The 1,153,433-nt window shown below is 38.9% G+C and overlaps 5 protein-coding genes across 6 annotated transcripts; 4 read left to right on the top strand and 1 right to left on the bottom strand.

Moving 5' to 3' along the window:
- The first annotated feature begins 85,112 nt into the window (after positions 1-85,112).
- Positions 85,113-140,636, top strand: VIPR2 (vasoactive intestinal peptide receptor 2). The gene is made up of 13 exons (XM_086741538.1): positions 85,113-85,163; positions 88,188-88,290; positions 100,493-100,600; positions 103,887-103,984; positions 119,430-119,527; positions 125,644-125,785; positions 128,727-128,877; positions 129,779-129,839; positions 131,170-131,239; positions 135,056-135,147; positions 138,381-138,510; positions 138,597-138,638; positions 140,323-140,636. Exons 1-13 carry the CDS (start codon positions 85,113-85,115, stop codon positions 140,494-140,496), a joined length of 1,320 nt encoding a protein of 439 aa, XP_086597664.1. The 3' UTR covers positions 140,497-140,636.
- A 55,196-nt stretch (positions 140,637-195,832) lies between these two features.
- On the bottom strand, positions 195,833-230,273 carry DYNC2I1 (dynein 2 intermediate chain 1). The gene is made up of 24 exons (XM_086741521.1): positions 230,171-230,273; positions 226,185-226,238; positions 224,560-224,992; positions 223,975-224,027; positions 223,027-223,353; positions 221,275-221,333; positions 219,989-220,046; positions 218,402-218,479; positions 217,049-217,244; positions 215,292-215,394; positions 212,384-212,513; positions 211,739-211,850; positions 211,287-211,381; positions 210,833-210,962; positions 209,771-209,943; positions 209,072-209,234; positions 206,182-206,295; positions 205,382-205,443; positions 201,889-201,940; positions 201,030-201,090; positions 200,738-200,834; positions 200,346-200,477; positions 198,556-198,779; positions 195,833-197,431 (listed from the first exon to the last, which is right to left on the bottom strand). The coding sequence occupies exons 1-24, from the start codon at positions 230,183-230,185 to the stop codon at positions 197,260-197,262; spliced, it is 3,093 nt and encodes a 1,030-aa protein (XP_086597647.1). The 5' UTR covers positions 230,186-230,273; the 3' UTR covers positions 195,833-197,259.
- A 7,237-nt stretch (positions 230,274-237,510) lies between these two features.
- ESYT2 (extended synaptotagmin 2) lies at positions 237,511-319,679 on the top strand. Of its 2 annotated transcripts, XM_086741883.1 has the most exons (23): positions 237,511-238,046; positions 268,401-268,442; positions 269,386-269,520; positions 270,748-270,824; positions 275,854-275,926; positions 276,734-276,823; positions 290,316-290,371; positions 293,707-293,827; positions 294,449-294,625; positions 295,040-295,122; positions 296,459-296,507; positions 297,187-297,276; positions 297,806-297,901; positions 303,773-303,835; positions 305,867-305,941; positions 308,680-308,766; positions 309,533-309,682; positions 310,721-311,109; positions 313,338-313,436; positions 314,046-314,177; positions 315,236-315,341; positions 316,301-316,350; positions 316,466-319,679. In XM_086741883.1, exons 1-23 carry the CDS (start codon positions 237,678-237,680, stop codon positions 316,509-316,511), a joined length of 2,655 nt encoding a protein of 884 aa, XP_086598009.1. In that variant the 5' UTR covers positions 237,511-237,677; the 3' UTR covers positions 316,512-319,679. The 2 variants fall into 2 exon arrangements, with proteins under 2 accessions (XP_086598009.1, XP_086598010.1); XM_086741884.1 differs by lacking the exon at positions 303,773-303,835 and having other exon boundaries at positions 237,512-238,046.
- Positions 319,680-331,276: 11,597 nt separating this feature from the next.
- On the top strand, positions 331,277-384,289 carry NCAPG2 (non-SMC condensin II complex subunit G2). Its single transcript, XM_086741539.1, has 27 exons — positions 331,277-331,370; positions 335,155-335,346; positions 335,850-335,964; positions 336,471-336,628; positions 337,381-337,515; positions 349,576-349,670; positions 350,507-350,576; positions 351,277-351,363; positions 354,113-354,208; positions 358,704-358,829; positions 359,715-359,894; positions 360,922-361,074; positions 365,017-365,239; positions 366,483-366,604; positions 367,087-367,260; positions 368,259-368,329; positions 368,629-368,782; positions 368,956-369,129; positions 369,664-369,780; positions 369,893-370,036; positions 372,781-372,880; positions 373,588-373,772; positions 374,507-374,650; positions 376,438-376,541; positions 376,966-377,063; positions 377,477-377,579; positions 382,763-384,289. Exons 1-27 carry the CDS (start codon positions 331,290-331,292, stop codon positions 382,812-382,814), a joined length of 3,453 nt encoding a protein of 1,150 aa, XP_086597665.1. The 5' UTR covers positions 331,277-331,289; the 3' UTR covers positions 382,815-384,289.
- Positions 384,290-399,588: 15,299 nt separating this feature from the next.
- Positions 399,589-1,067,771, top strand: PTPRN2 (protein tyrosine phosphatase receptor type N2). The gene is made up of 23 exons (XM_086741882.1): positions 399,589-399,721; positions 468,842-468,892; positions 568,703-568,816; positions 633,990-634,107; positions 638,799-638,961; positions 654,645-655,119; positions 659,702-659,956; positions 661,301-661,341; positions 663,158-663,531; positions 683,706-683,792; positions 700,660-700,739; positions 824,871-824,935; positions 959,224-959,436; positions 980,005-980,199; positions 1,002,703-1,002,850; positions 1,010,544-1,010,617; positions 1,019,726-1,019,803; positions 1,033,325-1,033,444; positions 1,034,558-1,034,724; positions 1,040,321-1,040,374; positions 1,042,430-1,042,494; positions 1,057,625-1,057,698; positions 1,063,060-1,067,771. The coding sequence occupies exons 1-23, from the start codon at positions 399,604-399,606 to the stop codon at positions 1,063,129-1,063,131; spliced, it is 3,201 nt and encodes a 1,066-aa protein (XP_086598008.1). The 5' UTR covers positions 399,589-399,603; the 3' UTR covers positions 1,063,132-1,067,771.
- Positions 1,067,772-1,153,433: the final 85,662 nt, after the last annotated feature.

Genomic DNA, 1,153,433 nt, shown 5'->3' with positions numbered 1-1,153,433 from the left:
CTTTTAGCCAAACACAAACCACCCAGCTGACAGCTGCACTGGCAATTTGCTGTTAGCCGTGTAGAGGTCATGGAGCTATATAAAATGTAGTAACCACCCCTTTTCTTGATCTGGCATGCAGCCAAGGGAAGTTATAGAGTCCAATAGGCAGTCGTCATAGAAAGAACAGTAGGATCACAGAATGAAAACGGATTATAAGGGCTCAGACAGACAGCTTGGTTAGGTCACATTTTTGTATTAGAGAAGCTGATGACTGCAGGAGGACTAATTATGGGACTCCTGGTCACAGCATCCTGTAGCAAAACTATGATTTATCTTGGAAAAAGAATCAAAAATCCAATGAAATATTCAGTACTGCAACTCCTAAATGTTAGCTGCCTGGCACCAAGAATTCACAATGTTTTGATGGACACCAAAATTGCTATGCCCTAAGGAAGTATTAAGTGGAGCAAAGAAAGGGATTTAGAGCAGCCATAAGCTAAATCATCTATTAGAAAAAAAGCTAAGCTGAGGGCTGCAGATGAAATTATTTCTCCCTTGCACACAGGTTCCCAATTCGGGACCTTTCTCAGTTGCCTCTGAGTACTTTTACACAGTGCATGTTTACCTTCTGCTCGCTGAAGTCTGGGCTTCCCATACCCTGGGTCCTGAATCAGTTCTGCAAGGCAGAGTTTGTTGGTTTTTTTTTTTCCTTCTGAATAATGGACCTGTAATGACTCAGACTCTGCTAAATGCTATATGCAGATGTTCTCATCAGGAGAACTGGGGTTCAGAGTGCACTGCAAGGAGACACATTTTCCAAACAATGCACAAATTCTTTGCTTGAGACTGATAGACCTTAATATGCTTTATATATTCACCTTTGCTGTAAATGCAGTTATGTAGACAAAGGTAAAATGCTTTTCCTTTTTTTCAAAGATGACCTGAATTTTAACCCTTTGTTAATGGGAGGCATATAACAACAAACCAGTGCCGGATAACCATTTTTTTTTTTTTTGTGCTTATGACCTAGAAATATTCAAAAGTTATCTCTATTTATAACACTACCACACTATATGATTTGACAATTTCCCTTCTTCAGGAAATAAGTTTATGGGCTCAGCTTGGTGAGACTCATGATACTGTTTTCAGTCATCTACATAACTGCCCAGAGAATCATTGTATCATGCATCCAAATGGAGTGGTTACTTGGCAAAAGTGGCAACATTTGCTAATGGAGTAAGTAACTAGTTTGAAAGAATAAGGGCAATGCACTAGAAATTCAGGAATTCTGAACAGTTTTGGAAAGGTCAATGAGAGGTAAATAGTTCTGATTGAGAATTGTCAGTGAGTAATAAATAGTGAAAACTAGCATGGGCAGGAACTACAGACCTCTTGAGTTGTCTCGGCCTCAGAAGTTGCTACTTGGGAGAACTGCAGAGGTGAGGCTGTGAAGGTTTCACACCTGCTCTATAACATAGATGTAGCAAATAAGCAAACAAGTTGTATTTTTATCATTAAAAAGAAAAACAGGCTAAGTCATCCCTTTGGCTCTCAAGTACTGGGTTATTGCAGGGACGGTTGAAAGAAAAATGTCTGCAGTCAATGGAATGGGTCAAACCCACAGGTTTAAAAACAACATGTGGGTAGAGATTTCTTGACATTTCTACTCCCTTATCTCTATCCTGGGAAATATATCTACAGATATATTGGGAGAACTAGTTTCTGGTGTTTATATTAGCAGATAGGTACATTTCATTCCAATTGTGTGTTTCAAGATATGGTATTATGGTGGTATATATTAATCTAATGTTTAGAGACTGAATTTTCTTCATCCTGCCTAAAGCACTTTCGTACTGAGGCTCAGAAGATAATAATTAAAAAAACACAACTGTGAGGTCAAAATAGACATAACGGAAAAAAAGCAACCGTGCACAGCCTTAGAGACAGACGCTTCTGGGTGCTTAACAGAGTAACTCTGGTTAATAGCTTGTGTCATGATTTGTGAAATGCCTCAAGATCCTTTAGAATTTGAATAATGGCAACCTGCCATTAAACAGAGTTATGACAAAGCTAACAATGCAAAACTTAAGATACTATAAAATGGATAGCCTTGTTCCTTTGGCTAGAAAGGGTTTAAAAAACAGAGGCAGAGGGCATGTAGTTCAGAGGAGGGGGTTTTATTAGCTTTCTTCTGCACCAGAGTTGAAGATTTGACCATTTCAAACATTCAGAGTATTAGCAGGCTCATAGTAAGGCAACCTTGTGTTGCTCTGCACAACCTGAATAATGCTGGGCATTGCTCTTGCATACCTCACTCTACTTCCATGCACAAACACTTCGCTGTCCTAAAGATTTTTCCCCCAGAATTTAAATATAACCTAATATGACACTTGCGTAACAGAAACTGTAATACCTGTGGTCCTCAGTGTGAACATAGCACTATAAGTTTAATGACCGAGCTAAGGAAGAATGGCATTATTGAAAAACTCAGTCTTTTGGCTGCTCTTGCCAGTCATGTTGGCAAAGGAAAAAGGCAGGAGAAACTTGCCTTTGAGAAAGAAAGGAAACAGTCACTGTTGGATCTTCTTGCACATGTTGTTAGCAGAAACTTTTAGCAGTGTAAAGCACTTACCAGGAAAAAAAAATGTTTTCCCTAGGGATTAATATTTTTCTATAGGAAATCCTTTCAACTCCATAAAGTAACACTTAACAAATTAAAATAAATATATTCAAGTTCCATAATTTGTTCTTGTCCAATGTATATCTTTGTTTTGTGATGAGAAAATAGTCCAATTCTCCCTGAGAGTTGCAAATGTGGTCACTTTATGCAGCTGACAGCATTTATTATACAATATGAAGAATCATTGCGCTACTACATGATTGTGATTAATTTCTCCAGTGCTGAAATGTGTTCAGGGGTGGAGATTACCAGAAACTATTATGTGAGCCTGGCTAAATCAGTTTTTTTTTGTTTTGCTGTCCTTCCTTTGCCACCTCCATATCCCATTCTTTTCTGCTTGACGTGGGCCCTCAAAGGCTTTTCTGCTCCCCAGATCTCCTCGAGTTTTTTGGTGGACATAAATGAAATGTGTAAATTCTCTGTATTGTCAATGGAGAGAAGACGATGCCTCTGAGCCCTCTGGAAGGAAGACCCCATATGCCTAATGTGCTTATCTGCATATTGTCTATGGAGGGCAGCAAGAAGAGGGCCCTGGCGAGGCCTGGCCTTGAGAAAACACATCCACTCTATGTGCCCTTAGGCTGAGTCTCTTCTAGGCCTCACCTCACACAGTGTTCTGCTGGGATAGGTTTGGCTTTTTTGTGATTTTTCAGTTCAGAGAACTAAAAATAGTGAGAGTGCCATTTAAATAGGAGTCTCACATATTTTATCTTCCAATCATCATGATACACTGAACATTTTATACTGATTTATAATCTCAATAATATACCAAACATACTGCCACACGCTTGTGAGAAGAAACTAATTTCTCACTATAACCAAAAGGCTTTTTTGTACATTTATATGTAAGTGTAAGTAGGCATATATGTATTTATCTGTATGAAATTAGGCCTAAATATAAGCATTTGAACTAGGCAAGTAGGATGTTGATCTGGAAGTTTCAAAGGCATCTTTCTTTCTCCCTGTATGGAAGGCAATGAGAACACTCACTGTGTCTGATGTACAGATCCAAATGACTATGTTTATTCCAGATCGTGAACTACTTATTGCACATTATTTACCATGGAACCATTGTAAGCCTAAAATATCTGGGGTAAAGAGAGAGAAAGATCCCTTGATTCTTAAGTACCAGCTGCAATAACCATGCAGACACCTGCACTCTTTCTCCTTCTTAAGCTCAAATCTGCAAAATTTGATTGATGTACAGATGTGAAGCAAACACCTCTGAGTTTTAAAAAATATCGTAGTGAGGAGGCTGAAATCCTGTAGACAGCTGTGTGTGAAGAGTCCAGCTCTGCTAATGCAGGAAGGTGTAAAGCTAAAGAAGGCTGCAGAGATGAGGAACAGTGACATGTAAGATTTAAAAATTGCATTATTATTATTTCAGCGGGGACATACTAGCACTATTACCAGCTTGATCCAGCAAATAATTGCTAGCAAACAGTATTTGTAGAGTAGAAGTGTTAGCAGCCTTGACTTCATGTTGCATAGTGCTTTCAGTTTTCCTCTTAAAGAAAAAAAAAGTTCTGTGTGAAAGAAAGACAATCTGTCTTATGTTATTTAATAAGTTCCCGCAAATGTATGAGCTCAATTCTTGTTCAGCTTTCAAACAGATGTTATCTTTTTTAAAAATGATCACAGCCCAAATGCAGTAATTTTAAGTGTGCATTCACTGTGTAGTCCAACACTTCTTGGGTTTAAAAACACATTTTATTACAAGCCAGAACATCGATATCTTGAAACAGAATGTGTGCATATTCTTTGGAGCAGGGATTGAATAGCAGATACCCTTGGTCCAGGATGAGCCATCAGGGTGAAACAGCTTCTTCTCTTTCCCCTTTTCTTTATCATATGCACAATGCATATTTAATTTTCCCATACAACAAAGCACTCCTTCCACAGGCCATGTCACAAACCCAGTCTGTCTTCCAACCAGGTGAATTAGAAGAGGTGAGTTGAGCTGTCCTGACAGAAAAGTTCTCCTTCACCTCTCATCCCACAGCATGGCCATCCCTTCCCTACAGCTGAGCGCAGCATGAGTCCAGCCAAGTCAGGGTTTTCAGGGCACGGCTTCCAAATCAGACCTCAGAAGGGTTTCTGGATATTTTCAGAACTTTGGGATCAGCTAAATGCCTAATTGCTCAGGACTATAGAGACATAATGTTCTGGACAGCGCCAAAGCACATGTGGGCTTTGAGACTATCGAGCTTTTGTAAACTAGGAAATTTCATTCCAAAAGTTTCCTCATTTGGAACTAGGAAACTTAAGGAACATGTTGCCTCTTTGAGGATGTGGCATCTGAACAGATATCTAAATGCTTTCCATTTCAGCAAGTGGACTGATCCTTTTTATAGACCTTCCTAAGAGGCTTACTTATGACATTGGAATTAATCTGGCGTAGGGCTTGAAAGTAACAGCAGCTCCTTCCTTGAAGTGTTCTGTGCCAAGGTAGGGCTGCATTGCTAGGAACAAGTCCCTCTTGCACAGGTGGGGTGAGCCTCACCATGAAATAATCTGGCTCGGTTGTAAACATGGAGGGAAGTGGGTTCTCTTTCTATTTCTCTTTCTGTCTTTTTCCTTTTAATTTTTTCCCCTTCACTTTGTCATTCATGACTGATAAATCTGGCAGACAGGGAAGAAACTCTTATTATCAGCCTGGAAGAATATAAACTTTCGCAATTCACTTGCGTTAATGCTGTGCAGCTGTTTGATGGTCTGACTGTAAAGGACCAAGAAGATATTTTAAAGCTTGGACTTTTTCAGACAATATGCTTCTGATTGCTTTTCAGTCAGCTCAGAAGCAGCCTGGTTGCAGAGACAGGCTGACTCTGCCATTCAGACTGCTTTAAACTGAGACACAATAATCAATGCAGAATAGGAGTCAGCATTTGAAGAACCCAAGTGTAAGGAGAGGACTCAGAAGCACCAGAAGGTTTATCTTCATGATATGGGTTGCTAGAAATTGCGTAGGATTATGGGGTAACATCTCAGAGTCCATAGCAGTAAGACAAATGAAAAAAAAATCAAAACTCAAACACAAACAAGATCAACACTAGAAATATTGCAAGGAACTGATTGCCAAATATGAAGCCACCTCAACAAGTTTAAAGTCATTATACGGTGTGGGAAACTTTTAAATTTATAACTACAACATAAAAGTTGGTGAAGAAATAATTTATAAATAAAAGATGGTGAGGCTGTGAAAAGAGTTGAATAGTGAAAGAGCCAGTCTGGACTAGCAAATGATAGAAAATTCACACCTCACTGGGATAAAAAATGCATTTTAAATAGGGTTATCAGGCTTTAATCAAAAGTTAGATGAGATTTAGACGATTAGCCTGGATGAAATTACCTAGATCTTTTTTCATTCTTCATTAATACACTGGTAGGTTCTGCTACCCTCGTGTTTCGTATTGATGGGTTTCTGTCCTAAGACTGGGGCCAGGTAGACAGCCCTCACCTGTTTCTCACCCAAATAATCTGAAAAGTCCAACTGTATTTCTCAACCTTCCTTTCAGAGCATACATCTATCTCCCACATCCCCACCAAGGAGTTGTGTTACAGTTGCAGCCAGTATTAATTTAAGAGCATTTTGGATTGTTAGAGGAAATGCTGATAAGCGAATGGAGGATGTTGCTGTGAGTGGGAAGAATTACATTTATTTAAAAAGAATATGATTTGTTTAAGTGGACTTACCTCTTGAGGTCATCTGCCAGATTTTAAAAATACTATTTGCAAATTCTTCAAATGATACTTTTGAATCATAAATACTGTTGCTTTAGCTTATTACCACTTTTAGGTGGTGTTTAGGGAATTAAACAAACCCTTTGATTTTCATTAGTTTGCCTGGCCTGATCTTTCTCTAAAACCTTTCCCTGACAAATGCTGCAAAGGAAAATGTCGAAGTTCTGACATTAAAAATTAAACAAAAATCCTATTATACTTTATTTATTTTGAATTGGAGGTGAGAGGATGGGGACTGCTACACATTGTGCCCCATGATAGCAGTGCCAGAAGAATTATGTCACTTCGGCAAAGCAGAATTACTTGGTTTCAAAGTGCCAGTTGTAATTAGACCTTTCCTTTCACAAGAAATTCCCAGTATGCGCAGGCAAGATCAGCTGCTTGCTTTGTGTGAATTCTCAGATTGCAGAGCTACTTTCCCTTGGTCTGATTTCCTTTGAAAAGGCCTATTTCTTTAGACTTAATTAATCCATTTCTATTGTAAATGTAGTACAAAGCATAATTGCTTTGTAAGAGCTGGAAACTCAGAATTGCCTTATTTAGAAGGCAGAAGCCTTGGGATCATTGTCAATTTGTAAAAAGTTATTACTATGATGCTATGATCTGTCAGACTAGCAAATAGGAATGTTGTTACACATGCTTTAAAAAATAACTATGAGAATTGAATCCTGGGTTACCATAGTGCTCATGGGTCCCAAATTAAATCAATAAAAGTAGCTTAATCTCTCCTCCTCATTTTCAGACATTACAAAGATATTTAAAAGTTTTCTATCTATTAGTTTTCAGTGGTGGAGGATAATGTGATGCAGACAAGGTGAAAGGGGTTTTTTGTTTGTTGTTTTGAATTAGCAAGTGTGGGAAGTAAAGGATAGATTTTAAAGATGATAGAAATAGCTGCAGGTGTTCTTGGAAGAGGAAAAAGAAGAGAAGAAGTCAGAGGGTGGTCTGAAACACTAGAGGCAGAGGGAAAAACATAGACTGAGCAGTAAGAAGGAATTGTGTAGGCAGCCTGAGAGGTGGAATACAATTACAGGCAAAGAATGAGAGCCTTTGCATGAGTTTTCTCAGCAGACAGAAAAACACTTAAATATTTGGGAAAAAAGGGGGCAAAAAACAAATGCAAATCGAAGTGTGAAGATGGCAAATCAAGGGAGTGATAGCTGCATCCCACAGACAGCAAAAACTTTTGTCAGTGGAAGGGATCTCAGTGCACTGGCAGAAAACCCGGAGGAGGGAAAAACTGCATAGGAGCCAGAGCAAAAGGAACAATGGGAGCTGGAGATAGAGCTGAGTGACAGCCAGCATGAACATGGCAAGAACAAATAACAGCAGACCTTTCAGATTTCCTTCTGCAGCTCTGTGAATGAGCTATCATGGGAGAAAAAGCCTAAAAACTAGGACACATTTCAATGAGAATAAATCCCATTGCACATTTTTTAGGTACATAAAATGAGCAACCATGTAGGGAATATCTGATGTTCAGAGAGAATCTCCATCTTCAGAATGGTTCTTGCTAGTAAAAATCTTAAATAAGTGTCTACAAGGAGAAAATCTAGAGATCAAGCATGCTTTCTTCTCTCCTTTCTTTTCCCAAAACAGACTCCCTTCTACTTTCACTCCTTAATTTTCACCAGCATTTAAAAAATACAGTGGTTTTATCATCTGTTGATGCGACCTGATATTACTTGTCTTTTCCTTGCCACACTAGAGCTAAAAGATCTGAAAGCAAATTTTAACAATTTGCTCTTGCAAAATTCATTTCCTCTAGAAAACAAGAAAATGAATCATCAGCAATCCAACAAGCATCGAGGCAAAACTGTATCCTTAACAAAATGCATTTAATAGTTTAAGGGATTTTGTAAATCAGACTGACAGCTGGACTCAACAATGTCGTTATTCTTAAAAGGACAGTCATGTTTTATGTGTTAATTTCTATGTAAAAGATCAATTACTGTAATGGTCAGAATGTACCTCATCCTCTTTTTCCTAACAGAAATTTGTAATATCTTTCTAACACCTCTTTAAGTCTTGCTGATGTGTGTTGGAAAAATAAGTTGAACTGGTGCCAGTTTAACTAGTGTTCATATATAATGGTGGGCTATACTCTCCAAGGACAAGTTTCTTCATTGGATCGTATCTTTCCACAGAAAATCTGTGTGGCCAGAAGCCCTGGGAAGCATTGCAGACTCCTCCCAAGCCAAGTCATTCCCCAGGTTCTCACATTTGCTGCTGAGCTAAGGCTTGACTGGGATTAAGCTGCGGCCACTTCCCTCTCACAGCCTTGACAAGGTTGTAGATGCCAGTCTGAATGGGGATCCGAGTGCCCCAGCCAGAGACCATCCTGGATCCTTGAGAGTCAGAAGCAGCTGATAATCACATTTAGTTTGAATATTAGTTGCTGCTAGGTATTTGCATTAAAGAGCAACAAACTCAGTTTTAAACTACCAAAAATTATCAGGTTCTGCACATATCAAGCCCACCTAAAGCATGCATTTTTAGTACTATTGCCATAATGTGGAAGTCATTGTTCCTAAATTTAACATCCCATCCTTTAAACATGGACCTAAGTTAGTGAGTGTAATATATGTCCAGAGGGCAACTGATCTGAGGGTCTCCAAGGCTCTTCCACTTCCTGCAGCTTATGTTTAACTTTGGCAAACTCTCTACAGTTTCCATATTGCCTTGGGCTCCTGGAAAGTCTCTGAACATCTTCATAGATGCCCTCGGAGTATGAAAGGAAGTTGGCATTTCCCCGGCAGTTGGTTATTCAAAAAAAAAAAAAAAAAAATCCCATCATTATCTGTCACAGAGCTTCATGCCAGCATTTGGCGTTTGTCACAGGAAGAGAGGGGAAAGTGTATTAAATGAATCGCTGGTCTTACTTGATAGATAAGCTCTTATGTATCTTTATTTTCTGCATGGATGGAAACAGGGAGCAAAGGTTTTAGGAAAAAGAAACAAGGAACAAAACACTGAGTTATTTCCTTCCTACTGATAATTCTGTAAATTTTCTGATTTAAATTATGTTCATGGACCTCTAGGTTGAGGTTTTTTCCCTTACATGTTGGTAGATAATTCTATTTCAGCTTCTAAATAAAACTTTAAAAAATAAATGCATAAAGATTAATGTATGCACTTAGAAACATGAAGTTTGTTACGAAAAGTGCAAGTAAGAAAATTTCATATAATCTGCTTGTTTGTTTTTTTTAAAAAACCTTTTTACATTGTATTCCCATAATGACTGCTGAAGAGAAGTTGCTCTAAAAGCACGAGCAGTAGGGGAGGGTAGATGAGCTCCCACACGTAGATTGCACATTCCTCATATGGGGGATTTAGAGTTTACAAAACCACTGGGTACAGATGCATGTGTATTAAATCCAAGTTCTATGTCAACAAAATTACTGTTTAAAGCCCTTTCTTTCCACTGGGCTTTTACTGAACAAAAAACAGTTGACAACTGTGGACAAAAAGCCCTGAGGACTTTATGTTTGTCAAATTGCCTCTTTAGTGGCTGCATTAGGAAATCAGAAGCACAAGAAAAATTCAAATTGCTTCAGCCTTTTGTGCTGAATCTTCTTTCACCAGAGGCCTTATCTGACCTTCACAATATGTACATCTTTCATTAACCTGATGATCTGAAGACATACTTTCCGGTTTGTTTTAGGACAAAGAAACAACAAGAGGAAGGAATTAAGGACACCCACATAACCCATTAAGACTCATCTCTTACTAGACCTCTTACCTCTCTAGGTAACATTTAACTGTTTCTGCAGTGACTCATTCCCAATAATTTCACAACTGTGCAAACTGATATTCTCTATGCAACTCTATTTTAGCATCTGTGTAGATGGCTTTCTTCTTCTGGTTGTTTGTTTTCTCATAATCCACTATCTTTATTGATTAAAATAATTACTTTATGGTTTTACTAAGGGCACATAGTGCCTGACAAATCTGGTGACCTTCTATGACAAGGTTACACTGTTGGTGGATAAGGGAAGAGCAACTGACATCATTTATCCGGACTTGTGCAAAGCATTTGACACTGTCCTGCAGGACATTGCTTGTCTCTAAATTGGACATACATGGATTTGACAGACAGACCACTCGCTGGATAAGGAATTGGCTGGATGGTCACACTCAAAGACTTGTGGTCAATGGCTCGATGTCCAAGTGGAAACCAGTGACAAGTGGTGTTCCTCAGGGGTCGGTATTAGGACCAGCACTGTTTAACAGTTTTGTTGGCAACATGGACAGTGGGGTAGAGTGCACCCTCAGCAAGTTCACTGATGACACCAAGCTGTGTGGTGCAGTCAACACACCTGAGGGATGGGATGCCATCCAGAGGGACCTTGGCAGGCTTGAGGGGTGCGCTTGTGCTAACATCATGAAGTTCAACAAGGACAAGTGCAAGGACCTGCATGTGGGTCAGGGGAAGGAAGCTGGAGGATGAAGGGATTAAGAGCAGCCCTGCCAAGAAGAACTTGGGAGTACTGGTGGACAAAAAGCTGGACATGAGCCAGCAATGTATGTTCACAGCCCAGAAGGCCAGTTGTACCCTGGGCTGCATCAAAATAATGGTGCAGGTTCTCCTATGAAGAAAGGCTGAGAGAGTTGGGGCTGTTCAGCCTGGAGAAGAGAAGGTTCCAGAGAGACCTTATTGTGACCTTTAAATACTTAAAGAGGGGTTAGAAGAAAGCTGGAGAGGGACTTTTGACAATGGCAGGTAGTGATAGGATAAGAAGCAATGGCATTAAACTGGAAGAGGAGATATATAAACCAGATATAAGGAAGAAATCCTTCACTACGAAGCTGGTAAAACACTGGAATGGGATGTCCACAGCAGTTGTGGATGCCTCATCCCTGGAAGTGTTCAAGGCCTGTTTGGACAGGGCTTTGAGCAATCTGATCTAGTGGGAGGTGTCTGCCCATGGAAGGGGGATTGGAACAGATAATCTTTAAGATCCCTTCCAATCCAAACTGTGCTGATTCTATGACACAACATGAAGGGGTAAGTTAATAGAAACATTGGTCAAATTCTAGGTCACAGTTTAAATCTGTAAGTGAAATGGATGTGATGATTGAAAATTCTGTAGTGAATAAGCCATTTTCTATTTATTCTTTGGGTATTCACTTGTCATTCATGAGAGCCGCAGATGGCTTCTGAACTGGAGGCACTGGTCTAATAAAATGCATCGGAAAGAAATTAATGGGTAAGAGAAAAGCACTTCACTAAATCATTTAATCATGCATTGGGGATGAAACCCAGGGTTTTCAGCTCCTGCAGAAAAATATAGAAGCCTCTTAATTTGGGCACAGTTCTCCAGGTTATGGTAGGCCAAGAATCCAGAAATGTCTGTTCATTTTTCTTTTGTATGAATGAAAGCCGGAACAGTGAAGAGACGTTGACCCTTATTCCTCCCTCCATCATCAGGATTTTTTTAGAACCAAGTTTCTTTAATGTTACAGGCAATCATCAGCCCTGAGAAAGACAAACATATAGTACTATACACAGTATTACTATATTATAATGTCGCATAGCACATATATTATGCTTGTTGTGTCTATGGAAATGCCAGTATATGTAGCATAGTACTATAGATAAAATGAAAGATTGTGTCTTGTTTGATCTAAAGAACTTACATCAATTTTCATTTAACAAATTAATAAATGTGTGGAAAACAAGAGCAAAGGGACAGTAAACACACACAAGACACAACAGTACGATGCCGATCATTTTCATGATCTCTTGAGGACAAAAGAAGTAAGGCTAATCTTAAAAAATTTAGGATAAATATCTAGGTTACTGTCATGGTTTTGCTAGTGAGGTGGGGCCTAAGGTGGTAGCTTCTGTAGGAAGCTGCTAGAAGTTGCTCCCCTTTGTTCAGTGGACTCGGCCGGGCCTAGGGCGGACCTGCTGCTGGCCAAGGCCGAGCCGATTGGTAGCAGAATGTTCCGTGATAACGCCTCTGCGATAACATATTTAAGAAGGGGAAAACAGAAAAAAAAAGGAGAAGGAGAGAAGATGTGAAGAAGCTGAGTCGGGGCAGAGGCACAGAGGGGGAGGCGCAGGCCTCATGGGCCTTGCAGGACTCACCCTCTGGCCTCTCGCCAGGCAGCCGACTGGGCCCGACTCGGTCCAGCCCGGCTGCAAGAAGTGGAAAGGAGATGAGAAGTGAATAAGATGAAAAAAAAGATCCTGAGAGACATCTACCAGCCTGTTGTGAGGAACGGCTGCAGATGCCAAGGTCAGTTCAGAAGGAGGGGGAGGAGTAATGCGGCTCCTGGCCAAGATTACCCTGCAGCCCGTGGTGACGACCATGGTGGAGCAGGTTGTCCCCCTGCAGCCCATGGAGGTCCACGGAGGGGCAGAGATCCACCTGCAGCCCGTGGAGGACCCCACGCCGGAGTAGGCGGATGCCTGAAGGAGGCTGTGGCCTGTGGAGGTCCCACTGGGGCAGCTGTTCTGGAGGGACTGCATCCCATGGAAGAGATGACCCACACCGGAGCAGTTTCATGAAGGATTGTGGCCCGTGGGAGGGACCCCACGCTGGAGCAGAGGAGGAATGCGAGGAGTTCTTCCCCCAAGGACGAAGTAGTGGCGCAAAACAACGCGTGATGAACTGACCACAACCCCCATTCCCTCTTCTCCCCTGTGCCGCTCGGGAGGGAAAGGTAGTAGAGATAATATTAAGCCCAGGAAGAGGGAGGGGTGGAGGGAGGTTATCTTGTTCCCTGTCTCATTCTCCTTCTAGTTTTAGACATAAATGAATAGTTTTCCCCAAGTCGAGTCTGTTTTGCCCGTGACGGTAACTTTAAGGATTTCTCCCCATCCTTATCTCAAACCTCAAGCCGCTTTCTTCTTATATCATCTCCCCCTATTCTCTCAGAGGGTGGGGGGAGTGAGAGAGAGACTGCGTAGTCTGGTCCTGATCGGGGCTGAACTATGACAGTTACTCATTTAGACTCACTAGATAGTCAGTGGAGAGAAGTAGGCACATTTTAAATTTTCACAGTGAAGAAATCTTACTTCGATTGGATGAAATGTTTCCCGATAGTGCCTGTTTCTTTCCATTGCGTATATAGAGTAGGCAGGTGACCGAATGTACTGTAACCTTCTGCAATGGTTTAAACAAGAGCATTTTTGTTCATATTATGGAAAAAAAAAGAAGCAAGTGCAATCACCCCACCTCAGCTGAGAGAGGCTAACATCACCACATGTCCCCCTTGGTTTCTTGCAGTTGTGTCATCTTAGAGGTCCCAGTTTTACTCAGTTCTGGGTCAATACTGAGCTTTTAACTCCTTGGAAAAGAGAGAACAAGAGAAAAATTACAAGGAAGAAAGTTATCTGGTAGTTACCTGTACTAGGGTTTCTCTGAGCCTTCTGGCAAGTACCAGCTACTGGGGCAAGTAACACTGTGTCCTGGGAGTTTATAGACCTGTATTCTTCCTGAAAAACTTTATTTACAGTAATTTAAAGTTCAATTGAAAGTACAATGAAATCATTTTTGTAGAAAGCAGATAATTAAGCAATCTTCTTTCTCAAGGTTGTGTCTTAAACATTTTGTCTGTTTTCTCTTTAGACAGCTGTGAGCAGGCTGAAGGAAACCTTGTTAGTTCTGGCCGGCTGTTTGAGCCACGGTGAGTGCAAGGTGACGCAGGGGAATGCAGATTGGGTTGGGGTCTGTGGTCCTGAAACCCAGAGATTGCCTGTTTGGTTTGTGTGATTAGGGGAGTGAGCAGATGGAGGTTTGTGGTCTGTAAGCAGAGAAACAGCAGAAATAGACAGGTCTTCATGGCCTACTCTGTATTTTTGGTCTCTGCAAAACCTTGAGCCTCTTTTCCTGATGTGTTAATTGTGAAAGTGCGTAAGCTGGCTCAAAGTCTGGGTTGCAATATGCATGGCAGCATAGCAGCCACGCTGCAAGAGAATTTTCTGGTGCTGACCCACAGCCAGACTCTGTTCTGGCTGGGCAGGCTCAGGGAGGCTACGCTTGCACCACTTTCACTTCCCAGAAATATCTGCTGTCTGAGTCCTTTCCAATACCTGGCCTGGGATGGCTATGGACACAGCTGGGCACAAGCCGGGAGGTAATACTGCAAGCAGGGCTGTGCTCTTTTGCGTATTCTTTATGGCCTTATCTCCTTGCAGCGAGTTGGATCCACGATAGGGACTGAACTGCCAGCACTAAAACCTGTGGCAGAAGGGAGGCTTGCTTCAAGGCCAACTACAGAAAGTATCTAAATTCAAGATAGCAGCAAACCCATGTCACTGAGCAGGGAAGAAAGCTGTGACTGGGACCTGGTATCCTGAGCTTCCCTGCAGCTGGGAGAACTGGAGTCCCCACAGTCCTCAGCCTGCCCCAGCCTCAGGCAGCGGTGTGATAAACCTCTCCCAGTGGGTCTGCTGTGGGCAGAGACTGTCAGCGGGATATACCCACCTAAGAGGGCTGAGCAATTATCTCCTGGCTAACGCAAACAGAAAAAGGCCAGGTCTTACACCCTGCTAGGCATTACTACATCTCACTGCCCTTAGTGAGAAACCCTGCAAGCCTTTACTGGCCATGCAGGCCTCAACCCTGAGGGCAGAGCTGGCCTCTGCTGATCCTCATGCTGCTGAGCTGCCATCATCCTATACCTGCTTTCCCCCGCAGGTTTTGTACTTTGTCATATCAGTATTTCTTCTCTTGGCTTACCGAATGCCTACTACTGTCTTGGCAATGGCAGCTCCCTGTTTTTTGCGTTTCTTACCTTGCGTGCATTCAGCTCACAGCCCTGCTCACACCTCAATAACCATTTTCTTGGTTAAACTGAGACGAGGTCTGAGAGCTGTGTTGCACCAAGCCAGACTGCTAGTCCCAGGCAGCCTATGCCAGCGCTGAGGGTCACGGGGGTTTAACTTGCAGAAGGAGAGGATGGTGGCAAACGAAGAGGAGCGTGTCAGGTTCCAGCCATGCAGCCAAAGCAAGCTCCATTGCCACCGGCTGGTCCTTAGTGACAGGTCTGGGTGAGATGCTTTGGGGAGAAGCACCCTGGTGATGCTGTGATGCTGTGAATGAACGAGAACCTGTACTCTCAGCTTTAAGAGCTGCATAATACTCCAGGCTGTGTTCCTGCAAGGGCTTAGCAGTGTAAAATATGGTACGTGAACACGAGTTATCCTGAGTGCATGTGCAGGTGCCCTGCCACGTACCTCGGGGCTCTCTTCAGCTACCTTTACTCCTCCTTCTTGGTCTAGCAGCCCTGATCCGCTCTTTTTTTCTCCCAGAGGGCCATCCAGTGGTCCATAGTGTGGGGACTGGGGGATCAGGGCTCATAAGCGCTCTTGGGAGAGGAAGGAGGGGACTAATACAGCTTTGTAGATGCCTCTTTGCTTTTTAGGATTAGACAGTCAAAAAATAGAATTGAACAGATCATGAAAACCATTACAAAAATATTAATCCTTCTCCTTTCCATCGGAACTGTAATCATGTAAAGTGCCATCCATCTAGATTAAAATCAGAAACTCTGTGCTTTTAAAATGTTGTGATATCACCAGTTGTTATATCCTGAAAACACTTTTTTTTCTAAATTTAGGAACAGCAGAGTCCCCTGCGCTTGGCGATGCTGCTGAGAGCTGTGTTACTTCACAAAAAAATGCCTCTGAATTTTATTTTCTTCTAGGAGGACTTCCCAGCATCACAGCTGACTTCTTAATTTGCTTCACGGAGGTTTGATTTCTGGTAAATACTGCAAAATAGTCAAATTCCATTTATCAGGTGTTTTATAATATATGTTTTTTTGCTAGTCTGTGGGATTGCTTTTGGCTTTTTTTGTGCACATAAGGAAAGAAATGGAGAAGAAAAAAAAGAGGGCTTTGTGGGTGTTTTGGAGGCTCTTGTCAAAGTATTTTTATTAAAAAAAAAAATGCTAAAATTGTTATCATTATGTGGCATTTGACAAGTGTATGTACAAAACTAGTTTCAGAAAGTTAAATGACTGAGCAATTTATAGCTTCCGTACCATGGATCTGAGAGGCTGAATTCCTCATGCAAGGTGCTTCATGTACAGCTCATGGCTGCAGAGATCTCTTGGCAGCATGTCTCAGAAAGAGCCCCTCTCATTCTTCCACCTCCTCGTTTCATGCTAAGTGAACGCTGTCTAGCAGTAACTCTGGCGTCTTGTTTCGTTTGTGGTTCAGCAGTGTGTGTGGATCTCTGGCCAAGTATGAATCACAAGGTACATAGGTACTACGAGCAGTGAATTTAAAACATTTTTCCCAATGATTAGTTGGTAAGCAACATAAAATCCTTTGCATGTATGTAAGCCATACATACATACACAGATAGATATTCAGCAAAATACTCATTAGAGAATTCTGGCTACAAGAAGATAGGTAAAAGTCTAACTCTGTCTGGAAATAATTTACCAAAAGAGTGCAGTGCCTCTCAGGATGGAGCAAGAGTGCAGCTAATCATCGGTACTGGCGTTGGCTGTCCCACCTTTCATAGCTAACACAGGTTTTAAGTCCGAAATAGAGATGCTTAGTAGTGTTTCAAGATCAGTTTAACACGAAAGTGGGGGTTTTTTAACCTCTTCTTTCTTCTAACATTAGATAATCTTCAGTGCAATCCAGAGCAGGTGCCAGAGGACAAGGTCACTTCCCACGGCAGGTGCCAGCAGGTGGCACGGTGTGGCAGGACAGTGACACTCATAAATGCGAAGCGATGGCCAGCGGTGAGAGCACGGTAACAGGGAAACAGAGAAAATCATGGGTTTGCTAATGGACATGGCTGTATTTTGACAGAATAAAAGATCTCATTTAACAGAAACCAGACACACCAGTATCAGTCCCCAGATGTAACAAAAATATGTTTATCTGAGGATTCCCACAGCACTCAGAAGTAATGACTTCCCGTGCTACACGAGAAAAGACTTTCTCACTTTCTGTGCTGACAAAATCCTGGAGCCTGAAGCCTGCTTTGCTGAAATGAACAATTAAATGAAATTGCTCTCATAATTAAGTTCATACAGCAACTGCTAAGCATGATACTGTGCCCAGCAAAGAATTTGTGGTTTAGTTACATTTATTATAAATTCAAATATCCCATCTAGAATATAAGCTAATTTATACTGCTATCTATTAGAGGCACCTTCACCCTTTCTGACAACAAATGTTTAAGAGCAGCTCTTTGATTTAGTCTTGGAGAAAGGTTTTAATGGATCAAAGAGTAATATTCTGCCTCTCTGCAAAGACCTTTCCAGGCCTATGAATTTAGGCTATTTTACTTTAAAAGTATCTATTTTCCAAGCCATTCTAAACAAAAGGCCAGCCTGTGCAAACTGAGGAAGCATTTCTGACTTCAATGGGGTTATGACCATTTACCAGGGACTGGTCCTCTGTCCCTAGGCTGGAGTTACAAAACTTGCAAATACTACATCAGAGACAGTTTTGTGGTCGGGTTTTTAGAATAACGCTGGACATAACTCCCATGGTTATGCCTTTTTTCCTGATCTTGTAAGAGGCATCCAAATTGCTCTTTTTCAGGACAAATCTCTTTGTGTTATCATCAGAACAGCAGATGAGACTCACCTCTTATCTTTGAAAACAACCCGCAAGAAATAAGCATCACCTCTATGCAAACTTGCATTGGGTTGGGTTTTTTAAATTTAAATTCCTAAGATACGTATTTATTTCCAGAGATATTCCTGCAAAGCCAACAAACAAAACTAAAATGCAAGAAAATCACAATCTGTGTGATATCTGCTTTTCATTATCCTCTCTTCCCTTTAGCTCCTTTTCTGAATGGAAACCAGCAGAATGGAAATCAAATGTAAAAGAATATATATAAATGCAGCATGGGAAAGAAAAATCTTTCACAAATATTTAGAATCATGTTTATTTTATGGCTTTAATTCTTGGTAAAAATAGCCCCCAAAACTGAGTACATGTGGAAAAAATGCAAACTGTGCTCTGCGTCTTCAAAATGCAATTGTGTTAATGCCACATAAAAAGCCAGAGCAGCATACTGCAAAAACAGATTTCCATATGTAATTAGACTGGGTAGCATGAGCTTATTCCTCTAACCTTTACCATAGAGTAAATGTTGTCATGTCAGGTCCTGTTTTCATCTTCTCCTGACACCACATGTTCAACAGTTGTCTGTTGTGTTTGCCCACTGATACTATGTTCTCAATTACAGACTATTTATGACTTCTGCAAGCTGCCTCAGATTCTGTTTATCAAGGCTTCCACATAAACACAAGCATCCACTTACCTTTTTTCACTCAGCCATACCTCTAAAAGTAATGGCAAGATAAACATCTTCTTGGAAGAGCTCTCAGTTTTGAGAGGCTTCAGAGCTGCAAGGAGGGATATGCTGCAAATGCAGACTCTGAGTGTAATTACAGTAGTGATTGTCTGTCACTCATGTAAGTAGGCAATAACCATCTTTTTCTCTTTGGTTAATGTAATTCTGGACACATAGAGGAGGTCTTAGGACATGAAAAAAAGTAATCTTCAAAATAACTTGCAAAATAAATACATGGGTGTCTAACGAGGAGAGAGGAGATGCCCTCAGCAGACTGAGCTCTCCACAGCTTGCCTATGGTAAGACCTATAGCTATCAACACATGAGAAACATTTTCAAAGGGAAGAGAAACATGCCACCGTTTACTGAAATATTGGTTATGTTCTGTTTAATCCTTTCATAGTTCTTTTTTTGGCCTTTCTTTTTTCCTTTGCTGTCTTTCCATGGAAACATAACACAGTCTATTGTTTTGTTTAATTTTTGTCATTTGCTTTTCTTCTATTGACCTCCTCTAACACGTGTCTGATTCTATTTTTTTCAGACAACTTAATGATTCAGGAAGAGGAAAGACATTTTCAGGGCAACTCGAATATAAATGATAAACTGTAAGTCACATTTGTTTGCACATGGATAGTATTTGTGGTTTCACACTGTTCCAAAGCAGGGGCTCTGCTTCCAAGAATCGGCTGGGTAGTTTGCCTGTTATTTATCACACTGTCCGAAGCAGATGATTTCTGGATGATGAACAACGCTGTCATTCCACTCTTACATGCAGGCTGAACTGATCTTGCTGCTTTTGAAATACTCAGTCATTGTTAGGAAGAAAAAAAAAAAATAAAAGCCTACAAATATTAATCTACTAACCTTGCTGTTAAATGTCTTCTAAATGCTAGCAATATTTTATCTGTAATTAAAGCCCAGATTAACTTTCCCAGCCTTGTCATTCTCCATTGTTTGCAAGCAGTTGCAATCTCAGTCTCTTTAAATCACAGTGAGGAGATTACACTAATGATTATTGACTTCTCAAAGTGGGAAGGGATCTACAGGGACTATACCGTCTTCCAAAGAGCATAGGGCAGTTTACCTTCAGCATCCCATTGGGATTAATTAAAAGAGTAGCCTAAACTCCAAAATATTCCAGGTCCTCTTTCAGTTTAGAAACTAGATTAGCAGAGCCCCAAGGTAGAAATGGCACTATCAAGGAAATACTTTCTACGTGCCTGGAAAGCATCTACCAATCGTTCTCTTTGATTATGGAAGTGAAAGGCATAATCTGAAGCTGCCTGTGGAAATGCAAATTCATCCTAAAACCCACTAAGCTCTGTGCCCTCTTACTGTATTGGTTCAATAAATCCAAACTGCAGCCATTGCACTGTAGTATGGTGGGGGAGTTATCTGTGATCTATTTAGGAACATTTTATGATTAAAGGATACGAAATTATTATTTTTACTTCAATTGGTTAAACTGCTCACATTGCGCTGTGGTATCAAAGTCTGTGACCTGAGAAAGTTTGCCAAGTTCCATGACACATCTTTCAGTACAAGCAAATCATATATAAATCCATTTTCGGTTACTTTATTTTCCTTTTCTGGGCTGTGGGAAGCGAAAAGAGAATCCATGAGTGTTATTATTATAATTACATTCACTTGTTTCATATCACTGAGCCTGAGCATCAGCACTATGGAAATAGAAAAGAGCAAAAAATATTATTTAAGTCTCTTGCCATGGATTCTAAGCTGCATTTATATCTGTATTTCTTGTTTAGTTATGTGATTAATCTATACAGATATTTTAGAGAGGATTCAGTCCCACAGTATGCAGAGAAATATGTTCAAATATAGTTAAGTTCCTGAAGATGAGCTGGAAACACAGTGGATTATTCAAAAGCAACTAAGCTGCTTTTCTATCAATTTCTTCATGGCTTTTTATTGTCTATAAGTAATGTGGCTGCTAGCTCAAGTGAAAATAGTAAAGAAAAAAGGCTTAATTTTACTACGAGGTGAACTGGCCAACATCAGCCCTCTGCCTCAGCACTAAAAGACTTTAGTCAAGATGAAAGTGCCTTGTTTTAACTGTGCTTTTTTATCTTTGAATACCTGCTATGCCTCATCAATCCAAAATAGAGGGAAAAAAAATTGTTTTGCTCAATGAAGACAATCCTTTTGACTTTTGATTAAATTTGAAATCTAGTTATTTTAGTAAAGTGTTTCATCTAGTTTCGCTACACAGAAAAATAAACCCAGTAATTTCCCCCTTCTTTAGCTTTAAAAATGTAGGGAATGATACTTCGTTGTACTTCTTTTGTGATGGAGAGATATTTTGATTCCATTTTCGTAAGAACGAGATTCCTAACCTGATCTGCAGCATTTTTCCCCCTTTTTTTCTCTGTTTTCTGGATGCTATATTCTATCCTGGCAGTATGGCCATTTCCTGTCATAGAAGTACAGCAAAAGGAGGAAAACAAATGCAAGATTTCCTATTGAATGATTCAATTCACTTGGAATAACATTTGCAATAACGAGAGCAGTCTTCCAACAGCAAGGTCCTGCACGGACTATTTAAACTAAAATGTGTGCTGTGGAATTGCAGCTCTGTCTGCTTGGAAAGCTAAACGAAAACTTTCCAGAAAAAAAAATGGATTCCCTGCCTATTGGGCACTGAATGCAAAAAAAAAAATCCCACTCAGAATACCACAGGGACTTAAAATACTCATGTCCAGTACAAAAAAAAAGGACTAGTTTACAGGTTATTAATCAGAAGTATTTTGCAAGTGTTTCAGTGCCCGTTGCTACTGCATTATAGAGTGTCCTGTTTCCCAGAGCCCTATCATCCATCTCTAGATGGTGAGAAATCTTGAATTATTTTTTAAAGTTATATTAAATCCAGCTATTTCCATTTGATTTGAGGTAGGTGGTGAATGTGCATTCATTCCCATTATTTTTTCATACAAATGGTCTCAATGAGTCCCTCTCATAGGTTTGTTTAGTTCAGCCAGTAGTTGCATTGCAGCTAGTGGATTGGCTAGTTTAAAGCCATGTGCATCTTGTGCATGACAAGAATCTAATCACCAAAAGATACTGAATCTTACATCCTGGATAAACAATGGTTTCCATTTTACTCTGTTAATGCAAAGTGATGCAAATATCCATCGTAAGGCCTCAAGAGAGGACTCAGGACAGCAAGAGGGACATCAAGCAAAGATGTGTCTGTTTAAAAGCTAATGAAAACTGAGTGATGCCTTTATGGCTCTGAAGGCTCATTGCAATAGAGGACATGAGTTTCTGGAGTCCTGGAGATTTTAAAACTATTCTGGAGTAAGCCTGATCTTCTAGATTATCAGGAAATGGCCATAAGTTGTGCCAGAGGAGGTTTAAATTGGACGTGAGGAAAAACTTTTTCTCCCAAAGAGTGGTCAGGCACTGGAATGGCCTGCCCAGGGAGGTGGTGGAGTCGACGTCCCTGGCAGTGTTCAAGAGGCGGCTTGATGAGGAGCTACAAGATATGGTTTAGTACCTGTGGCAGCAATGGTAGTGGGAAGACGGTTGGACTAGATGATCTTATAGGTCCCATCCAACCATGTGATTCTATGATTCTATGATTCTATGATATGGACCAGCTCTTCAGTGTCGTAGCCAGAATGTGTGAAAACGAGCATTGCAAATTGATCAGAGGGAGCATCAGTTTGTTCAGCATAGAGCCAGCATTTCTGCAGGATTGCTGTAGCCCCCGCTCTAAGCTGCTGAAAGTATGGGCTTGTGGTGCAGGGCTCCAGCCCACCCCAACTGTACTTTCTGGGCCAATGGGCCCAAGACATATCTTCATTATTCTAATGCTGTATTTCTTTTAGGGCAGAAAAGGTATTGCTGTTATTGCTTATTAGTTTTTCCTCTTTATGACACTGAGAATTAGAGTACATCTGGCTTCCCAGAGACAGGCTTAATAGATGCTTTATTTGGTTTATTTTTGTAACTTTTTTTAAAGTATCAGTGATAACAGATAAACCCCTGGATTCTTCCAGAGGAAACTTAGTGGCATAGAAAGACCACTGGTTCTCTTTCTAGTGTTTAATTGAATGCGCTATTTTTAAGTGTTGCTATACTAAAAAAACATTTTATATGTATAATGAAAGAACCTTTTGTGTCTGTGTCACTGTATAAATACTTGGCATGTGTCAGGATCATTTTACAATAGACAGTGGGAAGCAGTATCAGATCTGTATAATTAGGATGAACCTTGAGAAAACTCTACCACATATCAAGAGTAAGCTCAGTCCTTAGCTAGCCCCACAATCCCAATGGAGACCTTGGGGAATATAAAGTTTACCTGACACTCCTTTCCTCAAGAAAATGCTTTACAGCTCTGTCTAACAGCTCATGTATAGTTTTTGCTTAGTCTGGCAGCACCTAAAGTGTTAGAAGATCAGCTCAGAAAGCGTCATGAAGGTGTAACTTGTCAATCTTTAAAAGTTGAAAGAGATGTGTCTCCATGACAGTGTGGGAGAGTTGTATTGGGTAATAAACCAGGAAAACAGGTGGCTTTACAGAGAACACTGTAAATCCTGGCTGTTGTACACCAGTGCAGGAGACCATAGCTGAGAAAAGTCTGTAAGCTGGTGCTCCAGAGATTGCCTTGGAAAGGATTTTGTTTCACTCCAACTTTTTGCTGTTCAGAACAGATTGAATTCAAACGAGATTCAGGATGGGACTCAGCCATAATGAAAGAGAATTTTTGTCGTCTGGTGACTGCACAGCTTGCAGTTAGCTGTAATTATCTCTATTGTCCCCCGATTAGTGATTGCTGGCCTCCTGCCACTCTGCTTCATAATGATAATATTAAAGAACTGAAGTCACATGCAGCCTGCTACAATCCCAGCGATGCCAGTGTGGGCTCTGCTCAGAGGCTACTCATATATATGTTTGTAAAAAAGAGACATCTACATTAACTACTAGAGGACTGCAGGTAAGAACAGTTGAAAGAACGGGGCAAAACAAACTGAGACTTGCTGCCTGCTACACCTTACCATTATGTTTTGGTATACTGCTGTAGTTTCAGGCTCTGCTTTTGCATGCTGGGAAGGTTTCCAGCACTTGGATCTGTGGCTGGCAACTTGACAGTTAGTATTTCATCTAGGCATCCTTTCATCTTTTGGTTCCTTGCTTCAGTAATGATGTATCTCCAAAAGGAGCGTAGGTGCAATTCATGTGTCTATATGTTACTGAGTGGTCCACCAAGGGACCACTTAACTGCTCAGTCCTTTCAGTTCCTGAAGGCATCCTCAGTCCTCACATGTAAAAGTGTCTTTGCCACAAGGGAGACAACTAGGTGTGCAGGTCTTTCCCTGCTGGGTGCCTGTCTAATCCTTAGGCACTTGGCACACAACATCTAGGCATCATGGGGGCTTTTGTAGGTAGCCCCCTCCTGCCTAAACATTCCCTCAAACTAATGTGAACTTGATCCTGATCTGCAGGAACAAACTCTTACTTATTCAAAACAGAGTTAGGGCTCAAGCTCACGATTCAAGTCCCAGCAATCTCCTCAGCTTTTATTTTTCCAAAGGGCTGCAGTGTCATACACAAGGCAAGAAACAGCAATAGCTGAGTGGCATTTGTGCAGAAGGTCAGAAGAGTGTAAGTTATGTTTTGTCTTCATGATTGAGACGCCCTCAACTGCTGCACTGAGTGGTTCTTACCGGTACCTCTGCGTAGTCACTACTTAACCTCTCCCCAGCTGCTTTTGCAGCTCAGCTCAGAGCTGGGCTGATGTCTCTGGATTCAAACCGGTTCTCAGCATTTAGTTAGATTTCAGTACTTGTACATGAACAACAAGAACAACAAGAAGGATAACAAGAAAACAGTGTGGGATAGTAATTAAACTACTTTACAAAAATGAAATAAAATTATATTAGTTGTAACCGATTTCCTTCTTTGGAAATTATTGTCCCTCTATTTGTGTAAGAACCAAATTCACCTTCCCATTCAGTTCTCTTCAAACTTGCACTTTATGGACTTTTTAATGTCTCTTGTAGGACTCTTATAGCACTGATGCTCACATTATTACTCATGACCAAACTACACTTAAACTGATGCTGAATTTGAGAACATGGAACTTGTACGTGTGACAAAAACATTTATCACTATTTAGCTAGGCTTTAAGAGCTCAGAAAGTTAAGAATTGCTGTAAGGAAAAATCCAAACAAGTTAAATCTGAAAACAGCATCTGGTGTACTAGGGCAATTGTAAACCTATGCCACTATGTCAACATGCAATGACCCTATTCCCATGACTGGAGCATTTTATTATTCTTACTTCTAAACTAGCTTAAACGTTGTAAAAAGAGTAGGTATTTCCTCTTCGTGATTTCCCTCCCAAGCAGACATAGGGTTATTCTCGTTCTAAATTTTGCTGCCTCACATTTGCTGCCTTAATATGTTTTGATTTATTTTAAGAGGAACTTTATTTAATTTCTTCTATATAGCAGTCTTCATCTTATAATCTCTGCAATTTGTCATCTGTGTTTCATTTGTGGAGTAGAACAGGATGCCTCTTCTTTTAAATTCATCTTATTTTGAATAAGTCTTGGGGTAAAGACATCATTGTAGCTGTATAGACATGTTGTAGAACCAAAGGGAAGAGAAATCAGTAACAAACACAGTCTACTTGGTCATCAGGCCTTTCCAAGTAGCACAGGAAGATAAATATGCCAGAGTTATCAAGGCATAATGCTTTTGAAGTGGATAGAGGAGGGGATGAAGCACAGCATCTCTCTGGTGCCAATACAACAGGTACTTCCTTTTAGTCTCCTACTAATTTCTTTTGATTGTTTGAAACAGTGCTTTGAATAGTTGGAGCCAGCTAAGCAGTGGATAGTTGCTTAGTTGATAGATATTTTACATTATTCGGTTCACCTTTAATTAGCACATTTTACTAGCCTTTTCAGCTATTATTGTTAACCACTTCTGTAGCACATTAATGATCTTGTGTGAGGAATTTATATTTTTCGCGATGCCTTACAACAGAAGAGGAAAGTGAGACTCCAGCTCCCCAAGGTAAGGTTGAATGACAGCTTTTGCACAGCTTCTGATAAATAACACTCCGAGTCTCTTTTGTGTTACAAAGGCCATTTGTCCACTTAAGAAACACTTTAAAAACATCTCTCACTGTCTTTGTTTTGCTTCAGTGCACTATGCACTAAAAGCATTATTTCCATAAGGGAAATCAGAAAATCCACCTGTAAAATTGTCCCTATACCTCCAAGCTAGCTGGAGAATATTCACAGTGGCTTCTTGTTGTTATTAGATTTGGTTAATCAAGAACATAAAATAAATCAAAGTAAAAATAATTAAATAAACTTGTGGGGTTTCCTTTCATTCTTCTGTGCCTGACACTTGCATTAACACTCAAACCTCCTTTCTCTTAATGTCTATCGCCTTAGAACAAATAATTTATACTTTTATAACTATCCTTTAAATTTACAGTCTCTTATGATCTGTAGGTGCAATTTATTTTCTACTGGGAAAAGAAAGAAAGATAAATAAACCAATTCTGGCACAGTGTAGGTACTTCATGAACATGTTGGTCAAAATCCTCATGCCTGTTGGATCTTTCCAGCATGAAAATTTTCTGAAATCTGGCACATTTGCTGAGCTAGAGGAGATAACGTGGTCTACTTGAACACTCGTGCTGGGACCTTGATGTTTTAGGAGCTATAGAGAAAACAGAACAAGAACACGGTCAAAGCCCTGACAACTTGGAATCTAATGTGCAAGAAGAGGCAGCAGATCAATAAAAGTCACATAAGTGCTTGTCAGCAGGAGAGAGGACAGTTGTCCCGGGAAATTACAAAATTAGCCTAGAGGCTGTTGAAGCATTATGGAAAAGAAAAGTTTAGGAAAGAGTTTAAAGACAGACTGGGAAGTTTTGCATATATTTGTAAGAGGTTGCTCTCAAATATTTGCAGTGGCTGGAAAGAAAGGATAAAGCTGCTTTTTGAAAATCTAGCCAGGTACAAGCTAGCCACATGCTCTGAACAAAGCCTGAAGATGGCTGCAGAGCCAAATCAGAAGGAAAAAAGCTGTTATTGGTGGGAAGGTCCTCAAATGCCTTTCTTTGATATGAAAGAGAGGAGGAACCTCAGAGAGAGAAGGAGACTAATGGCATGGGTAACATAATAAACTTGGAAAATTACATAGCAAAGGTCTTCTAGGTATATAGGAGAAACATGAGACTTACTCAGGCGCACATGCATAACTAATAAATTGAAATGACTTTTTACAGCAGTGACAGATTAAATCCTTCTGTTTCAGTTTGATCCAAGCACTTAGGAAAATCAGTCTTTTTGTACTATAGGAAGAATGAAAAATCCAGGGTAGAACTACAGGTACACCTCAGCTCGGGGAAAACTTGGGCTTACATTGGTTCTTACATGTTAAAAATACTGTGTAGTTGGCTGGGAGACCTGTGAGGGCTTTCAGGTGTTGATTGTCACCTGCTACCCTTTTGGCAAAAAATACACCTGGAACTTGAATTTTAGGTTAAAAGGGCTTGATGTTATTGCAACAGTAAATTGCAATTACATCAATGTACATGCAGCTCCATTGAAACTTCAGAAAACCATTTAAAAGTCTCCTACCACTTCAGGGGTTACATTTCCAGAGTATTTTAATTCCAACGAGGTTTGTATCTTGCTTAAAATAGAAAGACTTGTTTTCTCTCTGTAATTCAGCAGTGAATGCTCTAGTTGGATCACTGCTAGTAACATAGGCACTCATAAGAGAGTTTTCAGGCAATGTCAAGGCCCAGAGTTTTAGATTTTGACCTAAAATGGACTAATAAGAATACAAAAACTTTCAAGGTTTTTTTAAAATGTCAATGAAGACAATATTTTTTGAAATTAAACCTGTTTCTACCACAGTAGATACACATACCTGAGAGTATCATACAAGTGCGTGAGAACTACCGGCTGACTTACATCACTTTGTGTTCTAAGACGAGGGCATAATTTACTTAGAAAGCCAAAATGCATTTATTTTTATACTCATGATTACTCATGACATAAAGGAAGCTAATTTCAAAATGTTTTCCTAAGTATAAAGGAATGGATTATTTTGCTGCATTACAATAGCACTTTCCTCCCAAATTTTCATGCACTCTACTGTATAATACTGAATTACTTGTATTTCTAAGAAAAATGCTTGAACAACTTTGAATACAAGTCTGTGGATTTGGAATGCTAATATTTAGCACAGTAACATTTTTCCCCTCATATCTTGTAATTTATTTACATTACTGTGCTCTTGTGGGATTATAAATACATTATGTTATTACATGTCCAATAATGTGTGACATATGAGGATACAACACCATAGGAAATCGCATGTTGTGACTTTTGCTATAAATACCATTCCTTGTTTTACTTTCTCGTACACAGTCATAGAATCATAGAATCATAGGAAAGTTTGGGTTGGAAGGGACCTTTAAAGATCATCTAGCCCAAGCCCCTGCAAGGAGCAGGGACATCCCCAACCAGATCAGGTTGCTCAGAGCCCCGTCCATCCTGGCCTTGAATGTTTTCATGGATGGGGCATCCACCACCTCTCTGGGCAACCTGTTCCAGTGTTTTACCGTCCTCATATCCTGTTTAAATCTACCTCCCTCTATTTTAAAACTATTATCCCTTGTCCTATCGTAAGAGGCCCTGCTAAAATGTTTCTCCTCGTCTTTCTAATAAGCTCCCTTTAAGTACTGGAAAGCTGCTATAAGGTCTCCCTGGAGCCTTCTCTTCTCCAGGCTGAACAACCTCAACTCTCTCAGCCTGTCCTCATAGGAGAGGTGCTCCAACCGTCAGGAGTGTTCAGGAGAAAATGAAATCTCACCACAAGCTAAATTACTTAAGAACAGCAAGTGTGTATCAGAATGCAGAAGTTTTGGTACAACCAAAGGATTCATAAACATTTTGTGTTAATTTGTTCAGCTATTGAGGCAGTTACTCCATTTATAATATTTATAATTTCATTTATAATCTGAAAGCCTTTGCCAAACAAATGACTTCTGAAATAATCTGTGTTACTAGAAGTCTCTAAGATTTATTTTTCATTTTCGTGGAATAGTATCTTCTAAGTATAATCCATAAATCCTTTCTTCTAAGATGTCTTTTTATTCTCAGTATCCAAATGTGTATCACCATTGATATGTTTTTTTAAATTTTACTTTTATGCCAAGATGTATCTGCCATGAACATATATGGAATGTACAAAAAGAGCTGAAATCAGGGTCTTTGAATAAACAGTATGCTTGATGCCTTGGTCCACTGAAACCACGTGGAGACATCAGCAATTCAACTTACCAATGGTACAAGATGGATTTTTTGGGGATTGGAAGGACCTCCAAATAATGTCCCATACATGATTTCAAGTGAAAGAATGAAGGCCCTCTATTAGGGAATACATCCATTCCATGAAAAACAGTATTGCAAATACTGTACAAAAATCCTTATTATTTGAATTATATTATTCTGAGCAATAAGCACTCTGGTATTCTAGTCTCAGCTTCCAAAATACTCATGCACGTATATTGTGATGGTCTGAAACAGCAAACAGTATTTGAATCACACGTGTAATTGGAGAACAGTGTAATGGAGAACAGTGCAGTCAAAACTGCAGTTATCAATAGATCTGCAAAAGCAGAAAGTTCTGCTGCAAAACAAGTGATGGAAAACTGCTGTGGTGAGAAGGAGAAATTAGTGAGTTGCTTTATGCTCACTTCAATGTATTCAGCCTCTCTTCTACTCCTGCTTTTCCTGAGAACTAAAGATGCTGGCCCAGCTCAGTCAGCAAAGACACCGGCCAAAACACTTCGTTATTTACTTGAAATACATTAGAAAACAGGTTTCTAGAGCTTTCTCAGTTTTACGGCTGGCATGGAGCTGGGTTGCTGAGGAAGTAACTCAGAGATCTGTGGGAAGCAGCTGAGCCCAGCCAGCAAAACGGCTTCGATTCGCAGAGCTGTGTCAGGGAAATGAGCTGCCCGAAGGAAGGGACTGCTTGGGTTCACCATGGTCCCCGTTCTCTCTTAGGTCTGCAGGTCATTGAGTATCAGAGTATATATAAGGTATAAAACCAGGAGGAGGCAAGCTGAAAGGAACATTTTTTTCTTGGTTTATACCCTGCTGAGGTTGTGATATTTTTTAGCATAAATTACTTCGCACTTTACCCTTAATAGAGATTTAATGCCTGAAGAAGCATGCATCACTGTACAGGTTTCTCATGGTTCAGGCACTCCACAGTTTGGGTGTTTTAGGACATATTTATTTATTTTGATTCTTCTCAATACACTGTCAAATTGTCCAAGCAGATCAGAGCTCTGTAAGGGGAAAATCCTAGGATAAAATTCAGGACTTATTCAACTTAAAACCACAAATTTACATCATGTTGCTTCATATGTATTTCCTGTTCATGGGTGTGTAAGTGTAGATTTTGTTGCAGGAAGAATTCCTAAAGAAACCAAACAACTAGTGAGTATTTCTTTGAGTAAGTTATTGTGCAGTTTTTCCTTAAGCACTTAATTTTTCTTTAAAAACTGTAAAAATTTGTCATCTTAGTAAAGAGGAGAAACTACAGTATGCGCCTTAAGTGATCAATCTGCAGATAGCTAGAATTATTTACTGTAGAGTGTAATGTATTTGTGTGCACTGTTGGGTAACCTGAATTACAAATTACCTCATTAAGCCTTTGCCACCTAACTGTACGAGATTGATTCAGCGCAATGGCATGTAAAGCTTCAGAGCGCACTACGAAAATTAAGTCCCATTAGATGCAGACAGTTTGTGCAAGGTGGGGTTGGAGGAGGATGGGCTGCTCCTTTCCCGCGGGACATATGGGGCAGATGGATGGGCTCATGTCAGGGGCTTAGTGGAGGGGCTGCGCATGGTGTACCTCTGTTCCCTGGTGTCCGACTCCTCTCTCAACGGCACAAGCAGACATGGAGGCTCTCCAGTCTTCTAAAGACATTCACAGTGGTCTTTCACCTGACTTTCGGAGCACAAAGTTTCTGGAATGGGCATTCTGCATTATCATTTCAAACACAATCACCTGGACTCTACCCAGGTGCCTCTTTCTCTCTCCCCTAGAGACTTTCCCATAACACCCTGTGTAGCTGTAGTTCCAAACCACTCTCATATATTTTGCAGTTCAGATGCTGTCTCTTCAACATAGCAAAACTGAGTTTCTCAAGTATGCTTTGCAGTCAGTTAAGCCTTTGACACGCTGCTGTCAATGCTTTCTGGACTGACTATTTTAAACAGGTGACTTTAACTTCTTAATGAGTTTTTCTAAACTAATTTTCCCTGCATTACAATTGCATAATAGTCTCAGATCGAACTCTCTTTAAACCTGCTGCTGCTTTAATTTGAAATAAATAGATTCTATTTACAGCTTTCAGTACCTTAATTTATTTGATTTCAAAGGAATCAGTTATTTTTGGGCATTGATTCATATTTAAATTATCTACAAGAAATGCATTACTGAGTATTAGGATAATAACACCATAATACTCTGATTAAGGTGGTAATTTTAAATCACAAATACAAATTTTGTCTTAAGCCTGAGGCTCCATAGGTTAATTTTGGGGAGAATATGTACTTAGCACAGCCAGACTGGCTCCTTAACAAAAAAAAAAATGTTATTAGCATAGAAAATGTACAGTGAAAGCTCTAAGTATTTTATAAATAGTATTGATAGGGTTTTACATCCAATAAAGATCATAATGTTAGATATATTAAGTCTTTACTTTCACTAATGCATGTGATTAGACACACATATCTGCTTATAACAGAATCTTACTGGAGAGCCAGGAAAGTGTGTTTGTCTGGATGCACAACAGTTTAAATAATTCAAGGACAGAGGAAAATGTAGTTACTTGAATAATAGATAAATCAGCAGACTGTGAGGAAGAGATCTAAAATAAAACTAGTTATCTGAAAAACCCTCTTCAGTGATAGGGGAGATATACAAGCTCTGAGTCATCAAAACTGTCTTCAGAACTTAAGTGAAATAGCTGCCTCAGAAAATAGTGGCCATTTGAGGATTTACAATGGAACAGTTATTCCAGCTATTTCACCACATTTTCAAATGTAAACAAGTCTTGACTGCTGATGTATTTATGAGTTTAGCTGCTGGTGTTTATTTTAAGTTGATGTTTGCAAAAGTTGGATAACTTAAATGATTAACAGCAGTCAGAGGTTGGGTAACTACAGCCATCCCAAATGTTGCTATATAGTCCATTTACCTTTTGAGCATTGTGCTTTCCACAGTTGAGTGTCAGCATGGGAGATTACATAGTAAAAATCTTCTTGTTATAAAGAGAATAATTACAATTACCTTTTTCTATCATAGACATTACTAGCAGGAGTCTAATTTAGTAATGCATGTTAGCACAGCTGAATAAAGTTGACACCATATATTGAGCTACCTGATAATGGACAAGGATTTTGTGTGTTCTCCAATGCATGGCTGGATACCAGCTCAGGGACTTAGAGTGCTGGGCTATCTGTTACGCTCCTACTTGGTGTGGTTGACAGTAAAGGGAATACTGGCAAATGTATGTCTGAAAGTGAGAAAATTAGAAGTGAACCATTTTTGGATTCTTTATCCAATAAAACTAAGGCCCAGTTCTTAGAGCTATTATCCTAACTGCTGGAGAGAGACATGTAAAATGGGGCTTATCAGCAGAAAGCTTCCACTGACAGGTAAAAGCTCAAAGTGTCTGGGTTGTGAAGGCTGGAAAATTTGGTCATACATTTTCATAAGCACCCACACACCTCACAGCAATTAGTGCAGGGATACATATTAGTTATTTTTTACTTTAGTGAAGCTGTCCAAATTGTTCTTTCTTGTACGTTGAACAACTCTTTATTCTTGATAGAATTCTGTAGGTATCTTTATCCAAACTTTAAACAGGTAACCCAATACTGATTCTTGTGGAACATCATCAGCCGATTTCTCTCTCCTCAGTTAATTATTTATAATTTTTCATTGTCAGTAGCTTACAAGCCAGCTTTTGATTGGACTAATTGTGTTGTTGTCTAAGCCAAACTGATGTAATTTTCTCCCTAGACTATCATATGCCTCCTTATCAAATGCCTGTCTAAAATTCAAGTATACCCATGGCACTCCCTCACTTCGGTTTTCTGCCTAAAAACTATCTGTCCCTGCTCCTTGCAGAGGTGGTGGACTAGATGACCTTTGAAGGTCCCTTCCAACTCAAACTATTCTATGATTCTATGATTCTATCAAGCTTATCCGACTTGCTTTATTTTTAGTATTTCCATGTAGTTTTTTTTCTATGATGACAGTCCCGTCTACGGACTAGATAGTGACAGTCCTTCATCTGTCACACAGGGACCATGAGGGCTCTGGGACACTTCACGACATTTCTGAGCCTCACCTGGATGTTCACTCAGGCCATGAGAGTGGGCTTAAGGACTACTCTCCCTCAAGCCCTCTAAAAGAGAAAGGCCAAGAATAAACAAAAAGCAGCGTTGGCTATGGCCCACGCTCCAGCTATCAAGCCTCAATTGACATTAAATTGTTCCACTGAAACAGGCACAAAAAGACATTGTCACCAAACTTGGGGAAAGTAGTGAGAGTATTAGCATTGGGGATATCAGACGCAAAATGTACCCACCTAGCACCTACCATTCGGCACGTTGCTGTCCTCAGGAGTTAAGGGATCCCCTGGGGACAGGACACAATGCATAGCAAGGAAAGTGTGTTAGTTCTGCTGCAGTCCCAGGTGATCTCACCATGTGGTGTGTGCTTCAAGATGATCTGAAACCTTACCTGAAACCCACGATGCATGATGAGGCTGGATGATTTTAACTTGGTTTTTCAAGGAATTCAGATTTGGCTTGAGGTAAAGCAAAGATTCCTCCATGAGGTGTTATGCATTTGGGAAAAATAATGAATATGTTTGTGGTACATCTGCTATCATGATTGCTGAAATACAATAAGTTGTTACTCTATAGTAAGAGAGGACTGGTTTATCAGATTAGTACAAAGTGATTTAAAATTGTATTCTAGTATATTGTTCTAGTTTCAAATCTGGCTCAGTCTTTCTGACAAAGTCTTTCAAAAAGGAACCACATATTGCATGAATGACATACAAAAAGTGTGTTATGTGTACTGAAGCATGTTAAAACTTTCTATGTTAACTGATTAGATATAATGAACTATCTGTCCTGTAACAGTTGCTTGTTTTCTTCACTGAAACAACTTCAAATTTTCCCTTTACCTGCCTGTCCTGGTTTTGGCTAGGATGGAGTTAATTTTCTTCCCAGTAGCTGCTGTGTGTTGGATTTAGTAAGGGATTTGGTATGTGAAGAAGGTTGATAATACACTGATGTTATTAGTTGTTGCTAAGAGATCAAGGATCTTTCTCAGCTTCCCAGGTTTTGCTAATGTGCAGTTGCAAGAAGCTGGGAAGGGTATAGCCAGAACAGTTGACCCAAACTGGCCAAAGGAAGTATTCCATACCATAGACGTCTTGCTCAGTATATACATGGGGTTGGCTGGAGGGTAAATCTTTCTCTGGGTCATTCTAAGATTGCTCTCAATTCTGTTCTGTGATTGCTGCTCAGGATGAACTGTAGCACACACCATTACATTTTAGTGGAGTTTTTTCAAGTTGTTGAAGCCTTGAAATAATTTTAGATGCAATGTTGACTTAATTAGAGTATTTCGTAATCATATGCCACCTGGTATGCAATAAGGCCAACTCTACCAGTGTAGTAGACAAGGTAGCTTACCTGTTCAGTAAAGGGACAAATTATAAGAGGAAAAAGTTTAGGCCCAGTATAGTCTCTTAACTGTTTAGTAGCAACAGCATTGTAAAGTGGAGGAGGAAAAAGTCCCAGAAGGGCAAAAGTAGTGAGATCACTGTTTTTTAACCTAAAGTGAAGCAGAAACGAAGTAAGTCCTATGTCTTCTGGCCCATATGTATGTCTCCATCCTCCATGCTTTTCAAGTGCTTTCTGACCAGCCCATTCTCAAGTCCTCTCTGACCAGCAGTCATTTAGGTGTTTTGCACAAGAATAGCTGTAATACTTGAACAGTACAGGCAAAGGTGAATCACATAAAAATTCTTATCTTCCACAGAGACGCCTGAGAGAAATCAGACTTTTATGCAAATGAAATACTGCATATGCAGAATAATCTAGCAAAAGTTGGCTTGTACAACAAGTTTACAAGAATTATTTCCACTGAAGAGTAATCAGGTATGCTCTCATAATCCTCCTCTAACTCAGCTTCTATTTAACAAATTTGTCATGTCCAAGTTGTGTCTTTTTATCTGTACTTGCTGCTATTAGCTCTGCTATGACTTCTACCTTTTTGTTATGTTTGAAAGCTACTTTTTTTTCAGACTACTAGTTAGAAGCCATGGGTCAGACACATTTATATACAAAACCACCACGTGTGGGATGGATAATGGCAATGAAATTACCATGAAAATCATTTAGTCTGAAAGAGGAAAATTACATCCATTGTGCTCCCAAGGAGACAATACATGAAGTGCTAAGGGAAGGGTTATAATCAGATACTTTGATTAAGCTTATCAAGAGAAAAATGAAAAGCTGGTATTATGAATACCCATTCCCACAGTCATTGCCAATTTTCATACTAAATTTTTCAAACAAACAAACAAAACAAAATAGCAAACCCCTACAATTCCTCCCCTAAATTATGAGAACAAATAGTACTAGTTTAGGTAAAAGATAATGTTTGTTTCCAATAGTTGTTAAGTATCAAAATTTTGGCTCTTAATTTTGGCTTAGGCCAAGCATCCAAAAGTCAGGTTGCTTTACTGAACTTCTCCCATCTTTAAAGTAGATTGTGAAAGACAGAAAGAAAATGAAGGTATTCATGTTTTTGTTTTTTTCAAACCTCTGATTCTGTGTCCTTCTAAGTCAAACTGAGAATGTAGCTATGTCAAATAGATTTATCTAACTCTTTAGCTATCCATACCTTTTTCTTTTTTGTTTCAATGTGAAAGACCTTCTTATTCCCAATGTGCCCCAAAATGCCACTGAGTTATTTCAAAAACAAACCCTCTTTTTTCCTGAAAACTATTTTCTCCCAAAAAGTAGGAAGCTGTGTTGTCTCTTGGGTCCGTTAAATCTCTTTCTGGATGAAAGCTCAGGAACTAAGTCAAGACAGACTTTCATGTCCTCTACATTTTTTCAACACGTCCAGAGAATGAGTACAGCTTGATGGTCCCAGTGAAAGTGGCAGCACTCATTTCTGGAGCACACCAGGCTCTCTTCTGAATATTGTGGAACATAGGAAACCTCAGTTTTGAACATAAAAGTCAAACTTACCTTGATTGAAAAGTTGGAGCTGAGCAGCCAGGACCAAAGGGGGAGTCGCATGCTGCATTCAGTAGTTTTATGACTTATTGGAGTAGTATATTACAAATTGATGGCATTTTCCTTCTAAATTCTACTTTGGTGTCTGGCCACTAAGTAAACATTTATGTAATTTGTCCGACAATACAGCCTTAAAATACCCCCTGATTTCGGAAAGTCACGTCCCCCAGGTAAGCTGTCTTGAAGATAAAATGAGAAAGTACAAACTTTCTAATAACTTCTAATACTGTATTTTTATGCTATTTGTGTATAACATAGAAAAAGTTAACTTTTCTGCTTTTGTGCTGCATAGAATAAAACCACTTGCCAGTTTATTACAAGTCTGACTCTAACTTATTCTGTAATTAGAATTTTTAAATAATTTTATTTCTTCTATGTATATTTCTTTATATTTCTATATTTCTTCTATGATTTTATTTCTTCTATGTATAATACCCAGCTGATCTCATCAAAGCTGTTTTCCAGGTAATTCAAATAAAAGGTAGTCCCCTTTGTTCTGCATTTCAGAAGAAAGAACCTATCCAAGCAACAGTAAGGTATAATTACATTGACCAGGTTGATTGCAAAGAGACTGTCAGTTCACTGCTGTCTGTTTTGTGAGACTTTTTACTGCTGGGAGCCCACAATCAAATTTACATGTTTAAAATGTTGCATAAGTACCAGATGACATTTCAGTAACTATGGGCTAGTTCTTCCTTTGCAGGTCCTTCCACTCTATAACTGGGAAGTCACATTAGCAATATATAGATAACATTCTGACACACATTGTGCTAAAACTAAGGCCTGCTTAGCTCAAATGTTTGATGCAATAAAGTAATTTGGCTTAGTATAGAACTAATCAAGGCTCCATCTTGACATGACCCGCGAAAATAACTATTTTCTAACAATCAGCATCATTGGCACTAGACAATTATGCTTTCTTTCTTGCAAAAAAAATGTATTTATAGTGTAGCAGATAACGGCACAAGATATGGCCTTGGAAGCCAAGATAAAGCCCTTATATTTCTGCACAAATAATCCAGTTTTGGAAAGCATTCCAATGTAAAAATGATGTTAATAAGCATGCTCCAGTGGCAATACCACTGCAATTTATCAAGTAGGAGTTTAAAATGCCTACAGCTACATTTTTGTGATTTTCAAATGGCTCGTTTTGACTTCAAAGTCTTACTCTTGACTAAAATAACAACCTATCCTTGAGTTTTGCTGAGTCTTCAGAAACTGACAAAAATTTTCATCTGAACTGAGACAGTCTTCTCAAGTCATGTATCTGTTTTTCCTGTCTATTCCCTACAAATAGATGATCTCCTGCAAATGCAGTTCATCATCTAGACTGGAAACCAAGGTGTCTGCAGGCTCTGCAGTTGTTGATTCCAGCTGCCAGAAGATCAAAAGAACTGAAAGGTTTGCTGCTTTGAGAGTCTTATTCCTTTTCAGATTTCTTTAAAGAGTAAACTATTACAAAATCTCCTTGCTGGATGAAAAAAAAAATTAACCCATTAATTTTTTTTTCATACTACATTATAGTGCTGCAACATTCAGGAGCTAACTATGGTTATATATGCCACTAAGTCCTCATTCATATGAACAATATAGTATTCAAAACTTAAAAATACGTGAAAATAACATGGTTATGGCAATGGTTTTGTTTTTCTTCCTAACAGTGGAACTATTCTTTGCTTAAAAGCTTTAATTTCTTATGCAGGAGGGAATTTCTCCAGGGAAAATCACACACATTAGTTAGAGGGAAGGAAAAATTTGTACTCATAAATTTTAATGTGTAATTTATTTGCTTGTTTCTGTGGATTAGTCTGAAGAGAAATGTGAAGGGCAAAAGCCAGCATGGCTTGATTTATGGCCCAAAAGGCCTTTCAGGGATTAGGAATCTGGATGAATTGTTTAAAAGCATCTAGAATTTTAAGAAGGCCCTTCTAAATGTTTTAACTTAAAACAATACCTTTGTAAATTGCATAATAATAATTCTTACCATATGGTGAACATAACTGTGTTCCAAAGGCCTTATTCCAATTTCACTTGCTCTGGTTTAACTCTCTGTTCACTACACGGCAGTATATTCTTGTCATGTGCAGCAGTAGATGAAATACGCATTGCTCACTAGAGATAAGATAAATAAAAACATATGCTACTAATGCCCAGTTCATATCAACAATGCAGCACTTAAAAAAACCTTAGAAAATATTTGAAATTAACCCGGTTATGGTAAAGGCACCTCTGCTGTCTGCCTCTGTTTATAACAACCAGCTCCGTCGTTAAGAGGTCACTAGCTAGAAGCAAAGTAAGATCTACCTCTAAGTTCAAATCGAGGATTACATTTTAGATAAAGAATTGGCAGTATTGGTTAGTCCTACCAAGTAGAGATTAAAGTTTATTTTACAGGCTTAAACTCGAGAGTGAGAATATGCAGCGAGGCTCTGTTGGAAACAAACCCCAGACAGCTGGTATACCTACCTAGGCAAGTCACCTCTTTCTAGCACATAGTATTGTGATGTGAGGACCTCTTGATTACAAAAAATATATTTTTTCCTGTTCTATTTTTAAAAATACTATATATAAATAAACACCTATTGTCAAAGATCTTGGGAGAGAATAATTAATTTAAAGAAATATTTACTGACTGACTGTGTCTCATTCCATTCCTGTAATACTATCTAAATCTAACTGTGGGGAGCTTTTTTTAGGTTAGGAAAAAAATAAACAAATGAAAAGAAAGAAGAAACAAATCTGAACTAAACAAAAAATCTAGGCAAAAACTTTTCCTGCTTTCACATAAACTTCAACCCCACCTTATTTAGATAAGCCTACAGCAAATAGGTTAATGAGGAACTTCAGACCCAGTGGCTGGGAAAACTCAGGATAAACGTACAAATATAGCATGAGTTTCCAAACTAGAATGATGCATAGATGCCTGAATTGTTTCTGGCACAGGAGTTCATGAATTATGTTTCCTCATGAAGAAATTAATGAAGTAATTTGGAATTCTCCCAACAGAGCTATCAGGTACCATATATGTATTGGAAAAAACTTACATGAATAGGATATGCCACAATCCTAATCCTCAGAACCAAAGATAATAAACTATATGTGATAAGAAAGCAGATGAAACATAAGAAAACAAACCTCTAAAACATAAAAGAGAGCTGACCACTTTGGAATAAGAGTAGTGTTATTTACTGCAGCATTGACAAACTGGAGTAAAGATTTCACATGCAGCCAGGTTTGACTCATCACAGGACATCAACACTGACATCTTCAAGCGCTTTCACTATGACAGTATCATAAATTCTGGAAAAAAATACCATTTCCAGAGAAGCAATCCGTCAGCATGGGTAAATGAGAGAAAATGCAGAGCTCTATCAACAAAAGGAAATAAACCAAAATAAACTTTTTCAAAAAACATTTTCAAAACTCCAACAAGCCCACGACTCTTTAATGTGAAGCAAAATTAAAAAAAAAGTACATAAATAAATGTAGCATAGCAAAATGCAAGAGGATTTACATGAATAGTAAGGAAACTGGTAAAAATGTTGAAAGAAGTGGTAGTAAATCACAAGGCCTACTATATTAATCCATAATATTCTTAGGTTATAAGGGCTAAATAAATTGCGAAGCTCAACCTGAGAAAAATTCAACAACAGAATTAGTAAGTCAACTATGCTAAAAATGTATCTTAAAGAGAATAAAAATAAAGCTTAGCAAGAGCAGGGCAGATCTTCATCAGTCTTCAACCACATTTTCAGCCGTAGAAGACTATATCAAACATGCACCAAACAACAAATACTCAAAATATGCACTATAGATTTTAAGAAAGTATTTGATAGCCTCCTTCTTGGAATTCTATATAAGAAAAAAGAAAATAAATATGATATGATGGTTTTATATCAGGGTATAGCTTGCACAGAAGAAGTAGACACAGACGGAGACAGATAACATTAGCATTGATGTCAGAGAGGTTCTCTTAACATGGTGTTTGGCCCTAAATTTATAAGATTTTAAGATGGAGTCAGACAAATAAAGTGAGAACAGAGTAATCCAACAGCAGAACATTGCTTGGGTTTTGCTAATGGTACAGCTGTTACATAAGACAATCAGCCAACAGGCAAGCAAAAAAGAACACTGTAAAAAAAGATGGGTTAATAAGCAGTCATAAAAACAATATGGAGCACCAAATATTTTCTAATTTTGGCATTGTATTAGAGGGCAATGAGTACTAAGACAATTTGCTTTCATGTAGATCTGAGAAATAATTAGATGGAAACTCTATTACGAGTTGGGAAGTCAGTTGCATCATTCATAAAATCAAATGAAATTTGGTCACTACAAATTTAGGAACTCAAGACCAAACTAATCTTTCTTGCAAATATAACTTCCAAATTTACATCTGGACGTCTCCATAATTTTAAAAGCAAGTGCTTTGGGAAAATACTAAATATTGAGCAGGGTTTAATTTACAACAAATTAATAGATTTATCCTAAAATTCAATAATTCCAGTATGTGCTAAGAATGAAACTACAGGGTGTATCACTCCTTGACAGGAAAATGTGGAAAAGGGCCAATGAAAATAACTTAGAGAACATAAATGGGATGAAGAAATGGGAATAGAAAAGCTTTTTTCTTTTTTTTTTTTTTTCCCTTAGCTCTTGTCTGACTGTATGGGAGAATCCATATTCAGACAAAAAAAAAAGCCATTGATTATTTTGACACTCAAATCTCTGTGGTTATTGTTACCTTTCATGCCTTCGGGAAAACTCATTTTTGAAAGAAGCTGTTACCTCTCGCAAGGTCTCTTATTATAGCTCCAAAGCTATTGCTGATTTTCATGAATGCAGTTTCCTATCACTTTTACAACTGAGAAATATTGACCTTGGGTATTTTGAACCTGTATTTATAAAGCTGATGATGATGATGGAATGAATCACACATGCTTGCATTTCCATTTCATTCATATGTCTTTTGAATTTGATGTTTTTTACACATCATATCCTGAATTTAGACCTTGGAAAATTGAATTGCTAGTTGAATTATAGTGCTAAGTGGCATTTTGGAATGCCTCTTGAAAGTTCTTAGTTTCTTCTATTCGCCGTATACAGTATTAATTTTTGAAAGTCATTAGGGTTAGCTTATCCTTCTGAGTAACTATTTTTGGAAGTGAAGAAATCATTCTCCCTCCCCTCTCCCTGCAGCCCAGAAGAGCTGTTTTCACTGGGGAAGTGACAGATGCTGAACACGTGAGTGCCTCAGCCCCGCAGCGGCGCTCTGCTGCTGGACAGGATCAGTCAGGGAGTGCAGACCAGTTCATCGCAGAATTGGCCTTGCAGGTAACCTGCTGGGCACGGTAACTTCTAGGCAGAGGTGAACCAAACAGTTCTCTAAAGCCGTGGTGGGCCCACAACTTATTTCTTTTGCCTTTGAGCTCTGACAAACTACAGTCATTGCTGCACTGGCAGGACACCACTGGATACACGTCAGGAGGAAGGGGTGCAGGTAACCCCTTCTCCTCCCACCGGAATCAGAGTCAATGCTCCCACCTTCTCTTGGTGGCAGGCAGCTCTTTGTGGCTGTTCTTTAGCTTGCCCCAATTTCTGACTTGGATTTTATCATTCTTCCTTCCCCTTTTTTTTTTTTTTTTTTTCAGCAGGAATGGACAGGTCTGAGTCCTGGTTAGTCTTGGAGCAGGAAAATGAAAATGAAATGGTGTCTACACGGTTGAGAGGCACTGAGCTGGCACTGGGGGCTGAAAGTATGTCTGTGCATGTAACACAGATGAGCCCAGGCCTGGCTTAGGTCAGTACAGGCCAGCCACATTAAAGGTCTACAGGAGTATGCCCTCCTAAAGCAATTTCCAGCCTGGAGGAAGCTTATGTCCAGTCACGTCAGAGCAGCAATAGAGCAACTTCAGAAAGTCCCATCCATCTATGCCAGCATGCCCCTATAGGACAAAATAATTACATAGTATTTCACACAGAGCAAAGTGGACAAGCACAAGCCTGCTTTTAATTATGTTGGAGTAAGTCCAAGGTGGTACCACAGCCTCTTCTGAAACCACTCGAGCATTATACCTGTATAAGCCCAGTGCCCAGAGCTGGGACTGAATCATTGGAGTATCCTGACTAGAAAGCTAGAGATCTTGTTTCCACTTTCTTTGGGGCTTTGTGTCTCTATATTACTGCTGTCAGGCCAAAGTGCATCAGTTCTTGCTTTTCTAATAAAAAAAAAAAGAGTACTGGAAGAGTCTATGGAACATCTACAAATATATATAAGCTGCTCCAGGGCTAAGTCCCTTCTGAATGTGATTAGTCTTGGAAAATGTGGAAATTCCCAGTGCTTTTAGACCATAAATCTGTCACAATGCATCCTTTTTCTCGCTTTGTACTATATGGCCTGAATATGAAAGGATTATTTTTTAATTCTGGCTTTTTCCAATCTGGAAAGACATGATATGTATTTATTTATTTGTATTTTATGAGTGAGTGAAAATTCATTTTCCCATTCTTGATATTACTGTTTAGTTCATGATTGAAGTTATCATAAAAAGCATCTTTGAAATGTTTTTCTTTCTTCCTGATAGCTTTTTTGATTTTTTCCTTGGGAAAATATTACTTTTTAGTTGAGTGAATTCTGTTATTTCTATTGTCTTTTCCATTAAGCTTTTTTAAAGTGAAGTGAGGGAGAAAGAATTGGAAGGAGAAATGGCAGTTCAGCCAGCAAAAGAAATTTCAGAAGCATTGTTGACTACCATGGCTGTATCTACCATATTGCTATAATAATCTGTTTATAATTTCCTGATCAGCCTGTGCGGTCCTCTGAAGATTGTGGCCCTAATAAGTATGGCTTGGGTCAGGTATGGTCCTTAGAGATAAACAAGTCAATCTTTTTCCCTCAGCTGCAACCTGTTCATTCTGTCTGTTCATGTATTAATTTAGATATTATAGATTGGAAAAAGGAGAAAGGAGATAGCTTGCTTCAGATAAATTACTTTTAAGGGCAGATCTAAGTTACAATTCCAGGAAGAAAACACTCCTTTTTTTTTTTTTTTTTTTTTTTTTTTTTACATCAGAGTAGGTATTCTAAATCTGTATGAGGAAATTAAAATAAGGTCTTATATTTTGAATTTTTTAAAATGAGATTAATCAATACTAGAATATCTCATCCAAAACTTTGCTACATGCTTCAAAACTGAAGGTTCACAGATGATAGGAAACAAATTTTTTTTCATGTTGCTTTGCAATATCAAATAATATAGCTTTGGGCCATTTCTGATGTACATCATATGGAGCTTCCCTTTTAGCAAAAAAATCTGCAAAAGGATTTTGTCATACAAATTAACATCCTAGGCTTTCTGAAAGCAAAAACCTTTTTCCCTTAAGAAAAATTGAATAAAAAGCCTCTAAATCAAATCTAAATAAAAGAAAGTATGTGTATGTAATAGATTATTTGTACAATATTTTTATGTGTAGACTTCAATGCATAGGACAAAAAAAAATCTTGAAGACATTCTGAGCCACTTAGCTTGGGAAATTGGTGAGGGCCCAGTCAACAAAAGAAACCATGCTGGTGGGATCTCTTGAGTTGGTATAGGATCTCCCTGTGAAGCTCTCTGGAGGAACTTAACCGTCTTAATAAGTATATGACGAAGCTCAAGATAGTTCTCACATTCAAGCAAATAACAAACATTTGGGACCAAAGAAAAATCAGTGTAACAAGTATCTGCTTCCTAAACTGCTGACTAGATACTCTTCAAGCGTATTCTCAGATCAACCTTGTATTTTGGTGAGGTGACTAGCCCATCTCCTGTGTAGTATGATTTTGAAAATAATAGATGAGACTAAACAATAACAATAGAAATGGGGAAGTAAATATTTTCAGTTGTGCCAGCTCTGGAGCATTTGTCATGATGAACTGGTTAAACGGACACAAAAAGGCAACCAAACAAGCTAAAGTTAGTAAGTAATAGGCAGCTGCAGGCTGAAAGCTTGACCAGTTTCTGAAGAGTGGAAAGATGAAAGACAGTAGAAACTTTATTAATATTCCGCATGTCTGTGTTTCCCTCAGAGAGGGTTATGAAGAGCGTTAAGAAGAAGAAATACATTCATACATCCTATATTGTTCACACTTCTGTTGACAGTCTGGACAGCTGGCAGAAGTCAAGAGCTTTATCATAAAATCATAGAAACTTGAGGTTGGAAGAGACCTCCAAGATCATCAAGTCCAACCATCAACCTAATACCACCATGTCCACTAAACCATGTCCTGGAGTGCCAAATCTACATGTTCTTTGAACGCTTCCAGGGATGGTGACTCCACCACTTCCTTTGGCAGCCTGTTCCAGTGCTGATCACTCTTTCAGTAAAGAAGTATTTTTTCATATTGTCGTAGTTCAGCCCTGATCAGGACCAGACTACGCAGTCTGTCTCTCGCTCCCCCCACCCTCCGAGAGAATAGGAGGAGATGATATAGGAAAAACGGCTCAAGGTTTGAGATAAGGATGGGGAGAAATCCTTAAAGTTACCGTCACGGGCAAAACAGACTCGACTTGGGGAAAACTATTCATTTATTTCTAAAATTAGCAGGAGAATGAGACAGGGAACAAGACAACCTCCCCCCACCCCTCCCTCTTCCCGGGCTTAACATTATCTCTACTACCTTCCCCTCCCGAGCGGCACGGGGAGGAAAAGGGAATGGGGGTCGCGGTCAGTTCATCACGCGTTGTTTTACGCCGCTGTATCATTGTCAGGGGAAGAACTCCTCGCATTCCTCCTCTGCTCCAGCGTGGGGTCCCTCCCACAGGCCACAGTCCTTCGTGAAACTGCTCCGGCGTGGGTCATCTCTTCCACGGGGTGCAGTCCCTCTAGAACAGCTGTCCCAGCGGGCCCTCCACGGGCCACAGCCTCCTTCAGGCCTCCACCTGCTCTGGCGTGGGGTCCTCCACAGGCTGCAGGTGGATCTCTGCCCCTCCGTGGACCTCCATGGGCTGCAGGGGGACAACCCGTTCCACCATGGTCTTCACCACGAGTTGCAGAGGAATCTTGGCCAGGAGCCGCATTACTCCTCCCCCTCCTTCTGAACTGACCTTGGTGTCTGCAGCCGTTCCTCACAACAGGCTGGCAGACGTCTCTCAGGATCCTTTTTACATCTTATTCACTTCTCATCTCCTCTCCACTTCTTGCAGCCGGGCCGGGCCGAGTTGGGCCCAGTCGGCTGCCCGGCGGGAGGCCAGAGGGTGAGGCCTGCAAGGCCCATGAGGCTCGCGCCTCCCCCTCTCTGCCCCCGCTCAGCTGCTTCACATCTTCTCCTCCTCTTTTTCCTGTTTTCCCCTACTTAAATACGTTATCGCAGAGGCATTATCACGGGACATTCTGCTACCAATTGGCTCGGCCTTGGCCAGCAGCGGGTCCGCCCTAGGCCCGCCCGAGTCCACTGAACAAAGGGGAGCGACTTCTAGCAGTTTCCTACAGAAGCTATCACCTTAGGCCCCCCCTCACTAACAAAACCAGAACACATATCCAACCTAAACCTCCTCTGTAGCAACTTGAGGCCACTTCTTCTTGTCCTATCACTAGTTATTTGGGAGAAGAGACCAATGCCCGCCTCCCTATAACCTCCTTTCAGGTAGTTGTAGAGAACAATGAGGTCTCCCCTCAGCCTCCTCTTCTCCAGACTAAATAATCCCACTTCCTTCAGCTGGTCCTCATAAGACTTGTGCTCCAGACCTTTCACCAGCTTCCTTGTCCTTCTCTGGATATGCTCCAGCAACTCAACACCCTTCTTATACTGAGGGGCCCAAAACTGCACACAGTATTTGAGGTGCAGCCTCACTAGTGCCGAGTACAGGGGCACAATCACTTCCCTACTCTTGCTTGCCACACTGTTCCTGATGCAAGCCAGAATGCTGTTGGTGTTCTTGGCCACCTGGGCACACTGCAGAGCTCTGACTTTCTGCATTTGCATCAATATGACGAAATCTGTGATCTTCTTATAAACCTTCTTCAAAAAAAAAAATTGGTTATGCATCTCAAAACATAGCACCCAAAAGATATTCAACCACTGTAACTGCAAGAAAACTCTGTACATCTATCTTCTCTTTGGTTTACATCAAGGTAATTCAGAGCAAAAATCAGCCAATGTTTTGAGTACTTATTTTGCTTATTTTTCTTGCTTTTTGGCAAGATACACCACAGTCAATGTTGGTAACAGAAGATCTTGCTTCATCCATTTGCTGTTGAAGATTGGTGGTGTTCAGGGATTTGAACATTGCTGGATTTACTATGAGGTATTAATGGATGTGTAACATAGCAAAATGAGAACTGGCTACCCTGCTTCTCCAGTAAGGACTGCCAAGAGTTTTAACAAACTCTTGAAAAGTAATGAAAATCCACTGTAGTGGTCCTTCCCTAACAGCAAAGATCTGAATTATATCATTGCTTGCCCGGTCAGAGATTTTGTGAGTCCCAGGGCACGCAGCCTCGTATATTGGAAAATGTAGCCCAAGGGGAACACAGCAGCACAAGATGTCCACAATCTTCATGCTCATAAAATAAAGTAAAAAATTTAAATTAAAAAAAAAAAAGAAATGTTGAGGGTTTTGCTTCAGTCACTGAATTTCCCATGTAATCAAAATGTCCAGAAACTTTTCCCAGGAGTATTCAGGCTGCTTCTTCCTTCCTCACACTTGGCAAGAGGGACATAGGGCGTAGTTAGCAGTATAGCATATAGCATAAGGGCATATAGCATAAGGACATAGGTAGTAGCATAGCTGTGGTTTGGTGTACGGGCAACAGAGTGATTTGTATTAATGCTACATTGTGGCAATGTGTAGATTGTGATTGGAATCCATTTGCTTCTTTGTCTTTTGCAGATAGGATGTTTGCTTCCCTAAATGCAACGGAATGGGAACATCGTCTTTCCTGCGACACAGAGTGAGGTCCTGGAATGCCAGCGCTGAGGTCTGCATGTGGATAGAGTTTAGTCCTCTTCCCATTGCAGAGCTGCTCAGATTTACATTAGCATTGTCACTGGAGACGATTTTGGCGTGGTTAGCAAATCTCTTTCTTACTTTTTTACTCTCAAATAGAGAGCCAGATACAGGATTTTTTTTTTTTCATTTTCCATTGTCTGGAATGGAATTCTGGTTTATTTATTTGCATATCTGCTCCTTGCTGTGTGCCACATTTTTGGGTAATATTCCTATGAAGACAAAAATTCCATTGTTATCCAAAATACATAGATTTCTGCATAGGCATTTTTATATTTACAAAACAGAGGAACAGAGCACTCTTCCCTGCCAACACCATGCATGGGAATTGAGCACAATTAATGCCAGAACCAAAACCTAGATAACAACTGCATAGACTGTTGGTATTCTTACTATGTGTTTGTGCAACTAAATTATAGTCACTGCGCGAACCCATTATTTTCATTAGCCTTGGAAGCAACTGGGTTTTTCATTTTATTAAAATATTTCTGTTACAAAAATTGACTTCTCAGATATAAAATTATCTATTTAAAAAGTAGGTTAAATCTTTGTAATCAGAAGATAAATGTGATCAGTAGTTAGAATACTACCTAGAATGTGTGAAGTATTTTTGTAAATTAACAGTCTAGAATGCATCTCACTTAATAATCACCATCTAAAAGGTAGGCATGACATCTAAGCACCCTTCACCTCAGTAATGGGACAAAGGCACCTTCTGAAGAGAAACAGACATCCCAGACTGTTGGGATGGATCGCTTCTTCCCAAGTGCTTGTTTCTACAGATTACTGGTAGAAGGTGATTGGTAGTTTCCCTCAAATACTTTCCCCTTAGGTGAAGTGAATCCTGTCTGAGATTAATAAATTCAGAGAAATATTGGAGGGGAAAAAAACCAAAACCAGATCTTCTGCAATGCAGGGCATTTGTGTGCCTTCCCACAAGTAAAATTATGCTTTGGATAATAAATGTTCCTATAAATATCAGGTAGCTGTGGGAATTTTTGAAGATTGTATGTTGCTGGAAGGGTAAATAGAGACTGGCTGCCAACACTAGCAGGATGGTAATCTTTCTCTCCACAAAAAAACTTGTAAGTTGCTATTCACACGTGAAACATTGTCAAGAACAACATTTAAGAATCAAATATAATGGAAACTGAATTGAAGCGATAAGCTTAATATACTGGGTAGATTTCAGTAGTGAACAAAACTAGATCCCACAAGACCCTGGGAATTCCTTAATGTTCTGTAGTGAAGTTCAATTTCACCACATAGCAAATTAATACAACCTTAAAAGGAAATTTAATTTTTACTTCAGTCTCAAATGACCCTTCCCCCCGGCCGTTAGCTAGCCTTATTTCTTCATGCCTTCTAGGATAAGTAAATATTCAGAAACTGATGCTTTAGGAACACACCTAAAGATTTAGGAACTTAAGAGTTAGATGGTTTAATATTGAACTGCTAAAGCCTGGTTCCTGAACTGCACCCATCCTCACACTGCACCTGAGGACGAATACCCGGCCCTTGAACTCATACTCACCACGCAGACTCCTCGAGCAAACCAAGAGTAATTTCTGAGGTTTCATGCGAAACACAGCCCACCTTGAAGTGCTTTTTGCAGGGCTGTACAGAGGCACTGCTATATACTCAACTTCTACGGTCTGTAACCATTCTTTGAAGAGGTACGTACAGTTCTCTCTTCCTTTTGTTTTGCCTGAGTAAAACTTTTTTCCTCTCAAAACATAGGTAATTTCCTTACTTTTACACCTTTGTTCTATAGAGAGAACAAAAGTTCTCTCACTGTTAAGTGAGAGAAAGAAATTCAAGTATGTCTTCAGCTTAACAACTCTGCACCCATCTTTTAGGAAAATGCTCTCACCACAAAGCTCAGAAGAAGAGGAGTGCTGCAAACTGCTCCAGCTGAATCCAATGTGCAGAAAGCAGGTAATAAGGAAATATTACATACTTTTATTTGCTCAGATTATGCACCTGGAAAAAAATTACAAATCTTGAGGCTCAAGATGGCTTCATCAAGGCTACCAAGACAGAAACAAAAAAAAAATCAAGCACATTTATGTTTCACTTGTTTTGATACGGTTTAATCATCTTAGAACATCTTGCCTTTTTTACTAACAAGAAACCTTTTCCCCAAATTCGTCTATTTTCCCACCTATGTTAACGTGTCTCATGGAAGACACCTACTTCTGCTTCCAAACCTTGTCTTTGATACCTTCAATAAACTCAGGAAAAAAGGAAGGCAAAGTTATTTGAGCTACAAATTGTACAGAAGGAGCTCAGTAACCACAGGGGTGATGTGTGTGGTCTGGCCCTGTCTCCCATGAGTGTGTATGCATTAAAAGACACAGGTTGATAAGATACAGATATATAAGGTATTTTACATCAAAAGATACAGGTGAAAGATACTTGTATCAATACCTAAACTTGTATGTTATGTTTAATTCTGGAGCCCTGCCAAAATTTGCATCCCATTAAATCAATCTTTAATAAATATTTTGTTACTAGAAGACTGAGAAAATATCATCAGATGTTAAGGGATTTCCTCAACCACTACTTGTTGATATTGCTATCACTGTCCTAACTTTGCTCAGTGTGCCTTAGAAGTCCTTATGCCAAGTGATCTTACCTCTTTCCTTATGAGAAAACTTCTATATTTTTACAGAGAAAAGCAAAGATAAATATCATTTTCCCTCCATTTTCTTTGTGAGCATGAAGCTTATCAAGGGATTAGAGGAAATACTTAAAGACAACCGCTGCCCCAGCGTTTGCTGTGTGTCATTGGTAGCTAAATAAGTGGAACAGGAATAACTTATAAACTCAGGAAAAATCACTGTTTGACACTCTACTCTCTCAATGCATATATTCAAGAGAATTGCTTCTCTCCAGGAAGGATTACAATTTTTCCATTTGCATTCTCTGATTCCTAAGAGGTGCTCATTCTGGAGCTGTAGTGAGACATCGCAGCCCCTGAGGGCAAGCTCTGTGTTCAGGGAGATTATTTACTTTTCCTTTTACTCTGAAGTGAAAGTGCAATGCCAAGTATATGGCTCTAAATTTTCAGCTACAGAAAATCAATCTGCATACCTGCATCCAAGAATCATCATGGCAGCGGCATGAATGCACCGGCAATTTCTTGCAGAGTAAGAGTGTAGTCTTCACTGACACTTTACTAAAAGAAAAAAATAAATATATATATATATATACCAAATGTAAAACTCAAGTTATTTTGGAGGAAAGTATAATTTTTTACAGAGTAAATTGCTGTATCAAATTCATAAGCAACTTCAAAGTCTACCAGAGTAAATCCTCTTCAGGCACAAATGAAGAACAGACAGCAGCAGCCAAGAAAGAAAACCCTCCCCTAAAAAGCCTTGTTATGACGTTACCTTAACTGTAATGTTATCTTAAATATGTTACCTTAATGTTGCACGATGTTACCTTAAATATAACCAGTACTGAAAGGTACCTGTTAAAACAAGCTTCCAATATAATCTTGCCAATCACAATAATGCTTTGCGCAAATGGCAAATGGCATTTGTTTAATGGACAATTTATGCTCCATTTTCTTGAGCAAGTCCAGCAGGAGCTGATCCTCAGTTGACATTCACTTGGTTTCTGCCACTCTCCTACCAATGTATTATTACACAGAATCATGAATGTCAGTGTACTGATAAATATAAAGACTTTACAGGAAAGAAGACTAGTTATATTTCTAGATAGTTACCATCTACACTTTGAACAGATGTTACCGATGATCTTTGTTTTAGCTTACAGACCAGGGCTTTGGAGAGGTCTACTCTCAAATGTCTGCACAAAGGAATTGGTGTACTAGCATTGGAGTCTGCAACAAACACGGCTAGTTTGTGGGTTATGAGATTGTGAGATCAGTTATATGAATGGAGAAATTTTGTTTCGCTCTTGTCCCATTTAAGCAATTCCTTATCCTAGAAACAAATCCACTGTTTTCACCATGGACTTCTGTGCCACAGACGGCTTCCAAGCCTGCCATTCCCATCTGCAGCAACTCCCTTAATGCACAGCTGGGCTCTGTTCATGTAGTGTCACAAAAAAAAAAGAATATCTGTTACATCCAGAAAGGACCAGGATAAATGCAGCCTAAAATCAAAAGCTAGGGTGTTCTTTATTTGATCGCAAATTATTAAAATAAGCTCTTGTGCACAACAAGTAAGAGGATGTCAGACTTCACTTGTTTTTTAAAATCCTGGAGTTGGTGATGACTTTTCTTCCCAGTCAGTCGCTAGTTGTACCCTCGTAGTGACTATCCGTGTGACTACTATCCTGAGCTCTTCAGACTGTGCCTGTGTCAGGCTTCACTGCAGTTTAAAGCAAGTTCTAATCAGAGTACAACTGATGCATTTAAATATGAATCACTACATTTGGGTAGAATGAGCATGAAAATCAGTTCATTTACATTTTCCAGGCTACTCAAGTCACTAGACAAGAACATTACTTGTATAGAGATTCTTGAGTCAAATGAATGTGTTAGTCAGCATGTTCCTCAACATGGCATTCAAAAAGTTATTTCTTAGACTATCTTCCAGCTGTTGTATAATATTTCAATTTCATTTATAATATGTGCAGTCACACAAATTCTGTTGACGTCAGTTGTAGCTCACTCCTTATAATTAGTGCATAATACTCTTCTCGTGTTTAACCAGGGAAGTGGAGGAACTATTAATTTTTCTAAAATAATTAAGTTGTCATCAAAATATAATGAAGATAAGAAAATTAAACAAACTTTCTTATGAGTCTGAATGAAACTTAAACTGAAAAAAAATAGATTACTATCTACATCTGGGATTTTTTTCCAAAAGTAAATAACCTTATTTATAAAAAAGACAGTTCAGCTGGTGCCTTGACAAGTGTGTACATCTGTCACATTAGGAGCAACACCCAAACACTTAAATAAATGAATAATTAAGGATATCATAAATCTTATGCCACCCACATAATTATGTTACTGTAGTAATTTATCACTGCATAAAACAACAGACTTGGAACTGATTCCTCTGGTGCAGAAGTACCAGAGTGCTGACATCCAGCTTAAAACTACCTTTGTCCCCCATCAGCCCTGTCCTGAGTCTGAAATCAATAAAATTCACTTTGAAATCAATGGAAAAACTCTCATTGGCTCTAAAAAGCCTCAAAATAATGCATATCTCTTCACAGATGAAAGATAGGATCTAGCCTATTACTCTTTCTCATGCCTATTCTAAGCTTGAAGTAGTAATTTTAATGTCTCTATCAAAACCAAAGCAAAAATCTAGTGTGCTGGTTCTAAATGTTATTACAGTAAAAGATAAAATTATGCCGGGGGGGGGGGAATGTATGAAGGTGTTTGATTAATTAATTCTCAAGAAGGGGCTCAGAAGCAGCACAATCAATGCACAACTCACCGTGCAAAAGCTTCCATTGGTCATTTGTTTAAACCTTTTGTGAAACTGCTTTGATAAAACTGTGCTTTAGGAAGAAATTTAAGTGCTAGTGCCAAGACTAAACCATAGACACTTCTTTTTACTTAAGCCTTTTGGAGGATTGAAGAGCATCTATTTTGCAGAAGAGCATCTGAAAGAGTTTTCTTCAAAATACATTTCTTCTTCTTCCAATTACCAAAAAAAAAGACTACTTTTCATTGTTGCAGAAGACCAAATTGGTATCTTTTGGCATGACCACAGGCGTGGTTACATCTTGCAGATAACATCTGTGAGAGCTGCCAGATCTTGTAAGGACAGAAAATCCAATGACTAGAAGCATTATTTGTTTGACTGACTTTGAAGAACCCAATGATCCGTGAGCAGACAGAAACAAAAGGCTCATTTGCAAGGTACAGCCTTGGGTATGTGGGGCTTTTCTGTGCACTTAGTTTCAGGCCCAGTTAGCCCAGCATATACAGCTGACAAATTGCAGCCTATTTTCCAACTTCTAAATAGGGAAAAACTCAGGACCTGATCCAAATCTCAGTGAAGTCAATGGGCATCTTTCCACAGACTCCAATGGACTTTGAACCGAGCTCTTTGTTCCAAACACTGCTAGTAAGCAAAGCTGTGAGAAAGTATTATGAGTTCTTGCTGTACTGAGCCTATTCAGGAAAAAAAAAACCCTAATCTATCCACATGTGAGTGTGTGGGTGTGTATACAAATTACATACAAACAAGAAAAAAAAACATTTTCATAAGCAAATTGCTTTCCTTATGTGACTCTCTCCTGTCCCAGCTATTTTTGACTGAAAGTACTATAAACAGAGCAGGAAAGATATTTGTATCATTCAGACAAGGATTTCTCTTGGGTCAGCATAAGAGCAGACAGAATTAAGTCTCCTCTTGAGTGAGGCATGGGGTATGTCTTGGTCTCCTCATAAGTGCATGCAACCTAAGCTTTCCATGACCCCCTTGGTTTTGTTGTCACCTATTCACAACTACTTGACACCACTTGCACTGGCCTTACATTCCCTCCCCACCTCCAAATGGCTGGTGGCTCCTTGCTGTTCCTCCCTTGTACATCACTGCACCCAAATTCCACCTAGCCTTTGGAAAATCCTGCCTGTATGCTGAACAAACTGTCTCTGTATCTCCAGGGCAATTCTTAATGACTGAGAAGATGAAAGAAAAAAAAAAAAGAAAAAAAAAAGCCATTGGAATTTTTCCATTAATTCTCAATGAATTTCCATTGAATCTGTCCATCTCTCCCTTCCAGGGTCCAGCTCACTCTCTTTTAGCTGTATCTGCAATGGAAGATCTTTGCAAATGAAGACTTAACCTTGTCCGGTCTATTACTCCTTCATTCACTGCCAGACTCCCTTGATTCTCATACAGTGTAATTAATTTTTTTTTTGCTCAACATATTCATACTATGCAAAAGGACAATTTGAGGACTCTGCATTAACTTATCTTGGAAAATCATTTTACTATGCCATAAACGAAAAAGAAACGCTATCTACACAAGCAATGTGTGAAAAGAGCAGGTCCTCAAATCTGCTGCAATGGCAACCTCTTTGTGTTTGTCTTGCAGAGCTAGTTGGTAGGTACAGTGTTAGCTGCAAATATGTAAGTTCTGAGTTGTAACCTAAAAGGAGATTCTGTTTCAGCCTGAGTTTTGGCTGTAAGAAATAATGCACTACACCAGGGATCTTGTAATTCATCCTGAAACCTCCAAAATTCATCAGCTTCACTGCTGTTTCTCATTCTGTTCTTTTGTTGTAGAGCTACAGACTGCTCCCATACTCTCAATAGATATGTGATTGAAGGTGCTGAGTACAACTGTAATGCAGGCTGCTTCTCAGTGTGATAAATCAGGCTTTGTTAATGTCTTCCATACAAGAGTTAATTCAGTCAAGAGTTCCACAATGTTATTGAGCAGGCAGCAATCTTCCTGATCAAAACTTAGTGAGCGAAAGCTCATTGTTGTATAGGATTCAGGGATTTGAGGTTGATTATGTGGGGGGCGGGGAGGGTGTTGGACTTTCCTTATTATCGTGTCACTGCTCCAGATCTCTGTAATCTATATTTGGTTTGTTCTTTAAGGGCACCTAAGCGAAAAAGATCTTTCTGGACAAAATTATCTGAGAGAAACCTGGATACAGCTAAAGACAACGGGAATTTTGCCACTGAACTTACTGAGACCAATGTTGCGCCTCAAGGACTGTAGTTATCTTGCAATACTGTTGGACCTGTTCTTGTTACATCTGATCAGAAATTTCTTGTTAGGGAAAACATAGGAGCTAAAGCACTTATCTATACTGGGTCCCCTCCAGTACCAATTTCCTTTTAGCTTCCAAGCAAGGCACGAAATATAAAAATGAGCACTCTTCTCACCTTCTGGACAGCCTCCCAACCATCTGTCTAAAAACCCACCATGTAGAAGCTTGAAATCTGTCTTTTCTTATTGCACAGGTAGCTTTCCTTACGGCCTGAAAAGCAAGTTTCACATGTTGAGTGGAACCACAGTATTGAGACTTCCCACAGTGACTTCTCCTGTTCTGGGGCAAGACTTTTCTCACATTGAGGCCGAAGGGAATATTCGACACCCTAAACCTTAGGCATGTGGAAGGTGCCTAAACGAGGATCCAAAGAACAATGTGTCATCTCTGATAGTTCCAGAGGAGGGTACAATGCACGTAAGTTAGGCACCTACCTCTCTTCATTGACTGTAAAATTGACTGTGTTCAAAGACAAGGGTAACATTTACTTCCACACAAGCAACCAAATGCAGATTGTGATCAGTAAACCATAAACTGTTGAAAAAGGTCAGAATTGAGAACAACCCAAAAGTCTGAACAGTTCTCGAAGCTATTCAAATCCCTTTTATCTACTAAATTGGGTTGGACAGTCTTGTGAGAACTGTTTTTTTATGAGTTTTTTTAGTTCTTTCTGCTTCTGGATAAGCTGTAAATAGCCTGAGAAAAGGCTTTCTCATAGTATTTCGACTATTCCCATTCCAGTCCCAAGAGACCTGGGGCAGTGTGAAAACAAAGATGTAAAACAATTTTTAAGGTTGCCTAAAAGCTTGAAGATGAAAGAGAGGTGCATGATAAGAATGTTGAGGAGAGGGGAGTAAGGTTGATGATGAGGCCATTTTTTTTTTATGTGAGATAACTCCCCTAGTATAAGAAGTTGGGATGACAGTTGACAAGGCCATAAAAATGCAAGAACCACTCTACTCAGACCAAAGATTTGGCTAGCCTGGTATCTGACCAGCGGCACTCGCCAAGTTAAAGTACAAGAACAGGACAAATACATATTCATACCTCCCTGGGGCTGCTCCCAGTGGCCTGTGTTTTATGGCTTTCTTGAGTGGGTAATGGTGTCCCAGTGCCAAGCACTGCTTATTCAGGAGATGGGCTAAGCAGCCCATTCCCATGGGGTGCAGGAAGATTGTAGCTCCTGCACATCTTCTTTCTACCTGCGAATTCACCACCCACCTACCAGCAGCTTTCCTCATAAGGCACAATCAACCCTCGCTGCTCTGAGCTCATCTTTCCCTGTACAGCAGACAGTTCACAGAATGTGAGCATCTTACCTGCAAAGAATATTAGGATGAGATTTGTCTTATTTACACTAGCCTATAAAACAATTCAAAATCTCTAGGGGAAATGAGGGAGGGGTAGAGGGAAAGATCGGAGACGAATCTCCCTCCCATTGACTGCTACTGTCAATAACAGCTAATTTCTCCCTGTATTCAGGCCCTGGCTTGTGCAAACAAACACAGGAGGAGAGCTCTGTCTCCCAGGTGACAGGCATCAACACAGAGAGAGGAAGTGATGGCAATGAGGAGGCAGAATTACCTGTCAGGACACTATTTCATCAGGCACATGTGTGTGTGTGTTTCCTGCGAAGACGCTGGCCCCATAACATCCATCAGCACAGCTCACCCCAGCCCCACGGCCACCGCTCGCTGCTCCCTGGGAGTGGAAGCGTAAGCCTGAGGACAGCAGAGCGTGCCTAGGGCTGAGGGCCGCTTTGGAAGTGGATAATTGCATGGAGCATTGTGCTAACAGCAAATCCCAACGATCTAAGAAGCTATTACAGTCTTTTAAATCAGGATTAAGCTTCATGAGGCAGAAGAGAAGGGACGAGACTGGTTGATCTTAATCCAAAACTTTTATTACCGTGTAATATATCTGCATATTATAGGAGATTATGTTACTACTAAAGCAGAAATCACAAAAAGTCCTGTCAGTAAAAAGGAGGCAACATTTAACTTATTCCTGTTACAAGTGCGCTTGCTATCCTGGTACATCAAGTGGTTCCCTTGTGGAGAATGGGGCGGGAAAGGACTCCCTGAGTTGCTGTAAATATTAAAGTAGACAAAAGAGAATATGTAGCCATAAGAGGTACAACTTCTATCCTTGCATAGCTGACTCAAGAAGGTAATGTCAGCAGAATTAAGAAACTGAATAAACCCCATGGCATTTATAAAATCCCACTCAGCAACACAGCGGGGTGCAGGAATATACTCCTTACAGACAAATTGTCCTTCCTTTAACAGCTAGGCAGCTGGCCAGCGGGAATTACTAACCTCATTAATATCTCGTGTTTAGTCCTAGCTTATAAATAGAGCCGCAATTATGTATATACATGGTCTATGAACCAAGTGTTCTTATCGCTGTTTCCCTCCTGTCCTCTTCTCCAGTCTCTCAGTTTATTTCATTTGTTTATTGTGTCTGAATTTAGACTGTTAGCTCTACAGATCAGAAACATTTGTTTGTAGTTAGCATGAGAAGATGATCTTGTTCTGACAGCAGCTGTTGTAATATATAATACAAATGTCACTAATTTGTTAATGTTGTTAATCTGTTTGACAAAATCCTTTTGCAGCTATTTTACTGACAGAGGAATAAGCACTCTGGTGAGCAATATCTGGATTAGAGCACTGGAGAGTCAGGCCAGAAGCTACAGCATACTCTCCCCTTTTCCTCCTACCTTCCTTAGATGATTTACGCTGCAATCTCAGCTGTCCTTGTGGCTCTCAGTTCCGTGTGATCTTGGACTAAAGGCAATTACTCGTTCCTGAAACCAGCTCTCTTTATGATCACTTCCTCTTCTAGGTTGGGGAAGATACCAGCGATATAAGTGCTTACTGTGAACAAAATTCTTTCTTTTTTTTGGTAGATCTACTAAAATTGAACAATCAGCAGAAAAAAAAAAAGTCAAAAAGCTAAGTTTTTTCTTTCTTTCATATAAAAAATTTAAACTAAATCTTTTCATTGTCCGTCAACAAGATGTTTCATTTCAATATCACGCACCACCCGGAACTGTGACGTAATGAAAAGATGAGTGTGACATTAGCCTTTGTAAAATGGGAGGTAGGGCATCGCACTTGGTCAGAGCCCTAAGGTTGACTTCTCTGCTCTTTTTAAAAGGTTCCCACTTCCCCACCATGTTCCTGCCCTGCTCTGTATGTCGTGCTTCAGTGACTTCATTACTGTGATTAGTATTTTATAGTTATTGGTGGAATATCAACAGGGGAATGAGATGCTTGGAAAATGGAAGCAGTGGATGCAAATCTCTTAAGGAGAAAGGGGAATTTGATGTGTACTCTCCATTCCTTGGGTAAAAGCCTAGCTGCTGTATCAAAGGATACAACCACTTCCAGCATTTTGTGAATCTAACTGATGATTTCTGTTTCACTGTTTTGATCAGATTAGCTGTAAAATAAATAGAAAATAAGTTATTAATAGCTTTTTATAATATGCAATAAGTGTATAATGAGTAATAATTTTCATTAACATTTTTCTCTGAATTCAGTCTGCAATTACAAGTGATTTGGGGTTATTTAAAAGCATATTTTCTGGTTAATAAATGGAAAAAATCATCCAGTGCTAACATTACCTAGAGACGAACATAATCCTCCCTTAGCTAAGATGATGTTTTCAGACTGTTGTTGGATTCTTCATGATTTCATGTTGCAGATGAAACACGATAATGACTGTGCTGCAGAAAAGCAGTTAAAAAACATCTTGTAGCTGTGAATTTACACAGGACAGTAAAGCTCAGCTGCACCGACTTCTTGTGTAGCATCTCAGTGCAATCCTGAGATTTTGCAGAAGTTTCTTGATATGTTCCACATTAATATTTCAGAGCATCTGAAAATGTTTTTTACTCTATACAAAATGGCAGTCAAGACATAGCATGCAACTAATGAAACAGCAACCAACGATCCCTAGCCATCAGCAATCCAGCAAATCAGTACATTTTTTTTTTCTTTGAGAAGGATTACTATAGCCTGAAGTTGTGAAAATGAGTCTTGCAACAAAACCATCTCATATTACTTCAAGATATCTACTTAATTCCCCTTTTGCTAGCTTGTCTTCTTCCTACACCCCTTCCTTTGATTTCAGACAGGCTGTGTGAGCAAAATTTTAGGGCCAGCTAACAGATGTCTTCATATAAACCTTCACTTAGGGAAAAAACAAAACACATTGACTGTGTCCATACAAACAGCTTGGCCCATTCTTGAACTCCAGAAAGTGCTTTAAAATGATTTGTAGTCTTTCATAAAAGTAATCAGTTCACTAAAAACTTGAGTCCACCACTTGAGCTCTGCTTTTTGGTATTACTGGACTAATGATGAAGGCTGAAGTCTTGGCTTGCTATGTGGACATAAAAAACAGTTGGGATGCTGGCTGTCACGGGAAGCATCCACTTCACACTGACACTGTGTACACACGGTCCTGCTCTTCTGCGTTCTCCTCCTCTTCCATCCCCGGTTGCAGTCTCACTCCAGGGCTCAGGATGGACACAGGTAGCGAAAGAAAGGTTGCTGGTTTGCACCTGGAGCTGGAGAAAGTGCTGCTGCATTGCGCTTACAAATAGCACCATCTCTTATTTGTTGCACCTGTGTTCTGCCACAACACTGCAGACACATTTTTTTTCTTCTGTATATATGTACAAATATTCAATCAGTTTAAAACAAATAAGCAAAACCATCCATCAGGCATATGTATGTATTTGGGATTACTGTAGAGGTGGAAAGGGTGAAGGAAGTGGATTACTGGAATAGCACTGGTCAGACTGACAGTCTTACAGTGATAAATTAGAATTGTATAAGCCCTCTATAAGAATGTGTTTGAAATCAGTCATTTAAGGCCATGGTTTTGTAGACTTAACTCTAGGTCAAAAAGCATTTTTACTTCTGAAAGCAAATTAACAAGGAATTTTCAGGAATTAGCACAGCAACCTTTATGGAGAATTTAATTACAACTAAAAAATGGGAGTGGAAGTTATGTGAATTAAATAGGTTTATAAAACAATTTTTAAATTATAGAATTTGAAAAGAATGAAATAATTGTGCACAATTTCAAGCTTTTACAAAATTAATTAGCTAAGCATATCTCTATTGTAGATTCCTCTGGAAAGTTTTAAATAAATTTTAAAAATATTATTATTCCCCATTCATAGAAATATTCAGTACAAATTTTTTTACTGACTGAAAATGTTGTGTGCTTGGCAACCTCATTGAGTTAATTGGCACCGCACAGATTTAATGACAATGATTTGAAACCCAGAAAGTATCAGCTCAAGAACAAACCAGAACAGAGTGAAAACAAAGGAGAGCACTCTGTGCAATACCCTTGAAGTGAGAAAATGCCTGCTTTCTTGAAGGTCTTAGGGATGTTCATTTTCCAGATTCAAGACAGAAAACCTTATTTTCCTCCTATTTTGAGCTGCTGTCTAAACTAGGTTCACCACTGCAGTCACCAAACTGTGCTGAGCATGTTTAATAATTTACGGAATAAATTTATGCATACCCGTAAAGCTCTTAACATCTAGACTGCAGGGGTTTTTTTGTTTCATTTAATTCTTCCTCAAAAAGGTACTTACTGTTTTCAGTTCTCTGTAACTCACCAATTACAAATGAAACAGGAGTACACGGACAGCAGATAAAACCCACTCGATATTGTTTTGTGACACTCTAAGAAACAGTTCCAGCACTTTCTGTGTCATACACATCCACAATTATTAACTGTTTAATAATAAGTGTCAATAGACGCAAATGAATGGGCTTGCTTGCTGAAAGTCCATCAGTGTATGATGATAAGGCTAAAGTAGCATTACTAAACACTTCTTCTATACAGCTATGCTGTCAGAAATTAACACAGTTGGAGCTGGTTAACGTTGACCAGCATTTCCCATTTAAGGGTCTCTTTGAGGTTGCCTGCAAAATTTTGTAGAAGAGAATAGAACAGAACAGAATGGAATATTTCAGTTGGAAGTGACCTACAATGATCATCTAGTTCAACTGCCTGACCAGTCCAGGGCTGACCAAAAGTTAAAGCATGTAGTTAAGGGCATTGTCCAAACGTCTCTTAAACACTGACAGGCACTGCAGGGAGGGATGAGGGTGTTGCTTACACTAGTTGCACGTTAAATCTATCATTCCACTGAGAAATTAGAGGGCCTCTGTGGTTTGGAGGATTGTCCTGGCTTCATTCCTAAGTACATCTTCCAAAATTTGAGTACGTTGCAAAGTTCTGAAAAATCGTTTGGCATCGTTTGGCTAGCATTTCATACCTAGGTAACCCTCCCGAGACTGTATTTGTACTCGGTGTGCTGCAATCCACACCCGCACAGCTTGAGCTGTTCTTTCCTTGCAATCGTTCTTTTCTCTTGATGGTGCTGAAAACATTAAGAAGGTCTCGCTGTTCTCTCAATATGCCTATTGTATGGAAGGACAAGTGATGGCACAGGAGAGACAAGGAGAGAGAATGTGCATGAAGCACAGGAGGAGGAAACAGATGAAACAGAGGAAAAAATATTCAGGGTATAATAAAAAAATAATGCATAGTTAGCAAAACTTGGAATCCTGAATATATGCCAAAAAAGCATCTTGAAATCCACTTCCATTGAAGTGACAAACACTTCACTGATATTAAGAGCATATTTATCCATAGGATATCTACTGATGTTGTTTTACCATTTTTGCAAATTGAAATGACATCCAAATCTAACTCATGTAACGATTGAAAAATGAAGCTTTCAAAAGATAAGAAATACAAGACATGCATAGATGTTGTGTGCAGGTGCTAGGGTGAGGTCCAAGTGACCTAAATCTCACTGAAGAACCTAATACTGAACTCTTATTATCGCTGGACTAATGAATCACCCCTTCAAGCCGGCAGAATCAACCCTGTAGTCAAGCACCTGCACACTCAGGATGCAACTGTATGATGACCATGATGGCTATTCCCTCACTATTTTGTTCCTTATACTTACACATTTCACCCCATTTATTGTTCACTTGAATTTCCTTCCTCTCTCCCCCATCCCTCTGTTCATTCCTCTTTCCTCTTTCCTTTGTCTCCCCCTGTCCTCTCTCCCTGCCTCCTTCCCTCCTGTTTCCATGAGTTCCTCACCAGGTGACTGTGACATGCTTTAACACAGAGCAGCAGGAAAAGCATAATGGGAGTGATCTTTGCTTGAATACAAATACCCACATGCTTCTTCCATTCCTCGACTCTTTTTTTAAGATCCCATTTCCCAGACGTTATGTTACGAGTATGCTGCAAAGCAGCACATCAATGCGTGGCCTTCACCATCCACCCAGAGCCATCTGTCTCCCATGCTGGTCTGGGAGGGCACACTCAGGCGTCAGTGGTGGCCGCAGAGCGCTACGGGCACTGCAGGGCAAGGGTCCCTGCCTTTTCTTTGGGTCTGGTCTCATCATCCCTTTTTTAACTCTCCACCCACAAACTTCTCTTCCCTTGATCCTCTTAAAAATATTATCACAGATAATAGCTCTGTCTTGGGACTTCTCAAGCTCACCATGCTAAAGAGGGAAAGACCCTCTCTTTGTATGAAATGTGTGTTGGTTTATTTTCCATTTGACTGTTTACATTCTGATGAGAAAACAAGGCCTATGAATCACTTAGGGACTCTGTTATATTTATCATAGGAACATTTTGGCCAAAAGATCTTCCCAGTACGTCGTTATGACACCTCTGAAACCAGAGCCATCAACCAAGTGATGAGGACAATCAAGAGTTTGCATGTTTGCAACAACCTGGTGGGCAAGGATGCCAGCAGTGAAAAGGCTGCTGCATGATGGAGGTGTGTGTGTGCTGTATTTCATTTTCTGTTTTCGTATTTAAGAATGGGTTGCCTTGTCTTCTTCTATGCAGTTCAGTTTTGTGGGAGGAAATAAGCCACTGTTTTGAGCTGAGGCCTAAACTATAAGGAAAGGGAGGCTTGAGCTATGTCTTGCTTGTCTGTTTTGTTGACTTAGGTAATGGAGGAAAGTGGCTTCCTGGTAGCAGCAAAGCATTAATAAATATTTAAAGATGGTTATGAGGGCTTATGTTTCTGCAGTCACCTGTGACTGAGAAGATCACAAATGTTCTGTCCTGGATAGTGTAATAACAGCTCATCTCTCAGATGTACTCTGCATACATAAAAACCCATAGAAGGTTGCCTGACTGCTGTCACCAAGGGACCATGAGAGGTACTGATGTGTTTTTTGTTGGCTTTAGCCAGGCATAGAGGCTTACTGCAGGAGGTGACATACAGTTCCTAGAGGATCCGGTACACGGGTCATGTTGATAGGCCTGGGCTGAAGGCCTAGGATGTCAGAGAAGTTCTCCCCATGCCGTCCTTCAAAAGAGCTCCGACCATGAAGGAAAAGACTTGTCCCCCTCTTGCTAGCAATCTGTAGGAGCAGACAGGCCCTTGGAGGGAAAGTGACAATAAGCAGCATCACAGAGCATGAAGTTCAGTCTGGCTTCCCCCTCTCTCTGCTACAAAAGTCTGGTTGATCACGTCAAAGGGAGGAGGCTGCACCTGCTATGCCAGGCTTCATGGCAGGTCACAGGGTGGGCAGTATGGAGATGACAGGGTAAGCACTGGAAAGCCCTTGCAGGATGGTAGAAAGGTAGCGGGATAGAAGCCTTTCTGGGAGCACCAGTCTGGCATTCGATGTTGATTCAATTGGGAATGTCTGAAGCACTCTCACCAAAGTTTCTTAAAATTGCAGTTTGTAGGTTGCTAGAAAGTACTGTAGGAAGTTATAAGCAATTAGGCCCCAGGCATTTCAGCATGGAACACAAAATTAGGTCATTAGCTTTTGACCTTCATATCTAGGTCCCTACAAAGAGCTCATAATAATGTAGCACCTCAGCTGGGTGCTGTGAAAATTAATCCATTACATTTGTGAAGTATCCAAATACTCTGAAACCGAGCACATCAGAACAGCTGTTGAGAAAATTGACAAATCTCTGTTCTGAGGAGTGTTTAGATAGCATGAATTAAGCAAGATCTCTAAGGTCACATACTGAATAAAAGTAAAAGGAAATATTACATATCCATGCACTGAATGAGGCAGAGATACTGCAGGAAAAATATGATCATGTAATGAAGGTCTGAATTGTAACGCACACGCCAGAAGGCTAAAAGAAAGTTACAGGCAACCTTAAGTCTTCCATTTGGAAACTTTTGAATGCTTGGCTTTGTGGCTTTGGTGCATCATTTCTTTTGACCTTCCTTCCTGCCTGCCTGCCTGCCTGCCTGCCTTCCTCCCTCCCTCCCTCCCTTCTCCCCTCTCCTCTCCTTGCCTCGCCTCCATTCTCTTTTCCTTACTTCCTGTTGTGGTGGGGGGAGTGAGAGAGTGAGAGAGAGACTGCGTAGTCTGGTCCGATCGGGGCTGAACTACGACACCCCAGCAGGCAGATCAGCACCACACAGCCGCTCACTCATTCCCTCCCCAGTGTGATGGGTGAAAGAATCGAAAGGGTAAAAGTGAGAAAACTCATGGACTGAGATAAAGGCAGTTGAATACATAGAGCAAAGCTACACATGCAAGCAAAGCAGAATAAGGAATTCATTCACTACTTCCATCCGGAGCCAGGTGTTCAGCCATCTCCAGGAAAGCAGGGCTCTGTCATGCATAACAGTGACTTGGGAAGACAAACACCATCACTCTGAATGTCCCCCCTCCCTTCTCCTTCCCCCAGCTTTATGTGCTGAGTGTGATGTCGTATGGTATGGGCTGTCCCTTTGGTCAGCTGGGGTCAGCTGTCCCGGCCGTGTCCCCTTCCAGCTTCTTGTGCACCTCCAGCCTCCTTGCGGGTGGGGCAGTTCTGTAAGCACTGCTCAGCAATAGCTAAAGGACTGATGTGTTATCAACATTGTTTTGGTCACAAATCTAAACCACCATATGAGTTGCTATGAAGAAAATTAACTCTATCCCAAACCCAATACACGTTTTTTTTTCTTTTCCTTTCTTTCTTTTCCTTTATTTTTTTTTTATTTCCATCCTTCCTTTCTCCCCTTTACTTTTACCTCTTTCTCTTTCTGCTATAGCATTTTTAATGTAACACCTTTTCTGTCACCATGAGAGCAACCTCCACACATAAAACTAACAAATTTCTAGAAGGCAAATACTTCCAAGCATCTCAAATTGACTGGATTTTCCCGAGATGTTATCAAGCTTCCCCAGAGCTTGATAACATCCAGAAAAAAAATCAGAATACTCAGATGGTTTTGCTCCTGTGCTGCGCATGTGACTCATCTTTACTGTGTGCTGACATCCAGCATAACTTGGATCCAGGACTTAGAGAACAACAGACCAGAGTGACAGTTCAAGATTGTTGGTTTATGATTCTAAAAGGAATAAAATTCCTAAAACAACAAGAGAGATTTGGGGTCGCTGATCCATACAGCTACACTAAGTGGCTTAGGATATATTTCCAAATTGTAATTGCAACCAGTTGCACAGCGCTAACGGGCAGAGTAATGAAAAAATTAGATAATAGTGCAATACTGAGGTATAGGGTGGGATGAAGAATGAGCTTGTAGCTTGTTTCTGCTCTTTATAATAAGCTTGCTTGTGCGGTGTGATCTGTGTGGTTAGCTCTGCGTTGCCAGGCTGGACAGGGAGGCACAGCAGCAGCACCTCGTGCCCACTCCTGGGGTACGTCACCAGCATGGCCACAGGCTGGCTCCGGGCTCTCTGCCATGCGGGCAGGAGACAAAACACCCTGCGTGCACAGCCATTTCAGGGACTACTGCTTCTGAGCAGCAAAATCACAGCCTCAACCCTACCCTCAGTAACAACAGACATATGTAGAGAGTGTCTGCTGTGTGATGTCAGAGAAGTCACTTCATTTCTTTTGGCCAACTGTTCTTGAAAGTAGGTATCTGAACATCGCCCAACAGCCCCAGGGCTAGGGCTATCACGGGAGGGCTCTCCAATTTCCTCCTTCAGCACAGACTTCCGATGTAACTCTGAACACATCATTTGGGTTTGGTTGCAAGAAAGGCTCAGATAGCCTCATGCTGTGTCTTGCAATGCCCAGCTCATAAGTTCCTGGTTGCCAAAGCACGAATCAATAACACAAAGATAAGTTCTAGGTCTCTCCAATGCACAAAGAAAGCACAAACAGGATCATAACTGGCAACGCATGAAGCACAGGCTTCCTGGAATAGCCAACAGGCTCTAGGGAGCATATTTTGGATTCTACCTCATGTTAGGTCCTTGCTCTGAGCTGCAGAGAGGTACCTCTGTTAAGACAGAAATAGTCCAGCTAGCTCTATCACCTGGTGTGTCAAAACTCTTTAAAAATTGTCTGGGCAATATGAATGATTTTTTACAGCTGTTACCATGCTCACTGCTATCGTTATCTCTGAGATCCAGATTTAGTTCCTTCCTCTGCTGTATCTTTCACATCTCTGGAAGGGCCTTAATTAGCAACTTAGGGAATTCTTTCTTTCCCTGGTGAAGCTCTACTGCTTTGTATGAAGCAGGGGTTCATGGGGTAAGAGACAAAGTACCCAGTTTTTAAATCTGGAATGTCATTTGGAACAATCTCTCCACCAAGCTGCTTTGCTCTATTGAGACCCAAGATGCTGCAGGATATTTGCAGAAGCAAAACACGGTGAGGCAGGGAAGCTGACAATCAAGAACGCAGAACCTGTGAGGTTTTGACGCCTTCAACAGTGAGCAATGGCTGAATTGGAGTTTTGGGAATCACAGTTTTGTGTTTGCCCTCTATATTCTACACAATGGCTTTTTAATTTTATTTTTATTTTACTAGTTTATTCTTTTTTCATTTATCTGTTTGAGTCTCAGTTTCTCATCTATGTAACCAGAGGGATGGGCCTACCCTAACTACCAGCTGAGCTCTGAAAGCAAAGGCTGCACAGGTTTTGAGTTGTCGTATTTAGGATCACACAGCTAAGGTGGATGCTTAAAGTAAAGCTAAAGCTGAAGATGCACATTCTTAGAGCAGTATAAGTCAATTCTCTCACTTAAAAAAGGTGATATCCAGAAAAATATTTTTGGCTAATTCCATTTGTTGGTTCTTGACAGTGGAGTTTTATATGCGGTATGGTATACTGAGGAAAGAGTTTTTTTGCGTTCCAGTACAAACCCACCAGACCCACACCACCTTTATTACTGTGGAAACAGAGACACTAAGTTGCTAAAAATTTTATTGAAATAGCTGAATCAAAAAAGGAAGAATTCCATCAGACTATCACTCCCCACACAGGAGAAGAATGGAGTAATAGTTCAGGCCTTGATATGAGTAAGATAATTCACGGAAGATAGAAATGTTACAAATGTTCTAACCATGGGAAAAATGTCAGTGGGTACTTCACCTTATTAGGCAATGATGAATGCGCTCCTCCCTCAAGATTCTTCTTCCATGTGAGTTCCCTGCACTAATGTTCTCACTTAAAGCTGAACACAAATCCTTAAGAAACCTCTTCTCTTCCATTGGTCCTGCAATTACTTTTTTTTTTATTTTGTGGTTGATCCTATTTAGATTTTTAAATTCTAGGAGTCTATACTTTTCTCTAGAATAAAAGTTTTGTACTTTGGTGGTTTCAGTAGCAAGTTTTTAGGCAATTGAATCAATTACATTAGATGCTTAAGGAAAACCTCAGCTTTTCCTGTAGGATTTGCTCTGCTAGATAACACAGGCTGAAATACAATTTCCTCTGTCTATACTATATAGGATTTGATGAGGTTGGAACTGAAAAAAAAAGCTATATCCCCTTTTATTCTAATATGGGCAGACTCTAAGGTCTGTCTGGAAAGATTAGTAGAACAGTGACATATCCTAGATCAGAAGTGACATCTCAAGACCAAAGGCAGTGAAAGTAGAGCTATTGATAACAGAAGGGATTTTCTTGCAAGCTAACGAAAACATTCTGCGTTTTCATGGCTCTTTGTTATTCATTACTTAACTTCAGGAACTGAACTAACCCTTTAAAATATATTTGGCATTCATCACATTTGAAAAAAGGTATTAACAGATTACAACGCACACCTTTATTTTCTCAAAATAATGATCCAACAAAACAAGAGAAGAGTTTATATTTATGGATTTTTTTTAAAGTTACAGGGGAAAAAAGAAAAGACAAAACTCTGAAATGATCCTCTACTCCAATTCCCATTTTTGCAAATAGCAGATAGGGGATACATATCAGCAGTGTGATCATAAAGGGCTCACAGTATTAGGAAACCAGACACAATTTTTTGCAGACTACCTTTAAGAAAGGGCTTCAAATTTGTAGCCAAGTACTTCCAGTAAACCCCTTCATCCTAAACATTAGTATGGGAGTTCATGAGGGATAGGAAGTTTTCTTGCCTAAAAGGCTGAGACTCCTGTCAACATATGCTTTACAGGCTATAACTCAACAAATGTTTCTCTCCATGTTCAGCAAAATAAAAGTATTATAAAGAAATGTGTATACAAATATGAGTGTAACATGGCAATTTCAGGGTAATACTCTAGAAATTGGAACTATGAAAACAATTTTTATTACTATTTTGAGGTCAGTTGATGTGAAACTGAAATAACCTAATCAAAATTATGTTGACACAGTTATTTTAATACAGCTTGTTTTCATATCTTTATGCATTTGAGGACAGGAAATGGTGGAAGATATTTTACTAGTGGGGTGGGAAGTGGAGGATATCTTACATACCAAGTTCATTTACATGTGTTCCTATGCATATACAATGAAGTAAAGAAATAAAAACCAGTAAATTAGAAATACTACAATCTCATTTTGGAAACTACTAAAAGAAAATTTACTTTTTGTTTAGTTAGCAATTGGAATATACACAAAAGAGAGGAATTGCATGTTTCCTGGCCTACTGGTTTGTTTGGGAACGCAGTAACTACATTTGTTCAGGCTTTCCTCAGTATTTTGAGCAGATGCCACAACTTAATCTCAAGGAAATTTTACGAAGAGCATCTCATCATTTTCTGTAGCCTAGGAGACCAAATGCTGCCTTCAGGCTCAGGAGAGTGGAATCCAGCCCCTGGCCCATGGACTGACCTCTGGAAAGCCACGTCACATCTCTGAGAAACTTCAGCTTTGTGACTTGTTTGAGCTGGCTGGGGTCTGATGAATGTCATGCACAGAAGTACAACTTCAACATGAAAAACAAGTGCTCCCCTGTAGAATAAACTTTTTTTCTGAGAGATGGGCTTCAACCCCATCAGGTGAAGAAGAATTATGCTCCCCTGCACATTGATTGGATACTCTTAATTGCGAGGTTCTGAAGCAGAATGATAATTTTTCCTCTCAGTGGACTCTACCTAAGGGAAGTCCAAGCGATGAAGTGCCTGTCTGAGACACTGAGAACCAGTGCTCGTGCTAGAGCGACAGAGAAGTCCTAAGTCAAAGATCTCTCTTCAGTGTTTTCTAGAGGCTGGTTTCAGCTGTCCCCACTCATAGTGCTGGCTGTTGCAGTTCTGAGACGTGCCAATTTCCCACATTCACTTCATAGGCTCTGTTATTACTTCGCAATACAACTGATTAATGGATAGGGACAGGAAAAAGCAATGGAGAAGTGTCTGAGAAACCATCAGAGATGTTTGTAACTGGGGACAAAGAGAACTGGTGTGGCATGATTTGACTCAGGATGAACAGGAACAACTAGAGGAAAGAGCTTTACAGAGCTCTGTAAGTTGTATGAAAGCTTTTATTTGATGGAATAGGAAAAGAAGTTGCATTGGAGGTATTTAGAAATAAGAATGACATGGTCAAAATTTTTGGCATCGCAGAAGTCTATGCACAGTTGTATAAATTGAGGAGAGGTCAAGAAGAAAACCAAACAGCTAAAGAGGAGGATCAGAGGTCAAAGTAAAAAACAAATTCTCCTAGAACTGCTGTCTTCTGCTCTGGTAGGCCCTCCCTACAGAGTACTCAGTGTATTCAGTACCCTTTTTGAGGCACTTCTTAAACTTTCTTATGAGAAGTATTGCACATGGAAGCACAAAAGAGAACATGAACTTTATCACCTTATAATCAGACTTATTTTTAAACAAATAAAATGTTTTAAAGGAGAGTATTTTTATATGAATTAAATACTTGGAGTACTATAGAGCAAATTGCTAAAATGAAAATTTTGTAATACTCATTCTGTCGTAACTTTATGTGAAATAGGTTAGTGCAGATCAGGTAGAGAGGCATGAAAGCCATCCAGTGGCTAACATTTGGTCCCATAATCAAGGATCGGTGACAAAGTCTTTGAACAGAATATCTGCGCTATTTCATTTCATCTGAAATGAGGAATTGGAAACAAAGATCTACATATGAAATACATTCAGTAATGTATTTAATTTTATTTGACCTGGTACCCAATTATATGTTTTAAAATCTAGGCGTTAAATTCTGCATTTTCAGTTCGTGGATGGAACTGGTTTATAGCTGTTTATCTGATTTGTTTATAATTCAGTAGGAAGGATTTGGAAATTAGATTTATCTTTCAGAGAAAGTTATTATAGAGGAATGAAGCAGTTTGGAATAGAAATAATAAACAAGGATATGTATTCATCTTAGCAATCCTGACATTGCAGGAAATTAATTTGTATTTCTGTTTCTGGGTAATTCCAGAGAAAACTTTACTAAATAATACATAGCTTGTTACTGAAATACATTTTATAAGTATAAATATTTGGAGTTAACTAAACAGTTTGATCATTTCTATTGGGACTTAATCCAGCCTTGTGATGTTTAAGGTTGCTTAGTTTTCACCTTGCAGCACGTTTTTAGGACGGGTTTCTAAAATCAGAGCCAAAGTCTAGAAACACGTTGGCACAAGCTTTTGGAAATCAGTGTCTTCCAGGAACATGAACAGGAACTGGCAAATCTTCTCATCAGGGCAGTCTACAAGTGCCAGGATAGAGCCCAGAATTTTCTAAAATACATTTTTCTTTTGTCCAGCAGCAATTGGTGTCGGGTCTTATAGGACTGTTTCCTTTTAAAACTTTCCTTTTAGCCATTCTTTGGTCAATATTTTTTAAACTTAGCCTCTGCTAGATTTTTCTTGATTTAAAAAAAGAAAATTAAGGGTGAGAGAGATCTGGATAGTCTTTAGAAATAATACAATCAAAGCCAGCCATACTGTCGTAATGAAAACTAAAAAAATGCCATTAAACAACATCCTATCATGTATCTTAAGATGGCCCTGACATACGGTGTTTCTACGGGAATTAGCACCTTATCAATACATGTCTAGTAAGATTCAAGGAAATAAATAGTCCTTTCTGTGTGCACAGAGTTTTTTCCAAAACACCCCATAACTACTTCACTGCAGTAGCCATACCAGCTCAAACTTGTAAGCTATGTTAAAGTCTCTGAAGAAGTATCCCACATTCCCATACCAATACGGAAGCAATTAGTTCTTTCTATCAACTTACTTACCAATCACTGCAGAAAACTATGTGTTCCCAAACAACTAATTGGTGTTGCTTAAATCAGTTACTTCTCATTTATTGGTAACAGCAAGAAGAAGAAGTTTCCCGAGGATGACATTCACAGACTATCCCAAATCACTGATGACACTCATATGAGGATAGCTCCCCTTCAGGAAACAATCTTTGTGGATATGCCTGTACGCAGCCCTGCTCTTGAGCCAAAGGCTTTTCAGTCCTGACAGTATCTGCAAAAGACATTCCTCCTTTGTGTGCTCTGTACTTTAGCTGGGAGGAAATCTGTTTCTTCTAAGTGTGTTTTTACCTGTAGCGTTACACCTCAGAGTATCATTCTTTTCTTCCTCGTGCCCCTTTGCAGGACAGTATATTGGTTTTCCTTTAGTGAGGTGTATCATCTTTTCTCTTTACATTCTGCCTGCTTTTTGTTCCATCACTTTGTAATGTTGAGCCTGTGTAAGCGGTTGTGTTAAATGGATATTCCTTGCGTTTGTTTGGCTCAGGAGAACATGATATACCACAGGAATATCATATTTATGCTGACAAGAGCTAATAAGGAGCATCTTGGAAGATCTTTCCATTTGACCTCTGACACAGGCGAGCCATGCTGCAGACAGTAACTGTTTGCTAATGCAAATTTTATTTTGGGACTAGTGAAATACTGTGGGTCATTCCTGATATGGTACAAGTCTTTAGAGCTCCTGTTGTGAATATTATTTTCAACTTGAAGGATGAAGGGACTCCTTCATCCATGAGGTATGTTGTACCTGATTAATTTATGGAGTACGTGGTATAAAAATAAATTTATTTGCCAAACAAAATATCAATCTAAATGTATCTTTCTGTGTCTGCTACTTTGGGAACACAATGTACCATGGACTTGGCTAATACATACTGCTAGTTGCTGTTTCTGCCCTTTAATAAATCTTTTGAGGTTGATATAATTTCAACTTTCCATTTCTTTACAATTAAATGGACACCAAAACGTGCTTAAGCAAACTTAAAATGGTAAATATATTCTCATAAAAGTTATTGATAATCTTGCCTCTCAACAGGAAACAAATGTGCACTTTAAACTAGTAAACAAGCTTTTTACTAATGTCTATGCACTTACACAAAGTGTATGAAAATCCAAAAAGCAAATTAAAACTAAAACTAATGTGAAAAAAATGAACTAAAAGGCAGAGTTTTGATGTTGCCTGTTCTTTTTCTGTTCTTTGTTTCTTTATCTTTCTGCTTCTTCTAATACATTTTGGGTAGACCTGTAGAGAAATTAAATAAAGGGGGATTATTCATTTGTTCATCTCTCAGGGAATTGCTTCTAATCCCCGATGCTGTGCAACTGCAGGTTACTGAGGATGATTCTGGAGAAGGAATTTGCCCTCTTCCTGCTAACTACTTGCAGAAGAACCGGCAAAGATACACTTGTTTATTGAAACGGCTGGTACATAAAATCTAACACCATCAAGACTTCCACACTAATCCAATACTCTGTCTCTGACAGCAGCAAATATTTAGAGAAGAGTGTAAAAACAGGACAAAGACATTCGGTCTTTCATAAGTATTCTCCCAGAATCCAGTGATTTGCATGCAAAGTATTTCCTAAGCCAGTGGTAATATCTTTGTATTTAAACCTCTGTGGGTTTTTCTTCCATTAATTTGTTCAATGACTAACCTGTATAAACTTTTAGGAACCCCAGCATACTCTGGAAAGGTCTATGCATTGCGTGTGCATTGTGTGGAAAAAAAAAAAAAAAAGTAGCTTGGTAGTTTAATTTCATGTCCTAACTAGTCTTTGTATTGAGAAACACTACCAGCAATCTTTCATTATTCATCTTCATGCCACCCACACATGTCCTCTGGAATACCATTTAAAAATTTGTACCATATAACTCACTGTCAATCTTCTGCACCAAGTATTTAAGTGAGAAATTGCACACTATTGTTAGCAGCTCAGTTCTTTCACCTGGGAATTCCTTTAGGATTCTTTGGGAATATCGTCAGATCTGGCAGTTACTGTTCTTTTTGTCTGTTTGTTCCATAACTTCTACCAAAACCTTGACTAGAGACAGATTTTCCTGAAACATCACTTATAAACAAGGCTCTGCCAAAGCAAGCTCTCCAGACTCCTTCACTGTGATCACAGGTGCAAATAATCCATTTTGTTTTTTTTTTTTCCTATGGCTTATCTTTTTAAAAATGTTGATGTACCTTGATCCTGTATTGGCTATACTGATGCTCTAGCAGACTTGCTAATTCTGATGTGTTTGAGAAACTTTACTATTAGTACTGATGCCAGTTGGAAGGTCATCTCCTGTCCTACTCTGCTTTTTCACACATAATATGTGGAGTTTTATGATTTTTCTGATTTTCCTCATTTAAGCACATTTTGAAAGGTTCTTTCTGTCTTCTAATAACCTCCTCTGTCCTTCTGTTCAGCTAGGCTGGATTTCTTTTTGTCTTTCTAAAACAGAATGCACTTGCCCTGAACTCCTCTATGAACAGCCTCTTTGCTGCTTGCCTGACCTTTACCCTTTGACTATCCCTTTATTGAGCTTCATCGTTTGTATGTAATTCTTTTTTAAAACAAGAATAAGAGGAGTGGCATTCTTGTTTATGTATCTCCTACTACAATTGAAAACTAAATCAATATCTAGGCCTTACCCAGAGACATCACTTACCCTTTAACCCAAGAGGCTCAGGGGCATCATACTCCGTAGAAAGTGACAGACTGTTGAGCATCGTCCTATAAACTTTTACATACTTCATCATTCCACGAACATTTATTGTATTTCATCATTTCATGAACAAACATCTATTTCTTAAAATCTGTGCTACCTTCTTGAACTTGATTCTTCCCTTATGGATCCTTTCTGCAGCGTCATGTCTGCATCTTTCTTCCCATCGGCATTAACATAATCAGTGCACTCAGCCCTTGGCAGAACGGTAAGCTCTTCTTATTTTAGAGTAGCTACAAGAAAACAGAAAAACACAACATTCATCTTCAGAAACACATAATTCTTTTCAGAAACAACAGAAAGGCTCTTAGTTTCAAATTCCATTAGGTAAGTGACCTCTATGAGCAATATATTCAAAATGAAGTAGTAATGAAGTTGCTGTGGCTACTGCGGTCAAGATCATAGCCACTGGGTATCTTGAAATCCAGATATTGACCAAACGTTGCACTCCCCAGGTAAACTAGCATCATGGCTTGACAAGTGGGAGCTGGCAAATGACCTTAAGAAGCTGTTGAGAAAAAAAAAAGAGTGAAATTACTACTATATGCTATCTAGTGTCCAGCCAGTACAAGGTGGATAAACAGCAGCACAGGAAGGCCGGATGACAAAACAATAAACAGTGAGAACAGGAGTAGAGGACACTTTGAATCTGAGCTCTGTAGTTCATCATCATACTACAATCGAAATGCAAATCAGCAGCACAGGGTGATGACTAGCAGCTAAGGGACAGAACTGCAGCAAATACAGGATGTGCAAGTTGGGGGCTGTTTCAGTATCAGGGAAGAAGTAAATGAGTAACATCAACATGTAAGCTTAGTGTTGCATGAAAGCTGGTGTTAGCATTTGATCTTATGATCTTTCATGTCTTCCTGTGCCACTATGGACTGAGATACCTCTAGCGAGTAGATACAGTTAGATCAAGCATAACATAATTTGGAGCTCATTTACTTCTGAGCAGTGCATGCAATCAAAGCTCTGTGATGAAAGCTGTTTTTCAAATAAAAAGCATCAACATTAAAGGTTTGTTACTAACTGGCATATGCAAATGCTTTAAGAAAAAGGGGGGAAAAGTGGAATGGGAAAGTGTGCACTGTGTGTGCTCTTGCTGTGCTCTATTTGGACAGAACTTCAACATTTCAATCCAGTCTAAAAAAAAAAAGTAAACCTTAAAATCTCTATAGACAATTGCTCATAATCATCTTCTAGGACATTCTGAGCTTGTTCCTTTGTTTTGGGTTCTTGCCTTGTTTTAACTGCTTTGTGCCCTGTGTCATCCCTAACAACTGTGGAAGGAATATGTAAAATACTATCAAATTTGGAATAATAGGACATTACATCCACTCCAGTCATTTTGCTCCAACATAAATCACTACATAAGGTGCAAGGCAGTTAAGACTGAGCACCATTGTATTTCCATAGCCTGACCTTAATATTAAATCCTATGACTGGTGAGTCAGTTTCTGTCTGGTATTTTGACATTTGCCTCTCACTAATCATTCTGCACAATTCCATTAAAAACAGTATATATTAAAGTGGGGAAATTACATCTCTCAGGATTAATTTCTAAGTTTCCGACTGAAAACAGCATTGCGACTGGGGAAAAGTTGAAGCGACATTTCAGTTCAGGAGATTTGGTTAGCTGATTTCTGGCATATTTAGTTAGTGCATATCATTCCTCAATATATGAGATGCCCCACACTATAGCTGCTATAAGATATTTGAAAAAGGAAGAGGCTGTGCCACCATTTCTCTGACAACCAGAAGCCCAGCCAGCTATGTGCTTACCTCAAAAAGAGCAGTGTGATTTATAGAAACTTTAGGTTTGATCAGTATTTACATGGTTTCACAGCCAAGTCCTTGATTGTATTCCCAACTGACGCCAATGGGACTATTCTCATTGGCATCAAGGTGAACAAGGTTGGGCCAGAAATGCAGGATTAAGGCTAACAAGACAATACTCAGTTTCTCTTGAGGGTTCAATGATTCCAGCCTGAGCTTCCTCAATATCCACTGCAGCTACACAAACCCAAGAACGCTCAACACCCCTCTAGAATCAGAGTAAGAGATTTTGGAGTTAGATTCTCAGGCCTTAGTTAGCACTTGTTAAAGAATGATTCAGGAAATATGGGGCAAGATCTGACGCACAGCCATACATTTTTTTCCAGCAAAATGTAAGCATCTATGGCCTATAAGCACTTTATAGCATCATTTTGAAGCCATATTGGCAAAACCTATCTTTTGTGTAATACCACAGCAATAAACGCACTTGCCCAGGAAACAGGGTTTTCCAGGGCCAAGTAAGCCTGAGAGGGTTTGAACATACAACTCCTAGTTGTCCAGTCTACCAGGCTCTCTGCTCAAAGATATCCTTCATGTGCTCTCCTGAAGCCAGGCTATTATGCAGCCAGGAATCTGGCTGTCATTTTCTATCCATCTATTTCTAACAACTTTCAAACCAGTTAGCTCATCTCAACCAAAGAGAAAGTATCAAGGAAGTAATTTTCCTCCATATTTCACGAAAATGGATGACCAAACAGAAAAGAGGCTTGCCTGTCACCACCACCAAGTGACAAACAACAGCACAATTTCCACCCTCCTCTGGTCCCAGCGTGCCCCTGGCTTAGTAATCCAGGCACACTCCTGTCCATTCACAACGATGGCCTTGAGTCAGGTAGAACTAGGGAAGATGTGGAAATTAAGTCCTCAGCAACCCTGAGGCTACTGTACCACAAGGATTCATAGCTACTTTCTCCTACTTTAGTATTGCTTTTGGGTGGTTTGTGGTGTTTTTTTAAGGAATTCATTCCACTCAATGGGGCCTTTGTTTTTCACAAAGCTTTCTGGATTCTGAAAGGACAAAGGCATCTAATCTCTAGAGAAGGACAGAGCACACATCTGCTCCTAATATTTCATTTTGCAGACAGATGCCTGCTCACCCAAATGCCTATCTTTCTTCACCCACTAACACTGGCAGCCTGTGTCACGATTGCCCTGCCTTTTTCTGCTTTTCAGATGTTTTCTGTTTAACTTGGGCACCTGAAGTGGGTGGTATTGGTTTTGCCTGTAGAACATTCCTGTGGATTACAGGGGTTTGTTTTGTCAACATGTATTTCTTTTACCCTCATGTTACGTGGGAAAATTCTTCATACAACCTTCAGTAATCTATTCTTGATTGGAGTGTCATTCAGGTCATATCACACTGGACAACTAGGCTTCACTTACTACCTTACGCTGTTTAACTTTTCCCTCAATGGAGACAGCCATTTTGGAGTGTTTAGAAGTCTGAGTACACTAAAGATGAAGTTTCTCCTTTCGTATCTCCTGGGTAGACTTGAGCTCAGCAATAGAAATCAAGCCCCATATTGATAACTATACTGAAATCTCATCCCTTCTTTCCAAAATTCTTGCTTTATATACATATACCATTAGGCTGATGGTTATTCAAGGTTTTTGACAGAATGATGTTCCGAATTCCTATAGTATGCTGAGCTTCAGTCTTCTTCTTGAAGTGTTGAAAAAAAAACCCCGTGGTGTAAACAATAGTCTATTCTAAAGATACAAAAACTTAACAATCCAAGCAATCTCAAGCTGTAACTTACTCTGACTAAAAATTCACTATATATTTACTCAGCTTTATTCCCAGACTTAAAATCATGCAAAATTAGCACTCAATCTTTTGACTATATTAAAATATTAATGCAATTTCTCCCTCTCTCCCTTTACCAAGACTAGGGATGGCCTGGATTTTTCATCTCTTTTTTAATCATCCTTTAGTACAAGCCTTAAAGTTTCATTTTAATCTGTTTCTGCAGAAGAGCCTCGTACAGGGTTCCTAATATAAATACTCCTGGATTACCAAAAAAATGAAATCCAGATCCAGCTTTTGTAAACTGGCCTAAAATCTACTTTGTTCCAAGAAGAGGTTACACTGAACAAAAAGACTTCAGAAAGTAGAGCCCAGTAGAGACTTTTTTTTTTCCCTTCTAGCAAAATTTATGGTTGTTTTGAAAAGCTCCAAATGGAAAAAAATATCTAAAAGCTAAATATTTGTATTTCTGCCAAAAATAGTAATATTTTTGATGGAAAGTAGAAATTTTCCACAAAGGTGGGCACTTTGTTTAGAAAATTACATTTTCTGTGTAAAAAGACAAAAAATCCAACAATCAATTTTATGTAAAATAGTGATTTTGATGGAAAAGTTTGGAGAGGGACTACTACCACAAAGTAGGATAGGGACTTGGAAAAGACCTCTAGAAAAGCCTGGTCTAATATTGGTGCTCTGACTACGTTAGAGAATCATAGAATGGTTTGGGTTGGAAGGGACCTTAAAGATCATCTTGTTCCAACCTCCCTGTCATGGGCAGGGACACCGTCCACTAGACCAGGTCGCTCAAAGCCCCGTCCAACCTGGCCTTGAACACTTTCAGGGATGAAGCATCCATAGTTTCTCTGGGCAACCTGTTCCAGTGTCTCACCAATCTCACAATAATCTTTTTTTTTCCTAACACCTTATTTAAATCTATCTTCTTTCAGTTTAAAATCATTACCCTTCATCCTATCACTACACTCCCTGATGAAGAGTTTCTCCGTGTCTTTCCTCTAGGCCTCCTTTATGTACTAGAAGACTTCAATAAGGTCTCACCAGAGTATTTTCTTCTCCAGGCTGAACAACCTCAACTCTCTCAGCCTGTCCTCGTAGGAGAGGTGCTCCAGCCCTCTGATCATCTTCGTGCCTTCCTCTGGACTCACTCCAACAGATCCATGTCCTTTTTATGTTGAGGGCTCCAGAGCTGGACGCAGTACTCCAGGTGGGGTCTCACGAGAGCAGAGTAGAATCACCTCCCTTGACCTGCTGGCCACACTCCTTTTGATGCAACCCAGGATACAAGCTGGCTTTGTGGGCTGCATATTGCTGGGTCATATTCAGTTTTTCATCCACCAATACCTCCAAGTTTTTCTCCTCAAGCTTGCTCTCAATTACTCATCACCCAGCCTGTATCCCTGTTCGAGACTGCCTCGACCCAGGTGCAGGATTACAAAATGCTTTTCACTGGCTGATCAAGTTCTGTCTTGAAAAGCATTTCTTTCTTTGCCCTCACTGTTAAAATATTTGTCCAGAACAGCTACCTGGTTATCAATCTATGCATTTACTTTCACCTAGATTAATTCACCTGTTAGTCTCCCAAATTTCCTTTAGTCTACATGGTTCCTTTCCTGGTGTCATATTTAATCTCAGTTTATATTTTATCAGGCTACTGAACCAAGTATTCTCTAAAATCCTTAGGTCTTCATTTATTTGCTCTGCACCTACCGAATTAATCTTTCTTGACTGTGGATTGCTAATTTTACATGCAACCCTCCAGATAAGATCTAACCAGTACTTTGTGTGTTACCTAGCCTCACTACTTTTCTAACACTACAGTAAGTCTCTCTCCCATATGTCCTAAGATCACATTTATTTTTCACAGCCACGTCACATTAATACTCATATTTGCCACACACTGACTTGTACACACTGAACTTCCTGCTATTGCCCTTTAGCTTATGGTGGAAACACCTGCTCATTGTTCATTAACACACGACCTTCCATTTTGCTCTATTAAATTTTCAAGTTTTTTTAGTGCTTAATTTTCAGTTGATCCAGTTCTGTAAGATATCCAGATACTGCTTACTGTTGACAACACCTTGAATCATTAGCAAATTTTGTTTCGTCAAAAAAGAAAAAAAATACTAAAAACAATAAAATAGGACCTCAGCCTGATCTCTGAGAAACTTCACTATTATTTTCTTTTATCCTCCTATTTACACATCAACATTATTTGTCAGGTTCATTTAACTACATTTTGGCCAAATATATTTTTCATTAAGCTTCATCATTTCAATTTTAACTAGCAATTTCTATGACGCTGTATTAAATGCTTTACTGACAGCTATCTAGAATAAATCTAATGTCTTTTCTTTGTGTAGAATAGATGTCTTAGTAAAGAAAAGTATCGGATTAAGCTGATACTGACTCCTTTTGATAAATACTACTTTTATTTTATTCTAGTTTTCATTTTTCTTTCCTTCTGCACTTGCTCTTCTCTACTTTTCTAAAGCTTTGCCTGCCACTGTATCAGTTCATTTTTTCTACAGTTTTTGAGATTTGCCTCTAGAGTTTTGTGGCAAAGTCGACCCTTTACTTTACATTGCACAAAAAAAAATCATCATAATAACTAACCATTACAAAACCTCTAAAACTAATGGGGACAATGTTGCTCTCGTTGTATCAGGATAAAAAATACTTCAACTTTTCAGAATAAATAGGTTTGATTTCTTCATGTCCAGTAAAAGATTCAAAAATCACTGATCAAATCTGGAGCTTTGTAGTAAATCATAGCTAAAATTGCATTAGCCAAATATTTTCCATTATGCCAGATACCCAAATTATTTATTTTATATGCAATTTATAAATTGAAAACATCAGATTCGATTTCATCTATACAAATGAATGTAACAGAATACTTATTAATTTAATGTATCCAATAAGTATTAACAAAAGGACCTGCCTATAATAGAAACAAGAAAAATAGAACACCCTAGCCAAGAAATTGGAAAGGTTAATTATACTGAAGGGACTTCTCTTACTCTTTTGAAATTACAAAAAGACCTGGGAGTCTTATAAATTTGAGAGAGAGAGGACAAAATTGCATACTTTACACCGAGTATTACAGAATACACTCTTTGGTGAACGATTTCCCTCATGGAAGACTTCACAGTTACAGACATCTCTTTAATCAAGCCTTTTAGAAGTCTGTGAGTCCTGATGTTAACATACCAGAAAGAAACGTCCCTTTGTTTTCATAGAATTTCTTTGTGTTTCTAACCTGCAGAAACATATTTTTGAGTAGCCAAGCTACCTGCACATTATAGAAAGACCACTCTGAAGAGTTCCTCTTTATCACTGTGTTGTTGGTTAGAAATATGTGTTCTTTGGATGCATTTGGTATGCCGATGTTTGTAAACAGCCCTAGATGTGCTCTCAGCTACAGCATGAAGCTACTCTTCATGCACAGAGACATTAGGGCACTGTTTAGGATGCTGAAATGGAAGAGAATGAAAAAGCTGAGGTGACATTTAAGGACAGCCTCTCCTTAAAAAACTCTCTCTCTGCATGGTGTTGCTTCTTTGTCTAAGAAACACGCGTAATGTTCAAGAGATTATGTAGACATAAGACAACCAATAAAGACAGCAGAAGTTTGAAATAGCCAGGAGGACTTTTTGAACAGCTTCTGGAGCTGCAGATAAATACATTGATGAAGTTTTTCTGTTTATTCAGAGAATCTGTATTTCACCTCCTCCTCTTACTGCAGCTACTACAACTTTTGGTGCAGGAAGGTCAAGGTCAACTGTTGGAAAGTAGCAACACCATACTGCCTCTTGAAGGATGATGTTATAGACATCTGTTCCCTGCAGCCTGTCCAAGGTCTGAATTCCCATTGTCATTAGCAGGACACATATCGTTTGCCTCACTCAGGTCTGGCACCTTCTTTGTTGTGCTTCCATCCGAACATCAAAGAGGCTCAATAAGATAATCTAAGTTAATAGTTATTGATGCTAAAATTTTGGGGAACTTTAATCTTCTCCAATATAAAAGATCCAACCAGCACGTACATAAAAGTCACAATTCAGTTTTCTTGGAAACCTTCTCTAATATCTATTTCTATGGCTGATGAAATCTTCTCTTAAGTATTTGGAATGCAGAAAAAAAAAAAAGTCTAACAAAATGCAGGATGACAGTAGAAAGTATCTTTGGGGGATTTAGGAATATCTGGTGAAGACCTAGTGTCTTTGCTAAGTGTGAAGACAGGAAGAGCATCCCTTTTGCAACTTTCACTTTGTACAGTGTTGTGCAGAAAGTGAAAGCAAAAAATCTCTCAGTGGTCTATAAAGTAAGATTCAAAACATGTGAAATAGCTTGAGCAGCTCAAGAGATAGGGACCCTTGAAAGAGGCACGTTGTCCAAGATGGTTTGTGCACATGCTTTGAGGGAAATCCTTCTAAGTTTTTCACGTGGCTCAGGTATTTCTGGCAACTGTATGTTATGAGTTGGGTAAACAATAATTGTTAGATGATTGAACAAAAGAAAATCTCCTTTTAAACAATAAAAGCAATAGTTTTTCAGTCTTTATAGACGACAAGAACATTATTTGTGGCTAGAATATGAATTGCCAAAACATCTTAAACTCCACAAACAATTTAAATATAGATTCTGTTGATTCAAAATAATATATATTTCAATAAAACTGCATTTAATTTTCTACCATCTCTATTGTGAAGAGGGGATTAATTTCTCCCGTTCTTTGGACTCCATCCTTTTCCTCCATGTCTGTGCAGTCCTTCCATGCCCCATGGATATCTCCAGAAAAATCTCTTTGTTCTTTCCACTCAATTTGACAGGCCATTCTTGGAAATGGCATCAAGTCTACACCGACTGTCTAAACTTATATGATTTCCTGGTTCCTTCACAAACCTATCTGTTCTTTGCTGTGTAAGAGTATCAGTATCATTCATATATCTCTCTATCAACAGCTGTTTTAGTTCCATTCTTCTCTTTTCCCCCTCTACAGCTGCTATAACAGGGCACTGAACTGTGCTATGTTTAAGCAAAAAGAACTTGAACCACGTTTTCTGGGCTTCATCCATCAATAATTTGTACTCTTTTCAGGCGACCCCACCACACACCACACACCCCCTGCCCCTTAGCTACATCTAAACAAAAATATTAGTATTTGATGGATCTCTTTCATCTGTGTTTCTTTCACGTCAAAAGAGTCATCAGGAATAGTGACAGAAGAAATGGTTGGGAAATAACTGAAGATTTTTCTTTTTGTCTTAAAATGCTGAATCACTGAAAATAAAACATCACAAAAATCTGACTCTGGACAATCTTCTGATAGAACAGACGCAAGTTCCAAAACTTCTTTCACAGTTCTGGGACGTGTGGACTCCCTGCTATCTGGGATAGTAGTTTCTGTCATTCCACAGAAGGAATAATGATGACAGTTCCCAAGACTGTTTCTACACAGAGCATTAACACTAATTTGTTAATTGGTTTCCCAGGCTACTCAGCTTCAACAGTTTAATGAATCATTTGCTCAAAGAATCAAACATTGGGTTTTGGTGTCTGGCAGCTCTTGTGTCCTCAGCTGCTGGGGCCATCCAGCTGGTGGGCAGTCGGCCTGCCAGCTTCCCTGTGAAGGGACTGCTGTTGGGTTTACTGCTGAAGTACCTGAAGAGCCTTGACGTGTATAAATTTCACTCATGAGAGTTACTGGATTTAAAGACTGCTTTCTTAGCAGGATGCCAGTCATCACAAAGTACAAGAAGTAACTTCTAAAGAGAGAGAAGACAGAAATGATTTTTCCAAAGCCTTGTAATAATGATAAGACATCAGATTCCTGTAAAATATAAGATTAGAGAAATTATTTTGAGACTGTTATTTCGGAAAGACCTATAGCTCTTAAGAAATTGTAAGAGCACCTCGAGACTCCATGTGTTAATAACCAGGAGCCCAAAGAGGAACCTTGGGCACTGGTGTCAGAAACCAGGGGAGTTGCACTATGCAATTCTCCATTTCCAAGAGGTTTGACCTGCGAGTCTGCCCAGCGATCTCAGAGCTAGCAGCATAACCAGGTTCTTCTCCAACCCAGCTGTTTTAGAAGTAGGTGCAACTTGACATCTCGGTCCACCTGTCACATACAGATCAAAGTCAATCCAAAGGGGTACTATTCTCTATTACAACAAAAATATTTTCATTACTTGATCATATGCCATCCTACAAGAAATTTTCCATTCTACAGTAATGTTTCCCCCTGCTCTCAGCACGCAGGTTATAATGCTGCTCATTATGGTTTGTAGTATTTCTTTTTAATGATATCATAGAGGTTATAATCAGGTCTTTCTTGTCAATAAATGAGTTTGGGTTTTTTTGGCAAATGCATTAAAAAATATGAAAAACCTCTTCAGCTTTTCCCTAGAAGTGTGCTTTGTTTGCTCATAGCTGGTTATTTTGAGTGGCACAAGGCTATTTCGGAGAATCTTATGTTGCCCACTCAGTCTCTTTTAATACACTACTTAAATTACAGCACATGTAAGACAGTAGAAAGACAACTCTAATTTATTCTCATTCTCAGCTAAAAGTCAGCATATAAACTCTGCTTTTTCTGTAACAAAAGGCACGGGCTAACATAAATATCACTTTATTATATATTTTATATGCCTTGTGAGGCAAAACCAAGATCTATGCCTGCTGTGAACCGCCAAGCAATAACACGGAGTTGCCTTAAGCTGTTGGTCCTCTATTGAGACCCCGAAAAAAACAGCATAGGGAGAAGATTTTGTAATGCAGTTGCTGATCTGCCCAGTGATAAGACTAACCCTGCCAGGGATCACTTCACCGACCCCACATCTATGTGTGTGTTTTCGTATCTTTCTGGCTTGGGGGGACAGCGCTCGATTATCTCACTGGTTTCACGGGCAAACGGCATCCCACTGCCGGCACCGGGATGCTGTCGGGACGGGCGCCTAGGCCCCTCTGGACGTGTGGGCTTGAGAAGAGGGGACTTCTCCGGCGGCTCGAGGCAGGCAGAGAGGGGTAGATGCCGTCCGCGGCCCGGTAGTAGCCCGGGATGGCAGGCGAGCACCTGCGGGTGGCCGCGGAGCGTCCCGGCTGAGGGGAATGGCTTGCACCTCTAATGGGGCGGGGGGGTGGGGGGGGGGAACCGCGGCGGGGAGACGGAGGAGGAGAAAAGGAAGCCGAGGAGAGGGGCTGAGGAGAAGCGGGAGGGAAGGGAGCCGGGGTCTAGAGGAGGAGCTGAGCGCGGAGAGGCGGCAGCGGGCAGGGACTCAGCGGGGCCGGCAGCTGACGGCGGCCGGGGGCAGGTGCGGGAGCTGCCTACAGCCGCAGCGGGGCTCGGCTCGGCGCGGCGGCCCCCGGGCCCTATGGTGCCGCGGCGGGACCCGGTTCCTGCTCGCCGCTTTCCGAGGGGGCCCGCGGAGCGGCGCGGGACAGCGGAGCCCGCCGGCCCCGGCGCTTGGCTGGCATGAGGAACCTGCCGATCCTCCTCCTCTCCCTGTGCTGGAGCCTGGGGCGGGTAAGTCACCCCGCGCTCACCCCTGGACCCGAGGGGGCGGTTTGCTCCGCCGGACCGCGGACGGGGTGACCCTTACAGATCTTCCCGCCCGCCCTGAGGTGCCTGTGCGGAACCCCCGGGCTGGCGGTTCCACAGCAGCTTCCCCCCGCTCCCCGGAGCTGCGGGCTCAGCCGTAGCAGGTGCCGAAACGTCTGCGCCGCCGCGCTCACTTCGGGAGACAAGTGACTCCCGCGCTTACCGGGCGGGGATCTCGCAGGGGAGGGCACTCCTGGCCCCTACCGGGACACCCAGCCCATCTCCCCTCCGGCGGTCCGGGGTACAGGCTCCCACTCCGCACCCCCGGGCGCTCCTCAGGGGCCGGGACGGCTCCGCCCCAGCGGGGCAGCGCGGGCCGGGGCCGGGGCCGGCGGAGCGGCGCGGAGGGAGGCGGCCGCCGCCGGGCCGCTTCTTCCCTGCTATTTTCTCCGGCAGCCACCACCATTTGTGAGGAGTTTTCACAGAGCGCAGTCCCGGTACGGTCCACAAGGTCCTTAGCAATCATACGGGGGTAAAAACCTGCGTGATTAATTTCTCGTTAATACATGCTCCCGGGTAACAACGTGCAAAGCACTCAGAATACTGAAGTCTTGGAATTTAGGAGTCTGCTTTTAACATCTTTATATTTTTAAACATTTCTAAACTTGTTTGTGAAAGTCTATAACGTTGCTGGAAACGTGACTTACGAAAATATTAATATCTGCCCTCTAAATCTTCCCAGTTTTTGTTACTGTAAATTTAAAGTAGCAGATCATTTCCACCAAAAGTCGGGAAACCATGGTGAAGGTAGATGTAGGTTGCTTGTGAGAAGAAATGTTTTTCCAGTCAAACTGCTGTTCTGGATGCCTTAAAACTTGTTAAGGCACTAAAACTGCAGAGAGAATCCTCAGCTAGATTTCCAGTTAACTGGGTACCTTTACAGCGCGCAATGCGGCGCGCACGGTTCTGGGTTCAGTGGTTACAAAGGAAAACCTGCCCTTGGGAAAGCAGAGGGAAAGACGGACGAGCACCAGCCCTGAAAGGTGGCGAGTGCCCTCAAAATCCATTTTGGGGGTTCTTGATTTGTTTTGGGATGTGCTCAGTGCTCCATAGTCTTGAAGCCTAACTCTCTTTAACTTGGTGAAGGACATCTGAGTGAAACTGGTATATGTATTAGAACAAAGTATATTACAGTTTGGCATGCGTCCCAGGTTTGAGAAGTAATGTTGTGGTACCTTTGGGCACTAACAAATTTATGTTTGCTGTAGGATCACTGATACAGGCAAACTTGTGGTTCTTTCATAAGTACGAGAGAGAGAAGTCACTTCTTCGGCAGGTTTCTTAATTGCAGTAGGTGCTTTGATTTACCCCTCATTGTGTTAATACTTCAATTTACTGGAACCAACGTTTCTAAGACCCAGTAATTATAATGCTTTTTGATGAGTAGGAGATCTACTGTCAATTATTAAATGTTTGCAGTTAGGGAAAAGAAAAATATCAAAATCTATTATGTGAAAGGAAAATGTGATGAAAAACATTAAGTTTGCATGGGACTTTACATGGGAGCTATCTGGTAGGCAGATAATACATAACAAAACATAGGTATTTTCAACATTGTGTTGAACTTTCTATTGTAAGTGTTGGAAATCTTAATTTATCTTATGGATCTGTACAAATTCACTTTAAAAAGAAAAAAAAAGAAAAAGAATCTGCCCTGAAAACATATAATTTCAGTAGTCAGAGAAAAAAAATGGGGAAAACAAAGTAAGGTCCCAATTTTGTAGATGGTGAAATGAGACATTTGGTGAAGAAGTGACAGATTTTCACGAGTTTTCATAGCAGCTCCTGCTGTTATTCTTATGGCTATTACGTTGTATTTTTAAAAGCTGCACAAGTGGCTTGCCTACAAGGAGACTGCAGAATAACCAGATTCCCAGTCCTAAATCTAGGTCCTAGGTTCTGTGTCCACGATCACAGCTTAATTAATTATTGCCATTTAAAAAAGAAATTGTGCCATGAATCAGAGATTATTACCAGATTCTGTTATTAAATGTCTCTTAAGAAAAGTAAGAGAGAGAAAGAGAGAAAGTTGGAGAGAGACCACCCTTTTCTTGGTACCTACAAATGTGAGGATGACTGAAGTACTGTATATTCATGTTTTATTTCATTACGATGTTATTTCTAACTTCACTGTCCCTTCAGCTCCAGTGATGTTTCCTATTTTCCCATTTGTCACCTACTGCAGGCATTTCTCCCACGCAAGTTTCTCTGTTAGGCTCTGCCTCTGTGAATCCAACTGACTTCAATACAACTTCCCAGTGTCTTGTTTTTCTCCCCAATGCTGCTACGTCCCAATCTCTTCCCATGGACATAAATAACCCTTTCTGAAAACCAGGGCACGAGGGGCAGGGCTATATAAGTAAGGGCAATGGTGCTTTCATTTTTAAAGGAGTAGGGATTTCTTCCTGTGTAGCACTTGCTTGAATCAAATAATCATGCTCTGGGGCCTTCAGAAGATAAAATATACATGGTGGAAACAGGGAGAAAAGCAACATTTACCATGTCAAAGAGAATGCAGTTTAATCGGGTTTCATGTTCTGTGATTCATAGTAAACTTCCAGCTTCCTAACTTACTTCAAAAGCGCAAAAAAAAAAAAAAAAAAAGCAAATGTGTGTACTTTCCCGCTTCAGTTTAACACACAGGTTTTCTGGAGGAAACAACATTGAATGCACTACAAAGTTAAATATTTTCTTGTAAATTACAATTGATCTTGAACTGCTACAAGAAGGAGCCAGAATGTTCTAGTACATTATTTTAACATTTTGTTTTGAAAAGTCAGTGTGTGAGAAGCTAAATGGGCAGTGCCTGTGTCTGTAAAATGCCTATTACGTACTTGGGTAAAACCAGTGCCAGTTAAAGTTGTGGATTTCATTATTGGTAGTTGCATCCTTCGTAAAGCATTTTAATTCGTGTTTCAAGACCCTGGCCTGTTTGTTAATTTGACACAGGTGAATGGTGTCCATCCAGAATGCAGATTTCAGCTGGAGATTCACAAGGAGGAAACAAGGTGCATGGAACTTCTAAAGAATGCAAAGCCAGTGGACTACAAAGGTAAGAAAAGATCAGCTGTAATGTAGTATTCAACATCTGGAGTATTCAACATTTTTTCCCTTTACCTTCTTTGTTGTTGCAGTTGCTTGATTTTTCAGTACTGTGCTTATAATTTTATGTATTTTAGAATTTATGCAGATTTTGCATTAAAGGTACAGCTGCAGCAGGCATGTTGTAAGAGGTGTACCAGGTGCTAGGCACACACTGGGTGTGACTCTAGATGGGAGCAAATGCCTTCTTGTGTTTTAAGCTGTTGCTGGTAGTGTTTTCTGACTGGCCGAGAAGCTGCAGGCAGGCTGGTGATGACAAGACTAGCAGAAAGAACAAGTCCTTGGATCCAAGCATCTCTCTCTAGCTATGGTTGAAAGTAAAGTACTAGTGGCAGGAATGATCTCTGGTTTTCCCAGACAGAGGATTTTTCACACAGAAGATTAGATTCATCCTCAGAGTACCACAGAGTCATGCAAAGGAAAAGCTAGACAGTAGTGTTGCATTAAAAAAACAGATACAATCTGTTACTTTATTGTTTTTAATTTCTTTCTACATAGAAAGATAAATATAGAGATGTGACCAATTGTAATTTAATAGAAGAAAGAAGGGAGAGGAGATGTAGCTTATTATTGTTTTATTTTAGATTTTACCAAATTTCCATGCTACACTTCCATGTGAGTGAAAATTATGAATAAGATTATGAAAAAATGACATTTCTTGTGTAAATTGTAGCTGCTGATAAAGCCATTTGTTCAGCAAGCAAAATATGAAGGCAACAGATAAATCCAGACAGCCAAATGAAAAGCAAATCTGTAACATTGAAGTAGCTAGGACAGAATTTGTTAAAAATGTATGGCTTTTTAGGAAAGTTGGAAGTGTATATTTATGTATTTTATTGTTTAATGACAAAAGTATTAATCTTTTATGATCGGTTGTCTTTTTTGTAAACCATATGTCAAAACTTGTGAGCAGAAAGCAGTCTCTACACACCTACTGATGAAAAGGTGAAAGTGCTTCTTGGAGTGTTTCATTTGCGGATGTTACTTGCCCAGCATTGCTCCGGTAGCATGTAAAATATTGAAGGGAAGAGTGGACTTTCAAAGAGACTTAGATCTCAAATTTCTTTCCCCTTTTTCTAAAGGCATCTTAACATTTTTCACTTCAAAATACAATTTTGAGTTTTACAAAGTAATGTCACATCTAAAACTAATAATTAAATTTCTGTTGTCAAAAGATCTTTAAGTGGCTGGAAGTATTTAATTTCAAATTAGTTCTACAAAGCCCTGAACCTTATCGGTATCCTGCCTTTTGATATGGTAGTCCAGTATCATCTCAGAATAACTGGGCTACAACTCTTGCAGTGCCGTGGTTTTCCTTTGGCTGAACTAGGTGATACATAGTGTATTTTTTTTTTTCGTATTCAGTCTGTTTTGAATGTGCTCTGAAGATGATTATGGTACCTCAGGGACCTGGCGTCTGTAGTGCCCTTTGAGCATAACCATGAGTCCCAACTCATGATGCTTTCTCCACTTCTCTTCTTGATTTAAATGTGTAACTCCCTCAGTGCATACTCTGATTTTCATTTGTATACAATAAAATAATTAAAAGGATCATCAGCAGTTTGTATTTTACTATAATTTCTCTTTTGATTAATCCAGATCAGTAATTAGAAAAATTATAATAACCGTGAGTAATTTACATGGGTATCTCTCCAAGCAAAATCTTACTGGAATAATTCATCTACATTTAGATTTTTTTTTTTATTTATATGAGTGGTGAAGAGAGATGGCTGTTAGATAAATAATACTAGTGTGAAGCCAGATGGAGAAATAATTACTAGCCCAGCTTAATTAATTAAATCCTGAATTAATAAATTCACTATTAGCTATTATACGGCTTTGAAAGTCAAGCTTTTTTCAAGATCCACTTTTGCAATCCAGATGCTGGGCTGCTCCAGGGGTATCCTTGTGATGCACACCAGTTTTATTTTGAGTTCCCTAGGGGAAGAAAAGTTTTCTGTCAATATTTTATTCACAGCCTCTTTTCACTGGAAGAGGGGTGCCTCCTGAAAGCAAATTGCTGTGTAAGGACTTCATGTCTTAGAAAGTGACAGTGTGCCTCATCGTGTTGATTCAGCCCTGCAAGCAGTGGTAAAACAGCAGTGGAAGGATTTATATATTTAATTGAATACGTGGCTGAAACTAAAGGAATATTCCATTTTGTAGGAGACTGAAATAAAGCCCTTGTGGTAACGAACCCTTAAAAACTTTATATTTAATGTTATAGGATAATTTATCTTACGCTCCACATTGTAGATACCTTTACCAAGAACCTGTTCAGAACAGCCTATGTTAAGTATATGCATTTGCATTCCAAAAATATCCATTCTCTATGTGTCCTTATTTTCCTAATAAACTCCATGTATTCAGACATTTTGTATTTGTACAAAGATGTAAGGAGTATTTTGAACAGACTTGCAAATTATCGCAGTGATACTTTGACTACTGATAAAGAAGATTTACTAATGAAAATTGGCAAGCTGGAACTTGTCCAAGTCCTAGCTCCACACCTAAAACTTGTAGTACACTTGAAACATAATTTATTGCAATAAATTCACAAAAGCTATTTAACTTTTTCCTGAATGGGAAAGATGGTTATGCAGCCCTTGTCATGTGAATATGTGCTACCTGCCTCACAAAAGCTATATGAAATCTTGTGAAGGTCCTGTCTAGAATTTGGAAACAAAGGTTCAATTGGGCCTCCATTATCAAAATCAGTGGTAATTTTTTCATTAACTTCATGGGCACCTGAGAAGTCTTCACACCTCCATGTAACATGCTTCAGAATTTGGCTGGCATGCACAGCTACTGAATTTTGGAGGATCCAGAATTTATGGGACAGGCAGTTTCTCCTTCGGCCTAGATAGCAATTATGTATGGAATACCTTCTCAGCTCCCAGTTAGAGAGACATAAAGGAAATACTTAAAGGTGATTGCGGTATTTCTTTTTTTTTACATAATAAAATGATGTTATAGTCATCTTACCTGAGCTGCCTCATAACATGGGCTGAAGAATTTCACTGAGTAATTTTTGTAGTGTGTCTAAAATCATTGACTGTGAAGCATACAAAGGACTTGCTTACTTCATGGCTTAATAAAGCAATAGTGTGTTTTGCAAGGAAACACTGTATAAATACTGTGTAAATATCCTTTGAACAGTGCTAAGGATATGTTAAAACCACAGGACCCAGTTTGTCTAAATTGTGCTCATTTGCCAACGTCAAACTATTAGACATCCAAACCTCCTGCTTTGCACCCTTTGGGGGATTTTCAGGCATTAGCACATGCTCCTCCATTAGTGGAGAGCATTACACTCCATTTAGGGAAGAAAGTCACTCTCCAAAGATCTGTGGCAGTGTCCTCCTCTCTGTAGTGCTGTCTAGCAAATCTAGCTGTTTATTTTATGAAGGCTGCATTAGTTGCCATTTGCATTTGTTTTCTTCTTTCCTCCTATAATTTGACACCGGAGGTATGGATGGACCTTAGCTGGAAGCCTAGGAGAGGATTTTTTTTTTTTTTTTTGGTACCCTAATTTTTGGAGGGCAGATGAATTGCATTCTAAATAGCTCATAATAGCTACAGATTTCGAGGTCCATATGGAAAAAACACTGATTTATTTTTTACCTAATACCCATGGCTTGTCTTCTTTCAAAAAAAACCCCAGAAAGCTCCCAATAAAAGTGATTGAAAATACATAGAAATTGGCCCACTGTAAATCTCTGTCTTTATTCAGTATTTAGAATTTTACCTTATGAAGTAATTGACTCATTTCTGTTGACCTTTGAATGAAAAGTGAAATCTTATGGTCAAAAATGTTAAAATTCAGTCAATAGACTTTATAACAGGGTTCTACAACAAAAAGTTCTAAAAAAGATTTCATGAAGAAAAAATGAATTTAAGGTTTTTTTATTAATTTTGAACTGAGTGGCTGAACAGTTAAATTAGTCTTTTCAGCTCTTGCTTTCTAAAATGTGTTTTTGTGAGACCCATACATATGCCAGACAACATTTTTAATTTTAGATATGACATCCCAAATTTGAGAAAGAGATGTAGACGGAACAAGAAATGGATTTGGAAAGAATTTCATAAACATCTCAAAGAGAGGCTTCATAATGCATCTAATAATGGGAAATGAAAACAGACAGGACTACCAAATGATACTTTCACGTATTTATAAATTTAAAGCAAGAGGGACCAGTGTTGCTATATAATCTGATCTCTCAAATTACACTTCCAGTAGAATTTCAGTCAGTGATTCTAGCAGTGAGCTCATGATTTTGCAGATGAAACAAAGCATAAAATTCTGAAAGTCCTTCAGAACAGTGGGATGAATATTCAAATGTTGGACCCATGGCAAGTTGTCCAAAAGTTTATCCAGCTAACCTCTGCTGTTAAGGTTCTGTCTCCAGTAAGAAAGGTCCTTATTTTGCTTTCCAAACCCACACATACACACACGTATATATCTCCGTATCATACAAAAGAAGGACTGACTGTGAGTGTAATGAAGCCAACTTGATGATAAGTCTCTCCTCCGCATCAATAAATAGGAGGCTTACACAAAGCCATATGAGGCCTTTCTTTTGCTATGTGAAAAGGAATCTCCTCAAGATTCTCTCTTTCTTAATCCTCCCAATTTCATCAAGGGCTTCCATCAGGTTTGGTTTTGTTTTGCAGCTATTTTCTCTGTAAAATGAGCCAGTAGTTCAGACTGCAGTGTTGCTTAGAGTTACCTGAGGTAGCTTTAAAAGTAGAATTAAATGAGCTAGTGGGATCACAGAACTTCCTTTCATGTAGGACAACTTTAGCTTTCTTGAATCTCCTTGCTACTGCTTTTCTAGCTATAGTACAGACACGCTGCTACTTTTTGTTTCACACATTTTTTTATGAGGGGAGCTGAGGGGGCTGCTTTGAATGTTTGTCTGTTTTGGCTTCCATTAATTGAAGTGTCATCATTAATGACACTACATAAAATGGATCATCCTTACAGTGTTGACCATGTCTGGGCTTTGTGGAATCTATACTTAATTATTTGAGGGTAGAAGAGAGGCAGAGCTGGCTCATCTGTTGAGGAGGCTCGGCGATAGGTGAGAAAGAACCTTGAATGAAAGGAGTTGCCTATTGAAAAATAACTAACAGGAAATAAATGGTGAAGACCAAGAAAATGTCCTCATCAGCCTCATTCAAAAATCTCACATAATAAAGCTTACTAAGAGTGACAATAACAAGCTTTTTTTTTTGGAAAGAAGAGAGGCAGTGTGCCTACAGATGCTTTCTACAATTTTGAAGGTCTACCTCCCCAAAATGTAAGTAGAAATTCAACAGTAGATATTAATAAATGGTATTCCGAGCCCTGAAAAAAGGAAAGTGCACAGCCATAAGTGAATTTATTGTGTTGTTCAGAAGATTCTGAAAGAAATACTGCTTCACATAGTTTTGCACTTGAGTCCTGATAAAGACGGCTGTGGCCATGGCAGTCTACTCTCCATGACATCCAAAGTTTAAATACCACAAGGAATCAATCTTGAATACCAAAGCACTAAAAAAGTTCCAACTAATACAGCCAATAGCATGTGGGTTAGACATAAGCCAAACTTGACAGAAATAAATGGTCCCAATACTTTACACAGACTTTTAATATTTGTGGTGGGGTTTATATGAACAGGAGATTGATATTTAATGGTATTTTATGAAGAATGTACAGCATGTCTAAATCAGTGCAACATGAAGATGAAGATACCTCTTACAGTTTAGACTATACATCTATTAATATCTTTCCAATATAATAGGAAATGGTCTTCTTCTGGTAGGATTAGAGTGCTGTCCAGTGCTGTTGTCTCCAAAGAACATTTTGATCAATTGGAAAGTAGGATTTACTTGGTAGAAAATTTGAATGGAAATGTGTTTTCTTTTTCAGAGGGTTTTTTTTCAAAGTTATTAGCTGACAACTTCCATATTTCCTCACAGTACCCTAAAAATATGTAAATTACATTATAAAATAAAATTGGCTTATAGATTTTTGATTCTCTGATGGGAAACTGTTCTTCAGAAAGGAAATAATGCATTTCTTCTGAAATGTTTCGTATAGTGAAAAGCCAGTAATCCCCCAGAGGCCTCCTTTAGCAGTGTTTTTGCCATTCTTGGTCACAGGACTCGCTGTTAAAATTCTTTAAACTGCAAACATTTTAGGTGAATATGAGATAAATTCTATTGGTTTCATCATTTTGTTTAACTAGTTAAGGCTGATGTATACTGTAGACTTCAAAATTTCTACGTGCTGTGTATGAGTAGCTTTTGTTGACTGGTAACTAAAAAAGCTTACATTTGCATTTCTGCAGTATTTCTGAATAATTAGAGCTTGTATACACTGCCCAATTTCACAACAGTGCTTTAGTTCAACGTAGGCATATCGGAGCTGCTTCTTGGCCGTTCTGCAGGTGGTGGTGGTGTCATTTTCACAGAGTCGCAGGCCGGCAGCTCCTTGTGGAGGTGGCTTGGGGGCCTGTCCCACCCCCAGCCAGGGGCAGCCCCAGCCCTGGGCATTGGTCACCTCCCTGGGGTAGGGACAGCTGAGAACGTTTTCCTGCCGGCACGGGGTCAGGATCTGGCCTGGTGCAGGGAACCGGGGTTGGACACAGCACTGGGATGGCCGGGCAGGGCCGTAGTGGTGGGTGGCAGAGGCAGGCACGGGCGCTGCTGTGAGGAAGCTGAAGTCAGGTGCACTCACGACATGGCTGAAGGCCCAGACCTGGGCTTAGATGGGAACCTGGGCAGGGGCGTGAGGCTGATCAGGGCCATTAAGGCCTCTCAGTGCACTCAGGGCCCTAACAAAAGTAGACGGCAAATAACTTTAGTGAAATGCCTTGGAGCAGCAGTATTTTTGCTGCTATCTTCCTCCTGTTACCGCTTTAGGCAGTTCTGCTGTGTGTTTACTTTGCTTCCAGTTCGCTAGCTCTCTATTTCTCTAGTGCCTCCTTTTCCTTTCTTTCTTATTATGTGAAAATGCAGAAAGAATTTTAGTCCGTATATGTTCATAAATTCTCATGTGGCCTAAATTACATGCTGAGACGTTCAGACCTACAGTCTGGAAAACATTGCCCATAAGAGGTGAGATTGCTTCTGCTTTGTCAAGTTAAGTACAAAAATCAAAACCTTTCCCCCTTTGAAAAATAAACCATGGCCTAGCTGACATCTTTCTGGCTGATTTTCAAAGCACTTTCTCTATGTTTCATGTATCATGCATGCCTAGACAGTTTAAAAAAATGCTAAACCTCTCTTTGAATTGGCAATTTTTAAAATCCAAATGCAAAGTGCCACCTAGTGGTTAATATCTGGATAAAATGTATATGTAAACAAAACTTTCCAGTACAAACTGGGAAGTGTTACACTTCTTTATAGATTAAGAAGCACGTGTAGGTCAACAAACTCGTTGCTCAGAGACTGGCTCTCAGACAGCAGGATGAGGGATGTGGTGGCAATTTTTATGTAAGCTGAAAAAAATGAGAAACAAAGTGTAGTTTATAGTCTGTTATGTTTCCTTTCATTATAAAGTATTTGCAAATGCATCACAAGCATTAAGGACCGAACATTAAAATAAAGTAAGTGATCTCATTGAAACTAGCTAAGAATAGCATCTGCAATATCATCTGGAGGAACAGGAGGGAAGAGCAGCAGAGGAGTGGCACTGTAGGAACACTTTTGAGTGAGTCATTGAGCAAAGGTTTTCTGGGAAGATTGATTGTTTCCTTGGATATGCTGCAAATGGCACACCAAGCAAATAAATTATGCAAATGAAAAGGTTGAAAAGAGATTGTTATATGTAGGGTTCAGGGGAGTTCTAGACACCACAGAAATAGAGATGAACAACCTTTTTTTTTTTTTCTTTTTTTTTCCCTGCTAGCTTTATTAATAGGTAAAGAAGGAGGTAAAGAGTATAGCAGTAGAGATGCACAGGAAAAGTTGGGGAGCTAAGACAAATCAAGAACTGGATTGGTTTTATATGTGTATATATCAGGGTGAAATGACAAAAACATTCAAGGCTTGAGAATTTATTGAAGCTGGATGCAAACAGAGACTAAATGAATGAACATAAAATGATATAAATGCACATTAAAATACTTCTGGGTACTTAGAATATTTTTAAAAATATGATAAAATTGCACACATGAAAATAAACACAAAGCAATTCAAGTTTTATTTAAAATATGAGATATTTTCTGTAGAATTATTGGTAGAATTGCAACTAGAACAAAAAATTAAACCTTATTTAAAGCTACAAATAAATATGTTTTGTATCTTAATTGATTCATATCCTTTGGAGATAGTGGGAAACAGGTTTATATATGCAGAAGATGGCTAAAACTGCCAGAGAATAAGAGCATGTATAATGATTTTATGAAATGTGACAGTAACTGAATGAATTAATGGAGGGACATAGAGTAGTAGAGAGTAGAATATGAAGCTTGATCAAGCTGGATATTCTATGTACAGAAGGAGACACATTGAGCATAGCATTTATTGCTCCTTCGTTTTCCAGCAATGTAGGTATTTATAAGCACTGTAGGCTGCTCTGTAGTCACTGGGGAGAAACAGGCAATTGTTGTGAGCAATTAATCTGGCCTATTTTCATGTGTTTTAGGATGAAGTGAATCATGCTCTGCCTCCCTCTAACAATACTGCATATGTCGTTGTCGTAAAAGGATACTATGGTGGGTAAAGAACAATATCTACTAGAAGACCTGTGAAACTCGCCAAGGTCTCCAGTTGCGCCACATCTTGAATTTCCAGGATCAGTGAGAAATTAATTGCTAGTTTCAATTGTGCACAATTAAACTCATGCTGTACAACAGAGATATGTTTTTGGGATGGAAGAGACAAATAGAAGCAAATGTAGTAAGAGTGGACTTGTTAATTGTATCCCACCTCTGCATAAAGGTGTGTTTTGCTAAGAGAAGAAAAAAATATATGACTGCAATATTGTAAAAAATCAGTGGTAACAGGAGGAGGGGAAAATGAAGAAAAGTGTGAGTTGAAAGCCCAGAAAAGTGCGTATTGTTTGACCGTTGTACTTCTGACAGCCTCTAGCAGCACACCAGTAGCACCATAATTTCAGCATTCAGCCCTAGACCAGTTTTCAGAAGCACACTGTAGACATTCAGTGACTATAAATGCCTTCAGGACATTTCAGCAGTTTTCTCAGATTTCCTGTACCATAATAAATAAGCCAGTAAATATACATAAATTGAGGTTTAATGTTCTTCTTGGAATTCTGAAGACAGCCACTCGAGTTTCACTCTCATAATTGTTGATGCATCTGAATGTAGTCTAGATGTAGGAAATGCATCTTTTGTGTTATTTCATCTATTTGATTTAAGGAGTCTGAAAAAGTATAATTCTTTCTTGTGCTGCAGATGCCTATTAAAGTCCTAAAATACTGAGGAAAAACTGAGATAAAAAATACATTCCCCAGAAAACATTAGTGACTTGTAATGTTTGAAATGTCAAAAACTTGTATACTGATTACCGTCCTGCAAGCTATCTTTGAGATCTGATACAAATTGTGTTGATTAATTTTGTTGGGAATAAGACTTAGACCTCTATTTTCTGTATAATACTTTGTGTAAGTGAAACTTGAATAAGAGTTTTGTGAGGAGCTTTTGTGGAAAAGGTAGTAATGGATCTCTGAAGTCCATGTTGTTCAGCTGCCTTTTTAGCAAAACCTTAGCGTGGTCCATATAGCAGTGCAGCAAAAATTTGTAAAGGCCTCTGAACTGTTTGCAGATTACTGTAAAAAATCCACCATTTTACAGAGAGTATACTGAACAAAAGGGAAAATTTGTGAAAGTCATCAGCTTTTATGACTGTGCATGAACACTTTCATGACTCATCTCAGCTCTCACTTGTTAGTGGAAATTGGGATGAACTAAAAAGGTCTGAAGTCGCACAAGATGCTAATTATTCTTGTGTACTCCAGGCTTGTTTATGCTGGCTCAGGCAGTACAACCATCAAAGCCAAAAGAGTTTCATTTTGTCACTACAGTTCTGAGTGCTGGCAGATGAAGAAAATTGTTTCTTTGTCTGTCTTGTATGTCATGTTGTTGATGTCGTTTCTGGCTTAAAATCAACTGGGAAGGAAGCATGACCTGAATTGGCTGAAGTAAATATTCTTTTACTTTGCATAAGCCCTGGTGTTGCATCATAGAGATGCAGGACTTGATTATAATCCAGTATTGTAACTCAGGAAGCACCAAAGCATGTTTAAGTTCTATTGACTTCAAAGGGTATGGAGATGACTTGCTCAGATGGAAACCTCTTAAATTGTATACACATGGCCAAGTCAACATCACCTCAGTGATATCATTACTGTTGCTAAAAGAAAAGCCACAAGTGCTGGAGGGAGTATAAGGTAGTCAGGTAAAACAGAGCACAGATAAAACTCATGAGTTAATTCTTTAAGAAATGTGTGAACCAGCTGTGGAGGCAGGTGCACTAGAAAGGACAAACCCTGCATGATCATCCTGAAAAAAAAGGGGTTGGTTATGGAGTTCAAAGACTATTACGTTATGAATTAGTTGCTCTCATAGCTTGGCTCCGCTCAGGAGCAAGCTACGCAGTCTATCACTCACTCCCCCCATCCTCCAAGGGAATGGGTGAGAGATAATATAACAGAAAAGCTCTAAGTTTGAGATAAAGACAGGGAGAGATCATTGAAGTTACTGTTACGGGCAAAACAGACTCTACTTGGAGAAAACTATTTATTTATTATTATTAATAAAACCAAAGGCAGGATAATGAGGAAGAGAACAAAAACAACTTCCCCTCTCCCCTCCCTCTTCTTAGGCTTAACTTCATTTCAATTATCTCTACCTCCTTCAGCCCCCCGAGCGGCGCAGGGGGAAGAGGGAATGGTGGTTATGGTCAGTTCATCACTTGTTGGTTTCCAGAACTCCTTCCTCCTCAGGAAAAGAATTCCTCACATTCCTCCTCTGCTCCAGTGTGGGGTCCCTCCCACTGGCTGCAGTCCTTTGTGAACTGCTCCGGCATGGGTCGTTTTCCACAGGGTGCAGTCCCTCCAGAACAGCTGCCCCAGCACGGGCCCTCCACAGGCCACAGCCTCCTTCAGGCATCCGCCTGCCCCAGCGTGAGATCCTCCCCGGGCTGCAGGTGGATCTCTGCTCCTCCATGGGCCTTCATGGGCTGCAGGGGGACAGCCGGCCTCACCACAGTCTTCACCACAGGCTTCAGGGGAATCTTGGCCAGTGAATAGTTCCTAATCCAAGTTTCATGTTCTCTGCTGAAGGGAATAAACTGTCCCTTATACTTTCTAATAATCTTATGGAAATAATATTGGTAGGATAAAAGTTATTTCTCTCTTTAGAATTAATCACAAATTTTAATTGTCAATTGCCTTATTTGAAGACATAAATGCCCAGAATTTTGCACATGATCTTTTTTTTTTTCCACTTTTTTTTTTCACTTGTCACTTAGCTTAGAAGGCATGCATCATAAGCAGTCGCCTTTAAACAAATACAATATGCTTGATCCAAGTGCCCATAGTGGGCTACAGGAAGATTCATGCTCATTCACAAGATACTGCTTTTGAGCCACATGTATGGAGACATCAGCATGGGCAAAACTGTTAACAAGTAGTTACTATCTACTACTAACAAGTTGTTACTAGTACTACTGTAAAGCATGCCTATAACATTTTATGACCCCTCTTCCTGAAATAAATATACAGAAGCATTCTTTCTTCAAATCACTGTTATTTAGTGTAGGAGAGATGATTTTGTTAGTCCATGCCCATGGTTCCAAAAATTTGCCGGTCATGATGCTCCCATTGTATCTGTGGTACTGAGTCAAATGAACTACTTTTACTTTTTTTTAACACGATCCCATCAACGTGACATAGTTTTAATGAGACATTTTGCAAACAATGTATTAACCAACTTAAAAATAAGCTGTTTAATCAACAAATTCTTATGATTCCCTTAATGTTTTCATACAAAATACCATCTTTGCAACTTTCTTGAAAGAGTCTAATCTTTCTTGAACTACTCATCCAAAGCTTCCACCAGGTCTTTATAAGGTCAATATAGTAGGGTCATTCCAACCAGACTGAGCTTTCAAGTCTATTACTGCTGTTTTTGTTTCAGGATGTGTTGGAGTTTGGGATAACATCACTTGTTGGCGTCCTGCGAAGATTGGAGAGACTGTCACTGTCCCTTGTCCAAAAGTATTTAGCCTTTTTTCTGGAAAACCAGGTATTTCATTTTAAGGTGTATTTTTGCTGTCTCCTTTTTGGTATTTTACAATGTTGTATGGGGAGGTTTGCAGTTTAAGGTTTAAGGTTTTTATTTTCTTTTTAAAGAGTTAAAATAATAAAGAGTTAAAATAATATATTCTTTTAAAGACTCTTTAAAGAGTTAAAATAATAGATTTTTAACAGAGCTGTTCATGATACATCACAAAAAGACCAAAACATTGTCTTTGTGATCCAGATGGTGTTCTTTGAGTCAGATACTAAATATACATTCTGATATAGTGACACTCATCAAGGCTGAAGACATTGCTTGCTCTTTTTCACCTATTTATGTTCATTATTAAGGCAGCTGAGCCTGGCTGATGTCTTTAACTGTTGTCAGCAGGTCACACGCAGGTTTTTCCTTCTGTTTTTTTCCTTCTGTTTTTCCTTCCTTCTCTCTGGAGGGGACATCTGCTTTGCCTTCATGAGAATGATAAGCTGACATTAACACATAACACCTAAATATTATCGCTATTGCAATTTAAGGTAGTTACTATGAAATCTTTAATTCTGCTTTTTAATGGAACTTGAAAAAAGCTAAGGAGTGTCTCAAGACTGCTGAAACGTTTAACTGTTCTAAGCCTACCATCTTCTGCATCATCTTGTCAATATATCATATTGTGGTTTAATTTTACTTTGGCTTGTTAGTGGGATTTTAAAAATAGATGATGCACACATAGCATTTCACATACGTATCTTAAAATAAAGCAGGAAAAATCTTATCCCCATCGCTTAGGTGAGAAAACTTTGTCATGAAGAGCTGGTGAAAGATGCAAAACTTACCACAGTGATTTAATTCTGTTTTTGAGGTTTCTGTGGAGAGCTTTTTAACAATATTACTTTTAACATAGAGGCTAACTTGAGGTGTGACTAAAATAGCTTTATTCTCAAAGCTGTTGATTAAGTTTTGTTCCAGTAAAAAATACATAACTAAAACAATCTACAGATGCGCAAAGGTTTTCATTCCTGGAGCTGGTGAATCTTGATTAGTTTATCAGGGATAGTCTAAACAGTTTATAAAGGGGAAAGTATGTGTAATCTGCACTAAATCTTGTGAAATCTATAAAAGTATTCAGATTACTCAAACAAAGGTATTAAGGTGTTGTCATAAGACGAGGCAAACTAATAAATAAAAATTCAAAATCTGAATTAAATCACTGTCTATTTGACAAAAGCTAGAGCATGCACACTCTCTCTGGAGTTTGGATGTTTGATATTTAACAAATCTTAGTATCTTATATTACAATAACATTTTAATTTTCCTGTAAAACAACTGCAATAAATATTTGAGTCTGAAACCTTCACAATGCATTACAACTCTATCTCACTTGGGCATGACATCAACAAGACTGAAAGATCACTTCCTTTTTGTAGTTTGCTATAATTTCCCCATATACGGCTTTTTTTTTATAGCTGCCTGTTTACTTCTTGCTTGTTATAGTTTTGGCATACTGAGTAATTAATTCTCTATTGAATATTAGTAACTTTATATTAAATAACTTTTTATTGTAAAAGCAATCATATTATCCTATAATATTTTTTTCTGTATTGTGCATGATGATCTAAGTGTATGAATATCAGAAAGTTATTCTGTGAATTTTTTTTTCAAATGTGTATATCAAGTTGTAGGTTTTAAATTAGGTTGCCCTCTGAAATATTTAATTGTATGGAAAGATTGTGTAGAAATAAATAACATCTTCCATAGAACATTGCCTAACTGTCTTTAAGTTAGAAGGCCTTACAGTACTTATGGTAGAAAATACTTCAGCATCCTGAGTACACAGAGCCTTTTTCTTGCAAAACTAGCTTTGACGTAATTTGTGGTTCTGTTAACACATTCCTCCACTCTGCTAGTCAGAGGATCTTGATGTACTTTTAAAGTAAGGGCTCTTCAGAGTGTGTAAATAGGTTACATTTTCTTTAAAAAATGCCATGTCTATGCCAAATGGCAGAAGTGGTCCCGTTGTTTGAGAAGACACTGTGGTTTGAGGTCAAGGTCTTGTTACGAGCTAGAAAAATTTGGTTGTTGGTTGGTCAACCATTCGTAGGATATTTACAACTTTCCACTAAAGATTATACAAAGAAGAAATTCCGGTAACTGATCATCAAGATAAAAATCACAAAAGCTTTAGTTTGGAGTATATATAAACATCTTTGGTTATTCTTGTCCAAAGCTGACCTGTGACACATTAATTTGTTTCCTTGTGTGAAAAACAGGTATCTTTAAGTCCATTAAAGACCAGTGGTAAACTCCAAACCAAAGCAGCATGTTATTACAGATTTCAAGTATCATGTCTATAAAAATTGCTGTAAGAAAGGTGAAAGGAAGTTGCTTATGATTTAACATTGTGGAAGTATGTTATGATAATCTTAATGACTGCTCTTCATTCTGACATCAGACTCTTCAGGTTTCTCCTATTGAAGCTGTTCCATATTGTATGAACATAGGTTTGTATTAATTAGATTAAGGAGTGGAATCATGGATTGCCCCCATCTCGTCTGTATGACTTCATCTGGGAAAAGAATCAGCTACTTCTCTCAGTTCAAAACAAAAAATCATTTTGAAATTAGTAGATGTTCAAAATTCCTTTCCAACCATATTTGCACATCTCCTACATTCCTTGGACTACATTTTTTCAGTGATTTGTTCAAAGAGTGAGATTCAGCATGCATATTTATTTCTTCAATCTTCAACCTATCACATAATTTGTCCTTTAAAGTGCATTACCAACTCTACCAACATTTGCCATAGCAGTAATTCATCACCATAATATCTAATAGCTTTTATAACTCTTCAGTAAATCATTTGGTATTACCTTCTCAGAAGAGCTTAAATAGGAGGTTAGAACAACTCTCATTTAAATTACTTTTCTATCAAATTACTTTACCTACAAATTATCCCCTTTATAGAGTGAGCTGAAAGACTCCCTCCAGAATACTTTCTGTAAAGCAGCAAAATACTTCTGGCTTTTGCAGATGTAGTAGAAATAGCTGTTATACAAAAGCAGAAGCCTGCCATCACAGCTTGGAGTTACTTCAGTTTTTCTATATTGCAAAGGCAACTCTGAGCAAGAGTAAAAGCCAAAGTAGTATGAATTAAGAGCACATGAAAGGAAACGGCTGTGTTTCTTTAACAGGAGTGCTAGCAAGTTAACAGAGAATGACAAAGTTAGGTTGTCTAAAGATTTATTGCTGAGGAAACTTTTGAATATTTTTTATTTAAACTCTCAAATTTCTCTTTACAGGAAATATTAGCAAAAATTGTACGAGTAATGGATGGTCAGATATTTTTCCTGACATCTTGAGTACTTGTGGATATAATGACTATGAGGATGATTATAAGGTAGGAAAAAACCTGTTTCTATTAATTTTGATGCCAATATTCAATACAGCTATGAGACATATTCTGCTTCTAAATAATTCCCATTTGAGTCTATCAGAATTAATTGAAATCTGTAGTATTTTTTGGTAGCAATGATTGCCATATGTTTGGATTGCAAATGTCACATAAGAGAAAATCAGAAATGTGGAATTCAGTAACTGTTTGAAAGTCAAGGCTATAAACAGTTGGTAATTGCAGTAATGCATCTGTATTTCTAATATTACAGTGTTACTGGGCTTATGCACAGTATGTTTTTCATTGTGTTATTTCTAGAATTTTCTATCCTAACAAATCCTAATACTGTAATAATCTGTTAATAACATATGCACCACTTGATTGCTGGTGTGTGTTTAAGTTATAAGTAAAGTATGATGAATTTAGGTCATTGGAATTATTGCAAATTTGTATTGGACTTTAAATTACATTAGCAATTAGAAGTGGTTCAAAAAGCCATCAAGATATCTTAAATACAGTATAAATGGAAAACCAAATTTGTTCACTTTGCACAGTCTATTTCTTGGGTTTTTTTTTCTGTTGAGGAAGTACTTTTTCCTTCACATGTTTTATCTATTTTCTGTCTGGTTTTCCGCTGAGGCTAACACAGCAAGATTTTGTTTAGAAGGATGAGCTCATAGTGTCAGTAAAACTCTTGTTATCGTGGACAGATGAAGTCCTCTCATGAGTAAAGATATGTGGCTGGATTTCTGGATTTTAGTATGTATGGAATAGCTCTAGCACATCTGTTCTATCTGGTTTGCAGAGATGCTGGCATTCTAGCTAAGCCATGCAGTTCTTGCCATCTCTTTCTGTATTTAAAAGCCCAGCCACTGCTGTAGTTAAAAATATATAGTAAAGAAAATTGATAGAGTATGTTCTTTTCTCAGCTTTTCTGAAGACACATTCTAAAACATTGGTATCATCTGACAGCTTGGGGATGCACATTCATCGCAACAGCCATTTTAAAATACTGTCATTCAACCCAGACATTGTCATGTGGAGTGAAAATGGGTCAAGGCTTAAAAATTCAAATTAACAAAAGATAACATTTCAAGCAGTGAGAAGTACTTAATTAGCAGATGAACTAGTATAATAGAAAAGCAGTTATTGTTTGACATATTCATTAGTCATCTGAAGAAGAATGAAATGCAAGTTGACTATATTTACAGGAATGAACCTAGAGAAACTGGAAATAGAACGTAGTAGCAACATTTACAAAAGCCTGGAAGAGAGCAAATAATAAACCAGTGAGGATATAAATCAGAAGAGAGATGTGGAAAGCAGGTACTGAAAAAATATATTAATAAAAGTACAATAGATGGATACAATATCATAGATATCTAGCGTAGATACTGTACAGAATAAATGTGTAGCATGTTGCTGGCAGGGAAAGGGGAAATGCAAGCAGTGATTGCATTTCAAGCAACATGGCCCGAGCGCCCTGTCCTTTTTTCTCAAGTGCCAGTGTCATTGCTCAGAGAATATTCTTTACCTGAAGATCACAAACTGGTTCTTTTAGTGGGACAAGACGATAATTATTTTCTAACCTTAAAGCTGACAAGTCAAAAAGTGGATACGATAGTGCTGACTTGTCAGAAGATAAGCTGTTCCTGTGCAAATATTATAATTTTTGAGGTTAAAGGAAGGAGAAAAATGATCTTAATAAAATCTGAAAAGGGAAACAGGAAAGCATATCTTTAAATCCATCTCTTAATGGGACACAATATAAAAAAAAAATGTAAGTATCATGCAGTTGTGAGATTTCAAGAGGCATTTAAGGTTCTGCATCAGCCAACTGTTACAAAGAAAGAATATATTTTCTTGAATTCGGATCTTAGCACTCAATGGTAGCATCTCAAAACAAAAAATCCTCACTCAACATAAATCAGTATAGTTTATTTTTATTTGACCTAGAATTTCAACAGAAAAGAACTAAAAATGAAATCCTAAGTATTTGGATACAAAATATTTTGGACACAAAAATATCATGCAACCATATGCTTTGCAGGTGATGTGTGAGTTTGCCCTCAAAGGTACAGTAAGTCTTAAATCTTCTTTTGTATGCATTCTCTGAAGACAATGTCAAAGGAGTAGGTAGAAACTGTCTTTGGTGTTGATTTGGTGCCTACATCTTCACTGCTGAAGGAATTTCCATTATGCATACAATTAAATATTTATTCTTTTTTTTTTTTGCTGGCTTTTAGGAAATGGACTTGTATCTTTACTTCAAAGGGAACTTATTTCTATAGATATTTTATGTTTATTTTTATCTATATACGCATACACACAGACATCTATCTCTCTCCAGATATGCATCTCTATTGGGCAATTTCAAATATTCTAGAGAAGGTTTAAATGGTAGAGGTTGGTGAGCAAATATTGAACAGGCAATGTATTAATAGGTACCAAATTTTTATGCTGAAAATGCACTGAAATGAGAAAGCTTATTTAAAAATACCATATGCATGTCATCTATTATTTCTCTGCCAAGTTCACTGATATTGTTCAGGTTATGAAAGAACTTCTCTGCTTCCACAGTTTGCATTGATTTTACTCAGAGTTAAAACGTTCAGTTTTTATACCACGTCAAATGGTATATTAGCAGGTGCTATAAAAAGAAACTATTTCCTTAACATTTTGAAATTAACTGTAAGTTCCTGATACAGCCTTCTTAAATAGAATGTTTTCTTTTGTGTTAGATCTTCTGTTAGTCCTCCTGTCTGTATTTGTAGGAGACCAATTTGACAAGTATGACAATGTCTAAACAAACTATCTGTATATTGTTATCATATCAAATAGATCTAAACCTTTATTATATACTTCTAGTCCTGTAAGTAAACTAGCTACTGCTACCTTCAAGTTTTAGATTCATCAGTGTCTTTTTTTTCCCGTTTATATTTCTTTTGAAGTCATGGCAGCACAATGGGAAAATGAATGGCTTGATTTGACCATGCTAGAAACACAGGTCAAGGTGTGTAAACCCAATCCAAGCCTCACTGTAATCTTTCCTTTCATGTAGACATATTTTGACATCCTCTGTCTAGACTGAACAAGCTAGAGGTGTGTCCTAGCTGTCCTCAAAGGGTATTAAATTCTCTGTCAGCATTAATATATGGCAAGATGCCTGGTGAATGTAAAGGACTGCAATGTGTCCACTTCACTTAAAATAATGACTGGGTCAGTTAATAAAGTGTTGTCTAATCTTAGCGTGAGTTGGTCCAAGGTTTGTTAGATCACACAAAACCCAATATATACAAGTTACAGGCTATGTGATTTGAATGCATATGGTCATACAAAGACAAATTCATGGAGAGAAAGATCCTCAGGGCTGTTAAATGTGGTGATACTGTTGCAACTTTTGCATAAGTAGAAGCATCATTTATGAAAGAATTATTCACCTATTTGGCCAGTTTCCTGACGCATTCACTCTCGGGCTGCTGTCAGAGATAGCATGCTGGGTGTGCTACCCGCTACGGATACACTGCCCAAGACAAGTGGAGTCTGTAGCTACCTTTAGAAAACAGATGCATTACTACTGTTCATGAAGTGGATCATTGCACTTGACTAATGGATTGTTTGTATTGAATCTAAACTGAGTCCTTCTGTCTCAGCAAAATGTAATGCAGGGCAGCCATCTACCAGTGCTTTTTCTGTGTGCCTATAAATCATCCTATATTTATTTACATTACATTCTGCATTGTTCATTACTGAATGATGCTACTATTATTAAGAGATCCTTAAGGCAATACTGGTCTCATCTGTTTTGTGTGATGTTTAGGTTTCAGGTGAATTGAAGGAGAAATGTGTTGGAAAAGAGATGTCATTAATTGTTTGCATAAAGATTATTAAATACCATGAGGAATATAAATTTTATTACAAATATTTTTAGTAAATTCTATTTTGCTTTGCAAGATTTAAAAAAGCGTAGAAGTGCCTGATAAGAAAAAAGTAAGTTGTTCACAACATGTAATACATCTCTTTATCTCAGTTTATATTTATTCTCTTATAAGTAAGTACTACAAGATTTTAGAAATGGCTACTGTGTTGTTGAAGTTCATTTTGCAAAAGGAGAGAACTAGCGTGCTTTATTCCACTTATATTTGCATTTGCTCATTTCAGTCTTTCTAAAGCACTGAACTCATTTCCTGGGCCCAGTTCTGATTTTACAGTGTTTGTGCAGTTTAAGTTTTTCTGATATGTTCTTCTAGTATGAATATTTGGATATTGTGGAATGTACTCTGAGAAATATATAATGAAAATGTAAGACGATGAATTTTCATGTACTTGTAAGTAATCATACCTGTGAATACAAGACTCTTACATACAGTGTTACGGGAATATACCAGCCCACAGAATAAACGAAATGAAGCATCACCTGGGATGATAATAATCGTGAATACTATAGTGGTGATTAATTATTTTTTTTGTTAAATGAATAAAGAGATGTAGGTTTTTCTTTTATGTTAAGAGTGACATCTAGTCAGTAGTAAAACTCCTTCGGGCAAAGAATCGAGCACTAAACTTTCTTCAGAGAGTTTTGTCCTGCAGCACTGAATTGCCCTCTCACCCCTAGAGGGCCTTCCGAACCAAGGCTGAGGTTGAAGGATCCACTGGGTAACTTTGCCTAGGAAGCTTCTGTGCTGTGTCTGTTCTGTAAATAAACAGAAAAGGTCTGTCTCCTCAACTTAGTAAAAATAACGTGCAAGGAACTTTAAAGGAAACGTTAGCAAAAAAAAAGGTGTCTGTTCTAAGAAAACAAACCACAAGTGTACGTAAGAATAGATTTTACAAAAAGGTGTATCGAAGATAACACTAATTACACAAACTTGTACTAATCCAATTTATTTTTATATGTGTGGGTTTTTTGTACTCTTTTAAAACCTGTTAACATTAGGTAGCCACAAGAAAAGAGGAGGCATTTTAGGATTAGGTCTTTATAGTCTAGAAACAGTTACAGATTCTTTAAACGTTTCCATGAAATTGTTCTGAAAATCATAAGCCACTGATTTTTTTTCTGTGGCTGACTACCTGTTGAGTTTAGTTTAGTAACTGTAATTTGAACATTTTACTCAAAATTTTAAAAGTACATTGTTGGATTTCAGTTTTGGAATCAGAATTGCTCAGATAACTGTGACTATTTTGCAGAGGCCAGCTGTTCTTGCTCCTGTTGCAAAAGTACTATTTTTGTTAGACATGCGGAAAATTTCATGTCGTTTCAATTTCATACGCATGACTCAAATCAGTTTATGCTTTGAATACAGTTACAAAATCTAAAAGAGTTTTGGTATTTATTCTGTGTTAAACAATTTTTAGAATATAATTTAGTTTTAAATTCTGTTTTGGTCAGTCCATACCTTCTTTGCATTCATTTTACGCCTATTAATCTTGCTAATTTTTTATTAAGTTCAGAGGTTAAAGCTAAAGTTTAATTGAGAACTGGGTAATTATGGTTCACACAGTAGTAAATAACAAATAAGATATGCTCATCTTACATAAAATACATTGATTTTTATGTGCTATCAGATTTGGTATTGCTTTGCCTGTTTCTTTTGCAGCAATATAATATAAAGACTTTGTTTCTAAATGGTGACATTTACATACAGAGTAGTGCCAAATATTTAATAGCTGTAACTAAGTCAATGTTAATCTAAAGTAATTTCCTGGTTTTCAGCTAAACAACACAATGTAGAATTTAATTCTTTGTCTTTTTGGGGGTCATATGTATATTTAATAAACATACAATTTCAGAACAGCATTTGCCATTTTTTTTTTGTTTTGTCACTAGGAGTTATAGAGGTCTTACAGGCAAATTAAGACACTTCTATTTATGCTTATACGGGAAATTTAAATAGCAGTATGATTGCATTCTCTTTGATGCTGAGTCTGATAAAGTGCCTCAAGCAAATAATCTAAACTTTTTGCTTGTTTTTGAAAATTGTAACACCTAAATTTAAATAATTATAATTCTTTTATGTAATGGATTCAAAATACAGTAGTGTTTACTTAGCTTTGCAATAGTTTGAGAACCGGAGTTAATTAATGTTTAAGATTCCTGACCCTTATAGTACTAGACCAGTAAAATGGTCTGAAAGCAGGAAGTGTACTCATTAGCCACAATTTCAAGTGTAGAATAGAGAATAATTAAACAGCTCTGTCATATGATAAAATAATTACAATTGTGTAGTTATTTCTTATTTGCTTATACTTAGGTTGAACAAAATGACCACAGTCAGTATCAAGGTAATGTTAGTTTCAATCCTGACTTATACCTCCACGTAGCTATTTCATGTTCATCCATTTGGCAGATGAATGGTCAGCAAATAGACTCAGTCCTGCTGACAATGAGAGCTGTTGTGCTGGACTAGAAGTACAGAGAATTCTTGTTTTGATGTTGGTCAGATTATTTGTTGTGAGGTTCATGCATGTGTACAGAATGCCAGAAACATTATTTTAAGTAATGTGGGTTTTTTTCTGGAGGAAGACAACATCTTCTGTTCTCCCTTGTGGGTAGAAGCAACGGGAGTCATTTTACATCCAGGCTGCCTGACAGCTGCTGTCGAGCTCAGAGTACATAGCTAGAGGCTAAATTAGAGGCACAGTTACTGGACCATTGATGTTTTGTTAGAAAGTTCATGAGGGGTTTCACCTTTTTTTCCTTCATTTAAGAATTCTGAAATCATATACAAGTAAGATGGATCCAATTTCAAAAGACTCAGTCAATGGAGTTTTTCTGAAATCAAATCTAGACAGATTTTTCAAGATGGTACAGAAGGAGGGCCACAAAGATGATCAGAGGACTTCAGCACCTCTCCTGTGAAGAAAGGCTGAGAGAGCTGGCATTGTTCAGCCTGGAGAAGAGGAGGCTGTGGCGAGACCTTATTGCAGCCTTTCGATATTAAAGGGGGGCTTATAAGAAAGATGAGGAGAAACTCTAGCAGGGCCTGTTGTGATAGGATGAGGGGTAATGTCTTTAAAATAGAAGGGGGTAGATTTAGACTACATATAACAAAAAAAAATTTTTACAATGAAGGTGGCAAAACACTGGAACAGTTTTCCCAGAGAGGTGGTAGATGCCCCATCCGTGGAAACTTTCAAGGCCAGGTTGGTGGGGCTCTGAGCAACCTGATCTGGTTGGAGATGTCCCTGTTCCTTGCAGGGGGCTTGGACCAGATGACCTTTAAAAGACCCTTCCAGCCCAGACTGTTCTATGATAAGAAAATTTTAAAAGTCCAACGTTTTGTTGGGCATGTCTCAATAGACCAAATGCTGTTTGAACCACAACTACTTTCTTTATGCCAAAGTATAAACACTCTCTTATTGTATAATCTGATGGCTGAAAAATATTTAAAGTATTCTTTTCAATTCTGTAATACCAACAACTGCCATGCAAGTTTGTTTATAGATGGCAACAGTTTTGGTGGGTTCATGAAATTGAATGCAATTTATGCATCTACATCCATAGTTGAAGTTACTAGACAATAGTCCAGCTCCCAACTTGAATAATGAGGTTTTATGATGCCTTCAAAAATTGACGAGGTGAAGGACCTATCAACTTCCAATGCTATGAACATAGGGAATGTATATATATAGCTGGTATCATTCTGTCTACTTCAAGAGGTGACACATGGCTTATATTTAGACAGCATGACTCTTAAGAGAGTGCAAATATAGTGGCTCCTGTATTTCTTGCCAGTGATGTAGAATGGGCCATTAGATGCTTTCTAAGGACTGAGATAATCTCAGTTGCAAGTTGATAACAGCTGAAGCATGAGAGCGCTGGTGTAAAGGATGCCTCTAGTGGGAGTCCTTATTACCTTCAGGAGATTTCTGGGCCGTTCACCATTCCTTTTAGCAGATACTTTTACTACTGACTTTGGAAATTTACTCCTTATACATAAAAATAAGCCTAGAAATGCTGTTAGATAAATTTGTGTTGAATTCTGGGACTTCCTTACAAATCCATTTCAGCAGCTTTCCTTCTCTTTGAATGTTTATAAACAATTTTTAAAATAATATCCTTCATTTTTTTCTTCATTTGTTATTCCCTTTGTCTGTTTATTTGATGCCTTTGCAAACTGATGGCCTCCAAATTTTGTTAACTTGGCAGCATGAGGGCATAGTCTATCCAGGCCAGTCAAGATCAGACCCGAAACGAACAATTTGTTTACTTAACCGTGAGCACCGAGGAGTTACGAATTAGATATAAACTCTCCAGGACACTGCGGAGGCATTACTAGCCATACGTCAGTCAAGAACTTCTTGCAGTATACTTTATTGGTAAAAAACAAGAAATAGTATTTTATTCGTAAGGAAAGGAGTCCATCAGGCAAAAAATATCTTTCAACAATATTATTTTCTCTCCCTCTACCTATTTGAATTTAGATTCACCTCTCAGGAAACAGAGGGTACAAGTCAAAAAGGCAAGTTATACAGTGGGGTATTAAGAGGAGACATAGCTTTAAGACATTGATTGTAAGATAAAAAATGCCAGAGAAGGACTTTTAATGTTTTTATAAAAACTTTTCCTCGACTAATTGCAACATATGGTTGCTATTAAAAACCAACAAATCTGAAATGAACATCTTGGTTTTGTTTAAGATACTATACAATCATTCTGCAGTACTCTCTTCTGCAAGGTATCTTGTAAGAGAACAGGACAGGATATTTTAAACAAAAATAACATCTGCAGTTTACAGCAGCTAGAATTGGAGCCGTGCTCACTACATGCTCTATGCTCATTTTAGATCTGGGGAGAATGGCAGCTCCTTTTGACCAGTGTCTTGCTTTGAACAAATGTCAGTTACATCAGAAGAAATTAATGGCTCAAACTCTGGCTACCCAAAAACTTTAATCAGTTTAACTATGTGGTTTTGAAGTAAGCTGAATTCACAAACATCATATTTAATTTTATTTAAGTTAGATTTACTTGAGTTATCTTAACTTCTAACTGATTTATAAAGTATACAGCATCTGCATGCATACATAGCTGTTTATACATATTAAAGCCCCTATTGTGAGAATGATGGGACACGAGATTAAAATCCACAATTTTTATATAGTTCTGTAGGAACATAGTATTTAAAGTATAGCTTGATCTGTAGCTTCTGACACCTGACCTTTTAGTACATTACCCTTCAGAAATTCCTTCTGCCATACATCCCTGTAATTTCTTTATACCAAGCACTACTGGCTTCTTTTTCATTAGTGTCTAGCAACTTTGAGATACTGCTCATTCTGTTATGCACTGGCATCACTGGGACTGTGTACAGTTACCAGCAGTAGTATGATGGCTGCTAATGTAAGGACACATCACAAAACTGAGTTGTTTTTTTTTAACAGTAAGATAAATTTCAGTGTTGTTACTCACTGTAGTGGATTCCAAGAAAAAGGGAAGTAAAAGATATATTGAGTTCAATTTGTTCTTGACATGAAGCAATGCAGAACATATAAGCAAAATCAAGGCTTTGCCATGGGAACATTGGTCTGACTGCAATTTCCCAATAATGACTTCTGGTCCGGAATCATTCCTATGAAAATCTTAATGCGTGCCATTCAAAGACTGTAGTGACCGTGAATCGTTACAGTCTGTAAATCTGTTGATTCTGTGTTCTTAATTTATGAAAGTATAATCCGTGCTGTGTGTAGGACAGGAATTAGGGGATGAAAAGAATGTGGAAGTAGTGCAATTCATTCTGAAATGAGGAGGGGAAAAAATATGGAAAAAGTGAGCAAAGGCAATTCAGACTAAACATAGATATAAATTTGATATACTTGGCACCAAACAATTTACATATTTGCTAAACAAAAACTTCCAAGGCAAGATAAAAATTAAGGTGAATATACAATCTCTGTCTAGGTCTGGTATGCTTGGGCCTTTTAAAGGGTTATTCACATAATAAAAATACAACACATAGATGAGAGAATTATATGACAACACAAGTGGTGAGTGTTTCATAAGTAGTGGACTTGTTGAATTGCAGATAATTGCATCAGAAGAATGATCACAAAACAAGTAATTTGTTTGTACCCATTCAGAGAAGAAGCCGAATGTGAAACCTTTCACGTTATGCATGAGGTTTTCTTATCTGGTGGGCACTGGCTTGGCTGTGTTCAGAACATCAGAGCAGGTGCCGGAACAAATTTATTGTGTCTTCCGGTCCTGGCTGTGCCAACACAGTCAACCACATCAAATTCTTTCCAGTAATTTACATTCACATACTTACCACATATTTTAAAACCTGGAACTCTGAAAATTAACTTGCAAATCAAAATTCCTGAAGTTAGATAATTACTTGAGGTGCAGGTGTCTAATCACTAGTGTGTGGAAACAGGACTCGATGTGATTGCTTAAACGTAAGTATCTATGCCATTCCAGCAAAGAGGTCCTTTGTCACACCTGCCGTGCAGGTGTTGTGGATACCCTAGGGCGTCTCAAGGACTACTAGATGACTACATTTAGGCAAGTAGGTACGGTTTGGTTTGTTTTGTCAGTGGATCTTGTGTTGATGAAAAAGTGATTTCTTCTTAAGTGTGAACTGAATGTCTCTCTTGACTGCATTTTTTTAGGTCTTGATTCTGTAATCAGTATTTCTGGCTATGTAAGGAGAGAAGCTAGTATGTCTGTTGCTATGAAAGTCAGAAAAGTTGGGCAAACCTTTTGGTAATGTAAAATATTGCAAGTGGGATCTTGGCAGATGAGAACAAATCTCTATCCTCTCTTATTTGGTAGTAAATGATCATCCCTAATAGCCAGCAAAAGCTGTTCTTATCTCGTGTACTGATTTGAAATCAGCTGGTAAATCTGGCACGTTCATTTCAGTGTAGCTTGATAACGGGATTTTAGTGCTTAAATATTTTATAGCTAGAATGATGTTATTCTCTGTTTGGTTTTTTTCTTTATGTGTTTGAAAGGAGAGAAGGATTATCAATGAGTTGAAGTATTCTATACTGATGAGCAGAATGCACACTTTTGACTGACTGTGATTTAAGACATTTAAGGCATTAAAAGTAAAGGTGCTGATACAGCTTAACTGAATCGTTATATGTGGCAGTAAGATGTGTAGTATGTTTGTGTTTGTGTATATTGTACAGCCTGGATGAGTCACTCGGAACAATAAAGACATATTGCCATAGTACAGTCTTTGAAATCCAATCCCTGCAGTAGATATAGAAACCTTTTGGATTATTTGATAGTAAAGGATGCTATGACTAATTTTTGAGAAATTACTGTTATATTCAGTATCAGGTAGAAGCAAAGGACTTGAGTAATGGGTTCTCAAAAATGTCAAACATGTTCAAGTATAGCTACTTTCTATTGTTGAAAGGAGACATGCAAGTTGAAATGATTTCTTATAGTTGCCAGACTCTGTGATCTCTCATGTAAATATGGGATACGTAGCCACTAGCAACAGAATTGTATAATCAAAATTGATAATATCTTTATTGTACGCTAAATGTATTTTATTAATTCAAATATTTTTAAGAATCCCTGCTTCAAAATAACAATGTTTCTGGTACTGTCAGCTTCCTAACAATTCCTGTGTTATCACATGTGTGTAGAGTTCTTTACAAGATCTGCAGAAAAAGGGGCTCAAGGGTGTTGTGGGTTAACCCCAGCCGGCAGCTCAGCCTCACACAGCCACTCACTCACTCACCTGTGGTGGGAAGGGGGAGAGAGTCGGAAGGGTAAAAGTGAGAAAACTCATGGGTTGAGATAAAGACAGTTTAATAGGTAAAGCCAAAGTTGTATGTCTAAGCAAAGTGAAATAAGGAATTCATTCACTGCTTCCCACCAGGAGGCAGGTGTTCAGCCATCGCCAGGAAAGCATGGCTCCATCACGTGTAATGGTGACTTGGAAAGACAAACGCCATAATTCTGAACGTACCCCCTTCATCCCTCTTCCTCCAGCTGTTATTGCTGAGCATGGTGCCATATGGCGTGGAATATCCCTTTGGTCAGTTGGGGTCAGCTGTCCTGGCCATGTCCCCTCCCAGCTTCTTGTGCTCCCCCAGCCTCCTTGCTGGTGGAGCCATGTGAGAAGCAGAAAAGGTCTTTACTCTGTGTAAGTGTCCCTGTGTTATCAACACTGTTTTCATCACAAATCCTACAAGCTGCTATGAAAAAAATCAACTCTGTTCCAGCCTAAATCAGTACAAAGGCCTAGTCCAAATGTCAGCAGTGAGAAAGTCGGCACAAGAGAGTTTTTGAATGAAGCAAGGAGGTGATGGGAGGAAGTTTAATGTCTAGCTAGAGGGAACTAATCTTAAAGCTGGAGTATAGAGATCATATACTTACAGAAAAGTATACAGTTGGGTTAGTTTAGTGATTAGCAAATGCATGAATTGGCAAGTGTCAAACTCACACACTTCGTGTCTCAGAGTTATTTCTGCTCCTTAGGCAAACCCAAGACTGTCTTTGCAAGCAGATCTTATAACCAACTTATAGCACGCTTTGGCTGCTCAGCAGAAGGGGACCTTAGAGCTGCTTCAAGATTTTCTAGCCCAATGAGAAACCTGAATAGAAGGGAAGAAGTCTTTTTTACTGGGCACTGTGGAGGGCTGGGACAAAATTTACATCAGAAGTCCTGGTTTAAGTGCTTTCTTTTTGAAGGCTATTAACAAATACAAATTACAGGAGGCCAGCGGTTACTTTAATGTGTTGGGATTTATTAAGCTACTTGATAGTTCCCGTGATAAGAAGATGAGTGATCGAAAGTTTTCCCTGTGTGCACTCTTACCAGGTGTTGTGTGCTGTTTCTGCTCTGCAGTAACGTGATGTTGAACATCATTGTTACTATTAAAAGGATATCTCCTAATTTTTTTTTTTCTGTGAAAATGAACAGGAAAACTTCCACTCAGTATTTAAACAACATTGTAATTGCAACTTGTTTTACAAATTAGATTTATCTCCCTCAAATTTATATGGTGGATGTTAAGAATTTTTGATTTAGAGACCATTCAGGCTTCTATTTGTACACTCAATAGAAATGTGGTTTAGTGGGACCAACAAATGCCAACAAATAGAACATAACTGATGTGCATAATTTCTAAGCTTTACACTGTATTTGCAACTCCTGATGTCTACAAGGTCAGGAAATAAAATACATTTTCTTGCAGAATACTGATGATGGGGGACATGAGGCCATCAAATTGTTAAGCCATTTATCAAAACATCCTTTTTCCATTATTTTGCAGAGCAGGTCAGGTTGAATGAATGAAGGAGGGTGCCCAAAGTATTTGCACTGTTCTTGGTACCATGGGCTGTTGTAACTGATGCTGAGAAACTGTTCATCACTCTGTTCCCAGAAAATTGCCTGGAGACTGGCTGGTGTTCCTTTTGCTATGACAGAAGCCAAAACAAAGAAGGCATAGTTTTTAGAGCCCAAAAATGAGTGAAACTGAGGGGTATAATTCTGCAATTCTAGCAGGGAATTGAAGGACAGTACTTCAGGACTGATTTTTATGTGAAATTATGTTAATTCTCAAAAAAAAAATAGAATTTTATTTGAAAACAATTTTAGAAACATTATTCAAGAAGCATTAGACTACTTAGAGTCCTATTTACCAAACACAGGACTCATGTGGAAAACCAGGATCTTCTGGGGACATCTCTCTAAGTGCAAGCACTTTGACCCTCTGAGTAGCTACACTGCAATTAGTCACTGTGGGGTGTCTGTAGAAATATATCCAATGAAGTCCATGTTGACTGCGTACACAGATAGAAGAAGTGCTTCTTAGAAGGCCCCATGAAGAGACCCTACATTGCCTTCGATCTTTATATTTGCAGTGTAGATACCTAATGCTAGGTGAAACAGAGCCTATGATTTATACCCACAGAGAGTCCCTAGGAATGCAGTGAGTCTCTGCAAATGTACAGCAGACTGTATAGACAGCAATAAGTAATACATTAGGTTTTAACATTTTAACCATCCAGGGACACCAATTTTATTTTTTTTAAAGGCAACATTTATTCAGGATTTTAACTGAGGAACTTTATGATCATTCTAATGTCACTGGAAACTTCATTAACTCTGTATTTTCCTTCTTTATCTCTGCAGTAAATTAATATTATGAAAAGCAAACAAAACATTAAAATGTCAGGGCTGTTGCCAAAAAGGCCATCACAGCTTACTTTAATTAGGAACAAGATTTCTTTTTACTGTGACACCTTGTATACGACTTCTAGCTCTTAACAAGGATGACAGTTGCTATGAATACACTTAAGATCTATGTCCGTTTCCCTTATTTTTCCCCTTTAATCGTATCTATGGTAATGCAGTTTCAAGATTCTTCATTTCATTTAACATTTCATTTAGTCTTTTCCATATCTGTATAGTAGTTGCTAAGTGAATGTCCAGCTAGTTTCATCATGAATTGGAATTGCTAGAGTTACCTCTTTACTTGGCCTTTTAAATGCTATAAAAATAAATATATGAAATGATTTGCTTTTTCTTTTACTATCTTAATTTATTTATAATACTTGCTTCCTTGCTACTTTCTACAAACATAGCTTGAGAAGGTGAGTGCTATAACCATGTGCACTAAATATCGAAATTCTGTCTGTTATACATAGCACATTCTACACTGCTATTAAAAACTTTAATTTCATAACATAGAAAAAAATTTACAATTTTAATATTTTATCTGGCTTCACTGGAAATAATGTCAGTCTAATGACTGTTGTATGCATAAATGAAGAAGCAGCTTAATTCTGAGAGTATTTAGCATTATTTTTCTTGATGTTGTCATACAGAATAGTATTTAATGTAATATGTAGCTGGTAAATTTACAGATAACTGCAGTTAATTAGCAGACTGTGCACTTCAGTCTGCTTTTCTTCTGTTGAAAAATTTCCTTTCAAGTTTTAGCAAATAACTTTACTAAAGAGAGAAAGAGTTGTTTGGGTCACAATTTAGTGAAGTATTTGAACATTTAGATTAGGAAATTAATGAGAGAGATTAAGCACATCTTTAAAATTAAGCTCATGTATAAAGGCATTACGAAGTACACTGGAGCAGAAGGACTGAGAGGATTCTCTCTTTCAGAGATAATCCATTCTTTCAAACTGTGGCTTATTCTTCCCCATTTGATTGTGTTTATGGAAGTTGATGAATCTGATATTTTCTTTGACCTCATTGACATGGAATAATCAGCTGAATTTTACTGGCTTTGTGTCTAAGTTTTGAGTTCCTGAGGCTGAATTTTCTGCTGAGGTCAATTGGCTTGAGATGTTGCATTGCAAAAGTGTATTGGAATAAAGACGTAACATTCTCGTCACGTACTGTAGAGCTAAGAGTGAAAATAATGCTATTTATTCAGCTTTCAGAGCTATTTGATGGAAAATTGTATCATTTCACAGTCAATTTTACATAGCAGTAAGTGGTTTCTGCATTTATATTTTTCTGTGCAGGTCAACTTCTATGTAAGGGTGAAGGCAATTTATACGCTTGGACACAGCGTATCTCTGATTGCTCTTACAACAGGAAGTATAATTCTTTGCCTTTTCAGGTATGTATTTTTCATGAGTAAATATGAACAATGGTAAGACGGTTATAAGTGTTGTCTGATTGCTCAGATATATAGAAAATACATCTATTTTACGCTTTTCTCAATTAAGCACCTGATAATAATGCAAGGCTAACTTGATTTTTGCTAGCACCAGTCATATATACTGTGAGGACAGGCTGAGAGAGTTTGGGTTGTTCAGACTGGAAAGAAAAAGCTCTGGGGAGACCTTATTTTGGTCTTTCAACAATTAAAGGGGGTTTATAAGAAAGATGGGGAGAAACTCTTCAGGAGGGCCTGATAGGACAAGGGGTAAACTAGAAGGAGGGAGATTTAGATTAGATATAAGGAAGACATTTTTACAATGAGGGTGGTGAAACGCTGGCACATGTTGCCCAGAGAGGTGGTGGATGCCTCATCCCTGGAAACATTCAAAGCCAGGTTGGACAGGGCTCTGAGCAACCTGATCTGGTTGGAGATGTCCCTGCTCCTTGCAGGAGACTTGGACTAGATGGCCTTTAAAGGTCCCTTCCAACCCAAACCGTTCTATGATTCTAAGATGCTAAAAAATTTCAGAGCACTTTACAGATTTACAGACATTTCAACCCATGTAAGAAAGAATAGTCATTTAGGAATGGATTATATGAAGCATTTTCTATTTGATTATTAAAATCAACACCTTGAATTGGTCTTGAAAATTAGTTGGATGCTGATCTCAACACTGGATAAGTGGGCAGCCATATTTTGCAGAAGTTTCTTAGTGTTCTCCAGGAGTGCTGTAATCAAAGGTAATCATTAACTTGTCCAGGTATGGATAATTGTGCTGAATTATAGTGCTGGGTGTGCCATTTTTTTGTTACGCAGTGTTAGGAAAGACAGTACTGTCTGTTGGTTTTGCCTAATTTCTGGGAGGTTTCTGAGAATTAAAGCAATCTCCAACTGGTAAAAGAAATTGCAAAATGGTATTATCAGTATCATAGCTTTTCTCAGTCTGTCCACCTTCATGCCTTTATGTTCCAGTTCTATCCGTCTAATAGAATAGCCTTTATATTCTCCATTAGAAACTTCACACAACTTTTACGTTCCACTCTGCACCAAGGAAAACAAGAAAATGCATCTCTCAGATTTGGTAGAAAAGAAGTACAAGTAATATGTAGAGGACAGCCTGTTGTTTGTCAGAGACTCATTCCTCTGATGAACTATTCCTGTGATGAGTTCTGTAAGCCTTTCAGTCTGCCATCAAATTTTCTCAGTATTTAAATATTCAGAGACTATTCAGAGCAGATACATAACCCATAATTATATTTTGGAATATCTTCGAAAAAAAATGAATTGAGTCACTCATGGTTATCTTCTTCCTACAGGCAAATGCTACAGACAGATCATGCATTTGCAAAACTGCTAAAACCTAATAACACATTTAAGACAGTGCGTAATAGACATCTGAATGTTGTCTATCAGCAGAAGTCAGTTGTAACAAACAGATCAAGAATTTCAGATGTGTACTCAAAACCTTCAACTTCAGTTTAAATATCCAAGTTGAGAACTCCTCAATCTCTCTGTTGAGTCAGGTTTTTTTCAGGGGAAAACATAGGGTCTTCTAAGTCTCCCCCTAAAGAAGCCGGTGTCTCTTGTCTAAAAGGAATTTAGGGCCCTCCTAAGAAAGTGCGTTGAATTAGGAACCCAAAGAAGTTGTAAAAATACCCTGTTCAGTATGTAGTTTCCCAAGCATGTAGCAAGCAGCTGGTTACTATGGAAGGCTGCAGCTGAAGCAATTGTAAAGTATCAATAATAGAAGTGAATGCAAATGGCTATGTGTGTATGTCTGGTTTTCTCAGACATGTTGTAGGGTATCCTTTACATTATGGGCATTTTTAAGGACAAGGTTTGGAATAAGAATGTTGCTGTAAGTTTTAACTTTTTGCTACTTAGCTGGTAACACCTCCTATCCAAGAAACATACTTTGCCCTGAAAGGTCCAAGGGTTTTTTACAGAGAATGTCAATATACTGTTTATAAAGATCAGTCACTCACCCCTGCAACAAACTCACCTTTGAATGTAACCAGTAGACTTTCACCTGTGCTTGAAAAGGAGAGCAAAGAAAACTCTTCTAAGTGAAAGTATCTAAAGGAGATTTGGTAGTTAAGTAGTGAGGTGAAAAATTGGAAGTTACTAATGCAATAGGGTTGTCAAAATCCTGACTGCGTCCAGCAAGATTAGGATTTGAACTCTGGATATTAGTAACACAAGAGATTATTAAAATTGCATGGTGCTGGATTTGTATATGTATGCTTCAAATTATACTACATTTAATACTGAATATATGCAGTATTTTTAATGAAAGAAAACATGGACTAGTGTGGAGTTCAATTTAATTGTAGGCAATGTTTTCATGACGAGGAAGTGGAAATTTTTTTTCAGGTATTATGACTTGACTTCTGCAGTCCATTATATGTTGTTATATACTGTCTGGCAGAACAGATACAGCCTCAGGGCTTTGCAGTTGTTCACAATATCAGCAATAAGCCCGTGAAAGGCAGAACTGTTGGGTGGGGAAAGGAGAGTTGTTTCTGAAAGTTTTCATACAGTTGCAATATGGAATCATAGAATAGTAGGGACCTTTAAAGGTCATCTAGTCCAACCCCCCTGCAAGGAGCAGGGACATCTCCAACAAGATCAGGTTGCTTACAGCTCTGTCAAACCTGGCCTTGAATGTTTCCAGGGATGGGGTGTCTACCACCTCTCTGGGCAACCTGTGCCAATGTTCTACCACCCTCATTGTAAAACTGTTTTTCTTTATATCAAGTCTGAATTTACCTCCCTGTATTTTAAAACCATTACCCCTTGTCCTATCACAACAGGCCCTGCTGAAGAGTTTCTCTTCGTCTTTCTTATAAACCCCCTTTAGGTATTGGAAGGTTGCTATAAGCTCTCCACAGAGCCTTCTCTTCTCCAGGCAGAACAGTGCTAGCTCTCTCAGCCTGTCCTCATAGGAAAGGTGCTCCAGCCCTCTGATCATCTTCGTGCCCTCCTCTGGACTTGCTCCAACAGGTCTATGTCCTTCTTATGTTGGGGGCTCCAGAACTGGATGCAGTTCTCCAGGTGGGGTCTCATGAGAGCAGAGTAGAGAGGCAGAATCACCTCCCTCAGCCTGCTGGTGAGGCTTCTTTTGGTGCAGCCCTGGATGCAGTTGGCTTTCTGGGCTGCTAACCCACATAGCTGGCTCATGTTGAACCGGCACTCCCAAGTCCTTCTCCTCAGGGCTGCTCTCAATCCATTCTCCACCCAGCCTGTATTTGTGCTTGGGATTGCCCCAACCCGCGTGCAGGACCTTGCACTTGCCCTGACTGAACTTCATGACGTTTGCAGAGGCCCACCTCTCTAGCCTCTCAAGGTCCCTCCCTTCCCTCCAGTGTGTCAACTGCACCACACAGCTTGGTGTCATCAGCAGAATTCCTGAAGGTGCACTCTATGCCACTGTCCATGTTGCTGCCAAAGATGTGAAACACGGCTGGTCCGAATACCATTCCCTGAGGAATGCCACTCATTACTGGTCTCCACTGGGACACTGAGGCATTGACCACTACTCTCTGAGTGAAGTCATCCAGCCAGTTCTTTATCCAGCAAGTGGTCTGTCCACCAAATCCGTGTCTCTGCAGTTTAGAGACAAGGATGTTGTGCAGGACAGTGTCAAATGCCTTGCACAAGTCCAGGCAGATTACATCAGTTGGTTGTCCCTTGTCCACTGATGCTGTAACCTCGTCATAGAAGGCCACCAAATTGGTCAGGCATGATTTGCCCTTAGCGAACCCGTGCTGGCTGTCACCAGTCGCCTCTTTATTTTCCATGTGCCTGAGCATGGTTTCCAGGAGAATCTGCTCCATGACCTTGCCAGGCACAGAGGTGAGGCTGACCACCCTGCAGTTCCCTGGGTCATCCTTGTTTCCCTTTTTAATATTCTGGTTTGCATTTCTTCCATAGAATTGGACTTGATTTTAATCTTTACAGTAACATGATGTGGATTGCCATTATTAACAACTGTAAAGGACATATTTAGAAGCATTGTAAAAGGAAAGGACTTTATATCTGGCTAATCTTTTAATCTCAAAACAAAGACATAGAACACGAATACCTTGCCAAACTAAGCTGACAGCATTTTCAAATTACTATGGTGCCACTCCCCACATAATACTCTATATACTTATTATAATTAAAGCTAATTGGTAACTTTCCGGTGCAATATTTTCCTATTGGAGGTTGCCAGTTTGTCAGGCACATTGTTGCTTCTGCAAACTTAATTTATAAACAGCAAAGCTAAAAATTCTGATTTAGTCAAAAGAAGTTGCTTTACCCCTCTTAGAATGCAAGTTTCTTCATTTTGAATGTCTAAGTTTTAATATATCACAAAGTTTTAGAGAAGTGGAAATCAAAATGATTGAAAATAAATAGAATTTTTCAAGTATTTTTAAAAGGTTTGTTTGTTCCAACTCAGAGTTAAAATAAATTGTAGAACAGCATATTTCTGCTTAACACTGACATTCTAGATCTTACCATAGATCTTACTATACTTCCTTCAAAGTTACTCCTGTATAATAAAACCTTCAAAAAAAAATCTCGGTTTCTCTGATATGTGTTTCTTACCAAGGAGAAAAATATGAATCTCCATAATTTCAATAAGATGTGCTTTCATGTGCATTAATTGTATATATACGTTCTTCAAGTGGTAGTTTTTTATCATGGGGTAGCCATGTCAAAGCAATAAGCATGATAGCTTTGTTTCATTATTAAAGAACAGCATTTCTTCTTTATTCTGGATCATCATACGTATCCCATACCAATGGCACTTTCTTGCCCACTACCTTCAAAATGTTGGTTTGATACTCTTGTATATATCCAACATTTTTTATTTCAGCTACTGAATGGGATGAAGAACTAGTCATCTAAATTTTCCTCCCATTTGCAGCTTGCATGTATCGCTCAATTGTGTAGGAACACACAATGCAGTCCAACATAATAGCGGTATTTCAGTTTTTCGCAGAACTTGTTTTAGCAAAGGACAGGCATAACCACAGAAATCACTGGATTTTTGACAGCCTGGTATTATGTCCTTTGCAAAGTGGGAGCTAGTAAGGTGGAACTGTTATTTATTTTGCTATATTCACTGTACCTATCCTTGCTTTAGTAGTTTCAGAATGGGTTATTTAGTGATCTTCAGTAAAAATCAAAATGTGAAGACTGAAGCTGCCCTTAGGTACCACCATAACATCCTATTGCATCTTCATTCTTTCATTGCTCATACTTGCTAAAATGCCCTGGCTTCTGGCTTATTTCCAAGTGCAGTTCAAGATGCTGTTTTGACCAAAAAAAAACCCCCTCTTAGCAGTTTTGTTTCTGGGCATTTGCTATTAAAAAATTCTGTTAAATGGGACAGTTGTGAAGGGAATGTCTTTTAAGTGAAAAGACCTCAACTTATAATTTGCTTCACCTGAGCAGTCATTCACCCACTTGGAATATTTAATTTGTAATTTTTTTGTCATGGCTTTCACATGGCTGCTGGACTAATGAAGAGAAGTTTTACAACTCACTGGAGAGAAAGGATAGGCAATCTAATGTTTTGAATACATTTTTAAATTGTTCCTGCATACAGTCGTATCATAGGATGAAAAGCTATTTTATAGCAAAATCCAGGAGTTAAATAAAGAATTAAACCAGAAAATAATAGATGAGAGAATGTCTGGAGTATATCCAGGATAATAAAAATTTTATTTGCAAGAAAAACACTGGGATGAGAGCACACAAAGAAGGCTATAATAATCTATGTTTATTGTCAGCTTATTTTAAAGTGTGGGAGAAATACCACTGGGATCTTTTGGTCTATGGCACTGATAAAGAGTCAGAGGTATTTTGTTTGTGTATTTTGGACAGCCTATAATGATGATGAGGATGATGATGATGATAAAAGAAAACAGCAAGGCAGCACTGACAATTTGACAAAGGAGGAAAGGGTAGGCTCTTACTCAAGGTTCATATTACTAAGAAACGACGGGAGAATAATAGAAATGTCTTCAAGAGCTTTCTGTCTCAAAATCTAAAATGCTTGTTTTAAAATCTCTTCTTAGAAAACTTCATTGTACTCGGAACTACATCCATCTGAACCTGTTCCTCTCTTTCATTCTAAGAGCAATCTCTGTTTTAGTGAAGGATGATATTCTCTATTCCAGCTCCAACACAGCTCACTGTCCAGAGGATCAAACCTCATGGGTAATAAACCTCATTTGCTACCTCATATAATACTGTTGTGTTGCTAAATTTTCCTTCCTTATCCTTTTGAATATTTAGGAATACCAAGCTCTCAGTGCAGACAATTCTATAGAGAATGTAATGGCTAGCAAATGGTCTATAAGAAGTAGCCAAAGAAAAAAACGTTGCAGCACAAGTAAGAGAAGTTAATATGTTTTTGTGTGTCCGTGAATGAGCAGCATGTCATCTGCCCAAACAAGTCATGACCAGCTATAGCTCAGAATAAATATGGCCACTGCATTAATCAGCTGGGAGAGTTTAAGACAAAGAGGAGTGCCATCAGCTGGGAACGATTAAAGGCAGCTTGTCTGGAAATGTTCTGGGCTCCAGGAATTGGACAGGTATCAATGGAGGGACAGAAATGAGTCAGGGAATTGAATATTTGCAGGAATTGTCTTTATTAGCTCCTGTGTATTTTCTGGCTATGACAGAAGTGGTGTCATCTGCATTCTTGGCAAGCTAATATGTCTATCACATTTTCATGCACAGGGGTTTACGTCTCACGTCTCGCTGTTAAGACTGACCACTGTATGATATTCTCCATTCTCTGCCTCCATTTTTTCAGTCAAAAGTACTGCAGAAGAACTGCAGAAATATTGCTGAATACCTTCTGAATTTAATTTACTACAGTTTAAGCTTGTGAGAAAAAAATGGAAGGAAGATATTTTTATGTTGATGAAGCCGTATTGTCCTAAAGCATAAAGTTCTTAGCAGTGACGACCAAGCTGTATGTATGAATTTGTAGTCTGAGATTAGTCTAATGAAGTCAAAGAGGCCCTGAGTTAGTGGGCCCCAAGCAGGCAAAGTCGTCAGTAGGTAGGCTGCTGGGGTAATAAATAGTTCTTAGGTCCTTGGAAGATCAATCAATGGAATCTCAAAATACTACTTGATTTCTGCAATTTCTTTTATTCTCCAGTTATTCTTGGCTGCAAAGCCTCATACTTTCCTGTTTGAGTATGTCCGGTTTTGTGGACTGTTGAGTGATTTCTGTTGCATTATATGTGAGATGATCTGACACCAGCTTGGCAAGGCTGTTTTGTGGTGCGTTGGCTGGATCCTACCTTTCTTATGTAACAGCATGCAGGGTTTGCCCCTTTTGTCACAGGTGTATGATGTTGCACAGTTCTGCTGCGTGCACAGATGTCTAGAAGCACACAGATCAAAATGCAATGTAACTAGGTCCTGAATCTGAATGGCACAGAGTCATCATTTTGGCTAACTCTTTGCTGAAAGATACCTTCACTGTTCAGCATCTGGAAATACATATGAAACAGGATTAGTTGCAGGAGGAAGGGAAAATATTTTGATGCAGGGTTCTGGTGTGTAAATCAAGAATATAATACAGGAGAGACTTGGAATTTAGAAGGGATTACAAAAATTTTAGACTTTGACTGCTAATCTGGTTGTAAGTAGTCATAAGCATAAAAGCAAATTTCAACTTGCATTTTGAAATGTTTAATTTTCTCCATGTTAAATTTTCTGGCCCATTGCTGGTCTGCAATGAATATTCCTTCAGTGGATACAAAGCCTGGAGGTAAGATTAGTCTTACCAAATGAGATGACCAAACTAAGCTGTTTCTCTGGGCTTCTGTCTTTCTCACTGGACAGTTTGTCTCATCTGCCTTAAGAGTTTCTCTAGACATGCCTGTCTCTCTTCATGAGCTGTCTAAGGAGCTAGTTGGGTGGTAGGTTGCTAGCTTTCACCAGAAACCTTGCTTGTAGGCAGGTAAGATTAGGTGAAATGAATTCAAGCCCTTGGGCTCTTAGTTTCCTGTGTAGGCATGTACACAGGCATAAATACAGACATGTATGTCGCCTGGGCTGTACTGAGATATCTGAGACACCAGAAGGGGCTGATGGATACAAGGAAGTATCTCTAGGAGGTCTGTGCCCTTCTGGCTTAGCAGCTGGTGACTGGGGTCCTTGAGGGCATCTCACTTCTTAATAGACACCTATGTTTAGACAGAGGAGTCAATCTCTAAATGAGTAAGTTACGTACTTAGGTATTTGATGTACTTGGAATCTTAACAGAAACAGTGGAGGTATGAAGGATATTTAAAATGGGGAAGTGAGTAAAGCCGGCAGAAACTAGAAGTTTTGTTTAGTCCATTTTGTTTAGTCTGTTAAATTCACCATATCATCACATTTCTCAGCTCAGTGTCAGCAGAAACATTTATATGTTCAGTTGTCACATCCCAGATTCCTACTGGGAAGTGCCAAAGTAGCAGCAGCCAGCACTGTGGAGCATCAACAGCACAGACGTCTGAAAATTAATTCTGAAGAGCTGCTTACAGACTATAAGTACATTGGGACTTTGTTTTATGATACATGCTTATGTGTTCTGTCAATTAAGAAACACTAAAGCATTTTCTAGAGGGAAAATATAACTTTTAAAAGTCCAGTCAAATTTTTCTTCTAAGTCTACTTGGAGTATTCATCACGTAAAGTTGTATTTTTCACTCAGTTTCCCGGTTAGCCCTGAAAAATACATAAAGCAGTTTCTTTGTTTGTTTTTACTATGTTAGGAAGCCAGCTGGGATTTTAATATATTTATTAGCTACCTAGCAGATGATAATTTAATCTAATAGCCGTTCATTTACTATTGCAAATGTGTGCGTTTATTGATAACCACCAACTTTTACAATATTTATGCTATAAAGTTTTCAAAATTTCTGAGCAAATTTGCTATAAGAGCCATCTAAATATATTTTTTATAATTAATTTTCTTTTTATATGTACAGTAACATTTACAATGTCTCAATTTGCTTGACTGAAGAAAAATATTTCTACTGGACCTGGTTACTAGTATTACTTGTAGAGCTAAAGTCTTATAGGATATATTATTAACAGAATAATACAGCATCTTTCCTGCAACAACCTCATCCCTATTCTCATATTTCAGGTGGGCTGCAAGGCTATTTTGGTGTTTTTTCAGTATGGTGTTATGGCAAACTTTTACTGGCTCTTAGTTGAAGGACTTTACCTCCACATCCTCCTTGTGCTAATATTCTCCCCCAACAGGCACTTCACAGTCTACCTGCTGATTGGATGGGGTAAGAACTTAAACATCTTCCAATAATATTCTTTTTTTCTGTTTGTATGTATTAGTCAGGTTCAGTATTTCATACCAAGGTAGCCATGCCGTTACTGTTGGATGCCTCCTGAGACTCACTACTTCCTCAATTCAGCAGGTTACAGCCGCTGTACCGTGGGAGAGAGCAGGCACAAAACTGCTGAAGCATAACTGCCAGCTTGCTCCTTGGCATGGCTCTGACCTGTGCCAGTCTGCACAATGCCCAGGGGTTGTTCACGACATGGGACTGTCACTGCAAAACATATGATTCAGGCTATTCTAATTTGGGAGAAAAAAACAAAGTTTAGCCACACAGCCTTAGGCAATGCTACGCTATTTGCTTTTTTAAAAAGCCCAGTCTCTCTGTTTTTAAATACATGTATTCCTTTTATTTCCAGAAAGTGCAATGATATTTATATGGAGCACTTTAAAGCTTCCAGTAATACGTGGTCATAAAACATTTAGATATTGCTGGGAAATGGGAATAAACCAGTGTGGGGGAATGATTCCGTATGAGATGATTTGCACTTTGGTTTTATATTGTAGTCCTTGGAAGTGCATTGGGAATACATAACTTATATCTGTGTTCCTGTAGGTCACTCTGACAGCTTGAGACAAACCTAAGAAAGGCATGTTTTTCATTTATTAGTCATTTTGGCTGCATTTTTATAAGAAATAAGCCCACTTACCTGCAGTCTTTGTTTGTAATACATTGCTCACATCACATAGCTCATCAGATGGGCCTCTCCCGCTATTCACTAAACTGTTTACTATATGCTGTATATTTGGGGAATAATAGGTTACTAGCAGGCTGAATTTTGAGTTTTTTGGTGGACTTATATTTTTGTGATAATCCTCTGAACCCCTTTGGGATTTTTCAGGAATTCCTACCATATTCATTATTACGTGGACAGTGACACGGATCATTTTGGAAGACACTGGGTAAGTGTGTGGGGGAGAGAAAGCTCAATGCCTCCAACTGTGCCAGTACAATCCTTGCCTTGGATAGGGTGCTGTTCACACAAAGGCAGTTTGCTATTCTGAAGGGGACGAGCACAGAACTGAAATTTCAGATATGGCAACAGATGGACAGGTGTGTAGGAGCTCTTCAGCATGCTGTTTATCCTTGCTGTTCATCTGAAAATCTCTAAGGGCAAAGATAGGTTATGACTAACGTTACCCCTTGAAACCCACATTTAGAGCTATCTGCTTTGGAAGTAAAATAATACTTAAAATATCAGTGGGGATCCTTGGGTTCAGTGCTGCCATACATGCTGGGCATTCTGATTTGCTAACTAGCAACTCAAAAGATTGAAATCTAGATAACTTCGCGTATATCTAAATTACATTCCCAGAAGTAAAGCAATGTGATGTAAACGTATGTAAGATGCACATAGTCAGGTAAAACTATGACTAACTAGAGCTGGGTCTGGCTCCTGGCATGGGAAGGGGAACTGAGATAGGAATTTTGTAGGAAGATCGGACTTGGTGCTTCTGCTGGCCCCAAGGAATGGGAGAGCATTCCTAGTTAGTGGGACAAACAATGTTTACACAAGGATCCTTTTCATCAACCTGACTAATATTTTTCAATTGATTCTGTAATTGAACTGAAAAATCCTGTCCTACATAATTGCTATGTTTTCTTTGCAAGACCTCTAACATGTAAACTGAAGGCTGACTCCTTTTTCCTTTGTCATTATAATCACAGTTAGAGGACCTCTGAAGGATATTGCCCTTGCTTCAGATTAATCTTTCGGAGCACTTATTCGCAGAGTATTTGGACCAAAAATGCTAAGGCCATGGTGAAAATTAAATTTTCAGTTTTTCAGACAAAATTTCAGGTTCATTCTTACATTTTCCTAAACCAGTTCCAGCCATCTATAGCCTAAATATCCCAAAAGGAATTAAGTAATTTCAATTCTATCTGTCAGTTGCCTTAGATCTCCCTGCTACCCAGAGGCTGGGGTTAAGTGCTTATTGGAAAAGTGTCCTTACACAAAGTGAAACTAAGCTTGGTTTCCCTAAAGGCAAATATCCTCCATGATGTCTAATGGTACAGGCTACTCTGCCTGATGTTTTAGCTGATTTCAATATGCATATTAAAACCAGGAAAATAGAATTAAAAGCAGAAGAAGATTGAATGCCAAATTCTAGGCTAGGAGAGGCGTTATTTTCCTGTGCTTTGACTTATGTATAAGAAATACTTCTCCTTATAGGTCTTGCTTGCCAGATGATATTAATGTCAACATCATTTTCCCTGCTTTTTTTATAGTTGCTGGGATACAAATGAGCATGGTGGTCCCTGGTGGGTTATACGAATACCAATTTTAATTTCTATTATAGTAAGTAAACTTTGAAGTATGAATTACAGATCAGTTCAGCATTGTGCACTGCATATAGCCATTATTCTCTACTGCTAGTTACAGATACACAAGAATTCTGTTTTAATGAAAAGAAATTTCGCTGTAGGAGAAATGTTAAACAGATGTCAAGGCCATTAAAATTTGTTGCCTGCAAAATTTATCTGCCTTCTATTAAATGAGCAGTTGCTTTTATTTGTATGTTGTTGTTTCTTTAGCATCTTCCCTGTTTAGGAGCCTGGGGGAAGCAAAAATCTAATTATACTTTCCAATGAAGTGCAGATTTGATTTTGTGTGTAAATAGATAGCCTTGCAATTGAGAATCTGATATTATCGCAGCCATAAAAAAGCTATGGCTGTGTATATTTTCCTTTAATTGATAGCCTACTGAAATATATATTGAATATGAAGTATTTGCAAAAGAATACCATCTGAGAATGTTTCATGGGGCTATTCCTGTGTGGAACTCATTAGAATTACTGGAGTAGCATAATAAAATTCCTGTTCACTGTGATGATTGTGTAAGTAACATTGGGCGTAATACACTGTGGTTGTGTGTCCATTTCTGAAAACAGTCACAGTGCAAATTAATACATTTCAGATATGCTTGTTCTATTTTTAAGATTTTAGTCAGAATAATTAGGGCATTATTAGATTACACAAGATTTCAAGAGTCCATGTTACACGTGGGCTTGCCTTTCAATCTGTGCCTGCTGAAAATAATTTTGAGAGAACTTCCTATCTTCATCAAAGTGAATTCTACAATGTCTAAAGAGAAAGCAGAGTAGGCATATGTATGAAATGACATAAGGAAAGGACTCACAGAAGAGATGTTTTATGATATGAAGAAATGGACGTGCAACAGAACTACAGCATGAAGAGAATACATGTACCTCAAAGGAGCTGGAGAAAGAGGGGTGGTCCAGAGTGAAGAAAATATGCTGAAAAATAAAAGTAAAACAAACCACCTGGTGTTTACAGAAAGATGAATGTCTATTGTCTGGATGTTCAGTTTGAACAGCTATCTGGTAGACAACTGAAACTTCATGTGCCAGAAAGCAGTGCTCCTCCAAAGAAGTCCTAGACCTGGAAAGTTATCCAAGAGCTCATTGGCAGACTTGAATTGCAGCTGGATCTTAGCAAAGGCTGGGAACTGAGTTGTGAGTTAAGAAAGTGGAGTACTAGTCAGTCAGCAAAAGTTCAATGGACCAGAATCACTGTTTGAGGCAAAGGAACAGTCATTCTCCTTTTTTTTTTTTCAGTCGTTCTATTACTGACTTGATACAAAAGGATTGTAAGACATAGGGAAACATTTTGCAAATGAGTTTTTTAGTTTGCCAAGTGCACGTGTTTAGGATCTGCTATCTCCTTCCAGATACGTTTCTTCTCTTGTTTACTCTCTATGTTTCAGCATGGATTAGGGATGAGAGCAACTATAGATGGCTGAGTGATTCTGCAGTGTATACTGTGTGAAGCCACGTACTTCTCCGATTAGATGGTTCTTCAGCTGTTTGATCAACTGCATTTCGCATTTGGGAAGTTAAGCTGTGAAAGGGAATCATAAAAGCAGTGATACTCACCCTCTCCAGCTGCATAAGTAACTTATCTCATTGGAGCTTCGAACTACAACCAGCACGCTCATTGTGGCAGCTAGGGTGCTATGCAAACTTACTGCCATGCGAAGTAGCATCTGCATTCATAGAGCAAGAGGAGCTAATGAAATGTCACATAAATTTGTCATTGATAAAATTTTGTCATTCTAAGTCAGTTACATACTTTAAAGAGTTTTAACAAATTATCAATTCAATAATAGTCTTAGAGAAATTAATTTGCTCCACTGTAGTAAGTCAGTGGTAGTTGCCACCTTTAGATCTTAATACTGAGTTTCAACTGGCTGGATTTACAAGCTCAGTAGTGCCAAGGACTTTTACAAACTCCAAACAAGAATGTATGTTTTTCATTACAGACAGAAAAGTGTGTGTTTGAAAAGAAACATAAAACTATGAATGTCAGTCAAGAATGTGAGTCACCTGAGTGTAGTTTTGCAGATGATTGGGTGCTTTAGAAATGAAATGGATGACAGTTTATTCTGTTACAGTAGAAACTAGGGATGTCTGTGAAGAACAAGAAGTTATTCTGCCAATCCCTTTGCAAATACAGAATAAAGGTTTTTCCTTCTATTTTGTGGCTGACAAATATACAATAAAATGGAAGCTCTCTCCTTGTCCACTAGTACTGGCTCCAGTGCATATGGGAAATTAAGTTTTTATCCCTCAGTCTGTACACTCTGCTGTGGTAAGCCTGTAGGTACAATCGGCAATAACAGGCTTCTGCCTGTTACTTTTATAGGAGACTCCATCAAGGAAAACACCTAAGTCATCATCTGCCTGAAAAATGCATGTGAAGTTCAGTAAAGGCCTATGTTTTCTAGTATTTCTCTTTTATTCTTCTTTTTTCAAAACTATTAGATTTAATTTTCCAGATTTTTTAATTAATCCTTGTCAGTTCCTGTCACTTCCCTTCACCTGTCATTTCAAACAAAGTATTAAATACAGAGGGCCGTGCAGTTGCTGTGATCACAGTTCATTTATTAACATTACAAATTGTACTGGGTATGTCAGAGAAGACAAAGAAATTTGTGGAACTTGAAAAGCTTACAGTCAAATTGTTAAGACTGGAAAAAGAGGAGTTCCAGCAGTACATCAAGGCAGAGACTGAAGGTTTATAGCAGTGAGACAGGCACTGTCTGGCTGGGTATGCAGCCTCCTGATTTTGGGCTCTGGGATAGGGTTAGTTAAAAACAATAAATGCTCATTTTCACAGTAATAGAAAATTTTCTCTAGGTTGTTTTCTTCTAAAATATATACATTTGATGCAGCTGTAGTTTTTGTCTCACGTTGTTGCTGTGAAGGTGTGGATTCCAAGTGTTCCCCCACTTTAGTACAGGCGTGCGATATTTAGAGTGTGGTTTTCTAGACCGCACTAAATAATCCAGCACCAGATAGCCTTGTGAACACACAAGGCCAAAAGCCAAGGATGAAGAAATGATGGGAGTGAGATTTAGGATCTCCTGAGTTTTATTCTTCAACTTTTTAGGCTGATCAGGGTTTGATCATAACTTTTTAATGCAAATGCCTCTCTGTGAAATAAAATGTGAAATAAAATATTAAATAAAATAACACTACTGTTCTATCTCAGAGGGCTGTCACAAGAATTAGACTGCAAGGATTCAGTTCCTTCAGTGATAATGTCTGTGTCAATACCCAAGACAGACAGATACTTGTGAGAGGCCCTTTCTGTGCTTGATTGGAGAGAACAGATCACCTGGGCAACAATCGTCTCTTCCCCTAATTTAAGCAGAAAATATTAAAAGTCAAGGTGAGAGGGAAGAGAGGATCGAAACTGTGTATAAGACTCATGTTTTCCTTTGGGTTGTGAATCCACATGGCAATTTAGGACAATGCTTGATTGCACCAAATCACATCCAATGTCCTGTCCTGTTAGGAAACCTGTCCTCAGGTGAGATTTTGGAAAGAGGGCATTTCTGACAACTGGGGCTTTCAAAGGCTTTTGCCAGCCAGACTAGAAGTGGTGGCCATGCAGAGGTGTGCTGGACGTAACAAAACTAGTGAGGCAGAAAACAGACAATAGGTTTGGCCATGTAGAGCTTGATGTGTTCTGGCAGGAGGTACACAACACCCGCTGCTGAGTTGATTTGCCTGGCTTGATAAGCATTTCTTTGTGCTGTGCATTGAGTGGAGAAGTCGGAAATCACCATTAACTTTGGGTTTTTTGCAGGTGAATTTTATACTTTTCATTAGTATTATAAGAATCCTGCTGCAGAAGTTACGATCTCCAGACGTCGGAGGAAATGACCAGTCACAGTACAAGTGAGTCATATTTTTAGATATTATATACAGAACCAAAATAATCTCTGTAATATTTCCTCTGCTGAAATATGCTACAATTGCTGTGATACTACAATTACATTTAATTCAGAAGTACTTTTAGACGTGGTTTAATAAAGATCTTATCACTACGCTGAAATAGAGATGAACGTACTGCTTTTGTCAAACAATAAATTTAATAAAAAATATGACATTTCATAAAGACCAACAAGCTATGCTTGAATTTGAATTTAATTCATGAATGAATATGCTGATAAAATATACAGAGAGTAATATCTTTCTTTCAATGTATAAATATTTCATTTCAACATAACAAAAGTTTCAAGATCAAAACACGTCAACCTCCTTAAAAACTTTTTTTTTAATTTTTCATTTCTAAAATTATTTTGTTGTACTATTTACATATATTTTAAGAGCTGGAAAGAAGTTATGTTGTTTCCAAAAAGTAAAAAAACAAATATAATGGTTTCTGTTGATTTAAAATAGCATCTTTATTTTTCTAGAGGAAAACAAGTGTTTCTGATTTAGACCAACTTCATTTCTGTTTAGGCTTTCTTCTTTTGTGTCTTGGTTTGAACATCTAATCCTAACATCTGTTGTTTCCACAGATTTAGAATCAAGGATTGTTGGGGGGCAATTTAAATACATTGCTAAAATTGGATTTGTTCATTATCATATTGCCATATCAGTTATCGTGGTCTGTTATAATAGCTGCTGGATACTGTAATCCAGAATCAAGAGTCTGTTGTAGTAGGTCTTATTTTAAAGCCCGGATGTAGACACTAACTTTGACACTTCAGGATGTTAATATGATATTTCAGTGACAAAACCTAACATGAACACCGAAAATGCAAAACCATGCAAGTGGCCTTTGAAAATGTGCTCCTGGATAACACCTTTTCTTCATTTAAAAAAACACTGATTTCCTGTCCTAAAAGCAGATAAAACATGGTATGCTTAAGTAAAGTATATCTTTAAAGCCAAGACAACTAGGATCTTACATGTTTTGTAAACAATGTGACACATTCAATGCAAAAAGTGAAGAAATCTGATGCACCATGGAAAAGGTGACATGACTAGGTTGATATAAGGCTTTGCTTCATGGAGGTACAAGGTTCGGGGTTTTTTTTGTATTTGCTGCTTGAATTAACTAAACATGAAGAAAACCAAATCAACCTGGATGAAATTATGCAGTTGCCACATATTTAGCACAATGACCAACCTATGGGTAGGAAATCCCCCTTCTTGTGACAGGAACTTTTTGTTGTTTCCATGTGGTATTTATGTATTTTATGAAAATGAGGCATTCTCTTCCTACCAGTCCCATCATTTTCCACAGTTTACTGTAGCACTTCATGGTATAAAATGTTCATTAATAGCAACCTTCTCCTGCATTATTCAGCCCTATGAATTCTTTGCTTTTAGCATTTGATTGCCTGATTAAGTTTGGATTGGATGGTCTTTAGCTGATACCCATGGGAACAGTAGATTAACCTCCTCAAGAGATACTGCAGCTACAGAGCAAATTAATGGTCTGGAAGGCTCGTTTTCAAAATGCAAATGCATTTTCTAAAATACAGAGAAGCATAAGACTGTTTTGTCTGTCCTTTTCCTTCACTAAAATGAAAGTGCAGTATAGAGAAAGTAACATCAGCTAGGCAAAAATTAATAAAACAAGAATGGAGTGAAAGTGAAATATGAGTCTAAAATGAATACTACTCATGCAAGTCACCATTTTTCTTCCTTCCTCTGTCCCACTTGCTTGTACCTGGTTCCATCCTTTTTGTTGCTTGTTTTACTTTTGCAGTGGGTAAGGTTGAGTTCAAATAAAATCCGTTTTCCATGTCACTTGGGAAACCAGGAAATTTGCTGCCATCATCATCTCCTCCAGTTGTAAATGAATTTCTTCTGCTAAGGAAATCCTGTTTGTCCCACTTACTGGTATCACCTTTAGATGTGAGGGTGTTACTACTCTTGAGAAACTTTGCTGTCAGAACTGATTATTTCCACATAAACAGATGCAGCCTCTGGGACATTATAAACAAAGGAATGCCATGAAGACTGACACAGAAAAAATAAAACTGCTTGAAATACCTTGACTTTGCTGTTAAAATGGGCGAATTCACAACAGCATCCTTTCGTTGTTGAATCAAGTTATATTCATCAAGACAGTGACGAATTATGGGACTCAACATTATAACTTCTTGAATTTTATCTGCTACCAGACATCCATAATCATGAATGACTTGCCCTGTATAATATATAAAACTGATGTTATTAAAGTGAAATAAATGACAGATAAGGAATAATTAGCAATTCATCATGTCAGTGGTCTCACAGGCAGTTTGTCAGAGCTGCTCTGCTTAACAATTTAAAGTTCTCCTTCCTTAACTTCAGTAGTGTCTTGTGCTAAAATGTATTATGTAATTGTCATTAAAAATTAGTTAATGGTGTATGCTTAATACCATCAGTACAGTTATGAGATTTTAGTATTTGGGGGTAAATCTGAAATTACTCAGGAAAATCTCACAGTGGAGATTATTCTGCATTACAGTTCCTAGGTACTGTTTGCATACTGTGTATGTGCAATGTACCAGACAGTTGCACATTTAAAGAAAATTACATCAATTATTTTCAAGAGAGAGATTTTACCTTCCGTACAAGAGAATCTGTCAGTATGACTTTGCAGGAAGGCATTATTCCTTTCCACTCTGAACCCTTTACGCCAGGTAAAAAATGTCTTGAGAGATCTGAGGCAGCTCGTGACACTTTGTCGAGTGTGGTCCTGTGGAATAATGGTGTAAAACCCCACCCCTAAAAACTGTGCCCTGAAACCAGGCTGGGAACTGGATGTGTGTCAAAGAGCCAAAGCAGAAAGCAGGTCCTACACCCTGCTGCTGTCCAGAGGGAAAGTGAAAAAGGCGTCTTTTGGTTTAGAGAGGCCCTGCAGCCTTCTGCTTAGCTTTTGGAAGAGTGCAAGGTCAGCAAGAGTAAGTATAACATGGGATTGCACATGTTAGTTTATGATGTTGCTATGTGGCTAATCTCATAGAAAGCCTGAAAGGAAAACAATTTGCAATAAATTACTCTTACTAAGACTGTTTATACATCTGAAGTCATACGAGGTTTGTGTAAACGACATTGCATCAGGTTCTTGTCATAGTAAAACAAGAGCTTATCGTTAAACTTCAGCTTTTTCTCTTTTATTTACCCAGGAGACTTGCAAAATCCACGTTGTTGCTTATTCCATTATTTGGAGTTCACTACACAGTGTTTGCTCTATTTCCTGACCGCAGTTCCAATAATTATAAAATAATCTTTGAATTGTGTTTGGGATCTTTTCAGGTAAACTTTAAAGTTTCTGTTCAAAAGAAGTTTTATTGACCTAGGTTGGTGCTGCATACTAACTAAGGAATATTGTGTCTTTCCAGGGGTTGATTGTTGCAGTCCTGTATTGTTTTTTGAACAGTGAAGTAAGTCTCACCTTTTCTATGGAGAATGTTAAACAAGTTTTCAATAAATGTATAAGGGTCCCTCTCTGATAGATTAAGTTGATTTAGAACATGTTTGCATTCCTGTTTATAGAATATATATGTGGCAGTTTCTATGCAACAGGAGAAATTACTGTATTTGGATGAAGAGTTAAGAGCTGTTTGAAATCCAGTTCCTTGCGAAACGAGGTGTTAGTAAGTGTGTCTTCTGTTATTTAACGTGATCTAATTCTAAATCTGTTACAAACAATGTACATTGTGCAAGCAAGGTGCAACAAGTCTATAAATTTATCCAAAACTTGAAACATCATTTAGTAAGTACTTAGGGGTAATCTTCTGACAGAATCTAACCTCCAGAACAGCAGCAGATATTCAGAAATGCTCAGCATGTAGCAGCTTTCCTAATCTTAAATGAGGAAGATGCAAGGAATTCCTTTTGATGTCAGCCACTTCTTAAGGTAGAATATACATTAAACAGCATTCAGTATCTGACAGGAGAAATCTGTCTGAAGAAGACACAGGTAATTGTTTGCACAGGGAATTGACATTCAGGTCTCCTGAGAGCTATTCTGGTCTTTTATATTCATTAGATGCCTGATTTGGGGCTAATCATTTGATTCTATGATTTAAGTACGTGACTAATAGCTAGATAACAAAAGCTAAAGTTGCAGCACAAGTGATACAAAACTGATTTTGAAAGTGGCTTTGGGGCAGCTCCTCACTGACAGTGTAGACACAGTCTTCATCTTAATTTTGTAATCTTTGTAAAAACTGATTTGATACTCTAGAGGGAAGGGATGCCATCCAAAGGGACCTTGACAGGCTTGAGCAGTGGGCCCATGTGAACCTCATGAAGATTAACAAGGCCAAGTGCAAGGTCCTGCACCTGGGTCGGAGCAGTCCCTAGTATCAATACAAACTGGAGGATGAATGGATTGAGAGCAGTCTGGCAGAGGACGTGGGGATACTGGGGGATGAAAAATTGGATGTGAGCTGGCAATGTTCACTTGCAGCTGAGAAAGCCAATCATATCCTGCATCAAAAGAAGCATGGCCAGCAGGTTGAGAGAGGTGATTGTCCTCAGTATAAGAATGACATGGACCTGTTAGAGTGATTCCAAAGCAGAGCCACAAAAATTACCAGAAGGCTGGAACACCTCTCCTGTGCAGAGAGGCTGAGAGAGTTGGGATTGTTCAGCCTGGAGAAGAGAAGGCTCTGGGGAGACCTTACTTTGACCTTTAAGTATAAAAGGAGGGAATTATAAGGAAGATGGAGAAAGACTTTTTAGCAGGGCCTGTGGTGACTGGACAAAGGGTAACAGTTTTAAATTGAAAGAGGGTAGATTTAGATTGCATATAAAGAAGAATTTTTTTCTGTGAGGGTGGTGAGACACTGGAACGTGTTGCCCGGAGGAGATGTGGATGCTCCATCACTGGATGTGTTCAAGGTCAGATTGGATGGGGCTTTGAGCAACCTGGTCTAGTGAAAGATGTCCCTGCCCATGGCAGGAGGTTTGGACTAGATGATCTTTAAAAGTCCTTATGAACCTAAACCATTCCATGATTCTATTCCTAGAGGTCCCTATTTGACAGCAAATAAACGTGGAAAAGTTCCTCAAATAAAAGAACATTTTCAGCTCATCTTGTGCATTTTCTTTTTAACACAGGTACAAGGGGAGCTGAAAAGAAAATGGCGGAGTTTGTGCTGGAAGCAGACAGCAGGCAGAGATTACAGACTCCACAGCTCTTCAATTTCTCGAAATGGATCAGAAATCGTTTCTCAACTCCACCGGAATTCAAGGGCTCAGTCATTTATGCAGACAGAGACCACCATGATATAGATCAGCTAGGTCCCCTAAAACACGAAAAACTGTGGGATATATCATTCATCATGTAGCTTGATGTGATATTTTATAAAATGTACAGTTTAGTGCTTTGCTTTTCTACATGTTGGTGTTTGGGAAATTGGTTTGTGCAGCCAACCAGCTAAATAATCCTGCCCCATGGATGCTTCCTTGGTTTTTAAAATGGTATTCATATTAATTCTGATGTTCTATTGCCATTTACTAGCTGTAACTTCAAAAACTCATTTACTATAATGGTCCCTTTACCCTCCAACATGTCTAGCAGGTAGATGAGTGGTATCCTGTTCAATGCAGACTGCTGTGGTAGAAGTTGAAAAGGTTAAGATGAGAAGCAAGAAAATTTCTTACACTTTATTTATACTTAAGGAAACATTTCTTTCCTCAAGGATTAGGAAATTCTTTCCTAATTATGGAAAGAAAAAAAAAGACATGTAAGACTATAATTAACTGCACTGGGAGTTTAGTGTGCTAATCCAGGAAATCATTAACATTATTTATACAGAGGGAAAAGAGGTAGTACTTGGTTAATTGTATACATTTAGAATCAGAGAATGGTTAGGGTTGGAGGGGACCTTTAAAGGTCATCTGGTCCAACCCCACTGCAAGGAGCAGGGACATCTCCAACCAGATCAGGTTGCTCAGAGCCTCATCCAACCTGGCCTTGAATGTTTCCAGGGATGGTACATCCACCACCTCTCTGGGAGATTTCAAAGATTACTTTCTACAGAGTTTGATTCCAATCCTGTTGTTCCTTTCAAAAGTGCCTGGTTTTATGTTTAGGTGCAGAAAGTAGGGCTACCTTTGCAGTTCATACAGAAAAGGCTACTGTAATAGCTTTGTTTAAAAAATCAGGATTTTCCAATAGTGCTATTGCAATCACCAGTTGTTCTCTTCTGTTTAAAAGCAAAGAGATTTGTGTTTATATTTTATTAAACAATTTTATGAAGAGGTACTTTATTGATAAAGCAGTCTGGCATATGATAAACAACCTTGGGTAGTGTATTACCCATTGAAAATATCAGTTTTATGTAATATTTTCATTGAAATATGTCTCTAGAACTACATACTTGGCAGCTAAAACAAGGAATATTGCAATAAAGTTACAACCTCCATTTAAGGAATAATGTAAACTCTTTTAGCTTAATTCTATTCTGTATCTGTCTGACCTGATTTAAAATTTTGTCCTGGCCATGATTCCAACAAAGAAAAATTAGACAGAATCTCTAAAAATTACCATAAAAGGCATAAACAGAAGGAATTTTCAACAACGCCAAGCCTCTTATGTAGCCACTTTGTAAAAAAAAAGATATAAAACTGACGGATTCTTATAAATATACACATAACATTTGCACTTTTTAAAAGAAAGAAACTCAATGATGTTTAATTCTCATGTCACATTTAACTATGTCCACTCTAAATAGCAAGTGGGAATAACAGATATTTGCATGGGTACCTCTGACCCGTAAAAGCAGCTGCCCTGATATTTCAGATAACATTGTATGGAGCTAGCAGAATCCAAGGTCCACGGTGCTGCCAGGGACAGGGAAGAGCAGCAGCAAGGGCATGTCTTGGCAGGCGTACATGTACGTTCTTGAAAATATTGCCAGTACTGGGAATATTGTTGTCAGCCATCAAAGTGTACATACACCTCTTGGTCTCGGTATTTATCAGTCAAACACAATTTATTTTCATGAGATTACCCTGGAGTGATACAAAGTTATGTTAGACCAAAGACAGAAAAGGCCCCATGGTTCACGAGTACCCCAGAGCACGTGACTCTGTGCATACATGACACTAAACTTTACATAGTAGGTATAACTTGAGTTAAATAATAATCACTTGATGAATTGTTACTTTGCCAAATTTGACTTTAAAGAAGCTGTTGATCACCTCCAGTCATTCAGAGTGTTTTCTGCTGTCACTTGGTGAAGTAACTATGAGATTCTGGAGTTAAGTAGACTGCTGAATGACAATCCCGTGGGGTCTAAAGATACACCCCTGCACATGTATTTGAACTAAATATATTCCCAAAGGCTTTAAACTCAAAAACCACTGCTAAATTTTAGTATTTTTCCTGGATCTCTGAACAACCTTATCAACAAACTCTTAACTGCAAATATATGAAGACACAGTGGAGCTTTGGAGGCTGCTCCTATACCTGGGTTAAATACATCTGTGCACTTCAGGTTTCTTTGTCTGAAGTGGCATTGCGACTGCTCACCTCCCTGGGATGTGACGTACTGGATGTACTTTTTTCCCCAAATTTCTAGGGTAGAAAGGCACATTTGTCAAGCATCCAAGTGTATGCATCTTTATGTTCAGAAGAAGGTCTTTGAGTGAATTGGCGCATGGGAATGCTGGTATTTAAATAGAGATTTCAGGCAACCAGTTCTGTCAGTCTGTTTGGCATGATGCGTCACCAATTATACATCTTTATAATTCATTTATCCTAGAGAAAACTATCTTTGTTCTAATTAAGTGAGCATGGAGAAAATCTGCATTTCTGGATTATAAAACAGAAAAGCTTAAATAAGAAAACACATTCTAAGTTGCAATGAAGCAGCATCGTTTCCTTTAACAGCATGCAGATGCCTTTGGACTTGATTCTACTTTTTGCATAGGCAGTAATGCCGTATGAGACAATGAAGTTGCACCAGTGGGAGAACATAGATGGTATCACTCAGTTTGTAAGGGACTATGTGAGCATGCGAAGAATGGCACACAAGGGGGAGAGGTGCTGCATGTATTTTTCTTTCAAACCAGTGAAAATTGCAATACTTTTTAGGACCTCATCCCTCTGTTAAAAATTACAGAATCTAAAACCAGAAAATGTTTTCTGTGATACAGTTTAACTTTATGATGCTTTGTGCAAGAATTTTCCTGTCAGTAAAGACACAGAGGGCACAGTGCTCACTTGTTTTTACTCCCAGAAAATTTCGATTTCCTAATAATTTTATGCAAAGTTGCAGCATCAACCCCATCCTCACCTGCTTGACTTTCAGCTGCCTTTTCATGCACAGATATACATCATATTAAAATGTATGTAAAAGCTGTAAAACAGTTTGAAAAATCTAGTACTTGGTCAGTGTTTTGCATCTTTACGACACTCAAACAAGATGGCTTCTCATGGCTTTGTCTTTCATTGTGTTTTGCAAAGGGCTGTGGAGTTAAATGCTCCTGCTCTGTGCTGTGGTGACTCTAAGAGTCAAAGGACAGTGCAAAAAAAACCCCCATAATTTGGCCTTCTGTCATCCCTAAACCTAATTCTTGCTCAGTCCTAGCAGCACCAAGGGAGGAGGTAGAGGCAGCAAGACAAGCATATGCTTTCCGCGCACAGCCTTGCCGTAAAGTGCTCCTCCCTTTCTTTATTCCTTTACTGCCTTTCTCCCTCTGGCTGCGTCAGGATCCAAACTGAGTTGTGAAGTCTTCAGAGCAGGAAACCTGGGGTTTTACCCCACTGAAAAGCCAGTAGCACATCTTATAAAGTTACTGAACAAGAATGGTAATGCAATTCACTCTTCTACTGTGGTTAATTGCTGTACTTTACTTTCCTTGGAGCTGCCAGGGTGGTACATTCATTCTGAGTGATTTTTAGCAGCATTGCCTGCTGCTGATGCCTGAGGGGCACAGTGACAGTTTATTCTCCAATTGCTAACCGTGATCAAAAGCTAAATATATAGCAAGCGTTGACTTAAATTTTCCTCTGCAGAGTCAATTTCAGCTAGGTGCTTGATAAACTCAGGTGAAATTAAACTGCCCTGGTTTCAGTATCTAAAAGCTGGATGTCTGTCTCTGAGGTAAAGACTCCTTCTAAGTGCCTTCCACAGCCATCATAGAGAAACGGGCACTAGTTGAAGATTATTCATCCCATGTTCAGCTGGACATCCAAGGTGAATCATCTTTTTCTCTACTTACTACAAAATGAGCCCAGGGTAGCTGGCTAGTACTTAGATTTCTCATTCTACATCTAAAATTAGGTAAGGTGAATCTCTCCGGAGGAGGCCATTGAGTTATCTGGTTAATATTACCCCAATACTCCGTTCTAAGCCAAGTAACTTGGGTTGGCCCAAGTTACCGTCCAAAAAACATGTGCAGGATGATTCAAAAGTTCAGGCAATAGAGGATCCCTCAGTTCATTGATGAGATGTCCCTGTAGTTGACTGCCATCTATGATAAAGCCAACAGCCTTATGCCCCATTTTGATTTGCCTGGCTTCAGCTTTCAACAATTGTTTCTTGTTTGCCTTTTTGTCTTTTGTAGAGGGGTCATATGCTAAGACAAAGTGGTTTAGACTACTTGAAATTTTCTTTATGTGAAAATCACTCTTGAAATCATGTCTTGATTTCCTTTCTGAGAAACTAAACATGTCTAATATTTCAAATTCAGACAGCGAGGCATTTTCTCAAATATTCTTCCTGATTCTCTTCTGTGCCCGATACCATTCATAATAGCTTCGCCCAAGAGAAGCAAAAAAAATATTTCAGTATCTCCTCCTTCAGGAGAGCACACACCGTTGACCATTTCTCACTCCCACTTGCAGCTGCCCTGGTCATACCTTCTAAATCTTTGACTTCACATAGTCATTTTAACTGACCAGGAGCTGGCTAGTGACATGCAACAAGATTATTGCTGGCACGGGTTTGCCATATAAACCGGTTCCTCCTTAAAATATGTTGTCCTTGGTGTCTGGGTCAGGTGCATTAATGTGTTTTTCAAAATAACATTAGGAATATGGAGAGTACCCTCTCACCCGCTGAAAGCAGCACTGGCTTTCATGAAATTTGAAGAATTTGACCTACATTTAAGTAAGTACTCCATGCACTCCGTGCTTGAGTGCACGAGAGCCTAAGAGATTGAGCCTGAACGGCATGGTGATGGATACTGCAGGTAGCCAGCTGTTGGAACTGTACTGTAGGGGCAATAACAAACTGGTGGCAAAAAGCATGACAAAAAAACCTTCTGCAGTCAAGTTGGAGGCAGCCTGCACCACCTTGTAGCATCTATTTCACATCCTGATGCACCCCAGACAGGCTTCCCTCTGCCTTTAACATGATGAGGGGAAGCAACAGGCACAGACCATCAGCAAACCAGAGGCTCTGTCTGGGACGGCTTTATGACACAAGGCATTGCCAAGTGCTCAAGTCTCACACTCATGTTGTAACGACTAAGATGAGTCTTTTGCATTATATGTCTCCTGTTTTTGTGAGTTCTTAAAAATATCTTCTGTTGACTGAATTTGTCCATATCAGCAAAGCAATTGTGAATAAAGTTAAAAATCACTTTATATAGAATTTTTTCAGACATCTCTAATGAAAAATCAAGCATTAAATATGTCTGATAAAAATGAAGAACCGGCAAGTAACCTGCAGAGAAAGCTGCTATGTACATAAGGGTTATTGTCTGAGCAGTTACTGTCTGGACAGGGACACGGGGAATACCTTCACTAACAACAGCATCTTTGCATTACCATGAGTGCCTATAGAAGCTGTAGGCTGTCAGTACTACCCTGATGTAACTAAATAGCAGAAGTTAGTAAGCAGTGCTATTCTGTTGATTAAAAAAACAATATTAAAATAATGATAATGTGTTTTAACATCTATGTTATGAGAGTACATCAGGATAACATTTAAAACGAGCATTCTGTGATATGGTTTAACCACTCCCTGTTGAACCTGGTTCTGCCCAATGGTAACAGTATGTAGTTAAATCTGAGTCAGTAACATTTCTGTTGTCAACTAAACCAGTGGCTGAAATGTCCCAACCCCCTTTATTTCCCAAAGCACTGTAGTAAGTTTGTGATAACCTGCAGCTTTTTTTTTTTTTTTCCTGGCACATTAGTGGGAGTATTGTTTTGAAATTCTCTTTTGTCGTCTTTATCAATGATGTCAAGTATGGTAAAAATTAAAGATTATGTAAATGAATGTGATTATTTTTTACAAAATGTACAGACTATGATGTTGTATAGATTAATGTGTGTAAATAGATTCCATTTTCATACTGTAAATCACTATACGTTTCTTCTGTTTTTGCTCTTTTGTTCTGTTCTGTTTTCAGTTTTTAATGTCACGTACCTAACAGCCTTCTCTGAGATATGTTATATATATATAAAGCTGTGAACAAATAAGTGTTTACATCTTTATGCTACCAGAGGTAATAGTAGTTAACAGCATCATAATGGACTGAAGAGAATAAAAATTTTTAAGGTTTTGCACAGAACTTCTTTTACTTACGTGACTTAAGTATTTATGAGATGCACTCATCATATTTTCAAAACCATTTTGAAAATGGCCCTCCTGCTCAGGGTTCCTCAGCAATGTAATTAAACTGGAATGGTATTGCATGGGAAACGAAAGGCTGAGACTGCTCCTGCCATGGGAATGGCACAGGGAAGAGACTGGCAGTGGTGCACTGCTGACGGGGCCGGTGAGGAAGATAAGCCCTTGGAGGAGAAGGTGGCACCTCATGGGACAGCGAACTTCCCCTGGCAGCAACACCCAGCAGGGACAACGGAGAGAGTGCCATTTGGCTGTCCCTCACATACCAGAGAATCTGTCCACCTCTGTGTATATCTACAGTTCTCACAGAAGCCATGTCCCCAAGAGGGGTCTTCTGACCCTTAGAGAGACCTGAGCTCTCATGCTCTCCCACCTTATATGTGTGCCTGTATGAGCTGCCTGTCACTCTGAACCCTTTGTATTCAAGTACCTGACTGCAAAACACTTCAGTGTCCTTGCCCACATGCATGTCCTCTCTCCCCCATTGCTATTTGGGTGGCTCCACAGCCAGATCACCGAGAGGTCTGCAAGTGAGCTGCTTTAGGGTTGATGAGCCTGAAGGTGTAGGAGAGCCAGGGTGCAGGTGAGCAGGGGGCTGGCAACTGGACTGGTCACCATCAGTGCTGGCAACAGCACCTGCAGGTTTCCATGGCAAGTCTGAGTCATGTCAAATGCAAAACATGGATCCCATTAAAAAATTCTGGATAATTATAACACTATCAAGGCTGGCAGACTCCTGCGGCTAGAGAAATGGATGTTCCCAGAATAAAAGCAAAAGTTAGGGTCTTGGGGAGGGGACAAAGTAAGGGAGCCTGCAGCTTAAAGAAGCAGAAACCTCTGTTACAAATTCTACGTGGTTATGCAGCAGTGTCAGCTGCAGGAGTCTCTTCTTAGCTCTGTTCCCAGAACCACTGGCCCACAGGCAGGCTTGAGTAGGGCACAAAGCTCCCAGTCTTCTCTGCTTGTACCAAGGAGCTTCTCACTGGGAGTTTTGAAAATGTAAAGGAGATCAGTGCCTGGGACAGTGAAACAGTTGAGGGACTGGCTGTGCTCCCCTCCCATCCTCTCCCTAAGAGAGCTGAACCAAGGAACTACAGCAGACAGCAAAAGAAAAGGTATTATAAACTGTGTGTGTGTGTGTGTGTGTGTGTGTGTGTTCAGGAAAGCAGCAATCTACACTGCAAGCCGCAGTCTCATGTATAAATATGTATATCATAGAATCATAGAATCATAGAATGGTTAGAGTTGGAAGGGACCTTCAAAGGTCATCTAGTCCAACCCCCCTGCAAGGAGCAGGGACATCCCCAATTAGGTCAGGTTGCTCAGAGCCTCATCCAGCCTGGCCTTGAACGTTTCCAGGGATGGAGCTTCCACCACCTCTCTGGGCAACCTGTTCCAGTGTTCTACAACTCGCATTGTAAAAAATTTTTTCCTAATATCCAATCTAAATCTATCTCCTTCTATTTTAAAACCATTACCCATTATCCTATCACAACAATATGTGTTGTATCAAACCATTAAGTAAGTATGTGTTGTATCAAGCTAGTGATAGATTTTTCGCATAGGAAAAACAAATATTTTTGTAGCCATATTCTACAGAATATAGTCAGTGCTCTGGGATATTCAAATTCAAATGAATGCTGGATTTGGAAGACAAAAGAAATAAAAATGAAGACTTGCGCTTTATGTTGAAGCCCTTCTGTATTTCTGAGCTGGTGCCTTTGTAATTGAGACTGCTTCTCAACACAATCCTGTTAAGCTGTGAAATACTCTCTTCAGAAAGGCTTTATTTAGCAATAGCCCTCAGCCACTGCTTATCCCTGGTTTCCTGCTTGCATTCTTCACCTGCTCTTAATTAGTGCCTTGGGCTTTGGCTGCCTCTCTCTGTAGGATATGAAAAAATACTCTGCAAGTAATGAGGGAAGCAGTAAGCCGGTTTATAACAATATAATTAATAATGGATCCTGACTGCTAGGGGACATTTTGTTATACAGAGCTGTATTCATGAGAAGCAATTTGAAAATTAAAATATAATCTGAGTAATACACAAAATTGTGCTGTAGAGGATGATTGTGTCTTAGCCAGGCGATGAATTGGACAATTTTATCATTCCTGCAGATTCCAGCTTCTGTTATTCAGATAAGTAACCAAACCATATGGCCTGTTTTAAAAAAAATATTTAACTTGACCTTATTACTCAACAATAAAAACACGAAGAAAAATACTGTTTCTCTCAAATACACAACATCTTTAAAGAATCATTTTAATTTTGGCTATAAAGACCATAACATCCTGTTTCTTGGATTAGGACAATGATTTATCAATTTAGACACTTGAAAGTACCATTTTGTCTTGTAACATGTGGAATTAATATTGGTAATAAGTTTTTTTTTTTTAAATCTCTTAAAAGCCCAGCCTATACCTTATTCAGGGTAGAGCTCTGGTTACCTGGGTCCTGATGCCCCAAATATGAACTCCAGTTTGGAAGACACAGGCAATATTGGGTTTTTGTAATTTGGGCCCTGTTCATTTCCATCTAACTTTAAACCTCTCAGTTAAGTGTTCTATTTATAAATCCCTTTTTTGGCTGAACGCAAAGCCGAAATCCAGCCCGAGCACTGATCCTGTCTCTGGGATATCTCACGTCCTGCCCCAAGGGAGGGCTGCGCTACGGACCTGCCTGCTGCCTGCAAGGGGCTCTGGTGGGGTGACCCATGTCCCCACAGGGGCTTCTACAAGCCCTCGCAGTGCTGCTGCCCCTCACGCATGCATTTCCCTCTCATTGGCAGTCTGACAGGGTTCTGCTATAGATCTGTGGAGTTTTTCCCATTCTTTCAGCTGCTTCTGAAATCAAAATCTTGATTTAAACTGGGTGATCACAAGTTTTATTGTCCCACTCCCATGACATTCAGTAGGAAGATATTTACTTTACAACCTTCTCTAGTTTCACTGCAGTGAAATATTGAATTTATAGCAATGTTTTGAAACAGCCTAATGACGAGGGGGAGGGTTTTAGTTAAAAGGATTAGTGTTGAGTAACAACTGTTCTTGGATGTACAAACGTTAGCAGAAAGAGGTTTTTATGATTCTGCTACCTATGCAATTTTCCATAGAAAGGTCAAATATTGACTGGCATCGCATGAACTGAGGCTGGAAGTTAGAAAGTTGTTTGTGATTACCAGAGAAGTGGGGTTTTGAAAAAGCCTCACGGCATCTAAGGAAAACTCCACTTTTAGAATTCTGTTTATAGGGTTTAGATGAAGTAATACGGTACGAGTCTAAAAGAGCAGGGGATTGAACCTCATGACCCATGCATTTATACTTCCTATGCTCCCATAAGACTGTGAGATCTTAACTGCATTAATATGTCCAAAGTTTTGGGAAGAAATAGGAAAAGTTAGAAAAAAGTCAAAAACTTTTACAAATCTGAGAGTTTAAACACATAAATGAATCACAAAAATAATTAGGTTTTGATCTGTTGCCAATTGCTATCATAAAACTCTATTAATGCTATTTCAGTCACTTGTTTCAGCTGTAGATTTGGTCTGACATGGCTCCATTGTGCCTGGATGAACAGAAACTGCTGTTGACGTAGATACTTTGGAAGAAAAAGTGAGTACTATAAAGAGATTTTTAGACTAAGTTCATCTTCTCCCTCTGTTGTGCTCTGCATTCATCCCTAGCCTAGAAAAGTTCTTCCAATTACCTATTCACATACTGATCCATGAATAGTGCAACTGTACTTCTATATATGTTCTCCAAATGTCTGGGCTGAATAGTTTATTTCCTCTGAGTTGTAATTATTCATCTCAGCATTTGGCAATGTTTGTCAGTGGTTTTATCTTTCCTCATGCAAATGTGTCATCAGGTTTAAAAAATAGTGGTTTCTTTGGACAATCTGGATGCTGAAGTATTTTGTTGGCTCACAGGGTGGAAAATGGCTTCTGGTCTTCACAAGTAACTTGCAGTTGACTGCTTCAGTACATTTTTAAAATTCAGATTAACTCAAAATGATAAATTAAAAGAAAAACATACAGAAAAACAATGTGAAGTTGGGGAATAAAATGGGGTCAAAGCTAGGGTCTCACTTTGAGGAAATAAGATTATATTCTGGGAAGATGGAAGGATGAAGGGAAGCTTGGTTTGGGAGGCCACAAGTAGTACAAGGTGGCTGGAAAAAGGGTTGTGATAGGGAGGTAAGGGCTTTGCTGAAGGTCCCATTTGAGTCAATTAAATGGGAACCATTTTCATTGGGAACTGTGAGTGGTCTTCCAAAAAAAACTTTCCATTGCATATGTAAGAAGCTAAACTAGAAGCTATTTTTTTTTTTTAAATGTGCACTGCATATGAAAACTGAGAAGTTTTGCTCCAGTTTGCAGCTAAGTTATGCAGGCTGAAAACTTCAGGTATTCAGGTATAATCTACCTATCAACTGATGGTCTACATTTCTGTCCTCCTAAATAGAAATTTTACATATTTTAGGTGAGATGAAGGCTGTTATTTGTCTCTCTACATACAACAAAATGAAAACTTTTCTGAGTAAAGAATAGAATTGGGAAACACTGATTCATCTGCTAAGACAGAAAAGGCAAAAGCCTTTCACACCACCAGACCAAGGAAGCATTTTTACACCGAGAGGCAAATAAGATAATACATTGCAGAGGCATTTAATATAAATCTTGATTTTTGGTCTCCTTACCAAACCTAAACACTGTGATATTAACTGTGTCAGCTGTTGGATTATGTTTGCAGAGACTCCCAAAGCCAAAATCAGCAATGGAAAAACAAAATTCTCTAGACTTTCATGTGGTTTGAAGTATTTCCACTGTATGAGAGGTTTTTTTCTGAAAACAACATGGCTTTATTCTTCCATTCTTCCAAACCAAAACCACAGTAATTTTGTCTTTCACTCTGTCACTAGTGTCCAGTTTGTACCTGTTTAATTGCAAATGATTCACTAATGGTACAATCCCAGTAGCCAGCAGACTGCTAACTGTCAAAGTATAGCTCAAAACCGGCTAAGCAGAATGTCAGTTTTTGCTGATGACTCATTGATTTTCTATGCAAGTAGTTAACATTTTGTTTCTTTATTAATACAGCTTAAAGTTTGCCATCTGCCTTTGTAAAGCCATGAATTTCAGACACGCAGAGCCAAATTCCTGCAAGGTAACCTATTGTCTATCCCAACCTCTACTACATCTGTGCTATTCCTGACATATTCATTCAATCTGTTCTTCAAGTCCTTCAGCAGCAGGGATTAAACAACCATCCCAAGGCAGAAATCCCATCAGGGAAGATTTTTGTCACCAGCTGTGGCTGGTGAAGAACCTTTGCTTTGTATACAGCCCTCCCTCAAGTGGGATCCACGGATGTTCTGGTATCATAGCAGTTCTTTGCAGGAAAATAACTCCTGCTCTAAAATAAGTCTTCTGCAATAGGTTTAAGTTCAGCTTTTGCAATGAACAAAACCCAAAAGCAACAAAAAGCATCTGTTTACCGTAAAGTTTTGTTGCTTCAAATAGTCAAATTTTCAACTGCTGCTCTACTGTATCTGCTGGGGGCATACAAGTGACGGTATGGTACCAGCTAGGAGTATGTGGCATCTCCTACAAAGGAACATTCTCTCAGGCCCATTCAAATGCCCAGCTGAATACATTTTGACCTTTAAACCTGTAAGTGCTAAAACATCAGCAGATCTTAAGGAGCTGTTGTGGGATTTTGCTGATCATAAACACAGTTTAGAGCAACAGTGCTTGTTCTTCCCCTGCTCATGCTTCATGGTTTCAGTTATATAAATTATATATGATCTTGAGAATCCCTTACCAATCCTTACCCACCTTGTAGCATCTCTTTGTAACTCATCTTTTGCACTTCCCCGGGGTGCAGTTTCTTCTTTTACAATACTGTGAATACTTTGTGATGATGTATTTCCCTTTAATTTATATAAACGTTACTCGTTTGCTGACATTGGTCTGCACCTTATTATTGTCTCTGGATACATTTTCAGAATTGTTATGGCAGGAGGAAAACAAGATCAGAGCTACAGCTGAGACAAGACAGTCATGAGACCCCTCAGGGCAGGAAACTGAGACCCGAACATTAAACTCGGGGGGCAAGTGCCAAGGCAGAGAGCTGGAAGGCCAGAGCATGTCAACATGCTGCAGGAAAGAGCCCTGAGCACCTGTATTGCCATGGGCAGAGCCAAGGAGATACAACCAGAGCCTCCCACAGGTCGGAAACCCTTTCCTAGTGATTTTGGTGTTGACACATATTGACACCTCACTAGACGAGCATAAAGGGAGGGCTTGGATCAGCTGCACCAGTGATAAGGGAGCTCTCTTGAAGGCAGCTGTGGGTTCCAGCGGGATCTCTGGCTCATACATCGGAAAGTCTCGCTATCATTGCTCAAGATTTCTGTTTATTATTTCTGTTATATTCTTGCAAATGTTTATTTTAACTGATGTTAAAACATGGTGTTTTACTGACATGGTGTTTCAAGTACTGAGGTGACTATTAATTATGGATCTGACGTATGGTTTGAGAATATCATGGCAGTTACTTAAATCAAGATAGGTTTTATCATAGTTAATTACTAAGAATTTGAGAGATTTGATGTAGCACTCCTTGGAGTAGATTCTAGCAGGCCTAGAACTATGTTACGTGGAATGAGAGAGTTTGGGTAAATTAAAAACAGTTTCAGATTTTGAAGACACAGGGCACACTCTCCTGTTCATGAGACATAAGAATGACCAGCCAAGATGCAGAGGGCCATTAGACTAGATTTTTTTTTCTTCTTTTCTTGGTGAATAATAACTTCAAGCTAGTTTCTAACTGAATTTCAACTGACATTAAACAAGTAAACACTTAAGCAAGTCCTCCTAGGTCCCAGTATCACTTACCATTTTCAAAAACCAGCCATTGTAATGTAGAAGAGGAACTTGAACTTAAGTGGAGAGATGAGCCCACTAGATTTTCCTTCCAACCTCTAATGCAATCCTATTTTTAAAATGGTTATATGTTCTGGATAGATAATAAGAATAGTAGTCTTGTACAGCTGAGTAGTTCTGACTGACATTTGCAATAATTCCTGCTTCTTCCTACAACCTTGTTTCTCATATACAGGTTTGTTCATGTTTTCTCCCTCCCACAGCAATATTGTTTGTGATTTATTACATGCTTTTTTAGTACCAAATTAACAAACCCTAGAAGTGATGGCTGGACACTGAAAAAAAACCTGGATGTAAAACACTGACACAGGACACTGAACCAGTGCAGAAGTTTCTGTGCAATTAATGATTACACTTGAGAATGGCACTGCATTTAAAGTATCTGAAGGTCTCTAGTAAGTCTTAACCATCCAAATGAGATAACTGTTGTTAAAGTCATGTCTTTGATGGGGAAAAGTAAGAAAGCTAGAACTTGTGACTCTTTCCAAGTCAACAGCAATATCAGTGATTTAAAACCAGACGCTTACCTACAGATGTAGTTAGTGTTCCAGGAACAGACAACTATGTGGACTTGTAAGCGGGGGCTGACTTTCTGTTTGGTTGTATAATGTCAGATTCTCATAAATTTACTTTAAATACCATTTTATACCACGAATCATTCAACTGGATTCTATGAGATGTCCCTGTAAATTGAAATAATTGGTATAAAACAATGATGAAGACTGCAAATATCTGTTATAAACTGAGTATCATGTATATGTCTGCTAGTTTTCAAGAGAGTTTTTGTGTTTCTTTGCCTATTTACAAACATTTCTGAATGCATTGCTGTATCATAGATAATACAGTGTGGCACACTAAATCAAGTCAATGATCTTACAGTCACTTATACCACACATGTCAGGAAAAAACATATCTAAACTTTGTTACTGAACAACTTCTGCTTGACTTCTGTCTAACCCAAAGTGTTCATGATCTACTCCCAGACATATGCAACACTCAGCTCCCTGTGTTGCATTTTAACTATTCCACAATACTCCCCTGGACCTATTTTTTTCCACTGCCACCCCACTCTTTCTAAAGGGTATCTTTCTTTTCAGCTGTGGTTATTGAGCTGACCAGTGCATTTTCTAAGTGCAATGTTTCCATGCTATATAATATAATACTTCTAGTTGTCCAAAGTTTCCAAACTAAGACACTGTATTTCCTTATTGCTTTCTAGCTTCTGAGTGCAAGCATTGCTCTGCGTTGCTCCATGCTGCTTTGCTGCACACCAAGAGATTTTCTTGCTGTTGCTGATCACTGGAAGATGTTCCTTCCCCAGCTCTTAAGATAGCAATTTCCAGGATGCTTACGCAGATGAAAACACTGTCATGTACCAATGCTTTTTCTCAGGATTTCCACTCCCAGAGGAATGGAAAGCTTCATCACGCACTATAGTTCTCAGACTCTATTGCTTCAGAAACCTTACAGATTTGCAAGAACAGATGTAATTGCAAAGCAGCAATAAACTGTATTTAATAATAAAAACCTTCCTTGGTTGCTTTCATCTCAATTTCAACCAAGGTGGAATTAACTCTGTAATGTTAAGATGATGTCTTAAGATTGTCCAAAGCAGCAACTTCTTCCTTCCTTCCCTTGCTTTTCTCCCTCTTTAAGGACAGGACCCAAAAGAGAGTTTTCATGTGCTCACATGAGCTGGAAAGCCTTGTTTTGTCTATTTGTCTGTTATAAAACTTTACCTCTTGGTTTCTGGCTGTTGCAAGGGAACGCCTTATGATACCTCTTTTTCCAATAAGGAAAGTTTTCTCCTTCAAATTGTGTAATATTGCCCATTTTATACTTTTAATCATGTATTTCTGCTTTCATCTGTCATGTCCTTTTGAAAATACTCTAGTAAAACCTTTTACATCATCATATGAATAATTTTCAAAGCACTTTTTTTTTTTTTTTTTTCTGGATTCAAAGCTGTTTTCTCCCTGTGAGGCTGTACAAAGCTCTAATGATATCACAGGTGGTGTAACTGGAACAAGGCTACTTAATTTGACTAATAACCCTTTCCCTAATACATAGTGTGTAGGACCCCATTCCATTCATATCCTATTCCATTTATGAATAAATCATAGGCATATTGGCTGTATTTGTGGGTTTCAGCTCACATTATTTATTTCTGAGAGTGACATCCAGGATTTAAATAATGCAGCATACCCCGGGTATTGCCAGCTCTGAGTGATTTTGTGTAAGTGCAGCTTTACTTCTGTATGGAGCTGGAAAGAACAATTGGACTGGTTTTGTTGGAAAGGCGCGGGACTGTGATCAGGCAGTTAATTAAGCAATCAAAGTGTTTTGTTTATGATACTGCAGGGGCTGTCAATTCACATTATTTGTTAGATTAGTTTCACTGGAGTGGAGCTGAGAGCTAAGGGGTTGGTTTCTGTCTCTCTCCTGGAAACCAGCAGCGATAGCTGGTGCAGAGCAATCTCCAGGTTCCTGGTCCAGCAGGCAAGGGAAGGGAATCGCAGGATTTTAGCACAGACATGAGTTGTGCTGCTAAGCAATATCTGGCCTTCTCTCTCTGATACTTTGGCAAAGGCATGACTCTGTCTCTGTGCATATCCCAAAAAGAAAATCACCCTGCAAAATACAGTTATTTTTAGCTTAGAACAGTTCCCAGCTCTGTTTCACCCTGCTGCCCGGCAAATGGTTAATTTGCCACACCAAGAGTTGGTGTAGGCAAAGGAATGGGCATGGGAAAAGCGGATCAGAGGCTGCTTAAACCAGAAAGACTTATCACACTGTGCCCTTATGTGGGGATAGTATAAGATCCTACCTGTGGCCTTCAGAGGAGCTACAAGTTGAGTTTTCTTAGACCCAGAGCAATTGGTAAATTATGGACATAGGGAAATTTTAGTAGCTTGAAGAGAAGGGACTGTAGAAGGAATGATGAAGAGAGAAATCAAAGAAAATTAATTTTATCAAGTGAAAGATAAGATTATACCAGTATTTCATATTTAAAAGCTGCAGTGCATGAAAAATTTATACTCCTGCCAAGAAACAGAATAAGTTCCAGGTGTAGACACCTTGTAATCCATAGTGATGAAATATAATTTATATTCATCTTTTGCAGCTCTATACTGTCTCAAACAAATGTGTCAAAGCACTTGAAAAATATCAGCTAATAAATTCTCCCATTTTATTAGCTTGATAGAACTAATCACATTTTTCCTAGGATGAAAACTTAGTATTTCAGATATGCTTAGTTCATACAGGAAGCGTGTGGCAGGCCAGGACATAGTCCAGATCTTCTGAATCCCAGCCCTGCTATTTAGCTATGAATTCAGCTTTCCTTGTTTTGAGTCACCTCTTGTACTCTGAAATAGCCTCCTCCCCTGCCGAAGTTTTAATTCAAAAAGGATTAAGGGTACGATTTTGGGGTGGATTTATGAACTTTTGGTGAAAATATGCCTGGAGACAAGCCTCAAATTTACCAGCAGACAGGCTGGCTTGACACTGATAATGAAGAAAGAACACAGAAACTTCAAGAATAGACATTTTTTAAAGTTTTAGATTGACATGTTGCAGGATTGCGTGTGTACTAAGCGTACTAAGATGAAGCATGCTGTCATTAGCACCAGCTACTCCTTTTCTAGATGGCAACGAGGTCAAATCAGCCATTTGTCTGTCAATTTTCTCCTTTTCAAGAAATATGTGCAAGTTTACTAAAACCATTGTAGACCACCTGGGCTATTCTTGTGAAATCATTCTGGAGGAGATAGATAGTCTGTGCAATGTGGTTTTTCTTGAGAGCTGAAAATTCTTACTCTCCGATCTCTTCTTACCTGCTATCACAGTATCAGCACGATGGAGTCTCTCTAACTGTACAACACTCAGAGTAAGATCACAACATTGCAATGTATCCTGCAGTCTAGACTACAGCCACCCCAGAATCCAATCTATATTAGATTTATTGATCATTTATCTTACTTATTTTTGAAAATGTTAATTCATCTAGGTTATCTTCTACTAAAGTTTGACTTTGTGTTTAAAACCTCCAAAAATATTTTGTATTTTATAACACACTTCTTAGTATTAGAAGGTCTAGACAGATATATCTCAAATCTTGGCTGACTCATAGTCCTATCTTGCTCTTTTAACACTTTTTAAAGTTAAAATTAATGTTTCCTGAGCACAGGTTATGACAGCTGTATAAAGCATCCCACTTGAAAACCCACATTTTCCCAAATCACTTCTTATTTCTATAGGAAATACCTTACCAAACACCTGGGACTGCAAGTTCATCCTGAGAGTAGCGATGGCAGCTCATAGTCAGTGATGTTAGTAACACATCAGTCTTTCATTCTCTCATTCCTTCTCATAGAAACACAGAAATCTGGTTGGAAAGTATCTCTGGTCCAGTCTTCCTCTCAGAGGGAAACTGTTGCCACCCTGGATGATGACAGCTTTAGCTTTGTCTAGCCAAGCCTTGGAACCTGTAAGGATGGCACTTTGCTTCATAGCCGAAGTCTATAGTAGCAGCCCTTTGCACAATGGGCTTCCGTCTGATGTTATGTTTAATCCCCTTTCTAACAGTTTGATCTTCAAGTGCTGTGTAACTGTATTTTCTTTACACAACAAATCCCTCTGTAAGGATGATTTTCCTTGACTTCATGTCATCAGCTTTGTTTCATTAGTAAATTTCTACATTTCTGGACCAAGGCCTTAATAATTTAGTTCTGTTTGAACAGTTGATTACTGTTAAATAAGATTAGTCTCAAAACTGATTCCTGAAGAATTCCTCTGGTATCTCCCTCCATCCTAAATAGGATTGCCTGCTATTTCAGCTTTTTTTTCTGTACTGCTTATGCTAATCCCCATCTTCTCTGCCTACCTCACATGCCAAATATTTTGCACTAAGTCAAGTACATCTAGCACTCTCTTTGTCTAAGAGATCAACTGTTATCAAACAAGGAAACTAGATTTTCTGCTACAGTTAGCTGTGGCAAACTCATATTTGATTTCCTCCCATTTTCTATTTATTCCATTCCTTAAGTTACTTTTTCCTTAAAAAAAAGTACTTAAATCTTTGCATCCCATTCAAGTCACACTATTCTTGTAGCTGTCTGTCTGATGTGTTTTCCTCCCCATACCTACAGTTACTATGCCTCTAGCCATGGGATACAAGTTTGGTGCTTTGGACTACAGACTTTTTGCTAGAGGACTCAGAGTTTTCTGTGCCAGTTAGTGATATGAATTTGTAGTTGGCACTTTTAATGGCAAGTGACACTCTGACCATGAGCTGAGTCCTGTGCTGATGAATGAATTAAATTGATTTAATACAGTTATTCAAATCTATTTCTTAGAAACATGTGAAGCTACATGCTGGCAACTATTTAAATGACTAAAAATGCATTTGTGTTTCTTTTCTGTCCAGAGAGGGGCCATTTTTAAAGTTTCTAGCTCCGAATTCTTGTTTATACAAACCAGTGGAGATGTCCCTAAAATGTGTACTACTGGAAATGAGGACAGACTTGGTTTGCCAGTTCCCATGCGGCTGTGGCAATGGGAGCATTTTGCTGGAATCCTTGAAGTGTAGCAATGCTTCTAACCCTGTGAGTTGCACACCAGATGTTTCATGTGGTCGAGAGCCATGAGTAACATTGCATCTATGCTAGATAACTAAAAAGGGAGTCTCAGAAATTATGTGAATGGGTGAGATCATAACAGCTTCCATGGCTTCCCCTATTTCCATCCAGTTTGGGGCTTTTCAGTGTCCTGTGACAACATCATGAGTAGTCCCACTTTGCCTTTCTGGTCTCGGCGTCTTTTCTCTGTGGGTCATAGCTGACCTTCCCAGTTGTGCTGGACTGAAAGCAAGGTGCAGAGGACTTGGCAGGCTGTCTGTGAAAGGGATGGGTTCCAGCCTCAGGAAAGCAGGAGTTCATTATTAAAAACTTGGTGAATAATGACCTGCTCGTAAAGAACAAAAATGGAAGTAAGATAGTTTGGAAAGTCATGAGCATTTTGAAATGGCAGGAACCATGTTACTCGGCATCTGCAATACATTTAAATTCCTATAAATGTTGTGGATCAATGATCACTAAACTGCGTACTGGGAGGAAACTGGTGATATAAAAAGTAATGAGAAAAGCCAGAACTGAACATTAGTAATTTTCTTCATAAAAAGCAAGTTCCCATGACTCATTCATATACTATCAATTATATGTGTTTAGAGGCTGGATTTTAAGATTAAAATAGTCAACTAAATTTAACTGTGCCATTATCTTTATGTTCTTGCAGAAATGTTTTGCTCTGGCAATTGCAGAGAACAGCAAAGTGATTGCGAGCATAGGTTATGATAACATCCGCCCATAAACTGCATTTACTGCTTATATAAATGTGTGGATAGCAGTGAGGGTTTTTTCCATTCTTCTAAATATTTGCTTACCAAGGTGACACTGTTTAATCCACGTCTCCAAAGACCTTTATTTTTACAGATGCATTTTAAGTCCTTTCATGAAAATGTTACTTATGTGTGATGTGAACTGCACTTCCTAACATCCTGGACTGTGATGTTTAGAGATGGCTGCAGCCATCCTGGCTCATCCTAGGCCTGATGATTTTCACTTCCTCAGTCTTGGTTTGTGTTCACTTGTGAATAACTTCTTGGAAAATAAGAACATAAATGCCATACTATACCAATCCACAGATAAGCCCAGGTGATTAGTCTGTCTCTGGCGGGAATTTGTGGTGGATGCAGGGGGAAAAGTGATGAGAAGAAAACTATGGATAAAATTATTATTTCCTGCATGTATTCACCCAGTTTGCAGCTTATACTAGTCTGGGGATATCTTGGGTCAAAGTTGCATCCAGCAGCTGCTTACTACTTAACATTCACTGCTAGGTTTGTCCTCTATTAATTGGACCAAACACAATTATACCCTTTTGACGGCCACAGCATTCTCAAAGTCTGACTACTACAATTTCATTATGCATTGTCTGAAAAAGTAATTATTTTAAAAACTGTGACCTAATAATTTAATTGGGTATCCTTTAAGTTTTATATTATGAGAAGTTGTGAATAATGCTTCCCTTGCTGCCCCATTCATGAGCTGGCTCTAGGGTACCTCTCTGCAGTCATCACTCTTTGAAACCAGGAATTGCTAGGATAAAGTCCTGGTTTTGGCTGGGACAGAGTTAATTTTCTTCATAGCAGCCCATAGGGTGCTGATTTGGATTTGTGACCAAAACAGTGTCGATAACTCAGGGATGTTTTCTTTATTGCTGAGCAGTGCTTACACAGAGTCAGGGCCTTCTCTCCTTCTCATGCTGCACCACCAGCAAGGAGGTTGGGGGTGCACAAGAAGCTGGGAGGGGACACACAGCTAGGACAGCTGACCCCAATTGACGAAAGAGGTGTCCCATACCATATGACACCATGCTCAACAATAAAAGCTGGAGGAAGGAGGGTGTTCAGAGTAATGGTGTTTGTCTTCCCAAATAACCATTTTATGTGATAGAGCTCTGCTTTCCTGGAGATGGCTGAACATCTCCCTTCTTTTGCTTTTCTTGTCTGGACAGGTTTGGCTTTACCTGTTAAACTGTCTTTATCCCAACCCATGAGTTTTCTCACTTTTACCTTTCTGATTCTCAGACATCTTTCTGAGTGGCTATGGCTCATGTCTATGTGGCTATAGCCAGATATACATACAGCTAGGGGTTTTATTCCCCATCTGCAGTCTTTTGTCAGGAGTAGCTTCTAGAATAGAACAGATTTAAAGAAAAACGAACATCAGAAAATAATAAATCAGAAATTTCTGAACCCTGTTCATAATACATTCAATTTCTTCTTTTCAGAATACCCTACCTTGAAAGCCTTACAGCACAGAAGTCCTACGAATTTACATGAAATATTTGAACAAAAAAGAATTGTTGAATATGATTCTGAATCATTCTATCAGCAGAATATTCTTGTCTGTAACATTTGGTCTCTCTTTTCATTACACAGCATAGTAACAGTATTTTGAGTTGATTGAAAAGTAATACATAACCAGTGGAATACAGAACACAAAAAGCTGAATTTAATATCCATTTCTTGTCACATCCATCTCCAAGTGAACCTCTCACTTTTTTTTCTCACATTGTTTTGTCCTGTCTTAGGAAATACTGCAATTACAGTCAAGTAAAATCAATGCAGTCCTTAATTAGAATAATTTGATTCCTAAGGAAATGAAAAAAAAAAACAAAACAAAAACTAAACCAAACCCAATAACTAATACTAGTTACATCAGCTACAGATTTTTGGTATGGCTGTATTTGGAGACCTTGTGATAGAATGCCTGTTCCTTCAACAGAAGTTGTTTTATCTCAATACATTTTAAAAAATATATTCTAATTCTCAAATATTAGCTTTATGTCCTTTTCACTAACCTTCATAACTGGAAATGGTTGAGAGATAATGAGAGGAATTTCAGTCAAAAGCAAGTCATTCTTAGTTTATCATGGAACAGTTTATAAAATAGGAAAATATAAACAGGTGAATAATTTCATTTAATTTATTTTAATTAAATCAGATTAAAAAATAATCTAATGAAGGACTTTTCTAGACAGATACAGGGTAAATTATTGCTAGGTGTTTTAAACCTATCATTTTTCTCTTTAAAATATGTAGTTATTAATAATAGGAATAAGATAGGGCTATGTCTTATCTTCAGGAATATCTGAGAGCCCTAAGTGAGGCTTCCCAAACTCAGTTTAACCAAATGACATGATCAGCTTGAAAAATACTATGGTACAACAGTGTCTGTGGTTGCTTCCCTCCTCTGCCAAGTCCAGATGTGTCTTGAGCAACAGTGACCTTTGGAGCCACTGACTGCAAGAGCCAGCACTGATCTGGGTGAGGAGATACCTCTTTAATCACTGTTATTTTGACTAGCCAGTATCAATCTTGCCAAGTCCTCCCAAAGTCTGGTTTAATAATGGAAATAGTGGTTTTTTCCATTCTGTTTCTGTCTTCATCCTTTCTTCCATGTTACAGATTCTTTCCTTGCTCTGTTTTTTTTCCCTGTATCTAATACTGATTTGGTGGTCATTCCAACACACATTTCCTATAGCTATTCTGACTTTGGCTTTTTCATCATTGCATTTATGATACTTCGTAATTTCAAAACTTGTGAAAAACAAACCTGCATTGATGGAAAGGCCATTTTTCTGCAGGAGCATTAAGGGGGAGGTATACAGCCTTTAATTTCACCTTTTTATATAGTTGGCTTAACAGTTCATATAATTTTATTTGGGAGCACTTCAGTCATTTGTTGCTTTTATTTAACTGTTTGTTGCTTACTTTGCCATTGCATCTACAATAATTCAACTTTTAACAAGACAAGATTTTAGTACAATACACTCAAGTGACTTTAAATTCTCTGACACAAAACATTCTATTTCTTCTTCTGTACTTTTGCAATAAATATTTATTTCAAAACCCACATTTTAATTAGATAATGGATTCTTTTTCTCTAGCATATTCCCCAGTCCAGAGATAAGAAGCATGGCACCCAGATCAGCATTTCTCAGAGGAATTGAAGGACATGGACCAGTTGGAGAGGGTCCAGAGGAGGGCCACGAAGATGATAAAAGGGCTGGAGCACCTTCCCTAAGAAGAAAGGCTGAGAGAGTTGGGGCTGTTCAGCCTGAAGAAGAGGAGGCTCCGGAGAGACCTGATAGCGGTCTTTCAGTACCTCAAGGGGGCCTATGGGAAAGACAGGGAGAAACTCTTCAGTAGGGCCTGTTGTGACAGGACAAGGGATAATGGTTTCAAAATAGAGGGAGGTAGATTTAGATTAGATATTAGGAATTTTTTTTTTACACTGAGGGTGGAACAGGTTGCCCAGAGAGGTGATGGATGCCCCATCCCTGGAAACATCCAAGGCCAGGATAGATGGGGCTCTGAGCAACCTGATCAAGCTGAAGATGTCCCTGCTCCTTGCAGGGGGGTTGGACTAGATGACCTTTGAAGGTCCCTTCCAACCCAAACCATTCTATGATTCTATGATTCTGTGAATTGTGTCTGCCCTGCAGTCCCTGAAGGACATAATTTCATACCACAATATTGCCATGGAAGTGTTTTGTCATCAGGCTCGTCTCAGACAGAAAATATTTGCTGCTATTGATGAGGCAGGGTTGTGATTTTACACACACTGGATGATTTTGTACTACCTTCGTCATTGTAGTGAAAACCCTCAAAGCAACTTTAAACCGTCAGTTTTAATTTATTGTTTAGTCACTTGACTCTCTGAGGTAATTCTTTCACTTTTGTGGCGTTTAGCAGTGGTTGAGTTATTTGCCAAACAAATCTGAATGCTATACTGATATCTTAAATAAAATGCAGTTATCTGGAATTCCTCTAGTGCTCTTAATCTTCCTCATGTTTAATCCTTAAATAAAGTCTTTACATCTTGAAAAATATCACAAAAAAACACTGTTTCTTCCTACCCGGCCCTGCACGCCTGTTTACCAGGCAGAGGATCAGGGCCCTGTAGGCCAGCAGCTCCCTGCAGAGGGATCTGGGGGCCACAGCAGCTTTTGGGCATGCAGGACCCATCCCACTCCCGGCCAGGAAGACTGGGGAGACAGCGGGAACAGCCCCAGCCCCGGGCATCAGGCACCTCCCTGGGGATGGGGACAGCCAAGAGCCTTTCCCCAGAGCCCCGGGGCAGCAGCAGCAAAACCCCTGCCATGGGGCTGCTCTCAGACCCATGGCAGCCTGTTTTTTCTGGATTTAGTCAAGATTCTTCTTGAACAATGCCAGATAATACATTTCCTTCTTAATATAAATTATTTGTAGCATTCTTTATTAAGAATCACTCACAGTGTTCAAGGCTGATTCTTACTTGCCCGTTCATCATGTATTATGCACATAGCAAGAGTTCCCAGGTGTGGGCTCACTTGATGAAGGTTTCCATCAAAATGCAACATGTTTGTGAATATATTCTCAGGAGACGTTTATCTATGAATATTAGCACATAGTTACTCCAAAAGAAATCTATGAAATACCTCATTTGCTGAGTACTTCGATGAACTTAGTCAAGGCATAAATTGCTGAAGTAAATAAACTAATTCAGATAAATCCAAATCTGCTTGCTCTGACAGTTTTTAAACAAAGTCTGTATTTGTGCAGTGTCGTGTGGTCTGCAGTTGTGCTTGTCGTGTCCCATTCGTAGAGCAGGTGATTAAATTACTTCATGGATAGTCTCAAAATTTGCTCAATTAGTTTAAAACAAAGCTTGTTTTTATGATTCTTTCGTATCTCAGCATTAATAGGATTACTGTGAGATCAAACATCAAGGGAAGAAAAAACACAATTTTTTTTTAATTATTTCATTAGCTGCGCAAAGAAAACAAGCGGAATATATAGACTGTTAATCTCATATTCAGTACCTCATATATAAACCAATGCGATCCAGCAAAAAATGTCCCAGTAAAACATGCCAGGTTGTAGGAACACCAGGGATAACCAATGATGAAGATCTCTGCAATACCAGCTGAGTTGCTGCCGAGTTGCTACAAAGCTATTTAAGGTAATTTAATGGTACAATATCCCTGGTTCAGTGTGTTCAGTGAATTAGTATTGAATTAGTTCAAGTTACAAGGAAGTGCCTCAGAAGCCAAGCAGCATAAGATAATTACCATTATGTGCTGACAGGATAATCTCATTTTTTTCTTAGACCTTGACTAAGCAAATCACTCATGTGCCTGCTTCTCTGGCAAAACATTTATATTCTATTAAGAATCCCATACACATGAAGCATGTGCCTGAGATACAGTATTACCAGTCATCACCTGTTTCTCAAGAGATTTAAATAGACTTTGGATGAAATCCCAGACTGCTGTGGTGTAGTGCCTTACAACACTTTCTTAAATGACGAGAACCTGAAAAGGGCCTGAAATGTTATGTTGTAAGAGCTATGTAGCTCAACAGAGTGAAGAGAGGGCATACAACACTCCATAAGTTTAAGTATTAGTGTGCTAGTTCCTGGTCCTGCAAAATATTGTTATGTATTGCTAAAGATATTATCATCCATTGATTATATTTTCCTGTTCCTTGTGCCCGTGGTTTGGTATCAAAAGAAACACTCAAGAACAGGCTGAAGTGTTCTTTGGGCATAAATGTTCAGTGTAGATGTCACTCAAGCTGGGATATTTTTCAAGCACAATAGAAAAGTCAGCTCATAGTCATAATACACGCTTTTGTGTGCTCGTGCACAGTTTGCATATGCAAATAGCCACTTGCATAGTTTATATGACTCAAAATTGAAGGCCTTTGAAAATGTCGCCTTCATAGAGACTAAAATGAAAGACTAAGAGAGAGTTGCAGAATTACCTCAAGAACTTTTCACTTGTAACTGTGTGGTATTGTATTCCTACTACAACCAAATTACAAATGCAAGCGTTATTTATTTCCTTTACTGAGGAACTCATACTTACGGAGTGTCTATGTGAAAGGAATCAAGTCATTTCACACCCAGCAGTCATCTGAGTGTCCATTTATTTAACCTTAATAAGAAGTACAACCCAGCTCCTTATGCTGCTGAATTCAATTGATTTCATTTGTCTGTTCATCTTGCTGCTTTTATGTTTGACATTTTTGACATTGACAGAGACAGATACCTTTAGGCAAGATGTGCCACTTAGTGTTCCATAGAGAAACAGCACTGACCTACATATATGTCAGCAATAGTGTGAGGAACACTATACAAAGAGTATCAGAAGTTCACTTCCTCCGAATTTTGTTTAAGGAGTCATTTGAAAATGTTGAATATATTGTTAGTAAAGGCCTATATGTATGTGAAATGCTTCTTTAGCTGGTTCGGTCTTTTTCATGCACCCTGTGAGGCTGTCTGGCAGCTTTTACTAACATCTATACAAAACCAGTATCCATTTCTACTTACCGTCTATTGTAAGGAAACTGCATAAAAGGTTCTGCTCATCAGGGAGGAAAGAAGCTAGTATCCCACTTGCTGCTTTGTTAATAGGGAAGTGGAGAGATTAATCATTAAAGAACAAAATGTAATATGTTTTGTGGGAACAATGATGCTATCATAGCAACACAAAGGGCACCTACACACGTAACAAATCCGTGTTAAACAATGTGGGGGATTATGGCATTTGGTATAAAAATCAAGAATGAATTCCTAACGGTTTTCAAATCAGTGAATGTTTTTCATTTTCTAACTTCTGTGTAAGTGTCTTGAAGTATAAAGAACATCTTCTACCACCTCTGAAACCAAACTCTCAGACATTTTTAGTGATACTTATTTCCTCTTTATACGAGTTATTTTGCCCTGCAAAGTAACAATCTTCAAATGATCTTATGCAGCTTGCCATTTTACTCAGAAGTATATTTCAATACGGTACTGTTAATGTGTCTTTTGTCTTTTAATTACTTCTTTCAATTAGATAGAGTGTTCTAAGATTACTTTTACAATGGCAGACCAAACACACAAAACCCACAGGTAATTAGAGAAGAAGCAGAAGATATGCCAAAACAGTAACTTTTAGTGCAAAAAGCTGGGTTGTTAATTTAGTTATTTAGGTTGGAATCATCAAGTTAGGCCAATGGTCCCGAAACTGGAGATGGGGATGTGAATCGCCTTCTGGAAAACTGCTTTCAAATAGCCATGTGGAGAGAAGGAGAGGCTTCTTTTCTTGTTCTCTGCAAGGGAATTTTCTCATTTCTTTTTGCAAGGCACAAAGGCTAATAGAGAAAATAAGATGAAGACTGATAAGTTATTAAGGCTCCAGTCCTGAGTCCCACTGCTGCTGATGTTTTTGGACAAAAGACCATTGACTAAAATACACAAGTGATCGGTTGTCTCCACACCCCAAGCCCCTTCTCCCAGAAAGACTACTCATCAACAAGCAGCACTTTGGTTCCTATTTTGTGGCTCTCCCTTTCCATTTCAGTGTAGTGGCTCAGCTTCACTAGGAGGGATGAGGGGCTGCCACATTTTATAATCTGGTGCTAGTCTTTAAGAAGGAGAATGATAGCATTTATGTGTGTGACTGAATTGCCTAAATAATTGGTCAATTAAAATCAAGTCAGTGCTGTACAAAATAGGTTCCCTGTGTTGCACAGTTACAGCTCCTTCTGTAGTTGGACAAGGACAAGAATGACAGGAAGACTGTCACTCTAGGACTGTCTCCTTTCTGTTGTCCTTGTGAAAACAGGAATCACTGGACCCATCTTTTTCTTCATGGGTCATTACAGATCTTGAAAGAAAATCTGTGTTTATTAATATGCATTGGACTAATTTCCACCCCTCAATTTTACTGAGTCCTTTTACACTCAGGACCACGATGTCCTTGAGCAATGACATCGGCAGTTGAATAGAACAAGTCACAGGGTTTAGAGCAGGTACTAGTTTGACACATTTTCTTCCTTTCCTAGAAATCTTTGGCTTTGGAGTCTCCAACGGATTGGAAGACTTCAGGGATATCTATTCACTACATTGATCTGGTGCATGCTTAAGAAGCTAGTTCAAATTCTAGCGGCCCAGGACCTTGTTGTATTGTCTATCTGAAAAGAAAGTGTAGTGACAGTAAGTTTACAATGGAATAGATATATCTTAGTTGTAAAATTCTCTGGGAAAGCACTTCAAAGAGCTAATTCCTGGAAGAAGAGCATGAAGTCACAGGCGATAAATCCAGATAATGTTTACAAAATATGTAGAATTTTTAAACTACTTAACAAAATATACTCACAGAAAATCAGATGGAAAAAAGACCTTTTGTTCTTGGCCTTATAGTTTGTTTGGCCATCCAAATGAAATGTGGGGTGAGGGACACTCCCGCTGTACCAAGGGCAAGAGGCAAACATTTCAGTAGTGTGGGACTGGGCTGTCCAGAGTCATGTCTAGAGTATAGAGCAAGGAGAAGAAGAGGCAGTGAATAACTGGGTTTTTTTTCTGAGGTCCATAGCACTTCTCACTGGTCCTGAGTAGTTCATTATGCACCAGGTCCTTTTTGAAGATGTAGATCTTCCTAAAGGTTTTCTGTTAATAAAAATTCAGAGCAAAATTTTGCCTGTTCAGTGTCCAGCTGAGGACTGAGAGGTCACTCTCTGCCCATGTGCAACTGCAGACTGAGACATGGCAGGTCCAAAAGGAATGAGAGATTACCAAAACATGCTACCTAGTGAGCCAAGGCTTACCGTAGACCAGAGGAGTGACACAACAGTTTTTTCTCCATTTTGTCTTTTTACTATTTAAATAAATAACAAACCCTTTTGAGTCATATTTGCTTCAAGATTAAAAAAAAAAACAGGTTGCAGAGTAGTGTCTATTAATCAAGGGAAATATTAATAAAACAATGCAGCATTTTTAATTGCAGAAAAAGAACTTAACCTAACAATCAACTGTAATTAAATGAAGGGCCACATAGGAGACTGTGTCTTGGAAACAGACAGAGTAACTGTCCTGGTTTCAGCAGGGATGGAGTTGATTTTCATCTCAGTAGCTGACGTGTTTTGGATTTTGGATGTGAAGAATGTTGATAAACACACTGATGTTATGGGTTGTTGCTGATGAGACCAAGGACATTGTCTAGCATTCCAGGTCTCGCTAATGTGTAGATGCAGGAAGCTGGGAGGGATATAGCCACAATAACTGACCCAAACTGGCCAAAGAGAGTATTCCATGCCATAAACATCATGCTCAGTATATAAGTGGGGTTGGCCAGGGTGGGCATGGCTCCCTCTTGCTCCTTTGCTTGCTGCTTGGGTTTTTTTTGTTTTCTATGATCGCTGCTCTGGATGGGCTGTATCAGTCATTGGGATATCAGATGGTGAGAAATCACACATTGTTCATTTTGTTTATTTTAGTATCCTTATATTCTGTTATTATTGTCATTACCCTTTGCTATTCCAGTAAACTATCTTAATCTCAACCCACGAGTTTTCCTTTCTTCCCAATTCTCTCCCCCATTCCACTGGGGATGGGGATGGAGAGTAAGAAACTGTGCGGTGACCAGGGCTAAACTACAACAGTAACTCAAGAAAACAAAAGACAGAGGAACTCAGTACGTAGTTCACAATTCAAGAATGTTTTCCACAGTAATCAGTGATAAATGTTTCTTCAGAGACATCTATCTCTGCAGGAGTGAAAAACATCTAATGAAATATATGCTGCTGTACAGAAAATTAAGGAGTGAATTCATTGAGTAGAGAATATGCTATATATAAAAATGAATCAGCATACAGATACATCAACACCAAGGTATTGGCATTAGAATAAATATAGAAGAGAATAAAAATAATTTATCCACACTGAACTTCAAAAGAAACACATCCCAGAAAGATGATTTGGAATTTTGTTCCAGTTCTAGATTTCTGCCTTGTCATTTCTTAATCTTAATTTGTCCTATCTTTATTTGATTGGTTTTGTAAATATATTCTAGAATCATGAAACTCCAAACCTTCTCTAAGAAACCTCAAGCAATCTGCTGACTTGCAACCTCTGTCCTTAAGGATCAGCTGAATCTGAACCATAACTTCAGCTCAGCTGAATCTGAACCATAACTTCAGCATTGCTGTGGCATGAAGACTAAAGGGCCTCTTCTGCTAAACGATTTCTGAAGCATGTTGCCTCATCTATATAAAAATCTTCCGTTAACAGAAATTCACAGAGTCACTGGGCAACATGCTTAGCAGACTTTTTCTTTTTATTCTGAAGTATTCAATATTTTTCAGGGTATTAGTCCCCTGATAAACTATTTTCTGCTAAAATGGAGATAGCAGTTTACACTCTGAAATGACTGCTTGACACTAAATTACATTTAGGGAACCCAGAGTACAGTTCATTTATACTTCATTCTGAACTTTTGTAGAAATATCATGTGGCAACTGCAATAGAGAAGATGGAAAGCCGTTCTTCAATTATGCCATACTGTCATCCCGTAATACTTGCCGGGGCATCATAGACCTGCTCGCTTTTTAAAATCTCCATAGAAGAGGGAAAAAGGGAACAAAGATATCAGCTTAAATTTTTCATTGCTTACTTACTTTCACTGGCTTTTACATGGCAATACTTTTCATATATTTCAGTTTCCTAAATACAGGACTGTTTGAGAAGATCACTGAAATCATCATTAGATCATTATTGCCATTCAAAGAGAGAGCATTTAAAATGTCATCACACCGGTTATCCCATAAATAAAGCACTCAAAAACTGAGTACAGTTTTATGAGGGCTGAGTAGTATTTTGCAGTCAGTACGCTTTTCTGACAATGAAATGTAAAAGGACAGCCCTATTGCAGTCAGAGATAGCCTCATGTTTTATAGGAACACGTTTTGTATCACTGCCATAGCTTGACCATTCTCTAATTTAAAGTAAACTTGTCAGTGCCTTCTTAATGACTGTTCTCTACTTGTTATACTTTACAGCTTGCTCTTGGATGTAACAAACACATCGTATATCTCCCGGAGCACTTGAAGAGACACTACACTTCCCGTGCAGGCTTGCAGAGTACACGGCTGTGTAGCCACAAGCTGAGGACACATTTCTGTCTTTTTGCTTGCTTCACTTAGTTTTGAGGCTTTCCCTTCAGAGTCAGAGCTCAGCTAATTGGTACCACCAAGTGACCCGCTGGCTTCTCCTCTGCACCGAAGATGCTCCGCACACTGGCTGTCTCATGCTTGTGTAGAGATTGCATTTACATTTCACTTTAATTACCAAGCCAGCAGATTATGCAGTGAAAAGTTGCTCCACTGGGTAGCATTTACTATTATTTCAACTAATATTAAATACTAATTTCTGCATTGTGCTGTTTTTTCTGTCATATACTTATTTAAAGAGATGATACAAGAAATAATACTCATTTGGGCACATGACAGCTTCCAGCATTTTTCATGGGTGATGGTAGAAAGCAAAGAGAAATTTACATTTGTGTGTTTTGCCTACCAGAGAGAGCACAAAGATACATCTGCATCACTGGTAAGAGCAGAGCTGATTTTGGTTAGCTCTGTCTCCAGCCACTGTCCACCCACATTGCTGGCTGCTCCCCCTGACACAGCGTCTGGGCAGGGGTTCTCAGGTTCCCTCTCTGTGGTTGGGGCAAATTCAGCTGTCAGCACTTCGTCCCAGCTCTGAGTGCAAAAGCCCAAGCACAACTTGGCAAACTCAGCTCATGGAGAAGTATCTTTGCAAATGCCCTGGGTCTCAAACTAAATCTGAACCTGAGTGCGTAATGGTGTGAATGAGACTGGGCTTTGGACCAGCTCTGGACATACATTTAACCAACGCTATAAGTATATGGGACAGGAAGAGGAGCAGGTCTGAGTAAGATTGAATGTGATATCAACAAGTTTGGTTCAGTTTGGAATGAGAAAGCACTAAATAAATACTTTCCATTGATGCAATTATCCTCATTTCCCTCACAAGTTTTAAATTTTGTTTCCCCTTCACCTACTGAAATGATAATTACTTGGGATGCCCATCGGAAGGTAAGCACTGATTTTTTTAGATTGTGCTCCTTTCTCAGGAAGCGAGCTGCAGCCATCCTAACAGCACACTCCAGTGTCATTAAGGACAGGACTATTCTGCCCAGTAGCAAATCTTCCATTTCCTTTGTTATGCAGACAGCTTCTTTCCACTGCAGCCAAGGACTGTGTGTTCAGCCATGAACACACAAGTGCAGGCCTGCAGGAAGGGGAAGATGCATAATTTATGCTGTGAGACAGCACAGTGTCTCACACACTTTAAAACAAGCGCTTCCTTTTTCATAACTTTGGCCAATTCCACAGCTGGAGAGAGCTTCTGTCCCATTGCACATAAGCCTCCTTTGCATATTTCAAAGTCTTAGTTCTACAGCAGGATTTCTTTACTTAAAGGGAAATGAAAATTTCCTTCATGCTATCAGCGATCTCAAGCTAAATGTCTTTCTTGGCAGGCAGCTGCAGAGAATAAGTGCTAGCCTAGAAAGGAAAGGATATACCTCTTGTTCCAGGTACAAATTATAATAATCAAAGAAATTCTGCCCCTGTCTCCAACCATCATTAATCTTTGGGAGGACAGAAGCATCTGATTTTCCTCATTGCTGTGTTACACCAGATGTCACTTTGGCCCCCAGCTGTGGTATGTGTAACCATTTGCTGCCCAGTGAAGCTAGTACAGATGTGAGTCTGATGAGGCAGCGGAAAACATTCAGATATTAATATACAGACAAGTTGAATTTCAGTCTGTCTTTGCAAGGCTGTGATACCTGAAGTATGCTGTCAGTAAATAAGGAGGAAATATGCCATCAGTAAATAAATCAGGATTAAATGGTAGCCAGCAAAACTGCAAGACTGGTCCTTTTTCTTCAGCAGGAGCCAAATAGCACCAGCCAAACTGATGCCACAGAAGTTTCTTGCTGGATGGGAACAGTAAGAAGACAGAGAAAAAAAGCAAGATAATTATTTTATGAATCACCTTTTAAATAATAATATATTAAGTGGTAGTGTTTTACCGGCAGTAGGTCAGTCCACGACAGGTTTGCTTTGCTCTGTACTCACTGAGAATTGTGATAGGAATAGTTAATGTCATTTTGAAATAATTTTATTTTCAGTGCAAGTCATTCTACATTTTCATTCCCTTTATATAGCTTAATTTATTTAATGGGGAGTTGTTGCTCCAATGTAGCATTTTGTTCTGGACATTTCACTTTTTGTCCTAGACAAATGAGAAACTTTTTAGAGGAGAGCAAGAAGAAAACAAAAACTTTTAAAACCCTCACCCTCATAGAAAAAGTTGGAAGAATTACCTTTATTCCTTCTAGAATAGAGAAGTGTCACAGAAACATGATAGTAGTCTGCATATACATGCAGGGATTGTTACAGATAGTCCATGTTTTCCATTTCCATCAATGTAAAACAAGATGGAAACAACTTCCTTAGCAGCCAGAGGAGTCTGGGTTAGGAAAGCACATGTGCTGTAGGAACTGACAAATCCTACAGTAGCTCACCCAGGGAGATGAAAGAATCTCCAACACATAAATATACATTAAGATTTATGTTTTGGATTATACACTATGTGTGCATATCTTTGACATATATCTGCTAAAGAGGGGGCTGCTCTTAGAGATGCAGAATAGGGTAATAAAATGGCACGCCTTTCCCAGTCCTCTTTTCCATAATTTATTTGAATTTATAACAGGGAATCTCAAAAGAGAATCCAGCCCACTCAGCAGTTGGCAAGCCACATAAATCATAATAAATCTTTTAGAGATTTCCGGCTTTCACTGTCTAACTGTATCAATGCCTAGACAGATGCCGAGTGACCAAGAAATCAGCTTGCTGTTTTTTTAAACAACAAAAAGGCATTGAAAGGTTGTCTATGCTGCACCTCCCATACCATTTACTCTAATCTCGTTACTCTAATTAGGGCTGATGGAAAGGTCAAGAAGCGCAGATTACTTTCATAAGCTGAAGGGACTGACTCATCCCTTGTTTTCCCACCTATCAAGTGGGACAGCAATGAACATGTTGTAGAGTTGAAAATGACCCCTTGAGCAACACCTTCTCTCTAAATTGTGCGAGGTTGTCTCAGAAAGTTCAAATTGAAATGTTACCATCGTTAATTTTGTTGGGAATTTTTCCACTAGATTCAGCAGAACCAAGGTTTTCCTCTCACGTCTGGGTTGGATACCTTCCAGAATGGAGGATGTTTAGCTGTGAACTGTCTGCAATAACTCCATCCCTTTCAGCTGTGGGAACACAACCTTGCTTTAAACTAAATGAATAATATGAATCTCTGGAGTTTGTAAAAGCTCATCTGAACAGACATGACAGCTGTGAAGTACTTTCACTGCTTAAGTTAGGGAATACCAGTACCGTTCACCGTACCACCAGGTTCCTGTTTTGATTGTAGCCAAACTGCCAACTTTTGTAGGCAGTAGTTGTGTTTGGAATAACTCCAGAAAGTTAATAGGAGCTAAAAAGCCCTGAAGATCCTCCTTAGCACTTTTACTGGCCCCTAACACGCTCATTAAAATTACATGGCAGTTCCATGCAGGTTTATATGCTTCTCTCATCCCCTTTCATTTCCTAGTACCTGCGGCTCCCCACTGTGATCACTCATGCAAAATGACCAAACCTTGGTCTCATCCACCTCTATACACAGCAAAGATGCATCTTCTAAAATAGTGATGCAATGTACCACCACACACCTGTTTTCCTTATATAAGTGAACTAACAGTTCATGCATGAGGCAAAGGTAGTTTCCTTCCTCAGATATAAATTTGTTTGATTGATCCTCAATGCAAAACATGCTGCCTGGCACTAAGTATGGCATTGGCCATTAATTCTTTACCAGGGAGTCTTTTCAGGATTTCAGCCAGCATTTTCCTTTCTTACCAATTCCAGATGTCCCAGAGCTTGGAAACAAGTGTGATTTCCAAAAGGTGCAAACTGCTTTTAAGACTGGAGAGACATCATGGTATTCACCTCACTGACCTTCTGACTTTCTTAAACTGTCCTAAGGATCTGGCACCAGAAGACGTGTTCCCTGCAGTTGCATTGAGCCAGTCCATAAATGCTGTCAGATCCAGTAAGTACCTACAAACTTTTCTCCTACAGTCCTACCCAGCATGGTATAAAAGTGACTATTTGAAAAGATTATTCCATACTCTAAAGACGCCCAAGATGCTGTGAGGTGCTCTGAAGCCTGACTGACATTGTATTTTACTTCCAACATTCTCAGGAATATTTTACTGACTCATTTTCACATTTGAGCTTTCTATGGTCTATCCCTGTACTGACCATAACCTCTTCTCTGCTGTTTGAGCTCTTGACTTCTGCCTAAATTGGTATGCCCATATGCAGTGATTTAAACTGTAATCAGTCTAACTTTTCTTTTCCATTGCTTACCATTGTGTATTAAGATTTTTCATAGCCATTGCATTATTCTCTTTAATATCTCTCCTTAAATTCTACCTCCGCTATGATTACTACAGGCAACTTAACAGGAGTTAAATAGATAAAGTTGCCATGTTATTTATCAATTGCTGTTCTAATAATTTCAGGTACAGACATTATTTATGAGGTGTGAGATGTTATGTTTATAATTAAATACAATAAATCTTGAAAGGTCAGCTTGGCAAAACAATGTCTTGATTATGGAAATCACTAAAAAGAAATACATGAAAGCAATCTAAGCCAGATAATATAAAACTGTAAAGAGCAGTTTGGTGGATAAAAATAACCATCCAGGGCTCTAGTAGATATGCCAATGGTAGAACAAAGTAGGAGGAGCAGAAACTGAGCCATGTTAATAGGAAAGTGTTGCTGCTGATGCTGGTTAGCAACAACAGACGTAAGAAACCTTGATAAAGCTATCTTGAAAATAGTCAGACACAATAAAATACTAGACAGTGGACCTCGCTGTGTGTAGTATGTGTGTGTTGTGTGCAAACTGTACACAGAACTGATGACCAAAGCAAACAGGGCTTAACTTCACTCCCTGACTCTCCGATGATTTCATCCTTGATATCTGGCGTCGAGCTTCTTCGATTTTTCTTTTTTTCTATAGTATCACCAGCCTCCAAAAGCAGCTGATGGGATTATGAACCTTGCTTGTGCTGGCTATTTATGTTCTGCCACAGACACACATGGCATCGCATGCCAGTTACTCACTCCCGAGAGTCCACGGGCTGGAGGATGAAGCTGGACAGGAGCTCAGACACCAGCAAGAGGCAGGGGCACTATATAGTACTCTTAATAGCTAGTGTCAAAAGACATTTAAAAGGATACGTCATTCCAGCTTGTACTGCAGGGTGGTGTGAAGCACTGAGCTGAAAAGGAGTGGGCTGACCTATGCTTTATTTTTTGCAGAGGGAAGAATTTCAGCACTCAGCAGCCTATCATGGTTCTGCACTATAGGTGGGTGCAGCACAATCATGCCCAGGAGGGATGGTGATGACACGAGCAAAATAATTTCATTTATGACTTCAGGCTATCAGCAAGTACTGTCCCCAGAGAGATGAGCAAATGGCATGCTTGGTGGCAACAAATCATGTACGTGCCAGCAGAAGTTAGAAAGTACTCACTCCACTTAACCCCACTTCCCCAAAGGAAAAAACGTTTCTGAGTTTTAACTGACCTGAATTCAGTAGCCCAGATGACCAGGATTGGATGTGAGAAGTGAGATTAGCTGAGTTTAGCCACCACATTCTGAAAGTGACCTCCTGTCCTGTGCTCAGCTCCAGGTGCTACACCATGCGCAGTCACCAAGTCAGGTCCTGCCTCTCACCATCCTCTGTCCCTCACAAAGAACTTTCAGGGAAATAAATCAAGTCACAATCTCACTGATGGAAATCTTGCACGATATTCATGGAAATCTCGGTAACTGACTTCAAATTGTACCTATGGATTTCAGAAGTCTTTCCAACACTACTTACTGTCATCCTGTTTGCTGCATTTGTAGCAAAACTGAAAAAAAAAAAAAAAGAAAAGAAAGAAAATGCTCCCTTTTTCACTATCTCTCGGAAATCTTTTGTTCAAATTGGCCTGCATTTGGGGTGACTCCTCCTTGCTGGGAGCTTTGTGAACCAGAGGGTACCTTAACCTCAGTGCAGCAACCATACATTAGTCCTAACCCGTAGTTTCTCTCCATGTTGATGTTCACTTAGTGAAAATATTATCAGCTTCATTTTCTAGCCTGTCCAAAGCTGTTCAGCAGCAATCCAGCAATTTAGGGCCATGTCCTCATTCTTCTTTGTGTTGTCTTAGCGTTTTGATTTCCATGAAGATATCCAAGAAAAATTAAATAAATGTAATTTGTTTTTAAAAGCTTGTCCATACTTATTAACAGCTTCACAAATGCAACCTGGCCTCTGGAGGGAGTACTCTGATTCTACCCATCTAAGGTAGAAGGTGATCGAGTTTTTGATAGTCTGTAACAGAGATGTGAGAGGACAGTTTGTCCTGTCTTAAAAGAAGTGTTGAAGATCTCTTCTCCTTTCCTCACTCCACTTAATAGGATCAATATTTGTCTGTTGTAAAGGTCTTTGCAGTGCTTTGTTCCACCTGACAGTGGAGTGGCGTGGTTCCACCTACGAGCAAGTGAGACAAACCAAGGATGTGATGTGACTGTAATACTACCAGAGAAGAGGCTATCTACTGGCAGATGAGGTTAGATGACAGCAGTCTTCTCTGTAGCTGTATTTTCTGAAGAGAGAGATTTATAGAACTAATAACAGCAATGCTTTAAATGTTATTGTGTATACATGAATTTGCTTCACTCTTGCAAAATCTAGAAAAGCTATGAGCTGATTTTAGCCTTGCAAGTGGCCAAGGTGAACGAACAGCAGAACAGCTTTCTCCTGCGTGCACGAAGACGAGCTGCAGCGTCAGCATGCTGCCATCCTTGGGGGCCTGGGGCTGCTCTCCTGATTGCTTACCCTAAAATAAGCCCTCCACCTCCCAAATCCAACAGAGACACCTGACCCTTTGCAAGGATCATAAGCTAAAAAGGACTGTTTTAGACAACCAAGTATAACTGCTGCTGCCTCTCACCCTCCAGACCCAACTGGAAATGTGAGCATAGCTGTAAATAATGCCCTTTGCTGTTGGAAAAAGCCAGTGCCGGAGGAGTCACCATCACTCAGGCACAACATACGGGGCCTGGCAACAGTTCAGAGCCCTCATCTGGGACTCACACCTCACACGGACGGAGAACAAGACAGTCCTCCAGATTATGCCTGGCAGCGTTTGCCTGAACACATTTATTTTTAGCAACAGCCATGAAGAGATTGGCTGGTTATTAAAAATAAAATAAATAAATGAAAAATAGCTAGGGCATTTCAATTTCAAAAACATTTGAAGTAGCACTTTTCAAAGAGCTAAAGTTCTCCTCCTAAGTCCTGACCCCTTCCTATTTTATCCTAGATGGCAGAGAAATAGTACTTAGTTTGCTCTATTTAGTTATTTGGAGGAGCAGTGCATTGCAAAGTGCATGCATTATAAAGCAAATAGTAACTTTTTACTTATCAAAATATCAGTAACGTATTTTAGAATACTACTATTTATTTAAGAATATTACCACTTATGCATGCATTTTTTCCCCTTATTTATATTAATATCTTCAGAACAGTCTATGATAAAGGCATTAATCTCTAGAACTGGGTTCACCCTGGCACACAATCTCTCCTCTCTGTTTACGATGCTCAGAGGGAAGTGCTGTACACCTCAGTCTTTGACAGATAAGTGCAAAAGGCTGGTGCAGGGATGACGTGGGTAAACAATATCTCAACGTTCAGCTCTCCTAAGTAACACCATCAAGCAAATACTACTTTTTTCATATTTTAGCACTGTTTGGCTTTGTAGGAGGGCAAGGAGTGCATGGTGTCCCCCTACCAAGCTGTCGTAGTTCAGCCCCGATCGGGACCAGACTACGCAGTCTCTCTCTCGCTCCCCCCACCCTCCGAGAGAATAGGGGGAGATGACATAAGAAAAACGGCTCAAGGTTTGAGATAAGGACAGGGAGAAATCCTTAAAGTTACCGTCACGGGCAAAACAGACTCGACTTGGGGAAAACTATTCATTTATTTCTAAAATTAGCAGGAGAATGAGACAGGGAACAAGATAACCTCCCCCCGCCCCTCCCTCTTCCCGGGCTTAACATTATCTCTACTACCTTCCCCTCCCGAGCGGCACGGGGGGGGAAAGGGAATGGGGGTTGCAGTCAGTTCATCACGCGTTGTTTTACGCCGCTGTATCATCGTCAGGGGAAGAACTCCTCGCATTCCTCCTCTGCTCCAGCGTGGGGTCCCTCCCACGGGCCACAGTCCTTCGTGAAACTGCTCCAGCGTGAGTCATCTCTTCCACGGGGTGCAGTCCCTCTAGAACAGCTGCCCCAGCGGGCCCTCCACGGGCCACAGCCTCCTTCAGGCCTCCACCTGCTCTGGCGTGGGGTCCTCCACGGGCTGCAGGTGGATCTCTGCCCCTCCGTGGACCTCCATGGGCTGCAGGGGGACAACCCGCTCCACCATGGTCTTCACCACGAGTTGCAGAGGAATCTTGGCCAGGAGCCATATTACTCCTCCCCCTCCTTCTGAACTGACCTTGGCATCTGCAGCCGTTCCTCACAACAGGCTGGCAGACGTCTCTCAGGATCCTTTTTACATCTTATTCACGTCTCATCTCCTCTCCACTTCTTGCAGCCGGGCCGGGCCGAGTTGGGCCCAGTCGGCTGCCCAGCGGGAGGCCAGAGGGTGAGGCCTGCAAGGCCCATGAGGCTCGCGCCTCCCCCTCTCTGCCCCCCGCTCAGCTGCTTCACATCTTCTCCTCCTCTTTTTCCTGTTTTCCCCTACTTAAATACGTTATCGCAGAGGTGTTATCACAGGACATTCTGCTACCAATTGGCTCGGCCTTGGCCAGCAGCAGGTCCGCCCTAGGCCCGGCCGAGTCCACTGAACAAAGGGGAGCGACTTCTAGCAGTTTCCTACAGAAGCTACCACCTTAGGCCCCCCCTCACTAACAAAACCAGAACACAAGCTTTGGGCCAAAGTGCAGCCACTGGTGCTGAGCTGATGCCAGTGGACACCACAGTCACTACCATTCCTCCTCCTAGCAAACCTACGTCTGTAAATTCCTTGTTTCAAACACCAGACAGCTTTCACTGTGACACAGGCACAGCCAAGACGTGACACAGCAGCATTTTAGGTGCAAAAGTAAGCTTAATTAAAAGCTTTGAAAGTGACACTTGAGGAGAAACCAGAAGGAGTGAGTGGATAGGTCCAGTACGAAATACTGTGAGGTGACTGCTGGTGCCTTGACAGGTCTGCACACCTCTCATGATCTTCTAAGCACCGGCGGCACTTTTAAAATGGCACAAAATTCACTGAAATGCTTTTGAAACTCCTACCTATTTTCACCTCCCCACCTCTAGTCCTTACCCACACTCAAATAAAATGCTTCCTCTGCCCCTCTCCAATTTATCACAATTTTTTTCAGTTGCAAGGTCATTAAATGAAAGCTAGTGGTCCTAAATGCTGAATTATAAACCTGTTCTGCTGGCTCTGTCATCAGCTGCTGCTCCAGAGTGGCACTCAGTGCTGTTGCTAAAACAGAAATAGATGGCAATAATCCAACCAAAGTCACTGCAGGAGGCACGGCAGGAGCTGGCAACCATCTGCTCTCAGAGAGCGGCTCCTCTGCCAGCAGCCATCATGGCAGCCCCACTGCCCTCCACCCCTTGGAAACACCTCCATTCTCAAGCATTTGAAAAACACATAATAAACATTAATGTGTAAGTGCTGGCAACCAGCTTCCTTCCTCCTCAAGATCAGCTTGCATGGTGTTGAAAATATTTTGAGATAATTTCACCGTAACAACACGTTTAATTAGTTCAGCCATTTTGGTGTGTCAGTTTCAGCACAGTTAACTGCTCTCCGTTATTGCAGTTATTCATGACAGTGACACAATTTTTGGAGATAAAAGGTTCTCAATCACAGTTTATTAGGTAGGCAAGCGCAATCAAAGAGCAGCTGTCAGCAGCAAAAATGAAGCACAAAGACTGCCTGGCTGGGAATGCAAATGAAGCCACCTATGAAATACAGGCACCGTCACATCAGACCATGAAATGGCCCCTCTGCACCTGCGCGTGCTGCTTCTCCTGCAGTGCTCAACCCACAGAGGCTGCGAGGGGGGAGACACCCCTGCAAGGGGAGTTTTCCTGCCCGCAGCTCTTTCCCTGCGCGCTCTCCGATGACGGAACCATTGCTGGCACCAGAAGCTAAGGGCAGGTTTGCTGTGAGGGCAGGTAAGGGATAAAAGCATTCTTTAGCAATCTTGAAGTTAAAAGCACGTCACAAGAGACTACCAGGATAAGCCAGACCTGATGTACTGAATATGGTTGAACTCAATGATCTTATGGGTCTTTTCCAACCTAAATGATGTGTGTAAGAGTGTCCCATTTATGGGGGGTGGTAAGTTTCTCAGGCTCAGCTACCGCAAATGTGTAAAAGACAAAGTCTATGCTCAGTGAACACCTAGAAAGGAGACAAAAGGAGACAAAATGAGGCATCTCAGAGGAAGGTGAAGAGCGGTGCTTCCCTGCTCACATGTGGGCAGTGTCAGGAGACTTCAGCAAGGAAATGTCATAGAATGTTCATAGAATCATTTAGGTTGGAAAAGACCCATAAGATCATTGAGTTCAACCAAAGTACGCACTTTCCCCACTCCAGCACTCCAGCACTGTGTGCTTACAGCTTATCTTTCCAGGAACCTTAGTAGCTGGGACATACAAGCACAAACCATTTATACGGAGGATTGTTCATTAGGCTTTCTTTACTCTTGATATCACAAGAAATGAATTGGATCCAAGCACACACCCATGATTCAGTTTTTATTCTAATTTCTAGTGCTTCTCAGGGCTCAGGTTTTCCTGTGAGGTTTCACATTCCCCTCCATTGAACTTATTCCCTATGGTTTTTACTGGAATATTTATCTTCTTCAGCTCATGTCAGCTTTCTTTGACTGCTCCTGTCATCAATAAGTGTCCATCTCCTCATAAAGATTATGCATTTGCTCTTTCATTCTGGCTTTTCCCCTCTCTCACAGATAAAAGGTGAAGTGATCACCTCAGTTTGGCCACTCTCTTTGTCCAAATAAACATACTCAGTGAAAATGAAATGAAAATGCTTGTGACTGTCTCTTGTCCCTGAAAATCTTCCAGGGATACAGAAGAAAAGATGGCAAGGGGATTGGGGTTTAGTTAATACAAAAGGTATTTCCACCCCTTCCTGGGAAAGGGCACTACCCTGGAAAGCCTCCCATCCTTTCCAGCAGCATAGACACACAGGCAAAGCCAGCATGGCCCATCATCCAAGAGTGCTCAGGAGGGTAACATAACACCAGTGGGTACTTCTATGCAGATCGAGTGGAAAAAGGTCAGTAAGAACTGCAGTACTGATAAGCCATTGGATTGTGGCACTTTGTTACATTTTTACAGCTGTCCCAGTGCTTTTGATCTTTTACGAGCACTTTAATAAATAGAAATTATGCAAAGAGAGGCAAATTCACAGGTGTTAGGCAGGATTTTTTTGTCTGCATTCTTTTATAGAACTGGCCCTAAATACTGATGGTATCTGTGTGATATCCATAATGTATGTATCTCCTAGGGCTGTAAGACTGAGCTGGCAACAGCCAGTGTTTTGCACGACGTACCTGTTGCTTACCATTGCCATTCGAGCTCCAAATATCACAGCAGGATCTTTCCTGTGGCAGAGCAGCAGCCCGTGCCAGCCTTCCCTCACTGATGCCAGGCATTATTTGGGACAAAATGAACAGGAGTATAGTGTGAACTTCAAACTAAAGTCATGTTCAAGCTTTGTTCAATGGCGCAGATGCAAAAGGCTACCACCATAGCTACCCCATAGCTGAAGCTTTAGGTATCAGGCACAGCTAGATCACAGCAGATCCAAGGCGGGACATCACTCTCACTCCAGAGCCGGGTGCTTGTGGCCTTGTGTGGTTGCCTAAAAGTTAAATACCTGTAACTTCAGGGCAAAGCAAAAAGGTAGTTAGGGCCCTAAAAGGTCAGTGAAGACTACGTGATATCAGACCCCAGGTGGGATGAAAGTAGGACTCAGATTCCAAATATTTTCTCTCCTAGCATTTTAGTGTCACAGCAAAAACTCAGAGAAATGAAACATCCAGTGTGCTTTCCACAGCAAATAAAGTTCCCGGTTTCTGCTCCAACCTGCCTGCTTTCCACGCCAGCCCATTACACGAGGACTGCACCCTGTCATTCCTCCTTCTATCGTCACTGCTTATTTCAAGACAAACAAGTGTCACTTTGGCGAACGGCATGATCCTTATCTTCATTACTTTTCTAACCACTGCCAACTGAATGTATCATGCAGACTTACAGTGCTATCACTTACAGTACTATTACTCTTCTCTTAAGCTTTTCTTCAGAGCTCTCAGCATGAACCTTTGTAGCTAATGCTTTTAAACTCAGCCCTAATAAAATGCTGGAGATCTCAAGGGTTTGCAAACACTGTCTCTGCCAGAGGTTATTTTTTTAGGAACTGATTCTCTTTAAGAATAATAATGTATTTTACCATCTATTTTCAGGCAGATGTGAGCATCTTCTTACCAGAATAAAGTATTAGAGTATGTCTTGTAGTAATTGCTCATGTCTCCATGGCTGGCATCTATTATTAGTTACATTTTATCAGTGCTAAGAAGAGTGTGAGATACTGTGCCTGGGGATGAGAAAGTGGCAGAAAACTGAAAATCTCAAAGAATTCTTGAGCATCAACACTCTAATATTTAGAAAATTCTGGGTTTCATAGTGAGACATGGATGTGTTATCTTTATAGCTGGGTATTGAAAAATATTGATTGCCTGTTACGGAATTAGCAGCAGGCTGAAAGGATCAGCTTTTCATCGAGGTGAAAAAAAGAGTAATTGCCCGTGTGCCATTTGCAAATCAGAATGGCAAGTTCAAAAAGGCACTGCTTTATATTTCCCTTTTTATATTGTCAGAAAGTACTTACCTCACAAATGTTGCATCATCCAAATGAACACTTTTCCTCTTTTTCGACAACTTAATTTGTTCATCTATTTATTTTTATTGAGGTCAAAGTAATGGGAATTGAAATAACCGAGATCCAAAATAGTGAGAGGATAGATTTTTGTCACTGTATCTGTGCAGAAGAAGAGGACAGGCCATGTCTTAGAGCATTGTTGGCCCCATTTAGACAGACTGATTGTGAGGATGTTTGGAGGATGCTGCAGAAAGATGACTGCCAGATTTGGGGCCAGCCTGATGGGAGGAAAAGTGATACACCATGTGCTGGTGCGAGGAGGTCGCCAAGGTCATCGTGGAAAATTTGATTCAATTAGCAGGGATGATTGCGCTGTTCTATATAAAGGTTTTCAAGGCAGCTGTTTCCACGGTGTTTCAGCATTAAATACAGTAAGAGAGATTCCAGCAGCTCTTTGCAAGGCTGCTGGGCAGTCACTGCAGTTAGGAGTTGAAAACGTATAAGGACTTCCATTCAGATGATGCTCAAAACTTAAGAAAAACAAATGCTAGTAACTCTGTGGTGTTTTTATGCATGATCCAGCTCTACAGTCTGCTTAGTCTATGGATATGTCATGACACATTTCACTAAACTCTGAAACTCTCTGTGGGCAGCTTCTAACATTTTGATATATCTGCCTATCCTTTAAGCAACCTGCATAAAATATTTCCCCTTTCTTTCCTTCCTTCTGTTGATGACTTTATTCAATGTTTGAGACATTTTTTAACAAAATGTTAAGTGATGTTACTGCTACAGTTGAAAACTGATATATGTGCTATAATGCAAACAGCCTGTGGGACGATCACTGTGCTTTTGACTACATTTTAAGGGTGTCACAGTGATTGTTAAGCAGGCCATTATGGATGTTCGAGTTTTTAAAATTTATTGATTTAAATTATGTATGCTAATGCACCTATCAATGTTACAAATGTAGTTTGCTGCAAACTACTTATAATATATGAATGATAAGCCATAAATAATAATTATGGCTGTAAATTAAATTACTTGATTATGCTGCAAAGATGCACTCTAATTTGTAACAGAAGATTACTTCGAAGTGATTTCAGCAGCTGATAATGCTTTTAGAGTAGCAGAGCTTTATGAGCCATAGTCTTCTTTAAGTCAAGCATCAAACTTTCTGACAGATTTTGCCCACTGACCTGGTTTGTTGAGTATTGCTATGCCCTGAAAGCAATGGATGTGACAGACAGACAAAATAATGAGTGAAGACATTTGTTGACCAAAATACGGAAGCACTTTAAATCAAATACATGAATACTTTTCCAACAGAAAGTCAACAACCATGGGTTGGGTATCAGTGAGAGATGAGCTCTTAGAAGGGCCTTAATTTTGAAAGGAAACAGATATCCATTGAATCTAAAGCATGTGCAGATACTTTGGAATTTTTGAACATGCACAAAGAAATAATATTATTATTTTTAAAATCCCATAGCAGAATTTAATATGAGGCTCTGAAAAACAAGCTGAGCAGAAATGGAATGGTTAAGTACTACTCCCATCATGTCTTACACGGCTGGTATAGTAGATTAGATTCTGGATGAATTTCAATAGATAGAATAATCAAAAATAACTTACCAAACATGGACTTCTGTACCCAAAAGCTTCTTTGATAGTTTGCATGTACCTAAATGGAAAGGGATATGTTGTGGGAAAGTACTGGAGAGCTTGCGTTCAAGGAGCAGTGAGCTTTTTCTGTGAATCCCAAGTGAAGCACTGCACTGCCTTAAAATCAGAGGGTAGAAACCCGGCACATGGAAACCGCTCAAGGCTTACCTGGAGCTCAGGGCAACGGTAACACAGGTGTATATCCATAAGGAGACTCCTTCTCAAACCTTCTTAGCCCTCAGGACTCTCCAAGGAGGAGAAAGTCCCCACGATCCTGATCCCCTTCTACAGCGACACGAGTGCCTTTCTTCTCACTACCTCTTGCAGTGCTATATTGATTTTCATCATAGGATGAAAGAGATTAAAGAGGCAGAACAAATGCCTTAGGATACAACCTGTAGGTGTATCCTTGCTACACCATTTGGGAAGCGGGGTCTTCCTCCACTTTCTCAGCAGCCATTGCAATTATATCCCAGACACCAGTGGCCCCAGCAGCCAACCCAGCATCCTGAGATTCCCCTCAAAAAAGCAGCTGTATTTCAGGTGCCGCTTTCAGAGGAGAGCTTTGCCAGAGGTCTGCACAGAGGTGCTCAGTCTCAACACTCCCACAGTGCAGTCCACAGATCACTGGTTGAAGTGTTTTCTGGTGCGATTCTGATCCAACGCCCCAAACCTGTGCTTATTTTTCATTCTGCTTCTGGGACACAGTAGCACCACTTCCCTCCCCTGTCATGCCCCACAAAATCCATTTTTTAAAATGCAGTGTCAGACTAGTGACAGGGGTGAGGAAAATAAAGATTTCAAATCCACGTTCACACAAAGGAAGACATTTATGAAATATATGTACCTACTATTTTTGCTTGGCTGTTTCATTTCATTTGAATCATGTCACATTTGCTAGAGACTTTTCACGACCATTCTTGGAGATCAGACGTTGAGATCCCCTGGGAAAGCGTGTTCTAAGTCTCACTCAGTTGCTGAACAATGCAAGTTATAGAAATATTGCAAATGACTCTAATATCAACAGCCAGAGCTGCATAAGCCTGACATTGCAGATTTTCCTCATGTCAGCTGTCAGCCTCTCAGATGCCCTGCGGCCCGTTTGCTATGGATACCCATAGTGCCTGCCCCTGGGGATGGTATCGGCTTCAGCATGAGCTGTGTAGCCCTTTCTGAGGCAGTGCCAATTGCCCACCACTGTAATATTTCGTGTTTTATCTTTAAGAAATGTATTGCAGAGAAACTACTAAAACAACATTTCAGAACCTTCAGTTTTAGTAGCTTTCTGTGATAAATTTTTTATTGTGGAACTGGTGTCTTGCCTCTGTTGTTTGAGATGTGGAGGTAAATTATATTGTTATAATGAAACCCCTGGTCTGTCAGACTGATGATGGGTTGGGGAGAGTAGATTTCAGATCCATGTTGACATAGATGAAGACATTTATGAGATTTACGGTGACTAATATTGTCCCTGTCTCTCTTCATTTCATTTGAATCATGTCAATCATACTGCGCCACAAAAGGCTCCAAGAAATGTTACAGAGGAATATTTTTTTCCCACTTTGAAATACATCACCCTAAAGTCCATTATCTTGGGACATTTCAGGAACCTAAGAGAATGCTGAATCCTAAATTTGGCTTGTTTTGCTGTTATGCGTAAGTGACACCTCTTGCCTGACAGGGACACCAGTAGTCCTGTCGCTGGCCCAGGACTGAGGTCCCTTGGATAAGGGCAAGCTTGACGGCGAGAGGAGGTAATGGCCACACAGGAGGTGGTGCCTGTGTTTACAAAACAGCTTTTTAATATAAATCTAAGCAGCTTTGCAATCTAAACTAGATCTCTAAATTACACAAATCTAGGTATCAGGTGTCTAAGATTTAGATACAGAGAAATATATATATAGAACCATAGAATGGTTAGGGTTGAAAGGGACCTTTAAAGATCATCTAGTCCAACCCCTCTGCAAGGAGCAGGGACATCTCCAACCAGATCAAGTTGCTCAGAGCCCTGTCCAACCTGGCCTTGAATGTTTCCAGGGGTGGGACAGCCACCACCTCTCTGGGCAACCTGTGCTGGTGCTTCACCACCCTCGTCATAAAAAACTTATTCCTTACATCTAATATATATATTCATATTATTTAATTAGCATTTATATTTAAAACTTCAATTGATTGATACTTCCGTATTCCTTTCTCATGTTAATATTTTTTACTAGTGTATTTGAAAGCACGTTTTAAAAACAACTATACATTGTCTTTGGTTCTTTCTTAGGAATTGAATGATGTCGCTGTTCTCCGTGAGCTTTTGACTTCAAAGATCAGTATTGATCAATACTGATCAATAGACTGTGTTTTTTTCTACAATTTCCTACAAACTAGTTAAGAGCCAGTTTAATCCAATATCTGTCAGCTGCTAACGTGTTACACCTTTACTTATGCTGATAGTCTGATTTCCACCTGAAAAGATTCAAATGGTAGTATTATGGATCAAATAAACATTATTTATATTAAAATATGCCTACTGAGGCATGATTAAGAAAAGGAGAATTACTGGCTTCTATAAAGTCAAAGATAATCTATTCCTTTCTAAATAATTACAGCTTTTCCACTGCATTATGCAGAGGACTCCTCCCCCACCACCAAGCCTCCTATAACTAGCTCAGTTATATCTGCTCAGATATCTCAGGATATCTGCTTGGTTTTGGTTTTGCACTTTGAAATGGAGCATCTCTCTGGAGTCATTGAAAACCAAAACACTAAAAGGACACACACACTTATTGTTGTCAAAATGATAAATCTTTCTGATGGCCAGTCAAGCAGTCAGCACCTAAGATCAAAGCAGCTCATCCTTTAGTAGGTGAGGCTTACTGGGTACATGCGCAGCTGTGCCAAAGGATGAGTAGCAGTCACAAGAACCTGGAGCTTGTCCATCCCTGAGGTGTATGCACATTCGGGCTCTGTAACTCAGAGTTCACAAGCCCAAAGTTTCCACTGGATCACAAAGCATTGGTTCTTTGCCAGACTCTTTGTCTAAGGACGGTAAAACCCCTCCACTCGCTTCAACGGTCTCTTGTCCTGCCCAGTCTGCAACGTTCCTTTCTTTCTGCTCTGCTTTGGGAATCTTCAATCTCTAAATGAAAGCTACCTTTCTCATTTCTCTGGAGGGATAAAAATGGTTGACCTAACACATCACTAGCCTTATTCTGTTCCAAAATATGGATTCCTTATTTTAAAAAGTGATCGCTTTAACAGTAATGACGTATTCCATTACTGACCTTTACTGGAGTCAAATAGGCTACATCTACATTGTGCAAGGGCTGAAGCTCCCAGGCTCTGCTTGAGGCTAATTTCAACACACATCTACTTTCCTTATCTAAACAAGTGTCCTTGGAGCAGGGTCTGACACAGTTTACTGGTATTTCCAGGTGTGACTATTACGAAAAACACCTTTGTAGTTGAAAGTGAGACAACATTTGAGCCTAAATCAAGCTCTAAATGCAATTCACTTCAACATAGAGATGAATGATGAATATTTGGAAGAGTTTCTCTATAAGGAGTCATTAATAGACAGAGATACTACGGGAAATAGTAATTTATTTCACAGCTAAAGTTTCCCTTTTCAGATAATCATGATCCAGGACATAATGAACTGATCAGCCAGAAGGTGTAAAGCAGAAGTATTTTACACAGTGTAATTATTCTGTGGAATATATTGCCACAAATTTTTTGAAGGCCAAAATAAAAATAGCTTTTAAAAGCTATTGGATGAATTAATGGGAAAAAATGTCACTCTTTCTCTTGAACACTGTGATCTGCTACCATCTGAGTCAGAAAATTCCTATGCCCCAGATTGCCAGAACCTTGGAAGACATACCATACTTGGAAGAAAAGGATCATTGCATGCTTCCTGTGGGAGTCTGTATTTCTTTCTCCAGCATTTGCTGTTGGTCCATGTGGATGGGACAAGATTGACCAGTTGTCTGAATATGGCTATTTTCATGTATGGATAGATATTTTAGAAAGACCTTAAACTTCAGGGATGAGTAAAGACACTGAAGAAACGAAGTTTTTTGTTTTTAAAGACATGGATGTAGGGATATGGAATGTAGCATGTTGTAAAATCCTTATCTATGTAAAATACGAAAAGAATGTAAATTGGAGCTTAAACAAATGTAAACTACTCTTAATGTCTTTGAAGGCTGTGGATAGCTAGTTTTCAGTTGTATCTGTACAGCACAGACCCCAGGCAGCCAGGACATAATTACCAATGTATTTGCTTTACAAATTGACCTTGCTGAACTGCCAAAATGCTAAGTATGGAGCAAGTAAACTTAAAGCCTAAGGAAACTTAGGCAATCTACAGTAATGCAGTGTCTTTCTGTAACCAAAGTCCTGTGTTCCAACCCCAACAAATCCAGTGAAGGAATTTCATTCTACTCAATGTGAATTTCATCATTTTGGATGAATTAATCTTTAAATAAGGCCCTTTGACAGTGTCTTACAATGTGAAAAATAGTTGGATATCTAAAGTAACCTCAGTAATCATTAATTTTCTAAATGAAGGTTAGAAGGGCACTTTCTGATCCATTTTTTTCTTTATCCTGCTTTTCTGGTATTAATCAGCCTGTCCTTTGGCTCAACCACATGGGCATTAGAAGCATCGTGTTACCATTGTAAATAAATGCAGCAATCAAAAATAATCTTTTCCACCTAGATCATATAAGCTCTGTGAGACAAAGATTGTTTTCTTGGTTACTTATTTCTACAGCGCAATAGAACTTGACTCCCAACTGCTTGCCAAAGATTACTCTAGATGAGGAAAGTTTATTAATTTTTTCTCTTAACTCTTTGTCGTTAAGATATGGCATTTCAAATCTGCAGTACTGAGTGCAGTCATGGTAATTCACATCTTTATGTAACTCACTGTAAGGGTTCCCTGTTTGATTGCTGTTTAAAAACGATAGCAAATACGTGATGACGGACTATCCATTCTCTAAGTCTCTTGCAGAGTTTCTCCATGTCTTTAAGCAACTCTTTTACCCAGCTCTGCTCTTCTGTCTCCATGAAGAATCAAGTGGATTAAAAGTGCGGCTTTCAAAATATATGTCTAACCAGTTGCTGTGTTATGTTTTTTTTTCTATAACAGAGAGAAAAAACATGCAGTTTGAGTTAGGGGCAAGTTATGAAATCCCTGATGTGCAACAACTGTGGTCTAGACGAGTTGAATGGTTTTGCCTGGTCACAAGACAACATGAAAGAGGAACAGCAATGAAATTATCAGCTGGTGAAGCAGCACTTTTGGCTAGGAGGAAAGACTCTTAAAGAACACTGTAGATACCTCAAGGCTTGACTAAAAAGACTAATAATATATTCTAACTGCTTTTTATTTATTATGTTAAACCTATTCAGCAGCAACAGATTGCCTGACCTGTGCAGGGGATTGGTTTCCAATGAAGCTGTTATATTTCAGCCTCCTAAAAGCAAAAACCACTTGACATCTGGGAGGAAAGGGCAACAAATATACTACGAAATTTAATGAATCCAACAGAAGTAAGGGTTCAACCAAAGGTGAAAAATAATAATCCTATAAATGTAGATGGGTACTACGGGCTATTACAATATCACTTTTCTCCTGCTTTTACTGGGGTATCATTGGGTTGCACCAGTGTAGAACTGGAAAACAGAGTGCTTAGGTTGCTTTAATTTATAGTAGGATATAAATTATTTGGAGTTGAAATTCCATTAGTTTAATGGCACCGTGTCAAAAAGTTTAAGCTACATCCATGAAAAATACAGATGTTTCTAACTATGTGCAAGTGTTTGTGCCTTTATTTGAGCCTGTATTTGACACGGTGTCAATAACCAATGTGAAGACAGAAGCACTGATTTCCATGCATTCAAAATCAAGCCCAAAAAGGCTGCCAAAGAATTGGACTCTAGTCTATCTCTGTAAATCTGGTCTGATGCCCTCATGCCCATCTCAAGCCAGTTTAACTCACCATTGAGACTGATAAACCATATTTTGTGAAGAAAATATGTTCCTGATTAAGAATGAAAAATGTGTACACGACACAGGTCCTGAAGTATTTGAGCTAGCATCGTCACAGAGGACAAGAAGACACACTTAAACCTGTATTTCACATGTTTCCTTCTGGTCCCAAAAGCAGATTTGATGGAAAGCAGGACCCTCTGAGCTGGCCTTGTCTTGCTGTGGATGCTCAGGCGCCCCACGGTCACACCGACCGGCAGCCAGGCTGGAGCAGCAGTGGATAACCTCTTCCCTGCCTGTCCAGGGAGAGCCAGTGCTCCTCATAATGCTGGAAATTTTGAGAGGGCAGGAAATTGAACCCAGATCTCATAGACCACTAGACTTCCTCATGCCTCATGCTGGTCTAAGTATCCTAACAGCACAAGTATGCGATAGTTTTTGGTATTCAGCATGAACCACTGCTGCATCCAGAAGACAAAAGCATCTCCGGAGGGCAGAGCTGGCAGCTCAGCAAGGAGGCAGAGGGGCCAGGTCTGGTCAGTAGCTGGAAACCGATCTCACACACACCTGAACTCTTCTCATTTTGTGTAATTCAATTCATTCTGAGCATTGTACTGGATTTACAAACAACTTTCTTCAACATTTATTTGGAGAATTTTTTTCCACTGAAACCACCTTAAACTATTGAAAACAGATTGAGTGCTTTTACCTCTCTCAAGTGGCAGTTGTTGGCATCAAACCAATATTAATGGTGACTACTGAAGAGAAAAAAACATAGTTTCTGAAAGCAAACTGAGAGAAAAGAGTGTGTGTTGGGGGGCAGTGGAGGGATGATCAGTGCCTGTAAGTACATGTCTATATTAGTACAGGAAAAATAAAGACCTGCAGTGGGAAATTTACTTTCTGTTACCTTTCACAGCCTACGTAGAAGAAGCATAAGATACACATGGAAACATTTCTGTTGGTTTCAGTTGGCTTCAATTCAGTCCATGAGGTATAAAGCAATTATTCCATCATGGACTGGTTCACTATCGCACATCGTCAGACAGAGAAATTCTGCATTGCTACTGCCAGCGCAGTATCTGCTGTGGAGGTACAAATCTCCAGCTCCCAGTGCCACCTATCAAACCACTTTAAACCATCCAAGATCTGAGGTGGTCTGACATCTTTTCATCCCCAGTATAGTAGTCTTGGTACCAGTGGCTGCAGAAGATAAAAAGGAAAGGCTGAATAAATCACAGCGTTTGTAGGGAAAGGCTGGGGAAAGTACTGCAAGGTGGGAAGGAAGCATCTCCTTCCTCCCAGCCATAGTCAACTTAATTGTATTTGCTGACTTCTTTTAAAAAAATCTAATGCTGGGCGTGGCTGATCTAAATAAAAAAAATATTACTTTTACCACTAAGAGTATATGTAAACACTCCCCCTTCATGCTAAACTTCTACAAAACGTAATCCGACGTGTAATTTTGATAATTGATATGAGTGCCTTTTGCTTGGCTTGCTTTGTTGTCACTTTATTTCCACCTTTAAAATCCTGTGGGATGTAACCATTACTGTGTCAACTTTGCTTTGGTTTTAAACTCTGTACTCATGCTAAGTGGCTCTGAGTTAAAAAAAAAAAAAAAAAAAGTCAAAATATAATCCATACTTAAATAGCTCCAGTGGTATCTTTCATGTACCACTAAAAAAAGGGAAAATAATTCCACATGCTACTCATTTTTCACAGAGCAGCACCTAAATCACCACTTCCTATGTTGTAACACCAAGATGTAGGCCCTCCTATAGCCATTGAATAATGCATGAAAAGGCCTGCACCAGGAATTAGGGGAAGAGATTTTCCACTGGTACACTTTCTGAAACCTTCAGGAACTGCTAGTAAAAGAGAAGCTAGCCAATTTTTTCAAGGGGAGCTGTAAATTGAATTGCTATTTTCCTTCTCACAGCCAAGGAGGCTCAGAAACACACAGAGAAAAAAGCACTTGTCTATAGACTCCTGACAAGCCTGATTGGAAATTAATCTAGCACTGAAAATAGCGCGCATTAGCCATTGTCCTGTGCCAGTATCTTCATAACTTTTCCTGGTTTGCATGCCACCAAGCATGCCACTGGTAGCCAAATACTGGTTAAGGAAATTCTAGAGATAGGCCATTCCAACTATCTGCGATTCAATGACACTTCAGTATTTGCTTTAGTCCAGCCAATTTCTACACCTAGAACAAACCTAGGTGGACTGTCCAACTCCATCAGGGAAAAAAAAAAAAAACTGCCTTTAAAAAAGAAGAACTATTTTTATGTTTTAACTGTGTTCTGCTAAAAATATTCCAGCTAGTAAAATATTCCCTCATTGCTATGGAAGCTACAAAGTTCCTATATCCTTCAACATGTCTTAACTAAATGACAGATATGATTAATTAAGGCAAAATTGCATTGGGTAGGATGGTCACCTTCAGTAGAATTAAAAATAAATGTTCTGGTACAAAAGAAGAATCATGCTATTCCTGTTCTCCCAAGCTCTATTGCAAATACAGGCTGACAGGTTAATAAAAGCATTTCTAAACAGTTGTAAGAAATCAGCCATCTGATTCAAGAACTCTGTTCCTCAGTTAACTTATTATTCAGCTACTGCAAACTTCATTTTCCCATCTGTGAAATGACAAAATCCAACAAAAATAACATTTATGCTATAAATAGAAAAGGCTTTCAAAGCACGTTCATAAAGTGGAAAATAAAAACAGAAGTTTATCCAAAACTTTCTGGCATTTTGCATATTTAAAATTTTTCAGTCTTGCTGCCAGGATTTGTCGGCTAAAGAGCAAGAGGTTATATTTTATAAAAGTTTTTAATATGGGTGGATAGTGATTCAACTTTTATATAATTTGAATCACAAGTCTCTATTATATGATTCAGTTAATTTCAACTACAGTTCATACCGTTAAGAATACATATTCTTCCAAAACTACAAACAGGTGGGAAAAAGTGCATTTCTTTGGGCTGTTTTAAATGATTCATGATAGAAGCATTGACATCCTGTATAAAGATCATTCAATAAAATGCGCGTGCATATGCACACATATCAGAGCTACTGGTAAAAATGATATGGATATGAAAATACTTTGGAATTAACAGTGAACTTTTTTCCTTTCACATACAGAGTCTCATTTTTAATTAACTATGTTGTTGTTTTTGTATGAAACATGTAAAATCCAATACCTTATGTTAACAATATGAACTTGGCAATCATTAGAAATAGCTGATGGAAATGTAAATATTTTGTTTGAAACTATTTTGTAAGTCCTTATGCATTAAATGCTTTCCTTGTATTGTGGCCCACCAATAGTTTGCACTTTTCTGATCAGATACATGCTCAAAAACGGTTACATCCATACGTCCAACTGCTAAGATCACATGCAGCGTCACTCTAATGGTCTGCATTTACCCAGCGACACAACACACAGAAGAGCAGCGAGTTCTACACATTTTGTCCTCACATTGTCACAACAGCAGCTGTCAGCACAGGGTACATTTATATTTTTACATTAGCTTGCAGTTCAAGAGAGAAAACTCACCTTTTCTGCAAGAAACACAGGCCCAGTGCAGAAACTGACTCACACTCAGCTCTCCAGGCATTACAAGCGTAACCGGCCCAAAATACGTGGATCTTTGAACTCAAGCATACCTGTCAACAGCAGCATAAAAGTAGCAACACTTACTTCTTGTGTGAAGGCTGACACTATTTTTTCTTTTTGCGTATTGGAAAAAACCCACCAGGACTGCACACAGTGCAAGGAAGAAAAACGGCAGCCCTTTGTTGACAATTTCCATGTGCAAAAGCGGCTACAGCAAGAAAATTCAGGACTGTGAGTCCTGAAAGTGATGAAATGATTATAAGAAAGAGATTTCTTTCAGAAGACTGCTGTAATTTCAAAGCTTAATTTTGATGTTAAATTGGGGGGAAGGAGTGGTGAAGTGTGTGCCTCTCTCTTTGAGAGCGAATGAAAGATTTGGGTTTGTTTTTTTTACTATAGGTTTCAGTAGTGACATCCTGTTACCTACTGCAGAAAGTACCTGCCATTTCTTCTTTATCTGGATTTCTAAAGCTATTCTAATTTAACTTAAAGTGTATTTTATTACCCTATAATAAAAGGATAGTGAAAATGGTCTCTGAAATACGCATCTCTGACAGTTCACTGGGCTTTCTGGATTGCAGCTGCTGCTTTTGAGGAAAGGGGAACATGCAACGGACTACAACAGACTCATCCCTGAAGTGGAGTACGGTGTTTATAGAAGGCACTCATTTTTTACTGCTTGTGACTTGGCACCATCATGTGGCCACTCTGAGTTTGCTCAATTTAAAGTAAAATTTACATAGAAAAATATTTGCAATTAATTAATTAGAATTCCCAAATTACTTCAGTCTATTTTTAGAAAGACATGGTATGGATCTTAAATATATGTTCACTAAATTCTGAACACATTGTCTTCCAATTGTCCTTTTTTCCCCAAATCCATGCTCATTTAACATGGTTTCCTTCACGATCTTTAAATCAGAAGTTGTTAGGCTACAAAAGTTAAAGACATTTTCAGTACTTGGTCTTGGCTCAAACTTTACCAACAACAATATATAAAAATTGCAATAATATTATAGACAACTATTCTCTTCCTCACTACAAGAGCTTTGGAAATTATTTGCAGGATTAAACAGGTCAATATTTTCTGTTTTACGTTAGAAATCCCAAAGGATTTAGGATTTCACTAAATCTCACAAGCATATCGTTTACATAGTTTGATCCAAACAGGTAGTGTACGTATCAGGACAACTTGCAGAAGTTGCAAATTTCAGGGTCAAAATCAGAAGTAAGATATCAGGCAATGTAAATTTGTATTCTGGAATGTTTGCATAATGTTTTAGGTACATAGAAGAAAGTTTTACCAAGTGTCAGCGTGTAAAAGGTCCAGAGATAGAAGTCTCCATGCATTCAGGTTGCACAACTATATGCTCACCAGACAAAAGATTGCTGTCATTTACTTCAGAGCGGAATAAAGAGAACCAGTAGTGTAATTCATAGGAATATTTTTTTCAGTTTTTTTTTTGAAAATACATACATCTAGAGTACTTTCAATAATGAAATACAGATAATCATCTTTTTTAGTACAATATTACTAAATTTGGTTCTGCCATTTTAATGATAAAATATATTGTTTCAGCTGAAATATCGTATTAATATTCTTTAAAATATACACAATTTATATACAAATACAAAATTACATTACAAAGCTTTTAATTATAGACAAAAATAATCTAAATATTTTGCAATAATTTGTACACCCAGACAGGTGTATAATTTCTAAAAAGACTGCAATAAAATCAAATTTAGTTTTTCAGATTCCTCAGGCTGAGGTAATGCCCACTTCTTCTTCACATACTGAATGTCTATCTGTCCAGATTCTTTGGCCAGCGCAATTCCTAACAATCCATTTGTTTTTTCTGGTTCTCCCAGTAGAGCCATAGTAACGACACTGAAATCAAAAGAACGTGGGAACATTTTTTTAATTGAGACAAAATCAATAGAAATTGGTGTTTTCAAATGTATTTTTAGCAGCTTACTTATATTTAACTGATTCCTTTTTTTTTCTGCTCATCACAGTGCAATATTCCTCACTATTTGAAGTCCCAGCATGACCTTTAGCTTTTCACCAGTTCCAATCATTTAATGTAAATATAACAAGCAATTCTTCCCCTGTTCATAGATTCCATCATCAGTTTCTAATAATGAATTTAAAATTATTTCAAGCTTGTAAAAATGAACTATGTTTTATGGTATTTTCCAGTACAGTGTAACAACTTTAAAAATTATATTTTTCTCTCTGAAAAGTAGGAGCACTTTCCTATAGTTTACAAGACCACAAGGAAAACTTTTAGTTAGAGGGACATTCACCAAGACTAACTTAAGCCTACGGAAGACAGTCTCCCAAAAGGCTCCCATCAGGAAGGAAAGAGAATCCTCAAGACTATAATTCAGAAAGGCTAAATTAAACTTCTTTTCTCCATCAATCTACAGGACACCCAGACCTCTACACTAACTACAGGAACAGTATTGTGAGTCTTGGTGAACACAGGCTAGCCAAAAATATTCTTGTTTACTTTGAGACAATTAACACAATGTATTTCTTTATATTAGTAACCCTACTATATATAGGCATTTTAAAACGTTATGTTATGACATGTCCAACATATCTTGCCTATTTTAGTAGTTGATCATGATCCAGCAAAGCTATCTTTGAACTTAAGCAGTCCAGTGATTTTAGTGGGAACAAAATCTTTCTCTTCATATAAACAGCAACTGCTCCACGTACAGATATCTGTCCCAACTGATAACACTGTACCTGCCCGTTGCTTTATACTAAGATTGTTTCTCCATTATCAGACAGTATAAAATAGTACGGAAATAAGGATCAATTAAATTTTAGCTCACTATAATCTCTTTCCACACCTCCAACAGTTTAAAAAAATACCGTTACAAAAATAAACTCTAATGAAGATTTAATTTCAAGCAAAAGAACCCATTCAAACTCTAATCAAAATATAAATTATAATAATATTTAATATTTTGTTAAAAAACAGAGTAATGTAATGTACTTACTTCTCTGATGTAATAGTCTGCTTTGCCACAGGCAACAAGTCATTTTCCAGAAGATCCCAAATGTAAATGTTAGATGATGCATCCAGGACAAAAAACACAGCGGGTCTTGTTAAAGCCCACTGCAGGGCAACAACTGGCTGGCCATTTGTGCTGTCATTCCACTGCATGAGGGGATACTCTGATGTCATTTGGTGTAATCTAATACTTCCATCTGAACAGCCAACCTATATCACAGTAAAAAAAGAAAATACTTCTGGGAACAAAACAAACTAAGCAGGACAAAAATTGCAATTAAATTATTGAGAATATCAGGCATATAAATAAAATTAGTAACCTGACTCAAGCGGAACTTCTCTCTCATATCTCACTCTATGGACTATGTAGATTTTAACTTCCAATGTAAATTTTAGTTCAAAAGCAGTAACTCTGTACTGAGCATACTAATCTAATCTATTAATCTTGGTCTCCGTTGCCTATTTAAAAAAAAAGTTCTGAAACTATCAGCTTCACTAATACCATGATCCACCAGAATTTGACACTGATCTGAACTGGGGCAAGGTTAGAGCCTGAAGACCAATTCAGACAGCTACTTAGCGACACGTCATCTGTGAAACCAGGAATAGCTTTCAGAAGGACAGGCTGTGCTTAACAGTATAATGATATTAAACTCATTCATCATGAACAGCTAAATCCAAAGACAGGCAGATGTCACTCCTTCCAGGTATTTTGTTATAACCTTTGTCTTGTCTAGTATAGCATCTACAAGTTTGCAGTACAAAAGAAACTGTTCTATGAAAACAGGAAAGAACTTACTCTTAATACCCTAGGCCATCTCTAAATCAGGAAGACTTCCTAGGATTTTCAAATAATGATTAATTTTTACAGTGACTCTGCAAATTGTGCTTACATTGCACTTACATTCAAAAAGACGCGGCAGATACAAACTTGTAGGTATCAGTATCACTCTAAATAAAGGCATTTGGGAAAAAAAGTAAGAACATCCACAATGGTAAAATAAAGTTCTGATTGTGCAATGGTGATGCAAAATACATACACTGTAGCCAAACACATGAATTTTGTACCTCAGGCAATCTCAATGAAATAATGTAAACCACAACAAATTTAGCAAGAAAGCATTTTTTAAGAGAGGATTAAGTACAAATATATGCAGGGATAAGCAGACAGTAAATCCTACTAGAGTTATATCCAACCTGCACTGAATAAACTTTCAAAAGGGAGACAAATAAAAGCAGTGGGTGTGTCAGTATGAACTGCTGAGGGCAGATTTGAACACTCAGGAGGTGTACACTGCCTGGCATACCCTGAGGGCTTCTCAGCAGGCTAGCTGCAAAGTCATGATGTATAGAGGAAAGGAAGGCAGGGGATGCCCAGAGATGCCCCGCAGACTTTTCTTTCACAGTGATACATGTATCTTGTCTCCAAAATGATTATATCACTAAGAGATGTACGATAGGAGTGAGAAATAGCTGGGGCTTCATTCACAGCAGAAGACCCACTAGCAATGCTGAATTTCAGTAAAAACAAAGAGTAAGTTACAAAAGTAATGCCTGCAGTGAGATTGCCATTTGTTTCCGTGAGCCACGTGCTCCATCTTTCACATAAGCAAAGTTCTAACAACCAGGGCACAATTTGTTGCCACCCTTCACGGCATAATCGGAATTAGTGAGGTAAATCAACTATCACACCTAGTTAAATATGTCAAACTAGAAATATTCCTTCAGTAAGAAATAAAGAAATGAAACTTGTACTGTATTAAAATGTTCTCATACCAAAAACAGTGGCTTTCCAAAAGGGAAGAAATCAATTGCACTGATGCTTATTGACCTTAGTCCACTCTCCTGGGGTCTGAATAGCTTTGGATAAACTTTTGAATCATGTCTCGTACCATGGCCTACCAGACCCTACAAACAATACAAAGAAAATTAATTAAACAAAAGAAAACAAAATTTGCATTACCAGTATTACAAGAAAAAGTTCAATTATTCACAGAGCTGTTACTTTAAAAGACCTTTAACAGCTAACAAATTTTAATAGCTAACAGATTTTAATAATAGTCTCAAATTATAAATTTCATACACAGTCTACCGTAAAATTCCAAGTAAATGGGGTAGCTTCCAAAACAAAAAAATAACAATGAAATGAATTTTACCACATTACTCACAATGTTTGTTCCAACAATGAAATGATTAGGATCAGACGACAGAAATTTAATAGTCAGCATTTGGGGCATTCTCTGGCGTACATCCTTTGGGAAAAGGCTAGGAAAAACATAATCATAAAATATACAGAAAGTCTTGATCTAAAATGTCTATTAATAGCTCTAGGAAAAATATGCATAAAAAAAAGACTAATGAAAATATTGTTAAATATATAACAGTAATTTAATAAAGTATAGGAAAAATTAGCTTTGTGAGATATAGACATGTAAAATCTGAATGCCCCTCTTTCCTTACCTGTTATTTAACTCCATAGTAGAACTATGTACCAACTTCACTTTCCCTCCAGGAATTAAACCTAAAATTTATAAAATAATTGATTAAACTGATTTAAGCACCTTGCATTAAGAAAGCACTATCATCAAATTAAAATTAACCTAATAAATAAAAGGACACTTCATGATTAATTTTTGTATTGTATATAGCTCTTGCTATGTAAGAATCTTACATAGAATCAGAGAATCACAGAATGGTTTGGGTTGGAAGGGACCTTTAAAGGCCATCTAGTCCAACCCCATTGCAAGGAGCAGGGACATCCCCGACTAGATCGGGTTGCTCAGAGCCCCCTCCAGCCTGGCCTTGAACGTTTCCAGGGATGGGGCCTCCACCACCTCTCTGGGCAACCTGTTCCAGTGTTCCAGGACACTCTTCCAGTGTTTTTCTCACAGTATATTAAGTACCTTACCCAAGAGAGAACTTTCAGGACAATTATCAAATTGGAGATACAGGTAACAACAAAAGCATTGTAACAGATTTGGTTAAAACTAAAGAAAGAACAAGAGGATGGAGAAGAACATAAAATCTCATATTGTTTGAAAAAAAAAAAGCTGTTGAGGACATAGAAATCTGCTTTGACATTATAAGAAATGTGGTTGTCTGTGGTGGCAATTACCAATACAGAATTAGCAGATACCTCCCATGATACCTAACCAATAACCCCAAATATCAGATATATGTCCTATTCAGAATGAATCCATTCCTCAGAAATTTTGCCTTCTAAACTATCTTTTTGTCATCACTGACTCTTCCTCGCTCTTCTAACTTCATAATCGCAAAACTCAAGCACTTTATTCTGCCTCTAAAGTACAGTACTCACCTAAATCAGTTTGTGAACCAGCTAAGTCCACTTTTTGTAATTCAACAACTACCTGAAAAGCAATATTTAACATTAATAAGCAATAAATATTTACCAGACTTTACATTTTTTTAACTAACTGTAAGAACGTATGACATAACTCTAAAGGAGCATATAGATAGGTAGGTCTAACACTGCAATGATTACAAGGAGATTCTCTACTCCCTGTCAAACTCTGCAATGCTAAAAAATAGCTTCACATGCCTGCTGGAAAGTGGGGAAGTTAGATGCCAACTAGCAATTAAGTATAGACTATTTTTTTTTTGTGTGGTTGGTCACAAAAAAAATTACCTGAAACCCCCAAATAAGGAATTGTAATGCACTTCCTGTGCTTGTCACTATTCACAAAATATAAAGGGTAGATCATTTGGCCTGAATCTTTTGCTACTAAAGTAACTTAGAGTTTTAAGGGACTTAACTAGTGACACAGAAGGGAAATACTTTCATCTCCTTATTATGCACTGAGCCATTCAGTTTCTCAAGCAAGATCTATTCTGATGCAAACAACAGGTTCAGCAGCTGGACCAGTGCTGCATCAGAAAAAGACTGAAAACATCCGATAGAAAGAAGAGTTGTCAGGACAGTAATCAGAATCATAGAATGGTTTGGGTTGGAAGGGACCTTTAAAGGCCATCTAGTCCAACACCCCTGCAAGGAGCAGGGACATCTCCAAACAAATCAGGTTGCTCAGAGCCCGATTCAACCCAGCTTTCAACATCTCCAGGGGTAGGGCATCCACCACCTCTTTGGGCAACCTGTTCCAGTGCTTCACCACCTTCATCATACAAAATTTCTTCCTTATGTCTAGTCTAAATCTACCCTCTTTTAGTTTAAAACCATTACTACTTGTCCTATAGCAACAGGCCCTGCTGAAGAGTTTGTCCCCATCTCTCTTATAGGCCCTCTTTCAGTACTGGAAAGTTGCAATAAGCTCTCCCCAGAGCCTTCTCTTCTCCAAACTGAACAGCCGCAACCCTCTCAGCTTGTGCTCAGAGTAGAGGCGCTCCAGCCCTCTGATCATTTTTGTGGCCCTCCTCTGGACCTGCTCCAACAGGTCCATGTCTTTCCCGTGCTGAGGGCTCCAAAGCTGGAAGCAGTACTGCAGGTGGGGTCTCACCAGAATGGAGGAGAAGCGGAGAATCACCTCCCTCAACCTGCTGGCTATATTTCTTTTGATGCAGCCCAGGATACGGTTGGCCTTCTGGGCTGTGAGCGCATATTGACGGCTCACGTCCAGCTTTTCATCCACCAGTACCCCCGAGTCCTTCTCGGCAGGGCTGCTCTCAATCCCTTCATTCCCCAGCCTGTATTGATACGGGGGATTGCCTGGACGCACTTGCACTTGGCCTTGTTGAACTTCATGAGGTTCACACGGGTGCACTTCTCAAGCTTGTCCATGTCGCTCTGGATGGCACCCCATCCCTCAGGTGTGTCAACCACACCAGTCAGCTTGATGTCGTCTGCAAACTTGCTGAGAGTGCACTTGATCCCACTGTCTATGCCATAGTTCCCAGGGTCCTTCTTTCTACTCTTTTTAAAAATAGGTGCAACATTTTCCTTTTCCCAGTCACTGAGGACCTCACCTGACTGCTATGACTTTTCAAATGTTATGGAGAGTTGTTTAGCAACTACGTCAGCCAGTTCCCTCAGGACTTTGGGATGCATCTTGTCAGGTCCCATAGACTTATAGAATCATAGAATCATAGAATGGTTAGGGTTGGAAGGGACCTTCAAAGGTCATCTAGTCCAACCCCCCTGCAAGGAGCAGGGACATCCCTGACTAGGTCAGGTTGCTCAGAGCCTCATCCAGCCTGGCCTTGAACGCTTCCAGAGATGGGGCCTCCACCACCTTTCTGGGCAACCTGTTCCAGTGTTCTATAACCCGCATCGTAAAAAAATTTTTCTTAATTTCCAATCTAAATCTACCCCCCTCTATTTTAAAACCATTACCTCTCGTCCTATCGCAACAGGCCCTACTAAACAGCCTTTCCCCATCTTTCTTGTAGGCCCCCTTGAGGTACTGGAAGACCACTATCAGGTCTCCCCGGAGCCTCCTCTTCTCCAGGCTGAACAGCCCCAACTCTCTCAGCCTGTCCTCATAAGAGAGGTGCTCCAGCCCTTTTATCATCTTCGTGGCCCTCCTATGGACCTTCTCCAACTGGTCCATGTCCTTCTTGTGCTGGGGGCTCAAGAACTGGACACAGTACTCCAGGTGGGGCCTCACCAGGGCAGAGTAGAGGGGGAGAATCACCTCCCTCGACCTGCTGGCCACGCTTCTCTTGATGCAGCCCAGGATGCAGTTGGCCTTTGCAAGGGCGCATTGCCTGCTCATGTTAAGCTTCTCATCCACCAGCACTCCCAAGTCCTTCTCCTCAGGGCTGCTCTCAATCCATTCCCTGCCCAGCCTGTATTTGTGCCTGGGATTGCCATGACCCAGGTGCAGGACCTTGCACTTGGCCTGGTTGAACTTCATGAGGTTGGCACGGGCCCACCTCTCCAGCCTGTCAAGGTCCTCAGGTGGTCACGAACCTGTTTTTCTCTTACCGTAGGAGGGATTTTACAGTCCCTCTCGTGCTGTCCGTCTACTTGAGAGGTGTGGGAAGACAGGTTGCCAGTAAAGACTGAGGCAAAAAAGTTCTTGAGTACCTTGGCCTTCTCCTCATTCGTTGCTACGAGTTTGCCAGTCTAGCTCGTAAGGGCGAGTATGCTTTCTTAGACCTTCCTTTTCTGGCTGACATACCTGCAGAAGCCCTTCTTATTATTCTTTGCATCCCTTGCCAAGTTCAGCTCCAGCCACGCCTTGGTCTTCCTGACCCCTCCTGCACAACAGATGTTGTCCCTACACTCTTCCCAGAATACCTGCTCCTGCTTCTACTGCCTGTGCATCTCCTTCTTGCCCTTTAGTTTCACCAGCAGGTCTCAATTCATCTATGCCAGTCTCTTGCCTTCCTTTCCCAATTTCTTACACGTGGGCATCAAGAGCAATAGACCTAGTGCTTACCTGCCTGTCATATTTAGGCAGGGTAATCTTATCCACAGATTTTTGTATTTTGCCTCCTGAACATTTATTTTATAAAAAAAATTAATGTCATTTCTCACATATATTCAGTACAGTCTCTGACACCACTGTGATTCAAATAAAATAAAGTAGGAGAATGAAAGAGGACAGAGGTCTATTATTCAATTAACAGAAATATGTGAATATATTCCTATGAATAGAACTACTGATTGACTGTTTTCACGAATTCATGTACCTGTTAATAGTTTTGCATAAGGATAACATTATGGCATTAGGAAGTCAGGTCAAAAGTCTTGAGAAGAATACGAACAAAATGGCTAGTGTGCTGTAGTGGGGAAATTCTCATCAGAAATCCTGGACTGTGTTGCTACATTGAAGAAGTATTTTATTATTCCATCACGTGATGCTCTCTCTTTTCATACATGTATTACTCACCCACATGTTGAGGACTCCATTTTCATCCACTGAAGCTATCTGAAATGGAGGGCCTGACATTTCTATGGAAGGAATAGTAGCAATTTATATTCATAGACTGAGCTGAACAATATCAAAGGATTCCTAGGTTAATACATTCTCCGAAACGTCTATGATCCACTCAACTGCATAAAAAAGGAAAGTGCTCTAATTTCACCAAAAAAGAAAAAAGCATGAAACTTGTATGTTCAGTTTGTCCTCCCAGAAAGGCAGATGATCTCTGTGTCTTTTAAAATGTCTGGATTCTGCATGGACTTTGGAACAGAACGTAAAATGCAATAGATGAAATCTTGTAAAACCTGCAATATGCAGCACATTTCATCAGACTACTATGGATTTCAAAGTGAAAATCTGCAATGGGAGTAATAACTGCCTGAGAATTTGAGGACATGAGGATTAAAGTTTCTTTGCAAAGGTTTAACTGATTTGGATAGGCTTTTCTGGACATTACAGAAAAACTAAGACTTCTCAAAAGGCAGTTTTTGAGTCAAAACTTGTTTTATCATGGAAGAACAAAATACCATCTTGAAAAGACATTATAACAAGCATGTACCCACATCTGATGTGAAACTGCACTGAATGAACATTACATAAAATTGAGAGCAGAGAATAAACATGAACGTTGTATGCAACTGATATTACAGACAATTTAAGAGACAGAATAAAAGTATAAACTGGATTTTGGCCACGATATATTTGTTTTACTAGATATGTAAATAAAGAGTCGGATGTATTGCTGCTTTCAAGAGCAGCTTACGTACCCTGCTGATAAGAGAGGCTTGAGAGCCCGTAGTTCTGATCAGCGTAGAGAGAGGCTGAGACAGGTTCCACTGCTAGTATAGGAGAGGTGTGGTTCACTGAGTTCAGGATGCCATCTGTAATTAAAGATAAGGAAAGGTAAACACTGTATTATTTTCAACAAAAACAACAACAAAGTGCTAATCACTTTTCAGCTTATGGAGAACGATGATTACAAAGAAAGAATGGCAAATAATGAACTTCATAAGGAATTACTTTTAAAAGTCTCAAATACAATACTGCAAACTGTTTCCTAAATTAACAAAATACTACTAGATAAATCAATGTTTCACCATTTGTATTTACTTCTCATTTTCCAAATGACTGCTGCACCATTTATGCCACTATACCAGACATTTCATTAAAATCTGCCATTTTGGGGCTACCATGAAAATAATTATGTTAATTTCAAGCTCCATAAACAACAGAAGCAGAAATAAGTCACAGCTTACTATAGAAAAGTCAAAAGTGAAGAAAAATTACTCTTACAAAATATTATTTTATAGAAAGTAACTACCCTGAAAAAAACAATTCACCACAAGAAAGTATGTATTTATCCTTTAATAAGATGTTAAAATAAATGTGTATTTAGAGCAATATCAAAAGGTGTTCTTTGTCAGAGACTCTTGATTCCTGGACTTGCCCTGCGCACTGAACTTACTTAATCTCATTTAAGACTAAAGGCATAAAGCTTCCTAAATATGCAGCATTAAAACCTGCTTGCCTATATAAGCAACTACACGAAACTGCATACATACATTTCTCTGTTTCATTGTGCAACACAAAAGCAAGAATCTTTGATCTACTAAAAAAATTTTAAATCTGTCAACAACCAAGTAATGTTTACTTTAACATGACTACTGCAATTAGATACACTTGTAAACAAAAGAAGATGTTGTGCAGGTGTGTGGTGTATATTTTTAGAAAAATAATAATACATGAGTGCAAGTTAAATGGTAGCCCACACACAAAAAAAGGAAAAATAGATAAAGGATGACTTATTTTGCAATAGTAAAATTATTTTTAGAAATATTGCTATGTGTTATTTTTCACTCTAGGGTACCACACAGTGCCAAGAAAAATGGCACTAATTCATAATTAAGATTGAGACAAATTAATGGCCAAACCACTGGTATGTACACCTCATTCCCAATCTCTCAACAAACAACTATATACATTGAAAACTTCAGTAAGATGCATGACTTGCTCCTCTATTTAAATTTGCAGTGACAAGCATTGTTAATAGGCATAAAGATCCATTCACTTCCATCCAATGCATAAAATTGTAAGGATCTCATACACTAATCCAAATGCAGAGCGAAGTACTTTGGATTGCATCTTCTAGTATGTCAGTTATGTCCTAAATAAACTTCTGCAACTTTTGAGTTTGTCACCCATGGATTACAAGAAAATTCACAAAAGCCTATGTTATTTCGATCATACACTAAGAGATCAGAAATGTAGAAAAAAAGGGAAATGCAAGCACAGGAAAATGTCAAAGGAGATCATCCAGAAGCACTTTTGAAAAATAAACTTTCTTCTCACTTCCCAGTACATGCGCAACACTAATGTAGGTCATATTGAAAGAATGCAACAAATTAATCTCACATTATATTTTGTTACTGTGCTTCTCTGCCACTAAGAATCTGGGAAGAGCATGCTATAGCTCCCAACTGGCCCCAGTGCTAGAGATCTTGCTCATGTGACAGGCTGGATGACAGAAAAATGTACGTCCAGGTTTTGTTCCAGTATGCAATCAATACATTTCTAAAGACAGCGAACCAGAGAGCTTTTGGGCCCCAAAGTTTGGTCACAGCTTCCGAATCCCTTCAACAAAAGACTGAAAATAACTGACTGCTAACTATGGAAGTTAGAATTCAACTTAGTCCATTATATAGATCACTTCTGACATTTAGCCTTCATACACTGCTTGTTTCCAATGATGTGATCCTGAAAATTATTCATATATGCTGAACCAACAGCATCATAAAAAGACAGCTGTATATGTAATGAAAACATGAAAAATTCGTAGATCTTACATTGCTACAATACTTGATAAATTGGCAATAAACAAGCACAATTCTGACTCAACTTTTAGTGCCTCTAGACAGAATCCAGAAGTGATAAAGTTACATAAGTGGAATTTTAGAAATGCATAAGGGTGAGATTCAGGCCAACGATTAAGACACTTATAATGGTATCTACAGTTAAGACACCTTAATATCTGTAAGTGAACTAAATCTAATCAACCCAATCAATCCAGCTAACCATTTACAGATATCTACATCAGGACGAGACGAATAGCTATCTAGATCCCACAGAGTTGCACTGCACTGATTCTAACAGAGGATACGCATGCATACACTTGGATACATACTTTGCATGCAACCTCATAGAAACATCAAGACTTAGGTGACAACTTGTACAGATTGTGACTTTTAAGTGACATTTGAAAAAGTGTTGTTTAAGATCTTAAATTACTTCAATTTACTTTTAAATACATGTTAATATATGTGTTTAGATGTAGATAAAAAAGAAATGTAGGCTACATTAAGGGAGATAAAACGATGAAAACTGATTAGGCTAATTATTTCAGACGAGGTAGTAGCTGAGTAGTCCGTTTTAATACTAAAATGCTCCTTAGGTTCTACATCTACATCTATTCTCACTGCTTGATGCATATTTAGTTGGCTTACATTCTTTACAGCTATTACTGATTGGCAATTTTTACTACACTAAATATAACACCTGAGCTGGCTAAAGTAGGCTATTGAGAGAGTGTTATTAGCAGGATTAGTAGTAGAATTGTTTCACTGCCCACAAAATGACTAATCCGAATGCACAGATACTGACCAGTGGAAAATGTTGGAACTCTAAATGTCCATTCAGTTTCACCGATTGTCGTATGAGGGTGCATTCTTGAGTCTTCTCGAAGATCCCACACCAACAATGAACCATCTATTGTTCCAGCAAATACTACTGTTGTTTTATTGGGACTAAAGCAGCAACATATCACCTGTAAAGCCGTAAAAATACACATGGTTGATATTATGAAAGAGACTAATGATTTCATAAGCTTGAAATACGTTTTTTCTTCCTAGGCATGCAAATCCAGAAAAGACAGCTTACAGGTGTTTATGGCAGAAGGACAACTTATTTAAAAGGGAAGCAGGATACAAGACTGTCAGTAGGTCTTCCTTTTTCAAGACAATTGTTGTGTAATCTGCATCTACTGACACAAAGCTGAAAGGGGTGATTCAACTGTATGATAGTGATGGGAAGAGAAAAGTCCTGACAACATATGAACCAGCTGTTTTCCTTCCATTCACTATTCAACCATGAAATGGAGTTAAAATTAAAAAAAAAACAAACCACCATCAGTACATTCTAGCACTGGAGGACAAAATGGAATGATAATAGCATTTGTTTTGCTCACCAGGCTCAAATGTGTTTCTCAAAATATGACATATTTTACAGCAAGACATGAAAACAGAATACACATAATAAAGCCATTTATTCAATGGGCAACTATACAATGCTACTAAAACATACCTCTGAGTCACATATTAAAACTTTCTGAGGACTGGAGGGCTGCCAGATGTTCCAAACACATATGATGCTTTTTCTGTTCAGCAAAACACTACCTGCCTTTTCAGGTAATCCATGAACAGAAAGTAGTGTCTGCCTCTGAACTTGAGAAGCATATAGGCAGGATATTTTTCGGTCTAAATCATTTAAAAAAATCAATAAAATAAAATAAATAAATAAAAAAGTAAGCTCACTGCAGATGAAAAAGCATATTTAGCTGCTATAACAACAACCAAAGAAGCTAAGATGTAATTGTGAAGAATATTTCTATTAAGAGTGGGTTGCTTTTAATGCTGTACAAGAGAAAAAGAGGCACTACAGAGGGATCCAAAAACATTAGAAGTAAAAAGCAAAAGGGAAGAGAGCCAGGAAGTCAATAGAATACTTATTCTGGGCATAAGCAAGCCAATCTGATCTGATGTCAGTATATACATCGAAAATTAAGCTAAGTCTCAAACAGGAAACAGCACAGGCCAGGCTTTTTCTGCTTCATGTCGTGTTCATGTTAGAACACATATGGTTTTGTGTCATAATAGGTCTTCCTAACATAATTACAAATGTTTTCTTTTTCATATTTCTTCTCATCTGAACTTTTAATGTTTATATAGGGAAGATACAGCTGCAGTTCAAATATATCAGGCTATATTCTCCCTGTTCAATAATCTTGTTTTATTTGCAACTTTGGCCCTACTCACAGCGTAAGAGCCTAAATTAAATGACACTCCTTGGGATGGCTCTTCAGCAACAGGGGCAAGAAATTACACCTAGGGCACCCTTGTGTCATGCTAATCACTGGTTATATTTCTGGTTTCACAGCAGCTAGGATGCTCTGATGTTCTGTATATGAAACCAAACTGCAGAGTTACAGCAAAATTAGCGCCATTAAAAGCAAAGTGGGCTTTATATCATCTATATACCCTGACATGTGCTGTTCGTACTTCAGTCAGGACAGAGAGCACGGTTATTTTGCATAAGGAAGAGGAGCACACACTGTATACTAAAAGCTGCAGAATAAAGTTCCCTTACCATGGAGGAATGGCTGGTTAGTATTTAACTCGAAACAGCTATCACTAATAGACAGACTGTTTTGTCGAGATCTTAGTTTCCACCTGGGTTGTGTTGCAACTTGATCTTCCTCTAGCAAAACAGCAATCACCTTTCAAACATAATTACATTTATAGAAATAAAAGGGTCATTTTATCTTTCAGCTTTGCTATATGTAACTTTCTAAAGTATGTGGATTAATTTAATAAACCTTTATCAACTCTCTTGTCAATTTTACATCTTTGCAAATATGGCTTTAGAGACACAAAAGTTACACAGCTCTGGTTCCATTCCTTTGCAGAGAGATTAATTCCACTGACAATGAGTATTATCTACGTAATTTATTTAAATTAGTCAGAACAAGTACTGTATGTGATCTATTACACTGTATACTTATACATGCAACTTATAAAGGATATGAAGTACATAGGCATACCTGGCAAGCAGATCGGAGGAAATTTGCTAATCTTTGTGAATCAACTTTAGTTGTTAGAGCTCCATTCATTGGCATATCCTGGCTATTTATGGGACCTAAGAAAAAAAACAAAAAACAACACCAAGTTCAAAGCTTCAAAGGGGAATTAATTAAGAAAACCGTAAGAACAATGTCATTTTTAAGCAAGAGGATAGTGGCAGGAATCAACCTCTCTTCAGCAGCAGTAACAGTACTGAAGAGCAAGGTCTGCTGCCAACAGAAAGAGCAATCCAGCAGGAAGAAACTATTTCTGCTACTGATTCTCCATTCCCTCTGCAAAGGGATTCAGAGTGCAAATAGTTGTTTGCTATCGATGCAGTCTGTCACATTACAAATTCTGACAATAAGTGGGTTCAAAGGAGAACGTTTACATGCGTACATCCATAAGGGACTAAGATTTAAATGTTCTTCACCTCCAGATACAAGGGCACTTTCTGCTGGATGCTGTGTCCATTTCTCCAATGTCTCAACTTCCTCAGTCTGAATGTCTCTCTCAAGATTGTCCTCATTACACTGAACATATGCCTAAAGCACAAAGATAAAGTGATCAATATAAGAGTAACACAGCTAAAAATGACAGCACGTTAACTGAATAAAACTTAAACACTCATTTTAAAAGTGATGTGCCCAACCTCTTCTGTTTGTAAATTCAGACCTAAGCATACTGACATAGTGTCACTATTTTGTGCATGCACATTTCACCACATTTTGCACAAGAATGCTTGTGGCATTGCACAAATATAAAATTTATTACACTATGCATAAACAGCAAACCCAGCATACCCAGGACAGTGAGCCACAAACATATAGAAAGTACTTTAGAAAATGAGGAAGGAACACAAGAGTCCTCTTCTAACACAGAAAGGAAATAACCTGTCTGGCCAAAAAGTTTAGATATCATTGCTTTACGGTAATTAAGGCTTAGACATGAAAAATCATATTGTATTACTCTACTGTCCTATTAGTTTTACTAACTTTCTTTTGTAAGGAAAATTATTTTCCAGAACAAGAATCATCACTTTCAGGACTTAAGATATTACTACATATTTGTTACCCACCTGCTTAGTGTTCATTTTACCAAAGTTCCTGATGTACATGTCGTACTCATTTACAGGAGGCAAATCCAATAAAGAAAAACTAACTGAGAAGTCCAGATCAATTAGTGGGAGAAGTTCTGAACTCCGTTTTCTTTAGAATGAATTACAAAAGAGAAACAAAAAAAATTATGGTTAAAACCAAGTATTTGGTATTCCAAAAGAAAATGAACCTGATTTTTTACAGTACCACAGATCTAACAATCCATTAATCCAAGAGAATTGAAGCTGTACCAAAATTAACTGATAGATAAAAATTTATCAATAGACATATATATATAATACAGTTATGAGTTCTCACTTAATGTTACACTGAGTTAATTATCATATTTGAAAATGCACTACTGATTGCAAACGGCAAACTTATGTGGTTTATTATAAAACAAACACAAATTTTCACAGCCTAGCACCACCATCTTGTCTAAGTATTCAAAAGTTATTCTGTGAGGTAACAAATAAATGTCACGTTCTTTCTATAGCTGGGATGGCAGCTAAATCTCCTAAACTAATTTTATTAACTTACATCATCTATATGTGTACATCCATAATGTCCTGGTTTTATTAGACTTATTCAAATGTATTTTGAATGACCTTCATTGGTAACAGACTGCCTGAATTTATACCTCTTTACATCACCAGGGAAACAAATAAAAATAGCAGCAATCCTAAAATGTATTTTAAGTATACACATTAAATTAATTTACTGCTGATTCTTAACCTGTGGACATAAATACTGACTCCCAAAAAGTAAGCCTCTAAAAAACATCAGTTACAAGACTACTGGACTTGATCTAAATTTTACAAAAATGAGTACTCAGGACTGAGGTAGACTATGTATTTTCCACTTGTATTTTTAGCATATTGTACAAAATTTGAGATACCTGAATCTCTCTGTCCTATGAAATGTCAAATATTTCCATCTTCCTAGATTCCCTTTCTGGAATGATAAAAAAAAAAATAACTGCCTTATCCAGTTTTGCTCAATCCTTTTACTTTCTGTCTATCTCAATTAATTTTTTCATCTTTGCTCACAAATAAAACTGTATTTCAATTTGTAATTGGAAAACAAGTCTATCCTCATATACTGTATATTATTCTGACAAAAAGCTAAAAACGTTGATGTGATATTACTTACTATCATTAACTACAAAGAAATTCCTACCGCTCCACTTGTATGGACTTGTGGATAATGAAAAAACAGTCAATCTTTGTCACAATTTAAGTAACTATCTATCTACTTTAATGTCACAAAACTGTTAAGACATTATTTTATTTTAAGAGTTAACTGTTTGAATTACATACAGATGTCTGTTTACAAGTTAATTCCATGCTCTTGCTACAGCGTGGATTTCTTGGCAATGAGAAAAATTTTGTCAACTTTCCCCTTTCTCTCTCTTGTACTTTCAGAATTTTTTAATATACTTAATAGAAATACAACCCAGATACAATTATTGATCTGTAGCAATTCCATATGTAACCAGTCTTCTAGGTGCATATTCTAGTTGCAATTTCTTCTCAGTAACATAATCTTTGAAAAGGGAAGACTAGAGCAACATGAGTCAGAATTGCTTCTCCAATATTTTAGGCTGGATTTTTATTTATGCACAAGGGCAATTCTCACATCTCCTTTTTGCTACTTAATGACATCTATTGCATTTTCTTACCCACATTTTTATTTTTACTTCTACTTCCTAATAGGCCACTTCTTCACAAACATTGTGGGCACAGATTGCTGAGATCTCTTCCAAATGCATGAAAGTTGCTTCCTAGTTACAAATCTTAATGACACACACAGACAAATCTTTAAAATAAACTAATATGCCTCATATTAATACTTACAACTCCAAAGTGCTACAGCTCATTTATGGGGTGTTTTCAGTTTATTTACTGGTAGTAACGTACCATCACAGGATTAAATTCCACAAACCTTTTCTCTTTCCATGAAACTGCTAGTTATCTTCACAAGCTATATATGTTGTTAGCATGTACACAATGTTATATACATAGTCATAATCAGTCACAGTACATAATCAGCAGAGGCTGGCAAACATTTCAGAAGGCAATTCAGAGAGATGCCTTCCTGAATTTCTTAATCTGTCTCCACTGTCTAGAGAGCAAGCCTAGACAATGAATTCACGTAAACTTGGGCGTACAAATTTAGGCGAGGTAAATTAGACAGCCTAGACAATAAAATCTCCCTTACACGAAGATTAGCCACTGATGTGCAGCCACAAAGCAGCAGAATCCAGTATTATCAATAAAATTTAATATTATTGCTTTACACATCCAATTGATGTAGCAGAAAATTGGAGTGCTTCAGATAAATCTGGAGCTCCTGCCAAGTTCCACAAGAAATAGGCATCAATTTGCTTTTATACAGCACTATCTTCGATGTCTTAAATCTGAATCTATTCTAGATCAGTAATAACATGTTTTAACACCAACTGGTGTTATCCCTGAAAGGGAACATGCTATTTTGGCAACAGGATGTACCATGAAGAGTCTTGATTATTTCAAGAAATTACAGTTCTGCAGAGCCCTGACGTCAGCTAAAAGGCTCTTTAGTACTGAAAGTCAATATCTAATTATGTGACTGAAGAATCATACAAAGAAATTACAATCCTGGCAACTCATTCTATATTAAAATTATACACATAAACTGATATATAGATAAATCTATGTTATAAAATGACATGTAGCAAAGCCTGTAAATTATATTTACTTAAGAGCTAATTACTGTTCATTTACAAAATCATATTCGACTCTAAAAGTCTCGAGCTTATAAACTTCACATATTTCAAATACAATGAAAAAAATCACATCTCACATCGTGAGATTGCCATTTTGCGTGGAATATTTAAAATACACTTACTTCTGCTTACTAGCCATACTTCGGCTACTTTGTCGTTGGTTTGCCATTTGAAAATCCATGAATATTCCACCAAAAGAGTTTCTGACAGAAGAGTATTGCCTTTCTGTGATATTATAAAACATTGTTAGTGTTATAATTCATACTTTATAGTGCATTGAAATGTAAAGTGCTAAGTCTAAAAAGCAACAAATTTATTACAACACAGCTAGTAAAAGTTACCAGTTTGCACATTAGACAACGTGCTCTAGCACAGTTAGCAGTACAACAAGCTTCTTAACTTCAGTAACAGGCCAGTATTTTTCTCTCATTATGGTCCTTTACAAATCAATCTAAAATGACTGACCATTGTAATTTTTATTTTAGAAAAGTATGATGCAGAAAGCGCCTCTTTCTTTCTCCTGCCATTAGCAGGTCTCTTGTTCCCCTATATACAGCAAAACACTATGACCAATTCTAAAAATCATACCAAATTAACGCATGTGCATGCTACACCTCTAAATAAAAATTTGTCACTACAGCTAGTGGAGAACCTCATCAACACAAGCTTAACTGATGCCCTTGGATGAACGAACAGAACATTGAAAACTTTTGCTTTAAAAGCCACAGTTAATGGAACAACTACAGTATCTGATGTTATGTTGATCTTACTCCCTTTCCTGGCTAGGTGGTAGCTAATTGACCTTTATACCCAACCTCCAGTCTAGACTAATAAGTGTTTCACTTCCTCAGAGGAAGACTTCCTTTTAAGATAAATGTTAAATGCTTTTAAGCTTCTAAAAATCATTACCAGAATGATCAACAACCATTTTAACCAAATGAGATCAAAACTTCATCAAAAAAGACTGTGTGTGTAATTTATAATAAAGCACTAAGTCTACAATTCAGAATTTACAGATCTGATTTTGTATCAGAACTCCATCCTTTTCATTAGATCTACAGCATTAATTGAATTCTTTTATTAATTCCATATTCATTATTAGAAAAATAATAATAATTAAACCTTCTGCAAGGAGAAACTCACATTACAGTATACTGGTTCTGACCTGCAATGATTACTTAACTGAAAATCTGTTGAAACTGTTAAAACTTACTTACAGAAACTCCATGCTATTCTTCCACAACTGTACTAACTTTGTACAAACTAAAGTAAAAAGCTGTTTAAGATTCTTTTGCACAATGATTATGTACTGCCATTCACATGAGCAGAGAGTAAAAGGGGAACCACAGCTGTCGTCAGTTAAATAAGTAGATCTGGCACTCACAGGTATCAGATAAACTGAATACAAGACAACAATTCCATAGTCATATTTCAGAAGAAGCTTGCCTTTTAGAAGTGATATAAAATTATATATTTAAATAGTATCTGTATTTCTCTCGCCTTCCCACCCAGAGCAGTGGCTTCAACTTTGCTTAAAAGAAAAAGGCAACTTAATGTCACCAGAAGCCCCAAACCGTTCCAGCACTCCTCCACTTTTCAAAATCCAGACTCTCATATCCTCCTCTTACCCAAAATAAGGCATATGAAATGTCAGTCTGTAAATTTTTATACTTCCTGTTTTAAATGATTAGTAATACCTCTGAATCATTCTTTAGCAATGTGAAAATTACAGTACTTACCCACAAACCTAACTGACTCATCCAGAGGACCAGATTTCTGCCTTTAGGCAGACTTTTAGAAAAAGTGGCCTCTTTACTCATAAATTGTATGTGTTACTCATACTTTTAATAAAAAAAAAGATTTGTATCTAGTCACATACCCATGATTGGTTCCTTTTTTTCAATTTCAATTTTCTTTGTCAGTGAAGTACAAATTCTATCATTTTCTGCACTAATTGCTCTTTGAATTTCTTCAATTTCTGATGTTCTAGAAAATGGAATCTCTCTTAGGTTTTCTTCTGCATCTCCTTCTTCACCACCTTTGTCTTCATCATCATCAAAATCATCTACATAATCCTTTAAAAGTAATAGGACTTTCAATAACTAATAAACAAGGATTATAGATGTATTTGCTGTCAAAATAAAAATAAAATTCTCATAAAGATGGCTATAAATCCTCTGACTGGAAGGCATTTTAAAATTAATTGTTTGATACAAAGAAAATGGCATGTCTTGATTATGCCACAATTTTAATCAAGAGGAGACAATCCCACAGTGTTGTTCTTCAGTGTCCAAAAAAACCAGCCTGAAGTAGGAACTATACGTTTAGGTGAATTATGTGTTCCTTAAAGAAATAAAATTACAAGTTCAGTGGCATAAATGCTTCAGAGATATATAAAGTTGTTTATTTGATAGTTTTAATTCAAGTTGCCCTTCAATGGCAGGCTTAAATTTACTAAACTACCACACTATCTGTTTGCAAGTCCATGCATAAGACTCACTTTAATAACTCTCTTAGCCAAGAAAATTAATCTCATGCTAAAAAAAACCAATCACCTAACACAACTGATATGAACAAGTCTTAAACATGCTCTTTTCTCTCCACTGAATGGTAAAGGGCTACGATAGTGAACAACTTGACAGTGGATTTCACTCCTAATGTAAGTGGAGATGAATTCTAGCTTCACTTGAACAATGACATATCTGGTTCAGCTAGCAATAAAAGCACATTCAACACACTCTTCTATCTTAATAACTTTAAAGCAAACAAGAGAGAGATAAAAGTAAGAGAGTTCAATTAAACGGGTTAGTGAAGTGACTGCTGTATGTCAATGCTTTTTTCAATTATAGTTTTGCAATGAGAAACAGTGAGGTTTTTTTCCCTCCTGAAATCAACTATTTGCTCCCATTATTTTTAAAAAAAAAAAAAAAAAAAAGAAAAAAATCAGCATTTTTCACAGAAAATCTTTTAAATAATTGAAATCCAGGAAGACAGGAAGAGCATCTTATGAAGACTTCAATTCAAAAGCAAAAGTTGGTTTCCAACTCCTGATGAAAACTAAGTAAATATATAGCAGAGAGTTTCTATATATTTTAGTTACATCAAGTTAATGTCACTGTCACCAAAAAAGAATAAGTTAAAACCATGTAACATATTGTAATTTTTATTTCTGTGAATAAAGTTTTGATACTTGAGAATTACTTCAAAAGGATAATTGTATGCTTTTACTTACTTCAAAATCATCTTCATAATCTGCTGAAAAGTTATCAAATCCAGTGTCTGAATTACAGATGTGTGTATCTTTCAGTTCCTAAATGAGAAAAAATACATGAAACTGTTAAACAATCTTAAAAAAAATTAAATCTTTATCTACTAAATCTTAGCATAAAGATGGATGAGTAGTTCTTCTCCGATATTTCCACATTTTCAAGCAAGCATACAACAAATTAAGTTTAGAAATATAAATAAAAGTGTATTAACAAGTGATAATTACTGACTTCAAATACTAATACAAGAAGACAAAACAGAACTCCACTCTATCTTGGGAAGACCAACTGTTTTTCTATCATTATTTTTACTGGGAAAGACATAAAAACTGCTGTGTTGCCCATAATTTCAATAGACTACAGAAGCTCTTATGATGGTATAACAACAAAATAAGACTGTTCTACTTTTTCAAGGCTTAGACAAAATTATCCCTATACCTAAGCTACACTGGGAGACTCAATCTGTTAACAAAATAGTGCAGATGTTGGAACCTGGAAAAGAGAGACATGGATACAACAGGAAAATAAGATATTTTTATACGTAAATAGTTTTGTTAACATTGAATCCTCTACTGTATTTACATGGAATAAGATTTATGACATCCCTGAATTAACTTCAAAGAAATTGTCCTCTGGCTTATTGAACCTGATTAAAATAATGTTATTGAATTACCCAAACATCACCCCAAACAAACATAAAGCTTGAAACAACACACACCAATCTATCCAAACTTTAGTTACCTTTTCCTTCAATAGCCTCTTCAAAGTTACAGACTAAATTATCCACGTGCAAGGGATTTCAATAGATTAAAAAATGGAAATAAATGTGAGGTTTTATGAAAATTATCTAGCATAACAGCACACCTATTACCTGCTTCTACATTTACAATCAAAGGACAGCAGCTGGTTGTCAAATGCCAAGTTAGGCACACTTTTGATCCTTTCACAACTCTTCAAGAGTCGGAGCCACCTAGTTTTCACAGAATGTAGTACTTTCAAAAGTACTGACATCATATAGCAGTAAACAGCTTCTATGGATAGAAGCTTTTAAAAGTCATCAGACTTCTAGAACTACGGCTACAGTACTTCAGTCTTTCTGGCTGCCACTTCTTGTCATTTTTCAGATCGATCTTTGAGTCAAGAATAAATTTTATTAATCAGGGTGTCAACTCGGGCAAAACTGACCAAACTTGCATTTTATTTGGCTTACATTACGTATTATTTGCCTGTCAGTTGTAGGAAGAAGTAATATACTTTAGGTACGTGCAGATGATTTGTATTACATATCTAAACTCTTCCCACTTACTGAGAATTTTTTTTTTTTCAAAACATAGAAGATACTGGAAAGAAGATAGTTGGATAGATGGCTACCTTCAATAATTAGCAAATTTATACAGAAGAAATCAATTATTTAATGCTGTATCCAGAAAGAGGGTGTAGGAGATACCTGAAGACCAATATACATACATCTTATCTTATCTTAGAATGGCATTATATTGAAATACATACTGTAATTGTTATTAATCCCAAGTTCCAAACCCAAAAAGTTTTACCTCTTGTCTTGTATCCTTTTCCTCTTTTTCAATGAGTTTTCCTTTATCTTTTAGAGTCCTGTTGAAAAAAAGAACATCAATTTTATTGGTTAACTCAGTAGAAAGCACTAGTTTTATTTTGTTTTTGTTTTCGGGGGGGGGGTGTGTTTGTTGTTTCAGAAAAAAACATGGTTTTTTTCCTGAAAAAGAAATAAATAGTTGAAAATTTCCAATTAAATATGATAGAATCATATTCCAATCAACTGAAATATTTCTACATTTCATTATAATGAAACAGCCAAGTTTCATTAATCAGCTAAAAACTGCAAAAACCTTGTCCAAATTTAATGTCTATAATTGCATCAAAACAGAAGAAAAAGTAAGGAGGAGAAAACCTACTAAACACACACATCTATTAGTTGTATTAATATCTGCAGCAAACTGTAGATCAAGATCAGTTTGGTGTAATGCGCTCTAAAGCTATAAATCATAGACTGACATTCAAACCTAGTCTTTCATTCGGGGGTTTTATTTATGAGGACAATACAATCAAGGTCAGAGAGCGGGAGCAAATCAACAACCAGCTCTGCTTCTTAACAATTTATTTGATTATTTTATAAACAGAGTATCGGACTTCAAGAAAAGAATGTCCTGACTACTTAAGTAAGAGGGTGTTCATATATACTGCTGTTGAGATTGATGAACATAAGAAAAGGTAACAGTAAAAATTTGGCTGGATCTCTCATAACAAATCAGAATGATTCAACATTGACAGTGCTTTAGGCTGAACCCGGGTTTTGGGACATCCCAGTAAACCATACTGCCTTCCTTGCCATTCAGAAAAAGTTAACTCCTTTTTCCCAGCTATGTATAAACAATGACTCCCCCACAACATTCCAACAGCAACAGCTTCAAAACATAACCTGTATATTTGGCACTGCTTGAAACAGTTGAGTGCTGCTGCTAGGAAGCATCCCAACATATGTATTCTGAAATATTTCATTTTTTTCTTTTGTACAGGAATATACTTCCACAATGACAAATTCACTGTGACTAAAGTGATCTATCCTATGCGTAAGAAACAGTAGTAATACGCAGCTGTGTATATATATGAATCCTCTTAGAGGCAAAACACAGATTTTTTTTTTTTTTTTTTAAATTTCTACAATATTGTACAAAGGGCCTGTGAAAAAAATCACACTCACCCTAGATATTTGAGATAAATAATTCATGTTTATTTTGTTTATGGTGACTGAATGTTATTAGATACCATACAGTAGATAGTTATTTCAAATCTCTGAATTTACCTTACACGCTGATGGCTCATTTCCTCTTGAATCCTCTCCTCTTTTTTGTATTCGCCGTCCTGAAAAAGAAGTCACAATATTCACATGTCAGAAACACTGGGAGGAAATATGTATATGAACCTGTATTAGCAGTAGTGATATTAAACAGTAAGAAAGGATTCTAATGAATTATTTCGATGACACATACTATTTTTTAATGACACATTGCTTGTAAGAAGTTCTGTATATAAACTAACATCAGAATAATCTCCTCCTTACAGATATAGTAAGCAAAGAAAATAAACATCCATAAGAGATATGCTACATATGTAATTTGAGCTGCTTCTGAAAATATTAAATACTTAGGAATGAAGACTGGCTATATCCCCTTCTGCAATGCATTTCAGAAAGGAAACAAGACAGGATCTTGAGCCTTCTCCTTTGCTAACAAAACCTTACAATGCTTTACCAAGTAAATTCCAGCTTTTTTATAGTATATCTTCACATTAGTATGTTAGTAACAATGGCTAAAAAACACTCTGGGCTTAACGTATACTGCTTAAATTGTAAGCCCAGAGCACTCTCCTAAATAACCCCTAGGTGTGGCTGAAAAACTGGCAGGGACTAAGGGCTGACCTTAGTAGGCTGTGGCCAGCCTATTTCAAAGAATGAGATTTTAACAGCACGGGCTGCATCTTACACCAGTTTGACCCAGGGACAGAGAACAGTTTCAGGCACTTTTAGTCACCATTATAGGGATTTGACACTTAAATTCCATATTATGAAGGTTTGCCTAAGTTTGGAAATATATTCAATAGGCTGTTTAAGACTATGGTGCTTTTCCTTATTCATGAACATCAGAAAAAGAAACATAACTTTGAGACAGAAGTATCAGCATCAGTGCGTATATTCTGTAACAGCTACCTGACTAAATTTCCAAGGAAGTCAAACCTTGAGCAAGCTCCTGATAGACTTTTGAATTCTGCTGCAGAAAGTCAGTTACAGGAATCACTTGTGGTACGTCCCTACACTGAAGATGCCTAGTATTTTCACTAGAAAATATATTTCTGAACATTTATTTGAGAAGCTTGTACATCTTCACCCTTTAGGCAGCAGAAGAGACTACCCTAGACCACCTAATAGTACTGTGATCCATGAAACTTGTTTCAGATTTTAAGAGTTACATATTACTATATATTTCTTTTCTCATTCTTGTAGAATGAATACTTGTATTATAAAAAACAGTAAAAAAGACCATGTTTTGATTAAGTGTCTAGGATATCACATCATACTCTGTACTAGAAGCATAAAAGATATTCTATGGCTTCTGAAGTACAGGTGAAAACCATAAATATAAGGCCTCTATACTCATGTGCCTACTTGTGATCCCTTTATAGGCAATATTGAAAATGGCTTCTATTAAAATAATACATTTTTCTATAAAGGCAGCCAATACATTTTAATGGACCTCTAACCTTATCTTCACTTCAAAATGTTAGTAAAAATTTCAGAAGTCATAGCAATAAAGAATGTTATGAATAAAAGACATTTCTGACACACAGACAAGTTTCTAGGTTAAATTTCATGGAAGGAATCAGCGCCAGGTTAGGATACTTAAGTGTATATGTAGTATTTTAATCTACCACTTTAGCCTCAAATTTCAGAGACCATTGACTTACGATCCTAGTATTTTTATTATTTGCCTTATCAATGATGATATATCAACAATTAAAGTAAGTTATAAAGTAAAGTTTTAGTCTTAACAAAACTAACCCTTAGATCACGCTTCTTTCTTTCATTTTCTCTACTTTTCACTCTCTCATTAGCTTCTGCTGGTTGTCCTTCTCTGTCTCCACGGGAAGATCCCTCTTTAGATTTCTTTGATTTATATTTTTCTTCTTCTTCCTTTTCATAACGTTTATGACTTCTCTCTTTTGAAAGCCCCTCTTTTTCTGGCCTAACAGAATGTTCTTTTTTTTCTCTGTGTCTTCTTTCTTCCTCTTTATCCAGCTCTTGAGGTCTCTGTAATTTGTGCACATGTTCACCTTCTTCAACTTTGTAGGCTAAAAATTTGTCAATTCTTTTTTTGGTATCATTATCCTGGAAAGAGAAAAATAACATTAAAGAAAGTTCTCCAAGACTGTTTTGTCTTCACAAATGTATCCGTTTTTGACCATTAGAATGACGGATTTGTAAGTACCTAATCTCTTCCTCCAAGTGGATCTTCTAGCCATTTTTTTTTAATCTCCTACGATGACAAGTTTCAAATTATCATATCACTTGAGATTCTGATATTTCTTCTGGGATATCACATACTTTGCTACAAGAAAATTCTTCAGTTTATGTATTCTTCACACAGAAATTCAATTCTTTGTTTACTAGGTGATCTAATATAAAATAGGGTATATACTTACCAATATCCTTGTAATAAAGGCATAAATAGCATATGAAAAATTCTGATGTAACCATACAAAAATAAAGCAATGTTTGCTATGCAAACTCAATTTTACTTTTAATTTTAAAAAAGAATTAAGTATGTCCCTAAAACAGAATGGCTCAGATATGTATACTGCTGTTGTGTGTTTCGTACACTTGTGAGGACCTTACTACGTATGCATCTCTTGGATTTCTTGGGGACTGGAATCTGATTGAGTTTCTTCATTATTCTACAATTTTATCTTATTCCATTATGAAACACTTCACTCCTTTCCCTTCCTTTACCTTCTTTTCTCTATGTCTTTTTTCTTGCTCTTCGCTTCTTGTTTTCTCCTCCCCTAGAAAATATATACATAAATTAATGAACAAATTTTATTATACTCAAACTGTATGTAATTAACTGTAGCATGTATAAAATACGATTGCAGTGACATGGATTTTCTAAAACATAAGAGCTTTCTAAAAACAACTTAATATTCTGCTGAAATTGTCTCTCCAAAGCTGGTTACTTCTTTTTCTTTCATAATGAAATCCCTCTGTTTTCAATTGTCTTGTGTTACTGTAAGGGTAATGACACATGCTACTAACTTCAGCAATCACCGTGCAACTTGAGGGTTCAGATGGATCACTCAGAAGCGAGTGTCTAGGCAGGAAGGTACTTATTCTCTTCAAGTCAACCGACCATCAAAAACAGTGACATTCACCCTCTCTTCAGGGGAAGGGAAACGAGCGTCAAAATTTTTAAAAGCAGCAAAATAAAATTAGGTTACTGCAAGATTCTGTAAACATATCCATTTTAGTCAGTACTCAGAATATTTCTCTCTAAATATCAAATATTTCAAAGTACAAGAGCAACCCAAAGCCACTTACCCAAATGATGCCTGCTTTCTCTTCTTCTGTGATGTTCTTTATCTCTTCCTTCAAATAATTTCAGATTATTTTGTGCATCTATTTGCTTTATCTCATGTCTTCTATGCTTTTTGTCTTGTTCTCTATCACTCTCCCTGTCTTTATCTTTTGGTACACTGTATCTTTCCTTCTCCAAACTTGACTCTTGACGCTTCTCTTTGTATCTCTCTCGGTCTCTTTCTCTCTGGTGCTCTTTTCCCCTTTCTCTCTCTCTCATTTTATCCCTATCTCTTTCACTAGATTTAAATCTTTCTCTCTCTTTTGTTCTTTCCTTGCTCTTTCCTCTGTCTTTGTGTTCATGTTTATGAGTGTCTGTGTCATGAATAGACTTCTCTTTCTGCAGTTTCTTTTCTCTGAGGTTTTGGTCTTCATTTTGACTATATGGTTGTGATGCCTGAAATTAAAAAAAAAAAAAAGTCTAATATTATAATTCATCAATCTATGTAGATAAAATGTATTCATGTGAAAAAAAAAACCAAAACAAAAAGCAACCTGTGGATTTAAAATTTAATTTCCCAAACTGTAATAAAATGCTGATATATTTCTAGGCTTACTTTATATAATGGATAATGTTACGTCTGTACTTATTGTAAAAAGAACTAATAAATAAAATAAATAATAAGATGCATTTTCAATGTATTTGAAAATAATTTGGTAAAATTCAACCTGTGGAGCTAGGCTGAAAAATTAACTAAGCAGATTAAAGTTGTTAGCTCATGTAGACAGAAATTGTGCCATCTTGTAAAATACGTTACAGATATAAACAACAATGGCAGGTAACTGGGCATCCTGCAGCTGCCTTTAGAATAGATGACTAGCTTTTACTTGAACAGAAAGCAGCATATGAAAACTGTGAAAGTTTTTGGCCTAGATTCCTGAGGATGCAACCATTCTTATTTTTTTCTGAAGTCATAACAGATTTTATTTTAACCTTCCTGAAGCAAGTAACACAACTCCCACTGATTTAACTGTAACCACGATTTCAGCTATTTACTCAATGCAGAACAAACAGACCTTGCTTTGGTTATAGTCAATGAGTAAAGTGAATTAAACTTTATCCATCTGTTTTGCAGAAATGAAGGTCCAACCACATCACTTCTGTTGGAACTAAAGCATTTAAGTCAAATTTGTTTGTTTTAGCCCACGTAGAAGTAGCAGAAATGTTACTGAACGTCTGAAAAATACAAAGTACTTATACTGCAGCACTGGCACAGAAGTAATGGGGAGCTAGGTAAGAGAAAGCTAGGTAACAGACGAACAAGTAGGATGCTTTAGTTTATCAAAGGACTGCACAAGACACAGAAAAGTATCCAGCCTCTGGACACACTTGGACTAGACAGATTCCAGAACACTCAGTTGTGCCAAGGAAGTTAGCAGCTACACTTTAATGATCTGTACTGTTTCTATTCAACGATGCAGATTTAAAGTGTCTGGTGTACCAAAAAGCCTTAAAGACCAATTATAGATCCCACAAGGCAGAGTGGCTAGCAGAATAAACAGTCAACTCTCTGTACTTAGATTGTCAATACATTCTACTGCTGCAAAGTAACTTAATATCAAAACTAGCAGAAGTAAAATAAAATCACCCTAAGATGTTTCCTAAGTTCTTCTGATTTCCAAGTATCTTCTTTGGTTCTTCTCTAGAACAGAAAAGACAGCAATAGACTAAGTAATCAATTTGCAAAGAGAAGTAAATCATTTAACAATGAACAATTTTTAAAAGGAAAGGATCAAGATATGGCAAGTACCACTGAATTTTGTTATATAAACATTAATTTGATTTAGCCCTAATGTGCGTATTTACAGCATATCTGATCTGACTGGACCTGGAAGAGGCCTGAGGTTCAGAATTCTACTGGGTTATCCAGCTCTGTACACACATAATAACCAATTTTGAGGTCAGTGCCTATGCGACAACAGTGCAGTGCAGCCCTTCAGGAAAGGCTTAAAATTGGTCTTCCAATAATGGCCATTCAACTATGTTACAGACTAAATGGGTACACCCACTCAGGCCACTTTCGGAAAGTAATTAACGTATCAGTGTCATTAGGTTCAACCTCCTGCTCTACTAGATCTAACTTCAAAGACCTGGTCAGTGACTTATTTAGGTGAGGTTTTAATATCTCTGAGGTTGGAGTTTTTCTGGGCAACTTGGTTCATAGGTTTGGCCACTGTCATTTTAAAATAATCTCCCTATACAGAGTTGTAATTTCCCTTGCTGATAGTTAGGATCACTACCTTCTGCCCTCTCACTGTACATCTCAGAGAAGAATTTGGCTCCATCTTTTCCACAGATCCTCTTTAGATGCTTGGAAGACTGCAGTTAGACCCCGCTCTTAATTTTCTTCTCTCTAGCCTGAACAGCTCCTTGTCCTCCTTCCCACATACACCAGGGCTCCAGCCCCAGTCACCTCAGTGCCTCACTCTAGAGCCTCTTTAGTACCGGGGGCCTTGGAACCAGACACAGCACTGCAGACAGGGCCTCACAAGTGCTAAGCAGAGGAAAATACACCTGCCAGCTACAGTCTTCACAATACACACAACCAGTATGCGGTTAGCCGTAGCCACTTGAAGAGCACCTTCACAACTTATGTTCAAGTTTCTGTCCACCAGGACACCCAGGTCCTTCTCCTGCTGAATCACTCACAGAACTCATTCACATGGCAAACAGTAAATACAGGGATACATTTGAGGGAATAAATAACATGGGCAAGCTGTGAATCTAAAAACACTATGACAAATGTAATATCTTTTTTTTTTTTTAATCAGCAGAGATATGACACAGCAACAACACATTTTTGATAGATTTTTAAATGCTGAAAGTTAAAAACAGATTACTGTGCATTTCAAGTGAACAAGGAAGCTTCTGGTTTAGTAATGCATGCATCTCAAAAAATGCTGCCACTATTTTTCTGTCAACTGCCACTTAATATTTTTAAATGGTTCAGACTACATGTGTAAGTTGACTGCCATATGAAATAAATTTATGTAGCACTGAAGAAAAAAGTAAAAAAACAATTAAAATAATCACAGCATACACGAAGATTGTTTTAGACCTCTCCCTTCTTAAGTAGGTTATATTTTTCTATCCTCATTTGTAGAGTTACTGCCCTTAACTGCTTCATTGCTGCTAAATAGATTAAACTAAAAAAAAAAAACAAACAAACAAAACATATTGCTTGAGATCACTAAAGCAAATAAGGAATTTTAATCTACTTTATATTTTTAACTAGCTCATTGAAGAATGATGACTATATTCAAAGTGACATGACCAGGCTACACATATCCTCAAATTCAGACTCGGTAAAAACGACTAAAGATTAACGAAGTAATTGCTAATAAATATTTGAATGATGAGCTGCACTGGTGGAAGAAAATAAACATATGGTGCCCATTTTTTGCTAATTCATTATATGGAAGCAATATTTTAGCAGTAGATTTTAAATTTTTAATTATTCTATATGAAAAAAAAAATCCACAGAACTTGTGTGAGTGGAAGCTGGAAGGAAGGATATGGATGGAAAGTGAACAGAGTGCTGTACTATAGTCTCCTAAATAGCAATCTACTTAAAGTCCCTAATATGTATATGATTATGTTTTGGTTTTAGACAATATTTAGGTACAATAGACAATACAAGATAAGGTAGTTTGAGATTTATTTCAAAGCTGAGGCAAAAAGCATGCAGGAAATATTTAGAGGTTATTATCTGGTGTCCAAAACGGTGTAACTGCCACTTTGCTGGGGTCTGTAGGTTTAATCTCACCACCACCGCTAGAATCCGTTGCTTTTATACATGAGGACTTTCCACTTAATTCTCTGCTTTTGGAGGAGACTAACAAATAGAAAAGTGAGATAAAGTTTAAAGAAACTTACTACCTTTGAGACCACTGTCCCTCTGTAAGTAGAGGAATCCCTGTACACACTTGCAAAAAAAAAAAAAAAATGTTTAAAACAAACTTTAAAAGAATTTATCAAAGTTTTGCACCTGTCTGCTAATTTAGAAATTCCTATATACTCACTTAAATTCAGATTGAGATTAGTTATTTAAATCACACTGGAGTTTAACTTAATTCATGCACCTGAGAGCAAAGGGAGTTTACCAACTAATAAAAAATGCCACAGATTTACAGAACTCAAGAAGTGCTACAAAAAAATTTAATATTTAAGAATTTGTCCTCTAAACTAAAGATTACGTTGCACAATTAAGATAGTGGAACAAGTGACCTCACTATTTCAGATAAACTCTTCAAGACAGATCAAGAGGGGTTTCTTCACTCAGAACATAGAAAGACTGCAGATTTTTAGAACTTAAATCTTGAGTAATTTAAGATCTCACTTAACTATGATTCTAAAGGAAAGGAAACAGAAAAACAGCAAGAGAAATTTAAACCAGAGTCTTTAAACCAGAGCACTTTATTTTTTACACATATTTATCTTTTTTATTTCCAATATTTGTTGCCTATTTAAGAGCCCTCACATAGGTACATAGCACAAGTGATAGACTTGATTTGTCACAACAGAAACAGCAAAAGGAGGCTTCTGCATAGTGTGGCTGTTAGTACGACTGCCTCTGGGTCTTTGGCAGTCTTATACCAACACAAATTGAAAATTTTAGATGAAGGTTTAACTTCCCATTACAATTCACTAACTCACTTCTTTCCAGTAAAGGTTATTGATGTACCACAGTTACTGAAATGATATTGGAATGTAAGCTTTTACGGAGGTCCGAAGGTGCTACTTCACATACCCTGCCCAGCCACTCTATTTCCTACACCATTTTCTGTTCAGCTTGGCCACAGATTAATTAGCTGTAAAATCCAGATCCACACAACAGTAATAAAAGTGATTTGAGACTTCTGCTCTTTCAATTAAATAGGTAACACAATAATTGATGCCAGCATGTCCATGTGGTTTTGTTTCCTTTATTTTGAAGCTCTACAAACTTTTCATAATTTAACACCATCATGCAAATTATGCGGTTTCCTGAACCAAATCCCAACAATTAGCAGTTACAGTAGCATCAACTATTAAATATATTTTATGTAAATCTGAAGCATTAACAGCTTTGGATATTTTCATAAGCCACCTATCCTCTCCTGCAGTAACATCTGTGGCTGATACAGCCTCATCCTTCTGCTAGAGGAATAAGGACTTTCTTGCTACCGCTACTTCGCCGAGTTTCATCGGCGTGCTGACAAAACAAGGGGTCTGGAATTGCCCAGGGAGTGCCATGGGGGTTCTCAGAGCCAGCAAAAGAAACACTAAGGCTGTTTCCTGCCTTTACTCCCTCAGATGCTCTGCCTTGTTCCACGTCAAGGGACAGGAGCGGCGGCAGCGAGGGGAGGCTTTGGCAGGCGCCGAGGCACCGCAGGCGCAGAGGGCCAGGAGCGGGGGGGGCAAGCAAAGGCACAAGGCCGTGCCCCGCCGCCTCCTCAGAGCCCTCCTGGAGAGCAGGGAAAGCGGCCAGGCGGGCCGGCCCCTCGCGCGGTGTCCACGAGAGTCGGCCCTGTGCGGAGCCGGCGGGCCTGGCCGGCTCCCCGGAGCCCCGACCGCTTCCCAGCGGCCCCTCACCTTGTCACCCTCCATGGCGGGGGCGGGCACGGCGCCCCGTCCCGCCGCCACCGGCCGCCTCCGAGCGGGCAGGAAACCGCGGCAGCTGCGTCCGGGCCTGCCTAGCAACAGGCGGCAGGGGGAAGCAGCCGATCGGCCGAGCGATGGATGAGCGCCGGGGCCCGCCGCCGCAGAGGGTTGTGGGAAGTGGAGAGGTGAGGGGGCGGTTGATGGCGCAGGTCGCAAATGTGCGGATTGGCGTCCGGCCGTCACCAGCACTGCCGCAGCGAGGAGCGGCAGGCCGAGATGCCTACGCGGCTGCAGGAAGAGTTTTTCTCCTCCAGTGGAGGCGGCTGGGGGAGGGCTGTGATCTGCCGGGTACTCGCCTGTGAGGCGGGAACCGGGCACTCGCCCGGCAGCCTTTAAAGCCGTTCACTCCTGAGCTTTTGTAGGCCTAGTATCCCCTGAAACCGTTCCTAACGGCTGATTCCCCTTTCGTAAAGTCTTGCACGATTACTGTGAGGAAAAAAAAGGGATAAGGGTGATAGTCGTAACGTAATCTGCTGTTTATCCAGATGTTAGGTAGAGGCAGATATGAAGAACGCCTGTAGAAATAAAAATGTTAATAATATTCCCACAGTAACGAATACCGGAGCTGTTCTCCTGCAACAAAGAGCAAGTGGCAGCTTACCGAGCACACGTAAAACAATCCGGACGTAAAGGATTACTGCCTGCAGCAAAGGTGTGTGTTATTTTCACAGCAAGTACTTACAACCTATTAACATGATGTGCGATTTAAAAGACCGGGTGAAAATTCCTCAAGGCAGTTTTAACTTCGTTGCCTGGTTTTTTTTCTTTTTAAGGGTAAAAAAAAAAAAAAAAGTAACTTACTGCTAATATTCTTTATTAATGTTTCTAGAAGACTGGGGGGGGGAAGCAAAAGAGGAGGCATTTTTGCATTTGAGAAAAGTTCTTGCTGTAGTTCAACAGCAGTTTGTCACATTGACTTCAAAGAGATAAAATTTAACCCTTTATACTTAGCCTTAAGTAGTCAGTTGATAAATACATGCAAAGCCTTGATACAGCTGCCTCCTATTAATGTTTCCAGAATAAATTAAAAAATATGTAAAAGTTGCCTTGCTGTCTAGACTGTGAAACATTTTTCTTCATCAAGTAGCAGAAAAGGAAAGGGAAATTAAACAAGCAATTAGGAGGGAAAAAAAACAAACAAACAAACCCTTGATATTTTATTTGAAAAACCCAAACCAAAACCCACCATTAACTGTGAGTATGACCTCTAAGGGCTGAATTACATCCACTGAATATAAGCGTCTACGGATGCTAAACTATTTAGAAACAGTCTTATGAATTATTTAGCTGTCTTTGGCAAAGCCATAATAATCTGTAAGCATTTGATATCTTCTTCCCTGAACAAATAACAATGCACTTACAAGCTGTATTGGATTTACTCAGAGAGCTCTTTAGCCAAAGTGGTGACAGTGTTACAAACACGTGGAAGTAGGCATCTGCTTAGTAAAGGGTACTCTACAGAAATGGTGTCCTATGTACCAATGCTGAAGGAGAAAAACTACCTTCAAGTAGTGTAATTGAATTTTGTTTTTAACAATATAGCAAATACATATAACTAAAACTAGCAAATGTGACAGTGATACCAAAGACTAGACAGAAGAAAAAACTTTTTTTTCCAAGTTCTGGTCCTAGCATCTACTCTTTTGAATATGCACACAGATTTGTTACCTTTTGAAAACTCTTTTGAATATGCATACATATTTGTTACAAAAAAAAAAAAAACATTTTGGCAGCCAATAGCTTTTTCCTACCCCTATTAGAGTATACTAGTCAGGCAGCTTTATGGCAAAAGAAAAAATACAGGTATGGGAAGGCACCACTAGAGGGTCTGGAAAGAACTTTTCAAACCTTAAAGACAGGGATCAAACTGAAGTTTAACTGCTGCATGAGAAAACAAGCTAGAATAACACTGTTAGAATAACAGAACTAAAATTTGTGCATGTTTAAGTATTTCCCCTGTGTATTAAAATAAACTACAGTTTCTCAACAATGCAGTGCAAAAAATGAATACATCAGTAGTCTTACTGTTTTTATAAAAATGGGTGTTAGAATCATGTGGATACAGGCAATAAAATGGCACATAGCTGTTGTGTTACTAGACAGCATAAAAGGATGCCCTAGCTTTCCTTGGAAAGAGAAGTGTGTTGTAAATAAGGCTTTTGGTGGCTCTGGGAATTTTAATATGGTTTTAGCTTCTACATGCTTTTCTCTTGTCTGGCTTGGTACACACTTGCACTGTTATCAGAAAAACAGGAATATAAAATAACTCAGCTTTTTACATTCTGTAGTAATAAGCTATTTTTTTATCTTTGGATATTACTCTAATCCTGTGAAGCAATATTGCTTTTTTTCTCTGTCTCTGTATGGAATAACACACCACAGCGTTACACCAAAAAATTACTGGAAATATCAACCCACATAGGGATAACATGGCAACCCCCCATCATGTTTAAAAATGCTGATTTTTTTTTATTATTAAAAAAAAAAAGCTTTTTTATTATATGAAGGAAAAGACTTGTTAGGATTTAGGCTTTGTAGCTGTATTATTTCCCTTTTTTAAACCAATTTCTGCTGAGGCCTTATGAAGATGAGAAGAAAACTCATGTGTTCCTATCGACATAGGTACGTAAATGACCTCTTGCAAAGTGTTCAAAATGCTTATGGTCGTCGGTCCTCTAGGTTCATAAATAGAAACAGCAAAAATGTGGATCTCTGAAGTATCTTGACTTTGTGCTGTTAGTTTTGAACTACAGTCTCATTAGGAAAAAAAAAAGATTATGATGACTGTGAAAACTTACTAAGAAACACATTTTAGTGGACAGTATTTCTGTCTTCAGGAACAATAAATATTTGAGGATCTTATCATGAAAGTGCAATTTATGCATTCAGTGAAACTGAAGCCAGATGGGGTGATACTAGGGATCAGACCTGTTTGGTTTTGTTTCAGACAGCAGAAGCTCTATGCACCAAACAGGTATGGTAGAGTCTTCTGACTCTTCTTTGTCCTATATATTAGATAATTTGAAGCAGACAGAAAAAAAAAAATTGCTATATACTAAGTAATCTCAAACATGTTGAGACATCTGGATAAAATCAAAGGCAAAAGTAGTGAGTATTCCGTCATGAGAATTTACTAGGACAAAACTTCATGTTAGTAATTCCACAATTTTTAGGAAAAACTCAGAAGTAAACATTCTCAGATTTCTATTCAATAAAGATTTCTATTCAATAGTTAAAAGTCTGTAGAGAGATTCATCAGACTGAAATAATGCTGTTGGGTAAAATAAGGTATAATGTCAAACATTGTTCTTCAGGAAGATTAACTGTTACTGAAAATGGTCAAGAAGCAGCAATTAAAATTGCTCCCAAAACACGTTTTCTTGTGTGAAATCCAAAGAAGTAAGGGAAACTTAGATTTTCACCATATAACCAGAAATTTCCCGATTTTTATTGTCCTTAAAAACTCAGATGTATAAATCAGATCTTTTAGGAAGTTATTCTGAAGAATAGTATTGGCAGTTACTGGGAAAAAAAGCTTCATGGCAAACTGATATGATACAAGGTCAAAGTAAACATAGTAAGACACTACTTTGACTTCAGTGGAAGCTATTGAGTTTGAAAAAGCAAGAAAGAATCCTATAAAAAGGGGAAAGAAACACATATGGCTGAGTAAGGAATATTGCAAGAAAAAAAAAAAGTATTAATTACAATTCTAAGAAGGCAACAGACCTAAAAAGCAGGATATTACAAGAATAAATATTTTCTAAGTGAGGTATCAGCTCTGTAGCTGATACAATTCAGCATAGGATACTTAAGGAAAAGCCAGAGTAACCTCTGTGCCATGAGTATCTTCAAGAGTTCTTGATGCATTCAAGACTGCTACCGTAAGTATTAAAAAACAGGATCAGGAAATAAGTAAATTAACAAATCCAAGATTCTGCTGATAAATTATTTAATCACAAATTATAAAACCATCTATTGGCACCAAAAAGATTAGCATAAACAACTTGTGTTTATCAGGAACATTATATCAAAGGCTTTACTAGAGTAACTGAGCCTAATTTATCTCCCAGCAGCAGAGCTGATGTCTTGATTTTAACAGGACTCTTTTGTCCCTATTATAATAGTGGTGTGCTGATTTCATACCACCCAGTTTCTGTATCAGAATACTGTGTGGGGCCAAGTCAGTTATCTACAGAAGTTCTAAGAAGTCAGTGGTAACCTTTTTATCGGAACTTTCTATTGATGTTACAGATAAATGCTATCAAATTAACGCTACAAGATCTTGATTCTGTTTTCCTGCTTGACTGGCTCAGTATCAGCCTCCTTTAGTTCTGATTAATCACACTTCCGTATCAACTGATGAATTACTTTGCCCAGGATCAATGCTAGGCTATCAGGCCTACAGCTTTGTGTTTGTCATCCTAAATGCTTCTGCAAGACTATTTTTTTTTTAATGTGCTTCTCCAGTGTACTAATAGTGTACAGGGTACTCCTCTACAAATTCTATATCCAGCTCATGTGCAGAATACACACTGAGACATAAAGGAGAGCAGAATAAGATGCAGCATATGGTAAAGTGTTAGTTGGCAAACTTCATGTTAATTAAAGCACTTTTTTTTTGGTCATTTTAATTTCATTTTTGTTTGTGGTACAGTTGTATTCTGCTTCAGATACTGTGAAACCAGATAGGGAAGTAAAATGGAGCAGTGGAGTCCAAGACTGAGAACAAAGGGCTTAAAAAAATGAGAAAATATGAATGGTGTTGCTTGTAATGGAGGGAGCCAACATACAATAGGGACGTTTGTACTAGGAATTACAGAAACTCAGGACTGAGGAGTTCATAAGAAAGTCTATATAAGCAAACTAAGTGATTAGAAGAGGAATACAATAAATGCAAAAAAATCACCCACATTTACTGTATTTTGATATTGGTATCCAAAGGGGTTACAGGCTCATACTTGATACCACCAGTTTAAGGTAACAAGTTTTCATAAGGGTCTTATGCTTCAGTCCCCTCACTGTTACAGCCTGTAGGTGTTTTGAGTTCTCTGTAAGTAAAGACCCAAAGTAAGCAGATCGTCATTTCAAGGCTTGGATTACCATATAGTTGTAAATCATTGATTTTGTTACTCCTTTTTGACCGATTTGGTTGTTGTGAATTTTCATCCTGACTACCCTGATTATACAGGTGGAGAACACACTGTCAGTGGTAAAGAGGGAGTAAAGAAGAGCAAGAGGAATCTATGGCCGGTATTGGTTTTGCTTAGAGCGGGCCATTGTGTCCGATTGCAGGCATGGAGGAAATTTGTAAAGATGATGCAACAGAACAGCACATTCAGTTGTCAAGATACGGATTCTTTTTCCAATTCTGCTGTGCAGCACTGAGCAAACAGCTTTTCCTTTTGTGCTGTTTCCTTTCTGACTTTCCATTTCTCCGGATAATTGAGATGAGGATGCTTTCTCTTCTGGAGGAAATGAAGCTATTCCTATTTCCTATTTGGCTGTTTGTATGTGTTCTCATAACTTCGCAGCCTGTTGGCTAAATTCATTCTCCTCTCTTCCCTGCCTGCAAATACTAGTCTCATAAAGTCCTACAACTTTCGTGAAAATTGGCAGCTGAAGACAGGAGAAAGGACCCTCATTGAGTGCTCCCTCAGTAAGTTTGCAGATGACAGCAAATTGGATGGGAGTGTCAATCTGGTCAAGGGTAGGAAGGCTCTGCAGAGGGACCTGGACAGGCTGGACCGATGGGCCGAGGTGAACTGTATGAGATTTAACAAGGCCAAGTGCTGGGTCCTGCACTTCGGTCACAGCAACCCCATGCAATGCTACAGACTTGGGGAAGAGTGGCTGGAAAGCTGCCCAGCAGAAAAGGACCTGGGGGAGCTGGTTGACAGACAGCTGAACATGAGCCAGCAGTGTGCCCAGGTGGCCAAGGCCAACAGCACCCTGGCTTGTGTCAGGAACAGTGTGGCCAGCAGTAGGGAAGTGATTGTGCCCCTGTACTCGGCACTGGTGAGGCTACACCTCGAATAGTTTTGGGTTCCTTGGTAGAAGAAGGACGTTGAGTTACCGGAGCACCTCCAGAGAAGGGCAATGAAGCTGGTGAAGGTTCTGAAGAACAAGTCTTAGCAGCTGAGGGAACTGGGATTGTTTAGTCTGGAGAAGAGGCGGCTGAGGGGAGATCTCATTGCTCTCTACAGCTACCTGAAAGGAGGCATTGGTCTCTTCTCCCAAGTAACTAGTGATAGGATGAGAGGAAATGGCCTCAAGTTGCATCAAGGGAGGTTTAGGTTGAATATTAGGAAAAATTTCTTTACTGAAAGAGTGATCAGGCACTGGAACAGGCTGCCCAGGGAAATGGTGGAGTCACTGTCCCTGGAGGTGTTAAAAAAGCGTGTAGATGTGGCACTTCAGGACATGGTTTAGTAGGCATGGTGGTGTTGGGTTGATGGTTGAACTCGATGATCTTACAGGTCTTTCCAACCTTAATGATACTATGAGTCTATTAGCAAGATGACAGAGGAGCCAGCTTTATCTGAGGATGTGTGAGCAAAGCTCCAAGAACACCTGTTATAACTGAGGAGTGGAGCCACCGGCCTCTGGTTCCTGGGAGCCACTGATCGGTCCCTTAATAACAGCCCTCAACAGAGAACAAAGAAAAATATGAAGCTTGTTACTGAAGGGTGTAGCAGGTAGAAGCCATTCAGCCACACACATGATTGAAGAGAGCGGGCATCTGGAGCGGTTTGCCCGGGAGGAAGCACACACGGGCAGCTCCGCGGTCCCTAACGCCTTGGCAGCTGGGTCTGCTGCCTGCCACCCGGCCAGCGCCCCTGCCCTTGTCCCGACCCATCCCGCGACATGCGGGACCCCCTCGCTCCCGTGAGGCCCAGCAGCGACGGTCAGTGTCCCTTGGGCTGTCTGCTCCCAGGCGGGGTGGGGGAGTCCCGGTGGAACTGAGGAGAGCTCGGCGAGAGGCAGCCATCTCCTCCTGGCCCGGATCCCGTCGTGCAGGGCGCACCGGCGCTTCCAGGCCTGGAGGTGAAAGACGAGGGAGGTAACGCCGGCTGCGGCCCGGCACAGCGCAGGGGGCGGCGGGCCGCCCGGGGCGGGGGGAGGTGGCAGGGCGGAGGGGGCGTTCGCGCGGGGCGGCGGGCGCCAATAGCGGTGGCTGGGGACCAGGCGCCGCCTCGCCGTAGCACAACCCCCCGCTCCCCGCCCGCACCACCCCCACCCGCGGCGGCGCCGGGGGTTTGGGCCGGGCCGCCCCGAACCCGGAAGCGGGCGGCGGTTGGTGTCGGTGCGCGGCGAGCGGGGCCGGGCGCAGGATGCGAGGCGCCGCCGCCGCCCTGCCCCCCTGCCCGCTCGCAGCCAGCGCCCGAGGAGGAGGAGGAGCGGCAGCAGCAGCAGCAGGAACTGCCGCTGTGAGAGCATGAGCGGGGCCGCGGCTAAGCAGTCCCCCGGCGCGGGGTCCGCCACCGATCCCGCCGCCGCGGAGAAGGCGGCAGCGGCGGGCGAGGACTCGGTGCTGGAGCCGCCGCCGCCGCCTTCGCTGCTGAGCGTGGACGTGACGGGTTTGGTGTCGCAGTTTGCCAGGAGCTTCGTGCTGATCTTCCCCGTGTATGTGCTGGGCTACCTGGGACTGAGCTTCAGCTGGGTCCTTATCGCCCTGTGCGGGCTCTTCTGGATCCGCAGGCACCGCGGCGGCAAGACCTCCCGCCTGGGCCGGGCACTCGCCTTCCTGGAGGACGAGGAGGAGGCGGTGCGGCTCAGCGTCTCCTCCGCCGATCTGCCTGCGTGGGTGAGTGGCCAACACCCTTCGGCGCTTCCGAGGGAGCACCCGCGCCCGCCGGGCAGCGCGGCCGCCGGGCGGGACGGGGCCTGTCACCTCCTCGGGAGCCACGGGACGCCCACCCCCGGGGCGGCAGCCTCCTCCCCGGGCCGCGGGGCAGGCTCGGTGCAGGCCGGAGCGCCAGAGCCGGCCGGGCGGGAGGGGAGGCGGCGAGGAGACGGCATCTCCCGTGGCCCTAGGCTGCTCGTCCCGGTTTGCCAGCTCGGTGTCCGGCGGCGGGAGCGGTGTTGCCGGCCGTGGGCAGGCGGAGGGACCCTCTTGCCGCCGGGGCGGCCGCCTGGCCCGTTAGCACCCGCGGCGGCGGAGGCAGCCGCGCCCGCCGTGCGGTGACGGCCCCGCGGCGCTGAACCTGTCATGGCCGGGGTTTACCTCCCAGAAATAAACTTCACCTCAGGGTCTGGGTTTTTTTTTTTTTCCCCTTCAGATGCCGCTGACGTGCACGTCTTGATGTAGCGAGAGCTCGACGGTGCACAGACCGCACAACTCGGGCAGGAACCTTTTCTTGAAAAGTTGAGATTAGAGGCAGACAAAATCGGTTTTATGGTTTTCAGTAAAGCGTTACTTAATGGGGAGTGACAGAAAAATTAGGTATTTCTGGCTGGTTTCAGGGTTGTGGATGTGAGGGCTAAGGTAAAGGGGCTTTGGTGGCCTTGTTTGTGCGTTGCTGTTGGTTTTAAAAGATTTTCTTCAAAAGTGGGGTCTTCCTGTGAAAGTTTCAGGCTTTCTGATAAGTCTTTAGAACTGCCATGATTTTCCTTGGGTTTTTTTTGGGGGGTTGTTTTTTTTTTTAGCTGAAAGTCAATTACAAAGTTGACTACTTTTTTTTTTTTTTTCTCATTTTTACTTTGGGGGATTAAGAGTTTTTTTTTTTTTTTTTTTTTAAATAGGGCTGCCAGCCAGCCACCCGACCGTGTCAGTGCTCATCCAGGCTTCCGTGTGTCCTGGTCTGCCCTGGTCATCTGCTCTGCGGAGCTTCCTGCTCTCTTAGTCCCCATACCTGAAGTCTTGCGGGTTTCTGTTGAATCTTTCTGTGCGGTTTCTTTGCTCACTACTCTCCACTCCTCGGCAGTAGCCATCCACATCTCTGCTGGGTCCTCTTTGCAGTGACTGCGCATCGAGCAGGGTTGCGATGAGAAGTCTCCAAGTAGCTGTTTCCATGTGATCAAATTGCTATACCTGATGTGACCTGCCCTAGCTCTTCTGGGGAAGTTAGTTAAGGAGTTCCACACATCTGGAGAGAATATAGTGTGTGCATGTGAGATGGGAGTCTTTTTTACTCCTGTTTCTTCATATCTTTTATCCAAGTTCTAATGGAAGATCATGGTTAAAATGGGAACAGTGTTTAAAAGAGATGAGGTGGAAGCTGAGATGTGAGTCCTAAGTGATGTGGTTAATAGCTCTTATGTTAGCTCTATGTTGGGTTTGGTTTGTTTGTGTTGGCTTTTCTGCCCCCCTCCCCCCCCCCCAATGATGCAGCCATATAATGGCAGTGCTCTGATTTGGTGCATTTAGAGCAAATTAATTAAAGCTAGATTTGTTGTGGAGGGATTGCATATAGTAACTGTCTGCTGGTAACTAAGCAGTGGATATTCAAGCTTAGTGCTGTGTGTAAATTTTATTTAAAGTCACAATTTGTTAGTTTTGATAAAATGGCAATTAATTCCCGTGTACAGTTGTCCAAGTAGCTAGAGATTTAGAAAGGGGCCTCTTGCCTAAAGTCAGAGGCAAAAATTCAGAGAGAAGTGAGTTCTGGCTGCAAACATCTGCATGTCCTATGGTATTATGAGAAAGCAACTGATCAATGTACAGGGTTTCCCCAAAAGTGTGACCTTCTGCTACACCAGTTGGCAGACATAGAAAATCAGTAGTGATTTACAGTTTGTGGGGTGTTTTGTTTGTTTGTTTGCTTGGTTTTTTTCCCCTCTTTAATCGTGTTCTTAAGTTTTAAAGGTTTTGGTTCTTTTCTTTCTGCTGACGTATGTGCTATATTCTGGACGTATCGTACTTCCATATAAATGTAGCTTCCAGATGAAATGCAATCTGGAAAACAGAAGTCTTCTGAGAACTGAAGGCCCACTTAAATCAAAAGCGCTCTTCAATGTCTGGTGCCATAGTCGTTAAGCTTTGAGTCTTTTGGCTGCTTCTGTAATGTGCCTTGGAAAACCGCTGTTCTCCTTCCTTCTGCTTTATGTGTGTTGTCTTGGAGATTCATGGATTTCAATCTTATTTCAAGTAAGAGCTACTGGATGGTATATGGAGCCTGACAGCTCTTTAATTGTCATCCAGTTTATCCATCTCAATGTGAACTCCAAATTGGAGTATGTTCCCTTGATTTCTTGTCAGGGAAGTAAACTTTGAATTACTTGAATAGGACAGTGCAGTGCTTTAAATGTAGGAATTTTTTTACTCTTCTGGGACTGAAAATGAGATGTAATAAACCATTTTTCAACTAAAATTATGTAACATCACCAGCATTTATTTGACATGTGGTATCTCTCTGGGCTCTTGGTTGGAAAAGACCTTTAGCTGAGCAGCAGTGTATGTAAGGTGTGATTTCCTTTGCCCCCACCTACCTTGGGATTGATTGCTGCTTTAGTGATTCATGTTAAGTATTCAGTAATGCTGCATTGAGTTGTTTAAATTTAAGAAAGTGGTTATTGGAGAAATAATGAATTAAGATTTTTCTGCTGGCAATATGCTGAGTTACGATTTGAAGGTAATAATGTGCTAGCACTCTAGCATTGGTAATGTTAATTATTAGTTTCCTAAATTAGATTTACTTCTTCCATAAGCAGGTGGTTATACAATAGGAATATTCTGTAATGTGCATGTAAAATGAATTAATTCAACATGAATAGAAGTTATGTTATTTAAAATGTCAACACTGAATTATTTAAAAGAAATATGTGTGTGCTAAAAACTATTCCATTTGCTGTCTTGAAAGAATAAGATCTGTACTCAGAGACTTGCTAACATGTAGTTATAGCTCTGCTGCATCTTTGGAAGGTGTCTCTGATTATGTGGGGTGGGAGGGAGCAGGGGTGGGTGCTTTTCCAAGTCATTTAAAACTAGGCAGTAGAATTTGTAATGGGAAAGGATTGGAGATCAAAATGATCTTTTAATAAAGTCAACACTTCTCCTTTCTTAGCAACATTTTTATATACTAGATATATTCTATACTGGAATAAATGTAATTAAGATGCAAACATATATAAGGAAAGTGGCAATTTAAGTATCACAACTTAGATGATAGAAGGTTGGAAACCAGGACTCTCAATTTTTAAAGGGCAGGTATCACGTTGCCTTTGATTTTTAAAACAGTAATGGAATTTCATAATCTATGTGGTATAACAAATTTACTTTGTTCTTTCTCAGAACAACCAAAAAAGTTAATCTAATTTTGCTGTAGTGAGAGTTTTTGGTTGCTTAATGTGACTTCAGCAACGTGATAACATATCATTTTTTTGCATAAGTGAAACTTCGACTCCTGTTTTCTTCAACATACAGATAAAAAGCCATGCTGAATTTTTTTTTCCCCAGATTAATCGTAAATTTGGCATGGTACCAGCAGCTGTATCTGTGTACAGTCTGTCAGCAATCATCAGGAGACCAAAATAGGAATAAATCTTAGTGTTTTTAAATAATTTATTCTGAAAAAAGATTTAGACAACTTTCTTTCTATCTCCAACATGTATTATACAGAAGCTGAAATACTGTACATCATTGCAGTGAAAGCAATGACATATTAAAACATTAATTACAAGTTTACTGTAGCATTTTGGATTCTACAGACTCGCTTCAGTTTCTGCTCTAGGTTGGAGTGATTTTTAGGGTTTTATTTTTGTTGGTTTGTTTTCTTGTTTAAGAGGAAAAACCTTCCTAAACCTAAGTAGGTGTCCAGTCACCTTTTAAACTCAACTGATTTACAGTCCTATTGTAAAGAAATGTGGTAGATCTTTCTCTTGGAAAGCTGTATGAAGTTCTTGCAGACTGCGAGTATTGTGAATTGAACTGCTGTACCACTGCTACACCTATGGGGAAGAGATAATGTCAGCATGTACCCTTTTTACTAGATGTTGATGTGTAAGTACAATAATCAATAAAATATTTATCAACCCATGTTGTTATCAACCCAAGTACAATAATCAATAAAATATTTATCAACCCATGTTCTGTTGAGTGTTTTTGCAATGGAGATGTTCAGTAAAGCACAACCTCAATGGTAGTTGCATATTTCTTAGTTGAATGCTGTGTTGAATGTTGAACAAACTACTAGTGTTTAAGGGATGAGGAACCGTTCTGAGTAAAAGCAAACTTCAGAACATGTCTGAAAAAGGAAATTGCAAATTATAACTGTGGAATTATTTGTATTTAGTCATGTGCTAGAATAAAATATGCATACATACTTCCCCCCCACCCCGCCCCAAGCCCTTCCCCGAGCTTTTTGTCAAGTATGCTAATTATGTAGTCAAGCAACGAAGACTTTGGTATTTACTGAGGTTAGAAAGGCAGACCTAGTGTTATGTGGAAGAAGAATGGTTAGGTAACTCTAACTGCAGGGTCACAGCCTGTACTGAGTGACATCTGCAGAGATTATGCTCTGACGTGTATTTGGTATGAAGATTTCTTAATGATATAGGATCAAACTTGTGAACTGGATCTTAGATTGATAATTCAGGGCAGGAACCTCCAAACAATCCCTGCTGATGGGTGTTAAGTATGTACTCGGTAAACCTGATAAACAAGTGGACTTCGGCAATGCAATGCTTGATTTTAATTGCTGTGAAAAAAAAGATCTTCCCCTTGACATATACCTTTGGTTAATGCTGGCATTACTGTAGCTGTAGGAATTGTAGGTGTTTTTGTACAACATACTAAAATATGAAAAGGAAGGCTGTGAGGCATTGTGACATGTTCTTCTGATCCTTAATCGAGCATATTAGATTTAATTTACTGAGGAGTGATTTATAAGAAAAATTACTTCCATGTGTGGCTAATTAATGCTAAGCTAGATCCAGTCAGTTTATATGGTTAGTACTGCAGACGGCCGTATACTCTAGGCTGCCAGCCTGCATCTGAAAAGTGTGAAGGGGTCTGAGTAAGAATAGAATAATAACTTGTGAGTACTTAACAACTGAAGTCCGCATCCTTCATCTGTCTGATTTTTTTTTTTTTTTTCCTTCCCTTCTTTCAAAACTGTATTCTGTTCTAGGTACCTCATAGTGTATGTATAAATACAGGTGTGTATTGTGGTTAGGTTTTTGTTTGTTTTTCTTTAAGGAAAAAGTTTAATTTGTTTCAGTATTACTTCTTGTAGTTAAGAAGGTGACCCAAGTGACTTTCTAAGAGTACCCTGTAGCTAAGAGATATGTGAATGATGGTTTTGGGAATGGAGAACCGGAGAGAGAAAAAAAGGCATTGATGTTGGACAATTGATCATCTCTTCCTGTTTCTCAAAGTTTTCAAATGTAGAGTGTTAAAACTATGCTGAGATGACGTGTGTCACATAACACATTCTGTCATGTAGTAATGTGGTAACCTTCACTATTCATATGGAAAGATCCTTTTCCAGAATATTTATGGTAGAAAGCCACATGATAAACTGATGTTTGTGAACATGACATCAAACTATAAAAGAAAAATATTAACCTGAAAGTATTAGTATGCTTCTTGAACTGTTTTTAGGTGCCACACATATATTTAGGCCTTCCAGATATTCTTTTTTCATGTAACAAATTGATATTACATAACAGTTATTACTGACTTTTGGGACTACTGCGAATGTGTTCTTCAAATGTGCTGCTTGACTGAATAACTATGGAAGATGTGTACAAGTCTTTTTTTAAATATTTTCTTTTATTATTTTAATTTTCATTTTAGTCTGCTAGTGTTGTTTCCGTGCCTAAATAATTTTGCCTATAAGGACTGGTCCAGCTTTAGCTGTACTTGAAAACGTGAGAGTCATAAAGATCTTGTCAGTACAGACTGAGGTTTTATGGAAGAAAAAACAGTCTAGAGTAGCAGTCAGTCTTTTCTGGCTCTTCTACAAGACTCTTCTCGCTTTAAATTACTACTGCTTTTTGAGGTGGTTGGCACTTCAGAGTGCAGTTGGATAGGCGTTCTAAGATTTTTTTTTTTTTTTTTTACATGAGAGCCTTCTGAAATAACAGGATGAATCAGGGTTATTGTTAAAACATTTTCATTGTAGTTTATGGTAATGAAAGCCCGTTCTAGAAATTGTAAATATTCAAAACAATTCTTTGGTGTCCTGTTCTTGGGGGGGGGGGGGGGTTTGGGTTTTTTTTTGTTGTTTTTTATAAAAGAAAAGGCAGCGTTTTGTTTCTGTAAGATAAAAATCTTTGACTTCAATTGCAATATAAATCAAATTATTTATCTCCCATTTATCAAATCATCAGTTATAGCATTGAAAAGATTCTCCAATAGCTGAAATTGCCTTTAGCATAACTTCTTTTGAGCTTTGCAACCATTTTGTGCTGACCATGTGCCTGTGCTGAATCTGAAGTGTGGGTTGTAAAAGCTGTTTTTAAAACTTATTTTAAAATACAAAGTTTTAAAATAATGCTATTTTAAAAATATCCTCTGTAGTGTCTGAAAGCAATTTGTCAGAGCCTTATAGTACTATATCAGATTCTCAAAGCAGCAGCTGATGATTTGGTCATCTATGCCGTTGGTTTGGTACGTTTCAACATGTAGAAGGGAATCAATAAAATAATATGATCCTTCTGGAAGGATTACAGAAATAAGATATTTTCTTTGGGACACTGGCGGTTTAGATACAGAGTTTTTTGACTTATGAAGTCTCATCTTTCTCTTTGTTTTTCCTTATTGTTAGATAACTTAAAATAAATCTGATCCTACCCTTTCCTAAGGAAGTTTAGAACGTACACACCCCCCACCAGCAGCTCTGGAGCTGTTCTGTGGCCTAGCGGGGGCCTGCCTCTGAGTTTTGTGTACCAAGCTTGACTGGCGAGCAGAATTTCAAATGTAGTGTATGTAGAGCTGCTTTTGCTTGTTCAGGGGTAATACTGCACCAGTTCAAAGAAGGAAATGAAATGCTGGTGTTTATGAACACTCAATGAAAATAAAGCATACACAGAAATGGAGTATTCAACATAGAATCAAATGTGAGTAAGAACAGTGGGGAAGCCTTGATAAGAAAAAAGGGGGGTATTTTTATTTTAGGCAGCTATTTGAATTAAGTAAATGATGAAACTGAACTACTTAGGGAGGTCTGTCATTTTATCGTTTGTGTAACTTTTGTATGATATGGCACTTTGATATTTCTGAGTAAGATTTGTTTCAGTTGAACGATGAGAGAGTTCTGTAAAGTTTAGAAAGAAAATGTTGAATGGGGAGCAAGAGGGAAGAATCAAACCAAGAATTTGCTAGGTGACCATGTGTGAAATGGTGGAAGGCAGTTTCTGGCTTGATGTGTTTGACAGAGTTTGTAGTTGTCCAGGATGGAATGAACTGACTCAGGACGCTTTTTCAGTCCCACCTGCCATAGACTGAATGCTTTTCTCATTTTGCGGCAAAAGAGAGAGAGGATGTGGCAGCACTTGCGTTTCTGAGACAGTCTAAGTTCCTTTTTTGAGGAAGCCTTGACTTCTCACTATATGAGACTAAAGTTCTGTTGGGGCAAGTAGGGAAAGATTATAGGTAATTAAAGTTGTGCTTGCGCTTCTTCTGAAAATAAAGAACCAACTTAAATTTGTTTTCTCTAGGGCACTTGCCACCTTCTCTGTGTTTTGATTTCACAGATGTTGTTCCTTTTGTTACGGTTTTATGTAAGTTTTCTGACCTTTCTTAGCTGACAATCAAAGCGTAAGTCACAAAATGGATCATTGTCAGGCCTGGCAAGTGTAAGGTTATACAAAGTCTCCACATTAGCTAATGGAATAACTAATAGCAACAGTAGGTTTCTTCTCCATTGACTAGAATGAGTCCAGATTAAACTTATGTTATAAGGAAGTTTCATTACAAAAGTGAGATTCAAGAATCCTGAATCTTTCCTGACTGGGGGCATGTGTTCAGCAAGTCCGCTGACCTTGATAAGTCCATTCCTTTACCTCAAGCTTCTCTGATCCCTTGTTGCCTTGACATAGTCCTGTATTACTCTTGAGTCTTATGTCACGGTTCAAGTGAGGAGCTGTGTCCCATCTTCTCTTGAATCTCATTGACACAGAGCCTGGGAGGGGGAAGAGAGGCGCTCCTCAGCCTTCTTGATCCTTCCAACCCTCATTATTCTGTTTTCCGTTTTTGTTTTAAGCTGGCATTTTAAATTAGCTTTCGGTCTTCAATTGTGACTTACAATTGGCAAGAAACCTTTTCTGCATAAAATACCAGTATTTGCTTAACTATTAAGTATACTAGCAAAAAAAACCAAAAAGCCTTTCTTTAGAGAGGTGTTTTGTGGGAGGTAGTGAGACACTAAGTTGTTCAGATGCGTATCAGCTGAATAGCTGTTATTAAAATCTCTGCAGCAAATTACTAAAACATTAAATTTTTCAAGTGGAACTTCTGTTATATAAATAACCTTTGGAAGACGAGCGTTCCCATATAATGAGTCATTGCACAAAGTTGTGTCTGCTACACCCTGATGTAACTACAAAATTCTCCTTAGGAGTTGAAAATTTGAAACAGGGCTAAGGGTTTTCAGCTGAAGCAGTCTAGAATTATGTACCATGAAGCTGTTAGTAGAAATATGAAACTAGTTTTACTTGGCTGAAAATAACTGTCATATGACTGACAAGCATTACATTGTCATTTGGCTGTCCTTATCATATAGCAGCATGGGTCAGGTTTACATTAGTTCAGTTGCAAGCACTTTCACCTGAGAGATATGTATTTGTGATGTAAATTGCATACCCTTTTGCATCTGTTTTAATGAAGACTTTAATTGGGCGAGTCTGGTACAGACTCTAGCACTGTTATTTTCATAACCTTTGTTTGCATTCCTTTGGTTAGATACTGGCTCACTTGAGCTATCCAAACCAACTGAAATAGTTTCCTTCAGGGAGATTTTGAAAAGTGTAACATCAAATGCAAAATTAAATATATTGACAATCCATTGTCTCGTATTCCACTGCTGTCTACCTTAAAAGAAAGGTGGGAAGAAAGAGGGTGAATCTCTTAAAATGCATTGTCTTCCTGTTTCATTTTTAAAAGTAACCACAAGGTATGTTGCAGCATGAAGGTAGCTGTAAAACCTTAATTGTTCCGATTTGAATTAGTTGTGCAGTATTGCCATCACGCGTCTGCTCTTAAAGTTTGTGAGTGTTCATTTTTAAAACAGTTTACTAAAAAAAGATTGATTGTGAGGGGGGACTCAAATGGAACTTACCAGCTCAGGAAGGCTCATAGTTTGCTTTATATTTTAGCATTATTACTGCTTCTTTGTAATACATGGTTCTTTGTGCCTTATTTTAGATCGGCATAGCTTAATATTAAAAAAGAAAAAAGGTATCTGTGCTTTCTCAGATGTCTTTCTTCACATAGCATACTCTGTAGACTGTTAACTTGATCAGCTTTGAACAGCAATAGTGAATAAATTTACAACTTCATGTCCAAAAACTCGACAAGAACTCTTGTGGCGTTCCGCAGGGAAGAGCGTTACAAGCCGTGCTCCGAGCTGCTCGTTGTGGTGCAGGCGTACAGAGCAACCTCTCAGGACTGGTTGGTAGTTAACAAGCGTGAGCTGTCTGCGTGTTTCAAGCAGGCCGTTAGTGTAATGAATGTATGATGCTTCAAACTGAGGAAATGTATTTTCTTAATTTGTTAGTATTTCCTAGTACACTAAGCTTACTGGTCCAGAACTTTGAAAAACTGTAATTTGTGTTGAGGCAAGTCTCTTCCCTTCTCCCCCAGTCTATTAATTCATCTTGTTAATTGTTGAACGAGAATGCTGAATTCTCTTGTATGCGTGGCCAGGAAGTTGTCTTAGTCTAGTAATGAATTTTATGATGCAGACTAAATTTATATTTTAAAATGCTGTGTTCCTCACCCAATGACTTTCTCCTAAAATACTTGAACTAGAGAAAGAACACTTTTCCACCCACCCACCCGCTGCCAGTTAAATGTCAAATAGCAGCCAGGAAATGATAAGAGTGTGTTTCATGGGGGGAACAAAAAACCAGTGTTCAGTCATTTGATTTGTATGTATTATAAGCATATAATAGTGATTGATAAATTAGTTTAAATTGTAGTAGTTTCTTGTTCTCTATTTATTTGTGATACTCTTTATTTTTGTTTTTATTTCAAGGAAAGTACTCGGGCTTTTGAAACTGCTGGGTTTTGTTGGTTTTTTTTTTTTTTTGGGCGGGGGGGGGTTAGGGTGTGTCAGGTATGAGTACTGTGTTGATGTGAATGTGCCTAAGCTGTCTGTATTCCTTCAGTAAAATAAGTTTTCTTATTTCTGTCTTGTTCGTAAAAGTCTTTATAATGAGAACTAATTTTCTATTAAATTTGGCTATGTATAAAGCTTTTTAAAAAGTGTCATATAATATGTGCTTGTGCTATTTTCAGGTCTTAAGGTAGATGTATGATAACAGAAAACATTTGCCAACAATTGTTGTGTGTGGTTTTTTTTTTTTAGTTCCTCTGTGTTTTAAAAATGTGGCAATTATAGTCTAAAGTTTCTTTCCCGTATGTGTCCTATCCTTCATGAGTTCTCTACAGTAAATAACAAAAAATTTTACCAATCTGTTCACTTTGTTACTTTGATTTACCAAAAAGCCCAATGAAATTTTGGTCTTTTTTTTCCTTTTTAGTTCATTAGAGTAATCCTTTACACACAGAGCCATAGTAACAGCCTGAAAATAGATTTCATTAAAAAAAAAAAAACAAAAAAAAAACCCTACTTTTTTTTAACAAATCAGTTTGTTGTATATGAATACAAACTTTAATTTTACTATATGAGAAATTATGAACTACAAAAAGTGTTCTTTTAAAACAGTAATTCAGGATTAAGTGGTTTGCTTCTAGCACACAGGTGTTGTTATTGGCAGACCCACTTCCTTTATACTGAATTTTTTGGTTTTCTGGAACAACTAGAAGGAAGTCTCTTGTACTCACAACACCATGACAAAGCTGTCAATGGAAGTACAAGTGTATATAGATGAAATTAGGTATTTTTCCTCTTTTAAAAGTTGTTGTTTTGTTTTTCCCCTAGTGCTTCAACCTCCATTGGGTTTGGGGAGAGAGTGTGCACAGTGTTGTTCTGGATGTTATGCAGGAGTGGGTGGCAGTTTGTCTGGGGAGTTCTTGTTTGGTGTAGACAGGACCATTAAGGCCTAACGGACAATTATTGAAGATGTTCAAACATTTACCTGGGAAATGGGTAGTAGAAAAACTCTGTGGGATACTGGGGGACAGTCTGTTCATTCAGTCTGAAGACATTCAAACTCATCCTCGGTTCGAGTGACTCTGGTATTTGGGATGTAGACTATTTGGCAGATATTTTCTACAACTTTTTTTGAGAGTGAGAAGTGGAGGCATTTGGCCTGAAATTCTGCTAAAGGGATGGGAGTGATTGTAGCTTTTACTTAAAGTTGCTTTAAAGCATTTATCCTTGACTCAGTAACATTGATTCACATCTGTGTTCTCAGAGTGCAACCTGAAAAACTGTAGAATATAATTTATGCTTCAGTTTATTGAAAAGCAATATAAATGTATCCATTTGCCAGAGGGAGATTAGTTCATCAGTGTCCTTGAAACTAATGGGTTTTAAGCTCTGACAAATCACTTCGGAATTTCCTCTACTGTAAAGTTCAGATTCTTGATTCCCATCTAACACATAAGTTTCTAGTTTAGATGTAACATGTAAGAACTTGTAAGGTCATTTGCTTTCTTGCTTTAGATTTGCAGTGCTTGAGGAAGTGTTTTCCTCTTTTTGTCAACCCCAGTCGTCTTGTGGGTTTTCGTTTGTTCTGGTTTCTTCTTCCAGCGGTCAGTGATGAACTCCAGCTCTGCTTTCTGCTGCTATGATTGTTTGCATTGCCAGGCACATGGGAATAACATTCCTGTCTGTCATACTCCAGCAAAGAATGCGGTGTATAAGTGAAGCTGTTACACTGCGATCTCCCACTGAGCAAGTGAAATGGAGGAAACCTCTGATTTGGAGCAGCTCGGATTAGTCGATGACGTGGGATTTAAGATGTCACTATTTTAACAGAAAGTAAGTCTTTGAGCTTCTGAGGATAGAAGAGAACGTTGAGAATGAGACATTGGAATACTGGTCTCAAAAGACTGTTTTAATTTTTTTCCGACATAGTTTACAAGTCACTTTTGATTGCAGACATTTTCATAGGCAAATAGATCTTCAACTATTTAGTTAAAAGAAAAGTTGTGAATTTTATTTACTTTTTAAAAAGTCTGTTGTAGATGAATGTTAAGCTTACTGACTGTTTGATATCCTACCAGTTTTTTAAGTACTTTGAGTGGTCAGGACTGTATCAGATGTAGCAAATCGTATATAGCAACAAGAGTGGTGGATTTGATTTCAACATCCCTTTGTTGAAAAGAAATAAAATATTTTTTTTTCCTCAGAGGCTAGTTGTACATGGAAAAGCCTTTTATGAAATTCTTGAAAATACTTTTTTTTTTTCAGCTGGAATGATATAGTTGCAAATTAACTGCTATTTATGGAGATCTCTGAAATTATCTGTGGCATTTTACTTGAGGGGTTTGATTTTGTTTTAACTGTCATCACTGCATTCTTCTAAACTCAAGTGATATCTTTTGCAAGAAAGCTATTACATGTGATTAAGAGCTGCGTACATATTTTGGGCTGCTGAAAATATCCAACAGCTGTACTGGGATGGGATTCAGGCCTAAACCAACACAATCAACAGTAAAAGCCATAAAAAAAAAATAAATCTATTGCCAGTTAGCACACACAATGAAGTTTGCTGTAGCAAACTGAAATGTAGGTTCATCCCACTGAACTTGGGCACCTCATTTCAGTGATGTAAGTCTCTTCCTGCCATCTGTCTTTAGTCTGTGGGAAGGGATGAGCTGAATTTTTTTTGCAGGAGCTCCCTTTCCTCTGTATAGTAAGAACCTAGAGTAATGAGGTTGTAACTTCACTGCTACTTTTTACATGCTTAAATTTAGCAAGGAATAATGTGGGCCACGGCTGTTAGATTTTAATTAATACACATAGTAAATATTCTGTTGTAGAGCTCCTAAAAAAAAATATTAGCGCTGTGCAGCAGCATCTGTTGTAAATCTGCTGAGAGTTTAGAAGCTACCAGTGACTGGGCTGCCTGTAGTACTTGCTGCATGTGCACAGACACAAACTTCTTCAAGAGAAGTGCAGGCTAAGGAAGGGTCTGCTTAGGAGCAGTCAAATAAAGTGGTGTAGTTATTCTGGCATTGCCATAGGCAAGATTTCTTGAAGCTAAATTTTAGGAAACTGATTGACTAGGTGGCTGATTATTCGCAGTTCAGGCAGTTGTCTTATCATTGACAGAAATTTATTTTCACTCTTAGAATTCATACTCTGTTTGTTATTAGGCACAAGGTGTTTGATTTCCACCTAGAGCTAGAATTTGCTGAACCTGAATTTAGACATGTAAGTCTGAATTCATTGGAAATTTTCTTTATGATCAATATGGGCATCTCCAGAGGATTCTCTGACCATAGGAGAGATGTTTCAAGATGTCAGATGTATCTCTCCAGAGGCCCTTAGTTCTCTGTATTAGTGATAAAGCAGGTGTAGAGTGATTAGATTACTCTTGGACATGTAAAAGATAGAATTTTGAAAATCAGAGAAGACATTTGCAACTCCCTACTGATCACCAGTATTTGAATCTTTAAATTGTAAACCTTTGAAATAGCTGTGAAGCCATATATAGGTATAAAAGGTTGCTGAGATGTAAACAGAATCTTCCTGTTCTTGTAAACTGCAACCAGGATCTAGTGGGAATGATCTGATTGTCTCTGTTCCAGCTAGACACTGTGCCAGTATCCAAAGAGGGGTAGTAGGTGTGGATTAAAATGCATAAATGGTGAGCGTATCAGTTACAAGCAACTCAATCTTTAGAGACTTTATTGTGTGCTTAATGTAATGATTCAGTTGTAGGCAGTATGTTTATAAAGGGACTTACTACTGCTGTCATTAACTAAAGTAGTATTGACTTATCATGGCTATTTTTACTGCTAAATTGGGAAGTGGAAGAACATAGCCTGTTTGTAATGGTAAAGAATATTTGAGAGATTCCCCAAATGCTTGGGTCTCTTCAACACTGATGACAATCAGTAATACGAGAGAAGAGGTGACAGCTCTGTGCTGCATTTATAAAAGGAAAAATGTATTCAACTTTTCTTTCTTCCCTCTTGCTACTTCTCCATCCTGTCTATCAAACACCTAACAGTTCCAGCAGTCTAATGCTGGAATGTTCCTCCTCTGTGTCTAAGAAAATACCGAATCTTAATCACTCAGCTGCTTGCTACTCATCACTTTGAAGGGTGGTAACTGCCTTCATACAAGGGCTGGTTTCAGTTCTGGTTAAACATCTTCGTGCAAGCATTTCCTGAACGTAAGCCATGGCTGTGTGTATAGAATCAAGTTTTTGTTGTTCAGGTCAGCAACTATGCACACTTGTTAAGGAAGTAAATTACCTGGAAGTAAATTGATGGTATTATTGAAAATCTTTGGTGTGTACTCAAGATAGTAGTTTTTTCCACAGTTTATGGTTCCACTGAAGGACTGGGTTTGTAACTGCGTGTGCAAAAACCAGAGTATATTCTTTCAGAAAATACAGGAACTCCTCCTAAACATATGCAAATAAAGTAAGTGAATTTACATTAAAAACAGAGAAATTAGAATGGAGTATAATTTCAGATATATATGGCCAAATGTTAAACTTCCCAAACAACAGGAGAAGGCAGATTCTTCAGTTTCCACTGTTGTTTGAAAAAAAAATAGCTTAGCTTAGAAAGAGGATTTTTATTTTTTAGAGTTTAAGATCACTTTCTTTCCCCGCTTTTTAAGATGGAAAAACTGTTTAGCAGAGGCTGGAGAATGTTTTGATGGCAAGCATTGTAAGACGCTTATTTTGAAAGTTGATACCAGTGATGGTTTGCAGTTGTAACATGACAGAAAGTGTCTGTGTGTGCAGGAAACTGGAGTCTCAGGGGATGTTTCCTGGAACTAGGGTCTGCGAGAAATTGGTAAGGTGGGGCATTGCGAGCTGTTGACTGGCTTTTTATTTCTATTTAGTCATTTGTATTTTGCTGGTTTATGAAGATTTGCATGGAAGGACAAGTACTGAACAAATGCTGCTCTGTGGACAAGTCAAACGATCAACAGGACTGTCAAATATCTAGGTGTGTTTTAACTGAAACACTACAACATGTAGTAGTGTGGTGGAGAAAATATACTGTATGCCCTTTGCTCATTTACTGATTTGCTTCAATTCCACTTGAGAAGCTTCATCTTCCTTTTTGCTAAGCGTGGACTTTTATGGCAAACTCGGAGGTGCCTGGCAGGCAGTATTCATCTGTTTGTGGATGATCATAAATCTTGTAGTGCTGTGGATGGTGTCTTTTGGTACTGAATTTTATTTTTAGTGAAAATTATTGTACAGTTCTAGAGAAACACTGCAAGCACGCTTTGTCCTCCTTTCTGTGTGTAGTCTACATGTGAAATTGTTTGTTTCAATTTTGTACTATTTTCAATTAATATTGAGTTCGTCAGTGTCAATGTTAAATCTCAGTGCCCAACTATCAGTCTGTTTTTAATGTTGTATTTATCTTAGACACTGTATCCACATTCCAGGGCAAAACTGTATGTTGTGTCTAGCTGCTGAAGGATTCTTCCTCTGAGCCTACTGAATTCACAGGAGTTTGGCAGCTAATTTTACTTGGACCAGGATTTTATCCACTTTTCTAATTCCAGAATAAAAAAAAAAACCCCAAACTTTGTATTTATATATGAAAACCTACTGCTTTTGACCTTCACACATTTTTTTTTTTTCTGTTGCTGACTGCGTGGCTGATGGAAAACATTGGTCTTGTGGGAGATTTACAACTTGCTGGATGTTATACTGCACAGATGCCATACGTGGCAATCTGGTAGCATAAACATGCATGTTTTCCTCCAAGGGTGCAGTTTCAGTAGTATCCTTTCCTTCTGCAGGTTTGATTTAAGTACACTTAGTCTGCTTTTTCTGAAATAGCTTCTTGGATAAGAGGTGCTAAGCTGAGTCATGGGACAGATATTCCAGCTGAAAGATAGGCTGTCAAAACAGATCCACAATTTGTATGAATATGGGAATGCAAACTATGGGCACAGATTGAAATCACATTTATAAAACCTTTTCAGTATGTAATGAAAATACCTTTTCTACTTCAAAACCAAGTAGATCTTACTGGATGGGGATTTGGTAGGGATTTTTATTTATGTTGAACATGATATTCTGTCATTTTTTCCTCTAAAGTATCTTTTGTTGATAACATATAGAGTCAAGATAGTAAGACTGATATTTAAGGATGAGGATAATAGTTAATTTAGTTGGGAGGCAGTTTGGGTTTTGTTTCCACCTTGTAACTCAAACATGTGATGTAGCATACCTAAGTTTAGAAACTTGGTGTAGCAGGGAGTGCTTCAGTGTCTTTCCTTAAGCAACCCAGCCTACCTAAAACACACTGGAGCTGCCCTTCCTGGTCTGTACTGAAACGTAGAGGCAAACTCCGTGGTTTTAAGGTGGAGTTTATAAGCAGAAATAGAATAATGATGCCTGCAATTGCAGGGGACTGGAATTCAGTGGTCAGAGTGTTTTCCAGTTATGTATTTAATTGGTCTCATACTTTCAGCATGGTCCTGTGTGAGGATAAGGGCTACCCTAACATTCTAGAGTGTTAGTTTTGCCTTAAGTGAACTTAACTGATACAAGGGAATTTGTAAAATGGATTTTTTTTGTTGTTTTTTTAAGAGGCTGAGCACTTTTGAGGCAGAAGGGGTGAAGGAGGATGACAACAGCTGCTAAGGGTTACAGCCAGCCTTTGCAGAAGCTGACAGGGTGTTCAGGGAAGGATAACTCCGTAGTACTACTTTGTTTTTTCTTTTTCCTTAGACATCACTTCTGGTTGCTATGTTAGGTGGACCTTTGATCTCACCTCGTACAGAAGTTCATATGTTTTGTGTTGCCAATGGAATGTGTGATGTATTTTATGTATTTCTTTCTAACAAGTAACACCATATTGTATTCCGTGCTGAAATACAGTCCGTTGAGGGGGAACAAAAAAAAAAAAAACAAAATTGTTTTAGAGAGGATGGAAAACAAAGGTCATTGATCTTAAAAATTTTATTTGAAATATTGAGCATTATATAAGAATCTGGTTAAATTGGAAGAATGGAAGAACCAGAAAGTTATGGGGCTTTCCTCCCCGCCATTTGTTGTCACTACGTTAACTGAGACCGAAATTAAACATTTCCGCTCTTTTTGGTTTCACGTTATTAGAATGTTCTGCTTTCTGTTACTTTCTCAGCAGAGTTTTATAGTTTCAGAGAGTTTATTACTGAATGTTTACAGGTTCAACAAAACTGCCAGACAGTCTGTCTATACCCTTCATACTTTCTGTTTTTTAAATAGTAAGTTTCTAGTGTTTCAGCTTGAAATGATAGAGGGGGATTTTAAAATGCCTGTTATACCTTGAATGATTTCTGATTATGTTTAAAAAACATTTTCATACTAAGAATAAGCTCTGGCTGGATAGAGCTGGATGCGGTGCTAAGTTAACTGCTAAGTTAAACACTGCTGGTGTTGGGAGTCAGATTCAGTCAAAACATGAGTGTGCATAAATTTTCTTTTAGTGTAAGAACTAAGTAATAAGGATATAAGAACCAAATAATGAGCATATTCTACAGACTTCTTTGACTTCTTAGGATGCAGGTTAGCCCAGCTTGAGTTTACATGCTCTGAAACTGTATTGTAGCTTGAATGCCACAAAAAAACCTAAGTTCTCCATTTTGCTCTTTTGTATTTCAAATACAGATGTTAAGTTTGCTCACCCTCAAGCCAATAAAAAGTAAGCAAATTATATTTGTCTTGTTGGAGTTCACATAGATTTGTTACCAATGTATTGGGAGTTACAGGTTACATAAAAAAAAAAAAAAGGAAAGAAAAAGGTTAACCTATGAAGTTTGTGGTTTAGTACGTGGAGATGTTTTGTGCTAAAATGTGCACATTAAGTCATAGGAGATAATTTTGCTCTTCAGTAATCAGCTGCTGGTAAGCCAGTTAAAGACAGGAAAGGCCATTTAATCTGCCTGAGAAAGAGGACAGGCAGTCCTTCAGAAGGTGGTCAGTACTTCTTGAACACTTACATTTCTTGAAAATTGATGTCCATTTTAGTCTGCACAGAACGTCTGTGTGGTTCCCTTGGAGAGATTAGCAGTGAAATCTAGCGAGTGTTAGAGGAGCGAGATCTCCCTGGTGAAGGAACCTCAGCCTTAGTGAATCAGAGCTCCTGACTGCAGGGGTTAGTAAAGGGGGTAGTGGGTCAGTGGAGTGAAAGGAGAAGAAAGCTCCAATGTTTTGTCTAGATAGCAACAACAGCCATGGCTGACAGTTCGGTGCAGAGCTCAGCACTTCTTTTCATAGCTGTAGGCAATTCAAAGGATAGCAAGTTGTGCTGTGACACTGGTTGTATGAGCTGTTTTGAAAGCTAGTATTTAGCGGACAGGAGAGGAAAATTTTCCTTCTGTTAACCATCAAGTGAGCAAGACACTCTGGCATGCAGTGGAGTGGGAACGTGTCTGGATTCTCAAGGGAACTGAAAAGGAATTTGTTATACAGGCTTAAAAGTACAGAAAAAGTCATGTTTTTTGAAATGTGACACATTTAAAATAAGATGTTAATGCCTTTATAAAATTGTCAAAACCCAGAAGCTCAAATTTCAAGATATTAAGACCTTATTTGGGAAAGGAGGAGGAGGAATCAAATTACTTTTGAGAAGAAGAGTGAAGTCGATAACATGTCAGAAAGTAGTACTGTGCAAGATTTTTTTCAAGTGGTAAAATTCAGTGAGTCCTTACAGCTGTGGTTCATGCTATGCCTCTCAGCAGTTTAAACATTTAAAATCTGCCTCTCTGCTTTCAGTAATGATTGCAATAATTGTGAGAATTTGGAGATGTGCTGATTTGGAGATGTGCTAATTTGGACTGTCATGAAATATTTCATTTTGTAAACATTGGTTGTGCTAGGTGTCTATAACCTGGTGTGACAGCAAGACTTCAATGAATATAAATCCAGTTGTTGATATTTTGCTTGTGTAGAGTGTTATGCTCTTCAGTTTTTGATTTTTTTTTTTTTAACTCTACTTGTCCTGGCCTTTCATTGGACATAAGCATTTAAAAAATAATTGTTATTGCTGTGAATGCCCACTGAAGGTGAGACTGGAAAAGAGCATCCTGCTGTTACAACAGTTGACAGTGAATTCTGGTCTTCTGAATAATGTAGTAGTGTAGATAAAAGCACTATTGTAAGTGTGGATAGTAAGCAATCGAGATGTTAAACCAAAGTTCTTATGTTGCCTCACTGTAAGGAGCACTGTTGTAGTTCAGCCCCGATCGGACCAGACTACGCAGTCTCTCTCTCACTCCCCCCACCCTCCGAGAGAACAGGGAGAGAAAATATAAGGAAAAACGACTCGAGGTTTGAGATAAGGACAGGGAGAAATCCTTAAAGTTACCGTCACGGGCAAAACAGACTCGACTTGGAGAAAACTATTCATTTATTACTACAAACAGCAGGATAATGAGACAGAGAACAAGATAACCTCCCCCCACCCCTCCCTCTTCCCAAGCTTAACATTATCTCTACTACCTTCCCCCCCCGAGCGGCACAGGGGGGAAGAGGGAATGGGGGTTGCAGTCAGTTCATCATATGTTGTTTTACGCCGCTGCTTCATGGTCGGGGGAAGAACTCCTCACATTCCTCCCCTGCTCCGTTGTGGGGTCCCACCCACGGGCCACAGTCCTTTGTGGAACTGCTCCGGCGTGGGTCATCTCTTCCACGGGTGCAGTCTCTCCAGAACAGCTGTCCCAGCGGGCCCTCCACGGGCCACAGCTGCCTTCAGGCATCCACCTCCCCCGGTACGGGGTCCTTCACGCGCTCCAAGTGGATCTCTGCTCCTCCGTGGACCTCCACGGGCTGCAGGGGGACAACCTGCTCCACCATGGTCGTCACCACGAGTTGCAGAGGAATCTTGGCCAGGAGCCGCATTACTCCTCCCCCTCCTTCTGAACTGACCTTGGTGTCTGCAGCCGTTCCTCACAACAGGCTGGTAGATGTCTCTCAGGATCTTTTTTACATCTCATTCACTTCTCATCTCCTTTCCACTTCTTGCAGCTGGGCTGGACCAAGTCGGGCCCAGTCGGCTGCCTGGCGAGAGGCCAGAGGGTGAGGCCTGCAAGGCCCATGAGGCCTGCGCCTCCCCCTCTGCGCCTCTGCCCCTGCTCAGCTTCTTCACATCTTCTCTCCTCTCTCTTTTTTTTTTTTCTGTTTTCCCATTCTTAAATACGTTATCGCAGAGGCGTTATCACGGGACATTCTGCTACCAATCGGCTCGGCCTTGGCCAGCAGCAGGTCCGCCCTAGGCCTGGCCAAGTCCCGTGAACAAAGGGGAGCGACTTCTAGCAGTTTCCTACAGAAGCTACCACCTTAGGCCCCCCCTTACTAACAAAACCACGACAAGCACTCAACACCACTTTTGTTCCAGCTGACAATTTAGAAGAATGGTAAATGGTTGGATGCAGAATGCCTTGAAATATTTGTGTTGGGAGTCTTCCACTCCTTGTAAACTTGAAGATTGCTGTCTTTCAGTGAGTTTTTATTCTTGCTGGTTTCTGAATGATGGATATGAACTTCAATGGTGTCATTGAAGGATTGGCTTTTGGCAGGTCTGCCAGGCAGCAGACGCTAGTCGGGCATTGGGAAAATGTATATGCAGGTGACTTGTTATGTCTTGGTGGACTTGCGTGCTGAACATAGTGATGGTTTTAGTCCTTGCGTTGTCCAGTGATTCCATGAGCGCTTTTAAATTTAAATCCCTTTGTATGGAATATATAGGGTTTTTTATTATATTAAAGAATTTATATTAAAAAGTTAAAATAAAAAACCTAACCATGAAAGTGTGAGAAGCATAACTACATTTCCTCAGCCTATGTATTTATCATGATGAATTTTTTCTTGTAGAGAAAAATTAACGCAGGATTAATCATTTTATTTAGCAAAATTATGTTCTAAAGGATCTATTTCTTGTTTGCAATAACTTGTTTTGAGTCCTAGGAACAGTTTCTGTCAAATTTGACATACTGTGCCACATTGCTGAAGTTACCTGTTGGAAGTCTACCATAAGAAGCAGAGATCTTGTTTTAGATATGGTCCAGAAACCTTAATTAAATTCTGGAGAAAAATACTAACTAGGTGTGAAAAATGTCTCTTTCTGTGTCAGGATATTAATCTTATGTCAGAGGTTCTGCATGTGAATCCTACAGAAAGTGGAAACCATTAAAAGGTTCCTGCAACCTAATACCCCCATATACCTTCTAGCACTTTATTTTTTTTATTTTTTTTTTTAATACTGCCATATCCCAGACCAAACTGATCACTAAAAACTTATAATCCTTTTCCAACTGGAAGGTAGAAAAGAAGTGTGAACACAAGGATTTAGGAAAAATTACGGTATCATCTTAAACTACAGTGAGAATGAAGCAGTTTAATAGAATTGACTTCATCTCTGTATTGACGCCTGAGTTATGATATATAGTAGTAGTATACCAGTACTTGAAGATAATTCTGAAATTAGGCTGCGCTAGAAGATGAATCTGTGGTAGAGAACTGAAGGTTTCAAGTTTTCTGTTTAGAAGGAGGTAACAGATGAGCAAAGGAAAGCTACGTGGTTCCCTCTAGCAGACATAGTATGCTGTGCTTAGGGTAGGTTCTGCGTCCAGATACAACAGAAACCTGTGCCAATGTATTTCCAGTCTGGAAGGAACTTGTGTAACCACTAGTGGTAAAGCAAGGGATTTTTGTTTTATGTGGTGTTCTTCAGGTGATTAAGCCAGGATGCTTCTGGAAGTTAATGTTGCTCAGTTTTTAATTTCTAGGCTGAACAGTTTTCCTCGAGTTGGAGTTGCAAAGGCTGAGTGTCAGGGTAGAAGTAGGATTTCCCGGTTCCCTTACTTAGTAGCAGACTACTGTTCTGTCATTCTTCCAGAGCAGCTGCTTATAATGCCTATCCCAGAGGATTTTGTTATGGCAAGCTGCTGCTAAGTAGGAGGTTTCTGAGTAACTTTGTATTGCAGCATGCTTGCTCCATCTCTGCAAAAATAGCAGCACTTAGGCAAATTTTATGTAGTTTTTGTACTGGTGAGTCAAATTGCTGAAAAGTAACGCAGTTCTTGACAAGCCTCGCTGCCATTATGAGTGAAGCATATTTAACAGATGTTGAAGTGAAAGATATGCATAGAGAAAATGAAATTGTTGTGCTTTGTAATATCTCAGCATCTTTTCAGTTCTGAATTGCATGACTTGCCTCTGGGCTGCCTTTTCAGTATCAGAGCTCTGGAGCCTTTTCTAGGAAGGACTTTTCTTTGGCAAATACAGCATTATTTTGCGTTTTCAAATACATTGTTTGCTGTGGAAGTTAGGGGGAATGTCCAGGTGAGAGTATTCTGGTGGTATTGCAGGGCTGCAGAGGGATGGATTCTGAACCCTCAGCTGCCTTTTGCTAGGCTGCTACCAAAAATTGGAGGATTGTTAATTTTTTAAGTGCTGTTCCAGTGAATTCTGTAATGAGGAGGAAAACAGAAACTGCTTTCTCAGTTATAGTCTTATATATGTATTTTATATATGATATCTTTTTTAAAAATCTAAGGAAAGTAGTATCTTTGTATTATTTGAATGAGAAAGATAAGTCCATTTATGGTCATTGGTAAAATCCAAAAACGCATTAAATATTTTGAAATTAATTTTATATTTTAATTCTAGCACAGCAGAAGGGGTGGGTGTGAGATCCCTCTGTGTAGTTTGGGCTTGAGTTAAGTTCCACACTGTGAGTGTGGGCAGCAGTGGCTCTTCTTACCATTCTGCTACCATTTGCAGCGTTTTATGAAGAACCTGCTTTATGCTGGTTTAGCCTGACTTTACAAAACACAGCCTATGTGCTGTTAGTCATTTTCCTGGTCTCCCAGATACGGTATCTACAAATATACGTTAGGAAATACGTCCTGCAGGACATACACAGGATACTTCAGCATCCTAGTATGTGAGCTACTGTTTATTCCAGGTTTGAACTGGTCAGTAAATCATTAAGAAAGGGGAGAGGAACAGAGGTAACAGAAGGCTGCAACAAAATAAAACTTTCGGTATCATATGAAGAATTTCAGTTTTATTACTTGAGGTGTGTTAGTTGTTTTATAGTAGCTTTCCTGTGTTAGTATTGAAACCCCAAGGTGTTGAAAAGCCGTTTGTTTCATGCTTTCTGCAGGTGCCAGCTTGTTTTGTGTTTAATAGCCATGCTGTTGAAAGAATTATTTTTCACTTTGGTGCTCACAGGGACTCCGAAGCAGATAGCTTGTGAGGCAGTGGAGAATATGGTAGAGATCACAGTGGAAAATGTGTGCTGAATAGCCATCTGTAATTTGTTGTGGCAGCTCCTGCTGAACTGATAGTGGTGGCTCACGTGGGGTGACAGTGTTTGTGCTGGTAGAATGTTTTAGGAACGTTTGGTGGGACATCAAGTATGTGTTTCTAATGCAACTGTCATCTCTTAGGTGCAAAGCTAACTCAAAGGGCATGTAATTACTTTTTTTTTTTAAGGTTTATTTTGCTTTCCAATGTGTTGTCCAAGCACTTAAATGGCTTACATTCCAGTTTATAAATACATACAATCCTTAGCCTTGCTTGGCATTACAACTGTTTCTTCCATTTAGATAATGTTTCCATTTCTTCCAGTATTTCCATTTTATTTTCAGATTTTATAGTGATCAGAGAGCCACGGCAACGACTCTAAGGCCCTTCCTCACCTCCTTTATTTCTGTCTCTTACTTACTCTGTAGGTTTTTCATTTTGGTGTGGTTTTTTTTTTCCCCTCCTTTTAATTTAGTGATGTTTGTTTTGTGTTTGTTTGTGTATGGGCAATTACTATCAAAACCTGCACTGCTTATTTCATATAGCTTTTAATTTTAGGTTAGTTGTACTGATTTGTTCAGGTCTGTCTAACTGCCATTTTGTGAAACCCTGTGGGCTTTGATAGCCTGTGTGTTCAACAAAACTGATTTTCTGTATTCAGCCTGCTTCCAGGTCTTCCAGATGTTTCTGTTGGAAGACATTACATGTGGCACCCACCCCTAATGATGATCAGTGAAACTATTTCAGGAGTCCTTGCTTAATCCCCAGGCTGAAAACATACAGCATCTGTAATACTGAATATGAATTTTGCTGTGCAAAGGCTGATCATTTTAATATATTTAAGACTGTAAACACAAAATCCATGCCAAAGCATGCTAAACTGAATCAGATTACAAAAAAAAAAAAAAAGAATGGAAATAGCAGTTGTTTGTAAATTTAGTAGCAAGGGCCTGCGGTTAATTGCAGCGTTTTTCAGCAACCCTCATTATTAACAGTTTAACCTTCTCTTTCAGGAGCACTGAATCCTGCAGCAGTAAATATTTTATGTGGTTTTCCTTGTAATTCAGAAGATACGGGAGCGACAGTGTTTCTGGGGTTGGTAGGAGTTAGGGAAATGTCCAGGCTAACCCCGGAGCTGGGTTACTGGGGTAAGAGGAGGCGGCCTGGCTGCTCTGCTGTCCCTTCCACCCCCCCAACCTCCTGTTGCCCCTGGTCTGTGTCTGGGGAGAGGCCTCTTCGGAGGGGGCTGGGTGGCAGCAGGCTCTGCATCCCTTCCGCTGCAGAAAGGAGCAGATACTTCACTGGTGCCCCTCCTTCCTCCAGAGAGAGGGAGTTGCTGCCTGGAATACATGGGATTAATCCCTGCTCAGCTGTGTTTTACCTGAAGTGTCCTTAGGCCAAGCCTGCTTTACCGACTGGAGAGCACTGGAGTCTACAGAGAGCTGTTACATCGAGCTGGAGTTCTGCTGTATGGCGCTGTCCTGTTCTGTTCATGCTGGGATTCTTCATTTTTTTTTACCAAATTTCTCTGACCTTTTTGAGTTACAAGTGCAGTGAGTTTAGACAAATTAATCTAGCAGTTATAATCCAAAGGATAATTTAATTTTGGCATGTTTATTTTTTGCCACACCAGCTAGCTTTAGGCTTGGTAGTTAAATAACGGCTTAAGCTGTGTGTTCAGAGGGTGATTTAAAGCACCTAAGTTGGGCTTCTCTTCTGAATTTCCTTCTGTGGGATGCTCTCCCTCTCCACTGGTGACACATTAAGAGACTCTGAAGACTAATTGTGATACCCTTTTATATTTTTACATTTAAGCTGGACAAATATGCCTTTCATAGGGATGAGGGTTTTTGTATGTAATTTCAGCTTTCCAAAGTAAGCAGAAGGGATCCATATCTAATATAAGAGAGACTTATGAAATAACTGGAAAACTGTTTTCCTACTTAGTGACATTGTAACTGTATCAAGAAACTTGGTTATATTGTGTGACCTTATAATTAAATTCCTGGTGTAGCCTCTTTGAGATTTTTGTCTGGAGCAACAAATGATTAAACAGTGCAAATAGAAGAACCTGTACGTAAGTAATGCTGACTCAGACAGGTATCTGTTAAAAATGGCTATTATAACACGTTATTTTAAATGTAGTCTAAAATTGAATTCTTTATTCTTGAGGAGGAATAGAAGGGGGAAAAAAAGCCAATACACAGTGGTGTGGAGGTTTTGTTTGCTTTGATTTTTGTTTGTTGATTTGGTGGTTTTTTGTTTGTTTTTAAATCTAAACTGCTTTTATTGTTTCCTTTTCTTACTTTGCTATAATATGCAATTAATGAGAAAGTGATTGGTTTGTAGCAAAAAAAAAAAGGTTTGATTTTATGGACTACTCTGGTCAATAGCAGTAGTTTTGTACTTTCAGTGTAGGTGCCATGTTTGTTGCTTCAGTTCATGTGAATAATACTTGGGGTCAATGTATTGCGTTAATCACAATCGTTAAATAGGAGTTAAATATAACAAAGGTTGACTGATAAATAGCTTTAAGGATGGAGAAGGCTACAAAGATGATTTGAAAAAAGATAAGTGGTTTACAGTGAGAGGATCAGTGAATAATAACAACTACTCTGCAATTTGTATTTTAAAGTAGATTATTAATACGTGTAACTGGTGCAGAGAGCAGTGCACCATTACTTCCAGAAGGGTGTTGTAACTTCGTTCTGTCTGATTTTTCTTGTCAGTGCTTTTTCTAGTGACATTTATTCAGAAATATGAAACCTCCCATATGTGAAAGAAGAATTCTATTTAAAGCAGCAATATTATTGTTTGTGCTTTGAAACTCATGTGATTTCATTTGCTGATTACTGTTTCACAGTTGAAAATTTCCTACCACTCCTTAGTCCATGAGATTTGAGTTTAACGGTTATTGTTCTTTGTCTAGCCTTGTTTCCCTAGAAAGATGCAGATGATCATCTGGGCAGAAAACTGAGTTAATTTAGCCAATATGAATACTGTATATAGAGAGTTCGAATAATAAAATAATTGTGGATAAGAAATATTTCTGCTGTTACTGCTGAAATAGGAGCTTGTTAGTGGTTTTCTTTTGTCCCTGTTTTGTTTTATTATTTTCCAGGACAGAACAAGGAACTGCATTCCTTGGGCTTTTTCTGGTATTTTATTGATCATTACAAAAAAAAATAATGTGTTCTGAATTGAGTTTTTGGGAGTGCAGGATCTGGACACATCAGAAATAGGAAGTAAACATGAGAGTTGTTTAGAGCTGAGCACAAGCAGTAGTGTGAGAAAGCTAAATCATATATTTTTAATGTGCGGAAATGCTTCTTTTGAGCACTTCCAAGTATTTCACAGTATAACTTTTAATATTAGAACATTCCTGGAACATGTAATATTATGTTTTTGGTGTTGAACATGGTTGTTAGGGTATTTCTTGCAACAGTTCTCCCTAGTTATACTTTCCTTTGAATAATGAATAACTACACCGAGTGGCTGAAATGACACAGTACTTAACCAAACCTGCATGAGTAATTTAATAACAGAAATGAAGTGGAAAATGCTTTTAGTCTTTGACTGTCTTTGCTGAAATCTTGGCTTCTGCCAAGATACGATGTTCCCATTAATATTAGTCTCATAAAGCAGGCTAAAAATGTGTGGAATTAATAGACTGAGAAAGGTTTATGCCTTGTTTTCAGCCTATCTGGTTGTGAAGCATCTAAAGACTAAATAAAGCTCAACCTTTGATTCAAGGTTGACTGGATTAAAAATTTCCGAATCTTGAAGATGGCAGATTGTATTTTCTTCTCTCTGGTTTTGATTTCAGAATAGACAGTGAATACAACTGAATTATGGTTAAAAGTGGAGCAAGTGGAAAACCAAGGATGGAAAAGGGATGAGAAGCAGGAATGGAAGATGTAATTAATTACATTATTTGTTTTCTGTTAATAAGTGCAACTGTAGAAGTAAACTAGCCTTATATAATTAAGTGTTGACCTAGTACTAACTCAAATAACGGTAGGAGCATGATAGGTGTGCCACAGTAAAGGAGAAGTAATTCTTAAATCTCTGGAAAAATTAAGAACCATGTCCTGTTAAGCAAGGTTGTAAAGTCTGTAGAGTAGATAAAATTCAAAATTAATAAGTTAGCATGTACAGCTAGATACTAGGCTTTGTGGCCTTTTAGTTGTTTCCCACCCTATCTCAGGTGATTGTGCGTAATTTGGGACTGAATGTGAAGGGTGCTTGGCAGGTGCAAGAGAGAGATGCTACCCATTGTATTCCAGTCAGATTTATTGACTGTCAGCCGCGTGCGTAGCGCAGGGAACATGACCTATGCCTTGGGGAGGGGAAGTTGGATTACTCTGTGGAGGAAGACTAATTTCATCTGGCCTGAGATTATATCTAGAATGGGAAGTCTTTCTCAGTCTAGTGTGGCTCTCCTGTTCATGTCAGCTGGATACTTGTATAAAAGATTAAAAATGAATTTTGAACGTGGTAACTCTGTTATGTCTTGTGTTATTCACAGCAGACAGGTTTACTTTTGGTGTTCTCATGGATTTTCTTTTTTTTTTTTTTTTTTTTTTCCTCATTTATGTGTTTAAGTTGTTGTTTCTTCTTAATTTATTTTGTTGCTGTTCTTTCCAATGTGTTCTCCCCTGTGTTGAACAGCTCTTGAGTTCCCACCCTGTGAACATCACTGATTGCTCTGCTAAGCAAATCAGAATGAAATATTCATGTTGATCCAACATCCTACTTAAGAGATAAGTAATTATAGAGAATTAGCACATTTTCGGTTTGCAGATTCAGAAGGCAAATATTTTAGGAAAAAGCTGAAAAAGTTACTTATTAGCATTAGGGTTAACATAGCATGCATTCTTTTTGTTCCTTTCACTTTTTGACAACTGGAAGCAACTTGAGAACCCTGCAGACAACAATTGCATGTAAACTCTGTTCAGCTATAAATTAATGTACGTGCAGTAACTGCTTGTGTTGTTACAAGTGCAAAAAAAAAAAAAAGAGTATTTTTTGGTTTTTTTAAGAAACAAATCTCCATCCACCCCTCTAAATACAGACTTCTGACATTCTACCCACCATAATTTTCTAGGAAATTGATTCTAAATAAATAAAATGTAATAATATGGTTCCAAAACTGCTCCATCTGTTATTAATAATTCTATTTTTTTAATTCACTAAGTAAAATAAATCCGACTGAATGTTTTTGTTACAGTCAAGCAGATCGTCAGTCGTTCTTGTGCTACTTGTAATGGTTTTGATAGATATGTGATATGCTTGAAGAAAGTAATTTGAAAAAGATGCCAAGAGCTTCTCTTTTGACGGTGGAAGACAGCAGTAGTTGTAATTCTTTAAGAATCTGTAAAATGTACGACTTAGTTGTGAACCTGGGAATGTTGAGAGACAAGCAGACCGGAGAAATAACTGACAATATTGATTACGTTGTAGGAGCCAGTCCTCCAGCATAGCTAAAACATGGGTGCTTAGATGGAATTAAGGACTTCTCTGAAGGTAACTTGAGTATATTCAAGAATATGATAGTGCTGATTGTTAATGGAAGAATTTAATAAAAACTAGACAAATCATTAAGGAGGTTTGCTTTCAAATCCAGCTTGGTGAAAATACAGTTTAAAAAGTTTGTATTTTACTGACTGTTCACATTTGGGATATTATGCATAATAGAAATAACCAGTAGGCACTGCTGTTAAAAGCAGTGGTACAAGCTGTTATGCTATGAAGAGATTAAAACTTCGCAATTCAGTTGAGACATTGCTTCACGAAAGTCAGTATATGTAGGTCACGGATTTTTAGTGTGTTCAAAGGCGCTTTGTGTTTCAGAAGCGTGATCTGCATCTCGTTGTAGAAGCTGTTAGTTTCTAAAGAAATGTTTCTAGGAAACTCTGCTTCTGCTGAACTGCTTCAGGTTTGGTGGTTTTTGTTTTGTGTATGTGTGTAAGATGTAAAGCTACTAACCACGCTCTCCTACGCTGTCTAGAAAACTGCATCTGTTCTTCCAGCGTTTGATTGGTGTTTTCCTGTTGTGATGGGTACTTTTCATCTCGTGTATATACTGTCATCCTTCTGTCTCTTACTGGTTTCTACAGTTGTTTAAGGAAAGAAAGCACTACAAGTACCTTTTGGAGGGCTGTTGGCGGAGCTTAAATCCATATTCCTGAGCTTCAGCTTCACTGCTTAAACATTTCTAGCTGTGATTTATTGATATTGCAAAAGATCTGGCAGGAGTGAAAGGATGTAGAAGTGCAGTCAGAGCTCTGGCAGTTGTGTGTCGTGTCAAGAGACATAGTAAAGGTAAATTTGGTTGACACTAGCTATGTCAGCTATGCTTATTATTTTCTTTTAGTTTGTTTATGGTGTTAAAGCAATAGTTTATTCCAGATGTCAATATTAAATATATGCTTGGAGTTGTATTTATATAGTTCAGAAATGAGTTTGTATTTTATCTGCTTGAGTTCTACTCCTGTCAAGAATGTTAACTATGTTGTTCACTGTATACATTACTCACAGGGAGATCCCTAAGATTTCCTGTATGATAAATGACTGGACATGATAAACTAAAAAGTATTTTGTATTTGCATTAATTTTTTTGTTTGCTTTTTTTTTTTAGGTCCATTTTCCAGACACAGAGAGGGCAGAATGGCTGAACAAGGTAAGGGTAGTCATTAGTATCGCTTCCAAATGAGGAGGGGAAGGAAGGAAATCTGTGATTAAAAAAAAAAAATTATGAGGCAAGGGTCTGAGAACAGAGTAGTTTTGATTTTCAGTGCTTTTTATACATTTTGAAGCTTCTGGTGGTTGATCCAGTTATTTGCAAGAAAGATTAAATCTATTTTCATGGTCTTGAAATTGTGAGTTTTGGAGAACGACTTTAAGTGGCATTAAAGTAATGACAGCTATAATTGTGTGGAAGTCATAGCAGCTGTAAACAGTCTTTTATGTTCTGCTTGTCTGGGACACTTTCCAGTTACTGTAGGTTCCTGACCTACAATCTAAAAATAAATCAGTTTTGCAGTTTTGATTTGCATGTGTGGTAACGTGAGATATAGATCTATGTAGCTTGGGTTTTTTTAAAATATTTTTCATTCAAAGAGCACAGAAGAATATGAGTTAATTAGAAAACAGTGAGAAAACATGAACAATATAGAATTTTCAGATATGACACTAAAATGCTGTATTTTTTATGGTTATAAACCTTACACATGTATTTAAGAAATGCACTTGACCAATTTTTTCTTATTCTTCTCTTTACATGCTAATAAACTTAACCATCTTCACCCTTCTCCGCAGCATTATCAGTGTTGAATGCATATGCATTCATGGGATAAAAGAAGAAAATTTTTTATATTATTTTTCTCCTCCTCCAGTGCTTTAGATTTGTGCAAATGTATACAACACAAAAATCGAGAATTGCAGAAAGCTTTCCTGTGTGTAAAAAGGAATCAGTTCTTAATGTCTGTAATGAACCGTATAGAAAACTTGTATGTTTAAAACTTTGTACAAAATTTCTTACATATGCCTTAAAGAATACTTTTTAGTTATGTGTGAAGTTGTGTTCCATGTAGTTGGAATTTTTTTTTTTTTCCTTCCCTTAGACTGTAAAACAGATGTGGCCTTTTATTTGCCAATTTATTGAGAAACTCTTCCGGGAGACCATAGAACCAGCAGTAAGAGGAGCAAACAACCACCTCAGTACCTTCAGTTTTACAAAGATTGATATTGGTCATCAGGTCAGTGTTTGGTGAAGGTTTTCTAAGCGGCTCTGTCTTATAGACTATTTTCATGTAACCTATTTAAACCTACATGGAACTATTTCTCGATGACACTTGGTGGTAAGCGTAACTTTGGTTTCTGTGTTAACATTAAAATGAAAATGTGTGTGGCTTTTTTAGCAGAGGTTTCTTTCTGTCTGCTTCAGAAATTTGCCTGAGGATTCAGGGAAAAATCAAAATATAGTAACTACTCATCATGTGAAGAGCTCATAGCAACATGATGTTAGAACTGTCCATGTAGTGCTTTATGTTAAGTGAGCAGGGGCTTAACACCCTCACTTTTAAGCCTTACTAATTTTAAGTAGGGTTTAAATTAGCTTCCACACCTCTGTATGCTTCTGCAGGTGAACAGAGTTACTCAAACATGGGAAACAGCTATTCTTACTTTATATTGCAGCCTTGGTTGAGTTGCAGCTTGTGAGCTGCGCAGCCCCAAAATCATTGGGAGTCTGACAGCAGTGAGATTTGTATTTTACTTATATTAATAAAAACATGTAAATAGAAATATGGCAATTTTTCCGTAAAGGAAAAACTCAAAATCTGACAGGAAGTGGTGCTAAATAAGGTCATTGATCATCCTTTACCACCTAGTATTGGATGAACATCTGAGTCTTGGGAAGGTTTGGTTGATATGTGTTGTTCCTGTGTGACTGACAAAGAGAGAGAGAGCACACTGAGTGTTTTAGAGAGAGATCGCAGAGTGGTATACATCAGCTTTTTGTGGGAATCCATTCCACATTCCATTCCATCCATTCCAAATAAATTCTACTTAAGGCAACTATATTTTTGTGAATTAAATTTAGCTTCTAGTTCTAGTTGCACAGGAAAGAATGCTTTATCTGGGAGTGTTAGACGTATACTAGTACAGAGAAAAGAGATGTTTATTAGCAGGAAAGGGAAAGCCTGATATTGAATCTTTGGCAGATTTTGAAATCTGGTGGTCTAAACCCAGGGTAATTGCAAGAAGGGTTGTGATTGAGTGGATCTTAGCAGGGTAATTTTCACCCTTGCAATAACATTTTGAGCTATATTGGTAGCTTTGTTTCAGACCTTTTAATATTGCTAGCTGTAAATTCTTAAATTTAGAAATGAATGTGCATATATTCACCTTTATTTCACAGTTAAGAGTTTAATATGGTATAGTTCACTAGAAGGATCCAACTTCTACTTGCTTCATTGTTTCAGCCTCTACGGATAAATGGTGTAAAAGTGTACACCGAAAATGTGGACAAAAGGCAGATAATCTTGGATCTTCAAATCAGGTAAACTTTATTATCATTTTACAATGATGCCCATGCTTTAGAATATATGCTTTTTTTTGTTTTATTTGGCAGTTATGTTGGCCTGAAAGGAGAAGAATTGCTTCATTACACGGACGTAGTTAGTTCTAATTGCATATAGATGCAGGAAGGAAATGCATGCTGTAAATAGCATTTATGTGAGGGAAATAGTATATCAGCTCTGTGTGACTGCATCGTTAAAGTAATGTTGGTTAATAAAAAAGTACTTTCCAAAGCTGAAGCACTATCTTTGATTGTTTGGGGTTTTGTTTTTGTTTTTCCTAATATATTGAAACTTTGCCATGAAGTCTAGTCTAGCCTAAAACTTAGGATAGAAGATGTTTGGGTTTTTTTTCCTTTTCTCAGTTAGTTAAATTTTTAAATAAACACAATATTAGAAAAAGAGAATGATAGCTACCGAAGTACTTGTATTCATGCCACTAACTAAAGTAAATCTATGTATTATTTAATGCCAGAGTGACTGTGCTTTGCTGCTTCAGGTTTCCTTGCCCTTTCATCATGACCTCTTTTATATAGGTTTATAAATAGATCTTCCCAGCATTTGCCAAAGTCTTTCTCAACACAATTTGCAGTTACAGAGTTTTTTGAAAGTTCAGTCAGTGAACCCAGGCATGTTTTTATATTTGACAATCATAGGTAAGTTTTACAGTGACTACTTTTGCCTGTTTGTAGCTTGTGGAAAGGCCAGATTTATCAGTCACTGATGATCCAGCAAAGAGCAGCGCTCTGTGTTTCTTGCTGCTTCCCTGGCAGCAACCAGAAGTGTTACTTCCCAGGCCTCTCAGCTTCTCTTTTTCAGAGTCGCTTCTAAAGTTTGAACTTGGTTTTTTCTTAATTTTGAGTTATTTATCTAAATCCCAGCTATGTTGAAACTGTACTGCTTCGTCAAAGCTGAGCCCTGGAGTGATGAGAGAAGATGCTACTGCATCCTTTCCTGGGTTTCAGAGGGGAGTGCGGGCTGTGTCTGTGAGCAGGGCCCAATCTTTATTGAATTGAATAACTTCATTTCTGTAAGAAAAAGACAGCTATCCAAATCAGGGATTGCTGCTTATTGACAGAATACAGCTTGTTTCACTGTTAGCCCTAATGGAGAAATTTTCCTTAGTTCTCTCTTTGTTGCCACTTCGATAGCAGTTGGTGAGAACAGCCCTTTAGACATAAGCCCTGGGAAACCAAATTTGCCAACTGCAATGGACACAGTGCAAATAAATTGGTTTTGAGAGTTTTGAGAATTATTTCCACAGGAGGAGAAGGTAAATCTAGTGTTTCTATTTTTCTTTTTTGTTCTCCTGCTCATCTTCATGAAGTAGGTTGGGACAGATAAATGTGAAAAGGACAAGGGATTTGTACAAAAATTTCAGGAATAATGTCCTCTTACCTAGACCCGAAGGAATCTTTACCCATATGTCTCATTGCATTACATTGCAACCTACTTAGAGAAGTGATAACAGCCAGAGTAGAATCCAGTTTAAAGGCTGAAATAAATTCCTGGAAGTGGTTTAAATAACAGTGATAGTGCTGCGTCAGTTGGGTGCCCATTTACCTTGCTGTTTCACCATTGTGGCTTCCTTTAGCCCTTTCTGCCATCGGTTGCTCATGACAGGATATATACATTTGCTTTGAACCTTCTATTCAGGACATTTAAGTAGCTTCAGTGTGTCTCCAGAGCACTATTTCAGTATTTCTTGCATCTTTCTTGAGTTTTTGTTTTGTTTTGTTTTGCTTTTAAGTTTAATTGCAAAAGGGATGTGTTTTGTTCTAGTTTTTTATTGTTTCTGCAAGGATATCGCATGTGTTATACTAATTGGTTCAGAATGTTTTCCAGAACCTTTTGAAACGGGACCTATGCATTGCTCAGGATCCAGTTAAGAACTTTACTCTTGTAAGAAGCTTGACAAGCTAATCCACAAAGCAGTCACTGGAAAATGTATTTAAAGATTGAATTTCAGGACCACGTTTGCAAAGGGAACACTTTACCTTTCTCTTACTTACTTTAGCTTTATGCTCAAAAGTTGTCAAAACTCATGTTACGATTTAAAACCCTAGTTTCTGGTGACAAATATTTTAACTACTTAAGCAAATGAAGATAAAGTCTAAATAAATTGTTAATAAATAGAAATCTTACATTTGCTGAAGTGCGTGAGTGTAGTAAACACTTGGAGAAAATCAAAAGGTTATGGATCAAGAGAAAAAAAGATAAACTCTGACAAATTACATGTGAACTGTAGCAAAGAAAGCCAAAAAATATTGAGATTGAGGAAATACTTGTTAATAGCATACAACTGTTTTTTTTCTCCTTCTTGTGACACAAAGAAATAGAGCCACTAAAAGAAAGTTGTAGGCTACAGATTTAAACACACAGAAGTATTTTTTTTCTTCCTGTAACATACTTGAATGAAGAAACTCGCTACCATTGGCAGAAGACAGATGTAAAAATGGGGTCAAAAGACCTTCTAAGGACCTTCTGAAAAATAATGAAGATAGTCCAAAGTACAGAATCACAGTTCATTGTAATCTGGGAAATATGTTTGTCCTATTCTTTGTTTGTTTGGGTTTTTTTACTCAGTATCTTCTGTAGGATACTGTGACTGTGCTTCTCCTGTGATTCAGTACAGCTGGTGTGAGACAAGACTGTCCTCATTAAATTATAATCTGTCTCAGTGATCTGTACATTACAGGGGTTATAAGTATTTCTGGGATATTATGATCTGAATGTTTAGAATTTGCTTACTAGGTGAGCTTTCAAGTTGTATGTTATGTTACAGTGGAGTTCTGTACGGCATTGACTGTTAATGGACCCAGCCAAATATCTTAGGGGATAAAACTGTGTTTAACTTTATTATAAAGTTAAAAGTTGTTGGCTTATTACCCTGAGATTCAGTTTGTTAGTATTTTTACTTCAATTTGTCATCATGTTACTATGGATTTTCACAGGAGCATACTGCTTCCCAGATCCATAACACAGATAGTTCTGATGCTACAGAGTGCCAAGGTTGAGGTTTCAGTTGCAGGTTCTAATTGACCTTGCTCCTCCGTGTCATGTTGTTATGCAATTATATATGTGTGTGTGTGTATTTTTGTATGTATCTACTATCTCTATATATAGTTTGATAGGTAAAAATAGAAATGACACTGTTTTAAATTGTGTATTTAAAATTATATACCTATTTTTAAACTGTACAGTCACACTACGTTCTTTCCAGGGAAAGCAATGATCACCTTCCTTTCACACAGACCCCTGTCATGTTCTTGTCCTTCCAGTTCCCCAAACTGGTCAATGTACCAAAATGATTCTACATAGTGTTATCTTTTGAATAATCTGAAATAAATTCCAGTGTTGGATATTTACAAGAATGTCTCGGTACTACTGTTTACTGCTGTTTAAGGGATTGATAAGATTTGCATTTGCTTGAAATGCCATAGACAGCGCTGTCACACACAGAGTGCAGGAGGTTATGGATGGTTTGAATAACGAATATCCCAAATGCAGCAATTTTCACCTTCATTTTCTTTTGATAGTACCTTGTGGCCATCAGTTGTTAGCGGGGAGGGGGCTGGGGTCCTGCTTTTACTGTGCGAGTAATTTACTTTATGTTGACTTGATCCTAAAATGGCCCCATGAGGAAAGCAACTCCATTTTGTTTATGATTTCCCAGACATTTCTGTAATGAGATTCCATCAGACTCCTAAACACAGCTGAACAGTTTTTCACTGTGCAGGCCGGGTCTGAGAAACCTAACGTGAGGAAGCCTGGGCTCTGCTGCAGAATCTGGAACAGGATGCTCTGTAGAGGAAACACTTTTTTTTTTTTTTTCCTTCCCTCTCGGTGTCTAGCTTTAAGCTGCCTCATCTCCTCCCCACTTAGTTCCTTCATCCATTTTCTTTAACTGGACAGTCTATTCAGAAAGCTCTTCAGATATCGTTTGTCCTTTCATTATAACCCAGTCTGCTTGTCCAACCAGTCTCTCCCTAGATGTAGCTTGGTATCCAGCTGTTTGGTTTTTGGTTTTAGCTCTCATTCTGTAGAATCATTGACCAATTCCCTTGCTAAATCAGTCTCAAACTTTCTTCCTAAATTCCTTGAGAGTCAGAATTAGTTTGTTTTCAGATTCAGCGTCACTCGCAGCAGCAGCAGTTCTTGGAAAAGATCTGCTCAACTCTGCTGGTGCATGCTTGACCTGCATGGAACTTCAGGAAGAGCAGCTGCTAAAATCTGAGACTGAGTTGTATGCAAATAATCTTTTAGCCTTATAGCATGGGCAGAATAGATGGGGCTTGTTTTACCATCTTCTACAAATCTCTCTCTGAGATACAGGGGAGCACCTGCAAAATTTCAAGCCCTTGACAGCGCATCCCATTTTTGGGGACATAAGAGCTGTTCAGGGAAAAACTTTTAATATCTTGTTTTCTGTTCTGCTTCCTGACATCTCGCTCCCTTCAGAAAGGATTTAACTGTTTTTGGCTTAAACCTTGCTGAGTGGAACATCCAGCTCAGCATGCCTGGCTTATTGAATTTCTAAATATGACTGGTTTTGCAAGTCTCTGAATATTTCAGACAAATTTGATTTTTAGCAAAATAACCGTCTCTGTCTAGTGCTTGTCATTATTATATCAGATGAGAGTGGATTTGGGTACATAGACCTGTGTAGAGCTTTCCTGAAATGAAGTGTGAATTCTGTGTCTGTTATTTCCCAAAAGTAAGGCCACTTGTGTGTTTTCTCTTATGTATGCTTCTGGAGATGATAACATACCTCTGTGCTAATTTGAATGATTTTTATGACAGTGATGAAGGGGAAGTTGAAGTTTTGAAGGGAATATAATTTTTTAACAATCTTGACTTTGTTTATGTTGTAATGTTTTAACATGCTTTTTTTTTTTTGTGTATAAACTGAGATACAAAATATATTGTCATGACAGTGCAAAACAGAACCAACAGTGTATTGCAGTTTAGTCCATAAAAATGAAATGTATGATTTTTTTTTTGTTTTAGTTTTGTTGGAAACTGTGAAATCGATTTGGAGATCAAGAGATACTTCTGCAGAGCTGGAGTGAAAAGTATACAGGTGAAATTCATTTTTTTTTTTCCTTTTGATTTTGATAACGAGTCATCACTGAATCATTATTTTCTGATGAAATAGCTTATGAGAACCACTAATTGTGTATTTTGTTGCTTACTATTTTTTTCTCAGTTGCATAATATTGATATTGCCTAATATTTTCAGTAATATGACTTAGCTGAAAGGGTAAATTCCTTTCAGATGTAGAATTGTTTTAAATGTGTAATGTTTCCTACTGGAAAAGGTGGAGATAAGTTTCACATGAAGGCAATGTTCCTGTGATGTGTAGGTTCGTAAAGGGAGCATGGAGCTTAGTTTTATTTATTATTTCAGTGTTAGATACAATTGTTAGTTTAGATGCATTTATTATTGGTAGCCTTACCTTCTGATATTGTTTCTCAAATTTCCTTAACTTTCTGATAAGACCTCTCTTTCTAATGAGGAAAAATAGTATGGGGTTTTTTTTGTGTGTGTGAGTGTCTTGACATACCTATAAATGTTTACGTACTTTTGTTTTAGTATCTGTGGATGCCATTATATTGGTTTGTGCCACATTTGTTTACATTGAGCTGTATAATCTACTTCATATTTTTATCAAAATTACCACTAACGCAGCACAACATCATGTAGATGAATGTAACTATTTAGTGTCCATGTTAAATTTTTTTTGGATGACACATAAAGCTATATATATAAAATTCTTCCATAATCAAGAATTTAATGAATTAGAAGTGAGCGTTGCCAGTGAATAAATTTCATTTAAAACTTGAACTAATGTCAATTCCATTGCCTGTTTTTCCTCTCCTTCGTCAGATCCATGGCACTATGAGGGTTATCCTGGAACCACTGATTGGAGACATGCCCCTAATTGGAGCACTGTCCCTTTTTTTCCTTAGGAAACCTGTAAGTACTTTTATCTCTCTTTCTAATCTTTTTAGAGTGCTGATGACTAATCAGAAAACAGTGGAGCAAGAATTACGCAGCAAAAGGAAAGAATTTGGGAAATCACTACCATTTAGTTGAACTCTCCCAGAAAAATAGCAGACAAATATTATGACTACTAGAAGAAACCAAGATGAATAATAATTACCTTGGAATTATGAAGAGTGTTTTTTCAAAGCTGTCAAATTTTTCTTACAAGTCTTCTGGATGAGGGAAGATCAATAGATAACCATGTAGGTTGGTTGTAAAAAAGTTATTATTGCATTTCTCCTGACAGTCTGCAGGTGACCGTGGTCTAAATTAAAATTCCACAAGATCTGTGCAGGGTTGTTTTGAAAACCGTGTTGGTGTTACTACAAATTACAATCAGAATGAGTGTATTGAGATTGCCCACTATGATGATTGAAATTTTTATCCTAGGTAGCAGGTGGGCAATTTCTGTTACATTTACCAATGATTCAAGTATAAGAATGGGTGAAGCACAGAGTGAGGTGGAATTGGAATTCAAAACACTCATAACAGTAGCAGAAGTTGGAGGGAGAGCAAGTGTCATGTAATTAAATTGGAATATGTGCTAGGCCAAAGTGCACATTTGGGTAGGAATGACAGCGAAACAAAGGTAAGCCAATAAAGTCTTGCTGGTATGAAAATTGTCACTAGCCTGGCATGTGTAAACAAGAGGATAGCCCACAAGATCCTTTTGGTTTTAGGTCCAACACTTCAACAAAGATACTGACGAGGTTGAGAATGTCCAAAGGAAGGAGATGAGAGTAAACTTGACACTCAAGGACAGACCGAATGGATGGGAATTGTTTAGTTTAGAGAAGACCTAGGAGAACATGTTCTTCAAAAATGTGAAAGGCTCTTCCAGAAAAGAAACACGCAATCTATTCTACATGTTCATGGTGGATAGGATAACAAATAATTGCAGCGAAGAAGATTCAGGCTAGAGAAGGGGAGAGAGGGAAGGCCTGAATGGTAGCGGTAGTGAAGCACTGCAATAGGCTGCCTGGAGACACTGTGAATCTCTGTCACTGATGTCTCTTTAGAAGAGATTGGACCTGCATCCATTAGGACTGATGTAAGTATAGCTCTTCCAGAACCATTCACACAGGCCCTTGAGGATGTATGCAACCTAGTGAGTCTTGTGGAAGGTGAGATCCTGGGCATTCCAACTGACATTGCCTCGAAGGGCTGATCATGAATTAATAAGAGTCAAAATACTTCTTAGTAATTAAAAAAGGTTTTAATTTTAAGTAACATAGTATGTACAGACTGAAATGACTTCCAAGGTATTTGTATGGGATTCTTCTACGTTTTACCACCTTTTTTTGTAGAAGTAACTGATTTCTTTATCTAAATGAAACTTGATATACTTTAGGAATCTTTCCTAGGGTTCCCTGTTCTTTACTGCCCAAAAAACAATGAAAGAAATTTTTTGGCTCAGCCAATGTCAATTTGTATCATGGAGTCTGCTACCAAAATGATATGCATCCTTGCGGGATTCAATAACGCTGTAGTCATTCCAGACATATTTAAATTCTATTGAATTAAGAGAATTAAAGATAATGATTTTTAGCTCACTGAAGAGGAAGAAAGCTTCTGCTTCTGAGTAATTGGAACAAAATGAGTTAAGGAAAGTTTTCTGAGGCCACAAACTTATCTGAATTATGGCCTGTCACAAATTACCTGATAATTACTTTTCATGAGAAGCTGTGTTTTATATGACTGTCTTGCCTTTTCATGCTGAACTTAAATATGCTCTCTGAAAATACAGTAAGTGTGAACTTTGAAACTAATCTAGTTTTTGAAAGCTGGGAACCTGGGTGGTGTAGTCATACAACTTCAGTTCAACACTTTACATTAAAATGATAGATGTGTATCATTGAAGTTTGCACTAAGATAAGACTCAATAAACAGTGGATTGTTGCACCTTGGAGTGATTGTTTCTCTACAAAAGCTGTAGTCTAACTCTTACAGGTAACATTGGCTGACAAGCACCAGTATGTCCGTGGGTAACTTGGTGCAGCATTGGTAGAAGAACAGAAGATAGATATCAAATGTAATTTTCAGTGTCTGAAAATGAGTAATAAATACTCTATAGTTTTAATTGAATTAAATGTTATAAAATATGACAGTAATTCTAGTCTGGGTTTCGCTACTTCCAGGGAATTTCTTTTTTGATATAAAAATGCATCAAGAAATGTTCACAGATGTTGCAAAGTCCATACAACAATCTTTATTTTAGAAAAATATAAAGGAGAACATAATACACATTGCACACTTGCTGGTGGGAAATTCTCTGTATATGTGTGTGTAAGGCAGTTTCAGTGATTTGAAGTTTAATACTGCCATTGATCTGTAAGAGAGCTTAATAGAAAATGTGAGCATTATGGAAGTTCTTATGCTACATGGACTTCTTTAAAGAAATTAATTATTTCCATCTCTTCTTCTATTGGAAACTTTTGTTTCTTAGATACATTCTAATTAAACAGTGAAATGTGTGGTGTCAAGATTTAACAGTTTTAGACTATGCTAGGTCATAAATAACAAGTATATGAGTTTAGGCACTTTGAAGCAGGCTCAGATTGATCATCTTGGTTTCCTCAGTAGTCTGCAACACCAAAAAGTTGATCTGGTTTTCAAGGTTTGGGGAGTGGGAGTGAATTCTTTACTTCCAACAGCTTTAGAAGGTATGTGGTTGTTTTCTTCTTCAATTAAATCACATTCTTGTAACACAATCCTTTTGAACAAATGTACTATGATAAATTTTTGCTAACTTGTTAAAAAGATAAGTTTGTATGGGTGTTTGTGTGGCCTAGGAAAAACTTACGGTGTCATTTGCCTCATTTGTGTGGCTTATTTAATCTGTCTAGAGAAACCATACGTGCTTGAATAAAGGGAATCTAGACTTAAATCTTAGTAAAACATACAAGAATTTGGAAATGTTTTGTGGATAATTTAGTGATTTAATTTTTTTTCTTTTGGTAAAAGTGAAATAGCTCATGCAAAACTGTTAAAACATCATCGCTCTTATTTGGAAAGAGTTGGGGAAGTACGTCGGGATGAACCAAATTTGGATTTCCACACATTTCTCTGAAGTGAGCCTATAAACATTAGGAGACAGCTGCTTAAGTTTTATCTCATTTTTACCCTCAGATGGAGCAGTATGAGTGCAGGGTGTCTGTTAATCTTTATGGTTATACTAACAAACTAAGCAGGACCATGACAAGGGTTGAACACTGCCTTATGGCAGTCTGCACTGTGTAATTGTTAGCGTACTCTCTGATATTATTTTGCTATTTAGTGCTCTCCCAAACAGTTTACAGACTCAGTAGAGTGCCCAGCTCATTACAGGGATCATCCAATAAACATGTTAAATGCAAACACTCGATTTTAGAGGAGCAGGGAGAAGAGTTTAGCTATGTGGAGACACAGGCTTTACATTTTTTTATCTACAGGAGTGCACTCCTTCTGCAGAAGCCATTCTCCTGGCACGCTGGGTGCTGGAGCTGTGACCTGATGCAGTATGTCTGGACCACTTTCCTGGGGTGCCTCCTGCAACTGCTGCTTCTTTGTTGCTTTCTAGGGGAGAGGTAGGAAACCTGGCAGGGGATAGGGAGAGAAGGATCAGCAGCAGGCGTGCTCTTAAGCAGTTCCTGACACTTCCTCTGTTTCCCAGCATCGTGCTCTGGTAGCATTTGTCCAAACCTTTCATTTCTGGTACTCCCAGATACCTCCCCAGCCAGCTTTTAGCTCTGGTACCTATGCCCAATCCTTTATGTCTTTGATCCACTTGAAATGCCATGCATTTGCGAAGTGCTTAACTCGGACCACTTGCACCTGAGATATTAAACTGAATAGATACCAAATGAAACACCTCTCATTTGTGGTCAGTAGTTTTTTGAACTTTGGGAAAGACCTGGTCCAGAGCAGTTTTGTCTTTACTTCCTCTCCTGTGCCACTGCTTGACTTAGTGGGACAAAAAAGGATGGGAAGTAGACTGGAGTATGAAAATGAAGTCACCCCCACCCCAAAAATATTAAAGTTTTAAAATATTTAAAGTTTAAAGTTAAAATATTTAAAGTTTTTAATCCTCCTTTCATTTAAAAACTAAGCTAGTGGTCAAGGTCTGAGCAAACTTAAGAGTAGATTGTTAAAAAACTGTATCTTTGAATAAAGTTATTCAATAATTTTGACAGTTATACATAGATATTCAGTTTTTTCCAAGCAGACTTCTCTCCCCACTGCAGTGTGTCATCTTGGTGTTTATTTTTCTAACTTCTGTAGAAAAATGTAAAATAATGCTGCTTATAGCAATAACCAAATTCTGCCCTCTTACTAGGGAGCAAGTAGCTTCAGCCAAGGAAAGCTTTTCCTCAGTATTTTTGTTAGAAGAGGAGTTAGTTGGCAGCTAGCATTAGATTTTGTTCTCATATTTTCCAGTCTAAAGTAACTGGCAACAATTCCTCTTGCTCTGTATCATCTGTTTGCTGGCCTTAATGACTATATAAGGTAACACTGCCTAAATTAATAGTTCCAAACATACTTGTTTAATGAGTTTACCAGTCTCCTATTTCTGAGTAATGCATGGAGGTTTTGATGCTGCGAGACTTCTTACTTTATATGAAACTTTTAAAATACTGTATTTTGTTCTTGTTGTTGTGAAGAAGGTACTAAAAACTTCACCAGCTTATAAAATATGTCTAAGTATGTAAGAGATTTCAAGAGAGAGAAATACATGCATTCTGATGTTTTGAAGTAGTCTTTTAGATCTCTGAGCTTCAATGCTAGAGAGAAGTTAGCACTGTGTAAATAGTCAGGATTTGTAAGGTTTTTTGCATTACTTCTCATTGTGTTAACATTATGCGTATTTACCATGTATTCTGCTTCTCTAGGTGTAGTTACCTTTTACTTTTAAAACAAAATATCCCATAGTTAATTATTTTTAATTTTGGTTCAGTTACAGAAGTGTGCTTATAGCTATGTGCTTATAGCTGTACTGCAAATTGGTAATTTTTAAAATTCAGTGGCATACTTAATACTGACAGCATGTCCTAACCCAATCCTTCTCTCTTTTTTTTAAAAAACCTCACAAAACAGACACATGAAAATACCAGTGCTACTGTTCTAAAAAAACAATGGCTGGAAAACAGAATGCCTTCCAGGAAAAGTGGACAACTCTTCCAAAGATCTCATTTTGATATTCACGGTTTTGCCCTCTGCTTTCCAACTTGAGCACTGCTCTCCCTCTGCTCACTTTACAGACTGGTTCTGTCCTGTAGTTTTGATTTATTTAATATTGGTTTAGTTTTATTTATGACTTTGGAAAATTCAGTGCTGGATGTGACTTTCAAAATTATCAGTACTGATCAAAATTAGACTCAAAAGGAGTGCTTGCATCAAGAAGGAGTCCTAGTGACATGACTGGATAAAACCATAAAGTGGTTATGTAGAATGCAGAAGAATGTTGATTTGGTTTGCTTTTAGTTGATCAAAAATGCCTTCAGAACATACGAGCTTTGCTTCAAAACTTTTAAACCTTTTTTAAACGTGTTTGTGAAACAAATGGGTAAATTCTGAAATGTAGGTACTGTTATAGTATTTAAGAATTAGTCTGGTTGCTTATAAAGTGACAGTGATTTGCACTGTTACTTTGTATACTTGTAATTTGCTTACTTTTTTTTTATTTTCAATTTGGATAGCTTATGGGATGTTTTAAGGGCCATCACTGTTTATGCTTCCGCAGTACCCTATTCTTCTCTCCCTATGTCCTCTCATTCAGTGTTAGTGACTTCCTTCTACCAGTGTTGAAACTGCTGCTCCTGAAGAAAGCCAGGTGAGGGACATAAGCTGGCAGAATATTGAATACAACAAGAAGTGACTAGTTTCCTGTCCTTCAGATGTATTTTAGCATCTTGGTCTGGCTCACTAAGCAGTCAGGAGAGTGTCAGTAGTAGTATGAGGGTGGGAACCAAAATGCAGGACTGGTAGAAGGGTAGAAAGCCGTGGAAAGTAGAGGGCGTTGGCTTGAGCTGTGGCTTGGAGTAGTTGACACTATGGAGAATAGCAAGGTGCACTGGATTTTTGTAAGACCAACTGTGATCCTTAACTGGTGACCTTAACTCAAAAACTTGCCTGCTCTGTCTGTTACCCCCACAACTATATATCTTATCTCTGTAGCAATTGTCTCACTGAAATCTTTAGACAGTTACAACTGAGAAACTTACTACTGCTAAACACAGTTTCTGTGCAGAGATGTGCTGTATTTCCTATAGCAATGGTGAAAATCAGTGTGACTTCTACTTCTTATGGTATTGTATAGTCAAGCGTTGTTTGACGGGCTGAGTTTATTATGTGCTTACTGGGGAAATACACTGGATACTGTTACTTATTAAATTATTATAATAATGTTAGCACTTTAGCATTGTAGTGGTAATAGGCTGCGCTCTGCTAACAAACTACTTGTGCTGTGGTTCTGCGTGGCCATTCACAAGTAACAGAAGAGGGCATGTTAGTCCCCTTCTTATAATACATTTCTGAGAAATGCAACTTAGATGGAACTGTGTCATTGTGCCATGTAGCAGAGCTTAAATTTGTGCTGCAGAAATCTTCCACTTCCATAACTTGATTAGCAGGAAGTTTTTCATCAGCAGTTTAAAATACTTTGTGGCTTGTCTTCTGAGAGCTAGTAACGCTTGTGGCAGCCAAATGAAGCCACAAGGTTGGCAGTGTTTAGAAGCTGCCTTTTGTGCTGCTGTGAACTTCAGTTATGGCCCTGTATGTTCTACATTTCAGTACATCAGTACATTCTTTTCCCTTTGTGAAGGCATCTAGGGTGTTGAGAACAGCAAATATGTGAAAATGCTCATCAGTTTTTAGCCTACCTTTTCTAAAAGGCTACGGGGATGTTTATATATTTTGTAAAAACTCTTTCAATGTATGTGTTGCATTAGTTCTCAGTACAGAGCCTTGATAAGACACACATTTATTTGTTTTCAGGGAGGAAACATAATTTGTTTTCACTAATCTGAGCAGAGGAAGAGTTGAAAGAGCTTTGGGTAACATGACACATGTACTACTTCATCGGAAAATGTAACTGGTGTCTGAAATCCCACTCTAGGCCAGCCAGTAAGCGGGCTGGTAAGAGTCTATGCAAGGCATATCAGCTCTCTCAGTTGCAATGTGTTGTGGAAAGACATCACATCGTTTCTGGCTCCTGGCAGAGTTTCACTTGGTGACAAATCCTGAATGCAGTCTTTCCAGTGCCCTGTTAGTTCTGCCACAGAGAACCAGCTGGCATTCCCTGAAGTTAACTAAACTAAGAGAATTATACATTGCTCAAAGTGGTGACAGAGAAGAAAATGATACTGTTAAGCTATTTTGGATATTTATAGGCCAAAACTTTTCTTTAAGTATGGAATTTCTTTTTGTATTCAGGGCCTCATAAAATGATTCATCAGCTGTCAGTCGTGTGCTTGCTCTCTTTTTCTCCATAGGGCTCTTCAGTTTGTTAGCTTGGTGATGTTGCTTGAACTTACTGCAAGAACCGCAGGTTAGGGGGTCATCTTCTCCAGCATGGTAATACCCAAAATGTAGAGTGAAAATCCTTGTTATTTGGCTGAACTATGGCTGGAAAGACTCCCTCCTGCATATCAAGCAATACTGTAGATTTGACTGCTTTCTTCTCTCTCTATGTGAGTTGATCTGCTGTCAGTGCTATTTCCATACTACTGCAGGTATAAGCTTTTTTAAGCCTGAACTTAGTGTTGCTTTTTGTAAAACTCTTATTTTCTTATGTTACAAAAGATGTATCTTATGCTGAAGTCTGATTATGTTTGGAAGCCAAAAGTGCAGACTTGAAACAACCTTATTGAGAGGAATGTGGCGGTGGAGGGAGGAAGAACACCAAAACCAAAGACAAACATGGAAAAAAAAAATAACTTGTTACTAACAGCTGTGGACTAAGATTTATTACTCCTGGGCCTTTCTGCTAGAACTGGAAAGGAAGCACTGTGGTGGGCAAACATGGCAAATCTTGTCTTCAAGGAGGACTTACCTTCAAAGCCCAAATAGTGAAAGCTTAATTTATGCCAGGAGTTGGAAGGCTCATATTCCTTCCAAAACATTTCATTGCTTAAGATTTATTTGCAAAGCTTTTCTAATAATCCTATAAAGTGCTTAGCTTTAGTAATGTTTTTTAATTTCTTAGCTCCAACTTTGAATGGAAAAGGATTTGTCTTTAACATTTCTGAAATTTACCTCTGTCTTTGTATTTATTCCTGTAAAATAAGTGCATGACTAGATGTTTCTGATATTATATGTACTAATTGCATTTCTTGTCTAAATGACCACTCTTAGTAGCCATTTTTCAGTTTCTTTGTGTAATTATTTTTTACATGCTTCGTAGGTTAAGGATTGATGACAAAATTAACTGGTAACCTTATTTTTGAGAAGAGATGTGTAATAATTAAGGTGTTGATGGTCAGGTTGTACCATAGGCACTGCATGTGTTTCATATGCTGTATTCCAACCTTTTGAATGCTTTTTGGTCACATAAATTGAAAATCTTTCAGTTGTTATCTCATAGGATGTTCTTTGGGGTTTTTTTTTTTTTGTGTTGTGGAAGTTAATACTGAAACCACTGTGATATATTTCAGTCTGTTATAGGAGGTTTCTCAATGCTGAATTTCAACATGCATTATATTGCTCAATTAATTTAATTTGGTTAAGTCTGCTTAGGAGACAGAGCAGGGTTTTGCCATCTTAACTGGTGTATGCAATGTACTAATGTTCTGGTTTTATTTAGTGAGGGAGGGCCTAAGGTGGTAGCTTCTGTAGGAAACTGCTAGAAGTTGCTCCCCTTTGTTCAGTGGACTCGGCCGGGCCTAGGGTGGACCTGCTGCTGGCCAAGGCCGAGCCAATTGGTAGCAGAATGTTCCCTGATAACGCCTCTGTGATAACGTATTTAAGAAGGGGAAAACAGAAGAAAAAAAAAAAAGAAGATGTGAAGGAGCTGAGCAGGGGCAGAGGTGCAGAGGGGGAGGCGTGAGCCTTGTGGGCCTTGCAGGCCTCACTCTCTGGCCTCCCGCCGGGCGGCCGACTGGGCCCAACTCGGCCCGGCCCGGCTGCAGGAAGTGGAGAGGAGATGAGATGGATGATGTGAAGAGAACCTGAGAGGCGTCTGCCAGCCTGTTGTGAAGAATTTTTCTTGTGAGAAGAATGGCTGCAGACACCAAGGTCAGTGATGAAGGAGGGGGAGGAGTAATGCTGCTCCTGGCCAAGATTCCCCTGCAGCCCATGGTGAAGACCATGGTGGAGCAGGCTGTGCCCCTGCAGCCCATGGAGGCCCATGGAGGAGCAGAGATCCACCTGCAGCCCGTGGAGGACCCCTGTTGGAGCAGGCGGATGCCTGAAGGAGGCTGTGGCCTGTGGAGGGCCCACCCTGGGACAGCTGTTCTGGAGGGACTGCGCCCCGTGGAAGAGATGACCCAGGCCGGAGCAGTTTCACGAAGGACTGTGGCCCGTGGGAGGGACCCCACGATGGAGCAGGGGAGGAATGCGAGGAGTTCTTCCCCCAACGATGAAGCAGCAGGGTAAAACAATGTGTAATGAACTGACCACAACCCCCATTCCCTCTTCCCCTCTGTGCTGCTGGGCAGGGGGAGGGAGGTAGTAGAGATAATGTTAAGCCTGGGAAGAGGGAGGGGTGGGGGGAGTTTATCTTGTTCTTTGTCTCATTATCCTGCTGTTTTTAGTAATAAATGAATAGTTTTCGCCAAGTTGAGTCTGTTTTGCCCGTAACGGTAACACTAATGATCCTGTCCTTATCTCAAACCTCGAGCTTTTTTCCCTTATATTGTCTCCCCCTATTCTCTCAGAGAGTGGGGGGAGCAAGAGAGAAGCTGCGTAGTCTGGCCCTAACTGAGGCTGCAGTATGACAACTAAACAAAGCATGAAAAAATAAAAAGGAAATGCAAATACTTTCTAATTTTCTATGCATTCTGAAAACATCATTATGTAAAACTGTTGGTTGTAGTTTATCCCCACTTGGGACCAAGCTACACAGTCTCTCACTCACTCCCCCCACCCTCTGAGAGAATAGGGGGAGACAATATAAGGGAAAAAAAAAAGGCTCGAGGTTTGAGATAAGACAGGGAGAGATCCTTCAAGTTACCATTACGGGCAAAACAGACTCGACTTGGGGAAAATTATTTATTTATTATTATTATTAATAAAACAAAAAGCAGGATATGAGGAAGATAACAAAAACAATTTTCCCATACCCCTCCCTCTTCCCAGGCTTAACTTAATTTCAATTATCTCTACCTCCTGCCCATATTATGCATTTCAAGTACAATACTTTTTCTTGTATAAGGTAGGTTAGCCTTGTCTCACTAACAATAATCCCGCTAGTACTCTAAAGTAAAGTGGGCAAAACTAGTTTGAAATGAGATATCTTGAAAAAGACATTGAATACAAAATGGTACTGTAGCCAATGATATCTTCATGCTTTCACCTGAAGAATGGTGGTCAGCAGTCTCTCTACCGGGCTCTGTATGGTCTCTGTACAACTACTACTGGTAGTATTTTTCACTTGAGATTCCGACAGTCTGGTTTCAGATATAACAAATGTATATGAACAAGTACATGGCTTAAGCTGAATTTAATTACCCTCACATATGCATCTAGCTTGGTTATTTGTAGAGGGGGGTCATCTGAAACAGGACCTCTGACCTTCTGGAAACAGAACTAGATGAGATTCTCCCAAGATGGGGAAAGCTGGAAGCTTTCTGGCACAAGGAAGATGACTCCTATGCCGCTTGCGGACTTGGGACTGTGGAAGAGGTTCAGGGCCAGTGTAGCAGAGTAGAGGCTGGGAGCATCCCAGCCAGCAGAGCCTAAGCCCCACTGAAGCACCAGGAGGAGATGGTAGCTGATAGAACTGAGCAGCTCCCTGCTGCAGGGGACAGAGGGGGACAGCCATCCTGACCTGTTGTCTCGGGAGGTTTGCTACTTGCCTGGGCTATAGATTCGGGATGTTGTGAATGGTTAAAACTTGTCTGGCCCTCAGACTATTAACCCACTGCTACTTTTCCATGTGGGCACCAACACCATTTCTAGGAGAGATCTGGAAAACATCAAGTGTGACTACATGGTTCTGGGTGTGATTCAAAGGCACGGGGGCCCAAGGGGGGAATCTCAATCCTGCTGGTAAGGGAGAAGGGACAAGAAAGTTATAGGGAGTAGTCAGGATGGATTTATGAACAGGAAATCATGGTTAACCAATGGCCCAATGTGATAAGAAGGCTGGCTTGGTGGTTGAGGTGAGAACAATGAATGTTACTTATCTTGACTTCAGTAAAGCTTTTGATGCTGTCTTCCACAACATCCTCATAGGTAAACTGATAAAGTACGACCAGATAAGTGGACAATGAGCTTGACTGAAAAGTGGCTGAAATCTCAAGGCTCAGTGGGCTGTGGTTAGTGATATGAAGTCCAGCTAGAGGACAGTATGTAGTGGTATACTCCAGGGGTAAATATTGGAGCCAGCACATCTTGATGGCAGGACAGAGTGTGCCGTCAGCAAGTTTGCTTGCTTAAAACTGGAAGGAGTGGTCAATGCACCAGTTGCTGTTGTTCAGAGGGACTTTGACAAGCTGGAGAAATGTGCCAACAGCAATCTCTTGAAGTTCAGTAAAGGGAAATGAAAAGTCCTGTGCCTGGGGAGGAATAACCCCATGTACCAGGGCAGGCTGGGGGCTGACTGATGGGAAAGCAGCTTTGCAGAAGAAGATCTGGGGTTGTTCTGGTGGACAAAAAGGCGAGCAGAAGTCGGCAATGTGCCCGTATGGCAAAGGTGGCCAACTGCATCCTGGGCTGCACTAGGAAAAGCATTGCCCGCAGGTCAACAGTGGTGATGCTTCCCCTCTACACATCACTGGAGTGATGAGTCCGGTGTGGGACTCTCCAGTACAACAGAGACATGGACATGCTGGAATGAGTCCAGTGAAATGCCACAAACCTGGCTAAGGAACTGGAGCATCTGTCACGTGAGGAGAGGCTGCAAGAGCTGGGCTTGTTTAGCTTTGGGAAGAGAAGCTTTGAGGGGATCTTGTCAATGTATATAAATATCTAATGGGGGAAGTAAAGACCATGGAGACACACTCTTCTCTGGTTTCCAGTGACAGGACAACAGGACAGCTCTTTTGTCTGATGCTGTAATGACAGAATGAAAAATGGTTTTGACTTTCATTCATTCTTTCATAGTCTGGGAAACGTGAATATCCTGAAGGGTTTAGAAAATTGCATTTAGAAGCAGCAAGCTGATAAACTGTAATGATCTGTATAAAATTATAATTATTTTGTTCTACGTGCATTGGTTTCTAAGTGTTGAAATACAGCAGATCTCCGCTGGACTCCTTTTGGTCGATGGAGGTAGAGAGAAAACTTTTCAGTCACCCACTGGAGTTTGAGTTAGATGTCTGTGTTAGAGGAGTCTGTTTCTGTTTCTCTTCTGCCTATACAGAGACACGGGAGTGTAATACAGTCAAAGAAGGAAGCTAAGAAAAAACTTGCCATGATTTTTCTGAGTGAATTTCAGCAGGGAAAGTGCTAAATTTTAAGCATTCTATTAAAGTTTGTAGGTTTATTCACCCTTCTGAGTGGCGTAGTTAGGAAGATACTAACGTTATTCCTTCCATGGGACCAAATATTTGTTTTCTGTTGTAATATGTTCACAGACTCATAGAATAATTGAGGTTGGCAGGGACAGCTGGAAGTCATCTAGTCTGATCCTCTTGCTCAAGCAGGGCCACCTAGCTCAGGTTGGCCAGGACCATGCCGAGGTGGCTTTTGAGTATCTCCAAAGGTGGAGACTCCACAGCCTCTTTGGGCAACGTGTGGCAGTGCTCAGTGACCTTCACAGTAAAGTGTTTCCTGATTTTAGAGAGAACCTCTTGTGTTTCAGTTTGTGCCCATTGCCTCTGGTCCTGTCACTGGGCACCACTGAGGAGGGCCTGGTTGGTGACTGTTCATCTATAATGGGTCTCTGGTGAATATGAAAATATCTCTCCAGATAATAGGGCCACGTTTCATTATCTGATATTGGTTGTATGTAGTAGATACTATGTACACGTGAATATTGGGGTGTGCATGTGTGTATTTATATGTGTGTGTATTTATAGGTATGTGTGGAAGGATGGATAAGAGGATGGTGAGTTGTTTTTATAACTGTTTAAAAAATGTAGCTTAAAATTATTTAATTATTTAGAATGGAAGAGGGTTTGGTTTTCTGTTTAAGAAAGTGCTGAAAACTAGTTATTAACCCTCCGCTGATCAGAATTTATAGTGATCAGGTTTATTTCTTCAGTGTTTTGGATTCTAAGTTGCTTTTCTTTTTTTTTTTTGTCTTTTCTTCCCCGCCTGCCCACCTTTTCTCTGGAATTCACAGCTTTTGGAAATCAACTGGACTGGACTGACTAATCTTCTTGATGTTCCGGGACTGAAGTAAGTATATGTAAAGCAGTGTTTCATGTTTTTCTACCCCAATAAACCCCAGAAAATCTGAAGATCATCAGCTAAATAATTTTAGGTTACATAAGCGTTATCTCTTAATTTAGTATTATATGAAATTGCTCAATATGCAGAAGGTAGTGATTTCACTACAGGTGAAAGTACATCAGAAGTATATCTAGTAGGTCTTTTTAAAAATGTTTTGAAAATAAGATTTTTAATGTGCTTTTTATAGTGTTCTCAGCTTTTCCAGATTTTCACAATCTTGTGAATTTCCTATCTACCATCTCCTAGGACAGCAGAGAGGCAGAGCGCCGTGTTTTTCATGCCAGTGGGTTCGCAACATCTTGGCTCATGGCTATGTATGCTGATACATTTCTAGTTGCTTGTGTAAAGGGAGTTGGAAATACCTTACGACAGTAACCAAATTAAATAAACTTTCTGATCTCTTCAAGTACTTACTTTTAAAGCTTTCAGTTTATTATGTGAAGGTCAAATGGAGTAGCAAAAACATTGACCATATATAGATAGAAAAAATGCTTGGCTTATTCAGAGCTTTTCAAAATAGTATATGATAAAACCCCGAAGAAAAAAAGCAGAAGTAGAGGTGAAAACCAAGCTGCTTGGCATCATTGCAATCCTGATAAGGTTAAATCCATGAATATATTCATCATAATGAAGCTGTAATAGTTACTCAGGGGGGTTTTAATACTGAGACAATGGCAAGGGGGATGATCACAGATCTGATACACACTTGGATTTTGTGACTCGTCCTTTCATTGGATCCCATACTCTCAAGAGCTGGCTGACTCCTGAATTATTTTTTATTATTTAAAAAAAAGAGTTTGAATTTAGGTATTAAATTAATCCTTTAGTGCTCAATTGCATGACTGAAATGGTTTTTACTTTATTTAGACATGTGAAGCCATTACATGGAATCCCAGTTGAACAGTTTGAAATCAGAACTTTCGTTAAGTAGGTTAATGGCTGCAAGAACTGCTTCTGTTTCAAGCCTGCTCAAGACTGCCTCTGATGAAGGAGGTTTTCTTGATGAGTGAGAAAATGGCTTCCAAAATACAGCTCCTGAGTAATAATTTGCTATTTTAACATAACACTAGTGAGTTTATGTTTAGTGCTTAAGCTTACTAGGCTCCTGAGATTCATATCATGCTATATATTTGCCTGACTGCAAACACAAAACCTCAGATGTAAACAAAGTCTTGCTACACATCTCAAGTTTATGGTTTCCAGAGCAACCAAGCTTGGCCACGTCTCCGTATAATGGTGCCATCTACATGTGGTGAAGTTTCTATAGTAACTGTAACAGAGGTGACTCATGCTCTGCCTTGCCAGGAAATATCTTCAGTGCTGCATTGGTTTTTCTTATCTGTGTAGATAGATTGTATATTTTGGTACAACATCTTGAATATTGTAGTTGTTAAAAACAATGATGAACAAGAGATTGCTGCCACTGCAGGTACCTTTTTCATTCAATGGATGTTGACTGTACACTGAACTACTTATACTCTGTTTGTAAATATCTTCTGCTAAATGAATTTCTGCATTTGCTGCTGGAAGCTTCCCTGTCAGCTGTTAGTAACTTCCATTGCTCTTATGACTCCACAAGGAAAAGGACACAAGCGTTTCATACTCCACCATTAGTGTAGTTTACAGAGGAGTGGAATTAACATCTCTCTGTGAGGAGGAGCCAGGCTGTGAGAGTACTCAAGGAAGCTACTTATTTTCAAATAACATAATTGTAGTAGTTATCTTAAAAATTACTGAAACTATAAATTTGTAGGGTGCAGTGTTCACGTAGAATGAAAATCTTTGTCAGTCTGACTGGGTAAGCTCTGCAAGAAAGGAAGGGGAATGAAGACTCCTCTTTAGGACAGACATGAATTAACTGACAGAAGTTGAGAGGAAACTTACCTGAGCAACAGTGCCCATTGTTCCTTCTTTCGGAGAACAAACAGAGGTCTGCGCGGACCTGTCCACTGATCTTGATGTAGTCTTGAGTTTCTTCTCTTCCTGTTGTACTGGATGCCATTAAAAAGTCGGCCGTGTTCTTTCATGTTCTTTCATAGTTCATTTGGATTTACAGTGGAGGTGGGCAGCCACAAGGATGCAGGTTGTGCAGGGTGCAGATCTCTGGCATGAAATATCAGTGTGAATTTGAAGTGGGACAGGTTGTATTTAATGGGTTAATTCTGTTAACCATCTCTATCTTAATATCTTTCTTGCTTACCATGAAATTTTCTCAGATTAAAATGTAATATATATTACATTTCACTGCAGCTTTTGTGTTTGTATGCTAGCTGCTGAGTCAGAGCTGCTCCCAACTGCAGATTCAGTCTTAGAAAAACTTCACAAGGTTTCATCTGTGTTTCAAAATGCACAAGTGTTTCATCTGAAAAATGTTCGAAGTAATCAAACATTATCTGCATCTTATAAAGACTGTAAAAGGAGAATCATCAAAGGAGTGCACTTAGGAGGAGAAATCGTTCATCCTTAAAGCAACTCCACCAGCTTTAGCAGGAGTGCACCTGCAGTTCGGAATATGTCAAGTATTTTTATTATTTTCTCTCTGAATCTTTGTACACACCCCTAAAATCTTCCTGGATACTTGTCTTCCGTGGTGAAGTCTCTTCACCAGTGTAGGCAAAGTGTGACAACGTACTGGTTTGTTGTCAGTTCAGACCCAAACTGGGTGAACTCGTAGCTTAGGAAATCTTTTTCCTCTCTATGTTTTTGAGGGGTATGGGGTTGGGGTTTTTAAATGATTCATTACCAGTGTGACTGTACTGCCACTCCCTTTTTGCCAGAACAAAACCTGTTTTGCTTCCCTAGGCTGTATTTTACCTGGCTGCGAGCGTGTTTTCTTTGTGTTTCTATTTTAAATGACACTCCTCCCAGCTCAAGAGGACAACTTGTTTCATAACAATACAGGAATGGTTGGCCAGACTTTTAGGGACAGTTAAATCATTACTGAAGTACAAAAGTAGATTAACAGTTAACATCTGCTTACTTGTATGCAATGCAAGCAAGAAAACTTCTGCAACAGCCTTTTACCCTGGGTGGCTTTAAAAGGAGGGGTGGGGAGGGAACTTGAGGTGGCAGGGAAATGAGAAATTTATATTCATCTCTTTGGTTTCTGCTATTCAGTGTAAGCTGCTTCCATCTGGTGGCCATTTTGTCAAGGATCCTTTGTTTTTTAAAAATTTATTAAAAATCAGATCTGTCTTCTACCTCCCCAAAAGGAGTATACTGGTGTGACATAACATGTGTTTAATTGTCATGAAGTAACTGAGGATTATTTTCTCTAACAGTGGCTTGTCAGATACAATAATATTGGATATAATATCCAACTACCTGGTCCTTCCAAATAGAATCACGGTTCCTCTTGTCAGTGAAGTGCAGATTGCTCAGTTGCGGTTTCCAATACCAAAGGTAAGCATGTTTCTGTTAATACTACTGATTTGGCATTTAGTTTTTTTTTCTGTAGTAGTAACTTAAAAATATGCACATCTGTGTGAATTTCTAAGTATAGTTACGTTACTGCAGTGGTACAAATTATCATGAGTCCAGTCACGCAAAATAATTGATTTAATTTATAAATCATTTGTATGGAGTTAATGTTTCATAATAACGCCAAGAAGGATTTTATTTTTGTTTTGCTGCAATCTTGAGCATATTACTTGTTAAAGTATAGTTCAACTATGTAGACTGAAAATTAAGTAGCATATATTTTATATTATCACTGCAAAATCTTGTTAGTGCTCTTCACCTGAAAGTTGTTACTACTTATTGCTACTCACTGCCAGTAGCATGGTGTTTCTTAATATAACTGGCATGTTTCTGATTCTTGGTGATAATTTTTCTTGTCAGAAATCTCAAGTGCTAGGTCTACTCTGTGTTTGGATCATTGTTGATATGCCTTAATTTACAGTGTATCCAAACTAAGTTTCATGTGAAGGAAATCACAATGGAAATTATAAAACATATATTGCATAATTGTGATGATGTGGAGGCTTTCAGATTACTACATAATCTCATCTTTTCCTTTTTCAGGGTGTTCTAAGGATACACTTTATTGAAGCTCAGGATCTGGAGGGGAAAGATACATACCTGAAAGGGATTGTCAAAGGGAAGTCAGATCCTTATGGAATCATCCGTGTGGGCAATCAGATTTTCCAAAGCAAGGTCATCAAAGAAAATCTCAATCCAAAATGGAATGAAGTTTATGAGGTATAATCAATAAAAATACCTTGTTGTGCGTTCTGTAAAGTTGTCTTCTACAGTTTCTTTTGTTCAAGAAGATACTCTGAGGACTTCCTCAAGGAGCTTCTTGATGTCTCCCTCTAAAAGCCCGAAGTTCTGTAGCAAAGCAGAAATTCTCCATTGATGTATATACTACTTTTGTCTAGACTAACATCAGTAATTCTGAGCAGCAGTCTGATCTCCTAAAGCCAACATGAGCAAATCACATCTGAAAAGCTCTTATACTTACTCATTAAATTGCATCTTTTTTTTAAGCCTTTCCTTTTTGATATGCTTTAATACACAAAGGCACTGCAGTTCACTGTTTTACTATGCCATTTAACAAAGCTAGTTAGTTTTACCATTGACTTACTTACATTGACCATCTTACTGTGCTTTCAGGCCTTAGTATATGAGCACCCAGGACAGGAACTAGAGATTGAGCTCTTTGATGAAGATCCAGATAAAGATGACTTCCTGGGAAGGTAAATGTTACGGAGAATATACTTGCGGGTATTGAAAAGAGATTAAATATTTTCATGCAGTCTTTTTTTCTTTTTGCATTTTATTGCAGTTATAGTTCTTCTATATCACTAAATTTATAAATTCATTATCTTTTTGAAATGATGGTAGTAACTAGTTCCCTAATTATTTCATATATGTAAATATATGTATATAAAAATGTGCCCATGTGTGTATATCCACGTAATTTTTAAAAAATATAAGGTAAGTATTGTGGATACTCAGAAAAAAAAAAAAGGCCTTTCGGGGTTGGATTTTTTGGGTTTGTTTGTTTGTTTTAGGAATTGTATCCTACCTGGTTTAATATTTGTAAGCTAGCACTAAGTCTTCATTATTTCTTCAGGCAAAGTTAATATAGCTTTATGACTGTATGTTTTTTCATCTTCATAGTTTTTAAATGGCTAGCTCACAGTTTATTTTTCACTAAAACCTGAGCTTTACTTTTTGGTTAAAGAAAAAAATTTTGCTGTAATGCTTTCGCAAACATTACTCACTCTTAGATTCCGTAGGCCTACCTTTAGTGTTTACCCATAAACATTTCAGGGTTTTAGTCAGCTTCTTTCTCCAGTAATTTGTCACCTTTATTTCTTGCAGAGTTTTGGAGCTTCCCATTGTTGCTTTCCATACAGAGTAGAACTCCCTTATCTTTCCAGCTCCTTCTCTCTTAACAGGAGCAACAGTACCTACTTCTCTTCTCATTAAAATAAAGAAGTAGGTAGTACAAAGGCTTCTTTTCTTTGCACTTCCCTAATCTTACACTGAAGTGGTGGGGGGGGGAAGTGGCATAACATGTACATCAGTACTGATAAAATATAAAGCCACGACAAATGTTCATGCACTGGCATGCGGTTGTCTGCTCTGTTTAATTTTTAGCAGACTCCCTGATGTACATTTTTTAGTTTGTGTGAACTAGTGCTCTCCCAGACAATGCCAAAGCATGAACTTGTTCATAGCGTATGTCCAGGGGCTATTTCCAGTGGGTGCTTTGGATGTGGTCACCGTTTTGAGAGTTTGGTCATATGTATGTGAGCCATACTGTGCCAGTTGCCCTCGTAGCTACAAAATGGGTTCTAGTATAGGCATATTTTCTGTTATGCTGCATTCATCTTCGTTCAGCCATTTCATTCCCTACTTCTTCCTCCCTTAGGGGCTAGAATAATACTATTCTGCTCTTTTGATCTCAGTGGAAGCCTGGATAATCAGCAAGCACAGGGTGGGGTTTGAGTTCTGTATTAGATTTTTTGCTTCTTGACTAAAATACTGATTTTTTTTTTTTCTTAATTTTCTTTTTTTTCCTAGTTTGATGATAGATTTAATTGAAGTTGAAAAGGAGCGTCTTCTAGATGAGGTAAGTGTTCAGTAAGTCTCATGTTAAAAAATCCGTCTGTTGTATATGTAGTTGTTCTTGTATTATAGTTCTTGTATGTAGCTTGGGGATAGTTCCTGTATGTGCATGAATAACTTTAATGCAATAGAAACAGATTCCCTGACAATCAGTATAGTGGTTTAAGGGCTATCTGAATTGGTGGAATCTGAAGAATAATGCCATTCTTCTTCTGTCTTGTCATTTTAAGATTGCTATTATGTAAATGAAAGAACCAGTAACTTTATATATTTGGTGAGAGCTTTTTCTTGCAGGAGAACAGTTAATTGGCTGATTTAACTATTATTAGACTTAGCAGACTAATTTTTGTCCTGTATGTAAGAGAGATTTTATAGTAATGTTGTGCAGGGTTTGTATTTCCAGGACATCCTTACAGAACTTAAAGGATTCTCTTGATATTTTAAAAATGCTTTTACCGCGTAACATAGAGGTTTGTGTGGCTGCTTTTGTTATTCTGTGTTGTAATATTTAGTGGGAAGTAGGATATCTTAAACAATGAATCAGATCTTTTCAGGTTATGCAGACTTCAGCCCTGTGAGATTTCTGGTAGAGCTTAGCATTTCCTAAATGTCTTGAAGACCCAATTGCAATCATTTGTTTGTTTGGTGTCAGATTATTTCACATCACTTTGCTTAACTTTTAGTGGTTCACTTTGGATGAAGTATCCAAAGGAAAATTGCATTTAAAACTGGAATGGCTCACATTGATGCCAACTGCTGAAAATCTAGACAAGGTATTAAACATATTACTTTTATCCTAATCTTAATTGTTGTGGGGTGGTTTTTGTTGTCTGGGGATTTTTTTTTTTAGTTAAATCTGTAAGTAATTTAATTCTCTAAGTGCTGGGAACTTGGATAAACCTGTAACTTTATTCCAAGCTGTTTGTCTTTAGAAATCTCAAACCAGTCATAACTGTCATTGTACTCTTGTGGCATGGGACTTTAAAATGCTTTTGTCATTGTCTTATCTTAGTATTATGGTTTGAGAATATCATCGAACATTTCATTAGCCTGGGAGATAAAGCTGGAGATGATATTATAATCTGTCCAGTCTAAAAAAAAATAATTAGGAAATGGGGTGGAAATTTCCATTAAAATGTGTTTGAAATGTCTATATGAGTCTTGAAAACTTGTTGTGCTTCATAGTGTGCATTTGTGAATGTTTGAGTTTTGGGAGATGTTTTTAAGATTTTTTTCATAAACAGAACAGAATAAGAATAATATTTGATTGTCAGAAAGGCTTATGGTACGTTTTTGGTTTAGGTGCTAACAAGCATTAGAGCTGATAAAGACCAAGCCAATGATGGGCTTTCTTCTGCATTGCTCATTCTCTATCTGGACTCGGCAAGAAACCTGCCTGTAAGTTACATTCCGATGGATGCCCTTTTGTCGTGGGTATCTCTTGCATACTTCCAGCATGTCTTGCTTGGTACTATGGCACACTGCTTTACTAACACACGTTATGCCATGTTTTCTATGGTTTCTCTCAGTTCAAAACGTGTAATGTAAGGTCCACATTTCTACTAGTATAGTATTATAGATATATATATATATATATATTTAATAAAAGATTTTTCTTTAATCAGTGTGATTTTTTTAAAGAATGCTCCTTTCCTGGAGTAGAAAGGCTGCATGTTTTTATTACAGTGTTTTCCAGAAATAGTATGGGATTAGCATAAGGAACTAACTGGGAAAAGGCCCACTTCCTTGAGTTCAATAAAAACTTTTCGTGCTTTGGTTCATGGTATCTATGGTAGATTTGAAGATACTGAAGTTCTTATAATGAAATTAATATTGTGCAGTTGATGTTACAGTGGCAGAATACTTGTATGAGATTTCTGTTAGGTTGTCATTTGGAGTATTGTTTATTTGCTTGTGCAAAACATAAAACAAATTTTAAAAAATGGTTCTGTCATTATATGGATTATACTACAAGACTATGAAATAGCTTGCTTATAACAAGCACAGACTTTTTTTTTTTTTTTTTTGTAGTTTGTTTCAGGATAGTAAAGAGCTGTTCCTAGTTGTAAATGATGGCAGTAATAAAGTAAGCCCTACCATAGATAGATATGTGAAGTATAAAATTCAGTTTTGCTGTTTTTTTGGAATTGCTATTAGATGAGAAATTCTATCTTTTTATGTCTGTTTAATTCTAATGTGGAACAACGTTTAGAAGAGTAAAGGTGAAAGTCTGCTGGCTTCTCATGTACTCATATTCCCTGATAGGGGTCATGTAGTTTGATAGCAAAACTAATGGCTCTCTTGGGTTGCTTGTATTTGTGAGGAACAAAAAGTTCAAAGAGAAGGAAGTGTTAAAGTTACACTCACACTTATTAATAGTTTTGAAGACTTTTGTCCACAACTTTGATATTACAGCTGAAATATTTTCTAGATGAGTAAGTACTTTTTATTACCTTCAAAGTGGACTTCTTAAGTTAATGCTTATCACTGGTACATTTTAGATCTTGTCATCAGCCTTATTTCGTTTGAGTTATAGTGGATAATTCCCAGCACAGGCATTGCTTTTGCACAGATGTGTCAGAGTTGTGGATTTCTGAGACACTGGGATGATTTATCTGAAATATGTTTCAAGTGAAATAGAAATGGTGTAGAAGGCTGGCCTCTGAATTTATTTAGTTGGATATGCCATATAAATCTGAACTACAAAGAGTAAACTTGGAAAGTGGGTTAATATATTTGAATGAATAATTAAAAAAACAAACAATTTTTCACCTTGCTGTACTACAGAAAGTAATTTAACAGATGAAATTATTTGTAATGACAAGTATTTAGTTACTTTTTGTTATCTGCTGTTTTCTCTGGAATCCTTTGACAGTTTTCCTTAACTTTTTTGTGTAGTAGAGCTGCTTATGCATTCATTCTGCCACAATCCCATCACTCTGCTTTCTCCTTCCATTTCCATCTTCCTAAGAGTATCTACGAGGGAAACTTTGGGTGTGGATACTTAAAAGAGAGGAGAGCATCGGGACTAGTCTTTTGTGAAAACACTACCTCACTCTATAGAGCACTATTTGTGAGTTCTCTGGTATTATTTGTATTGTACCTTTTATCTGCCAGAGTGTGGATTAGTGCTACTAAAGCCACTCACTCTAGTGGAATGAGAGCATGCAATTTGTTTTGCTGCATGATTTCAACAAGTGTGCATTGTTTTTGTGCTATTTTTATTGCATTTTAAAGGCTACTTAAATTTCATTGATCAGCATATCATTGGGTAAGTAATTAACTTTTTATAATAAAAACCCAAGATAAGTTTGTTGTAAAAGCTCTTACGTTTAACTTCAATTGCTGATTCATTGAGAAATAAAATGCATACTATACCAGCACAGCGTTTGCTGGTGAACTGTTGGCTTTTGCAAAGATATTAAACTAATAAATATTACAACCAACATCCCTGTAGTTTCTTTAAAAGGTGATACACTCAGTGTTTGTAAGGACTTGCAACCTGTTCACACTGGTTCAAGTATTGCTTTAAAAATGAGTGTGGTTCTTTGTGCTCCCAAACTGTAAATTCCCTTGTAAATTCTATTTCACTCCATGATGCTCCTTGTTTTGCAAATTCCCAAGCTCCTTTTCTGTTGGGTTTTTTTGTTGTTTTTTTTTTTTTTTAATTAGTTTGTAGTCAGGAAAATCCAGGCTAGGGAGAACCACCAATTGACATTTTTTGCTCAAATTTAATGTTACAAGATTGTCACAAACTAATGAGCCTCTGAATATCTTACACTTAAATCTCTAAACACAATCTTGGTATCTTCAAAAAGAACGATTGATTTTAAAACATCTTCCCCCTCTGCCCCGCTCCCCCCCCGCCCCCCCAAAGCCCAACAAAACCCTTTTCTGTGGTTCTTTCAGTTAGTTTCTGGGTAGAATTTAATTTTGAATTATCAAAAAAAAATTATATTCATTACCAAATCTTGTTAAATTTTAATGAATAAAAAAATCAGTTCATAACCTACAGTTCAGTTATCTTGGTGGTAAAATTGATAAGTAGTTGCTATTTCTTTTAGTTATATGAATACTAGATGCATGCTAAAAATAATAATAATTTTAAAAAATCAAAATACTTGTTAAAAAGTGTAGCCTTGATTTTTTTTTTTTTTTGTTGATCATAGAGTGTTTGCATTAGGACACGTCTCCTCCATGTAACAGCATCTATTTGGACATAGAGAGGAGAGAGAACTGTAGTATCTCAGAGATAACAGCTTCAGTAGTTTTGCACCTTGTTTTCAGGGCATCTTTAAACACGAGGTATTATGCAAACATTCACACATGCAAGTTCAGATAGCTAATTGACCTGCAACATGAGTTATTTGACCGGGGGAGGGAAGTGTTAAAAAGGAGGCTCACTTTATATAGAGAGAGGAAAATCCAATGCCCTAGGTGCTCTCTGTTCCTTTCTAGACAGTTTTGTTGACTACTAGGAAGCTAGATTCGTGACACCTAATTCAGACATTTACCCATGTAAATCTGATTTATCTAAAGTTAAGGAGTATGAATAGCGTTCTTAGTATAATTTTCAAAAGCGAGTAACACTAGTTCTATGATACCTTATCATTAGCTCGTAACTTTTTTAATTTGGTGTCTATGTAATATATAAATTATCCATATTTTAAATCAGCTCTTACAGATCAGTGACTGTCTTCGGGTCATTAGTTGAGGATGCACTCACAGATTTAGAAACTTCTAAAGCCTCATTTTAACCCCAAGCAAGACTCTGTGAGTCGACAGAAGTAATGAGCCATACTTCCAACCATACTGAATTAGGATCTGGTTTAATAACAAAACAGCTTGTTAGTTGCGGTGGAATTTATGGGTTTGTAATTAGGATTTACTGCCAGTGTCACTGGCTGTTACAGAATGCTAGCCTGAAATCTGATTTTTTTTCCACTGTGTCAGATGTCAGTATAATTCTTGGATACGCATCCCCTTTTCCTAACTGCAGAGACACTCAGAACCATAGCAAGACAATTTTGTCACTCAAGGCAAGACCTTTTCTTGGCTTCTTATATTGAATACTCCCTTTTCTTCTCCTAGTCTCCTCCCGCCCAGCCTTTCAGCCACCATCCTCATGGACCTGCAACTCCTTACCTTGAAACCTGAAGTCTGGCTTAAACATATTTGCCCCAGCTGGTGTCCCTCTTGGCATATCCTTGCTATGATTCCAGAGGAATTGAGAAATGTTCAATATCCAGGAATCATTGGTTGCCTGCCTTTATAACTGATTACATAGGTTTGGTTTTTGACTTTTAAAATTCTTTGAAATAATAATATAGGAGGAAAAAAGATATGTGATGTGTGATGCAGGTGCAAATGTGAAGGAAAGATGGTTAGTAAGTTGAGGGGCAGTGTAGAATTCAAAATGATCTTGATGAATTGCAGAGACTATCTGAAAAAATAAGGTGCTCTTCCACAGAGGACGGTCACTGCACCCATACAAATACGGGATGGAAATAGTTGTCCTACTAGGATAGGATAGACCTACAGAAATAGATCTGTAGTCGTGCTGTATCGTGTTGTTGTGAAAGACAAACATCATACTGCATGTAGAAAAGAGGAATGTAGCTTGTAAAATGTGTGGACTAATTCTTCTGTTCTACTTAGCCGTTACTAAGGCCCTGATTTTGGCCGCAGCAATTTAAGATCTGGAGAACAGCAGTGATGATAATGAGAAAGCCAGTAAACGTGACTAGCAGAGGAAGAGAGTTTAGCCTTAGGAAGTTAAGATGGGGACGGAAATATTACAAGGTTACTGCAAACAAAGTGACTTTTTCATGTTTGGCAGAAAACAAGAAACAGTGCTTAAACTCCGGTGAGGAACCATACCTGTTGGGTATGAAAAGATTTTCTAATAAAAAGGATAGTAAAATATTAGGGTTGATATGTCTGGGGATATTGTGCAGTCTTCTCCTTTGAAGGTCTTTAAGTACAATGGTAAGTCCGTAATGTATCGGATAAATAGCTGTGGAAAATTCCTTAATTTTACTTTAAGAAAAAAAATTATTAAAAACATCCCATTAAACCAGCCAAACTTTACTTCTGATTTTCTCCAGTTTCATCATATTGTATGTTCATTCTGAAGTAGAAATTTCAAAGCTGAATGCCAGGCATCTTATATATAGTGGCCAACTTCAGGATGTGACATTCCAGAAGAAAATGTAGAAAATTATTTCTGCATGAAGGTTAAATTTCTCTTCAAATTTTAGTCACTCTTGGATTTGAATTTCGGGAAGGCATTTCTTTTGGCAGAGCATTAATAATACTGGTTCTTGTTCATAAACCAGCATGTTTAAAAAGGCCATGATGCAATTTTTTTGTTGCCACACACTACAGCTTTTAAAACAGAATTCTCCCTTGAAACAAAAATTTGAGCTTAGAGAAAAAGCCAGCCATAAGTATACTAACTTGAAGTCTGTTTTACTTCAAAATCTTATTTCCTAAAGTTATTTATTATGAATTTACTGCACACTTCCTGTAACATTTTTGTACTTTACATGTGTCATTTGAAGAACAATACATTATTATTGAAGTAAAATTTTAAAATTTGCTTAATTAATGGTCAGAGGTTTTGTCCTGCTAGATCAGTTCAAATTCCTATTGTTAGTGTATCTGCGTGTCTTCATTCAACTGAGTAAAGTAGTAGACCTTCATTCTAATTAGCATGGAGTGTTTGTCATTTGTCTGCTGAAGAGGCTCAAACAACTTGGATTTTTATAATGATCTAAGTGCTATCAATACTTTTAACATTGTAATTTCTCCCATAAAAGGACTCCTTCGCATAATTACTTGACTTATCATCAGAGAAGATCCTATGTTGTGAAAATATACTTTACCAAATTTTAAAAAGGTTCATTCAGAAGGCAGTCCATAGGATGTCAGGCATTCAATAAAACCTATTTTATGAACCTATTTTTGGTAAAAAAAAAAAAAAACAACTTGGTAAGGGAAATACAAGTGAACTGAAAGTGAGTGTATTAGTTTTAAAGCAGAATACAAACATTTAGAGAGGACAAGAGGGAGAAAAAGTTTTGCCATAATTTTTGTTGTTGTGCTTCCTTCATTGTTTTGTTTGAAAGATTTTTGGGGTTTCTTAGGTTGATTTTTTTTCCTCCACTTCGTCCTCTGTTGTCATGTCATAATTAATTAACCTAGTGAAATTGCTTCATTGCATGACTTACTAACCCTTCCTATGTTCATTCTCTCCTGACTTAAAAGAATAATCCATTAGAATTTAACCCTGATGGCTTGAAGAAGGCTGCTGTTCAGAAAGCCCTAAAGGTAAAACAAATATAGTTGTCCATTTAAGGTCACAAAAGTAATTGGAAGTGCACAAATGCCTGCAACACTTCTCTTCCAATAGGGAATGGAATTTCTGTTGCCAGATATATATATTTCGTGCAATTCTGTTTTACTTAAATTTGGTTTTAAGGAGTGGTCAAGACATTGGTAGAATACTATGGTCTGTGGTGATTTGAATTTTAGATCAATTGAGTGGAGTATAGACTGCTTTAGAAGACTGGGGGGAAAAAAGTAGTCCCGAAAACTAATTTGAAGTAGTAACTAAAGAACAAGGCTGACATGAAAGCTAAGGCATCTTTTATATACTGAGTGATATATTATTGGTCAACTCTCACAAACTGATAAATCAGTTTCCGACATGTTTTGAAATAATCTTGCTTCTGATAGATATTTTAAGAAGGCTTTATGTCTTTTATGTAAATGCTAAATAAATTTAGCCCAGCTTTTTGATATGGAGGACATAGAGTTGAGAGGCAAACATGGAAGGCATAAGCCAAGTTCTCAGCTGGAGGAACTTGTACAACAGAGAGTCTCTAAGAGATGGTCAACAGGAAATCTGTCAGTGGCAGGTGTTAGAGGTACGTTATATCTGTGTGTACATATTGCCACCTATTTAGCATGAATTAAAATTATTTATATTTACATATCAGCATAAGCAACAAGGTCTTTTTGTTAACTTCTGTAATTTCATCATTTTATGAAGACAAAGGAGTTTCAGCTGCTTTTTTATGGACAAAAAACGAAAAATATGTCACCTACCATTTTTAAACGCCATCAGTTGGAGTGTAATCTGACTTTCTGTTCCTTAAGCCTTTGCATTCTGTTGTATTTGAGAGCTAAATATTTTTGATTAGAAGTAATGAAAAAAAGAAATGCGGCATTTATCCAAGAAAGGAGTGTTTTCGTAACAGCTTTTTTTCTGAAGGGAAGTATGGTTATAAGCAGTGTGTAAAACTGAAGTCAAGTAATATTCGTGGAAGTATGGTGTCCAAAATGTAAGTTCAGATCCAAAAATACCTAAAATGTGCATATGTGCAAAATATCTAAAATTCTTAATTTTAAAAATGTAAAATATTTGAATCACTTGGTTGTAATTGTGACCTTACATGCATTAAGTAGATTTTAACTAACTTCCTGTTTACGTACCTGATCTGTACATGATCATACATACCTGATTCCTACATGGTAGAATTCAAAGTATGTTATTAACCATGTGTACTGTATTTTCTAGGCCTTTTAAACTGCTTTAACGCCTGCCTGAGATGATTAACTTTCATGTCTAACTTTTCTTTCTGACTTAGATTTTTTTGTTAGGTTCATTGTAAAATTTATGAAAGAAACATATAGTTGGGAATGTCCCTTTGTGTATGTAATTTGTTTCTGAACTGATGTTTATTCTCAGTTTGATGTAATGCTGTACAGCTGATGAGCAAGGCTCAGGTATGGCAGATGGTTGATTCTCTAATAAAGAGTATTTGCTAAACTGTAGAAATACACATCAGGAACATTATGGTGCATCTTCTTTCTCAAACTGAAAAGGAGGCGATGTCAGTGTTCTGATATTGCATCCAATTTAATACTACTACTGCAATGTAAATACAGTAAGTTTCTGAGTTTGTGCTTTCTCCGTATCTCCCATCTGCATGCAATATTCATGTTGCAGTTTTTACTATGCTTCATTAGCTTTGGGTTTGTAAGGCTCATTAAAGGATAAGAATTTGCACCTTACCATTTTAATTTGAAGAAAATGGGAAGGAATCTAAACCTCCTTCTTATTTGTAGTGTTTTACTTGAGTGTATTTTGGGGTAGTTGGATGCCTTTGTGTTAATATGCTCACAAGTTACTAGCCAATCTGCCATTCAAGCCTGCTGAATAAATACTGAGAATAATAGATAAGCATATAGTAGAATGCGTATTATTTGTATATTTAAGATGCAAACATTTAAGTTTCACAGGAGAGAGGTTTTGCTTTATTCTGAAGGCAAAGTTTTTTGCTTTTTCTTTACCAGTCAGGAAAGAAATTAAACAGCAATCCCAACCCGCTTGTTTTGCTGTCAGTCGGACATAAGGCACAGGAAAGTAAGGTAAGTTCCTGCTCTTTATATTTGGCTCTCGCCACAAACATTTGGTGACTCTGCATGCTTGGCATTGGCTATCAAACCACTGAGAGCACCCACTGCACTAAGAGTTACCACCAGAACTGAAATTGCCAACAAGACGCCAAGGATTATCATAGAATCATAGAATGGTTAGGGTTGGAAGGGACCTTCAAAGGTCATCTAGTCCAACCCCCCGGCAAGGAGCAGGGACATCCCTGACTAGGTCAGGTTGCTCAGAGCCTCATCCAGCCTGGCCTTGAACGCTTCCAGAGATGGGGCCTCCACCACCTTTCTGGGCAACCTGTTCCAGTGTTCTATAACACGCATCGTAAAAAATTTTTTCCTAATTTCTAATCTAAATCTACCGCCCTCTATTTTAAAACCATTACCTCTAGTCCTATCGCAACAGGCCCTACTAAACAGCCTCTCCCCATCTTTCTTGTAGGCCCCCTTGAGGTACTGGAAGACCGCTATCAGGTCTCCCCGGAGCCTCCTCTTCTGCAGGCTGAACAGCCCCAACTCTCTCAGCCTGTCCTCATAAGAGAGGTGCTCCAGCCCTTTTATCATCTTTGTGGCCCTCCTCTGGACCTTCTCCAACTGGTCCATGTCCTTCTTGTGCTGGGGGCTCCAGAACTGGACACAGTACTCCAGGTGGGGTCTCACCAGGGCAGAGTAGAGGGGGAGAATCACCTCCCTCGACCTGCTGGCCACGTTTCTCTTGATGCAGCCCAGGATGCGGTTGGCCTTCTGGGCCGCAAGGGCGCATTGCCTGCTCATGTTAAGCTTCTCGTCCACCAGCACTCCCAAGTCCTTCTCCTCAGGGCTGCTCTCAATCCATTCCCCGCCCAGCCTGTATTTGTGCCTGGGATTGCCATGACCCAGGTGCAGGACCTTGCACTTGGCCTGGTTGAACTTCATGAGGTTGGCACAGGCCCACCTCTCCAGCCTGTCAAGGTCCCTCTGGATGGCATCCCTCCCTTCCAGCGTGTCGACGGCACCACACGGGTGCTTACTCAATTTAACCTGTCTGTGAGTAGAGACCAGATTTTTAACTGTGTGTAGATGTCCTTCCACAGTAGGTTCTGATCTGCAACTAGGATTCCTACAGTAGTCACTTTATAAATAGCAATGTGAGCAAACAGCAGGCTTCAGAGTACTAATCAAGATTAGAAAATTTACAGAATCACAGAGTTATAGAAATGCCCAGGTTGAAAGAGACTACTGAAGATCTGCTTGAACCTTCTGTTTAAAGTAGGGCCTTGGATTAGCCAGAGTGCTGTGTAGCTTTCAGGAGCTCATAGTTTAGCCAGGCTACTCTGTTGTTACATCTGCTGCTTTTTCTGATTTGACATATGGACCGCTTCTTTCCTTTGAGAAGGCTGTCCTCTAGCACTCCTGAGCTCCTTTGTCCTCCAAAGTAGACACTCATGGAACTCTCATGAACTTCTAACTGTTCCTAGAGCAAGCTGAAATCTCCTTTTCTGAAGTTCAAGGCTTTCGTTCTGCTATTTGTTTTCCTCATGCCCCCTAGGATCTTAAGCTCTTACTACTTGTAAGTAGTAGATTCAGAACACTACCCCTCCTAGTCAACACGTTCAATGATCGAGAGCAACTGTAATGCAACAGCGTGTGTTCTCCTAGGACAAACTCTTGAACAGGTTGTGCACCTCTGTGCTGCTTTCCCAGAAAATATTAGAGTAGTTGAAGCTCTCAGTGCGACCCTGGTTCTGCAGACCTGAGACAACTTTGAGTCATCTGAAAAAGGTGTCATCCATCTCTCTTGCCTCATTGGGTGATCTGAACCAGATGCCTGTCAGGAGGTCGATCTTGATGGTGATCTGTCTGATTTTGACTCAAGGCATTCAACATGCCTTTCGTTTTGTCCGTAACTAACATCTGTGCATTCAAACAGCTCTTCAAAATAAAGTAGCAGCAGTGAAGTGCTGCTAGCTATTGCACATACCTACATAGATAGGTATGTGCAATATGGGTGTGTTGGGGGGGTGGGGGGACTGTTTGTGGTTTTCTTTTTTTAATTTTTTTTTTTTTTTCTTAAAGTATCAGTGAGACAAAAGGAGAGGGCATCTAATTTGGCTTCTTCATATCCTGTCAAAAATTGTGACAAAGCCTAAACCAGATCTTATATGCAGTCTTAATTTTGACACTTAATAGAAAATAGAGATAGCAATTGAAGTCCTTTGTTCCGGGAGGTAGCTTTTTTAATGAGCCCTTTTTTCTCTCTTCTTCCCCCTCCAATTAATGAGTTGTTGAAAGTAGTGAGATTTCACAGTGAAATCTTACACATAGCTACTTGGAGATTAGAAGGAAAAATACTAGTTTCTAGAAGTTTCATTGAGTTAGTTCAGCCCTTGTAGGGAAGTATGAGAAGGGAGAGAAAGTGTCAGTCTGCAGACCTCACATTTGTTCATAGCCTGGTGTGAAATAAAGGTTCTTTAGCAGGATTTTTACTTTACATACAGCAACTTTAATGCCAAACATAATCTGTTACATCTCCTGTGTATAATTTTGTATGTGATATTATATATGCCTTGGGTAGATCCCACTTGGCCTTTGTTTAAATATCTCTGGTTTCAGACATTAATTTTGCAAAGCCAAAATGAAAAATGTACTCAACTCTTGACATCAGCTTTATTAGACAAAAATGTTTTGCAATTTACAAATTGTAAAACATTGTAAAATTGCTTCTTGTTCTCTAACTTTAGATTCGATATAAGACCAATGAACCAGTATGGGAGGAAAACTTTACTTTCTTTGTACACAATCCCAAAAGACAAGATCTTGAAGTGGAGGTATGTTGTCTCACTCTCTTTCGACACCTTTCTTTTCTAAGACATTTCAGCAGAAACATTCAGACATTACAGGGTGTTATGAAATGAGACCGAATATATTGTGAACACCATTAAAAGTATACTTAAAGTGGTTTTTAAGACCAGGCTACAAAATGTTTATTTGCGTTTGCTAGTAAAAGGAAGAAAGACTATAAGCAGTCTCTCACCAGAAGAACATAGCTGATGGTTGTCTTGCTTTAAAAAAAAAAAAAAAAAGGGGGAAAAAAGGTAAATTTTGTGACCTGTTTCAAACCTTAACAGTCTTAACTGCTAGCAGAAATTGCCATTGTGGCTGATTTGTTTCCTCTCTTATCTCAAGGAAGTCTTTGCTTTATCCAAATACGGTATCCCTTTACACTGCTGACATGTCATTTACATAGTTAAAGAGACTTGAAGTAGAAATGAGTACTGTCCTAGTTACTCTACCTCTAACAGTTGTGGGAATTCATTTTCACACAGACCAACCATTTGAAAACCATGTAGTTATTTGTTCAAGGGTCAGGTAGATGTAGATGTGATGGTTAGTTTTTTGGGTTGCTTTTGCTGTAGAAGATAGAGATGAAGAAACCAGATATTCAGTAATTTGTTCTTTCCTTCTTCAGTGTAAAGTGATGTTATGATCAGGGAAATTTGGTTTAAGAGCAAACTACATTCAATATTGTTTGGATTTTTTTTTTAATGAACAAAGCAGATGATACACAGTAACTTAGCTTCTGTGTTCCTTCAGGTGAGGGATGAACAGCACCAGTGTTCTCTGGGGAACTTCAAACTGCCTCTAAGCCAGCTGCTGGAGAGTGAAGATTTAACTATGCATCAGCGGTTCCACCTGAGCAACTCTGGTCCAAACAGCACTATAAACATGAAGATTGCACTCAGGGTACTCTAAAATGTTTCCTATTGTCAGTATATATGAAAGCATTAAGGCTATTGTGACTTCTGGTCTTTTAGCTTTTTGAAGAAGATGGTACATTCCCTTGGGTGTCACAGTGCCAAGCGGCCTTAATTGTGGTCGTGTTACCAAGTAGACAAAGGTAACCTCTAACTTAAATACGTTCTATTTCAAAACTGGAAAAATATTCAAACGAAAGAGTAATGAGCTGCATTAATTAAGACTGAGGTTCCTTGTGGTTTTAAGTTTGGAAATCATGTTTGGAATCTGAATTCCTTCAAGTCTCAGTGGGCCACAGATCAGTGAAATCACCTTTATCTTACAGAAATGGAACTGAGGTCATGATGGTTTAAAAAGAATAAAATGTATAGGGAAATGAAGTACCTTCATAGTACTAGAAAAATTCAGACCAACTTTCAAGCACATTGGAGTCTGAAGATGAAACTTGCGTACCTGAAAGTTGGTTTGTCTTTTTCCGCAGCTAAATTATTTGGTTTAATAAGACAGTGGATCTCTTTGCAAACACTGGCAAACTTGTTATTTGTTCATTTTTAAAGCACTTTCTTGCTTACTTCTTATTAACAAATGAAAATAATCTACAAAAGAGAAAGTAAAAGACAAGTGAGAAGAACTTGTGATGATGTAGGATTAAATTCAAAAACATTAGAAGAAAAGCACTAGAGAACAGCTTTCCAGGTGGCTAGAACTGCAAAGTAAATAGCACTTGCACCAGAAGTGTTTAGAGTATGGGAAGGGAGTAGTGAGGAGAATAATTCTAAATGAATGGAGAATTTCACATTGTTTTATAGTTACTGCAATTGCAACAAAGAAGATGGAGCTGTGTTTTGCTGTGCAAAAGGTTTCCTATTGTAGAGTGAATGAGTATAAGTGTGAATATTTTTGGTCCTGTGTTCGTGTCTGAACTTAACAACTTGTCACCAACCAGTACTCTCGTAGAAACAAATTTGTTCCTGATTTTTATACTGAAACATAGTAATACTATATGTAATTTTTTACTGCATCTAGGTCCTTTCTCTTGAAAAACAAGCAAGATCTCCAGATCATCAACACTCAGCCCAAGTAAAAAGGCCGACTCTTTCCAAAGATGCAAGAAAATCATCTTTTAAGCCTCAAGTTCCTGTCTCACCACCACCTGATTCAAACAAACCTGTTCCAGCTTCCCCAGTGACTGATAGTGATAAAAAGACTGATACAGCTGAAAAAAGTCAGCCTGCCAGTGCCAGCCCTCAGTGGCCAACAGATCTCAGCCGAAGTTCCTCCAGTCTTCATGCCTCTAACTTCTCTTATTCTCCTAGCCACCTCTCAGTCAAAGAACCCACTCCTAGCATAGCCTCAGACATATCTCTGCCTATTGCCACGCAGGAGCTACGGCAAAGACTACGACAGCTTGAAAAGTACGATGTTAATTACTTGGTTTTGCAGTACATCTAAGTTGATTTATACAAAATGTCATCAGTGCAGCCAAAGAAAGAGTGCTTGCTTTGCATTTTAGTAATATTTTTTCCTGTTGTAGTTTGAGCCTGGCATTTGAAAAATCAATCATTGTGATTTTTCTGCTTCCTCCTGGTACTCGGATTCTGCAATTAGAAGTTACCTTACCATTGCAATGATCTGCAAGATAAAGTCCACCCTGTTCTTATAGCTACACCATGTAGTACTAAAAAGAGTGGGATGGCAAGAGGGAAGGATATTTTTTTTGGTACAGCATTAATCACTTTCATGGCAATAGTTGCCTGTTTTACCACTGAATCCTGTTAGCATTAATATTAAGCCAACTAAGCTGAATATAGCAGGTCTTTTTAAATTACTCAGAGGGGTAGTTGACTACAAAGAATGCTAAATGAATAGTTATTCAAGTAATGAGGATTGCTGCAGCCATGCTTTCTTTAATATTTTTTTTTTCCACTTACCTCAATGGGCAGTTATACTTACCAGTAAATCTAGCTGAGCAGCCATTCTGCTCTGAATGGGAAAATGGAAACCATTAATTTCCTATTCCTGTAGTTTTTCTGTGAATCTAAGAAGAAGGATTTTAAGTTTTTATTTGTAAAGGATTGAGCAGATTCATCTTTCTCTCTCAGAGTTCATGGAATCAATAGAGTAACACAGGTTGGAAGAAAACTCTGGAGGTCAGTCAGCCCTCTGCTCAAAGCAAATCCCACTTCAAAGTTAGATCAGGTTTCTTGGGCCTTGTCCAGACAGGTTTTGAATATCTTCAAGGATGGAAGTTCTATAAACTTTCTCAGCAATTCCGGTGCTTAATCTCTTCACTGTGAAACGTTTTTTCCTTACTTTCCAGTGGAATTTATCTTGCTGCAACTTGACTGCAGCCTCTCGTTCTCTTCACAGGCATGAGGAGTCTGACTCGGTCTTCTCTAGAATGTCTGGTTTAAGTAGTGAAAGACTGCAATTGAATCTGCTGTTGGCCTTCTCTTCCATTTATACAAGCCTGTATCCATCTCCATCTGCTTGTGTGCTCCAGTCCCCCATTTATCTTTATGGTCCTCTGCTGTCTTGTCTTAAGTTTGTTAGTCTCTCTTCTGGCCCAAAACCAAGTTAGATTTTATTAATTATGATAAACGATGAAACACTACTCCTTATTTAATACACAAATTTCATACTTTCTCATTTTATAAGAGTGCTGAAGGTATGGCTAAGGAGGTCCTTTATTGCAGGCCCTGTGTTTTAAGGTGCTCTGATTTTTCTCTTTTTTTTTTTTTTATTTTATCTGTGAAAATACTGAATTGAGATGGGTTATTCTAGTTTTTAAAGTGAATGACTTGGGAATTTCAGTGGCACATTCTGCAATCACTTTGTCATCACTGTTCACAAGAGGCTCGCCTATCTCTTGAGGTGAAGATCTCCTTCAGGTGGTTGAGGAATGCTGAGCATGCCATATACTGTCCTATGTGAAACTAACACTCATCGGTTCACAGAAACTAAATTAAGCATTTTAGAGAGATCAGAGAACTCTGTAAATATTGGCCGTTCTTTAAAACAGAAATTCATAATTATGGTGCTTGCTTTTTATTTAAACATGACTTGTATTTGTAAGTGCAAATTGATTCTAATCTTACTTTCAAGATGGCATGGGCTATGGAAAGGTAAAATGGCTGTGTTCTTACTGTGATTTGAGCTTTTAAGACAGTAAATGGGTTTAAGTATCACTATTTTAAGCCAAGATATTTATATTTTTGCCTTTGAGAATTTAGAAAAGATTGAGCTGGTCTTCTAATTGGTTCCTGGCCATAGGTGAGTGGCCCATCACTGAGGTTTTCGTTGCAGTTTGCACCATTATTCTTTCCAGTTTCCTAGATACTGCCTTAACGTTTGGTTTAGGGTAAGCAAGTTCTTTACTGATCATAGTTTTCAAAGTACTGAAGAGCAGCTGACCTCTAAACTGACAAGAATACCTAGCTTATTTTGGATCTGTTGGACAATGAACTGAAGTACAAGAAACTGGTGAAGATATGCTCACATACTAACGTGTGCTCTCTTCTAGCGAAAAGTTAAATGGGTAATACATGGTTTCTGGGAAAACAACTCAGCATATATTTCAGTTAAGTCTTACTTTAAGTATGTGTTTTAAGAACTAAGCATGGTGTTCTACTTCTTCCTACAGTGGAACAACCCTGGGGCAGTCTCCATTAGGACAGATTCAGCTAACAATTCGTCATAGTTCACAAAGAAACAAACTGATTGTGGTTGTGCATTCCTGCAGGTGAGCGTAAAATACCGAATTTCATTTCTGCGCATTTCTTTGTAAACTTTGTTGTATCTTGACTTACGCTCTTAAATTGGTTGTCTGGATGTCTTTGTTATTTTTAAAATAACATACTGATTGTAATTATGTGTAAACACAAAAACATACAGAGCTGTACTCAGAATCAGTACAAACTTTGAAGATTTTGCTGTGATTTTGTATTTGTCTGTTATGCTTCTGTCAGATTTTAAATGAAAATGACATGTAGATTTTTATCAGCAGTGTCTGAGACCTGTCTCTGAGACTGAATTTTTCATGGAATGACAAAAAGGCATGCTTTTTGGAAAGTCATATCTAAACTTTGAACTGGCATTTAAGAAACATTGTATTCCCACCTCTACTATTGACTCACCATTGATCTGATCTTGTACAAGTAACTGCTTGGATTTTTTAGTTTTTCTTTACCACTGCTGTTACCTATGTGCTGTATCCTGCACATCATAATTTGTGCAGGATATCCCACAACTGATTAATGTACTAAATTAAGTTATAGTAGTGTAGACACTTATATTCAGCAATGTCTCATTTGTCTTCTAAGTGTTTTTCCTTGCTTTTCCCTGGTGACAGAAATCTAATAGCATTTTCAGAAGAAGGATCCGATCCATATGTGCGAATGTATCTATTGCCTGACAAGAGACGATCAGGAAGAAGAAAAACACATGTATCAAAGAAGACATTAAACCCAGTGTTTGATCAAATGTATGTTCTAAACTATGTGTAGTAGTTTTATATCATGTAATTACAAAGCTGTCAGATGAAGGTTTCTCAGCTTACCTGAATGGATCAGCTGATGAAACTCCCAGTTGTCACCACCAGACCTGGTCATACCTTTCTCTTCTGCTGTAATATCTCTTCCCATCCTTCTGTTCCCTGTTATCACTATAGCCCTTCTTACTCTGTTACCAGCCACTTCTCTCTTATTTTCTGCCTTGTCCTATGCCAGTTACATCCCCTTTGTGCTCATAGCTAAGAAGCAGTGTGTACTCTTCTGTCAGGTGGTCAGAACATGGGTGCCTTTTAGCTGGGCAATGCTATTGGTATACCTTCCTGCTAAGAAGCAGGTCGATTCTGACTGGCCAACTGCCCGGCTTGTAGATGTTGCTTCCTCAGTAGGACTGGCCAGCCGGTGCCTATGCATAATCAAATTGCTTAGCTCTCTCCTGTTTATTCCAGGTAGTAGATTTGTTTTACTGTGCCTTTCTGAGTAAAATGTATTGCAAAGCAATAAAGCTGTTTAAGAACTGTAGTGACAAATAGATGTAGACTGTGATATAGTCCTGCCCTCACTTCTCTAAGTTTCAGATCTAGCAAACAAAGAATGTTCTTCCTTAAAAGTTGATAGGTTTCCCTGGTGTGCCAGGAAAGAAAGAGAGCTCTGGTTCTAGAGGACTGAGGGTCAGTAAGACAGACCAGTCTTTCCTTTTTGAAGAATGGTGATACTGAGCTGTCAAAATAGTAGGATTCCTCGTTCTCTTCTATGTAGAGTCAGCGGTTGACCTTTTCCTTGTTTTGTTTTGTTTGGGAAGTCTTAAACAGTTGATACTGATATTGATGATAGTATCAAAGAAAAATTCTAGGCAAAACATTGGGATCTTTTGCTTCATTTTTTGACCTAATTTTTGACCTCATTCAGACCTTATTTTTCGTTTGGGGAGGGGGAGATGGTTTGATTATTATTTGAATTGTTGTTTAGCTGTAGGAACTGAACTTGCACTTCAGGTACAAAATTCTCTCTAAAGCATCGCTTTGCCTGTTAGATTTGATTTCAGTGTTTCCCTGCCTGAAGTACAGAGAAGAACACTAGATGTAGCAGTGAAGAACAGTGGTGGTTTCTTGTCCAAAGATAAAGGGCTACTTGGCAAAGTAAGTTGACAACAAGCAAATTCTGTTAATACAGCATGTTATCATATAAGACTCAAATCCTCTTATCATATGAGCTTGTTAGTGTTGAATGAAGCATCTGATTCAGGTACGAAGCTTTTAACAATTATAGAGGGCTTAGATGCCAAGCCTTCAGTAAGGGAAGGAACAAAATGCGGGGAAGAACATCAAAAGATGAGACAGTAATCTGTTCTAGAGAATGGTAAATTCTGAGGCTCACAGTAACAACAGAAACCTGCATGTCAGACCAATCATGGAGTCAAACAAAGAAAATAACCAGTAGAAAACAGGTGATATCTAGGGAAATGTTCAGACAGAACTGGAAAGAAAAGCCAGAATACTTAGTGAAGCATGCAGAACAAATGTGTGTTTAGTAATTAAAATTCCAGATTGTAAAGTCCGTGAGAAAGAGCTGCTACTGCAGACGTTTCCAATGCCAAAACCAGCTATTGTGTTTACAGCTTCACTCTTCTACAGGCACTCATTTCCTACACTCGTGATTTGGAGCATGCAAAAAGGAATCATCAGTTCTGACACCCTTGCAAATTGTGATGTTTGAGCTCTGTAAAGATGATGAGAGATATCAAAATCGTGGTCAGTTTATGGTGAACAGTGTTCTTAATTTTCCTCTTTACCAGGAGGGCTGTTAGCATAAATATATCAGCTGATTGCCATTGCCAAGACATGTCATGTTCAGAATTTAAACCTGTGAGGTGCTCTGGCACCGTATCACTAAGGGATACTGATTTTTAGGTGAGAACAAGCAACTTGGAGCCTTAGTACAAGGTGGGCAGATAGCCATGATGACAAGGATGTAAAATATATTCTTAAGTAATGACATTGCTTATACTGTAGTTTACAGGATTGTCAGATTTGATCTTTAAAAGACATAAAGGGAAAGGCACACTTAATGCATTGATTGCTGATTTAACTTTCCACAGTTATTAATACCTCTGGCATCTGAAGAACTTGCTAAAGGCTGGACCCAGTGGTAAGTATAATACTTCCTTTATTAATAATAATACGTACTGATAACTGGTGTGTTAATAGTTTTAATAATACATGCTAAATGAAAAAAAGAAATTCCTTTCTTTTTTCGTTTTCAGGTATGATTTAACAGAAGATGGTACAAGGCCACATGGTGCAAGTTAGGCCCGTGGATACTGGGAATTCCCCATGCATAATTTTGCCAACCTTTATATATTTTTAAAGCATTGTTCTCACAGATGTATCAATATTATTTTTATAGCTTTACTGATTTAGTTCTTAGACACATCCCAAATAATTTTATAACACTTGGTCATTTTATGTAGGCATAGCCTTTCTCATTGTTAAACTTTGTATTTTAATTTGCTTAAACAGTTTTATGTGTTACTGTAACGTGCAATAGTACAGTAAAGTAACCTCTTGTGTTTAAATTGATCTTTACGATGGCTGTACCTATTAGAAAGTGAAAAGAGTATGTTCTGCTGTTTTCCTGCCTTGTTTTATATCTCACCAAGGTATACTGTACCATGTAAATATATACTATTTTTTTATAATTCTTTCATGCTGGTTTGAATTCAGATGAAAATGAGATAAAGGATATAGATATTTTCTTCTAAATGCATGTTAATTTCTTCAGATGAATCTCTTTTGTCTTTGCAGCACAATGGTCTTAATCATTTTGTGATATTCTTCAGAAACAAACTGCAGAAAAACATTTTTACTTTATTGTGTTTCTGGCCCAGTGTGGCTAGCTTAAAATGTACAAAACATTAACATTTTAATATTTATATATAAATGTATTATTGGAAAATCATGCTATAGAATATTATAAACAAAAATGAGAATTCTATAAATATTGTATAAATAGAGGATGAGCTCCATGAGTCACAGTTTCTAAATCTGAGTTTTCATTTAATGGAGTAAACATAACAAACAGTACAGTTTTATTATACAGGTTCACTTGGATTTTGTTATTTATTCCTGTACCCTATAGTACTAGACACGTGATCTTTCGAAGGTATGAGGACATGGATTTTTCTGTATTATAAACAAAATCTCTGACCACTTAGAACGGTCCTTACTGCCATGTTTCACTGATTTATAAGGCATACATATCAGCTTGCACTGTAAGTTCATATAGTATGGCATACGTACAAGACATATGTTGTTTTTGTTATACAATACTCTGCTAAATAGTTTATTATGCTATACCTTCTGTAATACTAAAATGGAGCACTGATCCGGCAAGAAAGGGTGAAACTGAGTTGCAACCGACTGTCTTTACAGTTGCTTCATTGCTGTTCAGTGTGTTTGGTGCATTAAAAGTGCACTTCAGTGGTCCACGCAGGTTTCGTGAGTATAATGGTATTCTGCTGAAGCATTGCCATCATCTGCTGCAAGACTACAGCAGTGATACAGTTAGCACAAACTGATAAATGTAGACAGTTGAGAGTTGAAGCAAGAGTATCAGCCTAAACAGTTGAGCTCATAAATCTAATTTTATGAATTATGAGGAATTTTCTTGTATTCAGAACGGATTTTTATTTTTCTGGTAAGTTTTCTCAGACTGTTATAAAAATGTGCATTAAGAATCCAAGTGAGCAGTTCGGCTCTTTGAGAGCCAACACCCTCATTCTTGGATAAGTATGCAATTAGACAGACAAAGTATATTATTTAGCTAAGATTCTAGAATGATCTCTCAGCCAAGAAAGAATTTTAAAGCAGAATAATAAACTCCTGAAATTAGCTTTATTGTAAGATTACTGACAGAACCTTAATTCTAGGTGTAGAATACGCCTACATTACTAGATGTACCAAAGTGCCTACCATAGATGTAGCTTTTTGTCTTTTTCAAGTTTCAGAATTGACTCATTTCAGTTTGTCTAAATTAAGTTTAACATGAACATTTATCACGGATGTGTGTCATACATCTCTATACAGTGGTGGCCTTCTTATTGCCACATTTTATACAAGAAAGACAATTCTAGAAAACAGACTTGCATTGTAAATTTTGCTGCTGTTACTTTCAGATGGACTGAGCAATAGAGAGGTTCCTTGTAAGAAAACATGTCCATTGGAAGGCTTCACTCTATATTGGAATGTATGAGTATCTATATATATATACACACACACACTCATCTGTTCATATAAAATGTCATATATTATGAAATACATATTTTCTTTGCTAGTTCTTCATTAAAATGTTAAGAATGGGAAGAGAATGATTGTTAATGCAGTGAAAATGCAGAAAGTGAAAGCTGATCTAAATAAAGGAGATGTAATTACAGCAGTTCAGCGTAATTATCTTTTCGCTGGTTCAGCCTGATAGGACGTTTGCTGTACATCTTGGCCAGTGACTTCCCAGAGTTTGATCCGTAGCCAACAAATGGGCTGTTAGACTGATTCAGTGTTTCAAGTCTTAAGTGAAGTCTGGGGACAGATGTTAGAAGACTCTGCGCTTATACAAAAAAGTGCACATTTTGTCTTATGAAGTCTCGAGGGGAGAAAAAATGCTGTTTGGGTAAACGTGAGATGATAGCACAAAGTGAGTAACTGAATAAAGCATATAGGACAGGTTTTCAAAATAGCTCATAACCTAAAATTAAGATTGGTTCTCCAAGAGAGCCCAGTTCCCATTTAGGAATCTAAAATTAAGAGATTGAATTGTCATTGTAATTCAGTAACAGTGATTCCCATTGACTGAAATCAGTCCTGGATGCCAGACTCTTTAGAAAAAGTTCTCCTGAGTGGATTTGGATCAGAATATGATTGCCTAGATGAGATTGATTCTTTTGATAGTGGAAAGAAACTTCTGTATCATAGTTACCAAATTCTGATTGTTCCATTTATATGGAAGTAGGAAGGACGAACATCACTTTTCCTCTGAGCAAAAATTGCACCTCATTATCAAGTCAATGTATTCAATATCAGCTGATAGCTTTTCATGTAGTTCTTGTTTATCCTGTGCCTTAAAATATGAACATATGAAGATGTTTAAGAAATGGCTAAAAATAAGCTTTGTAACCTGTATGTACCAACACATGTTCTCTACTATTGAAATTGTTTTTAGAATTACTCTGCTTCACTGACAATAAAACCAGCTTCCTTCATTATAGCAGTGGTGTAACCCGAACTCAAATCAGCATGCATATCACTTGGATTTGGATTAAAGTAATTTTCATTTTCTGTCTTGAATCCTGTATCAGAGCTGCAGCAAATGGTGAGAGTTGAAATGAGAACAAAGGGTAATCAATTTTGTACAGATTGCCTTTTTTGCTCATGTAATTCTACATTATGATGCATGTATTTATTCAATAAATGGTTCATATGGAACTCGGTGTGTTGCTTCGCTCTTCTACACACACGCTCCCTTTTCCCCGCTTTTGCATGCCCCTGTCCTAATTCGTACTACGATGAGGTGAATTTTTAAAATAGTCATGTATGCTGACTACTCTAACCTAGGTAGCCCTGCTGTAAGGTGTGTAGGTTTTTGGGTTTTACATGAGAGAAAGTGGAGTGAGAAGTATAGATTCTTCGCTGGGGAATTCCTGGCTTGTTGGTTTGGAACAGATTCACACGTAAGAATTAGTAGGTCCTTTGTTCAACTTAAGTGTCTAAAACTTTTTCTCTTAAAATGATCAGTTGAGCATATTGTCATGATTCTGCACCTACTTATCAATTGTCATGAATTAAGTTTTCAAAAGGACCTCAAACTGCATGTAATTGCCTTAGATTTAGAAGCAGCAGGTTTTTAAGTGTAATAATCTTTCCTATCCTTCCACCTGCTTATTAAGGCAGATACTGATAGAAAATACCAGCCATAAATAAAAGCTGCAGAAATTCATCACCCAGACACTATCACATTTAGAAGGGATCTTGCTGGATAATCTTTATTGATACTAACCACAAAATTATGTAATTATGTTCAGGGAAGGGTTTTTGTTTGTTTGGGTTTGTTTGTTTGTTTGATTTGGGGTGGTTTTTTGTTGGTTGTTTTTTTTTTTTCTTTCTAGAGGCAGTATCTTCCTTTTTTAGCAGAATAAAGGGATTCTACTAATCAATGGGAAGACAGCTAAAGCCCAGTAAAAGCATGCCCATTTTCATAACTCCCTCATGGCAAGGTGTTTCTGGATGGCATGCTTCCTGGCAGTGCCAGCACTGATCAGGTGTCTGCATTTTCCAGACTTGGATCAAAATCAAACCTTCCATTCAGTCCCACAAGACAGGTGGTAACTGGATCAGCACTTGAAAAAGAATGCTGCCTATGTATTCACAAGATCTTGTTAGAGAGCAGAAATAATTGTGCGAGACACTCCTTGTGATGGATTTGGTGTTAATTTGATGGGCTTAGCCAAGCCTAGATGTTTTCTTATTATTTGCTGTGCTATTTTAACGGTTTGGGGCCATCATGTAGTTCATCCAGTCTCCATCTAAGAGCGGCGTTCACCAGTACAGTTACCAGTATGGTTATTTTAGGCACTTGCTCAGCTAAGAGCTCAATACAAAATCAGTTTCCTATGAGGTTTCTGGTTTAATCAGTTTATTTATATTCTCCCCCAAACAAACTGAATGTCAGATGGTACCTTTTGATATTTGGTAGAAAAAAGCAAAGCTTCATGTGGTCCCAAATCTATTTGTGGCCGTAGCTGGTTGCTGAAGGTATGAACACACAAGTGGTGTTTTTATATATCTTAACAAAGTGTCTACATTTATCATTGCTTTCCTACTGATTTCTAAGGCTGACCCAACAATATTCTCAGCCACCTTCTGAAATACGTTATTTGAAAAATGCAAAGCAGCTCAAGTGGAAAAAAAACACTTGTATTTCTTTTCAGTGTTATGCAGTGAATTTAGTTGCCAGATCAGAGCGCAGCTCTGGGAGAAAAGCTCTCTAATCTGTATTCATGTGGTAGAAGTGATGCACTATGTTCTCGCCATCTGCAGGGAATATTGCGTGCCAGTCACCTACAGTGGAATCCAATTTGAGCAGACTACTGCATACCTGTTTCCTCAGATGCTGCCAAACCTGGCTTCCCCTGTTGTTTCTTTGAGTCCTCAGTAGCTATAAACTTTATTGCAAAGGAATTAAGGGCTAATAGTGGCCATTCTTCCCTTTAAGATCCATCTAGAAAGAGGTTCAAGAACAGGCACAGCTGGTCAGGATTCCAGTCTCTCACACCTGGGCTGTGGTAGGGGTGGTTCTTGGCTGGGGGACAGTGAGATCCATTCCTGCCAGGACTTCATAGTCAAGCTGCCCTCAGAGCTGGGAATGTAGAACCTCCACCTGAGAGCAAGAAATGCCATACAGAAGAAAGCTGAGAAGTCCCAGCACCCTGGCTGTCCACTGTGATTTAATTCATCAGTGCATGGTAGGAATCTGTTGTCACTGACATTCAGTTTTATTTATTTATTTTCTGAGCAGTAGTTCCTTTCAGCAAGAGGTTGAACTAGATGACCTGCTGAGGTCCGTTCCAACCTGAATTCTTCTATGACTCACAAGTACTTTTTGGGTTTTACTATTGAAATAGGATCAGTAGATGTACTGGAGCTCTTGTGCAATCCTGGGCCTGTGCAGTGGGTCTGCCTGCGCATTTTGCTGCCTGACCCCAGGCTCTCGGAGATGGGCATGTAGCAACGCTGGCTAAGCAAAATCAGGGGGCACACAGCAGGAAGTTCCAAGCCTTGCTAAGTCAGGATGCAAAAATTGTGTAGTAATTAAAAATTCAACTTGAGTTGCAACATAAACAATGCTAGCAATGTGAGAATTGTCTGTAGATATTGAATGAAGGTCATCAATTTTACTGGATAACTGGAATGAGATCCCTAAAACAAAAAGATGATGTGCGCTTTTAATGGTGGTTGTTTCCAGCACAGAATTTCAAAATCAGGTTTTTCATTCTTCAGCTGGATTTGCAAACCAATGTGTTATTCTACAAGCTCTCAAAGACTGACAACTGGAGCTTACCGAGCATTTCACAAAGATGAATAATTTAATAAAGACTCTTCCGCAAGACAGTTTTGCATGAATCGTGAAATGTTCTCTGAGCTAAAGTAAATATGATAACCACTGAACGGGTGCTCTATTGTAACTTTCAGCTCAGAGCCCAGCTGGATAAATTTGACAAACTGTAACAGCATCCAAAAGAAGAACTGGGATTGTCTCTAGACTTGTCCTTCACACAGATGATGAAAATGAAATGAAAGGTAATGAAAACGAGTTAATGGAAATAGCTGGTCACGACTGGTAGAATGGTATTTGTAGCAATGCTGGTTCTTTGTGTTTTATTTGGTAAATCATTAATTAATGTGCATGTAAAATAAGTTGGAATTGAAGGTTTAAAATACTAAGATAAGCTTCCTGAAAAGAGACGTAAATTTTAGAGTTTTAGGCAACTTTGGTCTCGGTAATTTTTTTAATATATTATGCCTTTTCAAGTTCAGATTATTGGAAATGCAAAATATGTTTCATTTTAAACATTTTTTATAAAGCATTTCAGTTTTGCTTATCTTAGAATCATAGAATCATAGAATCACATGGTTGGATGGGACCTATAAGATCATCTAGTCCAACCGTCTTCCCACTACCATTGCTGCCACAGGTACTAAACCATATCCTGTAGCTTCTCATCAAGCCGCCTCTTGAACACTGCCAGGGACGGAGACTCCACCACCTCCCTGGGCAGGCCGTTCCAGTGCCTTACCACTCTTTGAGAGAAAAAGTTTTTCCTCAAGTCCAATCTAAACCTCCTCTGGTCCATCTTGTCTTTCACAAGAAGACTTTTAAAGTTTTTTAATGTATACCCATTACTGCAGAACTGTATTCTGAAGACACCGTTATATTCCACTAGATGGTGGTGCAGACCCTACTCTGAAAAGCCTTTTTTGTGACTTGTGCACTTTGTTTCTCGAACAATAATGACGTGATTTGGATGCTAGGTATCTGTGCTGGTTTTGGCTGGGATAGAGTTAATTTTCTTCTCAGTAGCTAGTATAGGACTGTTTTTATTTGTGCTGAAACAGAAATACAGGGGTATTTTAGCTATTGTTGAGCTGTGCTTACCCAGAGTCAAGGCCTTTCCTGCTTCTCCCACTGCCCCACCAGCGAGGAGGCTGGGGGTGCACAAGAGGCTGGGAGGGGACACGGTGGGGACAGCTGACCCCAAGTGACCAAAGGGACAGCCTGTACCACATGGCACCATGCTCAGCGTCTAAAGCTGGGGGAAGAAGGAGGAAGGGAGGATGTTCAGAGTTGTGGCATTTTTCTTCCCGAGTCACCATTACGTTTCATGGTGCTCTCCTTTTCTGGAGAGAGCTGAACATATGCCCGATGATGGGAAGTAGTGAACTAATTCCTTACTTTGCTTTGCTAGCATGCACAGCTTTCGCTTTACCTTTTAAACAGTCTTTATCTCAACCCATAAGTTTTCTCATTTTTACTCTCTGGTTTTCTCCCCCATCCTACCACGGAGGAGTGAGCGAGTGGCTGTGTGGGGCTGAGTTGCTGGCTGGGGTTAAACCACAACAAATCTTTGAGAGTGGAGCCTGAAGTCATCCTAGCTTAAAAGTAGTGAAAAATGGGCACAGTTCCCACTGCACTCTGCTCTCCCCCTTTGCTCTGAGGCACAGGTGATACGAAAAGAATTGAGTTTCGTAATGGGGGTTAATAATATCTGGATTCAATTTGCCAAAATATTTTTCTAAAAGCATTTAGTCATGAGGCACTGGGAAATAAAGCAACTGGTCCATGATTTGAGGAAACATTAAATTGTCCTGGAAGATTAAGGTTCGAAGTTCACCATAATTGCCTCTGCCAGCAATTTGCATAGGTGTTTCATGCCTTAGATACCTAGCCTTGAAAATTAGAGTTGATTATAGAACTCCCTCGAGGAGCTGTCAGAACTTTAATAAGATTAAGTGCAAAAACTTTAAATTAATCAGAGGCAGGCAGAAGTTAAATTACAGTTCAAGACATGGAGAAGGGCCTTGACCAGCACATTTGAAACATCATCATGCTTTAAGTATTCATTTCTACTATTGGCTCAAGCATGAGGCTAGAAATTCGGGATATCCAACAACAGTGAAAACCATCACGGAGCAGTACCATAAACACGGGGGGAAAGGGGGCAAAGATCAAATTACACTAGAAAAAATATCTTACAAAACAATTTTCCTTTGCTTAAGGACATGATCAGAAAATATGTGCCAAATCACGTCGTCTCAAGGTCACAATGATACTAAAACTCTTTGATGCACAGAACAGGAATAATTGACAGGAATGTCTGAATTAGTGAACTTGTGAGCACTTTCAAGTGCCTGACTCCAAACGTATCCCCCAGTCTGAATCGGCACTGAGCAAGTGCTACTCTTGTGTAGCTCCCTGTTTGTTAGTTTTGCATGAAGGAAGCACAATCTGGATCAGGAACGTGGGGAACACCCATGTCTCAGCCTTGACAAAGCCAGCATTGATGTGAGAGACAAGCAAACGCTGATACATTCTCCAGCCAATGTAAAGTAGTTTGTCATGTGTGTATGCATGCACCTTTCACACAAAACACATACACATGTATAAAAACTAACATGGATGAGCAAAGCATGTCCATTCTGATATTTATACAGTATTGTCATCTTTCATACTAGAGAGATGGAACAGGGATGGTGTCATATCTAGATTATGCATGTCTATCACAATGAAACCTCTAAGAGCACAAGAGCACTTGTAAAATTAATAATAACAGCATTTTTCTTCTTTAAAAAAATTATTCTTTTTATCCATACAGACTGAAGTAGTATGAGAGCTGAAAGGAGACAGACACTTTCAAGACCTGTAAATGTCTAATATTTCAGAATGCTAAATTTAATAGGGTTAAAGTAATCTAGACATGGCAGATGTAACAGGAGTCTTACATCTGAAACAAATTAACTGACAAACTAGTGTTATACATTTACTAACGGATGCATAATATTCTGAAAGATGTTAATGACTATACTAGTTCTCACAAAAAGTGATACTCCATATATTTACAGTGTGATAGATTTAGCTATGCAAAAATTGTTGTTCTAATTTCTTTTTGTAAGCATTTGATAGCATTTCAGAATTCTTTCAGTTTTCACATGTCGTGGTTTAAATCCAGCTGGCAGCTCAGCCCCACACAGCCGCTCACTCACTTCCCCCCAGTGGGATGGGAGAGAGAATTGGAAGAGTAGAAGTGAGAAAACTCATGGGTTGAGTTAAAGGCTGTTTAAAAGGTAAAGCAAAAGCTGCACCTTTTAGAAGCAAAGCAGAATAAGGAATTCATTCACTACTTCCATCCGGAGCCAGGTGTTCAGCCATTTCCAGGAAAGCAGGGCTCTGTCATGCATAGCAGTGACTTGGGAAGACAAACGCCATCACTCTGAACATCCCCCCTTCCTCCTTCTTCCCCCAGTTTTACACCGTGATCATGACATCACATGGTACAGGCTATCCCTTTGGTCAGTCTGGCCGTGTCCCCTCCCAACTTCTTGTGCACCCCAGCCTCCTCGCTGGTTGGGGTGCTGTGAGAGGCAGAAAAGCCCTTGGTGCTGTGTAAGCACTGCTCAGTGATAGCTAAAACATCCCGGTACTAACAACACTGTTTCCAGCACAAATAAAAAACACAGCCCCATCCTAGCTACTGGGAAGAAAATTAACTCTGTCCCAGCCAAAACCAGCACATCATGGTACTAATAGCTAACAGAGTAAAATTACTGTGATTTGTAACACTGCCTATAAGGAAAGAGGGATAACAGTAAGAGCATAATAATAAAGCAAATAATAATAAATAACTATTCTATAATAAAGCAAAATAAGTAAAGTAGCACTGTTTCCGTGCCATAAATTCACCGTGGTGTCAGTAACCTGCAAAACACCCAGCAGTACCAGCGACTTCCCACGCGGAGGCACTTCAGGACCTCAACTGCACCTGCAGCGGCTCAAGGGAGTGGCGTGTTGGAAAGCTTTTCATTCCTTCTGCGCATTTTATTTCCTTATTTTTGTTCGAGTTAACAAGGATCTTTTTTTTTTCTTCTGCAGTGAATGGGGTTTTTTCCTACTTAGTCTCTTAAACGCTAAAATTGTTTCCTGTTAATATTAATAACTTAAGGGAAGTAAGCAGCTTGGCGGTCTAGTCACAGCACCATTGCAGGCTGACAGTCACCTCCGAATACAGGATGGCATGATTGGCAGCATTACCTCCAGGCATGGGGAGATCTGGAGAAGTGGAATCGTGTGAAACTTCATCTCTCTCCCATGCTGTTCAGATTATTTATCAAAGTACGTGAAGATCAAAAAAATATCAAGGGAAATGAATGCATGTGAATTGTTAACGGCCTGCCTCAGAGGATGAGCAGATTTAGTGGATAATGTATTAACTGTAACAAATTTTATTATATATTCAAATGAAAAGAAATAGGAGTAACAATTCTAACATGTTAGGAGATAACATGAACAATAACCTCATCAGAAACTATTATCTAGAAAATAACATTGTAAATATGAAAAAAAAAGTCAAGCGAGCCTGACATTCAGGGAATTACATCTTTTTTTTTTATAAGTATTTATAATGTTAAATCATACCGGTTAAAACAGAATACTTGCCATAGTCCAAACTACGGTATTCTTGTGAGACACTTGTAATTGAGATCTCTTAGACAGGCCACCAACAAGAATAAAGACAAGTTTATGAAGCGGTAGCACAAAAGCAAATCTTTATTTGCTGTTGCTCAGCAACCATGTGTGGAAGACCCATTTTTCATTTTTGCCTTAACTTGACAGGAAAATGATAATAAATATGAGATTATTATCACAGGGTATAGATTATTTTGAACAGATGAGCAGATATGTCAAAAAGAGGCATGTAATTTGGTACTCTTGAAAGAGAGAACATTAGAGAAACTGAAAATAGAGTTGTAGCTTTATTACTAGCTTGCAGTTCATGCACAGTTCTTGAAAAAACCTACAAAACACTATTCTGCCTCTGGTTTCTTTATACAGTCCTTTAAAATGAATCATTTGGTGCTATTCTGTCTGTTGTTATCTGTGTCAACTTCTAGTTTCAATACTATGAAAAAATAATTCTGTGGTTGCTATGCAACACAAATTATAAGCTAAAATATGTTTTAGTTGGTTTGCTAAATGGGTATGTGCCTGACTAAATAAACAGTAACCAGGTGACTAATATAGCATCTAATTAAAAGACTAATCAAGGTATTAATGAAATATTCAGTCCACGCAAGACATGGTAAATAAATCCATCAGTTTGGATCTAAAATGGCAGAGATTTTTAATATACACAAAAAGGGGGGACATTAGCACAATGTATACATCTCAGTTTTCATACTTTTTTATTTGCTTTTACTATTCTACAGGTATGATGACTGCTCATACAACTTATTTCAAGCGAACTCTCACAGGCTTCTTGCACTTAGCTGAATACCTAACTTAGGAAATAAAGTCAGATCCATTGGATCTGAAACAACCCTAATTCTTCATCCTTCTTTACCGTAGAGTAGCAAAACGCTCCCTTCTTTTGGTCGTCTGCTTCTGGAAGTCGATGCCTGCTGGCTGTCACAGTGTGGGGATCAGGGCTGGAGGACAGATGTCATTTCAAGTGACGGTCCGGGGATCTGTCTCCCCAGGACCCTTCTCTGTGGCTGCCGGCAGGTGGGTGTTGGCAATTCGCTGGGTTGCCCTTTCCACCCCTCAAATGAGAAAGGCCTTTGTCTAGATGGAAATATGATGTGGGAAGGTATGCGTGTGTTTGGCTTCAGATGGATACAAGGAGTGGCACTGAACTGCCGGTACACAGTTCCGTTGCTCAAGAAGATGACGTTTTTTGGCTCTAACTCGTTCTGCCATATTGTCCCTGCCTTAGGTATGCAACCATCTCAATTACAACTTTTAAGCAATGTAACCCATTCTCCTACACTGCCTAAAATACTTTCTATCTGGCACATATTTGTTTTAAAATCCAGTTATTTTTGAAGTTTCACATGCACTCAGTTGATGATGCATAAATTGAAAGAGTTTTTATCTTTGTTTTCAGTAACCTTGGATATCTGTTATGTACATTTTTTAAGCAATACAGAATAACATTAATTATATGGGCTGACCATATAATAAACTATTTTTCATCCTATAGTCTTCAAACTGTATAAAAAACAGGTAAATAGTTTATTCAAAAACTTAAAAAAAAAAACTAGGAAAAGTCTTTAGGTCAAATATATATGGCAGAAAATGTGACAAGTTTTAGTTTTGCATATAAACTAATACTGTGAGAGGTAGGATGATTAAAGAAGATTCTATGTTAAAAATGAAAATATTAGCAGAAGACATAAATACTACTTGAAAAAGTAGTGAATTTTTACATATAATATTAAATAGAATCTGAATTACATAATGTTTTTAAAAATTACAATCCAGAAAAGTCCAATCAGATGTGAGAACTTTCATGGAAATTATTGTTGGTTTTCTGTTTATTTGCACAGTGGAGCAGCAGATGCTGTACTGCTATCACGGACTGAAAGTAAATTATTTCAGTCAAGCACCTACCTCTTCTGAACAGCCAATAAGACTGAGAAATCCTGAGAAATATTATGCTACTGCAAATGCAAAATTGAAAGATAAAAATTATGCCCTTAACAATACATATTGGCTCTTTTTGGTTTGCAGAAGAGCTCAAACAAATGGAACGGCGAATATACAGAATTTGAATGCTGATTATGCTTATTCAAGGAACTGAGACCAACTATTTCCGAATGCTGCAAAATAAGTTTGAGAAGAAACAGAAAGCAGCTATTTCCTGACAGATTAAAAAACTCCACTTTAGTTATCAAAATGTAAATATCCAGCTTGCATAGTCTCCTATAAATTCTGGCGAGTAGCTTGTTTAGTTCTTCATTGCTTTGGATGATGAATGCGTAATGCATGTACTGTTCACCATGACTAAGATGCAATGCGTAGCTGTCAACGCTACAGCAGAAATATTATTGGAGGAAAAAAAGTCACCAGTATAATCAACGGGATGACGCGGGCTTTGTGAGCTAGAAAAAATATTTTTTGTAAAAATACTATGTCCCTGTTACTCAAGATCCGTGGAAGAAGGCATACTGTTTCTTAAGCGAACACATGAATTTAATAAACATCTCCTACCCCTGTTTGAAGGCACTGAGACTGAAGAGGTGGCTACAGGAAGGTAACAGTAAGCTGGTACGTAGATTTACTCCCTGCCGGCCACCTTTGAGTAACTGACGGGATGCTCCTCCAGGGAAAGATGTGTAAGCAAGCCAGCCTTTATTGTAAAGTGAAAGCAATAGAGAATCATTCCAGTGCAGCCAGGTTTAAGACCGAGACCCGTACTGCGCACAGAACCCCCCGCTAACGCCTGGGCGGCAGCTGCCCAGAGGTGCCCGTTACTGGGCCTGCCCTCTCCGGGGAGATTTACAACCTAGCACGTCTCCACCGTCCCACCTCCTCCCGTCCCTCTGCCACCACAGCAGCAGCACCCTCTCCTCCATTTAAGGTGGGACGGGGGCAGCAGTGGCCTCGGCTGGAGGAACCAAAAGTCACCCGGGCACAGAGGCGGCACCTGACTGAAAACGCCTCACCCCTTCGAACAAACGCGGACGCCCCAGCCAGGCAAGGGCCAAAAGGCAGGAACGCGGACTTCGAAGTCAGCCCCCCCGGCCACCACCCGCCTCTGCCACCCTGCGCGCTCCCGCGGCGCCGGCCCCGCCGCCTCACGGCCACGCGCTGGGGAGGGGGCGGGGCCCGCGGGCCCGCCCTCAGCTGTGCTGCGCGCGGGGGAGGGTGGGGGCGGGAGCCGAGCTCTCGCGAGACGGGAGCTCCAACGCGCGCACCCGCCCGCCCGCGCTGTCAACGGCCGCCGCGGGAGAATTCGAAAGCGCCGGTGGGGCGCGCGCGCGCGCGCGCAGGCGGCAGGGCCGGGTCCTCGGCCTCGCCTCAGCGCTGCGTGAGCGGGGAGGGGGGAGGGGGGAAGGGGCTGAGGGGTCCCGGCCCCGAGCCGCACCCGGGGTCGGCGCCTCTTCCGGCAGTGGGGCGGCGGGGCATCCGCACGGACGGGTGTTCCCGCTTCGGGGAGGCGCGGGCTTTTCTCCTGCGCGTCCGTCCGGGCGGCTGCCGTTTTTGTTTCCCTCCCGTGCAGGCAGCTCCGCGTTGTTGGCAGCGTGACCTGTGGATCTGCGAGGGTTTCGCTCTGAGGGAGCGCTCGGTAAGCCGCCCGTCTGTCTTCCTGCGGCCTCTTCTCTCGGGGGTGTGCAACGGCCTGTGGGGCCGCGCCGTGGGCCCGGCGCTTGCCCGGGACAGTGCCCTGGATCGGCACCCGGCCCGCTCTGCGCTACGGCTTCTCACACGGTGAAGGCTGTGTACCGCATCTCCCAGCTGGGAGGGATGGGAAAAGGACGGCAGGAATCACTTAGGATAGAAGGAACGCTTAGATGCGTAAATTAAGCTCTTGGTGTCAAAAAGTGGCCTTGCCTGTTTCCCATAGTCTTCCCTTGACAAGGGAGAAAATGAGAGAATATTTTGTTGCCTGTCAGTACTTTTCATACAGGAAAATGCTGTCGTTGGGAATGATGGCTAGCTAAATAGGGAGTGTGTGCTCGATACGCTGTCCTTTTAAAAAATCCAAGTATCCATTAAAAAGCTCTTCTGTTTTCACACTTGTCTAGTAAAAAAAGGACTAAAAAGAATGCATGCAAATACTTCAGCCTAGTGTTGTTATGAATCTAAATGCTGATTCAGATAACTGAAGTATTTTGGAGGAGGAAACATCTTTTATTTATAACCATGTAGATGAAGAATGTAAGTTCATACATTCATCACTGAGACCAAAAATGCTCTTTATTTTGAAATGCAGTACTTTGTCTAACATTTTTTGTTTGGTTTATAAAACAAGGAAAAACAAGATGACAATGAAACGCGAAGCATTTTTACAAGTTGTGTCTAAAGACTCAATTGAAGACTTCTTGCGTTACACTCAGAATCCTGTAAGTAAGCCGTGATACATGTACATTGCTAATAAAATCTTGTCTGTTATTAGTGCAGAAATGTTGTGACATAGGGACAGAAACTGTTTTGCTGGTATCTGCAGATGTGTTAGAATAATTGCTGTAGAAAATAAGTTTAAATGGCACTTAATGGAACATAGCTGAAAAAGTTGTAGAATCTGAAGTTTTGCTGTTTATAAACCAAATATTTTTTAAACATTTGGTTGTTACATATACAGTTTACGTTTTTTTTCAAAATAAATTATTAGTACCGTAGTAATACTAAAAAAAAAGTACTCGTTCAATGTTGATGAAGTATTGTTTTTTTAAATTTCAACTGGTGAAAGAATTTATTGCCATGTAATGAATATGAGCTCGTATACAAACACAGCAGAGGCATATTTCACTAGTATTCATTCATTCGTTTGATAGTTTAGGCTGTCTGCTTATTCTTTAGTCTGTGTGGAATTGTACTTGATAGTTCTTTGTATCACTGAATGTTTTAGAGATGTGATAGATTGGTGTCTCTAAATGCAGTGTGGAGAGAAGCAGGAGGAACAACAAAACAAGTCCGTTGAAATCTACTAATTAGAAGTTCATTCTCACATTGTGTATCTGATGTTACATAGTACAGAAATCATAATTTGCATTGTGTCCTGCTTTCAACAGGAATGGAGTTAGTTTTCCTCTTAGTAGCTGACATGTTTTGGATTTTAGATGTGAAGAATGTTGATAAACACACTGATGTTATGAGTTGTTAATGAGACCAAGGACATTGTCCATCTTTCCAGGTCTCACTAATGTGCAGATGCAGGAAGCTGGGAGAAAGACAGACAGAATAATTGACCCAAACTGGCCAAAGAGAGTATTCCATGCCATAAATGTCATGCTGACAGTATATAAATGGGGGTACGTGGGGCAGGGGTGTTGCTGTCTGGCATTGTTCTCTCTACCTTGCTTTCAAATGACAATAATAACAAAATATAAGCATACTAAAATATACAAAATGAACAATGCACGATTTCTCACCACCAGTATGCTTATATTTTGTTATTATTGTCATTTTCCTTTGCTATTCTAGTAAATTGTCTTCACCTCAACCCAGGAGTTTTCCTTTCTTCCCAGTTCTCTCTCCCATCCCATTGGGGACGGGGAGCAAGAAACTGTGGTGACTAGGGCTAAACTACCACACATTAGTATTAAAACATACATGATTTCTCCTAAATGTCTTTTGCTAGCCTTAATAAATGGTATTGTCAGGTTAATTTCTTAAGCTTTCTAATCAATATTTTCATAATATTACCTATATCAAGCAAAAGTAAGTGGATCAGTTGACCTCTATGTCCACAGAGGCATAAACTAATTTACTAATGTAGCAGATGTATTAAATCTATGATTTCTGTGATAGGGATCATGTTCTATGTAATAAGCTTAGGAATGTTTGTCTCCCAAACATAATTGACTCTCTTTTTCCAAGAAATTTGCTGGGTTTTTTTTCATTTGCATTCCTGTGTGTAATTATGGATGACAACTTTATTAACAGATTGTCTTTGCTTGCAGTCTCCTTCCCATTTTTCTCTAAATCTAAACATTTTAACAAGAAACTATTCTGTTGTAACATGTGGTATTTGCAGTGCTTCCTTTTCAATTAATTTGGTCATGTTGTTTCTGCAGTCTTCAACAATATCTTCATCTGTTTGGATTAAAAATTTGGTTTTTTCATCCTTTTTGTTTTTCATTACTAATTCACCAGAGTTGTTCTGCAGCAGTTTTCAGCAACTGTGGCAACTCTATATCACCAGCTTTAATAAGTATATTGATTAAGACTGTCGTCTTGCCTTTGTAGCATGAGGGAGCAGTAATATCCAGCTTACTTCTTGCTTGTCTAAGAGACACGAGTTATTTTATTAATTTCCTTTTGAAACCTTCAGTGGTGAAGGGTATTTTGACCATGTCTTATCTTAGGTTGAGGATTCTCATTTTAGGATCTCCCATGAATAATTCTTGACTGCTTTTCTGGACAAGGCTGTAGTAGTGTATTCTGTCCTTTAGAAGTGGACATATAAATGTAGAAAGAAGAGGAAAGCGTGGTTAAAGCCTCATTGCTTTCCTTAGTTTTCATATTATATTTATGCCCTGCTTTTTCTACCTGTTTTATGTTCTAGCCTCAGAATTTGCCTTTTTAACTTTTTTAGAGTTCTGTTCTTAGCATCACTACTTCTTTCAGTGTCTCTCATTTCTATACTGCAACACCTCCCTTTAATTTTCCTTTTTCCTCCTCTCAATGTTTTGTTTCATTCACATCTTCTAAAATTCCAAGGGTTTGCTATTTTTCCTTCAAGGTTTGCCTTGGGCTTTTCTTTCTTTGTAATATTTTTAAAATATTACCCTATTGTGGTGCTATTCATTTGAGTCTTTATCAGGTGCTCTTAAATTTTTCCACTAAATTCTGTTCCAATGAGAAAATGCATTATTTCTCAGACAGGAAAATAACAACCACGGATATGACTGTCATTCAATGACATCCTTTTTCCTCATAGGTTTTGGAATAATTCTATTTCATATCATCCCAAAGAAAGATCAGAAAGCTCTGGTCTTATTATGAATTCATTCTTTTTGTTCAGAACAGTATGATCTTAATATCCTGTCTTTTGGGTTTGTCTTTTGGGTTTGTTTGAAGTAGAGGGCTGCAGAACTCCCTGTGTGGCCTTTGGTTTATTGTATTTGTTTCCAGCTGTAGAATAGGATAGAAATTCTGCTATAAATATGTAACAGAATCTTTCTTCTCATACCCTTCTGGATCCTTGTAATACTTACTGCTGCTTTTTTCATGATTTCTATTTTTCCTTTTACCTTCAACTTTTTTTTTTCTTTTTGATTCCTGTTTTTTAGTACATTTACACAGTAAAAATGTTTTTATTTCAAGATAATGGACATCCTCTTTTCCTCCAAAGTGTTTTTGATTCAGTAGACCTTCACTTCAGTATTGCAAATTACATCTCAAAGATTATCTGTACTTCCTCTTGGCTGCGTCTGATTTTTCTTCTTGTCTTTTCTCTGCATCTTCCCTTTCCCAGCAGGTTGCCTGCCCTTCTTTGGTGCTAACAGGCTCTTTATGACTCTAAAGTAAATTCTTCTAATAAGATTCTTCTGAGGAAACAATTCAGAGAAGTCTTGTCGTAGTCTTTTGTGGAGACTGTTAGTGACTTCTCATTCAGCAGAGCGTAAGAGGGAAGTACAGGGTTAATGTGCTCAGTTAGGTCTGATAGGAGGGCTTTGATAGGCTCCAAAACCTGTAGTGCTGTCCCTGTGGCTGTTCTGACTGTTACATTTCTAGTTCTTGTGTAAGGATTTTCTTCAACAGCCATCATCAATCTGTGTTTAAGATAGCAAAGATATGATCAGGGACACTAATTCTGTGCAGTTGTGAGCTTCTTAGCTAAGGGTATGGAATCATCTCCATTGGGAATAAAAGTGTTTAGAACACATGAGAGACAGAAGTTGATGTTACGGGGATGTGATTTGTGTTCGGTCGTGTTGCTATCAAGGACTAAAGAGTTGAATCTTAAAAGAACCACTGTTGTTTCATGATACAGAGTTAAGCAGCAGGAATTTCTCATGCTATTTTTCAAAGAAATACAACTTGTACAAGGTTCTATAACTGCAAATGTATGGAGATTAATCCTTAATGTAAAAAAAACCCATTAATTTTAGGAAATATGATGATGAAATATAAGCGGCTTCACTGATGTGTAATTGTGTGATATGTTCTGACTATTTACAGAAGAATACGTTTGATCGTTTTGACTTGAATGAACTACTTGAAGAATTGTCGAGAAAGCAAAAAGAAGTACTGTGGGAGAGACTGATGCAGCTATTGACAGAGACTTTGATGGAAAAGCCTGTGGAAACATGGCAGAGGGTTGAAGATGGTGAAAGGAAGGATGAGATGGAAGTTGAGATAGTTCCAGAAATGGTAAAAATCTTGTAAAATAAAAATATTATGTGTATTTCACGTTTTCTCAGAAATAAGGGAGACCTAAAGACTACTAGAAAATCCATCATACGTACAGAGGCCTATAGAAGCATGTACCTGGATCTACAGTCACCAGATCTACGTGGTTTTGAGTTGCACAAGACCCTGCTAGTTAGGATCTCTTCAGTTCTGAAATGGATGTGTATTGGAGTGGTTTTGTTGCAGGTGAAGTTTTTAATGGTGAAATGGATACACATGTACCGTCACTGAATTGTCTACTAGCTAGAGCTGAAAGGCATTTTCAAATTTTTTGAAACAGATGTACTTTAAAATCTATGCTTTTGCCTCTTATTTTATAGGTTTTGGGTGCCAGTATATTCTTCCTTCAAAATGGAAGCTAAATAACAATTCGACTTTTCTCTCTGTTTCTAAGGTTTATTTCTTGTCAGTATAAAGTATAAAATAAACTGCAGAATTGTTTCCTCATCATTGCTTTCTTTCAGAAACAAACTGTAGCTGTGATCCAAGGAGTGACAGCTGTAGTCACTGCTTCCATACCTGCAGTGGATGAAACTGTAAACTACAAAGCTCTTCTAGAATGTGTTCTTATATTAAATGGTATGTACTTATCTGTTAAAGAATACAACATTATACTGTTTTTTTTAGCAGATGAGTATATTAGGCTTTTTGTTTGATCTAACTGGCCTGTGGAACAGAATTTACAGTGCCAACAGAAAAGTTGGCACTGATGTGAGTACTTATTTAAGAGACAAAATTAAGGAAGGATTTACTTAAAAATCAGTTACACAGTCTAAAAGTTGGAACTGAAATAGTTTTCCTTCTGCCAAGTGTCCAGCCAGTGATAGATAACTTTCCCTATTCTGTGGCTGATAGTATTTTTAAAAGTGAAGATCATTTTTAACAATGATTCGTTGTTATTGATCCAAAAACTTGGTCAAAATCAAAGCTGCCTAAATACTCACAGTGAGAATAAGCCATTCAGATGTGTAAATGTGGCAAGAGCTGGTTGGCATTGTGAGGTATAGGTAGTGTACTAACAGACTAATGTTTTATAGGAATAACCTGGTTCGTTGCTATAAATAATTATTTTATTACTGTTGTAGGTGTTCTTCCTACAGTGTTTGGATCTGAAAAAGTCCTACAGGATGCCATCCAGCATGTATGTGAAATGTGGTGGGAGAAAGGCCTGGAAAGGAAAGAGCAGCTTGGGAAGACTCTATTTACCATTCTGCTAAGAAAAAGCCTGAATAAAACTGCTATGGTATGCTGAAGCTATATTCATTTTTAGATTACTACTGAATATTCCAAGAAAGATTATCCTTCCAAAATACCTTTTATTTCAGGTTAACTTGTCTTCTGTGTCCTAGTGCTTCTCCATTAATGAAATGTAGGATACATTTTGGTTACAAAGTGTCTTTTTGGTGTTGCTTGCATAGGCAACATATTAAAATGTTTTCTTCTGGAGAACAAACTTTAAAGATTTTTGCCATCAATTTCACAAGTGAACAGGTGGGATTTTTTTTGCATTCTTTGGTGGTTTTTTTTTGTGTTATGTTTTGGTTTTGGTTTTTTTTTTTTTTTTACGCTGTATCTCTCCACAAATCCTTTTTTTTTTTTTTTTTTAATATGTGAGTTACTTAGAGTGTTGTGGCATACACTAACCTAGTAAGTATCTCCTTTACTTACTTTTTCTTTTATTTTTGCCTGTTCACTGCTTTCGTTGTAAAAGTTTCAAAAGTGGAATAATACAATTTTCATCTATTTTGCAAAATATATTGTCTTTCTTTCTGTACTTGAGCATGTCTTCAGTTGTTGGAAGTCAGTATTTCCGCATTTTTTTGGTAATTTTTCCCAGTGATGTAGTGAAAGTAAATGAATGTTCATAATTTTACAATCTGAAAATCTTCTATCTGTTACAATGCCTTTCAAGTTTATTGTTTAAAATAATTTAAATGCTTCTTCACATTAAAGCTACACCTATCTCACTATAATGTGTTTTTTTTTTCCTGTCAGGGTGCAGATGTAGTTCGTCTATGGAATCTACATCAGACATTACTTTGTTTTGATTATGATTCAGAGGAAAGTAATGAAGTCAAAGACTTGTTGCTTCAGTGTTTTATGAGTGTAAAACATATTAAAAAAGAAGAGGTAAGCAAACCTTTATCTTACTGTGATTATATGTGAGTGGCCTTCAGTTATTTTTAATGGTTTTGAATTAAGCTTTTTTTTTTTTTAACAGTATAGTAGCTAGCAATAGTGAACAAATCAGCTCTGACTCCAGGCTATAAATGGTTGATATTTCTGTTTCATTTGGAAAATCCTTTATTCCTGTTTCTGAGTTAAATATAAAAGTATATGTATAAACCATCACTCAAGTTCTTGTATCCTGAGGTAGTGAAAACCGTGTGTTTTGCTTCCAGTGCATGTCTCTCAATACTTAAAACCATTCCCTGATATAATTCTGTTCTTTTATAGCAGTTTTTCTTTTATTGGAGACAGATAACTGTAGTAAGATAATTTCCCTTGTAAATTATTCCATTTAGAAGATTGCATTGCCGTAGTCTGGTTTAAAAGTCGCATAAGAAGAACCCAGATTTACAGCAAAATGAGAATTATTTTATTTGACTACCTAGTTTTTTCTCAGTGAAGAATTGCTTTATTGTAGTTTTTAGTTTGTGCCTGTGCACCAAGATAGTAGTATCCAAGCTTTTTTCTGCTTAGGTGACAAGACAACCTTACATTGGCTCTAAAGTTCTAACTCCTCCTTGCCTGTTTAAAATACATCTATTCCCTTTCATGGAATATATGAACTGTCATAAAAGAAGCACTGAGGTTGCTGCATGATTGGGGCACTATGGGGATATGGAGTTTTAAAAATAGTGATGGAGAATGAATGAGGTGAATTGTTTGACAGACCAGGTTTTGGATACCTGACACTAAGATTTTTTTTTTTGTTACTTACACATGATAATTTAAGATGTTTTAGTTTTTACTAAAATTGGATGAGAGGCAATGTGAGAGGTGGGAAGGTGTCGTAGTTCAGCCCCAATGGGGACCAGACTACGCAGTCTCTCTCTCACTCCCCCCACTCTCCGAGAGAATAGGAGGAGATTTGACAAACAAAAGAAAACCAGGAAAAAAAACCCAAACACGTGGGTTGAGATTGAACAAAAAGTAAATTTAACAGTAATGACAGAAGAAAACAAGACAGTGATGGAACACAAATACAGTACAATAGCTCACAATAGATCTCCACATCCAGTCTCTTCCAAGTAGCAGGGAGCCTCCCTTCAGCACCCTCCTCACTTATATACTGAGCATGATGTCAGATGGGATGGAATAGCCCTTTGGCTAATTTGGGTAAATTAACCCCAGCTGTTAGCTAATTAGTTAACTATCCCAGCCATAGGGGCTACCAGCTTCAGTTCTCCACCCAGCTCAGGTAAATATTAACTCTATCCTGGCCAGAACCAGGACATTATCCACCCCTTATTCCGTACCATCTACATCATGCCCAGATCCTACACTTTCCAATTAATCATCAACTTCTTCTTCCTTTTATCTACTTGTATGCAGACACACAGATGTAACTCTCTTAGTCCATGGTCCATCCTTTCAAAAGGTCTGTTGAGTTTATCCAGTCCAGAACTTTGGGCTCCATCTGTCATAACAGTCTCTCAGCATAGGACAGATGACTCAGTGTTTCCTCAGGTAGTCTGTCTGGTGCAAGTGACTTAGCAAGTTCATAGTCTGCAGACTGAAGATCTGTTGGTAGGTGCTAGTAGCAAGAGCCAGTTCTGGTTGCATCACTGCTGCAATTTTTCCTATTTTATTAAAGTTCATTCTTTGTTGGTATAAATGATTTTACTATAATACTTTTGACACAACATAAGTATCTCAGGGCATGGAGCAGGAAGAAGCAAGGAGGGACACATAATAGCTAGATAATGACATACAGTACTGTATAGTAACCGACATCAAGCACTTCAAATTATTGGCTCTTTTCACCTAAAATTAGATCTCCTTGAGGTGCACATCGAACTTTCCCATCCTCCTGCATTACCCACCAAGTACACCCAGGTCCTTGAGCAAAAGCAATCCCATGCATGGGTTTGCCTTTGCCCAAGGGAGAAATGACCCAGACTGTCTTCCCGAGTATATTCCTTACATGCACCACAGGGACTTTATCCCCTTCTACAGTATGTAGAAGTTCAGACTGGGCAGGGCCAGCTCGATTGGTGGACCCCCGAGTGTTGACTAGCCAAGTGGCTTTTGCTAAATGTTTATCCCAATTTTTGAAGGTTCCACCACCCATTGCTTTCAGAGTTGTTTTCAGCAGCCCATTATACCTTTCAATTTTTCCAGAGGCTGGTGTGTGATGGGGGATGTGGTATACCCACTCGATGCCATGCTCTTTGGCCCAGGTATCTATGAGATTGTTTCGGAAGTGGGTACCCTTGTCTGATTCAATTCTTTCTGGAGTACCATGTCACCATAAGACTTGTTTCTCAAGGCCCAGGATGGTGTATCGGGCAGTAGCATGGGGTACAGGATATGTTTCCAGCCATCCAGTGGTTGCTTCCACCATTGTAAGTACATAGCGCTTGCCTTGGCGAGTTTGTGGGAGTGTAATGTAATCAATTTGCCAGGCCTCTCCATATTTATACTTCAGCCATCGCCCTCCATACCACAGAGGCTTTAACCGCTTGGCTTGTTTGATTGCAGCACGTATTTCACATTCAAGGATAACGTGTGCAATAGTGTCCATGGTTAAATCCACCCCTCGATCACGAGCCCATTTGTATGTTGCATCTCTTCCCTGATGGCCTGAGGTATCATGGGCCCACCAAGCTAAAAACAGTTCACCCTTATGCTACCAGTCCAGATCCACCTGAGCCACTTCAATTTTAGCAGCTTGATCCACTTGCTGGTTGTTTTGATGTTCTTCAGTGGCCCGACTCTTGGGTACGTGGGCATCTACGTGATGTACTTTTACAACCAGATGCTCTAACCGGGCAGCAATATCTTGCCACAGAGTGGCAGCCCAGATAGGTTTGCCCCGACGCTGCCAGTTGCTCTGCTTCCATTGCTTTAACCATCCCCACAGAGCGTTTGCCACCATCCATGAGTCAGTGTAGAGATAGAGCTTTGGCCATTTTTCCCGTTCAGCAATGTTTAAAGCCAGCTGGATGGCCTTCACCTCCACAAACTGACTCGATTCACCTTGGCCTTCAGCAGCTTCTGCAACTCGTCGTGTAGGACTCCACACAGCAGCTTTCCACTTCCGATGTTTTCCTACAATACAACAGGACCCATCAGTAAATAGGGCATACTGCTTCTCATTTTCTGGGAGGTTGTTATATGGTGGGGCCTCTTCAGCACGCGTTACCTCTTCCTCTGGTGGCTTTCCAAAATCTTTGCCTTCTGGCCAGTCTGTAATTACTTCTAATATGCCTGGGCGACTGGGGTTTCCTATTCGGGCCCGCTGTGTAAGTAGTGCAACCCACTTGCTCCATGTAGCATCCGTTGCATGATGCGCAGAGGGGACCCTTCCTTTGAACATCCAGCCCAGCACTGGCAGTCAGGGTGCCAGGATGAGCTGTGCTTCAGTACCAATCACTTCTGAAGCAGCTCGAACTCCTTCGTATGCTGACAGGATTTCTTTTTCAGTTGGAGTATAGCAGGCCTCAGATCCTTTATATCCCCGGCTCCAAAACCCAAGGGGTTGACCACGAGTTTCCCCTGGCGCTTTCTGCCAGAGACTCCAGGTAGGGCCGTTCTCCCCAGCTGCGGTGTAGAGCACATTTCTTACCTCTTGCCCTGTCCAGACTGGCCCGAGAGCCACCGCGTGAACAATTTCTTGTTTAATTTGTTCAAAAGCCTGCTGTTGTTCAGGGCCCCATTTAAAATCATTCTTCTTTCGGGTGACTTTATACAGAGGGCTTACAATCATACTATAATTTGGAATATGCATCCTCCAGAAACCCACAACGCCCAGGAAAGCTTGCGTTTCCTTTTTGTCAGTCGGTGCAGCCATAGCTGTTATTTTGTTGACTATATCTATTGGAATCTGACGACGCCCATCTTGCCATTTTATCCCCAAAAACTGTATCTGTCTTGCAGGTCCTTTCACCTTACATCGTTTTATGGCAAGCCCGGCTTTCAGGAGGATTTTAATTATTTTCTCCCCTTTTTGAAAAGCCTCTGCTGCTGTGTTGCCCCATACGATGATGTCATCAATGTACTGCAGGTGCTCTGGAGCACCACCCTTTTCCAGTGCAGTCTGGATCAGCCCATGGCAGATGGTGGGGCTGTGTTTCCACCCCTGGGGCAGTCGATTCCAAGTGTACTGGACGCCCCTCCAAGTGAAAGCAAACTGTGGCCTGCGTTCTGGTGCCAATGGGATTGAAAAGAACGCGTTGGCAATATCAATGGTGGCATACCACTTGGCTGCCTTGGATTCCAGTTCATACTGAAGTTCTAACATGTCTGGCACAGCAGCACTCAGTGGTGGTGTTACCTCATTCAAGCCACAATAGTCCACTGTTAACCTCCACTCTCCACTTGATTTTCTCACTGGCCATATGGGACTGTTAAAAGGTGAGTGGGACTTGCTGATCACTCCCTGGCTCTCCAGCTGATGAATCAGCTTATGGATGGGGATCAGGGAGTCTCGGTTGGTGCGATATTGCCGCCGGTGCACAGTTGTGGTAGCAATTGGCACCTGTTGTTCTTCAACCTTCAGCAACCCCACAACAGAAGGATCCTCTGACAGACCAGGCAAGGTGGACAACTGTATAATTTCCTCCATCTCTAAAGCACCTACACCAAAAGCCCACCGATACCCTTTTGGGTCCTTGAAATATCCCCTTCCGAGGTAATCTATACCAAGAATGCATGGAGCATCTGGGCCAGTCACTATGGGGTGCTTTTGCCGCTCATTCCCTGTCAGGCTCACTTCAGCCTCCAATACAGATAGCTGTTGGGATCCTCCTGTCACTCCAGAAATACAAATGGGTTCTGCCCCATTATATCTTGATGGCATCAAGGTACATTGTGCACCAGTATCCACTAGAGCTTTGTGCTCTTGTGGGTCTGACGTGCCAGGCCATCGGATCCACACAGTCCAATAAACTCTGTTATCCCTCTCCTCCACCTGGCTGGAGGCAGGGCCTCTCTAATCCTGGCCACAGTATTCATCATTCATTTCTTTTAAATATGCACGAGAGGTCCCTTCAAGAGGGTCAGAACTAAAGCTATTCCTTCTACGCTCCCTATTGGAGACTGGTGCAACAATTTTCCGGGGAGAACTTCTATTTGCAATGGTTTTTCCACGCAACTCACGTACCCGCGCCTCTAGGGCAGAGGTAGGCTTCCCATCCCACTCCCTCATGTCCTCTCCTTGGTCACGCAAGGTAAACCACAGGGTACCTCGCCGCGTAAACCATCTCTCTTGGGGAAAGGGAAACGTTTACTCCTAAAAGCTGAAATATTGGCCCGTACCGGTGGGGAATGGGACATATCTGCTTTGAATTGCTGGAACTCTTGGGATAGTTTCTCCACAGCCGAGACACAGGCCCTTAGGGAGGAAGACAGGCTTTCCTCGTACTGCCGGAGTCGGCCAGCCAGTTCATCCACTGTTTCTTCCTCTCCATCTTTCCAGGTCATAACTGCCAATGAGTTGGCATATGATGATGGTGCACTTTGAACAAACTTCTGCCACATTTGTCGTGTGCACCTGACTTCATCTGGATCCTTAGGTAACTGATCATTGTCCAGGTCATCATAAATAATCTCCAGCACAGCTAATTCCCTCAGGTACTGGATACCCTTCTCCATGGTAGCCCACTTGCCTGGATGACACATTATATCCTTGAAAGGATACCTCTCCTTCACACCTGACAGGAGTTGCCTCCAGAGGCTGAGGGCTTGTGTCCCTTTTCCAACTGCTTTGTCAATGCTTGCTTCTCTAGAAATGGATCCCAGTTGCCTAGCTTCTCTGCCTTCTAATTCCAAGCTATTGGCCCCATTATCCCAGCACCGCAGCAGCCAGCTGATAACATGCTCCCCAGGATGACGGCTAAAATCTTTTCGCATGTCTCGCAGCTCGCTCAGGGATAGAAATCTGGTGCTCACTGTCTCCTTTAGGAGTTCTTCCTCTGAGGAAGAGCCTGCCTGCCGAGTTCTTCCTGGGCATGTAGCAAATAAACCTTCCTCTTCTTCCTCCTGCTCCGTCCTAAAAGGGGCTTCTTCATCCCTCACTAAATGAGCTGACTTCCGCTTCCAAGTCTTCTTGTATACAGGGGCAACTGAAACTAGCACAGGTTCACTCTCTGATTCAGCTGCAATGCCTGTTGCTGGGGTTTGAGTCCCTACATTGCAGGTCAGTTTGTTCTCCCTCATACCATGCCACGTATTAGTATCTTGCCTTAGGGTAAATCTCAGGAGGAGATTCCCAAAAAGTGGGTTTACAGCCCTAGACAAGACTTGGCACACATTCAAGATACATAACAACAACATCATAGTGGCTTGAATATCCCCCAGATCTTTAAAGTTCTCAAAAAGTGGCTTAACTACCCTGGAAGTGAAAGAATTCAGGAAGCTGTCCACATAGGAATACCAATTTATCTCAAAGGCCATTGATGTCACCATGTCATAGATGTATATGGCATAGTATAACAGAAGGATAATTCTCATCATTTTCCCTGAGGTGATAAACACCACCACTGGGAACAAATAGTACATATAAGAGCATAGACAATACAACAACATAGCCAACCACTGCAACACCATGACCAATAACTGACAACCAATACAACAAGCATGTATAAACAAATTTGTTTCAAGCAAAAAAAAAAGTCAGATCTGTTATTATCTCAACCCTTTGAGCCCCATGTTGGGCGCCAAAATAACTGTCGTAGTTCAGCCCCAATGGGGACCAGACTACACAGTCTCTCTCTCACTCCCCCCACTCTCCGAGAGAATAGGAGGAGATTTGACAAACAAAAGAAAACCAGGAAAAAAAACCCAAACACGTGGGTTGAGATTGAACAAAAAGTAAATTTAACAGTAATGACAGAAGAAAACAAGAGAGTGATGGAACACAAATACAGTACAATAGCTCACAACAGATCTCCACATCCAGTCTCCTCCAAGTAGCAGGGGGCCTCCCTTCAGCACCCTCCTCACTTATATATACTGAGCATGATGTCAGATGGGATGGAATAGCCCTTTGGCTAATTTGGGTAAATTAACCCCAGCTGTTAGCTAATTAGTTAACTATCCCAGCCATAGGGGCTACCAGCTTCAGTTCTCCACCCAGCTCAGGTAAATATTAACTATCCTGGCCAGAACCAGGACAGAAGTGCAGGAGAGAAAACATGGGTGGAAAGAAGGAAGATGGGTAAGACTCTGATTATGCATTTGATTTTATGTCCTTGGTCTTTTTTTTAGTCCTCTTGAAAAAGTGTGTACCTGTATGCATTCTTTGTTACAGTGCTTAAAATGCCTTAGCTATATTTATTCTGTATTAATTTTTTTATTTTGTTTTATTTGATTCCACTGCATCACTTTAATACTTCATATTCATATAGGCACAGTAAATAATTGGGAATTATATATGTAAAATGAAACTGCTATCTAGGCTTCAGAAGCAGCTTCTTATAGTTATTTTTTTTTCTTCCATATCTTGTGAGATTTTTAATATAACACATGTTAATGACTACACGTAGATTTTTCTAAAGAAAGCTTGTACCTTGAATGAAACACAGCCTTCAGTATTAAGGTTTTTTGTTTTAATTTTGGGGAAAAAAAAAACACTAATAATCAGATTTGGTACTGAATCTTTCTCCTGGCATATCAAAACACACTTTGCTCCACAAGAATATGCAGGTTTGCTCACACTTTGCACATTTGCTTTTCTGCCTAAGCTTTTGTTCTTCCTTCCTCCCTGTGATTTCTGGTCTCTTGACAATCTGTCATGTTTTCTTTTTCATATGCCTATCTCTATCTAGGAAGGCTTAGAGAGAGCCTTACTGCACTCTGCTCTGGCATATGGTCGTTAGTGGTATAAATCCTTAATCCTTTAGCTTTATGGCCAGAAGAATTGACTGAAAGTAGCAGGTTCCAGGTGGGATTTGAATTTGCATTCTGTTAGTCCATCCATTCCTTTCTCATGAAGGTGAAAGATCTAAACCACTTTTCACAAATAAAGACTGTTATTGATTATGTCCAATCTTCTCATCAGTTCTTTCCACTGAATTACTAGTATTGCCTGCCAGGCTCAATTCTGAGTGCTGAGAGCTTTCTTAATTTCAGAGAATACCTTGTTAATATTATTGAGGTCTGTTCATTAGCCTAAACCTCTCTAGAAAAAGCTAGAAAGGCTGTCATCACAGCTGACGGGTCCATAGTCACTGTTGCCAGATTCAGTTCTGGACCTGACCTGCTTATTAGATTATGATAGTGGGTAGAACTTGACAGAGTATATCCCTTTTCAGATCTTCTAGGTCCTGAAAGAGCTTCAGGCTCTTCATCTCCAAGCCTGATAAGCTCTGACATATAATCAAGGATGCTTTGGCCATTTTTTACGATGACAGTGGAACAGGTGATCCAGGGAGGTGGTAGATGCCCCATCCCTGGAAACATTCAATGCCAGGTTGGACGGGGCTCTGAGCAACCTGATCTGATTGGAGATGTCCCTGCACCTTGCAGGGGGGTTGGACTAAATTACCTTTAAAAGTCCCTTCCAACCCAAACCATTTTGTTAGTCCTCCACAGGCTGCAGATGGATCTCTGCTCCACTGTAGACATCCATGGGCTGCAGGGCGCTAACCTATTTCACCATGGTCTTCATTACAGGCTGCAGGGGAATCTGCTCTGGCACCTGGACCACCTCTTCCCCCTCCTTCTTTGCTGACCTTGTTGTCTGCAGAGTTGTTCTCACATTTTCTCATTCCTCTCTCCCAGCTGCTGTTGTGCAGCAGTTTTTACCCCTTCTTAAAATATTTTGTCACAGAGGTGCTAGCACCATTGCTAATTGGCTCAACCTTGGCCAGCAGTGGGACCGTCTTGGAGCTGGCTGGTACTGGCTCTGTCTGACAGAGGGGAAGCTTCTGATATTATCTCATAGAAGCCACCTCTTGAGCTGCCTCGCTACCACAACCTTGCCGTGTAAACCCAATACAAAAGTCACTTTACATCCTTAAGGAAACCGGTTCAAAATAAGAGGAGAACCACAACCCATTCTGGAAAGACTCCAAGATAGGGTTTATTTAGATGAAGTATCTGAAACCATTTTAGACATCTACATAGGAGCCTAATCTGTTCAGGTCCTGGGAAGGAATTAATTGCTTAAGTATAAGCGAATGACCTGTGCTACGTTAAGCAGACTAAGTTGCTTCAGACATCCACGTGCAGCTGGCACATAAAACACAAGATCTGTGATAGATCTCTGCCTTCTAGAAAACCATCTGAGTGTTTAAAATTGCTCTGTGCTTGAGTAGTGTCATACTGCCCCTAGTCAACAGAGAATTCAGCTTCATAAAGCAGTTACTCACCAGCTGATCATCTGAATCACTCTCCAAGTAGTTAACATTCTAGGGACTTAAACATCCAAATTTAAATGTCTCAGTTTGTGAGCTGAAACTCAACTTCAATATGTGAACTCCCAGTACAGACGCAGAAAGATAACTGTCTGGGATTTTTCTAGCTCTGCAGACAGCAGATTAATTGTCTTGAAATTCACAGTACTCAAATTATTTTTGTGTGCTATAAAACGATGGTGCTTCTGTTGCAAGTCCTTCTGTTTTGGGATTTTGCATCCTGACAGTTTAGTTTGAGTAACAGTGTGCCTCATCTGTGTCCTCTAGTTTCCCTCACCTGTCCAGTATGCCTCTGGTATCTCTACTGGACGTTTTTCTTACATTCTATGTCTAGTTTTAAAGTGCTAATAGTCATACCAAATACCAACATGATATATGAATTGCCTTGAGATGAAACTGAACTCTATGTATTAGGGCTAATATTACCTTTGCTGCAGGCTTGTTCTACAGTTCCAAAGAAGAGTACACCTGATACTTTTTAGAGTACATCCCAGAGTGTAGCCCCATAGCAGCTTAAGGTGATGTAACTACAGGTTGCAAAGATCCTGTGTTGCCATGGGCTAGCCTTCCTGATTTCCTCTCCGCAGTATGAATGCTCAAGCAGCTATGTCGTGGGTTGATTCAAAGAGGTAGCCGATTGGTTTTTTTCCTAGTAAGTTTATTTTTCGGCCAGATTAACTGCCTGGGCTGGTTCCTCTTATGCAAGGATGAAGGGAAGGAGAGGATCAGGAAAGCGGTATCCTGGTTCTAGATCAGATTAAACTGATACGGAATTACACACGTATGTTCCGTTTTTCTGCCTTCCCAGACTGTGCTGTTCAACGCAGAGTAACATTTCTGAGACATTTTCAGGTTGCATTAGTGGAGTGATCATCTGAATTTATATATCTGTGTGAGTTATGAAAACATTCTTGTTCAGGTGGGGTTCCCAACAAACAGCTGGAGGCCCCTGCAGAGCATATATTACTATCTCTTAGAGGCAGGCTTGTTCTTCTCTCTTCCTCCTTGATAACCTTCTGTGTGTGTATACAGCTGACAAAGTCATATGTACTATGTCCACAAGCACAGCATGAGATGCTCAACACTGTTAATGGATTAACCCCAAAGATGACAACTTCAAATGTTATTCACCTATCACTAGTTTACTTCTCATGATACCGAGAATGTTGACAACAGTAATTATTTCAGATCCATCAATAACAAGCAGCAGATTAAATTAGAGGCACTTGCTATCACTTTCAGGATCAAGGTCAATTACTGAAATGTAAGGCAAAAAAGAATTGTTTGAACTGCAGAAAGCTGCTTTGTGATTTTTCATCTGTCTTGCTGCTGGGATTGTAGAAGAGGAGATGAGTTTGAGTTTGGCCTCATCTTTGCCTTGTTGAGGCAGGAGCTGTAGGTCAAGACTCCATTGACCTTTTGGTTTGTCAGGGATGTGGATGGAAGAGTGCGCCACTGGACTCCAATATACAAATATGTCCACCAAAGTTGGGGAGAACTTACTTTTTTCATTCAAATTTTTCATTTCTTGGTAGAAGAAGCTTTTATTGACAACAGGAAGGATTCTATCAGACCTATAGAGAAGGATCTTGGCATTGGATTTAACCTTTAGGTTTTGATTTTTCTGATGTTCTGAATTCCTTCTTGCCCTGAAGGCATTTAAACTATCACTTCCACTAAAGGGCAGTTTCTGCCTATGTACTTCCTTCCCTCTGCCCCTACACTATGATATTCCAGCTCAAAGTGTGTCTGGCACCCTTATGTATGATGAAACTTTTCAAAGTCTCAGAAGCTGGATGCCTTTGCTTAATCTCTAAGATGAGCCAGAAGGAGGCTGTCTGTACAGATACTGTGTAAGGCTCTAAGTCCATGCGCAGATCTTGCTGATTCCAGAAGATCATGGTGCTTATTTTCTCCATCCACAGCCTTCCACTGCATTTTGTTCTATTGCTCATCAGACTTGTCATCATCACTTCTAACTTGCTAAAATGGAAGAAAACTAATTCAGGAAAAAAAAATAATAGTTTTTTTAATGTTTTAGTGAATTAAAGCAGCTCCAGGAGGCTTGCAATATTACCTTTCATGAGGTAATAGGAAAGGAATTGTTCTTTCTAATCGGGACCAGGCTGTTCTCTGTGGCTTTATTAAAAAGTGTTTCCATATCCAGTGCTGGCAGAGTTGTCATGCTATTTTCCTTTGCCATCATTGTGGTGTCATCCTGGAATGACATTGCACTTGACAGAGCTCTGATGATGTGGCCTTGATGAGGGTTCTGAATTGCACAATCCCTTAACACTATAGAATACTGCTTGAAGTTACACCAGAACAAATGGATGTTGAAAAAAGTGCAGGCAGGTATGTAATCCCCATGTTAATTTGCTTTATGTTTTCTCTACAGTATAAATAACAGTAATGCTTGAATTCTGTTTACAGAATCTTTTTTCTTTTCTACAACAATCTTATCTATGCTTTTTAAAATGAAAAATGTCATTTATTTTGATCTTTAAGCTCTGTATTTACTGATTTTTGAGATGGCTCTTAAATTGAGTATTCCTCTGGAGTTTGACTTCCCTTTTTTTTTTTTCCTCTTTTCCCCTCCCAACAGGGAAGAAGATTCTTGAGCTTTTTGTTCAGCTGGAATGTAAACTTCATTAAAATGATACACGGAACTGTTAAAAACCAATTACAATACTTTCCAAGGTATGCATCACGGTTAGAGTTGTTAATGATCGTTAAGAGCTTGACTAAAATCTTTGTTTCACACTCTAAAATACCTAGTATATTGCTAAAATATACCAAAATTCAGAGACCTTCAAATCTGCTGAATATAACTACCATATTTTTTCAGTAACTTCATTTAATAGTTGCTCTGCACATGGTTACGTGTACAATTATTTAGCATTAGCTAAACCAAATGACTTCCATATAAACTGTGCTGCATTACTTGCAGTGTTTGTGTGAGAATTGCAGGTCTGTTTCTGCTTCTGTAAGGTGTTTTTATTTTTTCCTATGAGCAACCTCTAATTTAATTTGGTAAGATACTGTATAGAGACATACTTGTAAGAAGTGACTTGCAGGATCATAGCCTGGGAAATTGACAGATGGATGAAAAAGATCAATACTTTTTTTCCTTTGATTATTCACTGAAATATTACAGAAGTAATTCTTCATATTAAAATCAGAGGCTTTCTAATGCTTTCAGTTAGAATAATGTATACCTGTACATCTTTATAAAGAATTTAAGGCATTAATTGTGAGATAAATGATAAAATACCTGTGCTAATGTTTTGACTTTCCCACCATAAGGGATATTTCTTGTGTTTTTTAATAGTGCTTGGGTTCGTTAATTAAATTTGTTTTTCCATAATTATCAGTGTTCACTTTCAAGATAATTTCTTCTTCTAAAAAGAACGTTGATGCACAGAATTAAGAATGATATTGGTACTTTTAAGAAACTTCATGTTGTTAACTTCATGAACTGTACATAGATATGGTTAGGATGCTTGCTTGAAAATGTTTCCCATATGTTAATACAGATCCTTGATGGAATACATTGCAGAAATTTACTTCAGGGCCTGGAAGAAGGTGTCAGGAGAATTCTTAGAGGTAATGCTGTGCTTGAAATTTGATTTGGATAGTTCTGAATTTCAAGGTGAAGAAGATACATGACTTTTCAACCTTGGAAAGGTTCCTAAGCAAGCCCGAAGGAATTATTTCCTTAAGGAAAGGACCTCTTCAGCATTGTCAAGGAATAACAGCATGTTATGCTTTGAATGTCTGGTGACTGTGATCAACTTGGTTGCACTTAAACACCTTTAATTCTGCTGCTGAAATATTGGTTCACAGAACTATGCATATACACAATGTTTTTTGAAAACACACTAGTTATCTGAGTTATTGAAGCTATTGTTCAGTATGTACAAGTCTATATATTTAATAGCTTAAATATTTAGGTAGTTTTTGTGGATTTCCATGGAGATGATCAAAAGCATACTTACAGCATCACAACAATGCTACAGCCAAATTTCAGATACCAAATAATTCTTATTTACCCTGCGGAGATACTTTTGAATTCCAAACTGAGAATTGGATTAATTGTATATTCTGAAATTTTAAAATCAGTTTAAGCAGACAGAGGCCCCTAGTGTGGAAAAATTTGGGCCAAGCAGAAGCCAAGTTAAAAATAATATAGAAGATTATTTTCAATTGTTTGTTTTAGAGAAAAATATAAGTTGCGGCACAGCCTACAGTACTTACTATTGTTTTATTGTGTGTTAACAATAGCATATATGTGTTTTTACTGTAGGTACTTGAACATAACTGCATTCAGGATTTCATGCATCATGGAATTCATCTTCCCAGAAGTTCTTCTGTTCATTCTAAAGTCAGAGAGGTAAGTTCCTGTACAGCATGACATGAACTAGTAGCATTGAAATCAGGTGAGTTACTATAAAGTGAAAAATTTCCATTTCATCCTAAAATAGTATACTAGGTGTAGCTGAAATGGAATGGAATTACTTTTCTTCACAGCAGTTGGTATGGTGCTGTGTTTTGGATCTGCTGACTAAAACAGCATTGATAACACACCAGTGTTTTGGCTGTTGCTGAGCTGTACTTGCATGGTGTCAAGGCTTTCTCTTCTCCAGTCTGTTTCCCTAGCGAGTAGGTTGGGGATAAGCAAGAAGTTGGGAGGGGCCACAGCTGAGACAGCTGACGCAAACTGTCCAAAGGGGTATTACATGCCATATAACATCATGCTTGGCAATAAAAACTGTGGGGAAGTGGATTTTGGATAGGTAGCCATTGCTTGGAGACTGAGTAGGCATTGGTCTATTTGTGGGAGCTGGTGAGTGATTTTATTTGCATCACGTGTTTTGACTTTTGTTTTGTCCTCTCCTCTTTGCTTATTAAACTGTCTGTCTTGGCCTGTGAGGTTTTTTTTGTTTTTCTCTTCCAATTCTCTCCCTTACCCCACCAGGAGGGGAGTGAGTGAGTGGCTGTGTGGTATTTGGGGCCAACCCACCACAAATACTTACTTAAAAAATAGCATATTCTGATAAACTGTATTAGAACAAATTATATATCTAATCTAAATCTATCCTCTTTTAGTTTAAAACCATTACCCCTAGTCCTATTGCAACAGGCCCTGCTAAAAAGTTTGTCCCTGTTGTTCTTACAGGCCCCTTTTTAGTACTGGAAGGTCACAGTAATCCCAACTCTCTCAGCCTGTCTTCACAGGAAAGGCGCTCCAGCCCTCTGATCATTTTTGTGGCCTCCTCTGGACCATGGCCAGCAAGGCCATGTCTTTCCTCTGCTGAGGGCTCCAGAGCTGGACACGGTACTGCAGGTGGGGTCTCACCAGAGCAGAGTAGTCGGGGGCAGAATCACCTCTCAACTTGCTGGCCACACTTCTTTTGATGCATCCCAGGATGTGGTTGGCCTTTTGGGCAGTGAATGCACATTGCTGGCTCATGTCCAGCTTTTTGCCCACCAGTACCCCCCGAGTCTTTCTCAGCAAAGCTACACTCAATCTCTTAATCTCCCAGCCTGTATTGATACTGGGGATTGCCCCGAGCCATGTGCAGGACCTTCCGCTTGGCCTTGTTGAACTTCATGAGGTTCACATGGACGCACTTCTCAAGCCTGTCAAGGTTCCTCTGGATAGCATCCCATCCCTCAGGCATGTCAGTCACTGAGGTACCGGTATACAATCCTATGTTGATTTTTTTGTTTGTTTGTTTTGGTTTAGTTTTTTGGGTTTTGTTTTTTTTTTTTTTTCAATCAACTATAAACAGATTCTCATATGTACAGTGGATTCCCTTGTCCTCTGATTCCTCGTTGAAGGAGTAGGCTCTTGACAGAGCATTTCATGTTTTTCAGACTCGGAAGCTTATGATCATGAAAAAGGACAGTGATGTAAATAAATCTCTTTGTGTTGCAAGAGGAGTGGGTCTCCGAATAAATTTGAATGATGCATTCTTTTTCAGTGTGCAAGAATTTGATTCGAATTCGTAAGTTCAGTTAGGAGAGTAACCAACGACAGTCATTCTCTTGAGCAAAGTTTGGGCTATTTTATTGAGAGAGTCGGGGAGAGGGTAAAGCGACGTGCAACTTTCCCTTCTGAATTCAAAGTTCTGATTATAAAACCTGTGTCAATTTTGCAAATATCTGGTACATGTTGCTAATATCTGATATTATTCTTATGAAATCTGTTAGAAACCAGTACTGATTTGCCATTAATACCCTGTTAGATCCATCATTCTCATGTATAAATAAGAGCTACATAGTCTCTTATAAGCTATATCATATATTTACTTCAGTATATTTCAAAAACAGAGAAAAGAGATTCTTCCTTCTTCTCCCTACAGCATTGTTTCTGGAGATGCTGTTCACAGGCTTCCCTGTCTAGCTGTAGCTGTGAATGCCTAAAGAATTCAAAGTTGCCACTACAGGGTCAACTTCTTTTCAAACTGTCTGGTGTTTTGGGTGGAGGTATTGCTTCATGTCAAGTTACATGATGTCCCTTCTCATATTCTGCTCTGGTATTCTACTTTCTTTTTTTTTTATCTGCATAATTCAGATACAAAAGTAAAAGGGGCTTTACCTAACCAAGCACAGTTCTGAGTCACAAGGAGTGCCGATATTTGCTTTTCATCAATGCATACAATATGTATTACACTTGTAGATTTGTATTTGGATAACTCCAGTTACCAAATAATGTTCCTTTGTTCTTAACAGAGAAATGGCTTATTTATCTGTAGTCGATAATTACACAGTTTCAAAGTATTCTGCCAGTTACTTTAAAAATAGGATTTTTTACTGTAACGAAAAAATGAGTGGTTGCTGTGAAACTGACTCTCTAGCCATGATTTTATTTCTCAGTTGTAGATCCTTATATATATTGAATCTATAAAGTGATAGAATGTGATATTTATTAGATCTATTTCTTTTTTTTTATGATTTTTGAGTCTTTTTAATAAAATAGAGAGTCAATGAATATGTCTAATTTTATAATTTTCCATAGTATGGAAAACTCTTTGGTCTTATCTAAGTGATGAAATGAGAGAACTCTTGCACGTGTCTTGAATGTAGAAAGTACTGTTAAAAATGAAGTTTGGATTTGGCTTGTTTGTTTTTCTCAGATGCTGAGTTATTTTCATAAACAAAGTAAAGTTCGTCAAGGAGTTGAAGAAATGCTCTATAGATTGTATCAACCTATCCTTTGGAGAGCACTGAAGGTAAATATCCTTTTCAGAAGACAGTACTATCTTTCTCCAACTATTGAAGTTTGGGTCCCTCCCAGATGTTGTTTTTAATTATTGCTTTTAGAATAAAATGTCTGTGGAAAAAAAATCAGTATGTTTAGCATTTCAGATATAGCAGAGTAACTTTGCAAGTTGTAATTAAGCGTAGTTTGCACAACGATATTCTATTTTTGTTAATATAATTTACTTCTATAATTCAGTTTTGTTTACAGGTACACAGAGTGCTGTCCAGGATTGCAGTAGACAGTGGGACTAACACTGAGTTTGATATTCTCATCTTCTTCTCAATTTGGGAATTTTTAATGTAATCTTATATTCTGTTTAGCAAGTTCTTTATGAAATGATCAGAGCTTTATTTATCGAAGCCAGAAATGTTCAGATTATTTAGTCTGACCTTCTGATTAATTACCAGCCCTAGAATACAGCTCAATTAATTTATTAGTGTTATTTTAGAAAACATTTTTTTCTAATTTCTCCAGACATCATGCTATCGATGTTCTTTTAATCAAACATTCAGAATGACTTCTAGTACTTTTAAGGTAAGTGTGTGCATCTTCCTGTGGATTGCACGCACGCTCTAAAGGGTACCTACTGCAGTTTACCTGCTCAGTTACACTCCACGATTAAGATAAGCCAAGCTTCCTTCTTTGTGAACAGCTTTTATTTTGTCTGAGGTTATGAAATTCCTTCAGTGAAAGCATACACATATCATTTGTTACAGACAAATGAAGTGCTGTTTAACATATACTGAAGTTTCATTTACTGACTGGTCATATAGCATCTTCTCTAGCCATGAGAGAAGTATTTAAAAACAACTTTAAAAGTTTTTTAAAATGGATTTTATGAGTTACAGGAAGGAGTTGAGACCTGTTTGGTTTCAGCCCTATGATAGAAATTGGAAGATGGACAGACTCATTGCTAGACCAGTATCTTGTTTGGTCTTACATTAAGGATTGTGTCCTGTTGCTTTAGAATTAATATAAACAGGGATTCTTCTGGATGAAACATAAATGTTCTTGCAGCAAGACTGTAGGAGAAATTCCTGATTCCACAACTGGTGCAGATTTTTGACAGCTGCTATTCATACTTTTCACATCAATAATGGTTTCATTACTAGAGCAAATGTGAATTTTAGGAATTTTGGGGGGGTCATTTTTGTTTGTTTGTTTTGTTTTGTTTGGGATTTTTTTGTTGATTTTTTTTTTTTTTTTTTTTAATTTTGTTTTTATCTTGACAGCTTCTACATATGTATTTAAGCACTTCATGCTTAAATCAAAAAGGTCATGGAGAAGTTGTTTTAATACAGCAAAATAGTCCAACTGTTGTTAACATAGGTTTCAGAATGGTAAAGGGAGGATTGTAAAAAATCAAATGCAGCAATTATATGAATCATATAATTATTCAATGCAAGGAAAGATGCTGAATTCCAAATGATTCAGTACCATATTTGTGATTGGTGAAAGGAAATATGTGACTGAACGTCTAAATTTGGCAATTTATTTTTGGATAGGCCACTGTCTTACTGTGTGACTTTTGTGTAGTTAATTTTTCTTTTTTGTATAGTACTGCTGAAACATTTGGTATTTTTAAGGTAACTGTTGCTATGACTCAGAATCTCCATTAGTTTATGATACGGAACTAAGAAGGGAAGCTCATAATTGACCTTACTGGTATGAATTCTACTTCAAACCTTGAAATGTCAGTTTAATTTTAGGTAACCAGTTTGATGCTCCTATTTTAGCCGGTGTACAAGTCCCTAATTTAATATAGTGAAGAACAAATTTTGTTCTAGAACATTGGTTACGGAACAGTAAAGGAACTCATAGAAGGAACTCTTTACTTGCAGAAAGGAAAAAGACTTCAGTTGTAAGATTACAAAGGATTCCAGAACTGTCTATGCTGAAACTACTTGATTTCATCTCTGAAATCTTTAAAATGAGAATGCATATTCATAATAAAGGCATGAAAAAAGATGGAGACGTTGCATAAGGCCTTGTATTATAAAAACTTAAAGTTCCATAAAGGCTGATAAAATATTTATAGTTAAAAGCCACAAAAGAAGCTTGTACGATCTAAGTATTTGCAAAACAAGCAATTTAAGAAGAAACAGATAACATCATTTTTTCATGCCTTTATTATGAAAACTGTCTCATGCAAACGTAGCAGAGATAGTTGTGCAGTGATTGGTTATTAGTATAAGAAGCTATATAAATACAAAAATGTAGATATTTGTTGTAAGATAAGTAGTGGTTAAGCTATTTATCATCAAGCTCAAAAAGTCAAGATTGAAGTCCAGAAAGTCCAGGAATTCAAGCTGTTGAAAGACGTGATTCCTTTAAAGTGCTGTGGGTATTTTTAATCATCCCACACTTTTAAACTAACCTTTATTGGGGAAAAAGTGTTTTAAATAATTTGAAGTTAATTTCAGGACCTGTAATACCAGATGAAACTTAAAAGAAAGCTCTGAAAATTCCCTGGACAACAAAAATTAAATTACTGTTTAAAAAGGTTCTGAAAGTTCCTCAGAATAGTACATGCATAAAGGTAAAGAAATATTAGTCACTTAAATAACTGCAGGCTCCTCTTGCATGGCAAAATCAGCATGGAATAAAATGGGATATAAATTTAAAGTCCTAGGTTCTACCTCTATGAAGACATTTACTCTATTACAAGCTTGAATATGCAAATATATTTGGGATAAATTCCAGTTAATTAAAGGCAGGAATTTAAACTGTGGATGCTCAGTTCAGAATTAAAGTGAGCTTAATAGAATTCAGTGTAATGCACGTAGAAAGTTTATGAAAATTAACTTCCCGGAATGGCCATGGTAGACAAGGTCTAGCTTATTGCACAAAAACATACTTGAATTAATTTTCACATGAAACATTCATGCAGAAGAGCTATTTCACCCTGAATTCACATATTAGCTTGTTATGCATTAATTCTTCAATATAGACAAGCTCAAAGTGAAAGGATTTTCTACAGCTTTGTAAGATTGGATTATAATTATATAATTATATAATTATTATTATAATTGGAATTATAATCTTTTCACTTTTAGACTGTTTGCATTATCCATGATAAATAAAGGAAAACACAAGGCCCTAACTAAAGAATGTATGTATGGGCTTTATTTGCCCTAGTATTAAATTTCGAATTGCTATTATTTTTATTGACTCAAAGCACTTGGAATTTTTTTTGGTTCTTCCCAGAGGTGTGATCCACCATATGAGGATTGGTCCAGAAACGAAATACAAAATAAATTGAAAATTAAGTAATTGCTGCTCATGTCTTTTGTGTTTTTTTTCTGGTTTTATTTGCCATTAATTTATTATGTTCTAAATATTACATGGTTATCTTAGTTTTTCTTTGCCCTGCTTTTGATCTGAAAGACAAGGGAAGAAGAAAACTTGATTATTAGAATAGCCAGGAGGTTCCCTGAACTGTGTCTTATCTTGCTGTTAAGATCAAGCCTACCTTGCTTGTTTCATTAGACTGAATATATATATACAGTGTAATATGTATATTTGTTTGTTTTAACTTGAACCCTTCTCTCTTCCTTCCAAGAGAAGTGAGCACAGGCTCTTATCATTGCACTGTTGTCTTTGATAAATAAAATGTATCTAATGATTAAATTTCAGGTTTCTTCCTGAGACACCTTGAATTTAATCTTTTCTTCATTTCATTGCCTGGTCTCTTCTTCTGTCCTTTGAGTCCACAGAACCAATTATTTTTCACAGACTGAGTGTCTAAATACACACATCTAAATTTTTTTCTTTATATTTGAGGCTCTACAACCAGTGAAATGTATAGCGTAACATGCTGAAAACTATTACAAATGGTAAAATGTCTGAGGATTATGAGGCTTGCATTAGATTTTTGATAAGCTACCTGAAGCTCACAACATGGTCCCATTACTTATGTGCATAGATGCGGAACTGCACGTGTTTATGTTGGATTAAGTTATTCTCCAGGCTTGCTGGTAGTTAGTTTCTAATTACTGTTTTCTTGAAGAAATAGGTTTGAGCTTTTCAATTAAATCGCCTGTCTCTTGACAGGCAATTTAATTAATTCAATCTGCTTAAATTAAAGATTCCTGTATTCTGAAGAGGACCTTTACGGTGACCAAGAGAAATCCCACTGCTTTTAATTTATTCAGCATTACAGAGAGCAGAAGGGCTCTGGCTGTGACTCTTCAGGGTCATTGAAGCTGATACACTGTGAAAGCTGATTGTAATATTAAATTAGGTTTTACTGAATGGGCAGAAATGTAGGGTAATTTTTTTTTTTTAAAACTCATATGTTACTAAAAGTTCTTCTATACATTTAAAAATTAATCTCTTCCATCTACTTCATTAAAAATTCTAACTTTCTAGAAGTGTTTGGAGAGCAGTATTTGACAAGATATGCCTTTTGATATTAACAGTCTGTACTTACTGAAAGATTTTTTTTTCCTTCATTGTAACAGGCTAGAAACTCAGAAGTTCGGTCAAATGCAGCACTTCTGTTTGTTGATGCTTTTCCTGTTCGTGATCCCAGTTTTAACACTGAAGAGATGGACAGTGAAATTCAGAAACAGTTTGAAGAACTTTTTGTAAGTTTTAGTGAAACAAAAAAACCTGTGAAACTTTAATCAAAGCTAACTTAAAAATAAGCTGTTGATGCAATTAAAATTTATGAAATTTATGGATATTTATAGGAAATACAGGCATGTGATGCAGCAAATACAAAAATAAAATACTATTTTAAATTTCTGTACTGTGTTGACAACAGATGACATGCACTATTTTCAACTCTGAAAACGAAATATTTAGAGTTATTAATCTATGAATTAAAGATGCTTTTGAAAGACTAGATGCATGATCTTGATCCTCACTTAAACTGGGATTGGTGAAGAGAGCTTTACATTTAATATGTAAGCATTCAGTGGAAGTTTAGTACTGTATTTCTAAATACTTCTGAAAGGAAATATAATGGAAATAAGAACGTAAAAAAGCTCTTTGCCAAAAAGTCTAGATGGGTGAGAATAGGCATAGTATTTTCATTAAGAAAATGTTTGGGAAATATTGAGTATGGTCTTTAAAAATGTAAACATCAGATATTTGAATGAATTTCAAAGTTTTTATATTGCTGCACAGGAACAGTGGCCAGTGTAAACTCGTATGTAAATAGAAGTCTAAATATTCCTAATTCACACATACAAGACTTAATGTGAGCTAATTTAAAAAAAAAATAATTCAAAAGTCCACTAAAAAATTGGCCAGTATTTGTCTTAATTTTGCTTCTGATTTAAATTTTCTAGTTTGCTTCATAATAAAATGGCTTGAGGGAATATTAATATTACAGTTCTTTCATAGTATGACAATTTGCATAATGATTAAAAAGTAATGGAATGCTATTTGTTTATGATAGGTTAATGTCAAACAGCAGTAGAGGCACAATAATGCATATACTCACATTATCATTCTGTTTGGTTTAGAGTCTCTTAGAAGATCCTCATCCCGTTGTCCGCTCTACAGGGGTACTCGGAGTTACTCAGATAACATCCAAATACTGGGAAATGATTCCTCCAACAATTCTTGCTGACCTTTTAAAAAAACTAACTGGAGAGCTGGCATGTGATGTAACATCTGCAGATGTCCGATGCTCCGTTTTTAAAGTAAATCTTTTTTTCTATATTTAAAATCATGATTGTCATTTTTGTATTTTACGGGTTCCTAGTGTAGGCCACTTTAAGTCAAGGAAATTACTTATTCTTTAAAATTAGGCAATAAAGTTCTCAATACATACAAGTTTTGCACACACTTATAAAAGCTACACCATTGAGATGAACATTGCCTTTTAAAATAGTGACTGTTTGGCTTTGTGACTCAAACACTTTGCAATTCCAGTCTTATATATGTTGTTTGGACCTGATTATTTTTTTATTTTAGCCATTAGAAGTTATCCTTAGACTTGAAAACGTATAAAGGTAGGTTCCAGTATGTTTCAATGTCACTGGTTTTAAACCATCCCAAGATATGCACAATTATGTTATGATGTTGTACCCCGCTTTGTGTTTCTGAGGTTTGGATGAATATAATTGCATACTGGCCTCCTGTGCATTGTTCAGTATGTTAGGATTAGTTCATCTACATGTTTGTGGCATCTGGTAAATAACTAATAGCTTGAACACAAAAATGAACTCCCTAAGCATTATTTTCACTTAAAGATTTTGTGTACGTGTCAATTCAGGTTTAAATTGAAGCTATCTTCATGTTAATCCTATCTTGCTCAACTACAGCCGCATGGAGTCTATATTGGATAAGCAGAAAGTGCTGCTTTAAAAATAACTTGGCAAAAAAAGACGTGGTTTTGATCTGAAATCAGCAGAGTTTAGGGAGCTGGTATTGCTACCACAAAAAATACTTGACACAGTGCCCTCAGGTAAGACTGTGACCTCAGTGTAGATCTGAAGCTGCTTCATCTGAAATGAGTTCGCTGAACACAGTTTGCTGGAAATTTTGAATAACCATAGCCTTTTTTACTAACGAACAGTGTCTGTCCATACTTAATTTAACTTTAGAAGTGTCATGGTCCAGTTCAAAAATTTTTAGCTGCATCTTTTTTTCAAATCTACTCTTTAAATTATTTTTTTTTTTTTTTTTTTTTTTTTTAGCATAATCTTTTTTTTTTTTTTCTTGCAGTGCCTACCAATAATTTTGGACAACAAACTAAGTCATCCATTACTGGAACAGCTCCTGCCAGCAGTCAAACACAGTCTTCATGACAATTCAGAGAAAGTGCGAGTGGCTTTTGTTGATATGCTGCTGAAAGTTAAGGCTACCAAGGCTGCTAAGGTAGGATAAGTGACACTTGATAAGTAGCAAGGAGAAAAAATCAAGGCATTTATTTAAAAAAAAAAAAGTACTTTTTGAGACTACTGCAGTCTTCCTAAAAGAAAGAAAATACATGCTTGATGTAGTAATACTCTTAATTTCAGGTTTTCCCCTCTTCATATATTTAAGCATATAACTGAGTTCATTTCTAAGATTCATGGGTTCCGTTGTTAGTCACTTCTGACCATTTTAAAGGTTTTGCTCCAAATGTAGGTAGTGCAGAAGTACTTCTTTCCAGTGATTTTGTGAAGTCTACTGAAATTATGGTGTCCATGAAAAATCTTTTTCAATAAATAAATAAATTGTGAGTAGTCCTGGTGAGCTTTCAGCCTTTCCATAGCTGTTCTTCAAAGAAAAATGAATTATATGAGAGAGTACTGTGTCTGGATATTACTATGGCAGAGATTTCATAGACATGCTGGGAAGTTTGCTCTTTAGTTGAGCCAAGTACACTCTTCTCCTTTTCGTCTTCCCCACGTTTTTGACTAGTTTGGGATGATTAGTGGTCCAGTGGCCTCTCTGTGCTTGCCGGCTTTTTTTCAGCGGCTGCTGGCATCACAAGCGCTCAGCAGACCTTTTCCTCAGCCTGTTTCTGTCTTCCCTGCCCTCTCGTGGCCATGCCCGGGCGGAGCAGTCGGTACCGCCGCTCTTCCAGCTGGCTAGCTCAAGTCAGGCCCCCCACCTTCTAAAGGCTTAACGCCTTTACCGAATTGCTTTTTAAATTTTTATTTACCTATTTTTATGATTTCTGTTTGTCTTTCGTGGGCATGTGCTTCGGGATTTTGGTATCTTTTTATAGCAATTTGGAACGAACTTTGTGTTCTGCTGTGGTGTCTTATTCTGGATTATACTTTCCGGCCTCAGGCATTGTAGTGTCTTTGAGCGCTTTCTCCACCCTCTGCTGATAATGGTTTCCTAATTTCAATTTTATTTTAATCGTGTTTTTGTCTCTTGTTAAGCCTAATTATTAGGACATGCTTAACTTGTGCTAGTCACATACACTATATGAAGTCAAAGGCATGAATTGCTGTTTATCAGGAGATAATTAAATAAATTGGTTTGTCAGATTTTTAAGGTTTCAGTACTCAAGGAACACATCTATCTCTAACACAGGAATTACCTACTTGCCGAATGTGTGCATTGCAGCTTTGATGACAGGACCTGAAGGTGATTTTGGAATTGGGAATTTTTGACTTCTTGCATACGTTCAGGATAAGGATTACAATAATGCAACAGCAAGTTTAGTACTTCCATAATACGTAGTGGTCTTCCAGTACCTAAAGGGGGCCTACAGGAAAGACAGGGAGAAACTCTTCAGCAAGGCCTGTTGTGACAGGATGAGGGGTAATGGTTTTAAAACAGAGGGAGGTAGATTCAGATTACACATAAGGAAAAAGTTTTTTACAATGAGTGGTGGAACACTGGCACAGGTTGCCCAGAGGTGGGGGATGCCCCATCCTTGGAAACATTCAAGGCCAGGTTGGTCGGGGCTCTGAGCAACCTGATCTGTTTGGAGATATCCCTGCTCCTTGCAGGGGGATTGGACTAGATGACCTTTAAAGGTCCATTCCAACCCAAACTATTCTATGATTCTGTATCTCAATGCATCGATTAGGCACAGAAAATGTGAAATTAAGACAAGCACTGCAAGTTCAAGCTGTTATCACTCAGACTGTCAGCATGAAAAGTTTCCAGCAGAATCCTAGCAGCGTTTGCGTATCTCCTGACATTAACAATGTGCAGCTGTACTGTTACTTAGACAATTGGTTTTTGTTGTTAAGATTATTGGAAATAAGTGAAGGAGACAATTTCAGAGTTATAAATAAGTGGTAGTTCTCTGAAAGAGAACTTTTCTTCACCAAAGTTTCTGCTTCAGGAGGTTCTAAAGCCAGACTTTACCAGGTAAAACTTGAGATAGAATGGCAGAGTATCAATGTGATGCTGGACTTCACACTGATGGTGCCTCTGTGTTAGGAGATCTATCACTTGTTGGCAGAATCAGCAGAAATAACAGACCATGGAACTATTCTGAAAGTATTGGACCCTGAAATCTTAATCATTATTTCTGTCATATTCTCATGTAATTTGCCGCCATTAAAGACAGAGGAAAAAGATAATTCTCAACTTCAGGGATTTTTTTTTTTTAGGTATTAATTCATTCTTTAGGCATAACCTGGGTCATGGCAATCCCAGGCACAAATACAGGCTGGGCAGGGAATGGATTGAGAGCAGCCCTGAGGAGAAGGACTTGGGAGTGATGGTGGACAAGAAGCTTAACATGAGCAGGCAATGCGCCCTTGCGGCCCAGAAGGCCAACCGCATCCTGGGCTGCATCAAGAGGAGCGTGGCCAGCAGGTCGAGGGAGGTGATTCTCCCCCTCTACTCTGCCCTGGTGAGACCCCACCTGGAGTACTGCGTCCAGTTCTGGAGCCCCCAGCACAAGAAGGACATGGACCAGTTGGAGAAGGTCCAGAGGAGGGCCACGGAGATGATCAGAGGGCTGGAGCACCTCTCCTATGAGGACAGGCTGAGAGAGTTGGGGCTGTTCAGCCTGGAGAAGAGGAGGCTCTGGGGAGACCTGATAGCGGTCTTCCAGTACCTCAAGGGGGCCTACAGGAAAGATGGGGAGAGGCTGTTTAGTAGGGCCTGTTGCAATAGGACAAGAGGTAATGGTTTTAAAATAGAGGGAGGTAGATTTAGATTAGAAATTAGGAAAAAATTTTTTACGATGCGAGTTATAGAACACTGGAACAGGTTGCCCAGAAAGGTGGTGGAGGCCCCATCTCTGGAAACGTTCAAGGCCAGGCTGGATGAGGCTCTGAGCAACCTGATCTAGTTGGGGACGTCCCTGCTCCTTGCAGGGGGGTTGGACTAGATGACCTTTGAAGGTCCCTTCCAACCCTAACCATTCTATGATTCTATGATAACGGATATCTTGCAGCCACTCTGTGCTTTACTTTTATGTAGAAAAAGATTCAGATCTTCTAAAGGAAGGATCAGGTTTACAGAAAAGAAAAAAAAATCCTAGTAAATGTTAGATGTTTTGTCAGTAGCTTCCAATTTATTTAAAAACTGTAATATAGATCTCTGGTAAATCCTGGGATTATTTTAATGCTTACTCCAAGGACCTTTTTTTTTATAATTCTAGTAAAGACACTGGTAGTTTGAAATCACAGGGGAATTAGCTGCTGCAAATATTTCTACTCAAGAATAAAACAATGTTTTTCAGTACCAAGAAACCCTACTTTTTGGTTTTTTATTTTCTTTTTTGTCTGAAAGTGCACAGCATAATTAATTCAAGATCTTCTCACAAAAATTACAAACACGAGTGGTATTACTGCTGACATAGAAAGCTGTTTATTCTTTCTGAATATTAGCCTTCGATTACTGTGTTACAAATAAGCTAGAGCTCTGCTAATGATGGGATGCACTTAGGGTTTAGGATGGGTTTGGAAAGAGTTCTATTCTATACAGATTTTTAGGGTATATACCATACTTGTAGGTTGTTTGGTCCTACTTTGTCCTATGATGAGAATATGACACATGGCATGTAATGACAAATAATTATATTTTGTGGTGATTTTTGTAGAGTAATTCTATGGAATTTTATTAGCATTGCAGGTATATCGAGCTGGAATTGCTTGAACCAGAATTTCACTAGTCTATCAGAGATAGCAGGAGATTTAGAGGTGTGTCAGAACAGTAAAGTAGCATTTTTACAGAGGTATGTGACCTCAAGTAAATGCTGGTATTTTGGTAAAAATTAAAAATGCTTGTTCTTCTCTGGTAAATGCTATTTATATTTGTTGAAACTTTTTATGTGGACAACATTTAATAAAGGTGATTGTGTTTTCCTCTTTATTTTTTTAATCTCTTTTCGTATCTTTTTCTTACTTTAAAAAGTTCTGGAAAATCTGTCCCATGGAACATCTTCTGGCTCGTCTTGAAGTTGATTCACGACCTGTGTCACGACGCATAGTGAATCTCTTATTCAACTCTTTCTTTCCCATTAACCAACCTGAGGATGTGTGGTGTGAGCGCTGTGTTACTCTAATCCAGATGAATTCAGCAGCAGCTAGAAAGTTCTACCAATATGCTTACGAATATACTGCCCCCACCAATATAGGTAAAGTACAAAATCTTATGAGTTTTTGGAAATACTAATATCACACCATGTAATTGCTTTTAAATTTTTTTCTCTGCTACAAGTATGTTGTTGCTAGATATTTTGTTTTTAGTATAATATGAGTTTGTAGTTTTCTAAATTCTTGACACCAGCAATGAGCCCTGCTGACAACAGTCATAAACTTTTTCAACTATGAAGAGACCAAAGCTTTTTGTTTCTGCTCTTATTTTCTGTGCTATACTCTCTAGCTGGTCGTGTTATCTGGCCTGTCTTTTCTCCTTTCTCCTTACATGTACGTTAAAACTATCTAAGTTGATTTTTTTTTTTTTTTTATCATGCAGAAATAAAATACCCTAGTGTCTCACGTGATTTGAGATCTTTATGTGGAATATTCTATAGAAGGTGAAAAATATTTATCTGATTATCTGGGATTTGTGGATCAGTAGTATTTTCAGGTTGCTCAGAGAAAATCCAGAAAGTCCTCCTTCCTATTAAAAGCTTCAGAAACTTTCAATGAAAAGGATATGTACTGCACAGAATATAGCTGCTTTTTAAAAAGTGCTGTTGAACAAAATAAAATCAGGAAAATTTGTTTCAGAGGAGTTCTGATACTACAAAAACAAAGTAGTCAGATGGAATGACTTGGGTAAACTGCACAAGCCATTGCCCCTTGACGGATCGTCTTACCTTGGTTAAGGTAGTTTTGAAATAAAATGTGCTAGTGTATTTCAGCTAGTCATACTTTCACTAGAGTGGACATAACCCTTCCACTTTTATCTAGAGATGAGCTCCTTATTAAGGACTGCAATGGTTAGGCTACTACATCTTTTATAAATAATTGGAATTGCCATTGGAGGGGATATATTATTGAACATAGGTCATTAAATTAATAGCTATGCCAGATGAATGTAGGAATGGTGTGAGTTTCCTCTGATCCTGATTTGATATGGTGGTAGTTGGTTTGGGGTTTTGTTTTGGTTTTTTTTGAGTAGACTTTTTAAACAATAAATGTATAGGTCCTGATGATAATATTGCCATTTCTTCTTCATACTTGAGGATATAAAACATTTTCACACTTTCTATTTCCTTTTGCCAGGAAATTTTATCTTTTTTTCCTAGTTATTTCTGGTTCTGTTGCCTGCTTTTCAGACTGGCTTTTCAACATTACACTTAGAAGCATTTACTAGCAACATTTTTAACAAATAGTAAATGTCTAATTTATTCTTATTGTATTTAAATGTAGCTAAATTGATGCTTACTATTCGGCGCTGCTTGAATGCTTGCATCCAGAAAGCAATGAAAGAGAGTCTTCATGATAGTGATGGTGGTGGTGATGATGATGAAAGTGAAAAGGAGAATACAAGTGTAAGGAAGTCCACTTTATGATAAGTTCTGGTAACTGTTTTTCTGTGGTGCTTAATTTGAGATAAAGACAGTTAATGATATGACAGAAATCTGAAGGAAAGCAGTTGGGCATCTGTGGAATTAGAAGTGGAGGACTGCCGTTATGGTGTTTTCATGCCCTGCAATAGCAGAGATATGGTGAAGTAGCTAGAATAAGATAGAAGGAATATGAAGCATATTTTAAATGAATACTTCCCTAATTCCAGTACTAATTATAAATCAGCCTGATTTTGCAATTAAATTATTAAAAAAATTAATGTCGCAAGATGACTCAAGTTATACAGTGAGAGTAAGAATGAATCATTGAGTTCATTTTGTACAACAAACACAATGCCTTTGTGAAATGAATAGATGGATTTTCAGGGTTTTTTGAAACCTTACTTTAACCTAGACTTATATTTGATAATATAATAGGTAATATCATATAGGTGTTTGTATTTCAGGTGTTGAATAATGTGTTGTCAATAAATGATGCAGCCAGCATGGCAAGCTTATTGGAGATTATTGTTATTCTCTGGAGAAGTATTCGCAAAGCACTAGATCACAATGAAGATGCCAAAGATTATGCCATCAGAAAATTTGCTTCTGTACTTCCTGAATACTTTAAAGTATTTAAGGTAAAGAAAGCCTAGATTTTCTTGCAAGTGCTTAGTATTTTCTTCAGATGCTTTCATGTGTTATGTATTTATCCGTTTACATGACCTTAAGTACAGTTTTTCATTGTTGCTATAAACCATAAACAATAACAACCACAAATTACTAGAAGCTATTCTCCAATTGCAGTATCGGACTGATGAACTATTATCTAAATAGTCAACATGGAAATACTTAGGCAATTAATTGCTCTCCTCCTAAAGCTTTTATAGGATTCCATTCTTTTGAATGTTTTTGGAACTTTTGGAAGCCAGTAACTGAAGATGTGCTATCGCAGAATAAATACTTAGTGTACATGAAAGTCCACGTTTTTCTACACGTTCCCCCCCAAACTATTCCACCACCACCACTTCTTATTATGATCCAGATGCTGAAACAGACAGCTGAAGCAGCTGAGGCTCCTTTTTCACTTTCCTGTCTTTGGTTTCTGCTAATTTGATTCTGCTCTCTAATGATCTTTTGATGCACTTACTTACTGGTTTGATATAAGCAATTAATTAAAATCAGCCATTTTGGTATTTTCAGTCTTCTTGATCCGATTAATTGTTCTAGTGTTATTCTTCAGGATGCTATCTCTTGATAGTGGCTAATGGTATCTGCTGGATACTATTGAAAGGATTATCTACTGGAAATCTTTTTTTTTTTTTGTTTATAGCTTTTATGCTGAAGTATACTGAGTTATGCTGGCTATTATACTTAACAACATTCAAGTTTGCTTTAGATAATCAGGGAGTGGAAAGCAATTAATTGCTACATAATATTCTGCAGCACAAGTATACCAAATGCTCTCTCTACCCTGAAATCACATGTTGTTATGAGCTTCTTTAATTCCGTTTCTAGTGAAAAAAGAGAAATCCTTAATTTGAGATAATTTAATCATACTTTTTCAGTACTATCTTTAGTTTTGTGTGCATGTGTGTATCTGTACATGTACATGCGTACTGTTCTTTTTTTATCCTAGGATGACCGTTGCATGACACCATTGGTTATTCTGGCATCCTTTATGCCCCCTGCTGCTATTCCTACATTCAGGTACTGTTTTAAAATCCAAAATATGAATTGCAAAAAGACTCTTGACTTTTTTTGACTTTGCATTTGTTAATTTGTTGACTGAATTTGTTAATTTTTCACAACTTGACATATTAAATGTCCATTTGGGTAAATTAATCCAGTAAACAAATTTGATACATTAGTAAAATCTGTAAGGTGCAAATATACCTTTGAGCCATTGATGAATCTTTTTTAGTTTCATACTGTTTGATTTTCTTTCAATTATTTCTGTGCTTATGGATGTAAAACTAATGTGTCTTGTTTGTTGGTTTTGTTTTAAGCTGTGGTGTGATCTCCAGACTCAGAAATATTGACAATGGAGCTGACCAAAGCAAATATTCCACCCTGATAGACTGCATGTGTCGCTGGGGTCAAGTGGGACATGTTATGGAATTAGCCTGTGATTGGTTGTCTGACACACTGACTCCAAGAAAGGTGTGCATATGCATATGTCAAAGAATTAAGGAATTGCTAGGCATCATGCTGCTTTTTTTTTTTTTTTTTCAATCCAAGAAGCCTCTTTAGTGCCATATTATTCTGCTTTGGAATTAGTCGTAAAGTAAGATACTAACATTTTTGTACTGATTTCGTGCTTTCTTCTCATTTAGAGTATTAACACATCTGAACGACGAGTACGTATCCATGTAACAGATGAATCGAAGCCGGAATTAGCACTTGATTATATTGAATATTTATTGACTCATCCTGTTAATCGTGGTTGCCTACTCTCTGTTCCTAAAAAGAAACTGGAGAAGCTTTTAAAAATTCTCAGCGCTGCAAAGGTAGTATTCTCTTTACCATAAACAGTGCTTATAAAATAGTACTTAACATCATATATTGCCTGAGTCAAATGAAAGGCCTGCAAGAATAAATAACTAAGCTTCATGATCCCTTCATCCCTTTTATGAAAAGGTTTTCCTTTTGACTTGTACTTCAGACAAAGTACTTCATATCAAAGTACTATACTAGTTCAGAATTGTTAATAGATGGCATATTTTAATCAGGTTGTCATTTTTAGATGTCTTAAAATTCTTGTGATCTAGTGTTGAGCATTTTTAAGGGACCTGACTTTTGGAATGTACATGTAAGGAATAGTCTGAAAATTAGCTATGGCATTGAAAAATGAAAGTAATTGAAAGAATGCCATTGGTTTTGGAGTTTTGTTTTGTTTTGTTTTTTGTTGTTGTGGGGTCTTTTTTGTTGTTGTTAGTTTTTTTGCTTCTTTTTAAAAATCTTTGTTTAACATTGTTGAGAAAAGAAACATTTGAAAGGATTTTCTGGAAAATATAATAGGAATGTAAACCTTGATATTTCAGAAAGTTCTTGACTCAATTCTGAAAGCAACTGATGCAGTTCCTGGTAGCTGCAATCAAGCAACTGGCCTAAAAGCCTTCAGCCTCTTTTGCAGGTTGAGTATTCATCTTCAGAACAAGGTATGGTGATACCTTTGCAGTATAAGCTGCAAGTATAAGGAAATTCCAAAAGAATTGGAAAGAAAATTGCTAAACTTCTTTTTTTTTTTTTTTTTTTTTTTTTTTTTCCCAGTTTTCTGAAGAAGGAAAAGATTACCTCTCACTTCTGAAGGAGACAGGTGCTTGGATAGAAAGTCAAGTTGTACCTTTTATACTAGCAAATGATCAAGAGGATGACATTTCAAAACATGGTCGTGTTTCTGAATTAATTATCCAGGTTAGAGGTCTCTTATAAATCAAACTGCTGCCAGTCTGAAAAGCCATATATGTAGCAATTGTATACTGACAAACATAGTGCACTGGAGTTTTTGGAGTCCAGCAAGTGAATGACCTAATGAAATACAGTCCTGATTGTTCTGAAGTTAGAGTTGTGCTTTTGCTATTCCTTTGCTTAAAATCACACACCTTTTTTTTTTTCTTTAAATTACTTTGAGCCTAGTTATAACCTTTATGCTTTATAAATATAAAAATACATAAATATAATTGCACATACCTTAGCCATTAAATGAAGTAGTCAACGATACTTTGTTTTTATCTAGACTATTTTCACCTACCAGTGGATAATATATATTCTCATCATATATGCTGAAGTGAGGATGGAACATGTTTTATGTTTCACACTCATGCAAATGCCCGTTCAAGAAATGGGCAGGCACAGCAGGCAATGTAACCCGAGTCTCCTAAATTTTAGGTTTCTAACAAGTAATTCTTGTCCTCAGTGTCTCATACGCCATATTAAATAAAGGTAATGTTGATACTATTTTATGAAAAGCACGTTAATGTAAAGATTGTCACTGAATCTCAGTTCTGAAAAGGAGAAGAAAATTAGTTACTGAAAACAAGGGTATAGTTAACGTGATATAGAATCATAGAATGGTTTGGGTTAGAAGGGACCTTCAAAGGTCATCTAGTCCAACCCCCCTGCAAGGAGCAGGGACATCTCCAACCAGATCAGGTTGCTCAGAGATATGCTAGCACTTAATAGCCTGTTCTTCTGTACTGTTTTTTTTTATTCTTCTGTCATTTCCATTCCTCCTGGAAATGACACAAAATCACTGCAGCTGCACACATAGTGTTGAAAAGCACAACAGAGGATGACTTAGAGGACCAGGAAAGTGGTGCGATTATGAGAGAGGATTTAGATCTAATTGTGTTTGCTTGCTTGCTTTCTTCCTTCCTTCCTTTCCTTCCTGCTTTCCCAAAAGAAATAGGTAAAATTATACCCTGAGGAATTCAGTATGCTTTATTCTAGTGCTGAGTCCCACAGAACGTACCTTTGGAAGTCAGCAGAGAGGTAGGGTCTGAGTTACCTGGGAATTTAATAATTAAGAGGTCAGTCTTGTACTAAATCCTGCTGCTGCAGCCAAATGGCTTTTTGGAAAGAATAGAGATAGTAAACTCAAACTAGTGTTACAGTTGTTCCTGGTAGATTCCCTGTGTGTTTTATATGCTATTGTCTCTTCTCAGTGAATGAAAAATTTGGTATGCATATCATAACTCTTTTGTGGCTATTTTTCTATGCCTTTGGAGGCATAGAACTCAACCTTACAGAAAGACAATATACAAAATAGGGAAACTACCAGCACTACCAGAATGTTTACGATCAATTTCCTAGGTTTGAATACAAAATGAAAGTGAAACTTTATTGATAGGCAATAAGATAGGCAGTTGTCACCTGTAAATGCATCTGACATATTACTTAACTAGCCAGTAGTGAAACATAATGAGCTTTACTAGCAGATCTTAAAGTCCATTTGCATAATTATTTCTAGAGAAGAAACTGAGGTGTAAAGACTGGTATGACTTGTCTGAAGTCAGGAAGAGAATACAGGCCTCTTGCATCTCTTATGATAAGCCACGTGCTTGTAAAGCTGCTCCTATTTGCTTCTCACCTTGTATACTGTTTTTTTATTGGGATGAGGTACGGATTGTGTTTTTAATTGTTTGAAGTGTATATATGGCAACAATGCTGACATTAAAAGCAGACTTAGTTTGTCTCAATATATCCATATAACATACAATAATTACAGTTGCTTCTTTAATATTGTTGCATGTGAGAGGGCACTGGGATGTCTTTTCTTTTTGCACTGACACTTTTACACTTTCCCTGTGACATATCCCATTCTTTCCCATTTCACCCTTCCTTCTCTGCTTGGTCTGTTACTCAATTTTGCACTTACTGCTATGGGCAGGGATTCACTGAGGCACCGTTCTCTTTAGGGCACTGATTTGTTGAATGGGGCCCTCTGACACAAACCCCAGTGTCATCGCTGACAGTGTCCCTTTCCCCTTATCTTAATTTGCCCCTCATAGAAAGCATTTGATTATATGTGAATTTTTTTAAGTAGTTTTAAATTGTCTTCTGTTACATTCCCCTCATATATCACTTAACCCAGGGTTAATTTCAGTATTGAGCTATGGGTCCTTTCAGATTTTGGTCAAGGGAAAGATTTGGACTAACTTCAGTTACAGTCGATGCCCTTAAACAACCCAGCTCATGTATATGTAAAGTGATTAAAATTTCTCTACTCTACTTTGTCTATACATTAGTATTATAATCTGTTTAGTAGGTAACATATGTGTCTCCATAGGGAAAAGTTCTTTTTGTATGCTGTTTTCAATTTTGCTATTCCAGATAGGTAGAGATGTCATATTCTGCCTCGGTAACTGTTAGGTATCAATGCCTTTAATAATATGAGCCTGAGTAAAAAAGACAGAGGATTTACTGCCTTTTGAGAAACTATTTACTGGAGGTAAGAGGAATGGAAGCATTTGGAGAACTGTTGGGGACTCCTGCTTTTCAGAGTTTGCGAACTGAGTTTGCAAAGTTAACTCTGAGTAGATGCAACAGCTTTCAAGGCAACTTGGCTAAAATTTCATTATTTTTTTATTTTTAGGTTTTACTGAACAGTTACTTTATATAAATTTTGTTTCTCATGTACATCTGCATGTCTTTTCTAGGTGTACCTGACAGTATGTAAAGATGTCATAATGGTTGGCCTTGGAAATCTCATGTTTCAAGCACAGCTTTTGGATATGGGTCTTTTGCTTATACAAACAGGTACAATATTTGTACTAACATCAACATCTCCATATATACTTAGCTGACTTTTCTTATATTAGCAGAACTGTTAGCAGAAACTAGGCTCATTTTGGAGCCTGTTTCTCAAAAAACAAAGTCTACAGCTTGTGCTAGCTAGTACCAAGAATACAGTCAAAAGTCACAGCAGCTTTTCAGGAAACTGAAAACAAGCAGAGAACCAACCCAGAACCATGTCACTGTTGATAACTAATGTTTCTTCCTTGCTCTTACATTCCAGTTATTCCTATATAATTCAGAGCAGGCCGGGACATGGGGGGTGTGTGTGTGTGTGTGTCTGTACATGTGTGTGTATATATATGTAAAATGATATGTGTACATTGATATATATCAGTATGCCTTAGGAGACAACGTTGTAGTGCTATTTAAATTTGGCTCACATTTGGAAAGTTATGTCTACAGTACAGACACAATTAGAGCTCAATTCCTGAAGAAATATGCAATTTTAGTCCCTATACTTCAAGGATTGGAGGGAACACTGCATTTATACTTAAAATATTGATTGAACTATAGGAAAATTGTAGCTAAGGCTGCTCAGAAACTAAATATATCGTCTACATTTGTAAACTATAGCTATTTATGGTATATAACAGAGTTTCATTCTAAGCTTGCACCTGAATAATGTCTCATTACAATTTTTATGTTGTGGTATTTTTCTCTTTCTCTAGAGAGAGGTGGCTTTTATGCTCCAGTGTTACTATATGCTCTAAAAGAAGTTATTGAGGCTTCTTTAACTCAGAATACTGAGACAGATGAAGTGGCAAATCTTTTCCATGCTGTACAGACTGTCTTCCAGAAAGTTTTAGAATGTGTGGCATGTAGACTCAAGAAACAGCAGGAAGAAGGGCTTCAGGTATCATATTACATTTGAAATTGCTACTTAATGTGTAGATTAATGCACACTTTCTACGTGAACGTGTTATATTTAAATACTTTGAGGTTATTTGAGTTTACATCTGATTAAATTTTCAGTTAAATTTTCTGTTTCCTCGTTACCAATGGATATTTTTATACAGTGTTGGTCTCATCATGACAGAAAAACTAGTAAATTGGAGAACAATGTATTCTGCTACCAATGATTCCAGTACTCAAAGGTTATTAATCTTACCTGCAAATAAATGAACTTTCCAGAGCAAAGAATTCGACTATATTTATTATGATCTTCGAAGGGAGGAGAAATTGTCATTATTTTATTTCTTTCTTTCATCCTTAGTTATATCAGCTTCAAAATACGTAAGATGCCTTAAAGTTCTTCAAAACCTCCTATCTTCACAGAAAAGTTAGCTTCTTGTATTTTTTAGCAGGGACTAGATAGTAGTGGATCACTCCTGAAAATTTGATGGTCTGCTTTTCAGGACTTCCGGAAAACGTTCAGTTATTTTTTGTTGCAACGATTGTTTTTTTCTCTCAAATTTATAAGTAGACTTCCAAAACATGTTGCTGACTCCCCCGCTAATCCCAGGTGTCTAGAATACCTCACTAACTTTCAAGGTGTGATCTGCACTTCTTCACAGAGAAGTTTGCTGAAATATTTCCATTATACTCAAGCAATCTGAAAAAAACTGATCTATTTTTCTTTGGTTTTAGTTGATTCACTCTATTCAAATGCCTCTTGGAGAATTCATACATGCAGTTCAGTGCTGTCATTCATCTTGCCCAGCAATTCACCAAGGTGTACTCTCTACTCTCCTGGCTGCAATAGTAGCAGAGATAAATTATGTGCTACAGAAGGTAGAGTTAATACTGACTTTTTTTTTTTTTACACTTACTGCTTTTTAGATGTGATGTTGGAACAATAGAACTATGTTCAGAAAGTGTGATGTTTGTACTGCAGATCAAGATTTTTTGTGTGTGTTGGCATGGAACAAACAGGAAATTTTACTTGCCATAATTTCATATTACAGTGCATCTCCCAGATTTATGAATACAGCTGTGTAAAAACAGGGTTGTCATGATACCTAGTTCACTATCTGCCTCTGACAGAAGAATTTAGGAATTAGGCAGTGTTGGAGATTAATGACATGGTTTTTGAGGTGTTCTTTCTATGTGTATTTGTACTGGGTCTGGCAGCGAGGGAGTTAACTTTCTTTACAGCAGTCCCTATGGTGCTGTGGCTTTTTGTCAGTACAACAGTGTTGAGGGGACACAGCCAAGGCAGTTGACCCAAACTGACCAAACGCATATTCCATATGCACAATGTTGTGCTCAGCCATAAAAGCTCAGGGAAATGAGGAGGAGGAAGGGAGATTGTTATAAACCTACCTCACTTGGTCTCACCCAGCATTAGGGAATTTAAGAAGTGAACCACTGATCTCTGAAATATTACAGTGCCCTATTGTTGGAACTGTCCCTTGAGATTCTGTAATCCTGTTCCAAAGCAGGCTGATGTCCTGCTTGGCACCGATCACTTGTGGATTCTCTGCTTCAATAGAGATCCATTTCTTATACCACATCTTTTCTTTTTTTTTTTTTTTTTTTCATTCCTCTATTTTTTTGTCTAGAGGGTTCCAACTATCCAATCTGAGTTTCTCTGTAAAGTAAAGAAAGAAGCTTTTAATACTGTAAAGCATAATTAGACAGAGGTTATGTGCCAAAAGTCCAAGGAACCATTACTGTCCTTGAAGAAGGGTAACATTCCTAATGCATGTTCCTAATGAATGTAGTGTTAGGAGAAAATATGGCCAGTAAGATTGGAAGCTTTAAGAACTAACAAGGAAGAGCAGAGGTTCTTTAGCACAGGCTCTACTCTTACTGTGGATGCTAGCTATGTCAGAAATAGAGCAATAAACGGTTACCAGAAAGTACCAAGTACAACAGAGCTGCTGCTAAGATTCTGTGTTACAGAAAGAAGTCAAATAATACTGGAGATTTACCTGCAAATATTACTGTATCAGCCAAGGGCCTGCGGGATGACAGCACGCTGTTTACAGATGCTGCAGAGTACAAGTTTATGGTCTGGAATGATACTGCAGATTCATACTCATAGATTATGAATGTTTGTTGCAGTAAGTCATCTGAGCTGGGGTTTTCTCTGTCCCCAGATCATACCAGTAAATCAAAATTCAGTTCTAACTAAATACTTGCCATGGTATTCAGAACTTTATATCAAAAGAGCTGACACAGGGAATCAGGAAATCACTGTCACCTAAGTTATTTATAGAAATTATGTATGTATGCACACCTAAACTTTGAGACACAAAGGATACTAATTTGTTTTTAGTAGGCTGTGCCTTTATGAGTAATGGCCAACAATGTAGTTAAATGAAACTTCTATTCAGAACAACTGTGGAGACTATTTGTTTTAGTTTTAGCATTTCTAATTTAAATTTATTTTGTTTATTTGGACACAACACAATTGGATTAAGACGATACAAATAACACACATGAATGTTTTTTGTGATTATTTAAGGATAGGCCTTGGTTAGTCTAAATATTGAAATACAGATTTGCTTCAATGTTTTCTGCACACATATATTTCTTAGTTTACAACAGTTGTTGATTTTTTTTTTCTTTTTTAGGCTTCCAGTGAAAAAGACTTAACTATACCAAAGACTATTTCAGACCTTCCTCCTCTTTCAAGCAGTTTAATGGCCATAATTATGAAGTCAGTTAATGTTGTCAGGTAAACATTTCTACATTAAATTATCCAAGGTTATTGCTAATGTAGAACAGCTTATGTGTTCTCCATTAATAAAATTTTAATTTCTAAATTCCAATACATTTTGAGGAACAAGATGCTTACTAACTCCCCCTGTACTATTTCATAATCCCTTTCACTTGATATATTCCTTGTAGGTATTGATTGCGGGAGATAGTTCCATTTTTTTTAACTGCTTCTAAGAGTGTTTCTTATTTACAAGACTGTGTATCTAAATGAGTTCTTTAATCATATATCTTGACTTGCTTGTTTCATAAGATCATAGAATTTGTCCTGCATGGTAGCTTTGAAGCTATGATGACAGGGTAGCATTATCGCAGACTTGTGTTCAGTTTTATTTTGAAAGAAATATGATTTATAACATAGTTTTGCTTTATTTTTTACTTAGGTCATTTTTAAATGAATTAATGGAATGCATTCTCTCTGAAGAAATTGAAGGGATTTTTAGCTTAACAGGGATTGTCTGCATTGTGATTATAATCAAAGGTCAGTTAAACTATTTCTATCCTTTTATTTTTTTTTTTATGTGCTACATTTTGAAAGCTGAGTTCTTCTACAATTCAACAGGTACTTTTCCTCATCCTGTTAAGTTACCATTTTTCTACAAGATTTAAGATTATATCACTTGTAAAATATGTTGTTAAGCTTTAGACTTTCAATCTTTGTGTAATGAGTTTAAAAATAAACTGGTAACTCATAGGGTTCATCTTTATATTCTGATTTGCTGAAATACACAGTATTTAATCCAGGACAGTGAAAATCTAATTTGGTACATAATCTTTCATGAAAAAATCTTTTATGTTAACAAATTATTTGATGAAAATATGCTGGATTTTTTTTTTTTTTTTTATAAATTGCTATTTTTATCCAATTTTTCAACATAATCTTATGTCAAACAGGTAAGCACAAAACTTCACTTCTAAAGGATATTGCACCTGCCATTCAGAGGAAGCTGATAACATGCAAGGATGCTGCCACAGAAGAATCTAGCAGCACTGAAAGGTAAATGTGCTGAGGGAAATGAACACTAACCTCTCCTGTACCCTCTGTGCAATAATTGGCTAAGTTTTGTACTTATAGAATACAGCTAGAGCGTTCTGAATGATTGCAAGGTTTAAAATAGTGAGTAAAAAAATGGTGAGGTATTGAGCCCAGCATAGCATTAAATTTCCTGCCCATACATTTGCTGTGACTGCAATCTTTACATACTTAGGTTGGATTTTTTTCCATTTAATTTGAATGTGTTATGACTTGATCCTGTGTATTGCAGGATTCAGTTTTGAAATTCAGTTCTGTTAGGAGCAGATGTAGAACAAAGCAAGTTTTCTATTTATTATTTCTTATTACTAGAGTATTTTTCTCCCATGTTTTGGTATTAGGCATATGAATCCATACCTATGCAAATGTTAAAAATTCAATGGAATATAACAGTGACTTTAAGACCTTTGCACAGGTGATTTCATTTTGGTCTTCTTTTGGATTTCAGTATCATATCTGGTTGACTCTTAAAATTTTTGGGATAAGTTTCTTGAAAGTGATTGGCTGTGCTGTATTTGCAATCATTTATTTCAGACCTGCCTAAGACAGACGATCACAATGAATGCTTTAGCCTTAAGTGTTTCAAATTACTTAAGTCTAAAAATGTGTTAATATTTGGTTTCTGCCTAGTTATTGAACTGCCCATGGAATTAGAAAACATTAGGAAAAAATTTTTTACAATGAGAGTGGTAGGACACTGGCACAGGTTGCCCAGAGAGGTGATGGATGCCCTGTCCCTGGAAACATTCAAGGCCAGGTTGGACGGGGCTCTGAGCAACCTGAGATGTCCCTGCTCCTTGCAGGGGGGTTGGACTAGATGACCTTTGAAGGTCTGCTTAGCCAAACTATTCTATGATTCTATGAAAGTACACATTGAAAACCGCAAACATATAATATGAAGAAAACAGACTGTGGTTATGGACATTCATTCAAAAATACTGAGAAACGTAGTAATGCACCACAGTGGCCTAAACATGCAGACGCCCTTGCAACCTTTAATTCTTCAAATTGCTGATCCTTACTATTCAGTCAAACAATGGATGTAGACCAGATACACTTCAAATTAATTGTAAAAAAAAAAACCCCAAACAAACAAACAAAAAAAACCAACAACAACAACAGAAACCAAACTAACTTCGGTTTACTCAACAGTTTCTTGCATAGCCCTTCAGACCTAAGCACTTTTCCACCGCACGCTCTTCTAGTGGATCACTAGCTTGGGGCATGTTCTCTGGCATTGCAGTGACTAGACATAGATCTTTGGGGGCTGTGCTACGACTGAATTGGTGTCATGTCACTCATTTAAAGCCAATACTAAAGTTATGAGATGCTAGTGTATGAAAAATGTATAGTTTTATTTTTAAACTATAGTTTACCAAGAAGGCCACATGGGCCTTTCCTGTTATGATACTTCAAATCCTTAGAGTTTGCACTTGAGTTATTCAAGAAGCCCAACAGCTACACTAAGTGTTCTGGCAGTGCTAGAGCTTCTAGAGGTCTGTAGAGTAAATACCCATTTTGGAATTGGTTTAGCAGTGCAGAAGGTAAATTGGATTTTTCCAGGGGAAAAAAAAAGCTTGATAGTCAGGGCAATACAATACAGTAGCTGTGTTGTTGCTAACAAAATATGCATTAATTCATTCAAATCTGCTATTATATCAGAGCCAAGAGGGTATTATGTAACTCTCTTTAAAGAGATACATAGTCTTAAGAACTAGACCAGAAAGTTTTCTGATTTATATGAGCCACTTCAGTTACGTACCATCAAAAATGAGATTTATTTAAAAAAAAAGAAGAAAAAAAAAAATCAAAACCAGTGCACCCTTCACTTCCATTTCCTGTCTAACATAAGTAAACAGAAACCAGAAATTTTGCTATCAAGAGTTTGAGTGGTTTCCACAGAGAACATTGTGCTCATGTAAAATAAAATCGATAAAGAACAAAAAAAATCTTATTAAAAAAAAAAAAAAAGCACTGCATAATTTGACTTCTAAAACTCAGAGTGACTCTGCTTCCTGGGTAGACTGTTGTAATTAGATGCTTGGTTGTGAATAAATTTAGTTTGTTTGGGATCTAGCTTAGAAATAAAATCAAACAAAAATAAACAGCAATATTTTTTTTCCATGAAATCAACTAATATTGGGTTGCTGAGTGTTCTACTAGAATATTTTTAAAAATAATAATAGTGATCTGGAAAAGAAACATGAGTGGTAGAGTATCATGATTCAGTTGCGTGCTTCTTTCATGAAGTCAGTAGAAAAAGGCTGAGAAATTAAAGCAAATCTTAACGTGATTAAATAAATAGGCACATTAAAATGAATAATTGCTACCACTTGAGTGCACTACTGCCTATAAATTTCAGTAAGAACACAAATAGTTGCGTTATGAATCTATATGATCATCTCTGCCTAGTGAACAGAGTGAAATAAACCTAGAAGATGGGGCAGATGAAGAGCATAAGATGTTACACAGTGTTTTAATTTTGTGATATATGAATGGCTGCTTTTGTATAATACAAAACCAAGAGATAGTTGCAGATAAAATTAAGATTAGGAATACGAACATGATGATAGGAAGTATTTTTAACAAGAATCAGAACTGCAATATAGTAACAGAATTCAGAAGCTACGACTCTTTGTGGAATTTGGGAGGATCCATATTTCTACAGGTATGTTGGGGACTTTTTTTTCTCTCCAGAAGGGTAAGAATTCATGCTAAGTAAAGGTTAGGGGAAAGTTCTTTAATGATTAGGTTTTGCTTGACTACTTTGCAGCGTGTTTGCGCTTTCTCAGATGTTGAACCAGGCTGGGCCTCTAGTGTGTTCAGACATGTCATCTGAGGTGCTCTGGTACTAGTGTGCTAATGTATAACTAAAACGTGATTATATAGAGTCTGAAGTCTGCTCTGTTGTTTGTAAACTATTTTATCATCCTACTCTGCTTAGCAAACCCCTAGTTTTTAGTTAAAGTATGCTGCAAGCTAGATCTCTGATCATTTCTTTGAGCACAATCTCATATAACACACAGTGCTGCACTGATGTGTGCTAAAATATATTACTGTTTTTAAACTCATACTTATTATTACTTTTTTCTTCTGAATGCATTATCTCATAATAACTCCTTGAGGGATTACTTTATTTAATACCCAGGTATACCAGGAAATAGTGACATTCTTTAATTTCCCAGGAGACTTGGCGTTCTGTGCCAGCATCTTAAATTTAGACTTAGAAGTAATCTATTACACATTAGCAAAGAAAGAAAAAACTGAAAATGCTGTCTGGTGTAGTAATTAAAGTGCTGTCTTTAAACAAGGAATTGTTGCACTAATTCAGAAGCAAAACTTTTCATTGTAATTTAGTCTTCCCTCTTCAGCTGAGTTAGCAGTTTAAGATGGCCCTGGGGTTCTATTGTTTTAAAAATGCTGTTCAGTGCACTTAAAAATTCCGGACAACATATTGTATATTGAGAAAATTTCCTCAGGAGTAATGGCACACACATTAGTTTAGTTTATAAAATGCAAATATTTATGCCTAGCAAAAAAAATGTGAATAAAGCTGTCAGTGCAGTGATTTGGAGGCTAGCAAAAAATGTTCCATGCTCTAGAAAATAATACCTTTTACTTAATATTTTGTATTTACTTTAATTAGCATTTGATAGATGGGTATTAGAATTTAAATTTAGCTAATGGAATGTCCTGAAAGATATTTCTTTAGTATTATCATTTAGCTAGCTTCCCAAGCTCTTTATTCCACTCTCATTGCATCTGTAAATAATGATTCCTGAATTGTTTTGTAATATAACATTGTGTATGATTTGTCTGCCACCTGTCTAAAAGTTCACTAGAAAGGTACCCAGTAAAACTGACTTACACGTGTCTGGCTGGGGAAGCGTACGGTTATTCTGAACGACGGCTTGTCGCCCAGTGTGCTGCTCATAGACCGTCAAGCGTTATAGATCTATTGTCTTATTAGCTTTAAACTGTAACAAAGTAAAATTTATACCAGGTAGCATTGTGTCTAAAATCACAATACTGAACTAATTGTACTAATTTTATAGTACTTTATAAACTAGCTTAATTTGCTGATTGAGTTCCATTATGGCTTAAAGGTCATTAGCATTATAAAGAGGAGCAAATGACAACCCCATGGCAGTCTCAATTCAGGGAGCCCTAACATCCAGTATACTGCCGTGAAAATGCAGAGCTGCCTCTTGTATTTCAGGTCTTGGTGTCTCATGATGAATGCCCTAACTCATCATGATTAATGGCTGGCTAACCTTGCTTATTTGGGGCATCAGTCTAGGACTACAGCAACAAAAATATGGAGAAAATAATGTTTGTGAAATACAGATGACAGAATCTTTTGCAAAAGTAACATGAAGGATAAAGTTTATAGTGGTTAACTGTGAAATAGTGTTTCAACAGAAGACCGAAGTTCCCTTTTTTGTCTTTTGAGGATATTTTAGAGCAGCGTTAGTAGCTGCATGAGAATGCAACTACAAAGGCTAAGTGAGTGACTATGTCAGAGAATGCAAGAAAATAAAGAGGGCCTGCCAAACGAAAATTTCAGAGCTGACGTTTGAGATTGTTTAGGGAGTACTGTGAGACAAAAGAGAGGCAGAAAGATGGGTGTATGTGCAGCGGAAAGAGGCAGCTGCTAATAAGGATAAGATAGAAAGGTCAGGCTGGAAACAAATTACCAGAGGTGAGGAGAAAAATTATGAAGACTGAAGAATGAGAGAGAAAGGAAGAAAGTAAAAGAATGAAAAATGGCCTTAATATGAATTAGTGGTAAAGGATCTGACTATTCATGTTTGAAAAAAAGAGTAAAAAATGCTGTGAAGAAAACAAGTGGATTCTTTAAATAGATTATGATATATTAGAAAATGTAGTGGAATTGACATAGTAATTTAAATTGGTTTGCTGTAGATTACACTATAGCTAGACATGATCAGCAGAAAAATTGAAAAGTTGAAAGAAAAAAACCCAGCTACTTCAAAAGTAATTTGTAAAGGCATATGTAATATCTAAGCTAATATGGAATAACTTGTCAAAGAAATCATGCAGTATACTCTGAGAATCAAATAGTCAAGGATTGATTTAGCATTTAGCATATCTAATCCTGTTATGCATTGTTTATGCCATTTCAGAATCCTGTATGAATCATCTCTGAAATTTTTGGATGAATTTTTGAATCCTTGACCATACAGAAGCTTTTGTCATGAAAATTAAAGACAGGAAGATGTATTGGTTTTAAAAAAAAAGATCACCTTGTAAACTTTATTAATAGTTAAGGTTTGTTTTCTGCTATTCTGTACATTTAAAGCAGGCAAAAATGTATAAAAGTGTGTATAGAAATCATGTAATAGTAAAGATTTTTTTTCAAACAGCTGTAAAAAGGTTATTCTGTATAAAAATGTCTTATTTTTATAAGGGGATGTAAAATCAGTATCTTTGTTTTTATAAAACAAATAATAGTGTCTTATATACTTTGAGATTGAGGTAGCACATAACCTCAGTCCCTGTGAAGACTGTAGAGCATATTCCTAGAGGTTATGGAAATGAATGTAATTTTGAGGCACGTGAAGAACAAAACAGTGACTGAAAATAGCCATCATGACTTCACCAGAGGCAAACTCTGCTTAATCGACGTGATTTCCCTACCTTTTGTGTAAGAAGAGAGAGCAGAGAATGTCATCTTCCCTGTCATTAGCAAACAGGGCTTAGATAGTATCTTTTAGGCAAATTGGAGAGAGTGGACTGGATGAGTGGACTTAGAAGGTGGGTGGGAAACTGGCTGGACCATCAGACTTAAAGAATAATGATGCTACAAAGTTAGATTGAAAGCTGGTTAGTAATGGCATTCCTCAGGGCAGATACTGTTGCCAATACTATTTAACATTTTTATTAAAAGCTTGGGTGATGCGATGAAATGCAACCTCAGTCTGCTGGCAGATGACACAAGCTTGGGAGCAGTGGTTGACACACCGAGGGGTAGGGTGGTCCCATTTAATGGGAACCTGACAAGCTGGGCTTTAAGGATCAGCAAATCTCAAGGCACAACATGCAAAGTCTTCTACCTGTCATAGAGTAATCCTGTATACCAGCACAGACATGTGCAGAAGGGCAATCTTTTTGTGTCTTCACCTACCTGGATGAGGATTAAGAAAAGACTTTTTTCAGAGGTACACATGAAGTTAATATGAGTCAACTGAAACAACTTGCAGCAAGAGAAATTCTTGTTGGATGTAAGAAAAAAAATTCATTATGAGAGTGAATTTAAACTGGAAATGGAAGAGGAACAGGTTGCTCAGAAAGGCTGTGGAACATCCATTCTTGGAGACATGCAGCACTCAACTGACGAGGCCCTGAGCATCGTGTCCTAATTTTGAAGTTAGCCCTGCTTGAGCCAAGGATTGGACAAGATTATCTCCTGAGCTTCTTCCCAACTTAAATATTCGTGTGATTCAGTGACAAGTGGACTGGAGGGAAAATGCTGTAGCTGTTAAACATATACTTGATTAATGCATAAGTTAAATTGTTTTATATTTAGCTATTTTAATAAATTAATACTAATGATGCAGATAATGCAGACATGTAAGCCACTTACTTAATTTTGTTAATGCAACCAGATGCTCTCCTAAGAGCAGTAATAGAATGCTGATTGCAGAATGTTATTTTGCCTTCGCTGAGATATCTTTAAATGAGATGTCTAAGCTCATGGCACGGTTTAACGCCAGCTGGCAACTAAGCACCACACAGCTGCTCACTCACTGCCCCCATCCCCAGTAGGGAAAAAGTGAGAAAGAAACTCATGGGTTGAAATAAAATCAGTTTAATAGCGAAAAAGAAATAATAATAATAATTAAAGAAAATTGTAAGGCAAAGAGAGAAAAATAACAGAGAGAGGAAAATAAAACCCAAGACAGACAAGTGATGCAAATGAAAACAATTGCTCACCATGAGCCAACTGTTGCCCATCCCGTCCCCAAGCAGCAGCCCCCTGCCAACCTTCCCTCTTGTTTTATTGCTGAGCACGGTGTTCATATGGTACGGGCTGTCCTGTTGGTCAGCTGGGGTCAGCTGTCCCAGCCGTGTCCCCTCCCAGCTTCCTGTGCTGCCCCAGCCTCCCCTCCCGTGGGGCAGCTGTGTAAGCACTGCTCAGTAGTGCTAAAACATTGTGTGAGCAACACTGTTTCCAGCACAACCCCAAAACAGCCCTGGCTGCTATGAAGAAATTTAACTCCACCTGGCAAAACCAATACAGCTCATAATGCTGTATTTTTGTCTGTTTTAGAAGGAGATCTAACAGAAATCCCCAGAAAATTATTCAGCCACAGACTGAAAGTAGCATACGGTAAGCAGCTGAGACCCGGAGGTCTAACACTTAGTTATCTCCAGTTAAGTGCAGTGATTCTCACTGTGTTGATGCAAATACCTTACTGAGGTCTCCAATGCTCCCTGAGTGGCTCTGAAACTATAAGGACTAAATTTAACCAAGTGAAGACAGACTCCTCATTCTTGATTATGATTTGTGCGCAATGCTGTACCCCTGTGTATCTAAACAGGCATCTGCTGTGCTGTTTTTCTTTCTGTGGTAAGAGATGGTAAGGTTTTTTTCTAGTATCTGCTCCGTCAAGTGCAATGAACTACCTTTGTCCTGCTTTACATCAAATTCATACTTTAATTTAGTGCATAAAGTATACTGGATAAAAGCTTATTTAGCTGGAATGTTGATATTTAAAAGCAATCAAATTCTTAATAAACAACTGTCAGGCTTTGCAACAGGAAAGTCAGTATGCGTACGGATTCATGAATTCCAGAGTTACCTTATCCACAACAGGAGCCTGAGCCAAAAAGACTAATGCTGCCGCAGCAGGTATCTGCAGATCTGCCAACTGTTTATCTATCAACATCTTTATAAAAACTGTGTTCTTTGGCCTTCATTCTTCTACATCTGTTAACAGGCGGGTGTTCCAGTAATGACCTTTTAAATCTTCTGATTATACAAATTACTTAATGAATATATAAATCACAGCTCATTTTTTTCTGCTTCTCCGTCTTTCAGTATTTGCTCATAGAAGAGAATCCAAATTTACTGCCTTGGTTTTCCTCAGTGTATAATGAGTTTTCACATTTCACAGAATACTTGTTACAGATGTAAGATCCCTGAGCCTGAAAGAAACAAAGGTAATACCAACATCAGAAATATGCAGATTTCTTTGCAAGAATTCTGAGGTGATACTGCTGGGAAGGGAGAAAGGGTAAGAAAAATCTAAAGATAAAGCTTTGTCCTCCTGGTGGCAGGTACTCAAGTGGTTCTCAAGAGTGTTGAAATCGTTTTGTGTTAGTCATGCAGCTGGTGTATAGATTTCAGCTCAATTTCTAGTCCAGCTCTACTATAACTGCTCTGACAGATGAAAAAACAGCGGCTTTCTGCAACACAAGCAATGCTGTTCTTGGGATGCCTTGAGCCGAGGTCTGTCAAGGCTTTGTCCTTGGGTCTTGGTGGCAAATTTCACAAAAATACCATAAGAGTTCTAGGTTTTCCTTGCTGTTCTCATTGCAAACTAAGTCTTGCCGAAATGTTAAATCCTTACATTTTCCTTCTGTTTCAAAGATATATATATATATATAAATAGTACATTCCTTAAGCTGAGTTATCTTTTGGAAACCTGTAAAACAGATTTGTTTCATCTTATTAATTGAAAGTGCTGTTGACGTGCTAGAGAAGGAGAGGGGTTGGTCTTTGTTTTTTGTTATGGAATAAGCTCAATATTCAGCCAGCTGAGCTATCCTAACTCTATGTATGTCTGAGAACTTCCCATAATTTTAAAAGACAAATCCTTTGAGATCTGTTCAGCTTTTTCAAGAAACTTTGATTAACAAAATAACTTGAGATATGAACAAAATAACGCCATTCGAAGATACTCCTTTGAGCAACTTGCATTGGCAGTCACTGTTAATGTACAACTGAAGAATGAATTTTCTAGTGGCGGTTGTATCTGTAAGTGGCATGCCTACAGCTCTGCCCTTCAGGCATATGTATGCAGTATAAGTGTTACTGAAGAAAGCAATAGCTTTAAAATATTTGCAGTAATCTTCTGTGTTTTAACTTTGTTTGTAGGAACTTGGTCCCTTTTTGGATGACAGTATTAATTTCCTCTGTTGTCTGGCTGGGAAACAAAGCCCAGCAGTCTTCCATCTATCACAGGAACCAGGAGAAGCTCACAAGCTTCTTCCTTAGCAAATAAATGTCTGCAGGTATGGATCCAAGCACACAAGCTTTCAGACTTGCCAGAGAAAATAAAAAGCCCGCCCTGCACCTGCTGTTTACTCCCATGATAGATGCAACTCACTTTGCACTTAAACTCACGTGTGCTGCTGCTATCAAGTGCTTTGAGGTCTTCTCACTTACAGAAGGAAATCAGAGGGCCTAATTTTGATAAAATCTTTCACCTCACTTGATAAATGCTTAGCAAAGTACACTTATGATAATGACTACGAGGTGAAATCACGAGACATGCCCGCTACCTTGTAGTACGATTTCCTGATCCGCTCCAGTGTCTTGTGAGCCAAGACCATTGTACGGCGTCCTGCCATGGCCGTGCTAGGAGAACCTACAGCAGCAGCTGCCCATTTCAGAAGTACTTCCATCTTGGCTATTAGCTGGTCAAGGGCAGCTTTCAGGAACAGTTGCAAAACTTCCCACAGGCAGCCAGCAGTTCTTCAGTTTCATTAAGCCATTGCGAACAGGCACAGATCTTGCCTAATCTACTTCAGATAAGACTTCTGGGCTCTGTGTAGCTGTATTGCTGCTTGTCTCAGCATGACCCCAGGCACAGCCCTAGGCTTCAAAAAGCTATGTGAATTAGCTTTCATTTACTCAGCAATCATTGGGATTATTTTCACTGGGTTAGGGTGTTCGGCATAAATGTGCCCTTAGTCTTCTCTAATAACAGTGGGTCATTTGTCTCTGTTCAGTTCCACATCAGGGTTCTAAAAAGCTGCAGAAATTGTACGCATTAGTACTGAGGAAACTTTAGCAGTGGAAATTCACTTTCTGTTATATCTGTCAGCATTTTTAAAAACAGTATTGCGGTAGGAGTTCTGTTACCATTATTTTCTTACTGCTTATGACTCTAGGAAGTAGAAGTTGTTACCAACCCTTTTCTCCTGTGTCATTTTTTTAACCAGAGGACCACTTTGTTTTCAGCAAAATAACTTGGTTCTCAAACAGATGAGTTTACACTTACTCATTTCATGGTGCTTATATTACTTCAGACTTCACATTAATGAATTTTTCCTATGTAAAATTTTAGTCCTTTGTTTGATAGTGCTGTCAACTTTATCCCAGTTTCAAATATATGTTCAAATTTAATTAGTTTATGCATATTTTTGTACTATCATTAATGAAAATATTAAATAAGGTGCCATCACTAGTAATTCCCTTTCAGCCTCATCTATCTCTCTCTCCCATTCAATCAGTTCCTTACCCAGCTTGCTATTTCTATAATAATCCTTGTCTTGGGTTAATAATTCTTCTATATGCTGCAGGAACAGATGCTTTGCTGGAAAGCCTTACATTTTAAGTAGGTACATTTTAGCAGTTCTTGCTGGAAAGGTAGGTGAATCTTGTACAGCCATATGCCTACATCGAAGGACATTCAGGATAGAGCCAGCCCAGCCTCCTTGTTGGTTCTTTGCACGCGTAACGGCACATGCTTCTCATCTCTTGGTGTAATTATTAAATACTTATATAAACTGTTTGTACTAGCTCAACTTTCATGTGAATAAAGAATATTGATTTGGCATTTTTTTTCTTTTGTTTCTTACTGTGACAATCCTTACTTACCAATTGCCTAAAATGGTATTTGAGTACCAGCTTACTACCAAGAAATGTTGACTTTGTGCAAGGACCTTCCTGAAATCCTGCCGCGCTCATTAAAGGCAAGTATTAGAACTTTATTTTCTCAGAATAGCATTTAAAGGAAAAATACAGCATCTGTAAGAAGCCAGAAATCCAGTTAGACCCATCTAAGAGAGTACATAAAACCAAACCAGAACAAAACAGAGGTGAATCCAGTTCCTGCTCTAGGCTGTTTAATGTCAGCGTGACTGAAGCTCTCCCACCGCTCCATTGAAGGAAAAGCTCCTTTTACAGAGGGAGCTCATTTTGCTGATCATAATGGCAAAAGCTGTGTCCTTTCTTACATCGTTCTCTAAGATTGGACACTATTATTACACAGAACAAAGAAAAAGATTTTACTCCCAGTATTTTCTCAGTTCCACAATAAGACAAGTTCTAAGGCTGGTCCTTTATTTAAAAGCTGTCCTTTATTAAAAGTGACCATCCTTCATGTCAAAAATAGTTACCTTCCTCTCGTCCTCTGTCCTCAGATTCCCTCTCACAGACCACTGCTCTTGATCTGCAGGATGGCTGTTCTCATGTGGCTGTCCACCCACTACGCGTGAAATACTTGGTTTACAGTGGCAGCTGTTTCTATCAAGGGCCTTAGCGAGTCACCGGGCTGAGCAGATGAATTTGCCCACATGCAGGAGCTGCTAGGGGAGTGCACGGTTTGATGACCACAACAGCCTGTCTTCTTCAGGTCTTTCAATCCACACTGGATTCCTGCAACAATATTCAAACTCAGGGACAGAAGCAAAAATGTCTGAGACATATACCACGTGGTGTACTACACATCTATGACCAAAGTGTCTGATTTTTTAAATGAAAAAAAAGATAAAGGTGAGGTTACTAACTTTCAGTGTTTATCAGATTTATTTTTTTTTTACTTTTTCAGATGTCTGCTATTGTCAGAATTTAGAAAGTTAAGGTTATGTTAAGACTGAAAAAGAAGGAACGTAAAACTAGTCCATCTGCAATGAAATGAAGAACTGTTTGATGCAAGAAAATGAGAGAATTTATCAAGGGATCTGATTACAGCCTCCTGATTCCTTGATTTGATCTGCGCTGGCATCGACAGCAATATTTGGCTCCTGAGCCATCCACCACAGGTCAGCCAGCCTCTGGGGAATTCTTATCTTCCCAGTTAAGATCATAAAGCCTTACACTGCCTGAGCAGTGCACAGAGATCAGCGAATCTAGCTTGCCGTTTTTAATTTATCAGTGTATCACGATCCATTGATCAAATGCTTGGAAGCAGGCTTGTTTCAATGTGATCCAACATTAGAAAGTGCTCTGTGCTGGCTGATGAAACTCCTGTGCAATTAGCACATCTGCAGAGGCGTGATGCTTTTGGCTTTGGGAACAAGCTGACTTTATGGAAAAAAATATATATGGAATTTTTTTTTTTTGTAGTTATGGTGAGGGCGAAGAGGAGAATTCTTTTTTCACAAACCTGTTTTGAAGACCATCTTCATCCCTTTCGCTCTCAGCGTTCCTGCTGCAGTTCCAGTTTAGGATAGCTCTTTTACCTCTAATTTTATTCAACTGCTAATGAAAGGAAATGCCAGTTACAAGCTTATTTTTGTCTTAGTATTCTTTCTAGCTGTGTTTAATGTAATTCTTGCCAGTAGAATTTTGCACCTTTGCCACTTTTTCACTGTGATATTCCTTTTTTCATTGGTAATATAGATTTAATGGTAGAATACTAAATATCCATCATAAACCTCAAAGCAGGAACCTTGTTCTTCTGCCTTATGAATCATCTGGAGAAATTCCCTTTTCACAAGGTGGGACTTCCTCTCCTGGCCGTGGATTTCCTTCAGGCTGGGCTCTAGGTAGTTCCTAGTGAGCACGCAGGGGCCTGTGAGGGAGGAACTCACAAATCTCATCATAATTTTCTTACGCAAAAGAGGCTGACTAGGTTAGGATGGCATGAGGAGGTATGGATTTTTAAATAGTAAGATTTTTTGCAATAGTGGCCAGCTTTTTGAAAGTTGGTAATCACTCCTTGGCTTTACCAATAGCAGGGCATCCGCCTTTATTAACACTATTGCATAAGGAAATAATTCCGTATGACTCAACCCACTCAGTCATTTACAGTAGAAGCTCTATTATATGGAGCAGAAAAGTTCGTGGAAAATGCTCAGCCTAGGAGGAAGATTCCCTTGAGAAGTCAAGTAAGCGTTTTTGTTTGGTCTTTGATGCTCTGTTGGAACACTCTGAACTACAACAGAGAGTAAAGGGAAGGCTTTTTAAAGTAGTGATTTGGAACAGAAAAAGAGCCTCCTGTCTCTTCTATTATTCAGCTTTTAATAGTTTCACTCAAACCTATGACTATTCTTAACATAATCTTGTACTTACATAGACACATAATGTAATTTCAGTGTAGTCCAAACAACGTTGTTTTCCTCAGCTGTCGTTACCGTGAACTTTCCCTCTTCTTTTTTTTCTGGTCACAGCACATCCTCAGTAACCTTCCTTTAAAAGAAACACATCATGGGCAATGGTCTAAGCAGTCTTGCACTCTGAGATATCAAAATGCCTTGAGCAAGACTTTCTAAATTTTTTACACTAGAAATGATGCACTTAATTTATTTTTTAATCTTTTTTTCTATTCAAAATAACCCATGTCAATAAGCATTACGCTATAAAACTGAAGTGACAATTATCTGAGCTCAATTGACCTTGCTCCATTCTGAGTTGATATCCAACATATTGTTCAATTCTAGATTTCCTCCCAATATATTTCTCAACAACACTCCACGTTTATAGTTATACAACAGCTACAGCAAATATTCTAGCCTCTAGGTCACCACCAGGTTTGCCTCTATTACAGTAAGCAGGACAATAATGTTTCCCAGATAGAACACAGAGAGAGGATGAGCTTAACCCAAAAGCAATTGTCTTCAGCAATAAGCAGCCAAAGAGAGAACGACATGCTGGAGAGAAAAAATGGAGAGGAGCACGAGTGGCTTCTTGACTCTGTTGTCCCACACTTCCTCTCGCCACCACAGCAAGGAGCTGGAAAATGCAACCATCTGCACTTTGCGCTTTGTGAAACCAGATCCTCCCTTAAATGGAACATGTGAAAGCGTCTATGGATGAATCAAAACCCTTGCTGTAGATGACACAGCAAATATTCAGTGCTTTTTCTCCACTCGTTGTTCCACATATAGCTCTACCCTTAATCTGCTGCCCGCTATTCATTCCGAGCTCTGAGGACCAAACCATTTACTTCTACAATGGCGTTACTATGGTGCTATTCACTGCCGGCCCAGAATTTCACAACGATTCATAATCTTTCCAACTCCCTGTAGGTTTTCTTATCACCGTTTTACAAAGGTACGGTGAGACTAAGTTAAAAAATGCCCATCAATTTTGGGAACTCAGTATGAGATGTCACATTGTAAAGTACTTGTCACCTCAAAGCACCTGTGTCCAGCTGCTGTCGTGGGTGCTAAGCACCCTCTGAACCAGAGTTCAGGTTCTCAAGTCAGACACAGAAAGCGAGGTACACGTAACCAGAGCTCCCCAGCGGCTTTAATCCACTACAGGCCTTTTCCTTCGGAATGACAGAGTGCAGTAATCTCATTCATCCTTTAATTGAGAACAAGAGGAGTGGGTATCTCAAAGGAATTGGTTGTAAAATCCATTCACTAAGTATCAAATCTTACAGATTAACAAAGGTGGATACAAATACAATTTTTTAACTGTTTCTGAACTCCCTCCCATTAAAAGCACCTAATTAACTTAAAAATTTGTCTCCCTGTTGACATTTCAAACCAACTTTGATCAATGGCAACCAAATCTAATTATTCATTGCACACCTAGGGGTTTCAACCTGGTTTTTTCTTTTTTTAAGAACAAGAACCCTATCGCAAAAAAAACCAAACCAAAAACCCAAAACATTTACTGAAGTCTAATAATTTAATCTGGATATACCATCTCAGTATGCTCAGACAGTGAGTTTGTCAGCTGTGCTGAGAACTCTAAACAACCAAGAAGCTCAGTAGGAGTTCAGGTGGTTTTGATTGTGAAATCTGTCTCCAGTGACTTCAAGACAGGCAAGTCACAGTTTAGATTGCATGTTGCTCCGAGCTGATGGCAGGCATTAGCAAGAAATCAAGCTTTCTCACTTAAAAGGGTGCACGTCAGTGACCTTGTTCTCACAGAGGCTGTCGCTCCCCCAGTGAAGCCCAAATGCCCTTTCATAGCCTGACACTGGATAGAAAGACGCCAGAATTGGCCTCAGAGTTTGGGTTCATCAGTCACTGTATCCCCGTCTTGAGACACCGAAGGTCTGCTTTTCACAGGTTCTTCACATCCGTACATTGTTACTCGCAGGTTGCTTCATGCCACTTTTTCCTTCTCTTCAATCAGTTTTACATCAAACACGGCGTCAGTACCCTGTTTAATGTAGGTATCGCCATAAGTGGTATTTGAAGAAGCCAGCTAGAATTTTAAATGAATCTCAAAATAATTTTGGTTCAGTCCAGACCTGCAAATGCCTACATTTACAGAAGCTGCTCTCTCCAGCATCCCTAGCAAACCAGCAGAACAGAAAAAAGGAAATTTTCCTTGCAAGCCCAAACTGCCACGCCCACTGAAGTAAGTGGCTGATCTGGTACCAAGGGTTCGTACAGCCCTACAAGTCAGCTCAAAACACGCTGCACCAAGCACTCACATACACAGATGTTTAGGTCTTCGGTTAATGTAAGTCGCATTTATAGTTTTCAGTTAACGTAAGTCACACCTCCTGCTGTTCTCACAGGTAATTTTCTCTAGCTGCAGCTCATCTCTTAGCCCCTGAACACTCCATTTCAGGCTCCTTTCCAACTGCTCTTCCCAGCAACACATAAAAACCATTATCATTCAGTTACAGCACAGGGAATAAAAGACCAGCTCACAGCTCACTAGTCATAACTAAAAACAACCTACTTTTTTCCTTTCCCTTTTTAAACTGTCAATTGTACAGTTGCACAGTTCTCAAGGATTTTCTTCTCGCCCCGTGTTGAACTCCTGCTCCTCAGTGATGCAGAAATATCTACAGTAAAACTTTTAGAATGCTCCAGAGTAAAGACATTTTCTAATACAATTTGGGAAACAAGAAAAGAGGCTTTAAAATAGCTGAAATCAACAGCACATTGAAACACTATTCCTAGATACACCTGAACTGCTGTGATATTCATAAAATGAATCCTACCACACTTTTCCATCAAGCAATCCGACATCTTCTACACCCTGCAAATATTTAGTTTTGTGCTAAACTGTATGAATACTGTTTTGTGCTAAAACAGTATGAATTAATTTAAAAATTTCAAAGGCTCTGCTAGTTTTACAGCTTCTGCTAGCTAATACTGAATGCTAAAATCCTTTCAAGTACTTTTAGTTAGACTATGAAATGTTCAATAACTGAGAAAGAAAGACCACAATCACTGCTGATATGTCCTGGGCCTACACCTTTTCCACCAGTTAAAGATTTCTCCCTTTAGGAACTCTCTATTCTGTTAATAAACTTAGTCCTGGAATGTAGAATACAACCACCAAATCAAAATTTAAGTGAGTATTTGTACTGCTGTGTAAAGAGTTATATGACTTTAGCTCTCAGTAATCCATTTCAGCACAGCCTCTCATCGTCTAAACACACTTAGTGTCTCAGGCACAGGATGGCTTTTCATTATTGCAGAATAAAGTCCTTCATTCTTAACTGCTTTAAAATATTAACTATTTTCATTCTATATTTTAAAAAATGTGTACATGGAATAAGTGATACCGTTTCTCTTAATGAAAGGGTTGAATACACAGAGCTATATAACCATGCATGTCCTTTTTCAACATACACAAATGAAATAAAAGACTTGGAAGTGCATAGTGCAAAGTTTCTGTTAACGTTTTTGATAATTTTAATCCCAAGAACTATTACAACCTCTACAATACAGTTGCAATAATCCACTCTGTAATTGAAAAAAATCTTATCACTTTAAACTTTCCATCAATAATAATGAATAAATATAATCAAAATGTTTATTTCCAGAATACGAATGTGTGAACAGTTGTGCAGTCGCTGTTCGAGGAGTGTCTTTGCCGGATCATCCTGAAGAGGGTCCAGTGCTCATCAGCCTCCTAAACCAGAGTCCATGACGGCTCACACCAACAATATGCAAAGTGGCAATCAGTACTGTTCCTCTTGTAACCACGGTACTCCAAGATGTGGCTCTAGAGACGGTTTTTCTAGCCTTATTTCTCACAGTCTTCTGAAAGAAGTCCTCAAATCACAAGCAAGGTGCAGGAGGATTACTGTTGCTCAACCAGCTCTCTCTGCCCTCAAAAAAGCACGGTGAAGGTTACACGCACAGCAGTGAGCCTCCAAAAGACTCCCTTTGTGTCTGTATACACACCTACAGGCTTTGAACATTTTACCTATGTCCTCTAGAGCCAGAAAATGTAAATAATATAGTCATCTAAGTCCTGTCTTGTCTGGGCATGGATATAGCACAAATCTCTCTTTCTCACCTCTTTTGCCCCTACCCCCCGCCCCAATACATCTGAAAGCTCTGCCAAGGTATCTGGGTTACTGAATCTTACATAAACTGCCTTGTAGATATTGTTCCCTGTGGATTTTGGATCCATTAACAGGACAAATGATCTGCAATTAATATGCTCAGAAGCCTTGATTTGGGGAGGTGGGGAGAGGGGGGATGAGAGGAAGAAAGAAAATTAAGAAGGTAATTTGAATGGTGGTGTTTTGTTTGGTTGGGGTTTTTTAAGAGCATGTTTACCTATGCAGGTAGACTGTTTCTAGCAGAGCTGGAACTGACCTTTTGTTCAGGCTCTTTTTTATACTTGGCTAAACTGACAAAGGGCTCTGTGATCCTTCGACGAAACATGCAGTTCTGTCCTGTACAAATACACATGTACGATTTCTGCAGTCATGCAAGTGTACCTATGCTTGTAAATATAATTCCCATTTGTAAATAAAAAACAAATCTGCAGAGGCTGACAAACACGACCTCAGTGACTAAGCACACAGGAAAACATTTGTGTTTTCTAGTCCTTATACTGAGCCTTTAACGATCACATATTATTTTAATCCTGTTTACAACATTTTACTCATATCACATAATTACTTATAAGTATATAACTATTAAGAGTATTTTCCCTTTGTGTATTTTTATGCCTACTTTATGCTCTACTTTAACTGAATACTATGTTTATCTTATTTTTTACCCCCACGCAATCTTTGGTTCCTGTAATTTTGGCACCTTTTCTTCTTGCATTTCTAAAAATTCCATCATTAACTCAATTCCCATCTTATTAATTCTCCCTACTATTTAATTCTAGACAGCATTAAATAAACAGAATAAATCCTGTACTCATCTTCTTGCTTCTTCCACGCTAAACTGCTGCCTACTGATGTCTTTTCTAGCAGGGCTGTTTGCTTTCGATCTAATCTTGAATGGTCCAGTGACACTGAGAGTGGCAGGGAGGCTGACCTTACTGTCCAGTGGTTAGATCATGTCTTTGAATCAATCAGAGCAAAAATTTGAACCTTTAAAATCTCAGGCCATGCAGGTGTCCTGGCTGCTGGGCAGTTAGCCATTCTGGGATCATTTCTGGCCCTTTCTTGATGTTTTTCTGGCTCTTACTAACAGATTTTTGATTAAAACATGTCTGTTTCTCATAAAAAACCTTAGTCAGACAAGACAGCATTTTCAAACAGAAAATATTTATTCGAAAAACTCCTGTTCAGCTGTGGTTACCATGGATAAGGATGTAAATCTTTCATATGTATAAAATCATATAGATTATCCAGCTCTTCTTTCACTTGGCCTAGCATGTTTGCCACACCTATATGAGAATCATAAAAAGACTCAGATCCAGCAATTAAAGACTCGCTAAACTTCAATAGGTCATTCACTGTGCTGAGATTTTCAGATCTAGAATTTCCAAATTTTCATATTACCTCATGTTCACTTCCAGGCACAGCAATGGAGAGCTGATATTCTCAGCCACCATTCAGTATCTTTACTAATTTAAAATCCCTTACCAACAAGATTTAAACATGCCCTTACAGAAATAACTTACTGATACCGTCTTCTACTCCTTTTTCAAAATTATCAAGTCCTGCAGTTTTGTTTGAGCCTCACAACATCCTTGACTTCAAGAACGTAGTCATTTTTCTAGATTTTCTGGTAATTTTCACAAATTACTTGTACCCTTTAGGATTTCTTTTTCCACAGTTCAGAAATTTATTGAAAACATGATAATAAAAACCACAATGAAAACAACCTCACAAGGTTGGTAGACCTAAACATGGATGCTTGATTTATTATACAAACTATTAAAAACCTTGGCACTGAGAAATGTCTTGAGAAAACGACTGTGAACCAGCAAGCAACCTGCATGTGTCATAACATATTATTTACACTGTGATACTGTTATTCATCTAATTTACACACACACTCAAGTCTTGCAGTTTTTACAAGTCATTAACAAAATTCATTATACCTCATACCAGTGACTTCTGTCTGCCTGCTGCTGGGGCTTTAAGACAGATCTGTGTGTCTTTGCTAGGTGCAGCCTGCTATGAAGCTGTAAAACACAACCAGGTAGAGAATGCTTTACGCTTGCCAGTCCTGACAATTGCTACTTGAGTCATTTCCAAACACCCAACTCACCTACCAATTGACTCCTTACTCTTTCTTTAACGCCTTACTCCAGTCTTTACAAACCTTGTGTACCCAAGGATTTCTTCCTGTCTTCGCTGAATGCCCTTTCTCTCTTGATTTTTCTCATTGCTTCACAAGCATTTGAACAAATGTCATTACTTTCCTAATCCTCTGCATGGAGTGGCTATGAGAATTTTAATTTTCTTTTAAAATCTGCATAGTATTTGATCATAAATTCACAGGAGCTACGCAAATCATTTATTGCAGAGCTGCAGTGACTTCCAGTAATACCACTGCTATTCTGTATTTTGACGAACAACTTGTTCTCTTGCTGTGCCTGCCATTTGCTCCTTTCTTACCTTCAGCTGTTTTGCAGTTCTCTGCTAATTCAGATGACCTTTTCCCTCATTCCTACTACTAGCTTTTAAAGCCAGATGGTTTGCATAACCCATGAGAATATACTAATTTATGTTTCAGCACTTTCATTTCTCATCTTGTCCTTTCCATGGAAAGCTTTTCCCTCCTTTTTTGTTTCTCCCCTTTCAGTGCTCAGATTTCTTTCAGAGTTGTCAGAATTGATTTTCCTGAGGTAAAAGGACCTTTTGGGTTAGTGAAACCACTCCCCTGCAAGATGTAAGCAACAGACTTCAAGGACAGAAGTGCTTGAAAAGACCATCCAATCTTTTTGCAAACCCTGGGCCAGCAAGCAAAATATTGCCTTTTTTTTTTGTATCTGAGTCACCAACTTTAACCACAAAGGAAAGGAGGTGACTTTGCACCAGTTCTAGAAGCCATGACTCCTTTTCCCCAGCACAGAGGCTCACACCTTTCCCATAGAGCAAAACTGAGAGTAAGAGAAGTCTGCAACTGTCTGTCAGGGCACCCAGGTGCCATAAGTGCCCTGTGTACCCTCCATGAGCTCCCATCTGGGTCCCGTGCCCAGAGCTCAGGGTAAAGCTCCCACGTGGGCGCCCAGCCTTGGTGACCACCCCACGGCAGGTCCAAGCCAGTCTTAACGTGGTGGCTGGACTCCTTGCATCCGTCCTGCTCCGGACGCGTTGGTGTTGTGTTCTCTGCCACCTTTGAGGTAAGCAAAGAGGAGCAGCTGGAGCAGGGTTAGTTTGTTCTCTGGTTTTTCATTATTTAGTTTTCCGGTGTATGGCAAAGCCACTTCACGTATTACAAATTTCACTCCTTTTAAATACCTTGAGTGTGAGACTGTCATGACTGTACCTAGTTAAAGCCAGGGATGAAGCATGCCAGGGAGTACAGTTAAGGCTCTTTACCTCAAGTATGAAGAAGATCAAGAGAATCTGAAACTTCAGGGAGGCACAGAGCAGATGTTGGGGTGATGGAGGGGGCTGGGACCAGCCATCACTCACTGTGTCATGGAGCTGGCTGTCCTGCTCGAAACCGCATCCAGGAGGCCAGAAGGCATGGCAGCTGTGCCACCTGGGCACAGCTACCTTCACTGTAGCTGTCTGGGTGACTGTGACTGCTGGGAAAAAGGCTAAATATTATTACATGAGTTTGTGAGGAAATGAGAGCCTGTGGACGAGGAGGGAGTCCGTGGGTTTGTGCCTGAGACTCCTGCTCCCTCTCAGCGAGTGCCGACTGGTTCGGGGACAGGTGGTGGAGGACGAACAGGTCACCTGTGGGGAGGTCTCCTGGGCAAATATACACATCTCAGCTGCGGGAGGCGAAGGCTCATGAAACCCTTCAGGATGGCAAGTAATTTTATGGGGAAAAAAATGGCGGTAAACAAACGACTCCCGATGAGGCCGCAGGGAGAACCCACCCGGCTACCGCGTTTTTCAGGACAAAACTTTGGCAGCGGCTGAACTGGTTTTACACACAGGTCTGTGGAACGAGCGCACCGAATAATTCCCTCCCCATCCTCAGCCATCTTTGCGGGGATTCGAGCGAGCAACCCTTCCAGCGGGAGGGCTCCCGCCTGCCCCTCGCCCGCCGCCGCAGAGGTCGGGCCGCGCCCGCAGGCCCTCGGCCCGCCCGAGGCGGAGCCTCTGTCAGGGCCCGTGGCCGTTTGGGGGCCAGGGGAGAGCCCCTGCCCTCACCCCGCCGGAGGAGGGGGCCGCTACCCCGCAATCCGGGAAGGGCCCTTCGCCGCGGCTGGGCTGGGCGGGCAGGGAGCGGGGGAGGCGGTGCCCTCCCCCCCCAGCCCGCGGCTGCCGGGCGGGAGGGCCGAGCCGGGCCGGGCCGGGGCGGGGCGGGGCCGGCTGGGGGGCGGGCGGGCGGTGCCGGTCGCTGTCCTGGGTGTTGAATCTGCTGCGGCTGCCGCTCGCCGGAGCCGGGGAGCGGCTGCGGGAGGCACAGGGCGGGCGGGCGGCATGGAGTGAGGGCTGGCGGCGGCGGGCGGGGGAGCGGGACAGCCGCCTGCGATGGGCCAGGCATGATGGGGGTGCTCGGCTCCGTCCTCCCGCTGCTGCTGCCACCGCTGCTGCAGGTCCTCGCCGCCGCCCCGCACAGCCAACAGCCCTCCGCCGGAGCCGCCGCCGAGGCGCGGATCGGTGAGTGGGGCGAGGGGCGGGAGGCGTGGGGCTGAGGAGGAGCGGGGCCGCGCCGTCCCCTCGGTCCCTCCGCTGCTGCCCGGGAGCTGCCTCGGAGGCAGCTCGACAGGCCCCCGGCTGCCGCGCCCGCACGGCTGCCGCTGAGGGGCCCCGTGCTCCGGCCCCGGACGACCGGCTTCCCCTGAGCGACCTCGTCCTAAGACCCCTCACGACCGGGTCCCGCCGAGGGGCCACGTCCTCCCGTCCGTCACAACCGGCTCCCGCTGAGGGGGGCCCCCCCCGGCTCCCTATGGCGCGGCTGCCCCCGGAGGGTCCCTGTCCTCCGGCCCCTCACGTCCGGCTCCCGGCCCCTCACACCTCCCGGGTCCCTCCTCTCCTTGCCGGTGGCCAGTGCCTCCGAGGCCGGCCCAGGGCCCCAGCTGCCCCCGTGGCGGTCCCGGCGGGGTCTCTGGGGACACCTCCGAGCAGCCAGTCTCGCCGAGTGTCCCCACATGCTGAAAACTTCCACCGAGGCAATCACAAGGCCCATAAAGTCGAGGTCGACCGGTGGGGAGTCACCAAAAATGCATCCAGCCTCCACATATTTAACCCTCCTCCCGGTTTAGTGGATTCAGCCGGCTAAACTGCCCTCATGTTTGGAAAGCACAGGAAATCCCCAGGCCACAAACCCCCAGATGCAGCCCAGCCTTTGCTGGTGTCCAGCTCTAACTCATTCTGCTGGAGGTGGAAGTCAGCCACCCTAAAAACACCCAGGGCTGTCCAGTGAAGATCATTAAGCAGCCTCCTTCTGTTGAGACATTCTCCGACCAACCCGTTCCTCTTTTGGAAGATACTGTCTGCAGTAAACATCCCCACCCGCTAAAATGACCCACACTGACACGAAGGGCTGCTGGAAACAAACTCTGTGTGTTTAAGATCAACGCTGTTCTCCTCTGCCACCCTCCCTGGCAGTCCTGTCCTTGCACTGAGATGCTCATGACCGTGTGCTGACCGGAATTATCTCCAGTGATATCTACTAATACAGTCAGTCTCATTTTGCTTACAGTATCTTTCCGAAACTCACTTTAAGTCAAGAAGGTCATAACATGGAGAATTTAGTATTTTTTCCCAGTTTAATACCTACCTAGAGTTGTTATGGAGATCAGAGAGCGAAAGCTAAACTAGCTGTCTCTAAGAAATCTTTTTTCAAAGACAAAAAAAATAAAACGACTTTAAAAAACAAAGGAAACCTCCCACAGAAGTATCAGTGCAATCTGCCTCATGTATGTTCTGTTGATTAAGAAAGAATTAAAATCAGCTGACCATGTTTTTAATGAGGCTTCAGTCAAGTGGCAATAAAAATGAGCTATTAAATGCTTGCTACAGTGAAGGTAGTGATGCAAGGTTTTAAGGAGAAATGATTTGGACAGGATATATCCCTCCCTCCTCTCTCCTGGTTGCTATAGATATAGACTGTTTCTCCTAATCTGCTGAGGAGAAAGCTTGCATAAAAATATTGAAAGTAATACTGTAATTTTTACCTTCAGTAATGCAATAGGCTATACATTGTGCTTTCAGACTAGTCAGATTTTTATTCTCGCTCCCTAAACATAAACTGCAAATCAGTCTGGGCTACAAAATATTTTTCAGCGTGTTGTGGCTACAGAACAATGTTTGTGTGTTTATCACTTCCCTGTAGCTTCCCTATGCTTCTGCCTCGGCAAGGCTGCCTGCCTGACTGCCGAGGCTGCCCTTGCGTGGAAGGGAATCGGGGAAAAGCAGGCTTGGTTTTACATAGTGACTCCGCTGGTCTGGGAGGTATAATTCAGAGGTATTCCATTAGCAGTAAAACAAGTTCAGCTTTTCTACTTCTTGCTGGCATAGGGAACTAACTGATATCTCACAGATGCTGGTGAAAGATGGGGAAGGATTTATTGTGTTTGACAAGATGCAGAAAAATGTTTGCATTGCTGGAAGTAAACCAGTTTCAGCTGTCTCTTCCTCTGGGAGTTCCTTTATTTCTTTTATTGACCAGTGTTTCAGATCTCATTAATCTTGAGTTCAAACTATTTATTATAATAGATTCTGTTCAATTTTACACGCAATCAGGAGATGCAACTGTAATTTTGCAAGGTATCTGAGTTTTGGGATTATCTGTGGTTATAGGTGGAAGAAGCTAATTTGGTTTCTTCTTGTGCACAGTCCCATTTTCTTTAATTGAAAATTGAACACAGATGCATTATGAAACCTCTTGTGCTGGAAACTGCTGTAAAAGCCATGTAATTGTAGAAACAGGTTTTTATTAATATATTCCCATTAAGTGTTTCAGAAAGTCTTCCTAAAACCTGTTTCAGGAGTAGAAGTTCATGACCTTTACCATTTCATAGGATGTTTTAATCCAATTTAATTCTTTTCCTCTTTTTTTTTTTTTGGTCAACTTTTGTCTATGCTTTCCAATATAGTAATCATCTCAAATGATGACTTATTTATTTAGTAACAGATTTACAAACTTGTTTAAGAAATTGGAAGATTTAAAGCTAGAGTTAAATAAGATAAAAGATTTGGGTTTGTGCTTCATCTGCCTATATAATCCGTGAGGCTTTGGAGATTGTTCCTGTGGGAAGATATTTTTATAATATGGTATTATCTACAAAAGCACCTATTCTTCAATTTCCTCACCTTTATAATAGCATTTAAAATGTGAAAAAATGAGGAAAAGCATAGCCCTTCCCCTCTCTATCTGTTGCCCATGTTTGACCCAGGAGAGAAATTCTTGTATTTAAAAAAAAAAAAAAAAATCATCTGAGTACATAGTAGTGTTCATTCATCTTTAATGAAACACTGGGGCTGGGAGTTTAATATTCTAAATAAATCTTTGTTTGTTTCTAAGACACAGTCCATTTAAGATTGTGGAACTTCTTTTAAGAAGTGTTTTACAAAGTAATCATCTGTGAACAATATATGCTGACCATGTTTGCAAAATTCCTCAGATTTCAGTTACTCTGCTCCCGCAGCAATGGTTGTATGGATTTTTTTTAATAAGACATTTTCTTATTAGCAAATAATTATGCTGAGGAAGCAGTTAAACTTAAAATGCCTTCCACTAAACACTAAGGAGTTACTTCAGTAAAAATTGCAGCTCCAACAGTTAAAGTATTTTCATGCAGTTGTGCAGTTTTTTAAGTAGACTAATCTGTTCAGAAAGTTGCAGTGGTATTTTATTTTCACATTAGAGAGGTTATTGGGGAACTTTAGAACAAAGTAAACTATGGACATTGTTAATCATGTTATTTCATTAGTCTTAAAATACCAATAATTTACAGCAGAAGTCATCTTCATACGTATCAGAAAAGAGAGTGTGCTTGCTGCAGTGCCTGCACATTGACCTCTAATGTGCAACATGATGCTTATAACCTTCAGTGAATATGAGTATAATTTTGCAACATAATTTGGTCTTTTGTGCTGTGTGCAATCCCATTTTTTGGTCTACATTTTATTCTTAAATCAGTACGTTAATATGCTGTGGAAATTTCTGGAAATAGTTGTTCCATACACCGTGTAAAAGGTTCCTTCAAAGTTGTATTTGAATCATCATACACAAAATTTTTGCAGGTCAAATGAAAAAATATTTCAGACATGAGTTAGGAGCTTCAAGTGATTAAAGCTGATCAGAAGTAAGAAATTGCAAGAGCAGGGACTTCATCCACCATCGGTGGGAAGTATTTCTTCAGTGTTGATTCTTAAATTACAAGAAAATAAAATAAAGAGTAGGATTGATGAAAAAAATACTTTTTTTTTTTGCTTTTGAGTCAGTGCTTTAAATACAATCCAAAGCGAGTAGTGACCGAGAGCTTTTGTTTATGGATGTTTCTTGGGAAATAGCAAACGTCTATCTTGGTTTGGTTCTTGTTGGGTAGATGTTAATGAACAACATTAACGTAACTGTTGTTCTCAGCCATCATTGTCAATTGTCTTGGAGATCCGTGAAGGCTGAAATTTTGCTTCTTGCCGCAGTTCTGAGCTGAGCTGAAGCTTAGCGAAGTCAATGTCAACCTTCCCATTGAGTTCAGTAGCATTTGGATCAAAATGCTGGTTGAGGCTTGTAGCAGACTGAGAAGTAGGGGAATTACAGTGTTACCATCTGTTCGGTAGATAAAACTCCCTGACTTTCCAGTTACGTTAATTTGGAACTTCTCATAGACACTCAGGTATTTTAATATAATGTTGATTTGATGTAATTATTGATGATGGTGTGTAATTTACGATATAATGCTAACAAATAAAAATCTCAACAAAATAATTTAATTAAGACAATGCTATGTGCTCGAAATGCGAAGGATTCAGTGTAGGAAGCTGTGTGCTTCCCTTCGTCAAAAGTATTTTTGTACATTCTAGAAATGTTTCTTAAGTGATCAGTTATGTTCAAAAGCAACTTGAAAATAGCTTGATATCAAGACATGTCTATCCGTTAGTTCCATTGAGTTAAAGGTAAGAAGTCATGTTTTTGACATCATGCCATGACTGTTCCACAATATCTTTTTACTATCTAACTTGTTTCTGTTCAAACAGACAGGAAGGAAAATTGTTTCTCTGTCGGTAAAAGGAAGTCATTGCAGGGTGCTTGAAAGGTTGTTTGTAGGATGGGATTTCTAGGGAGATTTTTTTTCTTTTTGGTTTACTCATGAAGAGAAAACAGACAAGCTTTTGGAAATACAAGCTCCTTTCTGCTTCCTACCTGAGTGTACACCTACATTTCTCTCTATTGTTTGGTGAAATAAAAGAGAATATTTCTACTTGTCTCTCTTCTTTTTTTTTTTTTTTTGCTACCAAGGGATACCAGTCCCAAAAACGTCATTGTACCACACCGTCATCATAGCATGCTGTCAGTCAGCCTACTGAGAGGAAATGAGGTTACTCCTAGTTGTTAGATCCTGGAATATTTGGTCAGTTCTGCTAAAATAACAAATAGGCAGTTGCCTGTGTACTTTGTTGCAGTGAACAGCAATGCTTGTAAACATCGGGGTGAAGAGACTGCCGTGAGTGAGAACAGGGCAAACTGCAGTCCCTGAAGGCAGTGGAGCCCACTGAGAAGCTGGGGGTTGAGGTCTCCTGCGTCGATCGGATTTCTGTTGGATAGAAAGAGAGCTTAAGAATACGAGCTCACATGTAGGTGATTACCATGGTCATAGGTATCCAAATCCACAAGAAGACCTTCGGAAGCCAAAAAGCTGTGTGTATTCCAACTTTCTGAAAACAATATATATTTTGGCCTTATCTCACTTACACTGTAGCCTAAAATTTAGATAAAATCTCTGAAGTTATTCTTACAAAACCAGTATATATAATGTCCTGCTAAAATCTGTTGGAGTTTACAGACAGATTCAGGAGGGAATTCGATAAACATTGGAGAAAAGATCAATCTGGTTTTGGTAATAAATTTGGCAAAGGAGGGAAGGTATCCAGAGGCGAAGTCTGCTGCTAGTCTCCATCAAAGACAGGATGCTGAGCTGGGTGTATATTTGATTAGGCTCAACATGGTCATTATCAATAAATCTAGGAAGGCAGTAAGTAACAGTGTTGCTGGTGAAATAGTTTTGTGTTTGCAAATGAAGAATAAGCAGGTGAAGATGCAGATGACGAAGAGCATGTTTGCAGGGGAACAATCAGATGGGATGCGAAGGAACAGAGGCATGTTGGGAGTGTGGATGTTTAAAAGAGGGAAGGAGAAATGAAATGTTTAGTAGAAGTAAAATTATTGGAGTTGGAGATCAGGCATGGAGATTAGTGAGTTGTACAGGATCTGTAAAGATGTAAACTGATGATTAGGTGGAATTGCTTCTTCTCATGGAAGAGGCAGCCAAATGCAGCAGCAAAACTGAGATGTTCAATGGACCAGTTTGAGGCATGAGAAAATGAGGCAAGGTGACAAGAAGGAAAAGGGATTCACAAAACAGAAATATTAATTCATTAATTTAGGCCAAAGCTGTGGCAAAAAAGGGAGTCAGGAATCATTTAGACTATGAGAAACTGCTCTGGGAATAGAACAAAAGGGTTTATTTCTCCTAATGTAAGGGATGGGATTCATCTAACTAAATGTAATTATTTGAGCTTATCACTCTAGGCTTCTTTTAACCTATATCTAGTTTATAAATTTTGAATAATTTTACCAAAATGTACATATCGAACATAGGTAAGAGAAATGTCTCCTTGAATGCAGCTATTGCTTTCTGCTTAATATTATAGAATCATAGAATGGTTAGGGTTGGAAGGGACCTTCAAAGGTCATCTAGTCCAACCCCCCTGCAAGGAGCAGGGACATCCCTGACTAGGTCAGGTTGCTCAGAGCCTCATCCAGCCTGGCCTTGAAAGTTTCCAGGAATGGGGCCTCCACCACCTTTCTGGGCAACCTGTTCCAGTGTTCTATAACCCGCATCGTAAAAAATTTTTTCCTAATTTCTAATCTAAATCTACCCCCCTCTATTTTAAAACCATTACCTCTTGTCCTATTGCAACAGGCCCTACTAAACAGCCTTTCCCCATCTTTCTTGTAGGCCCCCTTGAGGTACTGGAAGACCGCTATCAGGTCTCCCCGGAGCCTCCTCTTCTCCAGGCTGAACAGCCCCAACTCTCTCAGCCTGTCCTCATAAGAGAGGTGCTCCAGCCCTTTTATCATCTTTGTGGCCCTCCTCTGGACCTTCTTCAACTGGTCCATGTCCTTCTTGTGCTGGGGGCTCCAGAACTGGACACAGTACTCCAGGTGGGGTCTCACCAGGGCAGAGTAGAGGGGGAGAATCACCTCCCTCGACCTGCTGGCCACGCTTCTCTTGATGCAGCCCAGGATGCGGTTGGCCTTCTGGGCCGCAGGGGCGCATTGTCTTAATACGTTTTCCAAATTAGGGTGAATATCCGACTGTAAATATCTTTGTGGTAGGTACTGCACCTTAGCTATTCAAAAATCAGATGCTCAGGTTAAACTTGGGGAGAAGTAAGTGTATTTGGAGAGTGGTTCACCTGTCTGTCCCCAATGAGGGGAGACTAATGAAGCAGCTTACACTAAAGTTAGGTTGGTTGAGGGTCACCTACTACGTTACTTCAAAACCACAGGTGTGACTTTGAGATACAGAGGTCTTGCAATAAGCTGTTCAGGGAGGTCCCATGAGTAGTCGGGCAGGTGGTCACAGAAGGGACTGAAACAAGGGGGGAGGCTGAAAGATATTAGTAGTCCTGGAAAAAAATTTCTCTGAGAAAGTCACCATCTGGTAATTGCCACCAAGTGAAGGTGACCTCTGAATGAAACAGAGGAGAAACAGGCATAATGGAATGAGCAAGTGTAGGGAAAAAAGAACAGGAGGTCTGCAGGTAAGATAGACAAATGGTAGGGGAGTCTGGTACTGGAGAGCTGAAGTAAGAGACCCATGAGAGGCTGACCAGCTTTGGACAGCTGAGAGAAAGCATGAAGGGCATGGAGGTTAATGTGTACATAGGATTACTGAGTTTTCTTACGTGAGTTTTATGGGCTTTACTTGTGAGGGGAGTGGAAGGGCTCTATTTTTATCCCAACCATTTCACAGTGTCGATACATTATAGCATTCTCAATAACAGTATGCCATTCAGAACAGCTGTGCTCACCATAAAAGTTGGGAACTTCTTTTCTGAAAAGATTAGAGGGGCTTAGCTTTATAGAATTTATTCCTTTTGAGAAGGAATTTTTGAGAAGTAAAGTAGCTTAGTAAATTACTGCATCTTACTGGGTTTTTCCTATAGTTTCTTTCTGTGAAACATACTTAAAAACTAAACATAGTTTGTTGATGCACAGTCTCTCTGAACAGAGAGTTGGCACTTAACATTGCGTACCTATTTTGCTTCAAACTAATATGTTGACAAAACAAGTTATTTTAAGGTGTAGAAATCAGTAACTAGAAGTTTTATGGGAAGTACAGCTGGTTGTAGTGGGTGTAAGGTCTTTCCTTTCAGTCATAGCTTAGCAGCATGCAACAATGGTTACATAAGCTTGAAATCACAGCCAACAAGTAGAAGGTAACGCACAGAGATAAATGTGCCTCCCAAAATGTAATATACTTCCAGATGTCCTCATAGAAGAAAATGCAACTGAGACCAAACACACACTATATATTGTAATAAACTTATAAAGTTCAACAAAAGGCAGGAAATATCCAGATACGTGTAAAAAACCCATTTTTACCGCCTCGCCCCCAGTTAATCTTTGATCTCTCAGGTTTGAACCTCAACAAAGTCTACAAAATACCTTACAAAAATCAATCTTGGATGCTGAAAACTGATAGATATTTTGAATTTCTGGCACAGAGAAATCTTCTGTTCTCATTATTCTGCAGAAGATAATTACCTGTCTGTCAGTTGGTGTCCTAAAAGGGCTAAGGATATTGCAACCTCTTCTCCTGTTGATGTTCTGCTCCGCACCAGGAGGGCTATCTTTTCCCTACAACTGTTTTAGTTGGTCAGTACAAGTCAGTTAAACTCAGAGCAGTTGTTTCAGACAACTGTTTTACTTCACCTAGAAGGTCATGCCTCATCTTCAGGCCTGAGGAAGAGTTTGTGTGTTAAGAAATTTTCTGCCTTTTTTGAACTGTTGTCTGGCTGCAGCTTTGCAGTACAGGATGTTTGGCAATAACAAGTTTATGGTATTCTTGCCAGTGACTGCTTGATATTGCCTTTGTAAAGAGTATTGGTTTGGCTCAAACAGCAACAAAAAATGGATCTAAACCACAGCCTTGCTCACAAGCAGTGAAAACAGTGCTGGCATTAGTGCTGGTATCCATGAAATGGGAACAGGGAGATGGGTTTGGGGATAGGATTAGTTTATGCCACTATTGCTCTGAGCTCTCCATGGCATGGAACTTTGACTTGTGTCCTTATGAAAGGTAGTGTCCTGTTAACCTGACCTCTCTTACAGAGCTGATTTGTAAGTTAGACATTAAATTCTAGTTACTCTTCAGTGCTGAATTAAAAATGTGACATCAAAGCTCATAACCCTTGATTAATGCAGATAAATCACCACCAAAGAATGGGAATATCTGTTCTGTTTTTTAAAGTATGTATGCATTCTGGTGTATTTCTCTTGGCAAAATGATTTGGTGTAAGTTTAGTTTAGATTGTGGAAAACTTAATATACTTGCTGTTTATATTTCAGCTTTATTTACTATCTGATACGATAGATGTTAGGCTATCAAATATCTTCAGTGAACTATTACTCATAAAACCTTCCTTCCTTTTCCAGATTTTAGCACAGCTCAATATTCTTAGTATGTAGCCAGTGCAATGCCTTACACTAGCAAAATATTATAACCAACATTTTCTGCGGCATGGCCTCACCTCTCATCCCAGCTTCTTAGCTAAAGACTCTTACTTTCATGGTATGACCCCGAGGATTATAGCAGCTCCTTCCATTTGCTGGAGAAGGCTGTATCACTGGTGAGTATCCCACTTCTTACTTATGTCCTGAAGGAAGAAAAAAAGGAGGAGAAAAGAGAAATTTGGGAATTGTACATCTGTCATGACTTTCTGGAAATAGCTGGATATTGATGAAGACAAGATACCAAGGTAAATATTATCAAGCATTTAGGTAGGTGAAGGCATCTGGGAGTTAGCGACACAGTTGACAGAGATAACCTCTCCCCTCCCCCCCAGATTCTTCGGCACAAGATATTCCTTTTAATTTTTCAATATTTGTTTGATCCATATTGAAGAAATGTATGGGTGTTGTTTTTTTTTTTTTTTTTACCCTTGAAATCTGGGGTGAGATTCTGCAATCTTCCCTTTCCTCAATTACGAAGTGAAATTACAAAGTTGTTAAAATATTCTTGTTAGTACTACCTGTCTGGAGGTTTATTTTGGTTAACTAGGTCAGCTCATAATTACAATTTACCAGCATACTTTACAAGCAGGGGATGATTTCCAAGGACAAAGGGCAGCTGTAAAAATTGAATATTCAAAATAAATGCGACAATAATGAAAACAGAAATTTTAAAGGAAAAAACAAAGTTAACTGATGCTATCTGGTGAATTTCCATCTTAAGAGCTGCAGAAAAACAGAACAATCATGTTCTTTGGGAGCAATCACTCATACTCTTAGTATAAAACTTATAATGCTGTAATCAAATAGCATTTTAAAAGCAGAATGGGAAGGTTGTTTTAGTACTATGTCTGTTTGGTTTTATGCCGCCCAACAAGACAAAGACCTACAGTTGAGGGTTTTGTTTTGTTTTTTTTTTTTCCCTGTCCATTTGCTTTTGTTTCTCTGAGTAACACCTGCTCTAACGAGTTTATAATCTGAAAGTAAATAACTGAGAAGGGAGGAGGAAATGGACACAGTGCACAGGCTTGAGAATAAACAGCTGTCAAATGGCTGACATTTTAGAAAGTAGAACACAGGGCTTTTATGAAGGATCTGATTCAGCTTGAATAAAGGAGCTGATCACACCCGGTTGTCAAACTTTCCTAATTAAAGAATTACTTGAGAGAATTTTAGAACAATACTTTATCATCTTCATATTATGGAACAATTTTCATAGTTTAGCAGATAGGGAAGAGCTCTGAAATGATCAGCTGCCCCGTGACGGGGTGGATACGCAGGTTGTTAAAAGGAGCATGGTTGTGCTTCTTTCTCTTAACTTCCAGTTTAGGGAGGTTCATGCCAGAGAGACTAAACTAAATAGTGGTGCATGTAAAGGGGGATGAGTCTCACCTAAGCCTCTGCATGAAGTTGCCAGAACAGAATTTGGGTGTACATATGTTTGACTACCTAACACTTCTTTAACAAGATGGGCTTCTGATGATTCATTATCTTTATTTGGTCCATTCAGTATGAGGATAATACTAACTTGCTTTTAGATGAAAGTTCATCACTGCACAAGGAGACTCTGCTGTCAACAGAAGTATCTATAACACAGCCCTTCATGAATAGCTTCACCAGTTTTCCTGAAGTTGTTTTTGTGTTTGGTGTAAGTAAGAACAGTTGCAGGTTCAGTTCCTTCTGATGTCACTGACGTTAGTCCAGGGTTCCTGGATTGAAGGTAATTTGAGGCATCAAATATTTGAATAGGGCTTGCCTAGGGCTTGTTCTATAGAATATGTTTAGTTCTGTTTAAGACAGATTATTAGCAAATAAATGTTTGAACATTTTCTTTCTAGTAGATTTGCCGTGGTCTCTGATGCAGCCTTGCTGGGGAGCTCCCATCTTTTCATGCTAGTTGACAAGGACACTTTGCTTAACTCTTCTCAATTAAGAGAATTCTTATTGCCGAAGGATAGGCTTTGGTAGTTTGGTGGTGTATCCTCTTGCAACCCTGATGCTGCAGAATGGGTGTGAGTGTTCCTTTCTTTGGGATTGTCACTCTCTGGAAAACAGAGGGTGTGGTGTTCTGTAGTTTGCCAGCCGCACCTAAGTCACTCCTCAGTGTTAGACAATGTTTATGTACAAAAGAAAAGAAAGAAAATATTCTAATCTATGCAGAGTTCAGTAAAACAACTGTTATATGAAGGTATAGGTGCAGAAAATTATCACATACCATTCTTACACCTGTAATCCTGGTTTGGCTTCACCAGACTATCAGATTAATCTAATTCTCAGAACGCTCAGTGAAATTTCCCAGAGACAGATTATTTTTGGTCAATTTTTGTCCTCCAAAATGGATACTGATTTGTGAAGAATCTACATTTCTACTGTGATTTCTGTTGAGCGAAGACTCATTCATACCTGGGTTGTTTTTTTTTCCACCTTCCAGTCCCTTCAGCTCTTGTCAGCTGTGCTAACAGAACTGTGTTTGACCAGCTTCACCCTTGCCGTGTAACCTTTGGAAAGTGCTTCCCGGTTATGAGATGTCAACTAAATACCAGTTTGTAAAAAAAAACCCAACAAACCATTTACAGACTGCAGATATGACATTTCCGGTATACACGTTAAATAAAATAATTTCTTATAAAGTAAATCTTCAGAAATGAATTATACAAATATGTATAAATGAAAGCAAGGAATGTTGATAGAGACCAGATATGTTAGGAAACACAAAAACAGAAAAAAAGGGGGAGATGGAGTGTTAGGAATAAATAACCTTTAAATGTGGCAAGCCGAAAGTCAGCGTACTGTAGTGATCTCTGTTATATTGGAGTCAGTATACAATGTCTCTTTTTCCTAGTATTTGTAAGTAAAAAATCAATGAGCTGGCAGCTCTGTTGGAAATAGATTAATTTAATTATGTAGTTTCTTAACACTAGTTCATTCCACAGTGCTTTACGTTCTATTTATTCATAGTCTATTTTTAGTCGCATTTTATTTGTGAATAACATATGTCAGGTATTAGGAGGATATTTTTGCACGTCATAAATCACAAGAGAGCTGTTTCTATAGTAGTTTATTACCTGAAAGCTATGATTAAGTCTATCTGTTTAATTTTGGTTCTGATTACCAATGCAAATACGTAGGCATGTGCCTAACCGTAGGTAAGTGCGATTGTCACTTGGTAAATGGGACTGTTCACCCCTTTTGCTTTCAGCATGGGAAAAAAATAGGTCACAGTAGTTTTGATTATATCTTGAATTTTTGTAGAATATGAACTTTTATTTCATATTTTTTTGGCACTTGAGCACTTTAATGGCATGAAAATTTCACACACTAGAAAATTCTGTAATAACAAACTTCATAGTACTGTCATCTGTGTATGTTTTTAGGGTTACTTAAAGAATTTGTGGCATTTTGAAAGAAGATAATTAGAACAGGGTTTTCTAAATGAAACTAGATAGGAATTCCTCAAATTACTTTGAAACTGCCATTTGGAGTGCCTTCTGCAATAACAATGCTTCATGCGTTTCATTTACTTCTTTGAAATTGATATGGCACACCACTTTAGGATGAGTTAGAAGCTTTGGTTTTCATTCTCCTATGATGAGTAGGTATCTGGTGACATCTGGGAAGGACTGTAAAAACATACATTTGAGAAGATGCAAATTAACTGAACATTTCTCTGAAACCAGATTGGTGCCAAAAATTCACTAACTGATGATTTACAACTGCATGATGACTGAAAGAGGTTATTTCTCCTTTTCCAGAGATGATCCCCTCTATGCATACTGTCAACTCTCACTCAGAATAACTTTAACTTTGGACCTTAAGGATCAGTGAGAGAGCACCAGATATCATGTAGCTATAGAGCAAATAAATATAAATTCCTTTTATAATCCCCAGGTGCCTCATGAATGAATTTTGTATTCACTCTGCAGTTTCTCAGTTCATATATTATCAATGTGTAGTTATTCTCCATGTGTGAGAAATGGGAAATAGCTTTTTATTCCTGGTCTCATCTCAGGAGGTGCAAACTTATATCTGCAAATATAATTTTTTGCAAATCTAAGCTTTTTTTTTTAAATGAAGATGATATGTTCCTATAGGATAAAAGATTATTAGGAAATTTCCCTTAGAGGCAATTGAGAATTCTCTCCCCAGAAGAGAGACTACTGAGTGGCTAAGGGGAAAGAAAGTAGGACAGACCACAGCAAGCGAGAAGTCATTATGGAAATAACTAAAAACTTTAGTTCACCTTTTCCATTGCATTCGTACCCGTGCTGAATATAAACTTGATTTCTCTGAAGAGCTTTTCTATGCTTTTTAACTTGACCTAGAACACTCTTAAGACGGTGTTTAAATTTAAAGGACTTGTTAGGAAGACATTACTGTAGCAACAGTAAAGTAATACTTTCAGATTTGATAAAAAGCTTTAGTGTCCTTCTTGACGGAATCTTTTCCAGATTTCACAGTAAGAATTTTTTTCAATGTCACATATGATGTTTGTGGAATCAATTATAAAAAAAATAGTCAAGGATGATTTCAGATAGTGACTTTTGGTTTTAAGAATCTTACCTATAGTAATATTTTGCCGTTCCATTATAGGAGACTTTAAAAGATTGATAGATTGAAGATTCTCTTTTACTGCATGTCTGCTGAGGACACATCTCTCTTGGCAGATCAGCTCTCCAGGCTGGTATGAGGCCTGGTAGACTTGATGGCTAGTGGCGAATGCTTGGCAAATGGGTTGGTGTACCAAGGTGAGTGCCCTGGTGTATTGCCCCATTCCTACCCTCTTTTCTTCAGCGACTGCTACTGATCACTGTCAGAGACAGATTTGGTCTAATCTGATACAGCACTTCGTATGGTTTAGTCCTAAGAAACTTTTGACTAGAGCAATCTGAGTAAGCACGAATAGCATCCTCCTGAATAGTGCCTGTGTTCCCCTCTAGACTGATGGGGACAAGAGACTCGCAGTCCTGAGGGTGTTCTGACTCACGTTAGAACAATTCTGAAGTGGAAAATTATTCTAGATGCAGATATACACACACTTTCCTCAAAAGAAAAAAAAGTAATTGTGAATTCACAGTAATTGTGAATTAAAAATTATGCTAGTATTTGCTCATTAGGCCCTGAAACACTGATATTTTATAAGAAACAAAATAAAGTGGATTTTTGCTAGTAAGCTGCTAGTACAATGTTAAATATTTCTAGCCACTGGGGGCAAAAAATACACTAGGTTAAATAGTTTTTTTTTTTTTAGACTTGTGTTCCAACCAGAAGTCTCTAGTCTATATTAAAGTGCTGCTGGGTTTCCATTGCTGTGGAAAGTACACAAATAACTTTGGTAGCAGAAAAAGCCCATGCCTTTGGATTATACTTTGGATTTTGGTACTGATGAGAAAGTGTGAATGGAAAGATATTACGTCAAGATAGAAAGCACATTTCAAGTAGTATGGGCTTTTGAGCTGGATCATGTTCCCACTTAAGCAATACCATCCCTTCAGCCGTCTGCCTGTTGCAGGAGGCAGCAATTCAGAATTTGTGTTCTTCTAATCTGGAGTACTGTATTTTGCCTATAGAGAAATATAGATATAATTAACAGAAGAAAATGGATTTTTTTTTTCTCGAATGGGTGTGAAATGATAAAAGGGCACCATTGTGCATGACATCTGTGTGAGAGGAAAGATTAAAATGCATGCAAGCTGAATTTAAAGAGAAAATAATTCTGTAGTGCACTCAGAAAATACATAATTGAATGAAGTAGAAAGAGATGCAGTAGGTGTGTATTTTACTGATTTATCATCATCTTACACCAGATTGGTGGATATTGTAACCTCAGCTGAACCCACTTTTTCATTGCCTTGGTTTACTTTCACAAATGAACAAAGTCTTAAAAATAGTCAGGTGTGGAGGCAAGCAAACGAAAGACGATAACGTTGATGAGAAAGGCAATACAGCTTCAGGAAGATCTATTAATATTTTGTAACCTTGAAGTCACACTATTTAAAGAAGTGTAACTTCTCAAGGCTTTTTTAAAGGAAGAAGGTAAGAGATTTTGACTAAAATGAAGCATCTTTTTTTTTCTTTTTAATAGTACTCTAGTTATTGGAATATGCAGTTTAAAACAGAACAGTTCCTTGAATCTTCTAGCTATGAGAGCAGGGTTGTTCTAAAATAAGCCTATAGATGTATATTTACCACTTTCTTTAAAATAAAGATAATGCAGGAGAATAAATACATTGAATTCATCATAAAAAATTACTACAGTGACAGAAAGTGGCTGTTGCTTTTCTCATCTTTGGCTGTTGTATATAGGTTATTTGAGCAATGATTATGAGTGTTTGCTTGAAGAGCAAGAGATCTCAGATGGCTCCTAAGTGCAATATGGCTATTACATACTGTATAGCTGCTATTTTTAATTTCTTCAGCCATTAGTTTTGTGTGATCATTGGATTAAAACTCTTAAGTGCAATACAGATACTAAAATTATGTTTAATAGGAGCCAACAGAACAAGGAAATAAATAATACTTTGGGATCGTTCTGCCTCTATGCCTTTTTGGTTTTTTGCTTTCACTCCTCAATTGCAGCAGAGAGTGTTCATTCAAGAGGTTTAAATTTCTCTGTTCAACATTTGGAATTTTTTTCTTATGGGAGTTGCTCATATTTCAACATTTTGTTTTGCTCCATATGAGGTCAAAAATGAAAAATGAGGATGTTTTAATGGAATAAACAATTTTTAAAAATATTGGTTTTGGAGAAGGCAAAATACTGAGACATTAAAAATTTATTTTTTTTTAAGGTACCACTGAACTTTGTCAGCCTGAACTGCCAGGTTTGTCAGTATGAGGGAAGGTTTTACTACTCTTGATGCTAGAATTGGTATCTGCAGATCCTCATATGCCCATGGCGGGCAGGAGGAAAATCACTGAGTTGTTCTTGTGCATGAGAGGCCCCAGTCTTGCCACTGGATCAGGCTTCCTTGTTCAGCCCATCTGTGAGGCATTGCTACACTTCAGAAATTAGACTGTATTAGATTAGATGTTTAAAATTCTGTCTTTATTTTATTTTATTTAAATATTGTTTTGGTAAGGAACATTTCAACTTTATTTTATTGAGAAACCTTTTGCAGGAGAGTTAGTTGTGGGGTGTGGGATTCATCTCACTTCGGATGTCTGTAGTTGAGTCAGTCACTGGCCCATTTATAGTCATTGAAGAGAAAGAGGCACTTCTGGGACATAATTGATCTGACCTATTTTACGTGCCTGCTACAGGATGAGATGAATGGTATTCTAGGAACGTTTGGCTAAACTGACTAGATTTCCATCAACTGCAGATGCAGCATGGTGTGAGCAGAGGCTGCATTACAGACAGAGAAGTTGCAGACGAATATGAACTCACATCCAAACTTCCTAATATATCTCCATGAACTTTTAAAACTCGAGATCTGCGTCTTTCCAAATCCTCTCTCTTAACAGTACTTTTTAATGCTAAAGTTCATAATCTTTAGCAGTGCCTTTGTTGTACCTAAAAACCATGTAGCATAAAAGGCAATATTCTCTTGCAGTTTTTAAAACTTGGAGAACCCTTGTAACAGGAACTCTGTAGAATGATAGCGTGGTCTTCCCTCTCTTGAAGAACTTCTCAGCTCTACAGCAATGGAGTATATTATAGTTTGGGATTAAATTACATTTTTGACCATGAAAAAATAGTTGTGCAAATGTTCCAACACAGACATACTTGACTGAAAATACATTTCTTCCTTCTTTTTCTACAGTATAACAGACTTCATGATTTTTGATGATTGTTTGCTTCATGATGCTTTGCTTATATTCAGCATAATCTTTTGTTTTCTCAGAGTACTAATTTGTCTTTGTACTGTGAAAAGTGCAGAGATACTTTTTAAGGATTTTTATTTAACTTATGTTCATTACAAAACAAACCTTGTCTTTACATCTGATGTAACTACTTTGTATATAGAAATACTGCTGTTTTTTTCAATTTTCTGTAATGAACTGTATAGTACTTACTTATTTTGCATTGCCACCAAGTGTGTTGAGAATTTTAAAGATCTTTGGAAAGATGCACTTCCAGTATGAAGGGGTTGACATATTAGGCAGACAATATAATAAATGCAAGGATTTAGAAGCGGAGTAAATAAATAGTAATATAAAGATAGTTAACAATATGCTGTTTACATTAACTTATTTTGAGGTTATGACAGTAAATGCTTTTCTGTAGTAATAAGACAGATTTTTTTAGCTCTTTGGAGTGAGAGCGATGTGTAGTTATTGTGTGCTGGCAACCCAACTGCAGTAGGCCAGAGGGGCTGAAAAGTTGTCTGTAGATACAAGTAAGGGCTGAGAATTGTTACACACAGAGATGTGTGTAACAGAGACCTATGATGGCTCATGACAGTCATGAAGGACTGCATTTTAAGCTGAGCATTAATAAATAAAGGATAAGCTGTATCTTGGTTCAGAAAGAGAAGTCTAAATGTATCAGCAGCATGAAAGAAAACAGTGAACAAAAAAACCAAGAAGCTGGAGGACTCGAGTTGTTTGAGGAGGGGGTGACAGGAGAGGAATATTAGGAAGCAGATTATGAAGGGCTTTGAATGTCAAGTGGTCGTAGAACAGGATTTGATTTCTATTTCCTGCTATGACATTAGGCAAATCATGACATTTCTCTATTTTTTATGAGCAGAAAATGTAGATAATGCTTGCATACCAAGTAGAGAACTGTGGTGACAACTCTAGTCTTGGTGCAGTGTAAATGAGGTATTTATACTAATTTTAAAAATTCCTGAATGAACATGATGATGTCAAAGCATTAGATGTACAGTCTCCTTGACCTTACACTATATGTTTTAGTAGTATCCATTAACATATTTTGCTGCAATCAAGATTTCTGCAGAGCTTGATTTCTGTATACAGGGCTTTTTATTTATGGAATGCAAGTGTCTGCGAGGTGCTTTTCTTTCTTATCTGTAGCCATCTTGAATAGTTAATGAGGAAGAGTGCTTTTTCGACTTGATTCTCCTAATCTTTTTCTTAAAATACATAGATAGGAGATTATCCTCTATCACTAACTTTTAAATTTAGTGTCCTTATTCATTATATAAGAGAAACATATGAAGTCATATTGTCAGCTGCAGGAGTAATCCTTGCATCAATTGATGTATTGATTTTATTTTTCCAGTAAGACCTTACCACATAAGATATGCTTATGGTGGTACATTTTGTAAAAGCAAAATAGACTACAGCCAAGAAACTGCATTGTTCTGGAGGGAACACTTGGCTTTATGTAGACCATTTGTATGTCAAATGAGGAATTTGTAACGATTCAGGTTTGCCAACGGCAGGAGAAAATCAACTGCTTTCCTCATATATCACATAAAAACCAATAGTTTACATATGGCTGGTCAACCTCCAGAATACAGCGTTGAAAGAGGAAAATACTCAGTTTAGGAAAACAATGAATTCTACCAATGCCCTTCTTACCTGTTTCTCATGTGCCATTTTGCAGTGCTTGCAGGTACACTTTTTGAATGTATTTGGAAGATGTGCTCTCAGTTATCTGAAATTCTGATTTGTACCACAGATAGAGCCCGTAAATTGAAGGTGCATTTAGGAGTTTCAGAAGGAGATTGCTGTTCCTTTTGTTAAAGGTGAAAAATAGCAAAGAATTAAATCTATTTGAAGTTCAAGAATGGTTGTGAGGTCCCTGATGATTTCACACAGTACTATCTCTAAGGATTCCTGTTTACCATGTTCAACTGGCTGAAGTACTATGTATCGTGATGGTAGATGATGACCAGACACAAATTTTCCACATTTTCACTGCCTCTCACCTGGATCTCAGTGAGGTAACACACTGTGATTTTAAGTTATTGTTTCTTAATAAAGAATATTTAATATAGAACATAACACTGTATGTGTTCAGTAACATAGAAGTAAGGACATTTGAATTGTGTTCTGCTCTGAACACTCCTGCAGATCAAGCTCAAAGCCGATATCCTTGTTTATAAGACACTCACTAGCCAGATTCCTAATCCTCCACTAGTCCAAGGTATCTAATGGTTCCACCAGAGACATAGTATGAGGACTGCTGATAAAAACTCTGCTTCTCAAAGACAAGTCTTGTCTGCACAGTGGATGGTGGGGTTTAAGTAGTTTCAAAATTACACAAAAAACCTGAAGCAAGACTGAGAACCATCTGAGACCTGTGTCACATATACTCATTGGGCAGGATGAACTCTTTTATATTCTGTCCATTAGTACAGACACACAGTACACATGCTTATAATTTGTAAAAGACAAATAAGCAACCCTCCTCCAAAACAAATACCACTGGAAGAGAATGAGCAAGATCAGGAGAAATTCACAAAGAAAGAGAGAAACAGAGAGAAAACTGTTTCCAAAAGTTGCATGTTAGTCATGTCACTTGACAGGCACTGGGAAACAGTTGGACATGACAACAATCCAAAAGCACATAATGATACAATGTTCTTTATAAAAATAGGACGGAGCTCACGTTTGAAGATGGTGATAATTTTATTGACATTTGAAATAACTTATTTTATCTTTTCTGAATATGACATTTTATGCAAAATGAGTGAGAGATCTGGGGAAAATCTACATTTGAATGAGTCAATTTGTGGGAGTGTTGGTGGCTTAAGTAAATTAAAATGAAAATAATTTTTCTTTCTCTTCTCATTTTGTTGTTTTGCTCATCTGTAATTAACTACTTGCTGTTAATATTCCTGGTATTTTTATTAAAATTATACTTAAAATTGATTATGATCCAAAACCTATTTATAAGGTACAATGCAATAAAAAGCCTCTCTGTACTTGTAGATTTTGAAACATGGAGTTTTGAACTGAGGAGAATTGGAGAGTTTCCTTGACAGCAGCATTCGAGTTCTGGTAAAAGAAGGAAGTTGTTAAATTTGTCAAGAAAAAAGCAATAATGAGGGGTGGAAAATGAAAGCTGAAGCTGAATAAATTAATACTAAAAGATGAATATTTTTTAATCACCGGATTAAGCCATTGAACTGATTCAAACAGGGCATATGACACAATACTTTTACTCAAACAGAAAATGTGGACTGATTGCAGTGACCACCTGATGATACTTGATGACATTCTCTGATGATTTAATGTAGAATGTGCTCACCTTTTCTGACCTTGAAATCTGTCAGTCACACTTCTGTTTATCTCACACATTGGATTGCATTATGTTACTGTGAAATGTTCTCTGTATAGATTTTTCCTCCTTCACTGTTCTTGTACTGTCCATGCAATGTGAATGACAGTACGTATTAATTCCACAGTAAAATGGTGGTTTAATGTTTAAAACAAAGCAATTTTTACTTATTCTAAATCTAGCCAATATTACCAACATACAAAGACAAAAATGCTTATAAGCTTCAGTTAAAATCTTATTTGATTGCAAATGGCTGTGTTCTTTTTGATGTATGTTGCAATGGATTGACCTGTAGGAAGTTTTAGGGGAGTGATTGTGCCTCTGTACTCAGCATTGGTGAGGCTGCACCTTGAATACTGAGTGTAGTTTTGGGCCCCTCAGTACATGAAGGACATTTTCTTGCTGGAGCATGTCCAGAGAAGGGCAATGAAGCTGGTGAGGGCTCTGGAGCACAAGTCTTAAGAGGAGCAGCTGAGGGAACTGGGATTGTTTAGTCTGGAGAAGAGGAGGCTGAGGGGAGACCTCATTGCTCTCTACAACTACCTGAAAAGAGGCTGTGGTGAGGCAGATGTTGGTCTCTTCTCCCAAGTACCTAGTGATAGGATTAAAGGAAATGGTGTCAAGTTGCGGCAGAGGAGGTTTAGGTTGGATATTAGGAATAATTTCTTTACTGAAAGAGTGATCAGGCACCAGGGAAGTGATGGAGTCACCATCCCTGGAGGTGTTAAAAAACCGTGTAGACATTGCACTTCAGGACGTGCTTTAGTAGGCATGATGGTGTTGGATTGACTTGATGATCTTAGAGGTCTTTTCCAACCTTAATGATTCTATGATTCTGTAAGTTCATATGGATGACAATTTTGTATCCATATTTTTTAAACACTGACTGCTTGCAGTCATATAAATAAGCATATCTAAAAGTTACTTCCTATTTCTGTACAAATTGCAGAAGAAAAAGATAAAGGTCCTCATTCTGTAATAATAAGTGCTAAACAGAAAATATATATTTTTTTCCCTTTGTAGTATTTTAAAATTGATGTTTGAGGACTTGCTCCTAAAACACTCAAGTCAATAGGAACAAGATCAGATAGTAATAATTCTTTTACCTCCACTACCTAAAGAGGGCCTACAAGAAAGCTGGAGAGAGACTTTTGACAAGGGCAGGTAGTGATAGGACAAGGGGTAATGGCTTTAAACTGAAAGAGGGTAGATCTAGATTAGATGTAAGGAAGAAATTTCTTCACTATGAGGGTGGTGAGGTACTGGAACAGGTTGCCCAGAGAAGTTGTGGATGCTCCATCCCTGGAAGTGTTCAAGGCCAGGTTGGATGGGGCTTTGAGTGACTTGGTCTATTAGAAGTTGTCCCTGCCCAGGGCAGGAGGGCTGGAACTAGATCATCTTTAAGGTCCCTTCCAACCCAAACCATTCTATGATTCTATGAAATCCTGACATAGTACAACAGATAAATAATTTCTTAAATAAACTCATCAGATTTATTCCTAGTTCTTGCTTTTCATCTGGGCAAATCTTGGACAAGAGTGAATTCTTCCAAGGACAGCTTTTCCTTTGAGGACAGTGGCTTTCATCTTCACCAGAACTGTATAGACTTTGCTAAAATCTTTCTTTTGTTGTTCTGTCTTAGTACCGTAGCAGCATTTCAAGTGGAGTTTCAGCAAAACAAAAACAGTATGAGCTGTTTATTACCAAGATAGCACTAAGATGAGAGCATCTAGTTGTTTTATGTTGAAAAACAGAAAGAACGAGCATTACCTTGTAGCACCCTCTTACATGTTACTTGTAGTGCTCAGGCAAAGTTGCTACATTTTGGGATAGCAGTGAAATCCTCAACATGTAACAATTTTCCGTGTGAGTGTGTGTGTGTGTGTGTGTATGTATATATTATTAATACTGCAATCCAGCCCAGGGTTCTCAAGCATTCATGCACTCACTCTTTTCTTACATACTCCCTGCGTTACAGAGACAGGTGTACACTGAAGTCTTCTGTAGAGTTCTCTGCTGTGATTCACCACCAGTATTGGAAAGCATTAGAGCCACCACTGGGTTCTTCTGCACTTGTCTGTTTAGTTCCCTCTGCAGTGTTTGCAGCTGGATAATCCAAATATGACTGGCTGATTTTATGGCAACTGGAAATGAAGTTACACTGAAAAATCTGACTAATCTGAATTTAAAATACAGCAATAATAAGTTTTGACCCCTAAGCACCGAATAAATTTTTATTATTTTGATGGAAAATGGATCATTATTCTTTTTTTTTTTGCTTGGTGTTTTGCTGCAGTGCAGCGTTCTATGCCTTCTGCACCTTTTTGTGATGTGTTTCTCACTGAAGACATAGAATGAGTCCTGTGACTTTAGGTCAGTGTGGGATCATGCCCCAGTGGGCACTGTATCACTGGCTCATATAGACTCTTTAGTCTTCTTATTTATTGCCAATATCTACATCAAAGAAAAGGACGCCAGCAGGTGTTCCACATTTAGCACGGAGAGAAATGTATTTGAGCTTCTGCCTTTTCGCATTCTGCAACTGCTGCAGAGATTTTAGGGAACGAGCAGAGGCTGAAATACGGTCATCTTTCAAAAATGAACAGAAAGTTTATTCAGACACCACTTTGTCCCTTACCCCTTTAGTATTTTTTGTGATTAGACAATAGAATGTTCTTAGTTTTAGAAACAGCTCTTAATGGTTCACCACCTGCTGTTGTGTTTAAGTTCTGTATAAATGATGGAAAAAGTAACTGCCAGACAATACAGTAGTAGTAAAAAAAAATAGCTGTGACCATAGAAACGTGAAAGGATCCCATCTGCCCTTAGTTTGTTTGAATTAGAATCTTATAGGTAACAATAAAATTATACCCAGGAAAAAAAAAAAAAGTGTGTTTTTAAAGACATTTTCCCTGAAAATATCTGTGCTGGCAAGACAAATGGGGTATGAGTCATTAGGAGGCGTGGTCTAATTGACATGCAGCTCGTGTCGTGTTTTGCAAGAATAGATTAAATGCTTTTCAGTAGCACTAAACTTTTCTTGTTGACAGCAGGAGCAATTGTGGTTTGCATAATAAATCTAGCAGCCTAAAATAATTTCACCATATTTCGCTTCCATTTTACAATGCAGGACTTTGTGTAACTGAAAATGTCAATAAGGAGATAAATTACTAGCTTTCACAATGAAAAAATAATAGTATGATTTTCTCATGGCAAAAGATAGAGCAGGTATCTGTGAAAAACAAGACAAGAACAGCTATTTTTGAAGCAACAGAGGTGTCTTTTATTCCATATTCTTGCACATATTTTTTTCTAGCTATTGAAAGCTTACAAGTTCTTTCTAGCTATTGAAATAATGAAGCTGCTGAAATATTTATGTCCTTTCAAAATTATTAAGAGATAGCTGTGATAGTTAGGGGATACTTCAAAACAGGGTGCTGTTCTAGCACTTTGTCCTAAAGAAAGGCATCTTAATGTATGGCCAGCTACAGCTCGTTTGAGATAATGGTGCCTAAGTGTCACAGCTGTTTTGCTAAATGACAAAAAAAATGTTGAAAGTGAGCCAGAAAATGTTTATACAGTGAAAGCAGCAAAGAAAGAACATACTCATCACTAAAGAAGGCTGCTAGCTGATATCTATAAGTGCATGACTGAAGCTACAGAGAATGCTATTATATATCTGGTGGCATACAGTATAGCTGTTGGTGATGCCCCACTTTGAAACTGTCATCCAATACTGACCTACCTCTGTTACTCTTGGTCAGACAACTTGCTGATTGTTTTCTGGGAAGGATTTTTTTTTATTTCCACTAGTAAGATTGATTCTTTCTTTTATTTTTAAATATTTCCTTTACTAAATTTTACTGGGAACAGAAGAAATGTCGACACGTAGAAATGACTGCATGCCTTTTAGAAGGTCTTATGTTTCAGAAACCTGATGGACACACCTGAGAGTGCCACACGTCTCAGAGTACTTTGTGCAATACAGACTTCTGAAGGCAGCTTCACTGGCAACTGTCTGGATTCTGGATCTGAGAATTACTGAAACAGTGACGGAATTGTCTTGCTGGCAGTGAGGTGATTCAAGAGTTGGGAGATTTTCCCTCAGAATCATGGGGCGTTTTACTGAAATTTTATCTAACATAGTGTACTGCCACAGATCAGCAAATGAAGGCAAGAAACATGATGTAGGGCAGATTAGTGTAGGAAAAAAAGAGAAAACAAGAATGCTTTTTAAATTTGAATTATGGAAAAACTAAATTATGGAACATATGTATATGGTTCTATCTATATAATTATGGACATTTGAAAACTTCCCCTATGTAATTGTTCTAGTCAACACCAGTGAATTAAATAAAAATTCTTACAAGATGTACTTACCTATATCCAGAACAGAACTACCCTAGCAACACATCTACCCATGATGAAAAGCCCACGTTCTCAACAGGGGTGCCGCTCATTTCTAGAGCAGTAGTTTCTGGTTCTAGTAGTCAAGAATTTGAGTAACGTAACATCATTCAAGGTTGTATCACCTTATGTAGATCACAAGATTACTGGAGATGCAAAACTAAGATTTAAAGGCAGGACATTGTTACACTAGAATCCTCTACATAAATTTGAGATATAAAACTGCTTTAACTGGAGCATAATAAAAGGCAGTGTGGCTAGGAAATGTAAATTATTGGTGGCTGAGTTGTGACAAATTTATGTCAATCTGAAATTAAATTGTTTGATTTTTAAAGATGCTTTGCTAAATTCACTTTTAGGAACAAATGCAAACATTTCACAAGTAAGAACAAAAGAAAGGTGGAAATGAAGAGCTGGACTACCAGTGGGCTTTAGGCATAATTTCCAAAATGGTAGAGATGGTGAGAAACCTCTCTAACCAGGCTATTCAGCTGGTTCATTTTGTTCTGAGCTCCAGAGATATTCAAAGGGGAGTTGATCCTGTTGAAGCGGTCCCATTCTGTATAAAAATAATTAGGTATTAAGCAGGTCATAGGAACAGTTGGAGGTTTGAGTTGTCCATGGAGACTGGGGTGCACATCTTTTGTCTCAGTGAGGCTGCAAGGGCATTTTTGCTCAAATTCCTCACATTATCTTGTTAGATCTAACTGCTAAGGTGCAGCATAGCAGAAAGCACCAACCACATTGTGCTTTCTCTATCAGGACTATTAGCAAAATTCAGCTCAAATTACTGAACTAGGGGTGGACTTAGGAAGCTGAGATTGCCTTGAAGTTCTGTCTTTGGTGAATTAATCTTCAGTAAAACAATTCACTAGATCTGGTATTTAAGAACAAGTTTATTTTTTTTTAACTTTTAAATCAAGTAAGAAATCTTTGATTTTCATGCAGAAAATATTTCTGCCATGTAGCACTAGGATGAGATGCTAGGAGTGCAGCCTAGGAGTACTACCCAGATAAAACAGTAATAGTTCATTTTGTCCAGGAAGGAGAAATATAAGCAGCTATCATTATTAGAGGCAGATATTTCCATTTGTCACAGTAACTATTTTTAATTGCTGATAGTTAAAAATTCCCTGGAAAATGAAAACACATATAGTGAGTAATTACAGCCTCTTCTCACCCTTCAGCCCTGGAGAATTCGAGCACCTGCCAATGATTAGGAAATCTGGCACTCCTGGACTCTGCTGCATATTAGGTTAAACCTAAGTAGCTGTCAGGAAAAGGAGATGTCATGCTCAAGAGAGACAACCAAAGTAGGGTTACATTTCCAAAAAGTTTGAGAATTGCTGCTTTACGAAGTCCTAGAGGCATAGATTGGAATGAGCTGTCAAATACAATTTTTCACAGACTATTGTTGAGTTTATATAACGAGGTGGAACCTACCTGCAGAACAGGATGAAGAAAGAAAAGATTAAAAGAGACGTTGAGCTCCACTGGCTGAACTCTAGGACAGTAAAAAAAAAAAAGTTGAATGAGATTTTTTATACACTTAGCTCAAAACTCTGTATCTAGTTATTATACAGGCTGGAATAGTAAATGTCTGAGGTTTTTTTTTTTTTTTTTCCCCTCTTTTCCAAAGCTTTATATGATAAAGTCAGAAACCCAATAATGGATTATTTGAGGTGGCCCTTACAGAACAAATTGCATCTTCTGCAGGTACACAGAGTTCGCTGGTGAGCTGGTAGCACGGACGTATCAATTTGAGTGTGATGTCCAAGCTTGATGTTTAAGTAGATTTGCTTTATATTAAAGAGCAAGAATTTAATTATATGAAAGTAGCCTGTGCATTTTTTTCCAGTGAGTATGGCTCTTCCAGCTTCTGAGCAAGATTTTGCTGCTCTTACAGATCTACGCTTATGCTTAGTTGCAATGCTAATAGGGGTTTACCATGCCTTGAAAACAGATGTCAGTTTTCCAAGTGTAAACAGCAGAGAAAGAGATCTAAATGAAGGAGGCAGATAGATGTACAGTGCCTGGCTGGAGGAATTACATCAGGTTGACTGATTCACAAACATATACTGAAAGAATTTAATATGTAGCAGTCTGAATCAGTGATTTGTAAGAGACGACAGATGTAGCCAGAAACACCTTGCTAGCTGAGGACTGAACACACTGCTTCTGACCATCTGAAAGTGTTGTTATGAATGTCAGCTACTGGCTATGTTTTCCTTCTGCTGCATTTCTTTGTTCAGACAGTAGGTACTTGACAATTATTCTGATTTGAGTAAAATTGCAAGTACCCGTGGGCAGTGTGGCTTCCTCTGCCTTCCTCTTCCTGCAGGAAACGTGCTCTTAATTCAAATATTTCCTGTATTCTTGGAGTGAGGGACCATGATAAGATGTAGGAAGTCAAAATTAGCAGTTCGGAATGTCTGCTCTCTCTGTTTTGCTCAAGGAAGGGCTTCATTCAATGGATTTTGATACAGATGTATGTTTTGTTTTTTTTTTTTTTTCCTGAAGAATACAAAAAAATGCAAAATACAGTCTGTTGAGGTGTGAGACCTAATACAAAGCAATGTGAGACAGACTGTTTTGCATAGATTTTAGATTCTTACTTGACTGCCTAAAATAAAAAAAAAGTCTCCTGTGATTTAGTTTTAACTAGTTGGCAGATGTTGAATGATCTCAGCAAGTGTCTTTGTTGCTGCTCCATAGTAAATATGAGGCAGACTGACTGTTTATAATCTCTGTAATAGGGGTTTTGTCAGTCTTTCTTTATTACCTGTAAAATGGATTAGGAGAATAGTAAGATTGCACTGGTTCTCTCAGGAACCTAAGAGAGTTAGATGCCCACCCTTACTGAGGATTTTAATGAAAAATATGTCTTCAGTGATTATAGTAAAAATATCAAGACCACTAGCTCTGCATCAGCCTTCTCTGTTTCTCCTCATCCAACTAGATCATAGTACAGTCACAGGTTCCACCATTTCTAAAATTGCTGAGAAATTACATTCATCTTTGGACAGAAAGTGCTAAGCATCTTACTAGAGACAATTTCTGATTTAAAGTCTGTTCTCAGTGATGCAGTAGTAATGAAGATGCAGATCTGGCTGGGCAGATACAAAAGGTTTATTTTTCCACAGATGTGTATTTTTCTATCTCTTATCTTTACTTGTTTTTTTCTTTTTAGGCTTTATTAGAAAAGACTTGAAAAGATGAACATTCACACATGATGTGTCTGTGATTCCAAACTGGAAACCATTTCTAGCTTCCTTGCTGTGGAAGCACAATACCATTCAGCTGAAAAAAAAAAAAATAAACCCTTCAAATAATTCCAGTCAAATATAAATCAGTTGCATGAGAAAATGTACATTTGAACAAATTGATTTTAAAACATCATCTAGCAACTGGGAAACCCCACACAATTTAAAATGAAAAAGAAAAACTAAAAAACCACAAAGAGCCATTAGGCATATCTGATCAGTTAAAATGTACACATGTTGTGCTGGACCTAAACTGTATACATGTAGAAGGAGTGTATACAGCAAAAACAGAGAATCTGATAGACCAATCTGGATAAATCAAATAGATAACAATAAAAGAGTCACTCAAATACAGGCTTTTATTTCAGCGATATGAATGAATCATTCTGTGGTTCTCCTCTGAAATCCAAACCAGTTTGTCTTTCTTACCTGCTGCTACTAATAGGAAAAAGTTGTGTGGTGAGTTCATTTGTAGGGTGTAGTAAGAGAACAGAATACAGTCAAAATAATTTATTAGAATGAATATAGTCTGTTTTGCTCAGGAAATAGATAGCTCACAGTGAAAGACCAGAGTAAAAACAGTGCTAAGACTATCACATGAGTAAGGACACGCTGATCAAGTGTTTATCTGAAGAGATATTCACAGTTTCAGCTCTTCCAAAGCAGCAGCTAAATATTATTGCTGATACATTGGTTCAGTGTTGTCTGGGAACATAGAAGATGGCTGACAGCCAGTGTGAAGTAGAAAGTAAAACTGTTTTATTTACTGAGGTATTAAGGAAACTTCAGCAGTCATTGTTAATGCTTTGGATGATATCCAAGGCAGAAGACAGGAGTCCTGTTGGCCCAGGAGAATAAGGAAGCTTACTGGAAAATAGGAAGGTTGATGAAAAGACTACTTGTCTTACATAACAGAACCTGAGCAAAAGGCTAGAGCATCAGATAGAAGTCAACAGCTTTTTTTTTTTTCCTGAGAGGTTCTTTTTTTTTCTGAGAGGTTCTGACTTCTTTGGGAATAAGACAGCATAGGATTGGGCCCATACCTATATATTTATACTTTAAAAATACATGAGAACTTTTAAACTTGTTTGAATGTTCTATAAAAATCCGTTTTAAATATACCTAAAAGACAAATCTATCACAGACATATCCCCAACTTGGTCAACAGTTTTGTTATAGTTCAAAGTAGGTAAGACTTGAGGAAGGGCAGGTAAAGGTGATATCTGTAATAAAATGTGAGTGGCTGGAGACTTTTGCCAGTAATTTTCCACTTAAAAAAAAAACAAAACCAAAACCAAGACTGCAAAAATAATCAAGTTAGTGACAAAACCTTATGTGAAAATCTTGAGAATCCCATACCTTTTCCAGGCAGCTTGAAATGCTTAGAGACTTTGAGGGAAAAGAGAAGATGTATAGCTTTCACATGCCCTAAAGTTGCACAGGTTATTTAAATGATTTGTGCAAAATGGTTATGTGTGAACGCTGCATGGAAGGCAGCTTATGAAAGCAGTTTTGTTGCTACTTATCTTGATGAATACTTCTCTGAAGTGCTTCTGTACCACAGGGAGATCATATAGCACTAATTTAGTTTATAGATGGTCCAACGTGGATGAAGTGAGCCACATCCCTCTGGTAAAACTGGGCTTGTTTGAAGTTTCATTTGATTTTACTGAACTGCCACAGAAATCTCTGGAATATATTTATATTCAATTTAAATGAGTTGCCATCCACTTCAGTAAACAGAGCTTTACAAAATTCCTTTAGCTTACAGAAGTTCAACACCAATACATGGTAAATTCTAAGATCTTTAGAAAATAAATGTGTGTGAGGATTATGCTAGTACGAACGGAGTAATACCTAAGCTACAAATTCCCAAAGGAACTTTTGTCATACTCCTGTATTATTTTTAAGGACATTTTTACTTGCTTTCCAGATGCTGTCGTCCTGTGGCTTCTCTTATATTACATTTGTTTTTCTGATCAGGATTTCAGCAATGCTATGAGGTACAGATTTACTTGAAGGGATGAAGGAGTCTGTACTCTCTACTAAATCCAGCCACTTGCATGGGATACCCATGCGCAGATACACAGCATCCTCGTTCAGATGGGCTGCATTTGTTCCTGAAGCTGAGAGGAATATTGTTCTCATATATTGCTCTATTTCTTTTGAAAGTTTAATTTACATTAAAGGAAAAAAGAAGTTTTTACCTGCAGTTTTTAATGTGGATATTAGCTGTGCTGTAGAGTAATCTCCATATGCAGAGCTATTATAGATATTAGAAGGTTATCTGGTAACTTTCTGCTAAGTTGCATGATATAGTTGCATACTGCTGGGAGTTCGACTAGATGGTCTTTGTTGGTCCTTTCCAATGGAAATATACTATTCGTTATTCTATTCTATTCTATTCTATTCTATTCTATTCTATTCTATTCTATTCTATTGTTATCGACTTCTGAATGTCTATTTCCAGAATGCTACAATGAACTTTTAGCAGTACAACTTTTGGAAGGACTGGTCAGAAAATTATGAGAGAGGGCAAGCTCAGAACAGCGACAGTACAATGAGGAGTGTGAAGGTAGAGGGAGAATAGTAGGACTGAAAAGAATCTAGTAAAAAAAATAGTGATTGTAAAAATGTTGGAAAACAAATAGAACATCTACAAGTATTAAAGAAGAAAAATATTGATGTATATTACCACATCTTATTAAAATTGATATACTTTTGCCTATGTGTTACTTCCAGAGAAAAAGTTTTCCTTTTTCTTTCCTAACAGTAATAGTATTACTGACACATTTCCTTCAGCTATGTGAGATGACATTTTTTCTTAGCTGGAGGGCACAGTAATTTTTTTTATTTGAACTGCTCTGTAGGCAACCTATCTCCTGAGCAAAATAGACTATTCTTAATCCACTAAAAATTAGCAAGGTATTTAATATTAAAACAGCTGTGCAAGTGAAGTAGGTGTCAAAAGAAGTGAGATTCCAGTGAGAACAGAGAAACAGTATGGCAGAAAATAAGGGTTAGTGGTAATTATGTGCTAATGATGAACTCCTCTGCAAAACCTGCAAACGAATGGAGTTACAGAACCATCAATACACATGAAAGGTTTTCTGTAGCTCATTAAATAAAAAAAAAAAATGAACTGAGAAACTAGTTCTTGAATATGCGGCAAAACATAGTGATTACAGTCTACACTAATAAACCCAATGTCTGACCCACTGTCTGACCCACAATGACAGACTATGGACAATTAAAATTTAACGACTTCTGTATTTCACACAAACTGCTCTTCTCATTTTTGAAAGTAGCACACATTGATCAGTGCATTGTGGAACAAATCCAATATATAATCAAACTCTGAATAATTTATGACAGTGCTTGTAAGCTTATATTAAAAAACTCCTTAAACATGTAAGTCCTCCAAAGGCCAGAGAAAAGTAATGAGTTTATATTTGTCTTATTTCTGCAGTGTAGACAGGTTCTTCGGTGTATAGTGAGAGACTATTCACAACTTGCACATGTTAATTAAGTAAATCTATGTGAGGATGGTGGCATGAGCCATGATTGTCATCATATGGTTTGCAAGTGAGATGCATGGCTATTTATTTAAGACTTATTGAAAACAGGAACATTTCACCAATAAGTTTTATACATTCTCCACCCTTGGAAAAAATACTTATTGTTCTGTCTTCTGTTCACTCCCCCACCTCCCACCCAGAGTTGGTACAATTTGCCCATATTAAGAAGTTTTCGAGGCTAATTCGTCATAGCAATAAGGCCACTAATTCTCATGATAAACTTGGCTCTGTGTTTTGCTGTGAATTATTGACAAAATTATGGAAATTTAGGAATGCTACCTAGTTCTGCCCTGCTGAATTCTGAAGAACACAAAAAGTAATAAGAATATTAACAATAATCCCGTTTCACTCCCCCAGGCCTTCTCCTGCTAATGAGACCGTCAGAATTTTGCTGGTGGTCTATTAAAATTCCTCCCAGTTCCTTCTCCTCTTGTATTTGGAAAACAAAGCTAAGAAAGGTGAGGAAACCCTTTGGGTGGGGATATTTAGGGTTTCTCTTCCTCGCCTTCCTTTGGCCTATAATTAATATGCAGAACCTGGTAGAAAGTTGAAATATCAGAAGAAGGAGGACAAGCAGGGTAAAAGATGAAAAGCAGATATTGCATCCTCTGTTACTTTTACTCATTGCTCTGAAAAATAGATTAAGGCTTTCAATTAACATCCCCTTTGAATGTAATAATAATTCTAGTGTTAAAGATTAGACTTCTGTGATCATAAGACTACCTTTTTCTAAATGGGATCCCAACTGACTTCAGGGACTCAAGAAAATCTTAAATTTCTCATGTCATGTGTCACCCTAATGTCGAGTTCTGGACGTTTGCTGCACTGCACACATATATTTAATGTCTATTTTATGGTGATATTGATATATCGTATGAGCGAAAATGTAACATAGGCTTCTTTAATCCATTATTCAAAACTTACATTTCTGTCACTGCAGTAGATCTGTGGTGAGTAATTCCAGTATTTTGGAAAGTAGCCATCAGTTGAATGACTCAGAGCAAAGGGTTTTACACAAATGCAGATCATAACAGTATAAATTCTTTCATAAAAAGATTGAATCATTGACAGTAAATGTTCTCAATAAAGACATGTTCCAAGGACCTAATTAACAGGGCCTTTTTTTATGCAACCTTTGTGTTCTGAAAGAAAGAACTTGTATTAAAAATAAATTGACATGTACTTTCTAATTTGATCTTATTTTTGCATAAGTATTCTGCATTCTTCATAATAAACTTATGGAGAAGAATAACGTGTACTGTACATGAAAGGACAGAGTGGGCTTTAGAGAACGATTGAAGCAGTTGGGTGGAGTAAAGAATTAGATGCTGGCATCTAATGTTTCCACTTTAATTTGTAATATCTTAGATAAAAAAAAATAGATAAGAACAACAGAAGGGTGTGACAATGAAAAAGCTTTTGCAACAAAACAAGTTGGTGACTGTTCAGTCTTTTGAAGGGGTGAAAGGAAATAAGAGATGTTGAAATAGAACAGAAATGGTGAAAATATGGAAAAATGTAGAAAGTAAGAGATGAAACAGTATTTCTAAAAGTATTTAAAAACTGAACAGTTCAAACTAAGTCCAGATCCCATAGTACATCTTCACATTTGAATTATAAGAGGAGTGCAGGTGGATAGAAAGTAACTTTTAAGTAAGAGTAATAAAAGGTGACAACTGAAGAAGACTAGGATTTTCCTAGTTTGTATTTGTTTTTAATTATTTGTCTCCATCGACACAATAGAACTAAATCAGGAAGAAGTACTAAAGATACTATAGAAAAACTGGAAAGGAATGTTTTCAATTTAGGAATAGAAACTGTGGCTTTGAAGAAGAAAGTCTCCTTAGAAAAGGCATGTGAAAGAAGGAAAACAGTATAAAGTGCTAAGAAAGAAATTGCTAGACTCTTGGGAGATGCCTATTAATAAAGGGAAGTGATTATAATCTCCATATTTCCTGCAAGATTGCTAAGAGAGAAAAGAGAAAAAAATATTTGATTATATGATTACAAAAACTAAACTTGCTCCTATCATAAAAGGTAAGATTGATACACACTATCTAAATAAAGTATTTAAGTCAAGAACAATAATGAAAGAAGCAAGAGCTTTTTGAATGCATTTGTCTCTCAGATGATAAAAGCCAAGTGCTATTTCAGCAGAAGTAAAAGTCTGAATGAAAAATGGCTCAGAGGGGATCTGCCAGGGAACAGCAAAGACAGTCTGCTCCCTAAAGGAAAGTGAGCCAGGACCTGAGGATGGCAACAGGGCTGCCGGCGGCAGTAGCCTCACTGACAAGGACCCGGTCCCAGTGCACCTGAGCAAGGCAAGCGGGGCAGATCTGGTTAACCCAGCCAGGTTTGGCTGAGGGCCCAGGTCAAGTCCATAGTGGTGAGAAAGGCCTGAGATCAGGCTGGTATATTAAGTTTGAAAGTCTGGGTCAGGGTCTGGATCAATAGGGTATATGTCCAGGCGTCGATACGGTGGCAACACAGCTGCAGTGCAGTTCAGGCTAGGGCTCAGGGGCTCAGGTGAACAGCAGCTCCCAAGAGACAGAGTGGAGAGCCCTCCTTCCAGCTCTTTTTTTGTAACAGCTCCTATCAGTGTGCTGGCCTTGAGATTCTTGCTTCTAGGAGGAGAGGAGAGAACTCAGCATCCTGAGAGCATCACAGTAAAATGGTGGTTCGCATAAGGAAGAACTCTCATATAAAGTACATGATTTGGGTATCTAGAAGAGGATTGGGTGAAGGATAAAATCAGAATATGATAAGGTAAAAGGTGATTTTTTAAAATGTGTGGCAGAAAAGGCAGATAATGGACCTAAGACAAGGAAAACCTTTCCCTGAGAAAAGTTACCAGAGAAAGAAAAGAGGTGAAAGGGAGGACATGACATAAAGAAGCATATTGTTTAAGGAAAAACTGATGTTTCCAAAATGAGAGAACTGAAACCAGAGAAATATGAAGGGACTGAGAATGAAAATAGCATAGGAAAAGTGAAAATGATATCTGAATTAGGCAAGAAAAGGCAGCAAAAATGTTGAGGACCAGATCCAAAGAAGAACCTGCTCACTCTTAGGACCGCCTGGGCCAGCAATGCATATAAATTTTCTGGCTAAGCAATTTTGGTTTAGGCAACAGTTTTCTGAACGAGAAACAGGAAGAGTTAGGCACCTGATAGAAATGGGGCTCTTAAGAGCATGCGAGGTACCAAGACTGGAAACACACAGCAGTAACTGGGAGTGGAGAAGAAGCAAGTCTAAGCTCTCTCTCTTTTCTGGATTTGGGCACCTGTCTCAAAGTTGTAGTTAAAATTCCATGTAGTTGAGGCTGTAGGTCTTCACCTTTATACTTTGACACTTATACTGTGAATGTGAATTAAACAGACACCTCTCAAAATATTTTCGTTAAGGGGTTTGTTAAGGCTATCTTCTGAAACTCACACTGCCAACCCTCCACAGAGAGCCCACCACACTGAGATGACAAAGTGATTTTGGAGTGATTTCTCCATTTTCAGAGAATGTCATTACATCTTCAGGCTAAGAAAGGACAGACAAAGCTATATCCTCAGGCAAGAAGAAATAGAATTGCTTTGGGGAAAAAAATCTTCAGTGAAATGTAGCCATCAAAACTCTACTTCTTATGGTTCCAAACTAAAAAAATCCAACTGTCACTCAAACTGCATCATATTCTAGGAGCATGAGGTTATGTCTTTGTTAATAAACTAATCATGGACAGAATTTGGGCCTGAGCAAAGATATATGATCATCCATACTGCTGAATTACTAGCATGGTCGTGTCCATGGTGGTGTTAAATAAGCACTTTTCCAGACAATACGCAGGCAAGGACTGGGGATGAATTATGGGCCAAAGACCACTGCAAAGAGGCAGGCAAGATGCAATTGTTCTGTTTTGGAGGGCAAGGAGGTAAGAGTAGAGTGAGAGAAGTCAGCCAAATGGATGTGAGCCATGCTGTGCTAATCAATACCAGAGTCGGAGAACTGTTGCTGGTCCATTTCCTCTATTTTTAGAAGCAGCCTGAAAGAAGAAGTACCAGCATCCCAGCGTTATCTTGACATTTGAAGTTATGTGTTAAGGAATCATAAGATTGGCTGGCATGCTTGTAGTGGTATAGGCATCAGCTTTGGTTGTGGTCAGGTAAGTAGCTCCTCAATTTAAAACCAGTCCTTGAAACCATGCTTTATGTCAGTGACTACCTGCTGTCTGTATTGTCAGAGCTGCAGAATGTGAAAGCTTACGGGAGGAAGATAAGGAGTTTCAAAGAGTTAAAAACCCAGTTCTCAGTAACTGCTAATGGGAGCTGAGAAGTCTAATCCTTTAGGTCTCTTTGAAAATCCTATCTGAAAATAAAAATTGGATGAAGTGTGGGATTTATTGGTTCTGACTAAAAAAATGAATAGTAGCAACAAGTTTTCCGACAAGCTGCAGACTGGAATAACAGAAGAGAAGTGATATGAATTTTCTAACAAGACTTGTCGGTTTTCCTGTCCTTATTAAGAAGAACAGAACATCTGCAAATGGGGTAGACGTGATCTTGAAAATAAGTCCTGAGTCAATCAATTCAGCGAAGAACAATCTGTATACATGATTTTGGTTTTGGCAAATCATCAAACAGCTATTAACTGGAAAGCTAAATGGGGTCAGCAATCAAATCCTGGCTGGAAGGTAATAAAATCATAAAAGCATTATAATATGCATTACTTAAATATGAATAGTCAAGGCACATTTGAATTATGTGTGGCAGGATTCAGCTACAGATTAAGATACCTATGTTTAGATGTCTCCATGTAGGTGTCTATTAGTTATCTAAGCTCCATTATAGCCAATATGATCTGTCAAGTCTAGAGAGCTTTTCAGCTGATTAAATGCGGGTAGTTAAATTAGAGTGAACTGAATAGCTATTGGCTTTCGTGTTACTGTTTACCAATTGCAGCTACTTCATTCTTCGTGAAGAATATGCCTTCAGCCAAATTTGTCACAGGAGATTTCTGCAATGTTTGCATTACAAACAAAGAATTTATGATCATTTCCAAAACACCTTGTTCACCCTACTGACTGTTTCTTCAACTTAAAATATCTCCCTTCACTGCAATATCTGTATCCAGTTGAATATCCATAATCAAATGCTACAGAGAAATAATACCTGGAACTGAATATCACGTGGAACTTCTGTATCTATTTTTGGCTTCTATTTACTTCTGTGCATCCTTGGTCTTATTTTTAACTGTAGAACATCGCTACCTGCCAGTGAACCTGATAAGAGCTGTTCTAGGTCACATTCAGGATCCATACAGCCCCATACACTCTCTTTGCCCATTGTCTGTAGCCTTTACCTAAAAGAGTACAAAAGAATAGGACAAGCAAATAGTCACATTTCTCTGCTATACTTTGCCAGCCTTCAGAAGTTTTGAGCTCAAGGAGTCCTAAATCAAAGATTATATCACATTCTTGGGCACTGATTTCTAGAGTTTTTCAAGAGCCATTAAAAAAAAAAAAGTGTGCTGTTACTTTATTCGATGTCCTGTGATTATTGTGGTTGAAGGGATGGTGAACTTAGTTTTTCCTATTTACTTTTTCCATGCCACTTATGAATTTTTAAGCCTTCTGTCTTACCCCCTCCCTCAGCTGGGGAACAAGCTGAATGCTTTCACTGTTTTCTCTGGGTTTATTTGTTTGACCATAGTTGAGGACAGAGATGATTTCATGGAATCTTGTATAATAAGCCTAACATCTTGTTCCCTAGTCATAATACTGAGCTAGAAGGAGAAATTAATTCCTCTTCATTTAACCTCTATGTTGGCAAACATTATTTACATCCTAAGTCTAATCTTAGTTTGCACTAATGTCAAATAAACTTCACAGGAAGCAGGTTAATAAAAGCAGTTTTTCACAGTAATTGTGGTTCTACCTTTTGGACTTTGCTAAAATTGAGAAATATTTTCTAATCATCCCTTTTCAAGGGGGAAGAAAATTAAGGATAACAAAGGTTTTCTAAATCAATAGGAAACAGATGTAGTTCCCTAGAAAACTGTTGCATTCAATCTTCTTTACTGTTTTGTTAATAACATTAAAGCTCTAAAATAAGCAGTACTGTGTGGCAGAGGATAGCATTGAACTACTGGAGTTTGGAGGGCAGTGCTACCCCAGTACAATTTTATAGGCATCAAGAGGAGTGGAAAATGAAAATAAATTAAAATTGTTTAGAATGTGCTAAAACATCTTATAAAATAAAAAAAAAACCCTGACATTTCTCACTTTAGTCAGGCTGAAAACAAAATTTTGACTTGTTTCAATAGCAGCAAGAAACATGTGGTTTATTTGTCCTATGGCAAATAAACTCCACTATGTGTTTTCCTTTTTAAGACTACGTATATAAATCAAGAATGTTACTCTGTGGTTCAGTTTTGGTTTTTGCTCAGTTACTATATCAGAGTAATAAGAAAAGTGCAGTTGTTCATGAGATTACATATAGATACTAATCCTAACTAAAATTCGATGAATGGGATATACTTTGAAGAGTTAAATTAGAAATCTGTGAAATGCAAAAATGCTGTTGCCTGAACTAGTGTGGTTCTAAATCTCCAAATTATGCTGATAATTGGAGAAACTAGGAAACAATAAGTGTGTGCTGTTATTTCAGTTGTATTATATTAATTGCTGTATGTTGGAAAAGCCTGACGCAGACAGAATGGTTGAGGTAAAAAGACTGCATAACTTGTGAACTTTTTGGATGGAAGTGAATGAGAATATCGTTCTTGCAAAATATGAACTCCCTTTTAAAATTTAAAGACACAATATCAGCAGGAAAGTTGTATTTTGCTTTGGAGATACTAATTTTCTTTGTTTCGTTATGCTTATAGTTATTAATATGCATATCAATAACATTAATTATAGTTATCAATACTATTAATTGAAACTTGATTACAATTTTATGTTTATATATTAAAATGTGACAAAATCTAGAAAACTTTTAGACTAAAAATATCAATCCTTTCTGTGTTGTATTGATCTGCCACAATTTTTTACTTATCTTTCCACTGTATGTTAGGCTTAATTAATTGCATTTTTTCTTCTTTTTGCCTCAGTAGCTAATTTTGCACATAGCCTGGAGCAGAGCTGGCAGCTTTGAAAATAAAAGGTTTAACTATGGTGATATATACCAGTTGCTTCTGAAGTGAGGTCATCTGGGATTTTTTACCTCTCATTTTGAGCTCTCGCTGAAGTTTGATCACCCCAGAGAGCATCGCTGTGGCAGGATACCAGATGCTCTCTGTCCTCCTTACCTGTCCCATCCCAAGGGATTCAGCTTCCTGCCTCTGCACTGTCACCTTTCATCATCGCGGGGCCTGAGGGACTATTTTGATTTTCATTCTGCGTAAAGTACGTTGTGATAGAATTTGGCCAATAATGTTTGTTTCCACTGAGCTACAGTAGTAACTCTGCATTAGAACTTAAGGAAAAAAAAACTTCATTAATTACAGAGTAGTATAACTTTTATATTTAGAGACTTTTTTTTTCAAAGTGGAGATACATCACAGTGACAAGTAAGAGCAGCTGAGATGTACTAGTGTGGAATAACTGATTACTTATCAGCAGACAGAGCAGTGATTTACTAGTGAGAAAAATTCCTGCTCTGTTCCTCTGACAATCACCAATTAATTACTGTGTCTTTTCCCTAACTTTAAATATTTACAAGCAGCCCAGGAGAAAAATGTAGTCTTCATTCTCTGTACATATTTTCTGTCTTGTATTATCACTTACTAAAGGTATTATGACACAGTGCTATTTGGTATCTCTCAGAATCCACAGCGTTAAGACATCTCTATCTTCTGTTCAGTTGTATCACAAATAGGGTGACATCTTTTTGTTTCTTTTTAAATATGTCTTGTGGATGTGTTAAATTTAGTTGTTGGATTTGATGGAAACCCAGAGATAAGTTGAACCACTGACCTCCTGCAGCAAGCAGTTCTCATTCATCTTGCAGTTTTGTGAATGTCGTCTTTGGATCCTGCCCTTAGAGCAGACTGCTCCAGACTCTTCACTGATGTGAATCAGAGTGGACAAAATGTAATTTCTTCTGTCTACACCCCAGAAGTTTAGAGCTTTATAAATGTGCTAATACCGCCACTCTAATTAGATCACTCGGCTTCCTAGATTTGGAATAATGTTTAACTTTGACAGAAACTCTGTGACCATTTTAAAATTTAATTTAGCATTTTAGTAAAATTTGAGGCCTGGGTTGTAATTAATTCTGTCATTCTGTTTCATATAATGCTTGTTCCTCTAACCTTGAATTGTTTTTATGTTGCTGTAGCTTTTCTATGCCTGGTTACTTTTCCCACTGCTCATGCATCTTTTAGTCCTTACATTTTAGAATGCCATTCAAATACAGTTTTAAAAGCATCACTTTTTCTGTGAAATAATTTTTAATAAGCATTTCCAAATAGAAATGGGGATAGAGACATGGGATAATATGTTAGGAATTTAGACATGAATTCTAATAAATACGAAAATAGAAATCTTAAAAGATTTGAATACTCATAGCAACTCAGTATTGCAAAAATTGGAAAACTCATGGGAGGCTTCTTAAAATCAGGATCAATTTTTTTTTTATGTGGTCTAAATCATGTTTTCAGGTTTCTTCCATAATCTTGAGCAGTGGAAGTTTCCTGTCAAAAACTTATTTTATTTTATTTTATATTTCATTGCTGGCAATAAAATCCAACGGGTCACCTGCACTAGTAATCATTTTTTTTGCCCTAATTCAACGTAAACCCCCTTGGATAACTGTGATTTTTGCCTAATTTCTACTATAATTATAAGTGTTTCGAGGAACTGAAAGAAGGCATAGATCATGTTCTACAACTTAAGAAAAAATAATTAGGATGAAAGATTTTAATATTTGATTTGCATAAAATGTGTGCATTCGCATGGGACAGCTTCAAGTTAGTGTAACTTAGAAGATTTTTATCTCTCAATTTTTCAGTTGTGCAACTTTTGACAAGTTACCGTTTGAGCCAGGGAGTGTGCAGGGAGTGTCAGACGATCTTTTTAGAAACTGGAAGCCAGATTTGTCCTCAGTTATTTGAAACAACAAAATTAATATTACTTTATGTTTTATGTTCTTTATATGTGGTAGCAAACTTGACAAAACATGGAGTAATGAAAATGCTCACGATTAGGATTGTTTGATCATCCTTTTGGACTGTCATTGTCTTGAAAGAGTAACAATGGCAGCTAAACTTATTCTAGACAAATATATCTGCTGCAAAGAATGACCTTCATTTGGAAATGGCAGTTCATTCAGCATTGCTTGCTAGCAGTAAACCACAGGAACTGGTCTGGAACAAGGGATCTTTCCACAGGAGCCAGGATCAGCCTGTGGCGAGCAGCAGGAAGGCACAGGGCTTTCAGTAGAGATAAAGTAATTTGGAAGGAATACAGGTGCTGAGTTGGGCTTTGGTTTAGGTTTGGACGCAACGTCCAGTCAAGAACTTGGAATGGTACATCTGAATACTTTTCCTGCAGAATTCCAAGGTTTGTACAGGAACAAAACAGTACTTTTCAGTTCTGGCAACAATATAAATGTTAACAGTGTAGTTCCATGCACATTTTAAGTTAGCACAAAGTTAGCCTGCTGCCAAACAAGCTGTCCTGCTCATCTGCCTTCTACCGAGCTGGCAATCATTTCCTGCTCCCACCCTGCCCTCGTTCTGCCCCTTTCCTCCCATGGCTGGGAGAACCAATCTCAGCTAGAACTAGGAGGGGGTGAAAGAGGAAGGAATGAATAGTCAGGGCTGTGATCATGTCACTGTATGCCGGTATTAAGTGCTCACAGAATTGTTATTTTTCCGGAGTTTCTTTCCTTCTCTCTATCTCTGCAGGTAATTATGTCCTCTTCTTCCCAGACAGAGCCACAGTAAAATCTCCTCAAGGCTGCTCATCACCAACCAGCTACTATATTCTAGTGTCATACTAAGATTAGCTCCAGGACATGTATTTTTTCTTAGAAAATGAAAGTAGCTGGAGCTGGTAATGGTTGCAAATGACTCAATTAACTTGTCAGGTGTCAGAAGTTCAAGATGGTTGTCAGATTTGGTCAAAATGAAATTTCTACCAGCTATGAGAGTTTTCTGCCAACAATGTATTTTAAAAATCCTTACTTACGTAGTGTTATTGTCTAAAACTATCAGAATTATTTTTATTTTGCCCTGTGTCCTTTTATCTCTTTTTACTGCTTTATCCTGGTTACATTACTGTGGTTTCTCATATTTACAAGGCTGCTTTCATGTATTTGTCAGATCAACAAATTGTCAACTAATTCAAATACTGTTTTTGACTACAAGTAGGCAGAATTAAGAGAACAGTTTAGCAAGTAGCACTAAGATTTTAGCAGAGGCTTATTTTACTCCAGCCCAGTGCGTGCACCTAAGGGGCTTTGGCAACATGCTACTTGACTTCAGAAGCAGGGACGCAGGGAAAATAGCAACGCTACTCTGGCATGAGAAAACTAACCAAACTAGTGTTAAAACAGCCTCCTCGTGAGAAACATTGAGGTAATGAACTTGGATATCTTCTAAAAGCATTTTTGTGTTGAAAGTGGAGCCATATACTCCTGATGAATCACGCTGCATCTGTAGTGTATCCACGTCCCAATGTGTCACATCAATAGGGGATTCAAAGAGAATGACAAGTAAAAGCAAGAAGTAACGGTGTGATGGAATGTAAGTAACATTAGAGCGTCTCTTTTTTTTCCCCAACATGCTATTTAAGAGGTCTGTGCTTTGATGTATAATACAAAAGGGCACTAGTGGAGCGAAATGTGAAGGATGGGTAGGTGTTAGTGATGTGCAAAATAGCAAGCTTGCTTTTAAATGGCTTGGCAAAGATCTAGCTGTGAAAAATAAGGCACTGTTGACAACTTGGAATCTCCCTAAGTGTGATGTCCCTTCTCTTTGAGTAGTCTTGAAATTGAAATAGTGATATGCTTTTAGTTATGTTCATTTGCCTTCTCATTACTGAAAATAAGTTAGGAAGAAATTTATTAACTTATATAAGAAAAGCTGAAGGAATGCTTTCAACTTGAAAATTATGGGTCCATTTTTAAATAATGAAGGTATTTTATTTATATGTATACCCATTTTAAATAAAAGAGGATAGCAAATAAGGAGTATTTACTGTGATTTTGTTTTATTCTTGTTGCAACATTTTTTGACAAACAAGATTAGTGTCTTTGCTGATGATGTACACTTCCTGGCATGTGTCTTTCATGTTGCTTTAGCTTAAATTCTTGTGTATAGCTTATAGGTTCAGATAGAAAATGTTTTTAGGAAATACACACAGTCATTTGCTACTCTGTATTTTTAAAACGAAAGTACTGAACCACTCTGCTACTCCAATTTGTGGAAGAAATATTCTGATGTAGTTAGAAATCTAATTAAACTTCTAGATAGAAGGAAATGTTTTGCTATGTTTTGATCTGACAGTGTTCTTCACTTTTATCTCCAAAATGTAATAACACAATGAACCACCCAAGGGTAACAGCACACCACCTTTGCAGAAACAACAGTCCTTGCAGAAGGAAAGCCTGAAACCAGTTGAAGTAGTATGAGGGGAAAGAATGGACTTCTGGAAATGAATTCCCAGCTCAAGGTCACCTTGATGTAGTGCCAGTCTCACAATCTTCTACTGCTTTTAGCAAAGGCTATATTTCTGTAGGTTAAGTGGTAAAGGCCTCTTCTACAGAGCAGATAGCTGCTGATGCACAGGATTTGCTACAGTTGCAGATAATTAGATTTTTCTTTTCCTTTAAAACAAAAGAGTAAAGAAAATCCATTCCCCAAATATGAAAATAGTACTTAGAGTTTTCCTGCATGTGAACACATAAACAAGATAACCTGAATTATTAAAAGTGTGAATGTAAAGGGGATTTGTTGTGCCACAGTTGTTACACACCCACTCTGTGTGGGTACTCATAAGTAATGTGATTTTCTTTGAGTTCAGCTTAACTGCTGAGTTAATTTTTTTCACAGAATCACAGAATGGTTGAAGTTGACAGAGACTTCTGGAGGTCATCATGTCCAGCCCTTCTGCTCAAGCAGGGCCACCTAGAGTCCAGGACCGTGTCCAGGTGCCTTTTGAGTACTTCTAAGAGAGGAAGACGCCACAACCTCTCTGGGCAACCTGGGCCACTGCTGTCAGCCTCACAGTAAAAAAGTGTTTCCTGATGTTCAGAGGTAACCTCCTATGCTTCAGTTTGTGCCCATTGCCTCTGGTCCTATCACTGGGCACCACTGAGAAGAGCCCGGTACTGCCTTCTTTGCACTGTCCCTTCATATGTTTGTACATATGAATGAGACCTCCCTCAAGCCTTCTCCTCCAGGCAGAACAGCCCCAGCTCTCTCAGCTTTCCTCACAGGAGAGATGCGTCAGTCCCATAATCATCTTTGTGACCCTTTGTTGGACTCTCCAGAATGTCCATGTGCTGAGGAGCCTAGCTCTGGACCCAGTACTCCAGGTGTGGCCACACCAGTGCTGAGTAGAGTGGAAGGATCACCCCTTCAGCCTACTGGCAACACTCCTCAAATGTAGCTCAGGATACCATTAGCCTTCTTTGTGCCAAGGTTATTATATATAGCAAAGTCTTTGGCTGTAGCATTTGGCATTTTAAACCGGAAAACACCTGTTTTAAATTGCTCCCTTTGCACACATACACTGTGATAGTTTTTTTTAATTAAATACTCCGAGATCATTTTCTCACAGATCTCTCTCTCAATCAATCTCTGTTCAGTGAATAAGTCTTTAAGGTTACATGGTCACATCTACCACTCTTTAGCTTTCAGAAATTTGATTTAATGAATACCTGGAACTTAAACGTACAGAAATTATAGTGTATAATTAAGGTGTGTGTATATATATAGATATTCTCTGAGGCATGCTTGGAAGGGGCTCACTGTTACTGAGTTCTTCTCTGTATCGGAAATCCTACATAGAATCATAGAATCATAGAATGGTTAGGGTTGGAAGGGACCTTCGAAGGTCATCTAGTCCAACCCCCCTGCAAGGAGCAGGGACATCTCCAACCAGATCAGGTTGCTCACAGCCCCATCCAACCTGGCCTTTCCAGGGATGGGGCATCTACCACCTCTCTCGGCAAACGCAATCTGGAATGGTTCCTGCAATATAACAAGGCTCCCAGAGCTGTTAAAGAAAAACATAAATGTGTACCAGTCACTGGGATTCATCTGCCTTGTGTGGCCCCTCTCACTACGTGTCCAGGTGGGAGAGAAGGGATACTGGTGGAGAGAAGAGCAACGAGGGCTGCCTGGATCCACGCATGACTTTGGTCTCCAAATCACAGCAGAATTTTATGCATGTTACTTTAATGGAAATAATGACATGTTCTTCAAAAGGCTTCCTCATCCTTTGCTGGCTTTGGGATTAGCCATGTAGTCTTCAGTCAAGTGTTGACTTCAGCCAGACTGTGAGAACAGCAGGAGAATATACCATTCATATCTGACCAGAAACAATTGCAGTTACCTGCTTTAATTCAGAGCAGTTTACCTCTCTGGCTTTCCCAGTTTGGTGTTCAGTAAAATAATGCTGAGAGCTATGGGCTCTGTAGGGTCTGTGATGATCCTTTAGGTTCATTCTGAGAGCACCATTTCAGGTACTTCTATTTATCCCTGTAACCACGGACATCTGAGGAGCCTACCCTTTCCTGTACTGCAGAGGAGCCCCATGAGATGAGCTTGGATGCTTTTTCCTTGTTAGTGGAGCAGAGGAGATTATTTGTCAGAGCAATGGATGCTGTCTGAAAACTGCCCTGGCCCAAAGCCTGGTGGTTACACAATTGTGGCAGCTGACTAGGAGGCAGCGCTTTTTTTTTGTTAATGTCTTAATTACTCTTCTTTTGTGAAAGAGTCACTAAAAACTGAGCTGCTGTTCATGAGGTCTTTATTATTGAAGAAAATTGTTCTTACTGCTGACTTGTACATATTGATTCAAATGTGGATGTTTTCTCTGCTAAAAGATGAGTGGATAGTCTTTGCAGAAGACATTGGTATACAGTCTACCATCATGTTATCGTCCAAGAAATGCAAGTGTAGGAATTGCAGGTGGTTGTTCTGGTTATTTTGAATGGTGCCGTGACAGCTCTGGGGCTTACAAAATTTCCTCTGTAAGGCAACCAGACTCTCTCTAATGTGTTTAGTCCGTACCTACTCCATTTTCCTGTGCTCTGTCTTTTTGGGAGTTAACTTCCTATGGTAAGGTAAATACTTTTGAATATTGATCTCCACTCTTTGTAGTGAGCAGAGTGGGAACAGGACGTTCAGTTTAAGCATATAGCAGCTGAAGACTCAGAAGAACTCTCAAACTCTTCAATGTCCTGATACCTCTTTCAGATGACATGTTGACCTTAATCTTTACGGATAAAGAGTGCTGTATTCAAATGCAGATATTGACCAGCTTGGGATTAGGGAACAGTACACCTGCATGCTGACAAAGTGCATGGGCTAGGGTAATTTACCAGGATTCCAATATACAATCTAGCACCAAAGAACCCGTAAAGACATTCCTAGCAAATTTAAGCTGGTGGTGTTAAATGACATATGGCAAACATTTCCTCTGCATCATTTTTTTTTCTAGAGGAAAAGATGTGTGCAGCCAGATGAATTGCCACCTGGGTATTTAAGAACGTACTAGGGTGACTGGTGAAGATTTATTTAGGATGTAAATATTTTAAATAGCCTTGGATTCATTAAGCATTTATTTCTCTAGCAGAGAACTTATCTCTTTATTTATTTATATATTAATTTTTTGCTTTTGGCATGGAAAAGTAATTGAATCTATGGTATGGTTTCTTGCACACTAAAAAACTATACAAATTAATTAAATCAAGGTGAGCTTTAAACATGTTGTTTACAAAAAAGTCAACACTAGGAACTTTTTTCTTTCAAAAGTCTCCTTTCATGCCAAGATGACTGGAAAATGTATAGTGCAAATTTAGTTTAGACATAGATGCCTATGATAAGAAGCTTTCTGAGTTGCGCTCAAAGTGTGTGTATTATTTATCATCCTTACTGTTTTGTATCTTCTATTCTTAGCATGGTGGCTTTTTTTTTCATTCAAGTAGTATATTGTCTGGGAGGACTACTTAGGAGCAAACTGTACAAGGTAGTGAAAATGTATTTTAATATTTATTTTAGAAATCAACCCTTGCATGAGAAAATTATAAGATGCAAGGAATGCCCAATACAAAATTGCTTGCATTTTGGTTATGTATTTATGAAGAAAAGAATTACTAGAAATATGAGTTCAGGTAAAATCTTCCATTTTTCCATTCTGTGTTTACCTCTGTTTGCATAGATGATGTGTGCCATGAAATGCAACCAGTGTGCAGGAAAGTCTGAAGCTGTAGGATGGAGATAAGACCTTCAGTACAGGTTTTTAACTGACAGTAAATGGAGTTTTTTCTATTTTTTTTTTTTCATTCACTAAGAAGTAAAAGCAAATTCATTTTGTAAGCATTTCTTAAAAATCATAAAATAATCTGCTGTAGCCCTTGGGCTTCTTCCACATTGAGAGTTTGATTCTTGGTTTCAAATTTATGAGTGCTCATGCTTTCTTCCAAAGCACTGAATAATACACTTTAAGCTAGCACTCCTCCAGGCTCCTGTTTTTGATTTGCTAATTTTTACTTCAGTACAATCTTTTCTACTTCGACTTCTGATCACTTGTACACAGTTACTACAGGGAAGTTAAACATCAGAAGTTCATGTTCTGCTCTTTCTGTAAAGCAAGGTTCTCTCGTGGTCTGTTTTGTTTTCCGTATTACGGCTGTCACCTTTAGTTTGCTCACGCTGTGTTTTCTGTTCCATTCCTTGTTTGTCGAGTGTCGGGAACCTGGTTTTGTTTGCTGATTAATAGCACAACTGGCTAAAAATAGGTGGAGTTCAAGTAGGCTGCATTTGCTGGTAGTAAATTTTTATGCCTTTTATCCAGTGTTCTCAAACATAATTCTAAGCAGGTGACAAAATGACCACTAATACAAAATGAATGAACCGTTATATCACTTAAAGTTCTCCTCTGCAAAATGAATATTTCTTCTGTGTGTAACGGGGAAATCACAAACGTGTTAATCAGTTTAAATCTTATCAGCTGTTATTTTTCTGCCATCGGTGACAGGCTGCTGCTGAGGGAGGCTGTTGCGAGCACTGTGAAGAGCAACGGTGGCAAACATCTTTTATTCCTTTGCAAAGTGGGAGACTTGCTCGCTTGTCTAATAAAATGTAATGAGTTTTGGTTTCATTTGCAATTCTGAATTCTATCGAGCAAATGTATGTGTAACGAAGACACTAGTCGTTATTTCGTTGCTTAGCTGGAAATGCACATTCTGATACATATTTATGTTTTTTTAAAATCCATATATAAGTTGTAATTATTCTTGGAATTAAATTTACAGTTATGGTTGTCATTATCTATCAAATGGAAAGCCGAATACAAGTAACCGCAGGCAACTATCATGCCCCTTGGCATTTTTCTTCAGTACCAATACAGTTAGGTGTGCAGTGCTGTTTTGTAGGATAAATTGTCTTTTCAAAAAGTGATAGACCTCTAGTGCACAATTATAAATATTACATGTTATGCTTTAGACCTAAACTGGCAGTATTAATTAATCCTCAGATGTATTGAAAAGATTCTACTCACATAAAACTTGTGAAGCAATGCAAAAGAAGACTGAGCCCTTTTATAGGAGAGCAGGTGGCACAGGTTACGTAGCGAGTATAACAAGTTTCTGTTCTTGCCTGCTTTTATCACATGCTAATACATTTCCAAAAGTTTCATCTCTAGAGCTTAAACTTTGCAAGTTCTGCTCTTCCCACAAGATTCATTTGCTTAAGAAGACTGTGGCAAGTCCTTTCAAATGTTTTAATTAGATGTATATGTTCATGTATTTGCCTAACAGAAAGGAAAAGCCAGAAATTTTACAGTAGCTCAAAGAGCAGTAAGACTAATATATGAACCATAGATTTTGTGTTTTCCTTTGGATACACATTACAGCTTGGCTAAATGAAATAATGAAATTCTTGTTCTTAAAATGCTGAAGTTGAAAATATTGTTTGGTGCATAAAGGAAGAAAATTTCATTAGCATGAAAAATGCTGTTAGCTGGATATAACCTGTGCATGTTTGCATAATTTTCCTCATATGAAGAAAAAATACCCTGCCTAAATCTCCTTGGCGTTTATATCCCAGAGGTCTCCCTTTGCATTTATTGAAAGTAAAAATCACTGTTTAAAGGTAGAAAGATTAAATACACTGAAGCCTGATTTCCAGCTGAGCCTAAATTCTAGTATTTGAATCTTTTATACCTTAGAACTTATTTTATGACTGAAGAATATGAAAATAAGATTATCTTCATTTTACTGATGATCTGATTGGACTGTAATGAAGATGGTAATGCTTTCTAGCCTGTAAAGTAGTTTGTCTTCTGCTGATGGCTTAAAAAAAATAATTGTTTAACTATTATATGTGGGAAAGGTAATGTACTGAGAATAAGAGAAAAACAGGGAAGCATTTTGGTCGAATGGTGTTGTATCAGATGTTATGAACCAGAAGGCCTAATGCATTAAAATAGAAGAAAAAAAAACAGTCACCCACTGCTATACTTGAAAAAAAAAAAAAGTAACTTTACCAAGTGTCAGGCTAGACACTTTTTCTGTTCTGCTGGAGTATTTTATGCCATCTGTCTAGACTGTAAGATCTTTAAGGCAAAATGAGACACTCAAGTGGCGCATAGACCACTGCTAAGACTGTTAATTGATTACTTTTCACAACATCTGGCACACATTATATAACACATTTTCTTCTGCCTGTTAAAAGTAGATAATATTTATTTACCTGCCCATCACTAGGGCTTTGAAGAGTCTGAAGGAAGCCAAAAGAATAAATGAGCTCTGAAGGAGAATAGGTCCTTCTCAGACATCACAGTCTAGATACAGCCTCTAACTCCAGGTTTTTAAACAGTGTGTTACTTCTCACGGAAAGTTTTCCGATCCTCTCTCCCTGAACATCTGCTGATGGCCACTTTCAGAGCCAGAATCCAGGTCCGGACAGAGCTCTTTGATGCAAATGGCCAGCCTGACGTTCTTAAAATTTGCATGCTATTGAGGGACGCATTAAGTTTCATGCTGGTGATTTTATTGTGCTATCTATGCTACCTCAGTTGACCAAATGGCAGATGTCATAAAAGGGGAAGAAAAAAATTCCATCTTCTGTTGCCTTCTGTTTCCTTCTCCTGAGCTGAGGAGACACAAAAGAGCCCCTGGAGTATGGAAACTGAAAAGGTCTCAGCTGGAAATGGTCAACAGTGCTGCCTTCTACAGAGCAGAAGAACAGGAAACAAAATGGGAGCAAAAAGTTCACTGTGCAGGAATAGCATATATAGAGTTAAGCTTGAACTGGGTCACATAACAGGAATTTATTCTTTTTCACTTTCTCATTATTTCTGCTGGCTTTGAATAATTTCCATTAAAAATGAAACTTCTTCAGTTAGTCATCATAAATTAGTAATCCGCCAATGTTTGAGGTATTGGCCCCAAGTGAACTAGCCTACTATAGTACAGTACAATTCAGATCCTGTGTAGCCTTTCATTGTGAACTGGGCAAATGAGCTTGGAAGTGGTCTCTGTTTCTTTGTTCTTGGATTCCAGCTGTTGTAACTAGTTGTGGAAAGCTCATACATTACTATTCTCTACAAGGACCTTAGTGTGGAAAATAACCTGCTGGTGCTGTTCCTTACATCTTTCTGACTGTGTGAAACATCCAGATCCTATCTAGCCATATTTATCTGCATGAAGCTGCAGAAGCTATAAAGTCATCCCACGGTGTTTTAGCATATGTTGAAAAATGAAATACTGTCAAACTCCTACAGTACTTGAAATAAACTTGAAATAGCCCTGCATTTTTGCTCCTTCACACTTTCTTTTTTCTGTAGAGATCATTCGGGGATTCAGATGCAGTGGGGCACAGGAATAGAGAATGAATCTCTCACTTGTCGAACTAAAAATTGACCTTCTGCACTAAGATAGTTTTAGATAACTAGAATCTCTAGTTTCATGTCTACTTTCTGTGTTGCACAGTATTAGAGCTTCTTATTGTTCTCTACAGAACGCATAATCAATAAGTGATACCCAAGTTTATGTTTTGAAATTTTGTATGAATGAGATGTCATAATTTTTTTAAGCTTGATTACTACCAGAATAGATGATGGTCTACAAGTATGCTGTTTGTTATTCTATCCTATCTATTCAGTGTGTCCAGCAATGAAATTTTATGTTCTGATTGGTAGTATAAGTCTGCAAAATAGCATTCTTGGAGCCAGTTGCAACAAGTGGGAGTTTGCCATTAATTTTAATGGGACAAAATTTCACTGCTATGTGTACAGTTAAAGCGACTTTAGAGATGTGAGAAATACTAAATATCAGTGCTTTATCATAAACAATTATGAAGTCATCCATCCTGGGTGGTGGGTGCTGTTCTGCTTGAATTTCATAATTTTTTTATCTTTGGTGTGTATATATATTTGTGTGTATGTATAATCTTACTGCCTCTGGAAGCACTATTTTTTTGTTAGTTTTCTAACCTGCCTTTAAAATACTGTTTAGGTATACATAAAACACAGAACAAAAAAAAAATATAATCCCAAATATATAGGTTAGAGGCAGACCCGTGAGGAATGTTCTGGGTTTTTTCATGTATGCAATGATTATTTGAAACCATTCCTGGCTATGTTAGGTGGATAATTTTTGGGCTGCAGCTGTCTTGCTGAATATTTATTATGAAATGCTTGCATTTAAAAATAAACCCATTAGATTTGTTTCCATCACACAAACTTGTCTTTCACTATGTGCCAGTGACCTGGCGTGGTGACTGCATCTCTGAGCCTTAGGTTTCCATGGAAAATCTTAATTTTTAGACTTCTTTTTCTAAGAATATTCCACAACATTTACATAACTTCAATTATTTTTAGGAAAAGATCCTAAGATTATAATGCAGAGTTATTTAGCTGTTTCCTATCTTCTCATTTAATAGCCAAGATGGGCTTAGTTTCTCTTGCGCTAGACCTCCATTTCTACCATAATACTTCCAGGACAAATTTTGTGCTTTTCAGTGTGAAGTTATTTCTGATTCACAGAGTTGCTTACAAATAACAAGGCATTCTGTGTGGCTAAAGAAAAATATAGGGAAGGGAAAGCATATTTCTCCTTTTGCAGATAGAAAGAAAGGTTAATTTGCTGTTCTGTTCCTAGTTTAGTCTAGGAACAGTATCTCTTTTGTAATGCAGCAAAAGCCCTTTTCCAGTGTGCTTTAACTCCTCTTCATTTCCTGAACATTTAGGATCCACACTTATTATTTCAGATATCAGTGAAGGCTTGTCAGTGCCTGTAATAGCAACAAGATTTTCCCTTGGTGACTGTTGCACTCTATAATGTGGAAATATGACCACCTGCAACACTGGAAAATGAAGCACATAGGAGCAGGTAAGCCAAGGTTACAATGCCTGCAGAACTGGTATCAAGTAGAGACATTCAACAAATTTTAAAACCTCATGAAGAAGTTAAATACAACAAACAGTGCCTCCTTTTTAATTCTTCCTTCATTTTGAGTCCTTATATCCTCTGAATCGGTATTTTTCAAAGGCATTCTCATAATTAAATCTCAAGAAAATTACCAGTTTTGAAAAACTAGACTTCTTTTTTTTGGCCTCTCAAATAAGACAGTAGAGTCGTCTCATCTCAGGTAACTGTAGTACTTAGACAGTTGACATTTACCTCTAAGATCACTAGAGAGAAACCTACAACACCAGTTGACAGAAATAGGACTTTTATGGCATGGCTCACCTAAATTATTTTATTATTATTTTAGAAAGTTAGTTGCCTAACGAAGGGCACCTTGTGTTGTTTCAGGTGCTGTGGGTATTCTGCCTAACCTCCCTGAGACTCCAGAAAGGACTGAATCTCCCACAAGTCCTGTACCATATCTCTCAGCACTGCGTGGCTATCTCAGATGGCACTAGATGCCAAAGTTTTGGCAACAAATTTCATCCCTATTTGAGTATAATAATAATTTAAAAACCCCCTATGTATGTCATACACCTATAATATACACATTTTTAATATATGTATATTGATACACACGTTGATTCTGTTTTGCAAAGTGGATGGCACTGACTGAAAGTGACAGAACTAACGTGTAGCAGTTACTAAGATTAGAAGTCATCTTTGGTCTGTAGTTGCAACTGTGTGGTCAGTGCTTTTTATCTGCCATGCCTCCTGCTGATACAGGTGCCAAGCATTCAGGAGCTTCTCAAGTAAAAACATAATGTACATTATTATTCTTACAAAAAGGAAAGGTAGAAACCAAGCAGAAAATAACAAGAAACAAAAGCCAAGTACTTTTATCTTCCCTTCATTATAAAGGAAAAAACACACAGGAGGAAAATAGCTTCCATATTTTTAGGCATTCGTGAGTCACCTTAAATCTCTTAGGATGTTTTAGTAAAAATTGTATTAAAAAAGCTTCTATGAAGTAATGAACTAGTAAGTTTTTCCTTCTGATATATTTCGCTTCTTTTTTAACATCTTCAGGGTATGGAATCCATCCATCTGGGAATGCAAATGTTGTGAAGTGAGCTATGTGGATTGTAAAAGGAAAGAAGTCTGGGTGATCTTTTCTGAGGCTGGCTGATGGCATTCTGTAGTAATAGGCTAGACTAGCAGTAGCAATCAAGGTGTTCACACGTCCAGAAAGGTCGTGGCTGGGAGGGACAATCCATGGCCTAAACTGACTGTCCTGCCCATAAGGTCCTTATTGGTAAACTGTGTGGTCCGTGAGACTGAGTAGGCTATGGAAGTGTGGTGGAGACCTTGGAAGAGAACAGATTAGAGCAAAATTATAGTGTTGTAAAAGAACAATGATAAGGGAATCACATCCCTAGAGAAGGTTTTATTGACAGTGCAGGTAAATGCTTGGGAGTTCTGGAGTGATAAAAGGCTCTAGTACCCAGCTGTTGTTCTGAAAGTGTGCAGACAATTTCATATGGGTTTGTAAATAAAGCATTGCAACTAAAAGCAAGAGTAAATGTGTAGTAATTATATTTTATATGTGTTCTACCTTTAACCCAGAATTACCTAAATTGCATGCTATTGTATTATCAGATGTCAACAGACAGAGCTGCTAAGTATAAGGAAAGTAAGGATTTTCTGGGAAGCAGGGAGGATGCAGGTACGTTCACATACTGTCAGCCACGAGCAGCCCTCTCCCATTCCATTGCACTTACTCCCTGTCCTCATACTCTGTTTAAACTGGGCAGATGAAGAGCTGAGTTACTCTGATGAAATTGGAGTTCCTCTGATGATGAAAGCTCTTCCATGTTTTACATTTTTTGACATACCTTTACTGGAATAGTTTCAGAGTTTTCAGACATTCTTGTCACAATCTCATGTTAGTTTGAAAGAATACTTAAAATGAGGTTGCACTGTAAAAAAAAAAATTACTCATTTGGGCATAATTTTAATATTCTTATTCCTATACTTCTGCTGCAGCACACTTGGGCCACTCTGGGGATTGTTATTTCATTCCTCTCAAGGTCCCTTCCAACCCTAACCATTCTATGATTCTATGATTCTATACAGACATTAACTTCATGTTTTTAGCTATGAAAATTGTTAAAACTATTTGTGGTGATTACACAGAAAGTGGTGTAAAGTATTTTTTGGTTTAGTTGTTCTGATGTTACATTAATACCTAAAGGGAAGTTGAATTGATAGACAAAATCTCTTAGCTGTAAAAATCCTGAGGCTATCCTGAACAAGTTCCAGCCAAAAGGCTGCCAGTGCACTTTTTTCAACAGCAGAATAACAATACAGCTCATATTCTGTCAACTCCTTGTTGTTGTCAATGTATGCCTCAGTGAAAACATTCCAGGAAATTATAGAAAAGGAAGAGAACTGAAGATACAGTGGTTGTTATTCTGGTCCTTGACCTGATACTCTTCAACTGTCTGCAGGAAACTGAAGCCACCTTCTCCAAAAGGCTGGTACTTGATGTGAATTTGATAGGCATTATTCTCAGCAAAGCTAAATGAAGAGAAGCAGCTGTGTATTGTTTCCTTGTACAGATCAGTGTGTAATAACACATTACTCTTCCATGTTTTACATTTTTTGACATAACTTTACTGGAACAGTTTCAGAGTTTTCAGACATTCTTGTCACAATCTCATGTTGGTTTGAAAGAACACTTCAAATGAGGTTGCACTGTAAAAAAAAAAAAAAATTACTCATTTGGGCATAATTTTAATATTCTTATTCCTGTACTTCTGCTGCATGATGTAGAGGTTGCAGAACAGAGGATGAAGTTCACAAAGGTTTGTTTTGTTTGGGTGATTTATTTGTTGGGTTTTTGTGGGTTTTTTTAAGAGTCTTAGGATTTTTTGTAAACACTATATTGATATACAAAACATTGCGTACACTTTATTCTTTGCTGTCTGCAGAGTATTAAATTCAGAAACAACACAAGATTAGATTTGTAAGATATTCATCAAATAGAAAGTCTCCAAGTATGATTTTAAATATTATAGTTTAGTATTTTGGCTGAAGTTCAAATCCTGAAGGAAAAAAATATTTTTTGAATAATACAGGTTCATTAAAATAATTTAAGAATTCATAAGAAGGCTCCCATATGAGGTGCCAGACTGATTCTAAACCTCATTGAATATCATGTCTCACAGAATTATGCAAATGCCAGTCAACTGTAGACTGAAGACTCATATCTGCAACTTCATTAAATATTACCACCAAGCATTTTTGGAGGGGAAAAAAAAAATCCAGTCTTCAATTAATGAAACTTTGGAATAGGCTTGCAAACTATCAATGGGATTATTGTAAAACATCTTCTATTCTCAGAATGCTTGCAAGAAATGAGAGAGCCTCCTTCTACTAAACTCTCTGAAATCCCAAGGCAGCACTCCTGTAAAGTCAGTGTAACATGCTTTCAGGAAAACTCAGCCCTGTCCTTATCTCTGCCACTGACTTATCTCTGTACATTGGACCTTTTATCGCTTTTAACTCATTACGCATGAGACTTTTCTGTGAAGGTTATTCTTCACTTCGTTTCTCAGACTACGTTATTTTCTCCTGTTTCCTCTTTTCTTGTACATTCTTTTCTTCATAGTGATGCGTATATCCCCATTCCCTTCTCTTTTCCATTATTTGCCTTATACCTGGTAACTCTCCAGAGCAAAGAACACCCATGACGGGACAGGGAATTAGCACAGAGGAGGCTGTAATGATGGGAATAAAGATTGCTCCATAAATGCAAGCAGTAAAAGATATTTGGCTTCTTATAAGACAAGCTGTTATGATAAGATGTGTAGAAATCCAGTGAAGTACCTGCACATTTTTGTGGGATATGTTGCCTTCTGTATGGAATTTATTTTCAGCATACATGATTGGGAGACTTTGAGTGATGGTAAAGAAATGCAAACATCCTTGACTTCAGTCTTTGGCTTAAGTTTAGATGGGAATATGAAAAATATGCAACACTAGCATTCACTTGTTCTCAGAACTGGATTGTTATCCTCAGGTGGATCATGAAACTGTACAACTCCAGTGTGCTCCACATAATGTGCAGAGTACAGGTTTTATGAATTGCAACTGCAGTGTCATCCTGCTGACTGCATTTCCTGCGCTTCCAAAAGGAATATGACAGAGGATGGACATAAAATTCAGATATACTTTTTTCCTTATGTATCTATGCCTTATTTTCCCTTTCATTAAAATCAAACTGTTAAATAAGTCAAACTCACAGCAGAAAGAAGCAGTCTGAGCAGAGATTTGATGAACAATCTATCACTTTATTAGAAGTACCTGTCTAACAAGTCACGAAAGAATGACAGATAGTGCTCCTGAAGCCATACAGAAAATTATAGAACTTGTTACCTGAGGCTTGAAGGTCTCCTTGCCTATCTGATATTTGCCCACTTCAGGGCCCTGACTAGAATTCTTGTTCCCTGACATACTTCTCAGTTCCCAGGCATGGCACCACCATCCTTCTCAGTGAATATAAACTCAAAAGCTCATGAACTGTAGAGTTTACTGTAGCGTTCAGTGTCAGGCAAGGAGCTGTTTCACATTCTCTGTTGAAATCCCTGCACTTTTTGAGGAGAGGTAGAGAGTGTTTGCTGTACTTAAATCACCATTAAAACCATACTTGTCAGGAAATGCTTGGTTCCATTGTACTGAATGCTTTCCAGTACCTTTACGCAGATACTTCCTTTTCTTTAAGGTTCAAAACTTTTCCATGAGATGTGGAAAAGTTAAGTAAAAGCAAACAAAAGTTATTATTTATATTACAATGATCATTAGCACTCCACACTTGACCAGATATCCATTTAGCCAACCACTTATAAACACATGATAACACTAAAAAATGTTAGCATTTAACTAGACAAAACACACAAAATACAGAGGGAAAGTTGTGGTGCAATGATTTGCCCAGTCCAGCAGAAAAAAATCAGGACCAAGACTAGAATTCCAGTCTGCTGGATTGTAGTCTGGCAACCTTGCCAGCAGTTCTGGTTTATAAGCAGCTTGGTATCTCCCCTTTACGATATTCAGATATTCAGATATTCAGAGGACATGCAACATGAACTGTTTGTTAACATCTTTTTCTTACCTGTTCAATAGAATTTCTAAAATTTTTCCTCCTACTGCACAAGTTTTGCAGAGACACTCTGGAGGTTATTATTTACAGAAGAAAAATAACAAAGATAAGAAACATGACCAAAAAAAAAGTAGAGAATTGGGCCCTAATTCACAAAGCTGCTCACATACTTCATTTCCATCAAAATCAATAAGGGTTAGAGGCTAAGTTAATGAGAGCTGGTGACTATATGGCTATAATATAGTAATGATTTTTGGCTACACTTAATAGTGAAAGGCATTTACATAAGCTCCTGAAGGCACCCAGGCTTCAGACTTTTCCTAAATAAATGTATTTTCTCAAAGGCAGTTTTTCCTTGTTGTTTAAAGGAGTTTAAGTTAACCTCCTACTTCTAGAATCTGGGAGGTTTAGTCTTCTAATGATTTTTTTTTTTTTTTTCTGGAGAGAGAAAAATTGTCTTTTGTGCACTTTTTAGGAAGGAAGCAGAATATGAATTCTGGCACTATGCTGCGTGCATCATATTTTCATGTTTCAGAATTATATCTAATTTTCTTGGCTTCCTCCCCAGATTGCTTTAATCATTATTCTTTTTCTTAACTACTTCTCTGATATGTGTGATTATGGTGGGTGCCTCTCAACAGCTAGCCTGAGGAAAAAAAACCATCTCACTGGTATCACAGGGTAGGCAAAGCTACTTCGTGGAGACAATGGCATAATATATTCTGGGACAGCTGGCTCTAATGCCAGCCTCAGATACATCAGGGTAGGTCAGGAATAATTACAGCACAATTACTGGTCAAAATCAGGACCATTCACTCTCAGTTCAGATTTTCTTTGAAATTGGTGTAATTTCACAAAAGTAAGTAGAAGCAGATCATTTTACTCTGCAATGAATTTCAGCTACCACCAGGAATGAGTTTTGAATCAATACAGGATAGATTTAATTCTTTATCAGCATAACAAAGTATTTTCCTAAGTTTCCCCTGAACGTCAATCCCAGAGAAGAAAGTGGAGTGACGCCCATGTACGCAGTTGCATACGCTAGAAGTCCAACAGGACTTGAACAAAGCCGCAAGGCGCTGCACATTGATTATATGTCAAGACATAATTTGTATTGACTGGAACAGCTGAGTTCTTGGTAGCTTTAAAAACATTTCTAGTATATAAACATTTACAAGTTTCTTTCATTTTTTTTTTGTAGCAAGGGAAAAATTTTAGGCATCTTCACTAAATACTGTTAATATTGATGTTACCAGTATTCTTGGATGTCCTGTTTCTCATAACTCTGTCCCATACTAGAGAATGTTGCAGCTTTGTTCGCAATTCAAATTCCCAGGGTAAATTATATAGACAAATCTTGGTGCCACAGTCCATTGAGTTTTAACTAATATTATTCTTTTTCCTTCAAGGACTTTAAGAGACTGACTTTCTGCATTGACTTGCATTATTTTTCTCCAACACATGAATAACTAATGTGGGTTGCTCTGGAGTATTTAAACTCTTTATTAAAGACATTTCCAAGTGTACATAATAATGTATCTTTCATGAGACAAACTTAGGTGATTTCAGCACTCTAAATAAACATTATAATGTAGTTCAAAATTGCACAATAAAAGTATAAATCTGCTTTTCCAAACACACTCCAAATTATAGCAATAATAGCAATTTAAAGTGTTTTCAATATCTAGCAGGCCTCAATATGGATACAGAGAAACAGACAAGTTTAGAGAACTGGTTGGGTCCTGTCTCCCTGTTTGGAGCTCATCTGTTAAGTGTAGCTCCCAAAGCCATGTCTGCTGTTGTCCAGACTGGAATTACTTTCCTGCCACAAATGACCGTGGACAATCCCCTTGTACTTCAGACTCCACTGAGTTATATGATTCTTTTTTTTCCTTCCCAAGTTGTTTTTGCCAATTCCACTTGACAATTTACTCAGTTCAAATTAACTGTGAAATAGATACAGAACAAAAAGGAGACTGATTTTCTAAGAAGAATGAGGAAAGGAAAAAGGGATTGTACGTGACAGGTACTGGCCATACTGCAGTTGCTGCTACAGGCATCATCAGTTAAAAGATGCTGTACTGTTTTCTAAATAAAACAGAACAGGAAAGCCAATCATTCCAAAGAGATCTGCAAAAAATTGGTTCTGCCTTTGAAGTCTGCTCAAGGTGGTGCTGGGAGAGACGCATTACCTCTAAATATTGGGTAATTACTTACTTTTAGAGGTAATATAACTGGATGAGAATTGCTGTGAATTCGGGTTATGTTTTTTTAAGCACCAAGGAGATACTCATTAAGACTCTCTGACAAATAATGAAAAGAAAATGTTGGTGCTTGTTAGAGGAAAATGATAAACATACCTCTTTTCATTCCTTTAATTATGCAAATAATGGGACTTTTCCCAGAACTTTAAAGAACTGTTTTAATAAAACCTGTCAATGAATATGGCTCCTGGAGACTGATTACCTTCAGATGATGGGACATAAGCTTCTTTACCATTTAAGTGTTTTGGAAAATTTTATCTGAAAGAACTGTCTTCCAAAGCAGATGACCCCCAGACATAGTTCCTATTTCCTCTAGCTGATGGTTCATTACTTCTTTGACCTAGCTTGTCTCAATGCTGACTGTGGAAGAAGGCTAGAATTATGTTATAATTAGGACTTAGAATTCACTCCTCTTCTGCAGTTTTGTAAAACAAGTGTACAGGAACAGACTGACAGTTACTGATGGGTAAAACGAGGTTGACAGATATAATGATGGCAGTAGTTCTTTCACAGAATAAATATGACAGAGGCCACTGAACTGCAATGCTTGCTGGCCTACGTGCAATGATATTGAGGAAGGCTTTGCTGGTAACATCACACTCTGCTGTATGTAAGCCTCAGTGTTATCTTTTTAATATCTTATGGCTATGAATAATAGCTTGGCTGCCCACAGATTTTTGTGGGAAAGGCAATAGCAGGTAAAAAAAAATCAGGCTGCTCGTTGATGTATTTAAACAGCAAAGTGGAATTATTAATTTAGAGTCAACGGTGTTCAGCCCTCAAATTCTCTGCTAGATGCAAAAGAAAAGTTTTGCTTAGCCACAGTTGTGATTTCAGTAGGTATTGGGTGATTTCAGTATACTGCCTGGTAAGGAAATTAATTCTAGCAACTGATGACCAGAAGGAAGCCTGGACCTTTATGACTTTTTGTATACAGCTTGTGAGCACTTCAATTAACAATTTCTAATTTTGGAGGAAGAGACCATACATTTTATATTGTACAGATGCTATTTTTGTCCCAGTATGGGCTCCAACATGGTAAAGATCCTTTTTTTGGGGGCTGCATTACTTGAGCAAAATCACATTTGACCATTTCTGCAACAGTTAATGGGTGTGGATAAAAGATTTTTGTCTTGATCCTAAGAAGTAATAATTTTAATGTTAGTTTTTAAGTGATCTTCTATTTGTTCTCCAATAATGGGCTTACCTGCATTTTTTTTTCAGTTTAAATGGAGCGCATGCTAGTGTTCCATATAGCTAAGTATTAGTGGAGCTACTTGTTTGCCAGATTATATCTGTGCTCCCCATTTGCTGTGTGAGCTAGTTGTGGTCTCTGCCAAAGAAACAGAGTTGGGAAATGTAGCATTGAAAGAACTGTAATTTTTCAGAGGAGACAATGCAGGTTCTTTTAACATTTACTGTGAAAAAAAATGACAAAAAGGCCAAACACCAACACCAAAACGTGATACGTTCCCAGTATCAGCTATGTTCTTTCTGAGCCCTGGGCAAATGCAAATGTTGTTCTGGAGCTTTCCCAGTGATGGCCTTTCCCTGTCTCTTCGCCTCATGAACTGTTATTACCACTCACATCTTCAATTATTCTTAGTATTGACCTTTCCGCAGTGCTCCCCAGAAGAAAAGCCCTACATCATTGCAATCATGGCATTAGTAATCAGGTAACTTGATAGTATTTGCACCACAAAGCAATTCCTTTCTTTAGTGGTGGACAGGCTCAGGACTAATTATATGCAAAAGAAAAGATGTAATATTTTTTTTTTCCTAAATGCAGAAAGGACAAAGTACCCTCCTTACATAGTAAGAGTATCATACATCACAGCATTTTTATACTATTTTGTCTATTTAGTGCATCAATTCATATATGTTGAAGGGCAAGCAATATAAAGAAGGTAATGGAAGCACTAATATGTACTGTCATTGATGCTTCAGGGGCAAATCTTGGCTGTAAGTTTAGTACTGACATTTTCCCTTTTTGAATGAAAACTCTGTTCCATGGTGAATTATTCTGGTTAGGGTCATGTTTCAATATACACAATCAGTGTGTATGAAAAATGATTGAAAGAAGGAGTAATTCTGAGATGAGAAAGTGCTAACACTGTATGGTAACGCTTATGGGAAATCTTTCCTTACTTTACTTCAGAAACTTTTCATGTAAGAGATTTCACAGTCCTCCAGTTACCCACTGCAGGGATTTGTTTTGTCAGCTTTATGACTGTTAATTTGGCCTACAGTAAGGCCTGGATTCCTCACCAGGGATCGGTGCTTCGTTGCAGTAGGCTTTGTACGTGCACACAATCAAAAAAAAATAACAAAACTCTGCTCTCAAGAGTTTACATTATTACAAAACCAGGCATCTATTACATTCAAAAAACATAAAAGGTGGAATAAAGGAAGAGATCTAAGCTCAGTACTTATCATGCTATCATATTTTTCTCACTTTCTTTCTTGGGAGAAAGAGCTCCTTTAGTATTATGTACTCCTTTCATATTATTTTTGACCAAATTTATTTACTTTTTTTTCATAGTTAAACTACTGTTCCAAGTAGTTGTTGATAAACCACCACAGCTTCTGATATCTTTGTAAAATGCCTTTCTCAATGAGAAGAAATAGAGAACATGGCTGAACCTACTCTACTCTGGAAAAGCTCTGAACAGAGAGTACAAGATGGGGCCAATTCTGTCCCTCTCTTACCTCCTGTCTCTTTACCTCTCTCCTACTCAACACACCAGAAGGGAGGTGGATGAGGAATTGTTGAGTGTGCTAGAAGAAGGGAAGTGAAGGGCATTTCCACAAAAGGGTGAGACTGGAGATCCAGAAATTCCCAGCAATCAATAATGATAAAAAGCAAACAGACATCCTATTTACCTCCATCAGTGACAGGACATGTGCTAAGTACAGCACGCACATGCTTGGGAGGGACAGAAAGGAGTGATTGCATTCTGTTGGTGGAACAATGGTTTCTTGGAGAGTAGAGAAGAACTTGTAGGAGTTAGAAAAAACACTTATTGGAAAAATAATGGAGGAGTTTGGAATAGAATTAAAAGAGGAACAGAAAAAAAGCAAAGGCAAAAGAGGATAAAAATAAATATTCAAAAATTAGGGTCAGAGAATATCCAAATTTATTATCAAAGTGAATGCCAAAATTAAACTAAAGAAACAGTAGTTGATTTTTCACAGGCAATTAAAAGGCTTTGAGTAATGAATAATACTCACATTACATATGTATGTAGACCTATAGCACCTATGTAACCAGAGAGTAGGGAAATCGAGAGGAACTCTGCTTAAAACCCATGATCAGCTTAAAGTACATTTTTCCCAGCCATACTTGCAATTTTGTGTAATTCTAGGCTTGTTAGGCACACATGCATGGCAGACAGATAAGGATGTGTAGGATAGATTACAGCTTTAGTAGACCAAACAACATTTTCTTTTACCTCTATTAGTGAGAAAAATATGTCTTCATCAGATGACCTCTCCATTCAGTTTTCTGCATGAAAACCATGTTTGATTCTTCCTACCAATCAGTTATCATTACTTATTGTTATATTGTTATGCACTGTTTTGAGCACTTTAAAAATGACATTCTTGGACCATATTTCTTAATTTTACTATAGAAGAACAAACATGTGCTCTCCATTTGGAGTCATTCACAGCTGGTGTTGAAGACCCAGTAAGGCCCACCCGGTATGCCCAGTGCTGGCATACTCAGGTATTTCCTTTTTGGTTTCAGTTACTAGCAGTGTTTAGCAGTTGCTTACCCTTCAAGGTCTCCTTACCTAAGCTGAAAGAGGCAACTACATGTGGAGTGAGATTTTGTTTTAGACTATTAAAAATGGTAATGATCATTGACATACTTCAATTAATGAAATTTACGCTGGCTAAAACCTTGTGATGAGGTGAGGTTGTTATGGTCCATAGTTGTGGAGAGACGCTAGCTGGTTATGTGGCAGTTGAATGAAGAGCGTGAAAGGAAAAGGCAGAGAACCCCCAACAACAGAAGGGATTTAAGAGGTTTGTATTTTCTCAATTTCCGACTGATAAGAAAAACTTAGCTGTTTTTGTCTATTGTTTGTTTTCTTGTTTTGATGATCAAAAGACAATTTTTGATAGAGGGGCTATGGCTTGTTTTTTATCTTAGTTAATAAAAATGCTTACAAATTTGGGGCATTTTTAGAAGATCTGTTTAATGTAAAATCATCATGAGTTGTCTAACTGGAGGAAAGGACAGAGAAATAAACACAATACAATCTGTCTGATCAGTAGATTTTTAAAAATTATTTTAATGATAAGTGAATTACTACAGCTTTTCCTAGTTGAAGTTCAAGTGATTGCAGCCTGTGCCTGACTGTCATAACCTTCAGAGGCACCTTTTATAGATCCAAACAAATGGTATATTCCAGTGTGGTTTAAACTTTCCTATTTTGTCTTTAGGAAATCACAACTGCTATACACCTGAGGAAAGGAGGAAGGGAATAGTTTTATTTGTGTTTCAGGAGAATAATATATTGACAAAGAGATTTAAAATGTAGGTCCTGGACTTGCAGCAGTATTTTGGGATTATGTTGTGCTGATTGCCTGAGACACAGTACTGGAAATGTAGGGTATAGAGAGAGGAAAGGGAGGTAGATTTTGTGAGGCCCTATGGAATCTACTTTCCTGGCTAGTTAACAAAGAGTACATCACGTAGATGTACTGCAATATATAGCATATATACTTGCCCTTATTTTAAGTAGTGTCCTGATTCCAGCTAGGATAGAGTTAACTTTCCCCTGAGCTGGGAGTGGAACTGGAGCTGGTGGCACCTGTGGCTGGGGGTCACAGCTGCGATAGCTTACACAAATTGGCCAAAGGGCTGTTCCATCCCATGGGATATCATGCTCAGTATATTAGTGAGGAGGGTGCTGAGGGGAGGCTCCTGTTACTCAGGAGGAAGCTGGGCATCAGGATCTACTGTGAGCTATGGTACTGTAAGTTATGTGCTTCAGTATTTTGCATTATTGGGTTTGGTTTGTTTGGTTTTTTTTCTATCTCTGGTTTGTTTGTTTTTTTTTTTTTTTCTCCTGTTATTCTATTAAACTTTTCTTTTATCTCAGTCCATGAGTTTTGCCTTCTTTTCTTTACCATTTCTCCTATCTGTCCTACTGGAGAGTAGGGGGAGTGAGTGAGAGACTGCATAGCTTGGTCCTGAGTGGGGCTAAACTGCGACAAGCAGTCATAAAGTTAAAAAACATCGAGAAAATGTCTGTGTGTATGGGTGGGTTCAATACAAGTGATCCTCATACCTGACACAACTGAGCAGAATTGCAGGCTGCTGAAGTCTGTGTTTGGCTTGAAGGGATAAAGTTAGGTATGTATTTATTATTATGGACTCCTCTCTGAGATACCTGCTTACCTTGGTGTATGGGAGTTCACTATATTGGCTTATATTATGGAGTCAGCCTGGGCTTTTTTGATCTGTAGTGAGCTTTACTCATGTAAGCTTTTCTGGAATTCATGTGGTAAATCATTGAGAAGACAGTTTGAGCATATTATTTACATCTGTAGACGTTAGTGGACAGCATACCACACCTTTGCAAACACTTGCATTTGAGAAAGTGAAAAGATATATTTATCTGCGTATATGGGATAAGCCTTACTGTTGTACAGATTGGATTTCAAATGGCTCCAACATGTGTCAGAGTACTACCCTCCCTGTTTTATGAGATGCACAGCATACAGCTGTCTTGGTTCCCTGGGGAGAGGATAAGCAGCTGAATTTCTTGTGGGTGCTGGTACACCTGTGCACAACGAAGTCATTGCTGCAACATTATTTGAAATTACTGAGATGTGGGGATTGTACAAGTGTTAGTGAAGAGTCTTTAATGCAAGGGAAGTAAGAAACCTGTATTTAAATTCCAGGTTAAGCAAAAAACTAAATGTGCACATGTACAGCTTTAGTCTCCATCAACTGGTTGAATGGTTATATGGAGAATTGTTATTTCAGGGCTGTTGTATGAACTAAAATTAGGAGGTTGGGTTTTGGATTTCTTTTTTTTTTTTTTCAGGATTTGAAGGTATTCCATCAAAAGTTTGTGTTCTGGGAGATGATCTCTGATAGAGGGGTCCTTTGATAGGAAACTAAATGTAATGTTGATCACATAAGGTATGAACTGAATTAAGTGCTTTTTGGAGAAAATGCCACTTCCCTCTTCAGTGGTGACTTATTACCACCATTACTATTAGTAGGTAGATGATATTTAAAATGAAATATGATGCTGCTTAATGTCACAGCAAATAACAACAAAAGATATATTTGTAATTAAATTAGCATATTGACTGATTGGATGAAATATGCATAACAATAAACCCTAGCAATAAATAACTTGAAATGCAATATTTTTCAAGGAGTTTTGGAGGTCCTTGTCTATTTTAGAGTAATCATATATAGTACAGTTTGGCATGCGTTGACTTTATTAATTTGCTTTCCAAGACATAAGTTTCCAAGGCTAATTGTGCCAGATGCCTTGCTGCAGTAAGCATCAAATAACCAACTATTATTAAAAGAGAAACTAAAGCATGATAAAATCAGTTTTCTTTTGTGCTTTTCATGGAAAATATATTAGGTGATAAAGCAAAACGTTTCAAGAAAAAAATACAATGCATTTCATTCAGAGTTCTGCATGGAGTTAGCCTGGCTGTTTGTTTCCTTGTGTCTCAACATGTTCACTTTGTTCATCTTGAATCTGGATTTTTCCACCTCTGTGAATATCAGTGTGTTATAGGATGGCCTGCCTCTAGCAGGATGCTATGGGCAGCAGAGGGCTGTGATCCTGGCTCCCAGGTGCTTCAAAATCAGCAGGGTCTGGGTGAACCGGTCACTCTTTTAATGTGCCACTCCACTAGAAACATTCCTGGTTGAAACTTCTCCTCTGACATCTTTTGGATCTAAGCACAGCCACTACAGGATGGGAAATTAACTACAGAACCGCCTATTTTCCCTCTATCACAGGACACCTTCTGCAGCCCTTTACTGGACATGGACATTCCAGGCTTCTGGTTTCAAATCTTTTGTGATCTCTCAGGAAAACAAGGCAGAGAGACTTAATCAGGGATTTTTTCCAAACCATAAAAACTTTTATTTTTGAAGAGAGAACTTCAGATTTCTGAAAACAGGAGTATTGAAGTATACGTTTCATTAATCTAGTTTATATTAGCACTTGAAATCTTTTACTTTTTTTTTTCTTTTTTTCCTGCAAGCATTCCTTTTTTTAAACTGATCATTACTAAGCTTCTAATTAGAGCCGCTTTTGTGCAGTATACTCTGTGCTGATGTGTGTTGGTCACTGCCTGTCATCATTCTTATCTTATGCTCTTTGAGTCAATATACAGTTAAGGCATCCTTGTGCTTTGCTGGGTCAGTACCAAGGCTGCAATCAGATCTCTTCAGTGAGTTTTCAGACGCTGCTTCAGGTCAAGTGGCTGTTACAGTAGACTTGTCTGGAGCAAAATTGTACGCATCTCAAAAATATGTTATGAGTCAGTTTGAGGACTGTGTAGACACACGCTATTCTACCATACTCTGCCTGCACAAGCTTTTCTGGTCTGAAACGTCCTCTGTCTTTCAAAAGCTACCAAATGTATATCCACAGTTTATTGGTGCGTGGGTAAAAGGATGAGAAAACACTTGTCATTGTGCATATTGTACGCTTTCGTTATCTGCTTAAGGTTAGGTATATGTGGTCTTGGCAGGCAGGTGTGGGATAGACATAATGGACTCTGCTGGTGCTCCAGTACGTCTTGAATTCATGTAGATGTGTTTGCCTAGCCCAGACCTAGCACTATGCTAATAAATTCTGCTGAGACACAGTCTATCAGTTCAGGCTTAATTATGTGCTAATACAGTTACCTGCCGAAGGGCTATGCAGGCAGGCATAAGTCACTCTATCCCCCTCGACTTTTCTTTTAGCAGCGTTAGGACTTGGGTAATTCACAGGCAGAGAGTCTTGAGCATTTCAGGGTTGCTGGTTTTGGTTTGGATTTTTTTTTTTTATAATAACATTATGAGTGTTCTTATAAAAATTATAATCCATTTGACTCTCTGGTGAATAGAGATGCTTGTACTTTCTGTTTCTGTGGAGATGGGCATGGCTGGGGAAAGACAATTTGCTCCTGCGTTTAGATGTGATGAAGTTCCTGGCTGTTTTTGATGCTTAGTGTGAAACTGTTCAAGATTGCTTAATTTCTATAACTAATTTCTACAACTCCCTTTATAAGCTTAAGGTACTTCCCAGAGAAGTTAAAAGGCTTAACTGTGAAAGTGTTCTGAAGGGCAGTTTGTGTTCAAAATACAGCATCATTCCTTGTATTTTATCCAGTCCTAGCTCTTTATCTTTGTCAGAAACCACTGGTTGGGTCAACAAAGTGCGTGCTCTGTTGTTAGTAGCATGGTATTTCACACTGCTTCTGTACTTTGTCCTTGTCCCTGTCCCAGTGTAGAGTGACCAGAGCGGAGATGCTGCCCTCATGAATGTCAGCAGGAGTTTATTTTAATAAGATACCACTTATCTTCTAATTTGTCGTGCGATGATACTAGCAACAAAGAACAAAATAACTTCATTCATTACAATGTGTGTAAGTGAATGAGCTGGGATTACCAACCTGGATGCAGTTTCTAGGGTGAAGTATGGGGCTGGCATAGCAGGGGCCCATGAAGCAGCATGTTTTGGAACAAATTTCCTCCATTAAATGAAAAAAAAAAAGCCCCTAGGATATTTTTCATAGACCTGTACTGATTTGTCGGCTGTCTGTGGAGGTACCACAGTGTTGGTATAAATGGCTTAATTTTCAAGCCTTTCTCCAGAGTTAGTGCTCCTGAGCATCTAAGCATGGTCTATAGCTGCAGTTACTAAATCCAAGCCTAATTTGAGCAATTGATACCTGACTCCTAGGCTTGTCTCATCACAGTAGAAATACGTTGAGGAAACTCCTGATTTCTTGGTGTATATTTTTGTAGCGTATTGCAGCGTTACTGTGCAGTGGTATAATAACATATTCAAAACTGAGAACATAAGGTTCCTCAAATTACTAACAGAGACAGACTTGCACTGAGAAAACTTAACCTTCAGTAGAGGAATGAAGGGGAAGAAAAACATCAAAGGTTATTCTGGACATAACCAGTTAAGATGTGCTGCCTAACTAGACCTGTTTTCATGTTCTTTATTTCCTGTGCTGCCCAATTTAGATTTCCAAGGCCAACCAAATGTCTGACTCTTGCTGAGCATTTAATGACCTGAGAGGTCTTCAGTCTACACTAATTATTCCGAGTTTGAAACTGTATTAATTTTTACCTTTCTATTGTGTTTTTTAGGCTGCCTGTTTGAGGATGACCTTTGCAAATCTTTTGAAATCTGTGTAAATGGTAAGTCTTGAATGCTTTTTTTTTTTTTGCTGACTACTCTGTCCTCTGCTGTGTATTTTCTAAGAAGCTTATTCAATAAGCCATATGATTGAGAAGGAGAGGAAATAGGGGAAAAAACAGTACCAGATACAACTATTCTGGTCAGAAGTTCAGGGTAAATTCTATTAGATTTTAAAAATATAGAAATATTCTCTCAACCTTGAACAACATCATCTCCTTTTATAAGAAATAGGTTGTCATTAAATTAAACACACTGAACTATGCTAAAACTATTTTGTCTTAATATAGGGTGAAAATAACTTCTGCTATTTTCAGGTTGTTCAGCTTTTTAGGGGATGCTGTTGAGTAATTGTCAGTCTCCTTTTGAAAAAAAAAAAAAGCTTGTTATTTATTATGATAAGAAAGAAGGTCTCAAAGAAAGACTACCATTGTTCTTGACTATGCTGATTCCTTTTTCTGTGATTTTGCTTGAACTATGCAAAAGCAGCTTTCTTCTGCTCTCCTTCAGAATTTCCTTTCAGTAAATCAAAAAAGCCAACACAAACGTATCAATTAGTCTAATGGAATAGCAGGAATTACTTTGAGAATAGTCAAATATTGTTAATGTGCTATATGAAATCACTTCAGTCCTAGTGAAGGACAGATCATATTTAGAGAGAGATCTTTTGAAGCAGTTACTGTTGTAAAATATGTAAAATTCTAATTAGGGATTTTTAAAAAATTAAGTATTATGTATGAATTTTCTCTTTGTGAATATATAACCTAAAGAAGTAGTTTTTTCTTTCATTGAATGAGGGAGCCAACAATATAGATCTGTTAATAGATGAACTTTATTAATATCCTAATTTAACAAACATTTATGATGAAATGAGATTAAATTCCCAATATTGTTGAACATCAGACAAATGCATGCAGGAATAAAAGACAAATATGATTGAGGAGTTAAGAGGAATTAAAATAGGTTAGAAACAATGCCTTTATTAACATCAATTATAGTGTAAAATTGTTATTTGAAGTTGTTCCCAGAATATGCAAGAAGTCTGCATTAACAATTTCCATGACTGACACAGGAAGGGTAGTGGCAGTTTTCTACAGTGGTGCATTTTGCTGACTACCTATGATCTTCAGTGCCTGGCTGTAGTCTCCCCCAATGGAAGTATCTTTCATTGGGTTTTATGATAGACCACTGTTATATCTGGCAGACGCTGTATAATGGGAGTTTATGTGACAGGTGATAGTAAAGAAATGTGTATACTTTAACTGACAGCTAAAAAAAAATCTTCAATAAAGGTGTTGCTCTAAAGGTTACTTCATAGATTCTTGCTCTACCTGTTTTCTTAATTGAAGATGCAATTTTTAAAAACTCAGCGTTAGACTTTCATTAGAGTGCAAAATTAAGCTATGGAAACTGTACCTTTGAGTTCAGAAAGGACCTCTTCTGTAGATCCGCTCTTAGTTCGGTGTAACTGTAAAGGTCAGCAATGAATAAGCCAGTTGATCAATGATATTTCTTAATGGCTGCTCTTAATTAAAAAATACTGGCAGGGATTCTGGCAACACGTTTAAGGTCACTGCAAAGTATTTAATTTTTTTTTTTGCCTTAGCAGGGCAGATGTTGTCTAGAGTGGACTTTAAATGCTGTCCTTGATGCAAGGAAAAATATGTAATATTTGAGAAAATTTGAGAATATTTGGAAGATCATACTTTGAAGTACTATGAGAGCATCAGGATTTACTTCTTATATGTACTAGAAAAGAAGGTGGCCGCTTGCTTCTGAGCAGTCTTTCCCTTTTTTCCTGTCCAAACTGCTTCTAGTTCAATTGTATCTCAAGTTCTTCAGAAATCCTGATATATTAAAATCTGAGTGCTTTGCTAGATTGAAAGCTCAGGAACTTAAGTCTGTAAAGGTCGCTCTGCTCCTGAGCAGAGCTTACTTTGTGTATTGCAAGGTCATGGAAAGGTTGACTTCCTTTGTTGTCACACAAGTGCATATTTCTGAAGTACAGTGTGAATGTGTGCTACCCACTTTTGGGTAGCATCTTTGAAGCATTTGTGATCTGCGGATCAGAGTCTGACTCCTGCAGGAAGGCTGGTAATTTTGATCGTTCATTTGGCTTCCAGCAAAGGGAACTGAATGGACCACATCTTAAAAAATAAAACTGGGTTTGCCTATTAAAGACAAGTCACAGTATTTGCTGTCTTATGTCATGTCATCAACTGGAGACTTCATGTACTTGTGCATCAGACTTGTAAAACGATAACCAAAACACCAATAAGGAAGCTGTTTCAAAACTTTAAAAAATAATATTATTCTTTCCTTTTGCTTTTATTTTGAAGAAGACATTAAGTGCCTGAAAGAATTTTATAAATGTTCAGTCGTATGAATAAAAAAGGGATGTTAAAAGAAATTTATTTTATTGTTAAAAGTAATGTAATCCAGTTGTAAGATCTGATCTAAACAGCGTAACTGTATCAGTTGCATCACTTACATCTGTTTAGGTCATATGCCATTTTTGCAGGGCAAAGAACCTGGTGTAATAATGAGTGTTGACTTTTCTGCTGCTTTCCCTCATCATATAAAGGTCTCTTTTGGCTTCAGTGATGGGTTCTTGCTTATGTTTGTTTAATAGCTCCAGCAGCAGTCATGCAATATTAATTTATTTCTATAAACCTTTTATCAGTTTCCTGAGCTGCACTGACTCATCAAGTGGTTAAAAAGGAACACATTGTTTCATGTTTATTTTAATAACACAAGCATAAGCCTGGCAAAAAGACAGAGTTAGTTTTCCGGGACTCCTCCTTTGCAAAGCCAGAACTTTGTGGGGTAAAGTGGCTTAGGTGGCACTTCTTTCACTTCCGGTACCTCTGTTTTGCACTTGGAGGAACTTGATATTTTCACCCATCTAAAATACTTGAAGCTTGAAAGTCTGCAGCTGAAAAACTTGATATGAAAGGTGGATATGAGCTGCAGACCCTAACAGAAAATAACAGAAAATAATCTGGCATTCTATAAGCTTGGAAATTTTTGCTCCCCGGTAAGTGCTGATAAGCTGCTACGGATGCCAAAGGAAGCAAATAACAGTATCTTAATTAAACAAGATATAGGGAAGGGAAAATAATAATATAAGGAATAGAACTTGAAACGGGAGTACGTGTAGTGACACAACTGTGGTGTGAATGCCATACTCCTCTTTAATGTTCACATACCCATGTCTGGGTCAGAAGTTGAAGCAAATGAGTGTGCCTGTGTGTATTTTTATTTTCTTAACCATTTTGCCTAGAATGTGTTTATATGAAAAAGAAGCATCAAGAAGGAATTTTTAGATTATCTCTGAGACAGAGATCCTTCACTTATCCTTGAACACTCCTCGTATTTGTATACTAAACCTAGTACAGTTGGATAAGCGGGAATAAGTCATGTTGTGTTTTGCACCTTAAGTGATAAGTAAAACAGTTCGTGTAAAAAAAAAAAAAAAATCAGCTCACATAGTTTCCTCAATGGAAGGTTTAAACAAACTGGCTCCTGAAAGCAGCAAAGACTCATTCTTATCCTTTCTGATGAAATCATGCTATTGAATTCTGGTAGTGTCACTGGGAAAGACACCATGTGGCATAGATAAAAGCATTCATTTCAAAATAACCATCCCTTATTGTCCTCCTTCCTCCCTTTATTAAACTGTTTGAATTGCTCATTTGGGAGGATGGCATTTTTTCCTTTAGGTTTAATCTCCAGATATTTTGCTTCAGAAAGAAGCTTTGTGCTGTGTTTTATCCATGTGTGGATACCATGATATCTTTGGTTCTTATCAACAGAGCCTTTATAAATCAGGGCAGTTTTATTTATGAAAGATGTTGTGGCTGCAAGCCTCCTTCCTGCATGAAATCATAACAAGGTTCACGCAGACGAGATCAGATTGAAGAAAACGGCTCTGTGAGGCCAACCACAAAAGTTAATTAAATACAGTCATTGGTGCAGTGTGCATCATTAACTCAAGCCTCACTGACAGCCACTAAACCTCTCCTAGGAAGACATGCTCTGATGTCTGGTGTTTGACGATGCTGTGCTGCTGAAAGGCTGCCTAAACAGCTATGCACAGCTGAATCAATATTGCTTTATGTCTGTAAGTGGCACTTGTTAGGAGGGACTTAGCGCAGTGTGTCAAAGGCATCCAAGCGTTGCAGTACAAAGTCATGAGCCTTTCCAAGTTTGGCTGTCTCCAGATAGTTTAGAATATTAATGTACTTTCTTCCTCAGCTACAGAGCTCCTTGAACATTTGGAATATAAGTGATTGCATGTGCTGGTGATGAGCCATAAATGGTAAACATGTGCTGCAGATGATAAGGGAGAGGTGTCAGAATCCCTGAAATGGTTTCTTGAACTTAATGTGTTACACTTCGAGGTTTTCCAGATCATTACCTAGTAGGATGGAATTAGAGGGAGATGCACCTCAGCATTGTTTAGCGAACAGATGTCTGCAGCTACATCTGCATTGGCAAGGCGCTGCTCTTACAAAATGTATTAAAAACTCTGTCAAATCTGTGCCTAAGCTTTCCAAAGCTTTTCAGTAAGAATCAGTGTTTATTTTAAGTGAAGTTGGACTTCCTAGGCTAACACCAAGCGGAACCTCTGTATACCGTTGTTTTACTGTATATACAGAAACTTATATGCTTTCCAAGGATGTGGGAATTCTATACAAGTAACTGAATTCCTAATACTATCCTGTAAGGTAAACCTGATGTTGTAATTTCTAACCTGAATTCTGAAGTAAATGGGAATATATGTATGTTCAGAGTAAAAAAAAATCAACCAATTATTTAAATACAAGGATTTCCTTTCAATGGTTCTTCCATACCAGTTCAAGGAGATGAAATTTTTTGTCAGAGACTTAATTTTTTAAAAAATATGCTTTGAATAATTATGGCAGAATCTGGTATGATACCAGAGGGAGAGGGAGAAAATTTTAAAATCTACCATTGTATCATGGTATTCTGAAAACCCACATCTTTAGAAGTATTTACATAGTTCATTTAACTGAAATCAAGGGTGAGTTACCACCTAAATATTGAGAATCTGTGGCTGTGAGGATGGATGCCTTACTTAAGACGAGTTCATACACATCTTTTTGAAAGATTTCTGTGTTTGTGTCTGGAAGTAAATACAAACTCTGAAATTTGCTCACTTTTTTTTTTTTCCTTGCACTTGTTCCCCATTAGGTTATGTGACAGTCATGTAATAGGAGCAAGTCAATGATATGGAGTTTGGGAAGGGAGTTCCCCATAGCCTGCGTGTTCTCTCTCCCCTAACAGCTCTCACTTCTCCTTGTCCTGTGAAGCTCTAAGAAACACCTGTATTAATGACAGTGTCAGGCCTCCTCAGGATTAATGAGTGGAAGAGAAGTTGCAATGCATAACTAGGAGTATGAATGGTGATAATACAATGACAGGAGATGGTGACTGTAGAAATTTCAGGGTTTCTCAGCTTTACTCCACCCAACCAGGCTGCTGCTTTGTGAATAAATTGTACCATCTCCATTTCTAAACGAGTAGGTTATTGAGTATACACAGCCCAGTGTTCACCGACAAGAACACTTTCAACATTGATGCTGAATGTTTCTGAGCTATTTGAGGTAAAAGCATGGTGAAAAAAATAAATAACATTCTAGTTTTCACATGAGGTTAAAAATGTGAGGGCAGTTATGACTTTATTTGCTTTACCTTGCAATAGTGTGTGGTGCTGTGTTTTCTCTTTGAAGAAAAGGCTCATCTATCTTCCAAACTGCCTATTTGTGTCTTGTTTTTGTCTCAGAATGGTGTTAAAATAGCTACCTGTGTGACAGTGGGGTAGAAGTGTCTAGTATAACTGGCATTAAAACTAGAATAGTGATCAAAGGTGAAGTTACCATTTTCTCCTCAGGAACGGTCACTTAGTGTGATAACCCAACTATGGTTATCCACCATCATAAGTGTCACTAAAAGCTTTATTGTGGGGGTTTTTTTTTGTGCTGAGAATCTCAAGTTGTAGCTCCTGCAGGGCACAAAACCATCACTCAGACTTCACCGGCAGCCTGCTGTCCAGCGCCAAGTGAGAGGTGAGTATGTACAACCATAAATCTACCGCCGGCCATAGGTAATATAAAAGGTAATCCTTTGTATTCTGTGTCCTGTGCTAGTAAATAAGTCTTGGTGCTGCTGAGTGTTGCACAGACCTCCTTTTTCTTCCAGCTCAGGCAAGAATGCTGCTGTGTTGTAATATTGACACTTTCTGTCCTAGTGTTGTGACTTATGGTAGTGTATTTTCTTGCTCCAAATATCAGTGTTCAGTTTCATAGAACCAGGGCAAGCATTGCCAGTGAAACTGTTTAATCAGTGTATGCTTGAGTGATTTATTTATTTATTTATTTATTTGGGGGGGGGGAGAGATTTTGGTGTTTGATTCAAGATGTTTGCTTGCAAGACTCCACCTCCCCACCCGTAGTTTGAGGTGGCGAAGGGGTTAGATAATCAAAGAATAAATGTTGATATCTCCCTCTCTGTCTGTTACCCCAAACTATGTATTTGCACTGATAGTGTGAATGAGTATCCAAAATCTAATGTAACGACCTGATTTTAAGCAGGATTGAAGTTCTGGAATTTTTGTATTTCCTGGGGTTTTTTTTTGGGGAAAATATTCAGTACTTATCCATCAAATACTTGAGTTAATACGAAGTCTTCACTCTTACAATACGTGTCTGTGTGTTTATTACAAAAAACAGGCAAATCCTATTTGTCTGCTTTTTGGAACTTGTGCTAGGCAGGATACATACAATTTAGAGTAACTTAGAAAGACGTATGTCACACTAGCATATTAAAATTTTCGTGAAAATACATTTGGGTATTTGAGATACTGTCTGTATCATGTGTATCATGTATCTTAGTGTGTGGTGGACCCTTTCACTAACTCTTTTTTGGATAAGCTATTTAGCAGCTATTGGCACATCTGTTGGACATGCTCAGAGATGTTCCCTATTTTATTATACTAAAAAAAAAAAAGGTAATTGTAGTATTTGCGAGACCATGGAAAAGTACAGCCTATTTGAAAAAAGACATTAGGGATTCTCAGCAAAATTGTGCATGATGAATCATGAAACACAAGAGCCTGAAAAGGACAGCATGGTCTGTAGAAAGGAGGAGAGCACCAAAAGATAATGTCCTGGCAACAAGGTGAAAGCAAATGAATCCTAGTTTGAGGTGACACTGCAACATCAAACTGATGAAAATCCGTCATACTTTTTCCCTTCCGCGTGTTAAGGGACATTTGGAAGTGTTATGGTTTGTTTAATGATTAAGGTGTTTGTGTTCTGGCTTTTGAAAAACCAGATTAACAGGCAGGTTTGTATTTTTTTTTATTTTGTTTTTTTTTTTTTTTTTAATTTTGCAGCTTCGCTAAAAAACTTCAAACCTACATAAATGTATTTATGAACAGAGAATAGTAAGAAAAATTGTCAAAACAAAGGAGATGTGAAACCAGTGAGTTGGCAGTGACATTACACAGTTGTATAGTTATTATTGGGCAACTCCAGATTTGAATGAGATTAATTTTTCTTGTTCTGGAGTTAAACGAATATCTTCTACTTAGCTTGTTGATTACTCAGTGTCTAATTCCAAAAATGAAGTGCATAACCCTGGATATACCTGCTTATTGTGGACTTTACCTAACCTCTGTTAAATGTGAAACTGACTTTTGCCTTTGTTCTCCTGAATATCAGTAAGTGAATACTGTCTCAGTGCAGGAGTGGTTAACTGGGTCAATCAGATTAATTATTACTATTAATCATCAAGGTAGTTTGGTAATTAACAGACGCATTGACAGGAGAGTCTAAAAGAGGATAGAGTAGAAAACTTTGAATGTGTTTCGTGCCTGAGAAAATGGTATGCCTTTTAAATAATTATCCTGCTTGTATCTTTCTTCTTGAAAACTTCAGTAATCCTGTCTATTAGTACAAATGTTTAAAATATGGGATAATAAATCAGACTATATATTTGCAAGCTGTACCAATTTTACAAGGCCACTAATGAATGACTCTTGACTACTCTGTTTTCTTGCGTGTGGCAGGCAAAGCTGTGGACTTTTAAAATGTCTCCTGAATAAGATCCTTTTGGATATTTCTTTACAAGTACAAGATTCGCTGAGCTTAAGATGACATACTTTTTATTATTTTTTTTTTTTTAAAAGTTCTGTCAAAAATCCTTTTCCCTGTTTGCTGGCCAGACTGCACAGTGATTGACTGCTGCTGCATTACTGTAGTTATTTAATGAACACCCTTTTGCTGCAGACTTCGTAGCATTTGACAAGCACTAATAGATTTTTGACTGTCAGCCTACCTTTAGACAGTAAACACAATAGAAAAAGAAAGTTATTCATGGTTTGCAGGAGGGAATGTTGTGGTCCTGGTTACGTAACTTCCCAAATATGAGAGAAATGAGCAGCAAAACCTTATGACCTGGATCACCTGAAAGCATATCTGCCTCAGCAGAGCAAAACTCTGATTACAGTTTCTGCAAGACATAGTGAATTTTTTTGTCTGAAGGTAGCTTGTGTGTGAAAATTATATTCAATAATAAATAACATCCATGACATGTCATGTAAGAAGCTGAGGAGGAGGGAATTACTTTAATCTATAATACTGGATATATGAGATGCAAGTTCATATGCACATGAAAAACACAGATGTATAATATATGAAAATAACTTTCAATGACTGTGATTGTTCTGAATAGAAAAACTAAATAGATACATTTGCTTTTATTTTTTTAATTTTTAAATAAAGAATGTAGAAGTTTTAGCCCAAGTTTGTATCTGTTACTGGAGTCCTTATTTTGGACTAGATTTGGTCCAAAGTAAAACATTCATCCAAAGAGAGCTAGAAAATATATACCTTCTCTTTATTCTAATGCTTAGAATAAATGCTTTGTAATAAAGAACAGTGACAGGCTTTTTTGTTCTATGTCCCCATTTAATAAATAAGAACAAACTGAAAGTGAACTAATAGCAGTACTGCTGATTAACAGGTAAAGACCTGTTAATGAACAGTCATTCTCCATTATAAGCTGTTCAAAGCCTTTAATTTAAACAGAGTTTTCTTTCCTGCCCTACAACCTCCATGGCAACAGCAACAAAAGTTGCTCTAGACATAGACAGAACAATACATGTATTTTATGGTCCTAAACTATTTATTGTAATTTAGTCCTTTACTTAAACAGCTTTGGCTACTGCTCTGCATAAGTTGAGATATATTTGGTTGCTTTTGCTATTGTGTCACCTTGTTCCTCTATTGGCCCTAAGGCAGTATCAGCATGATTTAAGAAGGTTGGTAACAGCAGTGGATGTTAAGGGAGAGTGAGGGAATATAACACTTAGTATTTGGAGTCTAAACTCTTCAAGGAAAGATGTCTGTCAGAAGGAAAATGGTTTTGGTTTTTGTCGTAGTTCAGCCCTGATCAGGACCAGACTACGCAGTCTGTCTCTTGCTCCCCCCACCCTCCGAGAGAATAGGAGGAGATGATATAAGAAAAAACAGCTCAAGGTTTGAGATAAGGACGGGGAGAAATCCTTAAAGTTACCGTCACGGGCAAAACAGACTCGACTTGGGGAAAACTATTCATTTATTTCTAAAATTAGCAGGAGAATGAGACAGGGAACAAGATAACCTCCCCCCACCCCTCCCTCTTCCCGGGCTTAACATTATCTCTACTACCTTCCCCTCCCGAGCAGCACGGGGGGGGGGAAGAGGGAATGGGGGTCGCGGTCAGTTCATCACACGTTATTTTATGCCGCTGTATCATCGTCGGGGGAAGAACTCCTCGCATTCCTCCTCTGCTCCAGCGTGGGGTCCCTCCCACGGGCCACAGTCCTTTGTGGAACTGCTCCGGCCTGGGTCATCTCTTCCACGGGTGCAGTCCCTCTAGAACAGCTGCCCCAGCAGGCCCTCCACAGACCACAGCCTCCTTCAGGCCTCCACCTGCTCTGGCGTGGGGTCCTCCACGGGCTGCAGGTGGATCTCTGCCCCTCTGTGGACCTCCATGGGCTGCAGGGGGACAACCCGCTCCACCATGGTCTTCACCACGAGTTGCAGAGGAATCTTGGCCAGGAGCCATATTACTCCTCCCCCTCCTTCTTCACTGACCTTGGCGTCTGCAGCCGTTCCTCACAACAGGCTGGCAGACGTCTCTCAGGATCCTTTTTACATCTTATTCACGTCTCATCTCCTCTCCACTTCTTGCAGCCGGGCCGGGCCGAGTTGGGCCCAGTCGGCTGCCCGGCGGGAGGCCAGAGGGTGAGGCCTGCAAGGCCCACAAGGCTCACGCCTCCCCCTCTCTGCCCCCCGCTCAGCTGCTTCACATCTTCTCCTCCTCTTTTTCCTGTTTTCCCCTACTTAAATACGTTATCGCAGAGGCGTTATCACGGGACATTCTGCTACCAATTGGCTCGGCCTTGGCCAGCAGCAGGTCCGCCCTAGGCCCGGCCGAGTCCACTGAACAAAGGGGAGCGACTTCTAGCAGTTTCCTACAGAAGCTACCACCTTAGGCCCCCCCTCACTAACAAAACCAGAACAGTTTTTAGTGTAATACAGCAAAAGTTTGGGTTAATATTGAATTTGCAATATTATGATAAGGTTGAAAATGTGTACCTAACTTATTCTATTTAATCTTAGCCCTTTTAAGATTATGTTTAGTCTTTTAACTGCATTATCTCACTCACTCTTTCACAGATTAGACTGTGCCATTGTAGTTTCTTACTGGAAGTAGCAGGGCAGGTATGACTGTGAACAGTTGCACATTATGCAATTTTTCAATGGCAAGAATGTCTTTTGTTAGCTGTCTCTACCTGTTTCTGAGCTGTAATTGAGTCTTGCTCTATGGTGAACTCTATAATAGTTGAGATGGGTATATTATCCAACCAGAAACTATATAATATGCTGGTGGGGGCAAAAAAAAAAGGATAGAATTGAGAACTAATGAGATCTTCCTTCAGATTCTTTTTTTTCTTTGCCCTTTAGGTCCTCTCTTTTGACTCTACATCATGCTGCTGTATCTCTATTCCAGTGAATTTCAAAGAAAGAAAGTATTAAGAGTGGATTGACAGTTAGATGAATGGACACTTGGATGGTATGACTGCCAATAGTTTCATAGCTTGTTGGATACTTACAGAAAACAACCTGCAATACCCAATCACAGTGGAAGCAGTTTAAGCAGATTGTGGGTTTCCAAAATTAAATCAATTTGTTTCCGTTGGAGGTGGAGTGGTTTTTGGGGGTGGGGTGGTGCTCTTTGGTTTGATTTTAAATTTTAATTCATTTCTAGCTTTACAAGAAACTTGACTCTCTTTATCTTCATTGTGATATCAAAGAAAACCCCAAACCTTTCCAAATTATAATGGTCTCCTGTTAGTCTTCTGGTTTCATCGCTTTCTAGGATACTGTTTCATTTCCATTCAATGTTTAACTTCCAAGTCTGAGATGTAAAGATTTACTAGATTTCTAAAATTGCTGAAATTAAATCAGTTGCTGTTTTAAATTGGGTCACTGCTGTTGTCTTGAAAGCCCAAGCTGTAGTCTTTCTGCTTCTCCAGTTAGAGCTCACCCATACAAACACTTGAGCCAGAAATCATTATAACTGAAGAAATGAAAACCTGTGAATGAAGTTTGGGCAGAAAAGAATCCCTGCTTCAGCACTGTTTCACTAGAGGGTGGAGTGGTCAGTGGCAAAGGGTTGATGGGCATGCTTAAGATTGCAACACAAAGTATAAATCCATGTTCACCAAAAAGGTAGTCAGCCACTCAATACCCACTTTGCTTCCCTAGGTCTAATGCATTGCCAATTAGAAGCTACTCCTTCTTGCTGGGCTTTATTTCAAACTATCTAAAAGGAGATTTATACTAGCCCATAAAAGTGTGGTGATTATTTTTTTTCTTATTTTTTTTTAAATTGAATTAGGTCACTTGGTAAAATTACTTTGTTATTTTATGAAATATTACTCTTCACAAATAATGTCAAAAAAGATTTACAGATTTCAATGTATTTTGTTAACATGGTCATTTAAAATAAGTTATGACTGGAATAGAGGTTAACAATATATTTTAGAAGGGAAGCATCTGTAGCTTCAAAAAGGTTATTCCACCTAAAAAATCTGTAGAAAGAAACAGTCTACCACAAATAATCCTTTTTCTATTCCCAGACATCTCTTGGCCAACACACATTGACTAAAACACTAAGTTCTGGAGATGCAATACTTTCTCAGGGCTGCAATGGCTTGTGAAGTTAATATGATGGTTCCTTCTGGCTTTGCTCAAACAAGCATCCCACAAATGCAGATCAGCTTGCTCAAATGATACCTTATGATTTCTCCACAGTTATGACAAGAATGACTACATTATTTCATAATAAACCACAGGAAATGATAGTTCAGAATTCTAGGGCTAAGGGGTTTTATAATACATTTCATTTGCATACAGCAGTATGTGAGTAAATATTTTCCTTTTTTAATATGAAAGTCTCTACATTAGATGAAAATGGGAAATGGGCATTTGTTAATTAAGCAGCAGTAAGTGCAAATTTCAGTGTCGTTACAAGCTGCCTTTTTAGAAACCATGACAATGACATTAAGCATTTGCTAAACAAAATCTGCTCCTGTACGTCATGCAGTTTGCATCCTGTTTACTATTAAGAAGTTGTTGGCGCAGGCAGAAGGCACTTTGTTAAAAACAATAAATAAACAGAATTTTCTTGGTCTGAAATCAGCTGTATTCAGAAGTGTAGGTTTAGAGGGAAGAAGAAGAAGAGGTATGAAGTTTTCTTTCTATCTATTTGTGCCTATTTTTTTTTTAATGAGCTGCTGCTTGTAAATCAGCTATTAAAATTTTATGAAACTGCAGCTCTCCTTGTTATGTGAACTTGCATCTTCAAGCAGAGAAACTCTTTCTAACTACATGAAAATACAAATATGTTACATCCTCAGAAGGAAGGCTTACAAGGAGCCATTTATAAAGGACTCCTGCAGGAAGTGGGGGACTCTGGTTTTGAGTCCCTGTCTGCCTCACAGAGGTGGAAATGTTAGTTCTTGCTCCCATAAGAGCAACCTGGGATAATCTCCTTATGGCAGCTGGTTGCCTTGCGGTAACATGGGGAGGAATCATGCAGCTAGGGGAAGAATAGGAAGGAGTTTGATCCTGCTGCATGGAGTTTGGGATGTTTGCTTGGATGTCAGTACATATACTACAGAGAAAGATTTTGCATTTAAAAAAAAATTCAGAGATAATACAAAATCCCCTGATGTTGAAAATTGTACATAAGTAATTGACTATGAACAGCCTCTTGTTTTCCAAGTGCTACAAAACTTAGTCCCATCCTCAGGTCATATCCCCTAGGCTGCTCTTGATGGTGTTTCAACTATGCGGGAATTGCTTTGTACTCTGTGAACTCCAAGCTGACTTATTTTTTTTTCTGGGAAAAAATTGCACATTACAGCTATATAATAAATGACACTCTAAAACCACTACATTAAAGGAGAAAAAATGCAAACAATATGGGGAAACTGATCTATCTGTTGTATAGAAAGATGATTATGATGATATGTGAGGTTTTCTTGGTGAAAGATACAAGTTAATGCAGGTCATTGATTTTAAAAAACACTATCTTTTGCTAGGCTGTAGGCAGCCTAACATACTCGCAGAGGACCAGAGCCATATGTCACTGCAGCAGGGTTGTCCTTTGGCTTGAATAAAATGAGAATGTGAAAGATTTTATTGCTTTGGGTGTTAATACTGGTTGTAATCAAGATGAAACAGAATTATTTGCGCTATCGGTGTGGGAGATACTGCAGTTCAAGTGGCACGAATTTTATGAGGGAGCAGACTGATTTATTTCTACTTGTTTACTGTCTGTGCCTGTGAGCCGTGCTGGCTGCACGGCTGGATCCGTGCTCTGTAGAGGTCTGTGAGCGTTGTGCGCTGAGCGGCTAACTCTCCCCCCTTGAGCAGCTTCTCAGAAACATCTTGTACAATTGCACTTGAAGAAACTGTGAATAGTATTCATGAGTGGCCATTTTTACAGAAGGTGGAAGAGAATCTGAGTGGGGCTTTAGCAACTCATAATTTTTTCTTCTGCTGTTAACAATATGTGAATCAACTTCAGACTCAACTGAAGAATGCAGCTCTTTCTGGCACGGCTGAGATGATGATGAGACATTCTGTCTTCAGCTGCTCCTTATAGCAGCTTTTGTGTGGGGCACGGGATCAGCAAAAGTAATGGTTTGCTGCTTTTTCCGCTGGGCCATGATAAGCTTTGTTCTCCAGAGCTCAGCTCGTTGTTGTTTTTCCACATCTGGCCACAGTGTCCTTGCTGTATCAGAGCAGAATCTGACTGTGACCTGACACCTCTTCTTGCCATAGCCTGGGATGCCCTGTGTGAGCAGCATTTGCTGCTTGAGAGAAGGGAAGCTGATTTTTATGCAAATTGAGTGGGGATGCTGAAAGAGGGGAAAAGAGACGCTTTGGGACTGTGGAGGGAACCTGGAGGGATGTAAGAGAGGGAGGAAGAAGTGAGGGAATCCCAAAGGTGGTAAAAGGCTAGGGATGCCTTGGCTTCCTCCAGCCATTCTTCCCATACACACCCTCATCCTTCCTTCCCGTGGCATTACTAAAAGTTTTACCTCCATGGCTGAGGGATCTCCTCAGCAATGAAAGGAGCCTCAATGCTGGATGAGGAGAAGACACTACTATGGGTACTTTTCTGAAAGGGCACCTATAGAGAAAGCATGATGGTGGAGAGGTGTGGGGCCAGTGAAAATAATTTTTATTTTTGCTTCATCAAGACTGGGATAAAGAAGCCATTTCTGTTGGGCCAAGCTCTCAGATTAACTTGCAGATTATCTTCTGCAGCAGCCTGCTGGTTTAAAAGCACAGAAGTTGTATAGCCTACCAGATCCCTACAGAGAAATCCTGGACACTGTTTCTGTTAACACTCTTATGACTCCGCTTCCATCTTCAAATCTGTTACTAACCTAAATTAATATTAATCTCAAATATTTGTTCTTTAGATTCAAAGGAGCCCTCCACACATCCTACTGTGCTTGACTTCTGAGTCAAGGATTGGGGTATATTAGTAGCTTAAGGATTTCTAAAAGCTCATAAGGAACCTGAGATGTGTAGTGTTTTGCTAAAGCTACGCTTCAGTGATTTTGAAGAGAAAACAGTAAGAAATAGTACTTAATGAGGGTTATTGTATCTATTCAGAAATAACGTATGAATACTATTTGCTGTAGACATGCTTTGAAAATGGGAAACTGGCCTTTTTTGAGGGGGAAAAGTACAGTACTCCTGGGCAAAAATAATTTATAGAGTTGATCCCTGATTTTATTCCATGAGTCACTGTTTACTTATGTGAGGAAAGGGCTAAAAATCTTGGTTCACTTGAGGAGTGAGTTAGCTTCAGTGCCGGAGGTCTGGAAGATCATGTACAAGATGGAGATACATAATCGGAAGAAAGTTTATTTTCCTGGATCTTCCATATCCTTTTGAGGCTTTATTCTGAGAGAATGTAAAGTATGAAAAAACAGTGAATTAAATACTTTGTCTAAAGTGGAAGTTCATGAAAGAACGTGTCAGAAAAGGCCATAAGACACAACACTTGCATGGAGATCCCTCTTGTTCTGTAGGTGTTGTGAGCATTCTGTTGTGTGGGTTTTTGCTTGTTTGTTTGTTTTCCATAGTCAGTCAAAGAAGCAAAAATTCAGTGATGGGCTGATATGATGGGCTGATATGATTGTATTTCAGTAACTCTCACCTGGTATTTCTTAGCAGTCAAAAACCTATTTGTCACCAGTGCTGAATAAAGCCAGTAGGTAGGCATAGTGGGTTAAAGTGTCTGGCTATCTCTGTTGATCACTATGCTTGTTTAAACGGGTTTAGTCTGTCATTGTTGCCTTGCTCTAGCCAGCAGTGGTTCAACAGTAGCTGGATGAATTAGCTAATCTCTAAATCCCATTGCTACTTGCTTTGTCTGATGCATTTGCTAGGTTACTAAGGTAGGATGAAAGGTGCTAGCAGCGTGGAGCTGTAAGGTGGACAGGCTCAATTGACAGCTCCATGGTGTTAGGGTCATGATTGAAACTACTGCAAAGACAAGCATAACTGGAGCAATGTAATCGGTGATTCTGCAGAAAATACCATTACTTCATGATCTATCAGGGGTTGGTGCCAAGGTAGTACGTGGAGTTGTGATAGGTGCCATAATGGCAGCTCCATCAATATTACGGGAAATTCTGAATGAATGGATAAAGCCAGATGCCAGGTTCTACTCCAGAATTACCTAACAGCCTTCTTTGTGTGTCCTTTGTTATTTCAGTGACAGGCAGTGTGAACCTGGTAAGTAGGAGCATTATGGGGGTAAATTCACTGCTCTGACAAGTTTTAATCTCTTAAAAATACTTCCTTACTCTGAGTAACTTCCTTACTCACTTGAGTAACAATAACGTGGCTTAGTAGCTTTTAGTACTGGATTTCAAATACCTGATGTATGTTCTTTTTTTGTTCTTCTGAGATAATTGAATGATTGTGGTGGCATTGTGTGATAAAAAGGAAATCCAAAGATACTGTATTGCTTGAGATTAGTCTGAGACAGCTAGAAATACTAGTTAATTTCCCATATGTTCAGCCATGTACCTTTTACTATTAAAACTAGTTGTCAGAGAATGGAAAAGAATCAGTGAAACTGGTGTGCAATAACAAGGTGCAGTGGGGTGTGGAAAGCTGATGGATTTAGGACTGGTTTTGGTAATAGGCAATAGAGGTAAAAAAACTCATAGCTGTAGAAGATTCAGAGAATTTCATAGAGCTTGCAGATACCAAAGAGAAGAACAAAAAAAAAAATCAAGATTTGTAAAAGTAATTAAAGATGGCAAAGTTTTGTGATATTTATGTGAGTGCTTGCAGCTTTGCCAATCTTTGTTTAGAATGATTCAGTGTAAATCACAAATGGCAGCAGCTACTGATATTTTATTGTTTGTTTAACAGTGTTTGAGTTCTCTTAGACCACTGTTACACCAGGAAAAAGTTTTAGTTCTTTAATGTTTTAGAAGTAGGTTGTCGAAATGTAATTTTTTTTTTTTGTGGCATGCCACCTATTTTACCATAATGTTCATGTGTACCTGTAGACAACATAAATATAGTCAAATGTGATGTGTAAAGTCTTAAAGAAAATAGATATTGAGATGTTCTCCTACTGTATGAAATGAAAGTTAAAATTATGTTGTCCATATCTGTGATATAGCTTCTACAGGTTTTGAAAACACATGCTTAAAATAAGCAGTTATCTGAATAATATGATGATACATGGTCAGCAGATACAATGCTCTGTGTCTGTCTTGTTTGTGCTGTTGTGTCCAGGAAGCCTTTCCAAACCCTAAGCCTTGTTCGAGACCCTTGGCTGCTCTCTCCAGCTTCCAGATGCTCCCTCCTCACCCTCCCCAGTGTCTTCACAAGCAGAAGCAGACAGCTTGGCAGTTCTTATGAATCTCTGCCTTTTCCCTTTCCTTCTCTGGTCAGAAATATTGTTAATGTGAAAATAGCACTTGCTCTTTTTTTTTTCCTGTTCCCTGACTATTTCAGCTGGATAACCTGGCTCAGTGTCTGTGGTTGATGCTGGCAAGGATGATGTGGGTTCTGCTTTCTACCTTGTAACCCACAAGGGTTGTGTGGCCTGTGCAGTCCCATGGACATTACAATGGAGAGGGTTGCCTTTACAGCTGGAGTTGGGCTAGACATTCCTTATAAAAACCTGTCTGGTCATTGATCTGTGCATCTGCTTTCATCGCAGGAATACCCTGGGTCTGGCTGAAGAAATCTTGATGCATTTGGGAAGACTTGGGTATATTCCAGCAATGGTGTCCCCTCTGCTGCTCTAGATGAGTCGCAGGAGGGAGCAAGATATTCCCCAAGGCTTTCATCTTTTGGTTTGCGTGGACAGAATGTGGAATCAAATTGATTATGAAGCTGAGTTGTGTCTTCTGCTTGGCCAGACGTGTGTTAATGTTGGCCAGACAGTTTGCATGCAGCCTTTGTGTGAATAAAGTGTGATCTGCCAGATGCCATGTTGTAATGTCTTCTATGCAAACATCAAAAATCTATGAGCACAGAGCTAAGGTGATATGGGGACTTAAACCTAAGCTTAAGGAGTGTGTCCTGTCCTTGAGACAGCTCCATACCCCACTAAGCATCTTTTCCCCGATGATCAGGAAATCCATACGCAGAGGCACAGTCTCCATTTTTGCTCCTATTCCAGGGAGACCTTCTTGCCTCCTGACCTGGCAGAGGCCCAGACTCACGGCCTGCTGCTGGGTCTGGCACTCTGACTGTGAGATGGGCCAGAATATGTGAGTTGGGCGGGGGGGGGGGGGTGTCTCATGGCTGAAGGCATGAATTTGGGTAGTGAAGTTTCTCTGGGTTGTGGCTGAGGCTGTGCTGCTGGTGGGAGGTGTCTCACAGCCATGGGTGGTCCATGCTGGCTGGCATTGGGGCTTTGTGAAATCCTCCCATGGCTGGAGATGTGCTCGCAGCATGGGGCTGTTGTAGCTGCGTGGGTATTTTCCCCAGGCCCTTTCACATAAGAACAGGGCAGAAGTGGGGGTTTTTTTTGTTTATTTATTTTAATTTTTTTAACCCAAAACTGAAAACTTACAGAAACGACTTTTACTGAATGCACTTTGGACCATAACTCTAACTGCTGATACTCAATCATTATTTCCCTTTTCAGGAACAGTGCTGATATTTCCCTTTTGGGGAATAGTTCTGATCCTTCTTCCCTTCTCCCATGCACATACAGGTTTATTTTGCTGTGATAATTACAGATGCAGAAATAAGGAAAGCCCCATTTTTAGATAGTCCAGGGGTATACAGTGTTCACACTGAAGAGTATGGCTTTAACAAACTAAATTAATTTTAAAGGAGAAATTACAGCAGTACTCTCTATCTGGAAAATGTACAGCTGAAATGACTTATTCTGTAATAATAATAATAACTATTATGCTATATATATTTTATCATTATCTTGTATGTGATGAGAGTATTGTCTGGGGAGTAGTTGCAGCAGCAGAGCTACCCTGTTAGCTTTGCAGTTCTCTGCTGACCTGCTTATTAGATGACATTCTAATTAAACAGATGAATTTATATGAGAGGTGTTTAGGGGAACTGTTGTTAAGGGTCTGTCAGCACTTTTATTTTAAATGTTTTATGAATATATGTGAATTGTATTTTAAGAAGCTGCTCGTCCTTGGTCAGTAATAGGCAGAATACAGGCTTATATGATCAAAATGTTATGTTTTACTTGCAATTTATCTTATTTAGTGGGTTTTTATTTCCTATTTTTTATTATAATAAGACTACTTTTGTTGAAAGGGAATCAGTGCAGCAGTACTATTGTATTGGGAAAAAAATGTTTAAATACAAGAGAAAATTCTTAACTTCCTGTGAAATTTGAAATAGCAGTCTGTTCTCCCCAGAATGAATTGCTCTCTCCTGTTCCCTTTCATTAGTCCCTCCTTGAGTTCTGACCTTTTATCTTCACGCATTAATGCAGCTCTGTCTCTTGACTCCTCATCAACCTCTTCTCCTTGTACCCTGCTGAGGCAGGCATCCCTCAGAAGCAAGTGCAAGAGCGGATCATACAGAAGCCACAGCTAAGGATCCAAATATGCCCTGTGAATGTCATTCAAGGGTGATGACAGGTAGAGCTGTTGAGAAAGCAGAATTTGTAGTCTGGGCTGCTGTGACAAACCTTGAAATTTCGCAAGGAAAATGAATTTTGAAACTTAAGTTTTATAACTACAACCAACTAGCCCCCTCTCTCTGCTACTAGGAGAGCATCTTGGTTCAGCTAGTCAGAAGATGACCGACGAGCTTCTCCATTTTATTTTTGGGGTTTTTTTTTTGTTTGTTTGTTTGTTTTTTTTTTTAGTAGAAAAGCAACCTTCTAGAAGGCTGTGGAGCTGAGTTCTTGAAACTAGGATTACTACAGCATAATGACAGTGAAACTGGCCTTAAGTGTTATGCTTCTATGGCATCTGGAGCAAATGGTAGCTGGTAAATCCTTATGTGATGTGGTTGGCAGTTACACGTGCAGTATAGCTAGGGAAGCCTCTCGGTAATGCTTGCACAGCTTAGTAAGTCTGCAGATAGTTTCCTCTTAGTACTGATGTGTTATTTATTGGTAAGTCAGCATGAATAGGTGTAAAATGCTTTGATGTAATATTGTGCTGACCCTGCTTATATCATGGATGAGCAGATGGTATGGAAAACGTTTTATACTTACGCCAAAGAAAGGCTACTAGACTGAAAAGTAAACCTTCGGCTGAAAGTCTTGGGCATGATGAGATCATTGTTAACATCTCTGGATGAGCTGGCTGGAGAACAGCCAGGGCATCGCCACTGTGCAGCACCTTTCCTTAGGAGCAGCAAATCCTGCAGAAGGCACAGGCTTAGGGACAAGGAACAGCCTTGCCAAAAGAGTTGGCCGAACAAATGGTGAGCTGTGACTGGTATGTAACAGTGTCAGGAAGTTATTAATTGCCTCCCCATCAGTCAGTCACAAATGCAAAAGGAGTGGATTCAGAGGGGTTACAGGTCATTTTAAGCTTGCTCTTTCTTATTGTTATTTTCTTTTTGTCTGCACACAGTTGGATTTGGGAAAGCCAGATGTGCTGTTGAGTGGGGAAGGTTTGTTTGTCTTGATGTTCTGGTGTGGTAATAGTGTTTTCAGGTTTTGGGGTAAGGATTCTAGTTAATGCTTTTTGTTAGCAGTGTGCAGTGCTGGAGATGAAAATGTGGTTCTATGACTAGCAGTCAGTTGCCAGGAGAGCACAAATGTAATACAGAAAAGAGTCACTTAATTTGTACTAGCACAAGTGTGTAATGGTGTGTGTGTGGTGTGGTTTCTGGAGTGCCTGTATATGTATATAAAAAAAATGTTCAGGTGTATGTCAGCACAAAGTCATACGGGGTATATATCACATAAGTCAGAAGAAATATAGAGTGTGTCATCATTAGAGGCTCAACTCAATCGCATACAGAACTGCAAGAGAATATTTACTGCTAAGGCTATGTGAATTGTAATCTCTGCTTATGCGTGCTCATTTTTGGTGGCATCTCACTTTTGTTTTAGATGCTGTAGTGGAAGTCCACAAGGCAGTAATACTTTTGAATTCACAGAAGTTTTTTTTATTAAGAAGGAAATCGTTCACACCCTGTACAGCTACAGATCTGAGATGTCTAGTGATGAGCCTTCAACTGTGGTCTGAAGGGGGAAAGAGTTCTACAGGGATAAAATATTCTGTGCCATAACATATCGGTACAAAGGACTGGGTTAAGGAGTGTAACTTACAGAAGTTTTATTCTTTCTTAGTTGCTTGATCTTGCACATAAAATTTTCAGGTGCAATGTTGTCTTTCTGAGTGATGCTCTGGAAATCAACAGCAGTCATATTACCGTCTGTATAGTAAATGCTTTAATTTCCAGTGCTTGCTCTTTTATCAGAATAACACTTTTAAACTAAATGTAAATCCCTTACAGGTGTTGTTTCCATCTTAGTTCCCGACATGCTTTGTAAGTGTCCGTACCTCTGCGGATTATAAATCAGCTAATCACCTAAGCATGTGGTTTCTGTTTATTGGAGAGGGTGGGAAGGGGCATATTAATAAATGAAGCCAGAGCTGTAGGGATCTCAAAATTCCTTCAATTGCTGCTGAAAACACCTGTTGGAAAGGCAATTGTCACAGCTGCACTCTGTGTCTAAAATTGGAGATATTTTAAGTATTACTTTGTTTTGTAGCTGTTACTGGTCCACAACAAAGTGGTGCAGTAGCTGTTGAAATAAGCCTTTCATGTGTATTACGTTGTAGACTGGTACTAACCAATGCCGTTGATTATGGAGCTTGAAAGATTTCTATGCAACTATGTTTTAGGTGACCTCACATAATGAAGTAAAATGGATCAATACACATAAAAATGACATGATCTATGGGATAGATTTATATATATTAAATGCTTTCCTCTACTTTTATTTGGACTTGGTATTCAGCTGGTGATGCAATTTCCTTTATGAAACTTGAATCTCCTTGATGGTGTAATGGCTGTTCTGACCTGGAACAAATCTGCGGTAATTGTAAAAATTAGTCCTCTTCTGGAGCGATTCGGCAATGTTTTTCTTGTTGTTTTCCTACCATTTAGACCTTAAGAGGTGTGGTACTAATGATTGCTGAATGCTTCTCCGAATGTTCAGAGAAGTTCATAGACTGACACAAAAATGACTTCAAAAGCATGTCCTGCTGTAAATTTTTTAAGAAAAATCGTGTACAGTGTTAAAAGTTGATGTGGCATGGGATTATTGTATTGTGTATGAAGAAAAAAACTGTAGAGCAGAAGCGAGGAGGTGGGTTGCACTTTTAGAGTGAACAATATACCTTTATGAAGTTGGGTAAATAACTGAAATAAATGTATTAGATCAACTCATCTAAATTGTGCTGAGAATACAGCTGCTTTTATAACAAGTTTAGATGTTCTTTTTTTTTGTTTGTTTGTTTTCTCTTAACAGGAAAGTTAGTAATAATTTTCATAGAAGCATAAATTATTCATTCCCTGTCCATTTTATTTTAAGTGGCACAAAAAATGACCTAAGGAAATAATACACAGTGCAAAGTTTGTGGGTTTTTTTGGTGTGTTTTTTTTTTTTTTTTTTTTTTTTTTTGTGAAAGAAACTTTGGTAAAGACTTAGATTAAGCACTTTGCTAGAGTTCTGGGAATACTGTTCTACACCCACTAATTTCAGACTTCCCTTTAAATTTTACGACTGACCTTTGCAAAGTAAATGCACCATTATGTCTGCAACATATGAAACTTCTAATTCTAATTTGTTTTGTAACAGAATGAAGCTGGCTATACAGGTCTTGAAACTGGAACCTGTGCAGCTGCATAGTGTTGTAGTGTTGGACTTAACCTAAGTAGACCTTCAGAGGTGAATTTTAGAATGCTGTTTGCTATGGTTAAGCCCACCAGACCACCATCAGGGTGATTCCTATCTCTTCTCCCTCCACAGCCACAAGTACTTGTGCCAGATCTGGGGTTTTCTCTGGCTTCAGAGCACTTGTTTCAGAGCTGCTTTGAGTTTCAGTAAATCTTTCTGGTGAGTAAGTGACACGTATGGAACACAGGAACAGGTTGCCCGGAGAGGTGGTGGATGCCTCATCCATGGAAACATTCAAGGCCAGGTTGGAGGAGGCTCTGAGCAACCTGATCTGTTTGGAGATGTCCCTGCTTCTTGCAGGGGGGTTGGACCGGATGACATTTAAAGGTCCCTTCCAACCCAAACCGTTCTATGCCTACATAATCATGGAGGGGAAGAAGACGGGCATCCATAGAAGGCTGTTGGGGGAGAGGGAACTATTGTATTGCTGTCGGCAATTTCAACTTACCTGTGATGCAAAGCAGCTTCTTTCTTAGCTCCATTCCAGAACCAGCACTATTTTTTCTTTTTCTGTGCTTTATGGGCATTTCAGTTTGTCTGGACTTCACTGCAGGACCTCTGTGCTGTAGCCTCTGCTTTATGATTCTGCAACCTAATTTGAAATAATGGCGTTTAATGAACTTACTGGTCATCTGCATTGTTGTCCATGGAGGAGAAGTGTGGTTTCTTTAAGTGGTCTATTTTTCTCCTTTAGAAACTAAATAGTATAAATGAATGGAGGGTCAAAATCAAATTAATGTAATTCTGGCTTTTTCAGAGGATGTAGTTAAAAGCGATAAATCAAGTCTACCATCTTTTACTGAATGGGTTTGAGTCAGTAATCTGAAACACAGTTTTAGTTGGGAACATGTGGAAGAGCACACCCTTAGCTGTAGTAACGTCATAGTTTAACTGGATTGCAGATTCTTCAGAGTAAGCTTGTCTTTTTAATGATAGCATTGGGGAATAAGTAGTTGCACTATTAAAAACAAATTGAGCAATTTCCAATAAAAGATGCATTTTTCTAAAACAGATTTTATAAATTGAAACAATACATGAAACTAACCTCTATTTTGAAAGTGTTGGGCTTTTTGTTTATAAACAAAGTACAGCGTTAAACTTTATCTATTTTGAGAGAATGTGGATATTTAATATTTGCTAGAAATAGCATTTTTTTTAAGAAGATTTGGATTTAGGTACTGAAAATGGAAGATACATGAAATTCTTTTGAAATTATTTACCTTATATGTCTTCCCAGTCCTAGAAGAAGACAAAACAATGTGTTCTATCCATGTAACAAGTGTTGGATTCATGGCACTCCTTTGAAGGATTTATGGGGCTTCCAATTTCTAAAAGCACATCTTGAATTTAAAGAGATTATCCAAAGGTCTAATCAAATTACATAACCGTTTTGGCATGGTTGACTCACTATAAATACTTTTCATACACCAAATACTTTCATCTTGCAATGAATAGGCTTGTAAAGGTGCAAGTTCAAATTCAGAACTGGAACTCAGAGGAAACACAGTTTGTCTGGAATTCGGGCAAGGAAATGGCCCTGCAACTTTGGCTGAACTTCAGTCTGCTACCTATGACTGTATTCTAGTTGGGATTTTCACATGCTGTAAGCAGGAGCGATTGTATCTGTTCCTGAAGGGTTGGATGGGACTCACCAGATCACTTTAACTTTAACATTTCTGGTTTATGTTAAAGGGCTTTAAGCTCCAATATGATGACATGATGAAAAACTGAAAGTCCAGGTGCCCTGCCTGGTGTGGGAAGTGCCCAGCTATGCAATATCTCAAACTCTTGATGCCTTCAGTAGACTGGATCTCATCACAATAGACCTCATATAGTACACCACTGCCAAAAAATAGATGTTGAATCTGGACAAGTATGTACAGGCCTGCAGTCATTAGGCTTCTGTGGAATTACTTCTGCTTTTCTGAAATTAACTTTGTCATAATATAATAAATAAATAAATAAAATCTTGCCAGTAATAGAGGGGGTAGCAATGCCAAGGCATTCTGGAGTAAAGGGTCAGTTCTTTCTCTCTGATTTTTTTTTTTTTTTTCTTTTTGAGAGAGAGATGAGGGAAGATGTGTGCTTCCTGGCAACAGAAAGAAGTGCAGATGTACAATGTAATAATTACATTTAGGAAGCTTTGCATATCGAATGGCCAGGTGTGGGAAATGAAAAAAAAAAACAAACCCAAAACCCCAAACAAACAAAACCCCAAACCCCAATATATACATAGAAACATATATGTATGTATATATGAAAAAAAAAAAAAAATTGTTAAGATATAGAAGCTCAGATTAAAAAAAAATCTATCTTGATTTGTCCTTTGTTTTTCAGTGAATTAAGCTTCGGTACTGCAGCTTTTTTTTCTTCCCAAACATATAGCGAAAAGCTCAGGTTTATGTATGAATCCAGAAGGCAGGGATGACACAGAGCCAGAGCTTAGTTCTGCTTTATTTGATAATAGAGCTGACAGTTAAGAACAAATGCACAGAATGTAATTGCAAATCCTTTAACCAAGCAGTATGCTGAACATCTGCAATGGAATTGGCACCTAAATTTAAGTTAAGCAGCAGTTTAAGTTCTCAGAAAGCAAATTAGGAAGCTAACTAGATCTGTAATTGCAACAGAAATTATAATGAACACAACGCTGGACTTGGGAATTCATTTGGTTTTTAAATTCAGTGGTAAAAAATTTTAAACATGCTAATTTGCAGGTATGATATATGTTTATGTAAATGGATAATCAACATATTTTCCCCGTCTTGCATATTTTCACTATTTATATAGCTATGGTTGCAAGAAGCTCCGGTGATGTAGTAGATGCAATATAAGCAAAAGAGAAATGAGCTTCCTTGCCTGCTTCCAGTGGACACAGAAAACAGAAGGTGACAGACAGGGACTATGAGGATGTGGAAAGTATAAATAAAAACTAAACAATAAAAATCTAATACCCACAATACTGAATACATTGATGTGAATATACAATTGTTAAAACCAGAATGCTGGTCTATATAGCTTTTGCCAATTTTCCTTAATTTCTGCTTCTTTAATATATTTAGTTAAATATGTTAATTAAAATTGACTTCAATTATGTAATTGGTATTTTAATTTAAATATATTAATGAAGTTAAATATATTTTTCCAGTTGTGAAGAATGTAATTATCCTGCTACACTCTGTGCTCTCTCTTGCCTTCCAAGGTCTCTTGTGAAGGAAAAAATACCCATCTGTAATGTCACTTATTATTCAGGAAATAAGAGTTCCTGAAGAGATTTAAGGGCAGGAACCTGGTATAACTATCAGGAAAAAAAATCTAACCATGGTATAGATTCATTTAACAGAAGGATATATGCATCTTTTTTAAAATAATGGCATAAAGCCAAAAGACCTTGAGGTAGAGCTAGCAAAGGAAGTAGGAATATGGCCTGATTGATTTGGCCTTGTTCTCAGCCAGAGTTGACCAATGTCAAACTGTTCATGAACTGGATTTTAAAGTAAGATTCAGATTTATTCAGCTTTACAAATGGTTAGAAAGAAAATATATTATGTCTTTCCTATAAAATAAATAATTGTAAATAACACAAGCAGTGGGCAGAATGGTTTTAATGAGGGCATGGCTGCTTTTGTGCTTTGTCAAGCAAAATATTTTGGTATACCAAAACATAAAGATGTGCTTCTAGAAGTGGAGAATGTGTGCTGTGCAAAACAGGGGAAGACAGTCTCCCAAGCAGTTCCTCGGTAGTGGATATGGGTGAATAACAACATAATATAGGTTTTTACTCTGGTATCATGGCAAGAATAATAATATAATTCCTGATGTGAGAACAAAGAGTAACTTGGGGATGTGGGGTTTGGCTTTGATTTAACTTTCATCGAGTTGAATGGTAAGGCCACTATGAGAATGTTACATAAAATTGTCATGCTGGCATTTAAGATTTTTGTAAAAAAATTGGAATGCAGACAGAAGAGAGTAGCTGAAATTATTTTAGATTTGAGAAAATGTGAAGGCACATAAGACTCAGTTTGTTCAATTTCTCAAAGAATATTTTGAGGTTGCGTGACTGCAGCATGATAGTGTTTTAATGTTCGACAGATACCATGCACTAGGACCTCTTCAAAGCAGGAAGACAGCATTAATGTGAAGTGGTGGGCAAAAAACCTGAAAGTAGATAAATAGATTATTTATCCCTTGTCTTCAAATAAGCCCGATTGTCTATTTTTTAAATGTATTTTTAGTTGAACTTGTTTTTCTGCAGCGTTGGGCCACTGATATGAATAGAGGAAGCTGAAGGCTGAGAAGCATGAACACTTTGGTTAAATGGCCAAATGATCTCTTCTGGCTTGAACTCTGGCTGTTCAGTTTTTACAAAGCAATGGAGCAGTTTAGGTCACTTGCTATATCAGTGTATAGGAGCACACAGACTGCAATTCAGGAAAAAAAAAGGTTTCTGTAAATGCACTAAAGGACATTTGGAGTATAATTTGGGAACCAGACAGATCATGCTTTGCACTGTTTCTGGCCTGCTACTGTTGGGACACAGCTTGTCATGATGGAGTTTCAATCATGGCTAACATTTTTAACATGACCTTAATCAGAGCTGACCACCTCAGATCTAAATAATCCAATTCCTAGGGCAGGAGCTGTTATATTAATGATAATCTTGCTATTACTGGCAGAGCTGCACTTTATAATAATGGAGGATTTTCATTAAAATGTCCTGAGTGGAGAAGGCTTAAGAAAGACAGAGAAATTGATCCTGGGTCACTTTCTGAATTAGTTTTTAGTTTACTGCTTGCTTTGTAGGGAACAGTTCTTTCATGGCCAACTGTCTAGTGTCTCAGTTTTGGAGACATTCTAGTCAGGTTTCTTAATCTTTTCTGCTTTAATTTTCTCTCAGAATAATTTATGGGTTTATTTCAGCTTTCTTAGACCTTTTACCATGTATGTTATCTATGATAGCCCTTCCTAGCCTAGTCCATCCAATTACACTTTTTGAAAAGAAATTGGCACTGAAGAGAATGTTCTTCCAGAATATTGATGGTATCAGCAAGGTGCAATCTGGCATTCAAATTTGAAAAACATATTCTCTAACAGTTAACAAAGTAGGTGTCTATGTGTTTAATTTCCTTTGCAAAACTAGTGATTGGCTTTTGAAATTTTTCATTAGATGAAATGGGTGAACTGTGCTCTCTTTTTTCCTTTGGGTACTATATATGGATTTAAGTTTATGATTGTACTGTGAATTTGTGATAAGTATTTGGACTGATCAGATGATGGCAGTTACTTCAATTTACTGTTTAAATTAGTGGAAATTGAGTAGGGAGTGAGATACAGAAAGAGATCCTCTAAGTTTATAAGGTTTGATCCAATGCTTATTGAAGTTGAAACCTACCCAAAGCACTATGAAATAGTGTATTTTTTGGGATCCTGCTTGTCTTCTCCTTTGATCCAAAGCAGGATTGTGGTCAGTATGTTCACGTCAGCATATTGGAGGCCAAAGGATGAAGTCAGAGAAAACTCTGCTTCAGACATGTGGAGGGGGATTAATCTGGCTTAACCTTAGATACTTGCAGTTTGGATGTCAGTCTCTGAACTGGTTGCCCAAAGTTTCCTGTGTAGTTTATAGTAAAATAGGCATTTTTAGGTGACAACTGATTTCTTCTGTAAGAGGAGGTAAAACATTGCCTTGACTACATTTCTGCAAAAGAAGTGGCTAGGTCTGCTCTATAAATGAGACCTACTTTTAACCACGTGAATCCCATCCATGCTGTCTGGATAATGGCCAGTTTCTGGTGCTGCCAGGCAAAACAAAAGAACTGGCAGGTACAACTCCCCAGGATAATAGCTGTCCCCTTCCTTTGATTGACAGTGAAATCGAAAACCTACCCACTGTGAAGGAAACTTGCTCTAATTAGGTGAAGCAAGTACCAGTCAACAACAAAACACGATGTAGCCTCAGCCAAGGAATCTGATACCACAAAAAGCCAGAGGGGACAGACCTTTGACACTAGTAGCTGTTGTCTTGCACCCTTCCCTTCTTCTCAAAGCATTGTTGATTAGACATGCCAACAGTTTAACAAGTGTCAGCAGGAACACCCACAAGGACAGTCTAAGATCTTATTAACTCCTAGGGGCAGCACAATAATCCCTAAGCTATAGACTGCGTAGAGCGAAGACACTTTCCCTTTTGCTGAAGTTACTGTACGGAAAAGATGACAAGATTTTCAGAGCTGGAAAAAGAGGCCAAGAGGGAACAGGATTGCACCCTCGTGGTTATGCTGTGATTGAGTCCTGTTCCCAAGATTATGTCAAATTTTCACTGAATAGCTACTGAACGTACAATGCGTTAACAGTCTTGGGAGCAGAAGCTGGAAATAATTGCACTCTCTCCAGTCAGATATCCTATTAGGGTGCAGAGTTGTGCTTTTCCTTTTGCTCTCTTTCTAGCTCCATGCAGCTTTTCTATTCGCTAGCATGGTTTCAGCAAAAAGGAGAGTTGTACCAGCCTCTCTTAAAGTCTAATAGCTAGGGACTACCTGCAGTACGGCAGGTAAGGGACTGGACCCCCTTCAGACTGAAGAACTTGGAGTTTTCATTTCCTGAGCAGAAGTGCTAGTCAGTAGGCAAAATATGTGTGTTTGTTTATATATATCTGAATAAATGTAACTCCCTCACAGTTCCTACTAGCCAAGAGCTGCTTTTTTTAAGGATACTGAGTATACCCTCACTGTGAGTATTTGGATCCAGTTGATGCTCTCAACACACAGCGTACACTGGGCTCCTGGCTTGTTCAGAGACAGTTCCAGTTTCGTACCTAGAACGATGGGGGTGGGGATCATATTTTTCAAAGCAGAAAAATACAGAATTTGTACTGGTATTTTCTGGGCATTGGTTGGACTTTCAGTTGCAGTCTGGCTCCTTCTGACTTAGTGTTGAGGATTTATGCTAATACACAGAAACAGAACGGCCTGATCCCCTTCCTGCCAAGATACAGAAAGTAAGTTTTTTGCATTTTTCCAAGTGTGCCCGTGGCACTGCTGGTATGCTGCAGGTCACTGTTCTGCTTTGAGATCTTAAGCATTCTGCAGCCTTTTGAAAGGTTCGGTTCTGTATCCCAGATTCGGACTGGAGTGCATGATTTCAGATCTACAGTGAGAATATTGTGAAGAGAGGGATAGTCTGATGTGTAATGCTGATTTTTATGCTGAATTGAAGGTTAAGAACAATTTAACAATTGAAATAGTCCCCCTAAGAAGGAAAGGCTTACACTCTGTGGTGGTAGGCTTTATTTATGCTGAGATCATAAATATATTTTGCAATGCATTTTATGTTTTAACATATATACAACTTGATTTTTTTTCTGCTACTCTGTCCTGCCTCATACACAAATACACAGTGCATCAGGTGGTACTCTTTAAATGAACTATGTAAAACTAGTAAATGAAATGTATTTTAATTTTAGTGACAATGCACAATACTTCTGCAATGTTTTCATTTGTTCCTAGGTGACTATTATGGGTCTAAAGTGAGTAAGTCCAAGGACGTTTAACAGTGGAGCAAGGAGCTGTGTTCACATACAATGCTAAAATTTATTCCTGAGCAGAGCTGTGCCTTATTTGGGAATTGCTCAGCAGATCAATTTGGATATTGGTGAGCGTATACAACTAACTAAAAAAATCTTCTCTTAGTTTTAGTTAAAGGGCAGCAATTGAGACACCTAGTACCATGTTTGTTTGTGAATCATTGGGCTTTATCATCACTAAATACACTGGCATCAGCACTGTGGGAAATGCAGCTACTGGTAAGTGGGTTTGTTGAAAATTTGTTGTGCAAATACTCAAGTATTTTGTGGAAAGCAGTTTGATATTTCTGGCTAGCCTAAATAATTTCATGTTTTGAAAGTGACTGGATTTAACCTTAAGTACTGCAACAATTATCTGCAGAACTTGCTGTCATCACTCTCCATAGGTTTTCACCACAGCATTAACAAAAGCTTCTGTTTATTTTCATTTTTTTTCACTTGAACTACAATCTCTCACCCTTTTTCAAAGACTGTAAAGAACTACTTCTAGTACTATTGCTATGGTTCCTAAAATGCTATTTTATAAAACATTTCCCTTTTCCTTACCAGCAGTAGTTAATAGAATGTCAGACTCCATTAAGCTCTGGGTTTGACTTAAATGAATGAGATCTACTTTGTATTTTAAGATGTTTTGTTCACAGTACTTTGTACAGTAGTAGTGCTCTTCCATCAGTGGTCTGAAAACATCTAAGAAACTGTATTACATGAGGTCCAAATCATTGCTGGCCACTCCTCTAGAAGTTCAGCAAGCTTTCTGGGGTAAGTCCAAGCAGGAGAAAATTGAGTTCTGACACCTGTTGTCTTCTTCCAAGAATCTGCTTCCCTGCCACATAAACACAAGAATTTTCTTAACTATTAAATAGAGAAATAAAGCGAAAATAGCTCTCACAATGAGGAAAAACCTAAACTCTGTTACTGGAACAATTCTGCTAAAACTTGGTTGGCACTGTACTGTGATCAGTTCAGAAACCTGTGCCAGATCACTTTTTTTTTTTAAAAAAAAAAAAAAATCACTTCTAGGGAGTCTTTAAGCATTGCATTTGCTGCTTTGTTTGCTGTAGTTGATAATGCTTTGGCTTGTAAACCACCTGAGGATGTGGCTGCTTTGAAGCCACTGAACACAAACCACAATCTTGCACTTGGGACTTGAGTGCAAGGGCAGTGGAGACCACAAGAGCTGGAATAGCTTGAGGCTAAGATAGGGCCAGCTCTTGTATCTCAGAGATTGCAGGTGACCGTTTCCCTGCACCCTTTAGTAAGGTGAGCAATCAGTAGTCATGGGTTACGTTCATCTCTCAATGGAAGATAAATGGAAGCTCAATCACCTGCAGTTTGGTGACTATTGTCATAGCCAACACTAGAACTGAGAGCTGGTTGTGTGACTCCCTGCAGCTGGGATTGATGAGCCAGTGTGTGTGGCTGGCTCTAATAAATTTGAATCCTTTTGGAGATATTTTACACAAAAATGATGGGACTCTTTTAGTTTACAAAATCATGGTAGGGAATTGAAGTGTGTGCTCAGTAGCAGGTAACACATAGGGCTCTGTTTCTACATACCATGAGAATGTCTCTCAGATCTTGAGCTAAATTTATGTATTAATTCATTTTCTTTGAATACTGTATGCAATTTTGGGCCTCTCAGTAGAAGAAGGACGTTGAGTTGCTGGAGTGCATCCAGAGAAGGGCAATGAAGCTGGTGAGGGGTCTGGAGAAGAAGTCTTATGAGAAGCAATCTGGAGAACAAGTCTTATGAGGAGCAGCTGAGGGAACTGGGATTGTTTAGTCTGGAGAAGAGGAGGCTGAGGGGAGACCTCATTGCTCTCTACAACTGCCTGAAAGGAGGTTGTAGGGAGATGGGTGTTGGTCTCTTCTCCCTAGTAACTAGTGATAGGATGAGAGGAAGTGGCCTCAGGTTGCATCAAGGGAGGTTTAGGTTGGATATTAGGAAACACTTCTTTACTGAAAGAGTGATCAGGCACTGGAACAGGCTGCCCAGGGAAGTGGTGGTGTTCAAAGAAAGTGTAGACGTGGCACTCCAGGACATGGTTTAGAGGTCATGGTGATGTTAGGTTGACGGTTGTACTTGGTGATCTTGGTGGTGTCTTCCAACCTTAAGATTCTGTGAATCTCCAAATCTTGCTTTTTAAATTTTACATGAACTTAATATACTTACAAGTTAATTGAAATGTATTGCCAAGTTATATTAAGTTACACAGGGGCCAGTTAAGTTTCAAGTTGAATTCCTCTTGTTAAAGGTGATCGGAACACGTTTTCTGATACCACTCCCTCACCACCTGCATTTTCAACTAGATTAGTTATATTACAAAGAACCTCTTTTCTACAGAAGCATGCTACATTCAAAAAACAACTGGAGAGGTTGTCACAGCAGAATAGATTTCAGTTTAAAAAAAGATTGGAACTGTGATTTTGATTTATGCTGCTGCTGTTGATGGATATACTTGTAGTTGAAATATGATATGTAGGAATATAACAAATCTGGTTGAAAAAAATATAATTAAAAGACGGTTCAGTATGACCTGTTTACATTTATGAGAACTTTTATCCAGCTAGCTGAAAAAAAAAAAATGAAGATCCAGAAGAAAAAAATAAAATGGAAACCTTTTAGGCCAACTGATGTATTTTCTCAGATGTGGGGCACTTCTAGAAAAATTTTAATTTAGCATGATTTGAATTTAGTGTCTCATGGTCAGGCTTTGCTTAGTCTGATTGTCATCAGAACAGAAATGAACCACTGCAATTTGGATGCTTCGTGGCTGCAAAAATGCTTTAAGAGCATTTTTTGTTATCATTCTTGTTGGCAAGCTGGGCTTTTCTGTTGCGTTAAAGTTTCTCATGCTCAGCACAGCCAGCATTTCATGTGAGGCAGTCCTTTTCATCAGGAATGGACATGATAGGTGCTACTATTCAGGTACCAAATAGCAGTAATTTGAACAGAGGTTTGTGTACGTCAGATATCTTTACAATTATGTTGGAGAAAAATACTTGTATACTGATGAATATAATGTATTTTTTCCTGTTACATGTTTCATCTTGAGAAATAATGGTCTTAAATGTAGTTATGTAAGCATTGCTGCCCAAGTTACTTCCCTGAGAAAAAGGCTGGTTGCACAGCAGAATATGTGAAGTATACTTTACCTAAAGAGCTTTTGTAAACTTCATATAGTTATTTGTAATTATCTAAACAACCTAATATCAACCAGTAATTAACTTCGCTTGGAAGACCTAAACTGGAAATATGAATCTGATTTCAAATATTGAATTATTGCAAAGGGATTTTGTTTTACTCCTGTTCTACTGTATATTTTACTCATCTTGTGTATCAACCGTTCATTTTATGATTTAATTCTTCTTCAAACTTTGATATTTATTTTTCACTTTTTTTTTACCTTAGCTGGAGTACCAGTAAATGCACAAATGAGTTATTACTTGGTATTACACTTAATATCCCAGAAAGCATACATATATCTTTTTAATGATATGATCAACTTGTCAAATGTGCAGAGACTGCCTGATATAATTACTGTTATTCATAAAGATCATAATATGAAATTGCATGGACAAACACACACAGTTTTCCAAGGGAAACCATTTAAATGGGCATTCAACATCTAGCACTTCAGTTACATGACGTGGTTGCTGATAGCTAGCTTTTACATATTGACATACTTTTTGATTTAACTTTACTTGGAAATGTCAGGAGGAGAGTTCAGGAAAAACAGAAGAGAGATTTTAATTAATATTGCTCACGGTGGGATGCGAGCATTGTTTCAGTTTCAAATTAGAGCAGTGCTCACTCAGGCATGCACTGCTGACATGTTATAATTAAGGACTTGTACAGCAAGGCAAAATTAATGGACAGCATCTCTAATAATGATGCTGTACTTCACTCCGGAGTTACGTTACAGCAAAGGGAATCAATATGACCTCATGGTTCATCTGTTTGCCTTTGCTGCGGACTGCTGCGTGTGTGTGGGAGGGGGTTAATATATATTTATATGTGTGCATATGATTAAAGGTCACCAAAAGCCAGAAGTTATACAAGATAGAGATTTCCTGTATGCTCAATAAATAATCAAAAGCTGCTTCTAAAAAGTCTAGACATATGCTTGCATTTGATATTTTGCTGTAGTAGGAAATTTAGCACGTTTATAAAGCTTTTGTCATCCTGCATCTCGAGGTTTAATAATGGACTAAAATATTCCCCGCAAACACCTTACTCTTGTAAAGAATTCTGTGCATTATAATTTTGTAGGTAGATGGCTAGAAGGAATATTGGTTGTGGAAACTACTGATATGAGGAAGACTAGTTCTATCACTTTTGCCACTCCTCTTGGTCTATCATAAGTCAAAATAAAACTGTTACTTCACAGGTATATGTGTAAAATTGTAATAATTAGCTACTTTACAGAAATAATAATAAATTACTGTAGAGAAAATAATTTAGCTAAGGGACATTTAATGAAAGTCATAGAAATGTACTTACAATCATCACAACTCTAACAAGAGGGATCCACTTTAATTTGCTTGTCATATGGAAGATTACTTAAATCTTGGGTTTTGTTCAAATTCTTAAAATAATAGCAAACTGACTGGAAACATTTCTTCTTGTTTAAAATGCCTCCTGGGAGAAGTATGCACATGTTCTGTTTGTATTATGGATCTGAGATGGCATTGCTGCTATGAAAGTGGGAAACTTAAGTTTTGTATTTGGTTTGAGTTATCAGCTGAGTATCTGAAATTGCTGCATCCAGATGGCTAGTAGCTCCTCCTCCATCTACTTGCAATAAGAGATTGTCAGACCTTGTTTTGGTGATGATTCATCCCTGACTGATAGTTTTACATATTTATATGATTCTCTGCCTAACATGAACCTAATATTTTTGTGTTGTGGAATAAACACATCTTCCATGAAAAAAAAATAATTGTAGACTTGCAGTTTAATTTCCATCCAAAGATTTCCAAAAGTTTTACAAACTTAAATACATTAGGACTCCTAACAGTGTCTCTTAAGGAAAAAAAAATAGACCTTAGATACGTCATCTTAGACTGGTAACAGTCTGAATCAACCATGCAGACTGAATTTTGAAAACTTGTTAATTCATGATATGTGCTTGTACAGCGCTTCACAGAAAATGTAACTTTAAAAAAAAAAAAAAACACAAATGAAAAACCCCAGAAAACTAAGGGGCAAGATAAACTTGCTATGAAGTGAATTTAAGGAACTTTCACTTCTAATGATCAGTTTTATGTATATATAAAAAAAGAGGATTAAAAATGTGCTTGCCTGGCATTAGAGACTGTAAGGAGAAATAGATTCCTCCTCGCACCGATGTAGTCTTAGTGCTGTAAGTGGACCTATCTGAGTTCCAATGATTAGATTCAACTAGCATATCAGGCTTAAAAGCTGTGATTTGATAGCTCTTTGGAAATAGTCCGAGATCCCCATTTAAGCAATGTCAAAGCAGAATGAGGTTCTTGCTGTTCAGTGTTCCATAGCCATTTTGTATGGTGGTGACGTGCAATAAAATGTAGTTTTCTTTAGAGTGGGGAACTTTTCTGGAAATAATATATGTTGTTCATGAAGTTATTTTTGATGTAAGATATCAAGTTCTCAGTTATTCCGAAAGAGTTGTCAGTGCAAACACAATCCAGGTATCTGACATCTACTCTCTCTTCCACCCCACCCTCCACAAAAGACACATCATGATAAAACTGCTTCTTAAGAATGTATTATATAAAACGAGTGTTTTGGCAGTATGTATGGATCTTAAATGTAGCACAGTAGTAACTCTGGAATGAAATCCTCAATTTGCTCAAACTGAAATGAACAGAGCTTGTGCGAAGTATTGCACAACTCGCACCCCTGTTGTCGAAACTCAATAGTCTCCTACAGTCTAAGGCTTCACTTGAAGTGTTCAATCCTGCCTTGTAACTGGAACAAACTTCTAATCCTACCAGTTTTGACTTTCATATTTACCTTGTTTATTTGCTTGGTTCATTGCCTGCATAAATGTGATTACATGGGGCTCATAGGAGACTTGCATTTTAAGAATCTTGACAAAATGCAGTGCACTAGCATTCCCTTATGCAACTTTTTTTTGATTCTCCAAATATAGACTGATTTTTTTTTTTTTTTAAAGTTACTGGTTTGTGGTAAGAGAATTCAAAGCTGTTTGCATGACTTTAGTATTATAATGCCTATTATATTTTCACTAAAGATCTAATTTTTTTTATGCAAAATTTGTTAAAGTCACCCAAGTTTGTAGACACTTATCTGTAAACATATTCTAAAGTCTAATTCAATTAGTTCAATTCCTTACCTTAGTGTTCCTGTATTTTTCCACATCATAAATCCAAATGAAATCAAAGTAGTCTTCACTTATTTAACCTGTCCCGGTGGTGTGGCTAGCTTCAAGCCAGTTGGAAAGAATGTAGTTGTTCCCTTTCCCTGAAATTTCTTGTCTGGAAGTGTCATCCAAGCCAAATATTCTATTTGCTGTACTGTACAACTATTAGTTCTACTTTGGTATAGGTATACTAGCTCACATTTCTCCCTGTTGAATCATGTCCCTTTTTTATGCTGTTTTCCAGTTTGTCAGTATTACTCTGATTCTAATCTTGCTCTTTGTCAGCTTGAAAGAAGATGCAGGCCCTGTGCTGTGTGCAGACAAATGTTGCGTTTAATAGGCATTCACTCTGTTCTATCATCTAAATGATTAATGAAATTATTGAATAAATACTATCAGACCCAGGACAGACCCTCTGTAGAATCCTACTTGATACGTTCTTTTCTGACATCCTGTTTTGACAGCTCTCCATAGATAGGTCTAAATGTGGTTTTCAAAACAGTTTTGCCCATTTTAAAAAGGGTCCATCTAGACTTGCTAATGAAAGCATCTTGTCAGACAGTACCAAAAGCCCTGCTAAGGTCAATGTATGACATCTACTGACTTTTCCCTTCACACAAGGGCTTTTATTCTGTCATGAAAAAAATCAACTTGATTCAGCAGTCTGTTCTTTAAAAATCCATGTTGATAATACTTATGTAATCTGTCCTATCTTCTAGTTGCTTTTTATTCATGCCAGTGTTTTTCTGGGACTTCAATTTAAACAGAGTAGTCAGCATTTCCCAAACTTCTCCATTTTTCTCTCATTCTAAAGAAAAGTATTTTGGTTTACTTTTTCCAATCTTCTTGAGCCACACTTCTTTCCCATGAGTCCTTTTAAATAAGAACTAAGTGGCCTAAATTTCCTCTTGTGTGCTTTCTAGGAATGAGTTTCATCAGACCTGTGATTTGAGAATGTAGAATTTGGTTAAATGCTCACTTAGCTCATTCTAGCTTCTATTTTCTTCTTTTTCCCTAGTGTGTTCTTACTAATTGCTTGATCACAGTTGTCTTTCAAATAAAAAATGAAGCTAAAGTAATTTGAATGTTGTCTCGTGGCCATCTATTCATAATTCTCCTGAGTAACATGCAATTCTTATTTTCAGTATACTTATTTTTATGGAGGAAAAAACACTGGACAAACCCATGCATTGCCTAATCACTTTAAAACAGTCCATTTTTTTTTTTTTTGATGGCTTTTATTTGTAAAAAAATTGCAGGATTTTATCACCTTTTCTTTCCTCCATTTTTTTTTTCCTGCTAAATCCTGCAGAAAATTGTACAAATACTTTCAAAATTTATGTGGGTCTCTTTTGTCACTTTACTATTATTTATGGACCATCTTTTGAGGGACCCCAGGTGATCTACCAACCATAGCCAGAGAAACTGGGAAGGACTGAACCATCTATTTTTTTACTGTTTTCATACTATTTTTGTGTCTTTATAGCATGTCCTTTCAACCTGTTCCTTTTTGTTATATCCTATACTTTGATCTTTCTGACTTTTATCCCACTTGCTATTTTTATATTCCTACTTACTAACTTGACTTCCAAAGTGATTTATTTTGAAGAGCTTGTGATTTATCTACCTACCAGATCGCTAGGAACAGAGAAATTGGTCTTTCCAGAATCCAGTCTTCACTTCATTTTTCTATTATGAAGAATTCACGACCTTTGCCATTTTACTGTCTTGCGCACCCGTAGCTCCTTTGACAGGTCTTAAAAACCTCTTCTCTTCTGCCAGAATGAGCTGCCAAGGCTCTTCTCTGATGCTTTCACATGCTTTTATGTAAATAACTGGCTCAGAGTGTCTTGCTGCATTCTGTTTCCAGTGAGCATTTGGTATTTCTCTTCCACTTTGCACTTAGTGTTCTTGTCTTTTTGTGTGTGTGTGTAGTTGATAAAATGTACTAGAAACCTATAAAATGTTGTTCGGTACTGTACATAAACAGAAGTACATGCCTATAGAAATGTATATGTCTATACAAAGCACAAACAAGCAAACTGTAGTCTGAATGTTGATTTAGTTTTGTTTTGGACTTGGAATAGGCAAGGGTTAGTACCTGGTGTTACTTTGAAGACTGTGTATTTTCATTATGTCCAGCCAAGTTTTATCATTTACAGTGAATTTAAAGAGTTAAACACTAAGCCAATGTCCTTTTAAAAAACTTTTTTTTTCATAGAAAAGGTGGTATCCTGACACTTTGCCTTCCTCTTGAGTATTTTGGTTTGCATTTTCAATACAATTTTTATACAGCTGAGTGAGGTATAAACATTTTACAGTAAAAACTGAGATTCTCATCTGGAAATGTTACAGAACTTTGGGTTTTGACAGCACCAAAATATTTTGGGATTTCTGGTAAAAATTATAGTTTTTAAACTGCTTCGTAATCTGGGTAAACTCATATAAGAAAAATAGTATCTTTTAATTAAAAGCAGTAACTTATCCAGATTATATTATACAGTCAAATTTTACCTTTATCTCCAGAATCACCTTGTGCTTCTTCCTTGTTACTGCCCCAAACAGGTAGAGTAGCTGTTTTGACATGATCTGTTATTGGTTTTTGTAGCAAGAATCACAGAATTTCAGTTGTTGATTAGTGCAGATAATAACAGATAAAGCTACTTGTATTAAAAAAAAATACAGGGAAATTAAATAGTTATTGCTGTCTTGCAGCTATCGTGAAGCTGCTAAGAACTGATGGATAGAATACAAAAAAAAAGATACTATCGTAGCTAAGATTCCTAGTTGTCATTTTTCAAAATCTAAGCTTTCAGATATGTGGTCAGTGTTTGAAATAATAAAATACATCTAAAGGCACTGATCTTTACAAAACAGTTGTTTTTCTGGAAATTGCATGAATTTCCACATGTATACTTTCTTTGTGCCCCAAAGTGCGTACCCCAGCAAGGCTACCGGCAGTGGGCAAATCAGTTGTGCGCACACAGGCTTTATCTTAACATTTAGAGGAATTAGCATTTATCACGTAGAAGTGATGGAAAGCTCCTCCTTAAGTAATTTGTTCTTTTAGACAGCTTTCTGCCAGAAGATCTTGTGCTTTCAGAGCAAACACAGCTCAGTGCTTTTTGTTCCCATGCATCCTTCAGGCAGCAAAGCGAGAGACTAGAAGAAGTTCAGAGGTTTCCTGGAAGCAGTAAAAAGACCTTCTCCAGTTTGATTTCTTCCTGCGAGGGGATCACCACCTTTCTCTACAGATAAACCAATTTATCTGTGCCTGTTTTAAGGCCTTTCTTCAAAGTAGAATGACTCCCTCTCTCTCCGGTAGTGCAGTCATGTAGTGTGCTAATGTGAAATTCCATCTACTATCTATATGTTTCTCCCAAGACATCTAGCAAATGTTGAGGATGCTGAAGCTGCTTAGAATTACTGGATTTCTTGTTTTTCTTCCTTAGGTGAAGGGAAATGCTTTTAAGTATTCAGTTTCTTCCCACTGTTTTAGTGACATACAGAAGAGAAAATCAGAAAAAATTTATTTAAATAAGGATGCTGTGGAAGGGACTTTATTCTACTTTCCATTGACAGTGCTTACATATGGTATTTCTATTCGTATAATCCCTCTGTGTTAGCATATGGATTTAGTGTATATTCTCTGCATCAGCTGCCAATTGCCCTCTTCGTATAGAATAAAAGTGGTTTTGCTGCAGCAAAGCCTCTTGGTTCCTTAATTTATTTTCTTGCTGTTTTGAAGTTGAACGCATTTCTGAGGTACCAGATGGCCAGGTATTAAATGCATAAAGTGCATTATTTCCTCCTTCCATCCCCTGCAGCAGTCTGTTTCTGTTTAGCTATGCAAATAGGAGTGGCTGAGATTAAAAGCAGGAGTTGCAGCTGATATGAATCCCAGTAAAATCAGGTGGCATTGAATATATCTGAAAAGTGATCAACTTCTAGCATTCTTAAGCTCCTTGGAATAGTGTTAAATACAATGGTTGGCTGAAGAGACTTTTTTTATTCATTGTGTTTCATACTGCCTGCAGGGAGAGGAGAGTTCAGAGGAAGAGCTCTTCTTTGGTCTGTAACAACATCTGTTACAAACGAGCTGGGGTGGTTCAAAGTCAATGTGATAGATCGGGAGAGATGTCACTCAATGAGTTGAGGTGAATTTCATCACTACAGCGAAAAATATGGAGAGAGTTCAAATAGTTAACCAAGTGTTTTGGCCTTGACATGTTAAGGCTACAGTAAGAAACTGTTATTCCCTTATGCTGATTTTAAAACTTTGTGAAATGCAGATAAAGCTATTAACTCCTTACTGCTCATCTTATCTAACATCCAGAGTTCGGTCTTGTACAAGCAGGGCATGTCTGAATGGCAGGTAGGTATAGGTAACACATGGCCTTCTGGTGTTTTATAATTTAGTTCTTAAAAAGTAGTGGAGAGTTTTTGCAGACATGCTTTAATTAAACTGGACTCAGTAAGCAGTCTCATAGTGTTCCAGCTTTTCCAGGTAGTCCATATCCTCAGATTCTCTTGCTTCATTGCATTAAAGTTGTAGATTGCCTTATAGCTCTTAAGATTTTGCAGGTAAGACAATGTACTATAGAGAGAAAAATGAATATAATAATGTTAAGGTTTTCAAGATACCTTGATCTTTCATAAGAAAAGGAGAGAGATGTTTTTTTGACTTTATATATCTGAAGATCTAGGTGAATTTCACAGCTTTATGTATATTACTGTTTCCAAAGTATTTATCTCAGGGAAGTGTACCTGTAAAATATTTCATACAGCCACAGAGGTTGTAGTGTGGAGGACTACTGAAATTACTTGTGACCTTGCCTATCATTCGTTAGTGATGCAGCAGTAATGTTAATCACAATGTACTCATTGGAGAATTTTCATATATAGCATACTGCTCCCATAACTCTTCTGTGTTTTTCCTAGTGTCAGCAAGATCTGACATTTTTAGAGCAGATGTGTAATTTCTGCAAATATTTGTAATTTACTTTACAGGGCATATATATCATGTAAGAGATGCTATGATTTTGGGGATTTAACATGTACAACATGTTATGGTTCTTGTGGGTTTGACCTCAATTTATTTGCAAAATATTTTTTTCAAATACTAGCACTGAAACTTTATAATACAAAGTATTTAAGTCTCCCATACTAAGCTGAGTTGGTGATCTGTCATCAAATAGCAAACAATACATTTTTGTCCATGAGAATTACTGTGTGGAAATGCTGGAGCACAGCACCTTGAATGAAATTGACACATAAATCCTGTTGATTTCAACAAAGTCAAAATTTTACCTGTTGTGTCTCTTACCCTTTTGCACATCATGCTTGGCTATGAGACCTCAAGCATCACTGTCTTTAAATCCTGGTTCTGATGGTAATGTGCCAGACTAATGGCTTATGCTTCTCATACTGTGCCTTTGTTCCAGCACCTCTTCTCTGTACACCAAAGTATGGGACAGGATTTCATTCTTATTTTCTGACAGAAGTAGGTCAAGAGTAGGTGCATCCCTGTTGTTATCCACAGTGCACACTGATGGAAGGAAAGCTCTCAGCATCTCTCTAATACCTTGTTATTCTCACTTTCACCTCTTGCTTTCTGTTTCTTTGCAAAGAGCGAAATCTTAAATTTCTAATGTAGGGCTGTGTTTAGTGGCAATAGTTAAAATTTGTTTCTTTGGGATTTTATTTAGGAAAATAGGTGTGTGTGTTACTGTACAAGAAATCCTTGTGAGAATAGCCTTGTGATAAGAACAGTAGGAAATGTGAATGGAAAGCCATCTGGTCTGTGCTGCTACCCCTGAGGATATGTCTGCGCAGACTGGAACGACTGTTGTGGAAACAGCGTGTTCGTAACTGTCGTGCTGAGTTGTTTCTCCATGTATCCTACCTCTCCCTTGACTGTAAGCCTGGGATGCCCAGTGTGAAACAGTGCTGGGTACGTTACGTCTTAATGGCCATACTGCCAGTCAGTTTCTTCCAATGAAATGGGCACAAACAAAAGATGACTGTAATGTGCAGTTTATTGTTCTCTGCAGTTGTGTATGTATGTACTGCGTATGACTTGAATCATACATTGTGAAAAAGGGCATCAGATTCAAACATTATCTTGCAGTGTCTTGTATTGACCTCAGCCCTTCTTCCACAAGAGGGAGACACAAAACACGAATGAGTCAAAGGAGGAAAGCATCTGGTATGAGGAGACCCTAATTAGCAAGCAACTTTACCGTTCCTGAGGGAACAAAACTCGCAGAATGGGTAAATATCAATAGTGTGGGAACATTTGGTGTGACAGAATGTTTTCTTGTAAAGGAGAGAGAAAGAGACTGTGTAAATGTGATTATAGATTTTTCAGGGAAGGCAAAATGTTTCTGAGCTAGATTCTGGCTGTGTTTGTGTTAGCACATAATGTGATGCAATTGGAGCAGACCTACCAAGCAAAATGCTTGATTTGCAAACTTGACATCCAGGCTTGTGCGGATTTCAGGAGATGCTTTCCCTTAGAAAACCTCTAGTCTGGTCCCGAGACTGAACACTGCTAGGGCTCATTGCCTTCAAAAGGGTGAATGCGCGTGCTCCGCTACGGAAGCCAATGTGTGCTCAGTGAGGATGAAGCAGAGATTTGCTGCAAAAACATGACTCGTGAAAGAAAACACTACTGTAAAGACACCTTCCCCCTTCATTTTTGTTAAGTCTTCATGCCAAAGATTGTGTTTGACATGTGAAATTTCATATGGAAGCCCTGTCCAAACTCAGATATTGCCCGAAATGTGTTTCCTAGTATGAAATCAAAAGAAATTTGACATTTCCTAGAGAGAAAAGCAATGACGCTGGTAGTGCTATACCCACACCGTTTTCCATTGCAGAAATGCTTACCAGACTCCGAAATATAAAAATTAATATAAGATCATTTTGTAGAAAGGGAGGGCAGAAGGGATGAAATCTAGTTTATTTCGCTGTTTTTTTTTTTTTTTAGTGATACTTACGTAGGGAACAATGCCCACAATCTCCCTTAAAACAGAGAAGTCCTATCTATCCATTCATCTGCAGAGGTGCTCTCAAAACCAAGTTACTATTGATGGTCACTCAGTGCCTGAGATTTTTTTTTTCGTTGTTTTTACTGATATATTTTCCAGTGGTCATCCTAATTCTTAGGATTATTGATTGGTTCCTGCAATCACAGCTGCACTCCTTTCCACAACACTATCTTCAGCTTCTGATTCTGTCTGCTTTTTCCTGAAGGTCTGTACATTAACAGCCTGATTTCACTTTAACCTTTATCTTCTTTTGTGAACAGCATGTTGCAGGCACTGCAGGAGCAGGCACCTGAGATTCTGGTAGATCATCGAGCTTTATTTATTTATTTATTTTTCCAACCTGTTTCAGGACACTCTTTCTCATTAGGAACAGAAGAAAAACTAAAACAAACAAACAAATTCCAATGCAATAAAATTGTGGGTGATCTGAGAAAAACGAGATGAAATGACAATATTTACTTCCTCTCTTACTCCATCCATTGCTGCATGAACTAATGACAAAGTTGTTCTGCTACCTAATGGAAAGATAACAACAGAAGATTACTGGGAAGACGAAAATGCTTTGTGTGTTGTTCTCCCTCCTTCAATACCATGTCTGCAAAAAAAGATTTGCTCTTCATAGTTGACACAAGAAACAGAGGAGTAATAACTCTGCCGGAACAGGAAAGAAGCAAAAGCCAGAAATTATTTAGGTGAGATGATTTGAGATCACCTCACCCTATTTCCAGGTGCTTTGCAGTGAAATTTATTCAGTGCAGTCTTAGAGCAGCAATCTTGGAGAAGTCACAGAGGATCTGATGTTGCAGGAAGAATAAAGGGTAATGTAGAGCTAACTCAAAAAAGGGGGATGCCAGATAGGGAGAGGATGTATTCTCAGCTTAACTTAAATTTCTGGGAAAAGGCTTGTGTATGTATACTTCACCTGCCTGTTTATAAGCCTCTACTGCCTTTAAAAAAAAAAAAAAAAGTGGTAAGTAAAAAAAAGACAACATGGATTGTCCAAAAAATCCCCCAAACAATTTTCAATTATCTAATTTCATCCTTTGACAGGGTAACAAGCTACAGGGCTAAGCATACACAGTAAACATGATTAAATCCCGACTTAAGGAGGCTTTTGACACTTGCTTTCTCACAAGCAAGTGGTACAGATACCATCCATATGAGAGTCTCTAACCTGGTCTGTGCATGACTAATGGAGCAAAACCCACTCCAGGATGGGACTTGGTACTGGTGGAGACCCTGTGGGCAGCAGGATTTTTTGGTTTTGCCCGAGTCCTTTCACCCTGTGACTCCAGTGAACGGCTCCATAGGGGCAGGTACTGACCAGATGTGTCTACGTGTTGGGAGATGCTTATCTGGTGCTTCTCAATGTTTTCATAATGATTTACAAGAAACAGCTGAAAGTGCACTTATGAAATCTGCTTGTGATGTACAAGCCAGGAGGGCCTGTCAACATGTTCAACAATGGGCTTGAAATCCGTAATGACTTAGGAAAACATTGGAGGAATGGCCTTAAATAAATGCAGTGCAGTCCAGTAAAGTGTGAAGTACTGCACTTATCTGTAGGGTACCACACATGGAAGGGGCGAGGCTGGCTAAGAAGCAGAAAATGCTCTGAGGTATAAAGTGCGTTGCAAGCTGTGCTTGAGTCGGTCTCATCATCATATTGCACAAATATCAAGCGCCCTGATGGCATGTTTAAGGGAGAGTGTTATGTCGAGTGTATGGGAATGTATGTATCCTTCTACTCTGGTCAGCATTTTTGTGAGGCTTATTCTGGAGAAATGCCTGGTTTTGGTGCTGGAAGGGATCTATTTGGAGCAATGTAGGAATGATGTGAAGAAAGACTGATGAAAGAATCTGTGTTCTGAAAAAGAAAAGCCTGAGAGGGAGGAGAAGAAGTCTCCATGTACCGAGAACAAAACCTTGTAGTATAAGCTACATCACGGGATATCAAGAGAAAACATGAGGACAAATGTCCACATCCTGTAGACAATGAGTACAGAAATAGATTCCTAGTGAGATATAATAGCCTGTACAATGGTTTAGGGATTTTTTTTCTCCTACCTAGACCTGGGTGATGGACTACCTGATCTCACGAGGTCTGAATGTACATCCCATTTTTCCTGTGATGCCAGCTTGCCTGGGTGGAGACCAGAGAGAATTGAGAGCCAGAGAAACTGTGTGGAAGAGACAAAAAATGGAAGCAAAATATGTTCAGTTTCCCAGGACTTTAATCTTTGAGTAGAGAGAGACACAGGTGCAACCAAATGATAGGCAGTAACTGAATTGTGCCAGGATACAAGGGTATGCCGCGCTCTACCATCTGTTATATTAGTTACGATTCTCATTGCAGCATCCTTCAGGCCTTGCTCTTGCAAAGGATTTTGCCTGCCTACACACTTGTCTTGTATGCCAGCCTCAAGCTTTAAATTGTCTTTAAACTTTGAGACACGAAACTTTGTTGTCACTTTAGTCTTTTATATTGCAAATCATCTGAGGTATCATATGGCTTGTGGGGAAGTATTTGGATGGTATAGAAACATTCCAGATGAAATGGTTCTTGTAGGATGCCTCTTGTTGCAGTGTCTTCGTTGTCCATTTTAAACTGATGTCTGAGGTAAGTACTGTAAATCTAATTTTCTAGTCACTGGCATTTTTATTCACTCTTGTCACCACAGGTCCTATTCAGTTGGATGTTGCAGGTTTGAATATGGGATTCGTTTTGCCTAGTTTTAACAAATTAAAGGCTTAGGTGTCCAGCCTAAACAACTCTAGGCTTCTCCTCCAGGCGGTGGATGGCGATAGGTGCCTTCAGACAAGGATTTAGTGGTTAACATTGAAGGACAGGACTGCGTCTGGAAAGAAAGAGGAATAAAAGCTTTGATTACAAAAGAATGGGGAAGTGTGACTTGCCTTTGATATGGAATGTGTCTTTTCTTATTAACTAGCCGTTAGGGTAATAAATGCTGTGGTTTATTGGTTTGTTAACTTAGGAATATGCTTTGCATAAAAAGACGAAAAACAACTGAGGAGCTTTTTAAATATAATTTTGTTTTGACTTAGTTATACATATATTTTAAAGATATTATGACTTATTAAGACATAATAAAGTCATTATTATTACTATGATGTGAGTACAAATTAAACTGCATTGAACAGAGTAGTTACTTGTATTTTGTTGTGGGATCATGTATACAACCTACGATTGAGTAATTAGTGTGTAAATAAGCTGGCTTGAAGATGAAAGCCATGTCCAAAATAAAAGCACTTTTTAGGTTCTGTTTCTCTTAAGTTTCCTCATGACGTCTCTAGTTTAATCTTCATCTCAGCTACATAAGAGTCTGGAAGATCTTGTCTGACTTCTGTGGGTAGAAGTTGCAGAAGATGAAGCCTGTCCATGGAGTTATGTTTCTACTTGGATGCAAACAGTTTGCATATTATTTAAGGAGGAAAGTAAACTGTGCTAGGCCTTTACTTTGCATAGCATATAGCATACTTGGCATAGTCTCAGGTAATGAGCAATGTCAGTGAAGTTTGATGGGGATTAATATGTTCCAGCTTTGTAACCGGAGTCTGGCTCTTAGCTGCTCCCCACCGTGTACATAGGTATATCGCAATATAGCCATAAAGGTATAAAGTTTGTCTGCTTATAGGAAGAAGCATTTATTTAACACTTTTTTTTTTTTTTTTTGCATGGTGAAGATGTGAATAGTTCTTCTAGTTTGGTTGTGGAAGAATAATCTGCATTTTTGCCTTTGGAAGTAAAGCCATTTGAGAAGTCATAAATGAAAATATGCAAAATTTCCCATAACCTACTTTCATATGCTTTTCTCTTAATGAAATATCTCCTAGCTTCATGTTTACTTTTTAGTTTTTATTAATGATTTCTATCATTAATGCGTACCAAAAGGAAGGTAAAGTTTGGACTCTTGTAGTTTAAAACAATGTCGCTATGAAAAGGTCTGTAACTGTTGAAAGTGATTTGGGACAAAATCCTATTCCCTTTTGGAGGCTGCCATCTTGTGTTCTGAAATCAAAATTTCCATTACCATTATCTCTCTCAGTAGCCACTGTAGTTACATGGCTTTTAAATTGTGAACACAGTGCAGATAAATGCTGCCTTAATTAGTCTAATGTGTAGATAGTCAGATATACTTACACATAGTACACATAGTAAATTTTATCTTAGAGCAATGTGATGCCAATAGTATTTGAAGGATGTTTACTCTGAAACCTATTGCTGGCCATTGAGAAGACAACAGGTATGAAGAGCTTTGCAGCAGACTGTTGGGTTTGATACTGAAATATCATTTTCTTGTAGATTTTACATGAGATCGCTAGCAATATTTTTCTTGTAATGTTCTTATTTGGAGATAAGTTAAGAGTGATGTATGCAGAATTTGATATTAAAGAACACATTTTTAGGCTACATCTTCCAAATTCATGAAACTGTCTTCAAAAATTTTTAAATTGAAAGTAAATTTCAAATACAGATTCAAATTTCACTAAGGTTCTAATTGATTCTACTTCATTGTTTTAGACTTGCTTCTAGTTTTAGGCTAATTTTATCTTCTGCAATCTTTTCTTGTGTGAAAAGTTGAATGAGCAAATGTGAAGGTTCTCATGTTTACACTGGTAGATTATCAAATTAGGATCTTTCAGAGCTTTGGGGGTCAGGGTGGACCCACCTTTGAGGCCTCAAAAGTAAGAATGCAGTAGATGTATGTCTTCTGCCATGTAGTTGTAAAAGTGACAAACGATCTTTAATTTATAGCATGAGGTGAGTTATAGTCAGAAAAAACTTAACATCAAGCAAAATGTTTAGAGGAGTTTTCAGTGTCTTATATACACGAAAATGAAAGCTGGAGCTGGATTTCTGAAAGTTGGTGTGAACAGGAAGGCTTTGCCTTTTTGCAGACATCAGAACTGATTGGCATTGTACTTCTTCATAGTAGTAGTGTATTTTCCCAATCTCTTTACAGAATGAGTTAAGCAGAACTTTGCTGAAATATCTACCGCCCATCCTTCTGAAGTGAAATTCAAAATGATACTTGGAAATTCACTTCAAAGCAATATTTTTCCCCACTTGTCAAGATGTAAGGACTCTGAATTATTTTTGATTTATATATGAGGAAAAAAGAAAGTGTACGTGATACAGTCAGTGAAGAGGTGTCGCAATTGTTCTTGATTCATCCATGCTTAGGATACAGTTATAATTTTAACGTTGTTGCTCCAGTGTATGACGTACTCTCATGACACTTTGCTTATTATGTAAAGCCTTTCATGTTTATTTTTAGAACAAATTTACATTGGGCTGCACATGAAAACGTATTTAGTATTATGGTCTTGTATTCTTAATCATTAAATAAATTGAACTTGCTTGAAGCAATCAGCGACAGGTAACAGAGAAGCAAGGCGTTTCAATTGTGAAAACACTAGGAAGCATGTAAGACTGCTCAAATGCAAATTTAAACTGATCACCAAATTATGAATAAAACATAACTGAGGAGCATTTAGAAAATATACTGTTTCTAGGGCTAGTATAGAGACTCTACAGTTGCTGTGTAATGCTAAGGTTCACTGCAGGAAAGAAGGAAAAAACAGTTCACAGTGCCAATTTGTGCACATCCCTAATCCAGCAAAGCAAAACAGACTTTTTGAGAAAGTCAAGTAAAATGCCCTGTCATTTGTTAACAAAAAAAGTAAATAGAGAAATGAATATTCCCACATGACTCGTGTTCTCAAAATGACTCTACTGTTGAAGGTCTGCCCATTGCTGTGCAGCTGCAGATCTCAAAGGGCCAGCTGAAATCCAGGATGCATTTCTTTATCAAACACAGAAACTTTCAAGCCTAGTTATATAAGAAATCTAGGGCTCACAATGCTGAAAAATCAGTAGCTTGTACATGGTGCTGCGTAAAATGAGGATGCAGTTGTAGATAGAGACACAGAACAGGTTGAAATCTGGTACTTTCCTACCACACCATCAAATATTGCTGTATGTGTTAAAGGTGCAAACTTGTTATCATCAAAAGTACCAGCAACAACAAAAAGTCCCCAGGCTTGCTGTTATGTTGTCAGTCCTAGCAGATAGAAGAAAATTGCAGTCACGTATCACTTCCTTTAAGACAATGCTGAAGGAGAAGCTGCCACAAGGTGCCATCTTCAGATGTCAGGAGAAGGGATGGATGACATTGTAATTAATTTAAGACTACTGTTGGGCTGCTTTTCAAATTGGTTAAGCTGGTGCCTTATTAAAGCAGGGAGAAGCGTGTGATGCTTTCCAAGGAAGAAACAAGAGGAAACGAGTAGTAGTCTGGAAAAACAGAAGTTGCTCTGGAGACTATTGACTTCCATTAATTGCATTCAGCTAAATCCAGAAATAGATTTTCTACTGGGAAAAAGATTCTTACTACCAACTGAATGTATCTGGCAAGTCTGTTCCTAAAAGACTGGAAATATGTTACATTACAAATACTGCAGAAAGGACTGGACCAGGGGTATGGTTAACATAGTTCTCAGGTTCAGTAGTAGAAACTGCACTTTCATTTCTTTGGATTAGCTAAAATACAAGAATTGTTCAACGGACTGAATCTCCTGAGTCCTTATCATTGTCCAAAACCTAGGAAAAAAGCTATTATTTGTTCTTATCATTTTCTGAAATCAATATGAGTTCTTTCTTTCAGTGAGTAGCAAGTTTTTTTTCTCAGCTGAAGCTGAGAGATCTTGTCTGCAATATCAGTTACTACTTCATCTTTTTTCTTTCAGTGGGAAAGGGATATAGCAATTTTAATGTGAAAAGTCTTCAATTTTGTAGCTAGAGAACAAGGGAAAAAGGCAGAAATTAAACCAAAGTCAGTCTATTACTTGGTGCATCAAGAAAAGGATGTCTCAAAAGTTTCAAAAAGTTTTTTGAACAAAAATGAAACTTGCCAAAATTACCTGGCCTAATAAAAAAAAAGTAGACTTCATGATTTTGGTGATGATCAAAAGCATTGAGATGAAATTGTGTAATATTCCTTTCCTAGGGTGAAAAATGTGTCTGAAATCTCCCGTAGAGTCCGTCATTAAGACTTTCTCTCAGCTTACTACACCAAAAAGATCTAAGTATGATCCAGTAATCTTGGGTTAAAGAAACAAAGTTGTGGTTACTTTTTCTGAACTTTAGAAGTTCAGAATTTTTCCACAGATTTTTCTTCCCAAATTCCTCCCACTATGGAATTTTTCAGTTGTTGCTGTGGCAGGGGCAAATGGAGAGGGATAAAGACACAAGCTGCAGTGTCCTGGAGTCTCCCCATCGCGGTGCTAGAAGTAAGTGGAAGCGTGCTGTAAGTAAAGAGCTGAGTAGACTGGTGAGCAGCCATTTCTGCTCGTTCCCAGGCTGTTGCTAATCCGATGGCTGCAGGAATAGCATACGCAGGCAAGGCTATGGGTCGGAAGAAGGGAAACATCCCGTGTAAATGAGCTTTTCTTTTAGGGCATATGTTGCCTTAGTTTGATCATTTATCAAGCGACTGTCCCCAGGTTACTCTGCATCTCTTGAATACCTGTTAGTGGTAGTAAACAGCTTGAAAAGGAAAAATAAAAATAAAATACCTCCTGAGATGACTTTCCGCTGGAGGGCAGGAGGCGCTCTTTGATGGGAGTGCGCTGCTGCTTCCTTCTCAGATGCATCCTGCTTTTCCTTTGCGTTGTGTACACACAAGACACTCCTTGAACAGGAGGCCTGAAGATTTGTCTGACGGAGCTTTCCATCTGCGGGATTGAGTGCTCGGAGGCGCATCACGCTGTAGTTTTGCCGTATGACTGGCACAAGGGGATGCGCAACCTGCCACCAACTGACTGATGATACTGTTTTAAAATTCAGCTGATTCTTCTTTTCCAACAAGATGTAAACTGCTGCTATATTTTGTAGCTCTCAAGAGATTATAATGTGGAAATGACTAGCACTAAAACTGTTCATAACTTTTATAGTGTTTAAGGTTTTTTCACAGTGTTGTGTAAGCTTCTGCCAGTGCGACCCTACGTATAATTGGCATTTGTTCTGCAAATGCTACAGAGGGCGGGCAGCAGAGGATTCAGCGGGTTATAGGCATTCATCAGCATCTTGGGAATTTGCAAAGCCAGTGAAATTATCAGGTGTTCTTTCTGCCATCCTGTGGCAGCACTGATATACTGCAAAGGGCCGATCTCATCAAGCTTTGCTTACACATGGGCTATAATGTGGTGCTGGGACTGTAACAAATCATGTCTTCTGTCTGGTTTTGAACAGAGTTGTAATATCTGGCACATGTACTCAAAGGTGCGATATGAACAATATGGATTTTTTTTTTCCCTGTATATGCTTGTTAGTAAGCAACCAATGATGTTTATTGTGTTTTATATGAGAAAAATGAAAAAAAAAAAATTCTGAATACTACACTTTGGATAATTAGATATTATTGGCATGTTTCTGAAATTAAAAGGTGTTACATCAACTATTAATGTCAAAATGTAAAAAAAAAAACAACAACAAACTAACCCTGTTTACTGCTTAATACACTTAGAAATAATTCATCTTTAGTTTTTACTTTAAAAATAATAATTTTAATGGTATTTTTCGAAGGAAATGCTCTTTGGTTTTGTGTTCCCAGATAAGCCAGCATTATTATTATTACTGTGTTTTCATCTTTCTGCCCTGGAATGGCTAACTTCTGTAAATGAACTTCATGACAGCTAGATAAAATTTGAATTTTTAATGAAATGTAGTGCATAATGACAATAAGCCTTAAACTAGAAGTGAAATTTCTCAGCATCTCTGTGGAATAAACCCAAAGAATGTATAATGAAAACATGAGATGCAGATGATTTTGTTCTCAATTACTGTTTTTCTTAAACAAATTTCTGTGAGTTGAGATTGTATGAGTGGAAGAGCCTGGGGCAGTGGGAAAGTGCTTGTGTCAGGCATTACTAATATAAATTGAAGGAGATTAGTGAATGTCTGAACACAAAAATACTAGTTTACATCCTTAAAAACTGATTTTAACTTTTTTTAAGAGCTAAAAATTATACTTCTGTTTATAGACAATGATATTTTATTCTGTGGCTATGCGTTTACTTTGGTGCTCTCCTGGGACAAGGGCTCAGCTTTCTTGGGGTGAGTGAGATGTGCGTGCTACGTGTTAAAACAAATTTATGATATAAACTTGGAGAAGTTATTCTGTGTTCTTTGGCACAGAGACTCTACACCATGTTTGGCACATGGATGCCACTCCAGGAGTTCACGTACTGCGGATTGGCCTGGTTTTATGTGGCGTGGACAGGCCTTCATTCTGGTGTACTCAGTGCAGCCATTTCAGGTGTGGTCTCCTGAGTGCCTTTGGTTTTTCAAGTCTTTTTGTGTAACTTGGATTACATCTCTAGCTGGAAAATTTACCTCAAAACATGTTTCCAGCCCCTAAGAAATGCTAAGCTTTCCAGTCTTGTTTACTACCTAACTGTTTACTACAGAGGTGTGATGAAACTATAGAGACAGAGCAATTTTGAATGAAGGCAAATTCTGGATATGTACTAGAAGCAGTAAAACGCAAACAAAACAAAATGGTTAAATTCACTCCTTCATTCTGTATTCTTTATATTTAGATACTTGTGTTTTGTCCTATCTATCTATGTCTTAACTAGTCATTTGAGTCTTTATTTTCTAGCCTTCACTACAAAACTAAATCATTTGGGAATGTTATAGTCTTTGAGGTCTAGGCATCTATATATGTTTATACCTTAGTGCATTCATCCTACTTGTTTGAATTAAGTCACAAGTTCCTTTCTATTTGGTGGATACAACTCATATTTCTATTTGCAGCAAGGCCAGTCAGAAAAAAAATCTGGAAGAGTGAATTGTTTCTCTACTTTATGAAAGCTTTCTATACCCATGACCTCTTTGTAGTTTAAATACGTATATACGTGCATTGGGCTGTATGTAACAGTGTGTATTGTACAGCAGAGGGAGTATTTTGTCAGGAATCGAGAAGGCTATTTGTCACTGCGTCACTGAGTACTTGGCACATCACCAGCTTTAGCAAGACATCATGTATCTTTCTGTCAGAAACAACCGGGCACTAGCATGTTAAATGGTATACAAGTACCGAAGTTGAACGGGAGAAGCTTTGGGTTGCTAAAATCTTTCATTTGTTTTCAGCTTCTGCAGAATAGATATCAATATTTCTGAAAACGGATATGCATGTTAGAGATTAAATCTTCAGTGGCTCTCAGTATTTCTCTTTTCTACAGACTGGGATTTTAAAGTATTCTTTATAAATTAGTTAGTTTTGAACATGATTTATCCTCTCTCTATTCCCTAAATCACTATTTTCTAGTGTCTAAGGTTTTACGCTCTTTGACTTATGCCTGTGTGTGTAAATTTGCACTCGTCTGGTACCTAGTGGACTTCATGGCATTTGCCACTCTTCTGCTGGTGTTAAAATGCTGTTTTGGGTATTGGTATGAGGTCTAAACTGTGCAATGAGAGAAGATGTGCACAATCTTCTGAATGTTCTCCCTTTTATGGTTAAAAAAAAAAATGAAAGTAAGATTTACAACAGACAGGTTGAGCAGCAGGAAGGAGCATGACAAATGAATCCCAATATTCTTGTGACTTATTACTGTATTGCCTAGGATTCCAAACTTTGGAACAGTATCTTATGCACAAGGCACGTATTAAGGAAAACCCTGAAAGAACTCTTTGCTTGTGCTATTACAGAAGAGATGTTCATTTACAGCCTAGTAACCGCAAAGGTAAATTGACTTTAAATTGATAATATCTTTCTGCCTTGTCCTTGTGCTGCTCTCACCAAAACTGATTGTTTAATTCTATTGGAATTGCAGGGAACAAGATGTCATCACAGCTCTGTTTCAGCTCTGTTTCTTTTTCTTTTCTTTTCTTTTCTTTTCTTTTTTTTTCCTCCCCATTTTCATTAGAAGCTATTATTTGTACTTTCAAATCTTTTTACTGGTAACAATTGCCGGTTAGAAAAGAAAGTGGATACAGCATGCTAATGGCTTAAAAAGTTAGCTGACATTTCTGTTACTTCACATTTCCTATTAGACTTTCTTTTAAAAACTAGATTTGTTGTTACCTGACATGGCAACAAGGACTGGACAAAAACACTGTGCTGAACAGAAGGATCTTGGCCATTCAGCCTTATCACTGAAGTGTGTTGGCAATTCAGGGCTCAAATCCTAGCGGAGTTTAAGTCTTCATTCTTGTACGTTAGGCTGCATGTTAGAGATGTGCCAAAACAAGATGCATTCAGTTCTGTGGTGAGACGAGAGACCTCACCTTGCCTTTTTATTTCAAATATTATTTTTTCTTTCATAAGAGGATAGCTGAATTAATGATGCAAAGAAAACTTCTCCACTGAATACATACAATACTTCCTGACTGCCTCATGCACAACAATTTTGTTGACTCCTCTATGTATATTTTATGTAAAAGCATTGATTTTCCTGTTATACTGAATGTCAAACAGTTCCTTTTTCCCTATCTGATGTAGATCGCTCTACTGCCTGGTTGGATCCACCTGGTGCACATCTTGCCCACAACTGCACTCAGAGCTGGGACCTGGTGCGCTTCCAGGGCAGCTGGCTCTGGTCCCAGTGATCATTGCTAGTTTGGGCTCTGTAAGGACTCTCACTGACATTGGTTTACTATCAGCTTTTGCATCTGAAACAAGAAAGACAAACTCTCCTAAGCCATAAAATGTATGGTTTCCCGAGGTTTCTCAGTTAGCTGTGGCCAATACCCCATCATGGTACAGGAACTCTGATTTACACTTTAACAGTTTGGGACCTGCCTTGCCAACAGAGTGAGAAACTTTTTGATTTGCACCAATTTTTACGCAAAGCTGATCTTTAAGAAAAATGGCAGAAGTCTTGACCTTTTTCTCTAGCCTTTACTTACTTTTGTTTTGTTTTGTTTGTTTCTTAGGGCCAACTCAGTATGGCATGTGCCTAGTGAGATGATTGCAGCCACCCTGGACTCCAGTTCTGTGATATTCATTCTCCTCAGTCCAACTTTTCTCTCTAGCACGATTGTTGGTCTAGTTGTGGAGTTTCCCATTTAAAAGATTCTCAGTGCATAGACATATTAATCCTTCTTTTTGACGTCCTTGATAGAAGAAGTGAGGCAGTGCAGTGCTTCATACTCTACTTCAGAATAATACTTCAGTTTCTCATGATTTTGTTTACAATTTTGAATACCACGTGGGGCAGAGATCCCTGAGCTACTGCTGAATAATCTAGCTCCAGAACCCAGAAGCAGCAGAGCGGTATCAGTATGGTGCTGTACTGGGAATAATTAGCCTTGCTTGAGAGACAGGCCTAATTAGCCCATGCACAATGTTGCTCTAACGAGGTTATACTCTCTCTGAGACCTCAGCTAATATCCCTGCATGGTGCTGTATAAATGTGCTGGTTTGGCTAGCTCTGACATGATGTTGCATCGCACTGGGTAAATATGCATTTGAAAGCATAAATGGAGGTCCAGAAGAACTTTCTCCTTCTATTATTTTGTATATCATTTGCAAGGGTCTTGTATCTATATCTGTGGGGTACTATTCTGTCATCCTTGCTCACTAGAAGCATCCTATGGAAATCAGTGGAGCCATTTGCTTATAATTCACTCAGAAAAGAGCTGTTTCATTAGAGATCTTAGACTTTTAGACTGATGTTAATGTTACTTCTCATAGAAATATTTATAAAAATGACTGGCTTGTTACCATGCAAGTTATCAGATTTGTATTAACATGGCTCAGTGGCAGCAACAGACTTTACTTTTCTTTGTTAATTTTGTCAAAATATTAGACAGATGTGATTTAGCCAATTAAGAAACTTCCATTATTTTTTCTTGTGCCAAGTTGAAAAGTATTGCTGATGACCTAAGTCTCAGTGCAGCCTGTCTTTAATAATTCTTTTCAATTTTTAGTCCTGTGGAGTCCTCTTGTTCACCATAACTTTCTGGCACAGACTTGTAGAAAATATGTCTGCTTAAATGCCTATTGATTATGGGATTAACTTGTGCTTCTTTTTCAGCATTTTCGAAGCCCATTTGCTTTCAACATTTTTTGTAATTTTTTCCTTCTGTTGCTAATACAAGTGTCTAAAATGTTTCAAACTAGTCCCAAAGTGTGTGAAATGAAGTGCCCTGAAAGATGTGATGACCCAAGTAATCCCCAGGTATTTACCTTGTGAATTCTAAAGCTGTAATTGGGCAAAGTGAGACATTTGGTACTGGAGCACTGTTATGCCCTAAGGCTGAAAACTTCCCATGCAGCAAACAGCACAGGCACAGCACCAGCCTGAGTGCTGGGCACCGTCCAGGTTGCGGGTGCTTAGCTTCCCACCAAGCTGTCTAGCAGTTGCCGCTCACATAATTGATTCTGAGAATAATGCCAACAAAATTATTTCAGAAGGGTAGGGAGGAAGGTAATACTTTTCAATACCTTTGTTGAGCTCTGAATCCACTTCACAGACAATAAAAAAACCTTGACTTCCACGGTGATGCTGATTGCACTGGGCTGGTCCAGTCGCCTTCTCTCACCAGTGTGGAAGTGTCACTGCTGCTGGTCCCAGCACTAGGAGAACTGGGGATCTTGTTTGACCTTTGTAAAAAGTATCTCCTTTCACACGTGACCAGAGTAGTTGCATTCCTACAAAAGTTGATCTTGTCTAAAGAATGAACTTGGATTTGGTGTGAGGACAGCAGCTAGGACCGTTAAGAAACATGTATGACAATGTCTTAATGTGTCAGCGCCTGAGATGTAGAGGCTTATTTTTTTTTTTGTTGTATTAGGCATCGCGAGTAGAATTACGTGGTGTTTGCAATGAAGAATTGATGAACATTAGGAAAGTAAAGGACAAAGTGGAAGAGATTGTGAAATAAGCCTTGTCCGGACTTTGTGGTTCAGCTTAAGAATTCTGAGTTTATCAATAAGGAATGCAGTAGTTTGTAAAATTAAATATTTTTTTCCCCAATAATTTTTTATAAGGTTATCTGAGAAGAATTTTATGAACTAAAGTTTTAGACATTAAAATGGTAATTCATCATGGCTGCATATTCAATGACTGAAAGACAAATACTGAAGGCAGACTTATGAGAATAGTTTTTAAAGAATATATTACTCCAAAATACGGAAGTATTTATACTGAGTTATACGATATCTTTGGTGGTTTATGAAAATGTTTCCTTACTATTAGTGAGAAAAATTGATTCCATGTTCTCCACTGCAAATCTTGCTTTAATGTTGAAAGATTTTATAAAATACTAGTATAAAATATTATAGTATTTTGTGGCTAGATATAACAGGAAAGTATGAAATACCTTATCGCATAGTGAGCATAGTTGTGATCTTTGGGTTTCTCCTATTACATTTATTGCATATTTTGATGTTACTGTTCTAGGGCATATTTGTATAAATTCTTACTGGTTTCACTGGGGATCACTGAAAGGAAATGTGGACTCTGAAGCACAAAAAATATTGCTCCTGTTCAATATTTCTCTATTCAAGTGTGCTTTTTTTTTCTCTACATCCAAACTTGTTTTATATGTCTTTTACCTCAAATGCTAAACCCTTCTGAGATTTTCTTTCATTCTTTTCTTGGTCTGTTTGATTATGTTTTATGTCTGTTTTCAAGGATAATTTTCAGCTAAAAAAATCCATGATATCTTAGTATGAAACATGATTTATTTATTTTATTGTTGATAATATCATTGGTAAATTCAGTCACGCACTGAGCGCACCTTGCCAGAATATTAATTTCCTACAAACATCAGAGCAAATACAGTACATTTTGATCATGAGGTTAAGTGAATTCAGCTTGCTGCAGAATGGAATATTGCTCCAGAATTGTAATATTGTTCATTCCTGTTGATTACAATATTTAGATCTAGAAGGAAGCTTTGTACAGGAAAAAAAAGCTGGAGAAGGTATCAGAGATTTCAGGGTTGGGGGAAAGAAGGGAATTGCACAGTAATTTTCTTATGTGGGAAGTAAGCATGTTAAATACTTCAATATTCACTTTTAAAGCAGATAAGATCAAACAAATCACTGTACTTTTGATCTGTTTCAAAGGTTTCAGATATTTTTGTCATAGTGTCTTGGTCGTTTCTAGTGTTGTTGATGCTTCAGCTTTTAACAGAAACAAAACAATGCCCCAATCATTTCTATTTCTAAGCGGAATACATAACCAAAGACTATGGCTGCACTGGCACCTATACTGTGAAAGAAACACATTTCTATTTGAAATAAAAGCAGCCTAATTGATCCACAGCATCACTGCATCTGCACTGCAAGGTTAACATGGATTCTTTCTCACTGTGTGCCCCAACATATTAATTGTCTGGGTGCTAAAACCTCTGAATTGAGCGTAAAGATTTTTAAAAATTAAAGTTTAGTTTTGCTGAGGGGATGCAGGCTAGCTGTCGCATGGTAGTTAAACAGATCAGGTTGCAGTGTACAACATGTAGTGAGTCTGCATGTAACCACATTCTCACGGTGTCTCCCAGCATCTAAACAGAAATGTTTATTGAAGTAGATTAGGAACTATAATGATCAACCTTGAAATTCAACTAAATTATTATAGTTTGATCTCCCCTACTTTCTCCTTTGTCCAGGCTAAAAGGAAATGTGTCAAATTCATGACAACTTTGGTCTGGAGTATCTCAGCCAGCTGAAAAGAAACAGTTCCCCAGAACTTGCCTCTTGCTAAAAGTTTAGAACTTCTCTTCTGGGCATAGTAACAAAACTTCAGAAAGCTAGAAAAAAAAAAAAGTCACATAATCTGAGTCTTGCCCAGCAGTTATCTTTTGGTTTTTGAACAGAATTAATGATTTTTTGAATGTATATATCTCTTCTTTTTACACAGGAAACTTTTGTAAATAAGTAGTAAACACAGAAGAGTAAATCATATGGAGAAAGCTCATTCTTCATGTCAGTCAGCGTATGTTGCAATTTTTAATAGTGAAATTCCAAATTATAATCTATATCAATATTTCAATCTTCAGTAGTTTTGGGTACCTAGTCTTAAAGCTCAGATAAAGAAATTAAAGAAAACTAGCATAAATTCTTTCAGGAACACTTTTAGCATTGTATATCCTTATTTTGATTTGATCAACTGGAATACTTTTAGAAATAATATATTTATTACATAAATATAAAAATAGATAATAAAGTATATAGCCAGAAGGGTAGTCTTGTGGTGGGATGAAAGAATATATCATAATTGAGCTCAGATTTGTGACCTGTCGCATTACTTAATATCTTAAAAATTTAAGAAGTTCCACAGTCTGGTGTTCTCCATTTTTCAGCCAGAGAATTAATTGAACTGACAAGGTACATGGAAAGTATTATAAATCTTTTTCTAATGAACCTACATGTCTGAAGTTTAGACCAAAATCTATAGTCAGTTTTAATACAAGTTAGGTTTGACTTCATCTTGGAGATGAAGTCACTAGCGTTCTGCTGCAGTCGCTTCTTTTGAAGTTGATATTTTGCAAATAGTATCTGCTATATATAGATAGATAACAAACTATGCCATGCCAATCCCTGTGTGCTGTACAGGAGTACCAAAAAAATGCAAGGTGGTAAAGCAAATCTTTGGCAGAATGGTTGGTTAGTAAAGTTTCATCAATAATCAATTTCCTTTCTTCTGCTTTTGTTATTTTATATCGACTCACAGCAAATATTCAGTCTTTTTTTTTATTTCTTTTTTTTTTCTCCGCTCTCCACAGAAAGCGGTGGTTTTAGCATTTTTATCGGTAAAGTTTAGATATGTTTTGAAACAAAGCATTCCAGGCAGACATGATCAGTGCTGTGTGATTTTTTTTTGGTTTTTTTTTTTTTTTCACTTTTCTGTGAATAGCAGATGTCATAAATTGCTGGCCATACTTGAGTCAGTTACTATCAGTTTAACTAACACTATGTAGTTTTATGAAAATGTTTGCAGCCACTGAATGAAACCAGCTTATTTTCTTACCATAAGTATTTTGAAGAAAATAGAGAAAGATAATTGTATCACCAATGAGCTGTTGGCTTTGCAAGGAATTAATTACTGCTTTTAAAATGTAAAATATTGCACTTTTATGCCAAAGTTCCTTGAATGCCAACAGTCAAAAAATTCCATTTATGATTCAAAAACTATGTTGTCTCTCTGCTGATGCCTTCAAATCTACTGGAAGCTAAATCCCTATTTGAATTCAAGTAGTGAAATGGCAAATTTAAATTGTGCAAGAAAGAAAGTAGACACATTAGATTTTACACCTGTCTGCAAAGTTTTTTATGACATTATGTGAAATGAATAAAATTATGCTGAATGTAGTATTTTATTTGGGATAGAGGAGGATGAAAGAAAAGTGATACAAATCTATTAAATATTCAGCAACACTATTTAGGTGTATGCTAAATTCTTGGTGAATTCTTGACAGTGGAAGTCAATAGCTGCACAGCTTTTTTTCTTTTCCTTCTCTTCACAAAGCTAGGATATTTCCTGAACGTTTTATTAAATGCCTATATAGGAATGAGTTACAGCATCCTGAATCTTAATACAGAATTAGAGTTTTGAGAGCATATCCTGCTCAGAACTGCCCACGTTCCCTCTGTGGAAATACTCTGCAGGTAAAAGACTGCATAGGGTTGTCTTCACCACGTTACCTGCTCTGAGTAACTGAAGAAATGCAGATATGTTATCCAAAATGCTTCACGATACCATTAACAGCTAAGAAGCCCCCAACTTGAATACATGTTCCAAATAGCAATTTAAAGAAGAGTCAGAGGGGAGCAGGAGGATTAATTCAGGTGAACATTCATATCTAGGATTGCAGAAAATACAGGGTTTTTTTCAGGGAAAAAAAAAGAAATCTCAGTAGTACTACGTCAGTTTACTATCAGTAAAGAGAAGTCAAAAGCAAGATGTAACTTCATGGGCAAGAAATGTCAAGGGCAGAAAAGAAAAGCCAAGGGCAAAATGTAAAACTTCTGCTCAGATCTTTTCCCTTACCACTTTCATTTTCTTTCTTACCTTAGCAAAGTGATCAGATCACTGAAGCTATTTTTTCTCTCTCATGACTCCTGAGCTGGCTTTTCTCGAGGTAATTAGGCTTGTGCGATGAGAAGTGGTGCTTCTGGTTGGAAATATTTCATTTATTTTCTGTATCTTAATCTCACAGTGTCTGTGCATACCATTCCTTACTCTTTTATTTCTCATTTTGTTTGTCTTCCCATTCCCTTTTCTTGTCCTCACTGCTCATTGGGGAAAAACAGCAATGGCAAAACCCAATGCACTTGTTTATTTTCTAGCTTATGAAATTATTTAATCATTGGAAAATAACAATTGCCCAACATTGACTATTGGAAAGTGAAGTGATTAATTCACTCACAGTGTAATAAACTCTTCCTAAGCAAGATGAAGAATATACAGGAAAAGAAGAGTTTCGGTAGTGTTTGGATTCATTTCCATTGAGTTACAATACTGACACTTTTCTCCTAGCTACCATGCCCTTCATTAAGAGTGGTTTAAATTTAGAATTATTTTGATTGTCAGAGAGCTTTCCTAATTAACAGAGCTTAATTCTGATAATTAAGGTCAAACTCATTAAAAAGAAAAAAAAAAAGAAAAAATAGAATGGAATACTCTGCTGCTTAAATTCCAAAATTTAGAATTTCCAGAATTCTTCTCTTTCATGCTCATATGCAATATCATGAAAGTTGATCACATTTCCTCTGTGCTTTCTGCCTACTGATGTAGTTTGGGGTGAACAGAACAATTTCTTTATTGAACTATCTAAAAAGTGATATTTTTTTTTTTTTTTTTTTTTTTTTTTTTGGTGCTGTGCTACTGTGACTGTTTAGCATCCAGACCAAAACCCAGAAGCATTTCAGGACTGAGAATTGTTGGACTCTAACTCAGATCCCAGAGTCACATTGAATGTGAGCGCTACTTTTGTGAGTTTGGTTTGCTGGCTGGTACTACAACTTCTGGTTGTCAAGGTCTAAAATTCTCAGCAGAGGAAATGGCAATAAACAATGTAAAGTCAAATAGATGCCCTGGGTGCTTTGCTGTAATGAATATTGAGAGGAAACATAGTTAAACAGTTCCCAAATCCACTTTAGGCACCAGTGACCTGCTTTTTTCCTTGGAGTTGTTTATGTGCTAGGCATACACTATGGTCCGAATCCATTTCCCTGCCAACATGAATAAAGCTGCAGAGTCTATTTAAATTAAATACGTAACAATAATGATCTTTCCTTGTTTCAAAACAACAGAGAGTTTTGGAAATTGAATTTTTATATTTCTGTCTTCCAACCCAGTTTAGTAGATCTATAATCTCAAATTTTAGAACTACTACTTTTTTTTTCTTTTTGACTTTCAAGTATTTGTATACTGCTGATGAAACCAAGACATTTGCCCTTTTGAAAGATGATCAGATGTGTAAATCTAGTTACCCAATACAAATGTTAGCAGATGCGTAAGTTGATACCAGTTAGGCTTCAAGAAAATATCTTCCAGAGACAATTTTTCTGTTTAGTATTAGAGTTCTGGTTTTCACATGAAGACATTTAGCATATTCCCATAGGTCATATTTGTCTTCCATGTCTATTCATATAAATATAAACTGCTTCTTACCCTTTAGGATGATGTCACAAGTGATATTTATTATCTAACATTCAGAAGTGACTTATTTTGGGCATGAGTGGGAGAGAGAATTGCAGTTTTCCGCCCTATGTTTTCGTACTTGAAAGAGACTGCGAATCAGTGGACCAGATCCACAAAAGCACTTATGCATGTGACCAGACCTGTGCTTATGCAAGTCCACATTTAAACAGCTACCTGAATGTAAGCATCTTAGGGTGCCTCTTTGTGCTCAATGAATAGTACCTATTCCATATCTATTTTTCTTTTCATCAGTCTGTGTATACTGCACATCATATCCACGCCGTATGCTGAATACATAATTATTAATTTTGTCTTAAGTGTTCAATGTCAGTCACTATTGTACTATTTACATTTTTCAACAAGATTAATGAGTTTACTCGATAGGGAAAAGTGATATTTCACCAATTAGGAAATTGGAAACCAGGGAGAATAAGGCTGAAACTGTCAACACTGAGCATGTACAATTTTTTTTTTTTTTCAACCCCTGAGGCTTATAGGTATGTTACATGTGAGCAGATTTCCACAAAAACAACCTTTGAAATTGAGAATGATCACCTACTGTATTTTAATCTCTCCCCGGAGTGTAGAATTATTGTACTTGTTTTATTCTATTTTTAAAAAAGTATTTACATATGAGGACGCACAGGGAACTGAACTGCTAAATCAGCTGCTTGTGTGACAGTTTCCCTATAAGTTGCTGCAAATGGACCTAGTAATACTGCTGAAGATGATGTTGGACTGGACAGTGATGTGCCCCGGGGTGTGTTCCCCAGCACGTGCTGGACCAGCCACCCTGTCACTTCAGAAGAGAGCTCCAGACAGAGGATTTGGCCATCCTGGCTTCAGGTTGTATAGACTGCCTGGTGCCTCTGCCGGGGCTGGGGCTGGCAATGATGCTGACCTTCCGTTTGAGAGATGTGCTCTGGTTGAGACACTGAGCCACACAGCCACTGCACAAAGGAGCTGTAGGAGACAGTGTGCAGCCTATGGAGATGAGCAGGGGTTTTGCAGAGACCGTGCAGGGCAAAAGCCTAAACCCTACATTGCAGGAAAAGGAGGGATTGCTAGAGGGATGGCTGTACCTTAAGGAGTGGAGGCTGGAGGTTCTTAGGATGGGATAGGTTGGAAACTTGTGACTTCCAGGAGGAGGGAGGCTCTTTACCTACTTGCAGTGGTGCCCTTACAGAATACCATGGTAACAGGTGAAGGGGAACCAAGTCCCTCTGGGGAGACATCAGCTAAGCCTAAACCACTTAAAAGCACCAGTAGGAAATGAATCCTTTCTTGTCATTTCTAGGATCCTCAGAGGGTGGTTTGGTGAGTGTGGTGCTCAGACACCCATGCAGGCTGTGCACAGAGTCTGCAGGGGACTGATAGCGTGTCTTCTCTTGGGTTTGAAACCTTGCCTGATTGCTCCTGCCCTGCTGGTGAGGACTGTGTTGTTAGAGGAGAGATGCTGCTTTAGCAAATGGAAAAGGTGTGGTCAAGAATCATCCTGAGACATGTCACTTAACAGATCTACTACCTTTGAAAATAAATTCCACATTTTTTCCTTACTAGTAAATTTCTCAGGTTGAACTACACACACTTATGACACAAAACATATAACAGAAAATTTGCAATGCTTGTAACTAACCTCAAGACTGAGCTTTGTAATTATGTTGAGGTCATTATTTGCCCTGTTGATTGCTTTTTGAACTATCTTTGAAGAATCAGGAGATTTTTTTTTATCCATTTGCGCTGATATGCATCATAGTTCTCATCTTTCTTATCTTATTATTGATACTTATCTGAGATGTTTTTCAGGCAAAAAAAACCCAGATTCAATGTCCTTTATTCTGAAGAATGGGCAACATTTTCTCCAAAGGTTGCATGTATTCATAAAGTACATCATCTTAGAAAGTAATCTGCGGCCAACTAAAAAATTTGGGTTTTATTACTCATGCACACTGTCTTGATTTCTAGGTTTTCTGATTTTCCTTCTGTTTTGTCTTATACATTCATGTTTTGCCATTCTTCTGACTGTTACTGCAAGCATTCCTTCTTATTTTTTGTTGTTGAACAAAATGTCACTGGGTGGTGAATCCATGCTTAATTCACACTGTGTTATAACTTAACATCATTATTATGAGCAAGTGCATAGATCAAAAAGATTTCTCATTGTGATATTCATTTTTACTAATTAGTTTTTGAGGCCTAACTCATGTATATCTAGCCATAAACATTGCTGCAATCTGGTTGAACTCAGCCATTAAACTTCAGCTTATTTATCACATCTCCTATCCTATGTCCAGCAAAACCAGTTTTGTGTAGTCACCTAATGCTTATGGAGGAGTCAGCATCGCTCCTCCTCTTAGTAACAGCCTGGATACTACAGAGAGGAATGCATGAGTAAACAGTGTGTGTGAATGGAATACCCAAAGCTGCCTGAGAGGATGTTTGCCCCAAAACTGGTAGTGCTAAAGCAGAAATTAAAAAGAACAAAGTTTGCTTAACAGGACTATTAGCTGGTTTTAATGGTAACCGGGGAGTTACCCAGAGACTTTGCAGAGCTTAAAAAAAAAAAAAAAAGAGGTAGCTTGAAAAGAAATGTAGAAGCAGCATGAGAACTTGCTACAGTGGGGAGAGAAACAGGAACAGAGCAGCATCAAAAGGGGGTTTACCAGTGCTGGAGGTTGCCGCACCAGTATCACAACCTGCATCCAGAATGGTTCCTCCTCTCTGCCAAAGGCTGCGGGTATCCCGCACTGCTGGGACCCACCTTAGGTATTCATACCTGGCTCTGGGAGATCTTGTTCACTGCCTGCAAATTATTCAATGGAAGAAAGCAGGACAGGTATGCACAGAGCTGGACCCTCCACATCTCCCAAAGAAGGTGATTGTGAATGGGAACCTGCACCCCAGAAGAGGGAGGTCCTCATATACTGCCTGTGAAGAGGTTGCCTGTGTGCATGGGGCCGTGCAACGTGGCCATGAGGGTTAGAGATTTTGAGGACTAGAAGTAGAAGAGTGTTTAGAAAATTGTAAGCATTTGCTATAATTTTGTAAGTGCCTGATATTATGGTTTATTCTTTCGCTGATATTTATCCTGAATATATAGCTCACTGAATGCCAGTTAATTACGTACCATTAATACATCAACAAACCTCTTCAACCTTGACTTCCTTTAAACCCTGTGACTTGGCCAATTTCTTCCTGTGTGTAAAATCTGGGTAAAGGCAGATAATATCTTCAGAAAATACATAACGAATGCCTACTTTATTTAGTCTGTTGGTGTAGAATGTGTGGTTTTTTAGCATGGTGGCTCAGGGCTAGCCTGTTGTGAGAGCAACACGGGCTCACGTTCCTCAACTCATCCTTTTGTTTTGGTATGTGTAGCTGGCTCTAGTAACTCCCTCAGTGTGGCTATTTTCATAAAACTAATATAAAATAGCCGTAATCTATCCTTCCCTGTAGAAGTTTTGATCTTTAATCAAAAGTATAATCTTTCATAGTACTTTAGCATTTGTTGTCTTGTGCTTCAACCAAATTTCCATTAAAATTTCAAGTGCCTCTTTGAATTGGAAAGCACACCTGGGAACACGCTATTCTGATCACTCTCTGTTGATAGCCATAATCACTTTCTGCAACATTTCAGTCTAAGCCATAGCCCTGGCAATCACTGTCTACATTTTGTCTGAAAGTGGCGGATTTAAAAACAAAGGAAAAAAAAAATCCTTTTGGTATTTATAGTCCCTGATGATAGACTTTGCACTTTTACCAGCTGAATTACAGTGCTCCACACCCATCATGTCTGTCTCTGTATCTAGTTTGCATATCATACGTTAATAAAATTGGAAAGTGTTTTCTCAAGCAAGGTTATACATAAAGGCCTAAGAGCCAGGAAGGCATTAAAAAAGTATTTATTCTCTGAGTATATATGCTATTTTCATAATACCCAGACTTAGAATAATGGAATTAATGGCTATTTTGAACTTTTACTGCCATTAGTGGCATTGTGCTTTGTTTCAGCTGTGTTACTCTCATTGGTGCTGTGAACTTTTTCTCTGGTGGGGTGGTGTTCAGAGACCCCTCTGAGACAGCGTTGCAAAGAGAACTGCTTCATTAAATTTGTCAGTTCTGGCTCCAAATGAGTGCCTTGAAAATGAATTCCACTCTAGGATAAGAAAATGCTTTTAGATACATAGTTTTTAAGGACTGTTTCTGCAGGTGAATCATGCTGAAGGCTGTGATATGCTCATGTTTTGCTCTCTCTAGCTAATGATTTTTAAATGATGAGAATATGGGAATACTAACATTCATTGCTAGTGATAAATTATACCCATTAAATAACTTCAATAAAGTGTTTCAACTTCTGTAAAACCTCTCTCAGAAAATACCTGAATAATTTTTGGTTGATAAATGGCTCATGTTGCTCATCCACAGGCTGTGACTTCAGACTAACCTAATGAATTAGAGGAGCAAGATGTAGAAGGAGAAGCAGGATTTGATGCTTGTTAGAAGTAAATACAAAAAAAAAAACAACAAAACAAAACAAAAAAAAAACCCAAAAAACAAACAACCCAAGATATGCAGACCTTGGGACGGTTGTTTAAACAGTTCTATAGAACAAAACATTTAGAGTTAAAATATTATTCAGAAGTAAACTGGAATTCTACCAATGTAGGTGCTGTCATTTTGCTTTACGTTTGCATTTTAGCTAGTGGAAGCTATCTGCCTAAAAAAGTTATAGGTTATTTTGAAAATAGAGAACAATATGTGCAGGTGAAATTTGTCAGCAGGTTGCTTTTCCTACTGTAACCTTCAGACTTGATTTAATAGCAGTCTGCCCAGAAAATCAGCTTCGCTCTGGACAGTGTAGCATTGACATGTCCTAAGAAAAAGTCTGCCATGTTTGATTTAAGGACCTCAACAGGCTATTGCTTGTGCATCAGCAGATTAGTCTATAATCAGGAGCACTTAGAAGTTCTTTTGATTATTGGGTGTTTTGTGGCCACAGTGGTGACTGCGCCGTTCTTACTCACCGCATCTCAAATTCAGCACAACCTTTTGTACTAATTGGCAAAATAATCCAGAGCTTCACAGGCTATGGAAGCAGAACTGCCCTTCAGTGACACTGGGAATAAATTCAGGCTTGAGGCAGGCTGGTGGGTGGTTGTACAAAGAGGGCTTTCTTCGACTCTGTAGAAAGCTGGAAGTTTGTAGTCAGGTCTGCCCGGTATTTTCTGAAACATTTTATGTAGTTGCAGCTTGTGCACGCTGCCGTGCAGACTTGGAGGATGGTTTCTGAGGACTGCGCAGAGAAGTCTGCCTATTGATAGGTGTTGTATTCATCTTGACAGGAGCTATTCAAACTTAGTTATTTGTATAAACTATGAGCATTCTCTATGAAGCTAATAAATGGTTTTATGGCTCACTGCAGATGGCATCAGCACCTGGTTTTGGGCTTATGAAATGCATATATATATGTGTATATATTTCCATAGAAAACATTTTTCAGAGTTTAACAAACTATTAGAAAAAGCATTATGGAAAATTTGTATGCTGTGTACATATTTCTGAGACCTGAATTCTGCCCTTGGGGAATTGACACTGCTACTGCTCAAAGGAGAAGCTATCAAGGGAAAAAATATTGTAAATCCAAACATGAGCAAATAAGAGATGTTTTATTTCCTCTTCCTCCTTTTCCATTTGCAAAAGATTGGAAAATAACTGATATTGCAACCGTAGTGGCAGAAGCCACTGTGAAGAAAAAAGGATCTGAGAAAAAGCAAATAATATTAGTGCTTTGCTTTGTATTATATCTTCATCCTAAACTGCTGGAATTACAGTTGTAACATGGCTCTGACAATGGCAGGGTTATTTTTTTTCCTGGATTAATATTATTTTTCTTTCAGTTGCTGTTACAGTCTATAAATTGCATATGTCTGCAAATTGTCTATAAGGTACTGCCAGAGCAACTAGAAATACATTTTTATCATGCATGCAATTGCTGTTATTTTGAATTTCCTCACCCTATAACCTGAGTAGATTCTAAAGCCCATATGTGAATTTCTTACATTTAGAGATTCATTCTCACTGTGTCCCTAGAAGACAGACAAAGACCATGCAAGAGAAGAATCATTTACTCCATATTCAATTAGATGAGAACTTTGAATTTTCATGAGAATATTTCTCCCCATTTCAAACAATACATCAAAAGGCCTTGGTCCTGCGCGTTTGTCATTTGGTCAATACAGATTATTTCCCATTCTGAATCTTTGTGTGCTGAGAACTCATACATATATGCAATAAAATCCACAGGTTGTTTTGATTGTAATTGCTTGGTGGTTTGCAATATCAGAACAATGCGGTCAGAGTATGTGTTTTCCTGAGGTGCAGATGTTGCCACAAGAGACGTAGAATAAATGGATTTTGTGGCAGGACCTGGGCATTTCCTGCCATGTGTAGCAACATTCCTTATTGTCAGCCCTTAGTTACTGTTTGCTGCTCACCAATTTGGAATTAGTCAGCGCCTCGTCAAAAGTCTTGATTCAGCCATTCCAAGTGGGAATCTGTATGATGTTTTGTTGGTTTTAAAGGGCCTTTGCACAAACTCAGGAATTTATCAGCACCATCCGATTAGAAGATCTAGGATGTAAGACAAGTCAGATGTCTGATATAGGAAAAAAATACCCAGGACAAGGAACTATGATCGGGGTAATTTTAAGGACACTTCTTATTGGTTTAGCTGCAGAAAAGAAGAAAACTTTTTTGCTGGCAGCCTTGTCAGCTTCCACATTAAATAACCCTCCAGGACTCTGTGCCTCTTGCACCCTGTAGATTGAAACCCAGTGTGAATAAATAAATGGCAAGTCAGTTGGCATCTGTTTTAATCCAGAGAATGTCTCTAGAAATAGAGACATGACTTTTAATGCAGGTGCAGGCACAGCCCTTGGCCGTGAAGGCTATATCAACTCCTGCTGCTTTTTCTTTTTTTTCTTTTTTCTTTTTTTCTTCTCCTGCCCCTTTTTCCCATGAATAGAGTCGTGATGGAAATTGTGCCACAGCTACATCCTCGCTTGGGTGATTTGTCCTCTTTCGGTTGCTACTGAGTGATTCCGGATGCAGACAGAAAGCTCATCCCAAATGTATGTTACTAACCTATGTGTTACACTATAAGCTCACAAAATGTGTTGCAAAGTGTTACTAAATAATTCACTATCATTGTGGGCCTTAAAGTTATTAGAAGTCTAACAATAAATATTTAGTTACTATAAATTTTACAATGACAGGCTCAGAATCATTAAAATATTCAAAAGCATTTCAAATCTATGTCTAAAAATATTACAACATGAAGATCTGTCATCTATATAGGTCAGTATCTCTTTTGGAAGCTGGATCTCTACAGCGCCCAGCTTAGGCCCACCAAGATGCTGTTTTGAAAGCTTTTAATTTCAACGTGTCTGTAGTAGTTGCTGATGCTGAAGTGACATTTCTAAAAATGCTGTCATTTGAATGTTAGCCTGCATTATAGTGAAGGTATGTGGTATTTGTAGCTGTGCTGTTCTGTACGTAGGCAATACGTAATGTATGTTTGTATAGACAATACCATATCTCGTTAATGCACATATGGAATATTGTATATGAACAATATGATGTGTTGGGAAGCTTAAGCCTGCTTATAAGGCTTACCTATAAATATTTTGATACTAAATCTGTCACAGTGTTATAGAGGAGTACACAGGGATCCAATGAGTGCATGGAGCATGGCGATATCCTTGCTAAAGTATAAAACTGCTCCTTGAGATTTCTGGAGCTGAAATAACTAGCCAGTATTTCTGAATGCCAAACAACTACACAAGAAACATCTAGGCGGCCAGTCATTAGGAAATCTCTTTTATCCGAGAAAGCAACCTTCACTTCTTATAAGTCTTAGCTCACTGATGTTACTGCTATTGGAAAGAAAGACAGAGCTAGACTGTTGAAAAACAGATTTAAAGTACTCAACAGGAAGAAAACAAAATGCTTATCCTTCCGGCTGGTGATGGATTTTTTTTTTTCTATTGCTCCTTTCCATTTTGTTTGTAGGTATGGAAATGATTTGGGAATAGGTGGTAGCCGAGGTGCGAGTGTTGTGTCTTGATGTGCAAGGCAACGCATCCCTTGCTTGGCTGTGCTTGATCTAGCCTTGAGTCACACTTGGTTTTCCAAGACCTTTCCTTTCCAAAGGCAACCAAGTTTGAATTCCCCGCAGTGCTGCTGTTCCACTTTTGCTGTGCACATAATGAATTTAGGATCAAATTACAAACTCCTTATTAAACTAGACTACTCTGGTTGCATTGCATGATGTGTAGTTAGCTGGAGAAAAAAGTTTTTATGAGCTCTTGCTTTAATATTTTCCTTTCTTGATATGAGGTCCAATCCTCACCCCGACTGCCAGTTTTCAGGTCCCAGTCTTTTTCTGCATTTTGGGAACTAAATCTGAGGAGCACATACAGTATATTCACATTTCTGATGAAAATAGATTTTAAATTTAATTAGCAGATGTTCCTCTGGAGTGCCTGATTTAGCAACTTTGCATTCATGTGAGTGATCCCATTGACTTCAGTGGGAGTCCATATGAAAGGCTGTACGCTCAGGAGCCTTTTGCCAGCAGCTGGCAGAACTTAGAAGGGTATTCCCTTCGTCTTTTCTGCAGATATGAGAATAAAAAGATATCTGTTTCCAAGTGGCAACATGCTAGAAATCTCTTCATCTTCCTAAGCTCAATGTCTCTGGCATGTTGTCTGCCATTAAGAGTGAGGCTGCTGCTATCAGAGAAGCAAAAAAATCAGCATAACACTTGTGGACTCTACCAGTGCTAGACCTGTGAATTAGGGCAGGATGCTGGCCCTGGTATCTTTTTCTTTTTCCTCTTTAGAAGCTCGGGCCCCCTTTGGGAGCGCTGTCTATATGCTATTAAGCAGTAAAAGCATATGTTAATAGCATCTTACTTTTTGATCCTCAGAGAGATTGACAAGTTCCATCTGGCGTATGCAGAAGTGTTATAGTGTGGGAGAAATTGGAAACAGAAAGGCAGGGGGAAGTGAATGACTTCTTTACAGTCCTTGCATCCCAAGACCTGCCAAAGTGGCCGGCTTTTTCTTTGCAGGCTCCAGCCGGAGAAGCGTCTGCCCAGATTTACAGGATCGCTCCTCTCCTTCAACATCACAGGCACAGTGCTGCCTGTGTCAGAGCCGGAGGCAAACTTAAATAGCTGTAGATATATAAAGGAACAAAGTGAAGGAGTCTTTTGAAGCCCAGAAACCACTTTAAATAATTTAGGGATCTTCCTTATCATCCTACTGTTCTAGCTGGCAGTTTAGATGTACAGATTCAGTGGCTTACTTTGTCCGAAGGAAGGCAGAGGCTGGGTGAATGAAACAGCTCAAGTTTGGGTTTGTCTGTAGTTCATTATGCACAGCCTCTTTCTCCTCTTTTCTTTTTTTTTTTTTCTTTCGCGTAGATTTTAGGTATTTATGGATTATGAAGAGCACTTAACATAAAGATTTTTTTTTTCCTGAATTTGTTTATTGTAATGGTCTGAGCTCTCAGCAAGTAAGTTTATGACTACAGATTTACATTTTGCAATTTCATGCAAATATCTTATTTCTTGCAAAATACCTTTACTTACAGGGTGTATTTTGTACTTAAAATTAATAATTTGTCTTTTACCAAATAAAGTGGAAGAAAAGGTGCACAGAGGTTTGAAATATTCATGAAGGTCTAACAAATGGCTACTGACTTTCGTTTACTATAGATTGCATTGGCTTTCACAGAGACGAGAACTGGCTTTTAAAAGAGAAACTCAAATCCCTCCGAACGCTTCATTTTGGGAAGGACGGGGAGAACCGATACTGTCTGATGATTTGTTTTCATGAGATGTCTGCATTAGCTCTCAAATTACAGAGTTGATTCGATGGAAAATTGCAAGAGGCTGCTCATTTGTGACTGACCCTGCCATCTAACAAGAAGATAGACCTTAGGCATAATTGGGTTGATGCTGATTTGATCTCACACACACACACACACACACACACACACACACACACACACACGGCTTAAAATAAGTCCTAGATCTGCAGAGGCAAGACAATGCTCTGTCATTAAATTGCACCTTTAGTTGGCTGTCGCAGGATTTTGCTACACTGGATGACTGCTTGTTAGAAATCGTATGCCTCATTCAGTGGATTGAGGATAAAGTTATTTTTATTGATGCTTTGTGCAAGGATATTTTGCATAAGTGTTTGGAGAAAGAAGTATTTGCCCAACATCCTACCTCAAGAAATGCCACACACCTTACACTGTAATTTGAGTGGAAGCAATAAATCCAATGCGATTAGAGTCCCTGAAAACTTCTCCCTGACACATTTTAAGTAGCCTTGCATTAAGAACAGGTAAAATATCAGATTTGGCTAATGAAGGTCACATGAGTCTTGAATACTTTATGGGAAATTGATGTTATGGTTTTGTTTCCTTTTCCACGGGAAATCCAAGAATGCATGAGACTGTGAACAGAGAGTTTGTCTGGGAAGGAAACACAGTGCTTATTTCACTGTCTATCTGTCTACATCTTGGAAGACAGATCTGGATATTCTATGCTACTGCACACATATGAAGGTGGCCAGCATAATCTAGGGTGTCTGGAAGACTTGTGGGGAAAGGGCTGGTTTTATAAAGCAGAGAATGAGTGAAGACTGGGCAATCTGTGAGATGTGTTAATTCGGCACCTCTCTTCACTGCTCCTGTGGAGTATGGCCAGCCAATTAAACTGCCTCCACTCAGCCGCCGGGTCTTGCTTGGATGCCCACATAGATGCAGAGGATTGTAATTTGCAACTGCCTATACAGGTGAAAATTTTATCCAAACACCCCGCTGCTTAAGGACCTAGATTTCATGCTCCCAAAAAGGTTCTTAATTATTTGGGAGGCTCACTACGTGTGCTAATAATGGGCTTGCAGAAGGACATTTTTTCATGAGATGGGGAGTATTTTGTTTAGAGATTTGATTAAAGATGTATACAAACAAAATATTCCTCTAAACATAAACTGGTATTTTAAACAACTATTATTCTGAGGCCTTGTATATCGAAATGGAGAAGATTTTTTTTAGGCTCAATCTAACAGCATCCCCAATGATGCTGCAAGTGTTTCAACTGGTTTTTAGCATAGTTGCAGCAAGCATTGCTATGTCTGTGACAGACTCCTCTCTTTGATAAGGGAGTAAATCTGCATGGCAGAGTTAAGCCCTCCAAAAATAAGGGCTTACAATGAATAAAACACCAATGTACTGTACCCCTTTAATTACCATAGTTCTAAGACAGCATAGTTATAACATGTAATTAAATTTCATTGTATAACTGGAACATGGGCTGTGGTAGGCACATCTTTCATCTTTTGATGTATAATGGCATTCAAAATATTCTCTAGTACTCAGTTGATAAACAACTTGAAGAGTCAGGGTCTACAGAGTAGCTTGTTTGATTTTAAATTTGTAAGATTGGCACGTGGTCTCTTTTAACGATACTGCATTCTGATGTGATCCATTTATCTAATGTCATTAACAGTACACGCTGAATGTACAATTAAGCTTGAAACTGTCAATGTCAGTGGCTGTTAAAAAAGAGTTGATAAAAATGAGAAGAGGAACCGCTGTTTCGTAATAAGCATCTGTGTTGCTTTTAAGTCAAGAAAAAAAAATCAATGAATTTCAATATATTGCTGTCTTCATTGCCAATGTAATTCAATAAATATGTTAATTCACTTTTCTGAACACTGAAGAGAGTTGAGAGCTTTTTGTGTCATTTATTTTTGTCAGTTCTGTTTTTCATGGGTTTTTTGTTTTACTTAGACTTCCAGCTTAAGTCTAGTAATAAAAATGCTATTAAATTGAAGTAGAACATATTCTGTATCTCAGGTTTTTAACAAAGTGTGGAATTTTTTTTCTATTTATTATCTTTGAAATAGCTAGCTAGCGAAGAACGAATGTATGTTCTTATCATTAACAATCCTCTTCCTGCTAGAACAAAAAAGGACCACTTTGAGGTTCAACAAACAATACAATTTTCAGTCCGCATGCAAATTTCAGAGCAGAGATTTCTTCCAACCACATTGCTGATCTTTGCTGCCTACTAAGATAACCTTTGCTGTCGTGGTTTCCAGAAAAACCAGTAGGTGTGCAAATATTGGAAGGGAGATGCCTACTTGTGAGCGTGTGAAGCTGCAAGCTCCTGTGTGTCTCGCCATCAGCTCAGTTGCTGTATTTTGGAAAAGACCTAGAGGTGATTGCTGAGTGAGTAGGAAAGGGTGCCTACGGCAGAAGCACACAATGCTCTACGTATGAGACTTTTCTTTTAGTGTATGAAATCTGTTGAGAGCCACCATTGTTGTTGCATCAGAGCTCTTCTGATTCTTCTCCCTTAATGCTTTCCTGATTAACCTTCTAAATAATAGCCAAGAAACTTAATATATTATCAGAGTATACATATATTTATATATATTTTTTATCTTGTCTGGTTAATGGCTGTGACTACTCAGACCACGTGTTACTAAAATATCTGTCTCGAAGTAGTTATTCAAAATGTGATTGTGTAAATGGACAGGTGATACACAAACAAAGCTTTGGTTCATAAAATTAGTCCTCATCAGTTAATATTCCAGGTAATAAAGCAGCAACAGATTTGCCAGCCAGACTACTTTCTGATGAAGGTTTTCAAAAGAGACAATCCTATGGATCTGTTAATACTTTGCCTTGATTTTCATAAGATTTATGTTAACTGAGATTGAGTAACCTTTAACAAAATCAGAAATTATTATAAACTACAGTAAAACCCATTTAAGGAACTTGATACAGAATAATCTCCGTCCCAGTTTTCTGAAAGAACTGACACACAAAGCAGTGGGTCTGGCACCAAGTATTGTAAATGCAGCAACAAAGAGTGGAGAATTGCGTATATTTAAGAAGACAGAGTGGGAGGCAGGCAAATGCATCTACCCAAGATGCACCATACAAGACTGACCTGAAAAGGTTTGCTTTGTTCTGTTGTTTTATTTTTGAAGGAGAACTAACTAACTAGACAAAGGAAATAGAGGCAATGGCATCAACTGGACTTCAACAAACTACTTGGTTGGTCCATGTAAGAAACTTTTATTTAAATTTCAGACTACGCAGATTATGAAAGGAATTGACAAGTGAATACTGTGTCTTAATAGAATATGGCAAAGGATAGTATTGATGACAGAAGTACTTGCATTGAGCTTGGTGAAAGAATGTCTCAAATTAATTTTTTAAAAGCTCTTACTCTATATTTTTATTAGTGACTTTAGGACAAATATTAAGATAGTACTGATCGAAAACTGAGATACTTTCTTGATAAAAAGAGAAGATGAATATTACACTAAAATAACATATAGCTGTGAGAAGCAGAATGATAGTCATATGAATAGTACAAAGTGAAAGGTCATAGAGTTAAGGACTAAAAGCTTGATAATTAGAAGATCCTCAGTTGGAAATGGCAGAGGAAGAGAAGGGCCTGAATGTATTTTTCTGCTATGGGATGATTGCATATACTTACCATGTTGTTAGCATGAAGGATCATGGACAATTTTCTTATGCATCCATCTAGGATGTGGTGGAAGAGCTAAACAAGTAGCAGAGTGTATAGCCTTAACAAGACATCACCTGGAATACTCATAGGGACATTTTCTTTCAAACATATTGAAGAAGGTTTAGGTGAAACTGGAGTGTGTGCAGAAAAAGGCTGGTAATAAGATTAGAGAATGAAGTCTTTCCTCAAGAGGACATCCTATTTAGCCTTGCAGATTAAGCCTGAGAGATGATACCTGATATGCAGCTGATATCTGTAAGTATGTTATTGATAAAATACTAGGGAGAGAAAAGGGCTATTTAAGCTAAAGGCCAGAATTAGCATGAGAACAGATAGGTACTAATGACTTATGGGTAGGTTCAGAATTGCGCTTAGGGGATCCTTCCAAGACTGTGCTCTGGAGCCGCCCTTCCAGGTAGGAACTTTGAAGGAAAAAGTGAGAAATGTCTTGAAGTTTGATATGTTTTTATCAGAGGAACTGTGTGATGTGCAACACATATTAAGGGAAGTTCCTTTCATTCCTCTTGTCCTGTACCTGGCTTTGAACTCGGTTGCTACAGTCACTGTCACATCAGTCTCATCTGAGCAGCATTGAGTGGTCCATCTCCAGCTGACAGGCGGCCAGATATGCACTGTCTCCTGAATGTGCATCTTGAAATGTTGTAGCTCGTGAACTATCCATATGGTAATTGTGGAAGAGTATTAGTTGGGACAAAACCATACCAAAGACCTTTCTAATGTGTTACAGATGCAGGCCAAATGCAAGTGCCCAGGAGGGTTCTGTAGAATGCTTTAGTTTACCAGTGCATATGGAGCCATTGGGCTCTCTCTTAGACTGGAACTGTGGTATGATGAGCACATGAAAGAAATTGTATCCATTCATGCTACCTCTGATCTAAAGCAATAAATAAAATATTAATCTTCTGTAGAATGAAATAAGATTTTTTAAAAAAAGCTTCTTAGCAGTTGCTGAATAATGTTTTCTTAGAAATCATAATTTGTGAAAGGTTTTCACTGTTTGCATTTAATTCCACTTTACTAAACAAAGAATATCAGTAAGTTGAACAGTAAGATTTTGTAAGAGGTTGCTAATTTGAAATTTTTTTAAAAAAATTTCAAATTTCATAAATACATAGCAAATTTTAAACCTCTGTGTTTAGGCATGTAATTTGAAGATTTTTCTCATCTTGAGTATGGGCTCAGAATGCATTAGGCCTATTTCTTATAAATAAGAAGGTTTTAATTCCTTTTTCTATTTTACCAGTTACATCCAGCTTTATCTTCTTTGTATTCATTTTCAAATAAGCACCTTTGCCCTTCTCCCTTATATGCCCTATTTTTGACAGAAGCTGCTTGTAGCCATTCATAAGCCAACTTAACGCTGTCCTTCAGATTCCTTTTTGAAATTCTCCTTTGTGAAGCACACAAAGTATATTCTGTTTTTAGTACTGCTTGTCATTCTACTTGGTATTGCCAAACTCTTACTTGTGTGTCAGTATCTGAATGCCACAAATACTCATTTATAAATGTAATCTCCTTGAGGGAAAGTTTTTAAAATTATTGTATTATGTGTATATATAATATTAAAATATTATATATATATGTACATATAAAATATAGTTATATCTAAATAGTTTTTTTTGTTGTTGTTGTATGTTTGCATTTCAAACATAATCCCTGAACAGTTATTGAAGATGCTAGGCACTATTACGAAATCAATAATTAACAGTATTGGTGTAAAAGACATGCTGGAAAACTTGTGGCTCTTATAGCACATGTTCCTTTCCTTTGGTTCTTGGTGCTATTTAATCCATGCCTGGCACCTTCAAGGACAGTACTGTATGCAAATTTTTGACTTTGTGTATAGTATGATCCATCTGTGACTTCTGCTTTGTTTTGATTTATTTCAATTCTGACTTTAACCACCATATTATGACATTTGCCCATTCCCTGAAATGGATGCACTGATGGCCATTATTTAGTAAGTCTCATGTTAAGAAAAACTATGAAGGTAGTATTTTTAGCTGTTATATTTTTTTTTTCTGTAACAGATATAACTTTTTATCATTACTTGAAAGTGATATGATTACCTGAAGGAATGTCCTCATGTTCTATATTTCACGTTCACTTATAGTATCAAATGCTTAGACCAATGGATCCTGTTAAATCAAGAATAAACACTTGATACGTATGTATAGTGTATCTAACTGATTCAGGTGTAGCTGGTACTTCTCTCTGAAGTGGTTTAAAAATTAACTGTTAGAAATTGACTATGATACAAATCACAGAAAACCAGTTCTGTTTTTCTAAGAATAAAAATAAGACTTGAAAATGTATTTGAATACACTTAAATAACTATATTTAAGAAATCCCGCTTAATGCTAGGAAATTAACAGTCATTTTATTCATTTGAAATAGAAATGCCTTCAACCTTTTACGGAAAGCAAGAGCAAATTACAGCCAAATTTTCATTTCACAAGTCATCTTCATCCAGGATAAGCCAGGGCCCCAAGGTCAATTCTTCAATTTGGTATCCTATTTCCATAATGTTATTCTGCAGTGTACTTTCATTATTACTGGAGCAGTGCTCACTTTCCTATTAGTTTTATAAATGGCTATGTTAATGCCTTTTTGCAGACAAAACCACCTTTTGTTAATATCCCAGTGGATTTCTCTAGGATTAAAATATATTTTTAAACAGGCATTGGTTCTATTTATTTTGGTTTTTATCGATGATTAGCCCTTGCCACCTACCCAAAAGTGTCATTGTTCAAACAGAGATCGAACTAGTTTTTAAGAAGATATGTTGAGTGATTGGCTTGACTGACAGAAAAGAAATAATTAGAAGCTGAAAATTCTAAGAATCTTTTAAAATTTACTAATAGCTAAAGCAATGCAAGAGTAGGGAAGAAAAGAAGGGATGGGGGAAAATATATTCTGGTCAGGGAGTAGTCTTTTGTTAAGAGAAGCTCAACATGAGCAGGCAATGCTCCCATGTGGCCCAGAAGGCCAACCGCATCCTGAGCTGCATCAAGAGAAGCATGGCCAGCAGGTCGAGGGAGGTGATTCTCCCCCTCTACTCTGCCCTGGTGAGACCCCACCTGGAGTACTGTGTCCAGTTCTGGAGCCCCCAACACAAGAAGGACATGGACCAGTTGGAGAAGGTCCAGAGGAGGGCCACAAATATGATCAGAGGGCTGGAGCACCTTTCCTATGAGGACAGGCTGAGAGAGTTGGGGCTGTTTAGCCTGGAGAAGAGGAGGCTCTGTGGAGACCTGATAGCAGTCTTCCAGTACCTCAAGGGGGCCTACAAGAAAGATGGGGAGAGGCTGTTCAATAGGGCCTGTTGTGATAGGATGAGGAGTAATGGTTTTAAAATAGAGGGAGGTAGATTTAGATTGGACATAAGGAAAAAATTTTTTACAATGCGAGTTGTTAGAACACTGAAACAGGTTGCCCAGAAAGGTGGTGGAAGCCCCATCCCTGGAAACGTTCAAGGCCAGGTTGGATGGGGCTCTGAGCAACTTGATCTAGTCAGGGATGTCCCTGCTCCTTGCAGGGGGGTTGGACTAGATGGACTAGATGTCTGCAGCGTTCAGTAGTGTACATCCTTGCTAGAAGGATTTGTGTTTACTGCGCAGCCAGATATTGAGTAAGAAGTTCTCCTCAGACCTTAGATACAGTGGAAAATATTAGTTCTTGGGAGCCATATTGATGTCATTTTTTCTGGAGTGTCTTTTAATAGGAGGATAAGGGATTTATGCATGTAAAATATAAATTTATTTGTGAAAGAAGCTGTTGATTGACTACCTTGATTTTCCTTAGTCTACATAGCTTATAAGCACTGTAGAGACATTATAGTAAATATACAACAAAATCATGTTCGTAGTAGCTTAGTATTCTGTTTTGCTTTGAAGCTGAACGTTAGAATACAATATTTCATTTGGAAGGGACCTACAATGATCATCTAGTCCAAATGCCTGACCACTTCAGGGCTGACCAAGTTAAAGCATGTTATTAAGGGCATTGTCCAAATGCCTCTTACGCTCTGACGTACTTGGGGCATTGACCACCTCTCTGGGAAGCCAGTTCCAGTGTTTGATCACCCTCTCAGTGAAGAAATGCTTCCTAATGTCCAGGCTAAACCTCCCTTGGCACAGCTTTAAACCATTCCTATCTGTTGTGTCGCTGGATACCACGGAAGAGAGTGCTCAGCACCTCCCTCTCCACCTCCCCTCCTCAGGAAGCTGTAGAGAGCAATAAGGTTGCCCCTCCACCTCCTTTTCTCCAAACTAGACAAGCCTAAAGTCCTTAGCTGCTCCTCACAGTATATGCCTTCCAGCTCTGTTACCAGCTTAGTTGCTCTCCTCTGGACGCATTCAAGGACCTTCACATCCTCCTTATGTAGTGGGGACCAGAACTGTGCACAGTACTCAAGGTGAGGCCAACCAGTGTGAATACAGTGGGATAATCACCTCTGTTGACTGGCTGGTTATGCTGTGCTAGGTCCAAATTAATACGTTTAGGAACTGGATTTTTGTAACAGAAGATATGTCTTAATAGGAAGTTTCTCTCTCTGAGAACAGCTATCCAAATGATTGTGTTTAATTTGTGAAATCAGACTGAAATGTTTCACATCTGACTCTGATCTGCTGCAGCTGGAACAAAACAAGTGGGCTTAGTACCACCAAGACAGAGCATTCCTTTGGCTTTGCTCAGCATAGCTCCCTGTCTTGTTTTAATCAGATCTTTTAGAAAAGTAAAACCTTTCTCAGTGACTTCTTTTGTACATCCTGACGTATTTGTAGGTCTTGGAGATGTATGGTCTGGGAATTTGTCACGGAGCTCAGGCACCTCTGACATATTGGCTCTGATGAACTCAGGTTGAAATTTTCAAACGTGAACACTTAAATATGACAATAACAACCTGCTGTGTATGGTTTGCTGCTGTATCAATGGCAACTTGGGATAAGCAGCCACTTTAGAAAAAAAGAAAGAACAACATTTTTATTTTAGTACCTGATGCTAACTCGGGTTTCCAAGGTATGCTACGCTGTGATTCAGAGCAAAGTTCAGAGGTCCTTGAAGTGATGGAGATCTAAACTAGCAGCACACACTGAACAGATGGGAACCAGTTTAGATCCTAAACATACTTGCATGGTCTCAGAAAGGCTTATTAACACGTGTGCAGCAGAACACTATTGTAGTTAAATTGCTTGTAGACCTCCTCTGCATGCATTTAACTAACTCCAGTGTAGCTGCTTTTTGGGCTTTCCCTGTCTCTTTTTCCTAATTAGGTGCTGGTGTGAGCACCTGCTTTAGGAGATGCGCTGTAGGTTCACCTGCCCTTGGTTGCGGCACTCTGCTGGGTGTGAGTTAAGAACTGACAGCCTCTCCAGAGTCAACATAGAGAGGCATTTTTGCGGAGTGTAATTCATCGTGCCTAAAATTTGAAATAACTTCTAAATGTACTCCCCTCTCTCCTTCTCTTTTGGAGAGTCTCCTCTTGGAGATTTTCCCTGCAGTGTTCTTTATTTCTTCTAAAAAAATCTCCATAGGTCTTGTAGCTTTCAGTGTATACATGCTGCCTATTAGTTAAGATACTTTATACTAAAAACTGTCAAAGAAAGGAAAGCAATTACATACAGTTCCCAAATTAATGGGAGTCTGCTTGCACATTGGTTGCTTTCTGTTGGCATCTGGGTTCTAGTACAGACTGCCATTCTTAATCATATTTTAATTTTCAAATAAATTGCTTTCATTATCCTTTCATTTACAATACCATGTGTGCATTACTGCTCATTAATGTTTGTCATCTACTTTGCTGAGACTAGCTTTTTTAATAGCCATGGTTGCAATGCAGTAATTAAAGATGATCCATGTTGGTTTTGTAGAAATTATTCTGAAGCCTTCTTACAAAAAAAAAAAAAGAAGAGGAAACCCAAACCCAAAGTGCTGTTCAAATCAATTCCTTAAATGTACAGAAGCAGCTTAGTGTAAGTGCTTTGCCTGTAGGTAAAAGGAGGGCACTTCTAATGGCTCCACTAGAATGATGCCTGATGATGGATCTGTATGGAAACTATATTTCTCAGTAATTACTGACAGATCTGTTGTTTCTAAGTATGAGACTTTATACTCAGGATAAAATAAGATTTTTTTTTTCATGTTTCTTTGCGACATTTTTATTCCAGTGTCTGCTTCGCATTGTTAGCTTCTATTCAGCCAATTCCTTTCCCCTTTTTTTTTTCCACTCCAGATATCAAAACCATGAAGGGACTGAAACAACTTGACCAGGATTAGATTAGATATTAGGAAAAAATTTTTTACAATGCGAGTTGTAGAACACTGGAACAGGTTGCCCAGGGAGGTGGTTGATGCCCAGTCCCTGGAAACGTTCAAGGCCAGGCTGGATGAGGCTCTGAGCAACCTGATCTAGTCGGGGATGTCCCTGTTCCTTGCAGGGGGGTTGGACTAGATGACCTTTGAAGGTCCTTTCCAGCCCTAGCCATTCCATGATTCTATGATTTTAGAATTACAGTTTTGGAACAGAATCCCTGTGGGACAGAAGTAAAAACAGTAGCAGTAACCTCTACTCTGATTTTGGCCTTAGGTTGTACATCATAAGATGGGAATGCTTCCTGTATCTGCGCTTACCGTTAGTCCTTGCTTGCCTATGAGACAGCCTGTATGACTGATTTTGTGCACACACAAAATTGTGGATCTCCATCCTGTGCCTATCTGATGTTTTTATTCCTTTGCTCCTTATGTGTATGTATGTGCTCAGCTTTTAATATCTGGCCCTTAGGCATCCTGATGTGAGTGTTCAAAAGTAGTGTCACTTCTGATGTGGCGCAGGAGTAAACGAAAATGCTACGTTATTCAAAGACAAATTTAAATAAGGGATTTTAAAGAAATGATACTCCTTATGAAGTGCTAGAGAATTAGTTGTTTTTCTTGAACTAATATTTTAAGTAAAAACTTCAGATGATGGACATGTCCTAGCATAGCAGTGCTTGGCTCCAAGAGTTGGTTCAGTCTTCCTGATAGGACTTGAAACTTTAGTCCTACAATCACCTGCAGTCCTTCCACATCACACTATGTGGTCATGGCTGAAGAGACCTCTTGTTTCTATCAGGCTGCATTTGCTCCTGAGATGAAAAGATGAAATACATTCTGCCTCTTTGAGTCTGTGCCATCATTTGCTTTTAATGAACCTTGTCACCTCTCCATGACTAAGAGCTTAACACTTTCTCCCTGGCTCAGAGCAAAAAGCAAAAGTCTTAAGCACCAAAATTACTGATATTCCCAGTTTTTTTTTTTTTTTTTCTGCAGTTTATATATTGTCATGGAAATGTAGTGAAGAAAAAATATCTGGAAATACAAAAGTGTAGTGAAGGGAATATATTTGGAAATAAATTTTTTTTTTGGTGTTGTCACACTCTGGTTAAAATAATGCTTTAGAAATTATTCAAATAGTAATAATTTAAAATAGATTCAATTAGTGGTAAAACAATAGATTCAAATTAGTAATACATTTATAAATTTACTTATTTCAACAATAGAAGAGAACTCAACACCTCTCTATTTGAACCTTCTCTTACTTTATTATTGTACTCAAGCAAGTTGAAATAGGTGCAACACCTCCTCTTAGCGTTCATCAGCTGAAAAGCCAAGCTAGGTGAAAGCTGATAGTAGCACCTCAGCTGAGATTTTTAAGAGTTTGTACTTTCATTTTGGTTAATCCATTCACCAAAGCCTTGTGACTTTATTTGTATCAAGGGTTGTATCTGTTCAATTTAATGATTTAGATTTTAGTTTAGCCAAATCACCTTCAGCATGTGCCCCTCTCTTTGTTAGCTCAGGAGGAAACCAGTAGCAAACCTGTAGCAGCTACACTCCTGACTTACCTGTCCAATCTAATTTGCAAAGTTTGGTGGGCTGAATCAGATTTAAAAAGGCGTTTTCCTGAAGCTTAAGCCATTTAGTATGAAAAGAAACATTGCCTTTATTGTTAGAAATAATGCTTTCTCTTATTTGAAATTTCTGTATTCTCATTCATAATGAAAAATGGGAGGATTTGAGTGGATGGATGTCATAGTTCAGCCCCGATCGGGACCAGACTACACGGTCTCTCTCTCACTCCCCCCACCCTCCGAGAGAATAGGGAGAGATGATATAAGAAAAATGGCTTGAGGTTTGAGATGAGGACAGGGAGAAAATCCTTAAAGTTACCGTTACGGGCAAAACAGACTCAACTTTGGGAAAACTTCATTTATTACTAAAAACAGCAGGATAATGAGACAGAGAACAAGATAACCTCCTTCCACCTCTCCCTCTTCCTGGGCTTAACATTATCTCTACCACCTTCCCCCCCCCCCCCCACCCAGAGTGGCACGGGGGGAAGAGGGAATGGGGGTTGCAGTCAGTTCATCATACGTTGTTTTACACTGCTGCTTCGTGGTCGGGGGAAGAACTCCTCGCATTCCTCCCCTCCTCTGTTGTGGGGTCCCACCCATACGCCACAGTCCTTCGTGAAACTGCTCCGGCGTGGGTCATCTCTTCCACGGGTGCAGTCTCTCCAGAACAGCTGCCCCAGCGGGCCCTCCACGGGCCACAGCTGCCTTCAGGCATCCACCTCCCCTGGTGTGGGGTCCTGCATGGGCTCCAAGTGGATCTCTGCTCCTCCGTAGACCTCCATGGGCTGCAGGGGCACAGCCTGCTCCACCATGGTCGTCACCAGGGGCTGCAGGGGAATTTGGCCAGGAGCCGCAGGGGAATCTTGGCCAGGAGCCGCATTACTCCTCCCCCTCCTTCTGAACTGACCTTGGCATCTGCAGCCGTTCCTCTCACAAGAAAAATTCTTCACAACAGGCAGGCAGATGCATTTCAGGATCTCTTCACATCATCCACCTCCTCTCCACTTCTTGCATCCAGGCTGGGCTGAGTTGGGCCCAGTCAGCCACCTGGCAAGAGGCCAGAAGGTGAGGCCTGCAAGGCCGTGAGGCCTGCACCTCCCCCTCTGTGCCTCTGCCCCTGCTCAGCTTCTTCACATCTTCTCTTTTTTTTTTTTTTTTTTCTTTTTTTTCCTCTGTTTTCCCCTTCTTAAATACATTATCGCAGAGGTGTTATCATGGAACGTTCTGCTACCAATTGGCTTGGCCTTGGCCAGCAGCAGGTCCACCCTAGGCCCAGCCAAGTCCACTGAACAAAGGGGAAACAACTTCTAGCAGTTTCCTACAGAAGCTGCCACCTTAGGCCCCCCCCTCACTAAACAAAACCACAACAATGAAGAAGGTGATAACCCTGCTCTAGGCCATCTAAATATATAGTCTTAATAAAACTGCAGATTTACTGGTGAGAGTGTGGTGAGCTTTGGGAGTATATATCAGAAGTTATTTTTTACTGAAAGAAGCCTGACAATTATGCTTTTGTGAAATGAATTTGTCAGTCCCGTTCTAAATGTTAAGAGAGCCTGTAGCCGTAGCCCATTGTGTCATGATCACAGAAGACATTTCAGCTTAAGCGCAATCAGTATTTTGAAGTCACGTCTGCATAGGAAACTTCAGAGAAAGGTGTGTTTCTGCTTCAGTAGATGATATTCAGCCTATGGGCTCCATGTTACAGCAGAGCTTTAAGATTTCCTGAAGGGTACGATACAATACTTGCAGTGTTTTGCAACTGCTTTTCAAGTTTTTCTAAAATTTTGGAAAAACAATACATCCAGGGAAGACTGAGGCTGCAGCAGAGACAATTGCTTAAACAAACAGTTATTTTTTAAGCATGGAAACATTCCTAGTAGCATCTGGGAGACTTGCAGTGAACTGAGATTTAGGCTTGTGCTTAACAGTAACTGGATGTCTTGGAGTTTGTGCAGTAAGAAATTGATTAACACAACATCCTTCAGAAGTACTTGCAACCTCAAATGCTTATAAATATTTGCCTTAAATCCATAGCTGAACTTTGTGCGAAAGACAGAATTTTATGATTGTAAAATTTGTTGCAGAATATTCCTTCCATTTTTGGGGCATGGGTAAGCATATCAAAGACAAAACTTTGAGGGGTCGTAGCTCTCTGGATGTGGTGGCTTTAGGGTCATTCTTTGGGGTGGAACAAAGGTAAATACTTTATTTTCTAATTTGGGCAGTATATCATTAGGTTATCTGATACACTGAATGTGTCTAAGCATATTCTCACTTGTTTATCACATTTTCTTGTGGTGAGTAATGATATAATTCTGTATATGCTGATTTAAATATGCAAATACACTGACAGTTACAATTCTTCGTAGTTCTGGATGGCTCCAGATTTAAATGTTAGTAACCAGATATTCAGAAAAGGTTATTATACTAAAAAAAATCATAATCAGAAGAGATGCAATGAGGCTTTGCTATTCCTGTTCCAGTACATGAAGAGTATCAATATTCGAACAGGAAATGATAATCTGTGCAGAGATGAAGACAGGAGAGAGAAGAAGTAATACTGTTAAAGAAATGTAATGTCAGTTTTGCATAGATTGTCTTATTCTGGTCATGGTTATGAAGGTTTAAGGAATATCCCACCTACTGTGAAAAGACATCCCTCACTGCGTTGAAGCTGCTGCAATAGCTTTAGAATGAACGGTGAACGCTTGCTTTTCAGTAACGCAATAGAGATCTGCACAACCCTCGTCTCTCTGTATAAAGAGGTATCAGTAATGTCAGGGCGTTGCTGAGGACCTGCCAACAATGTTAAAAAATAATCTTGTTTATGTAGATAAATTTTTCTGTTTGTTTTTGTGATACTAAAATAAGCAGATCAGAAAGCGATAGATGGTTTTTGTTTGGGGTGGGTTGTTTTTTTTTTTGGTTTGGGGTTTGTTTTTTTTTTTTTTTTTTTTTAACAGTCACTGTCCAGATAAGGTGAGGGCTAAAAGATTTCTCTTCTTCATACCACATAATATGCCATTTTCATTTTGTGCTGCTTATAACCCTGAGTGTCACAGCTTTCAATTCTGGTCTGAATAGTCAATGAAACATTATGAAGCCGATAAGAAAAGCTGGTCCCCGTTACTTGGCAACGGCTGTTAAGCAGAGCTGAGTGCTGTTGATTGAGGAGATTAGCTGCCATAGATAAACCTCCTCTTTTTGCTGCCCTGCTGCTTATCTTTCCACCCATAACAAGTTGCACCAAATATGACAGCAGTCAGTGGTTTAGGCAGAATACGAACTTTGCCGCAAATTAAGTTAGTGCAATAGACTTAGGGTGCTGCCTTTAAAATCTTGAATTTATTAAAATTGGCAGGTTGTTTTCTGCACTGTCCTTTCTTAGCTTCTGGGTAACCATTTTTATTTGAAAGGATGGTGCTCCAGATGTGAGAGAAATGGGATGTCATGTTCCTATGTTCATGAACACTGAAAATAGCAGCAGATATTTTTAACAGTTGTCTCTGGCTCCTGTTCTTAGTGACAGTGAAGAAATAAGTGAAATACACTGTAAAATTACTGCAGTTACTGGATATGCAGAAGTTGGATTAAAAGATAACAATTTGACTATTTTGGTTGATGCCTTTGGGAGAAAATGCTGTTGTAGATTAAACAAAAATATCTAAGACTGTTTATATCTGTACATGGCATGGAAATCTTTCTCGTTTCAGTATATCCAAATTACATTTCATCACAGAAGCATTTTATTGACTGGAAAATTAGAACTGATATATGCCTAGGGATAGAAGCTGGTGGGTTTTTCTTTCCTCAGGATTCAAGTTTCTTTTTCCTCTCACATTTTTAAAATGTTGGTTTATCTCTTTGCTTTCATTAGTGAGTGTGCAGTTCCGTTTATGTTTTTGCCTTTGGAGAGGTCTTTTGTGAGGTCCACAACCCCACCCTCGAGCTACTGTCCCTTTGCAAACCTTTCTGCTGGCCAGAACAGGAGCGTAGGCTGGGCTGGTTGAGTAACTGGGAAGGGGAAAGCATAGGCAGAGGAGTGAAACTCTGAGGTGATGTGTTTAAGAGAAGTAGCCTGGGTGCAGAGATCCAGGCAAATAGATATCCATCTAATAAGCGTCATAAGTTCAGCAATATTATTTAAATATGTGTTGTTATTTTCAATAATCCACCAGAAGCTTAAGAATAATTGATTTTGGTTAGAGGCATTTTTCTTCACTTAAGATTGCAATCCTTTTTGTTAGCTCTATCAAAACATACTAAAATAAAAAAGTAATGGCTTCACCTGGAAGGCCATTCAGCTGGAGAATAAGAAGAAACAACAAACAGATATACTATTGTCCATGTAGTTTTGTTGTCTCAAGCAAGAATCTAGCACTTCATAAGCAATATAGTATGAGAGAGAAATTTAGAAAGATACGGTACGGCGCTCATTAGTGAACTATTATTTCAGTAGGTTTTTTTTTTTTTTGCTGATCCTGTAGTCCTGGCTTTCAAGCTTTTTATTTTACATCTTTGATGAACTGTTATTTCCTCCTTTTTGTTGCATGAATACTTTGTTCCAAATTATTCTTATTTATTCTGTCTTCTTTTAAGAAGTATATGTGCTGAGCATACAACTTCTGTACTTAACCACTCAAATTGCAGGAGAATTTAAGCTGTGAGCACCTTAAATTCTGCCCCCAAACTCCAGTTAAATAATGGCTTTTAATTGTGTACAGTATTTTTAAAAACACATTATAAGTCTTATAAGTCTGCTCAAATGTTGAATATTTCCTGTAAGCTGTATGTATTATGGGAATAAAATAGGAAGTAATTTGGGGTTGCACATTTCATATTCATTGAGGGGTCTCGACACCCGTTAAAAAAAGCAGAAAAATCTTGCTTTTCAAATTCATTCCTATCATAATTTCAGACATTGCAAGTCTTAAAAGTTTTTATGAACTATAACACACAAAACTGAGGAGAATTAAATACTTCTGAAACTGCTCCCAGTCCTGTTCCAGATCTCCATTCCTGTATAATTTCAACTGTCTGTAGGCTGACTTACAGAGACAAAAGATCACCCTCTGTTCTGGAGACTTCTGCACTGGAAAAGGCGTTTCACCGTAGGGCTTTTTCCAGTTCATAGATAATCTCTTTTGCTTCTCTCAGTGTCCTTTCCAAAATGTATAATTCATTTTAAAATTTGGACATCAGAACCCTGTCTTCCCACACTGACCTCATCAATGCTGCATACTGAATGACATCATCTCCTTATTCCAACTTATTGCTGTCACATTCATATGTCCACAAACCTGCTTAGTGCTTTTGCCCTGGTATGGTCTCAGACTGAACGCTGGGCTCTGAACCAAGCGAGAGGGACTGTGAAGCCTCTTTGCCATGAACAAAGCCGCAGGCAGTGCTCAGGGTCTTGTCGCCTGGCGGGGGCACAGCTGTGTCCAGACCTCTAATTCATTGTGATAGAAATAAGTTTTCCAAATGCAGCTTCTGATAGGTGGTCCTAGGTATGTAACATCATATTTAGCTATTTCAAAGGCAAACTGTCAGATTTTTCACACTCTCCAGACTGTTCAGCAGAAACTGTTAGCATCCCTCTGTCAAAGTTTGAGGTGAGGTTCTTGGCTGTTCCAGTGCTCATGCGTCAGCTGCCAGCGGCAGCTTGATGTGCCATGGCTTCTACCGACATGCTGGTATTCATACTCGAGCAAGGTGCAGAGATTTTGGAGTAGCTCCAAACACAAACAGTTTTAGTCCACAAGGTGCAGCACTCTGTGAAGTTACCCTAGTTTATAAAGGTTTCCCCTCCGCTTCCCAAAGGAATGCATTTAAAATTTCTGCTGATGTGTTCAGGTTGGCATAACAATTTTCCATAATTTTTGTAATACTTTGCATCTAGGGAACAAGATGGAGATCCTTATTACTATAATTTCATGCATGTCTGAAGTCAATTCCATTTAGGAGTAAATTCAGTAGTTCAGATTACAGAAGTAATCTGCTGTCTCAATAAATATTGTTCTGCAAAGATCTAGAAAGCTTCAAGTTTGGCAAAGGTCAGAAATAAAGCAAGTTTTCCCTAACTATTAGGTACTGCATCTGATGAATATGAATGGAATGGTCATTAGTCACGTTTTCGCAGGAACACTGTCTCTTGCAAACTTGTAATAACTAACTCTTAAAATATGAGCTCTTGGCACTTAGTGCAAGTTAGAACTTTAACTACTTTGTTTTTAATACAAAATGAAAATTAATGCAGAAATCCATTTTGCTGAACATGTTTCCTTGCAGAGTTATTTTTGCCTTGGGAATACAGATGCAAGAGCAGTTACAGTCTGATCACACAGTGAAGACATTGCCAGCACCGAAGTGGTTCTTGGCACCAACCAAAAACGTAATGGGGATCCTTGAAGTGACTGAAGTACATCTCAGTGATACTTGGAAAATTAGTGTGCATAAATAAGCATTAGTATATTTGCATCTCATTGCTTCCATAAATAAATTCTTAGTCCCTCCAGTAACCTCTGTTCATAAATGCATGTTGAGGAAAAAAAAATTGTTCGTATTTCATCATTCCTCCTTGCTCTGGCTTAATTTTAGACAGTGCAAGCAATGGGAGCTCCATTGCTCTTCCAGGAGAGAGCTGAGCAGCTTCAGAATAGTTTCTCCCTGCCTGAAACTTGTTCTCATTCTGAGTGTTCATTTTTGTCTTTTCGCTCTGTTTCTCCCAATAATGTAATAAATAATTAATCAACCAAGTTGCATAAAATTTTAGTCTTTTCCCGTAAAGACTCAGACAGTTCAATGCTTAAAGATCTATGTGGCTACCTCCTTTCTTTCCCTTGTCTCTGAACTTCTCTAGATTATTCATATCTTTTGGGTGATGGTATGGTCAGAATTTGGTGCAGTATTCTGTCTGTCTTCTGGAAAAAAAACCCAGCTTTTTCTAGATGGGAGGTGGTACGTGGCTCAGATTTCTCACCAATGAGATGACAATGTAAAATATAAACTGTTAATCTTGCAGTTCAATGACTAAGTATACTAATGAAAAAGAGAGAGCTTTATTGTAAGCCTACTAATACTCGATTTCTCGTAGAACTTAAAGTATTTTTCCTCTTTAGTACCAGTGTTGACAAAAAAAGAGTTGCTATTCAGATGATTTTGATTGCAAGCTCTTTTTTTTTCTTAGAGACATCATAGCTAATATTGTATATGTAGTCCTCTTAATATAGTATAATTACAGCTTCTTGGGTTTTTGACAAAGGTTTTCTCAATTCTAGATTGGTTTCTGCGATCAAAAGTAGAGGCAGATGGTTTCTGTGGCTTACAAACAAGCAGTCATCTGGATGTGGACGATGTTGATTCAGTCACTGCTTTGTCAATCATTTCTTGTCCTCATCATGGACATGGTTTCATAGCTTTCATTCCATGTAGCTATTTAGGCTGTGGAAAATTCAAGTTTGCTTCTCTGGGAAGTACCAAGTTATTCAAGCATTATTCAACTGGAACATGAGCTCTAGCAGCAAAAATTGAAGACTTGCTTTCTTTTCATCTCTACTTCTTCCTTCCCTTAAACTCCCCCCTGCCCTTTCCTCCCAAGGCACGGCCATTATTTCTGTGGCTGGGAGGCCTCCATACGACCTGTTCAGACTGAGGTTCATTTCTGTACTCTGAATCACAGAAAGTAGGTATTGAAATGTGGACCTCTCATTCTCTTAGCTGAATAACTTAACTTAGGGGCTTTTTGGAAGCGGGCAGCACTTCTTTTCATGGCAAGCCTGCTCTCTTTGTTAAACTGTAGCTAAGTTTTTCACAGTCCTTTCCTTCCCTCCTTTCGCTGTGCTCAAGAGAGAGCAGAATTTTTTAGTTACTTTCTCTACAATTTACATATTTCTGATGTAACTTAAAAAAACCTCTCAAGTGAAAATGTGCATAATATTTTGGGACTGTACAATCCGCTACTTAAATTAGCAGGTTAGCACAGAAATAGTTCTTGAAATTATATTTCCCCTCTGTTGAAGGTTGTGTCCTTTTTTTTTTTGATAAAGGAAGAGCAGAGTCCTCCTGAACTTGCTCTCAGAATTACTCCTCGAGACGAAGGGACTGTAAACCTCAGAGGAGCTATTCCCTCTCAGACGTGCCTCAGGATGGTTCAGAGCTTTGCAGATCCCAGCCCTATTACGATATTTGCACAACAGCTAACTAATGCTGTTAATGTGAACTTTTATCTCCTAACATGAACAGAATCAGCAGAAATATTCTGGGATTTTAGGTTTGGGGGCTGGTTGAAAGCAGACCAGCCATCTGCTTTTTTTCCTCAAATATCTATGTCCAAAGAGGTGAGGAAAGGCATTAAATCTTATTAGAGTCCTCTTCTGGGACTGTTAGGTGGTCTGGCATTCAGCAGAATTTACGAAGTTACCTTTACCTTCCAGGAAGCAGTTTATTTGGTAGCTGAGGCAGAGTGTATTTACTGGGCTGTTTGTAAGAGTATCCACTGCATGGTACTTTCTTGTTGAATTAAAAAAAAAAAAATAAAAATTGAAGTTTAGAACATCTTACATTGTTGTTTTCTGCTTCTTAGGGTTGTTCTATTAAAATGACAACATAAATCTACTAAAAATATACTTTGTGCTTTATTTACAGTTGAGGATTTGTTTTCACTGCATAATGTTTTCTGCCTTAAACACTAGCAAAAGCAGGATACCACCACATACTCTTTTAAAAACAGTCTGTATGCACTTTACTTGCTTGTCTTAATAATGCAATAATGCATTACTTCTAGAACAACTATCTTAGCCTTTTTTTAAAATTGTATTTCTTAATTTTAAATAACTACCTTAAAAAAATTCTGCATGCCTAGCAACTGTTAGGATAGGGAAGACTGAGGGTGGCTGTAAGTGCATAGCTGTGTATTCCAGATGAAGTCAAATGGATCTGAAAGCAATAAATTTAGGTGGTGACTGGCATGCGCTCCAGGACTGGTCCCTCAGCACCACCCTCTCCACTAGATGCCACTGTTACTGCTCTGAAATGGAAATATCCAAGGACTACTGAGGCTGCACAGAGATAAGCGAAATAAAAGGGTAAAAAGGTTTTGAAAGTTGAGCAGGGGGAGATTGCGTCCTAGGAAGGCTGTGTTCTCCGTGGAATGCTGCACGTTTGTGATGCAGTTTGTGATGCCGTGATTGCAGGCAGCAGCTTCTCTGACAAACCGCTGCAGTGAGACTTGTAAGCGTTTGCTGTTCGAAAGCATTGCAGTAGTATTTTCAAAACATTGCGTGAGAAATGGCGCTGTAGAGCCACTGTTACTCTATCTGAATGATCTCTCGTTCACTTCTAAAGAGAATTTGAAAGTAGAGGTATAAATTATGAACATATCTTTTTACATAAATGGAATATTAAAAATATGCTGTTTGCTGAAGAGCTTACTTATAAATGCTGAATGTGGGTTTGTGGACTGTGTCTTCTGAAATAAGCCTCCTGGTATGCAACTTAATGTCCTCTTCGAGGAACTGTAACATTTAATTATTTTTTTTTTCTTTGGTAAAAGATTTTGAAAACAAACACCATTGTGGAGAGAAGAGTAAAATACTGTGACAATCTCCTTCATACTTCCTAAAATGTTTATCGTCTGTCACCTTGAAGTCCAGTATCATGAGACTTTTGAGCTGAATATTATGCTTCCCATTAGAAAATGATTTAACCTTTCCAGTAGGCAACTTGGGCTCTAACCTTGGGTTATAAAACTTTAGGCATTGGCCTTTTCATTAGTCTTGGGCTACTCTTGGACCTTGCAGCCCCTTAAACCAATAGCAGGGGAAGGAGGGCTAAGTAATGTCCATCCTCAGTGAGAAGAATGAATCCTTTACTTGCAGCAAGTTAAGTTGCTGAAGAATGATGTGCCCTGAAAACTCTGCAGAAACATTAGAGGAAGTTCTCTGATTAACTGCAAGAGCATAAATGATCCAGTCAAAGGGGTAGCAGATGCCGTTTGACATGCTGCTGGGTCTGTGGACTTTCTTGTTTACATTACAACACAGGAACAAAGAACAGTGCCCGCAATATGGGGCAAAACTTACATTTTGTACAAAACTCTATAATTTTTTAACAGTTGTCAGATTATTAGGGCAAGGAAGCTGAAGCATTGATCAACCCATGTAGGTGAACGCTGTCGCTGTCTGGAGAGCCACTTCCTTTCTGGCTGCTGCAGGAAGTTTGAAGAGCAGAAGAACTGGATGCTTCAAAGCATCTGCTTGAAGGCTCCTTTGCAAAGGTCACTTGTCAGCATCATGTGAAAATTTCTCTGCATGTAGGTCTAAATAATTAATTACTGCAGAACACAGTTGTTTAATTTACATCTATCAAGCTTTCATCAGCCTGCAAACAAATTCCAGTGTCTCTACCAGCTTTTAACAAAATACACTCACAGGAACTCATTCCTTTTTTTCCCAGTACAATTCAAAACTGTGCCGGGTTTTGTATACTTATCTTAGCTTCGATTGTCAAATTAGCCATACTTAGTGATTCCAGGATGGGACATGTTTCTCTAGACAAGGACAGCTTGTTATACACTGGGATTTTTTTTTGTATGAAACGCTACTTGAAAAGAATTGAATGAATCAGCCTACAAATAGTCTTGCCTTAAGGTGAAGGTGGTCACTCAGTGCAAGCTTCCAAAGACTTTTTGGTACCTGGCACAATCAACTCTTCAAAATTATTTCAAACTATAGGTTTTTTTTCTCTCCTCTTACATAATTCAGTACCTAGATGTCAGTCAGGAATGTAATGTGGTGCTTCCTTCCTCAGCAGGTAATAGAGGGCATAAAAATCCTTTAATTCATGGTAAATGGGCAATAATAATGAATTAAGATGAGAGTTTTATGTTTGCTTCTAAACCTCTCTAAAAACTCACCTTTCCAGAACTTTTGTTTTGACTTGTTCACTGTTTAATCTATCAATTGCAATTTATTTCACTAGAAGTTGATAAATATTCAGTGTAAATACATATACCATGCTCCAGGGTGTTGACTTTAATGAAGGAGGCTCATCTGCCACTATATGAGATCTTCTTGTGCACCTGGGTTACGTTAAATTTGTATCTTTTAATCTTAGCATCTAATTTTGTAATATATATTTGTCAAAATTCAAGATTTTAAATAGCAACTAGTAAAAATTTATGCCTGCATATTTTCTCAAATATTCAAATATATAAAGAATCATCTCACTTGTCTCCTTGGGTATATTATGCTTCTGTTTTAGTCTTTTCTTTGGAAACAAACGTAGAAGCCGTCTAAAAGTCAACATTACCATACTGTTAACGCAGATGTTTCCAGGTCTAAGTATAACTTATAAGATATTACTATGGAAATTTCAGATACTACTTTTTGCTAACTGTTAGCAAATGATAGCACTTTAATAGCAACCATATGCGTATATTGATCGGTTGTCTCAACCTTCTCTCATTCTGGGCATGTGTAAAGAACAGATGTCTTTTGCATATTACGTTCCTTCTCAGAGTACAATTTTAATCAAAGTTCAGCATGAACACACTCTTCACGTCTATAGGCATACAGGACTTTTCCTTGGATAGCAATTATTAAAGCATCCCTCATGCTTTGAACTTCCTCTACCATATGACATTTACTGTAAAATCTGCGAGCTTCTTCATTTTCCTTTTTTGCTTCATCTCAGCTTTGGGCAGTTTGCTCACTGGAGGCTGTTGGAGGTCAAACGGTCGCATGACTGGGAGCTTGGACACCGATATACTGCAACAGCCCCAGATCACCCTGCACTGGATGTGGGTGCAGCTGGTCTCAAAAGACACACTATGTATGTACTCACTGTAAAGATCACAGTGTTTTTGGATAGCCCATGTCAGACTAGACTGGTCAGTTTTTAAACATTAGCTGTAATTTATGCAAAAATGATAATTGTGCTGGACCGAAGTTATTTCTGAATTTGGGCTACAGCTGCCAAACAGATTTATTGAAGAGAAAAAGAGGGGGAACTTTTACCAATTTTTTTTTTTTTTTTTTTTTTCATAAAATCACTCTTCCTTGCCTTTTTTTCCTGCACAATCTATGTAATTATAAGAAGGTTTAATTAAAAGCTACCCTGAAAATTGAACACTCAAACTCAGTTTAATTTTTTAGGTTTTAAATCTTGACACAGAAACCCTGCAATGAAATTAAAAAAATTAAAAAGAAAAACCCAAACAAATCAACCACAACCCCAAACTGCCCAAACAAATAGAAAAACCTAGGAAAAGTCTACTTTTTTTTTAAAAAAAAACCTACTGAACTGAACTATGAAATCTACTATTTGCACAACTCCAGTCCAACTGTAATCCCCGTTATAAAACCCCTCTGTATTTTAGAGATGGTATTTGCCAATGGCTCCTTGGGGCATACTGCTCCTTCTCAGCTCTCCCAGTCCTGCATTTAGCAGAGCAGAGTGCTATTTGTGGTTGCAGCCTCCTCAGAGCTTATTATGCCCATATTTCAAGTACAAAAGCCAAAATAACTTGCAGTTTCTCCCTAAGCAGTCCCAGTGTTTTTGGATAGGTTGTATAATGCAGCTCAGACTCATATGCTAATTGTTAATTTTAGAATTTAAATAGGTTTTGTTCTATTGAAGGCAGCAGGCTAAAGGTTTCTGAAAACGTTGGTTTTGGAAAAAAAAAGATTAGATCTCTTTTAGAGTTGTGAGCGAATTACCTTTTGCATCCATAGACATATCTTTAAATTATACTTAATACAAAAATCTTTAATTTGTGCTGAATGTGTATGCTTTTCTGGACTCTAAAATAAGGTTATAATTATTTTTAACGTCTGTTATCTTTAAAAAGTCATGGAATATTAGTTGTTTCTATAAACATAGCTTTTATCCTAATTATTTGTAGCCAGTAATGGTGGTATTCTAAAGCAGAGCTGGATATTGCAAATTACATTTCATTTTCAACGATCTTGTTCTTAAATGCTGAAATATTATTCTATTTTCTGAACCTGGACCTTACTTATTCCTGTTATCCACCAATTTACAAGTGAGTGATATTTGTATACTTTGCTTATTTCCAACTGCAAGGGGTTTTTAAACTGAGATGAGTATTTTAATCTGCTTTAGGCTTTTTTAATACGCGATATGGCAGAAAAACAAACCAGATCTGTGTATGCAGTTTATAAATTAAAGCTATTTTCCAATAACAAAATTAGACTCAGAGGTAAGCTGTTAATTTGGATTAACTTAATTTGGCAGTTTTAAGTGACAGGAGGATTGGAAAGGCAAAGAAAGCAAAAGCTGGCTAATTTCAATGAGGTATTTGTGGTTAACAGTGAAGGCTAATAATGCCCTTCTTCTGCATCCTGGGTTGGTTTATTTTCTTTTATGCCATTATTTGTGTTTAGTGAACAGCTGGGCCAGTAGTTCCCATTTGTGGTCTCTTAGCTGTGTGAAGTAGCAGAGAAAGTAATGGACATTTGCAAATTAATACTTACCGTTATTTTCCGTTAATCTGATCTAGCTGTCCTTTTTGAGCATAGATGTAATATCAGAGCAGAAGTAATTACTGTGTTAAAACTAGTACTGCAGTAGAATATTTTGCTAATTGAACTTGTTGCATTTAAATTGCCTTCTTTGGATCACTATATAGAAGAGAACTGTTTTGAACAATAAATGAAACCACTTTCTTTCTCAGAGGCCCAGAATTGCAGATGGTCAGATTGTATGTGAAGCACCTAGGCTCTGAATTAGTCTTTTGTATGAAAGAGAGAAAGGTAATTTGAATGTTTGAACTCCCTGTTCCTCCCACACATATACAGGAAGCTTGTCTCAAAATGAACAATTCTCTAAATAAAGTCTAATAAGAAGCTAAATTAATTAGAAGGTGTGATTTGAAAAGACATTGATGAGAAGAGTCTGTCATTTTAGACAAATGGAATGGAGCTAAATAAATTAGGCCGCATTAATATCTCATTGTTCTGTGAGCAGCTTTCTTTTATTGCATTCATTAGAGGGTACTTCTTGAAATGAGCCTTTGCTAGCCATTACGGATTTGGTTCTCATTTACCAATGCCTAACACACAGCTCCTGCATTAAAAATTTTTCAGCAAATCCTCATAGTTTCTGCAAATTAAAATTTATATTTCGGGATGCTACACTTTTCATCTGCAACATAGTAGGCGCTGAACATTAATTTTTTTTCCCCACTGAATTGTCAGTAAAGAAGTCTTGCATCAAAAGGTTTGGGAGGCAGAAGTCTGAAATGACTTTATAAAATAAAGTGTTTGCATAACTTTTACAATAGAATTTTCCTCCAACTAATATTCTTTCCAGTATTTATTTATTTGGGTAGAAAATACCATGTCTCAGGACTTCAGTAGTCCTTTGATAGCTTTTTAAAGTGTCTTCTAAAAGGTTTCTTCAGTATATAATTAGGATACATTGGAAATGCGCATCTCATCGTGCCTTTCTTCCTCTCAGAAAATGAAATGTATCTTTTTCCTTTTCTTTTTCTCTCTCCTGCAGATGGGATATTTGGGAGATGTCAGCGAGTGCCAGTAACAGACGTCTATAAATACGACATTTCACCCCCTGTTCTTCGGCGCCTAAGGATCATCCTGGAGCAGCTCTTACACAAAGGTATAGTAAAAACTCCAGAGTAGGGTTAGTTGCATAGGAGGTCACAATTATTTTGTGCTCCCTCTGAGGTGACGTCTTCATCATTTTTTGAACACAGTGTGTTTCAGGCTCAGTAGTGCAGGCTTTATAAAAGTAAAAACCCTTCCGACTCGCTGAATCTGCCATAAGGACTTGGTGAAGCAATTTCAGGAGAGGTGCTTCCTCCCTGCATAGTGCGTATCTGACTGACACTCTATACAATAAAATTTTAGCATCTCTGAATGATAGTGCCATATAAATAAATCAGCAGAAAAGTAATTTGCCATATATACTTCTTCACCACAGCATATTTCAGGGTGCATGGGCAGAAAACACATAACTTCTAACGAGCTAGAAACAGTGCTTAACTTTCTAATTAATTCAGATAAGTAGAACTACTATGATTTCATTACAAGCTGTATCTACTGTGTTCCTTGTAATTTTTATTCAGCTTTCTGTGTTCTTTCCAAAGCCAGAAAGGACGTTCTAGCTTCTGAATGTTATAACTTGAGCTACCAAATCAAAACTTGGATAAGGTGAAAGCCAATAAGGTGAACAAACTTTTTAGGTGCTAATACATGAAATATACCTGTGTTGTAGACAGCCACAGGACAAAGAAAACGTTTTAATCTAAATTGTTCCAAGAGGTTTGTTGAAATGGTTAATTTTGCACTTGCATCGTGTGTGTGGGTGTTTGTTCCTAAATATTTTCCAGTTACAATCTCTATTACAAACTAGTAATATTGTATTAGCATGATGCTAGTTTAATTATGAGGGGAAAAAAAGATTTCTTGGAAGTTCATGATGATACATAGAGGCTGAATTTCTAGTTTGGAAACCACTGACTTACAGGATTCAAAAAAATTTCGAAGGATTTATTTCCTGTTAAGCAGCCCATCCAAACAAAGCTAACTCAGCAAAACTTGATTGTACTAAGTCCTGGCTGATTAACAGTTACCTGTGAATAGTACTTGTGGCTCTTTTACTTGTCATTTTCTAAAGTTATGCAAGCAAATTTATGAAAATACTATTTCATCAGGGCAATATTGTAGGAGCGGAAAAGCCAGTATCTGCTCTCTGAATATAGTTAAGAACAAGGGACAAATTCATTGCTCTAAGACACCTAAATTGGTATCTAAATTGATCACGCTTGCATGGATAGCCGGCACTCATTTACATTGCCTGAATGTTGGTGATGAGTTCTACGTAAAGATTCTTCCATGGGTGAGGAGGTCAGAGGTGAGAGAACTTCAGGAGACCCGTGCCCTTCTGGAGGGGCACATACAGAGGCTGATGGGATACCCCAGGCCATTTCAAATGATGCTTACCTGTCTCCATCTCTCTGACAACCATAAGATTTGGGTTAGTTCAACTGAATTAATGTGACTTCCCCCTACTAAGTGCTTCTCTGATCAATAAACTACCCTTCCCTAGAATCTCTGTTGTCAGAAACCCAACTCTCTGGATGTATCTGCTGTGACAAACTACAATATATTTATTTTAAGGGAACTTGGGCCTTGAAATTTGGACTTGTCTCATGTTTTTTCATAGCAAGAGAATGAGAAGGAACACATAGATTGAAACCATGGCGGAGAATGAAAGTACTTCTGCTTTTATCTTTCCTTTCTCATGACACTTAGAGGTGCATAGGCAAATGTGTATATGCTTTGAACCGATATAAAACTTTTACAGGCAGCTTTTGTGGCCTGTGGGTATCCCAGTGATGAGAATCTTAAATATATCTGTAAAAGATAACAGAATGCTAGAATGCCCTTGTTCAAATGACTGATCTGATAAAATAACCTTTTTTTTTTTTTTTTTTTTTTTTCTTCTTCACTCTTAGTATCCCTGGCAAATTCTGAAGTGTTTACTGAGGACAGAAATACAGAAGGAGTAGAATCAATGCAGGCTATCAGATAAATGGATTACTGACATCAAGTTGCTGTTTGCTGGGGCTATCAGATGTAACACATCCAGCCCTTTGGTCATGTTCATTGGCTGTGATGGTCACTTACACATTTAATGCTGTTCTGCAAATTGTGTGCAAAACATTATGTCCATTTCTGCAGTATAGATAAGCCAGACATTGTCAAGCCCACAAAAATTTTCAGGTAACATCAAGAAAGGGCTTCATTTTTTCAGAGGTCTTGTTTCCTTTATCAAGTAATATCCAGTTCTTCTTTCCACAAGAGTACTGGCTAGCTCTACTGGGTGATGCCCGGCTTCCCTGGAAGCAATGGAGGACAGCATCTGTTCTCTCCTTTTTGTAAAAAGCAAGACAAATTTCCTTGGAAGACTATATAGTAGGTCCCATGATGAGTAAAACTTTTAATAATGTCTATATGGAACACTTTCTATTTTTATTAGCTGTATGGAGCTTATTAACCCGAGTGGTTTTCTAGGTTCTTATTTACTTACTTTTCTAATATGACTTGGCTTTTCTTTTTTTTTTTGTTTCCTTCCTGATGTCTTCTTACAGTATTAATCTCTCTTTTTTTTTTCTAGCAAAACTCTGTTGACATCTATTTCCATAGAGTTAAAAAAAAGTCCGGAGAAAGCCTTGTAAAATTTACAATCTCTTTCTTTCTGATTTGATGATCACTTCTAAATGATGCCTATATTTGAATCAAGGTCCACATGGAAGATTGTATGACCATGTACTGTAAAACAAAGGGCCACATGACATGAATAGCAAATATCATTTGTGATTCTGCCAGCTTGAAATGTTTACTACAATAGGGAAGCATACAACAGAAGCTCAGATGAGTGACACACTTGATGATAATCTGTTTAATAAAGGACTTGGACTAAAATTGAGTTCAGGTTTCATAATGATATAGTTTTTATGTCTTCTTTACACATTGAGTCTTTGTCTACAGTATCTACTAGTAGATTAATGATAGAAATGAATGCCTTGGAATATTAGTTTCCTACAAAGAAATGATCTGTTAGCATTCAAATACCCTTGTTCATCGCATTTTCACTCACGTTGTCCTTGAGTCAGTCAAATCTTTCAAAATACCCTTCATGAAGAAGATTCTCTGAAGATTCAGTTTTTATAAATGTGACTATCTATCTGGGAAAAGCCCTTCTCACAGTTGCTGAAACATGATGAATCACTTTCTGAAATTGGTAGTGCTATAATTTATAATTTCTGGGGAGCTGAAACATTTCTCATTGTCTGATAAAAAGAACAATCAAAAAGATACTGTTTAGATAGGACTGCATCATTGGAGAAGGGGAATGGAGGAAGTATCAGCGTAGAGCGGTGAGTGAGTAGTGCCTGACGGAAATGGAAATACTTATCCTTATGGTTCCTCTTCTGCATCCTCATTTCAGCTTGGGAGAAGATACTTCTTGGAATATACCATGAGTGATAAAACATCTATACACTTCCCTGTTTGAGCTAAAATGCATAAAATACTTTTTGTACTTAAATGGATTAAATAGATTATAAAATGTTTTATTTTCTTCTTGTCCCAACAATATCATCAGGAAGGTAAAGTGATCGCATCACTAAGATTTTTAGCAAAAGAGTTTTATTGTGGAAACATAGCTTCACACTGATGGTTGACCTATCAGACTAGAAGCATGGAAAATGAGATGGGAGGACTAATCATGATACATTACAACTCAAGCGTGTATGCCTAAGTAGTACTTGAAATATCAGCATAAGCAATAATAAAAGAGAACAGTAGAGTTTCTCAACTTGCTTACTCCAAGAAGGGTTTACATTTATGTCATAGAATAGTTTCTAACCAGCAGTTCAGACTAGCTGTAGCATGGTGCTAACTCTGGAAGTGCAGCTGCCATAGCAATGAGTATTACTAGAAGAAAAAGCTTAGAGGTGAAGCCTGGAGGACACACATTTTAAAGGCATCAGAACAAGGGTATTTGCTCAGGGTCACAACAAATGCCCGTCTGACTTAGGATTCTGCTTCTAGGAGTGGCTACTATGTGTGTTTAGGGAAAATTGTAAGGCAGGTTCAAGCATATAGAAGCATTTCACAGCGTTGGTTCCTTCTCAGTATTATGTGTTTGATGGCATATGGCTTTTCTAAGCTAGAAGTCTTATTTTTCTTTGCTTTATGCCCGGTGGACGCTGTTTCTGGCACAGTTTGATAGGACACTGTGTATTAGAAACGAAGCGTGATAGACTAATAATCAGAAGTTTAGCTTCTGTCTTCTGTTTTACTTAAATTTTAACTAAATTGCAGCTGTTGTCCCTTGACTGCAGGAACTGTGCAGCATGATATTAGAAAAGCAGATGAGATAAATGTTTTTTGTTTTGTTTATGTAAGTTGGAGTCATTACTGAATGATTCCTGAATATGCTTGTTGCTACTTAATTTTTGCTGTAACAACATATTGTTCTAAACTTTACCTTCAAGGAAAGCAATTTCTTTTACACTATTATGACGAAAGTCCTGCTTAAGGTATTGAAATATCAACAGTGTTATTAGGAGAACGAAAGAGAGTAGCATACACTTTTAAATTAATTTAACTAAATTCAACAAGATATTTTTCAGAGACTCATGGGCTGTGGATATAGGCAACAGATTTACAGACTATTTGAAAAAAAATATAACTTTTTTTTCCTCATTTGTCTTCTGTGCAACCCAGGAAGGTCTTGACGGGGAGGAAAAAAAAAATTTGTTCTAAATTGGACTAGTCCATTGGGGTTGGACTAGATGACCTTTGAAGGTCCCTTCCAACCCTAACCATTCTATGATTATATTCTACGATTCGATGAAATTAATTTTAACCAGTTAAATGTAAGGTGATAAATATAACTTTGCTAGAACTGATTTTATATTCTTACAGCAAATTTGTTTTAAAAACTAAAATGATTTACAATCAGTTAACTTGAAAATTGAAATGAATGTGTCTTGTCATGTGCAGCTTGTGAATTATGAAAGGGTTGCTAAATATTTTAGTCAGGACTATTTTTCAAGGCAAAGTATCATTTCCTGCAACAAAGGTAATGGACTTGAAAGTAAACCTTTATGAGCTCACTTTTGAAGTAAACTTAAAAGAAATAATGCAGTTCTTGCACATATTTGCAAGGTGATTATCACATCATTATGGAGGTATATAGAAAGCTGAAAACAAGAGAGGTAGGAGAAAGTAGGTTTTTCTTTAAATTCAAATATTGGTATAAAGGAAAGCAAACTCTTCTTTTGGCCTTCAGGAAAAAAAAAATATAATTTTACTTGAATAGAGCAGTGCGTTTACATCAAATTTCCAAGGCATTAGCTTGTTCCAGACATCTGTGTACTTAACAAATTCTTCTCGTAGATGGCTGCTGAAGCCAGGAATTGAAGCCTAAGCCCCATGGCATGCTACACTGCAGGAACTCAGCTGGGACTGGACGTATTTACCTTCTGATATCACTGTCACGCTGCCTTACCTTTTGGCTCAATGGACAGTAACGCACTGAAAAGGCTGCAAAATATTCCTTGCCTTTGTTAAATGCTAAAGCACCACTGATCTTTTTTGGTCTTCAAAATCTAAGTAGAACTTTGGAAAACTAAGAATGAGTTTCAGAAAAAGGAAGAATTTTTATTTTATAAAGCAACAGAAGGAATACACTTTGAAATCCCTTTTTGAACACCTGCATTAGCTCACATATGTTGCACAGCACAGAACAAAAATAGTTATTTTTCTATTTAGTTCCTTCTATGACTGCTCTGCTTAGCAGACATAATTTGATATGCATTGACTTTGTCTTTGCCTTGTAAGACATTTATGAAAAATGTTCTTTCCAGGAAATTGGTATTTACAAAGAATGTATTTACATTACAAAAACTGATTATAGGAGCAAAGCCAATTCTATGTATGATGAGGAAGATATGTAAAAGTACGGAAGAAAACTTGAAAATATATTTTTAGTTTTGTCTGCATTTGTAACACTGTAGTATAAAGCTTTTTGATTTTGCATCATTTGAATATTGTTTTTTTGGAAGATAGGTATGTCAACCCAGTAGCATCATATTCCTTGTGTTTAAAAAGAATGACCAATCAGAGATTTTACTTGTATTTTGTTAAAAGAACACATTAAGTAATACGTTTGATAGAAAGGAGAAAAGGTCTGCATGTCTCCTTTGTGTCGTGTTTCTGTCAGCTAGCAGTGACAATTGCCAACTGGGATCAGAATGTATGAAATTCTTTGTGGCCCAGGTAACTTTACAGCTCTTCTTCCAAAGGAAACACAGAAATCAGTTGTAATATAATGAAAATATCAAGGGCTGTTCATCAATTCCTGCCTTACCTCCTTTGTTTTGAAGATCTCTGTGGCACCTCATGGATTTTCACCTCTGCATTAATGCTTAGTCTTTTCCATGAAGGTCTCCGTGCTGGCTCTTCCAGTCTGTTCTCCTTCTGATCTTTGAAATTTCGAGACCATCTCTATTTCTTCCTCCTGTTGAAGAAACTAAAGATGTCTCTTCTTATTCCCGTCAGACTTCACTGGGCAAGCTTGCAGGCCTCCTCTGGATGGCCTTGTTCTCAGCAATAGACTGAGAAACAGCTCAACAGCAGAAAGTCTTTGTATTTGGGTTTTTCATTAGCATGCTGCCCTTTTAATGATGTCACATATGGCTCTGAACTTCATTCTTATTCTCTCGGATCATTCTTTAAAAAATTTAACAGCTTCCACAGGACCATTGGATGGGCGTACACTGGGCTTGAAGTGATATGGGTGCATAATATGTTTTTAAAACACACTTGAAAACACAGCAGTCAAAGTGCAGTTTATTATCAATTGTTCCCACACTTGGAATGTCAGTAAATATAAATTAAAGCATCAGATTACTTCTTTAGCTGCTGTATTCGCTAATAAAGCTACTTCTGGAAAATGAACAACAGTATAGCATATCCAAACTAATCATGCCATTTTGTACTATTAATCTATAATTATAGGACATTTAAATATTCAACATAAGACTGGTTTTTATCCTTGCACTACCAGTGTTTTCATCCTTATTTGTTTATTACTAGGGAATTTGTTTTCCTTTTCTATTTCTATATTCATTACATTTCTTTGTTTACTGATTTTGTCTCTATCCATATTGCCTCAAGTTCTTTTAAGGTATCAACTCCTTATGATACCTGATGTTTGACATATTTTTAGCTTTATAGTAGATATACTAAAGTCTGAAACATTTAAACTTACTTTTTCAAAATCACAGTTTTAGTCGTATTCATACAAAACCTGTAAGTGGATCATGTCCCCCACAGTACCTTGTGGTATGATGGAAGCTTTACCTTGTTTTGGAAACCAGTATGAATTGCCACAAAGGTTATTTTTTCCCTTTGCTATACAGAATATATATGCGTATACAAACACTTCTTTTGCTGAAGATGTTTTAATTCTTTATCTTACGGCTTTGTCAGAATTCTTCTGACAAATGCACCGGTTTCCTGCAATGACTTGCGTGATATTAAATCTCTTAAAATTCCACTTATGTTTACTTTCATGCTGATCCTTAGAATATACTCACTGTATTTCATAAGTTTCTCCTTCTGTTTTGTTTTGCCTGTACATATGTGTATGGTCATGGGTAGACAGTGCAGTTCACAACAATAAAATCGTACTTTCCCTCCAATACTTCTCCATTGCTGAGTTTATCTTTTGCAGCTTCTCACAATCTTAAAATTGCAAAAAGGACTTTCCACCTCTTTTGAGTCTTTTATTCCTATAAACACAGGGTGTTTTTTAGATGAGTCTCCATTGAGACCTGTTAGTTTATGTCCTTCATGGTAAAATTGAATGGTAAAAATGACTTAATATTAGCCATTACTACAAAAAAAAAAAACAAAAAAAAAAACAAAACCAAACTGTAAAAAAACCCCTCCTAAATCAAAACTCTACATGATCGAAAGGTCAGTTATTTTGTTCAGCCACACATCTTTTCTTTTTGCAACTCTTCATGAGGTAGGCCTGTTTCTCTGTAAAGTTCCTGCTTTCCCATTTGAGCAGCAGGGTAAATATACAAGCAATATACAATTTACAAACAAAAAGACACTTTCTTTCATCTCCTATTTTTTCTGCCCCCCAAATGTTAGCTGAAAGTGCAGCACTTCCCTGCCTCTGTGCAGCCTCCCTGCTGTTACCCTGGGCAGAAGCAGCCCGCAGGCAATTTGTTCCTCTGCAGAGACCTGAGCTGGTCACTCAACATACAGAGACCTCCTGAATCTTTGCTTCACTTTTCTCTGGGGTAGATGCTAGACAGCATCCTAAATGTCAGATTCATGACCTCTCCATCTCCTCCAGGTTGCTTGCTGCGCCCACAAACTCTTCTTCTATATGGTATGTTCATGGAGTGCCAGCAACCTCTTCTTGGTGCAATATGCTTGTGCTGTGACCCCTTGGGCCTCTTCCCCTCAATCTCCTCTTGGTACCTTCTGTAGTTTTTCTTCTAAAAAAGGCAAAATTCTAGAGGTTTAGACTTTTCCTCTTTAAAGAATAATAGTTAGTCTCTTTAAGCAATATTTGATAGTCATCATCCATAAATTTCTGACCTGATAGGCTTATTATCATAGAATGATAGGATGGTTAGAGTTGGAAGGGACCTTCAAAGGTCATCTAGTCCAACCCCCCTGCAAGGAGCAGGGACATCCCCGACTAGATCAGGTTGCTCAGAGCCTCATCCAGCCTGGCCTTGAACGTTTCCAGGGATGGGGCATCCACCACCTCTCTGGGCAACCTGTTCCAGTGTTTTATAACTCGCATTGTAAAAAATTTTTTCCTAATATCCAATCTAAATCTATCTCCCTCTATTTTAAAACCATTACTCCTCATCCTATCACAACAGGCCCTACTGAACAGCCTCTCACCATCTTTCTTGTAGGTCCCCTTGAGGCACTGGAAGACTGCTATCAGGTCTCCCCGGAGCCTCCTCTTCTCCAGGCTGAACAGCCCCAACTCTCTCAGCCTGTCCTCATAGGACAGGTGCTCCAGCCCTCTTATCATCTTCGTGGCCCTCCTGTGGAGGATTTGTTTATCCAAATTTCAGAAAGAACTCTACATATACTAACTTTAATGATTATCACCAATTACTGAAAGTACTTGCAAAGGTCAGTGCTATGTGACTTGGGCCAGTCAGTCCCAGTGGAAAAAGAAACAGGGATTAAAAAATTCATTAGGTTTAAAATTGTTCACCTAAACACTTCATAAAATATTTATGAATAGTGAATACTTTACAGAAGTCAGAATTGCATTGGAAACAATTTATAAATAGAAGAAGGGTTAAACTCACCACCTAATGAAATCCTAATGAATAAGTCAATCAGCCCTACATTGGAAGAAAAATGCATTATCTTATGTTTTGAGTTATAGCTCCGACATTACCACCAATCTTCATTTGAAAATCTCTGCAAGATTGGACATAAGCACGTGTTTGCATATATGTGGGAGAGATGACAATAAAATATTCTTCCCTTTCCTTCCATCAAAGTGAACTTTGTTCGGACACTGCCTGCAGGGTTGAACACAGAGGGCAGTGAATGCCAAGAGAGGAATACACTGATCTAAAATTTAAAATTAAAGTGTTCATCAACATTGAAAACTTCTTAGTACCATCTTATTAACCTGTGAGATAATTCCACCAGTCAATAAATAAAAATGGAATGTGGCCTCAGTGTGAGTTGCCTAAAATGGGAGAATTTTCTTTAAGCTGCGAATAACATTAGAAAGAATGAATACCGAATTCAATTCAGAAAGGAGGAAAGTACGCTTAAACCCATCTCGATGGAACTCAGCTTTTTCTCCCTTGTGGGCAGTGCAAAACCTGTCTACTTTTAAATTTTAATTAAAACTTAGATTAGTTATGATCATCTAATCTTTCCTTTGCACTGCAGTGTTTGATCGCTATGTATAAGTATCCAAAGTTTAATCTACTTCTGGTCTCCCTAGATTTGACAGTCTAATTAAGTGCTCAAATCTAGGACTTAATATATAAGAAATCCCACTTCATGTTTTGGTAAGATTTTAGATAAAATTGGTCACTTACCTGTTCTGCTGAAAGATTTCTGAATAATTTTATTGTTTCATCTTTACTACTGCATTAATCTGCTTTAGGAACCAACAGATTTCCTTCCAACATTATGCTAAAAAAAATTATTTGAAAGCTCAGCCAAGCATTGATAGTAAAGCATTACTGACATCCTACTGGGTTGTCCTAAAGACATACTTTCAGTATCAACAATAGCATATAAAAATATGTGGACATACAAACATTGGCTTTAAAACTAGTGGCTCATTGTTTATAAAATCCACTCTACTTTTCTCCATAGGGAGTGGTGACATAACGACATGTGCAAACATCTCTTTGTTATTTCTTGCACATGACCTTGTCCTTCTCCCTGTTGACCTGTTCTTCAGTTTTCTTCTGTATAGGATTCTGCCCTTCACCCGAGTTACTGGTGACTAATTTTTCTCCTTTGAACTTTGGGAAGAGGTGACAGTAATCTCTTATTCTTGCACTAGCAGCTAACTGTCATAAAGTCTACTATCTCCTCTTAAAGAAGCAGATTTTTTTTTTTCCTTATGCAATGGCACTCAGCGTGTACAGAGGCAAGTGATCCACATTCTGGTAAGGCCAGCACGTACTATATGGATGGAGATTGCTCTTAACAACTTTGTTGATGGTAGGCTTAAATTTGTTCTACAGGGGTCTGTCTCAACTCTAAAAAAAATTTAAGAGGTTGCGAATTTGCAAAACTGTTAATTCTCCACCTCCCTCACTTAGTCCCCACCCCATCCTTAACAACAGTTAGTCGCAAGACAGTGCTTCAAACACTCTGCCACCTTGCGTTGTTGACTCTGCTGTTGCTGAACGGAAAATGTGTGCTCCAATTGTGTGGATGGCATCCATCTCACATGGTCGTGAGTCTACAGCCTCTGTCTACCGGGGCTCTCCTTACAAACAGTGGAGAAACAGGTGCTTTGAGGGTGTGATTCACCTGTGTCATTTCAGACAACTGTAAGATGAAGTGAATCATATTCTACATTTCACTGACTGCATTGCTTAGCTCTCCATTGACGAGAGAGTCCATGGCAGATTGCCTCTGCTGTTTTGTTTAGTCACATGAATTTTGTCCTTTTTGTCTCTCTGAATGTAGTATTTAAGTTCAGCTATTTTCCAGGCTCTGCAGAGAGGTGTTTAGAGGAATTAAGTTGTACTTTAAGGATAAGTAGCTTCTGGTACAGCTTTAATAATCTTATGCAGACTGAACAGAACCTGAGAAACAATTTCAAATTCCTAATGCCAGGGTCACTGAAAAAAAACAATCAGCTTTGTTGCAGTTTGCCCTGGCTCATATTCTTGCAACATTTTAATTATTTTTCTGAAATCCTCTGGTATTCATCAGTTATCCACGTATCAGCGTAAACTAATAGGTGCTCAAATTCTGACCTTTGTTGAATAGCTAGGTACTCAGGCAATTTCTAGTCCTGCTGTGTTATTTTGGCACAATTTTTTTTTTTGTGCAACTATTCATGGTAAAATAGATCTTGAATTTATCTCAAACTTTAGTTTGACAGGTACAGACCCTTGCCTGGCCTGACAACTGATGGTACGAACTTATCTTAATTGGAAGGTAGTTCAGCTTTTAGCCTTGAGAATATTCTGGTGATATTAAAATTTCTATTATTTTATACTTTACCACTTTTCTTTAAACTAGAGACAAGATAAACCTGTTTACATGTCTTTTATTTTCTAGTGACGCCATGTTACATAGTATTATTTTCCATTTTCCTTAGAACAATGCTTTAAAACTATACAGTAGATCAACTTGTATTTTTCAGAATATTTGTATTTTGTGGGGGAAAAATTGTATCTTTATAAATTTCACAAATGCTGTGGTAACATCTGTTGGAATAGTGAAACTGCAGTATTTTCCCCTCTTACAAAGACAGTAGGTCTGGAATGTCCTGATTTGATACTATTTCATTAATTTCAAAGTACAGCACCTATCTCTGTTTCTATATTAGTCACTCTTTTCTAAGGCTACTGAAAGCATCAGTTTTTATAATAAAATCTGCCATTTTAGAGGCTTTTACCTTCCTGCTGTTTTACTGAGCAAGTTGCAGCCCAGCGTGGGTGATACTGAAGAGTAGGAAAATGAAATTGGTTTTCTCCATTTTGTCATACAAGAGTATTTTGTGATTTCTCTTAATTTTTATTTTTTCAAAGATTCAAAAAATTAGAACAAAAATACTCAGAAGTACAAGTCTAGAACTATGAAATCAAACCATGCTTGAAGAAAACCCAAATGTATTAATTTTCTGGAGGATTTGTGCTGACACATTGAAAGGCTGGATGAACTAGCTTTTCCAGAATGAGTTTTACAACGGTGTGACCATCCAGTGGCTTGACCAACAGTGGCTTGGGAGATCAAAGGGTAAGAGTTAAGAGTTTCTTGGTTTCCCACATGGATGACTGAGAAATAGGCCAACAACCTCTTCCTTCATAATGAAACTTCTTGCAGAAGTGTAAGAATATTCACTCTGGGAAGCAGCATATTATTAAATCAATATGACTTTTTATTACTATGCTGCCAATGATGAATGGCATAGACAGTGTTTGCTTTAAGAGGAAGGTATAAGTGTAATAGTTTTTCTTTATTTATTTTCACTGATATAACTTTATCTGGTTTTTAAGATTTTTTTTTTAACTTCTCTTTTATTTTTTCCACCTGCATAAATAATTTCACAAATCTATTTACAAAAAGGTCTGATTGCTTACTGTACATCCTCTAAGAATGTATTTAGGTGAGTTGGTGAGTTGCTTTTACAAGTAATTCTAGGTATGAAAATCAGGCATGGTATCAGAAGCCAGGTGAAACCTTTTGTAAGAGTCAGGGCATTTATAACCTTTTATAAGAGTTTCTGGAACATCCAACATCACGCTGTGTGGATGCTGCAAATTTAGCGGTGCAATAGAGTGAGCAGCAGGTAGAGCATGCATATTGATTTTTGCACTGCAGGACATTGAATCCCACAAAACAGGATTTAAACAAAATACGGGAACTCTGAGAGCAGTGTCACCAGTCCTGAGATGGGAGAAAATATCCTGAGGCTATTATCCCTGTTATAAATTGTAGTATGGACTTAAAATTTTCTTCCTGGTGGTGCTTGCTGTATTACTCAGGATTCTGCCTAATGAATCTTATATATTCCATGTGCTCTTTCAATTTTTGGATGATTCATCAGGTGTCTGTGTCTACTTCTGAAAGAGAAATTATTGATCTGGGGTTGAATCACAGATATATAGGGAATAATCAACAATCAGTCTCTTTACCTGCTTTGCTAGGACTCTGATTAATGGATTTAATTTCAGTATTTCTAGGTTTAGTTTTCATATTAAGCATAGTCCATTTTTGCACAAGTGATGCTTACATTCTTTGAGATTTGTGAAATGCATACTACGGCTCCTATAAATAAGAGATTTAGAATCATAGAATCATAGAATAGTTCGTGTTGGAAGCTTTAGAGCTCATCTAGTACAACCCCCCTGCAAGGAGCAGGGACATCTTCAACCAGATCAGGTTGCTCAGAGCCCCGTCCAACCTGGCCTTGAACGTTTCCAGGGATGGGGCATCCACCACCTCTCTGGGCAACCTGTTTCAGTGTTCCACCACCCTCACAATAATTTTTTTTTCCTTATATCTAATCTAAATCTACCTCCCTCTATTTTAAAACCATTACCCCTTGTCCTATGGCAACAGGCCCCACAAAAGAGTTTCTCTTCATCTTATAAGCCCCCTTTAAGTATTGAAAGACTGCAGTAAGGTCTCCCCGGAGCTTTCTTTTCTCCAGGCCGAACAGCTTGGAGAACTCTCAGCCTGTCCTCATAGGAGAGGTATTCCACCCCTCTCATCATCTTCATGGCCTCCTCTGGACTCTCTCCAACAGGTCCATGTCCTTCTTATGTTGGGGACTCCAGAACTGGACACAGTACTCCAGGTGGGGTTTTGTGAGAGTGGAATAGAGGGAGAGAATCACCTTCCTTGACCTGCTGGCCATGCTTCTTTTGATTGAAGCCCAGAATGTCGTTGGCTTTCTGGGCTGCAAGTGCACATTGCCAGCTCATGTTCTTGCCCACCAGCACCCTCGAGTCCTTCTCCTCAGAGCTGCTCTCAATCCATTCTCCATCCAGCCTTGGGCTGAGATTGTCCCGACCCACATGCAGGACCTTGCACTTGGCCTTGTTGAACTTCATGAGGTTCTCATGGGCCCACTTCTCCAGCGTGTCAAGATCCCTCTAGACAGCATCTCTTCCCTCCAGCGTGTTGACTGCACTATGTAGCTTGGTGTCGCTGGCAAACTTGCTGAGGGTGCACTCTATCCCACTGTCCATTTTCATGACAGAGATGTTAAACAGGACTGGTCTGAATACCGACCCCTGAGGAACGCCACTCATCACTGGTCTCCACCTGGACATCAAGCTGTTGACCACTACTTTCTGAGTGAGACCATCCAGCCCATTCCTTATCCACCAAGCGGTCTGATCGCCAAGTCCATGTCTCTCCAATTTAGAGACAAGAATGTGGTATGGGATCAAATGCGTTGCACAAGTCCAGGTAGTTGGTCATCCCTTGTCCACCAATGCTGTAACCTCGTCATAGAAGGCCATCAAATTGGTCAGGCATGATTTGCCCGTGGTGAACCCGTGCTGGCTATCACCAATCACCTCCTTATTTTCCATGTGCTTTAGCATGGTTTCCAGGAGGATCTGCTCCATGACCTTGGCAGGCACAGAGGTGAGGCTGACCAGCCTGTAGTTCCCTGGGTCTTCCTTATTTCCCTTTTAAAAAGTGGGCATTATGTTACTCCTTTTCCAGTCAGTAGGAACCTCACCAGACTGCCACAACTTCTCAAATATGATGGACGGTGGCTTAGCAACTTCCTTCAAGACCCACGGATGCATCTCATCAGATCCCACGGACTTGTGCACCTTCAGCTTCCTCAGTCTTGAACCTGCCCTTGTCCGACAGTGGAGAGTTCTTCATTATCCCAGTTCCTGCTTTTGTCCTCTGCAGCTTGGGTGATGTGGTGATTTAAGGACCTTTAGATCAAATTAAAGTGGATCCTTCAACTCCAAACTGCAGAATTGCTCAGCTTTCTTTCACTGAGTTAGTTAGGCAATAAATGCCTATCATTGCAGACTGTGTGTGTGTTTACAGACTGTGGTATTCGAAAGAAGATAATTTTTATTAGTGAGTGTACTGTTGGACCACATACAGTGAGTGAGCTACATGTATTCATTCCGTCAGAAGTGATCTTATACTACACCAGTTAAGGTTACATAGCTCTTTGTGCCAGTAATTATTTTGTAACTCATAGCTTTAGAATTGTGAAAATTGTATTATCAACCTCTGTAATAATTTTCATTAACCTGTGTATCTGTTCACTTTGTTTACAAGTTAAGGATGAAGGGCGTTTGGGTATTTGCCTCAATTGTTCACCATTGCATCCGGTTTCTAATACTGAGCATTGCCAACTTGACTGGCAGTGCAGGTATTCAAAGAGAGTCTCTGAGCTGCTGAAATGACTGATTTCTGCATTGCTTCCCTACTTAACATGGTGTGCAGAATAGAATCCTGCTTGTTTTTGTGTATTGGCAAAGCAGGGTGAAAATTTTGTCAGAACACACGTGGAAGATGCAAAAAGCACAGTCTCATCCTGTAGCTGGCATTTTTTATTACAGCTGAGCTTTGTAAGAAATAAGCTTTTATTTTTATTACCCTATGTCAGCAAAATACTGATTTGAGACTTTACATTTGTTCCTGCCCTCCCCTTTAAGCTATTAGGTCTGCTCATGTATTTCTGCAGACTGAAAGAACAAATCCAGAAGCGATTGTCTGTTTTAACCCCCTAGCAAGTCTGGGTAGGCATAGACCCCCATTGCCCTGGGCTGGTAGGTGATGAAGTGCAGTAGCAGCTCACTCAGATGACTCCTCTAGCTGAAGTCCTCCTCTGACAGCGATTGGTAGCAGATATTTAGGGAAAGAGTGCAAGATACAGAGCAAGTGTAGAATAAGCTTTTCTTTTCCCTTGTATGGCTTCTGATACTCAGTTTTGTAGAGACTTCACAATTCTTGTGTATTACTAAGGAAAAACTATTTGTAATATCTAGAAGCAACTGAAATACTAATGTTACAGCAAAGAAACCGTGACCTGTGATGAAACAGCTTTTATAGGTATGTAGGGGATAAAAGAAAGTCCAGGGAAAATGTAGGCCCCCTCCAAAAGGGAACTGGTGTCCTGGTTACCCAGGACATGGAGAAGGCTTTTTTGCCTCAGTCTTCACCGACAAGAGTTCCTGTCCCACCACCCAAGCTGTAGAAGGTCCAAGCAGGGACTGCAAGGATGAAGAAGTGCCCATTGTACTCGAAGAGCAGGTTCGGGATTATCTGAGGAACCTAAAGGTGCACAAGTCCATGGGACCTGATGAGATCCATCCGTGGGTCCTGAGGGAACTGGCGGATGAAGTTGCCAAGCCACTGGCTATCGTATTTGAGAAGTCATGGCGGTCTGGTGAGGTCCCCGATGACTGGAAGAGGGGGAACATAACCCCAATTTTTAAAAAGGGGAATAAGGAAGACCCAGGTAACTACAGGCTGGTCAGCCTCACCTCTGTGCCTGGCAAGGTCATGGAGCAGATTCTCCTGGAAACCATGCTAAGGCACATGGAGAGCAAGGAGGTGGTTGGTGACAGCCAACATGGCTTCACCAAGGGCAGATCGTGCCTGACCAATTTGGTGGCCTTCTATGACGGGGTGACGGCATAGGTGGACAAGGGATGAGCAACTGACATCATCTACCTGGACCTGTGCAAAGCTTTTGACACTGTCCCGCATGACATCCTTCTCTCTAAACTAGAGAGACATGGGTTTGATGGACGGACCACTCGGTGGATAAGGAGTTGGCTGGATGGCCACACTCAGAGAGTGGTGGTCAACGGCTCAATGTCCATGTGGAGACCAGTCACGAGTGGCGTCCCTCAGGGGTCCGTGCTGGGCCCGGCCCTGTTCAACATCTTTGTTGGCGACATGGACAGTGGGATAGAGTGCACCCTCCGCAAGTTTGCTGTTGACACGCTGGAAGGGAGGGATGCCATCCAGAGGGACCTTGACAGGCTGGAGAGGTGGGCCTGTGCCAACCTCATGAAGTTCAACCAGGCCAAGTGCAAGGTCCTGCACCTGGGTCATGGCAATCCCAGGCACAAATACAGGCTGGGTGCAGAATGGATCGAGATCAGCCCTGAGGACAAGGACTTGGGAGTGCTGGTGGATGAGAAGCTTAACATGAGCAGGCAATGCGCCCTTGTGGCCCAGAAGGCCAACCGCATCCTGGGCTGCATCAAGAGGAGCGTGGCCAGCAGGTCGAGGGAGGTGATTCTCCCCCTTTACTCTGCCCTGGTGAGACCCCACCTGGAGTACTGTGTCCAGTTCTGGAGCCCCCAACACAAGAAGGACATGGACCAGTTGGAGAAGGTCCAGAGGAGGGCCACAAAGATGATAAAAGGGCTGGAGCATGTCTTCTATGAGGACAGGCTGAGAGAGTTGGGGCTGTTCAGCCTGGAGAAGAGGAGGCTCCGGGGAGACCTGATAGTGGTCTTCCAATACCTCAAGGGGACCTACAAGAAAGATGGGGAAAGGCTGTTTAGTAGGGCCTGTTGCAATAGGACGAGAGGTAATGGTTTTAAAATAGAGGGGGGTAGATTTAGATTAGAAATTAGGAAAAAATTTTTTACGATGCGAGTTATAGAACACTGGAACAGGTTGCCCAGAGAGGTGGTGGAGGCCCCATCCCTGGAAGCATTCAAGGCCAGGCTGGAGGAGGCTCTGAGCAACCTGATCTAGTCAGGGATGTCCCTGCTCCTTGCAGGGGGGTTGGACTAGATGACCTTTGAAGGTCCCTTCCAACCCTAACCATTCTATGATTCTATGATTCTATGAAAGATGAGCAATAATTGCAGCTAGTGAGCACAGACTCAAAGACTTAAGACTTAAAAGTCTTTTGCAGATCAGTGAGATTCAGTCTCTTTCAAATTCAGTCTGTGAATATTAGAGACATTTTTGGGGGTTATTGCCTTTCCTCAAGCAAAAAATTCTTAATATTCATAATGATTCTTGAGTTCTCTCAGGAAAATACTATAGCACATTCCTGGGATAGTGGTTCTGTTTTTCATTAAAATAACTTCTACAGTTGTTAATAGTTTCTTCTTTTGGCCAAGACTTCCAAAGCTCATTGTGAACACCCCTTGGCATCCCTCAAAGTGGGGCTGAGTGAGCCCCAAGTGAGCCACAAGTTCTGCATTTCCAAGGACAAACATTGCACTGGTGCCAGAGCCCAGGGAGAGCACGACACTCCCCTGCCTGCTCCACCACAGGACACCTTCTCCTTAGTTCTGATTACTGCAGTACGATGTCGATAAAAGCTGGATCTAGTATTTTTATACTGATGTTTTTTGGACAAGCAGGAGTAAAGGTTGGTTTTTTTTTTTAATAAATGAAGATAATTGTTTTCTTGAAGTCAGACTTGTAGATGATGAAATGCACACTAGTGATACGTTTTATAGGAGGCTTGCTTTTCACAGTAAGAGGCCGTTGGGCCACTGTCCCGGCCTCACTTCTCGTGATATCACGTAGACATTTCCACGGTGTCTCCTGTGTTCTTACTTTGACTGTGTCACCACTGATTCTCGTTATGAATTTTTCATACAACATGTGTTTGTGCTTTTAATGGAACAGGAAAACATCAGCACCTTCTGGTTTGGGTAGTGAAACAGATGGACTAATTTCACTGAAATGATGACGTTGTGGAAAAGTAAGGGAAGTTTAAGAGCAAAAATGAATCTGTCATGGATCCATTTCAAGTCCTGTTTTGGCACCCCAAGATTAACTGTGATCCAGCTGTGGAAAGGACCCAATTATTTGCCCCTTAATCTTCTGCAAACTGAGTTCCTGGAAGCTGCCTTCCATCTGCCTTGAAATCTGTCTGTTGGCTTGTTTGTCACTAAGAAACGCTACAGCCTCTAAAGATGGACAGCTTTGGGATTCAGAGTGACTATGCCATATGATGCATCATTTGGCTGTTAGACAAGCTGTTTCTTTACGGACAGTATACTTAGTAGATAATCTAATAGGTCCATTTACCCTTTAATTTCTTACATTGCTGTTAATTAGCATCAAATCCTGGCTACATTGAAACACTGCTCTTGGCCCCAGCTCCCATTGCTGTCTCTGGGATCAAGTTTCATTTTTAATGTTCTACACTGAATTTTCATTACTATAGGAAAAAAAAAAAAGGTTTTCTTACTATACCAAAAGAATTTTTTTTTTTTATTCTGTGTAGAGAAAGTGTCAAGGCTTAGGGAGAATTTTGTTGGAAGTCTAATATTAGCAGAAAAGTGATGATGTGATCCTGCCAGAAAAAGCATGCCAGTGTAGTCTAGATTCTGGCCCAAAAGAGTTTAGCAGGATCTGGGCTTGCTGTGTCTTACGTACGTATATTCTGTTTGCGATCATTACTATGGGGTGTTATTTTGGACAAGATGCCTTTCTAAGACACTTTTGGGTTATCCACTAACTCTAGAAAGCTGGCTACCTGTAGGAAGCAAAAATTGTAACAGGTGCCCTTCTAAAAGTATTTTCATCAGATTTTTGCCCTATGAATCTTTAAAAATGCGGAGCTCACTGAAGAATGGGACTCACTGCTGGCATAGCCTACCTCAACTCGGCTAAGAGCAATGGTAGAGAAGGTGACATCAGTTCACTTGATGCCGTCTGCAGCAGAGAGCGTACACGTTTTGATGGAAGACACCCGAGTATTTCTTTGGACTAATGAGAAGTGTTAAGGGTCTCTCTCCCTATTCTCAGAGACCTCAAAAGTGTTCCAGGATCCCCTAAAAACACATTTCCAGGCAAATAATACAAAACTGAATTAGTTTGACTATTTTGCTGCTGTGTTCCTGTTGAAGAAGCAGGTGCATCTAAATGATGCAGTATAAACATGAAACAGAGTGGTTGGGCTTAATGTTACAATTTATGTAAAAAATCATAACTGTCAAAGACTTAAAAGGTTCAGCACCTGCTGTATCATATACTGCCTGCCTCTGCAGGGGGATTCAGGGCAGCATATTCCAGAAAAGCAGCAAAAAGATAAAGGCAGTACTGAAGTTAGAATCCTTCCTTTGTATCTGAGAAGGTTTATACTTAAGGCTAACATGTTACTAAGTCCATCTACATTTCCCTCCCTTCAGCCTCCTTGCCTCAATTTTAAGGCTTTATCCCATTTAACGTGTTTTTTTGATTGTTTTCCTATTACAGTGAAATGTGAGCACCTTTTCATTTTCAGTATTTGTGTTCTCTGTCTTTGATAGATAAAGAATTAATGTTATCCTCATTTTACAGATGGGACATAGAAGGACTAAAGGGTCAAGTTCAAAGAGATATGTAAATGTTTATATTTTCATTGATTTCAGTGGCAAGTCTCCTACCTATATAAGATGCTTAAATATGTTTTTGGTCATGGACCTTAGTGATTAGCTGAGATTTTACAGGAAATCAGTAGTGGCACAGGGATCTGAACCCTTTAGTGTTCTTTGAGTTCATCTTTTTTGTTGTGTGCTTGCTGGGATTATGTGAAATCTAAGCCTTCCATTCTCACCAAGATGGTTTTAGCATAATGGGACAGAGGTGGTGAAAGCTACTTTGATAGCTGTTTGCCTTGGGCATTATAAAACAGAATTGACTTTAAAAAGGCATTTACAAGTGACCTAGTGCTTGCTGGGAGTTGGCCACTGCTGTTGGATCAAAAGCTAGAGGAGATACAGCTTCAGGACAGGAGTAAAATCTCTCTGTACTGTTAAAAGAATCAATATCAGAAGAATTGGAGAGAGGATGAGGGGAAAGAACAGAGAAGGTAAAAGTGATAACTTCTGAATATTTATAACCTCTTTTGTGCTGTGGCACAGTTGAAAAAAAAGGTAGAGCCTGTGTTCATAATTAAACTCTAATTCTCCAGGTCAGAGGGTAAGGTGACCTGTTTGTGCTATCTGCTTTTCAGGACAACATATGGTGTGATTGATATTGGCTCTAAAGAGCGGTCCTCACACAGCTGTAATGGTGGGAATGTGAATATGATATCAGTTCTCTAGGGAAAACTATAAATTTAACATTGGGGGATAAAGGGAATACAGTATCAATAAAAAGATATTGCTGCTATTTTTGTCACTTGTGCACTGACACTTGCGGTATTGGCAATAACACTCAGGTCAAAACACCTTCCAAAGCGTGATGAAGAACTGCTACTCTATTTCACCAACTGGGAACACAGATCTGTTTCGAAAATAAATAAATAAGGTCTCTTGCTTCCACTTTGATGTAATGGCTGTTGATACAGTAACAAAGGTTACTTGAATTAATTCTGGAGAGGAATGTAAATACCAAAATGTAGGATAGCAGGATAATTACATTGATTGCTACAGTAAGGGTATTTTCTTCCCCTGCATGAAACAAAATAGTCTTTTCTGTGTTAAATACAAAAGGAAAGAATAAAGGAAAGGCTGCTTAAAAACCAATATAGAAAAAACAGTGGAAGAATATATAAAAAGCTGCCTGCCATCAAATATATTGTCTCCAAGGTCAAAAAGGTGATACATGATGCAGGGCTACTAATTTAGATTGAGGTTGGCTTGCTCCTCAGAACAACACTTTTTTTAGTCCTTTTTACATTGAAGGATAAAGTTAAAGACAATTACTGATTCAGTGTCTGTATCTGTATAGTGCTTCCATTGCTGTGGTGAACAATGTTGTGAAAAGTGAAGCAAATTTCTCTTGTGTACATGCAGATATTTTTTTTTTTTAAGTGCAAAATTAAATAAACAGATGCCAAAACATAGAATTATGATTCTTTTAACCAACCTCTACAGTATTATAGTGCTTAGAAGCTCTACTTATGGACTTTGTTTTTGTTACACAGTATAGAATCAGTAAAGACAGCTTCTGGAGAACCTGCAAGTTAAGAGACAACAGATGGACCCTTAAAGACCACCAGTGCAGCGTAGGGAAACTATAAAACAATCTGAGTCAGTATGCAGACAGTAATTTTGCTGTGGCAGGAGCCCCACAGAGATGAGGAGAGGTTGATATGTTTTTGCATGAAACATTCACTCTGTCAAGACTTGAACATACAGCTTTAGGCAAGAATATTAGATACCTCAACTCAGATACATACAGAGGCATTTTTCCCAGTTCAGTCACTTCTGTACTTTCCAAATGATTGCTGAAAGGAAATCAGTAAGTTATACCTGGGGTTTCTGGCTGATTTTTCCTTCCATTGTAAGTCCAGGAGAAAACTGAGAACTTATCTGGGGATTTTAATGATGAAAATTCAATACTGCAGCCTCATTACAGTTCTGTTATGGATTCCCTTCATCTGATATCTTGATGTTACCACTTACAGCGGTAAAATTGTTTCAGTTTATTAAACTGTTTAATAATGTTTAGCGGGAGCAAATCAAAAGTGCATGCTAATGTCACTGTATTGACAACCCTTCATCCTCGCTGCAGAGCTGCCTGTATTTGTGTTACCGTTCAACGGGAGGTTCTCTAAATGTTTGAGGCTGAAGCGGTAGCGAAGACATTTCTGTCAGGTCGCTGCTGCTTAATGAGGCAATGTTGCTTTCAACAATTCTGCCCAATAGTTGTACTTCTTAAATAACAGGCTTTACCAGTGACTTGTGTACATTATGACTTGTGGAACATGGTCTCCAGTCTGAGTATGTCAAAAATTCAGTATATAGATATTCAGAATTATTTTAAAAGTCTCCTTTTCAGCTAGAAATCTGGCAGTATGAAGAAGAGTTTTGGTTTGCCTAATTTTGTAACATGTTTGCACATATTTTTTAGAAATAAAACTTATATATTGCTAATTAATTGGCTGAGGCTAGATTGACAGACCAAAATATTTTTAACTGCAAATCCTACATCTAATTTATATCTAATTTCATCTGTTCTAAAGAAGCTTGACTGATCAAAGGCATTTAATTTCATTGCCACACAATGGATGTGAACTTAGTGACACCTTTTTTTATCTGTCTTTTCAAGGCCAGCAATGAAAGTGAAGCCTGTAGTCCTGAAAGGAGACAGAGTTAAACAGTTGTCTTGAGTATAAAACTTTAGTGTCTTATCCACAAATAGCAATGACAAAATATGAAGAATAAGACAGCTTACTGTCTGGTCTCCTTTGAAAATACAATTTGAAACTAACTAAATAAAAGTTATCATCACAAGGGTGAGTGTCAAGATAACATCCATCAGGAGAACAAATGTTTTTGAGTAATGATGGTGAGGATAGAACTCTCTCGTCTCTGGACTAACCAGCTTAGCTTTACTGCAGGTGATCTGAAGTCACTTATTGTCATCTGATTTGGGCAATATGAAAGAAGTTAAAGTTGATATCAGTTTGAGTGATGTATGCTTTGGAGGGAGAGGTAATATGATTTTTGTAATAGCTGATATACTTGGAAAAAAAATGGACAAGTTTCTGATGCATCAGCCTTTCTTCTCAAGTATAAAGGACAGGCGTTGAACAGGCCTCGGAGCTGAACTGATGTGCACCCTAGAAGGAGACGTATTGCCAAGGGATTGAAGTAATTATGCTCTACTATTTCCCATGCACTAATTGGTTTGTGGGTGAGATTTTAGCCTCTAGTGTTGAAAGTCTGTTAGAAGTCACATCAGTCTTTCTGGGGGAGAAAGAATGGCTCCATTTAAGTATCAGGTATCAACGAATCCCTCTCAATTATTTGTTTAGCTGATGTGATTTTGTTTGTTTTTTTTCTAACACAGTATTGTACGGGTGGGCATTGCCTGCCCATTGCATTAGTTCAGCTCAGTCCTTCAATAATTTTTCAGCTTCTTAGCCAATGTGACAGAAAGGCAAGGTCTCAAACATGTTCAGTGTCTGTGAGCTTTGTGGAAATGGGTAGCTGTGTCAAGGAGAGACTCCTAAATGAATACCTCTACAGAGGGAGAGACAACTCAGTGATTCAGGTGATGTCTTTGGCTGGGAAATACGCAGATATTTTGAAAGCAGCCACAAGATGCAGGGAGGCACCTGAAAAAGAATGAACTTTTTTAGAATGAGAGAAGTAAATAAAGATGAGAAATTGAGATACTGAGGTAGGAGCTGTGGTGACATGAGGAGAAGGGGGCAGAATTATAGAAAAAAGCAGCAGAAAATAGGTGAAGGGAGTTGGTATTTCTAGGGAGGTGGGACATGTGCCTGAAAGAATAAAGGCTTCATTAGTCTTTTTTCTTGCTTGAAGAGTAACTTGTAAAATATGCCATTAAATATATGTTCATATTCTTACATTTTGAGACAGCTTACTTCCCTTTGTAACTGACACCCTTCTATAACATTTCCTCTTACCCCATCCTCTCTCTCAGATTAAGAAGAGCTGTTCCAATTTTTCTCTATAAAGATGCTTTCTATTTGTTTAATCATTCTCATTGTCTGGTGCCTGTTCTTCCTTTGTTTTTAGATAAGCAGAGAAAAATTGCTCAGAGTATTTTAGTGAAGGCATTCAGACATTTTAATGTTTTTGGGCCTAGTGACAGCCTTCCTGTGCTCCTCAGCATTTTTTAATCGTCCGTAGTTGCACATTGAGAAGCTTCCAATTTGTTTCTCTGCTAAAAGAACAGAATTAAGTTGGTTCCTAGCAAAGTATATACATAGATTTTTTTTTTCCAATATATACAAATTTGCATTTTTCAGCAGTTAACTGTTTTCTCACATTTCCGCACATTGTCAAGAACCTAATTCTTGACAATGCTCTCTGATTTTATTTAATCTGAGAATATTTGTTAGTCTGTGAATATATCCACGCCACCTGTTACACTTCCTTTACAGACCATTATTAAATAATCCAAAGATCCTAAGGGACCTTATATGTAAGTAAGAACACTGAAATTTGTACCATTGTAATTGCAGAAGGAAAAGGGATTTCTGCTTACTGCTGCTTTAATGTAAATATCAGCATTTTACATACACAAATGTTTATTAGTAGCAAGTGAAAAATGTATTGATGGACATTTTTTAAATGAACAACAAGGAGGAAACACTTGTGTGTGACTAAATATGATTGGAATAGTTTGGGTCCATCATGTCTTGAATTTACTCTCTGAAAATCAGAGTTATCACTACCTACAGTCCAAGGAAAAAGAGAGGTAGCAAGCGTGAGGCAGTCATAACTGAGTGCGTGTAAGAGCTGATGGACACTCCTCCTTCTCCCCAAGCTGCCCAGTTTGTCTTTTATTGCCTTTGCTAAAATTGTCCTGCAGGTGGAAACCTCCTGGAAATGGACATTGGTAGGAGTTTCCCGACCAGTATGACTGCAGCAGAGGTGCTCTGTGCCAGCAAGACAGGAGAATTTAACCCTTATTCATATTTCTCCTTTCTTACTAAATGAAGATGTGCTTTGAGAAATAGAATACATTTGACACTGTATTTACCATTCATGTCTACTATGAACAGAATTATTTTATAGACAGACACATTGTTCTCTCACGTATTAATTTTTTAAAATGCATTTCACTTCTGCTGACAAGCCATTAAAATTCAACATTTAAATGTCACGCTTTGGCATGTAATTTGCTGTCATGAAAACAACCATGGATTTATTTTCTGGTGAGATTCTAGTTAAGTATGGAGCAATATGTCAAAAACAAAAAGTATCGTAATTTCTTAAAGTGGGAAAAAGGCAAAATCCCCAAACGGTACGGAATATTAAAAATTGCCTGTACTGATAGAAAGAGATTCAACAGCATTGGTTATTTTTTCTTCAGTATGGAAAAGGCAATGTAATTGTTTTGGTGGCTTGGAGGTCAGACCAATAAAAGTGTAAGAGTTAATTACTGAAACTGAGTTCAGTCAGTTCGTGAATGGGAGCCTACCAGACATAAACTGAAAGATGCTATACAAAGCAGTTGTTTCGTTGCTGTTCCTTTTTATCTTTTTTCTTCTTTCTGAGTCTGTTTAAACATTAAACCGATAATCCAGCATGGCTCTAAAGAGGAGTGTGCTGTTTCAGGCACAGATGCCACTCTGGAATATAATGCCTTCATCCCCTCTGGATTTTAAAGATGATAGACACCTTGTGCAAGAAGAATATACATTTCAGTGACTGACACAAACTTAATTTGGACAATTTTCTTTCCTAAATTCCTCCCACATCCGTATAAAATCCATTATACTTATTTAATCGTTGTCCTTATCAGCTGTTCAGTTTTGCTTTATACTATCAGACAGGCACTGTATTCCAGCCCACATAGGGCAGCATATTAATCTCAGCTGAAAAAAAAAAAGCTATAACTTTCCAGTGCTTTCATACTAAAAGTTGTTGGTAACCATAACAAAAATTATTTTATGCTTAATACTTTTTGATTTAGTAATATTATGAAAATCCAGCTAACAGCTTATTTTTCATTCCCACATTATCCATAGAAATTGCTTTATTCCTTTCATTTCCTTAACACTAAAATATATATGAAGTGAAACCAAATAGCATCTTTGTTATTTAAAATATTTTCACTGTAAACTATTTTCCATGATGTGCAATAACATATTTAATAACAGAGAATGTAATTACTTTTTTAGATAAATGTTATGTTATCTTCCAGGCTTCTGTAAACTTCCCCCTCAAGTGATTTCTCTTTTTTTTTGCCTCTTCTCTTTTTCATTTTTAGTGGAAGCTGTAACAGTATGTGTAGATTCGGTGTGGGTACACAACAGATTTTCACATGAAAAGTACTTTGAAAGATTTTTAGCAACATTTTCTTTCTGTCAGGTTACCGTTTCTTTCAAAGAGCGCTTTTAGAAATCCTGTTAAAACGTGTGTGTCTAGTGTCAAGAGCATCAGATGCAGGGATGGGCAAGCGTTCAAAATGACCTGTCAGTGCTAGAGGGAAGTGGTAAAGAACATTATGCTGCTTTGAAATAACTCTCTCTGTGATAAAGATTATAAGAGCTCCTGTATGGAAAAATGGGGAAAAAACCACATGTCTATAAAATTTTTAAATGAAGTTGTGAATTTTATTTTGAATATAGAAAAATTTTTAGAAATAAAATGAATACTATGGCAATGGTTGTTACAGAGAACTCCCAACCTGGATTTTGCTTTTAAAAGTCCTTCCACACTCTGTTACAGAAATCAAATATTAAACAGAGAACAAAACCTGTCTCATGTAAGGAAAGATGCCTGCACTATGCAGGCACGTCAGCTCTCTGTTGAGATGTGGCCCAGGGATTTGGCACAGAGGGCACTAACCTCGTTACTGCAGGCAGAGAGGTAATCATGCATGTCTACAAAGAAGTTATAATTGTTAAAGGAGTTAATGAACAAAGCTTCTTCCCAAGGCTTTTTTGGCATCCTGGTTGCTTTTACAAAAAAAAAAATTGAGTCGCAGTTCTAGCAAAGCTCGTGTTCTCTGAGAGCCAAGACTGGTGCTGGTGGAATGGAGACAGAAATACATGAGGGGAGAAAGTGTCACACTCTGCTTTTAACAGGGGAAGCGAAATATAATAAACTGAGAGCTGGAAAGCATCTGATCCCCTTCTTAATCAAACCTCCAGTCGAGGCAGGCTCACAGGTGCAGGATGCCCTGCCCGGAGCAGTGACTCGGAGGGGCCCGGTGAGAAGCAGCGGGGTGCTGTGTGAAATCTCACCGTGATTGCGGTAGGCAATTGAGCCGTGAGGTTTATGGGATGAACTCTGCTGTTACACTTGCTCCTGGTTATCCTGCTCAAAGCAGATTAGGGTGCTGGCTTAAACCTGGGGGACTTGATGGAAAACTGACCTGCATTATGGCCTCCATTTAGAGCCTATCAGAGATCAAACCATGCTATGGCAAGTAGAAATAGAGTAGTAAGAAATTGCCTAAGAGCATAAATAGCAAATAAAACAGCACAATAACTTAAATGGCTGTTATTAAGAGTATTCCAATTTACCTTCCCTTTTTCATTGTTCCTATTGAAGAAAGATCCAGTTCAGCGTTTTAATCTATTTCTTTTACCTTCTGGTGTTTATCTGGGTTTTGGAAAAGGTGAGGTTAATGCAAGAAGGAGAAAATTCAGTGCCCTCTTGTTCTTGCTGTAAACTGTAAATGTCATTAAAGCAAAAACACTGTTCAGAACACTCTAAATCGAGTCTCTGTTCTTCTTCTACATCTGGTCCCTGATTTTCCTTCCCCATACTGCCACAGAGGTGAATACACAAATATTTTTATTAACAGGTCACCAGGTTCAGCTTTTAGTATGCTCAGACACTTCAAGTGAGTGCACGCAGGTAGAAATTGTAATGTTAAAATAATTAGTTAAAATTTCCAAGATGTTTTTGTCTTTGTTAGAGAAATGGAGTATGCTTTTATGTCTTTGCATCCTGGTTAGCGCTGAACAAGATAGCTTGGATAGGATTCAATGTAACTGTGTCGGCAGAGTGCTCTTCCTGGGTTAATTAGCCCTGCTAAGCTCTCCAGTGTTTTGTTTTGTACACATTATAGCTTTGCCAGTGCTGACTTAAGTATCTCTTCATGTTGGTCCATTTGCTATGTAGATACGCTATTTATGGCCAATTCAAGAATCTCACTTAAAAATGGTCAACCCTTACCTTAAACTTCTATCAGGCTTGTCAGGTATCAGCTTTGTGCTTATCCTGTTTACTATATTTACTTAGATTTTGCTTAATTTTACTGATTTCATCATAGTCATCATTAGAAGTAGAGTGGGTTGTATAGTATTGCTTAGATTTCTGAACAAGTCCTACGTATATGGACGAGGGGTAATGGTTTTAAAATAGAGGGAGGTAGATTTAGATTGGAAATTAGGAAAAATTTTTTTACGATGTGGGTTATAGAACACTGGAACAGGTTGCCCAGAAAGGTGGTGGAGGCCCCATCCCTGGAAACGTTCAAGGCCAGGCTGGATGAGGCTCTGAGCGACCTGATCTAGTCGGGGATGTCCCTGCTCCTTGCAGGGGGGTTGGACTAGATGACCTTTGAAGGTCCCTTCCAACCCTAACCATTCTATGATTCTATGATTCCTGCTATAAACTAGCTTACAATGTGAAACGCTTACCAAGTCTGCTGTTTTTCTTCTCTTCTTCTCACAAAGGAAATATATGGAGTTTATTGATAATTTACCATGGGAACCTCACAACTTAGGGTAAAATTTAGTCTGTATGCAGGGAATAAGGTCAGTATCTTCAGATTCACCATAAGCATCGGTTGTTTGGTACTTCTCCCTGAGGATTTTTTTTGTTTGATGTGATAGTGAGTTTATATGCAAAAGCTTTATTTGCCTTTTATTTACTAGCAGTTTCGTAGACTTTAAGATTTATGATCCAGTTCCATATGGACTGTCCAGTTTACAAAAACCTGCCTACAAAAATCTCTGCCTTTGCAGCTGGTTTCAGTAGAGAAGCCAGTGCATGAGCAGACCTGAGACTGAATGATGAACAGTTGAATTAAATGTTTTCCAAATTAGTGCACCAGTGCTTTTGTATTTTGACTGAAGTACATGAACTTCTTCCTCCATCTCTGGTAAGTAGATAATTCAAGGTTTAGATGCCCTTTAAAACACTTCTTTTTGCCTCTCCCAGCTATAAATGAATGGGCTAGCATTGGGTGCTTCCCCATAAATGCCCTTTAAATAGGAAATGAAGGGTAAATTAGCCTTGTATTGCCCTATGCGCAAGGAGGAATTTTACCTAGTAGATATGGGAGGAATTAAACTGAGAGGAAAAGATAAAGTTGTTCTTTGGTTTTTGGTGCGGTATTTTTTTTTTTTTTAGAAGAGTAATGAAAAAGAAGTTTTGCCACTGATAAGTGTTCTTCTGTCCATATCTCCAAGGATTATAATGTTATTACTAGATAATTGATCCAAGCCTTTGCACTGCCCGTAGTGCATCTGAAGTGCTCACCAGGGAGATGCTCTGATTGGAGGCATAGCCCCTTCGCTTTTCACAGAACGTTCTGCATCCCAAAACACAACCTCTTTCCTCCCATTTACATGGCATAGACTGATAGTTAGTGCTGTCTAAATGCTGCAAATGAGCTTCTTGCTACACTAACAGTTTATAGGAGTCATAGATTATATTCCCAGGCCTAAAGATGTTTATTGCATCCATCATCGATGTCATTAAATGGTAGTTCATCTAATCTGCCTTACGGGACATAAGTGAATTTTGTTAAGGTGCTCTCAGATAAATGATTGTACGATATACATTATTTCTCCACAGCTATTTATAAATACATTTTAAGGAAAAAAAGTACTGTTGGAAAACCAATTGGCTTCACAAGAAGCAACAAATGAACATCGCATTAGCTGCGAAACAGCACATTCATTCAACAGCTGTGCAAGCAATCAGGCACCTCCAACATGGATGTCACATTCAAATTTTACTTCTACACCCATGTGTGTTCTAGATGCATGCATGATAATGTCTCTAACTGCATGAACACATATAAAATTTTAATATTTTACGATCTTAATTCAGAACTAGGCATTTATTTCCTCAACTGAGAAATTATGGCCGATAGAGATGACTAGAACTGAGCAAGACCTTGTTTCTGAAAGGCACAGGGGAACGCCAGCTCCCTTCAGAAGCAGCTTGTCATTTTGCAGGAGGAAGCCTCAGTGCCTTACACTGAATTATAGAAATCTGTGTCAGGAAAAAAGTCTCCCATGGGCATGACAATAAAGTAAATATATCTAAACAAGTTCTTTGAAACATTCCACAGACTTTTCTGCAAGATCATACATTGTTAGATGAAAGAACTGCTCAATGCCAGTTTTTTTTTTTTCAAAGTTTTACTAGCAAGATCAAATCCAAAACCAAACTGCTTTCAGTACAAGATAATGTGATGGATCATTTTCTGGCTTATTTTCTATTTTCAGACCTCAATTTTTCAGCTTTGGTGCTGTTCCAAAGAGCAAAGCACGCATATAAAAGGAAAAGTGGGATTTTTACTCTCTTGAAATGCCAATTAGGGTACTGAATTTTTTTTTAAGAAAGAAAATAAAAATAATCATAGAACCCCAAACCTAAAAAACATTATTCCTAAAGGAATTGATATCCTGTGATATGAGGATAGGGTAAAAGCCTTGAATAGAAATTATTATGTAAGAGAAATGAGTGTACGTGGTCCTGTTTCCTACTGACTTTTAAAACTGTTTTTTGAGGGCTAAGCATGTAAGAAGAAAGGGAAGAAAACCAGAGAAGGGACATAAGTCTGATAGTGATCTAAGCTTCACATTGGTCATTGTTTAAAATTGAGCTTACTTGTCTTTGGAAATATTTTCCCTGAAGCGTACTACGTGACTGTCTTATTTGAGTACCCCATGCATTTGCATTGTGATTTACTGGAGAGGCTGTTACGATTCCATTAATATGTTTGACTGTTTTCTTGAACTTTGAATAATGTGGCAAAATGTGCCACTTTTTAATCTCAGCTTGGAATAAAGTGATTAGAGTGTCCTAATGGCAGTATTGAGCCAGAGCAAGTCGCAGGACAATGGAGTTAGGGTAGAACTAATAAAAAAAAAAAAAGGAATTTCTCATCTGTGGGAAATTCTAACATTCAGGAGATGTTGTCTTGGGGGATATGGATTGATGTATGGAGGGAAATTTTGTTCAATCCTAAATGAATTGTATATATCTCATTATTTTGTAACTCCCACAGGCTCCAGAAGGACCATCTACTTGAAGTCCTCAGAGTTTCAGCTCCTGTGGATTAAAGAATTGCTGGGACTGCCTGGCCCTCTACTGGCGAGGCTGGAACTCCCAGGGCTTCTCATATAGCTTTCCTTCTCAGGCAAATGGGTAGGAAGGAAATTGCTGTGAAATACTTTACAGAATGTTTTTTAAACAGAGTCCCCCATCTTTGAACATTTTCTCAGCAAATATAAAATTGAAATCACGCCTTCTTTTGAGTAGTCACTGTTGTCTACTCAAAGCTAACAGCAGCACAATAAAGCTATGGACTTTACTTTTCCAACTTTTTTTTTTTTTTTCTCAGTATGTGGAATTGTCTCATTAGGCATCTTATGGACCTAAAGCTGAAATAGTCTCCGGTAGTGCTGAGGAATTACCCCAGGTATGTTATACTTCCCTGATAGAAATCACTGCTTTAAATGAGATAGAAATAAGAGATTGTTGATTATTGGAGTGGGGAGAGAAAGCATTTGTGTGAGGGAGCATTAAACTCTAAATTGCATTAATATTGGTTGAACTATTTTGTCTGGAAATTGAGCAAAACAGATAACGTCCTGAATGGCTTGGAGATGTCATTAGAAAAAATGATCATACTCTAGGATGGCCAGTGATCATCTAGCGATTGCTCTTGTGATTTTCTGGTAAATTTGTTGCAGTGCAATTAGAGTTTCAGTGACCTGGATGTGGGTCACGTCTCTGCGGTTATTTGCATAGTTGCGGTCACACTTACATGGCAGTATTTGACAACAGTTAAACTCATGATGTGAACTACTGTGATTACTCTCTGCCTTTGTTTAGCAGGAGGAATGTCCTCCTGTGACAATCTACCTGAAATTTAGCATCTTAAGTGGTGTTTTTCACCAGTAAAAAGATTTCTTAATCACCATTGAAACAATACTGATTCCAAAGTTTTATTTCAGAATCTAAGATATTTAAAATGAAAAAATGTAAGGTCAGCTGTCATTATTCATTGTGTAAAGTTGCCATTCAGGGACATCGATGGAAAATGTGTGATTGTGAATTTGTTTTTGTTTTTGAAAGTCAAGAGAACAACAAGGCTAAATAAGATTAAAACCTTCTGTTAATTTACAGTCATTCTTACCAGTCTTATCTACTTTCCTGTTGAGATGGATAGGATAATGTTCATAACTTGACAAAGAATAAGATAAAATAAGCTTACTAGATGAAGAAGAAAGTGGTATCTTCTTTTCCATCAGTGGTTTAGGTGATACTGTAAATATTATTAATTTTTGCATGAAGATGGGACCCCCTTGTGTCAAATGTGGAACAAACACATAATGAGAGATTGTTCCTACCCCATTGACTGAATCTAAGAAAATCATGTAACAAATAATGGTAGAAGTCATAACAGGGATTTTCCAAAAGCCCATGGATATTCAGTGGTGCTGAATCAGACACATTAGCCAGGTCACTTATACCTGTTCAGTGATCAGCAGTGTCCCTCCTGTTAGTGCCTGTTTGAGATCTCAATCAGATTTTTAATATAAAACCAGCTGGATGACAATCCTGGTTTTGTACTTTCTGCAAGGTTATGTTCTCAGCTAATAATAGGATGTTCTTTTGATTCCCCAGAGGATAATTGTAATGGAGCTCAAATTGTCAAAACATATTATTAGGATTGTTGGAGGAAGAATATAAAGCTTTGAATAATCATTAGGTGAAGCTGGCGAAGATATGTACATGGAGACACCTGGTTTAGTGTAGAAGGTGAAAGATGAAGAAGAACAGTAAGACAGGACACTTGAGTAAGGCTGTTTGCTATATGCCCCTTTCTAAGGATGCTGTGAGTCATCTTAACACATAACGATCTCTGCTCTTGTAGCTCCTCTTGGCTGTTGCTGTGTGCTGTTGGTGACTTTAGTGCAGGAGAGAGCCTGGCTAGATTACCGTGAGTGGCTGAATTACAGAGGGGACTACTTGGTTTAGGTCAAGAATAATAAAAGCATGGGAAGACAAAGCTTCTTACCTGCAAATGGGACTTGGGAAGAAACACTGTTTTTTAATTTTTCAGTGGAAAGAATAAGGATTATGGTGGGTTGAATCTCTGAGTTTACCATTTATGTGACTAAGGTGGATTGCTTTATACTGCCAATGTGCAGAAGATGCTGCTGAACCTGAGGCTGGCTAGGTGGTGTTAGATAGTTTACCTTTTTGAAATCCCTCTGGAATCAATGGACTCTTCAGTTTCAGTCAAAATGTTGGTAATTATTAGAGCTCCTCTTCTGATATCAGTAGTTTTCTTCTGTTGTCTGTTTCCTTTTTGAATGAACTTCTTTATAGCCATTGTACCAATCAATACTGCAGAGACTTAATAAAAGGGAAGAGGAACTGAACATAATGCCAGTAATCAGAAAGGTTGCTGTATATGAGGGGGATGAAAAACAGGTCTTTCTCCATGATCCATGTGATAGAAACCTCCTTTGTGTTCCTCTGCTTTGATCTTACTATGAACTGGAGAGTTGGAGGTGAGAAGTTAGTGACAAGCATGCTGAGCTACCACACACTGTCCATTACCTTGGTGAAGGAAAAGAAAGCCAAAAAGGCTTTGACCCTAAACTGTAAGATACATTTTCAGACCTACCAGGCTTTTCTGTTCTGTATTGTTGGGATCATTTCCTACTGAGGCGGATACAGCCTCAAAAGAACAAATGTTTTCAAATATGTTACACTGCCTTTATTGCTTCTTCTATGCATTTAGGTGACTGCTTGGAGGAAATTGTTGATAACTTGAGAAACTTCTACTGGTCTCTTGCTGGGACACATAAGGCTCAGTTCCCCTGATCTCTCTGGTTCAAGGCAGTCAGGAAAATAATGCGTAAAACACAGGGCTATTCAAAGGCACAGAGGGGTGACAACTTCAGAGAAGTAACTAAAGTGAACAAGACTATAGTCTAGATTTTATAGTGAGAAGTCTTTATAGTAGACACAGTTTAGTGTGCGCGTACTAGATAGTTACATAAAGGTCATAAGATTTTCTCTGCCAGGTTGATCAAGAGAAACTGTTAGTTTTATTAAAACTGCACTGTTATCAAGAGAAAATCTGAGCTACTTAGCACAGAAAAGTCACTGAGAATCAGGGAAGTGGAAAAACAAAACAAGGTCTAAACGTTGCACCGCTATGACAGAGCAGGATGGCTCTTTTGAGCAGTCACACCACGAGCCAAGAAGAAAGCTGGGTCTAAGACCAGCACATTCTTGCACATCTGTGGGAAGGAACCTGCAAGATGGGGTGAAGAGAAGACATAAAATTTCCTTTGACGTAGGAACTGTGATGGGTGTTTTGGGATGAAGGTGTTGGGGAAGGGTGGGGAGAGAAGGTTGTTTCTTGGGAAACGCTCATTTGACTGGGAGTTAAGTGAGAGCCTTACAAAGAACCAACATCCCAACCAACCAAATTAAAGGCAATCTGTACATTAAAGAAGTCAAGAATATAAAAAGAGGGGAGGGAGAGATAAGGTATTTCAAACACTTTAACAATTACCCTGAAACTAGATTAGAGTAGAATCCAAAGAGAGATCTTTTATTCTCTGTGGAGAAGTATGAGTAATTCTTGTTTTCATTAAAAGTTTTCATTTTTTAAATGATGTTACATTTGCATTTCCCCCCCCTAAAAGATAAGAGTTGATTAAGAGTGCAGTGGATTTCACTTCTGTCTTCTTACCAAAGTTTGTTCTGGAAGTTTTATGGTCTTGTCTCTTATTTTCAGCAACGTTTGGCAGGTTCAAAGGCCAACTTCTGTGTTTAGATTGAACAACAGAGAGAAGGGTAAAATGCTTAAGGTAATTTTATGTCCTTATGTTTGTGCTGGCTGAATATTTACATCTTCCTTTGTCTGTGGTGTAGCTTAGAGGAGCCTCCGAGCTGCCCTTATTTGTGTTCAGGAGATGATGTTCCCCAAGGGACTGGGTGTCAGCTGAGTGCTATCAGGGCACCCTCTATGCTGGTTTTGTATCTTTTTTTCCTTAATGTGTGGTATCTGATAAATTCCTGCCAACTGAAAGAGTCATAACCCAGAAGAGGATTTGTCAAAGTCTTAGGTAGTTTTGTATCAGATTGGATGAACCATCTAGTCTCTGCTTTTATTATCTTGTTAACCCACCATTAATTTACTATCTAGAACATAAAAGGTAGCGCAAGCTGGGAGATAATAAGGAACCAAACAGTTTTGATCTCCATCTTGCTTGCTTTCAACCTTTTTGACCCAAGAGAAAGCGTTTGGAATTTGAGAACAGACTGGATAACCTTGCTTGCAGCATTAGCAAATATATCAGCAAGTTGTTGTGACATTATGTACTTTACTGTCCCTTCAGAAATGAAGTTCAAGTGAAACAAATGTTGGAAAAAGACATATGGCTTATGGGGACAGGTTTACTCTCTAGTGAAAAGTAAAGTTATTAAATGAGCAGTGCCTGCCAATTGCAGAAAAGTTGGCAGGGATATTTTGGCACTGTATTTTTTTATTTATTATTTAAAAGGCCTCGTGAAGGACTTCTGAATACAGCCTTAAAATGCTAGGCAGTGTACAAACACACAGGGTCAGTGCACAAATTATGTATTGTGTTATGAGAAGGAAGAATATGATACTGCAAAAAAACTCTCAGAAAAATCAGTAGGTATAGTAATGAAAATATCTCACCTTAACAATTAGAAGGACCTTTTTTAAAGATTAAAACTATATACAAGGAAAGAACTACTTGTGTAACCTTTTCTGAAGTCAAAGCAGAAAGCATTCCTTACTTTTCATGGTAGTTACTGTATAAAGTTGGTTGATTAGCAGGAAAACAACCAAACAATTAGGCAATTGATTTTTAAAATTTTCTTAGGAACAAAAATCCAGAATAATTAAGTTAATTTTGAAATTATTTTAAGAATCTTAGATTGGTAAAGAACTTCATCATGTTTCCAAAGTATGATCTAGCTGCTAGCACAAAGGAATCGCAACATATACGACAGCAGTTACTTCAGTTAAGAATCTGGCTTATTGTTAACAAGAGTGGGATGTACGTATTTATCCAAAATGCTTTCAGACACTCAAGTAATACTTGATTCTTCGGAATCTCTGGATAAAGCCAACAGAACAAAAACAAAGATGCTTTCCAAAAATTAAATGGTTCTGTGGAGATATACTTTGTACAATATTAATGGTGTAATATGTTTAGCATTTTTAACATAATAGTTCACTGAAAGTACCATGTCTTCCTGAAAAGCAGTTTTCGAGCAGACTGTAACCGTAAGTAAAAGCATGTGGAGGCAACTTTGCTTAAGAAAGTTGCAACTGGTATCTCATGCGGAAACTTTCACGGGTTTGGGTCTGCAAGACCACAGTGTATGTTCAGTACCGCTGAAAAGCCAGGCCTGTAGTCACCTACATCCAGAATCACTCTGATGGCGTCAGACCACAGGAGCTGAGGTGACTAAGTACAGTGATCCGAATGTGACCCTCACACACTTTGAAAATGTTGCACTTTGTCTTTTTGTTCAATTTGTTCCAAATACTCAACCCTATATTTTTTCCCCTCGTATTCTTTTTTATTTTAACCTGAGATAAGCTATTCCCTGATGTTTTCGTACCTTGTGAAATATTTTTTTTTATTTATCATATTTTTATGCTAAAACTTTTCCAGGAAAAGAAGAAAAAAGAATTCTAGTGCTGAGGAGCTGTGTAAAAATAACAGGATCATATGGTGTGTGTTTTTCCTTTTAAATACGTTGGAAAGGGTTGCCTTTGTACAGGGGAAGCTTCAGCTCTTTTGCAAAGCCAGAGCCTTCACTTTCAGTGGAACGAAATGTGTCAACATTGGAAGAAACCGAGTTCTGTTTAAAGCTGAAAGCCTACTAGATGGGACAAAACCCCTGCATTTTTAAAGGGGGAGAGAGGGGGAGAAAGCCATTCATAAGTATAAAATGTAATTTTGTTTTAAAGCTCACTAAAAGCTATATAGGTCATGAAGACAATCAGTCTTTTATTCTTTGAAATAATTCACATTACAGCCCTATGTATTACCACCCTTATCACAGAAAAGCCTTTAGATTTGTGTTGGCAGATAATTACAAATTGATTTCTGGACCCTCATTTTGACAATGGTTTTGAAAACCTTTTCTTCCTCCCCCCCCCCCTTTTTAAAAGCCTCTTATGATTTCTCCTACATTGTACTGAAAAAGTACTGTCATGATGAGCTGACCAGGTGTACTAACCATTTATACAAAAGACCCATAGAGTACAAGACCCAAAATATTCTGTAAATTAGCTGTGAAATGCTGCAAGTAACTGCAGTATACTTAATTTACGCCTACCTTAATCTTTCATATCGTTCAAACTTGAAATAATTTTACAAATAGATGGTGATTTAACAAATGAGTAAACTTGCAGCTTGCTCCTTTCAGTAGCATACCAAGTCCTGGTTTCCTTGGGTTGTTTTTTTTTCAGCATTTAACACTGTCAAAAAGTCTTCAGGAACTTCAGTTTAACGTATTTACCCTTATGGGGTCGAGTCTGTCCCTGAAGATGCCGTTGAGTGATTACCAGCATCTTGGGCTGAAAATTTAGTTTGCAGTCTAAGACCTGTTCTACAGGTAGTAACCAAGTTTAGAGTGATAACCCCTGCCTTTAGGAGTCTACAGTTTAAAACTCAACATGTTACAACTGAAAAACACATTTGCGTAAAGTTGATGACTAGGAAAGGGAGAGGATGAGTAACAAAAATAACCAGCTATCTTGGCATGGATTTGCTGTGTGCACAGTCTGCAGTCAATCGGTGACAGCAAGCACAGTAATCACTACTCACCACCTGCTTAGCTCTGCTATTTTTAAAGTGTAACTGAATGACAGCAGTAGTGAGTTTTTAATTGTTTATTATTCAAGAGAATTAAATAGCGTTATCTCAGCATTTGGAATACATCTAAAGGATTCACAGCCCTAAGAATATCCTAGGCACGCAGGTACGTAAGTAGCCTGTATGACATGCAGTAAACATTGACATAGAGTAACTGGAGGCTAAATTGAAATTTTTCAGTATTGCAGACTTTATTGATTTGGTTTTGAGTTGTTTTCCTTTCTAACTCAGACTTTATGTATTATTAAAATGTTTGCAGAACATCAAGTATGATACCATTTTTCTTATGTTTATTTTTCTTTCAGGGGAAAAAAATAATCTCTCAGATATGTGGGAATGGTAGCCATTAGCTTTAGCTAATAACCCATGTGCATGCCTTTAAAGTACAATTTTTTTTTCCTAAAACTCCCAGGAGGATGTAATTTGTAAACAGTATTAAGAAAAGCATATGAAATGCCACTGTCTTCAATACTCTGTAACTCTCAAGGGAGGATGTATTTTGATCATGCTTCTTGAGCTTGCACCTGAATCTGAATACTACAAAATTTACTTTTATTTTCCTGTTCTTTATTTTTTTTTCCTATATATTTGTAAGTAATTTCTTCCATTAACCGTTTCAGCTTCCTTTTACATTTCAACATTGTTTCCTCTAGTCTTCTTTGGATAACAGAAATGTTCCACTTTAAAACAAAACAGAAAAAAAAAATAATTATTTAAAATGACCAGTGGAATACATAAAAATAGATGAAATAAAAATAATAACCCCTTTAAATTTTGTGTAATTAAAATAATTCAGGAAAGCAGGATGTGAGGAAGTTGAGAGGCACTTTTCATTTCTCAGGGGGCAGATCCTTAGCTGGAATTAATTATCAGAGTTCCATTTATTTCAGTGGGCATTTAACAATTCACACAGCTTGGAATCTGCCTCCTCATTTCCTTCTTTTTTAAGAATATCTGTCACTTTTGTCTGTCCTCTGTCCTTTCCCGTGCCAGAATGTGTGTTTCTTTGTATGTTTATGCATATCTGAATGGTACCTGCTATAAGCAGTCTTTATTTTTTCTAGACAAGACAGTTTAGGAGTCTTCTGGAATATCACTAATTTGTGTCCACAAGGATGTTGCTGTCCTGTTACTGACATGAACTGCTGCTATAGACATGCCAGCAAAAGGCAGGAATTTATGCCTGCATTTAAAGTATTTAAGATTGGGGAAAGAAATAGGAGAGAATGATTGAGGAATGGGGGAAAAGGCAATTAGGAGTATGTTTTTCCCTTATCCTTCAAATGAGATCAGAAAAGAGACGTCGTAAGTGACATGGCTTTTTTTTTTTTTAATTAAAGAATACCATTTGAAATGAACAGGACTTATTTTTCTGAATTCCATTGTGTGTGTGCTGGTGCGGACATGTATCAATAGAGGAGGGATTGTACATACTGCCTAATCCTGCTCAAGTCTCTGCATCTCTGTCAGAGGGAAGAGAGCAGTACAGCTCGGGCTGTGCAGAGTGGTATTCTTTTGGACCAGTTTCTATGCTCTGGTAATGCAAATGCAAAGATTCATTTCTTCCCTATAAAGGCAATGCTCAGACAATATTGCAGAACAAACCTTTCCTTGCACAAAGGTTATTTTCTCTCAGGAGCATTCCCTTTTTTACTGAAAGGCATTGTGGACTAGAAATTCTCTGAGAGTTCATGACACCCTGAGAGCCTTCCTTTCAGAGACAAGCTGTATAATAATAATGCGGTGACAGAAAAATCGAGGAGAGGTGGCTTTCTCTGATAGAGAATTTGCCTTTAATTCTACCCTGAAGAGATTGCAATGGAGCACCAACCTTTGTTCTTACTGTAGTGCTTCACTGCTATTCCAACCATTTGTTAAATGGGAAGTAATTGAGGTTGAAAAAGAATTGAATGAATAAAGCTTTTGGCAGGGAAGGGGAGGAGGCAAAGTATGGGTTAAAGGTTATTTCTTGCAGAAATTTCATAAAATGAGAGGTAATGCAGCTTTTGAGCTAGAATTGTTGGTGTCTCTGGAGGGGGCTCGCAGAAGAGAGCAGGTTGGGGGGAGGGAGACCGAACCTGCGGAAACACAATGAGGATAGTAAACTAGCATCAAATATTCAGCTTTGTTGCATCTTATTGATTATATTACAAATTTAACCCGGAGAAGTGCAGCCTTGGCTATCTCTCTTGGTGAGCGAAGACCAAAGGAGGAGGAACTGAGGAGGAGTCACAAATAGTAATGCAGACGCCCCTTAGAAGCTTTCGTAGCCAAGAAATATTTTAACATTGCTGAAGGTTGCATTAGCTGCTTCCAGAGGAATGAATGGGCTGCACGTTTTGGTGCTTTCATGAATTCTTATAATCTGAAAAATAATGAACATTACTTTCTTTCTGTTATGATCGTGTATCTACTTTTCCCTCTGCCTTCCTCCCCTCCTCAAAGAAACTCTGTCATGAAAGGTAACCTTATGTTATTTTGGGCCTGGGGAGTCTGGAGACAGGCAGAAAGGATTTAAATCTTTGACAGAGCCCATGTTGAATAAAATACCACCATTATGGAAGCATTAATGTACGTCCAGCTACTGTGCTCTCCATACTGTATTGCAGTTATTTGAAATTTTTAAATTCTTGTCTTTGTGGTCCAAATGTATATAAACATATGCATTCTTTATTTTGCACAATATCATTTTGTGTTCTTCTAATGCACATTGTATAGTGCAAAAGGACTCAGGATTTTTGCTCAAAATAATTTGATTTTTAAGGACTATTGTTTTTGATACACATGCTATTTTCATACATGGCCTTTACATTTCTACATAATGAAGCCCACTATTTACTATGCCTTGGAAAGTCTGTCTCTGCGTATTTTTTTATATATGAACACTGCTCCTTGTTTGGATAGAAGGATGCTTTTGACTCCTAAAATAATAATGAAACTTAAGTAAGATTGGTTTTAGTGCAATTCCTTAGGGATAAATGTTGGCTCAATTCTCATCCACAACTTTGTCAAGAAATTGGAGATACGCATATACCAGTTGCCAGTACAAAAACTTCCAGAAGACTTATAGACTACTGGAATTATGAATAGTAATTAAGTCCCACCAGAAAATTTAGTAAGATTGCCAGCACGAACCATATCAGACAAGCAGCTCATCGGGACTTTTCTGTATGAGAGCTGGGGCAACGAAGGCTAATGTGGATCTTGGATATACAAGTTACAATAGTGACTTAGGGAGAGGGAAGTGATTTTCTCTGTCTGTATTGCATTAGGCAGCTACTTGCGTATCATGTTGGGTTTTGTGTCTGCATTTTTTAAAATTATGTTGGCAAATTGAAGAAGGTACACAAAAGGGCCAGAAAAATAATTTTGAGAGAATGCCTTATAGTGAGAAACTTAGAGCTCCATCTGTTCTGCTTTCCTCAAAGAGAGAGAGATGATTTGTTTACAGTGCAGAAGGGCCTTAATGCACCGAAAATATTGGTTACCAGAAACCTCTATAATCTGGTAGAGGAAGACAAGATTTGGCTCAGGTAGCCTGGAAACTGAATCCAGATGAATTCAAATGGGAAAGTAGAAACACATAAACAAACAACAAAAGAAGCAACCTTAATCACAGAGTAATACTTCATCAAAAATGAAAGTCAAGATAACTAATTTTTTCCAGCTCGAATAAGGCAGCGCTCGGCACAGTGTCACTGTTGCCAAATTTGCTAAATAAATGGAAAAAAAAGTGCAAAGTATTTTTCTATGTTAACAGAATATCATCACCAGTAAATTTTGAGAAGATCTAGACTCAAATTCTGAATCTCGCGGTAATCAGTCATAATAGCAGACTAGCAGCTGCTCGCACTGGTAAATACGATACTTTATTGTTTTGTACAAGCAACATTATAAAAACCAGGGTGGCAGCTTTCTCCATACTATTGGAGCTCTGCTGTCCTCTTAAGCAGGAGATGACCTTTGGATTTAACCACTTGGGACTGCTTGGGAAGGCTTTTATTGTCCAGGAAAGGTGTTTGTATTCCTGCAGTGGGGCTAGCGCTCCAGCCTGGGTCCAACACTACAGCGTCATCCAGGTAAACGGGAAGGTAACGGTTTCTGCAATATCTGCATGATACTGAACTGAAGGTTACCTTAGTGTAACTTGGACTGCCAATATAATAGAAACATTTTCTTAATGTGAAGTGTTCAGGAGTCCTCACATCACTTCACAGGTCTGAATGTGAACCTTTGCAGGAGTCCAGAGAGCCGGTTCTGTGCCCACTTGGAAACCCCCCGTGCAGGGGCTTGAGCAGCCAGCTCCTGCTGCTTCTAGGAGGGCTGAACTCGGAGGAACTGGTATTAAAAGCAGGTCATGAATCATTTGCAGCTGAAATAACTTTTAAAAATTAGGGTTAGCAGACAGATATAGTGTTAATTTTGTAAGTACTGTGTTACAATTAGAAATAATCATTAATTAAATACACTCATTTACTGAGTGAGGTATTTTCTTTGTGGCACGTCTGGGTGTTCTCTTTACTTATATTTTTATTACTTGCAATTACAATTTATTACTTTCCATAAAAATGATAATTTTCAGGCATCCTAAGTTAAATGAATGATTCAATAATTTAAAACTGAGTATTTGTTATCTTTGAGGACTGCAAAAATGAATAGCACGCTGTTGAATTTAAAATGCCAGTCTTGTGGATAGATCGGTCCCTGGGGAAGCTGTGAGCAGCACTGTCACAAAGAGGGAAGGGGAGAGGTTGCAAGGTACAGCTATTTACTATTCTTATATTTATGGCCTGATAGTCAGAGAGGCTGAGTGTTTGAAGATTCAACTGAAGTGAATCAAGTTGAAGGCGCTTCCCAAAAATCAAATCTTCATATATATTTTCGCAGTTGACTGGAGGGAAAGAAAAGTGGAGAAATATGGGCATGGAAAAGACTCAGGCATGAGAGGAGTCTGAGTTGTGTGAAGTTAAACATGGGCTGCTCTTTCTTATCTGGAGAGATCAGAGAGATTCCCTTTTTGTCGGAGCGGAAAATTTCATACAGGTTTTAGAGAGAAACGGTTTGCTGTCCTGGACCAAAGTCAGTGTCAGGGACACTTTTTGACAGCTTGGGCTCCACCCTGGTTTTCTGACTTTTACTCCTTACACAGGAGGTTGAGAGGCTTTAGCACCCGTGGGAGTGGCAGGCACTACGTATATGTAGGGCACTGCGTTATTAGCAGCAATATCACTTCACTTACTCATTTGCAGGGATTGCCCCACCGTCGTCAACCACTTTGCTGACTTTCAGAGTTGAGGTAAATGGAGTGCATGTAGCACATGGAACGGTTTTGCTGAATTCAGTGGAAACAGGATCAGCTCCTGTGTAATTTCTGCAAATTAATTTTGTTGTATTTTCTTTTTTCTCAAAGCCTTGAGCTTACCCAAAATGTTATGAGTCAGATTCTTTGTCATTATGCTTCGTGTAAAAATCAACAGTCGTGTATCACATAGGCAATCATGAAGGTGTTTCAGCATGATGATACCTGAGCTATTAATTTCCGGTGATGTAAACACACGTGCGCGCACACACATATGTATTTAATCTCTCTGTTGTTTCTCAGTTCAAGATTGCATATTCAGGATTTCTACTTTGATCTTTAAGAAAAAAGGAAAGCTGAACCTTTTGGCAAGGGCTGGGAAGGTAGGAAAACTAATAATTGAGGGGCTTGAATATGAAAACTAGCCTTGTGTCTCCACCTTTGTCTAGAAGAGGAAGTGAGAAGATTTTTATCATGTGGGGATACTGTCATCTCCTTTGTTGAAAAGAGAATAAATATCCTGCCTAAATTATTTTTTAAAAATATTACTTCGGCTTTATCTGAAAAATGTACTTTATTCCCTTTTCAAATTAGTCATTGCTGCTACGCGTGGCATCTCCTGCCATTCAGTACCTTAATTGAAACTGTAATAATTGATGCCACCTTTACATATTTATTTCCTGTAGAAATAGTTTACACAGAGTCACAGATTCGGTAGATAAAAATAGCATTCTGGTTGTGGGCTGCTCTCCTCAACTCACTGGGGTGATAAAAGTGATTTCCTGTTAAACGGGCAGCCCGGGACTGCAGTCGCACATGCATGAAGCTCCTGATTTACAGGGGTGCTTAGCACCCTGAACTCCAGTTTAATTCAGTGGGAGCTTTAACACCAATAAATTGAAGTCAAGGATGTGTTTGAACATATTTTATATACTGTGTGACAGGTTCTGATTACTTTCATTGTCAGATAAACTCAAGCCCGCTTCCCCCCGCCCCTTACTAAGTACTTTGTGGTGTTTCTTACGCTTATATAAAGTATTAGAAAAAAAACCATAAAAATATTCCCCTTTCCCCAGAGCTCTTACCTTTCTTATTCTATAGGTGGTTTAGCCTTTGCTGTAAGCCAAACAATAGCATAAGGTACGAAATATTGTTGAAACCAGTTCAGCAGTGTTTATCAATGGTACAGCAGACTTAACGAAGTGGCACAGATTTACTGCATTGTGACCAAGCTCAGAAATTGCTTAGAGAGTTACGCCTGTTTTCAGTCCCTTAGATCTTGGAGTCGCAGAAGATTCTTGAGACATCAGTGTTTATGACAATTAGGATAAACAGTGTCTGTGAGGCAATCAAGTCGTCATACACATGAGTGAGCTGATGTACAGAAGGTATAATATCATTAACCACTGGAATATCCATGTCCAAGTAAGAAAAATACCAGGACGATTAATGAGCAGGAGCTGCACAGAAGAGGTCTCATTATTACCCAATACTGTATCGTATCTCTGTGTGTGTTAAACACAATAGTTATGATTAATAAAAATAATAATAATAATAAACCCCTTCTGAGGACTGCAAATCAAACATTCAGAAGGTAGACAAAAGTAATTTTGGTATTTCCTGCATTGCCTTAATTCAGCATCTCTGTGCCTGTGTGTTACAGAGCAGTGTCTGATTATACGATCACACGCTCTTTTTTTCCACCTAATCCCTGCATCGTTTAGTGCATGAGGAGAACCTATTCTTTGGATCACCTGGGATCTGAAATAGCTCCATTTGCAAGCTGATAGTTAAAACTCCTAGCAACCCAGACATGCCTACATAACCACCAAGCTTATCTAAGGTCTTCCATCTCAGGAAATAAATTAACCCATGAGGTCCCAATAGCTAACCGTGAAAAAGAAGAGAAATCAAGTCACACCTGATTTTTCTTTAAAACCACTGCAGTTATTTACTGGTTTTATAAAATTTGAAGTCTCATTAATCTCTTAAATATTTATTGGCAGTAGAGTGTGAGTGTGAATGAGTATGATGTTGTCGTAAACATATTGCTGTCTAGTTTGTTTCCTTTTAAAGCTGTATTTTTAATTTATTATTATGGAAAAGAAGTAATTCCATGTCAGACTTGGACTGCTACATGGAATACAGGAGCATGACTGCCTTTCTGGGAACGTGTTAAATCAAAGCAGGGTATATTCCTAAATCAAGATTTTTAATAGGAAATTTAAGTGGTTTTGAAATCCCAGTTACTGTGAATGCTGGAGGGAAGGAACGTGTTACTGTATCTACTTCTGAGCTGTATTTTGAGAGAGAGTCTGCATGAGTCGTCAAAGGTGCCTGTGTGAGATGTGACCTTTTCAGTTCATATTTATTATGTCTTCCCAAATACACACCGCAGCTGTACAGTGCCTGTCAACATTACATTTGGTTAAACTGGTTCTCTGAAGGGAAGAGTTCTCTTTTAATCCTTAAATACTCCCCTTCTGAAGCTCGTCCTGAAAAAGAGAAAAACACCCTGAAGAAAATTGTAAGACAGAGAGGAAGAAATATGTTTAAATCTTCTTTCCCACTTTCTTTTCCAAAATCCTTCCTCCTGTTATCTCATACTTCTCCTTGTGATCTATTCTTTGTTATTTTGCTTTGTTTTCTGAGGGCTTTTGTTATAAATGAGGTGCAAGTATCCAATTTCCAATAAAACTCTGCCATTATCGTATGTTGTGTATACGCTGTGTAGTGCACCTCCCTTCCTGGGAGTGGCTCAGCTATAGCACCTGGTTGTTGCTGCCCATGCTGATCGTGGAAAAAGGTATCAAAGCATTTTCAGCCTTTCCACCACTTTTGGTGTCTCCTCCTAACTTGCAAGACTCTAATTATAGCCCCTAAGCTCTCTCTGGAGTTGGATGAGCCATAGACAAGAAATAATGAAATGTATGTTAGACCCATTGAATATGTGGCAAATATTCTGCAATATAACCCTAGCTACCTGATCACTGTGTCTCCCTATTTCAACATTAGGGATGAAAACCCTTGTGACATACACCGGTTTGGTGAAGACCTATCCAAAAAGCTGAATTCAATAGCTTTTTCCCTTCTTAATTAAATGGGACGTTCCTCACTCTGAAATTAAAAATTAACCATTAAGTGTAAATACAGGATATGACATTCTGTGAACTGAGTAGTTACGATTGGATCGGTTTAAATTCTGAACAGTAAAATTTTAGAAACTAGTTTTTTAACAACTGCTGGTCAGTAATATGAAAACTTACAGCATTTATCTGAATGCCTGAAAGGGAATCATAGCAGACTGTGATATTTGTGTCATTACAGTTTCTCAAATCTTTCAGTAACATCAAACTACCAAAATCTTCAACAAGTGTGCAGCTGGTCTTTACAGTAGCATGCTCTTCCCAAATCCCCACCACAAAAACTGTTGTCCTCAAGTGGGCTGGATCTCGTCTTGTCTAGAGCAACTTCATCTGTCTTACTGCTTTGCCCTGCAGCAGGCAGGCTGGAACAGCTCTGAGCACAACTGGACTCTGATCAAGGCCTTTGGGCAATCCCATAATGTTTCCAATAAATCAAAATAAACTGGCCAGCTGCTCTTTCATGTTATCTCATTGTGCTCTATGTCTTGTTTGAAATGGGAGAAAGTCTTTTATGGATTGAGTATTTTGGCAGAGAAGCAAAAATAGCCTCCAGACCCCTCAGGTAGCAGACCTGGGTGATGGGAAAGCAGCTGGCAGGGATTAAGCCTGTGGATGGATGGGGGAGCTGCATGACTGCTGGGGGAGAAGGAATCGTAGAGGAACACAAGTTCTTGTGATTGTGCAGCGCATCCTTTATAGTGTGGGGCCAACAGGAGGGCCAAAGCTACCTTTTGTTTTAAGGAACCTTTTTTGCTCTCCACAAACTTCACCAGAGAATCAGGAGACGGATGTACTGGCTAAGATTTACAACCTGCATGACTTTGGTCTTTGTATTTATCTTCTATTAGTCCATGAAAGAGAGACAATTGACCATCTGAAACATCCCTCATAGTCCTCATGGGCATACTTCAAATGTGATGTTGGTGCAGATAAGCAAGCAGCAACATCTGTCCATAAAATGATCGTTCTTTGCTTTGCATGAGCTTCACACCATTGTTGCTATATGGGGTGGAAATTAGTCTGCTCTTATTTTCTCATGTATGAATCAGCACATAGTCCTGTTTTTTTTCTTTCTCATTGAGCAACTGGAAAAAACAAATAAGGTCAAAAGCAAATATTCCCAAACTTCTTTTTTGTGTTCTGACTTTCTACAAAAATTTCTGCAGGTCTAACAGCTGTGTAATGTATAAATCATTATAAACAGGGCTTGAAAGGAGCTTCACTGTTTATACTATAGCTTCCCTGCCCTTTAGCAGTGATGAAAACTGAAAATACCAGTGCATCTTGAATTCAAAGGAGAAAAAAAAATAGATGAGAGATCATAAAGGGGTAACGCAGTTCAGCTAGACTCAGCATTTGGAATATTAAGCAGATTTGACCCATGCTGAGAAGAGTCTGAAGAGCAAATTCTTCTCAGCACCATCTCCTATGTCAGGACCCTGATTAACAAAGACATTTAAATAATGTCACTGCACTTCATACAATTTGAGCCTATTTTCTCTTTTGTATAGCTTGTGAATGTAATTTTTTTTTTTTACTTGCCATATTTGACCTCTGTCTCCTAATAGTGGCAGGCAATGATACTTTGAATTATTATGCTGAATATAAATGTAAGCTTCAAAACTAACAAAGCTTCTGTTCCTTTCCTGATGAAAGCACAATTTTGCCGTTGCTTTCAATATTATAGGTCTAAGTCTGCCGTTGCTACTTCTACTAAGGATTTCTCAGCTAATTCATTAGAAGTGACTGTTTTCATAGCCTGGCTTGTACAAATAAGAAGCAGGGATTTGAAAGTTCAGAGTTATGTCTTGCTGTGCTTAAGCTGCCGCAGCGTTACATTCGCTGAGCCTGTTCTTATGTTACTAGTGAGGAATAATGCAAGCTGAACTCTGAATTCCCTCATTAGACGTTTAAGTCTCCAAGGCTGAAACTAAGGCTAAGTTTTGATACTTGTTAACACAATCCTGTGTGAATTAATGTTTTCCAGGGGGCACAAAGAATGTTGAAAGAACAGTTCTAGAAAGATAAAGGTAAGTAAAAGCCACATGTGTTTTCCAGGCATGTGAAAATAATTTCAAGGGTCAGTGGCTTCGCAGTTGGAATTAACAACATGGTAACAGAAGGAGGAAGAGGAAAAAGCGACTGCACTTCCTTTTTTTTTTTTTTTGTGTAATGTGGGGAACAGTGATGTTCAAAGAACATCCATAATGAAATAATGATGTTTCTGGAAATACTGGCTTTTTATCTTCGTTAGACCTGTTGTTGATGTTGTTGTTGTTGTTATTATTATTATTATTATAGATGAAGAAGGGATAGAATGAGTAGACTAAACTTGTCAGGTCTATTTCAAGCTATGTCTAGACTTTCAGGGCACAACAAGCTTCCCATGATGATAATTTCAGCTTTCAAGTGGTTTTTTACCTTTCTGGTTTTGGAAGAATGGGAATGAAACTACTGTTTGTTTGATTGATATATTTGAAAATGGAAGTGATCTTAGTGTTCTTCTACTACCAGGTATCTAAATCTGAGTTTGCCAAAGCCTCTGTGCTACATTTTGAGATAGTCTGAGCTGTAGTGAGTGACTGCCAACTGTCCAGATGGAAACTCTAAATCAGACAGCAGATGAATGTGGGATTGCCTCTGCAAAAAATAACATTTTTCAATTGTTCTGCAGATAAGGAACCTGTCATACTTCATCTCTGTCATACAACCCTAAACAGTCTGTAGGGAGATACAGGGAGGAGAGTGAAGAATATGATATGACTAAACACATTCTTATGTAACAGGAAATTGTGTCTCATTTAGATTTCATTGCAATCCATGCCACGAACAGGTTGTGTTTCTTCCCTCAAGCCTTACTCTAACTCCTTAATTTATTGCACTTAAGGAACATTTACAATTCCTCCAAATTATTCCAAATCAAGGCTATCAGTTATAGTTGTATGGGATTAGAGCCACAAAGACAGAAGATATATACAGAGAATGACTTGTTGCCTCCAACGGTTTTCATTTCATCATCACACAGCCAAAGACAGTTGGTGAAAGGGCAGCTTTCCAGTGTCTTGACACCTGGTTTTCAGTGGTTTTCAAACAGAGGAGCTAGAATCTTTCATTTTATCAATTGAGATATCTTCAGGGTTGGTGGATGAAATGACTCTTTGCATTACATGCTTGGAAACTTTGTGCATTGTGTGATGCTTTTGCCAATATTTAGTGGCTGCCGTGTAATTCACCTCTTCTGCATAGATCCAAATTATCCTGCTATTGTTGCATTAAAATAACTATTTAACAAAGCACACAGGAATTAGAGAAAAATAAATGGTATGTGGTTAAGCATTTTTAATAAGCATTACAAATCATTGCATGTAGACATCAAACCTGAATTTAAATTGGAAGAGCAGTGGGTTTATCTTTTATTTAGAATAAAACAATGCAGTAATTTAATAATCACATTTTCTAAAGTCTCATAGAGCACAATAAACCTCTTCATACCAAATGCAACATACTGTCCCCAGAGATTTTTTTTTTTCCCCAGGAATCTACCATTAAAATGTCATGTCTATGACAAGCTCTGCCAGTTATTTTCTGTTTAATTACCCTGTTCAGCATCATTTGGGAGTAAAACAAATGCAGGTTTTGCTAAAAAGAAAAGAAATGGTGGTTCTGATTAGTGAGGGAGGTGCACTGAAGATAGGTATGGGTCAAGCCAGGAGAACCACACTTCCAGTTTGTCCCCTGAAAAAAAGATCCTTATGAAAGGAGTGATCGAGGGCTGCTGTGTCTCTGACTCTCTGTGGCTGGCAGCGTAGAAGGTGCTGTGAGGATTATAACTCTGCACGAGACGAACGCTCTGTTGCTGGATCTCCATGGATTCTCTTTTTCTGGTCTCTTTGCTTGCACTGTGCTGACAGCATTTCCCTTTGAGGAAATTCCCCTAACACTAAGAAATCCACCATAGGCAAAAAATGATATAGCTGCAGCTCTGCCATAGAAACATGTCATTGTACTAAGCCAGCTGACATGCTCCTGAAGAATACTATCTGCTGTGTAATTCAGAGCCCTGAACAGACTACTCCACACTTTTTTAAACCATGGCTGTTGCAAAAACAGCTGGAAAATGATGACAATGCAATGCTTTCCTTGGAAAAGCATTTACGTTGTACCACGGCAGGCATGGCAGCAAATCTGGACTGTGCTGGTTAGTAGAGCAGTTCTGCTCTTTGTAGATGGGCATCCCACCAACACCGAGCAGACTGTTCCACCATGTAGAATCCACTGTCAGCATTCAAGTTAGAGGAGAGATGCAATTCTACTCTGCTCTGGCAAGACTGCACCTACAGCGCTGCGTCCAGCTCTGGAGCCCTCAGTACAGGAAAGACATGGGCCTGTTGACACAGCACAAGAGAAGGGCCACAAAAACAATCAGAGGGCTGGAGCACCTCTCCTATGAGGACAGGCTGAGAGAGTTTGGGCTGTTCAGCCTGGAGAAGAGAAGGCTCCAGGGAGGCCTTATAGCAGCATTTCAGTACCTAAAGGGAGCCTACAGGAAAGACAGGAAGAAACTCTTCAGCAGGGCCTTTTGTGATAGGACGAGGGGTAATGGTTTTAAAACAGAGGGAGGTAGATTCAGATTAGATATTAGGAACAAATTTTTTACAATGTGAGCTGTAGAACACTGGCACAGGTTGCCCAGAGAGGTGGTGGATGCCCCATCCCTGGAAACATTCAAGGCCAGGTTGGAGATATCCCTGCTCCTTGCAGGGGGGTTGGACTGGATGGCCTTTAGAGGTCCCTTCCAACCCAAAATATTCTATGATTTTATAAATTGTTTGCTGTGCTGCTCAGTTTTTATAATTTGTTTCTCTTTGAACTTGAAGATATAATAAAAATTCAGAATTATTGTTCAGTAAATGAAGGATACAAAGACAAGAAACAAATAAATACATATCACATGCTATTACCTGGTGTTATGCTAGAATAGTTTCAAAATTTTGTTAGAATTAGGAATCATAACTCTGTATTTTTACTTTATATTGATATTTATTTCAGAAGATGCTCAATGTAATACTAAAAACACGTCAAAAGCAACTCAGTGCTTTTGGGCAGCATATGGAATACCACTGCAGAGTATTTCAATGCAGAATGGAAGTAAAGCTAATGGGCTTTGCAGTGGTGTGTTTCACGTGGCTTATCATGAAAGCCTAGAAAAAAGAATAGACAAGCTTTCCTGTTTGTATTTAACTTTTGCATTTAGAGTAACTTCTCCTGTCTTTCCTCAGTGCTTCTGGAACATTGAATGTGTGTTTACACTGCGTGTGTTTCTGAACAGGTTTTTAGAATTTGGACTCCGATGCAAACACGTGAATTCTTCAGGGGCAAAGGCAGCATCACTTGTCATTGATTCTGCCGAGCATTTAAGAAGAAGTGACATTTACCAGAGCTTGTTTTGAAGATTTATAAATGCAATATAGATTTGGCAAGAATAGCTGCTTCAATAAATGTTGTGCTGTAGCGTGTAAGCATGGGTTTTACCACCAGTGGATTCACTAGCACTTTGTCATCCAAGTAAAAATAAATATTCAATAAACAGTTTATTAGGGATGTGAGTTCAATTCTGCTTCATTCCACTTGGAAAGACTTGACATCTGTTGCCTATGTAGTGTTATTAAGGACACAATGAAATGAAGACAAATTAATTGTGGAATTGTCAAAACTGTGTCAGGGAAACTTTCCCTGGCTAACAGAAATAATGCAAAGAATAACAGAAGGGATATATCTGGGCAGTATGCATGAGGGTGTTTGGTGTAACACCTGACGAGAAGCTATTCTTTCATGGGCCCAACTTTTGTTTTCACAAAGGTACTTTGCATTGTTCAGGCAGCATTTGAAGAACTTACACTAAAAGTAAATAGGATTTTCAGCCATTAGGATCCTCAGTTGATCTACCAGATTTGTGTGACATGGCATTAATGTGAATGATAACAGGCGTAATTAAAAAATTATGTAATGCTTCCTATTCCTGCTAGCAATGCCAGGTAGCATGGTGAGAGTGGGAAAAGGTCTGGTTTAGCTTTGTCAGTACAATAGCTATGTGAGTTCCCACTCAGGAATGTTTTCTTGCACTCATTCATCCAATCACATCCTGCAAATCCCTATGCCACCAAAGGCTACACAAAGAACGTGTTGGGCACCTGGCTCACAGAACTTCATCAGTACTGACAGAGAGAAAAGTTTACTGTAGCCTGTTTCCCCACACAGAATAGTGCCCACAAAATAACCTGCATGTTCTCTAGGCAAACCATGGAAAATAAGTGGCCCTGCATCTGTGTCAGGTACCACTGGGGGAATGCCGGATGGCATTTGAACCCCATGAAGGGGTGGGGAGGTGCTTCAGCAGCTGGGACACCTGGTGACTGCAGCAGCCTTCCAGCCTTAGTGCACGGGCAGCTAAAATTGGGTGGGTTGGGACAATCTTATTTAGCCTTGGCTATAATGCAAGATCACAGATAAACATAAAACATTGCACATACAAAGTTTATAAACACAGCAGTCAAAGGGACAGATTTTTTTTCTAAATACAGAATGGATGAGGAAAGAGAGACTTAATTGTTTTTGTCAACATCTCAGTGTGACGGAGGAGTATCTTTGCTGTAACCTTGGAAATCTTGGCCAATTTAAATGTACTTTCAAGTAAACAGGATGATCAAAAATTATCTTTCTGAGAAACACTGAATACATTAGGTTTTAAAAATGTAAAAGATTCAAGGGCGTACCTTGAATCTGCGTATAGCAGATACTGCGTATAGCAAAATGTATCAGACTTGACTAACTGCTAAATATAATGTCAAGTACAAAAGCTACAGTCTTATGTGGCTGTCAGGACAGACTTCTTTGGTTTATACTTTTGAACCTTTGGCATTTAGTTAAAAAGTAATTGATAGAAGGAACTACTTTCTTTCATATGTCAAATAAGCAAAGTAAAATCTATATCTATAAATATAGTTTATCATATATAGACATAGAAGTCAATGGTGAGTAGGAATAGCAAATTAGCAATATATTATTGAATTTGCAATGTCCTATGTTTCTGTTTAATTTGTTGTAGTACGGATTTGTGAACTGAACCATGAGCATTCTGGGGTGAGAAAAGGGCAATTCTTTGTGTTTTCATTCATATGTTAGGAACAGCTAAGGAGAAGTGTACAGAGCTCTTGGAGAACTTTGCTCTCAGATACATTTACAGGGACATTTGCTCATAATTTCCTTACTAAGAAGCAGAAATCTAGTCAATAAAACAGAGATCTTGCATTAAATAACAATATACTTGTAAAATACAAGCAATAGTCTAGCTTTTTAACTTTTTGTCTTTTGTTGCGTATTAGCTTAAACTGCTATCAGAGCAATCAGATTGATTGCTGCGGGTTTCATCTGTCATGAATGTTATAAACAGAGGGGTAACGCTGTGATAATTAAGGCTGCGTTACATTTTCCAGTATTATTTATGTGTCTACTGAAGTGGTTTATAGATGAATAGAATAATCAATGTTTCCTTCTTATTACATTTATACCTCTTAAAAAGAACTAAAATACAGGTTTTGTTTTCTTAACATGGGAGAAAAATGCATGTGACAGTTAACCCGAAGTGGAAAATGAGGTACATGAATGTTCTACCACATCAAAAATATGGTAATAAGTAGCAGTTGATTATCTAGAAGTAGATCACTCTTTCTTAAAGCTGCTAGCCACTGATCAGAAGACTTACCTTCTGTAATGATACTAAGTGAAAGAGAGACATATGAGCTACACCATCAATGTTTTTTAAACACTTCAACGTTATTGCTGGTTCTCTTCAGTGTTCTCTCTAAAGGAGGTTTGCTGCTTTGTATGCCATGCAGAACTGCTGATGGACAAATTTCTGGAATGAATGGTATTATTGAAAATGCATTCACTTCCTTGACATTAGCTGCTAGTCCTTAAATAGTAGAAATACACTGAAGTTAAGAATAAGAACTACCTGCCACTTAGTTAACATTGCAGTAGCTCCTGGTGGACTCTGTCATTGCTTCTTGTTTATGCTAGCCCAGTTCTACAATATTGACAAAATGCAGCAGCACAACTGTAACCCTTGAAATTATGTTTTATTATATCCTTGTTGCAGATAAAGAAGTGAATCACAGAGCTACAAGTTGAAGGGCAGATCCAAAAGGAGGAAAATGTGTTTTTGATCCTCACTCCCAGTGCTCGCTCCCCTGTGGGTCAACCTGCCGGTCCATCTCAAACCATCATCTTTGCCCAGAGGAAGTTCTCTCTAGTTCATATTGAGCAGAGTGGGTATAGCAGGGCTGGGCAGTTATTGTTACACCTTGGTGGCATGAAGTTAGTGGAGCTATTTTGGAATATTTGAATTTTAGCTGAGCATAGAACAGGCAAAGGTAAAGTTGCTCCCAAGAATGACACGAATTTTATATTCCCTCTGTATGTTTTATTGCAGTATTATGTCATCATGGCATGTTTTGAGGCATTTTGTTAATGTCAGAGTTTTCAGTAAATGACATTTAAACCTAGCTTCTCTTGGTGGTTATGAGCAAAAAATGATGGACCTTTATGAATGAAGTGATGTGTTATGAATGGACATTAGCTGGAACTGTGCTCACAAAGATGAAAATTTTAGGGGCTTTCAGTTCATGTCTGGTTGTTCCAGCTCTTCCAGTGTAAATATTTTAATTCATTGACAATCTTGCTCAAAAACTCAGAGATTTAAAAAAAAAATAATATACTTTTTAGTAGCATTGTGATACATTATGGTAAAACTGAATCACAGCTCACAGCATGGCATATTTTAAGTATTCAGAAATCAACGCTAGAAGGCAGTAAAGAAGCTAGAAAGAACTAGAAATCAGCATGCGTGCAGCTGACAAAGCATCAATGTGAATCTGTGAATCAGAATTACGTGAATTGTCCAAAAATATTATTAAAGCTCACTGAGGTATTAACTCCATGAAACAAGGGAGGGAAAATGAATATCAGGTAGGAAATCATGTCAGTTAGGACTTCTCTCACTAAATCCTTTTCATTGTTGGCTAAAATAAGTCAAATAATCTCATTTTTACCGAGGAACACCAGCTAAATGCATGACAGACGCTGTACCTTAGCTGACAAATGGTACAGTAATTTGTTAATTGTAATCAGCTTGTAAATCCTGAGATTTTAAAAGCTTTAAGCCCCAAGATGCAAAGACTAAAAATGCTTAAATGAAAAACTGTCTGTCATGAAATGTGCACTAAAGTACATTGCATCCTCTGTTGCAACTGTTGGAAGGTCAAAACCCAAAAAAAGTTTATGCACACAAGAGAATAGAAAAAAAAAGATAATTCAAATACTCCTCTGGCTGAAAATGCTGCGCTGCCTTTCAGGATTGCACAAATTCACAGTGTGTATTTTCTGTACACAGAGTGAATTCAAAATTAAACTTGAGGAGCACTAATCAGGTTTTTGGGGAGCAGTGAGACCTGCAGATTGGTCAGCTTTGCTTCAGGCACACTGACTTGGCTAATGTCCTTCCCTGGAAAACTCCCAGCTTTCAGCCACCAAGATCTTTACAGATCTTTACCAAGATCTAACTTCTGCAACTACTGCATTTTTATTAATAATAATAGCAACAATAGCAATTATTGTTATGGTTGTTGTTATTGCTGTAGAAAGAGACTACACAAATGCATCCAATATATGGCCTCTTCCTGGAGGAATTTACAGGCTAAGAGAAGTGGTTTAAGAGTGGAAAATAACTATATACCTTCTGCCTCTCATTTAAAATTAACAAATTACCTTTTTTTTTCTGCTTTAATTTACATTGATCTTGATGCAAGACAGAGCACAGTGAGTAGGACACAAAAGGCCCTGGCTAGAGAAAATCTTTCAAGTATGTTGGATTTCGCTGCATGAAAACACTGTGACTATCCTGCGGAAGCCTTTGCTCTGATTCATTCTAATATTCCCTCCACACTATTGGTACGATGGTCTGTACGTTGGTCTTAAGGACTTACGCTCAGAACCAAATGCGGAGATGCATTTGCATCCACAGCCTTTGCTTAATGCCCGGTTCGGCACTCCTGTATATTGACTTTGCATGTGCAAAAGCCAAAAATTGATTTTTCACAAACATCAATGAGAGTTCAGCAGTTACATAAAATGGGGGCGAGAACTGCTGTGTGGAGCTGAAAGAGCAGTTCTGCTTGTAGGCATTTAAAAATACATGAAGAACTGTAGATCTGAGGTGAATTTGCTAGAATGTGTGTAATCTGTATATCCACCTACATTTCTATACTTACAAGTGCCAGGATATTTCTGACCAATTCTACCTTGTTACAGGTGATGTTTTAATTCCCAGACTGAAGGCACTTCAAAAGTCCTTTCCCAGGAACTATATTTTTCATGACAGTAGGGCTGCCATCCTGCAGTTAGCATGAAATGAAATGGATAAAATAAAACTAGAAGGAAAACCCCCTGATTTTATGTGCATTGCTAACTAGCATTTGGACAATATCTCCATTCTTAGCATTGTACAGTCTAGCATTACAACCAATTTCGGCATACTAAAGAACTCCTGCATTATGAGAGAATGAAAGTTTAGAGTGGTGCAAGACGGAATAATAACATAGAAAAGGAAGGGGAAGGGAACAGAAAAATGAGAGATATTTTGACAGAAAATGAAAGATCACCACTTTTTATTTTAAAAGGAGATTGCAGAGGATTAATGTAGTAAAGAAAGCTGTTTTGCAGTGTAGAACTAACGTCAGGCTTTTTGGGTTAAATCTGGAGTAGTCATATGCACTTTGATGTGACTGTCAGCTAACACAGGGGGGTTCAAAGCTCGGTGAAACAAGCAAAGCAGTCTCATCTTTATTTTAGTGTCGCTATTTTGGGTGCATGTGAATGTTGCCTCATATTCATGAAAAGTCCTTGGGCTGACAGCACTGAGGATGTGTCTCTGCATAGTCCAGAGGCAGAAAGGAATGGAGGAATGGAAGGTGCACCTTTACTCATCGTATATTTGATGTGATTGGTTTTTTTTATAAATATATCACAGCCTAGATACCGCAGAGAGACATTCAAGTTAAAGGTGTAACTGACCGTGGGTTAAATGATGGTTGAACATTAATATAAAGTTATAACCATACAAGAAGCCATCTTTTGCATATCTTCCTTCCTAAAAAGCATTTCTGTGAATGGAACCATCTGCTTTCAGGTTGAGGGTCATCAACTTGTGAAAAGGATTATATGACATGGTGAATAGCATGGGAGTTATCTCAAGGATTTGGGAAGTCTTTGTATCCATTTTGTGCTAGTCTTTGGAAAGTAGCCTGTTCTAGTTGGAAGTTAGATGATGTATTTTGCATTATCATATTATTCTTTTATTACTGTCAGCAGCAGAAAATTCTTATGTAATGCTTAGAAATTTTCTCTTGTATAAACCAATTATTGGTAGCTGTCTGCAAGAGCTGAAATAAAGGTAAGGAAACATTAGATACTGAGTCCTTTGAGAGCATTTTATAATCTCCTTGGCAAATGAAGCACTCATTTGGCTTTTTCAAATAATAGAATTTCCAAAAAACTGAAGAGAAAAGCCTTCCCTCCACCTTCTGGGATAGTTACTTACGGTAAATTAAAATCAGGGCTGTAAGAAGATCATGCTGGTAATTTAATTCTATGGAGATTGTAACTTTTATGTAGAATAAAACAATATATGAAAATTTGAAACTGTAATCCTTAGGCAGCCCTTTCATCTGTTCTTTTGAATGGAAGCTCTTTGCCTGAGAGTGTGAACGAATCGCTGCTGAATGCAGTGACTCAAATTCTTGCATATTGTAGAGAAGTTCCTACCAGAAGCTCCAAAAGAGGGCAACAGTCACTGATGGCAATCTGGTACTTGGCAGTGCTGCTGGGGAAAAGGGAAGGAAACAACAAAAGCTCCTGAGGACTTCCAGGAGAGCATGGCCACAGTTCCTGTTGAAATGGATTGAACAAGAGTGGTGATGACTGCTTGTAGCTCCAAGTAATTTCTTCAAATACAGTCTTTACCAGATTTTCGTTTCAGCTAAAGACAATACAATGTTTGACTAGAGAGAAAAAAAAAATAGAGTATGTTTTCAGGGAAGAGTACTGTCTTGTCAGATTTTGTTCTGATTTTGCAGAAACCATCTTTAGTCACAATTTTCAGAGAAAATGAATATTCCAAGCCAAAGATACAGGAGGAAGAAAATGTTGTGGTGTACTAATTTGTAGGAAAAGCTGGTAGCAATCTTAACTGTGCAGAGGTGGGTTTGACTTCTGTATTACTCTTTTTGCCGTCAAGCTGCCATTGCAAGTTGTATTGCAAAATTGCTTTCAGAAGAAGTTCTAGGTTTCTTTTATTGTAACAGGAAACATCAGGATTTTATCTTTTGGGTGCATTCTTAAGTAGAAAGTATAGCAATTGAACAAATGAATTTTGTTATACGCATAGCAACCTCAGCATTAAAGCTCCAATTTTGACTTAGCCAGTACTGAAATTTGTCACTATTACTGGGTATGTCCTTGAGCTCTGAAAATGGAGGTCTGGGATGAGAACAAGTGCAGCTTCTCAAGAGAATGTGGAAAGGCAGCCTGCAGAAAGGCACGTCTATACATTGACCTGTCTGTTGTGAAAATAGGGAAGAAAGCCAATCATTCCCAATTCTGCAGACATTCTGACAGCTAAAGTAGGCATTAACAATTTGCAACACATGGCATGGGGGATGAAAGTCTCTGAGCTCTACAACTGAGACTTTCCTGGCTGAAATGAAGTAACAGTTGAAGGTATCTCAGAGAAAAACCTATTTTATCATCCACTGTGTAGGGACAAAATGGACAACATTACAAAAAACTGGGGAAAAAATAATGTCAGGACTCAAAAACAGTAACATGGCTTTGAGTCTGAATACTTCTGAGGATTTTTGGCCTTTATATGTGGATTTTCCTGACAAAGAAGAATCAGATTTTAGTATATAGATTCTGCCAATATATAATAATCTCCTGTCTCTTTTAATGGACTTGATACATAAAAAAAAAATTTGTTGTCAATATATTGATGCAGAACTAATGCCGTTGGATTTTGATTGGCACAAGAGCTGGGAGAGTCTCATGGCGTTATCCTGTCAGGCACAGGTTTTCCTGGACTTGCCTGCAAAGCCCCATGCAGCTTCAGCCGGGCTGATTGGGAAGAGGGTCAGGAGTACAAGCAGGAATATTTGCATGGCCAAACCTTTGGGTGGTTAGGACTGTTGTTGCTTTAAAGGGCTTAAATCGAACTCTGTTGATTTACACTAGAATGCCTTGCAAAGTTAAAAAGCTGTTGTTTTTCTTGCCTAGGACTTCAGAGGGGGTGACGATTATTTGTATGAATAATTCTGAACTAGAATAATTTGAGAAGGAGAAATAGCAGATGAATGTTTTCAACAGTTGCTAATATGATTTACATGCATTAAAGATGTGGTCAGGTGTATTTGGAGAGACATCAAGTTTCTCTATGATGAAGAACAGAGTCAAAACCACAGGAAAGAATGTTATTACTTAGAAAAATTGAAGATCTGAGAGAAGAAAATACGTATTTGAATTTTCATTATTTTTCAATAATTCTGTGCAATTGGTATAACAGCAAAGCCAATTAAGCAGGTTAGAAATGAAATTGTATGATAAACATGAAAACAATTTTGAATTAACTTTTGGACACAGAAGCTAATATTATCTTAACCAGCGTGAAGCTATTAAAACAGTTTTCTTCACTATTTAGCACTGCTTGCTTTTGATTTGATTGCAGTTAATAAATTCTTAGACATATAGTCTGTTGACATAGTCATTGTTAAGTGTTGAATGTAATGGGGACATAGACAACAATAATTTCATTATTATTTTTGTAGTTATGGGTAATAATAATAATTAATTGTGCTGTGGAAAGAAAAGATCCAGGAAGACATCTGGTCATAATAAAGAAAGATTGGGTCACATCTGGAACAACTTCATAGGTTTTGATGTGCAGGCTGGGTTTACTGAAGGTGATAATGTCTTGTCTTCACTGTCACTATACTAGTGTTCCCTTTTCACATACATTTAGGTTACGGAGTTTCAATTAAAATGAAAAAAGAATTAAACCTTGGGCTCTGACACCAGTAAAAAAGTGCTACTTTTCATGAGGAAAATTTGTACCAATGGCTGTTTTTCATGGGATTACACTACTATCAATGCTCTTCAACTGAGAGCAATTTTATATCTGCTGCTGTTGTTGTCATAGTATTTGCGTCACTTTGCTGTCTACCAGACATTTTCTCTCTTTCCTTGGCATTGTCCATCTGTGGGAATTCACAGTTGGGAGACGCAGGTCCTGGGCAGACCTGCAGCAGGGGGGATGGTTAATCAGGGATTGGGTGTCCCCTCGTATGGCTCCCCGTTAGTGACATGGAAGTAATGTGTGTACAAGAGCACTGCTGTGATCCTGCTCAGCCAGTAGAGATAAATTGTTATAATTGGGTGGTGAGGCAGGAGCTGGCGCTAGGTGTGACGGCACAGACAAAGGAACAGGAAATCGCTGTACGGCGTCATATGCTGCTTCTCAACCTTAATTTTGATTGCAGCTGTCAGCATAGCATTATGGTTCTTGAATGTGCTGTTTTATTGCGCTCAGTGTGTGGGAGAGATTTTATTGAAACTGAAACAATGCTGGAAAATGATTGGCATAAGTTTAGCTTTAGACATGTTGCAGTTCCTGAGGTAGCTGCGTAAGAAACAGCAATATTGACTTCTTGACGGGGGTATTTTTGAATTAGTTAAAATTTGCATTTTTCATCCATGTCTTGTTTCAACTCATATATGAGAGAGAAGTACTAGGAGATACAGCTGAGAGGGCATATTCCCTTAACTCTAATTTCTTAAACTCTGTAACAAGTATTCTCTTTTTCTTTCATCTATTTACTCTCCTTTAATGCCACAGTTGTGTTCTTTTACAGTATTAAGGATGGTATACTTGTACTGATTTGCAATGCATTAGGAGAAAATGTTAAAGTAGTGCTGCAGGAGAACTAAAATATACTAAAGTTAACAAAATATACATGGTTATCATGACCGATGAAAACTGGGATTGCAATAGTTTCTTATACTGTTTTATCAAAAACATTGCTTTGTGGAGGCATAAAAGCTTAACTAACTATTGACCTCGCTGTCTGCAGCCATACATATTGCTCAGGATTGAGAGAGATTAATTTCCTGTCTGTATGCAGGTACTGCAGATGAACTCTTCTTGCTTTAATTTGAACAAAACTCTTCAGAGTAATTCTGTGTATTTTTCTTCGAAGTCTATGTTATTTACTGTGTATTCTTTAGCCTTTAGTAGGGCTGGTATTGTCTTAGAGTCACAAAGTGAAACTAGTTATTTTGGACACATAGTTCATAAATTAGTAGTTTTATGACTTATTTTAGCTGAACTTTTTTTGGTGCACATTCATCTAAACATGAATGTTATCTTTGTTCTCCTCTATGAATTTATAAAACAAACAGAAATGTATAGTGGTAGGCAACAGAGAAGTACACTCAAACGTACAAATATATATTAAAACTTTCAAGTAAAAATCATTTTAATAACACTACACAAAAATAATAGGTGCATGGTGACTCATTTTTGTGTATTCACTTAAGGACATGTTCTGAGCAGCCTTAGATTGAATTCTGAGAAATTATTTGAATCTATCTACTTACACGGCACATTTGAAAAGGTGAGATTTGCATTTGAAAAGGATGAATCAGAACTAAAAATGGATTAGATAGAGATTCTTACCCCTCCCAAGGGTCTGGAGTCATTTACTGTAGCCATTAGCGTCTAACATGATTTCAGGTGAAGTGTTTCCTTAATAAATTGAGTAACATTTTTATTTAAGAAAAGGAGAAAGAAGGAGGAAAAGTGGAGTGTCAGAGAGGTGTCAGACTGCTTTTTCGTTTGTTAAAGCCTTTATGAAAGGAAGTGCCCCTGTATTTGGCACTGGTGAGGCCACACCTCAAATACTGTGTTTAGTTTTGGGTCCCTCAGTACAAGAAGAACGTTGAGTTGCTGGAACGTGTCCAGAGAAGGCCAACGAAACTGATGATGGGTCTGGAGCACAAGTCTTATGAGAAGTGGCTGAGGGAACTGGGATTGTTTAGTCTAGAGAACGGGAGGCTGAGGGGAGACCTCATTGCTCTCTACAGCTACTTGAAAGGAGGTTGGGGGGAGGCAGATATTGGTCTGTTCTCCCAAATAACTTGTGATATGGCCTTGTGAAATGGCCTCAAGTTGTGGGAGGGAAGGTTTAGGTTGGATATTGTGAAACACTTCTTTACTGAAAGAGTGATCCGGCACTGGAACAGGCTGCCAAAGGAAGTGGTGGAGTCACCATCCCTGGAATGTGTAGATGTGGCACTCCAGGACATGGTTTAGTAGGCATGATGGTGTTAAGTTGACAGTTGGACTTGATGATCTTGGAGGTCTCTTCCAACCTTAAGATTCTATGATTCTATGAATATTTACCTTAGTTCTAGATTTTTTATTATTATTGTTTTCATAAATGAAAAAAAATGAAATTTGGGATGCAATCCACCTAAATCTTGTCCAAACGGGGACTTTATTTCCTAAAACTTGACTAAATTCCAGACAGCAGCACAGTTTGAATATTTCCTAGGCCTATCTAATCTTATACCCAACTGCTTTAAGTATCTCCTCCTTAGGCTGAAAATTTGACAAATATTACAGTGATTTTTACTTCTGCATGCTCAGAGCTATCTGCTTTGGCAGAATGGACAAATCTCCTATTTAGACTTCTTTTTTAATTCTGGGTTTAAGTCAACAGGCAATGAACTCCTTTTTAATATGGTAGAAAAATCTGAAGAATACAGATAGCCCACTGGATAAAGCATTCATCCAAGGAGTGAGGTGGCCAAGTTCTGGGTTCTGCTGAGACTGATGATACTGTAGCTGCATCCTAAGAGACTTCTTATACCAACAAATCTGATGTTGATGGCAAACGGTGCTGAAGTTTATAATGTGTGTATGAAATAGGGACTGAACCAGAAATCTCCCTTCTGAGACTGATTCTAACAACCAGATACATCCCCTTCTATCTGATGTTAGAGAGGATTTTTCTTTAGGTGGTTTCTTACACATAGATATTAGCAGTATAACCATATCTGGAACTTTTATCAATATTAATTTGAGGATTTTGTGGTGTTTTACTGTGCGTGGCATAAAAGCAGAAATTCTCTTCAATTATGTGATATTTAGTTATTAGATAATTACAGATAATTGCATGGGCAAGTTCTTTGAACTAAAGTGTTACCGTAACATCTAAAATCTACAAATTGAGTGACAATTATATTTGGAGTTATATCATTATTTCAAGTATAATTACCATGAGATTGGCAGTGCATGTAATTAATGAGTTATCACTGGAATTTGCCTTCGTAGTTGCACTTCCCCCTTGTTGTAAAGTTCTTTGTCACAACATTTAAGCATAAAGATAACATAAATTGACCTCCACATGTGTTATACTAAAAATCAAAACACTTGTTTCTACTGTGGTGCTAGCTTCTTAATGTTCTAAAAGTGTAGTTTCATGGAGAAAACAGAGAAGGGACAGTCTGCTGTGAATGGGGAAGAAGTGAAGGGAACCTTTCAATAGATACGAGCTAGTGAGATAACTCTTCTGTATCTGTTTAGAGTAACCCTTTTATATCTAGTAAAGCCAGTTTGTAACTAAAATTCTGCTGAAATGAAAGTCTTTCAAAATCTCATCACATCATCTACTGTCTTCCTTCCATTGTAAGGAGAGTTTGATTAACAAAATTTCATACAGAACAGAAGAATCTGCAGTTCACTCTTGGTTTCCAATTGAACAAAGCTTCTTTTTTTTTTAATATTGTTTATATAGGATACATTTTTGTCAAACTTTCAAGTTATTAAATAGTAGTTTTGCTTCTCTTTTTGTTTGTTTCTTTGGTTTGTTTTTTTTTTTTTGTTTGTTTGTTTGTTTATCAGGTTTTACCTGGCGAGATGATTATACACAGCATGTTATTGGTCAGGAACTCTCAGCCATTCACAAAATCCAGAAAAGACGCCCTGACATATTTCCATCTGAAGGATCCGACACAGGAGGGTAAGTCTTCAGTGATGGTTTTGCCTGGTAGGTTTTTGGGAGGGTTTGCAAATGCTGAGAAATAGATTGTCACTGAAGTTGAATTGAACACATCACTAAAACCACTGTCTATTCAATAAAGGGAAACCCGTTGTACAGCAACACTGAAAACACCAGTAGGAAACCAGCAGACAGAATGAATGAAAACCCTCAATCCTGTTCTGATTATTATCAAGTTAAGAAAATATACCTCCTATTGTTAATTTAGGTATCAGAATTCAAAACATCAGGTCTTTTATCCAGTTTATGCCGTGTCCAGTCTCAGTTCAGCCAGCTCTACATATGACTGGCTTAAAAAAGGCGGACCCACAGGAGACATTTCATTCTGGAATAAGCCAACAAAAAGAAAGGAAAAGAAGTAATGAATGACATTCTGAGCAAATAATTATATTTTCAAACTCATATTCTTCCAAAACCAAACTGTAATTGATTCAAAGTCCATAGATTCCTAGCTTTAGTTGCAAAATTTGTCCAGGAAGGAGAGGTTCATGCAAGTTCCTATGGCAGAAAATAATGTTGGGACATTTATATCTATTCTTTGCACTATAGAAGCCATTTTCCTCATGGCTTGAGAGATATTGAGGAGTGACTTAGTGGATATTGGTGGTAAGAGATACAATATCTGTAATTCTGTAGAGTCGTATGGAGGTAGGACCCGAAATTATATTGTCTTCATATACAGATACTCATATAAATACAGTCTTTTATGTGGTCTTTTCTGTCCTATAGGCTTTTAAGTGCAACCCAATCACACACAAATATTAGAAAGAAATTTTAGGAACATTAAAATTGGTAAATTTTGCTTTCTCCTACATGATTTTAAGAAATGCAATCTCAAAATTAGTGAAATTGAAAGAAAGTGCTTTCTGCTGGCCTCAGTTTGTTTTGATTTAATTCTTTTAATTCATAGAACTTGACCTTGTATTTCTGATATTTGCTGGTTCAAAAGCATTCCTCACAATCACAGCACCATACATTTCAGGAGTGCAGTAAGGTAGAAACTTAACTTCTAAAGACGATACTGATCTATAGATTATCACAAAGGTGATAACAACATGTGGTTGAATCCATAAACGTGTTTTCACTGCTTAGATACACAAAATGCCATTACTGTATGGATTACTCTCTTTACATGGTATCAGAAATTATTTTGAATATCCTCTGGGGGATTATTTTTTTTAGAAAGAATGTATCTAAAATTCTTATTCATGAGGGTAAGATAAAATAGGGCAGATTTCCACAAGTCAAGACTATATTCTGCAGTGTTCCAGATTCATAGTCATACAAAAATAAAATGTATAAGAAGATATAAAAAATAATTTAGTTTTTAGACTGAGAACAGATGATCACTTTTAGGAGTTCCTGTTGTGATCAGGTTTGAACTGTTTTGAATTTTAACTAGAACTATGCATTTAAAAAAAATAACCCATTTTGTATATTGACACTTTAGGAACATCAGAATTTCAAATGTGTTCCACTTATAGCAGTTCCTGTTGTGGATAGATTTTCTGAAGTTACCAAGCTGTGCTTCTGAAAGCATTATCTTATGTGCCAACAGTTTAAAGCATTAATTGATTTTTCTGGTTGTCCATTTGCAATACTTTCTGTAGGTCAGAGAACAGTAGGAACTTTTTCCTCTGGCGTCTTGTAGGTTCTGATAAAGTTTGCTATATGCATAGTGTGCTAAATGTGCTTGCTAAAATCGTATCAGATAATATTAAATGATTAAAAAAGCAACTTAGTGTATGTATCTAATTATCAAAGAAACATTACGGCAGAAAGACCTTTTTTAAGGGTAACGTGTAATAAGACAATATGAAGTCATACTAATGAGTCATTAATCCCCACAGTGCTAGTGAGAGCAAGAAAATAGACTCAGACACTTGAAAGGTAAATTGACTTAGGCTAAATTAGTGCGTATGAAATCTGATGGAACAAAAGACATGGATTTCATCTTAAAAAAATGCTGAAACCAGGAGCTTGATTTCAAGATGAAAGTTCTTTCTTTAGTGGCTAACTGGAGTGTACGTGGTATTTCCTGGGCCCTTATTAAATTTCAGAAAACTCTCACTTTTGAAAGAGGATCCAAGATAAAGGAAAAAAAATCCTGCACACAGGGAATAAATGTCAGTTGTGTTCATCGGTGCAATTAGGCAAAACCACAAATGTTTCCAGCAAACTTCAGTGTATGAAATGGGGTACAGCATTATTTCTATAACAAAACCATCATTAAGTCAGTAATAAGATTCTCACAGCATTTAAAAGGGAGAAACTTTATTCTAAGAAGTGCGATCTATTAACTGAGAACATTCTAGAAAAGCATATATGGGGTGCAGTGATTTAGATATTTCCACACAAAAGCTTTTAAAGCACTGGGTTTTTTTTGTAGGAAATATAGAATTATTTCTGTGGATAAATAATTATATATGTTATTGTCTTTGTACTCTGAAGTTCATTGTATGCAAAGTCCTTTTTCAGAACAAATTAAAACAGAAAATATTTCCAAATAAGTGCACAACAAGAACTCAGCTGACAGTCATTTCTCCTACTCACCAGGTGCTTTTATATATTTGTCTTTCATCCATTTTCCAATATCACTTTGACAAATTTGAAAGAAATATTTTTATTCAGTTGCAATAATAGCTCATTTAATGCATTTTACTTTCTGTGTTAACAAGGTGAACAATAACGATATACTGGTGAATTAAAAAAAAAAATTAAAAAATCTTTCAGATTTATTAATAGAATTTTATTAAAGTTCTCATCAAATGAAATGTAATGCTTTGTTAGACTTTTACATTTTAATTATTCAAAAGTTTATATCATAAAATATTACATCTAATGTAGAATTTGAGTGCAATAACTGTCTCCAAAAGAAAAATGAGAAATCTTAGACCCCAGATTTTGCTTCTACTACCAGTGTGAGTGATTATATACTGTAAATAATGGCTTGAAAAGCTAACCTAAATACTGTCTTTTATCTGTGCATTCAGTTCCCATTAGCTCCAGTGGAAATCCTCAGGGCAGAATTTGGTCTGGTATTTCCATTTTCCCTTTCTTTTCAAAGTTAGCGAAGAAAAAAGATAGGTGTTGGAATTAATTGATGAATGAAAGATGAGTGTTTGAAAGTGGGATACCTTCTATGATGAGAGCCTCTTTGGATTAGTTCTTCTCTATTGAAGCAGAAAGCATACTGCCCAGCTCTTTCTAAAACTGCAAAACAGTTTCAGTCTGGATTTAAGTTGAAACGAGGTCGATAGTGTTACCTGCACGTCCACCCTCCATCATAAGGCAGAATTTAAAACTCTGGAATAAGGGAAAAATATGAACAGCATGAGGAGGAAGCAAGACTTTTGATGAATTATATCAAGATTGCTACAGTGCTTTGTGTAGTAAACTTATGTTTTCCTAGAGTTTGTGTAGCTGGTTGTTTTACACTGGGGAGGGGTTGAGGGCTTTTCTGGTACCTCAAAGTGAGCAACCCTGTGAGCACTATTGGTTGCAATGCCACTACAGCAAATTAGATTATTAATTACATTTATTGGCATTAAATTATTCAGGACACACATTTGATACAACTATGAGCATGGAAGGAAGTCAGTTACTTTGTGCATAAAGTAATTAAACTCAAGATTTGGAAAATGAGATAATGGTACTCTCTCAAACTGTGCCCCCAAAGAAGCACAGTGATGCGGAGATGTTGAAAGTGAAACAAAGCCTCAAGTCCTTGGGCTGGAAAGCTCTTCCACCTGGAATTGTTCTTCACTGCAGAAGTGTGTGGGCATATGGGTAGGAAATGGTGACACCAAAAAGGTGATTTCCCTCAAAACAATGTGCCACTCTGAAGGAAGCAGACTGGGAACCCTTTCCCTACTTTCGTACACAAGGAGTGAAATAGTTACGGGTGCTGACATTTAAATTATCCTCATCGTTGACATATTGTTGAGAGAGATGAGGAGAGCTGGTAATAATTCAGATTCATTGCACACAGCAGTCTGAGTCCCATATAAACACCTCTGCACTTCTATTGTTTAATCACATGTTTATCTTTTCTTTGCAAACATCACCAACATCTGTCCAAAACAGTCAGAAAACATTATTCTGTGAATCTCAGGCACATGAGATGATCAGAAGAGATACTTTTTCCATCTGGTTATTCCCTTTTTAAGCCTTTTGCTGGAGATGACTTGTTCAGTTATTTCTGCATATCCAGTAATCTCACTGCATTCTGTAAATTGGTGCAGGGCCAAATTGATGTCGAATCTCATCATCATCCAGCAATTTTTTAAAATCTTAGAACCATCTCATATTTCTTTGGGGTGCAATTTAATCATGCATATTTTCTTTTTGCAAGCATTTTCTTTTTTTTTCTGAATACGGCTTTGCCTTGATGTAGGCATTTTATTTGATTTACTGTTGGATTATTAACTTTGATTCATACAATAAATTGTTAATAGTGCAAGAATTTTTGGCTGCTTTTGCTGAAACATTGAATTTTCTGTACTTCTGTGGTTGCTAAGTTTTTGCGTGACTCTTTTGTTAAGTATGGAACAAACTTCAGTGGTCTGCAGTATAAAACAGTGCCTTTTTAGTTAGGCACTTGGTACATTGTACAGGCTGGTAACTTTGTTTTCCTTGCTTTTGCTGTGCAGGACTTTGGGACAGAATTCAGATAATGAAAGAGATTACGATCTGGAAAATGATGTGAACTTGGCTAAGTCTCTTCAGCAATATCTTAAATTTCTTGGTATTCTCTCCCAGTCTGCAGCTACAAATTTGTATCCAAGGAAGACGAATGACAAAGCTTCTGTCAAGGTAGTATTTTTAATATGTTTCCTACATTCTGTGATTTTGGCTTCCTTCTTTGCTGAATTCTCCTTATTTTTCAATTTTCCCTTCTGTCCTGAGACCAGACATTCTTTCTTACTGCCTTCTCCAGTTGATTATCATAACTGCACTAACCAAGTTCTCTCCAAATGAGTTGAGACAGCTTCAGCATTATAGATGACAGAGCTCTGCTAATCTGGAGCATTTTACCTTAATTAGGGACAGATTGCATGTGAGAGAGAAGGTGGAACGTGATAAAGGTGATCACATCTTCACTAGTTGATCCAAAACACTTCTTACAGCCTCTGAACTGCTCCTCTCCAGAAAGCTGATTGAACTACCCTGTGAATTCTTGCTGGTGTTTATGGTGCTTAAAGTACAATTAATATGATATTTGAGCAAATTTTGATAGTGGATCTGATTAATTGTGTCTCAACATTTCCTACTTCTTATTGATCATAAAGGAAACCTATTGCGACCAATTAAGATTCATATGTATACATTATAAATATACATATAGCTAGGTGGATTAATCATATCCATTAAATCCTGAGTATTGGCTATGTTAAAAAAACCAAAACATAAATGCCTACTTGAGAACTAAAACATTCTTTCCTAGAGAATATCTGTGTCATTCTAAGAAGGAGCTTGATAAATTTATAAAAAGGATTGGATGAAGATGTTGCATATGACAGGCTCTTATAGCCCTACATCTTTTGCTCAAAAAAGGTGCTTTTCCAAAGCAATCTATTATTTTAAAGAAAGAGGCTGTTATTACAGGGATCCTTTCCAAAAATTGGTATGTGCTATTTGCATTAACACAGTGTAAATACAACAACAGCAGCTGAAAGATATACTGAAGTTTTAGGAAAAAAATTCAGGTGAAGAAAATATACTGTCTAACTGCTAGGTTTTTTTGCTGGAACTAACTCAGAGACAGAACTACTGCAGTGTATCTGCAACAGCAACTCCTAACAACATCAGTTACATCAACTATTTAGTCATGGTATAACTGAAATGTTGCTATTCTTGTCGGAAGTCACAAGTTTCCAGTTTCACTGGCTGGCATATATAACAAATTATTTATGGCGTATGTCATTAGGTGTTCACCTGGGGTAAGAGAAACTTGAGCAAGATAGCTTTAGGGATGGATGAGTGACCACCTTCATGGTACTTTTCCTCCACTCTTTACTCATGGGCGCCGACTGCAGTGAGGATGCCCTGCTTTGAATCACTGGCTTTCAGAGACAAGAAAACTTGCTCAAGAAGTATTTCAGTGGGTCTGGTGCTGTCACGCAAGTTCATAAATAATCCATATGGCTGAGACCTTCTGTGGGGAAGCCTGCTGTGATAACACCACCCACCAACCTTATCGAGTGTTGTCATGGAGATGGGTAATCTGAAGCCTGGGGGAGTGGGATAGAGAAGAAAATCTGGAAATGAAGCATGTATAGGAGCAAACTGTACCTTCTGTTTACTAAGGAGCTTTTTAAAATAACAAACTATAATTTTAAATAAATAGGAAATTTGTCATAAAATTAGTACTCAGTAATGAATTTTAAATTATTCTGCAGATGTTTCCCTGTCCTCTGCAAATCAAATGCAACCGCTGTTCTTTAAATAGAAAGAAGAGGGACACTGTGTTTGTACCTTGATTCATTGGGTCATTAGTGGAGTCACATATAAACGAAAGAGAAACCAGGAGTTTTGCTATACCAGGAAGCAGAAAAATAAAGTAAGATTTAATTATTTGAAAAGAGTATAAGGAATGTAACTGCAGGATCTGCATTTGGTGTGGTCATACCACTTGAAATAGAAAATGGTTATCTTATGCACTTTGAACACATGCATCAACAAAATCTTGGTATCTTATTTTTTTATTGCATATATGGACAAATTATCAGTCATAATAGCAGCAAGATCTTATCTTTTTAACTTTCTTGCACTTTTCTGATTAAAAATATGTGTAAGACAGAGGTACTTTACCCTACTTAAACTTAGAATTGCAGCTTTTGAGCCTTTGCCCTTCTTAAAAATACTTTTCTTTCAAGTATGTATTTACCTCTGTCACTTCATTCTTGCTGTCGGGGAGTAGGAGATGTAACACTACTCTGGGTGCTTTGATACCTTACCTGCTATAAAGTATAGCTGGATCTTACAGAAATTTAGTGCTTCTAGGCAAACTTCCTGAGTGAATTCTGATTTGTTCCAAAACTGACATCAGAGGACTCTGGTCAAGAGTAAAAGAAAGGAAGAAAAAAGACAAAGAGAATTTAAAATATTTGTTATACTCCAGAAGTGTTATTTAGAATCTTAACTTAAATATTTTTTATCTAACTGTTTTACAAACTTTTGGTCTTTAGTTTTCCTACTGTCTTCCACATGTGTTAGCAAAATAAAACTGCAGAGCTTCAGCATTAGCAAATAGAGAGCAGGCATACAGTTATGCATAAAGTCGTAAAATAAGACACAGCAAAACCTAAAATTGGTGACTCTTTTCCTATTTCTGTTGTTCAAACAACTGTCAGCTTGAAGCTTGATACAACAGTGACAGAAATAACACTTTTAAACCTAAATCATGTGCTAGACCAAAATTCCTATGATGTCTACCATTTATTGCAAGAGCTTCTCTGAGCGATTTTTGAAGCACTTGAAGTTCATCACAAACTTTGATTTTTTTCTCAGTATTTAGACAGTATCTACGGCAGGCTATAATCTAGCCGGTTGATAATGACTCTGCCAGTGGATAAATAGCAGTAAATCAGAAGATTTGACGGGTCTGTTTCCTGAGGATTACAGTTGTAAAGAACATTTCACTTTCGTTCAGCTAAAAAGAGTTGTTCAGAAAATGGGCACTTGGTGGCATTTGTTACTTAAGCTTTAGCTAGTGGGCCTTTGGTTTTAGGTTTTTTTTTCTCCCACCTGGGCTTATTGAGGGTTTTACCAGCCACAAAATGCCACATTATCAGTAGCTGTGATTCTTTTCTACCAAACCTGGACTTGGTATGGAAAATATCATATAGCTAGGCACATACATATAATGAGAAAGCTTGGTTTATCTTATCTACTGAGGGATGAAATGCAGAGGCTTCAAATCATGTGTGAATTCCCCTGCTCTTCTCCCCTCCAGTTAGAGCAAACCTCTCTCATAGGAAAAAACCCCAAACCAAAACCCTGACAAAAACACTACACTGTTGACATTCCTACAGAAACTGAGAAGCAGAGTTTTGTGGAGTTTGAAGGGACAGCATGTAGCTGGTATTGTGAAAGCTAGTCAGCTGTAAGGAGAGCTTGCTTGCTTTGCTGTTGATGGCAGCCCCGCTGGTAAGCTCTGTGTGGGGCATGTGGGAAGCCCTGAGGAAATCTTAACCAAAGGAGGTGGAAAACCAAAAAATAGCTATGTCCAGGGCAACCATTACAACAAAGCAAAAAGAGTCAGCAAAATTATAAGTATGGAAACAAATACTCCTGTTGTCTACTTTTCACCAGCCGTTAGCTAAGGCAGTGAGGAGTGATCTTACATGACAGGTTTTTTTAAAAGTCCAAATGCCTGCAGTTGAATAGTTACAGGAGATTTCAATTATACTGCTTTCATCTGAGTGGGAATAATTTTAAGTCATCATAGAAAAAGATTTGAAATGTGATACAATGTACTTAAAAGTCTCAAAGTCAGAAAGAAAATTAAAATAACTCAGCTGAAACTGCTTGTTTATTCCTTGAACTAGCTATCATTTTTATCTATTCTTATGCCTTCCAGTAGCCTGACTTGTGAATTTTTTCAATGCCTTAAACTGGCATAAGTGCACTGCTCTGCTCTGGGGCTGGACGTTCCATGGGCTCCTCTTGGAAACCTTCTAGGCTGTAGGAATAAGGAATTTGACTGCTACACCTACGCTAGTGCTACATTTCTTGTTGCAGAGGGCCCTGGTTTATGGTTTAGGTCTTTAGGGCTAGAAAATGCATGTAATTGCTCTTATTCCCTCCCTCTCACTTGGCCTCTCTGGTCTTCAGACATGGGTCCTACCTGCTGCTAGGTCTTCCTCAAGCTGGTGTGCCATTCAGGCGCTAGCACATAGTGTAGGGAGGAAGGGAAAAATATATGAGTGTCATCAGGGAGCTTCATCCATTTTCTACTGTTTCTATTTCTTTGGTTTTTAATTACTTCCATAATTTTCAAGGTAGACTTTATGTATAAATATTGTGATTGCAGAAATCTCCAAGTCAGGTATTCTCATAAATTTTTAAAACAAAGAGTGTTGAAAAACCCAGAATCTTTACAGCAAAGAAGTTGATAATAAAGTTAAAATTCTTTGCAGAATCAAGAAGGGAAAAAGAAACAGATAAAGTGACTGGTTGGTGACACAGAGGCATGGCTGGTTGTTGGATCAGCAGTACAATGATGCAGAAAGGGGAGAAGGTGCAAATAAAAACTGTTGTGGTAGAGTCAGTTTTCTGAAATCTAGAAGAGTTCGAAGGTTAGACACACTTATATTTTAGTCCTCGGTACAAGAAGGAAACTTCCTCCTGTTTTCCCCTTTCCTGTTCAGAGAAGAGTACTCATAGCTTTGCTGGGTTGAAAATCAATTGTTTGGTCCTTTGCAATTAATCTCCTGAAAGAACTAGGATGTGTGATAATTATTAAAAAGGATTATTACTTATTTTAGAAAATCTGAGTGCACAAGTGCTCAAAGATGTACTCTGAACTTATCTGCAAATAATAATCGCTGTGATTAACTAGTAAGAAATTACGCAGTCATTGCTCATTTTAATCTGGAGCTTTAATTCAAAAAGCGAGACCCTTATTTATCTAACACTAATTAAAATACAGTACTGAATGAAGATCATCAGAAATTGATTTGATGTCTAACTGCTGAAAAGTCAAAACCTTTTGGCAATGTATACATTTAAACTCTGCTTATGTAAATGTAAAATTTAACACTTAATATATCTGGGATTATGTATAAGTAAGAAAAAAGTAATTCATCGTGTGCATAAACACTTTCATAAAAATATCAGGAATAATTGATAAAGGAGTGTCTCTCTGAAGCTACAGAATTGGCTCTTGGCAGATATATGTCTCTTGGCATATATCTACAACAGCCATTACAGTAATACCTGAACATCTCACAGGTGTTGATGTACTTAGTTACCTATTGCTGTTACAAAATAGGGAAGAACTAATACCCCTATTTCACAGACAGATTAGATAGCTTTTCTGAGGTTGTGCAATAAGTTTTTTAGTAGAGTGTAGACTAAAAGTTAAACCTCAAATCGCAGATAAGTATTTCATCTTTTGGATCATTCTCCCCTCCATGGCTCTTTTCAGTAAAATAGAAAAATTAAAATCCTCTTAAAAAAAAAAAAAAAGGGTTCCTCCCCTGAGAGGAAAAAAAGAAACCCCCAAACCCAACAAAAACTAAAACCCCATAAGCACTGAAGCAGAAAACATTTGACCAAATACAGATGTTTGTATTGATGCAAGTCAGCCTAAAATAATTTTATGATCACTGGAGAGAAAAAAAAGCATTTCCAAGTTGTGATCCATTCATTCTAATTTAAATATATAAAATAAGACGTGGTAAATTCTATCTTATTGGCCATCCTGCATGAATCTGCTGCAGATAGCAATTCTGTCTTGGAGAACTGGTACTTATACATTTGAAGATCTAACAGAATCATGGCTACAAAGCCTAATAAAATTACAGTCAGGTTGTTTGTGGTATAAATACAGAGCCTGGTGATCTAATGTGATTGATGATTTAATTTTTGAGCTTAATAATTAGGCAAGTGACGTTCTAGTGCCACTATCATACTCTTCAAGTTTTAGACCTAACACCTACCTTTACCTACAACCTATCAGTTTATGTGGTGACATAATTTCCACGTCTAACATAGAAATCATAATTTCCCTTGTCATACAGCTATCATGTGAAAAAATAATTATTTGTAGATTTGAAGATATAAGTGTTGTAGAATGATTTTATAAATGAAGTGTGACAGGCCTCGAGTTTTATTTAAAAGGCTAATTTGTTAATTTCTCATAATTTCCAGATGAAACATAGGTCGATAGTTTTGAAATCTCAAATACTGACCAGGACAATAGAATCATAGAATCATAGAATGGTTAGGGTTGGAAGGGACCTTCAAAGGTCATCTAGTCCAACCCCCCTGCAAGGAGCAGGGACATCCCTGACTAGATCAGGTTGCTCAGAGCCTCATCCAGCCTGGCCTTGAATGTTTCCAGTGATGGGGCCTCCACCACCTTTCTGGGCAACCTGTTCCAGTGTTCTATAACTCGCATCGTAAAAAAATTTTTCCTAATTTTTAATCTAAATCTACCCCCCTCTTTCTTGTAGCCCCCTTGAGGTACTGGAAGACCACTATCAGGTCTCCCCGGAGCCTCCTCTTCTCCAGGCTGAACAGCCCCAACTCTCTCAGCCTGTCCTCATAAGAGAGGTGCTCCAGCCCTCTTATCATCTTTGTGGCCCTCCTCTGGACCTTCTCCAACTGGTCCATGTCCTTCTTATGTTGGGGGCTCCAGAACTGGACACAGTACTCCAGGTGGGGTCTCACCAGGGCAGAGTAGAGGGGAAGAATCACCTCCCTCGACCTGCTGGCCATGCTCCTCTTGATGCAGCCCAGGATGCGGTTGGCCTTCTGGGCCGCAAGGGCGCATTGCCTGCTCATGTTAAGCTTCTCATCCACCAGCACTCCCAAGTCCTTCTCCTCAGGGCTGCTCTCAATCCATTCCCCGCCCAGCCTGTATTTGTGCCTGGGATTGCCATGACCCAGGTGCAGGACCTTGCACTTGGCCTGGTTGAACTTCATGAGGTTGGCACGGGCCCACCTCTCCAGCCTGTCAAGGTCCTTCTGGATGGCATCCCTCCCTTCCAGCGTGTCGACGGCACCACACAACTTGGTGTTGTCGGCGAACTTGCTGAGGGTTGCTTCTTTTTCAGATCCCTCCCCATTCCTTCAAAATCAACTATTTTTGCCAAATACCGTGCGTTTGGACTTTTTGTTTCTGTCATTTCTCCTGCAAGCTTGCTATTTGTTTTGCAAGTATTTATTCATTGAACTTCAGTACCGTGGGCTCAGTAAACAGAAGATGGTAGAGCTGGTACAAATTTAAAATGTATTCTATATTTATTTTTAGATCATACTTATAAAATGGGAGGGTAGAGTTCACAAAAATGTAAACTTATTTTATCTAACCTCTATGTGAGTGTGCTGGTGTATATATTTCAGGGTAGTGCAAAAACCAATTTTTTTTTATCAAGGGAAAAAAACCACCTTCCCTCAAGCAGTTGTCTAGCAAAAAGTTGATTACTTTCTGTGGGGTTGTAAAGCAATAGACATGGATCCTGCAGATCTCTATCCACTTGCATTTCTTTGGGTAAAAGTAGTCTCTAGATTCATATGTTAGAGTTAAAAATATATTGAATTGGTGTTAATGCTCAACTTTTGGCAGATTGAGATTTTCATGTTTCTATGTAAGTCATCTTTAGATAATGAGTTAGCTCAATATACCAGCATATGCCTACAGAAAATGTGTTTAAACATCATTCACTGAAACCTTAAGTAACAAACTGATTGACATATGAGCAAACTGTTTTGGGATAAGGGGTGCAGGTAAACCCGGGTGTATCTGTCAGCACTGATGGCCAAGCTGCACAATTTCTACCATTCACTGGGGGTTGAATGTCACTTTTTGGTTCCTATTAGTAATGTCAGGGAACTGCTGAACATGGTAGCCTGACCATGGTGAAGCTGCCTCAGCTCCATATCCTCACATCCAGCGGGCAGCCAGGTGGAGCCGGTACTGCCGACAGGCACCACAGGACTAATGGTCTGACTCCAGTTGTTGGCACTTGGACCACCATACACGCCCACATGCACACAGAATAGAGAGTTTCTCACCCAGCTGTTTACCACAGCTACTACCCAATCCACCTTGATCCCTCCCTCTCTGGTCCTTTCTTTAAACATCCCATAAAATGCCTTGTAAAATGACAAGATGCTCTTCTTGGCATCCCATAAGGAGTCCCACACCCCTGTAGGCAGTAGCCTCTTCAGTCTGCAGAGTGATGCATAAAGCTTCTCCTATTGACCCATCTGGTAGGTGGCACTCCTGGACATCACGGCTGGTGGCTCACTGTGATGTGGTGATGAGGAGCCAGGGCAGGGGCCCCTTGGCACTGATCCGGTTATTTGGGTTCATCCATGTGTCATTTTTCTCTGCTCCTTTGTGTGTGAAGACAAGCCAGGTTATCATGTAACCCAACGTGTAAAACTAACATTTCTTTTTATGATGAGCTAAGGATGAATGCCAAGGAAAGGCAACCCGGCACTCCTTCTACACCAAAGGAAATGCTTTACATACTTTGTTTTAACCTATAAGATGGAGATTTGTCAGAAACAGAGAGAACAACCAGCAGCTAGTTACGAAGACTAAAGCTAGCAAATTCCTCAGCAGTATAAGAAATAGCAACTAGTGATAAAAATTATTCATGAAGGAACATCTCTTCGAGAAGGTTGAAGGGTAGGCATGCGGCTAAGAGCATCCCACAGGAGACCAAGAATGGCTGGGAACATTTGAGACTGAAAAGTGAATTTCTTATACATGAAGGAAACCAATGTATTTATCCTCTCTCTTTTTTCTTTTGTTTTACAGGCTTGTTTTGTTTAAGATTGGTAGAATATACTGCTCACAATCAAATCTCTGTCAACTGAAATTACAGTACTGTAGATTATTGAATGGCGTACAGTCAGACCCCAGACAATCCTGTTACGCTGCAGTTTCACAAGCAGAATTAGGAAGCAAAGTCATCACTAGTTTTGATCAAAGGAGACTCTGAGGACCCCTTTTGCTTGATCAAGCTTTTGACACTTCAAACTACAGGGTGTTAATTAACAATCTTTGCCATCTTTATTTCTCTGATGTAGTTCTTAAATGCTTTCAAAGCCATTGTAATTCTCAGAAAGAAAATAGGAGATAGTTACAGAAAATTATTAGGGAAATAGCAGGTTAGATGAGATGACTGTAATGGTGCCTGTTTCTTAAGCCCATGTATCTGTTAAAGGACAATGGCCTGATGCTATCCCATTGCTACAGGAGTCACTGGTTTGGCTTCTTTACCAGTTTCTGGATTCTAAATTAATCTTCTAAGTTCTTGGTCTTTTATGTAGTGCTTTCTTGCATGCTATATATTATTATCTATAGTAACTGAGAAGGTCATTGCCAGTTGGCTGAAGAGGCTTTTGCTCCACTATTACTCAGAAAATTGAATTTTTTCATTGGCTTTTGCCTATTATTTTCAGACAAACCTAACACTGAATTTGGTGCAGAGTGTGTAACATCATGTCTACAGCATTGTCGTAGTTCAGCCCCGATCGGACCAGACTACGCAGTCTCTCTCTCACTCCCCCCACCTTCCGAGAGAACAGGGGGAGAAAATATAAGGAAAAACGACTCGAGGTTTGAGATAAGGACAGGGAGAAATCCTTAAAGTTACCGTCACGGGCAAAACAGACTCGACTTGGGGAAAACTATTCATTTATTACTACAAACAGCAGGATAATGAGACAGAGAACAAGATAACCTCCATCCACCCCTCCCTCTTCCCAAGCTTAACATTATCTCTACTACCTTCCCTCCCCGAGCGGCACAGGGGGAAAGAGGGAATGGGGGTTGCAGTCAGTTCATCATATGTTGTTTTACGCCGCTGCTTCATGGTCGGGGGAAGAACTCCTCACATTCCTCCCCTGCTCCATCGTGGGGTCCCTCCCACGGGCCACAGTCCTTTGTGGAACTGCTCCGGCGTGGGTCATCTCTTCCACGGGTGCAGTCTCTCCAGAACAGCTGTCCCAGCGGGCCCTCCACGGGCCACAGCTGCCTTCAGGCATCCACCTCCCCCGGTGCGGGGTCCTTCACGGGCTGCAGGTGGATCTCTGCCCCTCCGTGGACCTCCATGGGCTGCAGGGGGACAACCTGCTCCACCATGGTCGTCACCACGGGCTGCAGGGGAATCTTGGCCAGGAGCCGCATTACTCCTCCCCCTCCTTCTGAACTGACCTTGGTGTCTGCAGCCGTTCCTCACAACAGGCTGGTAGATGTCTCTCAGGATCTTTTTTACATCTCATTCACTTCTCATCTCCTCTCCACTTCTTGCAGCCGGGCTGGACCGAGTCGGGCCCAGTCGGCTGCCTGGCGAGAGGCCAGAGGGTGAGGCCTGCAAGGCCCATGAGGCCTGCGCCTCCCTCTCTGTGCCTCTGCCCCCGCTCAGCTTCTTCACATCTTCTCTTCTCTTTTTTTTTCTGTTTTCCCATTCTTAAATACGTTATCGCAGAGGCGTCATCACGAGACATTCTGCTACCAATCGGCTCGGCCTTGGCCAGCAGTGGGTCCGCCCTAGGCCTGGCCAAGTCCCCTGAACAAAGGAGAGCAACTTCTAGCAGTTTCCTACAGAAGCTACCACCTTAGGCCCCCCCTACTAAGCAAAACCACAACAAGCATACAGAAGCTTGTAAAGTGGAGATCTCGCCTTTCAGCTAGCTCGAAGGTAGCTGGAAGCCCGCTAAGATACCCTCCTGACAGTGCAGCACTGTATGGAAACAGCTACGTGCTGGCTGAAAGACTTTGTTAGTGTAGGGCTGTAAGTATTAGTGTAGGCAGCTGTAAGGACACAGCTGTACTGCTCACTCAACTCCATCCCAGGCACTTTTGCACTCTAATCCATTCCATGACACCAGTTTGGTCCTCAGGGTTCATTGCTGGTTGGATTTCTCTCAAAGTAAAGGTAGACTGAGGTGTACAGATTCACCTCCCGCACTCAGACCCAGCAATCAGGCAGTGCCACTTGTGCTCCTGTTTCAATGAGGGGTTTGCATGAGTACATGGTTTTCCCGTGTTTTCACAAGGCAAGTGTGTGTGGTTCGCAAACTATCTAGACTGCTTCTGGTACAAAAAGCTAAACTTCTTTCACTCCACACAGTGAGTTAAAGTATGAGATAATGTAATTTTTGGTAGCCTTTGGAAACTTATTTTATCCCACCATTGGTGAGGGAGAGCCTGGTTCCAGTGTTTGTTGTGTTTTACTTTTCCAGTTTTAGAGAGCATACTGCTGCTATCTCAAATAGGCACAGTGAAGTAAGTATTGTAGGTGGAATCATGGTCCAAGCAAATTCAGGTGGTAGCAAATACGAATTAATGTCTGCAAATGCATCAAACAGGAAATGCTAAATGAAACTGAGAGAGGGCGATTTCTTCTTTATGCATTCCTAAGGGATTTTTTGTTAGCTCTATATGCCATCAAGATTAAGCGAGTGTATCCTCAAGAAAGAAACTATTTTGTCATAAATTTAATTCCATTCTTTCTGCACTTGGGCGAAATTTTGAATTTATCTCCCCCTTAGTGGTTAAGTTGAACAGCATTTATCTGTGCCTTGGGTTGTATATGTCTAATCCTGCCCCCTTTTTTAATTCTTTTTTTTTTTTTTTTTTTTTTTAAGAAAAAGTGTAGTCCATAGACTATTGCGCATTACATCTGCAGGGTGTAATTTAATGTGCTCTTTTGTGAACTTTAATGCAGAAAATGTCAGTTACTTAAATACCTAAACCATACAAGACATTGCCCTAACAATTCCATCTTCAGAAAGGTTAGTGTGGGGGGGTTTCTGATAATGTGTGAATTATCGAGATAGCTTATTTGAAAGGTGGAGAAGAGGAAAATCTTGTGCAGATGGAGAAATATGATTTTTTTTAGGCTGAGTTTTTTAGCAATTCAGAGTACTTTTTAAAGATGCTGTATCAGTGATATAATCGAACAGTATCTTATCTATTAACAAAATATTCCTAATAGTAATAGGGACCTGTATTCTAACCCTATTCAGTATACACCAGTTATATAGTAACTAGAGTATGCTTTCTTAGTTCCGCACATTTCATTTAGTGTTTGTCTTTTTTTTTTTTCCTCCAATTACTGGCAGTACTTTATATAAAGCCATTTTAATCAATCTAGAAATCAATTTTCTTTTTCAATTTTTCCTTCTCCCTGTTCCCCTCTACTTCTCCATAATGTTAGCAGCTTCTCCAAAGACACCAACAGAAGAATTCAGAAATTATTCTTTTCACTGACCGTGGATTATGCCATTTAACTTTGGAGTAAGTTAAACTAGCAGTGTCCATTTTCAGGAAGTTAGATTGCAAAAACACTTCAAATAAGATTATCACAATGCCCTGCAATTGTTATTAATAACTTAAGGTGTAAATTGTCACTGGATTCTAAACCACATATAACGGATATTTTTCTCCTATCTTTTTCTGTAAAAAAATTATCTTTTTTTCATATGCCACTTAGCACAAGCCCATAGTCTAGGGTTGTGTTTATCTGTGCTGCAATTTTACTTGCTTTTCACCTTGCATATTTCAGTTGGCACATATATTTTTGGTGCTGTGGTTTTTTTTTAGATGGGGGGGCGAGGAAAAGGATTTTTTTCTCCTCCAAGTTCAGGATTGCCATGCCATACAGCTGTGAGATCTCCTTAATTAAGTCAGACTAAGCTACATCAGATGGGCTGGTATCTGAGCACACTGTGGAGACAGCTGAGCGGTTGGTGATGTACTTTATTTAGAACTTTTAATATTTCGTCCCTTACTACCCGAAGTGTGATCTGTCAAGCTGCTGAGAGGCTGCCTGTTTTTGACAGAGGTGCAGCTCTGAGCCCAGGACTGGCACTTACTTATGTCCAATTTGTGTACAATTACTTAGTGGTTTTGCTGTGTTGTCTTTCTTGATGTGTTTGTTACCTGCAAGAGTAGGGAATTGCAGATGTGTTAGTGTTAAGGTGTACTTTGACTTGTTAAATAGCTCATAAAAAACCAGCCTACATCTCCTGACCCTAATCTCTCACAAGTGGCTTGAGAGTGTCTAGCAGTTTTACTCCCCCTAAGACTTGTTTTATTAGTAAAGCTTTAGACGCAAAAGAGGCAGGTGGATGTAGAACAGCGATCCAACAGAACTGACTTAATGTCTTTCCATGACTGAAGAGGGAATGTTCTCTGCCCCCTGCCATGTTCCTCTCTTCCCCAGCTCCCTGTTGTTCCTCCCCTAGTCCCCAGAAGGTCCTCCAAAAAGGTGGCAAGGTCGGGAGTACAGGGGTGGGAAAGGGAGATGGCAGTGTATGTGAATTCTCTGCAAACTACTTGGTGTGTCTGGGCCTGCTTTGTGTCATCCTCTGCAGTTCCTTCTAGGGAGTGAGTGTCCTCTCCACTTCTTGCAGCCAGGCTGGGCCGAGTCAGACCCAGGCGGCCGCTTGGCGGGAGGCCAGAGCGTGAGGCCTGCAAGGCCCACAAGGCTGGCGCCTCCTCCTCTCTGCCCCTGCTCAGCTTCTGCACATCTTCTCTTTTTTTTTTTTTTTTTCTGTTTTCTCTTTCTTAAATACATTATTGCAGAGGCCTTATCAGGGAACATTCTGCTACCAATTGGCTTGGCCCTGGCCAGAACAGGTCTGCCCTAGGCCCAGTCAAATGCATTGGACAAAAATGGGAAACGTTCTAGCAGCTTCTTACAGAAGCTGTCCCCTCACTAAACAAAACCAGAACAATCATTAAAGACTTAATTACCCTATGCAAAGACCCGTTGAAATTGGGAGGTAAATGCATACGACTAGTGGTGTTTCACATCTAGGATTTGCTATTAAGTATGTAAACAGTGTTCAGCTTGTATTTTGACAACTGGCTTCCTTCTTGGTGTTGAGCAGAGCAGTGCATACCCTGCAGCTGGTGCACTGAACCAGAGCTACATTGCTGTGGTTTGATACAGTTCCCAGGGGACATTAAAATATTTCATACACAAAGCTGCTTGATCTCTAGCTCTATATTCTTTGACACCGTCTTACTCTAGCCCAATTTCTTCGCATTAACAAAACACATTGCTATGTTAAAGACCATTTGCAGAAGTCACCTTGCGTTGTTGGATCACAAGCCAAAGAAGCCAAAGTGCCTTTTTTTTTTCTGTAATAAAGTTGTATAAGCCATAAATCTACAAATCATTATAGGGAATCATGGCTTGAAACTCTTCAATCATTTCTCAGGGGGACGATAACGCTCTTGGAAAGCAAGAGTTGTGAATATATATTATAAAATCAACTGACCGTTATCAGAAGAAATAAAATTGTTCAGATGAGAGCAAAATTATTGTCCATAAATAAAGAACTAGATAAAATCCACAAGTTTTTGTTCATCTCTGGAGTAGCTTGTCACCCTTACTTATTTTGCCTTTACAAAGTCCATTAGGAAATATATAAATAATGATTTTTCTGGCCAAATTATACTGATTACTCTCCTCTGAGGTGTACAGTCTCTGCACTCTGGATGTATTTTGCAGCTCTTTATGTCCTAAACCATTCTGCTGTCAGTGCACAGGGACAGCAGTGATCCACTATAATTCATAGCGGTGAGAGCTGAAATAATCCCTGTCCTAAGTTTCCCACATCATTGTAATGTAAGTTTGTATGACTGTTGAACCAAGAAACCACAGCTGAGAAGCAGGACCCGTTCTTCAGCAAAGTTTCCTGAAGGAATTATAAACAAGGATTCTAATTGGAATAATTCTGGATATAAGCAAATATCAGTTCAAATTTGTATTTATCTGGAAATGAGGGAAAAGGCCTTTTTGAAAGATTTGGGAGGGCGGAACTGGTTTCTAAAAACCAAAAAATCCTGCCTTCAGGTTGTGGTCATAACAAAAAAAAAGTGTCTACGATTAAATTATAGTAAATTTAATACTAATTAATGAGGTGAGGTTTTTCAATGTGCTGGATAGAACGTTAGGGTACTTAAGAGGAGTTTTTAATTTTTCCTCAAAACTAAATTTCATCCCCAAAAAAATCAATGAAATATTGCAATGCTAGATTCCCAATTGATGCATCCTTGAAAATCTGAAACTAAAAATAGAAAAACCTAATGGCAGCCCAAATTTTCCACTTTTTTCCCCAGTAGTTTTTGAATGAAAACATACTTTTAGCATTATTTAAACATTTTATACATTCTTGTTTGATTTACCGAGTTGTTTTATGTAAAAACAATCAAGCAATTCAAAACCAGTTTATTGACTGTTTGTGGATTTCTTTATACAGTCAAAGGACATGTTAATTAGAGATTTAATTTAGTGAAAAAATCAAAGATTCATTAAATATTTGGTTTTTTAAATTTTAAAAAGTATTTTATATATACAAAAGAATTGTTGCATTTTCTCAGTTTTCTTTAAAAAGGACATTTTTGTTTTGACTTGCCAGTTTTTGCTAAGTACCCTAAAAAAAAGGTTGTTCTTAGAAATCTAGTAAAAAAGAAGGAAAGTGGCTTTAATAAATTTTCTTCATTCAACTGAATACAAATAGTGCATACATAGTTAACGTCAAGTTTGAATTTTATTGTTTTTTCTCTAATCTCTTTCTTCTTTTTTTAATAATTAATAAATTCACAAAATTTGTACTAAAATGATAGTGCCTCTTTAAAGCAAACTTGCCAGTTTGAGGTTTGCAGTCTACCTGTGCGTTACAGATTCTGATTATTGTTTTCCTCATTGGTAAAACGCTAAGGGTTTTGACTGTGATTCCTGCATAACAAAAATTACAAAGCAGTTATTTTTTCCACCTTCTACTCTCTCTAGAGCTACATCTATAATGATCCTCTCAGGTACTACATGATGCAGAAACCCAAAGAAAGAGCATCTCCTTTGGTCCATGCATCAACATCCCATCAACAGCACACTGAAAATCTCCGTGGGAGGACCTTCAGCCAGCCTAAGCCAGATAAGTCCTCACCGGAGCCAGAAATGGAGCTTGACCAAAAAACTCTGATGGCTGCCCTGCATACATATATCACTCAGAACTTGTCAGCTCAAGGCAATGATAAAAGCTCTCACAGCAGGACTAAAGGGTCTCAGATTTATGCTGATAGATTCTACTCTTCGCAAGTCAGTCCTTTTGATGGAACTTTTGCCAAAGGAAAAGCAGAAGATTTTAAAATTAAGAAGCTGTTCCAGCCAAGACCTGCATCTGGAGTGCTGGGGCCAACCCCTGAGATGCTGAATCATCAGTCGTCTTCCCAGGATGATCCAAAGGACCCTCTGAGTGTAATGGATGGTAAAGTTGATATTTACTTATTTTAACTTCTCTGAAGTTTCCCTCAAGGTCACTGAGCATTTTTGAGAAAAAAAAAATTTTAAAAATAGACATTTTGATATATCTCCTACTATTGACATATTTATATCTACCATAATATTCACAATAATAATGTTCATCACTCTAACTACTCTTTCCCTGCAAACATCTGCCCACATTCTTCAACCTACCTTCCATATGCATGCAGAAATATATGGCATACGGTAAGATGTAGCATTTATATAACTTGTTATATTTTCAAAGCATTTTACAAACAACACATAATTATGGGTATATCTTTGCTGTCAAATCTGTTTTTATGCATGCATCCCACGCTATATGTAGGCAATATAGAAATCCCTGGTTTTGTTCCATTTATCTGTATTTAACTAGAAATTCAAAGACCATGCGTAAAAATCAAAGTTAGACATGGAAATTAACACTGAGATAAATTCTGGTGCAAAACACAGAGAGAGGAGGAGTCCATCAGTTATGTGACTAGGTGGACACAGAGTCCGTACAGTGGACATAACAAGGTGGGGTTACAGCTACTTTTTGCTGGACATTCTATAAAAAATCAACCCATTTGCTGGATTTTCATCTTCGTTTACTAATGCTACTTACCTATGACCAGATCTTGATTTCTTTTGCGTGTGATAGTTTGACAAATATTTAAATGAAGATAGAGTGGGATACTGTGATACATTTTAAGCGCTGCTTTGTAAGACAAGATGGGTCTTCACATCATGACTAGGGATCAGGTAGAGTTTAGAAAATAATTACCTTTGTTGTTTCTCCAAACTAATCTAAATATTGATGTGATTCCAGTGGTTCAGAAAGCCTGAAAAATAAAAAAATTGATCCTCAGCTATTGCCAAGTGGTTACATCTGTTACGCTGTTGTCACCACTGTCCCAATGGATTTTGGTGATATGTAAGAGGGTTCCTTTGAATCCCTTCTGTAGGTATTATCGTCCATAAAGTTTAATGTTCTTTGATTTGGTTTGGTTTTTTTTGTTTGTTTGTTTGTTTGTTTTTTAAGTAGAACACACAGAAATGTCAAAGTTGTAGCAGAGGAAAGATAATGCTTGCAATCTAAAGGATGCTCAGAAGTGAAAGCATTCTTGGTATGGTGCCCAGAGATGATAAGTTTCAGGGAACAAACTACAGTGTAAAATCAAATCCAGGTGGCACTGCAAGCCTCTTGCACAGGTTAGACAATTTTGTTGCTAGACTCAAAACAAACTAGGCACACGCTGCTTTCATTATCCTCCAGCTGTTCCACTTCACCTTTCCTGGTAGGAGCCAACCAGGAAAAAAACGCTTAACACTTAGAGGGAATAACATGTTTCACAATTCATTGGGTTGTACTGCTTTGACTTCACATCCATAATGTGCCCTGTAGGAACTTCTTCCATTGCATTAGCTTTTAAATATTGCATAGGCATAAAATCATGAATTGTTTGAGTAGGAAATAATATGGTTTGTTTAGTATTTTTGAGATACTTAATAGTCTCATAAAGAAGCGGTGTGGACAGACCCCAGCATATTCGTTTTTTGCTGTCCGTTGGAGTGATGATGGTTTGGATTCAGATTTGCCAGGCTGACCATGCCATCTCTTTCTGCTTTTAACCTTTCTTCAAGCTCTCCGGTGCTTTGGGATTTTCATACACTTGCAGGTTTCTCTCTTGCACTTTCTAAATCCCAGAAGTGTTCAAAAACTGGAAAGCATGAGGTGCAGCTGCATGAGCTCAGTTCTTTGCTGCATCTGATGCAGGATTAGACAAAGGAACTTGACTGGGAGAACAATCCAGAAGGTAGCGAGCAGATTAGCACTGAGAATTGCTGCAAAACAGTGGCAGGTAAATTAGCTAACAAGGCACCCTGAGGGAGGAATACAAGAGAAGGAAATGTGGAGCTATTTTTCCATCAGATTTGGAGACTGTTACCTCTAGGAGTAGCATGATGTGTGTGGGTACTGCCTTTGTAGTCACTGTGCAACAGTAGAATTGTTAATTTGTCTTCTGCAGCAGCCGTATTTAGAATTTGGCTCAGTATTCAGTGATTTGTTCTAGTCTACTAATTTTTTTTGGTGTATTAAATATTACAGAATATATCACTCCATTGCTTTTGAGAGGTCACAAAATTAGTAGTTCAGATGTCTTTTTTTCAAAAACCAACAAACTTCCATGTTTATAGAGCAAAGATATTTTCGTACATCATTTGTCTTGCAAAGCTGAGGTCACCAATTTGTATGGCACTCTGCTGCTGAGGATAGCTGAGATGGGTGATGGAGTAGAAGAAGACAGATCACCATGTGGGACTGCTAGCGAAGTTATTACCACCATACCATTCAGTTGTCAGACAAGCTGACTTTGACAGTTGTGTCAATGGAGTATGCAGCATGATTTGTATGCTGTACAATAAAAAGCTGTTTTCCCTTGCTAAGGTGCTATTGTTACATACTAGGGGAATTCTAGTGGTGAAATTGATATTAAAAAATATGTCTTCTAACATATATATGCCTTTACTATTATCATGATTCCAAGGCAACTATGAAAGGCAACTTGCCGCCTTCAGTTTGGAAGCTGGAGCTAAGTGAGAAATCAGGTTTGCAGTACAAGCCCTGCGAAACGTGGCTGAGCGTTGCTGATTCTACTTAGAATCAGTGGGAGAGTGTAAAGGCTGTGCACAGGTACAGTGTGTTTGAGTACATGTGCTGCTTAAGTGATGTACCATTGCAGTATCCATCTGCTTTTTGGTCTTTCTCCAATAATATTTTCTGATTTTAATAAATTCATAATAATTTGTTTAAATTATCCAAAGGTGTGTGTAAATAGATGCACTGCTATTTATTTGTGTATCAGCCTTATCCAATAATATGCAAATGATATAAAAACATGAACAAGTGCCATCATAAGAAGTGGAAACATCCATATTTACCATGGGCATATATTAACATCATATCAGTAACCTCATGAAGTTAGCAAGACCCTTTATGCCGTTCCCTTTGCTGGAACTTGCTTGAAACATCTCCCTATGCATTTTGCTAGAAACTTCATAGTATTACTAGCCACTCCTTTGAAGTATTTTAAGAATCTTGGTCCCATGTTCAAAAAGCAGATAAACTTTCAGGACTTTGAGTAACATTAGCACTGAGTAAACTTGAGAATCTGAGAGTCTAAATTTTGAAAAAATAATCCTATGCGTAGTATTTTCCCCTTTGCACACCTACTTTTTAATGCACCTTTGTGTAAGCCTGGAAGCTGACAGCATGATCCCAAAGTCTTGTTTACAGATGATGATGAACATGTCCAACCACAGGGCTTAACAGGGAGAATATTAATATAAGAAAAAAGGTTGGATGTTGCCTTCAAACTCCTTATGTATAAATTCATATATTCAACAGAGATTTAAAAGCAGTCCGTATCTTCCTCTTCTTATACAGTACTACTTATGTGAAAGAGTTTTCTTGCTTGCACGCACATGTGTATGTATGCTTAATTCCTGATCAGTGTGAATAAGCAGAATAGAAGCATGACTGAAAATGCTTTTGGTATGCTAGAGTAAGCCCTGCGTTTGGTGCCTCCTACTCCAAGGGACATTAGCTGAGTTTTGCAGAGCTATATAGAACTCTACTGAAGGATATATGCAGTCAGAAAAGTACCTTCTCTGAAGAGCTGTTATGTTACATCTTCTAACTCATCTTAAATATCCATTGTCCTTGAATTTCCTCATCTTCAAAGCTTTTTTTCACATCAAGATTGTTTTTGTTTGGTTTTTTTTCAATTTTTTTTTTTGTTGTTGGGTTTTTGGTGTTTTTTTTTTTCCCTCCCAAAAATGTAGGTCCATTTGCTTTTCCTGTCCTCGAATGTCATCTTAACATTTCTTTCCTCAATCTGATTGATAAAACATTCATAGCTGATGAACTAAAATAGTGAAGCTCACTTTTGACAACATATATATTTTCCAAGAGAAATCAATACAATTTAGAAGGTTTCTCCGTTACATATTCATGTGTGTAGTGGGCATATATCCATATTCACTTCAAATTTCAGAGGAGCCTTTTGATTGAAAGACAATTTTCTTTTATTTTTTTTTTCCAGAACTTTATATAGGTATTTACCTTACAAAAAGCAAGTCACCAAAGAAACCTGATCTCTAATAAACAGTGGTGTTGTTTGCACTTAGTGCAGCTAAAAAAAAAAAAGAGTTAAGCTACCTAAACACTTGTCTTCAGTGTTTTCAGCTGATTTAGACTAGGAAACAATGCTCTCATAAAGAAAAAGTGACAATTCTATAACCCTCCCTCTAGGACAACTTGCTGGGTTGTAGTGGCATACATCCCCCAGTGCCTGACATCAATTCACCTTGTCATAAACTCTAACATCCATTTATAATACTCTGTTTTCTGTAAAGGTGGCAGCATGAATGTGTATGCATTTTTTTGGAAAACAGACATTCTCCATGAAGGAAAAGATATCTTTTAGGAAAAATTAAAGATATGGATACAAGCACTTCATGAATGCAGCTAAATCTTGTGCTCATATTCTTTTGTGTTCCAGAGACACTTATTAAAGATGTATTGAAGGACCTAGAGAAACACCAGGTGAATGTGGAGAATCTCAGCTCAACAGAACTAGATGAGATTGCTGATACTATCGCCAATGCAATTCAAACAGTTGGCATTAAGGCAGAAACAGAAAAGGGTGCTGGAAAAACTAGTGAAGACAAAACAGAAGCACAAACAAAGAAAGGAGATGCTCAAGGAAGGGCAGAAATTCAGACTGGATTAATGGAAAACACTGTTAACATACCAGGTATTAATTCTAAGAATTAAGTACAGCAAAAGATAACTACCCTAATTTTCCTGTATTATTTCACAATAGTGCTAGACATTTAAAAATCAGTTTTAAACAGGATAGGAGGGAAAGTTTCTGCATTTTTCCCTGAAGGCAGTAGACTTTTAGCTTTTTTGTTTTCCTTTTGCAGCTGATACATTTATCAAAAATGCATCTGTTTGTGAACTCTTGGCCTTCAAGATTCACAAACAAGACAAACCTACACACCTAATTATATTGAAATACAAATTGCTTTATGCTATGTGGTCTGAATTCCCTTTCTTGAAAATTAGATGTTTAAGCAAAATTATAATGAAAAATTATTATATTCCAAGATTGTGTTTTGAAATATGTGGGGGGAAAAACATGTTTTACGGATAATAATTCCTTAATATACCAGAATTGCTTGCAGAAGAAAGTCTTAGACAGATACGGGTAGAAAGCTACTCATTCCCTTTCCTGCTTAGGGAAATAAAAGTTATTATGGTTATTTTCTTCTATCTGGACACATATTTTCCTGATGATGCAGATTGAGAAGCTACAGTAATTGTCATTAATGAGTCAATACCACGGTGGGACATAAGTTATCACTTACCCATTCTGTATTTTAGGAATGCTATGATATCTAGGATACCAAAAATATGTAAGTGACAAACAATGATTTTAACTTACTGTGGTTTTTCGTGGTGATATGTTGAGATCCTCTAGTTAGTGATATTCTGGTTATTTTAATTGCCAATTCTTTGTGTAGTTTAAAATGAGCAGACTTGAGGGCTTCTCCTAAGTCGTGCTGGGAGAGATGAATAAGATTCAGTTCATAAACCAAAAAGCCTGCGTTATTTGACTGAGGTTAATTATGTGACTGCATATCATCACTGTAGTTAAACTGTAACAGGTTTTTTTTCTAGATGATATCTAGAGAAGTATTTTTCTTCCACCACAATGTATATGATGGATGTACACGTTTCCTTTTTCTTTAATGTAAATGTCCATTCAACCAGCTAAAATGGCTTTATTGTTTTTTTTTCATAGATATTGATAAACTGATATGAAGATTGGACACTTAATTAGCAAAATAACACTATTACATTGGCTCTTAAAGTACTCTGTCTATTGATCTGGCATTAATTTGCTGTCGAAGTGGGATTAGAATAACAATACTGAATTATACAGTGCTCTTTACTCTGCCCTTTCAGCTTTGGTGTCTTAGTGTTTAAATTGCATGAAAAGGCCTCCACTACAAAGCAGTCTGCAACTGGTGTTTGTTTCATATATGGTATTTTCCCTTCATAACTATGTATATGTATGTTTTATATCTTACAGACAATGGAGTGCGTGAAGCCAGTGCCAAAACTAATAAAGAGGTAGAGTACCAGTATTTTAACAGAACAAGTATTCCATTTCACAATATCAGGTTTATATGCAGTGAAGGTCAAAACCACACTTCTGAAACATAAGAGGTTTTTTGTGTCTTGTGTTGATGTAATTGAATATCACAGTGTAGGCATGGTGTTGTTGATGCATTGAAATATTAAATGAATAATTATTTAAAACTTAAGCAAAATGAGTGTTGCTGTTCAAAAAAACCCACAAAATTAAGTCCTGTTGTGCCTCTCTCTCAGTTGTGAACAGACAGAATTCATTACCAATCACAAAGTTCAGACAAATTCAGACGTTCCCTCTGGTTAGTAGATTTTGAGTATTGCAATGTTCTGTTGAAAACACCTGTCCTTTGGCTCTCATTTCTGGGGAACGTAAACATCCTTGCTCAGATAGTCTCTCTGGTTTTCAGAAACAGATGACTAAACATATTCCCTCTGATAGCACGTGTTTGTGGGAGGGTTCAAAAGTCCCTCTCTCATAGAATCTGTCATTCTTTAATATTAATTCTTCCAAATTGCTGAATATCAGAGATATATCAAAAGCTCTAGACATTGCATCTCGTACCCTGGATGGTAACATCAAATTTGGGATTGTAACCTGAATTGTTTTTACAACTTTCCTTATGAGCTTTGAATCATATCCTATAAACTTACGTCCTATATTCATCCATTTTTGAAGTATATTCATCTTTCTTTTTCTGGGTTGCATGGAGCAGAAAAATCTCAAATAAATATTTTTTAAAATTAGCGTGAAATTTCTCCTGTTATATACTCTATCAAAAGGTAACACTGCAAGGCTCATAAATGGGCAAAAAACTGTTGCGTTCACAGTAAAATCTCTTTAGTAGCTGCCCTTCTACCAAGCAAGGAGAACACACAAGTGGACAATGTGACAGGAGTTTTAACCACCCACATGAAATTCTTCAAGGAATGAGGCACAGCATTCACACTAGACTTAGAGAGGATCCCATGTGTAGATTTCTTAGTGACAGTTTGAATAGAGGCTGTGACAGTTTGAATAGAGGATGTGACATAAAGCACAAAGTGCCCATTAGCCCTCGTTGCCTCCGAAATGCTTGGCTGTAATAAACTTCCATAATGGAACCAGATAATGAATTGTTCCAGGCATGTGTTTTTACTTTGCTCATTTGCTTATTGTTTTGATTTATTAGACAGATGACTTCTGTGATCATATATTTAGCTCAGTGGATCACTCACAAACAGTTTGTCACAATTTCTAGTGTGAAAAAAGTAAAATATAATTTGTCACATAATATCTGTTCTCTTTCCTGTGTTATGCCTTGTGAGACCCAAGTGGTATGCATGTTTCCAGTTTTAAAACTTAAGCATATTGATGCATATTTTTATTATTTCTCCTTTTCATTGACTTATTTGATAGTGAAGTTTTCTTCTCATGAATACTTAAACACACAGACGCGGGAAAGTGAACACTGAAAATGCCATCAGCATTTTCTTCTAGCTGTTCAAAACAGAGAAAAGTCTGCCTAGATTATGTGATATTAAAAGAGGAAACTAACTGTTAACCATAGAATTTTGTCACCCTTATTAAAACATCAAAAAATACAGTGGCATAATTTAACGTTCTTTTATTATTACTGGATAAACATTATCTTCTTACATAGTCTTGCAGAATATAGAAACTAAGAAAATGACCGTATGGCATTTATATGAATAGACTGTACTGTATCAGTAAAAGTTTGAAAGATTATATCCACGTTTGGCTCAGTGTAACATTCCTTTATTTATTTTTAAAAATAACTATATTCTTTTAATACAGGAGAACACTGCAAAACTAGTTAACTTCTTGAATGAGAATGCCTTACCTGAAAATATACCTAAAGACCTTATACCTGAAGAATCTACTAAGACAGAAACGAAGAAATCTGAAGACGTTGACTCTTCTTCAGAAGAAGAAATGAATGCTGGTGTAGAAAATGTAAAAAGTGAGACTTTCTCAAGGGAACTGACAGCTGCGAAGAACAGTGAATCTGACTCCAAAGACCAGAGTGAGACCCACTACTGGATTAAGAACGCTTTAATGCAGGATGGAAACTCCTATAAGGAGCCTCAGAAAAATATGAGGCAAGGCTTAGAACTTGAAGTGAAGTCTTCCGAGGAGAAAGAATACGGCTATATTGTGACAGTGAAAGAGTGAGTATAATAGCCAACTTGAATGGCATTTTTAACAGGAGAAAAGATAAAGTCATTGCATCTAATGAAATATGAATGTACCAGAGGAAAATGCCACAGGCCTGATTTCTAATACATCTGAAACTGTTTGGAACCTGTTCAGTACTTTGATGGAAATACAAGAAAACAGTTCCATTTTCTTACAGTTGCCTTTCCTCCAAGGCGGAAGATATTTAGTTTGTAGGTCTTTTGCTTAGACCTCTATCTTCTCATGTTCCGGTGACCTTCCAATATGTCAGGAAGTGTGCTTATCGTTAGGATGTAGGCTTTAAATATTTGACTTGAAAGTAGCCTAAATATCAATGCCTGAGTCATTCTTTGAAAAAATGACACATAATAATAAAGCACAATATTTTCTCTATAGTTTCATTTTGATCTGAAAATAACACATATAGGAATCCAAATATCACATATGCAACTAGTTTAGAAAGAAAGACCTAATGATTTCAGGTCATGTCACTAATGAACTTGACATTTAATACTATACTTTCAAAAGACAGCTTTTTTTTCTCTCTCTAGTGATACACAGTTTATTATAGGTCTGTTTGAGAGTTTAGAGCGATGTGGGCACTTTTACATCCTCTTCCCCCCATGAGAACAATGTTATATTTGGTTAATAATCCCGACTCATTTTCTGTGAGAAATTAGGGTTTTCTAGTTTGGGCTTACCAGCACTATAGAGAAACTGAGACAGAAACTTCTGTAGCATGGATTGATTCTTTTGATTATCTCGAACTTAGCAATGGGATCAAAGGCAATAGGTTTGTGAATAATTATTGTTTTAACACATTGTATTGCTTTGAAATGCATGTGACTGGGTATCAGAGGGCAGCTGCTTATATGTCTTCTCCTAAGGGCTACACTTAAGAAAGATGGGATCGTGGAGGAAGGATGCCATTTAGAGGAAGAGATTTTGTACTGTGCATGGAAGGACAGGCAGAAGAGATGAGAGTGAAAGCTGAGGCTTGGCAGCCAGCGGACATCAGAGGCAGACAGAGACAGATAGAGACTTCTCAAAAAGTAGGGAATGAACACGCACTCCTCAGAGATAATGGAAGGAATATATTTCATAAGGTCTCAGAGGTTACCTTGCAGAGTTTTATTTTTACCATTTTAGTGTTAAATTTTATTCACTTTCCAAAGAAACCCAGCTCTAGTATTTAGAAAAGACCTTTTGGGAGTTTTGGAGTACTTGCTTTAAGGAAAGTCCCAAATAATTTGAGGTACTTATACTTTTGTTAAATTGTCTGTATGTCAATAACTACTGTTAATAATTATTCAATGACCAAGTGCTTTGAATTTAGTTAACCAGTTTTAAACTGCTTTTGCAATTACACTTTTCAGTTGTTTCCCTGTAACGTTCATTTTCATTGACCGATTCCTGTAGCAGGCTCACTTTCCTGATGAACCTGCTCCAGAAGAAAGCAAGAGTATTACAGAGTATTTTTACACTTTTTTTTGTCTAGGTCATACCTTAGTCCTTCAGGTAGGTTGTATTTCTGTTTACTTTTTGCCAGTAGGTCACTCAGGAGTCTCCTGTGTTTTTGAAAACAGTCTACCGGAAGTTGATGGGAGACCATAGTTTAACCACACCTCTTGGTTCCTGCCTGTGAATGCTATGTGAAGCAGTAGAAGCTAACTTTCCCCACCTCAGTGTACTTCCTCCAGGCCTTTTAACTCACATCAGTCTGGAAAGCGCCTTTATATCTGACAATATCTTAATGACACCATCTCCCTTGACCATCCAGACTTATTTGGCTCATAAATTCTCTAAAAGCTTAAAGCTTTCAGAGTTCTATGTAATGGGAGACATTCTGACTTTCAGTCTTCACAGCATGTACATTCTTCACTGTGTTGTCTTAACTGATTTTCTTTCTAGCTAGTCCCCCAGTGATGGATTTGCCCCAAATTATGACTTTCATTATTCAAGGAAACTTGCTGAAGAGGGTCATTAGTCCAAAGGTTCTTGATCCTAGAGGACTCTATATACACAAATAGAATTTAGCATAGATTTGTTCAACTTCCTCACCATTTTTAATACGAGAAAGACAAAAAGTACTTTTCTTATATGCTAGATTCTTACAATTTTAGTAAATTTTGGGCAAGATGCTTTTAGATAATTATGGGGAGAGACTGTTCAGTAGGGCCTGTTGTGATAGGACCAGGGGTAATGGTTTTAAAATAGAGGGAGGTAGATTTAGATTAGATATTGGGAAAAAAAATTTTTACAATGAGGGTTGTAGAGCACTGGCACAGGTTGCCCAGAGAGGTGGTGGATGCCCCATCCCTGGAAACGTTCAAGGCCAGATTGGACGGGACTCTGAGCAACCTGCTGTAGTCAGGGATGTCCCTGCTCCTTGCAGGGGGGTTGAACTAGGTGACCTTTGAAGGCCCCTTCCAACCCTAACCATTCTATGATTCTGTGATTCTATGATTAGTATGTTGTTAAAAATGCACAAAAATTATGATAAAAAATTTGCAGTGAGTTAGATGAAGCTAGTTCAAATTGTTTGAATTTAAAAAGACAAGTTTATCAAAACAATTTAGTTTTTAATGGTAAGCAACTCATTACACAAAGCACGTACTATCTGTATTCAGAAAACTTAACTGATAACTCCTCACTACATTCATAGCACTTTGAGTACAACTAGATGTCCTCTTCTCCAAGGTCACTGTAGAGAAAAAGGGAATAAGCTTTCATGCTTTTTTTTTTTTCAGTTCCTAATGTAGAATGAGTTAACAATTAAAGAAAATTAGCTGATTGAGTTGAACTAAAAAAAGAAGTTTGTTTTGTACCAGGATTATGTTACATTCAATCTGCAGCAAACAGACTTTGGTTCAGGGGTTTTAGCCAGTGACATGTAAGTCTTCACTGATTTGACCATCTTCAGTATTTCAAGCCCAAAATATACCAGTTTAATTTTTGTTGTTTTTGTTGATCATGTTTATCTTGAATAGACCTATCCAAAATGTAAGAGTAAAATGAAACCCCCATACTTTGCAAAAAAAAATTTACACATTCTGGAATTTATAAGAGTAACAAAATCTGTTCAGGAAATTCCACATGCTGAAAATGGACTTGTCCACTCTGCAGAAACAGTGAAATACCTTCTACAGCAGTTGAGGGATCTGTTACATCCTAGTATTTCCCACAACCGTTTTTTTAGTACATAAAGTGGCCTTAGAGAGCAATTGGATCAGTGTAGCCGAGAGTTTCAGTAAGGACTTGTTTTCGTGAAGGTTGCTGTAATTGTATTTTTTCTTGAGGTAGAAAGAGGATGGAGAAAGGGATGTTTGTTGACTATCACTGACAGAAGAGAAATTTTAATGTCCATTTAAGGACCATTTCTTTAGTAAGCTTCCTATATCATTATGTTTTTGTACTGAAAATCTTACTGACTGTTTGCAGCAAATAAATAGTATTAATAAGCGGCTTGGATGGATGCTACACATTTATATATGACTGTACATGCATATTATAGTCATACAGTGAAGTAAAGGGGCTGGAACTATTCCTTGTGAGATCTTTAATCTATGTCAGTTTAAAATCACTTCTGTTTGAGAGGTGATTGTAGTTTGTAAGTGTTCAGGAAATTTATTTCACAACTCATCTTTGATATATTGTATTTAGATCTTCAGGGGTTTTTTAAATTCTCTATTTTAAATAGAGACAAAGCTGGAGCTAAGGGTAGGCATGAAATAATATTTTTCTAACAGCTTGAGTGTTAGTCAAATTCATATATGAAGTATCTTTCTTGCAGCAATTAGCACATTTAAAATTATAAACCTAAAATTATCACTTATGTGGTGTTTTTCGATTTGCTTTTGTGCACACAAAATGAAATGCCAAAGTATAACATGAGAGGTTCTTATTTATTTTCCCATGCTGCTATCTTTGTATGTTTTTCTTCTTCCTCCATAAAGCAATAGATCATAGTTGTAATCCATCAATTTTTATTGGCTACATTTTTTTTTTTGAGCAGTAAAGCTTCATTTTTACAGCTGAAACAGTGGTCTTTTGGTGAGAAAGGGAAGTATTCCAACATATTTGTACACTGGGGATAATAGCTTGAGTTCTTTTCACCTTCTGATCTGAAAATGGAACTGAAAAGATTATCCTTGATGGTATAGTTGACAGATGTCGGGGGGATCCATTCACTATTAGATTCTCAGGCATCCATGGCTTTGCAAGTGTGACCCAAGGAGATATTAAAACTGCTTCAATGAGCTCCTAAGATGCCAGCTTTTAATTGTGCCACAAAGCAAAGATAAACATTTCCATGTAATACTTGAAGAAAAGATTTGTGATAGTTTAAAGACTTGTCAAAACGGCAGTCTGATAGTCAATGGCAAGAACAATAGGTCACTCCTGCTGTGTTTGTCGAATGACCTTTCAGATGGTTGGAGCGGTGCAATCCATACCAATCCATAATATCCATCAGCCCTAAGCTTCAGAATGAATTGACAGTTTCAGTGTAGAAAATTGTCCAGCAAATCCTCCACTGTGCTGCTTCAGCACTTTATTATGCTGAGAAACCAATCAAATTGGGTGATTTACTTTGTTTACTCTTTTCTTCTTCAAAAAATTGATATTTTACCACTGTAGAATTTGTGTGAAAGAGGTTTGCTTTCTCAGTATTACTGCTTTCAACTCTTTCTACTAATTTTAACTCTGAAATTCTAGAGTAATTTTATAAAACAAAGTTATCTAGAGGATGTTATTTTCATTTGTATGCTACTTTGGCTGTAGTTATAAAATACCTTTCTGTTTTAGTAGGGATACATCAGTGTGAGCTCTCAAATCTGAGAAGTCTTTGCGCTTGGACCAAAGAACTTTTTGTATTTTAAGAACTTCTAGTTCTTCAAGTATGGATAATTTTTTGGGGGGTTGGAAAAAATGCCAGCAATCCCATTTGTCTGGCAGGATATGCTCTAAGCTGAGGGCCAAGATCCCACAATCAAAACATTTAAACAATATTTAGCCTCGAGTCCCTCACGAGGAAAGCCAAAGCTTGGCTTTCCAGAACATGTAGTTCTTACCATCTCCAGTAAAACTGAGTGCAAGCTGCTGCATGCTCAGCAGCTTAAATATTCAAGACAATGTGCAATTTCTTAAATATGAGATTGAGTATTTAGACTTAAATGCACTAAGAATAATCCTAGTTTGAGGCTAGAAAGTTCGTCTCTTCACTGCTCATCATAGACTTTCGAGCTTCAAAGTCAAGTCATGCTTTTCTGAAGCTGTACTTGGACACTCTGCAGAGGAACCTGTCCTGTTTTGTAATTTATCAGAGTGCATGTGCTTGAAGTTTTTCATATAAATAGATCACAGACAGCACATGGCAGCTCTGTTAGCTTGTAAGCCAACTTCTGGCACTGTTGTATTAGTCAATTCTTGGATATTTTGTGTTTTGTCATATGTTAACTCTCGTTTCCAGACTGTCTATGCAAAATTATATAGGCTGTAAATCTGTTCATAATATGTTAACTTAATTGGATCATACACGCATTTCTATGCATTTAATTTGAGGTAGCTGGTATTCTGCTCAGATGCTGTGAAAAAGCTGAAAACGGATCTTGTGTTCATAGTATAAACTTGTTATGGAGTATGATTAGTCTGACCCGTTGAACATGCTGAAGGGTTAGGTTCATTCCAGATGCTTGATATTATTTCTCCACACTTACAAAGGTGATAAATGATACTACTTTGCATATAATGGTTACTTTCTGTGGGATAGTGCTCAGGTTAGGACCCTGAAGCTGGGTTGTATAGAACTCTTGGTTTATTCCCCTAGTTTTCTATTTTCCTAGGCAAGTCATTAAAGAATTGTATTTTTATGACCTTCATTATTTGTTTCCCCTACCAGGTTCAAATATTTAGGACATTTTAGTTGCATTTTAAAATGAAATTTAAGATAAATAGGAGAAAATTAATCATAGTATTGACAGCAGTCAAACAGAGCTGATAGGTTTTATTTGTTACTTTGTTACTGGAAGGTCTTGATGTTTCTTGGAAGCTGAGCTTTTGTATTCCTTGACATTTTTCAGCTATTATTTTTAGAAAATAATAACAAAATATTATTGTCCATTAATACATATATACAAACAGAAAAACTGATTCAACCTTCGCTGCATATCGCAGTGTCCTCCTTGAAATTGTTATTCTACCTGCAAGTGCGTTTCATCAAGGGAAAAAGGTTTGTGCATATTCTTCGCTTAACTTCTACAGCTAGTTTCAAAGACTAAAAGAAATTACAAACACACATAAAAAAGAAAAGCTCTTGCTACTGAAGTCTGTTTATATCAGCAAGGGACAGCATTGCTCACATTAAAAAAGAAGTTAAATGTAAAATTTTTATCCCTCACTCTGTCACTTTCCCTAGCAGTCTCTACCCTTGTATAAAAACATTCCATAAATGTCCATCCTTGATTTGAAAGCCAGAAGATTTGCTTTTGATAACTTGAGCCTCTACCTAAATAATACAGATGGAAAATACTTGCCTGTCAATTTATCCAGTAGAGACAATTCTGTCATTGTGTCTCAGCACCATAACTGGTAGGGAGACTTAAATCTAGAATCTTCCTTGGCTAGCTCTTCACATGTAATTATTCACACTCCCTAGAGTTTTCTAGACATAAAACATTTTTTCCCTCTTTAGTCATCCAGTTTCCTTGTGATACTTAGAAAGTGACAGAGATCATATCCCCCACATTACTGCTTCAGTGCCTTAATTCTGATATTATATATTCCCATAGGAAAATGATACTTCATGCATCTTATTCATGCACAACAAAATAACAGAAAAACAGCAATTCCCATAGCTTTGCCATAGAGAGCAATAAATACTGATGGGTTTTTTTTTAGTGCGGAAGTTCAGATAAGATGATAGTCTGTTCTACTTCTGTTGCCCTTAGTTTTTGTGCTTCCAAAATCTGTTGCAATATATTATCCCAGAACACAATTCTCACCTGCTGATGTAGACCACTTCACAAGAGAAGAGTTCTTTCAAGGGTCCATCTTTCCCTCCTTTTAGGGCTTCACTTCCCCAGATGTTTTCCTCTGCTTTCTGTTGAGACCAGCTCTGCATTTTTGCCTCTAGAGGAACATCCAGAGCAAAATTTTGAATTGATGTAGTTGGTGACCAGCTGGTCTGTCACACTAGCAACAGTAATGGCAAGGAATCACTCTGGTCCCTTGAATTGATGAAAGGCAAAAGGTAAGTATACGAGTACGCCTGGAGTCCCCAGGAGTGCCACAGGGACTAGCTCACATTTATATTTCTCCACTTAGCTAAACAGATAAGGCTGTTGGCCTGGTTTCCCAGAACAGACATTCCCAGACACTCCCAGTTCTGTATTTCTATGCCTTTTGTGCCACGTTGTCATCCCTTGTTCGGGTCTCACGCGCTGGTTCTTTCGGGAGAGCAGCTGGTGCAGGTACTCCACAACCTCTCTGTGAGCAGGTTCAGGTTACTCTGCTGTCTCCAGGCTACAGACCTTTAATCGCTGGAGCTGCATGTTACATATCCATGAACTAGGGATGGGGCTGTGAGCTGTGCTGTGTTTTTATAAACAATGGTAGTCATTAAAACCCCGAGATGCTGCAATATCTCACATTACCATATGGTCAGTACTTTTAGTGTATCACAGTTTTTCGGGTAATTACCATGTAGTTCATTATAAAAGAGTGATGAATTTTAAGCTTTTGAAATGAGTAAGAAGGAGAAAGCCAAAGATCAGGATTCCTGGGAATGCAGCAAACTGAATCATAATGCAGCCTATTATCTACCAGTACTTCCTCATCAGTGCTGTTCTGTCCAGTCCTAGGAAGCTCAGATTAAAAAAAATGCTATCATTTAATTTTCACATGTGATTTTTTTTTTAATTTCTTAACTTAGGTAACGTGTACACAATGTAAATGCCTGACCACTAAAAATTAGAATGAAATCATTTTAATCTCGGTCTAAATAATTTTTATTTAACATAAATGAAATTTCATAAGTAAAAAACCAATGAGGATTATTTCAGAACACAGAGAACAAATTGGAACAGAGAAAATATTTTAATTTTTCTTTCAAGTGTACATTCTGACTTTCCACTGGCACTTGTTTGAAAAAGGTATGCCACCATCTAAGAACTAGGTATACCTGCTATAGAAATAAATGTAGAGTTAATTTCTCAATAGTGTGGAGAATGATTTTTATAAAAAGTCAGTTTTAAAATCTTTAAAGTTTTAATCTGTTACAGAAATTGTTGGTTTTATTTAGCTTCTTTCTTTTAACACTAGGTTGTTGAATATTCTTTGTCATTTTAAATTTAAACCATTTGCAGTATAAATAGGTCTGGGCTTTAAGCTGCCTTGAAGGAAGAGGGAAGATATGAAGGAAGGGAAAGAATGAAAAGTCCAAAGTGCATAAAAACGTGTATCATCAGTTGGTCTCAGTTTCATTTATTAATTGTATGAAGGAGTAATGTCATACGAAAGAACAGTTTTGTGTTTTCAAGGCTTTTTGCATCAGAGATTCAGGTTTTACGACAAGTGTATTCCAGCACTGTTTCTAACATTCAGCCTAAAATGCATTAGGGAGTACTTTGGTGGGGTCCATTTCAGCCTCAGAAAAGAGAATATCACAATTATGGCACGGATTATTGCCATTATTTCCATGCTTCTGCTAGCGACAAAGCATCTCTATGAATTTGTTGCTATTAACACAGCTGGAGTTAGTTCGTGTTTGAAGCAGTGCAAGTACAGGCTGGCATAGTGTTACACTTCCATTATAACTCCAGAGAGTTGATTCTTCTCGACTTCTCTGTCACTCCTGTGTTTCCATGATGCTGTTATCTCCTCTGACCTGCATAGCCTGACCACTGCCATTGATTTTTACCAAGTGTCATCTGTGTTACAAATTGGTCCGGACTTGAATCTTTCTGTGTTAAGAGGTTTAAATTCACACTTACTGGTGGTGGGGAAAAAAGGGAAAAAAATTACGGAAAGTGGGAATTTGCTGAGCTGCCAAAACAGAAGTAAGCTTAAAAAGGTTTCACGGCTAATAAAGCCTTTGAGAAAACAAGCATAGAAAAATGAAACTGCAGCCCAATGCAATAAAATTGCAGTGTCCTTAAAACGATTACAATAACAGTGCTGTGAAGCCAGGCAGCTCTCCAGCAATCCCGTGAGTAGCTCTGTGCTCAAAAGTTATCTGGTTGCTTTCATGAATAAATGTGAACCATTTACAAAATTAATCATTATTTAACTGAATTTAAGACGCAGATGGCGTTCAAACCAAATTAAATATGGTTAGTGCTGAAATACATTTCTTCTCTAAGTTTTTACTGGGGATGTGTGCTTCAAGATGTATGAAACTACACTGAAACATGGACAAAAGACTCAAACTCAGACAGAGAAAGGCTGTTGTAATGCCATGGACTTGAAGCATCAGTGCTCAGGATTTTTATTATAGATTATCGGATAAGTTACTCTCAGGGGCACTTCCAGACAAGAGAAATAAATACAATTTTGGTGTCTAAATGTTTTTTTTTTTAGGCTAGATAAGCTCAGAAAGAATTTAATGGCAACACTATAAATTACTTTGATGTGAAAACATTCCCAGTAGTCCTTGCCTCCCACTTACCTCCTCTGTGACCTGGAGCAAACCACTCTAGTATCTCAGTTTCTTCTCTGTTGTGTGGATAATATGCATCTTTCTTGTGACGAGTGAAACTTCCTTTATGTCTAGAAAAAGAGAAGTAGCAGTTGAAGAAGGCTGAATTCAACAGCTTTGTACCAGTGGTTGACAACATGATGAGAATGGAAGAGTTATGTCACTGTGTTGCCATGTCTTCTCTGATATGCTGCATGCTACCTTAAGGTTTCAGGAGTGCTCATTCCTTCCATGTGTAGCTGACACCATACACCGTCAATTCTCTCCTCAGGCAAATGCGACATTTTTCCTCTGGATTGCAGGGCGTGTGGCTCAAATATTGGTAGCTAGCAGCTAAATCAGCCAGGTTTGGTGGGTGACCTTTCAGGTTAGAGAAGAGTGATGTTGGTGTGCTAAAAAGTCCCATGCAGCCAATTCCCAGGGGAAAGGAGTCAGTGGGAAGAGGGGAGTGAAAATCTCTTGAGGAACTTTGGGTGAAGCTACTTCTTTTTATTGTGATGGCATCAGCAGCTCTTCCATAGTTCAGTTACTACTGAAATCTGCACACAAAGAGGTTCACATCTTTCAATTTCATACTTCACTAACAGTTTCCTTTTATGTTGCTTGTTAAAATATTTACTAATCTTAACAGAAAAAAAAAAGAAGAAAAAAGAGAGAAAAGAGAAAGGGAGAAAAATAACTATATCCTTAAAATAAAAACCTTCCTACTATTGTTTTCATCTTCTCTGACCTGAAGAAGTGCTGTGATCACTGACTCTGAGACCACATCAATGATAAGCTACTATTTGCATTTTCGATCTTATCTATTTATATCTGAAGACCACTGAGCCTCGGAGGCCATTGCTCCTCCAGGAGGCAATGCTAGGGACCCTCTCTTCTCCTTCACAGCAGCACCATGTCTGGAAGACCCTCAGGAGCGAAGCATGTTCTGATGAAATACATCAGACTCTCTCAGGAGAAAAGCTGCTGTGGCAGCAAAACTGCAAGTTGTACCTACCCTTCAAATCAACAGGAGATAAATGGGATGCTCTTCATACTGACTTTAAGGGGAATAAGTCACAGAGCAAGGGCCAGGTTGTCACTGCAGATTAAGAACTGGTTATGAGATAGGAGAAAAAGATTCGTCATGAGCTGCTGCTTCTCAGCATGTAGAGAGATTAGTGGTACCCCATCGGCAAATTGTCTCTGTTAGGAAGAACTATGGAGGATTTAGAAAAATTCCAGATGGATTTTAATACAATGAGGGATTAAAGAGCACAATGGTAGATGAAATTCAACTGGAATAAGTGTGACAGAATAATAGACATTAACAAAAATAGTCCTTTTAGGAAGAAAAAAAAAAAAAAAAGAAAAGGTATTCTTAAAACTCCTCATAGTCTGGGCTCGGAGGCTGTGGAAAATTTTAAAGAAAAGATTTGTTGTGTTTAGATGCATGAATCCTGCCATTGGTTTGGTGGCGCATATTTTCAGATTTGAAAATTTAAAAGAAGGCATGCAAATCCTGAAGTAGGTGGCCTGTTTTCTTGCCATGCATTTCTAAAACACAAACTAGTCTAATACATATCACTGAGGTCAAGAGTTCAGCAGGAGATTTATAAAAGATAGATTTTTATAAGTAATGAGCATATACATAATCGCATTAATTGTTTGTAGAATTATACCATAGACTTATTTATTTATTTTCAAAAGGAATATTCTTGCTGCAGGGTATATGGCAAGAGTTACTGATTTCTGTTCTCTGTTCTTTGCCTAGGCTGCAGTGCAGGGGGTCCGTGGGGAAATATGTTGCATGGCTGAGATTATCATCCCAATCTGGAAACACAAGGTTCATGTGTTTCATGAGGTTCGTGGAGGGATGAAATGACACCATTCTTGTATCTGACCACTGGAGTCAGGTGCTGAATCAGTTCCAATCTGGTCTTTTCGTGTATAATATTGTCATTTATTTGGTCAGGTGTCCCTAGTACTCCTGGAATAGAACATGGATGTTTTATTACTTTTTGACTGGGCTTTGAGCAACTGCCTGAATACTGGCAATTTCATACACTCTCAACAACCCTCACACCTTTTTAGTTTTTCTTCAGGGAATTGAGGCCAATGTTGAATGCTGTTACTGGATAACTTTTTTAACATCTTCCTTTCTTGATTTTTAGCAGTGTGAACACAACAATGACCAAGACAAAAAAAAAATTAAAGAACTAATAGTTTCTGTCTGTCACAGCATTGTTTTTCCCAGGGTAGACTGCTCCTTAGGTAGTCCTTACAGAGCTGTATCTCAGCTGACCACTTCTCTTACCCTCCTTCAGAACTTTCCTAGAATTATCTTGGATTTTATTTTATTTCTTAGGTCTTATTTTTGAGCTTTCCTGTATTTACTGCTGGCTTAAAAAAATTACGCAGTAGCGTGTCCGTGGTGGTTTAAAATAACCTCTGGTCTTGTGCTGGTGGCTGCTGCTGGGAACTGACTCAAGGTCTGGGGTAGTATGTACTGCTGGGGATGTGCTCCCTTCGGCAATTGCTCTTTCACTCCTTCTTGATCCCAGCAGCAGGAACTGGAAATTGCTTTCCTCCTCTTTACCCTTTTCTCTTGACTGCTTTTAGCAGGCAGAGCAGTCATAGCTGGTGTGCACCAGCCCCTTGCCCACGGAGAGGCAGCGCTCAAGTCCTGGCATTCTGGCTCCTCCACCCCTCCTTGCCAAGTAATGCACTGAGAGTGGAGGTACGAATTGCCAGACTAGGTCTTCTGGTAGATTATTTTTGCTAACATGTGAATCTGTGGGGTATAGTCCCAAGTGAGAAAGAATCTTATGGGTCTAAACCAACACTTTCACCTGCAGGACATAATCTGCATGTGTGTCTCATTCTTTAATAAAAGTTGATTAACGAAATCAGATTCTTCAGCAGAGTTGGTCCGTTCAACTTCTGTTAATACTTTTTCTCTTTAAGGTACATTTCTAGTTTTTAAGCTGAAATGTGGTTATTTCAGAATTTAGAGTGAAAACCAGACTGCCTCATTTAGGTGCCAAACTTAGAGCTGCTGAATTCTGCACATCTTCCCCAAGGATGGGGATGTCAATTTGACATCACTGAGCTCCCCAAGAGACAAGTGAAGACATACCCGCACAGGGAGATTCAGGCACTGCCTTTCCTCCACTGATTAAAAGGGACTTTGGGAGACTCCAGAAGACAGCCCGGACTGCTAAGTGAGGCTAAGTGCTCCCTGTTTCACTGAGACATGCCAAACAAGTAGGATATTCAGGGATCCAGTGTGTTTAGTGCTCCTCTACTGAAAGGCACTTTGTGTAGTGTCTTCTGCCTCTGTTTTACTTGTTACTGCAGGGGTTGGAAAGTGAAGCAGGAGATGGAAGAGATCTTACTGAAGTTAGTCTGAGCTGTTTTAACTCCTACGTCCTGGGAGAGTGCCTTATGTAGCAGACCTGAATGACAACACTGTCCATCATCCTTTTGATGGCCCAGCAGTTCATCTTCAGGCGTAAAAGCAACAGAGGAAGGCAGACAACATGCAAGAGAGAACAAGACTGTTAACTTGCAGCGCTCAGGAGGAAGGAAGACTGCTGGTCCAAACTTAGTTTTCGAGCACGTGTGCATTTTACATTAGTAAACATCGGAAGTGTTTTTAAAGTAAACATTAGTCTAAACAAAAAAATGTCTTCCCCCTAAAAGTCCTAAGTGCTGGGTTCAGGGTTCTACCTGAGATGTGGATTCAATACTATTCAAGCTGAATGCAGGTGTAGCCAAAGTTTTGAACCTTATCCAGAGGAACCAGGTGGAGTGGAGGTACCACTGTGGTTGAGTTTGGATAGCAAAAGAGAGGCTGGGTTTGAAAGTGGCTCTTACCTTCCCAGAAAGTGTGTTTTCTGATGCTGCCAGGAGGATTGTAGTTAAGCACTCAGGCAGTTTACAGACGGTAGAGGAAATGCCTTGCAATTTTAGTGCAGTGCTCAGCCCTCTTAAAAATGGGCAAACTGGCCTTCATTGCCTGTGTCCCAATTTAAGCAAATTTTAGGTGGATTGAACCCTACCTTACTTAAGATTTCACTGGAGTTTAGACTGACATTTAGGTTTACAGAGTGTAATTCCCAATGTCAGGCCTATTTCTGTACTGTAGATTATACTTCATTTTTGCAGAAAATGATTCAATTGAACTAATCTGACAGGGCTGACTGGATGTCCATTATAAAGCTGCATTACAATTGCTAAACAGAGTATTGGAAGGGCACTAGGTACAGTCTGGTAAAGACAATACATAATTTGAATGATGGCACTAAGGGAGCATTTCAGAGTTCAGTAAGTGGGTTTCCGAAGACACTTGGCAACTGGGAGGAGGAAAAGCAAATGAGAGCAACTGCTTGTGAGACTGACATAACATCAGCATAGCACTGAGCTACATGTTGCTCTCCTTGGGCTGGGAGCAGGCTTGGCAAATGCTGGGAATCAAGCCATCTGTGTAACTGGATCAGATTTTTCACTACCAAAATAGATCAATTTGCGGGATTGTTTTGACAGGCATGTTGGGAAATACACAACATATAGTTTTCATCATTGTTTACTTCTGTTTTTCCTCATGTTCCCTTTGACATTGCCCACTGGCTTTTATTAGAGTTTGAGCTCCATTTAGCTCAGCGTCCAGAGTTGGCCATGCTGCCAGTGTCACTACCTGCAGAACTCCTCCTGTTCTTTCATTTACATGTTTTCTTCTTGTTCTTTAACCAGAAGAGAAAGCTTTGAGCCTTGAATGCATAAATCATTAGGTCCAGGTGAAAAATAGACAATCCATTATTCAAAGTGGTGATCTAACTCATCAGATTTGTAGTTTATCTTGGGAATTTCTTGGAAATGTGGCATTCATATGTAGCACTGTTCAGATAATTGCAGCATGAAGCTGAACTGGTCTTGAGATCAGCATCCAATATTCAGCATTACTGTTTTGCTGGAGTGGTCTAACTGGCCATTCATGAAGCACATCTGGTCCATAAGACTCTTGCCTCCTACTGCAGTTGCCCACAATAGACATTTAGAAAGGCTACTGACTCACCAGTGAGGGAGAAATTATCTTCACCTTGATCCAGGTGCTCTAAATATGCTCTAAAATCAGTCAGATGTGCTCTAAAACCAGTCAGATCACCTGCGCTGAAAAAGTTTGGGACAAAATTTTTGGTAGAGAAATGAGGGAACTTTTTATTGTAACCAAAAGTTAATTTTTGGGTTACATGATCTTTAGTACTACAACATCTTTTCCATATTTGGTAAGGAGAAATAGATATAGCCTTTAGGGACAGCCAATAGTGCTGCTCTTTCTATTCTTAGATCGAGAAAGGATGCAAGTCAAATAATAATAGTCTTTTATATAACAATACTAGGCATCTGACAAAGAAAGTTGGTATCATTGTCTTCTTTTTACAGATGGTGAATTTCAGGGTCAAAATAGGCCTCTTCCAGATGAAGACATATTCTATTCCTCATTCGTAATTCTTTCAGCAACAGATGTTCTCTCACTTATGTATAAAACGACTGAAAATAGTGGGATTGCATAGTGGGATTTAAAAAATGGCTGACAAATTCTATACATTTTGTAGCAGTGACTAAGAAGAATATGATTGCTCTAAGTTGTGCTAACTTTCTCGAACCATATTTTAGAAATGACTCCTCATCACTGTATTTTTCTTGTAAATCGAGCAAATGAAAAGTGAAATCTTTAACAGACAATAGCAGAGGAATTTTATAATCCAGTGTTCTGTTATTTAAATTACCTCTATAACTGGATTGTTCCTTAAAATATTTCTGTTTTCAGCACCCTCACTGGGAAGGATTTAGATATTGGAAGATATAGAATATTATTTTCACTAGGCAATCTAATTTTCCTATATTCGATGTCCAGTACGCCTTGTGGAAACATTTTAACAAACAATTACATAAAGCTGGGCTCTCAAATCCACTCCTGAGCATTTAAATGGATTACACTAATTTTCAGAAGTCCTCAGCAGTTCACATTAAATTTAAGAGATATTTATTCCTGTATTTTCATTTTGAATATATCGCTAAATAAAAAAAAAAGCTTTATAGCCTAGATCTGCTTTTCTTTGTTATTGTTAGACAAAACTCCTGTTGAAGTTATAGGGATTTGATTGGCTCGAGATTATTTTAGCTCAGACAAGTATGTATGTATTGGACTATTTTTTTTTTTTTCATATGGTTAAAATAGATAAGGAAGTCTTCATGGTTATGTCATGATGTTAAATCGTGACATCAAAGTCTTGCACAGAACTGGGGAACCATTTAGCTATTTTTAGCAGAGTTATAAACCATATGCTTGAGCATAGCAGAAGTAGTTTAGTGCAAGAGTGCCCTGAAAAATGAGATTAAACAAAAGCAGCAGTGAAATATTTTGCAGATGACAGCCTGCCAGACTTTAAAACTTTATATATCTACATAAACCCAAAAGGAAATATTTATATTTCATTCCCCATTTATTTCTTCATTGTCATTAAGCTGTCAAACAAAGTGCATTTTACAAATAATATGAGATAGAGATTGGCATCTGAGTGAGACAGAATTCTGCTACTGGTTTAGTAGGGTCTGAATTTGTCAACTGAAAAATAATATTTAGGCTAGTGCTTACAGATAGAGATGGCGTTAGAAGATAAAGCAATGGGAGAAAGTTAGTTATCATGAATATTCTGTAGTTTCTGACTCTCTTTTCATCTTCCAAGCTGTAGAGAACTGGAGCTGGCAATCTAAAAAGGACCCCAAAAGAATTATTGTAAACTGTGAGATGTGTCACGTTTTATTTTGGCTGCTATTATTGTATCTTAGGACAGTTAACTTGAAGGACGATGCAAAAGAGAAACCTACAGCAAGTGAAATGAGAGCAAATTTAGAAAACCCAAAGTAAGCACTGTCTCAATATCTTGACTGGCAACAGCTGTCTGCAAAAAGGTGTGCTATGCCATCCAACAGTTTATTCTTCCTAAGACCAAATTCTAGATCATAGATGATCAGAAATCTTCAAGACAATAGAAAAATGAAACTCCAAGAAGGGCTATTAAAGACACTGCAGGAGCCATTAATCTTCTTTGGCAGAAAAAGGGTTAGCCAGCCTCAAGAGAACCTGCAAAGCTTAAGTATCATCCATGAGTAGGCCTTTTGTTGCTTGTCTTCTATCCAGTACCTGCTTTGTATCTCTGAGGCCTATGTAGGTTGCGATTTGTCTTTTAAGGATACACCTCTACTGATGTACTGAAATGTCTTACCACAGGCTCCTGAAAGAAAATACATGTGAGTTGGACCTTTGTTGGGGCATGTCTGGAAACTGAGAGGCCATAGACCAGAGACTCACTCTGTGCCCTGCTGCTCTGAGTAAGTTGGAGCCAGTAAGAACTGTCACCGAAAAGGGGAGCCCCTCTCTCCTCCCCACTACAGGGAACCGAAATGACTAGCTTGACAGTTCAGATAAAGTAGTGAGAACCCTATTCCTGAATTTAGCTTTCCTCCAAGTCTTTTGCCTTGATAAAATAGTTTCATCAGGGTTGAGTCTAAAGAGTCTTCTTTCTAATAGTACCATTTCAGTCTGGATCATCTCACCATTTGTTTCTTATCTTGTCTTTCTTGGTTTATGTAACACTTCTTTTGAGTTAATTCCATAGTTGTTGAACGCTCACAATCAACAGATGAATCCTATTCATAAAAAACCCGGCACTCCATAATACAGAAACTTCTTCCCATGTAGGACTGAGTCAAGCAAGCTGGAAACCAAGCATAGTACGTGAAAGATCACAAATAGCGACTGTTGCATGAGTATTGTGTGCTTGCACTGGGGCATGTGGGAAGACCATGGGGAAGAGGATAGGGGATGTTTGCAAATTGTCATCTGGTAACAGTCCTCGTATAAACTTGAAATCAGATGGGTGATGTGGGTGTATGGTGCAGTTGCAATGTAGACTAGTTTGCTTAACACTGCTGGTGGGAACAATGTACATACTCTCTCCGTGTAAACAAAGCTAAAGGCAATCGCTGTACAAGCATAAACCATGCAACACTGAGCAACACAAAACAAAAGCAAAGCAAAAATAGTGTGGAGAATGATGTTCTGGCATTTTTGAAGAAATGTTTTGAATATTGAACTCTTCTACAATACAATTGTCACAGAACTGCAATAAACAGTACCAGTACTTATGAACGTTAAGAAGTTGGAAAACTTATATTGGAAAATATCATAGTATAAATTAATCATTCTTGATGTGAATCCTTAAATGTGCTCGTGTGATCAATAATAGTACTGGTACCAAAGGGTACCAAAGGGTACCAAAGGTTCTGCAGCTTTCCTGTGCTGTTATGAATGACAATGTCTTAGCCTAACAAGCTGTATGTGAGTTTGTGAACCCGTGTGTTTTAGTTTGGTATTGGGTGAGAGTTACTAAGACTACTCTTGGATGCTCAGGCTTGCAAAAGAATGGCTTTCCAGACCATTTTCTCTCACATTTTCTCACCAGCATTCAAATGCTCTGATTACATCCCCCATTACTGTTACTACATGGACTCGTAGCAGCATACCTTGGTTTTTGAAGTTGGAGAATGCGTTTTCAGGGCAGGAGGGGTAAGTGGGGAGTAGGAGACTGAGCTTTTACAAGTGAGACTGTCTTGGTAAAAAAATGACACCACTGTACACAGCAGACTTTGCCTGTGCCACTGCATAGACTTGCTATTACATTAAAAGCCCACTTGCTGACACAAATCATTTCCATAAAATTTAAGCCAACATCTTTGGGAGAAAAGATTTAATTAACACATAAGCCCCTGAGTCACTATGACAATCTGCTTTCATAGTGATGGGTGTAATCACATTTCTACCCACTGTCAGTCCTTGAAATATAGGGATTTTATGAATAATCTATAGTACATTTTTTTCCTTACAGAAACAATCAGATTCTTTTGTTACTTTCACACAGGAACATTTCTGTCTTAGACGTCTAGAAAAACTCTAAATTTATCTGGTGCCTTGAGGGGCTACCTCTCCTTGTGTGACAGGAGGTCTCTTGAGCATTTTGGGTTAGTAGCATGAAGGGAGGCTGAGCAATTCCATCCTAACCACGATCCACATGAAACATCCCATTATTTAAATAGAGGTGCCCTTAGGGCAGTGTATGCAGAATGCACTGCACTAAATAAATAAACAAACATTGCTCATTTCAGACAATAAATAAAATCATGGCAATGATTGCTGTGATATAAAATTAGATTCAAAAACTTTCACTGTGAAAAAGTAGTAATAACCTAGGTACAGAGCTTTGAAAAAAATATTTTTTTCTCCTTAGTCCAGCTGAAAAGATCATGTGTAACAGTACATACTTTTTTTTTTTGACACCTCCTTTTCCTGCTTGTTATAAATCCTTGAAGGAAAAAATGCAGAACCTTTTTTCCCCTGGGTTCGCCTCATCAAAGTTGTTGCTGATTTAGCATGGTATAAGCCAGACAACGATCAACCTTGTACGGTTTAATTTCGTGATCGTTGAGGCTTAAACGATGTTGAGAATAATTCTATAATCACAGTTTAGACAGATAATGTTATATCTGTCATTCTCACTGGACACTGGTATATCATTTCCTTATCTTTTTACTTTCTTAATACTTTTGTATTTGGTTCCACAGTACTGAACAACTAAACAAGGTATGATCTGTATAACAGGGACAGGGTGTTCTTAATGCCTTTAGGGTTGTAACAATTCTAATGACTTGAGATTTTTGCAAATATATATTTTGCATCTAGATAAGTGCTTTTTTAAATGATAGCAGTCCTCTTGTGTCAGACTTGATTGCAACTTGTTTTCTAAATTAGAAAATGTAAATGTGGCATTGATAAAGGTTAAAAAGATTTAAAGTGAGTTCCATCAGCAGTGCATGCACACACCAAACTAAATCCTATGTATCTAATCGGTGTCCGCTGGACTGTGTGCCTTGTTCCATTGTTTACTTTCAAATCCATAATTTTGTATCCTTTCACCGGGCAAAGATTCATTTTAAAAACTAATGAATTTAAAAATATGCTTTTCCCTTGTCCATTTGATACTGTGCCTGCAATTTGACTTTCATTGCTTGTTTCCCTCCTTGTCTCGTCAATCCTTTTCTCTCTTTCTGTCCTTTTACTTTATTACATTTTTTTATTGAGGACTGAGATGAACTCGTTGCTGCATCATGGGCCCATTACACTTCCTAACAATTCCATTTACACCTTATTGTTTGTCTTATTGCTGGAAAATTCAGGTGATTCATCATGCCTGAAGAAGCACCTGATCCCAATTCCCTTGATATCACGATCACTATGTGACAGGAATACAGTTAGTGGTGGCTTTCAGACTCTAAGAGGCCAAGGTGATAACTCTTTTGGGACTTTTAGCCTCTCAAGTATTGATGAGTTCCATTTTCATAACGCTCTGTTTTCTTGCTCCCTTTCAACAGCCCCCTGAGTGTGGAAAAGGGCGTGGAGTTAATAAAGGAAGTGGCAGATCTCCTGAAGCTGCAGATGAGCGCCTTTGATGATGTCAAGTATGTACACAGATTTTACCCCTTTTTATTTTACTGGATTTTTCATTATATTTGGATGGTTTGTCTTACAAGGAAATATCTACTCTTTAATGTCAAAATTCACGAGAGTGTGTGAGAGACAAAAAATAGTGTTATGGTGATCTTTATAATGTCCTCTGCACACAGGAACAAATTATTTTGAAAAAATTACAAAGCCTGAAATTTTCCTATGCTTCCGTAGGAAAAAGTAGTCTGTTCCAAGTGCTGCAAAAATATTACCAACCTTATTTAACGATTTCTAGGTAAGGAAAGTCTTCCAAAGGGTCATTATACCCAGCGTTGCTGAAGGGGGAAAATGACATCAGAGATGGATAAGAACTTGGGTCCCTGACTTTGAGTCTGGCATGTGGCACACTAGATCATGCCGCTTGGTCAGCTACTCATTTGACAAGTCACAGGGAGTTCAGCTATGTTGAGCTGCTGTTTCTCTTCATATGATTCATACTGATGAATGCTCTGCATGTTAATGTCCTGAACTAGGAGGTTATGATTTGTCATGTCAGGTAAAAATTTTTAGATTTAACATTTTCTGAAATCATTTTGGTAGGAACATTTACTTCACAAAACTTAATTCTTCCTTTATAAAACAGAATGTAGAAATAGTTTGATAGAAAAGTCATGGAAAAGAAGGGTCAGCTGTGGGAGGTTTTTGACAGATTGCTGGAAAGAAGTTGCACAGAAAATAGTTGATGTCTTGGTAGCATCCAGTTCCTGCATGTGTTTCAGAGGGTTTGAGGCTGCTTGTTTTAGCCCTTGAAGTGCAACGTCTTTCTCAGCCTTACTTGTGTTACCATCAGGTTTTGTTTAACCTTCAGTTCCAGTGAATGTAATTAATCATTTAATACTGTGTTTTAAGCCGTACTCTGAAGATGTTTCATTTTTAGGGGAAGTGTTTATTATCTGGAAAAAAAAAAATTTCTTCCTCTTCTATTACTGCAAATGTAGGCATAAACAGACTACTGGTGAGAAAATATTTTTAGAAGTCTGACAAGTATCAGACATTGGCTTTAGTTGCTTAAAAGAAAAATATTCCCATATTTTGATTGCTAGAATAAATCTTTGTATTGCTGAAAGTCTTTGTGCTTGTATTTAATGAAATGCATTTTTTATGAAAACTGAGTTTTGAAATTTAAAAAAATCACAATATTATATGGTCTTCCTTGTAATAAGAATTTGTAACCTTGACTTTGAATACTAGCAGATAAAGTCTACTGCATATTTAAAGGGGTAATCTCATGGAATAATTTCTCTGCTGGAATGGATGGGTTCTGCTTCATTAACTAATTCATTTACAGTATAAGAGCACTTTCGCCTACCTTTCTAATTATTAACATAGATACTTTTGTGGGTTTTTTTGTCATTTGATAAATCACAACAACATTGCAATTGACAGGTTGTAGGTTCATTCTCTAAAAAAAAATATCCCTGTAGTGATACAGCTAGACATGAACAACCTTTTCTCTTTTTTAATGTGCTACATTAGGGAAGCTGTAATCAAATGACTGTACCAAAAGTGCTTGGATTTTATGGTCAGTATTTTAAGTGTGTCTTGAATGATAGTAACTCCAAACAGGACCAAGTATTTCGTCTATCAACACAAACACAGTCTTTGCCTTTTTAAAAGATCTTCAAATAAAGATTATCTCAAATCTCATGTTAGTGAAGAATCTATCCATAATAAAATTTCTTTACTTAAGAAAATGAGATGCTTTGACTCAGGTTATACCCATGAAATGCTGAAGAAATGTGGAGCAGGCCAGTAGATATAGCAGTAATAGAGGCTTTAGAAAAAGGCCTCACCAAGCAAAGAATTAATGCTTTTTGGATTCGATCTTTTATCATCATTACATAGCCACGATTGCAAAACTATGAATTTGAAGGCTCTGGTTAGCTTCTGAGTGGCATCATAGTGAAGGGTTACAGGAAAGACTTCATGATGTCATGGTTACTCCTAATCCACATTTGAATATCAAAGTGTGAAAATGAGGCCCCTCAGGAAATATGCTTTCTATTTGTCCTAAGGCATCATGGGTGATTTAAATTATTTTACTTTACTGGCATCTAAAAGTACTCTTTTACTTAGGGATTCGGTTTTTTTTTTTAAAAAAAGTCTACCTTGAATTCTGACCTGAGTATTAGCTTTGTGTAAAATCATCAGTTCTCACTTTTCCCTCTAAGAATTCTGAATGGTAGAAAGTAACAGTATAGACCTGAATTTTTTAGACTACTGCAAAGATTTCAGAGTAAAGACATGTTAATGGGAATCACAGGGCTAGTTTGAGAGTATAAACAAAGCCATCACATTCAACAGGAGTAGTGTAAGAGGAACTGAGGAGAGAGGGTGAGTCATGAGTTCTTCTAAAGTTCTGTAAATTCTCAATTAAGAGTTTCTTGTCCTTTTCTCTGGAAAAAAAATAATTTTAAAGGGACTGCTTCACAAATGCATTACTACCTTTAGTTGATTTTGTCTGCAAATATCTTTCATTCTTCACTATATTTTTAGGTTTTTTTCCTGTGCTTTGCAGTTTGGTAAGTGAACAATTGCTTTTGCCATGGTTTCCTACCGATTTCCGATTTCCATGCTCGTTCTTGATTAGTTGATGCATGGTAGCAATCAGCTTATCTTATCTTCTCCCGTTCACAATCCTGCCAACTTTAACCGATGGCCTGTAATTCACAGTATAGCCTCAGGCTTGACTCCCAGAGCGTTCAGTCCTCTTCTACAGTTGGTTTGTTGTCAAGTTTGCATTGACATAAACTTTGCTCACCCTGTGAAGCAGATGAGTGGGAATAGATTTGGGGAATTCATAATTAGAAATATTTCAGTGCTGAAGAAAAGATCCAACATGTTAGCTGTCACTTTTGGATACAGCCTGAATCTTTATGGAAGTAATAGTTATGCTTAATATGTTTTGTTAATGGTTATGTAGCTGTCAAATAAATTCCATTATTTCTTATTACATCATTAGAGATCATTAAAAGGATATTAGCATGCTGATGTAATTATGCAAGCAGACGTAAAATGGCTATAGTTATGATTTTATAATCTAATTATGGATGTCCAATGCCCCTGGTGATTGATTGTTGGACTGGTATCATAGACTGAAGTCAGATGGGTAGTAGTGTTGGGAGGATTTGTATTTATTTAAAGAAAAAATAATTTTACCACTCTGCAACATTGACCTTCTTCATGCAATTACAGTTCTTCAAACATTATAGAGTAAACTTACAAACACGAGACACTATCAAGAAACATCCAAATATAATAAAGATAATAAAATTTGTAAGCTCAACTGTAAGGGTAGTGGAAAGGACACTCAGAATCTATAGTCAAAGCCATTAAATTAGAACATACATGACTTATTTGATTTCTGATGAGAATAAGAATTATTTCTAAATTTTTATTTAATGTTCTTATACTTGGGGTATTTACTGAGAACATTGCTAAGAGGAGTTTTCAGCTCCTTTGTTTCAACTCCTTTCAGTTTCCTTTGTATGGAAAGAAAACAGACTATTCTGATTTAATAGTATTTCAGACTGCATATCCTAGCATTCTCAGTGTCCAGTTAAGAGGGAGATTTTCAGCTGAATTTTACATTCTCTGATGGCTGCTGAAGAACTGTTTTTTCTCTTTTCTTGCTTATTTCTCTCTTTGGCCCTATTACCATTGAATACCTCTCACTCTAAGTGTCTCTTTTCCCCCCGTTTTTTATCTGCTACTTTGGCTTTCTCCACCTGTTCGTTTTAATGGGCATCCTTGTCATTTTTGCCTTCTAATGTACCTAAACTCAGTCCTCAAAGAACTGTCCTTTCAGGAGACATGGTAACATGATCAACAAGTGTACTTATTTCCATATGTAATTTTTCAGTGGAAAACCTTTAGCAGAGCACCGTATATTCATCCATAAAATGAAATTAATCTCTATCTGCTGCTGGTTTTTTGAAGTTTAACAATAATTGCCTATATAAGCATATAATCTATATTTATAATGTTGGGGATGAACAGGATTCTTATGCTAAATTTCAAATGCTAATATAAATACAGTTTTCAAATTGAAAAAGCTGATTCTGATTATCTAATATAATGTCCTGGATGGCAAAGCCATAAAACTTAACCAATATTCCCTTATCCTGTACAGTTGGTTGCATCTATATTGTAAACTCAAAGCTAAGTTAAAAGACCAAATCACTGATTTTTCAGAGTCTAAAGCTCAGACTCCCAGGCCTTGGGTTGGTTGTTCATCTTTCACCTGACCGCTCTCTCTACCCACACTGAGACTAGAGGTGAATTCAGTATTTTATTTGAATAGTTTATTATATGAAAATTGAAAATTCAGATTAACTGAAGGTATGTATGGAAACTATATGAGGCTTCAGTGGAAAAATACCTTTCAAAGTTTGTAGCAGCTGCAGCAGTGTGATTTGAAAATACAATCCTATAATTTTGAAATTCAAAATAATGACTAGTTTCAAATTTAACTAAGCTTGGCTTATAAGGAAAATGCTTTTATTTTGGTGTTAAGAATAAAAAAAAATAATTTTTTATGGAACTCAAGCCATTATTTTCTTTTTTTCTTTCTTTCTTTTTTTTTTCAGATGACCAAAAGTATCAATCTTTGCATAAGGACTAATTATGATATAGTCTTGAAATATTTCATCACATTTATGAATTTTTCTACAAGGTTCTGTCTTATTCTATATTCAGGAAATAAAATGCTCAGTTAATGAGCAGCTTTTCAGTGTTTCATTTTATTTTCATTGTTCAATGTGTAGCTTCAGGATTTATTTATTGCGCATTATTCAAATCCTGTTTTGAGGTCAGAAAACCCATTTCCTCCTCTTTTGTTTTGTTTTGTTTGATTTTTTGCTATGGTGCTCTTCACTACACTTTCAAAACGTTTGACAAACATGAATTGACATACTTAACTCACGTGAGATATAAGGCATTATTAGGACCATACAGAGCTAGAGTTAGCATGAAGAGGTTAACATCAAAGCATTTGCTAATATGAGGTGTCCAGTCTGATGTTTCAGTGTGTAGTTTATTCAGCCTCTTCTGTAAGTGACTTCACTTATTGAGACAGAGATCTTGTTGGCTTCAGTTAGCATTCTGAGTGTTCAGCACTCCCAGAAATTATCTCTCAGTTTAGACAGTGCTACTTGGTCTGTAAAAAAAAATTGCCTGAAATGACTTTGCTTCAAATGAACTGAGCCTGAATCAGAGGCAGAACTGGATGGTACCAACAGAATTCAAAGTAATGGTAGGATCTTTGCATCTGTCGTCTCTCTCTCACTCCCCCCACCTTCCGAGAGAACAGGGAGAGAAAATATAAGGAAAAACGGCTAGAGGTTTGAGATAAGGACAGGGAGAAATCCTTAAAGTTACCATCACGGGCAAAACAGACTCGTCTTGGGGAAAACTATTCATTTATTTCTAAAATTAGCAGGAGAATGAGACAGGGAACAAGATAACCTCCCCCCGCCCCTCCCTCTTCCCGGGCTTAACATTATCTCTACTACCTCTCCTCCCGAGTGGCACGGGGCGGGGGAAAAGGGAATGGGGGTCGCGGTCAGTTCATCACGCATTGTTTTACGCCACTGTATCATCGTTGGGGGAAGAACTCCTCGCATTCCTCCTCTGCTCCAACGTGGGGTCCCTCCCACGGGCCGCAGTCCTTCGTGAAACTGCTCTGGCATGGGTCATCTCTTCCACGGGGCGCAGTCCCTCTAGAACAGCTGCCCCAGCAGGCCCTCCACGGGCCACAGCCTCCTTCAGGCCTCCACCTGCTCTGGCGTGGTGTCCTCCACAGGCTGCAGGTGGATCTCTGCCCCTCCGTGGACCTCCATGGGCTGCAGGGGGACAACCTGCTCCACCATGGTCTTCACCACGAGTTGCAGAGGAATTTTGGCAAGGAGCCGCGTTACTCCTCCCCCTCACTTCTTCACTGACCTTGATTTCTGCAGCCATTCCTCACAACAGGCTGGTAGATGTCTCTCAGGATCTTTTTTACATCTTATTCACTTCTCATCTCCTCTCCACTTCTTACAGCCAGGCCGGACCAAGTCGGACCCAGTCGGCTGCCTGGCGAGAGGCCAGAGGGTGAGGCCTGCAAGGCCCATGAGGCCTGCGCCTCCCCCTTTGTGCCTCTGCCCCGACTCAGCTTCTTCACATCTTCTCTCCTCCCTTTTTTTTTTCTGTTTTCCCCTTCTTAAATATGTTATTGCAGAGGCGTTATCACAGAACATTCTGCTACCAATCGGCTCGGCCTTGGCCAGCAGCAGGTCCGCCCTAGGCCCGGCCGAGTCCACTGAACAAAGGGGAGCAACTTCTAGCAGTTTCCTACAGAAGCTACCACCTTAGGCCCCCTCTCACTAACAAAACCACCACAGCATCTTTATGGTTCCATACCTCATTTGCAACATACTTCCTGAAGTCTGATAAAAATGAAGTTGAGACCCCCAAAAATATTGGTCTTCTCTACTACTTGACCACTGTTTATCCTTGGATGTCAGGGATCCTATTGAAAAAAAAACACATCTAGGTACACAGTAAGCCAAGATTGAATTTTCGTAGAATCATAGAATTGTTAGGGTTGGAAGGGGCCTTTAAAGGTCATCTAGCCCAACCTCCCTGCAAGGAGCAGGGACATCTCCAACCAGATCAGGTTGCTCAGAGCCCCATCCAGTCTGGCCTTGAATGTTTCCATGGATGGGGCATCCACCACCTCTCTGGGCAACCTGTGCCAGTGTTCTACCAGTGGTATTTTCCTACTATACTGCAGTGTGTCCTTAGTGTCAATTAGTAAACAGTGATCTAACAGAAGCTTGAATTTGGAAAGTTTATCATGAGGACAGCTGCAAGCACATTCTTGCCATACTTCAAATCTCTCTTTTCAAGTAGTGGGGTTAGAGAAACCTTCTACCGTGTTTTCAAAGAAAAGGCCTTACAGAACCAGACAATACCTATCATTATCCTTGTTCTTAGGAAGGGCTGAAACGGTTGGGCTGGAATAAATACAATTTGAAAAGCCAACCAACCATCTCACTGAAAAGAACTTTAGCTGAGGAAGATATCTGAAAATCAAACCAAGTGGTGAAAGTTTGGAGAAGCTTTGAATGCGTTCAAATCAGAAGTGTTGGGCAGGCAGACTGATGAGTGGAGCTCCGAGCCTCACCTATTATGAACACGTGCATTGACTGTACTGTCCTAATCATGCTATATAGGTTTTGTTCATTGTTTGTCATGTTATTTTTCTAACACCTGAAAAACTCAATCAGCCAGTTAATCATATTCAGTCATCCAGAACCTAAACACTGGAACAACACTTGGTATTTTCACTTCATCATGCTGATGGATTATGACATGTGGTATATGTATGCTCTAAATGTGAACATCTCAGGAAACCACTGGTAGCTTGAGAGACAGGGTAGTGTGAGGGAGGATTATTTAACCACTGGGCAGCAGTGGGACAGGTAGCAGTGTTTTGTTAGGTTTGTATCTGCAGACTTTCCTCTCCTGTACAGATTCTCTATGATTCCTTTCTCCTTGATTCAGTGTGATTAATCTTTTCTTGTGCTGTATGTTAAACATCTGTGGATTAATATTCTTGCAAAGTTTTTTCTAGATTAGCAGATTCTAGATTGTGCTATCTGTGCAATTTAGATTTATTAGGAGGAATGTTCGAATATTATGCTTGTGAAAAATATATAATCCATTCTGCTCTCCTCGAGATGCTGTAGTATGAACTAGCAATAGATCGACTTTTTATTTCCAGTCTATTTATTGTCCAGAAATTAAGCAACATTTTTATTTCAATTTGAACTGTGCCATGCTTGGTCTCAAAAAAAAAAAAAAGATATACTTTTCAAAAAAGTTGAGCAATATTTGTTATCTGTTCTTTGATTTTAAATAGCAAACCAACCGACTAAGGCGATTTGGCATAATCTTGTTTAAAATGTTGTAAAAACATAACTCAGAAATAATGGAACCACTTTTATTCAAACTTGACTTTTTCCACATACTTAATGAGTCTGGAAAACAAATTGTCTGAAAAAGTCACTGCTGTAACTCATTGCACGTAGGCTTTTATAAAAAATTACATTGTGTTTTCTGGTACGTATTGTCTTATTTGACAACTAATTTATAATATAAAGATACATCAGTTTTTAAAGGAATGAAAATAAGGAAGCAAAAATAAGGTGAAAGTTTCAACTATGCATTCCTTTACTTAACAATGAGTGATTTTTCAACCTTAGCATTGCATTAGTCTTGTGGCGTTTTCCCCTGAAGTACAATATATTTTGTGTGCTTTTCTCTAATAAATGTGCATATAACCAAGATCATTTTGCCTTCGCCACTGTAACTTTTTCTGCTAGAAAAATATAAAAATACATTAAAATAACAAGAAGGATTTTGGCCTGCAGCATTTTGTGAATTCTAGGTGACAAATCAGAAAGACCAGAAAAGTCTAGGGAGAATTACAAATAAAAATGTACGAAGTTTGGCTTTCCATTCAGCATTTTATCTCATTAAATCAGAGGATTAACACCTCTTTAATCAAAAGCAGAATGAAATTCAGCATTATAGATACATTTCCATGTACTTATAGGTCCCTACTCAAAAAAAAGGTTTATACAGATGAGTGAGCTTCTGAAGTTTATCTTTCTTTATTTAACTTCGTATTTTTCTACTACTCATCCCTCTGTGTGACTGAGAATGCCATCATATTCCTTTTAAAATAAAATTAAAGTTCATAACATTGTGGGGTAGGCAGGATATACTCCTTTGTTTCAGGCAAGTCATTGACTGTATACCATTGCATTTAATTTATATAACATTTCACAGAACTTGGCACAGATATGAGAATAGAAACAGAGAGCTGTGATTCTCACTCTTGAACTAAAACTTGGCCCACAAATAGAATAGTGGATATTAGAAATGGGAAAAGATTGTCATGTAGAGATTTCTTTAAAAGAATAGTCGCTTATAAGGAATACACAAAATTAATTGTATATCTACATCTTTCTTGATCCACCTGCTCTTTGTTACCTGATTCTCGTACGTACACAAACACACATTTTTTCCTCTCTCTTTATCACCTGGATGGATGGATAGATGGATTACGTGAATATTACAGACCTGCTGACCCAGCTGAAAAGGATAAATAATTCTTCTGCACATTTTTTTTACACCCTAGCTTGTAAATATTGCATATCCAGGCCTATAAGCTGCACCACAACCTGCTTGTGGAATGGTTTGTATTCCTTAGAAGCCATAAAGGAAGTCAGAACAAATATACACCTTGTAGGTGTGACCAATAAATTCCACTTGCAGTGCCTGCATTGCAAAGCAAAGGTCTCTGCCTCACAGTTGGCAGAGGAAGCTCCTCAAGAACAAATCTGCTAGTTGGCCTCCTCAGAGCTGAAGGAGAAGCCAACAGGTTCTTCAGAGGGCAAGCAGGAGGGCTCTGGTTGTAGCACTCAGAGTTCCATAGCTTTTTGAATTGAGGCTGTAGTAAAGTTGGGTTTTTTTGTTTGTTTGTTTTGATTGTTCTGCCTAATCCTCATCAAAGAAATTTGTGTTCTCTCTGGCTCGTATCAAAGCCATGACCATGCTGAACAAAAAGTCCTAACACATGAGTCATGCTCTTCATTAATTATCAAAAATCACTTCTGCAAACTGCATAAGGTGTCTATCATCCCAGTAGTCAGATTTTACACATCGTTTCAACAGAGTCCCTTAACAACACAGGTGTGCAGAGGGTAAGTAGACCTCAAGGCAGTAAAATGCATTGAATGCTTACTTGCTAAAAATTTAGAACTGCTGTTTATGTACCAGGCAGACCACTAAAATGTATAAAAAAGAATGGAAATATAAATAGAACACATTTTTTTAATGACATAACTTTTTTATCCTTTAGCTTAATCTTTGGGGAGTGAAAGAAACATCACTGTCACAACATTTTGAGACCATTTTCCCACTCTCTCAGGGTCCAAATACTCTTATGCTGTAAAAAATTATAGCACTTGTATGGTTTGTTCTTTTAAATACTGTAATTAGGAACCTTATTTGCATGGCAGGCAAAGCTGGCAACTTTCATGTACTCAGCGTGGTGAAAATGTCAAGTTTCATGGCTTGTGACAGATTAATAGAAATTTTTTTTTAAAACTCTGCAAATTATTCATAGATATTGAGTAATCACCAGAAGTTCCATTTTGTGAAGAATAAAAATAGGGCAAACTGAGTGTAGCATCAGTCTCCATGTAGAGTGTTGTCTGTTTTTTAACGCATTTAAATTGTAGGCTTAGCAAAATAATATTCACCTGAGATGAAGCAAGTTGTAAAATCTTTCAAATACTCTTTCATCGTCTTTTGCACTGTAAATCCATATCAGTGTACTTAGCACAATTTTAATGCATATAGATTAAATGATTAATATAAAATTAAATATTAATTTAAATTAATTAAAAGTCCATAATTTAGTATTGATTGGTGTCAGAGACCCACCAAACCTGGACTGCTGTTGTTGGAAAGCATCTGTTTCTGGACCAGTCATCCCTTTTCTGTGACTTTACTCTTGAAATTATTCTAATGACAGTAGTGTGTCAGTCAGAAGACATTTAATTATGTGGACACCTTGTGGGTCCTCTTCTCTCCCCCTGAAATGATGGTCCATGAAGTCACTCTGCAGCACTGATCGTTTCAGGGGAGGGAAGAGGACAGTACAAGGTGTTTAAATAATTAGCTGATTTATGAAGGCTGTAGATGTACCTCACAGAGGTAAGTCTGCACTGCAAATATCAAATCCAGACCTAAGTTTTGTTTCCATGTAGTTACATTTGCAAGATGTGATTGCTCTGACACTCTCAATCTATCTAATCTTTGTGGTCTAGCTGTTTCACCTCACCCAGCTGCATGGTGCAAACCACTCTAATGCAATGCAAGTGGTCACAGAAAATCAACCACTAACTAGTGAGCATTGCAATTAATGTCTTTTCCTTAGTAGGGATTTTGCTTTTTCATCTTTAGTACTTGGTCACTGTCAGACATAAGAAGTGATGTTAGTACAGCAAATCTTTATCTTTCTCTCTCCATACTAGCTATATGTGTGGTACAGGACCATATTTCTGTAGAAAATGTTGCAAACAGGTCATGCTTAGTGGATATAAAGGATATAAATATGAATAGATAATATATTTTTGGCTGTATTGTAGCATGTTGTGGAACACCGTGTGGCATTCTGCAGTTTAAGGAGCACCTTAAGAGTTTCTAGAGAAGGGCTCAAGAAGTTCAATTTGCTAAAACAGAAAAAGAATTTTTAATTGATCACTGGCTTTAAGTAACTGCATGTCAATAGAAATGTGAGAATACATACAGCTGTACATTGACATTTGTTCAGTTCAGTGCAAAATGAAGCAAATCTTTGAACACTAAAGATATTAAAGAGTGAAAGATGTGTGCCTTTCTAGTATCAAGTCTGGGTGATGATCAATATTCTCTACTCAACAATTCAGGGAAGTTATTTTGTAGTAGGTCAGCACAATACATCCTTCACAGATTTCATTAATCTTTGAAGTTTAGTCAGGTACTTGCTTCTGTAATGTATATAGAGTATGACTCAGTGCTTCACAAAATAAATTTTGTTCAGTGGTCAAAAATTTTGGTGAAACCTGAACCAAGTCCTCAATGGATTTACATCTGCTGTGAGTAACAGGAGAACAAAATAGCCAGTGTATTTTTCTTAATCCATTTATGTATTATATGAAAATGAGTGGCTGCAATTTTCTTCATTTCCTTTACTCTGTAAATCATGTTGTATAAATATACCATATTACAAAAACGTCTCTTTTAATCATGTGCTTTTTCCTATTAATTTGATTTGACATGTTTATATACCTCTATATATAATAGATAACACATTTACAGCAGTATGAGCATCTTAATTTTTCCAATATTGAGGTGAAAAGGAGGCTTCAGTGCAATATAAACAATGGACATAAGCTTCAAATTCCTAAACACAGTAAACACAGAAATGTATACACATTGCAAGTCATTAGTTCAAGCCCACCAAACATTTCCTGAGACAATTACCTTCACTGCAATAAAATTTACTTTGCGCAATCCTCTGGAGCGTTACTAATTGCTTTTCTTAACCTCCAGAGATTAAAGGATTTTGAAATGAACATATAGACAAGTAGTGACTCTAATTTCAAATCTAAGCTTTATTAAGGCAAGCTCTGTTTTACGAAATAGGGTCATTAAGAGAATGTTTAATGTTGGAAATATCCAATCCTAATCTCCTCATCTTCCTCCAGTCTTGAGAAATTGCACTCTGCTGTATTTTTTTAAATATGAGCTGCAAGCTCAACTCATTTCCATCTGGCATCAGCTCTATGTGTCATCTTCAAGAATACACATAACAGTGTTGGCACTTGTTTCTCAAATCCGTTTCCACTAGGGGGTATGGTAGACTGTGACTGTATTTCACAGTAAACCTCCTGTATGATATTGTAATACTAAAGCATACGCACATAAGGGAGAAGAACGGGCGTGCAAAGCTTGGTGCATAATTTATGGAGATTTAAATCCTGTCATTCATAAATGTAATTATAACCTACAGCTTGAAAGTGATATGGACCTTGCCATATTGATCATGCTCCAGCTCTGTTTATTCAGATCATTCATTTGTCGACAGGCAAAAGATAATAAGAATATTGTTAGTAAGTAAAACAATTAATGAAAGGAAATACTTTGATTTTACACAAAGAATATTGTTTGTTTCTGTGCATGTTGTGCACCCTCCCACCTTCAGATAGGAAATATAAACCCAAGGGGAGGGAATATTATTAAATCAGCAATCAACCTTCAAGTCATTTTGGTATAAACACTGTAATTATTTCATCTCTAGTAAACAGAATATAAGACAACAGCATAAGGGTGACAATTTGCAATATGCTTTGAATGTCTTTGCTAAAAAAAAAAAAACCCTATTATGGCTGAAGGCAACATTATTGAAAAAAAAAAAAAAAGCAGGAGTTGTGACAGCCAACAGAGGGGGTAATTAGTCAGGAAATTTCAGGTAATAAATTTAGCAGGTCATTGCAACAGACATTACATTTTGCGTGGGGAGAAGTGACTGTTTATTAGCCTTGAAGCCAGACCTGCTTACCTTCATGCAAAAAACCCTCATAACAAAGTACTAGAAAAAAAAGATAGGTGCGGTTAGTATAGTCCAGATGCCTTCTAAAACTCACAATCTTTTATTTTGGAGGGTTTAAGTTCACTTATGTCACAAGAATCAACTACAAATTTACATAGGTGTAACTATAGCAATATACAGCTTGGGGTGGGGGCAAATAGACAACAAATCTGATATAAAATATTGTCTTTCTAGATTAAAAATGCTACTACCTAACATTTTACATCTCAGTGGTAGCAGATGCACGTCTCAGAGGTAGGTTACGTTTCAGCCTGGGTGTTGTGGTTTATGTTTCTGGTTGCTTTCACCTCCACAGCCGGCTGAGTGCTGGCATGATGCAACCTGCCAGCCGGGAGGGACGGCTCTGCTAACCGGCAGCACCCTCCTCGATCTCTGGGAATGGTTTGTTTGCAATTCATCAAGTCATCAACAGTAGCACGCACTTCAGTGAGCCTCTGTATTTAGAGTGATGTAAAGACAATTGCCATTAATATTAGCTAGGCTTCAGAGGATCTGACAGCCACACGAAAAAGCGGTCTCATCCATCTAATTTAAAGTTCCTGGTTGGGAAGTATCAGGAGTGCATTTTACATGTCTTCGAACCTTTTCTCAGGCTGGTTGCCCTCTTGTTAAAAAGTCTCTTAAAAGAATATTTTGCAGTCAAATAATTACTGGTTTTGTTTAAATGTTCTCATCCAGCACATAATGAACAGTGAGGAATTCCCCAAAGGACATCTATTGTTATTGAAATGTTTATTTATTGAGTGCATTTGCCAGAAGCCCCCCATGAGAAAAATCTCATTTTATGAGCTCCTGAAGCAGTCAGTTCCCAAAACATTGAGCAGAAATGCAATTTGGACCAAGTAATCTCAAGGTCTTTTGTTTGCTTTTAAATAAACAGCAGAATGTCAATGTGCAGAAAGTTATGATGAGAGCTGCTTTATTTTCCATATTTTGTAAATATTCTTGGCAAGGCTGTGCTCACATGGTGCAGAGGTGATTCCTTATGTTCAAACATTTGATTGCTACAGTAGAGAAAAACAATATCCCATGTAGCAATATATGAGTGGGTATTTTAAATGATTCTGAGATTTCTTCTTTCCTGCTAAAGAATGGTGTTAACCCAACATCATCCCACTTGCTTAAGGAATTTTTTTTCCACACAATTTTTTCCTCTCTATTTCTCTACATTTTCTCATCAGCAGTGAGCACGTACCAGTGCTTCTGGCAACGCGTAAATGGACATGACTTGGATCCTGTTGTGTTCCCAGATTATCCAGGTGGAGTCACTAGAGAATAGTGCCATGGTCTCTGCCAGGCTTCATACTGCTGAAATCCCTGCCACTCACTGCCTGGGTTGGATCACTGCAATGATCCAGCTTTAATCTGTACAATTTTAATGATGCCATTAAGTGCATAGCTGCAGTGAGTGGGATAGTGGGACTGCTGAGGGGAGGAGTGTGGTCTGGGCCAGAGACAGGAGCAAAAAACTCGGGCAAGGGAAGGAGGGGAGGAAAATTTCTGTCTTTGCTGATAAAGTCGAAGCCTAACTGCAGTGTGCTTGAAAGTTTACATTGGCTCCAGGTTCTCAGCTATAATGGAATACATGCTGTAGATTTGAGAGGCATCTCTAAAGTTGTTTTTTTTCACCCTGTCCTTGTCACGGGACAGCTTTGGGTTGGTGCCTTTATTTAAAGGCAACTCCTAATCGTACTGTAAGTATCTGAGCAGCCAGAGAGGAATCATCATTTCCCTTAGGCTGGCAATGCAGGAAGGAGCACAGTGCAACATTAGTTGTATTCAGTGTATCGTGAAATTCCCAAGTTCCTTCTACAGTTGATTATCTCAGTATTAGTGACAGAATCGGGGAATGGCTTGAATTTTTGTAAAGCATTTATCTCAAATAAAATATACTTTGCAATTGTTCAGTATTATAATCTAAAATATTATTTAAATGATGCTGATAAATGCTTTATAATTACCTAACATTACTAAAATATATTTCTTGTGCATTGATGACTTGGCATCTGGAGCATCCTTTAGCAATAAAGTCTTGCTATTTTCTTTTTCTCCCTCCTCCAAAGAGTATTTAGAGAAAAATGATTGATTAATGACAGTTCCTATTAAATCCAAAATAAAATGTGCACAGTGCATACTTTGCTAGTGAAAGACTGAAAGGATGCTTCTTAGTCTTACTCTGATTCCCTTTGTGACCTCAAAGCAAAGTTTTATGGTTAATATTAGGTTTTTTTTTCCTGAAATGGAAAAAGTTTGAGGGTATTTCTTTTTAGGATATATGCGATGCAATTAAGCACACTTCACTAAGTGCTCTCCATTATATGAATGCAAAATATTAACATGTTAGTAAAAGAATAATTTAATATTTCATTTCAAGGTCTGCAACAAAAATATTTTTCAAGTTCTTTTGTGCAGCAATTTTTCAGACTTCTTTCTCTGTAGGAGGTCAAAGCATGTTACACATACGGTTCCAGCTTTTAAGCAAGGTTATTATTCATAGTATAAATGTAATTATTTTCACTGATTATATGAGTAATAAAAACTTAGGAACTCACATAATCCATAGTATGTAAGTAAACTTTTATAATAGCGTTAATTTTTGTCTTTGTTGAGTCTTTGTGCTCTTCTCTGTAAATTATTACATTATAGTTTCTGTAGTCTCTTGTTATCTGGAAATTTACTTCAAAAATACATTTACTATGTTTGCGTGTGTGTGTTTTTCTTATGTTTTCCATATATATGTACGTTAGTATGATTTTAGGATATAAGAACTGAAATTTCTTTATTCCTTTCATCAGATGTGCATGTAAGTTGGATATTATTGGGATGTGTGGAACATGAATGCAACCTTACATATAAGGATTTATTTTCCTTTTAAAATGCATAATGATTTTTTTTTTGTCAAACCTTGAATATTTTGCCATTCTTCATGTGGCTAATCAGTACCTTCCTGTAAATGCCTTATAGATTTTAATGCCATAAAGGACCATCGAGCTACACCCAAAAAAAAGTCACCACAGAGACAAATAATTTCCCCTCATAAGTTATTCAAGGAGGTGATTACCTCTGTTGTTAAAAGATAAATACTTTGTGGTATCTTTCTGATCAAAATCAACCGTTGGATGAGATATGTCCAAAATCTTTTCCCCCCATGTGTTCTTGCAGAACATGATAAAAATAAATCTTCTGAATTTCTTTATTGTCCCTCTGCCTTAGAGTTGTGACAAGACGACTAAGCTTGTGTTGATATTGGACATATACAATTTGAAACTACAAGTAATTTTTGGATGCTGAATTCCAGTGATGATCTATGCTGTACTTGGGTGCATAATAATTTCAGTGCCTCCATCTTGCCATCTTCATAGTAAGAATAGTATTTACAGGAGTGTTCTGAAGTTTAGTTAATGTTGTTGAAATTCTTTCAGACAGGCACAAGATACACACAAGAAACCACAAGAGGTATAAAAATGTATGCAAATGTAGCTAATGAAGCAAAAGGAAGAGGGCTAAATGGTGTCTTAATAGGTTCTCTTTAAAAACCTATTTTGATAAGGAATATTATGCCATGTCTCTTGATTATGAATCCTACATTTTTAAATAATCTCTTCCAGCGTGCTGGGACCAGCTGTGACCTTCAGAGTGCACTCAAACCTCCAAAACGTTTCAACTGCAGATGTTGCCAAAGCAGCAGGTAAGTCCTTGTCCTCCATTTCTAAACTGTGACCTCCCACGTGTCCATTTAGTGGGTAGTAGCACTACAGACAGCACAGAGACATCTCGTTCTCCCAGAAGATTGACATTTAAAGAGGGAGAGAGTCGAAAGGTGAGTGGCACATATGGGAACTGAGGTGTAACATCTCCGAGTCAATTAAAACTGCCTCAGATTCCTTCTTGTCAAGGAATGGATTAAGTAGAGACTTGTACTCAAGGCTTAGCATAGTGGAAAACTCTTCACTGTTTTCATGAACTCATAAAAACAGATTGGTTATTTGTAAATGAAGATGTAACGCCTTCACTTTTTCAGTACTTTTTTTCCAGGGAACAAACATGTTATTGCATCTTAGCCTTAATTTCTGGATCAAAAGATGGTAAAAATATGCCTTTGTCGGTGTGCTGTTTAGGCAGTTTCAATGACAAGTTAATCTTAGGAGTAAACGTTGTATTTCTGGAGCTAAACTGCTGCTGAATAAGTACCACCGTTCTAAGGACTTCTGTTTGCTTCTTGTCAACTTGGCTACTAACTGTATTATAGAGTTGTTGACTGCAAGAAATAATTTCTGCAGAGTAATTGAACTGATAACTGTTTTGCTTTCAGATTACCCAATTGATAGGTTTTAAAAATTGTGAGTAAACAAGTTACAATGTTTCTTGAAAACAAAAAGAAAAAAAAAAAGTCTGTTTAAATAAATACTAGGAACCCTAAATTTTTCATTAACTTCTCCTTTTGCTTCACCATGGATCAGTTTAGTTATAGAAAGAATTGGGGGAGTTCCCATGCCAGAACTTTCCTTTGCAGGACCCATTGGAGAACCGTCTTGTTAACTGGTGATTAGAGAGTAGATACCATTTTTCTTAAAGGAGTTTAACATGCCAAAAAGCCATAGATGTTACTGTCAAAACTAAGGAATTATAATGAAGTAATTATTAAACTAAGGGATACCTCAATGTGTATGATTTACATGGGAAAAAATAATATGGCTTTTTTATAGCAATGCCTTGCCTTGTAAACCTGTTGAATCTGTCTGAAAGGATCAATAGATATGATGCAGCTGGTAGATCCTGCCTGGATTGCTGAGGGCTTTTAACAAGGTCTTTCACTAGAAGTTTCTAAGGAAACAAATAGTTTCTTAGAATGTGGAGTGTGGAACATTAAAATAGTGGATCAGCAATTGGTTAAGAGGAAAGAAACAGAGATTACAAATAAATGATTAGTTTTCTAGAAGGCTAGAGATAGAAAAATAGAAAGATCTCTGCTGGGACTGTATCATTCAACACACAAATGAGTTGGAAAAGAAGGTGAGCAGTGTGATGATAAATCTTGCTAATAATACACAATTATTCACAGCATTAAAGGTGAAAGTTGATCTTAGAAATGTATAAAAACCTTACCAGGTGGAGTAAGTGGACTCAGAATGGCAGATGAAATTCATTGTAAATTAGTTTACAAAAATGCATATGAAGAAAAAAATAGCTTTACATATGAAGTTATAGATCTAAATAGACCACTACTGCTCTGGAGTAAGAGCTTAGTGTAGTAATATGTAATTTGAGGAAAATAACAATTCAGTTTCCATTATCAGTTGAACAAGAAAAGTGTTTTTAAGAATAATTCGGAAAGGAACAGAAATTAGAACAATGTCACTTGTTTCTGCATAAATCTATCCCTTGCCCCTATTTACGACATACAGTTCTGCTTCTCATACCTCAGAGGTGTTAGAAACTCTGGTTGAAACACAAAGATTCAGAGAAAGGTAGAAGGCGTGGCTGTAAGTACAGAATATCTTCCATATAACAAGTAGTGAAATAAGGCAGGAATCTTTATTTTGGAAAAATACGAGTATGGTATGAGAAAAGTCTGTCAAGTCCAGAGTGCCACAGTGAATGTGGACAGCATTGTGCCGTGGCTGTTACAATGCAAGAGAAGATGGAACTGGCAGAAGACAGGTTCACAGTAAATCAGAATGCAGTTTGTAGCTTTGCCTGTTGTGGATAATGTGTTCAAAAATTTGCATATAAGCAAGGAACCAGCAACATGGAATAGACATCCACTGAAATTTAGCAAGTCCATAGAATCCTTGTCAAGTTCAGGAGGTTCGTGAGGTTGGCCTGTTTCTACCAAGCTATTCTGAAATGTATAAATGTTGTGACTAGTTTATTTCAGCAAAATGCAAGAAGTAATATTAGGTTTTTTCTTACCATTGGCACCAAAGTACTTGTTTTCAGGTTCCTTAACTTAATTATTGCTGACAAAGTCGGAAGGTTCTGGGGACAAAAAAAAATGTCACCCCAGAGGAAGCTGTACAGATTCATCAACTTAAATTAATCTTCTATATTGTAATTTTATGTACTCTATATATTCCTATCCCAGGCAATTCCTAAATTCTGTTTGTTTAGTACCTTAAAATTTTCAGGTTTTGATGACTGCAGAAAAAAAGCTTGTAAAAGTCTTACATCAGCTCCTTTCAGCTCTTCTCAGTATGTCACCATGACCATATTAAACTTATAACTAAACCTTGTGTTTGCCTTTAAAAAAAAACAAACACCTCCAATTCTGTCCAGCCGTCAAATATTTTAAAAGTATCTCATTTTTCTTTTCTAACCCTTAAATAAGGCTGCAGTAGCTTGTCAATGTACTCAGTAATCAGTTCACTTATTTTAAGCATATTTCTTACTTGCAGATCTCTAAAGCCAAAAATAAATTCAGTTAAAAGATCAACAGCAGTATATACTTACATAAGAAGTTTTTTCAGGCTTTAGTTGTATTTAGAATTTTTAAAAGTCAACGCTGTCTTGAACAAATGCATTCCAGAAACTTAATTTACCGAAGGAAACCAAAGCACAATAAATCAATGCATACTCCCAGGGTAGGCACAGGTAAATGCATTACTCCATGCTGTACTGCTGTTAGGTAACTTGACATCCATCCAGGAACTCTGAAAGCAGATCCTGTCTACAGAAAACAAACAGACCAAACTGACAGAAGAATTTCACTGTCCATCACATCTTCAGAAATTAAAAGAATTTAGAAATTGAGGTAATCAGATGCCATAGTAATTATGAGAATGTAAATTGTCCAGATTTGCAAAAAGCAATCTATTAGTGCAGATGTTACGTATGTGCGCACCCCACTGATATCCACAGCAGTTTGATCTCGTTAGTCATGTAGTATATATTTTGTAACCGAAATTGTTAAACTGCACATTTTCCTTGCATTATTTGGGTTTAAATATAGGGAACTATGTTTAAAGTTTTCCATCCTCCTCTGGGGAGTTTGACAAATGTGTGGGTTAGAGCAGGCATAGGACTGTTCAGCAATTATGCAAACAGATGAATGACTTAGAATATCTACTAAAAAGTAGAGATATGGAAGTATGATAATAAAAACGGTTTCCTATGTTTTCTTGGAGTTTGAGATCCATTCTTCTTGGTGTACACAAGACCTGGCTTGAGGAGAGATAAAGCACTCTAAAATATTTCAGCCACATTCTTGCCAATAAAACTTTTTTTTTCCAGTAATCCACAGTTCCAATTCTGTGTAAATGGTTTGATTACTTTTTTTTTTTTTTTTTCAGTTTCTAGGGCTACATAATTATATGGGAAAGCTGACAACAGAGTAATTTAAAATTGTGAATAGCTTGCTTTCTCACATTAACAATACCTTGATTTGCTCTTAGACTACCCTGCAGAAGGACAGCCAGTATTTTGCCAGCGTCGCATATTTTGACGTTCATAATGTAGAAGATATTTTGCATCAATTAGCTGTTCTCTGCCCTATTTCTGTTTAATAAGTCAGACTCAATGTAATTTCATCTCAACATTTTGAAGAAATAAACTTTCTCCAGACATAGATTACCTCCTCTAGAAGTAATTACACTTGGCAGATGACATCATTTAGACAAATGAATGTGGGTTTCATTTCTCTTCAGTTTAAAGGTTAGGAGAAATCTATCAGAGAACAATTATCAGTAGATGACTCTATTTATATAAAATTTTGATATAGTCAGTATAGTAATGAGCAATGAATTTGCTCTATATGTACTCCAGAATCCCGCAAAGACATGCATAGTAACAGTAATAATTAGAAAAGATGAATCTTCTGAAGTTTCCAAGCACAGAATTTTAGCTTCAGATGGCTGTAATGATAATATACTGCACACATGAAAAAGAGATGTAGGAGAGAAGTCTTGTGCACAGACACTCAGCATTGCTGGAATGAAATAAAAACATTTGCTTATGTGTAGCTGCAACCTTTTAGTAGTTAGATGCTTACATTTTTTTTTTGTATTGTATTAAAATGCAACATTTTAGATGTTATAAAAAATGGAGACTGAAGGGTAAAGAGATGTATGCATAGTGCAGGCATATTAGTGATACGGGACGGATAGCACAGCAAAAGGCAGCGCATAACCAGATATTAGGGAATTAATAGGTCTTGTGTGCACGTGCTTGTGCCTAAGATATGTTGTGATGTACATCATTATGAAAAGTCAGAAATCTTGATTTAATGTTTAAAAATATATATATTAGAATATAAAGAATTTTTTTCAATTTTTTTTTTAATTTCCCTAACTTTTAACTAAGCTGTTGATTTGGTTTATTTTCATTTTTTGTTTTGTTTGTTTGTTTGTTGGTTTTTTTTTCACTTTTCTTTTGTCCTGCTGGTGAAGCCTACATTTTCACAACATGCATGACTTAATTAATCATGACTTATCAAGAGGGATATTGAATCATATAACCTTCTTGTCTAAACGTTATTCCTCTGCCAGCTTTCTAATTCTTAAAAAAAAAATGCATTGCAAAATTAATTCCTCTGAAAAAAAAAGAACACAAATGCAAAAATACTATATTATCATTAAAATTTAGCTGCATAACAAGCTAATTTAAATAAAGATACTGCCTCGAAAGTATTGGAATATAGTTTAAAAATACATATTGAATTCCTTAGAAGTTTTAATCAGCTACAAATAATTAAATTTGTAAATTTACAGATTTTGAGATTTGACACCTACAAATTTTGGTCATGGCCCAGCTGTGGTGAAATATCCATGGCAACAAATATTGCAATAGAACTTTTTGACATTGAAACTGAATAGTTTTGCTAAAATTGGCAGCTCTGAACAGGCAAAACATGATCCTTAACTTTTAGCATTAAGCAGTCCTTTGGAGATGAAAAGGGTACTTCAAAACCCTTAGAGTTAACTTACCCTGTCTAGTGATTTAAGCTGATGATGTCTTATTGGTTTGGAGTGGTCCAAGATGTCACATTTTTAATCTTAATTAGGATGACTAAATGGCTGCTCATATTAATGACCCTGGATTCACTTGGTGAAGGTGCTGTTTATGCCTTATTCTGACTCCAATACAGATCTGACCTGTATTTACAGATGCCAAAACTTACTCTTTTAAGTATGCAGGCCTAAGTATCTAAATCACTGGTCTTATTTCAGAGGCTTTTAGTTCTCATCACACCATACAAACTTTGAATGACATTGGATAGTTAGCAGGATTGAAATATAGAATTTTCTGATGACCAAGAAATTAAAAATGCAAAGCCATGTCAGAGAGTGAAACAACCCATCTGCATTTAAAAAAACCCAACAGATTCCATGTTCTTCTTCAACTTGAAAATACTGATGAGGAACCTACCTTACACAGTCACTGAAGAAATCTGGGTTTTACTCCTATTTCTGAAGTACATTTGGCAAAATTGCAGTTTTGTCACACATCCAATCTGGGCCTTGTTAAAAAAAAAAGACTGAGACTCTGACATAAACACAATTTGATTTCCTTATGAATTCAGTAGTACAAATATACATTATAAGTATATTTTAAAGGACTTAACTATGAAAGTACAAATGATCAGTTAAAGCCGTGATGCTTAGATGCATTTTTTTAGCCGTTAGCAGCAATTGTTTGCATTAGCCTTTAGTATAATTGAAAAATACATTTCAACTTTTAGCAATTCGGATGTAAGTCTAAATTATTACAGATTATTTCTATGACTATTCTCTTGTATTTATCCTAGTCATGAAATGTAGTCCTCCTTTTGTTGGTCAAAGGGGGTTATCTTTCCAGTTCACTTCATAATAGAAGTATAATAAAAAGCAAATTTATGGAATACCTCTGTAAAGCTTGCACACCTCTTAATTTCATAGTCTGAAATTTGACAAAACAAGGTGGAGTGGAAAGACAATTTACTCAACATTAGGGAGTCAGTTGACGAGGATCTGGTATGAAGCTTTCATTTCTAGGAACAGTGCAGAGGCTCACTGTGCTCTCTAGCCAATAAGTATTGACCATACCAGCATTGTTGACAGAAACATGATAACTCTACATTATTATCCATTCTTAGCAAGAAAAGTTTTCTGGAAGGTTCTAAGGGGAACAAAAGAAAGAGAACTGTCTTCAGATTTATCTTCATATAATAAAACTTTGGAACTTCATATAATAAAGCTACATGTAATGTGTATTGTAAAGAATGTGTAAATGTGGAGAAGGGAGACTAGGAGAAGGAAAAAAAGAACAGGAGTAAGATCATGCAAAGTTTCATTTAGCTATCCATGTATTTAGTTAAAAACATTTTTAGAATAGATATTACTGACTTATGCCTTAAAAACATCATGGTCTTGCTGTGATGAATTTGAATAAAATTTGGGAAACATCATTTGATGTAGTGCGTTCAGAATACTGTGGATTTTTCTCTCTGGTTATTTCAGCTTGTGATTAAACATTGTCTGGCCTTTGATACTTTTTAGACCATTGTTGGTTAATTGTTAGAAGTTCTTTACACAATATATTTCACTAAACTAAGTGTAATTTAGGAATTTATTATTCTTTGTACTGCATCTGTTGCAAACATAATGAAACTTGTGTTGTTTTGGTAGTGCCAACATCCATATTTTTTTGTGGTAAATGTCGGTGCAGGAGATATGAATTCTATATCATCTAAAACAGGAAACTTCAATTTCTAGATAAAAAAAATCTTCCTCTTTTCTAAGAAGCCCTTGTTCTTTTTAAATGGCTATAACTAGCCTTGGTTGTCTTGTGGATTTTTAGGGTACGATTTGTATGTCTTGTGAGAAGTCTCAGAAAGATGAACTCTGTTGCTTCAGTCACAAACACGTCAATGCTGGCATACTGTCTTGGTTTCCTTTTTCTACTCCACAACCGGCAGCAATAGTGATTTTTTTTAAAGTATTCATTGGCTAGTCATTGTCAGATTCGTAATTCAACTGTGGTGAACAGAACAAGATGAAAGTCTATAGCTGAATTCCTTCCCTCTATCTAGATTTTTGTAGACCATGCAATTAGATGTCTTGCTCTCTGAGATGGTAACAAAGACCGTGTCTATGAATAATTTGAAGTTCATTTTTGAAGTGAACTGACAGCTTCTGTGTCAGAAACTTTGAACAACGTAGCCAGGAGGCTGTGAGGTCCATGTGATTTCACTTGCCGTTGCCCTGGTTTAAGGAGGATTACAATTCTTTGGTCTATAATATGAAATGTAAAAGTTTGACAGCTCTTTTTCTGTTGCTAGCTCTCTTTAAGTCTTTTGGTGCAAATCCTGATTTCTTCTACTCAAGCCTCCTTAGTTCACACTGTCCTTTTTCACCTCTTGACCTCTCTAGTGGATCAATTACCTTTCACCTACTGTATCGTCAAATCGATCTGAAGTATTTTTCCTCAAATCCTTCCATTGCTGAATAATGGATGTCATTATATTTTTGAAGTATCATTCAGAATCTGAACTGTCTCCTGCACTGCCAAATGTCTGTACAATGATTAATGAATTTTTGAGCGGACATTTCCTTCCCATCTTGTTCTTCTGTTGAAAAATGGAATAAGTTTTAGCAGTTGTGATGGGTGCTACCATTCAGTAAATGTGTGTCAGTCCTGAAGAACAGCAAGTATCTTTGGTTATGTCTCTTCTCCAGTGATTTCCTTCTAATGATGATATGCATTGCTGTGATTAGTAAGGATGCACTTTTTTAACATACAACACCTCTCTCCTCTGGGAATAACTGTGAGATATCTAATTTTAGAAATAAATCTTTTTGCTTTAGAACCACTTTCCTTTGTAACAGAAAACTTCAGAACTTCCTTCTATTCACCTTGTAAAGTGATGTAATCTATTCCAGCATAAACCCCTAAATCAAGCTTCTTAACTACTGGGAACTCTAAAACTACTTATTTTAAAGAACTGGGGAGAAAAACAAGACCTAAGTAGCATTATGTAGCCAATGTTCTTTAATTAAAGCAATGATGGTTCATGTTGTTACATTTTGATGCGTTTTATTAAAAATTCATAGAAAAACATTGGATTGGTATTAAACAAAAATAAAGAGAAACACACCATTGGTGTAGTATATGTATGAGTATTTTAGAATATAATATTTCATACCTGAACCAGACAGTTCTATCAAAGGTTCAATGGGAAGGCCAGAATTACAGCTTAGAAAAATGTATGGCTGCAAAGGTTGATTTGGAACTACTCATGTGTTTCTGTTAGTTGCTTTTTCTGAGATCTTTAGGCAGGCCTTTGAAGACAGGTAAAAATAAGTCCTCTATTAAAGTAATTTATGTCATGGTTTAAAGGTTAATAGTGATTTTAAAGTTGACTTTTTTAAAGAGCCCTCTGGCAATGTAACTAAATGGATTGCAACAGTGAGGTTAGAATGTTAGGCATTTATTCAGAGCTAGCTGTCTAGGTTGCCTCTACGTTCAAAGAAAAAAGTGAGATTGTATGAACTGGCACTTATCATAGCTGGCTAAAGGTAGGTGAGAGGAAGCCATCATTAGTACAAAGAAATGTATAGATATTGTTGATGATAGAATTGCCGTACATAAATACTGCAGATAAGTCCCGGGAGACTGGTTGAAGTCAGGATTGTAGAACTGAGTACAGTGGAAAGCTTTCTGGATCTTCCTGTGGTCCTTGCTTGGTAACATATTCAAAAATATTTTTTTCTGTTGCTAGATCTCTTTAAATTTTTTGATGCAAATCCTGATTTCTTCTAATTAAGCCTCCTTCATTCACAGTGTCCTTTGGTAACTTAGTTAGAGCTCTTTCTGAATTCAAATCCAATTTAAGATTGAGTACATTTACAAGGATTTCAAGTTTGATAAATGTTTTCATGTGTAATATCATTAAACAACTAAATTCCTGCAGTGAGCTTGTTAACACCTTACAATTGGTAATGCATGACGAAACTGCCAGGTAGCTGAAGTGCAAAGTGGTTTTCTCTCAAGTCCAAGAAATCTCCCAATAAATTTTTAAAATGGAAGTTAAAAGTCTTTTTCCATATTAAACTTACTATTTATTTCCTTACATAGATATTTCAAACTGATCTGTACATTTTTAAAGGACTATTTTCAGCTGATGTAAATCAACAAATAGCTGCACTAAAGTCCATAGAAGTGAGAATGTGTGACTGAAACAAAATGGTGGTATTTTTTTTGCATAGCAGCAGTACTATGGGGTCCCACTGTGAACATCGTATCAAAAAGTCCCTATTCTTAAATATTCTAATTTAAAGCAAAGCAAGCAGAAGTCCCCAAACTCAAGACAACCTCTTAATGCTGTATTTCATCATATCATTTAGCAGAATTGCTTATATTTAGCATTTTTATAATAAGTAACACATCTTCCAGGAAAATGGAAATAGATATGCAATATGTCATATACAACAATAATACTTACAGTTCCAGACATCTTTAAATGTTATAGTCCCTTAATCGAGTTTCATATATTTTTGTGCAATACACTTAAGAGGCTGTTTCTGTTTAGAGCAAATCTGATGCGTACTAAAACAAATTATTTAGGAATGCTACAGTTAGAAGAAATCTGGTAAGGCAGGTACATAAAAGGCAGCTCTAATGTAAAGAATAGGTAGGCTGATCTAATATTTCTTGGTGAATCTGTAGCCTTCTAAGCAAGCATAAACAGGGGAATTGAAGAAACCCTAATTTAGGTCAGATAGTATTGTAACCTACCTTTACCTGGAAAACAATAGTCAGTACATTTTTTTTCCACCTGTTAGACAGATGTTGGAGAGACAACATGGCAGGGCACAGGCAGTCCAGGAGGTTCCTGGAATGCGTGCATGACAGCTTCCTCCTGCAGGCAACAGAGGAGCCAACAAGGAAGGGTGCCATGCTCAACCTTGTGCTCACCAACAAGGAGGGACTGGTGGGGGATGTGAAACTGAAGGACAGCCTTGGCTGCAGCAACCACGACACAGTGGAGTTCAAGATCCATGGGGCAGCAAGGAAACTACACGGCAAGCTCTCTGCCCTAGACTTCAAGAAGGCAGACTTTGGCCTCTTCAGGGACCTGATGGGCCAAGTGCCATGGGAGGTGGCCCTGGAGGGAAGAGGGGCCCAGGAAAGTTGGTCCACATTCAAGGAGCACCTCCTCCAAGCTCAGCAGAGGTGCATCCTGATGAAGAACAAGTCAGGCAAAAAGGCCAGGAGGCCTGCGTGGATGAGCAAGGAGCTCCTGGACCAACTGAAAGTGAAGAGGAAAGCCTATAGAAGGTGGAAGCGGAGACAGGTAGCCTGGGAGGACTACAGAGAAGCTGTGCGAGTGGCCAGGGATCAGGTGAGGAAGGCTAGAGCCCTGACAGAATTGAATCTGGCCAGGGATATAAAAAGCAACAAGAAAAGCTTCTATAGGTATGTAGGGGACAAAAGAAAGTCCAAGGAGAATGTAGGCCCCCTCCGGAAGGAAACCGGTGTCCTGGTTACCTGGGACATGGAGAAGGCTGAGGTACTCAATGACTTTTTTGCCTCAGTCTTCACCGACAAGGACTCTTGTCTCGCCACCCAAGCTGTGGAAGGCACAAGCAGGGACTGCAAGGATGAAGAACGGCCCACTGTACTCCAAGAGCAGGTTTGGGAACATCTGAGGAACTTGAAGGTGCACAAATCCATGGGACCTGATGAGATCCATCCGTGGGTCCTCAGGGAACTGGCAGATGAAGTTGCCAAGCTGCTGGCCATTGTATTTGAGAATTGTGGTGGTCTGGTGACATCCCCAATGACTGGAAGAGAGGGAACATAACCCTCATTTTTAAAAAGGGGAACAAGGAGGACCCGGGTAACTACAGGCCGGTCAGCCTCACCTCTGTGCCTGGCAAGGTCATGGAGCAGATTCTCCTGGAAACCATGCTAAGGCACATGGAGAGCAAGGAGGTGGTTGGTGACAGCCAGCATGGCTTCACCAAGGGCAGATCGTGCCTGACCAATTTGGTGGCCTTCTATGACGGGGTGACAGCATTGGTGGACAAGGGACGAGCAACGGATATCATCTACCTGGACTTGTGCAAAGCTTTTGACACTGTCCCGCATGACATCCTTCTCTCTAAACTGGAGAGACATGGGTTTGATGGACAGACCACTCGGTGGATAAGGAGTTGGCTGGATGGCCGAACTCACAGAGTGGTGGTCAACAGCTTGATGTCCAAGTGGAGACTGGTCACGAGTGGCGTCCCTCAGGGGTCCGTGTTGGGCCCGGCCCTGTTCAACATCTTTGTTGGCGACATGGACAGTGGGATAGAGTGCACCCTCAGCAAGTTCGCCAATGACACCAAGTTGTGTGGTGCCGTCGACACTCTAGAAGGGAGAGATGCCATCCAGAGGGACCTTGACAGGCTGGAGAAGTGGGCCTATGCCAACCTCATGAAGTTCAACCAGGCCAAGTGCAAGGTCCTGCACCTGGGTCATGGCAATCCCAGGCACAAATACAGGCTGGGCGGGGAATGGATTGAGAGCAGCCCTGAGGAGAAGGACTTGGGAGTGCTGGTGGATGAGAAGTTCAACATGAGCCAGCAATGCGCCCTTGCGGCCCAGAAGGCCAACTGCATCCTGGGCTGCATCAAGAGGAGCCTGACCAGCAGGTCGAGGGAGGTGATTCTCCCCGTCTACTCTACCCCGGTGAAACCCCACCTGGAGTACTGTGTCCAGTTCTGGAGCCCCCAACATAAGAAAGACATGGACCAGTTGGATAAGGTCCAGAGGAGGGCCATGAAGATGATAAGAGGGCTGGAGCACCTTTTCCTTGAGGACAGGCTGAGAGAGTTGGGGCTGTTCAGCCTGGAGAAGAGGAGGCTCCGGGGAGACCTGATAGCGGTCTTCCAGTACCTCAAGGGGGCCTACAAGAAAGATGGGGAGAGGCTGTTCAGTAGGGCCTGTTGTGATAGGACAAGGGGTAATGGTTTTAAAATAGAGGGAGGTAGATTTAGATTGTATATTAGGAAAAACTTTTTTACAATGCGAGTTGTAGAACACTGGCCCAGGTTGCCCAGAGAGGTGGTGGATGCCCCATCCCTGGAAACGTTCAAGGCCAGGCTGGATGAGGCTCTGAGCAACCTGATCTAGTTGGAGATGTCCCTGCTTCTTGCAGGGGGGTTGGACTAGATGACCTTTGAAGGTCCCTTCCAACTCTAACCATTCTATGATTCTATGATTATGACTTTTCAAACTGTGGTATAAGATAAACCTAACCATTTTAAACTATGTGTGCAAATAAACACTAGGCACCGTGTGGAACAGGGGATAATGTTATATTTTATTTGGTACAAACAGAAAAATGTTCCTTATCTGATGTAACTCAGTATCCTATTTTTAATATATGAAACTGGATGATTAGAAATCTTGTGATTGTCAGTGATAGCTTTCGTATCAGCCAAATAATAAAAAATTGTGAGGGAGACTGGCGCTACTTCAAGGCTCTATGAAAAACAGTTGTTATTTAAAGCACAAGAAAAAATACAAAATCAGTTGCACACAGAATCATCTTAGAATCAGTCTATCATCCCTTTTCGCTGGAGAAAAGTAATAACATGAAAAGGCACTTCTCCAGAAGCACGGTGTTTTGATAATAGTGCAGAAGGGTGGCTGACCAGAACCTGGTAGGAATCTGTTCTTTTGTTACAACACAGTTTATGGGATGACATCTTAGGAGGGAGGCACAAACACGACCTGAGATGAAAGGGCAGGTGGAAGGTTTCTGGCAGAAAAGGCTTAGTTAGGAGGTCCAGAGGATTCACGTATCATCCATCTTGAGAACAGCCACTTCCATGACCTTCTACTGCTGAAAGCTGATGGAGGAGGGTATCTGAGCTCTTGACCGTGGGACAAGGAATTATTTGAGAGCTTTGGGAGAGTTTTTGAAGATAAGTTTGTTGGCAGTACTCACAAAAGCACATTTGTCAGCAGTGTTCAGTCCTGTACCTTAACGTTGGCTTCATTTTGAGCACTTTCTCCTATGGATTGAAGGCAACTTCAGCAGCTGCTGCTGCTATTTGACAGCCTGCACAATTAGGGAATATTGTGACTACGAGGCAAGTGATTTGATTTTCATGAATTGTTTGTTTTCTGGACTATCTGTGGTCAAATAAGGTTTTTGTTTTCCCTGAGCTTTCCTGAACTCCGGATATCCATTCTGACGTGTAAGATAGGAAGGAGGCAGATTTATAGACCCTTTGATCTTGTTCCTATTTGTAGGTGATGTTTTCCATCGTCTGACAAAAATTGTATGCAGGAATTAGAGATTAATGGCTGTTGTAATAATCTGCAACTACTTAATCTTTCTAGTATTATCTAGTCTTCAGGAAAACATGTTGAATGTCTTTCTTCTCTTTAGAAAATATTTTCTCTAAATTTGAACATTCTGGATTAATAGAAATTGCATGGCTTTGTGTTGGTTGAAGTCAAAAGACATGCTAGATATAATCTAGCCATGGATTTTGAAGAAGTACCTGTAAATTCTCTGTGCCTCTATTTTCTTAATTGTAAATCTGAAATATAAATAAGAAAAAGGCTTTTCACGAAAAGAGAAAAAAAAAGATATAATGATTTTTTAAGACAATTCAGAGGATAGAGAGTATGGTTGTCTATTTGTGATTATTTGTTCCTGTGCTGCTTCTGCTGCTTTTTTATATTTTTTCATGATTTCATCAGTGCAACAAAATCAAGATGACAGCGATCATAAAATCTTTTTGGTTGAAAGATCTGTCTAGTGGGTTATTTAGCCTGTCCCCCAGAATTTTGATGGGATTGTCTGGCAGGAGATCATATAGCTAATATTTGATAGTTTGTTAAAAAAAAAAAAGACAGATGAGAAAAAAATGAGTATGCCAAAATCCAGAGGGTGCCTCTTGGCAAAGTTTTATAGACATTTTAGATCAGTAACAAGGAAAGGTAGGTAGCTACACCCCATTACTCCTTCCTAAACAGCCAGGTAATTACTTTTGGCATTTTGACAAGTGTTTGCTGGAGTGAAGGTCAAAGCTGTCAGCAGAGAAGATCTATGCTAATCTGCTCAGCTGGAGAAGACTCAGGTAGCTAATGCTTTGTAATTAGAAGTTGTGGAAAATAGTTTTCACTGTAGTTTTGTGCTGAGCTTAAGTGAATCAGTAATACAGAATAATTTCATTTATCATAGTTTACAAAATTGGCTAAATAGTTGCTTAGGAGTAAGCATACAATGTGAAATTGGAGAAATACGGGAAAACTGATATTTTGGTAGAAATGAAATATTTATGTGCACATGTATGTATGTGTGGTATTACATATACACGCATATACATTATATGTGTATGTTAAATATGTGTGTATATACATATACACAGAGAAGCATAACACTAATACTTTTAATTTACATTGAAATAATATTACTCATAGAAAGAAAATAAAAGAAAATTTTAAAAATATACATATTGTACTTGATAAGGCTGCAAAATTTTGCTGGAAATTTCACATGCAAAAATACAATGCCTGTTAAACCTCCCGTTTTTCTTGTGGGAGCTATCAATATCACTTCATCCAGCAATACCCTATGAATGGATTCCTATAATGAATTTTGAACTGATAAAGCAAAATATAAGAAAATAAGAAAAAAACCCCCACCAAATAAATATATTAAAACAATTATTAAAACAATTAAGATTTTTTTAAAGTACCATTTGTTTTGTAATGTTGACTGCCTTTTAATGGTGTTACATTCCTGTTTTTATCAGGCTAAGCTAAAATTACTTTTCTCCCTTATTGTGCTATTCTTTGTGCTACAGAAAGTATGTGTGTGTATATATATATAAAAAAAGAGGTAAACAGGGTGTTTTTCAAAGGAGCTCAGGGTGTTCAGCTATGCTCCTAAACCCCAGCTAGGACCTCAAGTGTGCAGTGATTTCACACATATTTAACCGTCCCTCTCATTTTGCTTCTTGAACAGAAATACTTAATATAGGTGTATGGTCAGTGTGAAATTCTTACCATGCATGGAGAAAGAATGCAAACCTTCAAAAAGTAATGGTTTTGGGCAGACTGGTATGTACCATGGAAATGCAGGTCAGGATTTGAGGGCCTAATCCTACACCTAAACCTAATAAGATAAAGTTGCAGCATTTCAGTGGTTGCAGTTGGAGCTGACAGGAACCTCATAGGAATAGCAGTTAAAAAGGACCATTCTTTTGCTCGGTCATCTTTAACTTTGATCAACTTAGCCAGACAAACTATTGAACTGTCACCAGCAAAGAGTCCAGATATGCAGCACTGATGAAAATACTCCTCTAATTCTTTTTTACTTTACATGTAATCCAGAGCGTGTAGATAAATAGAAAGGAAAAAAAAAGAAAAAGAGAAAGAGAGAGATAAAGCTTTAACTCTAGGTTTGAAGAGCAGTAAATCCATCTGAAACATAGACTTTAACTGAGGAAAAAAAAAATCTTTTTTCTTCTGGATTTCATGATTGGACTTTTATAGGAGACTGTTAAGCCTTTTCCAATTGTTATACCATTGCTGGGAACTCAGAACACAATGGATTTTGGAAGTAGACCAGAAAGTGCTTCCCCCCCGCCCCCCCCCCCCCCCCATCCTGTCTTCTCTGAATGGATTTTGTATGTTGTATTATTCTTTCTGACATTTCTTTCCTTGGCATTTTTCCTCTTCAGGGGAGTCACGAGATATTCATTCCCTTCTTTCATTGCCATTTAACAACTTGAGGGTATATTCTCTACCCATGCACAGCAATATAACTGTGAAACTCACATTAACATTAATGGGAAATGTGCAGCTAAAATCCACCACGCTGTGTGTAGTCACTACCCTTGGCTATAAAATGGCTTGGCGTGTTCAAACAGAAATGATTTCCACTTAAGAACTGAGAAGTCGGTTGGGTTACTACATTATTTTACATTAAATTAAAAGTATTTTAACATTATTTTTAGTGCATTTCAAATTGAGAAATCCACCTGCTGCAGAACCTATTTTTTTTATGTTACAGTATAATGTTTTCAAAGTTAGGTGACGTTTTAAGCAAGTAAGCTGTCCGTCACTTGACAGCTCCCAGTACTTTGCTTTGTGTAAGCCTTAGGAGAATATATTAACAATTATTATTTGATAGTAAGTTAACATTTTGTTAACTGTGAGGAATCAGATGCTCCTCTCAGGTTTTCTCATTTAAACATGGATGAATTTGCACATTTTCTCAGTCCTCCTGCGATTCTGATTTTCCATTCTGGTGCATTTTCCTCTCATATTCTGCCTGTATCTCTTTTTCCTACTGGCAGCAGGGCTCTCATAGGATAAATAAACATCTGAAATCAGCAGAGTGGACAAAAAAGAGATGAAAGCTGGGATATGTGGAAGGCCTAGAACACCAGAGGTACAGGTAGCTGTTTCCAGAAGTGACAGTATCGATGAGGAAGCTATTCCTCTTCTACTGTTATTAAACTGGTGATGAGGCAGAGTTTGCATATTTATCACATTTTTTTTTTCTGCATATTGCTTCAGTTTCCCTGATACTCTTTGCCAATGTGAATAAGTGCATCCATCTTTCACATGGATGCACTTGATTGCTGCTTGTAGGTAAAGAGTATCAGAGAGTTTAAGAACTCTAATTTGGTGTCTTCTGTTATACTGATATCTGTTATACTGCAAGCAATCATAAATTTTAGAATTGGCATATATTTATGTGTAGAAGCGTGTGTATCAAAATGAATTATAACTTGCCCTTAAGAGTTTTAAACAAACTTAGTGGAATATTGCCATACAGTTAAATAAATCTTTGCTTTTGACAGAAGGCAATAAGTAGCTAAGTCTTCTGATTCCAAAAGATGTTTACATCTCAGATTTCTTCACTAAGAAAAAGAGAAAAGTGTAAATGGAAACTATCAAGACAGAATAATTTGTAACACAGCAGAGAGTCACAGAATCATAGAACAGTTTGGGTTGGAAGGGACCTTTAAAGGTCATCTAGTCCAACCCCCCTGCAAGGAGCAGGGACATCTCCAACCACATCAGGTTGCTCAGAGCCCCCTCCAACCTAACCTTGAATGTTTCTGGTGGCATCTACCACCTCTCTGGGCAACCTATTCCAGTGCTTCGCCACCCTCAGTGTAAAAATTTTTTTTCCTTATATCTGTTTTAAATCTACCCTCTTTCAGTTTGAAACCATTACTCCTTGTCCTATCGCTACAGGCCCTACTAAAATGTTTGTCCCCATCTTTCTTATAGGCCCCTTTAAGTACTGGAAAGTCGCAATAAGGTCTCCCCGGAGCCTCCTCTTCTCCAGGCTGAACAATCCCAACTCTCTCAGCCTTTTGTCACAAGAGAGCTGCTCCAGCTCTCTGATCATTTTTGTTGCTCTCCTCTGGACTTGCTCCAGCAGGTCCATGTCTTTCCTGTGCTGAGGGCTCCAGAGCTGGACACAGCACTCCAGGTGAGGTCTCACCAGAGCAGAGCTATCACATGTATACTTCTAAGTTGAAATTCTTGTACCCCTAGGAATAAGTTCAGTTTGGTTCTTAGTGTGTTTCTAGTAATGGCTATCAGCTTTTCACAGAATGTACTGTTACTGCTGGCGAGCATCCTTTATCCCCTTAGTTTCTCCTCTGTATAAACACTTGCAATTCACACATGTTCATTAAAACCACTATTAGTGGTTCATATCACAAGAGGTAAATCTGAACTTGTTGTAGATCCCTGCAGAGATGTGAAAGTTGTTGCTGTTCAAGCCCTACTCTCATCCAGGCAATTAGATTGGTTGTCTATGTTGATACTTGAACATGCTAAAGTTAGATAGTACATTTATACCTTTTATATTTAAAGATACTCTGCACTTTTTAGACACCTTTATTTCACTAAAGAGGTAATACCTAGAAGGAATGTATATATTTTAAAAAGAAAAAAAAAAGTGAAAACCATTATATGTGATTTCCATAGTCTTTTTCTTTTGAACCCTGCTGGAGATACAATATGTGGCTAAAGGAACCAGATATAGAAACCAATGCTAGGAAAACAACACATTTTAAATATACTGTTTCTTTCTCTCTATTGTTCTTAACTTCTTTTTTTCATGTCTGAACTTAAGTCATAAGAAAATACAAGGAATTCCATTAGATTTCCGTTCTTCACTATTTTATTCAGAAAGAGTTACTGTACCTGATAGAAATTCAAAAAAGTCACATTGGAATAGTATGATCTTCAATGTTTTTATATTTCTAACAACTTTGTGCATTCTGCACTTTTAATGTGTCTTCTATTCATGGATCTTAAAGAGTTCTTGAACATTTTCCAAAATGTGCAGACGGGTTCTGCCCTTGAGCTAAGGAGGGTGGAAGTCATAGGTCTCCACCAATGTGCCATTGACCCCAAGCTAGTGCAGTGACTCTGTCAGCATCACAATTTAGTAGCTGATATTTATCATGATAAATCAAAATGTCTACAATTTATGGTGAAGTGTTTTTAATTCTGAAAGTTCTTTGATTTACCTAAAATATTGGCATGCAAAATCTCTAACAGTAAATGTGGTAGCATAGAGAGGTAGAATATGCCTGCTTAAAATACCTTCCATGTTTTATTTCCAAGGGTGTTTAAGCTTTTAAAATATCGTATATGTATTGGACTGACAGTTATCTTTTCTCTAGGAAGATTTCTGGGAAGATTATATGAACAAAAATTCACTTTCATATTTTAAATGTGATGATTCCTGAGTGAGCATTACCAAATTAGATACATTTATTTTGATTGTTAGCTTAATTCCTATGACAGGATTTTTGTGTATAGAAATGAAAGAGTTTCTCTACACTTGACATGTCATAAGCCAATCAAACTTTTCATAAGTACACTTGGGTAGTTCATCTTCTATTGTAACCCTGGAATACTTCTTTTGAAAACATTGCAAGTAAAAACATAATATTCCAATTTCCCTGTTTATTAATATTATTATTTTAGTTTATGAACATTCTTTGCTGCTTTCCAACATCTGCTCTATTTTTAATTTTTTAAGGCATAATTTCCCATATTTTAATGGAGAACATTTCTTTTTATCTGTAATTAAATCTGTAACTTGTTATTCTCAGAAGGTTATTATGGATTGTGACTTGACTGTTACAAAAAATTAATGACTTAAAGAGGCTCCTAATATCAATTTAGTGTAAAGATTTAATTTATTATTCATTAATTTTGTGTTCATTGTAATAGCAGTAATCGTTATGAACTCATTGGGTGGCTGTGAAAATGTCAGGCACACTATATTTCATAGGCATTCAGTTCGTTAGTCATCTTTAGCAAAACATAAAATGTCATTCATACAGTAATGCTGTCATTTGGTTCTCTTTATAATTCTATGCTTGTTATTTTGTGTAAATATCTTCATATGTATAAGCTGTACTGGAATTTAAGGTTTCAGTACGTGTTTGAACTCCCTTATCTGTCCTTACGGCAACAGAAATTTTACTGTTTTGAACCAAGGTATCTTCACTCAACTTATGACAGTATAAAGGCTAATTTCACATTTTATTTTAAACAAAATCCTTTCAAATATTGTTGATTTACATCGGCAAAATGTGTCAATTTTTTAATTAATACAGTCCTACTTTTTTTTAAAAAAGCATTCAGTTTAGGAAAGAAGAATTCTAATTTTTATTTCAACACTAATTCATGTGTTCATCAGAACATCTGTAATTTCTCAGTTTAAAATGGGAATTAATATTTTATATTAATTAGTATTGTATATTTAAAGTGTCCAGAACAGAATGGTGATTTTTTTTTCCCATAAATCCCTCAGGTGCATCTTTCTTAACTGTCCCATATTTCTGAGACTGCATCCTTTGATTGGTAAACGATTCTGCTCATTTTAAGAGTGAGTTGATTGAATGCTGTGGGAAAAAAAAGTTGTGTTTAGCATCGTGTCAACTAATTACAGTAGCTGCCTTGCAGCTCACTGTTGAATCGGAGTTGTCCTTCTGTGCACAGACCCAATCAGTCATGGTCAGTATTGTGTCAGCTAGCTCAATTCTTTGTAATCAAATTTAAACGAAAGAGTGGATTTCATCTCCTCTAACTCAGGTGTCTGTCTTCAATGTACTTTAAGTGTAAGCTAGTCAACCTCGGCTCCCTTTACAATCAATTGAATATAATAAGTGCTTCCAAAGGGTAATTTGTTTCATCCCATGAGAGGTGTCTCTCATCTGTATCTCGTGTATCTCATCTATCTCATACATGTCTATCACACTTATGATTGGTGTCTAAGACAGGTCGAGTATATATCATTCCCTTGAGGATCTTGTTATGCTCCATTAACTACAACGGGAGTCTTGCTTAAATTGAGGGCCAACCAAGATCTCCCAATGAAAGCAAATCCCTTAGGTCTCTCTCAAGCACCTTTACAGCACATTTCAGAATTACTATGGGCATCGAATTCTGTTGGTGAGGGAGAGGCAGCATTTTTTGGAGCAAGGTATTTCAACCTTCCCTTATGCAAAGAAGACAGGATGTACCTCACAAAAGAGAGTGGTCTGGTAGCAGTTTGGACATGGAGCGATACCTTGTGTGGCTGCCAAATGCTACTTCAGAAAAGTTCTGATTTCTTATGGCCCTGTGTCACCTCTGCCCATCCTATGCTGATATCTTAGGTGCTTGGATCACTTCAGACAACAGGTGCTGCTGTATTTAGTCAACAGAGTAAATAAGTTGGGGAAAAGGGGAAAGGGTAAAATTTTTTTGGCTGTGACTTTTAAAATTATACCTGCTTCACCTGTACTTTTCTCTATGCACATGTCATTAGGTCAAGGATGACTGTGAGGCAGTGAAAATCTTCTTCAGTAGCTGTGTAGCCCTATTTATGACGTCAAATTTCTTAACATATGAAAGGGCTTGATCTCAGCGTGCTTGAATCTTAGGAGACTTCCAGCCCTACATAGTTAGGCTGTAACTCTTTCCTTTCAACTAGGATGTTATTGAATTGTTAATGAGGTTCATAATTGGAAATTCCCTGGAAGACGTTGTCACCACGACTGTGACATATTTTTAGAATTTTAAACTTTTTATTTATGAAGAGCCAATACTCTTTATTAAGGAAATGTGGGATTCTTCCAATCCTTTAAAATTAAAGAAAACAGTCTGAGGGTAGAAATAACAGACAGAAGTACATACCTGGAGATGACTGTTGGTGGTTAGGTCAGTCATAATGTTCACTTGCATACATTTGCTTTTGTGTTACATGATCACAGTATTCCTTAGTTTTAATGCCTTTTGAATTCTGAGCACCCTGGAAGTTCAATATGAGATGCAAGTCATTTTGTAATGGTTTATTCTACTTCAGTGCACATCTAACTTCTGCTAAAAGCAGACTCCATTCACTTTACAGTAACTGAGTGGTATAATTTATAGCATTCTTCCTTTCAATTTCTAAGAAAAACCCAAACAAGAACTGAGCTATCTTTACAGAAATGACGGTTGCAGTTTCAGTGCTTCTGTAGCAGTCATTGGCTTTGACTCCACTTCAAGGAGGCTGCCATTTTTTGGCAAGAAGTGACAGTATGTGATGGAAGTAAAATCACCAGTTTACACATCAGTGCATGAGAACTGCAGGCCTTTTTGAAAGATACTTTCTGATAGGTTGCAATTGATATTGAAATTAATGTCTTTGCAAGGCTAGCTTGGTTCTAATATAAACTGCCACTTCTTTTTACTTTTCTTCCCCACTCTATCTTCCTCTCCACCTCTGCAGAAGCTCTTTGCGTTATTATAATCTGGAGCGTCTCTGAGTGTTCTTCCAGAAGCCACTGGTTTTACAAAATTGTCTAATATGGTTAAATATTGCTGTTTCCTATACAAATTCCACATGTATAACTAAATCTCTGTCTAACTTGCTGACAAGAACAGCACAACACAACAGTGAAACTTGAAATCCAAAACATGCACTCCTAAAACTCTTCTCTCAACCTGCTCCTGAGTGCTGGTAAAGGTTCTTGTGGTTTTCAAACAGAAACAGTCCTTATTTTTCCCTTTTCTGAAAATATTTATAGCAAAAGGCAAGGACATCCTTTCAGGGATTAACAAGACTGTAATTTGAGTCTCTGCTCATCATCCCACTGTAGCCTTCCCAGCATATTTGTTTGTCCTTTCAGGAGAAACTTTGATTTGCCTATCCCCTTTCCTGGATGTTGAAGAAAATTTGGGCACAAGGCACACTGCCAAAGAAAAACTGTTCTTACCTCATTACATGTGCCTAGGCCAGCCTGTGTTAGGGAGACCTCCTGGAGGCCTCATGGAGGCACATAATGGCTGAAAAACCCTTGGAAGTATAATAACTTCAACATTTCCTGCACACAGCCCAGTCCATATCACCTTCTATTACTAGATATATGGTCAAACCTGTTTTGGCACGAAACGAGAGGACCTGTTTGCTTAGGCAATGGGAGAAGTTCCAGATTTCCAGTCTTGCTATTGCAAGAAACGTTCAGAATGTGTAGCAGTGGAGTTTCTTGAAATGACCATCGTTATTCACTTGTATTTAATTAATTAATTTCTTCCTTGGGAGGTGTATATCCTAGAGAATTAACAACATGTTTTAGCTTTGCCTTGCCTTTTGTTGAAACCGTCACCTCACTCCAGTTTGGACTTGGTATAAAAATACAAAGAAAAAAAAAATCGTTGCATTTGGGGGATGAGGAAAAGTGATGTTCTACTTGCAAGATAATATTTCAGTATACATAATTCTGTCAACTGTTAAACTTACACCACTAGCCTCCTCAAGCATGCCATCCATGTCTGCTACTTTTCATTTGTTCCACTTCCTAATCAAATAATCAACTATGTTATTAAACAATCTTTTTCATTACTTTAAGAATAATTTCAATTTTAGTTGTGTTATGAATAAAAACTTAAAGCAATTCCATTTTGTACATATCTTAGTTAACAGCTTTAAATGTCATTGCCTTTAAAAAAAATCAGGAAAAAGCCATATGCTTTTAAATAACAGATGTGGTTTTTGTCACTTACTCAATGTGATCCTCGATTTTTCAGTGTTTTCTTGTGATTTTTCTGAGATTTAATAGGGAGAATATTATGTGCATTGTTGGCTGCATTGTAACTGAATCATTTCTCTATTACAGACAGAGTCTAAAAGTCATTGGCTGAAAAATTTATACATTCTCTGAAAAGTACACAGTATGACTTTTATGGCACTGATTGTTAAGAGCAACAAATGACACTGCTTTATTAAGAAGTGAAAGATGTTTTTCTCTAATGAAGTTTATTTTATTTTGGACATTCTCTTTTACATACAGTAAGCTAAATCTTCATTGTAGATAAACTGAAATGATGCATTTTTGAGCCACAGATTATGGAATTTCACACTGGTTTGAAAAAAAATCCCCGCTAGAAAATTATCTACGTACACTTCTTTTTCACAGCATATATATGTATTCGTTTAGTCTGAATAATAATGGATTTCTTTTTCTCTCAAGAAACCAAAGCAAAATCTTTTTTTCAAGAAGTGTAATTACTGAATTATTCCACCATTTTTATAATACCTGATGACACAATCTAAGAGAAGATAAAATACCAGCTTTCTCTCAAACAACTTGAGAGGGACAAGTAACTTCATTTTCTCAGCATTTTCCATGTAATCGCATCTTCTCTAGTTTATAATGTATGTGAATGGTCTCTGGAGCACTATTTGGCTGTCAGTAGATAAAGGAAGTGTTTCGATGTAGCCTTTTTTTTTTTTGTTGTTCTGTGATATAATCTGAATAACTAGTGATACTCCAAGCAACTGTCAACCAAAATGCTACTGATTTGAGAATATTCTCCTGTCTTTAGACTTTTGTCTCTTCTTCCTGCGGACTTGATCCTGAAGTATCTTATGGGAGGAAAGGAGGAGATGTGATTTTGAAAGCACATTTCATGTGATACTTATTAGATGTGGATGTGTACATAAAAGTACCCACATTTGACCTAAGCAGTGTGTAAGCAGTCATTATAGTGATGGTGGGATTCATTTGCCTGATGGAGACATCTGGAGCCACTGGAGGTGCTGTAGCTGTCCAAGATACCTGCCTCGTCAATCTGAAGTCAGTAGAGCCAAGGGAGCTATTCAGCTGGACAAGAGCAGGTGGCCAATTCAGGAAGATCTGAATAGCCTTCCTAACTTTCTTAGCTTTGGTTTTTATTAATTACATTGGGAGCTTACGTAACCAACTGATATGTAGGCATGTTCATGCAGGCACTTAGGGTTAGATGTCTTAATTTGAGAGCTGAATTCCACTCATAGCTTCTGCTGAATTTGATGGCCTAGCACTCTTAATACTTCTCAGTTCTAAGAGCCGGCAATGTTTATTATGTGTAGGTCTTCCATGACTTTTCTACAGAAACCATGTGAGACGCCTTTCAGATTGCAAGTTGGTCTTAAAAAAAAACTTGAGGAAAGAAAGTAATTTTTTTTTGTTAAAATAAGAAATTGTCTATAGCTTTCTATTAATAATTAAAACATCAGTAGTTGTTTGGTGTTACTGGTGATAAATTTTCACAAAGGGATATGCTTCATTTTTAGGAAGTAAAAAAGAAGTAAAAAGTTTCCTACAGGTGTTTTTTTTTAGTTCTGTGATTGTCCAGTAACAGTTTTTTATAATTTTATTAAGCATCTGTACCTGACTTCTAGCAAAGATAAAATAAATGGGTAGGCAGTTGATATAAATTCACTAAAATAACACTTTTCTCCTGTAGAATTTTCTGCTGTAGCATTTGAAAATTTTACATCACTTATTGCTGTCAGTATTATAACATCATCCCTTTGACAGCAATTAAGGCTATAACAATAAATTTCTGTTTTCAATTTCTTTTAGAACCTTCACAATTCAGATTACTATTAATATAGACTGAAGGTTGTGATGTAGATTCAAACTTGTTAAAAATGTTTCTTCACTTTTGGGGTAAAAATTAAACTGCATTTTATTCTGCCAATATGAAATCTGTCAAAGAAACATTCTAAATTGCTGATTTTAGATACTGGAAAATGAAGAAATATGTTCTAATTTTTTAATATATTAAATGAATTAACAGAACCAGTAAATGAATTTAATAGCAACCACTGATACATATCAATTATTTTAGATTAAATTAGACCTGTGCTTTCTGTAATGTCAATAACAAGATGTCATTTTATTGTCCTGATATTTCCATTATTTCACTATTTCAACATCTTAAATTTATTTTGAAATGCCCCTCAATCACGTTTCTTATTTCAGAATTACGTAGTTCTTACTTGAGTTATATAGTTCATCTTTCTGTACTACAACACACAGAAGACTGAGGCACTGCAATGGTAATAAGCATATGCAATTTGATAGATTATCTTACCCTTAGGAGACACACCATTGCTCTTCAGAAAATATCTCCATGCTATGTATTGTTTCTCCCATTGCTCTTTTGGGTTGTGTGAAGTCAGAAGCAGATGGTATAGATCCAATTAACTACATGCTTATTTACATGTGGGACATCATTAAAGTCAAGGCTGAGGTGGCCTTTTGTTTTTCTAGCATGCCCAGTGATAGCTTAGTCCAATTTTCCATTGAACTCATTCAAAAGACTTCACTTGGAATTGTTTGCAACTGTTGAATGTATCTAGTCATATGAAGGGATGTCTTCTGCTCCGTAACTACTTTCTACTTTGCTGATATGTTGATCCCTTTGACCTGTACCCAAAACTACAAAGCAAATCTGTATAATCAGTCTTCTTGATTAATTTCTTTGGCTGAAATCTCAATCTGCTCTCAGAAATGCACTTGGTCAGGATCAAGATATGAATTCACTGTTTTTCTCTGCCTTTGAGATTTTGGAACCAACTCTTTAATCACAATACTAGTAAAGTATTGAGAGGAGATTCTCAGCCTTTTCTCCAGAAGCTGTTGCACTTCACATGGAATAATTGAAACTTCACTGACCTAGAGTGCACGAGAGTAAAGGGAACATGGCACTGTAGCCTAGTATGTGGGTGCTCCTTGGGAGTTTGATGACTGATCTCCAAGTCCTTCCTTCATTGCATATTTAATGTAAAATAGTGAACTATTCATGGAAGAAGAATTGAAACTAATATCTTCCCTTTGTTGGTTAAGAATAGTAGCTAAACATCCGCTTTGTTAATCCAGTCTTTTATGACTGACTGCAATAATTTTTCCACTCTTAGGGTATTAATCTGATCTGAAGACAATGTAATTTCTTCTACTGTTTCATAATGTATGTTACCCTATATAGATCTTTAGAGGATTTGGCTGGAACCATATCATCCATGATTCACATGGGGTGCACTTCACTTGTTTGTTTCTCAGCTGCAAGGAAGGTCAAAAAGTAATGAATAAATGTCAAGAAAGATCACTTATGAGAAGTGGATGCTCTGCATAATAAACATTAGCACATGTTTAACAAAAAATTTCCTCCACTAGAAGTCATTCACATATTAATTTAATCCTGCTGTCTAAGATAATACAATCTTTTTGAAACAGTCTCGATTCTTAGTGCACAGGGACCTTTTCTGGATCAGAGGCCAAATTTCCATTACCTGATGAGCTAATCTGACGTGACAGCCTCATATGCAGATGGGGAATCTCTTGTCAATAGTTTTCTTCAGAGACAAAGAGAGACAAATGTCTATATTCATTCTCTCACTTCATGCATGAGTAACATTACCTTTCTGTCTCCCTTTCACTCTATCTTTATTCAGGTAGTCATTGAGAATTTAAATATAAGCTTTTGTGTTTCTGAGTTAGCTTATGCATGCAAAGCTGTTTACAGAAGACTGGCATCCTTGTCTGTTTGTTTAAGTACAGTATGTATTTTGACATGTAAATTTACGTGAGGCATATTTAATCAGTCACAATGATATGCTAATTGGATTCCTGTATGAACTGCATAAGAACAGCATTTGGAAAAAAAATTATGAAGGAAACTTATTACCAGCTGAGACACTTTCTAATCAGTATTATGCGTCATCAAAATGCACAAAGAGAAAAGTGATAGATTTTCAGGACTTTTGTAACCAATAAGAAAACATGAACTAAAGGAAATGTGAACTACAATAGTCTTTCAGCAAAGGCAGCCTGAAAGTTAGAAAACAGCAGCTGAAATCCATAAATTAGAATGCCAAAATTCTCTGAAATGCCTCTGCAGGTTTTGGATGTTGTTCACTGACATAATTTGTGTTCTGATAAGGTTATAGGTTGATCTTGTCTCCAGAAGAGCAGTGACATTTAGATTTCAGCTCTGCCTGCCCTGGGGATTTGCTGAAGTATTTTGAATATAGGTTTTTCTTAATATATACTTTTATAAGCAAATCTCCAACTTGTTCAGGTGCAAATGGTTCACTCTCAAGCCAAAGCAAACTGTGCCAGCATAAACAAGCTATAATATAGGCATGTGTGTAAACCTACAACACTCTCCTATTCTTTTTCTGGTCATTTACCACTGATGCCTGAATTTCCCTGGTAATGAAAGTTTTAAAGCCAATAATCTTCATCCATTTTTTAAAAAATGTACTCTGGGATCTATTCTTTGATGATCCCATTGGACTACTTCTCATTCTAATTTCTCTTCTGTGGATGGCTATACTTATGTATTTTCTAGCATATCACAACATATGAATAAGGATAGCGCACTTAGGTTCCTTGACTGGTTCACTACTCATTTCAAGGCTTTATAGTTTTTAGTATTTTACTTAGATTTTGACTGCACAGGAAACAGACAATTACATAGGTAAGGCCATAGGATCTCCAAATTAAGGATTTTACTTTTGAAGGGAAAGGTAAGCTTTTTCCCTGAATTTAGTCAAAACATGGAGTGGGGAAGCAGTGAAAATGATGCAAAACATTTAAATGATGAGTTGCAAGCCACCTATAGCTAGCCAATGGGAAAAATGGACAAATAGAATATCCCAGTTTTCTTGACCAAATAGAGTTTAGTTACCTGGATAGAGATGAAAATTAGGTTTACTGAGGATCCTGGGATCCTCAGGACTCCACACATATCATACTTCGGGAAGACTAGAAACTACAATTTTCCCAGCCTTGAAACTGACTCTGAGGAGCAGTCTACTGAGCATTTACAGGTGAAAAGAAGGGGAAAGGAAAAGATCTTTCCTACCCCTGCTGTAGAAACATGTCCCACATACGTCTGAAAGCTGAGCAGTGCTGGCTCCAGAAGTGACCAGCCTGACAGCAACAAGACACTGGCCTCATGGTTGGCACTCTGAGTGTGGAATAGGGAAGACTTCAGGAATTTGACTATTGTATATACTAATTTTGCACCTTTCCGTGATGATGGAGCATAACAATATATAGACACTCTGGGTGGAAGGAATCTTTTTCTCCACTGTTGGGTGCCCTAACTACTAAATGGAGAGGGAACGTGAGATTTGAATATGCTTATGGTTCCTCCTACATCCAATCTTACATTCATATTGAAAGTAATTATCTATATGTATGTTGAATCAGACTTTAATATATATTTCAGTTCAGGTGAACATCTATGCAGCCTTTGTCATAATGACACGGTTATAACTGGAGGGATGTTAGGAAGACTTTTTCCTTATATACTACTAAGAAAGAAGAAGGAAGAGAGTTGATACATACATACATGTATGTTGTAATTGTTCATCATAAAATTTCATTTTCTTGTTGTTGCCTTAATTTACTCTTTAGCTACACATATGTTAGGAAACTAAAACCCTGTTTGAAATATAAAATAGGGAAGTAATCAATTTAATTGGTGAAGATGAAGTATTTTAAAACATACGTAGTTGAACTGATGTGAATTTGTCTGTAGACACTATTATTTTATTTACAGTAGTTCACTTGTTTGCTTTTTTTTTTGCTGAGGCCAGACAAACTGAGAGGACAATAAACATATGTTGGTCTCCTTATAGTCCTCCACATACTGAACTCCATCAGTTTGACACACACCTTTAATTTAACCAGTGCCATTTGTATGACCTTAGCGAAGTCCCTTAGATCTTCCTTTAAGTGAGAAAAAAAAACCCAGAAGGCCTAACACAGAGAGAAAGTTTTCTGAACTTTGATAAAGTTTGCAAAGAGCTGTGCAATCCTCAGAGGAGAAGTTCTGAAGCAGAAACTGTGTGACACGTGGGGTGATGAAAAACACATCTCTGGTTGCACAGCTGCTTAACAACCAACAGTAATTGGCTTTTAGGTCATATTCCTCACTGTCTGTTAGCAACATTAATAAGTAATTACATTTCTTTACTCACAGTAGGCTGTATGGTGCTCCTGTACCCTGTGTATCAGCCTTCTTAGGAGGCAGAAAAGTATGCACTTCTGCATGCAGCAGAGCATGGGGAAGGTTTACTGCACAATGTAATATTTTGTGGTGAAGATTCTCGATCTCCTTCTGCTTAGAAGTCAGGACATGTGTGCAGTTTTCCCCTTGAAATGTGAGGATGCTTAATGTATGGAAAATTGCACATCATATGTGCATGTGTAATATATGGAAGATATATTTTATCATTTGGATCTTACTGAGATTTCCACAGTGTGGTAATAGCACAAAATTGCTCAGGCTTCTATATATTCAACACCCTTGCTTCAGCTTATGCATATTTGTTGCTTGTGTGTCGCATGCTATAGTGTTTTGAGTTGTAAATGGTATTTTACATTTACGTTGGTGGATTGTGTCTAGATAAATTGCATTGATATGTAACATAATCTTTTAATGATGTTTGATGTTCTTATTATTCTGTAAATCAATTATTATGCTATCCCTAAATGTGTCTTTGTTTAGCTATTTTACTCTACTAAGAAAAAACCTAAGCTTCGCAGTGTCCTTTTACCAAGGCTAATGGTTCGCAATAGCTACATTTCCATGCTAGGTCACAGGGTGCACACGGGCTGCTCCAAAAATGCATCACCAGTTCCCTTTCCTGCGCATGTAGGAGGTCTAGAGTTGGCTTGTGTTCAGACTGCTTGCAAATCATACTTGCCCAAATGAGAAGCTGGCCCTAGCAGGAAGGCTTTGGGTCATCTGGTCGGGGCTGTCTGCAAGAGCAGTGGGGATAGATGGAATCCAAAGACTCATCTTCAATTTAAGTACAAGCCAGAGTATCTAACAATTGACATAAGAAATATATTTCAAATTTGGAAGGAAGGCTCTATCAGGTTACAAAATGTGCAGAGGGCAGTGCGAGTCCCTCAGTGAATTTTGTGGTTTTACCTTAAAGTTTTTATGTGTTAAAGAAAGCTGAGAATCAAGTCAGATTAGCTCATCAAGCAAAGCCATATCAGTGAATTATTATTGAAATTCCAGTTCTACATAGGAAAAGGAATACAGAATATAGAATGAAAACAAAAAAAAATAATTATATAAGCAAGTAATAAAATATGCAGTACAGTAGGGGAAGTATGATAGACTTACAATGGATACAGTGACATGCTGAGTGAGATTAGAAAGGCTGTGTCCTGTCTGGATGAATTGTTGCATCTTTGGTTTTTGACCCCATTAACGACTGTTTGATTGAACCAGGCAGTCAGGGAACCTGAGGGAAGTAGCAGCTTGGTCCTGAGCACTGGTGAAAGGCTTGATTGAAAATGTTTCTCAGTGAACTTCTCTGTGACAGAAACTGTTTTACTTAGATTCAGTGTTCCAGCAAAGGCACAAAAATCCACTATTCCTGTGTTTAGTTTCAAAAACAAAAAATGCATAGAGTGCAAAGTATAGTTAAAAATACACTAAAGGGGCAGTGAAAAATGTTATGTATGTTCAAGTTCTGTGGAGCTTATTTGAAGACATCGTATTAGGAACTCAAGCCAAATTCACCCCACGAGGTAAAAAAGCTTGAGAAAGACCAAGATCAAGCCAACATGGTAAAACAGAATGAGAATGGAAATTACTAGAAGAAACATCAAGAAATCTGATATATGTTCAAGAGAGAAAAAATAGAAAGGATGGTAATGGCAAGTTACGAATAAAAATGGAGCAAAGTAGGCAAAAAAAAGATTAGACAAGCAACTAGCAAAATGTTTAAAAACTAGTAATAAAACTTCTTCAAATTGATTGGAGGCAAGAAGCCTTTCACAGAGTCCATAAGATCAAAAGTGTTGAAGAACAGTTCTGAGAAAAGGGCACTGTAAGTGAAAAAAAAAATTAATTTTATAAAACTACACCCACTATTCACGTATTTAGCAAGGTTTCTGTGAAAAAAATCCTTTACGGGAAGCTCATCAGACAATGTCTGAAATTGTATCTATGGAACAAATATACAAAATGAAGAGTAATAAGTCACGATGGCCAGATGATACTTGCACAAAACCATTCAGACAGCTCTCTGGAGTGAAATAACTCAGGCAATAGATGTGATGGGAAAGCCTCATTCTAACAGGCTGGAAGATGGCAAACATAAAGGCCACAGAGAAGACTGACAGAAACAACAACTCACTAAACCTGATGTTTGTACTGGATAAATTAGTATAAATTATTCTAAGTACTAAATTAGTGGACACACGGGTATGCATGGCATATTAGCTCAACTTTTGAAAAGGAAAGTCCTGCCTCCCAACTTCAGGCCCTTGAATTCAGTAACGAGTGTGTGTAGGAAGGAGATACCATTGATATGGTTCCCATGGAATTCCAAAAGACTTTCAACAGTATCTCTCAACAAAGCAGCTAAGTTGCTCTGGGATAATAGGGAGGTCTTCACACGGATAAATAGTCAGTAAAAAGAGAGGCAGCAGAGGGTAAGAATAAATGTTCCATTTTTACAATACAAAGATGTCACCAGCTGAATTCCACAGAGGTTTGAGCTCTTCAACAGATTCATAAATGATCTGTAAAAAGGAGAGAATAGCTTGCTGAGGGTTTTGAGATATTCAAGATATTCAAGTCAAGGACTGACTGTGTAACATTGAAGAAGGACGTATGAGTGACTGGGCAATAAATTAGCAGATGAAATTCAGTTTTTATAAATGTTATATGATACTTAGGGCTGGAAAAACCCTCAGTTCTAATATTACATGCACAGTGATGGACACTGAGCTAACTGTAAGTACTCAGGAATGACATTTGAGGTTATAATATATAGTTCTATGGAAATGGCAGTTCAGTGCTCAATAGCAGCAATGAAAGCAAACTGGACGTTAGGGAAGTGAAGAGAGAAAAAACAGAAAGCATCATTATGTCATTGTTACAAAACCATGTTGTGCCCACGTACCTAACAGAATGGAGCTCTGGTCCCTCTCTCGAGAAGGTGTATTATTATGGGCGAAAATATAGAGAGTCGTGACAAGAAAGATCAAAGGTATGGAACATCTGGTGTACAGGGAAAGATTAAATAGAATAGGAGTCTGTTTAAAGTGATATGACTGATGGAAAGATATGATAGAAGTCTGTAAAATCATGACTGGCATGGAGAAGTTGTGTAGGATTTGAGTATTTCTTCTGTTTTCCAAGCAGGAACTAGGGGTCATCAGCTTTATTATGTTTTATATAGCAAACAGTCCTTTTAGCATTGTGTATACAGTGTCCCCAGTGTTAGCTATTAGGAAACAAGCTGACAAGAAGCAGAAAAATGTGCCTTTCCAAATAATACAGTATCAAGCTGATGAAATCCTTGCCAAAGTTTGTTGTAAATACTAACATTTATGTGGATTTTAAAAACCTGATGCACAAACTAGTGTAAGAAAAAAAACATGAATCGCTAAAACACAAAACACCACCTCTGGCTCAGAAATGCTCTGGCTTATTTTACTGCACTGTTCTGGAAATACTTTTACCAGTCTCCCTTTCTGCATAGGCTTCGCTACGTATTTAGAATCAGTCGTTGTTGGAGACAGAGTTTTAGGCAAATTATTTGTGCCATCAGTTGTGTCATCAAGTGGCCAACTTACCACTTCTGCCTTTTATTAGCTTTTTACTACTGTATTATTGCATTTGGGGTTCTGTGTTTAGGGATGTCTGTATTTGCAACTTGATATAATAACAATTTAGACTAATTAGTAAGTCCTTAAGTGCTCCTAACAGAATAATGCTATCTTGAATGTTATTTGTCCAGATTTATTTCTACTTGAATTTATCTGAAATCAATGAAGTAACAATGGTAATCAAGTCTGCTTTAGGATATTTTTTTCCTCCATTGGTTTCAAAGACTAAGATGTTACAGAGATGTGAATGTCAAAGCTACATCAAACAGAGTAGCCACAAGGCAGTTATGTATTTCCAAACCTTCTAACAAGCACATGTGGCAGAGAAAATGTGCAGGGAACACAATGGAGCATGAACACCAGTAAGAATTGGAGAGGAAGGAATTTTGGAGCCTTTCAGTTTGTGTTGGCAGATGGGGCAGAACATTTGTCTTAGGAGGCTTAATTCAAAAATAGACATTAAAATTATGCTGCTTTTCCTACTTAAGATAAATCATATGCTACCTTTTTTCCAGGGAAAGTGTCATATGTCAAAGAAAAAGAAGAATAAATTAGTACTTGGATATACATTTTATATATGTGTGTTTCCTGGGTGTGAAAATTTCATTTACCTTTCTTTAAAATCATGATAAAGTTTCCTGAGTGCCAGCCCTAGTCTCCATAAATCAAAACTTCTCTTGGGCCATAAGAAGCATTTGGTTTAATGGGACAATCAACCAAGGTATTCAGAGAGAAAAGAGATGACAACTGAGAGCAATTTGATACTAGTCAAAGGGAGTAATAAAAAGCCCAAGAGTATAGCTAGGGTTCTGTGACTCCGAAACTGTGAATATTAATTGCTGAAATTTTATTTAAAATAATATTTAGATTTATAATTTATTGAGATGTAGATTATAGTTTTGTTAAGGATAACACTTGATCTAGTCTGTTGTAAAAGTGTCAAAATTCTTGTTTGATGCACATAGCTACTACAAATGAGAGTATGGGTGAAAAGCACTTTTTCAAAGATCTTTCCTGATTTAAAAAGTATGGAAAGACCTCTGAAGGTCCTTTTGCACTGGAAACAAAAGGTTTGTCCTGAAATCATTGGTGGAATACTCACTTCATCTGAACTGTGCTCTGTTATCTGAGTGGTGGACAGAGAGATCACATCTCTCCTTGACATAAGAAATTACATGTTACAAAAAAATTCTGTTCTTTGGCATTGACATAAAGGTGCAGAAAACAGTTGCCACAGGCACTGGAAAGGTTACCTTAAAGCTACTGAAGAAAAGCCACAAGAGGCTTCAGGGTAATGTGAAGTTACACGCTATTTTAACTTACCAAAAGAAGTCACAAACACACAGAAAATCCTCCATAAAATCAAGAGTGCCAGAGCTCATGTCTTGGGACTTCCCATAATGAAAACTGACTGCCTCTTTAAAGTCTAGAGATATGTGATCTGTGTATAAATGAATTAGTGTACTAGCCATAATTACTAATAATATTTAGTATTCAGGCTTGAAGTGGAGTGTACATGGATGTAAGAGAGAGTTTAATTAAGTATGATAAATATTAATTTTGGGGAGAGAAGATAACAGTGAGCATTCTTGTATAGTAAATACTTTAAGTCTTAGTTCAGTTCTGGTTTTAGATGTAGAACATTTGAGTTTTATTAACTTCCAGATAGCTGATCTTATTTTTGCTTATCTTGGGTGAAATGTGAACAAAATACTCATTTTAGGTGTTTGAAGCACACATCTGTAGAAAACATTGTTCCAGGAAAGACACCAAGGATGAGGCATAATCCCTTCTTCACAGTCACATCCATACAAGAATCAACAGCCCCTCAGTGATAACTAATGCAGAGGACCATGACAGGGTACCGTATTCTGAAAAGGGGCAAGCCAGGTCTTTCAGGTTTTGCTCTTGAGTCTTGCCGCAAGCAGAATTGTCCTGTCTAACCTGACCTTCATGTTTAATCCCTCTTTTGGTTCATTTTGTATGTTGGTTCCTGTCCAGACACGGATTAGTGGGCTCTTGGGTAAGCATTCCAGTCCCCAGAATGCAGACCACCGAGTTCGTGTGGCTAAATTAGGAGGAGAGTCTCCTGTAGATCTCAAACTGACGGAAGCTTCCCCAGAGGACAATTAGGAGCATCTAAGTTAAGATGCAGCTCTGAATCATCCCATGTAGGAGGTTTGTTCTTTCCATTCACTTACAGAGCTCTTTGGAGGATTAGCCTCTTCATGTAGGCAGTGCAAGTTAGATGCCTGATATTAACGAGTTGTCCAGCAGTGAAATGCAGATTGGTGAGACATGAGGCAGCAAATACTTTCTTCTTTTGAACCTATCTTTTTGTTAATAAACATGCAAAACTGTTGGCTAATTTTATACAAGAAAATTTGAGGTCTTCATATTATTTCCAACAGATGCATCCACATCCCTCCAAGCATTAATACAATGCTGGTACTGCCAGCAAAGTTAGAAAAGTTGACCTGATCGTGTTGTTTCTAACCCATACGTTACAGAAGCACCTCAGCAGGGCAACACAGAATTTTATGCTACCTTTGCCTGGACTTTACCTCTTCTTGGGTATTTAATTCCTAAGTCTTTGTAAAAGTGATCAATGAATAGACTTGTACAACTTTTTTTTTTTTTGCTATTTAGCATAAAGCTACTCTGACTGCATTAAAGCAGTATTTCCTGAGTGCTAAGACTGGAAAGCTGCGCATTCCCAGTGGTGTTGTGTTGTGACTGGGAACCTGACTTTCCTTCCTTTCATTTAGTTTTAAATTAGAGGCAATGTTTTGTTTATGTAAAAATGTTTTAATTAACAGGACGCAGCATCAGAAGTTCTAGTGGAATTTTAAAAAAATATACCTAGGATTTAGTCCTCTAAATAGTAGGGGGTTTAGAGCTGTCTAAATTCCTCTAGTGTAATGCAGGCTAGTCCTGTAGTTGCTGCCTTGCTGTCTTTTTTTTTTTTTCCTTTTAATAGTAAGTTATGCTAGGCCATGATAAAAGGATGCCAGAGTTTAAATTTGAAACCATGGCAACTAGAAGCGGTGATTTGCATGTTTGCATGACAATGTGATCGTGTTATCTCTGGAGATAATGCACATAATATACATAGTGGAACTGCTCTGCCTAAATCTATAAAGTGGGATGGAGAAAGGGAAGGGGGATCTCCTCTGTTGCTGCGGGAATTGTGTGCAAGAAATTAAGTTATTTATTTATTTATTTATTTGTTTGTTTGTTTACTTACTTACTTATTTATTTATTTATTTTTATTTATTTACTATTTGGGTGAATTGGAAGGTGAAGGAACCTAATTCTGCGCCTTTCAAGTTCACCTTTTGATTCAGGATTTTCAAATACTGAGCTCAACAACAGCTTCCAGGGACATCATCAGAAAGTAAAAACACTCCTCACACTCTTTCTTTTCCAGTTCTCTGGGTTCCTCTGTCCTCACACATGAAGAAGGTCCCACTTGCAAATGTTTGCTACTATTGATACAACTTTCTGCTAAAATGATTGCCAGAGGATACTTGGAGGCAAAATCAAGTAATAATGGGAAACTGAAATTTTTAGTTTCAGTTTTAAGAGCAAGTTTGAAACTGGCCTTTGCTCTAGCATTGCTACGCCTCCTCCATATTATGGCGGAAGCTGTACTAAGTGATCTATTTGATTAATTTAGGCTAAAGTCTGGCATATATTTGGCATGACTGACTGCAGAGTAACCTGCAGTAGATTAAATCAGCCTTCCCAAACAGGAACCAGAAATCTCAGAGTAGCAGTGAATCTCTCTGCCGTAAATTCTGAAGACGAATAGCAAGAGCAGGGTATGATTTTTTTTTTCCCTCTCATTAATGGAGGAACAAACAGAAAAAGGTCCCTTGAAAGTTAAAGCTTAGCTACTGCAGAGTGTCCTCATGTATTATGAGTGAGAAACAAAGGAAACTGAGAAACTTCAAAGCTTCCTGTGGCATTCAGAGCTTTCCATCTTCAAAGCACCTCTCTCTTTTGTAGTTCTGCTCTGGGTTTAATTAATACATTTTAAATATTGTTACTGTAAACAGCGTCATCTCTGTTTTCCACCCAGTTCTTTTTCAGAGTAATTTAAATTATTTTATGAAGCTATCTGTCATCTTTATTTAGTGCCTCTTAACCTCTTTTCTTTTACAAATGAGTAGTCACCTCCAGTTGAGATTAAAACAACACTGGAAAGGGGTGTATGTGCATGTGAAGCAGTCCAGAAAAAAAAAAATTGCTTTGCCTGCCTTTTATCTACATTCTCTATTAAAAATAGGCATAACCCTCTCAGTTCATATATTGGCAATATTTTAATATTTTAATATTTTAATATTTTAATATTAAAAAGAGAGATTTAGAAGTTATAATGTATCTTTTTTTTCCTTTAGAAAGCTAATTCTAGACAACCACATGAGAAAAAAAAATGTGTGAAAATTAAACATTTGCATACTTGGAGTCTTACTTTTTATTCATGCTGTCATTAAATTTTTTCACATGTATTTTGGGGATTTGGAGTTGGAGGAGAAAGAGAAGAGAGGTAGACTAGAGAAAGCACAACATTTTGCATCTTATTAAGGTATTTTTGTCAGTGGAGACTTAAGAAGATCTGCCTATTAAAATAATATATTTCTTCCCTCACTATATCTTTTTATGTCTTTCTTTAAAATATTCATTGATGGGAAAAAGTAGAATGCAATATTGAGGAAATGTCATTTCGCCAATTAGGCAAAATATCGCCTTGTATTTAAGATTACTTAGTTGTCTGAGTCTAAATGATTTTTTTTGTTTTATAGAAATATCACAATACTAGACATTTTAATACTTCTTCTGTGCTGTAGTCACTAAAAATAGAAAGAAGAGGGGAAAAGTAGCTAGTGAGGTAACTTGAGGAGAAAGAGGAAAATATTTTTCAGGTCTGCCAAGTGATGTGAATGCGATTGTGCTCTCGTGACCAGGAGTCTCAGTTTCCAGTCTTGTTCCTGGCCCCAGTCACACGATTGAGATCATGCCACACTTGAGGCAGAGAAGAGGCGTTTTTAATGCCTGTGTAGCATGATTTCAATCCCTCAGCTTTCCAAAACGTAATCCTTCCTGCCCTCCAGAAGGTAAAAGAATTCTAGTCAGTGTGCACTGGAGGTAATGAAAGCTTTCCTTTTGACATCCCTAGCCCTCAGTTCAGGCTTAAAGCAAGCCGTGATTGCTGCTACATTTAATTCCTTTTTAAGTCCTCTTTCCAAATCATGACTCATCTCTTCCCTCTCCTATCTGGATATCCACCATAATGGCTTAAGCTTGCCCCCAAAAATGTAAATGGGAGGTTCCCCAGTGCCTGGAAAGGAGCAAGATCAATTTTTAAATGCAGTTTAAGGGTCAGTAGCAGTCCCATTGCTTATACAGCCTCATTGTTGTCTTCCCACAGCAGTAATTTATATAATATTAATATCTGTAAAGGATTTTTTTTTTGTGTGTTGTGCAAAAAACCAAACATTTTTGCATCTTGACTGCTGTGTTTGTACATGTGTGTAGACAGTGAATTTTAAGTTTATGTCAATATTACTGCAAAGAGTGGAGGAAACGTATACTGAAAATGTGATGTATAAATACACAAAATCAATCATTGTTTGCCAGACTTGTGACAGGCAAGCTCTTATTAGTCCTACCTGCTCCTACAATGTTTTAGGGAAGATATAAATGGATGCTACAAACTCAACACATGTTTCTATTACTAATGGAAAATAAAATAACACAGGTCTTCTAAGCTGGCCTTGCTTTGTGAATGTCATTTATTCACCATTTGATTATTCTGTCTTTCTAGTTACACAGCCTCTGTTTTTTATTCATTTCTTGTGTCTTATTGCAAGTTCCATGCATCCCTTCCATTTTAATTCTTCTCCTAAGTCAAGGTTCTTTTTCTTTCTTTTTCCTTTCTTTTTTTTTTTTTATTTTAGTGTAGTTTGCATTTGTGATGGATGCTTTATTTTTCCTTTTCCTTTCTTTTATCTTAAAAATTTCTTTCTTATAAATCTTTTTCACCTCTTCCCTATTTTCATTTAATTTTCAGCTTCCCCAGCTCCCTGCTCTTGCTGATATTTTCTGATCCTTCCTTTTTCTTAATTCATTTTTCCTTATCTTTCTTTCTACTTCCCTGTCTTTTTACATCCCCAATCCTCACTCTTTCCTCTCTTTGGATCTTGTTCTTGTTGTTTTTGCTGGCTGACTGTCATTCAAAATACTGCAGTAACGTAATAGGAAGATCCCCTGAGAATCCATGAAAAATCCTGTGAAAGCAGCTATTCTTGTGATGTTTTCAGCAGGAAAAGGGCACAGAAAAGACCGGCTGGACCCGGGCCCCAAATTATGATGCTGATGACCTGTCCCTTGTAGTTGTTTCTCCAAAGTCTAAGGATGGAAAGGGACGTTCTTCCACTCCCCGCTTGCCCATCTCCTAACTGTTATTTACAGCTATGTTCAGGACTTTGGCTTGCCATCAGAAATATTCTCCCAGTAAATTTTTGCTAAGATCTGGTCTGGGTTTATTTGTACATGTCGTTCATTTGGTATCTTTTTAGACAAAAAATGCTTTAAATCATATTTAAATAATAAAATATAGCTTCTTTCAAATTTTAAATGCTATTTTGAAGTTTTCCTTGATATAAATTCATTAATTTAGCAGAGGCCTTCAAGAGATTGCTAAATTTAAAAATGGATAATAAAAAGAAGCCACTGTAGCAACATTTTTTGTGTGCAATTCCACAGCAAAATATATAATTTTTCTCTATTTGTACATTTTCATGTTAGGTTATAAATAACAACATCTGTAATAAAGAGAGAATCCTAACTTTAAAGAATCAAATTTAAATGTACCCAGAAGGGTATCATGTTGCTCAGGTATCATCAACATTATAAAATGCAGTGGCTAGTATTAATTATAACTGGAAAATTTTCTTTTTGGTTAAATTATGCTTATCCTTATGCCATAAGTAATTGGGGTACTGTATCCAGTAGCAAATAATATAATTCCTAGTGTTATCATGTTTGCAAATAAATAATTGTCAGTGAAAAAATCACCTGTCATATACATTTTTGGTGGAATTAGTACTGAGTGCCTTTTTTTTTTAATATTCTACTAAATATGTACAATCTTTACATTTTTATATGAATGTAGGTTATACAGTTGGTGAATAATGCTTGTGAAGTGTAATTCTGTTATTTTTCCTTAAAAGAAGAACTTACTTGTCAAGTGAACCATAAACTGACATTTTGGTGGAAAGCTACAACAGGAAGCTTTTCATTTGTTTATTTGAAAACGGCTCGTTGTTGTTGGAAGGTTTCAGCTCTCATAGGCTAGTGTGTAAGAATCATCTGCCCTGTGTGTGTTTGACTGCAAGTCGGTGTTTCTGTACTAAGTCAAATAAGTTAAGTGTTTCCATGTGAATACATTTATTTGCCAGCTTGTTATCCGAGATTTTGTGGTGTTTCAATTTGGTCTGCAAGCTCTTATTCACATAATAGTGCTTTTGACACTAATACTGTTAATTAAGAATGTTTCTGTACAAACGGCTGGTAGATCAGGATCAGAATGAACAGCTGAATATGAGGATAATGGCCATCTTCTGAAACTTCTGCATTTGTCAGTCATTTCCACATGGCCCTGTAACAGAACACAAGTTCAGTATGAATTGCAAAATATGGTCCTGTAAACAGCAAACTATTGACAATATTTTTTTTTTGTGGTGTCTGAGGGTCTCAGCTTTTTCTCGTGTTAATTTCTGCACATGTAAAGTCACTTATAAAATATTGCATAAATTATTGTGATTTCATTTTGAAGTGCAAGATCTGGCCCAAAAAAAAAAAAAAACCCATTATGATTTATGGTAGTTTTCTAAGGAAGTAGGACTATACAGAACAAATATATTCATTTCAGTTAAGTTTTGAGTCTAGTCTAGTCTACACTCTGTCTATTTCAGTTAAAAACATGTTAGGAAAATGTGGAAATAAAACTAAAACATTAGGATTTTAATCCAAACTACTAATGTAAATGTTATGATCTCTTGTGATCTTACCATTCTTTCCTGCCTTTGTTAGTTGAATACATCTTCCTTGCGTTCTTCGTTTCCCTTTGCCTCCCTTACTCTGCGAATGTTACCATCTTTCAGTATTAGAGAAATTCCCAATTAGTTGTCTCAAATCAATCATTTGACATTCCTAGGTGTTAGAATGGAGTTTGATTTCTCTAGTGCACTTGTTCGGGAACCAAGCAGGTAAGACTCTATTTTTTGTTGTTTTTCATAGTATGGTACTTTTTCCAGGTATATTTTTCAAGTAGAAAAAAAAAATAGATCATCACTAAAAGCCATTTTCTTGGTAGCTACAAGAACAAATAAGTCATATTGTCTATATCTCTTTGGTTCAGAAGTAATTTGATGTACCTCTATTGAACACAGTGATACCGATTCTATAATTTTATCTAAATAGGCACTAACTTCAGATGAAACTATGAAAGCTAAATAATGCATACGCATCAGAAAGCACACTGTGCCCTTTCTATCTTCCCCAGCCCTGTGGTTTCTATCTAAATCAATATCTGTGTACTGCTGTGATGGCTCACAGCACGACGTGCATTTGGCATACTGAAACTGTTACACGCTTTAAAGCAACATAGGATCTTTTGGAAAGGCACTTCTTCCCTCAAAATGGTCCTGTCAATGAAGCCCCATACAAATGGTCAATAACGACCAATTGCCTCCATTACAGAAGCCACTGAAATGGAAAAGTAACCCATATAACAGAAAATAAACTGAAAGGAAATTTTTATTCTGGATCCGTAGAAGGTTTTCTGTTTCACTAATTGAGAAAGCTTAACTTTGGTAATATATGCTTCTCTCTCTCTTTACTTGCATTTCTTTCTGGTCTTTATATCTATTATATGATTTTTTTTTCACAACATTTTACATCCCTTCTAGAAATAAATGGATCTGGTATGTTGAGTTATTTTAGTTCTTGGCTTGTTTTGTTTTGGTTGGGTTGGGTTGGGTTTTTTTTTTCCTTTTTTGGTAATGTACTGGAGAACTATCTGTATCCACAGTAGCGATTTGATTTTGAGCAATCATTAAAAGTATAGTTACAGATCCGTTCCTTTACCCAACAGCACTCCTGGAAATACAAGTCAGAAAATTTGAATTATTATATTCAGTGCTGGAAATGAAAACAGGGAAATAAAATGTAATGACTGATGAGATGCCTTAAAGATATTGCAACAGAATTATTAGCCCGTGTATGAAATTCAGGGATTGAAGAGGGCTTCCTAATTGATATATGGTTACGTTTATTTCAGCCAAGGATGAAAACGTATGGTAGACAGAACAAGCCTGAAAATGGCCCCTCTGGCAAAATATGATTGTTATAGCATGTCTCCAGGAGCTGAAATGCTTCCTGGGTAGCAGCCTTGTAAAAGGTAAAATAGGTTTGTTTCCTCCTTTTAAAGTCTTCCTGGAGTGGATTAACAAGCAGCTATTAAATCTTGGAGTATTTCTCAGTGACTCAGCTGTTATGATATTCTCTGCTTTTACAAGACATGTTTCTTGTATATAACTTCAGGTTCCAGGTGCAAACTTGTGATCCAGAACAACTTGTTTTCTGTGATCCACATTTTGAATAGCCTGTCCTGGCTATTAAAAAAGTATCCTGTTCTAACTAGGTCTCAAACAGGACAAGTTTCATCTTTCAACCTTGGCCACAGCTGATGTGCAGCTCCAGTTCTCTAGGAACGTGCAATTTTCTTCTGCTCTAATCCCGCTGGGGGGTGGGGCTGTGGTCCCCACTTCTGTCTGGGCTGGGATATAGTAGAACACATGAGAGGTGATAACACTTTTACCAGTATGCGTTTCTTCCCAAATTCTGGAAAGTCCTAGGAAACATCAAGCTTCAGCCAATTTGTGCTTCCACTAGTGTAGTGGAACTGTAGGTTAGTCTTTATTATAGTCTTGAAAAGAAAATTGAGGTCAATAAATACAAAGGTAGAAATGTTGCCTTAAACTTTCTTCTTGTAATTTGTGCTTACAAAGGAAGGTATTTTTTTTGTCATATACAAAGGTCAGTCAATACACTAAATGTACTGTACATCTTTTTTGTTTCTACTTTCAAAATCTCAGTACCATTGTTAGAGTATACATTTGCAACTCTTGAGCAACCACTCCAGCAATCGTGACTGTACATTGTGCTGTTATTTGAGATCTCTTTAAAAAGAATGAGAAAACCAATAGGAAATTATTAAAGGGAATTTTTTGTCCTTTTGGCTTTGTTTTTAGTTTCTACATCTGTTTTTGGTATGCTGTTTAAACATTGTGCATTTCCATTCTTTCATTCCAACTACATTACTAATCTTTCATTGATCACTTTGGGGAGGCTAGAATGAAAAAAAAAAATGTTTGTTTGTATAATTAACATTGCCGATTGCTAACTAAAGCAGTTCTGAATCTACAATAAGAATTCCTAATTTATACGTCATATATTTCACTCTTCTAAGTCCAAAAGGTGTTATGTGATGTCATATAAGATATGTGCATATTCAATAGCTACAATTATATTTAACCAATGTATTTTAACTGAATCTGTTATAAATCAGATTAAAATATCTAAAGATACCTTCTAAAATTAGGTCAGACTTTTGAATGCAAACGTAAACCTTCAGTATTAACACCTGAACAAATGAATTTCCAACTTAATTATTGAGTTTATCTGTGGTCCTTGTTGCAAAGCATCGGTTTATTTTGCCTTTTTTATCTTACCTGATTGTTTCAGCCCAGTGAATTTTTATGTTCGCAGTGAATCCATACAACCAAAGCACCAGGCTTATCACATATCCTGGCAGACCCCTGTAGTAACCCTCAAATTGGACTTGTTGTGACCTCTTCTGCTTAAAGTTGGTTTGTTCCTAAATCTTCATGTTCGTTGGGATGTCTGAGCTGGCTACCCCTCTCTAATAGTGTCACACTCTAAAACGTTTCTGCCTTTCAGTCTTTTGATATATGACATGATCTTCATCTATCATGTGCGTATCAGCTTACTTTTGACTTGGTAACCATACCATTTGGAGGAGTGAAAGGCATAACAGTAATAATGGTCTAGGAATAAAGGTCTAGGATGCAAATATCCTTGCATCCCCTCTTTTCATTTAATCCACAAGTGAAAATGTTCTTTTTCTCTCATTTCTGAGAGAAATAAAGCTTTTCTCTGCAGTGGGTGAATGTTACAAACTCTGCCTGTGGAAGCCTTGAAGGAATAAAGAAGGGCTTTATTTTCCTATATTACCTTACATTGGTGTAGAAGGTTATTTTGGAAATCTGAGGAATACTTTACTGCTTTGTTTTGTCAATTACACTGTTCAGACTCATCCTGGACTTTGATTTTACTCTCTGTAGAGGTCTCAGTGACCCATAGAGAAAGCACTGTTCCTTTTCACACTAGGATTATGAGAACTTTTGAGAGGTACAAGTAGTACACACATGTACACAATAACATGGGTCAGATTAAAAATCCGAACACTTCCTGATTCAAAAAATATTTTTCAAGGTATGCAATATTCAAGTCTTCTTCACAACTTAATGTCCAGTAGTTTTTTGAAGGAGTTACAGAACTTATCAAATTAATTAATCTGACACATATTGGACATAATCTTATAATTCAGAAAATGCAAATTTTACTCCATTTAGATCGGAATTCAGGAGAAGCAGAGGCAGAATGGCAATGGAATTCATCTTGGGCCAGCAGTGTCTAAGTATTTTACTTACCTGGTTTACCATTATTATATTGTGCTACATTTTCTAACCTTAAGAGACTACAATCCCTAGAGCTACCATAGTATCTGGACTTTTAGTCAAGAGCAATTATGTTAACTGTGTGTAGAAATCTGTTGAAATTGTCTCAGTTATTAGAAGGAGAGGTAGGATACTGCTGACTCATGCTGATGTGGCTTCAGCTCTGAGATACTTGCATTTCAAATGCTAGTTGGCAAAACAGCAGTGAGTTTTCTTTCCATATCATTTCCATCCAAATTTCAGTGATTTTATTGGCTGTGGCTTGCAGAATGCCACATTTGTATCTTCATTCATCTCTCTGTAGACAGTGATTATTTTTAGTGCTGCAGTCACCATGGTGCCTGGGAGGGAGAAAACATTTCTGTATAATAATAACTTGGAGAAGTTCCTTGTTAACATAGTAAAGAGTGTAATTTGTGATATCACATCTTAAAAGTAGCAACACTGACTAGAAAACAATAAAAAAATCAACAGTCCAGATTTCCAGTATACTTAGAATGCATTTCTACTACCAGTTGTGTATAAACCTACTTTGTTATGATGAGATTGCAAACTCTGGAGCAAGACAAAGACACATCAGAGTTCTAGCAATAGAAAATAGTAGTGTTGATTTATCCATGTACTCAATATTATTGTAGCCATGCCTTTCTCAGACTTCTTTAGGAGCAGGAGATGTCTGTTCCTAAGTGGGGTCACTAAGGTGAATTATTTTCTGGTTTTGAATCCTTTCTATGGCACCTGTGAAAGCTCAGCTAACTCCTATCAAGAATTAGGAGCAGTATATCTGTGGCCAGGTGCAAAAGTCAAGTGTGTGCAAGGATAATCAACAGTGTTATAAAACCTTGCCTAGTTATCGTTTTAATGTTGCTCATGTTTTCATTCTCACTCTCAACCTTGTTTCTTGTCTTTTTAATATCAAACAGTCTTCAAGGAAGAGATCATAGAATCACAGAATCATAGAATGGTTAGGGTTGGAAGGGACCTTCAAAGGTCATCTAGTCCAACCCCCCTGCAAGGATCCATCCTCTGTGTGTTTGTTGAGCACAAGGGTATTCTGAATGAGGTGGTAACTGTTTGTTTCTACATTATAATTTTAAACGGCTGGATTTCTGTGAGTTTTGTGTGATGGTCAAACCAGCATTTTCATATTTGCAAAAAAAAAAAAATAAGAAAAAAGCAACAAAAAAAGGTATGAAAAAAGAATCTGTTTGAAAGATTCCAGTTATAATCTCAGTGATCTTCTGGCCTAAATTGTTTACTTGAGTTTATTACCCTGAACATAACAATTCTTCCCAGCTGTCAATTGAGCCTTGGGAAATGTCCCACATCTCACTTATTATAACTGTAAACCAGTAATTTGTAATACTGTCTTCATGTTCTAACTCTCGTAGTTGCTTTCTGTTGCCAAGTAGTTTTATTCAGAAGTTATCAGTTTTGTTATACCATGATACTAGACTACTCTTCATTAAATTATTTTTAAGTGATGTTTCTTTCTCAGGAATCAGAGGATTTGTTGCTCATCCCTCTACAACTTCAGGGATACAAGGCAGATCATAATTTTGTCATTCATTGCGAAACTGTCTTTTTTCCAAATAGCCTCCACACTTCCAACAATTTCCAGCAGTCTGATAGCTTGTCTGCAGAGATAATCAGTCAGAGTTTTCAGTGCTTTATGATCTTCAGTAACAATTGTGTTTTGTTATCCTTTGATCACTCTCGATTACTTTATTTTTTTTCCTTTCTCTTTAAGCTTAAGATCTAAGATCTTCAAACATATACATTGCAACAATAGAAATCAAAATTATTTCTGGCCACTTTTGGATAGCTTCTAAGTTCTTGCAAAACAAATTTTACAAATGTGTATCTGTTAACATTACGGACAATTGAAATGTATAGATCTTAAGTAAATTCCTGATTAGAAGAAAACCCTCAGGAGAATTCAAATCTTTAGCTAGCAGAGATGTATATGCCAGTGCTACTGAATGTCTTTAGTGTCCTGTGAATCAACCCAACAATATGAAAACTCAAGTAAATAAATACACAAAAGAATGGAGAGAAGCATGTCGTTTAGATGCAGTTCATTTCTGACATGACCCATCTATCTTCCAAAGCACATAAAAACTCGTCCCTTCTAATAATCATTTTATCAAGTCTGACAGAGTTTCTCTTGCTGTCTTATGGCTGTACTGATCTGGGCTAAGCACACTCTGGCAGCAGTTGCGATTCAAATTTGTATTTTGTCTTTTGCTGGCAAATAGATGATTGATTGCCAGTGTAGATCAGAAACACATGGGCCATTCATTGCTGGCTAGTTTTCTCCATGCACTTTCTACAATTGTCACTGTTTCCCTCAGTTCTTATTATAGAGCAAATCATTCCCTTGCCCCTCATCCTGCTGTGCATTCAAGGTTCCCAGCTGTCCTCATTTTCTCTATTCTTTTAGGCAAATCTCTTCAAGAATCTGCTCTTCAATGCCTTTTCCTAATTTTCTGTGGTTTTAGGATCTCTTGTAGTGCAAACCCACATGGGATATGGTCATTTGCATTATTCAACCCTATTATCTTGTTACTTTAAGCCATGCCACTTTCAATTGAAGTTGTCTAGTGTATTACTCTAGTTGTGGTTATTCTTTGCAGCATTTACTTTGATCCTCTTCTCGAAATGCAACATTTGAAACCCCTCTCTGCCTGATGTTTTCTTCTTTTTCTAAGTGTCATGTACACGTGTGATTGCTGACCACAAGATACATTAGTTTAACAAATATTTGTGCTCCCCCAATGTTTGTCGTGCTGCATGCTTTGTCTTCTAAAAGACAAAAGTACAGGCATAGAGATAATTTTATGACAGCTTAGTTGATGACAGGAGATTTCATATCTACTTCTAATTCTACATGGTTGACACAATTAAGGAAAGAGGCACGCAAATTATCTACAGAATGGAAAGATCATACTTCTTTCTCTCATAAAGAGTCAATGAAAAATTGACTCAAGTTTCTAGAGCACGTTGGGATTCTAGGTCCCAAAAGTACTGTAGTCTTACTGACACCTGAAGAAAACTGAATCTGCTTACTCAAACGTCCTTAGGACCTGGTTTTATTTGTCATCACTGTTTAATTTAATTTGTCACAGGAAATTATTAGCTAAATATTCGCAATGTACTTCATACTTTCAAGTGGATGAGATAGTGGTAGTGTTAGTGGCAGTCTCTGTGGCTTAGTGGTAAAGTCAGTAGCAATATTTGTAGGTGTTTATATCTAAATATTCACCAGGTTTGTATCAGAAAAGTAATCTCATAGTTTTATCTAATGAATGAATGTCAATGTCTCATTTACTGGAGAAAAAAAAAAAGTAGAAAATTCATTTATTTTGTCTTTTTCCATACTGAGAAATCTTTGAGGAAAAAATAAAATTAGAATAAAATTTTACTATTTCAAGGTACTGCCATACTGTCAAAAACTTTATTGAAGGATTTCATTTTAACTATTTTTTTCTAAATATTTCTCATTAAGGGCTCCCCTAACTAAGATGAGTTTTACTCTTGGAGAAATAAGACTTAACTTATGGAGAGCTCTAGATACAAAATCCATTTGCCTGCTTTTTCCTGGACTGAATTATAATACTTGAAAATAAGTAATATTTTAATTCTTTTTTAAAAAAAGATACTAACACACTTGGAGTAGTTTGATGTAAGGTCCACTTCCTAAGCCTCTCTTCAGGCTAAAGTATCCCCAAATTCTGTCAGCAGTCTGCGGTCTTTTATATTGGACAGTCCTGTTGTTTGTAAAGTAGCTAGTAAACCTCTCCATAGATATATGTTGTCCTATTTTCTTTAGGACTTTTGATCTAAGCATTTTCTATCCTCATCCCCCATCTTCCATTGAACTGATTGATTCAGAAAACTTCCTACTCTTTTACATCTTTACTGGTCTCTTTTATCAGGAGGATTTCATTTCAGCTGAATAGATTATAGTTCTCTCTGTTTTCTATCAGACATGTATTTTCTTTTTTTTTTTAAAAAAAGGTCACTGATATTTATTAGCAATAATTTGATTGCATTCCTTGCTAACCTATGTCTAATTTCCATGGTTCCTTATGTCTCCCAAAATTCAGAAGGGTGTACTAAGGTCTGCGTTGTCTTTCGCTGTAAAAATTTATGGGCTATTTTAATACAGATTAGTGAATGTGCAATACCAAAGCACTGTAGGTGGTAAAACCCAGTTATCATTTGTATGATTAGTTTCACCTTGTAGCCGTGTCTCTGAAAAATGCAATTAACAGTTTCATATTCAGCATAGCTGGCTTTTATTCCTGCTGCATGGTGTGCAACATTTGCATCATAAAAAAACCCCTAATTGGTAAACACAGCCTTGCCAGATTCTGTGCAATTCACCCAATTCTCGTAACGTTAATTGGCTCAGCTTCAACACACATTGGATGGGTTTTCAAAGGCAGCCGCAGATTAGAGAGCTTGCAAGCACTTGTGTTTCACAGTACTGACTCCAAGGAGACTGAGGGAGGAAAAAAAAATATTTTAAATTAATGCTGAATGCAGGCGAGCTCTCTTGTCCAATGGTTGCCATGGAAACTGTTTTGTCTGCTAATCTGATAGCAGAGTGTATGTTTATTGGTACACATCTCTAATGACCTTCAGAGACTAAACTCAGCTGGAAAGTAGTATTCTACCACTGTGGTCAGAGACAGCAGCTAAGTGATTGCATCCTAAAGTCTGTTATTTTAGCTTCTACTGTTGTGGGTTTTTTCCTCTTCATTATCATTGTCCCCTGCTATGCATTGCCCCAAAAATGACAATTTGCAGTGCTTAGATGAATATCTTTGGTAACAGATACAGTGTGTCGAATACAGTATGTAAAGTTTTTGTGGTGAGGTCTTTAAACTGCAAATTCTGGTATTGCTGAGCTGAGGGAATTTGTCACTTTTCTGTCTCTCATAATGAGTTAATTCAATATAGCTGTGATCCTAAAAAAACAAGAATAAATAAAGAGAAATGGAATATGATGTGTTGTGCTGGAAAAATAGGGGGAAACCCTATATTCCTCTTCTTGATGAACAAACTCATTCAGACAAATCTTTGAAACTTGAACAATATTGTTTCTCATACCATTAAAAAAGGTAATTATGAAAATTCAGGTATTACGCCTTTAAGTCAGAAACATTGATTATAGCTGCTTTGCTGATAGTTTTTAATTTTGTAATAATAATATACAGACTTATTATTGGAACAATTTCTAGAAGCATATAAAACCAAATTGTATCCTAATTAACCAAACAATCTTTCTTTAAATCTGGGAGTGTACAAGTATTGACTCTGCCTTAATTACCAGCACTGCATGCATGGATGCCGTACGACAGCCAATTAATACAGGAACTGTCAGACTCATACGGAGAAGGATTGTGGGTTTGTTTTCAAATCCTACAGACCAAATGGCACCTCAGCCTTGTGCAGAATGTTCATATTTACCTCTACCAGGTATAATTTTGGCCTTTACAGATTAAGTGTTAGCTAGTAAAAATTCTTCACTCTGCTGTGTAGTCAATGGGAAGGTGCTGCATGGCTGTCCCAGAGGTGGTGCATCTCCAGCTCCTGGGCACGAGGGCTGCGCAATGCGGAGCATACGGGAGAGTGCGAGATGCAGGAGCGGGGCTGGCAACTGCCTCAGGCTGTTGCCAGTCCCTGAGGTTTGCTGCGTTTTGCCTACAGGAGAAGTGGGAAAGCTGCTGCTGCACTTGTCCTCCTGCCCTGCAAGCGATCTGTGGGCAGGAGCTGCTTAGAGTTGCTCCTTACCCACTCCCGACCTTCCCATGGGGGAAAACGGAGAGTTGAAAGGTAGAGAAACCCAACAGAGAAACACCTGAGGACAAAAGACAAAATAAAGAGTGAGAGTTAAGATACTGAAAAGAAGATGAAAACAGGCAAGGAAAGGAAGCTGAACTAGGAAACAAAAAATTACTCTGCAATAATTCAGAAGTGATTTAGCTATCCACATCCTCCTCCACCATTCGAGTGAGTGTGAATGGTGAAGCTCACCAAAAAGAATGAAGAAAACATCTTGAAACAGAGGAAAAAGTACACAAGAAACTAAAAGGAAATTGTTGTTGAATAAGGGAACTAACTGAATTATTTTACCTACCAGGATGTTCAGTGTTTGATTTCCTCACTTTAAAAACTTTGATTTGAGAGTTTTCATCCCTGTCTTTAATGAGGAAATAAGATAATTAGCATACTGGGGCTGTGTCCCTGCTATCATGAATCTCTCTGTTCTTGTATTATTATTGTCAGACCTTAGGACACATCAGAAACACTACAGATCTGCAGACCTTCCTAGTGGTTAGGTAGGTCTTCAAATCTTCTGCAAATCTTACCAAATTGCACCAGCCTAAACCTGTGGTCCTGCAGGCACTTGTATCCTGCTGCACCTCTCCCATGCGACACCAGCTTTCTGGGAAAAACGGATGAAACCTGTCTGCATACTAAGATATCAGGTGTTTCTTTAGCCAGGCTGCAGACATGTTTATGTCAGATCTTCAAAATAAGTTGGTGCAGAGAATCTGTTTTTAAATCTTTTCAGCAATGAGCTTTCAAGCCCTGGAGCCCTCCTTGTCATTCCCCTCCTATTCTCCCTTGCCAAAATTTGGTCAGTTGGTACGGTGTCAAATCACCTCAAAATGCTTTGTTTCTAGGTTTGACCCTCTCCCCGTTCCAAGCTTTGCTCTTTAAAATGAAATAAATTAGAGATTAATATAAACTCTTATTTTAATTTCATCTATATTAGCTGTTATTTTCTTTTGAAAATATCAATCTTTGCGTTCTATGATTTTATTTAAACTGTTGGCTGCAGCTGCTTCAGCCTAACAGAATGGTGTGCTAACTTAGCAGTGGGTGCAATTCAAAGCTGTTTATTTGTGCAAGGGCTTCAGGAAGAGACTCTACTATGTGTTATTGAAACAAAACACACATTTTCATGCAGGAGTTTGATTCTTCTCTCAATGAGATAGAAAAATGCATAAAGTAAAAACTAGACTGATTTTTTTTTATCCTTTTCAAGTTCTGCTGACCTTCTTTACAAGAGTTGACTTATGTTCACAGAAATTAAAATCTTCAAATCTCTGTCAAGTACTTCTCTTTCAACAATTAAGGTGTTTATCTTCATATATATTTCAAAAAATAATGATTATGCTTTCTGTTCTCCTGTGTGAAGAGTATCTGAGACCATTGGTTTACCAAGAAATTTATTTTCTTTTTCTCTTTTTTAATGGGAATAAAGTCAGTTAAAATTTTATTATTTCCTTTCTGTCATTATTCTTTGAATGCAGTCCTCCAGTCTGGTCCTGAAAGGTGTTTGAGAACCCTGACTTTTGCCCCTAAATTACCAGGTTATTAATGATCAGCTTTATATCTAAGTAAGGAGTGCAGATAGGGCTACTTAGTAGACTGTTCAAAGCTGATTTCTACATCCCCTTTAGGGCCCTAATCCCAATGCAAGTAAAATCAATTGAAAATTTTCCGTGAGGAAGGACAAAGTTCTAAATTGTCCCATTTCTCTTAGTTATGGTTTACACTGGAAAAGCTCCTTTTTTAAGAAAACAATCCATTGGCAGTTTTCTGCCTGAAGAACATGGTTACAGGAAATGTATTATTTGCACTTTAAAAGAGATAAGGGAGCAGAAATGGAAAGTCAAGTTTTGTCCCCTGAAATAGAAAAGGATATATGTGGGTATTAGTTTGCAAAAGTGTATGTTATGTCTCAGTAACAAAATTTTTCCTTACTATCCAATTCAAATATGTCTGTATTGCTCTACATATTTATGCTAATGTTAATTGAACAGACCACAGTTAAACAATTTTTTAAATATAAGGATTCTTGCATCAAAATGCACTGAAAACATATTAAAGTTCCAGCCTTATATTTTTATAGGAGATATAGAAAATAGATCAAAGTGAAAGTGTAATTAACTCTTTCATTTGATACAAAATATTTTATTAAAGTTGCTTTTACAGAGTATTCCAAATATTTTCAGTTTTCAGCCTGGTTAAAAAAAAAAAAAAGCCATATTTCAAATTTTTGAATTTTTTTTTTTTTTTTCATGTCTGATATACAAAAATAAAGAAATATTTCTGTGGAAGAATTTAAGTCAAATTTGTTATTTATTCTTGTGCATGTATGTGTTGATACAACTGATTTCACTCTTCCAGCAGTTCAAGTTTTTTTTTTTAAATTCTGTACTATCTAAGGGAGAAAGAAGAAAACTTTTTCCAGTTCACCTGAATAATCTGTGCTGGATATTGCCTATCATCTTAAAGATATATAAAAAAAAGAATTGATCTATTTTTGCTTATGTTTGTAGATTGATAGCCATCACTGAAACTGAGTCATCTGTTTGATTTGTCATTTGCTTTGGTTAGTGATGGTGATTATTTCTAGAAATCTAATTAGTATAACCTTTCTGTTTCTAACTTTCAACCTAGTTTATCTATAGAGACAAAAAAAAAATTATCTGTAAAAGGGCATTATGTCTTCTTTTTATATTTTGTACACTTTTTTTTTCACACAGAACACCCAAAATAACATATCTTTTTTATTTAACCCATATTGAGTGAAAAGACATTATGACTGCTTCCTTCCAGGGGTACTCAAGTAGTTTTTTTTGTCCCTCACTGCCTTGATAACTACTTCTCTGGTAGTGAATCACTGTTGAGTCATTATCATTATCAGTTATAGAGTGCTTTACTGATTTTGTCCAACTAATGCATGGGTTTTCTGCTGCCTTTCTGTGCAAGGGTGAGTTAGCTGATCGTTACAAAACCCTCAGAGTAGGTAAATACCACAGGTATCAACCTCATAATTGTTTCAGGAAGAAGTGTGATGTCCTGTAATAATTTGAGAGACATGCAGAAGGTGAACTGAAGAGAAGGTTCCTCTTTACTACAAAGGAGTAGTTAAGGCTATATCAGTGTAGGATACATCTTCCAACAATTAAACTGTATTTTCAGGACTCGAATTGATCTCTGTAGACAATTTCAAAAGGAAATAATTTCCAAATCATTCCACCTATATTTTCTTGTTTTACAAAAACTGTTGAGATGAGATAAGAAAATCTTTTTGTTTTCTTGACCTTTATCTAAACAAGGCAAAGCATTTGACATATATACTGAAATGAAAATACAGATGAAATCTGAAATTCTTTTCTTCTCACTACAGTCCATCTGAACATAACATCACGTGTGGTTTCAACATAAAATTTGCTTGAGTAGCAAATTCAGACTCAAACCTTTGCCTATATGTACATACGTACAAAAAAAGAATAAGATCAGCATGAAGAAAATGGTCCTACTGTTTAAAAATTCTGTTTAAATTTTCTTTTGTTAAATACATCATTCTCTGTAATAGAAAATGGATAAATTAGTGGTGCTTATTTCCATTGCAATGTGGGTAATTACATCCCTTAATTCTGTAATCTCTATTTTTAAAAATATGAGCAAATTACCACATTAAGTTCAGCAGCACCAGCCATTACATGGAAAACTTCCATTGCCTTATGACTTCAAAATTTCTGAAATAGATTAACCTATCCCCTAACAGTGAAAAGGCTGTTTCATGAAAATACTTACACGTTCTCCTTCATTCAAAAGTTATTCTATCAAACAGCTCAATTCGACGATGTTACTGTTTGCAGTTATCTTCAAAGCTGATCCTCCACTCGAGCAAGAAACCTATTTTGAATTTGAAGTATAAAATATTCCCATTAAAATTCATGGAATTTGGCTTATCTGTATTGTTCTGAACATTTGGCATTTTAAATAATATAGTAAGCTCCACAAAAGGCAAGATAGATGAAAAGTAATGCCAAAATGTCAAGATTATGCTGCTTCTTCCACTCTGTCATCACACTACACAAATACTGTAGGCAAGTTACTGCAGAGCTAAAGGGCCACACAACATGAGAAAAACACATAAATAGAAATATACGCAATAATTCAGAATCTATGACATGCATATTCGGAGCACATATGTATGGAAATATCTGTAGAGAAACACAATTAGTTTCTTACCATTTTTTCTTAGTAAAATTTTACCTTTTAGTCATGCTATTTCAGGTAGCCCCTGAAGTGCACCTCAGAGTGCATTTCTGGCTCTCCATCCCCAGTTCTGTGTATTGAGACGGAAACAGAAGCTTATCCTTCTCTCAGACTCTACAACTCTACAACCAGGGTTTTCCGCAGTAGATCTGACTTATTTGCAGATCCTCCACTTGCAGACTCTGGCAGCATCCCAATAATGACTTGAAAGCCTTTTATAATTTGTTTAGGACAAATGTAGGTCAGAGGAGAGAGACGTCGTTTTAAACTTAGACTGCATCTAAGTTTTCCCCAACCTGGACCCAAGAATGAGCAGTGCCTTTGGACTTTGCAGAGTCCTGGGCCCTTTGTCCCTTTGCCAGCCTGCCAATCCAGATTGCCTTCAACAGGGCTTGTCTTCTCCTCTCAAAGTTCCTTTAATTGGAAGACTTTGTTATCCAAGCTTGACAATGCAAGTTAGTGTCCTCCTTGGATATCTCTCAGTTGGTAATTTAGTGCATCATGCTAGAGTCTCTTCTTGCCATTGCATTGTGTCACCATGCTTGCTTTTTCAATCACTGCCGGTATGGGCTTGGTCTACAAAACTCAGTATACAGTAACTTCCTACACTGATCTGGACAAGAACAATTTTCGTAAAATTGTTGTGTCTAGCATTCAATAGAGAACTAGATGTCAGCTCCACTGTCACAGATGTATTCCTCAATGATGTATTATGGTGCTCCAGCCTTGTACTTTAAAAAGCTTTATTCAGTTTGTAAATATTTATTTAGTGATCAAAGTCTGAAAGTAGCTTTCCTTTCTGATTTTGGGGTTATTTTTTGTCTGTCTAAGGAAGGTTTCACAGTGAAATGCCAAATCTAATCTGATTTTCAGTGTCTAAAGTATATTTTATTAACCCTTTTTTATTTTCTTCAGTGATAGATTAGTAAATTCCAAAGTAGCTTAGAAACATTGCTTAGTGACCTTTTTGTTCTTTGCATTTTTTTAGGAGAAATCAACGAAAGACAACAATAGTAACCTTTCCATATTCATTACCATAAGCTGCACTGACCTTAAGAAGCAGTCTTATGATTCCACACTTGTATACAGGGTACGGCTGCTGTGCTGATTTCATGAAGTTGACAATTCTTCTCTTCTTAAGGCTGTGAGGGACAAAGAAATTAGATATAATACCTGTGCATTTGCACAGGATGGAATGATAGGTGAATCTCTCAAACCTTATATTGTAAGAGTAACCTTTTGTGAATATTTCCTCAAAAATGAACTTCTAGGTGATTTTAAGTATAAAAATTTAAATTTATCTTAGGAGTCTAGTAAGAACAGGATCATTTTCATTGTTGGTTTTTATTTTTTTAAAAAATAGGCTTGTTGTTATTTGTATTAATTTTTTGAGAGTACAAAAATTAATTTTTAAAAAATATCCTTCTATTTACTTTCCCTGGAGAGCAGGATAGGCCAGATGAGGAGTATTAGTGTTTGAAGGGGAAAGGAAAAATAGAAAGTATGTGTAAGCTCAGCACAGATGAACCAACGTTATTGGATTAAACTTGATTTCTGCAGTTTCTTGATATTTCATCTTGATAGCTTAATTATTGTTGCTGCTAAACTCTCCATTGTTTTCTGGGAGATTTTCTGAAAGAGAAAAGGAGAACAGAAAATTAAAAATAAAATTAATATGTGTAACTTGTAGGCTTATCCAGTGAAATCAAAATTATTTCTAGTTCATAAAGAATTAAGTGATGATAAAACTATTATATTCTGCATTAAGCAGCCTTGTGGTTTTAATTCTTTCAGTTAGTGATAACTTAAGACAAAATTATCAAGAAAAATACAAACTTATATTCTGGCAAAACTCTGCACCCACTGTCCTCTCTGCCCTGAATAACCTGAAAAATTACTATGTGCCTGTTTTGCTGCCTACCAACACACTATCCCTTTCTAGATTATTAATGAATCTATTAAATAGCCAGGGACCTAGAAAGTAACCACGAGATGCCCTGACATTAACCTTTTGCCACAATAAAAATGCACCATTTAATCATACTATTTGTTTTTACTCTTCTGGCCATTTGTTTTTCTGGGCCAGTGTTTTCCTCTTTACTTGATAACTGTTTACCTATACTCATCTCTTATAGGGGACCTTGAAAAATCATTTTGGCAATCTGAATAAAGTGTGTCAAAGATTCTTCTTTATTCACTAATTTATCAGCATATCACAAGGTTTCTAAGATAGTAGCTCTGAGACATGTTTTCTTCAGCACTGAACCAAACTTAAGGAAGATTTTGCTTGTTTCTTTCTGTTCTGCCACTATCTCTGCCTCCTCTGTAGTACAAACAACTGTTTGTGGAGCTGGGTTATATGGTTTGATTTTAAAATATATTATATAATATAATTTTTAAAGAATTATTTTACTTGTGATCTATATTAGAGAATAATTCTCAAACAATTATAGTTGCACAATTGTAAGGGCATTACAAAATACGTGAGGAGAGTGGAAACCGATGGGAGGGGCATTGAAGATAGCTTTTCTGGAAAATAAAACATAAATCTGTAGTCTAAGAGACAAGACGTGGTGTTTCTTCACAGAAACAGCACTGATTAGCCCCTTTATTGTCATCATCTTGCAAGCGTTTTGGTTTTTTTTCTGGTTCGAACTGTCATTTACATCCACTGGTCAGTAATTCCCTGGAGTGACTCCATAGCTCCGGATTGATTTTAAATATAGCAGCAGTTGTGCTGCGTGCATCAGAAGCAGCAGAGAGAGTGGATTTTATAAACATTTCAGATAGGTAGCTTGTAGATGAGCTTTTTCAGAAGCATTGGATGCTTGCTATTTGTTCCAGATTGTGTGGCACCTCTGCTTTGATAGTATTTCATCTTAATTACCAGAAAGGAGCAAGGGTCTCCTGTTCCACTGAGACAAAGGATCGTTTGGCTTCTTGGATGGATCTTTCTCTTCTTTAACTGCTTCATTAACCTTTTCTGGTCTTGAGCAAATTTTTCTCATTCCTCTCATTCTGATGTCATCAAAATATTTCTTATTTGGTTTTCATTTAAAAATAATTTTATATTCTCGGATTTTCCTCTTTCAGAGTGTTGACTGTAGCTTAAACTTCCATTGAAGCTCTACCAAACACTTTAGATCCACATTTTAATTAATTTCCATCTAACTTAACTGACCTCTTATATCTGACCGTTAAAAATTTATTCTCATTTTCCTGCTTTCTCCATTATCATTTTGATACCCTCTTAATTTTTCTCTGAGTAGCTCCAACCTTGCCCAGATATTTTATTTCATTTCTGTTTTTCAAATGCTTATTAGCCTTTGGGATATCATTCCTCAAAATTTTTTCCTTTAAAAGTTTAATGACACTTCTGGAACTCTTTTGGTAAAAATACCCTATTGACACTATCTAGAATGGGATCGTCTGTGGTTGGACCACAGGAGCAGCAACACCACTATCATTAGCAGTGCTACGTCTGTAATTTCTCAGACTTAATGAAATAAACCCTCCCTTGCTTTTTATGTTTTACGGCAGGAAAAAGGAAACAAAAATCTGTCAGAGATATAATTCTAGTTTTAGAAGATTATTTGCCATTAAGAAGCAAAAGTATAGGGAAAAAAAAAAAAAGTTAAGCCTTGGCTTTTGTTTGACTGAGGAAATCCTGTGTCCTACACCAGTTCCACTAAAGTGCAATTTCTTCTGTGTACTGGAGCAATATAAGCTGTCCCTCATCACCAGAGGGTGTAATAATAGTGTAGCCCCTTGAGGTACAGTTCATCTGAGTGAATGCTAGTTAGAAATTAGTAGTCCCTCTGTAGTCTAAAGCAATGAAAGTACCTCCAAAGAACGATTCATATATTCTGTTTTACAATTCATATATTCTTCTTTAGACATTTATTTTAAACACCACTTCTGAGCTGCCTGCCTGCCTCTGGCAACTATAGAGAGAACCTAAATAACAGACACGTAAGTGGCAAGGTTAGGTGTAGTCACGTTACTGTCATTTTGGGATTCAGTAAAACCTATGACTCCTGGTACTATCACCAGCCTCTTGGGCAGTTCCTGCTGTGTCCGTGGCTTCTGTGGCAGATTGGAAGAGGGGCAGGATTTTCCCCTTAGATGTTTTATGCTATGTATCTAAAAAGGTCGTGATGTTATATCTGTTTCTTAAATGTTTTTTTGCTAGATATCTATAAAGGTCATGTTTCACCACAGCCTGAGGTGTCTCTCCTAACCGGGGAACTGTGTTAGCCTGTTTCTATTCCCAGTCTGTCATAAAATACATGTTAAAGTGTAAGTTGTGTACTTAGTTACATAAATATAAACTCTACAGTTCTGAAAACTTTAATGCATCCAATTGTTTCCAAAATGTTGATAGGTATTCTGCATTCCTAAAGTATCGCTGATGGCTTCCACTATTTTAGGTTTTCTCTCTTGAAGTCTTGTGGTTATGTGATAATTTCAGGGTGCTTTTCAGGAAAAAAAATGTCTCCAGTTATTGAGGCTTCTTTCAAATAAACACTTGCATCGTTTTGCTTTGCATAAATTTTAGATGATGAGCCATCAGCTGCGCCAAGATCTTTTCAAGATTCTGAGTTCAGAAAGGATAAAATCAAAATCTCTAGCTGGGGACTGGGTTGTAGAATCATATAGAATCATAGAATGGTTTGAGTTGGAAGGGACCTTAAAGATCATCTAGTCCAAACCCCCTACCATAGGCACAGACACTTTCCGCTAGACCAGGTCTCTCAGAGCCCCATTCAACCTGTCCCTGAACACTTCCAGGGATGGGGGATCCACAGATTCTCTGGGCAACCTGTTCCAGTGCCTCATCACCCTCATAGCAAAGAATTTCTTCCTTATATCTGATCTAAATCTACCCTCTTTCAGTTTAAAGGCATTACCCCTTGTCATATTACTACATGACATTTTAAAAAGTCCCTCTCCAGCTTTCTTGTAGGCCCCCTTTAGGTACAAGAACACTGCTATAAGGTCTCCCTGGAGCTTTCTCTTCTCTTGGCTGAACTCCAACTCTCTCAGCCTGTCCTCATAGGAGAGGTGCTCCAGCCCTCTGGTCATCTTTGTAACCCTCCTCTGGACTCTCCAACAAGTCCGTATCCTTCTTGTGTCGGGGGCTCCAGAGCTGGACGCAGTGCTCCAGGTGGGGTCTCACCAGAGCAGAATAGAGGGACAGAATCACCTCCCTCGACCTGCTGGCCACACTCCTCTTGATGCAGCCCAGGATGTAGTTGGCTTTCTGGGCTGCAAGTGTGCATTCACAGCTCATGTTGAGCTTCTCGTCCACTACCATAACCAAGTCCTTATCTTCAGGGCTGCTCTCAATCCATTCCCCGCCCAGCCTATATTTGTGCCTGGGATTGCCCTGACCCATGTACAGGACCTTGCACTTGGCCTGGTTGAACTTCATGAGGTTTGCACAGGCCCACTTCTCAAGGACCTGTCAAGGTCCCTCTGGATGACATCCCTTCCCTCCAATGTGGTCTCATTTTTCTGCCCTTCATAAAAACTTTTAATTAATCCATGTTAATGGCACTTTTGGAAGGGTATCTGTAAGGCCTCATGACTGCTCACATTTTGGTTCTTGAGAGGTGACCTCATAATACGCCTGGAGGAGACATAAGAAATTTGCTGTTTGCTTGTTATCATTGCCATCACGGAGGATGCTAGCTTTTGCTACATCGAATTTCAATCTTTCCTTTTGTTTGGGTTTGTATGTGTGTTGGAGATGGGAATGTAACTGTAATTCTCAGATATATAACCTAGCTTCAACTTGAGAGGAAAAAAAAATCATTGTAATTATCCCCTAGTAATAATTCTTTCATATTTTGTGGCATTGAGAGTATCCTTATGAAGCCTGATGAACTCTCACTGTAAAGAGCCAGTGTTGTAGTTCCACTAGCTGAATTTTATCAAATGCAAGGAGGAGCAGCAGCAAGCTCCAAGAGAGTAATTACAAACAGTAGATCTTTCTCTTGATTTGATGGTATGGATTGGATAATTTTCCAAATCACTAATTCCTCAGTACAGCGTACGGCACTGGTGGCTGCCGATACTTTAAGCCTGCAAAGAGTCACAAAGCTGACTTGTTCCACAGCGTTGCTGCTGCTGCATATGTTGGTGTAAAATACACAACAATGCTCCTAAAGAGGAGGATGATTGAGAAAGGATAACATGAAATCAATAATATTTATTTTACTCCTTTTTTCTTTGTTCAACTCAGTAGCACAAGAGTATGAAAGCAGTGGGGTTTTTTTTGTGAGAAATTTGGATAGCAGAGAGCACTCAGGCACCATGAAAGTGATTTCACATCTGGAGATGAGCTGTGAAAGCGGCTTTTCTGTTTATTTGGGGGATAGAGCAGAGAGGCCCAATATGACCAGAAGTAGTCTGAAAAGAGCGGAAAGGGGTAGCTGCATGTTTCTCTCTAAGTGTCTTAAATCTCTTTCAGATTAGGAAACCAATCTCATGAGGAGGCATTAAATATGGCACACATCTTCAACCTGCTAAATGGTGGTAGCACTACCATCATTAGCTGTGAGTTTATTTTGGTAGCATGCAGAGATCAGATTGTATAATTACTGCACCGGCTCTTGCAATATGTTATTGGCTCAAACCTTGGCAGACACACAGTAGCTGGGCAGACTGATCAGGTTCAGCCCCAAATAGTCTGATTTTTCAGGATGTGCAAGCCATATGACACACAAAAACCGAGGGGTTTAAAACTTTTTACAAATACCAGATACAAAAGGAAAGATCTTTTTTTCGTTCTCTTCCCTGCTACAGCACCATTCTCTCCCTGTTCATTGTAGACCAAATACCTGAGTATTACTGCTTCCAGAACCAACATATTTTTTAATAGAATTTGGAGCTCACAGTCCAGCCACGTTATTAGCATTATCTCTATGGTCATTCTTAAATGGATGACAGCAGTTGATGGGCTCGATAGGGAAACATTTGCATGTGGATAAGGAATGCCTCTGGTACTTTTTGACCACTACTTAAAATCTTCCTGTCACAATATGGTCATGTAGTAGTCTAAAGGGAAGTTTAAAAGGCCAAAACAAAAATCTCTGCCAGCTGAGACTATTTAACCTACCATCTGTTTCTGAACCGCCAACTAGCCCCTAGTTACCGAGGAGATGCCATCCGATTAACCTTACTGAGCAGCATATTTCTGGACTTCAACTAATGGAGGCAGAATAGGAAGAAATGCATGGATTTTAACTTCTGTGCTTCTTTTCATTGAAAGCCTGTAATCCGAGTGCCCTTACGAAAGTAAAATCGCGGCAGCGGTACTTCTGAGGTTTTTCTCATGGTGCTGTGTCTTGTGGATTCTGTGCAGGTATTAAATGTGCCACATTATGATGTCAAACCTGTGGGAAGATTGTACATCCAAAGCTGGCTTGTTCTGAGCTGCTGAGGTTATTTCTTATAGCTGTAGTAGTAGCAGCAATTTTTTCAAACATCTCTTTTGTTTAGCAGCTTTGCTCTTCTGTTACTTCACTTTCCAGTTAATTTATTGGTTCTGAGAGCTCTGCAGCTTGGATTTGATCTCACCAGACTATGCTAACTAAACATCATCAGCGATGGTCTGCAAATAGAAAGGGGACCTAATGTGTTGTAGGAAATGTTCCTAGTAATTCTGTAGGTGGCACTCTTTGCTCTGCATCAGTCTCTACTCCAGGCCTTTATACAATGCTAGTTGTTGTCTATGCAAGATACCAGGACCGGTATCTTTGTTTACATCCAGTTTCAGTAGACAGACTTTATGCAAATGATACTTTTAGAGTCAACTATGTAATCTCTGCTTGCTGTCCTAGATTATCACGTTGTATTGCTGCGTGCTCCTAAACTCTTAAAGGCTTAATGGTGATGATATTCGTTACTGCATTATTTCTTTTGTGAAAATGGGTACGTGCCCAGTTTTACTGAACATGAAAAGTGGTGGGTTAATTATTACTGTTGTTATGATTATTAACAGGAGCTCTGGGTTGAGTTCTGCTATTTTGGCTCACACTGAGTGGTACACGTAGCTGAAATAGTCCTGTAGACGTTAGTGAGGTAATTCAGAAAGGATGGTTCAGCCTGGTGGGGAGTGGGGGTGGCTGACTCTGCTCCAGTGTTGGGAGGCTGTCAGCTCCGAGAAGTTGAATCTTGGACTGTTTTCACAGGCTTGAGCAGTTTCCTAGGCTGGACAAGGAGTGGGATGTCTTTCTTCACAACTGAGCACTGTCATACCATACAGGACAGAGTAACAGCTCATCATGCTTGGTGTTTCCAATAAAGAATAATCTTTAAAAGAAGTCTTATCTTTTCATCAACACCTTGCTCAGATTATGGGTAGAAAGAAGCTGGAGATGGCGTTCCCTTTATAAAAACAATTAAAAAAAAAATGAGTTGGGAATGAGACAATTTCCTGCTGCTAATGGTTCAGTCCTCCTTGCAACACAAAACCCCTTGTTTGTGAAGTTCCTGGAGAGCGAATTCTGACATTTCAGTCTGCTTACCACATCTGAGATACAAGATCTTAACTATCTAGCCTTAGTTGAAGGGAATGCCTGAAAGGAGAAACTGTGGGTGCGTGCCTTCTTGAACTAGTAACAATTTTATCAACTCACTGACATGAAGAGATGTGAGACGCTGATGCCGCCTCAAAGCCTTCCAGCTTGTTAGCCTTTCACGCTCCTATTAGGATGCTCCTAGTCTGGCTCATTGGATAAATTTGGTAATTGTCTTTAAGAGATGTACAGAAATCTGAAAGGTGGCTGTCAGCAGAGCATTAGAAGCTGCAAGGTGGATAGCAAAAGGAGCAGGGGAAAGCTGAACAAAGTAAAGCTTTACCTGCAGCCACAAACCTTTTTAAACTCCTTCCCTATTTTGGGAAGCTTTTAAAGCATTTGCTGCTTTAAAAACTAATGTAAAAGAGCTTTCAGAATAGCTATTTCAGCCATAGATGCAACAGAGAACTTTAGGTAAATATGATAACTAAAATTACATTGCGTATTTCTAAAGAGATAAATGGGAAAACATCTAAAGGCATGGTATGCTGGCCCAAGTGATACCTTCGTGGAATTACATTGTGGAATGAAATATCAAGGGCCTCTAACTCCTGAGGTGAATCAGATTAACAAGAAAGTAGAGAAAAAAAGAAAAAAAAAAAGCTTTTTTTTTTAAATTAAGCATCCAAATTATTAACAAATATAGAAATTCAGAATGGAAATCTAGAAGATACTTGTACAGATATAATTGGGGAAAATCTGCTTTTTTGGAAGATTTTAGAAGGTAGGAGTTTCCTCTTTATCTTGACTGAGTCGAGTTTTCCTTCTTATGTTTTCTGCAAAGATTAAAATTAATGTATTAAAGAGTCTTACTTATGTTGTATCTTCTAGTTTGCTGGTCTAAAGCTGTTCTGTAATTTGTACAGTCTTTTATTATATTTCAAATATAATAAAAGCAGAAAGCTCTGATGAAATTCACCTAACTGATTTTATCTTTCTTGAATAAAGATAATAACAAAACACCTAAAGCTCTACAATAAAACACCTGTTATTTTGTAGATTTTGCCTAATGCTACCTACTTGCGTGATTCAGCCAGTTCCTTCCACTCTTGTTCACATTATGTAGTATTTTGCTCTGTAAGAAATCAAACTGAAATAACTTCTGCTTCTAGAACTGTTCCTGGAGAGGTACATTTTGGCCCCTGGTATTCCGTCTCAGCTAACTGGGGCTGCAGACATGGATTACTGGCTATATGAGATCATTTATTCGATTGCTGATCATAGGTCCACTTGTAAAATAGAAATTCAACTTCTCAAATAAGCCTGAATAAGTGCTACTGAATGCAGGCTCCTGAGTGCACACACCAAGATCGTTGATTCTCCTGCTCCTCACAAATGTGCATCCACTTTTTGCATGGTGTAGTCTTGCCTTTAACATAACATGAGATAGTGCTAAGAAAATAATACATGAGTATGATGCTTGCTGTCTGTCTCCGCTGACCACAGAGATAATTTTAGAAAATTCCTCCTAAGGGCCTGGAGTGCCTAGCCTATCTTTTAATCACAGAATTAAGGAACAACAAGATTATAGTGAGATCAAATAAGAGCTAATGCTAAAGGTTTGGCTTGATATTGCTGGGTGATTTCCTCACCCTCCGTTCCCTCTGAACTCATGCAGAGTTTCTAAGTGGAATGTGGGTGACCTTGCCCTCATCTGTCCCCAGCCCACTTTGTGCCAGGCTTTGGAGGGGAGGTGGTCAGGATGCCTTTCTTCCAGGAGGTGATGGCTCCACATAGCCCCAGGGGAGTTACTGTCAGCCTTCCCAGCCATATCAACCACAGGCAACTTTTTTTTCTAGGAGGGGTTCTTTTCCCTTGCAAGTGCTCAAGAGCCCAGCTGTGTGCCAGCCAAGGCCCACCTGCACGGGATTTTGGCTCCACTGTAAGCTGGTTACAGTTAAAACTTACAGCAAAAATTAATGCCTTCCTCTTCATGCTGACTTCACACCATGACCAGGCATAAAAACTTCCCTTGAGTCTGCTGATACTGGATATCGCGACAGCATCACTCTTTCTGTCTCCTCAATAAATCACAATGCAATTACTAAGAACATTCTGGGATAAGTCGAGAGGCAGAAATTTGGTGGGTTGTTTTACCTTGGCCAAACAAGGAAATGGTACAACACATGCAGTTTGTTTTCAGGAGAAGTTTAAGAAACACTTCTGAACCAAAAGAAAGACCTATTAAAGCTTGGCTGACAATACTCATATCCTTACTGTATTCAAATCAATTTGCTCATCTGGAAAAAGACATCTGTTAGGACTTGTGCACTGAGAAAATCTGAACTTATCAGGCATCAAAAATAACGTATAGAAGGAAGGAGAACCAGATTTCTGAAGCTGCTTGGTTTTGTTTACCAAACTACCGTGTTATGTACAAAGAATTCTTTTTTAACTTGGTTCTGCGTGCTGTGTAATATAACGTGACATTTCTGTATATGACAGCAGAAGATTCAGCACTCAAGCTTCTCACAGCATGACTCAACCCCTCCTGACAACTCAGCAAATAAAAACAAAACAAAACAAAAAATCTTTAGTCAATTTCTTTACCCAGTAATCTCTGTTGCGATCATATAGAATTACCCATTAGTCTCAACTGGGATCACACAAAACCACACCAAGTCTTTCATGACTTCATATTCAGCATTTTCCATCAGAAAAAAAAAACATATATGCAGCTAATGAAAAGGTAAACTCCCTGTGTACACATTGACATAAATGTCAAATTTTAATGATTTCTCTCTTTGAACTTTGGACAACTCATACATACTGTGGGATCCTGCATAGGAAACAGTAAATGTCATCAAGACAGTGCATGGGATGCAATACATTAGAATAAAAGGCCAAATGACTTGAAAGTCAGGTTTTCTTGCATTTTTTATGAAAGAAAAATTGACCCATTTTTGTGAAAGATGTCACTAAGTCATAGTATAATTTTTGTTGCAAAATTGAAGTCAATGACCGAGACTTGTGTTCCTAGAGACAGCTAGACATTTTTGGAAATGCTTCTCCTAATTAAAAGATACTGGCTGATTCAACCAAAAATACTTTCATCTTTCATCCTGTAGAAATTGGTACATGGCCATGAAAACTGATTTTTTTTCCTCTTTCTCTCTGAGCTTTTGCAGACTTCAGCTGCAGTATGGAAACAGACTATATTTTTGGCTGAGCAGAGACCCTTCTGTTGAAAACAGCTTTGATGTCTAGAAAGGGATAGTGGATGCGTCTCTGCATTTGACATTTTTCTTGAAATTAAATCAAAGAAAATATTTCACTGCCTCCAATTTATATATATATATATAATGTATGTATGTATTTGGCAAAGAATGAGGAATTAAAAGACAAAGACATTCCTTTGAACTTTAACTTTTTCCTACCTTTAATGATTATCATTAACGCACTCCTGAAAATCACCTCACTCTAAGAGGTGCACCTCACATCTAAGAAAATGCATGGTAATACTTAGTGTAAGCCAAGCAGCTAATCTAACATGAGGTTTATTTTACATTACCAAAAAGATTCAAAAGTAGAAATAGGTATTAAACACAAATAAATCTAAATTCTGCGTTAGATCAGTCCCTGGACATGACTAAATACATAAATTGGTGTTTCTGTTTTAGTAGTATCAGTTTTTTTCCTCCTAAAATTATAGCAGGGTTAATTCAATTCCAAAATGCATAAGTGGTAAGATTTTGGAATTTGAAGACACCTCCCCCCTTTGTTTCCCATACAGTGAGTACATAGGCATCGGTGGGTTCAAGGGAAAAAGGAGGAGGGTTCAAATGCAATATTAATACTTTCTGAATTCCTTGTCATGAAATTCACAGCAGAACGCAGCAAATTGGCCATGAACATTGGAAAATTGTGTGCAGGATGCTCATTTTTTGAGTTTGCCCTCTGTTCTAGAATGTAATATATATGAAATTGCCGTGGAAAGGGAAGAAGAAAGAATGTGACACAGAACAGCAGGGAGCCTGTTTAAAAACACAGCTCAAGCCTCCCACGGTGGTAGAGTTTAGTTGTGCAGGGAGAGGAAGCTGTCCTGTAGCCTTTCCTCATGAATCCAAGCAACAAAAAGGGCATGACAGAACCGCAGGCTCGATTTATTTCAGTGCCAGGGGCTCAGCAGAAGCAGCTCTCTTGGCTTGGCACCCTTCTCCTTGACAGGAGAAAATCGAGTCATCCCGACTTCCCTGCGGGGGAGGCAAGCTCCAGAACTCTACAGGCTGGTCCTGCAGCAGCAGCTGAGCCCTTGGAGCAAATTAGGATGTCGGGTCGTACCAATGACTTCTTGTCATGCCACCAGCCCTCGTGGGAAGAGTGCCCAAAGGGAGGATGCTGGAAGATGGGAGGTGGGGATGGAGCTTTTGAGGACCAAGGGGGCCTGAAAGCAAAGTAGGCAAGCCAAGATCTCCTCAAGGATGTCTCTGTGTTACGATTTTCTTCACTCTCTTGCCCCTTTCCTTAAATGTAATTATTCTTCATCTGCTACTCTTTGACAGTTATTTCCCGCTATTGGTAGCATATGCGGAACCAGCAGCATATGTGGGACTGGACACACAGGCACACCAGAGATAGCTGTGCAGCATGTACAATTCTCATAGGCATATACTGATACCCTGTATCATAGGCTCTGCTAATGTGCAAGCCAAACTTCGCACTAAACAGTGGTAAATGATTTTGACAGGAGTGGGAAAACAGATGCTGGTTTCAGAACCAGCCCCTATAACTCCTTTCTTTATCATTTCACATTGCTGGAAACTTCGCCACAAAACAAACTCCTGTAGAAAGCAGTGCTTTCAAAATTAAGAGAATTATTCTCAATTTTTTTTTTCGTTCAAGTTTTCCAGTAATAATTGCCTGTCCATATTATCTGGAAGTAAATTAGCTGCCATCAGGCTTGACAAAGTGCTGTGGATTATCTGTAGGTTCATTCTGTTCATGTTTCTGTTCAGGGTCAGTTCAGTTCAGATGGTCTATACAGATGGTACTGTTTACTTTTTAAGAAACAGCCAACATAAAAGGAGAATGTTAAACAAATTTCAGAATTAAAAATCCTTGCACACATATTGTCATATGAGGCTACTCTGTTTCCATTCAGTTTGATAGTCTCACAGTTTCTTTACTGAAATTAAAAGCCTACATTTTGAATAGTTTTTATTTCAAAATATCCCTTACTGCCCAAAATATAGGAAATATAGTTAATCAGACTATATAGGCAGACAATTTGAAAGATTCTTATAGTGGAGAGTAACAGGTATTTAGGAAGATACCGTTAGCACTCCAGAGTAGTTTAGTAGTTTGGAGGAGGAATTAGGAGTGCAGAAAGTGTCTCTATACCAATGCAGTGTCTCTATACTAATGCACGCAGCATGGAAAAGAAACAGGAAGAGCTGGAGATGCATGCACACGAGCAGAGCTACGACCTTGTTGTCATCACAGAGGCGTGGTGGGACAACTTGTATGACTGGAGCGTCAACATGGAGGGGTATAGGCTTTTTAGAAAGGACAGGAAGGGAAGACGAGGAGGGGGTGTCGTTCTCTATGTCAGCAACTGGCTGGAGTGCATGGAGCTCTGCCTGGGGATGGAGGAGGAGCTGACAGAGAGCTTATGGTCCAAGATTAGAGAAGGGGGGCAGACAAGGAATGTTACAGTGAGGGTCTGTTACAGGCTGCCTGGCCAGGAAGACAGAGCGGATGAGGTGCTCTATAGCCAGATAGGAGCAGCCTCACAGTCAGAAGCCCTGGTCCTCATGGGGAACTTCAACCACCCTGACATCTGTTGGAGAGACAACATGGCAGGGCACAGGCAGTCCAAGAGGTTCCTTGAATGCGTGGATGACAACTTCCTCCTGCAGGCGATAGAGGAGCCAACAAGGAGGGGTGCCATGCTCAACCTTGTGCTCACCAACAGGGAGGGACTGGTGGGGGATGTGAAACTGAAGGACAGCCTTGGCTGCAGCAGCCACGACACAGTGGAGTTCAAGATCCATGGGGCAGCGAGGAAACTACACGGCAAGCTCTCTGCCCTAGACTTCAAGAAGGCGGACTTCGGCCTCTTCAGGGACCTGATGGGCCAGTGCCATGGGAGGCAGCCCTGGAGGGAAGAGGGGCCCAGGAAAGTTGGTCCACATTCAAGGAGCACCTCCTCCAAGCTCAGCAGAGGTGCATCCTGATGAAGAACAAGTCAGGCAAAAAGGCCAGGAGGCCTGCGTGGATGAGCAAGGAGCTCCTGGACCAACTGAAAGTGAAGAGGAAAGCCTATAGAAGGTGGAAGCGGAGACAGGTAGCCTGGGAGGACTACAGAGAAGCTGTGCGAGTGGCCAGGGATCAGGTGAGGAAGGCTAGAGCCCTGACAGAATTGAATCTGGCCAGGGATATAAAAAGCAACAAGAAAAGCTTCTATAGGTATGTAGGGGACAAAAGAAAGTCCAAGGAGAATGTAGGCCCCCTCCGGAAGGAAACCGGTGTCCTGGTTACCTGGGATATGGAGAAGGCTGAGGTACTCAATGACTTTTTTGCCTCAGGCTTCACCGACAAGGATTCTTGTCTCGCCACCCAAGCTGTGGAAGGCACAAGCAGGGACTGCAAGGATGAAGAACTGCCCACTGTACTCGAAGAGCAGGTTTGGGAACATCTGAGGAACTTGAAGGTGCACAAGTCCATGGGACCTGATGAGATCCATCCGTGGGTCCTCAGGGAACTGGCAGATGAAGTTGCCAAGCTGCTGGCCATTGTATTTGAGAATCGTGGTGGTCTGGTGACATCCCCAATGACTGGAAGAGAGGGAACATAGCCCCCATTTTTAAAAAGGGGAATAAGGAAGACCCGGGTAACTATAGGCCAGCCAGCCTCACCTCTGTGCCTGGCAAGGTCATGGAGCAGATTCTCCTGGAAACCATGCTAAGGCACATGGAGTGCAAGGAGGTGGTTGGTGACAGCCAACATGGCTTCACCAAGGGCAGATCGTGCCTGACCAATTTGGTGGCCTTCTATGACGGGGTGACAGCATTGGTGGACAAGGGACGAGCAACGGCTATCATCTCCCTGGACTTGTGCAAAGCTTTTGACACTGTCCCGCATGACATCCTTCTCTCTAAACTGGAGAGACATGGGTTTGATGGATGGACCACTTGGTGGGTAAGGAGTTGGCTGGATGGCCGAACTCACAGAGTGGTGGTCAACAGCTTGATGTCCAAGTGGAGACCAGTCACGAGTGGTGTCCCTCAGGGGTCCGTGTTGGGCCCGGCCCTGTTCATCATCTTTGTTGGCGACATGGACAGTGGGATAGAGTGCACCCTCCGCAAGTTCATTTATGACACCAAGCCATGTGGTGCCGTTGACACGCTGGAAGGGAGGAATGCCATCCAGAGGGACCTTGACAGGCTGGAGAAGTGGGCCTATGCCAACCTCATGAAGTTCGACCAGGCCAAGTGCAAGGTCCTGCACCTGGGTCGTGGCAATCCCAGGCACAAATACAGGCTGGGTGGAGAATGGATTGAGAGCAGCCCTGAGGAGAAGGACTTGGGAGTGCTGGTGGATGAGAAGCTCAACATGAGCCAGCAATGCACCCTTGTGGCCCAGAAGGCCAACCGCATCCTGGGCTGCATCAAGAGGAGCGTGGCCAGCAGGTCGAGGGAGGTGATTCTCCCCCTCTACTCTGCCCTGGTGAGACCCCACCTGGAGTACTGTGTCCAGTTCTGGAGCCCCCAGCACAAGAAGGACATGGACCAGTTGGAGAAGGTCCAGAGGAGGGCCACAAAGATGATAAGAGGGCTGGAGCACCTTTTCCTTGAGGACAGGCTGAGAGAGTTGGGGCTGTTCAGCCTGGAGAAGAGGAGGCTCCGGGGAGACCTGATAGCGGTCTTCCAGTACCTCAAGGGGGCCTACAAGAAAGATAGGGAGAGGCTGTTCAGTAGGGCCTGTTGTGATAGGACAAGGGGTAATGGTTTTAAAATAGAAGAGGGTAGATTTGAATTGGACATAAGGAAAAAAATTTTTACAATGCGAGTTGTAGAACACTGGCCCAGGTTGCCCAGAGAGGTGGTGGATGCCCCATCCCTGGAAACGTTCAAGGCCAGGCTGGATGAGGCTCTGAGCAACCTGATCTAGTCAGGGATGTCCCTGCTCCTTGCAGGGGGGTTGGACTAGATGACCTTTGAAGATCCCTTCCAACCCTAACCATTCTATGATTCTAAAGCAATTAGACCACCTTGGTTCAGCAGAAATTCGGGGGCCAAGGTCTCCAGTATTAGCAAAAAATACCCAGGGTCACTCGTGACTACACAGTGGTCAGAAGCTCTCGTACATTCTATGAAAGATGGCACTTCCATTGATGTATTCTTCATTAGCATCTTCCTGAGGCATTGACTTTAGGGACAGTTATCTGTTATTTTTGGCAACATTTTATGTTTTTCTTTAAGATACAGTAAAGTCTCACTTCAGTGCCTTCTTATCTGAGTAAATCTATTTTCAGTCTTTTCTTAGACAGAAGTAAAATGCTCACCAAGGTGTTAATTTCATAGATCTAAAAGTTATTGTACTTTTAAGATAAATTGCAAATTAAATCATTCTGCAGTTATATTAAAGTTCCATAGAAGGAATTGCTATTTTTTTCTTAGTATTTTACCACTTTAATTGCAGGTAAATAGCATGGCCCAATGCATCTCAGTAAAGTATAGACCTATTTTCAAGCTGTTTGTTTAAATATTAATGGTGAACCGTACACAAAAGCTATTACAGAACAGTGAATAAAAAATTCTTCCTTCAACTCCACTTTGTAATACTGAGCTTTCAAAATACTTCAATGCATTCACACCATCCTCCACATTAAGAATTGCTGCTTAATGTTCCTATGTAAACTTTCCACAAGAAAAAAAAAAAGGAAATCTGCTGTCATTTTGCACTGAGTATCAGCTGTAGTATTAAAAGATGTGAGGGGCTGAACTTTCTGATTGTCATGCAGGCTTAATTCGTGCATGAAATGACTGTACTTGCTCGTATTGTACGACTATATGCATACTGAGATCCCCCTAATGCTTTCTCCACCTGCACCTTGGTACACAATGCTGCTTGTTGTACTCCGTGATGGGCCCAAGAGGTGTAGGTATGTGGGATGATGGTAGTCATAGAATCATAGAATCATAGAATGGTTAGGGTTGGAAGGCACCTTCAAAGGTCATCTAGTCCAACCCCCCTGCAAGGAGCAGGGACATCCCTGACTAGATCAGGTTGCTCAGAGCCTCATCCAGCCTGGCCTTGAACGTTTCCAGGGATGGGGCATCCACCACCTCTCTGGGCAACCTGGGCCAGTGTTCTACAACTCGCATTGTAAAATTTTTTTTCTAATCTAAATCTACCCCCCTCTGTTTTAAAACCATTACTCCTTGTCCTATCGCAACAGGCCCTACTGAACAGCCTCTCCCCATCTTTCTTGTAGGCCCCCTTGAGGTACTGGAAGACCGCTATCAGGTCTCCCCGGAGCCTCCTCTTCTCCAGGCTGAACAGCCCCAACTCTCTCAGCCTGTTCTCATAAGAGAGGTGCTCCAGCCCTCTTATCATCTTTGTGGCCCTCCTCTGGACCTTCTCCAGCTGGTCCATGTCCTTCTTGTGTTGGGGGCTCCAGAACTGGACACAGTACTCCAGGTGGGGTCTCACCAGGGCAGAGTAGAGGGGGAGAATCACCTCCCTCGACCTGCTGGCCATGCTCCTCTTGATGCAGCCCAGGATGCGGTTGGCCTTCTAGGCCGCAAGGGCACATTGCTGGCTCATGTTAAGCTTCTCATCCACCAGCACTCCCAAGTCCTTCTCCTCAAGGCTGATCTCGATCCATTCTCTGCTCAACCTGTATTTGTGCCTGGGATTGCCATGAATTGTCCTTGAATTCAGCAGCTTTCATGTCTAATTAGAAAAGAGAAACAAGAAGCAAGTAAACACAAAAAAAAAATGTCCTCACTGTGCGGCTTACAGGCAGAGTTATGTGTCCATACTTCAAAGTAGTGCAGGCTACTCCCATCTCCCAGTTTTACAAATTTAAGTCATAGCCTGAATACATGATAGCTCTTTTCTGCACCAGTTTTGTGGGTTTCCTTCCCTTAGAAACCAAGGAATCCTTGTGGACTGATGAACACCCATGGCTCATTTTATCAAATGAAGTCAAATCTCCCTAGTGCAGTGTTTTCTCTTCTCTTGTATCTAGAATAATGTAATGGCTTGTATTAAGGAGCTTGGGCACTTGCACATCAAGACCTTGTGTGTTTCACTCCAGACATTTATCAGATTGTAGCAGTATTCTAGGAAACAAATCTTAAGAAATTGCTTTGCTGAAGACAAACATTAATTGCTTTACTGAGATAGGCTGATGATTTGCTGTGCTTGCGAGTACCTCTGCATGGTTTCAGAGGTCAAGAAGTTGCCTAAAGGAATGGTTCACAGTAGGTCTTTTTTTAAGACTGATATCCATATGCTGGAATTTTATATTTGCTCATTACAAATACTACCTTGTTCCTTGTTGACCGGCATGGAAGTTCCCCAAATGCTCCCTGTGCTGCTGGTGGTGAGACTGAGGCCTTCAGCCTGCTCACCTGTGAGGGAACCACAATTTCCCCACCTTACTCCGCAAGAATAAGTAGCTCCTCATAAACACGAAAGAGCAATAGCTCTCTTGAGCTGTATGGAAATACTCCATTTTAAAACTAACACTGTTCACCTTAGTTTGTTGTCATATAACCTCAGTATTAAAATGCTGTTTTGGTTGAGGCATGAACATCAGAGGGCTTTATTGGCTTGGATACACGTAGCAGAATACAGACCTGTTAAACTCTTTTTTTCTTTCCTCAATATTGAGGAAAGAAATACTGCTTTATGTAATGTCTTCCTACTAATCTATGCATGTCATGTCTATGTTTCTCACTGGTTATTTAACATATATCTTTTGGTTTGATGTGATCCAAAATAAGCAGTCATAAACTACTACACAGAGGCAAGTAATGTGGGGCTGATTATTCACATAATGTAAACTACCACAACTCAATGGATCTGTGATGATTTATGCCATCTGGAGTCTGGAATGAGCAATTTGCACCCCTGCTTGGTCCTAAGGTCCAATTACAATTTTTATTCTGCTCTAATCAGGAAAGCTTAGAATGAAGATATGAAAGATTAGGAATGTTTAATTTATTCAGCATGTAAATTTAAGGTTGGTAATTTTTATGAATAAATTCTTAGATATTTTTTCCTCTTCTGGCTAATCTTCTCTAGGCCAAACTCAGTGATTCATCAAGAGGATAGTTTTAATCTCTTGTTTGCTTTTCTTTTCTTCTCGTGCTCTAAGTAAAAGTTACTTTTATTTCCCTTAGTGATTGAAATAATTTTCTTTGCTGTACTAAATTGGTTTTGTATTTCATAATTTGCATGCAAATCTAGTGAAAATACTTTGACAAAGTATAAGCCTCATGAATGAAACTGCTTTAAGCTTTAGAAAGCAGTCATGTTGTCTTGAAATTTTGAAGTTACATATTTGTGTTCTCACAGGCTTTAAATGAAATTTAAAACATACCTTAAAGCCTCTCTTCTCTCCCAGTGTAATACCTCAACTTACTACTGAAATGGGCTGGCTCAGTTCATTACAGGAAGCTTGCATTTTAACTTGATTCTATTATTTGCTGATATATGGTCTTCCATGTGGTCTCTAATATGTTTTGGCAAAGCGAGTGTCAGCTATAGCAGGTATCAGAAAATAGAAGGCTGGAAACAAGGGTGAACAGTAAAACAAAGCATTCAGCAGTAATCTTTCCCACAACTTAATATGCAGGTTTTATAAGCAAGGTCATGACCCTGTCACAATATTGATTTATTTTGTGGCTTTCATATAATAGAGAAGTTAGTAACAAGGTAGGACTTTCCTGCATTGTGATTTCCTTATCGTAACTCCAAGCTGTAGTGAATTGCCAAAGAATCCCCAGTTACTTTCTTCCTCCGGCTGAATCTGTTTGTGTTAAAAGGAAAGAGCAGTTCTCTCCCTGGTTTTCAGTCTGTGCGTACGTGTGGGCAGCCCCAGTGCAGGTACAACACTCAGTCAGGTCATACCTCAAACTTACCTGGCCACACGTCCTGTCCCAAATTTGGCAGACATGGTAGTGGAGGTGCCCAGCTCAGATAAGCAGTGAGGTAAAAGACAAGCCCCAGGGCACACCTCAGCCTGCTCAGCCCATCTCATGGACCAGCTAAGTTTAACATCCTCTGAGCTCACGAGCTGAGAAGTGGATGTCTGCTGGTGGCCTAGGCCATTGGCTACTCAGCTGTGCTCTCCTGAATGAATGAGTGACCCAATGGGGTCCTGTCCATATACCAAGTGGGTATCTCCTACCTGCAGGAACATCTAGTTTTTGTCAAACGAGGTGCGGAAGGTCTGTTTTTGAGGACAAGCTTGGATGCAGCTTTTCCACACGGTGAAGCCACATCCATCTGGAGGTTCGTTCGAAGCCACATCTATCTAGACATTCATTCCCAAACCCAAGGCATTAAACTTCATCAGATTTCACCTCTTCTACACCTGTATGAAACATGGGTTTAGATTCAAACTCCCTTTCCCCTGTGGCCTAGGTTAGAAACAGAAGAGGTAGTAGGTGCCTGGATTCATCTCTTCTTCACACAAAACCTACAATATACATTTGAATGCTTCTTAGAAGCAGGCAACACAACTCCAAATCTATGTGAAAAGAACAAAATCAAGCCCACCCAGAAACTATGTAATGTCAGGACTAAGGTTGCTTCTGCAAAACTTAATTTGCCCCCTTTGAGTGCAGGCACTCTGACATTCTTTTAAAAATGAATACTGTTTTTTCCATATGACCCTACTTCATTGGCAGTTACCTTGTGTTTCTTTCCATCCTCTTCATGTATTATGTGGCCCAAGGGCTTTCCTTACTACATATCATTCAGAACCTGTACTGAATACAAAATTATTGGTTGCTTCATTGTTCTTGTGGCTATCATACCTGAATGCTTCACACACAGTAATGAAATTACCTGCGTAATACCCTGACCATTCATGGTTTTGTTATTCTTACTTCACAGATAATGGACAGAGGCACAGAGAGAGGAAGAACAAAATAGTTAACAATGTATCAACTGATTTCTAAATAATATTTTTTTTGTAGTCTCCATAATTTTAATCAGTCTTTGTGTGTATATAAATACAGTTTTAATCTACATCAATTGCAGCTCTAAGTGTTCAATAGCTCAGCTCAATTACAGACACTCAGCTTGGTGCAGAGGCCAGAAAATGAGGACTATCAAATTAATGGTCATATCTGGGAAATGTGAAGTGATTTGTCCAACATCACATAGGAACTCTGTGGCAGATCCAGAAATGGAATTCAGTTCTTCAGTGGCAGCTGCCTTAACCATTAAATCTTATTTTCTCGTTCTGTGGTCCCTTGCTGGTTCATTATATAACTTCTGGTTCCTGAAACAAATAAGGCAGAGAGAAATGAAAGCCTCATTCACTACATAAACCTGGTTCATTCCCAGAATACCATTTCTCAGAATACCATCCACAGTGCACACAAAAAGAGCTGCAGCTATGCCATGGAAAAATAGTCTGTGATCAGATAATTGAAGACGGTTTCATAGCAGATATGTTCAAGAGGTCCAAATTGAGTTGCATAAGCAATTTTAATCTCATATTTCCTACCTTTGAATGCTTGAATTTGAATAGAGTCCGTAGCAATTATGTCCTATACTTTGAAAAGAAATAGTAAAACAGAATTTCTGCTCCGTTGAACAATACTTACCTTAAGCTTCAATGATCAAAATTTGTATCTTCATCTTTATAGTAGAGACAACTAGCACCTGAACTCTTAAAGTAGACATTATTCATAGATGGCTACTTAACTTTTATGAGAATCAATCACTAGAATGAAAACAAAGTACACTTTACTTTCACAAAAAAAAAATGCATAAGGTACTAAATTTCTACCTTCACATAGATGTCTAGAGGGGACTTTGGTGTTTACAGGGAAGACCTATCTATTCCTGTATGTCTAGGCTCTCTTTTTCTCTTTGTGTACCTGTTTGTTCCTTCACCCTGCACATGTTCTGCCCCTTCACTGATTTTTTGCCATTGCACACTTCAGAACAGAACATTTTTCTGTTGCTGGGAGTATTTATTGGTTATCCGGTTGAAAGAACGGATAAAAGGCGAGACAATAAAAGGAGTGCCCTATCTAGAAACTATGAGTGATAACCATGTTTGGAGAATAGGAAGAGCACTGAATTGAGCTTTTAGGTTGTTGAGGACCTTCATAAGGCTGGAATGCAGTGGATAGCATCTTGAATTGGGCAATCAGGTGGCAATTATTCTTGCTAAAGGGATCCAGGGTCTCTATTTCTTGACCAGAAAATCACAGATACTCACTGGGCAAATATCCCAGGCTACCTCAGTGCATTTTGAAATTCAGTTCAATGCCATAACTCCACGTGAGGTATGCAGCAGCCCGCTGCAATCTTGTACTCCCCACTGCACCATGCTTCCTTCCAGTCTTTGACTCTTCGTTTTTTGGAGTCAGATGACCTATACAGTGACAGTGTTTTACGAGTGAGACAGAGTATATTGGTGGGTCAAATTTCTCTATGAATTTGATGTTCTTAAGTGAATCACGGCCGGGTGGCGAAGCACACCCTCTTAGATCCAGATTTGTCTGCCATTTTCTGCAGCGCTCGGAGAGCAACTCTAATGCTGCAGTGCGGAGGCTAAAAGTCAATGAGGAGTCAGGCTTGGGCATGGATAAATCTGTTACTTTCCTAAAGAATTTTGGCTTAGCTTTCTCACTTCGCTTGTTAGTACATTTTTCAGTTTCTGGTTTCTTGGTCAGGAGCCAGAATTTCCCCTCCTGTTACATGCTGCCATAGGGGAAGGGTAATCCCTGTGGCTTTGGCAGGTGCCGATAACTTCTGAAGGGAAGTAGCTTTTGCAAAGGCGTATTGTGACAGGGAGCATTGCTCTATAATTCATTCCGATCCCATTTGCCTATCATAATTCAGCTGTGCAGGACCAGCTCATTTGAAATAGCCTCTCGTTTGTTAGCTATTAGTGCATGTCAGATCGCAAAAGAAGCTATGGCTTATTTGCATATTGTATATTTTCCTTCAAACTTACCCAGATTTCTCAGCATGACTACTGCAGATGTAGCTCACATGCAAGGAGAATTTCTTTTATATTTTCTGGTAACTCTTAATAGCCTTATTGGCTTTTTTAAAAAATAGTTTCTCCTGATTTATGTTCAAACCTCATTGATCTTGATTTCTGCTGTGCTTTTGACACCTGTTTCTTTGATTGTAATCTAGCCACATAAATTTTTAGAATGTAAAATAAAATTAGGAAAAAATTATTTTAAGCCTTAGTTGAAAAAAAATACCATAGCTTCAAGCCTCTTTTAGGGCTTGGTTCTTTTCTAAGCAGAATTTTTTTTTAATTTTACTTTAGGATATGTACTATAAATTGTTTATAATTCATGAGAAAAATAAATGGTTTGCATAGGAATTAATTCTGTCCCCAGGGAAGAGGTAACACTGATGGGAGAACAAGCCCCTGGCACGGCCGCTTTTGTCCACTCAAGTCCTATTTTGAGGATGGTGTTAAAAGAGGTAGATGATCAGGTTGATTTTGCAGGAATAATATTAACCTTATCTAGGAGCAGTGTTTATCAATCTGATGTCCACAGATTGAAAAAAAAAGGAAGGAAAAGAGAGCACACATGTAAGTAAATAAAAAGTGAGAGTAACTACAGAGTAAATGTTTTGCCTAATTTTTATTTGTTTGTAAACGAAAAGCATTGTGATGATTCTCTACAGCATGAAACAAGATTCTTTCTTTAGAAATCGTTTGAATAATTTCTAAATATATTTAATTGTATTTGAATTTCAAAAGACTATGAAATACAAGGCCAGGGACAGCAGTTGGCCAGACAGGTCAGGCAGGCATGTTATCATTAGATTTGCATGAGCCCATGCAGCTGACAACAGAAGCAGTACTGTCTGTTCCCTCGAGATCAGGATGTGGCCCTGAAAGGTCAACAACAGAAATTGCATTCATCAGCTCCAAAATAATGAGTCTTCTCCTGTTTGTTTTTTTTTAATTCTACCTTTGGCTGGCTGGTATTCACGGTAAAAGCTTTCTACCTTTACAGTAATGGTTACCTCAGAGTCTGGTCCTTCCATAAACTTTGTGCTATTATTTATAAAGACTGTAAACCTTCTCGTTGGATTATTGCAGGTTCTAGTCATTGATTCTCTGGAGGTTTGGTTAGTTTAGTCTGTCAGCATGTTCAAAACTGTGGGGAGCACATTGTCGTGCAGAAGGTATGTTGCTCAAGGCCAAATGCAAATGTTCTGGTTTGCATACACTCCCAAAGGTTTTAATTGCTTGAGCAAGGCCTCACACTTAATAAACAAGCATTGGCAAAGCTCACATCTGGAATAGCTTGTTATGTTACTTTTTTGTGGGGGGGGGGAAAAAATCTAGCTTTTTGGTTTCATTTCCAAACTTTGTAAGAATTTGTTTGGTGCTTTGGAGCTATATTCCTGTTTATTCAGTCCCAAAAGTAACCATAGCTGTTCTCTGTTGTATGCCACATATCTTGAAAGATTTTACAAGATGTTTTATATGTCATTAAAAAACTGTGGGAAACATTTCTCATTAACTAAATTTTTGAAATAATTCAACATTCATAATAAGGATGAGAGTAAGAAATGTTTTAGTAAAATTAGTAATATGCTGGGCTGTCTAAGGCTCTATGCAAATCCAGGCTTGATGCCACAACCACTTTTCTTGAGCTTGTGGTCTCAAGAGGCTGAGGGTGGAAGTGATGATTATTCAACGTTACAGGCAGAGATACTGAGCTGTTAGCTCAAGGTTATCTGGTTCACCCTGGGGCAGAGCAGGGAATGAGACTCCTGAGAGCTTCTGAATCCAGGTCCACATCTTAACCACCACAGCTCCTTGATATGAAGCCAGGATTGTCTGATACATTTTGTCCTGCAATCAGAATGAAGGAATAATTACTAATTTAGGGACCGTTTCTTAGAGTGAAGAACCAAATAAAATCAAAGAGGAGACATGAAAAAATTCTTAATCCAAGCTTGGGTTTGAGGAACTCTTTATTCAAGTCATGATGAGTTATGAAAATTAATCAGAAAGCTAATGATAATTATTATTTTTATTTGAGATAAAAAGCTAGAAGTAAATTTTGAATGTTGCTTCGATGAGATATTCTGTTTATAGCCCTGGAAATTTCTTACCAATTAAAGGCAAGCCCAGGAGTGCACAGAGAAGCAAGACCTTCATTCTCAGCGTTCCATTAGGCTGTTAATTAGCCATAATGTTTATGACTTTGTAAAGCAAGTTGCTGGAACGGTCTTAAGGTAACATTTATGTTCTTTTGTGTTCTGGAAGTTTATAAATTGCAGGTTACTGTAAGGTATATCAAAGTGTAAGAATTCATGTAAAAATGTAATGGATATAATTTGTTAAGGAAAAATTCATATTATAACATATGTATTTCTTCTGTTAAATATGCATATGCCAAATACATTTTTCTGCTTGCAATTGAGTGGAAAAGGACAAATTTCTCGTTAAATCTGTGCAGGGACAGCTTCAGCTTGTTGCTTGTATTTATGAAAAGGTTTTATTTTTTATCTCAGGTAACACTGCACGCGGGCATGTATTTTTTAAATTTCTCTTGTGATCTCTCCATCTTTCTTAAATGAAATACATGTATGAAGAAGAGGGACTTTGTGACTTTTTTATGAAGAGCAAAGCAATTCTTAGTCCTAATGTGATACATTTTACACTTTATAAAGTATTTTTTTTATATTAAAGTGGCATAGATCTTTTTATTTGCAGAGATTGCTCAAAAATTCAGACTTCTAAACATTGTTAAAAGTACCTTTTTTAGCTTTTTGCAATGTAAGACTTGGAAAAAACCTTATAGCACAAATTTTATTTAATAAATAAAGCAGAGCTCCTAGAACAGCTATGTAGCTATTTTTGGTGATGTTTAGTGAAAGGGTGACAGCACTGACCTTTAGAGTGTTTGTTGAGTACGAGCGAAGTGCTTGAACCATTCACTCTACTGATGTAAAGCTGCCAAGAATATAACCTATGAGAATAGGTGCAAGTACAGTAATAATTCTTTATAGACCTAAGGTTTTGTTCTAGCATTTTTAATACTGTGAGTATTTATCCTTTCTTTTGCTATCACCTGTCTACTGATGGTAGAGTTCATATGTGAGCTGTGTTGCAGTATGCCAAAATAAGAGCCAAACTGCATGGCAGTACACTAATCTACAGCATGGAGTTGGGCTCATGTAATTTAAATTATGGCCAGAGGTAATAAAAATTTCTATTTCTAGTTTATAAGGGAACAGCATGAACCCTAACAGCTGTAGAACAGTTCACAAGAGACAGTTTACCCACAGAAGTACTGAGGCTGGTTTATAATGTATAATGAGCTGTCACAGGCCGGACTTCTCATTTTCAGATTGCCCTATTTTTTTCCTAGTAAAGTTAATAGTAGAATAGTACTGCCGCTATTCCAGATAGGACTAATAAATGTAGTAGGTACCAATCTCAAAAGGTATGGATAGAAAAGTATACATCTTGAGAAAAAAAAATAGCCTATCAATATTATAGTTGAATGAAATATATTGTTTTTTTACATTCTGCAGTACTTTTAGCACTGAAATGAATTTTAGTGAAAGGAGAAACTTCTGAACTATGAGAAACTTAAGAGAGATTGTGTTCAAATTTGACTGAAAATCAAACAGTGGTCCTTCTGAATGCAGTTATAAAAAATGTTGTCTTAGGCTTCAGAGAGAAGGGATTAACCATAAATGCATTTATGTCAAGAAGACATGCGGACAAGGCAGATCTCTGAATGGCAAAAAGGAGAGCTGAGATAATTTCAAGAGAGGATGAAGAGGCTGGGTTAAAAAAAATCACTTATAGTGATCTTGGCTTAGTCAAGTATTTTAATCACTGTAAGAAGGTAGGTAACTCAAACTCATATAGTCCTGCTTCAGCATAGAGTTAGCAAAGTACAAAGTGCATTGGAAAGAAATTCAGAATTCAACAGGACATAAATGAGCAGCATAATAGAAAATAATTAAACATAGCTTTGTGGCATGGAAGATCAAACTTTTAAAATGAGCTTTATATTTCAGTAATTGAGAAGAAAATTTTTTTTTTGTTTCCTTTTTGGTCTCATCTATGTTTTAAGCATTTCACAAAATTATTTTAAGGTCCCCTCTTCCTCCTCCCATGTCTATATCAGTGTGAAAATGAATCATTTGCAGCAGCAAATCAGCTGCAAAAGTCTGTAAAGAAGAAAGGAATAATAACGTCTTGCTTTTATGTAGCACCTTTCATCCTGTAGAGTCCCCAAGTCTTTTTATGTTAAGATAAACCATTCTGTGATTCTATGTGATTCTAAGGATATCCTTTAACTCATCAGCTCTCAGATGGAAAGCTGCAGTGTTAAAGTGCACATTAACAACTGTCCAAAACTCGAGAAACAGAAAGCAAATCCCCTTCCTTTTGCTTAGCAGTGAGAATTTTGGTAAGTAGAATGTAATTAGGAAAACTGGAATTTGGCTGTAACGTTTGGGATGATGCCCAATAATTTTACTCTTATTCTGGGCCACTGTTGCAAAAAGCATCTTGAGATCTTTGATAATGATAAATGGTGAGCACCTGGTTTTAAAGACCTTTTTCTTCAGTCAAGGTAAATCAGCTAAGCCTTAGCATCTGGCACTAAATCTCACTCAAATTATTGTGCTTCAGGAACACCGAAATTACTGAGGGACTCTGGAGACTCACAGCAGGAGAATATTTGTCAAGGATGGAAGTACGTCCTCTGGGCAGGAAGTCCCAAAGGCTGGATCTACCCAGATCTTTGACTATGAGGATGGGAAAAGCTGGGAGTGGCAACTGACAGTTGGCTGGAGAGTTTAATTCCTCTCACTAGGGTCTTTGCTAGCCATGCTTTCCTTCTGGCTAGGAAGGTGCTGTCTTCTGAATTGTTGGTATCATTCCTTGCGACTTAAAGATCAGGCCAAAACTTGGCCTTATCTAACCATAACTTACAGTTTTGAAAAATGAAGCCATGTCTACAGTTAAGCAGAGTCTGCACTGATAAACACAGAAAAAGCAATTTTCCAAGTCGACCTACTGCAACTACAGTAAATATCTTTACACAACATGAGGGCATCACTGCTAAAAATTCAGCAATATTTTAAGCAAGATAGCTGGCCAGTGAGCATCGACCTCTGCTATATTCTTCAAGTAAAGGTGTTGTCCCTTGTGAAGGAGAATTAACAAGTAGAAAAAGAATAAAGCCATAAAGGCAGTAGTGACAGATCGGTGGGGGGGGGGGACAAACGAATCTTAAACACTATACATATTTCTTTTCCACCAAGGGATTCTTATGGTGTAACAGTATTTTTCGTCTCTAATCACTGGTGCTGCGTGTCAGTATCTCTTATTCCTTTTCCTGATTTGAGTGACACAGTGTGATATGTCTAATGACAACTAGAACAAATTTCAGTAATGAGGTCACCTTGGGCCTGTATTACTGTCTGACTGCTGTTTTCCATAGAAATTATTTGTGAAAGCAGACCACATGCTCTGCATAACTTCCTCTGCTTTACTGAGAGTGACAAAAGGGAGATATGTTAAAACTTGCAAGGTGCAGATGGTTTGCATTGATCTATTCTTGATTTTGAGCTGTAAATTGATATGTAATGAGAAAGCTGCCACTTTGGTCCCTAGAAAAAAAAGTTTATGGGTTTGGTTCAATTGCTTAACTTTTCTTTATAAATGTAAAATCATGCAGATTCTAACTGACGATGAGCAAACATATGCCAGCAAGGAAAATAATAAGTGTTTGAAAGATGAGCCCAAATGAAAATCTAAAGTCAAAAATTTAACTTTGCCTCCAGCTGAAGCTGAACTGAGATTTTGGAGAATAGTACAAGAAAGTAATGATCCTGAGAGACTGGGAAATAGCAAGAATCAAGTTAGAACTTCTCTAATTATAGTAAAATTCCACTGTTTGCTACAATACAGTATGAAGCTTATTAAAAAAAAGGGAAATATTTCTGCTTCTAGTGTGTCACAGAGAAGTGGTTGTTTAGTGGTTTAGTGGTTGTTCCTGCCAACAGACAGGAATGAACTGTCAGATCCGCAGAGACTATGGTGTTCTCAGGACATCATTCGGTTGTCCACCACCATGCAGAAGTAAATCAGGAATACTTGGACAACAATGTCATTTAATTTAGACTGGATTAATTCCAAAGGCTAGAAAGGATTTGCATTGCAGTGATGTAAGGAAGGTCAGAATATGTCTACTACATATACACTAGTTGTCATCCTATAAACATCAGCTGAGTAAATTTATTCACCTAAGAACAGGATTTCTGTGGGACTACTCATAAAGATACTCTCCTATGTGCAATATCAGGCTTTAATTAAGTTTTTAAATTAGATTAACATGAATATAAGGAATCATGAGTGGATAGGAATATGGATTCAGTGCTTCAAAATAGCACTTTATTGAGGAAAGGTCCAATGAAGAGAGAATATGTATTTGAAAATATTTTTTGTGTGTGTGTGCTAATAGAGTATTTTGGTGTGTACTTAGAGTCCAGTGCAAAAGAACAATTTCAGCTCTCATTTTGGCTTTGACAGGAATCCCCTGCAACCATGTTCTCTTCCAGAAGCAGTGATAAATAGCAAACTCCTGTCCCTTGCAATGCCGCTGTTCTGTCATTGTTAAATAAGGTGGTGCTGAAGCAACAGACTATGTAATGTTTGTGCAAGAATCCCCACCAGAAAACTAGCCATTTATCTTTAAAGTCTGCACCATTTCTCATGAATTGACTGATCATTGTTTTATTAGTTAATGGATTTCATTACATATTCGTGTGCATTTCTAATTCACAATACATTTACAGAGCTGCATAAAGATGATCACCAAGCCAGGAATCAAATTATAACTACATCAATACATTGATCAGAAAGAACATTTCTAAATTAACTCAATTAAGATGTTTTTTCTAGTACATGGGCTTATAAAAATCTGTGCAAAGCTTAGACTGACTGCTCAGTGCCTTCCACAGCAAGGTAGAAAATGTTCCCTACATTGAAAGGTTTTTCCTGACAACTAATCCTGAGAGTTTTGCTGGCTCCTTGCAACACTCGTGCTCATTGAGGCTAATTGGTCTTGATTCTGTTCTCTGATTTATGGTTAGTCAGAAGGCTAAATTAATTGAAATCAATGGAGCTATACCAGTACGAGATGTTCTGATCTCATATTAAATGCTATGAAGGTAAAATCAAGTCCAGTGTTTTCTCATCTGTAATTCCATTAATTCAGAAAATTCGTGTTCTCTGAAATTTGTTACTGTTTTTACTAGTAATAAGACATTGAAGGGAAAAGAGCTGCTTTTTTACATGCCATACATTGTCACTGTACTCTCTCATTGACTATTTTCTGATTCTTGTATTTTAATGTCAGTAATTGCTATGGTGTAGAAAGGTCTGTCAGATCTGTTAATTCAGAGCTTCACCTGGTGTAAGCAATCAGTATCTTACTGACAGTTGGTACGGCCTTAGATTCCACTTGAACTATTTTATACGCTTTTTCCAAGGGATGACCCTTCAATATTTGCTGGAAAAGTTGTGACTCAATCATCATATTTAACTTACACAAACTGTGTCCCAGACCTAACTTAAGAATTGAACAACAAAACTTAAAATGTATTGAACTTCTTTCTTCTTCCTCTCTAACTGCTAGAGAGTAGACATACGTAGCTAAGGCATACTGCTGATGACAACATCTTCCCCATCAACTTAGATCTCATTTTTAGTTCTTTTCCCTTGTTCTTTTTTCATCTTTAGGCTGTGCATAAGTTTTGCTGACTCTCCAACATTTTCTCTGTGCATCTGTTCTCAGTCCTGTCCAACTCAAACAAAACTCCAACTCATACCAAGTGTAGCTGTTAGGTTTATTATTGTAGCTTGTGATTTGATTGAATCAAATCACACAAATCAAATATGTTTGTCTGTGCTGACAGGTACATATTTTTTATACAGCTGAATAAGACATGGACAGAGAGCAGTCTTGACCAGGGGATCACTGTATTGCTTGTCTGCTAACATGATCTCATCCCAACTAGGACTTTACCCAACTGCCTGAGCATTGCTCAAGGAACAGCGTACTCCAAGGACCATCACCATAGGTGACAAGACTACATCAGATTTTGCTTTCTTTATAATCTTCCAATACTATCCGTGAAGACTTTATGGCATCAAATACCCTGTATATGCTCTCATAGCGTACTCCAAGGAAATCAGCATGCAGGGTTTTCATGTGACGGAAATATTTCTCTCATGAGCTACAGCATAGCCCTTATTTCCGATGTCTTAAACCCCTCCTTGCAAACTTTAAATAATTATGCCTTATGGTCACAGAGTAGAACGAGAGCCCAGAGGAGGCCGATGGCCGAGAGTGGGCTAAAGTGGAAGGGTCCTTGACTAGACCTCAGTCACTGGCCATGTTTTATTTAACGCTACTGGAGTAGCCATAGTTACAAGAGCTGAAGGATTAGGATTCTTAGGATTTGTAAGAGTATTATTGTTTGAAAAGAGATTTTTTGGGCAAGAGATTGTAAATAGTAACTTTAAGCTATAAATAGAGCATAGATGTTAAAATGCTAGATGATACTGGATGGGGAGTTGGTAAAGTGAGCCACGTAATGTAAAAATTTGATTAAGTGTGGACTGCGGGACAAAATAAAAACAGGCAAGGGAGATTTTATTGACTGTAGAAGATTGGGATAGAAAGCTTTACTTTTTGAAGACAAAGGGAGGAAGTTATTGACAATTTTCCTGGTACAGTGAGGGAGGTTGGAACAGTGGCAAGTGTTGGCTGTGTTTATATTACAATCTTGATGGAAGTGGAAGAGTTGGGATCCCAGGAGGTCCATGTTAGTGCTGAATAGTCCCAGTAAAAATCAGAAGGCTAAAGAACATTGCTGAGTCACTAAATCCCCAAAGTTGACTTCCCTTAGTAATGTTATAATCGCACAATTGCAGTACAGAACGATTCTTATGTATTCCCCTGGTCAGTGAATGCAACCAAGGAACACAGGTGGGACAATTATCTCTGACTTTCGTTCTAAGACAGTAAAAAAAGAAAGCTTTTTATCCTATATATTAAGAAAGAAAGTAGGCAAACATAGATCACTCTGTTTGAATACAGTTCTTATTTTGAAAAGCTCATGAAAATTCAGCATCATTAGGCTATTCCTAGACTATCAAAGAAAATTATATGATACATTTGTTGAGAAATTTACTCATAGATATCAAAGCCGTGAATGATTAAAACCAAATCTGAACTAGAGGGAGCAAACAAAAGAAAAAATCTCATTTTATCCCTTAGTGAGAAATAATGTTGTAGATGGTTTGAATGGTCATGAAAGTTAAGAAATTTGAATATCCAGGGGAATTACAAACACTGATGTATAATACTGCACTGTATTCCTAATGGTCTTAAAACATACTTACTGCTCTTAGGCTCAACAGAAACAGGAGTTTTGCTTGCTGCTGTGTTCACAGGGGCTTATGTTGCTATTAAGTGATTGAATAATCTTTGCTTGAAATTCAGGATTGGTTTGAACTCTTTTTATTTTTCAGTGTGGTTCAAAACATTTCTTGAATTTCTACCTGTTCCTGCATGCAGGGAATAACTGAGGCCACAATATCTGAACCAGCAACACCCATGGTATATTTTGTTGGTTGTTTTACGATTCACTAATCAACAGTGAAAGTCTAAGCTCCTTAGCACACTGATCAGGAGCAGGGGCTGCATGACATGTCCACATCTCATATCCTTCAAACCTAAAAAGGAATGGTCAGAGAGATCTAATTATAAATGTGTCATTCTGTATTTACTTTAAAAGAAAAGCTCATTGAAGGACTCTTAATGTAGATGACAAGTGAACAAACTGAAAGGTACCCCAAGCTGATTGCTACCAGAGAGATTACAGGATTAAAGGTGCTGTGTTGCTTTTCTCATTGTCTCTTAAGAAAATTATTTAAAAAAAAAAATCCACCACATAATATATTTCTTTAGCCTTTCACATTGTATTTCTAATGATAGAAAGGTATTTAATATTTAAGGGAAGCATTATAGTTTGGGTTAATGAACACAGATAACACAAATCTTCCTCCTTTGCTTTATTATTTTGCTATTGTTGTATTGTTAGCATTATCATTTTGAGGGAAGCATAACTAGACACTAACTGCAGGATACATGTTCCCATATGCAGTGCATCTCCTCTGAATAGTTCAGTCTGGTGTGAGGAAGTAATTTTTGTCCAGCTACTCTGCAATGCAGCTCTCTTTTTATTTTCTTAACATAGATCCTGGCTTTCTCCCAGGGGGAGAATTCTGAGGTTTTTTCCCATCCTTGTTAAAGGTCTAAAAAACTACTCCTCATTTTCCCCTCTGATTTAACCCTTGCACAAAAATTAATAAGGTTTAATCAAAGGCACCATCTTCTTCTCAGCTACAGGCACTGGCTGGGATTCTCTTTGGAGCCAGGATATGCTATTTCAGATCTGGCTAAAAGAAGCACTGTGGAGGAACGTGTGGCAATTGCCCTCTACCTCAGGGCCTTGCTGCCGTTTGTGCATCACACCCCTTTTGGAGGGTTAAACACCCAGTAAGGGCCTGAGTTCCTTCACCATGGTTTCCTTCTTTCTATACAGCCCCGCAGCTGCACATAGTCCCTGTGGGAATGCTCAAGCCCTGTTTATTTGCATTTTCCTGTCCTTGAGTACCGGTCAGCAATGCAGTGTGTCACACATTGATTCTGGCTTTCATCTTTTCCAGTTTGGGTATTATTTGTTATATTTCAGGTGCCAGTATGAGTGATTGTCATCCTCAGACAGATGTGCTTTTGAGGTAGCAAAAAAAAAAAAAAAAAAAAGATTGACATGACTTTTGACATTATTTTTGTCAAGGCTTTAGCGTGCCGTTTGCTGGAATACCTAGTCTAATGAATACCTTTTACTCCTCTGAGGTATGCAATCTAATGTTATGCTATCTTTTTTCCTCTTTGATATCTAAATGTCAATCATCAGTAGGAAAATTATGTTAGTGAATAGGTAGCATGCAATTTATCCCATAGAAATTAAATATCTATCTGGGTTAGGGAAAAGAGTCTTTTCCATACCTAAATGTAATTTCTGCATATAATTTTGTGCTTGCCAAAATCTCATTTGCACATATAGAACATTGTTTTTATAAGTCATCTTGGAGTGAGTGTTTAATACATGTGGTGTTATTTTAAAAATAATTCTGTACGTGTGCTGCTAGCAAAGGGAAAGTTACTGCCAGCAGTAGAATTGAGGCTTCTTGTTTCCCCAGGGAGTGCTCTGACCATTGAGTTAAACTAGTAGCTATTGTAGCCTGAGGCAAAAAAAAAAAGAAAAGCCTTGCTGTTTCACCATAGACTTTCTTACAACAATGCAACACTTTTTTTTTTAATTCATTTGGGGGTTCTGTCTTAATGCAGATGTGAAATGCACTGTCTCACTGCTGCTAAAAAATCTGATGCTTTACAGCCACTTAATGCTGAATTATGGTGGAAATACTATGGAAGAACTGATAAGGAACTCCCTGTTTACCATAAATTATTTCATCATGACTAATATTATCATAAGATATTCCAGAGAGCTAATAATTATTTTTGTAACTTCAAAGTGCTTTAAAAAAATAAAATAAATCTTTATTCTTTACTATATATTTTTAAAAATATGAAAAAACATTTGTTCTATATTCATCAATATTTTTTCTTTTGTGCAAAAGAATTGGTGAAGCTTTTCAAGAGTTTTTAGAGCATGGATGGTCACTAACTTTATCTAAGAAGCATCAGAAAGATAAACATTTAAATTCATGGCTAGAGACATGTTAGGGCTGACCAAGCCTTCCTTTTATTTTTCTTTTTAATTTAATTCCTGAGGCTAAGCAACATTAATTTTGGCTGAATAAAGGCAGGAGAAAAATTGCCCCTCTGAAGGAAGGCAGAATTGTCTTTATATGTGTGGAGTTTTATCTTTCAAAGGCAAAGAGAAGGAGGTGACAGAGCTATATCTGGTTTTGTTGTATAAAATAAGCCAGGAGACTGGGCCACAGCATGGTCGGTGTGTGTCTGAACCTTGGCAAAAGCAGGCGTGAAATGTGTAGCTTTCTCCAAACATTATCACTGTTTGCTACCTAAGATAAACCAACAGTCAGCTGAGGGATTTAGTATTTCCAGGCAAATGGTGAGGTCTCATCCATTCATCATCTTGCCTACTCGACAACTTTTCACCTCTCCTGACCAGGGAATCAATCACGTTATAATTAGGCTATTTGATACCATTATTGCAATATAAGCAGTGCCTAAGACTACCATAAAATTGCATATTAATGCAGAAATCACAAGAGACAAACTACCTTTGTGATTTAGTAAATGCGTCTGCTTTGGCTATAGCAGATCAATAATACTGGAAGAAGCTTCAGCTTCTAAAATATCACTTAGAGAGTCAAACTGGGAGGCTTTCTATAAGGGATTTACTTAAAGATTTCTTAAGTCATCACCGTTCACAACTCATTATGTGAGGTATAAAACTGGGAGGAAACATTTACTCTAGCAGGTAAATCTACAGTGAAAATCTCTTTTAACAGTAGTGCTTGGAGTGAGTGTGAATAAATATACAGATATACACACATATGCAAATATATGTGTTATAGCTTTAAATACACTACAACTGCATACAAATAGATTTGTTAAAAATTCCTTCTTTAAGCAAGAAAACCAGTAATGTGTGTAGATTGCAGGTAATTAATATCTGAACACGTTATGTGGAAGTTTTCCATGTGTTGCATGCATTCCGGAAGACATTGAACTGCCTGTACCAACAGAGAAAAAAACCACCACCGCTATATATAAAACTGTCTACATTATCTTCCCTACTTACTAGACATTTAAGAAAAAAAAAAAAAACCTTCTTCAGAGAAATACCAATATTTTAATTTTCTTTCAATCTACATTAAATTAAAAAGTTGCAACTTAAAGAGGAAATTCCAAGAAGAAATTTTGAAGTAAATATATTTCTAAACATCTAGACCACTGTTACTGAAAATTTCATTCCAGCAATGTCAAAACAGTTCAGCCTGACAATCTCAGTGCATTAGAATATTATATTGAGTTATAGTAAACAAAATTACATTATTTAGAAATTAAGTTTTAAAACAAGATTGTACCATCAGGATGAAATCAAGTAAGAAAGCCCAATGTTCTATTTTTATTTTAAACATCTGAATTTTTCTGTCAAATACTATAAAAATCAACATGTTCACTTAAAACTTTCAATTTCAATGAAAAAGCATTTCCTGATGGAGGATGGTTCTTTGGAAAAATGTTACCAGCTCTATCAGATAAATGCTTTCAGATAGGCACTCTTCTCTGAAAAGGACCATTAATTTTGAAGGTGACAATTTGCAGTAAAGGAATAAGGTAGACAAGGATTGACGTTACTTCGTTAAGAGAGAATCCAGATAACTTCTTCCTTTTAAAAGAGAAAGAGACCATACATTTGTTTGCTTCAATAAGTTGGCTTCAGCTTCATTTTGGGCTGGAGAGAAGAGAAAATTGGACTGGGTGAATGCATGTGAGAGACGGGGGTTGTGTATGTGTGTCTCTGTGTGTATCCCTCTCAGTGGCCATAATATTGTTAGGGCAAGAGAGAGGTTGTGTGTTTTTCCACTGTCATGCTGTCGTCTTATTACCGTAGCAAAACAGGGGAGAAGGTTTTGAATAAGTCATGCATGGAGACTCAGCTGCCTGGCAAAACCAGAAGCCTAGTGACTGAGTAGTCAGTTCCTCTCTGAATGAGAGTGACCCCTTGCATATAAATTTTCTATTTCCTTTCCTATCCTGATGATGTAATTTCTTTAACTTTTCCCTGAACCTATAAAAGAAAAATGTTCACCATCCTTATCATCGACCTCAAGTTACAAGAGGCAGCAGCCGCACTCTCTCCTCCATTCATAAAAACCTGTACCCCTGTAGGTGGACAAATCTTTTCATTCATGCACACACGGAAGACGGAAAGTACTGTGAAGAGAAAAGCTAATATGCATAAAAGTGGTCTCCAGAGTGTATTTTCGAAGTGCTCAAATTCACACACAACTTTGGTTAATGGAATTTCTACACCTAAACCCCCTGGAGGGCTTTCAAAATGTACTCTGTTTATGAGCAGCTAATTAATTGAGCTTTCTGGTATGTAGGTAATTAGTTGTTTTTAACAATTATTCAGGTGCTGTAAGTAAAAGGTAACGATGAATTTTAATTTTAAAATGTTTATTCTTTTCCCACATTGAAATACGTATGCTGTGTATTAAAAGGCAGCTGCCACCGTCTTTCCAAATAAGAAAAACCCAAAATGCATCTCTTTTTTTCAGAAGTGTCAACCTTAAGGCTGTGGTCCATAATCCGGTGGATTAAGCAAATGCAGGTTTTGGATCAGAATTTGAGATATTATATTGTTAGACAATCAATTTTTAAAATACACGTATATACGTATGCATGTGTGCACACACACACACTCTCTCAGCTTGAACTTAATCAAGAAAAATGTTCTTTGGTTTATGAGGTCAGATTAGATGGTCATGGTGGTCCCATCTGGCTTTACACTCCATGAGGTTAATTTATTGATACAACTGAAAAATAATGTATAACTGTACAAAATTAAATTTGATATATGAAGACTGAAAGCTGCTAAATAGAAAAGGTAAATGAAATTTCATTAGTAGTGACAGGAAGTCAGAGTTATTTGTTCTTTTAAATTTTATTTTCCTTATCCCCAGGAAGAGTGTATTCTCATGGTAATGGTTTGAGGCTTTTTTATCCTCTCTTTACTTCATTTTCATAATGCTGTAGCTCCTGTTACTTCAGCGAAGCAAGTCTTCATATTTTTCAGCCTTTACAAGGTCAGCATGTGCTTCAGTAATTATGAGAAATTTTGAGAAATGCAGAAAAAAAATTGTTTTGCCTAATTTGTGTTGTCATTTCACTTATCTCTGAAAAAGAGTGAATGCCATCTATGCTGTGTAAATTAACATTTATATAAAATAAACATTTGTGTTTCTGTCAGGGTTGTGGCACCATATTGTTCTGGTAGCGGAATGCAAAGGCAAACTCAGTTTACCTTGTGGCTTAAGCGTGAGTGATGGACACTGTACTTCACCCTCACAGCGCAAAGGAATCAGCATTTCTTGGTGATTTCATCCTATTACTCCAATTAGTACTTTTTATCTCATAATTACTCTCTATTTAAAATAATATTATATAAACCAATCTGGGGTTGAATGCCTTTCTAATTCTCAGAGAGAAGTACAATATCTTCACATTCTGTTTCAGGCCTAGCAAATCAAAATAGCCAAGCCTAGAAGTGGCTAACACAAATGGCTCATGTATATGACTAATACCTTGTCTACAATGAAGTGACAATCCTTGAAGGCTATAAATGACTTAAAAATACATGTTTCATGCAATCCAAAACTGCATTTTGGAGAGTCATGAGGTAACATCCAAAGTTTTGCACAGCGCAGGAAAACGGAGGGTCTGTCTTCAGCAGAGGGTAGAGCCAAACACATCCCTAGCTCTTCAGAGCTGCTCTTTATCCATCAGCTGATTTTCGTTGTTGCTTTTTGCTGGCATTCTGAAATTATTATGGTGATAGTCAGTGAAGAACAAAATTTGCAATTGGCAGCAGTAGCAGCTAGTTATTTACTGTGTATCTTTCCTATGGTGGGAGCAGAAGAGAGAAAAGTATGGCTTCCTACAGATGAGGACTTCTGGTGAAGGGAAAGGAATCCTGGAGAGCTCTTTCAATATACTAGTTCTCATGTAAGGAAAAATAGAAATAGGATTTTGTGTATTTCTGTGCAATAGCATCAAACTACTGAATTATATTCCATTATTTTTTATGTATTTTTTGCTACACTGGTGCCATGAAGATGTTTGTTGCTAAGCGTGTTCTTTTTACTGGTGATACTGTACTTAAAAGTGAGAAACACATTTTTGCACATCCACAAATCTACTTATTTTGTTGAAGATAGTGAGGTTGGTCAAGCATGTTTTACCTTTGGTGAATTCATCCTGACTATTCCCAGTTACTTTCTTCTCCTTCATATCCCTAAAAATGTGTTCCAAGAGGACTATTAAAGTTACAGTGTAATACTTTTCATACTGAAGACTAACTCCTCTTTAGTTAATAGAAATATTTGGAGTATTTTTAACTTCAAAAGACCGAATAAACATTTTTACATTGTACTTAGCTGTAAGAAACACTGCCATAAACTGTAGAACATTTCCCTCTTGACATTACTGAGTCTGAACCTTTCTTTCCTATTCTCTCCCTCTTTCCCGACCTCATTCTGTTAGATCACAAACCTATTTTTTAATCGATCTGATGTAATAAGATTTAAAAAAAAAAAAAAACCCTGCTTTCCCAGTTCAGGTTCCCATGTTTGTTTATTTTCTTCTTCTTTTGCATTGATGGATGTTGCTATAATGTTTGTTACTTCTGTCTTTGTGACATACTCCGCTAAGTGAGTCCTCTGATGATCAAATATTTTAGAGAGCCACTTGCAACAGCCGGAGATTCCTAGTGTTTGGTTAACTAAACCCAAGATTTATGGGAGGAGAGCATCCCTGGGAAGGTTTTGCAGGTTATTGTAGACGTGACATATCATGTTTAATCTGTGAGGTCAGCTGAGCCTTGATGCCTCACACATTTTCAAATCGATCCTAAGCACCTGTAAGTAGATCTGTAAACGTATTCCTTTGAAGTATATTGCCATGAGAAGGAGCCGTGTTACTGTGACTTTGGGAGCGCCTTCACTCCCACTGCAGTGCAAAGGATATCCACATGAATACTTAAGTGGGAGGTTGAAATTGGAATTGTATGGTTCACAGCATTTCACTTTAGAGGGACTAAAAAGCGTCCTTCTCTCTGTACAGTTTTTTTAATTTTCTTCTGCTGAGTATCACTTGGCCTTTAGTTAACTGAAGGCTTTTTAGGCTGCTGGAAATAAAATATTAAATTAGGTTCAAATAGCTGCCTTTTTATCCTGGCAGCTGCAGCTGGCTTCCTGTCACCTGGAACCTCTTTTAAGTTGACACTAGGGGGAAAAAAACTCTTCCTCCACACCTCATAAAATAACTTTTCCTACATTTATCTACTTTTGTGTTCTGTGGGAGATGTTATCCCCAGGATGTGAGATCAGGGGGTGAAACATGAAAATGCGTACGCTGTTGGAGAGCACAGAAAGTACTGCTCCTTAGCACCACTCAGTGCAAGCTACTGAAAGACTCTTTAGCAGGACCTCTTGTCACAGGACTGGGGGTAATGGTTTCAAAATAGGGGGATGTAGATTTAGATTAGATATTAGGAAAAATTTTTTTACAGTGAGGGTGGTAGAACACTGGAACAGGTTGCCCAGAGAGGTGGTGGATGCCCCATCCTTGGAAATGTTCAACGCCAGGTTGGATGGGGCTCTGAGCAACCTGATCTGGTTGGAGATGTCCCTGCTCCTTGCAGGGGGGTTGGACTAGATGGCCTTTGAAGGTCCCTTCCAACTCTAACCATTCTATGATTCTATGAAAAAGAGGTAGACAGCAGCCAGGTGCTGGCGGTGGGGGTATCCCATGGGCCACCAGCAACTGGCAGGGCACAGCCACCACTGCTGCGTGTGGTCCCCGGAAGCGATTTTCACACCATCACTGATCACTGCACTTCCAACTTGCTGACTTTGCTTCCCATCCAGGAAATGCTGAAGAACCTTTTTTGTCTTCCTCTCCATTTTCCATGGATAGCTTTCTGTTCTCAAACAGGTTAATTTATCCTTTATCTTTTTTTTTTTCAGTTTCCACTGGGAGCCAAAAAAAAGCTCACAACCCAGTATCTTCCATTTAAAGCAGGTTCAGAGAGTTTGTTCTGAATGTCACTATTTTTGCTTTTTGTGCTCCTGTTTTTCTTACATATTAGATGTCTCACCAAAGTCCCAGCTGTTTTCTCTTGTCCTTGCTGTATGGTTTTACAATAAAGAAGCTGATGATGAAGCATGATCCTATCAGACATGTGCCAATCAGTGCACAAGAACTGAAGTGCTGGTTCTCCAGTGTGCTTTACTGGCAAAGCCATTTCTTTCTGTTTAATCAGTATTTTTATTGGCTTTTTCATCTGCACTGAAGCTTATTGGACTCTGCAGTTCTAACAAATGCAGGTTGTTACAAGGGCATGCAGAAGTGCATTGTTTTACGTGTCCCTAGGAAGAAATACAGAAGAGATCACTCGGTTGATTTCAGAGATAGGGAAGCGGTGCATGACTATTTGGAGTGGATGTTATGATTTGTCTGGTTAACTCTGATGCCAGCTGAGATTGCCATGATGACTAGAAGTCCAGCTCCCAGAAGGTCAACTTTCACTTGAGCCATTCCTGTAATGGACTTGCAGTATATTTTTGTGTTAAGACTTGGTTCGGTTTGAACTCTGCACTGATTGAATTACTTGATGAGGACCAGCAAACACAATGATTTCTCTTAGGTGTTTGTGTTTGATAGCACCCCAATCTCTAATTTACTGTGTGCGTGTACTAGAATGCAAATCATTCTCACAGAGTTGTATAATCAGTATTTATCCTGACCTGTTATTTGAATAAGTACATTATTTAATGACTTAGGTTTTATCATTTTCTTTTTTTTTTTCTGAAAATAATAGCTCTTTTCCTTAGCTAAATTGAGACCTGAGGATCCTAGAACGATTCTATTAGCCAGTATTTTCTTCTTCAAATGACTTTTTAAAACCTTTTAAAATCTTTTCCATCACACATCTTCTCTGTGTGGTAATATTGTCATTGTTATGACCCTTAAGGATGGGAGAGAAGGAAGGACTCTAATGATGAAATTATTTTCTTTGGACCCACTGTTATAGCTGGAAAAAGCAAGTAAATTGTATAATCCATTCAATAAAAGCTGGTGCCTTCTTTTACAAATCTTTTCTCGTAATACGTGTCAACATAAATCACTTACCAGTGGGCAGGTTGGGGACAGATGAATATAGATGGTGTTTACAATTCTTCTTTTATAATAATAAAAAATAATGATGTGTATATTTGATTGTACTCTGCTCCATCCTTCTAAGTCACTTTTTTCTTTCACAGTATGGAGTGCATTTATCTGGTGTAATCTAAACATCAAAAGTTAGACATGTAAGTCTGGGTTAGTCACTTTATATTCCCTTGTAGTCAGTACAGAGAGGTAGATACCTCTGTTTGCCTTATTTTCAGATAGGCATCCAGGATATAACAGACCTTTTCCTCCTACATCTACCTATGTCTTTACACAGATGATAAAGTATAGGCTTGAACATCTAACTTTTGAATTATGATTTATCGGGAATCCATGATGCAGCTTTTCTAGTTAGGGATCTTATTTTTTTTTTGTCTTTGCATCACTTAGCACAACAGGGCGTTGGTTCTGACTGCACTCGAAATAGATGGTTGTGGCAATATCTTTTCCCTAAGAAAGAAATTAAACAGTCAATAGAAGACATCCAGGTTTAAAATGTCAGCCAGGTAATTATTACTTCGAGTCAGTCTTCACACGTACTGGCTTTATATCCTGCTCCTTGGCATGGAACTTGCAATCTGCACATAAATGTGCTTGCCTTGATCACTGCTGGCTTTCTCCTTCTCCTACTCCACATATCCACTGTTCAGTGCCATGGTAGTGCCAAACCTACTTATAACTCATCCAAAAGCTTGGGTCAAAGGTAATCCATGGAAAGCAAAGACACAGAGCCCTAGGCTGTGATGATTCAAAGTTTTCTTTGCATCTTCTCCTGAGCTCAGATACATTGGTACTAATAAATGTGCATACATGCCAATACTAATAATTAAAATGTCTGCAAACTTACCATTTGAGGTGTAAAGCTTGATCTTTGGGGAAGCATTCAGAAATCCCTAGGACTTATATTATGATTCTAGAATATTCTTTGAAGCAAAGAATTAAGTACTGTGACAGATACAGATTAAATACTGTTCCAAACAGTGTTGCATTTGGAGTTGAAGTGGTACCAGTAAAATTACAAAAGCATTTAGGAAGTGTTAGATGGTCTGTGAAAGACATGTTTCATCCACATAACTGAAAAACATGGACAAGTAAGCAGACGAGTGAGATTTCTAAAGTCATGAACAGATACCAACATAACCAGTAAGAAATACGGCCAAATTTTGTCATGTGGTGAGTCATCTTGTTCTGACAAAGTGCTCAGCAATCCATTGTTTTGAGTTGATGATTTTTCTATGACTGTAAAAGTAGTTAACATTAACTTAAATCATAGCATCTTACAAGCTCCAATACTCTTTTAAATGAATAAAAAAGTTATTATGGCAAATGCAGAAGGAAAGCTAAGAATTCCTGGGCTAATGTAACATAAGGTCAGAACAGGAAAACTTTTCCATTCACAGCTATCTCCAATTCCTCATCTTTCTCTCCCAGCCGTATCAGACAGGATGCTTACAGTTTAGATGGCTGAGGTTATGTCCTAGAAACACACTTTTAGTGCTTCTTCCTTTCTTTTGTATTTGTAGAACTAGAGATATTATTTACTTTATTAACTGTATTTTTTAAGTTTAAAGTGGAATTATTCAGAGTAGAGATATCTTCTCTCTTACATATGTTCATCATTTACCTCACTGTGACTTCTAAATCATTTTCATCCAGCCTGTTCTCCTATAATACAATTAAATCATGTTGCTGGAAGGTGAATTAACTAAAAGAGATTTGAGGCTTTTATTCCATTTCTACAAAATGTTTCTCCATTTGTTGGCTAGCTTTCTCTGTAAATTTGAAAAATATAGGATCGTAAGCCAAGAAAAACTAGCAATGGCGCTAAGGCCAGAGTCATGTACCTGAAAATATATGACCTGTGGATATTTTTAAAATAGCTCTAGCAATTTTCTGGGATGAATAGTTTACATGCCCATGAAATGTATTCGTAGAACTTCTTGCACTACTTTGCCTTCATATAACCCTAATATTTGAAAACAGGTTTGTCCTCTCAAAAGGTTCATCCTAGTTATCTATTCAAAGAGAATTATATTTTTGAGAGACTAAACACAACAGAAAATTAGGTTTTTACTTCTTCTTGTGCATTCCTATTGCCCTGTCCCCTCATCTGTGTACTGATTACTTGGGATACATCACTAAGTAATATCCCATAATTGCAGCACCCTGAACAGATATCTAAGATAGCATTTAGTGAGCCAGCTCAGGTACAAGAAGGTGGTTGGTAACGTTATGGTGTTTTGAACTGTTTTACCCATCTTCTCTTCAGGGCTAATTAGCCCAGGCAAAGTGCTGGGTTAAATGGTTCTACTACCCAATGTAGCCTGTTAAAAGATACCTCACATATCTTTGCTTGCTGCTAGGTTTGCTATGAGACGGCTACCATCTGGGCTACCAGCTACCGACAGAGTCCTGCTGGGGCCTTTGAGCATCGATGGAGAGACAGGCTTGCAGAGCGAGCTGAGCTATGCCAGATACTTGGCTATAGCACACTTATGGTTGATCAAAAGCCTCTCAGCTGCACACGAGTTGCACAGTGGGTGATGTTTGGGGAAGAGTGGCTGGAAAGCTGCCCAGTGGAAAAGGACCTGGGGATATTGGTCAACAGTTGGCTGAATACAAGCCAGTAAGGTGCCCAGGTGGCCAAGAAAACCAACAGCATCCTGGCTTGTACCAGGAATAATGTGGCCAGCAGGAGTAGGGAAGTGATCATGCCCCCTGTACTCGGCACTGGTGAGGCCACACCTCAAATACTGTGTTCCGTTTTGAGCCCCTCAGTACAAGAAGGACGTTGAGTTGCTGGAGCACATCCAGAGAAGGGCAACGAAGCTGGTGAGGGGTCTGGAGCACAAGTCTTATGAGAAGCGGCTGAGGGAACTGGGGTTGTTTAGTCTGGAGAAGAGGAGGGTCTGTACAACTGTCTGAAAGGAGGCTGTGGTGAGGTGGGTGTTGGTCTCCTCTCCCGAGTAACAAGTGTTAGGACGAGAGGAAATGGCCTCAAGTTGCCCCAGAGGAGGTGTAGATTGGATATTAGGAAAAAAATCTTCACCCAAAGGCTTGTTAAGCATTGGAAAAGGCTTCCCAGGGAGGTGGTGGAGTCACTGTCCCTGGAAGTATTTAAAAGACGTGTAGATATGGAGCTTAGGGACGTTGTTTACTGGTGGACTTGGAAATGCTAGATTAATGGTTGGACTTGATGATCTTAAAATGCTTTTCCAACCTAAACAATTCTATTATTCTATGTTGCATTCCCTATTCAAACCAATAGGTGCTTTAAAACACCTGCTGATTTTCAGCCTTATTTTATACGAATTATCCTTTTGTGTATGCATATAGATGTTTTTTCCCTTAGAAATTATGCTACTAAAGGGTAGGCATTAGCATGCAACAATGATAAATATCTATGTTTCTAGATGTGTATTTTTTGTTGAATAAAAATTGTACATATGGGATATCCTTACGGTTAGTAAAGGATATGAAGTGTTTGAAATACAAGTGTAGAAAAATGGCCATATCAGAGCAAGACACAGCAGTCAGTTTCATATGGCAAATGTGTAATTTTTGTTGTTATTAGTGGCAGTTACATATCTGCCGTAAGAGGAGAATAGTCCCTTGAGAAATATGTTCCCTGCAATGTAACATTGCATATTCTGCACCAAATTACACCTTGGCACTTCAGGTGTTCTTCCATTCAGGAAAAATAAAACATTCAAATTGCTGAAGACAATTTCATTGTGATCTTTACTCTCTGACGGAGGAAAAAATCCTCCAAACCTCTGTAACATTATAAACACTATGCATTTTCCAATTCTTCTCTTGACCATCTGAACAAAAAAAAAAAAAAAAAAAAAAAAGCAATAAAACTGTTCCCACTGGTAAGCAAAATAATAACAAGAAACATAGGGTGGGTGGTAAAGCAAATATTATCTTTTGCTTTTCTAAATGTAGACTGCTTGACATGCATGTATAGCAGCAATTTTTTTTTTTAATGGAAATGCTTGCTGTTGACAGTGTAGATATACTTCCATGTGAAACATTTGAATGATATAACCCAAACCATTCTGCTCTCACAACTTCCAGCAACAGACTGTTCCACAATCTAATAGATCTCACATTTAGGAATTATTTTTTTCTTGAACTTACCTTAGTGCTTCTTATCTGAATTCCACTGCATTACTGTGTATAAATCTCTATGGAATTCCTGAGATAATTCCTCTTCTTAGTTATTTATATCCTTCAAATCACTAGCAAAGGTTCTGCTTTCCCAAACTTTCCTCGTGATACCTTCATTTGCTGCTTGAGAAGGGACCTTTTGCTTCTTCTTCCTCTGGCTTATCCATTTAGGCACAGATTTGGCAGTCAGGAGGAAGATTTGGCAGTCAGGAGGACTATGTGGTGGAGGCAACGTCTGAAGGGGACTTGTGCTTACAAAGGAAAGGCAAAGAGGCAAAGTGGAAGATCAGCATGAAACAAATTCCTTCTTGGTCCGTAAGGAGGGCTCCATATAGTTTCCTCTAGAACCAGCAATGCTGTGCATTCTGGAAATATACAGAATTCCTAACTGTTTATTTTACAGAGTTTTTAAGAAAAAAAAAAAAGTTGTTGTGTCTTACAGGTCATTTACCTGTCCTTTTTGACCAGCTCCTTACAGAACACTTCTCAAAGTGTTTAGTCCTGACTCTCTAATGAAAAGACTGTGGGAACCACTAGAACATCAGGGGTCACATGATGATAACTTTAATGAATTTCTCAGAAATGCTTTAATGACCTCTTGGCAAATTTCAAGTAAAGAAAGACCAAAGGAGTAATGCTTTTGCAGTTACTTGATGTCCTTAGAAGAAAAAATTAGTAGTTGTAATAAATAAATAAGCAGATAGAGTTATTCAAAATGAGAAACAGTCATCTCAGATTCTGACTCTGTCTGTTCTAGTAATAAGATCTATCAGCAGAGAAGGAGTTACCATATCTAAAGCCTTTAAGATTAAGGAAAGGCTTAAAGAGTTGAGATCAAAAACCCTGGAACTTTGGTTCCTGAAGACCGAAAGATTTTTTAGATGGACTGAATACTTGTTCGAAGACTTTGAAATGCTGTGAGATGAGATAATGCTGTAAGACCACAAGAGCTCTGAGACCTCAGACGTCGTTGCCTTTGCATTTTTGGGTCATTTTCCTGGATTAATTTAGAGTATGCTGCACTTAAAAAAAATCTTAAAATCCTCCAAAGAAATACCTTTATTTAGGAAGAATAAAATCCATTATGCCCAAAATATGGTGAACTACAAAAATTTATTTGAAGCTGTTCAGAAACGCAAGATGGAAAAATGCTGTGAAGCAGTGAAGCTTCGGATGCAATTCTGAGTGCACCCAGTCTCACCAGGATGAAAGAGATTTTCCAAAATTTAGACACCAGTCATGATAGCATTGTGTTTCATGGATTTGATTCTCTCCTGCCTCACATCTAATTTATAGCTGTGCAACTGGTATGATTTAGAAGCAAATACCTTGCAGAAACTGTAAATGACACCATATGGTGCCAAGGTATGGACTATTGCAATTTATGAGCCAGAATATTGAACCAAAGAGGGAGTGCAGCCTGAATTAAGGAATATGTTCACAAGGAGGGTGTTTTTATGGCAAAAGGAGACTACCCAGGCCAGTACTCTCGTACAAAATAGATAAGTTACATAGGAAACCTGTCACTACACCCTGATGGTTCTTCCTAGGCACAGGATTCTCTGCTGTCCAAACACACTTATTTTTATTTTAGAAGGAAAAGTGGAAATCCAGATAGAATTAGTTAAATCAGGTTTCTGTACTCATATCAACATATATAATTGTACTAAACGTTTGCTAACTAGTGACCATGAAATAAAGGATTTCAAGATTTTGAGGGGAATGAGGAAGATGTGTACCAGGCCCTGGACTTCAGGAGATCAGACTTTGCTTTTCAGGAAATTGGTAGGCAAGATCCTGCAAGAGGCAGCTCTGAATCAAAAAACAGCTCAGAAGAGCTGGCGGGTCTCTAGGGACAGAAAGCACAACTCTTTCCTGGTACTCAGGAAAATGAGATGTACCAGGAAACTGGCTTGATAAGTCGGAACTGATTTCTGATGCAAAAAGGGTATATACAGGAAAGACAAGCTACAGAGGAAGAATATAGAAAATATATAGAACCCAGGATGGTGCTAGGAAAGCCAATCTGCACTGGAGTTCAAACTGGTAAGGGACATCAAGGGCAACAAAAAGAGCTTCTACCACTAGAAGTAAAGCTTCTACTAGAAGTAAAAGAAAATAAAGCGGAAAACTAGAAGAAGCTTCTACTAGAAGTAAAAGAAAATAAAGCGGAAAACATGGGCCCACTACTGAATGGGGCAAGTGATTTAGTGACAGCAAATGCAGATAGGCAGAATTGTTCAGTGTTGTCTTTGTGACCTGCAGCAAAAAGGCTTCCCAAGCCTTTGTATGGAGATAGTTTTCAAGGAGAGAAACTACAGTCTATGATAGTAGAAGACAATTGAGTGAAGGATCTCTTAAGAAATCTTGATGAAGGAAAGTCAAGGATGCTCAGAAAGGCAGCTGATATCACAGAAAGGCCATTCTATCTTCTGCCAATGTTGCATCCCATCATCGGAAACAGCAAGAAGGAATGCTCCAGGAAACTAGAGGGTGGTCAGCTTCATTTTGATCCCTGTGAAAATTCTGGAGTATATTCTCTTGGAAGCTGTTACTGGGCACATGGAGGGCAAGATGATGACTGGGACTAGCCAGCATGGATTAATCAAGGGCTAATCATGCCTGACCAACCTTAGTGCTTTCTCCAATGAAATGACAAGCTCTGTGGATAAGCAGAGAACAGTGGTTGTTATCTACTTTGACCTAAACAAGACTTTTGACATGGTCTCCTGTAGCATCCATGAATTCGAGTTCAGACATTTCAGTCTCAATGAGTGGATCGATATAAGGGTGAAAAACTGCCTGAATTGGTGGAATCAAAGGGAGCTAATTAACAGTTTGTACACTGCCTGGAGGCCTGTTATGAGTGGAATAATATTGTGGAACTAGCAATATTTGCTAGAAAAGCAGAAGTGACAGCCAGACAGTGTTGGAATTCATGACCAAGATGTACCCTTGTATCAGTGCACTGCCTGGCTGTCTAAATGCTTGCTCATATTTTAGATGACAAATATGCTTCCTTTCAGAAAGAAATAGGAAATGAAGGTGGAAGACTTACTGCAATGTTGCAGCATGCAGACAGAGAAGTAAGGGATTCTTAAATCTGCAGGTGTGCCCAGAGACTCCTGGCATAGTGACTCTGACAGGAGGCTTCAAGCCTGTGCTGTGAGGATTCCTTAGGGAGCATATTAGGATGAGGATGATAAGGGAGACACATTCCAGGGACAGGAGCAAAGTATGAGGTGACGTGAGAACTCCAGGTAGTGCTCCAAGACAGAGCCATCCTGGAGGAGGCTGAGGCATAGGAAAGCCCTCAGACCACTGCAGAGTTTCCTAATATTTCTTGGTTCCTAGAGGAGTTTAAAAGGAAGAGACACAAAACCAGTGCAGCAACATCCTATTTTTTTTTCCTTTTGTCCTCAAACAAAAGTTCAATGTAATAAGGCTCACTTTAAGATGAATCTTTTAAATATGTATGAATTTCTTCTCAGAAATCTAAAAATTTTCTCTCCCACCACTCAACTCCATCATAATGACCTGTGGTATGTAGGATTTTATTGTGCCATTATAATCTTTCCTTGCTCAGCAGTGCACAATTTGAAGTCTATTATAATAGATCCTGTTTCAGACCACAGCATTCATCCAAAACCTGTCACTACTTGCTGGAACGATGTTTCTGAGTACACTGTTCCTACTGTCCAAGGGCCAGGAGTCACAATTGTAAGTCACGTTCTCAGTCCTTAGTATGTCTTCCTCAAATGTGGAAAAAAAAAAAAAATCACAGTTAAGTTTTGATCACAGTGAAGTCCTTGGCAAAGTTTCTGTTCTACGTAAGGATGGCAGGATGACACTACTGGGGGTGCTGCTAGCAGTTTCGCTGTGGCACCTTGGGCCAGTGCCTCACGTTGGCCTTCATATTGCTGTGGTGACATGGCAGAGCTGCCAGACTCCATAGGTTACGCCTGGCTTGGCCATCTTTGCATCACATTCCAGTTTTCACATTGTCTCTGAAGTAACCATGCCCATCAAGGAACATAAATATTGCACATGTAATAGAGTTTGGATTTTGCAAAAAAGTGTCAATGACAATCTGTAAAGAAAAGTAATAGAATTAAGAAAATAGACAGAAAAGGTACAGATAAAAAAAAATGAGTATGAAGTTATTTCCCTTGCTACAAGGGTCTTACTTCTGCCTGGTGCTATGGCAGGGCAGGTTGAGAACCTGTAATTGTGCTCGCTGACAGACTGTCTTGAGAAACAAGCATTTGACTGTGATCATCCTTGACAAAGATATAGGGCACAAGCACCCATGGATGCCTAATTTATGGGTTTTTATCTTGTTTCATAAACTGTCTGTAGGGTTAAATTGCGGAATAGGAAATGCGAAGTGAGCTAGAGACAAGGTATTTGAAAAGCGGAACTGGAGGAAGGCTAATAACAATGATAGACTGAGGAAGATCAGAGAGCTAAAAAGACTACTTCAGCTAAATAAACAAGGGAGCCTCTGACCTCACTGAAGTTCAGCAAGCGGGTTATCCGTCTAAGAAATAGTGTTGCTTTATCAGCTCATTTTTAAATGGGCCCAAAGTACCAAGTACAATGAATTGTTAGATGTATTTATAATAAAGGATTCTTCAGTTAATCTATTATTTTATTATTGTGCACTGATTGCTGACCTTTTCTCAAAGGTGGCTTCTTGTTTTCCAGAATTTTTGTTACTTTTCTTCAGAAAAAGGCAGTTAGCAAAAAAGAGGGTATTTAGTCCAACTGATTTCTTTAGCTCTATAATATTTTACTTTTACTTATTTCTTTTTATCCTGAACCCCCCCCATGGTAGTGTTTTGATTACAAATTCCAGGCTGGGCTGAACACATTACACTATCAGTAATCATAGAAATATTACATTTTTTTACTGCTGAACCATGGGATGTAATGTAGTGTCACCGAATTTGGCTTCAGGACAGTGAGGAATTTCCATTTCTGGCAGTAGGCTGCTGGGTGACTTTCGGCAAATCACTTATCTCACTGTTTCACAACTTTCCCATCTCGTATGGCAGGCAAAGATTTTTACTGATGCAGGTATTGCTGTATAAAGGGGATGTGTCTCTATTATGCAATCTCTTTCTAGTCACAAAACAGAAGCAGCTTGGTGTGACTTTTATGTCTAACTGAAATTGATGCATAGCGGTTGTATTTTGAGTGAATTGAGCTGAATACCTATGAAAATGTGACCCTATAAAATCAACAGCGTACGGTCCCCGTTTGACAGTGCCCATATGGAGCACGACAGTGAGATCGGTGAGGCACAAAACAGTTATGACCTCACACCAAGATTCAGCTGAATCAAATTCTGAAATATGACCTAGGAATTATGCACAGAAAACCATTCCTCAAATTAGGTCTAACAAAGCCATAACACAAAGTTGTTTGGAGAGAACTTACAAACATATGAATTGATTTTGTATACATTCATATTTATATTTGTATACTATGACTATAACTACAAATTATTCAGTCACCTTTGCTCGCATCAGCCAGGTAACCAACACTGTGCCAGGTTAGCAAGCGCTCAAACAAAACTGCAAAACAGGAAAAAATGCAGGCTCAGTAGGGAAAATATCCTGTTTTCAGCACTGAATTCTTAATAAAGTGAGATTAATTGGGCTGTGTTTAGATGCAGAGATGCATGGGGATGGCTTCAGCTGTGGGACTCAGGCAGACATGCTCTGATAGCTTTAGCTGCAAGATGTAAAGTGTTATGTATGGCTCCTACACATTTATTCTGCCAAGGGCTATCATTGCCACGGCAGATCAACAGACTGGGGCATGTGTCCAGCCATCCCCTGTCACTGCCAGGCCCAGGGAGGGCAGAGTGTGCCAAGATGCAGCGTTTCACCTTGGCAGCTCAGACACAAACACATATTCTGCTCTACAGTAGTAACTTAGGTGAAAGGAGTACCAGCTGCAACTATTATTAGCAACATCTTAGGTTCCCCCAAGTATCTGCTCTAGGCTCTGCCAAGGAGCTTGCCTGTCTGTAGATCAGACATTAATTATATGAACAGTAGCAAGAATTGTATTCATTAGTAGTATTTTAAAGTACGTTTGAAGCAAAAGCTAATAAGGGAAGCAAAAGGTAGTTGTCTACTTGGTTTGTTCCCACTTTTCGTAAAACCACATTCTCTGGTTCTGCAAAAAAAAATCGTTGAACATATGTGCAGTGTTCCCACCCGTGCTTCAGTTCATACAAAGACATTTTTTTACAGTGCCTTAATTCTAGTTAAGGACTACTCCAAACAGATTTAGTGAAATAACAAAATCAAATTTTATTTCTTTTATTATGATTTTAAACATACTTTGGACATTGGGAAATACACATTTATATGGAAAGTACTGTCCTAAAGACTACGTGTCCAGATGTGATTTGGAGGAAGAAATCCAAATACGTCATACTACGCAGAGAATATTCATGGTTTTCCTTTTCGCCATCTTCATATATGTTATTATCCAGCATCTAAGTTTAAAATGGGATGAGCATCTTGAATATTACAAGAAACTCTTGATTTTACTGTAAGTAAAATAATTAACATGGTCCTTTTGGAAGTCAATATTCATTCATTATTAAAATAAAAGGTTAATATAATTAACAGCTGTAGGTGCGAAAAAAAGACCTAATGCCGAGGTTAAATACAATAGTGAATTTAATTGCTTTGTGGTTTGTCTAAGGCTGAAGACATGTTATATAATATTAATAATTTAAGTATTTTAACTTAAATAATGCTAAAAAAGCAACCTCTGCCTACTCTATAAAAGATATTTCGAAGTAGTTTCCTTTTTGGACTCTGAGGATTGTAAATACGAGCAATATTTGTAGTTTTTATAACCTCTCTGGTCCAAAAGCCCAATGTGTCGTATATCAGTCTCTGAATTACTGCCGTGTTTGATTATAACAAGCATAATGATAGAAAAACTTGTATGTCCTTCTCAAACATTACATTTTAGTTAAAGCAGGGTTTAAACTCATTGGGGTCAGTTCAAACTTTCATTGAATCACTAAATATTCAAGGTAAAGAAAGCCTTTCCAAATATGAAATTGATACATGCATTTTGTGGCATCAGATGATTGGTCCTCCTTTGATGCTGCTCTGCTCTTCTATCCCAAGTACTTCATGTTCCACACCAAAGGCGACACTTCACTTTGAACAACTGGAGTTCAAACTGTGCATAAAAAAACATATTTAGATACTTCAAGTGCTTTTCCTTCAGATGTATTAGACTTTATAAAAACGCTATTTTCCTTTAACTCTGACACTACTGCTGCGGAAATAATAGCTTTAAAGTGTGGCATAGTGTATTTTAAGTACGTAGTAAAATTGTACAAGTAATAATATGGCAATTTAAAAGAATGATGTAGATGCAGCATGATGATCAATATGATAATGGAAATGTATTTATATGTTGTAATTACAGAATAAGTGGTATATTTTGATTCCTTTTAATGAATTGTCAACAGTGCCTGCAGTTTGATTTAGATAGGCTTATGTCCTTAAAGTGTTCTAACTGCTAATATAATTTCCACAAAGTATTGCCGTGCAATATTTAAAAGTTAATTTTATATTAATTATTATTTAAGTGTTAATATATTTGAATTTGATTTAAAGATTGTAATTGAATACAAGTTTATAATGCATTATTAATGTCTATTATTTAATGTTATTTATAATATCAAACATCTTGTTGATATTTTTAAATAAGAAAATAGATTAGTAGATCATTATACAGTGTGAAATTAGGAAAATGAAAGAGATGCATCTTCTCCCTGTTATCTCTGTTTCTGTTCCTTCTTTTATTGCATTTTGTTTCACAAGACATTGAAGATCTAATGAATATTCAAATATATGCAAATTCTATTCCAGCACCATACATCATACGCAGAAAACACATACACTTTACATATAATTACATCCTACATATATCTCTATTTTACAAGACTCTGGTGTTTTTATCCATTATAGATGAGTTTTTGTAGGAATTGCATTGACCCAAGGAATTATCCAGATACAAAATTACAGAACATCTCATTAAGCTGGCTATCAAAAACAAGAGATGCAGCAACCTGTTAATTATGTTGCGTTCATCTCCTCAGCCATCCTACACATGAAAAACAAGCCTCCTTTCTCCTTCATAGCTTCAGTTGCAAGACAGCAGAACGTTCAGATTCTCGTTCAACCTTTGGTGAAACTAATTGCTCAAAATTGCTCATTTTTTATATGTGGCACAGTGTTACCTGAAGGAGGATCAGCTCTTTCTGCTTTGTGACAATGTGATACAGAGAGCTGTGCTCCTTTGCCAGTGCCTCCATCTATATGAATTCCCACAACAACCAAATCCTTTCATGATAATCGTGGAGGCACTTGTTCTTCCTGATGGTTTGTTAACTTTGTTCAGCAAACCTTTTTGGGGGGAAGAAGTTTTTTGTAGACCTTATCCGAAATTAATCAAAACCAATTCTTACAATACACAATATTCTGCTTTTTTTTTTTAAATTAAAATATAAAAACTGTAGTATTCCATTATTTTTAAAACAAACTGCTGAGTACTGAATGAAACAATTAATCGAAGTATTTAATGTCACATAATTGCAGCACAAGAAGAGCAATTTAATGATTCAGGAAAAAAATGCTGTAGTCTGTAACTAGTAAAAACTGTCCTTGATGTTTTAAAATTCATGAAATATTTGGCAACTGTCATTTTAACTCTTGTATCTTGTGCTAGATTAAGTCAATCTTATCGCTCTATATCAGTATTACTCATTAGTACATTATATCCTACGTTATATAAAACAATGCAAATATGTGGATGGAGAAATAATGCTGATTCTTTTTTTTTTTAGGAGAAACTCCAAAATTAATTTTGAGTTTAAAACTGCACTCTCAGAATTATGGGAAAACATCACTGTAAAATTTTGCCTTTTGTGTTACAGTCTGGGTGACTAAGACTGTGGTTAGCAGAGACATCCCCTTCTTTCCATCTTGGTTTTTTTTACCCATTGATTTGGTATTCCCCTTCCTCACGAGATCACCTCTTTATTTCCCTATCACACAAATCAGTTCCTTGAATCTTTGCTGCAAAGCCCCAACTGCTTTTGCCATATCGTGGCTGCTCATGAGATGAACAGCGACATTTTACTTAGATGTGAACAATGTATTTCTGAGAGAGGATGAAGTGCTCTCTGGAAGTGCTCTGTCTCTCTGTCAGCTATAGGGAAAGTAGGCAAGAAGCTTTTACTAAATGCCTAATTTTCGGATGTCTAAAACTGCATTATGAAACCACCTTTGGAATACAGATTTTAAAATATAGGGAGAAGCCAAACCTAATCTAAGTCCTGTGTAGTTTTTCCTTTACCCTCATCTCTGTTTGTTTCCATGGGTCCTTCTTTCTTCCTCCTCTACCTTTCCATCTGCCTGGTGCTTCAGCAGTAGCAAAACTCAGTTTTGTCCTTTAGTCACCAGTCACTTACGCAGTGACATTGCACTGCTTCAGGAAGAGACCTTTCTTCATACCTGAACAGCATTGCATATTATTCCTTTTCTTCTATTTATTTTTTGCCTATTCTAATATTGTTGTTTTATCTAAAAAAAAACTTTCCTTTTATTTTTTCCTTATTCACATAATGTTCCATTTTTTAATCTGAAAATATTAACCTAGTTAAAAAAAAGATAACCTAGTTCAGCTCCATTGTGATGACCATACAGACTCGTGTACCACAAAACCTAAATGATAAAGCCCAAATGTTAGTTTGTTTTGAATTTTCTCAGATTTCTGTGTTTCTCTTCTTAACTCCACTCCAGTGCTTTTGGGCCATGATTCATCAGCTGGACATGTCTTAAAGTGCTTTGCTGCATAAGAACAAACTGAACAAGAAATAAAAATGCTTTGCTGAACCCAGGTCTGAGACATGATCGTACTCTTGAGAACAGCAGCCTTTCCTCGTAAAAACATGCAGTACCTATTTCAAGGAAGGATTTATCAGTATTTCAGAAATGTTGGGATGGAATTGTACAGTCTCTTGTAAAGAATCACTGCTGTTAAAGGTGTTATATATATTTGTAATCATAGAAAAATTTAAGTCAGAAGGGACTTCTGGAGGTCATTTGGTCCAACAACCTGTGTAAAGCAGTGCCAAATCTGAAATTTGGCTTCTTGAGGCCCAGTTCCATCTGAATTATGGAAGTCTCAAGGAATTCTACAGCCTTGCAGAGCAGCCTGTCCCAACACTTAGCCATCACTTACTCACTAAGTAAAGTTTCTTTCCTTCTTTCCAACTATAATTTCCTTTGTAGCAATTTGTGATGAGACTGTTGCCTGAAGCCCTTTTGGTATGAGCCTTTGCAAAAGTTTGGCTCCGTCTTTTTTTATAATCCTGCCCAAGTAGCAGTCGTCAGCAGTTAAATCACCGTTTATGTTTCTCTCCCCAGGCTGAACAATCCCGTTGGTCTCAGGCTCTCCTTGAATTCATGCTCTTTTGCTGGCCTTTCTCTGGTCTCTTTCCAGTTTGCTTATGTCTTTGTTGTGCTGGAGACCCAGAATTGAACATAAAGAACCTGAAACTATTATATGAGTCAGTCACCAAGTAAAAAATCAGTAGCTGCAAAATACTGCATATGGCTAAATAAAGAAAAATGCTGGTGAAGTTCTGCAAAGAGGAAGGCGAACTAGAAAGAAATGCCCTCCGTCCCCACAGTGTACAGCAAAGCAACAGAAGGGCACCAGGGAAATTCAAATTATGAAACATTCTTGATGAAATATTAATAAAACCATACTATAGTCTTAATTGCTATAATTTAACACCCTGTATGGTATAAATATTTTAGAAACATAGTCAAATGGAACATTAAGAAAGGGTCAAGGGATAATAATATACATTAATCTTGAGTGGTGGAGATGTATACCTCATACTTAATTTATGTTTATACTACTTTTCTGTATTCATTTTTGAAGAGGGGTGGGTGGAGTAAGCTATATATATGTATCCTATATTGAGACATACATATTATGTGTGTATGTGTAGGTTATTGTAGGTATTTATAAAGTAAAGGGCTCTGGTATATATTTAAAGGAATTTTAAAATGCTTTCACAAGAACATCCTCTCCTTTAGGAATCAGTCACGGATCCAGCAGTCTACGAAAGTAAGAGAGTCAGGAAATATGCAAACCACTGTCTTACAAAATTCTTTCCTGAGGAAGTCATTATCTGTACTGCCCTTGTAATAGCCACCTTTCTTTTTCAGTAACAAATATTCCTTTTAAGTCTGGTTTCCATCTATTTGCATCAAGGGGAAGCTCTGGAAACAAGCCTGTGCTGTGGCCGCTCTGGTGGGGAGGGAGGATGCTGCCAGGACGGCTTCTAGTGCAGCCTTTGGTGTTTGTTATAGCCTGTCTGGGTAGGAGAAGGTCTGCCTGCCAAACGGAGCAGTCGGGGAGAAGTCAGAAAACATTTCACCGAGCTTTTAACTCTCCTATAGATTTTCACCCCATATGGAAGCTATTGTGCTAATTTTTGCAGAAAGTAGCATGCAGAAATGGCTTGAAATTGCTGGCACTCTAACAGTGACCTATGCCCATGTATGCATAAAGCTGATAGGCTCTTCATTTACATCTATCGTAAATTGTATGCAGTAATGATTTCTATGTGTTAAATTGCATAATCCATATGAGTCTGACAATCTCATAAAGGCTGTGGGCCAATGTCCTCTTTTGAATGCATCAGTGCCAATGAAAGAGGTTATCATACCCTTGACAGGGGTTACCGCCGTCTGGTATCTGCTGGTGAGACTGCTCCTGTGATCACTCTCTAAACCATGTCAGTCAAAATTTATCAAGTAAGCTCAAATAGTTTAAGTAGCAGATTTTTTTTTTTTTTTTTGCTAATGATGCACATTTTGCTAAACAAAAAGGATAAGGGGCTACTCACAAGAGTGTGCAGCTGGCATCTTGGTGGACAGTAAACTCTTTTAGCAGCAGGGCTAGCTCCTGATACACAGCATTACTCCACAGCCTCACACTCTGTCAATTCATCTGTCTTCTTTAGTTCTAATATTTCTGCAGTTGCTTATGATTTCCTTAGAAAAACCCAGCATGACAGAAATGCTTTTCTTTCTGGATGTAGGATTCTCTCACAAAGCGTACAGAGAGCCAAGATACAGCACAGCCTTCTGCTCAATGAGAGGTTTATAATCTGATTTATAATCCACTCGGATTGAACAGGAACCACAGGGTGTGGGACAGTCCAGGTATCCTGTTTTACTGTTTGTAGAGATGTCTTTAAAAAATGTTCTCATGGCATTGTCAGAGGAGAGACAGTGCCAGCAGAAAGTTGTGCCAGTAAGTACTGGGTTAAGCCTGCTGCAAAAGAGAGACCTCTCCGTCACACCAATTACAGAAGAGGAAAGCTTTGCCTTTGCTTCCAGCACTTCTGGGAGAGCTGATCAAAGTGCCCTTTACTGCCATTTCTCCTGATTTTAAACCTGCCAATAAGTCTCTTCTGCTCCTCTAAACAGTGAAATGGTGAAAGTGCTGCAGCTTTTAAGGGATTCATAAGGCTTAGCTGATCACATCATTTCCTGTGCCAAAAAAGAAGAGAAAGGACGTTGTGTGGATGGATATTGCTTTGGTATTCTGCTGTCGTATTGCCTAGTATCAGTTCCTCATGATCTGTAGTCCTCTCTCTGTAGCCATTTACTGACCCCAGTTGTTTGGTAGATACAAGGTCTTTTGCACAGGAACAACCTTTTAGTTTTGTGTTTGCACAGTGTCTTACCTGTGAGGATCCTGGCCATGAGAAGAACTTGTAGGTGATGTAGTAATAATCACAATATTTTGAGTATGACTTCAGCAGTCCTGGCGGCCTAAAGTAAGGACTTTAGAGAGGGGAGAAGAAACATGTGGAAGCACTCACTGGGGTTTTGAATTTCTGGTAGCTACTGAACAAGCTCTGAAGAAAAGTCTTCAGAGACTGGCAATAGGGACTTTAAGATTTCCCTGTAAAGTTGTCCCTGGGATCTGCAAAGTAGCCATTCCTCACACACTTAGATCTTTCCTGTTAAATCCTTCTCCTCGTTCCCATCAACTGTGCGTACCTGCACACACGCATGCACGTGCAAACTCTGTAAATGTGTTTAGGACCCAGTTCTCTCTGTAGAGGAGCGTTTATCCTCCTTATTTTGCACTTCACCCATCCAAGGATAAACTTAATGCTTTTTATTATATGGTTAAAGTTTATATTCTTTAAAAGATATTTGGCCTATATTTCTGAATTATAAGCAGGCTTCACTGATCCTTCCCCTTTCTGCTGATTTTAAATAAATTCTTTTAAAGGTAGCAAAGTAGCCTTCAAAGTTTTCATTAAGGTAGAATTATGAAAAATTATGAGAAACATTGGGCCAGTTAACATTGTCCCTATTCCCTCTCACCTGAAAGTTTTATTGTGACTCCTGTTGCTAGTGACATCCTTGGTAATAAATATTTTCATTTTATTCTGAGGGCATAGCAAATAGATTTTGTTAGTGAATGACCTTGTGCATTAGCTGTGTTATTCTTGATTTAGTGAGCCAGTCAGTTGAAATATTGCTAATGTTTTCCCAACTCAGTCTTGTTCCATTTGTGCCACGAGGATGACATTAAGTATAGTTGTAGATGAATAACAAATAACATGGCTTGTAGTTGTGTTTTGGATCATTAAAGAAATGAACCTACAGGGTACTGTTTTATTAACTGAGGAAATGACTGAAAAAAACATGACAGTTCTTGAATGTGTATTTATTAAAAATAACAGTTTGGCATGCTGAGAATTAGTGGTAGTGTCTCTCAATTTTTTTCATATGCTGGTGCAAACACACTACAGTATCCGTCCAAAGATTTTGATAAATTTTAAATAAGAGTAAGAATAATTCATACATTTCAGGCTGTTTATATGAGAAGACTCAAAGTAGTGCAAGCAGGAGAATGCTAAAAAATGCTAAAGAAATACAAGTAACAAAGATGAGGATTAATAATTAGAGACCAATCTGTGTATTTTTAAATATCATATACTATAATATTAAAAAGGGTCAGTGTACTTTCCAGGGAGAACTTCACGAGGAGTGGAACACTTCTTTAAAAGAGCAATGACGATTCCTGATTTGAATTTCCTGAGCCCTTTGGTTTGTTTTATATTAAAAAATAGAAGTTACAGAAAAAGTAGCTGGTAGGCTCCTGGAGAGATGGTCTAGTCCTTTCCCTTGCCCCAATAACACATCATCTATACTAAAGAAACCACACAAGGTCAGTTAAATTCCAGGTAACTGGATTTGCTGAATTCCCACAAAGCTACAAACACAAGTAGCAACTTCTGGATCACTTCACTGGTTCTTTCTGCTTATAAACCATCCCAGTTAATATAGCTGCAAAAGTGAGAAGAGGAGAGTGACTTGTGTTTTAGATACTACTATTCCTGGACAGTAGGTATTTTTGAACCCATTACATGGAGGTGACCACAGAAACTTATAATTTTTCTACTTTTTCTAAAGCATTAAAATGACAAGGAACAGATCTTACATAAAAGTTTATGTTTTTGAAGAGGACAGATGATTCTTGTTTGAAAATAATAAAACACAAAAAAGAGATGTAGTGGATATCCTGAGGTATCAAAATGAAGTATATAAAAGGAGAGAATATTCAATAGAAGCAAAAAGCAGATAAAAAAAACAGAATATGAAGCTACCCGTGAAAAGCTGAGGAACTGCTGTTACCTCTTTGATTTTTTGGTACTATTTTCATCACAATAAAATAAAAGCAATCTGTTGAATTCTGAATTATAAATAAAAGAAGGCAACAAAACTGTTATTTTGTAAAGCTATTCCAAGAACCTGACTCTTTAAAATGAAAGAAAAGAATCTGTGCCTTTAGGATCGTTTTATGGAGTGTTACTTTCCACAGTGTTGTGAAGGTGAGGAGGCAAAGATTTCGCTGCTCTAAGAAGGGCTGAGAGAGATCCAGATGGTCCTTCTTACCCGCCCATCCCCTGGGACCTCGAATCTTGCCTTCTTATTTGTAAATGTTAAGGCTGAACATATTATGGTGAACTTTAATGTTAAGCTAACCAGGATCTAGACGTTAACAATCAGCCTAGAATGAAGCTTGCTGAGAAAAATTGTCTGCGCTTGCACTGACAGTCGTGCCACTTTGGTCTACTTGAATGTGTTCTGCTCTAGCTTCCGCTCAGCATACTGCAGGTTGTTTCGTCTGAATTTTCCATGCAGAGATGAAACTTGTCAAGAAATATTTATGTGATCAAATTTAGATGTGAAAGGTGGAATGACACTTCTTTTTTTCATTTTCTGCTAACATTGGCTGAATTGGTACATCTTTGGCTGTAAATAATGGATAAGTGTTTTAAGTATGCAAGCAAATTGTTACACATACATGCGCTGCACTCCATCAAGTAATGTGCAGCATTGAATTGTCACTGTTAAAATGGTCAATAGTATTAAAAAATGTCGTTGTTAAAAATGCATTGAAATATATTCTGTATTTGTAAAATATACATAGCCAAAGCATGGTTATTTTTTTAATCAGTACTCCAAAGTCCTCTATTGATGGAGATCAACTTCCTTGTATTAATTAGGATAATATTTTTGGTAATAGGTTTCTCAAGCTATGCAAGAAAGCATTTAGAATAGACAAAAGTATTCATTTCTACAGTTCTAATTCATATAAACTGATTTTGCTCACGCTTCAAGAACAGAATCGTCACATTGACACTACACCTTGAAAATTCTTCTCTGTAGCCATGGCATTGTCTGTAGGACTGTTTTACTGCTGAAGTATTTTGGAGCTTGTATACGTATGTTTCTTACAATGATTTGCCTGTAGGAAAAAAAAAAAACAAACAAACAAACTGAATTGGTTGACTCAACAGGCCTTTCAAGGCCTATATTTACATGTGATGGGGAAATGATACCTATGTAAGGATGGGACGAGTCAATCTCTAGTGATATCTATTTACTTCTTTTGACTGCTGAGGGAACCTTGACTGATTTCTTAGTTGAGATAGCAAAGTTAGTAGAGCTGAGTGCCACCATTAACATAAAAGCTCCAAAGAAATAAAAAAAATTGTTATTTCATATATCCTAGAGTCTTTTGCCACTATTCAAATATCACATTTTAGAATAGCTATGTTGTCATTTTGAAGGACAGTTAAGCAAAAACATTTAATTGAGCAGCTGTTTATTAAATAAGTAAAAATAAATCAATGCAAGCAGTCAGGCAGAAAGAATGTGTTTAAAATACATAACTAATGTGTGCAAACAGACAGCTACGTGAGGTCTTGATGTATCACATCTTTACTGCTCTATCCTTGAATATTATTTGACCATGGGACATTAGGGACATAGGCGGTTGATGCTTTAGAGAGGGGAAGCTGAAGTTGTTTTAGTGAATGAGTTTAAAAAAATATAGAGCTTTTGCCAGCTGCTCAAGGATGGGCCAATTTTTCTCTTACAGGAACATGCAGTGCTGCTGTTTGCCTGACAAATGGATTTTGTCTGTGTTTTTTGAATGGAATTAAAGACAGATGGAAAATTCCTTGTTTGTGTGCACAGAGATTTGGCTATCTTGTACCCAAAACTGTGAGAACGCAAAGGTGCAGTGGGAGTGGCGAGCATGGCCTGAATTTCCATCTGCTGGCTTTATGGGCTAGAGCAGGTTGTAAAGGATGCTGCCCTCAAAATTGCTGGAGATGCGAACAATATTTTAAATTACTCCAGGCAGCAAGGTACTGCATCTGAACAGATTGAAAGCTGAAAAGTTGATATCGGAAATTAAATTAATGCACGTGAGACTGAAACAATATCTGATTAAAATCATTTGAAAAATGACTTGAAAATTGAATATGACATAATATTTAGCAGGCTGTCACTGGTACAGCTATGTGGATTTCTGCAACCATTTTCATTCCAGGAGCCTAGCACCAGCTCTCCACTCACCAGCTTGTAGACAGACACCAAAGTCAGAGAGAGTTTGTCTTATATTCATGAAAGCCTATTCTTCTGAACACAGTCGTACCTAAGTAGCTAATTCAAAGTTCATTAAAGTACTTTTTAATTACTTCCAACAAAGGAAGGTGAGTGAGGTGGGAAAAACCTATGTAATATCAGGTTATTCTGTAGGGAAAAGAGTGCTGAACTGACAGTGTTTTTTTCCTCTGTCCCATTCTCATTTAGTGATGTGAATGCCTCAGCAGTTTCAGAAGGTGCATCCACTGTGCAAAGGCAAACTTACTCTGGGGCTGTGGTGTTCTCAAAATGGAGAGAGCCCAAAATTTATGGAAATCCATTTTCACTGAATTGCAAGGGACCAAGGTTTTAGTATCTGCTAGGTATGTGCATCTCACAGTGTGTGTGTCTGCCAAACATAAAGGCAGTCTTTCTGGTCCAGCCTATGAAGAAGCTTTCCAAATAATTGGAGGGTTCTTTGCAGGGGAGGAGAAAGCAAAGACTAACTTGATGTAAATAAATGCAACATCTACTTGTCTTAGATTTAGGAAACCTCGTAAAATTTAAAAGCTGTAATGAACACTTACTGTCTCTCTGGATTTCCCTTCCTCCTTTTCCCTTTCTTTTCCTCAAACAGGGAAAAATAAATGAAATTCTTCTGAATGTGGCCCTATGAAAGGAACTTTGCAACAAGTTGATGGGAAGAGGAAGATTGTTGTAGAATTCATCTGACAGTCCACAGTAAATCTGAATTAATTGCCCTCCATCACTTTATTGAGTGACAGTCTAGTCAATGTAGTTAGTGAGTCTAGGGCACGAATTAGCTCCTTCTACAATGGGCATGTCATTCAGGTCAGGGCAGTCATATGCCTGTAAGTACTTTTTTTTCTACATGTAATTAAATTCAACACACTCTCAAAGTCAGATTCACGGCAGAAAAATAAGGTTTTCTTGTGAGTGACACCATCTTCCCACAAATACATTTCATATTTGAGGATAAATTCTTTCCCGGAGCAGGTGAACCCTGCAGCAGCACAGGAGATAGATGGGGAAGCCTCCTGCGGAAACCCTTCCCTCGTCTCTCTGTGTGTGCCCCCATGAGTAAGCCCGTGGATGCAGTTGTACTTGGTAACCTCCTTTATAGCAAACCTTTATAAACTACTCATTTCTCAGGGCTTCCTTCTTCCAGAAGTGCTCTAATGAGACTGGAGGTCTGCTCGAAGCCCTGTGTAACTTGCTTCTCCTAATAACCAATGGACTCTGAGGTTAAACCTGCCAACTACAAAACTAGACGCTCAAATTGCTGACTATACCACTGACAGATAACTTTGCTAAAGGAAGTAAATGTTAGCCCTCGGAAAACACATCAGACCTCCCTCAGTTTAGTGAAGCCTATGAATAGTGACAATCCCTACCCTTAACCGCTCGGTAACACCCTCATCGTGCTCTCTAATAGAGCAAAGCCATTAAGTTGTCCCCATTGTAATTTAGATCACAGAAGAGACTTCCACAGATTCTTTCAGGTTAAAATAACTGGTATACAGAGAGTAGGCAAAATTATTCCACTGTAGCTACGTGCTTAATTATATGGAATACTGCATAAATTGTCAAGTGCAAAGAATTATTCTGATAAATTAAAATACTAATTAAATAGGCTATTGCAGAATTTTAAGAACATTATAGGGCTCCGCTTCTTCAGGTAATTTGCATATCCTTCATCTAGTGAATTTAATTTAAAGGCCTCCTTTTTTGTGTGTTTGGAAGCCCTTTTTGTTTCAGTGGAAGATTAAAAAAGGGATTTATATGTTGCTAACTGGGTTGGGGGGGTGGGTTTTGCTTTTTACGAATAGCTGTTTTTATTATGCCTCTTTGCTTATGAGTTTGTCAGTTCTCCATCAGTATTTCAGGACTTTAAACTGTGGCCATAAAAAATCAACTTTGATGGAACATGTAATATACCATGTAACCCAGAATTATCATTTCTGGTTCATAAAATTTGCAACAGAAACATCATCTGCTGTGTATTTGTGTTAGAATAAAAGCTAGCAGGTAGTACACTAAAATACTTCCAAAAAATTTAGGCCAGTTTTCAAAGTATTAGTAGCTTGTTCTTAATATTTGAATTTATTTTCCCACCGCTTCTTCCTCATCTATCTATAGGTTCTCTACTGTGTTTTATTGTCTTAAATGCTCAATTATGGTTACTCATAGAAAAAGTTAAGTAGTTAATTCAGTGTTCAGCAGCTTCAAGCAGCTACTTGATGTATGGTTAATGCATCAGCTTCAGCATCACTGTTTTTTGACAGAATTTCTTGACCTTCCTGGACGGCTTGTGGCGTTCAAGGTTAGCTAAAATAGGCTGCTGTACACAGCTGGAGTGAACATGCTGGAGACTGGCTGCTGTGTCTCTCTGCAATCTGACAGTGCCCAAGCCTGACCATTTTCAGGTTATGATTTAATCAATAACATGTTGTGCCTTCATGCTTCCTAATTTTGGCAGGGTTTCTGTGAGCATGGCTGTGAGAGCTGTCCTTTGTGTTTTGGCCGATATCAAGGGGGAAAGGGCAATGTTAAGTAAACTTTTATTTGTTTTTTAATATCACAGCTTCAATAATTAAAGTCTGCAGGAAACCTACAGAAAGGGGGTCAAATATATAATATTAATTATAAAATTCAGCAATACAGCAGACCAAATATTTTCTTTTAACTGTTCATGTGGTAGGAAATCACACACTGGTATTTAAGCCTTTTTGTCTATTTATACCCATTTATTTTGCAACCACTCTGCTGTGCAGTTTCCTTTATTCTAAGCTACCAAAGAATCATTTGTTGAACTCTTCTGTTTCTTCGAAGGAGGCCATGGAGCTTTCTGTTTTTATACATCTTCTAAATTTTTGCATTTGATAGAAACCTGCCTTTAATGTGTATGCCAAGTGCGAGGTGGTTAGTGTGGTAGCATGGCACACCTTTGCAATGAAATGGCACATCCGAAAGAAAGAATGTTGTTACATGACATGGCAGGTTATCAGCCATCAGTGAAGCAAAGTAGTCCAGAGTCCATGTCAAGGCTGAAAATCAAGCTTGTTAGCAGATTTACTTATTTTTTGGAAATTCATACTGTACAACATATACAGCGCAGTGAAAACGTAGCCAGAAATCACACGGTCCAGGCAACTGTCCTTTTCCTGTGGTCCCTGTGACTCTGGGGGGAATAAATATGTTTGTGAATGTGTGAAGCGTGGCATAAGTATTATGAGTATTGTATGGAGGTTTTAGGCTGTCATCCAGCAAAATATATGCTCAAACTTTCTTAGCTTGGTACTCCATGTCCCTATCTACTTCATCAGTAGCATGTTAAAGAGAAGAAAGGATAAAGCTCTGCGAGTTGAAAAGGTGGACAGAGCTTTCCTCTCCATTTAAATCACAGGCAATATTCATCCCTTGCTGAAGGCGCTCAGAAAAGTTGCTCTGTGTTAGATTTGCTTGAGGTTTTCTTTCTTAAGTCTTTGCATATATAAACTCCTACCAAAATCTTTCCATCTTTTGGATATATGAGGTGACATTAAACCCTAATGATATGACTTGCCTCTGAAATAAAAGTGAGTCATTTGTGTTGCACTTTGGACAAACTGAAGTATTACTTCACAATAATGCTGCTTTTGAGAATTGTCTGCTGCAATCTGAACTATTTTGAAAACATTTCATATGACAACAGTTAAAGAGTATTTTCACAAATAAAAGAAAATTATATTAATTTCTTTTAGTATTTTTATGTAAATTTACAGTATACAATATGTTCTAGCACACTTCTTGTCCTTTCTGGTAGGAATGTTTCCTTCAGGTAACTTAAATTGAGAAGCTGAGTCTATCCAAATTGTCTCCGTAATCAAAGGAAAGAGAGAGGTGCCTGCAGATGTGTGTAAGATATGTGGGATGACTCATCGTATTAAATGTCTGTCTCTTTGCATTGGCTGCAGAGAGAACCTCGATGACTCACTTGGATTAGATAGCAAATGACTAGATGGCTAAAGGGAGGAGAGTTTAACAAGGCTGCAAGGCTTCACTTCTACTTGTAAATAAATCAAGCCAGGTGCCCGGGTTTTGGCTGTGAGTCCAGCTGACGCAGTTTCATCTAGATGGTTAAAGTCTTCCCAACTAAAACAGGATGACCTTATCCCTACCGCCAGCTGGGAATAATCTCATCCTTGTGCTGTCTCTAGAACTGGGGCTGGACATTATTTTGTGAGAATACTAGTGGGCAAAGGCCAAAATCATGTGAAGACGACAGTAATGATTTAAAAGCACTGGCAATGGTAAGACAGTGCTCAAGTTCATGCCCTGGACATGTTTGGGTTGCAAGTGTAGATGTAGTCTTAGTGATTACTACCTCTATGTCGCATTTAGCTGTTTTATGCTAGATCACTTTTAAAAAAAATACTTTCACTGATATAGAGGCTGATAAATAGGGGGAAAAAAAATTTCTAAAAAGAAAACATGCATTTCATCCCAATGTGAAATAAACTATCTATCTTACCTGCTAGGTAAGACTTTGCATTTGTTGTGAAGTGTCCTACGCAGTGACCGTGCTGTGGTGATGGTAAGGTGCTGCCCTGCTCTTCACTGCAAGGGAGACAGTGGGAAGTTTCCACTGAAGAGACCTTTCCAAACGTATTGTGAATATGTGTGAAATGTGTGTGATACTGCATATACAAGAGAACTAGAATTAGTTTGGCTTTCTTTTTCACATAATAACAAACAATTAATGGCATACCTCTGCATACAAAAAAACTGACTAGTAGAGTTCCTTAGATGGCATAAGTAGGAACTATCACAAATTTGTTGATGGAGGAAAGAAGGTTGGTTATATTGTAAATACTGCAATATCATCCATATTCCAGCTTTCCTGAAACTCTTTCAATTTTAATTTTCCTACAGCCGTAAACAAAGAGGAGCTTGAAAAAACAACTGGACTGAAAATTCTGCAGACTGGTGTGGGGGAGGTAAGTGGCTTGGAGGCATTTTACACTCTCAAAAACATTTTAATTGTTGGATTTTTTTTTAAGAAATCCTGGAGCTCATGAAAGTTTGTGAGCTACCAGTCTGATAGTGCTAAGGGCCTTTTTATGATACAGTTGCATCTGTCAAAATACAATCTGCTGCACAAATAGCACTATATCCCACAGAGAAAAAAAAATACCATCCTTACGAGAAAAGTGAAGCCAGCTTTAAGAAATGTAGTTTTTTGCTTTGTTGTATCACAGGAACAAAATCCCCAAAGACGAGCACAGCAACTGAAGTTGTCATATTATTCCCCTTAGTTTTGATGGAGTGCTATCTCATCTAGATCAATGAAAGTTTAAATTTGGAGTAAAGAGTCTTCAGATGTTAGAGAGAATCTGACAGTGAATGACTTGCTTATTTTGGATCTAACTTGAAAAATAAATAAAACATGCGGCTGTTATTATGGTGATATCACTAAGCAAAAACTCCACTAAACAGTTCATAATTTATTAATAAAGATTATGCTGTCTGCTAAGAATCTTGTATGAACTACAGTTGATTGCTAACTCTTGTGCTAATTTTGTGTACACAGTTATCTGGTTTTTTCCCCTTTTAAGTAATTTTACTAGTGGTGAATATTCACAGGGCTAGACAAATGCCTTTTTCTTATGATTGCATTATTCGTAGTGTTAAGAATAATGAATTACTAAATTGTAATATACTGAAGGAATTTACTCTTTTTTTTCTTCCTTTACTGATTTTCAATTTTTATATTTCTAATTTTTATCAATTCACACCGAAGAACTTAACTTGCCAGGATTTCTGAGGTTCTTTGTGTAACTTTATTCACATTATTCAAAGACTTGGTCCAGAAGAGGTACCAACACTGAGACCTGCTGGAATGCTCAGAGTCAAAGCTGTAAGAATTAGAACTTGGAAACGAACATAGGTGAAGTCATCAGAAAATTAAAGCCAGCGTCAGTCCTTAACTGGAGCTGATTTAACTAATTGGGGTGCTCAAGGGTGCATAACCTCAAGAGCTGGGAAGCGTGTCCTGGCTGTGCACCTCCGCCTGTGTCCTGACTGCAAGCCAGAGTGGAGCTTGTGTTTGTGCTATCTGCAAGCCCTGGTTTCTGCTAAATAACAGGAGAATCAGGACTGTGGCACAGACTACGGAAGCTACATTCAGTAAAATTTTAGCCAACAGGACTCCTCATGCTAACGAAATACCTCCATGTATTTTGGCCAATTCCAGTCATTGAATGGATTCCAGCTGGCTTCAAAGTCAACTGGAAAATGAAAGCCCACTTCACTTCAGATGCTTACCGTTAAATGAATTGTTGTCTTATATGTGGTCAATGGAGAAAGAAGGCACTTTTGGATATTTGAAATGCAAGAAGTTGTCACCTGTTAAATGCATCATTAATCCACATTGTACTAACAGGGTTGTTGTATCCATGGTAGTCTAAGGATGTACTGGAGATACAGCTTCGAGGACTTCCTAGTTTTTTTTAAGACCAGCTAGTGGAACTGGAAAAAAAGTGGACAAGTTCTTAGGCTAGAGATCTCTCCAGTCTGGTTCTTGTTCTTGGTTTAGCAAAAGCCACTGCATAACTCACCTCCCATATATTTAGGCTATCATAGTTTGTAAAAAAAAAACCTAGTGATACTACTTGGAATAATCAAGATTTTGACAGAAGGTTGTACTTTACACTCTGCCAAATATGTATTTTTTTCAAAGGTGAAAAGTGAAAATGAATTAACCAAAGGGAAGTAGACATTTCAGCCTAAATATATTCCAGGTTACATCTGAGATACGGTGATCAGCAGTGAAAGAACCAAGTGGTTTGGAATATTAAGGTGATGGAAGAACATTTATTCAGCTACTTATATATTTTGTTGGACATGAATTCTCCCAGCTGTGTGCATTTCCCTTTCTACGTCTTATCAGATATGATTGTGTACATAATGAATACATTTCTGCAGTCTCACCCACGTGAAAAATAATGGAGTGCTGTAGCCAAGCTGTTTCTTTGTTGATAGGATATCAGATTCAGGCTATTTGAGGTTAAATATAACTATTTTAATCCAGTTTTGCAGTTTGTTTTTGATTCACTCTGGTGTTTAACAGTGCTGAAATAATAGAAAGTACATATTTTAACATAAGGAAGAAGCCTTTTGTGGAATAAGGATTTATTTTTCTTCACACTGTAGGAATGGAATTATATGTAATGGTAACAGTAAATCAAAGTCAAGATGCTCAAATCAAAAGTACTTAGAAAAAGCTCTTTAGTTTCAGAATGAGAAAAGACCTTTTTGTTTGGACAGTAGGTCAGATTCCTGACAAAGTTAATGGATGTATAATCTTCATTTGCAAGACTGTAAAATAAAAAGGATTGATGTTGCATGGCAAGTTTCATGTCTGAAATAGCTCAAGAGAAATATAGCTGAGATGCTAGTGGCAAATGGAGCAGCTGTATAAACAAATGCACTGTTCTAAGCTCAGCAATAATTCATGTACTGCTCTGGACGGTGGGATCTGGGTTAGGTGTTGATCTACGATAAGAGGATTTGTGCCTCAGTAAGAAATGTGTAGACACCCATGACTACCCAGGCCTTGGTGTGGTAGAAGAAAACTGTCTCTTTCTCTGTGAAGAGAGAAATGCTTCTCAGAGCTCCTCAATCTCTCACTTTCTCTCTCTATCTCAAGAAAAGCATTTCAAAAGCAACAACAGATTACAAAATTCACACTAAGCTTACTGAGCCGTTCAGTCAAGTCTGGGGAGAACTGATGAATTGCTTTTATGTCACTGCATAAACATGTGCTATGTAGTCATTAACAACACGGGGCTGGAGTCTACCACAGCTACAATACAGTTCATCATCTTTATGTCACGTAAAATATTTCCACAGCTTCAGTGATTATTTTTTTTGGACAGAGATGAGGTTAGCTGCATTGTGTCAACGTAGGGTAGGCTCTGCTTTAGCAGGATTAAAAATGAGTTCCTAAGCTGCAACGCCAGAAGCTGCTCATGTGTCAGGATGTTGACTTAAAAATTCTGTACATGTCGTGGGAAGTTTTGGATAATATAATGCAAAGCATTTTCTGGACTGTAGGCAAGGAGAGTTTCTTTCAGGTCATTGAGGAACAACAGACCCTTACTGGTACTCCCCCAGAGCATCCACCTCAACATTTAACATTCACTGGCAGAATATTCAATGGTCCAGGGACCTAGAGAGTTGGATTGGAGTTTGATGTGCTTGATGTGTACCATTATTAAAGTGCTAATTATTCTGTCATCTATCTTGTTTGTAAGAAGGCTGTTACACCAGAAAACCAGGAATAACTCTGCTGTAGGGAAAACCAGTGCCAACATTGAAATCCTGAAGGTGTATGCATTGCTGTAGTACTGACTACCTCTGGAATTGTATTTCCTAAGATGCTTATTTTCTATTTGGAGTTTTCCAGCAGCTATTACAGCTCTAAAACTCCTATACGGTAGCCCTCCAAGCTTTGTTTGAGTCATTGTCATGTATGATGTTTGTGCCACACAAATTCATCAGGAGCTTTTCACACCTTCTTAGTTATTCAGATACAATGAAGCTGCTGTTGTCTTTGAGGTATTTTCTTTTGATCTCCCACACGTGAAATGAATCTCTGAAGTCTGAAGGTCATCTTCAGAAGTTCAAGAACCTCCTATAGTTGACTGTGTGTGAGGGTATGAATGCAAGTGTTGTGTTATCTATGTGTATATTTGCATAATACTGTAAGAGGTACAGTACTGGTAAAAATGGTGAAGAACTAAACAGCATTTAAGTAGGATCCGTAACTCCATTCTCCTATCTCTCACCTTGATGTGGACCATTGCATTTTGCAGAAACAAGGTTTGAACTTGTTGCTCTGCACGGCTGAGCACCCCTGCGAGATCAAGCTCCAGTTTAAGAAAATTTCAAATAATGATTCAAATGCAGATACTATGGCATAGAAAAATAACTGTTTATCCAGCTTTTGGCTAAAATTTGTTTTCAACAATAACTTCAGAATAACAGGTCAGGCTCTCCAGTGGCTCAAGAAAATGTAACGATTCAAATCAGATTTTGGAAGCTAAGAGGCTGTGATTTGAATAATAAATTGTCTGAATCAAGGCCGGAAACAGACCGAGGGAATGGCATTGTTCCTATCTTGAACTGTTAAAGCAGCACCCACTCCAAGATACATTCTTTTAAATTAACTCTCAATTTCCCAGTAGGGCTGCACAAAATACACCCATCACTGGAACTGTAACTTTGTAGGATTTGAATCATGGTTCTCGTATGGCGGGCATAAGAATTAGAATAGTTCTCTAAACCAAATGAAATTAACCCAAAATATATGCAAAATGAACACTTTGCTGAACCTCTATGTGTTCTAAAATAGAGCAGTGATATTTTTATATGTTTCAGGATAGTCTCATTTATAGATATTTTGATAGGTGTAGAATTATGTTGATGTTGCGTAAAGTGATGCTACTATAATAAGGAAATCTGCATTTAAAAATTCTAGTGAAGCTAGAGGACATTATAAGACAGACTTTCCAGTGATATGCAAGCCTTTCTGAGGCAGGAGTCAGATTTCTAACTTACTGTCTACCTTAATGTTGCCAAATTTTGTCATTAATGTCTAGATTTTACCCAGAATGATATTGGAATACATTAAAAATTGGAGTGAGTGCAAAACTTGACAAATCATTTGCAGTTGCTGAAGAATAAGATGTCAGCTTTTTTTTTTTTTATCTTCTCCAACTACTAGGTAGGATGCCAAAGGTTGGCTTTTGGCTTTTAAAGACCAAGTTAGCCTGGGATCTACTCCAGCTGCCCATCTTACAGTGGAATCTTGGCAACCAGCGAATGCTGCTGGTCTGGAGCAGGTATTGTGCCCCGAGGTACTGGGATAGGAAGGGATGCTGTACCCAAGATCACTTAGATTAGGTAGCTCTGATACTGACCGTGGTGAAGGAACAGTGGCTGCACGTGCATAAATACTTGCATTTTAGCCCAAGTCACAGGTTAAGTTTTTCTACTTCTGTTGAAATCCACTCTTCTCTTACCAGGACTGATTAGGCTGAGGCTGAGCAGAGGTGCATAGGAGGACATAAACCTCTGCATTACAGTGTGAGCATTCTTAGACCAGGAGACACCAGGGAGGGCTTTTCCCGCGAGTCTGCTTTCAGCATCTTTTCCTGGCTTAGAGATCGACAAATTATTTTTTTCCTGTTACATGAGATCTGGGACTGGAGATCCTGCAGACAGCTGTTGCTGTTGGCTTTTGCTGATCACTGTGGCTGTGCTGATTAGCAGCTGAGCAGAGATTTCCAGGAGGACAGTGTTTTGGAGCAACATACATTGCTACGGGCAAGGCTTGCGTCAGGTCACAGATGGGCTCTTTGCTTTAAGGCGTGTAATTTTAAGGCTATATACATAAATAAAAAACAATAATTAAATGAAAAACTTTAAGGAGGACAATTCTAGGAATATTCTTGGTGAAGGCACAGTGAGGAAGATTTACTTTATCCTCCCCTCACAACATATAGATTCTAAAGCTATGTAACCGTTAAAAATTCATAGATTATATTTTACATAGAATGCTGCTAGTAATATAATATCTTTATGGAGTTTTACTGACAGTGAATAATATCTCACTATTACAGTTTTGTGAGCATACATGTATAGTAAAATGGTGCTAATCAGAAGTTAGTCATACAGTAGCATTTAGAAGTAATACTTTGAGAGCTTTAAGGAATAAAGCTAAACAGAACATTAAATTTCTCCAAAGAGAATGATGGATCTCTGTGGCTCATTTATTTAAGATTTTGTATGTTTCTGCAAAATTCATTTTAGCTAATATGTAGAGATAATGTTAATGTTATTTATTAACTATTCATTATGGTACATAGCCCACTAGAGGGCTGCTTTTCAAATAAATTGCATCCAGAGTGTTAATAAACAGCAAAATAAAAACAAAAAAAATATGCAACATGAATATGTATATTATTTTATCACATCATTTTGTCATATACCTTCTGTAACTGCATGTTGTATATAGAAAGTACTAAAACAATATAAATCATGGCCCCAACTCTGCAAACATTTAGAATATGCTTAGCTTTACGTACATAGTTACACTTTCCTTTTAAGCTACCGATAAGTTTAGAGTTAAAGAGATGCCTGGATGCTACTGAGGCTGTCTTCTGTCACATATCACACCGTCTCTGGTTGTGGAGGGGCAAAGTTCCAATGTTTATCCCCTATATTTGATTTGAATATTGCATAGCAGAGGTATTTTGACATCTGAATGACGGGTCACAGCTTCAATTTGGAAACCAGGTGTCAGCGTTAATTTCTTTTCTTGTGGTCTGATTGTGACAACGCCCTCCACCTTCTTTACAAATTTTTGAAGAACACGACAAGGAAATGAGGAGATTATAATGTTAAGAAAAATACAACAAGCCTGATTTTCAGAAACAACTATCAGCGTATATTGATTTATGTTTTCCTCCTGAAACAGTATAAAACCACAAGTCTTCAAGTGTCATGTTGGTTCATGAATTCCTTTACAGTAGCACTGTATGATTTAAAGGAGCAGAAGTGCCAAGTGATGTGGCAGTTGCCATGGCAACTATAGCAATTCAATTTTTATTCAGTATCATGTAAAATGAAACAAGATACGGTTTGCCTTGTGGCTTCAGGAACTTACGCATCTTACTAGTGTTGTTCCTTTTTGTCTTTTTAAACATTGATCCCTTTAAAAAGTAGCATATGTTTGTTTTAAGGATTCGTCTTGGTTTTAGGCCGTGTCACGCCATTGTTTTTAAAGCAGAGTTTCCTTTACAAACCATTATAGAGAAAAGAGATTTAGATACTAGCACTGACTACATAAAGCAAACTGCAGGGTAGTTCTGCTTAAAAATCAATGTTATTGTCTACCCTGTGATTTGGCAGCCTGCAATTGATATATTCATAAAGAAGATATGTAGGATCTTTAAATAGGAGAACGTGATTGTTTGTACTAGATATCTTACTGATTCACAAAATTCGGCATCCTCCCTCTGCCAGCAGCCAATTCATTATGACTCAAAGGAAAACAAAATCTTCAGTAGTGTAATGTGTTGGCTGGGGAAGCTTAAGATTAAATTCTGTTTAACTGTCTGAAGTTTGAGTGATGGAGCTGGTCAGAAACTGTGAGAAAGAAGGTTCTTTCACCTCCAGAGGCAAGAGCTTGATCCTGGCAGGAACACTTGGATTTTAAGCAATCTCAAAGACAGATTTAACTGTTTGAGGAAGAGGAAGAGGTGGCAGATCCCAGTCTCTCAGAACTCTCTCTAGCAGTCCCTGGGCAGCAAATGTTCCCCTCCAGGTTGACACGGAAAGCCGCTCACCAGGACCTCTGCTCTCATTCTGTAAGCGCAGGAGAGTAAGTGCCTTGGGCTAGGATTCAGGCTGTAAGACATCCACCCTTTCTGTATGAATCCCTGGCATCAAGGGCCTTACAGCTATGTCAGTGTTAGTAAAATAAACAAGAACAGGGCACGGAGCCTGTCATGGTCCCACATTCATCTGTCCTGTTAAATTGTTGGCATGGTCACTCACATTGTGTTCTGTGCCAACTGGTACTCTTCTAGGCTGTTTTTCTTGTAAGTCTAAGCAAGATCCAGGCCAGGGACCATTCATAGCAGGCAGCTTCAGTGTCATCTGCTTTGGAGCACAAACATTAAGGCATGTGTTTTTCTTAGAATAAAAGCTTCAGCTGCGGGTAGTGATTTTTTTTTTTCTATCTAGTTTCAAGAATTACTGTGCCATTTACTGTAGATTTTTTTAGTAGCAGGCTGTAAAACTTAAGATCTGACCTGCTTTCTGGGAAGGCTGAAGGTTTGGTAGCACATTCTCATTCGTTCTGCCCAGAACAGTTTTGTACCTGTACATCACTGCGTTTCCACCCTTAGAAAGGCAACATTGCTGTAGTGCTGTAGAGGCTCAGTTTTGTTCCTTTTTTCCATGACAAGATTTATCCTGATGAGTTTTAAGATTTAGTTAGGCAGATGTTTGAGTTACTTTGACTAAGCATCGTTTTAGTTTTGTTTGCACTTCGACTGGTACCAAAGGGAAACGTCGGGGTTTTTTTAATAGAATTGCAAACCTACTTAACTGGATTTGTAACTCAAAGCTTCTGTAGAAACAGCAAGGTAATGTCTCGTGAACTGCAGAATGTCAACAATAGGTCACTGTTTTCTCTTTGGTACATGTAGGTACCTCTGATTCACAGTGCTGGGCATTAGACAAGCATCGAGGAGATAACTGATCCTTTATAGGAACATACTGCAGCTCCAGCAAAGTACCTGATTCAGTGAAGAATTATATGTGTCTGTGTACTGTATGCCAAGACCTGGATAGGGAGTGAGCCGGGCACTTTGGCACGCATGAAAAAAGCTCCTGTGTCGGTGTGACTGCTTTTAACGCTGCAGATAGATCTGGCATAGAGCAACTTTTCAGTGTGATCTGAGCATGTGAAGTGTTTGAGTATCAAAACCCGTGACAAGGCAAAGGGACGTGATTCTGTGCCACAGAAAGATGACCTCATCCATTAATGCCCGAGGACCATTGCGGCTGACACCAGTTCACTGTGCACTTGCAAAGGGATGTCATTTTGCAAACTATTTATCTCTCTGGCTCTTTACCTTTAGCAGGTAGAGTAATGATTTCATTTTACAAATGTCAGTGCTGTTTTTATGATACAGATTTCACTCGATTGTTAAACTGTTAATTTACAGATCTTTACTAAGTGAATGCAAACAAATTCCAGTCCTCAAAGCTCTCCTAATGCACAATGTTCGAATTTTAATTTCCAGTCCATCTTAGATTACGGTGATGAAAAACAATATTTAATCCCTCGTTAACACATGAATAAGCGGAAACTGTCATTTCCCACCAAACAATAATGGGATTATCTCAAGAACTGTCAGTTTATGTGAAAACATTATGTTGCCCAAATTTTCATAAAAATTAGCAGTGGGTAATATTCGAGATCAGAGCAATGGAAAGAGGGAAATCTGCATTCATGCTAATAAATATTCATATTTGTCTGCTCAGGAGATGAAAATCTAATCAAGGGGCTATTGATGCGCTGGCTTTTTTTTTTTTTTTTTAAAACCAAGATGTTTCATCTAAATTGGGTTTGATATGGAAATTAGTCTCACTCCAAGTCCTCCAGGCCATGAGCATGCTGGGATAACACTGGAGGTGTCCGGTACATCAGATGTTGCTGCTGGCATCTGCTTCTGCAGACAACAAACACAATAAAATAAAATAAAAAAAAATTGACAACATCTCAAGGGCCAAGCTCCCAGTGGCTTAGGGTGTTGTGAGGGGTTTTTCCCTCTAAACATTTTAATTTTATCCCAGTTAAATCCTCAGTACTGCAGGGTTAAAATTGTCGGCATTTTTTGCTTTTGTTGACAATTACCATAAATCAGAAGACACTCTGCATGAAGCTTAATGAAATATGTATGATCTAAAAATGGGAAGAAGATAAGTGCAGTATGTTGCTTTAGGGTTTTGTGTGTGTATCTATGTATCTGTGTGTGCATGTGCACAACCTGAAGAGCTAACTTCTGTTTTGTGTGCTTTGCACTGAATGGAAGAGTCAGGCACTTACCAACTGGAGAACATATGAAACATAAAAAATGTATCATGTGAATAAAAGGTTTATCCAAAAGTGAGAACAGTATGTTTTCTATATTAGTTAATATATTCAATTAATATACTTACCTGTTCAAAAATTCAGCTAAAAATATTTTTTGATACTTTTTAAATCCACACTAGGAAGAAAATCTGGTCAATCCTAAAAGAAGTGTTGGCCTTGATATACTTTTTTTTTTTTTTGTTATTATTATTGAATTCAGTAGTTGTACATAATCTCTTGTCCTTCCTTGTACTTCCTGGGGTTTTTATGACCTTTTTTAAAAATTAAATATATTATTAAGGTCCTGATCTTACAAACAATCACACATATATATATGAGTACATCTTTTCATGGAAAGATCTTGTGTTTTCTGGGTTCTATGTGGCAGCGTTGTGAGTGCTATTGGACAGTAGACAGTTCCATCGAGCTACTGATCCCTGTCCACACACAAGCAATGTATGACTCAGTCCCTTTAAAACTCAAAATGCCATCAGTGAGTTTATTTAATTCCTGGAGAAACTGTCGGACAAAAGTTATCTTTTTATAGATTGGGAACTGGACAAAAGTCATATCAGCAGTGTTCAGCTATATTGCCTGTAGCAGGGGAGAGCAGAAAGGAAAGATAAGCAGAGGCTGCTCTGAAAGAAAGGATTTTCTTACTGACCAAGAGAAGAGAATAGCTAGAACACAAATATTTCTTGTTGAGGAGGTTGCCTCCTTTCATTATCAAATCTATACCAAATATATGGAGATATGGCTTGTACTATTTCACAATTCTAGTAATTTGTGCAATAAATCATTGAGAGACAAGTATAAGCAGCCTGCAGAGTGTGGTGCGCGTGTATTGGCAGATCTGATATCTTTTACTGTACAATCTGTGCTGGCATCTTTGTCCAAAATGTTTCTCAGAGACTTTATCTTCCTAATCAACAGATTTGCCAAGCTTAAAAAAAAAAAAAAGAAAATAAATGCATGTAGGATATATAGCAGATGGGTTTTCAGCAGCATACAGGTGTCTGGCATGCAGGTGCCAGATAATGTAAGGTAGGTAGATATTTTCTGGGAAGTCTCATTAGTTATTCCTAAAAGAAAGAGTTGCCCAGTCTTCTAGTGTTACCTGAGAGTACACCTGAGAGTATTAATGGCCCCTCTTAATTGCTACCCATTTGACCACAGTGATGCTTAGACCAGAGCTGGGAAGTTCATAATGTTCTGCAGCTGAATAGCAGCAGTCTGCGCTGAGGTTAGGCAGCACTGCTTGATCCGAGTTCTTTATTCGCTTCACCTTCTCACTTTATGCTATGAATTTTAGCATAAATAATAGCTGTTTCATCATAGAGAGAACTGGGAGTTCTTCACGTATAACAAGTGACTTTGGCTATAATAGATGAATAGTTAGGGAAAAAAAAGATTAAATCAGTTATAGTAGCTTCTACTGAAATGATTATTTGACTTTGTCTTAAGTGGAGAGATTATGGTGATAATCTATTGATTAGAGAAGCGTTAAGCCATAACGCATTGCAAGGTAGTATCTGGAGAGAAGCTGTGCAGTGCAGTGCTACTTGTAAGCAATGCATCCAGTACTGGGTGAGTACTCACACCACTAACCTCTGCAATCTGTTTTAGCTGTTTAAGGTACTTTGTATTAAGTAATGTTCTTGGGCTCTTGCCACAGGTAAGGAAGAGGTTTCAGGTGCTTCACAGCCCTCAGCTGTGGTCATGTGTCCCATTTCCCGTCACCTTGCAGGGAGCTGATACTTCCCACTACTGAAGTATCACAGGCAGCTTCAGGATGTGTGCTGTGATTTTCCCCACAAAATTACCCTGTATACACCCAGCAGTGCTCAGCAGGATACGGTTCTGTGTGCTGCAGAGCTTTTTGATATTGTGAAGCATTGCTAGTTTCCTATTTGGATGAAATAAAATCTTTTCCTAGTTTTTAATGAGAGAAGCACAACAACAGATGCCCAGAAGAGTGGAGGTGTAGGTCCTTATGCAGAAGGGGGAGACCTTGATTTTCTGTGCTGCTCTTCTGTGTGAGCAAAACCTCATCAGCTACACTGGGTATTAGCCTCCTGGAATTGTTTCATTTTATGTAGATATTTTAATATTCCAGCTAGGTTATGAGAACCCAAAACAGGTAGGTGTTCAATATAGCTTCATACCAAGATCTTTGTTCTGAGTCAAGTGGGTGAAGACTTAAACTTTGGTTTCCCATAGGAGTGCTCTGACACTAAACTGTAGATGGTGGTAAAGCTTTCTGTCACCTGAACTTTAACCAAAAGTCATGTCTTTGATGTGAAAAAAAAATTCCCTATTCAAAGTTTCCCTAAAAGTTGTGTGGATCTGTGAAAAAATTCATTCTGTATCAAATTGATAGTTCTTTGCATAAATCATTTAATTGAAAAAAAAAAAAGACTGAGTAGTTTTGATTAACAAGGGCGTTACAGTAATGCTTTCTAGACAGGATGAGGATCTCACTGGGTACCTGCCCACACAGAGAGTGATAGGAAAACTGTGCCTTTGAGTGATTATAGATAATCACTCAAAAGACAAGATTAGAAAAGAAAGGGAATAAAAATTATCATTTTTCTTATTTTACAAATAAGGATATGAGTTATAAGGATATTAAATGAAATTGTACAAGTTTGAAATAAGCCTGTGAGAAACTTGGAACTGGACCCAAAGCCCAATCCAGTGTCTGAACCGGATGCTCACCTTTCCTACCCATTAGTATGCAATTCCAGGAGCACGGGGATCAAAGCTTATCTTCAGACTTGACTTAACAAAATGTTTTAATAATCCTAGCTATGAAATGCTAGGAGCTGATCTTGGATTTCACAATAAGAGACAAAGTGGTTGTGATACAGTATGGTATGTAAATTATATGCAAAGTATATTGGCATGCAAATTTGAATGCTGAAAGGAAAAATAATTCTTTTCTGAACCAGAGAAGAGAGTTTTTCACCCATAGAAGCCAGAATCTGCCAATATTTTTAAAAATAAATTGACAGTATTTCATTATATTTTAAAACATATTTGTCTTATCATGCAAAATAATTTTATCTCTTCTAAACAAGCTCAATTTCTCTACTTTGCTGATACTACGTAGGCAAAAATACTAAAAGTCTGCCAGATAACTAAGGTTTTATGACGATGCCATAATCCTAGAATAGTTTGGCTTAGAAGGGACCTTTAAAGGCCATCTAGTCCAACTCCCTGCAAGGAGCAGGGACATCTCCAAACAGATCAGGTTGCTCAGAGCCTCATCCAACCTGGCCTTGAATGTTTCCAGGGATGGGGCATCCACCACTTCTCTGGGCAACTTGTTCCAGTGCTTCACCACTCTCAGTGTAAAAATTTTTCTCCTTATATTTAGTCTGAATCTATCTCCTTCTGTTTTAAAACCATTACCCCTCGTTCTATCACAACCGGCCCTGCTAAAGATTTTCTCCCCATATTTCAGGAATCGGTAATATTCCTAGGGCAGGAGAAGATACACCTGCTTGTCTCTCTGGCTCACCAATAACACAGTGATGCTATTAAGTGTATTTTGTTAGGTGCAACAAGAGAAAGCAGAGCAATAGTAGCTGTGTCTGCTGTCTTTTCTCTGTTTTATCTTTTTCATTTTGAGCTTGAGTTTTGTGCCAGACTAATAGCCAATGGCAGTGGGCTGGGGAAATGAAACTTTCGCTAAGATTAGGGAATGTGCAGAAAACAATGTGTGAAATCCTGATTTGACAAGGATGAACAGACTGGTGAGGGCACAGAGACATTTTGTGAAGTGAAACCATATTTGTACCCAATGTGTCTAGAAAAAACCTGTAACAACTGAGGTGGCAAAAGATCCCACCCAGGAGACAATAGAATGACATCCTCATTATACCAGTCAGAGAATAAAGGAGGTGTGGAGTTTATTCTGCCCTTTTCAATTACTGGCAGCTTATTTTAATTTATGGTAGTGGAGCAATGTGTGTAGTGTTGTGCTCTGGGGTGATTATCCTTGTAAGACTGTAAGTTCAACATTGTCATGCAATTTGGAGTTGCAGACTGGCAATTTTTGTAGTTGAAGCTCAGGAAATAAACAAAATACAGCAACTTGATATATTTCAGCAAGTAAATTTCTGCTGACATTTCTGCTTCATTTTGGGGACTCCCAAATTTGCTCAGGCAAATTCTGTCTCTGATTAGGAGTGCAAATGACCTCCAAGAAATGGAAGAAGGCAACCATCTTTATTACATACAGTGGCACAATATATTTTATTGGCATCTGCCCTTAATTTTAAACCTGGTCTAAGAAACCTGCCGTCAGACCACAAGTCAGGAGAGCAGACTTGGCAAAATTTCTGGCTCAGGAGAGCAGGAACCACAGAATGCCTCTGTGGCAAAATGACTTATTTTCAGAGTTACAAATTCAGTACTCCTACCCAGCCCCTCCAGACTGTAAAGTTTTCAGAGCAAGGTGTCTTCCTTGTTGCATTCCCAATGTCTAAGACCTTTATTAATTACCATGATGTAGCAGGTATGGGGAACCAGCAAGATGGATTCCCTCATGCTAAGTACCTGACAGATTAGCAAATATTCCAAAGTTTGCTGGATCATTTTCCTGAGAAGATGGATGATATATGCAAGTTATTTCTTTGGTGCAGTCCTGTTCGCTTAGAGAAATTGTACACCAGCTCTCTTTCATGGGTCACTGGAGGAGCAGGCAATTGCAGGCATGCAGTTTCCAGGCTCCAGTTCAGACTGGCTCTGGCTTTTTCCAGAGCCTTGAAAGACTGGCACACGGTTTCCAAAACTTCCCTGCACCCTTACCTGTTCCAGTGAGGTGTGAGTCCACTGACTGGAAAAGTCTATTGGTAATTAACATTGTCCACTGCTAACTTAGTTGTACAGACACTTAACAGAATCATCTCTGATAGAGTGTAGTCAGCTGAGCTCTATAATCAGCAGAGTCCAGCTATGGTTGGAATTGCCTTTTGTTTCCCACCACTGATTACAGGGTAAGCCAAAGGCTAGGGCTGCATAGTTAAATGGGGTTCAATTTAAAAGCTAAGATGGAATAGATTGGATCCCCACTAGATCTGAGGTGTTAAGACGATTCTGTCATATGAATAATGAAGTAAATTTGGGATATCTCAATCTGTAGCATTGGCTGAACAGGTGAATAGTACAAATAATGTTCATTGACCTCTATGTTGTTCTGATAAGCCTGTCCTAGGGATTCCCAAGTCTTCAACCATTTCTGGCCATCCTTGACTGTCTATGCACTGAGGCTGTGTTCATGGAGTACATGAGCAGTCAGATAATCAAAGCCCAGCAGGTCTCTCAGCACTTGTACACTTCTAAGAGGCCATACAAGGCCATTATTAGGGCTGTCCGCCACTCCATGTCCCCTAGACTAGGTTGAGGTGATTTCCTGAAATGGGGCTGCAAGGACTCCTCTTGTTGTAAGGATTCCGCTGGAAAGGGACTGAGTGTGAGGGGAGATGAAAGCTCATATCAGGTTGGACCACATTATTCTGTGTGTCCAGTTCTGGAGCCCCCAACACAGGAAGGACATGGATCAGTTGGAGAAGGTCCAGAGGAGGGCCACAAAGATGATAAAAGGGCTGGAGCACCTCTCTTATGAGGACAGGCTGAGAGAGTTGGGGCTGTTCAGCCTGGAGAAGAGGAGGCTCCGGGGAGACCTGATAGCGGTCTTCCAGTACCTCAAGGCGGCCTACAAGAAAGATGGGGAGAGGCTGTTTAGTGGGGCCTGTTGCGATAGGACAAGGGGTAATGGTTTTAAAATAGAGGGAGGTAGATTTAGATTGGATATTAGGAAAAAATTTTTTACAATGCGAGTTATAGAACACTGGAACAGGTTGCCCAGAAAGGTGATGGAAGCCCCATCCCTGGAAACGTTCAAGGCCAGGCTGGATGAGGCTCTGAGCAACCTGATCTAGTCGGGGGTGTCCCTGCTCCTTGCAGGGGGGTTGGACTAGATGACCTTTGAAGGTCCCTTCCAACCCTAATCATTCTGTGATTCTATGATTCTGGGCCAAGCTAGATCTTGATGTCCCAGTGGTTAGCTTACCTTCCAGGGCAGCCGTTTGAGACCCACTGGCCTATGCAGAGAACAGTCTGTAGTCTACATTAGTTTCATAGCTGATCCCACCAGAGAAGAGTCTCCTCTAGTTGCCTGAAGCCTTCTCTTTACAGGGAACAAATTCCCTAATACTAACTTCTGAACACAAAGACAATAAGGATTTCATTCTTTTCCAGCTGGTGTTGAAAAGTGGAATGAGGTCAGCACACTGACAGGGCACTTTGCAAGGGAAGAGGAAGGTGTCTGCTGTAATGAAAGGATGCTTCCTTCTTTTCTTTTCCTTTTTACTTTGTGTTAAAGATGTATGACTTCCCAGTCAGCACAGCTTGCAGTGCGCCTTTGTTTTCCAAATTAGTAAAACAAAACAAGCTGTTTCTCAATATAGTTGTCGGGCAGTTTGTTGCATCAAGCTGTGTGCAATGTATGCCATGGAAAGAGCCCTGCCTGATGCCAGCAGAGGAGATCTGTAATTGGGATACAAAAATAGTCATGCCACTTGGAGTGTATGCAAACAACTGTGCTTCTCTTCTGGTAGTGTAGAATCCCCTGGTGTGTCCCCTAACTTCAAAGCTAACTCAGAAGAAAAATATAATAATGTTGTCATCTCTTATGTTGTTCTTTCTTTCATTGCTTGCTCACCCCTTCCTAGGGGTGATAGGTTGTCTCATGGTAGAAGACAGAGTGCTTACCATGAAAAAAATACCCAGTTGCAAATCTGTACCTGTAGGTAGATGCTGCCATCTCCGTATAAACTCATACACATGAGAGAGGCTGGCTGGGCTGTACCCTCAGCAAACCTGAAGCCTCCTGTGTTTGAGCAGTTGTAGGTCGCTTGGACTGGTTGGACCAGCCAGAAGAGGGAGACAACTCAGATGTACTGTAAAAATCATGAGTTTAGAAGGGTGAAACAGCTTTGAATCTGTCTTCATTCCTTTTAGATAATTTGCTTGATAGCGCCTTATTTTCCAGGGCAAGGAGTAATATTAAGACTCATTGTTAGAGATATAGCAAGTCTTTTTGCTAAAACAGAGTATACACGCTATACTGAATGCTGCACAGTTGGGTAAAAAAAAATCAGACCTATTATTTTTTGCCAGCAGCTTCCATGTAGTTCTTCATACTGAGGATTTATTTTTCTTCTCTGTTTTGTTTTTGATCCTGTTTTTGTTTTTATTTTATTCAGAACAAGGAAGCCAGTATAATATCTCCTCAAAAACTGTTTACTGAATTGGCTTAGCATTCATTTTTGTTTAATATTAACTTGGTGAACCAAAATAAAGAAAAAATGCTCAAATAGAATTGAATTTCAGGTTTCTAACAAACACGTAACTGTGATACTGTGAAACAGAGAGTAAAAATATAAATAATTGTAAATGGGCAACACTGCGCATATATGTCAGTATGTATCTGTTCCTCATTGATTTTCAGTCAGCTTCCAGTCATCTGGCTCTTTACATCTTATGAAATATGATGCAGTATATAAAAATAAATCAGTCTGAGAACTCAGGATTCCAGCATGCAGCGTTATGATGTCAAGGGTAAATGAACCCATTGAAAAAACAACAAATGCACTTCGGTGATTGCATTTTTTTAGGCTTTATCAACTAGTGTGCAGATTTTTTCTGTCTAAACACAATGTAGTCAGCATTTATCTCCTATAAAAATCAGTCAAAACAGAAACTCCAATGTAATCAGTTTGACTCAGAGATGGTTTTGGTGGTGATGGCAAAGGGAATCACTTTTCTCTAGTAATTCCCAGGCAGTCAATGCACACATCTATTCAGGGGTTACCTAGCAACTGTATGCTGCCATTAGTTGAAGTATAGTGATTAGTTAATAGCCCATGACTTCACAGGTTACGTTTTTTTACAATTATATACAAGTATTTAGCATTTGATTTCTTCTGAAAACCCTTTCTCAAACAGAAATTTATATCAGGTCAGATCATGACTGGCACTTACCTCTCCGGTATATAGTTAGTACTAAGGTCTTCCTTTCCTCCACTTTCCCCATCGTATTTTATGTCTTCTAGGCAGTTGCTGCGACTTAAGCACGTTACCAAGAGAAAATTATGAAATGTCAAAAAGAGATTAGTGCCATTTTCTGGAACTTTGTTTATATTTTAATTTTTACCAGGGAATTGCATAAAGAACAGTCCGTTCACATCTCCCATCTCATCCCAGGCAAGAGGAAAGACTTTAGAGATGCAGCAGTGTCACAGGGGCACATTCATGACCCACTATTGCAGGTTTAACAACATGGTATAAATGGGAGATGACTGCCACATGCTTAGCTCAAGTATTCAGCAGCACTGGAGTGTTTTGATGCAACCCTACACACAGCATTTTTCCTCAGGGCTTTTTTTTTTTACCTATAACTTTGTACTAAAACTAGCATCTTTTTTTTTTGACAATAAGTGCTCCTTGAAAAGATCTGTTAGTTTTGAGCATAAAGTTTTTATCTAATAGGTAACAAATCCTCCCTCTCTTCTGTATGATGGCTTTGTGAAATTTGGAAGGGTGCACTCCCTAGCCTAGCAGGAAAAGCAGATGTTGGTACTGCCCAGGTGAACCTCTGACATCCATCAGATGTGCAGCATTTGGTTCCATATGAAGCCCATGGCCCAAAAGAGGGAGAGGAGTGAACTGCCAGCTATGCCTTATTCTTCCTGTGTCCCAGATAACTCTGACTGTAATGCTCATCCCTGGTGACCTGCAAGGCTGTTTCTGAGAAGTGTAGTCAAGTTTCCTCATATTGCTGTCATATTTCAAAGCCTGTTGGCTCCTGGAAGCATCTGGGGAACCAACCACAAAATCATTAAAATGTTGGCTGAAAGGACCCTGAAGTCACCTGGTCCCATCTCCTGCTCAAAGCACAATGGTTGCCAACACTGTATCAGGCAGATTTCCTTTCCACACTGGCAGCTCCAGCTCCAGTGTTCGAAAATAGGGAATAATTTTTGAAAGCAGAAGGAAAAGAGTGAAACTACTACCTTACCTGGAAGAAAATGTCATCCTTTGGATGCTCCCTGTGCTAACTTGTTTGTGGAATCTTACCTCATGCTTTTTCCAAGGATTTGTTTTCTATGGTCTTAAGTCTTTTGCTGACTGCTGGTGATCTTGGTGTGCCCCTAGGACAGCCATCCTAATCCTGGCATTGGTGCCATCTGGCACATGATAAATAATAATGAGTTCTCTTTGTCTTTCTTCACCTGCTCAAAGTCTATGCTCAAAGCTATACATCAAAGTCTCTGCATGTAATAAATGTATCTGCCACAGATACCTTTGGGGTGACAATCACCAGTGATCACATAGAGCATCCTTTCTCTTCCTGTCAGGCCAGGATGGTGGTGGCCTTGTACCCTGTGCAGGGTGAGGAATGCCATCATCTTCATGGCTTTCTGTATAACTTGTAGACTGGCCGTTATAAGCTAGCTTGACCAACAAATTTAAAGTTCCTTGCAACTATTTTCCCTCTGAATCACCAGGGGCTTTGGGTGAGTATGCATCAGTCTTTTTTGGCCCTAGAGAAACTTTTAGAATTGACTGGAATTGTTCTGGACGAAGTCGCTACCAGAGCTTATTCCCCTGTGCCTGCTTCCAGCTCTGAAGCAGCTCAGGATTGTGTTCCTACAGCAGTTCTGATTTAAAACACAGTGAAATCAGTGGAAGAATTGCTTTGATTTAGGTCTCACACAAATGCATTAGGATCATTAGGATGCAAGATAAAGCACAGATAGCAGAAAGTCTACTACACTCAACTGCCCCTGGATAAAGGGAAAGACAAGGAAAATGAGGAGCTTTTCTGTAGTTCCCCACTCCTTGGTTTCACCTTTCTGGTCTAATTCAAAGCAAAAAAAAAAAAACCACCACAGGGCAAATTTCCCAAAAGGAAGAGCATGCCCCTACTTGCCACCATGCTACTCAGGCAATGGTGCAGCTGTCCATTGCATTGCCATGCAGAGATCCAGGGATCCCCTTGGGATTTTTCTAGTGTGGACTCATTGAATGCAATCTTAGTCTGACTTTTAAATACCTGCCACAGAGCCTTTGCTAGTGGATGCATGGATTATGTTTCTGAAAGCTAGAACAGATTGTACTTGGTATCTTACAGACCTTCATACGCTGTTCTTACATGCACAGGGAATAGGGGGCAGAACTTTGTTCTGTTTGTATTTTTTAGTGGAACTTGCCCTGCTACTAATGGTGATGAGGCCAATGTAAATTCATAAAGAGATAAATGTACAAAATAATTTATTTCTACTGTGGACTCAGGATAAAAATATATTACAAGTTTTATATAAACTTTATGCTCAGACTGTAATTCCTATTCTGTGCACTACATATGTCTGTGCATCACACAAGCCAAGTTTCATATCAATACATGTAAGTTAGTTAAAGGACAATCCATTTCTAGTTCAGTAAAATTTGAAGTGCTTTATGGGTGCAAGGGTTGAATTTTGGTAATTGTAACAGAACAGTAGTTACCGTTGACTAGTGTCTAGTCATTTTAAGCTTTGATCTCATTAATAGGGTCAGATTTTGTTACTGTTGGGAAAGACACTTTAAAAGACAGCTGCTGTGATTTCTGAATAGAGATCATAGAGCTTGGATTAGAATGTCGCAGTGATTTATGTGACTTCCGAGATATTTTATCGTACAGTATTAAATATAAGCTGCAGGTAAAACAGATGGATTTTGTCATGCAATCCATTTGTGCTTCATTCTTCAATGTGTGGTTATCACCACGTGTATACAAGATGTTTTGTCTTGCAGAAAAAGTTTTTCTAAAGGATTGCAGCAGCATTTGTGCTGTCATTTTTTAAGCAGCAACCCCAGATCACAGAGCGGTGCTACACCATGGCTGCTGCTGTTCTTCACAAAACCAACATTTTTCATGTGCCTGACTCTTTCTCTCAGTCAGCTCCACAGCAACTTTATATCACTCATCTCTTTGTGTTTTAAGGGGGAAATGTAGCTGGAGATTGACTTAAGGATCATTTTAGCATGCTTGGATCTCTCTTAAAGAAGTACCGTGTTTCTTTGTAAAGTAGTTGATCAGTCCAGTGAAAGGAGCTGTTGCTCCGTCCCTGCCTCATTAGCTTTTTAACCGACTGTATTGGTTGTGAGCCCTGCTTGAAAGTACAGGGAGGCGGTTTGCTTCTGGTCTCATCAAAAGCAGCTTTCAAGCAGCAGCATGAAGATATGGGAAGTTATTTGTTAAATTAGCTGGTAAGAATGAAACCAAAATTGGGACCAAAGACTCCTGTCCCTCATTCCCATGTTCAGATATCCTTTTTTGTTCTTTCATAATAAAAGGGTTTCAAATCCTAGCAGGCAGATTTGGAGTTACTAATGACATTTTGAATGGAACCTCCCTGTAACCCTCAGGAGGGACCGCACAACCGTGGGCCACGGGCTGGAGGAGCACTGGCTTGTTATTTAAGCCACAACTTCACATGCATGGCTCTTTTGGCACTCATCATATTATTTTTCAATTTGATGTGAGTGTATTATTTAACACAGACTGCATTAAGGTTTTTTAGCTCCCAGAGGAGTATTTTACCACATGTTTGATTCTCTTTTATTGCCACATTTCACAGCCAACAAAAGCTTTGAACTAAGAGCCTCTGTATCCTTTGGCATTGGTTAACGGCAGGATTCATGCCCTTCTTTGAGACACCTGTTTTACCAATATGAGCACCTAAGTGGATAATTTTGAGAACTCAGCCTGTATACGCAAATCCTTCTGAAAACCAACGAGCAGTTTACCTGAAGTCTGTGTCGTGCACTGACACAAATGCTTGTCTAGCAGGTGCCCTGACATCTACATCTCACATTCACTGGTGACCTCTCTGTGGTGTCCCTCTTGAAAATTGTGTTCCCTGTGAAAGGACTTGTCTCAAGTTAAATTATCTGCGAGATCACTAACTCTGTCTCCATCCTAATGTTAAATTCCTAAAAATGTCTGTCAATCCTCAGTATCAGCAATGATGTTTAATGAAAATCTTACAGTATTAAAACTACATCGTCTTAGCATGGGTCGTGATGAGTCAGAAGGCAGTCCTGGACCATGCTGTTAACTTATCAAACAAAGGATTCCTACTGGAGACATCGTCAACTGTAGAGTTTTTCACTTTTTCTTTGTCTTCATTTTTAATCCAAAAGGGTAAACTTTGGGATTTGTCCAAACTGGTATTCCTACGTAAGTGAAAGATGAGCAAGTTTGCATCCAGGTTTAAAGCTTATTTCTTACAAGATTCTTACAGATCTTACAATAAGGCATTTTAAACCAGGCTTACATAAATAATCTTATTTTGCAGGTCATGGTACAAAGATTTTTTCCTCCTGTGGCATTTATTCTCCCTGATAGTTTCATTTGCTATTGTGTAACTAAATCCATCATTTACATACGCCTAACGTGAAAAAAAAGAGAGCTAGATGCAAACACTACCAGTATTTCGACAGAGGTTTTGTTTGACTAAAGGGAAAATGAGTGGGTACTCAAAAGTTCAAGACATACAACAGGTAATCAGGAAACTTCTGAGTTAATGGCCATTGTGATAAATTTATGGTCATAATTTATGAAGACATGACAGTGGATTCTATGTACCATCTTTTAGGCATCTGCTTTCAGCCTTGCTCTACAGTATGTATTTAAATACTACATTTTCACTGTAAAAGTGAAAAAAGGCAGTGCAGAATTGGCACACAGCCCAGCAAAAGACAGGGTCTCTCTGTTCTCAGCTCCATGAATAACAGGGTGGAAGCTCCTGGCTCATGACAGTTACTCTGCAGAAACTAAGATTGAATTCTGGTTTGTGGAGCAGGTAGGAGACAAATTTCTCAGTGTTTCTGCCTGGAAGGGATGCTGAGCATCTGGCAAACTAAGCACAGGAGCTTTGTGGTGCAGTTTCTGTGAACAGAAAAGATCAAAATAAAAGCTTTAAATGACCATTGCAAAATAGAGTTAAACAAAGCTGCCTGCAGTCCCGGCGGTGGCACCTCCTGAACTTCTAATGGCGGGGCACTTCGGTGTACACCGACTCTGTCTCAGCCCCCGTTTTCACCCAGCCTGCTAATGGAAAGAGCGTGTTTGATTACTGACTCAGGGAGTAGATATTTGCCCTGCTTCCTGCAGTTCAGTAGTTAATGTTTTAAAACACGCTATTTTAATAATAATATTTTTTTAAAAGAGTATCTACTGGGAATAAACATTATCCTTTAATTTTTAAAAATAATTATAATATGCATCTTAAAATTCAGAAGAGTGTGGCTCATGAATAGGAATGTAATTTCATTATTTAAATGCTGATGGTAGAGCTAGAAAGCAACTGAAGTACATTATACACCAACCTAAAATTCTCATATTTTTCTGTAATATCAATTCAGCATTAGCAACACTAAGCCACCTGCTCTTTCCTTAGTAGAGCATGAGTTATTAAGACCAATGTTTTAAATTATGTTTATGCTCTAATAGAAAGGATCTGGTTTCTTAATTTAAGAGCTGATTTAGTTTACCTGCTTTACTTGGCATATTAATTATTAAGTCACTGTCTGAGTGTCATTTAAGATTAAATCATGCCGAATTGCTTTGAAAAATACAAACAATCAGGAAAGATGGGCTAAGGAACAACTTAGGTGAAAGAAATTAGCATACACTAAAGCAGATCATGACTTGGGGGGATAAGAGTAGTCTTGTGGCCATGGTTGAGCCTTTGTAGTTAGGAGACTCAGAAATTCTTTTGCACTGTGCTAAAAACCTTATTTTTATCTCTTATCAAGGCTCTTATAACTAGAGTTTCAGAAGTACTTTTAAATTTAGAATTATTTAGATTTGGGGCTCAGTGTTTAGCATGTGTCACTATGATTTGATTTTCAAAGCTAGTGAACACTCAAAGCTACAATTTGAATCAAGTGAGACCCAGAATGTGAAGCATTTTTGAAAATGAGGCTTTATTTTTTGAACTTAACAGCATAAATTACTGATACAGTAAACTCTGTTTAGGGTAGAAATTTCAGTAATCTCTTCTTCTATCTCATGCATTACCCAGTCAAATTAATCAAAACATTTATTTCTGTGTTTACCATTTAAGAATTAATTCACTTAATTTAAATTTTGTTTTTAAAAAGTTACATCAGGATGAAATGGTAACTTTTCTGATTATAAAATATCAAATTGGAAATTTTGATAATTTAATCAATTTTCTGAAAAGGAAAATTAACCAATCTGATGTTTCTCAGTGTTATCAATGGTTCTGATGCTTAGAAAAGACTTGGGCTGAGAAATTTCCTTTTAGTTCTAGAAGCAGAATTTTCTTGATGTTGCATGTTTGGCAAGGCAAATTCATCATGATGAAGGAATTCATTTTTGTTGAATTTATGGATGGTCAGAGCATAGCTACCAGATTTCTTGGATAGCTTTGTGTCATGCTGCAGGGTGTGGATCAGGAGATAGACAACCACTGCAGAACTGCAAGAGCAATTGCTTTGTTGGTTTAGCCTTTCTTTACACTACTTTCCAAGTATCACCTCTGTCTATGTCCAGTAGAGACAGCAGCAATAAATCTTATTTCTGTGACCTAAATTGTGATTTCAAAGGACTGCAGAAGTCCAACTCTATGCAAAATCAGACAAGGCATGTCTTTGCTCTCAGTGAGGTGAGGTTTAGTGATGTCATTACTACGCCAAATCAAAATAGAATCCTGTCCAGCCCTCCCAGCAGACTTAGGCCACTGACTTCACTGGGCAGTTGCTGTCTCACACAGTGGGTCACAGACCTTCAGCAGGAACAGAACAGAAAATGAGTGATCTAGAAATATCCAAATTACTGTAAGACTCTCTAGCTTCCACCAAAACCAGTCCCAAACTCACTGAAGGAAGAAAATGTTCTGAAAAAAAAATCACAGTTCTTCCTCTTCTGAAAAAATTTCGGATTCTCTCTGGGGCAAGTGGCAGCCTTGGGGCCTTGACCCCTGGTTGTGATGGTCCAATTCACTCTGATGCCAATCTGTCGATACATGAGAATGAAGCTGCAGCAACCAGTGGCTGAATCAGCCTGGATTTAGGGACTCCAGAGCTTATCAGACGTAAGTGGCTATTGTTACTCAGCCTCACCCCAGTTCTTAACATACAGCTATCTGCAAACATCATTTTCACATGTGATACTAATTCTGCCTGTCTTATAGCCACCATCGCTGCCCTGGTGTGAGTGCTCCCAGCCATTAATGAAGGGATGCTGGGAACCCCTCTGAGGCGCAGCCAAGTATTATAATCACTCTTACAGCTGGGAGCTGGAGTGTAGAAATGAACCGTGAATCTATAAGCCCATGTGGAAATTCCGCAACAAACTTGAGAATTGGCTTCATTTCTTCAGTCTCATTTCCATACATTCTTTTCTCTGTTCTGCCTTTTTCCTGTTCCTCACTTTGCCCCTTTCCCCAGCTGAGAGTTTTTGCGCTGAGACCTGAACTACTCATGAGCAGCTCAAGTCCCAGAGCACCATGGCTCATAGACCTTGTAGGAACCCAGCCTCTGCCAAACTTCTCATACAAAGGGCTTACATTTCTAACAGTGGTACATTTTACAAGGATTTATTCATTTTTTATTTTAAAAATCTCTAATTTGCTAGCCATGCAATTTTTTAAACCTTCTACCTGTGCTACTCACCTGTCTGCTCTTCCGATAGCACCCAGCTACCTGGCAGTCTTGAAGGCATTTGGTTTTCTGAAAGTTCATCAATACAGGGAAGTAATGTGTATCCTTCAATTACAAATGCAAAATTGGGTCACAAAGAGGCTGAGTTAGTCCTGAGGATTAGTTTGGTATCCCAGATCTCCCCAGTCCTGAGCCAGCTCCCTCACCACTGGGCCATCTTCTCAGCCCTTCCTTGAAGGCTGTTGAATTATGGGACTCTACTGTCATAAAAAACAATCCTTTCATCCATCCTTCCATCCATTAGGCATTGCTATCACATCTAGCAGCAGATGCACACATTTGAACCATATGAGAAAAAAAAAAAGGAACAAAGACTGATGTTTACCATAGGATGGTTTGAAATCTGTGTAGTTGGCAACTAAATCAAAGGAATGCTTATGTTTTGATGTACAGCAGTCTTAAATCATTTGTAATTTTCTATCACCTCCTTTTATCAACAAATTAACATAGTGATATATAAGATCATCAGTAAATTAGCAATCAGCACCAGAACACAAATTTATTTTTTAATGTGTGTACAAAACAAAGGACAGTTGATAATATCTGGTGTAGCACTTTACATTTTAAAGAGAAAATTAAAATATTTTTATATATTAACGTATTTGTTAATTTATTGCGGCATCTGCAATTGGTGAATTTCTCTAGGCTTTGTGTCATTTTGATGTATGTGCTGTCCAAACTCTTTCCCTTGCAAAGTCTTCTGTTTTCCTGAACAAGAGGGGAGGATGGGGAGCTATATGAAGAAAAAGCAAACACATCTGCATCTCTCTCAAGGAAAAGGTTTTAAATGTAATATTAAAAACACACTAATTTCAAAGATAAATTCTATGTGTAAGGTGAGGGCATTTCCTGTAAACAAAGCAAAGTAATAGTTTAGCATGGATTTAAAGCTAGCATATTAAATTGCAGATCAAATCCTCCTCCCCCAACAATCATTAATTCATTAATCCTTGAAACCATCACTGCATTGTTTTCTGGTAATTATACACACCTCATATGCTGGCTTTTTAAGACATTAATTGCATGATTAGTTTTATGATTTCTTCTGATTACCAATTAAGTTACCTTTTTCTCTCCTTTTTGTATTTCATACATACCATTAGACTTTATAGTGCTTCTTTTTTAATTTCTCACCTAGCAGGGGTTCTCACACATTCGAAGACTGCATTATCTACTCAATAAACAGAGAGAGAGTTTAATTTTCTGTGTAAAGTATTGCTGTGGACTTGGAAGGATGATGTTCCAGATATTATGCTATCAAGAGTGACATTTAATTTTACAGGGAAAAAAAAATCTTGTTTTTCCCTGTCATAACAATGTTCACAGAGCATGATTTTAAAGATGTGCAGAGACCAAATCAAGTGATTCTGTCTGTTGGCTTAGCTGAAGTTGTCACATCTTCCTTTTTTGCCCAACATGTATTGCCAGCTGGTCCTCAATTCTATTAGTGTAATTTCATGTATAGTTCTCTGGGTCTGTGCATATATATAAAAGTAGCATCCCTTATATCATATATCAGATAAACATGCACAATGCTCATAAAGACGCAGGAATAAAAAATTGATCAGTGGGACTACAAGTCTGAGCAGAACTGAATTTCCAAATTCCCAGTATAACTGCATCCCAGTTGTTTTGTAGCCTGCGTCAGATGCTGAGAAATATCAACTTTTTTAATACACATTTGACTTTCAGCAAATGAGACTTCTATCAACAGCAATGGCAATATGCTAATGCCTGTACACATTAGGTGAAGCTCGTGTAGGTGTTCTTAGAGACTTACAGGTGAGAATATTGCACAAAACACAAAAATACAAAACTAAATGCAAAAAAAATATTGTTTTTTACTCTCTGTATTGCACACATGTGGACAATGGCTGTGGATATATTGGGACATAATCCTTTTGTGAACGTATTTGTATGTTTGGTATATTTGTGTGGGATTCATATACATATTCTGCATCATCTTTGTAGTGTAAAAGCAATTGCGTTTAATAATCAACACCAGACAAAATGCCTAAATGGAAATTAATTTAGAAAGGCCTTTATGTAAAGGAAAACATGGAACCAACTCCTAGACCTTCTTGAAGAGAATAATACCATCTATAATATATTATGTGTGTGGTTTTAAGACAATCTGGTATCGATGTGAATGAGTACGCACTTCCAATTTCCTGACAGCTATGTCAGGTCAGAGAACAGAAAGGCTCCGGGAGTTGCAGGTTAACTCTAATTGGACTACCACAGAAAATAAACTCTCAAGGTTTCTGTTGATCCTTAAAATGCTTGCTTGCCAAAGCTGTACTGTGGTTCTCTAGTAGGAAGTAAAATGTCCATGGTGTACTATATGCTGTTCTACAAGCACCCTGTGGACAGCAAGGAGAAATGTGCAAAATTGAAGGTGTTCCTGTAATAACAAGTAAGGACACCTCCAGCTCTATGAAAGCTGCACATTTTTTTATAAATTATAGTAAAAAATATCAGGTTCTCTGATTAACCTTTATTTTTCTGTTGTGATTTTCCTTTTTAAAAGATATTTAAAATGTATTTCATTCGGTCCTGCTTTGTATTGGATAATACATGAGCAGCAAAGTCTGTCAGTCCAGAAAACAGAAGACTCCAGGAGTACGGGTGCTGGTTGTCACCGGCCTGATAAGACCAGGAACGGATTTGGAGTGTCCAGAGTTTGCCATTGCCTTTAGTTACAACTGATAGTAACTTAAAAATTTCACTTCATTCAAAATGTTTGATCTCTTCAAAAGTATTTTAGACGTAATCTGCATATTTTGCTCATCTTTTATATTGAATAATCAATATGAATTGTTTGAGATGTTTTTCCAGCCCCTAAAAGATCAATTTGAATTTATGCCGCTTCTGTCTGCTTTCTAGCCTGTGTCAAACTCAATACTCTAATCAAAGCATAAATATTTCCTTCTAATAGCTGCATTTTTTTTTTAATTGTACTCTTCTTCTTTCAGCCATTCATAAAAAGTTATACATACAGGAGGTAATAAGATAAGATGAAATGTTGTAGCTAACCTGAAAAAAAAAGAGGAAGAGAAGTAGCATAGATTTTCCTGTTTCTTTCTCTTTGGCAAAGATTACTTGGCTGATGTTTTTGAAGAAAGAAAAATTGTGAGAGATTCAGAGGAAAGGCAGAAGGGAGAAAAAAGCCATAATTATGGCTAGCTCTTGTGTGAAGCTTTTATTGGAAAACAAAACAAACAGGATTCTCCTGAAAACACATTCAACATTTTCCCCAGAAGATATGGAGAACTTAATTTTTTTTAATTCTCTTTCTTCTTCACAAAAGTGTCCAAATCATCGTTTGTCTTTCCGAAGGCCGAGGCCATGACAAAGACATGTTTTCACTGTAAGGAGAGATTTCTTACAGGCTATCCCTCCTTCTCTTCTGTCACTCTGAGAAAAGCTTATGCCTTTATTCCTAAATTAAGATGTTTAGAAGCCAATAGATCTACTCTATTTATAGCATCTCATGGTTGAATCAGATATTATAGGATCAAATTATGATCCCTCTTACAATTTTACAGCACTGTGGGCAGATATGTTCCTAGGCATCAAGGACCATCTCCAAATAAATAAATAAATAAACCAGTAAAACCCAATAAATAAATCAGTACAATTAGTAAAATAAATCAGTAGACAGTTTGGTTAATGTGGAAAAAACATATATTATACATCCTCTCCTATGACAGACGTTATCCCTAGTGGTTTTAAAATCAGAGCAACAGTGTGTTTCGGAAAGAATAATTATTAAAAAGGAAATTATTCTGCATGGTACTGATGTCAGCTGGGTGATGATAGGCATCAAGGACTGCCCAAAGGCCTGTAACCTGTGAAGCATCTCTGTCTGCATCCACATATTTCCTGTTCTTATCAAGTGAGAAACAAAGTTGTTTGCAGCTCAGATTTAACAGAGAAGTGCTGCCCCACGGCATGGCTGGATGCTGTGGCAACACAGGATTCTGCGTTGTGCTGCTGCTGCTCAGAGCTGGTGCAACCCCGTCAGCCCCCGCGTGCTCCCTCACTCATTCCATTGCCCAGTTTACATGTGCCTAGAAGCCTTCCGAGCAAATTCCTCAGTCTTTACCACTGACCTGATGTGTGCCCTTGGATAGGTTGCCTCGTACCTCTTCTTCAATAAACCAGCTGTGTAAGTGGACAGTATCAGGAGGATGATACAAGCTAAGCAATAATAACAGTACTGTGCTGGAAGTGTTTAGTACTGAGAAAATTAGTTACTGCCCTCAGAGAAAGCTGAGTTTTAGAAGTTTCATTGGTATATCAGAGAAGGTCCTTTCAGAGCAATATAGCACATCCTTGAAACTAGAAAGTACAGACAAGCAGCGTGGAAATGCTGTCAACATGCTGATAGCCTCCAGCCTTATCCTAATAAAAGTATGAATAAATGAACCAGTAGCAATTCATGATATTCCTTCATCTTGCAGACTGATGTAACTCAAAACTTTAACAAAAGTTTAATAATATTCAAATAGTCATTTGAGCAATGTGTTTTCATCCTCTTGCACTTCCTGCATGTGTGGGTTTAGTTTTCACTGGACATGTGAATTGCTGAAAGCGTCACTTGAGGCTTTTCTCTTCCCAAGATCATTTTCACCTCCAAATTTTCAGTTTGCCCATCACTAGTGTTCATTCAAATCCATGTTTAAAATTGGGAACAAAACTATCTCCAGTTTACAGAAATGTAGACATCCATAGCAGCCCAAATGGATTAGGATTGCTGCATCAGAGAAGTCCATTAGTGTACGGTAAAGTACAGCTACAGTATAAGCCATTTCAAAAAGTACAGCTGCCTCTGATCAACCTAAAAAAAAATCCTCTTACTTCTGAAAACATAACGTAAAATGCACAGCAGGCTGCAGGCCAGATATGTCAAGTACGTCTTTTTTAAAAGTGGAGTTTAACCCCTAAGAGTCATCATTCGCTGTTTAATGTCTGTTATTCTGCTATTATTGATACTACTCCAATTTAAATGGGTGCTGAAGGCCACGATTAACACCTCATCCACTTCTTTCCCTTGAAGCATCCAGGGAACATGATGCATTTTTGCAGGCCTCATGTATCATGTATTGACCTCCTGTCAATGAAATGCATACAAGCATGGCACATCAACAGGCCAAGTCCAGGCATCAAATGACAGGAACCAAAGAGCAGACGATGCTGGAGTGTGTTACACAATCATTATAATGGGGGATGTCAGTATGGATAGAATACTAGTATGAAATTTCTCATTTCTTTGATCATGAGAAGGGGCAAACTAGCCAGCCTGCTTACTTGCAATGTTCTCTTTTCGCTCTTTGCTACAATGTTCTTTTGTTGCAAGGGATGGACCACTGAGGAAGCCACCCCAGCCTGAGTTGCATGACTTTGCTCTACTTGGGCATCTCATTTGAGATCCTTTGTCTCCTACTTCCATTTTCAGTAAAGTAATCTTGAAAACGTGTTTCTGAAGACAGAGTTCCTATTTATAAGGAAAGTTGTTGCTTTTTTATATTTTACAGGAGCAATCTTTCATGTGAAAATTTGTTTGATATGGAAATATTGTATACTTGCTGCTTTGAAGCCCACCTACATGCACACCAAGTTTCTGAATTACCAGTAAAAATCTATAGGCCTTTGTGCACAAACAAACTCAGCTTTTTAGTATGCACCTGCATGAGCAATTTCTTTGAAAACAGCATACTTGGATTTTTGGTTTTTTGCCTATAAATAGCCTTGCTTTGTAGACTGCAGTTTATTACAGACTCTTTTAAATACATTTCTAAGGGGAAATATGTAGTTGTCCTTATTAAAAATGAATTACATACATCAAAATTAAAGTTGTTTGCAATAACACAACATTCTTCTGCGTCCTGTGCTAACATCAGCACAATCAATTTGAAATTACAATTACAGTCTTGGGGGAGGGGATCTTTTAAGTTAGTTTTTTTTTTCCTGAGAACAAGGCTGGTTTTCTTAAGGACTTGTGCTTCCCACAGTCACCTGGCTCCAGCACACACCTCTAAATCAGCTTTGTAGCAGAAGGCTGCAGGAGGAGGAAGTCCTGCTGCACACGTTGGGAGATACCATGAGCCTACTCAAAATTACAAGATATACTACAGATTAAAAAAAAAACAAAAATCTGCTAAATAATAATTATATCTGCTAAATAATAATTATATCATCATCTTTGTATCGCTTCCGAGACACAAAATATTTTTCCTCCTGGAATTAACTTTTTTACCTTTTTTTGAAGTGTTTTGCAGGTAAAAGTAACTGCTGGGGCTGTTAAAATAACTTTGTAAATATAGTTCGAGTTTTGCTGCAGTCAATCAGGAATGCGTCTTCCAGGAGACTTTGATAGATCTGTGCTATTCTTTTTAATTTCTCACAAAAATTATTTAAAGTTACAGATTGTTGCTTGGATAAGATCTGAAAAAGTTAAGCTATATGATAATTGGTATCTTCGTAATCTAGTAATTTTCTAGTAATCTTGTAGCAATGATCCAGAATTTTTTACTATTAGTCATTCAGTTCACTTCATTTTCATGCTACAAATGGTAGCCAATAGCTGACAGACTACTTAGCAACACTGGTGTTTGAGGTTCCTCTCTGTCTTTGAATGGGTGTTTGAGTTGTACATGGGAGTATCAGAAAAAGGCTTTTATGTAATGTTATCTTATTGGGACCTTAGTATTTTTTTTTCCTTTAATGTTTTTCTCATTTCTAGACTGTCATTAAAATATTTCAGCTTCCCAGCAGTACTGGATAAGTAAGCCTATGATCTGGTGTTGATAGACACATCAAAGTTAATCACAGCCTTAATTTAAAAGAGATAACCCAGAAAGCATAACCAATAAATAGAAAGCAAGGTTTGCTCCTCTTCTGAACCAAAAATCATAAATCCATTATGATATTAATACTAAAGACCTGCCTGATATCAGGAAACTCATGAAGTTTCCTTTTTTATTTTGGGACTGACATAAGTACCAGTTGATGCTTACGCATAGTTTGTCTTCCTTGAAGCTTGCTATTTCAGCCAGCCCCAAGAACTTAGCAGAAAATTATCAAAACTGTACTTCCTAAATGAATTTGCTTTACTATGAAACAATGCAGCTCATGAGCTCAAAACATAACCCCGCGCAGTTATATTGAGTATTTACTCATTTTTTTAAGTTATTTTTTAAGTTTTTCTGCTTTTGGAAGCAGAACAGAGAATACATTTGTATGCTGTGTGTTTTCCCTTTAGAAGATAAAAGGCACTTTTGATGGAGGTTCAGAGGAGTGTCTTAATTCACAGTAACATTCAAGGTATGGTGAAAAGATGTCCCACATAGGGACTGAAATTTCTTTCTTAGGTATTTTGTTTATAGCTTATATCTAGAGGCAGGTTGGACAGCATTTCCGCCATTACGGTTTCTTGGCACTTCTTGTTAGAAATTTCAGCTGCAAACTTTAATCGTTTGTAGATTTCTAGCATCTACACTTTGCCTCTGGTTGAATTTTCTTAGCAAAATTACAACACAAACAACTCAGTCATTTCAGACACTGCACTGGGGAAAATGAAACTTAAACCAATGTCAAAGAGTTACGGTGCTTTTTTTCTTTCAACTGTCCCAGATATCCGTCCCTGCTGCCTTTGCTCAGTGCTGATGGGCTGTAGGAGCCATGTGGCAAGAATCTGCCTTTTGCTTTTTTTAATGGAAATCCAGGAAATATTTTCAAAAGTAGTTTTAAATATGTTTATATGTGTGGTTTGCACATGCTCTGAAGAAACTTAGAGCATTTTAGCATCTGAATTCACCAAGGAATTCGTCCCCATGGATGGACAGGTAGGGTCATACAGGGTGGACAAGAAGCTGGTCGAGAGCTTGTGATCATAATCCAGGGAGTTTGTTACAGATTGCACAATCAGAGTGAGAAAGGGAAGATATCTTTTCTAAATAATGTAAGAAAATGTCTGTAACACAGACCTGGTTCATAAAGGGGATTTTAACCTCCCTGACATTTGCTGCATCAGCAATGCCACAGGACACAAGCAGTCGGGAAGATTTTGTGAGGGTTTCAAGGTTGACTTCTTGGTCTAGGTACTATCTCCAGGGCTAACCAGAGGTGATATACACCTGGGTCTGCAGAAGAAGTGTCTGGGGAAGCTACGGCCAAGGCAAATATGGAGACAAACTTCCTAGCAGAGGATTCTGGGACTGGATAGGTGACGAACAAGGGGCTGGGAAAATTATTACTTCAAATCTGGAAGACAGTAGTCACAAAAGCTTTGCATAGATTACCTTTCTTCACAGCATGGTCTGAGGACACTGTTTTTGTCTCTGTGTCCTCTTACATCAGCCCAGGGACATGGAAGCAATGGTAACACTTGCCCTGCCTTTCACTACTCTGACTTTATTTCAGTAACTGAAATGGTAGAGATCTGCATTACGGATATTAAGTTCTGTGATGAGCTGTGTTGGTGTCAATATGAAAATAAATTCAAATTACAGAGAGGAGAGTTGTTTTTTTTTTAATCAAAATCTTGTTGATGTCATTTTTTATTCTGAAAAAAAATATTTTCTGTGCAAAAATTTGCAAAGTTAAGACTTCAAAATTTAATGTCTGACTTACATTGTTTGCATCCCCTTAATTTGTCCCACTTTTCCATGTGTATTAAGGTAGAATCTTTAATGACAGAATCCTGTCTGGTTCGTATGTAGAAAGGGTCAGGTCTGGCAGAACTAGGACTTCGTGGTAAAGCAAATTTTTAAGAGGCCCCTACGTTATTTGTCAAGTAAGTCAGAAAGTATAGCGTGAATAAGATAGGATAGTCACTTGGTTAAAACAGCACACTTTTTTGTTTATGCAACAAATGTATGAACTGGAGAGTGCATGTGAATATATGAAATACTACAAATACAGAAACAGCTCAGACTGGGTACCCAAAATTAATGAGTACTTTTTGACATAAATCTCTCTGTGCCTCAAATCTGCTTTTTACAGAGGGAACAATATCCACTCATGTCCTAGGCAGGATATGAAATTCATTAAAATTTTGGAGTGTTTGCATACTAGAATAATGAGTACCGAAGAAGGAAATGAAAATACTGGAAATTATTAATCTGTCCTTCCAGCTGACATTTGTCATCACAGAAGGCTTTGTGTAATGTGAGGTAAATAAGGCCAATGGCCCAATTCCAATATGGACACAAAAACCACCAACCGCTCTGTGCCCTGAGTGAAGAAGAGTCTTCTGGAAAAACACAAATGCAAAATACATGTACAGGACAAGATTGACTTGATTAGGCAACCTTAATCCTGGCTTTTCCTGACATCTGAGTGCTTGGTTTTCCAGCCTTAGTCTAATAATTAAAAAAGGCTTCCCAGGAACACTTCATTCCAGCTGAGAGCTGCAGGTAAGTCCCAGGAGACACTAAAAAATTCTTCCTTTGGGGCATACAAGTTGACTTTACCCGAACCCCAGATGCAGGATGCAAAGTCAAGTCTCTCCCCATTGCAGCACTTGACCCACGTGCTTGGCCTCTCCGGGCTGTGCACTGAACTGAATGCTATCATGTCTTTGTTTCAGTAAATACTTCATAGAAAATACTTCAACATTAATCAGAGCAGAGATGGGAATCTCTCCCCAGGGACTTCCACAACTACTAAGCTACAGTGTGACGCTCACTCTCTGGCCCAATGAATATTTAATTGGGCCGTGCAAAAAGGAAGAGTTTCAACAGAATGGACTGAGGGAAGCCTCAGTGGGAAACCTCAGCTCTGGTGGCTTCAGCTGTCTGGTGGGAGGGATGAGTCCTGCTCCCTCAGGTGGGAGCCCACATCATATAGACAACTGCTCTAATTACTGAGCTACTGAGTGAAAAGGGACACTATCATCTTGCCCTCATCCTTTGAAAAGACCAGACCTCTTTCGCTTATCTAAAGAAAGAGCTTAGCTACATGAACCCTAAATACAAATAAATGCTTCTTTGCAAGTGAGTCCTGAATGAAGCGGGGCTGAAGCCGTATCCAAGTATTTGACAACTACTTGCTAGCCTGGGCAGATCCATTGAGGCGGTTGCTGTGAACCCTTCAGTGTGGCCTTTTTCATACCCCAAAATGCCTAATGCAGAGTTGGGAAAAACCCTCAGCAGCAGCGTGCCTGAGAGGTAGTTGTTGCAGTGACCCTGCCAAACTCCTTGAGTTACTCTAGCCCAAGGGAAAAAAAGAGGGATATTCAGGGATGGCAAGATAAAGTCCACATGCTGTTAGGTAGCATCTGCAGGGAAATCTGCATAATCTCAGAGGAAAGCTTTTCATTAATGTGAAATACAAGGTTGTTCCTGAGAAACCTTTTCTGAAGTGTGTTTAAACTGTGCACTTCAAAGCATGCTGGTGCTTCTGTGAGCCCTGGCTTCACAAGAAGCTTTCCCATAGATACAAAGGAGGAGAAAAATCTCCAAAGTAATATATGGAAAAAAGAGGAAAGGCTGTTTGCTCCTTTTGCATGAATGCACCTGACTTTGACATAAGAAAGGAAACATTAAACAGAAGCTCAAAGCTCTCAGTTGCAGCCCTATTATAGCAGTAGTAAGATATGGGTTTTAGCCAAAACTAAACTTTCCCCATCAACTCAGTCTGCTGTTTTCTTGCTCATGACCTGTCCAGCTTGTATCCCAGAGCATCATACGCGTCAGCGCTTTAAAACGCCGTAGATGTACCCTTCTCAAGATAACGGAGTGCTAACAGTAGGTGGAGATACAATCCAATTGTTCTGTAGTGTTTCCAAACAATCTGAAGCCAGCCTGACTTGCTATTAATTTTAATTAAGCTTTGCAGTAAAAACCAACAGAACAGTGAAAAGCATGAGCAAAAATAAATGCATAGGTCATGCTTTTAGTTCCCTTTATGCAGTAACATGATAGCTTGTTTTGATATCACAGGTGGAATACACAGACCTAAGTTTAATCTCTGTTATTTGTTTTTCTCTCAAAAATCATGCCTTCTGCTTTTTGTTTGCCTCAGCAAAAGAAAATTAAAATAAAAGGAAGATGGTTCAGAGACAAATTCAAGCATTAGAATACAAGCTGATTTTAAACATGTATCAGCTTATTCAAGGTTCCTAGTTTGTGCATCATATTTTTTAAAGGAAAGACAATAGGAAATGCTGAAATTCTTTGAATTAAACTTTTACCATAGCTGAACTTGAAAGGACATCTCTGATCTGTGCTTGCTCAAAGTTGAAACAAAATAGTGACTGTCTTTCTTTGTGGGTCTAAATTTTGGAGAATGAAGGGCAAAACCAGTTTTTTGCTCATGCAGCTACACCCACTTTGCTCTCTGGCAGTAGGCAGTGAGTGTTGATGGGCACTGGCAAGAAATTATAATCTTGTTTTGAAAGTGCTCCCAGACATGCAAATTGGTAGAAAGGGCAAAATGTCACCTCTGGGAATGGCAGCCCTGAAGGTCTTGCGCCTGTCCATTTTGATTGTACCTGCTGCCCAGGTTTTCAGATCTTTGCAAGCTTAACGTTTTAAAATTCACCTTCAGTTTACAACTCCTTCACTCACAATCAGTCTAATCCAGCTGGATATCAAGGAACAATAGTTTTTTTCTTTTAAAATCATAATTATATCCTATTTGTACTATGGCACTGCCTCTCCTTCTGAAGGCCTCCGGAAAACACAAATAGAAGACCAGGACATCCAGCCAGCCCTAGACTGAGGGACAGTTTGCTGTACATTTTTCCTGTCCTCTTTGTCATGCTTATCAAATATCTGATAGTAAATCAGCTTGGTTTATCCCTAAATCTCCAGCAGTGTTATAAAGAAGCTGAACTAGGGGTAAAGAGGTGAAGTCACTAGGCACACAGTGGACCAGGGAATTTCTCATGGAGGTACCTGTTGGTCCTGGAAACTTTGCTCCTCTCAGTAACCTCTCCCAACTTATGATTCCTTATTTCCATGGCTAAATGGTCAGATATATCACAGAAGATTATACTAAGATGACAAAAATTATAGTTAATGGAAAGCTATTTTAAAAAGGCTCTGTCTTTCATAATGTTACTATCATTAACTTGATTTTCAGAAGAAAACACCAGAACACCATAAATTCACAGTGAATTTTAGTGAAGATGTCATTACCTCTCAAGTGAAAAGTCAGTCACATACATTTCACTGGTGTTTTTTAAATCTCGCATCAGGTAGTTACTACTGCTGGAAAATATCAGTCTTTCAGTGCTGCGTATCGTGTTCATCCTACCAATAGGATTTTTTTTCATTAATAGTTGCATTGAAATATCACTCCACTCATGTTCTGAAGTAGCATTCAAAACTTAGCAAATTCTGAATTTTTAATTATGTTTTTTTTTTTTATTTCTTCACTGTCTTTAAGTTATTTGCTTATGCCGATGAAAATTAAGAGAAAATAATTAAGCATTGAATGAAAGAACCCGTGGAGCGTGTGTGTAGGTATTTGCATGTGTTTGCCTTTCATATAACAAATTGAATTGTAAATGAAAAAGAAAATGTGAACAGACAGCCACATCTAGCCAACAGCAGGCTTCTAGAAATTTAATGGTATGGTTTGCCGTAACCCAAAATCCTAGTAAGGATGTATGTTAATTCCAGCGACTGTGTGTTGTGCATTGTGCAATGTGGTAGTAAATTTTGGTAGCAGAACCCTACACTTATTCAAGGTGCCAGAGGTCCTTAGTGCCTCCACAAAGCAAAAAGGAACCTGGTTTCAAATGAATTCAGTTGATCCTTGCTGTCTTATGTGATTACCCATGTTCTAGCACTGTGTATATTACTGCGATGTAGCAAATAATGATAATTTATAGTACTTCTCTCACATCAATACAAAGTCAGTTTACTTTAGGCTTTGTCTCTATAGGAAAGTAGTTTTATAGGCACATCTATATTTTATACCCATAAGTTTGAAACTAAACATATGAGTGTGAGCCATTTTAGGATCCTCGAGTTCATTTTTACAGGGTCTCAAGTTTGTTTCCACTTGCGTGTAGGCAAACTCAGCTAAACCAAAAAACATTTAGAAGAACGTAAGGGTGTTCAACACACAGATTTCATTAGCTTGATTCCTTCAGTCTAGATCTATTCAATAGGTCACAGAGGTTCAACTTTACTTTCTAGGTGATGTCTTATAAAGGACAGGCTGTGACTCTGCCGAGGGTCTGATCCCACAGTCACGTAAGATCCAGTGCAGAGAGCAGTGAGCACCAAACCTGTGTTTTTCACTTTGCTGAGTCTTTTTCCTTCCTTCAGTTATTTTGTTGATAGCCATCAAGAATAGTTTCCGTGTACGCTGCCACTGTGTACCTACCTGTGCCCTGGGCTGCGGATGTGTTTATAAATTGAAAGATTTCTGACGTGATAGATGGTATTTTAACAGTAATTAGAACATATGGGGATGTCAAATCTTAATAGAAACAACTCTATTGCAAGGATTTCAGGCTGCCAGTAATGGAGATCTGACATTTATGCAGGCTTTGTGTTGTTTGAAGCTACTGGCCATTATAGCTGAATTGCCGTGCGGCTCCATCCAGCCATTCTGTTTCCCAGAGGTGTTTCAAAAGCATGAAGCCGTTTCTTTTCCTCTTTTTGTTTGTTCGTTTGTAAAGAGCCTAGTGAGTTACTAGCTTTCCCTGAGAAATAAAAGGACTTGCAAACCTAACACTTATTCCTCCCTGACATTTCAAATCTGTGTGTTGGTAGTTAAACCTTTAGTTACATGGCTATTTTACCTTACTTAAAAATGAAGTCTAAAATGCCAGTCTGCCTCAACAGCTATATTATGGACAAATTCCCTGCTGAAGTGTGTGTAACTTGCTGACTTCAGTGGGAGCAACATACATCTGAGGGCAAAATTTGTCTCATGGATTGATTGATTGTCAGATGTATGGTACTGTGTGCCAGATATTCAAAGGCACTTAGCTCCCAGCAGCTCTTGTAATGAGACCTCTGGCTGAATTTTCACAGTGTTTTTGTGAATCTCACATACAATGTGTAAATAAAAAATAGGCCTGAGTCCTTACCTTCGATGAGAAGTAATTTATTCTCAGGAGCGGTCCCAATGTGTATCTAGATCCTATTGAGATTATTAAATACTTATTAACATGAGTAAGAGTTACAGATCACAGCATTCTGTTTTCTGTTGACTATTTAAAAAAAAATCACGAGGCACAATTTATATTAAAGTCAATGGGCAGAGATAAGAGGAGCAGGAAGCGTTCATTAGAGATGTGGACTGCACCAGGGTCCCCAGGAGCCTGTGTGTGTCAAGCTTGAGGTGTGATTTTTAAATTGCATCTTTGGTTTTGTGGGTGCCACTTCACATTTGCAACAAATTGTGCCCGCCATTTTGAACTGACAAGGTATCCTTTCTCTCAGCTTTTCCTTGTGGGCAGTATATCTCACTGGCAGAATTAGAAAACAATTTAAGAGTGAATTTAAGAGAGAATACTATTTTCCAAGCAGATTCTGTTGTCAAAACTTATTTTCTCTCTGGACTGCCCCACTACCAGCAAGAGATCTACATTTTCCTTCCTCAGTGTTACAGTTTGGGGAATGCACTCCAGGGTACTTGGCACTGGCTTCCAGCTGCCTTTCGGGGTCACAGTTTCTGATGCATTTCCTCAGGGGTCTGAGGGGTGAGAGAACCCGTGGCTAGAAAGCAGGGTTGTGATCCCCCCGCCAAGTGCTGGTGATACTCTACAAGACTGAGCCCCAAGTACGAGCTGTCTGCTTCAGTTTTAGCCTAAGCACAGTATTCATGCTCTGAGGTGTGAGGTGCGATTTGAAAATGTTTCCATATACATTGAACATGTTTAACAATTGCTTAGGGTAGACCTTCTAAATTACCTATCAGAGATACCACCCCAATTGACTAGCAGGGCATTTTTAACGTTTTTGGCTTGTAAATTAACTTGTTTTCTTGATGCTGAACATTTTTTTTGTTGTTGTTGATAGAAAACCAGTACACAGTGATCTTTATTTTCCTTTTGAGTCTAGCCATCATCCATTTATCAAATGAGGTGTCTCTTGTACATTGGTTGATGGACTCATGCAGATTTGTGAGCCAGACAGTTTTACACTGGAAGCAACTTACACGAGAGACTTTTTTCCACAGTAGAAGTCATTCACATGTTCTTGTGAGCAATCTCATTAATAATCTAAGAAAAACCATATGATTCCTTATCTTGAACTAGCAAGAATGTAATCAAAGCTTACTGAACATATGATCTTGGAACTCTAAATGTTTGGAATTATCTGAAGAATGTGTGTTTTTATGCACACATAATTATACAAGGGTGCATTATATCCCATGACTTTAAGATAAATTCATAGATCTACAAATCTCATGTCACACAATCACAGATCATATTATATCAGTCCCTTGTGAGTATGGCTCAGTTTACATGGGACATAAAGGCTAAGGCTTTTGAAAATCAAAAGAGCATCATGTGATTGTTAGAAGACTTAAATTAGCCCATTCTAGACAGACAGTCAGGGAGAAAGATGTGTAGATCTGGGCAACAGCTGAGCATATTATTTCAGAGTTTAAGCATAACAAAAGAGGCCGTCATGAAACCTTAGAGACCTAACTTCAAAACAAAATTATTAATAGCCAAGAGGGTAAAAGCTTTAGTGAAATTCGGAATCCAGTTCTAAATAGGATCTCCACTTCAAGAATGAATAATAGATGGAGTCCAACTGTTCTGTGGTTGAGCACAAATTAGGGATTCATTGATTGTAATCAAAAGCAGCTGCTTGTAATCAAAGCATAGGTTTTGATAGGTCATTATCAAATGATATGCTAATTTTCTATGTATATAAAGAGCAGAGATGGAGCTTGTCAAGAAAGGTCTGATGATGCAAAATACAGATTTTGTGAGAAGTTTACCTCTGTGGTTTTTTTCTTATCTGTCCTTTTTCCCAGTCAGTATTTTCTGTCTCCATAATTAGTTTGACTTTTGTGGCAGCTTATTGGAAATGTCACCAACATCTGGGCTGGTGCAGCACAGCACAATAATGCATTTGTATGAAGAAAGCAGGTCTTAGCCCTTCCTTTTAGAGTTATCGTTACTAACTCACAATGAATACTCCTTTCTATGGACATAAATTTGTGGGTCTGAATTTTGCTAAGTGCTTAGGCAAGCATTTAAAATTCACATGGTTTAAGTTAAAAGACCTAAGTAAATGTCAATAGTTAGCCAGTAATAGTGAATGAAAATTACAGCTATCCAGAAACTAAAAATCAGATCACTATTTAAGTGCTTAAATTTATACACATGTGTAAGTACCTTGCCCTTAGGTCTCATAGTCTTGAAGTTACCTGGGACAAAGTTCTATGCAAGATTAGTTCCTCTAGTGGTATCAAAGAGCCCGTATTTAATCACAAAACATCTTTAAAGTCCAAAATCTCCGTGACATAGTTGTACCTCTTGGGAAAAGAGATATTATTTTGCCTGTTGATTGCCAGGAAGGGATTGTTAGTGTTATCCCTGGGTAGGAGGTATCTGACTATCTCCTTGTAACTTTGAAGAAGCCCTGTGAGCCAGAAGGTCATTCTCTGGGTTTGAGCTTAGACTGTGGAACTGAAACAGAGAAGGTTAGAAGGCTAAAAAGGACAGTTCTGATCGCCTAGCCTGACTTCACAACATAATAGCCGATTCAGTGGAAATTAGGCCAAGCTCAATGTGTTTCAAAAGGAGACTGTAACCGTTCTTTTTCTACCATACTTTTCATTTGCCATTGATCCTGGCTTTTGCAATCTGCAGTTATTGTTCACTCCCTAGCTGCTTTTAGGTGCTTAAGAGGAGTTTTTCATATCAATACAACAAGGATTTTTCCATTTCAATATGGGCAGGAAAGTAACTTTTTTTAGCTTCAAGCCTTGCTTCTATAAACCATTCCCTAGGTCATTGCTAGACAGTCTTGCTGTGGTTGCTGTTTACATTGATTTGAAAATTAAAACTGCTACATGTCTATAACAAAACTCTTGAGCTAAGCTAATGACCACTGGATAAGTATTAGAATAATATGAATATGGTGGCAAATAGACAGCTCTTAGTCATGCTCTTGCCTCTCAGTCCGACGCATAAGTGCATTGTTTGTAGAAGCACTGGCAACTTGGCATATTAAGTTGGACTTCTACTTCTGTACCATGATTTTTAGTAAACGGCTTGATTTTTGCTTTGGGGATGCTTTCATTTAAGTGTTTCTCATATCAAGACTGTCATGGCTGCTGTGAAGAGGAAATCCCGGCATCCTTGCACTGACACATAGTTACATGCTTCACACCTCTGACCTCTGAGACTAGATTTGCAGAATAAATAATTGAAAGGCTTAAGAGGGAAGTTCTGTCCTTCTAGTTGTAGGGTTTTGCATCCAGGGTGTTGAAAGACTTGTCCCGTAGTCATGAAGGGGACCAGTGACTCAGGCATTGGTACTGTCACGTGAGGATCATACCAGCATCCCCCATTACCTACAGTAATCTACTGCCCCTTGCCAGCCCCACCGTGGCAGAATATGATCACAGCTATTCTTCAGCGTCTTCCTACTGGGTAAACACATCTCCAGTGTAAAGAGCATTACTGGCTTATCTTCAGCTTTTCCCATGGAAACGTCCCAGGTCTTGGAACCATTCTCACCCATCAATGTGTGTTTATAAAGCAAACATAGTTCAGATTATGCCATGGTTTCTGAATGGAAGAAAGACAGAAAAAGCAAACAAAAACATTGAAACCTGCTGCCATAGGCTAGATGGTATTCTTCCATCTTCTCTTTTAGAGAACAGAGGATACTTTTACTCAGTGAGGCGATTTAAGGTGACTCTGTTGCCAATTGTGAGTGTATTAAAATAATCCCTTCACTTATATCATATTTGAATTTGGTCCACTATTTATAAATGTAGATAGACAACAGCAATATCACAAAAATAAGTGAAATCTCAAAGAGGTAACTGACTTTGCTTTTTGGTGAGCATACTCTCTGTCTTCATCAGAAATATAGCATGATCTTAACACCAGCTAATTGTTTGCATTGTTTCTAAGAGCTTAGAGATATCAATATACAATTAATATTGTATTTTTAGAATGGCTGTTGTGTGAGTTTTTCATTTTTGGACAGTATGACTGAGGATAGTGATAAGTTAATTCAATATTTTATTTCCAAAATGAACCGGTGAACAAACTATTTTTTTAATGACAGTTTTTTAAAGTAGAAAAAAATTGTAATGTAGTTATTTACTCTTCTCACATTTGGCTCTCCACTAAATATTTCCCAATTTTTACTTACTTATAGCAAGTTAGGGATCTGAATGTCAAATTCTGTGAAAATTAGACAGTCTAGTTCCTTCCATTTTGTGCTTGAGAGGTTACTATGGAAAAAAAAACAGAATAATCATTCAGTCAAAACTTTAAGTGGTTCAGTCAAAACTGAAATTCTGCCCTTCCAGAGTCCATAGGACAGGCAAGGCATAGCAGAGGGATGGGGAGAGGGGATGAAGCCCTAGCTGTTGAGATGTGAGAAACAGGTATGGACACAGTGTCAAGGCTGTACACCAACCTTCACCCTAGCAGGAGTGACAACCTAAATTTTTCCATTCTGGACAGCCGTGGTGGCAACCAGCCTGGGTGGTCAGTGCTTTGGCAGGGACAAAGTGGGCAGAGAAACCAAAGGACTTTTATTACCTCTAGCAGCAGTTGACTTTGCTGGCTTTGCCTATATGTAAGACAAAAATGTATAGTCCCATCAAGAATAAATAAGAAACATAAATTTGACTTCAAAAATAACACTACCTTTCTTTCTCACAAAGGTTTGCTTTGAAAAAAAAGAGAAAAAAAAATTCTCTCTTGTTTTTCTAGTCTCTGCCTTAAGCCATTATAATTGCTTGAGCAAAGGTGAACAGCGAGCCAAACCAAGCCACACATTTTGGATTCCTGTTCTGCTGACTGATGTATTGTTATCAGAAATGTTGCATACCTCATTACATGCCGTTAATAAAGTAGTATTGTGGGCAGATGTGCAGTGCCCTCAGATCTATGGAGCAGGTTAAAAAGTGGACCAGCACTTAAAGGTTTTGAAGCAGAGAAAATTATCTGCAAAATTCAGTGAATAGCAATGCATGCCTTCCATCACTCTGTGTTGCCCCATTGTTTTCTACTCTTAACCACAGCCAAAAAAAAAAAAAAAAAAACCCACTTCATTTTTTTCTCCGTACATATTCACTTTGGTGCATTTCTTTGTCTATTTGTGGGATAGTATTCACATATAAACACTGGGACCACAAGGCTAAAATGTCATTTTCATTTTCTAGGTGAAAATGTTTTTGTAATAAACAAGGGAAATTAAAATTTATACCTGACTTCATAGACAGAGTAAAATGTTTCTTATCAAATTGGAATTTGATAAAAAGTATACTGCATTTCTAGAACATAGCATTTCTTTAGTTCTTAGAGAGGCTGAGGATGGGGAAAAAAATAGAAATTTTAACAATTTTCATACAAGACTTAAAATAGAGTGATTTCATGTAAAGGTTGCAGCAAAAAATTCAGAGCTTTCCACATCCAAAAAAGAAACGCTTTAAGAAAGGAGAACAAACAAACAAGCCCAAGAGAATTTTAGTTGACAGGATCCAACGTCTACTGCTGTTGTGGACATGCCAATTATCAGAAGATTAGTAGCACGGTCGAATGTGCTGGAAGATGTTGCTTTTGCCTCCTTGGCCATGTCAGTTATAAACTTTCCTGTCTGTATGTAATACGCTTTTACACCTTCTGCATGCACAAAGGCACAGAAGGGGACAGGGACACTCCTGCAGCAGATCTCAGAAGCCCTCAAATGCTCGCAGCCTCTCTGTCCCCGTGCACCACAGTGGCCCTTCCTGTATGCTTTGATATCCTCTGCCAGTGCAAAGCACATGCTCTTGCCAGTGCTAATAGCATGGCAGATGAGTTGGAGCTTTGTCTGTGTTTTCACTGCAGGAACATGTTTGCCCCTCCTACACATACTGGCACACTCACCAAGCGGTAAGGTCCAGCAAGTCCAGACATTTTCAGACTTTGGACCACCAAAACTCACCTAAAAGGAGCAAGTTCATACATGCCGTGAGCAATCCAAGTCTTTGAAACTTCCAAGGGTTTGTAGGTCACCAAATTTGTTTTAGCGATCCAGGTTGAAAAGTTGGAAGTCACCAGGTGGATCCAGAAACTTAAAACAGTGAAAAGGGAAGAAAAGAGGGGGATTTGTGAAACAAATATGTAAAAATGCTCTCAGCCATTCCTTTATTTACAGGAACCTTAGCTACCAACTTTACTCCTTGTTTGTCCTACAGCCCTCCTTTGTGGAGCAAAAAATGGGTAAAGCATAAGCAATCAGTTAAACAGAACTAAATTAAAGTTGTTGACAAAAAAATCATAATGTGCATTTGATTATTCAGTTTCGGTGAAACAAATATTTCGGGCAGCATTCAAGCTTTCATTGTTTTTATGACCAGTATGTTTGCTGCCATGAACTCAATCACAGCACAATAGGAGGTGAGACTAAATGGTTTGACACATAACAAGTAATCATGATAAAAGAATTGACACTCTACGCAGTGCAGAGGCTGTTAAGTTTTTAAATGCAAAATTAATTTCAAGATTGATTGAAGTCTTCTCCCTTTCTTCTAGCAATGGAATTAGCGTGTTATTGTGGGCCTTCTGCGGCTCTTTGTCTAGTGTACGGCATCCGCAGCAAATTCAGCAGTCTTTAAAAGGGCGTTTAGATTTCAGCTTTAGAGTAACCTCTGCGAGTACTTTTCCCCCTTGAAACTTCACAATGAATTTGATATGGAAGGTGGAGGAGGAAAGGAGGAGGAGTCAGCATTAGAGCTTCAGAGGATACTGAAGGATTCTGTTTATCCAGAGCCCAGGTAAATTGCTGGAGATTTAGCACTCAGCTCATGCCGTTTATCTGAACGTGACCTTGAGAGGACACCTTTTTTCTGGTTTGAGGGGGATAATTTTGTTTCATGCACTTGTCAGTCTTGTGGCTGTTTCTCCAAAAGCAAGCAAGCATGCTGAGGGAAATGTGTGACAGTGCAGACAGGTGGCCTGCAAAAGTGCAAGGCTTGATTATTAATTAATCTGAGAGAGCATCCAAAGCTGCAATACTACAGTGCAAAATTATTTCTGTTGGTTTTGGGAGAGGTTATGTTTGCTGGGCTAGCACAGTTCAGATATGACACACAGGGTTATTGGGAAAATCTATACATGGCAGTCCACAATTTTTGCAAGTCTTCTTGCTAAGGGCACTGATGAATCCGCAGTGGCTGGAGGGCTGTGTTAGAACAGATCTGTGTTAATCAAGATGATTTTTTGGCTCTTGGGTATTCCTATGGTCTTAACTAAATCAGACTTGTAGGACACTCCTAATTGCTTCTCTAGCTTCAATATGCAGGCACAAATGGAAATGGTCTGCCCTGATTCCTGTGTTGAATATCAACAAGTTGTGAAGTGTTTGTGTGAGAGAGAGCGCTGGCATTGTCTGGAAGGTCGGGGCTGGCAGGAGATTACCTTGAGGCTGCAGGGGCACCACAACAAGGGAAGTTTCCCCATCCTTGTCTTTGATATGCTAATGCTCTGCTTCGTTACATTAACTCTAGCATTGCAATTAAAAATAAGAAGAAAGACAGCAGCAATAAATAGCACAATCTTTAATATACTGAGTTATAATACATCCTAAATCTGCTAACCCTTGTCAGTGAAAACTCAGATTAGCCAAAATCTACTAATATTTACTCATGCTGGGAGAACAATTTCTCTGGATTTCAATGATTTTCCCAAATTGAATGTATTTCTTTGTACTTCAGCTGGACTGTAACAGGGCTACACAGAGAATTGAGATCTTACTGTTTCAATGATATGACCCACAGAAGTTATTCTTTAAGGTCTGTTCAGCTTAATTTTACCACAAGTCTGGAGAAAAGAGCACTGGGAAGCTGAGAACTGAGCACTGGGAAGGCATGCTCTCAGCAGCTTAGGAAACCACCAGGTCCCCATTACCTCCTGTCACAAGGTACGACCCACACAGAGGAACTGGCAGAAGGAGATGTGCACCCACGTCTCTCCAAAGCCAGAAGGTTGCTAAGAACCACAAAGATTATCAAAGGACTGGGAAGCCTGCCATATGAGGAAAGGCTGAGAGAACTGACTTTGTTCAGCCATGAGAAAAGAAGGCTTAGGGTAGACCTTCTCACCGTGTTCCAGTATTTAAAAGGTGGCTACAAAGAAGATGGATACTCCCTTTTTACAAGGCATTGCATGGAAAAGACGAGGGGTAATGAATACAAGTTTCTCCTGGGGACATCCCAATAGGACACCAGAGGAAAATTTTTCACAATGAGAACAATTAGCCATTGGAATCATCTCCCCGGGGAAGTGGTGGATTCCCCTACACTGGACACATTTAAGACTCAGCTGGACAGGGTGCTGGGTTATCTTGTCTAGACTGTGCTTTTGCCAAGAAGGGTTGGACTAGATGGTCCTTGAGGTCCCTTCTGGCCTGGTATTCTATGATTCTATGACTGATTCTATGATTCAGTGCTCCTGGGCATTAAAGTTTTGGATTTAGTACTGAAGCAGCTGAGGTGCAGACACATTTCTTTCTGCCCCATGCGTCATAGCCAGGTAATCTCAACAGGAGGACAAAAGAGGTGCCTGGCAAGAGTTACACCCTCACCCCTTCAACCAAATTTCCCTCACTTTTCATATCACTGTTTAGCAGTAAAAAAATGACTGTTGGGAGCTGTAGCCTTATTACAAGGAGTACTTCTACTGGTAATTAAGATTCTTGTAGGGGTGATGCACAGTCAGATGCGGCTTCTCCAGTTGACTTCCCATTTGCCAGGAGGCAGGATGTGGATGCAGAGATACCTACTGCAGAACAAGTGCATGGCAGCTTGTCGTGTTGGGAAGAGAGCTGAGGCCCCAGCCAGGCACTTTTGGATATTTTACCTAAAATAAGTAACAATGAAAATAAAATAAAATAAATGCAGTTATAAACTGGTCAGAAATTTACTTTCAAAGCTCTGTAAAAACCTAAAATTAATACTTAAGTTTAAGCACCACATGGGGTACATTTATAAGACTAGTAAAACATCTTTTAAAAGATGTTCTAAAAATATTTATAATGGAAGACAGTCAGCTTCAAATAATTATTTTAATTTAAGTTGGTTTTTTTTTTAAATCAACTTTGAAGTATGGAGATGCAAACTTGGGTGTGTTTTCATAACTGCACTACTATTTTTTTTCTGAAATTTTAAAAGAAGTCTATTTTAGAACTTAATAATTGCCAAAATGGCAATTTTATTAAAATTTGCTATAGGGCAAAATTCAAATTGTTGTGTTTGATCCAATGAATACAATTCAATTTTTTTAATCCCTTAATTTTTCACGAAGCAAGAAAGATTTTTTTCCAGCTCAGCTGTGCTGGTTTGTGTGTGATATAGTAAAGAATCAAGTACCGGAAAGAGTTAAAGCAATTTAGGGCACTATCTTGTTCCTTACTAATGGCATCTTCACTGCAAGTCGAGTCTGAACTCTGTGCAAGTCTCCCTACTCCTAAATTTTCTTTAGAAATTCAGTAATGCTGAAGTGAAATCTGTACGTTTCTAACCGCTTTAATGGGAGCAGTATTTTACCCTAACTAACTGGGCCAGCAAGGCATTGGCATAATCAGTAGCTTATGCTTAGTTCAGCAATAATATTTTCAATTATATATGGATAATTCTTTTGTATTTATAAAGACAGCTCTGAGCCTTCAAAATCAGACAATCTGTATTTACTAGTTGGAAGCTATTTCAATTTTATCTTTTACTTTTGAATTATTTTTATACAATTATCTCTCCCCATGAAAATTCTTTTCTGTGTTCATTGAACATTGAAGAGCAGTATCTTTCCTTTTGAAGTGTCTTAGCATTCCAGATGAAAATAGATCCATTAATTACTGTTTTTTCACCAAATTAATTTCATCTAACTGCTTCTGTATAAGTCTCTGTATTGTACCACTTGGATTTAATTGTAGGGAATAAACAAAAACAAAAAATTCAAGACATTTTATGCATAGGGAGACATGGCATCACCATCTACTATAATGGTTGCCTAAAACTCTCAGAATAAGATCATTTTTGCATTTTTATGTAAATAAACAAACATCTTCTTCAGCCTGAACTCTTCCCTACAAATAATTTTTCAGGCTGAACTTCATCAATAATTAGTGAATCTATTTGAGTGATCATTGAATCATAGAATAGCCCAGGTCAGAAGGGACCTTGAAAGACCATCTGCTCCAACATTCCATGGGAAAGGGAGCCCAGATGAGATTATGTGGCACCCTGTCCAATTACATATTGAAAATGTCCAATGATGGGGACTCCACTATGTCCCTGGGGAGATTGTTCCAGTGAATAATTGCTCTTACTGTAAAAAATTTCTTCATTATATTGAAATGAAACCTCTCCCACTGCAGCTTGGAGCCATTGCCACTTGTCTTCTCCATGTGGCTTCTCCTGAAGAAAGAGCCTCCATCTTCTTTGTAGCCACCCTTTAAGTACTGGAATACTGTGATGAGCCGCCCCCTGATCCTTCTCTTCTCCAGGGAGGAAAGACTTTATTCCTTGAGTCTTTCCTTATGGGGCAGGTTCTCCAGCTCTTTCATCATCTTTGTGGCCCTCCTTTGGACTATCTCCAGTCTATCCATGTCTTTCTTAAATTATGGGAACCACAGCTGGACACAGTACTCCAATGCTGAGTAGAGTAAGATGATTGCATCTCTATCTCTATATTTAGCAACCTGATCTAGTTGGGGATATCCCTGCTCCTTGCAGGGGGGTTGGACTAGATGACCTTTGAAGGTCCCTTCCAACTCTAACCATTCTATGATTCTATGATTCTATGATCCCTTTCAGTAGTGCCTGGGTGGATGCAGACCAGGATCTTATTTGTCTTTGTTGCTACAGTGGTGCCCTGCACAGTTTGTTCTCCACCGGGACCTCCAAGTCCCCTTCAACAAGGCTACTCCCCAGTGACACAGTTTCTAGGCCATGCTTGGCTTTTTGGCTATTTTATTCCAGGTGCAGGACTTTGCGCTTGTCCTTCTGACGTGTTCATCTCACCACCTGGTCTGGTGTCATCAGCAAACTTTGTGAGGCTGTTTTCAATCTCATCATCCAGATCATTTTGTGAAGACGTTGAACAGCATGGGTCCCAATATCAGTCCCTGGGGGATCGATATGTCCCGCTTGTGACAGGCTGATACTTTCCAAGAATTCAATTACCTGGGTAGGTTACAGAAAAGTTACCACAACTGAGCAAACCAGAAGCATATTCAGCTCCTTCATGGTGGTTGTTCCCATAAACACTCTGACTTCATGGACAGTGCAAGTTACCTTCTCTGACTTTGGCCCCAAGGCTTAGGGCAAAAACTAAATAGAGAAGATAAAAAATTTAGCAGTTGCTCGTTCAAGGGAGCACCAGCTGAGGACTTTGTGAAAAAGTGGTTTGTGATCGTGTAATTAATGACAGTAGCAAAATGCATATTCATGAGCTAGATAGATTCTGGTATTTCCTAATTTTTGAGCACTTGTCACTGTAATCTTAATATTTTAAACATTTCTTCTGTGTGTGTAGTGTGTCAGTCAGGGTGAGCAGCACGAGGCACAACTGACTCCCAAACCTGCTGCTTCTGAGAGGCCTCCCTGGCTTCTGGGCACCAAGCAACAGCCAAAAGTGCCTTTTTGTCTCTCCAACAGGGAAGTCAGTCCATGGGGACTGTCCTTCCAGATGAAAAGCAAAAGGAAAATGTTTGGGATTTTTTCCCATGATCCAATTTATAGAAAGGTTTGGGTGTCTTTCCACTTGCATGCAAGTTATCTTACAGATATAGGTGACATTAAGAATTCAGAAATTAGAGTTGAAAAGGACTATCTCGCGCATTTCCGATTTATTTTAATTAATAAACTGTATGGCTTTAAATAGCCAATAAAGGTCATCTCAGGTCTTAATCACCTCCACTGCCAGTATTGATGTTTGCGTATTGTCTCTGCAATACTTAGTTCAGTTGTAGTAAAGGCAGAGACAAAGTACTAGAAACAGAAAACATGCAAATAGAATTCCTGCATGTCCTTCTGAAACTGTCTGTGCACCCTGTAATTTCTAGGGCAAAGGTTTGATGTTTGATGCTTCAAGTGAAGTTTGAAACTGAAACAAACCCTGGCTCCTGTGGAGAAGAAAATGTGTCAAGGAAGTTTGTCCTTTTTAATCAGAGCACCTAAGAAAAGTGTTAGATCTAAAATATGTAGGTTTTGTCAGAACAGGCTTCTATAAAAACCCAAACCCGAGAAATATTTCTGTGGTTTTTTAATAAGGTTTACATTGGAAAATATGTTTTTAGAGAATTCTTTCTCAATGCTACCAACCTGGACAGAGCAGTAGATGAACCAAGAAGCCAAGATGGCTTAGGTTTGACTAAATAAAAATGTGATAGATTAATTTTTTAGCTGAAGAAAAATACAGAAACACAATATATACCAAAATAGTTATTTTTAAAGTATTCTTATAAAATATTTTGTTATTAAATAGTTTTGTTACATTTTACTTAGAAACAGGGCCTGCCCTAGGTTCTGTGATTGCTTGTTACAGCACTTTTGACATCTCCATCCCTCAGTAAGACTAGAGAGAAAAGGTTGAGGAAAAATTTTCAGTAATTCCTAGAGGTACGTCTCCAATCAGAGAACCCACCGTCAAGTTGCTGGTCTGTCATTGATTTGTTGTGTTGAAATAAACATTGTAAGGGCTTTTTCAGTGGATTAAATGTTTTTAAGCAAGGACTGTTTCAAGGCAGTATCTTGCAATATGTATTAGGGCTTTCCCATACACATGTGCTCGTGAGTGCACGTGCGTGTGTGCATATATACGTACATAAAGTCTTCTGGGAAGACGGCATCTCATTAATGGTCTAAAATCCTAGAGAGGTGAGCACATGCCAGTGTTAGAAATTTATCTAAAAGGTGAGAATTGACAGTATTGTACCAAACTCTGCAAAGAAAAGGATTTAGATCAGCGGCAGTAGCCATGGAAGTAAAGGTGAACCTTTCCATCAGATTCACTAAATGTCAGCTATGGCAGTGCCTAAGACAATGTTGTGCATTGATTGTATCATTAGTAAAAGTTTGGAACATATATGACATCATAGAGAAACATTAAAAAAAAAAAATTCTTACCAGTGTATGATTGGCGTAAGTTTTTGAGCTTCCTTAAACTCATGGCTGCTGAGAGTTAGTAATTTTGTCAGCAGTTTCACTATTTGATGCCTAAAGGTAGGCAATTACATTTTGCATTTGAGTTTCAAATATCCTCTGAAAAGCAAGTGATTTATTCAAGTGCTTCACTGTGAACTTAGCCCAATTTCTGTTGCTCATGCCGGAATATATTGGCTAGCATTCTTCAAAAGTTTGTCTCCAAATGAATGGGCATATGCAAACACGCATTTTGATCTGCTCGGTTTTTGTGTTCTTTCTTCCTTTAATAGGTGCTCAAACATCACATATAACCTTTTGTCCATTTCTTTCTCCACAGGGCTATATTTATAAATGGTTTCACCTTTAATATGGCCCTGCTTTCCTATTTTAGAGAACAGAAATGACTTATCAGCCTGGTAGCAGATCCTTATTTTGTCTGCCTCCCACAATCCATCAGGAGAGGGTTAAGAAAAGGACCGGTTATCTCATAGCAGTCAAATTCTTTGTACATCATTGAGTTTTACATTGAACATCTCTGTGTGCTGTCAGCTGCAGAGAAAGAAGATTACACTGTGTGTCTGCTACATGAATACCCTGTAAATACTGCTTCAGTGCAGAAGGCAGATTTCTAATCAGTTATAAAATAAACAGAAACTGCTAGTTATTTTAGCATTCAAATAGTCAAATTTGTTTGCTTTAAGACATAATAGAAATTAATTTGATATATTAACAGACAGCTAATAGCACAACAGCCCAAATATCCAAAGGAGTAAAACGAACCCCACAAATGAGAGAGCTTATGAAAATATTTAACAAGAGCAGTCCTACATACTGGGCTGCTCACCAACATCCACAGTGCAAACAACTCCTTTTGAATCTATAAATGATTGTGAATCACTGGTCCCCAAGTTGGTGGGGTATAAGGATAGCAGGGATGGGGAAACGAGAGATTGTTTGGGGTTTTATGTTTGGTTTTTTCCATGGCAGTTTTAAACACCATCTTTCCAGGTTCCACTGAATGCAGATGAAACAAAAGATTTTTCCTAATTTGATAGGAAACCACTATATAAGCGCAAAAGTGAAAATATAGTTTAGATTTGATATTTTTTAAGCATACATATGTTGCAGGTCAGCCGTTTTTGGAATGGCAATGGAGGGTGCAATCAGTAACCAGTCTTGAATATATCTTGTCACCTAAAGCATGTCTATATACAGGAATACATAAGGCTCTAGTACATTCTAGAGGAGAAAAAATCTGAATTAGAGCAGTGAAAGTTTCTTGTAGGATGCTTTTGTCTCTTTTGAGAAATGACAGGGATCTTTATGAAGTGATGCAACACTTGCAAAATCACAGCGAATGTGCAGATTGCTCATTCCGCTGCTAGTGGGGATCGTAATCGTGTAGCCTGCATGGGGCTTTGTTTTCACAGTTAGACACAGAAACAAATCCAAACTTCATAATTAGGGCATAACCCAAATCCCAGGCTTTTAAAAACCTCTATTTCACTCTGCTGCACATGATGTTTCCCCAAGGACTCAATACTGACCGATAGCTGAAATTTGAATGCTGGCCATGGGGGGCTTTTAAAATAATGGCGAGTGTAAAGTCCACAGTGCAATGAACAACCTTGCTACTACAGATTTACTGCTTCAGAGATTCCTACATTTAGAAGCCTCTTTCTTCTATCACTTGTAAATATTATTGTTTAAAAATTAGTGTAGACCGTTAATAAGATGCTATAAAGAGACAGTTTTAAACTTCACGGAGAAAATACCAGCTTCTAGATAAAATGATCGGGTTTTGCAAGTGATATGGTACAGCAGAGAGACAGCCATCATGACGCTCTTCTGTCATCTCAGTTTAATACAAAGAAAATTCTGCCCATCAGTAGCTATTCTTTGGCAGTTTTTTGTTATTTCTCCCATTTTCATTTCAATACGGAGGGAGTCTTCAAACTTTTTAGATATTTTGGTTGCCTCCATTTCTTATGCAACACTAGGAGCATTAAAATGATCTGCTTACAAATAGGAATGCCATCCTGCCTCGTGAATGTGATGCTCTGTTGGGGCACAAGGATTTTCGTTCACTTCCCAGCTCTGTTACTGGTCTGCTCATGACCACAGGTTTGCTGCACAGTGGCTGCATCCTTGGTGCAAACAATAGGTCTACGTCACTGTCTCTAAATGAAATGGGTGGCAAATGCATCTTAGTTATTGTAGTTTAATTTCTGATCCACATTCTTTAAAAAATACAAACTTGCAAATGCCAGGGAATCTGAAAAAAATGGTATTTTTCTTAGGTATCCAGTTTCTCCTACTGTTGCTGATTTGAATTCTACATGTATTTTTAAAACTGTACTTCAAATCTTAGGCATGGTATTTTACTCCAGCCTAGCTTATAAGGAAAAAAAAGGGCTTTGAACTCTTAACCAGGATATTTTAAGAAGGAAAGAGGGAAAAAATTCTTTTATTCTTGAAATCTAGCATCCTTTATTTTTTGTCTGAGCTTTGAATTACTGTTTTGGGGGTTTTTTATTTCTCTTTTAATGAAAGCATTGTGGGGAAAAAAAAAAAAAAGACAATCCTTTCTAGTATGTGACATAAAAGAAATAATAAGTGAAACTGAAAATAGCTGGAAGAAATAAAAACTCTTTTGGTCTTAGCTTTCTCTTGCTTCAGTTTTCCATCAGTGTACTCTCTAGCCTAGCCTGGGCAATGGCAGTCACATTAGAATTAGCTTTTCCTAAATGCATTTGTGAAAACACTTGGTTTTTCAACTAGTATAGAATTAAACTACACTATTTTGTCCTACACCTATTCATTTGTTTTCTTCTAGACCTATTTGTTACAGACTGAGGTCCTAGATTTGCTAATGAAACCTTCTCTCAGACACAGATACACACTGACAGGATCCAATAAAGGTCAGGGTGTTCATGTGAAAATAATCTACAATTTAGACACATTTACAATTATTTTTTCTTTTCAGGCTAATAAAACCCATACATTTTAAATAATATATAACTCTGATCATGCGACTGACTTTGCAATGTGTGCTGGCTCCAGGCTTGGAGTCAGTTGCAGGTCTGGAGCCTTGTTTCGTGTTTTCAGAACAGTAAGCAGCCCGTTTCCACAGTAGCATATAGGAACACTGGCTCCTCAGCTTTGGTCTGTTCAGCCACAGATAAGGAAGCGATTCCAACTTTAAACTATTAAGAACTTGAATTATTGCCAAAAGATGCGTTAAAAGTACAATAGCAAGTCTGAAAATCAAAATACATCATTCATTCCCTCTGGAATGGATTCCTGATGCTCAAAGGCTTCATTTCAATCCCAAAGTAAATATAAGCAACTTTGAATAGCTGTGTACCATCTTTTGAAGTTATTTTTATTTTTTAAAAATGAAAAATTTTCTTACTATACTGTATCCTCAAATCTTATTAATCAATAAAGCCTTAAAGTGGCAAGTCAGTCGCATCCTCCTGCTAGGGTAAATGATGGCTTAAAAACTTTCTAAAAATTGCTTCCTTTTTTCCTCTCTTCTCCATCATAACATTTGTTTTGTTACAGACTGCAAATATGCTTTTCTGACTGCACTTTGTCACCCACAGATTCCACTGCACAGTGGGTGGAGAGCTGGGGATTTGTGTTCTGTTTTCATGCAGAGCTGTGCATTAAAAAATGTGCTGCTGCTGTTGTATTGTGAGCGGAACATCTTACCAAAACAGATTAATGATAGTTTTTCCAATCTAAATAAACCTAAATAAACCTACTTGATTACTTTCTATTCAGAAAATAAGAATACAAAGAGAAAAGGGGGGGAAAAAAGGCAAAAAGCTTAAAGCTATGATGATTCCTATGCACTTATATTTGGTTGTGATTCCATTTATAATAACCTAAAGTCTAGTCCTTTAATGAGGAGACAAGAGGCATCAATGGTGCCCCTTGTTATTAGTTCAACTTTTCATTATGAGTAATTCTGACCTGTATAATGAAATCAGATTACGTGTGAAAAATGAAGCAATGCTGTACTGAAATGCAGTGTGAAGGTCAAATGTGGATTTTGTAGCTGTGGTATAGTTAGAGACAACTCATTTTTTAACAGACCAGGCGAAATATTTCTGATTCTGAAATACAATTCAAGAGGGAGAAAAAAGGAACAAGAGAAGAGAGGTGTGGCTTGAATATCCAGAAAAAAAAAAAGAATAAGGAACTGGAAAATATAATTTCCTAAGACAACTTCTGACACAGAGCTTGATTCCAGTCACTAACTTTCCTTCTTTTGTTTTGTTTTGTGTACACAGGGAATTACGATACTCATGAAGGGTCTGGGTCAGGACCCCACTGTTGTGAATGAAAACATATCCTCTGCCTGTAGTAGCAGCTCCCCATTCAGTGCTTCCAGAGATTCATGCTTATTTATAAGCAGCTTGCTCCAGGATTAATTTTTATTATTTGGAGGTGAAAAATGTCATACTGATGCTCAGAAAGTGAAATTGTATGACTACACTGGCTTTGCATTTAAATGTTTAAATTCTGTGTGGTGCACGTTAAGTGACATGTAGACATTCTAAGAATGATTATGACAGTAATTAAATATCATCAATGTGATTGGTATGGATTTAATGTATTTAAAATATAGTTTTGTGAGATTCCTTTTTCTTTCGTTCCCAAAATTTGAATTTTGCAAAAGTGCAAGAAACATTGAAAAACCTCTGATTTTAATATTGCTGAACATAGTTGAAAATTACAAAGCTGATAAAGGACAAAACCTATTTCTAAATAATTATTTCAGTATTGAAATGTTTAAAATATGCAAGTATTACCACAAATTATGTAGCTTGCTGTAGCAAATACTCAACCTCTATGAAATGGATGCTTCTATTAAAAAAAAAAAAAAAAAAAAACAAAAACCAGTCTAAATGCAGTCACAATAAAGACGGTGGATCTATTTTAATTTAGAGGGGGGAAAAAAATGATGTAGTTCAGAAATAATTCCAAAAGGACGGAACAAGCAAAATACAAACTGAAAGCCTTGGGTCTGGGAACCTGCAGCCTACAGACCGTGAGGAACAAGGTTTCAGATACAAATCTGTGTCCTAGACTGTCCTTTGTTCGTAAACCCTAGGAAAGGTCAATTCCCATTTTGATCTTTGAAAGAGAAAAATAAGCCATATCCCTCTGCCTGCTCAGGCTTTGCTTCGATTCATCCTCTCTGACCATAGCTGTTTTCACTTTGGAAAGGTATATAGGGCTGCCACTTTTCTTCCAAGTGCTACCCATTCCAGGCACATGCTGGGGTATCCCAGTCTCAGTGGAAGAATACAGCCTCCATGTACATCCCACAAAAGGCTGACATTTCATCTAAGTCAGAAGAATATGACTCTTACAAGGGGATGTAAATTCTGGTAAGGCATCAATGACTGGATTATTTTATTTTTGCTAGTATTGATGTCTCAATTTATTTCGTATTTTTCAACAGACTATTTTAAATGCTTACCTTGTGCTCTAACAAACTCATCTTTTTCTATTCATTAGTGGTTTATTACCTTTTGCAGAAGCAGATATGAGAAAACAAGATGATTTCACATTTAGTGTCGTGTGTTGTTAAACCAATGCTGACTTTCAGTGAGGAATCAGCATTTGTCTCTCTAGCTTGCATATTATTTTAAGTTTGTGAGGGATTCTGAGATCTTGTGGATGACAGAAAATATATAAAAGTGAGTTTTATTATGTAGATAAGCAGAATAGATCCTGAAAATGCTTTCACACAATCCCACACCATTTCATGTGTTAATATGAAGAACTTGTAAATTGTCAGCACTAACAAAATAATTTGCTGAGCTGCCTCTTTAGGACAGCTATGTATTACTGAGATACTCATTTTTGCTCTATAAATACAAGTCTATGTAAAGGAACATCTATGTCACTAGATATCACTGCAGAAGTGACATTCCTCTATTGAAATTCTCAGTTTAAAAAGATGTTCCAGTTTTTAATCTGAAATAAGATCCAAATAAACAAAAATGCAATAGAGAAATGACTACTACTCTTGATCATCTTTCAGTCCCCAAAGTAAATAAAAATACAGTTTACTAGGATAAGATTAATATCATGCATTTAAGGGTACTGGGAGCTACCAATTTTTTTAATTAAAGTCTGAGGAGTCTCACGTAAAGCTTCAGGAAACAGTGGGAGAAGAGGAGCATAGGCCACTCCATTTCAGGCAGCTTACACTCCTCCATGGGGGAGCATTGGTATCCAGCAAAGACTTTGTTTATGCAAAAGCTTGCCTTTCCTTGACCTTTCAGTTTGGTCTGAAATGGAAGACTTTTTATCAGAATGTCTGATTAATTGTATATCACAATGTCTGATCCAGCTGTTGACTTCATTTATCTATGACTTATTCAAGTTTATCCAAAAATGAATAACCACTTATTGGCAACTAATCCTTTGTTGTATTAGCTCAAAATGAAACACTGTCAAAGAAAGAATCTGAAGTTTGTCTCACTCTGGCAAAGTTACAATTAGCTAGTTTATTTGTTTGCAGGCTATACGTGTTGTGTTGTATGCTTCTCAAGAAAGAGACGAATTGCAAGCCAGAAGGCTTCCTTTTGGCTCAAGTCTCTCCAAGGAAGAGGGCTATTTCCCTTTCCTCTGGCAGAACTGAGGACACTAAACGTCAGAAAGCCTTTGGGTGAAGCATGCAGGAGTCCAGGACTGCAAATAGGAGCCTACACTGCAAGGACAGAGGAGGAAAGATGCTGGGGAAGAGCAGGAGGCCACAGGCGCGGACAACGTATAGAGACTTTCCCATGTGTCCAGAGATGAGTATCGGGGTTGGTTTGACCCATGTAAGGCACTGAAAGTCGCCCTTTCCAAAAATCGTAGTTTCACCACTGCTGAGTTTTCACTACATAATGAGGAGTTACTGCGTTCAGGTTTAGTATTTTGTAGCGTCGTAGAAATTAGTCTTGAAAAATGAGGACCTTTTGGTATCTCTGCTTGTCTCAATGAAAAGGTGCTCCCTTTCCTCAGAAGGCTCTAGTTGCTCAGGTGTCCCATCACATTTACCTTCAGGGTGAAGTTGTAAGTCAAAGCTACCTAGCTCAGAGGTGCAAAAGTCTTCCTTTTGCAGTGGAAGGGGCAAGCTAGCTCTGGGCAGCCTCATTGACATATTGTCTTGTTGACCTTATTTCTGGTTCCACATCCAGGTTGGGCTGGTTATGTGAATGGCTACATGAGAGAGGCTCCAGCCTGGAAGGGCACAGAGATGTCACAGGGCTTTGTCGTCCTGGAGTCTAGTTTAGGAACAGCAGATACAGCAAGTTAGAGGTTGTCTTTGAGAACCAGGTGGTCCACTGGAGCTGGCTCTGAACTTTACATTACACTAGGCTTTCTCAAGTGTGATGGAATGTGTGCATATTAGTACTGGGATTATTTCTTTTACAAGAACAGACTGAGAACCCCATGAAGACAGGTCCTGTTTGTCCAGAAGGTAGCCTATATTTCTCCATTTTATTGATTCATACTCAACAGTGCAAGACCTACAATTACCGAGTCTTGGCAGCACTGGAAAGGCTGACCCGTTTCTATGGTCATTTCCATAGCATTGGCTATCCTAATTGGAAAGGTTTATATGGTCCACATAATCCTGCAATTTTGAGATTACTTAACTTCAGGACCATAGCTCTATGAAAGCTTCTGGACTGAAAATCGCTAATCTTGCATGACATGCTAGAGTATAATAGTTCTTTGCAAAGTCTTAATCCAGTGCTTCTTGTATGATCATCATAGCAGAGAAGTGTTGGGGGAGGGAGAGGGCTCTAGAGTGAAGGCTTGGTTTTACTGAATGCAGAATCCTTATCTCTCAGAATTAATCTATTTTCCAAAGTCGGAAACCAGCAAAATGTTTCTCCAAGTTTTTTATCAGGCATCAGTTGGTGTTTAAATGATTATAAGTGTGTTATGAAAATTGATCTGTGCTTGACTTGCTTTATAGTTGGAACTAAATCACTATTGATTTTATATTTTTGTATTAAATTATGTATCACAGCTTTGAAGTGCCAAATGCATGAATAAATAGAACCCATTTTAAAGCAGGTTGTTACACGTATTCTCCCAGAAGGTGGCAGCTGGAGAGCTCGTACTACTATGTAGTACACTCAGACTACTACAGTGTGAACACTTTGTGTAGGGGAAATAAGATTATGATAGAGCAGAATACCATACCATTCACATCATTAGACTTGAACTGGGAGTTACATTGGAATGTTGTCCTGGACACTTTCAATGGTATGAACATCTTTTTCCACAGAAAACAAAAAAAAAAAAAAAATCAACATTTTAAAAATATCTATCTATTTTTATTTAATTGTATACATATATATATGCACACATATAAAATAAATATATATGAAGGAAGCAAAAATTGTCTGCAGAGGGAAGAGATGGGAAGCCAAGGCAAAGTAGAGTAGGGGTAGGTGTAGGTGGATGAAATCCAAAGAGGACATCAGTGTGGCTGTTAGGTCTGCGTTGAGAGGCTCCAGTGCAGGGTCATAGAACTTGTGTCAAAATGCAGAAAAACACTTGGTGGTCCAAAGTGATCAGAACAAACTGGGAAATAAACATGGGGAGAGCAGGCATCTGTGATGGCGGTAGATGCAAATTCTTGCAGAATTTTTAGAATTAGACAGGTTTTTTAGGCTGGTTCTTGAAACTAAAGGAAAGTTGGTTTAAAGTGATGACACGCTATGTGTGAGAAGGTGGGCAGCAGCTCCCAAAAACTGAAAAGCTGGGGCTCACTGAGGTCAGAAAGAAGAATTTTACAGCTGTTGAGACTGCAGGCAGCTTGCTGATTATATAGTGGAGTAGTCTGGCTTTTCTTTCTCCTGTGCGTATTTTGAGTCAGACGTTAAAACCTTGCAGCTGTATAGGGATGCTTGTTCTTTCCTGGAGTAACACCTGATCACATTTTCTTAAGAATGCCTTTTAAAAAATTGAAAATGCAGTATTTCATTGTGGAGAGAAAAATTCTTGAAACAGAATAAAGAGTTTTTTAAAACTAAAAATAAAAACGAGTAAGCTATATATCTAGCAATTTAGGTTAAACTTTTTATGTGTTAGATCAGTTTCTTGAACAGTTAAAACTGTGAACACTTGAAAGAGTACCTGTTTCAGAAATAATTATGAAAGGTCCAGGAGAACAGTCTGTGCTTTTCTTCAAAATGAGAAAAACACATTTCAACAACCATTTCCAGCCCCTTAATGCATGTGTTAGCTGGAGATAGGGAATACCAAGTTGTGACAGAAATTTTGTAGTAATTAGAAATGTCATGCATTTTTGTGGACTGAAAATAAAAAAATAACCTTGCTTGTGATGAGCAGTTTTGGTGTTGCTGGAATATTAGAATGAATTTTGAGAACATTTTTAATAAACAAAGCTTTATTAAAAGATCTGCTAAATCAGCAGCAATACTTTCAAATTCTAGTTTCATTTGTGCTCCCTCTTTATTAAGAACAATTATAATTAACAGTTTCTGTTGGAGACTCTCAATTTTAGCTTTAAGCCTTCACAGGAATCTCCAGAAGAGCACAACTGTTCTCTGTTCTATGAAATTTAATTGGCTTTAACACGGTTCCTGCTAATAAAATACAAAAGTAATATATCAGTAGGTGTCCTCCCTTGTTTCTTTCTCCTATCACAGCAATCCCACATCAGACTGCCAGTGCAATTTGATTCGCAAGTAAATTGGGAACAGTTTCTTAAAGCGTGATCTGTGAGGCACGCCGCTGCTACGGAAAGAAGCTTTGATTAGTGCGTAGTTGACATCCTTTCCTGGGAAACCTCATGTTACAGGGAGCATTTTGCAGTACTTCAGGTGGAGAAATTAAAAGGCTATTGATCTCTTGTTCGTTAACAATCTTATTATGCTTTTGCTAGACTGGCTGCGTAACGCCCTGTCAAAATTCACACTGCTGCCTGTCATACATCTGCATACTTTCCAGCATCAGCCTGTAGGGTAATATGACATTTTTTACTTTCTGTCTCAAACTGATGTGCAAACTTGTCCTATGATATTTACACTCATACAGAAGCAGTTGCATCTCAGCACTTAGTGAGAGACTCCCTAGACACACTTGAGTTGTACAAATGTTAAGGCCCTGCACTTACAATAAATATTCTAACACTCATACAGTATTAATAATACAAATTCATAATATTTAGAATACATCCCAGGGGAGAGGAAGGGAGATTCGCTTGACTGTATTACACATCATTTCAAAAAGATTTGGAAACAGCTGCTTTCTTTCCTAGCTCGTGGCAGCTGATGGATGCTGCTGCCATTGGAGACTGTGCTGTCTGACATCAGGTAATATATGTGCTGCCAAGGAGGTACGGCATCCCTCAGGATACAGGGCGCCTCGTGATACGGTCGTTCAGTGTGATCCAACGCAAGTGTAAGTCATTAGCCCTGTAAGAATAGCAGTTGTAGGAAAGCCAGTACACCCATTGCTGAATCTGATGATAATTCCACTTCTAAAGGTTCGCTGGAAGAAAACGGTTAGTGAGCCACACCAGTTGGAAAATACGATGTCATTCTTATTTCCCCATGGAAGACAAATTGCACTTTGATCAATGACAAATCAGAAACATCAGTCACTTTTGAGAGCAAAATCTTTGTGACCAGATGCCATATTTTTATTCTGCGTTCTATTAGATGAACCCAAACCTCAGCTTTGCTGCCTTTATATTTTAAAAATAGTAAAGATACAGTAACGAGTGAAATATCCCATCAAGCCATTAGGATTAGGATTTATGGAAAAGATCCTAAATGAAGTCAGGACTTCAATTTTTTGAAAATCCTTTCTTAAGTATACATGAGGTTTCAGCTTCTAGAGGATGACATGATCATAAGTGTTCAGAGCATCTGCTAGGTGATCCAGGAGAAGACAGTGGTCTGTATAAGCACAAGTACAGAACAAATTCACGTGTTTTACCATTTCATAATACTTGCCCCTTTCAGTTTTTAGGAAGGGATTGCAGTCAGGATAGCAATATTCATTATGGCTTTCTCTAACTTTTGACTGAACAATCTAGTTGGAATTGCTTTACCAGGTTCAAAAACTATTTTAAAATAAAACTTGTTCTCCTATGCTATCTACACTCCAATGGACACACACGAGTTCTTCTTGGGTCAAGCCATATCTCAGTGACGTCTTATTATGTCCACCTGCAGGCAGTTTTAGACCTTTTAGCTTTTCTATGTTGAGCACCTCATGTTCCTCCTAATCCCTTCATTATGCATTACTGTGTGCTTTCTAACAAGGAAGAGTTGACGTTGCATTATTTTTAGCTAAACTAACAGAGTCCAGGTTAGGGGATTTTTTCATAATGGTTAGGATGCAGTAGCTGAGTGACTTTGTCAAAGAGGTATTTTAAAAACCACCAAAATGCAGTCTATGATACTTAATTACATTAAAAAAAAAATTCTAAACTATTGGAAACCCAGAAAAAGTAGCTGTAACTCCTGACAGATCAATGAAATTGTAACCTACTTAATATATCTTTGTGTATAAGCATCATAGGTAAGAACTAAACCAATGCCTTTATCTTCTGACTATGCTCACGTAAGTTCCTCACATGAGTTGTATCACAGAGTTGCAATGGCTCAGTCTTCTCTATTAAGATTGTAGCTGCATTTTGGTAGGCCTTTAACATATATAAAATATATGTTTTTGTACAACTGGATTACATGTAACCATTTGTCAGTAACCAGCAGCTAACCATGAAGCAGAGTAGATCAATTCAGCTGTTGCTATTGAGGGGAGCCGGATTTCTTTGGGAGCCGCAGTATGCAGTGATCTTTGCAAAATGTCAATGAACTTGCACCTACCAACTACATTGATTAAAGTTGAGCAGAGGGGTCAAATTTGTTTGAATTTGGTTCCAAGGTTCTGCAAAGTTCTGTTTGCCTACCCTCCTAAAGGGTATAAACATGTATAAATATTTATAAAGTGTATATAAATCTTTTAAAAAGAGGATAAAGCATATATCTTTTTTCCATTTTGTTGTGAAGGGACAAGGGGCTGATTCACTCATCCAGTTAGTTTTTCAGAGACATTTTGGACAGGGAGAAGGAAAGGGAGAAAATAGTTTCCCCTGGTGAAGAGGAGGATGCTGATGCTTCTTTTGCTGTTTTTACTACTTTGCAGAGTGGGAATCACTTACTTTGCTGGAAATAATCAAGACACGAAGATAATATTCCTCCTGCAAAATGCATTTATAAGCCCCATTTCTGCTGTGTTTGAGGGATAGATTTCAGAGAAAAGGTCTGAGCATTCTTTTTATCCAGACCATCATGACACAGTGCTCCACCACTGTGGAGACTGGGACCCTCCCTTGCACATCCACTGCCCAAAGCCCAGGAGCAGGAGCACAGCAGATGCTCGTCCTGCAAGCAGCAACTTGGCTCTTCTTTTCCATGCTACCAGGGGATGAGAGGATAAACATGGTGAAATCATTAAAAAAAAATAGTAATTTTTTTTCAAACGAAACAAATGTAGAAAGGTGATATTATCTGTAGCACGCGTGTGTGTATGCGTGCCATCACAGGTCACCAAAAATATTACTTAATCAGATAGTTGAAAAGGGAAAACCTGTACCTGGCTTTCATCATCGTGATTGTCCTGGAAATGCCTTTATATATCCTCAGATTTATCACTGGGAAAGTCCCCTTGCTGTCATTTTGTGCTAGTCTCAGGGCTCAGTCCTTAATGCAGCCCTATAAAAACACAAACCTGTAATACATGCCTGATTTCAGCTGTAAAAGGCTTTTGTTCCTACAGCGACCTCCCTTTGCTGAAAATCTGCTCTGCGTGAGGTTTCTCAGTGTGTAATTACTTGAGGATCTATAGGTAAGACTTTTCAGTACTTAAATAACTAGTATATGAAAACTCCATGGTGAGGCCTTTCATAAATCAGAGGAGGCTTTGGTGCAATTGATTTGATGATGCAGTTCACTCTAGGGGCTGTGGACGGTGGAGTCTAATGAAGAATATTGAAAAGGTTACAGAACTTTCTCTTGCTTTATGTGCTTTTTGTCTCGAGGCTGATGCCTGAATGGTAGAAGCAGTCAAGTTATTAAACCACATATCTTTCAGTTCTATTTAAAATACAAATCTCTTTGATTTTGTCTCGAAACACGTTTGTCCACATTTTTTTCTTTTGGCAATGCAAAAATTGTTATTTCTGGCTAACCATTACCAATTTTTGTTTCTCAGACTAACCAGTGTTTTTTCTCATGCACTTACTGGAAAAAAAATGCAAAAACCCAATTTGGACCTGCAGTGTTCATGAAAGAACGTACTGATTGGAAATACTTTGGCTGCTCTTACTTATTTCTGACGTTTTCCTTCCATCTTCCCTCCCTTGCAAGGAGTTATCATGGCTTGCCTGAGTTCTGCATGGCATTGTAAGGGCAACAGTTAAGCCTTGTCAAGGGTGCATTGCAGCAAAATGGCTAACGGTAAACAATTTTCAATATGGCATTTTAGCATTGAATTTCCTGAAGGCCTCTCTTATTTCTCTGTTAAGAAAGAGGAAGCACAGTGTTATTCAGGATCAGGCCAGTGTTTCCACAAGATACCAGCAAAGCCCCTCTGTGGAGGACAGGGCATGTAATGCAGCAAGGCTGCAAGCAGCAAAGCTTTCCTCTTTTTTTTTCTGGGTGTAAGTCTTTATGGAATTATATATTTGGAATTAAGTAAAATATATAGGAAAGTTAACCCAGATTTCATAATTTAGTCAAAAAGACTCATATTTATTTCAATCTTTCCTTTGTTGTTTTTGAGGGAGGATTTTTTCAAGACAGCAGAAAAGACTAACTCTGTCTTATTCTGATTTGGTTGAAGAAATCTTCAGATAGCAGTGTTAAGCTCATGGCACAAAGGCAAATACCACTGCACTCATACTGCTTTTATATAGCAATCACGTTGTACCAGAAATAATAATCTCTTGGTAAGCTAATTTCAAAATGATGATAATGACATTGATCTCCTTTCTAAAGTGCTTTGAGATTTACTGATGAATGTCTCGATGCAAGAAATAGATACAAATTATCATCAAAAGCATTCATGTACAGAAGTTCCAAAGAAAATTATCAGAAAATTTAGGTTCCAAACTTCAGTACTGCTATGGAAATTCTCTGTTCTGCCATTGCCATCAGTAAGGAGTGAAAATGAAGACGGAAATGTGCAGGGCCCACAATAACCCTATGTGTGAGCCCCCCCTGCTGCCTGTGACTGCCATTGCCTAGCAAGCCTCTTCCCAGGATCACTGCAGAGCTTACTTGCAGGGTTCAAAGAGAAGCAAAGAAGTTGTGGGAGATGTAGGGGTTGGGATGAGCATTGAATTTGCTCAAGAGGGATGTCAAGCTGGGAAGGGATAATTTATGTTTTCACCCAAGACTCCAAAATATGTTTCTAAGAGAGGAAACATTCAACAAACTTTATTAAAGCCAATAATATTGTTTGCTTTCAAAGTTGTCACTATTATTTTAAAAATATCAGCAAATATAAAACCGTATTCAAAATATATAGAGCCCTTTGCAATTATGCAACTTCAACAGAACATTTGAATTTCTGTCTTTAAAAATAATCTCTTCTCTGCTAAGATTTTAGATGCTACATTCCTAATAGCAAAGATTTTGTAATGACAGTGCGGGTGTAGGGATTTATACTCTTCAGCCTTGCGGCTTCTTTGCTCATTTTCACCTGCTCAGCAGGAGAGGAGAGTGGGAGTGAGTGCTACATGAAGAACTGTAGCACATTATACCTTTTGTGCAGAAGTATCGATATCCAGGTAAGGCAGTGAAGGATCGAGTCCCCTGGGAGGTATCCAGGAAAACAAACATACACCAAAAGTTGTGCTCCTTCAGTTGAAGTGAGAGGTCGGTTGCTCATGAAAATTATCTTTCAGACTAGGTATAAAATTTAACGTCTGTGGCTAGAAATGAGACCTTGACATATTTTGCAGTTCTTGGATGTGCTATTTTGTAACTGATGCCAATATGAGCCACAGTACAAGCATAAATACTCTATTTTTGTAATTCTGCAGAATTGCTGTTTGTATTTTTACTTTCTTGGTTTAATTCTTAATATATGCTGAAGAAAAAGTAATTTCCCATTTTGATCAAGACATGAAGGAATCCCATATATAAGTACATCTGTATGTCTGTCTGTCTACTCTGATGTCAAACATTTGTCCTTTGATTTGGTGTGAATGAACTACTGTAGAAGAGCTACCAATGGATAGACATAGACAGGCAAAGAAATGAACACTCACTTTATTTGAGCCAATGAAGGAAGGAAAATACAGAGCTATGTTGCCCACTACTGCAACTAATGAGCTGGAGTGTTAGCAATGTAGAGATAGTGATGGCAGATTTGGGGTAGGAAGATGAAACTGGGAAGAGCATAGGAGCTGAAGCAAACAACATTGCTACATGCCAGCAGACTGAAAGCGCTGTCTTTCCTGGCAACCGAGTCCTGAACTGCCATGTTGTTCACTGAAAGCTAGAGAGCTTACCTGGAGTTTAGACACTTTGGGATGGACTGAGCAAACTGCGGGAGAGCAAGGTAAAGGCTTGTTCAGTGATCAGCTTTAAAATAAAAAAGATAGGTCACATAAGGTTACATTCTCAGAGGAACTACGTAGACATTCAAGGCAAAACATATGCTATTAAACTGTGAAAGTGATGACATTGTACCTACCTGAGACAACCCTGGAAATGTTGTTTTAAAGTAGACGTCACGTTTTCTTCCGAAGGATTGTGTAGGTTTGCTCTAAATTGTTAAATAGTTGCTCCATGTCAGTTTGAAAGCTGCTGAACTTCAACAGTGTATGAATGTGTGGAATGCTTACCTAGCGTTCAAAATGAAAAGGATATTATGGGTTTTATCTTAAAGTCAATGGTAATATTTGTCAAGACTTTTGTGGGCTTTGGCTTAGACTAAGTTGTTGTTTGTAAGCAGTCAAAATATGGAAATGAGTGCCATTGCTTGGCAAAGTTCAGCACTCCTGTGTGACTTGGGAACCCCTTCATGTCTTAACTAACATAGGTGCCAAAAATGAGGTCAGGGTTCTGTAATCTACTTCAGATGTTAGCTGAAAGCCCTCTGATTTTTATGCTGTGAAACTTGTGGCAATAAAATGTCAAACTGTCTTACATAAAACTTTCAGCACGTTGGGAATCCATCACAGCTGCTTAAGAAAACTCTTTGAAGGCCACTGTTGACCTTGGATTTATAACTGTCATGGTTTTGACATTCCCTTTCTTACTTAAGCTGTATATTCACTTTGCACTGTCTTCATCACAAATACAAGCTGAGATTGATGAGACCTATCCATTAATTCCAGCTTTTTTTCTTGACATGTCTTACACATCTCCTGTCCCATCTCCAGCCTGTGCTTTTCATATTAAGTAAGAGTCTGAACTTGAGTAAAAGCATTTGACTTGCAGAAGTGCAAGGGGAACTTGGTCTTTCTCAATAATATAGTTTAACCTCTTGATTTTTAGATGTGTTTCCTTTCAGGGATGCAAAGTGGTGATATTTCTATTTACTTGCTGAAAGTCATTGGAACTTGTCCCCATTGAAGGGCTGGGCTCAGAGTCCTCATCGCCTTGCCAGATTAAGTCTTCACTAATCTGTGACTTGATTCCCATCCTGGTTTGCACCTAGATAATGGTATTGAATTCAGCACTGTTATTCCTCTTCTTAACTTGTCTCAGGCATGTATCCTGAAGCCTCAGTAATTAGGTAAGGGAACTGAGCTGAAACAAGAGTCCTTTTTCTGTTGTACCTGCTGCAGGATGCACTGTAGTGCGTGACCATAAGGAAAACCTGGTTACTCCTAAATCTAGAAACAACACAAATAAAGGGTACGATGCAAAGACCATAAAAAAATATAGCCGTGAAAAAGGCAAAGTATCTTCTTTATTTTAACCAAATCTTGAAATAAAAAACATCATTTACTGACACCCTTATCTTAATCACACTGCAGAATCTGAAGGACACTCCTGGGATAGGTTTAGTAAAGGATTACGGGTACAGTTGCTCTAGTACAGTGAATCATCCATTTTTGCTTTCTGACCTGTCAATAAATACTTTTTTTGTAAAAGCTGATGGGAAACAACCACTGTGCTGTTACTGAGCAAGACGTGCTAATAGTGGCACAACCTGCTAGGGTGCTGGGCAAATAAAATACTGGGTTTAGGAACGCGTTCTTCACCTTTCTCTTAGGTGAAATAAAGAAATCCTGGCTGATCAGAGCACAAAGAATGTGAGGGTAGAGAAATTGCTTTTATGTCACCTCAGTTCACCTGTTTGGTATTTTTCTGCAAAGAGTTAAACAAAGCCTTTAGAGGAGGGAAAGGGGAAATGGAACAAGGGAAATCAAGCACAGCCCGTAAGGGATCACTGGTGATAACAAGAGGGTTGCTATTAATTGGGGAAGCCCTTTAGCCTGGTTCTATCTAGCCTGGCAAATTGTTATCTTCCAATCTGAACCTATAATTGCGTAAACACTAAACCTCATCAATGTCTGGGTAATGGTGTGAGGCTGGGGACTTACAGAGCTGCCAGAAGTGGCCAGTCCTTAGTGAAAGAGACCCTGAGAGCGTGCTGCAGTTTTGCATCTTGCAGATAGAAACCTATATGGAGAGTTGCGTAAGGAGAAGCATACATTTACACTCTTATTATATTTATCCTCTTGACATGCTGTACATGGCTGGTGAGTAAATACTGCTCTGTTCTCTTAAATGTGTGGGTTTATTGTTTTGGTTTTTTTTTTTACTTAACAAGGGTTTTTTAAAAATGCTAGATAGAGTGGTGATCCTTGCTAAGATAACGTGGAGAGCTGGTAGCTGCTATTCGGACACCTAATCTGACCACTGGCTGTGGAAACCAGAGGGAAATGAGGACAAACAAAAGGAGAGCTAACATGATATTAGGACAGTTTAGGTGTGGGGTTTTTCCTAGGCATATTCCTATGGACACTTAGGCTGTATTTGATTTTACAAAATCTCACAAGAACTTTTAAGATTTTTAGAGGAAAAATTGATCTTGTCCTCCCTTTGCCTCAGTTGCTTTGTAAATAAAACAAAACAAAAGACGTTTTACTCAGCAAAGGAGTGACTTTATAGGTGCAACAATTTTGTTTCTTAAAGTACATTTTCCAGAGGTTTTGGACAACCTTAGGTCGTTTAAAAGGAAGGAAAGAAGATGGGTGATGCAGTAAAGGGAGAATTAAGAGAGAAGTGTATATCCATTAAGCACATAATACCATAGCACCGATCCTGCCACTGGATATTTGTGCAGGACCCAGGGTTTGCGCCTGTTCAGAACCACAGAATAACAGTCAAAAAGTATTATATTTTGGTTTGTTTGTAGGCTGCACCTGAGATTTATTTTTTTTTCCCTTCCTCTAATTTGGACTCTTTATCTCAGGGCTACTGGCTTTGGTGAACCAGCCAAGCTCTGCCTGAGCTGAATGCTGGGTGTTGCATGTGTGCAGAAGCACGCAGCAAAAGCTTCGTTATTGTCTATATTATCTCTGTGCACTGGGCTGTGATTTTTCATTTCATAGCTCTGTCACAAATTGGTGTGCTTGAACTGGTGACACAAAGGAAAGGATTTGAACACATATTGGCATGGGTTTCATTAGCCACTGCACTGCCCTGGTCTGAGCTGCTTTTACAGATAAATCCTGTATTCTTACCCCAGAAGTAAGCAACAGAATAATTCTTCAGGGGTGTGTTTTGTGTAATCTCCATATGGGAACAGTCACATCTTATTTCATTTTACAACAGGCGCTTTGTTCTGCTAAATGCTTTCCTTTCCAGGGAGATGTAAAGGGGGAAAATAGCTTTTCTTTGGTTTTTAACCTGTGCTACATGTCTATGTCAAGTTACAGAATCACTAAATAGATTCGCAACCTGCAAACCCTGCTTTGGTTTAGCTGCAACTTCGCTGGCCATTGTTTTGATGCCCTTCAGCTTCCATAATTTCAGCGAAAGAGAAGGGGTCGTCATACCTTGTGGGATTTTTGGTGATGGGCCAAGTGAAAGGTCAATATCATGAAAGGACATTTTCCAGCATGGGGCAGGTCAGGGAAGCTGAACATCCTGCTAGAAGCAGAACGTAGAAAAGGCATCATGAAATTGAGTTGCCTGCCCAGAATCTGAAGTACTTTTGATGCTCATCACATCTCATCCCTCAGCTATTTTTATTCTCTCTGGTTGTATTTTTATTTTTTTTTTAGCACAAAGGCCATATTTACTGTGTTTGTGCCGATATTAACACACTTCCAGAGACACAACAAACTGGGAGCTCTGAGGCTGCGTTTCTGTGGACATTGCTCTTGGCATCAAAGTCAGCATGAGCCGTTCTCTTCTCCTCTTCAATTCCATCTGTTTATTCCATTTATCTCCAACTGTTCACTCCAGGAGTGGCTCCTCAGTTGCGCCATAGCCACTTTTTGCAGGACTGCAGTTGAACTGATTGACCTCAGCTGAATTAAAAATATGCTCGGTCCTTTTTTTTTAATACTCTAACAGCATTAGTTGTCAGTTGAGTTTCTGAATCGAGTTCACTACAAGGCTACAGAGAAGGACCAGCAGGACTGAGGGACGAAGGCAGGGAGAAAGAACCACATGGGCCTGTTTTACCTCCCAGAAATATGTCCTGAAACTGTGACCTGAAGCACAATCAAGTGTCAGAACCAAGAGAGTCATTACAAGCCTTGTGCCCAAGGCCTTCGCTTCCCTTATCGGGATGATTAGAGATAAATATGGGACCAAACTGTGCTTTCTGATGCTCTCTTAACACCTCAGAACTGCACAGAAGGTGAATGGGTATTTAAGGATGGAGTTTGTCTTATTGTTAGGTTCGACTTTTAAACTGCCTTCTACCCTTCTGTGCAATATATTCTAATTCCTCTTTATTTATATCCAGTACTTTGTGAGGTTGCCTTTATCATCTGATTGTTATCCCTTTCCCAGCCATGCAGGAACAAATCTTGGCTTTCTTTGCTGGCTCACCTTTTAACTTCTCTTGTTCCTGTGCTGTTTGTCTTTTTCACACTGAATGCTGATGAGGTACTATTTGGTCTGTCTTCAGCAGTCATTTTCTGGGTAATTTCTTTAAGCGGCAAACACTAATTCCTCCCACTCTTTAAAGTGCCATATGGGATCAGATTACCAGATTAAACATGAATCCATTTTTGGATGGCATTTCTGTCCCATGCTAATTCTGTTAAAATTGTTGACTATCTGGCCGAAAATACTGCCTTCTACAGACTGACATGCAGCTATTTTCAGGCCAGAACAAGGAGGGCAAAGGGCCATTTTCCGATGTTGTTTCTAACAACTTCATCTCAAAGTTTGCACTTAAGCGAACATATTGCCAACTGGATTCCAATTGTTCATGTTAACAGGCGCTGCTACAAATGCAAAAATATGTTTTTAGCAGTTATCCTCCTAAGAAGCATTTCCAGTCCCTGCTGACACGTGCGATAATTTTGAAAGATCTTGTGGGGAGCCTCAGCAAGAGAATATGGCCCTGGAGATGATTATCATCATTCAGACAGTAAAGTTGCACAAATTTTAGGAGCGGGTGATAGTTCACAGGCTGATATTTGATAGCCTTAACAGAGCTAGATGTTTGTTAAAAGAACTGGTGTGAGAAACGGGTTTAAAGGAATAACGATGTTCTGGATGAGAATTTTGGATACATCAATATGTAGTGGGTGGACTGGATTTGATGGTCAGGGAGGAGCAGCCTGGTAGCAACTGGGTACTTCGTGTTATTCTCGCTTGCCAGTTTTATGTTTATTTGGTGAGGCTGAGTAATGCTTGGCTCAGTGGCGTGGTTCCTGCTCTGGAAAGGAAGAATGTATTGTATGTAGTCTGTGGCTGAAAGGCAGCTGCCCGATTTCCATCCCTAACCCATTGGCTCTCATCTCCCCGTCCCAGTAGGTATTATGGTGCAGTGTATGGGAATTCCTTTGCACTGGAGGCTTCTGGGGGATGAAGGACTACTCCTTCAGTCAAAAAGGGTACAAACGAAATTTAAAATCATTAGCATGGCTTCTGCCATTACGCTCTCAGCAGATATTGTAAACTTGCAGGATTTGATTCATCGTTTGCACTGGTGCAAAATTGGCCGTGACTGCCAAAAAACAATTGACTGTTTCTTCACAGCTGTTTTCTAATTACATTAGAATATTGCAGTGTCTAATGCAGCCACTCAGCCATGGTGTGGACCTGCCTTCTCCCAGAGGGACCTTTCCAGAACAGCAACACTTGGTTTGAGATGAAATCTATAGGGTGGCTTGTACATGGGTAGCAATGACTCTTCAGTCATGGCAAATTCATTTCTTTTCTGGGAAGCCATCCTACAGGACAGCTGACTGCAGAGAAGTCGGAGTTTAGAAAAACAACAGTGAAAACATCAAGTAATTTCACATCACACTGGCATGCAGCCCAGAAGCTTGTAAAAATGCAACTTCATCAAATAAAAAGGAGTTACCGGAAAAGGAACAGAACAGAAAATGCCTTCCCAGCTCTAACTTGTGACGTTCCTGTGTTTTGTACGCTATGCACAGCTCTTGTTACCCTCTCGCCAGTGGGATGTGATGGAACTGGAAGAGCTGCAGAGAAGGTGACAACCTGAGCAGAGGAACTGAACAGTTTCTGTACAAGCAGAGACCGAATGCACCAAATCTCTTCACCCTGGGGTTAAAGGAGTCTCATGGTGCCTGTAATACTGTGAAAAACAAAGATGTAAAAAGGTTTACAAAATTATGAATGATACAGAGGATGCAGAGAGGAGGTGATCATCCCTTGTTACCACAGAAGTAGGGGCACCTTGAAATTGCTAGGCATCAGGAAAGCACTTTTTCTTCACAATGCAAAATAATTTGAGGATTTCATTGCTACAAGATGCTTTGGATACCACTTGCTTAAGAAGGTTTAAGAATGGATTAGACAAATTCAAGACAGAAAGATGCATCAATGGTTATTAAATGCAATGGTCTGGATACAACTTCCAGTTCAGGAAAAGACAAAGTCTGACAGAAACTAGAATTTTAAATTAGGGAAATATCATCTTATAGCTTTGGGCTAAGTGAGGACAGATTAATAAAAGGATCATTCTTCAGCTTTCTTCAGTTCTCTGGATATTTTACATGCTTTCTTTCATGAGAATGGACTACTGAGTCTCAAGCTTGGAAACCTTTATTATTATTATTGTTATTGTTATTATTATACCTTTCCCAGCTTTCTGAAGGAAAGGAGTTCCCTCCATTCACACCCCGCTTCAGTGTGCACTCCACTGGTGTGATGGTTTAGCCCAAATCACCACACAGTTTCTCGCTCACTCTCCCCCCCCCCAGGGGGATGGGGAAGAGAATTGGGAAGGAAGGAGAACTCGTGGGTTGAGATGAAGACAATTTACTAAAATAAAAGGGAAAACTACAATAATAACAGAATATAAGGATATCAAAAATATACAAAGTGAACAATATGTGTTTTCTCACCACCCGATGTCCCAATGACCGATACAGCCCGTCTCGAGCAGCGATCACGGAAACAAAACCGAGCAGCAAGCAAAGGAGCAAATGGGAGCCAGCAAGGTAGGGGGAACGATGCGAGCAAAAACAAGCAGGAAGGATGGATGCCAGGAAGGCAGATACCCACCCTCGCCTGCCCCCACTTATATACTGAGCATGACGTTTATGGCATGGAATACTCTCTTTGGCCAGTTTGGATCAATTATGCTGTCTGTCTTTCTCCCAGCTTCCTGCATCTGCAAATTAGCGAGACTTGGAAAGCAGGACGGTGTCCTTGGTCTCATTCACAACAACTGGTATCATCAGGGTGTTTATGAACATTCTTCACACACAAAATCCAAAACATACCAGCTACTGAGAGGAAAAATTAACTTCATCCCTGCCAAAACCAGGACAACTGGTAAACCTCAAGAAATGCAAATTTGTTTTCCCTCTCCCCATCTTTCTGGTTTCCCAGACAGCTGGTTTGGGTTTTCTTTCTGTCATGCTCCCTTGGACTTTTTCTGTTAAGCTGAGGCTTCTTGGAAGAAGGCTTGAGGCAGGAATAGGCATATCCTCAGGCAAAAGCTAAAAAGCAGTTAAACAGGCTCAAGTAGCAAATATCAAGGGGTACAAGAGTTGGTCACCTGTGAAGGAAAATTTACTTGTTTAGTAGCCCAGATGTCTTTGCCCCAGGGCAAAGGAGAAATGTATTTACAGTGTGGTCTGGCTTTTTTTTTTTTTTCCTTCTTTCTTTTTTTCCTGGGCAAAGACAGATTAAAAACATCTTAACCTGTAAAGATTTTTGTCTGCAGGGAGTGTTTGGTTATGTCCTGAGTTTCTATTTAAGTAACAAGTTATCATCTTTTTATGGTTGAAACGATAATAAGGAGGCAAATTAAGTGTAAACCAACAGGATTGAGGCTGTCTGAGTCAGAAGATGGTCTAAAACAAGACAGAAGCAGACTGCCTTCATCACAGTGATAAGTTACTCAATGTCCAGTTAGGATGATACAGCCTTTTTTAATGCTAACGAAGACTTCAAAAGAGAAAGGTAGATAATACTAATACATAGTATTTTATATATGTAGTGTAACATAATGTATATAACACAACTGCCTGCTGCTATTCACTGCTGTTGTTTTAGCGTAGCTGGGAAAGAGCAAAGCACAAAGATCCGTACAAGCATCATCCTCTGGCATCACTAAAGCTATTTTAAAACATACATGTGTTGCATCTCTTGCTGTTTACTGAATCATATGAAGATAGCAGACAGGTGGCCTAAAGATTGCTTGTGTATATTTCTTCTTTTTCTTGTCTGTAAATAACATATATAAGAAAAATCAGATCTCTTCTTATTTGAGTAACATGGTTAAGAAGCTTAACAACATTTAAAAAAAAAATTGACAGAGCATGATTTAAAGAATTCTAGACATGCTTGATGATGTGATGGAAGAAGTAACCTGAGTTAGTTTTTCTAAAGGCTTCCAATATCCTCTGGGTTATGTTGACAAAGATGATTCACATACCTTACTAAAAATAGTTTGAAATGGAAGGTGGGTGTTTGCTTTTCTTCCTGTCCTACAGAGATTGCTGTAGAGGATGGCACAATAGCTGTCATGCGAGAGAACTAAATACTAGGGGCAGGTAAGACGGCTTGACTTAGTCCATCATTTCCACTGAAGTGATTAAACTGTTTAGAATTAGGGATTTTTTTTTTTTCACCTTCCCATTATTTATATAAATACCCTAGAGTTCCTACTTAGAATAGTGCTTCAGTGCTTTCTTAATGGTTAGAGAGAGGGTTCCTGCTCTTTGTCATTCCCATAGCTCTCTGGCTAAACATCGCTGTCTGATGAATTTGGGGGCTGCAGGCTGGCCGACGCACCAGTGCTTATAAGAAGTAGAAGTCTTCTGCAAACTTGATTTTTTGGGACCACACAGGTAGGGACAGCTGCAGGTACTGACACCCCAAAAAGTGCTTCTGAATATTGCCACAGGGATGGGAGGAAGACTGTTGGCATCCTTTTAAGGAGTTGCTGTTTGGTACAGGAGGGTTAAAAGGGAAAAGTGCTGTGCACAAGGGCTTTGGATAATCCAAAACAGTTTGCAGCTGGGCTTGTTAGTGCTGCATTTCCAACTCTGCAGAGGTTCTGTACATCCATCTTGAGCTGTTATCGCTGCTAATGATGAAGAAAACCTCGTTTCTGTCTGGCAATGGAAAGTCCTTTGATATTTCTCCTTCTCATTGACAAAAAGCAAAGTGAGGTCCTGACTCTGGAATTTTTCCTGGTGAGGTAGAACTAGGTAACAGGCACTTACACCGGCTTTGACAGGATCCCAAGAGGATGCACAATGCAGTGTGGTATAAATATCTAAACTAGTAGGTAAAACCAGTGTCACTTAGGCATATGGGCTACTAAAATGAACTAGCCCTTTGAAGAAATAAAATTATAATTTCCACAGGCAGAAAATGGGACAGATTGGCAATCTGCCATTTTTATGCTACTTCTAAATTTTTATATGTTTTTCAGACCAATGGTTTTTTTTATCCACTGTACATATGAATTACATCTAAATTTTCCAGCCCAGACATTTTACCTACTTGAAATAAGACCTGAACCTGAGTGGTAAATTCATATTACAATTCTTGTTTATTTTTCTGTGCAAGAGAACTATGAACATGAGTAGCATCATCCTACCTTCTAGAGAAATTATTCAGTGGAAACAGCAGGTGTACATCTAACATTTTTCTAAAATTATTTAAACTGTCAAACAAGAGAAAACCATAATTCAGACATGTTGGTGGTGTTGTGTTAGAGGTAAATAGAATACTTGTTTCACTTGTAATTTCATCAGGATAAGGGAAGAGTTACAAGTAGTCTTTGTTTTTTAATTATTATTATGGCTTATTATTATTTTTACAGTTTCAAAGATACATCAGGTCTCTTGTAAGACAGCTAAAAAGCTGATCTCTTGCCAAGGTAACTGCATTTGGTACAATGCAGAAACTGGGATTCACAGATGACTTTGAGGGGAAGACACATGAGAAGGATCTATTCAGATGACCACGGCATTTTTAAACATCTTTGCTTTCTATTGTTTCTTACAGACAAGATAGATAGCGTCATCCTTTGGAAAAAAATTGTTGTAATAAGGAAAGTGTCTGGGAGTAGAAGTAGGATGTTGTGCAGATACTGCGGAAGGAACCTGTGAGAAAACGCAGCGAGGGCAAAGAGGCCGCTTTCAGCGGCTGAGTCGGGAGGATGGGAGCAGGCACAAAGTGGTCAAAGGTCCACAACAGGAGCAAGCACTGACAAAATTTGTTTCACTGTATTGTGATTCAGAGTTATCTCTTTCAGCAGCAAAATTGTGGAAGGTAGGGGGAGGGAGGTGGTTCTCTGAATTTGGAAGATTATTTGCTGAAAATCTCCTGTGTTGATGAATTCTCCCCATTATCCTGCATGCATTTCATAATTTTACAGACAGCATAAGATGTAGTAACAGCATGACCCATAGGGTCTACTGAATAGCAGCAAATAAAAGTTGAGACATTAAACTTCATACAGTACTGTAAAAAAAACAAAGCAGGAGATTAGAAAATAACTATTTTTAAGTAGTGGTGACATCATCCTAAAAATGGAACCATGTTACAAAAAATATATAAGGGTCTTTGTAATTTTTAAATCGTAGATTCAAAATGTAGATATTAAGTCTGAGAAGCAGTTATTTACAGAATTCATAGTCTGATGAATTTTAAGTGAATGATGAATGTTTTGCCCCTATATATGTTCTTGTGCATTTAAGTAACGGCTGGAATTCCCACTGATGCCCAGACCTCGCAGGCCTTTCAGGCCTCTTTGTTGTGTTTGGGAGGTATCACCCATTAAGCTGTTTTTCAGTAGTGGTGAATATGCTTAACTGCCAGGGCTGTTTCAATAGATATTTAGAATCCTGTTTACTACTAGAGATATTCAAATGTGCAAACCAATTGATCACATATCGTGATTTAAAGAGACTCCTGGTTTGGAGTACATCCGGCTTTGCACCCTCAAATGGCATACCATCAAGGGCACTTGTTTTTAGAAGATGCTTAGCCCAACATATGAAAATCAGTACCTTTTGTAGTGTATTTTCTTTTTTTTTTTTTCTTTTTGAGTACATAGAAGTAATTAATCTGAAGAACAATTTTGAAGACTAGGCTGGAAGATTATCCTTTGAATATTAAAGCAATTAAAACCCAAGAATGTGCTTGCTTTTGTATGCTGTAGTAAGTTTTCAGCTTACCAGTGGAACTGTATGAATACAGAATGCTTCAATTTATGCTCATGACTGCTGAAAGTATATATGACTCTACAGAACAATGTTTGGTATCAATATTGCATGCCTTTTCACTTTCTGTTAGAGAATGGATAATTTAGGTCTAACTTGAAAGAGCACTTGGCTCCAATGATTCCGATAATTGAAATGTATGAGAATTCTGTTTAAATACAAATCTAATCAGGATATCGCTGGTTGCCCAAGTGGAATTCAGAGCACTCTAATACTTTGATCTATGAAGGTCTTTTCTAACAGGAAGGAGAATTAGTCTTGGTTGCTAAACAAACCAAGTTTGCTTTCTTTTATTTTCCTTTGCCTCTGACGTTTGTTTCTGTTTGAAGGTCTCTCCAGTTTTATTCATTTTGGTTTTCTCTCTTTGTGTTCCCTTCAAATGCCGTCTCTTCTGATTCTTCTGTGTGATTCCTCAGATCCCTTCTTTCCACAAAAGTGACCTGCTACTGCTGTCTCACTCCTGTCTTGCAAAAAAAACTCAGCAGCAACACTATTTTAGAATAATAGAAGGCAGTTGCTTTATTATAACTTAAAAACTGAACACATTCAAACTATGCAAGAAGTGCAGTTTCAGCAGCACTGGGTCTGGCCACTTGGTACATTATTATCTGAGAAATTCCTTTTTTGCAGGAGGGTGCCAGGATGCCAGATCCACAGCTAACCAAAACTGATGAGCTCCAAATTCACAATGTCTAGAAGGAAATGAACTCTGATTTCTTGACAGTTTGTTCTTTGCTTTGCATTGCCTCCATGTGCCTAATGTGTCGTGCAGTATATTTTAGAAATCTTTGCTCATCATTCTGTTTCTTTTGTTACAGGGTCCATCACACCACACTTCACTAAAATACCCTACATTTGTTAATGACATCTCTTACTTGATGCCTGCATCACTTTAAGGTTTTACACTTGTGCTAGCATTCCCATTTATGGGAAGAGAAAGATAATTCAATGGCTGTGATATTTTCCATTATTCAGAATGATATAAAATTAGTTCCCTGCTTTATTGTGGCTTTTCAGTGCAACTTGTTCTCCTTGACCAATTTTGCCAAAGTCCCTGTGTCTGCTACTTGCTCTTGACTTAGAACTTCTTATCAACCTACACCTTCTGATGGATATTCAATAACAAGGGAGAACCAAGTCAGAACTACAACTGAGACTGGATATTTCCTTACCTTCTGGGTTGGAGTGCACCTATATGGACAACTCGCCATTATGTTAGACATAATCAGTTTAGCTGAGAATGAGATCATATAGGGGCTTAAGTGGAATTCAGGTCACTTGATTCTCACCTTATAGTTGTATGCTCTACTGATACAGTTTGCAGAGTTTTACAGTGACCCAAATCAGAGAATTTAGCCTTATGTGGAGATGTCAGTTTTATTTACAGGGCTCCAGATCTTCCCTGTAGCTATACCACATCAGTTCGGTGCACCAAATTATGTTCTTGCCATATAGATCCATTCTAAGTTAGAAGATAAGGGAATGGGAACTCTTTCATACACAGTTTGAATTTTGCAGTTCCCTGCTCTTCACATTTTTTTTTTCACTTTACACCAAGATTTCCCAATTCCTCAGCCAACTAAGGCAGATGAATATTGAGGAGCTGTATTAATGGAGACAAGCAACATCTTAAACCTAGATTTTTCTTCTTCTTTTCCTTGTTATCTCTTGTGCCTCATAGTTAAGCCGTATTGCTGTCATTACCAGCAGAGTTCTAGTTCAGTTTACCACAGCTGTTGCGGACAAGGTATTTTTGTGTAAGGTTTATGGCATAGTTTGACTAGCGCCGTTTTAATGTCTGTGTCAATAGGGTCTTAATCATACTGAAATCTCTGGATCTCTTAGATTTACCAGGAGTTCTCCAAGGAAATTAGAATTGCAAAGGCTGGTGAAAGCCCCAGAGGCTTTCCAACTTAATTAGGAGTGAACTCCTTCCCTGTAAATGAAGTGGTTCTTTAAAATGACTTGGAGTCTCCATTGGCATCTTCTGACAGTGCTATGATGAAGTACAAAATATTATTAGAATGATGTTCCCCTCTTGTGACACTCTCTTTCTCATATATTTTATGGAAATAGCCAGATTTTGTGAGTACTCATAGCATTATTTTTCTTGTACTGAGACAGAGTCAAAATAAATGGGTAAAATAGGCTTAAAACCACGGCAAAATAACAGATCTTTGTAGCATTAGAATCTAGACTTCTTTATTTTTAAATACGACATTGTGAATGTGAAACAGTCATTGATAGAACAGCACTTTAATGAATGGGTGAGATAAAATGATTTATAATAGACTTAATCCTATGAAGTGTCACTGTCTTGCTATATTACACATTTAAATGACACTGCTGTAAAAAGCAAATAGGACATTCTAATATTTACTGTTTTATTAAACACCTTTGCAAAGAAGACCTGATTTTCCATTCTGGTTAGGTACTCCTAGGTGCTACAAAATTCTTAAAAAGCTATTTTCCTTCAGGTTAACTGAGCAACACCAAATTTGAAGTAACAACAGATAAACGTGAGACAAACACAAGACAAGCAGTTCACATTCTTCAAAATTTGCTCTACAACCTCTTATTTATGGCTGATTTCTCTATCATTCTTCCTCCCGTGTCATTTAACAAGCAAAATATTGCCTAACCTTCTATTTATGTATCATAAATCACAAACAGTAGCACTGAAACACAGTTTTTCTGCTTAATTCAAAATGGGCCACAGTCTGCTTATGGCTCACCAGAGTAAACATGAAATAGCTGCGGGAAGGTTGCTGAAATATCTAGGATTCACACTGTGTCGTGGTTTTGTTAGTGAGGGGGGACCTAAGGTGGTAGCTTCTGTAGGAAACTGCTAGAAGTTGCTCCCCTTTGTTCAGTGGACTCAGCTGGGCCTAGGGCGGACCCACTGCTGGCCAAGGCCGAGCCGATTGGTAGCAGAATGTCTCGTGATAACGCCTCTGCGATAATGTATTTAAGAAGGGGAAAACAGAAAAAAAAAAGAGGAGAGAAGATGTGAAGAAGCTGAGTGGGGGCAGAGGCGCAGAGGGGGAGGCTCAGGCCTATGGGCCTTGCAGGCCTCACCCTCTGGCCTCTCGCCAGGCGGCCGACTGGGCCCAACTCGGTCCGGCCCGGCTGCAAGAAGTGGAGAGGAGATGAGAAGTGAATAAGATGTAAAAAAGATCCTGAGAGACATCTACCAGCCTGTTGTGAGGAACGGCTGCAGACGCCAAGGTCAGTTCAGAAGGAGGGGGAGGAGTAATGCGGCTCCTGGCCAAGATTCCCCTGCAGCCCGTGGTGACGACCATGGTGGAGCAGGTTGTCCCCCTGCAGCCCATAGAGGTCCACGGAGGAGCAGAGATCCACTTGGAGCCCGTGAAGGACCCCATACCGGGGGAGGTGGATGCCTGAAGGCAGCTGTGGCCCGTGGAGGGCCCGCTGGGACAGCTGTTCTAGAGGGACTGCACCCGTGGAAGAGATGACCCACGCCGGAGCAGTTCCACGAAGGACTGTGGCCCGTGGGAGGGACCCCACGATGGAGCAGGGGAGGAATGTGAGGAGTTCTTCCCCTGACGACGAAGCAGCGGTGTAAAACAACGTATGATGAACTGACTGCAACCCCCATTCCTTCTTCCCCCCCTGTGCCGCTTGTGGGGGGGAAGGTAGTAGAGATAATGTTAAGCTTGGGAAGAGGGAGGGGTGGATGGAGGTTATCTTGTTCTCTGTCTCATTATCCTGCTATTTGTAGTAATAAATGAATAGTTTTCCCCAAGTCGAGTCTGTTTTGCCTGTGACGGTAACTTTAAGGATTTCTCCCTGTCCTTATCTCAAACCTCGAGCCATTTTTCTTATATTTTCTCTCCCTGTTCTCTCGAAGGGTGGGGGGAGTGAGAGAGAGACTGCGTAGTCTGGTCCTGATCTGGGCTGAACTACGACACACTGATGTTGAGGCTCTTGCTTCTAATAAGTTGCTTTGTTTGGAGAATCATTAAAATGTAAAAGGTTTTGTACGTTAAACAAGTCATCACGGTAAAGTTTGGTAGATATTTTAAACAAAGGTTCTGCTTTGAGGAAGAAAAAGGCTAATGAAAATTTATCTGAAGGAACTCATAACTCAGCCAATGGATGTACGGAAAGGCACATAGAGAACCTGATTTTTTTTATTTTCTCAGAGTTATTCCTGGTGTATGGGCTGCTGTGATTAAGAGAAATCAGTCCTGAAGATTTTTTTCTATGCTTTTCTTAATCTATTTCAACAATAGGAGAAAAGCTCAAGAAAAGGGAGAAGGTGCAAGTCACTGCTGTTGGGTGGTATTAATTGAAGGCACTAGTCATTTTGCAGGGTAGATTGTTCTCCAGTTTTATAATTAATTCATTTTACAATAAAGCCCTTTCTGAATATTCTAAGTTCTCTTTTCCAGTGTCATCATAGATATTTTCATTCACTGGATAATTAGTTGATGCCCAGCTGCAAAAATCAAGGAGGCCTCCAGCCCAGATTTGGCCCTGGTGTGCCACCATGGATGTTCTGCAGCGGAGCTAGTGATCCGCTAATGAGTCTTTTCCAACTATTGATTCTTTTCTTGAATCAAAGCTGTTTGGAAACTAACATTAAACAGGAGCTTAAGTGCAAAATATAAAGGAATCTTAACGATCTGCTTCTGAAATAACACCAAATTGTACATGAGGCTTGTCTGTTCTCTCAATGCAGTTGTGCAGAGGAGAAATTACTTGCTTATTTCAGGGCAGGAGTGTTTTAATAAAAAGAGAAGAATGAAACAGGGCGAGTTTAGCCATTATTGCTTTGATTGCTGCTGGCTCATTAGCATTGGCCACGCTCCTTCAGATTAGCAGTAATTAAACTGTGAAATCAGACCGATTGCCTTAAGCTGAGACACCATACCAGGCTGTCAAGAGAAATCACAGGGGATAAATCAAGGGCCCTGTGCATCTCGGATCACCCTTGGCATGGGTGAGAGTGTGAGAAGCGGAATAATGAGGACATTCAGTTTTTTTGTATCTGGTGAACTCTCGGCAGACAAGCTTTGGAAGCGTTGTCATGACGATGACAACAGCAAGGATAAACTCTTACTCCCACTAGCTGTGGTTAATGAAGATGATAATGAAAAATTATGCCAACATTACTGCAATTTTTTTATTCCGACTGGCACTTGTAACCTTACGCCTAATGACACAACACAATAGTGACAGTAATTGTGCGTTGATAAATGGGGTAAAGATGCTGAAAAAATGTCTGACTCAAAGATATACAAGTTTAGTTAGCTGAGTAATTTCTTCCAATAAGCATTTGCTTTGTTCTTTGAACTCTCACTAGGTGGTTTGGGACTGTGCATGCCAAAAAACATCTCTAATCACTTTTCATTGTTTATTGAAGAATAGGCCCAGCAATTAAAGCAAAGAGCGCCTGTGTTTTATTTCTTCTAAGCAGAACAAACGCGATCAAGATAAATAACGGTAATAAAACAACAATACTTTTTACAAATTCTGAATGGGTTTACAACTTCAGTGTTTGTTTAACTGCTGGTTTCTGGGACATCCAGTTTGTCCCACTCAAAATGTAAAGCTTTGGTGGATAAATCTCCAATTACATTATGTAATGGCTGTCTCACCCCCGCATTGCCCCTGCCTAAATGCCACCGTTTATTCAGATTACATTAGCACTTACGTAAGTGTCTTTTTCAACCACAGCTCCTAAAGCACTGCACATGGGGACAGATTTATTTATAGGCAGATAAACAGATAGACAGACAGACTGAGGGTGTGATTTAACAATATAGTTAAACCACTGTAAAAACTTTCTTCTGTCCTACCCCTGCCATGTGCTTCCATTTTCTTTCTTGCATTAAGCCCATGATCAATCATGGTGAACCAGTTCAGCACACTAAATGGCAAAAATCTGTTCACTTCATATTCTTTATAGTCTTTTACCAGTTCAGCTCTCAGATCCGGAGGAGGGCTCGTGGTACAGCAAGATAAGCAGCAAGAGCACGTAGGCAGAAATGGCAGTGAAAGCCAGCCTAACCAAAAACTTAAGTCCCACCTTGGAGCGTGAAGGGCACGCGTGACTTTGGGGAGGGATCTGCACTTGAAATTCTCGCTGCCTTCCAGTTAAGCACTACGGGATCATAATCCTGAAGAGGCTTGTGGAAGCTGTTCAAAAAGTGCTCACAACAAGAACAGTGGCAGCCACCAGTGCTTTTGCAAACACATCCCACAGTGATGCCCAAAGGGCCATACGGCATGTCAGGAATCCCTCCTGCTCCCCAGGCCGCCCGCTTCCCACTGCTGAAAGGTTGATGTTGTTTCAACAAGCAAGCGTGATATGGACAATACAGAATAGCAAACTCTTTCAGTTTATGTAGTGGATTCCAACTCTGCTGAAATCCAGTATCCGCACTCCCACTTTAGAAGCCACAGCACTTGGCTTTAAAGAATGGCCCGATTGAATGTGTGAGTATGCTGCAGCACAATAACCTCTCTGGGATTAGACAAATAAATGCAAATGAATCATTTAATGCAAACAAATCACTTAAAGAAGTAAGTGTTGTTTTATTTACTCCAAAACTACCTAAAAGAATAGCTCTTTTGATAGCTTTAGTAAAGTGTTTGCGGTTTTTTCTATGTAAAGTTCTACTGTTGCTCACCAGTGGCCTCATTCCATCAAAGCTTTAGAAATCTAGATTGTTGGATGTGGGATTTTTTTTTTTTGTTCAACCAGTGTTTGTTTTGTTTTGTTTGTTTTTAAGAAAAAAAAAAGATTAATCACAGAGCATTTGGAGGTGTATCAGATATACGAGAGTTTCTCCTTGACTAAGTGGTATTTGTCTCTCCAGTTCTTGAAAGGCAGTATTAAGACAGCATGGTAGTGTTTGTGATTCATGGTTGCAATTCTCTTTTTATTGCTGAACACCAGCAGTGAATAGGAGCTGCAGAAGGACACATTTCCAATTACCCTGTCTCAGAGTTCTCCATTGCTTCTTAATAGAGACTTCTCTATCTCTGAGTGTAATGCAAAAGTTTATTTTAAAAAAAAAAAAAAAGACACACACACGCGGACACCAGAGAAAGTTTTCTTTGCTCTTTCAGCTATGTTCTATCTTAGAGTTGACTCAGTCTCTGCTGCCCTGTTGCCACTCCACTCACTAGATTAATAAAGACAGTTTAACTATTAGAGAAAGGTATTACATGAAGCAGTGTCCAAAGAATATTGAATGTTGTCTGGGAAGAGGTGACATGACTCCTGAATCCTAAGTGGTGGTCTCCTTGCACAGCATGGCAGAAATGACTTAGCAAAGCAAGATCATAATTTGCTCAGCATGCAATATGAGGGATGGGGAGGCCCAAGTAGGAACTGGAGTGATTGATTTCTGCTTCCTGAAGAGGAACTTTTTCCTGGACTACAGTGTCTAGTCCTTGGTGAGTTTGGGCCCTTATCCTCTAGTAGGATGGACCGAAGTTTGTTACCTTTGCAGGTGCAGAACTTGATGCAACTCAAATGGAATTTCTGACCCATCAACAGTTACTTAACTATTTCATATAATACATAACAGTGAGGGGGTGGAGAGGAAGAAGAAAGGCCTCAATTACATTATCCTTGAGCATCTTTAACCTTTATCTGCACTGATTTTAAGAGAGATATTTCTAAAAAGCGAGACAGGAAAAACATCAAAATACATCTAAACATTAACACAGGGCACAGCTCCCAAATTGACAGAGAAATCAGTGCTGGGGAGAAGTCTGGAATAAAGGATCAAAAGCAGACACACTCTCTGAAGAAAGGAGGATAACAGTACAGGGCACCATGCACTGAGCGATTTTGATTTAAAGCATTTTAAAAGAAATCTCCGTTTACTTTAGAGACCGACAAAAGTTTATACATTCATGAATGAGTTCTTTATGTATGTAAGAGGGATGACAACAGACAAAGGGAATATTTGATGAATGTTCAGGCAAGATTCTGAAAGTCAGAGATCATTGAGAGAGGACAGGAGGCTTGGGCTTTTTCTTACAAATAGCTGCATCTGTTTGGCACTTTGTGTTTCCATTCTGTGTGCTGGAATTGTGATAGAATCAGAAAAGGTATTTTGGAGCTGACTGAGGAACTTAAAAAATATAAAACGTTTAGGAAAGCTATGGCTCACATCCTTTCATGTCTTCCTTTTCATCTTGCCCTGTAATGGAGCATGCCGGCTAAAATTAGCAGGTAGCAGAGACAGGATAGTTGTAGAGAAACAAGACTGTGACTTGAATTCATTGATAGAACAAGTGGGAGAGAAAACCGAGGTAGTTTTGATACATTTTTGTTTTCCCATCTTTTGTTTTTAAGGCTTTTGATGGAGATATTTCTTTCATATCTGCCCTGTATCAGGATCAACAAAAAAAAAGACTGGACACCTGTATTTCAAGGGTGTAGACTTTGTAGACTGATATCTCAGCAGTTTGAAGGGGCTGTGTGAGATAAGGGCCCACATTTTAGTTTGCCCTTCTGCCCAGGGCAGTAACTTCGTCAGAACACAGTAGCTAGAGAACCAAACCTCTTGCTGGACAGTAGCAAGAGGGTTTTGGTGCCTTGCTGAAAAAGGAGCAACCAGGTGACACAAATCAGGGATTGCTCTACACCACACTGCACCAGTTCAGAATTGCTAACAAGTAAATAGAAAATATTCCTACCTGAACTGATGTCAGCAGACCTTATGCCAAATTAAGTAATATTTGCCCATGCCAGAGTTTTACTGCGTCTGCCACCATTTCCATACAGGCCTTTTCTTCTGACTCACCTTTTGTTCTCACAATGTAATCACTGGAGTCACTGCACAAGGATAATCTTTTGCCTCTTTCAATGCAAGTTCAATGCAAGTCACTTCACATAGTGCTACAGCATCCCCTGGATGTTACACTCTTTTCAGTAACCCAAATCAGTGTTTTTTCTACACAGTTCAGCAAAGCACTAGTCTTTCTTTGGCTTTTTCTGTCTTGGGCTGGCTGTGGAACAGCTCTGAAATGAGCAAGATAGGATTATCATATCTTGGAACTCTCAACATAAGAAGGACATAGACTTGTTAGAGCAAGTCCAGAGGAGGACCACAAAGATAATCAGAAGAGTGGAGCACCTCTCCTATGAGGACAGTCTGAGAGAGTTGGGGCTGTTCAGCCTGGAGAAGAGGAGGCTCCGGGGAGACCTAAAAGTGGCTTTCCAGTACCTAGAGGGGGCCTACAGGAAAGACTGAAAGAAACTCTTTAGCAGGCCCTGTTGTGCATAATGGTTTTAAAACAGAAGGAGGTAAATTCACACTGGAAATAAGGAAGAAATTTTTTACAATGAGAGTGGTGGAACACTGGAACAGGTTGTCCAGAGAGGTGGTGGATGCCCCATCCCTGGAAATATTCAAGGCCAGGTTTGACAGGGCTGTAAGCAAACATGATCTTGTTGGACATGTCCCTGCTCCTTGCAGGGGAGTTGGACTAGATGACCTTTAAAGGTCCCTTCCAACCCAAACTATTCTATTATTCTATTCTATGATTCTATCACGGCCACCTTCTGACTGTGCTTTCTGTGGTGTGAACCCATGCCTATTAACAGGGCAGCTAATCTTTGTGTCCCTTCATGAGCCAGGACAGCAGAGGGTAGGCAGAAATCCCAGTGCAGGAAAGGCACTGAGGTTGTAAAAGGCTTCACACAAGCTACATGTGGAGGAGAAGCCATATCAGCAAGCTCCTACCAGTAGACAAACTGGAAATCAGAAATACACCAATATCCTGTACTTTAGGCCTCAATTGAGAGCATGAAATAACCCTGAGACCCTCTGTGCTCCCCCAAGGCCACTGTAACCTCCCCAGCTACAAAGAGTGACTGTTGCTTTGGCAAATGAAAACTTGTCCTCCGACTGCTGCAAACGAGGTACTTTAGGGCTGCTCTGACAGTGCTGAGATGCCATTGCCAATGTGGCAGCACCTCATCTCAGACACAGCAGGCAGGAGGAGCTGGGAGCCACTCAAAACAGTACATGGCTGGCACCCAACAATCCACAGGGAGGGCAAGCGGTGGCCAAGCTGGCAGGCAGTCTAGGATGTCAGCACTCTGCCCAAGACTCATGCCGCTGTGTAAAACTCTCCTGCAGATCTGCTCGTTTGGCCATGGCCATGTGGAGTGTGACTGTGTTACCAGAGCCACGAGCTGTCTCTGGCATCGTCCCATGTCAGCCTGCTTGCCCGCTGTCAGTGCTGACTTTGGACACAGGAGAACAAACAAACCAGTAACTTTCAATGAGACTTAGCTTTGCTTACGTTTCAAAGTTTTTAATCTTAAAGTAAAAAGGCAGCTACGTAGGGCTTAGATGCATCTGTTTTGGTAGAAACGTTTGAATGTGAATAGCTTGCTCCTTCCCTTGTGATTCTAAGCTGCTTATCCTCCATTTCTTTCATCCATATCACTCACTCCTTATTATACCTATACCTTTTTCATTATATAGTAATTCTTACTATTTACAGTATATTTAATGTTCAGATTACTCTATTAATTTAACTTTCCATCCCTCTCCACCATGTGACTTACATGACCCTTGTGAACTTTTAAATCAAAACTTCTCTATCGGTGGCTATACCCAAATGAAAATGGCAAGTTCCTGTCACACCACAGAGACTGGAGAACTGTGTTACACTTCTGAAATGTAACTTTGAAGACAAACAAGAAATCATGATGAGAATTATAGTTTATTGTTTTTATGTTCATTGACACCAGTGATAATGCCTTTAAGAAAATTATTTCTTGTTTTCTCTTATCTCAAATCCCTTCCTCCTTCTTCTAGCAGAAATAGTTGTAAGGAGACATTACAAGAACATATTGTTATTTTCATATTCTGGAAATCACCTTAGATTTTTAGTTGTTATAAACGCTGAAGGATTGAGGTTATGAATCAATTTAAGTCAGTGATAGCTTTGCCGTTAACTTCACACATATCAGGATTTTGTCTAGCTGTTCCTAATGCATTTGAGTCAGATTTTCTATATTATTTATGCTGTAATGTATTTAGGAATACCATAAAAAAAAAAAAGAAAATTAAGTCATAACATAACCTTGAGAAGGAAGTATGGCAATATAAAAAGCATGTGTTGTCCTGTTTTGTTTTCTGCTGTTGAAACTGCCCCTTCCTTCAAGCAGAACTCAGTTCGTTTAGTGGAGGTTTCCAGCCAGGCCATTGTACTACAGCATACAGACCTTTGCCCACTGGTAGCCAACAACTTGTTTTAAAAGTCATCTAGATCTGCCCTGTGGATCTATTTTTATGGCTAGAATTAAACAGGTGTACAAATGCCTGGAAGGTGAGGTCTGTTGGGATGGTTTTGCTCAGTTTTAGCTGTTTTGATTGTTGTAATGTCTTTCCAGAGATCAGCCCCAGAGCTAAAGTCTCAGGCTTGGAGTTTGTTTTAGCAAGAATTTCACTACTTTCTAAAGTGAAATGTAAAGTAAAGCATGTTGCATAAAATAGCCACTTTCTAACACTAATAGTAGTTACCTATCAGTTATCAGTGAATATATATATATATATATATATTTGCAGCATTGGTCAGTTGATCCTGTTGGCAGAAAATTATCAAAACTACACGTTGCCTTGTAGCTTTTTGCCTCTAAATTAATAACTCCTGGCTTCCTTTACAGTCAGTGGAGAGAAATAGGCACTTTTCAGATGTGATTCTTCTGGCCTATTTTAGATATCTAGTTCAGGACAAGATGAACTGGAGCTTAGAAGTGTCTATTTCTCATTGCTGATTATGGAAGGAGTCTAGACGTCTCCCACAGAAGTAGGCAGCCAGATTGCAGAGGTTTTTATTTGGCATTGTGTGTCTTCATGTGGCATGGGTGACTAAAAAGGCTTCTAAGCTCTATTTTGTTAGAATTATTCCAGTACAGCAAATTTAAGCCTCACTACTGAAAATGAAAGATCTTTTTATAGGTTATTATTTTGTAGATAGCAATTAACCACTCAGAAGAGCTGCTAGTTTTGACACACACGCGCTCAGCCACTTCATGCTTTAATGTTAAATTATATTTGACATTTAATTTAAGCTCATATTGCCTTCATTCAAAAATAAACCCTACTGCATTAGTAGTGAGAAGGTGGAGGGATAATTTTTCTCCCCAAATTCACACTCAGTGAAATCTAAACTGATTCTTCATGCTTAGTTTTTCAACTATATTATGTGCATTCTTCTGAATATAAGTCAGTGCAATTGCTTCTCAGACGTGAGGGAAATAAATCAATGCATCCATCTTAGTAAGAAATTACAACATAAAAATGTGTTTTTAATAGGCACTTTGAAGGCTGCACACACTGTGAAGTGTGTTGCCCCCTTAAACCCATCGTAATGAGAAGTGTCGTATACCATTATTTGTTGGGCAAAATAGCACTGATTTTGTGGTTGTACCAGTGTGTAATGTGATCTCTTCAGCTCTTAAAATTAAGCAGGATGAAGACTTAGCTGACCGACACATATGTAATAGCAGAGTATAGAAGGATATTCTGCCTAGTGTCCTGCCAGTGACGTGTATCCTACCTGAGCAGAAACAGAGATCTGTCCCGATGGGTCTCTGCTACAAGGCTGGACCTGAAAGGAGGCTGAAGGGAGATCACATCTTCCTTGGTATGGTCTGGCTAGTGTGAGCCATAACTTAGTGCTTTACTTTCAGCCTAGGGTCCATCCCTCTTGGTCTTAAAAGAGCTTTACATCTATCTATCCGCCTTTTACTTTATAGCTACACATGCCACAAAATATGTTGCCATTCCAGGCAAAGAAGCAGAATCTCTCCCCTCTGGAGCACTGCAGGACCACTGAGTGAAGTTTGAAGTTGGTACCCTGAATGCTGGTTTCTGTGAAAGACTACGTGGGACACTTTGGAGCACGGTTTATTGAGCCAAATTAGAACTAGGCCATCTACATTCTCTTCATCGTTTAGCCCTTTAGCCCATCTTGGCTGTTTCAGGCTGTCTGTGCACACCATGACCAAGACCTTCTGGGAAAACTGAAGTCTTCAGCAATGGTGGAACTATTGCCAGCGAGGTTTGCAGGCATAGGAAGTGGATGGTGATTGAGGGAGCTGGTCATCCCTGGGTATGGCTTTACTCAAACATTTTCAATGACCATGAGCCTCTGAGTCTTCTAGATGGAAACAAAACAAAAAAAAAAAAACACCAAAATTAGAACCTCCCAACATCAAATAAGCCAGTGCAACTATAGCTCCTCTGCACATTCATCTTTGCTGTTAAATTGAGCGATTTATCCACCTTGCAAAAGACATTAGCATTAAGGGACATAGTCTTTCTCAGATGTAATTCATTATTAATCTTAATGGGATTATGCTTCAAAGACCACTAAATGCACATCTTGAAAGTACTTAAATTACTCTCTATTATTACTTCTGACAATAAAATAAATAAAGCTTAGTTAAATTCTACATACTAAACCAAAATTACTTTTTTCTTTTCACTGTGCCAACCAAAACAAAACAGATCACTCAAAAAATAAAAATAAAAAAAAAACCAAACTTTCCACTCAAAAAGTTAATATTTTAATGGTTGTGATTACAAATAATCATAAAACCAGGTTGAAGACATTTGAAAATGCTTTTTTTGTTGTTGTTGTAAATGTATGCAGCATCAAAAGTATGATTACAGTGAGAGAAGGATAAATATTTAACATCAAACAAATTTCTTTATTGGTGTAATTACATTGTGCAAAATGCATTTCCTAATATTGCTTTAAAATAAATTTTAAAAATTCATATTGCAAAGCTAGCATTATCAACAACAGAGTCTAGATAATAGGTAAATAGCTTTTTGGGTGACATTTGTTTTAAAAACAGCGGCAAAAGCCAAAATTTCCATTTATCTCTGTTTTCTAATGCAAATTCTTCATAAGCTTTGCACAGAATAAACATATTCAAGCTGTGCCCTGGCTATATGGAGTTGTGTGATGGGGAGACGTTTTCTGGTGTTTGTGCTAATTGCATTGGAGCTGGACTCTTCCTAGGGGTCCACTAGGTTACTGCATGGAGTCACGCAGAGGAAGGAAAGAGAGTATCTTGGACAAATGGTGTAGAACATTGCTGTAGATAGACTTGCCAGATGCTTGGGTTATTGCCAGACAGCTCTGGGCTGGGTACGTGCCAGTCGCCCGTGCCGTGGTGCCTCCTCACCTGCAGCAAGCACCTTCTGCCAGTGTTTCTAGGTCCCTTGGCACATTCCCTTCCTTGGTACCTAGGGCCTGATCTGAGGAGTGAGCACATTCAGGGCATAAAGGAAACACATCTGCTTTCAGAGACAACAGGATTAAGGCTCAGGGTTTGTGCTACCCCAGCTTGAATTCTGTCTGATCTTGGCCTTCTTTGCTACAAGCTGAAACAGGCTCCACCACGCCATCAGAGCACAGTCCAACTCTGTATTTCACAAGTTCAGAAGCAGACTGACCTTCTTTAGCCTTTTAGCAAGTCTCCACAACATGTTATTGAACCTTGTTGTAGTTCAGCCCCGATCGGGACCAGCCTAGGCAGTCTCTCTCTTGCTCCCCCCACCCTCCAAGAGAATAGGAGGAGATAATGTAAGAAAAACAGCTCAAGGTTTGAGATAAGGACAGGGAGAAATCCTTAAAGTTACCATCACGGGCAAAACAGACTCGACTTGGGGAAAACTATTCATTTATTTCTAAAATTAGCAGGAGAATGAGACAGGGAACAAGATAACCTCCCCCCACCCCTCCCTCTTCCCAGGCTTAAGATTATCTCTACTACCTTCCCCCCCCCGAGCGGAATGGTGGGGGCGGGGGGTGGAAAGGGAATGGGGGTCGCGGTCAGTTCATCACGCGTTATTTTATGCCGCTGTATCATTGTCAGGGGAAGAACTCCTCGCATTCCTCCTCTGCTCCAGCGTGGGGTCCCTCCCACGGGCCACAGTCCTTCGTTAAACTGCTCCGGCGTGGGTCATCTCTTCCACGGGGTGCAGTCCCTCTAGAACAGCTGCCCCAGCGGGCCCTCCACAGACCACAGCCTCCTTCAGGCCTCCACCTGCTCCGGCGTGGGGTCCTCCACGGGCTGCAGGTGGATCTCTGCCCCTCCGTGGACCTCCATGGGCTGCAGGGGGACAACCTGCTCCACCATGGTCGTCACCACGGGCTGCAGGGGAATCTTGGCCAGGAGCTGCATTACTCCTCCCCCTCCTTCTTCACTGACCTTGGCGTCTGCAGCCGTTCCTCACAACAGGCTGGCAGACGCCTTTCAGGATCCTTTTTACATCTTATTCACTTCACTTCTGATCTCCTCTCCACTTCTTGCAGCCAGGCCGGGCCGAGTTGGGCCCAGTCGGCTGCCCGGCGGGAGGCCAGAGGGTGAGGCCTGCAAGGTCCACGACACTCGCGCCTCCCCCTCTCTGCCCCTGCTCAGCTGCTTCACATCTTCTCTCTCCTCTTTTTCTGTTTTCCCCTTCTTAAATACGTTATCGCAGAGGCATTATCACGGGACATTCTGCTACCAATTGGCTCGGCCTTGGCCAGCAGCAGGTCCACCCTAGGCCCAGCCGAGTCCACTAAACAAAGGGGAGCAACTTCTAGCAGTTTCCTACAGAAGCTACCACCTTAGGCCCCCCCTCACCAAACAAAACCAGAACAAACCTGCATGACCCCTCAGAGAGGATTGAAAGAGTGACATCTCCTGACACTGGGGAGATATACCATCTATCAGGGTGTTCATTTCTGTTGGGCGTCTGTCATCCAAGCTCATGGCCCAGCTCAGGGACTGTTCTTTCAGGGCTCCTCTGCTTATGGAGGCCTTAAAAGTTCAGCTTTCCCTCCATGCCTGGGGCACTGCTTGATCTATGGCGTCTCTAACCCATACAAAAGACACATGCTGTTGGCTGGGATGGGGGGTTGTTTCACTCTGGCTGTTCCCTTTTCTCCCCTCTTCAGTTACTCCCATGGGCTCTGCGGGCCCCCTGTTGGCTTCCCTCTCACAGAGTGCTTAGGCTTACGTCCCTCCTCCCGCTGTCATCATCTTCTCTCTGACTAGGAGGCAGGTCATTTTGAAAGGGACTATCTTAAACTTTATGAGGAGACAGTCAAACAGGGATAGTGCTGTTCTGGAAGATGTCCATTGGTGCCATCAGTCAGCTCTTTGGCATTCGGGCAATTGCCAAGGTACTTGAAGCAGTGGCTCTACGAAGCAGATGGTAGGAGTCTCGCCTTTGGTTTTCCACATTCCTCCCTAGTAAATACAGTTGATTATAAATGTTGATGATGATTTTCCCCTGGCTACCTGAGAACATAAAAACATCTTTTTTGGACCGTGTAAGTCCAGGCAACAGCAGGATGGAGTAGGGCCAGTGTGTAGTGGCACTTTGCTGATGTATTTCCCCAGCTTTCAGTGATTTGCAGTCCAGAGACTTCCTGAACCACAGATGGTATCTTTGTGTTTAATAGCCTTTGATACATTTTTCTTCCTTCAACTTGCCTCCAACAGTCCCCTTGAAATTGTGGAGGAGAGCAGATGTGCCATTCCCAAAATTCGTCATATTACATTCAATAAAAAAAAAAAAAAATTACATCGAGCAGAGTGTAGAGCCTCCCAATCTCAACAGGTTTCTTTTATTATACCTTTACAGTAGTCAGGACTCTCAGACTTGGTGGAAGCAGATGCAGCAAGCTGTAGTCAGATTCTGTTTGTCATGACTGGGACACAAATGGTCCTGCCAGTTGGTTAAACTCAGTTGAATCAGAGTGAAAGAAGTTAAGACAAATCTTGACAAACAAGACCAGGAACTGGAGAAATCATGAAAGAGTCAAACCAAGAGACAAGGCAGGAGTCTGGTGTGAGATGAGGATTTCAAATACCAGCAAGATAGATGAGGCCTGGGAACAAATGCTGGCAGTGCAGGAACAAACATGAGGATGACAGCATGGAAGACACGACAAGATGTAAAATCCAAGGACAGATGAACAGGGCTACCCACAAAAGGTAATATCAGGATCTGAAGCTAGCAGTTGAGGCACCATCAGGTTTCAAAGCAGGACACAAATTCCTAGAGCGATCTTCACACAGATACTTGTTTCGTGTTTGTCTGCTAGTTTAAAATCGTGTTTGGGTGACATCCACTCTACCTAACTTGGTAGAGAGTGACTGGCCACCTGGAAAGATGTGTCAGTCTCAGCTGGGCAGTAGGCTGTTGCTCACCGTTCTTACACACAGCCTTTATGCTTGAGTAAATCCCCATTGATCTGGAGTGCAGATTTGTCTTTAGGGCTATGGCTTCAATGGGGTTTCCAGCTACACGCCCACACTTGTAACTGTTGAAATCAAGTTAGGCAGCAAGACTTGTATTTAAGTGTTAAAATAGGTATGATTCTCCAAGTACCCATCAACCCATGTCTCAAGTTAGGATGAGTTGCATGTACCTACCAACTCTTCAAATCAGGACAGCTGGGCACATTTGTGTGTTTTGCTGCTGAGATCGGAGTTTCAGTACTGAGATTGAACAGGTTAAGTATGACACATGAGGCTTCTCTCTGTTTACACAGCTTTTATCTGAACCAAGTGACTTAAAATGTTTTAGTAAATGTATTAAACCATCTATTACGAGCTCCTGTGCCAAAGCTGAGTGAAAGTATTTAAAATTTTCATGGATGCCTGTGCAGACTTCGGAACACAGTTGCAGTAGCTGAAGTCAATGTAAAACAGAGTATGTCAAAGTGTGCCCAATATAGAGGACATTTGGGTTTTTTATAAAACACCTTACATTTCTACTTTGTAAAATTTAAGATAATTTATTTTTATTGTACATTTATTTTTTATTTTGCAATGTTTTAGCTGCAGTATGAAATAAAGTATGTTAGTCTGCTGTACCAGCTTTGCTGTTAAAGAGCTTCAGTGAAAATTTTGCATTTGTTTTAGGCAAATGGAATTGTGCACAGTGACTGCATGGAGCTGAACAGCTCTTGGACACAGGATTGTTAACAAGTTTGAAAAAACTGCATCATTAGGAAGACTAAGAAAGCAGCATCTAGCTTTCTTATTTATGACTTCTATACATGTTAGAGGCCAGATAACTGACTTTTATTGGTAATAGCCTGAACTGTATTACAATGTGTATGCGTAGTTTTTGCGGCAATATGTATCAGCAAGCTGCCACACCAGGTCAGATCTGGTTGTACGGATTATAGTGGGGTAATATCCCAGCCCAGGAGTTCTCCTTGGATAGGACCCTTTGTGGCCTTTTCTTATAAGACATTTAGATATGTATAGTAACTGCTATAATGAGTAACTGTAAAAGATCTAATGGCAGCAAGACACTTAGCATCTTCAGGGCCAATGCAATCGCTATTCAACAAACAGAAATTTAAAAAGCTATTTTTCTCCTACAAAAAAATTCCGATACATGCCTCATCTAGAGCACATAATGGTGAGCCAACAATGCAAGAATTTCATGCCATGTTGCTAAATCATGCCATATTGTGGTCCATGCTGTAGTTTTCCTGTTATTTCAAGGGATAGGGCAATTAAGATTGCTTACCTCTGTTTAAAGATTGCTCCTCTCCACTGTTAAAGACAGCCTACTCCAGTAAAGCTGTCCATGTGCTGAGGTTTTGCTGTACTGATTCTTTCCATGTGAATATTTTCAGTACACACTTAAATGTTTCTGATGAGAAAGTACACTTATACTTCTTAGTCCTTCAAAACCTCTGGTTCTGGTGCAATTATTAGTGTTTTAGCACTTAGAGGTGTGAATTTAACTTCTTTGATTTGTTACTTCTAAGACCTTCCACTGCATAATGCCAGGGAGCCTCACCCGCTGAAACTTGTGGTCTTTTCTTAGAAATGCTTTAAGAAAGACAGACTCTCTTTCTGCCTTAAGTGTTTCATACTTTTAGGATATAGGAGCTGAATACTTTCATCTTAAAAATGTCTAGGTCTAAATGAGCAAGCTTTCAGATAAAATATAGAAAAGTATAGAAAGCTACATAATCAGAAATACAGTTTCTATAGTATTTACTGAAGCAAAAGAAATTCCACAGTTGTATGGGAAAAAGGGGACTGTCAGTGCATTGGACCTATGGGTACGGTCACGAGTAGCTGATGTGACCTTTGGGCTTAGAGTTCAATACCACAGGCAATGCAGGAGGGAAGACTGATAGAAAAGACTAAAGGCTATTGAAAGAGGAGAATTCCTCCATTTCTGTTTGCCTTGATATCTATAGAAGTTGAGGTTAGATCCGGCAGACCCAGTTGATGGATGATCGTACCTGAAAGAATTTGAGAAGCAAGCCATTTTATTATAAAGAAATATTTCATCTCCAGTGGTAAACCACACTCAATTAAACTGTAAGACTTAAGGAAAATTTTACAATTCCCTATCTAGAGCAATCTAGACTTCTCATTTCTAATTATATATATTCTAAGCACACTGTATCTATATGGTTTAAAATTAAGATAGATTTTAAATCTAAAAATAAAGATGAGGTTTTGAATAGTCTCAGAAAAGAACAAGTTATTTCCAGACCTCATTCAACTTTTATGATCACTTCCATGTAATAAATGAAAGTTCTCCTAAAAATACTGATGCACCATTACCTAATCAAACTATTCCATGCAGTTCAACCTCAGTCAGAAGCCTGGACGCTTCTAGATTTAATCTCTACTAAAGGTACATTTCCACAGAGAGAGCAGGGAGTTAGGAAAATACCTGATTTTTAAAAGAGCTGCAACTGAAATTATACTGTTTCTCATGCTAATACAGATCAGTCAGTATGGATGAAAATAGAAAAGGTCAACTCAAGAAAGGAGGAATTTGTCTTCTTGACACAGGCCTTCATTTGCATTCCAGTTGAACCTATTTTGAAGATATTTTTGTTGTATATCTAATGAACTCTAGTATGGACCTGTGTAGAGGTGTGAATTTCAGAAATGTCCAGGGGGGTCAGTGGAATGAGAACATCTATTCTGGGGACAGGGTCCAACCTTTCACAAGGATTAGACAGAAGAGACTCAGTATCTGGTTATGTGGCACAAGTCCCTGTGTTTGACTTGGGCTTTGAATTAGGTCCTCTCTGTGGTCCTCTCTGTGATGGGCTGTTCACAGAAAGGATGGGTATGGGGCAAAAATTCTCCCAGAAAAAAATGAGCTGCACCTTGATGTAAGGGTTACCTGGCTGATTTCTGCTCAACTTTGCTGTCTCTTAGCCACTAAATCCTGAAAGGAGGGGTGAAGGCATCTGAGGAAAGCATCACTGTTACTACCAAGCTGGCAAGATGCTCATGAGATCACTTGCAGGTGACACGGCACAGTTCTACATCCCAAGTGGGACATCACCCCAAGTGAGCTACTACGTCCAGACAGACCACATGGTCCCTCCTGCCTCTTGTGCACTGAGCATGAGAGCAGGTCTGGCCCTTGGCACCTGCACACCTGAAAGAGAGGGTGTGCCTCCTAATTGCAACCTGCAAGGATAGTACTATGGTTCTTCTAATTGTAACTTATGCTGTGTTTGTGAGTAGTCAATGGCAGGCGAGGATTAACGCTCAAAACAGCATATGCTGGTTGATTGTTGGGAATAATGCTATTAAAAAGTGACAGTGCTCAAGCTGTAAATGGATGCAATATAATGGATAGTATTAGTAGCAGAGCTGTTCAGCTGAAGCCATGGCTAACGGGACTCTGGTTTTAATAACTTTCTAATTACATCTGTATAAGCTGGGTCACTTAACAGTAAACTAACAGGTTTACATTTCCTTCTGTACTAGGTATTGCTCTGTGCATTAGCCCTACTCTAGAATTGCAAACAGAAAATAATTGGGTTGCTTTTTAACCTCCCCAAATGGCTTAAATTAATGGCAGTGCAGATCAACACAATGCCTTCATGTGTGTGATTTTAACCTTCATTGATTTTCTCCGTTCCAGGGCAGCATGACATTGGCTAGAAAACCATGCTGATGTGATGGCTGTAAAGCCGAGCGGTGAAACAAGGTTTGCGCAATCTTAGATTAGTTCCCGGTATTCAAGAGCACACATTATAGAAAACCGAAGGCTCTGTTCTCCAAATTATAAGTGTTTGGTATTATTCCTTGGGGCAGAGAAATTTAGTATCGTTCTGTTTATGAACAGCTGCCAGTGGCTTTGCTCAAAGGTTTGAAATCTCTGAAGAAAATCTAATGCCTGGCTGAGATGCATCAGGCAAGTTTTCAGACAGGATAAGGGGGAAGGCAGGAGTGGCTTAAACAAACAGGCTCGTGGAGGTTTCTACCTAGCGTCTTCCACATATAGCACACTTTAAATTTTATTAATTGCAGTCGTGCCTGTTACCATGACAGCTAGGTGCTGCAATTACCTCACACCCTGGGGAATTTCATGCTTAGAACAGCATTTGGAGGCTACTTCCTTATATTTTGTTTTTATTTTGCAACTTTTTTTGTACTTTGGGGAAGTATTATAGGAAGCTGAGATGTACCATGAAAGAAAAATGCATCTTTATAGTCCCAAGGCACCACAAGCCATATTTAACCGTGGCCTGAGGAAACAGTGAAACGTAATGATCTCTGTGAGGATCAAATGCAGCCATTGCGGCTGGTTTTTTTCTCCTTTACAACTGACCAGGATGGCCAGGACTCACCTAGAAGAACTCCTCGGTGAGAGGAACATGCTGTACCGCAAAATTACTTTGACAACAAGCTTTACCGGGCAAAAGCTACAATACCCTCATCCAGGGGAATTAGCCTGAGGTCTAGCCGTGAGCTTCTGCATAATCTAGGCGTTTCAGGTTTGGGGAAAGGCCACAGCAAAAAAAAAAAAAAAAAAACTGTATTTAGGAAGAAAGTCCTTTTCCCTTGGGAGGCCTTTGAATTGGAGAGCTGGTGGCCATAACCACATGTGCCGGGCACGGCAGGTATCGGAGCAGGGCAGGGACCGCAGTGCTGCGAATCCTGAGACAGAAGCGAAGGAGAAGGAAGGAGGCTCACACACAGTGCTTGAGAAAATATGTCTGTTAATCCCTTCTTTAAGGTGTTAAGCAGGCTCAGCTGTCATGCAAGCCTTGTGCTAGTGATCCACTACAGCATACTTTTTCTGGAAGTGGCTGATTGAAGCTCACTTAAGGCACAGTAATACTTTGAAGGGTATTGTAAACAAAGAGATATAGGCTAGGCAACATCCCCTGGGCAAACTTGAACCCTTTAGACTGAAGCTGTGTATTCAGACGTTTACACCCAACCAGTAACAGTTCATGGATCAAGTTTCCCCACTGATATAGCAGCAGTGCCATTTTATTTGAGTCTGTCAGCATTCTCACATCATAAACCTCACTGTTGCAGTATATCTCAGCTGTTTCTAATCCCAGAGAGCTGAGACCTGGCATATAAATTGCTAACCCATATATTAATTTGAATAGAAGAGGATAAAGCTATGTCTAAGTTATGCAACAAATTCTATAGATTTTTATTTCAGTTGCAGATGCATTCTCTGCCAAATTCTTGTAAAATTTGTTTTCACTACAAGGAATTGCATGTTCATTATGTTTTATATGAGTTGGTATCTTTTATACTGTTTTTAAATGCTTTTGAAATAGCTATTATGTTTACACCAAATAAACTTTAGCTAATATCATTTTTTGTACATCATTACACCCTAATATTAGAATGGCATCTTTGAACCAAATGCAAGTCTTTTGGCTTTGGTCTTGTTCTAAATTTATGTAGAGGTTTGCTAGAACTTTATTTTGAATCTTAAAGACATGTATCACAGTATTTGCTGACAAAAATGCACATCTCAGTGAGAGGCAGAAAGATTATTATTGTTCAAATGTCAGAGCATTCAAATGTTGGAGAGATTTCTGACAGCATTAATAAAAATAATTTTATTTTAATCTTGGGTATTTACAGAAGAATGTTGGTTATGTTTTTGAACTTAATCCCCTTGCTGGTACAAATTTATTTACCTGTGTGCTGGCACAGAACTCGATTGATTCTTTCTTTAAAAAGAGGGGGAAAAAAATTCCTGGCAGATAGAAAATAACCTCCAGCAAACAAAAATTATGTACCTAGGATACACAAAACAGAAGTGCACTCCATTCTCTGTGTAATACTGCACTCACGTGATAGCTTGACAAAATCAAATTTACTTCACCTGCCTTCTAATGAATTTTGAGTATTCTAAAGAAATAGTGCTGTTGGAGCTGGAGTGAGTAACGTTTGGTGTATTAGTATATACTGGTCCAGAAGTCAGTGAGTTTTCTCATGGCTAGAGAGTTCTTACTGAGATGTTAATTCAAACTTCAAATTTGTGAGACAAGTCAGATTCTCTGCTGATTTAAATCAACTCAGTGCTTTCTCTTCCCCTCTCAACCCCTACTGCCCAAACAGACTATCAAGAAATAGTGATGTTGAGCCAATAAAACACAAGTCAAAGTCTTTGGAGATGAGCTCTTGAGTAATTAGTGATCCTGAGCTCAGGGTGCTGTTACTTAGCAACTTCTGAGAATGGATTAACCTTCTGTGGGCATCCCTTGCACTGCACGTATAACAACACCTCTTCTTACGCTCATTCGTATAGTCAGGTGTAAGTCTCCTACAGATCAACCGGATATTTCCCTGAAAGAAATGTGTGCAGTGCATTGCATTGCACTGCATGTGCAGCGAGCTGGGCGCATTTGAGATAAACCGAGCAGCAGTATCAGCATTGCATGGTTGATCTGCCTATGTGCAATAACACAGATATACATCAAACAGTTTTTTTCATGGATAAATCAACTATACAGTGCGTAATGCAGGGTTTCACTAATACAGTAAAGCATAGTTCAATATGTTTTAATATATGTGGTAATATATTTGTTATAGCACATGAAACAGAATAGCCTGGCACACATGCAGTGATGTTTTTTCTGAGATTTCCAGGCAATGTTTTGGTCAATCTCTCAGCTGTTTAAAAGTCCTCAGCAGCAAGCCAAACACCCCTTTTTTCTCCTGCACAAAAGAGAGCAAACTTTGGAAAGTCTAAATACTTGGGAAAATTTGTTAGACAGCAGACTGCAATGTGGAGGCTTCTCTTGAAATGAGACTCACCTGTAGGTGAGTGTTGCCTATTATTTTGTGATCTGCGCTTCTGATGCATATATAAAATCTCCATGAATATTAATGGTAGGTTCCTGTGAATTTTCTAAACGTGAGAGAACAGACACTATAAAAAACAATTCATTTGACATGACTGGTAAAAGGCCTTATGCTGTAGTAAATTGTCAGAACCGTTCTTTATCCCTCTGAACAAAATCACTGCTTTCACAATTGCTATACTTTTTATTGTCTTTTGTGTAAATAGTTACATTCACCATGTTAACTTTCATACTGAGCATTATATAGAAATGGTGATTGGAGGGGACCTGAGCAGGTCTAGGCCAATCTCCAGCTCAAACTGCAGCTATCGCCAGCACGTGCTCAGGTCAGTCATGGTATGGTCCTCCTAAGTTTTGAAAACCACCAAGGGTGGAAATTCCACAGCCTCTTTGGTCTGTCTTGATCTCCCAGGACACAGCTGATGGCATACTCAGTATGTCGTCTAGCACTGTTGCAAAGAGTTTGGCTCTGCCACCATTGTAACTAACCCTTAGGTGTCTGTAAACTGATCTTTCAGCTCCTCTTTACTAGACGTACAATTAACTTAGAGTATGAGCGTTTGCGTAATATACTTTTTGTTCATGCGTTATTTCTAGCCTCACTGTCCAATTGCTGTGTATGCTCTCTACTCAAACCATTAAGGAGTAATTTTCTTTCAGTACAGCTTATTCCCATAGTTTCCTGTACTACATCTTTTCTGGTGCATGTGGGGAGCAGGAGGCTAAAAGAATCTGTACTATGAAAAGATTCCTCCACCCTCTGATGACTGATTTCAGTAGGTGGAGATAAACATTTCAGTGATAGCAAAGGGCAAGACTGGGCCCAGGCTGTAAATGATCTGCAAGTTAAGACAACAACCACAGTAATATTTTGCTCATCTCTTTTGGCACAGAAACAGTCAAGAAAGATTAGGCTCAAAGGCTTCATGCATTTATTTTTCCCCCCACTTTCATTAACCTGGGATGGTCAGCAGGTGATAGCAATTTATGCAAATCCTTCTCTCTATAAGACATTTTACCTTTTGACAATAGGCAACCAAGCAGATGACACAGCTACAGACAAGCGAGTTTTGAAGACCCAATTTAAAATCTGAGCGACCATATTTTTTTCAAAAGCTTTTCTAAGGATAAGATAAGAGTGTAATCTCTTAGTTTGGCACAAATGTTTTAAGACTTCATGTTTCTAAAATCCAATTTGAATTAGCCTTGAACTTTAAAGCTGTTTATGTCTACTGAACCAAAAGACACCATGTGATGCATATAACAGAAAGTATTGTATAGTCTCTCTTTTTCTCCTCCCTTCCTGACACTGGTCTATAGTATTTGCCAAGAAAATCATCCAAAGGCAAAATGTCACAACTTTAGAAAAAGAAAATGCTAGTCCCTTTTCAGGAAAGGGCTTACAAAGCCTCTTTTTCCTTAGGCATGTCTAGCCTCATAACTTACTAGGAACTCTTGCCACCAAATATGCTTAGGATTAATTCAACATTGTGTGTGAAATTATTTCCTATAGCATGTTGTATAAAATGTTTCCTGATACTTATAAGAGCTTGGACAAGTCTGCTGCATCTTTGGGAATCGGCGCTTTGGGAATCTGCATGCTGATGTGACTTGTGAGAGGAGAGTACATCAGATAATGAGATGTTGACTTGCTCTCATTTCAAATCATGCATTATTTAAGAAATGAGAGGAAGAGGTTGGGCAAATTGTCATGAATTCCTTTGCTCCTAACATCAGCCTGCCCATACTTTTACCCAAAATAGACATCTATATCAGTGGTTGCATACTTTCAGAATTTATCATCAATTCTTTTCAAAACTGCTCATACTTTGGGCCTTGGAATAGGTTACCTATTTGTGACTTAGATTATTCCTTTAGGTACAATATAAATTTAACAAGGTGTATCCTGTTTTAGCCTTAACTCACCAATGTGATTAGAGTAATGAGGACATGATTCATAAGCGCTATTTCTGAAAGTAACTTTATTCTACTCATTGCTAGTTAAAAAACTCATGTTATACCAACTAGTTTATCACCCAAGCCTATATGTGTTGGTAGGGAGTTTGCAAAGGACAAGGAAGAGTAGTCCTTTGGTTATGAGAGTAGCACGGTAGTCACGAGGCTGAGATTCAAATGTTGTTCTGATTCGGGGAAGTCAGTTAAGGCTAACCCTATACAATTACATACGCCTCCCATTCTGACAGGCTTAGGATTTGTGCTTCTGGGTGTATTGTTTGGGTGTCCACTGTCTCAGAGAAATTCACCATACAGGTTGAATTTAGTGAGTATTTAGTGAGTAGGAGAGTTTGCGTATACAATAGATCCTCCATAAAACTAGTAGGCTGAGCAGGGAACTGCCTAAGGAGGCCAAAGAGTATTAAGCCACATATCTCTTAGGAAATATAGAAATTAGGATATCTGAATGGGAATTAAAACTGAATCTTCTGCTAGCAGCATTTTACCTACCAGACAGCTTTCAAGGAAATAAAAAAAAAAAAAACCAAAAAAAACAAACACCAGCAGTTGGAGGCAATGACAATGGCATACGCCTTATTTTCTGTCCTGTAGATCACCAAGGATATGGACAACTAGATTCAATTTCCATACTTTGGGAATTATACTGATGTGCCCAATCTCCTGGTAGCAGTTGTAACTCACCAAGGCATTCCAGATGTGTTCTTTCAAGCTGTCCTATTAAAGTTGTTGCATCATACATGGAATAATTAAATATGTATCATAAAATCATAGAATTATGGAGTTGTTCTGGTTGGAAAGGACCTTTAAAGATCATATAGTTCCACTCCTACGTGCCATGGGAAGGGACGTCTTTCACTAGATCAGGTTACTCAAAGCTCCATCCAACCTGACTTTGAACACTTCCAGGGATGGGGCATCCACCACCTCTCTGAGCAACCTGTTCCAGTGCCTCACCACCCTCACAGAAAATAGCTTCTTCCTTATATCTTATCTAAATTTACCCTCTTTCAGTTTAAAACCATAACTCATTGTCCTCTCACTACTGTTCCTAGTACAAAAACTTTCTCGGTCTTTCTTAAATGCCGTTTTAAGTACTGAAATGCAGCAATAAAGTCTTCCTGAAGCTTTCTGTTCTCCAGACTAAACAACTCCAACTCTCCCAGCCTTTCTTCATAGGAGAGGTGTTCCAGTCCCTTGATCTGTGCATGTCCATTGCTAAACAAGTATACAAATGACTAGGCCAGTATAAGGTATAAGAAAACTGGCAGCAGTGCCTTTGGCAGCCTTGATAGTGGGTTCTCCCTGAGTATTTAGGTCTTTTGAAGCAAATTTAATTTATTTTAGCATTAATGACCATGTAGACCCTATCCTAGGTTGCACCGAGTCCCTTTTAAAAGGTACAAAGATCCTCACCGCGGAGTACAATGAACACAGCTGCCATCTGCTTCCTGCATCCGTAGGTGATGCTTATATTCAAGGGCTAGTACCTGTTACAGCTATTTTGGATTAAACTGCAGAGATGACCTAAAAAACGGTGGCTTAACAAAAGAGACACTTAGAGCAAATGGATAATCGACAAAGCTTTATTTACAGGGTATCAGGTCATTATATTAATGTTTTAAATATCTGGGGTTTTGTCTCATTCATCTATGCCTGAGTGGGAAAAAATCCATAATAAGTGTAGCTTGCTAATGAAAATAATATGAACAAGAAAAATCTTCCTAGCTTTAAAATTAAATGTCATGATCTATGTAAAAGTTAGTCTTTTGATACTGTTTGCGAGACCAACATCTTATTGAATTACCTTTGTGCTACTTTTCCACTCTCTAAACCCCACTCTTCAAAGCTTTATGGCTGCTCATTGCTGTGTGAATAGGCTTATGGATGCTATGAACTCTTAACAAAAAATCCATTATAATGATACTTGGCTGTTTCAGGGATATTCACTGTATAACAATCCTAATGATTCTGGTGCAGTAATAGGTATGGAAATCCTGGGTAGAAGGTAGTTCCTCCCTTCTTGAGTTGCTATAGGAAGGGTTCCGGCTCTACTTATCAGCAATCTAACCACCTGCAGCACTTAAACTTGCTTTTTATCCCCAGCAGTTGTCCCATTGCATTCAGTAGAAACGCATACATGATTAATCTGATCAAGGTCTAATTAGTGAAAGAAGTGCAGCCATCAGTGCTGTAGAAAGAAGGCTATGCCTCGAGCCTGTCTTCCAGTCTCATTTTCAACCCCTGTACCCTTACCCATGCCCCCACACAGGAATGAACTTGGATGTGTCTGCATGCAGAATGTTATTCTGAACAAGCATCTAAATCTAGATGTAAATTAGTTTCATATTTGGAGTCCTCTGGAGAACCAGACTAAAACTATCCATTTTGATTCTAGACTATTTCAGAGGCTTAATCAGGAACATTTGGTAAATGCAGAGATTCCTTTCAAGGGGGAAAGTAGCAAGGGAATATGTATTTGTCCTGCTTTTAAAACAACAGGAGCATCTTCAGTCAGCAGTTAAGGGCTTGGTTTCTCCATGAAGTGATTAAAGAGCAAAGCTGCTCTGGCCCTGCATGCAGTCATCGGCAAAAGAGTGAGATATGTCACCTCAAAACATTTCAGCCCACAGCCAGAATTGCCCCGGAGAGCAGCTTCGTTACTTTCTGCAGCCCAAATAGCCTGCAGAAAATAATTACCCAATTTAACCAGCCAAGGAAGGTGCCTCAGGTTGGATAATCTCAATCTTTCAGGTCTTTTGCTGCAAAGCTCCATTACAAATGCACACTGATGGTAATGGTTATTTGCAATATTTAGTGATGTATATTTTACTGAATAAAAAGCAGTGATTGAGCTTTGGGGTCTTTTTTTTTTTTGTTTAAGACAGCCACAGTCTGATGTGTCAAAGATGCCTTTGTTACGTTTTTTGAATATGACAGGGTCATAAAAGGCATTTTGAGTTCTTGGGAAATTATTGAGTGAATACTTTAAAGGTATATTTTTCTGTGAACACTGGTACTGTTTAAAAAATATTTCCACCCAAATTTTCATCATCAAACTCCAAATCATCATGCAGATATTAATTAATTGAAGTAGGTAAGTCAAATAGTACAAGTGTACGTAACACGACTAAACAGACTGAGATTGACTCCACAATCGTGCTGTTAATGAAAATGCTGGTGAGTCCTCAAAGCATTTTGGAATTTTGTGGGCACTGAAAAGTCATACTAAGTGAATATTCATGAATTAGTATTGACAGCAACTTTCTTTCCAATATTTGAAAAATTTCATTCATTCAGTCAGGATGAAGAAAATAATACTGTGTTAATTAAATGCCAACCCTAATAACACAAATAGTGAGTATGTAATAATTAAAAGGAAAAGTTCATGTAATAGTTTAGATAATTTTTTCAGATTCTGAATATTTGGCAAATATTTATAAATTATAAATGAACGGCTAGAAAATTAATTATTGACTTGTGAATTATTTACTAACCGGAACAGATGTTAAAGTTCTGCATTATTTATTATGATGCATTTATTTCAGTGCTGAATATAGTCTATGAAGATAATAGTGATATTATAACTGTATTATTTGAACAGGTTGATCAGTTGTAATTATTATCCCTATTTAACAGGGAAGTCAACTAAAAAAAAAACACAGGAAGGGAGACTTCCAAAGGACCCAAGGGGTGGAGTTGCACAGGTCTAACGAAAATTAATGAGACTTACATTTCTGAATCCCTCTGGTGCTTATGAAAAATCTTTCACAGGGAGGTTAAATTGCATGCTCAAGAGAAGTCAAGAGCTAGCAATAGAGCCTGGGAGTTCTGGTCCCTACTTAAATTTGCTGGTGGTTGTATGCAACGTCTCCTCTGTTTTGGGGCTGGGTTTTTTTTTCTGTGATGCTGGGATGCTAGAGTCTCACTAGATACCAGGCTTTCCTAGCTGTAGCAAGCAGTTTATCCCTCTAATCAGCCTACAGGTAACAAATTCATTGTCCAGATATTCATATATTTGAGGTTTACCAACCAGTTCATATCTCTTTATTTTTTCTTCTTTCTCTCTAAGACTGCACTGAACCAAGAGTCGTTCTCGTTCTTGTAGTTTAATGAAACTAACTCTCCTTTGGCAACCACCTCATTAAACTCTGTATTTTTTGTGTCTTATGGGTGGAGCTGAGATAGATTGTCAGATTTTGCATATCCATGGCATATTATAAGATCCTAGAAACATCATGAAATTGCAGTATTGGCACTACAATGATATGGGTGAACTTTGAGCCATTCTGAAGACCAGTTAGAATTTTTTTCCCTACAGAGAAAAAAGGATTATTTTTTGTCCGTTATCATTCTGGTTTTGGCATTTTTCACAAAGCCACCTTTGTTTATTCCTGCTTTACGGCACTTGTTACAGGAATCTGTCTGAACATCTGTCCATCAGCTGTGATGTTGAAATTAACTGCATTGTGCCCCTCTTGCTTATTTTTAAGCCAAGGTAAAAATACTTGGACAACTTTTTTTAATTCAGTTCTATTTTTTCAGTGCCTGATCTAATTTTCAACTTCTTGTTAGCAGTATTGTATCAAAGTCTTGCAGCAAGCTCAGAGATTGGACCCTATAGTCAGCAAGTTCATGCAACTTCTGTTAGATAGAAATCCACACAATCTGGAGGCAGCTCTTTTTGGTGGTCCCAAAGGGGAGTCACATCTTATTCAAAAAGGATGTGCCACTTGTGAATACTTACCTTCAACTTTTCAGCTTGGATAATAAATAAAAAGATAGAAAATGTCTATGGTAGCACGAGGAAACCTGTATACACTTTTTTTTTTTTCTCTTATGGTTTGTATTCAGCTGTGTAGGGAAACAGATGTTACAAGCTTTGCAATTTACACAGCAAGTTTTGGCTAAAAACTTGAATGCATCTTATAAATTTTAATGAATTGAACTCCACAACAGCCTTATGAGTGACTGAAGTTCTGCTATGTCGATTTTACAAATAAGAAAACTCAGGAACTGATAAATGTAATGACTGGCAAAAGATTATACCGAGCATCATGGACAGACATGGAAAGAAAACTAGAAACTTATGCCCGCTTACCACTTCACCTTCCCAAGGTCCAAAAATGTATGGAAATCTGTAGAGCGAAAGGCTTTGCTGTCATTGTTAGCTCTGGAAGGCTTTGTATGGTGCTCTGATGGGATCTGGCATGAGTCTGAAGATTGAGGTCACCCTGTCCTCTTCCCATCCGTCCTCTTAGTTCTGTCTGCTCCTTTATATATCCCCAAAAATACTATAGTTTGAAAAGTAGAATAATGTATGTTGAAAATTCATTGTTTAATTTGGGGATGGGCAGCTTGGAGGATTCAGAGACAGCTGATATACCCTGCAGGTAGCATTGGGAATCTGCTGTTAAGGAAGTTTTTGGTTGTCTCTCTCACCTGGAGTATGTACTCTGATATCAACCCCAGTTATGGATTTCTTGGTCCAGCTTGTGAGACGGTTTTATGCCAATGTGATTTTTCTTGTGCAGCCAGGCCATGAGAGGATGAACAGGGATTTCCGTGATGGTGTCTTGACCTGCCCCCAGCAGGAATCTTGATTTTTTCTTTTAGTGGCCCAATCAGCCCACAAAATTCACAATTTCTCTCCCCTTTGCCCAGATCCACCCAGCTAGGAGATCTAGCCTACACCTACCATTAAAAGGCTATGATACCAACTGTGTTAAAAAATCCTCCAGGCTTTAAAGTAAACCTTTTGTTATTGTTGTTGTGCTGATGATCTTACTAGGCTAATGTAAGGAAACAAATAAAATGTTTGCATCTTTTATTTTTCCAGAAGTATCTGTAATTCTTTTTTACTTCAGTTCTTTAAAAAAAAAAAATCCCATCTTTCCTTTAAAATCAAAGAAACCTTGAGACCTATTCTTATTGAAATGAGATGCATAAATCATTCTGCCAGGACAAGTTGTTCAGATATGATCATCACAAATAATAATAATAATAATCTGGTATATAGAAATTAGTGTGAGCACACATTTTCTACTGTAAGGGGCAAAAAGTGATCTATAACAAGAAAAAGTACTCTGCTGGGATCCTTTTTAATAAAGAAAAGCAGCAAGCCACTGGAGAGGTGTTAAAGTTGAACCACATCTTACAGAGTTTATAGCTGAATTTCAATAAAAGAGATGTTAAGGTATGCTTTGGTGCTCATGTAAGAAAGTAAAATCTGCTGCACCTCACATACTTCACAACCATTTAGGGTTTTGCTGACAAATAGATTCATATTCATATTTTAAATGAATGTGTAAGTAAGAGTGCTTGATTTTCTTCGATTATAAATAATCCAGCAGTTCTGTAGATGACGAATGTCCCTGCTCTTAGAAGCTTGAGAGCTGACACTCTGAGGAAAATGCAAAATACAGCTGCTGCCTGTCGTGGTTTTGTTTAGTGAGGGGGGGCCTAAGGTGGTAGCTTCTGTAGGAAACTGCTAGAAGTCGCTCCCCTTTGTTCAGTGGACTCGGCCAGGCCTAGGGCGGACCCGCTGCTGGCCAAGGCCGAGCCGATTGGTAGCAGAATGTCTCGTGATAACGCCTCTGCGATAACGTATTTAAGAATGGGAAAACAGAAAAAAAGAGAGAGGAGAGAAGATGTGAAGAAGCTGAGCAGGGGCAGAGGCGCAGAGGGGGAGGCGCAGGCCTCATGGGCCTTGCAGGCCTCACCCTCTGGCCTCTCGCCAGGCAGCCGACTGGGCCCGACTCGGTCCAGCCCGGCTGCAAGAAGTGGAAAGGAGATGAGAAGTGAATGAGATGTAAAAAAGATCCTGAGAGACACCTACCAGCCTGTTGTGAGGAACGGCTGCAGACACCAAGGTCAGTTCAGAAGGAGGGGGAGGAGTAATGCGGCTCCTGGCCAAGATTCCCCTGCAGCCTGTGGTGACGACCATGGTGGAGCAGGTTGTCCCCCTGCAGCCCATGGAGGTCCACGGAGGAGCAGAGATCCACTTGGAGCCCGTGAAGGACCCCGCGCCGGGGGAGGTGGATGCCTGAAGGCAGCTGTGGCCCGTGGAGGGCCTGCTGGGACAGCTGTTCTGGAGAGACTGCACCCGTGGAAGAGATGACCCACGCCGGAGCAGTTCCACAAAGGACTGTGGCCCGTGGGAGGGACCCCACGCTGGAGCAGGGGAGGAATGTGAGGAGTTCTTCCCCCGACCATGAAGCAGCGGCGTAAAACAACATATGATGAACTGACTGCAACCCCCATTCCCTCTTTCCCCCTGTGCCGCTCGGGGAGGGAAGGTAGTAGAGATAATGTTAAGCTTGGGAAGAGGGAGGGGTGGATGGAGGTTATCTTGTTCTCTGTCTCATTATCCTGCTGTTTGTAGTAATAAATGAATAGTTTTCCCCAAGTCGAGTCTGTTTTGCCCGTGACGGTAACTTTAAGGATTTCTCCCTGTCCTTATCTCAAACCTCGAGTCGTTTTTCCTTATATTTTCTCCCCCTGTTCTCTCGGAAGGTGGGGGGAGTGAGAGAGAGACTGCGTAGTCTGGTCCGATCGGGGCTGAACTACGACACTGCCCCTGAAATCTAGGGCTACATTCAGGGCAGGATTTAGGAGCCTGCAGTGAGAAGTGCCTCCATCCAAATTGCAGTCCAACTGCCCGCACTTCTCTCTCCTTCAGTTACTGCCTGTCGTTGCACACATCTCTGTGTCATTATGAAGGCCTTGTAGCACTTGGGTTTGGTTTCTTCAGTGGTCACGTGCCAACCTGGCTTGGTGTGGGCAGGCAAGAGTTGGGCTCCAGCCAGCGCCCGGGGGACCCGGACTTTGCCCCAGGACACGCTGTGCTTTGGGAACGTTTGTCTGCAGCAGCTGAGAGCACAGCACCCACTCTGAAGCTGTGCATTTTTAAGAAAATATTAACTTTTCTAACTCCGTTAGCTGCAATGATTTGTGTCTTCCACATCTCTCTGCAAGTAAGCCCAGCTGGCCTGCTTGCCCTGTGATGGTTTCTGCAAGGAGGTGTTGATGGGCTCCAGTACTCAGGCATGGCCACTTCTGTATGTGAGAGCTTGCAGATGTGCAGAGGCACAGGCTGGCTACCAGCTGGGCCCAGGCTCTCCCCACTCCACCCTTACACAGTTTTGCAAAGCATGAGCGTTAGCATGCAAGAAAAAGTCAATTCTAGGTCTGAGCATGGGATGAGAGCATCTTTTAGAGGCACAGAGGATGGCACCAAGGTGATCTTTTGCTTCTCTGCTCCAAGCGCCACGAAGTGCAGGGGGCAGGACGGGGCTGGAGACTACAGACCTTGCCTTCAGCCCTGCTGCATCTCATGTTCAGCGCCATGTTAATCTCAGGTGTGCAAGTTCCTGGAAGTCGTGATCCCCCTCCCTCCAAGCATCATCATATCTGCTTCCAGCAACCCTCTCTCTCTCTCCTGCAAAAAGGCACAGCTCGAATATCTAAGGAGCCCTCCCCCATCTGAACACTGTAAGAGAGTGGGAAGGAAGGAGTGGTCTCCAACTCTGAGCACGCAAGAGGGGAAACACAGCATCGCTCTTCAGACCTGCAAAGAGCAGTGACCTGCTGATGCAGGAGAGTGATGGCAGCTGATGTACCCACGCTGTCAGTCCAGGAACATTTCCTTAGCATGCAGCTGAGGGACACAGTCACTCAGCCTGTTTTCTCCATTCAGGGAGTTCACCCTCAAAAATTATGATTTGTAATTGTAGCCCTGAACCATGCACTGTAACTGTGAAATAGTACAGCCGTCTGATTTCTTCTGCCATTAAAAAAAAGGGCTTTGGATTTATTCCATTTCTCAGTCACTGGAAAGCAATTTATAGCATTCTTGTTCTCTAGCCCTTGATTACAATGAGGTCCAGCTCTCTGGCCAAGTGGAGAGTTTATTTTGTTTAACATCCATTTTGTTAAATGTGTTAACAAATTGCAATCAGAACTGTATTTTGTTAATACACTCTTAAGAAATTCTCCTCCCCTCCTCGCCACATGTTATCAGTGACACTTAACACAACCAGGACTAAAGCCAAACTTTTGGATCTCTTCGTTTAGTGTTGTAATAGGGTGTAAAGCAACAGAGTCTTCTTAGTCACAGGTCCATGGTCTTCTCCTTAAACTGTGTTCCGCACAGCAACAGCCCGCAAAAGTCAGGGCTGTGTAGGAAACCCACAGAAAGGAAGTAGCTTAAAAATAAATAATGATCTTGATGATCTGTTTATTATATTTTCTGCTCATTATCCTTCCGGCAGATGAATTGCCTTTTAAAATCCAAAGTGGTATGGAGAGGTTGTTTCAAAGATGTAAGTGGTGAGACAGAATGGGGACTACAAAGAGAAGTTACAAACTGGTCTGATATGAGGGCAAAAAGACAGAGCTTGTTCCTAAGTGTCTCCCCTCTACTGCTCCCTCAGCTGGAAGAACCTGGGCTATCGAGTAAACGCTCTGGCAGAACCAAAGTGCTACCAAGGAAACTGGATAATATGCTGCACAACAATTTTAGCACAACTGTGCATTTGTTGCAGGCAACCAAGTGCAATGCAGAAGTTTCTTGTAAAATAGCCCCATTTTAATGAGAAGTCCTGTTGAAAAAAGTGATAGATGAAATGGCTGGGATAAGAAGTAGTTTGCAGCCTTGTTCCATCTCTCATTTCCATGCGGATGAATGCTCAAACTTGTGAAGAGTGTGCAGGGTTCATAGGTTGTCCCACTTGGCAAGACAAGAGAGCTTTGTTCATCTTTCTGAGACATTTCCCCTTTTGAGGGACCACTCACCTACCATCACCCTAATGAAAAGTGAAAGGGGACTTTCTAAAAAGAAGCTTGATGTTCTTGTTTTAACATGCTCGTGCTATGTTCCTATCCTAAAGGAGTGGCCTTTCTATAGAGGCTGGGAGGAATCAATACATAGCCACTCTTCGACCTCTTTGACGTGGGAGCGTTCTTGGGGACCTGCCCTATTCCAGCTCCGCTGTTGCCTGAAAACTGCAGAGCATCACGAAGCAACCGGAGTGGGCCAAGATCCAACTCTCATCCCTGTATGAGATAAACTGATGTAGAAAGATATCATTTTTCTTTGTCATACATATGATAGTTGTGTTTCCAAACCCTGCAATTTCAAAATTGTTTAATTTTCATCTGATGTTAATCATAGTTATTACACTACTTTATGTTATGTCTAGGGGGAAAAACGAGTGGGAAATTTGTTCTGCATGAAACTACCAGACTGAAGTATAGAGCAGACACATGAGCTTGTGTCTACATTAATTTACCCACTGACTGCATCTTAAATTTCATATCTGTTCTATCATACTCTTAATTAAGCCCTAAGTAATTTAAAGCTTTGAAGTGGACTACTGTTTTATTTCTAGCTGTGGTGCATGGAAGTGTGATTCATACGTGTGAATAAAAATAGATGAGGACAGACCTTCCCCCGTGTAAACTGTTACAGCTCCAGTGACTTGTCTTTTGGAAAGAAGACCAGAGAAGTGGCATAGAGATTTTTGTCATGATTTTAGGGAAAGCTGTGTTACTCATGCATGGCAAAGCTACAGGACAATGAAGAAGGGGCTTCAGGGCTGAACCTCAGGCCTTTGTGTTTGTCCCATTCCATATTTGCTTCTACCCAAAGGCAGACAAATGATGAGGTGAGCATGGAGAAATTCTCACAATAGAGAAAATAAATACATCCTGCTGATGAAACAAGGTGAGGAGGTCTGCAGAAGAAACTAGCACCTCCCTTTAGCAAATCTCACACTTCACATAAAAATAGCCCACACTCGGATGTGCGGTCAGAGGGGAGCTCTCTGCCAGGGCAGCTTCAGCACATTAATCATCTACCTTTGATACCCAGATGCAAAGTCCAGCTCTCATGGGCACCATGTGATTTTATGGCATTGAGTCCATAAACCAATAAATGTGGTTTGCTGATCCAGACAGCATTGAACAAGTTCAGTTTTGAAGCAGGCAGACCCGCTTCTGTGTGAAACTCCTTCTGTGGCACTGAATATAAACATCCACAAGATTTAAAACCAACTTCCAGCTGAAAACTTGCCACAAGATGCCTGTGTTTCATCTCTAAACCTTTTCCTGCACTCCTTGCTGGCAATGGTATGCTTCATCTCTTGCTAGATGCCTGTTGAGCAAAGCCTTTTACCAGTGTGGCTGGGGCATAATTTGGGCTAAATATGGGAATATGACTCTTCATTAGACCAGTGCTGGAGAAAAATTATATTTAAATATTTCCAAAACCCACTCTTCCATTTTAGAAATAGTAAGAAATTAAATCAAAAGGAAGATGCTAAAGATACCTCAGTTACAGCTGTACTATGCACTGCCCTTCCTGACTTCAGGGGGAAAAATACTACCAGTGTTTACCTTTCTCATTGGCAAGAAATTTATAATCAAAATCTAAAAGTTAATTTAAAATGTGGTGTCACTTTCGGGATATGTTTTTCTGTTGGTGTCTTCTACGTACATCTGTCCTGATACTGTACTTCTCCTCGCCTTCACACAATCTCAATTTCATTCCTTGGGTTTATTCTTCTTTTTCACTGTCATTCAGTTGAAGTGGGAACAGAAGACACAATTCTGACAGCAAAAAACTAAAGGTATATTGTAATCATCAGAGTATGATGAATATATAGATTAATAAGTGGCTAAACATTTTATAACATTTTAATTTGCAATTTATCTTTAATATGGGAAATGTTTGCAGTGTTTTTGACAAATTTAAATATTCAGCATCTGACCACCATAAGAGAGTGGGAAGGAAGGAGTGGAAACTGAGTATTGGAAGAAATAAATATATTTTTGGCTAGATTTATTGTTCTTCTTATATCTGTCCTTCAATGTTTATTTCTCTCTCTAAGTAAGTGACAAATAGGAAGGAAAAATGGAGGAAGAAGGATAAAAAAGGAGGACATAAGAGTAAGCAGGAATGGGAGGTCTTTTACCATTAAAAATTCAGAAATGAATTTCTAAGACTCCTTGCATTAAGAAAATGAAAGAAAGAAAACATTTCTGTAAGAGCCTGCAGAACAAAAATTAGTTCAATTTTGTTGTTTTTCCTCATTTTCAGGTTGGCTCTACTACAAAGAAAATGAGAAAACTGTCTTTATTATCAATAATCTGGTTCCATTCAGCCATGCTATTTATCTACAGCAGAGCCAGTAATGCAAAGGGAAGGCACAATACCTTTATATTATTATCGCCTCTAAATATGCAAGAGTTTATGAATAAACTATTTATCGGCTTTCTTTGTGACCAATTCTGAATTTTCTTTAAATTTGCGTTATTATTACTTGTGGAGCACCTTCCGCTTTGACTCCAGCATGTTTTCTTCTGCTTCCATATGATCAAAGTGTCCTATGCAGATGGACCTTCTTCTACTCTGCCAAAAATCTGTCAGAGTTTGCCAGTGATCCCACAGAAGAAAGATGGAGTAGAAAAGTATGTGATACTAATATTGTACTACAGATTGGCACAAATAAATGGAAATTAACTGGTATAGCACAGTACCATAGCCTCGATTAGTTTAAATAAGGAAATTTCTCAATTTAAAAACTTCTTGTTTTACGATACAACATTCAAATTCTCTTTGTGTGTGAAGAATGTCTGCACTATGTCTCATTTCAGGTGTTTTTCTTTCCATTCATCTTGTCTACTACCATGCAAATCTGTATTCAAAGTTATTCTTCCTCTCTGACTAGCTTTTGCTGGTATTTCTCACATTCCATGTGTTTTGTCACTCTTGATTTTTGTTCTCTCCTTCCTCAATCAGGTGTTTGAACAAGAGATGACAGTGTTCAAGTTTTCTCTGTGGATGTAAAACAGAACAAGATAAAATCAAAAGTTGGGTCGTGTCGTGATACATATTTACTGAGACAAAAACATCTCTGTCTTTGAAAGAGTGTATGTTTATGGATATATTTTTAAACTAATGACTCACTGGATATGTTGCAGTTTTTAATGGTGCGTGAGTAATGCCTGGGAATCCATATTTAAATGTGAGGGAAATCTTGACTTTTTTAAAGGGAATTCTCTGGCGTTGTTTCTGTGGTAACTTTGCTAAAGAGATTGTATTTGTTTCAGCTGATTTTTAATAGTGATCAACAGTAGAGTAACGAATATAATGAACATAAAAGAAAATAAATTATATTTGTTATGAGCCCTTTCAGATCAGGAGAAGACCAAGGGACCGGTTGCACCTCACTTAAGCCCTTAACTAGAGGCCTAAATGACTTTCTGTGGTTCATGGACTTGACTTGGGTTTTTAGAAGCAAGAAGGCAGAGTGACAGGCACAAGCGTGTATGAGGGAACATAGTGAAGGTACAGCAAAGCAGCCCCCAGTAGTGCCAGGTCAAATGTTTGGCTGAGTGAAACAGAAGACAGGATAATCAATCTCAAGGCTTAACTTAACTGAAGGAACAAAATTATTAAAAAGAGTAAGTTAGATATAACGATGTAGGAAAATTAAGACCTTAAAGAATGCCTTCACACATAATTTTCTCAACTGCATCTTTTCCATTTGCTCCAAGACCTGAACAGCAGAATGTTTCTATTAATCACAGTTACAACTGTAAAAACTTTCCATGCATTTATGTTTTAAACAATGCAATACTTTAAGACATAGTTTCCTTTTTCCTGTGAAGTCAAGCCCTACTGTACTTTTCTCCTGCACGCAAGAGTAGGTAGTAGGAAAAGGTGTAAGCTTTGATTGTGGCACTCATTTCCTGGCCTTTGAGGTGCTTGAGGGACAGACACTTTCGTGCACAAAGCTATTGATCCAAGCACCAAACCTGCAGCTTTTCCTGGGACACGCTTAAAGTCCATCCTGAGATCTCCAGAGTGCCTTCAGGAGCTCTGAGGATAGGATCAGAGGCAGGCTGGAAGGATTTCCAGAGGAAGTTTTCCCATAAGTACTATTTCTCATTAATTTCCTTGAATTCACAAGGAAATGTAACTCATAAAACTTAGGAGCAGCTATGTTGGAGAGTATCTAATTCATTGTGGAAAACTAAATTCTATATGTAGTTTCGGGCAGCGATCCCCTCATTTTTCCTGAGGTCTGCATTTGAAAGGGCTGTGTCATTAGTATTACTGACAATTTAAAATTTGGTGTTGAATTAAGAGAAATCTTTGAGATTTACTCAGAAAACTTTTTGAACAAAGTTATCATACACAGAAGGAGTGATTAAAAGGAGGGAAAAGGCAAGAAGGTCTGTTCTTTCAAAAGCCTGAGCAAATCACCAAAATAAAGTAATAAACAGAAGATATTTTCAGAAGCTCTGATTTTCCCTCTGCAGTGAGCTTTGCATGAGAGCCTTGTCAGTGAGCCTCTCATCAGGCTCTGGCATGACTCCTTCACTCTTTGACCTTCCAAAACTCTGACAAAGTTATGGGAATCCAGTGATAGGCATGTGGACGTAGCTCTCAGTGGCACTTGTAAGACCACCATTTAGGGGTGAAAGCTTCTGTTCATATAAATCAGCACCATTTCTTGTCTTCTTCCATTTGAAAAAATGAGACTTCAGTGATAATTACTTCAAATACCAAGTATCTGACTACAGGTAAAAGCTTACAGACCATACCTACATTTAGTGTAAATTGACCTACCTGTAAAGCAGTGACTCTAAAGTCTTGCTGGTTCAAATGGAATTTTAAGTCCATAGAACTTTCTTTTGAAATTAATCGAAAAAAAAAAACCTAATGAGTGTCTATACGCATGCTTCACTACATGCAAGATGCAAAACATAGGATAAGTACTTTTTCAGCAGTCTTCCTGATTTCGTATGTAATCTGAAGGCATAAATTTAAAGCACGTGTTTTTAAAATGACTGTGTGATACATTCGTTTTTGCATGCTGTCACACATGATTATTTATCTAGGTTTTATAGCTTGTGGTTGCATAAACCAATCTAGTCACCTTCCTGTTTCCATAGCCAGAAAAGGCAAAATTTTTCAATGTTCTTCAATGCTTGTGTGACTCAGACAGGAAAAGGGACTTTCTGAAAGTTACCTAGTCTCTGTTCTCCTTCCCACATGTGTCAGGGTCTTCTTGTGCTTTTTGGTAAGTGCTGATGCTTTCAGGAATCTAGTTATATTAAAAATGGCAGCACAGCATGATGCCTACTTACTTTACCGACCAAGGGCATGCTTCCAATCAAGGGGCACTTTGTCATTTCTTCAGTAGGAGGAGAAAAAGAAGAGGAAAACCCTGGCAAATGTATTTCTAAAATAAGGAATTAAGGTGGGAGTGGGGGTGGTGTCTTTATTAGATATAGTAAAAGTGTAAGGATTTTACTGGGCGTCTGCCATCATTGCCAAATTACCAGTTAAAGCCCAGCTCCAGGACCAATATTACTGGCGATATTGCTGATGCTGTTCAGACTTCCACAGTTTCTGTGTGTCACAGCATGGGAGCAAGACCTTTATCAGAGACCCTAAAGCTGTGGTAGCACCAACTAGAAATCTTAAATAACGTGAAGTGCTACTGGTGCATGAACTTTAGGTGGTCTGACAGTGCTCTGTAATTCTGGCATTTGTTAAAACTTTGTATACCAATTTAAGTGCTGCCTTAATGTGTTTTCTTAAAAGGCATTGCTGTGTTTTCCACAAAGACAGTCTTTCTCTGCGGTCAGAAATGGAAGGTCAGTGTAAAAAGAAACTCAATGGGACTGTACAAAGCACATAAGAACTTTGTAAACCATCTGCTTTAGAACTTTAAACTATTAATAAAAGCATTTTATTATTTTAAATTTATAATGCAAAAAAATGTAACACAAATAAAAATGTTCTAACATCAGGTTCAGGTAGATTGGAAGCAAGTTTCAATCAATATAATGAAGGACAAATTTCTAACGTAATCTATGTTTATCCTGAGGCTACCAGTATTAGAAGATAAGATACAAAGAGCAGTATTTGTGTCAAAGGCAGAAAAAAAAACACCTTGATTTCAGATCTCATATGGATTTGCAGCACTGCCTGAAAATACTTCTTCACGTGCGAACTATACTACTTTGTTTTCATCTCAGGAATGAAGAAATAAATACCCTTTCCATGACAATATTAAAATAGCACTTTAACAAAACTAATCTGCTGATGTTACAGTAGAGGAAACCGATACCTAACCATTCTCTGAATTCTTGGCACGTACAGTACTGATGCGTAAAATAAGTTCAGCATTGCAATGATAGCCACGTTTTGTTATAACAAGATCACAGTGTAAAATCATGCATTTCTCATAATGTTTTACCATTAAGCAGGGTTTGGGTTGGCATTTTTATAGAAGCTTCTTAATCAGGCTTTCATAATAACAGTATTTAGTCTCATGTTAAAACTTAAATTAATATTTTCGTCTATATTCTGTGAATATAAACCTAATCACAATGCAATTAAGGTCTCAATATTGCAAGTATTTTTTTTGTGAAATATTGATTTTCATAAAGCTTGACCCTGAAAACATTTACTATTGTGTTCCGGTTGCTATTCTGATTAGTTCTGTTGATTTATAATGAATTTCTCAGATTGAGGTGGGCAGCATTGGGCCCTAAATTACAAAGGGACTCAAACTGTTCTGAACTGTATAAAAGCACATGTTTCAAAACACCTGCTGTGATTCCCGAGGTATTTTGGAACTTTTTGTTTCTTCAATATTTAGTTTTCCTTTAGCTGATGCTGCTGCTCAAATATTTGAAGGATAGAATTATTAGTGAATTAGGTAGAATGACACCTTTTTTTGACATAACTACTAACAAGACTGCCTCTGTCTCATGCTGAGGTCTGTCTCAAGAAGGAGGTTCACCTGAAAATCTAGAACATGTCAGCTTTAATTAAACTGAATATTAAAAACATAATTCATCCAGTTGTCTTGTAATATTCTGTCTGTGGATCAGTAAGCATCGCAGGCAAGTGGATCAGAGAGATCTAATAGGTTTTTTGAATTTACCTGGAAAAATGTAATAAAAGAAAATCTCCATTTGTTTAAACATGTCTATAAAGGCATCCAGTTTTGTATCACCCATTGCCTTTATAAGCAATACATTATCAGAATGCCACTTTTCAAAGGGCGGTATCAGCCTCCTAGAAAGCTGAGAGGATGTTTTCAGACAGTTGGACCTCATTTCACTAATGGGAACCCCCAAACATTTTGCATCTCTTTCCTACTTAAAAATAAACAGTCAAAAGGGCCAATGCGAACAGAGAACTGATCGATAGAAACATTTGCATTCAAGTTTGTTTGATTTGATGAAGCATGGAACTATTTTATTTATTGAAACTGTATTAATGTAATTAAAATAAATGGAAAATGCACTCTTTACTTAATTAATATTTTAAGTTGTCTCTGAAGAATAGTATGCAGCTTGAATTTAGTTATCATTTTTAAAATGCAAGACAGATTAATTAGATTCAAATCTTAGCCAGAATGAAATCATTTTCTTAATAAAGCTAAGAGCTCTAGAATTTACTTGGAAGTAGAAAGTGTCTGGTGTTGATCTTCACAGATGAGCATGAGAAGATAAGACATAAAACTCTAGTGGTTAAAATACTGCTAAGTCCATTTTCAAATCATGGCCGTAGGTGCTGGTTTCATTTATAAGAAAGGTGTCGTGGTTTCAAGACATGGGGGCTCTGTCTCTTTCTTAATACAGGTATTCCTAAAGTGAAGGTAATTTGGAAAAATGTGTATAGGAAGATAATATTTGGAAAGGAATTTTTGTTTGTAGGAGTGAAGGAAATTCAACTTTGATCTTAAGATCCTTGCAGACAGAAAATCTGTGGAAAATCCTCTGCAATATACTTGGACTTGTGTTTAAGGAGCAATGTTCCAAAGGACGTTAGAGAAAACTTTTAAACAAAACAACAAATGAGATTAAATGGAGTTTTAGCTTTATCATACATGCTTTAAAAGAATGAAAATCTATTTTGTGCCATACATTGTGCATGCATTTGCAGAACAAAGTGACTGAAATAATTATCTGTAGTCAGAACTCAAGGCAAAAAGGTCAGTGTGGTTTTCAGTGCCCAGTTATGAAGAACAGATTTTTAGGGAGTCCTGGCAAATATTGCTGGTTCTCAGGAAAAAGTTTTTCTCTATGCAAACTGGAAATATGTTTCAGCATCACTCTCATTGGAATGGCAAGATTCGGAATATTTTGAGTTTAGGCATAGTTCAAATACAGCTCTTGAATTTGTATGAATATTAGTGCGAATCTTCAAAATACTGGTATTGTAGATATGCTAAAACCAGAGAAACTGTCTCAAAGTCATTTTTGCTTTCGATTTCAGATGTTTTTTTTTAAAAAAAAAAAAAGACATGAAACTTTCTAGCAATTCTATAACAAAATGCTGTTGATGTCAGGTTTGTTTTTTTTTTTTGTTTCCCATTTACAAATGCATTAAGTCATATGAAAAAAAAAATTATTTAGATCAACTAAATGTAAGTTATTCAATTGAAAATTAGGTTTTATCAAGTACCAGTCAGTCAATTCACAAATAAGTGCTGTGAGTAACAGTGCTATGAAAACTTCAAAAACAGTTTTTAAGCTTTAATTTAGTAAACTGCTGAAAATTGTTTCTTGTATCTGGCCATGCATCCTACTTTTTTAATGAATAGCACATTAAATAAGCTGTGTTTAAATAATTTCTTCACTGTGACATAACCCTCATAGATCTTTGCCATCCCTTCAAAGGGATTTAGCACATGATGAAAGTAATGAAAATTACATTAAAATGAAAAGTATTTTAAATTTCCCTACAAATTTCTCAATATTTCACTGTTTGTTTGTTTGGGTTTTTTTTAAGCGTATTTTGAATAGTATTTTGCTGTCTCTTGACCCTCGGCCAGTCAATTTAATCTTCAACCCATTCAGCACCTGACAGTTCTGAAAAGATGCAATATTTGCCCAGCAAATTATAATTAATATATTTGTAAATAAGAAATACAAACTACAAAGCTAATGGAAGCATTTATCAGTTTCAGACAGTTCATTAGAAGGATCAATATGCAAACACACGTGTCCCTTTAATGAAATCTCTTGACGGGTTCATTTATCTTTCCACTTAAGTAACACAGGTTAGTGAGCAAATTATGTATGCCACGGCTCTTAGCGGGGCAGGATAATATTCGCCAAAGAAGCGTGCTGTCAGGCTGACAGACTGACAAAGTACTAAGTTGATACCGTGCACTAAAAATGTAGTAAAATGATTAAATGTTTGGAGAAGCCAAGTTTGTGTAAATCTGTGGGAACACGAAGGATTTCCCACAAGCAGAAGCCAGGTGGGAACATGCGGAGTATCTCTTCTGCCTCGAAACTTTGTTGTCAAAATCGGGTGTTGGTGTGAACAGCATCTTCCTCAATCTGAAACGGGAAGGGTCGGTCTGGTTGTGTGGTTGTCCGGGGTGAGGCAATGGCACAACTACTCTGCCCTTTCTGAACACCGCAGAACGGCCCAGTCCAGGGGACAGTGGTGACACTTTTGATTCTGTCCCGTAGGTTTAGTTGAAGTGTCGCTCTGAGGCGGGAGGATGCTCTGGGGATACAGGGGGAGATGCTCTGGAAATACAGGCTACCCTCACCCGCCTTTGGCTTCCCGGACAGGCTCGTGTGTTTACCAAGGCGCCTGTCGGGGAGGCAGGGAGGGGCGGAAAGAAAACAAAAACAAAAACAAAAACAACGGGATTAAAAAAGGAAAAACTACATGAGGTTACTACAGTGTCACCGGGAAAGCCGCGGGGAGCCGGAGCCGCCCGCTCCCGCAGGGAAGGCAAAGGCCACCGGGGCCGGCCGTGCCCCCGACGTCTGCCGGTGCAGCGGGGCTGTGGGGAAACGGGTCTCCCGGGCTGCCCCGTCCATCCTATCCCATCCCAGTCCAGCCCAGCGCAGCCCAGCCCAGCCCAGTCCAGCCCCACACGCCGCCCTCTCCGGCACTGCCGGGGCTGGAGAGCGGGGCGGGAGGGGTCCCCTCGGAGGGAGGAGCAGCTCCCCATCACTGATTTGTGGCTCTCTCGGCTCTGAAGGGTTTTGCCCAAGGGGAGAGCTGCTGCCCCCCGAGCTGGGGGAGGCTGGGGCACAGTGGCGGCGGCAGGGGGGCTGCGGAAGGGAAGGGGAAGGAGAAAAGGGGGCTGCCCCCACCGCGGGCAGAAGAGGGCCGGCTTTGCCCTGCCTGCCGTCCCCAGCCGTAGTGGCAATGGAAAACAATGGGGAGAGGGAGGCGGGAGGGGTCTTCAAGGGGGGGGAGGGGGTGTCAGAAGGGGCTTCCCAAGGATCTGTCACCTGCACCTGCCCCACTGCCCCCGCCCCGCTCCCTGCCCGCTGTCGTCCCGCTCTTGCAGCCGGGGCACTCGGGGGCAAATCTCTCGGCGGCGTCCTGCTGTAACTTGGGGGAGACGGGGGAGATCGCGGGGTCTCCTTCGTCTTGTAAGGGCCGGTGCTGCCCCGGGCACCTGCGCGGAAAAGCCGCTTTAAGCGGGAGCCGGAGGTGCGCAGCGCCGCGCAGGGCAGTCCATCTGAAGCGGGCTCCGCCACTGTCCCACGGCCGGTCGGATGCTTTCAATTTCGCGTGTTATTTGGAGAACTAGGGCAGGAGGGGGTAAAATTTGGACCTCCTTTGCTTGGCACTGTGTGATGGGTTGGGGTTTTTTTAACGGAGGAAAGTCTTCAGGAAGAGGCGTTGTGGGCTTCTTTGCTGTATTGTCATGCAAATGATCTTTAGGTTTTCCTTGCTGGCGTTGTTTGATTTTATTTTTTGGCTTTCCATCATTGTTCCACCCTCCGCTTCCATCTTGCAAGAGCGGCACCAGGAAAAAAAAAATATATATACCAAAAGAAAAAAAAAAAAGAAAGGGAAAAAAAAAAAGATGAGGGGAAGCGTAAAAAAAAAAAAAAAAAAACAGAAAAAAAAAAGAAAGAAAGAAAGAAAAAAAAAAACCCACACATCCAGAGCAGAAACCCAGAAACCCCAAACAGCTCTTCCAAATGAGTGACACAGCCCGTGTCCATTCACCGCCTCACTCCGGCGAAGGGTTTCTGAACAGCCCAGGCCTCCTCAGCCAATTGCTGCCAGCAACATGTGGAGGGGAGGCATCGCTATAGCAACCGGTGGATGGGCCATGTGCGGCAGCGGGCCGGGGCTGCCGGCCGCCCGATATAAGGAGGGCAGCGCCGGGCCGCGCCGGCATCCTCCACCCGCGTCCGCGCCCCGCGGGGACCCACCCGGGGACGCCGGTTCCCCCCTCTTCCCCCGCCCCGTCGCGCCGCGCCGGGAGGCGGCTGCGGGCTGCGAGGAGCTCTGGTGCCTGCCGCAGCCTTTGTCTCCACCGAGGAGGGGAGTGGGGAGCGGAGGGGGTGTGGGGGGAAAGTTTTGGCACCGAAGGAGGATTGCTAGAACCCGCCGAGGTGCGCTGAGCCCTCCCGGGGAGGAGCCCGTCCCGGCACGCCGGCTGTGCCGCCATGGCAGCAGGTAAACGCGGCGGAGGGCCGGGGTGGATGGAGGGTTGGGGGGTAGGGGAGGGAGAGCGCCGTGTTTCGAGGCTCGCGTGGGAGCCGTGTGCGTGGCGTGGGGCGGAGGAGCGGGGTAGGGGTGGTGGGCGGGACGGGGGGCAGCCGCTGCCGCCGGCCGCCCCGTCGGGCCGCGCCGGGCCGGGTCTCGGCGAAGCGGCGGGGGCGGGGGGACGCTTTGCCTCCTCCCGGCCCCAAAAGCCCCGGCTGCCCCCAGCGCCGGGAGTGCCCCTGAGCTCGGGGCCGTCACAGAGGAGAGGGGCTGAAGAGAGCGGGACGTGCCCTTCCCGCTGCCCTCGGCTCGGCGCCCCGAGGACCGGACCCCGCGGCGGGGGCGCGCGGGCGGCAGCCGGGCCCCCATCCCCGGGCGAGGGGGGATCGGACCTGGCCCGGCTTCCCCGCGGACGGGGCGGCTGCTCGGCTGACGGGGCCTGCGGCTCGGGCGGCGTGTGGCCGAGGGCCGGCTCGCTTGTCGGAAGGCGGGTTGAAGGGCGCTTTATCTAATCCCTAAATTATGTGCCTTCAGCATCAGCATTAGCTCAGCGCTGGCACGGCGGCTTGTGTTTCTCTTGCTTGCCGAAGATATTTGATTAAGCTCGGCTATCGCTGACCGTCCTCTTGGCTCGGGCTGTGACACTTTGTGACTTGGACCCGCCGAGTCCCTTCTATTTATCGGGTTCGCTCTGGCTTACGAAGCCTGGCCTGAGGAGGAACCCTGCTTCCTGATGCTTCCACTCTGCTGCTTTCCCCTAACTGCTCCTGAGTCCTCAGACGTGGGGATCGAAGTTTCTTCACCGTGGTGTCTCCGCACCCTCCTCTTCTTGCTGCCACACCAGAGGCGTGCTGCGTGGCTTGGGGCAGGACGGGCTGCGCTTCTCCTTCACCTACCTCCTCTGCGGGCACGGATGTGGGCTGTCCGGTTTCCTCAGTCGTGTGTTATCCCTACTGCATCTCAGTGATGTCACAGGCTTTTGTGCCGTACTCTTTAACTAAACGCCGACTTAAAAAAAAAAATCCTCAAGAGAATCTTGAAGCTCCCTAAATTTCCTCTTGTTCCTTCCACGCCACAAACTTCTTTAGGGTTCTTGGACATTTTGGCATTTCAGCATCACCTTGTAGTGGGATTCAGGATAATAGCTATAATTTCTTGTAACTCTAACCAGAAACTTCACTTCTGTTTGCCTTTAGGAAGCCAGAAGAAAATATCTACCATTGATCAAGGGATCTTTGAACTCACTGAATTCTTGATTGTATTCAGTCATTGTTCGTGGTATTAATCCTACTAAAAGGTATAGAGACGCTCCGGAGTGCTTTGTGGTGTTGAAGGTTGCGGAAAGATCATTGTACCCCGACAGATGAATAGATCTGTGGCTCTTGCAGTGACCTTTCTCAGTGATTTGAATAAGCTGCAGTTCCCAGAAATCCATCTGCCTTTTGTGTTTGTCGATTTGTCTAATCTTTCCGACCTCTAAAAGAAGCAAAAAGTACCTTCCCATCCGATTTCATCCTCCCGAGTAAAAGCGTTAAATTGACCTCATTTCAGGTGATGAACTGACATCTGCTGTAAGTGATCCTGGCATCAGGCGAGCTTTCGGGGGGGAGGGGGGGGGGTTGCGAAGAGCGGGGCAGAGAACAGCGGTCCCAGAAACCTCTTCCTAACTCTTAAAATACCAACAAGTAGCCCGGACTGGAGAGCGCGGTGCTGAATGCCAGGAACACTGTGTGCACTGGAGGTGAACGTTCCCAGGCCCCACTGCCCCAGTCTAACCTGACTGGGAGTGCAGAGTAGGGGAGGAGAAGCAGGAGCTGAAACTGAGGGAGATGCTGCTTTCGCTTCTCTTTGCTTTCTTGTTTTCCTGAAGGTAAAAAAATCTGTAGGTTTCCTGGGGACAGACTGAGGTAGCCAGGCTCATCCTCACGTAAGGTGTTTCTCTGGTTTTCCAGTAACCTATCAAAACTTAACCAGCACAGTGTGTCTCTACCTATGTCTCAGATAAATTCACTTCTAGTGATTTCCCTCTGTAAGGTTAAGTTTAGATTTATTTAAGCGAGCAGACATACACAGATGTGTGTATATATATATGAATACGTATTTTTATATATATATATCTCCATACACACCCACACACATCCCTTTCTTCATGCTTTCTATATTAAGGAAATAATACACCTCTCCTTTACGTTTTGTTTTAATGTCAGTGGCTGTGACTATTAGCAAAAGATCCTCTTAAAAAAAAAAAAACAAAAAACAAAACAAAACTGATGAACTCAAACTTATTTTAGTGAAGTTTATTTCTAAGAATAATGATTTTCTTGTAGAATTCTTTTCTTCTGCCTAGGCACTTTTTTCCCTCCTTGAATGGCAGATTTGCAAGTACAATTTCATCTGCACAGAGGAACAATAGCTTTCAGTTGCACAAAGGATTTCTCCCACCCTGAATCCAAACCACAATGCCTCTTGCTCTGATAATAGCTTCTGAAAAGATTCTGTAATGCACAGAATTAATACATGATTATTTCCGCCTCACTTCTCTCATTTATTAGATTCTATAGTGAATTCCAAATTAAAAATAGCACCTCTTGAGTTTTTTAACGTTCTAATATTTTGAAACAAATCATATTCTGAAGTTCCTCTTTTTTTCCCATGTTACGAAGAAATCTGCATTTTTTAATTATTGCTCAGATAAACAACTGTCTAATATAAGTGTAAAAACCAAAGCATGCAAAATTTGCAAAAAAAAAATATAATGTCAAGTTGGTTTAATATGAATCGTAGTGATTTTTCCTTTGCAACCTGGAAGAGAGGTCGGGTGCAGTAACTGGAAAACTGGGTTTTAAATCAGGAATATCTTTTTTAAATTTATGAGGCAAAACAAAACCTCGACTTCAGTTAGAGTTTTGCTTCAGCAAGGACCAGAATCTGGCCCTCTGTCCTAAAGGAAATAATGAAGTGTAATTCTGCTGAGGCATCTGGAAGGTGAGCGTTCACATCACTGCATGGGAGCTCCTCTCTGCCCTTACAAAGACTTTCTCCCACACTTCCAACATAGGTGTGAGACCTTATTTACATGAAAGCGTACATTAAATATTTACTGACATTTGCCTGGAATTCGTTTGAAATGTCGGCGGTTCTGCTGCATCATGGGATGACACCGCGGAACGGGACGCTGCTCTTTGATTAGAGCAGTGATTTGTGACTCCAGTGTTACGGCTGCTCTAGTTACTGACTCACTTTTGGGTGTATGTAAAATGCGTTCTGTCGAGGGACCGGGAAAGCCTAGATGAGATCAGATCCTAAGCGTTTTTTTCTTCCCTGTTTAAAAAAAAAAAAAAAAAAAACCAACAACAACCACAAGCCCTCAGAAGCGGTGTACTTCAAGCAAACCGTTGAGTGTAAGTGGTAGGTGTGATGTTGTTCTGAGACAGGGTAAATCTTTGCCTTCTAGCATTTAAGGTCAGGCTGGGCTGTTTCAAAGCAAGGAATGACTGGCTGAACATCTCCGAAGCCTCCGTATTTAGCGTCCCTTCCTAAGCCATCCATTTAGGAATTAGTTCTTTTTCCTTCACCGGAACTCTGTGATACTACACAATTTTCCAAGGAGAAAATCATTCCGGAGAATGTCAATATATTCTGTTATATAAAGTTTAAAAAATGCATAGTTACATGTAGCCGAGTTTAATATTTAATTATGTGTAATTTATGTGGTCTATTTATTTGTTAAGCCTTAGGGGGGAAAAAAAAAAAAAAAGAGGTGATTTGTTTTTCTTGTTATGCAACAGCTATTGTTCCCCTTCCACCCCAGGCACAGGCACCATGGCAGCCCCAACCAGCACAGGGAGAGGTGTTCTGCTTTAAAAGACATCCGACTGTAAATGTCAAATTCATAAATATTTAAACATTTTATTTTCTTTCCATTTCAAGTCAAGTCTGACAGGACGCCTCTAATTAACCCTGAGCTCCGTTTGAGGCTGGGGCCTTATTGCAGGGAAGAATCAGGGGGGTGAGGTGAGGTGGGGAAATCTGTGCTCCTGACTGGAGGTGGGGAGGGAGGGAGCTGGTAACTAACTCGTCGGATTAATTTTTTACCCGTTTCATAACTTGATGTGTGGTCAGACATCGGGCAGCGGGTTTATCCGGCTGGGTTGGGGGCAGTGGGGGCTGTTTGCTGGAGGGTCATGCCGGGGGAGGGGGTGCCCCAGCCGGGGAGAAGCCACCGGTGCGGGACCCCGAGGCGGAGCCGGGACCGGACGGCGGGGCCGCGCCGTCGGCTTCCCCAGGCGGTTTGCGCGGGGTCGCGCAGCCGGCAGCAGTCACCGGTACCGGGGCGGCGTGGGGGCTGCCTTAAAAAACAACAGCCCCCCTCTCCACTTCAGAGGCGGGGAGGGGAGAGGGGAACCCTCCGACGGCAGCGGCTCCGGAGGTGAAGCGGGAGGGAGGAAGGGGCCGGCGGCCCCACGGGCGGAGAGCGGCGGGCACCGGCCGTGCCCCTCCGGCCCTTCCTTCTCGCTGCACGGCCGCCGTCCCAGTCCGGGACGGGGAGGGGGCGGGACAGGCGTTGGAGCCGGTCTCCCCCAACGTGTAGGGGTTTTTGCAAGCCCTCGCCTGCCCGAAGCCCATCGCGAGGGACAGAGGCTACACGTGCTCCCCACGGAAGATGCTAACCGGGGTGTAAGCACTGCTGGACACCTCAGGGAAGGTTTCAAACTCTTTCCCCGTGTTTGACGTTCCCGCGTGCAGCCGTGCGCGGGGGTCTCGGCCAGCGCTTCTTTTGTGAAGGGCAGCCATCTCCGGGGACGGCAGCTGGGAAAAAAATTGCCGGGCAAAGTTGTGAGCATCACCTAAAATCACTGTAACTACAGGGGGAAGAAGGCAGGCGCGCTTTTTCACTCCCCTTGTGTTTTGGGTCATTTGACAGCTCTTCGCTCCCATCATTTTCATCGTTCCCCGGGTGCTTGCACGGCTGTTTCACACGGCAGCCGACGAAAGAAAATCGTTTAAAACCGCGGTTGCGAAAGAGAGAAAGAAGAGATTTCAGGAGCAGCCCCCACCGCTGCCCCTAAGCCTCTCCCCTCCCGGCGGGGGCGGCGATGCCGCTGCCCCCTGCCCGCGCCCGGGCTCCGGGGAGCGGGGCCGGCCCGCGGGGGGTCCCGGGTGGGGAGGGGGGGGGGGGTCGCTGCTGGGAGGCCAAACACGGGGGCGAGGCGCTCGGGGAGGGGGGCTCCGGGACTTTGGCGGGAGTTGCCTATTGAGATGCAGATTGCGACCTCCGGCCCCCGAGGGGACGGCGGCCTTTCAGGGCGATGCTAATGGCAGAGCGCAGCAGCCCTTTGCCCCCCACCCCCGGGAGCCCCCCCACCCGCCCCTCCGGGCCCGAGGTGGCGGGAACTGCGAGCAGGCGGCGGGAGCCGTCGGGGCTGCCCCGCCTGGGTCTCCTCTGCAACCCCCACCCCTCCATTCCCCCCGCCCGGTGCGGGGGGCGGGCCGAGGGTGCGCTCCCCTCGGGGCCTTCGGGGCAGGTGCCCGTTTAGGGGAGAAGGGGAGGCGGGCCCGGAGCCCCCCAGAGCCAAGGAGGGGGGGCTGCGAGGGGGGCGGGCAGCCCCGTCCTCCTGGTGGCTGTTGGGATTTGGAGGAGGGGCCGGGTGCGGTTTAGGGGAGGGGAGGCGGCGGGTCCGGCGGTGGCGGCGCGGGCGCGGGAGCCGGGTCGTGCCCCCCGCCGCCCGCGCTTTACAAACCCGGGGATCCTCCTCCGCTCGGAGCACCCAGGCCAGAAAATCCGGGAGTCCTGGAGAAACCTGCGTTTCCATTAACTCAGCCTCAGCCCCGGCTAATCCGCAGCACTGAAGGCAAGGAGGCTAATTAATGACAAGCTTTTACAGTCAAGACCAGCGATAATTGCTTTGGTGGCCTTTATGATTACAAGATAAAAATGGACCGGGCCTGACATAAGAGCCACTGTGTACACTGCAAGACAGGAGGAAATTAAGAGTTGGCTAGCTGAATACGGAGCAGAAAATTACTAATAGAGGAGAGATAATGAATAGGCCGGCTAGGCATTCATGGGGAAAAATCCATTTTGTTACCACGCGAAATTAGGTGGTGGAAAGGAGTTTGCTAATTGTTCTCATCTTGTAGCAACCAGGACTGAGGCAGGGGCGTGCTTTTCAATTCATTTCCCTGGTAATTGTGAAAGGGGGAATGCGGGCCAAATGAGTCTTGCTGCAATTTGCGCGCCTGGTCTTTTCATTTTCATGTTGCGTTTTTAATTGTTGCTAATATAGCTTATAATGAAGCTAATGAGGGGAAATTATTGTACAACTTTTTAGCACATGGAGACAAGTGAAATGCACGAGAAGGATTCTCTCCTATTGCTGCAAAAATAATAGTAATCTGGAAGGAGTTTGGAACTATCGGGCTTTTTTTTATCCTTTTCCTTCTACAACAGACAAAAGGAAGGACCGCCACCTACTTTTTTTTTTCTCTGTTGTTCCGTGTTTTATTTTTCACTTCAAGAAAAAAAAAAAAATCGGATTTTCCCTTGCTGCGCCCCCCAGCCGCCCCTAGCGCTGAACGCGGTCCGGTGGGGCGGGGTGTGGGGGGACGCGGGGCTTGCGCGCAGCCAGCGCGCCCGCCTCCGCCGCGCGGTAAACTGCGAGCCGCGGGGAGGGGAGGGGATGGGAACGGTGGGGGGGTGTCAGCGGTGTTGTCCCTGCCCGTTCCTTTGCCTCCATCCTTGGCTGAAAGTTCGCGCTGCCGGGTGTTTCCCCCCCCACCCCCCGGCGGGGTCCCCCTCCCCTCTCCGCGCTGCTCCGCGACCGCGCAACTCAGGCGTTGCTTCTCTCTCTCTCCCCCTCGCCCCCACCCCCCCTCCTTGCAGAAAAGCAGCGTCCCGCCGCTCCCGCGGCGCGGGGAAGAGGCAGAGTCCGCCAAATTCTTCCTCCTCACCCTCGTCTCCCTCGCCTGCATCGCCGGGGTGCTGGCGGCGGCGGGGGTCGCCTACTGCCTCCGCCACCGCGGCCACCACCGCCTGAAGGAGAAGCTCTCGGCCCTGGGGACCGACGCCGGCTCCGATGCCCCCGCCGCTTACCAGGTAAGGACCGAGCTCTCCGGCTCCGGGAGACCCCCACTCCCCGTGGGGACTCCCCTCGGGTTGGGAGCTCGGGGGGTGGATTTGTTTTCGTCGCTGCCCGCCCCCCTTCATATTCCCACAGATTCAGTGTAGCAGCTTCTTACTGCTGGGTATTAATCTTGGCTGTCCTGGTAGTTGCTGTAAGTTCGTGACTAATTAGAAACATTAAAAAGAAAAAAAAAAAAAGAAAAAAAAAAGTTCTCGCCATTGAAATTCTGTGAAAAATAACATTAATATCCATAATCTGTCACCTCTGCCACTATTAATAACGAAAAATCTTTAACATTTATGAGGAATGGATTGCACAGTTATCTGAAGATGTCTCTCTTTTTGAGTAATCGATTTCTTCAGGGTCTGATATGAAAAGAGCCTTTGACCTGATCTGTTGCCACCTTCTGCCATTATTCAGATAAAATGAAATCTAATGCTGATAGATGGGGAGGTAAACCGGGACTGGTTCTGGGAGAACAATGGTAGCAGATGTGTACCCGGTAATACGGGAGGGCTGCATTCAGATTTCCTGAAATAAATCAGAGAGCGCAGGCTTTCTCTTTCAGTTTCAAAAGTACTGGGTGGAGAGACACTTCGCATCTTCCTGAAGTTTGGTTTAGATCATGGCTCTTCTTTCTTGGCGTGTAATTAATGTGGGAAGGCACGTGTTATGGTCATACACCGCACAGCTCTGGGCTGCTACCCCAAAATATTTGGAGTGTGACCAGGGAAAAGAATTCCAGAATGTGTTAACATTATTGCAGTCATATCCCTGTCTGCTGCGCACCCATAGGGTCTCGCTAATGGCACTCTTCTGTCAAGTTTTATTTTACCTTCTTGTTCTGCTTAGGATCAGACATTATAGCCTTTCTGTATTCCGGAGCTGAGATAGATTCAAATTGGCAGCTGGGAGTCATACAGGAATAAACTCATATTTCCTCGCAAAGTTTGGGTCTGCCTGTACCTCTTCCATGTTAAAAATGTGATGTATCAAATATGTCTCAACAGGCTGGGTCCAGGGAGGTTTTAGTACAGAATGATAAATACAAAAGTTTTTGTAACAATTAGTGTCTTGAGGAATGGTTTTGGTTTTCAGTTTAAATTGAACGATTACTCAAAAAAAAAAATCTTTAAATTACTTTACATCTTTAAAGGTAATGACTCCAAAGGAAGAGAGAGCAAGAGCATTTCCAGGGAAAAAAAAAAAAAAAAAAAAAAAAAAAAAGAGTGTCCTCCAGGATAAAGTGTGAACAAACCAGCAGTTTTTCAGATCAGATTTGTTGGCCAGAGAGACTGTAGCTGTAAATAGTTTTGTCTGGTGTTAACAGGGATCTTACTGTTGACTTATTTAAACCACAGAAGTGATAGGTAGTCTTTTTCTTCCATCAAACGTGAATACAAAAATTCTTAATTTTTTTCTTTTTTAAAAACCCTCCAGGTTCCAAAATCATGCTTGAAACTGAATTTGTGATAATTAACAGGACAATCTTCCTACTGACAGCTCTAATTAATAGTATCTGTAATTAAAATCGTGCCCTTCCAGCAGGAAAATTGTTTGAATTTCTTGGAGTGACCTTTTTTGCCATTTCTCCTGGGACTACAGTGGTTAAGTTGATATTGATTTTATAATGAGCTCTGGTTTGTTTAATAAGAATCCGTAATCCAGACACTAAATGAAATGTGTGCTTCGTTTCCTCTTCCCAGATTTATATATATTTTAAAATCTTCCTAGTTAGATCTGAGAGTGACATTTTCTGTTTAAAAACAACAACAACGCTTCAAGGATGCTGCTCGGTTTTTCAATAGCAAGACTGTATTAATATTCTTTGCTCCTGACCTTTAGGCCCAGTCCTGACCATCTGACTTCTTAAACATTTCCATTGGTTTTTCAGGGGACCTGTAGTCATGAGTGGGAGGAAAAATGTTTTTCCTTAAATACAAAGGTTTCTAAGGGCTTGGCTCTCCTCCCATGGCAGTAAATGGGAATTTTGCCATTTGTTTCAATGGCAGCAGTAGGAGGCCGCAGTGTAGGCAGACAAAATACTCAGGCAGTTTTGATGCCACTAAGTAGCATTTTATCAAAATGAATCACTGAGCCTGGTCCTGTGTATAATAAACTATTCACGTGGATTTGAAGAGAAATAGGATTGAGCCCTACTCACATCATCAAAATCGCCTTACGTTGAGCTGTGTTAAATGTAATGGATAGCTGGTGTGATGCGTGTTTTGGATAACATCAGTTAGGTCTCAGAAAAGCATCAATTATCTTTTTCCTCATCTTCTCTGATATTCACAGGGGAATAATGTAACCCGTATTAGTACAGGGGAAGAAAAAAGCAGGTAGCTTTGAAAATTGTACCTACTTTGTTCTCTTCTATTAAATGTTTCCCAAGTATCTCCTTGGTTAACTCAGTGTATTTTTAAAATATGAAATATTTCAGCAGCTGCTGCCACTACACTTTAAAGCACCATACTGCAATATGTTGCTGCCTACAGCTTAAGTGACAATTCAGATTTTTTAAAATTTTATTTGAATGAGGAGAAATTGGTCTGTTTAAAAAGGCCTGGTGGCCCGATATGGTTTAGAGAGAACACTGAAATATCTCTTGGATTCACATGCTTCTCCAAATGTCAGTGGTTTATATCTTCACATAAACAAGACTGACCTAAATTTTCGAGATTTAACAGAAGCATTTTTCATCCTAACCCAGTTCAGCCAGGAGAGTTCATTCGGGGTTTCACTCCTTCCTTACTCACCCCGTGAACTTTGGAGAGTTTTTTTTTTCCCACAGCTGCTTTTTTTCTTTCTTTCTTTCTTTCTTTCTAGTTTGCTCAGTAAAATACCAGATTGGGAGGAGGAAAGCAGACAAACCGTACTGTCAGGGAAACAGCAGGTTGGCTGCGAAGTCTCCCCCCGCGCTGGAGGCCTAGTGCCTGTCGTGCAAGGTCACTCTCCCTCAGGCCCTCACCTGCGAGCGCCCACAGCTCGCGTGCAAGCCCCCTTACCTGCTCGCACGAGCGTTTCTTGTGACCAGTCTTAGGCAGAACAACCGGTACCATTTAAAAATTAAAGCAGGCAAATCAAATCTCTGCGGTGCCCTTGAGAAGCTGGCATACGCCCCGGTACTGCCTGAAGAGGGTTCTTTAAAGTTCTTCAGGTGTTTGGTAGGGCAAGCAGCTGGCCTTCCAAGCGTTGCAGTAGGGTTCGGGAGGGTAAACCCTGTTTAAAGACTGAGTAACGCTAGGAAGGGTAGATACACAATTGCAACTTCATTTATCTTTGCATCGCTAAACAGCAAAATTGTAGGCTGGTTTAATTAGACAGTGGGTAAGGAGCTGTTCAAAATTAATGGAAGAAGCATATCTCAGAAACAGCTGCATGTGCATGAAATGCATTTTATACATAAAGGCAGAGAATTTTTGTGTACCTTTTAAGCCCGTCTCCCGTCCTTTCCATTCGCACGTGTAATGATTAGATAAGTCAGCGTCAGCGTTCGGAGATGACTAAAAAGTGGTTCCTCCTGCCTCCGCAGTGCCCCTGCGCACGCGCACACCTGCACCCCTGTTTTTAATTGTCGCCCATGTTGCTTTGATCTTCTTTGAAAAGCAAGTCTAGCATTCTGCAAGCCCGCTCTCTGGTCCGGGAGATTAGGGCAGAAGCGTTTTAGGAATTTTCAGCAGACGCTCTTTGATTTATTTCACAACACTGAACAGATTTTCTTCACGCACTTTGAAGCCTTTAGAATGTAACCCAGAGAAAAACGGGCATGCAGGCACGGGGGGCAGGCTGCAAGCAGGGCCGCTAAGTGCACATCTTACTTGTCACTGCTCCCATTAGTGAGCAATTTATTAATGTAATGAGTGTACGTTAGTGACTGCTACTATTTAGGGATGCTCTGTTTGATTCAGGGTGATGTATTTGTGAGTCCAGCCAAACCCTGGCTTTTGACCCCCGCATGGGGAACACTGGGTTGGGTGAGATGTTAAATCATCAGTGTATTTTGTGATTTGCGCTGCAGAACTTCCCTGTGAGCATGGTCTTCTGCATTGCTGATAATGCTCCACAAAACGTTGCCTGTAATGAAATTTCAAGGCAATAGTTAACATGCACCGAAGCTGGCTTCAGAAAACCTGCCTCTTAATATTTTATGTCGATAATGTTCTTTTTAATTTTCCTTCATCTCAGCCCAAAGAACTTCCTTTAAAAAGCAAGGGGGCAAAGACCAAGCAGTTTACAATGAAGTTCCTTCCTAAACTGCCTGAAATCTTCAAAGTTACGTGCACGGCGCAGTCAGCGCAGCTGGATGACATCATCAGCTGTTTTAAAAACTTGTTCAAATAGCTTGGTTTGGCAGGCATATAATTGTAAATTACATGTTAATTTCTACATTATTACATGCATTATATTATATATAAATTATATATTCCTTTGTCAATTACAGTCTTATTAATTACATGATCCTTCTGGATTCAAAGCCACTAAGAACTTCTCTGTGCTTTTATAGATTTGATCCTGCTGGTATTTTTTTATTAGAGATGTTAAGAACACGGTATTTATGACAATTACAATAAATATTTTGCTGCAAGTATTTTAAAAGGCTCTAACAGAAAGAATTAACTGGAAACATACTCTTTACTTAATCATCGTGGCTGGTTTGTTTGTTTAAATACAGATAATTCATTGCCTCTAATATGGTTTCATATTTTACACTCTAGACTGACTGTCATGAGCAAACTTGTTATTATAGTATTAGACCTTAACATTATAGTAACACTGTATATCAGCTCCTTAGAAAATGGAATTTTGTGAGTTAAGTGAAATAGCAAAAAAAAAAAGCAGAAATTTTTACTGTTCTTATTTATCAAGTTCTCAGCAATATTCCAATTAACATCAGCACTGGGACCAAAGAAAGCTGGTAAACTGGGGGCAATCAGTACCATGAAGAATTACCTCCTATGTGTGTAAAACATCATTTTCAAGGACTGTCACCACACTGAAGCAGAAAAGATATCACTGAGGACAAAGTGTATTCAGTAGACAAGTATTTAGTAAACATTTCAGTAAGAAATACATTCAGTAAGGATTTTGGACAGATGAAAAATTTCGCCTTAAGGCTGAATGCTACAAAGGGCTTGCTTGTGTTTTCTTCTGGGAAAACAAAGAACATAAAGCGTTTTTAATCTTTTCTTTTCCTGTGTCCTTATTAACAAAGAAAAAAAAATAATCTCACGTGACTATGTAAAGCAACAGGACAAACTGTAATTGTTTGTAATAAAACATACACAGGGAGGTATATGTATTAGAAACGTTGTTCTTGTCCATTTAAGTCTGCTTTTTGTGTATTATATGAACCACTTTCTCTAACTTTAATTAGAATTCTTCTTAAAATAAATTCTCGGGAACCTGCAAATACATTGGATGTAATGTTGTTACACAAACCACTGTACTTTAAGGTGAGACAGTTTTCACAACGTACAAAATACATATTTACACAATAGCCATGCACAGCAGTAATGGGAGAGGAAAAAGAAGTAGGGAGTGGTTCAAGGTGGTTAGAAGGGAGTTTACGTTATGTTGAAACACTTCATTCGAGTCAGACAGTGGATGGCCAAAGCAGAATGAGGCAAAACAGGAGGTGTACAGATATGGATTTGACTTTTAATCTGTTTTTCATCTGATTAGTGTTCAGAACAATCCACAATTCCTGTGGTGCAGTGGACTATGTAATGCCCTAACCTTGCTTCCTGTGGTAGCCATAAAACTGAGTTAAGTGGTAGTAATGTTCAAAATAGCGTTTCAAAATACTGTATGAATCTATAAATCAGTGGAAATTTATTAAACATGCCTGTTTGATAAAATGAGGTATAAATAAATAAATATGGCTATGTTTGCTAACATACCCCTAGCATTTAAAATCAGCTTAAAATACTGCTTAATGGGAAATGCCCATCTTAAGTGTGGAAGCTCAATGGCACAGATTTCAGAGGGCACTTCAGGAAAGCTGTGTTTGGGCTCGTGGTGCCCATCTGCGAGGAGCAGTGCTCTCCCATCACCTCCTCCGCTGCTCCAGCACGCACGGCGCCCTGGCAGTGGGGCAGCCCCCAGGGAAGTGCACTGGCTGTGTGAGAGAGGTTGCTTGGGCTGGGTGCGAATAGCTCTCCTCCAAGCTTTTCTTATTTAAGAAAGTAACTTCTGTAAATTACTTAGTGTTGGAATAATGGACTTGCCCTGACCAGGGGAAGGTTTTACCTTCGAAGCCCAGGGGCTGGGCTGCTGCAGCAGTGGGAGTGCAGCAGTGGGAGTGCAGTATTTTTCTGAGAAAAATACTTGTTACATTAGAGCGGGCAGGTGCAGAGAGAGGATTTTGGAAGGCATGGAAGGAAAATGAGTGTACACGCAACTCCTCGAGTGCTTGGATGAGAAGGTGCCATGTGGGTTAAGTTTTTCAAGTAGTTGGCTGTTTATCTGTGTAGGACTAGTGCAAAGTGGTGGAGAGAAGGTGATGTCAACCCTCTCCCCTTACCTGAGTTTTTAAATTTTTCCCTGTCTAAAGAATACAGTGTTTGAGCTTGGTGTTTTGTGGAACAAGGACGAACGTGCTCCAAGCATCTTGCAGCATAATTTCTGTGTATTTAGGAGGTAAGAAAATGATAAGAAAAAAATAGGAGGGGAAATTAAGCTAGTGACTCATTTTTAATTAGTAGGAACTCCGGAGTCCTTACCCAAACAGGATTTCTTAGAAATGTGCTGGAGGTGCTCTGGATTTGCAGGCTGCATCTCGCCTGGTAAATTAAACAGGTAAATCATTAGAATGGCCATGGCACCATTTCAGGGCAAGCCACCCAACTTTCCCCCAAACAATTTCTCAGCACAATTAGCACAGGCCAAGAAAAAGACATATATTCATTCATTGGGCAGTTTTCTTAATAGTTTGTCTGTGGTCAGCCTGTTTTAGAGGGGGAGAGTCACTGTTGCCTTACCTGCCCTAACTCCCTGTCCTGGACCGCTGAGGTCCAGGCTCCCAAGCATCTCGCTCCCGAGCATCCTGCTCCAGCTTCAGAGCCCCTTCTACCCGTCCCTGCCGTGCTGCAGGCTGTTTGCCAGCTGAGCGAGGGCCGGTTCTGGATCAGTACAATGGATTGTCTCCCTCTGGCAGATTGATGATGTCCCAGTGCCTGTACGTTATAAAGAAGCCAAAGATAACCACAGCCTTGCCTAATGGGCTGGAGAGTATTTGATCTGCAGTCCCAGGCAGTACATCATCTCAAGTGTCCCGATTTCTTTCTGGAATAACTATACTGTCTTCAGTGGCATTTTTTTTCTGATGTAATGTAGAGGATAATCAGGCCTGTCTTTCCTACACACTTCTGCCCTTTTTTCTGTTTTAGGATTTTCCTTTTTCTTTTGCAGCAGCTCTGTTATCGTGTTTCAGGTTTGACACATTCTTCTATTGTGTATTCTCTGAACACTCAGCAACTGACACTGAGATCTGGCTTGCTGAGCCTTTCATATTCCCTCAGAGTGCTGCATTCGAAGAAAAAAATACTTTAAAAAAAAGTTTTTAACTGAGAATTTTTTTTTTTATTTGCAGAACAAATCTTGTATCACAGTCATGTTCCCTGGAAGAGAGTAGAAGTTAATTTTGTGTACATCAAGAACTGTTGTAGATGATGTTTGTCACTTCTTGTAGGACCATGTTGCCTGCGAGCAGGAGCAGGTTGTAGTTTATTCTCTGAAGTCTGTAGGTGCATAGAAAGCACTCTTCTCACTGCTTTCTCCTGGGTACATCTGCTCGTTCTGCACACCGATCTCAGACGGTGGGCAGTGATGGGGAAGAGGAGCAAGGAACGCGGTGTCGCTTCCTTTCTCCTTCTCCGTGCAGGCAGGGGAGACCTGCTGTGCTCAGCAGCGTGCTGGGAGAGCAGGTCCATGTGCTGCCCAAAGCCAGCGAGATCTCAGCTTCAGGGGTCTGTTCTCCTTGTGTGTTTGTGCTTAGCTGTCCTGAAGGATTTGAAGCTGACCACAGCCACCTGTGGTTTTACCCTGGTAAACCAATACCAATTTGGCTGTTTTGTGGGACAGTTGAACAAAAGTAGGTTTCAAATCCTCAACTTTCCTCTGCCCGTAGCCCTGTTGTGCCGCTCTTGCAGGGAAGCAGACACTGCAAAGTTGAATGCTTTGGGGGAACTGTGATGTTTTCGCTCGGTTTGTTGTAGTATAAACTGTAAGAGAAGTTTGAGTAGAGCAGACTGGAGCTCTTCTGAGGTCATGCTGCTCAACTGCTCCCAGCTTCCCAAAGGCAGAAGCGAGAGGCAGTGTCTCAAACGCCTCGAGAGAATGCGTGACACGTGAGGGCAGGGGGACCCATGGTTGGCTGTGTGCAGAGCTACAAAGAGCCGGACACTGAGGATGTGATTTGTGTTGACTGGACAAGAGGCCTCATTTCATTCCTCTAACAGGGACTACAGCTCCAAGGATGAAGACCTCCTGTCCAAGATCTTTTCCTTTTCATGTATTTACATGCACAACAGAGATCTAAATGCTTTCTAGCAGTTTAAAGAACTGTGATTTCATGCATGCCAGCAAGGTACAGTAAAGGACTGAGACAACTTGAATTATTTCTTTGTGTTGTGTTTTTTGCTATTGCAGGTTCTAAGCTCTCATAACACCAGTATAAGTCAGCTGGGGCATTCCTGCAGCTTTTCATCTTCCAGTTCAGGTTCTCAGCTTTCAGCATGCAGAGCCAGTTTTTGTCAGTTGTATTCTTAGAAAACAACCAAGATTGAAGAAGGGAGCTGTAAAAGAGCATTCCTAGAAGTTAAATCCTTCAAAGAACCAAAATTAATTTGGAGGGGAATGGGAAAGAATAGCTTTTGAGTTGGAGAAAATCAAATTTAGTGTAGGTGGCTTATCCGAAGGAGAAAATGCAGGAGATTTTCTGTAGGCTTTGCTGACCAGTTTCTAGACACTTTACAAAAGACAAATGAGTGACGTTTTATTGGTGGTTTTTTTGGATGACTACATTCTGAACAAGCACAAATTTTGATCAGGGAAATAGTTTGTTATATTTTTAATATCTCAGACTGATAAAGTCCTATTCATTTTTGGTGCAGGTTTTATTTTTCTGTTTTCCTGTCTAGCTAACATAGTTGCAGGCTTTTTGATGATTCCTGCTTTCTTCTTCCACAGAGGACCGCTGCAGCTTTGCAGAATTGTGTTCTGGTAGCATCTCAGAGATCTCAGAAGTGGCTGATCTTGCTCTCCAAAGTGGGAACAGCTCATGATTATTATGATAAAACTCACTTTTGGTATTGAGTTTACATGCTTACCTTGGCTGATTAAAGCCACTCCCTTTCCCCTCATCATATGTTCCCTAACTTGCAGATATATGCATTTCATGCTTTTCCTTGGTCTTGCTGTCTCACGACAGCAGAGGTATGTGGTTTGAAGTGGGCTACAGTACAGCAATAACTGCCAACCTTACCTATTTTCTAGTATTGCTGGTATGAACATCCCCCTAATCTTAAAAAATGTATTGGGCAGAATATTCACTTGTCAGAGAAATACTGATCTTTCCCACTAACTATGAATAGAAGAACGAGGGAAAGATGAAAAGGAAAAATTCAGTATGCTGCTGCTTTTCTGACAGCATGGGGAAAAGAAACTTGGATTTTACCTTTTTCCGACTTCTCAGCTGGAGTTCATCCTGGCTTCCCATGAAAGAAAAATGCCTTGTGTGGAGTGAAACGATGTGATTTGCTGGAAGAGGTTTTGCTGCAGTGGATCACAGCAGAAGTTGCCAGTAGCTGGCTATCCATGAAAGATTTCTTATCTTTGAGAAGTGTGATGGAGCTGAATATAGTTTTAGGAACAAGAACAATCTATATATGTAAATTCATGTTATATAGTGAAATTATGTCATACAGCATCTCCCTCTGGGGAAATAATATGTACAGTAAAATGGGAATGTGAGCATGTAAATTCCATATACTGTCACCCACAAGACCAAAATAAAGAGCTGCAGTTCCTAATTAACCTCAATGGAAAGCTCTTGGGTGTGAAGTTAAAACATATAGAAGGGTTGCCTAGCAAGCTGTTCCAAGTTTCAGCTTGTTTTTGAAGGTCCGGATCAACCCAGTGGCTCTCCAGGCATTGTTGACTAATAATTTTGTTTACTTATTGGAGGGCCTTAGAAGTTAATTAAGTATAAATCAATGCTTGAGGCTTCTGTGAGTGCTGGTCACTCCATTGCTGAAGGAACATTGCAGAAATGGAGAGAGTGAGGAAAAGGTGACAAGAATGATTAAGGGCATGGAAAACTCATATGAAAAGAGATTGAAAAGACAGATTATTTCTTCTGAAACAGTAACAAGTGGCAGTGTATAAAAGAAAAAAAAAGTATATAGAATGAGGAACTGAAGAAAGAGTGAAACTCTCATTCTCTCTTCTGCCTAGCACCAGGGCGAAGACATTCAGTTATATTAAATACATAAAATTAAAGACTAATAGAGGAAAAGCTATCTGCATAACACAACTGCAACATGAAACAGCATTTCTGCAGAATGTTGTTGATGCACAAGTTGTTAGCATGAATCTCAAAAATCAAAGAAGCATGTGAGAAAAAATATTCCAGGTAGTAAAATAGCTGCTGATGTTTTAGAAGATATCTATAACTTCATGTCTCAAGTCTTAAAATAATCCAATATTAAGATGTGATGGTTTTAAGAATGTGCTACCTTCTATGTGTTCTCCTGCGCTGTTCCCATGGTGCTTCTTGCAGACAAACTGGTGCCTGGTGGAGAAGTCCAAGGTGGAGTAATGGCCCGTGTACTTCCACAGGTCAGCAAAGGGAAACCCTGGAGCTTCAGGAATGGCCGAGAAAGTTCTTTTCTTTAAAAGCAGATACCTACATGAACTCCTTGCTGCTGCTGCGGGCTATTTATTGTCAGCAGTGCCATGGGGCAGGCAAGGGATGGCGGGGAGACTTGCAGCTCTCCTCAGGGCGGGCAGTGCCAGGGCGCAATCGGGACCCAGTTGGGAGCACAATTGTATGGAGAGGCAGAGGAGAGTAAAGAGAAATGCGCATTTTTTGCTGCTGTTGTTTTCTCCAAAATGTGAAGTCTCCCCGTGTCTCTGACCATCAGTACTAAGATTTGAGTAAAAAATCTCTCTCAGTTTTTTCAGTATCTCCTGTAACACTAATAAAGTGAATGTATAGAAATATTGACCAACATTTTTAGTCCTTGAAGACTTTTGTGTGTGTGTGTGCTCTCAGAAACACAATGGAACTCATAAATGCTATTTTTTCCATAGTTAGGAAAGTTTTTCTGTATTACCAAGTTTTTTTATTCTTAATAACCTCCTCTGACTTATATAAAGCTTTGTGCTTTATATATATATATATTTTTTTTTTAACCCTGTTTGCATTTGTTCTTCCTAGCAGAGTTAAGAGTGATTTCATTTTTATTTTCAGTGGGGAATGGGTGGAACGCAATGACTTTAGTTTTCAAATCAGGAGAGGGTAATGACTGGCAATTTAAACAGTCATGATTGATGATGTTATGAAAAAATTTTGTCGCTGATGACCATCTTTCATAAATATTTTCTGCTCCTAGCATCACATCTTACATGTATGGCCACCTTCTATTAAAAAAAAAAAAAAGTATTCGAGGTTTTCAGGACTTCTTTTTGTATTACTCTGCCTGATTTTAGTACCTCTGTTACCATGAATGCAGTTACACAGACTTAAGCAGAAGCAATAATACTCTTTGGAATGGGGTAAAATAACATTTTTAGACATAAACTTGTGGCTATATGTTTGTTTCTTTCCGAGGTAGAAATGCATGCTGAGTCCTGCTGGCGAGCTCGGAATTCTTATTTCTAGCAGAAATGATCTCCCATTTTCAGTCCTGCCGGGCAATAAAATAGTGGACTACACAGCCTTAATGTATTTCTTTCTTGAGAAACTACAGCTGGCTTGGGACTGCATTTTTTGCCTGCTTTGGGCCCCAGGCAACTATAAACGCTGGGACTGGAGAAAGAAACATTTGTGGCAGTTATCTTTTAGAGCGTTGGCATCTGCTGGAAGCTGGTCAGGCTTTGGGTGGGACAGAGAAGATCAAAACATGTGATGAATTTGCGCATGGTTCTGCCTGGTCTTTCAGGTTAATTCAGTTGTTCCTATGGTTTATTTGTAACCCATACTGTGCTGGGTGGCTCTCACTGTGCTAGCGGTGAATTTACTGTGCAAATTCATATGAAGAAGCAGCTGTGCCCTCATGAGCGTGTATTCAAGTTAGTTAAGATGAAAAAAATATGGAAAAGGTGAAGTTTGTTTTACACATTATTTTTCTGTAGTGAGAAAAATAGTCTAGTTACTCCTTAAGAAATCTTTCCTCTCCCAGCTTCATACTTAACCATATACTTGTAAAATGCTACATGCAACCACAGCCAAAATGTGAGAAATGCAATTTAGAAACGAACCTTGGTTGAAGCCAACAAAAAAAATATTCCTTTTTGTTTGTTTGTTTGGTTGGTTTTTTTTTCTTTTCCTTTTTTTTTTTTTTTTCCCCATGGAAGGTACATAAATCTCCTATCCTGCTGCTTCTGGAATTACAGCTGTCTGAATTGCAAGCAGTAATGCTCAGACACTGTCAGGGACACCTTGAGAGAAACCTGGGTGCTTTTGTGCCGGAAGATCTTAGGTGACTTCAGGTCTATGGTTTGCAGACCTTTCCTATTAGATACAGACCCTGGTTTCCTTGGAGGTGTCCAGGCAGTCTCTTTAAGTCCCGAGAAAAAGCATCATGATGTCATTATGACCATGATGTCATTATGTAGGGAAAATATTGGTTAAAATAATTTTAAAGAAACATGAACTTTCTTTGTGTATCTTCTGTCTTTGAAGTCCGCTGTGCTGCAGACGTGTTAAGTCAGGCATCTGTTTCATGAAACTCTTTCCCCTTTTAGAAATCAAAGATACAAACTGTCTTACTCAAATACGCAGTCCCAGCTAGAGTGGCCTCTTGTATTTTTGGGTAGGAAAAAAAATCCCCAGTACAGTAACTTAAACATCATCTTCAAATTTCATTGATCTTCTGGAAAGCAGTATTATCCCCAAAGACGCCTGTGCTTTCCTGGCGTGGATAGCAGGGAAAACAGACTGCCGTTACTTCAGGGAAATATCATTAAACCTATGCAGTCACGTCTGTCTTGGCGACATGAGCCCTGTGAAATGCCTCTCCCTCCTTCAGGAGCTTCTGGGCTGTTTAGATGTCTACCTCATGGATAAGAGGTCACTGAAGAAATGAAAGAAAAAATATTTCCTTATGCTGAATTGCATAGTCAGTGTCTTCAGTTCTGTGCAAGCCAGAAATTTTTACATCTGCTGGATTCTGGAGATGCTACAAGCCCGTGACAGCTTTTTGTTTGTTTGATTTGGTAGGATAAGACTGTGCAAATGCTTGAATTTAAAAAGAGGGAATAAAACATAAATACAAGTAAAGGAAAAGTAATTTTCCATGTAAAGATAGCTGTCTTTTTTTTGCCTTTCCCCTCCTGTGTGGCCTCTAGTTTCTTTGTGTACATGAAGAAAGGGGAATCGTAATTACATGAGTCACCACCAGAAAACACTCAGAATGCTAAGATAATTGAAATTTTTAATTTCACCGACCACAGTCAAAATTGAGGTTTTGTTAGGAAAATGACTCTCAAGCCTGTGTTTGACTACAGTCCCTTCAAAGAGGAACAGCAGCCCTGCCTTTTAGGTCATTTAAAAGCCAAACAAAGCAAAACCCCTACACCGAGCCCAAGAGACACGTCCAGAAATAGAGAGGGTGGTGCCGTACGAGAGGGTAAACCAACCTGGGCAGACTAAGGATATACTGACCATCAAATAAATACATTTTTCTTTCTTTTAAATCTAGATAAATATGAATTTTGCACAGTATGGATATGTAATGATAATAGTTTATGCTGTAGCAGAGATGAGGTCTCTCAAAATACTACTCTCAAACATTTCTCCAATATTCTTCTTTGTTCCTTTTCTGTTCTCAGTAGTTGCCTTTTCTGGCAGGCATAGAAAATATACGTACAAATATTCTACATGTGTAAACAGCTCTTTTACTCCCGGACAAAAAGTATGTTAAAATGAAACTAAAGCTTGAAAGTATCTTTCAATAACTCAAAAATAAATGGTAATAAAACTGTAATTATCCCCAAAGCTACAAACACAGTAAATAAGTTAAAGTTAAATTTATAACACCTGCAAGCATATTAAGTATACAAAAGCAAAACAAAGGCAGCCAAATGACTTTATCTTCACCCTGTAGTAACACTAAGCAAATTTAGTTAGAGAATTATGATGTTTGTAGTCCTAGATTAATTTGTTTTTAAAAAATGAGCTTACCTTGTTTTTTCATTTTTTAAATCTCACGGTGTTATGACTGCATCCGTAGCAGAATGGTTAAATCCATACTGTACGTGCAGACCTCAGCTCATCCTGTGAATAATGCCTCTTTAATTTGAAGGAAAGTGGGGCTACTATTTAATTAAATGTATTAAAGCTGAGAAGAAAAGCATTTTTAAAGCTCTTATTCTTCCATATCTAGCATATAAAAGGCTATGTGTATTCTTAGTTTTAATTGTCTATATAGTATATATTTATATATATATATAGTTATAAAGTATAGCCTTGAATTTTTTCGAATTAATAGCATTTTTAAATTAAAATTTCTACAAAACAGTTTTGGTTTGCATGTAAAATGAATACAGTGTTATTGTGATCATGCCTGCTTAAAGCAGATTTGTTTCTGATGATAGAGTTTTAAGCAGGTCAGGTTGAAAGGGCTTCGTGTTTAGTTGGCTCTCACTTTTAATAAACAGTGATTTCTTTGTCTAATGTCTTCACATTTTCTTAATAATTATACCATGGAAGGGTTTATTCTCTCTTATATTTTGTTAATTCTGAAAATAATTGTGCCACACTTGTTTCTGGACTAGCTGGGGTGATTTCTGTTTGAATTCGTTAAGTGAAAGATTTTTAGAAGTGTGGAAATGTAAGGTCTATTTCCTGGACGTTACTTTTGGAATTATGTAAATTTGGGCATCGGTTATAGATTATTTTTGTTAATATGTAGTAATGAGATTGTATTTTTCTTTCTAAATAAATTGGAAAGTTGGAATTTCCCTCAGATCTCAGGTTCCTGTTAAGCAGATTTGAGGTGAATGTGACAGGGGAGGCAGAGCAGTATTGTAGATTTGAATCTATCTTCATTTACTTCAGACTCAACAATTTCATTTACAATACATCTGGTACCAGTGAGATGAGAATGATTCATGCACTGTGGTCGGTGGCTGGACTCAGACTACCTGAAGATATTGCATAGTGCAGTCACATTAAGAAGGTATATTTTCATAAACAGCAACGTCCTCACTGGAGGCAGCTTTGAGGTGGAGTGGCTCATCTTTAAGCGTAACGAGTGTAAAGCCAAGGTGCATGTTGGCCATCTCTTAACTGGGATGCCCAGGTCAGGTCTCTTGCCTATGTCACCATAAAACAAGGGAAAAGATTCAATAATGACCATCCAGGCCCCAGTTCCAGCTCATTTTAGTTCCATGCTTGCCTGTACTTTTGCTCCTTACCAGGGTGTTTACACAGATTTCTCTCCAAAACCAAAAATTTTAGAAAACTCTTTGCTCTTAATGGATTTTCCAAATACTTACTGTATTAGTTGATCTTGATGGAAGAATAAAATTTGTCCAAATTATCATTTCCTCCCTTGCTTTTCTGTGATGGCAATGGCCGCCATGCATCACGAAGCCAAGTGGCAGCAAATGCCGCTGCTGTCACTATCTGGGGGCGTCCAGAAGAGATGACCTAACACTTTTGGTGGTAAGCAGGTTGCATCTCTAAGTCAGACCTGGACAGCTGTCTGTGGGGTTTGTTTCTGAATAGACTCAATGTCTCCTAAGTTGAGAGGAGAGTTTCTTATTCATCTCTTCAAGTTCAGAGAACCTTCTAACAAAACAGTGTGGTAAGGCTGCCTCTCCATCCATGTGATGTTGTCCATTAGGTGCAACAAGTCTCTTAGTGCCCTTCTTTACATGTGGATAAACTACATTTATGCCATGATATGGTTCATTCACATCGGGACTCTCTGGATTTGAAAATCCATTTGTTGTACCTGAGGAAATAATTATTGCTTTGTGCTTCACTCTGTCCCTGTAAGGACAACCAAGTGTTAGGAACACTTTAAAAACCTCATTGGAAGAGGTCCAGGGGTTTTCTGAGAATACTGTTTATGGTTTGTTTAAGGTTATCAATTATGTCTCAAATAAAAAGCTCTCTACTGATGATCATTGTGCTGTACTTTGAACTCATTTAACTGGACATTATTTACAGAATATTTATCTTGGTTATGGCAGTTTTTGTCACACAGCAATATTACTTTTCCATTATATATTGCATGTGACCACCACATAAGTTTGATAATAAATGTGTGGAAATAAAAAACAGAGTAAGTGCCTCAGTATGATAGCAATTCCCATGTGATGGGAAATAATGTCATAAACTTCAAATTACCTTTTAAATAAATGTTTACGTCCAACCCATCCATTAGATCGTAGCCCGAAGGGTCAGGAGGATCATTTCTTCATATTTCACTGTATGCATTATGATTGCTTTTTTAGGTGTAAACGATGTTTTTAAATGAAGAATGGCACTCAAACTACACACAAGCAACGGCTAGACATTACTGAGTCGCAGTACGGCAGAAATAGCCTCAGCCACTTGGCTAAATATAGAAGTGCAGCAGTAAATTGAATTCATTCTTAGAAAATATTTTTAATGGTGTACATGCTGAGACGATACAGAAATACAGCTTGTGTCATTCTCCCAGTTTGCAGCTTTGACATTTTAGTCAAGTTTAAATTCTAATTGTGGTTTGGTAGATGACTGATTTGCTAAATGCTTATGAGAATAAAGATTTTGGAGAGTGGGGAAGAGCATACCTGAGCGTGCAGAGAAGTGTACAGGTGGCAGATACCATATTAATGATAAAATATTGGGCTTTATGTAGTTGAGGAGTGATGCCACCTCTGTAAGTGCCCAGGGGTGATGTTTCCCTGAGAGCACCCAGAGTGAAACATCCCACACGTTGAGATATTTTCCTGCTCTGAGCTGGACCTCATTAGTCCGTGTGTTCCAGAGGAACCCATTTGGCTCCCCAAAACACCTCACACTTCAGAACTTTTATACGTGGTGGTAATTGTGTTATCCCTGCAGTGCTAAGCTAAAAACCCAACCAGGGGCTGAAATGGTTGGGCTAACAGAGAGGTGGCTTTGAAGAAGCAGAAGCTGTAGGTGTCCTGAGATGGCTGATGTGCACATGGGGTTGGGGCAGGTTCCTCAGCCTGGGCTGAGCTGGCTGGGAGTGGGGAAAGGAAGAGCTGTCAAGGGCCATTAGAGCAATCTGGAAGTAAATTCAAACAAAAACCTTCTATTTACAGGCAGGGGAAAAGCCATTGTCTTGGAGATTTAAAACACCAATCAAGAAATTCAGTGGTGTTTCTGCTGCAACTATGATTTGACCTTCCTGTTTACATTAAACATTTTTTTATGGCAGTAAGCAGTGACGTGTTTGCTTTGTTTAAGATATTTGACAGTTACAGCAGTTCTGGGAATAACTGTTTTGGTTCTATTTATGTCAGGAAAGAAATATGTTAATATTTGAGATCAGGTTAGTTTTTTTTTCAAACTTATTTATTTTTGTTGTGTTTCTCAACCTTACTTTCTTTCATGAGGACTGTGAACATGTTAAACAGTTTTAAAACAACATTTCTTAGTAACATATTAAATACTTCATGCCCAAAACATTCTTTTTAGTTGGAGGTTACTCTGCTGTAGAACCAATTGGCTATAATATTGCTTCTGTTGTCATTATCATGTGTGTAAAAATGGTATATTAATTTCTTAGAGTTCACTTGATCCCGATTCTTTTTTGTTAGCAGAGGTCTGTAATCCTTTCCACAGCAACCACTTGTAAAAGCAGAGGATTATGTCTTGAGGCAGGATATGAGCAGCAGGAACAGATCAACTTAAAAACAAAGATCCTGTTTGAGTACAAATGCTATTGTTAGCACGGAGTTGGGGTGAGTTAAGTGGCAGGATGTCTATTAGAATTTAAATTTCTATCTGTGCCACATGGCATGCTAGCCAGAAGACACATCCTTTTAGCAGTTACACGATAGACTACATATTTTTATACTTTTACTTATTAAACTTTTGCCTAGTCCAATAAACCATTCCCTCTGAGAATGGCTGATATTTAAACATGTGAACAGCCTTTTGCTTTTCTGTAGATTTATTTTTCTGTCTAAAAAGTTTCCGCACTGTTATACTTTTCCCAAAATCTGGTAAAAGCAGGGATTTGGAATTACACTACTGCAAGGTCATTTCAAGGTTAGTAATAGCCATTTTGGACTATTACTATATTTTCTTATGACTTGTATGATCCTTCAGAGAAAAGGAGAGTTTTTTTTTTCTTTGTCCTTCTATTTAAAAAGAAAAAAAGAAAAAAAGAAATACAAGAATATTTCTTCCTTTATTAAAAAGTCTTGGGTTTAATACTGATAGTTTAACTAAGCTATTGAACACTAATATGTGTGAATCCATTTCAAAGTAATTTTGAAGTTTAGTTTTTTTCTCTAAAATTTTTCCTGTAAAGGTCAATAGGAAGTAACAAAGGTACAAAGTGACAGAAAACATTCTGGTCAAGTGTGGAAAACCCCCCACTTTTTGTAAAAATTTAAAAAAATTCTTACATTACATGGATGCAATTAATAAATATACAAAATGCAGTGATGCAGTCAGGTAGCAGTTTCATTTGGGATGGTCTGCACAGTTATTCCAACAACTGACACCACATACCAGTAATCTCTGCTTCCCAAACTTCTGCTGACTGTATTTTTCTAGTAGACACAAAATGTATCCTGTTTATATATGATACAAATTTTGTCTCAGTGTATCTTAATTTGTACATGCATTTTTATATATACTATGTATTACACCATAAAATAGTAAAATTCCACAGAAGCATCTCTAATGGCAAGTCAAACAGAAGCTTTGGGAGAAGAAAAATTTTGGAGGAATCTTTAATCATTGCCGTGTGGTGGCAAGAGGAGACTCAAGATAATGGTAGCAGTGGTTTTGTTTGAATGCTTGCTACTGCATAGTTTAGGATCCCTCTTCAGTGTCCTAAAGTTTGCAAGGTTAAAAAACAAAAACAAACCATAAAGTTATGTTTCTAACTCCTGTCTGAAAATAAGATTTTATTGCAATTGATATATGGAGGTTTTCAGATCATCCTACTGATGGCACTTGAGCTGCAACTATATTATCAATGAATAAGAAAACAGAAGCCGTGGCATTTCAACAGTATGCATTCTTCAGACTGTATTATTTTGTTAGCCTGAGGCAAGAAACTGTGCTCTTAGTACTCATCTGTGCAGAATGAGTAATCTGAGACAAATGTGTAGCCACACCGGGCGTGCAATATGTCCAGATACTATGGACTAGCCAATCTTGCTGTGCGCTACAGGCAGCCAAGTATCTCTCATGGACAATAGACATATGTTAAAAAATGATAATTTTATTATCCTGTCTGGGATTTCACCACACATAACTGATTCTAAAATCATTGTAACAATGGTGATGTAACTGTGGGTCTGTTTATCCCATTAGAGTAAAAATTTTATACTGTAAGGAGTTGGTTTTACCAGCAGGATTTTCTGTTACCTAACCAGAATTCTGTATTTTTACATAAATTCTATGCATGAGAGCAGCTGAAAATATGTATTCCCAGTGCGATCTGTTTCAGTATTTTAACATGGCTTGCATTAGCGTGTGTGATAGCTTGAATTTTCTTTCTTTGCTGAAGCTGCTTAAACAATACGATGACAGATTTCTGCTTTTATTCTTCGTTAATGTCATTCTTCATCCTCTCTGCCCCACATCAGGGAGGAAGTGTTGTGAGTTTGCTATTTTAATGAAGAGAAATGAGGCATCTATCAACTAGGATTTATACCGGAGAGTACATCAATTCAGTTGCCTTGAGCTTGCTGAGTTTGCATATCCAGGGCCAAGCAGCGCTCTCAATTACTCCCGTGCAACCCCATTAACTTCAGGAGGTTGCGTAGTTCAAAAGTGGCTTCACAGAACGCAAGGCAATATTGGGGGGAAAAAAGGATATCTTATAGAGAAGTCAAGCTCCAAAATATTATTTTTGGTTATCTGAAAGGAGATGTGCGTACAGTCATAATTACACTTTTGAAAGGTTAGGGTAGTCATCGTATAGTAATTTCATTGAGTATGTCTTTGTAGATGTGCCTAACAGAACAGACAGCCTCCCAAAAATCACTGCAGTGAGGGGGAAAACACTTCCACTTCTGGAAACATATTGTAAATCATATATCTTTAGTAGACTGTATCCTGTAATTACTCTTAACCGTAGGTTGTTTCTTCCTTTTTCTCTCTCTAGGAGCTATGCCGTCAGCGCATGGCAGTGAAAACATCTGATCGCCCGGAGCCCCTTCACGCTTCTCGAATAAATAGTGTTTCTTCACAATTCAGCGATGGGCCCATTCCCAGCCCCTCGGCCCGGAGCAGCACGTCGTCCTGGTGTGAGGAGCCAGTCCAGTCCAACATGGACATCTCCACCGGTCACATGATCCTGGTAAGGCTTTTTTGTCTTCACGGCATGAGAAATGTCATCAGAATTTAAGGTACCTGCCCAGCTTCTGGAAAGAGATAACTTTTAAAGGAAGGGAAGCTGTCTTTTCACAGGAAAAAAACTATTCCTGGGCTTTGTTGGTAATCTTAGCTTTGTATAATTAAAACTAAAGGGATTTTTATTTCCATTTCTTTTTCATTATATTGGGTTTTTTTTCCTCTCTGGGGAACATCCTTTTATCTTGGACATACAAATTGTTTGCGTGCTTGCTTTAGAAGAGATAAGCCCTGTGTTGTCCTTTTGTTCTATTAATTTATGTTTACCTCAGCTTGGACAGATGAAGAAAACTGCTAAATTTCTGATCAGCTTGCTGCTTTTTCTCATGTATCTTTAGTGTACAGAGGCATCTGAGCTAGGAAGGCAACAGAATATTAGTGATATGGAGCAATTTATTTTCCATTACCCTTAGAAAAGGGATCTGGATTTTGAGCCTAGTCTGAATTTTGTTGTCCTTGGCTGTTGTCCTTTCTTCCCAGCTGGATCCCTTATGTGCTTGAGATGATCCAAATATGTTTTGTTAATGGAGTCTGCATTGGAAAACTTGAGTTACTTCCAAACACGACTTGTGACCAGTATCAGTGTAGAAGATGACACGTGAAAATCTGTGTAGGAAATGGCTTTAGCAGCCCAAGACAAACAGAGTCCAGTGGCTGGGACTGGTGACAGGTTGTTTCTATCTCTGTCTCTGGTGGTGGCATACTGGGAGAGCTGTGAAGTAATCTCCCATGTTTTTGTGCTTTATTTTCCTCCTCCTTTAAGTATTTACTGTCTTGCTAGAGTGCATTGAAATTAGCTGAGAAAAAGTTAGATGCTGGTGGAGAAGATGAGCCAGGTGTTATTTTGCTTCCTATATTTGATTTCTGCTATTTATTAGTGCAGTTGATTTAAAGTAAACACTCTTTTCAGTTGGTAGCCTTGCCATGCTTTTGGAAACTTCCCTGTTCATTTATTGATGCGCTGCTGAGAAGACTCACCAGTGGGGTCTCTCAGAAGACGACTTCTCTCCACCACGCCATACTTTTGGGTCACAGTTTTTCAACTTCTTTTTGTCTCTTATTCTGGGCTTAAATTTGAAAGTACTATCTTCTCAGATATTTTTCAAGTTCTTGTAAGGCAGCTGACCTAATGGTGAATGGAATGAAATCAGGCAAAACCCAAGGAGCTAATTTGACCTCAGCCAAGTTACTGACCTCCTTCAGCCTTGATCTGGTCAGCTATAAATCTGAGCAAAAGCAGGGCAGGTTTGTAAACCAGATGCTTCATCAGAGTATGTCATCTTGAGTAAATATTTCTTCCCTTGCCCCTGCCTTTGCCCCTCCCCAAAAGGAGGTAATTATGTTAAAATCCAGTATACAAGTGCGATTTTGAAGGGTTGCTCCCATGACAGAAAATAATTTGCGATAGTTACCTGAAATGCTTGGGCAAAAAAAAGAACAACCTCAATTGCCCATCCTCAAAATAAGTACAAACTCCTGTGGTAAGGTTCTAAAACAATATATTTGTATGGAAATAAAAGCAAAATTTTCTATATAGTTGAAAATATACATTCAATATTTGCAAACAATTTAAACTACTTTAGACTGAGCAAAACTGTTTTCAATTATATTGTTGTGAAAAAAAAAAATCACAAAATCAAGCTTAAAGGAAAGGAGTTGCATATGGGAACCACTTGTTCTGGCTCTGGGAATCTCTGCAAAATTGCAAGAAAGAATTGTCTTCATATGGTAATAAATAAACTTTTAAAAATAGTCAGATTGGTCAAGATCACTGTTACGGTGTTCAGCGTCCATAACTCAGTCAATCCTGTTTAACCCTAAGTGAACTCATCCATATGTTAGCTATCTAACAGCATGTGTTGTATCTTAGATGGTGAGGGTTCAAAGAAGGGCTTGAGAGTAGAAACCACACAGAGAGAGTAAAAATAGTTAATTTTTTGAGTCTAAACTGAACAAACAAAAATCAGTGATTCAGGGGAGTCTGTGTTATGTGCTTTGAAATACAGAATGGGGAAAAATTGTTCTTAATAGACACAGATGATACAATTAGGAAGAAAATATGGGTTAGAATCGAAAGGATGCATTTAGCCTGGATATCAGGGCAAGCCTAATAGGAGGGTCAGGCAGGCGGTGGGGCTGTTTACTTAAAGGAAGCAGTTAAACCATAAAGTCAAGATGTGCTGAAGGCAGAGCTGGGTTAGGTTTACATGGGCAGATCAGCATCACTCAGCTCCAGCGCTGAAGCAGATGATTGGACTTGATCAGAAATGCTCATATTTTGTGTCACCGTGGGTCACACTGAAACCGGAGAGGTGACCCAATTTGTGTTTTGCTTAAGAATAAATACACGTATCTGTAATACCTTATTTGCCTGAATTTCTCTCCCTCCAGAGATGTGGTGGCTTGTTGGGCTTTAGCAATAGAAAAGGCTTGCCAGAGGTGAGCTTTTGCTCCCCTTGCCCTGGAGCTACAAGTCGAGGAGAGCGAGGGGCCACTTTGCCATTTTTATACCATTGAATACAAGAAGTTTTCCATTTCTTCCTATTTCCCACTGCCACAATCCTCTTTTCTTTTAAATTTTGTAGAAATTTTCAGTGAAAAAATATCTCAGTGCTTAAAAAAGCAATGAGAAATATTAGCAAGAGGCCTAGTAAGAATGGCAAATACCATCTGCTTTGCAGGTAAATGTGCTTACAGCTCTGTAAATGTGTTTTTCAGCTCCTCAGTGTGCCGCGAAGTAGCAGTTATCTGCGCTAGGGTTCCTCAGTCTTTATTGTTCATAGGTGCCAGGACCTCCCTGGAGAAAATAAAACAATGGTTTACTGTATAAGGTGGCAGCAGGAAATATTTTATTTTTATTTATAAACAGAATAAATCTTTGGTGAAAGTAGCTTAGAAGAAATGTGTCTGTGACTGCTGAATGACTCTATATAATCTTGCTCAGAGGTAGAGTTGGTCAGAAAGGTTTCTGTAAAGCTGTTTAATTTGCTGGAAAATGCTAGCAGGTCGTACCTGAAGTGATATGCAAGCCACCTCAGCTTTGGTTTTATTAGAGTTTGTGGTTGGCCACAGGTACTGTTTTCTTGAGGACTTGCTACTTGTGGTAGCATCATTTATAGTACTCAAGGTCTGGAGAAACCAGGAATCTTCCAAACCCATGTGGCTGTGGGGCAGGCTCCTCACTTAGACTGAAACCAGTCTTTCAAAGAGAAGAATCCTGCATTTCTGACCCTTTCCTGTACAGCAAAGCCAATGTCTCTGCACTGCTGACAGTAGCATGAGGTAGTTTGTGCTGTTGGCAGGAGGACTCAGGAGGCCCAGGACAGTGATAATAACATTCAGAGCTTTTTTTTCCCCTTTTTCGCATTCTTTTTCCTCACATTTATAGCAGGAGGATGGCCCATATGGCACTTTTGATTCTGTTTTTCTAAAAGATCCAAGCACTTTGTAAAGTGTAATTAGAGGAGCATGTTTTATGCAGTCGTGTTTGTGGCACTGACTGGCTGGTTTCAGCAGAAGAAACAACAAAGTGGTGCCCTCATTTTGGTCACCGTTGGTTTTGCAAGAAAACAATTGTTTTTCAGAAGGTCACAACAAGGGAAAAAGTAGGAAGTACTTTTGTGGATGGAAGTAGATTTCCATTCACTTTATTCACATATGTACATCTAGATTTCAAGTGCCAAGAGAAGTCCTGATAAAGTGCAACATGTCCCTTTGCAGGCCAGCAAGAGAACCAGGGGAGTCTGAAGGTGCCCAGGAGAGATTTTTGTCTCCTTGACTTGGGCTCCTAACTTATACCTACATTTTAGGCACTTAATAAAGTGGTGGTGTTGACTTCGGCCCAGAAACTTCCCTTCTTGTTGATGAAGTAAGTGGGTGGCTGTGAACGTCTCCAGAGAATTCAGCAGAGAGAGGATTTCTCTTGCGAGGCCTCCTGTTGTGCCTTCACCATCCTATTGACATCTGCAGCTTAGATGGAGGAGTCTCTTTTGTTTGTGCTGAAGCACAAGTTCAGCACGTAAGTTTGGTAGATTGGATCCCACATCTGGTTCATATATTGCCACGCTTGTGTGGTTAAAATAATTACAATCTTTTATGAGTTTTTAAATGAAGAACAGTACTGCAAGAAGGGAGCGTATGCTTTTGATGATCACATTTTGAGGTTGTTATCTGAATACTGTATACGAGAGGGAATTTGAAGAAGCAGAAGTGATTTTCTGTGTTTTGCGTTTTTTTTTCCATGTAAAGATAGATGTGCAAAATTTGGAGCATTATACATAAATTAGAATTTCAGAAAGTGAGAATTTCCAAAAGGTCCTCTTCAGTACTTGTTTAAGCTGGAAGCATGAAGATTCTTCTCCTTGAGAGTATGAAACTACTGTATGTATTGGAAATAATAGTCTGTAATAGTTTGTGCATACTGTACTTTTCAGAAGAAGAAGAAAGTTTCATGACTAGGCTGGACAAGGCAGTGGGAGTGAATGAACTAGAGACTAAAATCTAGGGCCTTGCATGTAGGAGGTGTAAATCCATTTGATCCCCTTGTCCTTGGCAATTTACCTGCAAAATCCAAATAACTTTCCCCATAGAGAAGTGAAGGGTGGCCTTACATGAGAACTTTGTGTCAAAAGAAAGTTCTGGGACAGGTTGTGTCTCAGAAGGTGAGCATGTCCTAAGACACAACCTGAACTAGGGGCACATGGGATGGAGACCTGCTGCTGGGAAATCAGTCAAACCCAAGATGTTGAATTTTGCATCCAAGTTAATCAGTGGCAGGGTTGCTGTGGGGCTGAGGAGGGTTACAAGCAGGGAATAGTTTCCAAGGTTGAACCTGTTTTTTTTTTTTTTCATAGCGTTGGTATCCTGTAGTCTCTCCATAGTAACTTTTTGATGGTTTCTAAGCAATTTTCCCTCACTCTCATTTTTAAAAATAAACTCTGTTTGAAATGAACTCTGTGGGGTAGCTGCTATAGATTTTCTTTTAATTGAAAGTGGAAGAGTGGGGGATTGTGTGATAGAAGATACTTTCCAACAAGAAAAAATATTTGTTAAACCCTGCATCACATTTTGCCGAAATCCTTTGATTTTATTCTTAAAGCTGCAATAAAAGCATGAGCAAAAGCCATCTAAACACATTTTCTAAGCAAACAGAGAAACTCCAGCATGTGAGGAGCGATAACGCTGTGCTAGATGCAGGTGTACTTTCCACCTGGATCTTAATCCATATACACACAAAACATTTCCTGAGCGAAAGAGCACGATGCACTGTATGTGAGTGCAGTGCCCTGCCCGGGGACACACGCCGTGGAAGTGATTAATGCTGGCAGGGACAAAGGTGAGGACCACAGGTATGGAAAATAAGGTCTTTGTCACAATTGTGTGTGTGTGATTATTTAGTGGGTTTTAATTTTTTTTTTCTTTTTCCACCGTTTCCTTCTACCACCATTAATTTCTCTTTAGCTCTTCATGAGTTTCGAGAATAGAAATACGCTTGTTTAACAAGAAGCTTACAACTGAGGAAATGAAGAAAAAAAAATCCTCCCTCACATGGGAAGGGAAACAAGTTAGTGGCAAAGTTGAGCTAAAAGCATAAACTCCTTACACATGTACTAAGTGGATCTAAATCCCAACTTATCTTTCAGCTGCACCAGTATAAATAGTTGTAGGAGTCTCACCAAATATAAATCCCCAAAAGGCTTTGGCCCTAAAGGCCATTTCGTCGCAAACAGTCAGAGGAGGAGGGTCACAAGGGAAAAGGCTGTTGTGTATTGCTTTACTCAATGACAAGATAGCCAGTATCCCAAAAAGACGTAAATACTGTGGATGGGAAAATCTTTGCCCCTCTCTCCCTGAGTTGTCATGCTTTTAGGGACAAGTGGAGCTGGTTGCCTCCTGAAAGATCTTCTGTTGATGAAATGGTGTTTGTCCATTTTAGGGTTTTTTTCCCTCCCTAAATGTTTAAGTTATTTTGAAACATTTGCCTCTGTTTGTTTAAAGCCAGGACTTGAGATAGAGGAACAAAGAGAAGCTGCAAAGAAAAGTGCAAAAAATCTCATTGCATATGAAAACAGCTCTACTAATAGAGCCATAAATCTAATAAATGAATGTATGTACTACATAGGTTTCATCAATAAGAGTCAGAAAAAATATTCATGAACAGGTTACCCTTTGATTCTTCCATTTTTATTTGTTTCATGTTCAGTTGCTTCCCCTTTTCTATATTAATCTTGTTGAATGGGCCTTAGGAAATACTGACAATTACAGAGTCAGTATTAAATCAAGAAAAACATTCCTCTTGAACACCGTATGAAATTAATTTCAAAATATTTTTTTTTCCTGAATTCTTCCCTGTCAGTTGTTTTCCCCAAATATATTCACGATCAGAAATAACTCGCCAAATTTCTGTGACTACATCTTGGTCTGTCATTTGACTGTGAGGTGTTTATTCCAGCTTTGTTTAAGCTGCTTTGGTTGAACACTTTTAGCCACCTTATATCATTCCCTAAGGCTTTTAGTAGAAAGATGAAGAAAACATTTCTATTAATATTCTAGCGTACTAATTGTAAAAGTGTTACATTGGAAGAAATATACAACACAGAGCTAGCTTATGCAACTATGTGCAGAAAGTGAAAAGAAAAGATCATTACCATGGCTGAAACAAAACTTAGTGGCTATTTGAACTCTTTTTGTGTTTCTCCCAGTCTTTTTTCCATTTCTAGAGAACATCCAGCTAATGTCAAGACAAGACAAGTACCAGTTGTAGCAAGTAGCAAGAGATACTAGAAGGTCATTTAATGAAAAAGATCTGGTATTTGATACTTTAGTTGAAGCAAGGGATGTTACTGAGTCCTCAGCTGCTTCTGAGAGTCTCATTAGTGGCAGAAACCAGAGACGAGCACTCATCCAGAAGGCTGCTGGTCTTGTGTTTTGGCTCCAAATGCATCCTCAGTAATGAAGTGCTCTTTGCTGTAGTTGCCCTTTTGTGCATGCTCACATCATGCATTGCAGCAGATGTAGCAGTTAATCATGTTTTGGATCTAACAGGTGGCAATGCCTGTGTAGAAGGAGAAGGATACTAGAAAGAGGGTGATTCAGAAAGACTTCTCAGGCAGGAGGCCCAAGATGATAATACATGTTATAAAGTATTTCTGAGCTGGTGGCAGAATTCAGATGTGAGAAGGAGGTGAGTTTTGACTCACTATGGGATAAAGAAATGGCTTGTACAGGTTGTAAGACATGGTGCACCACTAAGATCAAATGATGTGTGGTGAATAGGACTACAGGTTCAGAGCTTCTGAAAATGTGTAACAGTTCAGGATGAAACTGAGACTTGCTTCATGGTACTTACAAAGAGGGGACATCATACTGGCACTGTCTTTTTCCACTGCTACACCAGTTGTAGTTTAAGATACTCAGGAGAACTCCAGTGGTGTTTTGGAGAGGTCCTTCCCTCCATGTGGGCTACGCCAGTAGAAGTTACTGGAAGTGCTCTGGTTAAGATGCTACTGCAACGAAGGCAGCTTAATCTCTCCATTGATTCAGCAAAGTATTTATTCTCATCTTCAGGGCAAGATAAAAAAAAAATTATACTTTGCTTTCTGCAACTCTTTCTGGGATTAGAAAGTGTTTTTAGTGGCAGTGTTTTGTGAGTAAGGTATCAGAATTTGGGTGATATTTGGAAAATTTAATGTGTAGGACACAGACAAAATGCTCCTGTGATTATCAGATTTTGCATATGCACCCACGACGCAGCTGTGGAAACATTTTTAAGTAAGAAGATAAACATTAAAATAATCTGTGAAGTTCACTTGTAGATGACATAGTATTTGCTGTTCCATGAAGAAGGACTATGTTACTTTTTGTTCAAAACTGGATAATGTCAAACTGTACTACCCCCAAATATTCCACATGTCACCCCCCACCCCCACGCAACATGCCTTTATAAAATACATACTTTTGCTATGATTTTCTCTCTTTTATAGATCTCTTCTTTTGTTTCAGGATAGAGTAATATATTTTTGGTTTTTTTCTAGTTGGTAGCTCTCCCTCAATGCTGTCGTGTCTCCCTCATCCTCTTGTCCTAAACTTGTGTACTAATGCTACTTTAGGTTGCCCAGCTGGCCAAGAAAGCCCTGGCCATAGCTGGGGAAATGACACGTTGCCTCTTGTTTCTGGCTGCTTGCTGTATCACTGCACTGAGCTAAAGATGGAAAGGAGGGGTGACAAGCTGCTCACAAGCATCACTTCCTTCAGGCATGACCTGTTACTGCTCTGGGAGTTATTCTCTGCCCTTTTCTTTTTGGAATGACTATGGGGGCTGGAGTTCAGGTCTTAAAATGTTTCTGTCCTCAGTCTGGTTAGTAGTAAATCCATTGAAGATAGTTGGTTTCTGGATTTGATGTGTCTTTAAAAAGTATTTCTCTGACTATGTATCACAACTGTGTTATTTTTAAGATGACTTATGTGAAAGTTTGCCTCCTTCTGACTGGGCTGTTTGTACTATCTAAAATATTCCCACGAACATCCAGTAACCCTACTGCACATAGCAACTCAGCTCTAGTAGCTGTCAGAGCAAAGTGAATTGAAGCTCATTTCTGTACTTATTTTATTACATATGTGGACACGCAGCACATTTCTTTAAAGAAAATAAACAAAAAATGACAATGTCCCCTTATTGGACACATTATATTTTTACTCTGAGCATTGAAGAGAGTCTGGTAATTATAAAGTTATTTAAGCATTTTTGTTTTAAAATTAAAAAGGTACTGAACTTAAGAAACAAATACAATCGGTTATTTAGCACTGACTCGTTCTTACATTTTTTTCATATTTAATTTAAGTGGACTTTAGCTCATTGCAAATAAAAATACTAAAGGACTAGCAATGCACGCCATGATTTGTGTCCTTGCTGTCATGCAAATGCACAGAAAGAGGAAAATATATTAAAGAAATTTGATAAGACCAGGTGGTCTGAGTGAATAATTTCCCTTTCATTAACATATTCCCCTTATTAACTCTGTAATTAATTGTACATAGCTAAGGAAAGCTATGGAAATTGCATTTTGAGATGTATCAAAGCTGACTTTATGCTTCAGACTTCCATGCAATTTACTATTAATGAAGCAAGAGATGGAGGCCCCAAATCTATAATTATTACTTACTATTTGAATGACAAGCAAAGAATTTTATCAGCACAGTTTCAAATGAAAGGGGATTAGCAGCTAATGTTGAAATTGTTAATCTTTCTTATTAAAATAATTTTGACGAGAGTGTTTAGCCTGAAAGAGGTTTCTGGAATGTCATTTACCATTAAAACAGTTATTTTCTGAAGCTCGCTATGAATTTGTCTAAGTTTGACAGCAGGGTGCAAATATTTTTTAAATGAATGAATATTTTATGGGAGCTAAGGCTGTTCATGTGTGAGCTGATGCCGAGCTGTTTGCTGCGTGCTTATTCCTGGAATGTGTAGCGGAATGGCAGCTCAGTATCCGTCTTTCAAAAGTGAAGATGTCTACTGAGAGCAATGGCAAAAAGCTACAGCAGAAAAATCTGAGAACTGAAATTGCACCCAAGGCTGTATCTGCACACGGCTGATTAGCAGGTGGGAGCACGGTCAGAATCGTACCCTACATCTTGGTGATATTTTAATGACACAGAAAAGGCCTATAATTATGTTTGGAGCAATGTTACTTTGTGTTTAGACAGGCCTTCTTACCACTTTAAATGGTGGTATATTTTCAATTTTAATGTATTTTTGTTAGTGTCATGTACCTTGAGATGAATATTCAGTGGTGGATTATTCGTACCCACATGTATGCTTGTTTAAAAACACCATGTACAGCAAAAATATCCTCATATAAGTATAGATAAATATTTGTGAGCAAAGATATCATATACATGGCTTGTAAGTGTTAATGAAAAACTGCTTTGCATTTTAAATTTCGAAACTTTTCCTTGCAATATTTGCAATTTTCATATCTTACGGGAGTGTACAAATGAAGCTGACAAGGCTGTTTTCACTCCTCAGGATGAGGAAATTGTGAATATATGGTGACATAAATGGTGAAAAGCAAAGCAGTGATAATTTACAAAATTTAATTTGCAGTGGTCTCAGCCACATAAGTACTGGAAGAGGTGCATGTTAAAGGACAGTGTTAATTCACCTGTGTCCCATTATAGAAAAAAGCTAATGTAAGAGATGTCATGTCTTTGCCAGTGACAAGTCTTACCAGCAGAATAGATAGAGATCATTTAAATGCTTTGATTAAGACATTATTTGCGTAAGTAGGTGGACTTTGTGTAAAGATACCATCAACACAACATGAACCTGCTCTAACATGAGATTACTCTAAGCTTTACCTCTGTGTGGGCTTGTGGGAACTTCCTTGGGTTAATTCAGGAAATTACAGATTACAGAACTACTCTTGTATCTGCAGTCCTACAAGTATTCTTTTGCAACAGTCTTGCAGGCAGAGTGGTATTGGAGCAGAAAGTACCATAGACTGTGTGTTCACCTCATTCATCAGACAAAATCAAAGGAATTTTAGCTTAAACATAGCAATAGTTAAATAGCATGCAGTAACAATTCATGAAGAAACAGTTTCATTATAAAAGCATGTTTTGTATATATTGTAATTGTGTATTAATTCAAAGACGTCACAGGTTCCTCTTAATCTGTAAGAATCATAACAAACCATGTAGACCACAGGAGTAAGAGGCAGCCACCGTGGCAGTGTAGTAGGCTGGTGTAGTTAAGAGGTGGAATTTGTCAAGGGTGAAGCTAATGCAGAATCCAAAATGAAAGCTTTTCTACATGCAGAAATATTTCTGATTCAGGTACTTATCTGCTGCTTAGTAGGAAGGCACCAAGAGGAGTTGGTTTGATTAGCCACAGCAACCACACAGAAGCGGGAACGTAAAATCCCTAAGGCAATGCTGGCTCTCGTCAGGAAGGATGGACATGTGTGATACCTGCCTGAGAAAAGTGCTCTCTTCTTTCCTCATTGCCTCCTTTCACCTATTGGTGTCTTTGCATTAGACCAGTTTGACTGAAAGCATTGTAATATTGTCTAATTACTCTTAACATAGCGAATATACTAATAGTGCCTAATATTTTATTTCTTCTGGAAATGTCATTTGAAGTTCTACTGGAGTCAAGAAAACTGCAGTATCTGAGGGTATGCAGCAGCCTTTGGCTTACCGTACATGTGTCCTCACAACTGAATTTTGAGAAGTTTTGTTCTTCAAGTAGGATTCTGGGGCCTGATATAAGAAATTTTGATTAAAGTCACTGGAAGCCTTTCAACTCACTTCAGTAACCAAAATAATAATAAGCCAACTCTTACACAGCACTTTTGATCAGTAGGTTCAAAGCTCTTTTTAAAGGTCAATATCATTATCCTGTCTTTTTAGTCCTGGAAGCTCAGGCACAGGCAAGGAACTGTCTTGACCAAGACTAACCTTAAGGTCAGAAGCAGAGCCAGGAGTAGACCTCCACTCTCTGGTGTCTCAGTGCTCTGCTCTCACAACTAATCATATTGGCTTTAATAGAAAAAGGGTCTTATTGAAGAGCAATATTTTTGCCTTTTTTGTCCCTCGTTAGTCTTTTTTAAGACATGAAAGTATAAAGACGTTCTACACCTGCATTTGTCAGATTTGATTCTATGAGTTTGGTTTTTGGCCTCATTATCTAAGAGCAAACTATTCCATATTGGAAGAGCTGGCTGAAAGATATTAAACACACGTTGGGAAAGCTTGTGAAAACCAAACTGAGGATGTGCAGTCTATAGTTAGTTACCTCTATGATGGAAAAGGATGCCATCTAATCATTTTTTTTGAGTCTCTTCTGATTTAATAACAGGTTTTCTTTTATAATATATTCCCAATCTGCTAGATCCTTAGCCATCACACACATGCACTGAATTTTAGCTTCTTTATTTTGCTTTTTCCTTCTATTTAGCAGTAAGCAGTACTTGTGCTGTCTGCTCAAAACTAATAGTGTCACTCTCTCAATGTTTTTTCCTTGGTTCAGCATGTGAAGGGAAGTGTTCCAAGGAAAAGAAACAGCACACAAGGAAATGTTGAAACTTATTAGTTATGACCAAAATTCACTTCTTTCCATAACATTTTCTTCATTTGCTGTGTACTGATTTTTGTTTTTATAATTTTATTTCTTTACAGTACAATGTCTTTTTTCGTCATTTCACTTCTTTGTTGGCCTCTGCAGTCTGTTCTTGGCTTCTTTTTCTGCCTTTTTTCACATTGTCTTTCCCTTTCTTATTTTGCCCTCTGTCACTTCAAATGTTCTTGTCTGTGGATTAGACCAGTGTTCCTCAAACTTCTTTAAAGTGTTATCCCTTACTAGCTTCCATGGAAACCTGAGTCCCAGGAGTAGGAAGGATATCTTCAGCTTATGTGTTTCTAAAGCTTTTCTACTATCACTTCACAATCCTTTTTGAATGCTTTAATGAGAAAAATAGTTGAGAATTTGAGAATCACTGAGCTAGGCCAACCTCAGCTGAAAATCCCATGGAGCATAGATTAAAGGTTACCTAAAAATGGGACAATTCCTCTAGATTTGGGAACAGGGTGGATGCCAGCTGCATCTTTCTCATAGCCAGCATTGCTCCATCTCCTGCTGCATTTGGTTCGGCTGTGGCTGTGAGTATGATGTGGAAGGGACGGGGCACAAGTCAGGCATGTCTTCTCCCAGTTATCTCCATCAAGTCCTGAAAGTACTTCTGTGGAAGTTTCTTCACTGATTACTGTCCTTACTAGCAGTTACTCTAATTGGATTGCTTCTCTGCAGTTTGCAGTGTGGAAACGTGGAACTTCCTAGGTCAGGCATGTGGTTCCAAAATGGTCTTGAGTGTGAGGATTTGACTATTGAAGATGTTTGTGGAGTTTGAAGTTTCCTATCTTTGACTTTTATGGGAGTTTTCTAAGTAAAAGCTTGATTATCTAGTCTGTGCTTTCCTTGCTTTTTCTCGTAGGTGACCATATGTTCACTTCTGCTTTATGCATACTCTGCCACTAGGCTATGGATAGAGCGTGGATTGCAAGACTTCTTGAATTTTATATTGCATATTTTCAAGTTTCACATAAACCTATGTTTGTGTTTGTGTATACAAACTCTCACTATTAATTTTGATACTCTGTTGTGGTTGAGGTGTTGGGTTTTTTTTCCCAAAAAAACCACTGAAAAGCAGAGGGAGTTTCCTTTGTAAGTCATTTGCTCCTGGAGAAGCAGCTTTTCACTTTCATTCACGTATTTAAGAAGAGTAGTAAGAGTATTACTGCTTGTCCCTTTGCTCTAGCAGGGATGTTATGTCTGTAGAAATAATATTTTCCTTTCTACCCTCAAGATGGCCACTGTCTAGCGGAGGCATAATTTGCCACACTATCTATAAATCACATCATGTGCTGTATCACTTTGATGTACTTGGTCATGGTTGCCTGGGTTTTCCTAGTCTCATTATGTCTGAAGAACCTGACCACGCTTGAAGAGAAGATTATTTTTAAACATGACATTTTCAGAATTCTATATTTATCTCTTGGTAATTTTTATATATAGTAAATGAAGATTACTGTACAAGTGCTCTGAAAAGAAACACAGACTTTAATTCATTAAAATCTAAATTTACAAATACAGTACCCAACCGGGAACCCAATTTTAGGTGCCTAATTGAGTTAGCAGGGCTTGGAGAGGAAGAAGGCAGAGAATTTAGTTTTGTTTTTCAGCTAGGTAATTAGTGTGTAGCAATATATTTTTAAAGTTTTCGTTTCAGAAATACAAAATCATTAACAGGCATATAAATTAATCACGAATATATCTTTGACTGTGGTATGATGTTCAAACCATTAGTAAAAAAATAAAGGGAGAAGAAGGGATCATCTGAAAAGCAGGTTTAATGTGTAAGAAGAAAATAGTTTCCTGTGAGAATGGAATTCACTGTCAATATTTATCACAAAGAATCAAAGGACTTGATTTGTATTTTTTTTTTTCATTTTTTATTCAGCTGTGTAGCTTGTGCTTTTGCTTTTTAACAAAGCTACTAGAAGCACTTCCCAAAATGTCTCAGTTGACAAACTCAGCTGACACTATCCTTGATGTCAGTTCCTATACTGCAGAGTTGTCTTTAGTGAGGAGGTTTGTTTTGGTTTTTTTTGGGTTTTTTTTTTTGTTGTTGTTGTTTTGGATTTATTTTTTATTTTAAGAAATGTCACAACATGTCCCATGCTATGAAATAGCAGTACTGGACTAAGACATCTAGCCACCCGTTTTTTGAAATAACATACTTCCTTTATTTAAAGCCTTTTTACTATTTAAGATTTTTATTGTGAAATCTACCATAAGAAGTATAGAAAGCCTAGAAACTGATTTTGGCTAATTCATCTTTTAAATCTTTATTGTTTAGTTTGGCATGTCTTATATAAACAGAATCTAACATGCATAAATTGAATTCCTCTACTCAACAATCACTTAAACCCTGTACTTCTAAATAAAACCCCTAAACCAAAACCTGTTTTAATTCCATTGGAGTCGGAACATTTGGTATGCTCTAATTACAAAATTGTTATTAGATATAGATTCATCAAGGTTGCATGACCTTTAGCCCTGTCTATAAACATGGTCATGGGAAAAGCAAAAAACGGCGGTCAAGAAGATGGAATTCTGAATTTCCCTGGAAAATAAGTGTTTTAGGAGCAGGTTCTGTGACCCCAGGAAATTCACTTCAGTATTTCTGCCCTTTCATTTCCCATCCATGAAACAGCAATGATACTTGCCTCCCCTGCAGAAGTAATGTGAGTACTGTAAGGGAGCAAATTATATTCCTTTTATGGCAATCATCTTCTCCTTTTTGTTGAGGTTTATTTAAAGCAAAGTAATTGCAGGGGTGAAACTTCATAGGCGTAATTTAGATTTCAAGAAAGGGGGTGAGGAGGAGGAGGTGGAGGTGGTTGTATTTTAAGACCTAGAAGACACCATTAAGTAGCTGATAATCCTTGAGAAGGGATTCTTTGTAGAGTGAATTTCTTTATCTTCTGCTATATTAAGAGAGCCAGGTAGAGTAAATATTCCATAATTAAGCATTCTAATTTTTTTTTAATGTATAATTTCTTAGCTACGTTTCCTCTCAAAAGCATACCTGCATCCATCCAATTCAAGCAAGGTTTAGCATCACATGTATTTTTCAAGATTTCCTCTAGAGATGAAAACATGCGTCAGTCCACACCAGGTTGTATCCAGCCATTTCATTGGGATTTCATTTAGCACCTTTGGCAGCTGGGAGCTGTAAGAAAAGGGATTAGCGAGTGTTTGTCTGACACACACTGATCCCAGCACCTGCTGATTGGATTGAAGTAATCCTTTTACAAGTTACAAAACTCTATTATCAGAGCATTAAGAGAGGGGGGAGGCAGTGATACACACTACATCAAGGGTATATTAATTTAGGTAAACAGAACGTAGGTTGACATTTAATGTACTTGTGAATTACAGTCATTCTCACAAAAGTTGCAGGATAGTCTAGTTTGATAGATAATGTCATACGCAGCTCATGCAAAGATGATACTTCTCTAGAAACCCAAGGACAAACATTTAAAATTATTTTACATGGCATGCTTAAAGCACAACTGTCCTCTCTGTGTTCATGCTTAGTTGTTTACAATAAACATTACATCTAAAAATATAAAATTGAAACTATGGAACGTGATTTTTTATTGTTGGCTGACATCACCATGGAGGTTAATTTATTTCCTAATAATGCAACCTATCTGAAACAGTCTAGGGATATTATTCTCAACCAGGCTGAATAGTTGCTTTGTCAGAGAATTGCCTCCCAATTTTTTTTTTTATTTTCCTTCATCAGCTCCCATATTATATATGATATTAGTAGTGTTTTATGCCAAAATACAAGTAAAGCATCATAGTAGTTGTCAATACTTAACTGAAAAGGCTTCAAAACAAATTTTTTCACTAGTGTAATCAAATGCTGAGAAATAGGAGAAAAATTAGATCAAAATAGATTATGGTAGTAATATGGCTCCAAACACTGAGGAGGAAAGATAATTTCTCAGTGTGTTTTATAAAGACAAAATACAAATTCCCAGGTTTTCATTTCCTAGATTTTTTCATTTGTGGCTACCTTAGGCAACTCCCACTGATAAGACCAGGAGATCCAGGATGGCACAAGACAAGTCAGAAAAGAGAAAGGAGCCTCCAGCCTGAGACGACTGACTAACCAGATGATGAAATCCTGGCTCCAGTAAAATCAGCAGCATTGCCATTGACAGTAGCAGATGCAGAACGCTCCCAGGACTGAAAGTGTGTGAGACCTTATAGCCCAATGTTAATTTACTGAGATTTCTTCCGCATACACATTCTGTGAGATACTGGCAATGAGTTGCCACAACAGAATTTTTATGGTTATATATATATATTTATATATATGAAAACTCAACATAAGTAACCTAGTAAAGTCACACTTCTCTATGGTTATTGTTGAGAACTTGATTTGCTGTGTTAGGAATAAAGCTAGTGCTTTTAACAACAGTTACGGAGTGACATTTCAGAGATGGAGCTGCTCTTGGTAACAACTATGTGTTCTGTGGGTTGGTCAAATTAGAGCATCAGAAACATCTATGGTGCTTCAATAGAATTATAACTATTGAGGAAAACTGATTTTCTTAATGTGTTGGTTGATTGAAAGACTTAAATTGGTTGATATAGGGCATCCTCTCTTTATTTAAGGTCTGCTTTGTTAAGGAAGAAAGGTAGGAAAAATATGGGCATAGTTTGGCTCTCCTCTCATGTTTTCTTCTACATGAGGCACCACTGACAGCGTTATTCATGAAAAAGTGTTCTTCAGCCTCTGCAAGAACACCATGGCAGCTCAGAGAGAAAGACCGACCTTCTGTGGACAAGGAAGAGCCCAAAATAACTTCAATATCACTGTGAAACTGTGTTAGGAGGTGTGAGAAATGCTTAGAAAATGTGAACAAATATTGTGGTGCCCCGCATGGTCTGAATATGGCTCAGGATTCTAATAGTGACACTTATCTCAGGGGGCTTTATTTGAGCAGATCAGGACAAGTGTGGGTGCAACAGAAGGGAAGAATAAAGTAACCATAATTTTATAAAAGAAGAGTCAGGAGAAGGAAAGAGGAGAAGAGAAATGAACCTTTCTATTGCTATTCCCTGAGTCCAGACTCCAGCCCTAGAAAATAATGGAACGCGTATTAAAAAAGAAATTGCTGATTATCTAGTGAGAGATTTTTCAAGGGCATAAAAGGGAGATCAGTGTGAGGGTCTCATTTAAGAGGATGGGGAAAGCTGGAGTCCTTCCTTTGTGCATTTGCTAATCTCCATCCTTTCTATTGGATAGCTGCACAATGAGTAAGAATGTGCATAATTTTATAAAGAATAAATCTTGACTGGACAAACTTGATTGCTTTTTATTTAACTAAAATTAGAAAACCAGTAGATGAAGTGAAAACAACAGATGTAATATATCCAAATTTTAATAAAGCCTTGAAACTGTCTCGTGAATAGTTAATTGAAAAATTAATGTCAATTTTTTAGAAGAAAATTATGTGGATTGAAATGTGGATAAAGGATGATATACAAAGAGCAGTGATCAAAAGCTATGTATGGGAGTGTCTGGCGGAGTACAGGAATTACTGTTAGATCCAATTATATCTAACTTTTAAAATAATGATCTGGAAGCGGATGCAAGTGACAATGATTTCTACAAGTGGTATCACAGCTTAAAGTTCTGCACAGAAGTGATGACAGAAGAGTAATTCAAAAGTTTGAAACCCTTAGACCTGAAAACACATACAACAAATAAAGTTGAATTATCTTTGAAGAAAAAAGTCACAAGAAGAGTTGTCTATAGTTTGCATAGATCCATTAATTCACGATCTGTGAAAACACTGAAATACATACAAGCAGAAGTTATACAGAACAGCAATATTCTGTGTAAGCAGACTGGGATTGAAACAAATGGGTTGGTGACAATGGGTAGCAAGTTAAGTTTGCAATAGAAAAGCAATACTATTGGCATTCCCATGACAAAGCCATCTCAGATGAGGACTACTATTCCTTATTGAAAATATTTGAGTATTTCCAGGAATACAATGTATAGTTCAGAACAGTCTGTGTCCCGAGGAACAGTCATGATCTGCATTTTAGTCTTCTAGTTTAGATACAGGGCACCTAAATGTTAGCAGTACAAGAAACAAGGCATTATTTGAAGGCCTGGAAATCAGCTAATCAGATAGGCTTCTTCCGTCTCTGTTTTCTATAGCACTGCAAGTAATATGAGTGGGAACGTAAAAATTTGCTGTGAAGCCACTAATGATAAGGTATTAAGCCAGAAGAAGGAAGGAGAAAATCATGTGTTGTGTTGAAAGTAAATTGGATTTACACAGAAAAGTTTTCCTCTAACATATAGTCAATGCAATATGTACTGAAGAAGACAAACTGGTTTAAGCAGAATAGCAAAAATGCCGGGGTCTCCTGTGCCAGAACAATGTAACTTACAAGTTAGCAAGGAACAAAGGCAAAAAAAGCGCCTTTACTTAAGTGGAGAGAATAACAAAACAAATTGTTTAAAGTATGGTCATTTAGTGCACAATTTCCTACAAAACAGCTAAGGCCAGTTCTGTCCTCTCCAAATTCCATCAGAGGATCCCAGTGAAGCACCATGGCACTGCCTGGCCTTCTGCATCTCTGGAAAAAGCGGCAGCGGGTTGAAGGCAGTGACTCTCACACTGTTAGGTGAAAGGTGTGGATTTGAGCACCCACCCTTCACGAGGATTAAGATAATGTCCCATCCACTTCTTCAGCTGACATTTGAGGTTTGATAAGACCTGTTGAGGTCTGTCGATTGAACAGTTGCCCATATTTTCATTAAAAGAGACATTCTCAGCCGTGGAACATGTGTCTCATCAAGTACTGTATTGGAAGTATGTTGTCAAAAATAATTGCTTTTTGTAATAGCTGAGCATCAGCTAATAAAATAGGTGTTTTTAGAATATCTTGACAGTTGCAAACCATACTGTCTCTGAGGACAGTATTTGGAGATTAACCAATATTTTGGGTTTAATTGTTGTATTTGTTAACCTTAATTTCGTCACAGAGCATGGTCTGGATGCCACCTCTTGAGTAAAGAAAAAAAAATTAAAGAAAAATAAAGCAGTTTGACACTATATTACAACATCAACCGAGTGCTCAGGAAGTTTTACCAAAGCCAAGCCAGGCCACTGTGCTCTGTATTTTTGCCCATATTCAGGCACATTGTCTCTGTCTTAGTATTTGCCACTGGCACTGGTTCTCTTGGCCAGAGATTCATTGTCCCTGGGACAGTTTTTAATCTGCTGGCTGAAAGCTCATCTTTTGCCTCATGACTGGCATGTCTCACACAATAATAACAGATTTTACAACACATCCTTCTCTCCATAATGATCCTCCTTATCCTTATAACATATTTGGTAATAAGAGTGTCTCATCTGTGCATACAAGAGAAAGTATGAGCTGGGCTACCAGTTCTCCTTGCAAGCGAGGCCATGTGGAAGGAAAATTAAGACTTAATGAAATTTAAGGTACATCAGGAGATCGGACCAAGCGGGCAGTGTTTGTTTAAATAATGTAATGTACTTGGGATTGCAGGACTTGTCTTCATGTGGACATATTGGTGAGACTAGACCTCTACCTTTTTCAGCAGGCTTTGAGGAGCATTACACTAAGAGCGGTGACAATCTCTATTTATTTTACCTGCTGCTCTGGGACAAGGAAAATCGTGTGCATGTTTGACATGTTGGTAATGAATTTCTTTTGTACCAGGCAAATGCTGCAGAATGTCTCATGGAAACATCCTAATTAAGGAATGGATTTGAAGAGACATACAATCTTTAAAATATCAGAAGTTCCACTCAATTTAATGTACATCCCTCAGCTCCCGAGAGAGTGTTTCAAAATCACTAAGCTTCTGTTTAGCAAAATGAGGATGAGCGCAGGGGCTCTGAAGGACTGTAAATGAAAGACTACTTAATTCTGAGACTATTGTCTGACTTCTGAATGTTTTAAAATAAGCTTCTTTCTTGGTAGCTTTTTTAAACGCGTGTAAAGCAGATGTTCATATTGCGCAGAGCCTTCCATGGGTCCGTTCAAATAGTCAAACGCCTTTTCAAGATCTGTCAGGAGGTGCCCTGTGAATCTGATCCATGCAATGCAGGTGTAGAGACTACATGAAAAGTGGTTGTCTGGTTGATTTCACCATGTTTTCATTTGAACATTCATTTCTCTTTACACTCAAGATTCCCTGGAAAAGGAAGGTAACAGTAAAAAGAGTATTCCTTTTTAAAGAGAGATGAGTTATTTAAAAATTCATGTGCTCTGAAAATAATCAGATTACCTTAACTGTGACACATTTGATGATTCAAAAAATTCTTTTTAAAATACAGTCCTGGAAATAATCAAATAGACAAGTTGGAGCCAACAAGAAGCTCCTTGCTACCTACAGCCCTGCCTTAGGAATCAGATGTTCATGGCCCTTTTCCTACAGCTTTGTGGATCTCACAGTATTTTGGAGAGATTCAGTGTTGGCACATCTGTATATCTGCATAAAAGGTCCCTGAAGTCTATGGGGCACTGGTGATGAGGATGTCAAAATGAATCAGATTCTAAAACTGTGGTTTAAAATGGGAAGATGCTATGGGCTGGTCCTTGACTGCCTGATCTCTGCCTGCTGCGCAATAAACAGCTCCTCTGAAGCCAGGAGTCTTGGCTCAGTGGTGACGTTAACTTTTGCTGTTTTTTTCCCTTTGCTTCAGCAAAATTCTTATATACCAACTAGACTCTGCTCAGGAGGGATTATCCTTTTTTTAAATTACATTCAGTATACATGTCTGGGCACAGATTTATTAGGAGAAAAGAATGGGATCTTTAGCCTCTATCCTTTCCCCAGTAGCAACAGCCTTCGGCAAGGACAAGCAAACTGTCAGAAGATGGTTTCCTCCCATTAATTTGCAGGTTGAGGCTGGGAACATGTTAGCTGACCTGCTCCCCTAACACATGACGGGGCCATGCGGCTCTCCCCGCTCCACATCTGTCAGGTCACAGCTCTGTCCACTGTGACGTTTTTTCCTTTGTTATAGAAAAGAAGCAATCACAAGCAAGTGTTTTGATTGTATCTAGGCCACCACTATTTTTTACCTCCTTTAGAAACCTTTTTTCCAATGCAGTGTATTTCCGTGTCCTTAAAGATATCCTTTCTGGAAGCGTCGCTTCTTGAATTGCTTCTCAGTAAAAGGTTTGGTTTGCAAATCTCGTGTAAAGATGCACACACCCAACGAACCTTGCACAAAACAAAGCTGTGTGTCAGGGGCTCTTTTGTAACCAAAAAAAATGTTGAAGCTGCAAGAGAGAGCAGTCTCCTGCCTCGCTGGTGGGATGGGAAGCACAGTGGAGCGACAGCTTTAGCAGAGCTCCTGTGTGGCGGAAGACAACCTGGTCCATGGAGTGAAGGAATAGGGTTTTAGTTCACCTTTGTCAAACCTTTGGATTGAATTTCTGATTCAGTGCTGTACTGAATCTCTAGCCGTGGGAGATCTGCAAAAACTTAGCATCTGGGCCAACATACTCTGATGGGCCATCAGCCAGTTAAATTTTCTTTGGAGATGCTTGCTGTGACACTGTTGTCTTTACTGAATACCAGGTACAGTCTTTATATATTAATATTCATTAACAGCATCTTCTCAGTTCAAGGCTCTCTCTGTGCCAGTCCACATGCAGGATGAGTTCCTGATGACCCAGTACTTGAGCTGTGACATTTCAACTGGCAATTTTTTAATGCTCCTCAACAGCTGTATCATTGTTGTGACTTGCGTATATGCTTGAACTTTAGTTTTAAAAGCCTTTGGTTTGATGTTAGCTGTTGTAGTAAGTAGTTTTTATCAATGGACTTTTGTTTCTTTTTCATTGCCTAAATAAAGAGACATTTAGGCATACATTTTCTAGGTGATGGAGAAGAAATAGTTTTCTCCTGAAGCTCAGTATCTGGGGGTTTCAAGCATTTCTTCTCTGTTAGCACTGGCACATGTTAGCGTTCTCATTTTGTAGAGCACAAATAAGCTTGAGGTTAACTCTCTTAAGTGAATGAGTTAGCCATAAGACTGAGTGTGTTTTGTCCCCAAAGCTCAGGAATTGTGTGCTCTGATTTTTCACTCTTGACCGTTCTTCCCTCCCTTTAGGATAAAGTCAAACTCTCTGAGCTTTTGGCAGTTGGGAAAGCTGGAAACAAGTTCTGAGCAAGTACTTATTTGGAAAAGCCCTGAATTATACCTCAGGTCTTCCCATTCTGCTTTCCATCCTGAGATACATCCTTTCAGCTTAGCTTTGAGCCTGGATAAGTCAATGCTTAATACAATATTCTTTTAATTCCAGTCCTACATGGAAGATCATCTGAAAAACAAGAATCGTCTGGAGAAAGAGTGGGAAGCTCTTTGTGCTTATCAGGCTGAACCCAATGCAACCACCGTTGCACAGCAGGAGGAAAATACCCAGAAGAATCGCTCACCGGCTGTAGTACCATGTATGTACACTTTAATTTGGGTGATTGTATTTTAAGTTCTTTATGCTTTTCTCAATATCCTTTGCACAGTGGTTTGAAAGCTACAGATGACAGGCAAACAGAGTAGAGAGTAGCTTATATGTGTGCTAGAAAACTCTAACTATGGGCTGGGTGCATGTGCTGCTGTGATATCAGACACTGTTTATCTCCTTATAAGTTGCATATATGTTATAAAAAATGCACAGTTATGTCACACAGCACTGCTGCTGCAGCTGCACTGTCTCATGAAATTCAATAGCCAGAACACTTTTCAATGCTGGAATATACTTTCTGTACAAGAGTGGCATCTGTAGCCATTCAACAGAAAGAAGTTTGGCTTGTGTTGAGACGAGTTGGTATCATGTCCATCCAACAGTAATACCAGCAGTCTGTAATCAGAGCTAGACAGTCTGTTTATCAGATACTCAGCTGTACTGAATGAGCTCCTTTAGGCTTCAGTGGATAAGCTTGCAAACTGGCTTCTCTCTCTGCTAGGTTTGGGCTAAAAAGAGAAAGAAAAGAAAAAAAAAAAGCAGCCAGTGTTTATATTCCTAGAATCTGCTCTTTCCTGTAAGCAGCCACCTTTCTAAGCCTGAAATAAAAGGAACATATTTTTCCTATGCAAATATATGTATCTCATAGATTGCATTGGTAATCTATGGCCACACATTTTATTAAGCAACCGATGAAACAAAACTGAAACTGAGAATATATGCAGAGTCCACAGCAACAAAAATGCTCTCAGTGTGCCCACAATCCAGCTGGGTAGCTTGGCAAACATATGTAGCTATTTTAAATTTTAAAGTGCCCTGAAAACATTAATTTTCCCTATGAGAGCCTTGAGTAAGTACTGTGCCTCCTTTAGAAATGGGGAAATGACAGGTAACAGATTAAGTAAATGTCAGAGCCGGATTTAGAGTGAAGATTCTTTGGAAGTGCTAGATAATTTAACTGAGCCCATCAATCCTTGCACATTTGCTTCAGCAGGGTTTGGGTCTCTTGCTTCTGTTCTGGTTCTTCTTGCAATCTTTTGCTGCTTAGGATAGGAGTTCAGTAGTTTGGCTGTATTAATACTCTTGAGTAAATATCATAGATTAGTTTGCGTTGGAAGGGACATTTAAAGGTCATCTAGTCCAACCCGCCTGCAAGGAGTAGGGACATCTTCAACCAGATCAGGTTGCTCAGAGCCCCGTCCAACCTGGCCTTGAATGTTTCCAGGGATGGGGCATCCCCCACCTCTCTGGGCAACCCGTGCCAGTGTCCCACCACCCTCAGTGTGAAATTTTTTTTTTTACAATATGATGCTTGTCAAAAGCTTTTTGGGGCAACAGCAATAGTTTGCTTACTGCCATGTGTTTTGGGATCAGATCTGTTGAAAAGTTCTAAAGAAGTCACCATGAAAGTTAAAGGAGTGCAAGACTTCTGTGCGCTTTTCCATCCTGAAAAAATAGCATTTAACCAACATGATAGGAAGTGAAAATTGCTCTATGATAATGTGTATTGATCCAAATTGATCCTCCTGCTTAAAGTGTTCTTTTTGATATGGACTTACAGTCAGACCGTCCTAAGGTGTTCCAAGTCTCTGCTCATAAATTAAGCCAGATTGTTTCTGGTTGCTGCCTTGGAGACAGCATGGGAGCTACAAGTGTTGCCAGAAATGGATGCTGGTTATTCAGCCAATGTAGGAAACGTGTCTGCATGATGCAATGAGCAATAAGATAGGGACCCTCAGACTAGACCGTTCTTGCTCTGAATCCAGAGGTAACATAGCTGCGGCAGTGCTAAAGAGCAGAGATTTTTAGCTTGGGTGTCATACCAAAGTAGGAAGCTGAACTATTTTCAGAGCTAAGATAGTCTGTCTCTTTTCATCACATTGTAACAAGTGGATGAATCAGCCGACATTGATCAGCCTTCAGCTGACAAGTCTCTGCCCATGGCTTCTTCCATGGCAAATTGTTATGCCCGTACTTCCCACTGCTGAGTCTAGACTGAATAAGTACTACCTGGGAAGGTGTTTGGACACTGACAGACTGGCTGCAATTTATCTGAAGCTTTAATTAGAAGTATTTTAGCACATTTAAAATCCCTTAGTACTTTTACCAGAGTAAAATGCTATTTTTTGGCTTTGTTACAACGTGGAAACTTCTATTAGAGCTGTTAATGCACTGGGAACTTTCCTTTTTGACTGAATTGCACAAAATTGCCTGCCCTCACTTTCTGAAGTTGCTGTGAACAGCTATCATGTTGTACCCTTAAAACTACTTTGATGATGGGTGGAAAGTGTGGCATAGAGTTTAAACAATATTAAATTTCAATAAGGTGATGGTTATTGTAGACTCTAAGATTAGACTTAGATGAGAAAGAGCCTAGTTTGCCCACTTTTCTTTTTTTGCCTGTGCTTGACATTAAAACTATAGCAAAAAGTCACAGATTTGCTTCATAATAAATTAAGAAGCAAAGCTGATATGCTTTTGATATGCTACAAGTTGTTATGCTACATTCAAAGTACCCTCACAGAGTAATGCCTTGTTAGCATTTCCTTACCCCTTTCATATTCATGATCACATTGACAAGGTTGGACAAGACTGCCAATTAATGTAAAAGATTTCATCCTAGGAAGGCTTCAAAGAAGCTTTAATAACATGTTGCATTTACTTTCTGTTTTCCTTTCTTAACCAGTCTTAAAATAATATGATATTATTTTTACTGATTATGTAACTGCTGTAATTTCTAGGTTAATATTATCTTTAATCTCACAATTTTATCATATTCTTATGCATATCTTGTCTGTTTACAAACAGCTTTTAAAATATTCGTTAGCAGCACACCTTGACACTACACTTAATTAATTACTAGTTAAAATATTCTAACAATTGAAGTAACTTAGACCTTCTAGATTAAGAAAACTGCATCCTTTTACCCAACAAACAAACAGGTTGCTATAATTTAGAGCAATGAGATATCTTCTTTCGTGTATGAACACATGAGCAGCTCAATTTGTTATATGCAAAAAAAAAAACCTTTCCTGACTTTATTTTCTCTTCTTGCATCCCTGCAAAATAAAGCCATCTTAATAGGGTCAATACTGTATGTTGTTATTTATGTATACTATAGATACATATAGGTATTTTAAACATTTGGCAAACAACTTCTTGCAGTGAACGTCTGTCAAAAGCTGTCTGCCATAGCTCTGTCCATGGATCATGGTGTATATTAGAGCAACGTGCTACCCCTGTGCTTTGATTTTCCTCTAAAGGAAACCAAAGCATTTGGGAACAGGGTGTGCACCCAGCTCTGAGGCTTGTGTGCAGTCAGAGCACGGCCAGAGGATGTGCACCGAGGATGGGAACACCTGAGCAGAGGGTACTTGCCCTGCGTGTGTGCATTTTCCATATCAGTAATGCATGTACAAATAGTGCTTTGGAATAAATGAGCTTGATTTCAGTTCAGATCTAAGAAGCATTCTATTTTGCGCAAATAACCTATGGGCAAAATAATGATAATCAACAAATTCTGATTCTTCACAGTCTTGAGGCTACTCCTGAAGTAGTCTGCTTTTGCTCATCAGTAGTTCTTCACTTTCTTACTTCAGTGTAGTTCTGTATAGTGCTTTGTAAAAAAATCAGTCTAAATGTAGAAGGAAGAGAATGACCATCCAGGCAGAATGTGCCTGTGTTGAGATTCACTCTGCTCTGTGATGCCTGGATTCAGACAACCCAAAGTTACCTACGCTCCTTGTGTCCACCCTTTGTTGCTTCTGTTCCTTCAAAACTGTCAGACTAAAAGGAAACAGAAGACATAGGGAATTAGGTAAGATGTGAAAGGTATTTTTTGAAGCTTTCAGTCCTCACCTGAAAAACAAAAAATGTAATAGGTCTTCATTAAGTCACAGGGCCACTGTGAGATAAACAGAAGACTATGAGATGCTATACTACTGTAGCATTGGTCACTGTTTAAATAATCCAGATAGATCTGATGTTTGGGGCTCAATGGAGTTTAAACACAGGAATTTAGTGCCGTTTGAGATGCCTAAAGTGTTCAGGGTACCCATGCAGAGCTAGTTGGTATAACATAGGCTCTGTGGGAGACCTGTGCCCTCCTAACTGCTAGCCTGGGTGTCCTTAGGGCACCTCAGATATTACTAGAGACCTACGCTGAGGCATTGAATCAGTTCTCTGGGCATGATTCTGTGAAATCGTACATGATGATGCCTAAATTTAAATGTCTCCATCTAGCTGCCTCCATGTGAGCCAGGTGTCAAAGCATCCGTTACAGCCAGTGAAGAGCTTGTCAGTGCCATGACATCAAGAAAGCTGTGCAATGGCGGAAAGTAGATTTTTGGTTTACAGTGAAATGAATAGCTGTAGGATGCCCTTGGATATCCCATGTGAGCTTCAGACACGGGGCCAATAGGATACAAGTCTTTAGGTCTTGTGTCATATCTTGTGTCATATCTTGTGTCAATCTACAGTTTCTCAAATGGTATGGTGTGTTCATGCCAACTAAATCAAGCCCCATGAACTGTAACCTCATCCACATAAAGAAGGTATCTGTGAGTAGACTCCAAACCTTAGGTTTCTCAGTATATAAATTGAGTTTTTATACACTGCACTCTCATGTGTGTTTGCTTTATAGTTTATCCTTTATCCTTCATCTTTTATACTTTATAATTTGTACTTTATATTTTACACTTTGTATTTTATATGTATATAAAAGAAAACATTGTGTTATATTTCTCCTCAGCTATAGGTTAGTACTAGCTTTCTTGTTTGGAAGCCTGTCTCTGCCACACATATTCATCTGTACATTTTACTTTCCTTTCAGCTGTGGCTTGGCTGGAGCAATAGCAGATGCAAAGTAGTTCAGCATTCAGCAGTAGCTATTGTAGATATTTGTAGATATTTGACTTGTTGTATCTTGGCCAGATTGCAGCATTTGCTTTTTCTCTCACTTCCTTATTACCATCCCTCTCCTCTCCTCTTTCTTCATTCATCTTTCCTTCTCACTTTTTAGATTGATCTTAGGTATCTTCCTTTTCTGTCGTCCCCTTCCTTCCTTTTATTTCCTGCTTCTTCTGTTTCTCTTTCCTTGCTTCTATCATAATCAATATCCAGTTTACAAAAAAAAAAAAATCTTGTACATTTGGTGTTCTCCCCATAGTTGCTTATTGTTAACATAACAAACGGGTGTGCATGGTATTCAGGTTTGTTTTTTTTTTCTTCTTTTTCTGCCTGTTTCTGAAGAGCTATTATGCTAGTTCCTAGAAGCTTTGAGGTGATAACAGGCATAGACAAGCACAATCTGTTCATTGTCAATATGAACGCTTTATGCTGCAACTGAAGCACACATGGGTGCAAACTCTTGATATATGCAGAAAACACATGTACAACCTTTTTTGCACACTTTTTTTTTTTTTTCCTGAGTGCAAATACAAAGTCTCACCACCTTTTCACTGCTAAAGACTTAACATGTCTCACCCTCTGGTAAACTGTCCGAGACAGCAGGATAATGATATGGTACACTAACTCAGAGGGTCTGGATAAAAGATTATTATGTTTTTTAAAAAAAAGGATCCTGAAGTTACTGATCTGACACTTGACTTTATTGGAGAGTCACACTGACATCTGTTTGCTAAATACTGATGAATTGCTGTCTGCTCTCTCTTCCTCATCCATTTGAACGCATTTCACACATTTTCCTTGGTGATTAGTTCAGACACTTTTGCTATCCAATGAACGGGGCTTATCCTGAGTGCTTACTTAGTTTAAGATACCTGAGAGACCACATTTAGTGCATGCAACCTCCATATCTCCTGCAAAAAGGTTTCAGAGCTGTTGTTCTTCAAGCGCTCTGTGACATGGCTCATTGTAAAGCTTTCTATATAAAATCTTGGGTAGCCTCAAGATCTCAGATGTCACAAGTTCATTTTTATGTTTTGAATTTTTTGTCCAGTGCTGCCCAAGTAAGGTGGGAGTGAATAATGTGCATGAATGTGTTCCCTTTCTCATCTTGTTCATCCTCCTATTGTGTTGAAACCTTACCAAAGAAAATAATTTTATATTAATAGTAAAGAATGGTTCCTCATTCATTTGACATGACTTGCCACCTCTAATCTTATTCTGGAGAAGGCTGCTCACATTGGTGGATACATTCTGCTGATGAGATTGAGTGACTATACACAACACTCATGCAAGCACACCTTTGTCTTGCTCACATATTGAACTGACATGACATTACTGGTGATTAAACCTAAGCAGAGTCCAGACCCTCTGTCTCTATCTTCCTGTATGGTACTTACAATGTTTGATAACTCATTTATTGTTCCTCATTATTAAAATAGTGATTGGTACTTAATAGTTTAAAAGGCCAACTTGGAATTCTGCTGTTAAGAATGGTGTCACAGGCGACTAGACAAGACACAAGGTGGGACAAGGTGTATTCATGTGCTCTTATTTTCTCTGTTGGAATAATTGGTAGAAAGATCCTCTCAAAACATCAGTATCCGTGTTCAGCTGTAGGGGGTTACAGAGAGGGCAGGTCTGCGACCTCTCACCACAATATACTGTGCAGGGTAGCTTTACTGAGAAGAATAAATTGTGCTGGTTATGTATCAGGTACAAGTTGTTTGAGATTCATATGTAAAGACTTAGACATCTCTCGCATCAATTATCTGCCTGTGGTCTGGTCTTTCTTTCTTTAGTCAATGGAAAGAAACGGGCACTTCTAGAGTGCAATTTGGCCTGTTTGAGACAGCTATATCAGGATGAGATTATTCCTGACATAGAAATATTTATTTTCTCTTAGTAGAAAGTGAGTCTAGATGATTGGAACAGATGCAGACATCTGCAATGTCACTGTCTAAATACGGACAGATCAAACGTATCCATTATATATCCTGAAGTTAAAAAAAGGGGGTAGAGTTTGGGGTGTTCCAGCTCTAAACATTATTGAGCACCAGTAAAAACACAAGTTAAAAAATGATAAAAGAATCTTGATGATGGGCAAACAACATGAGTAAGTTTATGTTCAGAGCTTACTAGTGGTGTCTGAACTAGCTACATAACCAACAGTGTAAGATGTCTATATGTGCTCCAGTTGTACTTTTAGATGCATTTTATCTGTCCCAAGATCATCTCCACAGCCACATCACTAGCGTAGCACCACACAGCACTGGTCTTTGATCAGGATAGGTTGATTTACTGTCCAGCTCGAAATAATACTTCGGTGTTCCTGCTGTTCATTTTATAGAGAAGCCAGGTGGACAAAGTCCACGATCAGCTTACTTCTTCCATGACCCTGCAAACACAACACAGGAATGTTTTCTGTAATACTGTTTTTTTTCCTAGTATTTGCCTAGTTTAAATCTTAAACTCCTTTAGCAGCTGAGATTCCCATGCTTCCTACGGGAGGTTGTAACACATCATGGGGCATCTCATGAAGACAAGCTTTCTGATACTTAGGCTCTGAAATATCTTAGTGCTTCATTCCTGAGTCAGGCTATGACGCTGCGGCTGTGTCAAGGCTATGCTAGGTTGGGAATCAAAAGGAAATAGCCTTTCCGATATTTACCGTTTGCCTGTCTTGAAACGCATGTTAATCTGACTTGGAATTGTATAACTTAAAATTGGTGGAATACTTGTACAAAAACTTTGTTCTCTTATTTTTTCCATTGCAGATGATCATTCCAGAATATGTCTGAAAGCTGAAAACAGCCACGACAATTCAGACTACATCAATGCTAGCCCAATTGTAAGTATGGTAACCTATTAGAAATAACCCAAATAGTCAGTCCTTGTCTTTCCTTATTGTTAAAATGTGGTAACTTGGGGCACCTCATTGCTTGGGTTGTGCAACCTCTAGTTGTGAGCACCTCACAACTGATGTCTCAGGCTGTCCTTTCAAATTGAAGAGGAAATGCACACAATAACCTTGAAGTTTATGTACTAAGAAAATGAAGTCACTAGATAGTCGTCGATCTAGCTTGTAATACTGTCAGGTTTTCTGTACTTTGTATTATTAACTTCCAGATTATAAAATTCAGTTATATACCCTTAGCAGAGCTGTTCCTTTTCTGAGGAGGTAAAACTTGCTTGTTCTTTTTTGCTTTGCCCTGCTAGCTAGAGTTGCAGGAGGAATGGTTTCTGTAGGCATGGAGAGCTGAGCTCTATGGGCTTCTGAACTTCTTCTGCAGCAGGAAGTGACACTTCTTCCTTTCTTCCTCTATTGCCCTGCAGATGCATAGCTTGGTGTTTCTGTAGCTGTCCCAGTTCTTCTCTGAGCTTGCTGTTTTGAAAGATCCCTTATTACTTGTGTATTAATTCAAACTGCGAAATAGGTCAATCCAATTTTTGGCTCTGAATGCTCCAGCGTGGCCCAGCTGTCCTTTTTCACCCTAGGCAAGCCGAATATGAATCCTTTCTTGTCTGTGAAAAGTGATAGAGAGAAAAGGTCTCTCTTGTTAGACACAAAACAGGTATGGTAGAGCCAGTAGCATTGCCCTGTCATAGCATCTCAATGGTAGTGTCATGATATTCATTAGAAGGAGCAAGAAGGCACTGTGTCCTTGACCTCTGCGAGACTGGTAGTATGGGAGTCACTTTTGCTCATAGTTCTTAGTCACATTAATTAGGCACTAAAAAGTTAGAGGGAAACTTTATGAGAAAGAACTTAGGATGTTGAATTAGATCTCGCTGCAGTGGGCTGTGTATGCCATTACTGGCTCGTTTTCCTGGGGAGTATCACTCCCCCCAGTTAAATCACTTTGTGTGTGCAAAGCAGCTGGCAATTTGCAACAGCATGAAATTACAGGCTGCTTCCTTCCAAGATTGTTGACAATACTTTTTTTTTCTTATAAAAACCCACAACTACATAAAGACTGTTCTCTGAACTTTTTTTTTGTTACTTTCAGCAGAGTTCAAAAGCTTCATTTCCTTAAAAAAAGTTTTATTCAAAAAGTAAAAAAATACAAAATGGTTTTTGTTGCCCAACAAACATCTTCAGGATGCTTTTGTCTTTGGCTTAGGGTGGAGGGTAAACCAAAGCAGCTGCATGCTTTAGGGATTGTCGGCTGTCATTTTAGAAGACAGAGAAGATGTGCACATATTAGGGCAGGTTTTGGACTACTTTTAAATATATCTCTGACTAGATCACCCTCTAACTGGCCCCAGGATCAGCAGAACATCAGAAATCATTGGCACTCCAAAGAATATGTATCCTGCTTATAAAATCATGCCCGATGCTCTTTTTGCCTTTCTTCAGGGCACACTCGGTGAGTTATGTTTGGTCAAGCCATAATTTGATAGTAGAAGCTGAGAGGTTTTGTCGCAAGCACAGGAGTGGGAGGTGTTAACTGGAAGTGAGATATTGTATTCTTGTAAGAGCTTGGTTGTAATTCGCATGACTACAACATGGTGTAGAAGTGGAATTACAGCATCTGTAGACCGTGCTAAGTCACGTTCAGCATTGGCAGCAGTAGATACTGTGTTTTTACCAAATAACCAAGATGGGCTCCTGCAACCTGCCCCAAAGTCTTTGTAGACACAGCTTAACTGGTTTTAGTACAGAAATTTGTTTGGGGGAGGGATAAATTCTTGCATGTGTGTATATGCCTGTTGCAATTGTAATTCTGGTAATTAATTACACTGATGAGAAAAGTATTAGATTAATTAGTGTTGGGGATGGAGAGGCAGGACCAAGATACCCCATTGGCATAACTGGGAAGAGATTTGCTTTGTCAGGATGCCCAAAGCAAATGCAGGCAGAGGGTCTCTCCTTCCACAGCTTTAACTGTCATGATTTTACAGGGGGTTTTAATCTTGCTTTCCCATCCAGCACTTAAGGGTGTTTTCTTCTGGAAAGTTAGAAGGTACTTCTTTTCTGTAGGTTTCCCAAACTCAAGAGTTTTGTCAAAAAAAAAAAAAGTCACACCTATGAAGGAAAATTCTTATCATTGTCTCTGTATCTCTTACAGAAATATTGCTATGCTCAGTGATAAGTGGGTGCACAAGTGTTTCATTGGGTTGAGACAAGCACCCAGTATCTTGCATAGCCATGAAAAACTGCCAAGATAAACTCTTCTTCATGGCAGGATAGAGATCCTGCTGTGTGGGAAGGAGTGCCTTAGCCCACATTTGTGTAGATGACCTGTTATTCCAAGGAAAGAGATGCTCCAGATGGTTTTGTGAGTTTGTTTCACTAAGTCAGTAGAACAAATTCTTTATGGTAAGGGTGGTAAGGCACTGGAACAGGTTGCACAGAGAAGTTGTGGATGCCCCAACCCTGGAAGTGTTCAAGGCCAGGTTGGGCAGGGCTTTGAGTGACCTGGTCTAGTGGAAGGTGTCCCTACCCGGGCCAGGGGAGGGGGAACTAGATGATCTTTGAAGTCCTTTCCAACCTAAACCATTCTATAATTCTATGATTTTGCTAATTGAAAGCAATAGATTAAACATGTGTTTCCTGAAGGTGATGCAGTGAGAGGTTTGTAGGAGGAAATCACCAATTTGCAAGCCCGTGCTTTGGAAAGATTCCCTGCAAACTGTTTCATGTCAAGACAAATTAAATGTCTTCAGGTTGGCGTAAACGTATTTGTTAATCTGCTATTGCTTTTATATAATGAGGTAGAATATTGTAGTGACAGAGACTTTCAGTTCTACTCCCCACCTCAGAAACCTACTGGAATATTATATTGTGCACTTGATTCTGCAATATTTACTGTGGCTGTGCAGCCATTGCAGCCTGAGCTGGACTTACGTGCTATTACTACTGCTGTTTATTTGAGATATTTTCAGTTAGCAGACACACATTTAATCAGTGTCTTTGTAAGCGTACAGTGGATGTGGAGTACCAGTAAGTCTGCCTTTATTTGCTCTTGCAAAAATCCTACCATTTCTTTCCTTCAGACTGCTGCCTTTCAACTTAAGTAACCTCAGTAATTATCATGTCAATGCAGTGATGTTTCTGGTGCTTTTGCGCCTTGCAGCGCTTGGGTTAGGAGTGAGCATTGTAGTGAGCTGCAAGATGGGCATTAATAGCAGAGGATCAGTACAATCTGAACTGACTGGAAGAGGATTTTTCCTCCCTGCGCGTGTGAGATGTCTGGTGAGGGAAGACTGTAAAATAAAGTAATTATATTTGAGCTTCAGAAGGGGAGGCTTCCAGTCATGTACATGTCGCTGGGTATCTCCAGCTTCTGGGTCAGTGGTCCAGTCTCCAGCTGGGGCTCACTCAACCTTAACTTAAGTCTAAATGAGTGCAGCAGTACACCGTAAAAAAATCCCTGCGCTAGACAATGGGCTGGCCACCTGCCCACATGTTTCTTCTTTTGAAAAAATGCTACCCCCCTCAAGACTTTCTTGCCCTACAATATGTTGTGAAAACTGGGGTTAGATTGATGGCCTCGCCGTGGCTGGGAGGGAGTAAGGAGAATTAGCAGAGATTTAATCCAAGTTCTTCCCGTAGATCTTTAATTTCACTATAGCATGAGGCCAGGCAAAATGAGTCCTTAGGAGAATTTGCAGGGTAAAAGTAGGGTAGAAATCTGTTTCCCTTCTCTCTGAAATAACATAAAGTACTATGATAATAACTCTGCTATCGGCAGCTGAATGAAAGGCTTGCAATTACAGCACAAGGAGACCCTGACTGTGCAGAATAAAACTGTGATAATTACATCTGTCATATTTGCACTTAGTCCTCATTAAATTTCGGGAAAATCATCCAGTAGTAAATAATGTGCAATCTTTGCTTTTAAATCAGAGGTCATGAAAGTAAATGGGAATTCTGTTTTTCCTCATAGGGTGTCTGAGAGAGAAAAAATCCCATCAACTACATTTAAAAACTCAGTTTGCTTGTTATTGAAGACACCAGACTGAGGAATGTCATTAGCATGGCAGTTTGTTCAAACACAGCATACAAATTTCATCACAAAGAATATACTTTGAAATTCATAATGGCATTCACAACCAAATTTACTTCTTTCATTCCATTAGGGGTTTTAAAGGAAGGATTTAAAAATTGTTTTAAATTTTAATTCAAACATGAAGATGAGGACTAGTCTACCTTTTTAATTTTAATGCTGAGGTGAATGTGATTACAAAGTTCATCTGCATTTGCTTTTTTTTTACAAAAACAAATATTTTTTTCTTATTTTACTTTTAGTGACTGTCTATACTCTGTGTAATAAATGCATTTATGAAAGTAGATTTTATTTGTATTATAAACACATAAAATCTGGAAACTACTAGTAGCTTCAATCCGTATGAATTTTTAAGGCGTTAATCAGAGTTCAACTTTCCGTCATACTTAGTCTACAGTGGAACTCATTCTGATCTCATATGATTTACGAATATTTCAGCTGGACTCAGAGGATTTAGATCAAGGTAAATATGGTGTAACTGAGACCACATCTTAACCAGCATCTGTGTGGAAAGTATGGATCTAACAAGCTGAGGGGGAAGGTAAAGGGCAGGAATGAATCGGTATATCATTTACATGAGATTTCAAAATGGTCATTGATGCCTATTGGCACTTTTACTTCAGTTTACAGTTTTAGAAGACTACTTAACAAGAATCCACATGTACCTCTCTCAAGTCCAAATACAATAAATTTGAGGATTTACTCCCAGAATGTATTGACTTTCCTGTATTTCATCAGCATTATCAGTGAAATCAAGCAGTAGAACAATCTCTATCTAAAAACCCAGCAAAATTCAGAGTTCTTCAGGGAATCCTTGCAAAGTCATAGAATCATAGAATCATAGAATAGTTAGAGTTGGAAGGGACCTTCAACGGTCATCTAGTCCAACCCCCCTGCAAGAAGCAGGGACATCCCTGACTAGATCAGATTGCTCAGAGCCTCATCCAGCCTGGCCTTGAACGATTTTCAGGGATGGGGCTTCCACCACCTCTCTGGGCAACCTGTTCCAGTGCTCTACAACTCTCATTGTAAAAAATTTTTTTCTAATATCTAATCTAAACCTACCTCCTTCTAATTTAAACCCATTACCCCTTGTTCTATCACAACAGGCCCTACTGAACAGCTTCTCCCCATCTTTCCTGTAGGCCCCCTTGAGGTATTGGAAGACCGCTATCAGGTCTCCCCGGAACCTCCTCTTCTCCAGGCTGAACAGCCCCAACTCTCTCAGCCTGTCCTCGTAGGAGAGGTGCTCCAGCCCTCTGATCATCTTTGTGGCCCTCCTCTAGACCCTTTCCAACTGGTCCATGTCCTTCTTGTGTTGGGGACTCCAGAACTGGACACAGTACTCCAGGTGGGGTCTCACCAGGGCAGAGTAGAGGGGCAGAATCACCTCCCTCGACCTGCTGGCCACGCTCCTCTTGATGCAGCCCAGGATGCGGTTGGCCTTCTGGGCCGCAAGGGCGCATTGCCCGCTCATGTTGAACCTCTCGTCTACCAACACTCCCAGGTCTTATCTCCTCAGATAAGGCAACTGAATGGTAGAACTCTTGCAGGAAAAACTAAAGAAGTAGCTTTTATTCTCTAGTAAAGCAAAAGTGGAATTGTGGTCTGATATTACTTTAACAAAGATGGAACTAACTGTGTTCTTTCTGTCTTTTCCTACTTTAATATACTGTAAGGCAACTTTCAGTACAAAGCCCTGTAGAAAACCACAAGTTGTGCCACTAACCATTCTGACATATAGGGACTTTATGGTTAAGTTTTCTGAAGTGTTTCTTTTCCAACAGTAAGTCTGAATGCTCCTCCTTTTTGTTTCCGTTTGCTTTTGACAGTGGTGGTGACGGAGATCGCCACAGTCAATTGCATGGTCTGTTACAGTAATCCTTGATCCCTTTCTTTCCCTAACACAAAATCATGGAAAAAAAATAGATTGAAACATTATCACCAGACTTGCCTTTGTTGTACTGCAGCAGAAATGAGAATTCCACCATAGCAGAACAGTTGTAATAATTGCTGCTTTTTCTTTCTCAAAAAATGGCTGTTCAATCCACTTCTGATATAAGTTTGGTGAATTTTCTGCTTTGATGGGGACATAGAGGGAAAAATTTTATTCCTTTTGAACAGTTACTATTAGAGTGATTTCAGAAGGTTGTTCCAATGTTAAATGTTAGCAAACAGTTGATTTTTGGTTTAATACTTGATGGTATGGAGCCTGCTGTTCTCTATTCTTCTCTGGAGAATACGTTTTCTGTTTTATTTTCATGAAATGAGAAATCTGAGGGATCCTTGAAAGAAGATAATGACTACTGACATAAAAAAAACCTTTTACTTGATCCTTGATTAGTTAGTTTAAAACCCATTACTGACTTTATTTCTTTATTCAAACTTTTGTTGACTTTGATAGATTAAGATGCCCTTGGTGTTCTTGGTGACCTTGAGAGAATAAAAAAGAACATAACAAAAACATTCAAGAACTGTCCCTTGCAGTCACCTACTCATGTTAAATTGAATGTGACCAGAGTAGTGATTTCTCCCATTTTTCTTGAAATATGATGTGGCCTTTAAAACAGTACACATAAAAGAAAATTGATGAAACCAGGAATTTCATTTAATTAGTTTAATCTTTGCTCTTATTTTTGTTCAGTTAAAGAACGTTTAATAGTGTGATAGGGCTTTCTGCCATCTTCTATTTGCTCCAAGCAAGAAGAGTTTCTGCTCATAATTGTTTTCTGTGCAACACAATGTGCTTGGAATGTAATAATTGTAATTGTCTTTTGAATTATTGTTAAGCTGCTGATACACTTCACTACTCTGTGCTTATTGTAATGTTTGCCACGTTCCAACAGCACCTTTGTGACAGAGGTTGATTAATGCTGAAATGCCAAGATTGGCCTATTCCTGATTTATCAGCTGAATGTTGAGAAGTATTTCCTCCATGACAACGCTGTTTGCATCGTCTTTGATTTCTTCCGCTTTTGTTTTCTGGCATGTCTACATACAAAAGAATTTTGTTGAAGAAGAAATTCAAAGTAAATTCTTATTTTTCTAAAGCTTGGTGTGTTCACTTTCGGTTACATTTCCAAGTCAGACTCTCGCCTGTTAGAGAAGTGACATCATTTTCAAGTGGATGCAGCCTACCACAGTTTCCACTGGGAGTAGCAGGTCCTCCTCAGCGCAGGTCGGTTTTTCTAAGCTAAGATTGCAGTTCCAGCACAGGAAAACATGTAAGCACACAATTAAATCCTATAGATCTCTGTGGGATTCAAAACAAAACAAGAGTGGAAATTATTTCAACCATAATGGAGCAAAAAACCCTTTAAGCCTGACTTTGCTTAATCACATTTGCTGGTTTTTTTTCAGCTGTGTTTAGTTCCATCTCTCAATTCTTACAAAAACAACAAAAAAAAATTGCCCATTTTGAAATGGTTCCTAAGGTTTTTTTGCTAGTACTGCTTTCTGAAGAAAGCTAGTTTTTCCCTGATCTCAAAACACCCACAGTAATAAATGTCTTGCTATCAGAATTGCTCTTGTCAAAAGGCAAAGAAAGCAAGGTTGAAATTTGTTGTGAGCAATTGCTTGTTGTGAAGAGTTATTTGCTGATAAGAGAGGCATCTCAATGAAGCTTAACATAAAATGATGGTATTACAGACGTCCTGGTCAAGGTTTCTTTTAACTATGGGTGGTGAATCAGAAGTAAGCTTTTGTTATAAATGGATTCAGTGACTTCATTCTACCTGTGTTGTGCTGCCACGGAGAGTTTTAATATTAAGTCCAGCTTAATTATACATCAGAAAATTAAAAACATAAAAGTGTTCTCTTCCTTTTTGCAACATTAATCATATTGTTGTTCTGTTAGAATAACTTACATCTGTTCTTTTATGGTTCTTTCCTCTTTTATGTTGCATATAATTATGAGGTGCCTTTTTTACGCTGACATGTACCATCACTTAAAATTTTGATAGGCTATGAATAAATTTAGTACATGCCTGTTAATGCAAATGTGAGTCACATTCATTCTTATCCAGATCTTTACTTATAGAACAGAACCATGTATTGAGACAAATTCTACCTTCAGCTACATGGGTAAAAGTTAACTCTCGCCGATGTTGGTGTCACTGAGTCACACTCGCACATCTCAGAGTTGAACTGGGTCTCTTTTCTTTATGTTCAAAGTTTTGTCTTGCTCAGCTCAGGGTTAGAATGACTTTGTTTGTTTTTTAATCCCATCAGCAGATCTTCTTTTTCAGCAGAATGGGTCCTAAGATTTAGAACCAAGAAAGCCACCCATCAGTTCAAAAACATTCATTGTAACACACTAATCCTATTTACTCTTGATGGCTTTGTTTCTTAGATTCTTTATTTTTTCTGCTCAGTGAATTTTCTGCTCCTTGAATTAAATGTAATAATTAAGGTCTTTAAGCAGAACTTCCTCTATTGAGGCCAAATCCATGCATTTAGATAAATCAGCTAACCAGAAAAAGCCAGAAACTGAATTTGTTCACCATTTTTGCTGGTTTTTAGTTACATGTGCCCTTGACTGGCACGGTGGAAATGGAGAACATATTTAGATGTGTGGAGCATTCTTAACTCTCGGTGTAGAAAAATGTTTCAAATGGCTCCTAGGTTGCTATGAAACCACAAGTACTGATCTCAAATAAATGCCTTTGTCAACCACCGTAAGTGATCTAACGCTGCATATTGAGGACATAGGATATTGCTCATCAAATGTGCTGATATTCATCTGGTAGCATCAGTCTTTTGTGGAAAAAGTTCTCCTCTGAGCTTACAAATAGAAATAAAATTCTTTCCTTGTCAATAAAGGACGGAGGGACATGACAGTCCTTTAGAAAGTCCGTTGTTTCTGCCCTCACATACTTTCTGTCTCTAAAACAGCAAGGGGTTTTCTTTTAAATAAAAGCAGTCTGTGTTCTCTCTCCTTATTCCAGATGGACCATGACCCCCGAAATCCGGCATATATTGCCACCCAGGGCCCTCTCCCTGCTACTGTCGCTGACTTCTGGCAGGTAAGTTAAACCTCTCTGAAAACTGCATTTATGTTACAAATCAAATGTTTTCTTGTGCTTCTAGAAATGTAAGGTGTACAAAAAACTGTTGTATTTGAGTCACAATAGGTGGAAAAACCTCAGTTCAAATGTCTTCTTAAAATCCAGCACATGGATATTAAAGACATTTATGTATATGACAAGCCCTGCGAAGAAATAGTTGATTTGGAAATTATATTGAAAACCTCAGGCCAAAGTATTAATATTTTAGAGCCAAGCTTCACGCTAGGTCTCCGTAATTAAACTGCTGCCAAGGACTGGATGATTTTCAGAGGGCTTGACCTTCTTAAGAGTCTAGCCAGAATTCATTGTCATTCTCCGGATCGAAAAGGACCTAACACTATGTGCCATGAATTTTCCCATTGAAACCTACTCGGTTCCCCAAAATGCTTAAATTCTTAGGCATTTTCCCTACCACAGGTAGCTGAGTTAAAGGCTGAGTTATGACCCTGCTGCATAAAGTTAGGCAAGTGCATGATTTTTTGCAGCAGTTACTAGTTAAAGGCAGTAGTTACTAATGCACAAATACGAGCTTACTTTCTACGCAGTTTTTTTTATGTGCTCCTGCACATATCCTGCTCTCAGATTTGGATAGACACACACCGCCTGGCTAGGTGTGTGTGATTGTGTGGCGGATATGCTGCATTAGATATTCCATTGTAAGTGCAAAAGTGTGCCTGAACACTTACTGAAGCTGTTTGGGGAGGAGGGCAGCTGGGGCTTATTATCAACATGAACATATGTTTTTATTTTTTGTTTTGCATTAATGAATTTAGAAACTTTTGTTCTGAAGATAAATATCTACATTAAAATTTCAGAAGTCCCACTGTATTTTAGGAGCATGCATCAGTTGAAATCATCTCTCTTCATGTGCATCACTTGGTCTATGATTAGAAAGTGTTAACTGATCCCTATTAAAGATACTTTCAATGTCACAATTTCCTACTGTCTCTGATGAGGAATTGAGACATTTTCAAAAATTTTGTTTGATTTTAAGTGCCTGGATTTTTAAATGCTCAGTATGAGATATTTGGGGTCTGGTTTTTGGAAGCGGAGAGCAAATTCTTTCTGCTTGAAATCAGTTCAGCTGTTGTTCTGGCTTAAATTTGCAAGTAGCTTGTGGTTTTTGTCTTTAATATTGGTAATTAGACACAGTTGAGTAGTCTCATCTTTTTTCCTTTGGCAGGTGGATTCCTTATATCAGGCATGATACTTGAAAGTGTGTTTCTTAAGTTAAACATGCAAAATCAAAGACCATGTTAGCTATTCTGTAATGATACTTTACCATTCCTAAGGCCCAGATTTTTAATTGGATATTTTTGCATATTTGTATATTTATATTTTGTATGTTTTTACCTGTAACTGCACCTTTACATGTTAAAAAATCTGTTCTCGTTTTAAAGGACATGTTTAAGAACAAACTTTGTATAAGCACTGCTGCTGATGCAGAAATCAGAATTAATCATACTGAAATAATATGAACACTGTATTTTGTTCTTCTCCCATTCTTATTTAAACAGGCAACGATTTGCACAGATACAGAGTGACTAGAACTGAAATGTTTTTTCTTTGTTCTGTGATACAATCTCCTTCATTCCAACTTTGTCCTCAAAGGGTGTCTTTCTTGACTTTCTTTCCTCATGCTATTTGTGAGTGGAGAGTCTTCACTTTCCTACAGTTTCCTTCTGCTCTTTTTAGCTATTTCTCCTCCCAATTACCCATCAGTGAAAGTTTGCTCCATTTTCCCGCTGGATTTGTTGTATACATCTCCACGGAAACCATTTGGCAACCATGGTTCAGCTTCTGCTCAAGTGTGGCTATGTGTCCATTTTTGTTGTGATATTCTTTTATTGTTTCTTCTATTAGGTTCCATAGAAAAATTTGTTTCTTACTTTTTTTTTATGATGTCTGTCACTTCAACATAACAATCTGGCCATGTCAGATTGGTCCATCACCCACTTTTCTTAAACTTCGTACAGATCATATGCCAATTTGTTCGTTCCTGTTGGGTGTAATGAACAAGCCAGGAGAGATTAACTCCTTACAGAACACTGCGTCCATAACTGCTGAAATGTAGTAGGTCCATTGTACAGGTCAAAAGCCATGGCTTGAAGTTGTTGTAGTTTGTGTCCAGATGCAGGAGCAAAGTTTACATCCATTTTTCACCTAATAGTACCTATTTTAAATTAAAGTGGGGAAACCTGAATTTGCTATGGAAAATAGCATATTAACTGGTCAGGGCAGAATCTTTTGATGTTTACAGTTTTCTCTAGTTTATACAGACCATGGTGCTGCCACCAGGGATTGTTTAAAGATTCAATTATTCATTCCTGATACATCTTCTCAGTGGTTCTCCTCCCTCTCCCTCCTCTTAATACCAGCTGTTGCTAAGCTCTGTTGCTTTTTTCCCCTTTTGTGTGCTCAGTGAAGCAGTTTTCTGACTGATAGTGAGAAAAGTGACAGACTCCAGAGAGACCTGGGACTATTCTGCTGTTCCTTGTCTAAATGCACAATGTCATGCTTTAGCAAGTCCAACAGAAACTCTTGGAGCTTGGCATCACCTTTTATGGCAATATTTACTAGATGTGTTGCTTCCTATTTTTGCAGAGAATTAGCTGCTAAGATTCCCAAAAGCCAAGTTGCGTGGTGGGCATCAGCCACTCCATTTTATCTTGGCTGAAAGGCTACCCCAGCAAGAAACTGTTATAATTGTGGGTGGGGGGTTGAGAGAGAGACTGCGTAGTTTGGTCCTGATTGGGGCTGAACTACGACACCACTCATGTAGGTATTTCAAGCTGATTTCTAGAAAACACTTGTCTACAAAGCATTTGTTTTACTTTAAAGTGTAAGACAATTTTCTTGGCATTTACAACACAGATGATACCCATAATGAAATCCAAACTGCTCCTGATTTGTCCTGACTGTCTAGATTTCGTGCTCAAATTCCAGAGACACAGTTTCTAAACCTAGTTTCCCTTAAACTTCCATTAGATTCTTCCACCTGTAAGTGACTATGTCTACATTAGCAAGCAACATGACCCACTAGGAATGGATTTGTAGATTGTCACAGTACTTAGGTTGTAGGTTTTACTTTAGACCAACTGTTCAGTGTTCCAATGGATGAAATGCCTGTTAATGAGGGGGAAAGCTACAGATACATCTGGAGAAAGCTTCTTCCAAAATTACCCAGTTCCTGAGCTCTAAAACTGCTCTGCAGTGTCTGCTGCTCTTCGTGTCTGTCATCTGCATGATCATGTGGTCACTTCCATTACCTCTATTTAAGACTAAACAGATGATTTAGTTTTGGATAATCTTTTTTCCTAGTTTTATTGACAGGCCCCTCTAAAACCTTTGTGTTGATCCAGTGCCCAGTATTCTTGTGCAAGTGCTGTTAGACACTCAGCAATCAGATTCCCACTTATTGTTTTCAAGTCGCCCAGATCTGAGCAAAGATCATGGTCAGCTCAGTGTCTTCTCGTTCTCACACTGGACAAAGCTTTTTCATAAAACATTGATGATGCTTTATCCGAGCTCATCTTGTTTAGCATTCTTACTACTGGTGAGCAGATCCATGCCTAGTACCACTATGGGACTGGAGGGGGACCAGTTTCAGTCATCTCACTAGCGACCACTTCTTGGAAGACTATGTCCTTTTTGGTAAGGTGAGGAAGAAGGGCAAGAGTTGTTCTTCAGTACCCTCTAACTTGGGCCACTAAAGCTGGCCATTAGATTCAGCATCTTCTGTACACCTTCCTATTCATTTGGGTTTTCATGTTAGCCTGAAAGATTAGCTTAATGGAAATTTTTATTTAAAAGATGCAGGTTTTGAGCTGAGGATAGTCCAAAGTCCTATATATTGGTCATTTTCAAATGGAGTTCAAACAAATGGGGTATATGTTGTAAAAATAATAATGATAAAAAAGACAAGAGTCTTACTCTGGCTTTTCTAATGGTGTAAGGCCACTTCCAGGCATCAGCCTTCCACGGTTGTCTGTGTCCCTTCCATTTACTTCTCCTGCTCCTTATATTCTTGGCACAGCTCCTATAAGTCAGCAAGTGCCAAGTTAGTTCCAACTTTCCTGGCTTACCTATTTCTTTGAAAACTTTCTAGCCCACAGGAGTTGTGTTGTCAGTCCCTTCGTTGATCTGTTTTGCTACCGGGCTTCCTAATCTGTCTGGGTACTCTGTGTTTGCAGCTCAGTCAGAGATTTCATCTCTGCCTGCGTGTCGTCTCTTAGACCGCTCTGGAAATTTTCCAGCTACTACTTTAATTAATTTTGAAAAGCCTCCAGCTGATTTAAGTCTTCTTTTAATTTCATCTCGTCTTGTTTTCATCTCTTTTTACCAATTACTATTTCTGAGAGATATCTCCTTCATTGATTCTATTTTGGTTCAGTGGGAATTCCACCTCACAATTCGCTTTCTTGAAAACTGGTTGCCTCTCCTCATCTGGTTTTAATCCATTTTTACCTGAGTGGTTAAACAATTTGCCAGGTCTGTGGGTTGTTTTCTTCTCAACTGGAAAGAGAATTCATTCTCAGAATAGAGTTTTGCTTTGATATAGTTCCATTTTATTTACAAAGAAAGTACAGAGTTTTATTTCCTTGAACAAAGACAGAATCAAATAACAAGCAACAACTTTTTTTTTTTCCAAACCTCATTCACCCAGTGTTTTACTTCCAGCCTCTCTTTCAGCTTTTCTTCTACCAGGATCACAATGCTAGTTTGTCAAGCTGTTCTAGTGATTTCTTTATTCCTTTTACATGTTTTTGCTGCTTATCTCGATTAATCATCTTGCCTTGATTAATGCCTCTCTCTTTCTGCATTAAGAATATCGGTTTCTAGAGAAACTCATGGATCCATATGCTTCACATTTCTCTTGGTTTTGATGATAACTTCTGTAATTTCAGTTATCAGGTTCCATAAAATAGTTTGCTTGTTTCTTACATTTACCTTGAATGAAGTTGTCCAGCAGCTTCAATGAGATTTCACTCAACTCCTTCACATAATGCTATTACAATTCAACATATCTTTGGACATAATTCAAGAGAAAAAGGATGTAAAACATTTTTTTATCTATAAAAATTTTTCACAGCAGGAGTTCCATGTTGTGAATAATTCTGGAGACATAAAATTTTATTATTTTCCGTATGTGCTGGGTTATAATTCCATGAAGTATTTGACATGAAGTACACGTCTTAACTTGTGAAGTATTCCAAGAAGCAAGGGATGGTAATATGCAAGAAACTATTCCCAGGAGTTAGGATATTTAGAACCAATTGTCCTTGCACAGAAAAATTGTTCTTAATTATGGCAGGTTTATAAATTGCATGTCTGCTAAGGTTTGTCCTCTCCAAATGGAGATTTCTGTAGGAGGTCATAATTTTTCCCTCTGGAAAACACCCCACATTATGCCTTGCTTTCATAAGTCTACCCACATTTGCCCTTCTTTCCTCTCCTCCTTTTTAGAGGGAAGTGCACTTTCATGTTTTTTTCTTTTACCGTTGTATGTGAAATAGAGGGAGGGATCAGGCACTTCCTGCGAAATGGCCTGAGAGAATATGCTGCTTAGTTGCTTTAGAAAATCAAATCACATGTGATACTTATTTATGTAATTATTTGCTGCCTTTCTGTGATGTCCTCTCTCCATAACCAACACAATTAAGAAGTATGTGAACGTTATATAACTTCTGTAGAAGGAGTAGAAAAAATATTATTTTCCACATTTTGCAGATAGGTTCTGCAGGTTCTGTAGGTTCAAGGCACCTACAGTAGTGAGTTATGAGATTAAATACAGTCAACACTTGTAGTTTGGACGAGAAAATTCCCTGGCTTTTGCCTGAATAAATCTGTAGGTCAGATTAGATAGCTCCCCAGATGCCTTAGTCCCTGAAAGGTTCCAGTCTGGCAGGGATGACGGAGCAGATACCACTCATGAACAGCACTGAATTGGACACAGGACCATAGAATCATAGACTCATAGAATGGTTAGAGTTGGAAGGGACCTTCAAAGGTCATCTAGTCCAACCCCCCTGCAAGGAGCAGGGACATCCCCAACTAGATCAGGTGCTCAGAGCCTCATCCAGCCTGGCCTTGAACGTTTTCAGGGATGGGGCTTCCACCACCTCTCTGGGCAATCTGTTTCAGCGTTCTACAACTCGCATCGTAAAAATTTTTTTACTAATATCCAGTCTAAATCTACCTCCCTCTATTTTAAAACCATTACTCCTCATCCTATCACAACAGGCCCTACTGAACAGCCTCTCCCCATCTTTCTTGTAGGCCCCCTTGAGGTACTGGAAGACTGCTATAAGGTCTTCCCAGAGCCTCCTCTTCTCCAGGCTGAACAGCCCCAACTCTCTCAGCCTGTCCTCATAGGAAAGATGCTCCAGCCCTCTTATCATCTTTGTGGCCCTCCTCTGGACCTTCTCCAACTGGTCCATGTCCTTCTTGTGTTGGGGGTTCCAGAACTGGACACAGTACTCCAGGTGGGGTCTCACCAGGGCAGAGTAGAGGGGGAGAATCACCTCCCTCGATCTGCTGGCCACACTCCTCTTGATGCAGCCCAGGATGCGGTTGGCCTTCTGGGCCACAAGGGCACATTGCTGGCTCATGTTGAGCTTCTCGTCCACCAGCACTCCCAAGTCCTTCTCCTCAAGGCTGCTCTCGATCCATTCTCCGCCAAGCCTGTATTTGTGCCTGGGATTGCCACGACCCAGGTGCAGGACCTTGCACTTGGCCTGCTTGAACTTCATGAGGTTGGCATAGGCCCACCTCTCCAGCCTGTCAAGGTCCCTCTGGATGGCATCCCTCGCTCCTAGCGTGTCGACGGCACCACACGGCTTGGTGTCATTGGCAAACTTGCTGAGGGTGCACTCTATCCCACTGTCCATGTCGCCGACAAAGATGTTTAACAGGGCCGGGCCCAACACGGACCCCTGAGGGACGCCACTCGTGACCGGTCTCCACTTGGACATCAAGCCATTGACCACCACTCTCTGAGTTTGCCCATCCAGCCAATTCCTTATCCACCGAGTGGTCAGGACCAGAAAAACCAGGAAGACAGACTTCAGGTGCTGCCCCTTTGTGGTGAGGGTGCTCCTCCAAGAAGCAAGAAAAAGCTTCATCCTACATGTTCTGAATCAGACTCATGCTTTTCATTAACCCATCTTTCCTCAACTATTCACCAATACATGAAATAGCCTTGGAACTGAGAATACTCTTTACCCGTCTTGTTAACATCTGTTGCTGACACACAAAAAAAAGAAAGCTCCCTGGAGCAGAAATTTACACTGTTGTGGTTGTGGCCTACAGTTAGGAGTGGGTAGACCTCATCTCTCCTTCTTAGATCTTGTTTTTTATTGCAAGACTATTAAATGTGAAGTGCAGAGAGTCCCAGGAGTAAAGACCAGAGCCCTCATCTGAGCCAGGAAGTTTGGTTGCTTTTAATTACCCTCAATCCTACATGTCTTAATCTAAAACTGTTCTTAGAACAACTTGTCTCTACCCATATTCAGGAGTGTATTATCAGAGTCAGTTAAAAAACTGACTATTGTTTTCCTCCTAGATTGCATCAGCATGTTAAGAATCCAATTCTTAAATTGCAGTCTGGAGGACATGATAAATCTTTGCATGTCTGTTTGGCAACACTTGCTTTTCTCTTCCCATTTTTTAATTCAGCAAAAGAAATACAAAATACTGTCAGCTGATTGTTTCCTGTGTAAAAGGGATTAGTCATCAGTGATCTCCAAGGGCAAATCTCAGTGGGCAGAAGACCATGTCCCTGTAGCTGAATGAGTCTCCCTGCAAAATTGGTCTTCCAAGAGCATGGGCTGAGTAGGAGCAACTGTCCCAAACCCTCTCCTGCTCTAATTGCTGGTTTCTGTGCTCCCAGTTCAGCATGTTATGTGAGTGCTGAAATTAATTTACAGACTAAATTATTTTCCTGTATTTTATTCTTCTGTGCAAAACGCAGTGCTTTGAAGCAGCCTCGATTCCCAAGTTTTATTTTCATTGCCTGGAATGGGACTTCCTGCATGTCTAATCAATCCTCACCTTCAGAAAGAGGAGCAGATGAAAAGCAACACAAAGCAATTCAGTGTGTAAAAATATGCATATTTTAATTTAATAAAAGAAAAACAGCAAGGGAGAGATAGGCACAGAACAGTAGCCCCTAGAGCTCTAGTAACTTGTCAAGCCATGTGAAACAAATATAGCATTAGGAATTCTATAGACATTCAGGAAAGTGTGCGTTTACCACACTGACTTCTAATTATGGCTCCAGTTGGAGAAGGTACTTAGAAGTGGTCCTTGTAAAATTTTTATCCCGTTATTGTTTCGGTTCCACCTTTCCAATACTAAAGTAAAAAGCGAATTACTGGCAATTTTGCTGGACTTTCCCTTCTTAATGTTGTTTTGTCAGCACTGCAATACTAAATAGAGGTTATATTAAAATTATTTAATAATAAGGCTTGAGTTAGAAGTCTACTGAGAAGAATAAGAGCAGTTTATGTCTCTCTGAGAAAGCAGAAGTTACTGCAACACATACAGTCATCTTTAGTTTGCCTTTCCCATTGATTTCCAAACAAGTGTTGCTGCAACAGCAGGGACGTAAGACATGGAGCCAGCCTGACTACCATGTATTTATATATGGTCCTCTCTGAAGCTGTCTTTTCAACTGCAAGAGACAGCTAATTTTTTCAATTAAACATACATCACTGATCCTTAATTTTTCAACCTACAGATTTGCTTAGCGGTCTGGCATAGCTATGACTTTGCAAGTGGCAGCTCTAACTTTGCCAGATTTGACCCACTTGTTATCAAAATGAGAAGTCATTTTTAACCAGAATATTTTGTAAAAAAGGTTGCTTTTGACTCGCATAGATTGTGAAGTTCTATTTGATAACAAAAATCTAAATTCTACCCAATTTTTTTTTTTTTTTTTTAGTTAAAAGCCCCCCTTTTTGTGACCCATTAAAACATTGGGTTTGGGTTTTAAAACATTCCAGAAAGTATCGTTTTCTGACTGTCTCCATTCAATACAGTTTCCTGTTTCCAACAGAGAACTTGAAAGAAGTCACAGATGACTTAATTACTTTTAAGATGTTTAATAGGATGAATATTATCTTATACAGCACATGTTAGTACCTTGCTTTGTGGTTGTTTTAGGAGTTGTCTTTATTTGTATACAGTTTTGATTATAATTAGAAATTATTTGGGTTTTGTTTGCTCGTTTGTCTGCTTTTCCAAATAGTTGTGTTTACCAACTGTTTAGGAAGCCTAAAAGACTGAAGAGGTGAATTCTTTAGTTTGCTGGAGATCTCTCCCAGAAAGCAGCTGGTGTGATTAGCCTGTTATTTTCAGTGAACAGGCTGGATTTAACTGATTATCCCATCTATTTTTTACTTTTAAATCATCACATTTTAGAAACTTCTCCACCAGTCCCAGTCAAAAGAAGAGTGTTTGGTGAGAGCACATATTATGTCATTTCCCCATCACTAAAATAAATAAGAAAATGACTGAAAAAGGAGTTTAGGGTGGATCATTCATTATAAAAAGAAGCTTCAAAATGATGAAGTGTCTGAAAAAAAAATAAAGGGATTCATATTAACCATTTTACTTACAAGCTAGTAAACAAGGACATTTTAAAATAGAAGCTTTCAAAACCAGGTATTTTATCAAATTTGTGGCAGTGTTGTGGTACTGATTCTCCTATTGTGACTCCTTGCTTGAAACACCAATTCTGTGTTCCTTCACAAGTACTTTGTCCTAAATATAATTCGTCAGAACACAGAAGCCCTTTATATGGGACTGACATGGTAGCTAACCACAGCATGAGGTCTCTACACGTGGTGGATTTCCTCAACAGGGAATCCTGCGGATATCGAACTCACTGCTCATCTTTGGATTGCAGGATTCCGTCTTTAGTTTGCAATAAATGGAAGGGGATGGTGTTTTTCTTGTCTAAGAAATGTTTTGAGAATGATGCATACAGCAGAACCTCGTTAAAGATCATTAATGTGTTACTCTCCAGGCATATAGGCTGAAGGTAGCCATGTCACACAAACTGATCCACTGCCTTCCCTTTTCAGCAAAGCTTGGGTTGAGGAGCTCTGTAGTGAGCTCCTGTACAGAACTCAGACTTTATCACTTCGATTCAGAATACTCCCTTCAACATTTCTTCTTCTCCTGGAAGTATTAACATAAATTACAAACATGAAACTGCCTGTGCTAAATAAGTTTAGTTTTATGTGGTTATTTCCATAATAGTATTAACACTTGGAGTCTAAGGCTTAATTTTGCTGGGCTCTACCTAAAAAGAAAAACCTCTGCCATGAGGACCTTATATTCTCTTTATTCTTATATCACATGCATTGAGTTACTTTCTATTGTGCAAGCACGCAAAGTTCAGAATTATGTGAATTGCTGTGAATTTGCAACTGAGCCTCCTTTATTCTCCAAGCCTAGCTGAAATGTCTCTTTGTTAACCAGAGGAGCCTCTCCAAAGACTGTACTGGGATTGTGCAGACCAGGTCTGTGCTACCTGTTCCTACAATAATTACAAAGACACACTCCTTCGGGCCACTTTCTAGCACGTGGCTGTGTCTGGACACTCTGAGCACTGCAAAGCGTTAGGTGTTAGGAGATGTGGCTTCTGAAAAACCCATCAGCAAGTTAAAGATGGGTTAATGAACAGGCAACAGTATAAAACTCTGCGAACTGCCTTTGAATCATCCCGCTTCTGTGTTATTTGGAAAGAAATCCAGATAACAGCCTGATGGTCTAATATTTAAGTTATCAAGTGAACAAAGAAAATGCTGTAGTCCTCCAGTCACAGGCTGTGAGTCTTAGTGAAAATCCCATCTCAATGGTAAGCACTGGAGATGCAGTGACAATTGCTTGTAACAGGGATGACCGCGCTAGATTGCATTGCCTTCTTGATTTAGTAGATTTGACTTCTACATTTTCACACAATGACCTAAAAGAAATATTATACCCCAGAGTAACTTTGAAATTGTTTGTTTAAATTAACTCTCATTTGGATTTATGCTTAATGAAATCTTCAGAGATGCAGACAGCCCCTCTCTAATGAAATGCTGTGTCTTCGAACCAATGAACAGGGTTGCCAAACTGTAAGGATTCCTCTCTAAACGAGTGGGCTTTTATAATGTTACACTTGGGTGGCACAAGCAGAGTGCTATATGATTAGTTTATGGTCTAGATCATTGTATTTTTATTACACTCATAAAAACTGTGTTTCTTCTCATTTTCGTAATGGCTTCAATGAGCTTCTATACCTTCTAGAGGCACATTAAATCGTTATGTGATGAAAGTACTGATTTAGTGGGGCTAGTTTCAAAGTAAGATACATGTTTTGAATTCTTATCTTAGACTGATTGCTGACTAAAAAAGGTGAAACTGCATTAGAATGAATGAAATCTGTGTCATCTTCCTTACAAAGAAGGTTGCCAGCTGGGGCCTAAAACAAATGCAATACAAAAAAAAAGATACAAATGATAAATCTACATCTGTCTATAAAATAAATTATCTATCAACTTAAATTATTTTTGCTGGTTTTGTGTCATTGTGAGTTTTTAATAGGAGAATGAGTGGATTATAGATATTTTTAGTTTAAAAATCTTTTTAAGGGAAAAAAAGAAGATGAGAAAGATTATTTTTATTCATTTCATTCAACTGTAATTTTTTCCCCACTTCTATTCAAAATTTTAAATAACCCTATTCTGTGCAAATGCTAGATTCATGTCTCTAAATAATTCTAAGCTGGTTTTTAAAGTTGTTTTAATTATGTTGCAAAATGAAAAAAAAAAAAGGATGAAAAATGTTATTTGTTTCTCTACATGCAAGCTATTCTTAAAAAGGAAGACAACATCATTATCCATGAATGGGAAACCTTTCTATTTGATATGTAATTAAAAAAATAATCCTTGAATTGAATGTATCATCTCATCTTTGCACAGATTAGACAAAGACCTTTTTTGTTTACAAAATTTACATGTCAATACAGTTGCTTATAAATATTTCTGTGAAATAAACATAACCCTTGACAAAAAGAGCAGTTTACTCTTCATTCAGTAATTTTATATGCTAGCAAAAAGACAATGAATGTTGTATGCAAATACAACATCAATGTACAGCATAATAATAACAGTTTTTAGTGATTATGCTGCTTGGTATTAATTCATAGGAGCCTTTTTGTTTAGCCATGGGCTGTGTTTGGAACAGAGATACGCCAGACCAGAGCATCTCTGCCTGTTCTGCTGTTTGTGGGAGACATACACAAATCCTTTAGTTGAGGATGCACTGGATTCCTGTATCCTACTCTGCAGCTGGTCTAAATTATTAAGCAGTCGAGCTGACAGTGAAGATACACTGTTTTCCTCTGTTCCCGCTGTACCTGTGCTCTGTGAGTGCATGGTCAGCAGCAGGAGTTGGACTTCTCCTCTACCTCCGGGGAAAAAAAAAAAAGGAAAGTAAAAGAGGGAAGAGAGCTAGGAAGGTAAGAGGGGGTGGAGGGAGACAAAGAACAAAAAAGTTAAGGGGAAAAAAAATAAAAGGACAAGGAAAAAAAAGAAAAAAAGGGAAGAGAGAAGAAAAGGAAAAGAAAAGAAAAGGGAAAAAAAAGAAAGGAAAAAAGAAAAGAGAAGAAAAGAGAAGAAAAAGAGAAGAAAAAGAGAAGAAAAGAAAAGCGAAGAAAAGAATTAGAAGAAAAGCAAAGAAAAGCAAAGCAAAGAAAAGAAAAGCAAAGAAAAGCAAAGAAAAGAAAAGAAAAAAGAGAAATAAAGGCAGAAAAATGAAATGAAAAAGAAGGAAGAAAGGAAGGAAGACGAAAGAGAAAGTAATGCACGTTTGCAACAAATCTTTTATAAATGTGCTTTTGGAAGGAGAATTTCTCCATCTGAAATGTTTCTGGAAGAACAGATTTGGTTTGGGTTTTTCCTGCCTTTTCCTCATTACTGTTGTTCAGATGCAAGTTTGTGATTGTTTCAGCAATGCAGCACTTTAGTAGCTTTTGCTACATGATAGACTGTAAAAAGAAACAGGATTGAGGACACAAACAGGTTTCAGTACTCGCAACTTTAGTAGATCCATGTTGTTCAGTATTAAATGGCAAATCCTAAATAGCTGTGTGTTCTGCAACCATTGTTCAGCATTCCCTTTGTGGATCTAAAAGTTTGACAGAAAAGCAGCTGAATGCGGTACCAGGAAGGAGGAGAGATTTTGTGGAAGACCCAAATTGAAATCATTGGAAATTCTTTAATATTTCATGGACGCCTGCAAAATATGATGCCAGTTTATTCAGGGATTTGAAAGCAGCTGCAGAGTAAAAGTGTCTAATGAAAATGAAATAAATTTCCTGTGAATGGAATAAATTTTGATTGTGTGTCTGAGTGCAGTAATTATACATGTCACGCAGTAATTAGGCAGTCACAATGTGGCCACGGTGTCTTTCTTTGTCTGCAGATGGTCTGGGAGAACGGCTGTGTCGTTATTGTCATGCTGACACCCCTCGCGGAAAACGGAGTCAAACAGTGCTACCACTACTGGCCAGACGAAGGGTCAAACCTCTACCACATCTACGAGGTACCTACAGAAAATATCTGGTTGTAAACGTGACAGTAAGTGCACGGGTTGATTTCATATTGGGCAAAACGGTATTTACGCCGATCTTACCTGGAGGTCAAGCTGAGGGCTCTTAAATACACTTGGTGTGCCTTTGAGTCATTTTAGATTTGCAAACAATTTGAGCGCAGTTTTAACAGCAAGGTAGTTTCCCCTGAATAAAATCTAGTAAATAGTGAGCCAAGTATTACAATGAAAACAGGACAACAATTTTGTTTTCCAAATGGTTTTGCAAGTGGTTGAAATGTGAAACCGTGTATTTATATTTTATAGAAAATAGTATTTTTAGAACTAGTGGATTTTGCCTTAGGAAAGCCGTATGTATATCTTTGCAGAAAAGCCTCTATATAGCTTTAGTAATTAGTGCTATCTATTTTTACCGCTTGCCTCAGTCACAACAACAAATACATGTTTTTATTTTCTGCATTACATTTCTAGCCCAAAATATATCACTAGTTTTTTTGCAATGTAACATTGACAATGGCTATCAGATTTTTCCAGTTGTCCAGCTGAGCAGAGGAAGAAAATAATACCACAATGACAAAGACAAAAAACGGGAAAATGTGAAGAAATACTGTTATTTAAACAAAAAGTGAACAAACTCATTTTCTAAACGATTAACTCTGCAAATAAGCTCCATTTTTAATGCTTATTTTTCTTCATAGCAGAAGAATCAGACATTTCACTTCTCATGTGAATTCAACTCAAATTTTTAAGACCATTGTGGGCATTTCTGAATAGAAAACGACTAGCAGTCTAACATTTTTTTCAGGCAGTGTCTTTTGTATTCACATAATGATATAAAGTTTCAATTTAGTGATTTTTCCTTTTTCATTAAAACTATCCAGATTTTTTTATTGTTTTCATTAAATAGCAGTGACAGCTAACCCCTTCCTGACAACTACACTGATTGCTAAATTAAAAAAAGTATTTTCCCAGCCCTGACCAATTTGATAATAAATATAAAAGTGTTATGCAATTCCTTCATCCCAGATATCTTACACTTGTGCTCCTGAAGATGTGGCTTGCAACCAAAATTGCTGATCTCCGTGTGTTCCTTCCTGTGGGGCGTAGGTAAACCTTGTCTCTGAGCACATCTGGTGCGAGGATTTCCTCGTGAGGAGCTTCTACCTGAAGAACCTGCAGACGAACGAGACCCGCACAGTGACACAGTTCCACTTCCTCAGCTGGAACGATCAGAGGGTTCCTGCTTCCACAAGATCGCTTCTGGATTTCCGCAGGTAAAGCACAAAGTATGACAGTTCATTTAAGACAATACAGACCTGAGGAAATAAACTAGTCCTTTTAATTGTCCTTTAAATATTTCTGGTTTGAAAGGGGTTCCTCAGCCTGTGAGGCCACAATGCTAAACTAACACAAAAATCTGCAGTAGGTTGATTTTTAGTGTTGTCTCACACGTAGATGTTGCTTGGTTTTAAGACATACTCATTTCCCATTTAGAGATTGATACCTTTTCTCTCTTTGTACAGCTCTTCAGTGCTTCTATATTTCTTTGTTTTGCAAGTATTTATCCATTCTGCAACTTCCAGGCTTTCTGTGTGGCTCCCCTATGATCCTTATTGCAGGAATCTCACAAATAAATTATGTAGTGTGAGCACGCTTGGAAAAAAAAATCACAATGGAGTCATATGGCAATAACTGCATTCCCATGGGAGTGTTTGTTCGTAAGGATCAAACAGTAGGACTCTAGACTTTCTTTGGCTGCAGGAAGATGGAAATTTGAGAAAGCAGATGCAAATGTTGACAAAGCATACCCTCTGAAATTTTAAAGAAAGTCAGTGTGGCTTTAAAATACAAATATACAGAGGCAAAACCTGTGAAAGTCCTTGCTTCTTTCTCTAATGTTTGCTGTGTCTATCTAAATTTTAATTTGAAAATTAAAGCCATGCATGATAAATACTGGAGCAAAATAATCTTCATTTGATTGCAAACCGTGCCCAGTGCATCGTGTGTAGGTGTTAGCATGTATCAGCTAATCCACAGCGATGTGCTTATGACTAATGAAAAGAATCTCCGGGAGGTTTGGAGAGTTGGTTCTCAATCCACACGTGGCCTGCGGAATCGCGTGTTTTCCTCTCTGAACTACAATATTACCTACAACTCCCCAAAGTGATTATAAGGGGCTCAGTGCTCAAAAGGTCCGAACTTGTTTCTTTCAATAAGTGCTGAGAGCTCTGACTAATGCCAGTGGAGTTACGCATCTGCACCTGAGGAGAGAAGCTGGCTTATATCCAACGGGAGCTGGTTGCACAGTTGTCTGTTGGCAAAATTTTACCCTTAAAAATAAATGCCACCCTTCATGCTTCAGTATTCTTGTACGTATTGCAAAGGTTTTCAAAGCAGAGAGTCATCTCACATGGTGCAGATCAAGTAACAGAGTACAGCTGTACCGAGTCACTAGGAGCTATGGCTGAGTAAGAATATAAGGATGTGCTATGGAGTCACAACGCAAAAGCAATAGTGGAGGAAGGAAACATGGCCATAGGCTGGAGTTGAAATTGTAATTGAATTTTTAAAGTTTTCTTCTTCAGGTTCAGACTTTAATGGGATTTTTCTAGGTTGATTTCCCTTTGCTTGTGGTACCGTGGAAGTTGCCTGTAGTGAATTTCTGTAGTGAAAATTCTGAATTGGTTCCATTGAGCCATGCAAGGCTGCAGCACAGAGCCAACACAGAGTCTGATTTTGCTCTTTTTGAAGTTAGTAGGAAACCTGCTAGCAATTCTAATTAGACTATAAATGAGCCTGTAGAGCCAGGATATCTGAAGTTGGGAGCACCTCAACTCTGACTTACTTCAGTAAGAATTGGGGTCCCTGTGTGAATGGCAGGATTAGGTCTATAGTAAGTCACAGTTCACATGGTCAAGAAAGCACTGCTCAGAGTGACATTGTGTAAAGGTTAAATAGCCATGTTGAAGAACTGTTGTGGAATACTTTGAAAAAGAAAAGTTATAACTAGATGAGAAAAGTAGTGGACCTGCCATTCTTTGTATTTAAAGCTGGTGTGGGAATGAACCTGTTAAGATTTAATTGAATTCTGAGTGTTAATTTCACATGTATTCACAGTCCAGTGTAGGGTACTGTAATCACTTGCTATGTGCAGATTTTGTACAATGAACTCATAATACTGAATGCATAGTAAAATTCTGCCTGAAAAGGAATTTTGGCATGCACAATAGCTGGTCTGTGAATCTCAGTTTTCTTGGTCATCTGATGTTGCTGGTTTTTTAACGACAAAAAAAACTAATGCACCATTACTGAAATAATGTATTTGGAATTCATTTATACAATACATGTTTTGCACCTGAAGCTTCCTGTTTTAAAGTACAAACTCCGCTGGATTATGACAGCTGAGTCATAAAGCCCTCAAAATAAACATCTGACAGCGCTACCGTACTCGTAGTAGGGTAGTGCTAGGAAGGGGCTGCTCTCATTCCTTTTAATCTATCTATGTTTTTATGTGCATTCAGTGTGTTTGTATATATATATGGATATGTGTGTATATTTATATATTCACATACATATATGAAATTAAGCATATACATAACCAACCCGCTATTTTTTATAATTCATCACCAAGAAAAATTGGATTCCCAAAATTACCTTGCCCAGAGTCTGTGGAAATATGGACCTTAAAATTTTTATTGAAGTAAATTTTGCAAGTCTCTTTGAAAACTGAAAGCTTACATTTCTCTTACTATGTATCAGACAGTGTTCTAGATGATTTTACATTTAGCAGATACATTAAACCTTGTGGAATAATCTGTCATACTTTCATAATGTAGGTATAAATTGCCAAAAAGAGATTATTCTATGTATTTTAAAAATCTGTGCAAAAGACAGTCCCTGAGAGGTGAGGCTACTACAGAAACCACTGGTCAGTTTTAAATGCTTCTGGAGTCCTAATTTCATTTTGAACAATAGACCAATCATTATTGCTCTGGACTAGCTTGTTAGTCATGCACTGATATGTGTAATTAAATATTTCTTGAGCCCAGAGGGAGCACATTTACACTTTAAAGAGGGACTGCTAAGCTAAAAGATAATTAGCATCACATGTGAGGGCTTTGCTTAAAATATATATCTATTATGCTATCACTTCTCGCTGTGTGCAATGGCATTTACTAACACTGCTCACTTTAAAAATGGACAAATTCTTATTTTGCCAGCTAATTAGCGGTTGCCAGTGTCATTTTTGTGATGTTGCAGCTAGTAATATGAGCCCAGTTGCATAGTCACAAAAGTGATCATTGGAAACTGTGACTCTGCTGCAGGGACAATGTGGGAAACCCCTTTTCTGAGCCTCTAACGACCTCTGACCTTTGCTTGCTGATGGTTTGCATGATGATTTCTTTTTCACTCAATGAGCCAAGGGTTGGTTTGTATTACTAATCATTCTTTCTAAGTTAATTCTTCCTGTATATGTATATATATATATATGAAATATATATTTTCTTCAACATTCAAGAACTTTGCTTACTGATGAATTTTCAGCTCACTCTCATTAGCCAGAACTAAGAATGAAAAGAGATGTTGCTGCACTTCTAAATATTTTCATAAACTATATATAAAGCTACGAACCAGCTGGATTGAAACCCTTTGTTTTAATGTGTTTTCTGAAATGTGTGATAATGAAGATCTTTGAAACGCCTTCAATAAAACTGACAAACATAAGGTGTCTTTCCCTAAAATGTGTTTCTGGCTGTCTGATTTACTGGGAGGTCTGATTTACTGGGAGGTTGAGATCAAATTTGCCATTGAAATTGTATTAGGACTTCAGTAAATGGCTAGTCACAACATGCAAATATCATATTTGTGGTGCCATACAAGGAACAAAGGAACCACACAAGCAGAAAAAGAAATGGTAAATACTCCTCTGTAGTTATTAGCTTGTATTTAATACTTTAAATGCAGAAATTACTCTTTACTAATGCACATGATGGGAGGAGGGGGGAGGATGACCAGCTGGCTGACTGTATCAGATGTTGTGATGTTGTTACAGACATTTCAAATATAATCTACTGTACAGTGCAAAAAATAAATACCAAACTTCATATTATATCAAAGGAGTTGATCCTCAGATATGTCCACCAATAGTTGAATGATTCATTTATGTGAAAACTCTGCTGCAGCTGAAGTGACTGAAGTTTTGCTTGGTAGTGCCACACGTATATGCATTTATGGACATATAAACGGTCCATTTAACTTCTAAGGTCAAGTGTTTCTCAGTGACTCACTTACTTCATAGAATGTTGTTCTACTGCATTAATTACTTACATCCAGGGAATATAAATAGAGGTAGAACATCTCTGCAAGTATGATTTACATCAGTAAGCAAAAGAGTAAGAATTATGAAAAATTCCTGAATTCTTATGTTTAAAGGGAATCATTACAGGAACTTAATATTGTTATCAGGTTTGGTTAGAATCTTAAATAATAAAAAGCAGAATGTGAAAACACAGTTTAATGGGACATCACCAACATCTCCGTAGCCTGTTTGGGTTGATTTCCAGGTATCCCGTCTCCCTGTCAGATTTAGAAGTTTAGGCATCTTCAGGCTATACTGTAAGCAGTGTTTAAAGATACATGCATGTTTTCACAGCACAGATGTTAGTGCATAGATGAGCAGCCAAGAGCTAAATGATTCAGTAGGCTAGTTATGCTTTAAAATTCATAATAACATCGTACCACAGTTGCCAAATTCCAGCAGCTCACTTCGGTTTAGCAGTCTGGATCCCATGTAACACTTGTGCTGAGGTGGGGACTATTAGAGTGTCTGGGCACCCCTTAGCAGCTGCCCTGTGAGATGGTTTTATAGAAGACCTTCTAGCCCCAGTAAACTCAAACATCTCATCAAGGAAATTGAACAAAAGTTTTGATTTCTTCAAGCAACGCTTTCCCATTTTAGTCTTTATCCAGCTTGCCTTGTTAGCATATGTGTGCATATTTTATGGAGTTTTTTGGGCCTGTAACACACTTGACATGCAAAATATATCGTAGAGCAGAAGAGAGGGTTTGGGATTTTTTTTTTTTTTTGTAAGGCAATTTAAATAGATTTAAGCCAATTTTGTGGGCTCTATTCTTAGACTGAGTATCTTGGTTTGCTTCAGTCGTTGAGTTTACATATCAGCAGACCTGATCTATAGCTGTACTTTTATTGATTGCCTTCACATGTATTCTGTTGCCACTGAGAATGTTTAACCAGGAATCTGGAGAAGACAATAAATGTAATATGTGTAAATATTAAATACCTAAGACTTCTGCACTAGAACTAAAGCAGTAAAACTTACTGATGGTTTTAATTATTTTTACTACAATAGATTACATTTTAGAATTTTTTGAGAAGCTTTTCAGGAGATTTGGTATTTGCCTTTCTGGAGAGAACTGGTTTTACAACTCAGCACACATTGTACAAAGTATACTGGAATAGATATTTTTTATTTTTTATTCAGTTTGATGCCCTTCAGTATTTCTTTGAGCAAGCTCATGAACTCAAAGTTAGCTTTGAGATTAAAGTATCTCATGATAATCTTAGGTTTGGAGCTAAGACATGAGACATTTGAGAAAAGAGATCATTTATTTTGCCTAGCCAACAGCAATAATGGGATGTTTTCTGAGATTTCTACAGCAGCGAAGCAGAAGCAAACTTTAAACAAGATTATGTATGTAACAACTGCTTGTTGTATTAGGGAATTATCAACCTGACTGTTTCTTTAAAGACTGCAGTATTTGCTTTTTCTTATTGCTTATTTTTGACAGTTGGCTAAAGAAACAGTATCTAATGTGCTTAATTACTTTTTTGTGTCTGTTTTATTTCAGAAAAGTAAACAAGTGCTACAGGGGTCGCTCTTGTCCAGTAGTTGTTCATTGCAGGCAAGTACCATTTCTAAAATAGCTTTAGAGAGATTTGTATGTGTAAGACTTTAATATAGATATAAACAATATGGGCAAATTAAAACTTTAGATGAATCACTAAACAGATAGTGAGGTAAGTTGAAGGTATTTAATATAACTGTTTCTTGATGCTAATTAGTACTTAGGATCTGTATTCATAATAAAATTATCCTTTCCTATGATTTGATAGATGTTGTTTCATAACGTAACAATGTATGGCCACCCTTTCCAATATAGGTAGCACTTCAATTTCATAAATCTCCCTGAAAATGATAGTGGTTCCTTGCATTACCTCCCCATTTAGTCTTCTGTATTTTATTAACACTCAGTTATGTTTTATTTCTTTTTTGCTTGCTTTTAGTGATCATGATAAGAAGAGGGCAATGCCAGGGAGTGGAAACCTACCCAGAGATTGAGTAATCTGTTAAACAGATTATCTTTAGGCCCAACAGTCTAATAGATGCACACAAAAGCTATTGGGCAGGTCAACGGAAAACTGTACCGTAATAATGTTTGGTTTTGCCATTGGAGGTTCTGTGTCATAAGGAGAATGATGCACTTTTTTATGGAGGATATTCTTGTAGATAGGAAAGATAGAAAACCAACCCTGCTAAGAAGCAGGTTGTTTGACATGTGGCACTCCACTTAGGGTGGGCGTGAGGAGGGAGGGGACGTGTTTCTCACCTTCCACTGGATACAAGGAGGCCTCTCCAAAGGTGAACTCTGGAGCAGGCTTGTTTGCATTGGCTTTGAGAAGCCTGAGAAAAGAAACATTTGATGCAGAATGAAGAGCCTTCAAGTTTCTTGCTTTTTCCTTACTGTGGTGGAGGGAAATGTCTACCATCCGCTCAGTAGTTTTTTATTTTATTGGGCCTGATTGCTGCCTTGTCTCTTGTTCAGCCTAACTAATAAGATTGTGTCTTTGTTCCCTTCCTACACATAGAAAGAAAAGAATTATTACCATTACCTCCTTTTCTTTAAGCAGTGATCTAGTCACTGAAAGAAAAAAAAAACTCTTGTCTGCAGAGACTTACAAAAATTAAGTTTCATAGCCTTGCCTGTAAACAGAATGTAATAACGTGCTTCACGCTGTTCTATTATTTTTTTCTTTCATTAATTCTTGTACACAAATTGAGCTATCAATAAAAATAATGGCTTACTTAATAAAACTACATACCAGTCTAATTGGTCACACATGCACCTTTGTAAAAATTTTGGGGAGGGAAAGAAAAAAAGCTTTTACTTAAAATCTTAATTATGTTTGCTAACAGCAGCTCTAAAAGAGCATCAGGCTGGCAATTACACGTTGCTCTCCGAAAGGGACACAAGCTGCATTCAGATTAGGGAGCTTCCCCCGCTCAAGGCTTGATCTCACATCTCTAAGGAAGAGCTGATGTTACACAAAAGTTAGAGCTCTTTCTCAAGAATGACATGATAATATTTTTTTCTGGTTGTTGCAACTAAGGAAAAATTAAAGGCAACAGTAAAAAGAGAAAAACAAATCACTTGTGAGGTATAGTGAGGAAAGATTGCAGGCCCTCAGTAATCCAATATTTTGGTTCTCAGACAGGTCTCTATGCATTCCCTCTGACCACCCTGTTTAAATGCAATCTGCAACCGTTCGGGATTGTTCTGGATAATGTTCTGGTCTAGCTTATTCTGTGGTTCCTAACCTCATATACAAGTGACTATAAGCTCATTTTATATTCACTTTTTGAATAGAAATGGTATCCTGGTTTAGAGTTACTGACTTTTCCAGTTTTTTTATAGGGCTTTTATTGCAGAAACACGACTTGGCTTAAAAAATCAAAACAAAGCTCTGTTATCCGTGCAGGTTAATGGTTAATTTTCCATTAACAGCTTGTACTAATTCAGTGCAAGCTTCCTCTCCTCTCTCAGTACCCTATTTTAGCCCCTCATTCTGTCCTCTTCCCCCTGCATGTAACAGTATAACATTGAGGGCAGGTACCTTCATGTTGAGTGTAGATGCACATTGATAGGCTTTATTTTTTCTTTCTCCCTTTCTGTTGGCAGTGATGGTGCAGGAAGAAGTGGAACCTACATTCTAATTGACATGGTTCTCAATAAAATGGCCAAAGGTGAGAATGGAAAGGCTTGTTACTTCCTCGGTACTGAAATATGTGCTTCTGTTGCCATGACAACGCGGGGAGCAATATTCACAGAAAATCTGAGAATAAATTAGAGGCAAATTGTACTCTTTCCTGAAGGTTCTTAAGTTTTACTTTCATAGCCATTTCAAACAACAAACCTGAACACAAATGCTTTGTGAACGAGCAGGTGGGTTTTGTGCTGTTGAGAAGTATTTGAATTTTTAACTTTGTCATTTAAAATAGCTGTTACAGTTTTTAGAAGAAGATATCATGGAGCTGTACAATCCTTATTTAGTGGTTACATGACTTACCTCCTTGGTCACTTCATGACTGTGCCCAGTCCCCTGTCCCCTACCCAGCCACAATGGTCAAATGTGATTACTTTTCTTTTTGTAGCTCCCCATTGCCACCGAGGCACCTGGAAGAGCTGGTACCAGGGAGGGCCCCATGTGCTGCACAAATTTGTCTCTTAGGAGGAAAAAGATTGTAGTGAAAGGACAGAGGACTGAAAATAAATCTGCTAATGCTCTGTTCCCAGCTCTGCCACTGTCTGTTCAATATTGAAAAATTTATTTAACTGTTCTGTTCCTTGGTTTCCTTATCTCTGAGATGAAATTTTATGAAATGGGAAATCATCTGTCAACATAAATATATACTATTGTTTGTTTAAAATGAAGTCTATAGATTCTCTAGAGATTGGAACTGTTCCTTTACTTTTTGTTGATCAGTAAATGGTTCATGGTGAGAAGCACTTGAGACACCCTGAAATACTCTTTGTATGTTAGAACAAAAGTGAATTTTTAACACTGATACTGTCTTCAAAAGGAAGGAGGGTAGTAGGCATGTAAACCTGACTGTTTGTTAAAAAGACGGAATAGTCAACTTTATTTATATATTATACCCTACCCTGTGCCTTTGGCCATGTTTGTATCACAGTTTCATAGAACTGCATTTTAAGAGGAAAAGAAATCTTGTGAGGGTGAGAATAAACAAAAAAAAAAGTGATTTGCTTTTCTTAAGCTGAGTACTTAAGCTACCTTGATCTGGCATTACACACATATGTGCTATTAAAGAAAAATTATTAATTGTAAAAACATATATTAATTTATGTAGAGAAACTATATTTAGTTCTTTGAACTTTGAACTTCTTTAATCATTTTACAGTTGTTGTTTAAAATCTTCTAACAGAGACATACTTTTGTACCTAGTGTAAAAATATACACCATGCTTTGCAGTTATCTATTGCATCCTGCGTATCCAAATCCTGTAGGACGTAGTGGCGTCCTGTCCTTTTAGAAAGAAAAGTTTAGCATTTTTTCCTCTCTTTATTCTGACTGTTAACATGTCTTGTCAAACATGGACTTAATTTTCTGCCCACAAGCATCCTGTGGAACTTGCTACTGAAGTTAAAAGAAGTTGTGTGTTTGCCTTCTCCTTAGCACTGTACTGAAAATAATTTTTTCAGTGGGATGGGATTAGCTTTTCATACTCATTGGAAAATAGGTTTTCACTCTGAAAGAATATGGAGATATTTCCAATGCTTGTTACATTCCACATGACAACCTAGTCTTTAAAAATAGAAGAAATGGTACGTTATAAAATTAATGTAGACCTTTTATTTGTTCAGCTCATTTCAGCCATCAGCAACGAGAAGCCGCAATGAAAACTAGATTTAAAGTATATGCAATTTACTCGCATAAAGAAGTAAATGAGAAGTATTTTCTTGCTTGGGGCTTTCAGCCACTTAAGGGAGGGTTGACTTTGTTGTAAAAGCACTGAAGAATGCCATTTATTGACTCCATTGTACCATGTAATGTCAAATTCCATTTTAAGTGTGGGCTTAGTGCTTCACAATGCCAGACAAGTCATGTGAAACTGGCCAGAGAAAGGCGTCACAGAGCTTTTTGGAGATCGGTCACCCCCATTTTGTTCTTGACCTGCTCCCCTCTGCCCATGGGGGTGTGCGATGCAAAATCCCCTGACCTGGTGCTTTGGCTGGGGTTTAAATGAAAGATCAAAGGGCAGAGCAGGCATCTCAGCCCTGCTGAGGTGGGCCTTTCCCAGGCTGTCACACTGTGCGGCCGCCAAAGGTTTTGTTCGGGCGGGAACCGAGGCCCAGCCTGTGCGGCCGGGGCCCTCTTTGTCTGGCCTGAGAAGCTGGAGGCCCAGGTTGAGGATCCAATGTTCATCAAATGATCAAAGGCCTGAAGCCCTGGACATGAAATCTTTCTTTCCATTTCCTTTTCTTAGAGAATGAATTGCACGAGTGGCAAAGAATGCCCTTTCCAAAGCTTTTATGTGGAGTGCGAGGGCTAACTTCAGAGTCCTTCAGCGCTAAACATAAAAATGTAAGTGCACTTTCAATCTGGGCCCAGCTGCAAGGCCAGCATCTAGTAACATTTCTTTCAAAAAGGCTTTTAAGGATTAAGGCCTTCAGTCTTTCAAAAAAAAAAACCAAAAAAAAAACCCCGGACTTTTAAGAATAAACTTAGAATAATTTGAGTTTCTTGTTCCACTGCCTGGTTTATTAGAAAGTAGACAATAATGCATTTTTAAATCAAAGTAAATAGAGAAGTACTTAGTTTCGGCAGTGGGAAAGTAGAAAGCAATCAATAAATGCCTTGGCTCTTTAGTGGGCTTTTTAATAGGGTAAGTTGAGAAAAGGAGCTCCTTTTTCATGTAATTATTTACTTCCCTGTGTTCTCTTAGACAGTTAACTGTAAATGCCTTTGTCATTTACAATTTCTTCTCCTACTGCTCATTGAATTAGTGCTAATACTTAGTCTATTAAACACATTGTAAATTCATATCTTCCACTGTCTTGCCTGTTGCTGTCCCTCATATTATTTTAGATGCTGAAAACCACCAGTAAGGGACCTGTTCCTAAAGCAGAGGAAAAGAGAAAAAGTTGGGGAGGATTTTCTGCTTGACACTCACCATGTCAGACTGACTGCCCCAAACAATACAAGAAGGCAGGAGTAAATTTTTTTTTAAAAGGCAAAGCACCTATGTTATTGCACTTGTAGAATGGTAGAAGTGCCCCCTATCGAGGGTAGAAGTGCCCCCTTGGTGTACCTGGAGGGGGGATGCTGAGCTGGCAGGAGGGCACGCAAGAGCTCGCATGGAGCTTGCAAGAGCCCTCCCTCGCTCAGCAAACGCCTTCCTGGCCCCCAGAGGCCTTGAGAGCCATGCAGCGCTGGCCTGCGGGACTCCCTCCGGCTCCGCACAGCGTCAGGAAGGATTTCCTCTTGGCTTGGGTTTTTAATGAATTTCACTGTCCTCTGTGCAGTAAATGTAATGACTGCATCTGTGCATTCACTCCGAACAGCCACGTGAAATAATCTTATTAGATACTGGAACAGTCAGAGAACAACAGTGTCTATTCAGTGCTGTCATTCCTGTGTGGTGTCAGCAGAAAGTTTTACATGCAAGTGTATCCTTTTGTTCAGTTGTTCCAGTAACTTAGCGCTGCTATTTATTGTGTAGTTTATTGCTATAATTATTTTTCTTGCTAGATTCATATGCAGAGCAGTTACAAGACCTTGATCCTATACCCCATCACAGTAGTAACAAAAATGAAAGTGTCGAATCTAGCCTTACAGTAACACATTAAAATGCTACTTAACTTGATTTAACTATGATAACTATTTAACTATTGTGCTATTTTTACATGGACATTGCAGTTTTAAGACAGTTACCAAATCACACCTCATTTCCCTGACTGAAAGCTTAGGACAAGCTTTAGTGAGGGAGAAGTTGAAAAGTGATTTATTTCAACTCCATGTGCGCTTGCATGATTTAAATAAATACAAAAAATGATAATGGACTGGTTTTGTAGATAACAATGCTTGCTCGATTTTTGACAGAAACTGTTTTTCTGAGGCTGATTTCTGCTGAGAATTCAATGTTCTTGATGCATTTACAAGTTTTATCCTTTGTTACTAGGGACGATAAACTGATTTAGATTAGTCTACTTGATATCCTTTCTCACCCAAACTCACAGTAACCGAGCTGATCAGCTTTTATTCTTTTTATATGATCTAGAGAAAAGTTGAGAATTTTCTCATTTCTTGTCTTTCCTGCAGGCTTATTGTAGTGACTAAAAGTTTGATATATTGCAGGACATTTTTATTGAGTGTTTCTGGCATGAAAAAGAAAAAAAAAAGAGATTATGAGTCTTCCCAGTTTCATTTTTCTGAACTGAGAGGCTTGGGTAGTGTAGATAATAGTTTGATTTTTAGATATTAATCCAGCCAGCAGCTGCTTGGGGTTTGCTGACCATCCATTTTCTTGTGTTTGAACTGGCCGGAATGAGATGAGTCAAAGGGAAGGCGAATATGAATTTTAAAATACTTTTAAAGTATTGATTTCTGAATTCTAAAACCCAGCAAAAAGATTTGATTTAGCAAAGCCGAACCAATGGTTTATTCTCTCACATTCAAAAGCTTGGATTATAATTGATGAGCACACTCGCTTTGGCCTGGGCTGGCTGCGGAGGTTATCTCCCCAAGTCCTTTCCTTGGCCCCGCTACCCTATTGTCTGAGGGTCTTGTGAGTCAGCTCCTGAGCAGATGCAGTTTATACCGTGACATTTTAAGGCAAAACAAAAGATTCCTTAATTCGCCTTCTGACTCATCGTGATCAAATGATTTTGGCTAATCTGAACCCTTGCTGAGATTTTCCTTATCTGCTGTGTGGATTTAACAATCATAATTAAGTTGTGGGGCTAGCTCCTCTCTGAAAGGATTTTCTGAAAGAAAATACTTGCCCATATTCGTGTTAAAATTGATTCAATCTGCGTATTTTTGAGTCCTTATGCAAAGTCTGAGAAAATACTATTGTTTGGTTGTGCTGATACAAATCTAGAGCAGACTACTTCTGACATGCTCTTGGTGAACAAGGGGGTATTTCTTCAGCCCAGGATCCAGCTTCTCCCATGTAAATAAAACTTCACATACTATGTGTCATACAGTGGTTGAGAGAATATATAGTATAAAAGAGAATATATAGTGTAAAAGAGATACTACTTTTTTTTTTTTAAGTGGTATTTAATGGTAAGAGGGCAAGAAGTGAGATTAGATATAGATGGTATTCTGGAGAAAAAATTATGGCAGAAAAATTTAGGACTTAAAAATGTAACTGTTTTCAGGTTCTAAGTCTGAATCAATCGCATTGCTGGTCTTTGAGATTTGTGTGAGATAGGTTATTATCTCTAGCAAAAGGAAAAAAAATGCAGACCAGTAAAGCCAAAAAATTAGGTTTTGCTTTGTACACTATTGCACAATCCACAAGGCTGCCTCGGTTCTCAGCAGCAATAGTGCTAACTGTGTAAATCTGAAATGTTGCTATTTCAGTCTCTGAAGGAAGCTCTTAATGTCCATGTAAACATCATATGTTATAAGGCTGATTTTTTCAAATGAACTGCATTTATGTATTCTAACTTTTATGCAATGAGTTGCCCTGGAAACACAATTAGGCAAATAGTGCTCATTCTTGCAGCCTTTCCCAGCAGATAATTAATCACAATGAGAGCTGGGCCCCCAGCTACACGCAAAAGTGTACAGGGAATGTATAGGACAGTTTTTTATGGTCCGGCCTGTGATGCTCAGGGAACTCTTGCTCTTTAAAACAAGCTGTTTAAAACAATCACATTTTGACGCATACAACTGTAAAGCTTTTGACACGTTATTGGCACTATAGAGTCAGTGATTAATAGTTCATAAAATGGAGATAAAAAAGTAGCATGTTCTACAAGCTTCTGTTGTGAAATGAAGTAGTGACCACGGGGAAGGTGTTGTTGGCTGATGTTTCCTAGTGTATGTCATACGGCCTGCATTTTTAGATGGTTTCCTTCATGGCATACAGAGATACCAAACAAAAAGCAAACACATTATTTATGTATTTTCTTTGGCTCTTTGGTTTTTTCTATAGTTTAGTGGTCAGGGATTACTCTAAAAAAGCCATATTTCTTGAGTTATTTGCTGTTCTAGAGATTTTATTGGAAAAAAAATATGGGACTAGGAAAGTGTGATGGAAAGCAATCCTAATTATTCAGGGTTTGGGGCAAATGCATTGGGAAGAAAAACTGATCAGACATGGACTGTTCCTTGGGAAAGGGAGCATGAAGGGGGGTCCCCATAGAGCGTTAGAAGACCCTGAAAGGAATGTATTGATGTCTGTAAGCAGCTTGAAATAATGACTAATTTGAAAACAAGAGGTCATTGACTGAAACTAAGGAGGAGACAAGCAGATAAGGAATTTAGGATGCATTTTTTCACACAATGGGTAGGTGAGAATATGCAAAAGTGGAAAAGCTGGTCATAGAAGTACTGTGCTGTCGCTTTGAGAAGCAGCTGGGCAAATGTTTGGAAAACAGAGTGAAGAACTACCCTTTTTGTAGCCGATCTCATGCAGCAGTCCACAGAAGGACTTGAAGAGAAGTGTTTAATTGACCAGATGGTAGGTAGTCTTCTGGCTGTAAAGGGTACAATGTATGTTACCGAACTAAAGGGTAATTATTCCGCAACTTCTATGGCTGGACCAGCCTAGTCACTTTTAAGGATAAACTTCATTAAAGAATTAATCCATAATAGCTGCATCTTTTATTCACGTCACTCCATGTACTGTGAAAGCGTTGCCACCTACGTGGAACATAAAATGAAAGTAACGTAAAATGTAGTTCTTACAATTTAATAGATTCATGTGGATGAGCTATTTCTGTGTCCCCTGAAAAGAAAATTCACACTTTCCAAAGGGGACTCCAGGATTTTTTAGAGTGAACTGAGGTGCATTTAAGAAATGTCATTTTTGCAATCAACATCTTAACTTTGTTCATGTTTGATTCAGCATGTGGAAGTGAACTGCCTGTCAGGTAATTTCACTGGCAATTTCTGAAGAGGTACTAAAAGGAGCAAATTGTGTGGAACTCTATGGGAGCTGATACTGGGGAACACCTATAAGTAGGCAAATTCTTGCTGTCATTATCCTTTGTATGCATGTGTGTGTGCATGTGTAAGTTAAATTTAGATGTGTGTGCTGGTGTTTTCTAGAGTGACCATAGATGATTATGGGCTATGTTACCCCATATGGAGTACAACTCATTAACTTCTATTTCTTGCATGTAGTAATTTAGGCATGTTCATTTTATTTTTAATTTCTGAGTAGGCTGGAGGAAATCTAGATGTAAAAGAGAAACAATTCCTTTATGGTATAGAATGTGATGTGACATATTCTCATGCACAGTGGAAGTGCGAAAGGATTTGGCCTCAAATTAGCATCCATTTGCATTCAGTTACAGGGAGTGGTTTCTGCATGTTTTTTCTGCATTAACAAAGGATATTAGCTTAAAAACCGACATGTCAGTACTGGATTTCTATCCCTGCAAGACTGCTAAAATCAGTGTAAGCTTAGAAGCATTATTTTCCTGTAGCAGTTTTTAAAATATTAGGCTGTTCCTACGATTTCCATCTTCTGTATCACCTTCCTTGGGATTCTGTACTGACAAAGCCATATCATTTACATTTCTACATTTATATCATGCAGTTTTCAAGTATTAATATAAAATGTGTAAACAATAACACATTACGTACTGTATACTCTATGTGACTGCCACAATAATTTTCATTACTTCACTTTTATTACTTTAAGTACTCCCTTCTCTATTTATATGCTTGCTTTGTACATTTGGGGTTTTTTTATTGTGATTTTTTTGGTTGTTTTGTTTTTTTTTTTTTAATAAATTTAGCAAAATTTTAATTCAGGTCATTTTTAGGTGTATAGAAGCACTTAATATTTTGTGTGACATTACAGACAGTTCACAGATTCAGGTTGGGTCCACCCCTAACTACATGCATGCATGTGCACAGATTTTGTTCATCTCAGAGAGAAAACAAAAACTTTTAATGAAAATGCTAGCCTGAATAGATTTCTCTTTTTTGTTATCTTTAAAAGTGTGTTCCTCAGTAGGTTTTTGCTGATGCTTTTCTCTTTCCACAAAAAGTATCAAATAATCCTCCGGGCCAATAGCAGAACTCCAGCAGCTACAGCAGCAGACATCTAGATAACTACAAATGAAAATTGCTTTTATTTTTGTAGTTTCTAGCTTTTGTTCAGCTCTTTTCTAACACTAATATTTACAAGTGTTTTTATTTAATGGGCACTCAGACAATGCAAGTTGGAGCAAGAAAGTACTCTTGTGTCTTTGCAACAGAGCACTGTACAACCAGCAGTTACTCTTACAATGCCTTTTTCACTTCCACAGCCTTCCCTCCACGCTACTGCATCTGATTTATTTTTTCATTGCGGTTCCATGTTGCTTTTCTTTTGCCGTTTCCATCAAGATTGCCAAACTTAGGAAGGAAGGAAGAGGGGAAGGCAACAGACACAAAACACAGATCTCAAACAGCATTAGGTTTGGCAGATTCTAGCATTCAGGAGCCTGAAACCGCAGAGCAGAAACTCAACTCTTTTCAACCCAGGTTCCTTTCAGCTAACTTTAAAGGATCTAGTGTTAAGCATCTCGCCTAACCTAGCTGTCTAGGTCTCCTCAGTCATCAATGAAGAACAATATACACCTCTGGAGGATAATTCTCAGGCAAATGAATTGCCCATCAGAGCTTCGCCTTTTTCTCTTAGCTGCTGGGAGAGGAGATGACTAACTCTGCTTCGAACTTCAAGGATGGCTGGAGTAGATGAGATGAGGCTGGGCCTTTGAGACTTAGCTAGTTAGTAAATATTACCGGTATGTCATTAAAACTAATGGTCAGTGAAGAAGTGGTGTTACACTCCCCCTAGTTATGACCCTTTCTTCTTTAATCAGATTGAGTTGCCCCTCATATGGTGTGATTAAATGTTTTACTGCTACATTAAGTACTCAATGGGGCAAACATTCGCTGGAGCAGCTACACAAGCTGTCCTTTAGAAGTTGTTAGTGGGAAGCTGGAAGCATCTAGGGCTTTAGGAGCATCACAGATCTATAGCATATCTGTGCTATGTCCAGGTAGCGTGGGCATTGGAAACAGCATAGCTGTGACAGTGTAGTAGTCCATGAATGCTGATTTACTCTGCTAACTCCCCAGAGAGCCCACTTCTGTTTCTGTACAGTATCACAGCCAGCAGTATAGATGGGGTCTTTTTGTGTATTAGGCTCCTGGCAGACCTGGATCCAGTTACTGTCTGTCCTTCTTCAGGAGATTGCTGTCCTCTGATCTCCACAGTTCATTGTCTGCCTCCTTGCTAAGGCAAAGCTGAATGCAGAACAGTGCCAGCAAATGTTGTACTAAACCCAAGGAAGCGTATTTGTCAGTCCTCACACAGGGAGGGAAGAAAGGCAGCGTAAAGCTACTGTGCATGAGTTTGCTTTGACCATGAAGCATCACTTTTAGGCATGAGTCATGCAGTTATCACCCAAACACAAAAACCACTTGTATTCTTCCTAAGCACAGACACGCTGTGATGAGAGAGCTGATTGTCCCTGCTGACACTGTATTTTTGCCCTTATTTTCTTTCTCACGTGTATTTTTGCTGTTTCATAACATTACAAGTGATTCTTCCACAGTGCTCCCAACTCCTTGCAAATACTGTGCCATGCCTGACTCTGAGGCTAAAAGGCTGCTGATCAGCAGCATCTTGCAAATATTAATTGGGTCTTTTTCAGCTTCTAGCAACAGCAACAGAAAGAAATGTATTAGGGACTCTTCCTTTGAGATTTTAACGAGCCAGTTTTTAATCTGACCTAACAAGTCCCTTTGCCCTTCAAGGCCTAATTCAAAATCTATAGAATATAATAAATACCAAAAGATGCATTAAGCACATAATATCTGACTAGAATGAAACTTAATACTTACGCTGCAAAAAAGGAAGGCACTTGACAGGTCATTTCGGTATTCCTCTTAATACTCCTTTTTTTTTTTTCTGTTGTGATAAATGCTTATTTCCACACAGATCATCATCATCTCCTTATGCAGAAATGGTAACAGTGCTAATAATCCCACATTTAAAACCAGTCAGCATGACTCCTACATCATATATTCAGCTTTGCAATCCCTTTATGATCAAGGGGAACAGAAAGAGGGCTGAGAAAGGTGCAAAGGGTATTTGGGAAAAAAGAATATCTATCTAGGTCCTCACCCCTCAAGTGTCCAAGTACCTTGTAATCATTTATGGATTTGCCTTCATAACAACTTATTAGGTAGGAAAAAGATGTTTCATTTTATAAATGATGCTGTGAAACAAAGGGTGAATTTAATGATTTAACCAAAGTGGTGCAGGAAGTCAGAGTCTCAGTGTGGAAGAGAATTCAAATTTATCTAAACATAGCAACCTAATGACCGAGCCATCCTTTAGGACTCACAGTAACAAATTTATAGCCATTCTGCAAAGTTATAATCATATCTTTTTGAGGATATATGCTGGTAGATCTGAAAGTTGTTCCCAGCTAGAAAAATCCTTTTTAATTTAATATTTATGAGTGATATGTATTTGTGAAACATCACAAAGAAAACTCTTCAGTTTGAGTTATTTAAAAAGAAACCCCCCACAAATAACTGCTTTGATGAAGTATTTAAGGATCATTTTATTTTTATAAATATACAAAAAATTCAGAGCATCTAGAATCTAAAATATTCCTTTTAATACAGCCCTTTAATATAAAATTCTATCAGTCTTGCAGAATCTGTGCTGCAGTTTTCATTAGTAATGAATAAAATAGAACTTGACTTTGCTTTCAGTGCAAGTATGTTCAAGCCTATTACGTAAAAATAAAATCTCAAAGCTTGCCTTAATTAAGCCAAAATTTTCATACATTTATATAACTAATGCTGATTGTTCTTATAACTGAAAAAAAAAAAAAAAGCAGGCACATTTTCAGGTGCACAAGCTCTATAGTGTGCTGAACCTGAAAAACACTTTTTAATGACATACCTTCATTTTTTCTTCCCAGCTGACATGTTAAAAGATGTTACCCCTCTCGACAAACTTTGTCTGTCATATTCCTGTACCATCACAGTGACAGCAATGCTGCTGCCGTGTGGAAGGGATTATCCTCCACGGAGCGTTTCTCATGTGTCTTGTGCTTATCAAAATGGGTCCCCTGCCATGTTTAGGGGGAGGAGAAGAGAGGGAAGATTTCATTATTAGAGTCGTAAAACTAACATTAGGTAATTCATGATGATTTTAAATATTGTGAGCTGCTGCTGGTCACCTCATGGAGCATATTGCAGCAGAATTTGGCTAGTTTGTTCTTTATGGCAGGAGGAAAAGGGAATTCAACTTTTACCCATGTTTTTATGACATACTGGATACTCCAAGTTACGCGACTATTTAAGGGCAAACACTTTAACCTCTTGAGATCTGCTAATCAGGAGCACCAGCTGTTAAGTGCCAGCATGTATCCTGCATTGGTGCCTGCGGGGAGAGAAAGGGTTGCAAAGGATATGACCCTAAACTTCAGAAACCGCGTCTCTCCTTGGGGGCAAAAGGGAATTCAGCTTGCATCTTCTCATGTTTTCTTTTGGTGTATCCGGTTAATGTTCCTGATGTGGGTTGTTGTGCACTCACTGTGAACGCTTCCAGCCTTTGGGAAGATGATAGTTAATTACTGAAGGTAAAATCTGCCTTGCACGGGTGTGGAAGTGCTTTTGGAGGTATTTACTCAGCGAGCTCACTGAGCTGCTAAGGGCAAGGGGAAGGTTAGTAGTATCTGGCTCACAGTGAATTACTGCAAATGCATGTTCTGTGGAAAAAAAAAGACAGCATTGCACATTGCACAGTCATTTTTCACAATGCTACAGGTACGACATCAGCTCAGTCTCACACTAAGTTACACTTTTACATTCATTTAAAACAAGCAATGAAATCCATTGTGAAAAATGAACCTATCACAAACACAAACAAATTTATTTCCTGCGGAGTAAAATACAGTCAAAAGGTGAAAGGCAGTTCTTTATTCTTTAAATGCTTCCTCTTTTATCCCTCCTCTTTATTTTCTGAAACCAGTAGCACTGTTAAGCAGACAGATATGTATTGGTGGGGAGAAAAGATAGAAAATATTGCCTTTTTGACACATTTTGTGTTCTCTTTTCCAATTGTCAGTGCTCTCCAGCCTAGTATTTTTAACCCTTCTTCTAGATTGTTTGTTGTATGGCAATAAATTGGCATCTCCATCTATTACTGGACTTCATAGTTTATTAGCCTGAGCAAAACACTTCCAATAATGGGATCCTTGGAATCAGAGGGTCAAGTTTTTCCAGCTTGTGCTCTAAACCTCTGCATCAAATTTAGTTTGTATGTGGGCTTTCTGGATAAGCAGTGTTTAAAATACCTTAGTAGTGTGTGGATATTTCACAGCCATCTCAGTAATAGCATGATTTGACCCTAATGTCCTCAGATGCATCGTCCCTCTCTCCCAATGTCATGTAATACAACCTGTATTTTTTGCCACCTGAAATGGCTCAAAAGCACAAATAAACTGTTACTGGCTACTATAAAATGTTATGCCATACTGTTGTACTCCTAGATTAAAGAGAAAGCCTCAGCATAGCAAAGATGTTGAATTTGTGTCAGATTTCAACAAAATAATTCCAAAGAGAGTTGCAAGCTCATGCTGCAGTTAAACACTGAGCTCGTCTCACCTGTGGATGCAGGCTGGGCTCAGTCTTCCCTTTGTGCTTTGAAAATCTCTTCCTTTTTCCTTCTCTGTCACCGAAGAACTTTCTACAGACTGTCACACACATCAGTGGAAGTGAGCTGAATTTATGTAACATAACAGCAATCTAGCATAAGTTTGAATAGAAAAAAAAAAGTCTTCATCACAAAATGAGAATGAGTAGTGGACTAGCAATAGATATTTAAACTCTTTTGTTTTAGGCACAGTAAGGGAATAGAGGCAGAACATGTAGTGGTGGATGCAGGAGAGGAAGAGAGGTTTTCTCATGTAGAGAGAAAACAAGTCATGCTGGCTTTATCCTATGCCATTAATTTCATCCTTTTTCCTGTGAATTTTCTTCAATAATTTTTTCTTCCAGAACAGCTCCCCATCTTTGCAACACTAAGTTTTGTTGATCGGTCTCTCTAGGCACATAGGTAGTTCCCATCACTGTAGTATTAGAGGCATTCAGAAATGGAAAAAGGAGGTAGCAAAGCAATCTCTACCTCTGCTTTGCCTTGCCTCTAACCCTCTGGCCTCTGAGAAGGCACATGCTTCGGGCAAAATCATGCTTTGCTCTCCTTTTCCTTTTAATTACCTATGACTGAGGACATCAGAAGTGGTTGTGGGTGATATGCTGATCACAATCTGTGGGCTGGGGGACACTGATCAGTAAAAACTGCTGTTTCAGGGAGTTCTACTGATAAAACACTTCAAAACAAGCTTCCCACTAAGCACACTGGCCCACTAGGACTATTCTTGTGTGCCAGTGCAAGCATATGCTTTGGTGTTTCACTAAATCAGGTTTTTATAATCAGGTGTTGTTCATATTATTAGGCATGTCATTCTGCTAATGATGATAAAGAAGCAAGCATCAGTTCACTAGTAAATGCCTGCAATCTGCATCACAGAAATGTAGGAATTAGCTCTTTCAAAGGTAGACTCAGAAGCCAAACTGGCCATTAAAAAGTGTTACCAGGTCTTGCCATGAACCTTTTCCCTGCACCAAATATCTTACAGTGTTGGCCTGAGGCTAGAGTGTTTTCAAATAAAGACCATCACTTACTGAAGGGGGGACATATGTTTGCAGCCATGGGGAAGCCCACGTGGCACTCGAGCCTGACAACTCCACTGGGAGCATCCCCGGGTTCATCCTTGCAGCATAACTCTGAGGCTGGCTCCGGCCTATGGTTAACCTCATCCATGGATTTCGATGTCTTAAATTTTTCTCGTATCTTAATTCCTGAAAGAGAGAATTCCTCTTATGTTGAGCTAAGATGCTGCTGGGACATTTTAATTCCTGGTAATCTAATGAGGCCACAAGTAAGGCCACAGCATGTGCAGTACTCACACAACTCTGCTCCCATGGACATCTGTGATGGAACAGGAAACTCCCACCTAATTGCACACGTATGTGTGACTAAACACTGAAATGAGCTACCGTGTTACACCAGTGCTAGGGTCTACAAAGAATGCACCTTCACTGATGCTTTCCAGATGAATTGCCACTGAGACCCCTGTGAATAGTTGGAGAGCTTTAAATGCCTCCAGAAGGAAGTCCCAAATGGACACAGGCCGGGCCAGGAGATTCGTAGGGCCAGGCAATACAAAACAGTTGTCAAATTGCACATTGAAGTGTGACAGTCTTCTTCAGAGCACACCATTGAGTATCCTTCAAAATGAAGCAGATTTCAGAACGTAGCTGATCCCTGTCCTTGATAAACCGTCTAATGATGAAAGTGTATGCACAAGACGGGCAACCTGAGATCAGCATCTTCCTCAGCTGCAGAGGCTACAGACCCACATCTGCCCTAGAAGAAAGTGTAAAAATCGGGAGCAGTAGAAGATAGGGAAGCAGAGATGGGGAAGTCACACTTGGTTCAGGGTGACCCTTTGCCCATCTGCCTGATGCTTTGTCACTGTGTGATGTTCCTACAAGATGCAGAAGGGGACAAATGCAAGAGAGACAAACTCTGTAGCTGGACTTCTCAGCTCGAGAGATTTTCAGCTGGGCTTCTGGCAGGTCCTGAACCAGGAAGCCACAGACATGTTTTCTGGATCTCAGCTCTAGGTGACAAAAGTTTCCCTAAATCTTGTTTTAACAGCATAAATCTGAGTGTGGGTTGGGCCCTTATTCAGTGCATACTCTTAGAAGTGACAAAAGGGCACTCGGTGGCATTGCTGTGACGGACCCTTAGGTTCTGCAAAACATATTCTGCTCTAGGTGCAGAGGCATTTTTAAGAATTTGTTTTTCTCTGACTTTTCTTGGATTAATGTTAATAAAAGCTGCCCCAACCTCTTATTTTTCTATATGAACACAAAAATTGCAGCTGCCTGCCAAGTCTGCTGAGAGATGGATGTAATAATTTTCAATTGGACTGTTAGCCCAAAGGGAACCCGATAGCAAGAGATTGACAGATGCAGCATGGATTATCTTGTGCTCTGAACTCAGCCCAATTTGTGGTCTGTTGCAGGTGCTAAAGAGATTGATATTGCTGCTACCCTGGAGCACTTGAGGGACCAGAGACCAGGCATGGTCCAGACAAAGGTACTGTCAATAAATCCACTGGGATTTTAAATACATTAAAGGTCTTTCACAGTAGTTGTTTTCATGACAGAAGAAAGAGGGTATGACCTAATTTAACGCAGGTCGCTTGCTGATTACTCTGTTTGGCTCCCTACCAACTGAGGTTTATTTATGCTGAAGATTTATCTAGGCTACTTTCTTTGGTGTTTACTGCTCTTTCTTGTAACATCTCCAACATCTATCTTGATTACCATATATGAAGGGCAGTGAAGACAACAGTCTGTAGCCTACTAAAGAAAATGTGCATTTGAAAGAATGTTCTTGCTTTCATCCTGAAATATGGATTATTTTCTTTGAGTAACTGTGCTTAACTGTGTGTGTAATATTTTTTAAAAGCTTCAACTCATTGCAGAGAATGTAACTGCTGCATTTGATTTTTTTCTGAAAAGTTTTTGATTTAAAGGAAATACAGTTTTGTAGGAAATCGAGTCATTTTTAGTGTCTTTGAATGGAAGAGGTTGCATTGTGCCTAATGCCATGTCCTTTATGGATGTAGCCTGGTGATAATATTTCTACCCTTTGGTGAGGGAAACATCTTACTCTGCAATTCCTGTCAGTTATAATAGTTTTGACATTTTTACACAATGTAAAATTTTTAAAGATAGCTGATGATGTGATTGTAGTGCCTTAAATTAGAAATGAAACTTTCTATTATGAACAATTTCAGTGATGTATGGGACGATATTTTGGGGTATTTGCTGCAAGAGCTGCAAATATGACAATAAAGAAGCTTGTTCATGGCATGGAGACCAAATAGATCTGTATATGACTTTGTAAAATATCGAATGAGAGTTATAGCCCCAAGCTGAGTAACAAGCGGAACGTGACAGCACTCTGTCTTGGCCAAGCAGGAACTGAAAAGAAAGTCTGCAGCATTTAGGGAGTTTAAATTGCTGAGGGACAAAGATTAAATAAATGTATTTTGCTGGAATCATTGGTTCATAACTTTTGTTGAATCTCTTCCTAATCACTTTGTCTTCCCACTAATACTAGGAGAAGTGGTGCTGGGGAACAGTTGGGGAGATGTTAATTATTATTTACCAATTAAGTAAGTGCATGAAAAATAAAGATGAGCCAGTCAAAGCTAACTAATCTTTATCTGCAAGTAAGGGATGAAATTGCACAAATCTTTCTTCTGCTTTGATTATTCAGACTGGGAAAAAAAAAAAAAAGCTTATAGCAGACAGTATCCAATGTCACATATATTTACTCTGGGGGAAGATACAAGTCCTGAGCTACATTAAACACATCCAAAGTATGTGGCAGCTCTGCAGAAATATAGAATTCAGGTTCCAGTTTCCCTCTCAGAGAATCCTTGTTGCCTTAAACAAAAGAAACAACATAGCTCCAGAATCAAAGAATGAGATTATGCGAGCAATTTAGCTCAGAAATAGTTACCCGAGTCTCATGAAAATCTCACTCAAGACATATTTTTCCTCTCCAAACATTTCTCTGGAAGAGCTCCAGAAAAGAAATGTATCCTGTGTTTTCATCCGGGATGAAAAATTTTCTCAGGATATTGCTTATCTCTCCTCTTGCTCCTTCTTCCATCATTGTCATTTTCTCAAAACCACCCAAATCACTTATTCAAGCTAATGTCTTGCAAATTATAAATATCTGGTTACATGCTAGCAATGCACGATCCCCAGAGAATTTTTCTGATGGATTTAAACAAACCCCTGTGCTTTCCCAACTGAATACAAATGAGGAATATTAGACTCCTGGAGTAATTTAAAACAATGGATTAAAAGTCAGGTTAGAAATGCCAATTACAGAATATCCCTAGGCAAAATAAACACCAACTTATTTCAGCAATGTTATTGTGTTTCCAGCAGGCAGCGCTCCACATTTTCAATAAGCGTGTGAAAGATTTGTTTGCAACATTTTTGTCTTCTGGAAGGGATCTTTAATTCAAAAGCACTGTATATAATAAATGGTAATGAAATTATCGTAACGACATTCTGCATTTCTGAGAAGCATAATAGAGGGTTTGCGGTTTTGTTATTTTTTTTGCAGGGGAATCATAAAATAGAATTGATATGCCACATGTGATAGGAAAAAGTAATGAAGGAGGAATCGTATTCTCTGTGATGGGAAAAATATATATTTCCTTTTTTTCTCTCTTCTGTATCTTTCCTCTCACAATCTGTAATACTTAGCTAACATTCTTTATTGTGTCATATATGCTACATATACTCAGTTTGTTTTCCTGCGAATTTTTATTTGTAGACTTAATGAAATATCCCTTTTTTTTTTTCTAAATATATTCATGACACCTCTGCATTATAGGTGGACTGACACCACAAGATGCCTGTCCGACTGTTTTCTAGGCAAAGTTATATGTTTAAGTTCATCTCCAGTCAATCTTGAATACACAAATAGCATATGCGAATGACAATGTAACTGTGCAAAGCAACAAACGGAGCTCCTTTAAAAATTACTGAAATAAATTTGATCTAACTGTGGTTGTTCTCATGGAAAGGTGTGGGAGGTGTGTAAAGGCTTTTCTTTGGGGGGGTGCTGATACACATCAATGGAAGCTGCACTATCTGCATTTCACCTGTGCGTATTATGCAGAAGGAAGGAGGGGGAAGAGCTCAGCCATGCCAAACCAGAAAGACCACATCCTCGCACATCTCATGTGTCTGCTCTGCTGTGTGCTTCACCGCGGTGTTTCACAGTCAGTTTTGAGCTCTGGCTGTAAAGATTATGCTTTGTTTTCCTCAGTAATTTAGGGTCACACCTAATGTTGGTTGGTGATCTCCACTGACCTTGTGTGCAAAATCCATATCTGAACTTTGGAGTTCATATTGATCGGTCCGTAGTCCTCGGGCGAGACAGACACTTTTCCTCAGGCGGTGCAGTGATGCCCTCTGCTCACTTAAGGGGTGCCCCTCCATGAAGGGTAATGGCACTTGCAGGTCAGATGGTCTCTAGCCTGACAGCTCTTCAAAATGAGGTGAACACATCTCAGACCAACAAGGTTAAAGAGAAGATTTACTCAGTGAATAACTGAGAGTTATTTTCAGGTATGGGACTAATATTAAAGTAGTCCTTGATCTTACGAGGTTTTCCGAACTGTAAAATACTCAGCTGAAGAGCACATTACCTCATTACCATGGGCAGCTTCCCTTCTTCCAAACTGACACCCACATGTTGGAAGAGTCATCTGCACATCTCTCAGACTTGGCTGCATTGCTGTGTCAACCCCATCGTGCTCAGATCAGCCTCTTCTGTTGTTGTGCTCCCTGTGCTCGGAGGACTGGCAGCGACGGGGACCAGCTGTCCCGCTAACATCTCAGCACCGGCATCCTGGGAGCACCCACGTTGCCCCTCTCCTGCCAGCCCCGGCACAAGGGCCTCCCACCCTGCCCAGGCTGCTCTGCAGGTCTGCATCGATGAGGTCCAACAACTGCTAGCTCTTCCTGCCAAGGCTTTTTCCTGGAGGCGAGCACTTCTTGTGCATCAGCCCAAATTTCCTGAAGCTTTTTGAGCCGGCACAGGCACCAGGTTTGGTCCTGGCACGGCATGTCCAGATGAATGCCCTCTCTGTCTCCGCTGCCCTCCAGCTCCTCTCACACATCCAGTGTGCTCCGGTTAAAATATAACTGCTGCTCCTGGATGGCCACCAGAGTTTCTAGTCTTTTCTTTAATTGCAGAGACTGTGGGGAATGCAGGTAGGCATATACACCATTTCCTGTGCCTAATGAGGGTGACTCCTGTTCTTTAGGGTGAATTGATGTCTGATTAAAAACTATTGGCTGCAGTCCAGTGAGTGCACAGGCAAGCCACTTCGACAGCACCAAGCAGACAGCAGAATTCTTGAATGTCAATGTCTCTGAGAAATTATTCTGAATTTTCTTCTTTTTCTGCTCAGGAACTGTGCCCATCATTGCTTCTCTCTGAGGCATCTCCACATGGGAGATGACTCTACAGTAGGGTAAGACAAGGCAAAGACTGGTACTGAATTTCAGGAATTAAAACTTAGCTGTCTTTCTGAACTACGAGTTGCACATCTTTAGTTTGTTCTTTCATCCTTCCTGCACATTTCCACAATAAAGTGAAACACTGTGGACAAATGGATACTATTAGTCCAGTAATCACCTTTCCGGGCTGCCTGTGTTCTGCAGCCATCCACCACAGCTGCATACGTACCTGCCTGCGGCCATCACGCACAGCTGCTGGCAGCGCAAATGTGGGGCTGGAGGTACCTACAAGACCAGCAGTTTCCTAATTGGAGACACTGATAGTATCCCAGCAGTGATCTCAGGATACTTTGCAGAGTCCATCTCAGACCTCCATTCTCAAAATTGCGTCTTCAACAACTCTTGACTCTGGCTGACTTCAATCACTGGAGTACTTCTAGGAAGTCCAGAAACTTCTGCACAGTCCTTGTCTGGTGTCCTTGATTTGGCTGTATTCTGAGTAAACTGCCCACATTTCTTTTCTCATCTGAAAAGCTGCAAACATAAAATCATCCTGTCAGATATTTCAGTAAGCTAAATTTCTGAGAACAATTACTTGGTTGGAAAATATAGCACCTGGTAACCTTGAGGAAGTAAAGCTCCTTTGTCCTTCTGTAGGACTACACAGTTCAGGAGTGTGTTGGGGTTACACTTACATGAGCTGTCTATTCATGGCTGTGTCCTTCACACCTCTGCCAACCCAGCACTGAAGCCTGTTAGTAATTTTGGTTTTATGCTTACAGTAAATTAATAGCAGAGAAAAGTCTTCCCAAGTATTTCTTAAATAGGAGTGATCTAAACATCATTAGGTAATTTGTGGGTGCAGAAAGGCTGTTAGAAAGGAAGACTGAAAAAGAACAATAACGGGTAAACCAAAAAGCAAGTATTGTTTTATATAAGAGATAGAAGTTGAGGAGATATTTATTCGAGCTGATCTCAACTAGAAAGAGTCCTGAGAAAAGCCAAAGGCTCTGCTCTGCAGCATCTCACCTATTTCATATCTCAGTTATGTTAACGAGTTTACACCTCTGTGTCAGAAGAAAATGACTGGTGATCAACTGGTCCCAAACCCTTCTGACCATGCAATTGCAATACATCATTGTGTCCCAATAGCTTAGTTTCTGCTACCAACATTTTTCTCTATTAAAATGACTCCAGCTTCAAGATGCTGTCAAGCATGTTATATGGCATCAATAATCCCAGAACATGTTGTTCCTTTCCGTTGCAGTATACAATTCATCCTGCATATTCATATTTTTAACAATGTCTTGAGGATGCTTGGCTGTGGAATAGTGCAGCAGGCTTTGGGAAAGTGCTTTGTTTTATTATTCAGAGTATGCGTTTGTTCTCTCCGCAGGAGCAGTTTGAGTTTGCTTTGACAGCGGTTGCAGAGGAAGTGAATGCAATACTCAAGGCACTTCCCCAGTGAGCAGCTCAGTTTCCCGAAGGTTCCCGCAGGATCCGTCTCTCGTTTTCCTCATCCTCAGTCCCTATGAATGTTCTTGGAAACCGTGACCTGACCCTAACTGTGTATCTTCTGTTGTAACCACATAGTCTTAGGGTCCTTACAAACTCATTTAGCTGGTAAAAGTTCAACAGTTAAAATGTGTATTCTGTTTTTTTGGGGTTTTAAACAAATTTTTTAAAGTACATTGAAGCCTCGGATTAAGTGACAGAACAATCCATCTAATTCCTTTCACATCCTTCAAGCCCTGAATGTCACACTTTGAAAGCACACATTCATGTTCTTAATAGCAAATATACAGTATTGTGGGTAATTAGTGCAGTCAATATAGTCTCAGAAAACAGTGTTCTGTTATATTTTGTAACTTCTCAAAGGCTGAATAAGAGTGGGGGGCCTGAAGAGGATGGGGATTGTTCCCGTACAATGCCGAGCAAGAGCATGAAGCAGTGCTGAGGGTGTGAGTAAACACAGGTCCAGGCTCTGGCAAAGAAAGCTTGCACCTTCTCGTGCTGGGCTTTGGCAGACAAATGTCTTCTTAACTGTTGCTTACTTTTCAGCTTTGTGCCATGAATGGAAGAAAATCTGAACTAGAAGTCAATAGGCCTGCACAGTGGTTGCAACTGGGGAGAACAAGTTGGTCACATTAATGGGAACCCAGGGGATAATGAGCACAACAGCTCTGACCGTGTACCTACCACTGACAGCGCGGAAAAGGAGAGCGTAGATTCACCTCAGGTGATGGGGAAAGGCCCTGTCAGCAGCCAGGTGAATGTCCTGAGCTGTTATGAAAACAGATTGTTGATTTTATGGGATTACTGAGGAAGAAAATGAGACTCTCCTCTTTATATTTTTGCATTTCCCTCTGTAAAATTGTGCTGTGCCATCCTTTTTAGCCGGGAAAATATATTTCTGTAAAAGCCTGGCTGAAGGAGAAATCTCCAATCTGCATTTTATGATCCTCATTGAGTTTGTCTGATCCAGACGTTCGTTGCACCTTTCTGCAGAGGCTCTGCTCACTCCTTGTTCTGAATGATACCTATTTTAACTACCCATTAACTGATAAAGAAGCACACGGATTGAATTTCAGAGATTCTTGTGTTCTCAAAATCCTAATGCCTACTGTTGCAAAGTAATGCTGAAATATGTCTGCCAATGATTTGAATATGCAATCTTGCTTATGTGAATTCACAGGTTTAGTTGTGATACTCTTCTAAAGGAACTGAAGTTGCTGATAGAAAGTACTCTGATATGTTTGAATGAAGGGCATGAGAGTAAAATTATCAAAGGTACCTAAGTGATCTAGGCTCTTAATTTAATTTTCAAAAGTGAATACTTGGATGCTTTTTCATTTATTATCCTACATCTCCATAATTTAAGAATTTTGTTGTGTTTTTCCCCAAAATCTTAACAGTGTTGTGTGCTTGCAACCGTTAGGCTAATCATATGACTTCAGCACTGGAAAATATATCACTGGATTTAATTTTGGAAGGGGAAGCTTTTGTAAACTTCTAATCAGTGAAATGTTAAAGATACAATATCACAGTAACAGAGGTAACAGGCATCTATCGAAATCAACCATGTTGCAATTTTGTGTTGTAGATGTGGATATTGGTGATTTCTTCTTTTTAGCAATTAAAGAGTTATTAAAAAAAAAAAAAAGCTGAAGGCTTGTTACTTTTTGCCATACATTTTTTGTATGCTTTACTTGGTATGTGCTGTTGCTTAATTTGTGCATCCCATTACTATGGCAGTACAGAGCAGTTACTGCAGATGCCATCATCCTCTTAAGTACACATACTGTACATTAAGCCACATGTTTATTTTATGGCCTAAGCATTTTAGAGCTTTCCTAGCAATAACTAAAAAAACTAATGGAGTATGAATGAGAAAATTGCCTTTTTCATTTGATAATTTAGGTTTAACAGGATTCTTTTATTACTTTAGCTAACACAAAATTGCAGATCAGGGCAGATGAGATCAGTTTGAGCAGTATCAGCAAGTGTTTTAAGTAGATTTACTGTGAGCCATGTACTGCAACTTTCTGAAAATACAGGTAGTTATATCCAAACAAACTGTCCAAAGAATCAAAATTAGGGCATCCTAAGCCAAGCCCTCCAATTACCGGGCAGAATTATTTCCCAGTGCGAGATGCTGTGCCGTTACCTACTGCCAGTGGGCTGATGGGTTTTTAGCACAGATTTCTGCCCTGGGATTCATTAGCATTCGCCTTCTGACTGTCCCCGTGCATACCACAAACATGGCTGATGAGCCTTTCGTTTGTACTTCAGGAGTATTTTTTAATTGTTCTTTTGCAAATATTTGTGTTTCATAATAGCAATTTCCGGGCAATCCCTATTAATTCACAAGGAGCTGAGCGTAGGACTTCAATATTGGTCTTCATGCTTTGGAGTTTACTTAGCGTAGATTAGAGGGCATTAATCTTCCCCAAGGCTAGTGGGGCAGGGATATATCATTTTATTCATACTTGTAGACCAGTTTACACAGCAGAAAGATGCAGTTTTACTGAGAGAGTTAGAGTATCTCCCACTGAATGTCATTGACAATCTTGTTATTTCAGACGTGTTTTGTACAGTTGTTCCACAAAGAGGTACCAGGCTTATTCTGGCAACTGAAAACTATCACGCAGAGTATTTTGTCTGTGCAGGCAGCATACTGTTCACACCTCTCAGTAAATGCCCTGCTTCTGGGGTTTATAATCTGCTGCAGGGTCTGTTAGTGAAATGCAGGTTTCAGTTGCACCAGGGTGATCCGGAGGGGTTTGACAATCCATTTCCCAGGAAAATGCCAAAGCCATGGATGAAGCCACAGATATGGATTTCTCAAGCAGGGCAAGTGTTTCTTTACCCTGTTCACTGCAGGTAACTTAATCCTTGCAATTTGGCAAAGGATGTTGTTCAGATCACCCCTGGCCACTTGCGCTGGACGTGGCACCTGCCCCATGTTCCCTGGCAGGTTGAGTAGAGCTTCTTCCTGGAAGCCAGGATTACCAGAGAGCCCAGAGTCAAATGAGACCTATGGTCCTTCCCTGTTCAATATTCTACTTGATCTTTAGTAAACTCATTGCGATTGAAGCCTGGGCTGGTGCCTGACGTGTAGCCATAAACAGCAAATGTTTGATATTGACGATCCTCATGTTCTTGATAAAGACAAATTGAATCTACAAGTGCTGTTTGTGTGGTTGAATCTTTAAATGACATTTAAGGAGGAAGCTGCAGGAGTGTGATTTAACCCCAGTGCTCACAGTTTCCACCCTCAATGGTCAAAGCCTACAGCAGAGGGAGAAAACCCTGTTCTCCCACAGGCACGGCAGCAAGCACAGTTGCTGGTCCCAAGCAGGGTGGCAGTGATCGAACCAGACTCCACACTTACATAGTCCCAGTGGGTGCAGACATGAGGGATGGAGAGGTGGTTGTCACCATTGTTGATAGTTCATAGGAGTAATAGGACAGTTGCCCTTCCCATGACATGGGCTGGGCTTTGGAGGGACAGAGGGGTAGAACAGTACAGTTCCCCAAAGCTCAGATCCTTGAGGTTCAACCCTAGCCACAGGAACAACAGGGTGGGTTTTGCTGTTGGCTTCACATATTTCAAGTGTGAGCTCTGATCATTGCTCTTGACCATCGTCTGAGGGACCTGGTGCAGCCCAGGTAACGTCCAGCAGAAGTCCCTGGCAACTGTGAAGGCCAAGAATGAATTTCAGCAGAAAATCCCATATCCAAATCTCAATCCATAGTAAAACAAGCAAGATTATTTTTATAGGCACTACTAAATGTTTAAAACACTTTAGAATATTTTTAAAATCTGCACCAATGACTAACCCTTGTTCCTGTCTCTAGCATGCATGCAGAACCAATCTCCATCCGTCCCCAGAGGAACAACAGCTATAGTACCTATAAGGAGTTCATGCTTTATTAGTCAAGTGGAACGTTAATAAAACCCAGCCCACTTCATAATTTCCAGAATAGTCATTAATTTAAAAAACTGTTTATCGGAATAGAAAACAAGTATTTGATTAGCTTTGTTACAGAACAATAGCTCTCCTAATTTTTATTCTGCATATTTTATTCTTTGTTTAGAAAATTCTCTTAAGAAGCAGTTGAGATAATTCACTTTTTAAAACTGTACAGTTTCTATGGTTTTGCTTTTTAAATAGGAGTACACTTTGTAGATTTTATTATTATATTTTTCTGTTGAGATTACATTGGGCATTACAAAAGCATTCCCCACCACAGTGAAAATAAAGCTATCCTGTTGGCTTATTGTAAAAAAAAAAAAAATAATTAAAACGAAATTGCAGAGCTGTGGCATACTCAATCCAATTAGAGCATGACTCTTTACTACTCTTCATTTACCACATTAAAAATAAAATAAAGTTACACCAGCAAGATTTCATTTGAAGCTGTTCTTGCATGCTGTTTGTACTGTATTTGATGGCATAATATTGTTTTGTTTACAACCCTTTCTTTCTTGTCATTCTATTATATTCTTTATATGTATATAGTTTAAAAAAAAAGATTATACAAAGTATTTTGTTCTACCTCTGTAAAAATCATATTTGTGAATAAAGTCACATTGTCTGTGGAGTATGGTATTGTGAATACAGCATTACCAGCTGTGCTCTGCTTTTATTTGGGGAGGGGAGCATGACCTCCATCCATTGCTGGAGAGATGGATGCTGAATAGCCGAGGTGTGCACGTGGGGCTGACAGAGAGGGGCACAAATGTCCTGTTGACGACTGGACCGCGTTTAATCTGCTCTGAGCAGCAGAGATTGCAGCCATCTGGCTTGGGTGTGTGGCCTGTAACATCGCAGCTTCCAACATTTTAAGCGAGGCAGACTCCTATGTTCAGACCAGAAAGTGATGCAGGCAAAAAAAAAAATGACCAAATTGCAACAACCCTCTGTGTACATCCAAGAAGTGAAAAAATTTGGCCTTTAATGTGTGTCATAGAGTGTACAAGTTAACAAATGGAATAAATGATAACCTCTTTCAGGAAAATTAAAAGGAAGAAAATGTTTTTGGGGAGGGAAGACTGGTGGATCAGAGCATCACGTAATGGGTGGTACGGGCTGCCCAAGGATTTGTAGTTTTAAAATTGTAGCAGAATTCACAGAAGGAGTTGAATGAGTAATGGAAAATACTCACTGTTATATTAAATAAGGTTAAGAGGAATAAAATTCTAAGGTTCCCACATAAGCACAGCATAAAATAACCAGTCTTTTCCCTGGGGAATAGGAAGTAATTTTCCCATAAGTGCTGTCCATTATATGAAGGTTTGTATCTTTGCATGAAATATCTATTGTTAGCTGTTATCAGATGCAATCTTTAGGACTAGACAGCCCTGGTATGGCAATTTTCATGATCCTGTATTGTGTCTTAAAATTTCACTTGTGTTTTGAAGAAGACTTTAAAATAGTTTGCCACTCACCTGGAAATAACTAGGAAAAACATAAGGTAGAAGCCATCCCGGTCCAGCTCACTCGCTTCTCATCAGAATAATCGCATTTTACATTTTCTAACCTTGTTTACGTAGTTGCGTGTTTTGATATCTGTGCCTTTCTCAGTGTAAGAAGGTGACTTTCATCTTGGAAGCAAAATATATGCACCATTATAGCTATTTTCCTGGTGGTGTAATTTAGGAGATCTTTCATCTCCAAGATAGCTTTCTGAAGCCTCTGGTAACATCAGATGGAGGACAAAAAGATAAACACATTTAACTATATAACTACTGGATCATTATATATCTTCTAGGCAAACAGGAAAGCCATCAGTTGTGCATACATTGATTCATGCAGCCAGCGCTTGGTTTTGCTTCGTGCTGCACAGATACAGGCAGCCTCGCCCTCCCCAGTGCTCTGACTGTAGCATGGTGTCTCAGCGGCTGCCAAGCGGCATTACTTTGTTTGTTGCTGTTATTCTTGGGTTTGTATTTATGGTTTGAGCTCATTAACAGTACGGCAGACTGGGTATTGGCTTCTGGTAGGGCTCAGGAAAGAGCTGGGTTTGAGTATCAGCCTGGAGCATCCCCAGCACACCTGAATGCTCTTTATTGCACAGCCCGTGCTGTGCTAACACACCTCCTCCGAGCCTGAGATGTTCACACTTTTGGGGAAGCAGGAGGACACAGCACTTAGCAAACTGGGGGGAGGAAGAAAGAGCTGCCCATCTGCTGTCCTGCTTGGTGCCAGCACAAAAGCGAGAGACTTGCTTCCGCTCCCAGCTGAACTACTGCAGTCCCTCATACAGGATAAAAACCAGGAACTTTTCAAGTTGACCGGAGTTTCTTGGGGTTTTATTTTTAGGACTCATTGTAAAACTTCAGTGCTGATAGGATTGTTCTTTCTGCTTTGCATGCTGAGCAAATACAAAGTACTACGCACCCGCAGGGAGGGGTAACCGGCGGGCTGTGTTTATTCTTGGTTTAGTGACAGGACCAGCACATTGTGTGCTTGAAACAACTGAATCCTTGGGGAAATTCTTCTTCCTGCAGTGGAGTTAAGTGAAAAAATTAATTTCTCCCCTTGAGAATACACCAGTTAGCCCCCACCCACAGGTAAACCAGCAATACAGAAAAAGACTTTGCATGGATGACCATCCTGGGAGATACAGACTTAGAGACTAAGTTTTGGGCTATACAACTGACATAGGGGTCCTGCACCAGATTTTTCCCAGCCGGAGCTTTGGCCACACTTTTCAAAGATACAGAATGTGTTATTCTATTTCCAGCAGAGGTTAGAGGTAAGAGTCATCTTAACCAACCTCTGAATAGCTTTTGTGTGGACTTCTACAGACGAGCAACACATCATAAACTTCCTTTGTAGTCAACAAAGGAAAATAAGCATTTTTCGGGTGTGGTTTATCTGATTGGATTTGGATGTCTACCATAAGGTGAATCATCCTATTCACCCAATACTTTGAAATAGGGAGTTCCAAAGTTTAACTATGCATTAGGTAGAAAAGCATTTCCTTTTGATACTGCAAACCTGTTCCCTCATAACTGCATTGGATCACTTGTGAGAAAAAGGGAAGTAATTTCTGATTTTGTAGATCATGAATTTATAGATGTCCTTAGCCTATTCCTCCTAGTTTTCCTCTTCCACACTGCAGAGTCATTCCTCCACGTACAGAAGTTATCCTGTGCCTTTGGTCACCTTTACTAACCCTCACCTTACCCTGTCCTGTTTCTACTAGGCTTGCTCTCAGGTGCACGGGGCCCCAGCTGCCATGTGTTGTCACCTAGTGATATTTTTCTCTTTTTTCTTTTCTTTGGTATTTCTAACACTCTGTTGCCCTCCTCCGCTGCTGAGCACTGAGCTGGTGCTCTCAGACCACCCTCGTTCACAGCAATACCAAACTTCCTTTTCTTCAGGGCAATAGCTCACCCGGAGGTCATCATTATGTCTTTATTGTTAGGGATGTATTTCATGATGTTCATTACTTCATGTTTATCATTAGTGATTCCATCTGCCGTCTTCACACAGACACGTTATCACAAGATATCTCCATGACACTTCACAGTTACCCTTGTTTTTATGACCCTAGATAATCTGTGTTCGACTTCACTATCACTATCACTTCTTCCTTTTTCACATTATTTATATTGGGGAATTACTACCACTGCAAAACCTCTCCCTTTCTTCCCAACCTGTTTCTTATCTTTTAACCACTCATTAATCCACAGAAGAACTTTGCCCTAATCCCATGGCAGCTCAGTTTCTGTAAAAACCTTTCATGAGACAGCCTTTGCCAAATGTTCTTAGGAAAGCCAAACACACGATCCCCCACGTCATCACGCTCACTGATGAGGCCTTCAAAGGCTCTTAGTAGGCTTTTGAGACACGACTTCCCCCTGCAAAGCCATGTTGCTTCCCCATCCCCTTTACGCCATCGGTTACATAGGATCTAGACACAAGAGGGTGGATGCAGCTTGTAGAGTAAGACACCTACTAAAATAGCTTTGGTATACTTTTGGAGTCAGTGAAGAGCTACTGAATTGACTTTAAAACGCAGTTCTGCAGCTCAGCTAGTGCAACACCCCACTCAAAGCAGCACTTGCAGCATATTGCTCAGGGTCATTTCCAGACGAGTTTTGAATATCTCCAGAGATGCAGATTCCTCTGGGCCCTCTTTGTGAAAAAATATATTTTCAAGACCTAATTGAAATTTCCCTTGATGCAGATTGATTGCTATTCAGCTCCCCAAAAGGAGACGCCTACACTTGGAGAGCCAAATCCCTCTCGAGGCTCCAGCAACAAGGTTGTCATTTACTGGAGTAGACACTCAAGCATGTAGCACACATGGAGGCATTTATATTTAAGTGTCTTAATCCATGAGCTGAATCCCACCCTCTGGGCAAGATTCGGTGCTTGTTTGTAAGCGTTCAGTGTCACTGCAGATGCTGTGGGTGTCCTGCCTGGCCTCCAGCTCTCCTGCCGAATGGCTGAGGGTCTGAACTCTTTTGTGTTTTGTTGGTTAGCCATGTGCTGGTGGCTTAAATCTCCTGAGGTGCTTCAGATGACATTGGATGCCTACATTCAGGGAACTGAATCCCACACCATGTGTCTACCAGCTGGATTCTGCAGCTTCTACTGAAATTCGGGGTATGGGAGGGAACTTCACAGTAGTTTCCCAGACATAACCCATCACTGTCAAACTGGCAGCACCTTTTGAAAACCCTCCCTATGACTATTTGAACATCCATCAGTACTGGATTCAAGGTAGGGCCATGACTTCTGCAGCAGAGAGCGCTGCTTGAGCATATGCCAAGCCTGGGCACGAGGTGCTGTGATGACTGAACAGGGCACAACTGGAGAGCAGCCTTTATGTTGGGTAGCGCTTAATGGCTTTGTGTACCTCACAGTCAGTGACAGTGTTGTGTGGGAGCACAGCCACTGTTGCTTTCCAGCACAAGGGAAAAAAGGGAAAAGTGGCCAAAAACATGGTGTTTAGACTTTTGAGTTCATGTAAAAAATCTAGTGAACAGCAGTGTTCTAGTAGCACTTGTTTCTAAATGTGGCATCCATTTCCTTCACACAGGAAATCTGCTCCATTTTCCAGCAGATTTCATGCGTGTTGTCCAAGTTAGAAATGTTTGTTCCTGCATACGGATATTATGATAGAGAGCGAGCATGAGCAAGACCAGTTCTTACAGTGTTAATGATGCTACACCTAATCTATTAGGCAGAAGTCAAAGTGGGCCCACAGCTTTGTGACCCTGATAAAAGCGTTGCCGAGGCTGAAAGGAAAACAGTGCTCTCATGAGTGGCTGAAAGGGAAAAACAAACCACCACTTTTTCCAGAATTACCTTTTGATTATTTATAGATTTGTTTCCGTGAGCAGGAATACACATCTCTTTCTGAAAAGGGAGATTAATTTAACATCTGGTGTGTCTAGCCATGCATGGTCGAAGGAGCTGGGTAAGTGACCTGACTCAATGATACATTCCTGACAGAACAGCTTTGACTTTTTTATCTGTTCTGCTGTTCGTTCTAAATAGAGACCAAAGTTTTGTTATATTTTTTTTAAATAAGATATTATAGAAGCTGAGGTAACAAGTTGGGATTTATTAGGATTCATCTGAAATGAATTCAAGTTCTGCCCATCCCATATACCTCCATTGCAAAGACCCACAAGACAGGCAACCGAACCAAAAACCCTGTTCCTACGCAGTTAGGTAGGACTTGGCCTTCCTTTTCATTTTAGCACTAAATGCTGAGCCTTTTGGAAGGTTATGTCTGTTATGGCAAATGACCACCTTTATTTTTCTCTGAGGCTGACAGAATAACAACATGATGAGTTAATAAGATGACTTGGGAAAGAAAACATTTTTTATGCACTTCGACTTATGTATTTTCAGGTATTTTGTTCTGAAAGGTTTTGTTGTAGTCATGTTTGCTGAACCAGACTCCACATCCTGTCTTGCCTGGAATCTCAATTGTGTCAAATTCCTGCCCTGCTCAACTTCCACCTCCCTTACCCTCCATGGCCGAGATGCCAAACGGAGATGGACATGGTGTGTAGGCTCGTGCCCCACCTAGTATGAGAGTGTAAGGCATAAGAATAGAATATCTTGAAGATAAGACTGCTGTTAATGTGCTGTCTGCAGGACAATGTGGATCCTTGTGATTTAGTAGAGAAGTTACAGCAGTAACCTCATATTGTGACATTCGCCAAGGAATGGGATGGATGGACGCCTTTGTAGTGATCTGCCAGTGTCATCTTCTCACTGCCTGGGCGTGTTCCAGTCTCTAACAGCATTGTTCTCCTCAGTAAGAAAAATAACATTTTGTCAGTGCTGTAGGTATTTACCCTGGGAGACCTTCACAGCTCTTCCTCTTCTGCATCCACCCAAACTTGCTTTTCTGTAAGGTATCTAACATGCACAAAACCACAAAAATGTCCACAAAGATCCTTTTTAGCACAATACTGGCTTGTAAAAGCTTCTGTAATTTTCCTTGGTGAATTCCAGTCCTGGAAAAGTTTGACTTATGTAAATGGCAGGCACAAACAGCCTTGCCATAAGTAACCAATGCTATTCCCCCTTCCTACAGCAGACTCCTGCCACTATATATACAAGCCTAGCTGGCTCTGACCAGCATGAGTCACTGAGATCATCACATTTTAAAGATTTGTTTTAATAGATGCCTGATGCTGCATGTGTTACACTATTTCTAATGTATGTCAATTAATTAACAATTTAATGCTGGCTGAAAATGCCATTAAAGCTTTTACTTTTGGCATCTGTGAAAGCTCATTTAATATTATTAAGTTTTTTAAGTCAGGGAAAAGTAATTTAATTAGTTGTCTGAGTTTCCCTTTAGTGTACAGTGAGATATGGAGGGCTGAGCAAGAGAGAAAGGAAGCACCAGGATCTCGATAGACTCCTCCTGCCTGTACCCAGGGTTGGGGAACGCCTGGTGCCTTGTGCAGGTCAGACCATCCAGATGACAGATAACAGCACAGCAGTGAACCACTAAGATATTTTTATAAACCCCCAAATAAGTACTCACTTACACACACACACACTTTCCTCTCCACGTTCCATCTGATCTCCCAGCCCTTCAGTCTGTAATGAAGGCATAGAGGGTGGGATTTGCTTCCCCTGATCCAAACAGCTAAAAATTAAGTGGTAGTCTCTTCTAATCCTTTTTTCATCCTCCCAAATCATCAGAGAGAGATGAGCAGTGGTGAGTTATGTAGCCCAGAATCATTTAGGGACTGAAAGTGGAAAAATACTGTTCCTGATGGAAAATACAGGCTGGACATTAGATAGACAGGACATCGCTGAAACAGCCTCTCTTACAGAAGGAAAGCATCACAAGATGTGGAAAGACTCCCACCTGGCTATGGGCTTTAGGTCTCCCTTGAAAGTTGCCATTCCCCAGTATGCCCAGAGTGTTGGTCAGGGAAACTGCATCTCTTATGGGAGTGTTGCCCTGCCAGCAGGAGAAGGCTAGACCCACCTCCCACAAATCCTCCCTGGTGCGCCAGGAGAACTACAGCACATGGCTGAGAGCTGGGATGGCCCATATATAGGCTAGGTTTGTGTTGATCATGAATAATAGACATTTTGAAGTTGTGTAGGAAAAAAAAAACATTACTTTTGGTTTGCTTTTTTAGCAAAAGACTATAAAAACAATACCAGAGACTGTTCCAACTCTTGAGGTTGTCCCATGTACTGTGACACAGGTTTGTTCTTCTGCCCTCTTCAAACTGAGGTTTGCCAGATATTCATGATGGGAGTGCAGGCAGTACCTCGGGATGCTGAACCAGAGCTGAGAAGCTGTGAAATGGCTCAGAAATAGATGGGGATGGAAGACATCTTGTCTTTAAAAAGTTCGAAGCCACCTGAGTGATGTTGCGGCTATATGGCTTAGTATGTTGTCCACACCAGAGATGCCTCCTGGCCCAGCGGTGACCAAGGTCAAGCCTTGTTTTGACTACATTTCACCAAAATTTCACCCTTGTTCGACCTTTAGGTTGCACGATCGGGCAGCCTATTCCACTCGGTTTGCTCCCAAGTTGAATCAATGAAGGAGCTTTTTGCACTGTATCGGAGTATGCAGCTCCTGAGCTGAGAAAAGACAAAGGCGTGGGGTTTTTTTTTCATCGCATGCTGTGGTCCCTCCTGATCTCAAAGGCTCTGAAATGGGGCAGCAGCCCTTCAGCAGAGCAGTGCCAGAGCCGAGCGGTGACCTGCCCTCTTACAGCACCAAGCACAGGAGGAAGGAGAGACCGGCACCAAGGAAGCCGAGCGAGGATTTCTTTCCCTGCCTCGCCTCGGTGTGAGATAGGCTGATAACAGCATCATTTTGTGAATGACAAGATCTTCTGCCCCTAGAGAGAGGGGCATAAATTCATTAGCCAAATGAAGGGCTCGGAGGTGAATCATGACAGGCCTGGTAATCTGATAAAAAGGAATGTTTCCTTATTAAAATACAAATGGAAAGCTTTATTATTGTTATTTAAAAACCCAGCCTTCCTCACTGGAAGGCCAGCAGCTAAAGGATGTGGTACAGATCACTTTTGTTGGCTCTGGGAAAAAGTAAGCTACAGAAAGGAGGGGACAAGACAGGTTTGCACTTTTCACCTGGCTGGCCTGGAAATTTTATTGCTCCTATTCCTTATGTCTTTTCTCCTTCCTGTCCACCGAGCTACCACAATCTGGTCCACTTTCCTTCTGTATTTTGACTTAACACTCAGAACACCTTCTGGCACTTGAAGGGCAACAAAATGAGTTTGTAGTGCCTTGTTACCGTTCTTCTTGATATTTTATTTTTTTAAGCCTTGCTTATTTTTGAAAATGCAATTTGTTAGACAGTTGCAACTAATAGGACTGTGCCTGTGACTTTTGACTGCAAATTTCTGTTAACTTCTCTGCTAACACAGTGGTTTTTGCCCACTACGGACCATACTTTGCCTGCAGATGTTTATCTGTGCAGCTGTCTCTGGAGCTGTGATATATATATGTCACAGATCTATATATACATAAAAAACAACAAAAAAATAAAAAAGGGGAGCACAGCTATGTGGATAGCCAACAGATGGATGTGTGCATCCAGACATTTGTGCTGGATAAAATAGCGTCACAGCACTCCTACCAGGCACATGTTCACTTACTCATGGTTGGGCATCTAAAGCTTTTGGTGTAGGAGATGTCCACCCCTTCGTGACCGTCTTGGCTCTGCTAGTTGCTGGGAGTCATTTTGCCTGTACCTGGTTTGCAGCAGTGCCTCTCCTACCAGTTCCCTCCACAGACTCCACCAACACAAAATGTTGGAACTGGTAGGAAACTGGAAACTTGATAGCCTCCCAGTAAGGTCTCTCAGCCTAGCTGTGATTTTTGAAGTGATTAGATTAGTAAAAGGGAGGTGGTTAGGGAAAAAGTTGTAAAGAGGCAGTTAGTAAATTTGGTTTCCTAATGGAACTTCAAGGATAAACAAATACATTGTGCCGCATACAAAATAGGGATGGTGATGTTCATTTTTGTTGAGTACTGGGATGTGCATGTAGATCGTGGCACAATCTGCAGTTGAGTCTTCTCACACCCTTGTGTGGCTATACAGAGTGCATCAGGGTGCAAAATACAAAGTCAAGATACCTGAGTTGCTGTAAGGATTCCTGGAGCTAATTTAAGGAATAATTGCAAGATTTTAAATTGGATTTTTTTTTAAAAAAGATGAAGATGCCACTTTCCAACTAGCTTGAAACTCAGCTGCAAAACTGATAGATTTCTATTTCAATATTTAGAGAAAAAAAAAAAGGTGAAAAAATATTCACTGAAAATTTGCTCTTCAGGACCGTCCAATTCAAAGGACCCTTTCCTGAGGCTTGGCTACTCTAGACTGAGAGTTTAGTCCAGTACCCAGAGCTTCTGATTGGAGTAAGAAATCCTTCATTTTTGTTTTTCATTGCAGGTTGAAGTCCATGCATTTGCCACCTGCTGAGTTCTGAGGGAAAAAAATTACCACCTACCATGTCCAGAAACAGTTAATGACAAAATCACCTCAGCCTTTGAGAAGTTTCGTGGCTGCAGAGATAGTAACAAATACTTTGCCCACCATTAGCATTCAAGACAAAAACTAAAAGGTAATTCAGAACCCAAATGAGTGTTCAAAAGGTTGTGATAGAAGTCATTTTAAGCATCCTTATCCTTGGGTCTAGAGTCCTAATCGTTCCATGCCTGGGAATCTTATGCCACCTGCCTTGTCCAAACAGGACAATGCAGCAGTGGGCATTAAATGCACCAACAAGTTGCTCACATCCGTAGCTGCCTAACAGGAGGACCATAGCCCAAGCAGGACCTGCATGAATTTTTTCTCATTGCATCCTCTCCAGGAAGGTCCAAGAGTTGTTGGCTCTGCCAACAGACACAACGGGGCAGACACAGTCCTGCGAGATGAGGCCATGGCTGTGCCTGTGCCTCCAGACATTCTGTTCTGAAGGCTCTTGTGCACCCCAGTGCAGCTGGTGTGCCAGTGCTTCACCATGAACACAACAGGCGCTGGGGGGTGCTCTTTACACCATCCTCCGTTTAACACATTCCCTGTCAGATGCATTTACTGCCTATTTCCTTCTTTTTCTGAATGTCTAAGAGAAGATTTAGGATTCACTACAGTACTCACTGCCTTCAGAGCAGGCAGGATGAAGAGCTTTATTACTCCACACCCAATCCCGAGACCACCCAGTCCCACAGAAGAGACATTAAGTGTCCTATTCCTACCCAGCCATACATTACCAGAGGACTGGCCTCTGCCCCCACGCAGGTTTGGGATATTGGACTCTTTTGTCTCCCCAGCCTCTGCCTGACCCAGCTGCCTGCCAAAAGCCCACGTGCTCAAGCCCTGCCTGTGCACGTAGGGTAATCCTTCCCCTCGCTCATCAGGACAGTGTGTGCTTGCACATGCTAATTCCTTTGCAGTCAATGCTTGGAAAGTCTCCTCTGCCAGCTCCGGGGACTGGAGTCCTTCATCTGCAGCAGAGGGATGGGAGCACTTTTAATAAGGCTAGAAGAGACTGCCCTGCCTCTGACGGCAATCCACCCTCCTGCAGCCCTCACCCAGGCATTGCTGATGGCTCATACTGCAGGCACTGTGGGAGGTATTAGCACCAGCCTCTTCATGACTTTAAATTACAGGCCTAAATTAGCAGCTTGAAGTTATTAGCTCATCAGTGGTTGGAGGTAAATGCTTTGGCTGGACCCTGTGGCTAAGCAGACCTGCTTCCATCGCCGCAGAGGGAGCTGAGATCTCACCTGCGGCATTTAACTGAGACGCCAAATTTCATGTGAACGCTGCTCCTCTCTCAGAGGGAGGTGAGCCTTGGCATGTCCCTGGCAGTCCCCTGACCAGGTCACATTGTCTTTGCCAGCCTCAGTCCCTCCCTGGGGAGCGCAGGGGCAGGGCAAGCTGCACCGCTCAGTTATTAGAGTAGGAGAATGAATAATTTTCACAGATTCAGTTAGGAGCTTTCAGATAAATTGCTAAGACGTATCAAATGTACATGACGGAAGACTAAAAGTGAAACTCTGAAAACATAAAATTATTCTTGCTCTCGGCTCCCCTGGGCCTTATCCAGCAAATGCTTGACTTGGCTTTTCCATATAGCACTACCAGTTTCAGGAATAATGTTCACAGCGTGTTGTATAGAATTGGGTCCTTATTTTATCCATCTGCATTTCTCCTCTAATTTATTTTCTCCAGTTCTGATGATTAGGTCAGGCAGTGTCACATGCTTCAAGTACCGAGGCCAATTAACACTCTTTCTGGGTGACCAGGATTGCTGATCGATTAAGCTGCTCTGTCCCACTGAGATTCCTTGCTGTTGCAAAGGCAGACATACAGTCATATAAAATACATTGAAATAGAATTAATGAAAAGGCAGGCCTGAATGACAGCCAAAATATTTTTTTGTTTCTGGAAGGAACCCAAGGAGGGGTTTATTGGACTCCTCTTCCCAGCACTTGGAAAGAAATAACAGCTGTTATTAAAAAGAAAGCCTTTTGGGGAGAGGGGAAGAATTCAGTTCAGCAAAATGGATAGAATCAGCTGAAATAACTTCTGAACCAAATATTCCTCTCCTCTCCAGAAAATGTTGAAAGTGCGAAATCATAGCAATAATAAAATCGAGACTTCTCCTAAAACTCATCAACATTTTACACATTCCCATCTACTCAGGAAAGACGTATTTTTAAACAATATGCCAAAGCTGTACAGCTCATGCTCCTCAAATTTTCAATGCGCAAATTAAAACGAAATTAACTGAATATAACCATGCACGTGACCCTGAAGAGTTGCACTGACAATAAAGATAACATTTCTTTCTGGAAATCCAACCTGCTTTCCAACCTGCATGATGCTACACAGGACAGGAGTCTGCTGGATACCCTTGTCATGGGTAACAGGGGCATGGAGAAATGGAGAGGGTGTTTTGTCGGCTGGAGAAAGTGACTCTCAGCCCACATGCTGCTGTCCTTTTCTGAGACTGGATCAGACCAGCCTGACCTAGCACCAGAGATGTCCCTTGGGAATCAATCCAGGTTTTCTCACTCCCAGCCAGAATAGCTAAAAAGCAATCCACATCATTGCATAAAAAGCAAACTCACTGCATTTTCCTGCGTAAATAAATCTTCAAAAGAGCACTGGGGAGTTGAAAAGTCAACAAACACTTCAACGCAAGTGAAACTTGGGTGAATAGCCCCCCTAACTTCTAGTTTGCATCAGAAACAGAGTTCATGTGTGTTGCAAGTCGCCCACGCAGAGCAGAGCCAGAGCCACAGTAGAGAGGGGAGCTGAATCACAGGATGACGGTAGCTTTTATCAGCTTTTTCAGGTAGCTGGAGCCTCAGGCCTCTCAGAGAAGCTCAGTATAGGCACTCTACCACATTTCACATTAAATAATGCTCGACTTTCCATTTTCTCTTTTGTAAACTGCCAAGAGATACTTCTCTGACATTAATGCGAGCTGAGCTGACACTGAGGTTTACAGCCTCTGAAAAAAAATAATCCGTGAGAGTGCAGTCAGAAGCAGGGCCTGGGAAAGGCAGAGCAAAGCTGGAGTGAAAGGCAGGCAGAGGGTCCTTCCTCCAGAGCAGGGGTCTGGGAGCACCAAGGTGGGTAAACACAATACAGAAGACATTTGCATTTTCCTTTCAGTTGAAAACTGTGATTTACCCAAGGGCAGCCATAATGCCTCCAGCTCAGATTAGCATCCTATGTACCAGGCACAAACTCACCACAAGGGTCTGCTCCAAAGGTTGAAGCCTACCTGCACGAGACAGATGAATGTTAAGGATGGAAGGACTCAAATGATTGATTTAGCTGAAAGTAATGTAGAAAACCTGAAGATATCCGCAGGCTGGGAACTTGCTGGGCTTGCTTGGCAGAACATCTTTCTGTGGGGCAAGGTCCTGTTCCAGGTCTTGACTCCTCATCCTGGGATTTGCACGCATGGCAAATCCAGTCTCAACCTGGCTGAAGATCTGACAGGACTCTGTATGCGAAGTATCCTGTTAGCACCACTAAAGATTTGGATATAACAGTCCCAAACAGGACATTGGGAAAACAGGATTGGGTTGTCTCCAAACTTTCTCTCGGGTATGCAGATTATTTCCCTTGTGACCTATACATTCTGACTCCTTGGCTTGAATGGTCTTTAATGCCAGTCAATTCATCAGCTTCCTGCAAAAAGAGAGTAATTTTGGAAAGCTGAAACATAGCCTTAATTAACATGCTATTGTGGTTAATCTGTTTTACCAATCCCTTAATACAGAGAATCAATACTTACAGACATCAAAGTTGATGAGTTCCCTCATAGGAACAGAAAAATCTATAAAACATAGATGGTTACACTTCTCAAAGCTGCAAATTAAAAACAATGAGTTCCACTAAACCTTAACCCAAGGTGAAAATTGCTGGTGTTTTAACCCAGCATACAGCTGGCTCCTGGGCCAAAACCGTTACACAGACCTTCCAGCAGCAGGAGGGCAGTGACAACTGCCTTCATAACCATGCTAGCTTGAATGGCACCTCAGTTCATAACCTGGTGGATTTGCAAAAGTAATAATATTTTTCTTAGTCCAGACTATCCAATTGTAGGTGGCTGTGGCAGTTATCTAAATACAATAGTAGAAACATTTAGCCTTGCAGACATGTTGAGAAAAATTACCAAGCACAGTATTAACTGGCCTTACCTGACTTTTACTGTGATTGATGAAAGTAAAATGTGAATCATAACATACTTACCTGTCAAAAAATTCTCTGCAATGAAGTATAATATTTTTCAACTTCAAGGTATGCAAGAAAGATTTATCCCCATAATAATTTGATGTCTTCTTTAAAATTCTACAGACTGAAAAAAATGAGATCTGGTCAACTTCTGCGTGTCTTGGTGGAGTGAAAACCCAGCCCCTGAGAGTAGGAGCTTAATCCATCTTTGCAGTTTGTTGTTATGGTCTAACTGAGTTAAATAGCTCTTGAGTTGGTCATCCGTATAGGAGTGAGTGTCTCCTTCCCCTCTGATAGACATATGAGAGAAAATGGACACATCACTTGGTAAAATGTTCTTGAATGTTTTATCATAGCAGATTATATGCATGGCTATTTCTGAGGTTGCTAGTGGGTAGGATAACTTCAAAAGAGCTAACACCTTACTGGTAGGATCCATAGAAATGTTAGGTACAATGGAATGGCCAACCCATATGGGAAGGTCCTTTCAGATCTGGAGCCTAAAACAAATCTCGACTGATTCCTCCTCAGATATTGGTGCAAGAGGTATACATGAGCCTCAAAATAGCATTTAGACAAAATCCATGTTTTGTCATAGCAACCAGCTGACTTCTCATCAGAGAAATGACTACCTTCTTCTTGTGTGGAGGGTACCATAATGTGACACACACATGGAGACAGGTTGTATTGCCAAAACTTGTGAGTTCAAGCTGCGAGTCCTTCAGCTCCTCCAGGGAGCAGCTGTACCACATGTGTCAGTGAGGCACACAGCTGGACACGGCCAACAGGATAGCTTTAGGGTGTAAGGGAGGAAAGGATTTCTCCCAGTCTGCAGGGAATATGCAGGAATTGAGGCTTACTCCCTGTGTCTAATCACATTTTATTTTGCACTTACGATTTATTTTATTATTCTTTTCTCTACAGGTCTGCTACAAAAGGCTAACAAAATGCTCATACTTCTAAGAAAATCTGAATATTGGAGCATTTGCTGTGGCAGAGAGCTGGATTTCTGGCTCTGGGAAGACAAGCAGCCATTGACCAACAACCTGCAGTTTCAGTGCCAAAGTCTTACTTCACTCCTTGTAGCTCCCCTATGCCATTTCCATCAGGTACTTACAGCTCCCAGAAAAGAGGAATTGATCAGGCAAGTTCATTTATGGGCCATCCAATGGGACACAAGGAATCTGATGGTACCTTTCCTTGGACATTGGCATTGGCATGATCCCTTTGGGTGTGAAAAGACCAGATCAAGAGCACGATTTACCATAAAGGTCTAGACTGTAGCAAGCACTGGTTTTCACATATGCTTGCTACTTCTCATATAGGTATATTGCAATTTTCTAGCCTTTAAGGTTTTTATATTTTCCCTGGAGAATAAACTTTACAGAGATGCCCAAAAGCCAACCAAAAATAGGGTAAGGAACATTGGGTCAGTATAGTAGTCAATCCCTACCCAGAAAAGCTTTTACAATCTCAAATATGATTGTTTAAGCCTTTATTTATAGCCATAGCTGACTGAACATGGCTTTCAGTCAGGAAGCTGAGCAAACAGATGCCTCCTCCGTCTTCTGGGTGTCAGGGCCTCTAAGCAAATAGTTGAGTTCTTGGTTTGGGATTCTTGCTGCTGCACACAGGGCATCTGAGTGATGTAGCTTTCACTGCACATCTCCCTGCCTCAGGGGGACACATGGGGTGGGTAAAGTGCACCACTGTGAATCCAGTTATCAATGTAGACCCTTCGCTGTACATCGCCTGTTATCATAACTTCTGTGTCGGTAACGTTCTCTTCCAATTTTCTGATAAATTCTGCCTGCTGTCGGCCTGAGTTACTGATGCGACTTTTCACCTTTTGAGTAAGTCCTTCCCAAAGTGGTCTGTTTTACTGGACTTGTGTGACGTTTCTGGTTTTAGTGAAACTTCAGTACTGTGTGCCTTGATCCACAATATTATTTCCTGTGCTCTTACAAAGACCGATGTCATTGTGACAGTGTCTGAACAGGGAGTCCCAAATGACCTAGCTTGTGGGACTGTTGTCACTGGGAGAATCATAAATGTCCAAAGTGAAAAGAAGAAAAAAAAAAAACTTAAGTACCATTCCTCCTGGCACTGAGCAGCCAAATTCCCAAAGGATTTTTGTAAAGCATCCACCATAATATCTGCCTTCTCCATCTGATTACAATCTCTTCTTTGTTTAAAAATAAGTTTCCCATTTTTTTCAGTTTACTAAAAATATTCACACTTCCAGCTGAGATGCCGCTAATTGGTGACATCTTTGTATTCTGAGTCTTACTCATTCCTCATCAAATAGAAGAGTCAGGCTTCACTGATTCTTTGTGTCGATGTTAAAAGCTTTACGCACTGGATGTACCTTCCCTGTCTTATGAAAAACAGACCTTGTACTTTTTTTTTTCTTTTAACATGCATGAGATTTTGAAGGTCAATTCCTGCTAGGGCTCCTGACCTGCCTTATTACTGTTTTCATATGTTTCTGTTTTCTTCCTACAGCATTCTCTTTACAACAACTGAGAGAAGCAGCTGTGTATTATAAAGGTCTGCTGGTGAAACAAAGTCACATCCATGAATAACTGGGCCCCAATCCAGTGCTATAATCTATGTGGGCAGGATGCAAATCCATTAATTCCATTAGGAGTCTTTGTAGGACAAACCTGTGAATAAACTCAGGGAAATCAATGACTTCTGGTGAGTTAAATTCATTGAAAAGAACAAGACTTGCATATGGGATGGGAGTGACAGGACACATAGGATGAAATCCTGGCCCTGTCCATGTCAGGGATGGGAGTTTTGAGTCAGTAGTTTAGATTCCACTCATGGTTTGTTGTTTTCCTCCCTCCAAGTTTTAAAGACATGCAACTATTTGCACAAGCAAAACAGGACTGGCAAATTCAATAAGGCAAGTTTTTGATAAAGGTCTTTTGCTAATTTAGTACCAGACTTGGAAAAAAAATATATATAGCCTTAGGTTGTGGAGATTAATGAAGTGTATTTTGGAAGTGTCCTGAACTGGATGCATTAGCAAATACATCCAAGCCAAGAAAGCACCAGCAGCCAGATCAAGCAAGACGCTTGACTTCGAAACTTAGGAGCACACCAAGGAGCCAGAAGTAAATAAAGTCACAGTACAATAGGGGTGCGATGGGCTGTTAGGTGATGTGGGTTGAGCAGATACAGATCACCCTACATGGAAAGAGAAAGGAAAGGGGAAATCCCTCCAGAAGGTTCCAGGCTGATATTGCCTCTGTACAACAGAGCATGGATGCACAAGCCACCTCTCATTATTGCTTCCATCTCTCATGCTGGGTTTTGCAGTGTGATAAAGAATTAGGTTTAGCAAATTAGGTAAGGGAAAGGGAATTTGGAAATGACACCCCCGATGATTTATGATACTAATAAGTGCAGTGCCAAGGAGATCCCCTTCCCCCATCAAATATGGCACATGCACGCACAACCTTGCACACTGCCTGAACATAAACATCACTGTACAACATACACAGAGGTATTTAGAGAGGGGAAATAAAAAATGCACACAACAACCTTTATTCATGCAATATCTGTACAATGCTGCTAAATATACGCACACTACTCATCCAAGTAGAAGCATGCAAAGAAATACATGATTTATATGCACAGAAATATGTATATTTTTAAAAATCCCTATGCACACGTATCTCCCTTTGCAAAAAGGTAACGGAACCGAACCACGACAGATGATTGTTAATCTTGTGCTGCAGGAAGCTCTAGCTCAGTTCCCTGGTTCTGCATCATCTAAGGCAAAATTTGAACCTTTCCCCTGAGGGGAAGGAGTTCTGCAGAGGAAATGTTTTTGATTTAGCCTGTTCATTCAGACAGGGAGAACTGGAAGTAGGGTTACAGTAGGATGTGGGAGAAGGCAGTGTACTTCTCTGCTTCAGATGATTCAGAGTAAAATTTGAACCTGTCTGTCACGCATCAGTGCTTTAACCAGCAAGCTGTATGAGGCTGGAGGATGGTAAGATTGGCAGGTGTAGAAATAACTGTATGGACAAACCTGTCCCTAGACTGTCCACTGGGTGAGACACAGCTCATTTAACCACCTTCCTGGGGTGTTTCCAAGGCACTGAAGAGTCAAGTGGGGAAATTCTCACTTTGAAAATCTGTCTTTAGGTCCTGTTTTGGCTTGAGCTGGAGCCCTTAGCAGCTTTTCAGCTGTTCATCTGTACCAGGCACCTTGGACACACACAGGAGTGTGTGGAAGCTTAATAAGATTTTTGTGACTGCAATAGCACCCAGCTGGTAGATTCGGGTGCTGAAGGATACCTACCTACCCTTTTAAGAGCTGGACCTCTGTTGCTATAGTGATGAGAACTGTATAAAAAGCTACATGGAATGGAATAAAATATTGTATTTAAATAGATCTATGGAAATCTACAAGTTTATTTCTTTTTTAGGTTTCCTATCCATGCTCATTGATGTGCACCTGCCATGGCTTCAATCTGCGTCTTTGGTTTGACACACGGGATTCGGTGAAACGGCTGTGCGCTATTTACTCTTCGTACGGCAGCCAGCCCATACAGTCAGAGACCTGTCATACAGTGAAAACTAGAAATGCTACTTTTGCCCACTTATCAGGAATGTGTTAATCACATAGGAAGCAACTGGTGAGCTCTGCTAGAAAGTATTTGAAAGCTGGTGTAGATGTGTGTGTGTGAAGGAAGACTTCTTTGTTGCAGACTAAACTGGGGGCTATTGCTATGTGGATGACTGCAAGCCTGTGACTTCAGGATTACTCACTCCCAAACCCCAGTAACAGTAAAATTAATGCTGACTTCTTTCCTCAGGGTATTTCCTTCTCTCTTCCTAACATTTTAATCCAGAGCACTGCCACACTCAAGAGCTGAATGGGGCTCCCCACACACACCACTTCCTCGTTCTCCATAAGAATCATTTTAGAGCACAAAAAACCTATGTTCTGCTGTCAGTTGAGAGACAAATTTTCACCAGTTTAGCATGCTGAGTCTCCTTCCAGCAGGTTCCCTCTGAAGTTATCCCCATCTCTTTGTACCATGACAGGAGATTCACAGTCAGTCCATTCATATGTAATGGTGAACACGCAGCTCCTCATCTTATACCAGCACATTGGTTTTTAGAGTAAAAATTTTGCTCTCAGATTTTTTTGTTATAATCTCCTGGTCTGACTCAGTCGTGTTTCAGAGGCCTGGAACTGTATTTGTGCTGCAGCTAATAGCTACAAAATTCCCAAGAATTGTCTAGATTATGGAATCACAGGAATATTGCTTGGAATGGACATCTGGAGGTCCCTAGTCTCCATCTTCCTACTCAGCTGGACTATCACCCACATGGGACCAGGTTCATGGCTTTGTGTAGCTGAGACTTGCAAACCTCAAAAGATAGAGGTTGCATGGCACGTTTGGTGAGCTCTTTCACTGCTGTGCCCTCCTGATGAAACACTTGCTTAATGTCCAAACTGAAATCCTAAATCGCATTTTGTAGACTTTGCCCTTATTATAGTGTCTGGCCCTAGCAAGAAGGATTTGAGTCTTCCATCTTTGTAGCTGCCCATCAAGCCATTTTATTTACAAGTTTGTCCCTTAGCCTTCTCTCCACAAAGGCAAAACAGGTCCAACTCGCTTAGACACTCCTTGTGAGCCATGAGCTCCCAGCCTCGTGCCATTTTGGTAGCCCTTCATTAGACTTGCTGCAGTTTCTTCCTATCCCTCTTCAGCTGAGGGCCCAAACCAGACACAATATCACAGATGTGATCTTACTAGAGTCCAGTACTCCACTCATTGCTGGCCACCAGTCAGACATGAAGCCATTGATTACTCCCCTTTGAGAAGTGTCAATAAGACTGTTTTCCTGAACTGCAACAAGGACCCTATGAAACTCTGCTGCTGTCATACCTGAGTCCTCCTACTCGACTTGAGGACAGCTTCAGGACAGAGAACATCAGCACCAGAGTCAGCTTTATCATAGAACTAATTCTTGGGTTGCATCAAAAGAAGTGTGGCCAGCAGGCCAAAGGATGTGATTCTGTCCCTCTACTCTGCTCTGGTGAGATCCCACCTGCAGTACTGTGTCCAGCTCTGGAGCCCCCAGCACAAGAAGGACATGGACAGAGGGATGGAACACCTCTCCTGTGAGGAAAAACTGAGAGGGTTGGGGTTGTTTAGCCTGGAGAAGGCTCTAGGGAGACTTTATTATGGCCTTTCAATACTTAAAGAGGGCTTATAAGAAAGATAGGGACAGACTTTTTAATAGGGCCTGTAGTGATAGGACAAGGGGCAATGGTTTTAAACTAAAAGAGAGTAGATGTAGGTTAGACCTTAAGGAAGAAATTTTTTACACTGAGGGTGATGGAACACTGGAAGAGGTTGCCCAGAGAGGTGGTGGATGCCCCACCAATGTAAACATCCACAGCCAGGTTGAATAGGGCTCTGAGAAACCTGATTTGTTTGGAGATGTCCCTGCTTCTTGAAGGAAGGTTGGACTAGATGGCCTTTAAAGGTCCTTTCCAACCCAAATTATTCTATGATTCTCTGATAGAAGAACATGAAGGAGGGACTAGGAAAAGTTTTGTATATTATTACTAGGCAAACAATGAGTATATAGGTTACTCTGGCCACTTTGGAATCACTTCTGTGCCAAACAAACGGTAATGCATTTCTGCTTTCCTTCACCGAAAAGAGGTAAAGGGCTTTCCCTCACTATGGCACTGGTGCACCCAAGCACCCTGCCACACAAAGGAATGGCCATCCCCAAGTCAGACATCTTGGTTCCCTATATAACACCTGGGAGCAGCAGGAGCCCGAATGACATATCCCTGTAACACATCATCCACCCTGACCAGAGAGCCAGCAAAACTGCAGAGCTGTCAAGGCAGAGATTATTCCCTGTGAGCTGCACAGAAATATCAAGGACTTATGGTCCCACACCACAACTAAATCTTTTTAAGGCTTAAGACCCAGAAAGGTGGTACTCCCAAAAACAATTCCTCCAAGAAACCTGGTGGCACCTAAAAATCTGTGGGCATTACATCCTTGAGCACCAGTGTTCCTGAGGCAACTAATGTATTTTCAGATCTGCCCAGAAGTTTCTCAGGTTTAACAGGTCTGAGCAGTTCAACATCTATTTTGGACATGACTCCTGTTGGTATCCACAAATTAGCCATCTGTCTTGCATGCGGGGGAGGCTAAGCTAGTAATTCGGGGGCAAAAGACCAGATGATACACAGAGAGAAAGACAGCAAATAACTGGTGAAGTCTACTGTGACAACTCATTGTCAGACCCCTGTCAGTGTCCCTGTGGATCTTCTCTTTTTCAGGATATTGGCTGCCTGTGACATTTTTTCTTCATCCAACATTCAAATTAGAGTGATCAGAGGCTGACCTGCAGAGTCTAGTTCATCATGAATTTTTTCCTACTGATTACATAAATAATCACAGGACAGAAAGTGCCTTTTACATTAATACACAATTGCACAAGCTTTCTTAAGAACATAAGGAGAAGTATGTTGAGTGATAAAGCCATGCTTGAATTGTCTTATTTATCTTGTGAGTCTAAAGGCTTGTCATCTGCAAAGTGACAGAGCTGTCTGTTTAACCTAAATCCATCTCCTTTTTTTTAACCTATTAATGCATTTGGAGTGCATGGGTAAACAACAGTATTCAGCACTGACATTCCTTGTGATACTCATTTCTCTGAGTTCTGGAAAAGTCTTGACATTTTTTTTTTTGTGAGAGATTAATGGTAGAGTCATAGGCAAAATCAAGGGATTAGGATGGGATTCTTTGTTAAGTAAAAGAAATGTGCAAAAGCAAAGGAATAAGAAACCTGCCATGTAAATCAAAACTATGGGGTCAGGTAGAAAATAGACCTGGAATTGCCTAGAGGAATATGATGAACAGAGGCCTAGATCTGTGAAAACACGGCAAGGGTAAGGTTATTGGCTTACTACATTGAAGAAAACATGGAGACTGTAGTGTAAGGTCAGAACAATTTAAGACTGAATAATCTGCCTTTTGGGCGACCCACCTCATCTGTGGCCTTCAAGGAGAGATGGGCAAATGCAGCACAGAAGTTTCTCCATCTCAGTTAGTGGAATTTCTGAAATAAGCTCTCTCAATTTCATCCTAATGAAGTGACTTTCCAACAGATGATTGAAGGTCATAGGAAAGAAGATTGGAGCTTCTGCGTTTGGTTGTGCAGTTGGGGTGGCAAATAGAGAAAATGAGTCACAAGCTCTAATATTAAACATAGATGTCTTTACATTTCCCAGAAATTAGTCTCTATACATAGGCTCTGCAGAGACTCAGCCAGCTGGCACAAGAGGCCAAGACACCTTTTGAGCACTGTTTCATGTCACTATGGCAGAAGTTTCCTCTGTTCCCTCCACTTCTGGCACAGTTACGGAGCCTGCTTGTGGCTGGCCAGAGTCTCTTCAAGCTTCAGATCTGTGTTCAGCATCACAGCTGGGTCCTGCTGCTACCAGAGCTAATTAGAGTCCTGTAGGTCGTTGCCTTCATGAAGATGTTTTTGTTGTTCTGGTACTGAGTATTCTGTTCCTTTGCTACTGGCGCTTATCCTTCTTTCAGCACAGAGCCCTAAAGCTGCAAGACACCAGTGAAGACAGACTCTCAGTACAATAATTAGGCTCAAATACAGAAGGAAAGCAGTCCATTTTCTCCTGCCACAGCTAGCATCACTTCTTAGGTCCTTTCTCTCCCCCATCCCAGAGTGCTTTGTGGTGTGTGCAATGGTAGCATGCTCCAGTTGAAGCATTTGGGTCTAGTTTTTTGCATCCATGCTAGACAGGGAGCTCTGCTGGAAGGGTTGTGGGGTGATCATACAGAGGAATAACACCTATTCACCTCTAAGGGTGAAGTTTCACAGGCAGATGGGGTAAGCTCAGAGATCACTCCTCTGGGGGAAGCCCCCATCCCTGCGCATCCCCCCACTGCTGGCAGCGCTGCCCCATCGTGTCCCTCGCATTGGCCCAGCTAGTAACACAGTGAGACAGACTGGCTCACTAATCTAAACTTTCATTTCTTCTTTTCTTTCCCGTGTTGATCTTTTGTCTCTTTAATGACACAGACTGGTTACCAAGAGGTCCGAAGAGCCAAGTGAATGCAAGGGGAACAGTTAGACCAGAGAATCCATGGTGAGGAGACTATTCCTTTGCAGACTATGGGCTATAAGGCTGAGATGTCTCACAAAACCTTATCCTAAGAAGCCCCTGGGCTGTCACTCGCGAAGGGCTCACAAAGGAAAATGGACTCTGCTCTTAAAATCTTCTTGAGAACATTTAACATTAAAAACCTGCATGCACTGAGCAAAGATCCAGCCCAAAAGGGAAATGTTGTGCCCTTCCATACAGAATTTGTGGCATTCTGTTAAGGATGTTATACTTACCTGCTGTATAATCCGCCGAGAAAATGAACACTGACTGTTGTGTCCAGGTAAAAACAACAAAAGACTATCAAGGAAAGAAAATCTCTCTATTTTCTGTGTAAATTGTGAGGCCTTTAGATATGCAGTGAATGTCCAAAATGGAAATGTTACGGCAACTGTAAAAGAGGAGAGATACTTTCTACTGCGGGCATATGGATTAGTCTGAGGACAACACTATTATCTGGTTAGGTAAAGAACAAATCTCATTCTCAAAGAGGCAAATGTGAAACACTGTTCAGTGATACTTACCTAGAATTATATCACTGCAGCATCTAGAATTAGGTCCTTTGTGCTTAATTTTCAGAGAAGGTAAAAAACTCTTTGAATAATCTAAATATGTGAATACAGATTGAATATTTTGCTGGAAGCTCTGGAACTAGATTCACTGGGGTGTTGGAGGTGTCTACCTGCTGTTCGGTGTGCTAACTTCCAAAACAGCTATCCTCCAGACCTTCTTGGTGCCCAAATTACATAGATACCAGGGCTCTCTCCTCCTCAACAGAAATCCCCATGGCACCTGATTTTCAGCTACTGCTGCTCCCTATCTCAGGCTCACAAATCAAACATTCCCCTGCTTGCCATGCTCGTGGGACCTGAGCTATTCCATGCTGCAATAAAGACATAAATATTCATTAAGTCACAGGGAACAAGAAGCCGTAAAGAGTTGATTCTCAGCCTTGGGGGTTGGATCCTCACCGGCACTCGGGGAGAGGCAGGGCTGGGTCCCTTAGTCCGTGAATACTGAATTGCAAATGCAAAGGAAATTGGAAATAACTGTTACAGGACTGGGCAAGACAACTACATCCCATCTCAGTCCAGTACCCTACTGAGTAGAAAGTCTCAGGAAAGAAAGGAGATCTGGCTGTGAGTTTCTGTCCCAAAACAGGCAGAGCAGGGACTTGATCCCAAGGGCTATCAGAAGAACCAGTGTATAGCGAGGAGGAGCATTTGGCTGCATTTTATGAAAAGCAGCAGGGAGGTGGGGGGAAAGCAGGCTCCAAGTGTGGCTGCAGGATCTCCTCCTCTGGGAAAGAGCAACAATTTGTCAGTGAAACAGATGTCAAGCCACTCAGAGTCACCAAATTGCAAGTGAAGGTCTATCTGTGCAAGCCTAGTGCTATGGCACCTGGCAAACTTTACCAGTGGAAACTTTTGTATTTAGGGAATTAAACGTTTCCTGTGAGAGAAGAGAGTCAGAAAATTTGTCTTTGGAACTAGAATATAAAATGACTGTTCGTATCCTGAGCTGTCCTTGTAAATCCAGCCCCAAGGCTGTTGCCCATTTTTTATTCTAAGTTCGTGTTTCTAACCACTTGCTCCTTCTTTCCAGGATTTTCTAATAATAGTGAGAACAATAATACAGGAGAAAAAACCCCAGCAGACCCAAACACCCTTTGGGGCAGAGTCAGCAGCACACAAATGATCACTCTCTCCCCTGACTGCAGGGCAGGCTGTTATCAATGCCAGTCTAATTCTCTGTCTCTGCTCTTGCGGTATCGGTGAAGAAAAAGGGGCCAGGCAATTCTGCCAAGGAAGCTGCTCCAGATACCTCAGGAGTGGGTTTTACTGCTAATGTGCGGGCATCTACCCAGGTGGATCTGCACCTGGTCCGTAGTCTACACCAACTGTCTGTCACTGCATTTCTCTACTTGTCTTTTGAATTCCTATGAAATATATTCTTGCCTCTTTTGTTTAACCTTTGTCTTCCAGTTTTTGTCTGCCTTATGAATTCTGCCTAATTAGGAACCTTTCAAATTCCCTTGTGGCCTTGAGTTTTCTCATGCAGAATTTGGAATTAGTGCATTTTTGTGGCTAGTTTTCAGGGCCAGGTTCATGCTTTCAAAGTGCTAAAATATGAAGTAATAATACTTTGCACTTCCATACTTCTTTTTTTCCTTTGGGGATCTCAAAGTATTTTTAAGTGGTGATTAATTAAGATTCAATATTTTGAGGGGAGGAATGTATAGGGACACATTTCTTTTCCACTGTAGGAATGCAGCCGTCTCTGGGGCAGAGAGTAATAACTGGTTTGGGAGAGTTACTACAACATATCGAATACCAGACGGCAGTTTTTAGGCTGGAAAGTAAAAACAATACAATACCCAGTTGAATGTGCAAAAGAGATTTATAGAACCAGAATGAAATTACACAAGTGAATTTTAACTACGCTGCCAAGGTCAGCCTTCCTCCCACCCCAGGCCAGAAACACAGCTTCACATCTTGCTCAGAAACAACCAGCCCCAGTAAAGGACTCAAACTGGGCACTTCTGCCTTGCAGCTCCCCATGTCCCATGCTGGGCCTTGGGTTTGATCCTAAATCAAGAGGAAATAGTGCCATCTACTGAACCACCACCCCACCAGCGACCAGTGCTCAGGGGCGATTTCCCAGCCAGACGCAGTGGTGATACCCGCGCCCAGCATGTCAAATCCAGAATGTCTTCTAAGTGAGGTATATACAACACATGCACAGAGAGACACAGACAATGGAAGAGTCGCTTTGCCAGAAAAGATGCAAACGTGGGCTTGTTTAACAATACCACTGGTTTATTATGGTGATGAGAAAAAGACCTGAGCGTGGACCGAAGCACCAGCTGGAAGCTGTGTGTTTTGAGGCCCCACAGTAGCTAGCAGTCGTGTCTTGCCTTTGCTCCCATAGTCTTCAGAATATTAATGAAGGGGAGAGTGTTTATTATTTCCAACACTCCTTCTCCCTACAAGGATGCTATTAATGATGTAAGGAAGTAAACAATTCACTGAGCCACAGAGCTCTAACAGTTATTAATTTCTGAGGAACTATCCTCACACCAATCTAGGACCTGGAACATCGCAGAAAGGTGTAAATAAATATGAACACAGACACACTCTGGTTTACAAAGATCAGACATTGGTCCAGTTCGTCAAAACAGCTCCTTTTCAAGTCACGTATTTGGACATTGACAGCTCCATGCAGGTTTACCTTGAATGTTGCCCAGGCTCTTTGCTGCAGTGGCTGGTGCAGGTGGCATTGACTCCTAAAGCAACCCAAGTGCAGGCAAAAAGGCACCTACACCCTGCTGCAGTTTCCAGGAGAGGAGTCAGGATTTCTTCAGATACCACCAAGGTGGTGCGGTCATTTCCTTCTTGCAAGCCTTTATAGCTGTTTATGCCTTTGCATTGGCCAGCAAAGAGATTTAGGTATATGTATCCCTCTCTTTTTCCTTCTCCCCAGGCCCCTAAAATTTCAGTCATGCATGGAAATCAGACCAAAGGGTTCAGGTCACTGGCAGCAGCCCTCCTTACCCCTTTGTGGTAACCCCTCATGTCTTTTTGTGCAGTGCCAGGAGCACCAGACCCCAGAGAGCTCTGCAAAACCGAGGCAGAAAACTGCATTTCGGGATCAGCTCTCAGCAGAGCTTAAAAGCACAATGCAGGTAATACAGGTAAAAATCAGTTCTGCAAGAGCAAAGAGGAGATACAGAGGAATGATGCAGGAAAAGCTGTGAAACACCAGTAGGAATGAAGATGGCTTTTCTAAGCTCCCTCTGAACTACTAGACCGTCTGCCTGAACTTCGGGGACCAGGAGATGCTGGATCAGGTGAGAGAAGGAAGGGACAGGCCTGGAAGGAGAGCTGGGCATGCTGCTTTAGTTGTTGCTGAGGAGGAGAAAAGGGGGTGCTGGCCCCTAGAAGAGTAATTGTTGTCTCCTATAGCCTCTGCCACCAGCTATGCAGAGACTGGCCAGACTGGGGACTGGGGCAGCGCTGTGTCACACGCGGTGTCCAAGCACGGCAGCCCGCTAGCGCCTGCTACTGCAGGGAACCACCAACTGTGCCTGTCTGTGAAGCTGGCCCTGGAGGAATGAAGACAGAGGGGTTGGTTTCTATTTGGAGCACAATTTTTTCCCAAAAGCTTTGTGTTGGTACAGAGATTCGTCTTGCCACAGCTTTAGAGAGGCATGGGACCTTCCTAAGGAAGCTCCACTGTGCACCGTGGCAGCTATCCTTTTCAACCACCACCATCTGAGCTTGCATTATCGACCTGTTGGGAAGGGAATTCAATTTTTCTGAAAGGGAATGGCTGGTTTCATTTTCTTATATATGAATCCACATTCGATTGCAAGTTGTTTGTACACGGTACTGAGCACAGAGGCCGTAATCCTCACCAAAGCCCCTGGGTGTGCCTTCACTACAGGAACAAATAAAAATAGTGATTGCATTAGGTATCCATTCATCAAACCTGGGTGCCATCCAAGGATGCTGTTTCTGACTGTCCCTCTGTAATGCATTATCTTCCAAAACAAAAATAATTTCAAATAATAATTTAAGTTTCAGGTTGCTCAAAGCCAGCTCGTAAGGGCAGGCTGTCAACTTTGCAGCACCAATTAATGTGTTGATAAAGCTTCCGGAGTAGTGACATTAACAGCATCTTTTTACAAAGATACCTGCAGGTAATATCAACCCAATTACTATTGAATCTAAGGTGGGGGAACTGGTGAGCTTGCCTTAATAGAATTACCAAGATACATTGAATTATTTCTACCGATATGGAAACTTATATAAGAGCGAAGCACTGGGTGAAACATATTTGTCTTTGTTGAGCAAAGCTGAAGCACAGATGTTCCCCAGGCCATTCTGGCCCATATTAGTGATATATTCAGAGCTCTGGTTGTTTCAGGTAAATACATCCTTAGCCACACTACTGATTTTCATTAAAGGAACAGACCCTTAGAGCAAAGAGAGACCCACCAACAGAAAAGCGATTTATATCTGAAACACCACAGCCAGGCAGGAGGCTTAGCACTAAGGTGGGACATCAAAAGTAGATGCTTTTACCAAGATACAGATTGGCACAAACCCTTCATCCACTCTCACTCCTGTAGCCAAACCCAGTGGCCAAACCAGTGTTTAACATCCTTTGGACTTACTCCAGTCAACTCAGAGATGTTAGCTTCAGGGTGAGGAGAGTGGGGAATGTGATCAGACAGGAACAGTCACAGGGCATGTCAGTGTAAGCAAAAGGAAAGGATGCTGGACGAGAGAAATCGGAGATGTGTCCATCTTAGCCCTATGTGGCAAATGTTTCTACTCTCAGAATTTGAATGTACCCTTTAAACAGAGCTTTTAAAATCCTAATGTGCCCCAACATACTCTGTCACTTTTTCACTTAATTCCTTTAAATATACACACACATATCTATGTATGCATGTATATACCTATATAAATACATATAATTTTTATTATTAAGTGATCCATTAAAGAAACAAAGGACCAAACAACACACAGGGTAAACAATTCTACTCAGAGACATTGCTTTCACTGTTTCACTTGCTTTGGTAAATTGTTATATTGTGCAGTGATATCTTCTCACTGTTTTCTCTTAATTATCCTTAATTCTATTAAACAGACAAACATCAACTGCAAATAATGCATGCTTAATTATGCAGTGTTGGTGGTTGATACTGTATTAGCATCAGCTTTTCTTTTAATATTTTGGCAGCACACAAATGAAATTGCTACAATATGTTTAAATAGCCTCTACCAGAGTAATGGTCATGAAACCATCACATGCACAGTCGCCTCACCTCTGCTCACAGAAGGCCAGCAGGGATGGTGTAAGGGAGCAGATCCCATCCCAAATGAGCTTCCAGATGCCCTGCTTGATATGGATCCGATGGCAGGAGGTTAGCAAATGGTTGCCAGGTGACCCCGGAGATCGACAGGAAGCGCCCTCATGCAACACAAAACAATCATTTTCAAAATAAAGCAAAAATTCTCTGGGTTTTGTCATCATTATTTGTAATCGCTTCTGAGGATGGAGAAGGCTTGTCAGACCAGATGGGACCAGCATATATAATGAATGACACAGTACATTGCACAGAAACCAGAAGTAGCTGAGAGCAACGGGGCCCCAGGACTGACACTACTGCATCAGTGACAAACAGATCCACAGGGAAGTCAGTAAAAGATGCAGCCGTTTTCACAAAGAAATTGCAAAGATGCCATATGGTGGATAGCACTTTTCACCTGTGAACACAAAAAGTCTGGTCCAGCAACACTCTTTACCTGTGCCATGACAGACTTGGTCTGGTCCTCCAAGGGTCTAAGATCTTCATTTGCCACAGAATCTGCAATTAAAACCAGAATCATATATTTTACGTTGAACATTTCCAGGAACAGATCTAGGTGTAAAAACTTTGTGAGATTACATTTATTTTGCTAGATGCTTTACTTTGCTTTATTGTTTTTATAGTCTTTTCCATCCACACACTGCCTGTGCAGAACTGGTACATTTTCCTGCCATTACGCAACAGCTAAAACAGACCCATGATCCATGTCTCCATTTCGAAGGCCACAGAACACCTCAGGATGGCCCTGTGCTTCAGCCTTTCCCTTAGCAACCTCCCATCATTTATCAGCATCCAGGCAATGAGAACATACCAAACATCACATGCCAGATGCAGTTGTCCTTCCAGACCCATCCGAAATACTTTAAATGGGTTGGACAAAATAAGTCTCAAGCTAGAGCTGGCCCTGCTTGGAGTGGGAGTTTGGACCAGGTAGTCTCCCAAGGCCTTTGCCAGTGTCAATGATGCTGGGACAGAGCAGTGATGAGGAAGAAACCTGGGCACCATGAAGCCTGTTCAGAGGTCTTGAAGAATCCTAAAGCTCAGATTGCCAGAAGTGCCAGAAGAGACACTCTTCTTCGCCGTCTTCATACAGCGGCCACTAACCAAATTGATTAAGAGCTTAAAACAGCTTCCTGGTGCAGAAGCAACTCCCTGCATTAACGTGGCTGAGTCACACAGGCCAGAGACAGCCTTCCGCTAACGCCGGCCTGGCACAAAAGCTGAATAATGAAGGGAAGCTTACACTGCTGCTGCCGCCTTTACTCTGGGACTTGTTTTATTCTTGCAAGCTCTCAGGCAGTCACCATTCATGCACAGGTGCAACGATAAAGGGGCCAAATGTGGAAGGCAGGGTGTGACTAAGCCCAAAAATGAGCGACACAAATGCATTATTCATGCAGAAATCTTACAATGCTGCGCGATTCCTTTCTTCAGAGCAGATCACTCCGCTATCAGCATCAGCTACACGATTCTTTATTTCTGACACCTGTCTTTGTTTCTTTTCTGCTTCGGAAGCGAAGTGACCTGGGGATTCGCATGAAATGTTTGCTCAGGCCAAATTTCCCAGCAATGCCGGGTAACCTCCCAGGACTGTAAGGGAGGAGCAGTGACACAAGCAGCAATGGGTTCCAGCCGTCTTACGGCGTCTGCCCCTCTGAGCACAGAAATCAGTGCGTTGTCAGGAACTTCGCTAGAGAAATGTATCAGAGGAAAAGAAAGGTAGAAAACAGAGAGGGGAAGAGGAGACCAGGGAAAGCAAAAAGGGAAGGTGAGGATGGGAAGAGAGAAGAACTTCCAATCAACATTTAAAAGCTGGAAGCTTGACTTCGTTGTTGAAAATAATAGGGTTTTTAACAGTTAAAAGGTTTTAAAAGGTCATTATGCATTTAGCAGCAAAAGAGCAATATGAATTTCTAAGCAGCAACATCTGGAAGATCAAAAGAAATCATACTTCAATCAACATGAAAATCTCTGCTCATTACACGCAATCATATTTAGTTATTAATAGACACTGGCTAGACATTGACATTTTACACATCTCATCCTATGATGCGCCAGGGACACTTCTGGCATTTAGTTTATCATTTTCATCAGTGTCATGGAAAGAGTGACCGATATGACCCCAAAAAATCTCACACTGTCAGTCATCGTAAGTGAATTTATCAACACATACAAAATCGGAATCCACATGAGAGTTTTAACTGTTTGCATACTAAATTACTTCATTCTTCATGCTTCAAAAAAAATTCAGTTTTGCATAATAAATAATGATAAGGGCCAGCGAACAATTATATAGGTGGAAACAGTATGCTAAATACTTAGAATTCAAATTTGTTGTGTGAATGTATCCAGAAGTTGCTTAAGTAATCAGCTCAGCGGCTGCATCACCCATTGTTAGAGCTTAATACAAAAGCTCTTCAGCTTATATTAAAAGCAGCCCAACCTAAACTGCAGTTGGCACATGTCCTATCAGTATTTTCCTTTTGTTAGACAGCTTCCAACTAATTCAGATGCACAGTTAGGTCAATATTAAAATTAAATGGTCTGTTGGTTGAATTCTGAAAATGAAGAGGTCTTTGGGAGGAAGGAGGCAGTCCAAAAATAACGTTGACTCCTACATGAGCACAAAAGGAGAGCGCCGTAAGCCAGCAACCTCTACGTCGTGGTGTGAGACGGCAGGCTCTCAGCTGAGAACGGTTTGCTAAACTGGCATATTCGATTTCATGACTGATTTTTGTGTGTAATAATTGCATTAAAAAAATAATGAGAGTGGGTTTCTTTCTAGTTTTACCAATCACTATGGCAAACATGCTGAGACGCTTCAGACAGAAATGTGATTTTACTTCTAATGACAATTATTTTTGGACTGAATTGTAATTTAGTCCGTTAATTAGATCTGTCACTGCATTTTCTAACTTGGTTATTGCATCCTTTGATGATTTTAGCAGAATTATACTTCTATTTGTGCCACTTTGCATTCTATGCTTTAATAATTCTTCAGACAAATATGCTAGGCAGTTGATTACATTTTGTGGCAGCAGTAATGTAAAGTCTCTCCTGTGTTACATTGATTCAAAAATCATGCTGATCACTGAACCAACAAGCTAGGCCAATGAACGACTGAACTATTCAGAGAAATTCAGCCAGGGACGGATTGTGGACATGCTTTTTTAGTTATTAAATGGATACAAACAGTTACAAGCAATTATAAATGAAAACAATAGGGTTTTTTTTTTAAAAAAAAAGCATCTTCAATGTTCTAAAATTCATTTAGTTATCAGCAAAATGAGATCTTATCTACTAAATAATTTGAAGGCAAGTTGACACGGGGTTATTACATATTAATGAGACAACAGATTTTTTAAAGATCTTACCATTTTGACAACTTTAAAAATTAGATTGCATTTATATGAATTCTGGCTTTTTGCTGACCCAGAACTGTGGGCATAGTTAGAAATTCACTCTTGGAATAAAGACAATATGATGAAAACAGTCACGTGCAAAAAATGTCCAGTGCTTCCAAGCTACCGATTCCTCCAAGCCTCGCTGTGTATCCAGACATCTGCCAGACAGGTGCTGTGTGACGTGGATTACAACACAAAATCCTGGTTCTGAAAATACCCACCACTAAACATAGCTGTTCGGCAGAGAGCAAGCCCACTAGGCTATGCTAGGTCGTAATTTTACTGTCCCTGCAGCAGGGACCAAACAGGGAACTATCACAGCTTCCCTCCTCTCTTTGCTTGCTCAAAGGAGAAATGTTTGCTTTGCTTCTTTTCTTGGAATTTAAATACTTATTTTCTCAGAATTTGAATGCTTCTTTTCTCTCTCTCCTATAAGAGAAGGATCATGGAGCTCCACAAATTACCTAATTCTGCCTGTCATCTTCTAATCCAGTTCCATCCCATCCCTAAGAAAATGTATTTGATGTAAGATTTTTATTAACCATATTCAGAGAGATTTTAATGCTAGTTTAAGAGCATTTTCATGTTTGTTGTAGCGTTGGATTTTTTCATGGTAACTGTGCAGTGTCCTAGGAAGATATTCTGTGATCCAGCATTTGGCCATTTGGCTCTGGGGATGCTATGAATTTCCTAGTAGTGCACTACAGGACTTCTATGACACAGGGACCGGCTAATCACTTCCCAATAGTTTTCCTCCTGCATTTCATTTAATTTGTCCAAGTGGGCTCAATTTTCAAACCACTAACCAACAGCACAGGGTAGAAATAATTGTAATTATAATAGTTCTACTCAGATTTGTAATTATTTCTTAACCTCCACGGATTTCCTTTCTGTAAGTAGATGCTTTTCTGAAACGTTGGAGTGCAAAACAGAAATGGATAATGCTTTAAAAGCCTCTAAAAGACTTGGAAATGGAGCAACACTGATGTACCAGAGTAGTGCTCAGAAAGGACTTGCTGGGGTGAGAAGGAAACACTGAATGAACATAGCCTCACGAGAAGGCTACATATTATTCTATAATCCAGGCACTGAAACTGACTACTAATTCACTTTGTTTAAATCCTCTCCCGTATGTTTTTCAATCATAAAAGTGGACTTGTAAAAAAAAAACAGATTTTATATTAATAGATTGAAATCTGAATTGTTAAAAATTCCAAGGATCTGACTAAAAATAGCCAAGAATTCCTTGTAATCACGCTTTCCACACTAAGGCATGCGCCCCAAGCAGAAAATACTGGTGGGGATGAGCTCATGGGCTTGGAAGTGAAGTTACAAGAGAGGGTTGTCTAGGAATTTCTGTGGTATCATCTCCACAGATTTTTGTAATGTTGTCATGCTTTAATTTTGGCAATTTACCTCGTCTACTATAAATGTAGTTAAAAATCTAGGAGAGTGTTCACTCATGGTGTTTTTGAATCAGAGTTTTTCTAGCCTGCTAAACATGGCAGGCAAAACACTGATACTTTGATGGCTACAGCACTCAGTGGAGAGGGAAGACAAGGAAAAAGCAGAAAAGTGATTAAATAGGCACAACAAAGGGAAAGCATATGGACATGTGGAAAAGGTGGGACATTTGGCCAACTAATGCAAAATTAAACTCTTCAAACAAAACAAAGCTATTAAAAGCATAAAGCTGTCAGAGCACCATACGAGCAGGGCAGGATGGGCGCGGGCTTGAAGGGAAACAGCAAAAACCAGAATCACTGATCTTATAATGACCACTATTGATACCCACTTATAATTTTGCAAAATCAGGTGCAGAACTTCAGATAGAGAGAGTAGTAAGAGAGCACCTTTGTATTGTGGTAATGTTACCCATGTTCCTTGGATGTAGTAGGGTGCTGGCCCTTGTCCCCACAATCGCTTTCCTCCTTCATGCTCTGCCCCAGCTGCTGGTAGGTCACAGCAAAGCATTAGTGAGGACTGGACATGCTCTTCTCCTGGGAGAGAAAAAAATCCTGAGAAATCCTGTGGGACGACATCCCCACCGGGTCAGGAACGGAGTGGAAGAGGGGAGGAGGGGGAAAGAAGCAAGAGGGGTGTCAGGCAAGCACAAAAGCAAATGAGCAAAAGCAATTGCCTCTCGGCACGTAAACTACCCTGTGACATCTGGTTAGGATGCTTGGAGAGCAGTAGGGTTCATGCAGGTAAAAAAATAACCAGACTGATGGAGGCCTGAAGCAAGGGAAGGTGGGCTAGCTGTGGGAGGACTGTCAGAAGGGATGTAGTCACTCTGAAATAGAGATGCCTCCGCACAAAACTTGTACCAGTGCAACTCATTCCAAAACAGTCATGCTGCTTCCAAAGTGGTTTAATTAAAGCAGAATCAAAATGTCAGCTTAAAAAAGAAAAAGAAAAAGAAAAAAGAGCTTTTGTATGAAGACACAAGGCAGCTGATGCCAAAAAACAAAAGTTACAGGGGAGGGAAAAATAAAATCCCAACATTTCCATGTTGCCAAAGACCTTTCTCACTGGAGGGAATTTCAGTTGAATAGTTGCCACTGCTGGCAGCTGGAGTTGCAAACTGAGCAGGGGAGCAGCGGGGTTCTCATTCTCTCGCCTTGCTGACCGAGGGCTCTGACAATCCAGCTCATTATTTTCAAAGGCGCAGCTCAAAGCAGTAGGCCCAGCGCTTGCTGGGCCCACATTAGTCCATTTACAGCATTTGTACCAGCCAGTGACTGTGATTCTGGCAGGGACCAAAATAAAAATCATCTTGGAAAGGAGGTTTGGCGAACAGCAGCGCTGAAAAGCACTTCTGGTTTCACCATGTGGGAGGAATCCGACAAGAAATCCAGCACAAGACTGTGCCTAGCTGCGGTTATGGGGGGCAGTCCAAAGGGTGGAAGGAGAGAGTTTTGCCCTGCAAGAAGAAGCCATAGGTGCCCTTCTTCCACTGAACGTTAGCGGCAGGCTTACGGACATCCACAGCCACTTGGAAGGGGGACTGAGGAAACTGAACGTGTGATCGCTGCTTTTGCCGCAGACTGGCTCGGGCACCTGAGCAGTTCCTTAGCTGCAAAGCAGCACCCACCTTTACTCACTCTCATGCACACCATGGATAAAAGTCCAGGCAGCAGCTCAGGAGTTGATTTTGGAAATGGCACCTCAGTGACAGACGGAGCCAAGTCAGCTTATAACAAGAAACTCAGAAAACCTTCAACAAAGGCAGTTATTTTTGCTAGACGTTGTTACAGTTTTCTAGTCTAAAAATAACCGTAAATAATATCTAGCAAAATTTCCTCTAACTGAGAAATTTCACTGTGGAGCAAATTTTCATGCCTGAGATATAAATCAAATGAATTAACAATGCTACAATGGCAATGACAGTAAAATCCCTAGTACAATAGTGCTATTGGGAATGTCTAATTCTAGTAGATGTTCCTCCCTTTGTTTTGTTACGGCTTCTTTCTTCCCAAGCTAGAAATAAACATATAAGTTAAACAGAATAAAAATGCTCACCTAATTGTGCAGATACATAGTTAATTAATCACTTAATTTAACCCACTTAACTTCAATAGGAAAGAAATATCTGACAGTCAAGGCAGCAATATTTTTCCATTCACTCTAGTGTTTGAAAACATCTTCGTTTTCTTAATAGCACCTTCATTCAAAGGATTGATGCTAATGTTTTTGCTTAATCTGGTTTTAGAAAGGTTGTGTAACATTTAATAGGTAAAGCATGCACCCTGGGTAAAAATAACAGTGCCATTATGTGTCTGGTAAATATGAACAAATTTTATTAAAAACAAATATCTATATTTGTGGATAGATAGATTAAAGAGCTACTTAGCTGAGAAAATTTGCTTTGGGCTGAAACTTGACCAAAAAAAAAAATATGTGCTTATGACTTCAGAGTACACATCCCTACAAAACATTGAATTTTGTGGTTTGTTATATTTTATATCTAAGATTCTCATGCTAATGGCTCTCCAGTATGCATTAACATATTGCAGCATTAAACAAACTATGCTACACTGACTCCGCAACGCGTTTCTGTCCATCAGTGGGGAGCTGAGCACTGGGGACCTGGTCTGTAGCTCTGCGCAGCTGAAGGCTGGTCTGCTTGTTTTCACTTGCTTTCCAGTCACCTACAGAACGAAGTGGCACCTGCGCCCGGATGGAGCATTCACGTTAAGCACCACTGAGCAGGTTGTGCTGGTCTTCATGCACCTCTTGCTCGACACATGCTATCCGTACATAAAGGCAAAGGCGGCTCAATCTGACTCAGGGGACAGGCAAAACTGAGATTTGGTCTTGAGGATGAAGGATCAGGGCCAGGTTGCTGGATCTATGCCCACCGTAGAAGGCTTGGAGCTGAATTTACCAATCCTGATGTTGCCAGGGATGGCAGCAAGCACACCATCTCCAAGCGCTGTCTCTCTCTTACCCCAACTAGCAGTTGCCCTCAACACCTTGTACACCATCGGTAGCAGTGGCAGATCTGCTCTCCAAGGCTCTGGGCTGTGACTTTTATACAGCACGCTACAGCCCTGCTTGTTTTGTCTGCTCTTAGAAGTGGCCCTGTTTAAGGGAACCAAAGAAAAGCTGGGATTCAAATACTTAGCACATACAGCTCACAAGTTTAAGCTGCATACATGTGTCGTGTTGTGGTGGTTTCCAAAACAGAAAAAAAATGAGGCATATTGGGGACTGTTAAAAAGGTTAGTAACAAAATCCCACACCATATATTCAAGGAAGACTTCTGGGAAAGACTTAAGGAAAACTTTCAAGTAAAGCTCAGTGCAATTACTGATGTACTCAAACATAAGTACGTGCTTAAATTTTGGACTGGGTCCAAAGTTGTAAAGAAATAATATCTGTAATAACACAGACTGCATGCCTCTCCTTAAGCTATATTGAGCTACTATATTTCAGGGCAAAATTGCCATGGTACAATGTATTTGTTTTTTTACAGATGTGCACTCACACATTCATATATGTGTATATATACATAAACACATGCGTACATATATATATATACTCTCTCTATATAAGTGCACTGTATCTACCATCTAAAGATCGTAAGATGCTTTCAACATAACACTCATTACTGGGAATATCTACTCTGAGCTTTACAGATAATGGATTTTTATCTCACTAGCGGCTCTGGAAAAACGTCATTGAAATAACTGCGTCTCATTCCAAACTGGTTTGCTAGTTATCAGCAAACAGAGAAATATTTTTAAAATCATTGTCTCAGATAAAACAAAATGCTTCACATACTGAAATAATTTATTTTCCTTTTGATGTTAAGAAATTAATTTTTTTTCTAAACAAACTGTCATGCCATTTCTAGCTGAAATGTACTTTCCATTTAAAAAATAGAGTATACCACCCTGACAGTATTAAAAAGAAGCATGCTTTCTATGAAATTAGAAAAAAAAAAAACCTCAGTGAGATAAAATTTGTTTTGAAGTCAATATTTGGTAGGATGGTATCTTCCTGCTTCACTAGAAATTTTGCATAAAATAGTTCATCTAGCTCTGTCTTTCGGGCCCAGCATCTGGTTCCTGTTGTAATTTTGAAGTTGTAAACAGATTGGAGGAGGTTTAAGGTATGTCCCTAGTGCCTCAATCTTTTCTCTGCAATTACATATTTTGTTCTGTTGGGGTAGGAGACAATAGGGAAGCGAATACACACACAATAAATGGTACTTGGGCTGCATTAGTACTGGGAAATGGTAAATTTACTTTGGCAATGAATGTATGAAGGATAGGAAATAAGTGAAAGGTGAGTCATTACTTGTCCTCCGCATAGCAAACTATTTTGCTGAATGTGCTTCTGACCTGCACCACAGCCAACAACTCCTTGCAGGTTTTCTCCATCCAGCTTTGCCTACGTCCAGAAGACAACTCAGCCAACCCAGGAGGTGAGCACGTCCTCCTGCCTTCATCCACAGCCGTGGCAAAGAGGCTGTTACCTGCATGCTGCCACACCAGCGCAGGGAGTGGAGGGAGAATGAGATGTGGCCCAGTTCTCTCTGGGATGCTGCCCCTGCATCTGGCTGTTCTCCACCCACCTTCACTGAGTAGCAAGGGAAAAGGGAAGGGTAGAAAAGGAAGCTCAAAACCAAGATCCACTGTTGTGGCTACTGTGACCTACAAAAAGCTGAATATTTCCTGCCTCACATATAATGATAGCATGTTTGTCAGAGGCATCCTTCTCCTAGGACAAAAATTGGGGTCTGTGGTTAGGCCTGGCACTGCAGGGGTCTCCAGCTGCCTGCAGGCGATGGAGTCTGACAGACCCATGTTCAGGGAGCTGAGTAGGAAACGAGCCTTTAGGAGCTGAAGACAGGTGGAAGAAATCAAAGAAAGCCTAAAAATTGTTATTGCCTAAACATATAGCAATAGAATTTAATGAATATCCAGCTGAAAAGATAAGCATGAGCATGTGGAAGAAACCCTGAGCAGTAAAGAACAAGAACAGGAAGGCCAGGCTGTGCTATGATTTGTTTAATCAGAAATATAATGGGTGACAGTGAAGGAAAAGGTCTTGCCAGTTACGCAGTATAGCTGGATCCTTAGTGAGGCATAAGCTTTACTCTCAGAAAGTCTTTCTTGAAAAATTAATTCATATTGGCTTGAATACGGGCATTGTCACACAGAGTGACAACTGGCTGAGTGGCTGTAAACAAAAGGTAATGATAAATGACACTGCATCAGGTCGGCGTGTCTGCGTGGAAGTGACGGCCAACGAGATACCATCGAGGAGAGGCTGGAGCTGTCACAGAGCTAGCCGGGTTTTATTTAACATCTTTGCTAATGATCTGGAAAAGGAAGGAGAAATGCACAGTATTTACTTCATTTGATTTTCAAGAAAAGAGGCAAGACTCCCACCTGCTCCTGGGAGACCCCTAATATCAAAGCACAGTTATCCTACTGTCTGCGGAGAGATGGATTGCTCTGAGGCTGCACAGGCGATTGTTTGAGAAAGCGCCCGATGGTGGAGGTGGTGGCAGCAATACAAAAGAATATGTAGCAATTATCTGCCTGGTGAGGGGGCTGTACAGGAGCGATCCAGCTCTTGACGTAAGCAAAATGCAGTAAAGCAGAGAAATAAATCTGTGTGTGTCGAGAGAGGGTGTTTTCAATAAACCTGCGGGGATTTTTGCTCCAAATTATTTTAAGTATCTGTGATATTTCCATGGGGGATTTCTTATCTCCTCCTTCCATTGTCGGCGGGTTCATTCACCTCGCAGAAATATGAGTAAAGAGAAAGAGGTGAGATGGCATTCATTACCTGGATGCTGAGGTTTTACATGACAAGAGGGGGGAAAGAGTAGCGAGAGGAGCATTTGAGTGGGCAGACCAAAGGAGGAGCAGCGGCGGAGAAAGAGAACGGTGCGAGTCAGGCAGAGATCCCACAAAATACTCTAAAGACAAAGGGAAAAGGACTGTTTTCTTTCTGCCTTTTAAATGAAAGCAGGCCTGGCTCTGCTCTCTCCTGCACACATTGCTGCCAAAAACAGAGCAACACTGTTCAAATGAGAGAGGGAAAACCTCAAGACAGTGAAACCAGAGTAAAGAGCAGACAAAAAGAAGTCACAAATAACCCTTCATGCTGGGGGAAGGGGCAATCCCTCCACACTGGGGGACTGAGATTGCTTCAGTACACTCCTGTGGCTAGAGGAAAGGGGGGAAAAAAGCCAGTTAGCTCTGTTGGATTTCTCCTATGCTGCACCTGACTTCTCCCATTCACATGGAAGATGGCTCTTAGCAGGCTCCTCAAGAAGCAGATCACCTAAGCACTCCCCTTATTTCTTAAATCATCTCTGCTGTATTGTGTAGGTGGGGCTATTGTCAGATGCTGAAAGTCATCAGGATTTGAGGAAGAGAGACAGAGCAAGGCAAGGAAAATGAAAACAAATTGTTAGCAATTTCTTCAGGAATTCAGCAAATTACTAGAAAATAGTGCAGGTCTGCACTTTTGTCCAGTGTACTGCTGCCTTTCCTTAGCTTTGTCTTTATTTTCCTAAAGGTATTTTTTAAAGTGCTTTTTCCTTTACTGCTGGAATAAAAGCCAGAGAATAATATCCCCATACACAGGGAAATCCTGTCATTTCATTGCAATGTGCAGGGGAAGGTATGTTGTTGCTGACTATCAGTATGCTTGCAATACCTTGAATACTAAAGCTGAGAGGTGGGGGGATGTTCCCAACAGCCTGAGTCACACCCTCCGCTTGTACGACTCGAGCAACACCTGAGGTGAACTGACTGTTTCATGGAAGTCAGTCTTGTTGTTCTCACATCTGTCCTGAAAGCTGGAAATGATGGACTTTCAAGTAATGTCACTCTACATGTTTGGACGAGACACATGAATTCATAGGTACTGTTGGAGCACAAATAATAAAGATGACCAAAACTGTGTCTAGTAACTGCTTCAGCCATGGAATATGCATCAGTATGCAACAGCCTTTCAACAAATCTTTTCACTTGGCCATCATAAAATAAAATTGGCCCTTGATTCTTTAAAAGGTTAGTTCCCTCAGCTCTGAGTGGTATAAATACAATATGATTTCATGGCTTTAGACATGTCATACTGTCCAAAACAAGCTGCTCTGTATCACCAAGATGCCAAAATTTGGTTAGCAGAAGTATAAACACAGCAGGTAAACTCAACATAGGCAAGCTGATGAAACTATTTTATTCTCTTCTGCGCTGTGACCCACATTACAACAGAATATCGATTGTTGTTCGCTTCTTGTGAGCCAAAAATAAGGGAGAGTTGTCATGCCTGCCTGAGACACAGTCAAGAATTACTGACATGATGGTCTAGTAAAGCTCTTCTCTTTGACTATCAGGTCACACTGGGGAACTTTCACCTCTCTTGTCATAACAGATTCAACTTTCATAATTCAATTCTATTCCTATTCAAGGGCAAAGATGCCACTGGCACTAATAGGAGCAGCACTGGTATGAAAGAGTTCAAATGTCAAGTGTTTATTTGCAGACACTGATTCCGCTGAAGACTATGCAGATATTATTATGCTGCTCTCTTCCCCATTGCTCTCCTTTTATATTATCCAAGGCAGAGTGCCCACAGAGGACACAGATGCACTCTATTAGATGTAGAGTGAGTATTGTTAAAAATATCCTCTCTAATACCAACTACATATTTACTCCTTTGTAACCTCATCAACTGTGACACTATGTAATTACAGATTGTTCAAGAGTCTTGTCTGCCCACTCAGTGCCAGAATGAAAAACAACTAAAGAAATCGTAAAAAGCAAAACAGACAACTGAGCATGAGCCCTCCACCGTGTTCCCAAGAGGCTCAGTAACCAAATACACAACTCCACATCTCAGGGGAGATAATGCCCATCTACAGCATTCTGCTCCTCAGTGAGACACTTTTGCTACACTGAAGTTGCTAACAGAAGAGAACAGCAACATGTGGGAAATCAAAGGTTAGACAGAATCAACACGGATGAGTCACTTTTAATCTCTTATTTCTGTTGCACATGCTTTCAAAAAAAATCTGGTTTTTCTGGGTAATGATCTCTTCTCTCATGTTGTGTCGGTGCACCCAGTGCTATGTCAGGGCTCCGCCTAAACGCCTCGAGAACCACGGTCCCCGTTGCACAAACCTCAGTCCTTGTCCTGCCATCAGCCCCGCATGGGCAGAGCATCAGTACACGCAGAGCTCTGCTGAGTTTTGGAGCTCAGCATGGATAAGACAATCTTCCCACACAGATCAATGAGCGAGAGTGGGGCTTAAGAGAGAAAATAACAAACAAAAGGATAAAACTCACTGTGAAATACTGGGTAATTTTTTAAAATGTAATTTAGCAGGTGTTTAGTTATTACCCTGAAAATAAGGCACAAACATTTTCATGACTCATATTTCTGCTTTAGTTAAATTCTCTCTTCTGTGCTATAGCTGTAATTTAAAATATTTTTTCCATCCTGAGAGAAAAAAAAAATGAAGACATTGGAAATAAATCACTGCTGCAGAACTTACCCCCATAGGGTACACACAGGAACTACACCACTGGTAAATGTTGAACTCTGATCATGGTTCCTCCTTGGGGAAGAGCTGTACTCACCTTCTTATTTCGGATCCCTCATTCCTTCTACACAAAATGCTTTGATCTGGTCAGCTAGTCAGCTTATGTTACAGTCCCACAAGCTTGCTGGGATGGGGACTGCATCACAGTTTTGTCTTGATCTAGTGGTGTCCTAAATTGACAGGTCTGTCTTGATGTTTTCGTAATGTAAAAGTGAAATGCTAATTAAAGACATTAATAACTGTATGGGTAGGGTGACAAAGTAGACTTCTTGACAGAAGTCAGTAGTGAAATTTTTACTGTTCCTTTATGTTTAACATGGAGTTGCTAAGTTAAGTGGCTGGGCTTTTCTATGATTTCACTGTGACTCTGCTCTGCATCGAAGGTTTGGAGGGCCCTGTATTTTTACTGATAATAGGAGAATTAAGGACACAGAGCAGGATACAGGATGCTGCAGGTTATCTCTGCTTTAGCCAATGTTCCTTATCATCCACATGCCTCTTTGTAAAGCACTTTCTACACCCTCAAATGATATAAAGCGCAATAGCTTCACTGTAGAAACTGACTTCACTGGAGCTTGACTGATTTATGTCAGATGTGGTCCAGGACAGGGCATTGCTTTGCAAATTTTTAGCATCAGTACCTAAGAAATGAGCTAACAGTCTGCTTGAGGACAGGCTGGGAATGTTTAGCAGAGATTTGCTTTTCAAGAGAAAATGTCTCTTCCAAATACAGGAACAATCATCAAGCAATTCCTTTTGAAGCTCTTCTCTTTCTTTCTTAGACAACTTCTTCTTTCCTCATCACTTGCTAGAAGACAGGGTTGGTCTCTGACCATGCAGCACACAGAAGAAAGGAAGCTCTGTCAGGGAGATGTGGGGAGAGCAAGAGTTGGGAAATGCTTTTTAGAAACAGAACTTCAAGTAAGTTCTAGAATGACTCTATCAGTTTATATAGGTATTTACTGGTGGAAAAGATAGCTAATAAAGGGCTTTCAATCTTGTTGACAAAAGCTTGAACAAGATTGAATGGCTGAAAGATGAAGTTAGACAAATTCAGCCTTGAAACAAGATGTAATTTTCTTGCAGACAGGGTAATTAAACACTAAAAGATTATCAGTGAAGGTGAGGATCTCACTACTGACTAGAGGTTTCAATACCAGCTACCTTCCTAAAAGACTGAGTTTAATACAATCTCAGAACAAGGCAGGGTAGGAAGGATTCCCTCTCCCTCTCATGCACAACTGGCCAGATGGAGACGACTTGGGGTCTGCAGATTGGGATTTTCTGTCTATTTGCATATTTGAAGGGGGTTTTTTTTTGCAAAATTACAGACTTGCCATAACACTAGATCTGTGTTCTGAACAGATAGAGACAAATGTTCCTAGATGCTACATTTGTATTTCTGGCTTACATGCACAGAATCATATTGTTTGGCAGATTTAAGATTGGAAAGAATTTCTCAGGTCAAATTGGAAAGAAATGAGTTAAAAGCAGGAGAAGGTATTACTTTCACTAATTGCATCAATTAGGCATGTCCCATTAATAAACTCTCCATCATCACTGGGGCCTCACACATACTTGCCACTATAGCTTGTTCTTTCTGTTCTATGCCTGTAGCATGCAACTGTTACCCTTGAAGACATAAATGCTTTAATGTAACTCAAATCATCACGCTGGAAATGCACCAGAATTGCACAAAACTGAATAGACTGTATTATCATACTAGATGATCTTATGGTGCTTTCTTACCTTAGAGGAAATTACTCTTAAAAAACAAGGCTCAGTGTTGTTTCCATTGATCACAATATGAGTTTTGATATCATTGCCAAAAAAAAATGCCTATAAATTCAAAGCTAGCATAGGCAGATTCAAACAGGCCAACTTTGCTAACAGCTGTGAGTTCAAGACCTTCTTGAAAAGCTCAAATAATACACAACGCAGCAGCCCACTGTGTTACACAGGGTTTGCTGAAGGGGAATTGGAGCCTTTTGCTTGCAAATAAGCTGGGTAACATCAGCTATTACACATTAACTATCCCTTGCTACTTTTATTCACACAGCCAGCTACCATATCTATGTTTCAGCATGGGCACTTACTCCTTATGAAACATCCATAATTCTGGTATCATGGTCCTTTCTCCAGAAAGATCCTACCCATCATGGGACTTTTTTTTCCCAGACCACACATAATAGAAGCTATTTGCAATCCAGTACAATTATGGCATATGGGATAAGTCCTATTATTCCTCTTATGTCATTGTTTTATCTGAATTTTGGATAAATGGCAACATTTTGACCTGTTCTATTTGGCTATAGAACATGGACAAAATAATGTGCTGGGTCACTTTGGCAATCGCCACAAATACACAGTGGTTTCTGGAGATATATTAGACATCTCACTGTCAGCTGGCTTCAGCTTCCCAAGTCAGCTGCCAACTGACTTGGAAAGCTGAAGCAGCTACCACACTGATTTTAAAGCAATTTCTGTGGCTACACTTGCAGTGATCCTATGAACAGCTGCTGCATGAGGAATGGGAATGGAAGGCCAGTCACCAGTTGCTTTGAAGTAACTGTTCTTGGCTCATTCAGGAAAAGGCTCTTTCCCGGCTCAGAAACAAGTTGTGTGTGGAAGAGGATTGTGCTCCAGACAGCAAAGGCCAACATGGCTGAGATGTTTCAACATCAAAACGAGCTTTTCTGAAGGAGACATAAAGTGAGTTTCCTGAAGAGCCTGCATCACTACAACTGGTCGTGATGGCATATTGGTTTGGGCCTTACGATCCCAATACACATACCTCCAGGACATCGGTTTGTCTCAACCTAAGGCAGACAGAACTAAATAGATCAAAGGAATTACATGCAAAAAAAGGCCAGTTTATCTCCAATGCCTGGGCTCCCTAGATCAGCTGTAGATGTCTCTTCTGTAAATGTCTAACTATGATGAGATAAATCCCATCACCATGAAGGTGAACGTTTGGATCCCTAGTAGATGGCATCATGTTGGCTATTCTTTCTTCATTTTGAAGGACAATTACTCTGCAAACGGAACCAAATCTGAAACTCTGCCTTGCTCTAAGAAGCAAAAAAATCTGTGACACCAGCAGAGTCTGAGTCACTCAGCTCTCACTTCCCAATCTATAGCTCCTAATATCCACTATTCAAACAATAAAACGGTGGCAACATTCTTGTATATTGTTAATGAGTAAGCCTCATTAGTTTGACCAATCCCTGACTGAGCTTACAGACTTTGTACTAAAGAAGTTTGTTTCCTAGTGCTGTATCATAAAAATGTAGAAGCCATATCCCACTGCGTGTTACCAGCACGCGTGTTAGGAAGCACATTGTGCAGTGTCATATTAGGGTTTTTCCTCTGGTACAAAACACAGCATTCAAGGACTAAATATGCATTTAGGGAACTCCGGAAAATTCACAGAGACGGTAAAATCATCAGTAAGGAAAGAGTCAAACCATGCTGTTAACTTGCAAAATTCTGAATAATTATTGCAAAATTCCTTGCATTCACAGCAGATTTGGTGCATGTCTGCAGGACATCCACAGGAAATTCAAGTACAGAAAGTGCCTATCATGGCTCTGACATTACAGGGCCAAGTTACCAAGTTACTGTTCATTCCAGAGTGGATGTCAACACTCTTCTAATTTTGCAGCACCTTGCTAGGGACATTAGGTCAAGCTGTATTAGCACATATCATGTTAGTTCTCCTAAACCAGATCCGCTGCTTCCTAGTCACACGAAATAGTGCCCCGTCCCCCATGAAAGGGCTACCTGTAGAAAGGTTCATCAAGGTATTAACCTGCCCACACGCTAGTACTATCTCTTCAGCAGTTTCACCTGCCAATGTAGTGTTGTACAAAGAGGTACAACTCCCTTAACTAGTGATAAACAAGGTATACTCACCATCTAAGTGCTCCAGAACAAGTTTGGTGTTCAAGCACACCAAAGTGCTTGAAGGCAAAGGTGTACAAGATGGAAATGGTACTATTAAATTCTGTGTCAGAAAAACAAGAGGTGAAGAAAGATGCTTGCTGTCATGAAAAGTAAAGAGGAGCACTTGTCCACTTTCAAGGCCTGGCACGGAGCCCACATGTCTCCTAGGAGCAGGATCTTCAGTGAAATCCCAGCCTTTAGCAAACCTGATGGGGAACATTAGGCAGACCAAAGAGGGTATGTTTGGAAAAACTCCCAGCAATCCCACAGAGGTGAGCCCAAGAGGGATGGATTTGTGTCTGGGAAGCTAGAAGGAGGCCAGGGATGGATTTAAAAGGACTCATCATATCCCTGTTCATACTAATAACAGGAGCTGCCTGTCTCAGGATTTGCTAACAGACTGTTCCCAGTGCCCTTGACCTGAAACTGACTTTACTTTTGACATTTCCTGAGCAGCTGGCATTAAACAGTGGGATTCTTTATCTGGGCTGCAAAACTCTACTTTATCCTTTGTTGATTCTCATCAGCTTCATCACACCATACAAAGTTTGTGGATTAATGTAAACTCTATGAAGATTACTGGTAGCATAAACCAGTTGAAATTACTTCAGCAGAAAATGTTTTAAATTATAGAAGGATCTTTGTGAAGAATATGCTTGTGCTAAAGCACTACTTTAAAACAATTATTGTTAAAAATAGAAAGCTTTTTTGTTTATACAGTCCTTAACAGAAAAGAAGCCTTAGAAAGTTTTCATTCTTTTTAAGTAAATTGAAGTAAGTCCTTTGTTTCTACAAGAAAGAATCTTCTACAGAAACAATAATATTGAAAATTTGAAAAAGAAATATATAACTTTGATATTTTCTGTGGAAACAGGGTTGGGTTGTTTTTTGTTTGGTTTGGGTTTTTTTCCAATTAGATGCTACAGATACAAAGACAAAAAACCAGAATTTTCTTCCTCTCCTTTTTTTTCTCATAACCACTCCTTTCTGAAGATTGCCTCCTGCTCCACCCTGGCCACATACCAACCTCCAACTCATCATGCACCAAAAACTTCCATTTCCTCATTCAGCTCTTTCCTTAAGAGCTGCTTCTTTTGTGAAAGCTTCCTGCATCATTTTTTCTCCCTGTTGATGGCTCTGGACCTTCTTGCACTTGCACTATTGTCCAGTATATATTGTATCTGTTTGAGTCAGGTTGTTATGTCCATACCATAAAGGCCTCCAGCCCCTCCTTTGCCCCTCAGCACACAAAAATAGCAAAAGGGAATTATAAAATCTTAATCAAGAAAACTCAGCAAGGTTCCCCCTGAGGAGCTGCCTACAAAATGTCCTGGGGGAGATGCAGCTCCTCATGGGAGTTGAGGTCTCTCCGCCCTGTGGGTTCAAGCACACTTTTCAGTCAAGTTAGGACCAACGCATGAAGGCAAAAACTATGCTGCAGACATCGTTACAACACTCAGCACTTCTAAGACTTTTCCACAACCTGACAGCACAGCAACAGAAAGAGTGAAGCTGCTGCTGGTTGAATTTGTTGTGCCTCCTCAATAGAAAGCATGGAGAGATACTGAGGCCATTTATAGCACTAGAAATACGTATTTGTTTAAATCGCATATGTGCTTAAGAAGTCATTTGCTGCCTCTTTGCTGACTATTTAAGCCATTCCAAATCTCACAGTGCATGCTGTATTTATATAGGTGTGGAAATAGTCATCTTCCAATGGGTTAAGCATGGAGAATTATATACAAAAATAAAGATCACTAAATGAAAAGTTAAAATCACAATTATTTGGTTCACAAAAACATGACCTACATTTCCTGCAAGTACAAACTGTTAACATATTTTAAATTTTAATATATGTTGCACAGAACCACTGTCACAAGAAAAACCCAAACCCCAAATTTAACACATCTATATACACAAATGTTGATGCTGTGTTTTCAGCAAACTGCATTTCAGACATTTCTGAGCTTTAAGCATCATTGGGTCTCTAATGACACATCTATAGCCTGTTTGTTTTTTTTTTTTTAATGGAGTTTGATGAATGCTCTGTCAGGAAAGGGTGGGATAGGCAATACAGTTTCATCTTAACCGTTTTCTTTAATAGAAAACATTTTAATAATGGAAAATAATAAAACATAACGGCCATTGCAACTGAAGCTCTTAGGGACTGCCTGATGGCCAGATTTGCGTGTAAGTGTTTTCTACTCCCGTATGCAGTGTTTCACAGAATTTCTTTTATTTTTTTTCAGTGCTTATTGGATTTTACACAATAGAACATTTTGTTTAATAATCCTAGAAATAAAGTATCATTCTACTCTAAATCACAGGAGGGTCGGATATATTTCATCTTCATCTCAGAGCTCTTGCTTAAGTCATTTACCTCTCCCTGAGGAAGGAGCCACAAACAAGTCAGGATTTGAGGTGTAAAAATACCACAAATTCTACAATACAAAATCTGTAGAAATTAATCTAATTGCTCAGTCATTTCCTTGCTGAGTAAATCGCTTAGTGTGCAGTTGCCTTAAAAACAGGGCTTTGAGGATGAGTGGGGCTGCCTCATCCCCCACATTGGTCATGAACCTTCAAGGCACCAAGAGCCCTCCGCTATGATCAATATTTGGACAGCTGAGGATGCCCCACACTTGGCTGAGTCTGGCAAAAATAAGGGTCATGCTCATTATTTTCTGTAAAATTAATAATTTTTCAGTTCACATTTGTCCACAGAGGCCTGACACAGAAAGGATTGAAATAATTTGTCACCAGTATGAAAAAAAAAAAAAAAAAAAGTAAACTCGGCATGAGCACAAGAGAAGTGTCTCTTCTGACATCAGTATTCATTAACTACAGGAAAATATTACAATTTCTATACCGTAACATCCACTGTACTTTTTTATAGATGAAGATTAGGGAAATTAAATCAATTGTAGCTAGTTATTTATTAGGTATGAAGCCTCAGAGGCTTTGTTCATGTGGGGGGTTCCAGCTGGGGAGTTGTCTGTGGGTAACAACATCCAGTTTTGCATGTGTGTGATGCGGGCACGTTACAGATGTGGCACTCACAGGGAACCTCTCTTCAGCCAAAGGCCATTGAAACCATTAATGACAGCCTGAACAGCACAAACTACGCCAACAGAAAGTTTTAGGTCATATTTGAGCAAAGATATCCTTTATGAGGCAAGAAAAGCCAGAGTGCTGGCTGGCCTGGCTGCTGGATTCCTCCAGCTCCATCGCACTCCAAGGGGACAATTTCCTCTCCAACTGTTAGAAAATACCACTTCTGGTGTTTGTATCCTATTTTGTCTCTGAACCAAAGAGGGGGGAAAAAATAATACCCTAACGGGTCACAGAGTTCAGTGAAAATCCTACAAGCTTTTCCTGAACAAATAACAGATAGTGACCTCTGGCCCTGCCTTTGCATAAGAATTAACATCAGTATTCAGGAGTCACTGCTGTGACTGGGGACGACGCAAATGCCAGATTCTGATTTAAAACTCAGATTATTTTTTTTTCTTTTTTTTAATATATATTTTTTAAGAACCCAGAAGAAAAGGGGGGCCTTGCAGCTCATCTGCATTACAGATCAGGCCTCTTTGACAAAATCAACCATCCATAATTCATTACATGTTTCCTGCAGGGCCTGGAGACGGCCGAGGCCCTAGCAACAGAGTCATAGCAACAGCAGCCGGCCCCGGCCAATCGGCGGCCACCTTTCTAACGCCGCTTAGCCAATCCGGTGGGGCGGCAGAGACGGGAGGCGCTGTCGCCCAACGGGCAGCGCTGCCCGGCGCGCAGCCGGCAGCGGCAGAGCCGGCGGCGGGAGATGGTGGTGGGCCGCGGCTGGGCGTGGGACGCGGCGGCCTCTGTTTTGGTTTTTGGTTTTTTTTTTTTTTTGTGGGAATTAGGTAATTTTAAAGGTCTGTCCAGCCGAACCTTAGCAATGCGGTTAGAAGTGTGTTGACGCCAAAAGACGCGGTGGTTTTTGATCAGCAGGAAGTGGAATAATTGGGTTTTTTTCTGAAGATGAGTATATATTTAAAACACGTCTGCCTTGAGGAGGACTTTTCTGAGAAAAAGTGCCTTCTACCTGCCTAGTGCAAAACCTACATAAATCTCTTTTTTTTTTTTTCCCCCTAATAAAGATTCTTAACTGCAAATAGCTGCATAATTCAAAAAACATGATTTTATATTCTTCTGGTCTTTATAAAGCAGGAATGTTCGGCAACAACTCACTGCACTACTCTGCAAGTGAAGGATTACTCTTGCAAGGATCAGCTTCAAAATCAGATTATTTTTTTCCTCAGTTGCACCCTACAATGATAATTACTGTTTTGTGACTTTGCCCTTCCGTGCCAATAGCTCGTCTTACCTCATACGACACAGTCATTGTTCTCAAATGACATACGGGAGAACAAAGCAAAAACGCAGGAAATGGGGAAACGGAATAGTTGAGAAAAAAACCCAAAAATCTGGTGTAGGAGAAGCTGTACTTGGAAACAAAAGTGCAGAAAGCATTGAGCCTTCTCCTATGCGATTCTTTTGTGAAATTTTGTTAACTGGTGTAAAGTCATAGTACTGCTACACGCACAAAAATGTGTAATTTCCTTTCTTTGAAGGAGAGGAAAGGTATTAGCTTTCTTTAGGTTAAATAAGAATAGTAAAGCCAGGAAAGCTCGTCGATCACTAAAGGCACATGATGATGGCTTACTGCAGCCCTCACAGGCTGTAAAATAGGAACATTTTTCTAAGAATGGCACAGGGGGATATTTGGTTTTGCAATATTTGTATTTAATGTAAATTTTAAAAGAAATACTTGATGTCCACATATATGTGGGTAGAGAGGTCTGTAAATCCTAGTATAAAACTATATCTTTTATCATTTATCTTTGGGGAAAGCGAAAAGCAATCATTTATCCAAACCTGAACATTACACTTGAAGCTGAGATACTGTAGGTTATCTAAGCAAGCGTTTCACCCCTCAACCTAAAAGCCGATCCCAAATTCCAGTTTAATGCGTATGTTGCTCAGATAGTGAAAGCAGAGATTAGAAGATTTGCTATGGATGCTTCAAAGTACATTTTGGGACCCAGTGCCCCATATTGAACTTTAACAGACGATGCATAAATTGACTAAAGCCATGAAGGCTGGCAGGGGAAGATTGAAAAATACATTCCAATCTTCCCTCATATGTTTTATAAAATGTTGCAAACGACCTGCTTTGTCAAGGCCATGCTTTCCGAGATTCCACAGATGAAAAAATACCATATCACTAACTTTCTTGATCTGACAAATGGCTGAGAACTCTGCTTTACTATTCATTTCTTTCAATAAATTAGTAGGACTGATTATTGTGGTTTTTCTTTAGAAGTGGCAGTTTTTCCCTTGTTTGAAGAAAAGCCATTTTTACAGCAGCACTTTGCCGCAAGCGTGAAATCGAAATGTTTATGTCATCTTAAAAATCAAAACAACAACAATTAGTCAAAATGAATCTGAAAACATCATTACTGACTGTAAATTAAAATTTGTATTTTTTTCTTGTCAAGAAAGATCTATTTAGCAATTTCATATTTTGCTTGCAATTAGACACAAATGAAGATTTGAACGTCAAGCTTATAACTGTTCATTAAAATTATTTCGTGAAGCCTGTGGTCTGCATAGTTAAAACTAATAAATTGCTTTCCAGGATGTTTAAGTTGTCCGATACCTTTATCCTTAACTTTGACAGATTCAGTGTAGGGCTGGAGGCATGCTCACTCTGAAAGGCACAGTGCTCTCTAATGAGCTGTTACAATCACAGAACTTAAGCTAATGAATTTCTTATCCTCTTATGCGGATAAAAGTTTCTGTTAGAAGTCAAAAGATCTCTGCTTTTTAAGTGGATTTGTACTTTGCATTTGGGGAGGGAGGGGAGCAAAGGATACTACAATGACTGAAATTCATTGTGTTCTTAACAAGCAGCACTGTGTGGCAATAACACAGTCATCACAATTAATAAAGAGTCCTCGCATGCTCAGTTTGAAGTGTGGAGCACTCTGAGGAAGAACCACGGATCCATGGGCACGGGTGGAAATCAGAGCTCACTCTCCAGTGAGTCCAGCAAGTCTTCAGGAGAGCGGATCCTGTTCACCCTCACAATGTTGAACGCGTGGGCAGAAAGGCTCAGCGCCGTGCAGAGGACCAGCGTCCCATCTGCATGCAACTGAGGACGTAGAATAATGCGTTGCTGCTGTTTGCAAAGGCTAAATCCTTCATTTGTAAGGGGAGGCATCTGAAGCACCGATGAACGGCAGCAGTCCTGAACTGCGCAGTGGTGAGGTGCAGTACAATAACAATACTGCACACTTACACGGGGATTTCTAACCATTTTGTGGCCATTTACCGCCCAAGCCTCACAGCGTCGCAGAGATGTGTTTCACCTAGGGCATAAAAACTATGTTGTTCCAGATTTAAGTGCTACTGCTTCTACAGAAGCAAAGCCTTATCTCACGAGCTGGATGGGAAAGTCCTGAATTATTTCAGTGCGCTGAGATGCGCAGACTGCAATCACAGTACAAGGGGTCAACATCTGCCTTAAGAGCAGTCATTCTGACTCTGCAGAGGAAGTGCGGAGGAGGAGAAAAGGAAGAAAGAAAGAAGTCTTGACTACAATTTGTTCTCCTGGAAACGTTCTTGGAGTGTGTCAAAAAGGAGCTTTGAATCTTGCTAAGCAGTTCATGTGGAGGTTCTGAGTGCACGTTAATTTATGCTGCCGAATTACTTTCTCTACTCAGCCAGTCTTATCAGTACGTGGAAAGTCTGCGCATGTTTTCTGAGCAGCTTGCTGTTCCTGTCATTTAAAACAGTGAAGGCTGAAATTGTAGGATGTCTTTACAATGTAAAAGTGTGGGTTTTACTTTAATCTTAGGGCCAAATTCTTGTTCCAAGATAAGCAGCTATACAATGCTTATTCGCCTTGGCTCTGCTTTGGAGGTAGCAAAGACAAACTCGTTGACTTCAACGGGAACTGCAAACCCCTATCTCTGAGCAAAATTCTGCCCCAAGACTTGAAAGAATCAGAAGATCATATGTGAAAAAGTAGCTCTTGACAAGGACTCTTAATTCCACATCAGCTTTTTAAAGATCTTCCCAGAGACTAATGTAAAGGTGGAAGCCTGGTCCTGGCCTCACCCAAAGCACAAGAAATTCAGCCAGAAAACTCGCATGCATCATTTCAAAGTATTCAGATCAGGCCCTAAGGGAGTCACCTGCAATAGTTCTAAGCCCAAACAAAAAGCAGGATAGGTGTTTTTATTTATTGTTTCCTGTTTGATAACAAAGAACCTGAATTTTACAGGGTATTTTGCATGATCCTTGCTTTCTTGCAGTGCTCCACAGGAGCTTAGTGTTTTCCCTAAATTTAGGGCCGCTGTGTACCCAGAGATCAGTAGAAGTTTTGCCATAGATTTGCAGCTGTGCTGGGCAGTGTCACCAAAACCTCCAAGTGGCTCAAAAACCTATACTTTTATTTTGCATTTCACTTTTATTTGGATTCTAAAGCTTTGCTCAGCTAATTCTACCATGCCCCAGCAGCCTGAAAAATCCTCAGAAAAAAAAACCCTAGGAACTGCCCTTTTGTTATTGTCTCTTTCCAAAAGGGGCCCAGGTAATGACTTGTGAGTTCCCTCTATACAAAGCAGAGAGAGGAAAAAAAGAACTAATCTCCCCAGCCCCCCGTGTGCGACAGAAAGCAAGCGCGCAGGAGACTGCGTCCGTCTGCAGCGAGAGCAGGGCTGGGGCAGGGGATGACCTCCAGCTGCCTATCCACCACAAAAGGGACCGTGGCATTGACACAGCCTAACTGCTCTCCTTCGGAGGGGACAGATTGAGAGGAAGTGACCCTTGGTGCCCCCCTTCTGCGGGGGACCTTGTGAAATCACTGTTGCTCTTCTCTTCCTTCCTTCCTTGGGCAGGTCAAAGAAATTAACAATGAGAAATCTCTCTCTTTTACTTTGTCATTTGGAGAGCAAGAAAAAAAGAGACTTTTTCCTTGAAAGGGATGAGGAGGAAGGGTAGATCTGCTAACCTTGACTATTTTGTCTTGGAAAACACAGAGTGGTTCCAAAACCAAACCACGGGGGCAGTGGGCAGCAGCACCAGGCTGTATGGGTCTATCTGGGTTTCTTTTCTAAGGGCACTCATGAAATTATCTCTGCAGCTCAGTTACTAAGAACCAGGAACATCAGGAGGTTCAGAACTGTTCAACAGCACATAGCTAATGGCACCTGGATAATTCCTAGATAACCCAGACCTGGGAGGAGGATCCTGGGGACTGTGGGAAGAAGGCGGCTGGTTTAGGGAATAGAAAAGGAAGCAGAAATGGTTAGGCCCACTTCTCTGCTATGTGAGCAATCAGTCTCCATCTCTGCTGAAGTTCACAAAGTGCCAAACCTTGAACCCAAGGCCAGGCCTGAGTAGATTTGAGCTTCAAGGTAAACATTTCACACACAGCCCTCGTTCACATCTCTTGGCTGTTGAGAGGCAGTAGGTAAAGCACATGGAGTCAGTCTCTCCCCTCTCTCTTCAAAGGAGTTTTATGTGTCTCTCAGATGCACTTGGGGTGAGTCGGGGAGGGAGGGAATGACCTTTGGATTCTCCCTCGAGAGGGAACCTGAGAAAATGACCTTTTGGCCCTTAGCTCCGCGGGGGCTCGGGAGAGGTCGGGAGGAATGACTCTTGGTCCAATCTTGCTCTCCACAGGGGCTAGGGGGGAGAAAAGAACTCCAGGAATATGTGATCACGGGAATTTTTGTCTTCTTCTGAAAAAGGGGCATGTTTACTTCATAGCTCCTGTAAGAAAAATAACCTGCCACTGAGAAACAAGCAAGTCCATTTAAAGCAAGAAAGAGCCTCATTCGGTGACCTAGAAATCAAGGCAGAAAGTAAAAGCTAATAAATAAATAAATAAGTAAATAAAATAATCAGGGTTGTCGCGCAAAATCAAGGGGTGCCCTCTGAAGAGGTGTAATCAAGGCCCTGAGCCATCAGTTATAATGGTTTTGATTAAAGAAAGCTGTGCAGAAGTAATCTATTTTATTTTTAAATGGCCTGATTTTCCCTCGCTGCTCTCTTGGAGGCTGAACCTAGAACGACTTGAAGGAGGACATGAAATGTTCAGTGAAAAATGGCAAGTGAAAAGGCATACATTTAATAAAAAAGAAAACCTGCATCTATTTAAGTTACCTTTGGGTTTTGATGGCACACATTTAAATTGGCTGAAAATAGCAATACTTTAGTAAAATAAAAACATGAAAGACCTTCCAAATTCTGGCTGATCCAGCCACGTGGTTCTGCACTTCTTCCACAAAACCTGCGATATAATTATAGGAGCAATTGTCGCACTGAGCTGGGAATGGGGCTCATCATATGCTGTGCACCTAGAAGCACAAGGGTTTTTATTTATTCTGTGTCTTCTTCACAGTGTAAAAAACTTAAAATAAAAACTTCCTTCCTATAAACTTCATATTTATTCACAGTTTTGAACTTCTTCACTTGTTTCCATTGTAGCTGAAAGCTTCTTTAAGTCTGAACGTCTTCTGTTCTTATATAGGGTCAAACATATTGTCTTTGCTTAATAAATAAAGACAAATAGTAGAAAAGAACCTCAAAAGAATCACAGCTGGGGTGGGAGGGGAAGGAGGTTTACATTTTCTCCCTCAAGAAGGTCAGATGTTTATTCAAGCCTGTCCAAGCCTTTTGAACAGAGCATGGGCTGTGCTGGAAATCTCATGAGAACAGCGTTTCCTGGAGAATGGAGGGGATAGCTGTCTTCAGAACAGCCGGCCGCAGAGTGCTCCGCTGGTCTTAGAGTATGACGGTGCCAAAGGTGCGCTGAAATACAAGGAGCAGAAATGTAGCCTGTCTCCAAAACGGTTATTTGAATAAAGTCAGCTGAGTTCTTGTAATAACCTGCTTTGTGGCAGCAAGAATAAATGTGCATTATTTCCTGCCCGTTATGCCCTGCCCAGCACTGAGTTCCTCCAAATGACTTACGCGTTGGAAATGGGGGGGGCTGTGCCCTTACCTAGGGTTTTACAGGTCAACATTTTTAGTCACAGTGGGTTTTAGGAGAACTTTGAAACATTATTATCAATGCTCAGCTCTTCTTCATTTAAAAAAAAATATTTAAAATAAGCTGCATAAAATACTAGACTCGTACTAAGTGCACAACTTTGGTTTGGTAAGTTACGTGTTTCAGTGGATCCAGTCACTGCTGAAAACCAGGCCTCATCTTCACTTGTGTCTGGTCAGATTTTGGGGAGGATAAAGCAACTGTTTGTGGTTAGTTTTATTTTGGCACCTCTTGATGCTTCAGGCTCATGACTGCATCATTTTCACATTCCAAACTTGACATAAAGACTAATATACACAGAAGGAAGTATGTTTATATATATATATATATTAAAAAAAAACCCAACACCGTTGTGTAATTTGTCCTGTGAAAGCATCAACAGCCCGTTTACAACATGGCAGAGCTGTTTAAAGCTGAGCATCTTAACACTGATTCATGGAGGATGGCTGTGAACGTGAGCACAGGCAAGGTGCTGATGTCCTCTTCGCAAAGGAGGGCAACAGCATTAGACAATGCCTGCAGCCACAGCTTCCTCTGCAAGGACTAGCAGCTGGAAATGCTGCTCTCCTGATAAAATACATGAAACCAAACAGACTTGTAAAGTACAATTTTTGTAAAGGCTTGGAAATTATCTTTGACCACAATGAATGGGCAAAAGCTTATTGTGTCCTCCAATCCCGGCTCATAATTAACATTTGATTTCTTAAAGCGTGGCAATCTTGTATGTTCTTTTCAGTAACAGCGTGTGTTCTCTATTCATAGGAAATCAAAGTTGTATGATGTTTACATTTCAGCAGCATGCTTCAGAGAACAAATTTAGCCATTCAAAGCAGAGCTACTTTTAAATAATATTAAGATAATAAGAAAGTCATGGAACAAAGGACCAAATGAAGTTACATTCCTCACCTGCTAAAATTACTTTCTTAATATGCCATCTGCTGCCTTAGCTTCTAAGGTCTGGAGGTAAAATAAGCAATGGTTTAAAGTAAAGCTGTTTAACCCATTTGTGAGGAATAATGTACTGGCACTCATGACCTTGCCGGTATCTGGACCATCCCTTTCCAAAGGGAAACTCACTCTCCTCAGCTATCTTCGAGCATCCTACCCAGTAGCCATATGACACTTTTTCCTGCTGGGGGAAAATTTTAAATCTTTTTAAAAAACTTTTTACAAGATACTAATGCATTGATATGTTGCCTGTTCTGAGTGCCAGTTATGGTAAAGCATCCCAGGCATCATTTATAAGACCCTAAGGTACTTTGGTTGTCTCTGCATAATGCTGAACCGGTACACCTTTGTGTTGCTTTTCAGGAGAAATTCTGCTCCTTTAACCATGAGAAGAAGCTGGACAAAATTTGATTTGTCCAGAAATAATGTCTTTTTTTTTGTCCCCTTCAGGTAGCAGTTGTTTAGGTAATAGCAAGAGACCTCTTTTGCAAGGTGTACAAAGAAGGAAAAAAACAGCCAGCTCTAAGATACACAGTCATTTTAAACAAACTGGAATTCACCACCTCATTTCTCACTTCAACATGGTGTACAAATGCACTGGACAAATCGCCGTGTTTATTAAAGATGAAGAGGTTGCTTAGTGTGTCACCTACAAAGCTAAGACCTGGCTTCAGCTGATGGTTCTTCTCTTGGTTTGTGTCCCAGCCTTGGTCAGTTTGTGTGAACTTTGCATGTTATGCAGCAATCCCTGGAGCTCACATTCCGTGTAGACGATGAAATGTAAATCCACCCAGGTTTTGCCATTGATGATTGAAAAATGTGTTTAGTACAGTATTATTAAGTGAGAAAAGGCAATGTGTGACTGAAATCCATGCCTTTGAAATCAGCAGAGTTCTTTCTGGCAATATTGGTGAGCTGTGGTTGCAAGTACGTGTACATTTGTGTGAACAAGATGGAAAATAATCGGAAAGGAATCACAGTATTGTAGAGATACAAATACAACCACAACTGTTGTACAAGGATTGGTTGCCATGCCCCTGGCATGTGGTTTTTGTCAAAATAACACTGAGCAATGCATGTTTGCTGGGTATATATTCTAGCACATCCTAACACAAACAGGGGAGGGGGCATTCAGTGACATATCCTGATTAATTGGTTAACAGAAGCTTCCTCATACTCATTACAGCTATTCAGCCATATCACTTTCTAAATCTGAATACACAATTTTATCTGAGAGTCCATATGGCTTATCAGGAAACTGTGCATATAGAAAACTACCACAATCCTGAACCAAGATAATATTTATCTAATAGACCATAACAGCTTGGAAAGAGTCAATATGGTCTCTCATTTGAGCATGCCTTTTGATATGCATTCTACCTATCCAAACACAAGTCATTTACATTGCGAGCTATCTGCCTGGTAAATCCATGTTTAGGAAATTCTTGTAACGGTGGATTTTTTTTTACAAGAGAGATTATAAAGATCACTTGAATGTATTGTAGTCCATGGACTAATTTGGAAATTACTGAGTATTTGCCTGATAAACTGTAATGGACTCTGATGGAGCTGTTGGCTTTTATCAGCTAAACACATATTTTGATATGTAAGCAAATTTGAAAAAGCAAAATCTTTGCAGAATAATCAACCAGGCTGCTCTGTCTGACTTGCAGCATCCTGTCTGCTTTGAGTAACCAGGTTGATGTCAGGAGTAGCCTATCTGCTACCAGGGCCCATATCTGGCAGAAATGAGCCAGTACCGTAAATTCTCTCTTTATTCTTTCAATGCAGAGAAGCCCTGGAGTATGAAGAGCAGATTGCTGAGGGTTAATGGCTGAGTAGAAAGCGGCAAGGTAACCCTGCTCACCTAATCCCATACAACTCTGCAGAGAATATCCTGTGGTGAAGCCGTATTCACCCCGAGAGTCCTGAGTGGGTCCCTGGCTGTGTGTTCAGACAGCCTTTGACAGTGTAGTTAAATAGGCTTAATCTTCCACTCTCTCTGTATTTCATGTTCTGTTCTGTTTTCCCTCTGTTGGAAAAGCAAAGGAAAATAAAGAGAAAAATGGAGAGAAAGCAGGGAGCATTGGAATATGGAAAAAGAAAACTAGCAACAAGACTTTGTTTAGGTTTTATTTCAGTGTTTGGATACTGTTCAAAGTGAGAGATCAGAACATTTTCAAAGAGCAGAGGTTTTCATGAAATAGACACTTAAGAGAATGTTTTTGTCAGGACTTTTCTTTTTAGGCAACATTTTTGACAAACCACATCCAAGAAAAAGTAAATCTTCCTCAGGAGGGAGTGTCCAAAATCACAGGGTGGCCCCTCAGCGTAAGTTCTGAGAGCCCACAATAAGAGAGATGGAGGTGTCTTTCCTTTTCACTGAATGCAGAGGGACCCCACGTGGCTGGTGCAGACTATGTGCCTGCTTCCTAAATGACTCCAGGGAGACAAAACCTGCTGAAATTCTGCTTTTTCACTAAATCCTCTCATTGAAGAAAAATGGAAAAGCAGCCAGGCAGTACCAGCCATTCCAGCAATTTTCTGTAAGTTATCGAAGCAAATATCCCTGTATAACAAGGTTCACAATCCTTTTAAGTAAATTTATTTCAATGATGTGTTTATGCCATCCCCAAGTCATTTGGTGACATTTCCAGAAGAGGCAGGAGATGCTAACACTGCATGGAATAGAGAGAGAGAGTTGCTCCATGTTGGAACCATGCAGAGAGCAAGTGACTTCGTGTGCTAGAGCTTTGGTAGGTCTTAATGCAGCTGTGCACTGAGTTGCAGCTATACTTATTATGAGACATTTATGAAGTCAGCCACAGAATACTAAAATTAAAATTCTGATAAATAATGCAAACTGAAGTGCAAATTTTTACCAGATCTCACTTTTCTGGAGGAGTATCAGTAAAATGACAGTTGACATAGTGCCAATAAGATAGTATAATGAAAGGGAGTATTTCATTTCCTTGAAAATACATGTAGATTTGATTATTGAGGGTCTGTCATCAGTTGTTAAGCCATTAGAACAGGCATCAAGACTTAACAGAATGACTACATTACCCAAACCTGTCCTACTAGCTAAATAAATAAACATAATCCATAGCTCATTGAAACTTGAAGAAGCAAGTTGCTGTGCGGTGGAAGTGAAGGTGGCATGAAGAAATGAGGATTCTGACCATAGAGGCTGCACAAATCACTGCAGCTTTGCCTTGGATTTTAAGAAGAGGGTTAGAAAGGAATATACAGAAAAGAAGTGGACTTATTTCTGCTCCACTATGTCTTGTCCCTCTTGCAACGTGAATGAGGGGAGAAAATGGCCCTTTCCCTAGTATCCCCCACTTGCGTTGATGTAGTATAAGGGTATCTAGGAAGACCCAAGCCTCTTACTGTGTATTCTGCATGGTAAGTAAGTGTGCTGCATTTAATTTCCATTGAAACACCAACAGGGATTCAACAGTGCATCTCTCTGAGGCTTCCTACATACCTTCATATCCTATTCATCACCTGCTAGCCTCAGTCCTTGCTCTTCCTCACTATCTACTGCTGTGAAATCGGTGACAGTTGCATCTGATTTTCTCAACAGCACTCCTATCCCAAGCCCATCTCTGTCTCGTGTTGTGGTCTTCAGCCATGTGTGCGCTTTTGTCTCAGCGAAGTATGGATATTTCTAATCATAGAATAATTCTAATCATAGCCATCACATTATCCCTGCTTTAAGGAGGAGGGATTTGAGACAGACAGTTACTAAGTTCAGGACAGTCATGTTTGCCATCGGTGAGAATGGTCTGTGCTTGAAGCATGTATTTAAGTGCTTTGCAGAATCACCTACGTGCCTCAGTTTCCCCATTATCACTGGGGGAGATGCCATTTATTCACATCCCAGTTGCGTGGTGAGCTCCCACTGACCGTATGCTCATAATGCGCTTGGAAAAACACCATTAGCTTTTCCAAAGGTCTGAATTGCCTGTCTTCTATTTTAACTGGTTTCTTTCACAACCTCCAACGTTCTTTCCCTGTAGAGTGTGTCTGCACATGATTTCTTTATCAGTAAAATCAAAATGCATCAGGAAAGTTCCTGAATAACAAAACGCAGCACTCCAGCCTCCTGGAGTTTAATTATATTTGTATGCCCACCCCGACTTCCGTGCCTCTTTCAGAGATTCCCACTCACAGCTGCAGCTAAGTGGGCACGTCTTAAGGTGACAGATGGAGAATATATGTTCAAGCACATATATAAGTGTATATATAGTTTTCTGTTCCTTCTTTGTTTCTCCCTCCCACTCACTGATGTTAAAATCACACACTTGCAATTTAAACCCCAACATACATTGTTATTTAAAAAAAAAAAAAAAAGTATTGCTCACCTTCATCCCTCACCTTTCAGAGAATTTCACACATTATTTGCCTGTTTGCCCACCCTCACTTCTGCTTTGAGAAGGGACTCTCACAAAGCTAGTGATCCTCTTCTTTGGCCATCTCCTTGTCATCCCAGCAGAAGTATTTCCCGCACCACAGCTTTCCCACAGCTTTTAGGTCTAAGCTGACAGTTGACTATGAAAGCTTCAGATCCAAATCAAACTTTGTGACACAACCGACTTGTTCCTCATAAGACTGTGGAGTCTCATGGCTTGTATCACATTATATTTACCTGAAAAAATCAGAGTCCAGTCAATACTGTACAGCTCCCGAAGTTTAATGCACTCGCACTGGCGGGGCGGGGAGAAGCCATGGTTCTGGGCTTACATTTTAAAATCTGTTTGCTTCAACCACAGTTGTGCTGCTTTTGTGTTCACTTTCTTTGAATATTCATGTGATTGAATTCTGTGTCCATTAACATTCACAGAAAGTGAACCTCAGAGCTGCACATGCACTTGCAGAAGCAGTGGTTTACACTTGCACACTTAGGTATTCATTCAGACCCAAAAGCAGTCGCTCCAGGAGCAAAATCACTGCCATCTAGCCCACCAATCCCATGCAAAACTGTTTATTATCCACAAAAAAAAAAACCCTGATTTTTGGTCCTGCTATAGAGATTTTTTTGCTTGCTCCTAGAAAAAAAAAAATGTGTATTTAAATAATCCAAGGAAATCACTACTTTCTGTAGATTTATGCAAGTAGAAGAAAAGCTTAGACAGATTATATACTATAAAGTGTTTGTTCAGAATTTGGATCCTCCTCCCACAAAAGCGTGACCTCTTGTAGATGTTAGCGGTATAGAAACTATGACACACAGCTGAGCAGATACAAGCTTTTCAGCAGAGATGTTACACATCCACCTGACACAGTTAATTAAAATGTCACTTCTATAGGAGTAAAGGGAGATGAATGTGAGCCAAACAGCTGAGCAGAGAATTTTGTTTTGCCTTTGAGCAATTCAGTGTAATTTTGTTTAAACACAGGGTGGGTTTTTTTCCCATTGTATTGATCAATATAAAGCTAGAAAATTTAGCCTGAAAAACTACTGGCATATTCAAACTATTTTCTTCACAACTTACACTTCTTGATTTTAAACTTTACAGCCTGTTTGGTGTGGTGGCCTGGCACACCAACATCAGTGCAAAGACCCCTTTTGATTTCGGTGGCAGTCAGAACAATCTTGCTGGGAGAGCTTTCGGCATCAAATGCTGTACCAAGTGATGACATGGGGTTAAGTCATCCTGCGTCAGGATATATGAAGTACCATGTGGTTTGTTGAGAACGTAGCCTAAATGCAAATACTAAATTGGCACAACTGTCAAGAGCATGTTGATAATGTATGTTGATGACACAAAGCTGGGAGGTGTTCCCAACCAGAGAAGAGCTGGTAGGTTCAGCAGAAGGAATTACATGACACTTTCGACTGGAATAATGGAAATAAGATAAAATTCATTCAAGGTGTAAAATACTAACTGATACGTCTGGAACTAACACCCAAAACATCTCCTGTAAGGTGGGAGCTCATCACTTGGAAATGACTAAAAGGTCATGAGTTGATCATAGGGCAGCTGTGAGCCACCAGCCTGGGGCACTTGTGAGAAGACTTTCTTCAGTTGTACCATGAGTAATACCTCTAGGAGAGCTAAGGATGTATGTATTAAGCTAAGTATCATGATCTGGCGGGCTGATCTAATGGCTTGCTACTGCCTTAAAAATGGAGACATGAGTCTTCTGCCCTTTCCCTGCTCTCAGCTGCATGCTCCCACTCTCTCCTGTGCACCATCTCTAGCTTTCCTCGGATCCTTCTCATGGTCTCCTGCTGTCTGTCAGTCCAATCTCCTGTAATTTTTGGTAACCAAGGAAAAAAATGTTTATGCAGAGGGATCTAGAGAGACCCAGATCCACCACATGGTAAATCACAAGAGCATGTAGGAGGGAGCAGAGGTGAGGGAAAGGGAAAGGAGTAGTCCTTCTACTGGCAAGTGGCTGTTAGGTTAGTGCATCGCATTTTGGGAAAACGGCTGCCATAGTGTCTTTGAGTAAGGCTTTGTCGGGGTAGGAGCTCATCAGAAACATTGCATGCACTGATGGTCACACAGCGATGGATCTTTTGGCAGTATCTTTGCAAGGCAGTCAGAGAAAAGGTGTTCGGATCTCCTTGCTGCCTTCCAGAGATGCTCCTGGGGAAGTCAGAGGCTGAGACTAGCTTCTCAGTTGAAAAAGGAGTACTGCCAGGTGGCAGCCTCTGTGAGAGACTTATTCCTAGATCTCTAGTGTGTGATAGCACCTCATCACCAAGAAACAGACAGTGTCCTATCTCCAGGGAAGTTTCAGACTCCTGGGAGTCTGGCACGCTAGCACACGAGTGCTTGCAAACACCATTATATGGTCCTTTTTTGTAAACTTATTAGGGGTTTTTTTTTCCCCTCTGCTGAAAACCTGGTCCAGAACCTGATTCTTCTACTTGGTAAAAATCTAACAATTTTCAGCTAAGTGTACACAGGGGATCAAGTAAACTCAATGGCAAAACAAGAGAGGAGGCAATTAGCAAGACTTATGGCCAGGCTCTTAGTTACCACATTGGAAGAAAATGGTCACAAGGAAACAAATACAAAAGGCAAATCTGCTCAGGAATGGCAACCAACCTCCAGCACCTAGACTCCCCAAGAGCCTTTTCAACTGCCAAACCTGGGAATCAAAAGCTCCTGGAGACACTCTGCCTTCCAAGTGACTCCCTCATTTCCACTTCTACTCATATTCCTGGTGCTGTACCAGCTTCAGGAGCTGGTGACCTGGTTTTCATCCAGTAACCTCTTCCTGGGCATCCCTTCAGCATCAGGATCTTTCACCCCACCTTTGTTAGGGGGGCTTTGGCAGATGTTACACAAATGTAAGTGACCTTGGTGACTCTCTCAGGACCAAAATCTGGGGTAGTGACAGGGATCTTTTCACCCTTTCCCAGGTAATCCATTTGCAATAGCCATGCCATGCAGCGCTCTCTCCCCCTGCAGAGACTCCATTGCTGCGGTGCCCAAGGCTGCAGGTCTCAGCATCCTGTAAGTGATGCCTGAAGGGATATAGCACGGTGGCGAGGAGTGCCCAGGACCAGTGCAGTGCTCAGGAGAGCAGGAGCATGAGGAGGCTGGGCAAAACGTGAAGGACCAAAGGACGAGGTATTTTCTATTTTTCAGAAAGAGAACGGGGAAATTGGTCTGGAAAACAGAGCTGGAGGTGCAAGAGCAGGGGTATGAGAACCAGATGATTTATGTGTATGTACACATGAGAGAATGAGAAATAAACTTGTAATTGGTTTGGGGGTTTTATTGACTATAAATTGAAACTCCAAGCTATAATTAATAACCTGTGCCTGGGCCGTACCTGTTATACAGAGTTGCTAACACGTGTCTATAAAACGACTTGCAAGGCAGTAGCTAGACATAAATTCTGTGAAGCTTATTATTTCCAGCATGTTACCAACTTCCTATAAAGACGGTCCATTGTTATAAAACATGGCAGCAGACATGGCCATGGAATGCTGCTTGGAGATGTCATTTCCAGCACTTTTTCTGTAAACTTTTTAAGGGTCCTGTGGTGCATTCCCTCCTCCTTCCCCTTTGTTCTTGAAGAAAATAAATGGAGTAGTCATGTGTGAAATAATGTTGGAAGACCATTAATGCTATTTTAATTTCAGTGTTTATGTCATAATTCACTCTGTTTGCTTTGAAGTCAGTGATTTATACCCATGGCTGAAAATTCAGATTTGGGCCTGGGGCTTTGTGATTTGGGCTGCATTGGCATTGCCATTGCCATGTTTTGACTTTGTGGATGGTTTTTGTTAATACAAAATTCTTTTGACCTGAAAGGCCTAGAAAGGGGGCAAAAGCACCCAAATGCTTTTTTCTCTTCTCTTACACATGACTTCAACAATAATATAATAATTTTCATTTTATAGTGCACTAATGCCATTTTAATCATTTATTGAGCAACTAACATAATACAAAGGGAAGGGTGAAATGGGATATTTCTGGCTGCAGAGACAGATATCATTATTCAAGGGTAGAAGCATGTGAAAGGGTAAAGGGGGTCTAAGGAGATACTCTTTTGTTGTACTTAACACTGATAAATGACATACAAGTCAGGATAACAGGGCAAAGCTCCTGTCAGGGAGACAATGATAAATGTGGAGCCTGGGACAGAAAGGTCCCCTGAACAGAAATCTGTATATGACACGTTGTACATTTGATAGACTTGTCTGCATGGTCTGACTGAGCCACAAAGCGTTGCTCTTGGCTCAAATTATGGCCCTCGAGCACATCTTATACAACCACTGAGCTCATGTTTGTTTTCCCATTTTCGTATGGCAGCAAAGATCAATTCCCCTTAATCAGTGCAACACACAGGGCTAAAAACAGTGAGGAAAAATGTTCTTGCACAAATATAATTGATATCTCTTTCAGGCTAATCATTGTAGAATATGAAACAGAATTATTATTGCTGTCTAAAAAAAAAAAATACTCCTTTTAAAAAAGTGCCCAGCATCAGCCTGTTAATCAAAAGATCTGTTTAAGAGAAAACAAAATCCCCAATTATTCCTTCTTTATGAATAAAACAGAATGTCTGTGATTCATACGTTAGGCTTCCTACATCCTATGTTCCCGTGCAACATGACCTGTACTTCTCAAATGTCCTTAGCATCAAAGATGAAGACGGAGGAGTGGAGACAGCCAGAAAAGGCATTCATGTCCTCAAGAAGCAATTTTAACAGTTCCCAAAGAAAAAAAATCCAAGAATGCACTCATGTAACATTCACTGTACCCTCTTAACAGATGACTAAGGCTTGTGCTTTCAATAGGAGGAACGTGCATGAAGGGATAAGTGTGATATCAGGTAAGAACACAAAGGAAGATTGAATGAAAGTAATTCAGCAAGATTGGTGGAAGATTAGAGGCTGATGGTCGGTCCCTTTTGGATTCCTTTAAGCAGATAGACATTTTTACTGGCATATACTGCCAGTCTGAATGAGAGCTGTGAGTCTGATGGCGTAGTGGAGAATTGCCAAGTCCTAGGTGGAAACACTTGCTCTGTTACAGCAGGTTATGAACACAGCGAGTATCATCTCATGCCTTAGGTGAAACTACTGTACATGTATGCCTGTGGGTGCCAATATGTGCTGACACAGTCTAACAAAGCTGAGTCACAAGGACAATGTTGAAAGCTGAATTTCAAAGCTATCCAGCTTCATATCTACAAGTGCTGGTGCCTGAGCATCAGTTCAGAGCCACCTACAGATGGACGCTGGTTGCTTTTCTCCCTTCCCATCTCTGGTACAGTCCCAGGGAGTGACATCCAAGTGCAGAGGCACATCTGTGCTCCAAGCCATGATCACCTCTTAGTGAATTTAGGACTGGGAAAGCAGATAGGGCAGAGCCTCATCCCCCTCTCCAGCACTGTGCAAAGGAGATAGACACAGCAGTACAGGAATCTGTTCACTTTTCTGCTGAAAACTCCCTTCTTCGAGAGTCTGCTGGGATTGTGGGAGTGACCAGCGATGGCACTGTCAAAAATGTTTTATAGGGAAAAATTGTTGGAGGCCTTCCACATAGGTTGCTTTGCTTTCCCAGCACTCATGAAGTTCAAGAATGGGTTCTCCAACCTGTTCTGCAGAGGAGATGGGGCAGAGACTGTCTCTACAACCACACAACTTCCCTGGGAGAAATCCCAGGGAAGGATCCCTGCGAGGGGCAGCCAACCCCACACCCTGCTTATCAGTTATCGGTGCGGGAAGTGTAAGACCCACAGATTTTAACACAGTGAGGCCAGGCAGCTGGCCAAAGAGAAGCTGCAAATTTGGGGGCAAGCTTAAAAAGAAACAAGCCCCTTAAATAAATTCTGGTGTGGTTGGGACCACTGCTTTATAGAAGCTATATTTAATATAATACACTCTCAATGCTGTGCTGGCATACTAATCCCCTCTGCTTCTTTTCGCTCATGCCCTTTGCCTCTGGATCTGGTACGTCCTCCATACAGCAGGAGCAGTGGAAGGAAAGAGCGGATTTGTTTTTAATGCTACTTTCCTTCTCACTGCAGCTCAGTAACACTAGCTCTTGCAGGGAGAAGGGCTTGTTTATCCATCCATGTTTGCACGTGTACCCAGGTGTGTTCTGCATCCTGTCAGTACCGCAAAGTCAATAAGCAATGAGGGTCCGTACATCCCCAGAATGGCCTAAAAAATACCCTGGCACATGTATGGGAGCCCCTTCAAAGCCTCCCTTTTCATAATGTGTTGCCTTGACACCGCGGTTAGAACTGGGTCAGTCTAAACAGATTGATTTGAGGAGGAAAGAGGGAGAAGGGAGGAAAACAATATGCTAGCACCTACATGCTGCTTTCTGTCTTAATTTGTACCTTTTGTAATACGGCTAACAGCATCCTGATACCCAAATCTCCCGCAAGTCCCCGGAGTCAAATAGTGCATTAAAATAACAGATCTCACATTTGTGATTTTAAAAGTACATTGCAAGAGTTTCTCCAACTAAAATGCATTTCTACTACTGAGTCTAAAAATTGATTTCAGGCTAGAAAAGTTGACACTTTAGGATATAATGAGTAAAAAATATGCTGTATTTTTCTTTTTTCCCCACTATTACAGTACCTTTTTTTGGCATTAAAATAGTAAAAAGGGAAGAATTTATTAAATGATAGCTGTTTGTTATGTTTACCTTGTTTTTTCCACTTATTCCTGTAAATTTTTGACAACAAAAGAACTGAAATAAACTCTAGGGGGATTTTTTGAAGAAGAAAAGTCTATTCAATAGCAATGTAAAATGCAAATTAAATATTTGTTCAGTGTTTAGTCATTCCACAGAGACTAGAAGAAATTCTTCATCACAACCTCTGTGCTGACCTTCACATCAAATTAGAAAGTTTTAGTGTTTATGTGGAACCATATACATTGTCCCTATAAGCGATTGTAAAGAAGAAATGAATATTTTACAGCGATTGCAATTTGTTTCAAGGATCATTTTGTGAGATATCTGTTCACTGAAGACTACAATTTACCTTTTTACAATTTCATTTACTGATCTGACATTTGAGATACTTCCTAATTAATTCTTTCTCTGCCTAAGCCAGCTGTGATAAATATAACCTGTGCATACAGGATTACATTGTCACTTTTAGAAAATACATCCAATAAGAAAAGGTGAAGCTTTTGTGATACAACGTTCATATCAACTGTATTGTAAACGATGAAACTCTCATTATTGATCTGGAGTAGCTACTGTACTAAATAGGTAGTGTGAAAGGGTGGAAGCATAGCCTGTTCACTTCTTTACAGAACAGTTTTCATGGTAAAAGTAATTTTTTTTAGCACACAAAAACAGTTGTTTCAGAGTTTGGCATTTGTAGGATACTTTTGTTTATAAAAAATTCACTAACCAAGATAGTTCCCATGTCAAGCACATCCGCGTGGCAATGGTCAACGTGAAGCAATCCGTCAGGAATTGTAATCACCTTATAAACCAGAGGGAACTGTCGCAGGCAAGGAGAGAACATGGGCTGCAGCTCAGCACTGGATCAACCAGGGGATGCTGTGATTAAAGATGTCACACTACAAAAATGGTCTCCTGCAAAACACTGATGGCTCATTTTTAAGATGACTTTATAAGTAGTAGCTGTGACAACTGTTGACATGATCTAGAGACCACTGGACCACCAGGTAGAGCCGACTCTTCAATAACTGTACAGTTAGCCATGGAGCTTGGTTGTTAAGCAACAAATGAAAAAGTATTTTTAAAAGTATTTTTAAATCTGAAAAGTACTCCAGGATACTGCCCTAAAGTTATACACTGCAAGTTCAAACTTCTTCCTTGTATTTTTACTTCCACGTAAATACTCCAAGTTCTTTCATCTTTTTGTTCAGTAAATTAAAGCAGGGATGTGAAAGGGCAGTTTTTCATGCCACAAATTTGGGGTTTTTTCCATCAAAGATCTCTTAGAATAAGATCATAACAGATCTTGAGCTGTTCATTATTTGCTATATAACAGATCATGCTGCGGAGGAAATAGTAATTGTAACAACTGGAGTAAGTCTAATACTTCTAAATTTCTGTTTCTATGGTGACTTTAATAAATATTCTTTTCAAGATAAATTTAGATACTCAGGAACATAAATATTTCCTGCCTTCTGTTCCAGACAAAAATAGAATTGTCTTTGCACGGAGATATGTTTTAGACACATTTGGCATGTCTTCACCAGATTGCTATTTTCTCTGAGACTACTATTTTTTACACAAAAAAAAAAAAAAAGTAGTGGATAGCCATAAATATTAGTTTATTTTGCTTAGAAAAAAAAATGTGGTTTGGCAAGAGTCAACTTGCAATAGCAGGAGTAGACTTGATGTGGCAAAGGGAAATTCTGCAGCTCCCAGGGACCCAGTATAAGGGAATTTCAGCTTTGCTGCGGCCATCGCTCCCGAAAACCTGCAGCAGCAAGAGGAACAGCCTGGCCATCAGAGATGTCTTGGTTATAGCTCAGTGTGGCCGGTGGCTGCAGACTGTGCTATGGGTTTTTGTGGCCCGGTCTTGCAGCCTTTGCCTGTGCGAGCTGCCCTCACTTCAGCACAGGGTGCTCTGCAAATTGGGCTGGGCAGAAGCAGGCCCTGTGCCGTCCCTCCCGTGAAGTTTGGAACTTTAATGCTAGCCCAAAGTGACCCAAAAGCATTTTTTCCTTTCTTTCTTTTCTTACTATGTCTATAGAATGAATAACTTTAGATTATGTTAGTTCTTTGATTTTTAACCAGAAATATTTTGTAGCCAGCAAAATAAGGCCTCTGTTTGGTGTCTTCCATTGAAGACGGAGCAGGAGCAGATGTGCTGGAGCAGGTTGCGGCTGGCTTTGGTTTTGTAGTGGAGGTGTCCCTCCAGTGGCTTCTCCAAAAAATGCAGCATTGGAGAAGAAACTGGTGGTTTAGACTGCAGACTGAAATGAGGTGCTCTCACGTCTCCCAAAGCTAACAACAAGTCTTATTACCTTAGAAAAAAATGGCAATGAATTAGGCAAACTGATGTCAACACCCACGGCTCCTAATGGAGTTCACAGCATCCAATCGATAGGAAATTTAGGCATGTCCTTCTCTTTAATGAAAAAGAGTTAGTGCCCTCCATATTTATCCTTTGGATGTATTTATGTCTTCATGGTTCTTGGAGTCCTAATAACACCCCCCCGAATGTAATTCTTACCCCAAAGAGTTTATAATCAAAGTGTAAGAAAAAAATGTAAAGGAAATACGGAAAATCATGAACAAATATATTATTTAGTATAATATACTCTTGTAGTCTCTGTAACATCAAAGGTGGTTGGATTTTTTTCTTAAGCCTTATGGCAAAGGAGAATTTAAATAAGAGCTTTGAAGACAGGTCATGCTGTAGCTCTGCAGCTCTTTCCAACATGTCTCTCCCAAGCCTGAGGGGCCTGATGGAAGAGAGCATAAGGGTGCTTGTTAGAAATTTTAACAAGGGGATGATGGCACCTTGGCAGGGAGCAACTGCCTTGAATGGTAATGAAAGCTCATGCAGAAGGTAAGGAACTACCCAAGCTGTGCCCTGAGAGCCAAAGCAAAAAGCTTACGTTCAATGTATTTGAGAAAAAGGTGTCAGTGTGGAAAAAGAGAGAGAGATGATCCAGGCTACAGAATAACCTTTGATAGCCCATGGGTAGGAGCAGGGTAGGACTGAATTTCTCAAGGGCAACAGAAAGGAACCTGCAAGGATCTAGGCGTGAAACACTGGGTGTGTTGAGGAGAGATTTACCTGCGTTCATTGCTAGGAAGGATTGGTTGTTAGAGAAGTCAGCAATCAAGAACCACTGAGATTTCACTGATCACAACTGGGCTAAATCTTAGCTAATATGATGGCCAGGTTGGGAGCCTGAGTGACAGGCAGAATGGGGTTATCACCTGCCATGGTTAGGAATGGATGTAGAAAGAAGGAAACATCAGAAGGAGATAATAAAAATTGAACCAAAACCAATGGCTAGGCACTCACAAAGACGTGCCAGGACTGTAGTCTGGACCGCAAAGGTAGGATTCAGCTTCTGCTTAGGACACAGAAGTCGAGGTGTCTGCCAGGGTGGCGAGTGTATAGGGCCCTGTTACAGTCAGTGTCAGTCTGACCTCTGAAGCCCAGAGGGCAAGTCAGCTGGCCAAGGGTAGGCCGGTACTTTAGGATGAGCTCAAATATTCCTGAGAGTCAACAGATTGCATTGACTGACCAGAGTAGATGCTTCTAGCATTCTTCACGGAGACATCTCCCTACGGGTGTTCACCACCCAACAAATCCAGTAATTCAGAGAGTTCTCAGCATTGAGAGAATACTGGACCTGGGGATCAAGGTCCATGATGTCCCAGAGAGGGATGGAAAGAGAGCTGAGAAAGGAGCAAATGAACATATAAGAGGAGAATCAGTAGAGGACAATGACTTGCGTGGAGCAGGACCGATTTCATATTTAAGTATTTGCTTCTAGTTCAGCAGAGCTTTAGCTGTCAGAGGTATTGGATATTTGTTTACTTTTATAATTTTATGTAGCCCGAGTGAGGATTTTTGGAGTCCTAGGTAGACTTCTTTGAAATGTAGCTTTTTTCTTTGCTTATCTATGTATTAGATTTAAAACAGACACTTTAAGCCAGAGATACTGTGTTCTTGTCACAGCATGACCCATCACTGGCCAGGTGAGTGAAATTTCATCCACAGTTTAGCAAAGCACATTGTATGTAGCTTAAGATTAGTCCCTCGTAAAGCTGCAAAACAATTCACACACTTAAATGCATGTAAACATTTAACTTGTTTTTAACCAGAATCACAGAAGATTACTCATTTAAATACTACTAGGGATCATAAGTCTCTTCCCCAGTCACTGATTTTTAAAGCACTTGATTTTATACTATTTAACATTCAAATATAAGCATTATTATCTTTATTTTTGGATGTGGTTCTGCTTTGCTATAGAGCTGCTTAATTCTCTGCCATATCTGGAATTACATTTGCCATGGATGTCAGCCAGTAAGTTTGTGAAAGTTTTGCTGGTTCCCTGGAAACCTTCCCTAACAAAGTTTAGACAAATGCCCTGCCCAAAGTTTAGGCAATGACACATCTCAGCATTACATACTTCCCATGCTTCAGTTCTGAAGGGATTTTTCCCCTCTGCATATGAAGAAGAGCTGACATAGCCTAGTTCGGCTTTTGAGACATTCTTGGAATACTCAAGATACTCCGTGTTTAAGAGAAATATTTATTTTACAGTTCACAGCCAAGGGCAGCTGGCCTGGCTCAGAACCCATTGACTCCATTGGGAATTGGCTCACGCTGATGGGAGCTGCTCTCAGCCAGCCAACACATACATGACCGACCAAAAGTGTAAACCTGAGAACTGGAGGAATGGTGCTACTGGCTAATAAGAAATAAAAAGAGTTTATATGGATAACATAAAGCGAACAAAGTTTGGCCTGCAATTTTAAGAGAATTTACCTTCATCCAAGCCTTAAACAGTTTAGAGAGTGGCTGAAATGCAGATCTGGGCCCCAGTTCAGCGCTCCCTGGGAACAGAAGAAGAGACGCGTATCAGTATCATCAAGTACCAGGCTCGAAGCTAAGAGACCCAAGCAGAGGATAAGCAGCCCCTGTCGCAACACTTCCAAAGGGAGAGCACTCAAAATGAAAGGAATTAAAATCAGAATACAAGTTGTTTTTAAATAAAAAAAAAAAACACAACCAACCAACCCACAGTATAATAATGTTCTTCAGGCTCTTTCTCCATATAGACGAGTCGTCCAGCAATTTATCAGGCTATCAGAGAGAATTCCAGCAGATTTCCTGATTTCCAGGCTTTTTGCACTGTCTCCTGTTTGCGGAGCATCTGTTTCTTCCAAAATAAGCAGGACTTACTCCTGCTGGCATTATCCCTTTTACACATAAAAATAACACAAGTAGAACAATAGCAAGCAGATGTGATATATGATATATCATAAACTATAACAGCAACAGCTCTCTTCAGCCCAGGAGGGTTATTTAATTCATCAGGTTTAACGAGTCTTCAAGCAGTTTATGGCACGTACTGATTCATGCAATCTAAATGCAGCCATGTAATTAATATCAGATAAATCTTTCTAAGCAAGAATCTATTCTTTCACTCCCCAAAAATGGTATCTGTGCTGCACCAAAGGCTCATGTTTTAGCAAATAAATTCAATTGGGATTTAGGCTACTGGTTTTAAATAGAATTATCCCACACTAGAAGCAAGTTTAATGCTTTCTAATAGTAGTTCTGCTCCTGTGCTGGGTCAGTAGGAAGGTGCTGAGATCATGCAAAGAGTAACTAGCTCCCATGAGAAACCTGGCAGACAGACTGGTGTTTGGGGGTGTCATGCTAACATGTGTGTGATTTTATTCTCAGTTTGTGAAATCTGTAACCCATATTAGTAATAAAGCCTACACAGAACACGTATTACAAGTAAGCAGAAGAAACAGCATGAGACTTGAATTAATAATACAGCAGTTTTCAGCCAAGGGTCAAGGTCAAAGAGCATTTTGATAGCAAAATCAGCAGCCATTATTTTCATGTGCCCATGCCTTGTCCGCAGCCATCCGCTATGCTGAGAGAGCCATGTATACATCACCGACAGACTGATGAGAGCTTCTGGCAACGCTCCAAACATAGGCTATAAAGAGCAAAAAACAGTTGGGAACTGGGAAATTTCTGTTTTTCTTCTAAGTTTTTAAATTATGAATGTATTTTCTGGAGGGTGAAGGAGGTACCAGAAAAATATTTCCCTGGTATCAGAATTACTAATCTGAAATCATTCAAGGAAGGCAGTATTGGCCTACAAAATCCCAGTTAGAATAATTTCTAAACCAGCAAAACTAAGCAGAGTAGGGATTATGGTCACTTTGCTTACAATATAGAACAATACATGTATGTTTATTTTGAAAGCTTGTCATTAGCACCAGTCATAATAAAATGCATGAAGCTAAATGTATAAATCTATAAAGATATGGAATGCATTTTAACCACATATTGAGGAAAGGATTCTTTACTACAGCTAGCAAAGCAATTCTTTACATACAGCCATGTGTAGATTGACAGCATCCTTGGATACTGTTTGATAATACAATGTTCATACACTGAGGCAATTGTATTTAGATGTCTGGAGGTTAAAAAGGGATGATGTGAATTCAATGTGGATTGATATCTGAGCTTCAGAATAAATTCTGTATTTTAACTTGGGTGACTTAGGATTAGATTTATAAGCAGAACTCAGGCACTCTAATACCTAAAAAATGCATTGTTTCAAGTCAGACACCTTAGGGAATGGCATCAAGGGGAAGCAGCTAAGGAAACCCACTTCCACATGAAGCTCTCCTATGGAGAGTACTCTGCTGAAGGTAGATGTTGAGGTCAAGTCTACCGTTTTTTACAAAATCTGATGTCTCAGAGGCAAGGTTACAGCTGCAGACCTATGGGGCCCATTACGTGGTGCTCACAGTGCTCGTGGGCTCTGAGAGTCTTGCTCACCAAGTCTAGCATTGGGTATGTTCTTGTGCTGGAGCTTGCCCATGCTGTATGAACTCCTTAAGTAGCTGTTGAAGTTGCCCAGTTATTCTCCTCCCTCCAAGTGCAGAGCCTTGCGGGTGGAAGATAATGCTGTGAAGCCTTCAGGCTGCTGAGAGATGTCAACCTGCAACTGCTCCATCCCAGCAGAAGGTTTTACCTGCTGAGAATAGAAAGCATTCTTAGGCACACAGCCCTGTTCAGGGTAGCTCTGAAGGTGCAGATGGGCACAGAGCACCTTGTTGGTGACTACCAGCAGGAGCATAGGCTGCTGCATGGGCGTGGTGGATGTCTGTCTCTGAATGCAGAATATGCAGGGATGTTTAGGGAAATCTCAAAGGAGAACCTGAGGAGGCTCCAGGCTTAGGACACTGTCAGGTTTAGCCAAGGAAGAGTGGTGGCTGAAGGTGGGCAGGTAGACTTTGAGCTTTGGCATTGGAATTGCTTTTTTGTCTCTTTGTGTCTTCCCCGTAAGAAGGAGATAACAGTTTTACTTCAGCTGGCAGTAGAGTGGCAAGGAAAAAAAAAATAGAAAAGAAAGGAGACAGTTATACAGTGGTAAAGGCTTTATAACTAAAAGCTAGGCAGACAGAGACAGATCACCTCAACAGCACCAGAATCTAAGGCTGAAAAAGAGAGAAAATTGTATCTGTCCTCAAATTAATAACTTTTAGAAGAGTGAGTTGAAAGCCCAGAAGGACACTCCAAATTAAACCCATATCTGTTCTCTCTTTAGGAGAAAACTGATTAAAGACACAAAGCAGATGGTGGGAGCAGGGCTGAATCACAGTGTGATAGTGAAGGACCACTCACTGAACACACAGTACACCAGCAGGTCTGAAGATGGGCAAGTGAAGATGCCCGGTTGTGCTGCCCTGGCATAGTTTACTACAAAATGACTGCAGGAGCCATATAAAAAATAAGGCAAGGGACGTATCAAATGGCGGTGAGCTTGTCTGTGCCACCCGAAAGCTGCCACCAGCCCAACCTGAGAAGCTGCAGGAATGAAGAAGAGAGGGCTGGAGCTGGACTGAGCCTAGAGGAGACAGTACCTGAAAGGACCTTGTAAAGAAGAAGAAGAGGACCAGAGCAATGAGGTGACTTGTGCCAGAGCTGAGGACTGTACAGCAGCAATGTAATCAACCCCCTCCTCATAATGCTTAGAGTCAACTACACACTTGGGCAAAGGCACAGCCTGAAAAGCTGACAGCTCAGTGAAAAAATGTTGGGTTTTAATAAGGAATCACTTATTCACACCCCAGTAATAATTTGCCCAATTTCTACTACTTGTAAATAGAGTCTCATTGTCCTGCAGCAGCAGGGAGGCAGCGCGGCGGGTGAGCACGGTGCTTGTAGCATGGAGCAAACAAGCTTGTACTGCGTTCTCATGCCAGAGGCTGTGCTAATATGAGTATGCTCAGGGCATGCCTGGTATTTTTGGAAGCCTGAGCAGATTCAAAATAGTTGAGCGCTGATGTATCTGGGATCAGGAGCCCAGGGCAGAGGGGATTAGGAGGCAGGACTCGTGGTAGCAGGCCACAGAGCAGCCAGTAGCTGCTTCCAGCTCAGTATCAAGGATGCTTCGTCACCAAACGAAGCAGCCAGGCCAGCTCACTTCCAGATTCAGTACTATGGCACATCGATCGTCGTAGTTTTAACCAAAGGTATAAATGTTTCACACTGCCTTTGAGGTCACTCTGCAAAGCAGAGCAGTTTTCTGAGTGTTAAAGCTGGTGGACCTAGGAGGAGGATGTAAGCACTGGTCCCACTGGAAAGACATTACCTTAGGGACTGTATTGAGTATATTTTTTCTTCCCGTCTTCTCCACAGCTGGAAATGGAAAAATAACAAACCCAAACCCCCACCACTTTCTGTTTAAGTTGCTGTAAAAATCCAGTCCATGCATGCTTTGATAGGAGATAGCCTAATCCTCTTCTTGCTTGAGTGGTCTCTCCAATTTCTGCTGTAGAGCTGACAAGTCCCTTCGGGTTTATGGTGAGGGAATTTTTTTTAAATCTTTTTTTTTTTTCTTTTACTCTACTGATTTTACCTCAGGGGAAATCACTGAGATTTTTTTTCCGCAAGCAATAGCTTCTTCTTTATTTAGCTAAGCTATCTCATTCCATTAAAGGTAGCTGTTTTGGGGGCCTTTTAAAATTTTCCTCCTTTTGCTCTGGATTCTTGAGAACTTACGACATTTCTTTACCACGCTAGATGGGTTGGATAGTTAGGGTTACATTAGGTTTGTCTAACAAGCAAGAAAATAGATTTAAACCCCTCACAGAGGACATTACAGGGTCTGTTCCACTCCAGTGGGACTCACGTCCAGCGTGCTGGGGGCAGAGCTGAAGGAAAACCAGAAGAGAACTGGTTACATCGCTTCTGCACTATCCTGCTTCCTGACAATGGGAGTACCTACAAAACAGCAGGTTACCAGTGCAGAAGATAAATAATTGAAGGAGTTTAATAACTTTTCCTGTGATGGATGTGCTGAATTTTTCCTCTAAATCAAGAATGTGTCTTCCTATAGCCCTGCTCAGTGTCCCATCCCGGAGTGGTGGACATCACAGCACAGGAACAGCTGGATAAAGAGTTACAGGCTGAGTTATGCCAAGGGGCAGGGATGTGGTGTTCCTCCAAATACCGTTTAAGTTGTTCAGTTTTGTTTTCTCTTGACAAACATGGGATTAACTAATTACATGATTTTGCAGATAGCTCTGGATTGAAGCGAAACAGAACCCCTTATCTCTGGGAAAGCCCTCGGATATGGTGGTGGTTGTACAAATACTTGCACTGCAAATACAATTAGGCAGAATGAGAGGGGAGGCAATGAGAGCCACCGGCAGAAGGGTGGAACAGGGCACTTAGCAGGCCTCACCCATCTCCTTTTCTGGTGTATCTAGATTTTGAGGAGAGGGAGAAATTTGTTGTCTTGGTATCGGTAATAAGGGGGAGTACTCTGTAGGGTTGAATTTCATTTTTATAAGCCACAAGACTGTTTAATCTGTATTGCTCCACATCGTTTCTCTGCTTGCCTTCTGGAACAGCATGATTGAGTTCCTGGCCTGAAGAGCTAATGAGCTAAATAGATTGAATGAAGTGCAAGAGAAAGGGATTAAATTACCTTATTTTATATACAAGGAGCAGAGAGATAGGCTGACTGGTAACCATTTTAAGATTGACTCGAGAAGGCAGGAGTGGAGTCAAGAACTGCATGCAGATCCTGTAAGTCCCAAGCTACTCTCTTAACCATGAAAATCGCCTTCTCAAGTACAGAGTTACGTTTGTAATGTGGCCATGCATCGTAATAAACTACTTTCTGCCTGCAGCCCACCCTCACTCCAGCAAGTTTCCAACTTTGAACTTCCTATCTGTAAGGGCTGATTCCTCCAGCAAAAATTGAGCTTCCAGGTTAATATACTTTGCAGTCCCAAATGCTCAGGAATTGCAGAAGACTAGAAGGACTTTAAAGAAGAAATCGTAACCAATTTTTTTACAAAGCTGATAAATATTAGGCTAATGTGCTAGGAAATTCAGCTTTGTCAAAAATGAGGATGAGGTAGCTTACAAAGTAGAAAGTTCTTGGCTGATGCCAAAAAAGCTGTTTTAGTAATGGTTTCAGTTTGAGAGAGTCAGGAACACAATCACCTCTTCATAGGGGGAAAGCAGAGCACTGCTTTATTTATGAAGTCAGGAACCTGACGGGAGTACATTAAGCTTTGTGGAGCAAAGCTCCTTCTAGGCTCATAAATGATAGCAGGATTTGGGGGTTTACTGTGTAAGTATTGGAGTTAACTCACCGCAGTAAAGGGCTCCACGTCTGGAGCAATACAAATGAGCTGGCAAAGGCTGCTTTAAGTTAATGTGGGTTGATGGGATTTATTCACCACTGCACTTGGAAGGCTGCATCGTGATTTAACTCATGGAGTATCAGTATATATTAGTGCAAATAGCACAGTAACTGGCAGGGTTAATTTAAGGAATGGTTAGTTCCACTCAGAAAAGCATTGTACACTCCACAAGGTTTAATTTAAATAGGAAGACGTTTTTAGGATCTTTTATACAGGACATGTCCTGATAATGTCATCAAATTATGACCAGATTCTGAGGTAGCAACATGGTACTTGTGTTACTTGGCTATTCTGTTTCCCGATCAAAATAAAATATCCTCTAAGAGTGAGATTCAGTGTAACAATACGCATAGCAATAGCTTATTTATGTTACCTATGTGAACCCTTAAATAAGTCTCAGACTATCTGTGTTGGTATAATTAATCTGTAACACCTCTTCAAGTTCATGTGTCATTATCCCAGTAAAGGTACTTATCACTAGAAATACAGTGCTACAAGATACGGTGCTGAATCCTGCACCAGTAGCCGGGTAGACACACACAAATACATCCTCTCCAAAGTGGGACAGCAGAAAAAGCGGCACCTGCACTAAGTAGGTGTATCCACGTGACAAAAATCCCAGACAGAAGGAAAGAGCCTGATATAGAAAGTATGGTATTTATTTTAAATTAATCTTCAAAGTACAAGAATACAGCTGTGTCCTGGGGCTCTAATTTCAGATAAGGAAACAAAACTGTGCACTGCCTTTGACAGCTCTCTATCTTTGTCCAGCTCTTGCAAGCCAAAGAAATAACCTACCCCAAAGTCCCTTTAACAACAGTGTAATTATACTTATCAAAGTCAGTGTAATTATAGCTACCCTGGCAGCTGTATTTATACTGTTTTACCCACTGAAACCCATTCCTTGTAGCTAACTCAGCACAAACCCTATGTTTATTCCTGGCCAGAGATGGTCCTCCCTGTGTAAAGACATTGCAGCCAGACAGGCAGTTGCTTGGAAGAAGCTGCTGTTTGAGGAACTGAGTAAACTGAAGTACCTGCTGTAAGGGATGATGCTTAAAAGATGTAATTATTCCAGTTGTGACTGAGTGTTTCTCTATGAGATACACTCTGGGTGTATCATGAGATCATAACTTCAATGCAGGCATCAATAACTGACATTATATGGCCTCATGCAATGTAGCAGATCAGATTTTCATAGTATTCCCCTCTTGACCATAAAACAAAGTTCCATTGAGAAGACCCAGACCAAGTTTAGATCACCCCAGTGTTTGGCACTACCTGAACATAAACTCAGAGGCCTGAAAAAATAAAGGCTCTGCATAAAGTTATTCAGGAAAATGCTAATTCCACTCTTTTAAGACTGATTAAGGCAATTCCAGTTTACTTCATCCTCCTAGCTGCTAATACAGTATCCATCCTCTTGGCCTAAGAAAAATAGTTGAAAATACCCAGAAGGGTTCTTAAGGTACATATGTATGCATGCATATTTATTTCTAAGGAGACAGAAAAAACTTTCAGGTGTTCACTTCAGCGTGACCAGACATCTGCCCCAAAGCACAGCAAGAAGGCTAACAGGAAGGGATGGTAACACATATCCAAAATAAAACTTTGCCTGGCAGAAAATTGACATTTTAAAATTAATGATCAACCTCTTCCCATCTGATGTACCTGCTTCCTAAGGGAACATTCATCTTTGTCAAAATACCTTTACGAAAATCTCTTGGTTAAGTATTTTTCTGAGCAGCCCAGTTCTTTACACAGAAATAATTTGGGTCCTACGCCTTTGGCCCTTTGTGCAGCAGTAATAGGTGTATATTCAGTGTTCATCCTTTTCTGTGCAAATGTGCAGATGTACCTTTTTGGACACAGGGCTTCATTCACCAGTGATTTTGCAAAAAGCGTTGCCCGTTAGGCAGTGCATTGTAGGACAGAAAGGTTTGCTGAAGTTAAATTCAGTTCCTAGGAGTTGAAAATTTCCACTCTGGACTGGAATCACTTGGGCAGCTCTCCAACATCTGGAGTTTGGGGCATCGCACCTCTCCCAGGGCATCCATCCTTGAAGGTGTGTGGTCCTCACACCCAGCTGAGGTGATCCGCAGCTCTGCTGCCCTGAGGGCTGTGTCTACTCTTCCTTGGGATGGGAGATTCAATTACAGGGAAGAGCTCAGGGTTTGGCTTCAGCTGTAATTGCTTGCAGAGGTGCTGATACATGCACTCAGCCGGACAACCTCTCTCTCTGTGTAAATATACCAGAACTGTAGTTTAAATCACTGTTAAGCTTGGAATAAGCCAAAGAGTTGAGGGGACTTGGAGACCGTGTCTAATTTATTTAAAAAAATAATAATAATCCAAAGTGATGAGGAGCTCCCTTAGTTCCTTTGCCCTAAGAGAGGCACAAAAAAAAAGTGTCCCCAAATAGGTAAGCTCTTTATTTACTACTTCTTCAAGAAATGCAAGACATTTTCAGCACAGGCATTAGAAGAAGAGGGCCCACACCTGCGCTGTCTGGGAGCAGAGTTGGCCCACAATAGCTCAGGTCAACTCATAGGCAGCAGAAAGGCTGCTGGAAAAGAGCAAGAATGAACAGAAAAAACAGGAACGTAGGCCTCCCCCGACATCTCTAGGTAATCTCTTGCGCAGCTATCAAGTGAAGTGGTTCTGCTTCCCCGCAGTTAAATTGGTCCATTTTTTTTGTATCAGTATTGTGGGATTTTAATAATGAATCCTCAGTGCTGACCATCATCTCTCCCGTGACTGAAGGGAAGTGATAGCAGGTGCTTGATGGTCAGCCTTCCCCTTCCTCCTCCTCCCTCCAGCATCTCCTGCATCCACAACATGTCCCTCCCTGCCAGTGCGCTTAACTTCACACCTACTCAACTGTTTTCCACATAAGCATCAAACCCTGAAAAAGACCACAGAGGTTTTCTTTATCATCACCTTTAAAAAATTCTTAATAAAAGCTGAGATTAAAAAATATATATTATAAATTGCTCTGCAGCACTAGACAAACAGCTTTCACACTCCAAAGATAAAAGCCTTATTTCAAGAAAGCAAGCACTCTGACAGCAAGACGCAGGCCACTATCGATTGTTGCTCCCATAAATCACATTTATTTTCCAAATAATAGGAAGATTCATTGTTTTCTGCCAAGCAGTGTCACCTGGTAATAGGAGTCAGTCAAAGCAGCAGTAATTTTCACACCATAAAAACAGTATCAAGCCTGTTCACTGAGTAGGATGAATACTATTGATTGGGGGGGGGGGGGGAACTCTATAAAAACTGGAGACAAAAGCAAAGAAATCAAGTAATGATGCATTGGGTGTGTAATGAAAGGTCTGTTAACATTTCCATTATTCAGCTTGCCTCCCCAGATGCCTCCTCTGAAGTATTTACAACCCTGCTAGGAAACCTTCTCAAACCAGGGCTGCAAGGGGTTAATGGTGCGAGACCCACACTTAGAGAAGGGGAGTTCAAACCAGATCCTACCCTGGTCCCTGTTCATTGACACAGCAAAAGTCCCAGAGCATTTCACTGAATTTATTTTTTCTGCTGCAGAGAGATGTAGGGCTAAAGGGACGAGGATTTTGCCAAAGAGTCGCAATCAGGAGAAGTCACAGAGCTGTGAGAGAGGAGACACAAATACCTGCCCCAAATCTGTACCCTCTGTGAGGGGCTAGAAACTACAGCCCCTCACTGGGTTCACTCACGTTCAAAATGAATAGTACAACAAGAGAAGCTGAACATATAAAACCTTATTCTCAAAATTTACCTGAATATATTTTCAAAAGCCTCACCCGCCATCACCATAGCAGATCACGTACACCAGGTACTCCCAGACTGCCCAGCTAAGTGGCTGTTTGCTTGGGCCGCCCTGGCAAGTTCATGGGCATTTCAGCAGGAGGCAAAGCAGTTGCATGAAGGTCTCACCAGACCAGTGGTGGAGAGGGACCGAGACCCATTGGCCTCCGCTAATCCTGTGACCCGTGTCCCATAGACACGATTTCATACCCAGGGCTGGTGGGACATCCTGAAGGGTCCTGTCTGCTGCATCTTAATGACCACCAGCAATGCAGCCAGTTGTAATGGGAATGAAAAGCCTACCGTGAAAACCCTTTTTCTGTCTGTGTCTGGGCATCTGTCACTCTCTGGATTAAATTGAGAAGTACAGGACCAACCTCTAACATCCTGGCTTTCCAGACCATGCCTTCGTATTCTCAGTTCTACAGCAGCAACAGGCGACAGCATCATCACCCTCTTCTAGTCAATGCCAGCAGAAAGTAGCCCTAAAATAAAGGCAATCTCACAAACTTTCTGCTCTGTCAAAAGAGACAATCTCATCCTGATGACGAGTCAAGGTTAACACTTGGTAGCAAGAGACTGATGACTTTTCTGGGTGGAAAATAGATTCTGAGGCAGCTCATTGTTAGCAACTTAAGCAAAACATTGCTAAACCACAGACCTAAACCTATCTGCTAACTAGCGAAGGAAAAACTTAGTAATCTCTGCATGAACCACCAGTTGTTTCATAATTGGGCTGGTAGAAACACCTATAGCTCTCTAGCTTTCTCAGCTGACACAACAGAATAAAACATGATATGAGGTGATTCATTACCATCGTGTTCTATCACATCCCATCTCCTAATGCAGCCTGAGACTTGCATTACACATGAGCTGAATAATATTTTCCTAAGTATTCATGTTAGAAAAATCTGTGCTTCTAAGGGAAGTCATTTTGTCCGTCAAAAAACCGCCACCACCAAACCTGAATCCTGCTGAGAAAGAAGAGGCCGTGGGCTTAGGCGTACCCAAAAAAAAGCCTTCCTGCGAACCACAGCAAGGCTGTCTGCTGCAGCAGAGGCACAGCGAGCAGAGGTTATGTGTCACCCCATCTTGTGTCTGCACTTGGATGGAAAACCTATTGGGCAAAATCGTATTTAAAGTGGAGCTGGATCTGAACCAGAACTGCAAAGCCAGACGCACTCCGAGCTTTGACAGACCCTGGCACGACATTTTAGGGAGTCAGATCAATGGGCCCATTTTTGACTTTGCACTTTAAGAATCAGTGTTTATGATGTCCTGCGCTCTCCCAGCTCTCTGGATCCTCCCTAGCATCACTGATGTTTCCTCATAACTAACTCCCCAGCAGTTTAAGATTTCCCAAATGACGTCGGTGACCCTAAAAACCAGTAAACGAACACTTGCACACAGCTGTCCCTGCACAAAAGATGCTGAGGGGAATAGGGAAAGTCACAGCCCAGGTTGCCACAGATGAGACATACCATCTGCACGTTGGACTAAAAGGGGCTGGAAGTGGTAAAGCTGTTGCATTGTCACAGGCAGCGCTGCAGAAATCCAGGATGCATGGCATCACACTGCCCACATCTCCATTTGCTGCCTGTAGGGATGTGCCATGCCAGGAGCCAGGTGTCTTCCCAAGGTTACCGGACCTGTCTCTGTGGTTGGCCAAGATCATACAGCACATGCTGGATTTCCGTGGGAGCAGGCAAACTGGCAGTGGCAACACCAGGAGCTTCTTACAATAACACACTGACTCCACAGCCCGTGTGCCGCCAGCCTGGCTGCCAAGCAGAGTTACAGCCAGTTAATTCTTGCAGCTTGAGGAATAATGAGCGGTAGCAGGAGCTCTGCCTGAGTCAGAAGGTGCTGCGCCCCATCAGCCGCCAAGGAATGCCCCGTGACGCGATTTCATCTGAGGGGTGGGAAGGAGGGTGAAGGTGTGTGGGACCACACTCTGGAGATACCATCAGTGCCATGAGCTCATGCGTTCTCATTCCAGAGCCCGTGAGATCCTGGCAAGACTGAGGGCATCAGAGCCAAGTCCCAAGAGTTGGTTTGCTCTTCCTGCGTCCCGGGTTTTGCGTGGCCTTTTTCTCTTTCTCTTAGACTGATAGCAGGGTATTAGCAAGTTGATGAAATGCTAGTCAGGCTCATCCAGGCAGTCATCACAATTTATGGAGCTCAGCAACAGCTGCTCTTTAACAAGCTTTCCTGACTGAGAGGGTGATCAAATGTGGGAAATGGTTTCTCTGCAAGGAACAGTTCAATATGCTGGATTTCTTGAGCCATAAAAGAGTTAACCAAAGGCTGGATTGAGCAAAATGTGCAAAATTCTGAGTGGCATGTGTTGTAGTTTAGCCCTGCTCGGGACCAGACTACGCAGTCTCTCTCTCACTCCCCTCACCTTCCAAGGGAATAGGGAGAGATAATATGAGAAAAAAGGCTCGAGGTTTGAGATGAGAACAAGGAGAGATCCTTAAGTTACCGTTACTGGCGAAACATACTCAACTTGGGGGAAACTATTTGTATGTTATTAAAACCAAAGCACGATAATGAGACAGAGAACAAGATAACTTCCCCTCACCCCTCCCTCCTCCCAGGCTTAACATTACCTCTACCTCCTTTCCCCCCCACAAGCAGCACAGGGGGGAAGAGGGAATGGGGGTTATGATCACTTCATCACACATCGTTTTACACCACTTCTTCCTCCTCGGGGGAAGAAGTCCTCACATCCTCCCCTGCTTCATCATGGGGTCCCTCCCACGGGCCACAGTCCTTCATGAAACTGCTCCGG

Source organism: Chlamydotis macqueenii, chromosome 2 (genome assembly GCF_036417535.1).
Source record: "Chlamydotis macqueenii isolate bChlMac1 chromosome 2, bChlMac1.mat, whole genome shotgun sequence".
Taxonomy (NCBI): Eukaryota; Metazoa; Chordata; class Aves; order Otidiformes; family Otididae; genus Chlamydotis; species Chlamydotis macqueenii.
The sequence above is the reverse complement of the archived record's forward strand: the minus strand, read 5'-3'. Positions and strand labels throughout refer to the sequence as shown.

What these genes read in the sequence shown, in the direction of transcription:
- PTPRN2 (XM_086741882.1), top strand. Translation starts at nt 399,604, where the DNA reads ATGATGGGGGTGCTCGGCTCCGTCCTCCCGCTGCTGCTGCCACCGCTG. An exon ending in ACATCAATGCTAGCCCAATT is followed by an intron (nt 1,010,618 to 1,019,725) that starts GTAAGTATGGTA and finishes TCCTTATTCCAG; the next exon opens with ATGGACCATGACCCCCGAAA. An exon ending in CTGTCGCTGACTTCTGGCAG is followed by an intron (nt 1,019,804 to 1,033,324) that starts GTAAGTTAAACC and finishes CTTTGTCTGCAG; the next exon opens with ATGGTCTGGGAGAACGGCTG.
- ESYT2 (XM_086741883.1), top strand. Translation starts at nt 237,678, where the DNA reads ATGAGCGGGGCCGCGGCTAAGCAGTCCCCCGGCGCGGGGTCCGCCACC. An exon ending in ACTCGGCAAGAAACCTGCCT is followed by an intron (nt 297,902 to 303,772) that starts GTAAGTTACATT and finishes CTGACTTAAAAG; the next exon opens with AATAATCCATTAGAATTTAA. An exon ending in AACCCAGTGTTTGATCAAAT is followed by an intron (nt 314,178 to 315,235) that starts GTATGTTCTAAA and finishes TTTGCCTGTTAG; the next exon opens with ATTTGATTTCAGTGTTTCCC.
- DYNC2I1 (XM_086741521.1), bottom strand. An exon ending in AAAAGGATACAAGACAAGAG is followed by an intron (nt 218,480 to 219,988) that starts GTAAAACTTTTT and finishes TTTCTCATTTAG; the next exon opens with GAACTGAAAGATACACACAT. An exon ending in ATGGAGTCCTCAACATGTGG is followed by an intron (nt 201,941 to 205,381) that starts GTGAGTAATACA and finishes ATTGCTTTTCAG; the next exon opens with GTAGTTGTTGAATTACAAAA.
- VIPR2 (XM_086741538.1), top strand. Translation starts at nt 85,113, where the DNA reads ATGAGGAACCTGCCGATCCTCCTCCTCTCCCTGTGCTGGAGCCTGGGG. An exon ending in TGTGCTGGAGCCTGGGGCGG is followed by an intron (nt 85,164 to 88,187) that starts GTAAGTCACCCC and finishes AATTTGACACAG; the next exon opens with GTGAATGGTGTCCATCCAGA. An exon ending in CCTTTTTTCTGGAAAACCAG is followed by an intron (nt 100,601 to 103,886) that starts GTATTTCATTTT and finishes TTCTCTTTACAG; the next exon opens with GAAATATTAGCAAAAATTGT.
- NCAPG2 (XM_086741539.1), top strand. Translation starts at nt 331,290, where the DNA reads ATGACAATGAAACGCGAAGCATTTTTACAAGTTGTGTCTAAAGACTCA. An exon ending in TCCTTTGGAGAGCACTGAAG is followed by an intron (nt 354,209 to 358,703) that starts GTAAATATCCTT and finishes TCATTGTAACAG; the next exon opens with GCTAGAAACTCAGAAGTTCG. An exon ending in TACTGCCCCCACCAATATAG is followed by an intron (nt 365,240 to 366,482) that starts GTAAAGTACAAA and finishes ATTTAAATGTAG; the next exon opens with CTAAATTGATGCTTACTATT.